Here is a 1,153,433-nt window from a genome sequence, read left to right on the forward strand (position 1 = left end):
TTTGTGATGGAACTTTAGGTCAAACGTACAGAGGGATTCTCCAAGAGTATCAAGGATCCAAGCTTTCTCAAAAACTAATGATCGAAAGCGACAGGAGACAAAACAGTTGGGATCCCCTGCAGGGAGCCTGTGAAGTGGGAAGGTTATTTGGAAACCGATAAGACGATATCAAGAACAAGGACATGAAAAGATTAAGAGAGGTGTCCATGCTGATTAGGAGAGATGCTGTCATCCGAAGCTGCCATACCTTGACTTCAAGCCACACACTAAAATGCATTTGACTGAACGGAATCACTAATCAGCAAAAACATTTCCTTCACTTTTCTTGGAAAGAGACTCAGACTGGCCTTTATTTATCTCTTTCAGCCAACAGAGATCCTCTTGCTTCACTGATGTTACAGGAATTCTAAGGTCTCAAATATAGAGTAAATGTTGATAAGGTACATAAGTATATAAACCACCTGTCTAAAATAGTACAGGAGAGCAATCCAAAAGCCATCTTGGCTCTCCTAAAGCCTCCTTAATCCTGTCAGCAATCAGGGGAAGATCCTGAAGGGATTCCTCTCCTATATATTTGAACTTCCTTTGCATTAATTGTCATTGTTTGCCCAGATGCTCTGCGTTGAGGGATGTCTGAGGGCCATCCTGATTGACTCATCAAATGCCAATGTTCTGTGTCAACTGTGTCTAGAACTATGTGAAACTTACTAAATCCTCATGAATATCACACCTTGGCTTGCCTCGCCACAGTAGCCCCACCTTATATGGGATGCAAGATCTGACTTGGAAGCGCCATTCAGCTCGGCGAGCGTTGCTACCAAGTAAAGCGCAAGGCGGCAGCGCTTCTCTGAGGCGTGAGGCGACGGCCAGCTGCTTTTTCCTCAAGTCCCTTCGGAGGTTGGCAGATAGGAGTCTTTTCTATAGAGGTTCATGGAATGGTTAAGTTGGAAGGGACCCCGAGGGTCCTCTAGTCCAACCCCCTGCAATGCACCCATGACAGGTGGCCATCCAACCTCTGCTTAAAAATTCCAGGTGAAGGTTCAGCTCCTATCTTTTTTTTTTTACCACCTCGCTCACCAGAACAGCTGGAGGACACAATTGACTACCCCCCACAGGCCCCACATGGGAACTTTAAAGAGGGTTGACCCACCCAACCCCACTCCCCTTTGCACGGGCAGGAGAGGCGCCCTTGTGGATCCTGCCACCCAAGGCAGTCACTTCCCCTTGCCTCATGGGTGAGCCGGCCATGGCTCCTGTTGAGGGCAGGCACTGTATGTGGTGGAGGAGAGGGACTCATAGCACACCAAGACCACATTATAACCTTCTCTGAATGTTGTCAAACGCTTCCCATTTTGTAGACGGGAAAAAAGATAGTAACTCACCCAGGGCCACACATGGCGAATGTTATTAAGCTAGAATTTAAGACTATCTTCAACATTTTTGCAGGGTGTGGATCACACATGCCATCAATATATGACCCCCCCCTTTTGTATTATACCCAGTGCTTTTTTTCTTTAAAAAAATGTTTAGAGGTACTCTGATTTTGACTCAAGAAAATCACCATTTTATAGTTCAAATCGGGGAAAAGAAATACAGTAAATGGGCAAAAGTGCAAAGATTCACAAAATGTTTAGGGGTATGTGTACCCCTGTGTACCCCCAGGAAAAAAGCACTGGTTATCTGGTTATACCTCCATTCAATTCTAAATAGATTAGTGTCAGGTCAATGAGATCCAGTCTGTGATCTTGTTCATTTTGGACCGTGTCCCCATCACTTGCAAGCATGCATTTTGGATGAGGAATGGGACCGCAGGGAAGCCGTTCTTAGGCTTCAAAGGTAACATTTGAATCAGGTAGGTGCCTTCAGGTGTTCTCAAAACGCTTAAGAAAAGCAACGGGAGCTCTGTTCCAAAACAGTTGTTACAATTAGGATGACTTCTCTGGAGCAGGGAGTGTTTCTACAGTTTCCATTTCGGACCCTCCTCGGGATGCAGAGAGGAAAGAGAAAATCTTTAAGCAGATGCTAATTGCATTACACAAAATCCAAGCGCAATTACTTCAGCCTAATCAGTTCAGTTCAAACTGTGTCAGGCCCACCTGCTTTGGTTCCTTAAGGAACTAATGATAGAGGGCATCAAAGACAGGAGATGGGAGAAATAAAGCTCTCTCTCTTTTTCCCACAGATTCATGCGTTTGCCAAAGGCTTTCAACCAAAATATCCTCGGCAAAAATATCCAGCTCAGGATCCATATTTCTGTTCACTTGCTATCCAATTAAAGTCTCCCATGCTTGCCCCCCTATAGTGCATTTATTTCAGAGTCACTGTCTGTTTGCTTTTAACCCTCTGATAATCTGTTTATCACCAGAGAGGAAGAGAATGTATTCTTAAAAGAAGCCCTAAAAAGTCACAAGGCCAATTATAATGCTGGGAGATATTTTGATTGAACAAGAAATAAAGGATTGGTACTTAGCAGAGATGAAAGAGATAATTTGCTTCTAAAATTACAGTGGTACCTCGGTTTATGAACACAATTGGTTCCGGAAGTCTGTTCATAAACTGAAGCGTTCATAAACTGAAGCGAACTTTCCTATTGAAAGTAATGGAAAGTGAATTAATCCGTTCCAGACGGTCCGCGGAGTAAGCGTTCATAAACTGAAGCGAACTTTCCCATTGAAAGTAATGGAAAGTGGATTAATCCGTTCCAGACGGGTCCGCGGAGTTCTTAAACTGAAGTGTTCATAAACTGAAGCATGGGTGTAATTGGTTCCGGAAGTCTGTTCATAAACTGAAGCGTTCATAAACTGAAGCAAACTTTCCCATTGAAGGTAATGGAAAATGAATTAATCTGTTCCAGATGGGTCCGTGGCGTTCATAAACCGAAAATTCATAAACCGAGGTGTTCATAAACTGAGGTTCCACTGTATTCTCCTTTGCAGATATTCAGGTCAAATATTCTCCAGTGCCCTTCAGGTTGCAAAGGGAAGGGTTTAAAAACCACCGGTACCTTGTATTTGACAGCATTTGAGAATTGGCATGCAACAGGCAGTTTACAGGACTAGTTATCCAGGTTTACTACATACAACAAATGAATGCAACAAAGATTTGGAAGCAGGCAGACTCCGCACCCTCATTTGAGAGATAAAGAAGGGATGCCCAGAGCATCACTTAAGAGTATCAATATTCTAGGCCTAAATTTCTAGCCTATAACTGAGGTTGCAAAACTGCTACGGTTAAGCAATTGCTCTTCAAGGTGGCCTGTAATTTACAAACAGCAAACACACTATTCACAAAACTGTACAACTCAGACACATTCAAAAACAATTACTCTACAACCTCAAGCAGATGGAATCATGAGGGTGCTTCATTCTATATGATAAATCAGTTGCTTTCTGCAGTGGGAAATATATTGAGCGTAAACTTACCCTTTCTATAAAACCATAATGGATTTTGTAAAATAATAATAATAACAACGGCAAATCAGGACATAAGTAACTGAGGAATTCTAGGAACAAATGTCACACACATCTGCTTTCACTTCAGAGTGTTGCTATCCTGATGGGTGTGTGTGTACATTTATGATAATGATGGTTAATTAAAGGCCCATCATGCTGGAAAAGCAGGGGTGGAGAGCTGGCAGAAGGCATGTAGGTGTCTGAAGAAGAAAATCCAAGAAGTGCCTTAATGAAAAAATGTAATGATAAAGCAAATAATTGACCATTAGTTACCCTTAATGGTACCCTAAACTGCTGCCCACCCTTGGCCAACCCAGGGACCGTTCACCGTGCCCTGAATCCATTCCTGAATTAGTGGACAATGGATGGGAAACAGGAAGGGTGGATAATCTGAGACTGTCCCTAAACTCCATCCCTCTGCTTTCCCTTCACTCCCCATTCTCTTGACCATCGTCAGACCATTTGTCAGGCAGAGGAGGCGGGGTAGGGTAGGGGGAAGATCCGTGTTGTTGCTTCCAGTTTCTAATTCCTTCCCTTTCTCCTGTTCTCCTGAGCAGCCACCACACTCTGCAGAAGAAGAAATAAAAGGCTTTCTGTGGCCAACTCAAAAGCTGCCTTCAAAGTGGAGAGGACTGGAGGCAATTCTCCACCTTTCTGCTTCTTCTTTTAAACCAGAAATGTGGAACCCGAAGCCCTCCAGATACTGTTGAACTTCGTTTCCCATCAGCCTCGGCAAGTACGGCCAATGGACAGGGATCATGGGAGTTGTAGTTCAGCAACCACTGGGGGTAGAAGTGCCAACTTGCGCAGAAGAGTGGGGTGCTGATGACATGTGCATGATGCCAGGATACTGGGAGGAGCCAAATGTGGTGGTAGCATGTCCTTAATGGCTGGCAGCTCCTCTCTGGGGCTTGGCCTCATCCCACTTCATAAATACAGCTGGAGATGCCCGTTAAAGTAATTTTGACATTATTGTCCTATACAGACAAACGGCCCTACAAAAATATGTCAAGCTTCGGGGGGGGGGGAGACTTAAAATTTACAGCATGCTGCACATTGAAGGAAAATTATATGAAAATTGATGTATCGTTGAGATTTAAAACCTATAAAATGAGCAAAAATGTATAGAACTGCTTCAAATGTATTTTGGAAGTGTAAGGAGAAAGAAGGCACTTTCTACCATATGTGGTGGAGGTGCAAAATAACAAAAGCATTCTGGGAAATGAGATATAATCAGTTGAAAAAAAATGTTTAAAATAACATTTGTGGGGAAAAAAGGAAGGTTTTCTACTAGGAATTCTGGATGCAGAAATACCAAAGGAGCAGAAAAGATTATTCATGTATGTGATGACAGTGGATACTAGTGGTCCAGAGATGGAAATAAGATAAAGTCCCAACCAGAGGGCCTGTCTCATTACCTATGCTAATCATCTGCATACTATCCCTTGCTTTTTCCTGTAGGACTAATTGCACTCGTTAACAGTCGTCAACAGGTTTACTATACCCATTGAGTCAATCACCCATCTCCTATACCCAGAGCAAACTTAGTTGGTCACTAAGATGCTACTGGACAATTTTATTATATATTTTGGTTGATAAAGATGATGGACTATGCTGAAATGGCAAAAATGACCAGGAAAATCAGAAACCAAGAAGGTAGAAACTTTGGCCAACCCCAATCTCTCACCATCAAAAGAACACAAGCGAATAAAGGAGTACCAACACAAACAAAGCTGACATCAAGCCCTACATATATTAAGCAAAACAGAAACATCATCACCTACTCTCACCCCCATCCACCCTCCCATCCCCTATCTACCTCGTTTTCCCTCTTTCTTCTTAGTGTCTTAACAAATGAAACTGATTTGCAAAAATGATACATGTTAAAATATGAGAGACACTGCACACACCTTGGCGAGAAGCCAAGTTGCAGGGAACCAGGTAGAGGGCCTTCTCGGTGGTGGCGCCTGCCCTGTGGAACGCCCTCCCAACAGATGTCAAAGAGGAAAACAGCTACCAGACTTTTAGAAGACATCTGAAGGCAGCCCTGTTCAGGGAGGCTTTTAATGTTTAATAGATTACTGTGTTTTATTTTTCTGTTGGAAGCTGCCCAGAGTGGCTGGGGAAACCCAGCCAGATGGGCGGGGTATAAATAATAAATTATTATTATTATTATTATTATTATTATTATTATTATTTGTATTTCAAGAAATCTTTAATAAACATATTTTTAAAAAAGGAATGGGAAAGAAATTATAAGTTATTTAAGAGAACACTGTAAACAACTAAAAACTTTGGCAGGATTATAGTAACACTTGTAATGTATTAAAAACTAAGATAAATATGGATTTTAGAGAAAAATAGAGAAATTATATGATGCAGTATAAAAAGATTGACAATGAAACCCATGGAGGGGTGGAGGGAAGTCTAAGGATTCAGAGAATCCTATGTGTTTATGTTTATGATTATTGTTTGAATTCAAATGCACTGTATATTGTAAAATTGAATAAAAATATTTTTAAAAAATTGGAGGGAGGAGTAGACATGGGTGTACTGGAGGAAGTTGATTCATAACATTGGGATAAACATGGAGAAAATCCTACACTTTGCTGCAGATGTTCTGCTGAACTGAACTGAACTGAACTGAACTGAGGGACATTGGAGTGGGTTCAGATAAGGAGAGGCACTTTCTGAAGATGAAAGAATACTGGATTCTGAATCAGTCTGGTCCAGGAGGGCTTTCTGATATTGATAGGCTGCTTCTGGAAGTTACAACGTCATGCAGACCTCGACCATGGTAAACAGTTATTTTCTGTTCGTTGTCTTCTCACTCCCTCTTCTCCTTTTCAACCCCCCCCCCCCTATGGTATCTTAACACCAGACTCCTCAGAAAAGCTGGCTAGGATAAGGGATCATAAATCATGAACAACCTGGCTGAATTAGCTCTTCCCAGAAGGCTTGTAAAAGATAGGATTTTTATCCACTCCTCATCGAAGCAACCTTAGCAAGCACTGTGTGCATTATAAATCAGCTCTCAAGCATGCATAATAACGGAATAGCAATTATCACTCGGAAAACAGGAAATGCAGCTCTACGTTCCCTGCCAGCTCCCCATGAGAACAGTGACACCAATCAATAATTGAATATGCCTGCCTATCTGTGGCAAACATAATCTTGGCAGGAGCCCAAGGTCATGCTGGGTCAAGATTGTGAGATTTATTGTCTATCTATCAGCAGTGCTGACTTGAGCCCCAGACTGAAGAGGGTAAAGGGAATTCATAGATGGAGAACGCAAGAATAGGCCTCACTCCTGATTCACTAATCTGTTGGCCGCAGGCCAAATGTAGAACTTGCCTGAAATATGGGGAGCCTTGCTCCCAACCCTCCTTATTTGTGTCTTCTTTATTTGACCGTAGGGTACCCTATGGGTCTTCACCTCTGCCCTGTCAATCACATTCATTCTCGCCACTTTAAAAGTTTAGAGAGTGTTACTTTTAATGGTTTGGACTTGACATGTGACCCACCTGTCAAAAATATTGCTCAAATGCACCCTCCAGGCATTTTAAAAGGGACTGATTTATGCCTAAACTCTCGATCATGTTACGTTTTTATTCTACACTAGGAGGAACATAGGAGGTGACCTTAAAGCAAGTCAGATCATTTCTCCATCTAGTTGAATTCTGGTTGTTGTTTTTTCTGACTGGCAACAGCTCTTCAGGGTTTCAGGCAAGGGTTTCCCTAGCCTTCATTGGTGATGCTGCAGACTTAATCTGGGGCTTTGTGCATGAAAAGCATGCCCACAAGGGAACAGAGTGAATATTTAATTCTGATTTTAATGCAAACCTATCTGATTGTTAATTCCTGAAAGGACGTGCAAACTAAAAAAATTTGGAATTTGCACTCGTCTGAATTTTGTGGTGCACTTTCCCAACCAAAACAATGTGTACCTTATGTGTATACATGAGGAAAGTGCACAAGTGTCTTACATACATGAAAATAACAGAAATCATGCTGTAAGTTGCTTTGGGACAGATTTCTCCATGTGAAAAGTGGAAGAAAGAAAGAAAGAAAGAAAATTGGAAAAGAAGCAAGCAAAAATGTGTATACTGGACAAGACAACATACAAAAATATGTATATTAGGACAAATTCACACTACAATACTGATTATTTTTCATGTAGACTGACATTTTCAGCAGACAGATAACAGCTTAAACAAAAAAGAGCAACAAAATAAGAAATGTAAAACTGCACTAGAACAGCTAATTAATTAAGTCTACAGCCTTGGGTAGGATTGATTCAGAAATATTCAATTCAATATAGATCACAGAAGGTGAAGCTTTGAGAGAAGCACAAAGAAGAAAGACAGGGGAATATTACATATTTTCTCAGTCCAATGGTCTTAGGACCCCTTCAGCTCCCTCACCTTAAAAAAAAGGAAATTCACTTATAGTGGTGTGTAGCCTCTCCTTGCCGAGATGCGGAACTGATGCATGCAAAGAATAAGAACCAAGGTCACTTCTGGACTATGACTATTTTCAGGTGGGATTCAATCATACTGGCAAATTCAAAATCATACTGAATTTGCCTTCCACCTGCGCTGCTTCAGGAGGAATTTGGGTACCACACGGCAGGACAGAATCTCCAAGAAAGATGTGCTTTCCGAACCCCCCACATTCCCAGCATGTTTGCAGTCCTGTCTCAGCGACGTCTACACTGGCTTGGTCATGTCCACAGAATGGAAGGATCCCTAAGGACGTGCTCAGCAGGTAGCTGGCTTCAGGCACCAGACCCATTGACAGACCAACTCTGCGTTACAAAGATGTCTGCAAACATGACATGAAGGCTGGTAACATCAACCCTGCCCTGTGAGAATCCCTTGCAGAACCCGAAGACAGACAGACAGACAGGTCATGCATCCATAACAGTGACCAGAGGAGGAATGACTGCTGGGAAAAACTCTGAGAGAAGAAACGGCATGGTGCATATGCAGCAGCACAGTGGGACACCTTCATCTGACCTAGCTGATGTGGGATGTGATCCATGAGAGGCAGTCAACTACAACATTCCTTGTAATGTTAGAGAAGACATGCAAGGGAATGTTTGCTCCAGACAGTCAAAACTTCCTGTTCCTCCTGGCTGGAGCATCCTTCCTTTTGCATGTGATAGAAGGTGGGGGTGACCTTACCTGTCCAGGTAACAAAAGGACGAGTCACGCAGCACACTTCCCTCTTTTTGACTTCCTTCTTTGTTTGACCACCTTTTAGCTAGGACTGCTCTGCTAGCTCTCAGCTAGCAGAAGCACTGGGATTATTCCCACATGTGCATATTTGTAACTAAGTTTGCCTTCAGGAATCCAACAGTGAACTGATGTGAGTAAACTTCTTTTACTGACGTTGAATAAGATTGTGGTGTCTGAGGGATTCAAGGGAACTTACCAGGAACATACAATTCAATCTGAGACAGACTGAATTATATAATAGTGAGAGGCTCGCACGAGCCTGCAACCAGCTATCTGCTGTGCATGTAAAAATGTAACTCTGCTAAGCAAAGGAACTTGCTAGCGCAAGTTAGGAAGGATATTAATAAACAATATATCCTCTCCTGCCACCCTGAACATTCCCACAGCTGCAACAAAACATCTCTCTCCCATATTGGTTTCTACAGCTGCAGCAGGCTCTGTAACTCTCTAACGGCTTGACTTCACTCTCAAAGGCACACTCTTCCATTGTCTCCCAAGACAGACAGAGGCACTCTTGTGCAACAAACCAATCCACCACCCAAAATTCAGACATTTTGCAATAAGGAAAGTCACAGGGAAATACACTGTAAAGTGTGGGATCATATTTGCTCGATGCAACATCATACAGCTGCCCTGCAAAGAAATCAGAATAAATGGTCAATAAATAGCTGACATTGTCTATAACAGGCATGTCCAAATCCCAAGAGACTGTGATCTACTCCCAGTATATAAAAAAGGGCAGTGATCTACACATTGTCACTGGAGGGGGAAGGAGCATGTGTGGAGTGGGTGAGTGAATGGGGAGGATGCCCAAAGTTGTTGAGCTTTTTGGGGGAGGGCTGACCAAAATTGTTGAGCTTTTTTAAAGGGGGAGTGCCAGAAAAAAATGATCAGCCCCTTGACATGATGGAAGGACAAAGTAAGGGGGGCAGGGGGCAGAGACATTCATTCACCAGTTATTTTAATCAAACGATCGAAAAGGAGCCCGCAATCGACCACGATCGACCACGATCACCTGGGGATCTACTTGTCAATTGCGGTCGACCAGTTGCACATGTCTGGTATATAACATTGCACAAACAAATAAGGTTGAATGCTCAAAAAGCAACTGGGCAAAAGATATGGGACATAATATACAGATGGCAGATTGGGAGAGGTTATGGAAAACAGATTTGAAATTTATGGCATATTGTACGCTGAAAGAAAATTATATGAAAATCATATACCGGTGGCATTTGACTCCCGGTAAATTAGCAAAAATGTATATAACAAGCACAAATACCTGCTGGAAATGTAAAGAAAAAGAAACTACCTTTTACGACATATTGTGGTTGTGTAAGGTAATAAAAACTTTCTGGGAGATGATATATAATGAAATGGAAAAAATGTTTAAAATAACATTTGTTTAAAAAAAAACCCAGAAGCTTTTTTTAAAATTTATTAAGAATCATAGATACTGAGATTCCAAAGGATCAGAAAATATTATTCATGTATGCAACAACAGCCACTCAGGTGTTATTAGCCCAGAGATGGAAAGAAGAAACAATCCCAACCAAGGAAGAATGGCAAACCAAGTTAATGGACTATGCTGAAAGGGCAAAACTAACTGGAAAGCTCAGGGACCAAGAGGACAAAAAACTTTTTAAAAAAAATGGGAAAAGATTATAATTTATTACAATTTATTTAGGAGACCATTGTAAGCAGATGAAAACATTAGCAGGATTTTAATCTCAGTTGTAAAGTAACAAAGAATATGGATAATTCAGATGGATAAAAAGAAATGTGGATAACGGACTGGTATGAAATTGTAAATGCTGACATTAGGACCCATGGAGGGGAAAGTCTTGAGATCCAGAGTAATCTCCGTATATGGATTTGTAATTGATTCTGTTATAAGTTTATATTTTAAAAAAAATAAAAATAATTATTTTACAAAAAAAAGAATGCTCAAAAAACAGGCAGGTAATATGGGCATGACCTTTATTTCTGCTCAGTTAGTGCAAGATGGGCAATACCCCAGCCTTCAATTAATGAGCAATATATATTGATATACAGTGGTACCTCTGATTGCGAACTGGATCCATTCTGGAGCCCCGTTCGCAACATGAGCAGTACACAACCCACAGCTGCGCTTCTGTGCATGCACGGGTTGTGATTCGGTGCTTCTGCGCATGCGCCTGACGTCATTCAAAGCTTCTGCGCATGCGCAAACCACCAAACCCAGAAGTAACAGTAACCCATTCCGTTACTTCCAGGTTTGGTGCATTTGTAACCCATGTTGTACGCAATCTGCAGCATTCATATCTAGAGGTATGACTGTAACCCTGTCCCAAATGGTGCCACTTAATCGCTGCTACTTTAATAAAGTGTCCCTTTAATAAATAGCTTTGAAACCACCGAAACATGTTTAAGAAGGCACTTTGCAAACAGAGGCTCTCTGTTTGCAATCTGCGGACCGCTCTCTTTGGGAGAGAAGTTTTGCCTCTCAGAGCCCTTCCACCTTGTACAATGCCGACTGCATCGAATTTCAATTTCATCAATGATGGAAAGTGTACCTCTGAGACCCAAATCTGCTTAGGCCAGCAGAGCAAATTTATCATCAAAAGCACTTTTAGCACATGACGGCAGGCGGACACCATGCTAACGAGAGGGCCATTGAAATGGCGAGCTTTGCTTTGTTAATAGCAAGCTGCTCCGAAAGCAGCATGTCAGCATTCTGCTGGCTTCCTTTGCAACCCAACCCTCCGGCTTTCCAGCATGGCTTTTTAAGGTAATCTGACAACAATTTGTGCCCTCCCTGGTCTCCTGTGTGTGCAAATTTCATGAAACCACAACAGGAGAAATAACTTTTTCTAAAAAGGAAAAGCTGGAGGAATGCTATGGAAACATCGACAGAAATAACAGAGGCTGGCGGTTTTACTTTCTCGCTGAATGATTCTCACTCATCACAGTCACGTTATATATTTTTAGAAATTCTAAGAGAGATTCTTGTAGGCCCCTTCCTCTGTCAGTGAGCACCATTGGGGTTCCTCAGTATGGCGGTACCCCTTTAATTTCCCACAATACTAGGTCAAGACACGGCGGTTAATTAAAAAGGTGTCTATATCCACCTGCTTGGTCCTACCAAGAGTGCCAGACCCCCCCCCAAAAAAAATCAACAGGGGGAGGGGCAGGCCTACGGTATGAATGGCAAGCAGTGGCACCAAAACACATGCTCTGGGCAGATGCGGACAACAGAACCCTGACATCAGTTTGGGTAGTTTCCAAAGGTAATAGAATCAAAACAGAATAGAAAAATGGATGGGCCTTCAGAAGTCCACTTCTTATAAATTAGTTTGGAGATGCTACTTAACACCAGTCAGATTAAATCAAATAAACAAGGAATATTTGGTGTTATGTTGGAGGGGATGCCAGGAAACCGGGAATTATGTTCACATGTGGTGGGGGTGTAAATATGTACAATTTTTCTGGCAAAGGGTGTTTAAGGAGATAACAGAAATCACTGGGTTAAAGCGGACCCAAAGTCCAGAGGTAGCATTATCATCAATTTACGATGGGGTGGAAGATTCGCAGGCTATGAAGGACTCGCTCACAAATTTATTGACAGCTGCACGAATTATTATGATAGCTAGGAATTGGAAGGGGCAAGCAGAATATAAAATGGAAGAATGGTATAAAGAGGTGTGGAATTAACAAGTGCCATTAAGGAGAAATGATTTTGAGGAGATGTGGAGGGTGTTTGTAGAATTTGTATTGTTAAAACGGAAAGGGGTCAAAGCATCGCAAGAGGTGTTGAAATTTTGGGAGGTTGGATAGTTACAATGGAAAGGTCTTGGGCAGACATCCCCAAACTTCGGCCCTCCAGATGTTTTGGACCACAATCCCTATCATCCCTGACCACTGGTCCTGTTACCTAGGGATCATGGGAGTTGTAGGCCAAAACATCTGGAGGGCTGCAGTTTGGGGGTGCCTGGTCTTGGGGGTGGGGTGCACATTTTTATTCTTATTTATGTGTGATTATTACTTTATCAATAAAAGAAACAAAAATAACCTAACCTACTTGGTAGCATCTAGGGCCGGAAGCTTTTCTACAAGAACTTTTGCCTTCCAAAACTGCCAAAGTTTCAGTAATTGATGCTGTTCAGATTTGGACTACAACCCCCATCATCCCTCATGCTAGCTGAGATGACCAATTGTAGTCATCTAGCTAAGAGTTGTAGTCCAAGAAAAAGGGCTCCCCATGGAGAGCAATATGTTGTGTTTTTTTGTTTGAGAGGGGAGCAATTTGGAGCAGAACAAATGATACAGGAGGGTGTGTATGCTGTAACCCACTCCTCAGCTGCTGCTTTCTCCACAACATCTCTCCCCCACTTAGCTTCCCTTCTGTGAACTTTGTCTCCTAACATGCTAGTTTTGTCTGTGTAAGGCAAAGTGCTACACTTTTAACATTGGAGAGGATTCCAGCATGCAGTCCCCACCTGCATCCTGAAATGGTTCAGCCCAGCCCACAGGTGTGTCATCCGGTATGCCCTTTGTGTTTCAGGTCCCGATCCCGATACATTTCACTCCTAAGTGAGCCTGGCTCGGATTTCAGCTGAATACACGAACGCTTTGAACTGAATCCACAGATACTGAGTCTATATTCAGCCATTAAGTTTTGAAATGCCCTTAAACGATGGAAAGCATTTTGAGGTATTTGCGTGTAAAGAGGATGCAAAGGATGTGTGATGTTCGGCATAGTGGCAATGTCCTCGATTGTAGGTGGAATTTGCTAGATTGTGATGAGGTTTTATTTGTGTGTGCATGTGTGTATAGAAAACATTTTAAGGCTGAAAACTGGGCCCGGGATTGCAGAGATGCACTTAAACTAAATGACTCCAATTTGCCATAGTTTCCAAGTACAGTAAATATGTCCAAGCCTAATGGCCTGGTAGACACTACAGCTGATGGAACGCAGAAGAACAAGCTTGTTCGTGAACAACCATTTGAATGAAAAGCAGCTGCAGGTTTCAGCCGCTGCGTGACAGGCTTCCCCAGTTACTTAAGCAAACTGGGTCATCCTGGTGTTTCGGATGGTGGTGAAGAAAAGCTAAATGCTCTCCTCTCAAATTACTTTCTCTCTCTCATTAAATACATAAATGTCTCCTTCTACTTGCAAAAATTTCCATTTACCCTCACCCTCGCACACAAGCCCCAAAAATTTGAAAGGGCCAAATGTCTGGTTCATAATGAACTTCAGCTATATTTGCTTGCCACCAGGAGGGACAGCTTGGATGGCTCAGTTGGTTAGAGCATGGTGCTGATAATGCGAAGGTTGCAGGTTCAATCCCCATCTGAATATTCTTGCATTGCAGGGGGTTAGACTAGATGACCGCAGGGGCCCTTTCCAGCTCTATGTTTCTATATTCCTCCCTCAGCCCACTGGAAAACTGACAGTGAAATCCTATACTTGTCTACCCAGAATAGTCCTATTGATTTCAATGAGACTTTCTCCCTATTAAATGCATATAAGATTGCAGGCTTTTTAAGCCATCAGAAATCTCAGCTGACAGTCAGCCCCCCGCCCCGCCCCCATTTCTAAGCACATCTTTCCAACCATGAGGTTAAAAACTTGCTCTTTAAAAATGATTAAAGCTGATATTCACAGGAATCAAAGGATACCCAGCATTGTTCCCATGCAATTGTGGCAAACAGACACCTTGGCTTAGCTGAGGAATGATAACTCTGCCACCCGCCTTCATAGGTATGTTGCAGGTTATGAAAGAGCATGCAACACTATGCATGTTTAAAGAGGTTCCATAAAATCATTCATAATCATAATCCCCGCAGCTGGCAGCAAACACAAATTAGATATTCAGTGGAGGGTTCACTTAATACCAAATTGTAAATAAAGTTTGCTTCCTCCTGTTTGTCTAGGCTATTGTTTACCCAGTGTGCTTTGGAAGCATAGGAGAGCATATAGAATTATGATTTTGTATATCGTACAAAATTGCTGCCTTGGAGCAAAGGTCTGTTCTTGTTCCAACAACGGCCATCTATTCTAGATGGTTTTAGTAATCTGGGAAGCAGGAACTAGCATTCAGAGGTACAGTACTGTATACTTATGGGTGGGAAAATGGGCCAATTTCAGTCTCTCTCAATTGCAGCTTTTCCAATACTAAGTTTAGTTCTCCACATTTTCCATACCAGTTTGTGATTTTTAAGTCTTCCAAAAAATTAATCAGCATTTTACCGTTTCTTCAAATATGCAAACTTTGTAAGCAATTTTCCTTTATCTGCACATTTTTGCAATACAAATTCCCCTAAAATAATGCATTTTTGCGTGTTCTTTTCTCTAATATTAGGCACAGCTTGCCCTAGCAGATTGTTGGACACTTTACTTAGCCAGAGAACTGCACTGCAAAATTCAGAGAAATGTGAATTTTGAAGGTTAATTGTATTTGGACAATGTTTTGGACAGTGTCAATTAGGTAGTCACCTTTTAGTGTGAATGAAACTGAAATTCTACCCCATTCTCAGGTATACTGCCTTTGTATATGGAGCTTCCATTTAGCTATTTTGGTGAATACTCACATTCTTTTTTAAAATAAAGAAATCATCTAAGCTTATGGTCTGCACCACATCTCCAGACCCTCCAAGTGCCCCAATTTTCTAGGGACAGTCCCAGATTTACAGAAGCCATCCTGGTTTCTGATTTGATCCTGGAATGTTCCACTTTTCCTTAGGACATCCCTATTTTCATCTGTGATGTGTTGGGCGGTATAGCCTTATGTGACCCCCCAAGCCAAGGACATAAGTGGCTATACAACCTTTAGAAGATGTCTGAAAGTAGTCCTGTACAGGGTAGATTTAAGATAAGATAAGATATCTTTATTGTCATTGTCCCCTTGCAGGAACAACGAAATTACTCGGTTGCTACATCCATTCAGATAAAGCATTCCACATAATCCAAAATTACAAAACCTACTTAAAAACAGTAAATATAAGGCCAAAATCGCTCTAGAGAAGAAACTGTTCCTGAGACGGCTCGTTCTTGCCTGCATTGTTCTATATCTCCGTCCCGATGGCAGGAGCTCAAAGAAACGGTGACCAGGGTGCATTGGATCTCTTTATATGTCTAGTACTTTTCTATGGCACCTGGTGGTGTAGATTTGTTCTAAGGTGGAGATTGAGCAGCCAATAATGCTCTCTGCTGTTTTAATAATTCTACACAGCCCTGCTCTATCCTGAGAAGTACAGCTTCCGTACCACACACATAAACCGTACGTGAGCACGCTCTGTATGGCACAGTGATAGAAGGCAAGCAGCAGCTTTTGTGGAAGATGGTTTTTCCTTAAAATTCTCAAAAAATACAGTCTCTGCTGCGCCTTCTTCACAAGACCCCTTGTATTAACACTCCAGGACAGATCCTCCTGTAACTCAATGCCTAGAAATCTAAACGTTGTTACCCTCTCCACACAAATTTTAAAATGTTTTATTATGCTTTTATATATGTTGGAAGCTGCCCAGAGTGTCTAGGGCAACCCAGTCACATGGTCAGGTATTATTATTATTATTATTATCCCTATTTTCATCGGAGAAATGTTGGAAGTTATGTATCTTGCAGCAGTAAATTATATACTCTAGTCTTTGTCCTGAATTTACTGCCCATCATTTTCATTGAGTACAAATTTTATAAACTTCCCACATATCCCTCCCCCCAGTTGTCTTTTTTCCTTTACAAAGAGCTCATGTTTCTTTTCCCATCTTGAATGCCATCCATTTATACCCTTCATTGTTTAGCTCTTATTTGCCAACAAGTATTTTGGCAGCTCCTTATGTGTGCTGAAGCCTTCCTTTCTTTCCCCCGAAGCAAACGTCCCTGCATTAAATGGTGAATGACCTTTGCTTAAATTGACCGAGTTCTCATAATTCAAGCTGCCAAGGTTTTAGCAGGAGCTTCCGTCACTCCAGGCAGTAATGGCGAGAAGTAAGCTTATAAAACTGGGCCCAACCTGAGGATCTGTTTCCCACCACATAATCACAGCCAAAAGTTACGGGAGCCAAGTACAAATGAGGTGCATAAAATTCTCATTGCTCCAGTGTACCAAGCAAGATGCAAATTAACTGACCATGAAATCAGCCAACCAGGAGAGTCTGTGGAGGACAGACAAGGGGTCTAGCCAATGTGAATAAAGAGGACAAAAACAGCCCCAACAGGACATTTTAAAAGCTGTCTTCGTCAGTCTTCTGAACTACTACAATTCTGAACTACTACTGAACTAATACATCATCCCCATCAGTTTAGCTAATGGTAAGGGATGATGGGAGTTGTAGCTGAACAAGGCAAAGAGCACACAGATTTTAATTACTGGCAGGGTGAATAATAATGCAAAGAGTAAAAGACAAAAACACAAGACAGACGGCTCACATCCCTTCAATCACTGGGAAGCCTTCAGGACAGCAATGGAGGGACCCTGGCAATGACCAGTCTGTAGCACCTTTTATATATATTTACTTTTCAAATTTATACATTTCATTAATTTTATAATCCATTTAACATTTCAAAATTTGACTTCCTTCCTCCTCTTTCTGCGGTTCCTTAAATTTATTTTTTCATACCTAAATTCATTTAACTTATTAAATTATCTACTGTAAATATAGATTGCTATACTATATCTATTACTATAATCCTGCTAATGTTTTTATCTGTTTACAATTTATCTGTAAATATTCAATAAACCATTTCCATTATTTTATAAAGAGTTTGTTATCTTGATTTCTTACTTTTCTGGTAAGTTTCACCATTTTTGCATATTCCATACGTTTTTGTGTCCATTCTTCCTTTACTGGGACTTCTGCTTCTTTCCATTTGGGGGCAAGTAACATTCTTGCTCCTGTAGTAGCAAACATAAATTAATTCTATACAATTTAGGTATTTCTGTCCCTATAACTCCCAAAAGAAAAGCTTCTGGTTTTTTAAATAAAAGTAATTTGAACATCCTTTTCCATTCATTATATATCATTTCCCAATAAGCTTTGACCTGACTACAAGATGACCACATATGATAAAAAGAAGCTTCTTTCTCTTCATTTTTTTTTATATTATATTTTATTGATTTTATACAAAACAAAAACAAAAACAAAAGATACTACATTACATGTTTACCACTGGCTTCCACCCACCCTCCCAAGGCCCTCTTCTCCCACCAGAGGGACCCCCGAAAGGCAGGCAGCCGGCAGTGTTTCCTTTTATGGCTGGGTTTCTCCCCCACCCCTCCCCCCCCAGAATCCCCCCCTGCCACCGGGAGACTCCAAGAGAGGGAACGAAGAGGGGGGCATCCGTCCAGCCAATTTCCAAACAGAAAAAAGAAAAGCAAAAGAAAGAAGAAAAAAAAAGGAAAAATGAAAGAAAAATGACTTCCCCAACCTCCCCCCTATCCCGATTTCCATTTTCGATTCTTATTTAACAGTATTCTTATTCTTATTCCCATTCTATTTCTACAAAAAAAAAAAACTTATATTATAAAAAACTGTCCCACTTTTTAAGTCCTCTTTAATAAAACTAGCTTGATCTTTCTAAATCTTTTTCATAAACAAATCTGCTCGTTACTTTTATTTTTGACCTGCCTATTTTTTATCCTCCAAAGCTCCTCTTTATTATTCTTATTTGCACAAATTAAAAATCATAATTTTCCCCCTCCCCGCCCCGATCACGGCCTTTCCCTTCCAGTCCAGTAAGTTCCAAAGTCGTCAGTCCAGTTGTCAGTCCTTTTTATCTGTCCTCAATAATTGATATTCAGTCTTCCTTCAACCCACCCCCTTCCTAACCTGTTTCAAAAACCAACCCCCTCTGTCTCCCCCTCCCCAGTCTTCTTTTCTTCTTTGCTGGCCATTTTTCTCATGGGTGTTCTGTCTCTTCTGTAGCTCTTGCATTATTGACTCCTCTGATCCATCTTTGTTCTTTAAATTTTCCTTTTTCCCATCGCTCAGTTCATATGGCCACTCGTCGTCTTGTGCCTTTTTTTCGGTTGAAACCTTTCCCTGTAATTCTTGTGTTCCTTCTTTAATCAAGTCCTCTTTTTGCAAATCTTGCTCCTTTTCCTCTGGTAAGTCCCGTTCTCTGAGCTCCTGTAGATCTTGATTTATTTCCAACAATTGTTGCTGAGTCTTGTACGTTTCTATTCTAAGTTCCCATAAGAGTTTTATCACTCTGTCCTTGAATGCAGATGTGCAGTCTTTTGTTGCCATTGTTCCAGCTTGCTGAGGATGGCGCGAGGCTTGAGAGCCAGGGGGTGTTTACAAAAGAGATATATTATTGCAAAATCCAAACTGGAAACTGTGTATTGTCCGTAGTATCTAACTTCAACTTTAAATTTGTTTCAAACATTCAATCAAAAAGTTTTTAAGTATCAAATCCTTATTGACATCCATCTTCACAATCAGCTTACCATCCTCTCCGGGCTGCCGATTTCAGGGGAGGGAGAAGCTCTCCCTTTCCTAAGGTGCAGGGGATATCAGCTTTAAAATAAGTCTCTCTCCTTCACCCTGCCACCGGAGGTAATTCTTTAAATTTAATAAAAAAATTCCTTCAGTAGCACCTTAAAGACCAACTAAGTTTTTATTTTGGTATGAGCTTTCGTGTGCATGCACACTTCTTCAGATACCCATTTCATGCGGCTCAATGTGGTGCCTTCCATAGTTCTGGTTACAGGTAGGTAGCCGTGTTGGTCTGGATCGAAGTAAAATAAAAAAATTCCTTCAGTAGCACCTTAAAGACCAACTAAGTTTTTATTTTGGTATGAGCTTTCGTGTGCATGCACACTTCTTCAGATTTAGTCTCTGAAGGAGTTCATATAATAAGCTGCTTTTCGCTTAGACTGGTCGTCATTTCAATTGCACTGCTTCTTGCATCAATCAGTGGGAGAAGGTGACTTCCGTTCTTTTCCCCTTACTCCCATTACCGAATTACAGTCCAATATTATATATTCAAACTTTACTCACGGGTTTTCCCAAAACAAAAATTTAGAAGAATCTGCCGCTCACCACCACCGGACTCGAAGCTTCACTTCGCTGAGGTAACGCTGTTCTCCAAAATGGCCCCCGCGACTGCAACCCTTTCTCTCCGGGACTCTTATTAGAGCTCACCAGAGGATCGGGGAATCGCTAAAAAATGGGGCACCGCCGGAGCTTTGTTTCCACTCGATCTGGAACTCTTTTGGGGCGCTGCGGCGCTTTCGCAGCCTTCCCCCCCCCTCAGCGAAGCCGGGCTGTCTCGGAGCTCGAGACAAACCCCGCCGGCCAGATCGGGCGACAAACCGGAAGAAGCTTCTTTCTCTTCAGTCTGTAGCACCTTCCATGGTCTCAGTCTATGCTGAAGTTCTTAGAGGAGAGTTTCCATGCCCCTTATATAACTTGCAAACATAAGCAATCCCACAGACTACACAACTAAACACCAGCGCTTCTTTAATAGGCGGCTGAAATTGAAACCTTGTTGCCTGTGACTAAGCAAGAGATGAGAAAAGAGCCACCTTATCAACAGATGTCTGGACACAAGATAAGAGATGTGGCTGGCTAAGCAGAGGTTCCCAGTCCCGTCCCCCCCATAGCTGCCAAGTTATCCCTTATTTTAAGGGATTTTCCCTTATGCTGAATAGGCTTCCTCGCGAGAAAAGGGAAAACTTGGCAGCTATGCCCCCCCCTCCAAAAAAAGGTCTGGACATCCAGGGAGCCATTGTTGTACATCACTAACTCCTCATAATACAAAGGTTTTCCACATTTCTAGTACTCCAGGGGAAGAAATGGAGGCAGTGAGAGATTTTACTTTTTTGGGCTCCTTGATCACCGCAGATGGTGACAGCAGTCACGAAATTAAAAGACGCCTGCTTCTTGAGAGAAAAGCAATGACAAACCTAGACAGCATCTTAAAAAGCAAAGACATCACCTTGCCGACAAAGGTCCGTATAGTTAAAGCTATGGTTTTCCCAGTAGTGATGTATGGAAGTGAGAGCTGGACCATGAAGAAGGCTGATCGCTGAAGAATTGATGCTTTTGAATTATGGTGCTGGAGGAGACTCTTGAGACTGGACTGCAAGAAGATCAAGCCTACCCATTCTGAAAGAAATCAGCCCTGAGTGCTCACTGGAAGGACAGATCGTGAAGCTGAGGCTCCAATACTTTGGCCACCTCATGAGAAGAGAAGACTCCCTGGGAAAGACCCTGATGTTGGGAAAGATGGAGGGCACAAGGAGAAGGGGACGACAGAGGATGAGATGGTTGGACAGTGTTCTCGAAGCTACGAACATGAGTTTGACCAAACTGTGGGAGGCAGTGGAAGACAGGAGTGCCTGGCGTGCTATGGTCCATGGGGTCACGAAGAGTCAGACATGACTAAACAACTAAACAACAGTACTCCAGGGATTAAGAGCACAGTTTTAATGCAGCCTTCTTATCTTTGAACATGGTGCCCCAAACATTCTCCTGCCTGAGGCAAATGACCACATGGTGCTCCTCAAACCATTACAAGTAGATAAGATGGCTGGGTTGAGTTTAATCTTACCTTCAACATCACCTGTTGCATCTGAAAACAGCAGGCTAGCTTTGGGGCTGTAGCCAGGCCATGTGGCGTTCCCAGTTCTGCCCCACCCCACCCCCCAATACCTCACCACTGCTCCTCACACCCAGGGCAGTTGCCTCCCTCTGCCCAATAGCAGGGCCAGCTCTGATGAGTTACCATCGTTCATAGGACCCTGCAACACTTTTATTAAAGAGCAGCTCATTTGCAAACCATCATCGACAGGGCGTCAGAAGCAGCTTGCCAGGCATGTGTACCACGCATCCAGGTTAATGTGCAACTTAATTGCATCATGTCAATATGATATATATATTTCTAATGGATTAGGAGGATACTCTATGATGGTTTGTGATAACAAAAAAGCACAGGTCGCAGCCTGCCGCAGAGAGGCACTCAGTGTGAGACTTCAGCACCACGTCAAATGTCATTGTTCATGCAGAAAACAAGAATTGGAAATCTCAGCTGTTAGGACACCAGACAAAGACTGCTGAATAAGGAATCAAGAAAATGTAATGAACAGCAGCACCGTCCCGATACGGCTTCCCCGACTTGTATTCTTAAACAGCCAATTACATCTCTCGGTCTAAATAGGAACCTCTCTTGCTCACAACTTTGTACCTTTATTATCTCCTTTAAAAAGATAATTGGCGGCAGGGTAGGCTGGGATAAAGCTTCTATTCCAAATGCATTTGTCAATAAAATTAAAAGAGTAATTACTGAAAAGCGAAGGCGTAATATTTTATTAATGAGAGAGACTGCAGGAAGGCAGAGGTGGCAAGGAGAATTGGGGACAGCATGACTATTTATGACGGGAAGGCGTTTTCTCATTTCATAAATCTCCATCCCATAGGAGCCCAGCAGAATAATCCAGGCTTCTAAAATACTTGAATAGAGTGTTGCTATCAGCTTTCTCTATAACTCCGAAGGTACATGTATTAATCTAATTCATGAGATATCTCACTGTGGTCACTTGGGTGATTCCATTTATGACTTACATTGCTCTTCGGGGACGCATGCTGCCTGATAGGTTAAGCCCGAGAAGCCAGTGTTGAAATCCTAATTTAGAAGAGATGATCAGACTCATTTTCACCCACAACCCATATTCATAATAATCACATGCTTCAAAACCACAGAAGCTGGCTAGCCAGAAATTGGCAATTGTCAAGGACCAAGCCTGCAGAGGCCTTTGGCCATACCTTAGACTCACAGCAGCCATGGGTCAATGTCTCCAAGGTTCAAAAGGCAGATAAATGCACGTCCGGCTCCTAACCCAATGTTCAGCAGGGACTCACATTTGAAAAGGCAACCAGGAGGCAAGAAAAAGCTGGCAGAGGTGGAAGAGGATGACAGAAGGCTGGAGGTATCTGAGTGTGAGGAGTTAGTTGGATGGCGGCTAACAGATTGAGGTTGAATCCTGACAAGACAGAAGTACTGTTTGTGGGGGACAGGAGGCGGGCAGGTGTGGGGGACTCCCTGGTCCTGAATGGGGTAACTGTGCCCCTGAAGGACCAGGTGTGCAGCCTGGGAGTCATTTTGGACTCACAGCTGTCCATGGAGGTGCAGGTTAATTCTGTACCCAGGGCAGCTGTTTATCAGCTTCATCTGGTACGCAGGCTGAAACCCTACCTGCCCGCGAACTGTCTCGCCAAAGTGGTGCATGCTCTAGTTATCTCTCGCTTGGACTACTGCAATGCGCTCTATGTGGGGCTACCTTTGAAGGTGACCCGGAAACTACAACTAATGCGGCAGCTATACTGGTGACTTGGAGCAGCCGCCGAGACCACATAACACCAGTCTTGAAAGACCTGCATTGGCTCCCAGTACGTTTCCGAGCACAGTTCAAAGTATTGGTGCTGACCTTTAAAGCCCTAAATGGCCTCAGTCCAGTATACCTGAAGGAGCATCTCCACCTCCATCGCTCTGCCCGGACACTGAGGTCCCATGCTGAGAGCCTTCTGGCGGTTCCCTCGCTGTGAGAAACCAAGCTACAGGGAACCAGGCAGAGGGCCTTCTCGGTAGTGGCACACGCCCTGTGGAACGTCCTCCCACCAGATGTCAAAAAGAAAAACAACTACCAGACTTTTAGAGGACATCTGAAGGCAGCCCTGTTTAGGGAAGCTTTTAATCTTTAAGAAATTAGTGTATTTTAATATTTCTGTTGGAAGCTGCCCAGAGTGGCTGGGGAAACCCAGCCAGATGGGCGGGGTATAAATAAATAAATAATAATTATAATTATAATTATAATTATAATTATAATTATTAGTATGGCAGAAGCTTCTGAGAGCAGACTGGAAGCAAAGACAAGGCAGGGTCAGGAAATGCAAGAGCAAGGGTGGGGAATAGGGATTTGAAAAGTGTCCCTGATTCCAGCGTTCACCAGTGTGGTAGCTTGGGTGCAATGGTGCCTTGAGGTTTTCCCATAGCACCCACAAAGGCTCTATTCATTGCCCTTTTGGTTATGGGTTGGTGAGTGTGGTTGCCTTTTTCTCTTCGGAGAAGCACATGGAGCTGAAGGAGGAAGATGGAAGAGTGTCAATCATTCAACACTTCCTCTTTTAGTTCTATGTACTTGTTAAGGCTCAGGTTAGTTCTACTGGAAAAGCAAAGTACTCTCTTTCTCTCAGGGAACGGGGGAGCCTATTTTTGGGGAGTGGGGAGGATGTGTCCAGAGGAAGGGTGAATGCTCTCAAAATGAACGCTTGCACAGTCTTTGTACACATGTTTGTACAGTGTTCTTTGCTTAACCAGTTTTGGGAGAAAGTGTTGGACTGTGCAACTATGACTGTGCAGAAAAAGGTAAATCTTTCATTGGAGAATATTTTATTGAACTATATACCCGCAGCAAGGAAATTATCAACGGAAATGGATTTTCCATGCCCTAATGGTGGCCAAGAGGTTGATATTGAGGAATTGGAAAAAATAAAGATATGATAAACTTCAGTCAAGGGACAGATGATACGACATCACTGGCAATTTATGAACGGACTGCTTACAGGCACAGACTCTGTATGGATAAATACGATAACATTTTGAATGAGTTGATACAAAATGGAGTAGGCTACTAACATTTACATAAGCATTAGGGCAATAATACTATACCAAAATTATACAAGAATGTATGGGCATCTAGTATATTGCTTTGTGGGGGTATATTTTTGCTTTTATATGTATCTTTGTTGTTTTTCTTCCTCTCACTTTTCCTTCTTTTTTTCTGTATCGCTTTATTTCTTTCGGCTGAAATCACCTTAATAAAATATGAATATTAAAAAAGAGAATGTGCCCAGAGGAGTAAGCAGAGTCCATAACACTTGCTGTTGTGCCCATGGGCTTAAAAAGGTTGGCGACCCCTATGAAAACCTTGGCTTTCCTGGCAATTCGTTACAGGTTACCATCTTGTTGTACGTTACTCCGAATTTCGTTGGAAGCAACATCTAGCGATGTGTGGAAATCCCCTGAGCAATTTCACAAAAGTTCTCTGGCAAACGTTTTTGGGTTTCCCTTCAAAACCCTCGTGCATTCTATCTGAGAAGAAGCATCTCGATCTGCCATGTGATTTGCCCACATGGTACTGTAAAGGCAACCACAAACCCTTTCCCTTCCCTGCTGGCCGTCGGTACATGCAGCACATGGTAGAGTGCCAGACATTTGTTCAGAATGGCTAGTGTTTCTCTCCAGCATATTCATCCCACTGTCCAACTCACCCCATCCCCTGCCAAGGCTCTGAGCTGAAAGTTACACTGCAGGGCAGAACGGTGTAAAATGGCTCCATTGCTTACCTTCCAAGTCCAAGACTGCAGAATCCGGGACCGGCAGCCATGTGAGACCGGAAGTTGCGCCGACGTAACTTCCGGTGTCGCTTTGCCCTTCTATGGGCACCAAAAATGGCCGCCACCGGCTTCGAAAGCCGCTTGTACGTATGTCAGGAAGTGGGTCGACGCAACTTCCGGTGTCGCTCCGCCCATCTATGGGCACCAAAAATGGCCGCCACCGACACCGGAATTTGCGTCTATGCACTTCCGGACATGTGCAGATGCGACTTTTGAAGCCGGCGGTGACCATTTTTGGTGCCCATAGAAGGGCAAATCGGAAAGAAAAAAATGGCCGCCGGCAGGAGAAAATAACAGAGCAAAACGGGAGACAAAGTGATACGGGGGACCACCGGGAAAAGGTAAGTAAAAACGGGGGGTTTCCTGGGGAAAACGGGATACTTGGCAGCTATGCTCCATCGACCCCTATACAAACCTCTCCCTATGTACATACAGGGTGAGTCCTTTAAAAGAGACCCCGTGGATACAAAGTACACATGTTCCACGGGGCCTCTTTTAAAAGACTCACCCTGTATCTGAGCAGAAATCAATCTCTTTTTTTAAAAAAGCAAAGTACTTCATTTTAAAGGCTTCAGCTTGCCCTGACCATTTTGGCACCTCCATCTCTTAAACACAGTAGTATTAAAGACCCACCTGCCAAATTCAACAATGTCATGCTGTGTTTTCCCTCCGTAAATCCCCAAATCCAACAGCACCTGCAACTGGTAATGCATTCTAGTCACTTAGGGTGAACAACATGTCAATTTATAGAGAAATATGTAAAAGGAGAAGGAAGGTATTATTTTACAGAGCTCAGCTTTTATGCCAACAGAATGCCGAATGCAGCTCCTTTCCCCCTTTGCAACCCCAGCTGGTGAGCAAATTCAAGTCAGGACTTTGCAGTTCACCTTTCCTCACCCCGCCTTTCATCCGGGAATAATGATCAAACGGCAAAGTCTTTGAACTTATGCATGTGCTCTTTCATCTAAAGCTTTGCTATCGGTTTGAGAGAATGCAAGTCTGCCTGCCTGCCTACATGCCTGCCTGTCTATCTGTCTTCCTTTCTCCTTCTTCCTTTTTTTTTTTTTGAGGGTTTTTCAGCAAATCTATCTTCCGTCCTCCTGGACATGTTGGTGCTTGGTTTGTTCAACCAGGATCAGAAGGATCTTTTGCTGTCTCATGCCATGAACCAATTTGCAAAACCATCATGCTCACTCAGATGTGAGTTATGCAGGCAATATACTTGGCCAATCCTGATCATGTAGAGTGTCCTATGTAGGGGGGGGGGTTGATTTAATGTGCATTGTTTTAGCACTGCTTTATCTCTTTTGATTGCATTTTGATTACTTAATGTAAGCCACCCTGGGATTTTTTTGGGGGGGGGGCGGGAAATCATTGAAGTTTTCACAATACAGTGGTACCTTGGTTCTTGAGCTTAATCCATTCCGGAGTTCATTCGACTCCCAAAACTGTTTGAAAATCAAGGCACAGCTTCTGATTGGCTACAGGAGCCAATCAGCTTCCAAAAAATGTTCACAAACCAGAACACTTACTTCTGGGTTTGCGGCATTTGAGGGCTGATTTGTTTGACAACTAAGCTGTTCGAGAACCAAGGTACCACTGTACAATAAAGAAAGAAACTAATCTACAGAAAAGAAAGAAACTCAACATAGGAATGAGGCAAGCTGGAGAAACCTACTTCTATTATGCCCTGTTGTTTGTTGGACAAAGGCTGGCCTCCTTTTTTCACTGGCCCAGCTTCTGGGCCTATAACAGAGGCAAAGATCAAACAGGTGAGGTTTACCTGGCAAGGGGCCAAAATGACAGGAAGGAGGGAAGAATCACTGACTGCATTATTGTGTCTGCTGTCCTGGTCTTAAAGACACAAGACTTGGACCAGTGGAAAAAATGGCAACCTTAACTAGGACTGTGGGTTAACACAGAATGCCTTTTAGTGAAGTTCTTATGCTTTTCTGGAGTGGCGATGGGGAATTCAGTCTACAAATCAATGTAAAACAAATAGTTTCAGTTACTGCACTTTGATAGACAACTCTCACATCCTTTTAATCTTTATTCTGTTAATAAATTTCCCCAAAGCAACTTCCCTGTAATTACAATTCTGATTCCATTGAGCATCTCCATAGTTTTGATGGCTTTCTAAATCATAACAACTGGCTGATGAACGACGTCTTGCCTGGTAATTTAGTTGCACTGTGTAAAAAGGCTGAACTATGGTGTAATTAATGTTTATGTTAAGATATGCCATATGCTGTAAAGAACTGTATGCGTTCATCTATTTTAGGGAGTCTTTCCTCTCTCCCCAAGTGCAAAACCTTTTGGCAGCAAATCCTAGAACAAAAAAAAAAAACAATAAAAGGAGAATCCTAGTACCTCTTCCATTGCTTGTTACATTTACAGTTCACTCATAAATTGGCATGAAATATGAGCTGAAAATATGCCGACGAGGCAGGAAGCAATTGGTGTTTCCATGGGAACTCAGATACCGAGTGAGATAGTTTCTCTTTTTGTCAGAACAGGCCGTGATCCAGCAAAGAACTTTTGATGGAAATAAAGCAGAGCAAATGCTTAAGGTCACCACTTCTTATACATATACACAGAGGTTCTGGGCCCTTAGCAGCTGCATGGCAGTCCAAAATTCAGCAGGTGTGGTGTCACTGTAGCATGGAGATGCCATCATCTCCCTAAAACAACTTCTCACTGGGGAAAAAAAATGCAAGCATTTGTGAGTTTTTCATTGAGCCCTGTAGAAAGTCAATACTGTACTTAATTTCATGCACATATGTGGAAAAAATCAGACAAACAACAGTTATGACCATTTTGGTTTCCCACTGCAGGTGAATGGGAAAACCCAAGATTCAGACCTAGGGATCCAGGAGGAATCTGTTGGAGAGAGAGGTTTGGAAGAGAGATTCCTATTCTCCAGTAGCAGAATTAACACCATGGCAATTTCTCCAAGCACATTAAAAGTTGGTTAGATTTGCATCTGTCCTCAACTACACGGATGGCGCTGTGGTCTAAACCACAGAGCCTAGGGTTTGCCGATCAGAAGGTCGGCAGTTCGAATCCCCACGATGGGCTGAGCTCCCATTGCTCGGTCCCAGCTCCTGCCCACCTAGCATTTCGAAAGCACGTCAAAGTGCAAGTAGATAAATAGGTACCACTCCGGCGGGGAGGTAAACACTGTTTCTGTGCGCTGCTCTGGTTCGCCAGAAGTGGCTTAAGTCATGCTGACCACATGACCCGGAAGCTGTATGCCGGCTCCCTTGGCCAGTAAAGCGAGATGAGCGCCGCAACCCCAGAGTCGTCCACGACTGGACCTAATGGTCAGGGGTCCCTTTACCTTTACCTCATCTACCTTTAAGCAAACATTCCTCATGAAAATCAGCTAGAATAAATCACAGACACAGACTTCAGTGTCTGGGCTGAGTGATGGGGGTGGCCCTCAAAACCCAAACCACACCTGCTCCCTAGGCCTCACCTGCTTTCCCCTGGGCAAAGCAGCTCAAGTCCCAAGTAAACCAGGAAATCTGATGGATGCGGAGCATAAACTTTGACATTAACCTCAAAACAGAGCCTCCATGGTTAAGTCTACATTGCTGTCTTAAATCTCTAAGTTTCAACCTTTCCAATGGAGCTATGTTTCCACTGTAGTAAAAACAAAAGAACAGAAAGTTATAAAATGAAAATATGACAATTTACTAGGATTTCTATGTCACTGGAGCCTTGAAGTTCTGTAATTTCCCTTCCCTTAATCCCATTCCTCATACATTAAGTACAAATGACATCAATTCACTATACAAGGCTTAGAATGAGACTCCTTCACTCGATAGGTATATTTAAGGAGTTTTATACTATTAGAGGCTAGGGACTTGTCAAAGTAGGATTAACTTCTTTCCTGCTGACTTAATACTCCCCCAAATCCTTGATTATCCACATAAATGGTGGAGTTTATGTTTATGATTCATATGGAGGGGCATTGTCACAGTGGCCGGAGTGGACTACTTCAGAGTAACGACGCTACGCAGCTCTGCATTTTATTCTTTTATTGGTGCTGCGTATTTACAGTGCTCAAGTCATTGCTATTTACACGGAGCGATGTTGTCAGTCGGTTTCAGAACCTCCTAATGGCTTTTGGCGCGTCTTTCTCCAACACAAAAGCTTTGGCAGACCCATCCTCTTGCCCCTCCTCTTCCTGCGTAATTCTGGAGTTGGAGGGATGGGTCTTCCCCCCTTGCTTGCCCCTTCCTGTCCCACCTGGGACCCTGGCTCCTCTACCTTGCCTGAGCCTCGGACACGACTTCCTGCTTCCCCACTGGAATCGGAACTCTCCCTGCTTTCCCCTTTGCTCGGGGACGGGCTTGAACTCAGGAGGGGAGGGACTTCGCGATATCCCCTGTCCCTCACATCCACCCCCCTCCCAAGCTCTCCTTCACCCCTCCCCAGGCCCCCCCCATGTGTCGGTGACGACTGGAAGCCTAAGAACTCAGTGCTCTCCGAGCCCGTTGGTGTGAATACCTCCCCCCAGTCCTGCGAGCCCCCCCCTTCCGCCTGGGCGGACGGGAATCCCAAAAAGTCCGTGGCGTCAGAGCTGGTGGGGGTAAAAACGTTCTGCCAATCTGCTCCTTCCTCTGACTGGGTGGATCTCGGTGACACCCATACCTCATCCTCTGGTTCCTCAAACTCCGCTTCCCAGCGCCATGGTGAGCTGCTCTCCCGTGCCTCCTCCTCCTCCCCCTCCCTTTCCATGTGCCAGGGCTTGGGTCTGTGGGGAAAGAGGGCGTGAAATTCTTCCACCAAGAATTCCTCCTGTATCTGAGTGGCTGGGACCCATTCATTCTGGGACGGTGGAGCATCCTCCCATGCCATGAGGTACTCCAGTCCCCCCACCCCCCACCTTGAATCCAGGATGGCCGTGGCCTCATTGAGTTGCTCCCTGCCTTCCCTCTCCCCCCCTCCCTCGGGGGTTTGTTCGCTGTCTCGGAGCCTGCTGCTTTCCCTGTACGGCGACAGCAGCGATCTATGAAACACTGGATGCACCCTCATGTCCTCTGGCAGTGCCAGCCTGTATGCCACCGGGTTTACCTGTTGCGTGACCGTGAAGGGGCCCAGCCTTTTGGGTGCCAGCTTTTTGCACCTCCCTCTGGTGGGAAGGCCCTCCGAGGACAACCACACCTTGTCCCCCACCCTGATGACCTCCCCTTGTCGCCTGTGGCGATCTGCCCCCTTTTTGTACGCTTCCTTGGCCCTCTCCAAGTGTTCTCTGAGCTGCTGGTGCACCGTCTCCAGTTCCTCTGCCCAATCCTCAGCCTGTGGGCCCTCCTCCTCCTCCTCCTCCCTCTCCCTCTCTGGGAAAGATCTGAGGTCGCGCCCGTAATTGGCCTTAAAGGGCGACACCCCTGTGGAGACGTGCACTGCATTGTTGTAGGCAAATTCTGCTAGTGGCAAGCGATCCACCCAGTCCGTTTGCCGCTGGCTGACGTAGCATCTCAGGTACTGCTGCAGAATGGCGTTGACCCTCTCCGCTTGTCCGTTGGTCTGCGGGTGTCTAGCCGTCGACAAGCTGACCTCCACCTGCAGGAGGTTCATGAGCCGCCGCCAGAACCTGGAAACAAATTGGCGGCCACGATCCGAAATAACCCTTAAAGGTAATCCATGCAGTCTGAAAATGTGATCAACAAACAGTTTGGCTGTCTCTTCTGCCGAGACTGCCCTGGCACACGGTATAAAGTGACACATTTTGGACATAAGGTCCACCACCACCAACACTGCAGGCTTACCCCTGGACGAAGGCAGATCTGTGATGAAGTCCATGGACACCACTTCCCACGGCCTGTGTGGTGTGGCTAAGGGCTCCAGCAACCCTGGTGGCGCTGCTCTGACCACCTTCGCCCGCTGGCAGGTGGTACAGCCCCTTACATAGTCTCGAACATCTTCCCGCACCCCTGGCCACCAGAAGTGTCTCATGACTAGGTGAGCGGTTTTGTCCCTTCCAAAATGCCCCGCTGTAGGGTTGTCGTGCATCTGCTTGAGGACCGTACGTCGAAGCTGGGTGGTGGGTAGGTACAGCGCACCCTTGTAGAAAAGCAGCCCTCTGCGTTCTGCAAAGTCTTTTGCCTGCTCCCTCCCCCCTCTCAGTTCTCTGAAGATGCGGTTGGCAAATTCATCCGCTGCCGTCAGTGCTGTGAGTTCTGCCTCGCTCACCACAGCTGCTCCGCAGGACCATGCCGACGGGGGGAAAATGTGCCTTGGGGCTGGTGGCGCCTCCTCCTCCATGTACTCTGGCTTGCGGGAGAGGGCATCCGCCCTGACATTCTGCTCCCCCGGGATGTAGTGGATGGAGAAGTTGAAGTTCGAGAAGAACTCTGCCCACCGTATCTGCCGCTGGTTGAGCACCCTGGCAGTTCTCCAGAACTCCAGGTTCTTGTGGTCTGTGCACACCTGGATGGGGTGCTTCGCGCCCACCAGGAAGTGTCGCCAGTGCTGGAACGCAGCGTAGATCGCAAGAAGTTCCCTATCAAACACTGTGTAGTTGCGTTCAGGCTGTGTCAGCTTCCTGGAGAAGAAGGCACAGGGTCTCCACTCCCTGTTGGCGTCCAGTTGCAACAAAATTGCGCCCACAGCTTTTTCAGAAGCATCTGTCTCAATGCGTAGGGGCGCGTCCTGCACCACATGGAACAGGTTTTGGTCTGAGGCGAACACTCTCTTGAGGCTTTCGAACGCTGCTTGCGCCTCTGGTGTCCACTTGAACTTCTGCTTGCCTCTCAGGCAGTCCGTGATGGGAGCCGTAACGCGAGAGAAGTTCTTGATGAACTTCCTGTAGAAGTTAGCGAAGCCTAGTAGGCGTTGGGCATCTTTGCGCGTCCTGGGGCTGTGCCAGTCCAGGATGGCCTGCACCTTGTCCTTGTCCATCGCCAGCCCCTTGTCTGACAGCTTGTAGCCCAGGAAGTCCACCTCTTTGGTGTGAAACTTGCACTTCTCCAGCTTCACATACAGGTGGTTCTCCTTCAGGCGTTGCAACACCTCTCTGACATCTTTCACATGCTGCACTGGGTCATTCGAGTAGATAAGGATGTCATCTAGGAAGACCAAGCATTTCCTGAAGAGGAGGGACCCCAGGACGTGGTGCATGAAGGCCTGGAAGCATGCTGAGCCCCCTTGCAAACCGAAGGGCATCACCAGATATTCAAAAGAGCCCAGAGGCGTGAACATCGTGGTTTTCCATTCATCTCCTTCCCGGATCCTGATCAAGTTGTACGCCCCCCTTAGGTCCAGCTTGGTGAAAATCTTGCCCCTGCGTGCCGCTGTCAGGAGATCATCCACTCTGGGCATGGGGAAAGCCACGGGCTCTGTCACCGAATTCAGCCGTCTAAAGTCCACCACAAGACGGCGCTGTTGCGTGTCTTTCTTGTCCACCCAGAAGACCGGGCTGCCCCCTGCTGCCTTGCTTTCCCTTATGAACCCCCGCTTGAGGTTCTTGTCGATGAAAGCGCGCAAATCCTCCAGCTCCTGGTCTGACATGGCGTACAGCTTGGCTGGGGGTATCGTCGCCCCTGGCACCAGGTTGATCTGGCAGTCAAAAGGCCTGTGCGGGGGTAGGTGGTCGGACTCCGCTTCGCTGAAGACCTCCTGCAGGTCCCAGTACTGCTTGGGTATTGCCTCACCCCCTTTGATATGCATGGTGGCCACCGTGGCTATCGGAGGCCCCTCCCCTGGTTGGTGCTGCATGCAATGTTCCAGACAAAAGTCTGACCCAAACGTGATGCACCTCTGGTGCCAACTGATGGAGGGGTCGTGGCGCGCCAGCCAGCTCATGCCCAAGACGATGGGGGGGTCTGAGATGGTGGTGACGTTGAACGCCAGTGTCTCTGAGTGCCTTCCCACCGTCATTCTCATGGGGGGGGTTTGATGTGTGATGGCCCCTCCCAGCAGCTCCCTGCCGTCAATGGTTGCTACGTGCAGAGGAAAATCCAACTGCAAAAGCTGGATTTGGTGCTCTTCTGCAAAGCTTCTCGAGAAGAAGTTGGCGGACGCCCCACTGTCAATTAAGGCGAGGACCGTCAGGGGATAGCCATTTGGGAGCGTTAGCGTCACTTCTAGAACCACTCCTGCTCTGGGAGGGGTGGGCTGGCTCTGCACCTCTCTGTGCGGGTGGGCGGGCTGGGGCTGTTGTCTGCTGACTGTGCCTGGCTGCTGCCCCTTGTCTCCTGCAGCCAGGCTTTCCCGTTTCCCTGCTGTGGTGCTGCGTCAGTGGGGGAGGGCACCACCGTTCCCGCCTTTCCTTGCCACTCCCTGCGATGTGGGCAGTCTCTGACGAGATGCTGGGGTGAGTTGCAGAGAAAGCAATTCCCGCCCCTTCCCTCCTTGCGTCTTGGCGCCGCTGGGGTTTGAAAAGCCCGCGCGCGCGCGCTATCAATCTGCATGGGCTCCTGGTCCTGGCTGGCTCCAGGCGTGGCCTGAAAGGGTTGTTGAGGGAGTGGCTTCTCCTGCGACCGTGGGAACCAAGCCCGCTTTGCGCGCGTCGCTTGCTTGTCGTTCCACCGGGATTCCTGCCTCACCCCCACCGCCAGAGCTGCTTTGCTCAGCTGATCCATAGTACTGGGCTTTGGACCTCTCGAGAGTTCATCCTTCACCTCCTCGCTCAAACCCAAGTAAAACGCAGCTTGCATGGGAGGCGAATCCAAAACCCACCCCAGTCTGTGCACCAGCATGGTGAATTTCGCCCAATATGCGCGAACTGTCATATTTCCTTGGCGTAAATTATGCAGTTCCTCCTTAGTCTGGTCCAAATGACTATCGGACGAATACATCGTCCTCAAACCTTCTAGAAATTGTTGGACATTTTTCATGCAAGGATTCTTGGTTGCGATTAATGGTCTTAGCCACTCCCTGGCTGCTCCGGTGAGATGTTCCACAATAAACGCTACTCTGTGCTCATCATCGGGGAACTCATTCTGGTGCAGCTCAAGAGCATACACGATCTCAGTCTCAAAGCCCTGAAACTCCTTCGGGTCTCCATTGAACTTGCTTACAAGGGTCCCTGCTCTCCTTCCTGGCAGCACTTGGACTTGGGGAGCCCCTCCCGCCTTGTTTTTCTCTGCATCCAGCTTGTTTTGGAGGTCTACCGCCACCGCCCTTAAATGCTGCTCTTTTTCCTGGAGCTCTCTCACCTGTTCCGCAAGTTGTAGCCGGTCGTCCTGGACCTTCTTAGTCTCCTCTTTAGCTGCCTTCAATTCTCCCTGCGCCTGCAGCGACAGCTGTTGCAGTTCTAGCTGGGCTTGCTCAGCGATCTGCCGCCACTTCTCCGCCTCGGACACGCTCATCCCGGCAACTCCGAAGTAGCCCAAAAATGATTAGGAGGTTGCTGTCACAGTGGCCGGAGTGGACTACTTCAGAGTAACGACGCTACGCAGCTCTGCATTTTATTCTTTTATTGGTGCTGCGTATTTACAGTGCTCAAGTCATTGCTATTTACACGGAGCGATGTTGTCAGTCGGTTTCAGAACCTCCTAATGGCTTTTGGCGCGTCTTTCTCCAACACAAAAGCTTTGGCAGACCCATCCTCTTGCCCCTCCTCTTCCTGCGTAATTCTGGAGTTGGAGGGATGGGTCTTCCCCCCTTGCTTGCCCCTTCCTGTCCCACCTGGGACCCTGGCTCCTCTACCTTGCCTGAGCCTCGGACACGACTTCCTGCTTCCCCACTGGAATCGGAACTCTCCCTGCTTTCCCCTTTGCTCGGGGACGGGCTTGAACTCAGGAGGGGAGGGACTTCGCGATATCCCCTGTCCCTCACAGGCATGATAAGCATTGTTGCAATTTCTCATTTGCCGGCAGCATTAAGAAATGTATTTCATTCTGCTGATATCAAATATAAGGTTAATGCAGCTTAAGAGACAAAGTGTTGCAACTTTTAAAACTGTTTTTTAATGCAAAAAAGTGTAGTTAAGATCTCAAGCAAAGCAGCTGCATGCATGGGTTGTTGTTGTTGTTGTTAGGAAAACGTAATTGGCAGTCTAGTTTTGAAAAATATCAGCCATAATCCGACAGAGAATTAAGTGTGCATCAGTTGATTGGAATCAATTAGCTTCAATTTGGCTTGTGTTGGACTGTGGCTAGAGTTATAACAGGATTGAATGATAAGAGTTGACATCAGTCCGGTGATTGTTCCCGAAACCTTCAAGTATCCTAATGAAGATAAGTCCACTGTTAGCTACTTCCTGATCTTGTCATCCACTCCCCCTTTTCAACTCTTGTGAGGTCTGTTTGAATATCTGCTTGTCACAATAGATGACGGAGGGACCCAGGAATCATAATGGTCAAGAGGAGCCATAGCTCATAGCTGTCAAGTTCTCTCTTTTATAAAGGGAAATTCCCTTATGCTCAATAGGCTTCCTTGCGAGAAAAGGGAAAACTTGACAGCTATGCCATAGCTGTGTTGTTTCTGTGAGAGATTTATTGCAAGCAAAGCGTGCTAATAAATCTTGTGCCCACAGGCTTCCTCTGGCATGAGCTTTGCAGACTACGCTGGAAGCCGATTGAAGTCTGAAAGTTGTCTTCTGGACAATGAAGGAAAATGGCATGAACTTGTGTTAATTGTTATAAGCAGTAACAAACACATAGATTACACACCATCACACCACCACCGCAGCCACAGCCTCACTATACAGAATGCAGGCATATATCTATATATACCATGTTTCTCCGAAAATAAGACACCTTCTTATATTTGTTTTTCCTTTAAAAAACAAAACAAAAAAACCCCCACATACTATGGCTTATTTTCAGGGGGTGTCTTATTTTTTTCCTCCTCCTCCTCCTGCCGCAGCCGACATTGCTGCTGCGCCTATCACTATGTTTTATTTTTGGGGTAAGGCTTATATTCTTTGAATGCTTAAAAATCCTGCTACGGCTTATTTTATCAAAATAATGAAAAGGTAAACAACCGTGAAGTGCAAATATTTAAATGTATATGCACCAACAACCTTCACATATACAAAGAGATTCAAAAATGTGTGCAAAATCTCATGCTCGAAGTCTTAAAAAGTCCAGTATAAAGTGCAATAATCAAGTCTGATAATAAAGTCCGATAATAAAGTGCTACGATGTATCACACGTTCTTATCTCTTCCCATGCGTTCTTATCTCATCCGACGGGCGGCTAGCTTCTTCCCCGTTTCACAGGAATGGTTTCCTCAGGGGGCGGACTCTAAGGTTCATGTGTAAAAGCTTAACAAGACTACCGAAGCTCACAATTTTCAAAGATTGTTGGTGTTGGTGCATATACATTTAAATATTTGCACTTCACGGTTGTTTACCTTTTCATTGTTTTGCTAACATTACCGTGTTGTCTGTTTGTTGCTGCTACAGCTTATTTTATGGCTACATCTTATTTTTGGAGAAACAGGGTAGCTGTTCAGTTACAGCATGGCACTGATTGGCTGATATAAACCAATCCTTAACTTACACCCTCTGTTGACCAACCAATTAGGCTGCCTCTAGGCAGACTTTTGTCTCTGGACGGGCTGCCAAATATATCTCACAGTTTCCTGCTGAAGTGGACTATCCAAACATCTCTACCGAGGGTGAGAGTGGGCAACAATCTTAATGGACCGTGACTATTTCAAAAATGAATCCACTATGCCTCCTTTAGTGTAACATCAGATGAGCATACTCATCCATACAACTTGATTAAGAGATACATTGATGATTTGTTTATAATTTTTAAATCTGAAGCAATGTGCATTGCATTCCAGGAGTGGGTGAACACATTGGACCCCTATTTAAAATTTATTTGCCACTACCATGATAAAGAAATTCCTTTTTTGGATGTAGTGGTCTACATTTCTAATAGAAACACCTTGGCATTTAAACCTTACAAGAAACCAACAGATCGTTACTCCCTACTCCATTACTCTTTCCAGTCATCCTGCTCATTTGAAAAGGAATTTACCGTATGGACAGTTAATTAGATTGAAAAGAAATGCTACTGACAAGAGAGACTACAGAAATGTAGCTAATCAGCTAGAAAAAGCTCTCATTAATCGGGGTTACCCTAATTATATCATACAAGACACATATAGACGTGTAGACAGTTATAACCGGGAAGAGTTACTTGAAACACGGTCTGATAGTATTAACAACAGAAAACCTACCCGCCTGGTCATGGGGATGGATTTCACACCCTTGGCTAGCCACATTAGAAACATTATATATAAACATCGGCATATTGTGGAAGATATCCCTGGTTGCAAAGATTCCCCCCCCCCTTAGGGTTGAGAAAGAAAGGAATTTTACGTAACCAATTGGTTAAGGCTGATTGTTTGGAACCACCATCTACTGTCACTAAAGGCCATTATAGATGCGGTTCATGTAATGTGTGCCCCTTCAGTTTGCAAGTAAAAGAGATCAAGAGTGAACACATGCTGGTTTCTTGTAAGGTTTAAATGCCAAGGTGTTTCTATTAGAAATGTTGTTTATTGCATACGGTGCCCTGTTTGGCAGTGGAATTTGCTACCAAGGAGTGTGGTGGAGTCTCCTTCTTTGGAGGTCTTTAAGCAGAGGCTTGACAGCCATATGTCAAGAATGCTTTGGTGGTGTTTCCTGCTTGGCAGGGGGTTGGACTAGATGGCCCTTGTGGTCTCTTCCAACTCTATGATGCAATGATTCTATGAACTCCCATTAACTATGCTTGCTGGGGCTGATGGAATATGTAGTTCAGCTACCTCTGGCAGGTCTGAAATCCCCCCACCTGGTTTTAAGGAGCAGTAGGAAATTTTCCAGCTCCTCACCACTGCCGCCTTCTTTTAAGAAAAACAGTTTTTTCATTATGTTTTAATTCTTCTTTTATTGGAAGCCACCTTGGAAGCCACTTGCCAGGCAGGAAAACAGGATACAAATGCATACAAATAAACAGATAGGAAACTCCAAATTCACAATGAAACATATATGTGTCTCTAATTCTAAAAGCAATCAAAATACCCTGTACAAATAGGCCATTTCATCTAGAACGGAGCATGTTAGTCCATCATTGGTGGTGCTGTAGTCAAAAACACCCTTGGGAGGAGTGCTGAGTCTGCCTAAATGAGAACTTGAAGCCCTCAAGGTATTACTGGACTACAACTCCCATCATTCCCAACTATCCGGCCATGATGACAGGGACTGACAGGAGCTGGAGTCCAACAACATCAGAAGGGCCTGAACCATTGAAAGAACCAATGATGAGAAATGACGAGAAAGAGAGGAAACTGGGTTGTCAACTTTTCAACCGGCTACCATACCTGTGCCTTAACAACAGCTTGATACACAAATATTAGTAGATGATAATGCTTTCCTTCCCCCACCTTGCGGTGAAAAATTTCACCTGGTAAGAACAAGGCAAGAACAAGGTGTTTCTTTTTTCAAAAGGAAGGACAAATGATGGAAAGAACAATGAGGCAAAGGTAAGGAAAAGGTAGAACAGAGTGGAACAAAAATATGAGTGCAACAATGTGCCAGAGAGAGGAAGGATAATTCTGCAGAAATGAGCACTTTTGAATGGAGTGTTCCATGCAGCCCTCATTGGGTTCCATAATCAAACCCTTTGTAGAGCATCTTTTCCACACAAAGCAGTTTGTTACTACATCCCTGAACCCAAGTGTTCATGACTAATCATCTAGAGATAGAGGAATAGGTAAGTCGAGAGAAGGTGACTTGTTCAAGTGCACAACGCTCATCAAAGACTTAGGTCAAGTGGAAGTTTAGAAGGAACACAGTGATGAAAAACCGATGCGTTTGAAGTCAGGGTGAATGGATCAAGCTCAAAATGCAACATCACTTACAACCTTGAATTACAGGAAGGAAGGAAAGTTGTCAACACTTTAGAATGCCACTTCGTAGTAAGCTGTTGTAATGGTGATGTTGGTGGAGGAAGAATCACATTTCCCCCATGCACCTTTGCAGAGTTCTGTATTTATAGCAAAAAACCTGCCAAACAACAACCAGAAGGGTCAACTGTCATGGAGAGATTTGTTTTATCGTATCAAAATACTTAAAAATGAGGGTTGGGAGGAAGCAGGTCCCAATTACACTCTGAAGATTGATTAACTGACGGAATAGCCACTTAATTAAATAAGAAAGCTCTATTGACAGTGCAGAGAAAAATAATTCCTCTCCAAGTTTTTTCTTTATTAAGCACCCATGTTTTCTCCATTCTCCATCAGGACAATTGCTGTTACAGGATTTGTACAAGTATGTGTGTGGTAGAATAGGGTCTCTAAGCTAAGTGGAAACCAATATTGTCATGAATGGAAATGCTGCGAAATAAGATTTTTTTTCTTTTACTTTTCTTGTTCCCATTCATCAGATCTTTGTGGGGTTTGGAGCTTTGGGGTTTTTCTAGATTTTGAGCTAAGGCTCTTTTTTTCTGTCTAATAAGGCTTGATGTCATCATAATTTATTCCTCTGTCAAGACTGGAGACCTCCAGTGTAGTGGGGCTTTCCTTAAAACATGATCCCATATGTTAGTTTCCTTTTTTTTAGCTCCCTGAAACTAGAAAACATGCATGTCAGGAAGTTTACCCATGGTCCAAAGTGCTGGTTTTTTGCTTTTCATTTTTTGCTTCAAGAGATCCCTATTTCTACCTGAAGATTCTATACTCTCACCTTATTGCATGTGTAGATCCTGCCTCTACATTTCCCTAAACACTATACCATAAGCAAAGCATAATTGTGTTAGATTGTTTTAGCTATAGACTGATTCCAGATGTGCATATGAATTCTAAGGTCGTTTTTAAATTAGCTGTGGCTATTGCATTCATTGATCAACCATTTTCAACTCTGGGAAGAATCCTGAGATTTAAGAATTCCCGTTAATGCTCTCCTATGTGGGGAAGCTTGATTCAACTAATCACCGTGGGTGAGATTACTGCTATTATCCCCTGCAAACCTTGGACATGCCATTACTGACATAATTCATGCAAACACCTTTGTTTTGTATGTCTATGAGCAGACTGGCCTTCTGGTAGAGATATGCTGCAAAGGTAGAGAAAGAAATTCTCAGCTATCAACTGTGCTAGCGGGGTGGGCTTTTGCAAGTCACAGTCATGCATATGGCAAAGGAGATAACTGCCTGCCTTGACAAGCTGGTGATTACGCCATTTGGAAGTGCTCCTATTTGCAGATTGTCTCAGCAGTTTAAAATCAGATATATATCTGAGTGCCTGCAACTTGAACCCTGCCCTCCTTTCCCTGGGCTTTTGAAGACGAAGGAAAGAAAGAGCATCAGTTTTCTCGTTCAAAGCAAATTTGCACTGCCCCTGGATTGTCGCTAGCAGCAGCTGTCTGTTGATTATTTCTTAGTTGTTGGGCATTGCCTTCTCCCCAGGACACACCAGCAGTACTCAAAAGACTCTCTACATCCTGATCATAGCTGCCAAGTTATCCCTTTTTTAAAGGGATTTTCCCTTATGCTGAATAGGCTTCCTCGCGAGAAAAGGGAAAACTTGGCAGCTATGATCCTGATATTTGCTGATAGTATAACCCAGTGTTTCTCAACCAGTGTGCCTCCAGATGTTTTGGGACTACAACTCCCATCATTCCTGACCACTGGTCTTGCTAGCTAGGGATGATGAGAGTTGTAGTCCCAAAACATCTGGAGGCACACTGGTTGAGAAACACTGGTATAACCATACCTGCCAAGTCTCCTGCTGAAAAATGCGGGATCAGCAGCGGTGTGGCACTGGAAGTTGCGTAGAAGCAAATTCCGTGGCCGCTCTTCCCATGTCTGGGCACCGGAAATCGGGCAGAGCAGCACCGGAAGTCACTTCCACGCATGCCCGATGGCCGCTGGGCATGCATAGAAGCGACTTCCAGTGCCACTCTGCCCGATTTCTGGTGCCCACACATGGGCAGAGCGGCACCCAAAATGGAGGCTCCCTGGCAGGTAGGAAATCCGGGGAATTTCCGGGATTTTTCTCCATTCGGGAGAACAGCAGGAAAAGGATTAATATCCGAGTACAACAAGGCAGAGCTGAAGCTACTCACCATTTTTTTATTCAATGCTGCCCCTCACTCCCCATCCGCTGCACATTTCAGCTCTTCTCCTTGCTTGTGGTGCAGTCCTATACATCAGAGACAGCCTTCCAATGCCCACATGCCAGTGGCGGGCAGAACCAGAAGCGAAAGGGGAGGATGTAGGGAAAAATAATTTCACCTTTGTAGAGTAGATTGTTTTCTTTATTATCCATCCAAATACGCAACAGGTGCCACCAAAGGGCCCATTCCAGCCAATCAAAAGTTCTTAGGATGGGGTGGTTGTGGAGCCGGGCCAATGAAGGGTTGTCGTTAGAGAGTTCAAAGGGACAGACAAAGGCCTGGAGAGCTGCATTTGTTCCCTGAAACTGAGGTTCCCCAACTCTGCTAACAGGGGTGGCCCTGCCATAGCTGTCAAGTTCTCCCTTTTTAAAAGGGAAAGTCCCTTATGCTGAATAGGCTTCCTCATGAGAAAAGGGAAAACTTGGCAGCTATGGGCCCTGCCATCCCTTATTTAGGTTGTGCAGCAGCACGAAGTGGCACTGACGTTGGTGTATCAATGGATTTAGACACTAGGGGAGGATATATCGTTTGGTTATTATCCTTCTTTGCTCACATGAGAGAGATCAGTGGAGGACCATTCTTTGCAGCTTCAACTTGGAAGCGGAGACAAGGTTGATTTTGACAGTTTGCATTTCTTAGTGCAGAAAGCACTGAGCTGATGTGTAGAGATCTTTCCTATTCTATTAATTCAAGAGGTTCCTGGAAGCTTCTGGAAGTTTCTCTGTGTGAGAGAGGCAGGCAGAAGGTTGCTGATGTTTGGGTTATACCTTCAGAGAAACTGAGTACAGCTGGCTTGAACTGGTTCCCTTATCTCTTCCAATTAAGGTCATGTTGACTATAAATATAGGCCAGAAGGAGCCTGGTTCTTACTTTCTCTTTCTGCCTCTCTTCTTTCTGGTGAGATGTTCTGTACATAGTATGTTTAGTGTTAAGGTTTAGGCTTAACAAAAAATAAAAAAAATCCTTCCAGTAGCACCTTAGAGACCAACTAAGTTTGTCATAGGTATGAGCTTTTGTGTGCATGCACACTTCTTCAGATACACTGAAGGTTTAGGGTTGTTATAAGTTTTTGTAAGTGCTGCAACTGGATTTTTTATGGACTCTGTCAATCCTGAATATACAGAATTTGTGACCATTATGCTCTTTTGCCTTCAGTTGCAAGTAAAAGCTCTGCTGGATGAAGTACAATTGCCTCTGGTCTATTTTTTGGTAACTCTGCTACGTGTTTAAGATTTTTCCTCCCCAGAAGAGGCTGCAGTGACAGATTTAACCTTCTAGAAGCCTCCCCACCTCCCTTGCATGCCAGATCTCAGCAGAGAAGAGGGGCAGTGAGGTGGCCACTGCCTCTCGTCCTCTCCATCACTTCCACCCCCCAGGTCTTTGGCCGGCTGGTGGCAGTGGCCTTCCCCCCTCTCAGCCAGCCCAGGGGCGACCCTAAGGAGAAGGAGCCACCGCCACTCCAGCCTCAAAGACTGGGCCCAGACTCAACTTCCCATTAAACTTATATTCTACCAACTAGCCTATAAATGTCCTGACCCGCTCCTGAAATTGGCAAGCAAACAAGCAATGTTCTGCATACCAAGCTTGCTAGCTAGTGACTACTGCCCTTCCACCTAAACTGAAAGATTTCCATACACTCGCTTCCTTCTCATCAATATTTATTAAGAGTCTTATCAGCTTAGAACTGGAAACTCTCCGCGATTCAATAAAGAATTGGAGAGGATTTCTTGTTACGCCGGAGATTTCAGAAAGTACCTGGGCCGTAAAGCTAACTTCTAATAGCACTGTGTTTCTGTAAGTTATATCTATTTGCCTTCCCCCCCAGAAAACTCAGCTGACCATTTTAATGTCTGGAAAGGTGCACTAAATCAGTCCATTAAACTGCTCTAGAGCAAGAGCAATACAACTTGCATTTAAAGGGAATATCTAATAAAAAAAAGAAATCAAGAAAATAAACTGGAGCAATTTATATGAGCGCCCTGCAGCAGCCAAGCAACCTAATTCCTAGAACTGATGGCTCTAATGGAAGAGAAGAAAGTAAATAGGGCCATGTTAATTTTCTCTCTCAGCCACTGGGAGCCTGTGGCTGTGAAGACACTCGAAAAGGAACATTTTTATAGTGACTATCTTGTTAACTGAAGCCTCATAAGCTTCCTGCTCATGAGCTATAGTAAAGTGGGAGAGCTTGGTAGACTTGCCTGATGTCTCTCATTTTAAACTAAGGATGATAAATTGAGATGGGGTGGAGCCCCTGCCTTGCAACTGGTCAAAAAACCCCTAACTTTTCACCAAAAAGTTTCGACAAGCAGCACATGGGGAGTGGAGTGGCAGAGGTACTCACAAATGGGGCACCCGTTATATTCTAGATTATTTTGCTTGGTTGCAAGTCACTTTGGAGATAATTCAACTGAGGACATGACTTATAAATTTTTAAAATAAATAAAGTATTTCCTCCCCGAGGTAGCTTCATACTTCCTTTTGCAGACCTAACTTTCCTGAACACTGACTTTTTGTAAGTCAGGAAGGCCATTTCACCTACCCAAAGTGTAACCTATGCTTCTTGACGTGTCATATATGTCTAGCATCACATTAAGGACTTCTTACCTTTGAAGCAATGCCTGGCCTGGCATCCTCCTCTTGAAAGATACATGGAACTGCAGATATTTAAACATTTATATAGTGGCATTGCAAAATGTATGTCTACAAAGGCAGCTCTCTCTCTCTTTTTAGCATGTAGGCATAATTAAAGCGGCAGATGAGTACATGAAATATTTAAGGATTCATTTTGGAATGTCTTAAAGGACTTTTTCCTAAACTGATAAAGGGATTCCACACAGTGTGAAGCAAAGAGCAAAATGAAATTGGCTAGTACCTAACATTAACTAGTTAAGCTTGCTCCTTAACTTGAGCTTTATAAAAGCTGTTCCCTAAAGTATGTGGCATTCTAATATTACCAAGCAATGGATTCCAGGGGGAATAGATGAAGGTTTAGTCCCAAAACCAAAGTTTGTCCTCTGCTACACCCATTTACTGCCTCCATATGAGTGAACAATTGCCATTCATTCTTACGGTACATTTTTGTTCTGTATATACAATTCCCTTGTTTGGAATGTACAGCGCTCAGCATCTCCATTCAGGCTACCAAATGTCCTAGCAATGACAAAAAGTGTCTCAGTCTCTAAGGTGGTACTGGAAGGCATTTTTTTATTTTTTATTTGGCATCCAGGAAGGCATGTTTATTAAAACACCATATTTAGGACTGTGTGTAGCTCTGCTCTGAAAAACAAAAACAAACAAACAGGGAAAAACCCCACTTGCTTGAACAAGAGATGGGCTAATATTTTCAGCCAAGATCGCCTGGGCCATTTACAGGGAAAGAGCAGAAAATAAATTACTTTCCTGATTCATTAGCAACAAGTTTCATTGAACTTATGGGTTTCATTATTTTTGTAGGGCATTATTATTAAGTAATCTGGGGAACCAATGTAAGTGGTTAGGGTGTTTGGGCAGATCTACACTCGAGGTTTTTAACGCTAAGAAAGAGTTAAGGAATGGTTCTGATAACCGTACCGCCACAGACTTTTGTAGCTGCTGTTAAAGTTGCAAAACAATGGAGCATGAGGCGGAGCAATGGAGAATTTCTGAAACAACAATGTGATATTATCTCCGCCCAAGGAGAACAGCAACAACCAGGAAATGATAGACATAACATTTTACAAGAACAGGAAGAAAAATCACAAACGGGAAATTGCCACAAACAGGAGGAACAAGACTTTTAGAAGACATCTGAAGGCAGCCCTGTTTAGGGAAGCTTTTAATGTTTAATAGACTATTGTATTTTAATATTTTGTTGGAAGCCGCCCATTGATAGCTGCCTCCTCCATGAATGGCGGAGTTCTACCTCCACAGTTCGAGGCATCATGGCTCTGAAAACTGGTTGCTGGGGACCATGAGCGGGTAGGGTTGCCAGACTCAATAGAGGACAGGACTTCTGTGCCTTTAATTGCCCTGCTCTCTTTTGAGTCTGGAAACCTTAAAGAGAAACCAGCAGACTCTTTGTTTAATTTCCAAGCAAAGGGTCTGCTGGTTTCTCTTTAACTTGATTTCCAGACTCAAAAGAGAGCAGGGCAATTAAAGGCACAGAAGTCCTGTCCTCTATTGAGTCTGGCAACCCTAGGAGCGGGCAAGTGAGAATGCACTTATACCTTGTTTGGAGCTTCCCATCATAGGTATCTGGTTGGCGTCTGTGGGAACAGAATGGTGTGCCAGATAGGCCTTTCATCTGATACAGCAGGGCCTGTCTTAAAGTTGGGGTTTAGAAAATGCAAACTACTCCTTTTCTGCTTTACTTTGAAAGCAGGGAAGTGTTAAGCAGGATACTTGTGTTGCAGCTGCGCCCTCTTTTATTTTGTAGTGGCTGTTGCATTCAGAGCTGCTGTTGGCTTTGTTCTCAGCTGCTGGAAGCCGAGCATAAGGAAGCAGAACAATTAAGATTTTAAAATGTTTAATTACAAACCTTCTCTCTCCCCCCCCCTCGCTCCATGCTGCCTATTCCCTTTCAGGTGTGCCTTTAAAACCGAATAGCTTTTGCTACCTGTACTTAAATGGATCAATTTTATGTTAATTGCTTGAATGAATAGTCAGGTGGGGGTCTTCTAGTCCAGGCGACTATGTTATTATGCGGCAGAGGCAGTCTTGAGCAGGTGACTGTGCTGGAACCTGAGAAGCAGATTATTCCTTTTAGAAGAGAAGTTGAGTGACCGGCAGATGGAGGTTTATTGAATTATCCAAATCTACTTTAATGTGAATACGCACAGGTTCTACAGGTGGGTTTTACCAAACGTGTTTAAAGCACCAAAGCAGCAAATTTCAGTGACTCTCTCCCATCCAGGCTGGTTCAGAACAATTATTTACTAACAAAATGCCTATCTATTATAGAAAATGGGTTATGACATGCCATACTGCCCTTCCCCTATGCACAGAAGCAGAGGCTCTTTGCTGGATAACCACATAGGCTGAAGGCTCGCTTGTTAACAAGAGATGGGGCCTTCTCAGTGGTTGCACCAATATTGTGAAACATCTTGCCCCATGAAGGGCAGATGTCCCCCATGCTAGCTCTCTTGATGGCTGTTCAATACATCTTTATTCCAGCAGGCTTTCACCTGTTAAGTATTTTGCGCGGTCAGGCAGAGACCCCCCAAACCCCAGTCAGCCCCCGAGTGGAATAACAACACCAGACAACGTTCTATGGGATTAAAATGGGCCACAACTTTATTAAGATTCAGATGTAGGGAAACCTTGGCACAGGCATTGGGCGTTTATCCTCCCAGCCCCCCAGCCGGGGGTCTGGGTAATTTCTGGGTTATCCAGCATATATGGGGGTTGGGCTAGCTCTGGAGAACATATGTTCAAGCAGATAGCCCGCCCCCTTTTTTGCCGCCGCTGGAGGGGGAGGGCAATGACAGCCCCTGAGCGAATGGCCAATGCCTCCCCCCTAGACCCCTTTAACAGGAATCCTGGTATCGCCGCCGCAATGGGGGCAGGGGGTCACCTCCCCCACACCCCCCATTATGGTAAATGTCTAAAGGATTCCGCCCAAGGCCTGCAACTGCCAAAGTTGTGATGAATTGCTACGGGAAAGGCGAATTCTGCCAATGCAGGAAAATTCCTTTCCGGCCCTTCAACAGCGGCCTTGTCATAGCAGCGCCTGCGTGCGTGTTCGCCTGCGGAAGAAAAGAGGTTAACCTGCAATGTAAGTGTTAATTTTTGGGAGTGGAGGGTGGGAAAGCTCTGGAGCTGTCAACTGCTTCCCAGGTATGTCTCTCCTTCTGCTGTGAGCACTGGACAGTTACCTCCTCCTACCTGACCAATCCATAGCTGCCAAGTTATCCCCTTTTTAAAGGGATTTTACCTTATGCTGAATAGGCTTCCTTGCGAGAAAAGGGAAAACTTGGCAGCTATGGGCCAATCCCACCCTGGCAACACCTCCCCCGGCCGGATTGGACGGCTGGCTGTGTGGGCGGAGACCACAGGTATCCAGCCCGGGAAGGTGGTACCAGCCTCCGAACTGCTGGGGGCTGCCTGAGACTCCCAGGGTGCTACGTGCAACCGTGCAAAATGTGCTCCCCTTTTATATGGGGAATGGTCATTCTGCTCATCCAAAGGTTATGCTTTACCTGTGGCCTCAGCCTTTGCTGTATTTTTTACTGTTGAATTTTTATTGTGTTTTAAGGCACTATATTTAATATATTATGCCACACCTCCAAGACAGTCATTTGTGTTATGCCACACGCCACGTGGCAGCCCTGTGGCAGCCATTTTGTGAGTGGTGCCCACAGTACTTTCTCAAATGTGCCCAATGTCCTAAAATGGCTGGTGGCCCCTGAAGTAAGAACAGACCTAATCCTCTGTCTCTGACTATTCCCAAATTCCAGACATGGACAGAGCACTAATTAAAAGCCTTGTTGGAAGAGAAAGTCTTCAGTAGGCACCAAAAAGCCAACAGTCTAATATTTAAGAGGAGAGCATTCAAAAGGTTAGTTGTCATAACACAAAAGGCTCAATTCCTCTACTGTGTCTCCCAATAAGATAACATCTGCAAAATGCCCTCGCCAGAAGTGTGGTGATTTTATGCCTGACAGGTTTAGCTTCTAATCCAGGCATCGCCAAACTTCGGCCCTCCAGATGTTTTTGACTACAATTCCCATCATCCCTGACCACTGTTCCTCTTAGCTAGGGATCATGGGAGTTGTAGGCCAAAACATCTGGAAGGCCACAGTTTGGGGATGCCTGTTCTAATCTGAGGCAATATTTTTACCAGGGCTGTTCATAACAATGCCTGGGGGTGGGGGTCACTGAATTATTTTATCTGCGCTATCATGTCTGTTCTGTGGTTTTGGTTTTCTCGTGCATCTATGGATCCTGTATTTTCATGCTTGCTGTAGTCTCCAATTTTTTATTTTTTATTTTACTCTAGCCCAGCTAGCCAAAAGACAGCAGCCTTCTTACCTCTTTCATAATAGCTAGGCAGGATTGGGGATTACATAACAGAGTTTTCAAACATTACGTGATGTTTCATAGCTGTATTTATTATGTCAGGGTTTGATATTCTTTTAAATGACTTTGAGGCCTCTTGTGTGCCAAAAGGTGAGGCTTCAAATATACGATAAATTAAATAAAAAGTGTTTTGACTGTAGTCATCTGATTATAAGAAGTCCTCCCACGAGGAGGTCTACACAGAAGACGATGTCACATAACTGAGTTCAATGCAAAGTGATGAACCTTGGGAAATAGTTTCCATCTAAAAGTCTCATCCTTGTCTTTACAAAGCAGTTTCACTAATTAGACAATAAAAAATAATTTCCTTGTACCTTAAGTTCACATCACTGACAGCTGTCTGCTGCTGTTTATGGAGAAACCCACCAGGAAGGGCTGGGATTTACATTTTAAAGAGTAGTTTCAAAGATCATGTTTTATTGGGTGAAGTTTGATTAAGGCCGACCGACACATGAACGTTCTGCTTGGAAAAGCAAATCTGCACCTAAGTGCACTTAGTGAAGAGATGCTCAATCCCGTGAATGGATTTGGGGCCAGGGATTCTTGTTTTTGATCCTCTCACCACTTGCAAGCGCCCGGCTATAGGCAGGCAAAGTCGAGCCAAGCCTGGAAACCTGCCAAACTGGGGTTGGCTGCTGACGTTGCAGTTTAAAAATCAACCCCTCTTCCCAGAGAACTCTGGGAACGGTAACTCTGTGAGGGGAATAGGGATCTCCTAACAACTCCCTACACTCTGAACGAACTGCATCTCCCAGTGTGGTACTTACTGTAGGAACTTCATGGTGTTAGCACAGGCACTTTTTTTTTTTACAGGAATAGTATTTTTCAATTTCGATGGTGCAAAAAAAGAGGAAGAAGTCTTTTCACACTCTATTGCAGGTAGATATGGCTTCTAATACATTCCACAATACACTGGTACCTCGGTTTATGAACACAGTTGGTTCCGGAAGTCTGTTCATAAACTGAAGCGTTCATAAACTGAAGCGAACTTTCCCATTGAAAGTAATGGAAAGTGGATTAATCCGTTCCAGATGGGTCCGCGGAGTACTCAACCTGAAGCATACTTAACCCGAAGCATGGGTATAATTGGGTATAATTGGTTCTGGAAGTCTGTTCATAAAATGAAGCGTTCATAAACTGAAGCGAACTTTCCCATTGAAAGTAATGGAAAGTGAATTAATCCGTTCCAGACGGGTCTGCAGCATTCGTAAACCGAGGTGTTCATAAACCGAGGTTCCACTGTAGTTTAGTTCAGTGCTATTTTTCTGTTGCGGTGAGACATGGCAACCAAACCACAACACCTGATTGGTAGGTCCCTTGTTGCTGGGTTTAATCTGACCAATGGGATGCTAGCCAAACCGATCAAGGGACCTATATATGCCAATGCATGTGACCCTGAGCTTTCTCTCTTGGTCAGTGCATTGGAACACCTGCCCACCTCTCCCTATATTTAGGGCTTGCGTGCTTGACCTTGCTATGCCTTCATGTTCGTCTGCCATTGGGACAGGGGCATGGCAGGAATTTTCCCCACTTGGCTGATTGGCTGGTGCCATTTGGGTTTCGCCTGCCACATAGAAAATCGTCACAACTTGCAAGGTTGCGGATAGGCTCTGGTTCAGGTGATAGGGATGGGGGAACGCTCTCACCATTCCTATGTGAAGGGGTATTCCGTTAAAGGAATCCAGGGACTCAATGGTTTGGTCAACCCTGCGAGAGGTTGCACCCGTGCCTGAGTCCAGGGGGACATCTGGGTGGTGGACATAGCATGTCCCCAGCTTTCCGCAATTCCAGGTGTTCACCCTAGGCTGATCCATGGTAGAGCCCTGGGTTAGCACTACCTGCAACAGTGCAGGGAGCTAGTCAAACCAGAGCCTATGCAACCACTCACTTGCTGTAATCAATAAAGTTGTGGCCTAAATTCTGCCAAAAACCAAACCAAAAATTTGAGTCTTGTGTGAATTTATTTAAGGGGGAGGTTTAAAGCTCTGAACACGCAAAAAGAGGTGCTGGAATTCACCATGAATGCCTCCCATGTTCTCTTATAATGGCAATGACAGCCACCTGAGAGGTGCTGGAACTGAGGGGGGAAAGCCCTGGTATGGTTTCTTTTTTAAACAAGTGCTAGCCCAAAGGGACACTAATGGTCATTTAGGGAATACCTGTTGTTCACCATTGACTAGTATACTCACCAAGGTCCTTCTGAGCTAAAATGTCACCGAGAAGCTTTCCAAGAGAAGTAGACATAACCTTGACAAGGAAATATTCTTGACATAAGCCACCAGTACTTCATCTTGCCTGCCTTTATACTGCCCTTGCTCTAGCTCATTGCTGCCTCCAATCAAAGTGTCTCTCCCTCACCTCACCAGAATGATTTTGCCTCAGTAGCCCATTTGCTTGCTATTTTTTTTAAAGTATTAATTAAGGAAAGCTTTGCTTTGCTTAGTGTCCTCTCTGAGCACACATGTGTGAGGAAGAAGGATATAATTAATCCCCAGCAGAGTGCTGCTGTTCCAGGAGATGTCATAATCTCTGTTGTGATTCCCTGAAGACAATTGTTTGAGGCTACAAAACAGCATTTCAACTAAGAGCACTATTTAAGGAGCAACATGGAAAGCAGCTGTCTTCTTCATCCATTTATCAAAGCAGTTGCAGCTCTCCTTTTCAGGGAAGATGAGATAATAAATAAAGAGAAAGGAAATGTACCTGTCTTCTAGGCATTTTAATAAATAATCTCTCTCTCTCTCTCTCTCTCTCTCTCTCTCTCTCTCTCTCTCTCTCTCTCTGACATGATGCCAGGTAGATTGGCTTATGACAACTGTTTTTGTTGTCCTCATTAAGCAGAGTATTTAACAAGTTGATTCCATATGCATTCGTAATGCTGATTCATTCCCCACAATGCAGCTGTCTGAATCTGGTGACTGTCTTATCTCTGTTGCTGGGCAGGATTGGCCACATCACCCCCATGTAGATAAGGAACAAAAGTTACCGTGTTCAGTGGTGGCTGAAAAAATGTGGGAGAAACTGGAGCACTCTATGAAGAGCTGTGAGGACTTTGGAAGCAACTGAACCCAGAACTTTTGAAGAGCCCTCTGGAATCAGAGAGAGGTTGACTTGCAACAACTGTATATAGAGGCTATGTTTATGTGTGGCAAGTAAAAGTGAACTCTGCTAAACACCTGTTTCATATGGGGAGCTTAACCACTTGACTGAAGCATCTTTGACACATATTATTGTAAGTCACTTGAAGACCTTTGGGTGACAAGCAACTAATAAGTTTGTTAATAATAATAACATGGAAGCCACTGATTCCTTCTGGGTGTCCTCCAGAGTTCTTTGGTTTGTCACTCCATGAAAAAAAACCTTGTGTAAACAATAGATTAGGTTAGGAAACTGACAATCCAGGCCCTATAGATTTTCCTTGAGTTCCAATAGGGGCCTTTTCTCAAGAGACCTCACCTTATTATATTTCTCAGGGGCTTTCTCTCGCATAAGCCCAAACAAGCAAAATGAAATAAAGGAACAAATAAAACCAAGAATCATTTCAACCAGCTTCCTGTGTTGATGTCTCTCTATGATTCGAATGGAATGTAGGCTCCACAGGAAATTGAACACCATTAATATGTGGCTTTGGGTACATATTGTTGGTCTTGTGGTTTTGAGGGACACACATAAGGTGGCTATGAAATGGGTAAGATCTGAGATTCCACTGAAACTTTCTATGTGAATTTACTGGAAAATTCGTTGGAAGCATTAGACGTGTGCTGATTTTTCTCATTGACTAATCACACTCATTTTATAAACCCAGAAAGAGTTAGGAAATCAATGATTCTTTCAAGGACTTAATGTGTAAACTGTGTGTAGTGATTTGTCAGCAGTGCAACCTTGCAAGTTTTGATATGGACCTACCCTTATATACAACTTGCCTAGATTGCATGTGATTTACAGTCAATTTCTTACAATTACATATTTCTCATGACTATCTTGTCACTGGTAGTTTTGAGTGCTGTTCTTTGGTTTTCTTACAGATCAATCATGCATGTCAGCTGCTGGGGAAGATGTGGGAATAAATATCTTTCCTTCACAGGCTTACACTATTTAAATTAAAGGCATATTTGCTGGCAGCAATATAACCCCTCGGTGGAAGGAGGGACAAGCCATTTTTCACAAAGAAAAACTGGGAGTTTTTTTTAAAAAAGAAGCTGTGTTTCTTCCAGTTTTGCATCTAGTACTATCTGAAGAACTCAAATCCCTGTAAAATACACACAACTGACAAAGTTATCAAGATATGTTATTCATTACCAGATGACCTAGCAAAGATGATCACTGGGCATATTTATTGGAATTCCAAATAGTGAACAAGAAAACAAGGGATGAGAAGGTGGAGGGAACTGTGTGAGGACTTATGGTGTTTGTCTGTGGATATGGTGAACTAGAGCCAAAAGTACTCACCCACATTTACATTTACATTTTGTCATTTCCATCGAATAATCCCTATTATGGGGAATGTTCAGCAGTCAACCCTAATGTTTGCCTGAGGATTGCTGGAGGTATTCACATAGGTGCCAAGTTCCGGACATGCGTAGAAGCGACTTCTGAATTGCGTAGAAACGGAATTGCGTAGAAACGACTTCCGGTGCCGGCACAGCACCAGAAGAACATGGCAGCCGGCAGGAGCTCCGTAATCCAGGGGAATACGGGGTATTTTGCCATTCGGGACACCTGCGGGAAACGGTAAGAAAATATGGGGGTTTCCCGGGAAAAATGGGGTACTTGGCAGCTATGGGTATTCAATCTTTGAGAATTCCAGTATGGAAAACTAGCACTGTACCAGTTCGACAAATGTGCAGAATGAAACATATCTGTGCTCTGACTTCATCACCTCCTGAATGCTCTTAGTTCTCGGCTCAAAGCTGTGTGTTGGAGGGGGGATACTTAAGTGATATGAACTGGAAACAGTGGTGGACAGCATGGTGGGGTTGGTGGCCTCACCCTCTCCTTCCTAGCAAGCAGTAGTGACTTAGGTTTTGGGAAGTCAAGTAAGCAGTGCCAGTTTTTTTTTTTTAAATAAAGTTTATTATTGATTTGTACATGTACAACAATTAAGTAAAAAAACCCAACTAAACAGAACAGGCACAGAAACAAAATCCCCCCTTCCCCCCTACCTCCAGAATCCCCCCTCCCCTCCCCTACCCTTACCCCCAACCCTATTCCTTCACAACCTAGATTAGACTTATCTATATTATAAATATTTTCCATCACACACACAATATTACAGTTTTGCACAATTAGAAACGAAATCCAAATTGAAAATAATAATACAAAATATTACAATACAATTAATATCCAAATAATTAATTTCTTTCCTATCTTCTTAATCCTTGAGTCTTACTGTCTCGGAAAGGGAATAAGTATTGTCCACATTTACACTTGAAACGAAAAATATAATATCCATATAATTAATTATCTTTCTTCTTATTTCTAGGGTCCTGCTACGTCGGAAAGAAGAGACGGGTTATCTACATGTGTGCTAAGATAAATGGTAAGTGATTCCCATTTCCTTACATTGTCCTTCAGATTTGTTTCTTTCAATAATTCGTAATTTCTTGCTAAATTATAATATGATATTAATTTTTGTAACCAATCCTCCTTCTTTGGAATCTCTTGTGATTTCCATGCTCTTGCCATTAAGAGTCTTGCTGAGGCCGTTGCGTAGCTCACTACACATCTATCAATCGGTTTTATGTCCTCTCCTAACATCCCTAATAAAAAGATTTCTGGTTGTTTCTTAAAAGAGTATTTCACAATTTTCTTTAGCTCTTTATAAACTAGTTCCCAGAAGTCTTTAATAAGGTCACAGCTCCACCAGATATGAACATATGTCCCTACTTCTTTACGGCATCTCCAGCAGATATTGCTTGCATTTGGGTACATTTTAGCTAGTTTGGCCGGCGTTAAATGCCATTGGTTTTGCATTTTAAATATATTCTCTATCAAATCATAATTTGGCGTAAATCTCGAATCTCTTTTCCATAGTTGTTCCCATTTTTGTATACTGATTGTTTTTCCCAAATCCTGACTCCATTTGATCATATAATTTTTTGTTAACTCCTCTTCTGTTTCCCATTTTAATAATATCTGATATAAATTTGAGATGTATTTGCCCTCCTTATCAATTAAAATTTCCTCCAGATTCGATTTATTCTTTTCAAATCCCACTTTCTTATCCAATTGTAATCTCTGATTAATTTGGAAATAATCTAACCACGTATTTAAATGGTGTTTTATTTCTTTATATTCTTTTAGTTTCAGTGTTCCTTCCTTTTCTTCCAGGAGCATACGATATGTGGGCCAGGTATTATTCATATTACGTCTCCTCACCGCCAGTAATTCGGCTGGAGAGAGCCACCAAGGGGTTTTTGGTTCAAAGAATCTCCTATATTTTAACCAAACTTTAAATAAAGATTTTCTAATAATATGGAACATGAAAAATTCTTCTTGTCTATCCTATCTTTCATCATGTAATAATGCCAGCCGTGTCCTAGCCCATCACCTTCGAGATCTAATACATCCGAATTTTTTAAAACTACCCATTCTTTAATCCAGACTAATGCCGCTGAATCGTGAAAAATTTCCAAATCTGGGAGGCCATATCCCCCTCTGTCCTTATGGTCTATCAGGATCTTATATTTTATACGGGGTTTTTTCCCGTTCCATATGAACTCCGCAATGTCCCTTTTCCAATCCCTAAAATATTTCTCCATCCCCAACAATGGAAGGTTCTGCTATTTGCCAGAAACAGATGGATTTGCCCATCCATTGTTTCATCCATGGTTTATGAGCAGAATTATCTAAAAACTCTGCTGCAGCGTTCTTTGTTGTTTGCTGGAGATGGGCCCAAGCCACATAATTCAGACATCCAATTGTGAAATAGATTTGTATATTATGGAGCTTCATTGTCGGTACAGCTATCCCGGTTCAGTAATCATCATGATGAAATGCTGCCTAGTTCCTCAGGTCGGGACAACGAAACTAATTGAAGAGATCAAAGTCCCATCTGGTTGAAATTTGTACAGCCAAGAAAGTGAGTGACAAGTGTGTGCTACAGCACATTGAAAGAAGGCTACTTTATTTTAATGGTACGGTGACAAACAGGACAGTTAGCATTTAAATTAGAACTGAGAGAGGCAACAAAATGGTGCAAGATGGAATGCACCTCTCCAGGGATCCAGCCAGTCAGCCGTGCCCTTTTCAAGAATATGCCACTCCATTCCATCCCCCTTTCCCTCTCCTATCCAAGATCAGCCAGCATTCTATGCCTGCTGAACATGTTTAGTCCTTTCTGAAATGGGTTCCTTTGCAGTGGGGCTTTGACTCCCCCCACCAAGTTTGTTTCTCTCTTGTGTTTCTTTTCTTGTAGTTCTGCAAACTTTGAAGTTTCCCCAAGCCTACTGATACCTTCCTCTTTTGCATGGATGCTGCTGCTTTGGCTCCAAGAGAACATGCACTAAAATAATGAGCTTGCTATTTGTATACTTTCAGTAGTGCACTTGTGGAGTCTCCATACGTAAAAAAGAAAGAAAGAAAAGGTGAAAATAATGACCTGCCATATCAATGAATTTTGAAATCATACAGCCATGATGACACAACTAGCATGTTCATAGTCATGTTTCATGATTATTAGAACAACTAACAGAATTTACCTTCCTGCCGGAGCGGTACCTGTTTATCTACTTGCACTTGATGTGCTATCAAACTGCTAGGTGGGCAGGAGCAGGGACCGAGCAACGGGAGCTCACCCCGTCGCGGGGATTTGAACCGCTGACCTTCTGATCGGCAAGCCCTAGTCTCTGTTGTTTAGATTCTGTTGTCTCACATACAGAGTATATCATAAATCACTGATTTGTTAAAATACCTGGTTCATACCTCTGCGGGCATGGTTTGAAACCTGAGGGATGAGGAAACTTTTCACTGGGAGCTTCACCAGCTCTGTCAATATCTCAGTGATGTTATTTTGTTTAAATCCGTACAGCTTTGAGCTGGGGGAAGAGGACTTGGAGATCCTAATGACCCATGTCTAACAGAATAGCTGTGCAATCAGAATTGACAGCCCTGATCATCTATTAAGTGGTGCTTATGTCACTCTGTAGCATTATGTGTGTGCAGTCTAGGTACTCTCTCTTCATCTCTTCTCTGTCCCTTTAAGCATCTGATAGGGGTGATTCGCAAGCAGAATGATGTTTTCTCTTGCAATCTTGTTTTGGAGAAATGTCTGGAGTAGAGGCATTTCCTGAAAAAATTATATTTGGTCATGATACAGGGAGGTAGCCGTGTTGGTCATGAGTTATTCTACAAGAGTATGCTGCACTCATACAAAAGTTATCAATAACAACTTACCACTTTGGGTGCACATTCCTGAACAAAATGATGTTCAAAGCATCTTTTCACAAGTACATTTACTGTAGTATTAGTTAATACCAGCGCTATTTTTCTAGAAAAAGAGGTTCCGGAACTCACCATGAACTCACTCATTCTTTTAGAATGTCAATGGCACCCATCTGAGATGTTCAGGAACCCACCTGAGAGGTGCCTGAACTAAGTTTTGCTGAGTTCCTGCTGAAAAAAAGCCCTGGTTAATACTTATGCAAAATAAACATTATGGGGTGGCAAGAACAAGAACAAGCCAGTTCCAATATTGTCAGTTCAGTCTTTAAGACAGTTTATAGAGAGTTGAAGGTTGGGTCTATGAGTAAAAGGAAGGAGGGAGTTGAATTCTTTCCCAGCTCAGAATCAAATCTAAGCCAAAGCAGTATTATGGGGTCATAGTACTCACTTTGAATTGGAAATAAGCATTTTCAGGCCAGGAAGACACACATTTCCAAACTAGGAAATTCACCAGAGCTGAAATGCTGTAGCTCAATGAGAGAGCACATGCTTGGAAAGAGAAGGTCCTAGGTTCAATCCCTCAAAAAATAAGGATTGCGAAAGATGTCTGAAATCAGAGAGAGCTGCTGCCAATCTTTCAGAGCTAGATGGACCAATGGGCTGACTTGGTATGAGGCAGCTTTGTGCTAATGTACCTCGTGCTAATGTACATTTCCCATCTTGTGCAGAAATATGTTTCTTATTTATCAAAAAGTAAAATTGTTGAAGAGTTTAATTATTTCCTAATTTATTTGTACTTCTTAAAAGTCAGCATTTGCTCACTGATTGCAAGGAGATGTGTGCTTATTTGGTAGCTGTTCTGAGCTAATATTTCTTTTCTAAAATTAAATTTCCTATTTTAAAATCTGCAATCGGATGTGTTGCCTGCAACACATAATAATGGCTTAATCAAGACATAACACAGTGCCCCCTGCCTGCCTACCTTTCTGATTTGATCTCTCTCTTCTTTAAATCTTAGAATGCTTACTAAGAGCCCAGGAGTCAGGCTCTTTTCCAATACAGGAGATGCAACGTTTATGGTTTTGTTCCAATTGGCTGTATAAGCAGTCTTTCCTCCAGACCTAGGCTTCTGGGAATGCAAAGGAGGCCAACACTTTCAACATAGGCTTACCGACAACACAGTCCTAGACATATCTACTCAGAAATGAGGCCAGGGAAGTGGGCATTGAATTGCAGCCTGAATGTCTATATTTGTCTGGGATAGGCCAGGTCACGCAGTTGCATTAGGAAAGATTCGAGAGTCAAGAATGAAGAGAGAGATAAGGCTGAAGGACTGTCCAGGAAGAATGGTGAAAGACGATGCCAGGAGGCAAGTCCCAAAGGCAACAAGAGAAGGAAGCCTCCTTAGGGAGCAGTCTCATGTCTCTTGATGAAGCTGGGAAGAGCTTTACGGAATGGTAGGGCTAGTGTCACATTCTCAATCCTGCCACACATGGCAGCCAGGGTGGAAGGTGGGGAAGACAAGCATATTGCTAAAAAAAAAAGCCTGGACCCTGGATTGGCTTGTTTTTACCCTTGTGCCGAAGAGTGAGCCGGCAGTAAATCATACAATTCATAGTTAGAGTTAACTCTTTATTAAGAAAAACACGGTCTTCACAAACGTGGCTGGGTCTTAGGTCTAAGAAGCAAGGTAAAAGCTAAAGCTAAAGTACCCTTGGATGGTTAAGTCCAGTCAAAGGCAGTCGTGGGGTTGCAGCAGTCATCTCACTGCTTTCAGGCCAAGGGAGCCGGCGTTTGTCCGCAGACAGCTTTCCGGGTCATGTGGACAGCATGACTGAACCATTTCTGGTGGAACGGAATACCATGACAGAAACCACAGCGGAAACGGCGTTTACCTTCCCACCGCAGTGGTACCTATTTATCTACTTGCAGTGGCATGCTTTCAAACTGCTAGGTTGGCAGGAGCTGGGGCAGAGCAATGGGAGCTCACCCCACCGCGGGTATTCGAGCTGCTGACCTTCTGATCAGCAAGCCCAAGAGGCTCAGTGGTTTAGACCACAGTGCCACCCATGTCCCTGCAGTTCGTTCACAGTGGGTCTTCCCCTGAGACTGAATGTTCCTGCCTCCCCACAGTCATTTAAGTCTTATCCTCTCCAGGGCTGAAGCAGAGACTTTGCCTGTGTGCAGCCTATTGCTGCTCTGCTCATTTCAGCCCTCTTCTGGTTCTGGGGAGCTTGTCGCAGCAGCAGGAGTAAACACCCATGACTCTGCACGAGCCTGACTCATCTCTGTCTCTTGGCATTCCTCCTCTCACTCACTCCTGATTCTGGACTTCTCTCTACCACTGACTCTTCCAGCTCACTAAGCCCTGTTACCTCTTCAGCTTCTGACATCTCCTCTTCCCAACCTCCTTCCTCTTCCCCATCTGACCACATCAAGCTAACCACTTTGGGAGCTCAGTTTGACACTTACATGCAATCTCACACTTGGTGAAGGCACAAGTTCTCCTCAAATTGTAAACCTGGCTAAGTTTCAAAAGTATTCCTCAAAGAGACTTTTAACACACACACACACACACACACACACACACACACACACACACTACACGAGAAAGGATGAGGTGTTTTATTATTTCACTTTGAAGAAAGGGATCTCCTCCTGCAAGAAAACTCAGGGGATACTGCACAAATGATCATTTTGTAAGAGAATTAAACAAAAGGAAATGTGTCAAATAGGTATGAAACTCAGAGAGAGAGAGAGGGAGAGAGGGAGAGGGAGAGGGAGAGAGCGAGGCTTGTAAAGAAAGAAGTGTCAAATGGGAAGGGTGGGAGAGAGAGAGAAAGAGAGAGAGCAGGGAGCAGCAAACATTTAAAAGTGTGTTTGAAATATTTGAAGTTGGTCCTAAGTCTCTGTTCAGGGCTTTCAGCTTTCATGTGTTTGAAAGCAAATGAGGTTTCTACCAAGGTCAGCATTGCATTTAAACTAGGACAGTTTTTGTTCATCCTGATGATACAGAGAGGGAAAGCCAAGTCCTAAGACACAGACGGGGATAGCAGAGCATTGTTGTTAAAAGACTGTTGCAAGAACCTTTTGCCTTCACTGGAAAGAGCTGCTTCTCGAGAGGGGGTGGGGATTTGAAGCGGAGCAAGTACATGAAGGGGAGTCAGTCTTGGGGGCTACTTTTGTTCTCCGAAGCCTTTTGAAGATCATGCTTTAAGTTCCTCTGGTATGGCTGATGGTTTTAGTGCATGCATTTGATGGCTGTTTTACTTCTGTGCTGCATACACTAATTTTATTCTGCTGGTTTGGCTTTTGGTTTTTTTATCCTGACATCCCTCTTAAGCTTTTTATGTAGTACGTGACATTTTTATTCTTAGTTTATTTTATATGGCATCTCCTGATAAAAATAGATAAAATTTGTTTCGTGAAATGTCTCCTAAAGACAAGTCATAAATAAGAACTCTTTGTGATAGGAGTAGGCAACATGGCGATGCTGTCAGACCACAACTCCCATCAGCCACATTAGCTGGACGTGATGGGAATTGTAGTCCAACATCTGGATGGCATTATTTTAACTGGTTTTATGTGTGTAACTGTTATTATATTACAAATCACTTTGGGATGCATCCTGGGAAGCGATTCATATATGAAATGAAAATATGACAACGATGACAACAACAACAACAACAACAGCCTTCCTTCCTTTTGGGAATTATAGGGACAGACCTACTTAAACTGTATAGAAATTTATTCAGCAGCAAGAATGTTACTTGGCCCCAAAAGGAAAGAAGCAGAACTCCCAATGAAAGAAGAATAGATTCAAAAACTTATGGAATACACAGAAATGGTGATACTTACTGGATAAATAAGAAATCAAGATAACAAACGTTTTATAAAAGAATGGAAATGGTTTATGGAATATTTACAAACAAACTGCAACAGATAAGAACATCAGCAGGATTATTGTAATAACCTGCAGTTTTATAAGAGCATACATTTAAAGTAGATGGATAAATGATTAAGTTAAGTTAATTTGGAATATGCAGAAAATATATATTAAAAAAATAAGGAACTGCAAAAAGAGAGGGAAGGAAGTCGAGTTTCAAAATGTTAAAAACGATTGTAAAATTATTGAAATGTATAAAGTTGGAAAATTTGTGTGAGTGAGTTTTAGGGTCACTTCACACATTACGTATTTAACATGCAAGTCCAGTTACAGCACTACCACATCTCCATTCCCTCATAATCTACCTGTGGGTTTAAGTTTAGCAACCAGCCATGGCTGGAAATCCTTCCCAGGCCATACAAATTTCGAGTGGCTCACCACACCCAAAGCCTGCCAACATTATGCTTCCACAGATGACCTGAGCTGTTTGCATATTGCTCGTGTAGGCTAGCTGATCACTGCACACGCTGAGAGAATCACATTGGATTCAGCTTATTTCTTAGAAAGCAAATAATTTATGGAAGGAAAATCCAATGTGCTAATCATTGTTTACCAGTCTGGGGGGGAAATGATCAGAGTACACAAATAAGAAATGCAGAACAGAGCAAGTGTCTTCTATGCCTCTGGAGAATTTATCTCAGCTCCCAGGCAAATAGATTTGGTCTCAAACATTCATTCAGTGTTAATCCCTTGAAGCTTTGTGTAATGTATTTGCAGCCTCCCTTCCCTTCCCTTACAAGCAACTGGTACCCTGGTTTCATTTTAAGGGAGTGGAAGAAAAGATGGCAAGGTCACGCTTTCCCTACCCAGTTTGCTGAGGCAATTGAATGCCATGATTCCATAGGCTAGCTGCCAGCTGGGCTGGGCTTGAAATGTCCTGCCAATATGTACTGCCACAGATTTAGCTTAATCCTGCCACCCTGGAATTTTAAAAGTCTAATTTGGATGCCTCTCATGAAAGGACTCCTAATTCGATCAACCTCACCTGTTCCTCATGCAGAAGGGCTTTGTGTTACCACAGAGAGCACCGGCGGGGGTGGGGAAGACCACCAGTAAAAGGACTTTTATATCATTTTCCACTTTATGAAAGGAACTGTAATTCTGTATCCTGGAGCATGAAGGATGGATGGGAGGAGAGGGTGGGTGTAATAATTAGCTGGGCAGAGAGGGAACAAAGTTTTCAGAAAAGGAAATCCTGGCCATTCCCTCGCAGTGAAAAGTCAAGTTACGGGAAACCAGGCAGAGGACCTTCTTGGTAGTGATGCCCACCCCGTGGTATGCCCTCCCATCAGATGTCAAGGTGATAAGTAAGTACACAATCTTTAAAAGAAATCTGAAGGCAGCCCTGGATAGGGAAGTTTTTTTTAAAAAAAAAAGGTTAATGTTTCCAAATGTTTTTATATATGTTGAAAGCTACCCAGAGTGGCTGGGACAACCCAATCACATGAGCTGGCTACAATTAATAAAAATATTATTATTATTATTATTATTATTATTATTATTATTATTATTATTATTAAATAATGAAGCACTGTCAGGGCAAAATTGTAGCCCAGCAATGGGGATCCTCTTGCCTATAGGGCTGATCAGGTCCAGCAAGCCTCCAGAAGGCCTTTTTCAATGTACCTACAATGAAGTCCTTTTTGATACAGCTGCCGGATTCTCTGTGTAACTTCAGTATGATGGAGTAGCTTTTTTGAAGCGCAACTTAAAATAAATGGTCAGAAAGCAAGCCTGCTGCAGTATAGCCCATTATCACTTTCTTTCAGCTTGATTGCTCTAACATCTTCTATTAATCATGTTGCCCACAGCTATGGTGAAATGCACAATTAGCTTATGAAAATCAACAGTAAAATGATGGCTGGGTTTAATTACTCACTCGTTTTCCCAGGCAAGTTATCATTGACACTGGAGTGTTACAGTCTCCCTTGGTGAGTAAGCAGGAGGAGCTGCAATGTTAGCATCCGTCGTCTGGGGATGCCCCAACCTTTGGGGGCAACGTCGGAGAGTTACAGAGCCGTTACAGTTACGTCTCACTTGTTGGAGAGCTACAGTGGCTGTGGTGGCTGTGGAGACAAATATGGGAGAGAGATATTTTGTTGCAGCTGGGGCAGATGAAAGCATCTGGCTTTGCTGCTACAGGTGCACCATCATGTTTCTTCTTTCTGCACTTCTCCCAGCGGTCATCCCTCCTCCTCTGGCCACTGCTGTGGATACAGGCAAAAATGTTCCTTTTAAACCAGCATTTTAGTTGACCTGATTGACATCCTATGCCCTTTTAAAGTGTGGGTCTTGGTTTTTTGGGGGGAGGGGGGTCGGGGTTCAGGTTGTTTTTATTTTGATTATACAGTGGTACCTTGGAAGTCAAATGGAATCTGTTCCAGAAGTCCGCCTGACTTCCAAAATGTTCGGAAATCAGGGCAAAGCTTCCGATTGGCTGAAGAAAGATCCTGCAGCCAAATGGAAGCTGCATTGGACGTTCGGGTTCCAAAGAATGTTCACAGTCACTTCCAGGATCCAAGGTATGACATGTTCGGGATCCAAGGTATGACTGTTTATATTGTGGTTTTTATGTTGATCTTTTCTGTGAACCACCTTGAGACCTCCGGGTATAGGGCGGTATATAAATTCAATAAATAATAATGATAGTTAATAATACACAATCTATCTCCAGGCACTGTGATCGTCTACAAGGGATTCTCATATGGCGGGGTTAATGTTGCCAAACTTCATGTCATGTTTGCAGACATCTTTGTAATGTAGGGTTGGTCTGTCGACAGGCCTAGTGTGTGAAGCCAGTTCCCCCTAGAGCAGGCATGCCCAACCTTCGGCCCTCCAGATGTTTTGGACTACAATTCCCACCATCCCTGACCACTGGTCCTGTTAGCTAGGGATCATGGGAGTTGTAGGCCAAAACATCTGGAGGGCCGCAGTTTGGGGATGCCTGCCCTAGAGCATGTCCTTGGGGATCCTTCCACCTTCCATTCTGTGTACATGATCAAGCCAGCATGGGCGTTGCTGACACCGGAGTACAAACATGATGGGAACTAGGAAGGATCCTCCCAAGAAAGCATGCACAGGCATGTGCTCTTGAAGTGCTCAACCTGGAATAAACATATACATATGCTATATACCACCAGAGCACTCAGGTCCAGCTCCGTGAACCTTCTGGCGGTTCCCTCACTGCAAGAAGTGAGGTTACAGCAGGCATCCCCAAACTTCGGCCCTCCAGATGTTTTAAACTACAATTCCCATCTTCCCCGACCACTGGTCTTGTTAGCTAGGGATCATGGGAGTTGTAGGCCAAAACATCTGGAGGGCCGCAGTTTGGGGATGTCTGGGTTACAGGGAACCAGGCAGAGGGCCTTCTCAGTAGTTGCACCTGCCCTGTGGAACGCCCTCCTATCAGATGTCAAGGAAATAAACAACTATCTGACTTTTAGAAGACATCTGAAGGCAGTCTTGTTTAGGGAAGTTTTTAATGTTTGATTTTTATCGTGTTTTTAATATTTTGTTGGGAGCCGCCCAGAGTGGTTGGAGAAACCCAGCCAGATGGGCAGGGCATAATAATAATAATAATAATAATAATAATAATAATAATAATAATAATAATAATCTGCTCTGACTAGTTCAGGCATCCCCAAACTGCGGCCCTCCAGATGTTTTGGCCTACAACTCCCATGATCCCTAGCTAACAGGACCAGTGGTCGGGGAAGATGGGAATTGTAGTCCAAAACATCTGGAGGGCTGAAGTTTGGGGATGCCTGGACTAGTTCTTCAAGATCATTAGCTGAGACTTTCCTCAGCTCCATTACCTGAGATCATTCCATCATAGCACAAATAAGGCATTTCTGCTGTAAGGTCATATTCAGACACTCCAAATCTTCCAACTTATTCTTGATGTAGGTTCTTGATTTGGTTCGTCCATCGGTGGTCCTCCCAACAGCTTCACTTGTTGCTGGCGGAGTGCCTTTGGGGAGGATCCACTGGTAGGCAACTCTCTCCCCTCCCCACCCACCAACCCCTGTCAGTTAAGATGAAAGCACTTTTTGCAGGAAAGGGAGGGGTGCAGAGCAGAGGCAGGATAGCTCTTTAAATTCCTGTCAGACAGATGTGTTTCGGCTGATCAGTTTCCTTTCTTCAGCCACTGAGCTATTGTGATTTCAAAGTTCTTATCAATAACACTGCCTTCATGATCCTAAACAAATCAATCTTGAACGTGTAAGCAGGCATTGGTTGCAATCCTGCTCTGGTCACGGACCATTTCAGTGCAATCCTTTGCTCAGTCGTAGACCCCATCATATTCAGTGGAATTTATTTTCAGACAAGCATTATCTGTCACATAGAATAACTAGTGGTTCCAAATGGAGGTGTGCTCCCAACCCCAGATGTGCAAGTGAGCATGGAAGACTGCTTCTATGAATGCATCTCTCTTGCTCGACCAAATAAATTGTCATTAAAGGCTGAATATAACGTAAAATACACTGCAAAACCTGAACTTCACAAAATTTGAACATGATTACGGGTATATCATAATATAGCACCTGGCGTGCTATGGTCCATGGGGTCACGAAGAGTCGGACACGACTAAACGACTTAACAACAACAACAATATCATAAACCAATCCTAGCTTGGTCAACAATTTGTTCCCAGTTTTCCTGTGGACATTGGACCCTGAAATCAATGGAAGGAATACTTAATCCACACAATGCATTTTGGCATTAAAAACCCCCTATTCTGATATAGCCTGGAGGCTTCAAAGTCCAAGGACTTTACTATTGATCTGTTTCATTCCTGCCAGCCTTTTAAAAATAACTACCCACCCCCCGCCTTCAAACAATACAGAATAAATGAATAAGTCAAATCATTGTCTCAAGCCAAATAAAATACTGCATTAAAAACTACTGCACAAAAAATACTGCATTAAAAACTAAGCTTCTCTTCATGGGACTGAATACAGTATATTGCAATCGGAATGCTGGCTTTAAAAGAATAGGAAAGAAAAAATACCCAGAAGGACAATCCAATCACAAATTGAGCAGCAAAGCAACTCATGTATTTTCATAATACCAGTTCAAATGGGAAGGGTTAAGGTCAAAAGCTAATGGTTTGTTTGCATGAAACGTTAATATCTGTTCTCCTGGAAATTTTGTCTTCTATTTGCCACAAAATATTAAAACATTTACTTTCCCCAGAGCAGAATAGCATGCTTCCATATTTCAGAATTCACAATGATTGGTTCCCTTGGGTTAGAAGTATTAAGATTGGCTGGCAGATTTGGAGGTTGCTACAATGAAGTCTTGCATCTATCAGTTCTGATGATTTTCAGATGCCTGCTGGTTAATGTCAAAAAGGCATTTAAATGCAATCTAGGGTTCTGAGTGACTCTTATTCCCAAAGCTTTCATGACATTTGGCTGCCAGTAGACTAATGTTTTATTGATAGACTGCCCAAGGTAGTGGTGTGACTTTCTGTACTGACAAATGCTTGACCAACATTTCCATGTCTGAGCCTTCTCCATTAAAACTTATGTCCAATGCATTTTCAGACTAGATCGTGATATTTATTCATTTACATAATATTAGGAGATATCTGAGGTCAAGTAGGGTCCCCCCCATTAACTTTCTTGCATTGTATCCTGGGATTTCCTTTAAAAACCAAAACTCCTGGAAACACATGAAGCCTCCACAAATTGGTTGTCCTTCTAGGCTAAGCTCTCCAGGCATTTGGGGATGCCTCAGCTCTTCCTGGAAATCCAAACTGTTATTTACTAGTAGCCTATTGGACAAAAGGGCAGTTAAGGTTGGTAATACTCTATGCACATCCCTGGGAGTAAGACCCACTGAATTCATGTGTGGAGCTGCATTGCAGGTACTTAGAGCACAGAAGGTTTATATTGATAGGCACCTTAACGTATCAAATAAGTGTATTAATAGGATGTCAATTCATTGGGCATTTAAATCATAAAAGAAAGAAAAAACACTGCTGCTAAATATTTCTTTGCCCTGTGGGGTAGGGTACATAATTCATAGCTACAATTGTCAAGGCTTTATTCGAGGTTTAGAAGGTTGCCCACAGGTCACAGGTCACAATGTCGCTCAAGCACAATCTCCAACCGAGCAGAGAAACTGGAGTAAGAAAATTACTCTATGGTGAAGAAGATTAGGCAAGTTAGGGAGTATTCTCTTCAGGCCAGGATAAATGCCAACTCTCCTCCCAGTGATGCGGATTAATTATTGCACAACTGTCAGAGGCAGAACTTGTGAAAGCCAGTTGGATAGGGCATGTAATTCACCATAGAGCAGAGCTCTGAAAACTCCACCTGCCTGAGCATCCTAAGAAAATGGAAGTATCCTAATAGGTTCTCTTCAAAACACTTATATTTATTTAAGGTCGACAAGGCACTGGACAGAAAAGGCAGAAGCCAACCATTTCCCTGTTTGCTGAAAACAGAGGTCTGCTCTTTAAACTGAGGCAAGTAATGCCAAGCTGGCCTTTCGCAAACATCGTGGCCAATACAGTTAGGATGCACCATATATAGTGCCTGTTAGAAAAACACTGGGGCCTAACTGGATTATTTATTTATATTTATTACATTTATATACTGCCCTATACCCACTAGGACACAGAATAAAATCAAAATATAAAACCACAGAATCCCTAATCAAAATAAAAACAATCCAATAACCCCTTACCCCCCCAACCCCACATTTTAAAAGGGCATAGGCTTTTCAATCAAATCAACCCAGGCTCTAGTTAAAAAGTAAGGTTTTTGCCTGGCACCTAAAGGTGCATAATGAAGGCGCCAGGTGAACTTCCCTGGGGAGAGCATTTCACAGACGGGGAGCCACTGCAGAGAAGGACCGTTCTTGTGTTGCCACCCTCTGGACCTATTGAGGAGGAGGCATACAAAGAAGGGCCTCAGAAGATGATCTCAGGATCTGGGTAGGTTCATATGGAAAAAGGCAGTCCTTGAGGTATTGAGGCCCTGAGCCGTTTAAGGCTTTTATAGGTCCAAACCAGCACTTTGATTTGGGCCCGGAAACTAATTGGTAGCCAGTGCATTTGGAGCAGAATTGGCGTAAACCGTCTTGCTCCAGTGAGCAACATGGCTGCTGAATTCTGCACTAGCTGAAGTTTCTGAACCATCTTCAGAGGCCCTACATATAACGCATTGCAGTAATCTAACCTTGAGGTTACCAGAGCATAGACAACAGTAGTTAGGTTATACCTATCCAGACAGGCGCATAGCTGGGCCACCAGCTGAAGCAGATGGAAGGCACTCCAGGCCACTGAGGGCACCTGAGCCTTGAGCGACACCAAAGGATCCAGGAGTTCCCCCAAGCTATGAACCTGCTCCTTTAGAGGAAGTGTGACCCCATCAAGAGCAGGCAATCTCCCACCCATCTGGTCTAGGGAAGCATCCACTAACATTGCTTCAGTGCTACCTGGATTGAGCTTCAGTTTTTTTGCTCTCATCCAGTCCATTACCGAGCAGAATGTCTGTTATCTTGGTGGGCGGGGCTTTTGTGTTGTGCTCCGGAATCGGCCCCTCCCTTCAAGTGTTCAGCGAAGTTCAGTTAGAGAGGCCAACTGACCTTCTTGACTCATTCTTGACTCATGATGTTGTTTTAGTTTCTCTCAGACACTATGTTATTGTGTTACAGTTTTCTTTATTATTGAAGCTTAGTTTCCATTTACGTGAGCCACTTATTTTTCTCAAAGAAAAATAAACTCTGCTGAGGAATGGTGGAATATCCTAAACTGGGTGAGTTAGAGGATATTCCCAGTCTGACAGGGATTTTTTTAATCACCCCACCATCTCTCCACCATCTGATGGGAGAAGGGGACGACAGAGGACGAGATGGTTGGACAGTGTTCTCGAGGCTACGAACATGAGTTTGACCAAACTGCGGGAGGCAGTGGAAGACAGGAGTGCCTGGCGTGCTATGGTCCATGGGGTCACGAAGAGTCGGACACGACTAAACGACTAAACAACAACAACAAACCATCTGCAACGGTGCCATTGGTGTTTTATCAAAATACATAAAAGCAAGACACATGCTCTTGCCTTAAGCTGCTCACACTCTAATTTTAGCAGTGGGGGAGAGGAGAGGCAGCAGTGACCAAATAAATGTGATAAATATAAAATTGCAGCCTTTGTGCTTGATTTTTGGGTGCCTGGTGGCCTCCAGAATCACACCTGCATACCCTCCAACATTTCTCCAATGAAAATAGGGACGTCCTACCATACCCTTCCTGTTTTCATCAGAGAAATGTTGAACATCCTAAGGAAAAGAGGGACATTCTGGGATCAAATCAGAAACTGGGATGGCTTCTGTAAATCCGAGACTGTCCCTGGAAAATAGGGATGCTTGGATGGTTTGAAACCATTGAGATAAAGTCTGACTTACAGCGCAGCTCTATGTATATTTAGTCAATTAAACCTAGAGTCAGCATAGATGCTGTGACTAACTGTTCAGTGCAGTCAATATTTAGTGTTTGCTTTTACTTTAGCCACATATTGCTTTGTTTTATGATATTATTATGTTGATGCCAATGTTGGCTGTCAATTTCTAATGCTTTGTCATTATTGTGAACTTAGTGCAAAACGTTATTTCTGGAAAAGCAGTCTACAAATATTGAAACAAAACACTCACGGAAAAGGAGCACAATAAACAGAGGTAAGGCATTTGAACTTGGCCCAAGTTTCACCCTAGATCATTAAGATAATAAAATCTCCTGGTCAAGCTACTCCCATTGATGATGACCCTCTCATTTTTCAATGGAAGGATTCACTCCTAGGTTCGAAGTGGTAATTCATACCGACAATCTGGTTCAAAGAGAGGTGGAATGAATTGTTCATCATCTTTGCTTCAAACAGATATAACTGCAATTGAACTTGAACGTTTTGCCCTGTAAAAGCAAAGCTCATAAAATCATGTTGTTGGAACTATGAATGCTGTGCTTTATTTCAAATGTGCACGGCTGTTTCAAAGATACACACCCATTACATAGAAAGCATTAAGGCCTCATAAAGAGGAGGCAGAGCCAAGACTTACATTGTTCTCGCAGAACATAATTGCAATCATTTAAAGAAACCTTTTTACACGCTTCCAGAATTGTCCTGACTTTTCTATGCTCTTGGTAAATTAACAAGCCTTGCAGGATCTTGCTCGTCCTGCATACGACTAATTGCCGTTTTGTATTTTCCATTAAAAGGAATAGCAATAAGGCGGCCTCTTGTGCTCTTAGCTGTTGGAGGCTGTAGTGAAGTAAGTACTGTTTTTAACCATTCATGAATGATTCGTTGCTTGAATGCAAACACTAACATAAAATTCAAATATTACGCAAATGTTTAAGTGATCAGAATAACCTAGATAGCAGATCAGAGAAGCAGCATGCTTTACACGGAAGTAAGGGACCCAGGTGGCGCTGTGGGTTAAACCACTGAGCCTAGGGCTTGCTGATCAGAAGGTTGGCGGTTCGAATCCCTGTGACGGGGTGAGCTCCCGTTGCTTGGTCCCTGCTCCTGCCAACCTAGCATTTTGAAAGCACGTCAAAATGCAAGTAGATAAATAGGAACTGCTACAGCGGGAAGGTAAACGGCGTTTCCATGTGCTGCTCTGGTTCGCCAGAAGCGGCTTTGTCATGCTGGCCACATGACCTGGAAGCTATACGCCGGCTCCCTCGGCCAATAATGTGAGATGAGCGCGCAACCCCAGAGTCGGTCACAACTGGACCTAATGGTCAGGGGTCCCTTTACCTTTAAATCAAGTTCGCCCATTTCCAAGTGGAAAACCTATAGTAGGAAATGGAAGCACTTTTACAGCATGAGCAAACACCCTCAGCACGGTTGTGCATTTTTGTCTTTTTGCCACTCAGGACGAAGGGTGCCTTTGATAAATGGCTCACAGTTGAATGTGTGAACTGTCTCCACTAAAAACAACGTGTTTAAGTTGACATTCAGCAATGTTTCTGTCTGTGGCAATGTATTCAGTGATTCTAACTTATCAACTCATTAGCATAAATTAGTGGATTAAGTTCAGAGGTGGATGCTGTGTGTGCGTGTGTTTTTAAAAAATAGCTATCTATTTATTCTTCATACAAATTTTCATCCAAATAGTGAAATTAATGCTGAGTCTACAAAGGTCAGTTAGTAGTGCTCACGTATTTGCATGAAGCTTGCTTGATGAGATCCATTGGGATGTTTGATGCCACACATACATACATAAGATAAGATGGTTTGCTGACTGCATAGCTTTGTTAAAGGGCAGTCTCTGCAAATTTCACCCATTGCCACATGGCAAGCTCAGCATCAATAAATAAAGTGATCAGTGTTTTGGACTTTCCCAGCTGCTGATAATGGCAATGCTGACAAAACCCCTTTAACTAGAAAATATGGGTGGGGGAGAATTCAGGCCAGTTTCATGCTAGAGGGGCTGAGACCACATTTTATGTACAGACCATGAAAAGTTTGGGAAACGATCACCGTGCTGAACAGTCTTTTAAAAATATATATTAAAAAATCCCAGAAGAAAGTCTTTTTGTAAGGATGGAAATCCCCCTAACTGTTAGATAGATCATGGAAATATTCACCTCCTTTCACAAAGCTGTTCAGATCAACTTACTCCTGCTGTTTGCTTAATCATTGTTGATCCTATTTGCTGCACCTTCCAACTTCCTGGCTTGGTTACAGGGACTCTATTCTGCATTTTTGTGTATTGTAAATTGCCTTGGGCCTTATATATCATTTTCCTCCATCAAATCAATCAGTCTGTGAGCAATCCAACTGAATTTGAAGGTTGAAAAGGATGATATCAGTTTGCTTAATGGCCAATCAGAAGCAGCTATAGCCTTCTTCAGATATCATCATTGAAAGGAGGAACATGAGGGGAGGGGAGCTGCAGAAATGCATACTCAGCCCATAGCTGCCAAGTTTTCCCTTTTCTCGCGAGGAAGCCTATTCAGCATAAGGGAAAATCCCTTAAAAAAGGGATAACTTGGCAGCTATGACTCAGCCTGGAGCCATGTGACTCTTCTGCCTGCTTTGTGTGTCTACATCAAACTTCTATCTGTTTCAGTGAATGCAAGCAAAAATGAGCACAAGCAAGGGCAATGTTCATGAATAGGCAAGCACACACACACACAAAATGTTATAAAAATCAGAATTAGAGGTTGTTTTTGACAGTGCCAAAAATGTTAGGGAATCATAGAATAGTTTGGGCTCAGTTCAATGGGAAAAGATGATCAGAACTCACATGGAACTGCTATGTCTTTGGGATGCCAGACAATGACTGTCTCTGCCCACTGTTACTGCCAGCTTCAGGGACACAGGTAGCACTGTGGTCTAAACCACTGAGCCTCTTGAGCTTGCCAATTAGAAGGTCAGCAGTTCGAATCCCCACAATGAGGTGCGCTCCTGTTGCTCTGCCCCAGCTCCTGCAAACCTAGCAGTTCGAAAGCATGCCAGTGCAAGTAGATAAATAGGTACTGCTGTGGTGGGAAGGTAAATGGTGTTTCCTTGCACTCTGGTTTCTGTCACAGTGTTCCGTTGTGGAAGCGGTTTAGTCATGCTGGCAACATGACCCGGAAAGCTGTCTGTGGACAAATGCCAGCTCCCTTGGCCTGAAAGTGAGATGAGCGCCGCAACCCCATAGTCACTTTTGACTGGACTTAAAACCACCCAGGGGTCCTTTACCTTTTACCTTTTTACTGCCAGCTTCAAGGAGATTGATGGCTACAGAGCACAATATATCCCTTCCTACTTGAAAGAGCGGGGCCGCCATAGCAACCTTATGCTGATATTGCTTGACTGAACATTGTGGCCTCCTGGGGATGCAGCCTGCTTGAAGGAGGCAAACTGGGCATTGTGACTTCATGATTATGATTACTGCTTTAAGGGGAGGGTCTAGCCATTGTGATCTCATTCTGACACTGCTTAACTGAAGGGCAGAGACTGGGCATGGTGACATCGTGCTGACGCTGCCCTTCAGTTGTAGGCTGCCTTTCCAAAACCAGCTTTCTTCCATATCACTTTCCTTCTTCCCACAACTTCTTATCTACATCCTTTAGTGCAAAGTAGAGTGGGATCTGCCAGCAGATCCCTGGGTGATTTGCAGCAGATTGGCAATGCTTTCTGATAACAACAGGAGTGACAAAATGCCCCACTTCAACTTAAGCTGTTTAAATGAAGAATGCTCTGGGCAACACAGAGTAGGTTTTTGTGTCAAAGGGTTTGATCTCCATCCAGTTCAGATACTCAAAACTTAATTTCCAGGCTCAGACTTATTTAATTCTAAGTGTATGGGTTTTGCATCAGGGCACCAGCTGGTATATCTTGGGGGTTATAGTTAAAAACTAGGTAAATCTGCAAATCTGAGATCTGCCTGCCCACCATGCCCTTTATAAAATCTTACCAGATTACTGCTTTGACACTATTCCTCCTTTAGATGACAGCAACCCTGGCATTTTTTTCCAAGCATCTCTTCCTGAGAGGCAGCTTTGGCATTATAATCTGTGGCACGGGTTCACAAATGGTGGTCCGCAGACAACCGGCAGCCATTTCTGTAAAAATACAATTTAAAAGATTATACAGTACCTCGCACATCACATGACAATTGCTGCAACCAGTGGAAAAAGGATTAAGTATTCCACCAATGATTAAGTCTTCAGCAATTTTCAGTGGTTAGTGGGGGGAAATGTTTTGGAATGACTTGTCCAGGGCCTGAGAGCCGATGGTTCAGCTGCCTTGCTAATAATAATAATAATAATAATAATAATAATAATAATAATAATAATAATATTTATACCCCGCCCATCTGGCCAGGTTCCCCCAGCCACTCTGGGCGGCTTTCAACAAAACATTAAAATACAGAAATCCATCAAACATTAAAAGCTTAAACTAAGCAGGCTTGGGTCTGCTCAGTGGCTGGATGGGAGCTGGATGGGAACCTCCACTGGTGCTGCCTCCAGTTCCATGATGTCTGGTTATAAATGCACCATATAAAGAAATGTGAAAATAAATCATAAAGGACCCCTGGATAGTTAAGTCCAGTCAAAGGTGACTATGGGGTTGCGGCACTCATCTCACTTTCAGGCCAAGGGAGCCAGCATTTGTCCAAAGACATCTTTCCAGGTCATGTGGCCAGCAGGACTAAACCGCTTCTGGCACAACGGAACACTGTGACAGAAGCCAGAGTGTACGGAAACACAGCTTACCTTCCCACAACAGCAATACCTATTTATCTACTTGCATTGGCGTGCTTTTGAACTGCTAGGTTGGCAAGAGCTGGGACGGAGCAATGGGAGCTCAGCCCATCGCAGGGATTCAAATCGCCGACCTTCTGATTGGCAAGTCCAATAGGCTCGGTGATTTAGACCACAGCACCACCCGTGTCCTATAATTCATAGCACCCTACATACAGTGGACCCTCCAGATACGAACTTAATCCATTCTGGGGGTCCGTTCACACCCTGAAAGTTACATAAATAGAGGCACACTTCCGCGCATGCGTGCGACAAAACCCAGAAGTATACATTTCTGGGTTTGCCGTGGCCATAACCCAAAGATTCTGTATCCAGAGGGATACGTAAGTAGAGGTACAACTGTATCTGTGGTCTACCTGCCTTCTGTCTCATTCTGACCTGGAATTTATAGGCAATCTAGATCTGGGGAACCAATGGGCTGTCTGGTGTCAGGACCATGCCATAGCTAAAGAAGATAGCAGTTTCCTTCTATTCCTTATCCTGGAAAATCTTGCTACAGGCACAGTTGAGCATAGGCTGAGGAATTCTCAGCTGTTCCTGACAGAAACATTGCTCCCCCTACCCTTTCGAACCCTTGTAAAATTGGACATCCAAGCCCATACCTGTCTCTCTCCCCCTCCCCCATTCAGAATGCTCTCTTCCCATCAGGACAATGTGACACAGCAGAGTTTGGGAAGATCTCCAATCCCCCTTTAAAAGTTGGTTTTGTAATTTCAATCTGTCATTAGGCATGCAACTTTCATCTATTCCTCCACCGTAATTAGTGGTGGCCACATCATTAATTTCTGAATTAGCAAAAACAGTTGGTTTAAATTAGATCATCAATGAAAGTTAACACTGTAGACAGGAGGTGTTAAAGCTGTGCCGAGATGATGAATAGCTCGATGGTGCATTTAATCTCCAGGCTTGGATCTTGGGTAGAACAATGGGACCCTGTACATATTTTGATTCTAGTACGTAAGCACCCTAAAGAGACGGCAGGGTGGGAAGCGGAAGGTGTATTTTTATGTTCTTTGTATCCCTGTAGTTTTAGTTGTTGTAAAGCCACTTTAGATGGGCTTTGCCTAGAAAAGTGGCACATGCAAATTTTAAAATTATTTAAATGAGTATGCATCTGGGGAGCAGAGCTATGAGGGGATCTGGCAGGTGGAACCGACATATAGGCAGAAGGTCATCAAGACTTGAACATTTTTAAATCATCTGCCAGGTGAGGAGGATCCAATGGGTTGCCTGCATGGATGGAATCCCATTGGAGGAGGTGGCACATCATAGCCCTCACGACCTTTCGACCTGAAGTCTTGAATGGCTCACCTGAATGGGCACCAGCTCTAAGGAGTCACTGGTTCTGGTTCTGATGGTACAATTAGTCCTAGCAATCACTGCAGAACTATGCAGATTATTACAATGGCTGAAGGTTGATATTGGCACCCAGATCAAATGGTAGAACAGCTTTATTCTGATGTATCAATAAACATTCTCCAGCCCTTTACTGGTGAGAATAATATGGCCTCTTCTGCATTGCCAAAAAAAGGACAAAAAGTGATACAGGTTGCTTGAAATGTGCATATGCAAATACATTTATCTAGGTGCAACTATATAAATGCTTACAAGTGACATCCAACTAACTCAAACTTAGAGAAGACCTGTTGAAATCAATGGGCTTAATATACTTAAATCCACTTATTTCAGTGGGTCTACTCAGAATACAACTAACATTTCATAGCACCCTATACTTTAAACAAAAAATGCAATGTGCCTCACCATAGCAGGGAAGATTGTGGCAGATGATTCTCCTCTGTAAAGTAAGGCACATATGTACCTTAGTTGTGTGTGGCTTTGCACCTGATGATTGGTTTGGCTTTGGGGAAATATGCTTCCCAAGGTCATTGATGACATTTCAACCAGACATTATGGGTACTTTATGAGGAAATGTGTTTTGTTTTGTATGATGTGCTGTGGCAAATGTTCAGGAAGACTCATTCTCAAGGTACAGCAGCTGTATGATATCTTGCATTTATTATAATCTGGAGGTGGCTTGTGCAGTGTGTGTGGAGGGCATTTATCACATTTCCCCATGATCCGCTCCATCACTGAGGTTGTTGCCAATGGCAAAACAAGAGACAGCTCATGGCCTCTGCCCAGAACTCAATAGTATGAAGTTTACACATTGCTGGAAATGCAGGGAAATAATCCCTTGATTTTCCTGGCCCGAAGGATGGGCATTCTAGTGTGGGGAAGGAAAGCAATGTGCTACATCATTTCCATCACAGATACACTGTCTCCCAGTTTCCCTTTTCTAAGTCAGTTAACACTAAGTTCTCGCTCCTGTCTGTTTTTGTCTTCCTTCTCCCTTTTCACTCTCCAAATTAGGCAGCCTCCTTCCTCATATGCCTGACTGGTTTCCTTCTTCTCCAGTGACAGACAACATTGTGCACAGGTACCTGAAAGAGTTTACCCCAAAGCTGTGTCATCTCACTTAATATGGTGCCATCCTAGGATAACCACTCTTGAAAGTCGTTGTTTAACACAGAGGTCTTGCCACTACCACCAGTAGAGGAGGCTAACCAGGTATAGAGGAGGGCAGGGATGTTGAAGTTGATTGAAGTGGATTAGCTCACCATGCATGCAGACATCAGATATACTATAGATCAGTGTTTCCCAACCTTGTGCCTCCAGCTGTTTTCGGACTACAATTCCCATCATTCCTGACCACTGGTCTTGCTAGCTAGGGATGATGGGAGTTGTAGTCCAAAAACAGCTGGAGGCACAAGGTTGGGAAACACTGCTATAGATCAGTGATGGCCAAAATTGGCCCTCCAGCTGTTTTTGGACTACAATTCCCATCATTCCTGACCACTGGTCCTGTTAACTACGGATGCTGGGAGTTGTAGTCACAAAACAGCTGGAGGGCCAAGTTTGGCCATCACTGATATAGATGGTTACATTTGCTGGTGCAAAAGGAGACACACCGGTGGTTCCTCTCATCCTAACCATATTACTCACCAGGAGTCATGCTTAGCACAGCAAGTGAGGAATCAGCAAGTATCAGGAAGAGAACAGGTGGGAGAAGCTGTGGTTGTCTTTTCTTCTTCTGCATCAGGTCCCTAATTTATTCCCTTCCATCTTCAACCAACTGATTCTGAGAGTTCTGTCTCCTACTGGTTGTGGTGATCCACAGGATGATGTCAATAATGACATGTAACCTGATTTATTATGATGTACTGCAACACAATGGCGTTGATGATGTAATGCACAGGTGGGCAAGCCTTCCAGATATTGCTGTACTACAGTTCCCATAATCCCTGATCTTTGGCCACACTAGCTGGGCCAATGTACGTTGGAGTCCAACAACAACGTACATTGTTGTACGTTGGGTACAACATTGTTGTACATTGTTGTACGAAGGGTGACGGCAGGCACAGACTTTGGTCTTTCAAATTTCAGCAGTGCACTGTGCAAGGCCAAAACTTGGTGCACCCCGGCCTCTCGCTTTCCGTTCTGCATGCATACTGGTTTATAGTGGTGACGCACTATGGTGCCCAGTGCGGGGAAACCAGTTGTGCTGCCCTAAATCTGCCTCTGACAGCTTGTTCCCCATCCCTGATTTAATGAGTAATAATAATAACAACAACAATTTATTATTTATACCCCGCCCATCTGGCTGGAATCAAGTAGGTAGCCGTGTTGGTCTGCCATAGTCAAAGTAAACTAAAATAATTCTTTAAAAAGATAGTTTAAAAGGCTCTTCTTAAAAACTTTGAAACTCCATTAAAAGGATTAAGTCTTCAGAGAAGTTATATGATCTAAGAAAGTCTTTAAAAGAATCCTACCAAAATAATTTAAAAATTATAAAGTAGCACCGTAGAGACCAACTGAGTAGTTTTAGGTATAAGCTTTCGTGTGCATGCACACTTCTTCAGATATACTGAAACAGAAGTCATCAGACCCTTATATATAATGAGACTGAGGGGAGGGAATGGTTTCTCCAGCCACTCTGGGCGGCTCCCAACATAATAATAATAATAATAATAATAATAATAATAATAATAATAAGTGATAAAATATCAAACATTAAAACTTCCTTAAACAGGGCTGCCTTCAGATGGCTTCTAAAAGTCAGATGGTTGTTTATTTCCTTGACAGCTGATGGGAGGGCGTTCCACAGGGTGGGCGCCACTACTGAGAAGACCCTCTGCCTGGTACCCTGTAGCTTCACTTCTTGCAGTGAGGGAACCACCAGAAGGCCCTCGGAGCTGGACCCCAGCGTCCAGGCAGAACAATGGGGGTGAAGACGCTCCTTTAGGTAAACTGGGCTGAGGCCATTTAGGGCTTTAAAGGTCAGCACCAACACTTTGAACTGTGCTCGGAAACATAATGGGAGCCAATTGTAGGTCTTTCAGGACCGGTGTTATATGATCTCAGCGGCCACTCCCAGTCACCAGTCTAGCTGCCATCCATCCTCCAACCACCTCCAGACACTCACACAGGACATTCACCGCCTTCACTGGATTCTCATTTAAAAGAGAGGTAAAGGTAAAGGTCCAGAAAAGTTCCAGAAAAACATCTACTTCTGCTTCATTGACTATGCAAAAGCCTTTGACTGTGTCGAACACAGCAAACTATGGCAAGTTCTTAAAGAAATGGGAGTGCCTGATCACCTCATCTGTCTCCTGAGAAATCTCTATGTGGGACAAGAAGCTACAGTTAGAACTGGATATGGAACAACTGATTGGTTCAAAATTGGGAAAGGAGTACAACAAGGTTGTATATTGTCTCCCTGCTTATTTAACTTATATGCAGAATTCATCATGCGAAAGGCTGGACTAGATGAATCCCAAACCGGAATTAAGATTGCCGGAAGAAATATCAACAACCTCAGATATGCAGATGACACAACCTTGATGGCAGAAAGCGAAGAGGAATTAAAGAACCTTTTAATGAGGGTGAAAGAGGAGAGCGCAAAATATGGTCTGAAGCTCAACATCAAAAAAACCAAGATCATGGCCACTGGTCCCATCAACTCCTGGCAAATAGAAGGGGAAGAAATGGAGGCAGTGAGAGATTTTACTTTCTTGGGCTCCTTGATCACTGCAGATGGTGACAGCAGTCACGAAATTAAAAGACGCCTGCTTCTTGGGAGAAAAGCAATGACAAACCTAGACAGCATCTTAAAAAGCAGAGACATCACCTTGCCGACAAAGGTCCGTATAGTTAAAGCTATGGTTTTCCCAGTAGTGATGTATGGAAGTGAGAGCTGGACCATAAAGAAGGCTGATCGCCGAAGAATTGATGCTTTTGAATTATGGTGCTGGAGGAGACTCTTGAGAGTCCCATGGACTGCAAGAAGATCAAACCTATCCATTCTTAAGGAAATCAGCCCTGAGTGCTCCCTGGAAGGACAGATCGTGAAGCTGAGGCTCCAATACTTTGGCCACCTCATGAGAAGAGAAGAATCCTTGGAAAAGACCCTGATGTTGGGAAAGATTGAGGGCACTAGGAGAAGGGGACAACAGAGGACAAGATGGTTGGACAGTGTTCTCGAAGCTACGAACATGAGTTTGACCAAACTGCGGGAGGCAGTGCAAGACAGGAGTGCCTGGCGTGCTATGGTCCGTGGGGTCACGAAGAGTCGGACACGACTAAACGACTAAACAACAACAACAACAAAGGTAAAGGGAAAGGGACCCCTGACCATTAGGTCCAGTTGTAACCGACTCTGGGGTTGCGCGCTCATCTCGCATTTTTGGCCAAGGGAGCCGGCGTACAGCTTCCAGGTCATGTGGCCAGCATGACAAAGCCGCTTCTGGCAAACCAGAGCAGCACATGGAAACGCCGTTTACCTTCCCGCTGTAGCAGTTCCTATTTATCTACTTGCATTTTGACGTGCTTTCGAACTGCTAGGTTGGCAGGAGAGAGGTAGAGTTGGGTATCATCCACATACTGATGAATACCCAGGCCAAACTGCCTGATGAGAGCGTGGTTGTACCGTAAGCCCCAGTGAACTTGATGGGACTTCATGATGATGATGAACTGAGTAAATATGCTTAGGTTTGTACTGTATGTCTGACATGATGGTCTTAGGGATGCTTGCAAACAAAGTCACAGCGACCGCTATAGCTGCCAATCAGATTGCCCAGCAATGTGGAGCAAATGAGGATTGTTTGAACAAACTAGGTAAAGGAAAATGGCACCAGCACCAGTTTATGTTCAGCATTAAAAAAAAATCGCATTGCACTTTCTATTGAAACTAAAGGCTATTCCGTGCAGTTCTACTTATATGACTCAAACAGTATTACATGTTGGCAAAGTATTCCACCCCCAAAAAACAACAACAACAACCCCACACCAAAATGAACTTACATTCTCCAAAGAATTTTCTTTCCACACAAGTAATTCATTCAGTGCCTTATTAAAACAAAAACCACCCTTCATCTTTTACTGAGCTAAAATTGCTTTTGGAAGGCTTTGAGAAAGTGAATATAAAATCCTAAGAGAAAATGCTAAGAGTTAAAATAAATAAAGCACATGTCCCATTATCCGGGAGTGCAGAGGTCTTTCTACTTTGTTATGCTCCAGTAATGAGCATAATGGTTTTATCTGCATAAAGCCTAGATCCCATTACACAGTTGTTTTTTCTTGTTAAGGGTTACAATTATACAGGTTTCTGAGCTATTGAGGGTTGGGAAGGGACTACTTCTGCATAAACATTTGTTATGGCTTTCATCTGCAGAATATGTTTTATATAAAACTCCAAGCTGCCCAGCGGAGGTGCTGCTGGGACATTTCTAAATATTAAGGACCTGGAAAAGCCACCTTCTGCTCTGATTTACCATGTGGAACATAATCTATGTAGCTCTTTAATATTACTGTTGTGGATGTTGTTAGTTGTTATTCATATACTGGACACACACACTCACACATATCCATGGCATTTTACACAAGGCAAGTATGACAGGTCCCTATCTCAACAGCATGACAACATTGTACAGTACAACAGAGGAGGGGGGAAATGGCTGCATGGGCAGGCAAATGGTTCAGGTTGCTGAACTATTCTCCCACCATTCCTGACCATTGGCCATGTTGTCTGGGGCTGATGGGAATTTGAGACCAATGACATTTGGAGGGTCCCAGCTTCCCCTCCCTGCTTTATGGGGACTAGGGGAATGAGAAAGCAGCAATTCCAGAGGGACTAGGAGAAGGGAGGCAAAGAGGAAGGAAGCCAGTGAATATGAATGAGATCAGGAGAGGATGTCATGTACATATGAAACCTCATTTTACGGAGCCCAATACTTGATTTCTCTTCCCTGGTGGTTGGCTTTCCCTTCCAAAAATGCCTTTTTATTAAATATTTAAGCTGTATTGCCTTCATGGAACTAGAGACGCATTTCTTACATCAAGTAGTAAGAAATCCCATTAATATAATAGGATTGCAAAGCCATTACATTTGTTATTATCAATATTACACTTTGGTTTCCCAAAACGAATACATGGCTACCAATTATGCTGAGGATCTTTTTTTTTTAAAAAAATGTTTTTGCAGATCTCTGTGTTCCATCCCGTTAATTTAACATTTCCCTTCCCTTTAGACATTTCAGCAACATATCAGACTTTAGTGATAATTAATATTCCGTTAGTGTTTGAAAGATAAGATGATGCCAGTTCTTATTTTTGCACTACTAATTTTAGCTGTGCTTAATAAATTTGAAACTAGAGGCTATTGTGCATTTTGTACCATGTTAGCCAATAAAGCCAAGCAGAGTGACTTTGGAATTCAAGGGCAAACTGTTATTCATCATTCTTTGAATCTTTGATTATTTTAAGCCAATAAGTCTGAGGCTGTGTACACATTTACTGCTCTCAACACTGAGTGCACATGATGTTAGCCACAATCAAACTGTATCCTGTAGTTTCATGAGAAATGCTGCTGTCTGTTGCATTTCCCTCTCAAACTAGCTTTCATCCAACTTGAAAACACGAGCTGCTGTTAAACTGAAGTGTGCACATTTCAGATATCCTATGCGCATGTGCAAGTGTGCTAGGCAAGACAGTGCATTGAAAGGTGTTTCCGAAGACATCTTCAGCCAGGGCTGGCCCAAGGGCAAGGCTGGGTGGCACAGGGCGCCAGGGTGCAGGGCCGCCAGGGGGGCGCCGCACTGCGCCCGCCCGCCACGCTGGGAAACGGGGGGGGGGGGATCATCGCACCACAGTGCCAGGGTGCCAGATATGCTTAAGACAGCCCTGCCTTCAGCATCCCCTTTGAAAGCCCTATTTTGCAGAGCACTTTGCAGGCAACCGGAAACCACCCTTTCAGCTGAGCCAGCTTTTTACGTGCCTCACCACAGTGTCATGTATGGCGCTGACCTGATTTGTTTTGTTATTTTTGGCTTTTTTTGGTGTGCAACATACATCTGTAGGACCCCTTAAATGCCAAGCCCCTGAGCAGATTCTGCTCATATGGACCTCCTGCTGCAAAGGAGGGGGTGGTGGTTCGTCAGCTTTGTTCATATTTGTATAGGCATTGACCCAGGTAGATGCCATTTTACATGAAAGCCCAAATCTTAAGGAATCGCACTTGAGAGCAAGTCCCCTTAAACTAAGTGGAGGCTCCTGCTAAATATACGTGAATAGTTTTGGGCTCAGTGGGGAAAATCTCTTACGCATAAAATATACCTGTTGGAGCATGCTCTCAGACACATATTAGGAAGATGACTGGCCATTCAAAATGCAACCCATTGTATTAACAGGAACACTTGAGCAACCTTGAGATGAGAACATTCACACAAAGGAGAAAACATTCAGCCTGGTTAAGTGTTCCTGTTAGTCACGCTTGAAGTATAGGGTTTAAAAAGGCCCATTCCTCCCCTTTATGTCCCACGGTTGCCTTCTCCTTGATCTCCAGGTAAAGGCAGAATTGTGTGTTTATGACACCACTTGGTTGCCATGGAATCCGTTATGCAGAGCACAACTTTGACACTGGAATTTCACTGTTGGTTAAGGCCATTTGAAATCAGACGGAGGAGTAGTTTGATGTCCATTATTTGGAGAATCGGCCAGAGCACAAAATGTGAAAAAGAGGCGTCATGGATGCTGCTAGTTGTCATCATTATAAATAGAAAAGGCAGGCTCCATCTGCACAGCCTGGAATCTCACTTCAAACTCTGGATGCCCCTGCATTTTGGGGTGTGGGACCACAAGACGTCCTCTCTGATCTGAACACATTCTGATGTCTCAGGGGCAACACCTTCTTTTCTCTTAATTGGCAGTACTTCAAAAAGGATTTCTAGAATGATGATGATGACGATGATGATAATTTATTTATATCCCACCCATTTGGCTGGGTTTCCCCAGGCACTCTGGGTGGCTCCCAACAGAATATTAAAACACAATAAAACACTAAACATTAAAAACTTCCCTAAACAGGGCTGCCTTCAGATGTCTTCTAAAAGTCAGATAGTTGTTTATTTCCTTGACATCTGATGGGAGGGCGTTCCACATTGCATTGTGCCCTGCAGCGTGTGTTTCATGTGCTATGGTTTTATTGGGTTTTATTGGCTTTCCCAGCTGTCATGCCACATCACCTTTGGTTACATCACATAGTCCTCACCCCCAACCTGCTGCCTCTTCCCAGCCTCATTCCCTCCCTCCCTCTCTCCCTTCTCCTGCTGGCTACTTCCAGTCCTCTAAAGTCCAACTCTTTCAACTAACCCAAACTTTGCTGCTCCTCCTTGCTTACTCCTTGCCTCAGCACATGTTGGTGGCCCCTGCTTCCCTCAGCATCTCAGTTGCCTGCATGCAAGAGGCAAGCGGGCAGCAAGGGGTGCACAGCTTACTTCTGAGTAGCATTAGTGAGCGACATCACTCACTACCCTACTTCAGCCCCCCCCCTCTCTCTCTCTCCTCCTCCTCCTCCTCCTCCTCCGAGCCTTGTAGCCTTGATGTTCACCTCCATAACTGATGCTTTATTTGATTTATTTGATGTTATTTGAATTTTAATATTGTATTTATACTTATTGCATGACACATGCTTATGTAAGCAGGCTTATGTGAGCAGCCTTGAATTCACTTTGTGGGAAAAGGTAGGATATAAGTGCTTTACATAACTTTTTTTATTTAAAAAAAGTGTGCCGTAAACCATTTCATTCAAAAGCAAGTCACAGTCAAAGTCACATGGCATGCACATCAGAGAGAAAGGATGCGATGGACCAAAGGAACTGAGTGGTGAGGCTAACTGGTCATGCTCCAATTCATGAATTTGAGAAAATATCCAAGTTAACTTAGAATTTAGAAGGAGTGGGATGCAAGGGAGAGAAATAGTAAGAAGAAAGGAAGGGAGAAATCATTGCATCCCCAACCTTGAAAGCCCTTTGGCTGTTCAGTCTGGCCTAGAAGTGCATGGTCAGTACAACTGGGACCATTCAGAGGAGGGTGGGTACAATAAATATTACTAGTAGTAGTAGTATTTATTGTACCCACCCTCCTCTAAATGGTAGTAGTAATATATTTATATTTATATTTATATTTATATTTATATTTATATTTATATTTATATTTAGATTTAGATTTAGATTTAGATTTAGATTTAGATTTAGATTTAGATTTAGATTTAGATTTAGATTTAGATTTAGATTTAGATTTAGATTTAGATTTATACCCTGCCCACCTGGCTGGGTTTCCCCGGCTACTCTGGGCGGCTCCCAACAGAATATTAAAATATTAAAAACACAATAAAACATCAAACATTTAAAACTTCCTTAAAGAGGGTTGCCTTCAGATGTCTTCTAAAAATCAGGTGGTTGTTTATTTCCTTGACATCTGAAGAGAGGGTGTTTCACAGGGCAGGTGCCACTACCAAGTAGGCCTTCTGCCTGGTTCCCTGTAACCTCACTTCTCGCAGTGAGGGAACCATCAGAAGGCCCTCAGCACTGGACCTCAGTGTCTGGGCTGAACAATGGGGGTTGAGACGCTCCTTCAGTTGAATCCAGCAAGGTCATTGTACATATGGAATGTGTGTTCAAGCAATTGAACTTCCCTGTCCTCTTCTCCCTGATGTGCCCCTGAGTCCCATGTCCCAAATCTACTCTGGAGAGTTGGGGGATGTGAAGAGTTGGAGGAAGTTATGTTTATCATTTGGGCATCAAGGTTTCTGCCAAAGTTCATCATAGAAACAGAAAACTACCTTAGGTTGCCATCCAGGCTGCTCAATTTCTCTTCTGTCTGTGCCCCCTTTCCTTTAGAACATGTGCAAAATCCAGAAATTCTGAATTTGCAATGTGCCCCTCATAGCTGCCAAGTCTGGATCGTAAAGATCCGGGATCGGCAGCGCGCGCATGACCGGAAGTTGCGTGACGCAACTTCCGGTGGCGCTTCGCCCTTCTATTGGCACCAGAAAATGGCGGCGCCAGCGCCAGAAGTCGCTTCCGTGCATGACCGGAAACACGTAAAAGCGACTTCCGGCGCTGGCGCCGCCATTTTCTGATGCCCATAGAAGGGCGAAGCGCCACCGGAAGTCGCGTCACGCAACTTCCGGTCATGCGCGGAAGCGACCTCCGGCACCGGCGCCGCCATTTTCTGGTGCCCATAAAAGGGCAAAGCGGCACCAGAAAAATGGCCGCCGGGAAGAAGCGAATTTAAGGGACAATGCCGGGATTTTTCGCCAAACGGGAGACCGCCGGGAAACGGTGAGAAAAAAGGGGTTTTCCCGGCGGATACGGGATACTTGGCAGCTATGGTGCCCCTAATGATTAAGAAAGCTGCATCTTCACTTACTGGTTTTATGATGGTCAAGGAGCTATGAAAGCAGAGTACCTCAGCTGAGAGGGAAGTGGTAACACTGCCCTCTCCAAGGAACAACCTCATGTGTCATTAAGGTGCACTTTATGCTATCCAGTGCGGGGAGATACATCAGCAAAGCCAGTTTGGTTGCTATGCTTTCGGGGAACCTTGAAGCTCCTTCCCTGAGTTGCTTAGATCCTTGCTCCACCTGTGGCAACTAAGGGCATCCGGACTAATTCCTGCTCCTCTTCTGTTGCTGAGTTTGCCAGGGGGGAAACAAAAAACAAAAACCTGGCTTCTTTCCCTATTACAAAGTGTTCCGTGGGCAGCAGCAAAACAGCCACTTATTTTTAACATTATTCTTTTGCATGTTGTGAACCACCCTGTGATCTTTGGATGAAGGGTGGAATACACATTTAATTATTGTTATTATTATTATTATTAATAATAACAACAATAATAACTGAAGCTAAATACAATGCTAATTTGGGTTTTCCTGCTCAGGCAAAACATTCTGGAGAATTTTGAGGGCAGATGAAGAGCATCAAGAAGGCTAGCAAAAAATGTCTGAGAGCTATTTCTCGTGCAGACAGCCAACAAGCTATGGGGAACACTCACTTCTCATTAGAATCCACTAGGTACCTTTGAAAGTCTCAGCTAGAATGTCTGATGCAGTTTGTCGCTGACAATATAACAATACTCTGTCTTGACAGGCCTAATGCTGGAGATTGGAATAATGGTCTACGTCGGGTGTTTAACCACTTAAGAAATTCAGGGTGATAAGCCTCTGGCTGGGAGGTTATGAGTCAATTGTGCTGCCATATTACACTCTGCTAGTTTCTAAGTCACAGACATTCCAGAATTGTCACCCCCCCTCCTCTGCCCTCAACCAAAATATGCTCTCCCTAGTGTGATACTGTCACATAGGAAACCTGTGGTGATACTTCGCAAAGGCAGTGACATTAAGACACCACATTCAATTGAGCACATCGCCTAAGTGAAAAACCATTTAACCCTGGGTTTAATAGGTGCCTGCCATCCCCACAGACAAATGGAATGGAGGATTGAGTTGAGGTTAAATCAGATTCAGTTAGAAGAAGTTGTGTGCTTCTTCTTCTTCTTCTTTTTGGCAAGTTAAATTAGAAAACAGCCTGTGGCAAGTTATTAACTTTTCATTAGGCTCAAACAAAAGAACATAATTCCTATTATAGCATGTCAGAGGCTTTATTTTTAGTAGCAAAAATGCAAAATAGTGGCGGGAGGAAATCAATGTAAACTTGTAAAATATTAAATCCGCTTAAGGCGTAAGTGTAACCTATTAAACCAAGGAACTAGCACCGTGGAAAGCGAACTCCTTGAAACTAAAGGCTTAGTTATGCTGGAGAAAGAACAAGGGTACCAGCACTACGAGGGAAGGGAATGACTCAGGAGATGGCTGAATGGATGGTGAACATTGTTCTTCTGCATCAGTGGTGAACAAAAAGAATTACCTGATGTTGGCTCCAATGGCTTCTGTGAAACTGCCCAATGAGCTCAGTCACCAAAAGCAACAGTAGGAAATATTTTTCTGAACTTCCTATGTATTGAGGCCAAAGAACAGATGGGGAGGAAAGCACTCCCTTGTGGATTGCATGCACATATTTATTCACTTATCTGCAGGAAACGTTAGAGCAGGGGTCCCCAGACTTACAGCGCGGCGGGCCGGAGGGCAGGGGAGTGCGCGCCTGTGCGCATGCGCACACGCACACGGGCGGGGAAAAAAATCGCCGGAAATCGCTTGTGCGCATGCGTATGGGCCTCCCCCGACCCGGAAGTGCACCAGAAATGACCTCTTCCGGGTCGGAAGAGGCCCATACGCATGCGCACAAAGGATTTTCGGCGATTTTTTGGCGATTTTTTAGATCGTTGCTGCGCGCCGTGAGAGCGGGCGGCGGCAGCAGGCGGCGGGGGTCGTCGCGGGCCGGATTGGAAGGCCGATTGGGCCGCATCCGGCCCGGGGGCCGTAGTTTGGGGACCCTGCGTTAGAGGTAATATGTCCTGAATACCAGTTGCTAGAAACCGCAGGGGAGTGGTGGTGTACTTGAGTCTTGCATGCAGACTTCCTATTGGCAACTGGTCGTTGCGGTGAGAACAGGATGGTGGACTAAATGGACCTCTGGTTTGATCCAGCAGGATCTTCTTATGTTCTTAATTAGTTTCTAGATCAAGCCAAACCCCTTCCAAGCCAGCATTTCATCAACAGTAGGTAGTCAGATGCCTCTAGGAAGCTCACAAGGCAGGAATGAATATTACGATCACACTTTCCTGGGCATATCTTTAAGTTCCTCTGAGCATAGAAGCTCCACTCAGCCATCATGACTGATACCCATTCACATATCCTCCACAAATTTGCCACACACCCTCTACCGTTTGGCCATTGCCATATCTTTTGGGGGGTTCATCTGGCAGTTTGCAAAGAAGTACTGCTTGGTGTCTTTGATGAGCCTACTGTCCATCAAATTCACCAGGCCTGTGTATACCCCATTGTCAGGTTCAGTGAATTCTCTCATGGCAGACAGCCAAGGAAATAGACAAAGAAGCTCTTACTGAGTCTTTATTCAATATTCACAGCAAGAAGCCTCTGTACACTGCTTCTTAGGTTAATGGTGTTGCTCCAACTGAGCTCCTCTCCCCCTCCTAGCAACAACACTTCCCCTTACAGTGGCCAGCAGGGGCTAATTGTCTCTGAGTCATTTGCTCTTCCACTTTCAATGCACACCGAGTTCTGGGAGGGGGGGGTCAGAAATGCTCTCCAGTGATAACGTGTCAGCTGGCTGCTCTGTCTCTGTCTCCCCCTTCACTTCTCCCAACACCTCCCAACTCTTCAGTTCATCTGTATCTGAGGTGTGACCTTCATCAAACCACAAATTCAATACTGCCTCTTCTCTGGAAGGTTGAGGAGGAGGGGTTCGATCTCCACCATTCCTCCTCAGTCTCGTCCCTGACACCCATACATTAAAGCAGGCATCCTCAAACTGCAGCCCTCCAGATGTTTTGGCCTACAACTCCCGTGATCAGTAGCTAACAGGACCAGTGGTTGGGGAAGATGGGAATTGTAGTCCAAAACATCTGGAGGGCCAAAGTTTGGGAATGCCTGCATTAAAGCATACCCCTTACAAATCTTGAGAACCATAGTTTACCCCTCACAGAACAACAATTCCTGTCATCCTTAACAAATTACAGTTCCCAGGATTCTTAAGATGTGTGTGGAAAATGCACTTTAAATGCATGGTGTGTATGGAACCTGGGTGAAGCAAACATTGCATTTTCTGATAGAATCATAGATTTGTGTGTAGTTCTGGTTTCAAGAAGTCAATGCTGAAGACACAGGGTTGTGGAGCCTGTGTGGCTTCTGGACATTGTTGGACATCAGCCCCTGCCAGCCCCTGCCAACATGGCCAATGGCCAAGGCTGATGGGTACTGGAATTGAAGAACATCTTGTCCCAACCCCTGCTTTAAAACACGAGTAGCTAGCTGGCATAGGCGCTGGGAAACTGTGGTACTACTAGAGAGGAGGTTTCCTGCCACTGGGTGTAAGCAGACTCATCTGAGGTGGGCACATGTACTATTATGCACCCTAGGTTTATTTTCTAGAAAGATAAGGCACTATTACGTTGAAGAAATAGGATCCCTCTGAAGATATCCTTCTCTCCTACAACTTTCCCAGTCATTCCATTTAGGTGTGCATTCTCTAATATGACTGACACTCTCAAAACCAGCTTCTACAGCAGTTTCTAATACCGGAAGCTGAAGGATGCACAGACAGAGCTGGCCCAACCTTCACTTTAATTACTTCTATAGCTATTGACATTCTGAATCCCAACATTTCCGTTTTAAATTTTGGTTGCCACATGGAGTCAATTCTGATCTCTTGTCTCTTAGATCTCCAGGGTTTAGCTCTGTCCTTCTGTGCCCAGAGTGGGGATACGATGCCTGTCATCTCAGCAGCAAAATAGTGCATCTAAGTTTAGGCTGATGCCATATTGAACTACTTGTTTCCTCATAGCTGACACCGATGTAAATCACTACTGTTCATTGACTTCAATGGATCTGTCAATCTTCCCAAGCTGGGAGCCTGGCCCTTGGAGTCTCATGAAAATCCAGTTGTCAAGCTATCTGCCAAGATGTTAATGTTGTTCATATTACCCCAAAGTGACAGGGAGGAATCAGAATTTAAAGCAATTGTTTGCCTTTCAAACGCCAGCCATTGTGATGCTTTATTTGCTGCCTGCATCTGGCTGCAAACGACTGCACAATAGATCAACAAGTTGGCATCTGGCATTAAGCCAGCCACTATAAAACATTGTGGTAGAAAGGGAGGGAGGGAAGCCTTTACAGCAAGGTTACTCTGCTGATTGCCGCATCGCTACAGAAATCCTCAGCTTAGACTGGCTGGGCGCCATTAAAGCAAACAAGCAGTAATCAGACCTGCACCTTCCAAAAGTAGTTTTTGTCTTTTTTAGAAACCAGCTTGTGAGACTTTTGTTATGCAGATCTGCCACTGGAATGTTGTATTTGTTCAGGATCCAGGGCTTGACCCAACCCTTCTGATCTAGCGGCCACCGAGACCATATAACACCGGTTGCGTGGCAATGTGTCCCCCCCCCCCCCCGTGGAAATAATGACACAAGAGACATCAATTAAGGTTAATGGGCAGAAAAAGGCCACAACTTTATTGGTTACGGATGTTGAGCGGTATTGGCTTAGGCATTGGACCTTAACTGGCTATGATGGGAGTCTGGGAAGGGTTAACCACCAGCCAAGGAGCCCAGTGGTGCACATTGACAAGGGACTCCCCCTGGGGTCACTGATAGGGGTGTGCCTTAGGCCCCAACCTCCATAGGCTTCGGGCAGGGCCACGCCCCCGGAATCCTTTAACGGAATACCCCTCCATTTTTCAGGGCAGGTGATTGCACTACCTCCCCTCCTCCTGACTTCAACATTAATATTCCAATGCCTAACTGCCAAACCAAGAGTTGTGACATATTGCTACGAGGTAGGCGAAAAACCAAATGGCTGGTGCCAATTTGCCAATTGGAAAAAAAATCCTACTAGTGCAAATGTGCAAATGCAGCCAAAGAAGATCACAGTCTTGTGCTTTTGATGTCAGTGGAGTGCTGCTGCTAAGCTAAGGTATGGCTTAGCATGTCATCCAAACCCAGAATTGTGGTTTAACTCTCTAAGCATGATCAACAGCCAATATTTTTCCTATGGCTGCAGGTTGTGATGGAGGAGGTGAGTCCTTTTGATATCTGACCCTGCAAATCAAACTTAAAGAGACCAACCACAAACACACTGCATTTATCTGTCTCAAAAATGCAGGAATCATTTCTTATTCCTGAAAATTTAATCCAATTTCTTTTAAAAACTTTTTTTTAAAAGTTGTTTTTTTTTAAAAAAAATTATCTCTTTTTTAAACAGCAACAACAACACCCAACTTTTCAAGTTGGCTTGTACAAAAATCTGTGCCTTTCCTTTATTTGCCTGAAATTTGGCATACTCCATCCACTCTGAAAGGGCAATTAAGCCTGCAAATTCCACCCAATTCTGTCAAAAGACAAAAAGTCCAAAATCCAGTGGTCAGGCTAGATGGGTGGAGTCTGTTCAGAAGGGTCTTCCTTGAGAAGGTTGTAAGCTGAAGTTCAGATATTTACCACATGGGGCAGTGGTAGCAGATCCTGCAGAACCTGATTTATCAAGCAGCCAGGAAAGGTGGCAGGGTGGAATGCTGCAGGCTGGAAATGGAATCTGCGCGGAATTCAATAAGCATGGGAAGAAATATCATGCACAGGAACCATGATCAGTGCTGGGTACTGCTGAAGCCTGACCTGGAGCCTTTCATAGTCCTATTAGGTCATGGGGAAATAATGCCTGGGTGTGTAGAATTATGCTGGACCCTCCAAGGGCATCATAGCTCTGGGAACAGAGCCTTTTGCACTCTGGTTCTGAGTGGCTCGGCACATGGGGCAGCAAAGCAGAGTGCTAGAGGTCACTGGTTCTAGCCCTGCAACCCCCTGATATGGAAGAAGAAAATAAAATGAAAATAGCCTAATAAACCAATCCCAAATTATTCTTCTGCTGAGCATGAAAATGAATATGCTTCTCTTTCATTCTGCCCACCCTGTTGCACAGGTATGATTCAAAATGATTCATGCATTTTTATTATTTTGGAAAAAAAGAAGAAGCAATAGTTGCTCCAGGCACTATAACGGCTAATTAACTGGGAACTATTTCACTTTGACAAGTCCGTATGACGGGATACTCACTAATGGATACGTTCAAGGTGTTCTGCTCTCTTCCTCCCCTTCCTAGCTGTAGTAGAAAATAGTAATAATGGAAAATAGCAGCCACTTAACACCCCCTTAAAAAAAACACAGCCTAGTTTTTAAATTAATTACACATGCTCATACACAGAACTAATGGGCATAGGAAGGCTTTTTGTGCTTTTGCTTGAAGTCTCAGGCTTTGTGAATTACTAAGGCCATACAGGAGGGTAGATAAGATTATTCTAAGACTGGACAACACTGATATCTTCCAACACTCAATGCTTTAAACAGAACTAAATTCCCTGTCAGGTTATCTGCTTCCTACAGCTTTTCTGGATTTCAGCTCCTGTGCATATATTTCTGTATCTGTGACTGAGCTACACAGACAATTGTCTTTTCTAATTAATGATCTGTACATGAGTTAAGATACAACCACTATTTATTTGATGTATTTCATCTCCCTTATTTGTCTCATAGCATCCCCCCTCCTTTTAATACCTGGGCAAAGGAACAATCCCTCAGCTGTTTTTATTGTAGATATATCTCATTATTACTACTGGCACTTATGTTTGCTCTACTGGCAGGAGATATTAAGGAAGGTAAGGAGAGAAGCTGTTTCCTTGGTGTTTAGCTTAATTGCACATCTGTGTTTTGTGCTGGTGGCCGAATGACCTTGACTGAACTTCTAGCATTGTTCATCTCCTTTGAGCCAGTATAGTTTACATGCTAAATCACCATGCTGTTATTTCTGATTGTAGAGAGGATGCTAATTTTGGTTTATGATACACACAGTGCCCAGAGATGCCACATCTCTGGAAACTGTATTGCCATTATGGTCTTGTGAAGAATAATGAGCACTAGGGTAAATACTCATCTGTAGATAGAGGGGTGTGAAAAGTTATTGTCAATCTTTTGTTTTAGCCATGTAAATTTCATCCGCAAGCAAAACAAAAATGAGCATCCTTTGTTCACATTTCTTCCTATACTTGCCCACGAACATAAAAAGAGCCCATCTTGTCCATCACCCCGAGGCACTTCCAGACAGCCTGTTTCTTAAGCATTCATCCTGAGTTAGCTATTTAATGAACATTCATCCTGATTTTTTTTTTGTGATTTTAGGTGATGCATTAAACCAAGCCTTATGAGGAATGGTTGAAGGAACTGGATATGTTTAACCTGGAAAAGTGGAGACCGAGAGGAGATACGATAGCCATCTTCAAATATCTTAAGGGCTGTCATATGGAAGACGGAACAAGCTTGTTTTCTCCTGCTCTGGAGGGTGAGACTCGAACCTACGGCTTCAAGTTACAAGAAAGGAGATTCTGAGTAACATCAGGAAGAACTTTCTGTCAGTAAGAGCTGTTTGACAATGGAGCCGACTCCCATGAGAGGTTGTGGACTCTCCTTCCTTGGAGGTTTTTAAGCAGAGATTGGATGGCCATCTGTCATGGATACTTTAGCTGAGATTCCTGCATTGTAGGGGGTTGGACTAGATGACCCTTGGGGTACCTTCCATCTCTACAATTCTATGATTCTGAGTGCCATCCCACACTTTCCAGTGCATTTCCCCAGCACTTTCCTTATCACAAAAGATCGGATCTTTTGGTGTAGAGGGTCTGTCACACAAAACTTCCCAATGCGCTATAATTGTGCAACCTGAATTTGCCAGGAAATGACGGAATCCCACTTGAAATTAGCAACAGTCTGGAAGTGCCCCTCACAGAGGGTAACCAGAAGCCCATTGGAAGTCCACTAGCAGAACATGAGTGCAACAGCAGCTTCAGTTATTCCCAGAGTCCCTTACCTCTCTCTATCCTTTTCTTCCTCTTGTCTCTTTCCTTGCTCCTTAGGAAAAGGGCTTGCCTTTTCTTGCTCATGAAATTCTGCAAATATAAATAATAGGTCATAGGTGCCATATCTCAGTAATGATTGTATGTATTTGATGCAGCCTCCACCGGTAATACCATTTCATACTGGATACAAAGCAAGAAGTAAAAGAGCAGGACAAATTACATGAACTCACACAAAGCCTGCCCTCTGGAACAGGAGGCTTACCAATTGAATTCTTGCTGATTCTTTGGTGTCTTCAATCAAGATCACATTACTCAGTCAGAAGGTTACATGTGGAAATAGATGCAAGGAAAAGATGCAGTCAGGGTGACAGAAAATAGGATAAAGCTGTCTTGGACCCAGAAGTCAGAGGACTGATGGGGGCTTCTGTAGCTAAATGGAGAGAGAGAATCTGTTTTGGGGTATTAGACTAGGACAGACAGCGAAACCAAGCTGCCTGGTTATTCTGTTATCTCTCTCTATAATAGACGGGTATTGATTGTCATCTCTTTGTCACACTCTTGCATCACAGTGCAGCATAGGTGAAATATATTCCTAGGACAGGACCATACCAATGCAGTGGTAAAGGCTATGGAGCCAGAACTAATAATAATAATAATAATAATAATAATAATAATAATAATAATAATAAGTCTGATGCTCCAGCTAATGCATTTGCACAGCACCAGCCTTGTAATCCCCATCTCAAGCATCAGGAATGTGTCCAACCAGAGGTCAGGTAAGTGCCGCTGCCTAATAATAATAATAATAATAATAATAATAATAATAATTTATTATTTATACCCCGCCCATCTGGCTGGGTTTCCCCAGCCACTCTGGGCGGCTTCCAACAGAAAAATAAAATAATCTATTAAACATTAAAAGCCTCCCTGAACAGGGCTGCCTTCAGATGTCTTCTAAAAATCTGGTAGCTGTTTTTCTCTTTGACATCTGATGGGAGGGCGTTCCACAGGGCGGGCGCCACCACTGAGAAGGCCCTCTGCCTGGTTCCCTGCAACTTGGCTTCTCGCAATGAGGGAACCACCAGAAGGCCCTCAGTACTGGACCTCAGTGTCCAGGCAGAACGATGGGGGTGGAGACGCTCCTTCAGCGTCTTCCTTCCTTCAGTGACTTCCTTTTTCTTTGTCAACATGGGGCATGATGGAAATGCAAGCGTCGTGAAACTGGAAGATGTTTCCTCTCCAGCTTTGCTCAAGTTAGCGTGGCAATGGGCCAACTGGTTTGGTAAACCCGGAAGATAGCTTCTCCCCTCAGGTTGGTATCTGCAGTTTTTTTTAAAGGGTTTCATAAACTCAGTGAAGTGGTTTCTTTTTAAAAGAAGTTTAAAATTGCATTTGGTGCTGGGATCATACCTACTTTGCGACAGCATTTGGGTTCTTCTCTCTAGGCTTACGGCATTTTGAGTTCTGGCAGGTACCTCAGCTTTATTATTAAGACATGGCATGTAAATTCACCCAGACAAGCAATATTGGACTTTATCCCAGAGTAGGAAGAGGGGCAGAGCAGGCTGTCTAGGTAGCCATAGTTAATATGCAGGTGTGGTAGCTGGAGTGCTGAACCTTGTTAGAGGAAAAAGCAAGCCAAAAATAAGACCTTGGGGTGAGATATGGATCTTCTTTTTCCAGCTTATTAAAATGGTGTCTGTTCTGGTTTGGCACCTGGGGCTGTTTGTTACTCTCTGTCTATGTGTGGTCTGCATTTGTGTGGATTTTTGAGAGGGTAAATGCACTTGAATATTGCAGAGCTTATAATTCTGCTTGGACAGTAGCCATTAGTCATAAAGTCAGCCGACACATCTACAGGCACATCCACAAAAGATAGTCCTTCTCCAAGCTACCCATCTCTCAAGGGAATAAAACAGAATTATTGATACGGTGTACCAGCAAAAGAGGAGATATATACCTCTAGATACCTTATTGGACATTATTCAAGGCTGCTAATATATGTTTTTAGAGCAAGGCATGTAGCAGTGTCACTCAGCTAAGTTTCACTTATGGAATCCAGCTGCATAATGTAATCAAAGCTAAGCCTGAAGTATTCACCTTAAAAATAAAAAAGAACGTTTTTATCAGTACCAAAAATGCCTTCCCTCATTTGGCAGTTTTTAGACACTCCTTCTGAAAATGTCCACTGATTTCTTTTTAAATTGTCCTCGCTTGCCCTTCCCTTCCTTTTCCTACATTTATTCTCAGTGCTGTATCCAGTAGCCAAATCGGATGATTTATTTACCGGCATCTGGCAACAGCATCAAATCAGATGCAACATGGTGAGATCATCCTGATTTCTATATGATCCCCGGTTGCACGCGCTGCATTTTTGAAAATGATATAGTGAACCTTTTAGGCTGCAGAATGAAATAATGTGTGTGATCATTGCCTCGGGGGTAGCAGGGAAGTTTTATTTTATTTTATAGTGAAGCTGCAAAGATAGTTTTCTCAAGTGTTTGTTGTGTACTGTAGTACTCTTAAGGAGATTGTGTGAAATCAATTATCAGTTTAGTGGGGAAACACACAAAGACGCACAAAGAGGCAAGGACAGCAAATGTAACCTTTGAGAATCACTGCCCCATTTGTTCGGAAGATGTATGAACATTTTCTACTAGTCTGCACTCAGGGACATAGTTCCTGAGAAGTCTAGAAGGGCCATCCATTATGAAGACCTTTATCAAGCATGCTAGTGTTTTTGCAGACAAATTAAGGAGCAATCATTTTGCCAACCAACAATTAGGGATGGGGATAAATTCAAATCAATTTACCTTTATAAGCAAACCTACCCAATTTTCACTTTCCTAGGCAATACACAAACTGAAACACAGCCTTCCTTTGACATTTGCACTTCTCCGAATTTTTCAGAGCAATTCCCCAGCCAAATAATGTGTATAAAAATTCATATACTAAGGTAAATAAAAATAGCATTGAAAAATGCATTGCATAAGGTGAAATTGGACAAAGGCATAAATTAGGCAAAACTGCATACAAAAGATGTGGCTATAAGGAGAAATTTGCACTACAGTGCTGCTGAATTTTGATGCAGACTTGGTTTTTTTGTTGTTGTTGTTAAGTAAAATGATATGGAAATGTGGATAACTGAATTTAAGAATGGAAAATGAGATACTGAGAGAAACTGAAATTATATAACTAGTGTCATTCAGCCCGTTAAATAAACGGGCGCTAGAACATATGTGAGAGGAGCGCCAGTGCTGCTCTCGTGCCTGCTGAGCCACCTGGGCGGCCTCTTGACGGTGGTGGCAGCGGGGCAGGCCCAGGTGGAGGTGCTACTCTTGCCGCCTCCACCGCCGGCGCCCGAAGAGCAGCCAGCGCAGCAGGCTGAGGGAAGCGGCCCCGGCAGCAGCTACACTCTGCAGGGCGCGCTGGAGAGCATGGGGAGAAGCGGCCCCAGGAAGAGGGCGAAGAGGAGGCGGCAGCGGAGGAAGCCATCCGGGGCAGCCTCGTCCTGGTGAGCGGCGGCCCCATGACGACCTCCCCTGATTTCACAGGCCGCGTGCGGGGGGGGGGAAGAGGCATGCGGGGGCGGCGGCAAGTGGTCCAGGAGCCGTGCCTGCCTCCCCAGCGCTGCCTCCCTCGCCGCTCCGTCCTCAGAGGACAGACGGGAGAGATGCGGCACTAGAACATATGTGAGAGGAGAGGCAGGGCCGCGGCCTTCCCTCCCTCTCTACGCTTAGCCGCAGGGCGCGCCGGGAACGCAAGTAAACAAACTCGCTCTCCTGTCGTGCCCCGCGGCCGAGCGCAGAGAGGGAGGGAAGGCCGCGGCCCCGCCGCTCCTCTCACGGGCCAGAAAGGGTTGTCAGGAGGAGGAAAAGGCGGACCAAGATGGCGGCATTGGGCTCCTCTGCGGCGGCTGCGGGAGCCGGACTGGGCTCCTCCTCATCGTCTTGCTTCTGGTCGCCGGGGGGGAGCGTAGGGGGGGAGGAAAAGGAAGCAGTCTCCTCCTCCTCGTGCTTTAGCGCAAGCGCAGTGAGGCACTGTCCGGCCAGGAGCGGCGGTTGGCGGCCGCAGTTAAACTATAGGCAGAGGGGGGGTAGGGAGAGCGTGTGTGTGTCCAGTCTCTGCGTCCAATCCCTGTGTCCATGGGGCACATGCGCATGAGCGCGGACACAGGGACTGGACGCAGAGACGCTTGCACTTTATTATATAGGATAATTATAACAAATTATTATTTATACCCTCCCCATCTGGCTGGGTTTCCCCAGCCACTCTGGGCAGCTTCCAACAAAATATTAAAAAATACAATAACACACCAGACATTAAAAACTTCCCTAAACAGGACTGCCTTCTGATGTCTTCTAAAAGTCAGGGAGTTGTTTATTTCCTTGACATCTGAAGGGAAGGTGTTCCACAGGGCGGGTGCCATTACCAAGAAGGCCCTTTGCCTGGTTCCCTGTAACCTTACTTCTCACAGTGAGGAAACCGCTAGAAGGCCCTTGGAGCTGGACCTCAGTGTCCGGGCAGAGCGATGGAGGTGAAGACGCTCCTTCAGGTATACTGGGCTGAGGCCGTTTAGGGCTTTAAAGGTCAGCACCAACACTTTGAATTGTGCTCGGAAACGTACTGGGAGCCAATGTAGCCAGAAGCTGGGTAGGGATCTGTCATAGCAATCACCTCCTCCTCTGTGTGTGAGAGAACTGACTGCTGTGACAGAACTCCGTAGCTGCCACTTGACCCCAGTGTCCAAGTCCGATCATAGCCTGACCCTTGTTCCGTCGGGTAGTGTTGACTTGTTCCGTTTTTTTGCCCAGGGCCAACATTGGTGTGGCCAGGCACCTGACCAAGACCCATGCTCCTGCAAGTGTCTCCTTCCCTTCAATAATGCCACTTGTGGGCCTGCCCCTTGTCTCTGGCTCATGGGGGCAATGGCGGAAGGAAGAAGCACAAGCAGCAGCCAATAGCAAGTTGCTGCAAGAAGAAGTGGGGACTCCTGAGGGTTACTTGGCAGAACTGGATTTAACAAAGTAGAACACTGATCCTTTTAAATGTATACATGGCCAACAGGATTCTATCACAACGCTGATAAAAGCCAGTTCCCAAAGTTCCATCTGGTGGAGGCTGCCCTCAGCCATCCGCCAACCTCCTGCTTTCTTACGTACAACCAGTCTGGGGTCCGGCACTGGCTGTCAGCTCCTTCCTCCTTAGTATAAAAGTCAGCAGGGAGGATGGAGGCAAAAACAAAGATTAGCCTCTGGTTTGTTGTGCTGTCACCTACTGTTGCCCTCCCTGCTTCTGCCCTACCAATGCTCAGGACCGCAATACCTCAAGGACCGCCTCTTTCCATATGAACCTATCCGGACCCTGAGATCATCTTCTGAGGCCCTTCTTTGTGTGCCTCCTCCTTGCGAGGTCTGGAGGGTGGCAACACAAGAACAAGCCTTCTCTGCAGTGGCTCCCCGTCTGTGGAATGCTCTCCCCAGGAAAGTTCGCCTGGCACCTTCATTATATACCTTTAGGTGCCAGGCAAAAACGTTCCTTTTTAACTAGGCCTTTGGTTGATCTGAGTTACATCCCATGCCCTTTTAAAATGTGGCTGGGGGGGAGGGGTTATTTGGTTGCCTGTTTTTTATTTTGATTATATATATTGTGGTTTTTATGTTGATCTTTTCTGTGAACTGCCCTGAGACCTCCAGGTCTAGGGCGGAATATAAATTCAATATAGAATAAGAATAAGAATGCCAAATGGCTCCATCATATTGTACCTTCAAAAGCACGCACCTCAGAGAAGTATTTCCCCCACCTGTGTTACCTACAACATGCAGGCCCTCAAACTTCACACCCACCTCATTTGTCATAACAGGCATTTTGATAATGTGCTCCAAAAGTACTATGGGAATGTTACAGTGATTCTTTCTCTATAAATCAAAGTTATAATTAAAGGAGGGTGAGGGGGGACGGAAATGCCTAACTGGAGTTCTTCAGCTGTTCATCAAAATTCTGCAAGATTCAGATTACAGGAACTCTTTATCAGTTCTTAAATTGCTCGCAACCCCTCACCTCATAGCCCGAGGGTGTACAATGTAAAACGGAGAGAACATTCTCGGTTCGTTTTTTGTGCTCTTACACGGCATTTATAATAACAGAGGAGCGAGCAATCTTTATGTAAGAATATGCATTTTGTCTTGATGACTGGGGGCAGGTGAAGAATATTACAGCTATGAATTTAAAGCATGCACGCCATTCTGGTGTCTGGATTACTAAACAGCTCTAAGTGCCTTCGGGAAATGCATGGAGGTGGGGTTGCTGATGGCAGGGCAATTCATTTATTTTCAAAAATAGAAGGTGCCGTGGCAGACAAAAATAGTCATTCATCTTCCGCTCTATTCCAGGAGCAGAGCCCTGAATCTGAGGCCAGAAGGCAAGGGCCATGGTCCAAAGCACACATCCATGCCTGTAAATAAATGCATTTGAGTCAAAAGCCAGGATGCATTCCTTTTTGCAATTGCTGCCCCTTGGAAAACATTTTTTCCCAAGTTTTATTTCTTAGTCCCAGATTATAAACATGGGGGGCAAGCCACCAGGATGTGTGTTGCCTCTCAGTATATAAGATTAATGTATGACAGAGATGGCCAGGCACCAAGCTTGTGGGATCTATTTTGTTCCTTGCTAGAATCTTGGTGGCCAGGATCAGATGGCTGGTGGTACAGGAGGCACAAAACGGTGGCTCGAGGGATGGAGCCAGCTACCCGATGCTTCCCATGGGCCATGTACCAGGATAGCTATGAATACCAGAACCACTCTGCACACCTGCATTTCTTCAGGTGTGGAGGGAAATTTAGCCCTCAAAAATGAACAAGCATAAAAACCTGGCCACAGACAATGATTGTGTATGTGGGTTTTACAGGCCCAAGTTCAGCCATGTACTGATTTTTCTTTTTCTTTTTCTCATGTTTTTACCTGTGACTGTGAAACAAGAGGTAGTCTGAAATCCTTGTGGAACTAGCACAAATCACTCTGAGATTTACTGATGGATCCCGATCCATTTTCTGCCTATCGCAGGTCTACGGCTGCCAACCAATCAGAAAAATAATACAGCCCAGCTAGTATTATTATTATTATTATCGCTGCTGCTATTGCTTTTGGGACAGTTGCATGTGAAGACCCTGAGGCCTCTCCCTTTTGTTGAATAACAACACGTGGAACCCATATCTTGCGCCACCTCAACTCGCTTCTCAAGGGCTGCCCTCCGGAAGCTCGAGCATAGAACAGTGAGGCAAGCAGAAAGCCGGCTATCACCTGTTTCGATCCGGCTGAGAGGTGTGCGTGTTGCTATAAAGGCAACAAGCAAACAAAGTAAAATATGGAGGGAAGGAGGCATTTCCAAAAGCACTTCCTGCTGTGAAGCAGGGAAGGCGGATCTCCTGAAACGATTCAGGGTAAAAGCTGGAATACTCGAGGTAGCAGGAGAGCACATTGCAGATCTGCGGAAGATGGAACAAGAAGGGAGATCCCCCTGGCCGCACGGCTGATTTTAAGAGATAAGCAACGCCCTCCGGCCAACCAGATTGGCTGGCCGGGGCCATGATGCGGGGCTTCACCAGCCCCCGTTGTGTGTGGAGGCCATCGACCGCAACACCACCCCATCCGGGATCATTTGATTTGCAACAGAAGGCCTAATTCTGTTCTCTGTTTTAAGTCTGCTACCCAGGAGCGTGTTGGAGGTGTTGCTTAGCAACCACACGGGTAGCATGTGCTCTGATTGGCTGTGCAGTTCTGAGGGAGTTTTCCTCTGGATGTTAAATTGAATTTGCTCCTGTTCTCAGGAAGGCCTGTCTCTAAAAGACAAGCCCTCCCTGTTTCTCTCTCCCTAAATTATACTCCATCTACCTATCTAAACATACAATACATTGATAGCCAAACTAATGTGAATAAAACTGGAAAGAGGAGAAAGCAAAACAAAACAAGCACACAAAGGAAGAAAGACAACAGAAATAAAAAATGGAAGAAAAAGAAATACAAAGCCTGCTATTGGGGGTGCATCTTAACCCTCGTCCCACACAAAAGGTGGTAGACCCTCCCAGCTCTCTCTTGGGAGCTTCCCTTCCTTCTCCACCCTGGGAGATCTTCCCTTTCCTGTCTCTCTTGTTTTTGTTTTAAAAAATTCAGTTTATTCAGTAGAAAGTTAACAGCGTTCTTATTTCTGGACTCTGCTTCATTTAAGTGTCTTTGCAAACTGTGACCCCCCCTCCCCCTTTTTGCTCTGCTTTTCAAATGCTGTACATTGAGTGAATACACAGCCTTTGGGCCCAGCCGTGTTTTGAGCCACATGTATGTGATCAAATTCTCACTCTGTGGAAAGATGCTGCAAAGAATTTGCACCCCATGAAGGTGTGTTCCCACTGAGGTTAGATGACAGGGGAAGCTGGTTGCTTTAGGCCACTTCCATCGCTGTACGTATCCACAATATATCTATATTGTGTGCATTTTACTTTACAGCGTAAAACAGGCCAAGTTGTTTGTTCGCAAACACCCCCCCCCACTTCCTTTGCAACAATCAATAGCTTGTTTGCTTTATATTCTAGTGCATCAACAACTTGGATATAATTCAATCTTCCAAAGGAGCAGACACACCAATACAACAGAATGGCATGTGCAGGGACAATGAAAGCAAGAAAACAAAGGAAAGAGTCACCTATTGGAGGTTGCATTTCACACTTAGCTTATTGGATTTTTCTCTCAGCAGCTAAAGATACACCCAAAACAGGATCCCTCCCCTGCTGCCGCCCCGCTGGCAAAACATAAACCAAGCAAAAAACCAGCCCTGTTATTTTTCATCACTTGCTGCATCAATATTTCTTATGATTCATGTGGGATATATTTCAAGTTGAAAATTGTAATAGTACAGCTCCATGGGGAACGGTTTACACTTAATATTCATTGATCAGCTCAAGGTATTCTGCAAAGCTCATACCAAAACATCCAGACTATTTATTGTGATAACAATGGTCAGCAAATGTGTGTTTTATAAGCTTCAGCTGTAAAAATGGCAGAGTTATCCATGATTTCCCTCCTCACCGACAGGAAGGGGTCATGGAAGAGGAAACTGTTCAAATCTGGTTGCTGGAGCTAAGAAGGCATGAACAAAGCTGGAGAACGGGACAGCCTGTCTCCATGTCTTCATCTGCCATTCCTCTCTGATAGGGACTTTATCTTCTTTCCATCTCAGTTCTTACTGTATTAAAAACACTTCCCGAAAATATGAGTATGGGCAATCGAAAAATACAATATTTTCAAACAGATTACTTCCACAGTCATAAAAATTATGAAAGCCACCATTTTGTGCTTCAGCCACACCCACTTTTAACATTTGATTCCCCCCTGAGTGTTGCCATTGGTCAGCGCAGCCCTTGGCATGAAAGGGGTTAGCCAGCCTTGATCTATAGGAACATATATTTGTCTCCTCAAGCTGCAATCCTACATGTACATTGAGAACTCAATTGGATTTACTTCAGAGTAGACATGCATAGAATGGTGTTTGGACACCAATAAATTACCTGACCAGCCTCTGCTAAAAGTCCAAGTAGTGCTCATGCATAAGAGGGTAGTGTAAAGAAACACACACCCAGAAAGTATACAGTTCCATAACTGTATTTGAAATGCTCTTCTAGTAATTAATGCATTTTGGATTTTAATTTTCCAAACCCTTCCCTCATTTGAATTCTTGCCCTCTTATTAAGCCATTGCTTAATTGCAATAGAATGAGCACTTGGCACAGAATGTTCCCAGGTTTAAAACCTCAGCAATGTAGTTGTGAGAATAAAATAAACGGACTGTTCCATAATCCCATTTAAGCTATAATAGTACAATTTCAGATTTAGCATGCAAAGGCTTCATTGACCTCAGACATCTTGCATTATTACATATTGAACACAATGCTTCAATGTAGGAAGAATAATATACTGGCCTACGTCATAGGCTGACTAAAATAATATTTGTGGAGTACTTTGAACATCCTGTATTTCGGTAGTCATTCCAAAATACGCCAGAGAACAGAGAATTTCCACCATTCATTAAATCTCACCTTTAATCCAAGGAGCTGTAGATGGTAAGCAGGGGAAGCGGGTGACGCTATGGTCTAAAACTACTGCGCCTCTTGGCTTGCTGATCGGAAGGTCGGAGGTTCGAATCCCCACAACGGGATGAGCTCCCGTTGCTGTGTCCCAGCTTCTGCCAAGCTACCAGTTTGAAAGCACCCCAGTGGAAGTAGATAAATAGGTACCGCTGTTGTGGGAAGGTAAACGGCATTTCCGTGCACTCTGGTTTCCATCACAGTGTTCCGTTGCGCCAGAAGCTGTTTAGTCATGCTGGCCACATGACCTGGAAAGCTGTCTGTGGACAAACACCGGCTTCCTCAGTCTGAAAGCGAGATGAGTGCCGCACCTTGGAGTCAGGTTTGACTGGACTTAACTGTCCAGGGGTCCTTTACCTTTTACCTTTAGATGGACATAGTTTTGCCCTTTCCAACTTTTCCTCACAACAACCCTGTAGCTGAGTTAGGCTGAGGGACAGTAACCATCCCAAGGTCACCGAATGAGCCTCATGGCTGAGTGGGGAGTTGAATCCTGGTCTCTCAGGTCCTAGTCTGAAACTTTGACCACATTATAACAATGGACTCCACATCATCTAGGTCAGAGAGGGTGTTTCACACCTCTTTCTCTTTGCAGCTCTTTAAAAGGTATCCTATATCCTGCTACAGCCTCATAGGTCAGGAGGTACCTTAGAAATGAATTATGAATTAATCCTTCCAATAGTTTGATATTAAGATTTGTTTTAGTGTCTATTTATTGAACTTTTTGCCTGTTACATAGTCTTTTATAAGAAGCTGATGTGGATAGCAATGCATTTTTTATGGATTTATAGAATTCTAGAGTTGTCATCCCGAGGGTCATCTAGTCCAATCCCCTGCAATGCAAGCATCTGAACTCACAAGGTTCCCATCCAATTTGAAACCATACCAAATCCTGCTTAGCTTTGGAAATGTGCAAGCAGTTTCATTGCTGCACCACTGGGAGGATGTTGTGATCCCTTCGGGAAAATGGTTTACCAATGATGTAACTTATAACTACAGCCCTACACACATGCACAGAGTAAGTTCAATGTAACTTAGTAGTACTTAATTCTGAGTAGACATGCACAGGATTGTGCTGCATAACTATGGCTAACTGTTGGGTGTAGGCCGCATGGTCCACAACACTCTTTGAAAGAGGAGGGTCCCAAAGGGATGGACTTGCTCAGTCTTGTTGCAATGCTGTGCAAGAAAGCTGGTTCTCTTTTAGAAGCATGGTGATGCAATCCTACCGCTAGATCCCACGACCACCCCAAAATTTAAGAAACGGGTGCTGATATTGACAGGGTTTCCCAGCCCTGAGAGGAGAGAGCCAATCACTTTGATCTGAGTGTATTTCCTGAGACACTTTGGTCCCATCTCACTATGTAAACATATGGATCGCTGCCTCAGTAATGAAGGAAAAAGTGAGTAACGTAGATGCTAAATTTCAGATTTAGGAAGGAATTTTACTGACCAGCAGCTGGGCAAGTGTGATGCTGAGAAATTCAATCTAACATGCCCTGCTGTTCTTTGCTCTTGAGAGAGGGCAAGTCACAGTAGACTCTGCATGGACAGTAGATGACTTGCCAAGAATTGCCAAGATTACTCAGGTACATGAAGATTTCAAGGCCCTGGGAGGCAAATAAGCCGTTGCCACTTCTTTAAATATGTAGAGCTGAGCCTGGCAACAGAATCAGCCTACCTATTACAGACAAGCTAGTGTGATGCAAGAGGCCTGCTGGTGTGCCATGAGAAACTAAATTAAATGAAGTTTCTGTAATCTGAGAAAACTGTGTGTTGCATCTCTGAAGGTTTCCCATTCCAGCCTTTCTTTCCCCTAATCAGACTCCACTAGGATGAGTGAATTTGCTTGTCCTCTCCTGGAGGAACGCTTTCATCCAAAATTTCCGGTGCAGAGATGCAACAGAATTCCCCATCTTCAGAGAGACTGCTCATTGCATCTCGGTATAGATCAGGGCTCTCAGCTTGTCTTCTTTATCTTAAACCGCTCAAAATAGTGATATGCAAAAACCTAGGGGGCTGGTGGTCTGAGGACGGACTGTCTTTCTATACATGCACCCACCCAGCTCTTTAATCTCTGAAGCACTGTCTCTATCCAGACCTTGAGAACATCAAATGTCTTTCTCAGAGTGGCCCAGTCAAGTGAGGTACAATGAGTGGCTACGGGTGAGAAAGTCTTTGCAGTGGCGGCACTCTGGTTGTAGAATGCCTTTTCCACAGAGGCTCTCCTGGCAGCTACTTTTGCTATTTCAGCACGAGCTAAACCCCCTTTTATTTTCCCAGTCCTCTTAATCTTGTTTTAGCTTCAAGCTGTTCTACTCTCTGCTATGTGAGCTGGGATAGCTCAGTCAGTAGAGCACGAGACTCTTAATCTCGGTGTTGTGAGTTTGAGCCCCAGACTGGGGGAAAGATTCCTGAATAGATTACCCTTGTGGTCCTTTCCAGCTCTATGATTCTATATGTTTTTATGCTGTAATATATTTAACTGCTTTCTTTTGTTTTTGAGAACTCTTGTTATAGGTTCTCCATAAATACTGTGAGCAAATTCTGCCTTTTCACATGCCAAAAGCAAATCTACGGGGATAAAATGTTGAAGTGTAACTCCCATTTTAATTCTGAACAAAATGTGCCTTGGAAGTTCAAGAAACACTGGTTTGTCAGAAGACCCACCCACCCACACACTGCCAAGCTCAGATATGGTCCCTTCTTAGGAACATTTTCATCCAAATGGCAAGTGCAAGAATATGCTATTCCTCCAGTGACCCATTTGGGAAGAAGCACTGTTGCAGGATACCAGGGTCAAGCAGAAGAAAGGAAATCTTTTCCATGGTGTACTGGTAGCAAGGAGGGCTGCATGTAGTGGCCCTCAAAACCAGGAGCTAATGTGGATCTGCCCCGTCACTTTGCATGTTAAACCTTGGGAATTCTGCCATTTGAGATGTTGTGCTCTCTGACCCCTGATCTCCCTTTCATCTCTATGATGTCTTAACATTGTGTGTGTGTGTGTGTGTGTGTGTGTGTGTGTGTGTGTGTTGGAAGCCACCGTGCTTCAACAGAGGGATAGGCAAGATTACTTAAATGATAACGTTTGAGCTGTTATCTCTATCCCAGCGAAGAGTTAATTGGTCTGTTCTTTGACAGGGTTATGCTCTCCTTTCCCCACGAGCAGTTCCAAGGTGAACAAGAGATGATAAGATTTTCTTGATGGCTGGGTTTACCCAGCTTTGAAGCTCCAATCCATAGCGGCTGTATTTATTGGGTGAAGCCAGTTTGGACAACATAGACAGCAAAAAATTAGAACTGCTCTGGTATGAAGAATTAGGGTGTTGAGCTCTCAGTTTCATTGCTTGTTTTATACAGGCACATCCAACTCCCAAGAGACAGCAATCTACTCCCAGTATAAAAAAACCTGGCAGTGATCTACCCATTGTCATTGACAAGTTATTGACCTTTTTGGGGGAGGATTTGCCCAGAGTACTTCAGCTTTCCTTGGGAAGGGTTGCCCAGAGGAGTTGAGCTTTTTTGGGAAGGGTTTGACCAGAGTTGTTCAGCATTGGGGGGGGGGGGTTTCAACATGCCTGTTTTATAACATGTGTTAGAAGGCTTATTGACACAAGTGCACTTATGCATTGGAATGTTACCATTCAAAACCCACACTGCCAAGGTTGAATAAAAATGTACATATTATGCCTTTGTTCTCACCCACGTGATAAGCCTGTGCTTTCCTTTCCTGCTGGAAACTGGTGAAGATCTCAAATACTCATATTTGTTCTACATGGCGGGTCCCAAGGACAACAAATTTGCCATAATCTGAAGCAGCTGAAGTTTCCGGAATGCATTTCAGAGGCAGCCCTACTGTGTTCGTGGGAATCCCTATGTGTGCCCACCCAGATACAGCTTTTCAGTGAGAGTAACAAAATCTTGTGCCTGAAATCAACCACACACGATTCTAGATGTTTGCCGAATCAAAAGCTTACACCCAAGAAACACACTTTCACGCATATTTGCATGGGGGCACACAGGCTATATGAGCATTAACTAATGCAAATTTAGGAGATATGCAGCTCAGTGATTACAACTACATCACTCACACCCATTCTTAAATTTACAAGAATAACAAGCCCTGCATGTGGGGCCTGAGCACAAGCACTTTCTCCTCCTACCCTTTACAGCAACTGGCATTATTTACCCTAATATAAACACTTTTTGTTCATACTTTCCCTTAATATAGTCCTTTTGGTATTATTATTATTATTTGAATTTATATACTGCCTTATACCCATGGGTCTCAGGGCGGTTCACAGAATAAAATCAAAATATAAAGCCACAAAATCTATATAAATAAAAATGTAAAGATAACCTTGTGCAAAATCAATAATCTCCAAAAGTGCTTTGAAAATTTGACACAACATTGTCACACCGTTCACGAGTGTTTTCATATACTGTATCTAGATTATATAGATGTCTCCCCTGTGACAGGTAAGGACATGCTTTTTTAGAAAAAACATTGACATCTACTGGATGTCAAAGCAGCACAGTCTCAGCTGTGCTTCAGGATGCCTCAGCTGCTGCCATTGGCTACAGACTACAGTATCTGTGACATCACAATAACATGGCATTGCCCAACAGGCCAGGCCCATCCGAAGATGCACATGGGGTGTGTGGGTGGAAGAGAGAGAGGGGTTGAGGTGACGGGTGCCATCACGCAGGAGGAAGATGATGTCATGCAGCAGGGGGACCAGAGAGAGAGGTGTCGTGATGTCATGCAGCTGGTGTGAGGAACTGGGGCACTGAGTGGAGGAGGGCAGTGCCTTTGGGAAGGATGAATGGGTCAGGTCAGGGTGGGGGGATTTAACAGAACATGCGTGGGCAAGTGGTTTTTTTGCGGCGGGGGAATGATTGCTTTCGGGGGCAATGTGTGGCTGGGAACAGCTAGTACATAATAAAAAATAGAAACAACAACCCAACCCAATAACACACACACACCCATTTTGTGGTTGGGTAACTGCATTGTAAAGTTTGAGAAAGCTGCATTTTGGTCTGTTTATTAGTTCAAGAGGTGTGAGTTGTGCGCTGAATTAACCACCCCTCCATCCTTAGCAGAGAGGGCATTTTCAGGAAAACCTTTACCTTTTCGCCCTCCTCACATCTCAAGTTATCACCGGCAAACTTCCGCATCAGTCTTAGAGTTTGTGAGAAAAGCCTGACTAAGCACTGGCAATGTTTCTCTTCATCAACCAGCTCTTCAGAAAGACAGATGCTCTGGTTTATGTTGGCATTTTCTCAAGCCTGTGGGTGTTAGAGGAATTCTTACCCCATGCAAAAACTTCATTAACATCCATTTCTTCTCAAAGAACTTCTTTTTAAATTGTTTAATTCATCCCCCTTGGCTGGAAAATCTCCCAGCACACTGAGATGGCTAAGAATCGACATTCTTGGGCAGTTTTATGTATTCTCTGTGATCACAGGACCTGAACACTTAGGAGCAATTAGGCCCAGGAAAAGCCTTAATCTATTCAGCTACATGGGATACATTAATTCCCAAGACTGAAGGCTGTTCTAGGAAAACCAACAGTTGTAATTGGCGTTTCCGAAATATGTGTAGCAGACTAGAAGGGAGTGACACCATCCAGGCGTTTGTTTGTGTGCATGTGTTTCAATGTGCTTGTTATGTACTGAGCTGAATCCTAGAGGGCCATCAATATTCTTCAGTTGCTAACAGATGAAAGCAGGGGCATGTCTTTCCTTCCCTGTTCTCACTCCAAGGATGCAATGCTAAGGCAAGGAGGGAAATCCATCGAACATACAGAGTCAATGTACATAGACTTGTGTTGCACAGACTACTGCCTGAGATGCTGTCAAGGCTTCAGGGAATTCCATCCCTCCCACAGTGGGATGCCAAGAAGCAGAAAAATGAGAAGAGTTCTTCTTGTTTAGTCGTTTAGTCGTGTCCAACTCTTCGTGACCCCATGGACCAGAGCATGCCAGGCACTCCTGTCTTGGTAAGAAGAGGTCTTACCAAGTAGTTTGTTCAATATTCACAGAGGGAGAGACGAAGGAATGTGGTCTGTCTTGGATAATGCTGTTGCTCCAAGTCAAGTACAACCCCTCAGTCCCTCCTATTCTACGTCACCCCTCCGCCGGCAGATCTATCCTTTCTGCCTTTGAGATTTCTGTTCTAATACTCTCAAAGCACGTCTGGTCCTGGGAGAGAGGGGTCAGGAATGCTTTCAAGAGACACCGAGTCTATTATCTGTCTCTCCCCTGGTGATGCTTCTTCCTGCTGCTCCCCCAATATTTCCCAGCTTCTCCCCTCTGCCACCTCTGAACTATGACCTTCTACAAACCACTGTTCTAAATCTATACTGTCTTCCACTTCTCGGAAAGGGGGGTGGTTCCCACTATTCCTCCTCAGTCCAGCCCCTGAGAGATGCCTACCGTCCACTATTTCATGGCTGCTATTTTCCATCTGGTTCTAGTGTCAACATGGCTTAGTGCTTAGAACTCTGCCCTACGACTGGAGAGACCCAGACTTGAATCTCCACTTAGCATTGAAACTCAGTAGGTGGCATTTGGCCAAGTCAACCTCTCAGCTTAGCCTACCTCACAAGGAAGGGGGACCACGAACTCCTCATAGGAAAGGTGGGAAATAGGTGCAACAATCAATCAATCCATATTAATGTACACTCCAACAGCCAGTCCTGTCCTGAGTCAAGAGAGTGTTTGTTCTTTAGACTAAAGATACACTTTAAAAAAGACCATTGTACTATGATACGTATCATAGTATCAACAACTCAACTCAACAACTCAAACTGAATATCACTAGTGGCAGCAGGTGAAATGATAGATGAGGCGCTATGTAGTGGCTTAGCAGCCACATGCATATATTTATGGGCACGAGCACCAGGCTGACAAATCATAACTCCCCTCCTCCCTTCTCCCCCCCCCCCGCCCCCTGCAAAAGATTTAACTTCAGGTGACCAAAAGGATGCAAATGAAAAATGAAGACGACATTGATATCATAGCTGCCAAGTACCCCGTTTCGCCCGGGAAACCCCCATTTTTACTTACTTTTTCCCGGTGGTCCCCCGTATTACTTCGTTTCCCGTTTTTCTTTGTTATCTCCTGCCGGCAGGCATTTTTTTTCTTTCCAATTTGCCCTTCTATGGGCACCAAAAATGGCCACCGCCTGCTTCAAAAGTCGCATCTATGCATGTCCGGAAGTGCATAGATGCGACTTCCGGTGTCGGCGGCGGCCATTTTTTGTGCCCATAGATGGGCAGAGCGACACCGGAAGTTGCGTCGATGCACTTCCTGACATGTGTACAAGTGAGTTTCGAAGCTGGTGGCGGCCATTTTTGGTGCCCATAGAAGGGCTAAGCGACACCGGAAGTTACATCGACGCAACTTCCGGTGTCACACGGCTGCCGGTCCTGGATTCTGCAGTCCGGGACTTGGAAGGTAAGATTGATATATGTGTGTTAACACTAACAAGATGTCTAAAAGGTAGGCCCAATCATCCCAGGGTTGAAATATGGATAGTGATTTGCCCTGGTATGTGACCCATGAAAGCAGCAGAATAATAGGGACAGGACACTGGGGACTGAGCAACATTAGTAAAAAAAACCAACACTTTGAATGTGTTATAAACATGCAACTCCAGATGGTGCCGGAGAGCAAAAAAAAAAAAAAACATTCTATGCGATTTTTACATAGCATCTTTTCCTTTTGTTATAACGATTTAATTTCTGACTTATTTATAGCGCCCCCCATGTGCAGATCCATCCTCATTGTGGGGTAGAAAATCAAGCCAAATCTTTACTGAGTGCAGCAGGAAAGGCAGGATTGGCATGGCAGTAGGGCAAGGATCATACCTTCATTTCATTCAGCCCTTGCTGGTGGGTGAAATCTGTTGGGGTTGGGAAGCACCAAGTCCCATCCATGGGAGTAACCCAGCATTGAACCTTGTTGTGGTGCAAGCCAAGCATCCAGGCTCTTGCTGAATGACTGGGGTGAGGATTTCAGCCAGGTAGAGACCTCGATCTGAGCTTAGAGCATGGCATGGCAAATTTTGCCCCAATACACACAAATGTTATCTTTTTTAAAAAAATCATTTTTATTTGATTTTACAAATATAGAGTTAAAACAATACCAAATACATATCCATATATAGAGATTCCACTGAATCCCGAGACTTCCCACCATCCCCTCCATGGGTCCTATTGTCAACATTTTCAACTGCACATCTATTTTTTTGAATCTGAACCTATTGTCCATAGTGTTTGTTACATCACCAAGTGTCATTAGAATCCTGTTAATGTTTTCATCTGCTTATAGTGGTCTCCTAAATAAATTATGAATTTTCCCCATTCTTTCTTGAAGTGTTTGTCTTCTTGGTTCCCGAGCTTTCCTGTCAGTTTTGTCATTTCGGCATAATCCAACAGTTTGGTTTGCCATTCCTCTCTGGTAGGAACTACTCCTTCTTTCCATCTCTGGGCTAGTAGCACCCTTGTGGCTGTTGTCACATACATTAAAAAAGTTTTTTTTCCTGCTCCTTAAAACAAACATTATCAATGCCTAGCAAATGTAAACCGTAATTTCACTGAAGCAAATATATAGACAAAAATAAAAAAAACCAACCTTGTGCAAATTAAGATTGAGAGGAAAAAATCATTTGCCGCCCTGTCAACACGCTACCCAAGTTGCTTAGTGAAGGCTTTAACTCCTTGGTGGGGGGGGGGAGGAAAGCTTCCAGGGCAAAATGGCCATGAACCTTCATAGGAGAGGCCTTTTAAAGCTTCTGCTTACAAGTACCATGAGGGAGGCTTTCCTGTCTTGGGATCCAGTGAGACCCCCCCTAACATGGAGGTGGGAATCTGCCCAACTTTTCCATTCTCTGGGCTCTGTGCTGCTAGTAGGGATGGACTTTGGTAATATTTTGTAATATGGCACCCTGTGCAAGTCTGAAGTTTGGTGCCCCCAAATGGACCTTCTCAATTATAAAGGTAAAGGTAAAGGGGCCCCTGACCATCAGGTCCAGTCATGTCCGACTCTGGGGTTGCGGCGCTCATCTCGCTCTATAAGCCGAGGGAGCCGGCGTTTGTCTGCAGACAAAGCTGCTTCTGGCGAACCAGAGCAGTGCACAGAAACGCCATTTACCTTCCCGCCAGAGCGGTACCTATTTATCTACTTGCACTTTGAGGTGCTTTCGATCTGCTAGGTTGGCAGGAGCTGGGATTGAGCAATGGGAGCTCACCCCATTGCAACCGCCAACCTTGTGATCAGCAAGCCCTAGACTCTGTGGTTTAACCCACAGCGCCACCTGGGTCCCTTCTCAATTATGGATCTCCTCAATTTTGCACCCCCTTGGTTTGGCGCCCTGTGCGGGGAAACCAGTCACTACACCCTAAATCTGGCACTGTTGCCAGACAAAGTTGCCCCACAGGGCTTTAGTTTGCAAAGTATGTGGCTCCAGTTTCCTGTTCTTAGGCACCAGAGACCATGTGTTGGAGAACGCACCCCTACAGATCTAAATATGGGTGTGGCCTTCCACAGCCCACACTTGCCCCAAACATTTTCATCAAACTGCCTATTAGAGACAGGGGATCCATTTCACTTTAGGTAAACAGAAATATGAGAGAATGCTGGGTTTTCCCTAAATGTGGGCTATCACCCTTCACCAGATATGGGGAATGAATCTGTACCAACACCCACACAGGGAAGGTGAGTAATAGCCCCGGTGTGGGTATCCTTAAGACAACTGTATTTTTCTTGAAGATCCTAGTTGTTCAATACGTGCTTGTGAAGATGTGCGAACAGCATGGATATTACACTGGTTAAAGTACTTCTTAAAACTAGTTCTTTGATAGCTGTAGATACACCAAATAAACTTAGCTTTCATAACACGCCAAGTAATTTGTTTTTTTCCTTATTCAGAGATTTCAAAACCCTGCACACTGAGTGTAACTCATTAATCTATCCACTGGGAATGCAAAGCTCAGCTGGTGCCTAGAAAAAGGCTGCAGAAACTGACTACACAATCAGGATTGCTCCACCATCATTAATAACGAAAGGAAATACATTTTCCCTGTTGTCCTTATTTGCATTGCGAATAGAATTTTGATTTTGGGAGGGGGGGTAGTTCCTCATTCCTTCTCAATCCAGCAATTCCATGGGGACGTCCATGCTGCTATCAGCTTTTCTGAATGGTAGGTGCTGTACACTCCACAGATGTGAGTTGTTTCAGGCACAGAAGAGGACAAATATTCCACACTGCATGAAGCACTTTGTGGCATTGCAATGAATGAGGCTACCCATGCTCACTCCAGCTCAAGTTGCATATTACCATAGATGTGGCTGCCTGCAACCTCGGACCTCCACCTCTCACCCCCTAATGTTTTTCTTAATGTGTCGTGATGTCATGGCAATTTCCCAAACAATTTCTCCACTTGATTGGCTGCAAAAGCAGGGGAAGGAAGTTCTAAACATGAAGAAGTCCAATCATGCATCTGCTACAACAAAGTAGTAAAAGGAATTGTGGGAATGAGCTATTGGGCCACATGTTTGGGGTTTCAGAGATCTGGAATGCCACGGAATGAAGGATCCCCCTTATGGATCCTGTCGGAGACACTGAGAACTGTGCTTCTATTTGTTTAACAGCAAGTCTTCTTTCTCTTCTGGCTTTCCCTGGCTCTCCTTCAATGAGTGCCCAAGTCTTCTTGTTGCTAGAGCAGGGGTAGCCAATGTGGTGCCCTTCAGGGGTTGCAGGGGTACAGTTTCCATCACTCCCATCCAACATGCACAACGGTCAGGGGTCAGATAAACTGTAGTCCACCAGTAAAAAAAGAGGTTCAAATCCCCGCGACAGGGTGAGCTCCCGTCAACCTAGCCAACCTAGCCATTCGAAAGCACGCCAGTACAAGTAGATAAATAGGTACTGCTGTGGCAGGAAGCTAAACAGCATTTCTGTGTGCTCTGGTTTCTGTCACAGTGTCCCATTGTGACAGAAGCGATTTAGTCATGCTGGCCACATGACCTGGAAAGCTGTCTGTGTGGACAAATGCCAGCTTCCTTGCCCTGAAACAGATGATGATGATGATGATGATGATGATGATGATGATGATTATAATATACCCCAGCCACTCTGGGCAGCTTCCAACAGAAAAATGAAATAAAATAATCGATTAAACATTAAAAGCCTCCCTAAACAGGGCTGCCTTCAAATTTTGGTAGCTGTTTTTCTCGTTGACGTCTGAAGGCGTTCCACAGGGCGGGCGCCACTACTGAGAAGGCCCTCTGCCTGGTTCCCTGCAACCTGGCTTCTCGCAACGGGGGAACCACCAGAAGGCCCTTGGTGCTGGACCTCAGTGTCCGGGCAGAACGATGGGACTGGAGACCTCCTTCAGGTATACTGGACCGAGGCCATTTAGGGCTTTAAAGGTCAGCACCAACACTTTGAATTGTGCTCGGAAACGTACTGGGAGCCAATGCAGATCTTTCAAGACCGGTGTTATGTGGTCTCGGCAGCCGCTCCCCATCACCAGTCTAGCTGACGCATTCTGGATTAGTTGTAGTTTCCGGGTCACCTTCAAAAGTAGCCCCACATAGAGCGCATTGCAGTAGTCCAAGCAGGTGATAACTAGAGCATGCACCACTCTGGCGAGAAAGTTTGCAGGCAGGTAGGGTCTCAGCCTTGTACCAGATGGAGCTGATAGACAGCTGTCCTGGACACAGAATTGAACTGTGCCTCCATAGACAGCTGTGAGTCGAAAATGACTCCCAGGCTGGTAGTTGTTTTTCTCTTTGACATCTGGTGGGAGGGCGTTCCACAGGGACCCTGCTGAATCAGACCAAAGGCCCATCTCATACAGAGTCCTTCTTAAGCAAGACTTGCTCTTGGTGCTCTTCAGATCTCAGTTGTAGGTCAAAACATCTGGAAGACACTGGGTTGGTGAGGGTGGTTGTTGTGTAAATGCTTGATAAATTTAATAATGCTTCCATCCATCTACCAAAAGCAAACACTACACTGGCTGATCTTTTAATTTCCTGGATCCCTTTTAAATGATTGGTGTTAACACTGGCCAGACCAGTAGTTTCACATTTGTGTTCTTAATGAACACTTGGTGAGATACCATTCCTGGAGAGTTCTACAAGAGCAACATTGAGACTTATCAGTTTGCATTTCTTAGTGCATAAATTGATCTGATGTGTAGAGATCTTTCCTATTCTAATTAATTCAAGAGGGTTCTGGAAGCTTCTCTGTGTGAAAGAAACAAGCAGAAGGTTCATGATGTTTGGGTTATTCCTTCTGGGAAGCTGAGTACAGCTGGCTTAAACTGGTTCTGTTACCTCTTCTGTCAAGGTCATGCTGACCATAATAAGAGGCCAGAAGGAGCTTGGGTTTCACTTTCACTTTCTATCTCTTTCCCTTCTGGTGTGGTGTTCTGTACTGTACATAGAATGCTTAGTGTTAAGGTTTAGACTTATTATAAGTTATTGTAAGTTTAAGTTAAGTCTGCTGCAACTGGATTTCTTATGGACAGTGCCAATCCTGAATGTATTGGATTTGTGACCATGATGCTCATTTGCCTTCAGTAGCAGTAAAGCTCTGCTGGATGAAATATTAATTGCCTCTGGTCTTTTTTTGGGGGGGGGGGGTGGAATCCTGCAATGTGTTTAAGTTTTTACTCTGCTAACTATATGCTGGAATCTGCTGTGGATCAATATTAGGAAGATTTCTATGACAAGACTAAGGGGGAGAAAGCCGACAGCCAGGATCATCTTCCAGACTGGTTGTAATTACAAAGGCAGAAAAGTGGGGGCTGGCTGAGGGCAGGCTGAGGTTGGTGCGGCAGTGCCCTATTGGCCCTAATGGACAAGCCTCCATTCAATATCACGTACAATTTTGACATTCTATTATTTTTCGATGTATTGTAATTATTTTATATGTGCCCACTTGCAAATGACTTCTGATGTCCTTCCCACACCCAACATGTTCACATTTTCTGATTATGTGGGGTGTGGTGACTCGAATGGTCTTTGGGCAAGGGGGCACAACACAACTGTGAATCTTTTTTAATTTAACGACTTGCTACCTTCGCTGGTATTTTCATTTAATTGGTATTTTCCATATTATTTCAAACCAATTGCCTAGAACTTTGAAAGTAGAAGACTGGGAGAGTTAAGTGGGTACTCCTAATATAGAAAACAAACTCAAAGCTACAGTTTGATATATAATTAGTTTAACCTTCTGCTACTGATGAACTAATGTGTCTTGTAAAACCAAAGAGCATTTTATAACCACTGGAAGGGGAAGGGGAATTTGATATTTCCTTTTTTCGTGAGAAATGCTCATTTTTGCATACATTTTAGTTATTTATTTCACACACACACACACACACACACACACACACACACACGATGATGATGATGGTGATGATGATAACAGCAGCAGCAGCAGCAGCAACAACAACATTTATTTATTTATTTATTTATTTATTTATTTATTTATTTGTACCCTGCCCATTTGGCTGGGTTTCCCCAGCCACTCTGGGCGGCTTCCAACAAAATATTAAAAATACATTAAAACACCAGACATTAAAAACTTCCCTAAACTTGGCTGCCTTCAGATGTCTTCTAAAAGTCAGATAGTTGTTTATTTCCTTGACATCTGATGGGAAGGCATTCCACAGGGTGGGTGCCACTACCGAGAAGGCCCTCTGCCTGGTTCCCTGTAACATCGCTTCTCGCAGTGAGGGAACCGCTAGAAGGCCCTTGGTGCTGAACCGCAGGGGGTGGAGACGCTCCTTCAGGTATACTGGGCCAAGGCCATTCAGGGCTTTAAAGGTCAGTGCCAATACTTTGAATTGTGCTTGGAAACCTACTGGAAGCCAATGTAGATCTTTCAGGACCGGTATTATGTAGTTTCGGCGGCTGCTCCCAGTCACCAGTCTAGCTGCTGCATTCTGGATTAGTTGTAGTTTCCTGGTCTAGCCCCACATAGAAGTACATTGCAGTAGTCCAAATGGGAGATAACCAGAGCATGCACTACTCTGGCGAGACAGTCCTCAGGCAGGTAGGGTCTCAGCCTGCATACTGAATGGAGCTGGTACACAGCTGCCCTGGACACAGAATTGACCTGTGCTTCCATGGACAGCTGTGAGTCCAAAATGACTCCCAGGCTGCGCACCTGGTCCTTCAGGGGCACAGTTACCCCATTCAGGACCAGGAAGTCCTCCACACCAGCCCACCCCCTGTCGCCTAAGAACAGCACAGTACTTCTGTCTTGCCAGGATTCAACCTCAATCTGTTAGCCACCTTCCATTCTCCAACCGCCTCCAGGCACTCACACAGGACCTTCAGAGCCTTCACTGGTTCCGATTTGAAAGAGAGGTAGAGCTGGGTATCATCCACACATTGATGAACACCCAGCCCAAACCCCTTGATGATCTCTCCCAGCGGCTTCATGTAGATGTTAAAAAGCATCAGGGAGAGGCCGGAACCCTGAGGCACCCCACAAGTGAGAGCCCAGGGGTTTGAACACTCATCGCCCATCACCAACTTTCTGAATACGGCCCAGGACGAAGGAGCCGAACCACTGTATAACAGCTCCTCTAGGTGGTCCAGAAGGATTTCATGGTCGATGGTAACAAAGTGCTGACAGCTGCTCCCTGGAAGTCCCTTTCCATCTCTCCTAGGGGGCAAGGCCCTGGCTCACCCTGCCCTACTTCAGCAACTCCTGGGAGGCTGGAGAGACACCTACCTTCTGTGAGTGTTGACGGCTGTACACACAAAAACACACTGCTTGGTTGTAGAAAGAAAAAGAAAGAAAGAAAGAAAGAAAGAAAGAAAGAAAGAAAGAAAGAAAGAAAGAAAGAAAGAAAGAAAGAAAGAAAGAAAGAAAGCAGTTTTGTAAAAATCCTCAAAGCAGGTAAAACCACAAAACTGCTTAGGCTGTTGTGATTTGTGAGGGCTTGTTAATGTGTAGCATTCCTTAATAGACAGTTAGACTGTAAGAATGGCCAACAATTATGCGGTTTAGAGAAATAATTTGCACTGTACTCTGCTTCCAAGTCCCTCCTAAGTTCACTTTGCAACATTTGCAAATCACATTTGTTTGTGATTTTTTAAAATCATGTCCTCTGAAAATTCGCCAACATTTTAGTGTGCATCTCTCTAAGCATTTCTGAATGTACTTTGATTTTCATATTTTTACAAGCGATTCCCCCTAATATAATGCAGCTAACTAATACATGCATTTTTACACATACACCCCCCTCCCCAAACACAGAGTTATTGTTGTTAGGTCAGTGCACTATAAAATTTGGGAATGCCTGAATTTTGAAGCATAGCTGCATTTCAGCTCATATACTCTTTTGGCAAGTCAAATTAGGTAAGTTCACGTGAAAAGGTGAACTGAATCAAAATTCTCTCCTGTCCCTACTTCCACTCTAAGTAAATCTTGGCTGTGAGATGTTACATATTCCTGCTATGAAGCTTCCATTTCATCCCACAGTGATGCACACATATCCAACAGGGGGTGCTCATGTCATATTGATCAGTATGACTTCCACCTAGGTTCTTTGTCCCTTAAAATCAGCTGTTCTTCATGCTTCAAAGTCCCAACGCTTATATCCACTGTTTTTCAAACTTGGGTCCTCGATTGTTGGACTACAACTCCCATCATCCCTAGCTAGCAGAACCAGCGGTCAGGGATGATGGGAGTTGTAGACCAACAACAGTTGGGGACCCACATTTGAGAAACGCTGCATACACAACACGTTTATGAGTTTCCATTTTGTGAAACTTGCACCCATACCATTTATTAAGCTACGGATGGTGTGGAACATATCTAGAAGAAGCCACTGCTCCCACAAGTCCTCTTCCTTGGTCTGGTAATACAGAACTCAAGTTTTTCCTCTAAAACACCAAGCTTTGTGGCAGCGATAATTAACACATCTCATTTTCAAGCCTTGAATTTAAAGGCAAGAGAGTGTCTTAACCTTTTCAGATTTAAAAGGTGCATCACAAAAACAACTCTTGTTTATACCTGCACAGGACCGCATGAAGAAATAGTATTTGCAACTGAATTTGACAGACAGCTTCAATCTGGCTATATGTCTTCTGTCTGGAAGCCCTAATCCTGAATGCTGTCAAGTGCTTTTCTGAAAGGTTTTTCTTTTTCATCATTCTCTACATCAACATTGCCAAGCCATTGCCCCATTCAGTCGACGTCCCCTGCGAACAAGTGTGTTGAAAGCAGATAAGGAGACGAGAATTGAATCTCCTGCTTAAATTCCAGCTTCAATCCTTCCTATATATTTTGAAGTGAACCAGAACAGTACAGTCGACAACCCTTGTACCTGCTCCGCCACCTAAATAAATCTGAATTGAGAATTTCACCATACATGGCTTAAGTGAATAGGAAGTTTTCTTGGACTGTTATCTGGAGGTCTATTCTAAGGACATTTTGTATTAGGGACTGCTGGGGAAGAAAAATCTTAACCAGAGGGCGGTGCCCTTGGCCATTCGTCAATCTGCCAGTGGCTGTTGTGGGATCATGACATTTTCTTACTGAAGCAAGTGAAAGGTAGAGCACCATGATATATGGCTTCTTGCATTTGCAGAGAAACATGGCAACATGATTTCGTAGAACCAGGTTTCCACTGAGGATTCCATTTTGTCCATATTAACATTTGCCTTTGCGGTTCCACATTTTGCATCCACAAATACCAATCCATACATTCACACTCTCCAAATGTTCCTTTTGCTAAAATAAGATACAGCTTGCACTGCTCAAATTATTGCAGACCCATGCAGCTTTGTGTATTCCGAGCAACACTGAATCAAGGCATCCTCTACAGGGAAATGCTCTATTGCCTCTTATTACGGTAGTTTAATACTTATGCTGCAGCCCTGTGCACATGGAATTTGTATATAACCCGCTTATAGATTGTTATTAAAGCAGTATCAAAATTGTATTAATAATCAAATCAATAAATGCTACCCTGGTTGTAAGTCCTGTTGAATTCAAGGGGGCTTACTTCTGAGTAGACATCTATAGGATTGCACTGCTGATCTCTGCCAAGGGCTTGGTAGGAAATCACACAGAGAATGTTTCATGTCTCTGTCTCCCTACCCCTCACCCCACTATGACTTTGTCCAGGCAGGTAGGTGTCATTGTGATGGCTACCATTGCACCCACTGATCATGTGTTTGGGAAACATGCAGTGCTATTTTTCTAGAAAAAGACGTGCCAGAACTCACCATGAACACCTCCCTTGTTCTCTTAGAATGGAAATGGCACCCACCAGAAAGGTGCTGGAACCCACCTGAGAGGTGGGTATGTAAAGGTAAATGTAAAGGACCCCTGGACAGTTAAGTCCAGTCAAAGGTGACTATAGGGTTGTGGCACTCATCTTGCTTTCAGGCCGAGGGAGCCAGCGTTTGTCCACACAGACAGCTTTCCGGGTCATATGGCCAGCATGACTAAACAGCTTCTGGTGCAATGGAACACCGTGATGGAAAACAAAGCACACAGACATGCCATTTACCTTCCCGCTACAGCAGTACCTGTTTATCTACTTGCACTGGCATGCTTTCGAACTGCTAGGTTGGCAGGAGCTGGGACAGAGCAACAGGAGCTCACCCCACCATGGGGATTTGAAACTCTGACCTTCCGATTGGTAAGCCAAGAGGCTCGGTGGTTTAGACCACAGTGCCACCCACATCCCATGCAGGTGGGTATTTAATGTCTCAGAGCACTGTGAGTTCCACCTGAAAAAAGCTCTTGCTACTGTTTGCTGCTTGTCCTGGTAATCCCTTGTTTCCATTTTCAACAGTCTTTTCTTTTCTTTTCTTGGGAGAGGGACTCTGGTTCTTTGGCAGAGCAGATGCGCTGGGTGCATAGGGGCTTCCAGATTCAATCTCTGGCACCTCCAGTTAAAAGCAGATGGTGGGGAAGACCACCCTAAACAAATAAATGTAATCATCATCATCTGCTTGACATACTGTGGTTTACGTGCTATGTTCATCTTTTTTTCTTTTTTTTAAAATGACCTGGACTCCTCTCATGCTTCTTACTCTGGGGTAGTGTTGCTATTCAAGATGTAGTTTGTGAATTCATGGTCTGTAGAACTGCAGTGTTAAAAAATATGAAATCTCTCCCGCCCTCAGCATACATAAACAGATCAATAAAAGGATGTGGGGCAAAGTAGAAATCAGACATTGGCAAATCCATCATCACTATATTATCCTACTCAATAGTAATTGATTTGGGGTTTTGGAGTTCCAGACTTAAATGTGAGTTGTAAACTCAGAGGCTGTAAAACAAATACAGGGGAGTTAGGGTAATGCATGCAGATTGCCCCGGTTCCATTCTGTTCTATTGCTATTCTCCCCATTCTATGATGTGTCATGTGCTTTTCCAGCTTTCTTCCTAGCAAGCAAGGAGAATTTAAGAAAGGAAGGTCCTAATTCCCTAGAAAAATAAAATGTTTATTCCTTTTGATATTCTGTTTAATGCTATGTTTCTGGAAGAGCATATCAGCCCTGCTAAAAAGGTCAAAATTATTTTAAATGATTCCCCCACCCCAACAACGGCCACCTGAAAGACCTTCAGAAGAAAAGAAAAAAACCTATTTATTCCTTTGCTAACCTTTCAAAGGAGTAGTTTTTTTTTTCTTCTGTGTGGTGTTTTACAAACTGTATTCCAGCACATCTCTATACTTTTGCAGAAAAGCAACGCTTAACAAAATTACAGCAAGATATTAAGCTTTGTTTTTCCTTTGGGGAAAGCAGTTTTGTTCTGTTGTTTTTTTAAAAGAACATTTAAAAATAAAATTTCCTTTTGTCACAATTAGTGGGGACACCCACTACCAAGGGAGGGTGATAGTCCATGCCAGAATAGACTGGTGGTTCCTGGTTCCTTAGACAGGCAGGATGACAAAATAAGAACACTGAAGGGACAAGTGTGAGTTTAGTACCATGGACAGCGCTCTTGCAGCAAATGTCAAATATCCAAGCCATGTAGTGCAACAAAAAGCAAGGCAAAATTTAAACCAGAACCTTAATGGTATAAAAAAGTTTCAGGACAGCAGCAGGATGTTGTGGGGCATCCCCTGATTGGAAACAAAGAAACTTTTGCTGGTGGAAATAGTATGGAAAGCAGGACCGGGTATAACCAACTTGATACAATCATGAGCAGAAATCATTATGAATGCACCATAAAAAGGCATCTGGTCTATTTTGAAATGAAGTAAATGATGGAGAAATTTCTCCTGGTGGAAGCTAACTTTATAAAGCCAGATATTTCTGCAAACACTGGTACTTACCCACCATCACTTTTTTTTAAACCCGCACAGATGAACCGTCCCTCTAATTCATTGCTTTGCTGAAGTACTCTCCCCGAACAGCTTTTCTCTGTCTTTTATTTGCTATTGTATTGCTCGAGAACAAGAAGTCCAACAAACTGCACCTGGCTATGATTAATTATTTAGCCCCAGGATGTGGCAGATGAACAAGATAACTAATTCATTTCAAGGGAGGCACCAGAGGTACTTATTTAGGTTTTAAATAAAGGGAGAAATGAGTTTCCTATAATGGGGTTTGTTTGTTTTTTGAACCACAACCGGAGGAGGGGGGATAATGTTCCTGTGAAAGCATTTCAGGAGTTGACTTTGTTTCACTTAAATCGCAATAGTAAAAAGATCCCCACAGGTAAAGGAAGAGTGGCACAGGCTGGCAGGATTAGAACAAAGCTTTCTCAAAGGGCAAGCATAGAAAAAGTCCCAGTGTTTGTGTTGGAAGCTGATTCAAAGTTCTCTGTGACCCCAAACAGGAAAAGACATATTAAAGCCTTTCCAGTTAGTTGATAGAGGTAAGGAAAAGGTAAAGGACCCCTGGGCAGTTAAGTCCAGTCAAACTTGACTACGGGGTGTGGTGCTCATCTCGCTTCAGGCCAAGGGAGCTGGCATTTGTCTGCATACAGCTTTCCGGGTCATGTGGCCAGCAGGACTAAACCACTTCTGGGGCAACAGAACACCATGACGGAAACCAGACCCCACAGAAATGCCCTTTACCTTCCAGCCACAGTGATACCTATTTATCTACTCACGCTGGTATGCTTTCAAACTGCTAAGTTGGCAGGAGCTGGGACAGAGCAATAGGAGCTCAACCTGTCGCGGTGATTTGAACTGCTGACTGATAGAACCTGACATTGAGTGACCATTTCAGAACAGTAGGTGGCTAAGGGGTCCTTCATCTGCCTCTCCTCTCCCCCCCCCCCCCAGCCAGGAAGTGTGCTAAAACGAGTGTTGTTATTTCAAAAATGCACCATGAAAAATGGGAAATTGCTATGTTCCTCACACTCTCTCTGCTTGTTCTCTGCCCACCTCACCCTTGCCCCCAAAAATCCTGATTTCTGTTACTATCCTTTTGGTAAAAATAATTCAATTATGCAAATATGTATTTGCATGCATTTCTGGCAACAAGACTAGCAAAATCTGGACATAAGGCTGGAATTCGTGCAAGTGTGGGAGGGGGAGATTTAACTAGCAACAATGGCCTAGGCCCTAGGGGTACTGTAGGCCAGTACTAGACATTCCTTAAGAGGCACATCTGCCACCAAAACCAGCCCCATTTTATTACAACAACCCCGTGAGACTAGGCTAGGCTGAGAGTGGATGACTGGTGGGGGATAGTTTCTAGTGACACTTTGTCCATGCAGAAACTGTGCATTTTCAGAGTATTAGAAATTAAGGTCCCTTTCCCAGTGAGTGCAGGTTAAGAGAGGCAGTTCCGACAGAAGGTGCTCTCCTTAAAAAGAAAAAAGAGAGAGGCTGTGGGTCATGAGAGAGCGTGATTTCCAGAGAGTAAGTGGCCTGCATAAGGGTCGTGGAGCTCACAGACTCGTAAGAGCAAAGTTTCATGGTTTTGTCACTGGTGCAACCATGCAGTAGATTATCTGCCAAGAGCTGCAACAAATTGAAGTCCACTTCATTTTCTCATTTAATTAATGAATAAGGCACTGGAGCGCAACTTTCAAGGAAGAGAACGGTGCAACACAGTGGCAGGAATGGATCTCAGCTGACCAGCAACCCAATGTGCTTATTTTGATAGGAAAAATGAGAGGATCCTGTAAGAATACTACTATCTTCCTGAGCTAGAGACAGCTGGAGGAAGGAGGTAAATAATTTTTGTTGAATTTCTGAATTGCTTGGGAGTTGGGCTACTCCGCCACCTCAAGCAAACTTTGGACAGGCAGAGAGGAAGAGTGGCTGTGCAATGCCTGGTTTTCCTTCCATTTATCTCCATATTCAGGATTTCATAATTACATTGGCGGGGAAGATTAGATAGTCACTAAATAACAACCAATATTCTTGAGAAGCTTTTCCCACAATGATACAAGCAAGTTTCATTAGCAAACGTCACAAACCCAGAGCAGTTTAATAATCCATCACTCTGAGAATTGTACTTCCTGAGGGAAATGCCCCCCCCTAACAACTCTCAACACCCTTTGTAAACTAAAGCCCCCAAGATTTGGAGTGGGGACTGTTTAAAGTGGTACGATACTACTTTAAATGCATAGTGCAGTTGACACAAAATATGGGCACAAGTCCCCTATTCCACATTTTTCTAATATGCCTATCTGGTGGATTTTAACAAATCAGGGGGCTGCAATCTAATGAAACAGGGTGTGGGACTGCGTGATTCCCTCAAAAATGTATCTCCACCCAGAATTTATAATTTATTCTAACAAAATGCCCAGCACTTACCTCAAGGGGAAAACATTGAATTGGCAAGTACAATTCCTGATGGTTGCTTAAACTTGTAAAGCAAGCTTGACAAAGAAAAAATTATAGGAAGTATCACATGGTGCTTCATCGTCAATTGGTGTAAGGAACATTCCTTGGTTACTACTGTCAGTTTGCATTGCTTAGTGCATAAAGTATTGATCTGATGTGTAGAGATCTTTCCTATTCTAATTGATTCAAGAGGGTTCTGGAAGCTTCTCTGTGTGAAAGTAACAAGCAGAAGGTTCATGATGTTTGGGTTATTCCTTCAGAGAAGCTGAGTACAGCTGGCTTAAACTGGTTCTGTTATCTCTCCTGTCAAGGTCATGCTGACTATACAGTAGTAAGAGGCCAGAAGGAGCCTGGATTTCACTTTCTCTTTCTATCTCTCTGATGTGGTGTTCTGTACATAGGATGCTTAGTGTCAAGGTTTAGACTTATTATAAGTTATTGTAAGTTTAAGTTAAGTCTGCTGCCACTGGATTTCTTATGGACAGTGCCAGTCCTGAATGTATTGGATTTGTGACCATGATGCTCATTTGCCATCAGTCACAGTAAAACTCTGCTGGATGAAATATTAATTGCCTCTGGTCTATTTTTGGGGGGGATCCTGCAACATGTTTAAGTTTTTACTCTGCTAACTATACATTGGAATCTGCTCTGGATCAATATTGAGTAGAATTCCATGACAACTACCCTGGTTGTGGTGTAGTTGTGGCGAGAGCCAGTGTGGTGTAGTGGTTAAGAGCGGTAGACTTGTAATCTGGGGAACCGGGTTCGCGTCTCCGCTCCTCCACATGCAGCTGCTGGGTGACCTTGGGCTAGTCACACTTCTCTGAAGTCTCTCAGCCCCACCCAACTCATAGGGTGTCTGTTGTGGGGGAGGAGGGGAAAGGAGATTGTTAGCCGCTTTGAGACTCCTTCGGGTAGTGATAAAGCGGGATATCAAATCCAAACTCTTCTTCTTCTTCTTCTTCTTCTTCTTCTTCTTCTTCTTCTTCTTCTTCTTCTTCTTCTTCTTCTTCTTCCTTTTGCCATAGCTGAGTAAGGGTTGCAGCTGTGGGCTCCCCACCCAATACCCCTCAGCTCAGCAGCTTTGGGTCAATATACATGTGATGTTGTATTAGAACAAAGGGATTTAGAAGACTAAAAAAAGAACCAACCTCTGTTTGTGATGGATAAGTGCTACTGAAGCAGAAAGAAATAATGAGCAACAGGTAGCAAGTCGAAAGGATTAAGGGTGAAGGCTTGCGGTGGGGGGTGGGGGTGGGAAGTGACACATCCAATGATGTACTTTCTGGTTAGTTGTTTTCCCTCCTCTATGAATGCGATGGGCATTTATCGGAAAGGACTCAGAGCATGTGCATTTCAAAAGAAGCGTGTAGCAAACGGGAGTATGAGAGACTTGATCTAATCAGCAAACTGACAGAACTGCTTAACTCCCAGGGCACAGAGCTCGCTGCAAGGACAGATTCGAACATGGAAATATACTGCAGGAGGAAAGGGAGTCTATGGCAGAGAGGAAAAAACAAGGTATGCAGGCTGACTTCAATAGCCGAGGCAATTTGTAGTGAAGTGAAAGATATATGGTTAGAAATATTTCAGGAAATTACAGCCGCACTCCAGGGCAGGATAAGGTGGCAGGTCTGGAAAGCTTCAGGAGAGTGGATATTATTATTATTATTTTAAATGCTTTTTTTAAAAAAAATCCACCCTAGAATAGCGATCAAGGAGGATTTGAATTACCTTTGTACTGACTGGAGAAAAAAAAAATCAAATGGCACAGAAAGGACATTTATTGTGTGAGTTGCTCTTGGGCTGATTTTTTTTTTAGCCCCCCTTTTGTACAGAGCTGTGTAAAATGAATTAGAATCATAAGCACCAGCAGGAAAAAGGTTGGCTGATCAAAATATGATCAAACTGGACGTTTTTCATACAGGCCGGGGTCCGTCAAGGTTTTTGCACACACAAGGAGTCACCTAAAGCAACTGTGGAAGTGGCGTTGAAGGAGGGCAACAGCAAGCAGGCCGTAGATTGCACTCAATGATTGTATGGAGACCTTTTTCGTATGGGAGATGAAAAGTAGTTACAGTTCAAACTAGTCCACCATTTATTGTAAAAAGGAGGGGGGGGAGAGAAGCCAGGTTATTTTGCTAAATTGAAATATGGGAGCACTCAAGTGATAAATAGGAAGTTTTCCATAAATTGGGGGGAAATAAGAGGGCTGGGTAGGATGGCGTGCCTCTCTCCTGATTCAGCCCAAATGTGGAGGAAAGCAATTCCTGCCCACTTGGCATGCCACTCCCACGTTTGCTGACCTCACTGGGAAAGGCAGTCCAAAGGTGCCCCCTCTCAAAATTGGGCCCGGTACCACAGCACCCACTGCACCCCTCTGCTTGCAGCCCATTCCAAATTGCCCAGCTGAAGCCTTCTTAGAGAAGTACAGTAGTTGGTTGCAGAGCTGTTTGCTATGCTTTGCTCCTGTTGTTTGCAATCTGCAGCCGGTAGCCCCCCCCCCCAACATACAGTGGCGTAGTTCAGGCACCTGGCAAGCCACCCATTGGGCAGGGTGAGCTGGGGCAGGGTGCACTGCCACTTGTAAATTTCCCACCGGATGATGCTCCATCAGGGTCTTGCAGGGAATGTGAAATGACATGAACTGAAAGATTGTGGCTACCTGGCATTGCTGTTGCCCATCACTGGTAATCCCATGGGGCAGTTGAAGATGGCATCTTGGCCAAAGCTCAGTTGTCTCCGGAGCCGGTCCTGAGTTTGACCAGACCAGGCCCATAGAACCTTTGCTGCATCCTGTGCCTTGTCAGACCCATGTCCTGGGATGAAGCCTTAGGAAACAGCTTCTACGAACTGCCTGAAGATATACAAAACACGATCCCATCTTTCTCTTCACTTCTGAGCACCCTCTGCTTTGAAAGTGTCCTTCAACGGCGACAAAGCTAAAATAATGGGAAATAACCCCCATGCATTTTTAAGGTGAACAAAGAGCAGAGAGATTCAAAGAAGCCATCAGCTGGCTATTGATTAGTTCACTTTTAAAGCTTCACTTTTCCAGCCGGCACATTCTTTCCCTCACTTGTAGCTATTAACTGTTTTTGATCTGCCCAAACTCACCCTATGGTATTGGGCATTTCCCAGAAGGCAAATGCTTCAAAGGATCTTTCATTCCTGAACCAAAATCAATAGGACTTGTTCAGCCCTTCATGAGCAACCCTAAAATAACCAGCAAATCTACAAACCCAATAAAGGGCACTGGGTTCAACAGGGAAACAAATTTAAATGTGCAAATCTTTAAGCGTTCAACATTGCTACAATTAATAAGGGTGATGACACTTCTGTTGTAGCTGCCTGACTTGGAATGTCAGCTAACTAAAGGCAGAGTAGGTGGCTTTGGGGTGTGCATCCAATATTTCCGGGGACTGAAAGAGAATTAATACATCTTATTGGATATTCAACATACCAACAAAGCTTTCTAAACCTCTGCACCTTTGGGAAATTGTAGCAGAGTTATTTGACCATGCTCATTACAAAGACTTTGGCTGAAAGTTCTACCGGTAGTCCACGAGTAGTCAACCTTCGAAGGAGGTGCTATGGGGACAATAGAGCTGAATGTTGCAAGATTCAGGACAGGAAATATTGCATCTGGCCTATATAGAATTTCCTGGCAACAGCTTTAAAAGAGGGTTATTTATTTATTTAATGAAATTTATACACTGCTTGACTGTAAGAAAACCGCAAAGCCATCTACAAAAAGGCAAAGCAATGAAACCCAGAAAAAAAAATGAAATACAGTAATACCTCCGCGAACGTCTGCCTTGTATAGTGTCCATTCTGGTGAACGTCCGCAGCAAACCTGGAAGTATCGGAGCAGGTTACTTCCGGGTTTGCCGCTCGCACATGAGCAGAAGTGCTAAATCGCGCTTCATGCATGCGCAGAAGCGCAAACCGCTCCGTGCACTTGCGCAGATGTGGAGCTTTGCCCTGCATCCTTATTGGCTAGCGGCTTTGGCTCTGGAACGGATCCTGGCCGCAAAACAAGGTACGGTTGTACCACTATTCTTAAAAACATACAAAAGTTAAAATCAATAAAACAATGTAGCTCCCCATCAATCAGTGGGGCTAAATGGTTCGTCTGACTCTGTGCTGGATATTTCATATTGCATTATTTTGGGTCCTCATTCCAATTAAGGAGTACTGTAAACATATTTTTTATCAACCTTACACCCAAGCAAAACAATCTTAATGAAGGGAGAAACAACAGCAAGTACGAAACACATGAGCTGTCAACTTTGCCCCAATATTGTGTATAGGCTTTGAACAGCAATGAAAAAGGACCTCTGGGTGTTTAATTAGCCTTAAAGAAGGAACACATACATCACCCCATGAATGGAGAGTGACAAAGGTAAATTAATTTTTATTTCACAAAAGGCTGCTGAACCAAGACAGGGTTATTCTCTTACTCCTATCATTGTCGGCAGGCATGCTTAATTTCATCAAAATCTGGCTTAATGTACTGCGTTTCACAGCTATTAAGAATATTATTAAATAAAGGGAATCTTTCTCATTTCTTCAATGGGAGGGATGTCTTCCACACTGGGATAATGGAAAATATGGTTGGGCTGCTCACATTTTTCAGTTGTGAAATTCCACAGGGACATAGCTGCCAAGTTATCCCTTTTTTTAAGGGATTTTCTATTATGCTGAATAGGCTTCCTTGCGAGAAAAGGGAAAACTTGGCAGCTATGCACAGGGAATGTCATAGAGAGTGCAGAACGGTCTTTCCCCCTTTCCTTTCCTTGTAAAAATGCATGGACACCTTTCTTCTGCTCCTATAGGGGAGAGAAGTGTGCCTTTGGGATGTATCATAGGTGCATTTTCTTTTTTCTTTGGTATATATATATATTTATTTGATTTTTTAAAAAATTTAAACATACAACAAAAAAACAGTTCCGAATTCAAATATCGAGATTACTCCGAATCTCCTGACTTCGCCCCATCCCTTCCATGGGTCCCAACGGTATTATTACAGTGGTAACTCGGTTTAAGTATACAATTGGTTCCGGAGGTCTGTACTTAACCTGAAGCATTACTTAACCTGAAGCGAACTTTCCCATTGAAAGTAATGGAAAGTGGATTAATCCATTCCAGACGGGTCCGCGGAGTACTTAAACTGAAAGTACTCAAACCAAAGCATACTTAAACGTACTGTATTTACAACTGCATATCAATACTCATCCAAATTTTTAATCCTCCTAAATTATCCATACTCTCCATTACTTTACAAATGTGGTTAAAATCCAGCTAATGTTTTAACCTGCTTACAGTGGTCTCATAAATAAATTATAAATTTTCCCCATTCCTTATTAAAGTTTCTGTCTTCTTGATTTCCAGTTAATTTTGCCATTTCGGCATAGTCCATCAACATTCTTCTCTGGTCAGGGTAGATTCTTCCTTCCATCTCTGGGCTAGTAGCATCCTTGCGGCTGTTGTCACATACATAAATAATCTTTTCTGTTTCTTTGGCATCTTGGTACCTATAATTCCTAGTAAGATAGGTTCTGGTTTTATTTTTAACAAAATATATTTTAAACATTTTTTTTTTTCATTTCATGATCATATTTTCCCGTGTATTAGATGAGGTTTTTTTAACTCAAAAATCATGTAGAAAAACTGGGGTCATCCTATACACGGATAGTGGCATGGGGAGGGAAGCTGCATGCCCGCAGCCAGCTGGTTGGCAGGTGCGCAACTCCCCCCCCCAATGTTGCTGCAGGAAGTGCACGTTCCAGGGAGCATTTCTCGCCTGCAGTGGCATGGGGGGTGGGAAGCGGCTGTCCACTTTGCCAACCCACAGCAACGGTCCTGCTGGGGTGATGGCATGTGTGCAATTCCCCCTAAAAAAATGCTCAACAACTTTGGGCCATCTCCCCTCATTTTCTTTAAATTTAGTCCCCCAAAATTGGGGGCATCTTATACATGGAAAAATACGATATATACCATCTCCCAGATGATATAGTTACTTTACACGTCTACCACATATGATATAGGTACCTTCTTTTTCTTTACATTTCCAGCAAATATTTGAACTTGTTCTGTACATTTTTGCTAACTTGGCAGGTGTCAGATACCACCTATACATCCTTTTCATGGAATTTTCTTTCAGTGAACAACATGTATCATAGGTGTATATCGTAGGTGTATATTTGTGCCAACTGCTCCCACCCTTCGCAGACTGTCCCTACAGTCTGAGAGCCAGTGTGGTGTAGTGGTTAACAGCGGTAGACTCATAATCTGGGGAACCGGGTTCGTGTCTCCGCTCCTCCACATGCAGCTGCTGGGTGACCTTGGGCTGGTCACCCTTCTCTGAAGTCTCTCAGCCTCACTCACCTCACAGAGTGTTTGTTGTGGAGGAGGAAGGGAAAGGAGAATGTTAGCCACTTTGAGACTCCTTCGGGTAGTGATAAAGCGGGATATCAAATCCAAACTCTTCTTCTTCTTCTACATAAGCACACTTCAGTGCTGATGGCTTTCTGACATGATCAACTTACAGAGAAACAAAGGCCCGAAGAGCAGCCTGCAGACCTTCTCCTCTCCAGAAACTCAGCACCTATAGGCTACTCCACTCTGTTGAACACTGAAGCACGGAGTATAACAGGCTACTAACTGTGGCAAGCTGCAATGCAGGAATGCCTCAGCTTTTGGCAAGTGGCCCAGCAAGTTCCCGAGTGCCAGGTAGGGCTTCTATGCTAAGCCCAGATTCTCAACAGAACATCCAATACTAGTCAGAAGCAAAAGACTGAGGAGATATGGATGGTGTTTGTAGAATTTGTACTGTTAAAATGGAAAGGGCTCAAACCATCGCAAGAGGTCTTGAAATTTTGGGAGGTTAGATAATTACAATAGAATGGTCTCAGTGGTGGGGTGCACATTTTTGTTCTTATTTATTTATAACTATTGCTTTGTTGATTTTTTTTTATTAAAAAAGAGAGTGGGTAACTGAACTCATCAAGCAGGGTATTAACCTGTGAAGGAAGCTGTATGGTGTTAAAAGTATTTAACTGCCATAACTAACAGAAACTGAAGTATAACAACTGATTTTGAGTAAAGAGAGGTTAAGAGAAACTGTGACTATAACACTGTGTTTAAGCCTGTGGCATCTTATAGTTAGTTAGTTAGTTAGTTAGTTAGTTAGTTAGTTAGTTAGTTAGTTAAATAAATAAGTTAACCTGAAAGAACACATTTCCTGACCTACTTTGTTTCACAGATTTTTTGGTTAAGAAAACTTTTCTTGTTTGTTTGATGAAGAAGAAGAAGAAGAAGAAGAAGAGGAAGAAGAAGAAGAAGCAAAAGTCACCTCCAGCACAGCTTCAGTAGCAACCAGTATTAATATCTCCCCCACCATGGGTCCCAAGGAGAAAAATGCAGGTGGTCCCTGATAAATTTCTCCTATTTTTTGCTTCTGTTGAAATTCTTCAGGAGTTCCACACAACCTAGCTAAATGTACTCAGTTTGTGATGAAAGTATCACCATTCATGGGTGGGATCCACACACATAAAAAATGCTGTGAAAATGCTTTTTTTAAAAAAAGTTTTGAAAAATACATTGAATTTTGCATAGCTCACACTGCCCCCATCTGGTGTCACATTTGTATATTGCACTTTACAGCACGTTTAAAACGCTTTATTTGCAGCGGTGTAGCTGAGTCCAATCTGAAGTCCTAAAACTTGTTGCAGAGGAACGCTTTCAAGACCGGTTGTTTTCTGTCACATTTCAGTCCCTTTTGCCGAGTATAATCGGGGAAGAACACCACACTGAATATGAGGCCCAAATCGGCAACAAAATCACTAGTGCTAAAGGAGTTGAGCATAAAGAAAGAAAACCCCATTGAGGTTTCAACAGGCAGTGGGGAAGCAATGAATTATTTCACCTTCTTGGCAAGTAAATGTCACGCTCCTTTCAGAGAAATTGGTAGGTCACAAAGTAGCAGGATAATTTACTTCAGCACTGTCAATTAATGCTCCTCACAGAAGGTTGCTTCTCTTGGAATGCTTCTGTGTGGCATCCCCCCCCCCCAAAAAAAAACTCTCTCTCTGTTATTGCTCATTTGCTGGGCCTGCACTTCCACCTCCACACACGCATCCAAAACACGACGGCATTCAGCGCTGCCATTTCCAGGACATTTCCATAATATTACAGATGCTCTAGTCATAATACTAACTACGTCTGCCCTAAATTTGCTTGGGGTTAAGGGTGCTATTTCAGTACAGCCAGGGCAGTTTAACTGCCAGCCAAACAACTAGTTGCAGGCAGAGACATAGAATCATAGAGTTGGAAGAGACCACAAGGGCCATCCAGTCTAACCCCCTGCCAAGCAGGAAACACCATCAAAGCATTCTTGACAGATGGCTGTCAAGCCTCCGCTTAAAGACCTCCAAAGAAGGAGACTCCACCACACTCCTTGGCAGCAAATTCCACTGTCGAACAGCTCTTGCTGTCAGGAAGTTCTTCTTTCTGGAGCAGCAGAAAACAACCTTTCTCCCTCCTCTATATGACATCCTTTTATATATTTGAACATGGCTATCATATCACCCCTTAACCTTCTCTTCTCCAGACTAAACATACCCAGCTCCCTAAGCTGTTCCTCATAAGGCATTGTTTCCAGGCCTTTGACCATTTTGGTTGCCCTCCTCTGGACACGTTCCAGCTTGTCAGTATCCTTCTTGAATTGTGGTGTCCAAACTGGACACAGTATTCCAGGTGAGGTCTGACCAGAGCGGAATACAGTGTACTATTACTTCCCTTTAATCTAGATGCTATACTCCTATTGATGTAGGACTTTTAACAGATAGACTTCTTCTCTCTTACTCCCTGAACTGAATGTTTTCTTGCTGCTTTGAGTTTGCTGTTGTAACTGAGACCTTAATTTGGTCAGGTAGATCATAGCTGCCAAGTTATCCATTTTTTTAAGGGAAATTCCCTTATGCTGAATAGGCTTCCTCGTGAGAAAAGGGAAAACTTGGCAGCTATGCAGGTAGATGTGGTATTTTATTAGTTAAATATTGGCATTTAATTAAATATTGGTATTGTGATGAGTTTGTGGGCTCCAGAGCCATTTCTAAGGCGGTTGCCGGCAACAACATGCACATTTCTAAATGAGTTTTCTGCCTAAATGAGATTTTATAAACAGTTTATAAACTGCTGAAAACTAAGGCACTGCATTCAGACAAGTGTGAATTATGGTGGATAACTCAGGTGGAATCTAAACACCTATTAAAAAAAACGCTGCAAATATAATTTTTTAGAAAAACATTTTGAAAAATATATTGAATTTGTCATGAACTCACCATTGCCATCTAGCGTCAAATTTGTATAATACACTTAAAACAAACTTACAACATTATATTTGCAGCTGTATAGCTAAGTCCTAATAAATTCAAGCTTGCACATTAGACCTGGGTGCAGGTCAAGTCAGTTCATATTGAAACACACTAAGTTTGAATTGCACCCACCTCCTTATGAAATAATTAATTCACATTTACAAGCCTGAGGTTCTTTTTGGGCAATGCATTTCCCATAATGCTCCTCATACCTTTTTGGTTTCTTGAAAGATTCCATCAACAGTGTCTCTGAAACTTTTTACACATCACTTGGGAAGACAGGCGAACTAATGCCAGTGTACTGGAAGAAGCAAAGATCACCAATGTTGAAGCAATGATTCTTCAACATCAACTTCATTGGACTGGTCATGTTGTTCAGATGCCTGATGATCGTCTTCCAAAGCAACTATTCCATTCCAAACTTAAAAATGGAAAATGGAATGCTGGTGGCCAACAAAAGAGGTTTGAAGACTCTCTTGATGCAAATCTTTAAAAAGTAGTATAAACACTGACAACTGGGAAACACTAGCCTGCAAGCGCTCCAATTGGAGAACAGTCTTTACCAAAGTTGTCATGGGTTTTGAAGACACTCTAACGTAGGACAAAATGGTGAAATGCACTAAGAGGAAGGCACGCTTGGCAAACCCTCATCATGATCAACTCCCACATGGAAACCTATGTCCCCACTGTTGAAGGATGTGTGGATCCATAATTGGCCTCCACAGTCACTTACAGATTCACTGTTAAAACCGTGTTTATGAAAGACAATTTTACTTGGCTACGAGTGATTGCCAAAGAAGAAGAAGAAGGTTCTCAGATATGTGCTCCGCAAGAACAGATTGTTGTTGCTTTTGAAACACCCTTACGTGGTCTTGGGTGCTTGCCAACTTCTCACATTTGAAGGAAGGCAGTGTTTGTTCAACCCTTTGGTGTTTGTAGCTGAATGTGGTAGCTAAGATGCTTCTGCTTCTGGGGGCACCATTTTGGGGGCACCATTTGCATCCACATAGGGAGAAACAGTCAACAGAACAGCCATTGCATGCATTTACACGTACTTTCATCATAGGCTGGCACACACATGTATGTTTACATCTTGTCTATCATAAATTTACAATGAAAAGCACATGAGCTCCTTGAAGAAAATGCAGGATTCAAATGTAAATTGATAGATAGATAGATAATTAATAAATAAATGTGCACCATTCAAATGCATACATCTTTGATAAAGAGAGACATAAATAAGCAAAAAATTAAAAAAGAAACTGATCTTCAAGACTGTCAAAAGGAAAAAGAAAGTAGCACCCCGATTTTACTCAAACCTTGTATTTGCTAACTGTTGCAATTATTTCTCAACAGATTTGAAGTGAATTCAGAAATATAAAGGAAAATAACTGCACCCATTATTTCTTCTGATTGCCTGGAGGTGCTGAGAAAGTAGCAAATGTGAAGTTTTCCTGAAGATACAAGTTCATATTTTAAAATAAAATAAAGATCAATAATGAATCTCATGACATTTGTAGGGTGACGCCAATCACTGTGTTTGCTCTCTGTGTGATCAAACCACAGAATGATTAATGCAGTTGGTAGGGAAGCAGCTGACTGAAAATAATTGGGAAATAGCAAGGTGTCAGTTTAGTCATCTCTATAATAACAACATCCATACAAGAGAAGGGGAATCTAGTTGATAATATGTATTTGGTTTATTACTGCTCAGTTAATGGCTGGAACTGCTTGGGAAAGACCACAGATCAGTGATGGGATTGTATCCCACCAAGTCACCTTGTTAGTGCAAGGAATTATGCCTTTGCAATGTGAGTTCACCTCCTTTTTCAACGGGCCTCCCAAAATCTCTTCTGGGGGTTCCCTCAACCACTTGGGGAGCATGTTTGGGGGGGGGGTGGAGAGGAAGTCCTGTGGTACAGGTTGAACTCCTTGTGCTAATGGAGTGACTTTTTTGGTTACAGCCCATGGCGTTTCAGGTAACTGGACTAGAACAGATATCTTGCCAGACAGGTGCATGATGCTTGCAGTGGCCAGTTGCCCAGGAAAGTATAAAGACAAGGAAAAGATTCTTACTGTCCTTTCTCTCTCTCTCCAAACTTTACAGAGAGAGGCTATAGAACCCAGCCTCTTGGATAATGGCATTGTTCCAATTAAATACCCACCCCCTTCCTCATTCATTTCCATCATCATCTCCTCTATGGGTGCTGCTAAGTGCCCTCTGTCTTTGAGCTCTTTGCTCTCCTGCTTTTAAGGCTCGCCGGGTTCTGGGGGATGGTGGGTCTGGAATGCTTCTGATTGGATACCAGGATGTCCTTTTTTGACTCCCATGAGAGCGCAGCCCCAAAAGATGCCTGTTGGGGGGGCATGCTCTCACAGGAATCACGTGACTCATGTGGGAACACAGACCTGAAAAACGCATGCCCCAATTTTCCTCTGCAGCATGAAGGTGTGGCACAGGCAGGTCTTCCTCAGCACAGCAAATTGAGGGCTATGAGGGACTACAACTAGAGATGACCAAGGGGAGTATGTCTAGAAAAGAAGTTGTGATTCAAGAAGAAATATCCAATAGTCCAAACTCCAATGCCTCAGTACTATAGAGAATTTCATCCGATTGCAAATCTGTTAAACTTTTCAGTGTATAACAATTGTCCATTTTAAGCCCATAGCTGCATCTTGTCTCTTGTTACTGAAGTGTGGGTGCAAGAGTCATAAGAGTCATTTTTCCTGCCTGAGAAAGGAGAGAGAGAGAGAGAGAGAGAGAGAGAGAGAGAGAGAGAGAGAGAGAGAGAGAGAGAGAGAGACTTTTCCTTCGTTTGGTGGGGTGGATTCCAACATGTCATCTGCCTCTCCGAATCTGAAATAGTACAGCCCAGGAAAGGTTATTTCTACATACCTGAATTGGATGTCCAATTTCAAATTACTGTCAACTAGCCTGGTTCTTTCAAAGGAAATGAGCTATAAATCAAAATAAGTAGATCTGGCCACTGGTGACATACTAGGAGTAATAGTCCCTTCTGTGAAGTCTGTTCATCACAACGCTGTTGGCAATGAAAGGCTGGCTTCAAGGTTACTCTTTTGTGGAGACAGATATAAATTTCCATATTTCCATATATTGGATAAACTTTTGCAATCCACAGTGCATTATTAATTTTGCTACTTTAGCCTGCAGGTCAGGGAGTCACACCTGTAGATTATCACTTTGGTTGCGAGTGGGGGACCTTTATTCTGTCAAGGGCTGCAGTGGGGAATAATCTTTGGGCGGGAGGCTGCATACCAGACCCTCCAAGTGTCCCTATTTTCCAGGGACTGTCCCAGATTTACAGATGCCATCCCAGTTTCTGATTTGATCCCAGAACGTCCGGCTTTCCTTAGGATGTCCCTATTTTCATCAGAGAAATGTTGGAGGGTATGGAGTTATGCATTCCCTGAGCCAAGGAGATGCAACCTTTAGAAGACACTCTGAAGGCAGCCCTGTATAGGGATTTTTTTTAAAGTTTCATGTTTTTATATATGTTGGAATTTGCAAGGTGCCCAGAGTGGCTGGGACAACCCAGTCAGATGGGCAGGGTATTTATTATTATTGTTGTTGTTGTTGTTGTTGTTGTTGACGGCCCTATTTTAATTGGAGAAATGTAGGTGGGTACGGCATACTGGTGACAGGAAGGGCCAGAACCAGAAGTGAGTGAAGATTGCAGCATTGCATAACCTCTCTCTCTCTCTCTCTCTCTCTCTCTCTCTCTCTCTCTCTCTCTCTCTCTCTCTCTCTCTCCATTAACACTCGATGAAGAACTGATGGATTGCAGAGGACTTCACCCTACTTCCACTGCTCTGTTCATTTTAGCTCTTCCCATTTCCATTCCCCCCCCCCACCTGTCCTCTTTCTGTCCCACTCCACAGGTCACAGCAAGTCTTACTGCAAGAGGAAGCATTCCCAGCAGGGTGGTCCTGGGAGCAAGAGCTGGCCTACAATCTCCTAAGGTTTTAACACAGCTTCCGAACCTCATGTTTCCCACACAAATGGATGAGGGGTCCAACGAACTTCATCGTTGGAACTGGTGAATCGCCGAGGAGATTGGAATGTTCGACTTGTGCTGTACCAACAGGAGAGTTGTCAACAAGGAGTGCCGATGCTTTAGGGCTCGACCGCACTTGTCTAACAACAGTGAGTGCCATGTTGGTTGTGCAAAAACAGACTTATGCTTTACCCAATGCAACTGGAATGGAAACAAGAAGAATCAGCCGGCAAGGGGCGGGCCATGAGTACACCATCACACAAAATGGAAATTTGGAATCTGCCAGTTTAATCCACTCTAATCTGTCATATTCAGGACATCGGTATGGATCCAGCTGCAAATTTCTGCAAAGTTTCTCCACTGCCATCTACTTTTCTTGCAGCTTTGCGCTTGTATCCTGGGTTATGCACCAAACATGTTGAAGCTTTGTTTGGATTCTTCAGTCCTTGGTTATCCCCCCTCCCACCTCCTTGTGTTAACTTTGCTTCTTGACATGTATCTTCAATAAAACTCAAAAATATATATATTTTTAAAGGGATTAGCTGCCCAACTGTCAGCCAGATATTCTCATATACAGTGCCATATTTCATCAAGTTGCGTGTCTACAGCAGCATCTCTCAGATCTCCCCTCTCCAACCCTCTATTAAGATGAATTGGTTCCATTTCTTTGCAAGATGCAATTGCCAGTTTCCACTGCATCATTCACTGCATCTTGAGGGAATGCTTTTCATAGGCAGCACAATCTGATCTGTGCTTACGCAGCACTAAGATCTGGTGAGTTCAATGGGACCTTCTCCTATAAGTGCATCTGCAACTATATTCCAGATATGCACTCCTGATTTCCGTATGCTCCAGGAATTTTCAGTACACGGTTGGGTTTCGCTTTGTTTCATTTTTTTCATTTGTGGACCACCTTTCTACATTACAGTACTCAAGGCAGTTCACAACCTACAGAAATGGCAGCAAAAATCACATTGTTGTAACAGCGGAAACCAACACTAGCCTAACTGAAAGCCAATTAACACATTCAACAATCCATTTCCCGTGCAGTCTTATGAGATACTAGCAACAAAGCGTCATCCCACGGGAAAACAAAATCACCACCCCTAACTTACCAGAAATTAATCACAAAGAACCATGACAACACCAGCAAAAATTCAAGAAAACGCCAGAGATCTGCAAAAAGGTGCATCTAGGTCTAGTTCAGGGTTACCCAAACTTGGGCATTCAGCTGCTGTTGGTCTACAACTCACATCATCCCTAGCTAGCAGGACCAGTAGTCAGGGATGATGGGAACTGTAGTCCAAAACCAGCTAGAAGCCTAAGTTTGGAAAACCCTGGTCTAGATGAATCTGCCAATTTCAGTTTCCCTCAGTTTCTCATTTTCCCCCCAGTCCTAAATCCAGTTCTCCACACTTATGCAGCAAAAAAATCCTCATGAAAATTCATTGGCATTGTTGTGCAAATTTAAATCAATATATACTTTTTTACGCAGGTTGGATTAATATACACATTACTGCAAGTAATTTCCCCTAATATAATGCGTTTTTGTATGTTATTTCAAGAATGAAAGCATTTCTATGCAAAATGGGTTGGTTGGAGACAGAGGTAACAGCTTCAGGGGACCAAACCCTTTTGCCCATCTCCTATATTTTTGGGGTAGGGAGGCCGCCCTCTCTCCACTGTCCCCAAATCAGAGACAAAGCACAGAACCAACTGCAGTGCAACTCCAGCGATCTGCTCCTTCTCCTGCCAGTGGGGGGAATGAGGATCAAAGCTGTCAGTTTGCATCTCTTAGCATTGATCTGATGCAGGGGTCAGCAAACTTTTTCAGCAGGGGGGCCGGTCCACTGTCCCTCAGACTTTGGGGGGGGGCGGACTGTATTTTGGGGGAAAATGAACAAATTCCTATGCCCCACAAATAACCCAGAGGTACATTTTAAATAAAAGCACACATTCTACTCATGTAAAAACACACTGATTCCCGGACCATCCGAAGGACGGATTTAGAAGGCGATTGGGCCGCATCCAGCCCCCGGGCCTTAGTTTGCCTACTCATGATGTGATGTGTAGAGATCTTTCCTATTCTAATTGATTCAAGAGGGTACTGGAAGCTTCTCTGTGTGAAAGAAACAAGCATAAGGTTCATGATGTTTGGGTTATTCCTTCAGAGAAGCTGAGTACAGATGGTTTAAACTGGTTCTGTTATCTTTTTCTGTCAAGGTCATGCTGACCATAATAAGAGGCCAGAAGGAGCCTGGGTTTCACTTTCTCTTTCTATCTCTTTCCCTTCTGGTGTGGTGTTCTGTATATAGTGTTACGGCTTAGATTTATTTTAAGTTCTTGTTAAGTTTAAGACAAGTCTGCTGCAACTGGATTTCTTGTGGACAGTGCCAATCCTGAATGTATTGGAATTGTGACCATGATGCTCATTTGCCTTCCGTCACAGCAAAGCTCTGCTGGATGAAATACAACTGCCTTGGGTCTATCTTTTGGGAATCCTGCAACGTCTTTAAGGTTTTACTCTGTTAACTATACACTGGAATCTGCTCTGGATCAATACTGAGCAGAATTTACATGTCAAAAGCAACCTCCAAGAGGTGCCAAGAGGTGGAGGAGCCACCAGCCATTGAAGCTGAAACCCCACTCAGTGTTGCAGATCTTGCGTGGCAAAGGGGGCTAGATCAGCAGACGTCGAAGGTTCCTCCTAGTTCTAAAGTTCTATGCTTCTGTGAGGATTGTAGCACTGTGAAATAGTTAAGTAGCATCAACACATAATCCCAGTTAACCGAAGGTTTCTCAGTTGCCCAAAGATGACCATGTCTTTTTAACAGGATTCTTAAACAGACCAATTAATTTATGGATTCATTTATAACACCCGTTTACGATGGTAGATCGCCCTTTCGATTTCACCACAGAGTCCTCCCGCAGTTGTCAGGAAAGCTCACGGGACATCTAATAATTTATTTGTAATTAACCTCCAGGATCTATGCAATTACCACAGCGAGCCTTTATGTATATTATTCAGACATTTTCATTAAATGCTTTATACCCTAATTTATTGGTGCAATATAGTTTTACTTGCCTACAGTTAATGATTGACTGGCAGCATGAACTCCAGCAGTGCTCTGCTGCAATGCTGTGTACAAATCAGTGGCTAACATCCTGAGGAATTTCATCTTTATATATATATATATATATATATATATATATATATATATATATATATAGCCTTTGTCACAGACGCGGTAGCGGCTACTCTAGAGTAACGACTCCTCAAAGCGTTGTCTTTTCATCCTTTTATTTAGTGCTGGTTATTTACAGTGCAGAACAGTACTATGTACATGTTGTCAGTTAGGGGTCAGAACCTCTGAATGGAGATTCGCACGTTTTCTTCCAGCAAAGTAGTCTAGGGATACTGAATCTCCGCCCCCGTCGTTTCCTGCGCAATTCCGGGGTCGGCGGGATTGGCCTTCTTCCCTTGCCTCCCACTTCCCTTCCCACACTGGGCATGGGCTCCGCTACCTTGCCTGAGCCTCGGTCACCACTTCCTGAGTCTCCGCTGGAGATATCTCCCTCCCCACTAGCACTCGCGCTGGGCAACGAGCTGCTACTTAAGATGGGAGGGACCTGCCTGTAACTTCTGTCCCTCACAGTCTTATTAAGATTTTTTTTGGGGGGGGGGGGGTTGCAAGGTACATACATTGTCTCTGTTTTCACATTGTAAAGTTGGTTCTACATATTCAATGTTAAGTGACAACTGGTCATTGGGCCTGGAAAATTCTGTGGCAAATCAAGAGGGGGGAGGAGGAGGAGGAGGAGGAGGAGGAGGAGGAGGAGGAGGAGGAGGAGGAGGAGGAGAAGAAGAAGAAGAAGAAGAAGAAGAAGAAGAAGAAGAAGAAGAAGAAGAAGAAGAAGAAGAAGAAGTTTCCTCTGGGACATGAACTCTGAGTCAAATGATCTGTGTGCTGGTTTGCCTTTTCAATAGGATTGATCTCCCCACGTGCTCATCTGGGACTAAGGCCCAGTTCTGACAAACAGAAGCAAATGCATTTGGTCGGATAATGCTAAAAATGGTTGACAAGGGCAATGAGTCTAAAACATCAATATAACATTACCACAAAGATGATATCCAAAGATATCCAAAAGATGAACAAATGGAGGGATGCCACCTTGGGGTCCCATTTTGTTTAGGCCAGTCCTGCTGACACAGTTGCTGCATTGCTACTCTTTGTTGTTGTTGTTGTTGTTGTTGTTGTTGTTGTTGTTGTTGAAGACACCCATCCACTTGGATTCATCTTCAAAAGCTCTGTTCTCTGCACAGGCCCTTTGTAGAAAGAAAATATGCTTTTGCACAGCTTTGTTATTTACGTAACTTGAATTATCCTGTGATCTAATCTACAGTATTTTTGGATATTATGGCCCCAAATACTAAGAGTCATATAATGGAGAATAAGTAGAATGAAAGTCAAGGCCTACACAATCTCAAGTTGTGTTCTCAACTGCATTCAACCTCTGACTCCTTGTGTACCATTCAGTTTCATTGTTTCAGTGTTTCACAAGAGACAAGCTGAGTGCAGGAATTTTCTTACTTCTCTGCTCTCCTCTAACATGTATTGTATTTGACTCCCCGTAACATACTGCTAGAAAACAATAATTTGGAAGTGTTACCAGAGAAGCAACAGTTGCTGTAATGAAGAACCCTGAAGAGGAGGGAAAAAATCTTGTAAGAATTGTTCTTTAAGTAGATGGTGCTCTTGAGTATGGCTCCAACATTGTCATTTACTCTAAAGAGCTAATACATATCTGAAAAAACTATGCAGTTTTGATATATTTGGGTATAGCTACGTGAATAATTCTACATTAAACGTACTATAGCAGGCGTTCTGAACCCTTAACTCAATAACACTCGAAATGTGTTGGGCACACTAGTGCCCCACAGGAAAATTATTTTTGTGCTGTAAGAATACCTTGAATCAATGTTTCCCAACTTGGGTCTCCAGCTGTTTGTTTTTTTACTACAACTCCCATCATCCCTAGTGAGCAGGACCACTGGTCAGAGAGGATGGGAACTGTTGTCCAAAAACAGCTGGAGACCCAAGTTTGGGAACCACCACCTTAAATACCCAAACAAGAAGACTATCTTTGGGTTTCATTACCTCTGCCCATTATTTGCAAACCTTCACAGGTACAAAACTTTCCGTGGTTGTAGCTTATTTACAGCATCTTATGTCTTATACTAAGAAAGACTATTATATATCTAGCTTAGTATAGTCTACACTGGAGGACCTTGTTCGAACAGGGGCACTCAACAGTTTTGTTGCAGGTGTGACTTGTAATTCATTTAAAAACATAGCATCAATAAAATATACAGCCGCCCAATAAACACATTCCTTAATCCTAATGAAAAGCAACAATTAAATATGTCCAGCTAGGCAACATAATGATTTCTGAAAAAAGCCAGCTTTTCAATTGGCACTGAAAAGTATCCAAGCCCCATTGGAATTCGAGAATCAGTCTCTAGATTTGCACTCTCATCCTTCCCACTTTTAGGAGCAGGGTATATGCACAGTAGTAGCAATAAGGATTCAAATATTGTCCTTTAATGTTTGCTGAGATTTAGGAGATTTTTTTTCCCTGGGAAGTAAAGTACAACAATGTGAAACCATAGTCAGAGCTAAGGTATGGGATCCCTTCAGAATTTGGATCGCCACCACACAAAAATTTGCACCAGCAAGGTTTTAAAAAATAACACAGTCCTATGCAAACCATTGCTCCGCTTCCCCAGGATATCAAGTCTGGAATATTCACTGGGCAATTTAGCTTAGCTTTCCTGCCATGACAGTCATTTGAATAGTGAGATCATATTCTCCAATCTGACAGCGCTGTCATCATTTTGATATAGAACAATAATACAGCACAGAGCTGGGAAATGACTGCAGGACAAAGGCAGCAAGTGGGAGACTCATATGCATACGATGCAATTTTTTTTTAAAAAAAAAACCCCTTGTAGAGAGCCCCAGAAAACTTTAATAATACTAAAATATTGATAGTAATTTGCATTTCTCTTCATTTCTGCCCCGGAAAGCATGGCCGTTCAGAGTATATGCGGAATAATAACTGCCGAGTTTTCAAGGTTGCTATCCAAAATTAACAATTCGGTTTTAGGGACCTGAAATATAAATGAGTTGAAGGTGAAGCTAGTCAATATTGTGAATGCCATCCACTGGAATCTTCTCCCATGCCAGTTCCAAAAAAAAATCAATGAGAGTTTAGCAAGCACACATTCATCTCAGTGGGGCTTGCATGCAAGTACATAGTACATTGTGCCAAAGGATACATTAGCAGATGTTACAAAGCAGCAACAGAAGACTACAGTATAAATCAGCAAATCCCCAAGCTGTAGATTTTCTGCAAATCGCATGTGGGAAGTATTAATTAACTATTATTATTTATGCTTCTCTGCTGTTAGCCTAAAACCAGAATTTGAAATAGATCTTATAAGTCACCCCAGTCCTATGTTACGTTTTACCAGTGTGTGACTGTTTCATTGTGATGTACAAAAACAATTTGGCAACAGGAATATAAGCAGGGTCTGTGTATGCAAGGATTGGCTAACCTGTGGACCTCCAAAAATTGCTGAACTGCAACTCCTATAAGTCCTGACCATTGTCCATGTTGGCTGATGCTGGTGGGAGAAGAAGTATGAAAACAATGTCCACAGATCAGCCACCCTGTTCCTTCTCTTTCCCCCTTTGGCATGGGAGACGATCAAGACATCAGATGATGGTGATGATGATGATTTATTTATACCCTGCCCATCTGGCTGGGTTTCCCCAGCCACTCTGGGAGGCTTCCAACAGAATTTATGATACCGGTAATTATAATTAAAAAGTGATAAAACATCGGACATAAAAAACTTCCCTGAACAGGGCTGTCTTCAAATGTCTTCTAAAAGTCAGGTAGTTGTTTAATTCCTTGACATCTGATGGGAGGGCACTCCACAGGGTGGGCGCCACTACCAAGAAGGCCCTCTGCCTGGTTCCCTGTAAATTCATTTCTCACAGTGAGGAAACCCCCAGAAGGCCCTCGGAGCTGGACCTCAGTGTCCGGGCTGAATGATGGGGGTGGAGACGCTCCTTCAGGTATGCTGGGATGAGGCTGTTTATGGCTTTAAAGGTCAGCACCAACTCTTTGAATGGTGCTCGGAATACTGGGACCTAGTGTAGGTCTTTCGGGACTGGTGTTATATGGGCCCAGTGGCCACTCCCTGTCATCAGTCTAGCTGCTGCATTCTGGATTAGTTGTAGTTTCCGGGTCACCTTCAAATGTAGCCCCACGTAGGGCGCATTGCAGTAGTCCAAGCACATCTCTGATGGCTTCACCTTCTACTCAGATCTAGTAATTCCTCTCCCTGGATGCTGTTCTCTGCCACCTGATCTCCACCAATCCATCTACCTTCCAGATTCCCTAGAGAGGTGTGCAGGGAAAAAGAGAATCCCTCAGTCTCTGCTCCCACCCTAGTGCTGGCTGGTGCCCAACGAGACTAAAAGGGCGGAAAGCAGGGCAGCCAATGATAATGACAGGTGGGGCCAGCTCATTCTAGTTTGGTCCCCATCCTCTTCCCTGCTGAGTTTTACACAGGCCAAAATGAGATTGAAGAGGAGCAAGCTGAGAAGTCAGGACCACTTACTGGACTGGTTATAATTAAGAGGCCTCAAAATAAGGACTGCCAACATCTTACCCTCAAATATTAAGGCAAGGTTTTTGTGGCCCACAAAAGGCAACAACAGGTTGATCAGGAAAGGCAGAAGAGACACAGTGGAAGCCCAGCTTAGTGACATTAGCTGATGGAAGAAGACTCTCTGCTTCCACCCTCCTCTTGAGAAGATTTCAACATGCCCACCTTAAAGGTCTGACAATATTTTGGGGAAGAATTACATGGGGAAAGGCAGAAGATAATAATAACAATAAAAACTCAATTACGTAACTGCAGATTGGTCAGCAAGCTGAATGGTGATGCCATTATCCTGTCAGCTGTCAGAGGCCATTTTCAAGCTCTGCTGTTGCCAGGGAAATAAATGCATTTTATATATGTATAAATGAATGCCATATTGGAACTGACAATGAAATCTGAGAGTTAGGACAAATCCCCCTTCACACACAGGCATTGACTCAAGCAACCACAGAAGGCTGGTATGTCCAGATTTGGCCTTCATGCATAAATCCAACACATACAGGCCAAAACTATATAACCAATCCCTCTTGGCGGGGGGGGGGGGGATCCAGTAGTTGAATATGCGAGTAGGTGTGCATAGAAAGTGACAAAAGAAAAATTACTGAGGGCAGATGAGGTGGTTAAAAATTAGGGCTGAGCTGAAATAGCCCTGTCCAAAACAATGAAGGAAAGCAATTGTGTTTTGTGTGCATGTACTACGGTATCTTCACCTCAACCCACAAACATCTGAGTCATAAGTTCTCATCTAAGAACTTTGTCTCTACACCAAGAGAAATGGCTGGTCTGGGAAATAAAATATGGAGAAAACAACCCTCCAGTTGAAGATGAACCTCAAGTTATCTGTGGGAAGCTATGCAGAAAGCAGTGATTCATACAGAACACCAGCATATGCAAATCCCTCAGACATCAGTAAACAAAGTTCATAGAACAAATTGCCAATTATCCTAAATTCCCAAGCAGTAAAAAAAGACTTAAGAATTTTCAAGGCTGGATTTTTCCCTCCAGCAGCTTTTAATGATTGATAATTTCCTGCACAGTTATTTGGGTCACAATTATCATTCCAGAGTTGCAACTTCTCCCAAAGAAGGCATATGATATGTTAGTGAAGATTACTTTGCTGCTGCCTTATCTTTACATTGCCGGCTGAAACATATCAGGAATCTTACAGCGAAATGTCTCCCGCATCCTTCTCTATGATTCAGCTGGCTGTTGTGGCCACATGGAGACCATCAGTTTGTGGTATCGACAGGCAAGGATGTATTCTCAGGATAGGTCAGGCCTGATATAAAGAATGGCATAATCAAATATGGGATTATGCATCAATGGCAAAACAGGACAAATAGTTTTGTCTAGAGGGAGTAAGTTGGTGAGCTATTGGAGAAGATATGGGCTCATCCTAGTTTGAAAGCAAGAGATAATTCTGTAGGCATTTCTTTGTCCCTTCTTGATATTGCGTTTTTCCTTTTCCTTGTTATTTTGAATCTCAGTTTTATTTTATCTCTTAAATAAGATGGGTGTAAAATAAATGACAACAAAAACAACAATAATATCCCTGTCTTTCTGTCTTTGTGGTAAATAAAGCAACACCTTTGGCTTTCTGTTCACTGGACTTTAGCTTCCACTTCAAGTCCGTCCTAACCTAGTGTGTTCGCAATCTAAATTTGGTTGTGGCTTTCAATAGCACCAGCCTGGCCTAAGGGAACATCGAAGTCTTGTGCTAATGTGCTTATTCACCTTTCTGTGTTCCTTTTTGGGAATTAAAGTCACCCTCCCCCAGGAGGAGATAAGGTCAATTTGACATTCTGGTAGGTCCCCAGTGTTAGGAGCGTTCTGCTCTTGTGTAGGACCTTGGCAGAGACACATGCCCAGCTGGCATGTTCTCTCCCTCCTGGTCAAATATTCGGGAGCTCCAAGAGCTTTCTTCTGCTCAAACATCACAGAGACTAATGCCAAAAGGCATTAGCACACTCAGGGATCCACAGAGTATTCGCAGTTTGCGTAACAGAACCAATAGCACAGCATTTGGGCTAAACTACTTTATTTACATATCTCTGACTTAGCTCCTGCCTCTTTCTCATCAGACAGCAAAGAGAGAAAAGCAAAATACAATAGTCCCACTTCATGGAACACAGTAACACAAACTTCCTGTCTCCGTCACTTTCCACACTGTGGAACGAAAACATACACCGTCATTTGATAGACAACAATCCCATGACTACAGTCACGGGGAATGAATCTCCAACACCCAGAAGGCATTGCTCTGGGTACCACAAAGACAGTATACTTGCAATCACACCAGGCCTAACCAATCCAGAGACTTCATACTGCCTGCCAATAGCAGGGATTGATGCTGCACACCCTTGCTCCCTTCTGCCTTGAGTATGCATCAATAATGGTAGCTCACTTGGCTAAGTCCCCAGCCTTGGAAGGTCTATGGTCACAAACCCTGGAATCCTTGGCTTATGAGGCCTTAGGGTCAGCCTCCAAATAACTACATTGTCAAATTCTGCATTATTATTTAACCACACTAATCTAAAAGAATAAGATTACCCTTCCTAGCACGTAACATTCCTTCTAATGAAACATCCATCAAAGCTTCCAAAATCAATGGTGTATCTGACAGTTGCATTTGAGATGTTTATTAGCACAACAGCCAGCACAGCCTGACATACTATTTTGTTCGGGTTTCCCGTTTCCTTTTCCTTTGGAGGCTTTGATATCTGCTAACTATGAGGATTTAGCCTGAAGAATCAATATGCATACCCCAAGGCTTATTATTGTTTTCTGAATTTCCTCCAAGTTGGCCTAGTCAAGAAGTCATTTCGACATAACAAAGCATGAGGAAAACAACTCTGGGCTCGATCCACATTCAGCTTAGCGGTGTTTGCATGACTATGGAACACTGTCTATATAGATACTGCTTCACAGCCCAAATCTGCAGGTGCTGTGTATACAATCAGATAAGATAAAATATAAAAGACAAAACAGACCCAATAAATTAAAAGCAATAAAACAATTTCTGCAATTGGACTCTGAAATCACAGCAGGTATACAGGAAATTCTACTCAATATTGATCCAGAGCAGATTCCACTGTACAGTTATCAGAGTAAAAACTTAAACATGTTGCAGGATTCCCCAAAAATCGTCCAGAAGCAATTGTATTTCATCCAGCAGTGCTTTACTGTGACTGAAGGCAAATGAGCATCATGGTCACAAATCCAATACATTCAGCATTGGCACTGTCCACAAGAAATCCAGTTGCAGCAGACTTCCCTTCAACTTAACAAGAACTTATAATAAGTCTAAGCCTTAACACTATATACAGAACACCACACCAGAAGGGAAAGAGATAGAAAGAGAAAGTGAAACCCAGGCTCCTTCTGGCCTCTTATTATAGTCAGCATGTGTTAGAGATATCAAAGTGCCTATGTGCAAAAAGGCAGCTCTCCACTTCAGACAATTAACTCTGGGCAAAAAGCCAATATCTGCTCTCTCTCAGGAGCCTTAGCAACTACTCTCTGAGTAGTTCCTAAAAGAACTTCCTAAGAAGTTCCTAAAAGATAAGGATTGTGTGATGTTAAGACAGAGGAAAAGCAAAAGACTGTGGTTTTTGTAACAGGTGGTTGTGTGTGAGAGAGAGACAGAGAGGAAAGGATTTTGTTTTATTTCTTTTGTGTTCTGAAGTTTGTAGTAACTCTGGATACGGATTGTCCAATAAATACTGTATATAGTTATTCTGCATCCAGACGTCTAGTCATTATGCTACCGCTAGAAGCTTCCGGAAAACCTGCGCAAACTCTGCTGTGTTCAGGTTGATGTTATGCCTGACACTTAAAAACACTAAGAGCATGACCTTGACTGAAAGAGATAAGAAAGAGATAAGCCGGCTGTACTCAGCTTCTCTGAAGGAATAACCCGAACATCATGAACCTTCTGCCTGTTTCTTTCACACACAGAAGCTTCCAGAACCATTTTGAATTAATTAGAATAGGAAAGATCTCTACACACCAGGTCAAGACTTCCTGCACTAAGAAAGGCAAACTGACAAGGATACTGTCTATCCTGGCTGCCATGTAAACAGCTGTCACTGGCTGAAGCAGCTGCAACCAGGTGAGAAACCACAAGCCCAGGGCACCCCATATCAAAGCAGAAAGTGATAGCAGCTCTGCCCCTGCCATCCACAGATAGAGATGGATGAATCTGTCAATTTCAGCTTCTCGTTTTTCTAATGTTAGGTCCAGTTCTCCACGTTTCCACATCTGTTTGAAAAGCCATTAGACCTCATGAAAATTCACCAGAAAATTTCTCCCAATATGGACATGTTTGCATGCGATTTCACCCATATTGGGGAAATCGGTTTGAAAAATATGCATATCAGGCAGCACTATATACACAAATGTGCATATTAGGAGAAATTTGCACAAAAAACTCAGGAGCACTTTTTAAATGAAAACCACAAATTGATGTGGAAATGTGGAGAATGGAAGATTGAGGGGAAGATAAGATAAGATAACCTTTATTGTCATTGTCCCCTTGTGGGAACAATGAAAGTACTCTGTTACTACATCCACTCAGATAAAGCATTCCACATAATCCAAAATTACTACAAAACCCGAATTAAAACAGTGCAATACGGTACAATATAACAAGTAAAATAAGATGACTTCAAAGTCTAGACTTTCCATTTAAGGCCAAAATCGCTCTAGAGAAGAAACTCTTCTTGAGACGGCTCATTCTTGCCTGCATTGTTCTATATCTCCGTCCCGATGGCAGCAGCTTAAAGAAACGGTGACCAGGGTGCGTTGGATCTCTTGATATGTCTAGTGCTTTTCTATGGCGCCTGGTGGTATAGATTTGTTCTAGGGTGGAGAGTGAACAGCCAATAATGCTCTCTGCTGTTTTAATAATTCTGCACAGCCCTGTCCTATCCTGAGAAGTACAGCATCCGTACCACACACATAAACCATACATGAGCACACTCTGTATGGCACAAATTGACAGATCTACTTCCAGGTAGACATGGGATTGCTCTGAGCATCCCCTAGCTCCGTATTTCCCAAACTTGATCTCCAGCTGTTTTTGAACTGCAGTTACCACCATCCCTGACCACTGGTCCTGCTGGCTAGGGATGATGCGAGTTGTATTCCCAAAATAGTTGGAGACCCAAGTTTGGGAAGCACTGCCATGCCTTAATAAAAAGTTGAAATCATTGTGAGAGTAACATCTATTCTGATGACAAAGCAGAGGCTACAGATTTATTAACAGAACAGCAATGGGGGAAAAACATTGTATGAAAATCATATTCTCCCACCAACAAGGGATTTTTAGAGCAAACTGAGGAAAAGAGCATGGGTTGTAAGGCAATAGATTGGATGAAACTATGCAGAAATACCTGAGCATAAGAGTGAATATCTTGTCAACATTATTGCCCACCCAGAACAATTTGTGCAAATATTGTGCTCAACATGAGGCATTTAGAAGCTGTTGTATCATGAAGGAACATAACAAGTTGGAATCAAGCGATGAAAGGCAAGAACTCACACACCAAATGAAATCATTGCTGCACTTTCCTGGCTCTAAATCAAATGCTTGCCTAATACAGATTGTCTAATTCAGTTTGCTTTGCCTAAGGGATCGTCAGCGACTTGGAATAACAATTGTTGCTAATTTCTTGTTCACAGGACTAAAACAAATTTACTATATGAATAGGGATGCTTGTGTAATGGTGGGGTCTATATTCCAAACTCACCTGATCCTGGAATGGTGGGTGGGTTGAAAGATAGTTCCCCTTCAGGAATCTGGACCTCAACTAATTTATAAAGGTGGTCCGAGGGCTGCCTTTTTAAAACATTTTTTTATTAAAAAAAACAGGTTACTATCCACTACAACTGTCTAGAAACAATGGCGTAGCATGGGGGGGCACGGGGGTGGTTGTCCTGGGGGCAATATTGTTAGGGGGCGCAAAATTTCAACACCTGGTGCTGCCTCAATAAAGCTGCATGATTTTGGTACTGGGATCATAAAAAGGTAAAGGGACCCCTGACCATTAGGTCCAGTCGTGACCGACTCTGGGGTTGTGCGCTCATCTCGCATTATTGGCCAAGGGAGCCGGCGTATAGCTTCCAGGTCATGTGGCCAGCATGACAAAGCCACTTCTGGCAAACCAGAGCAGCACATGGAGACGCCGTTTACCTTCCCGCTGTAGCGGTTCCTATTTATCTACTTGCATTTTGACGTGCTTTCGAACTGCTAGGTTGGCAGGAGCTGGGACCAAGCAACGGGAGCTCACCCCGTCACAGGGATTCGAACCACCGACCTTCTGATCAGCAAGCCCTAGGCTCAGTGGTTTAACCACAGCGCCACCTCTTCTCTTTAGTGATGAATATGCATCTCAAATGACCCAGCCTTTGGTCCACCCATCATTTCAGAACTCATGGTCTCCTGAAACCCTGCTGCACAATCCCAAACAGGTCAACCTTTTGAACTGTACTTGAGGTGCTGGTAGTTATTTCTTCTAAGGAGGAGTATGCATTAGGTTTCAATATCTCATGGGTGTTGCTGCCAGATAATGTTCTGTACTAGTCCTTGAAGTCAAAGGCCCAATTAAAGAAGTTGAAGTTGCAGAAAGAATGGTCCTGTCTGTACAAGGGCATTTCCCGTACAATCTGAAGTGCTTCGAACTCCACTGGTGATATCAAAGTCAGGCTTTAGAGTTGATGGGCTGGCCGGATGCTTCTGGCATTTTAAAGCCATGTAAATCAGACCTGTTCTGAGCAGCAGTGGACAGCAGGGTGTTAATGTGATTGCAATGGATGGCATTCCATCTTCACAACAGGGATGTGAGAATTAACTGGAAGATCTCCCTAGGGCAGGTACATCTTCAAAAGATATAAAAGAAGATGGCCTCTCTATCTTCAACCTGTTGTTGCTTTTATTCAATAAACTCAAAGACTAGGGAGAGTGTTCCTCCTCTTGTTTATATAATCTACACTGGTGGCTCTTTTCAAGGTCCATTTAGCACATTACACAGAAGCAAATCTAAGTTTGCCACCAATTGCACACTCAGCAGGAAGCTGAAACCAATCACCGGGGATCCCAGGTTTAAGATTTAAACTGACTGATATTGAAACCAGAGTCCTTTCTGTTGGGGGTAATTCAGACTGAAATTCCCAGGTGTCGAAAAAGGTTATTTATGTATGCTACTACTGTGGCCTGTGTTTTGTTAGCCCCCAAATGGAAAACGAGCGAGGTCCCAACAAAAGAAGAATGGCAACTTAAGCTGACAGAATATGCACAACTCGCAGACTTAAAATACATAGAATAAGAAAACAAGAAGAACATACATTTTAAAAAGATTGGAAAATGTTTATTGAACATGTGGGAAATAATTGAGTACAGTTGAAAATGCTGGCAGCAGTAAGATAAATTCAACAGTGTAAACAAGTTTTGATGGATGCAATAATGGAATATGGAATGGTGTAGTTTTTGTAAAACATGCAGGAATTTATGATATGTAAAATGAATCATGGAAAGAGTGGAAGGGACGTCATTGATATCCTAAGGATGTAAAACGAGTATTTTAAATGGTAAATAGAAAGCTCAATAAAATTATATACAAAAATAAATAAACTGACTGATATTGAGCTTCTATGAGGCTAAATAGATTCAGTGTTGGTTTCCCATGCCCCCGTCCTGATTTCCCTTCCCCCACTATGTGGCAAAGACAAGAACCCAAACCCAGAGGACTGGATACTCTTGGAACAAAGAGCCAAGGTGATTCTACATCACACTGAGATAGGGAAAGCATTGTGGCTTGCCAGATGAAACGACACTCCTTCTCCTACCTACATGCGTTGTTTCAGCAGTTCTCCCAACACCTCTCGATCCAATTTAGGGGGGGTGATGGGAGCATCAGGGCAGAAGTCCCATTGCATACATTGAAGCCTTACGTATACAGGCCTTACGCTGATGGGACTCATTGGTGGAATCCTGCCCAGTATGTTTCCAGCAAGTGATCTTTCTTCTTCTTCTTCAAGGAAAGCACCAAAGCCCAAAGTACTGTTAAATTTTAATTTAGTTATTATTTAAATTTATATGCTGCTTTTCCATATAAATATGCTCACAGCAGATCACAGCAGGACAGTGTTAAAAACACGCCTAATAATAATAATAATAATAATAATAATAATAATTTCTGCTGATAGTTGGAGAGCATGTTCCAGAGGCAGTTCCATCAAGAACCTATGGCAGTAGTGCCACCTGAAAGGAACAAAGGCAAAATGTGAAGTCCCAACCCCCACACTGTTTTGACGTTTACTTCAGCTAGTGAAAGGGGCACAAATTCTGCAGGACAGAGTGTGGGAACAGAACACGCACATACACAAACATGCATGTGGAAATCCTTGTCAGTTGAGGCCGGGCCACCAAGTGTCAAAGGTCAAGACTGGGATTTGCCCCAACTATTCCCCCCAAATGTAGCCCATTTGCCTTGCACCTTTTCCCAGTAGAAGTCAGTGGGAGCCAATGGCAATTCTGCATAGCTCCATCCTGTGTTCTATTTCACAGCCCTGCTTGAGTGTAATTCTACAAAGCAGAGAATTGGCAGGGTCCCCACCAGCTGTTGATGCCCTTTTGATGCCAGTGAACCCCCAGTGGTGCACCTGCTTTTGTCCTTACTGTACAGTTCAGCACCAGAGACAGATCCTTATTCTTAACTATTACATATGTGAACATTTCCTCTGATAAATGAACATGTCCCCTTTTAAGAACAGAAGCTGTGGCAAACTCATGCTTTCAGTCATTGCTCGGGAACTTGACATAGTAAGTTGTTCTGCCAGCAGTGGTAGTTTTACCCAAATGAAAACGCAGATAAATTCTTCTCTTGTACTGAAGAAATTGTACAAAACCTTCAGATGTTCTCGTTGCTTTAGAAAAGAGCTTGGCGGTGTTTTACACTGGAAAAAAAAGAGATAACATGGAAGAAAGACATAATTATCTGAAGTAGATCAGATGAAATCATTACCATTACTACTGAGCAAAATTGTTGTTACACCGAGTGGCCGCGTCTAATTGAAGAATTCTGGATTCTTTCGGTGAAAAAGCTTGTTGAACTAAGAAGGATTTCTTGTTGCTGTCACATTAAATTAGCTTTCTCTCTCCCTCTCTCCTGCCAAACCCTGCCTAACAACCGACTGTCAGCACTGAAGTATCCCGGGTGCATGTGTGGGAATACAGTACACTACAATCTATATTAAGTTACATATAGGATATAGATGATTAAATCTAAACAATCTTCAGAATATCTAGTCCATAGATGATAGCCCAGGCATCCCCAAACTTCAGCCCTCCAGATGTTTTGGACTACAATTCCCATCATCCCTGACCACTGGTCCTGTTAGCTAGGGATCATGGGAGTTGTAGGCCAAAACATCTGGAGGGCCGCAGTTTGGGGATGCCTGTGCTAGCCCTTTTCAGGCTTTGCAAGCATGCATGGAAGCAGGTGAGCAGGTCTGTGTGTGCCGAGTTTCTCCGAAAATAAGACACCGTCTTATGTTTATTTTTTCCTCAAAAAAAAACACCATGGCTTATTTTCAGGGGATGTCTTATATTTTTCCTCCTCCTCCTCCTGCCACAGCCAGCATTGCTGCTGCGCCTATCACTATGTCTTATTTTCGGGGTATGGCTTGTATTCCTTGAATGCTTAAAAATCCTGCTATGGCTTATTTTATGACTACGTCTTAAACTAGGAGAAACGGGGTACCTGGTCTCCACAGATTATAGTGAGATCTGAAAGGTGGAGGCTCAACTAAAATGGCTTCCTCAAATTGTAGGCCATGTTTGAAGGAAAAGGAAGGACAAGCAAGTAGAAGATGGAAAAATGCTATCGGGTGACAGAGAGACAGCAGAATTGCTCACACCTACTTTGCCTCTGTCTTCACCCAAAGGGAAAGCAGTGCCCAGCCTGGTGATAACAGAATAAACAATGCAAGGAGGAGGATGCAGCCCAAGATAGAAAAAGATTATATGATTCCAGTACTTTCCAGTAGTGATGTATGGAAGTGAGAGCTGGACCATAAAGAAGGCTGATTGCCGAAGAATTGATGCTTTTGAATTATGGTGCTGGAGGAGACTCTTAAGAGTCCCATGGACTGCAAGAAGATCAAACCTTTCCATTCTGAAGGAAATCGGCCGTGAGTGTTCACTGGAAGGTCAGGTCCTGAAGCTGAAGCTCCAATACTTTGGCCACCTCATGAGAATCGAAGACTCCCTGGAAAGGACCCTGATGTTGGGAAAGATGGAGGGCACAAGGAGAAGGGGACGACAGAGGACGAGATGGTTGGACAGTGCTCTCGAAGTTACCAACATGAGTCTGACCAAACTGCGGGAGGCAGTGCAAGGCAGGAATGCCTGGCGTACTCTGGTCCATGAGGTCACGAAGAGTCGGACACGACTAAATGACTAAACAACAATAACAACTTTTTTTCTTTTTAAAAAAAGTTTTAAAAAAGTTAAGGAGTACTCTCATTTTGACTCAAGAACACCACCATTTTATAGTTCATAGTTTTATAGTTCAAATTGGGAAAAGTAAAGGTAAAGGGACCCCTGACCATTAGGTTCAGTTGTGACCAACTCGGGGGTTGCGACGCTCATCTCACGTTATTGGCAAGGGAGCCGGCGTACAGTTTCCAGGTCATGTGGGCAGCATGACAAAGCCGCTTCTGGCAAACCAGAACAGCACACGGAAACGGCGTTTACCTTCCCGCAGTAGCGGTCAGGGCCGGCTCTAGGTAGAGTCCCGGTGGCGCGGGGCACCAGGGAGCGGGGCCGGTAGGCAGGGCGCTGTGTGGAAGCCATGCTGCGCCCTGTGAGGGCGGGGGCGCCAGAGCGATCTCCTCCCCTCAGCACTAGGGCGCGCGACTTGCTCGAGACTGCCCTGGCAGTGGTACCTAGTACCTATTTATCTACTTGCACTTTGACGTGCTTTCGAACTGCTAGGTTGGCAGGAGCTGGGACCGAGCAATGGGAGCTCACCCCGATGCGGGGATTCGAACCGCTGACCTTCTGATCGGCAAGCCCTAGGCTCAGTGGCAAATGGACAAAAGTACAAAGAACATGCATTACCTCAGATGCCATCCTTTCAAAAACCATGAATTTACAAACACCACACATCCACATGCCACACTGCTTCACACATTAAACGCTTGCTTCTGTCTGAGACTCAGGAAACACCGTGACAGGAAATGAGGCTGTCATTGGGGGTAGCTGTGGAACTGGCGATTCACCATGCTAGAGGAGAATCTCTCTCTCTCTCTCTCTCTCTTCTTCTTCTTCTTCTTCTTCTCCTCCTCCTCCTCCTCCTCCTAAATTCACATAATGTTTAGCGGTATCCGTACCCCTGCATCCCCCCAGAAAAAAGTACTGGATGATTCTGTTATCACAACTAATCCCAAAATGCAGTGCTCCCCACCCTGGGACACTCAAGGGTACGCAGTACCGCCACTTTCCCCCAAACGTTAAACGTGTGGCACTTATTGTAACAACTACCAGTATTTTTTTTTAAACACACTGCCAAAATGTATCATCTGTACCGCAACACCTCAAAAAAAAAAAAGTCAGAAAGAGAAACAGATTTTCCTTAGTATGACGCAGCACAGCATCTGTAGCTGTGGAAAATTGCAAGACACCTTGACATAGCAGAGTACTTTATCACTAATTTGTGGAGAGGTGTGTTGATCCAAAATAGATCGGATCATGTAGTTACCATGACAATGACCTTCCAGATACAAGAATTTCTTTGTCTCTCTTCCAGATTCAGTTACTGACAGCTGTTCCGTCACCGGTGCCAGATGGAATAAAGTTTGGCACTTTAAATGGGAGAAAGATTCTCTTTGCTAGGAACCAATGCCATACTTTTATTTACTGGTTCTCCTTTCTTAGCTCGTGGATATTCTGTCTACTCCCCACACGCATCCACACACACACACACACCCCATTTACTGGGCAGTCTATTCCATTCAAGGACTTGCTATTGCTTCTTCTTACAGCATCCCCATGGGCCGCCAATAAACAGAGAAAAGGCATGAATTTACATGCCTTACTAGGATCAACATTTCCAATGTTCTCAAAATAACAGCAGCTCTCAGTACTCAGTACTAAGACCTACACCCCTTCTCCAGTTTTGTTATTTTATAGGAGAGATTTCAAAGCGATGGGGAGATATTTCTTTGAGAAGATTCACAGCAGTGTCTCAACAGCAGCTTTTTAAAATATTCAAGAGGAGGTGAAATTCAGGAGGGATTCCAAAATGAAATTTCAAGGTGAACATGGAAGTTGTGCTTGCCTTTGGGTAACAGCAGTGAAATATCTGAGAGGTATCTGCTGCATATCCTCTGGGCTGGGACTTGTAGCATAGCTGCCAAGTTTTCCCTTTTCTCGTGAGGAAGCCTATTCAGCATAAGGGAAAATCCCTTAAAATAAGGGATAACTTGGCAGCTATGACTTGTAGGAACATTAAAGCATGTTGATCGCAGGGAGGTACTTTACAGATGTGTACATATTCCCCTAAAATATATATTTTGTATGCATTATTCCTATAAAATATGCATTGATATGTGCATTTTTGAACCAAAAAAGCATTGCAAAATTTTGAGAAGTGTGAAATAATATAGCTGCCTTCTGATTTGCCCGTCACACTGGGCCCATAACTTAGGTTGGCTCATTTTGAAATGTGGACTGAAATGAATTTCTCCTCCATCCCAAGTTGGCGGTCAGTCTGTACTGAGGACAACACAAATAAATGCCTCTCATCAATACTTGGTGCCCTTTGGGGAGCCCAGGTTCAATGGAGATACTCTCTGTGCAATCAGCGAAGCTACAGTCCCCAAATTTCATCTAAGGGGAAGTTTGATGCTGAATCTGAAAGTTCTTGCTCAGGAGAAACAGCAGGGGAATACTGAGAGAAGCAAAATGAGTTCTATTAAGATTAGCCAAATTTCTCCAGAGTGGAGTCTGCATATTCTTAATTCAAGATAAAATTTCTAGAAAACTACTAGGGTTGGTGTATAGAATGGAAAATGTTCAACTGGTCAGACTGGACCTTGGCTATTTCTTAGGGAGAGATGCAATAAAATAAATGGGAAAGAATCTATATCTATCTATCTATCATCTATCTATCTATCTATCTATCTATCTATCTATCTATCTATCATATATCTGTCATCGATTGCCATCATCCATCTCTCTCTTTTAACATTTCTAAGATAGCAATTGCTGGTGCCATCCGAGATTATCTTGGGAGGTTATATCTGTTTTGGAGTTTTACATTTCAGAAGCACAAAGGATTTGCTGCCTGAGAGGAAGGAAGAGCGCATGAGGAAAACATGAAGGATCCTTCACACACAATTGTTTATCCAGTCTGCACATGCCTAAAGACGCTATCCCAGTGCTTCTCCAGCACTTTATCAGGACTGTCATGATGGAGTCCTGTATCTGAGGTCTACTACTGAGTGGCTTTGCGAGGAGTTTCAGAGAAACGCATTATGAATGCTGCTGGGATCATCTGCATTTTGCAGAGAGACTAAGCCTAGAGAAAGAAGCCCCTATGGCATTCTTCCAGGGGGTTAAACATTTTCCCAAACATTACTGAATTCAAGGAGGCTGGTGCTTTCTTGCTTTCTGTAATGCTACAGGAGATATGCTTTGAGTGGCTTTAGCTGTCTCCCCAAGCCCAAACGCAGACATTAGCATGAGGAAGGGTAGCAAAAGAAAAGAAATCCTCCCCCTTTGCCAAACGGGAAACACTTTGAGAGCTTTGTCTGAGAGAAGAAAGGAAAATCCTGGCAAACCTCAAACAATTCGCACTGTAAAAATCCCCAACCAAGGCGGAAACAGCAAGTACAATCAATTCCACAGTAATCTGTGTCAGAACACTACATTAGGCCATCTGTAATGCTTCCCTGTGGTACTGCTGTGTTTCGTTTCTTATTGGGCCCTCTTAAAACTGCTCATCAAAAGGGCCTCTCTGCTACCAAGAGGAGGGGGGAAAACCACAAGACAAATGAGGAGAGGCTGAACCTTGAAGCTTTCGGAAATGAACGCCAGGAAAGTACAAATTGATGGGCAGGCTGATCAAACCAGAGCACGGAAATCCACAGGACTTTCCCTCCTCTTGCAAGGAAAAAGGCACTAGCAGTCTTGCTTCCTTTCCACCATGAAACTAGCTCCTCTTGGATTCAATGGGGTGGATTAAAGTACAAACTTGGAAAGACCGTAAGTGACAGACCATGCTGATTCTTCTGGCAAGAGCGTCTGTGACAGCTTTCTGAGCAGAGCATCCTATTCATCTGGCAAGGATGAGAAGAATAGTCTGGCCCCATTTGTTGGCCAGAGGACCAAGAGTTCCAGGCAATTGAGTCTGGAGAAAATGCCTGGGTGTGTGTGCTTGATTGTTTCTATACAGGTTTTCTATCTGTCAGACTCAAACTTAAGGAACTGTCAGCTGTTGGCATAGATCAGCCTTCCCCAACCTGATGCCCCACAGATGGACCACAACTCTCTTCATCCCTCACAACTGGTCATGCTGTCAGAGGCTGATAGGAGTTGGAGTCCAACATCACCTGGTTGGTTACCCTGTTCTAGACTCACACCTGAGCCTGCTGGGCATCAGCATGTCCTGGTTCTGGTCAAACATTCTCTGATGAAAATAGGGATGTCCTATTCAATAATAATAATAATAATAATAATAATAATAATAATAATGCCCCACCCATCTGACTGGGTTGCCCTGGCCACTCTGGGTGGCTTTCAACATACAGTGGAACCTTGGTTTCCGAATGGAATCCGTCCCGGAACACCGTTCGAGTTCCAAAACATTCGAAAACCGAAAACTCAATACGGAAGCCTCAATACAATACAGAAAACTTGAAACGGAAGCCATGTGCATGTTAGACTTCCAAAATGTGTTTGAAAACTGAAGCATTTACTTCTGGGTTTACGGCGTTCGAGTTCTGAAATGTTCATCAATGGAGACGTTCGAAAACCAAGGTTCCACTGTATATAAAAACATTAAACGTTTTTTTTTTAAAAAAAAGAAAAACCTTCCCCTTTAGATGTCTTCTAAAGGTTGTATAGTTACTTATCTCCTTGGCTCGGGGGTCACATAAGCACATGACTGATGAAAATAGGGACATCCTAGCATGCCCTCCAACATTTCACCAATGAAAATAGGGACATCCTAAGAAAAAGGGACCCAGGTGGCGCTGTGGGTTAAACCACTGAGCCTAGGGCTTGCTGATCAGAAGGTCGGCGGTTCGAATCCCTGTGACGAGGTGAGCTCCCGTTGCTTGGTCCCAGCTCCTGCCAACCTAGCAGTTCGAAAGCACATCAAAGTGCAAGTAGATAAATAGGGACCGCTACAGCGCGAAGGCAAACGGCGTTTCCATGTGCTGCTCTGGTTCGCCAGAAGCGGCTTTGTGATGCTGGCCACATGACCTGGAAGCTGTATGCCGGCTCCCTCGGCCAATAATGCGAGATGAGCGCCGCAACCCCAGAGTCGGTCACGGCTGGACCTAATGGTCAGGGGTCCCTTTACCTTTACCTTTAAGGAAAAGCAGGACATTCCAGGATCAAATCAGAAACTTGGATGGCTTCCAAAAATCTGAGGCTGTCCCTGGAAAATAGGGGTACTTGGAGGGTCTGGAACCAGAAGGTTGGACCCATCTTTTAAATGACTAAAAAGACTAAGAACAGGAAAATAAGAGACAGTGTGTGCCTATCCCAGCCTTCCTTATCCAGGTGCCCTCCATGTGTGTTAATGAATAAGCCCAAGCCAGCATAGCCAATGGCCGGGGATGATGGGAGTTTTATATAATATCTGTTTTACACAATACCTGGAGGGTCCATGCCAATGGCTGATAGTTCCATGAGTGAGACAAATGAGCTGATGAACTCAAGAGCCATTCTCAGATTTTAAATTCCCTGAGACACCTTTGACATGACATGGGTTAACTGAAGGCTAAATGGAAATTAACTACGGTATCCAAATGGATATCTAGAAAAATCATGGCCTTTGTTACAAGTGTGCAGAGTTGACTGTGAGCAAACTGTGACTTATGAAGATGATCTCAATGATACTCTGTTCAAATACACACTGGGATTTCTTATCTATGTAATAAAGAATGCAGACGAGGGTAATTAATTACAAACAACGATTCTGAATAACAACCCTGAGTCACCAACTTCTGAAGCAACCGTTAAGTCTTCTTGTTTCAGTAAACAAGCCTCCCGGGGGCCATTCCTACAATGTGAGCATCATAATTCAGAGCATGGTTTCTTTGGCCTCATGTCTTCACATCATCTTGATCTAAATCAATAGCGGAATCCTCACCTGAATCCTTTCTGTGTTGCATTATATATTAGTTTGATTGAAATTTCCCTGGTTATGCCGCTGGAGGGGGATTTTTCTTAATGATAAGGGGCAGTGACCCATATTGACTAACACCACCTATTTGGATCTCAGAATTCTTTCCCATTTTCTAGCAACTTTCCAAAAAAAATACAATCCCCTGCACATTGTTTTGTCAGACATATTAAGGCTGCAGGTTTATGCACACACAGGGCCACCTTGTAGATTGAAATCAACAAATTAATACTGAACTACAGAGTTGAAAATATTTTTTAAAAAATTTAGAATGAAAAGCAATATTGTTATACATTTTCAAAACAATCCATTTTTGAAGTCTCAATTGATGTCTTGACAAAATGTATTCCTTGACGCAAAATACTCCTAGGACTTCTGCAATGCACTGTGCATTAAAATGGCAGACATCTTACATTTTTCACATAGCAAATTTGGGGGTAATTCTGCCCCAATATATTCTCCACTCTGTCAAGATAGCAAAACAAATAATCATATTTTTGCCCCAAAGAAATGGTCATGGAATCCTACAATTCTGCCCGTACTAATATGACTCTTCTTCCACCCCTCCCAACACAGGGAGTTTTGTTTTGTAGTCCCAATTCCCACTACACAATTTTGCAATCTTAGCCATTTGCCTTGCTGAAGAAAGTTAGCCTTGAAAGTGAAATCTCGCTAACCCATTTGAAACAACAAACATTCTTTGTTTAAATACATAGCTTATAACCATCAATCTTCTTTGGATATTATATTTATACATCTGTGTGAGGATTGATGGATTTTTTTATTGTTAATTTCAGCTGTCAATGTTCCTTTTTCCTCTGTAATATATGCAAAATATATTCAAAGGATTTATCTATTATGCTTGAGGACGTGGCAGAATTCTGACAAAAACAGGAATGGGAGCAAAACCCACCTTTGTTCACTTATTCATCTCATGTCAGAATGGAAATCAATCCAGGAAATCAATCAATTGCTGCTGCTGCTGCTTCCAGCGCATAAATGATGCACAATTAATTGTGCCCCTCCCACCACGTGCATTGTGTTTTCATTGCATGGAAATGAATGGCGTGCAATAATGTAACGCTATCATAACATACATATTTTATGTAATCAATTATGCAAGTTACATAATTTGGCTGCAGCAGACAGAAAGACAAACAATATTTTGGGTGGGTGGAGAACAAACTGCAGCAGAACAGAAACAGTTCTGCATGCAACAAATACAGGGTTAATGAGAAACAGTGCCATCTTACACAGTGGTGGAGAGCAGGCACGCTGCCCCTAGGGACGTGGCGCGCGTTCTGGGGGCAGGGCGGCGCACACATTCTGGGGGCGGGGGGTGCCGCATGCAGGGGTGGGGGCACATTTTGGGGCAGGGTGCACTGTGTGCAGGGGCGGGGGCACGCACTTTGGGGGTGGGGTGTGCGTTTTGGGTGCGGGGTGCCCAGCATGGGAGGGGGCAGCCACGATGGCGCCCCTGGGATTGCGCTGCCCGGGCTGGCACGTCCTCACCGCCCCCATCTCCCTACGCTACTGATCTTACATTCCAGGTTTTGTGACAGTCCTAAACATGCATGGGAGCTAGTCCTATTGAAAACAGGAAAAATTCTGTCTGGGTAAAGAAATCTGAATTGTGCTGCACATATCCTTAGAAATTTTCCATGTTAAATCACTTCATTCCTACCCCTTAACCGAAATTTTAAGGCTATGAAAGTGAAGAAATATTTCCGCTGATGATCTTATCAGGACCACTTAATGCTGAATGCAGTGTGTCATCTCAAAGTTATATACCGGTATATAAAAAATCCTTCTGCATATTTGTGCATAGAAAGGTTGTAGTAAGCATTGTTAGAAGGAGATGCTGAAAGCCACAGATTAACGAACATCATTGGACGTGGAAGCCATCTGAAAGGGATAAGGTTTGGGGCTGAATGTATATAGCAGAGAGCTGGAGGGTGTTTTGTTTAATCCCTGCAGTAAAAGAAAGATCATGCAAATTCACAGCATTAAGGCAGGAGGAGTCAGAGAACCACATTTCATCAGAATAACAATTTGAAAATCTTTTGTTGGGACTGAAAATTGTATTTGCATCATTGGCATGAAATGCTGCGGAAACCAAAGCAGATGTTACTTTCATATTATAAATCATGGAAATCTCTCTGCCACTCGACAAAAAAAACAAAAGAGCATGGGGGAGGGGCATTTCTGGATTCCGTGCGAATGACAAATGTTAGAAGTAAAGATGAATTGCCTTCAGTTTGTTATACGGAGATGCAAAGGACTGTGATGTCCAATAATACCCCCTGACAGGTGGAAGAGAGATGCTCAGCCCAGAGAACACAACTCTGTGTGCAATACTCTGGGAGAACATAAGCAGGGCTCTGCACATGCTGTAGTGCTGCAAGAGCACACACAAACAGTTCAGGGTGGCAGGAGAGGATATATTGTTTATCAATATCCTTCCTAACTTGCATTAGGAAGTTATTTTACTTAGCAGAGTTTACATTGCCCTTTTTACATGCACAGCAGATAGCTGGTTGCAGGCTTGTGTAAGCTTCCGACTATTATACAATTCAGCCTGTCTTCAGATTGAATTGACTCGTCCTTTGGTTACCTGGACAGGTAAGGTCACGCCCACCTTCTATCACATGCAAAAGGAAGGATGCTCCAGCCAGGAGGAACAGGAAGTTTGCATGTCTTTTCTAGCATTAGAAGGAATGTTCTACTTGACTGCTCCTCATGGATTTACTTTCCACACAAACACAAAAGGAAGAACTGATCGCACCCATCTGAGATGATCTAGGTTTTACAATTAGCCACTGAAGCCCTGCTCCAATGCTCCATGGCCTGTCAGCCAGAGAGGTTAGGCTGATGGGTATCAAAGTCAGGGGCCTGGAATTCACTGTCAGGGAATACATGTTGCCCTCACTTGGACAGTTTAATTTTTTAATTTTTTTTTAGTTGGAATCTCCTTTCTTTCCTTTTTTTAAAAAATAATAATAATAATATACTTTTCAGGTTTATACATTTCATTAATTTTACAATCATTTTAACATTTCAAAACTTGACTTCCTTCCCCCTCTTTCTGCGGTTTCTTAAATTTATTGTTTAATATCTTCTGCATATCCAAATTCATTTAATTTGCTCATTTATTTATCTACTTTAAATATATACTCTTATGAAACTGCAGGTTATTACAATAATCCTGCCAATGTTTTTATCTGTTTGCAATTTATCTGGATTTTTTTTAAAAAAAACTATTTCCATTCTTTTAAACAAATTTGTTATCTTGATTTCTTACTCTTCCAGTAAGTTTTGCCATTTCTGCATATTCCATCAGTTTTTGTATCCATTCTTCCTTTCATGGGACTTCTGCTTCTTTCCATTTTGGGGCGAGTAGCCTTCTTGCTGCTGTAGTTGCATACATAAATAAATTTTTATTCAAGTTAGGTAGTTCTGTCCTTATAATTCCCCCCAAAAAGCTTTTTTTTTACAAAGGTTATTTTAAACATTCTTTTCAATTCATTGTATATCATTTCGCAGTAAGCTTTGATCTTACTACAAGACCACCACACATGATAAAAGGAACCTTCTTTCTCTTTACGTTTCCAATACTTATTTGATTTAGATTGATACATTTTTGTCAGTTTACTCAGTGTTCGATACCAATGATATATCACTTTCATATAATTTTTCTCTTAAACCAGGCATCCCCAAACTTCGGCCCTCCAGATGTTTTGGACTACAATTCCCATCATCCCTGACCACTGGTCCTGTTAGCTGGGGATCATGGGAGTTGCAGGCGAAAACATCTGGAGGGCTGCAGTTTGGCGGTGCCTGTCTTAAACCATAACATGCTGTAAATCAGGCATAGGCAAACTCAGCCTTCCAGATGTTTGGGGACTACAACTCCCATCACCCCTAGCTAACAGGACCAGTGGTCAGGGATGATGGGAATTGTAGTCTCAAAACATCTGGAGGGCCGAGTTTGCCTATGCCTGCTGTAAATTGACTCTGCCAGGGAATACATGTTGCCCTCACTTGGACAGTTTTAAAGAGAAAGCCCACTTTCCATTTATGTTTATACTGCTGCTAATGCTCAGTTTTAGGGGGGAAGTAAAGTGGCTTCAATTCCACTCTCCCTGGAGCAATCTAGGAGGCTGAGGCGAGCAAGGCCCACAACCCAGCTCCCTAATTGGCCAGGTGGGGCTCGCTAGCTCTGGAACAGGCATCCCCAAACTGCGGCCCTCCAGATGTTTTGGCCTACAACTCCCATGATCCCTAGCTAACAGGACCAGTGGTCGGGGAAGATGGGAACTGTAGTCCAAAACATCTGGAGGGCCGAAGTTTGGGGATGCCTGCTCTGGAAGGAGGCTTGTGGTCCTTCAGCTGGAGCTGGAGCAGGTGAGGTTCATATTACTCATCAAGCCCAGATGCTGCAATCAGCATGCAAGGAACAAAAGGGAAACAGAGCTGAGGTGGTGTGCCTGCTTAGCTGCCCGTGTCTATGGATCTCAGCTTGGGTGTGCCAGGAACTCTGAGGGACTTTGGACATGTGGATTGACCCTGGACTGGGAACTTGGCATACTGACTTGGCACCAGGTAGGCCAGGGGTTCAGCCAGGGCACCTTGTGCCACAAGCAGATGCTTGAAAGTGTATGGGAGGTGGCGTGTGAAATTGCAGGAGCCAGGGAGGTTGTGGCAAAACATGGGGGAGTGCAAAGGAAAACGACGAAAAGCAGGAGCAGGCTAGTCTCACGAAACCTTTTGAGAAGCATAGGGCCTGTAAATTTTCTTTCATTTCTCAAATTCTACCAGTGTAGAAAGTTGGTTTTTTAAAAAATGAAAGCTGAGACTCTGAGGATGGGGGTGGGGGGAAGTTTCTGGGGATGTTTAAATATCTGCCCTTGACAAAAATCGGAGGGGGAAATGTTCAGTCAGGCTAACATTAAGGCCCTGCATTGTCCTGGAATCATTAATTTTAAAATATAAATGTAGTCTGTTGTATTTAAACTACAAAACTTGGGAGCAAATTTTATTTACAGCTGACTCGATGTTTTGTCAATGTCACTTAATCTGATATGAATTTTTCAGTAAATATATTGCTCGCTTGAATTATACCCGAGTTCCAAGTCAATACTAATAGATCTGTTTTTTGGAACCATCTGGATTTGGAAAAGTCTTTAAGTCAGAAAGCAGATTCTAAGGTTGGCAATGGAAATGGCAACGCAGCCAGTATTTTATAGTGCTAGTCTATGCCCACTATTCCATCATGTTTATACCTAGTTCTGCACATAGTCTCCAACTGGGATGCAAAGTTTTTGTCTTTGTTATTATGCACCATGGCTTTTATTTGTTTAGTCAATTTTGGCAATAAAGCTGTCTGCCAGATCTAGTTATGCTAGGAGGATTGCTGAAGTGTTCAGCTGAATTCACATAGACTGTCCCACTTCCAGCTCAGTGCAAGAAAGCTGGGTTTAAGCAAACGAACATTGGGGTGGGCCTGATACCAGTATGCTATCATTGCCAAAAAATAGATTACTATGGTTGCCATATTTCAAAAAGTGAAAATCCAGGCACAAAAGTTGGTGGGGGGCAAAGTTGTTGAGTTGTTGTTTTTTTTATAGTTTTCCAGCTGTTAATGAAAATTGCCAATATCTACACTACCAGACACAGAATACTGGCTATGTCCAGAAAATTCCAGGTGTACGGTATGGCAACCCTATATATTACTCTCTTTTTTCCCCAGCAGTGTGTCCACAACATACAATGTTGCTGGCCAGCTTTATGCCAATTCTGGTTCATTTTAGCAGGTTAAAAAAAAAGGCTTTAGATTTATTGCCCTTTACGTTTGCCAGCAACAATACAGAAAGTTTCTGGCTGACAGAGAACATTTTTCTTTTACGTTTCTGCAGTGATTAAAAATAAACCTATTGGATCTTTCTGTCAACTTTCTAATATGCTCCCTCAGCGGAATTCAGATTCTTACCTTGTTATGTGAAGACCTACGATTCCAAGGTCATACATCTGCCACAAGGGTGCTCTCTTGCAAATGGAATTTCTGTTGCATTTTGAATACATTTAAGAGTCGGTTGAGATAATGTATTTGTGGCGAGGTGAAGTAGCGCACAGTATTGACGGTCAACCAGTTTAAGTGTTGGAAAAAACTTCCAGGTTGGGCCAGCCTAATTCAATCGGTGTTTAGGTAGCTGCCAAGCTAAATCCGAAAATTCCTCAAGGGGAAGTGGAATTATATACACACTCGCAGGTGTATATATATATATATATATCTTACTAAAACCTTTACTAAAAACCTCTCTGTGTGTGTGTGTGTGTGTGTGTGTGTGTGTGTGTGTATATATATACACACACACACACACACACACACACACACACACATACACAGAGAGGTTTTTAGTAAGATTTGAGGTGTGCGCGCAATTGGTTTTTTATAATGGAACACCTTGTCTATAGAAGTAAATTGAATGAATATATCCATTCATTTGGTACAGATTGGGGAAGATTTAGGGAACCATAGGCCCTCCAGATGTGGCTGAACTACAACTTCATCATTCCTGGCCACTGGCCATGCTTGCTGGCACTAATGGGAGTTGTATTGCAGCAACTTTTGGAGGGCTAAAGGTTCCCCACCCCCGGATTGGTGGGAAGGTGCTGCAACTGAGAAGACCATTAAGGGGAAATAGCAGTTCCTCCTGTGTGCCAGATCCTGATGGCTCCTTGAGAAAGAAACAGTTGCCCCCTCCACAAGCAATGGGGTGGGGAGAGATACAGACCAGCCATCTCCAACCTGGTGCCCTCCAGATGTGTATTACAGTTTCCATCATCCTTGACCATTGCCCCATGGTGGCTTGGGCTGAAGGGATGTGTTGTTGTTTTTTAAGTTTTATTTATATCTTTCAAATTTATACATTTCATTAGTTTCACAATCATTTAAACATTTCAAAGTTTGACTTCCTTCCCCATCTTTTGGTGGATCCATATATATATATATATATATATATATATATATATATATATATATTCTGCATATCCAAATTCATTTAATTTGCTCAATTATCTGCTTTAAATATATACTCTTATGAAACTGCAGGTTATTACAATAATCCTGCCAATGTTTGAATCCCTGCAATGGGGTGAGTTCCCGTTGCTCCATCCCAGCTCCTGCCAACCTAGCAGTTCAAAAGCACGCCAGTGCAAGTACATAAATAGGTACTGCTCCGGCGGGAAGGTAAACGGTGTTTCCGTGCGCTCTGGTTTCTGCCATGGTGTTCCATTGTGCCAGAAGCAGTTTAGTCATGCTGGCAACATGACCCAGAAAGCTGTCTGTGCCCTGAAAGCTAGATGAGTGCTGCAACCACCCCACAGTCTCCTTTGACTGGACTTAACCATCCAGGGGTCCTTTACTTTTTACCTTTTTACTGCCAGCTTCAAGGAGATTGATGGCTACAGAGCACAATATATCCCTTCCTACTTGAAAGAGAGGGACTGCCATAGCAACCTTATGCTGATACTGCTTGACTGAACGTTGTGGCCTCCTGGGATGCAGCCTGCTTGAAGGAGGCAGACTGGGCATTGTGACTTCATGATTATGATTACTGCTTTAAGGGGAGGGGCTAGCCATTGTGATCTCATTCTGACACTGCTTAACTGAAGGGCAGAGACTGGGCATGGTGACGTCATGTTGATGCTGCCAGCTCCAAGGAATTGCTATTGTGATCTCATGCTGACGCTCCCCTTCAGTTATTGTAGGCTGCCTCTCCAAAACCAGCCAAAAATGTTAGGTAATCGGAGAATAGTTTGGGCTGAGTTGGATGAGAAAAGATGATCAGAACTCGCATGCAACTGCTGTGGGATGCCAGACAATGACTGCCTCTACCCACTGTTACTGCCAGCTTCTGGGGTGAGGGTGGTGCTGTGGTCTAAACCACTGAACTTCTTGGGCTTGCCGATCAGAAGGTTGGCGGTTCAGGGGCTTCCGGTTGACCGCGCCATCTTTGCTCAGACGGGGGTCCGATCAGCGGAGCGGACCTCGGCGCTTCAGAGGTGGAGGGAATTGCTCCAGCGAAGCAAAACCTCCTTAAAAGCCCCAAATCGAGCTTTTTGGGGACGGATTTTGCCTGGCGGCGCCAAAAGCGGGCTCTCTCCTCCCCGGATCGGCTTTGTTTAAGCCCCCGAGAGCGAGGAGGTGAACCGCAGCGGACAGGCTGACACTGCTGCTCTGAGAGCGCGAAGCTGCGAGTCTGGGAAGTGGAGGCGGCCAATTCTTCCAAGAATAATTAGCAAATGAATAGACTGTGAGTAATTTGGATTGTTTGGAATTTAAATTAAGGCAGTTTGGATTTGGGAGAGAGGGGGGAAAGAGGAAGCCACCCCCCCACGGTAACATAAGAGACAGTAAACAGAAACCCGAAGCCGTAAACAGAAGATCTTAACTTAAAAGGATCCCTCAAAGGCATCAAAGAGAATCTCCCGTAAATGCAGGGTGAAAGGGGAGAGTGACTGTGGTTGTGAGTGCCCTGCAGCAAGAGGTAAAGACTAAGAAAAACCTTTCTTTTCCTCGGGAGCCAGCAGCCCAGACAACCCAGTGAGTTGATCAGGATTTATAAGTCAATTTTTATTTCATTGTATTTCTGAACTTTGTGGAAATTCTTTTTTGGTTTAAATGTTTGTGAAATGTGAGTTCGAACTTTATTGTCAATAAGACTTGAAGAATGCAGCCAGCTTGTTAAAATGGAGTCGAGAAAATAAACTGTGATCATATTCCACCCCACGTGACAAGTTTTGACCTTGGCAGGATTGAACTATGTCAACAAAAAAGTGTTCCCCTGAGTTCCAGCGGTCTGTTTTGACTTTAATGTGGGAAACAAGAATAGAACTATGTCAGGAGGAGACAAAACGGCAAGAGTTACAGCAACAATTTCAGATGGTGATGGCAGAATATGATTTTCTAGAAGATGAAGCTTTTGAAACTGAAAAAGATGAATGTGAGAATGACAATGATGGTGACTGTGATTTGGAAGGAAAAGATGAAGATGAGGACTGTGATGATTCAACACAAAATGAAGCACACCACGAAAAAAATGATGATTTTACTCTACAAAAAGTTGGATGGAGTGCCCTGCATTTGAGGGGGGCACGATTGGTATTACTGGAACTCCAGAACACCCACAGGGAAGAAGGAAAAAATATGCAGAGAAGAGAAGAAATTCAGGGGTCTTGTATGGTGGCCTGGATGGCAAAAGACTGTAAACAGGGGGTGGGGTGAAGGGAAAGTGATGTTGTGATTATAAGGATGGATTAACAGGTTTATAACTGGTCTGCTGATTATGGAATTTGCTGGATTGGGGGGGTGGAGCCGGTAATCGGGGATGTAAGGTTAAATTGAGAATAGTTATAGTTTTAAAAGTGAATGGATTTTGGAAAAATGTGAAAATATGGAGGCTTATAGAGGGAGTAAAAATTAGGCACGGGAAGATAAAATGGGAGTTTGATTTTTCAGTGATTTGAACATTAGGTGAAAATGATAACAATTGATTTATAAGTTGTATAAGATATAAAGGTGTATTTTTATAAAGTAAGAAACTGTTAAAGATGATAAAAAAGGGATGAAAACCGGGGAAGGGGGGGGAGGGGAAGCCCACAAAATATGGTTTTACAATTATGAATGTAAGAAAATTTTTTTTCTGTTTTGTACTGTTCTTTTTCTCTTTTTTTGCTCTTTCTTTTTTCTCTTTTTTCCTATTTCAATTTTTCTCTTTTTTTTGGTATGACAATAGATGGTTGGATGGATGTCCTCCTGCGTACTGCCCTGGTTTGCTGGAGCTCCCTGGTGGCAGGGGGGGGGCTTTGGGGTCAGGGGAGGGGGAGGAGGACAGAAATCCAAGCATAAAATGGACCATCTCTGACTGTTCACCTACATGGGATACTTCTGTGGCAGGGGAGGATCCGTGTGGGTGGGTGGGAAGGAGGTGGAAAAGGTGTTTATGTATGCACCATTTTTTTTTTTTGTAGTTTGTAAAATTAATAAAAAGTATGTTTAAAAAAAAAAAGAAGGTTGGCGGTTCAAATCCCTGCGACGGGGTAAGCTCCTGTTGCTCTGTCCCAGCTCCTGCTAGCCTAGCAGTTCAAAAACACACCAGTGCAAGTAGATAGATAGGTGACGGGAAAGTAAATGCATTTCCGTGTGCTCTGGTTTCCTTCCCGGTGTCCTGCTGTGCCAGAAGCGGTTTAGTCATGCTGGCCACATGACCCAGAAAGCTGTTTGTGGACAAATGCCAGCTCCCTCGGCCAGAAAAGTGACATGAGCGCTGCATCCCATAGTCGTCTTTGACTGGACTGATCTTTGATTATAAGCAATGATTAATAGTAGCAGAACTGCAAATAGTGATATCCTTTGCACAAATAGCTTTCTCCCAACAGTCGGGAGAACTGGTGGCGATTATAGTGTTTTCACAAACGGGGAGATTGAGCCGAACTGGCATGTTTTACTCAAGGCCAATCCAATGGATTGAGTTTGTACAAGGATAATATTGGGGGGGGGGGGCAAGTAGGTACAGGACAGCAAATCCCATCCCTAATTATCACAATTGAGGCCTATCAATATGGCAAAAAAGCAAGCACAGAGTTAGGTCCTCTTAAAGAGCTCAGAGATCTTGAAAGCAAGTTTCATATTGGATTGTGAATGTAGTGCGTTAGGAGGGAAGTAAGTACATATTTGTTTAAGCAGGATTTACACCACTTTGAGTGCTTAAAACAAAACGAATACGGTCAAGTGGTGTATAAATTTTATAAAGTCAATAAAAGCAATGCTAGCACAATTTTAGGGACCCAGGTGGCGCCTTGGGTTAAACCACAGAGTCTAGGGCTTACTGATCAGAAGGTCGGCAGTTCGAATCCCTGCAATGGGGTGAGCTCCCGTTGCTTGGTCCCAGCTCCTGCCCACCTAGCAGTTCGAAAGCACATCAAAGTGCCAAGTAGATAAATAGGTAAACGGCGGGAAGGTAAACGGCGGGAAGGTAAACGGCGTTTCCGTGTGCTGCTCTGGTTCGCCAGAAGCAGCTTGTCATGCTGGCCACATGACCCGGAAGCTGTCTGCGGACAAACGCTGGCTCCCTCGGCCTATAGACCGAGATGAGCACTGCAACCCCAGAGTCGGACACGACTTGACCTGATGGTCAGGGGCCCCTTTACCTTTTACCTAGCACGATTTTGGGACATCTGACCTGCAAATGGGGTGCTTCATTAACAGGGCTATGGACACAGAGCTCTTGACCCTGCAGGTGGGCTATTGTCCTCAAGTATCCTCTCTGAAGGTAAATATGTGATTCGAATATATAAGTAAATTAATGCCAGTTGCATTCTAAAATAAAATAAAAAACCCATTGTTTTCCTTCCCATATTTTCTTCTGTGTACCTGAAAGCAATATGACATTTATGTAAAACAAAAGCAGCTGCTTCAATTTACACGGCGCCTTTCCTGTACTGCGATGCTTCTGTCCTTGGACACGTGCCAACAATTTTGATGGATGTCAGTAGATGTCTGAAGACGGTATTGCTTATTTAAGTATTGAACCTAAGCTTCTATTCCTTCCCGCACCCCCCCCCCTCCTAGTTGTACAGTATCTAGATTACCATGTCCTTTGCTGGCGGTGTTTATTTGTTGCATTTTATTTTAAAAAAGGAAATGTATACCGTATGAGATTAACTGAGTTAATTCACCTATACATGTATCACGTACAAGGGACGCAGAAAGCCAGCCTCCTCAGTGCAGCAAACATAATGTCAAGCACTGTATCTTCAAAATTAATAATCAAAACATGGGAATTAGGCGATCTTCAAGGATGTCGCCGATTGCTGCTCTGATAATAAATAAGATTTGCTTTGAAGTGACAGTCAATAAAATTGAATGTGCCAAAATAGCTAGGATGCCATCCAGAAGATTTATCTGCACTGAGCTGCTTGTCACTGCTAAACGCATTCTAATTGCTTTACTAATCTTCAATGGGAAGTCCATGGAAGAAGCATTTTACATCCGTATCTCAGTCTTGCACTAAATACCAACCAGTTGCTCAGACTCAAAATGCTTGCTTTTACCTATGTAGCCGTTCAGAGCCTTCGTCCAAGCATATTTTAGGAAACACCTGTCTGCTTAGGAGCCTCCTTACCCTTTGAAATCTCAAATGAAGTGCCTATTCTGAGTTCCATATACAGTATGCAAGAAAATCACAGAAATACAGAGTTGTTGCTGGATATTGATAGGCCTACGTCGGTGATGATGATAAAAGTACACCCACGGGCTTTCAATATTTGCAAAGAGTGCCATATTATACATTTTTGCTATCAAATATTTTTGAAGAAATGTATAACGCCACTTATTATGCCATTATGTGCTAATGGTTATTTCCTAAATGTAAAGAGCTATACAATTTTATTTTTTTGCTGGCTGCTGAGCAGGGCAATTTGTCTAAATCACAGCTTGCACTTGCACCAGGTCATTCCAGGCATCCTAAATTCACTTTTCCGGGAGTATGGCTGCACACCTGATTTCATTTACCTGGGAGTAAACACCATTAAATTCAATAGGACTTGATTCCAAATGGTGCAACCCAGTGGGATTTACTTCTGGGTTGATATTGAGGTCCTGTTGCTAATTTCTCTCTGTCCCATCCTATTTTTAAAGCAATTGGACAGTGCTTGTTTAAGCATCACTGCTGGTTCTGGACAGGAAATGCACATTGATTAAAATAAAATGGTTTTGACATATGTGGTGTATATTTTTTATATTCTATATCTCCAGTGTTGCAGTTAAGGCAGGGCCTGGGCATATTATGCCTTTATGCCTGTTTTTCTCTACATGGATGGCATTATATATTTCCATCTTTCTTTTTTCCCCTGGGAGTTTAAGGTTGTAGTATTACACTCCCCGCCCCCTTGAGTCTTCGTAGTAACCCTGTGAGTTAGGCTATATCCTTTTAACATATCTACCTAAGCAGCAGTTCTTGGCAATAGATTGGGGGTGAGATGGCAATCGACTTACAGTATACTGGGGCAAGCAAATCCTGTCATGCTGGATGTCCACAGAGAGAAAGCAGTGGTCAGGGAGGCATAGTTGCAGTGGCTGCAAGCCACAAGCTCACTCAACTCATGTCTGGGCAGCAGTGAGATAGAAGCAGGAAAAGGTAGCTGCTTTGTTATTATAATTTTTATTTGATTTTACAAGTGTAAAGATACAACAAGACCAAATACCTATCCATATTTAGAGATTTCTTGGAATCTCCCGACTCCCCACCATCCCTTCCCTGGGTCCTATTGCCAACATTTTCAGCTGCATATTATTTCATACTCCATATTTTATATCTCTCCATATTGTCCATAGTAATTGTTACGTTACAAGTGTTATTAGAACCCTGCTAATGTTTTCATCTGCTTACAGTGGTCTCCTAAATATATATATATATATATAAATTTTCCCCATTCTTTCTTGAAGTTTTGGTCTTCTTGGTTCCTGAGCTTCCCAGTCAGTTTTGGCATATTCCAACAGTTTAATTTGTCATTCCTCTCTGGTAGGGATTTCCATTTCTGGGCTAATATTCCGTGTGGCTGTTGTCGCATACATAAGTCTTTTCTGCGCCTTTGGTATGTCGGTACCTACAATTCCTAATAAAATGCTTCTAGTTTTTTAATAAAAGTTATTTTTTCCATTCATTATATGCTAAAAAGTACCTTCAGGAAAGGAACCCTCAAAATTCCTAGCCCTTCCTGGTGATGTCCCGAAAGATCACAATCCCTGTCCGACTTCACTCATTGCCAACAACCATATGGGGGGAGGGGGTACCAACCAGGCTAGCTCATTTCACGGATATTGCAGGGTCTATGTGTTTATGTTTCGGCTTACCTCTTTTGATCTAGAGCACACATGAGCCTTTTTTTAAAAAGGAAGTTAAGTTTCCAGGGAGCCTGCTCATCTTGACTTCATGAAAAACTGGTCCTTTCTACTCATTGGTTTGACAGCCTTGGTTCTAGTGATCTTAGAGAAGGAGTGAAACTGGTTTAACTCTTAACAGAGATTGGGCTCCCCCCCCCACACACACACCCAAAAAAGGGCATCTTTCAAATCTTCAAGGGCAAAAATAGGGAAAGTGATTTAGCAAAGACACGCACAAGAAAACAGAATACTTGGCTACATTAGTCAAAAAACGGCGTTCTGAATTTGTTATAGAAATGCAACACTAGATGGCGCCAGAGAGCAGAAAATATTCTAAGCGATTTTTACATACCGTAGCTCCCCCCACCCCACCTTTTGTTATAATGATTTAATTTCTGACATAGTGGTTTTTCCCCCCACCCTGGGACTGTACCTGGTAAACACTATATGGACAATTGTTGGGTATTGTCATCCTTCCATTTTTTAATCATCCTGGCCCTGGTGAGAAACTAATAGCGAGAAACTAACAAGGGACGCGGGTGGCGCTGTGGGTTAAACCACAGAGCCTAGGGCTTGCTGATCAGAAGGTTGGCGGTTCGAATCCCCGCGACGGGGTGAGCTCCCGTTGCTCGGTCCCAGCTCCTGCCAACCTAGCAGTTCGAAAGCACGTCAAAATGCAAGTAGATAAATAGGTACCACTCTGGCGGGAAGGTAAACAACGTTTCCGTGTGCTGCTCTGGTTCGCCAGAAGCGGCTTTGTCATGCTGGCCACATGACCTGGAAGTTGTATGCCGGCTCCCTCGGCCAATAACGTGAGATGAGCACCGGAACCCCAGAGTCGGTCATGACTGGACCTAATGGTCAGTGGTCCCTTTACCTTTACCTAACAATGCCAGAACGTGATTCCAAGACTGAGGCTGCAACTTCCACCCGGCAAAGTGGCCTGTCGTATCACAGCAAACGTTGCTCAGCCACACATATCTTTTGCTTCTGAGGTTGGCATCTGGAGGTGGAACACGCAATATTACTCATCAGGCCAGATTCAGCCTAGAGGCTGCTAATCACTGATCTTTAATTCGCAGAGAACGTTGCCATATGCTCCAAAGCATATTACATACCTGCACTTCATATAAACAAGCAATACCCATGTTCATTATTCACACTGTTTTATTTGCTGCTCTCCTCCGTGTTGACTCTGAAACTTTAACCAAATCTTTGTGGGTTCTGGGTTGTTGGTTTTTTGTGTTTTTGTTTTTACAATTCCCCCTCCAAAAAGGGGGGGAGGAAGGCAAATTCTTGTTACGGTTTCACCAAAAGCAACCCTTAACTGTAACTGACAGAGAGAATTACTTTGTATGGGCTTCTTCAAAGTACTGGGGAGATGAAGGGCATTTGAATTTATTTATTTTTCTCCCATGCCTTCCTTCCTGTTGAGAGAAACGGGAGACGGTCGATAGAAGCATTTCATGTTGCTCTACACACTGTAGGGCCATGCTAGGAAGGAAAATGGAACATACACGTTTACAAGCTGACCACATGCCTTGTCACAGTGTATATAACACACAATTTGCTAAACTATCATTTTGGTACCTGTCTTGCTGCTTAAATATCCATAGGAACTGTCAAGTTCTATTATTGGGCCAACTCAATTGATATTGGTCATTGGATGGTATACCATTTCAGACTCTTCTCTGTGTAAGACTCTTCTCTATTTAAATCCCATCACCACTGAAAACTAGGAGGGGGTTCTAGATCTGTCCCAGGGGATCAGTGCATGAACAGGATTTCAGAGGCCAAAATCCAGTGAATGCATTTCAATTAAACTTCAAGTGTAACAGTGTCAAAGAGAAATTGGCAACATGTTATATGTAAATATAAACACTGGGGAAGGGGGAAATAAGGAATGTTGGGTGGGAAATAAGGTTTCTGTGGAAAACGAAGTGGAATATGAACGTACAGCTTGGTTTTTAAACTTTGCTCAGAAAAAACATTGTTAGATTAAAATGAACTTCACTGTTGCTGAATGGCCCACTGGCCCCCATAAACTCCAGCAGTCCTCTAGTGTCCTTTTAATTTAACAGAATAATATAGTTACCCACCCAGAGTGAAATTTTGGGAAACAGGCTCCTGTGCTTTTAGATGCATGTTACTAGAGATTAGTTGCAAGGCTGGTGAGATATTCTTCCAGTACCTTTTAGTCTAGGGTTAGTTTCCCGCTTCAGATCAGGCAGCACTGAGCTAGAAGTCAGCTTCCTATATTCGTAAATTCTAAATTCAGATTCCGGAATCCTTGACAGTTATGTCAGGAAAACAGCCTGGAGTCAACGGCCGCTGATCCTTGTTTCCAAATTTCAACGTGCCCTTTCCAGTACAGTGGTACCTTGGTTCTCAAACACTCCTGGAACCCATGGAAAATATGGCCGGTTTTCTTTCTTGCTTTGTAAAGCCTCTGAATAAGGTACATCAGAAGAATAGATGAAATATTTCAAATGAAACTACCAAGTACGTCATACAAAACAAGATTTGACTAGTTTCATTTGAAATATTTCATCTATTCAAAGTTATAAACTTTGGGCGAGCCTTCTAAGTCACATTTCTGGATGAAAAGTGTGTGTGTGTGTGAGAGAGAGAGAGAGAGAGAGAGAGAGAGAGAGAGAGAGAGAGAGATGAAATTCAGTCACATTTTAAAGTGTATACCATTCTGCATAAAATACACATAAAATGTGTATGGGCACTGCTAAAGTCAGTTGTAAAAGATTGAACCCTTCCCCCTTCCCCCTGTGAAATTACTTAATGTCAAGTTCAGGAAATATACAACTTATGAAATTCAAGATTGCTAATCGGCTGGCTGGCAATTTCCATCCTTATCGGCTAGTAGACTGTGAGAGAAAAGGGCAATGCCTTATTGGAATCCTGAGAGCGCCAGCGAATGTAGGGCCTTGTTGATCGAAGCAGAAAGAACAGAGCCAGTTTCTTTCTGGCTGTTATTTAGACTTCAGGATAAAGAAAAAGAGATTATAAACCTCTCTCTGGCGTAGGGCTGGGGCAAAATATACTACTGCAGTCTCTTGAGATTCCTTTGGCAATTACTCTCCTTGCCCTTAAGGGAAGGCGAAACTGGATCTCGCCCCAGCTCACATGTTAACCTTGCTTCAAATAGCATCCTTTTTCTTTGCCGCATAATTTATTCTGTTTAAATTCCTAATAGTGTTATACTCATAGTTCAGTTAAACAGGGACAACAATATGTTTATGCAGCTTTGACCTTCTTTCCCATCTCATTTCTTCCCATGTGAGCACCGGATAAGGCTTTCATCTACCAACGCTAAGAATCAAAGCTATGAAAGAACTTTGTTTATAGTCTCTCTCTTCTCTGAAAGGGGGAGGGGGATCCTGTGAAAGGAAGTTCATTCTTTCTTCTTCTTCTTCTTCCTTCTTTTTTCCTTTTGGGCAACCTTGCTAAACATTCTAAAAAGGCACAAAATGGATTGGATGCACCTTGCTGTTGAAGCATTTGAAAGCATCAATTGATGTAGATTGTTCATCAAAAGCATCTAAAAGCATGTGATTGCTTAGCAGTCCTCGTGGCAAGACGATAAACCACTGCCTAAATCCCGCATTTCTTTAGCTGCAGTGTCAAAATATGGCCAAATTCATCACCATCCTTCCAGGTTAATTTACAGATGTGGAGGTTACAATGGTGTGCTGGAACACACTTGCATGACTTAGGAGAACCACCAGTGGCTGGCAAGAAACATATTAAGGTTTAAGGCTGCCACTCCATACTGTATTATCTGGGATTAAGCCTGAATTAACCCAATGGGACTTATTTCTGAGTAGACACATATAACACGGTTCCCTGTGGTTCTGGGCATGACTTTTTCTAGCCATCTTCCTATGAAGGAGGGAATTTTATTGTGCCCATTTGAGCATCAGGAGCAAATGAAGGAGCCAAGCACATTGTATGCTGAGATGTCCCTGTATAATTGTGCTAATTTATTTATATCCTTCCTTTCCTCCCGTGAGTTTAGGATGGCATCTGTTCATAGAATCATAGGGGTGGAAGGGGATCATCTAGTCCAGGCATCCCCAAACTGCGGCCCTCCAGATGTTTTGGCCTACAACTCCCATGATCCCTAGCTAACAGGACCAGTGGTCAGGGATGATAGGGATTGTAGTCCAAAACATCTGGAGGGCCGAAGTCTGGGGATGCCTGATCTAGTCTGACCCCGTTATCCTTACAATAATCCCATGAGGCAGGTTATCCAGAGATAGGGTGACTTGCCCCAGAAGGTCACCAAACTAGCTTTATCCCAGGGGAGGGGGGCCCCAGGTCAGTGCTGCAGTACAATTCAAAGTATTGGTGCTGACCTTTAAAGCCCTAAACAGCCTCAGCTCAGCATACCTAAAGGAGCGTCTCCACCTGCATCATTCTGCCCGGACACGCCCAGCTCTGAGGGCCTTCTGGTGGTTCCCTCACTGTGAGAAGTGAGGTTACAGGGAAACAGGCAGAGGGTTTTCTCCGTAGTGGTGCCCCCCCCCCCGGAACACCCTCCCATAAGATGTCAAGGAAATAAACAACTAAAGTGGTACCTAGAGTTACAAACACCTCAGGTTACAAACACTTCAGGTTACAAACTCCACTAACCTGGAAGAGTTACCTCAAGTTGAGAAATTTGCCCCAGGAAATCGTGTGCCGGCAGCACATCTCTAGTTAAGAACGGACCTCCAGAACGAATTAAGTTCGTAAATAGAGGTACCACTGCATCTGACTTTTAGAAGACATCTGAAGGCAGCCCTGTTTAGAGAAGTTTTTAATGTTTGATGTTTTATCATGCTTTTAAACATTATGTTGGGAGCTGCCCAGAGTGACTGGGGAAACCCACCCAGACGGGCGGGGTATAAAAATATTATTATTATTATTATTATTATTATTATTCTGCACAATATATTTAAAGCAAGATGCTAGGACTATAAACAGGCATGGCGTCCCCTAAAGAATCCCAGGAAATGTGGTTTGTAAAAAAAGGATGCTGAGAATTGTTGGAAGATCCCTATTTCCTTCACAGAGCTCCCTAGGAAGAAGGCTTGATTGTTAAACAACCCCCCATTCAATTTTTCATTGATTATACCAGGGGTCAGCAAACTTTTTCATCCACTGTCCCTCAGACCTTGTGGGGGGCCGGACTATATTTTGGAAAAAAAAAATGAACGAATTCCTTTGCCCCACAAATAACCCAGAGATGCATTTTCAATAAAAGGACACATTCTACTCATGTAAAAACACCAGGCAGGCCCCACAAATAACCCAGAGATTCATTTTCAATAAAAGGACACATTCTACTCATGTAAAAACATGCTGATTCCCGGACCGTCCACGGGCCAGATTTAGAAGGCGATTGGGCCGCATCCGGCCCCCGGGCCTTAGTTTGGGAACCCTGGATTATACCATCTTCATTCCAGGGGGCAAATAGGTTCTGAACTGCAGAATGCTCAGCTCCCGTTGACCCCCTCCCCCAAATAATTTAAAAGCTGCTCAATTAGTTTAAAAACAGTCTGGTTCTCCCCTGGTTTGTGGAGCCTTTCACTTTTGTAAGGCCCAGCTTGCCCAAGAATGCTCCTCAGTGCCTGACAAACCCAAACCCCTCCTTCCTACACTATTGTCTCCTCCATGGATGTTGGAATCCCTGTGACTGGGTGAGCTCCCGTCGCTCTGTCCCAGCTCCTGCCAACCTAGCAGTTCAAAACACACCAGCACAAGTAGATAAATAGTGGTTGGAAGGTAAACGGCGTTTCCGTGCGCTCTGGTATTCCGTCATGGTGTCCCATTACACCAGAAGCTGTTTATTCATGCTGGCCACATGACCCGGAAAGCTGTCTGTGGACAAACGCTGGCACCCTCTGCCTGAAAGCAAGATGAGTGCTGCAGCCCCATAATCACCTTTGACTGGACTTAACCATCCAGGGGTCCTTTACCTTTTTACCTTATTGAGACCACAAAGTTGTGCTTTGGTGAAATGGACTGCGTACAGTATTCATTCTCAGTCCTGACACTGGTGCTATTTCTTTGCAATGTCATAGTTCAGTATGATTCCATTACAAGGTTTCTGGTGATGGGGAATGCTGGATGACAGATTGATCGAGTAGCAGTGTTGGGCCAGTGGAAACTGCTGGGTTAATTCACAAATGCAAACACAATGCTATTGGTCGTGATAAGGAGCAATAAGCGCCAACCACTTATTTGTTGACAAAATCTGGAAATACTTGAGCATTATTGGAAGAAAGGTTCTTTGAGCAGGCAACAAATGGGAACCATTCTATTAAATTCAATCTGCAACAGAGTGCATTTTTACAAGCAACTATTAGAACTAATTAATTGAAAAAAGAGGATTTTTAATTACATTGAGCTAGCCCCTATTAGAGCCTTGTTGTCGCCAAACTTCTTCTTTAAAGCTTTCCAAGTGCTATTTTTAACTCTGGATAATGATCTAAACAAATATTTGCCTGTTTGCTTTAATTCCGAGGTCAATTGAACACTTATGATTATTACATGTTATAATTAGTCATTGTTTCTTCTCTACAGTGTGCCAGGGACAGTGAGCAATACCCAGAGAAAAATTAAAATGCTGAAATGTGAGGTTTCACTCATTGGAAAATTAGAGCAATTAAATGATTCACAAAAACACAGCCATTTCTGGCAGGTCAGATGCAGAAGTCCAGTGTCCTATCAGTTTACTGTCGACTAGAACCAACTGCCTCGCGGTTGTAATAATGCTGCCTCTGGCCGGTTCAGTGCCAGAAGCCACAAATTATGAAATGGGGCAGTGCTCTGTTTATGAGCCCACAGACAAAATGGGCATTTTGGATCACGACCACAGTTGGCTATGCTAGCACATCTAGAGTTTGTGAAGACGGAGAGGTGTTGTTGCCTAGCAGGGCTGCCTTTCTTAAGACACAGACTCTGCCACTTTGGGTCAACTCAAACATGAACAGCTTTTATTATTTATTTTATTATTTATGAACAGCTTTTTTTATTTAGGTATTCTAGACAGGAGCCCCTGTTTACTCCTTTGTCTGTTCCATGGCACGGGCGCTAGAAATAGGGCCGTTTTAATTGTTTAATAGCAACAACCAGCCAGTGCACAGAAGCGGCGAGTTGGCAGAAATACAGTGGCTTTTGTGGAGTAATATGTAAGCTAAAATATGAAGCAGATTGGCACATGCCCTCACTAAATGACATCCATTGCATGAACCCATTAACACATTGCCTCCAATTACGGTGGCTGGCCCAGATCGATTCCGGGTGCATCAGCTAATATGGCAACTGTATCCAGTTGCTCTCCTTTGGTTTAATGCAGCAATCCTGTCAAGAAATTGTGAAAACTACCCTCCCCCGGCCCATTACTTTTATTATCAGATTGCAACCCCAGTTCATTAGATTCGGTGAATCTGCTTGTCAAAACATCATTTTAAGTTACCAGTGTGTCACCCAAGACAGACTCAGGCGACACACTGCACTTAGAGCAACCCTCTATTTTAACTAACCACTATCATCTCCTTTTTCTTTAAAAATGAAAAAAAGCATAGTCTTTCATCTCCTTTCCATTTCCACTGTGATGTTGTTGAAAATAAAAAGTTAGAGGAGGAAGGAGAACATCAAGGGGGGGGTGCATTTACTTGTCCTTTTCTTTTTAGTGGTCTTTCTTAGCGAACATAAGTATCTTTATTTTGCAAAGCCACCTGCCTTCCTCTTTCCCCACCCTCCATTTTTTTCACACTGTCGGTATTTATAGGGGAGGGAAGTTGGTGCTTTGCAAACATTGCTGGAAGGCTGTAATACTTTTTGTGTATCTGACCATCCAAAATGCACATTTCCGTCATATAAAAGGGAGATGGATTAGATGAGATGATCGCAAACACAGTACAGTTGGCTCTCAGGACGCTTTAGATTGGAAGACGCATACTGTTGTTGGCAAGTAGGAGGCGAACGTGGTCGCTTCAGGAAGACCACTCTAGTTCCCAAACCTTGCTGAGGGGATGGTTGCTGCTGTTCAATTGTAGGTTGCAGTCCTCCACCCATTTACCACAGAATAAGCTCCATTTAGGGACGCGGGTGGCGCAGTGGGTTAAACCACAGAGCCTAGGGCTTGCTGATCAGAAGGTTGGTGGTTCGAATCCCTGTGATGGGGTGAGCTCCCGTTGCTCGGTCCCAGCTCCTGCCAACCTAGCAGTTCGAAAGCACGTTAAAGTGCAAGTAGATAAATAGGTATCGCTCCAGTGGGAAGGTAAACAGTGTTTCCGTGTGCTGCTCTGGTTCGCCAGAAGCGGCTTTGTCATGTTGGCCACATGACCTGGAAGCTGTATGTCGGCTCCCTCGGCCAATAATGCAAGATGAGCGTCGCAATCGCAACCCCAGAGTTGGTCACGACTGGACCTAATGGTCAGGGGTCCCTTTACCTTTAAGCTCCATTTAACTGAATTCATGTGTGAGTAGATAATTGTTTAAGGGTATGTCTACCCTACGTACCCCCAGAAAAAATCGCTGATTACAGTTATATCCCTCTTTTCTTCCACCATGTAACACAAGGTGGCATACAAGAGATTTTCCAGGCAATCTCCTGACCAGGCACGGCCGTGACCCGAACCCGCTTTCAACATAATAAGAAAAATGCAAATATTTCATATCATTCATCTTTTTTATACTGAAAGGGTTAAGCCATGCAACTGAAAATGCAGCTCTTTAGCAGGTCACATATGTTACTTCAGTCACAGTGTATATTGGTATAGATAGCATGTAATATTACTAATTTGCACTTTTCGAATTTCCTCGGCAATGCCTCTGTTTCCTGTCCTAGTCTATATTTAAATGGCTCTTTGCCCTTTGTGTACCTTCTTCATTATGTTTGGGGATGAATATTCATAGCACTGTTCAGATTGTTTGATTGCTCCAGCGTTGACCTTGAAAGTGCCACCTGTACAAAGCTGTAAATAGACTGATGAAGCGGTTGTATGATCTCGGAGGTGGGAAGAAGGGAGCATTGTTGAGTGCAGTGCACAATTTTCAATAAAGTAAAACAAACTCTTATAAGGTCAGCATGCACCAGCTCTAATCTTGGCCTTTAACTGGAAACATCAGTGGTACCTTTTCTCACACTACATAGTTCTTCTTTGGAGGAAGGTAAATTGAATTACTCAGCTTCCTGCTGAGGGATGTGGAGAATGTATAGAACACTGCTGAGATATTCCAATATTTGCCTCAAATCATGTTATGTTTCCATTGAAATTCCTTGCATGTCTGTCCATCTGTCCCCCACCCTGCCGCCACCTTGAGCTGAAGAATCTAATAATAACAACAATAATAACAATAATAAAATGTATTACTTATACCCTGCCCATCTGGCTGGGTTTCTGGATGGCTGCCAACAGAATACAGTGGTACCTCTGTGGCAGGGGAAACCCAGCCAGATGGGTGGGGGTATAAATAATATCATCATCATCATCATCATCATCATCCTTATGAATGTTTCTACTTACGAATGGAGCTCCGCCCACCATCTTGGATGCTGTTTAGATAGGATTTTTTCTACTTACGAATTTTTAGATAGGGTTGCTTCAACTTACAAATTTTTTCGACTTACGAATGTGCGTTCGGAATGCATTAAATACGTAAGTAGAGGTACCACTGTATTAAAAACACAATAAAACTTCAAACATTAAAAACTTCCCTAAACAGGGCTGCCTTCAGATGTCTTCTAAAAGTCAGATAGTTGTTTATTTCATTAACAACTTATGGGAGGGCATTCCACAGGGTGGGCACCACTACCGAGAAGGCCCTCTGCCTGGTTCCCTGTAACCTCACTTCTTGCAGTGAGGGAACCACCAGAAGGCCCTCAGTGCTGCACCCCAGTGTCTGGGCTGAACGATGGGGGTGGAGATGCTCCTTCAGGTATACTGGGCCGAAGCATCTAGGTCCCATGTCTGAAAGAATGAGGTTCAGCATAGCTTGAACAGAGAGAACCATTTCTCCTTCACACATTGAGATAGCAGTAGGACAGGATTGAGGAACATGTGTCTCCACAGATGTTGGACTCCAAATCCCATCAGCCCCAGCCATGCAACATACTTATGGTCAAAGATGATGGCACTTAAAGAGGAGCAACACATCTGGAGGGTCACAGGTTCCACATCCTTGCAATACAATGTATCAAATGAAAACCTTCCATGTACCAGAGTAGACTTGTTCCAGCAGGCCTTTAAGAATGTGCACTAACACTTCATAATGTGGGTGCCCTTTGTGTGATCACGCGCGGGACTACAGTTCCCAGGGAACTTACTAGTAAAAGGGGGCTGGCTTGCTTCTCAGGTTATTATTCAGAGGTTCATGCCAAGCCTCAGCAATTAGTTTTGCCGAGAGGTGGGGCCAGCCCCATTTATAAATACGGGGAAGAACCGATGATAGCCAGGCAGTCGGCTCTGGAGATGCACCCTCCCTTTGTTTAATGTTTTATTGTTTGCAGGTTAACCTTTTTCTTCCTGTTTAGCAGGCACTGCTGCGGTCTTTGACTGGTCGCTGTTGAAGGACCGGGAAGAAATTTTCCTGTGTTGCAGGTTTTGTCTTCCCCATAGCACTTCTTTGGCGGTTATGGCCTTGGGTGGAATCCTTTAGTCTTTTCTTCCCTATTATTGGGGGGGGGCGTGAAGTGGTGACTCACCCCCCTGTGGCGGCGATTCCAGGGTCCCCTTTTAAAGGGGTTATATAATGGGTGTCACTAGCCATAAACTGAAAGGGGATATGGGCTGGGCTGCCTGCCTGCCTACACTTACGCCTGGCAGAGCACCCCCATATCCCATTTACCCTGATGTGCCCCAGTTTTCCCCCAGCTGGGGGGGGCTGGGGTGGATACACGCCCAAGGCCTTAAGCCAAGGTCTTCCTACATTCAGAAGTTTAATTAAGTTTAATAAATTTGTGGCCTTATTTTAATTCCATAATGTTGTCTGTGTCCTTGTTCCTTTTCTTGTGATCCCTGGGGACTGGGGCTGTCGTGCCTGGTGGCGCAATGGCAATGCAGTTGTATGCTCCCATTGTTATACTTGGATGATGGCTTGTCTTTTCTTCCAGCAAATTATGTTAACCTACCCATTATTACTTCCACCGTGGTAATCGAGTTCCATGAAATGAAGGAAGGCAGAAATCAGATTGTTTCTCCTCTGACCATAATGAATTGTGTCAGTTGACATAGAAAACAAGGCAGGTTGTTGTAGGATCTGGTAGTAGGATCTGTAAATTGTTGAAATAGCAGAATGCTGGTACTTGGGGAGGGGCAGGTCTTTCAGTCTTCTCCTCAACAAAAATGGGGCAGGTAGCATCAGTTTGCTGGGCTTCTAGGCCCAGCCCTGGACCCCAGTGGGGAAAGGGACTAGTCCTTGTGGGATGTAGCTTGAATGCTTCAGACACAACTATGATATGTCTTCGGCATATCAGTTTAAACGTTTTAGTATTGGGAAAGGTTTTGACTTAACTTCCGGAAAATAAGACAATAAGACAGTAAGTGGACGAATAGACTGTGGCATATGAAAGACCTGCCCGGCGGACATGACACCACATCCTCTGGCTTTGCAGGTGTTCCTCATGTGTGTGTTGCATGTTCTTTCACAAGAACAATGCTTGTGAAACGTGGGCCACTTACAAACGCCATCTCCAGCTCCTCAAAAGATTCCATCAACAGTGTCTCTGAAATTTTTTGCACATCACGTGGGAAGGCAGGCAAACTAATGCCAGTGTACTGGAAGAAGCAAAAATCACCAGTGTCGAAGTGATGATTCTTCAACATCAACTTTGTTGGACTGGTCATGTTGTGTGGGTGCCTGATGATCGTCTTCCAAAGCAACTACTCTATTCTGAACTTAAAAATGGAAATGCAGGTGGTCAACAAAAGAGGTTTAAAGAATCTCTCAAGGCAAATCTTTAAAAAATGTAGTACAAACACTGACAACTGGGACACTGGCCTGCGAGCGCTCCAATCGGAGAACAGCCTTTACCAAAAGTGTCATGGGCTTTGAAGACACTTGAACTCAGGACAAAAGGGAGAAACGTGCTAAGAGGAAGGCACGCTTGGCAAATCCACACTGTGATCAACTCACGCCTGGAAACTTATGTTTCCACTGTGGAAGGACGTGTGGATCCAGAATTGGCCTCCACAGTCTCTTACGGACTCACTGTTAAGACCATGTTTATGCAAGACAATCTTACTTGGCTACGAGTGATTGCCAAAGAAGAGAAGAAAACGAAGCATTTTCTTTAAAGCAGTGGTCCTTCAGACATTAAGATTCCTTATCAACCCTAGCCAGTGTGGCTCATATTAAGGGATTATAGAATCGTTGTCTAACAAAGTTTGGAGAGCCAGCCACAGGTTAGCTGCTCCTTTTCTAAAGAGCTCAGGATAGACCCAGGAAGCTTTAGGGGCAAATTCTGGTCTCCCTGCTCTTATTCTGACCACATGGGCTCTCTGTGAGTGCAAATATGAAGTTGCACAATCACACATATCTGACCTATTAAAACTGTAAACAACTCTGCCCATAGCAACTTGATTCCAGTTTTATCCCCTTCTGAATCTTTAATCAAGCTTTATTAATAGCTATACTTTCCCATTTCGAAACTAGATAGCCCTCGGGGTCCCAACTCTACAATTCTATGTCCTGAAGCTACCTTGAAGCCATCTTGCATTTTTGCCCCAGACAAAGTGCCTTAAATGACTTGAAATCTGAAACTGTTCAATAAGTAGATTTGCATGCTTGAACTAAAAGACTCAATGTTGCTGCCATTCTCATTATTCAATATTTCTAATTGGGGAAGCATGCATCACCTTATTGACAGCGTTGCTTGAGGTAACTATGATGTGAATTGAGAAAAATGGCAAACACGGGCAATGATTATTATTATTATTTACATTTCTCAGATACCATTTTTCAACAAAAAAGATTCAAGGTGACTTGACAGAAAGGAAAATATGCACATTTTTAAAAGGCAACAATTTAACACAAGTAATGCAAATAAAACCAAGGCCACCGACCCATAAAAATTGACACAGTCATCATCTGCAGTATTCTGAAATGCTATATTGTCATAGAAAAGAAGCAAAATAAAAAAATTCTTTCCAACAACACCTTAGAGACCAACTAAATTTGTCATAGGTATGAGTTTTCGTGTGCATGCACACTTCTTCAGATACCAAAAGAAAGCATTAGAAAAGAAGCATTAGAATGACCAGATCTAAAGATTCCAAGTATCCGTGAATGGGAGAATATCATACAATCCTTATTCCTGCCATAAATCTCCCCCAAAGGAACTTGCTATTGTTGCACTGTGAGCCTCGAGGATCTGAACTTCTCCTGCTACACAAATCTGCTTCTGCATTTAAGGCCTGCGTGAGGTTTAAACACCAGCTGGAATAGCAACTTTTCATTCTCTCACAAGAAAGTGGACCCCACCATTCTGACATTTTTGTCATCTTAGGAGCCAGAATGTTTATGAACAGACCAGACAGCAGCAGCAGCAGCAGCAACAACAACAACAACAACAACAACAACAACATTATTATTATTACTTATATCCTGCTTATCTGGCTGGGTTTCCCCAGACACTCTGGGAGGCTTACAGCATGTATAAAAATACAACAAAACACCAAAGATTAAAAAACAGAATATTTTTTCCATAGGCACAGGGATGCTCATTCGTGTGAGAATACAGGCAGCAAACAAACCAATCAATGACACCATACCTGCAAAGCACTTCACTGCTGCATGCATGCATAGCACAAAACAAAAACAGGAGGAAGTTTCAAGGCTCCAAATATATGATTCTATTCTATATGTATTTATTTTCTTAAATTTATAGTCAAGCTTCCTTCCATCATGATACCCAAGTAGGCACACACCTCAGTTTTCCAGGAGGTTCCCCCACCTCCACCAGACCCAGGCCTTGCAGGGGTTCTCTTTAAGGTTGTTTCCCATCAACTTTGATGTGGGTGAATTGCATGTTAAAATGCACATCTGGAGGAAAACTTGCTTCTACAGGGATGGAAAACTTCCTTTCTATCTCTTTCCCTGATGGACTGGGTTCCCGGCTGTAACAAGGTTGTCTTTTTTTAAAAAGGGGAGTATTAAAAACACAGTCAGCCACTCTAGTCTGAAATGGTACAGTCCTGTTTATTCTGAATAAGTTGGCTCTAATGAATGCTTCAAAACACAGATCCAAGCGGACATTAGCAAAATAGATTCTTTAGAAAACTGGAAGAAAATAATTCCAATTTTGCTTAGTAAGTCCTAAGGCAAAAGCAGATGATTCCATTCCGCCTGGTGCCTATTGCTTTGCTGAAAACAATATCCGCATGGATTAGCTTGGTCTTAAAACATATCCTGGGGGTCTATAATCACCTTAACTTCCACCAGAGTAACATCAATAGCTCAATATGATTTCTGTGTTATTCCCCCTCACATCTTGCAAGAATATATTTGCTCGTTTGCTGAATGCTTTCTTAGCTAATAGAAAAAGAATATGTCCTAAAGCAAAGTTAGATTTTAACTATAGGTCCATGTCCAGCAAAGGTGGGGGGGGGAGAGTAATTGTCCAATATAAACACAATCTAGGAGAAATGGCTGAGAAATAGATATTACTTAGCCAAAAAACAAAAACAAACCCCTAAAGCTTCAGTGAATATATGTTTTGCAACTGCATTGTAGTTTGCAGTAGTTTTCGAGAAATTTCCATGACAGGTAGCCAGCCTTGTGAGTCATACAGGAATAACATATTGCCACATGTTTTAATGCACTGCTTAACTTTGAGGGGTAGTATTTGCAGGGCTTTTTGTCAGCTGGAACTCAGTTCTGGCACCTTTCAGATGGGCGCCATTGTCATAAGAGAATAAGGGAGATTCATGGTGAGTTCCGGCACCTCTTTTTCCAGAAAAATAGCACTGGATATTTGTGTGTTGCATATGTTAACAGCAAAGGTCAAAAATGCAAAGGCTGTTGACAATCCTGTTTACACCTGAATGCAGGCCTTGTTCCCAAAAGCATGAAGTTCACTCGACTACTGTGTATATTTAATGATGGATAGCTGAATGTGAGAACTTACACCAAGGGTTCCAAATATTGTTGGACTGCAACTTCTATCAGCCACAACCAGCATGGCTAATGGTAGAGGATTATGGGAACTGTAGCCCACCAATTTATGGAAGGCCACAAGCTTCCCACCCACCGCCGAATATTGCATTTGCAATGAGGAATTAAAGTTCTGCCTGGATGAGCATTATACCTGCAATGATTCAAGTGCAGAACATAAATGTATGAACCAGGTTCTTGATGGAGTCGCCATCAACTTTTTACCTAAAGCAAATGTTGAAGCAAATTGAGGGTTCCTTCTCCCAGGCAAATCATCTGAGGGATTTTGAGGCAACCAGAAGAAACCAGGGGACATTTTTCAGGGGACTTTTGTACATTTCACTCTCTACATCCAAAACTTTGGAGAATGTTCACATTCAGTAGTATATCATCTAATGTTTATTACACACATGAGCAGCCTTGTACACTGCTCAGGAAATCTAAGAAACCAAAGAATCAGAGAAGTTTTGAAATCGGTGCTTTAAAACAGTACAGTTCTGAAAGGTTCTGTCCACCGTGTTTATTCAAAACTGCATCCAATTGTATTCAAACGTAGATTAAAAACCTGTTTCTTGATGTCAGAAATCATATAAAATTTGGTCACAATATCTTAACAGGTGTCCAAATGCAGATTGAACAAAGAACTTCCCTAAATATATGGTAGATTCACTAATGGAACTCCATAACTGGCATCTCCATATTTTGGGCACTTACATTGAATTTATATGATAACAGTAGCATTCAAAGCTAAATCTGGATGTAATCAGAGCAGGATCTATGTATGGTATGCTTATAACTGGCATCCCAAAACTGCGACCCTCCAGATGTTTTGGCCTATAACTGCCATGATCCCTAGCTAACAGGACCAGTGGTCAGGGATGATGGGAATTGTAGTCCAAAACATCTGGAGGGCCAAAGTTTGGGGATGCCTGGCTTATAATATAGAGGCATATTTAGGGATACTTGAATAATTCAGTATTCTTAGGCAATAGGACCTGATTTGCACCTCCTGGATGAATGTGCAGGTCTGAATGCAGTAATGCTTTGTTTTTCCCATTTTTTGAAATGGTGCAGTACAGTTCCTTACTCTAAAAAATCATCGAAATGCATTTAATCCCACAAATATGAACCCCACAATAGCATGAGACCTGCAAAAAATAAAATAAAATAAGACTTAACTTGCCTTCATATGTTTGAATTTTTGAGAATGGAAGCGACTGCACCATTCTCCCCAAGCATGCTCCCTCAATCTTATTTAATTCAGCTGCATCTGATATTGGATTCAGTTTCCTTGGGAACAATGGTCAACAAATCACATCAACACAGCAATAAGTGAAGAAGAATAGGACTGATATGTGGCCATTACAGATATTAGAAGACAATTGTGCTATCTTCCTTGATGTACACAATAAGCTTTCTTAGGTGATGCCATTGATTGGAAATGAGAGAGAATGAGCACAGAGCTTCAGGCTCACAGCTTGAAAATGAAGAAGCATTTGTGCAATGTTTTCATGCAGAGATTATGCTCCTCTTAAATATTGCTTTATTTCCTTTTATTTCCTTTTCAAATGAATGAAGAGAATTTTTTTCCTTGGCCTCCGTTACAATTCCAGCATTAGAAAGGAGGAAAAGTTGGTCACAGTGTAGAAAGAGGGGCCACAATCTAAAACAAACCAAAGTGCAGATTGGAAGATCGTAGCCAATGGCTTTAGCATCCTGAACTCTTCCTTTGGATTGTGCTCAGGCAAGAACACTCAATGAGGTTGAAAACTAGGACCAGTAGGGGGCATGGCCAGGGTAGACTCCCGAGGGGCAGCTAGAGAGGCCTGGGGGGGCACATTTGGCCTTTTGGCTTGAAGCTCCCCACCTCTTCTGGATGATGCGCCTGTAAAAATGAGGCTGAGCAAACAAACCAAAAACCTCACCCTACTCATTCTCTGCTTTGACAATGCCTTCCCAAAAAATATCCCTTCAATTTTCAGCCATCTAAAAAATTATCCGCAAAATGATGTAGATACTTAAATCGTTTGACTTCAGTCACATCATCTTGCAGATGAACCAGATTTCACATAACACCGGTCCTGAAAGACCTACATTGGCTCCCAGTATGTTTCCGAACACAATTCGAAGTGTTGGTGCTGACCTTTAAAGCCCTAAAAGGCCTCGGTCCTATATACCTGAAGGAGCATCTCCACTCCCATTGTTCTGCCTGGACATTGAGGTCCAGCTCCGAGGGCCTTCTGGCGGTTCCCTCACTGCAAGAAGCGAAGTTAAAGGGAACCAGACAGAGGGCCTTCTCGGTAGTGGTGCCTGCCTTGTGGAATGCCCTCCCATCAGATGTCAAGGAAATAACTACCGGTAACTCACTTTTAGAAGACATCTGAAGGCATTTATTGCTTTTATTAATAACTAGCTGTCCCGGCCATGTGTTACTGTGGCTCATCCCTGTGACTGCCCCCACGCTGTTCTGACCCATGACCTATTCTGCCCCCTCCTCCCCCCACCCCTGGCTCATCCCTGTGACCCCCCCACACCCTGTCCTGACCCATGACCTATTCTGTTCCCTCCCCCTGGCTCATCCCTGTGATTCCCCCGACTCTGGCCCGACCCATGACCTATTCTGTCACCTCCCCTCCCACCCTGGCTCATCCCTGTGACTGGCCACACCCCGTCCCGATCCATGACCTATCCTGCCCCCTCCTCCCCCCCCCCACTCCCTGGCTCATCCCTGTGATTGGCCCCACCCTGTCCCCCTCGCAAACCCCTGCGGCCTGGCCGATTCCCCCGCATATTCAGTTGGTTGGAATGTTCTGTTGTGATGTCACTGATAGTATGCAGCCAATGGCAGCAGGTGAGGTGCATGTTCCTTTGACATCCACTGGAGGGCGCTATTTTTTTGAGAAAATTCCGTTTTTACCTGCCAAAGGTTTGGCATGTGTGAAATCTAAGGTTATGTTGGCACTCACGTATTGGTACTGTATGCTGTGTCCAAATTTGAACACAATCTGTCAAGCGGTTTCCGAGAAAAGTGGAAAGTCCCAAACATGGACCCTTTACATTTTAATATATATAGATAATAATAATAATATTCTGTTGGGAGCCGCACAGAGTGGCTGGGGAAACCCAGCCAGATGGGTGAGGTATAAATAAAAATTATTATTATTATTATTCACCATGCAGTATCTTTCCCCAAATGTTCTAGGGTTCTAAGCTGAATATATTTAATCATGTAAGAGATCCAAACAAACTTGTGTGTGTTCCCAAGCCATTCTCTTGGTGCACTTGTAGCAGAGGATCAGTGGGTAGTGGGGGGTTGGTTCTTAATCCTTGACGTGCCTGAACTTTCAGTTCCAGAGGCTGAGGAGTTTTTGTTGTTTCTTTTAAAGGAGAGGAAATAATTTAATGTTTTAGGGAGCATCTGTGGGGGGGGGGTCAGAAGTGGGGAGAAGGCAGGGTTAAGGATTGCAAACCCTGTGTTTCTCCCATAAAGCCAAGTTCTGGCCTGAAACTGATATTTGTTAAGAAAGAAAGATATTTCCAGGTGTTTAATTTACTGCCCCAAATAGATCTAGTATAAATCACAGTATTCGACTCCCCCCGATACACAAACACACACCGTTTAATCGCTGGCTATTGCTGTAAAAAAAGTACAATGGAAACAGAAATAATTGACTGTTCTGAGACTGGAAGCTATGATTAAGGGGGGTGGGCAGAGGGGGGAAAACTTGAGACATGCCATAAATTAATTAGGATTAAATCTGTATAGACTCCCAACCTTGGCAGGTTTTCCACTTTCAGCATAATTGCAGAGAAACGTTTGGCTCAGCAATGCACTTGACAGGAAGAGAAGCCGTTTCGGACTTCACAGGTTAAAACTGATATGAACTCTTAACTCAGCAGCCCAACGACTCCCTTTCCCTTTGTGTACACTCAATATGTTCTGCCCACTTCCATGTTAGTGCTTGGTCAGCGTTCAAGAACATATGCTAGCAATGTGCGTGCAGGCGAGGGGGTTGGTTGAGGGGAGGAATCTGTGTTGCTCTGATCTGGAGAATATGGTTATATTAAGCCCCCAAGGTTTGTTCCCGCATCTGCTTCCTTTCCATCCCCATCTGGCTCTCTGACCCTAAACCAACTGGGCATGAACCAACTCTTGCAGCACAGCCAACTTCCCCAGCTTTTGGCTTCCCTCGCCAATAAAGAACAACTAACTAAGCTTTTGCTTAAATGAGGCTTTTAAAGAAGAAGAAGAAAACACGCACAATCTAAAAATACAAAAGCATTTCCCTCCTAAGGTTTCTCTCCAGCCATTTAATACTTTATCCCTCTTGATTCTGTTATGATATGCATTGCTTATTCAGGCATAGGCAACCTTGGCTCTCCAGTTGTGTTGGAACTACAACTCCCATGATCCCTAGCTAACAGGGCCAGTGGTCAGGGATCATGGGAGTTGTAGTTACAAAACATCTGGAGAGCCAACTGCATATTTCCTACCATAAGCATGACTACACATCAAGGCTGGTTCAAATGCAGGTCAGCACCCGCGATGCAGAGGGGAGCAGAAAAGTTAACTCTTCATTCATGGAGGCAGTGTACAATAATAATAATAATTTATTATTTCTACCCCGCCCATCTGGCTGGGTTTCCCCAGCCACTCTGGGCAGCTCCCAACAGATAACCTACGGTAGTAGCATCTTGCAGCAACCAATTTATTTACATTCTGCGGGGGCAGCAAATTAACATTTACCGTAACGACACTGTAAAAAGCTGCTATACAGTAGGAGTTATCTAGAACAGGCATAGGCAAACTCCAGCCCTCCAGATGTTTGGGACTACAATTCCCATCATCCCTCACCACTGGTCAAGTTAGCTAGGGATGATGGGAATTGTAGTCCCAAACATCTGGAGGGCAGGAGTTTGCCTATGCCTGATCTAGAATATGCGTGTGTCAGTCTGTTCATTTCAAAGTTTACCTAGAAGTTATATTTCATTCAATGAGAGGTTCATTAATCCACATTCCGATCCCGGATTCACTCTATTAAGCAAAAAGTCAGCAGAACTTGAGATTTGTAATACTGTAGAAATTAATAAGAGGGTGTACTTAAATTGAACAGGTATGAACTCTCATTTAAAAAACTGAGATCTGCGTGAAAAAGGGGTACCCTGATTATAAACATTGATCTTTTAACTTAACTCAGTGATCTGGATTTTTCTTTTAACCAAAATGAAGAATTATTCATCTCCTACAGCTTCTTTGAAGGCTTGTTAACCCTTTTCTAAGTATATGTCTTTGGAAACTAACCCCCTTCCCGATTCCTTCAACACAAATTAAGTGGCATTTTTATGAAACCACGATCTTGCTAATTTTCAGAACAGCTGCCATGAAATAAGAGCACATGTTTAAGGCAGCAATGCCTACAAAGGACTGGTCCCCGTGAAACAGTTGCTGTGGCTGACTATCTGCCTCTCCTACTTCTCCCTAAGTCTCCTCCTCAGCAAGATGTTCCCCACAAAACAGCCTGAAACTCCATAAGGGAGGGACCACCTCTGCTCTTTCTTTTGCTACTGTATGCTTGTGAAACATGGACCACTTATAAATGCCATCTCCAATTCCTTGAAAGATTCCATCAACGGTGTCTCCAAAAAATGTTACACCTCACTTGGGAAGACAGACGAATGAATACCAGTGTACTGGAAGAAGCAAAGATCACCAGTGTCGAAGCTATGTTTCTTCCACATCAACTTCGTTGGACTGGTCATGTTGTGCGGGTGCCTGATGATCGTCTTCCAAAGCAACTGCTCTATTCCGAACTTAAAAATGGAAAGTGTAATGCTGGTGGTCAACAAAAGAGGTTTAAAGACTCTCTCAAGGCAAATCTAAAATAATGTAGTATTAACACCTACAACTGGGAAACACTGGCCTGTGAGTACTCCAATTGGAGAACAGCCTTTACCAAAGGTGTCGTGGACTTTGAAGGTGCACAAGGACACAAGGGAGAAACGTGCTAAGAGGAAGGCACGCTTGGCAAATCCACACCGTGATCAACTCCCGCCCGGAAACCAATGTCCCCACTGTGGAAGGACGTGTGGATCCAGAATTGGCTACATGGTCACTTACGGACTAATTGTTAAAACCATGTTTATGGAAGACAATCTTTCTCACCTATGAGTGATAGAAGAAGAAGCAGAAGCAGAAGCAGAAGCAGAAGCAGAAGAAGAAGAAGAAGAAGAAGAAGAAGAAGAAGAAGAAGAAGAGGAATGGAGACAAGGGGGAAGGGGAGATTACTACAGTAGGAAAGGCGAGCTCTGGGGACGCTTCACCTCTGGCTTCTCCTCCCAAGCGTCATCTGCTGAGTCCACACTTGGCTCTTCTTGCTCTCTAACACCTGTTGTCTTCTCAGCATCCAACCATTCCTCTCCCCCTTCGCCCTCTGACCTGTGTCCCAACACCAGGCTCCTGGCTCTGAGACTCCCTCCTCTGGGACTTGCCTACAGGATTCCCCAGCTGACGCCTCCCATCACTTCTCTTGATCTAGCCAGTCCCCTGACAAGGCACTCCCTTAGATACGATGGTTCAGTTTGCACGTAGCCCTTTATAGGAGGAAGCATGTGGAAGCAACCAGGCAGAAGGCGTACCCTTGGTCCCCTCCCCCCCAAAAAAACCACTGAATGACAGGAATTACATTAATGGCAATACAGATCCCCCCTCACTAACTCTCTTGTCCCAGAAGAAACACAAGAGTTTACCAAAAGCTGATACACAAGAAACTTGGAAGGAGCAGAGGAACAATAATGAACAGAATATATCCATGCCAGGCCCCTTAATGAACCAAGGCTGACCTTCAGATTGAGGGCAGCACCAGCAACACATCTGGTCAAAATGAATATGGATCAAAGAAAGGAGGATTGGATTCCTTCCAGGGAGAGGTTTAAATCCTGGAAACAAAATCTGGGACACAATTTTGCACTGTACACCTGATCTACAGTGAAGGATGACCTAAAGAATGTAGAGGACTTTCAACAAGACAAATTATCAGGAGGCTGGGAAATAGTTGAATTTGATCAATGGCTTTTCTAAGTCAGTGCAGCTCAGAGGAAAACATACAGGCAAGAGGGAAAACAGCGCGAGTGTGGAATACATGTAGTCTTGGGAGATGACTCAGGCTGGGTCAGCTGTGGATTCATTACAGAAGCAAAAATGAAGCATCTCTGTGGAGGAACCCATTTTATTACATGCAGAGAGCTAAGTGCTATGTTCAAACCTGATGATGCCTAGGGATAGGCTCTATCCTTTTTTTAAACATATTTTTAATTAAAGATTTCTTGGTTTACAAATTGTGTCCTCCAAATCATGGAGGGCCACATGTTGCGGTGAGATCACCAAACTGCCTTCTTGTTGTTTGGGCGGGCCCGTTGGATGACCTCCACACCTCATTGGTTGCCTCTTTGTTACTGGGGGAAATTTTCTGTTGGTTGGGGTTTGATTGGCTACTAAGGGGCTATTTAAGGGGCTGCACGAGGCAAAGTACTTTCTCTTTCGCACCGTGCAGCGGATCTCCCTCCCTCCTTCCCTATAATTTAAGCTTGTGCTTTTGACTTTGCTATGCCTGTCTAGGAGTTGTCTGTTTTTGGAGCAGGGGCCCAGTAGGAATTTTGCCACTTGGCTGATTGGCTGGTGCCATTTGGTTTTTGCCTACCATGTATCAAATCGTCACAACTTTGTAAGGTTGGTGGTTAGGCATTGGTTCATTCTTTGGTGGGATTGGCTGTGCCTGCCCCTTATTTTTGTTGCTGCTGTTAGGGAATTCTGTTAAAGTAATCCAGGGGCTCAATTTGCTCTGTCTGATCCCCATGCCAGAGTTCCTGGGAGCATCTGGGGTGAAGTAAGAGGCGGAAGTCCACCTCTGTGCTCCCACAGTATGTTTTCCCTTACTGACCTCTGGAGGTTCCAGTTATCAGTCCTGTTCCTGCCGGTGCCTAAGCAACCACTCATATGCTGTAATCAACAAAGTTGAGGCCAAATTAATGCCAAAAATCTTAAACAAATATTCCGTGTCCTGTGTGATTTATTTTGGAGGGGGTTTGGGGGTCTTCACACACAAAACTATGTGCAGTGTCTCTTTTTTCAAGTTACGTTTTCTACAGCTCAGTTTCATTTGTTGAGGCATTAGTGTTACATTAGGAAGAAAAGGAGGGAAGAGGTGGAGGGGGTCATGGTGAGTGGGGTCGGGTGGAGATGTTTCTATTTTACTTCATGTATGTGTGGGTTTTTTGTCAGCGTCGCTTCTGCGGGTTCTCTTCTATTCGCTTGTCTTCCTTTGGTGGTGAGAGTGGTTGGGGTTGGCCTAGGGTGTGGTTGCTTGTTTGTGACTGGCTGTGGTGAACTTTGTTTTCATGTGTGAGTTGGGTGTGTGTGTGGGTGTTTTGAGTCAGGTTAGCCATATTGATTCGTATGCTGTTGGTGGATTCTTGTTGTTGTCTTGTTGGGCTGTGTATGTGATAAAAGGGAGCCATACCAGAATGAAGACGTCTTCTTCCATTTCAGTTTATTGGTTAGTTTTTTTTTCTAATAAGGCTGTTTTCCATACTATTTGGTACCATTGGTCCATGCTTACTCCTGACAGGTCTCTTCAGTGTCTGGCTATAATGTTTCTTGCTGCTGAAAGTAGGTGGGTTATGAGTTCTTTGTGATGTGATTGGGTATTATTGTCTTGGAAGATATTTAGTAGGGCTCTATCCTTTTGAAAACAGAAGCCCGTATGAATTGTCAGTTGATCTCACTTAGCTTTAGGGGGTGTTTCAAGCAGCTAATACATTTTGGGCTATCTATACAAATGTTAGGGCCAGAAGGAAGTTTCTTTTTACCAAGCCATCCTTTGAAAATGACATAAGTCGTTTGAAAAACAAGAGATGGAGTCCTCCCCATCAGCGTATCTGGGGTGAAGCTGTAATGTTACCTGGTCACCATCTAGGCAGGGTCGCACAATGAGCAAAAAAAGATGGTGTAATTTTAATAACAATTTTAATTCTCTCCCAGAATGGAAGAATCAAGCATGTTTTCAAGGTGAGAAATGATCAAAACAAGGTGTAGGCTTTCTAAGAGGCTTAGTAAACCCAGTGGTATGAAACCCAGTTTCGTATTACCTCTTTGTCTGTGGCCTATTCAGCTATTCACTATTGCTCATTAGAGAAGAGAAGAGATATGTGACGTTAGACAAAATAATGTCTTGCACAACAACTTCCCAGATCTGTGGTTGGATTGAAAACTTGACTCTCTCCCAGATTTTGTAGTCGGAAAATGTTTCAGTGTGTAACTGCAGGAAAGTACAATTGCAGAAATGGGTTGCGCTTTTTTTTAGAGTTTGCATCTTTGGGATTTTGTCTCATTTTGTCTTATTGTCCACTACCATGCTGACAGCTTTGGGCTGTGAAGCCCTTTTTAAATCTGTAAATTAAATAAATAAATGTGCTTTTGAAAAAGAAATAAGAACAAGAAGCCTGGCGACACCTAGTTAGAGCTACTAATCCTTCCTTTCAAAGCTGGTTTAAAGCTTCAACAATGCCAGATTTTTTTTTTAAAAAAAGCTGTGCACTATAGGGCAGTGGTATTCTGTGAAGGTAGGTTTTCAGTGTTGCCGATATTGGCACCGTTCTTGGTATCTGTGAACCTATTACGAGAAACTTCGCCAATCTTAGTGAATGCATTTGAAGATTGTTATACAGATTCCGTGTGTCGGCCTTCTCTGGGTGCTTCATCTCTAAAGGCAACTCTCCGACTCCACTCTAAGTTAAGTGAAACCCAACCAAAGAATGTTTAGGTCCCCCATCTTCCCCAAAGGGCTCTAATCAGGAGTTGGGGGGGGACCATGTGGGGAGGAAGCCGAAATGTGCCTGCAAGTGCCACGCCCAACATCCCATGTGTGTTGGCTTTATTTCAGACTTTTCCAAAATCTGGAAAGGTCAGAAATGTTATCAGAACAGCAGGGATGCTGAAGGTTGGGTTTACATGTATGGCCCTGACTCCTTTTCTACTTGAAACACAGACCTGTTCACCCCAAATGTGTGAAGAGGGCTAGTATATGATACAATTCTCGTTGGCATTTTTTGTTTACTTCTCCCAAAACTCCCCAGATGCTTTGCCTAAAGAACAGCCACAATACAGTTGTACCTTGGAAGTTGAACGGAATCCATTCCGGAAGTCCGTTTGACTTCCAAAATGTTCAGGAACCAAGGCATAGCTTCCGATTGGCTGCAGGAAGCTCCTGCAGCCAATCAGAAGCCGCGGAAGCCACAGTGGACGTTTGGCTTCCAAACAACATTCGCAAACCGGAACAATCACTTCTGGGTCTGTGGCGTTCGGGAGCCAAAATGTTTGTCTCGCAAGGCGTTCGCCTTCTGAGGTATGGCTGTATCTGCTTCAAATTCCGCTGCAGACAAAATTTTAGGGGCACCCTTTCATATCACGTGCTGTTTACTTTGGTCTCCGCTGGAATTTTATTGTGTGGAGAGCGGAGATTCATTGCCTTGCAGTGGGGTTTGTGATTAAATAGCCAAGAAATGATATGCTGTACACATGTCTGTTCTCATAATATGCCTTCATTTATGAAGGCAACACTAATCAAAGTATATTGCTCTCCTGTGCTAATAAATACAGGTGGTGAGTTAATGAGGAGAGCTAGCTAGGCTGGAGCTGAGGGAGCCCCTCAGCATTTAATGCATCATGGTCTTTGTGCCACCTCACGTCTTCCTTGAAACTATTTCTCCCCCCACCTTCCTTACCTGTTTGGAGGGTTTCTTTGCCTACAGCCTTAGAGGTGCTTTTGAGATACCTTTTCATCTTGCCATCTTATCTCTGCCTTGCAAATGCCTACTGTCAAAGGAGAACCTTCTGAGGCACAATTATTTCCCTGTTATGTGAACAAGGCATTTTTTTTGTCACGCCTTCTCTCTGACGCTTGGGTTCCCAAATACGGAGGATAACAGCACACCGTGTCTCACTGTGCCGCGCAAATGCATGCCTCACAGATGTAAACCAGAAGGGCCTTTGGCAACATTTGCAATAGGCCTGGGCACCATTTTCGTGTTGAAAATGCATGTTGAAAAAACCTCCTATAGAAGCAGCTCAGGGACTGCAGAGCTCTTTCATCCTCAAGGCTCGGGAAACATCCCAGGGTTGATTCCTCTTGCTCAACTTGCTCAGATAGTAGCCCTTCACACACATAGAGCAAAATGGCTGGAATTTGAAATAGATTTTATCCCAGACATTTTTCCTTTATGTATTTTGATGTGGAATAATCTTTGACTACTCAAATATTATCTGTGCTTTTGACAACCCCTTTCCCCTTTGATTTCAATGTTTGAAATCGGATAGTTGGCCTCTGGCGGCCTTTGATAGTTGGCATGATGTGGCATCTAGCATTTGACAGCTGATAGCTATTTGCCCTAGCTGGGCACCATTTCTGAAGCAAACATGCAGGGATACATTGGAAAGCACATTGCCATGGATACGTAACATTTTTATCCTGTCAGGGGCCACATTCCCTCATAGATATTGTACACACAGCCAGGAATAAAGGGACAGGAGACAGGTGTTGGTTTGCCGTGCCTGGAAAGAAGCCAAGTAGGACTTGATAGCTAATGTGTGGAGAGTAGGGTTGCCATATTTCAAAAAGTAAAAAAAGGACACCCAACAAGTAAGTTGTTGGAGGTTTTTTTTTAAGGAAAACCCGAAAGTTGTTGAGCCAAAAAAATGTGATTTTTATTTTTATTGACTTGCCTAAGAGTCAAGTCAAAGCGCCATATAAGAGACAAAGCATCGCCTTTCGGAAATTCCCCCCAGGAGACAATTCTTCCTTTGAAATCCTGGTAATGTCTGGGAAAATCTGGACATGAGCAGCCCTAGTGGAGGGAGGGTTGAGGGTGAAGAGCCCAAACTCTGAACAGTTAACTTCTATAATATTCTATAATATTCATGAACTGTGTCTTTTCAGTTGGAATCCCTTTTGGATGCAATTTTAATTCAATATTTGACCACCTTGAACTCCTCATTGCACACACCTGAAAAACATTTCCTTGTAATTTCCCTCAAATAATCCTAAAATGATTCTCCTTCCTTACACCCATTTTCATAGTCGCTGTAACCCTAGCATGTGACTGTGTTGTTGCCCTCCTTTTTACAACAGTATGGTGTTTAAAAAAGAAATAGTTTTTGACAATTGTCAGCTGAGAAAGTTTTGTGTTTGAAGTTTGTCAAAATCAAAGTCGCCAAGAAATGACAACATTCTAGAGCATTTTGTTTTGAATTTTGAGGTTCTTTGTTTTTAACAAAATCACAATGTGAAATGTGAATTCCTGTGTCAAAGTTGAAATGTCTCTTTCAAAATTAGGAACATTAGGAAATTAGGAAACTCAGCTAAGCTCTTGAATGCTTGCAGATCTTCTGTTCTCTGTCTTATTATCCCCGCTATGCCAGAACAGTGAAGAGAAAAGAACGATCTTATCTTGTTTTGCACTTAGAAATCCCGGTGGGGAAAATTCCCTAAAACTACAGCTTCTTGCTGAAGATGCAATTTGTTGTTTAAATTCATTAGTATCTGTGGCTTGCTGCAATAAAATGGAACATTTTATATGGCTCACAAAAGGGCTGTTTTATTGCTCCTACTTTTTTGGTATTGCCTTCTGGGGATATTATGATCTCCCTCACCCCACAAATCCATTGGAAAGAGCAAGGCATCATGGTTTAATGTACTAAACTCTGTGCTAGCAGCATCCTTTATATAACAGATAGTTAACTTAGCATGTAAATGTATGGATCACAGAACTCACTCTGCCCATTTTTATTTACGCTCTTGACTGTCTGCTGCAGCTTATAATTATGTTCTTAAATCTCAGGATTGTAACACTCTCCAGTCGCCTTACAATAAATCCACATGTTTATTCGGCTCGGGAGGCACCTTGCCGACACCTTTAGCAGTATGCAAAATACGTATTTCCTATTGGAAATACCAAATTGTGTGTCAGTTACATAGAATAATCTCCCGTGGTTAGGTCCCATCTCTTTTCTTGCTCTTTTCATGCCCATTCAACGTCTAGTTTTCCCTCTACCTCTCATTCATATCTCTTCAAAGGGGAAAGACTGTACCTCAGTGATGGAGCATCTGATTTGCATGCAGAAAGTCCTCAGTTCCATCTTTGGTGTCTGCAGGTAGAGCTGAGGAAAACTCATGCCTGAAGTCATGCTCTACCGAGAGCCAGATGGACCAATGGTCTGACTCATTATAAGGCAACTTTCTATGTTCCCAAAATATATCTCTGCCCAGTGCTTTAGTTCTGTGAGACGGGAAAGCTAGAGATGGCTGGAGCTGATGTTGAGATTATATCTAAAGCAAAACTCAAGGGCAGGTTTTGGACTTTTGCCTCAGGTGAAACATGATCAATTCTGACGAAAGCCCAAGGATGTTTGATAAGAGCACCGCCATGTCACAAGATGTCCCACAAATCCCAAATACAGCTGTCACTAGATTTTGCTTAAAGCAAAATAATCTGAGATGAATTTTGAAGTTCCTACCCAGGCAAATATCTGATAAATCCTGAGAGAGGCAAAAAAAGAGTTCTGATGAAACAAGCTATACTGTAATTCTTGCATGTGTTGGGAGTGTGGGATAGGACTGTGTAGAGGACTCACTCGTCATTCAGAAAGCAAGTTCCTTACAGATGTTGTGCCTACTGTTTCTTGATAGTAAAACCATGGTCCTGCCTTCCCATACTGCAGCAAGATTATCTTCTGCTTAAATAAAGGAGGCCACATCAGTACTTGTATTCTACCAACTCTTGAAGACACATCTGTTTAGCCCAGATCCGATCTCCTGACTTGAATCTCTTACTTTGATTGCTGTTTCAGCTGTTATTCTGTTTTAATGGGCTTGTTTGTTCCTGATTTTAAGTTATAAATGTTTTAATGTAGTTGCATTACTATGTATTTTAATTACTGGTGGTTGTATTTTTAAAATGTGTTTTATTTTTCTTATTTTTCTATTGGCTTTTATTTATTTGCGAACTGCCTTGGTGTTTCTTCTTGAAACGAATGGCAGTATAAAAAATGGTATTATTATTATTATTATTATTATTATTATTATTATTATTATTATTTACAAGCTGAAGCCAATTTCCTGCTCTGACCTCTACTATTTTAAATCTACTGTTACTCTTTTCCTCACGTGTTATGTCTTTATTTGGATTCGTTTTTAAATTGATTCAAAATGGTGACTTTTCAGTGTAAGGAAGGGGGTGCTTCAAGCTGTGGCAAAGATGTGTCTCATAGAAGACTGGCCACACTCTTATGCCAGCAGTGAATTTTAATACCTTTGTTGGGTGATTTGTGTAATATTCCTATATAGAAAGAAGAGAGCTGCAACTTTAGAGAACAAAACTGGGCAGTAGCAGGCAGGAAGTCTAACCTATGTTTAATTATACACCTGAATCTATATATGAGTAATAAAATTCTCCATACTGCTTTGTAGAATGATACACACACCCAAGCTGGGCTGAGAGAGTTTTGTATGGACTTGGAGAGTATGGATTGATTTCACTGCAATAATAATAATAATAATAATAATAATAATAATAATAATAATAATAATAATAATAACAATAATAATTTATTATTTATACCCCGCCCATCTGGCCGGGTTCCCCCAGCCACTCTGGGCGGCTTCCAAAAAAACAGAAATTCTAAAATACAGAAATCCATCAAACATTAAAAGCTTCCCTAAACAGGGCTGCCTTGAGATGCCTTCTAAAGGTCTGGTAATTGTTCTCTTTGACCTCTAGTGGGAGGGCATTCCACAGGGTGGGTGCCACTACCGAGAAGGCCCTCTGCCTGGTTCCCTGTAACTTGGCTTCTCGTAATGAGGGAACCGCCAGAAGGCCCTCGGAGCTGGACCTCAGTGTCCGGGCAGAACGATGGGGGTGGAGACGCTCCTTCAGGTATACCGGACCGAGGCCGTTTAGGGCTTTAAAGGTCAACACCAACACTTTGAATTGTGCTCAGAAACGTACTGGGAGCCAATGTAGGTCTTTTAGGACCGGTGTTATGTGATCTCGGCGGCCGCTCCCAGTCACCAGTCTAGCTGCCGCATTCTGGATTAGTTGTAGTTTCCGGGTCACCTTCAAAGGTAGCCCCACGTAGAGCGCATTGCAGTAGTCCAAGCGAGAGATAACTAGAGCATGTACCACTCTGGAGAGACAGTCACTGGGCAGGTAAGGACTCAGCCTGCGTACCAGATGGAGCTGATAAAGGATGTAACGAGCATTTTTTTTAAAAAAAAACTCCATTAAGGATAGCCCAATGAACTATTATGTCTCATTAAAAACAAATTATATGTATTAATCTGTTAACTAAAATTCCTCAGGGCCTGCAATGCATAATATCCCTTTTGCTACAGGTAAACAAATATGGTCCTCAGAAGCATCATTGGGTGATACTTTACTAAAATTCTCTTTATGGCTGGCTGGCTCTGGCATTGTTCCACAAAAAACAAATTAGCTGGCTCCTTGTAAAGATTAGAACATCAGGACAGCTTTTTTTTTTCCTCAGAGGGTTGTGCCTGCAAATTGCTGATGGTCCTAAGTACCCACAGGGCCGGCCAGTCAATTTTTGGTCCATGTCATTTTCAGATGTGCTCATTCATAAGCCCATTCTAGATTGTTTCCTTGTTAATCTGCATTTTTTTAAAAATAAAAAGAATAAAATACTGCATGAACATTTGCATTCAAATATGTACTTTTAACACATTTTCTAAGAAAACACATTTTGTTATGTTTCCTGGGTCAGGAACTGCATTGCAAAATTTAGACAAATGTCAAGGGTAATAGTAACAATAATGGCTTATTTATTCATCTAGTTGCATTCCAGCACCATGCATTAATTCAGAAGATGCAGATCAAATTAATTTGTATCAATATTCATAAATAATAAATCTTCCATATTCTGCCGCTGGCAGGACATAGCTTCAGGATATAGCTTCAGTCTGCATCTAGAGGAAGCAATGTTTGTAGAAGACACTATAGGAATAAGGGGAGAAAGGAATAACTGATTGTTTTTAATTACTGCTGAATGTTGAGCGTTGTTTATTTAACAGATAATCTTATTGAGGTTGTATTCTTCTTTTTCAATGTTTAAATTGTGATATGGGTTTCAGTGGGTAGGAGAGGATATATTAATTGCATTTTATCCTTCCAGGCGCCCACGTGTGTGGGTTGAACAGAGTTTCAAAATCCCATCCTTGACAGAAAAATTAAAAGCATAGGAATTTGGCTGTAAATTCCTGGCTTTCAGCAAGTCCAGTTATGAAATAAGCTGGCTCCCCTTTCTTATCAGGTAACAAAGAATTGGACAACAACTTATAATTCATAAAATTATATTTACTTCCTTTATAATCATGCATTGGTTCACAGCAATGACAGCAGTAAAAACTATGCAAGCAAAATACTTGTATTTCCTGGCTAACCAGTTTCAGGCATCTGCCTGAGTTGGAGCAAGCAGAGACATGTCTGCATCCAATGTTGGACAAAAGAAGAGAGAAAGAGAGAGAGAGGAACAGGAAGTACCATATGCTCCTTCCTCTCCAGGAGAGAAGGGGAAATGACACCACACAGAGTCCTGTCTACCAATGAGCTAATTGTATTTCTATGGTCTTAGTATCTGCCTAACAGCAATACAGCTCTGGGATTTAGCCCCTTCTCATTCTAACTAGCAACAATATGTATTTGTTAGATTTGGCAGCTTATCTACCACATAAACTAACATCAATAATTATTATTTTTTGTACTTTGTGGTCAAACCTACTACCTCTGTTGGACATTGATATTCCTAGTGTCAGATATTTGTGAAGTCCCCCAGAGGAAATTGGCTAATCTTATCAAAATCTGCTTGGCTCCTCTCAAAACCCCTACAGATATTTCATCTGAGAAGAATATCTAAATTTCTTATGAAGTCTCATTTAAGTAAAACCCAGTGGCAGTGTAAAAGATGCCTCCTTGAGAAACTTGGCGAATCTTGCCCAAATCCTTACATATCTCCTCAAAATTCTTCCCTTGAACAGAACTTCCAAATATAAGTGTGGTGACAGCTCTAATCTTAACTCCCGGTATCTTATATGGTGCCATTTATCCTTGTTTCTGTCAAATTAGCTTAAATTTCTTTCTAATTTATGTTGATGTTAGTAGCCTTTGAATTGTCCTGATTACTTTTAAATGAAACTAGCCAGAGGTCAGCTTTATATTGTGACTTTTTAATATGGTTGGAAATTGATAGAGGCTCCACAAATTTCACTATAGTGCCATTCACTGTGATCCAGCTAAGATTGGCATAACTTGTTCGGACAAGGCTTCCATGCACATATCTACGGCAGGGCAGAAGAGAGCACCATCGACCAGGGAGAAGATTGGGGCATTTCCCCTATTTTGCTTGCTTGTTAGTTTGTTTTTGCTGTATGGCCCAAATAAGGTCTGTCTCTGGGATATAGACCAGCTTTGGATCCAGCAGATCCATAGCTACCCTTGATCTATCCCATTTTCCCTCCATAATGTCAGATTTCAGGGCCTTACATCAGCTTCCTAAGTGTTTGGTTGGTGCTGTGGAGTCTCCCACAGTGGTGGCTCCCTCTCTTCCAGTGCAGACCAGTGCTGGGATGCCTCCACCTGTTATTTACCCACTCCTGTGGCACAAAGGTAAATGCTACATGCATTGTGTGGTTGTGTTGATGTCATAGACCAGTATTGTATCATCTCTGTGTGGCTTTACTGCAGACGTGTGAAGCAGTTTCTCTTCTCCCATATCTTGCGATTTCCAAAATGCTCTTGTCATTTTGTACACCCAAATGCACACAGGAAATGGCAACAAGTTTCTACAGATGACTCTCTCTTCGCTTCTTGTCCCATCTGCCAGCCCTGAGCCCCATTTGCTGTCTCCGTGCCTGGTATTTCTTGATATGAGACTAGGGTTGCCATAGGTCCGGAATTTCCCGTACATATCTGGAAGACTGCAGTTGGCAGTAGTGAATTGGCAAAATGTCTGGACATATGTCAAGCCATGTTGGCAGTGTCGTCTTTGACGATTCGATTTTGGGCAAAAAAAAAAAGCTCAACTTTTCTGTCCCGATTTTCACTGTTTGAAATATGCCAACTCTTATGAGACCATCTTGTGTTGAAAATAGGCAATCTAGAGGCACAATGCGATCTTGCAGGGGGTTGGGACTAAAATGACCCTTTGGGCTCCTTCCAGCTCTATAAAATATGCTTTTAGCAATGTATGCACAGGTTACTGTAGCCATGAAGAGCATGAGTATTTAAAATTCCAAAAGTAAATTAAAACAATGCAAAACAAAGCCTTCCCAGTTTCATCTTCACACAGAACATTACTGTGCATTTAAAGTTGCTAACCATGTCCAATGAACATTTAATTTACCTAATGAAAAAGAGTATTTAAGCTAATGAAGTACGCAGCACTTACTTGCAAATACAAATAGAGAAAGAAACATTTCTTACCGGGAATCGTTGGCAGAGGGACAGACACAAAGGATATGCTGTTGTCCCCGCAGCATTCAGACCTGCCTCTAGCCTCCAGGAAAGCAGATCTACGCAGTCCCAAAGTGGTATTTAGTTCAACTGAGGCTTGCTAAAAAGGAAGGGCTGGTTGTAGCGGGTCTCTAATGTCTGATGAGTAATGTTTTGCAGTGCATGAGTGTTTTTTCTAATCATCAGTTGTAAACTGTCGGAAGCCAAAAGAGAGTCAAATGCAAGTACCTGTAGGGTTGGTGGGCTGCCATTGCTAAAGACCTCCATGAAACTTTGGTATAAGGTTCCTAATACTGTGTACAGCAGAAAGGGACTGTCCATACCTGTGCTACTCACTGTCCAGGTCAAAGGCAAAGTACCACTTCAAAAGGTGTAGGAAACAGGCAGAAGAAGGCTGGGGAGGCAGAAAAAAGCCTACCGTAATGTAGAGAGTAGCCAAGGCTTGATCTGGAAGATCCTCATATATGTCAGGTCAGGGGAATCAACAGGAGTACATTATATGGCCATTTTTGACTGGGTTTGTGGTTGACAAAAGTCATCAAGAAGGCAAACAAGGAGATTCCTGGCTGAAGCCATGGTTTATTCTGGCAACGCATGTGGCATTGTAACTGTTCATTCCTGCTTATTGCATATGCACTGACATCATCATACAACAACAACACAGTAACACAGACACTGACTCACCTGTGACATCTCAGCATCATAAAGGAATAGTCCCTGTGTTATTTTTGTGACTCATGGCATGTGGGGGGGGGAACCCCAGGGTGTGCTGATCAGATTCACTGCTAAACAATACAGCTGGCAAATTCCACCTTGGACACTGATATCTATGGCAAGATGGTGATGGGATTTATTATTTAAAACCTGAATGGGCCCACACTACAGTGACTGGTCACTACGCACACACTCCCCATTGTCACCCTAACCCATATAAGCGCCAGGTGGCTACTAGAACAAGCAGACAAAGAAAGGGGGGGAGATAGAAGGAAAGAAGAAATGAAAGAAAGAGGGAAAGAGGGTCCAAAGAGTAAGTCTAGCAGCACAGTACCCCAGGTATCATTCAGAAGAGTTGGTGCTCAAATAAATATATCATGGGGGACTTACCATATATTTGAAAATAGGGGTGTTCCTTTTTTGTTTGTTTCTCTGTTTTTGCTCAAAGTTCAAGGGTTGGGCAGAAAGTGTAAACACGTTATAAAACCAAAAGTCTCCATTTTGTTCCTACCTGAGGGGATCCACTTCACAAAACATCCAGTGTTTGTGTTGTACAGCTAGGATCCCAGGTCAATAGTAGCCTTAAATACTTTTGGTTTTTGTTACAGCAAATGTATTTTAATTATCCTATTGATATCCCCACCTGTTCTCCTAAGCGGTTCAAGACAGTGTACATGGGGCCTCCCCATTTTTACCTCACAAGAAATTTGTGTAGTAACTTGGGCTGAGAGGTACTGGCTGGGTCAAGATCACCCAGTGAGCTGAGTGTGGATTTGAACCTGGGTCTCACCAATCCTAGTCTGATGTTCAAGCTGCTACACCTAACTGGCACTAACCTAAAGCCAATGTATAGTGTGAGACAGCTTTGAGAGCCATATAACTCAGAAAGCTTTTCCAGAATGGATCCATCTTTGTCAGGGAAGGTCAGGCAATGATGAGAGACCGTGCAGATCAGTCAATATGGAAAGCGGTCCCTAAAGGTATAAAGTTTGAAAACCGTTGCTGCATACTCTTTGCCAAGTTGTTTCAAGCACGCAGAGGGTGGAATAAAATATAAATATCATGGCCAGTGCATAAGCATAAAAAGGAATAAAATTGTTCAAATAGATTAATTGCTTTGAATTATGCATTGATCTTTAATAAATATTGTTGACAGGGGAGCAACTAACTCTGCAAACAAGGTCTTGTGGTGTTCTCTGACTGCGCTCTCAGTTCCAAGGGGACTTTCTTAATGCATCTAAAATTTCAACTGCAGAACCTAGCAGTTGCTTATTTTGCCCAATAATTAGAAGGAGATACCTGGGGAATAGCTATCCTTGCAGAGGTAGTTGCAGAACAAATGAACCTATAAGCAGACAATTTCATGCACACCGGGTGTCTATTCAAGGAGTACATTTATCACACACAAACAAAATATTTTTGCACTCTACAATATTTTTGTTCTCACATACGAGTTGTTATTTATTCAGTGAGCACTACAAAGGTTTATGTTAGGGTACAAGGAGATAAAGAACTGCACAACTTTTAGAAGACACCTGAAAGCAGCCCTGTATTGGGAAGTTTTTAATGTGTGGCATTTTATTCTGTTTTTATATTTTGCTGGAAGCTGCCCAGAGTGGCTGGGGAAACCAGCCACATGGGTGGGGAATAATAATAATAATAATAATAATAAAATAAATAAATAAACAATTTTAAAACAGGACAACCTGCCCTCACCTCCACTTTAGAAATTTCTCTAATTGTATTGAAACTCATTCTTCAAAATTATTTGAATTTGAGGAAACTGCCTTAGGTGAAAATTAGTAGTGATTTTAGTCCCAGGTCTTAACACTAGCCCTGCAGTTCCCCCGCATCAGGTGAGCCACTTCTGGGGATGAGCACCATACTTATCTCCCTTTGATTGCTTGTGGTACCCATGCTCATACAGACACGAGGACTGCCCTGTTAGGTCAAAGTAAAGGTTCTGTCCATCTGTGTTTCGTTTTGCTTTTACTGTGGCCATCCAAGATGTCTCTAGCTGGCTAACAGCAAAAATGTAATGCAGATCCAGTGTCCCTATTTTCCAGGGACGTCCCTCATTTAGAGAAGCCATCCTGGTTTCTGATGATCCTGGAATGTCTCGCTCTTCCTTAGGACATCCCTATTTTCATGGGATAAATGTTGGAGTGTATGGAATTATCCGACCCCTGAGCCGTGTGAAAGTAATCTTGTATAGGGAAGGTTTTTGGGTTTTTTTTAAAAATGTGTAATGTTTTATTATGTTTTTATATATGTTGGAAGCTGGCCAGAGTGGCTGGGGCAGCCTCGTAAGGTAACTTGTGGAAAGGTAACTGCCTAGGTAGGAGAAGTCATTGTATTTTGTACTTGTTGGTCCAGCACTTTGGTTTTTTGGATGTTGAGTGATAGGCCAAGCTTTTCATAAGCTTCTGCAAAGATATTTAGGATGGTTTAGAGGTCATCCTCTGAGCTTGCGCACACCACGTTGTCATCAGCATACTGAAGCTCTATGACGGAAGTTACGGTAACCTTTTTGCTTTCACCCTGCTCAGATTGAAGAGCTTTCCATCTTTTCGAGATATGATTTCTACTCTGGTGTCGACAAAGTGTAGGATCATGGCAATGAAAATAATGAATAGAGTTGGAGCAATAACACAACACCTGAATGGTTCACTTTGAGAGCCATTGTTTTCTGTGATTGCTGCTGTCATATTATGGAGGAGCCAAATGATGTTTACAAATTTATCTGGGCAGTCAATTTTCAGAAGGACAGTCCACAGGGCATTACGATTTACAGTGTCAAAAGCCTTAGTCAGGTCAATAACCGCCTTATACAGGGGTTGGTTTTGCTCTCTGCATTTTTCTTGAAGCTGTTGAGTGGTGAAAATCGTCCATTGTCCCCCTAGAAGGCCAAAAACCATTTTTGGGATTCAGGAAGGGTCACCTCGGATATTGTTAAGAGACTGTTTGTTAAGATCCTTGCAATAATTTTCCCGGCCACAGCTAATAGAGAGATGCCTCGAGAGATCCCTAAAGTCTGCTGGGATTTCTTCTTTTTCCCAGATTTTTTTTGACGAGCTTGTGAAGTTGTTGTGTAAGTTCAATTCCACCCACTTTGAAGATTTCAGTAGGTATCCCATCAGGTCCACTGGCTTTGTTGTTTTTCATTTGCTTAATAGCTGTACACAACTCTCCCAGATTTGGAGATACTGCAAGCTCATCTCTAACTTGTTTTTGCGGAATTTGTGAGAGGACCTCAGCATCTACGGGGGAGTTGCTGTTAAGGAGATGTTGGTAATGTTCTTTCCAGCGCAGTGCAATAGCTTCTGTATCTTTTAGAAGTGTGTTACCATCTGTTGAGCATAGGGGGCATATGCCATGATTTATTGGCCCATAGATGGTCTTTGTGGCTTTAAAGAAACTCTGTGCATCATGAGCAGGCATCCCCAAACTTCGGCCCTCCAGATGTTTTGGACTACAATTCCCATCTTCCCCAACCACTGGTCCTGTTAGCTAGAGATCATGGGAGTTGTAGGCCAAAACATCTGGAGGGCCGCAGTTTGGGGGTGCCTGATCATGAGTGTCAGCTAAGTGCTGGATCTCTTGAGCTTTTTTTTATCCACCAGGTGTTTTTTAGTTCTCTGGTTCTTCTTTGAACCTCAGTCTTAGCGTTGGAATAGGTTTTTTTCTTAGTGGCACAGTTTCTATCTCTTTGCCATATCTGAAAGGCCTTCATTTTCTTGTCAATCATGCATTCAATCTCACTGTCATTCTCATCAAACCAGTCGTGGTGTTTCTTGGTTTGGTATCCAATAGTTTGTTCACAGGCTGCAATAATGGATGTTTTTAGCTTGGTCCAGTGTTCCTAGATGTTAACAGGGAATTCTGAAAGCAGACGGTCCTTAAGAGTCGTTTGGAAGCAATCCCGCTTAATGGGATCTTGAAGGGCTTGAGTGTTCATTTTGCGCCTTGGTTTCCTTCCTTGAAGCCTGCATTGAGGTATAATCTTGATAGCCATTGTGGAGCATATTAGTCAGTGATCTGTCCAGCAGTCATCAGCGCTCATCATAGCTCTGGTAAGGAGCACATCACGGTGATCTTTAGCACGGGCATCATATGAAGAGGGTGGTGGCCTGGCATTCAGATGACCAGGGATGTGTAAAAAAAAGGTGAAAATCAAATATTTCTGTAGATATTTATCCACAGCAACGGATAGTGTTTTTCAGAAGGGAATGTTATTTTCTGAAGTATTCGGAAGTATAAGGAGAGTCCTGCTTTGATCAGGTCAAAAGCCCTTCTGGTTCAACATCCTGTTTTTACAGTGGCTAAGCAGATGACTCTGGGAAGCAAATAGAGAGCTCAGAATGAAAATAAATGCAGAAAAGCACAGGTGGCCCAAGTGTCCACTGTTAATAACAGAATTATCACCATCTGCACTTTTCTGTATTCCAATTCCCCATTGCCTTATTTATTTTCTGCATTCCTATTCTTTATGGCCTCATTATTCCATGCCCTCCATTACCTCCACCAAGTATATATGTAGCTGCAGCTCAATATAACATATGGCACATCTGATGCACTGGACTGTAGTCCACGAAAGCTTAGACCATAATGCAATGGTTCATCTTTCAGGTGGCACAATATTCTTTGTATAGGTAAAGGTAAAAGGTAAAGGACCCCTGGATGCTTAAGTCCAGTCAAAGGCGACTCTGGGGTTGCGGTACTTACCTCACTTTCAGGCGGCCGAGGGAGCTGGTGTTTGTATAAATGGTGTTTGCTTTGGGAACAAAGATATGCAAGTTTCTTCCAACTCTAATCTTCTGCAGCTGAACCAAGAAAATACAGTGGGACTTTGATTCTCAAACCCCTTGGTACTGAAACATTTTGGCTCCCAAACGCCAAAACCCCAGAAGTAAGTGTTCCGGTTTTTGAACATTTTTTTGGAAGCCTAACGTCCACTGTGGTTGTTGGCTACTGTTTCCAGGGTGCCTGCACCAATCGGAAGCTGCGCCTTGGTTTTTTTTTTAATGTTTCAGAAGTCCAATGGATATCCAGAATGGATTACAGTACATTCGAGAACCAAGGTACCACTGTATCTACCTGGCTGTTCTTTATTTCCACAACCAGCTGCAAAATAATTCCATAGTATTTTCCCTTTGTATCACACACAAATGCAAACAAGAAGTAAGGAAGGAAGAAGGGGGAGCGGAGGACCTGTGGCGGTAGAGCTTCACTGAACATGTAGCAGATGACTCCAGAGGAGCAAGGAGAAAAAATATAAAATCAGCAGCAGATGCAACTGAAAATATTGCCTCATTTAATCTTCGCTATAAACATTATCATGTCTTCTTGAGATGTGTGTAACTTTGGCCACATATTTATTTTCATTAATTACCATTTTCATGAGGCTGCATTGTGCCAGATGCATGTTAAAAATGCAGCAAGAAAAGGGGCATTTCTCCAGGTGGTTTCTGCTTGATTGAGATTAGAAAATGTTGCCATTCCCATCAGAGTAAACCAGCATTTCAAGGTTCTTGGGATTTTGCAACCTCAAAACCCCCAGAATATTCTGCATGAGGCTAAAGGAACTAGATACATTTCTAAATCAAGTGGCTGAACCTAAACAAGTAATATCCACTGAAAGAATAATTGTTGCTGATTTTCCCAAAGCCCTTGTTTCATATCCTTCTGCTTTAATCACTTGCTCTATTTTCTCCGAGGAAACAATATGCTTTCTCACAAGTTATTTCACTTCGTGGGAAACTTAAGCAAGTCCATTGTAGGGGCATTTCAGGGAGCATGTCACACACCCCTTAGGTTTCAGACCACATGTGTGAATATTTATTTAGCATAGCATGTGTAAGCCATATCTAAGTAGTTTGCAAAAGAGACCATACTGAAATCAATAAACACATGCATTAAAATACCATAAAATAGAATAAAGGTTTCAGATAAGATGCCAACATAATATAGAAGCAGAAACTGAGCCAGTAAGCTTTAAATATGCCCTTAAGAGTTAGAGAAGGACCTGTATCTTCAGCTAATTTAAACATTATGCACTCCAGGTGACTATTATAGGTAAACTCATGTGTACTAGGTCAGATGTCTTCATTGTTTTCAGACTTCAGAGCTGCCTTTAATGCAAACATATACTGTATTTGGAAACCCATTTATTAATATTTTACCCTATATTTGTATGGTGGCCATGCTGCTCTTGTGACTCATCTTAGATCATGACCTGGTAGCTGAAGAGGTTTCTCAGGAGGAAACCTTTTTAACGTGAAAATCAGTGATCATTTGACCTCTGTCAATAGCATTGCTGTAGTTGCAAGGGGAGGTGTTGAAAAATGCTGGTGAATGAGCACAGCAATGTTTGCAATTAACTCTTGACTATATCAAACATGGAAACATTTTGCTTTCCACACTATTGCAATCTCTCCCACCTGCTTCCCAACTACTGACGTCTGAAATGCTGCTCTTGCTCCTGTTCCTTTGAGCTGTGAATGGGCTCTACAAAGTAGCAGCCGGGGAGCTACACAAGTGGTGCCGTTTTGCAAGGTACCACTGTACTTTCCTAATGCTGCTTGTGCACCACTGTTGCTTGCTGAAGAAGGGGAGGGTCAAGGCAGTGGGAACTCAATTTGGTGCAGCATGGATGCAGAAACAGAAGCATCCGATTGGCTCCAAAAAACTGTAAATCTTTAGAGGATTGGGTAGACTGAGGATTATTATTTCTTAAATGTTTCCCCTTGTAATACACAAACATTGCAACCACATTTTCCACTAAGCTGCACATTACAAATCAGCCTGCCAGAGGAGTCCGTTTTAGGCCATCCTTCCACTTGATCAGCTAGATCTGTTTTTCCCAAACTTGGGTCTCTAGCTGCTTTTGGACTGCAGCTTCCATCATCCCTAGCTAGCAGGACCAGTGGTCAGGGATGATGGGAACTGTAGTCCAAAAGCAGCAGGAGACACAAGTTGGGAAGACCCTGAGCATGCAGGAAAAAAATATCAACATGGTGGCCTTGCTGCTACCCAGCAGATTTCTAAAATGACACAGCCTAGACAGTATGCTCTTTTCTTGCTTGTTTGAATTGGCTCTTGAAGCGCTCTATCAATGTAGAGTGTTTCTTTGAGAGCTGGGGTCATAGAAATGATGAAATGCTATGGAGACAATGGCAGGGTTTCCCACATTTGGGTCTCTGGCTGTATTTGGACTGCAACTCCCATCATCCCTGGCTACCAGGACCAGTGGTCAGGAATGATGGGAACTGTAGTCCAAAAACAGCTGGCGACCCAACTTTGGGGAACCCTGCAGCTGCATTTAAGCATTGCAGTGGGAGGGCATTGCAATGCCACCCCTTCAGAACTTTAGGTCTTAAAAATGTTTGCATGGCTATGAATATATCCAATTGGTGCCTTTGCACAAACAGAAGGACTTTTGATCTGAGTAAGACTTGATCTGAGTAAGACATATTTTTAAAGCTGTTAAGACATATGCTGTTTTTAAATCAAGGTCTTTGCAGATACCTTACAAGCATTTGTTAATAAACTGTAGAACCATATGTGATCCCTATAAATAAGCCCGTAATTTACCATCACTATCACAGGTGTTCAGCAGAGCAGATAAAGTGGGCAATCTAAGGGGGGGGGACATAAATAACTGGCCATTTTAGGAAGAAAAAGAACTTGTACAAATATTCCCCCTAATCTTCTGAGCAGCTGATGTAAAAAGTGGACCTTTATAAAGTGACACACATGTTCAAATTTGAATGGAAATGATGAACATGGGCAGATATTGCACCATCAGATTTACAAATGAAGATACAGCTTGACGGCAGAATTTCAGACCTTTATTGTATGTGGTTTTCTTAGCATCATAGTGTTGGAAGGGCCTAAAATTAGGAAGGGGGGGAAACAAATGTCCAAAGTTGAAATGGGCAATGCAGATTATCACATAAACAGGAAAAGTGGGAAGTTATGCAAACTGAACATGGAGTGTGTTGCCTGTCTCTTTAAGAGATCTCATCTGTAATAGAAACTCCCCTCTCTGGGTTTGGTTCTCTCCACAGCTGAGTGGGAACGATATGGAGTCTTTTCTTTGTGGAGCAAGCCCACAGCTTCCGTGCTGGGTGGTTCACAAATAAATACGACTGTTGAAGATCTCCTGACCCCTCCTGCATCCGGGTGTTAAGACAGAGGCATTGCAAGGTCTTCTTGCACAGTAAGTACTCTTCCCAGACTCATGGGATACTATGTAAAAAGTTCTTGGGAGAAATTAATTGTGGTATCAATTACAGGCTTTTCCCTGGAGGAATTCTGTGACTTTGTAGCTAGGCCCCCAGCAGAGCTTTGGTGGGCTTGCCATACGTCCGGACATAGCCAGTATTTGGTCCTAATTGTGGTAGCCCATGTCTGAAGTGTGGATTTTGGTGAATTTCATTAAAAATAGCTCCAACACCTTCTGCCGCCTCATTTTGCCTGCTTACGATTTAAGGAAATGGTGGCATTTGAGAAACAGGCTTGGGCACTTCAGGCTGCAACCGGGTCGGAATCTAGACACATCAAAAACGCTGTGAAAATGCATTTCGAAAAATATATTGAATTTGCTGTGAGCTCACCATCGCCATCTAGTACTGTATGACATTCGTATAATGCACTTGAAATGTTGCAGTTTCCATTTGTCCAGGTGTTCACAGAAGGAGCCAAAAGTGCATGTTGCAATTAAAGAGCCATTGAGCTGGAGGAACACAGTCCTCTCTCCCTGTTCCTCTTTAATTTGCCTCAAAAACCTCTTACTGTAGTTTGTGCTCCCAGAGAGCATCCCTGATATTATAGGGCCAGATTTGGAATGCATAAGCCAGGCATCCCCAAACTGCGGCCCTCCAGATGTTTTGGCCTACAACTCCCATGATTCCTAGCTAAGAGGACCAGTGGTCAGGGATGATGGGAATTGTAGTCCAAAACTTCTGGAGGGCCGAAGTCTGGGGATGTCTGGCATAAGCCGTAAACTCCAGCATTCTACAGATGATGCCTAAATATGCTTAGATGCTTCTAAACTGGTAAGCCTTTTAAATCAATTATCAAGATACATTGTGAATTGGGGCTAATCTGAAATATGCTACTGGGAAATCCTACCTCAGGTTTTTTTCATGGATTTCACCTACAACCTAAGATGATAGCTGAGAATGGCTATTTGAAGAGAATATTTTGGTTGAATGCTGCCTAGACAAGACCACCGTAGGCACGGGAAGTGGAAAATCATATTATGGTACATTATTATGCTTGTTTACTCAGAAGTACAACCCACTGTGTTCAAAGGGGCTTCTTCGTAAGTGTGAATAGGATTGCAGCCTTAGTGAAGTTAGGAGGCAAGTACATGTCATTCAAATAAGTACATTACTCTCCCTTGGTTCTTAGGGGTTTATCCATTTATGTTTTTCAATCAGATATACCAAACTAGGTAGGATTTGCATTCTATGGAATGCAGAACAGCTGCTGTTCTCTTTACCAAGCTTGAATTTAGCAGACTCTCATCCTGAATATAAAAGCTCCCAAAATATTCATACCTCAAACTTGGCAGTGGGAACATCCCAAATACTATGCTATTCTACCTGGGCAGTGAGAACTAGAGTCCAAATGTATTGTGGCAGTGGCGGACTTTGGGCTGTCGAGTTTCAGTGGTGCCCTATGCAACGCCAAAATTCGGAACTCCCTGCCTCTCATGCTCCATTGTACAACATTGCTGTGGCTTCCCGTGTGGCATCCTCTCAGCTTGGCAAACTTGGTCGTGCTCCCCTAAATGTGCCTCTGATTCCTTACTATTTAAGGAGGCCAAAAAAGAGGGGGGGGGAACCTGGCTCAGCCAGGGCAGGTGGCTTTTATGTAACTTATCAAATGCTGTCAGATGGCAAACACCCTTGTATGTTATCTGTTAATATTTTACATGCCACTTATTCCAAGCTGGCCATGAGTTATCAAATGTGCTCAAGGGAGCCAGCTAGAAGAAGCTCCACCCCACAGAACTGATCACATGACGTGGCGCACACATTTGAATGACTCCCCACTAAATTTTTTGGAGGGGCAAACCCCTCAAATATTTTATTGTAAGGCTGAAGGGATCTCTGTCCCATGAGTTTGCTCCTATGACTATGCTATAACAGTGGGTTTTGAACATTTCCCAAGGAACCTTCGATTCTCTTGAAGCTCATCAATGGTGGTCCCTCAGTGGTGAGATCAATGATGATGAAGCTCCCCTGAAAGGCAGCTTGCCACAGCTGACCTTCCTCTGCAATGTATAGCCCCAATAAAATGTTGGGTGCATTCAGTGATAGGGAGGGAAATTTGGTTCAGTTTGCATATAAAAGCTAGCCTACGTAATCCACACCCTGAAATGTCATACCTAGTGGTTGCTAAGCTTTCTGGGTCCAAGGGCACACTGAGCATTTTGAGAAGGTGCCAAGGGCACCAATCACAAAATGGGTGCCACCAGTGGTGCAGCTGAAAACAAAATGGCTGCCACCTTCCAAAGAGCAAAATAGGATGGCAACATAAAATGGTTCAAAAAGGGATTCGATTTTTTTAAAATAAGAAATCTGTATTATCATTTTGTTTTGAGAGAAGAAGCAGAACTTACACAGACTTTTAGCAATTAAAGGGGCAACAGTAAAACATAATAAATCAGGGAATGGGGAGAAGAAAACCAGGACATAACAAAAATATGCAATGTAGCTTTGAATAGTGATTGTAAATAGAACATACAGGGAGAGGAATAAAAAGTAGTTTAATCTTCCACGAAACCTCTCCACATAGTAGCCTGGGAAATTGGCGGTTTGGTGGAAAACAGTTTGAAATACTTTTCTTTTCCCGGCTACATTAGGTCATGTTTGTTACATTGTCTGTTGCATCAGTGTAGATTAGAGCCATAAAGTTAAAGGGATCTGATTCCAGGAATAATTCTGAGTGCATGCATGGTCACAAATAAAAAGATACAATGCTGACTGGCAAGTATTTTTTCCCTATCTTTGAAAAGTAGGAAAGAATTAAAAAAACGCAAGGGAAAGGCACAGAAAATACATTTAAAAAACTTAATACATTTTTTTAAAAGTCATTCAAGCAGTAGTTGAACAATAATTGCCCAGACTAATGTGATGTTTGAGGCTGAATGTCATCTACAAGGTTCTCAAAATTTGTGGCATGTGAGGAAATATGTGCTCTCCCCTCCATAAGCAACCTAGAACCTCTGAAAATAGGTCCCCATAGCAGGATCGGATGGGTTCCTTAAACTGAAATTGACAGATTCACCCACCCCTAGGCATAATGTACTTATGAGGGAGCACATCTGATACATCCATCTCTGCCTATCCTGGCTACCACATTTCTTTCCTTCCTCCTTTACCTGCCACTGTTTTTTAACAAATGACTATTCTGCCACATGGCAGAAATGCAGTGAAAGACTATACTGTTCAATGATTTAAAGACATTTCTGAAAAGCTCATTGAACTCTCCAGCATAAACACTGAATGTGTGCTCAGGTGGGTTTTTTTTTTAAAAAAAAAAAAGCAAAAGCACCCTGTTAGCATGCTAAAGTGCAAATCTGATCTTCAAAGTCACATCTCGCAGTGTAGCCTTAAGCTTCCGAGTTAAGAGATTTGTAGCAGAACCCCACCACAGTTTATCCAATGCAAAGCCCGCTTCTGATTATCGAGGGTGCTTTATTTCCCTTCTAAACATGAATGAATGTGTTAGAAGCCTCGTTTTCCACATGTGGCTTCAATGCAAAGGGACATCTGATCACCCCATTCAATCTGAAAAGCACCATCTGTTCAGAGAGAGGTGAGGAAAGGATGCTTTTAGTGACGGCTAATGCACAAATTATTTGCAAACAAGAAGCAAACAGAATTAGGATAATTCAGCGCGGGGGTGGGGGGAGCAAACAAAATGGAAGGGTTCACCTTCAGGCATCCTCTAAAAATAAGCCAAAGCTCTGTGGGGAAAAGTTTGAAATAACTTTGAAAGTTAGGAAATAACCTTTTCATTGCAACAACCACCTGCATTTCAAACCCTGCATCTGTGCAGCCACAGGCAGGGAGGAGGAAGCAAAAGCAGGTGAGAAAATAAGTGCAGTGGTACCCTGGTTCTCAAACTTAATCCGTTCTGGAAGTCTCTTCCGAAACCAAAGCATTGCAAAACCAAGGCATACTTTCCCATAGAAAGTAATGCAAAACAGATTAATCCCTTCCAGACTTTTATAAACAACCCCTAAAACAGCAATTTAACATGAATTTTAGTATTTAATGAGACCTTTGATCCATAAAATGAAAGCAATAATCAATGTACTATACTATGAAATAAATTGGACATTATTGTAGATGATAAAAATGAAAAAAATAAATCCCCCCTCCCCCTGCACTGATGATAGTCATTGTTTGGATGGGGGGCCTTTATCCATTTCCACAGTCACACAATCAATCAATCAATCGAATTAACTGAAAAAGCTTCAAAAACAAAAATGCAAAATAAATAGCAAAAACAAAAGTGCCAAACTTAATCTGTTCCAGAAGTCTGTTTGACTTCTGAAATGTTCAAAAACCAAGGCTCAGCTTCTGATTGGTGCAGGTGCCCCGGAAACAATAGCTGACAACCACATCAGACATTTGGCTTCCGAAAATTGTTCAAAAACCGGAGCACTTACTTCTGGGTTTTTGGAGTTTAAGAACCAAAGCATTTGAGAACCAAGGTACCACTGTACTGGTACTTGAGCCACCCCGAAGAGCTTTAATTTCCCAGGCTTCCTGGTGCCCGGGATGTTTCTGTAGCCACATCTGAGCAGGATTGGACCTTAGTAATATGCTGCCCTGTGCTGTCATTTGACTCCCCCCCCCAGCCCTCACAGCCCCGGCTTAAGGTTGGCTTTGGTAATGAGGCACAAGGCTCTGGGACGGTCCTAGAGCCCTCCTCCCTCCTTCCCAAAGACCAGCAAGTGCTTGCCCAACTTTGAGGAGGAGGAGGCAGGAGGACTCTAGGACCCCGTCAGAGCCTCTCACCTGCTTCCCGAAGTCGGGCAAATGCTTACTAGGCTTCAAGAAGGCACACCTGGTGCAACTGGACCACTTGGCACTGCCCCAAATCCGCCTCTGATCTGAGGCACCAGGGCTGGAGCTTCACAAAGTGGCTTCCGGGAAGATGTGCCCCATCATTGCTATTGCCCAACTCCTGTTCCATGCCACTGCTACTATTGAGTTGCTTTTGGCAGGGGGAATTGGGGCATGATGTAGGGGCTTGCAGGGGTCTGAGAGGAGATATTTGGCTCTGCCACACAGGTTCTGAATTTGTAACTGAGCAGGTGGCAGTAGCGTGGAATTGAGAAATCCATTGTCAAATGCAGGTTGAGTGGACTGGAAGCCTGAACGACCCGTTAGCCTGCCCCCTTGGCCACCATCTCTGACAACTTGCTAGCTTATGCCTTCCATATATATATATATATATATATATATATATATATATATATATATATATATATATATATATTCTCCTGTATCATCTGATGTTTACCTGTTGTGCCTGCTGAGCTGAATGAAATTGCTTTATATTGGCCGTCTGCAGCTTTGAGTGTCGCTCTGTTTGGTTTTTTTCGGTATGAGTTTTCATCGCTGAATTATGAATGAATCAACATCTGCTAAAAAAAAAAGTGTGGGGAGGAAAATAAGCAAACAAACCCAAGGCAGGATGAAAGATGAGACTGACTTTATATGATGTGCATACACCATTAAGCTGGAGGAAAGAAACAATTTATTGATTTGACTCCTCGCCGCATCATTTTTATGGCTCTTTTGGTTGGCTTTGCACAAGGTATTCATATGATGTCACGTAATGCGGATCCAATTTACAGTGAAAACAGTCCAAACTGATTGTCTGCTCTCTTGTTTATTTCAATACAATAACCCGCACATTTGTATGCGGTTAAGTGAACACAGCAATCAAGATTACAGCGATCTTCTTTGTAAAGCTTGAAAGGATTGGTGCTTCGGGAGAGATGTCATGAACTTGGTGAATATTATCTCTACAAGCCTCATATCTGTTCAGGCTTATAACCAACTCCAAAAGGGTGTTTCATTTGTAACTCTCACCCATTTTCCAGTTCCTTCTCCTTGCCCCCATCCTGTTTTAAGGGGGGGGGGAGGCTCATTTGTTGGTACTTTTTTGTTTTGTTTATATCTTGTATTTTTATGTTGTGAACAGTCCTGAGATCTATGGATGAAGGGTGGTATACAAATATTAATTAATTAATTAATTAATTAATTAATTAATTAAATAGGAGGGTTTTGCTTAAAGGGTATTGAAAACAGACTCCAATTCAAATGAAACAATGGCTGTCCTAGGCACTGGGGGTTAAAATGACCCTGACATAAACATTCTTGGTGGCTTTATGGTGTTGCAGAAGTTAAGATAGGCAGGCCCTGTTCTCACCCACAAGTGCCTGATCCTGTCACGTGATAGAATATCCAGTTCTCTGTACAAGCAGGATAGATGAGAATTCTGTCTGTACCCCATTTCTCCTCTAGACGGCCATAAGCTAGACGCCTCATCACGGCAACCCCTGTGAACTCTTTAGCACCTCAATAAGAACCTCACTACATAAAGGGCACACACACACGACACAGATGAACAACAACAAAGATTGAGAGGTGGAGTTGCAACACCTGAGAAGGGAGCCAAAGGTGCCCACAGAGACCGAGAAGGGGTTGATCAAGCCATCTTCCTTCTCTCATTCACACTATTTGACCTATTACTCTGAAGGTACTCCTAGCCGGGGTGGAGCAAGCAGGGGGGCGGGTGGTGGTCCGCCCCGAGTGACGCCCGGGGGGGTGACACTCGGCCTTCCTGGCCCGCCCCTCGCCTGCAAATGCGTGACCTGTGGGGCCACCGCAGGCCAGCGACACCCTGATCAGACTGTGCAAGCGCCGGATCTAGCACGTGCACAGTCAGCACGGGGTCACGGTGACATCACCGTGCGGCAGCTCCATGGTGTTCCTTAAGGGGACGCCGTGCGCGAGCGGTGGTCTGTGGAGCTGCCGCAGGCCAGCGGCACCCCAATCGGACTGTGCACGCACCGGATCCAGCATTATGTAACACACATGCATTGTTACGTAGCGACACCGCGCCCCCGGGTGCATGGCAATTTGCCGCCCCTGGTGTCGCAGCGCCTCGCTACGCCCCTGCTCCTAGCTCAGATTTTCTCTCTCCTGAGCCTCAAGTAGATGAGATTGGTCTCAACTAGGGCCAGGGCCTTTTCAGCACTGACCCCGACTTGGTGGTGGAATGCTCTGTCACAAAAGACCAGGGCCCTGTGGGATTTGACATCTTTCCGCATGGCCTGCAAGATAGAGCTGTTCCACTTGGCCTTCGGCTTGGACTCACTGTGACCCCTTATATGGGATTTGGTATATAAATTTTCCCTTGGCTTTTTTTGTTGGCCCATGATAGGACCAGCATGGATAGCTGGCTCAGGTGAATATCTGATGTTTCCCCCCCCCCTTTATGATCTTGATTTATGGGCTACTACTAAAATGAGGCTGCATTTTAAGCTGTATTTTAAGTTGTATTTTAATTAACTATTTTTTTTCTTTTTTCTATTATGTTTATTGTAATTTATATACGGGGTTAGCCGCCCTGAGTCCGGCCCTGGCTGGGGAGGACGGGGTATTAATAAAATTTATTATTTATTAATATTATTATTATTATTATTTGGGTTAACCATTGGCAAATCTTCAGCCTTGTTCATGGTCAGTTTGCAGATAAGCTGTGCCCTTCCAGATGTTTTTGAATTCCAACTTCCAGCTGCTCCAGCCAACATGACCAATGGTCCAACAGCAAGTTAGGATTTTGGAGCAAAGTACAGACTATTTAGCATGCACATCCCCAGACATTAAGTGAGCGCTTCCTTCACCAGCAAGTATTGCTGGTTATTTTTTTTTGTTTGCGGGATTGCTAGAGATGGAGGAAGGCTCCATTTTAAAAAGGTTTATACACAGAATTTGCTGATTCTGACCTGACTGAACTTTGTCTACATCAAGCTGCCACTTGCTTGAATGCCTAATTATGTCTGAGCTGCTTTTGCATTGCATTTTTTTTTAAAAAAAGATGAACTAATCATGAGCAGAAGTTTATGCAGTGTGTGTGATATGAATCAAACCACATTCAGTACTATATTTCTGCAGCATCATACATAAGTATATAGTTAAATGCACAGGTGTACAGAGCTCTTTATGTGCTTGTTACTTTAGGAAACCTGGAGTGTGTATGTGTAGCATATATCTTTCATTGTAATAAAAACATAAGAATGTCATCACACAGCTCCCATTGGAGGATTTCTATACCACATCACAATCATGGATTTGCATAAAGTCAGAGTGGATATTCTGATCATTTTTATTTTTAACCTAGTATTTTTATTATTAATTAAGAGGAGCAAAGCTCCCCCCCACCCCGACTGTGTGCATGGCCCATCCCCTAGTGTATATAATATTATAACTATAACAAGTACAAAAAATGTTTTTTTTAGTTGAACTAGTTAAAAAACAGCTTGATTTTCATTAAGACCAAGGAATGAGATGGGAGTTAAAAATATATATCTGCAACTAAGCACAACATTGAGGTTTTCAGGAAATTCTATCTGTATTTAGGACAGGCCAGGGTTGTGCTTTCAGCAGAGTGTTTAGGATTATAGTGGAGACATAAAACCAGGAAAGTTGGTGTACTTTTTGCAATGATGGTGCAGCACATGGAATTTGGGGTTTGAACCCCTCCTGAGCCTGGCTGTTTGTTGGGTTGCTTCAGACAAGTCACTTCCTCCGTCGAATCTGAGGGAAATCAGTACTATAACTTTTACATCCATAACCTGCTAGCATAACAAATAGCAATACTGTAACTGGCAAATTTTGTTTTTATTGCTGCTTAGTAACTACAACAAATTTTGATAATCATTTATTTGTCCACTTCCATAGAAAACTAATTAATGTATAATTTGCTAAACCAAGCACTGTTGATTTTTAATTAGCCATGGCCTTTTCATCAGTACTCTCTTTCCATGTGTTGGTTTTTCTTCCCTCTAGTGGCTGATCCCAAAGTGCAAGCAATTTTGCGAGTGTTCATCATAAGGACAGCCCTTATCCACACTGCCAGTGCTCCATCTGATTGGAAGTATAGGATAGTATTTTGGTGGCCAGATCACTAGATGGGGCTATAAACTACATCATAATTTCAATGTATGTCATCAGAACTCATTACCTGGCATAATTGTTGAGGATTACAAGCAAATTCCCAGGCAACAAATTATCCCTCTTTTGTGTTTACAAATCAGTGCAGATTTATCCACTCCCCTAAAATTGGGGGCAGATTTTTGTGGAACGTTGGGCTTTCCACTAAAAACTGGAGGAGAGGGACCTGTGTCTGTGTGGCAGAATGTACTAATGCTGATAACATCCCTGTTTGCCTAACGGTCATCCTGGGTTTATCAAGTGCTCTAAACTCTAATTATTGATTAGGGTTGCATTTGTTGTACAAGAAGCAAGGAACAAGTTCTCTATATAGTTGTACCAGCTAATGGTGTTGCCTAAAAGATTAGAGGACCTGGTTATATTGTTATATGCCACCCCTATCTCCTAGCAGTGTGAGATATCAGGGGTTTCAGGCACTTACCCAGGGTTTGTGTTTTCTTCAGAAATTAGGCACAATGGAGATTGTGGTGTCTTTAGGCTATGTGGTTTGATTTACACACACATATACAACCTGCACCTAGATGGAGGGATTGCAGAGCATTCACATCATATGAAGCTCTAGCTTCCCCCTTTCGGGTAGCACTGGATTCAAAGGACAGCACAAAAGCATCCTCTGTGTTTCTGAGAGCCAGTGTGGTGTAGTGGTTAAGAGCAGTAGACTCATAATCTGGTGAACTGGGTTTGCTTCCCCGCTCCTCCACATGCAGCTGCTGGGTGACCTTGGGTTTAGTCACACTTCTCTGAAGTCTCTCAGCCTCACTCACCTCACAGAGTGTTTGTTGTGGGGGAGGAAGGGAAAGGAGATTGTTAGCTGCTTTGAGACTCCTTAGGGTGGTGATAAAGCGGGATATCAAATCCAAACTTTTCTTCTTCTTCTTCTTCTTCTTCTTCTTCTTCTTCTTCTTCTTCTTCCTCCTCCTCCTCCTCCTCCTCCTCCTCCTCCTCCTCCTCCTCCTCCTCCTCCTCCTCTATCCAACCTGTCATCCTCAGCTCACATGGAGTTCTGCCCCTTCTTTTTGCAGCTAACCAACTCCAATGACCTCCTGTTGGCCTACCTCATGCAAAGTTGAAACCTTTGCCTCTGCCCACTAGTACCCAGCAAACAATGGACCCCAATCCCCCTTTCCTGGCAGTCTTGCCCTCTGATGGTTTCCTTGATGGATTCACAAAGGATCACATTATGGTGCTGGTTAACAGTAATATATCTCACCTTTCCCTCCCTTATTGTTACATAAATCATTAAAGGGCACCAGACACAGTGGAGTTAAAATATTTCAATGTGTGTTGGGGTGACTATAGCTAGAAATGAGAGTAACGGCACAATCCTATGCATGTATATTCAGAAGTATCGTAAGTCCCATTGAATTAATTGGGACTTACTCCTATCCAGGCATCACAGGACTGCAGCTTAGGTGCCATTCTTAACAACCTTCTGTTCTTAACAAAACTAATGATTAGGGTTGATTGATCTGCTCACACAAAACCTTGTTGATTCATGTTTGTGGGAGAAATCCACCCAATGAAACTGTGCACGGCAACATGTCCCATTAAACTCAATGAAACCAATGTCTGAGTCAGAGTTGTTTGAAGTTGGCCCTTGTGATGGGGAAAATAGGGAGAAAACAGAAGAGGGTTATTTTAGGATTCTTATGCTCTTTCCACCATTATTCCGAGGGGATCGATCCCCTGTAGAGTTCTCCATTGTTTGCTATAACAAAACTATGAAAATGTACTTGTTCTCTTCGTAGCAGAGATTAGATTACATAATACGAGAACTAGGAGACAGATAGCCTGCAGGTATTTATTAGTCAAAAGAAGACTGATAACATTATGTAAGGATAGGCCATATTATGAAAATGAAATCCCCAAAGTGATGTACATTTATTGAAAAGGGAAGAACTGAAAAAGACATCTTTTGTATATATGCGCATCGAACTATTCCACTTTCCTGCTCACCCTCTCCTCTTAGGAGAAACTTCATTAGATATTACGGGAGAGAGAGTAGATGAGAAAATGAGCAAATTAAGTTAATTTGGGTATTCAGAAGGTATAAAAAATAAATTTAAGGAACTGCAGAAAGAGGGGGAAGGAAGTCAAGTTTTGAAATGTTAAAATGATTGTGTGTGTGTGTGTGTGTGTGTGTGTGTGTGTGTGTGTGTGTGTGTATTATGGGAGAGACTCCTGTCCCCTCTCAGATCCTGTCTTGTTACCTTGCCTAAGGTTCTTTTCAAATTCAATATGATATAGCATATTTATATTCTGTCCTTCCAAAAGCTTTGCCCTGGATCAGCAGTGGCTCCTCTACCATAATTGTCCAGTTGGCTCCCTTGACTCACCAGGTCACAGGATTGGAGGAAGTAGCTCCTGGTCCTTCTCCAAGTTTAGTGGCTGGGAGTTTAAAAATGTGTTTTAAAGTTTAAAGGTATTTAAAATGTTTTCAGTAAAAAATAAAAATGTAAACATCTGTACCCCACTTTCCCACAATATGCCACTTTAAAGTCCCTGAAATTATGATAAAGGATAATAAGTTAATAAATAAATAAGGTGTGAGAGCTCCCCAGAATGAACTATACTGACAATATAGATACACACACAAGCAGGTTTTCAGTTGGAGGAAGGGACCATTCGAACTGGTGTCCTGTGTGAACAGGAAATAATTTAAAATGTGAGTACATTGCCACATTACAATTTAATTCTGTTCCCTGAACCTTGAGACGCCAATATAAATATGAGTACATTCACTGGGAAATCAGTATGTTTCAATTAGAATAACATTGCCTTTCAAAATAAGCAACAGATCTGTGAATGTGATACAATATATCGTTACCTGGTAGCACAGACATGAAATAACAAGGGACATAAGGTTAAGATCAGGAGCATATTAGTTGATGTTTCTGAACAGCTTAAAGAGAAAGTGCAATCAAGTTTATGCACTTGGAGGCTAAAAATGAATAACCTGCATTTAGCAGAATGATACTGACTCATCGCAGTTTGCCTAGGTCCCACCTCCATGTATAATTTGCAAATCTTCCTAGCTTGCCCACTGAAATCAATGAAACCTAACCTTGAATGGATCATGCCCAAATAGCTTGCGGGTTAGATTATACTGAAGCTGGTTTTATATTTTGCAGTAATGTTGTCCCCCCCCCCCACACACACACACTTGGATGTTTATTTTAATGCTGTTGATTTAGTTAATGATACACACATTGTTTTATGATTTTAAGTTTTTTTTAATATATAGATTACATTGAGGTAGTTTTCAACTTTTTGAAAACTGGCTATGGGGTGTTCCTCAGAAAGCTACAACTTCTGGCACTTTCTGGGGAAGAGGGGAAGATTGTTGAACGACTCTGGGAATGTGGTTCTGTGAAGAGAATAGGGGTCTGTCTATCATCTGTCAGTACCTATAACAAACTATGGTTGTGGGCCCAGGTGGCACGAGCAAGCAGCCAGGGGCTAACCAGGGAAGATAAAATAATCACAAGACAACCGCTTTGGGATAATACAGGCCACCACATTATTGATTACAGATGAAAGAAAATCTTGGCGTAGGAGTTGGGTATTTATCCAGAATCACCCAACCTGACTGCTGGTTGATTTGGAGAAGGGTTAATCTTGGGTTAAGGATTACCCCATGACATACATAAAAGCGGGGTGGACTTCTAAGATCACTGTTGTGGGGTATTACTCTATCCCAGGCATCCCCAAACTGCGGCCCTCCAGATGTTTTGGCCTACAACTCCAGTGATCCCTAGCTAGCAGGACCAGTGGTTAGGGATGATGGGGATTGTAGTCCAAAACATCTGGAGGGCCGAAGTTTGGGGATGCCTGCTCTAACCTGTCAGCCCCCGCCTGGGGATCAAGATGGAAGCACCTCCCCCCTGGAACCCTTTAATGGGGTACCCAGATCCCTTGGAGCAGGCGGTGAGAGTCCCACTCACCCCCCTGATCCACCTTGACTAGGAATACAACCCAGTGCCTTATCTGCCCAATCTGTGACAATTGCTGTGAGGAAGGCAAAAACCCCAGACTGACCCAATTTGCCTGGAGGACGAATTCCTCCCTAGTCCCAAATAAATTTAGTTTACTAATTTATTAATGGCCTTCCACATTAGTGTCAAGGTGATTTACAAACAAAACAAAAGAATAGCTTCGAAATAGCATTGTATTCTTTTAAAAAGAGAATTACAAACAATAGGAAATAAGCACCCTTTCACTTAACCGGAAAAGCTTCTTGAATCAAAAAGGTCTTCAATCATTTCTAGAAAGTACAAAAATAGTGGACACCCGCTGTATCTCATGCAGAGATGTATGATGTGCCTAGTATGATGGGCAACAAATTAACATTTAAGCAAAATCTTTACAAACCAAACTAAATGATGGCAAAACTGTTCTCATTCAAATAGGTTTTTAAAAGTGGGTTTTCAAAACCCTCTAGGACATTATAACCATTTTGCATTATACAATATCATATTTCATGTGTTGCTAATTGCTGGTTTATGTCAGTATATCATATCAAATGGAAAAGGATTCACTTTGTTCTTTAGAGACACTTGTGCTTTCCTCTAGTGACTCCTTTCCATTTATATTGATGAATGACAGATGTCGCAGCCAGATCGCCCTCACATCTCGCCCTTTATACTCGTTACCTGCTAAATAAACTGGTTGACTGGGCTGACCACTCTAACTTGTTCAATCCGGAACAGGCAGGGTTCAGAAAGGGCCATAGCACAATAGGTCATTGTTTGGTACTACAGACAATGATAGATAAGTATACAAAGGTACATAAGAGCAAACTTTTTGTGGCTTTTGTAGACCTTACATCTGCTTTTGACTCAATTTGTAGGGACAAATTATGGCAAAAACTATATCAAACAGATATTGATAGACGACTTCTCAAAATACTTAGAGAGTTACATACAGATACCACAGTTAAAATCAGAACTGGGATGACAGGCAACTATACTGACCCACTGCCACTGGGGAAAGGGGTTAAACAGGGTTGTTTGTTAGCGCCATTCCTCTTTAACTTTTATATAAATGATGTTGTTCAGCATATGGCGAAGTACAAGTCATCAGCTCCTGCCCTGGAAGGCAAACACCTGAATATATTGCTATATGCTGATGACATGGCTGTCATGGCACTTACTCGAAGGGGTCTACACAGCATGCTGGAGGGGCTCGCAGCTTATTGTTCCCAAAACTCTCTAAAGATAAACTATGACAAAACAAAAATTGTGGTGTTTACTGGAGCTCGCCACACATTTAGATGGTCTTTAGATGAACGCATAATTGAACAGTGTCCTCTTTTTAAATATCTTGGTATCACCTTCCAAGCTACATCTAGCTGGCTTGCCCACTTCAAGGCCGCGGCCCTTCTAACACGTAGGACAATCGGTGCTCTGCTCAGCTTTTTTTATTCAAGGGGAGGGCAACTGGTGATCCCGGCACTAAAAGCTTTTGTTGGTAAAGTGATTCCCCAGATGTTATATGGGGTAGAACTCTGGGGATGGAATCAGAAGCTGCTAGAACGGCTTGAAATCTTCCAAAATTTTTATCTCAGAAGAATTCTAGGCCTCCCTCAGAGTACTCCGGCAGCTTTCCTAAGAGTGGAAGTAGGATTACCTTCTGTGTCTGCCAGGGCCCACTTAAGATTTCTGCGTTTTTTCACCAACCTCGCAGATGCCTCGAACACCTTATTGGCTAAACAAGCCTTTGTATCTTTACAACATAATACTACTTGGCGTCAAAACCTATTAGATATTCTATCCAGATACAATCTACCTGAGTTTAATACTCTCAAACTGTGGAGCCCTGATAAAGTTCGGGAATGGATATTTGAAAAAGACGCCTTTTTGGACACCACGAAGATAAAAAACTCTGGGTTTTCCTACTGGTTTCCCCGAGTAAAAGCAGTCAAAATCTGTGCCAACTACTTGGTGGAGATCACTGATCCCACCCTTCGGAGAGCTTTTACTATGGTGCGGTTTCAAACATTGCCAACTGCATATTTGACCGGTAGATTCACAAAAACCCCAGTAGAACATCGTCTATGCCCTTGCCTTATGAAAATTAAAGAGGATCTTATACATTACCTCCTCTATTGCCTCATTTATTCGGGCTTTAGAGACGCAATGCTGCAAATTATACCCAACTCCATAATCAATCCTGAAGACAGAGTAAAATTTTTGTTGGTTGATGCAAACCCACGTATTACCCATGCGGTAGCGGTTTTTGTGATGAAGGCCATGAAAGCCAGGGAAAGATTTATAGATGACAATGTAAAGACCCCTTCATCGTCTGTTTAACTCGTTGCTTGTTTTCCTTCTCTTCGTGTTTTGTGGGATGAAGGTTTTGTTGGGATATTATGAAATGGATTTTAATATTTTTAATTATTGTTGTGTTGATATTTGTGTACAGGCATGGTCCTCACAATAAACGGATTTGATTTGATATTGATGAATGAATCCAAAATCTAATTGTTACTCATTGATTGAACCAACTGTGCAAGCTGCTAGTTCTACAAGTGAACAAGCTGATAAAAATATTGCACAGCATAGATTCTCATCCACAAATGAACTTAAAATATCCAGATTGTTTAATCTTAGTATATTAGCACTTATTAGGCCCCCATCAACTACAGTTGGTCATTAACATATAGATTCTGAAAGTCTGTAACAATATGTCTCTTCGAAATTTGTTGTTGTTGTTTAGTCGCTTAGTCGTGTCCGACTCTTCGTGACCCCATGGACCATAGCACAAAAATCACAGCTTTTGTTTCTATTGTGATTCAAGGAAAAATTCACAGTGCTGATCCTCACCTCTGGGGTCCTAAATAGCTTGGCTGCAATATGGTAAGAAATCAGCACCACATTCTCTCCAAGGAAGTACCTGTGCAGTAATTGTAGGTATGTTTAGATATTGTGGACGAGGTGGCCAGGAGAGTAGTTGTAATTTTCATTTTGAGAAGAAGCACGATAGCGGTTCACAGACAAATAAAAGCCAACAGCAATATAACAAAAATAAAAAACGCAGCTACCAATTATAAACAAACAAACAAACCCCACCCATCTAGCTGGGCTTTCCCAGCCACCCTGGGTGGCTCCCCATAGAATATTTCAAACACGATAAAATATGAAACACTTAAAACTTCCCTAAACAGGTCTGCCTTCAGATGCCTTTATAAAAAATACAGCTACCAATACTTAAAATATAGTGAAACAGCTACATTAAATCATCCATAATTAAAATAAGACACAGATGAAACAATCCAAACTTGAAATTCAAATCAGGAGAGCAGGGAAATGGCAGCTCCACACAGATTCCTGCAGGGCTATGGAGCTAGGAATTATGGGACTGCAAATGATGTCCCTGGAGAGTGTTTCCTAGGCTGTCATTTCCACCCAGGGATTGGTTCAGTAGTGGATGATGGGTGGGCTGGCAGTGCTCATATGACCTTGATCTCCTGTGTGGCCCATCACATTCTCCCAGGATGCAGTTGCAAGACAACATCAAGGTTGACCGTGATGAAGCCTCACCGCCCGCTCTCCATCCCAGTATGGGGCAGGGACACAGACAACTGGTTGGGTGAGTGCCAAAACACTTGACCCCATCTCCCGCTACTAGATTGGTGAAATCTCTGGCTGCAAATGGGTTCAAACCCCAATTCAATCTTGAGCCACTCCAGGAGGCAGAAATAAAGAACAGTAGAAGTCTGGCGTTTAAGTAACTTGCAAACAGACTTTCCAGTCTGAGATACCTATTCCATGCCCTTAGTTTGCAATAGATCCTTTAAATTTTATATGGCTGTATATAAAAATTATCTGTTATATGGGCCCTAATCATTTCAAATTATACTCTTTGCTTCAGTAACAGCTTGATCTGTTGCTGTATCAGAAATGGCACTTTTGGATTTATTCATGAAAGGCAAGACAATCCATGGTCAAGAAGCCCATTCAGCATCTCCAAGGATGGATCAACCTTAATTCTAAAATGCATATGTAGTTACATTGATGCCGTCACTTTCCATGGATTTTCCCATTAAAATGGGAATAAATATTGGGGGTTATTTTTCGATTGGCTGCTTCATAGGGGTAAACCCAAAGATAGGCTTCGATTGCTCAAGCTGTGATTAAAAATATATATCAGAAAATCCAGCAAAATGATTCATTGCTACATACGTCAGCAACATTTATCATTCACATCTTTAGCTCCAAGAGCATATAAACTTTCAAGGATGGTCAGTCAGTGGACAATGTTTATATACTACTTAGAAATCAATTTCAAGATAGAACATTTTGAACTTCCGAACAAGGAATGAGGTGTACAGATGTTACGATGGCTATTCCCCAACATATATAGATTTGATTTATATCAAAGCATGCTCTCTCTCTCAAAACAGACCCCTCTAACCTTGCTGGAACTATGGGCTGGAGCAAATACTACTTGATAGTCTCAAGTGTTGTAAAAATGATCTTGTGAATAAATTAGGGTTACCATACGTCTGGAATACTGCAGTCGGAAGCAGTGTCTGGGCGGAAATCGCAAAAATGTCCAAGAAATGTCCAAAAACGTCCAAGAAAATCCGAAGGTATGGCAACCCCTGTTGGTTGTTTTTGACAATGTTCCTTAAAGCTCAATAATAAAACTCAAAAGAAGGGGGGGGGGGAGCTCAACAACCTTTGTTGAAATATGGCAACCCTAGAGTAAGCTAAATAACTTTCATTGCTGCACTAAACTCAGGGTCTCTACCACTACTTCACTACATATAAAGATTTAGATATGGGGAAAAACCCCTTTTTTGTAAAAGAAAGAAAGAGAAAGAAAGAAACCCAAAATAAGTGTTTGCATGAGGTATCTGGAACCTTTTTGTACTTAATGCATAGGCCTTCCACAGTCAGCATCTGATGATAGGGAATAAAGGACAGGAATAATATTAGAACAGGAATTATATATATATAATACAAGCCAATACAAGCGTACGTCACAACTTTCGTATAAGGGAAAACATTTGAAACAGAGAAAATGGAAAAGACTGTAACAGCACAGAAGAAAACAGATGGGGGGGCAGCCCCACAGGTTACATTATTCTTGCTTTCAATAGCAACTGATAATGTTTATTTTGAAGAAAAAGCAGTCATGGGGCCCTGATCTGGAATACCTTCCTGGTCTTTTTTTTTTGTGGGGGGGGGGACATCAATTTACTGCCACAGTGCTCCCTTCCTTGTTATTTGTCCATGAAGCTGCTGCTGTGGTGAACAGCACTTTGGGGAACAAATAGGAGCTGCTTTGGGTGGCAGTGTAGTTTGGCCTAATATACTGCCGAAGCCAAGATGCTGAAGGCTATGAAACATGGTTCGTAAATGTTTACAATTTCAACGGATGTTATGAGTCTAGTTCTAGCAGGTTACGGTTCTTTCTACCATAGGGCAAAGCGAACATTTGCCACAACTTGGGGTGGACGGTACTAGAATGTGATGCCCACATTGCTACTTTTCACAGAGAAGACCATGCCCATGAGAAATTTCTCATGTCAGTTTAGCTAGAAATCAGAATGAAAACTAATATTCAAAAGTTGGCATACTCTAGCTCAGGAGCCAGCAAACTTTTTCAGCAGGGGGCCGGTCCACTGTCCCTTAGAGTATGTGGGGGGGACTATTTTTTTTTGGGGGGGGGGATGAACAAATTCCTATGGCCCACAAATAACCCAGAGATGCATTTTAAATAAAAGCACACATTCTACTCATGTAAACACATACTGATTCCTGGACCATCCATGGGCTGGATTTAGAAGGTGATTGGGCCAGATCTGGCCCCCGGGGCCTTAGTTTGCCTACCCATGTTCTAGCCTCACCACTCAAAATGTGTGCAACATTTCAGAATTCAGATATGTACTTTCAATGTGACGGTTTATTCCAAAATTCAAGTGCTCATTGGCATCATCTAGGAAATATCGGAGGCTGTCAAACACTGTGGGATATAAATACCATTGCATGCCATCTGACAGATGCTATTGGATGCTAAATACTGTCCGTTACTAAAGTGCTTACTATGCCAGTGATCAGACGGCAACATCAAATGTCACATATCGAATGGCAAAATAAAATATGACAGGGCATCAAATATACAGAGAATGCTTGGCAAATATTGGAATATTCTGGAAAATATCTGGAAAAAATATTCTGTGTTAAAATTTGCAGAGCAGCAAATTGGTCTCAGCTCTTTTGGAAGCGAATCAAACCCTTTCAGCTGCTGTTTTGACAGAGGATTTGGAACCAAGTCATGGTGTGCAGGAATAAAATGAATTAATTAGCACCGAGCAGCATGCATGGTCCAGCAACATCTGAAGTCTGAGATCATGTAGTGATGCTGCCCCTTTTGATGTCAATATTGCTAGTTTTTCACACAGGATCTTGGCTTTCAGATAACCAGAGAGATGGGGGGTGGACACAGAGTGCAGGAGTAAAGAATGAATGGTTGGTTATCACAATGGAGATAAGTGACCTGTCCCTAGTGTGTGTGTGTGTGTGTGTGTGTGTGAGAGAGAGAGAGAGAGAGAGAGAGAGAGAGAGAGAGAGAGAGAGAGAGAGAGAGAGAGAGAGAGAGAGAGAGATGTTGGGGCAAGCAGAGAAATGGCCAGGTTTGCTGATGACACCCAATAATTTTGAATGATTTTTGAAGACTATAGCGGACCATAACACAGCTCAAGTCTCTCCCCTAGTCATTGGACTGACAGGAGGAGAAAGGGCTGATCCCCTAGGTATCTGGTTGACTACGAGGAGACATGTTTAGGATTGTGGTCTTCACATCAAGGTTGCATCTATTTTTCATTAAAAAAAACCTGTGAAAGGGAACCAAGATTCCTCGGAGGCTCCTATCGATTGTCTCCCTTCTTTTAACTGAATATATTTTGTTGCCATCATAGGATTGTCGCCATGCAGTCCAGCCCTAACCATGCTTTCTCAGAATTGCATTTTTTTGGGGGGGGGTGAACTCCCCGTTGCATGTGGAATCCTGTACCAAATTTCCTGAGTTCAAGGCCATTAAACTCAAGCTTTTGGGTAGGCATGAACAGTGTTAAAATGTTTTTTGAGAATTCAGCCTGAGTCTGGTAAGAGCTGCTGCTCCAGCTGAGAACTGATATTGGTGCTGTACTTATCAAATATTGAGCACTGCTGTAGAAGCAGGTTTCTTCCTGAAAATCTCCCAGGCAGGAAACTCCATACTGAGTCCCCAGTGCTCAGTTGCCAGTATAGTTAAGAATATATTCCTCAGGTTTAGGAACTAAACTTTTAGATGGTCCTACTTCCTTAAATGAATCGGACAGAACCATTGTCCTGGTTGGAGTGCGAAGGGGAACCCTTTACATTCAAAACTGATGCCTTTGTCCTTTTCACGCCCCACATGAATATGAGATTAAAAAAGAATAATGAGCCTCTTACTGAAATCAAGGTGTAGAATGAGCTGAAAATGCCTATTAATCTGGGACACCCTGCATAATCCATCACTGTTACATGAGGTCATAGGATCAAATAGCAGAGGTTTTCTTTTCTTTTCCTCTTAAAGGAACAGAAACATTTGATGGCCATTCACTTTTTAGATGACATCCCAACAGCATTCAAGCTTCTGCTTTCTCATTGGCACATCAAGCCAAAATTTCTCTGCATGAATGTCGTAGTCTGTAAGTATCTGAGATACTTAGAGTGTATCACTTCTAGTAGTTCAGGTTTAACCCAGTATATTCCATCCAATTTCAGTTCCATTTATATTATTTCCACTGCTACTCTAACCCCTTTGGCCCAGAATAAGGGGTGGTGATGGGTTGTTCTGCCTGATGTGGCTTTAGGGGGGGGGCAGCAGAGGATTCATTGTACTGAGCTGCCTCACCCAACTTTCCCTTTCAGAAAGTTGCTTATAAACCAGGTGAGGCAGTTAATGGTTTGTGGAAAGTAAAAACAGACCTATGCCAGTGGTGCAGAGTAGGGGAAACTGTCGAGCCGAGGAATCTCTGGCTCTGCAATAGTTGTTGGACTCAATTCCCAACAGCTAAAGTCAGTGCGGCCAAAGTTAAGGGATGATGGGAGTTGTAGTCCACTAGCATCAGGAGGGCCAAATGTTCCCCAGCCCTGCCATACAGAAATAAGCCCACGCGAATCAGACCCAGGGCTAAAGCAATGATTCATACAGAGGGACTTCATTTCTTGACAAGCATGCATGCAGTGGTTTATTTATTTTGCACTAAGTTTTGAATGTGGTCCTGAAGGAAACGTGTGGTGGAACAGAAGTGCTAATGGCTTACAGGTGGCTGAAAGGATATCACTTTTGGCTACAAAGTGAAAAGCACAAAGATAAAGACAAGCAAAGGAGCCATTTTTGATTGAGTTCATTCTATAAAAGCTGTTGGTGCTTAACTGCACACAGAAACCCCTATTTTGGTTTCAAAGAAATCATGAAATGAAAGGCTGCAGCGGGATCACGTGGTAACAAAAGCACAGTGGCAGCAGTTCTAGCCTCCCGTAAACTTCTCACCCAGCACTCTAGAAAGAAAGGAAAATATTGGTTGAACTTTCAGAGAGCAGGAGAGACTTCCGTTGTCTTTTGAACTTCAATGTTATCCGTGGAAAGTCAGTTTCAATTTTGTATGAAGAGAAATACTTACCTGGTCATAAGCCTCCTTTTTATGCAAGATAAGATTTCTCACTGGGAAATGATTTGTTAGCAAATCTCAGTGTCAGCTCAGTTCTGGAAAATAACTATTTGTGTTTAAGGTTGTGTTGCTTGTAAAGAAACTGCTCTTTGCTACCTGTTTATTAAGGACAATGTTCAAAATATGGCCTTTATCCTTAGAAGGAGTAGTATAAAAGGGTATAAAAGTAGTATAAAAGGTACACATTTATTTAAAATTTTATCTTACCTCCTCTGATATTGTCACAATACAAAGAGAGAGAGAGAGAGAGAGAGTCATAGAAATATAAAGCCTAATAGACAAGATCTGAACAGATATCTTCCTCCCCTAGTTCCATTAAGGCCCTAAGGATTAACTTGCAGTGCTCCCTGGGGCTGAAAGGAAGCTGCATTGAAAACAATGGGCTTACTTCTGACCGGACATGTGTGGGTCACACTGTTAAGCATGCAATGTATATTGCCAAATCAGATCCACAAAGGTATACCAAGACAGGTGCCTTTTTTATGGCTGCCTCTCAGCTTTGGAATGTTCTCCTCAGAGACCTTCCAAAACTACATCCTAGATGTTGCTTGGAAGTGGTACAAGACATTTGGGTTTTGGTCTCTCTGAACCAGAAGGGTTAGGGTAAAATACCAGTAATTACCTTGTTACTTGTTGCAAGTACAGTTCTAGGCAATTAGGGTGGGATGGCCTGTAAATTCGACTAACCAAGAATTCAAGATCATAAACTAGGAAATAAGATCGACAAACTGTTCAAAGCCATCAACACCTTTCCTTTCAAATTACCCAAATCTCACTCACACCAAAAACATTATCCACCTAGGCCAGGAAACTACTAGTATAGCCAGTGCTTTTTTTCTGGGGGGGATGCAGGGGTACACATAGGGTACCTCTAAACATTTTGTGAAAATCTGTACTTTTGTCTATTTACTGTATTTATTTTTCCCGATTTGAACTATAAAATGGTGATTTTCTTGAGTCAAAATGAGAGTCCCCCTAAACAATTTTTTAAGAAAATAAGCAATGAGTATAGCATAGTATAGCTCAGTGGGAATTAGTGTGCACTTAGCATAACCCTAACCATACCGGACCCTGCTTAGCTTTGCACCTGAGGCTAGGATGCTTAATCCTTGGCTGATAAATGGATTAAATTTATAGCACGAGTCTGGAGCCGAAGGAGCCAAAATAGGCCACACAGTTAAAGGAATGCAGCAATAAATGTACTCATACCAAGCCCTGTTGAGAAAATGCAGAGAGAAATCCTTCCATGAAGTTCATTTAGAATTATAAATGGTGCTAAGATTTTTCTAGGAATGTGGCAATGAAAGGATCCATCTACATTTCAAAAAACCAAGACAATGCCATAGAGACTGTAGCCCTGACATATGTAACTTGACGAAGGCCACACATATTAACCTGAACGCAATTACAGAAAAGCCCCATGAGCTAACAGACCTATTCATCTATGGTGTGTGAAACTAAGGTCATCTCAAATTACACAATGTAGGAAGCAAGCCAGGCTGTCACTCAGAGGCTGCAGATGAAAATACTGTGCATTAAAAGCCTGGCAGCAAAACAATCCACTTCTAATCACAAACCTTTGTCCTCACCAGCTTACAGAACTACTTGTTCATTTGAGCATGGATAGCAAAAGGCTGCTTTGGTTTCAGTTCTAAGAATCAATAGAAGCTCAAGCATGGATGGATGGAAGGAAATAGGGATCTGCCCCTCCAACCTCTGCCCTCAGTTAGCCTACACCGGCTTGCCTTCTTACAATGAATCAGGGGTTAAGCTTCACCAGCACTGTAATACGGAGGACTTTTGTTTAACCCTCTCCTCACCTTTTAAAGCACGGTTCTATATCTGCCGTCCTATCCTGGAATCATCTTCTGGCTCTCCTACCAGACTGCAGAGTTGTTTGTTCTAAACTGCCTCTCCCATATCATTCAGCACCACGGACAGGTTCTCCCCTTGTAAAGGTAAAGGTACCCCTGACCATTAGGTCCAGTCGCGGGCGACTCTGGGGTTGCACGCTCATTTTGCTCTATAGGCTGACGGAGCCGGCGTTTGACCACAGGCGGCTTCCGGATCATGTGGCTAGCATGACTAAGTCACTTCTGGCGAACCAGAGCAGCGCATGGAAATGCCGTTTACCTTCCTGCCAGAGCAGTACTTATTTATCTACTTGCACTTGATGTACTTTTCGAAATGCTAGGTGGGCAGGAGCTGGGACCGAACAACAGGCACTCACCCCATTGTGGGGATTCGAACTGCCGACCTTCCGATCGGCAAGCCCTAGGCTCTGTGGTTTAGACCACAGCACCACCTGTGTCCCTTGTATCTCCCCTTGTGTCTTCCGCATGAGCCAAATGTTTCAGCTACTCCATCCACCAAGCCACTTTGCCTACCTCTCAGGCCTTCTTTCTCAATCCTCTTCCTCTGCTGTCATTGTCATCATCTTCTGCCTTCTGTCCACTAGGAATCACCAACTGACACTCAGCGACTAGCAATTCAGCTAGATATTTGCTTCTTCTGCCTCCCATCCAGCCCCAGCCAATCACACACTCTAGCTAAGAATTCTAAACCTGCACCCACCAATCGGAACATGAATCTTCTATCCTTTTTTTGCATACTGAGGGTTCTGTCTCCAACCCCTTCTGAGTGGTCAGTTAAGCTCCCTGCCCCATATGACAGTTAAGCCAACTTTCACCTGACCAGATAGAAGACTTCTCCCATCAAACACATTGCAATGTATATTGCGACAGAATACATTACACAAGCCCCAGTAAAACAAACAAGATTTCATCACACTGGGCAATGGCTGTCATTCTCATGTTTGAACAGTAGGCTATGTTCCACCCACACTGAAGTCAGACGTTTCTAACGGCACACCTCTCTATCCTTCATCCTGCCAAGCAAATGGCATTATAATAGTTCAAGGACATGTTACAGTCCAACAAAATCACCAGAGGTGGTGCAGAACAGTGAGAGATGTGGCCTGCAGAGGAGGCAGGCCAGGTAGAGCATGTCATTTCAGGGAGCGTCCTGCAGCCAATCAGAAGCTGCGCTTTGGTTTCTGAACATTTTGGAAGTTGAATGGACTTCTGGAATGGATTCCATTCAACTTCCAAGGTACGACTGTAGTTGTATACTAGTGAGAGGGTGAATGAGAGTGAGTTGAGACAGTCCTTGGTGTAGATCTAGGAGATTTCATTTCAAATCTTAGCTGTAATGCTCATTGGGTGACCCTGGGACCAGTCATAATGTTCCTGTCCAAGGTTGTTGTGAGGTAAAATGGGACAAACCCCATTTCCTATTTGAGAAAGGGTAGGATACAATTTTTTAAAAATATATATAAAAAATTAAAATAAATACTTATGGTTGGTTTTTGATGAAACCTAGCGCTTGGTGACCCTAATGCTTATATTTAAAATGTTTTCAAGAAACTTTGCATCCAGTAAATATGTGACTAATATTTAAATGTGCAACTGGCTTAAAAAACAAAATTTAAAAACAAAACAAAATTGGTGTTCTAAATTGTTAGAAATGAATGCAAATGTATCATAAAGATAGTAAAATATAATTAAAGTGTCAGCGAAGAAATTTAATAATTCCTAATTGAAAGTCAGGTAATAAATTAACCTGAAAATTAATTTAGTTTAGAATTTAGCGTTGAGTTCATGAGTTAAATAATTATGTACTATTATAATTTTTTAAAAAGATTGTAATGAGTAATTAATATTTAAATGTAAAATTGTACTCATAAGTATTCAGGTATGAAAGATTATGTATCTGTAGTAACATACACACTCACACACCCAAATCAGGTTGTGGCTTGAAAGAACTAATTTTAAACGATCTATCAATTAAATTTATTCAATGTTTTCTTGAAGACAATCCAAGGTTTGTGCAATGATTTCTCCGTATCTGAGTTATTATCATATAACATTGTGTTATGCTGCCCCTGTTCTAATCTATAAAGTGTCAAAGCATTTAACCACTTGCATCCAAGAACACACACGAAGCAGTTGTTGTGCAGCCAGTGGCTCTCTAGTCCTCTTCTATTTTATTTAGTATTTCTGTTTCCTTTTTCTTTTCAGTGCTGCTATTTCCATGACACAGTGCATGAAACCACACTAAAACCTTTTCAAAATTAAAATGTTGTGCATGCTTGCAGAGAGAGAGAGAGAGAGAGAGAGAGAGAGAGAGAGAGAGAGAGAGAGAGCGCATAAATTTTAAGATTTGACTGTGGGCACAAGTCATGATTTTGGTTAGAGGTGGTTTGACCACAGTGCCTGATCTTCCAAGAAGACATGACTGTCTGAGAGGCCTTTCTTCTTACTTATCTCAGAGAGAAGTCAAGTTTGGACTGCAGTCAAGGCCAGTAGATGAAATGACTTGATCCTGATTAAGTACTGAAAAAGTATATACAGAATAACAATCTGTAAAGAGGGGCCCATCAACGTTTGACTGGTAGGATGGGGTGCCTAGAAATTTATGGGGCAGACTAGGGGTACGCCTTTTAAGGCATTGTGTTCCCTCAATAAACCTGACGGCAGAATCAGACATGGCATAGACAATATATCCTTCAGGTATACCCAGTATACTTAAAGGAGCATCTCCACCCCCATCGTTCAGACCGGACACTGAGGTCCAGCACCCAGGGCCTTTTGGCGGTTCCCTCCCTGTGAGAATTTTGGTTATAGAGAACCAGGCAGAGGGCCTTCTCGGTAGTCGTGCCCACCCTGTGGAACGCCCTCCCATACGATGTCAAAGGAATAAACAATTTATCTGACTTTTTTAAGACATCTGAAGGCATGGGAAGTTTTTAATGTTTGATGTTTTATCGTGTTTTTAATATTCTGTTGGGAGCCGCCCAGGGTGCCTTGGGAAACCCAACCAGATGGGCAGGGTATAAATTTATTATTATTATTATTATTATTATTATTATTATTATTATTATTCACACAAGCTACTGCATTAAGGGAATGGATGAGACCCACACAAGGTTAAATGTTGTTATGTCAGGTCGTCTTCTGCATTATTTCAGCAGTCTTTCCTAGCTCCTCTCACCAGCCTCTAAAGCTTTTAGACTCTTGGATTTTCCTTTTAGCCCGAGGTCTTGTACATGTAATCAAATTGTGGGAAACAAAACCAAAACCAAAAACCCCTCGCCCAAATGGCTGAGGATTTGCAGCTCCCTTGTACGACATGGTGGACCATTGATCATTTCACAGAGAAGACTGTTAAGTTAGTTACTAAATCAAAGTAGAAAAAGAAATGATGGGAAAATGGCTTTCCTATTCATTTTTTGCATGTGTTCAAGGTGTACAGCCGACCATAATGCTCTGCATTTATATGGAAATGAAGGCAGCCTAGGGACTGGGTGTATTAATGTTCTTGCTCTAATATAATGGCCCGTGATTTTGTGATGTTATCTGCATCGAGCCACAAGCATCATGCCTAGCCAAGGTCTGGTTGCAATAAGCAAACAAATGGAGTTACCAGTACAGTGAAACAATCATTCACAACATACGTAACTGTTCTAAAAACAGAAACAGAATGTCACTTATGGGTGCCAAATAAATAATCCAAGTCAGGAGTTATATAAAATTATGCTGATGGTGCCTATTTAGCAGTGTTTATGAGGGGGCAGCCATGTTCATTCTGTCAAATTCCCCCAGGGAGCAATGCTTTATCACCAAGCCTTGTTGCTCCCAAGGGGACTTGCTCTATGTTCAATCTAGCACATGGCAGCAAGGAGCTCTATGGAGACACAATTTAAGAAGGTTTAAAAGGAAAACTTGGTTGGATCAGAGGCAGTGCACAACCCTCAGACCACTTCACAACAGAATCTACTGAACTGCAGATTCTGAAGTGGATCATTGATCCAATCTGGGTCAATATTTGCCTGAATTACAATCACAGAATCATAGAGTTGGAAGGGCCCTCAAAAGCCATCTAGTCCAGCCCCCTTCAATGCAGGAATTTCAACTAAAGCATCCAAAACGGATAGCCATCCAACATCTGTTTAAAAGCCTCCAAGGAAGGAGAGTTCACCACCTCCACTGTTGAACAGCTACTGTCAGAAAGCTCTTCCGAATGTTTATTCGGAATCTTGAAGCCATTGGTTCGAGTCCTACCAATGAATTGCTACAGATTAAACCCCACTGATGTACTCACAACATCGCTGACTTTTAAAATGCTCTTTAATGGAATCAGTTCACACATGCAGCTATGAGTCATCGAGAGTTGGTTCACACATAGTTAAGAACTGGCACTGAGCAGTGGTTTGCATGTTTAACGGATATCATAGACCAATAGATCATGTATAGGACTTTCCTATAACCTCCAATCCCTGCATAGAAATTTTTGATAGGGGAGTCAGAGCACACATTCAGTTGAGTCATCAAGTGCTAAGAAGTCACTTAAGGGAGTATGGATAGCTCAAGTAGCACAGCGCATGTTTTGCATGCAACACCTCAAATTCAACCCCAGGCATCTCCAGATGGGGCAGAGAGATTCCTTTCTAGAACTCTGGGAAGGTCTTGTCTGTCAGCATAGATAATACTGATCTAGAAAAACCAGTGTAATGACTCAGCATGAGTCAGCACCCTGTGTTGTACTTAATGAGTTCTGATGATGTACCTGCATGTCTAAATTGACAATACAAGAAGGGGTGGCGCTTAAATGCTATCTTCTCTTTTTATTTTTTGCTGTTGCATGTTAATCATGGATAAGCCCACATCATATAAGAGTGATTTTCAGAATTCCCCCACCCCACCACCAAAAAAGATGCATCTTTGCAGAAAGTTTAATGTGAGAAGAAGAAGAAAAATTCTCTTCCAGTCTCTTCGTCAACCATGAGGGAATTTATTCTTGTGCTCAGTCTAGTTAATGTTTCATACTACCCTCTAGTAAAGTTCAAGTCAGAACAGAGCTCGTCTGGGTTTTGCGAGGATAATCCCTTTTGCAAGCCCTGTGCAGGCACCCATCAGAAGGCTATCTGTCTAAGTTCACCAGAGCATCTCATGATCTGGGTGTCAGGCTGATGGTAAGATTTCATCAATAAGCAGCACAGAGCTGTCCGATCAATACAAGCCTAGATAACCTCATGCTATTTCCCCCGCCCCATGGGTAAAGAGGAATGGTGTGTGTGTGTGTGTGTGTGTGTGTGTGTGTGTGTGTGTGTGTGTGCGCGCGCGCGCGCGCGCACGCTCATACTTGGAACTGAAGCACAGCAAAGAGTCCCGAGAGAGAGAGAGAGAAGCTTTTGGTGGAGAAAATACTTAAATAAGTTAACTCTGTGCTCGTTTTGTTGCCATCACAGCACAGGTTTTGCTGCAAAGAGATGGCATCTTTTGGGACAGAAAGGGAAATAAAGTCAACTTGTCATCATTGTACAATCACAAACACTTTGGGTTACAGCAGTGGTGAATGGTGCTGCTTGGCTGCCCGGAGCAGCACCCCCTGGGGGCGGGGCATCACTCCTCAGCGCGCATGTGTCGTGACTTCATGATGCACGGCGCATGCGCCAGGACGAGCCAGGAATCCCTCCCCCATTTTGGGGTGTGTTTCCCCCCCCCACACACACACCTTCACATCTCAAGCCATTGCTCAGTGGTACAGAGTATCTGCTTTGCATGCAGAAGAGTTTCAACACCCAGCATCTGCAAGTAGGCTAGGAAAGAACCCTGCTTGTAACTTTGGAGAGATGATGATGATGGTGGTGGTGATATTTGTATACCACCCTTTACCCACAGGTCTCAGGGCATTTGGAACATAAAATCACAATATAGAAATAAAAAATACATAATAAAAACAAAAACAACCCAATAACACATTTTATAACACATTTTATAAGGGTCTGGCAGTCAGTACAGACAAAACTCAACTAAATGCAGGAATTGTCTGATTCGGTCTGACCACTTGGCTCATTTATTTATTTTTAAAAAACTATGAATGTATCTAAGTGTATACAGCAGAAAGCAGTTAGCAGTCTCATTTTAACAAATATACAACAGAAAACAATAAAGCAGTAGTATAAAAGCTAAGGCTGTGCACAGCCCCCTGATCTTGCCCCAAATCAGTTTAGGGGTGCAGCTAATGTTTATCTGCATCTGCTTCTCCTTCGTTCTGCTCATTAAGAGCAAGAGGGTTCAGTCCTGCTGGCTGCTACTTTGCAAGTGAGTGCCCCATGGGGAAGACACTTGTGAGCTTGCAGGGTTTGACCTTAGTGGGGAACACACCAGTAAAAACAGACCTCTGCAGCTTTCCCACCCAGCCCCTGTTAGCAGCTCCAGGCAGCTCAGCCCAATCCAGGGCATCCTAGAGTTCTCCTGACCCCAATAAGCCCAAGTTTGGATCCTCGAAAATGTGCTATATACCAATTGCACCAAGGTGGAGATAGCAATATGTTGGGAGAATCCAAAGCTTTGAAGAACTTGTGCGTGGGGGAGGGAGCATCTTAGGGAAGAAAAACCCCTAAAGAAGGAAAATACCCAAACAGCCAGCATGGAACGTGTATGTTCAATAGACACCCAATTCTGATTTACTGTTGCGGGATGGAAAATTGGGAGGCAGAAGAGGAAATGGAGTGGAGAATTCTGGAAGGAAGGCATGTTGGTTGGCACCCTCAGGAGGAACACTTCACAAAGCAGCCTTTTCTTGTATGGCCCACTTGTAAAGCAAATAAATGAAAATTTGCTTTATTTGAACCCCCGAAGCCTGCCACTTCACCCTACCTAATGCAGCCCTGAGAAGCATTAGGTATTTAGACCTAATTCTGATTCACATTAAAGGCAGATTTTGCCAGTCTATGTTCCTAAGACTTTTCACGTCAGGTTGCGGCTAATTAAAACCCCACTGTACATCTCCTCTGTCTTTGTCTTTAGAAGTATAGGAATAATCATGGCCAGATAATAGGATCACCACAGCTCAGAGAGATAACACACTGAAAATACTTGCTAATGAATCTCTGCAACCCCCCCTCCCCCTCACTCCCTGTGTGCTTACTCCTTACAACCTGCCCTACAGGAACAAAACAGTTTCTCAGCTTCAGCAGTGCCTACAGAGAAAACTCATTATTAGCCTAAGATTTGCAGAGAAGTTTGCTCTGCCAGCCAAGTTTGGTGAGTGCCCCGGAGCCTCAAGCAAAAGACCTTAAACTTTTTAAAGTCTCAGTGACTTGCACGAAATAGCTTGAGCTATCGAAAACCCAGATCTTCTAAAGCAGCGGTTCCTAAACTATGTGCCGAAAGAGAACAGCAACTGTTCCGTGAGAAATAAATTAGAAGTTTCCTGTAAGTTGAAAGCACCTCCCCGCCGATGAGACTGCCTGTTGTGTTTCACCATGGGATGGCCGATGAGACTGCCTGTTGTGTTTCACCATGGGATGCAATGCGCTGGCATTGCCACATTCCACCACATTCCTATTTGCACTGGAAAAGATAGATTGATTAGGAAGGAAGGAAGGAAGGAAGGAAGGAAGGAAGGAAGGAAGGAAGGAAGGAAGGAAGGATAGGATAGATATTCATGCCACTTAATCACTGGAACATCAAAATTTCAAGCATTCAGCCTGGACACAGAAGCGAGAAAGTGTGTTGTGGGATAGTGTGCGCAGATGGCATATTGGGGCAGCATCACTCACCTGACCTCTGGTCGGCTGTATTGCTGCTGCTTGCCCGGAGGTAGAGAAGTGCTGGTGGCAAGCTCAGTGTCATTCAAACACCAGCAGGAGCACGAGATTGGCTCTGCAGGTGTGTTTCCACCATGCTGCCCTCCCTGTCCTAGTAAGCAGCAGCAGCACGACCAACTGGAAGTCAGGTGAGCATCAACACCCCATGACGTGATCAACTGCTGAGCGTATGTTTGAAAGTCCCCGTGTGTGCTCTGCCCGAAATGCAAGCTTCCTCCCAATTACCTGGTGAGGTGGAATGTGGCTTGCAAGGCCAACATGCAAGCCCCCTTTTGACCTGCACACAAAACATTGGAAGGTTTGGAGGTGTGCCTGGCGACATTGCGGGAAGGCAGGCATAGAAACAGGGCTTAAATCGGAGCCATGTATAGGGCTGACTCCATTCAAAGCTAGCATTTGAGGTGACATCAGGTACTCGAGCATCTCTGACTTGTTAAATCCATGATGGAGGATTCACCCGTGGTGACAGTCTCCACCACTGCATGCTGCAGCCATCAAGCATTAAGTGTGCAAATGTGGGCACACACTCTTGGTGTTGTATATTCATTTCTTGCCCAAGAGCTGGTATCCGCTGCCAACTCTTATCATCATGTTCTATAAATCACGAAACTGTTTTGCAATGTGTGTAATGAGGGAAAAAAAGGTTGTTTGGGTTTTTAAGGTGTTTCTTCTTCTTTCAAATTCAGCATATTCTATAGAAAGAAAAAGCTTGCTGTGAAAGAGCTTAAAGAGGAAGTTAATAGGGCCATAAAATATGCATAATGTTTTAGTGAGAATCCATCTTCTTTTAGAAGCTCCTTAGAATTTAAGGCCTTAATGGGGTTGCGTATTTCTTGGGAAGGAAGAGTGCGAAAGACCGACGAAGAGAATTATCTTTTCATTTTTAGAAAGACATTATTTTCGTGTAATTGCAGCTTTCTGTGGTGATTAAAAAGCAATGCAAAATCTTTTGATTGAATAGATCTGTCTTCTTGTCTGAAAATTTTAGTTCTGATGGGTATACGGCCTTATAAATTTCATTAAAAAATTATTAAAACTTATATGGCTGCCCATTAAAGTCCTTAATAATTGTGTTACATGGACAGAATGAGTGCCATCTGTTTTTCCCTTAGCACAACAGCTGAGTAGTAATCCAATTTATGCATTCCTCTTAATACATTCTTCTCGCGGTTTCAAATAAAATGCATTTTCTCTTTGACAGTAAGCTTCACTAATTGCAACCTGGGCATAGGACTGATGCCTCGTGTGTGTGTGTGTGTGTGTGTGTGTGTGTGTCAGCATTCACTGCTACTAACATTTTGAAATGGCCTTTAATTATTTTAATTGCTTTTTAAAAAAACTCTCTGCTTTTTATGTGAACTTCAAATCACCTTTGTTGGCTAGTATAAAAAGCTTACACTGAATGAGGCAGGAACTGGAGCCCTTGTCAGGTGTTTGCTTCCCTTCCGAGACGCATGAAAGTGGGGACACACTGCCCAAGTAGGTTTTGAACTTCCTCAGGGAGCGAACACAAAGAGAGCAGGCAGTCTTCTGTAGACGTTTGCCCTCCAACGTCTGAGTGGTTGTCAGGATACATACAGTAATGTCACAACGGCCTACCACTGAGTGTTAGTACAGCAATGCTGCTCACGTTTGTTCAGAAATAAACTCCATTGAACTCAGTGGGGCATATTCCCAGGTAGGAATTGGGAGAAATTCAATTCCGTTCATTTACAAAGGCAAAACTTTCTGTTTCCAAAATAATGCACAAATCAAAACACAGCCGCCATTCAAAAAAATTGCACTTTTCTGAATGTTGTATTGCAGTTCTCCAGCCAAGCCATGTTTGCAAAAATACCTACATTAAAGTACACTGTGCACAACAATGCGCATATCAGTAAAAATCACATGCAAGTATTGCAATATAAGAGAGGATTTGTTTTTGCAAAAAAAAGGCAAAGTTGCATACAAATGTGGATATTAGGGAGGAAATTATTAAAATGCTGACAAATTTTCATGATGGCGTTTTTAAAAATCACAAGCTGATGTGGAAATGTGGAGAACTGAGTTTACACTTGGAGAAATGAGAAACATGGAGATCGAAATTCATCCGTTTGCCCATACTCTTCCCAGGTATGTGGATTTTTGGACTGGAGCTCTAAGCTTCAATATGCATAAAACCTCATTAAGGGACTTCATCCCCTTTCTCCTAAATCAGAGATTACATCCCCTCATTTTGCTTTTTTTATTTGGAGGGGTAGAGAAGTGACCCAGGACTCAGTTTAGAAGAGGTGGATTACCACAATGTGTTGAGATGGTGGAGGTGCTCCATTAGCAAACTGGATCAGGAAAGAAAGGGGTGAGGGGATTTCCTCTGGTTTTAGAGACTGAAGAGATAGGATCCATATTATTTCACTTCGCTTCTTCTCTCTCCCCCATTCCCCACTAGAAGAGAGCACTAGGAATGTTCTAAAGCAGGCACCCCCAAACTTTGGCCCTCCAGATGTTTTGGACTACAATTCCCATCACCCATGACCACTGGTCCTGTTAGCTAGGGATCATGGGAGTTGTAGGCCAAAACAGCTGTGGCAGATGTGGAGGCCGCGATTTGAATGGAACCTGCAGAGAGGGAGATCTAAACCTTTCTCCAGCCTGGGAGTTAGCCCCAGTCAAAATTGGGAATCCCCACAGCTTCTTTTACAAAAAGAACATTACCTTGGGCTCCAAACGTGAAGCTCCAACATGAAATCTCTGGCTCTTACAGCTTTGAGAGTAAGTCCAGGTGAACTCTGTGAAATTGACAGAGGATCATGCTGCACATTTGCAATAATGAGAGAGAAAGGAGGCTCTTCAGATGGAGAGTGAACTTAAGAACCAGAGCCAGACTCCATGATACACAGCAGCTGTCCTTATTTCCTGGTGGTTGTCTCCAGTAAAAAAACACACAACTTCATTCTGACATTTATATCTCACTCCTGATAGGGGTCGAAGAATGTCAATTTTGATAGCTCTCTCTGTCTCTCGTTTTCCCCGAGTCTTCAGTTCAGTTAAAGCAAATTCCACATCAGTTTGCACATTTTTAAAAAGTCTGCCAAAAAAAAAAAAGACTGGGTTTTCATGCACACTAATTAATGCATTTTTGCTAGCAATTTGCCCTAATACAACACATTGCCAAACATTATTGTCGCTCATAGACATATTTGTGCACACTCCTTCCTAATGTATGCCATCTTTGTAGGAGGAGAATGCATCACAAAATTTGGAGCAGTTCAGATTTCGAAGGAGAGATGTGTTTTGATGCAAGTATTGGAAGAGGAAGTTCAAATTATAGGCAGGTTTGCATTAAAAACCAAACCAAGCTAATTTCTCCTCCGACTTCACATTATGCAGCTCCCTGTGTTCCTGAAGCTGAGTGGTTCTTCCTTCTCATCAGAGTTCCTTTCTTTCCTGGTTGTTTCCTCCTCATTTCTTCTTTTTTAAAAGTGATTAACTTAATAGATAACGTAAAAGGTACAGGACCCCTAGGCAGTTAAGTGCAGTCAAAGGCGACTAAGGAATTGTGGTGCTCATCTCACTTTCAGGCCAAGGGATCCAGCGTTTTTCCACTGACAGCTTTCTGGGTCATGTGGCTAGCAGGACTAAACGGCTTGTGGTGCAACGCAACACCGAGACGGAAACCACAGTGCACAGAAATGCCGTTTACCTTCCTGCCACAGTGGTACCTATTTATCTACTTGCACTTTGACGTGCTTTTGAACTGCTAGGTTGGCAGGAGCTGGGATGGAGCAATGGGAGCTCCATTGCAGGGATTCGAACTGCCAACCCTCCAATTGGCAAGCCCAAGAGGCTCAGTGATTTAGACCACAGCGCCATCCCCGTCTCTGGTTAACTCATGGCTAAGGCTTTTAATTCCAGTGAATGTACCCTGAATATGATTTAGTTGACTATAACCCTTTGACTCCATTCATGATTGGTTCTAGATCCTGTCACCATCATCCTGCATCCCCAGTGAAATTGCCCCAAGGGAATGCAGAGCTTGACAGAAATGAAAAAGGTTGTTCAACCCAACGTAACATATTGAATGGAATGTCACTATACCCAGGCCCGGCTCTAGGGGTAGTCTCGGTGGCGCGGGGCGCCAGGGCGCCGGGCCGGCAGGAGGGCGCTGTGCGCTGCGGCCGCCCACCAGGGCAGGGGTGCCGGAGCGATCTCCGCGCCAAGGCGTCCGACCGGCTTGAGACGGCCCTGACTATACCAATAACCAAACAGATCTGATTCTGTGATGGCATTACTGAGGGTACGAGGACAACTGGAAAGAAGGGCAATTCAAAGGAGAATGTGAATATTTCCATGCGGAATGTTGAAACATTCTGTATAGGGGTTTGTTATGGCATTGCTGATAATGTCTACCCACACAACCTAAGAAGGTCCTGCTGAATCAGACCCATCTAATTCCGCATCCTGCTCTCAGGGTGACCAACTCATTGCCTATGGGAAGCAAGCAAGCTCGTCCTGGGTGCAGCAGCGCTCTCCCTGGGTATTCAGAAGCATGTTGTGAATAGGCATCTGAATAACCCCACTAAAAATGAGTGGGTTTTGGCACAGCCGCGGCATCATGATGGCACTGTAGCAATGGCAATTTCCCCCCTCTTCAAGGTGTGATGTAAACGGGATTGTGAAATGCTACACTGATTCGATTGGAAACTTGGGGGGGGGGATTCTTTACCCGTCTTCTCAGGCCGATAGCTGGAGTTGCAATATTTCTTGTACCCAGTAATGAGAACATTTATTCTTAGATACAGACGAGTAGCTCAGTAAGTGTAGGTGGTGGCCTGTGCGTGTATCTTGCCTGGTGGGGGAGACTTGATACCTCTGCTAACATATTATTGAATCTTTAACTCCCACACTGAGTCTCCACTAATTTCATTTAGTGCGCAAAATTCAGCACAATGTTCAAAATGAAAGATTTCGCTTATGAACTCTCCATAATGAGTGCCAAAGGCACTTTCTCCCCACCACCCCTCTGCCTGTCTCTCCCTTTTTGCCCTGACAGAGTGAGAGCGAGTGAGCTCGTGAGTTATTTTCTTATCTGTTAAATGTACACTTATCTTCCCAACTCCATTCCCTGGCAAACAATCTTGCCTCTTAAACATTATGTTGCAACTGAGAAAGATATTATACAGGCCCAAGGTGCAGCAATGCGCCTACCAAAATGGTGGAAAATATGATCAGAAATCTGGGCAGGAGTGGACAAATGAGTGCCAGTTCCAAAATTCCCTTTCTTTTATCCCTTGACCAACTTGCCTCTACTTATTGCCTCTTCCACCTCAATTCCCTAGCCCTTTTGTCACCTTTTCTCCAGCTTGTTTGGGTCCAGCCCCTACCTTGACGTCAATAGGAAACTTTGGAGTCCCTAACCATCTTCTTTCCAAATAAATTTTTTTTTCCTTCCAGCTAAGTTTGTAATTGGTATGAACTTTCGTGTGCATGCACACTTCTTCACGAAAGCTCATACCAATGACAAACTTAGTTAGTCTCTAAGGTGCTGCTGGAAGGATTTTTTTTTATTTTGTTTCGACTACGTCAGACCAACACGGCTACCTACCTGTAACTACATCTTCTTTCCCTTTCACTCCAAGGCGGTCATTTGGCCAACTTATTCAATGGGTGTCTGGTTGCTCCAGCATTACCATTGGGATGAATTCCACCCTAAAATAACCAAACAAGCAGTAGATGTTACCACCTTCTGGACCAAAGAGTGGTGAGCAGAGGTCTAACTGGAGAAACAACTGAATACCTGCCAGATCCCTGTTTTTCTCTTTGCAGCTCCCCCAAAGAGTTATCATAAACTTTCTCAGTAACTCATCCAGAAGGACACTTGAGAATATCTGAAGAGTTCTGCTGGATCAGGCGAAAAGCCCATCAAGTCCAGCATTCTTTTCTTCTAGGAGCCAACCAGATGCCTTTTATATCACCTTTCCCACTGTGTCCCCTCCACTTATGTTGAGTCTCCCTCCCCCTCCCCCGCAAACAAAGGTGGAGCCCCCCAAAGTCATTTGACTTCCAGGAAGATGGCAGTGCTTATAATAATGTATGTGAGAGTCTCTTGGCCTTTTCCATTTCCCCCTCCTGGCCATGCGCTCAGAAACCTAGCATAGCTGACACATGTTTTGAAAATGGGACTAGATTGCCCTGGGACTGACACTTCATGAGGAAGTGATGCTAGTTCCAAGGACAATGTACAGGGGTCGGGGGGGGATGGGTGTTCTTTGTTGCATGAAGTTTCAGCCATCTTGCAATTGTTTTCTGGGATGGGGAATGGGAGTGAGGCATGCACACAATTGATAGCAAAGCCAGGACTGGAAAAATTATGACAAATATAGACCTTTTGGGGGTACCACTCAGATTGTAATCATGCCCACAAGTATGTTTCTGCTGCAAACAAGCAGTGTAGACCTTGCTGGAATGGAGCAGAGAAATAACATCCCATAATACCTTGTTTCCTGTGCCTTATCTGACCCATTTTCACCTGACCTGGAAGGACTGGACCAGTCTGACTGCAGGCAGAAAGGTCCCCCCCCCCAAGAGGTTAGGACAGAACTGTTAATGCAATGATTTCTTATGTGACTGATTTTCTTTGTGGCTATATTGTGATAAATTCGTTCATAGAACCTTTTTGATATCCCGATTATTATGTATTTTTGTCATGCCATGAATTGTTTATTCTATAAATGCAGACATAGTGGGTTAATGGTTTATGCCGTTGAGTTTTGTACTAAGGTAATATTTTTGTCAGATTTGCCATAAGCCGCCATGAGCGTTAGGTGGAAAGGTGGTGTAAAACAAAAATCCATACTGTCACTGTACATTATACATTTGGGTGCCTGGAGCAACAACAAAAAAAGGCATTTGGCATGTGCACACACACACACACACACACACACACACACACAGTAAAAATAGGGGGGAAATCAATTGTTGATATTTTGATTTTAAATTTATCAACACCAGCAACATTGGTGCAGTTTTGAAAACAGTGGTTAAAATCAACCCAGTTTTGAAAAATAAAAATAAAAATCAGTTCAGATTCTTGATTCAAAAGTGCACCCAACTGTATCCAAACATAGACAAAAACCTGGTCCTTCATCTCAGGAACTGTCATGCAACATTTGGTTAGAATATCTTAAGAGATGCCTAAATGCATAGGGAGCAAACAAATAACTTTCCAAAAGATAAAAGTTCTGTATTTATATACTTATGTATTTATATATATCACCCACCCACCCACCCACCCGCACACACACAAAATAAATATGGATATAAATCAAGATAGATACATGATATAGATACAGTCTCTCTCTGTGTGGCCTTACTCTTCTTGCAAGGGCTGATCCTGGCATGCCCTGCTGCCCTGCTAAAGTACTGTCTCCTGCCCTCTCTGACACTTTTCTAATGAACAACTTGTATGGTGCAGGAAGAAGCACCTCCAGATAATCAACAGGCAACGTAATGATGGTTTCAATCACTCTGATGATGTTGATGATGACAGTGATTAAATTGGCTACTTAAAGCATCGTCCTGATTAAAATTATATTAAGAGTTGCCGCTATACTGTGCCGATGATGCCTCACGTCTTTCCATTCCGTGGTAGATCTTTAAAAATATTCCAAAAAAAATAAAGGAAATGACTAATTTTTACTGCACTTCTCTTCCCCCCCCCCCCATGCTGCTCTCCTGGAGCATAGCATGAGGTAGATTTTTTGTCAGTTTGGGGAAAGTGATGACAGTCAGGAAGGCAAGCATTTCACGTGTGATTTCAAACAGAGAGAGAGAGAGATCTGAAGACAATGCTAGTCACACTGACACTGCACTCACTACTTACAAAATGATCACAATGAAACTGCAGTATTTCAAATTTAGCTCTTGAGCCAGCATACATTAAAATAATTAAAAGCTCACCTAATTATTGTGACATCATCATGTCCAAAATAGGCATAAATGGCAAATTCTGGAATTTGGAAGAGAGAGAGAGAGAGAGAGAGAGAGAGAGAGAGAGAGAGAGAGAGAATACATTTCTGAGGCACTACTAAATGTCTATTGCAGGCATCCCCAAACTTCGGCCCTCCAGATGTTTTGGACCACAATTCCCATCATCCCTGACCACTGGTCCTGTTAGCTAGGGATCATGGGAGTTGTAGGCCAAAACATCTTGAGGGCCGCAGTTTGGGGATGCCTGGTCTATTGAATAAGAGGCAACTTTTTAAAAAAAAAATCAGAATGTTCATAGACTTAAAGCAGACAATGGCTAACTTTTACCCCCTTCAGATGTTGCAGGACTAAAACTCTCACTATCTCTATTTGCCATGTTGGATGGAGCTGATGGGAGTTGAATTCCAACACTATCTGGAAGGCCAGCGGTTAGCCACCCCTGGTTTAAAGTTTTTAGCAAATCATCTAAGTTCATAGCTACCCTTGTCGCATAAAAGTATAAAAAGAGTTGGCGACTGAGTTTGTGTGTGAGAAATAGAGGGCAAATTTATTTTAATGTTTTGATATTGTATAGCTATTTATTTCCTAGGAGGTTTCCTATTTAAAGTGTAATGTGTATATGCGATATGGCTTCTATCCAATGTGAACTTTTCCAATAATTTTCTAAGGATACAAATAATGTATAAAAATGGCTCTTTGCATCCAGGTCTGTTCTCTTCCTACAGGAAAATTATGAGGAAGGTGCACCTGGCTGCAAATGTTATTTTTTTTCCTGTGGAATATAATTTCAGACATAACCTATATTTATTTGGACTATGTATATCCCTCCTACCACCCACAGGACAGTCTAGTGTAAAAAAAAAAAGTGCAACGTTATCTTAGAATTTCCCGAATCATTGAGTTTGGAAAGTATAAGCAAGAGAAATGGAAACGTAGCTCAAGATCAATTATTTCTAGTAATATTGAATATTTACCTTGGGCTTTTTTTGTGTGACTGAAGAGTTAATAGCTCAAAATTGAATAAGCTGAAAAGATGAGCACTTTATATTAGAGAAACTATATTTATTCAGTTTTGCAAACGTTATTTCATAAGCCTGGGCTTCTTCAACCTATGTCAAACTAATCTGGGCTGAAACCTGTACTCAGTAAGGTGGGTTGGTTGTTGTTGTTGTTGTTGTTGTTGTTGTTGTTTTTGCCACCTCCTCATTGGCTAGAACAGGGTAGCCAATGTGGATATTGTTGGACCACAGCTTCCATCATCCTTGACCTTTGGCCACAGGGACAGGGGCTGATGGGAGTTGAATGCTACAACATGTGGAGTAGAGCACATTGGCGACTCCTGGGCTAGAAAGTGATGTTGCCTGGTAAGGCCAAATCATGCCAGATTACTAGCCACGGAAATCAGTTTCTACAGAGATGAAGAATGGGGGTATGCATGACTTGAACAACAATATGACACACACAAAAATAACCCTAGCAGAAAAAGCTTTACTTATTTTACATCTCCCTCTTTGTTGCTTCATGGGTGAGATTCAAAAGTGAGAGACTTGCCCTTCACTTTCTATGGATATCCTTTTTATTGATTTCAAGAAAACAAAATAGCACTTCAGTATCACTTTTTAGAATAGCAGCAGCAGCAACAACAACAACAGCAGCAGCAGCAGCAGCAGCAAAAAATGCTGCTTCAACTCTACAGAAGCTCAAAAGAAGAGGCGGTAGTTGGCCTCCTTTGGGAGGAAAAGTGAGATTAACAAATTAAATCCATAATAATGGTAATGTCAGGGAATAATGCCTTTTTAGGGGAGTAAAGGAAAGAATCTAGTGAGGCAACAGAAGCCTAGAAAAACCCCAAGCAGCCCTAGGGTCAGTATAAATAAAATGGATACCATGCCTTTGGCCCCATCCACTCGAGACATTTAAAGCAGTATCATGCCACTTTAAACAGTCATGGCTTCCCACAGGGAGCCACAGGGCTATAGTTAAGGTTGCTGAGAATTGTTAGAAGAGCCCTATATCCCTACAGAGCTACAATTCTCAGAGTGGTTAAACAATCAATCCTTCTTTAAAGTGGCATGATACTGCTTTAAATGTATAGTGCAAATAAATGGGGTCTTATATGTAAAGGAAGCTCCGCCCATCCTAGCTGGCTCTTTAGGGGCAGCTGGGGAAAACAAGGCATGTTTTGCTTTGGCTGCTCCTGTCAAAAGAATATGTTTCAAAGATGCCCTTCAAAGGTGTTTGTTTTTTTTTGTAGTGGGAAGTAGAGTGAGGGAGTGTTGTGTCTGCCTTGTAAAAGCAGAGTGGATTGCGGCACTCAAGGACAAAGATCCAACTATCACAGTTCTGGGGGAGCTGAATTGTTCACTCAAAGCACCTTCTGAGAAATGAAAGAAGAAAATGAGGGGGGGGGCTGCATTCAGACAACACTTTATTCAATGTTCCTGGTGTTTTCTTACCTGTCTGATCTTTCACATGGTGTAAAAGCCACATCTGGAAATGTATTAGTATCTAGCGAAAGCTAAGTACTCAATTCCATGTTCATTCCTTCCAGAGGGAGGGAAAAATATGTCTGCAATGCCATTAACCTGGAAACTTACGGGACATAATTTGGGTCATACTATTCTTCCACACTGTTTTTGTGGGTGCAAAGGATTTCACCTTATATCAGTTCGGTGACCTGACTTAACTCTCTTGTTTCTGCATCTTCTGCCTAACGTAAAGCATGAAATCCAGACTTGCTCTGGTCTAAGCAGCCGTTCAAGAGGCGGCCATTTTGATCTGGCCATAGAATGGGGCTGTCAGTTTTCATCTGTGAGCTGGGCGCATTACAAGGTCCAAATTGCTTGCAACGCCTGAGCAAAGTTTCAGCTCCCACAGCCAAGTGGACAAGAAAAAACGCTTTGAATTATTGTCGCGGGGTGTTTCTGGAGCTATATAACATGCACTCTAGTCTTGCATGAGAGGGCACTGATAATTAATGTGTTTTTAACAGTGGCAAATAGGATTCCGCAAGCTAGCTAAATTTTAACCAAGTGTCAGGCCTGATTCTTAATAGGAATTTTATGAACCGCCTGCACTGCATCTTATTGCGCCCAATTTAAGCAGCCCCCTCGGAAGTCAGTGCAGCGGTTTGCCACCCCAGAGGGCAACTCGTTTCATGGATGGCTCAACTTAGGGAGATGCCTGTCTGAGCCATCAATCACCCACAAGAGTAAGTATCCTTTTTCTATGTGGGAAAGTGGCAAGCAAGATGCCTGCCTCTTGCCTCTGGGTGGAGATGAAATGAACATTTAAGTTCTTTCTTCAGCGTAGGAACACAAGCCTAGTTTGGGGAAACAGAATGAATTTACAGTAGTGCAAAGATGTCGTTTTGTCCATTGTGATCTGCTCCTAGGGACGGGTAAATCTGTCACTTTTGCTTTTTCTGTTTCTCTGGAAAGGTAGTGCTAGCTCTGAACAAACAGGGAGACGCTCTGTGATCGGGGGCTGCGCACGGCCACACAAAAATTGTCCCTTATTTGATGTGTGGAGCGGTCATTCCCAATCTTGGGATCATTTTGCGACATTTCCACGTTAGTTATTTTCACTAATACATATCTTTTGTTCTCTTTCTCCTAATATACACATTTTTGACACTTTTAAAATGAAGGATAGCTGTGTTTTGGTTCACACATATATTTTTTTTCAGAAACTGCAAATTAGGGCTAAACTGACTTCACCCCATCCCTTCACTAGCCTTCACTAGCCAATTGAAAGTGGCATAATTTTCAGGTGGGTGGGGGGTGTAGTATTATATGGAACAGATCAGAACATATCATATGGAAATATTAAAACAAATATACAAATCTAAATTCAAAATGCCCTCTCTTGGTGGTTTGGATTTTGGCAGTACAATAGGAATCACTTTCCTATATATATATATATATATATATATATATATATATATATATAAGCAAATTGAGGAGTACAGAAAAGAGCCCTTTCTATTTTTATATACTTACACTGTGTGTTCCAATATATAATACACAAAATTAGTTTGTAGGAAAAGAATCTTGGGATTAGCAACTAGTAAGTAGAGCTACCTACCTGAAAGGGCTACTTCTTTCCCATCAGCTGGTCCTTAAATCCTTTTGCTGCTCCTTCTGGGGCCTGGAGCCAGGAATGTGATATCAATTCAGTGCTCAAATTGTTGGGGAGAGGTGTGAGGTCGGGGCCTTTAATGCAAACCAGAAGCCTTGCCCCCAGAAGCCCCTCCAATCTGAGCAAAATCATTCCCCCGCTTTAGCCTTCTAAAAAAATAGTAGCATCGCATCACCTGGGTAGGGACCAGAAGGCACTGCATACAAACACTTAGGACACATAGTCCTAATATATTGCAATGCTTTGTGGAATTTAATTGCAAGCTGATTTGGAAACCAGCCTTGGCCTAAAAAGCTGATAACATAAAACAAGCAAGCAAGCAGTTAATGCTAACAGCAGAGACTTAGTTTTTTTTAAAAAAATACATTCCCAGGCTATACAGCCACTGCTTGTGAAAAACCCCATGTCTGTGTGTTACTCCATAAAGTCCCATCCCAATACATAGAAAAATTAATGTACCAGGAAGATGGTGATAAAACAGGAATGGGGAAACTGCAGCCCTCCAGCTCTTGCTGGCCTACGACTCTCATCAGACCCAGCCAGCAGGGTCAAGATGCAATAGCAACTGAAGTGCAACAGTTTCCTAGGCCTGGCTCAAGACATTTTGCTGCCTGAGGCAAAAAAAACAAGATGGCTCCCCACCTCCATTGTATGAGCAGAAGCGGACTCTTTGGCGTTTTCAGTCCTGGCAATAGGCACCTGAGGGCAGTATAACAGGCACACATGGCTCTGACTTCTAGCAGAGGAAATGGCCAGGGGTCTCTGTAAGAAATGTGCCTAATGGTAGGACTGGCTCTGCATTCTATAGAACAGTTCTCCCTAACAGCTAGTTCTCATTGTCTGTAAGTAGTTGTTGAGCTTGTGGGAGCACTCAGTCACAAAAAAATCTGTAGACAGAAGAGTCCAGGAACAGTTTCCCTACATGGTTTGCTGCTTGTGCAAACTTGGCTTTGACGTGCGATAACCGGAATCTGGCCTTAACTCAAAACAGGTGGTGCAGCCCAGGTTCACCCTGTGAGTTCTCTGCCGTTTCACTCTTGACATGTGGCCCCTATATAAAATGCTGTGAATTCACAGGAAGAAGGATAATATTTACTATTTCCCATAAACATAACTGTACAGAAATCCACTTTATCTGATATAAACCACCATCTGGGCACCACTAACTGCACCGAATATGTCAGTGGGGTGTGAGTGTGCGAGTGAGAGAAATCGGCTCCAGGATAAAGGCAGGAATCATCCTACAAACAGGCAGCCTGGAGCTAAATTAGCTTATCAAGCAATTTCCCTGCTGGTTGCAAAACCACTGCAGTCATAAAAAGAACTTGAGGTGGCGGCGGCAGTAGCAGCGGTAAAGGTCAGAAACATGGCATTAATCAGAAATGTGGGATGCAGTGTTAATGGCAAACTCATATACCGTACAGAGCCCATATTTACAGACACAGGAATGCCTCCAGTTTGAATTTGTGTAGGTACCTGATGTGTTCTATGTTCCATCTACTTTGTATACTTACAGGGGGCAAGGGATGAATGCAATCTGTGGGGCAGACAGAAAGGCAGCAGAAAGAGGGGTTGAATGGAGATGAAGATGACTGGCCAACCAATAGGGTGGCTAGGTGTGAGAGAGGCCTGGTCTTGGGCATCCTTGGTTTTTGTATAGAAGAGGGATTTTCACCTTATCATGCAGGAATAGCTGGATAGCTGGCTTTTGCTCAGCCTGCTCCAGTACAAAGGATGAAAACTCCCCAAATTTCCTTGTGCTTATTCCAAATGTGCAACCCCCACCGTTATTAATTGAAGACAGTACAGTCCGTTCCTCCAGTCCATTTGACTTCCAAAATGTTCAGAAACCAAAGCATGGCTTCCGATTGGCTGCAGGAAGCTCCTGCAGCCAATCGTAAGCCACAGAATCCCTGTCAAATGTTTGGGTCCCAAAGAATGTCTGCAAACTGGAACACTCACTTCCGAGTTTGCAGCGTTCAGAACCCAAAAGTCCGAGGACCAAGGCGTTGGGGATCCAAGGTACAACTCTATATGTTTTGGCAGTTTCCATGCATATTCCATTTTAAGCTCCACACATTTGTTAGCATAGCACTTTTTGAAGAGTATTAAGTATAAGAGGACAACAACTGGCAACAATATTGATTTCCATGTCTCCTTGTTGCATACAATTGGATTACATTTTCTAGTTTGAGTTCTGACACTAGGGATAGAAGCCTGTTTCATCAAGGCCAGCTTCAAACCTGCTGCTGACAATCCATTGCTTTTAGAACTTTCACCCAGGCTCCATGCTACAACACTTTGCCGTCATACCTCGGGTTGCGTCCTCTGCGGGTTGCGTTTTTCTGGGTTGCGAACTCAGCAGACCTGGAAGTGTTTACTTCTGGGTTCTGCCACGCGCGCATGCGCAGAAGTGCTCTATCGTGCTTTCGCTCCAACATTTTTCACATGCAAAATAAAGTGTAGCCCACACTGTTGTGAATCAGAAGGGAGTGATTCATTTCCTCAGAAAGCATCTTTCAGCAATAGGTCACAATATCAGCAATGGATCAGATCCAGTCATAGATCAATGATCCTTGGTTCAGTAGGAGCGAGACCCATTATGTAGGCCAAATATCTGTTTAGCTCTATAAAACCCATTTGCACAAAGCTGAAAACCCCATTTGGATAATATTTTATTGGACTTATGGTCATTGAAAGAGACAAATGCTGCATCTGATTTAATCACCGAACAATTACAGTTCTCCTCTGCTAACAGATCTGAATTTCTTTTCTCTTTAACTAAAAGAAAATAAAAGAACAATGAGAGTTGCATATTACCACAACAAATAGTTTTGTTTGTTAGTTCCCTGAACCAAATAAAATGAATTCAACAAAAAAGGATGAAAAGTAGTTTGAGGTGGCAGGCTGTAGTTTTTGAAATTTCAGGTACTATTGGCTTTGAGCTCTCTGGCTTTGTTGAATTGTTACGAGTCCTCCCTACTCATTGACCCGATTAGGATGATCATATATTGGCTTGATAAGCCCAGAGACCAATGAGCTTTTGGTCTGAGCACTCAACCCCTGTTCTCCTCCTTTCACAATCCTTTGTAAGTAATCAAACTCCCAAGTCCTCAATGAATCATAATTTCCAGTTCCCTCTGAATTGGGAAACTATAGTTTGACAATTTCAGAACCAGCCAGAATCTTAAACCAGCTTCAAATTTTGATTTGTGATCCTGACTTGTTCCGAAGTTGCAAGCAGAGCTTCCCCGTGCAAATAAAATGGGAAGCCATAAATGGGAAGCTGGACATTTAAACCTGCTCCTCCTCTAAACATTCTTCCTCGTTTTTCTTTAGAGCACCCTCCCCCCCCTTATTAGTGTTGCCTCTTGAAGGGGCTGAGTTGGATTTTTTTGGGGGGGGGAGTAAGATTCCTTGATTCTCCTTGTTGTTGTTGTTTAGTCGTTTAGTCGTGTCCGACTCTTCGTGACCCCATGGACCAGAGCACGCCAGGCACTCCTGTCTTCCACTGCCTCCCGCAGTTTGGTGAAACTCACGTTCATAGCTTAGGGTTCCTCTATTTGTTGCCTGGCTTCTGGGAGTGGCATGGCAGCCTGTTTTGGGCATTGAGTATGGGCAGGTAGGGAAGTGGTGGAAAATAGGGTAAACAGAGGCATTGTTGGGTTATGGGCGCTTTTCAAAGCTCTGCCAGGGTGCATGGTGAGGTTTAGGGGTGCCCTGTAGGCTTGGCATGTGCATGTTCGGTGAACACTTGACAGCAGGACCTAGCTGCACATGCCAGGTTTATACCCAAGGCTCACCTAGCTAGGAGGGAGTTTCCAGTCCCTCCAGCTTGTCTCATGCACCTTCTTTTGGGTTTGGGGGCAAATGGGTGGTTGTGTGGAAGAGTATATGGACAGATTTAATGTTTGTTTGTTTTAGGCAGAGAGAAAAATCACATCCATGAATTGATGCAGGTCTCCAGGTGTCTGAAACTCTTTCCAAATTGAATATCATTTTCTGATTCATGCTCCCGTCCCCTCATAGAATTGTAGAGTTGGAAGGGACCACAGGGGTCATCTAGTCCAACCCCCTGCAATGCAGGAATCTTTTGCCCAATGTGGGGCTCGAACCCATGACCCTGAGATTAAGGGTCTCATGCTCTGCTGACTGAGCTATCCCTGGCCAAACTTACATGTTACTCCCTTTGAGATGTGTGTGTGCTCACATACCATTTCTGGAAAACCTGTGGTCCTCCAGATGTTGTTGAACTACAACTCTCCTAATCTTTGACCACTGTTTATACTGGCTGAGGCTTAGGAGACTTGGAGTCTAACTTCTGCTCTCCACCTATGCTACAAATCCTTCAGTGGGGCCACGTTCTTATGGGAGTCTCCATAGCAGCCCCATTTCAGAGAGGCAACACCAGCGTACTCATAGCTGCAGCACTGCAGTTTTTTTTAAGTCTCACCTTCCACCGATGTGTTACTACACAATGCATCCATGGGTGTGTTTTCTCTGTTGTGGGTGGGAGTTGCACCCATTGGCCACAACTCAAGATATCAGTGCATCATTATAGTTATTTAATGAATGAATGAATGAATGAATTTTCCTACCACCAGCTTCCTCTCCGAATTTCCCTTATGGACTAGATAGCTCAACAGCTGGGAAATGCCCAGAAGACTAGAATTTGCAGACAAGGGGCAATTTCTCTTTCAGATTCTCTTTCAGAACCAAACTGTTTTTGTATTTTGGGGATTTGCTTAGCAGTTTCCAGATGGTGGAGCAACTGCTAGTGGGGCACTTTAAAAAACAATCATGCTGTGCATTTGTGTGTGTGTGTGTGTGTGTGTGTGTGTGTGTGTGTGAAAATGGTACACAGTGGCTTTATTCATTGAATGGATTGTTTATGTAAATGAAATGCATACACAAAAGATCACCATGTAGTAGGTTTTTTTTATAAAAAAAAGGAATTGGATGTATTTTGTGTAAGCTTTCCCACCTATTTCAAAATTGTACACTTCATATTTTACAGATTAGATTGCTTGAAATGGTATGCATATCAGGAACAACAGTTTGTACACATCTAACATATGCAATCTCATTTGAGTACAAATCATAGGCGGCAACCCCCTGGGGCCATGGGTGCTTGAGCACCTGCAAAATTCCCCATGAAGTGGCCAGGCACCCACAAATTTCAGTGCCAGGGTCATGCATGCTGAATGGCACCCATGGCCCCAGGCACCCACAGTCACGGGGCCAAGCTGTCACTCGTGGTACGAATGACTGTTCACCGTCACAAGGAATAGGGAATATCTATAACATATTTTATGGTCATCTTAAGATATTGGATTTTTCCTCATGAAAACATTAAAAATCTCCAAATACTGTCAGAATAGATGGTAGGCACTTTCAGAATGTCTGCCTTGATCAATGGGGGAATGCACACCTAGCTTGGATCAAAGCCCAGGAGTTTTGAAATATTGACTAATGAAATCACTGCCTGTCACTTTATAGATGGATGCCTTCCCATGCCTTTGAAATGACCTGTTTCACATGATGGTTAAAGCAGAGCAGAATTTTTCCTCGTACCTCCTGAATTTGTGTACATGTGTGTATGTTTGTACATGCAGCAACTTGCTATACTATTTGTACAGTCTGCGTAAGGAATTAAAATGTTAGACTGAAGTGAGTGCGGGGGGGTGGGGCGGGCGTTCATAGTACAAACTGTTAATTCAGATTAAGAATTACCCATGCCTGCATGTCTTGACACACCTCCCCTGCATCGAATTTGTGAGATGAAGCTGTATTCTTAACAAATAAGTACACTAGTCTTTCAGATGGTTAATATTAATGTCTCTCTATTCAAACATGCTGAAAACTGAATAGAACAGTAAACATGTAACAGTCACACATCCTTTGCTGGATACAGAGAGCATTGCTAACACAAATGGAAGATTTCCCACCATTTCAGATCTTCATCTCTCATGCCAATTAAAAAAAGAAACCAAGAACCCACATCAACTGACCATTAATACATTGCTGCTCTGCTCTTCCTCCTTTTGAGGTTGGCAAAATGATAGAATGTTTTAAGAAAGGCATTGCCAAAATCAGATTTGTTTGGTTTTTTTCTCCAGCAGAAATCATGCAGTGTGTTTCCAGTAGATTTTAAAGAGTGGTTAGAAGAGAAGGTTCTTTGTTGGCTTCCCCCTCCAGCAAAACAGCCAACTCTATGTTCATTGTCCTTTCCTATGATTTTGGGTAGCACCCCAAACCCAACCCCTTTTATCGAATCTTATGAGAACTTCTGACATTGGTTGAAAAGTATAATTGTTGGTAGCATTCTGGATCAGATCAGTCAGAGTTTGCACCGAAATACCGCTTTAGTGAAAACACACAGCAAAGATTAGAGCCATAGAAAGTTATGTAAACAAGACAATTCCATCAACATTAGGGAAAAACAAAACAAAAAAAGGATTTGTGTGTCTACAGATTTTGAATGGTGTCAGGGATTTGTGAATGGCAAGTAAAACAAATGGCATTTTTACAGCCTCTTTATCCAGTTCATTTGATGGGGAGTAAAATATTGCTTTTTTTCTCATTATCACAGGAACATATCTACTGTGCTATTTTGGAAACCGGGCTCTTGAGAAAAATTGGGAATCAAGGTAATGCAATTTTTTATAACAATATTCTGGCTGTGGATCAAAGTATTAATGTATTCCATCTACAGAGTGTGCATATATTTTAGAAAATATGATCATTACCATTAAAGAGGGAAGGCTGTTTAGTCTATTTTTGTTTTCTTTACTTTACTATAGAGAGTAATTTGTACAAACAGTTTAAGCAGATGATATTCTTGTTTAAAAAATGAAAAAGTACTAATACATAAGTTGTTACTGAACACAAGTTCTTTATTCTGATGCCATATTGTGGTTTGTGGTTAAATAAAAACAATACAAAAGAAATTTCAAGTTCTTAGGAAAAACCCCAACTGGCAAGTTTATCTTTTTTTTTAAGGACCTGATTTTGTGCTCACCCAGATCTCCATTAGCATCAATGAATATTTGTCTAAAACCACTTTGGCTCAGTGGATTGCACAATGTGTAGAAGAAGCATCTGAGGACAGATTGCTGCTAATGTGTCCATTCCTGTTCAGGGCCTGGGTCTCCCTACACTTAGGATTGTGTGATCCAGGTTTTAAGGTTGAAAACCTAAGGACAGCGCTGGCCTTTACAATTTGCAGGGAGAACAAGACTTATCCTTCCCATTTCCGTGTAACCCTTGAAGGAAAACTGGCACACGTCCCATTCAATGAGATGTGCAGCTTTTGCTAAGGATGATACGGAGAAGCAGGAAGTGCCAGAGAGCTGAATTTTCTGTTTTTATCATCCAATGCTGCTCTACACACGGACAATGGGAAATTAACATACACAAACTGAGCATTTCCTCTCCGAGGGGCCCAAAGGAACTTTGGATCATGTCCAGTGAAGATGCTTCACTTGGTTATGGATCTGGTTGAAAGTGAATGGGAATATTAGAAACGGAAGTAAATTAAAGTGACAACCGCATATATATATATATGCTGAATACAGAAACGCACAAGATCCTCCAGGCCCCTGGACAAGGAGTTAATAAAATTAAAATGCACACGTATGCACATACTTGAGCAGTCCCTCTGGAGTTCACAAATGACTTCCAAGAATAACATTCTGACAATACTCGAAATTCCATGGCAAACGTAATGTGGCTTAAGGTGTGGGCTTTTGTTGTGTTGTTCGAAAATAAAATGAAATAGGTAATATACACACAGGCTGCATATCTGCCACGAGTAACCTTCCTCTCAAGTAGATTTTTTTTCTAGTTTGGAGGAAATTGTTTCCAAATAAAAGTCGTTGATAGCAAATGCTGAAGTGAGAAGGAAACATACTTAGATTTACCTACTAGAGTAGTGCTCATTTGGATCAAACCTCCTGGTATTAAAAAATGAAATATATAAACGTATCCACACTTGCTGAAATGCTAGAATTTAAGTCTTGACATCACACATTCTAGTTTTTGCAGGAGAGTAATATATTTGCATTAGGGATACGCTTTAACTCCCCTTAGACTTACCAAAACCATTTTGGATTCCTGCAAAGCATCACTGGAGGAGGACCTAAATTTCCAAATCCCCTTCTCCCTTACCTTCTGCAGTCCTGGGAAAGCTGCTATAGCTTCATTCAGAATTCTTTGTTTGTTTCGCTTGTGGAACGAATTGCCAAACTGACATTGGATTTCATTTTCAGTGACATTTTGGTACGGCTCATTCGGATTTGTTTTACAAATCTGGATCAGTGACAAAACTCTTGTGTTAAACAGTTGTCTAAATTCTGGAGGCTGTGGGAGCCAGACTACTGAAAAGGGATTGTGGCTAGGAGGCATGGGGGAGCATTGGCACTGGGCACAATGCCAGTGTCACCCAAGTGAGCCCCATTGAAATCAATGGAAGCAAAATAAGAACAGTAACTGTGCTCTTGCTCCCATTCATTTCAATGGAAGATGTGCTGGTAAAATGCCCAACAAATGTTCTCATGTAGCACTCTTCTGAAATTCATAATCTAAGGTGTTGTGCCAGACTAAACCTTCAAACAGGACATCTGTAAAATTGTGAAACTGTGTTTGTAAGCCCGGAGGAAACAACAGAATAAGGAGTGGGAGAAAACTGGAAGAAAGGAAGAAAAAATAAATAAATCAAAACTTCTGATTTAGTGTTTTCCCTCCTGGAACTTCTCTTTCCCTTAAAAAAATATTTTGTTAAAAAACACTGTTATGAGGGCGATAGACTATTTGGTTTCTTCTAAGTAGATGCTCTTAAATTAATGCATATAAATAATTTGTATTTAATTTCCTCTCTTTCCTGTTTAGCAAAGCTTCAAATGCACAGATCCGTACATCCCACCCCACCCCCCTATCCCACCCCCACCCCAGGTCAAAGTCACTTGACCGATGCTGAGTCTCTTTTCATTTCACTTTTTAAGACAAACTGTGCCTCTTGTTCCGATTTCACCACAGGACTCATGGGCAGAAATGCTGTGTTTTCACTTGTACTGTTCTTGGTGTCGGCATTTGACAGCGCAAAGTCCTCCGACCTCCTTGTGTCAGTCAGGATTTGGATCTGCTCCTGGACAGTTTCTAACAATATTTTGACTTCTTGTTGTTCTGCAATAAGACAACTGCTGGCTGGGGCACTCACATTAACAAGTTCAGTGGAATAGGAGTTTTTGCACCATTTGATGCCTGTCATGTCTGAAACGTTTTGTGTCTGCATGCAGGCTTCGTCTAAGCCCACAGAAGGGATGATGGGGACAGAACTGGCCCGTGGAGATGGATAGCCAACCATATCCTTTGGAGCCACACTATTAAAATAAGAGCTTGTCTCTCTTGAAGGCAGTTGCATATTTATTGAAGTATTCTGTGGTGTTTTTAAACCAGTAGATAACCTAGAGGAGGAGAGGAAAGGTACGAGACTTGTTAGCTTTTCCAAAAGGCACACCGATACAGCAGGAGAGATAAATTCATTTCACAAAAATGTATTGGGGGATAGGGATGTGTGAGAAATTGCACGATTCCCTGAGCAATTGCACTAGACTTACTGAAACTCCTTCACCTTTTCTCAGCTGCTCTGCCTCCAAATTTGCTTCAGATTTAATTCTGTGAAAAATTAATTTTCAGGGACCAGGGTGCCTGAAGACAAACTTCTTTCCTGTTCCATATCCTCAAGTCATATGAAATCTGGCAAGTGGTCAAATGAGGATCAGACATTTTCGATAAGAGCAACCTCCCCATGGAACTCTCTGCCAGGGAAGATTGTTGGTAAGTTTTAGAAGCTGGTGAAAGTTTGTCATTCTGTGGGCCAATGCAATGAAATTCCTCCTATCATGACAATGTAAGTTTGCCCAATAGTCATGTCTAAATGGAGATTCCTGCATAGTCAGGACGGTTATGTTAAATATATTGGTTTAATTCAATTTATCATTTGGTGTTTCACTACTTTATTCCTGGCCTCTATGTACAGTCTTAAGTTTAATACAGTCCACTCTTGCTTTCCCATTTCTGTTGGCGAAAAAATTAACACCCAGCTATTTGAATCAGTCTGTCTGATCAACTGAGTGGCATTTAGCATCCAGTTGTAACATGGTTTATGTCAAAACATAATAGCTTTGTTTGAGCATAATTAATAGCTAAATGTTTTGCCAAACATCAATCACCCTTTCCCCTCTGCAGTCTTCATAGCTCTAGTGGATTTTGTGCCAGTGGGATCATATTGTTTGGAGCGGGACTTTGGAGTGGGGGAACCTGTTGTGAACTGATGTGCATCAATCTGAACTCAGGGGATTGTTTATCCCTGTGGATCAGGGCTTCTTTTCAGCAGAAACTCACTGGAACTGCATGAAGCACCTCTGAGCTGGCCCCCAGAAGCCCCATTGCACCTCTGGCTTATGAGGAGTAGGGCTGGGTGATAACTGTTTTCCAACATTGTAATATACCATCAGCTAAACACAGCAATATGGAAGTATATCACAATGTTGGAAAGGAGCTCATGTCAAAGCAGTGGCGGATGAGGCAGGCGTCCTAACACTCCGTTTGTATGCCTGCCTCATTTGCTGGCATGGCATGGGCAGGGGGGGGGGGGGAGCGAGAAGGCTTCCTCTCCATCACAGGGAGGAAGAGACAGCCTGTTCCCATCTCCCCCCACCCCGTCCCAAGGCAGCAGTGGGAGCTGAGGCAGCATCTGCCGCTGCCTTGAGAAGGGAAGGCTCAGATGGAGGGTGGCTGTGCTTCTTTGAGCCTTCTTGCCCCATGTCCCGCTTGCTCAGCCAGGGGGCTTGTTGAAGTGGAGGGAGGAACAAGCTGCTGTGCAGCTCGCTTCTCCATCTGCAACAGGAGGGCAGAGGTCAGTGGTGGTTTCACTCAATGGTATGTCACTGGTGAAACCACCACCGCTTCTGATCTGCCTCCAGTGCCTCCACCCAGTGATATACCGCTGAGTGAAACCAGCATGACACACTGCCCTCATACAATGCAGAGGGAGAAATGAATTGCATGGGTGAGGTGCCAATATAGCTTGTTCCTCCCTCCACTTCTTTAAACTGCTTGGCTGAGGAGCGTCCTGCTACCCTTGCCCTCAGCCAGGCAGTTCTATGGAGCCCTGAACTGCCAGCGGTGAGGTGGGGCCTCTGTTGAAGTGCTCCCCCTCCCCAGCTGTGATTGCGTTCCTGATTGCTCACGAGTAGGAGCGGGATCACAGCTGCTTGGCCCTCAATAGAGAAATTTAAAGGCACCCCCAGCAGCACAGCGCAGGCACCACACAGATGCAGCCTTGCTTGGCTACTGCCTGGCTGCCTACATGCAGGAGGGGGGCTGCATCCAGGCTTCTGACTGAAGCCCAGAAAGGTGGGCGGTGTCTTGCACAGAACGTGACAGGCTCCCTGCGCTTGGCTACTGTCACCTGGTCCATCTTCAGGGAGTGGTGGACAAGGTAGCTGCATTAGCCTCAGCCCACTGGGGTGAAAGTGCCTCAGCTCCTGGTGTGACAGCTGAGGCAGTTTCACCCCGTGCCAATGCAGCTTCTTTCAACATTGTGGTTGATTGCCAAACTGCAATGTTGAAAACACAACATCGCCCAGCTCTAGTAGCTTTGTTAAACTGCTCCACTGAGGTGTGGGCAGTCACATGCCCCTCAGCGGAGCAGTTTAAGGATGCCTCCTGCCTGTGCCGCCTCTTTCTCCTGTGCAAAGGTGGTTGAGGCAGCCCCCAGCAAACAAGAGCCTGAAGGCTCCGCTCACGCGGCTGCCTCTTCCTCCCAAGAGATAGAGGCAGCCTGCCTGTCAGAAGGCAGCTGAGACAGCTGCATTCATAGGGCTGCCTCAGTTGCCACCACCTTTGCATGGGGGGGGGGCAGGCTGCCTTCCTCCGGGGAAAAAGAGGCAGACTGTCCACCTGCGCAAAGGTGGTTGAGCAGCGGTTGAGGCAGCCCCCCAAATACAGCTGCCTCTGGCTTGTGAGGAGATCCCCCCCCAGCCCAAAGACATCCTCTTTGGGCTCTGGGGTGGTTCTTCTCAGGGAGGTGCATTCTGGCACCTCTAGCACTGGGCATGAGTATAAATGGGTGACACAAATATGACATGAGCACTTTGCTTGCCCTTGGTGCAAGGCTGATAAGGGCCTCACCTCAAGAAATACTTCACACCCTAAAAAAGGTGAACACGTTGCTAGCAAAGCCTGTTCAAATTCCTGAATGGAGGCCTCCAAGCTAATGGTGGTACAGTGGTGCCTCGCTAGACGAAATTAATTCGTTCCACGGGTCAATTCATGTAACGAATTTTTCGTCCAGCGAGTCCCGGTTTCCCATAGGAATGCATTGAAACTTAATCAATGTGTTCCTATGGGCTCCGGGGGACTGGCGGCGGGGAAGGCAGGCACTTGCTCCCTTGCCTGCCTGCCTTCCCCACTACATGAAGATCGGCGGGCGCTGCTTGCCAGAGCTTGTCAACCCCGGCAAACAGCGCCCGTCGATCTTCAGCTCTGTCCCCCGATGCGCTATGGCTCAGAGAAGCAGGCAGGGAGACGGTAACAGCCCGCAGCTTCCCGGGCTGTTGCCATCTCCCTGCCTGCTTCCCCGAACCGAAGCGCCCAGGGGATGGAGCCGAATCACGGTGTGGGTGGGGGGCTTTTGCCATTTGCCTTCTCCGAGCTAAGGGGGAGGCAAACGGCGAAAAACCCCGCCGTGCCATACTTCGGCTCAGGGACTGGCTTGGTGGCAGCGGGAAGAAGAGAAGGAATTCCTCCCCTTCTTCCTGCCACCGCCAAGCCAGTCCCGGAGCCGAATTGCGGCGTGGCGGGGGCTTTTCGCCGTTTGCCTCCCCCTTAGCTCGGAGAAGGCAAATGGCAAAAGCCCCCGCACCGCAATTCGGCTCCGTCCCCCGGGTGCTTCAGCTTGGGGAAGCAGGCAGGGAGATGGCAACAGCCCCAGAGCTTCCCCCGGCTGTTGCCGCCTGCCTGCCTTCCCCAAGCAGCCCCCTACCGTCCCCGCTGTGTGACAGGCGGGATGGGGGGGAAGCGCAGGAAAGATCCCCCCATCCCACCTGACACAGCGGGGGGGGATCGTAGGGGGCTTCTCAAGCCCCCTACGATCCCCCGCTGTGTCACGCAGGAAAGATCCTGCGCTTCCCCCCATCCCGCCTGTCACACAGCGGTGATCCTAGGGGGCTTGAGAAGCCCCCTACGATCCCCCGCTGTGTCAGGCTTGAGGCATTTGGCTCAGTCGGGCGGAGGGAGAAGCGAGGATCGGATCGGTCCTTCGCTTCTCCCTCCCCCTGCCCGACATAGCCAAACTACGGCGGTGCGGGGGCTTTTTGCTGCCTGCCTTCCCCAAGCTAAGGGGAAGGCAGGCGGCAAAAAAGCCCGCAGCTGTGCAGGGGCTTTTGCACTGCCGCGCTTCGGCTCTGTCCCCTGGAGTCAAAGCGGCACAGTGTGAAAGCGAAAAGCCCCTGCACCGCCGTGCTTCGGCTCCGTGGGGATGGAGCCGAAGTGTGGCGGTGCGGGGGCTGCTTCCCCCCGCTGCCTGGCACACAGCTGCTTGCCTTCGCAGCCCCCGCACTGCGTACTTTGGCTCCGTCCCCGGAGCCAAAGTGCGCCGGTGTGGGCGCATTTTGCCACCTGCCTTCCCCAAGCCAAGGGGAAGGCAGGCGGCAAAAAGCCCCGGCAATTTCTCGCTACACGGCAGACTTTGCAGTCGGAGGTTCATTTTTCTATGGCCACGCTTCGCAAGAAGAAGCGGCAGCCATAGAAAACCTCGTTGTCTTACGAGGCAACCTCCAATTGCAAAATCCATTAATCTAGCGAGAAATTCGTCTTACAGGGCATTCGTTAAGCGAGGCACCACTGTACAGGAGGCAGACAAAGAGATGGCCAGGGTCAGTTCACTCACTATCACAAGTCTGGCAGGAGGGGATGGCATTTTGGGTTAACCTTGGCCCAAAGGGAAGGGTATTGCTGAAAGCTACCCATAAGCTTTGGTGTTCATTGAATTTTTTTAGACACATTTTTTCATCTTTGTCTACTTTTTTGTGTATTGCTTTTGTCTGAAGCTAATGGAGACATTGGCTGGCTCCCGTTGTTTCCTACCTTTGACAAGGTATTGTCTCCTGATCTGTGATCCTTGACTCTTCTAGTTGTTGGTATGCTGGTCCTGTGATCCCATTGAACCTGCCCCGAGGTAAGGGAGGAGTCCTCCGAAAGGCATTCCTGTGGAGCATCCCGGTTCGTTGACCTGGGCTGCAGCATGAAGATAGACTTCTGGGAACAAGGACACAATTGAAACCATCAGACCTTTCACCATGTAAACCCCATGAAAGATGAAATGCAATATTACTAATTCATGGAGTGCAGCATTTTAATCCTGTTCTTTATAAATGCCAGCTCACAATTCTACAGAATTAGTGAGTCACAATTCTAGCTTTACGTTCTGCACTTAGTTTTCTGCTCCTACACCTGGAGAAATAGAATAAAGAGATTGGTGCTACAAATGTTGAAAGCGTTTTTGCGTTTGTTCTTGTGAGAATGTATTGTATGCTTGGCTGATTCATCCACTGTGGCGAGCCCCACTTCTGGGGGCTCCAGAGTTCAAATAACTCTGTGGGTAATTCAGACATGGCAATGGATCCCCACAATGATGCCTCTGATTCAAGGAGCTACAGCAGAGAGATGACCCGACTTTTACAGGACACCTGAAGGCAGCCCTGTTTAGGGAAGCTTTTAATGTTTAATAAATTATTGTATTTTAATATTTCTGTTGGAAGCCGCCCAGAGTGGCTGGGGAAACCCATCCAGATGGGTGGGGTATGTATAAATAAATAAATAAATATGTCCATAATGGTATGAAGTACTTTCTCCTGCTAATGCCTACAGCGGGAGAGCGTTCAAAAGCCACACCCCTGAATCACCGCCAAAACAGTGTAAGGAGCAGCCCCTTTCAACTGCATTTACACAATTGTTACTATCAATTAGCTCTTGTCCCAGACAGACTCTGAGCTACACCACAACTTTTCCATTGAACAAAGCTGTAACTTGGAGCAGGCATACTCCAAACGGTGAGATATATCCAGCTCTTCCTCGAGGTATGTGGTGAAAACCACATATTCCAATTAATCAATCAGTGCTTGTTACCTCATACTCTGAGATCTTGTTCTCCGGAGGGCTTAGGTATCGCAACATCCTACAGAACCAGTGCCAAATATCTAAAGGATCCACTACTTCCTTTCCATCAAAGATCCTTTATGCTTGCAAGACTAAATGCTTTCCTCTCTGCAGTGACCAAAGGCAGATTCTCACACATTCCATTTCAAACCCATTTGTGTGTCTGCAATTAAGAAGGCTGATCGCCGAAGAATTGATGCTTTTGAATTATGGTGCTGGAGGAGACTCTTGAGAGTCCCATGGACTGCTAGAAGATCAAACCTATCAATTCTTAAGGAAATCAGCCCTGAGTGCTCCCTGGAAGGACAGATCGTGAAGCTGAGGCTCCAATACTTTGGCCACCTCATGAGAAGAGAAGAATCCTTGGAAAAGACCCTGATGTTGGGAAAGATTGAGGGCACTAGGAGAAGGGGACGACAGAGGACAAGATGGTTGGACAGTGTTCTCGAAGCTACGAACATGAGTTTGACCAAACTACGGGAGGCAGTGCAAGACAGGAGTGCCTGGCGTGCTATGGTCCATGGGGTCACGAAGAGTCGGACACGACTAAACGACTAAACAACAACAACAACAATTAAGAAGTACCTGATTCAATGGACCATATTCTCTTAGATTGCCCTTTACACGGCAGACATCACCAAGTGATGCTGAGCAAAATGTTCGACCTCTGGCCCACAACTCCAAGAAGAAGCCAAATAAGGTTTCTACTGGCAGATTGGGACAAATATATTACGCTTTAGTAGCTTCCTTTTTAGCCACAATTTTACCCAAAAGGGTTCCCAATGAACTATCTTTTTGGAAAATAGACAGGGCATAGCAGAATATCCAAATGCACATGACCATAGTGGGACCTTATAACCCTTGATAGCTTCACCCTTGTCTTTTTAATTATTTCAGTTACTTGAAACGTTTTACACTGTAATGCCAATAAAGGTGATTGATTGATTGATATACCCAGCTCTAGATCCTGTAGAAGGACCTCTGAAGCAGACATGTTGACAAGTCTAAGATGAAGCCCAGATCAAAAGGACATGTCTGCCATCTGGCAACTACCTGGGAAGAACAATTATGAATCCATGTGATTTGGATCACCACTGATGCTCCAGAAATGGGTGAGAAAACAAGGTCAACTTCCTGATGCCACATTCTGTTCACATACTAATTCTATACTAGTTAAGGCTTCAGGGTCAAGTGAGGTCCTCTTAAGGAGGAAACACATCACTGTCCTTCAAGGTAGAGGGTACTACCCCTGTTAAACTACGAAGCATTCATCACTCCCTGGACTCGGTCAACATCTACTTTCCTCTGCCTTCTTCATTTGTGAGAACCAATCAATTTACCAAGACTGATGACAACCTAGGTTGTCATCAGTCAGATGGTCAAAGTATTGGTTCAATGTGGACACCATGTCTAGATGAAGAAACTGGTTAAAAAACAAAGCCATGCTCACATTTTCCTCCCATTGCACATGCTTGTCTCCCCGTGGAGACAAACATGTTTATGAAGCACAAAACACACACACTGCATTTACAACAACTCCGGGAACAAACACTTCTTTTTCTGTATGTTACTAAACAAAGCTGATTATCCATCACATTGTGGACAAGCACTTTCAGAAGCAGATTTTGTTTCCTCCAGCCTGGAGAGCTTCAACAGGAGGTAACACTATTTAGGCAATCAGGATGTGAGATAGAAATCAAAAGGTAATTTATTGCGTGCAACATCTGTCTCAAAACGTGAGGCGAGGGCTTGTGCAAGATCTGTGCACCTGCAGATGCTGCAACATACTTAACTAGGATGCTTCGCGAGAAGCAGAAGTCTTAATCTGGCTGGGAAGATCCCCAGGAAGGCATTAGAACCATCAGCATCTAGCTTCTGTTGGCAGGTAAGGCGATTACAGCTGTGTGAAACAGAATCACAACCAATGCAATGGATCCCAGGGTGCTTTTCATGGGGTAGACAGGGACCTATGCTGAAGCGCTTTTATCTCTGGGAGAGAGGCAAGCCCCTCTTCTTTGCCACAGTTTCCAAGAAGAAGAAAAGAGGGAGAATAAAGCACGCATTATGTGCTTCCTCTAGGACCAGTTCATATGCCCACATCTTAATTTGCTCTGTCTTTGCACTTGCATGGGACATTGAGCAAAAGCTCACAAGCTGTGATGCCTTTGGAGTGCTGTATCTGTTACATATATATATTCTCAACAGAAGAATATTTACTTTGTAGTGGGGGGGGGAGGGAATAAATGTTCAGATGCATTCAGAGTTTCTGAATGTGAAGGTTTCCAATTCCTAGGTTCAATATTAGGTTTTACGATGAAATTAAAAAATTAAGCTTTGGGGAATATTGATCATTTTGATAGGAATAAAGTATAAAACTACATCAACGTTCAAATACCATTACATTTTAAATACAACAGCATACTTTAAAAATGCAGTCAAATGCAAAGTAAATATTGTATTGCATGCAAATAATGCCACGTACAGAATCTTATTGTAGGTCAGCTATCAAATATGCTAACATGCTATAGCTCATCACATGCCAACCATCACATGGTGCAAAGTATCAGCTCTCAAATATGGACATCAGCTATAGGGTATATAGTTATAAAATGCTTGGTGAATATTTAGCAAATCTTTGATTAATCAGGAGAACATGAAAATTTGCAGAGGAGAATTTTTGGAAACTAATTAATTACAGACGGAACAAGGGATTTTAAGAAGCCAAAGACCCTTCCTAGTAGAAACGTAAGTGTAAAGAATGGACAGTTGAGACCCACAGACAGCGGGAAAACTTAATATTGCAACCTCTGTGGTGGACTGTGGCTAGCAGACACAATCCAGAGGAAAATTATGCTGATAGTTTATATTTTTAGGGTGTCCATCAACTAATTCCTCTTGGTAGTTAACTTGCTTTAACTGCTCTTTTCCCCACTGTTCAAATGAAGTCAATGGGTCTTGTATGGATCTCACCCAATATGACTTGTGGTTAGACTCTTCTGTTTGAATAGCTCTAAATGATGTTTTAAGTGTGCACCTAAATATGCCACTTGTGAATGTGGTAAATGTATGTATCTCACACGTACATTCACCTGAAAACCAAAATTGGCTGGGGCTTCCAGCAGGGCACATGCTAGACGGCAAGTCTAGATTTGCCGCTCTGTAATGTGCAAAATGGCTCTACTTCTGCTGGGAGCCTCAAACATTTATAAAACTTGTTGTAAGTTAGCTTTAGTGATAATTGATATTCTTCATAATTTCCCAATTGACTTTTTCTGCGGGTCAATGACCTTTCACAGAAAAGAAGTTCCCTTCTCATGCCTTAAGGAGATATAATGCCTTCCATGATAAACATTGTCAAGTCTTATTGGAATTCTTTAACCTTCCCTCAAAACTCATATTGACATTTTGCTTGAGCGGGACTTTGAATTTGCCCTGAATATTGCTTTAGGTAGAATCAATTTGGTGGTGGCTTTTACACAGGCACTTGCATTTTCTAGACTAATCTAAAAGAAAGAAAGAAAGAAATTGCATGAGCAAGAGTTTATCATTATGTATTTACTGTTATCATGCTATATCTCTCTGCTGAGAAGAAGGGATCAAGTGAAAAACCCCAGATGACTAATCTGTCTCTTTTACAGTATCTGTAGCATAAAACAACTTATAAAGCAATTGCACAATGCATGCAATCAATGCTAGGCTTATAAATCACTGACGTTTAGAAGTCTATTGCCTGTTCTAAAAAACAATGGCCTGGTGTATTAAATAGTAAATTATAAAATGACAAAAGCAATCACCTATGAATCAAATCAGGCCCATGAATCTGCAAAGGCACATATTTAAAACACCAATACTTGCAAAAAGGACTTTCATTACTGCATCCTTTTTATAAATAAAATAGTTCTATTTATATAAATATGATCATTATCATAAATATGATCATTATCATATTTATAGTCAAATATGATAACAATGATATTTATATAAATATAATTATTTTATAAAAATATTTATAAAAATATGTATGAAAATAACAGTAAATATGATAATGATCATATTTATATAAATAGAATTATTTTATTTATAAAAAGGATGCAGTAATAATAGTCATTTTTTAAATAAATACATTAAATAGTATTTTACTGGTAAAGAATCATCAGATCACCTTGAAAATGCATTGTGGATTTTGGATATTAAAATTGAATGCTGACTTCTCCAGGAACTACAGTGATAACGGTGGAGGTGGTCCATTCTGTGTGGTTTCACAAGCACTAGGGCCAGTCTCCGCTCCCCTGATGAGATACCTCTGCCTACAGACTCTGATGGCTGATCTACAGACTGCTTGCAAGACCCAAAGGGCTCTACAAAACTGGAAGCGCCATCACATCGAAAGAGCCAAAGGTTGTGGGAGTAGACACGGGTTCTTTAACTGGCCAAAAGGCAACACCCGGGGTAGGGCTACAGACAATGGTTACCTTACTCTGCTCTAAAATTTAGGTCGGTCATGGAACCAGGACATTGCTGACACAGTGGAATAGTTGACCTCATCTACAGGAGCACTATGGGACACGGGTGGCGCTGTGGTCTAAACCACTGAGACTCGGTCTTGCCAATCAAAAGGTTGGCGGTTCGAATCCCCGCGACAGGGTGACCTCCTGTTGCTCGGTCCCAGCTCCTGCCAACCTACCGGTAGCAGTTTGAAAGCACACCAAAAAGTGCAATTAGATAAACAGGTACCACTCTGGAGGGGAAGGTAAATGGTGTTTCCGTGTGCTGCTCTGGTTTCGGTGTTCTGTTGCGCCAGAAGCGGCTTAGTCATGCTGGTCACATGACCCAGAAAAACTGTCTGCGGACAAACGTCGGTTCCCTCGGCCTGTAAAGCAAGGTGAGTGCCACAACTCCAGAGTCATTCGCTACTGGACTTAACTGTCAGGGTTTTTACCTTTACAGGAGCACTATCCATGGTCCTGAATTCCAACTTTGTTGACTTTTGTATCACCCTACCAGAGAATCAGGATTTTCTGACCTTCCCTTGTTTGGGATAGCACACCTCTCCCGAGTTCGGGTTGTCTCTTGAATTATAGCAGCAGTGAGGAACCCCTGACACTCAGATCTAATGAGGTGTGCCATGCCTTTCAGTCTGGCCTGCGAAACAATGCTCACCTGTCAATCACTTGACATCATATTAGATAGAGTCATCTATTATCTCTGTTCTACGGACCACGGAGAGATCCTTCCAACAAACCCCACCCCAGAATTGGAGTGAAGAAAACTGGATTTTTTTTTTGGAGGGGGGGGGGTTGGCTTCTACTTGGCCACTGTGAAAAAAAAGGATGCTAGACTAGGTGGCTGATTGTTCGCTCTCAGGTGAATATATAAAGCAGCCATTTTTCATATTGAGTGCTATTTGTTTGTGGGGTGGACACTGAGAAAATCTGGTCGTTGGCATCACTGTCTGCCTACAAGAAGATGAATCATTAACTTCATGAACTGAAATGAGGCAGGAGGCGGGGGGAAATCTTCTATTCTGATGGTTTCTCAGAATACAATTGCCTCCTTCACTGGTCTGTGACTACAGCTTTGATGGCATCCTTAATACTTCATCTAGGCCTTTTAGAGAGAAAAAAAAGAGAGAGAAGAATGTGGAACACGGAGAGCAGAAGTAATGGCTGTTTTACATCTGCAGTGGAAGAAATGCTAGACATCTGCTTAATGAACAGATCAAGGCTCCTTCTGTGCCATACACTCTTAAATGTCCCCCTAGTCACTGTGCGCTACTGTGCTGCATATGTATTACAAAACAAATGTCAATTAAGAGTCACTTCCTTACCTGTGTGGCTTCATAGCCTGGCTACCTCTGTCAGGAGACAAGGCTTCGGGAAAGGACTGAGTTCCTGAAAAGCTAGATTCCATCATTTTCTCCATCACTGGCTCTGGATGTCTGTTTGCCTTTGAATACTGTAGCAAAGAAAACAAGGAAGAGAGATTAACTCTGTATATGTTTGTACTGTGAGATAATGTCTGCTCCTGGCACAAAAGCAGGAGGTGCCAGATTTTGATCTTAAAAACACTGTATATTTCCCAGATCCAGGGAGTGGGCTTAGAGTGTGCCAAGGGGTAAGGCCTGGTGCGTCAGGTGAGCATATTCTGCTACCAGCCACAATAGCTATCTGCTATTTGCAGGGAATTACAGGTGGGAGAGCAGTGTTGTGCTTCGGGTTCTGCTTGTGAGCTTCCTATGGACATCAGGTTGGCCACTGTGTGAACCTGAGCTTGGAAAGTTCATTTGAAAGCTAGTTCCAGCTCCAGCTCCTCCCCTCCAAAGAGGAATTAGTTCAGTTCCCATCAATTCACACTTCATCTTCCTGGTCCTTCAGAATTTTACAAGCTGCTCTGCTAAAGTATAAAATATACTTAAGAAGACTCAGAAAGTCTCAAAATATAATGAGACCCAATATACTGAGAACACCCAATATAATGAGAACAATTGTGGTATTTATTCCCCCCGAACACTTGTGATATTTATACTTGAGCAGCAGCAGTTTTCAGAGAGGTACATGAATGGTAAATGCACAGAGTTAAGTACGATCAAACCCACAGAGACAGACTTTATTTGCAACAGATATATTTTATTTATTCTCTAGGTTTCTCGCAAGACCATCAAATGCATACATAATATGCCTCTTGGTCATTGAAGGCAGGCTTACTAATACTATGCCATGCAGCACAAATGAGACACCACTCTGGCCTTAAGGGGTTGGAGTTAGCAGTCACTCAGTCACACACACACACACACACAGCCATTTACACCACTGTCACAATCATGGCTTCTCCTCCCCAAAAAATCGTGGGAAAGAACAATGGTAGGAATTGTACGGCATACCCTTAACGAGCTACATTTCCCAATATGCTTCCTTCTGTTAAAGAACTTATTATTTATTATTATGACACTCAAGAAAACAGAAAGATAAAATTAACCAAATACAATGCTCCTAAGGGAAGTTGCACAGCAATGTAAGACTGATAAAATCAGTTCCTCAACATTCAGAACATCTCAAAGCCGTACTGCATCTTTGAGAGCATCTTTGAGACAATACTGGGATCTAGTTTGCCATAGAAACACTTTGTATTTGTCCTGGTTCTTTTGACTTTGATAAATGTGTCCACTTAGACATTAAATCAAATTCTCAGATTGCATCTGTCCATTCATTAATACTAGCTCTTATTGGCATATTTCCTTTAGCAAACATATAAGGAAATAGTTATTGGTGTTCTTTCCTCATTGACTCAGCAGTATAATTTAAAAATAATAGCAGAGGATCATACGGGATTTCATAACATAATATTTTTTATATTAAATCTGCAATCTTTTCCTAATATTCCTTTACCCCATTGCATTTCTGCCATATGTGAAACAGTCTCCTGTTTCTTTCCGACAAGTCCGCCACATCTTTGGGCAATTCTCATTTCCTTTACTTATGACTTCAGGAGTTACATACCAACTTAGCATTAATTTAGAATAGTTTCCCCTTATATATGTGTTTTGCCAGTCCAAAATGTACCCCAAATCTTCATTTCCAACATCTTGTGCCCACTTTATCATTTGTGGGGAGGTGGCAGGAATCACTTTATATATATCTAGGTTTTCCAAATGATCCAATTTATGTTCTGCTGAGGCTCCTTTCCACAAGGATCTTACCACAATATGTCCACAAAATATCACCATGAATACAACAAAGGTGGGGAACTTCTACCCAGGCCACACCCACCTGCCACACCTCTGACATCATATGTGAGGGACAGTTAGAGATGGAAGCCTTCAAAGATGCTCCCAATTGTGTATAGGCAAGGGAACCTTCCTTTCACCACTGATCAGCTGACTGGCAGCGAGAGCAACCCTGCTGGGATTGGCTGTCCTGTGGTTGTGCAGCTAATCCATAGAGTAAGCAGATTCAGAGTCATAGGCCATCAACTCAGTGGCTTCTAGTCTGCTGGATGAGCTATGCAGCTGAGTTCCTGGTACGGCAGCCAATTGCTGAAGAGAGAAGGCTGCGTAACTTCATGCCTCACTTGGCTTGGAGTTACTTTTTGTAGCACAGTTTGCCGCACTATAAAGGGGGAAAAATATGCTCAGCTGATGTCATGGTTATGCCAGGTGATTGGCAGGTGGATGGGGCCCTGCCCATCTGTCAAAATAATCTGCTGGTATACAAAGGGGAGGATTCAGAATGCAAAAATTGCATTTTTGAGACAAGCTGTTTTGATTTTTGTCAATAGCTATTCAAATGACACTAGAACTGAAAAGGTTTCTCTGTCTCAGTTTAAAGAAAGCATTCATATTTTCCTCATAAAATAATTAGCTGTCATAATGCTGATTAGAACCAGGAGCTGAAACCTTCGCAAACAATAAAGTGTATATATTCTATGGCAAACTCTGCCGAACAGTGTGCATGCACATAATATGTGTATATATTCTGCCAATGCATCAGTATAACTCTATTTCAGTTTTCCCCTGCCTCCAAATTCCTCCAACATAATTTCCCAGTTAAATAATTATACAGCTTCTCAAAAATGCAGTCCTTGCTATGCAGAAACTGTGCTATACTGAAAATGTGCTGAACCTCATTAATCCTCAAATCAACTTTTCCACACAAGCAGACCTGACCCACCAAGCTCTGCTGGATCTCTGCTGTTGACCTTCAGATTCTGCAAGGCTCCACATCCTACCTACCAGGTTTCATCTTATTTTTCCACAAATTTGTCCTCCATTCCCAAACTTCCGCAAGCTGCCACCTCTACAAATTATGTTCGTTCCAATAGCAATGAGGGATAGCATCCTTATGACATTACTTTGTGCAGAATCAGATCATTGCTCTATCAAACCCCAGCATTCTTTACTTCAATTGACAGTTGGGGCTCTCTTAAGTTCTCAGATAGAGGAGTTTTCCCAGTCCTGGTAAATGTTCTCTAACTGGATATTAAATTATTTAACATGGGACCTTTGATATATATAAAGTCCCAGGCTAAATCCTTTAACACGTTTCTGCACTTCCACCTAGCTTATATTGCACAGACAGCAAAAGCGGACCAATATTTCTTCCTTACAGGTAGGTAGCCGTGTTGGTCTGATGTAGTCGAAACAAAATAAATAAAAATTCCTTCCAGCAGCACCTTAAAGACCAACTAAGTTTTTTATTTTGGTATGAGCTTTCGTGTGCATGCACACTTCTTAGATACACTGAAATAGAAGTCCCCAGACGCTTATATAGAGAGAAAGGGTGGGGGAGGGGTATCATTCAGAAGGGTGGTGGGAATGGGTGATTGACTGACTGATAGCTGTTGATGACTGTAAACTTCTATTTCCTATCATTAACTTCAGCAACTTCTCTTAAAACCATGGAGAGACCTAGTTTGAACAGAGACTTTAGATTCTTATCTCATTATACATGATAAAGCGATCTTCAGCCATCTCACTCCTTGCTTTTTCATGCAAGACCATTTGCAGTCGTTTACAGTTGTCAACAGCTATCAGTCAGTCAATCACCCATTTCCACCACCCTTCTGAATGATACCCCTCCCCACCCTTTCTCTCTATACAGTGGTACCTCTACTTACGAATGTAATGCGTTCCGAATGCACATTCGTCAGCAGAAAAAAAAATGTAAGTCGAATCCCATAGGAATGCATTGGGAGAAAAAAATTCGTAAGTAGAAGCAACCCTATCTAAAATTCGTAAGTAGAAAAAAATCCTATCTAAACCGCATCCAAGATGGCCGATGGAGCTCCATTCGTAAGTAGAAACATTCGTAAGTAGAGTTATTCATAAGTAGAGGTACCACTGTATAAGCGTCTGGGGACTTCTATTTCAGTGTATCTGAAGAAGTGGTGTTGGAAGGAATTTTTTAAATTTTATTTCTTCCTTAGTATTCCAGGAACAACTTCCTCCCTCCTGAATAAGGTAGTGTGATGACCTTGTTGTCTTTTAAGGGTTGGCATAACAGACAAAGGAAGGTGTCATCTGCACACGCTCCTGTCCCATAGAAGGCAGAAAAGGGGTCCTGTCCTATCCCTTGGCCAGTATGGAAATGTTAGACTAAAAAAGAAGAAGTTACTACTTGCTTGGCCCTGTCAGCTAACCTGCCGATACTGCACTGCCTGAAAGTGAAGTGAGCCAAGTCAGTTGACTCCTGCTAAGACCCAGGAAAAGGACCGGCCCTGTAAAGCACTCGTGCTCAGTGGCAGCCCAAGACTGCCTTACCCTTCCAGGAAATGGTGGGGGAGGATAAAGATCTATATTGGCAGCAAGTGTGGGAGGAGACCGCACAGCCTCCTATTCACCAAGAGGCCACTGTAGAGGCTGTACTGAGGTGGCGGCAGATCTGGCCTCTAAGGAGCACACGCCAACTGTTGCTGCCATTGCAATTGAAGTGGCAACACTGGCAGTGGGTGATGCATTCCTTGGAGACTGGATCTTCTGCTCCTGTGAATCCTGCCACCCAAGGCGGTTGCCTCACCTTGCTTCGTGGGTGAGCTGTCCCTGCTGGTGCAAATGCTGGCTGCCCACTGATGGGGCTGCAGAAGGCCATTTAACCCATGGGTAGGCAAACTAAGGCCTGGAGGCTGGATCCAGCCCAATCACTTTCTAAATCTGCCCCACAGATGGTCCGGCAATCAGCATGTTTTTGCATGAGTAGAATGTGTGCCTTTATTTAAAATGCATCTCTGGGTTATTGGTGGGCCATAGGAATTCGTTCATTATTTTTTTCCCAAAATGTAGTCTGCCCCCCCCCCCAAGGTCTGAGGGACAGTGGACTGGCCCCCTGCTGAATATGTTTGCTGACCCCTGGTTTAACCAATTTACCACCCTCCTGAGCCTTGTGCAATAGGGGCCAAGCCCCTTCTAGCCAGATTTCACTGGTGCGGGAGTGTTGTTGAAGAAGCCTTGCATAAAGTTGTTACTTTGAGGAGCAAATTCAAGAAAATGTTCCACTTTCTTGCCCCTCCTTCCTTGTCTGTGCTTATTTTCAATTTGCTTTCATGTTTAAAGGCCCATGTTCAGAGCTGGAATCTGTGCATGATTTGTCCTTTCACTTTTGGTCAGAAGTGCTGAGTGCACTTTGAGAATGCTTTTGCTCCACACGGCAAGCAACCCAATACCCTGTCCAAATGCTGAGAATTTGTTCTGGCCACAAGATCAGCTTGGCATTTTGGTACAGTAAAAGGCTTAATTGTGCTATTATTGTGAAAGCGCTTATTGTCTCCTGGCTGATTATATTTGTGCTTGTTGTTAGAGCAATTACTGAAAAGCACTTTTGAGGCATGTAGTTAAATAAATTAATGAATAATGATAGCATTTAAAAATAAGCTTTTGTGCAAATTTTCCAATTATTCACAGTTTCATGGAGAAAATCAACTGTCAAATGCAATTACCTAGCCACTCACTAGCAATTTTCCACTCCTACCTCCCAAGGCTGGCTGTCCTAAAGAAATCAATGGAGACAGCATGGTCCAAACACCGAGGAGACTGGCCTCACAGCCAATTTCAACACCTCGCACTGTCATGGAATCAGCAGCGTGATCTTGGTTGGTTCTGTTTCCTAGTTTGTTTAAGAGAGGATTGCTGCCTTCATCTGTGAAACACTTTGATAGCAGGTGGAGGAAAGGCACTACATGTCAGCTCTAATAGAAATGGTAGCTAATGGTGACATTTAGAAAATAGGAATTGAACCGCAGTTCATCAACAAATCATGTACTTTGCATGCATAAAGTCCCAGGCTCATTCTCTAGCACACTTCCAATTAAAAGACTGCATGTAGCACAGTTGGAACATGCTCCTTCCTGAACAGCAAAACTGCCACCAGTTGCAGTACGTGATAGTGGGTGATGCTTGAGACAATGATATCGGGAAAGCGACTTCCGGTTTTCCCACCGCTGTTTGAAGGAGCGCAGGATCAGCTTTCCGGAGAGGTCCTGAGCTTTGCGAGGCAAAAAGAGATTATGCCAGGGCTCTGTGAACCTTGAAACCCAAGGAGATAAATCCTTGGGGCTGGGGGATCTGGCTGCATTCAAGATGACTCTCCTGCATGAGTACCAGACCTGTTAGGGGTTGGGGAAGGAACGCTAGGATCCATTCTAGACACGCAGAAGCGATTTCCGGCGCTGTGGACATGCGCAGAAGCGATTTCCAGCACCCCGGACATGGGCAGCATGGCACCGGAAATCGCTTCTGCGCAAGTCCGGCCCATGTCCGGCCCACAGATGATAATCTGTGGGAATGCTCTGGCCCATGGCTGGAAAATATTGCTGATGCCTGTAGTAGGGGTATACGCACCAAATGAAAGGAAATCAGATTTTTATAAAAAAAAGAATAATAGAGGGAATACTGATAGACTCTATAGATTATAATATCATAATGATAGTGGACTTTAATGGGGTAATCTCTACAGAAATGGATAGATCAATAAAGAGAACAAAAACAAACCAGGGCAAATTACCCAAGTCATTTCCATCCCTAACAGAGAATAATGAAAAAAAATTCCTTCCAGTAGCACCTTAGAGACCAACTAAGTTTGTCATACGTATGAGCTTTCGTTTTTTTGTTTGTTTGTTTTGACTACGTCAGACCAACACGGCTACCTACCTGTAACAAGAGAATAATGAGCTAGTGGACATATGGAGGTTGAAAAACCCAACAACAAAACAATTTACATTTTATTCAGAACCAAATCGAGGTTGGAGTCAGAGCGAATATGGATATGAAAAGAATTAATTACAGGAGTGGTAAAAGCGGGAATTTTACCAAAGACATTGTCAGATCATAATGCCACTGCAATGGAATGGAAGGTCAAAGATTTAACATAGGTGAGGCATAGGCAACCTTGGCTCTCCAGATGTTTTGGAACTACAACTCCCATGATCCCTGACCACTGGCCCTGTTAGCTAGGGATCATGGGAGTTGTAGTTCCAAAACATCTGGAGAGCCAAGGTTGCCTATGCCCGGTATAGGTGGAGAATGAATGAGAGCTTGCTAGATAATATAGAGATTTTAGAAAGAGCTAAAAAGCAGATAAAGACATATTTTGAATTAAACTTAAATATTGGTACGGATATCAATGTAGTCTGGGATGCAAGCAAAGCTGTCATGTGGGGGTTCTTTCTGAAACAAAATTGTATCCTCAAGAGGGAAAGGGAAAGGATCAAAGAGGAAATTCTAAACAAAATAAGAGAGATAGAATAACAGATGAGTAGAAAATCTGAAGACCCAAAATTAAAACAATCGCTTAAATTGTGGCAAACACAATTTGCCATGATTATAAATCAAGAAGTGGAGTGGAAAATTAAACTATTAAGAAAACAAAATTTTGAATCTGCAAATAAGACCGGGAAATGGCTGTCTTGGCAATTAAAGAAAAAACAAAGCCAGAATATTATAAATAAAATAAAAGACAATAATGAAACAATAGACAGACCCAAAGAAATAAGGAAGGTCTTCTACAAATTCTACAAAGAATTATATAAAGCATCTAAAGAAGAAAAGGATAAGATAATAAGCTACAGTGGTACCTCGGGTTACAAATGCTTCGGGTTACAAACGCTTCAGGTTACAGACTCCGCTAACCCGGAAGTAGTACCTTGGGTTAAGAACTTTACCTCAGGATGAGAACAGAAATCGCACAGCGGCAGCACAGCAGCAGCGGGAGGCCCCATTAGCTAAAGTGGTACCTCCGGTTAAGAACAGTTTCAGGTTAAGAACAGACCTCCGGGACGAATTAAGTTCTTAACCAGAGGTATCACTGTATTTAGAGGAACATAAGTTAAAGGATATCCCACAAGAAAGAACAGCACAATTAGAAAGGCCAATTACAGAGGAAGAAATTATAGAAGCAATCACACAAGGGAAAAATGGGAAGGCCCCAGGGCCGGATGGCATACCAATAAAATACTACAAGAAACTAAGCCAACAACTAGTTGTTCCACTGAGGGATGTAATGAACAACATAATGAAGAAAGGACAGATCCCTAAGGCATGGGAAGAAGTGTACATCACGTTAATACCAAACACGTATCCTCTTTGGGTCATACCTGCCAAGTTCCTCTCTGAAAAATAAGGGCATAACTGAAAGTAGCATACCGGAAGTAACGTGGCGGCCATTTTGGATCTGGGTGGAGCATGCTCAGAAGTGACTTTTGATGCTGCTGTGCCCAGTTCCAAAACGGCCGCCGCACCAGAAGTCGCGCTGCAGCCATTTTGGAACTGGGCAGAGCAGCATCAAAAGTCGCTTCTGAGCATGCTCCACCCAGTTCCAAAATGGCCGCCGCGCCAGAAAAAAATGGGGAAAAACAAAAAAAATCCGTTTTTTTGGCTGGGGACAGCTGGAAAAACGGGGGTTTCCCGGGGAAAATGGGAGACTTGGCAGCTGTGCTTTGGGTAGGTGAGCCTTTTACCTGCTTTGTCTGGTTCACCTTAATACGAACATTCTTGGACTGAGATAGCCTGACCACTGTAGACCATACATTGCTAACGTTGAGGGTGGGTTACTGCAGTGAACTCCATGTAGGGTTTCCCTTGGACCTGGTCCAGAATATCCAGCTGGGGCAGAATGTGGCGGCTAGACTGCTGATGGGGGAACACATAGCCGCCAATATGGGGCACCACTGTTAAAACATCCCCATCTGCTACTGAGCCTGGTTCAAGTTTCCTGTATCAGTTTACAAATTCCTAAACAGGTCCAGGGTTTTTACTGATTTATAATTTTTGAAAAATGCTTCGATTTTTGATTTTTTTTTAAAAAATGCTGACTTCAGACTGGTATCTGAGCATAAGGAGAACCAAAGGCTCGTCTATTCTGGCACCCTATTCTCACAGGGCCCAACCAGATGAAGAAAATAGTAGCCATCAAGAATACAGAAGCTGGCTGTCCCTGAAATCTGAAATACGTACCTAATTTTCTCTTAGAAAATAAAGAATGAAAAGGCTCTTAAATGTTATCTAATTAGGTATGTCTGTTACTTCCTAAATATAGTCTTGCAGATTGTAAGTATTAGTTCCACATCTTACAGCGTGAGAAGTATAATGTCAAATGTAACCCTCCTAATCTGAACCTTCAGTGAATTTAGGGAGCTTGCAATTTATTGAGCAGTTTGAAAGAATGCAAATGAGAAAACATGCCATTTTAAAGCGCCGTGTGAAGTGCTGTGTCACAGATGAAAAACACCTCTTGAAAGCAAACATCCATGGTTTTAACCTTGTATGCAGATTTGATAATCAAGCTATTGAAGCTTTCATTGGCACAGAGGTGTGCGAGGGAAGAGAAGAAGGACTGTGGTATTTTTTTTAACTGCAGTTATGCAAACAGCTGAAAACATAAATGAGGCTAGCTGAAGCGAAAAGCAAATTTGCAATGCATTTAAAACGGGCTACAAAAAGGAAGTGGCGGGATTATAGTCACTTCCTTGCATGTACATAGCATGGTCTCTTGAAAAGAAGATCCCAAAGGGACACTGAATTTGGCACACATGTACAGAAGGGTCTTTCTGCCGTGCAAATCCTGTTTGTCAGAGCACTGAGGTACAATAGTATACCAAGCTATGGGAAGAAATGATGTGTGTGTGTGGGGAGTCCTAATTCACCACGGGGTGGCAACCTATGGCCATAGGCAGTGCTATTTTTCTAGAAAAAGAGGTGCCAGAACTCAACATAAACACCTCCCTTGTTCTATTATAATGGCAATGGCACCCACCTGAGAGGCGCTGAGACTGAGTTCTGGTGAGTTCTGGCTGAAAAAAAGCCCAGGCCCTAGGCCTAATGCTGAAAGTTGCCTGCAAGTGCTGGCAAGAGCAATAAAGTTTTGGTTCCAGCAGTCTGCTGGGCAGGGAGGAAGAGGGTTTGGTGGGGAGATGGAGAAAAGAGAACAAGTAAAGAGAGAAATACAGCCCTCCTTGGCTTCTGGCCATGCCCACTTTTTTGAGTGGGGGGGGTGGATGCCAGCTCTCATCTGACACCGTGCTAACCAGAGCAGCTTCCATTTTGTATTTTGCAGCTGCTGGTGGCAATTTAAGTTGTTGTTTTCTTAACCCCTAAATTACCCTGTGCAGTATCATTTGGGGTCAGCTTGTGGGGGAAACCAGCACTTTGCAAATGAGGCCCTCAGGAAAGCATAGGCAGGCAATGCAGTCAGGGCAATGTGACTGGACCATCCGGTCCCCATTAACGGTCCGACTGCTGTGTTGCGCACCAGCTGTAGTTTCTGGAGCCACATGTAGCACATTGTAATGTAATGTAATCTGATGGTTACCAGACCACAGACTACTGAAGCCAGGCTATTCTGCTTTCAGTCAGGGGAACTATAAATGCTATGAGCAGTCTGGAATCTTTCAACAGAAAGGAGTGGGCACCCAAACAGTCCCCCTGGGGGCAGAGGAAAGCCGCCATGAATGATCCGCAGTCCCCACTAAGTGGCTCACATGAGGGGTAGCAAGTTATCATTATTATGGCTATTATGTCTGTAACTATCAGGGAGGGCAAGCAGATGTCTTGGACTATCTCTAATGATGGCTCAACTTGCTGAAAGGCAGTTTAAGTTTGGTGAGTGGATGAGACAGCAGGGCAAACCAGGCTTTGGTTTTTGGGGAAAGATCTGTCCGGGCAAAAGCTCTTCTCATCTTCTAATATGTGTGCCCAAAGTGCAGCCTGTCCTGTTATGCAAAGTAACCTTCAAGTAGAATGCAACCTTCAATTATGAGATAGTCCATTGCAATGCATAATGAAGGCACCCCATTAATCTTGTCTTTCTGGGAGGTGAGAAGAAAGAGAAACGAACTATCAATGCCAGTAAAATGGAGCATTAAAAACTGAGGTGGAGAAGATTCTTCCTTATGGGCTTTGAATCCCACTACCTCGATGCATCTGTTCATGGAAAGGCAGTGACATTTCTAAGATAAACAACAACAAAAATATTGAAGGGCTGAAGCAGTAGGAGTGTGTGTGTGTGTGTGTGTGTGTGTGTGTGTGTGTAGTTTTTGATGATATTACTTTTATGTATTTCTATCAATATCAGTACCATGGTTCAAGGAAAGAACCCAATTCATAAAAGGACAGGAGAAGATGTGGTTGGAAAAATATTGATGGGGAGCTTGGAGCTTGGGTCATACAACCAACTCTGTGTGATCTGCATTGGTTCCGATTTGTTTCTTGGTTCAGAGTGTGATAGTGACAACCTCTGAAGCATCATGCAGCCTAGGACAAGGTTACTTCTAGAATGGCCTTCTGTCCAATCTTTAAGGTCATTGCACAAAACCCTGCTCATAATCACATGCGGATTTCTGCCATTAAAGGCAAATGAGCAGGGATCAATAACAAAAGATAGCAACTCTAATTAGAGTCCCACAATCCAACCTGGGGCTCTGATTCAGCACCCCTTTCAATTATGCTGACCCATCCTGGGTCCACTCAGGAACCACCTGCCTCCAGATCCAAGTTCTGAATTAGTTCAGGCTAGTGTTTAATTTGGAGTTTCTTACATTCCCAGCATATAATTGAAAACCTTGTGTGGAGATAACTAAATGCGTCTTTTCTCATAGCCTGCTGTTTTGCACCATAAAGCTAAATAGTTCCCAAACACATGGAGCCAACATGGCTGGCTGTTCAAGGCAACTTTTTTTCTACATCCCATTTTGCTCCCTGTTTTCCTATAAAGTTTACATCTATTCAGATGCTGGCATTTACTATGGCAAACCATGACAAGACAGCATAATAAAGCTCCAATTTGCACTGTTTTAACAAAGACCGTTGGACAAATAAAATGTGTCTGTTCAGTTATTTTTTCATCCCACTGCACCACAGGTGCAAATTAGTGGCACATCTGGGGGTGACGAGAACCCAAACCATCAGCATCAAAGCATTCAACCAGTGAATTAAGGATGGAAGTTGGCAAAGTTACTTACATTTTGCAGCTGGACTCGGCTTTCAGCCCTGGTCTCTGATTTTGCCATCATGCTGGAAGCATTAAGGCTGTAGGTTTTCCCATTTCGTGTCTCTTTCAGCTGTTCCTGAATAAGTTTTGTTTGCTTTCTGCAAAGAAGAAGAAAACAAAAACAAAAACAAAAAAGATGTCCAGATAAAGATGGGCAATATTTTTTCCCACCCTAATCTCAATTATTCTAATGTGGTTTCTGTTTCCAACTGTTCTAATATTTTCAATGACCACAGACGAGAACCCAAACCTATGTGAAGGAAAGTCCAGGCAGGCCAGAACAATTTGTTCTCAGTAATGCAGGGTTTATGCTGCTGCTGCTGAAGAAGAGTTTGGATTTGATATCCCGCTTTATCACTACCCGAAGGAGTCTCAAAGCAGCTCACAATCTCTTTTCCCTTCCTCCCCCACAACAAACACTCTGTGAGGTGAGTGGGGCTAAGAGACTTCAGAGAAGTGTGACTAGCCCAAGGTCACCCAGCAGCTGCAAGTGGAGGAGCGGAGACACGAACCCGGTTCACCAGATTACAAGTCTACCGCTCTTAACCACTACACTACACTGAAATGAGGGATGAGTGAATCTGTCCATTTCAGCTTTTCATGTCCATTGCAGCTCTTCATTTTCCCAGTCTTACTTTCATTTCTCCACATTTTCACATCACTTTGCTTTTTTTAAAAAATGAAAATCCATGAAAACTTGTAAATTCATTTTTTAAAAAACATTAAAATTCACCGGCATCTTAGTGCAATGTTCTCCTAATACAGTGGTGCCTCGCTTAACAAATGCCCTGCTTAACGAAATTTCCGCTTAACGAAAGTTTTTTTCTAGTGGAGGTTGCCTCGCTAGACGAATGTGTTTTACGAAAAATTCGTCTAGCGAATCGCAGTTTCCCATAAGAATGCATTGAAATTCAATTAATGTGTTCCTATGGGCAAAAAAAAAAAATTCAATGCATTCCTATGGGATTCGCTAGATGAATTTTTCGTTATAAGAAAAGACCTGTGGAACAAATTAAATTCGTCTAGCGAATTTAATTGTATGCACAATTTAGCTGATAAGTGCACATTTCCCAAGGCTTGTGTATATTGACCAGGAAATATGCAATATCTGGTTGTTCTGCACATTAACCACTGAACTTCCATTCATCTCAACAACATCTATATTACCAACAGTAGAGCTGTATGCATTTGTGGACAGAGAAATTGGGGAAAGGACTTCAAAAAATGCTAGAGCAGCAAGGGAGAAATTCTCCAACAGTTTCTCAGGGGTGGGGAATCTTTTTGTTTGATTGATTCTTTTTCATTGCTGCCGCCAAGTGGTTACAGCAGCAATAAGCATATTGGCAGCCTGGTCACCATTCTGCATCCTTCACAGTGCTCTGGAGCCAGGGTTGTTCTGGAGCATTGTGTGTGGAAATGGAGAAAAATCAGAGAAAACTGTGCAAAGTGCACTTTTTTGGTGTGTGGGGATGCAGGACATGTTCTCAGAAGAATACGTCTCATCTTAGCAATAAATAAACTTTCCTTTTTGCAATTCACACTAGAAGTGTGGCTCTATCCGCAAGCATGCCTGAAGCTTGATCTATACTTTGTTACTGAATTACCACAATTTCACTGCAAGTGAAATTCCACTGCAGAATATGCTTATTTGGAGTTTTATTACAGACATCCATTTTAAAAGAATTGGGGAACAAAAGTTCATGGTTCATGGGAATTATATGAATTGCATGTTTTATGCACTTTTTAAAAATGGTTGTTTTTATTAAAGGATTTTCATAGTTAACAAGCGTACATACAACGTCCCTGTTTTCCATTCACATAGTCCTTCCTACAGATCAGTTACATCTGATGTGAGACACTAACTGTCATAGACCCTGTGAGGTTGGTGCGGGGTGGGTGTGAAAGAGAGAAAAAGAAGTGATTTTTCGTTCTTTTGTGTGCTTTTTATTACATCTCTCACTTCTGCAAGCATCAGTACATTGTTGGCTGTCACTGTATATCTATCTACACACACAAACTCAAACCCGCCACATCTGTGGCCGATTCAAGGGTGTGAACTGGCAGAACGGCTTGACTTCTATTATGATGTCAGGTGATCATTGTGAGACCAAACTGTTCTGATGTTCTGGTTGGGAACTGTCTATTCAATTTGAAAACACTTGAGCTAATTTGGACATACATTTCATGCCCCCGCCCATTTTTGGACCATTCTAGTAATCAGAATATCTGAGGAACATAGGAATCTGCCATATATTGAGCCAGGTCAGCATTGTCTACAATGACTGCCCACAGTTCCCCAAGCTTTCAGACATGTCACATTCTCACCCCTGCCTAGAGATGCCAGATTGAACTTGGGAGCCTTCTGCGTCCAGAGCACATGCTACTGAGCAGTAGCCCTTTTTGGATGATGTGAGCTAGTTTCAGGTGCTTAGCTGGTGAGAGAGTACCATAGCAATTTCGAGACTGCTGCGGACAAGTCTTATATAAAAGTATTTTGTTCCCCGACCACCACAGTAGGTAGATGGAGTTCACCTTCAGGTATTTCTCACCCCAAAACAGCTTCACCTGCTTTCTTTTTCCTCAGAGGATGCCCTATCTGTGAATAAAAACTTAGCTTGGGGGAAGTGTTTTTCGAACTGAAAAATAACCGAAGGGAAAGGGGTTAAGTTGCTTTTATACAGCTTGCAGCTTGCACAGGCCGATTTTTGCCATAAAAATCCACCAGAGCCTGCTGCAATGTACAACTTGAGCCAAAGTGAGCCAGAGGGCCTTCTCGGTAGTGGCACCCGCCCTGTGGAACGCCCTCCCAGCAGATGTCAAGGCAATAAGTAACTATTTTACTTTTAGAAGACAACTGAAGGCGGCCCTGTTTTCAATGTTTAATGTTTAGAAGACAACTGAAGGGAAGTTTTTAATGTTTGAGGCTGTACTGTTTTTAATATTTGGTTGGAAGCTGCCCAGAGTGGCTGGGGAAACCCAGCCAGATGGGCGGGGTATAAATAATAAATTATTATTATTATTATTATTATTATTATTATTATTGATCCCAACCATTTCTTTATTGTTACACTGACTGCTTGAAATGTGGCTCATACCAACATTCAAAGGTGAAAATGGGCAGTCCAGGCCAATGTTGTTAATGTTTGGGAAGACAACAACAACAACCAGCAAACAATGACATCTGGCAAAATGCTATTGTCAACATGGAGGGATGCTTGTCCAAAATGTGGGGAAATGTATTCACAAGTGCAGGGAACTGCTGGGTCTGTTTGTCCATGCAGCTTAGTTTTGCCTGTGCTTAGTTTGCTGCTCTCCAAGGTCTCAGACAGAGGTCTTTCTCATCACCTAGTACCTGAGTTTTGCAACTATGCTGAGGATCGCCCCTTCTACATGCAATGTATGTGCCACTGAGGACCCACACATGTTCCTCCTTCAGCATCCATTATTATACATATACATCTGCATTCCTGTCTGTAAATAGAAATCCCTTTCTCCAGCTTATAATAGTTACAAAAACCCAACTTTTATCATATAGCCATTGCAACATGTATCTGCCATTGCAGATCTTTTTAATTTGATTGAGTATTCCTACAAAGGTCTACCACTGAGCTCTTGTCCCTTCTTATTATTTCAAAATGTTCATTATACTCATTAGGGGTTGTCAGCATTCACACATTACAGTCATATCTCATGTTATGTCTGCTGCAGGTTGCATTTTTCCAGGTTATGAACGCGGTGGGCCCGGAAGTGTTTACTTCTGGGTTCTGCTGTGCGCACATGCACAGAAGCATTCTGCGCACTTCACGCATGCACAAAAGTGCCGCTCGGGTTGCAGACTTTTTGGGGTGCAAACGGCACCCCGGAACGGATCGGGTCTGCAATACTGTAATGTCAGTGTTCACTAAGTTATGGGCATTCCCTATACCAATAATATGCCCATATATACTCTGATAGTTCGCCTTCATGTCTTATAATACTAGAACTCTCTAACAAAGCTGAATGTTGGAAGATTCGGGATGGGCAACAGAAGGTACTTCTTTGCAGCTCATATAGTTAAAGGATGGAATTTGCTCCCACAAGCTGTGGTGATGCCCATCGACTTGGATGGCTTTAAAATTCAGACAAATTCAGAGATGGCAAGGCTATCAATGGCTACTACCCACAATGGCTGTGCATTACCTCCACTGTTGGGAGGCAGAAAGCCTCTAAATGTCAGTTGTTGGGAATCACTAATAATAATAATAATAATAATAATAATAATAATAATAATAATATTTATATCCCGTCCTTCCCAGTCAAGACCGGGCTCAGGACGGCTAACAACAAGAATATCAAAACAAGCATAAAAGAAACAATTCAGTTAAAATACAGATTAAATACAATGTTAAAATTCAATTTTAAAATGGGAATCTACAGGTGAAACCTCATTTAAATATCTGTAGGATAAAACCTTAGGGGAGGGTAACACTGCGGGGTCAGACTGAGTCAGTCCAAAGGCCAAGCGGAACAGCTCTGTCTTGCAGGCCCTACGAAAAGATGACAACTCCCTCTGGGCCCCAGTCTCCTGAGAGAGAGCGTTCCACCAGGTCGGGGCTAGTACTGAGAAGGCCCTGGTCCTGGTCGAGGCCAGTCTAACCACCTTGTGACTCGGGATCTCCAGTATGTTATTATTTGTGGACCTGAATGTCTTCTGCGGGGCATACCGGGAGAGGCGGTCCCGCAGGTGCAGTACGAGGGTCCTAAGCCGCTGAAGGCTTTAAAGGTCAAAGCCAGCACCTTAAACCTGACCCTGTACTCCACCGGGAGCTAGGGAGAGAGTGCTGTTTTGCTCGTGCCCAACTAGTGAACTCCCCATGTGTCTCTGGATAGCTACTGTGAGAGCAGGATACGGGATCAGATGGGCCTTGGGTCTGATCCAGCATAGCTCCTCCTGTGTCTTAAGAGCCACCCATCACCCAAGAACTGCAAAATTCAGCAATACTAAATTTCAAAAGCTTCTGAAATTTTCACGTTTTAGACTCATGACTCGGTCACTTCACAGTCTAGATACACATAGGGAGCTTTGGTAGATTCTGATAGGGCAAGGCCCTATATTGTTGTGACTTAATTAATATACATTTTGCTACCTGTTGATATAGGCACACTGGCTCCTGGTTTCCTGCTTTAAGAACCATGAAACTGTTGCTTGCATAATTTGCGGCTGATGAACTGTGTGCCATAGCAAGGACAATGAGAGCTACAGAGAAAGCTTTGATTTTATTTGGTCAGTGAAGTCAGTTCAATGGTGGGGGGGACTGTTCTACTCAATAAAAATTAAGAAATTAAATAATGCATTTGTGGATTTGAGTATTCCAAGGATGCCAACACTCAGGTTGTACAATGTGTAAGCGTGACATCCGAGAACACAAATTTCCTCCTTCAGAATAATTATCTAAAACACAGAACATAAAATGAAAACATAATGGCTAATCATAAAATAACAGAAAAGTAATCAATGCCTTGTCTAGACAGCATTTTATTGCAATGGACATACCGGTAGGTCTAATAGGGACATATATTATACGTTTCTACCTTTTTTTTGGGTGGGCTTAAACTGCCAAAGTCAAGTGCACTTAAATTCTACTTATTTCAATGAGGGAATAAAATCATGTCCTGAAATTTCTCCCATTGAAATTAATGGAACTTAACCTGGGCTGCATCATTCTCTGACTGCTAAACTGTCCCCAACCATTGTCCATCATTTACTTTTGATGCGGTATGGTTCCCCAGAGAGCATTTGAGTGGCATACATGTTCCTCTCTGTTCACAGAAACAGGACAAGAACAGGAGGTGACATGAGGGAAGAAGGACCTGTCCTTTTTCAAAGGGCCTACCATTTATAACACAAAAGGCACTCGGCCCAAGAGACATTCAAATCACTTTTCGAATCGCCTCCTCCATTTTCTGGACCCAGTTTCCACGACAGGAGCCTAAAAGTGATGTTTCTCAAAGGCAAAAACGGGTTTTGGTGGCTACTAATAAAAAATTTCAGTAGGTTATAGACTTGACTGAAGTAGAAGTGACATCAATTGCATGAATGCACTTAACATGCATATTATTTGTTAGGTAAATTACTGCCGTTAGGAAGCCTGAAGCATTGGGGGGGGGGGCAGGAGAAGTATAACTCTTCCTGTCCTTGCTAAGTACCTGGCACAAACTGCTTCTCTGTAGTGGCTATTTGCCTTTGGAGGAAGCCTATGGAGGTGTCTCTTGAAATGCAAATAGCCAACGTGAAGAGTTCATTTTCGTCAGAACTGTAATGGGGAAAGGAAGTAAGAGTCAAACTATGGCTTCCCCAAACCTGCAGTCCTGAGGCTCCTCTTTACATTCAAAAAATCTGCAAATTAAATGCATTACTGCAATGAACATCACTTCTAGTTTGGCTCCAAATGTAATTTTAGCGTGGGCTTGAGCATGCTCAATGAAATTTTTGACTTTTCCTCTTCTAATGGCAAACCCTCATGCTATGTAAGAAGCTGTTGTGAGGGGAATAACAAACCCTAGTTCCCAGGATTCTCTGAGCGACACCATGAATGTTTGAAGCAGTATATTACTGCTTTAGAGGTATAGCATGGTGCAGATAGGGCCATTCTCTCTTCCTTTCTTTCTAAGCAAGCTTGGACATTCATTATTAACTGCCAGCAGCCCAATCTTGTGAGCCATTGAGCAGTTTGAGCCATATAAACTACCAGGCCCTCTGCATATTCCGATATATAACCGATAAATCTGTCATGAATCAAAATAGATACTCTCGAGCCAGATGCAGACATTAGCATACTATGAATTTATTTATTTTATGGATCACAAAATTGTCGCCAGGATGTTCAGTATTGTTTCACCCAAAGCCAGTTTTTGTGATATATGAAAAGCTGGTAGGAAAATGATGCCTTTTCATGCCTTTCCAGAAGATCAAAGAAGATTAACCTCTTCAAACCCTTACCATTCATCTGTGTTCCTGTATGCAAACTCTGATCAATGACATTATGAGTGTCAGTCATGGAGATGGGGGGGGGGGTATTTTTACATGCAGGGTTTTTGTGGGGGGGGGAGGAGGAGCATGTTGACTCACAAGGAAATAATGTATATCGGGTCTCTGGTATTTTACTCTCTTCAGAAATAATGCCATGGAGGAAAAACACGGAAGAACTGAAAAGGCATAAGGACGACAGGACAGAGGCTAGACAAAGGCTCTTACTTTGTTTTGAAGTAGAACGCTGCACAGATCATGCCCACTATGACTATGCCAAAGACGATACAGGAAATAGACAGCACTTGCCGCTGGTAAACCTCTTCGCTCTCTGTGGACAGCAAAATTGAAAATTATGGCAACATTAAACAGCAACATCTAGAAATAGGGGAACTTATTATTATTATTTTAAGGGTGTGTGAATCAGCATGATACGTTCTTCAAACGGAGAAAAGGAAGTGTGCAGATTTTGGCTTGGAGAAACCATCCCCGACTTAGGATCCCCACCTGCATGCTGTTATGAGAGACGTGGGTCTGCTGCACTAGCCCAAACAGAATTCTCCCCTCAAGGAGACCCTATAAACATGTAATCAGGATTGTGGCATGAAGTGGTGCCATTGCATTTTGCATTTATGTACAGGGAATTGTACGATCTGGTTATATGGCTCATCAGATAGGAAGTGATACTACACATTGCAGGGGAAAAGGGTAGTCTTGACATGGCGACATGGTTTGATGTGGCAGTCCTGTATCTCAAGTGACACATCGTCCCATTCTTGGGATGTTATCCTATACCCCCACTTGCTAAGGCCTAAGGGACTTAAGGGACATGCATGGGACTGTGCTGTTAGTTCCTTATATAAGACTTTGGACTTTCTAGAAAAGGAGCCAACTTTTCATGAGGTTCCCTTCAGGTGACTGCTGACTGTGGACCTTGAAAAAAACGACTATGAAAACCAAGGGCATTTAGCTGGTGTGATCATTATCCAGTTATTCAGAAAGCTATATTAATAGCATCCACAGGGCAGGGGGGAGGTGGTGGGTGAAAGGTTGGAAGCAGGACTCTATTTTTAATACTCAGTCATGTTCATCACTTACAAGGCTCATTGGGATTCACTCGTTTCATGACCACATCCCCATTCCTTTAAAAATGTACAGGGTGGTTTTTGGTTTGTTTTTTTTTTTTTTTGCTTTGGACTATATAGCACTCCTGCCTAAGCCTCCACGTTGTTCCCCCAGATTCCAAGTGTACAAACAACATAAAACACTGAAAGATTTACAGCGCTGAAAAGAAAGGAACAAAGCCAAACCAAAAAGAAACCCCTGCAGTTTGATAGAGTTGGATGAAAGCCAAAGGCTTTCCATAGTTTCTGATGTGCTCCACTGCACAGGATATTACTTTCATGGGAATTGTGTGGTTTATTTTTTTATGGGGGGGGGGGAGGTGGCAGACAAGGAGAGGAAGCAATAGCCTTGGTAAACATCACTGTTGCATAATTAACTTGAAGAGAGGGATGAAATGGAAATCAAGAATGTGAGAAAACATTCTGTCTCATGTGAGGACAAGCAGTCGACAATTAATAGGCAGCTGGAACACCGTATGTGAAAATGAATCAATAATTCTTTAAGTGATTTATTTTTATTTCAAAAGGCTTTCTTAATATGCCAACTGAGTATCAAATTGGCTGGATTATATTGCTACCTGTTAACATACGACAGGAATTAAATATAAGGCTTGAAGGGAAAATGTATAGATTCAAAACTATGGGTGGATGTTACGGGCAAATATTGGGGTGGGGGAGGAACACCTTGCTCTGGTCAAGAAATCCAGGCATGCATCTGACTGTGGCCCCATTCATTCCAAATGAGGGAGCAGAACTGAATGAAGAAAGAAAGACAAAATGACCACTGGATCAGATGCTCTCATTGAAATGAATGGGGAATCTTTAGGTGACAATGAGGACCAGCAGGTCAACTCAGACTCTCACGCCCAAGAATCAGTGCTGCACCAGAGTAATTCTTTTTGTTGTTTTAGCAACAGATTGAAAACCATCCTCTCCCTTACAACAATTTGTGTTGATTAAAAAAAAAAAAACATAAACCCATTCTTTTTCAAAAGGAAGGATTTATGCATGCATTTAAGTCTCCCATTGAAATCCATAGGACCGAAAACCATTTCATAAATTGCAAGGCGATCTGCATACAAATCGGATTTGCAACTGAGTGTACACTGGGCAGGGAGCTGCAGACAACCCTTGCTGTTTGGAGGTGTACACATGGTTGTCTCATTCACACATTACATTTTTAGGTGCACAATGTGTGCCATTAGAATTGTTTTGCTTTGAGTGAATAGTGTACAATATTTTTTTCAACTGAATTATATACTTCAAAAAGATTTAATTCTTTTAAAGTGTCAAAGTGTCACCACCAACGAAGTTGCAAAATAAATCTGAACACAGAAGAGAGCATGTTTCAAAAAACTGCGGTGGATATTTATTTTTCACCCACTCAGGTTCAGAACCACAATCAATAATTGTAGTATATATCCAGAGCATACTAGAATCACCCACTGAGATCAACAGTAGTTACTTATTCTCCCCCTCTCGCTGTATTTTCCCAGATAGCAACTGCAAAATAAGCAAAAGCTTTTTAAAAAAAGGAAAAAATGCATGTGGGGTCTGCTTAGCTGTAGGTAAATGATGCAACCACATGGTGGAAAGGATTAGGATACTAATTGTATGGGAAAGGCTTGTGCAATCTCCCATGACCATGTGGTTGGGTCACTCACCCTCAACCACATCGGGGCTGCAGCTAAAATGTGGAGGGAGGGACATGGGAAGGGCTAACTTCTTCCAGGGGTAAGGGCAGCTAGAAGGCAGTGTTCAAGTGGGGGATTGGGAGCTTGGTATGGGAGGAATGGGGGTGGGTGACCGTGAGCATTCACTAGAGAGGGGTGTCTGGGAGGCAAGGAGTGGAGGAATTCAGGAGGTAGACATACTGGAGCCAAGTAGTGTCCTTAGCAGCTGGGAAAGGGGAGGAAGCAAGCAGAAAGGTGGTGCCAGCAAAGGTGGGTGTGGAGGGGAAGAGAGAAAATGGGCTGGTGGTCCAGATCAGGTAGGGCATGTGTTGGGGGGACACACAACTCTGCCCCCTCAAGGGGAAAATTTGATGGAGAGGGGAAGGTTGGGCTCGCGTGAGAGTGCAGGGCCAATGAAGGCACATCCCGGTTTTCACCACCAGGAAGTTGGAGGGTATTAAATTGAATCCCTCCCATGTCCTTAGCCCAGGGTGGATCTAGACACAGGAAAAACAACAATGATGCTATAAATAAGTCAGAAATTAGATAACAAAAGAAATAAATCTCTATGGAAAATGACGTTTTGAATTATCCTGCTCTCTGCTGCCATCTGCTGTTGTATGTTTATAGAACATTCAAACTGCCGTTTCTTTACTAGTGTAGCTGAGTCCTCAGTCTAGCTTTCAACTGCCTCTTATAGTCAAGGATGGTGGATTTCTCCCCTTCCCATCCTTTCAGAACCCTCTGCTTCCCCTCTTTTTGTGCCCTTTCCTCCTCTTCACTTAGCACCTGCTTCATCACCAGGTCTTTCCACCTTCCCTGCTCTTCTCCAGCACTAGAACAACTGAACCAACTGCTTGAAGATGTCTCCCTATCTGCACAAAATCCCTAGGCACAGATTCCAAGGTATTCTGCAGTACAGATTCCAAAATGCTAATAAACTACACTGAAACTTGAAAAACCAGTGGTTTTTGTTTTTTACTTGACTGTGTTTGGTTTGGTTCTTACACACTGGATGGCTAGAAAGTGGTATAAAATTGTTATTTTAAAAATATAAATAAATAAAGCGGAAGCTGATCAGGCTGTAACAGAGGAGGAAAGAGATGGGCACATTTGTGGTTAGTGCCTCCTCTCCTTGAACTTTCCCGTATCAGCTAGTTATCAGAACATCCTCTGATTAAGAACATGAACCAGAGTTCATTTGTTTCCTTCTCCCTCCCTCCCAATCCATTTTCCTTTCACGTCTTTCTAGAAAGTAAGCCTGAAGGCAGGGTCTGTCTTTGTGTGTGCGCGCGAAGGAGATTTTTTAAGCTGCCCAGGGAGCCTTTTTTCCACTGAAAGGGGCAATTAAGAATAAGTAAACAAATATGAATCAATTTCTTTGAATTGATTATCATTCCTATGTCTTCAATGTTCCTCAGAGCTTTCAAAAATGAGCATTCAACAATTAATTTTCCTCTTGTACGTGTGTGTTCTACTCTGTGCAAATAGATGGATAGAAGAGATTTTCTATACACCTCAGAATGAATCTTTCTATTGTACAATTGGCTTCCTCAAGACTGCGGCACTGTTTGCACAGCAGGATCAATACTTCTTTTCTCTTATATATTTTGTTCTCTTTCCCTCCTTTGCGAGACACCTCCCTTTTCTTCCACTCACCTCTCCCCCCCCCAACATGAATGGAAATTCCTCATTAAAGATCCCTAATCCTTTCACCGATCTCTTCAATTGCTGATATAGATCATTTAAATTGCCAGTGACCCAGAGAAGCAAACTCTTCTTTCCGTACACCTCCTCATTCCAATGAACCAACTGCATCTAATAAACCAGTCGAGAGAATGAGCATGTTTTGAAATCTTACCTAACTGTAGGTGAGATCCAGCAAAAATATACGATGAAAAAGTGCGGAGGTGTGATTAGGAGACCTTTGGCAAAGCATCTGGTCATTAGGAATTATATATTGAAGAGTTAAACTGTCAAACCCAAACTTTAAGAAATTGATGCAAGCACGGAGTCTTATCAGGGAATGAGCAGAAAAGGCTACATTTTGCATAATCCAAGCAAGTATTCTGCAGGGACTGAACATGCAAACTGCAAATTATGCTGTGTCACATAATTTAAACACACACACACACATACACAAACTTAATTATCTCTGGAAGCGGTTAAGCAATTTAAGTTGAGCAATTAATTAAGCAGAATATGGATTCAGTGACTGGTTGACTGTATCGGTTTCACAGATACATATTGTCATAAAATGAATATCAATGGCAAATGGTTGGGGGAATTCAGAGGGCCTACCCACCATGACATCTGCCTTGCTCATTGTGATGATTAAGCTGGTTCTAATAAATGCATAGCATGGCATTTGGCAAGCTATCAAGTCAAGGTGCATGATTTTCTACTATTCGGCATTAACAATTAAAGAAAACAAATCACCTTCTCCTTAAGAGATGCTTCCACAGCTACAAGAAAAACCTTGCTCAGGAATGCTATCTTGTCACATAGGCCCAAATTTTACTTTCCCCACAATGCAAATAAAACACAGGATTGTAGTTGACCCTGGATCCCTTCCTCCTCAAGTGTCCCTAATTAATGGATCCTACAACAATTTCCCTTTCTATACAGTTTCATTCCTTTTTCTCTAACCCAAGTTATCTAGTGCTACAGCCTAGAGCTTAGCCTCTTTCACACACGCTCGCCCACAGAGAAACAACAGCCTTCCCTGCATACAGAAAATGGGATATCAAAGTTACAGCCCACCAAGTGCCTTTCTCCCTAATGTACCACTTTTCACGTGAAAGAATTTAACTTTATTCTGAAGTGCAGGGAGAGCAGCATGTGATATGTCTCCCCACGAAGATCTGATGTTGGCAGCATGTCCCTCGAGAGCCATAAGGCACGGTTTACATGCATTGATCAGCTCAAATTCACCTGTGCCATCAAGTGGCAGGCCATTCACTGCATACAGTTGAAATCAAAATTACTCAACCCCTCCCCCCCCATTGCAAATTGGATTTATTATCAAAGTTTACCAGCTGGTGTGTATCTGAAGAAAGCTTATACCAGAACAAATGTGGTTGGCCTATAAGTTGCTACTGGACAATTATTATTATTATTATTATTATTATTATTATTATTATTATTATTATTTCAACTGCATCAGACCAGCACAGCTACCTACCTGAATCTAGACTTTCTGCTGTTTGCAATGAGCAAAGTGGAGAGGGCAATATTCTTAACAAGCTTTAGATTACCATTCTTGGACATAGTTGGTATTAGATTGCAAAAATGCCGTTTCCTTGTGAAGACCTTATACCTTGGAAGTCAAATGGAATCTGTTCCGAAAGTAAGGATTTTGGATTCTATTCAACTAACTTTTATTCAGAGTAGATCCACAGAAATTAATGGTCGTAAGTATGCCGAGATAGCAAAGCTTACAGGAAGAATTAGAAATCAGGAAGAGGAGGGCTTTAATAAAGAATGGGGGAAGTTTATAATTTATTTGAAAAGCTATTGTAAACAATTACATACATTGGTAGGATTGACAGAAAACTTGTAGCAAAAATTTGATCTATGGATTGACAAAGGATTTATAAAAATAGTTATGAAAGAGAAGCAGAGGGGGAAATCATTACATTAAGATCAAAAATGGGGGGAGTCAAAAGGGATTATATGTTTATGTATTTAATTCATTTGTTTATGTAATGCAAAAAAAAAAATGAAATTAATGACCATAATTCATTTAGGTCCATTATTTTCCATGCATCTACTCTGAGTCAGCTGAATACTCCCCTTTATAATGAACAGTTTGAAGGGAAAAATAGAAGTGAATTGTTTTTAATTCTGCTTTGAAAAAGAAATGCAGAAAAAGAAAAGAAAAAAACACTTTGTATTATGACTCAGCTAATTAAGACAGGCAGAATTCCATTTGTCAGTAATTAAAACAACAAGGACATTTCTGTCCATGACTGTATGATCTATTAATTCCTTGGCATATTAAGAAAATTTCAGAAGAGGGTGGAAAACGTTTTACAAGACCGTCGTGTCAAAATGCTTCATGGGTGCAAAATCATACAACTGCAATTCATGGGGTGTGACAGCCCTGGTTTATCCTGCTGTCAGTCAACTGATCAGTAGCACAGGCTCATGCCCTTTCTGTAGCTGCCTGAGACACCCAGACCCTCAGATGCAGGGGATGGGACCAGAACTTCAAGACCCCTTGGAAGGTACCGGTAACATTCTCACTGGCTGTATTGTGACACTAGTAGATGATCAACCAATCACTATTCTAATTGAGGCAACCAGATCTCCAGCTAGCTTGCAGTAGTGGCTGGTGACCATTGGAACAGATAGGAGGAACAGACACAGGAGACCAATGTTAGGTGGAAGCAGAACCAATGGCAGGCAGAGCAAGCTAATTCTACTTTTGTGCTTCTCTTCCTCCCTGCTGAATTCTACAAGTTCCACTGAGACAAGGAGAAGCGGTCTGGATTGGTGCTGGTAGCGCAATGCTCCATTCACCCTACCAGGCCAGCCTCAGGTGCAGAGGAAGGGGTGCAGTGGGGACGGTCCGCCCCGGGTGTCATCACTGAGGGGGGTGACATTTGGCGTGCCACCCACCTGCGACTCCCAAGCCTACCCCGAGCCGTCGGGGGAAGGGGCGGAGCTGCGCCGCCTTGCTGGCTGCCTCCACCCCTTCCCCCTTCATTTTGACAGCTCAGGGGAGGCTTCCAATTCATATAATTTCTTTGAACCATGAACTTTTGCCCTGCTCCTGGGCTGCTTCCTGGGGGGGGGGGGCTCCCCCAAGCTGACAAAAGGAAGAGGGAAGGGAGGAAGGCTGCTGGCAAAGTTGTGCGGCTCCCTCTCCCCCCCCCCCCGGTGTCTTGCCCCCTGGAACACTTGCATGTGCGCCACTCTGGGTGCCGGAGCAGCTAGCTCCATCTCAGACCAGCCTCTGCTGGTTTTGGAAATGATTAAAAGAGCACCTAAACAAATGCAAACAGGGCTCCCTGATCTCCCATGATGTCCTCATAGGACAGGATAAGTGACTCAGTTAGCTCCGCAATGGGAAGAGAAAGGATAATGGTCAGAGGCTTTACATATGGGGCTAATGCAAAATAGCACATGGGTCTACATGTTCATGGACCCTTTGAAAAAGTGCTCAGATGTCCGGGAACAAATGGAGAACAGGGAGGACTGAAGCCAGGCCCCCAACTCCAGAAAAGCTGAGCAGTGGGATTCTGTGTTTTAAAAGAAGGCTACAGCTGTACAGTTCCAGCTGTGTGCATGGGAATCTTGTGTGCATTTCTCCACATCTGGCTAGAGAATGGAGTATGTTTGCAGACATCTGCTTTGGGGTGCATATTCTCTGGGCTGAAATGGGTCAACAGGAGAATGTGCACCCCTCAGCGTTTCAGCAATAATTGGCTGCTACTTGTGGCCCGTCATGCATGCTGCAAAGATAGTGGGCGATATTCTCCTTGGAAACGAATAAAATATATTACAAAAAATAAATAAAAATGGTTTAGGCACTTCAATATTATACTGACCACAACTATCATGCACATCAACCACTGACTTTAAATTACGAGCTACTGATATAATATTTGAACTTTATTGGCTGATAATGAGTTTTTGAGCTGTGACTAAAGCTCAGGCATATAAATTTAATTTTAACAGAGGCTTTGGGGGGGGTTGCTATTTCATTCTATTATCTGTACTATCAGTGGTTTTATGTATCAGAAATATTTAAAAGCTAACACTAAAAAAAGCTAATACAGACTGCACCCAAGTGGATAATTTTTTTTTTGTGGGAGCGAGGGTTGGGGGGAATTATATAGCTATATTGCATTTTTAAAAAATTAAATCCACTTTTAAAATGTCATTTACAGTACCACCTTGTAAAAACAACAGGCTTAAAAGGAAAGCTGAAGTTAACAAAAACAAACTAGTCGGAATCCCTTACAGTGGTATCATGGTTATCTGTCAAACACATTACGTTAGAGGTTGTTTTCCATGGACAAGAGAGAATGTCAGGCAAAAAAATATCTGATGTCCAGCCATTACAGTCGTACCTCGGGTTACGAACACCTCAGGCAGGTCACGAACTCTGCAAACCCGGAAGTATTTTCGTTCTGCGCACGCGCAAAGTGCAAAAATCATGGAAATCGCGCTTTGCACATGCACAAAATGGCGCTTCGGGTTATGACCATTTTGGGTTATGAACTGCGTCCCAGAACGGATCGTGTTCGTAACCCAAGGTACCACTGTATAAGGATGCAATAATGCATGCATTGTAATTAGTAGTTTGGGGTTCCTACTGAACCCAGGGACCTGAAAATCGTAACAATCATCATGATTTAAAAGGTCCTATAGCTCATCAGAGAGTTGTTCATTCTTGAAAGACAAAATTCAGGAACCTGAGTGGGCCCAGATGGAGAAAAGAATGGATCCTGGCAGGTAAAGGACTGACTTCCTGGAAGGTGAGGACACAGCCCAGCAGCAGAGATGCAGAGACCTTGTCTGAAGCCCAGCAGTCAAAACACAAAGGTCATAGAAAACCTCTGGTTCATCTAAGGCAGGAATGGTGAGGATCTGTAGCCCTCTAGATGTTTTTGGACTACAGGTTCCATAATCTCTGGCCATTGGCCATGCTGACTGGGACTGCCAGGTTGCCATCAATAAATGTTGTGTGAGTGGTGGTTCAAGGGACTAGATGTGCAAGGTAAGTATATTCATACTTTTCTGTACATATTTAACCATTTCATGGTTAGTTTGCGTACCGATTCTGTATAGGAAATAAACAATTACGTTGTGCTACATGTTGTGCGTGTGTATACAAGATTAGGGTACAGAGCCAGAAAGAAGACGACAGGATCTTATTGATAGACGGGAACAAGTGTTGAAAAGTTTGGCAACCACTACTTTAAATCTGCAGTCTTTCAAAACTCCATGCATATTAAGGCCGCTTTAATCAACACAAGCTGTATAAATCCAGGGCCGAGTGAATACAGAAAATGATTGCCAAATATTTGACTGAAACAAGAAATGAATTAACTTTCACCAGGCTGATGCCCCTTTTAATTCTGCAAACATTCAACCTTAGGATCAATTACTTGTGTAAATGATTGCAGGGAGGGGAATCTTCAGCTTGGACAAGAATGGGCCAATCCTGCATTTTAAACTCGTAGTCATTCACCTTTGACCTGCATTTCTAGACATGCAGCCTTAAAGTATGGTCAGAAGACCAGAAGTTCCAAAAAGATTGGAGTAAATTTGTGGACTATTTAAAGGAGTGCTGTAAAAATGTGAAGACACTGACAGGATTAACATAAAACCTGCAATAGATGTTTCTGTCTATAAACGAGATAGACCTATTTAGGAGAATGACAGAGACAAAGGGGGAGAAAGCGTATAACATATTTGAAAAGATCTGAAAACCAAAAATGGAGAAGGAAGGAAGTCGTGTTCGGCAGAACATTAGGTTGTTTTGGAGGCTAGGATTAGTATAATAATAGTTGTATTAAATAGTAATTGAAATGTAACAGATGAATTGTTTTATTTATGATTATTTTCTTTCTTTATTCTGGAAAACAATAAATAAATAAAAATTAAAGTGTGGTCATTCATCCAGCCAGACTCAGCATTAAGAGTTCTCAGATGACCTGTACACATTCATGACAATGCAGCTACGTGGTCGTATACTGATGTCAATGCATGCTGCATGCAATCTGCCAGCTCAGCAGCTGGGACAGCAGGTGCATAGCTCTGTGAAATAAGATGCAAATATGTTGATCAGCTTTTTGGAAAGGGAGCTTCCTTATACCAGGTCAGGCTATTAATCTGACTCCCCAGTTCTGACTGTTCTGGCCTCCAAGATGTCAGGCAGAGGTCTTTCCTATCTCCCACCACCCGATCTTTTAAGCTGGAGATGCCAAGATTGAATTTGCACACAAAACAATTGGTCTGCTGCTACATTACAATACCTTTCTATTCCAAAAGCACCGGTGGGTTGTATGTTGTTTTACACAGGGCTACAAATGTGCCTTCCTGCATACTTTGCATGCCCAAGTCTGGAACTAATGTGGCTGAACTCAGAACAAAGGAGGATGTTGGGAAACAGAAGCTGTTTAAACTACAACCCCCATCATCTCTGACCACTGCCCATGCTGGCTGGATCAGGTGGAAGTCGGAGTCCAGCAATATCTGCAGGGCTGCAGGTTCCCCACCCCTGACATAAAGGGCAAAAGGGGGGTTTCCCAGATTCTCAAAGCCATTAGGCTCAAAGGAAGCAGGGATCCTTGAGGGCCTACCGGTGTGTGATGCAGCCAGGCCTCTGTTGGCACGTTAGAAGGCAAGGCTCTGGTGATCAATGAGTGGGTAGTGTACTCTTGGGCTCTGAGCCAAGGCAGAGGGCGAGGCGAGGCCAACCACGTTCACTACAGCATCTTAAGTATTGATACCCCGACTTCCGGTTCTCATAACCCCAAAGGCTTGTGTGTTGACTCTTCATTACTGCCTTGCATGGAACTCGCCATCCTAGAGACAAGCTAGTGGTCACATGATTTTCTTTGTCTCAGGCATGACATCATGAGGCAGCAACATCAGCAACCCAATTGTATTCATTGTCTCTCTTAGTGCATAAATCTCAGTCACTTCAAGGATACTTAATAACCCAAGAATGGCTATTGTCCAAATTCAACTATGAGTCCCATTAGAGGAAGCCCATGCAAGGACTTCTGCTAGTGCCATGTGCCTTAGCCCCATTTCTTGCCTCTGCACATCTCCTCCTCAATATTAGCTCTAGGGGGGCCAGGAGAAACCCCAGAACAGCATATAGGGGGAGGAGAGGGGATCTTTCTGTCTGGCAAGCTGAAATGCTTAAGCTAATAGAACGACTGCCATAGCGCTACATTAAATTCTTCCCTATGTTACTTGAATGTCTAGTAATTGATAGCATGGCACAGGAAACAGAAATCTGAAAAACAACAGCCTGTAACCAATACCATTGTGATTAAAAGGACACCCTTCAGTGGCGACCCCTGACTTCTGCAAACTGTTGCAGCTTATAGGTGCCATAAGTCTATAGGTGCAACACAAGTCAGATCACATGACACACTTCTGCATGGGCCGCAGTCAAGTCTCTGAGGTACATTAGATGCTTGAGAAATGGCCGAAGACCAGGGTGGGGAACCTTTTCAGCCTGTGGGTTGCAATCCATTTGTGAGTCACATGCCAGTCAGTGGTGGGTAAGGCCAGAGGTAAAAATGAGATAAGTAATAAATATCACCTTCATACAGTAGGGTAGTTTCTATACATACTCTTCTCCACCAAGGTAAGCACAAAGTAGAGTTCGAGTGCACAACCTAGCCAGGCAAACACCTTCCAGGAGAGTCCAGTTCATGGCTAGTGGTGGGCATGGCTGGGGAGGAGGCATGTTCCAAGAGCCCTGAGGAGTAGCATTTGGCCCTTGAATCTGAGATATTCCATTGTTTCACACCTAAAACGGCACCCTCCTCCTGATGATAGAACTAACAAAGTGAATAACTGACCTTTATTCACCCCTAGCATTGCCTCAAGATCTGTCGCCTGAATCTTGTTGCGAGATTCAGGACATAAAAAATAAATAAAACACAACACTTCTTCACAAAGCACACAGTTAAACTATGGAACTCACCCCCACAAGAGGCAGTGACGGCTACCAACTTGGACTGGAGAAACTCATGGAGGCTAATGCTATTGAGAGCTACTAGCCATCACAGCTATGCTCTTATTTTCAGAAACATTAATGCTTCTAAATGCCAGTTGCTGGAAGCCACTGAGGGGAGAGTGCTCTTGTGCCCAGGTCCCGCTTGCTGGTTTTCAAGAGGCTGGACTAGATGGGCCACTGGCCTGATCCAGCAGGCTCTTCTTAGCTTTTTAAGAACTAACTTACCCTCACTAATAGTTGGACCACTGTGGTGGTGTTTCCCCAAGCAGGTTTTCAAAAGCAACTCCAAGAGCTGTTTTGCTTGCACTGTGCATTGTTCAAACTATCAAAATAGGAATCCTTGTAATAAAGCAATGATGCCAAATAAATAATGTATGAAAAGCACACATTCTTCATATACCATTCTCTGCATTGTTCAATAGCCTACAGCTATTTGTCTTGCTGTAGCTTAACTCTCACTATTCATGCGTAGTTTGGTAGTTTCAAAAAGGGTGGTCAAGGGATGAGAAGATTGATTGATATATAAGCTGAGCAAATCATTGTAGTTTAGAGTTTTCATATCCCTCTGAATCCCCACATCCCACTTACAATGCAAAAGTTATAATAGATGTAATCTTCAACGTAAATATAATGGTCAAAGGCAATCAAGGGCTCTGATTTAGTATTTTCAACCCGGTGCAATTTTGTACTTGATAAAATTAAGTGAAGCATGCTTAGCATAATCGTATACGACCTGATTCACAATTCCTTTAATCACAGGCTGCATGCTGCAAATCAGTTACTCCAGAGTAATGCAAAAGAAGTCAATGGAACTTTTGTAGATTGTTTTGATTGCTACAATGTATTTTTTAATGTATCACTGACTCTGATTTCAGACATTCTTAAATGCAAAGGGATACTTACAGGATCTCTTATTTTTCTTGTGATTATTGCAGGGAAAGCCTCCACAACTTCTGACCAGGCAAGCTCAGAAATGTAGAATCATAGAATTCTAGACTTGGATGGGACCTTGAGGGTCATCTAGTCCAACCCCCTGCAATGCAGGAATATGCAGCTGTCCTATACAACAATTGAATCTGCAACCTTGTCTATGTTCTAATCTGTGCATAGGTCCAGGTAAGGTAAGTCAGCTGAGCTTGTGTCAAAATGCAGAGCAAACAATATGCCCCCCATTCCTATGCCCATGCAGGTGTGAACCAGGAGTCCTGGTTCACTAAAGTGTGGATACTCAGACCTCCCCCTTCTCTGTTCAGGCTGCACGTAATGCTGACACAGCCAATTATGACCCCCTTTTTGGCCATTATATTTGGCTGCTGTGTACTAAATTTAATTGTTTGTGTACTGACAACAATTAGGGACACAATCCAGGCCATAGTAAGCAGTTTTAAGTCCCACAGGTTTCTGCGGGAGATTTAACTGCATAATTAACTCTCCCACAGTAATCAATGAGACTTAAATGGGTTTAACTCTGGTTGGACCATGGCTTTATGTTGGAAGAAGAAGAAGAAGAAGAAGAAGAAGAAGAAGAAGAAGAAGAAGAAGAAGAAGAAGAAGAAGAAGAAGAAGAAGAAGAAGAAAAGGTTTTGAGACACAGGGAAATTGTCTTGTTGACCTGCATGTCTCCAGTTTTGTTTAAAGAATGCAGTCCTTGACTCGGTCACCAGGTGGTGTGTGAATGTCAAATCAAAAGCTGAAAACAATCCGCTCAGGGATTCCAATTAAAAGGGAGAGGGAGAGGGATGGAGGGAGAGAGATTTGTAATGCAATAGGTATAATATGTGAACAGCTTAATAAAATCAGCCATTATTGATTTGTAATGCTGACAATGTCTGTAATCAGTAACAGTGACAATGTCTGTAATTTGGTATATGAATTTTTCAACGTCAAAATGTTCTCAGGACTCACTAGGGAGTTTTTGACTGATCCAAAATTATTAAACGCAATTTTCAACATGCATTGTCAATGCTGAGAAGTCCAGGCCCCCACAGGCAACTGCACCGACACTGTGGGCCTTTAATATGAACCCCTTGCTCAACTACTACAACCCAGTTCTCCACATTTTAAGATCTTCCTGCAAATTTCTCCTAATAAACTTGCTTTTGTATGCAGCATTCTATTTTCTGCTGATATATTCATTTTAAGCACATTTCCCCATAATATATGCATTTTTGTAGACACCGATTGGAGACCGGCATCGCAATATTCGGATAGCTGTGAATTTGGGCAGTTCTCAAATCAATTCAGAAAGTGTGAATTTGTGAGATTTGTTTTCAAATGTGAGCTGTATTTATCTCCCACCCTAGAATGAATATCACCAGGGCTTATATATATTTAGAGGGGGGGGGTGCAGGAACTCGTTGACCAACCAAAGTTGTTTTTTTATGGGGAAGCGCCCCACAAAATTTGAGCTTTCCTTAGGGGGGGGGAGCATCACCACAGCAAAGAAATATACATTACAGACTTGCAACATCGTCCTCTGCCTCAGCCACGCCACAACCTCCAATGCAAAGCCACGAGTGGCATACTGCCTGCAACCTCCGGTGAGCACCTCCAGATACCATGCCTCTAAACAGCTGCCAGAAGACAACAAAGAAGTGCTGGAACTCACCAAAGAGGTGGCGGAACCCAGTTCCGGTGAGTTCCGGTTGAAAAAAAAGTCCTGACTATCGCCATGACTGAAGAGCATCTCCATCTAAGCTACTAAAGTACGAAGCAGATGAGAAAGAGTTGCCGTAGCATCCACATTTTTAAGACTTCCTAAAAGAAAACTTGAATCTCACAGACAGATGTAGAATTGCCATCAGCATGTCAGTTAAAGTGAAATGTGAAGCAAACCTGGATAAAGAATCTGAGGAATTTTAAGGAAAGGGTGAGAAAGGGTTTAATCAAGCCTTCAGACATTTTTTTCAGGAGCAGAATCAGCGTATCTCTAGGTTGTCAATCACTAGGTGTAATCTAAAACATTTGAAGCAAACGTGGATGTTTTGAGGGAAAACAAATGAGTGAATAGCAGCATAATTCCGCTGGATGTTTTGCAAACCTTGGCTCTTGGCCGCCCACCTTTCCAAGAAGCAGCTTGCTTTGTTACCGAGAGATGCAGCTTCCAAAAAGTCATCAGCCACATTGTTGCATGGTTCTAGAGTTTCACCTAATGTGAATCAAATTCCTGTTTGCTTTCCTTCTCTGCCAAACAAAACCTAAGCTCCTAAAGGTATATAATTATATTCCCAGACAGCTGAACGCTGTGGTGACTCTTCACTGAATGTCTTTAGATAGTTTCACAGACCTATTCACACACCAGATAGCAACACTAGTGGGCTCCATGTTCTACCCCGCCCCATTTCTACACATTGGATGTAATAAGCGAATAACCCCACACCTACCAAATTTTGTTAGGGACCCAGCTTATCAGTAGATTTCTGCATTTTAGGGCTTCTATTGAGGTGAATCAGGTAACATATTTTGAAGGAAGACAAAAAGGGTGTTGGTTTGTTTTTTTAAAAAAAAAAAACTTAGGCTAATGAAATTCCAAATGGAGGGTCTCTCTCTCTCTCTCTCTCTCTCTCTCTCTCTCTCTCTCTCTCTCTCTCTCTCTCTCTCTCTCTCTCTCTCTCTGTGTGTGTGTGTGTGTGTGTATATGTGTGTGTGTGTGTGTGTGTGTGTGTGTGTGTATATATATATATATATATCCTAGATACTTACAGTGGTGCCTCGTAGGTTGAAAAGATCGTAAGTCAAAAAGCGCCATTGGAAATGCGATTTCCCATAGAAATGGAAAAATTCGTAAGTCGAAGCAACCCCATCTAAAAATTCGGAAGTCGAAAAATCCCTATCTAAAACCGCCACGGTTTCCATTTGGATGTCAATACATTCGTAAGCGTGCGGCCATTAGCCCCATTCGTAAGTCGAAAAATTCTGTTGTCGAGTCATTCGTAAGTCGAGGTACCACTGTAACTGATTCCCCCTAAATCCAATTTCAAGGTTCGTTCTGAGTCAAAGCAACTAAAAAATGTAAAGGAAAAACCAAAGGGATAAGATTTGCACCATTTCTATGTTGTTGGATTATTTGGGAGGGAGGGGTAGCCCCTCTAGTTAGGAAGAGATCTAGATTTAGATCTGTATGGTTATGTGTGGGGACAGTTATGAACTGAGCCCAGAGAAGGCACATTTATGCTATGTTCAGATTCTACACAGTGTCTAGTGCTAACAACTCAGTTAATGTCATGACCCCCCCCCCCCCCCGTACTGCTGCCAGGAGGAGGCTTGCTTGTATTGGCCATAGCTGCCAAGTTTTCCCTTTTCTCGCGAGGAAGCCTATTCAGCATAAGGGAAAATCCCTTAAAAAAAGGGATAACTTGGCAGCTATGGTATTGGCAGGTCTTGAAACAGGAGAAGGAAGAAACCAGGATGGGGGTATTGGTGGGAATCTGGATGGAAGGTGAGGGAATCTCCTTTTCTTTCCCAACTTCAGCTGCTTCAGAATGGGGAGCAGGGATACTGGCTCTTTCCCCCGCCTTCCTGCAGAGTGCAAAGCCTCAGTGGAGGTTGGGGAGGGGTTCTGAGCAGTTGAGGTGGGAGGTAGCACAGGAGGTGCCAATGACTGAAGAAGAACCCCAACAGGAAGGTGAAGTCTTGTTGCCTAGAAACAGGTAACACCTTCACAGATGGGAGCAGACCCACCCGCCCTGATGGGAGTGCATGCTTGCAATCCCAACTTTGCTGCAAAGTGAGGAAGTCTAGTGAAAATTAGTGCATCATCCTTCATCTTAACAGCTTGGCAGGTGGGATGCAGGACCTTGTTGGGACACCTTCATTGCTTCCATTCAGTTCTGAACTTTTCCATTGTTCTTGAACTCCTGAATCGTGACTCCTGCCAAGCTTGTACTGTTACTTGCCTGAATAGAGCTGTCTTTTTATTATTATTATTTACAAGTAATAGCTGCTGTCTATGTGTGTTGCATGGGAGCATTAAATCATCACAATCTCTCCTGTTTCTCTGTGTCACAGTTACTCATAAATACAGATCCTGCACCCAATATGACTATAATATAAAGCAGATTCCCAGTAAGTGCATGCAGGATGCACCTTTGTTACCAAACAACCTTAAGCAAAAACCCTAACAATCAAGGTCAGCCATGTTCCTTATCAAAAGAGCACATTTATTTTTCCTCTTTTTCTTTTTTAAAAGAACATTTAATTTCAATATAGGGCTAAGATTAGGAGACATGGAAGAGAAAAGGGGGAGGCAATCATAAATATTAATGCAGCTGAATGTTTGAGCATACCTATCAAATGTGCAGTAGTTACAAAAATTCCTTTTTATCATGACAAAGAATAAACAGATTTACATCTGTGTGGTGGAGGGAAGGAGTTTGTAGATTGTCTTCTTTTCTATCACAATCTATTTCATACTCAGAACCTATTTGTGAACACACTGCTAACAAATAATTTTCTTAGCGGAGGGAAATACGCTTCCCCTTTATCGTTCACAAAAGACTGACAGGTGCATCTGTCATGATGGCAATCTCAAATTAATATTCAGAACTATATATTTGGGAGCAGAATTGGGTCTTTTTCCACAAGCTGCTGCTGCAAACACGTCTCCAGATGCCAGGCAGGCAGAATTGGATCAAGAAAGAGGAAAGAGGAGGGTTTGGAAAACAATTAAATGCCCCCACCCATCCATCACTTTTCCGCTGAAACTTGAGCTCCCCACTTCATAATTTTGTGGCTGTTTGGTGGTTCCCTGATTCAGGTCTGAAACCAAATGTGTATTTCAAGGGTTAGCAACACACTGGTGTTTGACTTATCAAATCCTGATAATTGAGCATTTTGGTGTGCATCACTCCTTTGCAAATCAATGTCAGTCGCAATTTGTTTTGCTAGTCTACAGGTTTTTTTTAACCCTTAAAAAACCCAGACTGGTTTTTAAGAAGTGAAGGCAGGGCCTTTTTTCATTCAGAACTCACCAGAACTCATTTCTGGCACCTCTCAGGTGGGTGGCATTGCCATTGTAAGAGAACAAGGGAGGCGTTCGTGGTGAGTTCCGGCACCTCCTTTCCCATAAAAATAGTACTGAGTAAAGGTAAATGTTTTAACATCAAGTAGATGTCTAAAGCAGAATTCAAAGCAAAACTAGCAGTTCCTTCCCCTACACAGCACAAGAAAGCAAAAGTGTTTCTATGAGGCTGGAGGGATTTTTGCAGTATGTCCAAAACATTCCTGAATTGACTTAAAGTGAATTTTGAAAGTGAATGTGCTCGTTACAGCTCAGGGAAAAGTATCAGAAGAATGTGGTGGGAAACCATTAAAAAGTTTTGATAAAGCGAGAGAAATATATCAGAAGATTTGACATAGTCCAGCTTCAGGCATCTGATTTCAGAGGAGGCATAATTTTTCTATCCCACATCTCTTACTTAGTTTTCCTGGCAACCAAGGAAGGTCTGTTTAGAACCACACAAAATGCCCATAGCTTGTGAGCAGAGGTTTTAGATGGGACCTTTGTGAAATGGGAGCAACCACAGAGGCACTGTTTAATTGAGGAACTATGCCCCAACCATTTGAAAGGGTAGCATGAAACTGGATTAAATGAACAGATTGCATTCACAACCCAGTCTTAACTATATTTATTCAGAAGCAAGCCGTATTAATTTTAATAGGACTTTCTTCTAAGTAACTGTGCTGCCAATTACAGTAGTCCCTGATTTCTAATTGCTTTGTTTATTTTTTCTTCATTTTCATGCAAAGCAATCAAAATGATTTGGTGTGTGTGTGTGTGTGTGTACACACACACACACACACACACACACACACACACACACACACACACGAATATGAAGTGCAGCATAGAGTCACCCTTATAGCTAAAGGGCACAGCATCCTCACCTAATATTATTCATTGAATTAGCTCAACAACTGAGCTCTAAATTTGCTTGTGCATTGTTCAAATCAGCTCCTTCTTGAAGGGATCCCTGAGCTACCAGTTCCTCTGTGACAGAGACATTTAGTAAATATCCTACCTGTTCTACATTTTGGGGGACAGGGGGAGAGAGACTAATTCAGCCAGCCTAATGTAGGGCAAGCTGACTTTGGGTGAAGCTTCTCCACCATTATCAGTTCACCCACTAAGGAATCATTGTGGGTTGCCCATCCCATTTCGCCACCTGAAGCAAACCAGGAAGGTACTGTCCACGCCTGCCCAAACCTCACTTATGAGGGTTGCTGAGTTCTGGTGAGATTGCATGGGAACCCCACAAGATCTTGCCAGAGCCTGCGAACCACTTCTCCTTGCTTCTTTGACAGTGTCCATGAGTGTGGGTAGGGAGCACCTGCAGAGATGCCCCTTGGATTTTGCCACCTGAGGCATCTGCCTCCATTTGTCTCCTGAATGGGTCGGCCCTGTTGTGGTATCTTAAAAAACATATAAAGCTCACAATTCTAAAAAGGAAAGGAAACAAGCTTCAAAGAAGTTCCACGTTTCCCTAGAAATCAGTTTGGAAACCACTGATGATGTAAACTAACACAGCTCAGTGAATTTCAGTGGAATGACATGGGCAAATGAGACCATCCCAATCTCTATTGTTATTTCAAAGAATGGTTGATGATTGACAGAAGAATTTGTCCATTATTTTCTGACACTTCCTGTTCATGCTATAAGTAAAATGTGCACTCTGTGAAACCACCAAAGATGCATCATGACTAAAAATGGGCTAGTGGGCTAGTGTGCTATTCCTATGTTTCTTTCATGCTGTTTGCTACTTCTCTGCAATCACCATGAACATGCCATATCTCTTTACACATCCAGAACTGTCAGTGAATTCAGTATTTAGGAAAACTGATAGTACAACACCCTATTTCATATTAAATCTTGTGAACTATGCTAAAGGAGAAAGCTTTTGCTGTTTCCCCCCGATTCAGAGAGCATTTTACCTGTTCCCACCAATACATGGGACCGAGAACAGGCTCCAGCTGCTCTTTAAAAGTAGGGATATTTGAGGAAATGGATCTCCATGCATTGAGATGCAAACTGACCTGACCTGTGCCTCTCAAACTTCTGTGCTGAGTGACATGTATTTATTCTTCAGATTTTGCACTTTTCCAAATTTTGTGAAACACTCCTCTGCTCAAGCATAAACAAAAAATGCTTAAAAACATATTTTAGGATAAAATGCATATGTTAACATTAGAAACATGTTTAAACCCCAATTTTCATTTGTGTTGTGCTTATTATTATTATTATTATTATTATTATTGTTATTGTTATTGTTATTATTATTAAATTTGTAACTTAGTCAAAAGTGCATACAAAAATGTGTTCATTGGGGGGAAATGCTGAATTTTTATGGTTTTCTTATAGAAAAAATCTCAAGTTGCTGCAGAAATATGGATTGCTGAATTTAAGATTACAAAAAGTAGACAATGAGAGAACTGAAATGGACAGATCCTGCCACCCCTAATCTGCATGCTGCAGTTTTATCATATGTGTTGCTTCCCACCCCAATTGACAAGCTCTGCTTCAACACATTGGAGACCTGCAATCCTTGAAGACATGATAGAAGTTGGAAGTTTCAAATGCACAAGCTATCAACAGTGCAAATAAGTGTTATTTTTTTTTCAGCCATTCAACCTCTCATTGCCTTGCTCCGAGATGCTATGCTGTGGCAGCGACTCACAGGAACAAGTGCAGAATTCCCTGTGCCATTTACCAGCTAAGCCTTCTGTGGCTCATCCAAGCTATCCACCTGGCTTTTGGGGTATAGGGCAAGAACCACAGTAGGTAGGAGACTCTGGTAATATATGGCATAATGGGTTGGGCAGCTGATCGTTGCTCACCAAAAGTTTAGGAATGGGTGGGAAATGGTGTGGGTTCTGGGGGAAAGCAGCACTAGATTTAGGGCAGTGTGGGCAGTTCCCAAGCTCTGGGAGGAAGACCTTTCATTGCCTACAGACAGCCACCCAATCTTAAACAACTCCTCACCCACAATAATACAACCACCAGACTTAACATGGACACTGGTACCAGAGCCTGCAATAAACCCAACTTTGCTGCCACATACACCCGGACAACACCATTACTGGCCCCAACAACATCCAACATACCATCTCAGGACTATGTAATTGCTCATCTTCTTACATTGTGTATGCCATCTGTCACAGTGGCCGGAGTGGACTACTTCAGAGTAACGACGCTACGCAGCTCTGCATTTTTATTCTTTTATTGGTGCTGCGTATTTACAGTGCTGAAGTCATGCTATTTACACGGAGTGATGTGGTCAGTCGGTTTCAGAACCTCCAAGTGACTTTTGGCGCGTCTTTCCCCAGCACAAAAGTCTTGGAAGCCCCATCCTCTTTCCCCTCCTCTTCCGGCGTAATTCTGGAGTTGGGGGGATGGGTCTCCCCCCCTTACTTCCCCCTTCCTGTCCCACCTGGGACCCTGGCTCCGCTACCTTGCCTGAGCCTCGGACCCGACTTCCTGCTTCCCCACTGGAATCGGAGCTCCCTCTGCTTCCCCCTGTGGTCGGTGATGGGCTTGAACTCAGGAGGGGAGGGACTTCGCGATATCCCCTGTCCCTCACATCCACCCCCCTTCCAAGCTCCCCTTCTCCCCTCCCCAGGTCCCCCCCAGGTGTCGGTGACGACTGGAAGCCTAAGAACTCAGTGCTTTCCGAGCCCGTTGGTGTGAACACCTCCCCCCAGTCCTGCGAGGCTCCCCCTTCCGCCTGGGAGGACTGGAATCCCAAAAATTCCGTGGCGTCCGAGCTGGTGGGGGTAAAAATGTGCTGCCAATCTGCTTCTGCCTCTGACTGTGTGGATCTCGGTGACACCCATATCTCGTCTCCCGAGTCCTCAAACTCTGCTTCCCAGCGCCATGGTGAGCTGCTCTCCCGTGCCTCCTCCTCCTCCCCCTCCCTTTCCATGTGCCAGGGCTTGGGTCTGTGGGGATAGAGGGCGTGAAATTCTTCCACCAAGAATTCCTCCTGTATCTGAGTGGCTGGGACCCATTCATTCTGGGACGGTGGAGCATCCTCCCATGCCATGAGGTACTCCAGGCCCCCCACCCCTCTCCGTGAATCAAGGATGGCCGTGGCCTCATTGAGTTGCTCCCTGCCTCCCCTCTCCCCCCCTCCCTCGGGGGTTTGTTCGCTGTCTCGGAGCCTGCTGCTTTCCCTGTACGGCGACAGCAGCGATCTATGAAACACTGGATGCACCCTCATATCCTCTGGCAGTGCCAGCCTGTATGCCACCGGGTTGACCTGTTGCGTGACCGTGAAGGGGCCCAGCCGTCTGGGTGCCAGCTTTTTGCACCTCCCTCTGGTGGGAAGGCCCTCCGAGGACAACCAAACCTTGTCCCCCACCCTGATGACCTCCCCTAGTCGCCTGTGGCGATCCGCCCCCTTTTTGTACGCTTCCTTGGCCCTCTCCAAGTGTTCTCTGAGCTGCTGGTGCACCGTCTCCAGTTCCTCTGCCCAATCCTCAGCCTGTGGGCCCTCCTCCTCCTCCTCCCCCTCCCTCTCTGGGAAAGATCTGAGGTCGCGCCCGTAATTGGCCTTAAAGGGCGACACCCCTGTGGAGACGTGCACTGCATTGTTGTAGGCAAATTCTGCCAGTGGCAGGCGATCCACCCAGTCCGTTTGCCGCTGGCTGACGTAGCATCTCAGGTACTGCTGCAGAATGGCGTTGACCCTCTCCGCCTGTCCATTGGTCTGCGGGTGTCTAGCCGTCGACAAGCTGACCTCCACCTGCAGGAGGTTCATGAGCCGCCGCCAGAACCTGGAAACAAATTGGCGGCCACGATCCGAAATAACCCTTAAAGGTAATCCATGCAGTCTGAATACGTGATCAACAAACAGTTTGGCTGTCTCTTCTGCAGAGACCGCCCTGGCACACGGTATAAAGTGGCACATTTTGGACATGAGGTCCACCACCACCAACACTGCGGTCTTGCCCCTGGAAGAAGGCAGGTCTGTGATGAAGTCCATGGACACCACTTCCCACGGCCTGTGTGGTGTGGCTAAGGGCTCCAGCAATCCTGCTGGCGCTGCTCTGACCACCTTTGCCCGCTGGCAGGTGTCACAGCCCCGTACATAGTCTCGAACATCTTCCCTCACCCCTGGCCACCAGAAGTGTCTCATGACTAGGTGAGCGGTTTTGTCCCTTCCAAAATGACCCGCCGTTGGGTTGTCGTGCATCTGCTTGAGGACCGTACGTCGAAGCTGGGTGGTGGGCAGGTACAGTGCACCCTTGTAGAAAAGCAGCCCCCTGCGTTCTGCAAAGTCCTTTGCCTGCTCCCTCCCCCCTCTCAGTTCTCTGAAGATGCGGTTGGCAAATCCATCCGCTGCCGTCAGTGCTGTGAGTTCTGCCTCGCTCACCACTGCTGCTCCGCAGGACCATGCTGACGGGGGGAAAATGTGCCTTGGTGCTGGTGGCGCCTCCTCCTCCATGTACTCTGGCTTGCGGGAGAGGGCATCCGCCCTGACATTCTGCTCCCCCGGGATGTAGTGTATGGAGAAGTTGAAGTTCGAGAAGAACTCTGCCCACCGTATCTGCCGCTGGTTGAGCACCCTGGCCGTTCTCCAGAACTCCAGGTTCTTGTGGTCTGTGCACACCTGGATGGGGTGCTTGGCGCCCACCAGGAAGTGTCTCCAATGTTTGAACGCAGCGTGGATCGCAAGAAGTTCTTTGTCAAACACCGTGTAGTTGCGCTCGGGCTGTGTCAACTTCCTGGAGAAGAAGGCACAGGGTCTCCACTCCCTGTTGGCGTCCAGTTGCAACAAAATGGCGCCCACAGCTTTCTCAGAAGCATCTGTCTCAATGCGTAGGGGCGCGTCCTGGACCACGTGGAACAGGTTCTGGTCCGAGGCGAACACCCTCTTGAGGCTTTCGAACGCTGCTTGCGCCTCTGGTGTCCACCGGAACTTCTGCTTGCCTCTCAGGCAGTCAGTGATGGGAGCCGTAACGCGAGAGAAGTTCTTGATGAACTTCCTGTAGAAGTTGGCGAAGCCTAGTAGGCGTTGGGCATCTTTGCGCGTCCTGGGGCTGTGCCAGTCCAGGATGGCCTGCACCTTGTCCTTGTCCATCGCCAGCCCCTTGTCTGACAGCTTGTAGCCCAGGAAGTCCACCTCCTTGGTGTGAAACTTGCACTTCTCCAGCTTCACATACAGGTGGTTCTCCTTCAGGCGCTGCAACACTTCCCTGACATCTTTCACATGCTGCACTGGGTCATTGGAATAGATAAGGATGTCATCTAGGAAGACCAAGCAGTTCTTGAAGAGTAGGGACCCCAGGACGTGGTGCATGAAGGCCTGGAAGCATGCTGAGCCCCCTTGCAACCCGAAGGGCATCACCAGATATTCAAAAGAGCCCAGAGGCGTGAACATCGTGGTCTTCCACTCATCGCCTTCCCGGATCCTGATCAAGTTGTACGCCCCCCTCAGGTCTAGCTTGGTGAAAATCTTGCCCCTGCGTGCCGCTGTCAGAAGATCATCCACTCTGGGCATGGGGAAAGCCACTGGCTCTGTCACCGAATTCAGCCGTCTAAAATCCACCACCAGACGGCGCTGTTGCGTGTCTTTCTTGTCCACCCAGAAGACCGGGCTGCCCCCTGCTGCCTTGCTTTCTCTGATGAACCCCCGCTTGAGGTTCATGTCGATGAAAGCGCGCAGATCCTCCAGTTCCTGGTCTGACATGGCGTACAGCTTGGCTGGGGGTATAGTTGCCCCGGGCACCAGGTTGATCTGGCAGTCAAAAGGCCTGTGTGGGGGTAGGTGGTCGGACTCCGCTTCGCTGAAGACCTCCTGCAGGTCCCAGTACGGCTTGGGTATCGCCTCACCCCCTTTGACGTGCATGGTGGCCACCGTGGCTATCGGAGGCCCCTCCCCTGGTTGGTGCTGCATGCAATGTTCCAGGCAAAAGTCCGATCCAAAAGTGATGCATCTCTGGTGCCAACTGATGGAGGGGTCGTGGCGCGCCAGCCAGCTCATGCCCAAGACGATGGGGGGGTCTGAGATGGTGGTGACGTTGAATGCCAGTGTCTCTGAGTGCCTTCCCACCGTCATTCTCATGGGGGGGGTTTGATGAGTGATGGCCCCCCCCAGCAGCTCTCTGCCGTCAATGGTTGCCACGTGAAGGGGAAAATCCAGCTGCAGAAGCTGGATCTGGTGCTCTTCTGCAAAGTTTCTCGAGAAGAAGTTCGCTGAGGCACCACTGTCAATTAAGGCAAGGACTGTCAGGGGATAGCCATTTGGGAGCGTTAGCGTGACTTCTAGAACCACTCCTGCTCTGGGAGGGGTGGGCTGGCTCTGCTCCTCTCTGTGCGGGTGGGCGGGCTGGGGCGGTTCTCTGCTGACTGTGCCTGGCTGCTGCCCCTTGTCTCCTGCAGCCAGGCTTTCCCGTTTCCCTGCTGTGGTGCTGCGTCAGTGGGGGAGGGCACCACCGTTCCCGCCCTTCCTTGCCACTCCCTGCGATGTGGGCAGTCTCTGACGAGATGCTGGGGGGAGTTGCAGAGAAAGCAATTCCCGCCCTTTCCCTCCTTGCGTCTTGGCGCCGCTGGGGTTTGAAAAGCCCGCGCGCGCGCGCTATCAATCTGCATGGGTTCCTGGTCCTGGCTGGCCCCAGGCGTGGCTTGAAAGGGTTGCTGGGGGAGTGGTTTCTCCTGCGACCGTGGGAACCAAGCCCGCTTTGCGCGCGTTGCTTGTTTGTCGCTCCACCGGGATTCCTGTCTCACCCCCACCGCCAGAGCCGCTTTGCTTAGCTGATCCATATCACTGGGCTTTGGACCTCTCGAGAGCTCATCCTTCACGTCCTCATGCAACCCCAAGTAGAACGCCGCTTGCATTGGGGGTGACCCTAATTCCCACCCCAATCTGTGCACCAGCATGGTGAATTTCGCCCAGTACGCGCGAACTGTCATATTTCCTTGGCGTAAATTATGAAGTTCCTCCTTAGTCTGGTCCATATGACTATCGGACGAATACATCGTTCTCAAACCTTCTAGAAATAGTTTGACATCCTTCATGCAAGGATTCTTTGTTGCGATCAACGGTCTTAGCCATTCCCTGGCTGCCCCGGTAAGGTGCTCCACAATAAACGCTACTCTGTGCTCATCATCAGGGAACTCAGCGTGGTGTAGCTCAAGAGCATACACCATCTCAGTCTCAAAGCCCTGATATTCCTTCGGGTCTCCATTGAACTTGCTCACTAGGGTCCCGGCTCTCCTTCCTGGCAGCACTTGGACTTGGGGTGCCCCTCCCGCCTTGTTTTTCTCTGCATCCAGCTTGCTTTGGAGGTCTACCGCCACCGCCCTTAATTCCTGCTCTCTTTCCTGTAGTGCTCTCACCTGTTCCGCCAGTTGTAGCCGGTCGTCCTGGACCTTCTTAGTCTCTTCTTTAGCTGCCTTCAATTCCCCCTGCGCCTGCAGCGACAGCTGCTGCAGTTCTTGCTGGGCTTGCTCCGCGATCTGCCGCCATCTCTCCGCCTCTGACACGCTCATCCCGGCAACTCCAAAGTAGCCCAAAAAAGACTTGGAGGTTGCTGTCACAGTGGCCGGAGTGGACTACTTCAGAGTAACGACGCTACGCAGCTCTGCATTTTTATTCTTTTATTGGTGCTGCGTATTTACAGTGCTGAAGTCATGCTATTTACACGGAGTGATGTGGTCAGTCGGTTTCAGAACCTCCAAGTGACTTTTGGCGCGTCTTTCCCCAGCACAAAAGTCTTGGAAGCCCCATCCTCTTTCCCCTCCTCTTCCGGCGTAATTCTGGAGTTGGGGGGATGGGTCTCCCCCCCTTACTTCCCCCTTCCTGTCCCACCTGGGACCCTGGCTCCGCTACCTTGCCTGAGCCTCGGACCCGACTTCCTGCTTCCCCACTGGAATCGGAGCTCCCTCTGCTTCCCCCTGTGGTCGGTGATGGGCTTGAACTCAGGAGGGGAGGGACTTCGCGATATCCCCTGTCCCTCACACCATCAAATGCCAACAGTGCCCTCCTGCAGCCTCTGGGCGCCGCCCCTTCCTTGCCGCTAAGCAGCAGCGGCCTCAGAGGAGGATCGCCTCCCGCGTCATCGTCCTTCCCCAGCCCGGGCCCAGAGATGGCCCTGTTCAGCGCCCCCTCTATTTCAGCGCTCCAGGCAAAGGCTTAGTTTGCCTAAATGGAAGCGCCGGGCCTGGAAGCACATCTACAACTCGAGATGACCATCATAAAAAACCATTACAACACACTGATATTTAGCTACCGGTGTGTGGTTTTCTACAGTGCACCCTCTGGGACAGGTATCTGAAGAACACATGGCAGAAAAATAGCCATACCCTCAGAGATGCACAGTCTAACCCCACACTGGGTTTCACCAAGTGAATTGCAACAGCTCAATATAATCAGAAGGTGATTATACAATAAAGAAACTCTGTTACACTCCACAGGATAAAATTCTTATTTACTGGAAGTCAGGGCTTAATCAGTTTAATCGGCAGCTTACTCAACTAAAGCTTTAGTGATTACTGATGGCAAATTTTAATTGGCATGGATAAGACTGAAGTGCAAACCTGTTTATTGTTTGAAGCCATTTTCCTTCTATAACATTTTTGAATGTAGAGATGGTGAATGTCTCTCTAACCGTTGGAGTAGCTTTTGATTATTAAACTGTACCTTTTTAAATATTACTTTCTTCGGTCTGAAAATTTCACTTACTTGCAGTTTTGTAAACATGTTTAATTCATTTGACTAATTATTGAAACAAGGAAACAGGCTGACAGCTCTGCTTTACATAGATAGGATTTTACAGTAGTCTAAATTTTGCATATGTATCCAACTGCTTAACATAAATCAGCTAAAAGCACCAGTTCCTTCTTCACTGTTTCTCACCATCCTCCATACTAGACAAAGGAAATCCCACTCCTGGGTTCAATTTATATCCTAGCTTTTCTTTCTTTTACGTTTTGCAGGGGGAAAACATCTGACTTCTGAGCATATGTATGAGCACTTTAAGATCCCATCAGCCTCTCAACCTGGTCACTGGGAATGTGACATGATCTGAGCCCACCTAGGAAATGATGTTTGCTCAAGGGGCCTGGCAACTGGTTTACTGACATAGCAAGAACAGCATTGCAGGGGTGGGACTAGAGGACATTTGGGGTCCCTTCCAACTCTACAGTTCTATGAATCTAGTCTGCATGCTCCCAAAGGATGAAAGATCCTATATCTGCTATCACCACCACAGCAGCTGCTGCAGCAGCCAGGTAAGCAGATGTGGGCGGAGGAAATGGATTGGAGGGAGTTAGTTCTTCTTGAGTCTGGAACTCAATAGCTGCAGAACTCAATAAGCAGAATGCTCACATTTGTACTGACAGTGAGCATTACAAACTGGTATTTTGCATTCTCAGCCAGGGAATTACAAACTTCATCAATGTTTCTAATCCATGCTGAAATAGTTTTCTCTCTCTTTTTTGGCACGGGAGATAATGCCCAAGTGGGGAGAATGATCACCGCCATTATGCAAAAATGGTGAGAAAAGAACCATATTAAAATAGCATGCTTTGAAGGATGGAATGACGCACTGTAAAAAGGATGAGTCTTTTGTAGAAAGCTGAAGCTGCTTATCATTGTCTTTCTCTGGAGGGCATGTCCCTAACATGGGAGGAAAATACATGGTGGTGTTAGGACATGGGCTACATTCCCCTGCATGTTTTTGAGGGGGAATACCATTTTCTACACTGTGCTTATGTAAGATGAAAATCTGCTCTAACAAAACAAGACAACTGAAAATTCTGGTGTTGCGAACATTCATTCATTCATACATTCACAGCTATTGTTACTTACTTACACACACACACACACACACACACACACACACACACACTTAGTAGGTCTCCTTTGTTCATTGCCATGGTTAGGAAAATGGTGCTCTTTCCTAATTGCATTAGATAAATAAATAAAAAGTCAGCACATAAATAGTCCATCCCTATCAGAAGACCATGGGGTCCGGGGGCTTGCCATTGGCTCAAAACTATTGCTCAGCTTGAGACTGAAAATGTGTAACCTGTGAAACATTGCCATTCAGGAGACAACCACTGGGGGCAGCACACATCCATCGCTCCTCCTGGGCAGGGATAAAAAGACAGAGCTTTGATCTGTGGCAGCTTTAAGCAAGCAGTTGGAAACCTACTAGGGGCTGTGCAATTGTAAGTGCCTGTCACGCTAATAGGAGCTATGCATTGGATTCCTTTCTGGAGGGTCTGAGTTGTGAATCTAAAGATAACAGAACAAAAGCACACACACATACATAGCACAATCTTTCAGAATCTAGGTCTATGTTACAATTTCTTTATGTCTTTTGCAGCACCAGCACATCACCGTGTTTTCAACCATCACACTCAGAGTAAATGAGAGCAGCAGCTGAGTATCTGAGCAAAAGCTTCTATGAGGAATGCACTGGTTCCTCTTCCTCTTCTCCGCTAATAATTTGAATGGGTGGCATAATAATCAGCAGGCCTGCCCAGAACATAAATACCTGTTTGCCAAATGGATATTTTGCTTTTTTTTTAATTTACTGTTCTGTATTTTGTACATTTGTATTTTCAATGCTCTGTATTCCAGTGTTTTGAATGTTTGCTGTAAGCTGCTTTGGGCGCAGCTCATTGTGGAAAAGTGGAATATAAGTAAACTCAATCAATTAGTTAATGTTTCCAGCACTTTTCTTTTTTCTTTTTAAATGAATTTATGAGAGTACATGAATCTGGAATTTTGTGAAGAGTATCACCAGTTCACATCCTGTCATAAACCAGTGGCCATATACATAATGTGAACTGGATAAATTGCATTTCTAACCACTTGGAAATGCACTTCAAAGGCAATGTCACTCAGTGCGTCAGCTGATAGGTACTGAAAGACAGCACTTTGAAGTGCATTTTCAAGCAGTTTCTATTGGAAATGTGATTCAAAGGTGATGCCTTTCAGCGATCATCAGCTGATGGGTGCTGAGAGATGTTGCCTTTCAAATGTCAAATTTGGTCCATGGGGCTTGTGAAAATAAGAATATTGGCATACTGGACTTAAAAGGTTTCCCACCTCTAGTCTAATGGGTAAAAATACATGAAAGAAACAATTCAGGTTCTACAGCAATGCACTTTAAGTCAATGGGCACTCAAATTTGCCTTAACCTAACCTATCTAAGTTGCTTTTATGGGTCTCCTTCTCTTTGTCTCTCTCGCCAACTCCCCCACAGTATCTTGTTGTTTGGTTTTCTTAATGCAGGCATGGCCAAACTTAGCCGTCCAGCTGTTTCGGGACTACAACTCCCATCATCCCTAGCTAACAGGACCAGTGGTCAGGGGTGATTGGAACTGTAGTCCCAAAACAGCTGGAGGGCCAAGTTTGGCCATGCCTGTCTTATTGGCTGCAAGAGAGTCAGAACGGCAAACCTCTCAACCAATGGAAAACCAGCAATTCCTCATTCAGGTAGGGAATTAATATCCTCATATAAACATCCCAAGGCTGATTAGATGGGCTGTTCATTGCAATATCTTCTAACTAGAAGTTAATAATTTCCCCCCATACTTATCACTCAAAAGTTATTCTCACATATGTATTTGCAAATGGACACTGGCACCTCCAAATTACCACTACATCTGCCCTTGATCTGAAATGAATATTCAGAAATATTCAAAATGCTCCAAAAATTTCTAGTCCTTAAATGCAATGCTTCAAACCTTGATTTTGGGTGTGGAATTTTGTCTTGGCATTCAAGCAATTTAGACTTTTGGCCCTGTTTTGACTTTCACAGGCATGCAATATGAAATCTCATTAACACAGCCAGTAGATATTAAATGACACTACATGTTAGTTCTCAAAAATGGGAAAAATTCTTATCAGTCCTTAATACTGTCATATATTATAGACTATTGCATCTTGTTAGCTATCAAATGTCAACGATCAAGTACCTAATAGTGGCAAATGATATCAAATGTAAAAATCAAGTATTCATTATAAATAATCTGTAATAAATGTCTACAACAATTCATGGAGAAGGGTTATATTGGAAGCAAATTCGTTTCTGCTGTAGTCTCCATGCAACCAGAAACAGTAGCATGTGTGACAGGGACCCCTATGTTCCACATTAAACTGTTAAATGAAGCAATTCAGAGATTTGGATTAAGGTGCTGTTAATACATGGAAGACTCAAAGCTCTGTTTCTCTTTTTCATTTGGCTTGTGAAGCATAGCTGCCAAGTTTCCCGCTGAAAGATGTGGGATCAGCAGCGGCGTGGCACCGGAAGTCGCTTCTACGCATGTCTGGACATGCGTAGAAGCAACTTCTGATGCCGGCGCTGCCTGATTTCCGGTGCCCAGACATGGGCAGAGCGGCACCCGAAATGGAGCCTCCCTGGCATGTAGGAAATCCAGGGGATTTCCAGGATTTTTTTCTATTCGGGATAACAGTGGGAAACGGATTAAAATCCGGGGGTTTCCCCGTGAAAAATGGGAGACTTGGCAGCTATGTTGTGAAGCAGTAGAGAGCGCAATGAACTGGGTAAGGGCTCAGAAACGGAACTCTGTCCAGATAAGACAGAGAACCTTTGTAGCTGGCTTGACTGGCCAGTGGAGGTAGTGTTTAATATATTCTGGATGAAATTGCACTCCCTCCTAAAGGATCAGGTTTTTAGCTTGGAGGGTTCCAATAGATCTAGAAAGCCCAAACATCTTTCAACAGGAGGCTGGTGGATTAACTGTGATTCCTCCATCAAGCCACAGTACTTTGGTAAGCTCTTAACTGGACTATTGCAATTCATTGGAGATGATGCAACTTTTGAAGGCTTCCCAGAACGTTTGGTCAGTATAAAGCACCACAGCTAGGTTACTTACTCAGAAAAGCTACAGCAGGGGTGGGCACAATGCCTTATCAGAGTTCAGGGACACATTCTGGTCAAGCATAAATACTCAGGGGTGAAACAGGGCCACCTGTTTGGATATTAGACCCCTAGAACTGAGGGTCTCCAGTCCAGTCCAGTCCACTCCAGTCCTGAGCTACTCAGAACACATTCTGCTAGTGCTGAAATTGCCTACCAGCTCATTTCTGGCCCAAATTCAACGTGCTGGTTATTAGCTACAGCAAGCTAATGGATTGCCAAGGGAACTTGAAGGATTGCCTTTGCATGAGCATGCCCAAGTTCTTCTATTGTCATCAGAGGCCATGTTCCAAGTCCTTCTGCCATTTGAGGCTATGCAGTTGGTGACCAAGTTCCCAAAGAACCTCACCTGGGGCAAAATTTTGAGACTTTCCATGTCTTCTTGAAAACAGGCACATCCTTTCAAATTTGCTAAGTATTTCCAAAATGCTTTTGACTCTGAATATATGAGCAAAAGATTGGAGGGAGGGCATGCTCGATCCTTCCCCATGTAATTTAATTTTCTGCCGCAATCTAGTAGCGATGCTGGAGGAAGTGGATTTTTGTGAATGCTAAAGAAAACAGACTTGATCTACAGATCTTAATTGCAATGTCCTTGTCACTTAGATGTCACACTTCTACAAAATATGCAATACAGGCTCAAAAATGGTTAAAAGAATGTGTTGTACTACGTGTAATTTAGGATAAAATAACTTTAGAAGTGTGTACATTGGGATAAAATATGTATTTAAATGCATATCTGTGCAGATTTTTAAAATAAAGATTAATGCAGATGCAACAGAACAAAAGCAAGTTATGAATGAATTCATGTGAAATTGTCATCAATCAGAAATAGAATGAACAATCCAGTGAGATAAATATACAGGTTATCTTCAACCAGTTTATTATATATATATACACTTTGTAAGGTTGTATGTCTATAAAGCTACTGAATAATGACAGAGCTGAAGCTACGAGACTTGGATTTTATAATGAAACAAAATTCATTTGTTCTTCCCTCATTTAAACAGACAAGTTATTTATTTAGAGACTCCAGTTTCCTACTGGGAAGCTAGACCCCCATTTTACTGACTGATGGTTGCACTTCCTCAGCAGAGAGAGGCAATAACAGCAAGCTGCAAACCCCTTTCCCGCATGGGGAGCTCTTGGCTTTGAACTATTAGAATAAATGGAAGCCCATTTTGGCTTTTAATTATTTATACAATTTAATTTTAATATAAGAGCTGGGGGGAGCAATTAGATCTGGAGTGCAGCACAACCCATCTGCAAAGAAAGACAAACACATTTCTGAACAAGGAACCATTTTTTTCCCCAATAGCGAGAAAGGCTTGATGTTTAGAGCGCAGCCTCCAACAATTTAACAGTTCAGGGAACTCAACGAGTAGCACACCACACATATTGTGGCATACAAATCTTGGAGTAAATTGCAACAAACATTCTTCAGACTAATGGAATCAGTAATTTGCTGATGGTTTTAATGGTTTCTAAGCAGAAGAGGGGAAATTCTCCCTTGAATTGGTTTGCATTAATAGCTGGAGCAATGAGTTTTGTGCTAAGTTCAGATGAAAATGTGATGTTTAAGAAATCATGCAGATTTTCTCTGCACAAAGCAAGTCACAGAAATTATGCAAAAGTTGTTTCATACACATAAAAGCACACAGCCAAATCAATCAAAACATTTACCTAGACACAAACTACATTCATGGTCTTCATGCATATTTATCTCTATGGAGATATGTATTTATTGATGTAGAACATTAGTGTATCAATCTGCAAGGCCCTTAGCAATATGCACCCTGGATACCTTAAGGAATGACTTTGGGGGAGTGTCTTAGATGAGCAGCTCATATGTACCAGAAGCCACAGATTGTCTCATGGGTCTGACTCTGGTGAACTCTTCCCAGCTGAGATTAGACAGCCCCACTTCCCAGCTGAATTTTTGTGCTTGACAAAGAATTATTTCAGGAGTTTTGTGTGTGCTGTTTTATGACTTTCAACTGATCTTCTTGCCCCTTGTAAGCTTTTTAATTTTTATGTACACCGCTTAGAAACTTAGGTAATTAAGCAGTATGGAAATAATTTAACTTTTTTAAAATAATATTTTCTGATGATGGGCATTCTGAGGATGTAAAAAAATCTAAGGGCAATTTCTGAAGCCAAATGATTTTCTGATCTTAGAGACTGTCTTATGTCAGTGGCCTCTTTCCTTAAAGAGAGTGCACTGGAGCCCTGGGCCATGAAATATTGTGCAAGGTAGAGTAGGCTGAGAGTGAATGACTGGCCTAAGTTTAAGGACTGAGTGGGGATTTGAACATGGATCTCCCTGGTCTTAGTGTGATACATGAAAAGATGCACCACAATGGCTTTCAGTAGTCAATAATATTGCTCTAGACTGCAGTGGTTCACAATTAGCTACGTACGGCGAACCCCCTATTTTTCAAAAGCCAAGTCATGGAACCTCTGCTTTTGAAATTTCTGATACCTCTATGGTAGATTTTGTTACGTGAATGGTGCCATGGACCCTCTGGGTGGGTTGCACAGACCCTCTGGGGTCTATGGCCCACCAATTGGGAGCCACAGTTCTAGACAATTGTGGATCAAGGCTGGTCTATACACTGGACAAAAGAGTTTCCTCACTAGGATTATTTTACAGTAGCATCCACATGCTGGGTACCACTGAAAATATGCAGACGAATACCCTTGATGAATGACAAAATCTAGAATATATATTTTTAAAGGCTTTAATACTTTCAAAGGAAGTCGGGGGAAAATGTGGAGCAAGGCTGTGGAGGAAAATGTATCCCCAAAGGGAGATCATTAATATTTTTTCCTCATTTGATAATGTTGTCATGGAAACAGAAGAAAAGGAACTCTGTATGAACTTCATTTCAATGTATTCAGTTGCCTGTTCATTGTCACCCAATCACCATAAAAATGGGGCAGGCACACCTTGCCTAAGAGTGTCATAAAACATCTTAATCAAAACAGGCACCAGGAATACTAGGGAACAGTTCCTTTTATAAACAGCCCATCAAATGTAAAATTATAAAATGAGGGTGCAGGTAAAGTCGAAGGTGATCTTGCCATTTCCACTTTAGTAATGTATTTTATATTAGACTTCATAGATAAAATTTATTAGCAAAAAAAAAAGACATTTCCAAAGAGATGAATAGGGAAAGATGCAGAGGCAGAGATGATGGAGGTAACAGTGCTTCTAAATACCAATTACTAGAAATCACAGGAGGGGGGGTGCTCTTGTGCTCAAATCCTACTTGTGGGTTTCTCATAGGCATCTGGTTGGTCACTGTGAGAACAGGATGCTAGACTAGATGGGCCATTGGTCTGAGCCAGCAGGCTGTTCTTATGAGAACTCTGTCCCCTTAAAAGAGGTGGTAAGGGAAAATCTAGCAAATTCAAATCTCCAGGGCCTGTTGAGAGGCAACCAAGGGCACTAAAGGAACTCGTGGATGTAATCTCAGAGCTCTGTCTATAAACTTTGAGAATTCTTGGGTGAGGTCCCTAAAGACGAGAGGCAGGCAAATGTTATTCCCATCTTCAAGAAAACAGGGAAAAGAAGACCCAGGTAACTATTGACCACTCAGCTTTCTCAACACCCCTCTGGGATTACTTCTCCTGAAGTTATGATTCTTTCCCTTGCTTTGTCCTGCAACACTTCTAGATTTTGTTGCTCCTCCAAATCTGACTCTTTCTCCTATCTACCCAACATTCCTCAGTTTCTCCCCACCCCCAGCACACCTCTGATTCTCCTGCTCCAAGTGAAATGCTTTTCTTCCCTCCAAATGAATGACCATTTACTTATATAGGAGAAAGTAAGGGGATGTCCTCATGGGTATCATTAGTCCAATATAATGACTAAGTTTTTGTGTGCGTAATCTTTCATTTGGATTATGAAACCAAATTGAGCCAAGAACTCTCTGGGTTACCTGGTGTTCCATGATGGGACCAAACAAGGGAGAGAAGAGAGAAAGGATAATGCATAATGCAGGAGAAGACTAAAAGTGAGAGGACAGTAATCATGAAGTGAATAAGTAGTATATCAGAGAGAGCTAGAGCAAGAGGCACACACAGGGGAAAAAGGAAGATAAAGAGCTTTAATAAATGACTATATATAACTCCAGAGTTACTTCTAAATTAATAGCAAGCACTTCTTGAAATATCAGGGCCATTTATTCCTCTCATTTTATTTCACTCTCAGGCAAACCTCTTCACTGGGTCAACAAACCAAAAATTTGTGTTCGTGAAGAGTTTGATAATAGGGTGGCTAAAAGGAGAGACACAGAAAATTTCATATGATTTCAATCTTTCCTTCCTCTCTCTTTTCTTCCTGTCTCTCTCACACAAACATACTTGATAAAAAGGAAGCACTTAGCGTTTGGGTCACAGTGATATCCTGCTCTGGTGTCTTGTACAAGCTGCCCAGCATGCTGTCGAGCAGGCTTTCTTACGAGGAGACCAACTGGTGCAGTTGCCACCCAGATTCCCTTCATGCCCTGGAGGTGGACCTGTATTTCTATGTTCCTCTTTGGCTGCAACCCTACACATATTTATCTGAAAGGAAATAGCTTAGAACTCAACGGGGCTTACTTCTGAGTAGACATAATTAGGATTATGCAATTAGGCAGCCATTTGTTTTGTTCTACAACTCACTATTCTTATATCCTTGTTTTTAGAAACTGAGTTTACTTGCTGTAGAGGACATGCCTACTGTCTGACTGGAGAAATGAACTCAGGTAATAGTATTTTTTGTTGCGGGGGGAGGTATTTTCTGCAAACTTCCATAAGGTAAGATGTACTGGAAGCCATGAACAATCTGACAAACCTTGGGAAACAGTTCCTTTGCTCATTCACAAGGCCTCTGGCATATTTATTAAACAATGTAGCTTCGAATAACCCTTTCCACATTGATTTTTTGGGGGAGGAAACACTTGCAAATTTGCCACATGCCCCCTATGCATCACTGAACATTCTAAGAAGTCCTCTGAATGTATATTCTATTTATGTGTAATACTGCGACTTCCTAGAATGTATCCAACACTGCATTGTGGCTGCTTGTGATTGGGGTTAGGAATATAAGAAGGCATCGTTTTCTGTTCCATCCTACATTTATTGCCTGCAACCTTGCTTCTGTTCTGCCACCCAAAACTATGCTATCTATTCTCACTTTCTACCGTAGCAGAATTATGTAAGTTACGTCACTCATAAAATCAATCACACAAATTATGTCATTATGTTATTTCACCCCGTTCATATCAATGCAAAGGAAACACAATGGAAATGGGGGGATTATGCTTAATGGGATAAGCATGATCACTTATGTAGCATTTGTTGACTAAAAGCCACAACAAAAGTGGATAGTGATTGTATTTGCTGCACTGATTTCCTTTCCAGACATGGGACAAATAAACAAACACCAGCCACTTCTGTTTCTGCTTCGATGGAATTATCCAGCATCCCTAGTTGTGGTAGGCAATGTTCAGTACTCAGTCTAAAAGACACTGCCGTATCCTGGATTCCAGGGTAATTTTAGTGCAGGACCATCTAGCAACAGCATAGAATACTGGACAATGACGACGTTCATCAGATCAAGTAAGGTTCTTCTTGTGTTCTGAAGCCATGCATATACATGATTGCTTAAATCAGATTTTGTTGTTCTCTTGTTTCATAAATGAAAAATACAGCTGTGGACCTTGGGATCCCAGTATAAGAAAAGCACCAGTCTATGCAAAACTAAAATCTGCCCACCCACATGTAAATAAACTCTTCAAAACTTAGTAAGATGGTGCCCAAGTCTACAAACAGCCAAGATCTGTAAAGTTCAAAACCTATTTATCTAAAAACTCTAAAGCTCCAACTTTCCCTAGCTTTCAGAATATTTGCATGTCCCATTCACAGCTGTATCTGAATATAAAATCTGATAGACAGCGAATGTGTTTTTCCTGGATTTGTGATAGCATATGCAGGGGGAAATCACTAAACTAGAAAAGTCTTGAACAGCTCAAGGTTCATTATACGAACAAAAAACCCATTTCCATTTAGTTTTAAAACTCCCCTTTGAATAGCTGAACAAATTCTTATAGTGCATGCTTGGAAATGTCTGATAGCAGATGGAAATGGGGAAATGAATATTCACTCATTTGTCTTTCCTGCTAAGAATTTTGGATTCAAAGTGAAATCGTTGTCTATGTATTTTTTTTGAAGATACATTTCCTGAAGTGCATGACAGCAGATTTAGAGTCCAATCTACATTCCACTGGAGACAATGGCAAAACACCCATTGATTTTAATAGATCTGGATTGCACCCACAGAGAGGAAAATGAAACTACCATATGATGAAAGACACCACATAGCCTAAAGCTAGAGAAGCTACTTTCAAAACTACAGTGCTGCTCAGGAATTAAGAAGTAAATTAAAGCTATCTGCTTTGGATAAGGAGCTAGACAAAATTTCCATCTTGCTTAAAAAATGTCACTATTACAGATCATGGAAATATTCCACAAGATTCCACACAGTACATAAAATATGGAATACAACTATGGAATTCTCTTCCACAAGGTATAGGGATGGCCACAAACCTGGATGGCTTTAATATTTTACTTCTGTTGGAGGTACTATGTCTCAGTTACTGGTGGGAGTATTGTTGGACTCAGGTTCTGGTTATGGGCTTCCCATAGGCATGTAGTTGGCCTCTATGAAAACAGAAGTGCTAGGATAGATGAGTGTTTGGTCAGATCCAACAGGGAACTTCTTACATTTTTTTACAATTAATGAACTATCCTTGATTCAAACTTAAATCCATTCATTCCACCTAGAGCTTTCCCAATGATTACTAAACCCTTCCTCAATACAACTGGTATTTTTGAGTTTCTCCAGAAAAGCCTGGAGAAGAAGAAAAAAAACAGGTGGATCAAATGCCCCGCCTTCCCCTGCATGCGGGTGGCGCTGTGGGGTAAACCACAGAGCCTAGGGCTTGCCGATCAGAAGGTCAGCAGTTCGAATCCCCGCGATGGGGTGAGCTCCCGTTGCTCGGTCCCTGCTCCTGCCAACCTAGCAGTTCGAAAGCACACAGTGCAAGTAGATAAATAGGTACTGCTCTGGCGGGAAGGTAAATGGTGTTTCCGTGCGCTGCTCTGGTTCACCAGAAGTGGCATAGTCATGCTGGCCACATGACCTGGAAGGTGTACGCTGGCTCCCTCGGGCAGTAAAGCAAGATGAGCGCTGCAACACCAGAGTCGTCTGCCACTGGGCCTAACATTCAGTGGTCCCTTTACCTTTGCTTCCCCTGAGAACCCTCCTTCATTCTTAAACAAAAAAAAAGCCTTACTTGTGAGAAAGGAGAGTGAAGTGGAAATTATAATCCTATGCTCCGTAGCAAGAGCATCATTTTTAAATTAATGACAGGGCCTATAAATACTGATTCCTTTATTTATCCCCACACTATGCCCAAGATAAAGTTGTTGCCATCATTTTTTGCCTCTAAAAGGGAGTTTGAGGAAGGTATGACAGGCAGTGGGGTTGAGCTTGACTCATTTGGAGATGTCTGCGAGCCCAGGTCAAACTGAGGTTTTCCACGATAGGTGACATTATTGTCCCAATACTGAATGTGTTCTCATCCTTACATGCAACACCTTGTGCAACATTTCTCTGTCTCGGTGTGTGTGTGTGGGGGGGGGGGTAACCATGTGGAAACCTTTTGTTTTACTTGGAATACTTAATATGAAATTGGAATACTTAATATGAAATTGCAAATTTGCAATTTCACTCCCAGAAATGGAATTCATGCTTATTTGCAGCATTCCCAAAAATGACCATTCAAAACCACAATTTTTGATGCTGCTGAAGAATGAGGATGAAGACGGAAAGAAGATGAGATAGGAAAAAATGCAGAAATGTTTGTCTTATTATACAATATAGCAAGTTCATAGCTTAACAATAAAGAAGTAAAAGAAGGTGCCCAGCATAGTAAATGCAAGGTGTTAATGTATTCATTCATGCATAATGCAAGAAATATAAGATTACAATTCTGGGCAAGGTTCTTCCCCCCCCCCCCAAAAAAAGCAATATGGAGAATGAAAGAAAATTATCATTGTTTTTTTAAAAGTGAATAAATAAGTTTACCATGATGATCTGCAGAAGAGCCCTCTACAGTGAAGTAGACATGCAATCCTTGTTCATTAGAATGTTGGAGTTTTGCCATTTATTCCAATGGGACAAAGACCTCAACAACCCAGGTCTGTGATTTTTTTTTTTATAAAAAAAAGCCCTTATAAACAATAGCTGAAGGAACAGCAGAGAGACAATTCCTTGAACCAAAACCCACAGAGAGAAAGACCAACTAAGCTTCACAACTAAGCTATCAACACAAGGGCCATTATTACGTTAGTACGCTAAACACACGCACAAAGTACTGAAGGAAGAAATGAAGAGATTGAAGAGAAGAAATTGAGCAGGCAATAAATATGACAAAGCGATAGTAGACTTGATGGGTGGTGTTCACTGCTGGAACCATACAAAAAGGATATTGGAAATGCTCTACACAGCATTATGGGTAGAGAATTCCAAACTAGATGATTAACATGTTATTACTGACATGTTCAATATTAATAAGAATTAGATTCTTTCACAAATGTGGATTGCAAAATATGTTCGAGAGTTAAGAGTTTTTAACTATTTTAATTTTCACACAGTTGGTCAAAGGGCCCCAATTTTAGCCTTCCCCAATCTGGTGCCCTCTAAATGTTTGGGCTAGAACTCCATCCCTGACCATTCACCATGTCAGCCAGCAAGTTGAATAAAATATTGAAGGGGGGGGGATGTAAGCTCCACCCTACATAATCGATCACATGACACAGCACACACACACACACACACACACACACACACACACATCATTTGAAGGGCAATGCCCATTAGCTTTGGGAGGTGGCCCCCTCAAATATTTTCTTGGGGTGGTAAAGGCACCTGAGTTGCTAGGAGTTGGCTCCTATGATGCTGGCTGGTACTGATGGAAGCTGTAGTCCAAAATATGTGGAAGGAACCAGGCTGTGGAAGGCCGATGTGAAAATTTACACATATGATCTAAGAGCATAAGGAGAGTCAAGTGGGATCAGATCAAGGGTTCCTCTACTTTACTATCTTGCTTCCTTAAGTGACTGGTTACAGGCTTCTGAGAAGCTCACACTTAGGATAGAAAGCAACCATTTTTTTTTGTCTGAAGATTGTTCCAGCGTTGGGGTTCCCCAAACTGCTTATGATTGGGATGAGTGGCACACTGCCATGTCCAAGGAGATTACTGCTTATCCTGCCCACATTTCTTTGACATATCTGCTCCTCTGCCCAATTCTGGCTGCTTCAGAAACACCAGCTGCCAAGGAGGGGAATGAGTTAGGAAGAACAGGGTGTAAGGGAATACACCTAAACAGACTGAGGCAGGAGAAGATTAAAATCAAATAGAGCAATCAAAACAAATCAATACACAGGTAAAATAGGAGGAATGAATGAAGTACAGAGAGTCAAGGTAAAAATGAATTGGTTTGGAATGAGGGTATGATATGGAGGAGAGAATCTGCCATGCAATCTGCTCACAGAATTAGCAGTAGGGGACATATATAATCAATAATTCTGTCTGCTTTCTGTATCATTTTAGTACATGCAATGTTTGATTTATGTAGCTATTGCATTAACTAAACATCCACGTCCTTCCCTTTTACAGAGCAAATGAAGATCCATCCCTCTGAATGTGACACCATATTTATTTTGTCCTACTTACGTTAAAAGGGGACATTGGCTTGGCTCACACACATCAAGCTCAACCAAACCCCAGATTAACATGGACATGCGAGTATGTTGGCTCCTGGAGAGGAGATACTTTCTGCTTCACCCCTCATGGTGGTTTGGCTGCTGTACTGGGAGGTCTGATGAGGGAGTAGGAGGCCCCAGCTATTTGAGGAGAATAGCTTGCCATCTTATTCTCTACAAACAGAGCTGGCCCTTCTGTCTGGCAGAGAAAGGCAGTCACCCAAGGCAGCTGATCTTGGATGTTTTGAAAGAGCACTGAAATGACTCTTATTGTATATTTCACTCCCAGGGGATGGGACTTTCTGCCTCATGTGTCACAATAGCTAGGTCAACCTTGGGCACTATGCATCTTAATTTGAGGTGAGGGACATTTGCTGTTCCACGTCATGCAGCAAAATGTCTTGGGCTGGCCCTCGAGAAAAATGTTTCTACAAAGAAAGGATGAGCGAATCCAACAAACGATAAAAATGTTTCTACAAAGAAAGGATGAGCGAATCCAACAAACTGGAGGACTGAGCCCCCAACTCCCTACACCAGAGGCAGACTTCGGGCAGTGCGTCCGGTTCAGCTGCACTGGGTACCAAGGCTAGGGGGTGCCCTAGGGCATAGCAACTATGACATAGTGAATTGAGCAGAACAGAAGGCAAGGCGGAAGGGGTGCTGAATTTTCACTTCGCACAGGGCACCACTGAAATTTGAAACAGCAAAGTCGCCCCCCCCCCCGGCTGCACCATCATCTTCCCTTCTGCGTGGCTGCTACACATCCATTCCCATCTTCCCCATATCCCAAAGTAAATCAGTCCAACTCACTCCCTATTGCCACTCTTGCTCTGGCACCATGATTCAGCTGAAGATGGTGGGGGCCTGATGCAGCTGTTGTGCATTGTGCCTCTATTATCTGCCACTCACTCATCAAAGTTGTTGCGGGGGGCGTACTTTGGTCTTGCCATCCAGTCATAATGGCACTACAGCAGACCCCCCCCCCCCCACGACAGCACACCCAGCATCTTCACTATTAGCCCTAACCAGTTGGTGTGGAAAAGACAAGCTCACAAGAGCTTGAGGCAGAAACACTAAGAAGCAGAGGCCTGTTTCTCATACAACAGAGCCCAAGAGCAGTAATATTTCTTCAGCTATGGGAAAGCACTTCTCATTGGGCAAAAGCAGTGATGCGCTGGGCCAGTTTAAAGATGGTGGGCTGTTATGTGCATTGTTGACTAACAAAAAGCATGTATCTACACAAGCACTTCACACAGTAACATTGTTTTCAAAGGCTTTTACGTGGTCATGAACCTATTTGCTCAAACTACTCATCCACCACTACCCCCAGGGGACTGATGATATGAATGAGACCTGTTTGCATTGGCATTTATGCAGAAAAGCCTCATTTCTTCCTAAAGATTCTGCAAAAGTCTGAGGCTTGTCCTGACATTCTGCCACATGGCCAATCGACACGGTATACAAAACTGCAGAACATGATCTTTATGATGCCATTCACCAAATTAACAAGGATTCTCTCTTTCTGTTTGCTAGCTGCTAGATAATGGCAGCCTCCGTGAGATTGACTGAATATCCATAAGAGCTTGCTTCAAGCGGCATTATTTGCAATGTATGTGGGTTGCAGCCCAATTAACTCTCGTGGAATATGTGAGCTTTCTGTATCAACAGCTATTAGTAAGCATCAACACTGAATGTTATAGGCATATTAATAATACAGAATGGCTTAAACACCTTCGCAGAACGATTACCAACAATAACCTGAAATTGTAGTGCCAAGGGTGTGAAATGTGGGAGGTACTGCTAACTGGCTAGGTCTGTGTCTCCTCGCATTTCAAAGCAAGCATAAATGCCTAAGAGACAACTTCAGCTATCATATGCACAGATACCTCTTTCCGTGTATCAAAGCAGATTTGTGCAGAGCCTCCCCAGTCATAAATAGCAACACCACTTCTTCCCTCTGAATTCTGGCACTCTCGGATCTGCCTACCCCCATGTTGAAATCAAAGAGGACGTAGGCACAAGGAAGAGCAAAGAACAAGGCGAATGGAAGATAAGCTCCACGTGGGACAAAAAAAACCCATAAATGCTTGGAATGTGGGGAAAGTTTTGACCATAACTCAGGACTAAACAGCTCACACATGGGAGGAGCCCTGTAAATGTTCAGAAAATCGGAAATGTTTTGCTCAGAGTTCCCTAGCTGAAACCCAACTGGGAAGTCACTCGCTTGTGTTTTTTTCTGCCTTTCTGTTATATTTATTATATTGATTTGTTTGACCTGCTTCAATTAAAAATATATAAAAGAAAAGAAAAGAAAAGGTTTTTTAAAAAAATTTCAATGAATTTCAATGTTTAAATTCAATAAAGGTGGGAGGTTATTGGGTTTTTTTGTTACTATGTTATGTATTTTTTGTTTTTATATTGTAAACAGCCTAGTGATCCTCAGATGAAGGGTCTCAAATTGTGGGGTGGGCCCTGGTGGAGGGCAAGGTTCTAGGGAGGGGGAAAGAGTGACTGGGGCAACCCAGCCAGATGGACAGGGTATAAATAATAAAATTATTATTGTTATTATCCTGCAGCAGACAAAGCTCGAGGCACTTACCTTCCAGCAGCAGCAAGGATTTAGCATTGTAGCCAGCAATACTGCTATGATAGCCATGAACGTTCAGCCTTCAGGTGCAGCTGCCTCATGTGATTAAGTCACAAAACTACAGCTTGGGGCGGCTTCATTTGCAGTTAATTGGCAGCCATTGGACACACCTGGGCAGCAAGGGATATGTTTGTATGCAATTGTATGCAATTCTGCCTAATATATGAACCTTTGCAAAGCAATTGCCCATAATACAATGCATATGTTCATTTTACTTTTACTAATGCATGCATTTTAATCCACACTTTAGCCTAGTCCATGCATTTTTCACACACACTACTTGGCTAGAGAACTGCATTGCAAAATTCAGAGAAATGTGACTTTTGAAGGATGGCTGTTTTCATTTCCATGCTGTTTTATAAAGTGCAGTTTAGCTGGGTTTGCTTTTATATGCAAACTGAATCAAATTTCTCCTCTATACCTACCTGGTAGGCATAGGTGACCAGGAACTGCAGAGAGGCAAGTAAATTGGCAGGTGGGGGGGGGAGGGATTTGGCCAATTCTCCGCAACCAGTCCACTTGATTTCCACACTTGCTATGGAGGAACAGAAGCTTTCCCTTAAGTTCTGTCCCTCCTCTACCAACCAGTTTGCTAGAAGACTTTGAAAAATCATTATCATTGGCCAGCTAAGAGTTTAATATCCTATATTTCCATGCTGGCTGTGGAAAGTGGGTTTGCCCTCCCGCCCCCAGCATAAAAACACATCCTACCAGTCTTTAAGTAGGGGAATAAATGAAATATAGCCCAGTAGCTTTTGTGGACTAATTAATGAATCAATATACTACTGGCTGTCAAAATTACTTACAAATCTGCATTAAGAGGAGCGGCATTTTCCCAGCATTCTTTCGCACTAGGAACCAAAACCTCTGCAAATGTTATGAGGCTAAGGAAAAATAAACACAAGGGGGGTATACAGGGATGAGTACACTGCTCTACCTTTCTCCACCACCATTTCTGTAGGCCTCAACTCACAGAGCATCACTGTTTGAAGTTGGTGCCTCTATGGATACAGGAGAAGTTTTGGGAATCCAGAATTTTCACAGATACTATTGGGTCCCTGCTTCACACAGTCACTTCCCTTCAACTGAGACTTCTGGGATCACTTGATGACAGGGACTGCAACTGGTGTGCCCATCCCCACTCACCCCTCTCAGGCATCTACACTTCATGGAAAAGCCTGCAGAAAGCTTATGAAACTCAACACAAAATGAGTCTCTGCAGAAAGAGGTCCTAAAGACTTGATTCAAAAGCTGTCACTTCAATGGTACTCTTTTTTACTCCCATGCAAGTACACAGTGACCATGCTTTCCTTCAGGGTAACTAGATTGCTGTTGTTGGGGAAACTGATTGGTTTAATCCATATGTTTCTGCTGATCATTCTGAAATGTTCTGTATTTTTTCCTCCCCTCTTAATTCCCTGTACATTTTGAAATCTGTGAGCTTTTTTTGCATTGTGTTTGGTCAATCTCTGAGAGACATCTCTCAGTAGTATCAAAGTATCAAGGTGTGACGTTGGAGTTGGATAGGGGAGATGCATACCAAAAACCACACTCTGCCCTGAAATCCACAGGGTGACCTTAGACATATCTCTTTCTCAATATAGGCTGCAATCCTAATCCCGTTATCTGAGCGTAAACTCCACTGAGTTCAACAGGACCCAATGCTGAGTAGAGATGGGCAAATCCATCAATTTTGGTTTTCATTTTTCCATGCCAAGTCTACATTTAAATCCATCTTTGCTGAACAAATGTAGTGGATAAAGAAAAGACCAGCCACAGAGGCAAAAATGCCATTGTTATGGCTTCATTAATATCCCATGGAACTGCATCTTATAGTAAGTAAAATGTTCCTTTGTTTCTCTAAAACTGATTAACCGACTTAACATTGGTGTATTCATTTTCTAGGCATTCATATTTTATGAACTCGGCAATTTAACTCACGTTGCAACCCCAGTTTTTCAACGGTTGTATCATTTGCAGTGACAAGAGGAGCCATTCTAACTGCAAATGAGAAAAACTTCAAAACGCCCCTCTCAACATTACAGTAAGTCTGAGCTAATTTGTTCTTTAGCAATGACTCCTAGTAACTGCACTTCATGGCTAATATCCATCATCTCAGTCCACTAATCCAAGCTACCAATGGATTATGTTTATGGAAATTCAAAGTGAGGGAGAAAGCAAAGGCTTGGGAGCAGAGAAAGCAAACTAGAAGGGAGATGCAAGGAGAGAGGATGAGACTGCTTACTTCTTGCACATATTCATTTATATGTCACATTTATTTATTAGATGTATCCAATTGTCATCCAATGGCTCATGGTACACTAAGTTTTCTAATTATATACTCCCAGGAATACTATGTGGAAATGGAGGAGGAGAGAAAATGTCTGAGGTCACATCCACAGCATACATTTAAAGCATAAGCCTTCCCCCAAATAATTCTGGGAAATATACCTCTCACATAGCTACCATTCCCAGCACTCTCAACAGTTTAGCTCCCAGGATTCCATGGTGGAAGCAATATGCTTCAGATGTGCTTTAAAAATATGGTATGTGTGTGACCTTGTTCAAAGCTGCCCAATGAATTTCCTGGCCAAGTGGGGAACTGAGTTTCCCACATCCAGAGGCAGGACTCTGGGGCAACATTTCCCAAAATGTTAAGACTTGGAGCATATGGTTCCTCTAGATTAAATTTGGAGGGGCACACTCTTCAAATACTTTTTTAAAAAACACATATTTTCCTCAATCAGTTTACTAAATGCTGGACAGGCATCCTCCTTGCAACGTACAAGATTGACAGTTACTTTTTTATTTATTTATTTTTACTTTGTTTTCACACTGCTCTTCCTCTCAGCTGGGAGGCTTCTGATTTATCCACTCTTCCCACATCAGACAAATGTCTGGAGTGATGCTCTGTAATTCCCTTGTGCCTGACAGCTGCAGATTGCATCAGGGAATCCTGGTGCATTCTTCTTACCTTCTTTACGATGAAGTTACTACCCATCTACTTGCAAATAGATCCTCTTCAGCCAGAGGGTCATAAAGCAGTAGGTGCATCCAGCATAGCACATCAATTTTTCAAGGAAAATTTCAGCCACTTTCATGGTATGCTAATGTCCCATGCTGAATTGTGGCCATCCCGAATTGTATGTTCACTCTGGGACCCATCACAGACACCCTTTGCCCCATACGTTAAGAGAAAGCAGGCTGGAAAGTCTCTACAACAAGGGCTGATTCTGTCTCGTAGGCTGGACTGCCAGAGATATGTGGAAAAGAATTAAGAGTTGTACCAGGACATTCATGCATTAAATGTAGGACAGCACAAAACCTTCCAAAGTATTTTTGTGAATATTTACAAGCTGTTAAAACGTGGTATCAGATGAGGTGCCTGCAATTGGTCATGAAATCAGATGCACAAGTGTTGAGAAAGGTAGGATTTTTCAAGACTGTATGTGGTTCACCATTTGAAGACACAGTGGCCTAGCTTAATTGTGCATGGTTCATCAATCTAAAGCACAGACTGAACTGTATTATTTTGAGATTGGAAGTGATGTTTTATAATAATAGTAAAATACGGAGGAACACCATATCCTTTCTCTTGTTAAAGCATATCCCCTCATCAACAACAAAAGTTATAGGGATACATGGATATATTGATATAATTGTTCTTCTATTCAGAACCAGATATTCAAATTCAGTTTACTGTGAACCTATCCATGTTCAAACAGACAACTCTACTGGATATATTTCTCCGTTCATTAGATGAATCTTGTATAATCACTTTTTTCATGGATCCATAATTCTTTATATAACTGTCACTATATTCCAGTGCTTGGGGGAAAGTTCTATTATCATTCCAGCAGGCATTTTAAGTAATAGTTTCTGTTGTACAGTGCTTAAAAACTATGGCATTAAGTGATATATGCATTGTAGAAATAAACAGATATTTGGGACAACTGTCAATTTATAATGTGGAAATGTGCTTTGTAGGTTGCTTGCATAAAGATGTGGGTGGTAGTGATAATGTAAGGAGTCCACAACATAAAGAAGTGAAACCAAGAGAGAAGAGAGTAGTTTTATTTACACTCAGCACACACATCAGCAAGCAGCAACAACATTAGCCACATCCCAGCACATTTTCTTCTCTTGCATTCCACTTCCTCTGAAAAGAAAAGAAAAACATTTTTAAAGCAAATAGTTGACTAAGATTTTTCAATTTCAATTTTCTAAATTGTTTTTCCCAGTTAACGAACGAATGAACGAACAAACAAACACAAACCGACTCCTGGTGGGTGCATATTACTTTCTTTTCTGTCCCATATGCAGTCACGGCGCCCACATTTTCTAAGCTGAAAATCCTTCCCTCCCCAAATCACTGATTCATTCTAAGCTGGCAGATTTGTGGGGCACTTCACTGATTTACTCCCCCCCCCAAGTGGTTTGGGGGCACAAGATTACTGGGTAGCGTCATCGTTTTTGCCTTCCATTCTTTTGTTAAGGTGTTGATTTGATGCTGCCAAAAGCAGTGCTGGCAAGTCGTGTGAGAGTATTGCTGCAAGGGAGTCGGGAATGGCACTCTGCCATTTGGCTCCACTGCCATTTGGATCTCCTTCCATCCCACCCCCATGTCCAAAATTTGGGCTGGAAAAGTTCTCACATTAGAACTCTTGGCTTGCTTTCTCCTTCCATACTTACCTGCAGGAAATTATCTTCTTTCAGCTTGTTACTTTTCCCCCCACGGAGGAGAGAGCCATCAGTGGCTATTAGCCATTATGCCTATGCTCTGCCTTTGCAGTAGGAGGCAATATGCTTAATACCCGTTGCTGAAAGCCACGGGAGGGCAGAGTGATTTGGGCTTGAATTCTGCTTGTGGGTTTCCTGCAGACATCTGGTTGGCCATTATGAAAACAGGATGCTGGATTAGATAGGCTGCTGGCCTTCTTACGTTCTTACTTGAAACAAGACTCTCCTGGAAGCTAAAAGCATGGGCTTTATATGGGTTGCCTCCTCCCAAGCCTCACTGCGTGTGTTGTTTGAAATAGTCCTAAGGTAGTGCTGGTCTCTTATTCTCTTGATTACAGGAATGATTAGGTGGAACCCTGATCAGTTTAAATCATTTAATCATGTAACATTGCAAAGTGAATTCATACACATTATTCTGGGGCTTACCATTTCGCTGTAGCTGGATGGAAAATGCAAGATGCAGTTGCTTTCTAGCCGAAGTATATATGATGGTGGAGAATCAGTCCTGGATGTGCATGAAGGTAACAGAAATGCTGACATCTTCTAGATTCCTATAGGAAAAAGTCCTGTGCCCCTAACAGCAGAGAATAAAAATTAATACATTTAAACTGAAACAAAGTAGAATGTGTACAAAACAGGCTGTGTCTCTACTTACCTTTGTAGGAAATGTCACATCCCAGGAAATGCACCAGCAGCAACTGTGCTGCTTCTCTTCTGACCATGTCTCTCGGACTGAATATTTCACCATGAAGAAATGGCACTTAGAGAAGAGTCAGGGTAACAAGATAGGGGCAAGTCTTCCGGTGATCTTCATGCTTTTAGAGTTCTAATCCAGAAACCCACTGCCCCCAAGAATACTTGTACAAAAGGAGGAATATTAATTTGAAGCTCTTTCATTTCTTATTTTTCCAATCCTATATTCTGTAAGCAATTTCCCCTAATGTGATATTGTAATGTTATATTCATTAATGTATGCGTTTTTAAACCATTGCTTAGTTGGAGACCTGCAACACAAAATCTGGAGGTGTGTGAACTTCAGAGGATAATCATGTCGAGGTTCATATACAGTTTCAAGAAAAGTAAATTATATAGTTTATCATTAAAATGCAGACAAAATCAAATTTCTCTCCCATCTCTACTTATGTCAGTTGAAATCCAACCTCGTCCAAGCAAAATGTGTTCAGAACCTAAGTACTTAGTGGTTTCATTCTCATAAGTCCTCACCAGTGTTGAAATCTGAAACTCATTCTTAAAACACATAAACCACGATTCCTTTTAAAAAAAACCACTTGAGCCAATGAGCAACATTTTTAAAGACTGTATTGATTTCATTATTAATGGAGAGATATGTGATTCAGTGAAGTGAGAAGGCTTATGAGAAGGCCTGTGAGGGAGGAAGTCCCTAGTCCACTGCTTCTTCTGCCAAGAACTCACCTGGTGACCTTAAGAACATAGGAAGCTGTCTTATACAAAGTCAGACCATTGGTCCACCTGGTTTGGCATTGCCTACACTGACTAGCAGTGTACATATAGGAACAATAACACCCCACACCTGAAAGGGCTCCACCTTTGAACACTAAAAACCACTATACAGATGCTAAGTATTACGACTAATCTCTGCAGGAATGGTTTTCCAACTGTTGGCTTCATAATATTCCCCTGAATTCCTATTCTTGGAGTGGGGTCGGCAACCTAAGGCCCATGGGCCGCAAGCGGCCAATGGATCCCCACCAACAGCTTGGGGCCCCCCGCCGCCTGCTCGGTCAGCTCCCGTGCGCCATGCTAAACCAGCGTGGAGCAGAGCGGGGACCGCCTTCAGTGATGCTGCAGGCTTCCCATTGGCTGCCGGAAGCTCCTGTAGCCAATGGGAAGCTGTGCAAGCCTCCTCCACGCAGGAAAGAGTGCCAGAAATAGCATTTGCACATGCGTGTATGTGTGCACACGCAAACACACTCCAGCCCACCATGATGTCTGCGGGACCGTGAACCAGCCCAAGCCACAAAAACTTTGCCAACCCCTGACTTGGAGAATGCTCCTGATTGGTCCCTTTGAAGGTGACTCGTCTTACATCATGTTGACATCTGGTAAATGACAGATGGGCAGCCCTGCCTACCTGCCAAAATGATATGCAGGGGGGCAGGGTGAGCTCAAGTTCCGGCCTGCTAGGGGTGGTGGTCCTGTTTTCCATTCCTGTTCCAATGCCTATTTCCTGATCTCATGCTTGGTATCATTTTGGAGGTCTCCCTGCCTGTTAGGTGGAATTCTCTCTAAATCCCCCTGTCAGGACTGGATTTTACGTATTATCAAACATTCTGAGAAATAGATAACATAATTAATTGCTTTTAGCTGTCATCATTCCTAAGCCATCTATCAAGCACTGCGCAATTCTTTGTACATGATGGCAATAGCACCAGAATTAAAGTGTTGTTAACATAATGTATTTGTTACTTTCTAACATGAGTCACACTTTTGTGATATTGAATTCTTAAGCACCTAGAGGGAAAAAAAACCAACTATGTATGTCTTACAGCTCATCACAAATTCCCAGTGTCATATCCTTGGTATTTCTATTGTCAAATCCTTTGTACTGTTACAGAAATCATGCCAGACAGCAAGATGGACAGAGTAGCAAGCAGAGCAGGCAAATATATTTAATGTTTTGTGCAGCTGAATTTTTGGTTGCAAAATAGCATATATCGTTTGGAGAGTTTTGCTGATCTCATCGTTAGCAGAGGCAACCTCTGTGGCTTGGTAAAATTAAAATTTGACCGTAACCATTGACATTATAATTCAAGGTGACCAATTAAATTTAGCTAAGCGTGTCATGTACTTTCAGAGCCTTATTCCCAGTATCACAGTGGTAATGTTCAATTGCAATCATCAGTGTGCTTAGAAATGGGGGAGGTTGGTACACATTAGGCTACCAAGGGAGGAAAACAAAAGAAAGGGAAGCACTGATTTTCACTTCTCCCCCGCCTTCCAGAAGCGCCTGCAAATGAAACAAAAGCACCCTTTCCCTTTTCTCCCACGTCCCACCCTCACCTTTTTGCATGCAAGCTTTAGCAGAAGTTTAGTTAGATACATTTGGTGGTGGGGAGAGGGGTGGCAATGATGTTTTTGTAGGCAAAAAATGCCCCTCCAATGTTGAAGTCTTAATATTGCGTTAAGGTTGTGTCTTGGTTCTTTGGGAAGTAATGGTCTCCTCTTAAATATGGTGCTCAGGGTTGTTGTTTTTTTAATGAATGTCAGCATTAGCACCACCTCCCCCTTTTAGCTGGTTTTCCCTTTTTTTCTTTTCTTTTTTGCAAAAAAACTTCCCTTGCTGACTCTGATACCCTCACTTTCAGTCACTTCTTTGCATGACCAAATAGTGCTGATCTTGTAACGTTATCCTGTTCACTGAATGCTCTGATCATACTCAGTCGATCAGCTCAGAAAGGAGGAAGAAACAGTAGGAAGTGAAAAGGCTGTACCAAAAAAGGTTGAAAAGGAAAAAAGATGAATATTCATACAAACAAAGCCTGACCCGCGAGCTCTTCCATCTATAGGGCCCATAGGAGGTTTAATCAGTGCTAAACTTTGTCATGCTGGCCACATGACCCGGAAGCTGTCTGCGGACAAACGCCGGCTCCCTCGGCCTATAGAGCGAGATGAGCGCCGCAACCCCAGAGTCTGACACAACTGGACCTGATGGTCAGGGGCCCCTTTACCTTTAAACAGACAACTATCCCTTCTCATAGAAACTGGATTCTGAACGTTTTGCTGTTGACAGTTTTGTTCCTCATCTAGTTGGAATGTTACAAACCATCACATCAGCTCAGTTAATTAGTGCCAGAGGCTTCATTGTCAAAAATACAATATAGCATAACTGACATTTCATTATTTGATTCTAAAACTCACAGAACAGACCCAGAAAGGCACCTCCCAACATATCCCGGACTAATTTTCCAACATGGAATGTGAAGGATTCTGCTTATTTTTTCCTGAGTGGCACTAATAAGATTCAAATAAACCTTTAGGAAGATTTGTATATGCTAAGCTCTATTTCAGTAATCTTGACATTGTAAAAATGCCAGATGCCAGTTTGTTCTGCGGAAACACCTGCTGAAGTGCTATATTCATGCTTCGGCAATATTTAGTTTAGAGTCACACATGGTCTGACTTTATGCCTTTCGTGCATAAAATTGTTTATGGTTTATGCTCTTGACATTGGTTTGGTCACAGGCTTAGGAGGATGCTCCTTCAGAATAACAATTACATTTCGACTGCCAGTGAAATGTTCCACCCTGCCATGGTTCAGAAAGGATTGGAATAACAGTGAGTTTGTACAGACCATGTAAGTGGTAAAGATATTTGCACCAGGGAGAAGAAACATGCAAATTCTGCTTTTAGAGAGCTTTCTATTCCCCACTCCACGATTTAATGTTCTCTTGCTGTCCCTATTAAAATTTAAAACATGCATTTGAGTGCCACCCTTTGGATTTAAGCCCTCTGCCCCCGAGTCTCTAGAAGTGAAATCTCTGAGGGGAGGGTGGATACTTCTTGATTCTTGTGTTCAGGCACAAACAAATGTGCATGAACCCTGGCACATCAACCATTGCTCTTTCTGCTATTTCATACACTGCTGCACTGTTCAAATATACCTACTCTCTCGTGTCACTGTACACTGCTGGGGAAGATTAGAGGGGGTGAGCACCCTGTTTTCCCAAGGAAAGGGACCATTCGGGATGTGGGAATAATCTGCTGAACTCACCTGCTTCAATACAAGTGAATCATGGTCAGTTCACAGTCCACTTCAGAATCCACAATATTTTTGATTCCTTTACAAGGACGTACGGGGGTTGCTTACTGCCCCCATTCCTCTAAAAATGTATTTCTTTTCTTTCTTTCTTTCTTTCTTTCTTTCTTTCTTTCTTTCTTTCTTTCTTTCTTTCTTTCTTTCTTTCTTTTCAAAATAGGGTAGCCAGCCACCCACAGCCTAGAGCAGCTAATACATGGGGCTCCTTGCTTCTGCACACTTTGAGTGCAGATGCAATAAGTGCTCTGGCATTTGATGGCATCCCATCTCTCTCCAGATGAACTTTGTTGGGGGGGGGAATGGCTGCCCCTCCCCAACACCTTTTTCTGTCAAATTCCCCCGAGAGTGGCAAAACACTAGCACATTTGATCTCTCTCTCTCTGTGGACTTGCTGCTGTATTCTCACTCAAAGTGTGAGGCATCAAGGAGTCCCCCCCCCACCCACTCCAGGCTGTGAGCTACCTCATGTCCTATTTGGAAAAGTTTAAAAGAAAAATTTGTTTTATTGCAGTGTGCAACCCTCAGAGCATCTTGTAAGAATTTCACTTTTTATGTTTCTGCAGGATTTTCCATTAAAAATCCACCTGGAAAGTCACATGAATTGCTGGGATGGACTAGGCTTAAATGGGCCCATCCATCCCTTTGCATCATTACACCATTAATAAGTCCCCAATAAAGGAATCTCAGGGTTTGTGGAACACTGGTTTAACATATTGCAAAGGATTATATGTGGTAATCTAAACATATCTTCAGAAAATAGCCAGTACCACTACTGCTGGCTCCCAAAATGTCTACCGATAAGCAGTACATGAAATTATTACTATTATTTTCTGTGGGAAATGAAAGCTGTAGCCCACTATACAGTTACTCGCAAGTAAGTCCCGTTGAATGCAGTGGGACTTACTTCTAAGAAGACACGCACAGGACTGCACTAAAGAAACATTTTGTTTTATTTTATTAATTTTTTTGTAGAAAACAAACATCGAAGCCAGTGTCCAAATCCTTTCAAATAAGCTAACTTCCCACTCACAGTTTAACAGCTGTTTGCTCTGATTTTTATAAGGTTCCCTCACGAGTGTGTCAAAACAATGCTTTACTTCATGTCACCATTAGCATAGCTGTAAACAAACTGAGCCGGTGGTGGGAGAGTTTCTGTCTGAAATAATATGGGTAAGTGACAAGTTTCGCTCATGATTTCTTTTCCTGGAGAATTTTAGCTGACTGTGCCTTGCACATTTCAGACACTCTCAACAGGGATTAGGCAAAGTGTCAGGGGAAAACAATGACAGTGACGACGACGACGACGAAGAGGACAACAACAACAACAACAACAACAACAACAACAACAACAATGCTATATTATCTGATAGGCATTCACTGACGTATGAGGTTTTGCCCTACAAAAGGGTGCAGAATTTCAGGATACAGTTAATATAAATGGTTCTAATCCTTCCATTACTCTACTTTTAGCCCACTGTTTCCTTCATCCACCAATATGAGCTAGCAATAGAGTCTCGTCCAATATTATGCGAACCAGAATTTCTCAAAAGGAGAGAGGAGTCAAAGAATGTACGGCATCTGGAAGAAGGATTGATGGGGACGGAGCGATAAGGGAAGCAAGTTTTTTATTTTTTCTTCATATTGTTGCCTCGTATCTTCCCGGACGCGATGTCCTGGCTTGTTTGGAGTGAAAGAGAAGCAAAAGACTGTGTGAGTTGAACTCTATAGCTGTTGTTACTGAGCATATTTCTTAAAGATGTGAAGTTGCCGATGAGAAAAGCCCCCCCCCTAGTCAGACGGAAGGAGTCCTGGACGCGTTCGGAGGATTTATGAGCTGTGACGCACTTTAAATTGGAGCAGCGACCTGAAGCTAAGTTCAGCTATAGGGCAAGGAGATCCATTAATTTACTAAGAGTTCATGGTTGGATGTTTGGGTCTCCTGCCTGAAAAAGCTGTAAATTCTATAAAGATAAATAAATCGTAAATCTTCATGGCTATGAGAGAAAATGAAAGTGATTTGAGCCTTTTAAGATGGCGCTGCTACTCCGTCGCAACAGGGAGCTCCACTAAGAAGATTTATGGGGAGGCTGGACTGATTAACTCACACAGGAGAAAGAACATCTGTGAAACTTCGTTTGACATTTATCTCAGCAGCTGGAACAATTGGATGAAAGTGGAAAACATCTAGGTGACTGTAAGGGGAAGATTTGGAATATTATGAGCTTGGAGGACGATTTGAACTTTAGAAATAAGACGGCAGTGGACAGTTGCGAGGAATTCCCAATTTCTTGAAGCATGGGAACCCAAAAATAAATTATTTAGATGATTTGGCATAACATTCGGTTTGATTGATATATATATGTGTATAATTTGAAATATTGAATGTGATATAATTGGTTTTAATTGGAAAATTAATAAAAATATTTTTTTTTAAAAAAAAAAAATTTCTCAAAAGGAAGTTTTCAGAGGCGGGGAGAATGCTGGTGTATTTCAACTCTATCACCTCAACTTTATTTGGAAAGAAAAGGCCCTGTTGCCTTGTTCTTCAGATGTTTAACCATGTGTACTTTTAGAAAGGAAATTAGAGAAATCTTGTTCTGTTTCTCTTCTAATGTAATGCCTAAAATAGGTTGTGTATACAGATTATCGTCTCATGCCTGGTGATTTGATCCTTGGAAGGAGGCCTGCTGAAGGTAGAAGAAAGCTGAAATCCTACACACACTTACCTAGGAGTAAATCCCACTGAAGTCAACACAACTGGTATTTCCAAGTTAACAGCTATAGTACTGTGTAGTAGAAGGCCCTTGTTGTTGTTCCTTTAACCAGTTCTAAGATTCCTGTTGTTTGTAATCTTTGTGGCACCACTTCCTTTTTCACCCCTAATAAGGAACTTCATACCTCTGTGTGACCATATGATTAGCTTCACACTATCATGAATGTGTATTTTAATTTTTAAATCTTTCACTTCCCCATTTCCTTGAAATTCATCATCATATCTATTGCCTCATCCTTTGGCAATGTGTTTGCTTTGCAGATAGGCTTGATGATGTTCAGAGCAATGGCTGCTCCTTAAATAGAGAGCCTTAATTTCCTTCAGCTCTGAAAACAGTAGCAGTACTGTACTCAGTATTTAATTTTTTGCCATAGTAGTAAATGTGCATTTAATTTGGATTTTCACCTTGGACTCATATGATCCACTGTAATGGTTGCATGTTCAAGTGTGGAACACTTACTGCTTCAGTTCTCCTGATATTGCTTCATCTAGAATGGTTACAGTTCTTCCTTATATTTCAGTGTTATATTTCAGTGTTTTTGGCAGAATTTAGGCCACAACTTTATTGATTACAGCAAGTGAGTGGTTGCATAGGCTCTGGTTCGACTAGCTCCCTGCACTGTTGCAGGTAGCGCTGACCCAGGGCACTACCATAGGTCAGCCTAGGGTGAACACCTGGGATGGCGGAAAGCATAGGAGATGCTATGTCCACCACCCAGATGTCCCCCTGCACTCAGGCACGGGCACAACCCCTCACAGGGTTGACTAAACCATTGAGTCCCTGGATTCCTTTAACAGAATACCCCTTCACATAGGGATGGCGAGAGCGTTTCCCCCATCCCTATCACATGAACCAGAGCCTATCCACAACCTTACAAGTTGTGATGATTTGCTTCACAGCAGGCGAAACCCAAATGGCACCTGCCAATCAGCCAAGTGGGGAAAATTCCTGCCGTGCCACTGTCCCAACGACAGACGACACACGGCGGCATAGCAAGGTCAAGCGTGCAAGCCCTAAATATAGGGAGAGGTGGTCAGGTGTTCCAATGCACTGAACAAGAGAGAAAACTCAGGGTCACGTGCATTGGCATATATAGGTCCCTTGATCCATTAGGCTAGCGTCCCATTGGTCAGATTAAACCCAGCAACAAGGGACCTACCAATCAGGTGTTGTGGCTATCCAATCGTACCCACCCACAACACAAGGGTTTGGTTGCCAGGTCTCACCGCAACACGTGCCCTCTTTGAGGGAGGACACAGTTTCTCAGTATTCTTTGGTGTTTTCTTCATTCCAAAAACATAATCTTATTCATTACCCAGCTCTTGAATTCTTTGATTTGCTTGAAGCTATGCTGTGTTTGTAGGCCTTTGCTTCTTTTGCGTCTTTCGTCATACTTTAACAAAAAAATACCCCCCCCCCGAAAACTCCAGATTTTCCCATATGTGGGGAATGGGTTTTATGGAAATCACTCCCACCCCAGAAGGGCAAGCTTCCTTTTCTGTCTCAGCCTCGGTACTTGATTTGCTTATTTTTGGCTGCCATCTTATACCCACTTACCTTGAAATAGACTCCATTGAACTCAGTGGGTCTTACTTTTGAGTATACATCTATAGGAAGCATATCCAACTCTATAGAGACTGCGATCTACTTCCAGTATAATAAAACTGGGAGTAATCTACCCATTGACACTGCACATAGTTGTTGAGTGTTTTTTAACAGGGAAAACCAAAGTTGTTGAGCTTTCTTTAGAGGGGGAGACCTAAGTTGTTGATCTTATTTTAGAGGGAGGGACCCTTGCATTAAATAGCTCACCCTAAAGCAGGCTTCCTCGAACTCAGCCCTCCAGATGTTTTTGTCCTACAACTCCCATGATCCCTAGCTAGCAGGAACAGTGGTCAGGGATGATGGGAATTGTAGTCTCAAAACATCTGTAGGGCTGAGTTTGAGGAAGCCTGCCGTAAAGTCTGCAGCTCTCACTCATTCACACACTTTAACCGCAGACACAGGAAAATAAGGCACTCACTAAAGCGCTGGCGTAATCGACCACAATTGACCAGGAATGCCACGCGATCAACTGGTAGATCACGATCAACTGGTTGGACATGCCTGATCTACAGGATTGCACATCTAGGCAGCAATCACATGGACCTTAAGAATAAGCTTCTTAGAACACAGTGGGAAGTATTTCTGAGTAAATATGCATAGATTTGAAATACATGCCCCTTTTTCAGTCTGCAGCTTTTGATCTTCAGTGCAGTGCCAGCCACTTGCATTTCAGTTACTTGCACAGCACATGCAAGATCCAGGAGTTCTGTTACAATACCACAAGTCAATGTGCTGCCCTCCAGATACCACTCCCATCAGCCACAACCAGGGTGACCAATGGTCAGGGACGATGGGAGTTGCTGTCCACCAACATTTGCTACTCCTGACGTAGTACCAGAATTACAGAATCCTGGCTTTGTCAGATGAGCTGAACTGTAATGTTGCATGAGCTTTGATCTGATCTCTTTATCAGTGTTTCCAAATGCTAAATGCCTCAGCCTCGTATAGTATTCATCTATTCCCTCTGCAGCTGGCCATGTTGCTTTCCCAAGCATACATATTTTAAACTCAATGTTGGCTTTAGGGTCCAAATAATCTAAAGAGGCATTTTACGGCAGCTTGGAACTTCTCCTCCTGCATAATGCAAGAGGCAAAGCTCTTTTCCTGGTATTTAGAGTAACAAAAAAGGCCAGGTATATATTTTACAATCCTATTGTCCATTTTCTCCCTCACCTTGTACCTGCAGTACTATCTGAGGCAGTCCTCAAGAAGCCACATTGGAATTGCAGAACTGACATCTGCAATTTGCATCTCTTTTGTTCCCCAAAGAAGGAAGCCATTTTCTTCAGTCACTTGTTTGCTTTCCCAGTCCGTTTCTAGGCTTGGATTTCTCATCTGTACTGATGTGCAAAAGCACAAGCAGCCCACCTTTCAACATTCAAAAGGAAGAGCCAAAAGTCCAAATGGCTTTTGCACAACTCAGCCCCTCTTACAGTTTTTCCTCTTCAACAGCAACCCACACAGACTATTGCAGAGGAGGAGTTGGCAACTGCCTCCCTACTTCCAATTACCCATTGTGCAAAGATATGGGATTTGTTTGCTGGCAACGGGACGGCTGGTAGGGGAAGGCCTATTGTGTCAGGAGTGGGCATATCCCATTTCAGGTTGGCCCTAGACTCAAAGGAATCTGGGATCAACTCTGAAATAGACCACACCCTTATGAGAGAGTGGTATATGCCTCTTGAGCCTACACCTACCCTCACAGTCAATATTGCTATGTTTTACCTCATTCACCAGATAGACTATTGCAGGAAACCCTCAGTTGCCTTCAACTAATATCTTTGATCCAACAGCCTTCAACTTGTCTTCTTTTCTCACCTCCAATTCTTCTATGTGAGCTGCCTTCCTCTGAAGTGACAGACACACCCTTTCAGAACATGCCACTGTACAACCACTGTTACTGTCCATTCAAAACATGGCTTCTGTAAAAAATATATGGCTGACCAGTGGATATGAACTCATAAGGTTGAGTTTGTCTCTCATAAAAAAGAAGGCTTTGTTTTATATGGGCACTTCTCATTTATCTTCAAAAGGATTGTCTAAAGCTCACAATACATGTTGCAATTTCCCCCCTCTACACATCCCTCCCCACCATGTTCTTTTTTCTGTCACTTAACTTTTATCACCCTGGAACTTTTTCAGCTCAAAGTGGCTCTCCCACAGCTGCTTTTTCATTTGTGAGGAGAAAGATGCAGGGTTCCCTCATCTTTCCTTTGCTTTCTACTCAGAGATGAGACAGCAACTCAGAGAGGAAATTTTGAGCTGAAAATGACAGAAGAGGAATCTAAAGGATCTTCTCCCCAATCTAAGGCTGAGATGTCCGATAACTCTTGAATAGTAGATAGTTGTCACAAAACTTTCATTTAAATGCAGCAGCTTTAGACCTTGTCATGGCAATGCTTGGAATCTGCACAGTGCTTGAAATTCTTTCACAGAGTGTAACACAATAGATTTTTGAGGATTTAAATATCAACAGCAAATTTAAAAGAAAATTGAAAGCTTACCCATGAATTCAATTCCTAAATGGTGAGCTATACACCAAGGAAAGCATGTAAATGAAGGACAAAAGAAAAAGAAGGTAAACATTAGTAAGGAGCCATTGAAACCAAATACATTATTACAAGCTGTAAGCACAAAGACATTTGAGTGTCACTCATGGATGTATCAAAATTGCTAGGATACTCCCACATGACCTAGAATGCAAGAATTTGGTGCACATATAGTCCAAAAGCACTCCTGTTAATAGACACTACATATAATTGGAACATTTGTATACCTCTCCATCAAAGCAAGCATACCCCAACATTGTCACGAAACTTCCACACTAAATCCTACATGTGTAGAATTTGTTGCACATACAGTCAAAAGATGCTGCTTCCTGGAAAATGTTGACAAATGAATATAAAGTATATTCCCCAAAAGTTGAAGTTTTCAATGTATCCAAAAATATATTTTAAAAACATATATTACAATACAAGGCACCGTGATTAATAAATACATTTAGAAATGACACACTGTAGAGAACATTGAGGTCATATGGGACTGCGGGGGGCGGGGGGAGAAAGCCCCCATTTTAGGGTCCTTCACACCAACTAAAAGCTGGAAAAAGATTATCCAAGACACTAAGGTTACTTTACTTGAAATGCCTAGAAACAGTGCAGTTATACACGTCTCCCTTGGTGTTTTGTTTTTCTTCTTGTTTATGTATTTCATGCATTGTCCAAAAGGTTCTTTTCCTTCCCTTTCCTTCATTCTGGAGGAATTTATACTTGCAGGTATGGTAGCTGTTCCTTTGAATGACTGTACTTTAATAATAGTTATCATTGTTGTTGGCTTGATGTTTAAACAACTTGCAATTGCTAGGCAACCTCAGAAATGCAGGGTACATCATGAGAGCAACGGTGCAAACCTCAAAAGCTTTTCTCATAAGCGTTTCACACAATAGTTTGGCAATGTTGGTTCAGCAATGTTCAGATGCTTCAGAATGCCCTGTACTTTCCAAATAGCTAAAAATAAATGCCACCTGGCAGAGAGACCTTCAGAACTCTGAATACTGATCATGTATGCTTTATATGGAATTATTTAAAATAGAACATTGCTTATCTCACAAGAAATAGCTCCAAGTGGTATCGGGAACCTTCAGAAACAAATATCTGCTTACATTATATAAGTTTTCAGCCTAGTTTTTAAACTGCTATGGCTACAATCCAGCTAGAAGTTTTCTTGGAAGGCCCACATCACACACCAATCCTTTCCTGACTTGCAATTTTCACACTCCATGTCGCCCCCAGCAGTAGCTTTCCTCCCTGAAGATTTCAAATGGATGTAAGAGCAACACGTTATTTGAATTTCTACTGAGTAAAAGGATCCATTTGCTTTTGATCTAGATCTCCACTTCAGTGGGACTTGTTCAGGATAACAAACCTGTTAATTGTTTCCAGGACGCGTGCTTCTTAAATTATAAGCTTACTTTATAACAGACAAACATCATCTGGAGAGCATCCAGTTAATAAGAGATGGATCAAATTCCATTGTGTCATTCAGGCTATCAATGCAAACCCCTTGCACCCACTGAAAAGTTCATCAGGATAGCTTGAAGTTACAGAAATTAAGTTTCCATGGTGTTTTGATAGAAAGTAATCATAGTGGTGCATAATTTGCCAAACATTTCATATTGCCCACTGATCATTCATGCAAATAGGCTCGCTTTTTGCTGTACTTTGATCATACACAAAAAACATACACAATGGCTCTGTTGGGTAGCTAGAAAGGGCTAGACATACCTTTCGCTGAAATTAATGGCTTTCACCCCAGACCACTTAATCTTACACTGTAATGTTCTAGAATATATTTGTAGTGGTGGTGAGGCTGTGTGCAATGATTGACTGAAATGGCAGAGTGGCTTAGGACTCTTAAGACTCTTGTTGGCTTACTATGAAGTCAAAGAGGAGACAGGCCGAAAATCCTAGGGATGGAAGTGTAAGCAATAAGCAGCCTTGGAAAGGAGGACCAGAGGCCCCAGAGACATGGGTCAAGGTAAGGCAGAAAAGAAATGGTAGAAAGGAGATGGGACTATAAGCAGGAGAAGTATAGTACTGGGATCCACAATTAGATTCTAATTAAGACACTATATATTTGGCTGCAAGACACTTGTCCCATTGATTTCAGTGGGACTTAGTCATGCCTAACTTCTTCTGGATTGTATCCCAGAGATGTGGAGAATCTCATTTAAACACATATGAACATGTGAGGTCCAAACTATGGAACTTTAAAGGGATGAGCTTTTATGCTGTGAGCTATGGGAAGAGTCACAGCTCAGCAGGAGGGCACAGGCTTGGCATGGAAAAGGTCCCAGTTGCCATCTCCAGTATCTCCCAGAGTGGGTTGAGAATGACTCCTGTCTGAAACTGTGAAGAACTGCTGCTGAATAGATTTGACCAACGGTTCCCATATTTCACTAACCATTATTTTGAAATTATAGAAATATGTGGCCTTCACACATCCAAAGTGTGCTTGAAAGAATAACACTCAACCACATTATGATATATGACATCCACATGTATGTTTCTCTGAGGAAAAAATATGCTAATACCGTAAAATATTTATTGTGCATGGTTTATTTGGTTTGGTAAACCAACTGAGATACCAGTAGTTTGCTTCCTTTCCAAAATGTTATCTGATCTCCAGGAAATGAGAAATTCAGCTATAAGGCAAGATCAAGCTATGCTCCTTTTGAAAGTCTATGCAGAAGAGCTGATAAAGAAATTTTATTTTCAAAACTGGGTCAAATACGTTACAGAAATAACAATGCTTTTCAATGGCAATCTGCCATCTCCTTCAAGGGAACAGTGATGTATGATAACAGAGAAAGGAATACTGTTGTCTTCTCTATATAAAAAAAAAAGTGAATGAGAAGCTGTGTATGTTTGTGAAAGCCTATGATAGAAGTGCTTTGTCTTAAGAACAGGCAAAAAACCAGAACTGAAACAATGTTCCCCAATCATGAAAAGCTGAGCATGTTTGTTTGATACCAGCCATTCTTGAAACGAGCGTTAGAGAAATTCAATGATCAATGTAACACCGAACTGCTAACAATTAACTTTGCTAAAACTAAAATTGTCCGCTTTGGCCGCTCCTTTAGGAAACAAAATTGGAATATGAAGGGAAATTCCATAGATCAAACTAAGAACCTCCAATACTTAGGCATCACCTTCTCTTACAACGCCAAATTCTCAGCACATTTGACCGCATCAGCCACCTTAGCAGAAAGAAGTGCTAACGCCATTCTTAGACTATTAGAAGGAAAGGTGCTGGTTTCCTTCCTATGACCCTAAAAGTCTTTCAGGCAAAATCTCTGGTCCAACTTCTATATGGTTGACAAATTTGGCTCACTGCCAATCTTAAGATTTTTGAAACAGTCCAATCAAAATTTCTTAGATCCCTATTCGGCACCCCTAAGAGCACATCTAATGTAATATTAAGGCAAGAGGCAGGACTGTCCAGAGTTGAATTAAAAGTCTGGGAACAAGCAATATCCCTCTGGTTGAAAATTCATTATAACCCAAAGGGAATGTTATCTCATTTTCTGGCCGCAGTCCCTTATCCACCTTGGCTTACACAAATTACTAACAAGATCAAACAAATTGGCCTAAACCCAGAAGACCTCTTTAATGGAACTTTGAATAAGGCAAAAACAATTATTATTCAGAGGCTTTTCGATATTGAACTGCAAAAAGAAGATGCCTTGCTCCGTGAGAACTACAGGTGTATAAAATCTTGGCCTAATTTGGCAGCTGCCCCGTATCTATCCAATATTACTTATGAATCTTATAGATGGGCCTTCTCCAGAGCTCGATTTGATGCGATGCCTTCAGCTGTGTTACACGGCAAATTCTTGCGTGTACCAATCGATGAACACTTTTCCCCATGCATGTCCAATAAGGTGGAATCTGCTATTCACATTCTTTTATTTTGTGAACTCTATAGTGAAGAAAGCGCAAAATATGGTCTGAAGCTCAACATAAAAAAAACCAAGATCATGGCCACTGGTCCCATTACCTCCTGGCAAATAGAAGGGGAAGAAATGGAGGCAGTGAGAGATTTTACTTTCTTGGGCTCATTGATCACTGCAGATGGTGACAGCAGTCACGAAATTAAAAGACGCCTGCTTCTTGGGAGAAAAGCAACGACAAACCTAGACAGCATCTTAAAAAGCAGAGACATCACCTTGCCTACAAAGGTCCGTATAGTTAAAGCTATGGTTTTCCCAGTAGTGATGTATGGAAGTGAGAGCTGGACCATAAAGAAGGCTGATCGCCGAAGAATTGATGCTTTTGAATTATGGTGCTGGAGGAGACTCTTGAGAGTCCCATGGACTGCAAGAAGATCAAACCTATCCATTCTTAAGGAAATCAGCCCTGAGTGCTCACTGGAAGGACAGATCGTGAAGCTGAGGCTCCAATACTTTGTTGGGAAAGATGGAGGGCACTAGGAGAAGGGGACAACAGAGGACGAGATGGTTGGACAGTGTTCTCGAAGCTACGAACATGAGTTTGACCAAACTGCGGGAGGCAGTGGAGGACAGGAGTGCCTGGCGTGCTATGGTCCATGGGGTCACGAAGAGTCGGACACGACTAAACGACTAAACAACAACAACATAGTGAAGAACGATCACAACTCATTTTACCCCTATTATCAAAATTCACACGCTTGCAATATTATCTGGAATTCCCCCACGAAAGATTACGTAAATTCCTTTTGGAAGATTCGTCAAGCTCAGTATCCTACGCTGTGTCCAATTTTTGCACCTTTCTATGAAAAAACATAAATCTCTTTTATTGAATAACATAACAATTTGTCCTGCTCTCTGATGATGATATTGCTGATCCTTTGTTTGGAGTTGTGTTGTTTTGTATTGCTGGCTCTTGCTGTAATAAAACTAACTGACTGATACCAGCCATTAAAAAGGGGGGCAAGGGTGTCACCAGTAGGATATAGGGATCCTCTTGAGAAAGCAATTCTATCCCATCCCAAAATGCCACTGGTCTTCTACAAACATGATGTCTCCTCAAAATTATTCCTAAAGACCTTCACATCTGCTTGAATTTTGCTGCAGATTAAATGTTCCAGCGAGGGTGGGAATACCAAATGCCAAACATTAAAGAACAATGGATAGCCATTGCATACATTCCCTGTTCATGAGCTTCCACGGACATCTCAATGGCCACTTGTGGTCTCGCCCAGCAATGTAGTTCTTTATGTGCTTTTTTCATTTGCCAGCAGAAAGGCTAGAGTGACATCACTCAGATGACACCTTAACTCTACTACGCAGCCAGGCTTTGTTCTTCATGGAGTTCTTTGTGCAAACAATGTTAATTTTCATTCATGCAAATTAGTCCTGAAGTAGCTTGAAGCTAGTTCCACATACCCTTAAGGGACAGAAAAATCAATGCAGGGAGGAAAAATCTTCTACCTTTTCTTCCCATATAAGGTGGTTTGCAGTGCTTTAAAAACTGACACCAACAGAGCTGCCTAATATAGTCCACGAAGAACCCTAATGGAATACCAAAGGAAGAACGGTGGCTGGAACAGCTTCCCACAAAAACCTTTCTTTCAAGGTTCAGGGCAGACTAGAGGAATAAACTATTGATTTCAGCTCCCTGCAGTTAACACAGCGCAACTCACTTGAGTCTGCTCTTTGCTGAACAGCTGGAGTTGAAAGTCCATTTCTAACTTTGGAAAAGAAAAGATAGCCTAATGGTCAACTTTACATATTGCGAAATGTTAGAGATATCTATATCTCTAACATTTAGCAAACCACTTACCTGGAAGATTTCAGTGTTTTCCTGCTATCTTTCATCAGTTCAACAAATTATTGTTTAATAGTACTGATTAAGATCTCATTACAACCAGCCAGTGTGATATGTAATCTATTTGGGCACTACATTCATTTCTAAAATTGGACATGTCCCGGGGAAAATCCAAATTAACTGTGTGATGGATTCCAATAAGCGCATGCAAGTGATGCCTGCAATAAAATGTTGCAGTGTGAATTTTTCCTGTTCAGTGAGCCAGCCAACCAGCCTTCTTTCAGGATATTCCCTTCCCAATGGTTCCCTGCTTTCCTCTTGCAACAATTAGCATTCTATAACTGTTGTTTTGTTTGTTTGTTTTTTGTAAACCTGAACACTTGGTTTCTACTCATAAAGTCCTCTAATACCTCCCTCTTAAGTGAAGATGTTGCCGTTTTGCCAGCATAAGAATCTATATTCAGAAAATAAGTTTGCTATTAGCATAAATGATTTTTTGGCTGGTGCTACTTTCAGCACAGGTTAATATCCTTAGTGTCCTTCAGTATGACAGAGCTGCATGTCTGGAGTGGCTCCCCAAGTTTACATGTCCAATGCAGCCAATATTATTTAAGTCTAACATCAAAACAAATCGGAACAAACTCTAGTGTTGTTGGGCAGTTGCCACTGTGCACTGATTGGGACTCTAGAATCCATCAGCTAGGAGCCCCCTGTCCGCAGGCAAGAACATTATGCTAGTGTTATCGGATTGATCCCTGGCTTTCACTTTTCTTCCTACTCACAGATGAAATGTTCACATTAATGATAGTAAGCCTTCATAGGGAGGCAGACAATTACAGGATTTAATGTATCTAATTTAAAGCAAAGCTCATATTTTGGCAATGATTCCGAAGCGGGGGTGTTTTATTCCAGGGTGTGTGTATACACATACAGCCATAAAGTGCACTCATCATATTGTTTGGATATCATTTTGGGGTGTTTGTTTTGAAAGCACCTTTTGGTAGAACAGTTATGAGCCACCTTGCATTTTACAGAGGACTGCAGAGCTGGGCACAGTGATGCAAAGCATGTCTACTAAAATGCTTGTAGGACTTTTAATATTACTTGATGTCATGTGACATTTTCAGAAGACCATTGTGAACACCAGGAGATTAGGAATGATGCTCAGCAATTACCCCCTTTGGTGCCCAGGCACAGGCCTAGATTGAGCACCTGATCTGCAGGTATAATATTGTAAAGTTGTAGACTGGAGTCCTGAAAGACTTTATCAAATTTCTGCTAGAGTTCTGCTGAAGGAATGCAAAAGAGAAAGGCCATGAGCTATGATTGATATGTGGCTATCTCCGAGACACCAGGGGGAAATCACATGCTGTGATAGCTGCACCTGCAATCTTATGACTCATCCCTTTGATCCTCATGGGAGGGTTTTAGGTTCTCTAACATGTGACTCATGTGGGCATGAGTTATGCACCAGTTAGCTTCCTCAGCAGGATACAGCCTATAAATATGAGAGCTGCCAGGGAGAACCCAACATAGACCAGAATGGTTCTATGTGTTAACAATCTAGAGGCGGGGAGAGGATTATTTACTGTCATGTCTTAGGGTTCTCATTTTTTCCCCTAATTTCCCCCCTCATTTTGTCTCATTTTTCAATCTTCATTTCTTCCCATTTCCACATCAGTTTGCGATATTTATTTCTTAAAATCCTCATAAAAATCATTATTTCACTACCCATTTCTCCCGATAAACACAATTTTCTAGGCACTTTAGCCTAATACACAAAGGGCTTGCAAGCAATTTCTCCTAATGTAATGCACTTTTGTATGTCATTTTCATAAATGTATTAATTTTTAGGCACACTTCACCTTGGTATATGCACTTTTTGTACCATTACTTGGCTGGAGAAATGCATTGCAAAATTCTGAGAAGTGCCTATTTTGAGGGGCGGCTGGTTCATATATTGTTTCATGTGAGGCAAATTTGGTAGATCTTTACATACAGTGGTACCTCTGGTTACGAACTTAATTCGTTCCGGAGGTGTGTTCTTAACCTGAAACTGTTCTTAACCTGAGGTACTACTTTAGCTAATGGGGCCTCCCACTGCCGCCACGCCACCGCCACGCAATTTCTGTTCTCATCCTGAGGTAAAGTTCTTAACCCGAGGTACTACTTCCGGGTTAGCGGAGTCTGTAACCCGAAATGTTGGTAACCCGAGGTGTTTGTAACCTGAGGTACCAATGTATAATCAAATTTCTCCTCTACTGTGCTCCACAAAATTGTGCTTTGGTCATCCATCTTCCTCTGTCCTGCTTTTCTGTGACTTATAAAGCAGAAGCAGACCCTCTCTTGCTTCTGTTTTTGCAACCCCGACTTCAGTACACCTGAATTCCCCACTGCTGGTTTGGGTAGGAAAGCAAGCAGCCTCCGCAGCTTCTCCAGCCTCATTGAATTATTTTCAGTATTCTGGTTGGCATTGGTTAAGGTTGGGGTCAATGTAAATATCATCCATGCTTAAAAGGGACTGGAGGGGGTGAGGTGCCATGCAGAGAGCACCATGCATTCTTGTGGGAAAGGAGCTGGGAGCTTTAAATGTTCACTGGTGAAGTATGGGGAAAATTTGCCTCCATTCGCGTGAAATACAGAATGCAGCACACTTTATCCTGCTGCTTTCAAATATGGCAGAGGGGCCCTTTGTCTGCACGTACAAAATACCAAACAAAACATTTTACCTCTTGCCCTCCCTTCAAGTTCTTTAATCTAACTCTGCTAATTGCTTTCCTCAGATTCCGGGATGAAGATGAATATTAAGTGAAAATTCAATTATAAAATTATAATGTGACACTGTTCCCCAGTCTATCAAAAGATTATTCTGTAAGGAGAAAGCAAAAACATCCAACCCTAATTTAAAGCAATACATGCTATTTTCACAATTGGGTATAAAAATTAGCTAACCTTTTGAAAAGCACAAAGGGCTTGCCTTTTATACACCCATCAGGTTATCAAAGCATTCATCCTGAGATTATTATTTTTTAGTCTGTGTAGTTGTCAACTATCCCCACATTATTCCAGATGCAGACTGTAATTATTTCCTTGGAGAATATCACTTAAACATCTAACCCCCAGAGAAGAGTATCTTGGGGCCCACAGCCTCATTTCATGTGGGTGGGTCAAAAGGAGGGCAGGACAAATGGTATGGCAGAAAGTGAGAGAAAAAGAGACGTTTACTCACTTCCAGCCCTGGTCCCACCCACAACTGCCTGCCCATTGCTTGCCAGACAGCAGCCTCTAAGAAATTGCACCCCAAAGAAATGCAACCCTCAACACTAATGTGCCCATCATGGTGTTAGGCATGCAGTTATTTGTAGTCACTAACAACACTACTCTATGCATGCAGTCAAGGTTCTTGCATTAGTCACCCTGCACTCTCCGATCTGAGCTACAAAACCAGGAGACCACTTATGCTCATGCTATATACCTTTTTTGTGCCCTTTCTAAAATATTCTGTTCTTTTCAAGCTCAGTCTGCCCATGAGGTGGCCTGAGGGATCTGGAGAAACAGGAAGCAGCAGCAACTTCCGACTAGATCTTGCCACCACCCACATCTCCTCCTTCTCCCTGTTTGCCAGACACTGCTGGAGAAGCGGCTGTGGTTTCTGGTGTGATCCTGCTGACCTCTGGCAAAACGTCACCAAAACCCAGAACCATGCATCCCCGGAAATCAAAGCTTCAGTAGGGATAGGTGACAGCGGCAGTACCATCCCATTTTGCCTTAGACAGGACAGGCAACCCCTGGCTCTTCTAGAATGGGTTGAGCAATCTTCTGGGCTGTTGGTTGGAACTACTTTGCTGTTTACGAGAATCCCAAGTTCTAGTAACTAGAGCCAGGTGCAAAACCGGAGCCTAGAATGAAAGAACAGTGTCTCTCTGAGCACAGTGATGATAGCAGAACTGAACTGTGCTCACTGTCCTTTCACAAGGAAGCCTACTCCATTACATATTCAGAATAATCTTAACCAATGTGTTTATTGCTTATGTTCCTTTCCATCACACAACCACAAACAATATTCCTATTGATTTTTTTAATAGAATCCTTCTTGAACTGCATGAGATGGACAAGCCTTTTATTAACCCAGGGCATTCCGAAATACTGGCTCAGATCAATGAATGGATTTGTTGCAAATATCTCATAGCCCCCAGGGAATTACCCTCAGAACTTGGTGTAGCATGAGAAGACACCAGGATAAACAAAGGGCCTACAAAGCTAATAACTCCAGGTCACTCAAAAAGAGAGAGAAAACAACCAATTCTTAGACTACTATTGGTGTTGCCACCTCATTTGGACTGGGGGTGTCATAAATATCTGATACTTTAAAGTGCCAGTGCAAACAGGCAATGTCCCAAACCAGCAGAAAGATTGATCATATTATCATCATACCCAATACAAAACAAAAACAGAAACTAGTGACTGCAAGCTGTTGTGCAATTGGCTTAATGTGATGCACGATGTTTCAGATCTGCATTAAATGATTTTCAGAAATGTGTGTGCTTTGAATGGAAAATGATACACAATTAAATCACTTGCAGATGATAATAGGCATGCAGCTAAGGGTCCTAAATATATGCTAATGCTGGACCGGAAAGTGGAAATATCAGTGCCCAGTGATTTGTTTTATGCATCCTTAGCTTCCAGTGATATGCATGGACTTCTTACATAAGCCCCAGAAAAAAACAGTATGGGCCTCCTCTTATCTGGCCATTTTAAACTCTATCCTGTCAACAACTGCAATACAATTCATTGTTGTCCTTTGGACATTCCTTTGGGAGCTGTTGTTGACCATCTCCCAGAATCCCACATCCAGCTATGCTACAGTTGAGAGAACCGTTCAAAAATAAATACTCTGTTGTTGTATTTACTGTGTAGCTATTACAAACAAGCAGAAGAAAAAGAAATTACCTACTGGCATTCGTGGCCCTGACATTTTGTATTCCAACACCATGTCAAATTAACAGTTTACTTGAGAGAAATACCCCCGGGATTTCAATATATTGCAAAGAGGGGAAAGAATTCTTTCAGTGACCTTCACAAAGGTTTTCCCTTCCTTTTTAGAAGCATAGCTAAGCAAGTATATTTAGATAAATATGATTTGTGCAGAGATTTTCCAAGCAAATACAACAAATAAGATGTCAACCAATGCATAGAAAATGTGTCTGATTTTGGATTATGATCCCTCTGAAACACAAATTCATATTTTTGTTCACGCGGGGCCGTATGCTCAAGTTGATTTTTTAAAAATATGTCTATCAGTCATGGAGTCTTACAAAAATGTTATCGACAACTACCAAGCAGTTGGACGTTTGGCTTTCCACTCACTGGCCCCATTAAATTCCTTAAAGCTCCTGACCATGAAATGTATCAGGCAGCTCTTTGATGATTTCATAATAAACAACATGTACCTTCCTCCATAGAGAAATGCTGTTTTCCAGAAATATCAGCTCCTCAAACCATTCATGTAAATTGGCTCAAATAGCCAAAGATCCAAATGGACTCAGAATAAGCTATATTAGCCTGTCTCTTTCCATTGACATCTAGTATTATTTGCATGTTCAGTGATGTTAGGATGCTGGAGTGTCCAGTGTCAGTTATGCCTTTTCCAGCAAGTATTGGGTCTTCTTTCTACTCCAAGCTTCCCAGAAAGCCCTGAAAGGATGAGAAGTGGGGAAGGCCCAATCCATCCCGGAAGTAGTATGGTAGAAGTGGAAGCCTGTTGACCTTATCTTATGCCCAATAGGGATGGACAGATCAGTCTATTTCTGCTCCAAGTCAGCTTTACCTTTGGAAGTCTGCTATTTGGGGAGGGGAGAAAGCAAGAACATTTGTACTTGTTTTGCTTGTATTTTTTCATGAAGTCTGCATTCCTGTATGCATTTTACACTAAAATATGCACTTTTCATAAGTATTTTTGCTCACACATATTTAATATGCATTTTTATTTTTTTTATTTAAAAAAAAAGAGTTAAGAACTATCACAAAATTCAGCAAATGGCAAAAATGGAAGGATAGCTGCATTCCAAATTGTGTATTAGTCCAGAAAATACGAATCAAGCCAGTTCACTTAAAATATATATTTGCTGTTTACCTGCTATTTTTAAAAAAAATGAAATAGAGGATTTTTATAAATAAAAAAATGTGAACTGAACAAAATCTAGCATTCCTATTAAACATTGATCCTAGAAACCTTTGAGATATATATATATATATCTATATATGACATCTAGTGACTGGCCTATCAATTTATCTGTATTGGGTAAGAAATCAAAGACCAATTGGGGCAAGGGGCAATGTCTGGCCATTACTAAGAAAACAATCTAAAAGCTGAGACAAGAATGGAAAATAGGGATGAAAACTGACCTCCTCTTCTCACCAGTACAAGCCACACTCTCTATATAATGCTAGACTTGGCTTGGAAGTATGTCAAGCAGCAATTTGTATCTCGGCTACTGGTAGACTAGTTATCCTGCATTAAGTCCATTTTTGTGTTAGCTTCCAGAGCCATTATGGTCTAAACCACTGAGCCTCTTGGGCTTGCCGATCAGAAGGTCGGCAGTTTGAATCCCCACAACGGGGTGAGCTCCCATTGCTCTGTCCCAGCTTCTGCCAACCTAGCAGTTCGAAAGCACATCAGTGCAAGTAGATAAATAGGCACTGCTGTGGCGGGAAGGTAAACGACATTTCTCTGCGCTCTAGTTTCCGTCACGTGTTCCGTTGTGCCAGAAGTGGTTTAGTCATGCTAGCCACATGACCTGGAAAGCTGTGAACAAACGCCGGCTCCCTCAGCCTGAAAGTGAGATGAGCACCACAACCCCATAGTCACCTTTGACTGGACTTAACTGTCCAGGGGTCCTTTACCTTACCTTTACCTTTACCTTCCACAGCATAACACCTTATCTCCTCTTAATAGAAAGCTTCCCAACAAGTATTCTGTATTTTAAAAAATATGTAAGCCATCATAATAGATTGTGAGATCTATTCTGCAACAGTATATCAACTCTTCCTCAAGATAGGGTTGACACTGGCTCAAACCAGTAACACAACATCACAATGATTTAATTAACTCCAGTACTGCACCTTCCAGAACAAGCCTTTTAAAAGGTTGTACTTTTTTCTTTTTCTTTTTAACAGAGAAGAATTGAAAGGTACGTTGTTGCAAGGAGTCTTCACCCACCCTTCAGAAGTAATTCACTACACCAGTCATTACGGAACATTCAACAAACATAAAACCTTTTGATCCTATTTAAACTGGTGGGGGCAGTTTTATTAAGATTGCCACATGTTCTCTGCAAGACAGCATTGTTTCACTTTAAACAGAATGTTTGGCACATAATGCATGCATGTTGAATTAACAACGGAAATATAATTAAGAGATTACATTAAGCCAACGTTTTACTTAAGACTGGAGCACAGGGTGCAATCACGTTGATTGTATTGTAACAAGGAGGGAGGGGGATATTATCCTCATAGCATGCTTTCCTAGACAGTTAAAATGTGTGAAATAAAGGCTCCGATTGATAAGCCTTTACAAACTTGGAACTTTGTAAAGGCTGCAAGGTTTTATTATTGTGCTCAAAGCAGATCTGTCAAGCCATGCAGGGAGTTCAAATGAGGTTCAAATGAGGAATTGGGTGGTTTTGCCCCTTCTGTGTGTGACCAACATGACTGATATTAACAATCTCCTTTAAAGGAACAGGATACAAACAAATAACCAGTTTCCCCTCTATCATCCTAATGACATTTTGAAGCTAGAAAACTTGGGAGGCTGCTCCTTTTGCTCCTTTCTGGTTCCCCAGATAGCAGTTTAATTATGGGTGGGTGATGGCGCTGCTTTTGAATGGAAGGCAGAATCAGCTTCCATTCAAAGTGAGCTATTCTGGATTTAAAAGCACCGATTGGTCTTAATGAGGAGTCGGTGTAGAAGGCACAACTGATTATAAACCCTGAAATGCTAAATAGTCGCAAATGGTTGGCCAGTATGCTTTTGTTTATATGTGTTATATTTATATATTCTCATTGACAGGGCTTTTTTCCCCAGCCAGAACTCAGCAGAACTCAGTTCCAGCGCCTCTCAGGTGGGTGCCATTGCCATTAAAAGAAAAAGAAAGGTGGCATTTATGTTGAGTTCCGGCACCACTTTTTCTAGAAAAATAGCTTTGATCATTTGAATATGCATAACCTTTTTTGGATAAATATTGAAAGGAGGATTTTGTTAGCTTGCAAGATTATAAGTAACCACACCTGCAACAATTTGGGAGTATATAAAAAAAACCAATGTTTGTAATCAAGTCATAAGGGGTTAGATAGTGCAAACAGCAATGTTAGGTGGCTCATTAGCTGAACTAATTTAAGTCACTTCTAGGTATTATTTGTAGGATGAAATCTGTCTGGAAAGGATAGCTTACTTAAATGTCTAATCTATAATACCCTGTTTCTCATATTTTAAGACATACCCATAAAATAAGCCATAGCAGGATTTTAAGCATTCAAGGAATATAAGCCATACCCCGAAAATAAGACATAGTGATAGGCGCAGCAGCAATGCCGGCCGCGGCAGGAGGAGGAGGAAAAAAATAAGACATCCCTTGAAAATAAGCCATAGTGTGTTTTTTTGAGGAAAAAATAAATATAAGACATGTCTTATAATATGAGAAACACGGTAATTACATAATTTTTTCTGCTCTTTTAAACCTCTGGTTGCAAGGGCAGCTTGTATTCTCTGAGAGTCCACTTGACTAGTCAATACAGTACATAAATGTATTTGTGTGAGGCACTCAAAGGCAAGATATAGGCCCAATTGTGTGTGTTTGTGTGTGTGTGCGTGTGCGTGTGCGCACACAATATTTTACTTGGTTTTTAACTCGGTCTTCCAAATAAATAATAGTTTTATTATTTTATTTTCTATATGCCGGTGATGTTGTTTTTGGTATATATAAAATTTGGTCTATTTGTTCCAAAGTTACCAAAGTTGCAAAGTTTTTGTCTGCAGTGGCAGACAAAGCTCTTCTGTGATATTGAGCTGGTGTAGCACTTGGGCCTACTGCCATCAGCTGCAGCATAGCTCCTCTTTGCCCTTGTAACACCAGGGGCGTAGCCAGGATCAAAACTAGGGGCGGGGGGGGCAAGCCATGGTCGTTCAGGGGCGGGGCCCCAAAGTGGGAACGTGGGCGGGGCTACAGGGCCAGCTGGCCTGATGACATCGTGGCGGCGGCGGCAGCAGCCACCTTGTGCTTCTGGGGCTGGCAGCATCGGCGGCTACCCTGCTTGGCTGGAGAGGACGGGAGGGTCGGGCAGGCGAGAGGGGGTGACAGGGCGGGCGAGGGCGAGGCAAGGCACGGCCGCAGACACGATGACTCCAAGGCGTTGCTGCATATCAGCATAATATTTCAACCATGTTGTGGGTTCAAGCCCCACCTTAGGAAAAAATTCCTTCATTGCAGGGGGTTGGACTAGATGACCCTTGTGGTCCCTTCCGACTACAATTCTATGATTCTATTGATATATAGCCATAGCATATGCATCATTCTGCTTTCTTGAATTGTCCTACTCCTAGGCATAGCAGCCAACTCCTAGAGGCCTAGGTGCATCTCCCCCCCCCAATTACTGGTAAATACAGTGGTACCTCGGGTTACGAACGCGATCCGTTTCGGGTCGCAGTTTGTAACCCGAAAAGTTCGTAACCCGAAAAGGGCCCGAACTGCCGCTTTGCGCATGCGCAAAGCGCTGTTTTCGCTATTTTTGCGCTTTGCGCATGCGCAAAAGTGCGCGACGCTTCTGCGCACGTGCGCGGGGCAAAAATACTTCCGGGTTTGCGAAGTTCGTAACCCGGGTTGTTCGTAACCCGAGGTGTTCGCAACCCGAGGTACGACTGTACTGTATTTTAAAGAGTCACCCCCCCCCATGTTGATGGGCTTTCTATGTGGGGCTTTTCTGCCCCCCCCCCCCGTATTTTATTAAGGATGGAAGGAAGAAATAGAGAGAGGGATAACTCATATTTGTGGGTGCCTCTGGGTGATGCTGTGATGCTGGAACTCTGCAGTAAGAGGACGGGAGGGTCGGGCAGGCGAGAGGGGGTGGCAGGGCGGACGAGGGCGAGGGAAGGCACGGCCGCAGTCATGACAGCTCCGAGGCGTTGCTGCATATCAGCATAATATTTCAACCATGTTGTGGGTTCAAGCCCCACCTTGGGAAAAAGATCCTGCATTGCAGGGGATTGGACTAGATGACCCTTGTGGTCCCTTCCGACTACAATTCCATGATTCTATTGATATATTACCATAGCATATGCATCAATCTGCTTTCTTGAATTGTCCTAGGCATAGCAGCCAACTCCTAGAGGCCTAGGTGCCGCCCCCCCCCCAATTACTGGTAAATACTGTATTTAAAAGAGTCATCCCCCCATGTTGATGGGCTTTCTATGTGGGACTTATCTGCCCCCCCCACAGTATTAAGGACGGAAGAGGGAGGGAAGGAAGGAAGAAATAGAGAGGGGGATAACTCACATTTGTGGGTGCCTCTGGGTGACGTGGCGCTGTGATGCTGGAACTCTGCAGCAATAGGAAGATACTGGTACATCCAGATCACTGGATGTCTGTGGTAGATCACTGCTAGATCACTGGCACTCCTAAAAAAAGCTCACCCAAAATTTTCCTCCTCCCTAAAAAAAGCTGAACTATGACCTGAAGCCCTAAACAAAAATGGGCCTCCCTTCCTCCTAAAAGAAGCTCAACAAGTTTGACCTAAACTAAAAAAAAACAGGGCTTCCCTTCCTTAAAAAAACTCAACAGCTTTGACCTGAACCCCCCAAAAGGGGGTAGATCACTCCCAGTTTTTAACTCTGTGAGTAGATCAGAGTCTCTTGGGAGGTGGCCACCCCTGATTTACAGTATACAGATGCAGGAGGAGGGGCAGACTGGAACACCTCTGCTTTTTATAAACATCACTGTGTCTATCAAAAGCTACAGCCCCCCTTTCTTATTCATTTCCTTTTAGCCTTGCAGAGCCACCTTAGTCAATGCACCCTCATTAAATCGCCAATAGAACTCTTAATGTGATCCCTGAATGCTCATTAACAACTACCTCTGAAGAACAATAGGGTGAATTGGTCAGCTATCAAACCTTGCCTGAAGGGATTTTCTGCTCCATTGTCTTAACTGCTTAAGTACCGGTAGCCACTTTGCTTTATTTATTTGATGTGTTTTTGTTACAGCTGTGTTCCCGCCCCCCCCCCAAGCAAGTGGAGAGCTGCTCTCGCTAAAGCAAAGCCCTTTCCACTTCAGTTTTTGGAGGGGAAAAGTGCTGGTTATGGTCTGTAAAATACAATAATTTTTTGCTTCTAGGGGGGGCAGCTGCCCCCTCCTGCCCCCCTGCCTACGCCCATGTGTAACACCCTATTTTGGGGCTTTCTGGGGTCTAGTGCATGTTGGAATCCCTGCTTGCTTGTACTTTCAATGGTGGAACAGGAAGGTCTTTGCTAGAAGTTGATGCCATCATTATTCCATAGGTGAAGGCTGGTGGAGTTGTTTTGCGCTGAATGGAGAAAGATTTTTTTCCCTTTAAATGGATAGTAGAATTTGTGAGTTTGGACCCATAACACCAAAAATCAGATGAAGTGAATCCAAAGTCACATTTTAGTTGGCCATCTTGACTCAAAATGGTGCCCAGCATCGAAACAGCAATGAAGGCTGTCACCCGCACCTTGGGAACTCTTGTGCCGAGTTTGGAGAAAACATCTCAAGAGGCAGCCAAACCTATGCCAAGAAACAGGCACAGTCGCACTAAAGTAATGTTTTGATCCACCATCTTGATTCAAAATGGCGCCCACATCCAAACAGTGACTAAGACTGCCACTCCCACCTTAGGAACTCCCATGCCTACAATGTCATGAGAGGTGTTTGAACCTATGTCAAAAATGGGCAAAGCCACACCAAAGTGACTTTGGATCTGCCATTTGATTCAAAATGGTGACTGGTGTTTAAATGGTGATGAAGAGCACCACCCCCACCTCAGAAACCCTCTTGCCTAGTTTGGCAACAATATCTCAGAGTTGTCCAAATGTACAGAGAACCAACAAACAACTGGACAGGCAAAGCACTTTCCAAAGCATATACAGAGGTACCTCAGTTTTCGAATGTAATACCTTCCGGAAGACCGTTTGAGTTCTGAAACATGGCAAAACTGAAAACTCAATACCCATCAGCTAGGCCTCAGGATCTTGCACTCAGTGGAAGCCATGTTGCATGTTCGACTTTCGAGGTGCGTTCAAAAACTGAAGCATTTACTTCTGGGTTTACGGCATTCAAAAACCGAAATGTTCCTCAACGGAGACATTCGATAACCGAGGTACCGCTGTAGTAGATTGTATTTGATCAGCATTCCATGCTGTGAACTTCCACAGTTCCCCATGTCCAGACTACTTTTGTTCTTATTATTCCTATCAGCAACCATGAAATAGATTTCCAAGAAACCACATGTTTTATACTTTCAATCCTCTTTTATTTTTATTTGGGCAAAAAAAGATTGAATTGGCCAATATGTCAGAGGCTCCAGTGCCTGGGATGTAAGCCTAAAGCAGAAATCTATTACGGAGCAGGAAGTTATTAAAGTATCAGGTATGCTATAAAATAAAATGATGTAGAGGGTGAAAAGCTGTACAAAAACATGTAGGAGTTGGAGACAAGGAGGACCACAGCCATTGCAAAACATATGAATATATTTGAACTCCAATCATTCAAGAAACCAACTCCTTGGCAACAACAACATAGCCAGCAGCACACGTCAAAAGGTGACTTACAGCACATCCCAAGACATATTTACTGAGTTCCTCCTGGGCAAGTGGGTATAGGACTGCAGCCTTAACAGCACACTCCCATGAGATCTGAGTACCTCAAAGTAGAATAACTTCAAGATCTTATTAAGTCTAGAATAAAGGATGGAGCTCAACAAAATTAAATGTTGAGAGAGTAGAATGAGCAGAGGCAAAATTGTCTCTTATCCACCCAACTATGAGTGCCAAGTAGCCTTGAGCAGTGGCATATATCTTTCAGCCTAGTTCCAGAGGCACATGTCCTCTAATACCACCACTCTATTCCTCCTCCCTCTGTGGAGGAAAGTGACAGAACAAGTTCCTGGTAGAAATGGGAATCATGGGAATGGGTGACAGGCCATTTTGGAAACACACACAGAGAGAACAATGGGACACAACCTAATTATCAGAAAGAAAGGGCAGATTCTCACAAAAAACATAAGTAGTCATGTTCTGAGCATGTACCAAAAAGTGTCTCTCAGCCTTGCCAGTCTGGTCTGATTATTGTTGACCCCACAAGTTTCAAGGAGGCGTATCGGCTCAAAATGCATCTCATTACCAATTACAGACAAAGTAAGGGTACCAGGGTAAGAGTGTCTGGATCATGGGGAAGGGGGAACATTGGGGGCAGTTATAATTGGCATTGTGAGCCTGTTATTTGTGAAGTTGTTGGCATCAGTAGACATGCAAATCTTTTCTGGGACAGATTCGGGGAACAAATTCCATGCCTGTTCCTTAACCTCTTCAGTCTCAAGCCAAACTGAACCAACAGCCTAATTAGGTATAACTTCAGTTCTTCATCCCTTCTTATCCTGGCCTTTCTGTCTCTCTCCAGTCCCTTTGTTATCTTCTTCATTGTAGAATTTTGACTATTTCCTGCAAGCAGGGACTTCCTGCCCCCCTTTTGCATATATTACTCTCAACAGTACAGAGCAGTAATAACAATAATTCCCTTCACCTTCCCTTCACCCTACTTTCTTAGAGAAATAAATCACAAGACTTCTTCATTGTGCAGAGTTTTCACCTTACAGTAATTAGAAGCCTAATGGACAATGATGCAACACCCATTTACCACTTTCCAATTAATATCTAGGTATCAGAGAAGCACACTTTTTATTACTGACAGAACTGTTAATTATCCCAAAAACATTTCCACATTTTCATTTTATGCCTAAAGCTTTGTAAGAATAAATGGGCAAGACATTTCTATTAATTTCAACTAATTGAGGGGGGCGGAGGAGGAAGAATCCAGCAAGTTCTCGTAACTATGCTATAAGAGGGATTATAATTGATATGCAGTGGGCACATATTAAGAATAACAGTGCTCTTGCAAAAAAAAAAAACTCTATTAAAATTGTTTGGATTAAGAGGTTTAGAATTGAAAGAGTGCACAAGTGATTAAAGGCAGAAGTCTGAAGCCACCTAGTTAAAATAAATAAATAACTGACATTGAAGACATTCCAACTATTTATGTATTTGGCTTGAGCTCTGTAGGCCTCTGATGTGCAACTGGATCTCCAGTTTGAAGAGGGGATGGAGCCCCCAGCCATTATTCCCTTCTCTAAGCTACTGTCAAGATTGGGCAATTGACTTCTCTTACACAAGAGGCACAATCATAACTCAATATCCCAGAGCCCCCAAAGTTTTGTTCAAGCTAAAAACCAAGAAGATTGCCAGTAGCTCAAAAATATGTATTTCCAAATTAAGTGAGTGAGCAAAATAGAAAATAAGATCGAATATAAACAAATGTAAAGTCATCCATACATTGGGACAATATCCCCCAAACTAACATTTACAATAAAATAATCTGCTGCTGGTGTCTAACCAGTCTTGGGGTCCTAGGAAAAACAAAACAAAAATGGAAACAGCGAATGTGTCCATATGGAGCACAACAGCTAGGAAAATCCCATGCTAGAGATTGTTCCCATGATTGAGCTTCTCCATACATATAATACTACTAATAAAAATTTAAGAAAGAGAACTGGGCTTGTTTTCTGATAAACCAGAGCAACAACAACCAGAGCAACAGCCAAGCCAAGAAGCTCATACACTGACATGGCTCTTTAGTTTTCATAGCAGAATAGTATACAAACTTGATCAGGTTGGATTACATACTGACTTTCTTTGGAATATATGTAAGCAAGTTCTGCTGCTTCAAATTCTGGCCTTAGATGTGAATAAGCACAAAATGATGTCGTTTCAGATAGTGCCAAGTACAGAACGACGGTGCATGTCAAGTTTCAGATATTTTCAGATGTTAACTGCTACTAAAAAGCGGTTTTCAGTGATATTAAATATTTAATACTTGCCAAATATTCACACATCTGCAGGTGTTATATATATATATATATATATATATATATATATATATATATATATATATATATATATATATATATATATATATTGTTGGAAGCTGCCCAGAGTGGTTGGGACAACCCAGTCGGATGGGGTACAAATAATAATTTTGTTGTTGTTAGGGATCGTATTCCTCAGCAGGTACCCCTTTTGCAGATGACTGAATTCACCGTCTGTACAAATCAGCTGATCAGCCTTGCCAGCAAGCTCCACTTGCAAAGAAACAATTGGGAACTCACTGTAAGCTCCCAATTGTTCCTTGGAAGCCATGTCCTTATTTGCTCCACATCTATGATGTCAGGTCTATGGCAGGTAGGTATGATTAGGTATTGACTTTGTTGGCCAAATTGAGACGTGAACTGGGTCTAACTCATTAGGCTTCCAGGGCATAGGTTCCTCACCTCCATAGCTGCCAAGTCTACCGTTTTCCCTGGGAAATCCCTGTTTTTCCAGCTGTTCCTAGCTGAAAAAATGATTTTTTTTGTTTTTCCCCGGTTTATTCTGGCGCGGCGGCCATTTTGGAACTGGGTGGAGCATGCTCAGAAACGACTTTTGATGCTGCTCTGCCCAGTTCCAAAATGGCTGCAGTGCAACTTCTGGCGTGTCAGCCATTTTGGAACTGGGCAAAGCAGCATCAAAAGTCACTTCTGACCATGCTCCGCCCAGTTCCAAAACGGCGGCAGGACTACTTCCGGCCTGCTTATTTCTCTGACAGCAACTTGGCAGGTATGCTCACCTCTGATCTAGTGCGATGAAGCATTCTGCAGAACTCAAAAACTATTTTGTGATATTTTGCTTAGCCTAATAAAAGGGTTGCCTTGCTGCAGATTTTGGAATTAAAAACAATTTGTCTGGCTTCTGGAGGCAGTCTATTTAACACTTTGTACTGCCCTGCTGTGATTTTTGAATGAGTTGATGAGAAAACCCTGGCATGTCCAGGAGGAGATAAAAGTACTCAAGTAACCAGAAAAAAATGTCCTATTCTGATAGGGCTTAATGGCCATGCTGTGCACCAACACCTGCTAAGAGATAGGGACGTAGCAGTAAAAAATGGATTATCTTCTCTGGAGCAGGGAAGATACTCATGCTTCAGATTTTTATTAAGGGCACGTTCTTAAGACACAAGTGAACTGGCAAGGGGAGAGGGTGCTTCCTCTTGTTTTGGTTTTTAAGAACTGCTACATCAGGTAGCACAGTTAAGTCCCAACCTAAATTCAACAATGCTGGACATTTCTGAATGCTAAACTTCATAGTATTTCAGTCCCAGAGTGGGGAAAACATTGGAATTTAAGAAGTCCAATACAATCCAGTGCAGTGTCGGATTTGCTCGAGCTTTGAATTTTGATGAAATTCATCATTTGAGGAGGACAAACGTCCTTATTAAGGGGGTGTGCCTTGCTGTTTCTCCTGCAGCTTTTCCCCTGTCTGCTGCTGTTACAGTACTACTTTTCTTGTTTTACTTGAGCAAACTTCATTACTCTATTGCACCAGATAATAGGCTGAATTATCTACCTACACTGTGCAAATATTCGCCTTTTTTATAATAGATTCATCTCTGATAATATTCTGAAAAAAAGTTCCGCTCCTGGTTTCCACTGGCTGCTGCTGTTTCCATTGATTCCCCTCCCTGTCTTGAATTAAGCGGCATTGTGTAAAGTCACCTAGCTCAGATATCTAGGCAAAGAGGATGACACTTGGTGAGTAAAGTATGTTTTGCATGCAGAAGGTCCTAGATTCAATTGTTGGCAACTCTAGATAGAGTTGAGGTGCCTGGGGGCCACACATGGCAAGGCATACTTGCCAGGAATCCCTGAGTGGTTTTGGAGGGCTAGAATGTGGTGTTTCTGTGTGTATAAACCTCTGACTTTTCTGTGCTTAGAATACAACCTTCTGTATAAAGGTGAGAGTCCTATGTGTTTCTCACACAATCATATGGTGCATATGCAATACAGAACTATCTGACTCAGTATAAGAAAGCTTCCTGTGTTATAATGACCACATGGTGTCTCAATGAACGATGCTGCATCTAGCATAATGTTGGTGCCACGTGGCATCAGTAAATAAAACATTTTGGGTCCGCAAAAATCAATCAGTTTTGCCTTCATGATGATGCCACTCGGGACCATTTGGGGAAGAACTGAAATGTGCCTGCAGTTTAAAGGCCTTATTCACAAGATGCAAACTTGTGGGGCAAACTTACCAGCAATGGTAAGTTTGGTAAGTCATGAACTGGATGGACACAGAGGGGGAAACAAGCTGGGGGACCCCCAAAGGAAGAAGGCTCAGAGCCCAGGGAGTGATGATGGGACAATGAAGAGTGTTCATAGAGAGAAGACTGGGAAGAGGAGGTGTTGGAAGCTGAAGGGTTAACAGGGCTCAGTGAGTTGAGAAAGTCTGTGGCAGAGAAAAGTCCAGAATCAGAGGCAGAAGCTGAAACAGGTGAGTGGGAAGAGGGAGGTCAAGAGGCAGAGATGAGCCTGGCTAGTGAGGAGTCATGGGTGTCTCCCCCCCCCCCACTGCTGTATCACGCTCTCCTCCCTATCTGACTCCCAGAACCAGGAGAGGTATGAAACAGGAGGAGCAAAGGCAGGCTGCACAGAGGTGCAGTCTCTGATTGCTTGCAAGAAACCCTGGAGAGGAAGAAACATGGATGGTTATGGGGAAGTGGGAACTTTTAGTCTCGGCGACTGATTTCATGGAGTACAGGGCCTGAAACTCAGCCAAGTCTGTGAAGATCGCGTTTCACTAATAACAAGTTAAAACTTTGAATTGTGTGATTTACCTATTGGTTTGCTTGGTGACAAGTGGCAACTGTGCTTCTGCTTACTGACAGGCACCATTTATTCCCAACAGAGCACTGCTGTCACTTGGATTGCTTCATGAGAGATGGGGAAAAGACACAGTCCCAACGAAGGAGTGGCAGATCAAATTAATGCTGAGATGGCAAAACTTACTGGAAGAATAAGAAAGCATTTTCAACAAAGAATGGGGAAGATTTATGGATTATCTGGGGGGAAAATGTAAACAACTAGGTTCATTAGCAGGACTAACTTAAAACAAGCAGTTAAATATACTCATTAAGGAAAACATTGGGAGTAATTAATAAATGGACTTAAGTGAAGATGCAATATTGAAAATGTAAATATAAGAAACCATAGAAGGGAGGGAAGTCAAACTGTGATATATTGACTGGAAAATTTATTTGACTTGTATAAGTATCTAAAATTTCAAAGATTGAAAATATATCTATATCTATATCCCCAAAAATGGATTGTTTCAAGGCAACACTTCGTGACGATGGTACACAATTTTCATGATGCCAGATCACAGTGCTTCCTCTCTTGACTTTGGAATTTGTTGGGGGAAAGGAATGGCATAAAAATTAGAGCAGAGTTGCCTTCACTTTCTGGACAACACTCGGTGGTGGCAAAATAAAGAAAGAAACAATGTGGAGGAAATTTTGTAAAACCTACCCTGCAGTAGGTTTTGGCTTAGCCCTAATTTAAACAAATTGAACAGTTTCAGTTGTTTTGTTTCCATTTAGCTGAGGTGCATTAGAGTAAGTTTCTGTAGCATCATATGAAGCGCCCTTTTGTTCAATTTTTTACCATGCTTCTTCTAATGCAAAATAAAGGTATTCTCCAAATAATCAATCACTCGCCTTCTCTTTCATTAAAAAAACCCCCTTTCCTAGCACTCATTCTGAAATTTTCCATGGAGCTAGTGCTTTTTCAAAGTAGTATGTGCCCATGTTGGCCTGTTTCTCTTTAGTTGGCACTTCACAGTGTAAATTTAACTTGGGAAAAGTATCATTAGGTTTAATATAGAAGCTAAAATCAAAACAAAGACCAACAGGCTAGAGAAGTTGGCTAAAGCATATTCAGCTTTGGTTTTTTTTTTTTTATGTAACAGGTGTGCATTTAATGAGACTAATGCAGCTAAATGGGAAATCTAAAAAACAACAACCCAGCAAGTAAATGGAGGAAGCTTTAAAACAAAAGTTTTATGCTACATTATCTCCTCCTGTTTGCCGCTTCTCCGTTCCAACAGACGATTAGAAAACATAAAACAATAAACCAGCCATGTGTGGCTTGACATGTCAGTGGCAATCATCCCATTACCATCAAAACCCCAAGACATTTGTGCATAATCTACTCATTAGCATTTTTTGTGGGAAACAAAGAAGTGGAAATCACTTCCATTTCTGTGCCTCAGCGAGTGGCATGTAAAAAGTAAGCAAGTTTACAGGCTTACTCAGATGTAATCAGATTTCTCTCACATGTTGAGTATGGGGCATGTATACAGTAAATACCAATTCCAGGGTTTCACATCAAGGTCAGCAGCCCCTGTTGAATAGGCAGAACTGTTTAATTTCCAAGCAACTGTTTAATTTCCAAGCAAAGGGTCTGCTGGTTTCTCTTTAAGGTTTCCAGACTCAAAAGAGAGCAGGGCAATTAAAGGCACAGAAGTCCTGTCCTCTATTAAGTCTGGCAACCCTATATGCATTGTATAGGCATAGTAACACTGTGACACCAGGTGGCGCTGTGGAGTTCCATTTTTTGCCAACCTGATTTCTCATACAAAGTTTAAAGTGCATTTAACTGAAACGCTTCATTGATGTGTCTAGATCAGGCATCCCCAAACTTTGGCCCTCCAGATGTTTTGGACTACAATTCCCATCATCCCTGACCACTGTTCCTCTTAGGTAGGGATCATGGGAGTTGTAGGCCAAAACATCTGGAGGGCCGCAGTTTGGGGGTGCCTGGTCTAGATACAGCCCTGGTTGAGGGGGCTGCCACAGGCAGCACTGCCTAAGGAGTGTCACATCTGTTCTGCCACTCAACTTTGCTGCCAGGTGGGTGTGGGGAGATCACCTTCCCTGCCCAGTGTTGTGGCAGGGCTTTGCACAGGTTTTCCTGAAAGGAGGAGCTGAAGCAAAGCACCACACATTTCAGTGAAATCGTGTATATTTGAAACACCTTTGAAAAGGCCTGCAAGCATACTATTCTTCCCTCGCGCTGTCCCTGCCCTGGTCTTTTTTCTGATGTTTTTGGGTCACTTCCAGGTTCGCAGTGATGCCCGTGTGCATGGTCACACACATATTGGACATGCCCAAAACAGCCACTATCTACAATAGCAACAATAAAGCGTGTTAATGTTTCCTCTCTCATCTCTATGAGAAGTAGGTATTTGGTACCAACAATTGAAGAGTGGCAGGTGAAGATGATGGAATATGCAGAGCTGGTGAAGCTGACCGGGAACATCCGAAACCAACATGCTTTCCAAAAAGACTGGGGGAAATTTATACAATACCTGAAGGACAATTGTAAACAATTAACAACGCTAGCAGGACTGACTTAAGAAGACTTGTAATGATGATGACTCTACATTTTTACATATATATATATATATTTTAAAAGTGAAATTGGAAATGGTGTATTGTAAACAGGAAGAAGCACAAATGTTATGACACAGTAAAGAATTAAGGTAACCATGACACGGGAGGTGGGGAAGTCGATCGGCTCATATGAGCATAAATTAATGTGAAAAATGAGAAGTATGGAAACTTAATAAAATATAATGAGAGAGAGAGAGAGAGAGAGAGAGAGAGAGAGAGAGAGAGAAGTACACCCTTGTGCAAATTTATTGAAACAATGTAATTTATTGTACAAAACTCACATATAGATGTACAAAACCCACATATATGTACATTAGTAACAGATATGACCTCCGCTATTTTTAAGCAGCATTTGAACACTGTTTGGCATGGAGTCTACTAGTTTCGAACAGTCACTGTTGATTTTCAGATCCCTGTACCACACTTGAATCTGCGCCTGAATGAGCTTCTCTAGGGTCGTACAGTCTACAGCACGGAGGCGACTTTCGCATATAGCCCACAAATTCTCAATGGGATTTACATCCGGGGAATTCCCTGGCCAATCAAGTACCTGTATTTGCTGCTCTGCCATGAATTTCTTCACCACTTTTGATGTGTGACAGGGAGCTAGGTCCTGCTGCAATATCCCAGTACCGTCAGGATACCTCTTTTCAAGCTCTTTCGTAGAACCTCAATATATTGTGGCAAGCGCATCATTCCTTCTATTGGCTGCAGGCTTCCAACACTATAATGATCAACTGACTTTTTGTGTTTGTTTTGAGTGCGGGATTACGAGTAAGATAGAAAACATGCTTTGTTTCTCTTAACTTGCAGAAGGGTGTAGGTATTTGCATTCCCTCCCACCATTCATTAAGTTAGTTGTGTCATAGTGTTCTGTGGGTGCATCCAATGCTATTCCACATAATCAACCACTTTGCAAGACAGGTGTCTAACAACACATTGCTCCCTTTTCCCTACCACAACCAGCCCCTGCAACCAGAGGCCCCTGGGCTAAATCAATCTGCCTCCAACCCTACCACTCCAACCCAATTGCTAGGCCATGGTGATTCAAAGTAGGGCTGCCATATGTCTGGAATTTCCTGGACATTACCGGGATTTCAAAGGTGGAATTGACATCCCGGGGGCAGGGGGATTTCCAATAGATGCTGCTTTGTCCTGGATCTTATTTTCAAGGGGAAATAAGGTTTTTTTTTAATAATAATAATAATAATATGGCAACCATAATTCAACCCAATTTATCCCTCACCCCCTTCTCAAAACAGCCCTTCTTCACACACACAAAAGCCCACCAACAAAAGTTGTTCCTTGCTGATGAGGTCAGATTATGTGTTTTCCAGTAGGTTTCAACCCCTCAGTCTCTAATTTTACTAATTAAAAATTGGCTGCACTATAGATTCACAGTATAGTGGGACACCATGACAGTATTTCACCCCATCATTCTAGCATATTGTTCTCGTGAATACATAATTTCCAGCACAGCGTCTAACCAATTAACATTGCTGGCAGCAATTTTGTATATAATTTGCAGTCCGGCAATAATGCTTAAATAAAATACAAACTGAGCAGGCCAAGTGGACAGCATTTAGTAGAGGATGCAGCCATGTGGAATGTGAAATTCAATTCAAGACTTTCACTATTGCCTGCTGTTACCTCCTCCTTGTGTATGGAAGGTGCCCTTTGGCAACATAAGGATCCATACTCTGAGAATGAGCTTGCTGCTGTTTTAGTCTTGATTTCAATTTTAGATGTAGACATTTGTTTTTGATTTGGTTTTCCTAATTCTAAACAGCAGTGGTGCAGAACGTCTGGTTCACAGAGCATTCCCCCTAAACCACGCCCATCTATCCCACACCTGGCAACAGGTGGTGTAGGTGAAGACTGGTGCTTATAGCAATCCCTGCAGGGAGATGCTTCCTTTGCCTGTATGCTTTAGAATCAAAGCACTCAGGCAAATTAGGTGTGGTTTTCATTCATCACCAACCAGCTGATCAGCAGTTGTTTGTAATCCATATCCCCTTGCTCATGAAATCTGAAATCAAACAGGGAATGGGGGATACAACATTTTCTATCCAGCCAGCCAGCAAAGGAAAAAAACTTCGCCTGGCATCATGGTGATGTTAGGTGGTTAAGTGGGAGGAAAGTCTGATCCAGTTCCCCACTCTTTGTCTAGGAAAACAATCCCAACCATTCTCAAGCTGCCTCTCTGATCCTTTCCCATCCCCAATAATTAATACCTGCTAATTCCTCAGTAGGAAAATCACTTGCCAGGTCAGGCAATATAACTGGCGGCCAGAAAGAGTGATAGGAATGGAACACGCAGGCAAAATGTTTGTGTTTACAATAGCAGTATGATTCGCGAAGCAGACCCCAGAGGGGGAAATCAACAAAGTATTTTGTACCCAAATTCGCACACTGGAGCTCAAAGCAACAGTCATTCGCTGTAAAGATTCCACAGTGCCCCACCTGTGTACTGCCAAACTGTGGCCCCAGCTCTGTGGCAGGATTTCTTTTGTGTGCTTGCAATGCAAGTTGCCCAGCAGGGATGCTAATCCTTGTAAGCTCTGCTTTACCCCCTCCTGCCCCTACCCTCTGACTTAAAATTGCTGCAGACTTTACATCCCAGACCTTGCAAGGGCAGGCAGCTGTGACATAATAGTTAAATGGAAATTAAATCTTGCTTGCTTTCTATTTAGTTTTAGTTAATGCAATAGCCAAAATCAAATTGACTAATTCCATTTTCGTCATTGTATTAACTAAAATTAAATGCACATCTCTAGTTTGCTTTGCTCCATCAAAGCAAAATAAGTACTGGCTGTGATAATGGGCACAGCTTCCTGGGAAACTGAGCTTTAAATGATATTTCTGCACCTTTGTGATTGATTGGACTAGCCTGTAATCAGATTGATTTTATCAGAGCTCTCCAATCCTGGTGCTCCAAGGGAAGGATGTTGAAGGAAGGAACTAGTTTTGCTCTTCATTTTTTCTTGCTCTTTGCTAGTTTTGCCTCTTAAGAGCAGCAGTGTTAAAAATTCTAGTAGAGTTAGTTAAAAGCTTTACGTTTGCCTGGGATTCAAGACAGCTTACAGATAAAAATAAGAACACAAAAACCATTAAAGAAGAATTAAACATAGATAGAAGCAAAACTACACACACACTATTTTTTATTAAAAAAAATCTATTTAAACCATACAAATAATTTCAACAAAAACATTATGGCACATAATGCTTTCATTGAAAGCTGCCAGTTCCCAAAACCCTATTGGAACAAGACTGGTGGATGGACAACAAGAAGAAAACCAGCTTCTCTAGGGAGGAAGTTCCAAAGTGTGGGGGCAACCAGGGGTGTCACAATGGGGGTGATGGGGGTGGTCCGCCCCGGGTTCCACTCTGGGGGGGGTGCCACTTGGCGCCCCCACCCCCATGACTCCCAAGCCGAGCCTCCAGCCTCCTGGTAAAAAGTCTGCTCGGCACACCGCTGCACATCCTGCGCATGCGTTGTTACGTGATGGGGTATCGCCGCCCCCGCGCCTCCAAAGCCGCACGCCTCCAGCTACAAACTCCAGGTAGAAAGCCCGCTCGACGTGGTGGGCGCGCTGTGCTGAGCGGGCTTTCTACCTGGAGTTTGTAGCTGGAGGTGTGCGGCTTTGGAGGCACAGGGCGGCGGCAATACCCCGCCACATAACGACACATGCATTGTTACGTAGCAACACATGCGTCATTACATAGCAATGCCAGGCCCCCCGGGTGCATGGCAATTTGTCACCCTGGGTGTCGTAGCGCCTCGCTATGCCCCTGGGGGCAACCACTAAGAAGGCCCTCTCCCTCATCCCTACCGTGTGCCTTTGAGAGTGGCAGAGCTGAGAGAAGAGCCCCCCCCCCCTGAAGATCTCAAAATCCAGGCAGGTTCAATGAAGCACTACAGTCTTTCAGATAGTTTGGACCTAGGCCATAGAAGGCTTTATAGGTCATATAACATGTGGACGATTCTTTGGCACATCTATAGATGTCCCTCAGCAAACAAATCAACGTGCAAAGTGTTCCGTCAAGATGGAACTAGGCTACAGGAGCACATTCACAGCAATATTGCATATGTTTATCAGTACTTCTGAACAACAACATTACTATTTTACTATGTACAAAACTTCCTGAGTATATATTCTGATTAAATGCCACATTCCCTTTGTGGCTGAATAGTTTCTCTAGTAAATATGCTCCAAAGTATCTGACAGAAGAGTGATTTCCCTGGTGGTAGCACCCAAACACGATCCTTCCTTTGTTCAGACTCCCTTTCAGATAAAAGTAAAGTGAGTTATTTTAAGATTTCTCTAATGGCACATTAGCACTTCCAGGGATTCCCCAGGGTGCCAATTTACTGTTTAAGTAAAGCACTCTCAAATGCACACATGCCTCCATATCATTTCCATCTGATGACTTTGCAAACCAATGGCATAATTCCTTTCAGCCAAATCCATTCCTTCAGAAATTAATATAAACTCTCACCGAGGCAATTTTCTTCAGATACTTTCTAGTATAAGCTTCACTTTAAAGGACATAAAAGTAAGATAACAATGGTAAAAGGTGCATCTAATTTATTTATTGTTAACTGCCTGCCTGGTTTTAAACTGTCATGCGGATGTATTAATGGCCCAAGCCAAAATGAGGTGGGGGAATTGTTCCTGGACTGTAAAAGGTAAAGGTAAAGGACTTCCTGAATGGTTAAGTCCAGTCAAAGGCGACTATGGGGTTGTGGCACTCATCTTGCTTTCAGGCCGAGGGAGCTGCCATTTGTCCACAGACAGCTTTTCAGGTCATGTGGCCAGCATGACTAAACTGCTGGTGGTGCAAGAGGATACTGTGACGGAAACCAGAGCGCACGGAAACACCATTTCCCTTCCCACCACAGCGGTACCTATTTATCTACTTGGACTGGTGTGCTTTTGAACTGTTAGGCTGGCAGGAGCTGGGATAGAGCAACAGGAGCTCACGCCATCATGGGGATTCGAAACACTGACTTTCTGATCGGCAAGCCCAGGAGTCTCGGTGTATAGACTACAGCGCCACCCTCATCCTATGTGGACTGTACCACATGAGGCTTCAGGAGATTTTACAAAAAATATAACAAGTGCAAGTCTCTCCCCCCACCAATATTTTTGGGAGGGGGTGGGCTTCCCCAATATCCCCCCAAAAATAGGGAGTGGGAGAAGGCCAAAGCACAGAGGCGAGCACAGCTCAGCTTCAGTGAGCGGCTCCTTCTCCTGACTCAAAGGAGGGCAGAAGCAGCCCCCTGCCAGGATGACCATTTCATAGAGTTTCTCCAGGAGTAGGAGAAATTTTCAAATTGTTTCAGGGGTGGGGGCTCACCATTAGTAGTGGGAAGAGCAAAGCTTCTTTCTTATTTTTTTCTTGCTGCTGCAAGTGGCAGCAGCATAGCTGCCAAGTCTCCCGTATTTCCCGGGAAACCCCCGTTTTTTCCAGCCATTTCCCGCTGGCAGCCTGGATTTTTAAAAACCCCGTAAATCCCCCAGCTTCTTACCGGCCTGGGGAGGCTCCTTCTGCGCATATCTGGAGTCTCTGGACCTGTGCAGAAGCAATTTCTGGCACTGCGGCCATTTTGGAAATGGGCAGAGCATGTGTAGAAGCGACTTCCAGTGCTGCTCTGCCCAGTTCCAAAATGGCCGCAGCACGACTTCCGGTGCCGATCCCGGATTTTTCAATCTTCCATGGCAACCTGAGTCAGAGGTGGAGAGCATTGGTGGGGGGGGAGGAGGGGAAAATCTGTGAAGTGGACTTCTTTTTTCTGAGCAAAAGACACATGTCAGTAATTTTCTCGAGATTTTGTCCCTAGAGAAACCTTGATTCCACTTTAGCTGACAGAGGCACCCGACAAAAGCAGCAGAAGGCGTCCACAGCCATAGGGAAGGCTGCATCACCAAGTGATCTGACTTACGTTGTCATTAAAGTTAAAACCTACTTATTGCCTTTTATGACTGCAAAGAAGATGAGCTGCCACAGTGGCAAACGGCAGTGAGCTTGGGCATTATTATGATTATCCATGTGCAGCTCAGAGTCCCTAAGAAACAAATAATGTCAAGCTAGTCCTTTTACGCGGCTCAGATTCCATGCAAAACAGGTAAAATTTACATCAAGGGCATAAAAATGCTTTGGAAAGAAGGCAAGAGCAATAATTTAGCCCTCTGCCTGCCCTGCAAGGAAGGGAATGAGATAGAGAGGGAACATTCTTTTTCAAGCTGCACATAATTGGAATTCTCTGGCCACAAGAGACAAGTTTGTGGAATCCAGCCATGATAACTAAATGTTGTGTTCGGAGGCAACATACTGCCAATGACCAGACACAGGGAGCAAATAATATGGGAGAATAATTGTCTTCATCTTTAAATCAAAATGTGTAGGCTCAGCTCAGTGGTAGGTTATAAAGGGCAGCATATAAGACTGGTAGGGTGCTTAGACCCTAATAATAATAATAATAATAATAATAATAATAATAATAATACTTTTATTATTTATACCCCATCCATCTGGATGGGTTTCCTCAGCCACTCTGGGCAGCTTCCAAAACATATAAAAACATAGTAAGATGTCAAACACTAAAAACTTCATGATACAGTGGTGCCTTCAGATGTCTTCTAAAAGTTGTGTGGTTACTCATCTCCTTGACATCTGATGGGAGGCATTCCACAGGGTGGGCACCACTGCTGAGAAGGCCCTCGGCCTGATTTCCTGTAACTTCACATCCAGCAATGAGGGAACCACCAGAAGGCCCTTGGAGGTGGACCTCAGTGTCCGGGCTGAATGATGGGGGCTAGAGACGCTCCTTCAGGTATACTGGGCTGAGGCCAATTAGGGCTTTAAAGGTCAGGATCAACACTTTGAAATGTGCTCAGAAATGTACTGGGAGCCAGTGAAGATCCTTTAGGACCAGTGTTATATGGTCCCGGCAGTCACTCCCATTCACCAGTCTAGCTGCCACATTCTGGATCAGTTGCAATTTCTGAGTCACCTTCAAAGAGCATGTTGCAGTAATCCGAGTAGGAGATAACCAAAGCATGTACCATTCTGTCAAGACAGTGCACAGTGTGTAGCTGGGTCTCAGCCGGTGATAGACAGCTGTCCTGGACACAAATTGACCTGTGCCCCAAGACAATCTGGTTATGGAACTCTCCCCAAGCCGCATCCCTTGTTTAGTCTCTTTTGCACCCCAGTTTTGGCCTTGGAGTCGTGGCATCTGATCCGTGTTGGAGGTGACTCCCCAGCGCAGGGTCAATCCCGCTGGGTTCCTATCAGCCAGTATGTGGGCTGCCTGATGCTGAATAGATGCCCAGTGCCTTAGTGAAAGCTACCTCTTACCAGAAATCAATAAAGTTATTGCCTAATTCAATCCAATACCAATCTCGTGTGCTCATTTTCTCACTCCTCCCTGCACTGGCCACAGACATCATGTTCCTGTGGTGGCAATCAAAGATACTCCTTTAAGAGTCTCCCACCATTGAAAATCTTGAATTAAAAGGTGGCATATAAGCAACAAATAAACAACTCTCTGATGGCCAGTATTCTGTAAGCCTCAACTGCCCTGTGAGTTAAGTATTACGATGAATGTTACCTGGTCACAAATCTCTGAATTTCTAAAATTGCAAGACCATGGCAACATGGGTGGAGTGTGTACATGATTGGGTCTTCAAGCTGTTAAGAGCCACTGCCACACAGGAAGTTTTTGAAATGCCAACACACAGCAAGGGATTGTCTGTTTCCATAGTATTTTTCTTGTGATTCCCCACTGCGTTTGAGCAAAATCTGTCCAGCGTCAGCATTTCATGTTCAGGCTGTTTATCCACAAAAATGGATTTGATTTTTCTTCTTCTTCATGCAGAGCTGAATCATTCTTGAGAATCACATGTGAATTATTATTTGCCATCGGCTCAATTAAGCATAAGCTTCTGCATCCAGTTCTCTATTTAGTGATTATATTCTGAAACTTGCTGCCTGTATGGGGGTGCATATTGGCAACAATAAGCATGCAGCTTTCATGTTTCAGAAGGAGCAAAGCACATATATTGGTGATACTCCTTTTCCCCACTTCAGAAAGCTGACGTTGTATGCTCTGCACCCCAAATGTGTGCAAAACAGAGAGAGTCTCATTGACACCTAGCCAATGTATGTGATGCTATTTGTTGTATTTTTCAGGAAGTTCTTGTCCTTGAAAGGCATTTGCAAATTATATTAAAAATGATTCTGACATAACAGATGTATCAGTCTCCTCCAAAATCCTCACTCAATATAGCTCCAAGCATGTTAGGATTGTCTGCTAACCACTGTTTTGCATTTATTTCTATTTCTATTTTGCCATGTTTGGCACACAGCTTTCTTAGAGATGTTGGCACTTTTGCTAAATGTATCATTCAATGAGACAAGCAAGGTTCAAGGTGAGATATGCCTGCTTTTTCCCCTTTCTTTTTTAAAAAGAACAACCCTGTTCTTTTGGCTGTCCCAAATTTCACCATGCTTACTCACTGGTGCTATAAGGGATGTTTCAAGTGTGAATATGTATATAAATCCAGGATGCCCTTTGAGAATAGTCAGATGAGGGTCAAATTCACTTGCTTTTATTTCCAAATCTCCTGTGCAATGATGATACAAAATTGACACACATTCAAAAAGACATTAATAGAAATCTCCTTGAATATAAACTAGTCTCTACAGTTGGTCAATTCTGACACAAGTATTTTTGGAGGAGGATGGCAGAACGAAAAAAGTCCTAGAATTCCAAGAATACAGTTTTGTTTTGCAGTCTCTCTGCTCATGTGTTGAGGAATATTTTTCTGCTCTGCCTCATGAAAAAATAAACATTTTAGTGTGAATAAAACATACTGCAGCACTATGGAGATAAGTAATTTTCACTAACTAGTGAAAAGAATGTACAAACAACAAAGGAAGTTTTCTTTCTTCCAGAAGAGTTTTTTTGTGTGTGTGCTTGCACAAAACCACCTCCCTCACTGAAAAACACACCCCAACCCCTGCCCTCTGACATCTTAATAAACCCCTTATCTGCCTTCCAAATGTTTTTTTTAACAATTAGCTACTAATTGCAGATGGTATAAGAAAGGTTCACACCTTATACTTAAAACAGAAGCCTGCCACCCCCAAGCTTGATGATTCATACAAATGAATATGTGAAATTTAACTCGTTCTTCAACTGCTTTTGACCTTTATTGCCCTTTTAGGAGTTTCAGGTGTATGAATGCATTTTAAGGCACCAATTTTGAACACTGCATATCCACACACGGAAATCATTCATAAACTAGAAAAGGGGGTGGAACCCTTGTGCTTTTATTTTTGAACAGGAAATCCTTTTGGCATTATAGTATTATATCTACTATACATAGCCAGACTGTACTGCATCTGCCAGTGCCTGAAGCATGGGAAATTACTGGGAAGTGGGGAAAATTACGATACAAACAAATGATTTCGACTGCTTTTCAAATGCAATCTGCATCCTTCAATCCGACTGTGGACAGCTGAACCAAATTTACTAATAAATGTAAGAAAAATAAAAAAGCAGTCTCCAGGCAGACAGCTGGTTCACAGAATGACTCTGTACATTAAAAAAAAGAAAACTCCTGTATTTACATTGAGACTATTCCTTTCAGCAGCCAAAGACTACCACAATGCCAGTGCATACTGAAAAAATGTTATTTTTAATGCCAACCTCAGTCAAAGAATATTTGCATCACTGTGCACAGTAATATGTGTGTCTATGACAAGAGGTCATCAAAGGATCAATCACCAAAAACCACTCTTTACCTCAGCATTAATACTTTTTATTTCTTTAAAATTAGTGGGGAGTGCCCAGATCGGGGATTTGTAAAAAGCCCACAAGTACCGTGATATTTAAATGCACAATGCAATCTGTGAGTTTGGACTCATCACACCCAAAAAATGGGCGGTTACACCACAGTCAAATTTCAGCCCGCCATCTTGAATCAAAATGGTGCCCGGCACCCAGAAGTCAATGAAGACTGCCGCCTGCACTTAAGCAATCCTCGTGTTGAGTTTGGCGACAATATCGCAAGAGGTGTCCAAATCTATTCCAAGTAAGTCACATCAAAGTCCTATTTAAGTCCACCATCTTGATTTAAAATGGCACCCAGTATTCAGTGTCAAAGTTTGCTTGGGAACCCTTGTGCCAAGTTGTGTGATGATACCTTGAGAAATAGCTGAACCCATGTAAAAAAAATAATAGAAAAATAAAAAGTGCCTGCCAGCTTCTCTAGTTTATCTTAATAAAATGGAAATACAATTGCTTCATATTGTTTTTTTGTGTGTGATACTTTATGTTTCATTGTACCCATACATTGCTTAGATATTTTATATAAGGGAGCAGCCTATAAATATTTTAATAATCAAATAGGACAAATAAATATGGGTGAAGATGGTCCTTTAGACAAGCTTCCTACAAATTATTTAGGTTTTTGACGATTATCACCATATAGTAACATGGTTATATATCAAGGTCAGCCGTTATCTTACACAGTCAGATCAGAAGTACATTGCATGCTATTAATATTATTATTTTTTTGGGGGGGTTAGCAATTTAATATTACATTCTATATTTTAATAATCTTCCAGTAAGTTGTGAATCTTAATATAGACTCTGATTAACGAAATGCCTTACAGAAAAGACTTTGTTCCCCTTACTATATATTGTGACAATGCAGAAATAAGGATACCCAGATCTGAGGGTAATGCGAACTGGTCCATTTTGACATTTTGTTGTTTTGTGCCAGGTTCCAGTCCCCAGTTAAAGATAGGATGGCTGATAAAGACCACCACATGACTGATAATTGAAAAAGCTGCTAACAGTCAAAGTAGGTGGTTCTGAGCCAGATGGACCAATGGTCTGAGTCACTGGAAAGGCAGCTTCATATAAGGAAGTGAAGGGAAAGTAAAGAAGAGGGCTTATGTTCGGTCCTTTTTCGCAGCAACATGGGGAACATTTCATAGGCATACAGAGAAACTTAGCAGATGGAAAGGCAGGAGCAGGGCATTTAATTTGTATTAATAGCACAGATTTAGACATCTTTGTAATGTTTACAAAAGCAGACAGAACGTCTCTTGGAGCTATGAGTAATGCTTCATGTCTTTGAAGTGATACATTGATCAGGAAGCAAAAATGAGATTTTATTTTTTTTAAATGAAATAAACAAAAAAAAAAATCATTGTCCGTGTTGGGAGCAGATCCTCCCCTTGGACCTGGGGAATTACAACTGAAGATTATGGGGGTAACCATAATGAAGGTGATGGGGTGGAAAATAAGGTTTCCCCCCCCAAAAAAATTGCTGCACTGTTGATTCCCACTCCTCTACGAACATCAGCTTTGGTACAGCACAGTAATCCATAGGAAATCAATCCAATATTATTCAGAGCCCAGTTGCTTTGTTAATCACGGTAATCTTACTCCAATAATAATTTTAAGCAAAAGAAAACATTTCAATAATTGTTTCTGTACTTAAGATAATAAGAGTCATCAGTTCATTTTCTTAGCAGAACATATGGCCATTTTGTGAACAAAAATGCCTTGTTATCACTACAGGAAAATGAGGCATTATGCCATACGAAGCTAAATTAAACATGCAATACAAATAGAATATTATGGGTTTTATTTAACTAAGCTTTATTCAGAGAAGACCCATTGAAGTTAATGGGTCTAGCTTAGCCACAATTGTCCATTTCAATGGGTTTACACTGAATACAGCTTAGTTGACTACCATGCTGCATGCTTCGCTGGTGTGATATTCTTAATAAAGAATGCCTCACATCTCCATTTTCATCAGTCCTCATTGGGCTCTTTTGAGGGGCTGGGTTCTGTCTACTTTGGGGCACTTTGTTTTGTGTTTGTCTGTTTAGTGAGCTGAACTTCTCCATAGCTCACTATTTTGATTTCAAATCTGCCAGCAGTCAGCCATCTGAGCTTACAATTATTAGAGAGGAAGTGGTGATGAAGATATCAGAGGGATTCTGAGGAAAGAATCTGAGGCATGAGAAAGTAGGTGTTGAAAGTGACAACTGAAAGAGCAGCTAAATTGTTCTCTTCTAGGCTCACTGTGCAAAGCAGTTTTAGCCGAGTGTCTCCAAGGACTGATATGTTGGAGAACTGGAACCTTTATAGCCTGTATAAAGTGATTATGATCCTGGGTTACGTAACTGGATTGGGTTGCCTCTCTGCCCTCCCCTTCCCATTCTATACAGTGGTGAAGCTACCTTCTCTGGCACTGGGAGCAGCGTAATTCCGGGGGTGTGGCTGGCGCGCGTCCCAGGAGGTGTGACGCACTGCCCATGGGGGGCACATCACGCATTGCACATCACAGGGGTGCACAGCAAGGGGTGCATGTCCCAGGGCGTGTGCAGCATGTGGTGCATGTCCCGGGGGTGCGTGGTGAGCGCCAAGTGTCCCGGGGTGGTGGTGATGTCACCCCCATGGCAACCGGGGTGGATCACTGCCCCCTCCCCCACCCCCACCTTTGTCCGCCAGTGTATATGCTATAAAGACTTCCCAGTGTGGATTGATGTATGTATACAGTGTTAGAATTTATCATTACAACTTTAGTCTGTTCTATATTAGTATTCAATCAATTTTATAAGATTATTTCAATCTCAGTAAGTTTTCCATGTTTGGTTGAAAGTGTGTGATGAAAACAAAGCAAAAAGTCTGAGAGTGAGACCTACGTTTAATTCCTCACTTTTTGAAACCAACCCACTTTGCTACAGTGCATCTCACACTGTCTGGGTTACAATGATGATAGGAGATTTATTTATTTATTGTGGGTGAAGGGGTCCGCTCCACATTCTTCACATCCTTAAAGTCAGATTTGTATAGACCTCTTTCCCACAATGTAGGCCATGAAATAACTTTAAGCTTTATACAACCAGACCAAATGAGACACACCTGAAATGCATGGCCAGGCAAGGTAGAAATTCCTGTCCCTCTTCCTTAAGTGTCTTATTCTTGCAGTGAAGACTGCTTGGCGATACATCATTTCAATTAAACATTTTAAATGTCACTCACTGGTAGCTCCCCACACTTTCTCCACCTTTGAAGTCTCATTCATTCAGAATGTCTGACAAGATTATGAATTGAAACATGGAAAGAACTGGAGACTGTGTGCCAGAAATGAATGAGAACACGTTAACCCTTACACTGCCATACAATTTCTAAAAAGGTCCATCTTCCCCCCCCTTTTTTCAAAAATTGGTTTCACAGGCATTTTATTTGGGGGTGGGGTGGGGGTTTGTATAGGGATGGTTAACTGTTCTATGAATGAGCAAGGGACCAGGCTACTTTAGACCACAGTCAACAAAATTGCCCATTGCCATACAGTTAGAAAGATGTAAGCCGCCCTCCCCCTTTGAGAATATTGCTAATATTACTTATTGGCGAGGAACAACAACAACAAAAATGTAATGAGTTTTAGTTGCTCCTGATAAACCCCAGAAGACTTATCAACAAGCAGACCCAAATCCATAATCAGCAACAAGATGACTATAAATAACATTTTCTTTAAAAGCCCCCAGAAGCCTTCCTTTTAGGAATTCTAGGTACCAAAATCCCAAGGGAGCAGAAAAAGACTATTTATGACAACCACGGCTACGGGGATGTCACTGGCCCAGAGATGGAAAGAAGATAAAGTCCCTACTACCAGAGAAGAATGGCAGATCAAGTTGATGGATTATGCCGAAATGGCTAAAATGACCGGAAGAATCAGAAATAAGGAAGACCAAAATTTTAATAAGAAATGGGGGGAAATTATAATTGATCTTAAAAACCATTGTAAACAGTTGAAATCATTAGTAGGATTGAAATAATACTTGTAGTTTAATGGTGAATTTTGGACACAATGGAGAAGTAAAAGATTTGGATTATTATAAAAGATGCAGGAGGAAGTGACTAATAAGAGGACCCACAAAGGGGAGGAGGGAAGCCCAGGAGATTCTCTGGAATCTCATTTATATGTTGTATGTTGAATATGTGACTGTAAAATTTAAATCTGAAAAACGAGAGAGAGAGAGAGAGAGAGAGAGAGAGAGAGAGAGAGAGAGAGAGAGAGAGAGAGAGAAACTCTGGGGCGGGGGTATGGAGCTTTTTTCTTCCTGGGAATACAGGGAAAGTGAAGGGCTGATCTCCAGCCATCAGTTTTCAACCTGAGTAGCTGTGCAATGTAACTCAGGATCCAAATTAGACCATATCCCTCTATAGGACAGAATGATCAGGACCCTTTGCATGCTATCCACATACAAAGATCCAGACTGCAGCCTATTATCTGAAATTAAATATTATGTAAGTTGTGGAACAGATCAACATCACTGGTTTTTAAAGGCCATAGGAAAGAAATTACATCATTCTGTGCTATGGCCTCAGTGGATTTGGGGCAGCACAATGAGCCTAGATATCAGTGTTTTCAAAAACTACTCCAGTGTTTGAACACCAACAGTGGACGGCTACTTGCCACAGCAACCCATCATTAATCTATCTAATTCCTAGCCACCTATACCAGTTAAACAAATGAAACCTCTACCCACAGCAGAGATGATCCTCCTGGACACTGTCAGCAGCCCCAGTGAGAACAAGAGCTATGCCAGCTCTTCCATCACAAGTCCATTGTGAAGTCATGTGTGAGTGAAGCCACAGCCATGCCAAAGATAAAGCATTGTCTACCTCTGTAGCTCTGCCTTATCTTTGTGTAGGGGTTATGGTCTTGTGACTCCCAAGGGAAAATACAGTGTGACAGTAGGAAAAGGGAGCGAAGCTGAAACTCACAAACTCGGAATGCCTGATGATGAAAAGAAGTAGCACTGGGGCGAGGGGGAGAAACTTCCAATGGCTTCTGGTATTTTTCTGAGCACAATTCAAGGTGCTTATGCTCACACTTAAAGCTCATTATGGCTTAGCGCCCAGGAAAATGAAGTTGTACATTCTCAGTTCCACTTCTTGAAGTCATATTTGGAGTTGGTGACCAGAGAGAGCCATCTCAGTGGTGTTACCTTGCCTGTGGAATTCTCTCCTGGTGCCAACATCATTGTGTTTTTTTGGCATCAGACAAAGGGTATTTAGTCTCTCGAACTCCTTTATTATTACTATTTTTTTACATACTGCTCTTCCATAAAAACTTGAGGATCAAATATAAATAATGTTAAATAAGTAAGAAAATAGAAAGCAGGATTTTCTTTTATCAGTCCTGAACCTACTGCCTGCTGCTTAGCTCTACTGAGCAATCCCAAGTTATAGTTATGGGTGAGGAGGAAGAGAACCAGCTATCATACTGAGTAGAGTACATGATGGCTCAACAGACAGACCTGCAGTGAACCCTTGTTCACGAGTCCAGAAAGATCTTTATTTAATAAGATGTGACTGTCGGATGTCATTTCATGAAGAGAAAACTGTCATGTGAATCAGACTTTAAAGAATGGGAAATATGGCTGGAAACAGACAAAAGATTTTGAGAGAGTTGAAGGAAGTATGACAGGTGTACTGTTACCCTTAGGACATACAGACTTTTTCTTAGCTCACTCTTGTCTCTCATCAAATAAATTTTGAAACTGGCAAACCTTCGTTACCGCTGGTGATAGTGGGATAAAGATGTGTACAAGAAGCAATGATTTATGTCTCAATACAACCTACAGTTATTTTGGGGAGGGGTGTTCTTCCTTCTCCTGACTTGGTGCACCTTATTTAGAGTTAATTCCTACAAACAATATTTTAAAATGTGTTGGAATATATTTTCACCTTAAAACAACTTACAGCTCCATCACTGAGAGCATACCCAAAGCATGTTTTGCTCAAGATGATTTCATTTCCCCCAATTACCACGACGCTTTTGATTCTGTGTGGAGGAAGAATGGGGTATCTACTCATTCAGAGAAAAATTGCTTCCTACCATGTTGCTTACTCAAGTGGGAATTTCTATTACCCTGTGCAATGGGGAGGAGATCCTTAATTTTTAATACGTCTGTAAAATAAATTCAGATGGTTTCCTTAATAGAAATGTCAATCTCAATAGCTGAAAGATCTCTTCAAGAAGGTGGAATGCTTTTTTGAAGTGTACGTTGAACCACCAGCATTAAGATTGGTATCTTTGAGAGGAGAAATAGCTATTTTAGTGAAAGGATTCATATTTTCCCATTTGAAATATCTATCTGTTCCGCAAATGCAAGATACAGCATTTTAGCCTCAAGCAGCAAGTTTATTTACTTCCCTTCCATCTTTAAAGATATTCATCTTTTTATACACGAGCTCCCCTCTCTATGCTATTTGAATCAGCTGTTGAAAATTATCCTGATTCACAGTGAATTCTGTACCATAGAGTACCATAGTGACTTATTTCATATGGGCCTGATTGGAGCCTGTTCTGGACAGACACAGTGAAAAGGCCAAATCCAAATTGTTCTATTGCTTAGCAAAATACCATCCTCAGTCATAGCGGTACAATGGAAATCGTGGTATCACTCAAAATAAGAATTACATAATCCATTGCAATAGCAGTGAAAAGAAAAAGTAGGCTAGCATCAGAGCCAGCAGAGAATGAGCCCAACCCTGTAAACTCTTAGGTTTGGTTGAGTAGATATTTAGTTAATAAAGTGCTTTTTTCTTAATTGGCCTATTGCCTTCAGAAAACACGGTTTGATTACCTCCTGGCTGATTTAAAGCTTAAAAGTAATCAAGGTTTCGAGGCTACATAATCAAAGGCTTGGTATCAAAAGGCACTAGAAACTGAGTCACTGATTAGCAGTAGATTCAAGCTGGACCAAAAGTTGCTCAAACAAAGCATCACAGACTTATTGAATTAGTTTCTACATCATGGTGGTGGTCACTAGTTACTGCTTTTTTAAAAGGATTAGATAAATCTCTGGAGAACGCAGATCTATCAAGAAACCATTAGCCATGACACATGAGGCCTGCAACAAAATGTTTGTGTTTAATTGAGCTTGAATCACTGTCAGATTTGAGGCCATGGGGCAGGTGCCTTCTGGGGGGGCCTTAAATATGAGTTGGTCGGGGGCTGCTTAGCACCACTCCTCCTCTCCTCCTCCCCTTGCTAAATTTAATTTTTTGTTGCTGTTGTAGCTATTGATATGACATTAGCCTGGGCACTCTCCCCTGCAGTCTGGGGAATGGAGGAGTCCCCATCTTAGAACGGGGAATTCTGGGTGAGGTGGCCCAGAAGAGTGATGGTGCCACTGCTGTTCTTGCCTCAGCACAATGGCAGTAGTGGAGGGGTTCTCCTCAACCACACCACCCAGAATGCCTCACTTTAAGGGAGGGTGTGGCTGGCATTCACCACTTGTCACTGTTGGGGGTGGGGCAATAGCCAAATGGAACAGTCATCCCTGCAACAGTCCCATTTTCTGATATATGTCCTTGGTAAATCACTGCCCCGGCACCAAATCTTCTTCTTCTTCTTCTTCTTCTTCTTCTTCTTCTTCTTCTTCTTCTTCTTCTTCTTCTTCTTCTTCTTCTTCTTCTTCTTCTTCTTCTTCTTCTTCTGTTGCTGCTGCTGCTGCTGCTGCTGCTGCTGCTGCTATGACAGCTCATGGTCTGCTGAAACTATCTTCTCCCACAGTGGTTCTCAAACTTTTACTCTGGGCCACACTTTCAGAATAAAAATTTGCTCGTGCCATGCTGAATTTTTGTTGATTAGAAATACATTGGACAACAAAAAAGATCTCAACTAGGGTTGACGTCAGTGTCATTTGATGTTCTTGCTCTCGTTTTGAAAATATATCTATCCATATTTTTAAAGACAGAGATAGAGATTATAGATAGATGATAGATACACGTAGATAGATAGATATAGATAGATAGAAAGATAGATAGATAGATAGATAGAGATAGATAGATTAGATATAGATATACATGGAAATGCTTAAATGTTTCTTTGATTGTCCTCAAATCTTCCTGCCTCTCTTGCCATCCTCTCCTGCCACACCAATGTGGCACACCACACCCTTTGCGAACCATTGTCCTACTGGTTGGGATTTCTTCTTCTTCTTCTTCTTTGCCGATTACTCGTAGCTGAGTAAAATCGTCTTCCATGAACATGGTTTTAGCAATGTGTCTGTAAGCGACTGTGGAGGCTAGTTCTGGAGCCAGACGTCCTTCCACAGTGGGGACATTGGTTTCTGGGCGGGAGTTGTTCACGGTGTGGATTTGCCAAGCGTGCCTTCTTCTTAGTTGGGATTTACTGCACAAGCAGTAAATGGTGCTTTGCTTTAAGTGCACTTCTGTATTTCAAGGCACCAGGTACAGTGGCAGCTGCTAATATACACAACAGACAATGAAGGAAAGGCAGCAGAAGAGCCTTCCCTGCTCTTGATTTTGGTGATTTTATAAGAACACTATCTAAAGAAGTGTGCATGCACACGAAAGCTCATACCAATTGTAAGGGGAAGAGAATATAGGGATCCGCTTCCCTTTATCAGAAGCAGCCCCTCCCCAAGCAGCGGGACCAGCGAGGACGCTCAGGAGTCCAATCAGGAAGTGGAGAGAGAGGGCCAGGTCTCTCTCAGCAAGGGAGAACCCCTGCGACACAGGAAGGAGGAAGAGAGAGGGGGGGAAAGGGGGGAGAAGGAAAACATGGAGCGCAGACCTTTCCCCCCGGTTCCGGAATTACACAGGAGAAGGAGGGGAAAGAGATTTGCTGTCCCTAGGCTCTTATGCTGGAAAAGGTCCAGGGGTGGTTCAGTACCGGATTATGTGGCGGACTGAGGAGACATGTTGTACATACCCAGTTCACTGTAAATAGGCTGCACAAAATAAATACTGTTGAAAGACAAGCATGCAGAGCGTCATTACTCTAGAGTAGCCGCAACAACCCCCTGACACCAATGACAAACTTAGTTGGTCTCTAAGGTCCTACTGGAAGGAATCTTCTTTATTTTGTTTCAACTACGGCAGACCAACACGGCTACCTACCTGTAACTAGAACCTTGCAATGGTATTACACTGGAGGTACAGTGTCAGACAATTGCTCACTCAGAGAGTACCAACTGAGCCCATCAGCCAGGTTAGAACAGCTGCCCACTTAACCTCATTTAGGCTCAACATTCTACTGCTCAACATTTCAGCTTAGCCCTAGTGTCAAAGACCGAGGCAGAACCTCAAACTGTGAAATGTTGACTTTCCATTCAGCAGAGTTTCTATCTCCTCCCTTCATTTTTATCTTGGAACTTTAAAGGTATTCCCCCAATCCCTGCAGGATAACAGCTAATTATTTCAATAAAGAATAGCATCTCATTATAATGCTGTTTTCTGCAAAATTCAGATAATCCTCAAAAGCCAAGGCAGTGCAAATATAGAAGGATCGTGTAAATTCAAGGAAAAATACATACCAGAATCCCATGATGTACCGAGTCCACAATTTCTCTAATGAACCCCAAGTTTATTTCAGTGAACTTGAATCTATGCCTGACCAGAGTCCCATGTGAAAGAAGTGGCGTAGCCATACAAATTGCCTTAATAAGCATTGTCAAAGCAGCAAAAAGATTCAATGTGAAGGATGCAGATAAGAGATGCTCACTCAGATTTAAATAAGAGCTGGGCTCTGAGTCAGTGAGCCTCAGAGTTCCTTTCATGCAGCTGAATGCAACTTTTGAGAATGGAATATTAGTCATTTGGGGAGACACTATTCTCTGTTGTATGGCCCATGTTGCCATTTATATGAGACATCTGAAAATTTCTCAGGCATGTCCAAAAGTCTTTTTCGGGGGCCTAATATGGCCCACCAGTCGGTTTCATCTGGCCCCTGTGGCAGATGATTTCCTGGGGTAAAATCCTTTAAAAAAAAAGGGTCAACAACTTTGGTCGGTCCTCACGGCCCTTCACTTCATCAAATCTGGCCCTCTTTGAAAATAGTTTGGACACCACTGCCTGAAATGAATGGGGAACATTCAAAACTGAAAACAAAAATTTAAAATGGTGTGTGTGTGGGAAAACTATGCTCTGCAAACTGAACTTCACATTAGAAAACTTTTTTAAAAAAAAATCCTGGGAAATAAACATTCAGGAAGATGTTATTGCAGTATGCAGCCAATCACATTCTCAGCTGAGAAAGTATGGACATTCTAAATGACATATAAAGCATGAACTTACCCAAAGTGAACTTACCCATGAACTTTACCCATGTCCTATCGATTTGAATGCAGACGTTTTCCATATTGCCCTAATTCTGTCTGCACAGATAGCATTGGGCCCAATTTAAGGTGCTACTGTTAGTGTGTAAAGCCCTAAATAACTTAGGATTCGGGTATTTTTATGGTAAAGTTCGACTCTGAGCTCAACTGAGGGGGCTTCATTTGCAGGCCTGCTGGTGAAAACCATGGTAACATTTGCTCACCATGTTATGATACTGTGGATCTCCTCCTAGAGGCATGCCCAGCCAAAACGATGTTGACTTTCTGTCACTTAGTGCTGGGGTTTTAATGTATGTATTGTTTTATTATGACTGGAAGCCACTTTTGGACCTTTTTTTAAAAAACAACAACAACACTGAAAAGTAAAATATTTTATCCAATGCTGAATGTGTGGAGTTTCATGGACCCAACCCCCTGCCAGATCTGCTCTGAAGTGTCCTCCTCTAGAACAGATTTTGAGGCTGGAGAGAGGAGACAAGGGGGAAATTATGTTCTGCATGCAGAATGATGGCACTGAACACAGCTCACAATAAACAAATAAATGAAAAAGAAGTCTGAAAACATTATTATTTATTTTTATTTCTCTCTCTCTCTCTATTTTAAAAACCCTATAAATTTTTTTACAGGTATCTCGGGAAAGAATTATGGGACAAAGCAATTCCTTAAAACCTTTCAAATGGCTATTCTGACTATCTAGTAGAGAATACAACTACCGGTAGTACCCCCTAGTAGCTGGCATTCTGCTCAAAATAACAATGATTTTTTTCATTGACCTTGACTCCTGTTTCTGTGGCCACTTTGCTGAGAGTTGACTGCAAGTGCTCACTGTTTCATTCAATTACAGCTTTAAATTGGTGATTAGCCAATTAATCCTCACAGAACCCAGAGGGATTCAAGTGTTATTGAAATCTGCAAAGTGTTTTTGAAGATATCAAAGAAAATTCAAGTGCAGCATCCTCAGCGTGAGTAAGACCATTACAATAATGAACTTATTTGAAGGGCAATCCACAATAACAGCTGCCGAGAAATGAAGTCCTTTTACATAAAGAAACATGCATTATATTGGCTTCATGGAACCCTATGTCAGCTTTAAATATAGAATGTGCAAACCAGGTCATACATTTGCAAAGCAGAACACTGCATATATTTATGCAGCAGTTCAGAAGTAGCCAGAAAACATTTTAATATGATACCCTTCTCTCTAGACACTTCAATCCAGTAACTGTTTTGTTCAATATTTTTGGTGTTTCAGTAGCGAACAAAAAAGATGGGTGACTATTACAACCACCTTTAAGTTTCAAAGAAAAGAGGAAATCCAGCGGCTCATACTTTTAAGTCAAGGGGGTAGGACTTGTGCCTTTTACATATGTATAAACTTGAATGAGCACTTTGGGTGTTGGTTTATTGCTGTTTTTATATTTGAGTATTTTAAATGTACAGTTTGGTTAGGGAGATAAATTTATTTTGGTATGTACTCCCATTCAAGGAGTGATGGGGTCTGTTGGGACATGTTCCTACACCAAGACAGAAGTGTGTGGGATTCTTATCCAAGAGATGCTGTTTGCAGATGAAGCATTGCCAATAGCATACTCCGTGGAATCTCTACGGAGACACATCAATCTTTGCCCAAGCCTGAATGGAGTTTGGCCTCACCATCAGCCTCACAAAGACCGGCATCCTGGCTCTAAGACATCATTGGCACTCCATGCATCAGCACTGGTGACCACATGTTTGAAGTAATAGACAATTTTGTCTTCCTCTCCATCAATGCTGAACTGGACTAGCGTCTTGGCAAGGCAGCTACATCAATGGCTTGCCTCTCCAAAACGGTATCGAATAATGTGATGCTAATGTTCAATACCAAGATGAAGGTCTACCAGGCTTGTGTGTTGAGCACGCTGCTTTGTGGAAGTGAGTTGTGGGCAACTTACACCCTCCAGGAGTGACATCTCAATGCCTTCCAGATGTGCTGTGTGGAAGATTTTGGGCGTCACATGGCAGGTCAGAGTCTCAAACAAAGATGTGCTCTCCCAAGCTCACATTCCCAGCATGCATTCACTTCTGTCTCAGCGACATCTACACTGGCTTGGCCATGTACACAGAATGGAAGATGGTAGGCTCCCCAAGGACATGCTCTATGGCAGGCATCCCCAAACTTCGGCCCTCCAGATGTTTTGGACTACAATTCCCATCTTCCCCGACCACTGGTCCTGTTAGCTAGGGATCATGGGAGTTGTAGGCCAAAACATCTGGAGGGCCGCAGTTTGGGGGATCCCTGCTCTATGGGGATCTGGCTTCAGGCACTAAGCCTGTTGGCAGACTAAATCTGCATTACAAATATGTCTGCAAACATGACATGAAGGCTGGCAGCATTAACCTGCCATATGGCAATCCCATTAGATGATTGCGGTGCTTGGAGACAGACACACATTATTTGGCTGGAGAACTGCACTGCAAAATTCAAAGAAGAGCAAATCTGAAGGATGGCTGCGTTTCGAAGAGTGCAATTTAATTAGATTCACCTTTAAATGTGAACAATATCTAATTTCTTCCCCATCCCTAGTGGTGGGGTGCAGGTTTCTGTGTCTCCTGCTACCATGTGCCAAACTTTTAATGTGATCCAAAGCATGTGCACTTCAAGTAGTCCCTGACTACACAAGCAAAAAAATAAAAATAAAGGATGGTACTCATTAGTAAAGTCTAATCACACAGTGATTTAGTAGTGGTGATTGCTTCAGATTGCACATTAATGATGGTTGGATCAATACTTCCAAGGACCAGTGTTGAACTTTCTCTTTGCTAGCTTGGTGTGAGAGATATCCAGAATGCCTTTATGAAATCTCACTGTTATTATCTCTTTTTTGCTTTTCTCAGAACAATCCAGATGCTTCCTTCCAAAGAGGAAAGACAATTACATTGAACTTTTCATTTGCTTTCTATGTAGAAAGTTTTCCCCCTTCCAGTCCCCGAGTCACAACAGAACTTCCACTGCTGATCAAAGTTTCATATACTATGTCCAAACTATTGACAATATTTCTGGAAGGTCTGGGTTGAACTTTCCTCTTTCATATGAATATCTAACAATGTGGGTGGTGGTGAAACATCATTGCCAATTACCACCAGGATATTCTGTATGCTAGACACAGATAACTCCAAAAGTTATGCTTCGAGCCTAATGACATTGGATTTCAAAAAGGCATTTGTAAGAAATGGTATAAAGTGGTAGTGATGCATACAACATGTAATTGGAAGTCTCCAAAGCAGCCATACAGATAGCAGGGGTTAATAAAGTTTGGGACACTCTGCTTCATGTGCAAACTTAAGCAAACAATGAAATCTAATTGTTTTACAAAATAAATATGGCACCAAGATTCTCTGTTTGTTTTCCTGTGTGGAAGGCCTTTAAGATGCTGATCAAATTCCAGTCAGTTACAGATGCCTGTATTTTTTTCTGACTAGGATGTATATATGATATATAACTTATATATGCTATATTTAGGGAGCTAGTTGTCCCAGAAGCGTAATATATTAAGGACTGCAATAGGCGGCTTTCTTTATTCCTTAGGTGAGCTTTTCATACTGGTGTGTGATATATGTGTGTTTTCCTTGCTTATATTTTGAACTATGTTTCAAAATAAAAAAAATGTATGGGGGATGCAGGGGAAGAGAAAATACCAAGGTCACACACAATTTGACTAAAACCCTGTCATTTTCAATTTACATTATTAATTTGAGGGTCCCAGTTAAGGGATGGGACATTTTTCTGCTTCCTTCAAAATTCCTCAGATTCCTTGACTATGCAGGAGCCTGCAAATCCACCTCTTTCACTTCAAGTTAAACTAGATTGAATAGTGGATCTTATTTTTATACCCTCAATGCTCAAGTGACTCTGTATCACCCTAACTTACTTCACTGTTGTGAGGGGGAATGGTCTGAAAGCAATGAAATAGAGAATGTGCTTTTCACGTTGTCCTTATTTGCTCAGAGCCACTCGTATAATAGTTCTTTACAGCAGAAACGGTTAGAAGTTAATCACACTGTTTAACTGAGGTGGTTCATATGTTGGCAAAACTAGTAATTTTCTGGGGCATGACTCCTCACAACCTCACTATATTCACAAAACAGCATGTGCTATTTTGTTCAGCTGGGGCTTCCAGGAGAGCCTCTTTAAGGCAGGTCAATCAAGTTGGCTCAGAATCAAATCAGATCCAACAAAGCAAAGCACATCAGGACCTGGATAGCTCCAAGTGAGCCTTACTGGTTGAGCTGTAGGAGATGTTGTCTCAGCAAAGGACCAGAGTCATCTGAAGAATTAAGAAGGCTTTCAGGACCCCTCTTTCAGTAGCTGAGCTGTATGCAATCCCTAAATGGCCTGCAGCTGATTCTACAGACACATACTCCAGCATGGCTGTGGATCAGGAGATGCTACAAGGGAGTCATTCCCAGAGTATGAGGATCGAGAACCATGTTTTCTGGCTTGGATGACGTAGGAGGAGTGCTGAGGCCCTCCAGAGTGTAAACTGTGACTCAACCTGAGTCCTCATTGGGTGATGCTGGAACCAGGGTGCAGGGGAAATGAAACCCACCCCCATTTCTGTGATTATTCTACTCATTTTTAAATGGGCAGTTCCACATATATGCATATGTGCCTCATTCATTTTCCACTTCTTACATGAGGTGGCACATATGCCATTGTGAGTAAGCCAGGTGTGTGTGTGTGTGTGTGTTGGGGGGGGGAAGTGTTTCAAAATGTAATCGGGCCAACTTGAGAGTAGGGTGCCAATCTTTTAGCCTTTGCCATTTAAGAAGCATTTAAAGGGAAAGAGGTGCTGAGTTCATGGAAACTAGAATAACTAGGCAGGCTGCTAAGATCAGGCCCAGAATGGCAAGTTGTAGGATTCAGTGTGCAAGTTGGTAAAATGCAGGGGAAGTGGGGGAGGGGAGAAAGAGGACAGCCAAGCTCTCTATTCTCTATTATGCTCTAGTTCTATGATAACAAAGGAACATTCCATGTTGCTTCCCAGGTGTCAGAACTCTGAGACATGAACTGAGTTCCTTATGGTTATAGACTGTCACAATGCCAAATGAGTTACCATGAACTGTGTGTGCTCAAGCCTGAAGGCTATACAATGCAATCAGCAGATAGGACCACCAATTCCACATCCCTGATTTAACTGAACATTTTACAAGCTTTGTACCTACAAACAAAAGATCATTGCTCCCATTATGAATCATCTGCCCAAGACAACCCAGGAAATCCATAAACTGGTTGTATTTTGAACCCAGGTCTCCTTTTATCTGTCCACTGAATAACTTTATCTGTCCAATTATCTGTCCACTGAATAACTTTGACTTTTAAAGCAATTGCTAAAGGTGGGGGAGACATGCTTTATTTACAAGCTATGTCCTTCTGGCTTCCAATAATACCCCATATTGATCACCACAGGTAATTTCAACCCTTTCTGTAATGAAAGGTCAGTTCTCTGTACTTTGAGACTGGGAATGCTGTCGTAGTAATTCTGGTGCATTATTTTATAAATAGTCAACTCATTACTGTTCCATTTGAGAAATGCTAACACTTCAAACTTTCCAGCACCAATCATGCTCAATCTAGGCTCTAAATAAAGCAAATCTGGAAAGTATCCCAGGGCGGGCCTTGCCAGAACCATTGTTCACAGGCCCCAGCTGCAACACTGCATGCTGAAGCTTTAGATTTTCTTTGCTCTGCTCCTCTGAACTTTACCAAGGTTAAGGCAAAAATTGGATTGGTTTGCCTGTTAACAGCAACCAGGCCAGTGAATGAGCACCAATTTCTCTGGAGAACAGAATCAATGTGGACCATGGTGTTGGGGGATGGAAATTTGAACCCATTATATTTACATGGTAGAGCAAAGTTTAGTTCTTTGGAAGAGCCTCCTCTTGGTTAACAGGTAAAGTCCTTTAGAAAGAATGCCACCAAGGAGGAGGGGCTTGATCTCTGCTCCCAACTGAGTTCAGAGCCAGAAAGAAAGCTCATAAGCCTTCACAAGTACAAACTACATATAGAAAAACAAGACACAACATTCACTGGTATAAGCTCACTATGAGAGCTTGGCTTGTGTCTTTTCTGTTCTTTAGTGCTTTCCTGTTCTTTTTATTTCAGCTCATCTCTCTATGTTAATTTTGAATTGATTCTGACAGTCTGGTAAAATTCTCAGGATGTGATGAAACAGCACACCAGTGTCCACATTAAATAACTTGTGAGCTTGGATAGCTCAGTTGGTGTTGATAATGCCAATGTTGCAGGTTCAATTCCCCATATGGGACAGCTGCATATTCCTGCATTGCAGTGGGTTGGACTCTATTATTCTATGTAGATGTAATCTATGTAGATATTATGCACCCTCCCAAAATGTTACATATGATGTAAATACATCAAGCATCAGTACACAAGCTCATTTGGTTTTTTTTTTTTTACTTTGCTGAACCATTTAATCCTATGTGTCCTTATTTTTTTTAAAAAAGGTGTGAATTACCAAAGAGGGTGGGAGTGGAGGAGAAGAGCACAAGAGTGTGGAAGCCTTTTAAAACTGCCCGTGTTCTCAGCGACGCTGCATAGAAATGATGTTCATAGGTTCATTGCATGATGTTTCTTAGTTGACAATACAGCATAATGCATGTGTGTCAAGCATAAGAAACATCCATTTTTAAGAGTGTGCTTGATGGGAGAGAGATGACACGAAAGCACCCACAAAGAGCCAGCTCCTTCAATTTTTTAAACTTGGAACTTGAATACTGGGGGACGGGGGACAACCATGGGCTCAGCAGTTAAGATAGATGTGGCATATCTTTTGAAAACTCTCTTCAGCTTAATTGCCTATATATAGAGTGCTTTCATGGTTATCCCCAAATGCCATCTCCAGGTGACCTCTCGCTTATATTCATTTCCTTGGGCATCAAGAATTATGACTGCTGAAATGCTGAACTTCCCTGCTTTGAGGCCAGTAAATGTGATCTGACAAGTTACTAGGACAATTTCACCTTCCTATCAATGCAGAAGTGGAAAAAAGTGCATTAAAAACAGCAGGGTCAACAGCAAGGCACCGTGGTAAAGATGCATGTATGCTCAGAAACAGTCTGACTACGAATAGAAAACAGGCCAGTTTAAAAAGCTGAATAATTTTTTTTTAAAAAAAACCTCCAAAGTTGAGGTACCAAACTTCATTGCTGAGCTGTGGATTCAAGACACTTCTAAATGAAGCAAAACCTGGACAGAAACCATGCTAAATACATTAGAGGTTGGTAGTGCTCTCGTTTTGCTTTAATCTAATTTCTAGGTGGTGTCGATGGTGGGGAAACAGCCCAGAAACTGCTAATACATTGGAAAAAGCCTTTACATTTACACGGCAAACCCAATTCCTTTGAGGAACACGGGTTGCCAATGCAGATGGTGCCTTCGTTATCTTGGCAAGCGCTGCGGCATGTGTTCTTAATCAAACCAGTAGGACTAGTTGGGCGAAATGCGAGTCCAGAACCACAAGGGTTCTGCAGCAGGATGCATATGCCACACTGCACTTCCCCTTGATTCATGTAGATTATATGCCAATGTTGACTGAAGTCCAGAGGCTATTTGTTGGAAGCCTGCTTCACGCAGCTGATTGTGTACATAACTTAAGAAAGAGGGGTGAATCTGCATGCCTAAATGCCTGACTCCATGTGGAAATTTCACCCCCCCAAATCAACACACACACACACACACACTTTGAACATGTGAACATTTACCATATTTATGATTCTCTTCAGCAACATTGTCCCCCCCCCTTTTTTTTTTTTGCTTCTTCGGGGTCATCATCCCAGTCCTCCTCCTCTTTGGATTAGTCACACACATATATATTTAAATTAAAACACATTTATTCAAAAGTTACGATACAGCTTTGTCCACTGTCATAATATCACAGAATGATCACTCCAATCCTCAATCCCTCATCACTGTCATGATGAGGGATTGAGGATTGATCATTCTCTCTCTCTCTCTCTCTCTCTGTGTGTGTGTGTGTGTGTGTGTGTAGTCACATATATGATCCCACCTAATTAGGAGTCACATGGTAAATGGGATGGTGTCAAAATACTATGTTGCTAACCTGGCTTGGCTGTAGAATGAGATCACTAACAACAAAGAAAAGCAAATAATTTATTTATTTTTTTAACCAGTGTCACAAATCTTAGTAAATGGGAGCAATTATAGTACATAGTTTCATCTTAGACCTAGTTCCCTCCCTTCAGCTTGTGATGATTTGTCTGTAGCAGAGTAGGTGTTTCTATATTTTGGGAAATGTTTGTGGGGATACATATCCATTGTCTACAGTCTATCCCCCAAACCTTACTGGCAGACATACAAGTTTTGTCTGCATGACGGCTGTTAACGGAGAACCCCTCCGAAGGGTCAGAGCCAACTGGAGCACTCACTGGAAGAAAGAATCTCATTTTGCTGACATAATGTCAGTCAATGGTGCGTAAGAAGTATTAAACTCTGCACTGACTACCACCTCCCCTTCAAAATGTGATTGTTGCAGAACTGTTTCCTCTCCACTGCCCTTAAATAAGATTCCCGGTAAAAGATTAAAGGTAAAGGTAAAGGTCCAGTCGTGACCAACTCTGTGGTTGCAGCGCTCATCTCGCATTATTGGCCAAGGGAGCCGGCGTACAGTTTCCAAGTCATGTGGCCAGCATGACAAAGCCGCTTCTGGCAAACCAGAACAGCACATAGAAACACCGTTTACCTTCCCGTTGTAGCGGTACTTATTTATCTACTTGCACTTTGACGTGCTTTCGAACTGCTAGGTTGGCAGGAGCTGGGACCGAGCAACAGGATTTGAACCGCTGACCTTCTGATCAGCAAGCCCTAGACTCTGTGGCTTAACCCACAGCACCACCTGGGTAAAAGATTAGTTCACACTAAAATCTCATGTCAAATTTTGAGTCAAAGTCTTCTTGCAACCATAACAGGAACACATTTGTTTCCCCCAGTTATCCTTTGTGGAGTTTTGTGACGAATATCCACAAGGTAACTCTAAGTAGATGAATATTCTGTATATATTTCCAGAACTTTGATATTAGTATGTGATATTTGAGTTCAACATTTGGGTCAGGATCCACATTGCTTTATGCATGTGTTTTTGTGTTTAGGGACATCAGCAATTTTTACTTCACCTCCTGTGCTTTCTTGGACACCACTATAGGTTTTGTGCTAGCTCCTCTTCCGTACAGCAGCTACTGTTACAAAAATACAGAAATCCCCATTTAGAAGAGCACTCCAGTGTTCTCAATGAGCTATATCCAATGGGCGTGCTCCTAATACCCATGTGCCAAATGACTTTTCCCTGCTTGTCCAGGTTCAGATATAATACTTGGTTGGAAAAAAATTGAACTCCTCCCAGTCACATCAGAAGAGGAGGAAGAAGAATATGTGAGCCTGAGGTTCATGGTGGCTTGTTCCCATAATGATAAATCCTGACTTACTGTAATGTCTGAACGTAACATGCATACAATAAAACCAAACAATTATATATTTCCAACTACACACCATTAACATGCAGATAGTATACAGGTATAGAAAAACAAATCCCCACAATTTTGTAACTAGCATGACCAAGAATTTGAAACCAAGACAGGGTTACACTGAGGAAAGACAGTTGCTATCTCAGTTTTTAGTGGGGTAAAGTGAGGACTTCTTCCAACACATCATCCCGGACTACAAGCATGTCCTACCAGCTATTATGACAAACATTTTGCTTGTATATATATTTTAAAAGCTGGTGTTTTGTTTTCAAATCACATCAACCCAACCATAGGAAATTCTAGCTGGGGCTAATGGGAACTGTAGTATAGCAATTTTTAGAGGGCACCACATGCCCTGTTGGAGAGACAGTGGCTAAAGGAATATGTTATTCTGTATAGCTTTCCCCTACAAAATATAACATGATGTGGAAGACTCAAGACTATTTCATTATACAAAATACTTTACAAGCTCCTGAAATGGGTTTTGATGTAATTTTGACAATGAACAAAAGGTCACATCATATGGCAAAGGTTACCTCCGGCATGTAATAAAGACAGAAGAAGGAGGAAAAAAAGAAACGTTTGACATACTTGGATCTGACAAGATTGAGTCGGTTTTCGGCAAAAATTGGTCACAGCGGACTCCTTGGTAGCCCTCTTTGCACCTGGGAAAAAGGGGAAAAATGACAAACATACGCATGCGGTAGTGACAGGCTAATTGCAAGGCATCAGTCAACTGCAAACATTGCTCAGAAGGCTAAGACAGAGCTAAAATGTTTTCAACGACCTGGAGCAGCAGTGCAAGTGGTTCCTGAACATTCTACCTCCAAGAAAACCTTTCAGCATCCCCTCCCCCACTAAGGAACCCTATATGTCTGCTACAGGACCGGCGTGTTGCAAAGGACCATAGGATGCACACTTGGTCCACATGCTTGGCCAAATCTGTGGGGCCTCACCTTTGCCCCACTTCAACTGAGAGGTTACTACATTTTGTTGCTTAGGGCAGAGCAGCAAACAGTGCCTCCCTCCCTATATATCTCCAAGGTGCATAATACAATACCCATAGTACCCAAGGCTACTCAGGTTATTTTGGCGCTTAGAGAGATGCCACAAGAACCCTTCCCATCCATGACAGGAAAAAGAGCAATAGTTGTACATAAAGTACTAATAAATCTAAATTAACTAACTCACAATTTGCTGCTCTTTCATGACAACCTAAATCAGCTGCTTGAAGTGGTCACCTCACTCTGCCTAGCGACAGGGTACCTAAGGCTACATCTCCTTCACAAATATGACCAGCAGCCATAGAAGCTGCTTCAGTGTGGCAGGACCCGCACCTGGGTCTTTGTTATGGCATCAACACCACTATGTTATGGCATTGAAAGGTTAAGCTTTCTGGATATTAAAATATGTTCCCTAAGACCATTACTGTACTTGATATCATAGCAAGAAAACAGTGGAAAAACTGGTTTTGCTCTTTTTAAAGAAAGTGTGTAATATTATAAATTGCCATGAAACCATTTTTGTTTTAAAAATCACCATAAAATTTAAAAAAAAAACTTTTTTTTTTAGTGAGCAGAGGTTTGAACCCAGGTCTCAGTGGTCCAAGTACTTGATGATGCAAGTTATCAGTAAAGGGGGAAAACAAGAGATGTACAATTCATGGATGAACCAGCCCCAATATCACTGCAGTCCTGGATGTCTTCATTTGTCTGAGATTTTTTACTTTGGCTATTTTGACGTTTCAATCTGTTCAATCTGTTTCTGCCCATGGAGGCAGAAGCATACTAAAGCTACAAATATTCGGAAGTCAAACCCAGTCGATATTGGAAATCCTACTCTGACAGCCATAAGGATTTCTAGCCATTATTGCCCAATTCTTGTCTGGATTTAGCTTCAATTGACTTATCCACAGACAGTTTCTAAACACAGTTTGACACTTAGTAAGAGAGAACTTGGGCTGGAGGAAAAAGAGAGATATTTGGGTGTCACCGCCGGAACAATGATATGGAATTTCACATCTTTGTATAAATCCACCCACTTGTGTCAATAGTAAGAGAGAGGCAGAACAGAATTTTGTGGGTCAGGACTTTGAAAGGGCCTGGAGGAAGACCATCCTCAGACACACAGTGGTCACCTATATTCCTTAAGTATCTACTACCTAGCCATCCCCAACAGTCTCTGAGTATCTAGACTGTCCAGATGGCAATTGACAACTATGGAATACAAAACTACCACAATCACTAGGTATGTCTCTTGAAAATAATTCAGAAATTAACCCATCTAATTCCTGGGGGAGGGATAATGCTTTCCTTGAAGAGCAGTATTTTCATCATATGGAAGTCCCTGCTCCTAGCGCTTGATGGCTTTATTTGGGAAAGTTATGGAATACAGACCAGAACCAGAACCTGATTTCAGCAAATGGGGATGAATATATGGGACGCAGTGAGACGGGACACCAGTGAGCACAAAGGCACTTAATAATTTTTCCCCCTATCACCGTTGGGCCCACTTTCACTTGGTTATGTTGCCCTCACCTCTCAGAACAACCATTAACCCACAGATATATAAACGTTCCCAGAGTATAATGTCGGGGGACCTTCATGAGGGGAAAACTAAGAAGTCTCAGTCAGGTTTTCTGTTTAAATAAACAAGAACACTTTATTTAAAATCCAACGTAACATAACAACGTAGAGGGATAAAACTTAGGTACTGCTTTAGAGTTTGGCTCCTTTCCAAGGTTGTACTTTGCTTGAGACACACACTCCTTTAAACATTCCTGCTCCTGAGATACCTTCCGTATTACACTCAGAGTGGATGTTTATCTTGAATCAACTCACTCTCTTGACAGTCCCAAAATCTCCAGCTATCTCCCAACCTAACTAACCTCAATTCCCAAAACCCACTTCCGAACCAACCAACCAACCTCACTCCCCTTCCCTCCTCACACCAACCAACTTCCCAAATCCAACCAAGAACCAACCCTCCTTCCCGACCAACCTACTGTCTCTCCAGAATCCGTTTCTTTTATATTTTCCCTCCTGGAACCTCAGCCAATCAGAGGCTGCCGTGTGTTAAACCTTATTTTAACCAACTTTTCCATCACATACAGCCATTTAGGTTTTTAAAGATAAGCATCAAGAACTTGAATTAGGCTTAAAAAAGAAAATCAGTAATTGAAGAGATATCTTTCCTGTGTTGTCCCTGTTAGAAGACAACTTTCAGAGTTCTGCACTAATTACTGGTATTATTGGTGACAATAATTTGTATTAACTGCAAATTATCTGCAACAATTTGTATTAACAATATTATCAGGCTGCTGATATTCACTCCATTTTTCTGTAGTGCTTATAAATTTAATTGGCGGAACACAAGCATAAAACCAAGACTGTTTACAAACTATGCACCAAGGAATTCAAAATTCTGTGGCATGTATAAATAGTGAAAATTGAGAGAATTTTCATATTTTTTCAGCTTTTGCTAATTATGAGAAAGGACAAAGGGTTATGTAACCTTTGACCACAGGAATTTTGGCACAATCACTCCACATTCTGGCTTCTAGAATTTCACCAAATTATAGGCTATCAGCTTCAATCCCACACTCCCAATCTTGAAATCTAATAAAACTTTGCCCTACATGCATACTGCAAATGAAAATTGAGGTTCTCAGGATATACAATTCTGTTTCAACCCAATCACATACCGGTAAACGCCTGCACTTGAACGGCAGGACTGCAGAACTGCATACTGCAATACTCTTGAGCATAACACACAAATGGTGTTTTCAAGGTGTGAAAATATAAGACATAGCTGTCAACCCTCCCTTTTTTGTGGGAAACTCCCTTATTCCAAGCCACAGCTGTCAACTTTCCCCCTTTTTTTTGCTGGAAATTCCCTTATTCCAGCACCGTTTCCCACTGCTATCCTGGATTGTTAGATATGCCGTGGCCCGTAGATTATCCCCAGGACAGGTGAGGCTGCTGATCCCTTATTTTCAAATCCGAAAGTTGGCAGCTATGATATAAGAGCTCCCCTTTCTTGATTCGTATGACCTTAAGAAAATTAACTCTCCTACAGTCCATGCTGAAGAAGCCAATACATAAACACAAAAGATAGAAAAGAACTTTCAGCAACATGTAATGAAAGATGGACATGGGGCTACAGATTCTTGGGGTGAAATGAATTCAGCACGCTCATAAAATATGTCAGTATTCTGAACCATGCCAGTTACTATTAAGAGACTATAGTACTTGCTTTGTTTATAGAGGTTATGATGTTAGGAGCCTTATTCTAAATAATACATTGTGGTTTTGCACCATGCTTTGTTGTTATGCTTTATGTATTTATGTATTTATGCCTTTATCATTCATTGGTCTACGTGCTGCCTCTTTTGTCACAAGTTTCGGAGTTTGCAGCACAGTGGTTAATTGAGTATTCTGAACCAGGCAACCCTGACCCTCTCATGTTTTCCATTTCAGACTGCAGTCTGACCAAGATAAGAGTCCCCCCCCCCCATTTATTTACCTGGCTGTGGTGACAAGAGAGTCAGGTAGGCATGGAGGGAAGTAGTTAAATAGCTCTTGGTCCCTGGCATTTGAAATTATATTTCCTCGTATCCCTGCTACCTGCAGCAATGCTGTGGTAGCATTCAGACTTCAGAGAGGGAGGGAAAGTAACGCCCCCATCACCATAAAGCAGGCATTTCAGGTCTCACAGAGGAGCTGGAGGGAGGGACCCATCATCTCCTAATGCCAGGATTGACTTGGAATCAACTCTGCTTTTTGGTTGTTTGGTTCTTTGACCCAGTTCAGAATAGAACAGGTGTGCTTGGCCATCGCTACGCATGCTTCAGGGCTCCTTGTCTGGAGACAAGCTTGAAAGAAGCAGGAAGACAGGTGCTCAGGCTGAGAGCTCAGTCTACGCCAGAGTGCCAAATTGCTCAGAGTAAGGCCAGTGATCTGTAGCTTTGTAGGACCAAGTAAAATCCTCTTGCTTTTGTGTGTCACCTGCTCCTTGCTGAGCTGGCAGTTGTAACCCGTCCCTCTGGGTGCTCACAATTTGGCTCCAAAAAACTACAGCGTAGTCCAGGAAAATCCTTCTTCTGGCAAGTAACTGTTATGGCACAAAGGATATAATACCTGGGTTCGAACAGCAGCCCTGCCAGTTCAGGGCCTGTGACATTTTCAAAAGTCTTCCCATTTTTATCTGTGGCCCGTTGAAGCATATGGGAAAGTGAGTATTCGAAACAGCAAAAAAACACAACCACACGTTTAAGGGATTTGACTCACGCAGAATATGAACATGACATTATGTCTGGCTGTGGGTGGTCTCATCAAAGATGATAGCTCTGTATCCTCTGAGTGATTTGGCTGAGAAATTTCTCACTTCTACTGAAAGAGCGTTCACACCCACCAGCCCACTTGCAAATTTATACCGCATAAATATACTGTTTAAAAACTCTAAATCAGGTAATTATTAGGGTTGTCTTACCAGAAATTATAGGGGTTTGCTGACATAACTTATGTCAAGAAGAGTAAACAGACTCCCCCCACCCCATGCGGCGGCAGAAATGAGACTGCAATTTTCAAACAAGTTGACAAAAAACTACTAAAATTTTCCCCTTTAAAGATGCACTTGACATAACTTGCAAATGAAGCGCTAAAAGTAAAGAACTGTTACCAGTATCTGCATCTATATCAATGTTTATTTACTCAATTTCCTTTCCTTATTGAATTAGCTTAATTAAATGAAATAAGAGTTGAAAGTAGGTCAATATTAAACCTTCCACGTAATTTTTATAGTTTCCCTATAATCTATTCAATTTAAATGAATTTGGTTTTTTATGCATTTTTCTGTATTTATTCTTACTTCTCTAAATGTAAATTTTAGAAGTGAAGAAAAGTATATTCTTTATCCTCCCATTATTGAGGGAACAGATGTACTCAAATAAGGGGGCGGGGTGACGTTCTAAACATGCAAATAATGGGAGTGGCATCCAATAGGCAAACATAAACTTTGAATACAGGTAGGTAGCCGTGTTGGTCTGGATCGAAGTAAAATAAAAAAAATTCCTTCAGTAGCACCTTAAAGACCAACTAAGTTTTTATTTTGGTATGAGCTTTCGTGTGCATGCACACTTCTTCAGATACGAATCTGAAGAAGTGTGCATGCACACGAAAGCTCATACCAAAATAAAAACTTAGTTGGTCTTTAAGGTGCTACTGAAGGAATTTTTTTTATAAACTTTGAAGACAGTTCCTAAGCAACAGACGTAGGATATTTGCTGGCTGATCATTTTATTAGATCTGACATACATAATTTATTTTAGGAATGACTTACATTTGCAGTGACATCCATAAATTCTCAATTCTGCCAGACAAGAAAATAGTAGCCTGCCTACCTACGCACACCTATGTAAGCGTATAGATATGATTCTCCAGTTTTGATAGCTGGGTTTTTATTTTAAAAATAAATAAATAAGTGCTGCCTTATACATTTTTTATTTTTTGAAATAAGGTGGCCTAAAAGTATTCAAACATGGCAATTTAGATGAAGCAAAAATGTTTCCATACATATGGAGTTATAGTTCATTTCAGGAGGGCTGAACACACCCGGTGTGCTAAGTGGGATGATGTCACAATGCACAACATGAATATTATCATTCAAAAGCGCACACAACAAAAAGCCCTCAACAGGGCCTTTGGAGCATGCTCAAAGGCTCTGATACACCTGCCCCCTGTGACCACACAGTTCAATCCACATTTCCCTTGTGGAAAATGATGCAACCAGTGTCATTACGACAGTATCACCCTATACTGCTAGCCAGAAATGCGGAGAGATGCCACAATGAATCCCTTCCCCAATATGACTTTTTTCCCCATTTGGAAGAGGGTGACAGGATATTACCGTGGTTTTTGTTCCATAAGACACACTTTTTTCCTCCTAAAAAGTAAGAGGAAATGTCTGTGCGTCTTATGGAGTGAATGCATGGTTCCTGGAGCCGAATTGCCCAGGGGCTAAAGGCAGATTGTGCTTTTTTAAAAAAAAAAAAAAGAAAGAGCTAAAGGCTAACAAGAGGGAATGAGTGTGTTGAAAGGAACCCACTCAGCAGCTGATCACAAGTGATCAGGGAGGGAGATAAGGGAGTTAGCTCCCTTCCCAGCTCCTCCCGGCCCCTTGCCTAGGTCTCAATTGTTGTCTGCAGAGGGAGACATGTGACTGGCTAAGTAGATTATCTGTCTGGAAACTGTAGAAATGGGTCCCTTTCCTTTCCTAGAGAAGCTGCAGAACTGTGAGTTGAACCCCATAAAAACAGGATTTTCCCCCATTGCAAGGAAACTCAGCAACTTTGAGCTGATCCTAAAAAATGGAGCTTTCTCCCTTTGCAAAAAAGATGCACAACTCTGAACTGACCCCGCCCCCCCAAAAAACGGGGCTTTTCCCATTTGAAAAAAAAGCTGCACAACTTTGAGTTGATCCTTAAAAAAATGGAGCTTTCCCCCTTTGCAAAAGAAGCTTCCTCAAATATTTAATTGGGGGGTGGGGGTGGGCAAAGGCACGTAGGCCTCTAGGAGTTGGCTGCTATGCCTAGGACAATTCAAGAAAGCAATTTTTTTTCTTGTTTTCCTCCTCTAAAAAAAAACTAGGTGCGTCCTATGGTCAGGTGCGTCCTATGGCAGAGCAAATCAATGTAGAGAGCAGGATTTGGGCAGTAGGCCGTGACTGTACAGCACAAAAATGAATCTTGATGTTACTGTTTCTACAAAGACATCAAGATTATTTGGTGCACCCAGCACTTTTTGCCTCAATGCACACAATCACTTCTGCCCACCAGGACAAAAAGAAGCAGAAGACATCCCAGGGGGCAGAAGGCACTGAAAGCTGCACGGGCACCAGTAGTGGAATTAATTTTTAGAAACTCTCCATGCTAAATTAGGAGGGCAGAGCAGCCTGCTGGCCAACCCACAGAAAAATGCATGAAAGCCCACTCATCTCAAGTAGATGATTTAAAATGGGTTTTAACTGATTAATTCATCAGCTCCTGGGATTTAGATTCTTTCTGAAAACCACACACCGCAGGATTTATTTCAGAGCCCTTCTTGCAAGAAATACTGAACTGGTATCAGGTGTGATTTATTGTGGTCCCAAATCAACATGGTGCTCTGTGCTCCTCTCTATTCTTACTCAGATGGTGTGGTTGGCTTGCTTCCCCTGTCACCATCTAAAAGAGATTATCCAGCTGGCTCTCATTCAAGCCACAAAAAGCTCAAGCCAGACCAGACTGAAATAATGTCAAGGGAGAGAGCACAACAAAACAAAACAAACAAACAAACAAACACCCCTAGCTCCTTTGATGGAGGAAATGCCTCCTTTTTCCTGTTACTTCAGCTTCAAAGCCTGCAATGCATGTGACAAGTGTAAAGGTGAGCTTTCAACCACCCTCCTTAACTGCCCCCCAAACCAAGCCGCACAGTTCCCTGCCATTTTCTCCACTTCCCAAGGTATAAAATCCTTATTCTAAGGGAGGTGGAATAAAGAGGCAGTGTGGGGGGGGGAGCAGGAAATAGGGGTGGTCCCAACACCAAATTTTAAGTGCTCCAGGTTCTACACAAGGCTGGTTCCAAGTGGATGTTTTAGCAGGAATCAGCACCATTCCCGTAACCAACATAGAACATTTTTATATAGTTAAGACAACACAAAATGGTCATTTCCCCTTTTCTTCTCTTGCTGTACAGAGGCACCCACCTCCCCATTTCCTTCCAAAGTGATCACATGTCATGAAGTTGCATCACTCCCAGGGAGCCTGTTGCTATAGTTTCATTGTTTTCATCATAATGGTGGCAGGAGCCCCTTCAGTTACTTGGCCAGTTGTAGGCAGCTGTAATTATTTTATAATGGAAAAAAGCAAGAGGAGATGGGCATCCCTTGGACTACCCCATATGGAATCCACAAGGTTACCAGGGGATTTGGCAGATTTCCAGGCAGGAACTCAATCCAATCAGCACAGTTGGCAGATCTGCGTATTTACAGCTCTTTGAAACAGTTCCATTCAGGTCAGTGACCTTTTGGCATCTGAAAAATGAAAAGTTCTTTAAACATTTATTCCTGTCTGCCAAACACCACCACTACCACCACCATATCTTTCATTGCTATCATCTGCACCAATGTTAGAATCTGTTCTCAACTCTTTTTACACTGTGGCATTTTTTTTTTTTTACAGTTCAGGCTAATTTTTTAATGTTATTACTTTCAAATTTGGATAGCAGAAACATATAATTAAGACAGCATCATTCTGAAAATGCCGCTTCCTGTTCATTATATGTGCAGCTGCAAATTTGATGAATGTCAGTGAAATATGCCATCTGAAAGATCGGTGCTGGAATCTAGAGAAATACATAAAATAGCAATCCTCAAGGTTTTCAAGTGGGATTTTTTGTGATTCTGTGTTTGGGACTGTCAGCAATGGAACTAACCTTAGAGCAGTAGCAAAGCAGGAGGAGCTGACTATTGAAAGCACCTGATTAGGAAAATAGGGAAAAATGCTGAACATGAGCCCAGGCCACAGATTTCTAGAATAAGTGAACAAAGTTGTAGTAGTTGTAGTTCATATGCTCAGTTGTGATACTCATCTAATAGAAGTGTGTTCAACAGGTGTGCCTATAAACCAGTGTATTCAGGATGCACACAGCACATATATGTAAATACCTAGAAATACCTTTTTTCCAACTTGGGAAATATCACAGTAATGAAGCCTACACACTATGCATTCATCAGCTCCCATACAATATGATCTTACATAAGCATGGGGCACTTGCTCCAGTCTTGCAAAAACCATTTCTGCCCAGCTAAATATGTGAAACAGTCTTTAGGTGTATCCATTATAGATTGCCCAACTCCACAGAATGATTTCCCAAGAACCATAATTTCAATAATGGGAATATTTATCTAGATTTTTTTTTGTCTTCCCGATAACAGTTTCTGACATTTCCCCAGACACTATTGCTCCTATCTCCCTGTTCTTGCACAGTTTGACTGTGTTAACAGGGGGATTTTGAGTGCGGAGGGATTATACATATAAGCTCTTTTGGCAACTGTCTCCTTGCTGCCAGGGTTGTTTCTGGAAGACTGCACTCAAGAATTATCAATGCATAAAGCAGAGCAGATTAAAATGATTAGAAGAAAGACCTGACATTGATCAGCTGGGAGGATGTACAGTAATTGGTGTTGGTGAGTTAGAATGAAAGAAGAAAGATTCAAACAATTATAGAGATTGAATATATTGTGCTGCCAAAGTTGGGGGAGGGGGAGAACGACTCCAGACAGAAGGAACTGCATTTATCAGTTCCAAATGCATGGTGAGATCTATGAAAGCTAAGACTGCCAGAGACAGATTCAGGCTCTAGTGAGTCATCATGAAAGAAAAAGAAAGAAAGGAAAGAATAGAGATAGACACCAAGTATGACCAGTGGTGCTAGAAGTGCACTGAGTTCTGCAAGATTTCAAAGCAGGGAAATCAAGCATGAAAACCACCCTGAGATCTATGAATGGAGGGTGGTACTGTATTAATAAATAAATAAACACAAAATACGAATAACAGGGAAATGCGTTGTTTCCTCCCCACCCCTCTTCAAAGTCTCTTTTATTTAAAGAGAAAATGCATTTTCTGTTTAGGGAGGTAAAAAGCTGAAAAGAAGACAACATTCACTTTTGATCAGGACCATAGCTGCCAAGTTTTCCCTTTTCTCGCGAGGAAACCTATTCAGCATAAGGGAAAATCCCTTAAAAATGGATAACTTGGCAGCTATGATCAGGACAGGGCTGTGAATATAGGGGCCAGTTGCAAAAACGGCAACAAACAACAACTCAAAGTGCTCCTGCACCTCCAATAGTTGTGTAGAAGAAGGAATTTCAGACCCTGGGTACAATTCTAATGAAATTATTACAGAAATTATTAGAGGTACAGCAGCCTTGACCTTTTTTTGCACCTGGCCACTATAGTGAAGAACGATAGACAGGTCCAAATATAGTCCTTAGTAAATAGCGTCTAAACAAGAAAACCCCTAGCATTCAACTACCTATGGCCCAAGTTGCTGTCCCTCTGCTGTTTTTAGAGGCATTTTGCCCCTGAGATCTGTCTCCCCCCCTCCTAATGGCATGAGAAAAACACACCTTTTGCAGGATTTATTCTAAATATTCTCCACCATACCCCCCCCCACACCCTACAGTGCCTGGATTGCAACATCTGGGGCCTGAAAAATGGTGGTCAGCCTACCAGCTCTGATGCTGCTTATGGGAAAAGGAAGAAGTTGCCTGAGGGTGACCACTCATGGTGAGTCTCGCCCACAAGAAATTTGTGCTCTTCCGGTCTACCCCCTCAACTGAGGTTGAAAACAGCTTTCACTCTGTCAGAATCACTTGGGACTCAAGCCAGGAGTCTCCTGGTCTGTGTATTGCCACACCTCCTGATGAGTCAAATGTCTGTGGAGCAGGTGAGAACATTATTGTCCAAATAGGCCACTGTGTGGTTCTCCACCCTGCCCTCAGTCTACCTCTGGAAGCAGCTGGTTTAATCTCCTCCTTACCTGGGTTTGATTATTTCTAGTTCAGGTAGAAGATGCTACAGTCTTGTGTGGTTCCTAAAGTCTCTTTCTGGATGTGTCTTTTTGTCATCCTGCCTGCCTGCCTTTCTATCTTCTAGTTTTGCTACCTGTCTGCCTCACAACCATGATTCTGGCTTCCTTGTCTATCTATCTGCCTCCCTTACTGCTCTTTTACATTCTTGTTCAATTCTCCTTTAGATGGACCTCTTGGTTTGGATACTGGACTTTGATTGACTGCCTCCACAGACTGAGCCATCACCCCTATTCTGCGGTTATGGGACCATGCTTCCTAAAATCCTATGTTCTCAGGCCTTTCTATGGGATGTGTCCCAGTGCTCCCTTCCGATTCTGACATATGTGTATCGTGCAGGAAGAAGCTCCTGTGAACATCTGAAAGCAGATAAATGCAAGGCTCTGTGCTTACACTGGAGCCACAAACACACGGATGAAATCCCCTTGCCTGCTCGAGCAGGTTAAGGAGGTGATGATTAGGTAGGCTTTGGATATGGGGGAAACTATTAATTTATCAGCATGGGAGGAATTATGGAAAAAGAACTGGAAATTCACAGCCTGTGAAACATTAAGAGAAAATCTAATCAAGATGTTTTATAGATGGCATTTAACACCTGCCAAAGTAGCTAAAATGTATAAAACAAAAACAAATTTGTGTTGGAGGTGTAAGAATGCAGAGGGGACACTCATACATATTTGGTGGATCTGTAATAAAAGCAAAAATTTCTGGGTTATAGTGTATGATGTTTATATATATATATATATATATATAAAATTTTTAAATACAACTTTGTGAAAAATACAGAAGCTTTCCTACTAGGGATAACAGATAAAGATATAGCAAAAAGAAAATCAAAAAATATTTCTCTATGCCACAGGTGTGGCGAGGACCTTAACTACCAGAAATTGTAAGAAAGAAATCAAGCCAACAAAAAAGGTATAAGCAAATAATCAATTAACCCCTGTGCTGCAAACTCTATCCAGAAGGGATCTTCTTTAACCAGTTGTCCTGCATCTTTAAATGTTGTTTGCTTCCATGATTAGAATGAGAGTCACCTGGGGTCAGGATTGGGTTTATTAGACCTTGGGTTTCCGAGTACAGGTAGCAGTGGTTACATAGGCTTGTGACTACTGTTCCTTAGAAGTTCACTTTGTTCATTGCTGAGGAATGCATTTTTTTGTTTAATTTAATGGTATTTATTTAATTTTATCATGTATGTTTTGTAAATTAGTTTGGTCATCAGGACTCCTGTTTGTGCGGGTTCTCGTCCCTGACATTATTATTCTTTTGTAGTTAATGCTGAGGAAGATTAAGTCGTAACAGTGTTATTATCCGGATCACTGCCCTTACGATCACCTTGGCACCAGTTCACGTATATCAACAGGCATCGACAGGCATTTCAAAGACTGCATTGCCAGATGAACATTATTTCAGTTACTATTAAGAGACTATAGTACTCACTTCACTTTGTTTATAGAGATCATGATGTTAGGAGCCTTATTCTAAATAATACATTGTGGTTTTGCACTATGCTTTGTTGTTATGATTTATGAATTTATGTATTTATGCCTTTATCATTCATTGGTCTACGTGCTGCCTCTTTTGTCACAACAAAAAAGGTATGGCAGGATAAACAAGTAGATTATATTGAACTATCTGGCCCTGCCATGCGCTGCTGTGGCTCATCCCTGTGATTTTCCCCACCCTGTGCCGATCCATGACGGATCCCGCCCCCTCCCCCTGGCTTATCCCTGTGATTCCCCCTCCTCCCCCCATCCACGGCTTATCCCTGTGATTCCCCCCTGCTTTGTCCCGACCCATGACATATCACACCCCCTTCTCCCCCCACCCCCCGGCTCATCCCTGTGACTGGCCCCACCGTGTCCTGAACTATCCTGTCCCCTCCTCCCCCCAACCTTCACCCAGGTGAGTCACTACCTCCATTCGGCCTAGTCTGTAAAGGCTTCGGCCTAGTATGTAAACGGGAGCCAAGGTGCTGTTGAGAGGGAAGGTTTTATAGGTGCAGTACCAGTGTATCCACCGCTAGAGGGCAATGGTTTGCAACCTGGTTCTTTTCCCAGCATGCACTTTTGGCTGAGTGGTGCGTTCTGGAACAGGAGTTTGGGGGGAGGGTTTACCTGGCGGAGGTGTGACATCGGTTTTTAGCAAACTTGCCTATATCCTTCGGACTTTCACATGTGATGTTGTGTCAAAATTTCACCTCAATCGGTCAAGTAATTTTGGTGAAAAGTGGAAACACACCCACATGTCTTTTATATATATATATGTGTGTATATATATATATATATGTGTGTGTATATATATATATATATATATATATATATATATATATATATATATATATATATATATATGATTGGCCAGACTAACAGAGGCAATCAGGGTCCACACCAGACAAGAATTTCAAAAAAAGAATGGGGAAAATGTAGATAATATTTTATCAAGCAGTGCCCCCCCAAATAACCACCTGGACTGTTTTGATTAATTCCTACAGGAGGATTTATGGTTTGAGATAACCGGTAATAATTATCTGTATAGGAAACAGTTTATAAGAAGTAAATAAGGAAGCCATGTACAGGATAAAGGAAGACTTTTATTTCTTTTTTATGTTTTTTATTTGCTGTAAGTGTACTGTTGTTAAGTTTGTTTCGTTTTAGATGTTATGGTGGTAGATTTATTTGTTTTAGTTGTTGTAGTAGATCTGTGTTGTAAATAACTTCAATAAAATTTATTTATTTATTTAAAAAAGAAAAGAAATCCCCTTCCCTAACTGCCCAGGAGAAAGTAAAACATGAAAGAAATGACAGGTGTACTTGAACGGTCTCCCTTTGGTTGGCAGGTGACAGACTGCGCCTTGCAGGCCCTGTTTTAACACAGAGCGCAGCAGTTTCAGGCTGCAATTCATCAAAATTGACCCGTTAAGAAAGGAACTGTAAGAAATACTTAGCAATACTAGTAAGGTTAATTGTGGCAGCCAACACTGATTAGGCTCAAGTGTGTTGCTAAAAATGCCACTCATACAGGTGCAGGCTTGACTGACACCATTTGTGAAATAATGGGGAGCAAGAGGGGTAATCAGGTCTAACACGTAGGATAAATCGGCCGTTTAGTAGCAAACCCCCTGAGAAACACAGTTTCGCCTGACCTGTGTTTGCAATCCAGTTTGCATCGCAAAGAGCATGCCTGGCACTCTGTTTCTGAAACTCAGCTACAGAAATGCCACACTATTTGTAGACTGCAGCAAAAGATGCATGCTTGCCATGTCCTATATTTGACAAATAAGTGACTTAAAATGGATCCATATGAAAATATGCCATTCAACAGCTACTTAAGAGACGTGAGGCCTCACCATCTCTTGAGAAATTTCAGTACACCTATCTAAAACTATTTTAGCTTGCTCAGCTGCTTTGAGTGAGTGAGGAGGGACCCACAAATTTACTTAAAAGCATATGTATGTAGGGTTGCCAGACTCAATAGAGGACAGGACTTCTGTGCCTTTAATTGCCCTGCTCTCTTTTGAGTCTGGAAACCTTAAAGGGAAACCAGCAGACCCTTTGTTTAATTTCCAAGCAAAGGGTCTGGTGCTTTCTCTTTAAGGTTTCCAGACTCAAAAGAGAGCAGGGCAATTAAAGGCACATAAGTTCTGTCCTCTATTGAGTCTGGCAACCCTATATGCATCCATGCAACTAGTGTGTGAGGCACTAACTTGCAACATCCGACTCTGCTTCAGACATGCATTTGAACCCTTGAGAATTCACAGACATGCATCTAGACCCCTGCAGGGTTGCAGGGAAAAACAGCTAAAAAGAGCTTCAGGAGCACATACAAATATTGGCAGCAACAATAAGGTTAATTTACACAACCATCTCTCACAGGGACTTTGCTCAAAATCCCCGCTCCCCCAAAAACCTGTTTTTCCCTAAAAAACAAAAAAAACAAAAAAAAAACACCACCAAGGAGCTTCATGGCATATATTTACCTATAGCTTGTTATTTTCCCTCCAGTGTGAGTAAAACGTATTTGCTGGTATATACTTTTGGACATTAATCGCGTTTGTCATTGTCAAGCTTTATATAACAACAGTAGCATTCATATGAGAATTATTCTCACCGGTTCTTGAGTTGATTAGACCTTGCATACAAACTCTTTATCACTATGAATGCTGAATTGAATGACTTTCTAAATAAAAAACACCAGTAAAAATATTATCGTTTCTAAATCTTTAACCGCCAGCTATTTTGGATAACATACACATTCAGAAATTGCCCTAATCTTACTGACCTGTCCTATATAAAAGAATAAAAGGAGATGATGCCCTCTTCTAAAAGACATGCATTAGTACCTTTCAAGCACTAAAGCGCAATCGTGGTTGTTACGAGCATTGCAAAATGTCATCTAGCAGTGCTATTCCTCTGTAGGGCTAGGGAAACACATTGGGTTTCCTTCCAATAGTGACAGTAGACAATTGGGTCTGCTTCAATGACTAACACCTTTTTCTTTTATAGTTCTGTGCAAAGAACTATACATAGCTACTTGCCTGTGGCAAGAAAGAAGAGCTTCCAGGTGATCAGGGAGCTTTACCAAAGTGGAGATGAGGGTAGCTGCACCAGTTGAATTTCTATCTATTATGCAGCCCTTAAAGGCATGGCCACCTCATGAGAAGAGAAGAATCCTTGGAAAAGACCCTGATGTTGGGAAAGATTGAGGGCACTAGGAGAAGGGGACGTCAGAGGACAAGATGGTTGGACAGTGTTCTCGAAGCTACGAACATGAGTTTGACCAAACTGCGGGAGGCAGTGCAAGACAGGAGTGCCTGGCGTGTTATGGTCCATGGGGTCACGAAGAGTCGGACACGACTAAATGACTAAACAACAACAACAAAAGGCATGGATTTGTCAGGAAACAAAACAAAAAAACGTCAACTGTATTTGTTTTTATAGATTCAATCATTGAATTAATTCAAGTTAATTCAATTAATTCAATTCAATTAATTCAATTGATTAATTCAATTGAATTAATTGAAGTCCTGGATTTTTAAGTAAGGACCCTTGTGAATGGACTCAACACACTCTCCAAATATATAATAGCATAGTTACTATTTTAAGTATGCAGAAGAGGAGTTTATAATTCACTATCACCCAACTGTGGTCTAATAAATGCCACATAAAATGAGCCAGTCCTATGATTCCCTACCTCTATAAACAAATTTTGTTTTAGGAAAGGAATTCTGTATCATTAAGTTGTGTTTGATTGCCATTAACTTACAAAGGATCTCAGAGTAACACTTTTCTGTTAATATTTACAGGAAACTAAGCCACATCGAACCCTGAAGGGCTTGCTTCCAAGTAAATGTGCATAGGATCAGGCTCCAAGTCATGGGCAAAAGTTGAACATTGAATAAACACAATATAAAAACTAGGCCTCACCACTGCAGGGGTGTAACTTGCATGTTCATGCAACCCACAACATGCCACAGTATCAATTTACTTAATTGGTAAGCAAAGAGGGTAAAATGAAACTCTTGACTTTCCATTTATTAAAGGGGAAAAGAAGGAGAAAATTACATGCAGTAGGAAATATAATCTGTTTTCTCAGAGAGAAAAGCCATTATGATTTGTGTTTAGAGATGTGTCATTTCCATCTCTGAAGCAGTGATTTGGTTATGCATCTTCATTCACCAACAATTTCTCAGCAAAATGGCAAAGCTTTTCATACACAGACAGCACCATCAAACTCAGAGGGAGAACAGAAATCACCCGACATATTTCACATGATGGCACATCTCAGGTGGGTGCCATTGCCATTGTAAGAGAGCAAGGGAGGTGTTCATGGTGAGTTCCAGCACCTCTTTTCTTAGAAAAATAGCTCTGGCTGTAGTTATGAGGTTTAGAGTCGCCACATTATTTTTCTTCACCAGCTTGCCAATACTGATTATATTTTCCAACTCCTCCAGTTGGAAAAAAAAAGTTGCACCCTGTCCCTTCCAAAGTGCAGCCTGGCTTCCCTCACGACTTGACCACTGCCAGGCCAGCATTTTTTTTCTACTCTTTCCCAAACTTATATTGTGATGGAGAGTAGGTAGGAAAGTCTGCAGAGGGCTGCAGCCAGGGAGACTTTCAATCCTCTGCTATGTACTGGTTAAATTCATTTATCAAGGCGCAGAGGGAGTCAATTGGGCCACATCAGGCCTGACAGAAAGTATTTTCAAAATCATTGGGAAAAGGTTGGAATGATCAACCAATTCCAAATCAAGAAGGGTGTGTGTGTGTGGTACCCAAGCAACACTATCTACAAGTTACTAGCCCTGATTAAGTTTTTATTAGGCTGTCTTCCTTCACCTCCCTGTGTTAGTCACTTCTGGCATGATGGACAGCCTGAAATGGAAGGAGGGGAAGACCCTGGTAAAATTGTTGTTCATAACCACCCAGCATCCATGGGGTTAAAGTTCCAGTGGTGTCCAAACTTTTTTCAAAGAGGGCCAGAATTGATGAAGTGAAGGGCCGTGAGGGCCACCCAAAGGGCCAACCAAAGTTGTTGACCTTTTTTTAGGGTTGAAGTTGTTGAGGTTTTTTAGGATTTCACCCCAGGAAATAAACTGCCACCGGGGCCGGATTATGCCCCCCAAACGGACTGTGGACATGCCTGGGTTAAACACATGGATGTTGTGACATTGTAAAAAGGCCAAAATATCACAGCTGATTGTTTTAATTTTTTTGATGTAAAATTACATTCTCATTTTAACAAGCTCATTCTTAAGAGATTTAAAGCTTAATCTACGAAATGGTCTCATGAGCCATATCAGGAAAAATTAAAGAGCATTGATAGCGATAAGTAATTTCTTTTCAAAACTCTTTTCAAAATTATCTCATCCCACAGAGAAAGTTAAAGGTAATTAAAGTTCCACAAATTTCTTACAGCTTTGTCTTTCAAAGGTGCATACTCACACATACCCAATATCCCTTACAAATAAGGCATGGATGGTTTATCCCAGAAAGTTTTTTCCCTAGGTCAAATACATATGGGAACTTTCTATTTGTGCCCTTCCTTCCTTCCTTCTTTCCTTCCTTCCTGACATAACTGTGTGTTTGCAAATTCTTCAAAACTCTGAAATATGAAAACAGCATTTTTCAACCCTCCCTTTTGAGACAAGGCAGAATAACTAAAGCAAAGGCGGATGCAACATTAAAAAGACAAGTCACAGCAGGCTCTGCACCCACAGTATAAGCCTGGCTTCCTCCAAAATTAGCATTTTTCATGTGGGTTCATGATGGCACCAGCCACATCCTATGACCGCAGATTCCATAAACTAATTACATCCTGTGTGGGGAAGCACTTTCTTTGCTCTGAATCTACTGGCAAACAATTTCATTGGGCGACCCTGAGTTCTGGTATATAAAAATGTGAGGAAAAAATGTGTCGCTGTCCACTGTACCTCCCAAACCCAAATTTTTGAAAATGACCTCCTGTGTGCATCCCTGGGCTGCTTGCTTGGGAAAAATAACATGTAGAGAACCACCTTGTAAACATGGTTCCTCAATCAGCTAGAATTCTTCCATGGATGCAGACTTCTGTGTGTGTGTGTGTGTTGTATGTAGGCACACACATCTCCAATATACATATCATGCCAGAAGTGCAGTCATCAAAGAAACAAATCAAACCAATTGCTTCAGCAAGTCAAAGAAAGCTTTCTACTCCTCAATTATTTTGCTGAAACTTCCTCTCTCCCCTCCCCCCTTGCCTCTCTATGAAAGTATGTGGCACTTTTGACCCCTTCTTTCCTAGTCTGAATCTGAAGCCAGAGGAAACAAATGGGAAATCAGAAGACAAAGAGTAAGTGATAGCATGCATATGGCTTGTAAACAGTCCTTTATGACAAAACAGATGGCTGCAAAAAGAAAAAAGAGGGGAGTGAGGAAACGGTTTTCAAACATGGCTGATGTTATACTAATTAGGCGATCAGAAGGCACCTACAGAAAATGATTTCATTATAATACTAACATTAGTAAAACACCATGTCACATCTACTTCCCATCAACCTCTGTCAGAGCTTAGTGCAAAAAAAAAGAAAAGTATTCATGTGAGGATGTGGGGTGTTGGTTTTTTGGGGGGGAGGGGTTGTGCAGTTTTATTTATTTTCATATTCCCTAGTTGTAAAGGCTGTGGTGTGTGTGTGTGTGTGTGTGTGTGTGTGTGTGTGTGTGTGTGTAAAATAGAAATCTAAGGTCCATTTCAGGAACTGAGGCATGAGGTGATCTCCAGCTGGACTGGGAAATGGCCTCTGTATCATCTATGTCTGGCATACTAATAGTTTCTTGTGCGAACCAGATGTGAAATGTGCTTATAATTCTTTGGTATGGTTTTTCCATCCTTACATATTGTCATGTCCATTATTTGCCTGGCTCACAGAAGATGGAATTCACAAGATGCTGATTGTGTGCACTCCTGAGGCCTAGCCATGGTGCCTGGTATTAAAATGACAACTTTGCAGGCTCATATGTCATAAAGGTTATAGAAGCAACAACAACTGATTAAATGCATTTAGCGGCAGGAGAAGCCACAAACTTCGGATACTTGCATTGCCTCGTGCTTGCAGCTTTACTGCTTATATATTCAAGGCTTCATTTACTTGTGCTTTTCTCAACATGGTTGCTCCCATACCTGTACAGGTATGTATAAAGCGCTCTGACCATACAGTTCCATTACTTCATATGTTTACAAATCAAGTAAATCTTTCACAGGTGTGTGCACACACACCAAATACCCCTTACAAATAAGGGGCTGTGTGGTTTATCTGCAAAACAACTAAATGAATCTGAATAAATTTCATTTAAAATGGACAGCATTATCATCCCATGACCAAGTACTGGATTGCTGCTTCACATTTCACAAAAAACCTGCCATCTGTGGGCAGGATATTTGTTAATTAAATCAAGATTTTGAGATTCTTAAACCATCTGTTAAGATATTTTGTTAAATTGCTTTCTTCAGTCACAGCAAAAATGTGCATAAATGAGCTGCTTGTTCCTGATAGGGGGATGCATCTTAAATGAAACAAGCTATGCACTCTTGGAACATTGCTAGCCAACGAACCAACACAGAGTTCAGTTGCTAAAGAGCCAAAACAAAAAGATATTGTGGAGGTTGAATTCAAATGAGTCTAAGGTATTGCTCTTTGAATAGAGCCTTAAAGGTAATGAGAGTCTACTGATGAAATTAAAATCAGTGAATACACCATGGTGCCTCAATCATTTCAACACAAAGATCTGGCTCCCAGTTCTATAAAGATAAACACAGTTAAGAACAATTGCGGATTTTTAAGAGACCCATCAATGAAATTCAAACATTTAATTTGTCAGATAAGACTAATGCTCCCAAACTGCAGTGGAAAGAAAAAGGGACACACAAACAGCCTGTTGTGTCCAAAACCTTTTTGTTTCCAATTTCTATTCCCCCACATCAGTATTCAATGGCTGGATTGAATACATTCCCACTATAGAGGATAAACAATATACTCCTAAAACATGGCAACATTTTCAATGTCACCAGTCCAATTTCCACTGCAGATTTCTGCCTCAAATTTCAAAATTAGACATTGTTCAGACATCGTTTTCATTCAGGCAGGTGAAATCTCCAAAGCTGCCAATTACTCTCAGATATCTTCTACTAATTACTGTACACCATTGATTATAAACTCTTAATGCTATAGAACACTAAATACTAACAAATAAAATACAACAAATGTTGGTTACTCACACTGTGAAATATTCAGTAATATCTGGCACCTGTTTGAATATCCAGGGAACACTCAATAAATAAATTCAAATGGGTGTTTTGAACGGCACTTTTAAGGATTAATTTGTTCCAGTTTTAATGATGATCAATTTCCATGGGTAATTCCAAAACAGTTTCCAAGAATGGTGTGATTCCAGGAAACACATCCTCCTCAGCAATGGCTTACAATACGCTATATGTGCTTAATTTATGTGTGTAGGATTGTTTATTCTCCTTTGCTATACAGTGGTACCTCGGTTTACAAACACAGTTGGTTCCGGAAGTCTGTACTTAACCTGAAGCATACTTAACCTGAAGCGAACTTTCCCATTGAAAGTAATGGAAAGTGGATTAATCCGTTCCAGACAGGTCCGCAGCGTACTTAAACTGAAAATACTCAAACCGAGGCGTACTTAAACTGAGGTATAACTGTATTGACTCAGGGCTCCCCCTACCATGCAACCTGCTGCAGGCCAAACCATGAGTCTCAAGAGGCTGAGGTGGTTCAGGCACATCAGTTCTCATGTACAGCAGCCATGGATAAACTGTAGATACTGTAAAGATCTGTGCAAGAGGAAAGCACCAACATAATTTGTCCTGGTTTCTGTTAACAAAGGATTTCGCTAAACAGCTGCAAATATAATGTTTTAGGTGTGTTTTAAGTGCATTACACAAATGTGACACTAGAAGGCGCTGGTGAGCTAATGGCAAATTCCATATAGCTTTTAGAACTTAAAAACAAACCATTTTCACAGTGCTGTCTTTGTTATATATATATATCCGTGTAAAGGTAAAGGGACCCCTGACCATTAGGTCCAGTCGCAGAAGACTCTGGGGTTTTGCTCATCTTGCTTTACTGGCCGAGGGAGCCAGTGTACAGCTTCCGGGTCATGTGGCCAGCATGATCAAGCCGCTTCTGGGGAATCAGAGCAGCACACGGAAACACCGTTTACCTTCCCGCTGGAGCAGTACCTATTTATCTACTTGCACTTGATGTGCTTTCGAACTTCTAGGTTGGCAGGAGCAGGGACCGAAAAACGGGAGCTTACCCTGTCATGGGGATTCAAACCGCCAACCTTCTGATTGGCAAGCCCTAGGCTCTGTGGTTTAGACCACAGCACCACCTGTGTCCGTGTAGATCCACTCAAAGTTTCTTTATATTATTTTCAGCATCTGCTAGAAATCACTCCTACGAGCCCCACAGCTCTCTGATGGGCCCTGCCCCTCCATTTTTAAAATTGGTAAATCTACTCTTAAGACAGGGAAAATGACACTGTTTTTTGGTCTGTGTGGCTTTTGTGTGTGTTCAAACATTAATCTATTTCATCACATTTTTAAAAACGCAGGATACTTCACATTATTGTAATTTCAAAACGTACTTTAAATGTATTTTCTCTCAAATACACAATTCTCAACAGGCTTCTCAAAACACACATTTTTAAAGGAATTTTGATACTCTTCTTGAGCCAAGAAGTGTAAGAACATTTGGAAAATGAGAAAAAATGGTGGATAACTATTTGTTGGATAACCGATCCATCCATTAGTCTGGGAGGTCAGTTTGTATTGGAATTGCATAGCTGCCAAGTTATCCCTTTTTTACAGGGATTTTCCCTTATCCTGAATAGGCTTCCTCGCGAGAAAAGCGAAAACTTGGCAGTTATGGAATTGACAAAGATCAATTCCTCAAGCAACACTCACACAGGCTTGGATAATCAGCCCTGTTGCTATTGTAGCTATAAGGGACAGCAAAATTGTGAAAATGTGGTTTAAAAACAAACAAACACAGCCAATATGATTAATAGAATGTCTGTTAGATAACTGAAAACAACCCCCTGTGCAGGAATCACACTGCATTGTGTAAAATCCTGACAAATTTCAGTGGCAGCCACAGCAAATATCTCTAATAAGCTAATATGCACAGCCAGTTAGTTGGTCTTTAAGGTGCTACTGAAGGAATTTTTTTATTTTACTTCGACCCAGACCAACACGGCTACCTACCAGCAACCAAAGTACTTCTTAGCCATAGCTGCCAAGTTTTCCCTTTTCTCGCGAGGAAGCCTATTCAGCATAAGGGAAAATCCCTTTAAAAAAGGGATAACTTGGCAGCTATGCTTCTTAGCTGGTGCTGTGGCCAGCTTCTTCCTATGAGAATAAAATACAGAAAGGGAGGTTTTCTGTAAATATAACCCTTGTAATGTTTTACTGCACTTGTGGGTGCTCTTGCAGAAGAGTCCAGCTGTCTCTTCAGCTTTAAAACTCTGAGCAAGTGTTACCCACTTCATCTGACTGCAAATGTTCAAAAGTTGCAAGTCATGCTAAAAAATTCAGGGATGAAAGGAAGGGCTTTGAAATTTGTCCTTCTGCAGAGAACAGTGACACATTTGTAGAATTTCCTTCTGCTAAAAACACGACTGGTGCTGGACATATTTTGCATTTCCACACCAGGTCCTGCCCAGACATTTATGGAATGTTAGCTAACTGCTGTAATTTGGTGCTGTGGTTTTCAGATTGAAATTTTAGTTGCGTTTTGCTTCTTACATGCTCTTGACTATTGGAAGTGCTCTTCTTTTTATCCTGTAGGGATGACTGAGAATTTTGCAAATTCTTATACAAAAGGAATGACCTGATTGGCACCTCTCAGATTAATGCCTATCCACTGAATTTTTGCACTCCTCCATATGTTGCAATGCAGTGCTAGGCAGTTCAATATACAGTATGCATTTCAGTAATTTGGGGAGAAAATACACATTTAAATTCAAGGAAGTATGTGTCAAAATACATATTTAGGGTTATGCCCAACTAAATTATATTTAAATTATCGTAGACATGATGCAAAGAATATATCTACTTTAGTCATGCCCATTAATTTCAATGACTATACTCTGTGTAGGGTTAACAACAGATACAAGCCTTGTATTCTAAACTGTAGGACTCAAACCATTTTAAATAAATTTGACCTAGTTAAAAGAGCTAAATGTGTATTTAAATATATATGTTTGAGGGAATTTTTGTTTACATAAATGCATAGGTTAGCAGGGGGGGGGGCTTTAAGCTAATAGTGGCACACATCCTTTGCTTGCAAAAGGTCTCAGAGTCAGTCTCTAACATGTCCAGGTAGATCTGGGAAATATTCCTGCCTGAAAACCACACCAGTAGAAGTTGACAATACTGCACAAGAGAGACTGATTGTCTGTTTTCGTATTAGGCAACCTCCCACATTCCTTTCAATCAATCAATTACTTTATTCGTCTGCCACCTTTCCAAAGCTAAAACCATACTCAAGGTGGCTTACAACATAAAAAAATTACATAGCTACAAACATAACAAAAGCAGTCATAAACAATAAACACAACATCCAAAAGTACGAACCAAATTGAACCATTTCCACATAAATCATAAGATCTAAAAAAAAGAAACAAAAAATAACACAAGTAGCAGTAGAAACTCTCCCCCCCCCAACAAAACTCCCTAAATAATACCTCAGTCCAAGATTCCAGTGATCAACGGACTCCTCCAAAATAACTTGGACAGAGCAGGGCTGTGTAGAATTATTAAAACAGCAGAGAGCATTATTGGCTGCTCACTCACCACCTTAGAACAAATTTACACCACCAGGTGCCATAGAAAAGCACTAGATATATCAAGAGATCCAACGCACCCTGGTCACCATTTCTTTCAGCTCCTGCCATCAGGACGGAGATATAGAACAATGCAGGCAAGAACGAGCCGTCTCAGGAACAGTTTCTTCTCTAGAGCAATTTTGGCCTTAAATGGAAAGCCCGGACTTTGAAGTCATCTTATTTTACTTGTCATTTTGTAGTATAATTACTGTTTTTAATTAGCTTTTTGTAATTTTGGATTATGCGGAATGCTTTATCTGAGTGGATGTAGCAACCGAGTAATTTCGTTGTTCCCGCAAGGGGACAATGACAATAAAGATATCTTATCTTATCTTAACTTCAGATTTTGTTTCAGCAATACTGACTCACAACACTAGTAAATAACTGTCTCAATAGACAATGGAGTACACCTCTGGGGGTGAAACTGCTGTGCTTGCAGCACCAAAGTTTATATGGAGGTCCTGGGCTGACCAGATGACAAGAACCCTCCCCCCAGCATAACAAACGGGGGCAGATCCAGAGAGTAAGGATATATATATAATCAGGTCTGCCTCTGGGATGAAAATATCATCTATCTAGCTTCCAATAATCCATTCAATAAAGAGTACAGAATTTCCCTCATTTGTCCCATTCCCAGTTGCTGAAGCTGCTGAAGCTGCATGTCACACAACTTTTTCCAGCTGAATCCACCTTTGCAAAAACATCTCACTGGGAGATGTTGCAGCAGCAGACAATAAATCTGATAAAGTTGGAGTGGTGTTTCCTTTAAAGTCCATTAAAAATCCTAACACCCAACAATAGGGAGGCTATTAATAATGGTGCCACAAGATAGAAAAACACTCCTGTGCTTGGCCACACATATTGATTGGTCTAAGGCTACTGATTGAGAGTCGATCATGGCTTACTTACTGAGAAGATGAAATGTTTCAGTTTGTCAGCAGGTGTGTTAAATTGAATGTTCTCCTATTTCCCTGACAGGAAGTGGTTATTCATGTTTGCTGGCAAACAACAAGGAACTCTCACTGTCTCCATGTACCTAGGAGAACATTTCACAGATCCTCACAGCTTGCTTATTTGTGATTATATCACCCCAGAGAGTGTTTTTAGCAATACACTTCATCAGCTAGCAGGACATAAGTCAACATGGATGTGAGACGATGTAGGACACACACACACAAATTACCAACTCCATGGGTCATATTTGAACAACAAAATCTTAGCATGCATGTGTGCATGTTGTGTTCAGTGATGTTACTCCTAGCTAAGCATGCATAGGATTTCAGCCTAACTTTTGTTGGTTTTACCAAATTGAGGTTGGCAGAACATTGCTCTCAGAATGACTGTTTCTTTTTACTAAATGGAATAATGTTCAAAAAATGAAAATAAAAATCCCAAACACAACCAACATAAAGGAGGAGGAAGCCACTGCTAGTCTCAAACCAGGAGTCTGGAGGATTAGACACTACTTTCCTGCTACTGTGCTATCAAGGCTGCTGGCCAGGGGAGGTTACTATAGGTAAATCCAGCCACAAAACTCACACAGTCTTTCCAGTCTGGGAGGTCACATGAGTGGACATGACAGCCTGGTGTCACAGCTAGCAAGTATAAGTCAGGTTTTTTGAATTCCTTAGTTTCAGCAACCAAGAGAGGCCACAAGTTTTCTTCTATGCATCAGATTTATGGCCTGTCCTTAGCCCAGGAGTGGGGAACCTGTGGCCCTCCAGATGTTGCAGGTCTACAACTCACATCATCCCAAATGGAGTCTAGCGACACCTGAAGAGTGAAGGATTTCACACCCCTAAGCTAGGCCATCTCCAGCCCATCTGCCTGAACCCTGTCTCTGTTCTAAGTGCTTAGAAGATCGGTTAAGCACCCTACCCACAAGATCTCACTTTGCATGTCAGCGGCAAACAAGAGGTTGGGAAACCCATGTTTCCTACCACCAAATGTGATGTTCTACCCTGAGAAAATGTTTTTCTGATAGTTTAAATATGCACAATACATTCAATAGGGGTGTTTACTCAGAATCAAGTTTCATTATATGACTTCCAGGTAAGTATGCATAGAAGATTGCTGCCTAAAATTATAAAAGCACCATTCGTAATCAGCCAATGCAGTGCCAAAGATTAACCAGAAAGCAAACAAAAAATGGGTCAAAACTTGTCAAACAGCAAGCATTCATGCAAGCCGAATAGCACACAAACAACCTAGAGGAAACCATTTATAAGAAAACAAAAGCTATTGCCCCCAAAGACAACTACAGCTGATTATAAACGTCATGGAAAGCATATCCAAACACGATGAAAAGCAGCCGCATATCTACAAAAAAGGTTCTGCCAAATGAGGAGCCAAAATAATAACAATGAAATTTTTGAGAAATGAACCAGCACATATTAATGAACAGCAAGAAAGTGATTCACACTGAGAATTATTTTCTGGTGCAATTCAGATAAGGATGTCTTTCCACATGATCTCAATGAACTGTGTATTAAAAATGCATAAAGCTCTCTTCTAAAGGGATAACATTCCATTAAGGATTCCTAGTGGGTACTTGTATTTTTTTTTTGCTTCAAACAGCAAATGGAATTACTTGGGTGGTGACCCCTTCCGAGACACAGAGAGAAGAAAGGTTCTTATGGGATGGACTGTGTGATTGGCACACAGAGACTGTGAGGAAGCTAGCTCAGTCACAACAGGTAAGGTGGGTGTGGGGATTGATGGAAAGGGGAGAGGGAACTAAAACAACACACTTCTGAGATCCCTTCAGTGAAATGTTCAACTTTATCCCCATGGCTTGAGTTTCTATTGGAGTCTAATATGGTTGCACTGGGACGCGGGTGGCGCTGTGGTCTAAACCACTGAGCCTCTTGGGCTTGCCAATCAGAAGGTCGGCGGTTTGAATCCCCACAACAGGGTGAGTTCCCGTTGCTCGGTCCCAGCTCCTGCCAATCTAGCAGTTTGAAAGCATGCCAAAAAGTGCAAGTAGATAAATAGGTACCGCTCCGTCAGGAAGGCAAACAGAGTTTCCGTGCGCTGCTCTGGTTTCGGTATTCTGTTGCACCAGAAAGCAGCTTAGTCATGCTGGCCACATGACCCGGAAAAAACTGTCTGCGGACAAACACAGGCTCCCTCAGCCTGTAAAGTGAGATGAGTGCCGCAACCCCAGAGTCATCTGCGACTGGACTTAACTGTCAGGGGTCCTTTACCTTTACGGTTGCACTATCAACCTATGGACCTACCTGCTTACAAACCACTTCCTTGCATTCCAACACAATCCACCAAGACAACAGACCCCAGCTTGGGACATGACAATGGGAGTTTTATGACTGACAATGACTTGTGTCCCTAACATGACCCTCACTTCTAGGTGTCACAAAGCAGTGCCAGGTGCATATGTAAGGGACCACAGGTGTCCTTGCTGTGTACAACTCTTCCGTATATGCCCCTACCCGGTGGGAATTGTAGCTTTTGCACTGGTATGAGTATTTGTTGGGGAATTACATCTGTAGTTTGCTACATGTGAATGTGCATCCGTATAATTCCCCTTTTCACATCACAGAGATAAAACACAAGCCAATTACCTAGGCCCTTGAGGGGAAAATAAAACCACTGTCTCTGCACCCCTAAACAGTGGATTGAAGTGGCTACACACACACACACACACACACACACACACACACACACACACACACGAAAGTAAGCATGAACGGGGTTTTAGAAAACATCATTGCCATCTACTTTTGATCTGAATGAACAAATGAAAAATAAACCTAATACATTGAGACTTCTTGGTGGTGGTGGTGGGGAAGTAGCTATGTAATTTTAAAAGCCCCCTTTTGTCAAGAAGGTTCAGGCAAACCTGGAGACCATATGTTTCAAGCTTCTAGATGTGCTTTCTAGTTTTTGATGAATATGTCTCTGTGGGGCTGTTTCTGTCAATGGCAACACTTTTTAATGGCTCAGAATTTGCCTGCTAGCAGCCACCTGGTAATAACATCACTACAAATTACTAGGGTGCTCTAGAGTTTGGAGGCAGATTAAAAAGTAATTGAAAGGGTGGGCTAAATTCAATTTAGCAGCCATAAAACCTTGTGTTAGCCATCTCCTTCTGTACCTTACCTTACGTTGAACTGATTTCAATTAGAAAGTTCCATTAGTTAATCAGATTGGTCAAATAGTGATTGGAGGGAGGGGGGAGCCTCATATACTTGAGTAATTTCATGGCACATGGCTCTTTTGTTACCACATTTTTAAAATCTGAAAGTGTATCGTGTTTTGCTCTGTTTTGTTTGGGGCTCCCCCCACCCTGCCATCCTACCATTTTAGGTCAGCTTTAAATGTATTTTATAATATTGCAGCACACAATATTTTCTAATATTGGCTGTGATCAACAAATCACTTTAATGGGTCCCAATTAACAATCATGCTACATGTACTGCAGTGCACGGAACAGTTGTGAGGTTTCTGCTGTTAATGATAACGGTATGGGAGTTTCCAATTAAGGAAAGCATTCCCTTTCTGCTTGTGCTTAAAATTATGCGCAGCTCAACAACACAGCGGCCAATTTTCACAAAGCACCGTGGGAACAGTGACCATTGGTTGATCAAGAAAGGAGTGTGATTTGGTGGTTATGATTGTAAGAGGCCAGAATTTTAATCCTCACTATGTCAGGAAACTCACTTTGCAGGGTGGTTTTGAAGAGATAATGTGAAGTGGGAGAACTCCTTGTAGAAAAAGTGGTATATGCATTTGGGGGAGAGAGAGAGAGAGAGAGAGAGAGAGAGAGAGAGAGAGAGAGAGAGAGAGAGAGAGAGAGAGAATGAGTATAAAAATGCACTGCCCAGTATGAGAACCAACGAACTGAGGGCTTTTGGGGGAGAGGGACAATATTCATGGGTGTCAGGTGATAAGACCCTGATTGGTAGGGGATCAAATACTTATTTCTCTCATTATAATGCACATCAATCTCTGACTTTTGTCTTCTGGGTTTCTGGGGGTTTTCCCTGTTGTTATTCTGTCTCTCACAGCTACAAGAAACCTACCATTAAAATTATGGACTGGCCATTTCTTCATCAGAGGGCAAACGGGCAAATTTAGCAGGGGATCAAATACTCTTTCCCCTCACTGTAAATAACAAATGCCTATGCCAAAACCTGCATACATCTGTAAGCAATAAGCTTGTGACCTTGTTTAATCCCGGCACTGGTGTTTTGTGCCTTATTTGATGTCTTAAACTATGTGTTCACCCCTCTCCCTTCATGGCTTCACTGCACCTGGGCCTGCAAATCCTTGCACCAACATGGCATGACAGTTGAATACCACTCATAGTGTATGTGTCAAATGTGGTATGTACAAAAAATAGAGTTTATGTTGTGTGACAAGTCATTCTATCACACAATATACTCAGAGGTGTACCTAGGGGTTGGCAAAGCCAGCACAGGCATGCAACAAAAATCACTTATCAGACCATGGAGCGTATGGCAAATTTGTGTGGCATCGTGCTGCCACTGTTGTAGAGAGATCAAATGAGACAATGTAGTAATTTCTAATGTGTAGTAATTTCTAATGTGACTATTGCAGCAAAGAGTTTTATGGGGCGGGGAGGGGGAGCTGATACAACTCCTTGTCAAGAGATAAGGGACCCTAGGTACACCTCTGAATATAGTGTATTGTATTAAATAGTGAATTTTGCCTGTTGCTTTTTTCAAAACAAAGCTATATTCCATATTGTTTTGACAGACGGTCAAAGGTCCAACATAGATCAGCTCAATAATGCTAAAGGTATCAGACTGCTTTAATGTATTGATTGTAGGGGGATGCTTTTGGGATTCTCTTGTACTGAAACATTATGTATAAAGCCTTTCCTAGGAGCTGTCAGTAATGGCTTGAGGCCTCCACACTCAAAAGGAAGCCCTCAGTGTCACCTGTGACTTTGACTTTCTCATAGTTTGTTAGTCCAAAGCTTCAGAGTTTGTGAAATCGCAAGGGTCTGTGTTCCAGTTGCTGCACCTCGCCAGGAAAGGCACACTGTAAAATGCTGAACATTGTTGTCTACAGAGAGAGAATTAATTCATTTAGGTAGTGACCAACATTAGTGCGCATCAGAATTTTTACGTAGCTATTGGCAAGGTTTTAGCCTGATGTGTTTTGATCAGTTGAACTACGAGAGTGGGGTGGCAAAATTTGAACTAGGGTTTTCCTGGCTCACCACTATAATGACTTTGTTATAGAGTTGGGCTGCAATGGAACCCACAGTGAGATTCCTGTATGGGTCCCCCTTTCATGAAATGTATTGTGGGTGGACACTAGCAAGAGGGCACTTTGGGTTGTGGTGCCCAGAATATGATACGCTTGGCTCCATCACTGCATGCTTTTAAATAAACAGTAGACACTTTTAGTTTTCAAGGATATTGCTTTTCCGGGATATTGCTGCTGCTGCAGCGTGAACCTGATTGTAAATTATTTTAGTTGTTGCATTATTGTTGTAGATGGCTGCTTTACTGTTTGTAAACCATATTGATTATACAGTACTCTTACATTAAAAAGTGGGACAGAAAATTGAGGTTATGAAAAATCTTACAGCTAGTGTTCTGCGAGCACAACAGAACAGCTCTGAAACAGGGCAAAATGAAAACAATGCTAGTCTATCTACAAAGGACATTGTATTTTTGTTCCTGCCCAGTTAAGTTAGAGGTAATTTAATCCGCTTTGGAATATTTGTTATGTTTAGAATGACAAAAAAAGACAAGCAAAAAAAATAAAATAAAAATTCTAAGATATTCTTCATTAAATAGAAAATGGCACTGGGTTACGCCTGCTTTCCCAAAAAGTATACCTGGTGGGTGCACATTCTTCAGATTTATTTATTAGCTAGTAAGTTAAAAATATATCCCTGTTTTCACCCCTGAAGATGCAAAAAAACCACAACACAGCTAATGCAGGGGGATTGATGGAGCCATGCAATAACAATATACCGTATATTCTGGCATATAAGACGCCTGGGCGTATAAGACAACCCCCAACTTTCCCAGTTAAAATATAGAGTTTGGGATATACTCGCCGTATAAGAAATACGACCCGGTGCATAAGACGATCCCCGACTTTTGAGAAGATTTTCCTGGGTTAAAAAATAGTCTTATACGCAGGAATATACAGTACACACTTTTGCAAAGCAATATTGCCTAAGATAAAGCAGTCTGTGTCTTATTTGCAGCAATATATGCATTTTATGCCCACTTTGCCCAAGAATATGTATTCTTGTACCCACTACTAGTCCAGAGAACTGCACTGCAAAATTCAGGGTAGTGTGAATTTCAAAATTATGTCTGTGTTTCCGAAAGTGTTAGGTAGGTTTGCCTTTCAGTGTGAACTGAATCAAATTTCTCACTTATTCCTAGCTATGAGTCAGTTCACGTTCAAATCTACCTTACATAGTAATGAATTGCTTTGCCCACCTGAAGATGTCATATGAAATCAAAACAGTGGGTTGTATGCAGCGTAGTGTAAAGAAAATTGTTTCATCAGTACAAACATTTCTGTTTGACAACGGAAAAATCTCCCTTTGTTCTGGGTGTTTTCCTGACCCTCTGGAGCAGATTTGGGGAGGGCTCAGGGATACACTGAGGGATTGGATCACAATGACTGGCAACTCCATTCTGGTTAACCAAAACACCAAGTCTCCTTTACTCTTAAAGGAAATAAAATCAGAAATATAAAGATACAGGCACATGAATTATCTTTGCTACCTTCCAGTTTATCTACTGAAGGAAGATGTCACTTAAAACACTTCACTATTTAAAAAGTCGGGATAGTAATAAAGCAAAGCAGAAGAAAAGAAAAGAAAAAACAAAACAGCCATTTTGTCAGTAAACACCAGAGGATTGAACTGGCAAACTTAGCTGAGAGAAATTGTATTTGGAGAGTAAATCCTCTGAGGGTGGAGTTAATCAAAGTTGAACTTCTAAGTGAATCTACAGAGACTTATTTGCCTCCCGTTCCTGCAAATCAAACTGCAGTGTGATTCAGGTTGTGAAACCCATTGCAAAGCTCATACCATGGGATTCACTGAGCCATGAAAGAGCATAACCCACTACTGTAGAACCGTTAAGTCTTTTCAAGAAGGAATCAGTCGGGCTAACAAGTTACTACAGCAGTGGAACTTTGCTGTCAGCAGCAAATGCAGGTCTGTTCTCTCCCCATTCTCCCATAGAAACCCTGCCTGCCTGGCTTGTTCAGCCTAACTGAGGTTCCCAGATGTGTACTTGTTGCATCAAGTGGAGAAAAGGGGCACCATGAGAAATGCAGATGGCATCTGAAAGTCTAAGTACTCCCACCTGCTAATTCCTCCACTACAAATTCCTCATCTAGAGAAGCAGTGGCCAGAGTTTGCCACCCAAGGTTTGCTGGTGGCATAATGTTGTTGTCTCTTCCAACTCTATGATTCTATGAACACATATGCACCTTCACCATTTATATATACTGTATATAGATTACTGGTAGGTACTTTGAAATGTCTCATTGTTTCTGATTTAGAAACTACTGTTACAATGGTGGCAGTATAGCTGGCACCAAAAAACATGGAAATACTTTGAGAGAGCCTTCTTCATGCGATCACCATCATGTGCTTGAATTCATGTAATGTATGAGTTCATGTAATGTATGAGTACATGTATGAGTCAGTCCATATATAAACATACTCATCAGCATCAAAGTGTATGAAAATGGCTCAAATGCCAGAGGGAGAACATTCATTTTACTTCAAATACTATAGTTATCAGTGGGGGAAAAAAATGCAGGAGGGGATGAGAAGACATCTAGTGTGCCTGGCCATATCAATCAGATTTAAAGTTAGAGCACGCTTAAATGTAGATGATCTGCATAATCACTTGTGTAACTTGATTATGCCATTTCAGACTGTGGGTAGGAAACTGCATGTTTAAATTGCTCTTTGAAATAAATAAAAGAAAATATAAATTGCTCTTTTAAAAAAATGATTCAGTGCACACAGAAAAGTAGCATACCTGGGAGAAAACAAGGCTGGAAATGTTGTTCCTGATATGCTAGTTTTCCATGAACGCATAATTTTGCTATTGAGGTGAATTCAATACACACCGGCAATCACCTGCAGTGAAACCACCCACAATCCTTCTGATCATGCAGTTCAGCTATGAGAGATAATCATGTAGCAATTCTTTTTAACATGCATGAATTCCATGGCTGGAAGCATCAACAAACATTAGGAATGAGGCACATTGGGCTGCTCCCAATTTGTTTATTTTAAAAAATGTGAATGTGCTTCTGTGAATCAATCTCATAGAGCAGGGATAGCCAATATGGTCTGTTGTGAATGACAACTTCTTTCATTCCAGAGTTTTAATGATCTTTCCAAGGTTTCCAGGAGAACGGCAAATAATCCAAGGAACAGACTATCACCCGCTTATCTTGGAAGCTTTTCCAGTTCCAAAAGTCCCTATGTTCACCACCCTCCCTAAGCCACCAAGCATAGGCAGGCTCTGTCTCCTGCCTCACAAAGTATATTCCCTACCAAACTCCCAATCAGCTCAACAAGTTCTACCCCATGACATATAAAGCACTACCCCTTAACTTCCAGGCTCTGTTTCCACATCTCATGATCTCAGCCTAAAGGAACTTGATGATTTAATGCAGGCATCCCCAAACTTCGGCCCCCCAGATGTTTTGGACTACAATTCCCATCTTCCCCGACCACTGGCCCTGTTAGCTAGGGATCATGGGAGTTGTAGGCCAAAACATCTGGAGGGCCGCAGTTTGGGGATGCCTGATTTAATGCATAGCTGTGCTGCTGAAGTACAATCACACCAGCTTTTCATAGGTTGGGCCCCTGACCCTCCTCCACAGTTCTTCCAAGGTGATCTTTATTCCCTGGTGGTGAAAGAGCAGAACAACTGGTCAGCTGTGTGCTTAATAATACAGTCGTACCTTGGAAGTTGAATGCAATCCATTCTGGAAGTCCATTCAACTTCCAAAATGTTTGCTAACCAAAGTGCAGTTTCTGATTGGCTGCAGGACACTCCTGCAGCCAACTGGAAGCCATGGAAGCCCTGTCAGACGTTCGGCGTCCAAACATAGTTTGCAAACTGGAACAGGGTTTGCGGTGTTTGGGAGCCAAAACATTTGAGAACTAAGCTGTTTGAAAATACTGCTTCTGTGGTTATCTTTAAAATGCAGGTGCCATTTAAATAGTCTTGCAATACAATGCTATCTCAGTACAAATAGCCTACCAGTCAAAACATGGCATATCAAGTGTCAGGATATAAGCCTAACAAGCGATTGGCCTGTGCAAACATTGGTACTTCAAAATGGCTTGCAGGCTGACTTGGCTGCATGTGCCCCCCCCAAAAAACCCCAAAAAACAACAACCCTGCAATAGAAGATAAAACAGCTTTGCAGTAATCAAGTAAGAATTCAACCCTTTCCCATTTCACATAGTCTCTGCTCTGTGCTGCCAAGCCAAGGATATGGGGAAGAGAGGCATGTTAGACCTGTCAATATGATGAAGTGCCATATAGGATAACATCTAGTGAAACATTGAGAAGAAAATGTTGTTTGTAGATCTATTTCTCAAACCCTAAAACTGCAGAAATAATTTATTTCTGTTGTATAACTACTACACACACGTCTTCATGGCTACAAATTTTGTACTGCCATAGAACCTCTGCCTACTTTGGAGAAATGAAACTCAACAGTGGCATCTAGCGGCTGTTCGTTCTTGACAGAAACAACCTCACTGTTTGCTTTGAACTGTCTCCTAAAATACCATTGCTTTCTGCTTGACCTAGCTAAAATACAAGCGATTACTAGGAAAACTAAGCAGGTATTTCAAACCAGATTCACTATTGTGCTAAGCATTTTGTCAGATTTTTTATTGTGTATAGACAATTGCCATTAAAATAAAACTCCCCCTCAAACAAATAAAGACAATCCAAGAGTAAGTTAAAACATACATTTTCAGAAATGCAAGCTGTTGAAACATTAAATTGTAATGTTCTCCAAATAATTTAGATTAAAAGAATCCTCTTGGCACTCAACAATGTTTTGGTTTTAAGAAGCAGCCCATAACTTTCTCACGGCAAGCATATAAAGGCAACTCCCCATTTGCATGGTGGTTACGTTCCAAGGCACCACACGTTTTTGTGAAATTGTGCATACTGGAAACCAGCCTGAAAACATCCTCTAAACCTCTGGAAGCCCTTGAAAAACCCTTTAAAAAACCCCATCAACCCTTACTAGACAGGCATGCATAGTGACAATGGTGGCTTTCATTGTTCCTCATTACTGAAGGACAATGTGGAAAACAACAGCAAGGTGGGTAGACCGGTATTTTGAAATGCTTGGCTATAGGGCAGATTCACTTGCTGCTGATGGTGGGGCTGATGGTGTCTTGCAGAGGAACATGGTGATGGGCAAACGGCACTTTTGGCTCTTCAGCTGGTGAGGGTAGCCTTCTGGTCCACATATGCAGCTACATCACTGGTACCAATGTTCTTCAAACTGAAGCTGTGCTTGAAGTGGACCAGCCAACCGGAGCTGGCATGGAACTCATTTGCAGGCTGCAAAAAGCCTGAGAGCTTTCTTGCATGAGGTGCTGCCATCGATTGGAATATGCTGGTGGTTCATGTCCTCTAGGTTCAGTGCATTGTCTTCACCAAGGCCTCGCCCCACACCTGGACGGTGACCTTCACAGTTGTAGGTGTACCTGCTATCACTGATGCTTGGATTTTCTTCTCCTGTATCTTAATGACATATGCTGGACTCATTCCTGTCATACGTCCCAGCTACAACACACATGGTCATGCCACTTCAAACAGTCTAGCACTCCCAGTTTTCTTCCAGCGTGGGCATCACTTACTGCTTCTTGGGTCTGTCAGCACCAGAGGAAGATGATGGTACCGTGCATTTAGGTGCCAACTAAAAAAAGGCTTAAAAAAACAAAGAAACCATCCAAGATTTCTCCCAAAACTCAAAAAACCTTCACCAGACATTCATCCTCCTCCAAAAGCTCTGCCAGAAATCTGCCAAATTCCATCACAATCGCTACCTCCAAACCTCCTCCTTCAAACTCTCCACAGGCCTCAAAGATCAGTGCAAGGGCTCCTGAGATTGCACTTGCAAAGGCTCATGCATTGCATACATAATATTATTGGAAAAAGCATGCTAGAATGAGATTAAAATAGGTACAATGTAAAGGAGGAGGAGAGTCTCCATTTGTGCTTATGTAGTACAGTGGAACCTCGGTTTATGAACACCTCGGTTTATGAATTTTCGGTTTATGAACACCGCGTACCCATCTGGAACGGATTAATTCACTTTCCATTACTTTTAATGGGAAAGTTCGCTTCAGTTTATGAACGCTTCAGTTTATGAACAGACTTCCGGAACCAATTACACCCATGTTTCAGTTTATGAACGCTTCAATTTAAGTACTTCGCGGACCCGTCTGGAACGGATTAATCCACTTTCCATTACTTTCAATGGAAAAGTTCGCTTCAGTTTATGAACGGTTACTCCGCGGACCGTCTGGAACGGATTAATCCACTTTCCATTACTTTCAATGGGAAAGTTTGCTTCAGTTTATGAACGCTTCCGTTTATGAACAGACTTCCGGAACCAATTGTGTTCATAAACCGAGGTACCACTGTAATTCTCATAGAAGCCTTATGTGTACAGTACACCAGAATAGAGGAAGGAGGAAATCTAAGAAAGGAGATGGCAGGAATCAGGCCAAAAGGAAACAAAGGAAATTAGGATTATGAGAGGGTGAAGGAGGTCTCAAAAATGAAGGGTAAAAAAAAGACATATCCAGAAGGAGAAGGGAAATAAAACGGGGGAGAGGGAGGAGGAATGGAGATGGACAGTCTCAGAGAGTTGAATGGAGAGGATCAGAAGCAACATACAAGATACTGATACAACCATTTGGTTTCAAGCCTCTATTGTTACATGGCAAGTTTAGATGTGTATGCTTCCTTGTCTTTCTGTACATAAATATTGGACGAGAAATGCACCCATCTGTGTGTTTGCAAGCAGCTGCCCGAGACTAAGAAAGTATGATAAATATAAGAAAAGGCCTTTCAGAAAGTAGGCTGTTTAACAGACTATGCTTCATGAGGTCAAATGGCCAAAGACCTTTTCTCATGGGGGCTCCATTTCCCAGCACCCAGACAAATGTACAAAATGACAAATGTTTCAATGTACATTGGCTCAAGTAATGCTGGAGGCTGGTGACAGCTGCAATTCCTCACTAACAGAAATGCAATTCCTAAAACCTCTATGGGTCCCTTTACGGGCCCTTGGTTGCAAAGTGAATCATATTATCCATGCGATACTATCCCTCACAATGTACATTTTATAGTGTGATAAGAGACAATCCTCTACAAGGTGGGTTCAGAAAGTAGCATAAAAATGGCCACCCACACCAAATGTTGACAATTGCGATTATCTTCTACAAACAGTCTCATATAGCAAGTCTCATATAAATAGTATCATATCCATAGTTCCCCACACCATCTCATTCACATACACACTAAAGGAAAGATTGAACATTATGAAGTATACCCCGTCATGTAAGAGGTCAGCCACAATGTCTCTAATATCTTCAGAAAAGTTCCCCCCCCCCACAGAAATATGCCTCTGATCCAATGTTACCCACAGAATGAAAGAAAATATTAACAATACTTTCAGTGAAGAAATGTATTTAATTAAAGGAATACACAAGGAGAGCCCTATCATATGCACTCAATAGATAAATTTAATGTGTGAGGGTGATTCGCAGCAGCTTCTTGGTGATCACCTGAGTAAGATTGTCTTCCATAAACACGGTTTTAACAATGAGTCCGTAAGTGACTGTGGAGACCAATTCTGGATCCACACGTCCTTCCACAGTGGGAACACTGGTTTCCGGGCAGGAGTTGATCACGGGGTGGATTTGCCAAGTGTGCCTTCCTCCTAGCACGTTTCTCCCTTGCATCCTGAGTTCAAGTGTCTTCAAAGCCCATGACACCTTTGATAAAGGCTGTTCTCCAATTGGAGTACTCACAGGCCAGTATTTCCCAGTTGTCAGTGTTTATACTACATTTTTTGTAGATTTGCCTTGAGACAGTCTTTAAACCTCTTTTGTTGACCACCGGCATTAGGCTTTCCATTTTTAAGTTTGGAATAGAGTAGTTGCTTTGGAAGACGATCATCAGGCATCCGCACAACAGGACCAGTCCAACAAAGTTGATGTTGAAGAATCATTGCAATCAACACTGGTGATCATTGCTTCTTCCAGTACACTGATATTTTTGCAGCAGCGGGCTTCACCTCAACCTACACTCATCTGCTTCAAAATCTACAGTACATGATCACCCACATCTAAAGGCATTCATTCTATGCAGAGATAACAAATAAAGGAGATTAGGCAAATATCCTCAGGAAGAATGGTAGATAATTTGTTGCAAGGATAGCCCTGTGGGCAATTGACCTAATAGAGCACAATACTGTGTGATCTCATCCCACCTTAACAGACACACATATTTGGTGAAGATTCCAATAAGCATTTAAATATCTGTGGATGGAGGACACATTTAACGATTTACTAGATGACAAGCAATAAGACAGCCAACATTTTCAACAGGGTGACTAAAAAAATGACAATGGGAAAGAGAAACTGTTATAAACAACCCAGACACCTAATTAACTAAGTGTTTGTAAGGGGGGAAAAAGTTAATTACATATTTATTTCCAGTATGTTACTAAAACATTTGGTAAAATATTCCTTTCAGGACATGGAACAATAACAGGGAAGAGTGGTTGTACTGGGAATAGCACTTAGCTTCACGTGGCCAGCTCTATTTGTCATCATCCATTTTGAGCATGCAAATACTACTGGGAATGTTGGTACAGCTTATATCCATCTAGTTACCATTTGGAAACTTGGGGATGCAAGGATGATCGAAAGCTTTAATCACAATTTAATGCCACACATTTTAAATACAGTCATATCCCAGTACTTCTAACAATCACATTCCAATGCATCAATTATTTATTTATTTAACAAGTGAGACCTCATGTGGACATTATATTTTGATTATCCTGCCTCGGGCCTCTGGTTCTACAACTTGGATAGCCTTGTTTGCTGGGCTACCACAAAGTAAATGATATGAAAGTCTTACATTCCCATATTGGAATACTGCTGGCCTTAATGACTACCAGAGCTAGCATGAAGCCCGTTAAATTAACGGGTGCTAGAATTAATTAGAGGCGTTCCCCCCCCCCGGTGACTCACCCACCGCCCCCACATCAGCCCCTCACTCAGTCCCTTCCCTGCCCCCAGCCCCAGCCAGCTGCCTCCTCAGCTTCCTCTCTCCCTCCCCATTTCCCTCCCTCTTTTTTCTACTCCTATTTTCTCTCTCTCTCTCTCTCTCTCTCTCTCTCTCTCTCTCTCTCTCTCTCTCTCTCTCTCCCTCCCTCCCTCCCTCTCCCCCTCGCTGGTCCCAGTTGCAGCAGCCCTTCCAACCCCCCCCCCAAATCCTACACACTTCTAGGGACTAATTCCCCCTTCACCCGCGGGTGCGCCCGCCCGCTCTCCTGCTTTCGCCCCTCAGTAACGGCTAAACCAGGCATGTCAAACCTGCGGCCCTCCAGATGTTTTGGACTGCAATTCCCATCTTCCCCAACCACTGGTCCTGCTAGCTAGGGATCATGGGAGTTGTAGGCCAAAACATCTGGAGGGCCGCAGGTTTGACATGCCTGGGCTAAACAATCCTTCAGCCCAGCAGCCACATCACTCGCGGCTCGCGCACGCTCTCTATCCACACCCACCTACCCTCCCTTTCCCTTTTGCTGGCACACACCTGCCTCCTCTCCTTCCCCTCTAACGGAGAAGAAACCAGGAGGAAAGAGAGAGATCCTTCTGTAGCGCAGCAGAGGCAAGGGGAAGCTGCACACTTTTTTTGTATGGTTGTGTATATGCAAGCATGTAATCTCTCTCACGGTCCTGGTTTATCCCGTCCGAAGTGTCTGCGCTCCAAGTCCCAACGGCTGTCCGTGGGGCACATGCGCAGTAGCGCAATCCCATGGACACACGGACTGGACGCAGAGACACTTGCATATTATTATATACGATTATAATTGCTGTAATTGTTTAAAATTTATTTTTATTGTGGTAGTTTTTTTTCTAGCATAATGGAGGGAATTACCATCCCAGATGCATCAGATAAATAGGCATTCATATCCAGTTGAGAACCAGCACAAGACATTTTGTTGCCTCAGCGGGAAAAAAGACAAGATGATGCCCTCATTCCATATATAGAAGCCACCGAGGGAGGCAGTTCCATTACACTTCAACATTGGTAATGGGACAGCACACCTGAAGGCAGCAGGTGAATCACACACAAAGCTCTGTCCTCCAACATTTGTTGCTGCTCTCTGAGCAACTGCTGCTCTGTGTAATGACAAGGGCAGCCTTCTGGTGGAATTCCTCCTAAAAAGGTAGAAGGTGCAGCTGCATATTGGCTTTTGGGCCTCCAACATGGGGGCTAGAGAGACCCCCTGCAATCAATTGGGAAAGAGTTATTTCTGGTAGGGAAGGGCAAAGCAAGGTCATTTGTTCTTAGGACAGTAGCTGGATCCATGCTAGTTCCCACCTTACTGTGGAAGGTGTTCCCACCTTCCTGGAAGCAAAGGGATACTTACTTCAAAATAATACTTCAAATTTCACCCACCTTCTCTGTCATGCATGAAGTGCCCAACCCTCTAATTCATTGATATCTACAGGGTAGACTCTGGGTATTCTAAAGCCCACTGACAAGTTCACATGTCCTGCAAATGGAATGTGGTGATTTGAGGTTTTATGTAGCCTCCAATTTTATAAAGATCAAGCCAGCTCAATCGTTTGTGAACTGCTGGTGCTTAAAGCCAAAAGCTAAACATTCTCTTTCAGCAACACATTCATCCTTTGTCCCACAAACCTGTTACTATAGTGACTGTTTCTCCAGCGTAGCTTGCTATGACATTTTCAAGTGGTTAGCTGCTCTGTAATTTATGACTAGATCTTAGGAACTGTTGCCCAAACAGCCCTTATCCCACTGCAACAGTTGGTACGACAAAGCAAATAACTAAATTAGTTCCTTCAAAATTTCATGGCAAAAGGTTTTCCTCCCCAATCCCACCCCAAGATTGTTAGGGCCAGTATCTCAAAAGGAAAGAAAGAAAAATCAGTTCTATAATACTACACACACACACACACACACACACACACACACACACACACAATGTCCTTGAACATAGCTTAGGCAATATAGTTTTAAAGGCATATCAATGCTGTCATGGAAGATGGAAAAGCTTTCATTTGTCACAGCCTGATTTTGTATCAAACCTAGGCCACAACTGCTTAGCTATTGAGTGAAACAAGATTGGAGAGCTGGACTGATGCTTTGAAACCATTGCGATATCATCCTGGTGGTATATACGATGCTTTAATATAGATTTTTGATGACACAAGCCTAAAAAGGTTTATCTGGAATTACTTCCCAATTTGAAGCAAAGGCCCTTGCTGATGCAATTTGTAAGTTTGCGTTTGTGGTATCCCCAGTGGCGTTGCATGTGCAGGTGGTGGGCATGCGCCAGTGGTTACAGGCGTGCCAGCGGGTGAGGCACACAGAGTGAAGGAGGTGGTTGCAGCACCCCAACCCTTGACGCCGACCCCACTTCAGAGCAAACCAGGCCACCTATGCAAGGGGGAGCCTGGTCAGCTGATGTGTAACTTAGCAAAGCAGGCATTCCCATGCCAGTGCCCCCAGCACAGCCTGTCCTGGTGCTCTTCTCTGCAAGCATTGGTTCCTCTGATGCTGGGAGATGAGCACCAGACTGGGCTGCACTGCACTGGGGGTGCCTGCTTGGTGCCTCCAGAAAAATCTGTCTGCTGGTCAGGGCCCCTTTGTCACACCCCCTCCCCCATGCTACAACCCTGGGTATCCCTTGTTCTATGGAACAACATCCTTTTTGCAATCCATCTTACTTGCAAGAGACCACAAAATAAGGAAGCTGGTTTAAATTCAGCTACAATTCAATGGCAAGTGACAAATAATTGCTTTTTGGGCTGCAGGCATGTTGAAAGTTTTCAACAAGCTTTGATAGATGCCACTGAGATTGCAAAGGAGCAAGAAATACTACCAAACATTGAGATGAACAAGTCACAAAAAAGGTGAAAGAAATGGTAGTTTGAGTATGAGGCCCAAGAAGAGGCATCACAGGATCCAAAGCAGAAATTCAAAGCAGGTTTCTGGTATGCTGTCTTAGAAATGCTGAAGAGAGCTTCCAATGGCTACAACAATATAACTCCCTATTTGGTGCCCTGTATACAGTATCAATGGAAAAAAAAATCTATTGAAGGTGTAATTAAGGCCTACAAGAATCTGGAAAAATCATTGATGCACAGTGGAAACAAAAATATTGATGATGAGTATCTGTGCTGTGCTATAGCAATTAGCAAAGGAAAAGGCATGCAACATGAGATTTGTATGTACCCGCTATTGGAACTTTTATGAGACTTAACTTTTAACATCACAGTTTACAAGACTATTCAAAAAAGATTTGTGTGTTAAAACATTTTCTCTTGCATTTGAGAAACATAATGGAAGATGGTTGTATTACTTGTTCTTGCAATTTAAAATAAATTTAGCAGTTTCAAATTTTGTGTTTTTTTCCCCTGCAAGACATCTGTTTTTGAAAACCGAAGTTAGCAACAACCACAAAAAAATGGGGTGAACAAGTAGTTAGGCTTGCCCAGAGCACAAAATAGCTTGGTATCAGCACTGTCTGTAAATGATGATACATAAACTAATAGGCAGGCTCTTTCGGAGATACTACTTGCTTTGTCTCAAGCTGCAAAAGATGCAGCCCTTTAACTTCCTCTTTCCCAGAATGCATGCCAACAGAAATTCTGCCACAGTTCTCCACTCCTTATAGACCTTGTTTGCTGACTTCATCACTGGCTATGGGACAGTGACCTTCATCACACAAAAGGGAAACAGACCAGCTTTGGTGTTTCAGGCCACATAGCACACACAGCTTTGTTTCCCAACTCTTCACAGCCACTCCCTGCCCCCTACCAAGCCCCTGCTGCTTGAGGCAGACCCTCCACCCTGTCCAATGGCAGGATCGGGCCTGATATGAGGGTGGTGAAAAGCCCGTGCCAATGGTTATGTAGAAGACTGTTGTGACCCTTCAACCTTAGCTCAATTCTAAATATAGTTGATGCTAAAGAAAATCACTTGCTGGCCTGGGTTGTGATCTTTTTATGGGAAGCCATGGCATGACTGTAATTTGGAAAAATGTTATAGGCATGAAAAGGTACATCACTTTCAGCCTACGCCACACTTATTTCCAAATGTTAGAGTCTTAATTCCCTCTCAGACATATCTTCTTTAGAAATTGTTGATTCAACATAATGGAAGTGTTTCATTCATTTGCATTTAACAGCATGTTCATGGAGGTTCTTAAAGAGCTATTTTAAACCAATTAACCAATATTAGCATGTCAAAGGGAATTACATTTAATAAATTTTCTACTTTATTTAATTTTTGTTTCAGTAATTTTTACTAAGATTTGTTAAATCATAGGTTTCAGAGTCAGAGAATCTAAAAAGCATACAGCAATGGCGATAACTGTTAATCTATCTAAGGCACAGTGTCCTCCACCAAGGGGCGCAGAGGCATTCTACGAGTGCCACAATGCTTGTTAGTTCTTGGGGGGGGGGTTGTGTGTGTGGATAAAGCATTTCTAGCAGACAGAACTTAGGGTAATATCAAACAAGAATGGACTTGGTGAACATTTGGATAATAGATAATTTCCTCAAAATTTCCCTTCTTGGCTTTTCCCATCCCTCAAGCCTATCTATCTCACTAATGAATGGTGAAATAACTTCAAATGGTATCCATAAGAGGACAAGCAGCTGCCTTATTTTATGGGACTATGAGCCTACATGCAGTCATTCACAGCTCAGTACACCTCAGAGCTGGTTCATACAAGCATATTCACAGTTGGAGGAATGCAACATCCTCAGGTGACTTGCATGTGAGAATGGGTTGTCACAGCTCTAAGAGCACAAATAGAATTTGCACACATCACACTAACAATGCTTTTCAAGGGAGAGCATTCTCATGTGCAACTGCAGTTTGGAGTACAATGCCACAGTACAGTCAAACTTCAGTTGTCGAATCCGTTCAGGAAGACCGTTCAATTTCTGAAACGTTCGACAACCGAAAACTGAAAACGGAAGCCTCAATATAATAAGGAAACTCAAAACAGAAGCACGTTCAGCTTCCCAAAATCATTCAAAAACTGGAGCAGTTACTTCTGGGTTTTTGGCATTTGGGAGCTGGAACGTTCCAAAATGGAGGTGTTTGGGAACCGAGGTTTGACTGTATTTTATTATGAGCTGGCAATGACCTCTATTAAATAAATACAATAGTAAGGCCAAAGTTACAAAGCACAGAGAAAAATTACAGACATACAGTGTGGTGTAGTAGGTTAAAGTATCAGGATGGGCTCAGGTTCTAATCTCCAGGTTCATGAAACTCGCTGGGCATCCGTGACCAGTCACTATTTCTTGGCCTAGGCTAAACCTTAGAGCATTGTTTTAAGATAAAATGTGGGTGGGGAGAGACCATGTATACTGCCCTGAGCTCCTTGGAGGAACAGCAGAATATAACTATATATAGTAATAAATAAGTGTGCGAACCTGGCTTCTGGGCTTCATGTGCTACCAACAAGCACCACCAGCAATCTCTTCCAAGCAGCCGAAAGCATTTATAATGGCGAAAAAACTGCAATGGCATATTTTTAGCTTTAACTGTGGAAGTGACGGGAATCCCTCCCCCCCCCCCCCGAAATGACTAGTGTCATTGGAACATGCTTAGCTTCACTTAGATTCATTGGATTTTTCCTGGAGCAGAAACCTCTACCCAAATTTACACAGGGATAGAGAATGAACCATTGTTGAGCAGGAGAGTACTGCTAACCTTAAAGCTTAATAATGTCACAAGGAGGCTGAGATATATGTGAGTTCTTGCTTACAACAATCCTTTGTGCCATGGTTCCTCAAGCCTTCAAGGCTACTTGCACTCTACAAAAACTCTTCAGAGGATTTTATGCCATCCTCCCAAAGGTTTTCAGAGAGTGCAGGTAGCCTGGGAGGCTCTGGGATAAAGCCCAATGACTGTGTTAACCAAACACACAGAATTTGCACTTTCTAAAACAAATCAAAACAACCATCCTTCAAAATCCACACTTTTCCGAATTTTGCAATGTAGTTCTCTAGCCAAGTAATGTGAAGAAAAATACATATACTAGGCTAAAATGTGCATGAATATGCATACATTAGTGAAAACAACATGCAACAATGTGTTATATTAGAGGAAATGTTTTGCAGAAATATGTATCTTAGAGAAAATTGCCTACAAAAATATGCATACAGGCAACAATGGATTTACGTACGTCCAAAAGTGGCTGGGAAACTGAGCGTAACAGAGTGGAGCAGGGCTTATGCCCCCATGCAGATCAACTACTATCTGTATTAGGATATATGAACATTAAAGTGCTATTGAATTTTCCCAAGGACTTGGGAAAATCACGGATGTTGAAACATGGAGAATTAAATTTAAGATTGGGAAAATGAGAAATTGTGAGAAACTGAAATTGACTGATTTGCCCCTCCCCGACATTAAGGTTACTGCAATTCCCCTACACCCACACAATTTCCCACTATTTTCAAAAGGGATTTCTTTCCCCACCCCTAGCAAACATCAGAATTATCAGCATGGCACTAGTGAATCCACAGAAGGAAAAGGCAAAAGGTTAGCTGGAGTTAAAGAATAGATACTGAGGGTGTTGGGAGATGCTGGTTGATGAATACTATAATGTGAAATACCGAAGGGCCTTCTTTTAAGTGAGTATCTGACTGTGATACATGAAATGCTTGGAGTTATATTGGCCTCCAATGCTTTTGCCCCGCTCTCTACACATGGATCAAACAGAATTGAGCCCACATTCTCTTTCTTACCCATCATGACTTTTTAAACCACTACTTGTTATCTGTTAACCAAACAAGCTGTAAGACATCTTTTTCGAGTTTGATTTGCTATCTCAAAGTTTATAAACCACATTGAGCCATGTCTCACTTCTGCTACAAACCCCTATGAGCTTGGCAGAGAACTGACTGGCCCAGTGATGTAGGGAATCTGATTGAAAACCATGAAGTTGCCTGCAATTTACATTTGGTCTATCCCGTGAAGGCCAGGCTAATGGTGAAAAGAACAAGCACCAAACATTTCTACTCCCCCAACAGCCCAGGAAAAGATTGTTTCATCATTAAGCATCCATTTTACAATTTGCTGCCAACATTCATTGTGAAGGGGGGGGGGGATGCTTTACACAAATAACATTTTCTGTTCTTAGATATTCTTCTTTCTAGGCATTTGGGAAACACGCAACAGCTAGGGCTATTTGTATCACATATATTGCTTCTGGCTAACAGAGAAATGAACACCATCCTTTATAAGAGTCTGCCAGTTTGAAATAAGCAGAGACATAAATTCATCTTTGGATCAAGCAGATTAAGATTTATTTGGTTGTTATGCATTGCTTTCTGCTGCTAAGAGGGAAGTTCTCCTCTCTCTCTCTCTCTCTCTCTCTCTCTCACACACACACACACACACACATTTTTTTAAAAAAAATCCAGCTTGCAAACATGAAACCACATATATATATATATATATATATATATATATATATATATATATATATATATATATATATGATCCACTTAACCTTAACTTGCTCAATTTGTCAATAACTGTCATATTTCCAAATACATGAATGTAATTAATAGTATTTTTCAATTTAAAAAAAAATGTTTAATGTTGGGGGGGGGGGGACCTAGCTGTCCCGAGCATATTTCCAAGTTGCAGGCAGCTTCTCAGTTCTTCTTTTCACCTCCCTATGGTCAGCAAATAAGTAAGTTTTCAGCAATCAAATTTAGTTCTTTAATTTATTGTTATCTACAATTCCATATCACCTGCAAGCAAACACTAAAATGCCACAGATATTCTAGCAAGTATAAGGTTAATTTCCTAGGAACCAACACTGTACTTCCCCAGCTCATACAGTTTTGCAAGATCTGGCAATTTAGTGCAGGCTATACAGCAGGGTGCTATCAGGTCAACTCTCAAGTTTAAATACTGTATTTCAATTTTGTATGGCATACTAAACAGGTCTTTGAGTAGCTCTTTTTGGCAATGCCATCAGCCATTGGATCCCACAGCTTGATCTGCAATATAGGAAGGTGATGGTTTGGTGAGTGAGGGAAAGCATTTATCCAGAGTGACTTCTAGCACTGCCATCCAAACTAGATATTACAGTGGTACCTTGGGTTACAGACACTTCAGGTTACAGACTCCGCTAACCCAGAAATAGTACCTTGGGTTAAGAACTTTGCTTCAGGTTGAGAACAGAAATCGTGTGGTGGTGGTGCGGCGGCAGCAGGAGGCCCCATTAGCTAAAGTGGTACTTCAGGTTAAGAACATCTTCAGGTTAAGAACGGACCTCCAGAATGAATTAAGTTCTTAACCCGAAGTACCACTGTACTGCACTCCAGCATAGCATTTAGAGCCAGGAAATCATAGAGGGAGAGTGGGGAAAAGTTGCCAATTTTAGAGTCTGCTTGTAATGCAGATTTCTTTCTAAATTCACATCCTACAGAGTTGTCCAGGCAAAATAGTCCTGAATAATAAATAAGTTAGGCCTGTTAACATAATTTAGTGGTCATTAAGAAGCTAATTGAATATTTAGCATCAAATCCATGACATGTGGACTTGCAGATTTACAAACTTGAAAACAGCTAAAACAGGTGTACTGAATTATGAAGACCCCTGTATCTTAAATGCCAAGGGTCTAAATCAGAGTCAGGGAAGCAAGAGATGTAAAAGAAAAGTGGGGAGGATGTATTTGGAATTATTCCTTCTGTTTACTAAAGTTCATAAATTCAATTAACTGCATTAAACAAAACCATTCCACTCATCTGGATTTCTTCTATCACTTGTCTTATGAGTCGCAGGGGGAGTCACAGGCCCAGATATGCACTGTTCTCACGACAGTGCACAGCAGAGACAGGTAGGTTCTCAAACAGACTATTATTTCTCAGAAAACAGCAACAGTGAAGCCGAGCAAAAGCTGCTAAGACAGGGAAAGAGCAACCCCGATTCTATAACACCCAGTTTGACTAAACCAGGGTCCCCAAACTAAGGCCCAGGGGCCAGATGCGGCCCAATCGCCTTCTAAATCCGGCCCGTGGACGGTCCAGGAATTAGCATGTTTTTACATGAGTAGAATGTGTCCTTTTATTTAAAATGCATCTCTGGGTTATTTGTGGGGCATAGGAATTTGTTCATATATTTTTTTCAAAATATAGTCCGGCCCCCCCACAAGGTCTGAGGAACAGTGGACCGGCCCCCTGCTGAAAAAAATTGCTGACCCCTGGACTAAACCATACCAGGCAGCTAACAGAGCACAACATGAACTGTTCAATTACCTGTCCCCTCAAAGGTACATTCAATATACCACCTTCACAATTCCTATCTGTGTAAGACAGGATAATGTATCCCCCAGTTAGGGTCCACTATTAGAATCACAGACCGTGTGTGTGTGTACACACACACACACAACACACCCATCAGCACCCCTGTATGGAGCTAAGAAAGTCATGTTTGAGTAAATCTGACCTCAGAAACGATTCTTCAGCAGGATAGCACAAAGCTCTGTAATCCAAACATAGAAAAAAAAGTAAGGCTCCAGTTCTAATATTTATAGTAATCTCACCGATTCAGAGATTCTGCACTACCTGGTAACTGCAGGAGCTGATGCTGGCGCTCCATTTATGACCGAGCCGATACATACCCCCGCTCAATTTCACCACCCCTTCTTGGCAATTTGCATATACTCTGATTTAGTTCGTGACAATGGCACTTAGATAAATTGCATTGGCTATGAAAGGACACCTAAAGGGACAACAGAAAGGGGGCCAAGCAACGGTGGAGACTATGGTTGCTGCCAGAACCAGGTCCACGAAAAGGGTTCTGAGGGCTGAGCATATGCCAGCATCTTAGACCCAAATTCTTGAGGTTCCCGATTGAAGCTCCAGATCCTTTGAGAACAAGGCATAATGAAAATATGCAAAAAGCACTACCTCAAATCTATTTGTATCCAGGAAAGTACTTATTACCTTGCAGTAAACAAACACACACAGCAGCTTGCCTTTTATAGCTAACGTTCATGATCCAAATCTGTTGTTTCAAGCATGTGGACAATTTGCCAATTGTGCTGTTCCTTTAAAGTGAAGAATCCACACAAAAAATGTATTATGGAGGAATCCAAGCAGCTTCTTTAATCTCCAGCACTTTCCCTAACCTTTGCCTTTTAGAGTTTTGTAATGATGGTGAACAAAAGTTATCTTCTAAAATAAAGAGAGGAGGAGGTACAAACGGTGATATAATTCATACTTTTTGGAGATCATCATGTGGTGATGTTGAAACACATACTGTTCTGGAAATTACACATTTTATCCCTACCTACTTGCAAGATGGTGTACCAGACAATTTTATTCCAAAAATGAAATCTGGGGAAATAATGTAGAAGGATAAATCTGTAGAGAAACTAGAGTATATTGGGGTTTTCACAGATAACAGACCCATTTTTTTTTAAAAAAAGGAGGTGCCTTTTGGGACAAACCCCCCCCCCCAATAAAGGTATGTTTCTCATTTCATACAATGACGCTTCAACCATTATTCATATTCATAAGCATAAGGTGTCACCTTGGTGCTATGGTTACCGTAATTACCTGCATGGCTCCATCTATGCAGAAGTAGGGGGCATTTTAGCTGTTTTCAGAGTGGGGTGGGGCAAATGTTATTTTTATGTAAACTGCACAAATTACTTAGTTGAATGGACAGTATGTAAATGTAACAAATGAATATTTAATTCAGCAGGAATCTTTGCTTCAGCTTTTAAATGCCAGCTGAAAACCTTTTTATTCTGTCAGGCTTATGCAAGCAATTAAGAATATATTTTTTTCTGCAATAGTTATACGAGTTTAACTTTTGTATATAATTTTGATTGTATGGTTTTATGTACAGCTGTGAACCGCTTTGAGGGTTTTTTTAAATGAATTAGCAGTATATAAAGATTTTTGTAAATAAATAAAATTTGGGAAACACTAAGATTTATGTGATATCTTAAGTATTAAGTGCTATGGCGTGCTATGGTCCATGGGGTCACGAAGAGTCGGACACGACTAAACGACTAAACAACAACAAGTATTAAAAGCAGCACTGGAGTAGTGGTGTGGGGAATATCTTTCCTCTGATCAGTTGTTTTATCCTTAAACATGATATCAAGCTATACATAGCAGTGTTAGATTGGAAGACAGCCTATGGGTACAAGAATTAACTTAGCTTTTCATTTTCTAACCTTAATCAAACCAATCCCTCGGCAGCATAAAAGTGCAATTAAAAATTATTTGGGAGAGCTTAATCTATCATTAGACAATCTATATGTGAGTATTCTGTACATATAATCAGACATTCACTGTATTATTGTAATTACACTCTGTAATCCTCAAAAGGATATTTATAATAATTTAAAACTATCTGGAGTTAATTGCAGGTATCAAGGGGTCCAAAGTTAAATTTATAAAGGTTTTGCAATATTAACCACAATTTAATGGATTTAAAGTAAGGAATGAATGACACTGGCAAATGCCTTTTTAAATTGTTCCTCACCGTCTTCCCCACCCATACCTATTAAAAATTAAGGGAACCAAGGTTAAATGAATTGAACATTAAGTGTTCAGTGAAAATCATGCAAGTGATTTAAGGTTGTCAACCGTTTTGTTGGGGTGGGGGGGTGGGAGTCTTTTTATACTACCAAGGTTTGGTTTAGTTAAGGTTAGATTAAATTGTTTATTTTATTTTTTAATAGCCTACCTTGCTCTTGTGCCTGTAAAATAAACTTGACCTATAAATCAGTAGATGATAAATGTATCACCTTCTAGTTGCTGCTGATCCAGCTACTGTTAAATGCACAAACAGATACAGGATCTAGTTGAAACACTAAGGTGGGCTCAGAACTGCATTTCCCTTTGAAGTCTCCGAGTAGGAAATGTGAAAATGAAAACTGTTTGTGTAGATTGTACAGACCAGAGATGCAATGTCCTCCTTTTTGACAATGACAAGAATCAGGGAACACGTAAAACCAGTTTTAAGGCACCTGCACTGGCCTGTTTCAGGGTGACTTTCCATCTTACTAAAGGCCTACACAACCTAGGTTTTTCTCCGTGTCTTCCTGATCATGCCTTCTCCTGCAAACTTTATTTTGCTTTCTTCTTGACCAGAGTTTGCCCTGTGAGTGTGTGAAGCAAACAAGGCTTTCATGGGTGTGGCTCCCTTCTTCTAAAGCACACCACCCCAAGAAATGCCACAGGATTCATTAGAGAATTATTTATTTATTTAGTTATTTTTGATATGAAAATGAATAACTGAACAGCTCTAAAAATTGTAAGAACCAAACATGTTTAATACAGCAGCAGCAGAAAACCCCACTTCAAATATGGACCGTTTAAAAGAAACAAGCTAAAAATCAATTAACATGGGGTGAAAGCTGGATCTAGACTTAGTTTCTGTAAATGGTTACAGGTAGGTAGCCGTGTTGGTCTGGATCGAAGTAAAATAAAAAAATTCCTTCAATAGCACCTTAAAGACCAACTAAGTTTTTATTTTGGTATGAGCTTTCGTGTGCATGCACACGAAAGCTCATACCAAAATAAAAACTTAGTTGGTCTTTAAGGTGCTACTGAAGGAATTTTTTTTATTTTTCTGTAAATGGAAAGGGTACTTCTGTCAACAGGCGGCTTTTGATTTCTTGGAGGGATCCTGCTTGTCACAGCCTATGATCTGGGGACCTTGCAGTACATAGCAATGGGCTATGATGAGGACATATTTCAGACTTCTTTGCCAGTGGGGAACAACCAATGTCTTATTCAGGGGTCTCCTGGCCAGAGGATGCAGCACCTGACTCAAATCACCCATAGTGCCTGTTTCCTCAGCCCTGCAAAAGTAAAAGACTACAAAATATGGCAAGCGTCCTTCAGGCAGGCAGCCACTCCAGGAATGTGGAACCCGCCACCCTTTATGTTTTGTGAGCCTACATAAGGTTTCAGATCAGTGCTCCTTCCTGCAGAGGTATATTCTGTATGCCTCCAAAGAATGGTTCAGTCACTAGGGCCTCCTTGGAGCTGTCCAAGGTTCTATTCTTGCTGTTTGGTATGGCTTGGCTAAGTAACCAGCCCCTGTCCATTTCCTCTGCAGATCTCAATCTCCCATGAATGGAGGCAACTTTCATCAATCTAACTACTGGTAAGCAACTAACAAATATGTTTTTTTTTTATTCTGTATCACTTAAGATATGTTCTGATTAACATTTTTAATAAAGGGTGTGGGCAAACAAAATCAAAACAAAGGACGGCTTAAGCAGAACTCTACCTGCCTTGATTCTATTCACATAGATGAGCTCCCCTGGTTCAAATGATTGCTTCCCTCTCTCTCTCTCCAAGCATTGCTACTCAAGGTGAAATACATTCACATTGGATCTGTTGGGTTTTTTTAACAAATAAGACAACTTTCTTTGTTTTTATGCAGTTGGATTCCCCCCTCTTTGGGTTGTGTGCCAGCATAAACCAGGCTAGCAGCCTAATAGTTAATTCTGAAGGCCCAATTAGCTCAACAGGATTTATTCATAAGTAAGTAAAGACTGCAGTAAAGCAACTACACATCATGGCAACAAATAAGAGCATCTCTTCTGCTACAAGTGAAAGGAGCCATCACTGTCCTTAGTTGTATTCTTTGCCTTCAATTGTCTGTGTGATAATTGTGGGCACCAAACATTCCAATCCTCATTCAAGAGTTAATGGCACCCACTTTATTTGTAGACAATTGTACATATTGGATATGTTGAATGGTAGTCGTGCTCCTCATTTTATCACCCAGTGACCCAGTTCTGTTCTCACTGCTTCAGTCTTTGTTATCTTGGTTAATTTCTCATCATCTACAAACCTTTCCTTGGCATTCTTAGATTCTTGTTGGGCCATATCTGAAACTTGACCCAGTTGGTAAGTATATTTCCTTAAATTTGTGGGTAAGAAATCTCTCTTCAGATTATTCTCCTAATGGGAGAAATGCTGTTCTTTTTCATGATTCATTATCGATGGTTTAGCTTCCTTAACAGCCTGGGCATTTAAAATAAAATGGTGATGTCTAAGATGATTATTGTTTATTAGGTTATTTTGCATTATATTATATTTTCTACATTCTGAGTAATAAGTAGTCAGAGCTATAAAGTTCCATAATAAGTTAATGTGTTAAAATGGAAATTCCTCTAACAACATCCATTACTTAATTGCTTATAAATATAGCAATCATAATCTTTCTTTTTTCTGTTTGGGATCAGCAAGATTTAGCAAGGGAATGAGTGGAGTATGATCTGACGCAGGGACTATCAATGTTAGTATTTTCCAGAGGGGGGAACTCTGTCCTCCACAGGGCAGGGAGGGGGTGGAAGACAGATTGTAGAGCTTCTACAAAATGATGGTGCAGACAGGAGAAAGTATTCTACTAGGAATCATTCAATACAATTGTGTCAAGGGAGATTCAGGAAAGAGATAAAAGAAAGTACAAAATATAGTACTTTTTACTATACATAGTGCCTCGATGGAATTCACTGCCACATAATATGGTAATAGTCACTAAATGACAAGTAGATGTGTCTGACATTTGTTTGCCTTTTAAAAAGTGGCCAGTTCACAAACGGAAAAGGCCAGGGAAGAAGCTGTCCATAAAGAGTCCGGTAAATCACTAACCTGTATTTGTACTGTTTGCATAATCTTTTCTTCCGCTGATTTTGTGTGTTCTTTTAAACAATTACCAACTTGTTTAGGAAGCAGCACATGGTCTGATGGATTTAGGTTTAGATTTACTGCACTAGCACTGGAGAGAGATTGATTGATGGCAGCTTACGAATGTGCTGTTTGGTAGAAGTCTGGCTGGAAGCCTAAAATAAATGGAGTATGCCAGCAGGCCTGTAAGGGTTTTGTGAACCAATGAATTTATCCCTAGGTTTCCAGGATGTCTGACTATGTAGTAAGAACAACTCTGGTGAAAGCCGTCAGACTACATCCATCGTGCATGCTGATAATTTCCAACGACTCAGAGCAGCAAATGGTACAAAGGCAGATATGAAAGGCAGAATGTTAACATTCTGCCATGATCCTCACCATTCACTATTTTCCCTGCAATTAACACTCCTAAAGGGAGGATAGCTTAGTAGTGCAGTGCATGGTTTGCAAGCCAAAGATCCAACGTTTAATCCCTGTCATCTCCAGTTTAAAGAATCCCAGGTAGCAGTTACTGGGAAACATCTCCGCTTAAAGCTTCAAAGGAATAAGGTTGCAACCATGCTCCCTCTCCACAGAGAAGGTGAGTAAATGATCACAGCCTGGCAGGATGCAAAAACAAGTGATCAGGATGGGGAGAGCCAAGTAGATTGGGCTGGTTTACTCTGCTCCCTCCTCTCCCTTGCTAGTCAGCAATACTGGCAGAAGACAAGGGCCAGACTCTACATATAAGTTGCTGTCATTCAGTGGCATGTGATGGGGGAGGGGGCAAGGCAGGAGGAGTCAGTGTCCAAAAATAATTTCTCTGGGTCAGGCTTTTGTACTGTGCCCATCTCTCCCACAACCCCTTGTCTCATTTTTTGGTTGTGTGTGTGATAGATTGATGGTGTCCTTTCTGTCCTTAAGGTCTCTTTATTTAAGCACGCTGAGTTATTGGCGATTTGATTTATATTTACATGGCAGCATGGCACATATGTATAATAACACAAGACTACACTGACAACTGACTTTTAAGTATTGCTTTCCTGCGTCTGAGATCTAGTGGCAATGTTTCTAAGGTCTCCAGAGGCAAGAGGCTTTCTTGTCCGCTCCCTGGTGTTCAGGGGTCTGCAAAACCTATTCCTGCTGCAACAGTTCTGGGGCTCTTTAATACCTTTGCACCCCACAGTTCTGCTGCAGGACACGGAAGGACATAGTGCCATTCAAAGGACACCCATTACCCAAGATGTTATTGTGTGGTGTAGCATGATTCCGAAGATACAATATGGTTCTGGAGAGCCTTAGGAGTGTCACTATTTTTCACAGCAGTGAAATGCGCTTTAAGAAGTGTTTGGTGCTGGTCATTATAGAACTAATTGCCCCTGCCCCCACCCCAAAGTGTAAAGATTTCCACCTCTGAAAAAATGTTGCAAATACCTCCAGACTTTCATGGCTATAGAGTTGATTTTCAAAAGATGGCAGTTTTATCTGAGCACTAATCAGACACAGGGAAATAAGTTTGTATCCTCAAGGATACAATTAAGCCTTAATTCAGCTTCATGGTAATGGGGTTATAAGCAAGACCAATTCCCCTGGTTTTGGAGGGTGAGGTTGCACAAGTTTTCATTTCACCTCCAGCTCGACTGGTGCTGAACCTCTGATTTCAAAAGATTCTGAATGTCCCAGATCATTCCATATAGCTCGTTGTGCCCCAGACAGGCATTTACTATGTGCCTTCAGATTGTGTTTTGCATGGCAGCTCACTGGCAGAGGACCCCATACCCTTGTACTGTGGGTTAGCATAATGGAGTTCATCTTTATATTGTTGTTGTTATTTATCATCATCATCACCCTCATCATCGTTATTATCGTCATTTAAAGTCAATATTCGCCACATCCTGCCCCATGTGAAAACCAGCGCCGCTGCACCCAAAGCCACCACCAGTTCCAATTAAGAAGTTACACTTCTTCCTTTTCTTCAATTTAAATACATTTATCTGCACGGCTGCAGCAAAAACAGAAAAGCTTCTAAAATAAAGGTTGTCTCAAAGTTACTGGAGCATCAAATTACTACCTTTTCCACCTGAACTTAATGTTAAAATGCTTCCTCTTTTTTTTTAAAAAAAAAAAACTTACTTAATTTTGCATATCTGTCAAACAAAGATAGTAATCCGAGAGGTCGCATGCATTGTTCTGGTGCACTGACTACAGGAACTGAGCCAGAGTTAACACACTAATTTGAACAAGCAAGTCTGTACCCATCGACAGGAACCGATAATGACTCCTGGCACACATTTTACGTGCTAGCAATTCAAGTTCCTTACACTGCAGAGCTTGCTCAGAAACACCTCCCCCATCATTAAGCAATTATAATTTCGCTGAAAAAGATAGAAAAGGGAAAAGATAACCCACCCTGAGCCAAAATAGCCAATACTTTGAGTGCAATAAAAAGTGACTCCTAACAAATAAAGCGGAATATCTTGTACAATTAAATATTTAGTACAGCACATATAACATATGCAACATTACTGTCCATTAACATCTGTTATGCTACATCTCTCAGAAAACAACCATCATTCTGGAAAAACTAGGTTCAAAAGGTGCCTATTAAAATCCTGCTTTAACACTTTTTTCTCACACACACACACACACACACACACACACACACACACACACACAAGAGCAAACTGATTCTAATAGAATGTAAAGACCAACAATTGCCTGCCCATTGATACAAAAAAATGAAATAAAAATGCCGCTAAACCTTTTCCAGGGACACTATACTCATGACAAGTAACTGCTACTTTTTGAGTCAGTCCTTTACAATCAGAAACTGCCTACATTCCTGTCATCTTCTTCCTTTCATTTCTCCCCCATCTTCCTTCTTCCCCTTTTTTGTCTGCTGGAACTGGACGGTTTGGAAAGAAGGGAATTATATTTCAGTGTGCTGATAGCTGTGAGAGGCTTCCAATTAACACCTTGAAAATGTAGTACTTGAATGCAAAAGATGGCTACCCAGCTACCCATTGAATCCAAAACACTATAGTTCTTCGAAATAAAAGAGAGAGCTTTTAGTTGTGAAAAGAAAAGAAAAATATGATTTAGGCCTAGTTTTCATAAACAACAAATGAGGTAGTAAGTCTATGTATGACATTAGTGTTATAGGAATTCTAAGGCCTCATATATATATAAATCACATGTTCATCAATTTACAAGGCAAACACATACATAAGTATATAAACCACATGTCTGAAATAGTACAGGAGAGCAATCCTGAAACCATTTTGACTCTCCCAAACTGACCTCAAATATTTCTCTGCGAGGAGGAAGGAAATGGGTGATTTTTGCTTACCTGTCTCAAGGGTGTATTTGTGTATGAATATTTAGCATCTCAAAAAAGTATTTAGCATCTCAAAAGGAATGGCCAGGCTGCCCAGGTAAAGCAATCAAGTGACCATTATCTGTATCCTGCCAGACAGGATTTCTGTTGTAAACCGCCCGCTGTGATGTATTTCTGCTGTAACCCACCTCCTTCTGTGGTGTATGTATGATGTTTTGGGGGGAGGTCTTGAGCTACAGGGTGGGCAATTTCAAAAGTCTATATTAGGGCTTGCATGCCATTGTTCTGGGTCCCTCCTGCACGTGGTTATGAGCACCCTGTTGCAACAGTTAACAAGGATGAGCCTTACTAGCTGCCTTGCTTCTCAATATTTTCTGGTTGGCCTCTGTTATTTTCTCCTTCCGATAGGGAATCAACTTATGGACTCTATAGGGCTCTTGGATACCCCATAAGGGAAAAAGAGCAGTCCCCCCCCCTATAACACTTTGGTGACATTAAGCGACATTATACCATTGCTAGATCCAATTTATGCCGCCCCCACTCCTTTCATACCAGAATATCTATTATACGCCTGACTGCAGATGACACTTACCCATCTGATCAGATAATTGTTTTCCTAGTTCCTCAGAGTCTCACTGGGGAGAACAAACTGCAGTGGCGGGGAAGGAGGAGCATCACCTTTCCATCTTTTTAATGCCATGTAATCAAAAAATCTTAGACACACAATTAAAAGTTACTCAAGTGAAGCTAGCCATTGACCACAATTTGCTCAATAATTTATACTGAAATGTTCTTCCTTCCTCATATCTGAGATTTCCAAGACAGGCAGCCAGAATCTTTTACTCGAGTCTATAACATCTCCCCAGCCCCTGGTGAAATTATTATTTGGACTTATTTATTTCACTATAGTGGGGCCGTTAATAGCCATATATTTGGTCACCCACAGTTATAAGCAGACAGGGAAGCTTTATAGCAGTTGGGTTTTGTTTTACAACTTACAAGTTCTGTGTGGGCTAGTAACATCATTGCAGGCTAGCCATTTTTTTTATGAAGACTGTACCTTGGTGATAGAGAATCTGCTTTGAATGCAGAAGGTCCATGGTTTAATCATCTGCATCTAGGGTAGGAAAAGACTCCTCTCTGAAACCACAGAGAACTGCTAATGATCAGTGCAGACAATAATGTGCTAGATGGACCAACTGTGTGACTCAGTATTCCCATGAGAGTGCAAGAATTTAAAGACCGTGTGGAGGGGATTGATGACATGGAAATAATCATGCTAATGCCAGCTGTTTAATTCAGCATCTGATGTGACCATTCATCTATTGCAGTGGTGGCCAAACTCCAGATGTTTTGGGACTACAACTCCCACCTTCCCTAGCTAACAGAACCAGTGGTCAGGGATGATGGGAATTGTAGTCCCAAAACATCTGGAGGGCCGAGTTTGGCCACCACTGATCTATTGTGCTCCTAGTTACAGGTAGGTAACCGTGTTGGTCTGACGTAGTCGAAACAAAAAATAATAATTAAAGAATCCTTCCAGTAGCACCTTAGAGACCAACTAAGTTTGTCATAGGTATGAGCTTTCGTGTGCATGCATACCTATGACAAACTTAGTTGGTCTCTAAGGTGCTGCTGGAAGGAATTTTTTTTTATTGTGCTCCTATTTAACACACATGGTTTCTACACGCTCAGCGCTTGGTGAGATAAAACCACACAGAAGTGGTATTTGTGTAAGAGTCAAGCCCTAATTTTCAGTATCTGACAAAATGATAGTGCCATGAGGTCTTATACTACCTATTTTTGGTGCTTTATGCTCTCCTCAGGGAGGCTCACCTGATACTTTCTTTACGTATCTTTCAGCACGAGGAAAAAACATTCTTCTTCTCCCAAGCTTTTACTGTAATTAATCAATCTAAGATCTTTTAAACTAGGAGGGGTGTATGGTTTTTGTTTGTTATCATGGTATGTATTTCTGTGTTTTTATATTGTAAACTGCTCTGATCTTTGTATAAAGGATGGTATAGAAATTTGATAAATTATTACTATTGTTGTTGTCATCATCACTATACCCTTTAACTTGAAAAGTGATGCAACAGTAACACTGAATTTATGAAGTGACAGGTGAAGGTGACAACCTGCCCTTCAAAGAGTTTGAAGGCCTGAGACTTCAGAAGAAGTCTAGATAAAGTTTAAATGGATGTAATAATACTGAGCATCATAAACTGCATGAAAACAGAAGGCAAAGAATTAGAGGTCTTCTTCGCAAGCTACAGAAAAAATTTTTTAACCTTAAGCTAAGACATTGGCTATGATTTGGACCTCCCATGTGTCAGAGAGCAAAGTGAGCTGCCACATCAAAACCATTTCCCCACCAGGCTGAGAAGAACAAACACAAATATATACAGAGGGAGGAAATCTGACTCAGCAAAGAAATGCAATTTCTCTGGGACAGATACTTGACACTGTCAGCATAAAGATGACATTGGGCGATGCTGGGATGAAAATGAAATTGATTTTTGAAATACGGGATAGAGGAATTACTTCGAGGTGACTCTCTTTCTCTCTTCCTGGATGGTGATTGCCACTGGAGACAGCATGTCTGCTTTTGAGAGTGAGGTTCCATAGATTTTATCCTAAGTTCTCCCATTGATCTGCTATGTGCCTTTTGCTCAGTCAGATGATACCTCACCTTACCGCTATGTAGAATGTTCATGTCAATAGATCTTTACCTTGGAGGAGTCTTTTGAGATTAACGAGGGTTGCATTTGCAAAATATTTTGCTATCAAAAAAGCACTCAAATGGTAAACATCATTTGCATCTATAAAGTTCCTTTCCAGTTTTGCTGAACTGCCAGAGGATGACCTGCCAAAGGTACCTGGCTGTTGCTAGTGCACAACTTAATATGCTGCAACATATTTCTCCTATTCAGGCGGGTGGGAAAGGTTTCGCCTTTCCCGTAGCAATTCATCACAACTTGGAGGATGCAGGCCTCGGGCGGAATCCTTTAGTCATTTACATAGCCCATTGCAGCGGCGATAACAGGGTTCCTGTAAATGGGGCAAAGATGGGGGGGCATTGACCATAAGCATAGGCCGTCATTGCCCCCCCCTCCAGCGGCTGCGATTGAGGGGGGCGGGCTATCTGCTTGAACATATGTTCTCCAGAGTTAGCCCAACGCAAACACATGCTGGACAACCCTGAAAATTACCCCACCCCCGGCTGGGGGCTGGGAGGGATATACGCCCAATGCCTGAGCCAAGGTCTCCCTACATCTGAACTCTTAATAAAGTTGTGGCTAATTTTAATCCCATCAAACGTGGTCTTGTGTCATTATTCTGCTCGGGGGCTGCCCGGGGTTTGGGGGGACTCTGTCTGACTGTGCAATGCACAGTGACAAAGACTTCATTCCCCCCCTTTCCCTTTTGCTTACCAAGGTGCACCTACATTCAAGGAAATGGCAGCTGCCAGCAACCATCTAACCTAAATCAGTAAAAGACTTTGCTCGCACCTTGAGGAGAAGCAGTCCTCATCGATCTCCATCACAAGTGGCCCAGATGGAAACCATCACAGCTGTGACTTGGTATAATTCATGCCACTCTGCAAATCTTTTCTATTGATCTGTCTGCTTGGTGTAATCTCTGCTTTGAATTCTCTGCCCCTCATTACACTTCCCTGACTTCTACAAAGTCCCATTTCAAAATGCAGCTGTGCCACTGATAAATGAAGAAATGGAATGCCCAGGCCTTTCTAGTGTTTCACTATTACAGCTGTCTATCTTTTTCACATGGCTACATACAATCTTCAGCCAAAGGAAGCACACATGCCCCTAGATGTGAATTAAAAGTACTTCAGGTGTAACGGTTGTTTTGGTTATGGATGTCACAGTCTTGGCCATGCTATGTAGTGACAGCAGGTTGGTGTTCCCCCTCCCTCTTTGTCACCCAAAGAAATTCTTAAAAATAGCTGCAATGCCTATAAGATTCTCATCAATAAAGGGACTCAGCTGCTCTAGAATATATGCATGATTTTAGTAGGAAATTGATGCTAAGCAATAGCCTGGTCTGATGCACAATAGCTAACCAAATCTGTAGGAAAGAAATGACCTTTTTGTAGGTCAGACGCTAACATAATCTGTTCTGCTGTCCCAATTCTATTTGCATTCCGTGGAGATCAGTAAAATCTCTGATTTACACAAAACTAAGTGAAATGGATCACACCAGTGCAGACCTTACCTGGAAAAATGACTGTACAAACAAACAAACAAGTCTTAAGATGAATAAAATGCAAAATGGGAAAGGCACAATTTGCATGTCCTTTCAAGAAGCGTGTGTTACTTTCCCATGCATCTTAAAACTAGACTGTTTGCAATGCATTGAAGTGAATAGGGGCCCTTGATAACGGTCAACCCTGCTGGGGTGAGTGGATGCAGAATTCAATATGACTTGTCTCCAGAAATTGTTCCACTCACCTTTCTAATAACAGATAGGATTAACATAGCACTGTCTACAGTACTGAACACATCAATGCAAACAAAATAGGCAAAGTAAATTGAAAAATATTGCTGTGATGAACAACAAAATAAGTTTCAAACATCATGTGTCCCTATTTTTCTCTCTCATTTCTACCTCTATGTCACAGGGTTGCTGAGTGTCCCCCTACCAACACCGTCACCACATGACCAATTCAGGGAAGAACATTCAGCAACACATGGCAGGCTAGCCTTTGTACACATAAGAGGCTTGTTTCAGCCCACTGTGGTTGCAAAGTCTGTGCATGGAAAGATCCCTATACATCACGACACTCCTATTTCCATCTTTATTATGCACACATGACCATTCAGTGTGCCATGCCATAATGCATAATGAGAGGTATGTATTATCACATTTATTATACATATTTCTGTGCTGTCCTTCAAACTCCCGGTATGGGCTACATATAAGGAATATACAAAAGCAATTCAAATGCAGATAAAATAATCACAAAACAAACTATGAAAAAGGCAGCAAGTTCTTAAGGGGAAGGAGGGAAAACGTCCAATACATGGATGCGGTAAACTGGATTATCAGGCATTCAAAACACTTATCACAGATTATTAGCATTCAGATGTACACCCTTGTGCAAATTAATTGAAACATGGCACATTGATCAGTCTGTCAAGCACCCACAAAAGAAGATGCTGCTCTGTCGTGAATTTCTTCACCACTTTCTATGTGTGACAGGGGGCTAGGTCCTGCTGCAATATCCCAGTACCGTCAGAGTACCTCTTTTCCAGCTCTGGAATAACTCTCTTTCATAGAACCTCAGTATATTGTGGTGAGCACATCATTCCTTCTATTGGCTGCAGGCTTCCGACACCATAATTACTGAAGCATCCCCAAAACATCTTCTTTTGTGGGTGCTTGACAGACTGATCGATGTGCCATAGAAAACATGCTTTGTTTCAATTAATTTGCACAAGGGTGTAAATGTTGATAGTTGCCAATTTTTGAATTTTCCTTTTAAAACACACAATCGTGTGTGTGTGTGTGTGTGTGTGTGTGTGTGTGTGTGTGTGTACAATACATATAAAGGGGTACCTTGGGTTACAGACGCTTCAGGTCACAGACGCTTCAGGTTACAGACTCCGCTAACCCAGAAATAGTACCTTGGGTTAAGAACTTTGCTTCAGGATGAGAACGGAAATTGTGCAGCGGCAGCGTGAGGCCCCCATTAGCTAAAGTGGTACCTCAGGTTAAGAACAGTTTCAGGTTAAGAACAGACCCCCAGAACTAATTAAGTTCTTAACTCGAGGTACCACTATATATTGATAAGATATATTTTCAAACTTATACTACTGCCACTGCAAGTGGTGAATTCCATTGCTAAAAAATGGATAATTTCTCCTCCTCCTGGGCAAATTTTGTGAAATAGTTTCCCCAGAAATAGGATGGATTATTACTAAAGGCCATCTGAGCACAACTCTATTTTGAACAAGCAAATGACAGAGAGAGTTACTGACTTGTGTCACCATTTGCTGAATACGTTTGGTTCATCCAGCTTCAGGGTAATTCAAACGTTATACATTTAACTTTTACTACACAAGAAAGCTGCACATAAGAATTTCCCAAGTACCTTGCCCTGATTAGTAATTGATTACCTGTTTCACATTACTGCTTTCAATATTCATTCTTAATGATTTCATTAAATGTGCAGGGCTCGATAAGCCTCATTGCCATAAAGGAATGGGGTTTTCATTCTGAGAGGGAACTAGAGTGGACAGTACAAATCATGCTGCCATTGACTCCATAATATTCTTTGACATGGGTAGATACTGACTTTTAACTAGTTACAGCGTAAGTTATTATACCCTGTGGTGCTAGGGCTCATACATAACTCGACTGTGGTTTACTGAAAACAGAAGCAAGAGCTTCAGGTCTCCTCTTTGCAGCCATGGCAGAGAAGAAGGGAACAGGGAGCCCATGATCTCAAGGCTCATTCACATAATGATAAAATGTAATTTATTGTTGCATCTGAATGCAATCCCTCTCTTTCATGTACACATTCTATTTGCAATTGGCAGATAATTAATATTAAAGAAAACAGCGTATAAAGTCATGCTAAGGATTTGTGCTGCACTGAATTTTCATGAGGTTTGTTTTTTTTTTTTTTTAAACATAATTTTTATTGGTTTTTACAAATTACAAAAGATGGTACATACATAAACACCTTTTCCACCTTCTTCCCACCCCCCTCCATGGGTCCTCCCCTGCCACAGAAGTATCCCACGCAGGTGATCAGTCAGAAGTGGTCCATTTTATGATTGGGTTTCTGTCCTCCTCCCCCTCCCCTGCCCCCCAAGCCCCCCCCTGCCACCAGGGAGCTCCAGTGAACCAGGGCAGTACGCAGGAGTTCATCCACCCAACCATCTATTGTCATACCAAAAAAAAAAAAAAAAGAAAATACAAAAAGAGAAACAGAGAAAAAAGAGAAGAGAGAAAAAAAAGACAAAAAGGAAAAAAGACAAAAAAAAATTCATCATAATTGTTAAATTCATAATTGTTAAACCATATTTTGTGGGCTTCCCCACCCTCCCACCCTTCCCCGGTTTTCCTCCCTTATTTATCATCTTCAACAGTTTCATAGTTCATATTTTATAACATACACCTTTATATCTTATACCACTTTTAAACTATTATCATTTTCGCCTATTGTCCAATCACTGAGAAATCAAACTCCCATTTTTTCTTCCCGTGCCTAATTTTTACCCCTCTATAGGCCTCCATATTTTCACCTTTTTCCAGAATCAATTCACTTTTTAAACCTATAACTATTCCCAAACTAACCTTACTCCCCCCGAGTACCTGCTCCACCCCTCCAATCCAGCAAGTTCCATAGTCAGCAGTCCAGTTATAGTCCTATTAACCCATCCTTACAATCACCACTTCACTTTCCCTTCACCCCACCCCCTGTTTGCAGTCTTTTACCATCCAGGCCTCCATATCAGACCCCTGAGCTTCTTCTCTTCTCTGCTTAATTTTTCCTTCTTCCCTGTGGTCATTCTGGAGTTCCAGTAAATCCAGTCGTGCCCCCCTCGAAGGGGAGGCACTCCATCCAACTTTTTGTAGAGTAAAATCATCATTTTTTTCGTGATGGGCTTCATTTTGTGTTAAATCATCACAGTCGTCATCATTGTCATTCTCACATTCATCTTCTTCAGTTTCAAAAGCTTCATCTTCTAGGAAATCATATTCTGTCATCACAATCTGGAATTGTTGCTGTAACACTAGCCGTTGTGTCTCCTCTTGACATAGTTCTATTCTTGTTTCCCACATTAAGGTCAAAACAGTCCGCTGAAACTCAGGCGGGTACCTTTTTGTTGACATAGTTCAGTCCTGTCAAGGTCAAAACTTGTCACATGGGGTGGAATATGATCGCAGTCTATTTTCTCGACTCCATTTTAACAAGCTGGCTGCATTCTTAAAAATAAAGTTCGAACTCACATTTCAAAAGCATATAAACCAAAAAAAAATTCCCAAAAAGTCCAGAGATAAAGATAAAAATAAAATTTAACTATAAATCCTGGTCAGCTCACTGGGTTTTCTGGGCTGCCGGCTCCCGAGAAAAAGAAAGGTCTTTCTTAGTCTTAACTTCATTCTGCAGGGCAATCACAACAGTCTCTCTCCCCTTTTACCCTGCATTTAGGGGAGATTCTCTTTGATGCCTTTGAGGAATCCTTTTAAGTTAAAATCTTCTGTTTACGGCTTCGGGTTTCTGTTTACTGTCTCTTATGTTACCGTGGGGGGGGGGTGGCTTCCTCTTTTCCCCTCTCTCCCAGGTCCAAATTGTTGCCTTAATTTACATTCCAAAGAATCCAAATTACTCACAGTCTATTCATTTGCTGAATGTTCTTTGAAGAATTGGCCACCTCCACTTCCCAGACTCGCAGCTTCGCACTCTCAGAGCAGCAATGTCAGCCTGTCCGCCGCGGTTCACCTCCTCGCTCTCGGGGGCTTAAACAAAGCCGATCCGGGGAGGAGAGAGCCCGCTTTTGGCGCCGCCAGGCAAAATCTGTCCCCAAAAAGCACGATTTGGGGCTTTTAAGGAGGTTTCGTTTCGCTGGAACGATTCCCTCCACCTCTGAAGCGCCGAGGTCCGCTCCGCTGTGCGGACCCCCGTCTGAGCAAGATGGCGTGGTCAACCGGAAGCCGAGGTTTGTTTGTTTTTTGTTTGTTTTTTCATTGCAAAACTGCTCTTTCAGGGGAGGGAAGCCCCCATTCTTGAGAAAAGAGTGGCAGGGACTCACCTGTGCACTACACAGTGGATTTCCCCCTTTAAAGGGCTAACAGGGGTCAGCAAACTTTTTCATCAGGGGGCCAGTCCACTGTGCCTCAGACCTTGTGGGGGGCCAGACTATATTTTGGAAAAAAATATGAACAAATTCCTATGCCCCACAAATAACCCAGAGATGCAATTTAAATAAAAGGACACATTCTACTCATGTAAAAACACCAGGCAGGCCCCACAAATAACCCAGAGACACATTTTAAATAAAAGGACACATTCTACTCATGCAAAAACTAGCTGATTACCGGACCGTCCGCGGGCCGAATTTAGAAGGCGATTGGGCCGTGCATCCGGCCCCCGGGCCTTAGTTTGGGGACCCTGGGCTACTGTAAAGAAGACTATCCATACTGCAATCTGCATTCCTCCAACTCTTTTAACAAAATATCTGCCAAGGGAGTAGAAACAATGCAGCTAACGCTGGAGATTGACTCCTTTTGAACTCCAAAAATGCTTGCCTTCTTTCAACATGCTAAAGCAGGCATTCCCAAACTTTGGCCCTCCAGATGTTTTGGGACTACAATCCCCATCATCCCTGACCACTGGTCCTGTTAGCTAGGGATCATGGGAGTTGTAGGCCAAAACATCTGGAGGGCCGCAGTTTGGGGATGCCTGTGCTAAAGTGATATTATCATTTTAAAAGGGGGAAAGGAAGTAAACATTTTCACCCCTTTTTCAGACATCATACCCCCGAATAAAGATCACTGAAAGTGGTAGAAAGGTTTAAAAAAACTGTAAAGGGAACTATTTTGGCAAAGCTGTAGTGTGGATTAATGAGATAATGTCAGGAAAGCATCTGAACACTAAAGCAACAATGACTAAGCTTTTCAGCAAGTGTGCCACATAACATGTCCAAGGAACAAAGCACACATCCTGATTCACACTGCTATACACATGCAACCAGCATGCCTTGGTGCAGTTCTAGTTCTCATTTCCTGAGCAAGAGAGAGATAGGAAAGAGACGAGACCTAATTCTAGGGCCATACACCCCCAGACTTCAGTCTAGAAATACAACAACCTCCCACTGTTTGTGGTGTTTTGCTGCAAGTCAGTCCCCTATTCCCCAAAGTGCTCTATAAATGTCACAGATTATTAAACTGGGTAAACATCTGGTTATTTGTTTGTTTGTTTCCTTTCTGTCCAAAAGTCAAATGTGTAGAACAGGCTAACAACCATAATGATGATGGTAATGATAATGATAATGATAATACTTCTATCCATCACACAAAACTCTGTGGAATGAGCTACTGAAAAGCAGCGCTGGAGTCTAAGTTAGATATTGTAACAGATGATGCCCTTTGTGGAGGGTGGGGTTAGGGCAACTATAGTAGGCAAAGAAAGGGATAACAATAGCCAGGGGACTGCAAAGCTGAAATTCTGTAATTTACCTCTGAGGAAAATGAGTAGGATGGCCAAAACATCCAGGTAGGGACTGCAAAAGCAGCCCAAAGAGAACTGAGCATGTGTAGTGGCCATGCCATGGGTAGGCAAACTAAGGCCCGGGGGCCGAATCCGGCCCAATCACCTTCTAAATCTGGCCCATGGACAGTCTAGGAATTAGCGTGTTTTTACACAAGTAGAATGTGTCCTTTTATTTAAAATGCATCTCTGGGTTATTTGTGGGGGCTGCCTGGTGTTTTTGCATGAGTAGAATGTGTGCTTTCATTTAAAATGCATCTCTGGGTTATTTGTGGGGCATAGGAATTCGTTCCATTTTTTTTCTTCTTCCAAAATATAGTCCGGGCCCCCACAAGGTCTGAGGGACAGTGGACTGAACCCCTGCTGAAAAAGTTTGCTGACCCCTGGGCTATGCCATGTTATGGTGACTGCCTGTTGGACAAGCTAAAATACAACCCTAACAAAATAATACATGAGCAGCAGCAATGACATATCTTTGAAAAGTCTTTTCTACTTTGCTTGCAATTCCATCCCTAACCCAGATTTTGCCTTTTTCACTGCCACAGCTCATCAAACCGACAATTTTCGTTGAGATTGCCACTGTGACCGAGTTTGCTTTCCAAATAATCACAGCTAGCTCCTACCTCATCACTACAATTAATTTTACATTTAGTGACAATACATCATTCCTGGAGAGAAGGTACCAAATAACTTCAGGAACATACTCTCAGAAAAGAACTGCCAAAACGTAGCTATGTTACATACCATAAAACAGACACCAGAGACACTTAAAAAGTGACAATGAATTCAAAGGTATTGCCACCTACTCCACATTCAGTAAACTCCAACTGCTACCAGTAATTTTTGAAGCTGTGTTCAAGCAAGGTTAGCCACAATCCAAAATGAGCCTATAGTTTCTTGAGAAATACTGCTGTTTGATGCATTTCCCCTCAAACCAGATTCAGTCCAGCCAGAAAACTTGACCTATTCACTTGGACTATGAATCTCAAATAAGCAACAGGCTGGCAAATAGTTTTTACAGACCCATATAGAAAACAAACAACAATATCTTATTGCACAATAAAAAAATTCCTTCAGTAGCACCTTAAAGACCAACTAAGTTTATATTTTGGTATGAGCTTTCGTGTGCATGCACACTTCTTCAGGTATCTGAAGAAGTGTGCATGCACACGAAAGCTCATACCAAAATATAAACTTAGTTGGTCTTTAAGGTGCTACTGAAGGAATTTTTTTATTTTGCTTCGACTCAGACCAACACGGCTACCTACCTGTAACTAGAATTATTGCACAATGTATCACATAAATAAGCAAAAATTTAGAAACTATTGATCAATGCAACATTAGACTATCCTGTGCTTTTAAATGGCAGAACAGCAAGATCTGTGCTCTTTCGTAGGAAACCATATGCAATTAAACCACTCATCTAAGTTCCACATTTATTTCTTTATTTAAATATAAAAAATGAACAGAAGCACACATAAGTATATGTGCCTTTTAAAATATTGTATAGGTGCATGATCACATCTTTGGCATTGTGGTTGGTAGTCACATAAGTCTTACTGAACGTATTGACCTACTGAAATAAACTACCTAAACTTAGATATGTTTCTTAATTTCAGTGGGTTTACTCTGAGTAAAATGTTCTTGAACACCACCCTACATTATCCTTTATGGTGGAAAAGTAAGTCATACGATTTGGAATGGAGAACTATGCGGAATTAAATGAAATAATTATTTGGAAATTAATTATTTGGAAATAATTGAATCTGCTTTTGGAGGACTCTTTCTCCAACTGGATGGAATAATTTGTGGATATGAATATATACTTGGAAATTAGAGGTATGTGAGACAGCCGCCACCACACCCCTCAAAAAGTTTCAGTCTTTTGTTTTGCCACAAAATTCCTCAGATATTTTACCCAGAAGCTTGCTACAAATTTTGCTTTAGGGGAGATGCAACATTCATACACAATATCATAAAATTTCCTCCTCAAATACTTCTGAAGCTTCCTCACACTTTCCTTCATATCCATTTGTTTGTCTTTCTAGGAACCACTGTATGAGGCTGGTCCCTTCCTCAACAACGCAAACAGCAGAGCACTCATAGTTTGACTACCAACACAGTGAAGGTAGTCAACAGCTGGGGCAGGTCTGCACAGCTTGAGAATGAATGCAGCACAGCAGCCTTGGATGAGGCCTGCCAGGTGACTGACAACTTCCCTGCTTTTTCACCCTGGGCAGGCAGCAGAAACAGAAGATTTATAGAGTTGCTGATGGGTACTCTATAAGACTGCTCAGCTGAAATCAGCTTGGTGAGCTATAAATTGTTCAGGGTGACCTAGGATGTCATCTTGGGACCATTGCCCAGGACAAAACCTCCATGCTCTATTGCAAGGATCATACCTGTGAGGTTTTAAATAAATCCAGCCGTAAATGGGGTAAGCATGTACCCTCACCTCTCCAGCATGTCAAGACTCTCGCAACATTTCCCTTAATGCTTCAAAAAGAGAAATTACGGATGCTTTACTAAGAGCTTAAAATGTGTCAATTACCAAAAAGGAGGGGGAGGGGGAGATTGGTAAATATTTTATTGCACTTTAATGATTATTTCAAAGAACTACCAGTATGGCAAAAAAGACACAAGTCTCAATTGAAATCAAGAAAGAAAGACGGTACATTGGGTTCAGACCAAGTTACCTGAACTTAGATCCCACTGAAATCAATGTGAGATTTTATTCGTGCCTACGTTGAGTTTTATTGGTTTTAATGTGAATTAAACTAGTTTAGTCTGTGCCCCCAAATAAAGATAAAGATTGAAATCAAAATCTCTAAGGGAGGGGGAAGTGGTAAACAAGTCCCAAGTTCTGTTATATTTTAAACAGAACGAGTGAACGGGGCAAAAAAGCAAAACCAGAATGTGAGCAGATAAGCAATAATATAACATACAGAGCTCTTTCTCAAGCTCTGGGAGGAAGACTTTTCATTGAACAGCAGCCCCCAAATTACATGCAAAACCATTTCTGTAACTGAGCACACTCTCATAAGTGGTTTATAATGGTTCAGTGCCCAAAAGTGTTGGTGAAGGTTTGAGGATGGGCTATCCCACTGGGAAATGCTCAAACTCTTGAATATGACTAAAATAGCCTTTAGGGTCCCGACCCTGGATACTATCTTTTGTGACTCATTCATGCTCCCTCTTACTCACTTCTCTGCCTGCAAATTTTTTTTATTTTATTTTTTTACTGATCTTTCTCTATGTTTCCCTATATCTTTATCAAAGACACCAGGGCACCTGAGATTCCATTCTGCATAGCAATGCCGTCAATTTTATCACATAGGCTTCATTAAGAGAAGTGCACCATAAATTATTAGCTACAGTGTGAAGGTCCAAAGTGAGCCTAGTTAGATTGCCTTGTGCACTGTGAAATGTCTAGAAAGTCGACATAATTAATTTATGGAATATTTAACTTGCCCAAAATAGAGTTGGAGTTAATACTCACTTAGCACCAGTATGACTGATATTCTGTGGAAATGGGCAATTGCCCATGAGGATCCCTCTCTCTCTTCAAACAGAGCACAAACTCTGACCTTGTAGCTTGTCTCTCTCTTGAATCTCTTACATGGAAAGCAAATTTAAAATAAAATAATAATAAACCCTGCAATTGTTCCTAGCCTTTAGCCGAGTTCCTTCATTCCTGACAAGCCTAATAAATTTGACATGCTGCTTCTAAATTCACTGCCTTTCTGCAAATAAATCTTACTTGGGCCTTCCTTGTTTAAACCAATAAGCTACCCCAGGGGCATGGATTCCAGTGTGAGCACCTCACATTTTACAAATGAACAGTTAATGGAACTACAAAAAGAAGAGGTTACCCCAAGGGAAAGATTGTGGAAAGAATCTAGAATAAATACTATGTCCCTTTTTTTCACAGGACACAGCTCTATGCTACAGTTACTGTAGCCCCATACTGCTTTCCTGTCCCCAAACACCCCTAGCTAATATTTGCCTCCAGAAAGTGGTTTAATCAAAACAGCATATTTGGTTGCAAATAACAGCTGGAGGGTGGGAGTTTCAGAGGTCCAGCAGCAGATTTTTCTTCAAAATAAAAGTGTCCTGTTTCAGAATACTTTTTAGCAAGGCGGTTTATCTTGCCATTTTACCCCAAGAGTTCCACATGTAAGTCTGTATTTCACTTGAAAGCAACTAAAAAGTTTGTTTCTCTAGTCCCTCCGGCTCTGAGGGGTCTATTAAAACAGAACCACCATTTCTCTGGAGCTTTAACGAAAGACAAGCAAAACTGTTTGCTGTCCTTCTCAACCACTAGACCAAGGAACTTATTATTGGGAGAATTAAATTAGCATGATTCCTTGCTATGGCGTACTGAGGCAGCTGCCTCAGGTGATCGAGTGTGGGTAAGATTAAAGAGTGTCAAATTGCCGTTCTTGTTATTTATTCTTCCACCGTGTGGGAAAGCTTCACTTGGCATGTTGCCTCAGGTTCCAAAACATTGTCAACTGTCCCTGCAGACAATCCTATCAGACAAGACAGGCCCAAAGCCTGCATGGTGCCATGGGGCAGGTTGGGGAAGTGAAGTGAAGGTAAATTTGATTGGTGATTAAAAAACCAAGAGGGGGGGAAAAACCAAGCAAGAAATAATGAGGAAAAGACAATTGCCTTTCAGATAGGACTGCTGCCAAAATTAATTTATGTTGCATTTCTGGTTGAAATATGAGGTCTTTACAATCAAACATCATTTACCAAATGTTGCTTACCATCTCAAATTTGCCAGGTATTTGCACAAATCAAAGCCCAGAAAACAGAAACATGATTTTATGCCAAACTATGAGCGCGCAACCCCAGAGTCGGTCACAACTGGACCTAATGGTCAGGGGTCCCTTTACCTTTACCTTATTGTTGCTATTAGTTTAACAGCACAATCTGTGGTGTTAAAGCCCAAAATATTAAAAGAGGGGAAACTGGTGTAAAAACATCACTTCCTTATCACATTGGTGGAGAGCCATTGGGCTAAGAAGCAAGAAGCACACCCTAGGTACACCATTGTAGCTATATTAGGCCCTAACCTGCTCCAGGACTTCTGAGGCAAGGAGGAAAGCTCAAAATACATCACCCTCTTCATTGCACAAATGAGCCTTACTTCTAAAACAGGCATGGAACTTAGTTTTGTGTCCTGGTTTCATGTCCCTGGCTCTTAAGACCAGTTGCTGTATTGATTTATTAAGATTCTATATGGCTATGTTCTCCTGTTACCAACATAGCATGCAGAACAGGTCATTCATGGTTGGAGGCAGCATTCTTCTGAATACCAGTTGTTGGAAGACACAGAAGGGTGTTCTTGTGCTCAGATCCCGCCTGAGGACTTCACATAAGCTGCTTCTCCTTCTTTGGTGATCACTCGTAGCTGAGTTTCATAAACACGGTTTTAACAGTAATGGACTTACTCCATTCTGGATCCACACGTCTTTCCATATTAGGGACATAGGTTTCTGGGCAGCAGTTGATCATGGTGCATACCTGCCAAGTTGCTGTCCGAGAAATAAGGGACCGGGCGGAAGTAGCAGACCGGAAGTAGCGCTGCCGCCATTTTGGAACTGGGCAGAGCATGCTCAGAAGTGACTTTTGATGATGCTTTGCCCAGTTCCAAAATGGCCACTGTGCCAGAAGTCGCACTGCAGCCATTTTGGAACTGGGCAGAGCAGCATCAAAAGTTGCTTCTGAGCATGCTCCGCCCAGTTCCAAAATGGCCACCATGCCAGAATAAACCAGGGAAAAACAAAAAAATCTGTTTTTTCAGCTAAAAACAGCTGGAAAAAATGGGGATTTCCCGGAGAATACGGGAGACTTGGCAGCTATGTCATGGTGAGGGTTTGCCAAGTGTGCCTTCCTCTTAGTGCGTTTCTTCCTTTCGTCCTGAGTTCGAGCATCTTCAAAACCCATGACACCTTTGGTAAAGACTGTTCTCCAATTGGAGCACTTGCAGGCCAGTGTTTCCCAGTTGTCAGTGCTTATACTACATTTTTTAAAGATTTGCCTTGAGACAGTCTTTAAACCTCTTTTGTTGACCACCAGCATTATGCTTTCCATTTTTTAGTTTGGAATAGAGTAGCTGCTTTGGAAAACGATGATCAGGCATCTTCACAACAGGACCAGTCCAACGAAGTTGATGTTTGAAGAATCATTGTGTCAACACTTAGGATCTTTGCTTCTTCTAGTACACTGGAATTAGTTTGCCAGTCTTCCAAAGTGATGTGTAATTTTTTTTTCAGAGACACCGTTGATGTAATCAAGGAGTTGGAGATGGAGTTTATAAGTGGTCCACATTTCACAAGTGTACAGTAAAAGGCTGGTAGTACAATAGCTTTTCAAACAAGCATTTTTCACATAAGCACATGGTTGGTGACTGTGAAAACAGAATGCTATACTAGACAGAACACTGGCCTGATCCAGCAGGTCTTTCTTATGTTCTTGGGTCACTATATTGTACTTCCATATCATGCAACATTTCTACATCACTGCAATCCACTATAGGATATGAGTGGCACCAGCATGGAAACATTTTCTTTGATGCAAAGGTACCATTGCTGACTGGTTGTATTAAGTTATGTATGTTAAGAAACATAAGGCATAAGAAACATATTCAGAGAGAAGTATTGCCACACAATTTAATCCTGGACAGATACTTTTGCCCTGGAATTGAAATCTGAAATGTGACTTAATTAAAGGTGATATCATTCCTCATCTCCTGGAGGCAAAATCACCCCATCTTCATAGCAAAACTCCTAAATATTTGTATTCCTTACTATACCTTCTCTGTTAAATTTTTAAGAATATTTTCAGTAGCAAAAACGCTAGGTTGAATGACTGATACACATGAGAAATCAAAAACTCAAAATGCACAACCACCTCTCCTCCAAAGACCTTTTGTATGTGTGAATTATTAGTTAATAATGTCGAGAAATAATTCTGCTTGAAGCACTGACTTAAAATTCTCCGGAGCAGGAAAGCAAAACAAATGCCAAAACAGGCTATTTATAATGTCTCCAGAAAACCTTCAGTCAGAAGCTCACTTCTCACAGCAAAAGAAAGGCATTCTCTGCCTCCGCATCCCACACATGCTGTAAGCGCACAGATCACCTCATTTATTGTGCCATTTCAATGGGTATCACGTAACAACATACTGTGTCTGCCTGTCATTCATCACTGATAAATAAATAAATATTCAGGGAAGTAAACTGAGCCAAAATCAGGAAGGCTGCACAAACATTCGATCCCTAGATAATTAATCATCCACAATAAGTACTGTGATTATTCTAGCAATAATGCCTGACTTACATAGGTTCCCTCCAAATGATCAGCATTTTGTGGAAGGGATTCAAGTGTATACAGTGGTACCTCGGGTTACAGACGCTTCAGGTTACAGACTCCGCTAACCCAGAAATAGTACCTCGGGTTAAGAACTTTGCTTCAGGATGAGAACAGCACGGCCGCAGCAGAAGACCCCATTAGCTAAAGTGGTACCTCAGGTTAAGAACAGTTTCAGGTTAAGAACAGACCTCCGGAACGAATTAAGTTCTTAACCCAAGGTACCACTGTACAGTCCTAGGAATTTAGATTTGCGCAATTAGAGTGGATTAAAGTGCCCTGAGCTCATCTAGACTTCCTTTTGCATCAAGGTTCCAACACACAACTCGGGAATTTAAAGCTCTGTGTCTGAGCATTTTTTTGGGGGGGGGGGTTGGCTCAGCGCTTTCCCTGTGTGTCATAGTCTCTTTGCAGGTCCGCAATGTTCAGAGTTCAGTAGAATGGGAGGCCAGCCAGTCGAAAGAGCCTCTGATGTGTACTTGCCTGGAGGCAGAGTCAGCATCCGAAGTTGGGTCCAGTTCTACGGTCAGGTGAACACCAATCTGCCTGGTTAGGTGGTCCAGGGGTAAGGTAGGGCCAAGAACTACAAACGCTGTTTCCATCATCTGACTGCCACTGGAAGCTCTGCTTAAGAAGGCTAAAGCCTACTGGTACTCATCAGCACCTTCTTCTCTGAATCCTTGAAGGCTGATCAGCTGCAGGTGGAGTCACTCCACCTTTTCCCCCTCCAAACTGCTGTTCAGCAGGTATAGCTGGCACTAGGAAAATACATGTTTTACCACTGAATTGGAACAATCAATTCTGGATCCACACATCTTTCCATATTAGGGACATAGGTTTCTGGGCAGGAGTTGATCATGGTGAGGGTTTGCCAAGCGTGCCTTCCTCTTAGTGTGTTTCTTCCTTTCGTCCTGAGTTCAAGCGTCTTCAAAACCCATGACACCTTTGGTAAAGACTGTTCTCCAATTGGAGCACTTGCAGGCCAGTGTTTCCCAGTTGTCGGTGCTTATACTACATTTTTTAAAGATTTGCCTTGAGACACTCTTTAAACCTCTTTTGTTGACCACCAGCATTATGCTTCCCATAACAATCAATTGGGTTTTCCATAGATTGCTATTTGCCCTGATTTAGCAGTAAAATATGAGTTTCAACTGGGAAAATACCGGAACAGAAACAAAAAACAATTTAAAGCATGTACTTGTTGTGCCTTGAAAGTGTAGCACAAAAGAAGTCTAGATGAGCCCTCCATCTGCCTAGTGCAGCAAATCCAATTCTTCTTTTTAAAATGACTTTTTGCCGTTTGGGAAGTCACAGGGAGATGCACAGAAATGTATGGGGTGAATAATTAACAGGAAAACACTGCAGAAGCAAATGAGGTGAGCAGTCATTTTCATATAAGCTCTCCCCAACAAATTCAAATAAATGCTTAATAAAGAATGGATATAGGCTAACGTCTGCAATTGCTTTGTGCAAGCAAATCAGAATGAATGCTCAATAAATAGGTCATAGTCTCCTCCAGACAATCTATTTATAGAACATTCCTCCTGACTCACTTGCACAAGGTAAAAAGGTTCCTCTCTTAATACCAAGAGCAAACAAACATAGGTATTTAGACAATTAACGAACTGGAGCATAAAAAATGTGATGGTGGTGTTAACTAATGTTTTTGCATCAATACTGTGTCCAGTATCCAGGGAGTGTCTGCACTTTAATATCACGGTAAGAATGGGGGGAAGAGAGTGTTAAAGGAGCAAAAATCAAAAATAAAACTGTAGCGACTGCTTTAATGGCATTGGCAGTGGATAATTCTTCCTTGTAAGGGAAATTACAACTAAATAGCCAGCATAATTATTAGAACATAGCTGACAATTTCTTTGGAAGGTGAGAGACATTTTGGCAAAATGGCAGGCCCTCTTATTCTCTCAACCACCCACCTAGCCATATGGAAGATCTAATCTAGTTCTTGGTGATCTAGGTCTCTGGGAAGGAAACAAATGGCAAGCTGCAGCAGACTTTTGGAGAGAGAGCTTGGGCTCTGTGCCTATTTTAGGGTTTTAGCTGTCTCTCCTGAATGTCTGAGATGGGAGCTGTAGACTTTTGTTGTCAGGGTGCTTAGTTGTGTGTTGAGCTTTGTTCAACCTGAGCATCTGCAAATAAATGCAAATATTACAAAATGCCAGTAAGCTTTCAGTGACCTCCTTCAAAGGAATGCAAACACATCGAAGCACAGCACTAACTTCTCACCACTCAGAGAACTGGGAAAAATATAACATTACACTAATGCCCTTTTTTAAAAATGCAGAAAATATTTGCATATATAATCAAAGTAAATCCCATACCCAAAAAACCCCAAAGGAAAAAAATAATGCTTTCATGTGCATTCAGTGACCTCTCTGTATCAAGCAATTTGGCACAGATTTTCATAGATATTAGCAGGATAGGCAGAGGCTAGACTCCACTTACGTTTAAGAATGAGGCACAATATTTTCGAGATGAATATTTCAGAAGCCAAAATGCTCAGGTTCTCAAAAGGTTTTGCCTATGACCTTTGATTATTTTCTGGAAGAACTTATTGAGTTGAAGGATACATTTTTATGTAGTCATTATGTTCTGGCCATTATGGAGAGAGAAAGGGATAAAAAGTACAGAGAAACTATATGGAAGGGTCATAACCTCCTGAAAATGAGTTGAAGAACTAAAAGAGCCTCTGCTAGGATTCAAGGCCATGGGGATAGAAGCTCATCAAAAAGATTTTGCATACTCCTTTTTGGTTCTGGGGGCATACTTCACTCAAAATTTTCAATTCAGTTCAACCACAGTTCCCTCCAATTGCCCCACTGATTCACTGTACTTAAGCAAATGTCCTAACTGCAGTTTCTGCATTTTTACAGGTCAGGATTTTCAGATTTCTAGAAGACATCTGAAGGCAGCCCTGTTTAGGGAGGCTTTTAATGTTTAATAGATTATTTTATTTCATTTTTGTTGTTGTTGTAAGCATCCCAGAGTGGCTGGGGAAACCCAGCCAGATGGGCAGGGTATAAAAAAATTGTTGTTGTTGTTGTTGTTGTTGTTGTTGTTGTTGTTGTTATAGGAAGGCGTTGGGCATAACCCAGTGATAAATAATCCCACACGAATAAGAGCTGTGCAGACATGGAAATCTTTGTTTTTCTTTTGTTTTCCAGTAAGCAAGAGAACATATCACTACACTGTAGCATCTTATTGCCAAGTCTGCATCTTGTAATGATTTTTTTTTTAAAAAAAAGCCTGACAAGCAACTGGTAATCTATACCAGCTCTGACAGACCTTTTGCTGGTGATTATGAGCAATAGGGGGCATATGTTGTTAATTTGATTGGGTGGGAGAGCATTATCAAACAATTCATTACAGTCACAAACCATCTTTACCATATGTTTATTACAGGCACACACACACACACACCAATTCTGCATGGGTTACATTTCAGACCCCTGCATGCATAAATTGCATAAAGTGGGGAGCAGCACCTTCTAAAAAGCATTTAAATGGCCATTTTCCCCTGCTCTCTCCAATCCAGACCAAAATATCTAGAGTGGGAGCTCTGAGGCTGGCTGGAGGATGTGCGGAAAGCAGCTGCTGCCACCACTACTGCACTACCCTGCATGTCAGCTGTTCGGTGGGGAGGCTGAGCAACTTTAACAAAGTCCTGCTGCACCTCCAGCCTCTGGGGCTTCCCTCCACCCTCACAGACATCCTCTTCAGGCTCCAAGGAGAGTCTCCTCATGAGCCACAAGGACTCTGCAGCTCTCTCCCACTATTTCCTACTATGATTCTATTTATTTATTTATTTATTTATTTATTTATTTATTTATTTATTTCCTGGCACCACACGTATATGTGGTCAATGCATGAGTAGAACGTGTGTGTGTGTGTGTCTGTCTGTCTGTCTGTCTGTCTGTCTGTCTGTCTGTAATTTGTATTGAGCATAGAAAGAACTGAGCCAGATTTTCAGTACCATAGACAGTGATATAACTTGCCCAGGAAGATAGCAGAGTTTCAATAGGTCTTAAGAACACATTTCTTAATAAGCCTGTCTCTGGACTCCTTGTATGCAAGCTGCAGTAGTGAATCATGCATCACACAGATCTCTCTCTCTCTCTCTCTGGTTCCATGTGACAACGATATTCATTAAGTGGAACTTTACTAAATTCACTAGTTAGCAAAGTGGAAGGGAGAATGTTAAAACATGCACACATAAATTCTCTTCTCTATTTGTAAATAGCGAATGTCTGCAAGCATCAAGATCTGGCAATTCCACACTTTGAGATATCATTAATAAACAGAAGACAACAAGATTTATCACTGCAAATATTGGTCTATTAAGCTTTTAGTCACAGAGTACTGAGCCTTCTTTAGTCCGTGATTACCCCAAACCATTGAGGAGAAACCTAATACAGTATACAATTTTTCTTTCTCGGACACAGGAATCATAGAGCAGTAAGTGAATATAACTAAAGGGAACAGCAAAAAAGTACAGGCACAATTACAAGTTGAGGACATATATCCAAGCTTTATATTCAATTAATCATTTTCCCACTTCCATATAAGGAATGTTAAGCCAAAAATCTATCAAGAAAACTACATTGAATTCTTTCCAATTTAGAATTGAAGTTACTTATCCATATAGAATGCTCGAGTTAAGTTGAGCCAAAGACTTGGCAAGATTAGTCAAAACTTGGCTTTAAAAGCTTGAAGGAATAAAACAGCTACCTAACAACAACAACAAAAAAAAACAACTTACCCTTTATTTTGAGAGATTGATGTTTGTTTGTGTTTGCTACCACTGATTCGTTATTTAGCAGGCGCCGAGGTGCAGTACCATGATTGTTACAATTATGAAGCTGGGAGTGAGTTTGTGGAATTAAAAAGTAAAGGGGGTAAAATACTTCTGTAGGTACTTCTGCTATGTAGAACTTTGCAAAGTTATACAAACATCTAATGAAAAATAACAAATGTTTATCTATAGGAGTTTTATTTAATTTGGACCATAGAAACTCACTCACAGCTAGGTCAGAAGCTGGCTTAAGATAATGAGAGCAGAAAAAAAAGTTTGCTACAAAGTACTGAGATATATTTCAGCAGCAAATGGGCAGGAGGCATTGGTTACAGGTGGTAGCTTTTCACATTTAAGCCAGTTGTTCTTTATAAAGGTCAAATACAATATCTTAAAACACCGGAAGAGAGTCATATATTCATTAATCAAAGTATATTGGTGACAATTTATGATGCCATTAGTGTTTGCCATTTCCCCCAGAGGTGAAGTCTAGGGGCAGTGCTACATAATTTAGATTCCTTTTGATAATAAAGTGCTGGAGGGTGCTTTTTTCTTTTTCTTTTTTAAGTTGAGCCAAAAGTTTTCCATGGGGAATTTTCAGCTCAAAATTAGGTGCTGGTGTTCCTGAAAGGGCAGCAATTTCAATAAGAGAAAACATGTTTGAAGGCTTCCTAGGAAGGGGCTTACTTTTGGTACCAGCAGAAAAAAAAGATAGTGGGAAAACAGAACATAAAACAAAACACTGCTGCTGGCAAGGCCCCACAAACCCTTTGAACAGTTTTGCTCCCCATGAAAAATGCCAAAATGCCCCCTTCCTCCTGTAAAAAAATGGGGTGGTAAAAATTGGATGTGACTTTTTGGCACAAATACAGATAGAGCCTCTAGCAGGCTAGATCAGATTGGAAATGTTTTTTCTCTCCTTTAAAAACATGTTTTATTGATTTTTCAAACTTAAACAAAATTACAGAATAATAGCAACAAATGAAACTCCTTCCCACCCTCCTGATCTTAGATGAGAGAGAACATGCATTCAAAGATTCTTGCAGTTCATGGCACTCTATGCTACCTACTTCTAAACCACGGGTGTCAAACACAAGGCCCGGGGGCCTAATCCGGCCCGCCATACCTCGTCATGTGGCCCGCGTAGCCGCCGCTGACAATACCCGCTGACAGTACTGGAGCCTGCGATTGGCCGAGGGTCAAAACCGGGGGCGGGGCTGCAGGCGGAGGCCAGGGCGCTGGAGCCGCGCTGACGGCCTTGGCCAGGGAATTTGAATTTCGAATGAGGCTGAGGGAGGCGGTGGCACAGCGGCCAGACAGGGAAGTGAGATGCAGGAGGAGGAGGAGGAAGCCCGCCGAGGAGGTAGGAAAGCCCTACAGGCGCCACCGGCAAAGTTGGTGCCGGGACGGAGCAGCGTTGGATTTTTTTTTGGCGGGCTTTGCTGTTGTCTCCGAGAGCGAGTGAGGTGGCACTGGGGAGCCACCGCCCGCCACTTCCCTTCCTCTCCTCGGCTGCATCCGGGAGGTGGGCGAGCGAGCGGGCGAAAGGGACGCGGAGTGAGCTTGAGGGGAAAGTAGGCGAAGCGCAACAGCCGCTCTCTTGATGGAGCCAGGTTTCTCTTCCCTCTTCCCCCGTTTTCTCCTCATAGACACTCGGGAGGGTGCCTGGCTTTTGCTCTGCCCCCCACCCCCGATCCGCCCTTTGGCTTCTCAGTTCCGGCAGAGCTGCTCCCCGGGGGGCGGTCGGGAGGGAGGCGACGACGACGGCACGGGTTCCTGCTCTTCCTGCTCTGCCGCCGCCTCCCCTCAGCCCCTCGTGATGTAGGGCTCCAGATGGAGTCGCCTCGCGGTTTGAGTAGGTGGGAGGGGAATTTTTGGGGGGGGGGAGGTTTTCAAGCCTCCTCTGCCTGCAGTCCCGGTAGGGAGAGGCGGCGGCGAAGACGACAACAGCGCTGGTGGGGGGAAGAGCAGCTCTGAGGCGAAGATGCACGTCCGCTGGGGCTGCCGCCGCCTTCCTTCTCGGGAAATCCGCTGCCCTCCCTCAGCGCAAGGGGAAGGGACTCTGGCGCTGAGGAGGGAGGATGCAAAAGCAAAGCAGGGAGTTGGCACTGCACCGCATGTTCCTGCCCCTCTCCAAAGCATGGGGTGGTTTGCAGCGTGTGGCATCCTGCCTAGTGGGGTTTGGGTGTGTGCAGGGCGGGAGAGGGGAGCCCTCTTTCCATCTGCAGGTTTTTAATCCCAGCAGTGGCTTTCTCCTTCCTGCCGAAGGTTTAGTTGAGCCCCCCCCCCCGGAAGCCGTCAATCCCCACCTTTTGTTCAAATTTCCCTCGTTTACATCACCTCCCACACACCCCACGACGCAGGAATGAGCTTACATTATTACAAAAAACAGTAATAATTGAATGCAGTGACAATAATTTATGATAATAAAGAGTGGACACATAGTCCTACAGACACAACCGGCCCTTTGAGGGTGACCAAACTGCTGATGCGGCCCCCGATGAATTTGAGTTTGACACCCCTGTTCTAAACTCTCCACAAACTTAAAACTGACCATAATCCTTCTTTTCTCACATATTCATCACAGACCTCACCCTGTAGGTAAACTGCTCTGTCAGGAAATAATCTCCAGTCATTTGGTTCTACTGAGGAAACATCAACAACTTGTTCCTATTAGCAAGTAATCACCTTCCCAGATGAAAAGAACCCTGCAGACATCGGACCACATTGTTTATATACTTTCTTTGCTTTTAGTTTCTTTGAGATGTTGGTACATGTTACCCGTAATGATTTTCTGGAACTGATTTATGAACATCTTTGTGGTGATTTTCCTTCCTCTGTTGAACTGCTAACAAGCTTTTAATTTATTTTACAATAATTTTATTTTACGTTAGAAGGTTAGAAACTACTAGTAGTTATTAAAGGTAAAGGTAAAGGGACCCCTGACCATTAGGTCCAGTCGTGACCGACTCTGGGGTTGCGTGCTCATCTTGCATTATTGGCCGAGGGAGCCGGCGTATAGCTTCCAGGTCATGTGGTCATTTTACCTTCCCGCTGTAGCGGTTCCTATTTATCTACTTGCATTTTGACGTGCTTTCGAACTGCTAGGTTGGCAGGAGCTGGGACCAAGCAACGGGAGCTCACCCCGTCACAGGGATTCGAACCGCCGACCTTCTGGTCAGCAAGCCCTAGGCTCTGTGGTTTAACCACAGCGCCACCTGGGTCCCCGTGGGCCTATATAATCCACCCTTGCCAAATACAAATAACTCCATGGGAATAGTGAAGCACTTTTACAGCTAAATTTTATTCCTAAATCCATGGCATCACAACATAATACAATACATAATTATAGGGGGAAAACTTTTGCATAATCATAACAATAAAGTGAACAACATTTTAAAAGAGAAAATCCACAAACTAAATGAATCTAATATGAAACAGCCACCAGTGTCTCTGTAATGAATCTAACAACAAACAACAACAACAACAACAACAAATCTAGAGAAGGGGCTCCCTAGTGTTTAGTCAGAATCTCCTTTCTTGTAACTTGAATCCATTTATTTGAGTCCCACCCTCCAGAGCAAGAGAAACAAGCTTGCCCCATCCTCCATGTGACAGCCCTTTAGATGTTTGAAGGTGGCTACCATATCTCCTGTCAGTCACCTCTTTTCGAGGCTAAACATACCCAGCTCCCTCAACTGTTCCTCACAAGGTTTGGTTTGCAGACCCTTGATCATCTTGGTCACCCTCCACTACACACATTTCAGAATGCCAATATCCTTCTTAAATTGTGGTGGCCAGAACTGGAGACAGTACCCCAGGTGTGGTTTTAGCAAGGCAGAAAAGTACTATTACTTCCTTTCAACAGTATTGATGCAGCCTAGAATAGCATTATAAAGCATTTTAAGGTTGTGGTCTACTAAGATCTCTATATCCTTTTCACAGTTACTATTTGCAGTCTTATATTTGTGCTGCTGGCTCTTCCTAAGGGCAGAACTTATATTTGTCTCTATTGAAATTCATTTTGTTCTCCAATATATTACAGTCATCTTGAATTCCAATTCTCTACTCTTTGACATTAGCTACCCCTCCCAGCTTGGTTTCATCTGCAAATTTGATCCCCTCAATTCCTTCATCCAAGTCATTTGTAAAGACATTGGACAACAATGGGCCCAGGACAGAGCTCTGTGGCACCCCACTTGTAACTTTATTCGAGGATGACAAGGGACCATTAGTGAGCACTCTTTGGGTTCAATCAGTCAACCAGGTACAAATCCACCTAACAATTACCTCACCCAGCTACATTTTACCAGCTTCTCCACAAGAATATCATGGGGGACTTACTGAAATCAAGATATACTACATCCCTAGCATTCCCTGATCCACCAAGCTTGCAACACTTTCAAAAAAGAAATGAGATTCATTTGGAATAGTTTGTCATGCCAGCTGCTGAAATTCCCTCTTCTGCACAACTATCAAAGGTTGCATCTAGCCACTCTACTGTACATGCACAATACCCTTTTTCTATCAGGTACAATGTAGTTAAGGTACAATTTTGATTACCATGATTTTCCCCCTCTCATGGTTTCACAAATAAATTTTACGGGAAACCAGTCTTAAATCAAAATGGCTGTTTTATTAAATACATTTTCAGTAGCCATAAACATTCACAACAATCAGGTTTCTACAAATAATTTGGACAGGCAGATAATACGATTGAAACAGTCTTCTATCACATCCAGCATGTGTGACATTTAATACTTTATATACTGTGTAATATATTTTCTGACACTAACCTAAGAATATTAAAAACCCACACTATCAAGATGAGTCTGGGAACTACCTAGTAGCATCAATATAAGATAAGGATTGTGGAATATATGCTGTTTTTACTATGATTAGAAACTGCAATTTCATCCGCTGTGAAGCTATCCAACCTCTTACTGTATGAAACAATATTGTCTTCAAGGGCAAAAGCAATGTAAAAAATCAGGAGTGCAAGAATTCCTAGGATCTTGGTGGTACTTATTTTTAAAGGAACCATACTTTGAATTAAGGTAATGGCTGAATTACCTTATCATGGCCACTGGTCCCATCACCTCCTGGCAAATAGAAGGGGAAGAAATGGAGGCAGTGAGAGATTTTACTTTCTTGGGTTCCATGATCACTGCAGATGGTGACAGCAGTCACAAAATTAAAAGACCGCTGCTTCTTGGGAGAAAAGCAATGACAAACCTAGACAGCATCTTAAAAAGCAGAGACATCACCTTGCCGGAAAACATCCGTATAGTTAAAGCTATGGTTTTCCCAGTAGTGATGTATGGAAGTGGGAGCTGGACCATAAAGAAGGCTGATCGCCGAAGAATTGATGCTTTTGAATTATGGTGCTGGAGGAGACTCTTGAGAGTCCCATGGACTGCAAGAAGATCAAACTTATCCATTCTGAAGGAAACCAGCCCTGAGTGCTCACTGGAAGGACAGATCCTGAAGCTGAGGCTCCAATACTTTGGCCACCTCATGAGAAGAGAAGACTCCCTGGAAAACACCCTGATGTTGGGAAAGATTGAGGGCACAAGGAGAAGGGGACGACAGAGGATGAGATGGTTGGACAGTGTTCTCGAAGCTACGGACATGAGGTTGACCAAACTGCGGGAGGCAGTGGAAGACAGGAGTGCCTGGCGTGCTCTGGTCCATGGGGTCACAACTAAACAACAACAATGGCTGAATGGGGAGAAATGCTGGTAACACTCACTGATATATTTCTACATGAACTGACAGTGAGCCAAATAAACAAGGGTGTGGAGCTGAGGTACATAACAGGAAAAAATGGAGAGAGAGAGCCTTCATTGTTGTTGTTGATTCCAGTGGATGGATATAGCCATTTTGCAGACATTAAGCAGGCCAAGTCTTTAGACCAGCTCTACCTCTTAGTTGATGATCAATTCTGGAAAAGACTGTGATCTAGCTCAGCAGGGTCAATATTTCTGCTACCACAGGCCCTTGTCTATAAATGCATATGATTCCACACGAACACCCAAGACCCATAGCCTAGAGCTGCAGTGTACTACAACAAAACTGCAATTTCCAGAAGATTGGGGGTGGGGGGTGGGGAACAGGAATGAGGCAGAAAGTCAGAGATTAGCGAACCTGATTGTGCAGCTTAGTACAAAAATAGGTAGAATACATACAGGGACAGCAGCCTATTTGAGCTGGCAATTATTTGGTTAAATCTAGAGAGGAAAGAAGAATGGGAACACTGGATGAAACAGAGCAATGTAGGACTGATATAAGAAGGTGAAGGAGACAGGAGAGCTAGATAAGCCAGACAGATGCAAGGGAAAATGGTACAAAACAACATAATGAAAACACTTTCTTGCTGAACAGAAGAAAAATTACTTCTTTAAAAAGACTGTTCTTATGTTTTCTCAATATATATGAAAGGGGGTATATAAGAATGAATAGGCTTGATTTTCTCACTGTGGATGCTGTGTGCAGAGAAGAAAAGAAGAAATACCTAAGTGTAGGGAGAAGGGTCATTTGGATCTTTGAATATGAGTTCCTAAGTTTAATGACTGTGGGTTCACTAAATGCTTTGTTCTTACAGTGTCTTTCTCATTTTTTCCTGTATTTCTCCCTTCCACTTTAGGGCTCTTATACTCCTATCAGTAGTGCACTAGCAAGGCTTTGATTGGACTAGAATGTAATAAGGCACTTCGTGTTCTTGAGGTCCCATGCCTGAATTGAGGGTGGGAAGCACTTCTTTATCAATGCCCATAGAGGCCTTATAACTTCTTTTCCCCCCTTGTGACTAGTTCTGTACCAGCTCATCTTCCCATGCAAAATAGGAAAACATTTAAAATGGCACAGCATGCACTCTTGGAAACAATTAAGTTGCAAGAACATTCTTTTGGAGAATGACTTATGGAGTGCCTCTTAAAACAGTATCTCTTGAACTAAGCCTGATCTCCTAAACTTATTTTTACCTCTCCCTCACCACACACTTCTAAAACATCTGTTCCACACCATAATGTGCAGCGCTCATTGCTATTTGCTGATGTGTGTGGGCCCTAATCCAACACTAGCATTACAAAGTGGAAGACAACAAGCCATCTCTCATCTCTTATAAAACCATATGCAGGGAAATAACACAAGAACAAAGCAGCATCTCTTCCCCAAATCAAACTGGTATGATGGAGCGAGTGAGGAATGATGATCTCCCCTACCTAATCCAATGTGAATCACTTCATAAAGAGCATTAACACACCTAGGTCTTGAATTCTGAGAAGCCACAGGCTTCTCCCAGACTCCTATTCCTCCCAGGGACCTGGTGCCTTCCAGTCAAGCCCTCTGCACTTTTAAAGAGGAGCCCAGCCCACGGCTTGAGAACCACCACCATCTTGCAGCATTTTGGGCCACTTGTTCTAAGAGGTATTACATGTATCTATCTATCTATCTATCTATCTATCTATCTATCTATCTATCTATCTATCATCATTTTATTTGTATGCCGCCTTTCCATAGTTAAAACAATGCTCAAGGCGGCTTACAACATGACAAGATTTACATAATTACCAACATAACAGAAGTCATAAGCAATAAATAAAACACATCATAAAGGACACAACCAAATGGAAAACAATTTCCATAAATCATAAACTCTAAAACTAAGAATAAATCATTAATATCAATCATAATTTAAAATGGCATAGATAAAAAACAAAAACAAAAAGGAGCCCTCTTTGCCCAGCAGCAGCAGCAGCAGTCCTTTATGGAGCCTGTGAGGCCCCGCCCCAAGCCAGGTGGAGAGAAGCAGGGCAGGAACTTGCCACCCAGAACTTGCAAGAACTCAGTTCCAGCACCTCTCAGGTGGACACCATTGCCATTATAAGAGAACAAGGGAGGTAGGTGTTCATGGTGAGTTCCAGCATTTCTTCTAGAACAGGCGTAGACAACCTTGGCTCTCCAGATGTTTTGGAACTACAACTCCCATGATCCCTAGCTAAAGGGGCAGTGGTCGGGGATCATGGGAGTTGTAGTTCCAAAACATCTGGAGAGCCAAGGTTGCCTATGCCTATTCTAGAAAAATAGCAATGTGGTGGGTGCATCCATTGTACAATCTGAATTTGTTGTGGGGATTCACTGGTGTGGGGAAAACTGTATCAAATTCATTATACAGTTAAACATTTGATGAATTGGCTGCGATCCTAAACATACTTTTACATACCTGGTCTTTCTGTCCACTGCTGACAAATACCAGGATGGTGAGAGGGTGGGGCAGGTCACAGGTGAGGTTGTTTGGGTACGTTGGCAGGAGGGCAGAATTGGCTCCATCGATGTGTCTGAACCACTCTGATGCCATTGCTGCCAAGTGGGCAGTAGTGACCCTGTTGCTGGGAGGCCAGGTCTGCAACAGTGCCTTTGCCCACTGGCCACCCCCATTTACAAGAAAAATAAGTTTTATTAAACTCTGTGGGATTTACCTCTGAGTCAACATGTAGTATAGGAGGACTGCTTTCTTATTGCCCTTATGCTTTTAGTAAAAGCAAAACATTTGGAAGCGGTGAAAGAAAAATGTTTCCATTGCTTCCATTGATGTTTGATTAATGCACGGTTTATAGTTAGCTGACAGAGCTGAGGTTTTATCTCTCTGCAGATCTGTCATCTGTTCAAAAGACCGAAGTAAAAAGTCTGGAGAGAAATAAATCTTTGTTTGATTCCAACACATTTCACAACTTTCCCTGACTTTTCATAAATTAATCTATTTGTCCAGATATTTTGCTGAGAAGGCAGCCAGGGTCAGACTCTGGGATTAGATGGTCCCATTAAGACCTGATGCAGTTTCCTCTCTGATGCTCTGGAGGGAAGATTTTCTTGTGCTTAATAATTCTTTAAGTAGATTTGCTTGCAACAGTGTCAGCATTTCTGCCTTCAGAATTTTCCAGGATATTTAATATCATCATATTCAACCTGCGGTGCCACAATTGCAAAGCATCTACCCCCCCCCCCAGTTAAAAAGTCAATATATTCTTTTTGAAATACAGGCACATTATCTTTCTTTATCGTTTCTCTGCTCATGGGGTGAGAAGTCAGTTGTGGTAAATATATTTTAATTGCATTTTTTAAAGAACATGTTATCCACAGAATCCCTTTCTTAGCGTTTAGTTACTTCAGCAGTTTTTTTTTTTGTTTACCATTCCCTGACAAATATCACTGTCTTAACTAAGCATTATGTAAACAGTGTTCCTTTACACCCTGAGAAACTGGAGAGGTTGGATCACAGCCACTGGCTTGCCTCCAACCTCTTCATGTACAACCAAACTTCTCAGCATAGCCTGCAGATATACATCTTGTACATACAAAAGCTCTACAAAAGCCCTGCAAAAAGCAGAATCTGCTATCACGCAGAGAGCCTCTACACATAAATTCCACCTCCCCTCATACATTCAGTGTATGAGTCATTATCTCAGTAAGACTCTAGTCCATGGTGAAGACAATTGTCACTGAATATGAATATGAATATGTCCACTGACTACGTGGACCTACATTTTGGGGGCCCTGAAGCTGTTATGGGAACTCTTTCACAACCAACAACAAGAAGAAAGAAGCTAACCACGCTTATCTTCTTCAATTAAGTTGTTCCATGACAGATCACCACTACTGACTCTTAAACTTTGGGACTGTTGAAATATACACAGGGGAAAAAAATATCAATTTGAATCTTACAAATCAAATTGGATCTAGTAGACTCAAAGTTTTAGCAATGAGGACTAAAGTTGTTTGGGGGCCTCTTTGGGATTGGGGGCCCTGAAGTTTAAGCTTCATTAGTTTCATATTAGTTCCACTCCTGAGCAATGGTCCTAATAGGACATTTATAAAGTTATAAGATGACTGACCCAATAGACCTCTATATATTTACCCATTGAAAAATGAAAGTGTGAAGACCAGTTACACAACTTCCATGACTGTATGGTGAAACGGGCACAACGGCACTTTTTCCACTCATGCCATTGGGCCCGCTCTCACTTAGATAAATTGCCCCCACCTCACTGAACAACCCTTTACCCGAAAGTTTCATTTCCTTTCCTCTTAAAATTCTAGCCCAGAGTATCCCTTTGTGAGGGGATAATTGGAAAGTTGGTGTCTCAGGCAGGTTTTCCTTAAATAAACAATAAAGATTTATTTAAGGCAAGATAGTGTATAACACAAATGGATTAAGTTTAGGTTACTTCAGGAATACAGTGTGATTTTACTTTAATTTGTCCTCAGTTGTTTTTGCATTATAGGTTTGGTTCATTTATACGGTGATACTTTCTTTCAGTTATCCACCCCTTTAACAATCCTGCTCCTGGGGTACTTTAAGTAAATAGACCAAGGGGTTCTCCACACCCCCTCCCTTCACTGGGTCTGGGAATTTCTTCTTTTCCTTAGAAGAATCTCTCCCCTCCAGACTAGATTTGAGTCCAAAGTAGGCTGTTCCTTTCCAACCACAGCTGTCAAGTTCTCCCTTTTTTTAAGGGAAATTCCATTATGCTGAATAGGCTTCCTCATGAGAAAAGGGAAAACTTGACTGCTATGTTTCCAGCGCCTACTTCTCCTGGCTCAACCTCTGCCTCCCAGTAAAATTCTGGTCTAGTCCTCCTACAGGACACCACACTCTGTCCTTCACAATATGCACCGAGTGGAAGTTGTTTTTTCCAGAACCAACTCTTTCTCCCATTCACTCTTTATACCTCAACCTGTTTCCCTACCTATCTCCCAACCTCTCAAACCTCAATTCCAACCCACATCAACCAACCCCGTCAACTCCCACAACTACTTGTCTCTCTTCAAATCATCTCCTTTTAAACTCTCCCTGCTGGAACCACGGCCCATCAGAGGCTGTTGTTTGTTAATCATTTGCTGACAGGAAGAAAAAAAAAGAAACACTTGTCTAGCAAAACCAACTTTTTTTGTCACATATGGCACCAACAAATAATAGACTCACAATGAGAATTCCACTGGTACATTGCAGAGAACATCTACCTAGACTGCCATACTGAAATATAACCAAAGGCTTCAAGGATTGCTTAAATCTTAGATCAGCAACAACTTGGTTTACCTTCTCAATTATGGTGGCTAACAAAGCTCGTTGTGTTTGACATTTCCTTCATGTATTATCTGAACACATTTCATTTCAAGTCCTTTTTAGATATAGTTATATACTTTGAAAAAGGAGCACCATTTTTGAAAATTACTTTCAAAGTCAAAAGCTGTTTTTCACAGAAATCAAGCAAAGCAAATCAATGCTGTCAAAAGGTTGTCTTCCATGGTGTACAATGTAATTTTTGTGGGGACTGAATGAAGAAGGGGTTTTTGTGGTGATATGGAAGGATTAAAATTTCTATTCAAATTATCATGTGCTTTAAATCACAAACTCTTTTAGATTTCTCCTATGTCAAAGGAAAGTGCGCCAGATATATAAGACTAAAAATATACATTTATTATTATTATTATTATTATTATTATTATTATTATTATTATTATTATTCCAAGGGGAGTATGTTGATTAATACACATCAGGATTCTCAGCACAGGTGTTGTGATCATTCTGCTTGCTAACATAATCCTAATTTTTTTGCTTTAAAAAGAAAAGTTTTTTGAGGTAGAGCTTCATGGAGAACTGCAGAGGCTTTGTTGATTAGTAGTTGATGCCAGACTACGTAGGTGCTAGAAGCATGTGTGCATGTATATCTGGTGTGCCTTAGGGGCTGGGATAGGTGCATGCTTTTGTCAATGAAGTATTAACTATCTGTTGTTTGTCTTCCTTGGCTGGGTGTGTGCAGGACACTATGCCTTCTGTTGCATTATGACAAAAACAAAATGGTGGGGGTGGGCAAATGAATTAAAACCCTCAGTGGAGATCCTTTGAACACAGTGCCACAAGCACTCACAAATTAAACAGTAGACACTCTTGCTACCCACTTAGACAATTCATTCAGAGACAACAAAGACACTGCTTAGTGGGGGGGGGCATTCCCCAATTCCAGATCAACCAGTAACAATTTAGTGGTAGTCAGTGTTTCCCCCGCCCCCCAAAAAAGTTTATGGGTATTCCGTCTGAGGCTCTGGAAACACCAAGACAGGAAATGAGGCCGCCATTTCCTCCTCCGTGCTAGAGGAGAAACTAACATTTATTTATTTCTTTTGTTTCTTCTCCTGTTAGATTCACAAAATGTTTAGGGATCTTCCCATCTCAGTCTGCCTCTCCATTTCCTATCCCTTTTTCTTTCTTCCTAATGATCTGGAATGCCTAGCATCTGGCATTCCTGAAGGTTTCCCAACCTTCCAAGTCAGGGATGAACTCTGTCATTTCTGTCCACATACTTTTACTTCCTGCTTCCAGCTTTTTTTGACCAAATGTCCCCTGCTGCTCTCTCACTCTTCATTGTCTCTCTCCTCATATTGTACTGCTCCTGTGCCTACCAGTCACCACTTGGTCTCTCGTGATCCTCATCTCCTCTTCTCTCTCTTACGTACATGACACAATTCAGCTGGTTGAGCCCCACAGTATTTTGGGTACCAGACAACGCCTGCCTCTCCCTCATGAGGATGCTCCAAACACTATCTACCACCATTCGGTGCCCCCTCCTAAGCTCCCCCCTGTGGACCATACCAGAAATAAAAGCTGGGAGGGGGGCTCACGTCAATGCCTGCTGTTCTGTTCCTTAACTTCAGCTTGCCAAATGTGTCAACTCTGTAAGACTCTGCAAATTGTCAACCTGTTGTTGTTTGGGTTGCTGCCAAAATTTCACTGTCTGCCTCCACTACCCATTTAAGTCAGAAGGATGCTGCTGGCTGCTTTAATGACAGCGAGGCGGACCTGAAGGAGGAGACTGGCTGTTGTGACCTCATCCTGATGCTGCTTGCCTAAAGGATCCAAAAACTGGAGTAATATGTTTGGGTTAGAAGTCATCATCACTGTATCGTCAGAACAAAGGTTTAAGTATTGAAGGAAAATAACTTCTTTTCAACCTTCTATTCTAACTTGATCTCTCTTATTCAGTATGTGTAGCTGATGGTTTGTATCATCTTATTTACACTATGAAGCACAGAACTCCTATTTAGCCTGGAAACAAAAAGTAACATTCATAAATATTACAGTGAAAATGCCACAAAGGTTTTTTGAAATATAAATGCCAAAAGAATAGACAACTTTAATATGTTGCATCATTATGAAATATCTTTCTATATGCCAGATCGAGACAAGAGTAATGATAGATGCAGAGTTTGACAGACGAAGAATTAAACAGATGTGCCCTAAACATTTTTTACTCTGATGGCTGCATTCAACATGACATGTTTTTAAAAAGCTAAAGCTCTTGCATGTAGAAAGAAAGAAAGAAAAACAAGCAGGAACAAATAGGAAGAAAATACTTGCTCTGTATTCTAAAACGATCTTGAGGAATAATCTGAGCAAAGCAAAAACTATGTTACAGAACAACAATGAATAGGTCAGCTGGTCTAAACGTAGCAGGTATCATAATAAAACAACAACAGCACGTGACTACCGTATTAGGACTGCAAGGTTTAAATTTCAAATTGGCAAAACATATTTATGGGTGCCTTTTTGAAGGAAAATATTATGTACAAATGAAGATGTTACAGCTACCATTCATGTTGTTAGAACTAAGGGCCATAATTAGTATTTTAAATGACAGTTATGCAAAAGATGCAAAATAGCTGCTGCTGCTGCTTCTTTAAGTGATCTGAATTCACAGATCTGTCCATGAAATTTTGATTTCAGCAATTAAACTTGGCACCTGCCAATCAGCTAAAGCTTTGATTTAGGGAAAGTTTAGGGGAGGACACTGGCGTAGCTTCATGCTCCGGCACCAGGGGTGAGGGTGGGGCTGGAGCGCGTTCTGGGGGCATGACGAGCCACCCTAGGGGTGTGGCATATGTTCTGGGGGCGGGGTGTGCCACCCGTAGGGGTGGGGCACACGTTCTGGGGGTGGGGCGCCCGGCGTGGGTGGGGGTACAACCACCATGGTGCCCTTGGGGTCACGCTGCCCGGGGCGGAGTGCCCCCATCGCCCCTCCCTTCTTATGCCCCTGGGGGAGAAAAACCTCTCCCAGGCCATAATCTCCAGTGATCCTGCTGCATGCCTATCTCAAAACATTTTGCCTGGTTGGAATACCTCCTTGAATTCTTGCTTGCATGGATGGAGAGATGTGTCTGTCTGTCTGTAGAAACCTCTGGCTTCCACTTGGTTGGAATGAGAGCAGCAGCAGCATTGGGGAGCCCCTGCTAGGGTGGCCATGTGTCCCACTTTTCAAAGGCCAGTTCTCTATTTTGAAGGGCTGTCTGACAGGACAGTCCTCACTTGGTTTGTTTATGAATCACCTTTCAGACAAATTTCAATGTGATTTACAACCATGGAGTGTAACAACTAAAAATAGGTTTTAAAGCAATACAAATCAACACCTAAGGCAGAGATCTGAAAATGTTTTCATCTAGGTGTAAAAGCTTGCTTAGCATTTTCAGTTCTTTCCAGAAGCTACAAAAAGTGGGTCCCTGTCTTTTCTCAAGAGAGATCCAGTTCGTGTTACATCTAATGATAGTGACAGTTTTGTTTTTGTTTTTAAAGTATCTATACACATAGAACCATAGAATTGTAGAGTTGGAAGGGACCATTTGGATCACCTAGTCAACCCCCTGCGATGCAGGAATCGTTTGCCCAACATGGGGCTTGAACCCACAACCCTGAGATTAAGAGTCTCATCCTCTACCAACTGAGCTATAATTTATTGTATGAGAATTAGTGCCCTTTTTTGTCTTCTGTTTTGATGGCGATTTTTTTGGGGGGTGGGGTGGGGATATCATAGCTGCCAAGTTATCCCTTTTTTAAAGGGATTTTCCCTTATGCTGAATAGGCTTCCTCGCGAGAAAAGGGAAAACTTGGCAGCTATGGGATATACTTCATAACTGGTCATCCTCGTCCCAGAACTGAGGCTTCTGTTGTACCATGCACCAGTTCTCTTGGGGCACTATAATGTTCTTGCTGTCCAGCAGTCGGCTGTGGCAATATTCTCAGCCATAGACACCTAGCAGCAGTGTTTCATGCTGTGGGCATCCTTTATCCTTTGCTACAAAGTAGGATTGTGGGAAAGGGAAAGGGAGAAAATGACTCTAGGCGGATGTGCTTGGGACCACTCATGGCCATAATGATGTCATAAGGGGGGGGAACCTACCATTTCTATTACCTTAGGTGGGGAATTGTTTTAACTGAGCTAAATCAGTATCAAAAAGAGGCTTGTATCTTGTGAATGAAATCATGGAGGGAAATACAGGAAGATTTTATAACACTGTATTTGTTTAGACAGGCACCTGTATCCATCCTGGTCTTTTATATGATGCAATGGAGATTCAGAGACTCAACTTGTGCTCCTAACATAGGGTTTTGACTGTTTTCTGATAACCAGTACTGACTGGCAACTGGAACATTTGTTGAAGTACTCACAAGAGTGGGGTGCATATGGACACCTGCCACAAGATAACTGAAGAAGACCATTTTACTGGAGCAAAATGACAGCAATCCTGGATTATTTAAATGTTTGCATTTATCATTTATCATTGCATTTATCATTTTGGATGTAAGAAAGGACGTGTGTGTTAGAAATGTATTGCAGCAGCAAATAAACAAAACAGAAAACAAAAACAGGTGATGGTTCAGGCATAAATGCACATTATCACTTGATACTTCCATAAGCAAGGTTTTCATGTATAGCTTTTTATGCTGACAGATCTATGCAGTTACTGTATTTAAAATTTTCTTCAGTAGCCAGCCATTTCAATGATTTTCTGTACTATTGCTTTTAAATGTTTTAAATGTTTTCATATTATTGTACACTGCCCTGATATTTTAGGAGGGAACAACTTATACTTATTTATAAATACATAAGAAGCACACATATGTAAAACAGCCCCAATTTTTATCATGATCAATTGTGGACTGGGCCAAAGTTACACAACGACAGATACCGAAGCCTAGTGATCCCAGTTTGTGATGTTGACTCAACTCTGTTTGTTTGGGCAAACAAAGAATTCAGAACCGTATTAACCACACTCCTAATTCATTTCCTGACAGAATGACCCTGCTATTGCTTATGGGGTCAATAATGCCACAATGAAACCAGCAGTGCAGTTAAACTAATGTGTGTGTACTTGTGTGAGTTTTCAATGGATTTTTTAGCCTTCCATGAATACCTACAACCTATAAACAAGGAAATGAAAGGAAAGCAGTTAACACTTGTCCTGTGTATGATGCCATCAAACCTAGGTTATTTATGAGGGGAAATATATTTGGCTGTCCCCCACTTATCCAAATAAAGCTTCTGTCCCTATCATGTTTGTTGTATCTAATCACTACAATCATGCAAATCTAATTTAGAAAGCCAGTCAACTGCAGCATAACCTATCATCTGCTCCACTAAAGTGTTCCATGGGCATTTTTATTATTATCAAATAACCTCTGCTTATATTTAAATTATCCAAACCACTGCATTTCTCTAGGGAAGCCATTGGGTCTCAGCCAACAAACCCCACACCCAATATGCAATAAGGACAATAATGTTGACCTTCTTTTACAGAGTTGCTTGAAAAAATAATTACTGAGGCAACGTATGTGAAGCATTTCAATCACAACTGGACGATCTTTTCACTAATATCATTTATTGGATCCTCACAACCCTTTTCCCAATTCTGCCTTGGTAATGGCTGCCCAATAATTTTGAACCGTCTGTTAATAATATTCTAGAAATCCCGATTTCTAAAATTTGAGCTGTGTGAGTCTGTCACAGTTAAAACAACAAATAATCTGGTGCCACGGTTGTTTTCAGAAATAACCTGGCCCAGTATTACTATCCTTCCAGGGCTAATAGTTCAGCTGCAATTAACTATCATTAACACACAGTTCTGAGAAGCTTCTCTGAGGTGCTTTTCACAAGTCCTGCTTCCAGCACTCAAGGACTTGTAAAGCATAGATTGGTACCTGTCATTGAAGGTGGGTAAAGGTAAAGAGACCCCTGACAATTAAGTCCAGTTGCGAACGGCTCTGGAGTTGCGGCGCTCATCTTGCTTTAAAGGCCGAGGGAGCTGGCGTTTGACCGCTTCTGCAGACAGTTTTTCCGGGTCATGTGGCCAGAATGACTAAGCCGCTTCTGATGAAACCAGAGCAGCGCACGGAAACGCCATTTACCTTCCCGCCAGAGTGGTACCTATTTATCTACTTGCACTGTGTGTTACTGCTAGGTTGGCAGGAGCTGGGAGCGAACAACGGGAGCTCACCCCGTTGCAGGGATTCAAACCGCCAACCATTCGATTGGTCCTTTCCTAAATCCGTATTTTCTCTTGTTGAAAGGTGAGGCTAGAATTACTGGATATATTGATTTGACTATGCAGATATTCTTCTGCAGTGGGGTAATACTGAGTCATTCCCCTCCGATCCATTACAGTCATACCTTGGAAGTCGAATAAAATCCGTTCCGGATGTCCGGACTTCCAAAGCATTCAGAAACCAGAGTGTGGCTTCTGATTGGCTGCAGGAAGCTCCTGCAGCCAATCAGAAGCCACGGAAGCCCCGTTGGACATTTGACTTCCAAAAACAGTTCACAAACTGGAGCAGTCACTTCCGGGCTTGCGGCGTTCGGGAGACAAAACGTTCAAGAACCAAGCTGTTCAAAACACCAAGGTACACCTGTATTCATTTTATTCCTTACATTTCTATACCACCTTTCCCTCTAAGGAGCTCGAGGCGGTGTACATGGTTCTCCTCCTCCCCATCTTAACCTCACAAACTTGCAAGGCTGAGAGGCTGTGGCTGGCCCTAAGTTCGTGGCTCACTGAGGTTTGTGGCTCAGTTGGGATTTGAATCCTGGTCTCCCACATCATAGATGAACACTCTGATATTACATCATGCACTGGGGCTGCTGGAAAGTGGCAGGCTGCCTCCTAGGGCATTTAATCTGTCTCTGGAAATGGACTTTGGACTATGAGAACCCTGTAAACAACATCACTATTATGGAACTTACTCCCATGGGTTACATATTTTTTAGAAATATCTTTTCTGTTATGTCCTAATTTTCAGTTCTCTGATTTCTGAAGAATAAGTCTATTTTCATCAGTTGTGGACCAAACTTCCTCTGCATTATCACCTTCTGTGTCTTTCTACATTGTTTTAATGCTCTGTTGTGCTATATCCAGTTGGTAAACAGATGCTTTGGTTTTTTCCAGAGAAACTGAGGCACTAGAGGAATCATAAAAGGGCACTCTTTTTCCATATGGCACTCTTTTTCAAGTTGCAGCAAGCAATTACTATCCTTTTTTTTTTGCAATTTATGAATTTTAAAATCTAAGCATGCAAGAGAAAGTGATTGGTTTTTTAAAAAAGTATAATCTATTTTGTCCTGGGTCTTCACAGCACTTGTAGAGGGTGATTTAATCTCTTAGGTGTGAAGACCCCAGGCTGGTTGCATCATATGCGATGTGTGCAAACTCAGATGTGGTGTTTAACACAAAAGTCATTTTGACCTGTGGGAATGCATAGTCTTCAAGGCATGGAGTGTTCGTGTGGAGCCGTTAACTAGAAAAATCCTACCGTATGCATCCCTATGTATATTTATGAGCAGCTGTGCCAATAACTTTCCTACAAAAGAAGGAGCCAATAGCTAGAAAGGCAGGCCTATTCTCAATGTAGTAGAAACAACAAAGGCTGGCAACAATCTAAAAGATTAGAAAATTAACATGTAAAAGCCATACTGGTATAGTACCTTTATTTCCCCCATCAGATGTATTTGTAATAATATTGAAATAGTAATTTCCTTTGGCAAGTTTTGTTATTTAAATGCAGATGCTTTCACTTCTTAAAAGAAAATGATAACAAGCATCAGGAAGTCAAAGAAAATAATGCCTAAATCTTGCAGCACTGCAAAAGGCTAAACAAACAAAAAGGAGAATGCCTCTTGTGCTATAGTATGCTGAGTGAGTTAGGACTATTGATTGAGTTATTAAGCAAGTAAGGAGGAATGATTTCTGAAGCCTATCAATGTTCTCAAATGCTCTGCTGTGCTATACAAATGTGTCCAGTTGTTGTAATATTACTGTCAGGCTGGCGGACTGGAGGTAAAGAGTTGCCAGGCAGGCAGATAGGCGGGGTTGGGGATTCCGAGACTAGGACATTCCAACTATTAAATGGTGAAGAACAGACTGCTTCAGGTAGCACATTTTAGGGTTCTACTGAAGAAGCATTGAACTGTTAATTATTTTATTATTATATTATCCCTGTCATGGGTTGGGATAGTCTGCTTCAGGTACCAAAACATATCTGGTCACATCAAGGGTTAAGGAATCTCCTTGAGCAAAGGTTACACAGATGGAAGAGCCAAATCTTTAAAGGACCTGGTGACACACTTTGTTGTGAACCACCCTGAGATCTATGGATGAAGGGCGCTATACAAATTCAGTAAGTAAATAAATAAAACAACTAGCATTCTTGTATCACCTGAGCTGGCCTGATAATTGCACTGCTAGCTTCTGGTCGACTGCAACAGGGATGCTGAAGCTCATCAGAGAGCAGGCTAGCAACTCTCTTCTGACGAGAAACCATGACAAACAGAGCAATAAAGCTGCATTCCTGGATTGAGACCTTTGCTGCCTTACCATTTCAATGTCTGGTATAGGGTTTCAGTAAGTTTTCTGCAATAAGGGGGAACATGGTTGAGATTTCCACAGGGAACACTTTATAAAATTACTTCCTCCTCCTTAACTGCAAAAACAGGGGCTATCTTTTAAATTATGGGCTGTTGAGAACTATGATTTATGTCAAGGAGAAGCTTTACAAATTCGCTGACCAAACATCGCCTTTTGCTAAAGATTTTGCATACACCAAACAGTACTTTTGAAATAGCGGGCACGCTGGAAAAATTTTTCACATGAAATCTCACCTGATGCATTCAAGTACAAGCATATATATTTTCAAGGCTCCCATAAGAATATGGACATGATTTAAACATGAAATATTTGTCTACAATTTAGATCATCCAATACAAACACACATTTTGTCCTTAAGTTTTTGAAGACATCCCCATATACAAACAATAGCTTATATTCAGAAAGGTTAAAGAAGTCAATAGGCTGTGTGGAGATACATAGCTCTGCGTTTTGACTTCCTTCATTATTTTTATTGTTTGTAACCTACCCACAATTTCCCTTAAGCTCAATGGGACGTACAACATCTTGTTTTGAGTTTGTGGGGCAGGAAAAATTCCACTAAATTTCCTGGGTACCAGATTCCCCCACCTAAGTTCTTGAGTTACTAGCTGTAGGAGATTAGTAAATGCTTGAAGTCTTTATCCAGGTGTGACACAGCTTAGCAATGTAAAAATGCAGACTGAATTAGTTTCCTGGCTTGGATTTGCTTGGAGAGAAAAACCATCATGGTAGTTCAAAGGGAGGTAATGGGCGATGGACCCAGTAACCTTGTGCCAAGCAGCAGAAGAGTGTGAGCCCCTCCTCCCATGTGAGCAGAGACAAAGGATTTCAGTGTTTGATGGTGTAAGCTGGGAGGGGGAGGTTGCCAGGGTTACAGGGGGCATGATGTCACACAAGAAAAGGGTATCCTTTTAAAACAGAGCTTTGGAGAAATGGGGGAGAAAACTCCATGTTCGCTGGTTGGCAGATGCTGTTCCGAGAGACCAGAGAGCATGGATGGCTTCTGCTCTGGACCCAAGCTTGATGAAGCTTTGATAGGAGCAATAAGAGACATTAAGAGCAATAGCATCTATATGAAGCTGCAGGGAGAGATCATCAGGAAGTTTGGGCTGGGTGTTCATCAGTATGTGGATGATAACCAGCTCTTCCTCTCCCTCAAATCAAAACCTGTGAGGGCAGTGAAGGTCCTGTGTGAGTGTCTGGAGGCGGTTGGAGGATGGATGGCAGCTAACAGATTGAGGTTGAATCCTGACAAGACAGAAGTACTGTTGGGGGGGGGGGACAGGGGCGGGCCTGAATGGGGTAACTGTGCCCCTGAAGGACCAGGTGTGCAGCCTGGGAATCATTTTGGACTCACAGCTGTCCATGGGGTGCAGGTCAATTCTGTGTCCAGGGCAGCTGTCTACCAGCTCCATCTGGTACGCAGGCTGAGACCCTACCTGCCCGCGGACTGTCTCGCCAGACTGGTGCATGCTCTAGTTATCTCCCACTTGGATTACTGCAACACGCTCTATGTGGGGCTACCTTTGAAGGTGACCCAGAAACTACAACTAATCCAGAATGCGGAAGCTAGACTAGTGACTGGGAGTGGTTGTCGAGACCATATAACACCAGTCCTGAAAGACTTACATTGGCTCCCAGTATGTTTCCAAGCACAATTCCAAGTGTTGGTGCTGACCTTTAAAGCCCTAAATGGCCTTGGCCCAGTATACCTGAAGGAGCATCTCCACACCCATCATTCAGCCTGGACACTGAGGGCCTTCTGGTGGTTCCCTCACTGTGAGAAGTGAGGTTACAGGGAACCAGACAGAAGGCCTTCTCAGTAGTGGCGCCCACCATGTGGCCCGCCCATCAGATGTCAAGGAAATAAACAACTATCTGACTTTACAAAGACATCTGAAGGCAGCCATGTTTAGGGAAGTTTTTAATGTTTGATGTTTTGTTGTGTTTTTAATATTCCATTGGGAGCCACCCAGAGTGGCTTATGAAACCTACCCAGATGGGCAGGGTATAAATAATATCATCATCATCATCATCATCATCATCATCATAGCAATAAGACTGTAGAACTGTGTAAAAAAATATTTGGCAGCTTTCCTAATAAAACCCTTGTTTTTTAGTTTATTCCTAACTTCTTAACCTGAAACGGTTCTTAACCTGAGGCGTGCTTTCGTTATGGGGCCCATAGCTGCCAAGTTCTCCCTTTTTTTAAGGGAAATTCCATTATGCTGAATAGGCTTCCTCGTGAGAAAAGGGAAAACTTGGCAGCTACTTGGCTGCTGCTGCGCCCTGGCACGCGATTTCCGTTCTTATCCTGGGGCAAAGTTCTTAACCTGGGGCAACCACTTCCTGTTTAGCGGAGTTTGTAACCCAAAGCGTCTGTAAGCTGAAGTGTCTGTAACCCGAGGTACCACTGTAAACAGTGTTTTTTAAAGACACTACAGCAGAGGTTCCCAAACGTACTTGGCCTATCACCTCCTTTTCAGAAAAACAAACAAACCCAGTGCCCCCCTGGAAATCTACCTTTTTTAAAGAAGAAACAGAAATATAAAGTGATAAATTTGTGTCGGCAGACTTGACCTCTGATCAGTTTTAATTTGCATTTTGTGTGTTTATTTGGAAAAGAATTACTATGACTTTAACTCTATGTTATATCACTAAGCATCATTAAACGACAGATGAAACATGTATAATTTTTTTTAAAAAAAAAATTCTCTTCTTTCTTTATGCTTCCACAGAGCCTTTATTTTCATTCAACGCCCCCCAATTGCACCCTAGGCCACTATCGTCCCCCTCAATCATTCCAGTGCCTCCTAGGGAGCGGTATCACCCACTTTGATGACACTGCCCTACGGATTCTGCCGTGCCTCATTCCAAAGGAATACCAACCCTGGAGTCTTGCTACCATTCGGCAGAGATTGGGGCAACAGTAGAGATAAATGTGCTCTTAAAAGTGGCCGAATAACTCATTGTTGGTGATGATGACTCACAATGCAATAGTATTTTAAAAACACAATCTGTCAAGAGAGAACTTTGAACATATGAAACTGTCTTACTGTTGGCCTTTAACCTGCAGTGGTTTTTTCCAAGGTCTCACCTTTCTCCTTGAGATCTAGCTGCAGCCCTGCTATCAGAGTTCCTTTTAAACTGAGATGCCATTGATTGACCCCGCGCCTGCCTGCAAACAAGACAGGTGCTCTACCAAAGTTATGAGCTGTTTGCTTGTTTTACCAGCTATACCTCGGACCAAAAGGGATAAAGACACATCAACTCTATTAGAATATATAAAGACTAAGATATATTGCACAGCAAAACTTGTTAGCACCTCATTAGGACAGATGGTACCAATAAAAAAAGAATAAATAGCCTGGAAGAAACACAAGAAGAGAACCTGGAGAAAATCCACCAGAACTTATTACAGAACAATCTGTCTGAGGAGGCGGCATTTGTTGAGCAGAGAATGGAACCAAGGAGTTGAAAGTCACACTAATAGGAGTAATTTTGAACCCTGGAGGACCTTCAGCCAAATGATGAAGCAAGACCCCAGATAAACACCCCACAATGCTTAAGTGTATGATTTAAGGCATGTGTCTCCTCTTCTGCATGTTATTAACCTTATGTTTCAGTAGCTCTTATTTCTCAAGACTACTCAACATCATCCCAGTAAAGGGGAAGCCCTTTGATTTCATCTTCAAAAAGAGCTGTGGGGAGCAAAGTTTGTTTTCTAAGACTGATATAATGAGCTACTTTCTGGACCTCCCCAGATCATTAAAATGTTCAGGCAAGCTTTTGAAAACAAGCTCTTAGATTTATCTGCCTGATCTTCTGTATCCTACAGAGCTGCGATTCCAGCTGGTATATCTGAGATGACAAGGAACTTGATCATTTGCTTGCCTTTATCTAAAATGGTCTCTGGTGGATAGTTGGAGGGGTGGAAAACTGTTCATGAAAAATGGCTATATTATTAAGCACATCAGGCTCTCTTCAATGAAGTCGTGACCATTGGTCTACCTAGCCCAATATGGTCAATTTCTCAAATTTCTGATGCTATGATAGCATCAGCCGTAGCCTCCTAACTTAACCCTTCCTGTGGTCTTCACCACTGCCATCAAACAGAAGCCATTTGTTTCCTAGTAATTCCTAGTAATTGCTTCAACTTTTGTAGTTTTTAAAGGCCCAGTCAACTCACTGTACCCGATAATGTGGGAATGCTATCAAGTATGTGGTGAAAATTAAGGCATCAAACTAAGATTTAAGCAAATTAACTTTCACTAAAATATTTTAAACAGCAGCAATTTAACAGATGTTGGGCAATATCTACTTTTGGCAGCTCACTCATGCAACCGTGATTCCACTATCAGGAGCTTAAACTTGGATGCCTTTGAATGTGCCAACAGGGAACCATAGTAAGAATTATACTCAGTGAAATATCCAAGTTTCCAGGGTTCCTTTTCTTTCTTTAAAACTTTGTGTTTCACTCATTATTATTTGTGTACTTAAACAGTGATACCCAAGAGGGCATATGTATACTGAACAAAAGTAATAATCATAATAATAAATTAAAGCTTACAACTTTCCTAAATAACAGGATTGCCGTTGGCCTGCAGCTGATGGGTTTAAATCCACAGATAATTCAATTGTGACACAGTTCTAGTCCAAAAACTGCGATACGCAAGGCATCATAATGGAATTATGCTAATAATAAAAGCAGAATTGTAATATTTGTATATATAGAAAAAGCTAAATAATGACAGTATTTTGTTTTCTAAAATCATTTAGATACAAAGAAACAAGCACTTGCGAACCAGTGCCTGGGAAGAAAACAACTCTCATGTGATGAAGGCTGGCATTCTTCCTTTATTGGGTATTATAATCTGCTAACGGGATTTATTTGCAGTTATGTAATGATAACAAGCTAATAGTTCAGAAGTATAGCAAACAAACATGTTCTTTTTTAAAAACAAAACAAAACACCTTACAAACAAATAATTACTGTTCTGGTTTTGGCATCAAAGAGACCTCAAACAAATCATTAAGACAAACAAACAAACAAACAAACAAACAAACAACATACACACGGGGGGGGTAGATTCCATTTTTACATAAAATTTAAATTAAGGATTTTTTGTCATTGCACAGGGGTACAAGGGGTGGTGTGTGTTAAATTAGAGATACAACAAAAGAGACCCCAGAAACTGTGAAAAGATAAACAGCAACAGTATTGGTTGTGTAGGCAAAATAATAATAAAAAATTCCCAGTAGTGATGTATGGAAATGAGAGCTGGACCATAAAGAAGGCTGATCACCGAAGAATTGATGCTTTTGAATTATGGTGCTGGAGGAGACTCCTGAGAGTCCCATGGACTGCAGGAAGATCAAACTTACCCATTCTGAAGGAAATCAGCCCCGAGGAGGACAGATCCTGAAGCTGAGGCTCCAATACTTTGGCCACCTCATGAGAAGAGAAGACTCCCTGGAAAAGACCCTGATGTTGGGAAAGATGGAGGGCACAAGGAGAAGGGGACGACAGAGGAAGAGATGGCTGGACAGTGTTATTGAAGCTACAAACATGAGTTTGACCAAACTGCGGGAGGCAGTGGAAGACAGGAGTGCCTGGCGTGCTCTGGTCCATGGGGTCACGGAGAGTCGGACATGACTAAACGACTAAACAACAACAACAACTGCAGGCAAAGGGAAGCTGTGACTTCCCAGCTGTTTCTGGACTAAACTCCCAATATCCTTGATGATTTGCATTCTGGCTAGGGCCTCACCGCTGGTCAATGACATTTCATGAGGAAGATTTGGGGCATTATATGGCAGGATAGAGTCTCAAACAAAGATGCGCTCTCCCAAGCACACATTCCCAACCTGCTTGCACTGGCTTGGTCATGCCAACAGAATGGGAGATGGTGGAATCCCCAAGGACACGCTCTATGGGGGAGTTGACTTCAGGCACCTGGCCCATTGGCAGACCAACTCTGTGCTACAAAGATGTCTGCAAATGTGACACGAAGGCTGCGTGGGAATCCTTTGCAGATGACCACAGTGCCTGGAGATAAAATCAGGTCATCCATCCATAGCATAGCTGCCAAGTTTTCCCTTTTCTCGCAAGGAAGCCTATTCAGCATAATGGAATTTCCCTTAAAAAAAGGGAGAACTTGGCAGCTATGATCCATAGCAGTGATCAGAGGAGGATTGAAGAATGAAGAAATGCCATGGTGCACCTGCAGCAGCACAACTGGATGCCTTCATCTGTCTCATATCTCTCCTCTATCGATCACCACAGCCACAACAGCTGTTGTAACTCTCCAACAGTTTGACTTCAGAGGTGCTCCCCTCCACTGTTTCCCGAGACAGATGCCAACAAAGAGTCATTCAGCAGAAGGAACATTGTATCATGCTTGGTGGGGATGTGATAAAATTAAAAAGTTCTGGGGCAACATATACGAAGAATTGGGGAAAAAATGTTTAAATTAACATTTGAAAAAAGCCTTTTTGTGAAGAATTGTGACAAAAAGATATCCCAAGGGATAAGACCAAAAAATAATAATAAAAATGTATGCAACAGCCACTGCAAGGATTCTGATTGCAAAAAAAAAATGGAAGGGAGATAAAGTCCCAACAGTATACGAATGGCAAAATAAATTCTGGCTAAACTGACGGCGGCAATCAGATTACAAACTAATCGAAATCTAAAGAAAGAATGGGCATGTGTTGACGAACACATGTCAAAACGATGTTCCAAAAGTGATGTACTGATATGTTTAGGCTGAGATCCACAAAGTTAAAAGGAAATAGAAATAAGATTTCAAGGTTAATTGTAATAATATATCGTTCAAACACAATTTTAAAGATACTGTAAGAAAGCTAATACAGTGGTACCTCAGGTTACAGGTGCTTCAGGTTACAGACTCCACTAACCCAGAAATAGTACCTCGGGTTAAGAACTTTGCTTCAGGATGAGATCAGAAATTGTGCGGCAGCAGGAGGGAGGCCCCATTAGTTAAAGTGGTACCTCAGGTTAAGAACAGTTTCAGGTTAAGAACGGACCTCCAGAACAAATTTAAGTTCTTAACCCAAGGTACCACTGTCAAACACGGGTGGAGGGAAGTCACAGGGGGAAAAGCGGGTGGAAAATGATTATTTGGATATATGTATGTTGAATGTATTGTTAAACTGTCAAAAGAAGGTTGATCTATTTTTGTTCACACCATTGTACTACCGGTATTGTGATATGGTAAGAATTAAATAATTGTTTTTAAAAAATAAAAATAAAGAGTCATTCAAACTCCAAATACCTTAGACATGAATTTTAATTTAGGTCTGTTTCCCCTCCCCCCCCAAAAAAGGTAAAGCTCTTAAATTAAAGCACACACAGGTCCTGTATAGGTCCGTGGATTCAATTTCCAGCATACACAGACAGAGAAGGAGCATCACAGGCAGAGAAGCATTCAATGGATAGACCAGAATCATATAGAATAACATGTATGTCGTGACACGCAAAAAATTGCCTCCTCCTGTTCAAAAGTGAGAGGGGAGGGGTAGTTGGACACGCTGTTAGCAAATATATAAGCAGATTTTGTTCCTACTTTAGGAAAAAAATGCACGCAGGGGGTTTGTTTTGTTCTTTAATTCTGGTTAGATTTTGCTTAACTTACCCCATAATTGGACTCATGCTGCAAATGCTGGAAATCCAAATAAATTAATATATGATTACAGCAAAATGCCTACAAAACCCCCACAAAAAACACAAAAAAACTATTCAAGCACCACTGAGGCATAATTAGTAATAATTGCAGCAGACAAGCGACAAAATTCTACTTAAAATAATTTTATCAATTTTAAAATACATAGAAACACCACTTTTCATTGCCATGCTTTGATTATATGCAGGCTATAAATTGAGATATGTATAACAAGAGTAAGATCTAGCATAATGAAAAATGTTCAGTCCTGGAAACAAAATTCAGAATCTGCGGCTAATGCAGAATGTGGAAACCTGTGTGCCGATGATGGTTGGTAGATAAACCATAAGCCATTTGCTTGTCTGCACTGGCTACTAATTAGCTATGGGTCTCATCTCAAGATACATTAAAGCCCCTTAGCAGACTGTCAGGCATACTTGTAACATCATCTTCTTGCATATACAGTATAGATCTTAGATCATCAGTCAAGGCTGTAGATAACAGCTCAGAGGACACACATTGGAGGCTTTTTGGTTGAAGTACCCACCCTCTTGAACTGTTTCCCAAAACAATATTTCCCAATATTTTCTAACGCTGCCTGCTGTGGTATTTCTATATTCCATGGATTTCAATGGAAGATGTTGAAGCACATGCCTCATTTTAACACTAAAATGAATTGGAGTCTAAAGCAATAAACTTTGGCCTGGATGATGCTTGTAAAGAACATTAACCAAACTGAGTAAAGGCAATCTGAATAAAGCTGAGTAAACTGGGTAGAAGTTTTGAATGCAATTTTAGCATAATAATGGTTGGTTCAATTTTAGCATAATAATGGTTGGTCTATAATGGTTGGTCCAGTTTACTTGTAGCATCTTGACTCTCTCAGTTTGACATCCATCAAAGGCAACACTCTTGGAACTTTACTTTTCTTCTAGAAAATTCCCATTCTACAAAGGATTCTGCACTGTTTTAAAATCCCACATAACAGACTACAGTGTTCCCCATAGGATGGCAACATTCAAACACTTTCCCATCTCACAATCTATTTTTTCCTTCTTTTTACTACCATTCGTTCCATCGTGGCATTCTATCCCATTCTTCTCCATCTCATCAAACATCTACTGTAAACATCTACTGTACTTGCCAAATACAGACTTGAAAATAGTGACTCACTCAGTCACCAATAGCAAAGCCAGCTGACCAAATGGGGAAGCTTTTCTCTTTTTTACTTAATCTTTATTGATTTTATACAATGGCTCATAGTTGTAATTCTCCATCAGTAGTGTAAATAAAAGAAGTAATTTAAAGGGTTAGGGTTAGGGTTAGGGTTAGGGTTCCCTCAATAATATTCTCTTATTGAGACTTCCCTCGTTCCCAACCTGGGAACAATTCTATATCACCTGCATATTAAACAGCAACTATTTTGCAATTATCCAATACTTCCAAGAATTATATCACATTACAGGAGTCATTCAGTCTGCCAAATATTTTACGTGTTTACAGTGATCTTTTAAATATTGTCTGTATTTATCCCATTCTCTGTTAAACTTTTGATCTTCTTGGTTCCTAACTTTCCCTGTCAATCTTGCCATCTCAGCGTACTCAAATAATTTCTCTGCCATTCCATTTTTGTCGGCATTTTCTCTCCTTTCCAACATTGGGCTAACAGCATTCTCGCAGCCGTGTTGCATACATAAATAACCTCCTTAAATCTTTTGGTAGTAACTCTACACTTATAATCCCCATGAGAAAGGCTTTTAAACTGGGGAAGCATTTTAAACAGGATTGTGCACTTGTTTGTAAGGTTGTTACAACCCTAACCAATATGGATGCAGCCAGTTTATCAGATGAGGTGAAGCAAGCATGGAACTAGGGGAAACCATCTTAGATCTGTCCTTTGGACATGCAAGGTGATAGTAATGCTATTCCCACCAAGGCAATGTTCATTTCCACTTCACGTTGGTGGCTTACATAGCAGTAAAATGAGACAATAAAATCCAATTAAAATAAATCTGTAATTCTCCATACTAAAACCCCAATAGAAACAAACTCAATTAGAGTAGAACAGTAAACAACCCCAAGAGGGACTCACAACTAGGGTCTGACACAACTGTGCCTGCTTCACATATGTTCATTAATCATTCCCTTCCATCTTATTACCATATTAATATACAATTAAAAAAAGAAAATCCACACAAAAATGTGTATTTAAGGATATATTTCCAATTATATTTTATTCTGAAACACTCATTTTTTGCACATATTTTGTGGTGTTTTTAGTCAAGTATTGCATAACAGAAGTTTGATCAATACAAAATCCGAACAATAATTGTGAGCTACACACATTTTGGGTGATGGTGGTATGGATCTGACAAATTTGTATCAGAATTTGCAAAGAACAGATTCCTCAAGCAACTGGTACCAATACGAGACAACATCTGCCTCCGGCTCACTTAACAAATGCCATCTTGAAAAGGTGGTTTCTACACAGCTCCCAGAAGGTTCACACCAAGGATTTCACTCCACAACCTCCAATAAAAACTATAACGATCACCAGTTGAGCAAACACCCATTATTGCTGAAAGGATCTTGACCGACAGTACATTGAATTCATTCTGCTAGAGCCAATTCTGCACTTTCTTCTGAATTCAGTGTGTTATTATCCTATCCACAACATTTCCCCTTTTATTTAGTTTTAAATTTACACTCACTTCTTGACCTTCTGAAGGTTTTAATTAAATCTTCCCATAAGGCAAAATAGGGACAGTGATTTGGCACCTCTGGCAAAATAGGGGCACTTGGGACAAGTGAAACATATCTTGATTAGCATATGCACATATGGTACTTGGTGGGTATATCCCACTGATGAGTGTAAATCCCACTAAGAGGAACTTACTTCCTAGTAAACATGCAAAGGGTCAGACTGTAAATATAATAAAAGAATACAATAAGCCATAAAATATTAAAGCAAGGTCAAGAGATGTGGGACGGAGGAAATGAAGTAGCAGATTGCTAATTAACATTTTTATTATCTTGTACAGAAGCAAGAGAGGGCTGCATGTAATTGCTTTTCTAGGAAGAGCCATAACGAGCGAAATTCAAAAAATGTTGCATCCTATTCTTAAATAGCACAGCTCTTTCAATTAAAATGTTCCTAGCTAAAGTGTCCTAGATAAAGGAGCTCTAGGGACACATTCTGTAAGGCTGCTTTCGTGAGGCAAATGGTGACAGTGCAGCAGGACCCTAAGCATGTTTATTTGCAGCAAGTCCCACTGATTTCAATCCCTCCCCACTTCAAGGGAGACCACTTCAGGTGACTTATTTGGAGATATCATAAAATGGCAGAAAGTTGTCCATTGCAAGGATTACTGCTGTATTTTTATTTTATTTTTATTTTTTTATTTTTTTTTACATTGGGGAATTGAGGAGGAATTCTGCTATGGTAACAAAATGTGAGAACTTGGCTGATACTAGAGGTTAAGTGAGTTGGGTGTCAAGGTCCTGAGCCCTTCCTCATTTGTTGAAAGACACAAGGACTCAATATTTTAGGCCACAACTTTATTGGTTACAGAATGTGAGCAGTATTGGCTAAGGCATTTGAATTGAAGTGACTATATCTGACTCCTGCCTGCCATGCAGGTAGTGCAGTAAGGGTTAACCACCAATAGGAGGAGCCCTGTACATCAACTAAGACCTCCCCCAGGGTCCACTCAAGCCAAAAGGCTCACAATTACTGCTATATATTTTTTTACATTAGGAGATTGAGGGGGCATTCTGCTTCAGGTAACAAAATGTACTGGGTCACCTCTAGCCAATTTCCGTGTGAGAACTTGGCTGATACTAGAGGTTAAGTGAGTTGTCATATATCTACCCCTGCTCATTGACTGTGCTGCTTAACCCAAAAATCAGCTTTCTAATATGTGCATGGGCATTCTGGAAGCGAAATCATCCTCAAGCCTATGTGGCCTTCTGTAACAGTCTTTTCACTGCCTGCTGCTTCCAGAGTTCGCATTTCAGGATCTTGGGGTCTAACTACATGTTGGGGTAGAACACTTGCACTGTAAAGGCCCAGGTGAGGGAGCAATTTCAAGTCGAGAACTGGCAGGCTAGGAGCCCAAAGCCTTAACCAACCTTTCTACCCATAACCACTCCACCTAGTGACCTTTTTCATAGACTTGTTCTGTGGCTAGAAACAGGCCTGGTGATGAGAAAAATGTCTGGGGAGTGGAGTTGCGAGGGGGTGGGGAAAATAGCAGTAAGGGGCAAGCTTCAGGAGCTCTCTCCCACCTTCTGCTTGAAGTCACTCCCATGCCCAGTGCTTTGCTGGTTTATAGAATGTCATTGTGATCAGTTATAACATGCAATTATACCTCATGTGAAGGAATTGCAACATACAGACCCTCCAAGTGTCCCTAGTTTCCAGGGACAGTCCTGGATTTACAGAAGCCATATTAAAATACAATAGTCCTTCAGATACTAAAAGCTTCCCTAAACAGGGCTGCCTTCAGATGTCCCTATTTTCATCAGAGCAATGTTGGAGGGTATGGAATTATGTGACTCCCAAGCCAATGAGATAAGTAACTATACAACCTTTAGAAGACATATGAATGCAGTCCTGTACCGGTATATGGAAGGGTTTTTTTTTAAAAAAATGTTTAATGTTTTACTATGCTTGTATATATGTTGGAAGACACCCAGAGTGCCCGGGGCAACCCAGTCAGAAGGGAAGAATATTATTATTATTATTATTATTATTATTATTATTATTATTATTATTATTATCATCTAAATCCCCATTTTCATCAGAGAAAGTTTAAGAGGATATGAACATACCAGGCACTATTGGTCTTATAGCCGCAGTGGGACTAGTCTCAGAATGTCACCACTTGCAAGGTCTCAAGACTTAAGTACCATGGCTAGGAGGCGAGAACTAGTTTATCTACAATTCCTGATAGAACCCAAGAATTATTTGGCAGTCTTCCCCCATCCACTCAGAAGGGTATCCTCTTTGGATATAATGAGACAGCAGTACAAGACAAATCCAATTTTTTATTCTTTGGAAGATGCCTGAATCCTCTCCTGACACCCTGGCAGTCTGTAATGTTTTAATGATGTGGTATAAAGTGATTCTTGACAGTTCCACTTAATCGGAAAACCTTGGATATGGTTCTGAATTAGTAAATACCTACAAAGTCAAGCCATTAAATAATGAAATTATGTTTGTAAATACTGTGCCTTGTCCTTTGAAAATTCAAAAAATGTTAGTGTGAAAGGAAGTTTGCAGGATCTGGAGTTGTGAATGTATCTACTTTCCTTGCAGGTACCAAAATATTTTTTTTTCCCAAGACGGAAACCCCAAAATAGTAAGATTAGATAGATAGATATGAGATGTACAATTATTATTATTATTATTATTATTATTATTATTATTATTATCATCATCATCATCATATTTAAAAATGGTATTGCTGACTGAGAAATACTGCAGTTGGGCTTTGAATGTCACTTAGAATTATATGATTGATAGTTCAATTTTTGAACTATAGATAACATGAAGAGGTGTTGCCAGAAATGTGGGTCAAGAAAGACGCCACATATTCCGTGGAAAGGCATCAAACCTGAAATAATCTATGATATCAGGATCTACCAAGCACATTTCCAACCAAGTTATCCCTTACCCCAGGCTGAATATACAAGGTCTTGGCGACCTTGTATAATGTTTAACCTTCACAATTTAAAGGCCAAAACTTTAAGCAGATTTATATATTCTTATTGCGTAGGATTGTGGGGAGCATCCCGTTCTCACTGTAAAACCTCGCCGTGGACTTGTTTACATTAGCAGCCTGCTCAAATTTCATATGTGTGTGTGTGTGTGTGTGTGTGTGTGTGTGTGTGTGTACACATACAATTATTAAGCAATGCAACTGAAAATATTCTGAAGCAAAGAAAAGAGTCTCCAAATAATTAGGGGACTCTTTAATAGTCTTTAACCCAGGGTAGCAATTTTGAATTAGGGTTTACTAGCAAGCAAGTGCATTTTTATTTAGAAAGCCCCATAAACCAGCTTGGGGATATATGTCTTTAACTAGCTTTTTTATCTGCTTTAATTTTATTGATGTGTTACCTGGCTTGGCTTTATGACCTGTACTTCATATGCTATTGCTGTTTTATTTATTCTGTTTTGTTGCATTTACAGTTTATTTGTATTTGTTTTTAGCTATTCTAAGCCCCATTAGGTGGGATACACATATAACTAATAAATACCACAGTAAAATAATAATAATCTCTGCTATCCAGTTATCACAATGCATAGATGTGTTAACTTTTCCAGGAGTGCTATTTCCCAGACTTTGTTGTACTATTTTTGAATGGAAAATCAGTGTAAGCTTTTCCATAATCAGATTATAAGGGTTCTGCCACTATTAAAAAGTCAGTTTTTAAAATAAAAAAAATAAAAAATACAGTGATGTTGCTTTTCTCCAACAAATAAATTTAGCAGAGCTAGTTCTGATCTTTTCTTTACCACTTTTCCAATTATTTTTGCAGTTTCTTGAAAAATTAAATCCCAAAATGCTGATTATTAATTAATTTATTATTATAATAATTATTATTATTAATGGGTGAAGGACCCTGTTTTTCCACACACCCTCCAACAAGTATATACATTAATTTTATATATACAAGATATTCTGAGTGGTGTAATTTTGGTACAATCTTTATGGATATTTCCCTAAAAATAGTTGAAGTTCACTTATATGGAAGCTCATCCCAGAGGAAGGCTCATTGCTCACCATTGACTATTATAGAGTTTGAATTCCACCTATGTCTTCTTGTTATTCATCTAAAGGTTTAGTTACAGGTAGGTAGCCGTAGCACCTTAGAGACCAACTAAGTTTGTCATTCGTATGAGCTTTCGTGTGCATGCGTATCATAAATGATAATCTATAGGAATGAGTGACCAAGGTACGGGGGGGGGCATAAATTTTCAGGTTAATTCAGGGTGGGAAAAGCACTGTTCGCTTTGAACCTCAAAGTGGAAAATGGGTAATAATAAAAAAGTGGGAAATGGAGAGACACCAGGCAGGCCCCACAAATAACCCAGAGATGAATTTTAAATAAAAGGACACATTCTACTCATGTAAAAAACATGCTGATGCCCAGACCATCCACGGGCTGGATTTAGAAGGCGATTGGGCTGGATCTGGGCCCCGGGCCTTAGTTTGCCTAGCCATGATTCAGATCATGCTCAATGCAATCTGGCTATAACACTGTTCTTACAAAGTCATGTACTGTTAAGAATATTTTAGCAATGTTCTAGCTTTTAATTATCATAAACCCAAAGAGGTTACAATCAATATATTGGCAGAGGCATGCAACACAATAAAAAAAGTCACTTAGGAGAATAAAATTAAAATTCTCCATCTAATTTCAGAGAGCAATTCAATCCTCCTACTTCAGGTGCCAATTTATTCACCGCCATGTTAAAACTGCCACTATAGTGGCACTGTTTCCTTACAAAATTCTATCCAATACACTTATAGCAGCAAAGTGGCCATCACTGTGATGGATAGTTCATATAGGAGGAGTGTTTTCAATTGCAGAGGTGAAAATGCCTTTGCACTTTGAGACAAATTCCTGTCGGATCCCTGCAAGCTAAGGCCAAGCAGCTCAATCCTCCCCTCTAATTATTCATACAAATTTTTATCCATGTTTTTGTGTTCTGTTTCTGCTGCCATTTCACATCTTGTTTCATAAAAATTTCATTTGGGTGGGTACATAATTGCTGTGATGATAAAAGCGGAAGAAGGAAAACCACGCACACCACTTTAAGCTCCTAGGACAGTGGTGGACAAACTTGGCCCTCCAGCTGTTTGTTTGTTTTTTGGACTACAACTCCCACCATCCCTAGCTAACAGGACCAGTGGCCAGGGATGATGGGAATTGTAGTCCCAAAACAGCTGAAAGGCCAAGTTTGGCCACCACTGTCCTAGGAGGAAAGGTGGATGATTATGGTAAATGTACAAAGGGTTTTCAGAAGGGAAGGGGGGGATTCAAAAGCCTGTTCTTGAAGATATTTAACATTAAATAGGGAATTGCCCCCTTTGCCCTTCCAAAATGGTATCCCTTACAAAAATAAAAAAAATAAGTAAATTATTTCCTTTTGGATTTTAAAATAAGCAGCTCTGGGGTCCATACAGTATTCACGAGTAGGCTTGCCAGTGCATGTGTGGCCAGAGGGTGAGGCCAGTGCCACAAAAGGTATTGGGCCAAAGCCAAGTCAAGACTGTCACATGTATATTTCCCTGCTTACATAAATAAAAGCAGCCTTAGGGGGCAGCACATTTAAGTGAAGGAACGGCAGGGGAAAAGGCAGCTTCTTAACACTTTCCCCTATAGATATTTTACCCTAAGCTAGACAAATAGTCATCTTTCATTTCTTTTCTCATGGTGGAATCATGGTCAGAATGAAAAGGTGACCAAAAGGTTAAGGAGCACATGTGTGCACAGAGAGGGAAAGAGAGGGGGGAGTAAAGCATAATATTTCTCTGCTTGAAAGTTCAGAGACTTAGATGGCTGATGGAAGGGGGCAGAAAAAGCGAGGAGAAGATACACATATCTGTGCATCACATATAGTGTGACTATTGGCTGAGAAGTGATGCAGTAAATGGAATAAAATGTGCCTGCACAATGCCAGATTGATAAATGGAAGCTAGGACTCACACATTATGCTCCATATTGCCCATTTAAATTTCCGCAAATACAGCCTGCTTTGTCAAAAATGGAACCGCTGAAATGACATAATGCATAGGCCCAGCATGCATGTCCCATCTGTTGACATTATTTGGATCCGCTAAGATGTGTTTACAACAGACCAAAAAGGACCGAACGAGACCAAGCTTTTAAATACTGATATAAGTACAAAGCTGGTATTTTATTCTTTGAAACCATTCATTGCACACCAGTCATGGAATGTGGCATAACATTCCCTCTTCCCACCCTGCTCTATTAAGGTCCTGATTGCATGTGAATTCATATCCTCTTCATATGGTGGTGGGGGAGGCTAGAAAGTTGTCCAGTGCAGCTCAGGATACCCAGCACATCAGAGTAAGATTAAATAGAGGATACAATTTCTTTTAAAATGACCATGTTTTGTTGAGATTACCGTTATCACATGCAAAGTTTCTTTTTTAATCATCTTGCCACTCACAGATGCATTTTGCATTCATGTGATAAGAGAGCATTTCACAAAAACATACAACTGCATTTGTAAAGGGCTTGTCCACATTTGAGCATTCTTTAGCTGCTATCTCATTCCCTTGCATTCAAATTGGCCCAGAGTAGTCCAGTCCCTTAAGTTTTTGAATTTGCATATAAAGAACAACTTCAGTATTTTCTATTCATACCAGCAGGCGTTTCCTTTTGTGATTTTTCTTGTCTTCTAATTTGGTAATTCAATTGTGCTAAATAATTACTGATAGGGCATGGGTTTGGATATCTATGTGTGCACCTTGCTTTTTTTTAGAATAAATAAATCCCATGTCCAAGAAGTGCACAAAAGCACATAGTCAGTCAGCTGTGAATTTGCTTGTGAAGTATTCTGGTTTTGTGCAGATCAAAAGAAAAGAAAAATTCCTCTGTACATGAGCATACTGGGAATAGTTATGAATACAGCTGGAAAAGAAATGAAAGCATTGTGGAAGTAGTGGGCATGAAAGGCAGTAGCAGAAAGTGACATTTGATCTACCCTCCACACAACAAATAATCTGTGACCCAAGTAGAGTGGTTTTGAGCCTGATTTTTCTCCAAAGTAAGAGGCTATTCCTGTATCAAGTAACCCCAAATTTATGGGGGAAAGCATATATATTGCTACTGTAAAGTCATGCCATCTATGCAAATTAAATGGAAATTCAAACAGCTACAAACATACAGTAAACTCTGGTGTGGAGAAGCCCTAAGAGACTAAGAGAAGTCAGATTAATCAAGTTCAGGTTACGTAAGATACAAGCAATTACGGTCATCAGAGATAAACTGCAATTATTACCTGCTGTGACTTCTACTTGTGTGGTAGGTTGTTTGAAATAATACCTCACATTATCAAAGTTTATTCTTTTTCAACAGAAGGAAGTTTATCAACATGAAAACACAACCAAGGATGCATGAATGTTGCTGGTCTTATAGAAACTATTTTCATTCCTTGAGTTTTTTCAGATGTATCATCTGAGGATAAACCTTTAAATTAGTTACAGATGGCAAAATCCATTGAGGATTTAGGGAATAAATAGCACCCCCTTGAAGAAGAAGAAAAGCCAAACTCTTTTTTGGCTTCCTTCAAAATAAATAGAACGAAATAAAATGTTTTGCCTGAGAAGGAGATCTAAATTTGTTCCAATGTTTGCTTTAGGTGAAATATTGATAACAACTCTGAACTAAGCACCTTTCTAGACTATGTGAGCTGACTCAACACTATGTACCCTAAAACACCCTAAATCACTCAGTGCATAATATGTCACCAGCAAACACTTCTTCATCATGTCCAAGCTGTTCAATCCATCATTTCTAATCCATCAAAATCAACTATCAGTTTAAAGAATGACTGTATGATGAGAACACATCCAGCCAGCAATTTTCAAAGTGTGTGGAGTTTCCCGGAAGGACATGTGCAAAAGGCCTCAGGTTCAATCCTTAGCATGTTCAATTAAAGGAATTCAGGTATGGCTGAGAAAGAATGAAGAGAGCCACTAAGTCAGAGTGGCCAATGCATCAGATATCATGACTGTAAGGCCACTTCTTAGGTTCTTTTGTTTTGTTTTTCTCTGCAGTGTTTCTTTACCTCTGTAGAAATGAACGTCAAGCACATCTCTGCAATGCTTTCTAAATTTACCAGGGGGAGAAATCAGTAAATCATCCTCATGTCTTTTGACTTTCACTTAAATGCTAGAGAGCTAAAATGGCACACACTTGGAAATGCATAGGAAGATGGACAGACAGATGGGAAACTCCCTTAAGAGCTTTATCAGCCACCTGCCATCCTCTAAATGGAGCTTGATAATTAATGTGGCTCTAGTGCCAGCAGGAAAGACACTTCTTCCATGGTTTCAGAGGCAACATATTAGTCGATTTAAAGGGAAAGTTTGCTGTGCTTTCAGCTTAAGATTCCTAGAGGAGTCTCTTTGAGGAGATGTTGTTTTTGAAGGCAAAAAAGGAAAAGAAAATCTCTTGCACTGAACCTCATTTAACTTTGAAAGCCAGAGCGTAAAACAAAGCTATCATGATGAAACCAAATCCAAAATTTCTCAAGTTTGTCCTGATGACATAAAGGAGTCCAACCCCCTGCCAAGCAGGAAACACCACCCAAGCATTCCTGACAGATGGCTGTCAAGCCTCCGCTTAAAGACCTCCAAAGAAGGAGACTCCACCACACTTCTTGGCAGCAAATTCCACTGTCGAACAGCTCTTACTGTCAGGAAGTTCTTCCTAATGTTTAGGTGGAATCTTCTTTCTTGTAGCTTGAATCCATTGTTCCATGTCCGCTTCTCTGGAGCAGCAGAAAACAACCTTTCTCCCTCTTTTATATGACATCCTTTTATATATTTGAACATGGCTATCATATCACCCTTTAACCTTCTCTTCTCCAGGCCGTTCCTCATAAGGCATTGTTTCCAGGCCTTTGACCATTTTGGTTGTCCTCCTCTGGACACATTCCAGCTTGTCAGTATCCTTCTTGAACTGTTTCTGTCACCTGAAACTTTTCAGAATGGTAATCATGAAACATTGGAAGCAGAAGCATGAGCACATTCAGGGCTTTTATTCAGCCAGAACTCACCAGAACTGAGTTCCGGGACCTCTCAGGTACGCAGCATTGTCATTATAAGAGAACAAAGGAGGTGTTCATGGTGAATTCCAGCACCTCTTTTTCTAGAAAAATAGCACTGAACACATTAATAAATAGAAACGAGAAGGATGAGCATCAAGCTAATACTTGCTGTAAAAGAGTTCCAGTGAAAAATATTTCGGTCAACCACAACATTTTGCCAGCACTCTTCAAGCTAATCAGGATGACTTGGAAGGGCTCCCTTGGTAAGTGATGCTACATATTCAGAAAAGCGTGGTTGGCCTTTACACACCATAAGGTGAAGCAACCCGCTTCAGGCCGCACCATGAGTGGAGACAGGAGATGAAGGCTGCAATTGGTAACTAGGTGGGGTGGGGGGCTGTCCACTGTTTTCCTACCCTTACTTATTAATTAGTTCACTGTTATGCCAGTACAATGAATAAAGGGTCATGGGCGAGACTTGAAAGGCTTCATTTTCTAGGCAGCCATAACTGCACTCAAGAAAGAACGCTTGGTCTGAATTTCAATGACAAGTGCATTCTCCCAAAAGAACACATACAAAAAATCTTATATAACATACAGTTCAGTACATCCTAATGCAACATCTCCCTGTACAGTATATAGGAATGATGGATGATACTACTTTATTCCAGTTTGCAGTTTCTTATAATGGCTTATAAGAAACTTAGTAAACATTTTGAGTATGCAGTAATGGATGTTCATGGGGGGAAAGGTCACTTTGTGAGAACTCTGAGCCTTCAGGATGGAGGAGAGATGAAAGAGGAAGGGAATGGTAGAGGAGGGGCTGATGCCTTGGAAAGCGACTGCCAGTCAATGTACAAGGTACAGTGCTGAAATAGATGGACCAATTCACTGAGGGTTTTCAAATGTACAGGGGGCACCACAGTTCAGACATTTGCCTTCCACAGGTTGAAATGCAACAGAAGTGGCAACAGAGGGGGGACAAAGTTAGTGTGCCTGCTCTATTGCTCCCAGACATACTCACTTCCTGCTTTTTGTAACCCCTAAAGAGGGCTTAGGGGAAAGCTGGAACTATTCACTGCTTTTTGTAACCCCTAAAGAGGGCTTAGGGGAAAGCTGGAACTATTCACTGGCTTTCAGCAATTCTTCTGAAAGTCCTTGCATATTCATTCACATTGCCCTCCCTCTAACTCTCAATTGGCTTCACTTGCCATCGGTAACTTTGCCACTTAGCCGAAACTGATCAGCTATGCAGCATCATAGCCGAAACTGATCAGTTATGCAACATCATCCCATACACTGCATAATTTCTAATTGACTAGGATCACTCATGTGAATCCAGTTAGATGGAAGCAACAGTAATCAGCAAAGAGAGAGAGAGAGAGAGCAAAAGAGAGAAAGTGGGGAAAGAAAGAGAGATAGCTCCAAAGCAACTGCAAAAATTGAGTGGAAAATGGTCCCTCCCAAAACAAAGGCAAACATTCTCTCTCTCTCTCTCTCTCTCTCTCTCTCTCTCTCTCTCTCTCTCTCTCTCTCTCTCTCTCTCTCTCTCTCTGCCTCCCTCCCTCCCTCAATATTTATTATTTTAAGTTTTACAATGTTTACACCAATTATAAATTCGTACCGTACATACATGGGCGTAGCCAGGATTTTTGTTAGGGAGGGAGGCTTTTGGTAGGGGGGGACAGAACCTCAGATTTGTATTGATTTGTATTGATTTTGATTTGGGGGCAGCAGTCCCCTGGCTACACCCAGGCATAAATATAGCATCAACTCGACTTGCCCCCCCCCCATCTGTGGTTCATTTCCATATTTTGTTTCCTTTTTCTGCTGCATATTCTAGTTAATTCTTTTTATATCATTTTCTATTCTGATTTTAAAAATTCTGCTCTTATTATTCTAACCCTGCTAATGTTTTCAGCTATTTACAATATTTTTTTTCCCTTATATATTCCACATCTCTCCCCCCCTCCCCCTATTTCTTAAAGGCTTTTTCTTCCTGGTCTCTGATTTTACCAGAAAACATTTTTCTCAAAGAGTTTTGGAAGACCTCTATTTACAGATTGTCAATCAACATATGATATTACTCTGCACTATCCCTAGACCCAATTCACATATGTATGTTCCTGAGATGAGCCAACCCCCCTGTGAATTTGTAACTGATTCACTGCAATATTTACCGCTGTTAAGCAACCTTCCCACCTACGGTAACCTAGCTCCAGCTCCCTACTTCCCAAGCAAATTTTGAACTGAACCAAGGGAAGTCTAGCCAATCATCAATAATATTCATGACTCACATAGCACTTACGTTTACCATATTTTGCATACATTATTTCAGTAATCCTTAGAACAACCCTCTCCATTACACCCACTCCTCACACCTCTCTCTACAGCTGGGGAAAATGTTGCCTTATGCCCTTCATGAATCATAAAATTGGGGTGGGGGTTCATTCCCCCCTCCCATTAAAATAGCCCCTTTTTCCTTCGGGAGCACCTCCACTACATGAAAACCCAGGAAACAGAAGTAACCATGTGGGCCTCCATCGACACCTCTGCCAAACACTAGAAAATAGATTTATGGCCCTTGGCCAACGCAGCATTTGCGAGAAAAGTACTTCAGCAGGTAGTCAGTCCGTGGCCCTGCTCCTCTCCTGCCCATATATACTACAACTCTGCTAAAATTAGGACTGTTGTATTTTGAAGAGCAAAAAAGGGCACATTTGCCGACTTCTACTTTTAACTATGGATCGCTATGATGACTCTACCCATGAAAAATAGGGTGTGTCCTGGAAAAAGAGGACATATGGCAACCCATATGACACATCCCATACTAGAACTGCTTTCCATGAACCTCCAGGGGAAAATGGAAATTCTTACCATGAATTTCTACTCCCGGGGCTTCTGGAGGGCAGGGCCCACCTCTCATCGGTGGTTGGGTCATGGAACATAACAGTAACAAAAGGGCCATAAAGGCTGGTTTTTATCCCGCATCTGTTTCTCAGGTTGGTCACACTCTGGAGCACCATGGACAGAGACCATAAGTAGAGAGAACACAAAGTGGACACCTCAGGATGGCGTTGAATAAATCTGTGGGGAGTCTTGCTCTGCCAACTGGTCTGGAAGGGATGAGATGACTCCTCCCCCAGGAAGATTCCAAATTGAACCCTACCTACCTGATAGAGAGGAGGAACCAGGAAGCAGCTGCCAGTGGCAGACTTTGGGCTTTAAAGTTCAGTGGCACCCTGTTCAATGCCAAATTTGGTGCCCCACTGCCCTTCCCTTGTTTGTCGTTGTTGTGGTATCCCCTGCGACACCCTCTTGTCTTGGCACCCAGTGCGGGCAAACTGGCTGCACTCCCCTAAATCTGCCTCTGAAGCTGCTCTTCCTGTTTCCTAAGCGCTTGCCTGCAATGGCAGTGCCTGAAGAACTGCTTTTTACAAAATCAGGAGGCACTCAATTTAGCAGTGCCCAACTTAGTACTCGGGATGCAGGTGGCGCTGTGGGTTAAACCACAGAGACAAGGGCTTGCTGATCAGAAGGTCGGCAGTTCGAATCCCCGCGATGGAGTGAGCTCCCATTGCTCGGTCCCAGCTCCTGCCAACCTAGCAGTTCGAAAGCACGTCAAAGTGCAAGTAGATAAATAGGTACCGCTACAGCGGGAAGGTAAATGGCATTTCCGTGTCCTGCTGTGGTTCGCCAGAAGCGGCTTTGTCATGCTGGCCACATGACCTGGAAGCTGTACGCTGGCTCCGTCGGCCAGTAATGCGAGATGAGCGCTGCAACCCCAGAGTCCGTCACGACCGGACCTAATGGTCAGGGGTCCCTTTAACTTTACCTTTACTTTAGTACCCAGAAAGAGCCGCGCAACTGCCAAACAGCGTGTGGATGAGGAGCAGATGGGGGGGGGGAATAGTTATTTTTAAAAATTAAAACATAAAGGCCACATTTGTGGCAGGGGTGTTGTGGGGGAGCTGGAAGCAGGTTGTGGGTTGACCAGCTCTGCTATATATAGCTACTCAGAAGTAAATCCCATTAAATACAAAGGGACTCATTTCTAGGTAAATGGGTACACCCTGAATCTCTACTACTGAGTTTCATTACTGCCTCAACTCCATTCTCTCTTTCCATTTGCCAGTTATCTATCTGCAACTGATCATCCACCTCACTCAGTTATTGCCCTTTGCTCTTTTTTAAGATAGCTAAACTCTCAACAGCTACACAACCTATAATTTAATTTCACCAAAGGATTTAATTGCCACATTCCCTCACTCCTTTGGAAATGCCAAAAAAAACAGGATAGATGGTAACTCGAGTCTTTTTAACGTATTAAATTCTTGAGGCACTTGGATGTAAAATGCAAGGGGTGCGCACAATGATTTGCTTTATGCCTCCAAACCACAAAGAATAGCCTTTTAAAGAATAAAGCTAAATATACTCCTTAAAGATACTGTTGTCCTCATTGTTGTGCCACTGAAGCAGTGAAATGTGTATCAGTCCGACAGACTGTCCTAGGGGAGAATCTATACAAAATGGAATTCTAGCTAATAAGTTTGAAAAAAATGTTTACTAACTGGTACCCAACAACTGACCTGGAAGGACCTTTTTACTGAAAAGGAAAAAATAATTAAGAAGAGGTCATTTAATGGTAATGATACAATATTGCTAAATTTTGAGAAACGTAAGTATAGCTCCAAGCTTTCTGAATGCTTGGAGGAATGTCAAAATGGTCCATATTTGTCTTATCTTGCTTGTCCCCTTCCTCAACTGGTACCAACCTTAAGTGCATGCAGCAGGGCCAGCATCAGTGGAAAATGGACCATTAGGGGCAATGGGTACTGCCCCACCAACCTCAGATTGCCGTCAACCAGCTTCCACCTGCTTGCCTTCCTGCTTAAAACTGGTCCAGGGGATGGAAGTGCCTGCTGTCTTTCCCCTCCCTAACTTCATGGGGACAAAGCTAAATTAGTTGGTTCTGCCTGCCCTTGGCTCTGGCTCCACGTATTATTGGCTCTAGCTCAACCCAACAGACACCAGACAGAATTGATCAGCAATTAATATAGCCATGTAAATATGCCCACACAACCAATATTAGCCTGATTTTTTTTCCTGCTTTTAAACAGCAGGGTAGTCAGAGAGAGAGACAGAGAGAAGGGGATGGATGGAGGGGGGGGGGGAGAAAGAAAGAAAGAAAATACAGTTGTACCAGTGGTTCTCCGGAAGTCCGTTCCAAAACCAAAGAGTTCCAAAACCAAGGTGCTCTTTCCCATAGAAAGTAATGCAAAACGGATTAATCCATTCCAGACTTTTAAAAACAACCCCTAAAACAGCAATTTAACATGAATTTTACTATCTAATGAGACCATTGATCCATAAAATGAAAGCAATAATAAATGTATTGTACTATAAAATAAATAAGACAGTACTGTAGATGATAAAAATTAAAATTATTATTTTTCTTACCTGCACTGATTATAGTCGTTGTTTGGATTGGGGGGGCAGCTTTTATCCATTTCTGCAGTCACACCATCAATCAATCAGTAGCTGAACTGAGTTCCACACAGTCACAAAAACAAATAAACCGAAAAAGCCTCAAAAACAAAAACGCAAAATGAATAGCAAAAACAAAAGCGCCAAACTTTATCCTCTCCGGAAGTCTGTTTGACTTCCGAAATGTTCGAAAACCAAAACGCAGCTTCTGATTGGTGCAGGTGCCCCAGAACAATAGCCAACAGCCACATTGGACGTTCGACTTCCGAGAAACGTATGAAATCCGGAATACTTACTTCTGGGTTTTCGGAGTTTGAGAACCAAGGTGTTTGAGAACCGAGGTACCACTGTAGCAGTTTTGGTTTTGATGTTGTTAATGGGGGGGGGGGGCTGTTGAAAAGAGGGCTAGAACTATTGTTCAGGGCGGATGAGGTGTGCCTTCCTGATGCTTATCAAAGATTTTGGTCCTGACCTGCTCAGTGGTTTAAGCAGCTACCAGACCTTTACCCTCCTAAACTACAAATTGCCATCAGCCTTCCACATATCTCCCCCTGCCCCCTGCACCCAACACCTTTGCTTCACCCTGTGTTAGATAGTACAGGAACCAAGTCTCACAACACGTAATTGAAACGAAGCCTATAAACGTGCACAATAGCATTTCCTTGTATCCTGCTCTTGTTATTTGTAGGGATGACATTCATTCTTGTTACATTTCAAAGCTAACTGACCTGATCTTTACCTCCCTGGCTAACCATAGTTCTCCCTTCGATTTCTTGCTTCTCATTTTAGTCACTCATCAGCATCATTTGAGTGTAGTTATATCAGCACATAACTAAATTACATTGGCTACACAGTGTGTTATGTCAGCATGTCACTATATATTATGCACATGGTTTAGGAAGGGTGGACATTGAAGCTTAAGAATTCTCCCATGCCCCAGCACATACAGTACATGAGAAATCAAAATGCACTAATGCATGTGTGACCAGGCTTTAGAGGGAAAGGGAGTTAGACTATGCCAGCATGGCATACTTTGAATCATATTTTTGTTTTGAAGATGACTAGTTTTGATTTTGTTTAAGATAGTGACATCTGCCCAGAACCCTTGAGATGTGCCACTCTGCCAGGAAATGTGCAATAGCTATGAAGAGATTCTATCTATATTGTAATGCAATGGCCAGGGCATATTGTGACACATGGGTTTGTCAGGCCAAAGTATCTTGGCCTGCCTTTGCTTGGATTGCTCTGATCCCAGGGAGAGTCAGGGACCTTGGGTAGAATAAACAAAGACCTAGCAAGAGGAGAGTAAGAGATTGAGAAGGCTGCAAAAGGAGAGGGTAGGGGGAAAAGAGCAGTAAAATTAGCAGTGTTGGGGGATAATGGGGGAAAAGAGAACACAAGACAGAGAAATCCAAGCTGAAAAATGGAAGAGAGAAGAAGTGTACATGACCAGGAACTGTAGGAAAGAGGAAGGCTGAAATTTTGTTGTTGTTGATGATGATGATGATGATTTTAAACAACTTTGGCTGAAGGATTCCAGCAAATCATGAAAGCTTCTTACCACTTAATGCAAACCAACCAACGAGTGTTTGTTTCCATTATCATCTTGCTGAAATTATCTTTCACGAAAAGGAGAAAGTTGTTTCGTTTTATATGTGCTGTTGTCATCTCACGATCATACAAAACTGAATCAATCAGAGTAGGAATAAACAAGGAACTCATTTATGACCTAAGTCAACCAACATTTTATACTGGGAGATGGATGTTGTCAGCTCTTTTGTGTGTGCGTAGTGTGTTGGAAATTACCCTCCACCTTTACAATAGCTAACATCAATAGAAAAAGTCATTTTAGGTGCAAAATTGCCCCTTCATTTTCCTTTTCAATCTGCTCCCAATATCTACATTCAATTCAAGCCTGAACATTTTAGCACATTAAGGTTTGCCAAGTAGTGTTATTTGGGATTTTCTTCTCCATTAGCCATTACTTGCTCTTTATCTTACTCCTGTCTGTGCTGTATTTGAAGACAACCATTTTTGTACGCCTTTCTAGCAAAGAAGAAAATAATTCAAGATGAGCTAAAAGACAAGATTATCATTTGGCATAACCTTGACAGAAATCAACCCTTCTACTTTTCCTTTTTTTAAAAATAAAACAGAATATTCTTTACTATTACACACAACCACAATGCTTCTGAAACAATGGAGACAAATAAGATAAAAGCCTTCAAGGTGTATATACTGTTGCATGCACCCTAATCTCAGAGTGGTGAGAGAGTTCAGGGGTCCCACCAAGTATCTAGGGTTTGTTTCCTTGAAATGGAAGTCAATGGAGACTGCTGTGTCCTTAGGATATATATCGTTTTATTTACACATAGACACAACCTGAGCATGACATGAAAGAGCTCACACCATTAACACTCCAACAGATCTTGCATCCCCATTAGTTTTCCACGGAGACCCCCAAAGAGAGCCAGTCAAGCCCCTCTGTCTTCTACCAGTTCCCAGCTTCAAATCAGACTAAAAACAAAGGACTAGCTCTTGACTATTGTTCTCCTACTTCTAGCATGAGGTGGCAGTCAACCAGGTAAGAGGGGAATAATTCTGTGATAACCATTAGCTAGTTGTTCTTATGGCAACATGGCTTCAGTTATGCAGTCGGGATGCTTAACCAACCTAGCTAGGGACATTATCAAAACAAAGAGATTGGTTTGACCAGTTCAATGGTTCCTTTCTACCACAAACCATAACCTTACAGATACAAAACCAGAGGCTTATAATTGTATATTTGTTATTAATCCAATCCTTTTTGGGAAGGCTATAATCTCTAAATGTGTCTCCAAAATACAGCGGTATCTCAGGTTAAATACTTAATTGGTTCCGGAAGTCCATACTTAACCTGAAGTGAACTTTCGCATTGAAAGTAATGGAGAGTGGATTAATCCATTCCAGACGGGTCCGCGGAGTACTTAACTTGAAAGTACTCAACCTGAAGCGTACTTAACCCAAGGTATGACTGTATCTGAAATAAACAATACTTTTGCTGATGAATAAAATAAAATCTAAAATAAAATAAAGCCCAAGGGATGTATAGAAGGGATGGCATTTAACTGTTAAACTAGAATAATTCATGGGTATGTGGAATGAAGAATAGCTGCCAGAATGTAATGCATCAGCCCAAAGATATGCAAAGCAATGCAAGCAGTGGAATGAACCTGTGGTGGTTAAGGAAAAGACACTGCTTAAAAGTCCTAGGCCGAGTGTAGATTGATTCCTGATTTTGTTTTGTTTTTAATTATTCTACTAATAGTTTCTGTTGTCATGAAGAGTTGGACACGACTAAACAACTAGACAACAACAATAGTTTCTTAGAATTAGTTTACTGCACATTCTGTTGGTTTTGGTCCAGCTGGGTTAGGTTGTTGTTTGTTGTTTAGTCGTTTAGTCGTGTCCGACTCTTCGTGACCCCATGGACCATAGCACGCCAGGCACTCCTGTCTTGCACTGCCTCAGACATATTCCAGGAGGTCAATAAATTGAACTCTTGGTGCTCACAGTGACTTAGGCTATGCACACAGTGCAGTGGAGAGAACTGGAGGCATCTCTGTGTTGTTCACTTACTTGACCTGCCTGGGATAGGACCATTCTTCCATATGCATGCGCAGTGTGATTTTGTTGGGCTAGAAGTCACACTTAATAACACGTTCCTTCACCTGCTCTTGACTTGAACCTTCCTAATATATTCCAGATTGTGTTGACTCATTAGTATTTCACATCATTTTGTAACCCTTCTTCCGTGCCATCTCACTTCACCGATCCAGGAACCACACATTAAACAGCTTGTGAGCTAATATCATGCATGGATCTCACTTACTGGCTGTCTTGCTGTTGCTGTTTTTTTAAGGCAAGTGATAAACATTGTGGAAATTTTAGTTGTGAGTGATGAAGAAAGAGGGCTATTTCTCATAAATATGAGAAATATTTAATCACATCTCACTATCTCTCCCCCCCCAGTAAATTCGTTGAAACCATTTAGGGAAGACAGCATTTTAGTATTATATGTATAATTAACAGTATGCAATAAAGGAAGAAATTATGACCTACATTCATAGAGCTGAAATTTAGGTATAAGCAATGGATTTATGCATGTCCAGATGATGTTTTTAACACTCCCCATCCTGCCATGCCATATCATTAATGGCTTTTGAAATTCCCTTCTATTTCAAAAGCAGGTTGCCACACAACATGGGATGGTAGTGAGAAAAAGGTATATCTAAAGCTCTTGGGATTAGTTTCATCATTCTCTATATTCTGGCCATTATTTCTGCACTGTCCCACAAAGGTGACATTATTGCTGTCATTCCAAGGACCCTTATCTGGAAGTAAGCTCTATTGAATTCAGTGGAAGTTATCTTTGAGTAAGCATGCAAAGGCTCAGGTTGAAGCTGCAAACACATTATGTCAGCAATGCAAGAAGATGCTGGAAATGAAGCCAGAAGCCACAGTGCAAAAGATGGTGCAGATCCAAAGTTAATTTCATAAATTAAATTCATAAATTCATAGCAATTGGCGAGATGTGGCTTGCTTATCCATGGCCAAACTCAATAGAAGCCCATTTGTGCCCATGTCCCATAAATTCATTCAAGAACAATACATACTGGTAGGGTGTGATTTTGACAAGTCATAAAACATACATCCCCATGTGTTTTCCCTCAAGAGCTATAAGCATAGTAGGCGATATTATTCTCTACCCTGTGTAGGAGGAGGAGGGGGCTTTAGATCAACCACCTGGAAATATTTTGTCCACATTCTGTCCAGTCCTATGCTATCCTATGCTGTGAGTCCAACAATGTCTAAAGCTACTAACAGACTTTTGATGACGTAGACAAATGATTGAAAATCTATCATATAATAATAGCATTGTGTGTGTGTGTGTGTGTGTGTGTGTGTGTGTGTGTGTATATATATATATATATATATATATATATATATATATATATATATATAATTATCCTACTACCTGCTTGTTTGAACTCATAAAAAGAATAAGAAGCATTTTCCCCCCGAACTACCATTTTCACTTTCTTCTCTGCAGTTGAAACAAAATAAAAAATTCCTTCCAGCAGCACCTTAAAGACCAACTAAGTTTTTATTTTGGTATGAGCTTTCATGTGCATGCACACTTCTTCAGATACACTGAATTAGAAGCCCCCAGACGCTTATCTGGGGCCAAACTAAAAAACATAACAAAACCTATGATTTGAACTATGACGTCTCCAAAGCAACTTTCCATCTATCAAAGTTTGGAGGGAAATTGCTCCCTAAAACACAGAGTGATTAAGAAGACTCTGGAATATCAATTTGATTTTAAGGCCCCTTATAACCAAAGAAATGGGCTTACCATTCCAGTTCTAGTCCCGTAGTGTCTTCTGAAGCCAATAATAATAATAATAATAATAATAATAATAATAATAATAATAATAATATTTCCTTTGAAACTTTTCTAAAAAAATAAAAGGCAATCTACAGAAATCTCTCTCTCTCTCTCTCTCTCTCTCTCTCTCTCTCTCTCTCTCTCTCTCTCTCTCTCTCTCTCACACACACACACACACACAGCTTAAAACAATAAAACAAAAGTGAATACACATAATGCTAAAAATGTACCTCATTAAAATCATCAAAAATTAAACTAACAAAATCTGCAATTAAGAAAAAGCAAATTAATTAATGATAAGTAAAAACATCCCATCAGTTGCCATCAAATCCCTAGGAGCAGAGGAATGTTTCAATCTGATGTCTGCTGTTATTATTATTTATCATCATCACCATCACCATCACCACCACTATCTTCATTCAATAATATTCAAAATATGCAGAAAATAAGGAACTAGAAGTGTGCACCCTAAAGGTGTCCACCTGAAATTAGAAGCTTGGAGAGAGACTCTAATTAATTTATGAGAATGATGTAACAATATATGGTTTTGACTGTGACAATTTATTGTAACAAACTTAATTTCTGCCATAAGCACTCCACACACTCACAGAGTTACCATGAGCCTGAATTCACTTCAAATGAAAACCTCAGTGCCAAGCACCACCACTAGCCTGGCAAATACTATTCTTCCTAGTTTTGTCCTGCAAAGAGCATCTGTGTTCAAATTATATTTTATGACCTCAGGGATAACTGTTTGCAGTATTGATCCAACATTAAAGTGGTAATTTATGCACCCTGGTTCCATACTGGACCACAGCAATGGTTTATTTTATTGACTTTCTGACTGTTCCTTGCATATATTTTACAGTTGTAGAGAACACAGACAGCAAGGTCATCCCAAACAACAATCATTTTGAGACTCATTCCTTTCTCTCACCAACTCCTGCCCTGGCCATTAGCTATCCATTTAAATCCTGATCCACTGTGCATTACTGCTGTGTCTAGACAACAAAGCATATCTTGGATCAGGCTGTCCATTTTGCTTTGGTTTGCTTATAATTTTATCAGCTGGAAGCACTATGAAGTGTGAATATTTTGGCGAATCTCTTCAGAAGCCTTTAATGGCAAGTGGATGTATAGAGAAGAAGGAGTAGTTTCCTAGAATTGACCCAGGCTTAGCTCATACATACAGTGGAGGAGGCTGCATAAAAAGCCATGCTTGATCTAGGTAAGATTCATATTCTAGTCTGAAGTTCTCTCTCTAACTGTGGACAGACAGATGCAAAAACAGGGAGGTAGAGAGGAGTACCACATGTGGAACACAGTCAATGAGAAGCATGGCCAGTGAGCATGATCCTGCTCTCCCTTCATATTTATGGGAGAGCAGCCCTGTGCAATTGGTGTGACACAGCCCAGACAAGTGACCACCTCATCTGTCCTTGGGGAGAACCAGGCATAATCGATTGGCACTTAAATCTATGGCAAAACTTTCAAATTCACGGAATTCGGGTTAGTGGCCCAAACACTTTCCTTTCATCAGTTTCCATTTAAGAAGATCAATTGTTAAGCTGAAATTTGATACAACGTTGTTGTTTTCAAGTGCCATAAAATATTAGTTTTCATCTCTTTGATAAATGACTTATCATTAGTAAGCCAGCTGAAATCCGCTACATGTCCTCTACTATATTTTATTGATGTTAGACAATCTATTCATTTTGATGGGAAGAGATTAAAATGTGAACATGCTCTCTTGATTCAATTCTCCCATATCAATGCAGAAAGTGTCAAGAGACTAAATGCCATTCTCTGACATCAGCTTCTGGTTGCCAAGTATCCATCAGAGAAGCATCAAATTGTAATCACTTGCTCTTGGGACTGTTGCGGAAGAGACAGAAGCAGGCATTGTCTTGTTGTTAACACAGATAATAATGCTGAGTATCAATTTATTTCCCTCTCTGTGGTGCCAGTAGCCTCATTTATGAACATCTTTGCTTGCGAAACAAAGAATTTTCCATACCATGCCATGGTAGGATGCATTAGTGACAGGTTTATCTCAATGGGTTGTTCACATCCTAGCTATGAAGATGCATGCAACACTTCCAATAAATTTCAGAGGAATTTCCTCTTACTTGTTAGCTAGAGCAAATGTCATCCAGAGGCGGCAGCAAAATTTCACCTAAGTATGCATTCGAATTTTCCTCATTATAACTTCTCCATAGATTTTGGAATTCCAAATCAACTTACATTAGAAATTCTCCATGGTGCTGTCCCTGCTCCCTGAAAAATAGTGACCACACTTTGCTACATCTAGGCCAGGGGTGGCCAACTCCCAAGAGACTGTGATCTACTCGCAAAGGCTGGCAGTGATCAACCCCCTTTTGGGCGGTTCAGGTCAAAGTCGTTGAACTTTTGTATAGGAAAGGGGAAGACCTGTTTTGTTGAGCTTTTTTTAGGGGGGTGCAGGACAAAAATGTTGAGCTTTTTTAGGGGAACCAAACTTGTTGAGCTTCTTTGGGGGGAGCCAGTGATCTACCACAGGCGTCCAGTGATCTACCGGTAGGTCACGATCTACCTGTTTGACGTGCCTGACACATGAAAGCATGTGTCACGATACAATTTTGAGTATTCAAGGTCCTGCAACTCTTTCTCCACATTGATGCTATGTCCACATCCCTCAGTTCTCTCATGTCTTTCCCAAAGAAATATTATATGTGTGCACATAAGTATTGACTAAAACACTGGGAGGGGGAGTAATCTTGCCATGACTGGAGTGCAATTGCACAAAGCTTCTTTTGTGCATCTTACTCAATAGGGTTGGTGAGCCAGTGAGGCACTGGAAGCTTACATATTTTGGACCTAGATGTCCCCAGCCCACCTGAAATCTTCCAAAGTCAGCTGCCCAAGCTGTGCCTTCTCCTGCTTCTTGAGAGAGAGGAAGAGACAAGAGACACACAGGGCAGAGCAACAGCTCCCCAACTCAGGCTGAAGCTCCCCACTCTAGCAGCTAACAGAAAAGGCAGCACTTAGGAAGGATACTATGTAGAATTTGGGGTGTGGAAAAGCTTAAATCAGACATCTCTGTATGCAATTTGGCAGGCGCTAGCCACTCTGAAGAGGCCACTATACTAGCAAATGTCATCCAATTCTGTCAGAAGTCGGTGATTATGCATTATAGCATTGTTGTTGATATTCTAGTATTTCATGCAAGACAAACACCCTATTTTTTTCCAAAGCAGATTTGGACTCAGACCTTAAATTGAACTGGAAAGTATCTGAAGTACGTTGATCTGAACCAAATCTTGTCAATCCACACCTCTAGTTTCTGGGGTCTCTCTCTCTGTATTATTGCTTCTTGCTGATTTGTTTTGCCTTTGTTGAAGAGCTCTTCCTTATTACATCCTTTGAGACAGAGTCCAGTTATTTGTCTCACGGAAATGCAGGCAGAACCCAAGCAAATCTTGACTGTAATCCCTCTGTGTAAATTCCTACAGAAGGAGAGTTCAATTTTGTGTTTCAATTTTGAAACTTTGAAATTGCCATGACAGCTCTAGTTCTTCAAGCCTGATACTTCCCTTCTTTGTCCTCCTTCCCGCTTATCTTCTCTGTTGTCAGTCTCTATACTGTTGAGATTTAGATTGCAAGTTCCTCAAAAGAGGGGTATATTTGTGGCACTTGGTCAACACCATGTACTTTTATGGCAGTATATAAATCATTGTCATCTTTCAAACATAAATGCTAGGAAAGCATCACTATGGGTTCAGAGACACCATCACAATAGTGAACACAGTTCAGTAATTATCAAGGATGCTAGGTTAAATCAAAATCCATACTTCTGTCAGTAGCAATTTTTTTAAGCAGTAGCAGTAACAACAACAACAGGGGGGAGAGAGAGAGAGAGAGAGAGAGAGAGAGAGAGAGAGAGAGAGAGAGAGAGAGAGAATTTGGTGTTTTAACCACGAGGACTACAAATGTACAAATGTTTTTAAGCAGGGGTTGAATGGTGATCTGTCCTGGATGCTTTAGAGTTGAGATTCCTGCATTGCAGGAAGTTGGACTAGATGACCCTTTGGGTCCCTTCCAACTCTACAATCTTATGATTCCATAAAAAAACCTTTCTATCTGATAAACTCATTTTCAATGTCATTGTGGGCAGGGCAGTGTATAGCCAGCCAGAGGTGGGGCCTTACCTTTTTTTTTTCATACTAGCTATTAAAGACCTTCTGTAGGCTATGAGTCCCAAGCTATTCACACAATGAAACAGATCACCATAACTTCCATGCAAGCTGAGCAATGATAGGACTTTATCACTACCTCTTTCATCACCATGAAATTATAGATGCACGTAGTATTTTTTACTTTTAACTATCGTTGTTTTGGTTCACTTTTCTGTTAAGACTTTTCCTGCAGTAGGGGGAAATGTTTAAGAAGAAGAAAATACTAAAGTATACCTTTTGAAAATGTCTCCGGTATACTAGATATGAAATGTTATTTTTTTTGGCCAACAGTCATGTATACATGTGACTACACACACACACACACAGAGAGAGAGAGAGAGAGAGAGAGAGAGAGAGAGAGAGAGAGAGAGAGAGAGAGAGTAATGAAAAACATTCATACAGAACCTTCCTGTACACTGCAAGAATTATCACAAAGGGGAATACTGAAACATGGTCACTTGTTTTAATCACATTTGGCATGAATAAAACTCTGGTTAACTTAAGCATTTTAGATCTCCAGAGGCAGAAATATGCTGGCATTTTAAAAGTCAGCTCATCAGTAAGGCCAATCTGGCAGCTGTATCGCTTTACTTGAGGGCTAAAGGACCTGGAGTATCAAACCACTTGCAAAGTCAGCTCTGAACCCTTTCAGACCTGGAGACCTAGAGTGCAAGCTGGTCATGATGTTTTGGCACATCATCCTAGCAAATCTTGGGAAACTGGGATCACATCCTGTTCCTTCCAGGCTGCTATTGTCTCACTGTAAATTTGAAACAAAATCATGCTAATGATGGATGTGTGGAGCTGGCCAAGGTTCTGAACTCCCTTGGCTTACTACAATGCATTGAGCATTGAGCATTTGAAACCATAGATGAGTCCAGTTTGAATGCACTTTGTTCAAACAGATTTTATGGTCCTTTCCATGTTTGCTTCCCTGCTAGCATGCTGGTAGTAGTGGATTCAGATGAAGAGTAACCAAAAGTAGGGGGGCTTGTGGGATTCAGGTCTTGTCAGTCCACACTAGGGTTGGAGGAGAAAGTAAGCCATACTACATTTCGAAGCATAGCAAGCAAATTAAACAGTCCTGGACTTACATGCAGATCTGGATGTGGCTATCAGTTGGATTGTGCACCTCTGAATTTTGCAATGCCATCTATGCTCAAAAAACAAGTGCTTTTAAAATGAGACTGAACAATCCTATATATGATTGATCACATATGAAAATAGTATGGAGCAGAAAAAGACTGATCCGTACATCCCTAGCCCACATTCATGCCCCCCCCCAACATAAGTACCCATATATTCTTCCTGGCCCTTGCCATTCAAATGCATAGGCTATTTCCTCTACTATGTTAAATGAATGCTAAATTATGCTGATTGAAAGTGACTGCTTTACATAACCCTTCATAAATAGCATAATTCTAGTTCTAAATTCCTGTCTAACCTTCTAAACTTCTGTTGCTACTGCCATTTTCTTTGTGTCACTGTCATGTTGGTTTCTTGGTGTGTGTGTGTGTGTGTGACAAAAAATAATTTTAATCTGCTACTTAGTGAATCAGAGTACACAAGAAACTGATAAGTAGTACAACAGCAGCAGCAGCAGCAACAACAACAACAACAGGCTCACTATGTTATAGAGGCAGATGACAGCAAAGAACAGTTGTTGTTATGGACAAGGACTCCAAATATGTCTTGCCAAACAGTTTGGTGAGCTAAGGTTCAACCCACCTTTGGCCAGCTGAAATGCCACTCCAGTAGGGATTCTTTTTCCTTTCTCTGCTATTCTTCCCTATTGCAGGCTTTCTGATACAGTGACAATGGTATTCATTTATACTTGTGAGATATTGGTGCTGCTGAGGGGTGCTAAACATGCTCCTATGGCATCATGTAGAACATGCAGCCTATTAGATGCAACACAGCTCTATTTACAAAAAAAAAAAAATATGGCTAAGGTTTGCTGGCTTGGATCTGAAGCCCAGGGGAAAGACAAGTTGACAGGACTTCTACATCAGCTGCAGAAGCGTCTTTCTAGATTAGAAATTAAAATGATCCCAAGTGACAGTCTTCAAATTAAGAAGGAACATGGAGTGACAAGGAAGACAAAATGCCTTCTGAAATTTCAGATGTATTTTTGTGTGTCTGACCCAACCCTTGCAGCAGTTAGTATTCACATTCATATGATATCAAGAAGACAGAACAACAAAAAAATAGATAGAAAAGGTAAATTTCTCAGCTGCTAATAAAATTTGTAATTGCCAGCTGCCAGGAAACTTGATAGTGAATAACACAATAGTTTTCTATTAAGCACTGAGTACATTAAACTGGCAAGATGGTCAATACAACATGTGTTGTTATTGCTACACATTGTCCAAGACGGGAGTCCTCTTGCTGCAAATTATCACATCCCCCTTTGTTATTTTGAAAGCCTAAATGTTAACATCCAAAGAGAGACCCACAATTCTAACAATACAGCCATGCATGGCACTGAGCTAGCATGGCTGAGAAATAAACAGCATTAAACCTTTCCATTTGTCATGCACATAACTCTGGTCTGATGTCTCTCTTTGTCTCTCTGCATATGTACACTTGATCAAGGTGATTTTTAGTCATGCAATTCCCACCCTCTCAACAAATTGGGTAAGAATCACACAAACCAGGCTTCCTTGTGTCAGCTGCTTACAAGAGGGCCCAGGTTACACTGGAAGGTAGGAGCTTTGAGTCTTGTAGACAGGTGTGTGTGCCGTTCTTCAGGCAAACAATGCCAGTGCAATCCCTGGCTGAATGTATTCCAAAAGTGACCATACAAAAGTATGTGTGTAGATATGTGGTTGGTCAGCAGAGAAACCACTTAACATGTCCACCCAACTGCAAGATGTTGATGCATGCAGAACATTCCTGTAAGATCTGGCACTCATCTACATAGTACAATGCCCTGAGCTCATTGAAAAAAGGACCACATGCAAACATAATAATGTACACACATTCAGGGGGCTTTAGTTTCCATCTTACTCTGCATTATATACAACATCTTATTGATGACAACCATTAGGGATTTCTCCAGTTACAGTCACACCTCCGGTTATGTAAACTTTGGAATATGTAAGCGGCAAACCCGGAAGTATATTTCCAGGTTTTTGCCAAGCGCACATGCGCAGAAGCGGTCGACCATTTCTGCACATGTGCAGAAGCACTCTACCACCACACATGCGTGTGCAGAAGCGGTCCTGCCTGTTGCGGAAACCTTGGGATCTGACCAGAGCTCCGGTACGGATCCGTTCACACCTGGAGGTACCACTGTACTTGAGAAGTGGATTGTATCTGGCATTGCCACATATCCCAAGCTCTTGAGAAGGGGAGGGATAAAGGACAAAATAAAAATATAGCAAGCCACATTCCCTAAAGTGCTGACTTCTTCACCAAACTTCTCGTCAGCAACTAGTTTCTCTGAGGGCTGCCAGGAGAAAGAAGTGGTGATGGGAGATGCAGAGCCCCTCTCTTCAGGGCCCAAATGGACCTCTCAGCAAGTTCTATCATCCTAAACACCACTAAGTTGGAATTGTGGGAGGGAGAGCAGGCCAGATCCCTCAAAGGGGGCATATTTGACCTTCAGTTCTCAACCCATAATTTAGGCACATAAAGGTTCTGAGTTTGGGGGGGGGAAACGAGTTTGACAACACTATTGGGGTTTTTCGGTAGAAAGCCACGCAGATACATTTTTCAATATGTCAGGTATGTCAGAAGTTATAGGCAAGTTCACCAATATTTAAAAAGGTGTGGAAGTGCTAAGTAGCTCTAGGCATAATTATCCATTTTTATATAATTGTAGGAAACCTGTGCTTCATAAATATTAATTTGATCTATTGTCTGCTTGTGTGACTGGTTTTCTATAAATGCCAAAAGTGTAGTAATTACCACTCAGAGTATTCGTTATTTATCTGCTTTCCAATTTGAACAAATGGAAAGGCCATTCAATCATCAAGTTACACAGGGGGGAAAAACATACATATAAAATGGGCATGGCAATTGCTCTCTGAGGCCCACTCAGCCCTTTAATGTGTCTAGCTCATTGTACACCCTCAATAAATAAAATCTTTGGTGTGCATTTTGAGAGTTGGAAGCAGAAATGAGCTTCCGTAAGTGTCACAATCTTGGGTGAACTTTAACAGGTGCTTCCAACCTAAGCTGTATATGACCAGGCAAGAATGCAATTACAAAATAAAATAAAATAAAATAAATAAATAATAAGATGCAGGAAAATATTCTAGCTATGTATGCGTATTTATTTATTGACTAAAAAAATCCATACCACCAACACTGAGAAAAGTGTCATGGTTCAAATTCTCATAGGGATAAAAATGCCTTTCTGCTCATGCCCCCCATCTCTACAGGCCATATTTGACAGGACACATGTCTGTCAATCACCTGATGTCACATCAGGTAGATTTGACTCCCAGCTGATGCAGCGTGGCTACATGTTAACAGCATTGAAGCAAACTGCACTTGCAAAGGAACAATTGGGAGCACTAGAACGTGCTCCCAGCTGTTCCTTTGCAGGGGTGGCTTGTATTTTGCAAGCACACTTTAAGATTCCTGATTGCTCCTTTGCTGCTGCTGCAGCTTTACTTGTCCCTCACATGACACCAGGTGATCAACCTGTGAGCATGACCCACAAAACAGCTTCAAAGGCCTGGCATTCCTAATTAGCTACAATTAGCTGTTCACCACTCATGCTGCATGGGTACCTAGTGATATGCTCATGCGAAAAGAACTCTACACTGGAGTCCAATCTGAATGCCTCTTTGCAATAGGCAAGTCCCCATAGGCATACAGCAGAAAGCCGCAGTACAGATCCACATAGCAAAGCACTTTAGAGAGTTTGCGTAGGTAGCTTACTCTCCTCTCCTCTCTTTAGCAGCAAAGACAGAGAATGCCAGAATCCCTTACTTCACACACACACACACACACACACACACACACACACACACAGCAAAGCCCCTCTTGTAGTCCAAATATATGGGATGAGTGTACATGGGGAGCATATCTGCAGTTGATTAAGAACACTGGCAAACCTCAGTGCATTTAAATTCCCTGTATTTCTTGTTTCAAGCTATTCTAAGCATGTGAACAAGACTTCACTGATTGCTATACAATTTCCAGAGGCAGCTTTCCCCCCGTGCCATATTGATAACTCTGGCCATGAACCATTAGCATGAGCATGCGCCAGCTCTTCAAGCTTGCTGGCTATAACTTGTTCAGCAGGTGCTCCCATTGCTACCTCCTTCCCCACAAGCCATTTGTTTTCAAATTCCTCTGATTTATTCATTTTTCATTTAAAGTGGCTTGATGCTCGGCACGGAGAATGGCTAACCAGAAAAAGGGCACCAAAACGCAGGTGCACTCAATGGAGTATGGTTTGTGTAACAATTTTATACTGAAATTTGCAGCTAATCTAAAACTAGTCCCCGTGTTCCTTTTCCTTTATACTTCCACTTTTATTATTATTTTGGAAAGCAAAAGGCACCTCTGTTTCCCAGCACATTTTAGCACTTGTCCTGAACACATTTCTTTTGTTTCATTGCTGTGCTTCTCAGTGCAGAGAGATGTCATTAAGGAATACGAGAATGCAATTACTTGCTTCTTGTTTTGCATGGCCCCGGCCAAATTTGGCACCACATGTGTAATTTCTACAGCTATGTTGAATATTATCTAATTTTGATATTTGAAAGTAACACATGCAACACAGCTGAAAAATTAATTTCCAAAAAAGCAAACCCACTTCATCAGAGGTTTGTGCTGTTTCAATACTGGCCAGTGCTTTCCCCCCTATGCTGCTGTCATTCCTTTGCAGTGTCATTTCTCTTCTTTGCTCCTCATTTGCCCACACAAAGTTTTAATCCACAAGGCTGGGCTGACCAATGCAATACTATGCCAATGTGATAACCCTGGGCTGTATCCAGGGCTCTCTGCCTGCGAGCCCAAAGGTCGTGTGCAAGAGGTGGTGTGAGTTTCAATCTTATGCAAAAAAGAAAACCAATGCAACAGCTGTGCTAGCAGAAACTCATTGTGTACCAGGTTGCACATTCTATTGCCAGCAACCTGTTTGGGTCTTGCTGGTGCAAAACAATTTGGTGCATTGGATACAACCCGTTGTGCCTGGTATGACGTCATCACAAGCATTGCAACAAAATTATTAAGCAGCTGCCACAAGAACAACAACAAAAAGGCACAGTGTAGCATGGAAGCAATTCAAACAGTTGGTGGTGAATTAGGTACTGTATTTATTTGAGGAATCTGTTCAGCTAGGTGATGTCTCCAAGGCTGGGAAATACAAATATTGTATCAGTTAATAATGCTTGCCTCAAAACAAGGTGAGCCTTCCAACTAATGACAACTTATTCCCTACCCACCCCCAATTTTACATGCACTCAGTTATATGCCCATTTTGTCTTGTTTTCCTGCATATATATTTTTTAAAATGCATGAAATAAATCACATTTAAATCATATTAATTGTGTATGTTTTTCTATGCACCCCACCCACTGAAATATAACTTTTGAATGTATTTAATTCATTGGATTTCTAAACCACTCTGCATCTGACAGTCATGAATGGTATACAGCAATGCACAAAAATCCTACATTAAAAAAAAAGCCCAGGGAACTCTAATAGTCATCTCAACAAGCTCTGAGTGTCATCTACAGCCTTGTTATTTCCATTTGTCCAAAAGGCCTGAATGGAGAAAAACATTTTAAAATTATGCCATAAAATTATGCCAATTATGCCATAAAATTATGGCAAAGTGGTAACTTGGTAGTCAAATGGCTTGGCTCCCGAGCAAACTGGCTCCCGAACGCTACAAACCCGGGAGTATTCCGGTTTGTGAAATTTTTTGGAAGCCGAACGTCTGACACAGTTTCCACAGCTTCCGATTGAGTGCAGGAAGCTCCTACAGCCAATCGGAACCCACACCTTGGTTTTCGAACCATTTCAGGAGTCAAACGGACTCCCGGAATGGATTAAATTTGAGAACCAAGGTACCACTGTACTGTATTTCTAAAGGGAAGAAATTCCACAAATTGGTAGAATATCACATTGTTATGTACTGAGCTGAATCCTAGAACAATAGGATCCAAAATGCAGCAGTCTGATTGGTTCACAGGAGCCACCCAATCCAGCTCCAGGTGGAAGTGAATCAGCAACCTGATTTACCTGCAGGAGCAGCCAATCAGGCTGCTTGCAGAAGTGAAACCGCAACCTGATTGGCCCCTGAAGTAGCCAGTCACGCAAGGCCCATTGTGTAAATAATGTATATAAGCAGACGTTTTGGGAAAAGAGCCATTCTTCTCTTCTTCTCCTTTGCTACTACAAGCTGAATAAAGAGCATAAAATTCACTCTCGACATCAAGTATATTTCACACCTTAAAATGGGCAACGCTCCCAGCCAAGCCTCCTTCACCAATCTCAAACACCAGCCTGAAACATACAGGGAAAGATGCCCTATCACATATTCAGGGCTTTGTTGAACCCTTAAACTGGGCATAGTCATAGCTGCCAAGTTATCCCTTTTTTAAGGGATTTTCCATTATGCTGAATAGGCTTTCTCGCGAGAAAAGGGAAAACTTGACAGCTATGGGCATAGTAATGTATAGGTAGCAAGCATTATATGGCTCCCTATTGGAATCTCTTCACATTCAATAAAGGAAAAATGCTGCAGGTAGCAAAGTTAAAATGTACTGAAATATATGCAAATATAAAATATACTGTGCTACCAAATAGAGATTTTCAGTATACACGTATCTCTTTCATCTTATTGACATGGCAGAAGGATTCATTTTGCACACTACCTACAGCCCTTTTATAAGTCATGTGCATCACAACCTGTTGTAGCAGATGATGGACAGTTTCTAACAATGCTCCGAACTGCCTAATAATTTTATGCAACATAATTGTAAGTCTCTTGCCTCTGTGTCAGCCCTTGCTTTAGCCTCCGCTGAATACAAATGAAGAGGGAAAGAGCTTTTGCTGAGCTTTATGGCACATAATTAAACTCCTCTGCTACATAATGCGCAAGCAACACAAAAGTAGCATTTTGTGGAAAACATAACAAGGATGAATCGTAACAAAAATATTTTACCTCATTTCTGGCCTTCCTCACCTCCTACACAAAGTTGCAAACATTGAATTTTTTTAAGAGGGGGGGTTGAACCAGAGGTTGGATGGCCATTTGAGATTCCTGCATTGCAGGGGGTGGACTAGATGACCCTCAGGGTCCATTCCAAGTCTACAATTATATGATTCTATGAAACAGATAAAAAAAAGGAATGCGATCTAAGGAATGATAGACAGCAACATCTGCTTTATAAGGTAAAGAGACTGAGAAAGTAGCTGCCTTATCTTCATCCTTCAAACTATCTGAAGCTGGGTATCATCTCCCAAACAGTTTGGTGGAGGAGTCATTGAAATCAGGGTCTTTGATGTTTGCGTAGATCCTCTCTTCACTTGATAGATATCCTTGTGCAAAGGAGCATTTCTTTCCAGAGTATCACTCGTCAAATTTTTGAAATGGCACCAGGACCAAGCTTCTGTGGGTGTGAACACCCACTCACACAGAGTGACCCAGTCCATCTCAGGGGATTGAGGGTGGGCATTGAACATCACCAAATTAAACAGATGAAACATCAAAAGAAAGAAAGAAAAGCTTAACGTATTGACCCGAATATAAGCTGCACCCGCAAATAAGCCACACCTTTAAAATCCAAGGTTTATTTTTGAATGAGGCCCGGCACTACCACCCTGAATGGTGGACGGCTGGTGCTCTGGGCTCCATTCCCCAAGCACGAACCAGCACTTGCTTCTGAGCGTGTTGTGTGCCCACCTCCCAGCACTACCACTTCCCAGCACTCCCGGCACTACCCCCCCCAAGCCAGCGGAGGGGGAGGCTTGGAAGTCGCGGGCGGGTGGTGCACTGTTGTACCCACACCCCCATGGCCCTCCTGAGCAGCTGTTTCAGCAGTGATACCGTAAGGTCACGAATATAAGCCACACTTGAACTTTTCACAATCTAAATTTGGGGAGGGTGGGAGGGTGGCTTATATTTGGGTCAATACGGCACATCCAACGAAATGTTGTGATATTGGGCCTTGGGCACCTGAGAGGGAAATTTAATAAGTAGTGTGTGGGAATGTTGAGCTACAAAGAAATGTAGAAAGCCCCACATGCATAACAGCAGTTAAACAGATGGAGTCAGAGCTGACTGTTGTACAGGCAAAGCCCAAGCCTGACTCAGTCAGGGAAAACCAGTGGGCTGCCTTGGAGCATGGAGTCTAAGGGTCTATCCACACTTATTTTTCCTTCATTCTCTCCAGGTGTGGTCAGTGCTTTAAAGCTCTGTGTCTCAGTGCCCTTTCACTGCCCCCTCCCAGCACTTTCCCCACAAAATCCCACTCTTTAAGACTCAAACTCAAATTGACGTTAGCTCCAATTGAGCACTAAACAGCAGGGGTTGGGGGGGCATGGGGGAAGGGAGGACATAGAGCTTTAATGTTGGGACCATGTCTGGAAAGAACATGGCAAAAGTGTAGATAAGCCCTAAGAGCTGTAGGTGAGGGACATCATAGCCTTTCAGTCAGGAGCTTAAGAACATAAGGAAATGCCTTCAGGATCAGGCCAATGGCCCATCTAATCCTGATCTCTGACCCCTTCCCTATTGTGAATCTGATCACAAACTGCCCTGGACCTGTATCTTAAAAGGTAAAGGGGCCCCTGACCATCAGGTCCAGTCATGTCCGACTCTGGAGTTGCGGCGCTCATCTCGCTCTATAGGCCGAGGGAGCCGGCGTTTGTCCGCAGACAGCTTCCGGGTCATGTGGCCAGCATGACAAAGCTGTTTCTGGCGAACCAGAGCAGCGCACGGAAACGCCGTTTACCTTCCCGCCGGAGCGGTCCCTATTCATTTACTTGCACTTTGATGTGCTTTCAAACTGCTAGGTGGGCAGGAGCTGGGACCGAGCTCACCCCGTTGCAGGGATTCGAACCGCCGACCTTCCGATCAGCAAGCCCTAGACTCTGTGGTTTAACCCACAGTGCCACCTGGGTCCCTGTATCTTACCTATGCCATTATTTGCTCACAGACCAACTGAGACATGACCTCAGACTGTCCTGTCCCTGCCTCTTATCTGCCTCTTGGCTTTGGACATCCAATTACTCAGGCCACAGCCTTGGATTGACCCTGGATACTGCTTCTGCTTTGGCTCACGTTGATGTTGTCTCTGGCAAGTACCCTAATGACTCATAGCTCAGTTAGAGTATGGTGCTGATAATGCCAAGGTCACTGGTTCGTTCCCTATATAGGGCAGCTGCATATTTCCTGCATTGCAGGGGCTTGGACTAGATGGTCTTCAGGGTCCTTTGCCTTCCAACTGTATGAGTCCATGATTCAGGAACCTTGTGAGAACAAGACACCACTCCCGATTGTTGGCATTTTATAACCACTGGGGTTATTACATTTAGAGACTTTATCCATCACAAGAAGCAACTTCTACTGCAGCCTGGAGCAACCTGCTATTTGAAAATACACACACACACCCCACACACACAATAAAACAAAACTCTGGAATCTAGACATTGTAACTTAAAGTACTGCAGAGCTGCCCCCCCCAACTGCATTTCAAGTAGCATTTACACATGCTGAATACAGCACAAAGGGGATAGGGGTATCCTTGCCCAATGCACAGGACCTGTTTCCCCATACCTGCAATACCCTCCAAACCACTATTCAGGGAAACTGTCATTTGCGCATGTGCTGTCATCTTCACATGCCAATGACTGTCTTAACTGTACAAACCTCAGCCGAACCTTGGCTTGCATATGTTCAAATCAGATGGAAGCTGGTTTGAGGTAAAACTCATCAAACAGGAGAATTTCTCAAGAAACTCCAGGATGCATATGGATCGAGGCTAAGATAATATGTACTTGGCTTCAAACCCCAGTGATGGGAGTGTGCTGGAGCTGGAGTAAATAGCAATTTGTTCACAGCCTGTGGAAAGCGTCCTTGAAGTTAAGTTGATCCATGTAAGTGCCCAACCATTAACTTCAATTGGTTTACTTATCTGCTGCATTTGTGCCTCCAAGAAATTTTAGAACACATAAATATACTAATTTAATTCCACGACAAGTATATAGGGCACATAAATAACAAGTAATATTATTTTATGGGCTCTATATAAGTGGATGCTAAGGTTGACCCTCTGAGTAAACATAGGTAAATTAATAACTTCTTATATAATAGGAAAAATAAAAATAAGCCTATCTTGGCACAGCTTGCAATAGTTTTCCCTCCTTGTTTTGGTCTCTGATTAATTTTTCATGGGCCTTAAATTTCCTCAGTGCATAAGAGAAAGACCTGCAGCTCACCTTCATTTATGCCATAGCTCACAGTGCTCTGGGCATATGATTAAACAATATAATCAATGGCTAAGAAACTATGGGAGGCTGCTAGCTATAAATAAATAAAAACTCCTTCAGACTTTGGTTCTTCTGACACTTGCAAGCTACGGACAGCTTTTTACAGAGACCCTATTCCTCTTGACTGTAATGCATTTTAACTGTTTTTAATTCTCAATTTTAAATCGTTGTAACCTGTCCTGAGACTTGCTGGTGGTAACAACAACAACAGCAGCAGCAGCAGCAGCAGCAGCAGCAGCAGCAGCAGCAGCAGCTTAATATCTAATGATCTTAGACTTCAATCACATTGTTTTCAGGTGTCCTGTGCCCATCAGGATCGGAAGGACACAAACACCCTCACTCTGCTTTCCATGATGGGCCAGTTCATGCTGAAAATACTGTCCATACCAATCTGCTAAATTTGGGACTAAGAATAAGCAAGTCTTTAATGTGTTCTCTTAGCTTAGAATCTGCCAAGGCCTGCAAACCAGGGGGCATCACTTTCTTAAAAATGGCCTGTAAACTTTATGTGGGGCTGGATCTAGACACATCAAAGAAGTGTTTCAGTTAAATGTGTTGTAAATTTTAACAGGGTAAATAGGTACAGAAAAACAGGACACCACAGCACCATCTGGTGGTACAATGTTCTATCACATATACAACACATATAAATTGCTTTTTCGTTACCAATATAGCTGAGTGATGGGTGAGAAGCCACAATTGTTGACACTTTCTAAGATAAGGGACAGTCCTGTGGAATGAGTGACATATATTAAGAAAAGGGAAACATCTGGCAACCACTATCCCATAGGACAATGTGTTAATTAAGCAATTTACTATCTTCTCACTTGACCTTGAAAATAGAAAATCACACCAATACAGCAGCTGCTTTTCTTGCTATGCAGAGAAGAACGGAACATTTGCACCTATCTTTTAACATTTGGTTGCTAACTTTAGGCATTCCACGGGCATATGCTACACTAAAAATATAGCTTTATACTACTTCAACTGCCTTATCTTTTCAGAGTAGCAGAGAAACAGTTTGAGCAAACTTCAGCCTGACCATTAAATACCACCAAGGAAAACATTATTTGATTTTTTTACAAAAGTTAATTGAAGCATCCCTTTGTGCCAAACACATATGCATATAATACCACTCCACCCCTTCCATTATCTACAGCAGGCTTTCTTATTGTAGTCGCCTTTTTGAAAACTGTATCAAATGTGTTTTTATTATTATTATTTAAGAAAGACTTTCACTTTAACATGTTGTACTAATGGCTTTCTGTATTTACTGAAGCTCCAAAATGCTGCAAAATTACAGTTCTTAAGGACAATCAATGCTCTTAACAAACCCATTATTTAGGCAATATTGATATGGCATGGTACCCTATCCTGTGGTTAGTTACAGCCTCATCACTACCTGAGAACAGGATTGCTATCAGTGGGATGGATTCAAGTCCTAGATATGTATGTTCAGTGGAAAAGGTACATGAATCTATTTAACTGAAGCTACCATTTAAATGAGGGTGCTCCTCCATATTACAAGTACCCATTTTTCCAACTTTTTTAAGGGAAGAGCATTAGAAAAGAAGCACTAATTGTTGTAAAGTAGTAAAGTCAAAAACACAGTCTTCACAGTAAATGAATAAAACTTTATTGAGGCAAAACATACTTCTTTACAAACACATAATGGATGGAGAGCAAAGTAAAACAGAAGATTAGACTAGGCTAGGCAGCACACACCGAGCCCATTGTATTTATCCTTTCTGGCTCTGTGTGTCTTCCTGTAATTGATACAATATTTGTACAAGGAATGAGTCATCTAGATGATGAATCAGAGTGAGTCAGCTAGCTGAATGAGTCTGCACTTTTCAGCATTTCCCCAACACTTTCTACACTTTATGGCTTCTGCTCTCAAAGACCTTTGTCACATGACACTATTCACATGACACCCCCCCCCTGTCTTTAATAGTGTTGCCAACATTTACTGGTCGCTGCCATCACTTGTTTCCCTTTAACAACTGGTTCACTGGGCAGGATTAGCAAGGTGTTATATTGTTTCCTATGCCCTACAAAAATCCTGGTTGATTTCTGTACCTTGTATGGCTGTTAAAGGCACAGGAGCAGGCCCAGCTGGGGGTCTGCAAGTTAACTGGCAAGCTTAGTCTTTAAAGGTTGCAATAGAAAAAGAAGATATTTAACAGGCACTGGGCACACAGAGTAATGAAGCTGACCCCTAATTTTCCCTCCCTTCATCTCTTGATGAAGCCTCTCCTGTGCTTTCAGAAGCTGCCCATCAAAAATCCAGCCATTGTGTACCACAAGAGATATTATCCCTCTCCAACTATTTTTACTCACCTCATGTGATTTCTTTCCCCTGTCTCCATTCACATATTTAACTTCTAACCTCTTGGCTTACCTGAACTGTAAACACTTCAAAGCTGACAGGCCTAGACTGTGAGGACTTTGATATCTCTCTCATGTTCCCTCTCCAGTCCTTTTTCTGTAACTTACAGAAACTGTCATCTTCCAACTGACCTTCTCATCCTGTCAATCACTCAACATTCCAGCCGCCCTTCTCCCTCTGAACATAACCTTCTCTCACAACAGGTTCATACAGCCAACCCACACTTAACATAAGGCTACAATTGTGGGCCTGTCATCAATTAAACAAAATATAGTCTTGATTGACAGTTCCCAGGACAAGGGACATTTCAGAGAGGTTTCCTTCCTAGAGGTTTCCCTGGGACTGCACAAGTGAAAGGAAGGACACTGGCCTCTGCCACCAGTCAAAGGCCACTGAGTAGTTGCAAGCCACCTCGAAGATTGCTTGCCTGTAATCATATTTTTTTCCCAAATAAAACCATCCAAGGACAAAAGTGATGTGTGCATATTTTGTCTTGATGGATCAAAGCAGTGCTTTCTTTCTTATCCCCTACCATTTCCCCCCCTCCCCTATTGTATCTGATTTTTTTTTTTGATGATGAGACTATTGTTTCTGCTATTATTATTAGCCTTTTAGCTGTCATGTGACATCCTTACAACTTCATTATATAAAAAAATGCTACATTAAAAATGCCTTGCAATCTAAAATCCAACACTGGGGAAATAACAGGGGAAGGGGAGAAAGGGGGGAATATTTATTTTGTTTTTTAAGTCATTTGGAACCTTTTTCATCTTTAATTTTCCACCAATGGATGTTTCTTTGCTGCAACTTCTGGAAACTCAATAAAATATTCACTTATTTGGAAAGCTTAATGTCTGTGATTTTTTTCTAGTCTTAAGTATTTTTGTGGGGAATGTTTGTTTAAAGGTGGATGAGGGAATATGCAAAATCTAACCAAGTTTTAATGTGCTTGGAGCAATCGTCAGTCTGCTTAACTCTACTACAGAGTTAACTCTTCCAAACCTCTCTCTCCAACACCAAATACTCACTTGTTTGGCCACCTATTCCAATTAAGAATGAGACACAAATGGCTAACATAGTTATGCATGGACAAGTGAGCTAGTATTTCTCCCCCCCCCATGTATGCTAGTAACTCTTGTGTATTTATATGCAAGGTTGCTGCATGATAGATGAGCTCTCTAGCCCTGTATTACAGACAGGACATTCTTATAGTAAGCATGATGATTTCTGAGAGGAGTACAGGGAGAATAAACCTCATGCTGCATCTGCAACAGCACAACCTTCATCTGCCCAGCTGAAACAAAACATGTCTCTCCTGTATTGGTCTCTACAGATACATCAGGAATTGCAACCTTCCAACAGTTTGACTTCACCCCCAAAGACACACTCCTCCCTTGTCTCCCAGGTCAGACGAATGCCAACAAATCTCATTTCCCCTTTCTATCTTAAATTCCATGCTCTGTCGGGTCATTAACTTTAGCCTAGAAGATTTCATGCCCAAAGTATTTATGATGTGAAAACACTCCATTGTTGATTAATTTTCACTTTCAACATGCACCTCTCTGCTTCACATTTTTTTATCCATGTTGTTGTTGTTGTTTAGTCGTTTAGTCGTGTCCGACTCTTCGTGACCCCATGGACCATAGCACGCCATTTTTGGAAATAAAACCTACTCTGCTGGTAAAGTTAGCACATTTGTTGTTAGAAGGAGACTTTTTATCCATAGTCTCCTTCTAACAACAAATGTGCTAACTTTACCAGCAGAGTAGGTTTTATTTCCAAAAATAAAAACACAGTCAGCAGGTTTTTATTCACGGCAACAATAAGCAATACATTGCAGATCTTAAATAATAACATTTCCTTATGGATTAATCCCGCATTCAAAAACCTATGTGCATGCGCGATAGCATACAATATGAGCAGTTCATTAGCATTTCTATACAATTTCCTCATCAGTCTATTCAAAGAACAAAGCCTCGGCTAGTATTTCATTTCTATTTTAAAACACTAAAGGACCTGATTTTAATTTCACAAAGCCCAGCATATTTTTACTGATAGTACTTGGGGTGGGGAAGAGAAATATACCACCAGCAATGAAAATGGAACAAAGTCTCTCTGGAGAAGAGTATGAATATCTCACTGACTAAAATTCAGCTTATTATAAGATTTATTGGGGACTTTATCTTTGCTGGTTTTACTTAGTTATCCATCATGCATGAGGAACGACAGGCTTTAACTTTGCACTTTATCTAAAATTCATGAAGTCTGGTTTCAAGGAACATGTTGCATACATCACGGCTGTCTCATACATTTGCTCTTGGCCGAGAAATATTCCAGGGCATTATTTCTGGAAGAGTAGATTCCTCATCAGGTATGGTCTACCCATGTAGCAGAGCATGGTAGTAGAGTCTTGAGGTGCTAGAATGGACTATACCATTTCAAAAGGCAGGTGTTACTTTATGTTCTCCAATAGATTTATCCTTGAAAGTGTACCTTTCAAGAGTCTACCATTGAAAACAAGAACACCTGCGTAATTTTAGCATTCTATATCCGTAATCTGCAATTGTATAACTTCTAAAGCAGTGTGTATAATCTAACACTGGGCACTGTTACAGAACAGCTGCAACTAAAAATTATTTAGTTATTTTTAATAACTATTAAAAATATTTTTAATAGCGGGACAGGTAGCCACAAGGAGATGAAATAGGCCTCACAAAATAACAATTGTCACTATGGCATGCAATTGCCTCAGTGCTCTTGTGTATATACTTATGTACATGTACATTAGTGTCAAGATGCAATTGCCCTTTCCTCACATAAAAAATTAGGGAGATTGTGAGTTTCCACACAAGGAAACTCAGAGCCTCTTACAGGGAGTCATGTGGCTGAGGGCTTAAAAGCCTGTCAGCTTCCCACTCACCACTCCTCTCTCAGTATTATAAACAGAGCTGGAAAGGAACATTCCTCTCAACCTCAGCTGGCCCTGGGTTAGAAGGTTTTCACCTTTGCTTAAAATGAGTGGCATCATTTTGTGTTAAGTGTTCTAAAACTTTGTCACAACAATCTGTGGAAATGGCACTGGGAAGGATCAAAACAGTAGGAAGGCCTTCATAAGGTGTATTGGGGAGGATAAGATCAAGGCATGTTCCTAGTTCTGGTGGTGCCTGGCCTTTCCTAAACGTCTCCCCCCCCCCTCAGTTGCCCAGTAGGATCCTGGATGCTTGGCCTGCCCCATGCCAGTATCCAATACTGGTTAACTCTCAAGGGTGTAACTGATGTTTCAAAACCATTGAGCAGGATACCATTCCAACAGCAAGTGCTAGTTGTAATGTGAACTCAATCTTTGCCCTACTGCCATGTCAACTCCGCTTGTTGTTGCTGTTTAGTCATTTAGTCATGTCCGACTCTTCGTGACCCCATGGACCATAGCACGCCAGGCACTCCTGTCTTCCACTGCCTCCTGCAGTTTGGTCAAACTCATGTTCATAGCTTCAAGAACACTGTCCAACCATCTCGTCCTCTGTCGTCCCCTTCTCCTTGTGCTCTCAATCTTTCCCAACGTCAGGGTCTTTTCCAAGGAGTCTCCACTTCTCATGAGGTGGCCAAAGTATTGGAGCCTCAGCTTCAGGACCTGTCCTTCCGGTGAGCACTCAGGTCTGATTTCCAGATTTCCTTAACTGCTTAACTGCTCTATAATCAATAAAGTTGTGCCATGAGTTCACCTAACAGTCTGGTCTAATGTGCATCATTCCCACTGCACTCGCAAGCCACAAAATTTGTTACTGTCACATGGTATGATAGGCGAGGTCACATAGTTCCAGGCATGATCTACTGCACATCAAATACTTCTGTCATCTACCTTACAAACTACAATCCCTTTCTGCAGCAACTACATCCTGTGTGATGTTCCACGTAACTCCCATTAAAAAGAGAGGTGGAGTACTTAGGCCTCTAGCCTGCTGGCCCTCAAATCTCTAAAAGCAAGCATCACTCTAAGTCACACTCCTCTCTGGCTTCTGTTGATTAGATTCATGGCTAGTGCTGTCACTTAGTCCATGTAAAGATTTGGGGCGGGGGGAGACAAAAGACAACTCCTTTCTTAGGAGTGTGTCTTATTTTAACACAAACTGCAGGATGAAGATAACACTCTTTCCACTCCTGAGCCCATTCAGCACATTTTTATCATAGCCAGATCAATATCTCATTGATACATGCTCTGCCAGAAAAGCTGTAATGTTGCATTCTTCCTCCATTCAGTAATAATAATTGATTTAATGCTCTAAGTTTGAAAGCTATGGCAACACACACAGTGATTTATAAAGTAAATGGGCTATTGTTCTAAATAAGTTCATATTGGATAGACCTCAGGAAGAGTGCAGCTAGGTAAAGTAGTTATGCCTTTGGCAAGATTTTCTGGTTAGCAAGTTATGCGGGCACATAAGCAATTTAGCACAAAAGTAGTAGCCATAATTTATGGCCATTGCACTGTCAGAATCCTTTGTGTAATTAAGGACACTACATGAAAGGTAAGCAGGTACGGTTTAATGTGCTTCACTTCCTCGTAGGGCCAGACAAGTAGTTTTTAGCCAGTCTAAATGCGTAACTTATTTTTTTTTATTCTTATACCTAAATATATGTGAAATGTTTCCCTTTATTTCTGTTATATTCTGGATATTTCTGTTTTGTTGGATGGAATCCAATGTTAGTCATAAGTAGACCCATTTACCAAGCAATGGTTCAGTTCCTAATGTAGATCTGAATCATTGCAGTGTGTGTCTTTTAAATTTGTAATGTCTGGATACACAAGCACTTCTGTAAATAGTCACTGGCTTAAAGCCACATCACGTTTTCAATCAAGAAACAGGATTCAAAGTGTATGCATTCTACTCTGATGGGAACAAGAGTCATTATATGGTCTAAAATTAGCTTAAAAGATCATATTTCTCGCTGGGAAATAAATGACTTATGCCTAGAGTCTGTAAAGTTTGTTGCACAAGTGCTTGCATATCCATTCTAAAACTGAGTGGACTTCTCCCCCCTTTGTCCTTCATTGTTTCAGTTTCACTGGGATAATTTCTAAACTCCGATATCAAATTGTGTACAGTGCCAGATCTATCAGTTTTTTTTCAGGGGTTGCTCCTCTTTTTCATACTGAAGACCGCATTGAATCATGGGCAATCCTCAGAAGGCTATGGGTATGGACGAGGTAGAAAGAGAAGAGTTTGGATTTGATATCCCGTTTTATCACTACCCTAAGGAGTCTCAAAGCGGCTAACATTCTCCTTTCCCTTCTTCCCCCACAACAAGAACTCTGTGAGGTGAGTGAGGCTGAGAGACTTCAGAGAAGTGTTACTAGCCCAAGATCACCCAGCAGCTGCATGTGGAGGAGCAGAGATGTGAACCCGGTTCACCAGATTACGAGTCTACCGCTCTTAACCGTTACACCACACTGGCTCTTTGAAAGGTGGATTTGATACTTTATTGTTATTCCTTCTTCTATTAAGATATGCGTATTCATCTTTTGTCACTGAAGTTTTACTCTTTTTTACTCCTTTTTGCATTCAGCTCCCCATTCACCCCTTATCCCCCTTATTTCCTTCCATCCCCCTGCATTACTCATTTTTGCATTAAGCATCCAATATTTACCCCATTTATTTTATTTTATTATTACTTTATAATTTCATTTCATATTGCTTCCTCTTTCTATATAGGGGGAACTGCCCCTAGTTTTATCATACTGTTTTATTTGCTGCTGTTGCAATTTAAAGAAAGGATAATTTATCCTGAAAGGCAGTTAAAAACCCATTAAATAACCATAGCCACGCCCCTGGCCAGGCATTATGCCATGATGCATCCTTCTGCATGGGCCTTGTGAGACATCAATGGCAGCACCACTGATCACCAAAAAATAATGCACCTGAAATGGTGCTTCTGGCCCTTCAATTTTAAGCCCCCACTCCCCAAATTAGGAAGGTTTTGCCATCTTATTCCCCTGCCCTCAATGTGGAGAAATTTTTGCAGCCAGAGAATGGGACTGTGGTGGTGAGGAAGCACTTTTGATCCATCACTATTTCATATATGATGCATCCAAGCCAGCCAGTCCATTTTTAGTTAATAATAAAAATAATACTGTATTCACAATGTTCTTGATCTTGTTACATGGCACTTATTGGCAAATGTATATACACAATACTCTCATGAGAATCTGAAAGCCATGGATGTTCACAGCATCCCTATTTACATTTTGATTTGTAACAGATTTCCCAAAAATGTCTAACAGCACTAAAATTAGAAGTGTATATCAAACGACTGTAACAGAAAAGGAAAATCTCATGTCATCTCTTATTTGTCATGTTAATTACACTTCCACATAATGAGCTTGACACTGGTTTCATAGCAAAAAAAATACAAGCTTTCAAATTAATTTCAAAGAGCAATTTTATGACATACATCATGCAGAATGTGATAGAGATAAAACTCTGTAGTTTACTATTTTCAAATCACAGAAGGTTGTGTGTTATATTTGGGGAGAAAGGGCTGGCTTTAACTGATGGTAAGCATCTGCTTCGCATGCAAAAGGTTCCATGTTCAATCCTGGACATGTCTGTATAGGATGGGTAATGTCTCCTTCCCCGAGAGAACCACTGTAAGACATCTGTGTAGACATTACTGAACTAGATGGACCAATGGTCTGACTCAGAACAGCTGAGATAGATGAGATAGATTTTCTATCTTTGGAACACTCCACATAGTTTGCCCTAAGCACAGGATCAATACTATGCTAAATCTCTATCCCAGTAGTGTGTTAGTTTTATCTATGCTGGTGTGTGTGTGTGTGTGTGTGTGTGTGTGTGTGTGTGTAATTCATGTTAAGAATTCTTCTAACTCAGCGTACCTCTCCTTTCTGAAAACTTAGAAATTCATAAAAGGAGGGAAGGTGTGGGAAGACTATGAGATCTGGCCTGTAAATGTGTGTGTAATTCATGTTAAGAATTCTTCTACCTCAGCTTACCTCTCCTTTCTGAAAACTTAGAAATTCATAAAAGGAGGGAAGGTGTGGGAAGACTATGAGATCTGGCCTGTAAATGTTGCCGAGGAAAAGTGTTCATAAAATAGAAAAACAACAACAAAGAGTTGTACATAAAAGGTAAAGGACCCCTGGACGGTTAAGTCCAGTCAAAATTGACTACGGGGTGCGGCGCTCATCTCTGCTTTCAGGCCAGGTGTTTGTCTGCAGATAGCTTTCCGGGTCATGTGGCCAGCATGAATAAACTGCTTCTGGCGCAACAGGACACTGTGATGGAAGCCAGAGTGCACAGAAACACCATTTACCTTCCCACTACCACCTTCCCTATTTATCTTCTTGGGCATACTTGTGCAGGTATGCTCTCTTCTCAGAAGGCTTGAAGGCAGCGTAGAGGCAAACATAGCCCTCCTCACAGCCTGTGCTTGCCAAAAGTTTGGGAACTGTTTTTGCTTCCGTCAAGTCTGTCCCCAGACCCTTAAATTTACTTTGGGGCAAGGGAAGGTAGTATTAACTGGGCACTTGGAGTGCCTTTTCCTTTCAGAAACATGGACAGCTCAGTGGGGAAAATGGCATCACTTGTGCTGAAAAGAAAGGAGAGGAGACAATAGGATGAGAAAGGGGAGCTTGAAGAAAGAGTGGGTGAAGAATGCTTGAGGGAAAGGGCCGAGGACTGTGAAGCCAAATGTCTCTAATGGGGGAGGCAGGTCTGAAGAAATGTTACTTAAGATTAGGAGTGGCCACATGCTCTGGAGGAAGAGGGGGCAGGGGGGCAAGGAAGAGCTTGGTTAAAGGAAGTGAGACAAAGTAGAAGGGGTGGTGGAGAACCTATCTAGTTCACACTTCCTGTGAACACAGTCACTGTTCAAAATCTGCACTTATCCGCATTTTGCAATGCAGTTCTCCCACCAAGCAATATGTACAAAAAGGCATACATTAGGGTGGTGTGTGCATTAAAAAGGAATACATTTGAGAAAATAACAATCAAAATGTGTTATATTAAGGGGAACAGCATGGGAAAATGCCAACTTTCTCTGGGAACTGCAGCCTAATAAGCCAAAGGAGCACAAAGTTGATAGCTCCATAGCCTAGAACCTGGGAGAATGCTGCTACTGTATCTTCAGGACCTAGAACAATAAGGGCCAAAGAGCAGTGTGCATTTGGGTGATGTTCAGAAATGAATTTCACAAACTAATTTGGCCTAACCAGTCAATTCTTTGACTGCAGCCTTCAAGTTTTTCTTCCTTAGGACAAGTGAAAATTGCAAGAACTGTGGAAGAAAGCAGCCCAAGCATCACTTTGGCCATATTACTGTCTTAAAAGCTCTCTGAGCTTTATTCCACATGGGCCCCAATATTGGTGTCATGCAGAGAACAGTGCAGGGCAGAAAGATGCAACACCGTTGGAAGAGATCAGCTGAAATGGAAGACCCACAGCTAACTCTGCCTCAATATGCAATTACCAGTAGCCAAGATAGGGCAATGAAATGCAATCAGAGGCAGAGAAATATAGGGGATTTATGTCTCTGCTATACAGCCCAGAGCTTGCTGCTGCACCAGAACGAATCATGCACAGCTGTGTGGCTCCATCACTTTCACTGAGTAGAAATAATTTCAATAAGGAGGATTGCGGGGAGGGGGGGGAGTTGTAGAAATATGTTTACAATTTCTTTCTATCGCAGTTCTTTTCTTTTAGCAAAAAGATCAGAACAGAATATCAGGGGAATGAGTAGGGTTGCTTTGTTTTGTTCTTTAAGTTAAGCAGAATGTATTGGGAGAAACAAATGAATAGGAATAGACAAAGCTGTCTCTTAGACTATTGCACCGCTACTTCCCAACCCCTGCTTGGACACTTTATTTGAACCAGCTCCTTGATGCATTCCAATCACACGCTCATGTCTATGGCTCCTTGGAAGGCATCTCATTCTATGTTCTCTATTGCAAGAACCAGGGAAAGAGGGAAATTAAAGAGAGAGAAAGCGAAAGGAAGACACCGAAAATATGCTGTGCAAATAGATGGCCTTTTAACAGAACTATAATTTTCTACACAGGCTGGCATTTTATGTATGTCATAACCTTGCTTTATTTTTGTTACATGCAAAAGCCATTTCAATAATATAGAAACTGCCCCCTCTTTCCATTTAATAATCACAGATACGGTATTAATGCTACAGTTGCTTATAATTACTGCCCATCAAAGTCTGTTTTTTCTTCCTCTGGTGTTCTTTCATAACCAGTCCACCTTTGCTGTGCCATTACATGTACGTGCCTTTCGCTTCCTAAGGTCAAACCATCTCAGTTTTAAACACACGTATCAAATTAAACCACAAAAACAAAAACCAGATACGTCAACTCCAATTTGGCCAATAGGATTTAGAGGATATATAAATACCTCCACAAGATCAGATTAAATAATCAATCTAATGTTTTCACTTGACATTCCATCAGGGATGTCATGATACCAGGTTCAATTTCAAATTATTTTGACATTTCCCTAGTGCAAGTATTCTGACCACCTCCCCCCCCCCATATTTTAGTTGCTTACTTTTTCATTACATTTATATCCCATCTTTCCTCTAAGGATTTTCAAATGCTAGTGCAAGCTCAAAGAAAACCAAGGTAAGGTGCCACAGAGCATGAACATGAATCAGAATACAATTCTGATGTCTGACCTCACAATGTTACTCTCAGCATTCTGATGGTCATTGAAATCTGCATTCTCATCTACAGACAGAATAATCTGTCAACAGACATGTGGTACCTCACAGCTTAATGCACATCAGTTTGTCTAAATCTCTCTCTTTTTGGGGGGGGGGGCAGAGTGACACAAAACAACCTGTGTGCACATAAGTTGTTTAGGGAGGGGAAAAAAAATTCTACAGACTTTCTGTGGATATCCAAGACCAGAGGAGACAAAACAGAAATGAAGGGGCAGGATTTGCAGATCTCCATGCACTGTGAACACATGAATACTATGGTATGTGTCAACAATTTTGAGGCTTGGACCAAGACTAGTAATGCTACCTTTGGCTGTGTACGCAATGAAGTCTCGAAACTCAGAACGCAGAAGGGGACAGGAGTGTGGAAAACTACCCCTTGCAACTGGCAGGCAGTATGAAGCCATTGACCACAGCTTCACCTCAGTGCAAAATTACTTCACCTCAATAGTAGGCTCTTCACAAGCAGGTTAATTTAAGCTAGCAGCTGCCAACAGCTACCAACTTGTGTGACATACTAGTGTTAGGTTCATCCTCTTCTGTACACCTTGCACATGTTCTCCCATCTCCCACTCCCGTGGAGTCATTTGCCTGGGTGTAAAAAGTAATTTCAGAGGTGAAGGCAATGGCCTTAATTTCTTTCACTTGAAAGAAAGAGAAAGAGAGAGTGTGTCTTCTTTGAAGCCCTGTTAGTGAAGTAACTAAGTAGGGTTGTTAACTGTCTTTGAATCCCCACCAATTATCTAGTAAGGAAAAGACTGTTGAGAAAATTAAAGTATAGGTGGACTAGGAAAAGACAGAAAAAGTATTATTAACAGATACCTACTGAAGAACTCACCAAGCTTTATTCAAGTTTTCTTAAGCAAGAGTGTATGATGTTCCCACAGTGTATGAAATTCCCAATGGATGGGGCATTTATAATTAGGCTAGACACAATGAAAATACTACAATATCATGCCCCCATGTATGGATAGGGAAGGTAAGCATTGCTACCGTTAAGTGGGATTATTGCTAGGTAATTCACATGTAGACACATAGACTAAGTGAGTACTCCTGTTACAGTGGTACAAGAGAAGCAAAACAAAAAGCAGTACTTTCCAAAATGTCAGATTGCTGCAAACACACTTTGCTCTAAATTATAACTGGAAGCATACTTCACTCACTCAGTTTAAGACAACTCACTGAAAGTAAACCCAAGAGACAGGCAAAGCCTCTTGCTTCTCAGCTACTCACTGCAGATTTCCATAGTACGAGCCCATGAGGCAGTCCAATGCAGAGAAAAATCCAATGGAGCAGATTGCATGTATAAATCCTTTTAATCTAGTTGCAGTTGACACTGCTGATGCATCATTTTCACACTTGACCCAGAGTCTCTTTTGAACTCCCAACTTCATTTGGTCTAGGGGTAGCCTTGCATTACAGCTCCGTCACACCAGCTCAGAGGAGTTCACCACAATATTTTTGTCTTGTCACTTGTCTAAGTGTGTTACCTGACTGGAGATGCAACAAACAGCCACCTTCAAGGACAGGTGGGGGGTGGGGGAGGATCTGGGGGTTGTTCACATGTTACAGTCAAGAAGTGTCCACAAACAGTTGAGCTGTTTGCTTGTTCAGCTATCACATTTAATGTTCAACAAGTTTACAACCTGTATACCTGCGTATGCAAAAGCTGAGCTGTAGAAATCAACAGGGATGCACGCTTTCACATGAACAATTGCACATGTGCAGAGACAACTTGTAATTGTGTGTGGTGTAATGTGTCAACAGCCTTCAATTGTATCCAAATGCAGTCACAGGTGAATCTCTCTCTCTCCATAGCTGCCAAGTCTCCTGTTTTTCACGGGAAACCCCCAGATTTTAATCCATTTCCCGCTGTTATTCCGAATAGAAAAAAAATCCCGGAAATCCCCCGGATTTCCTACCTGTCATTTTGGGTGCCACTCTGCCCATGTCTGGGCACCTAAAAATCGAGCAGAGCGGCACTGGAAGTCGCTTCTACGCATGTCTGGACATGTGTAGAAGCGACTTCTGGTGCCACGCCACTGCTGATCCCGCATTTTTCAGCATGAGACTTAGCAGCTATTTCGCTCTCTCTCTCTCTCTCTCTCTCTCTCTCTCTCTCTCTCTCTCTCTCTCTCTCTCTCTCTCTCTCTCTCTCTCTCTCACACACACACACACACACACACATATTTATGTGTTTCAAGTCACACAGTGTGCAGCACACTCATAGTTCTCTCTTGACACTCATTCTGAAACTTCCCACTCTAAATAAACAAAGAGATAGATATATTTCAGATATGGAAACTGACTACTGGAACCTGAACCTGAACGAATTTCAAAAAGCACACAGTAAAAACAAACGGGGACAGCAGGGGAGGAAAACAATGGAAATAAGTAACAGATTTGCTTCTCTGTGGAAATTTATTTGCATAATGACATCCCAGTGTGGAGGTTCAAGAACCGCAGTTCCCAGGCACTCTGCAGTTCCCACAACAGAGCTAAACGACTTTACATGTCTGAACAGCAGCATACAACTAAACTTGAAACGGCAAAAAAAATGAGAGCTTTGAGATGGTGCCATCCATTCTGATTAGAATCAACGTCAATTCCCTTTGCCTTATTAAGAGCCTGAAGTGACTCAGAGGCATTTGCTTCAAATTCTCGTAATATGGAGCCTTTTAGGTCAACATGTTGGAACCATGGGGGTCTAAAAGAAATCCAATGTACAAAGACAGCTATATTTTGATTCCTCCCCTACAACCCTTATGTCCTCAACTTTCAAACATTTTTTAACGTCTTTCTTTTTCCAAACTGTCAGCTGAAGACAGCCTTTTGACTGCCAGGATAAAACAGACCACAAAAAATGGCATAAGTTAAAACTACCTCTACATCAGTACTTGACAATAACAGTATTATTTAAAGCTTCACAACAAATCTATGGCCATGATATTCCACAGATCTTTAGATCTTTGAATGTCAATATCACAGCAGTGGGATTGTTCCTTCACATTCTCTTCCAACCACATGGCATTATTTAAACACCAATATAAAAACCCTAGTGCCAGACTAGTTCATTTCTTAGGGTAATATAATCATAGGTATGGCTCCTCAATTCAAAGTTGTTGAGGTAATTTTTTTAGGGGAGCCAAAGTTGTTCAGCTTCTTTGGGGAAGCCCATGTTCTACCAGTGATCTACCACAGACGTCCAGTGATCTACCAGTAGATCACAATCTACCTGTTGGACATGCCTGCCCTAGGGCATCTCCCTGCCAAATCTTCTTCTTCTCCACAAGCTGTTGCCCATTCGAATAAGCAATAGTGGCCACTCTAACCATATGATTCCACTGCTGCCCATCTTAAGAGGAGGGAAAGATGTTGCCCATTTCAGTGAGAGACCCACTAAGAAATGTGTCTTCATACACATGCTGCTGGCCTGAGGAGGAGAGGGCCTGGCCATTGTGCCCTCATGTTGATCCCACTTAGCTGAAGGAAGAGTGGGCATTGTGACCTCATGCTGATGGTCAGAAGCCAGACTGACCTATATGCCCTCCTGAAGGAGAGAGAGAAAGACACTGTGCCCTCTTTTCCGTGCCTTGCCAAGCACCTGAACAGGAAATCTGCCTTTTCCCACTTCGTCAACAGGTTTGTGGCTGGAGGGCAGCAGCGGCAGCACTGAGGCTCCTAAATCCTCAGCGTTTTTGAACTGAAAATATTACAGGGACTGGAATGCCTTGGACTCCAGCAATTAAAGCAATTTGATTATTACTAATGTCCTCAGAAAACTGCTCACTCCCTATGGTCAGAAAAGGAGTACAGTTTGAGAGAGCCACTTCCGTGCCTGCGTCGGAGGTGGGGTTGTGGGCTGCCCAACTGTACCATCGCGTAGGGGCTGCGAGCTCAGCCCCTACGCGATGGTAGGTTCCCGCCTGCGTCACCCCCCCGACCAGCCAATGAGGTCGGTCGGGGCGGGGCCAACAGCTTAAATGCTCCGCAGGCGGGAAAAAGTTCCCTCTTTCTCCTTCTGTTGGGGAGCAGTCTGGGCCTCCCAGAATCTGTGAAAGTGTATTGGATCGCAAGGAGAGGCATGATGTGGAACGAGCTGCTGCCGACCATCCAGAACCTGGCTGCTTCACTCGGCTACCCTGACCTGTTGGTGGTGCAGCTCGGAGAGAATGACCTTGCTTACCGTAATGCAGTGGACTTGAAATTGAAAATATTCAGTGACTTTGATATACTATTGGACTCCTGCCCGGGGATGACGCTGCTTTGGTCCTCCCTGCTGGAGAGGCGCACTTGGTGCGACGGACGTTGCCCTATCGCTCTGAACAGATCCAGGCGGCTCCTGAATTCCTTTGTGATCCGCAGAGTTTTATCTTTGAACGGCAAAGTTATCTCGCATCCAAGTTTGAAACAGAGTGAAGCAGCCCTTTATCACTATGACGGTGTACATCTGTCGCCTATGGGGAATGATATCTGGCTGGAGAACATAATTACGGGAATTCAAGATTGGTTACGTGTTAGAGAACATAACTAGGCGAATAAGAGATTAGGATCACAGCCCCTTATTAATGTAGAAGCGTTTAAATAAATAAATAAATAATTTTCGAGTTAGGAAATTAGGGTGGTATTACATGTGAGTGGATTGGCGGCGAGCCTGGGCCGGGGGGGGGGGGGGCTCGAGTGGCGGTTAGGCGTTGGAAATTTGCATAACAATAAGATGGAGGAGGGGCAGGTTACGTCATCAGCTGCCCAAATATGGAGAAGTAATTCCGTTAAAGGATTCCGGGGCCAGGCTTGGTCCTGAGCCTGGAGTTGCCTGGGCCGTAGGGCACGCCCCTTCGGTGGCCACAGGAGGAGTTCTAGTAGATCTACATCGCGGGGCTCCTTTCTGGTGGTTAACTTCTCACGGGCTTCAACACACAGGTTGGAGTCGGATATAGTCTGGTAGGTTCCAACGCCTAAGCCAATTCCGCTCAACATGCATAATTAATAAAATTGTGGCCTTAACCACCCAATTAAATCTTAATCGCTGCGTCATGAGTCTTTATTACAGGGGAAGGAGGGCATTTGCCACACAAAAAATGACTCCTCATTCTGCCCTGTCTCATCTGCTGCAGGTTGACTCTAGGACACAACTTGTTATTTACACCTTATTTTGTAAGCTGCTTTAGGTGGGAAATGGTGCAATATCCAATTGAATCTGAATAAATAATTCCAACCACAATTAATCCAGCAACTATTAGGCATTTTTCACACCAGAAAGTACATCCTAGTGAACAACAACAACACCCGTCCATCTGACTGGGTTGCCCCAGTAACTCTGAGTGGTTCCAATATATATAAAAACATAATAAAACATTTAAAAACTTCCCTATACAGGGTGGCCTTCAGATGTCTTCTGAAAGTTGTACAGTTACTTATTATATTGGCTCAGGAGTTGCCTAAGTCCATACCCACCAACATTTCTCAGGTGAAAATGGGGATGTCCTAAGAAAAAGTGGGGCATTCTGAGATCAAATCAGAAATTGGGACAATAAATCCAGAACTGTCCCTGGAAAATAGGGACACTTTGAGGGTCTGTGAAAGACCTCACATGTCCAAGAGTTTGCAAGTGCCTGTGTTGCTGCTGCTGCTGCTGTTTTAAATCACTCTGAATATCAGAAACACCTAATATGACATCACCAAGCTACTTTTGAAACTTTCTGCAATTTCAAAAGTAGTTTAACATGCAAGCTGCTTGTTGACCCATCAGGCTAAAAGTTGGAGTATAAATAAACAAACAACAACAATATTAATTGACATGCAATGGTGCTGTCCTGTAGCTCAGGCAACATGCTAAACTTTCCCTCTCTTCAATCACTTATCAACATGTCTGTAAATTATAAAGTGTCAACCCACAAAACAAGTGCAAAGGTCTCAAGGGAACGCACAATTTCTTGTTTGCATGGTCTAGGGATCACAGCCTATCCTAATTTTCTGATTCACCACCTATTAACTTGCAGGCCTGATTTTTGTTTCCTGCAGAATGGCAAAATGCATAATCATTATATATTCAAGGCACGTCAAGAAAACCTTTGCTTAGCTATGTGCATATTATTTAATTCCTCATGGCCCCCTTTTGAGGTTATTAATCTGGATGACTATTTGAAATAAACAACGGAAAATCAGCTCTGAGTATTACTCCTCCTGTCTTTGGGGCATTACAAGTCAATTGAACTGTCTAAATGAGTTATGCCTGGAATTAAAACATCCATGCCTTAGATTCCACCAGTGCAGCGCTGCGCCTTTAAGATAATCCTGCGACTGCAGAGTTGCACCTTCATTGGCAATTCATAACTCGCACTATGTTGTGTGTGCAAGCTTCAGTGCTTACAAAAATAGGAAGGGATTCAGCAAATTAAAATGTTTAGTAAACAAAGTTGTCCAAAGGGAAATCATTAGCAAAATCAGATCCTCTGAAGGTGCTCAGTGGAAAGTAAAATTGCTTCATTACATAAAACACTAGACACAGTGCATACTGAGTTCAACACCTGTCGGAGGGTTGGCCGGAAGAGAAACAAAGGATATCTTGCTCCGTAACAAAAACATATTGTTTGTCTCAGTAGGCAGTAAAACTTAGATATCATTATAGCTGTATGTGCAGATCTAGAGAGAGGCTTATTTATTTATTTTATTTTAGCAAACTTTTCAAATGATTTTTTTCTCCAAATAGACTTATATAAAAAAAATCCTAGAATATAAACAATAATAGAGTATACGGTAGGAAACAAATTAAAAGCTTAAATTAATATTGAACAGGGAAAATGAAAAATTGTCTGGGAAACTCACTCTCCCAAATATATTGGTTGCATTCAACTAGGTTTTACTCAGAATAGATCCATTGGAATTAATTAACATGACTAAGTTAGTTCCATTGATATAAATGGGTTTACTCTGAGCATAGCTTAGTTGAATGCCACCCTATATTAGTAGCCAAATGAAATGCAATTTTGCAGGCACGAACACATGACTCATGGTGTTCAGTGATTTATTGCACTATATATAAAATATATCCCCAGACAGTTCAGGTGCATTTAGGCAACCCCAAAAAACAGATATTTGGCAAATATAGGCTGTGCTTGAACATAATGGTAATTGTTTTAGCGTTCTGAAAATAAGCTGAAGCTGAAGCGTCACCCTCCTTCAGCAGCAACGAAGAGACATTTGGATGTTTTTGCCTCCATTGCAGAGTAACTATAGCTTCTTATGACATGCAAACCCAGACAAATTCCCCAGAAAAATTCTATTTCCTATTCCAAAATACAGTATTTCTCATTTGGCAGTTGATCTTTGATAGTTGACATGCAACTGGTTTTAGTAACTGAAAGCTGGCATGCAATGGGATTTAGTATTCGAGTGTATTTTCTTAATGGCATGCAATGATAGTCAACATGCAATAGTAATTAGTATTTGATAGTTCACATGCTCTTCTTTTTTGTTAGGAAGTGACTGCATTGCACTCAAGGCAGTTTACAACTTTATTTTAACCACATTTGTTGTACTACTGACATAATTCAACACATGGGTGAAAATTTGACCTCAATATATGGCTTCTGAATTTGAATTGTTTTGAAATTTCATGTCCACAACAAACTTTCAGTGGCAGCCATTAGGAAGAAAAAGTTTGAAGAAAAGAAAAATACTAGTGGGCATTGCTAGAAAGACTTGAGCAATATTATCCTCATCAAGATTTTTCGTCCAAAGTGATTGTCCTGCTATGGAGTTGTGTTCATTCTATACTGCAGCCATTCAATAAACACAGGAATGCCCCCCCTTTGCATCAATCACAAAGATGCTGCCAGGAAAAGCTTCAGGGATCCCTGTCCAGTATATTTAGAACCATAGGGTTTGCATCCCAGCATAATGTGCCTTCATGTGTTGTCAAGTCTCCCATTTTTCGCAGGAAACCCCCGGATTTAAATCCGTTCCCCGTTGGTCTCCTGAATTGAAAAATATCCCGTAAATCCCCCAGATTGCGCCGCGGCCATGTCCTGGCTCCCGGCTGGCTGCTCGCTCACTTGGCTTCGGAAATTGCCTCTGCGCATGCCCAAGCATGTGCAGAAGTGAATTCTGGTGCCCAGACATGCGGACAGGGCAGCCCAGCACCAGAAGTCGCTTCTGCGCATGTCTGGACATGCACAGAACTGATTTCCGGTGCTGCTCTGCCCATGTCTGGGCACCAGAAATTGGGCAAAGCCGGCACCAGAAGTCACTTCTGGACATGCGCAGAAGCGACTTCCGGTGCCACGCTGCCACTGATCCCTTATTTTCCCTTTTTTCCTATCTGGAAGTTGACGCCTATGATCAGTGATGGCATGGATCTAAGCCATGGGTCGGCAAACTAAGGCCCGGGGGCCAGATCCAGCCCAATTGCCTTCTGGATCCAGCCCACAGATGGTTTGGGAATCGCCGCCTGGATCGGCATAGAGATTCTGATCATTCGGGCTGCACCATTTCCACACACCCCTCCCTCACACATACTGCAGCAGCGCATCCTCCCTCCTCCCTCCTGGCTTCTCCCCGCCCTACCTAGAGGAGGAAGGGGGCTGGGCTTTGTTGAGTTGCAGTTGGTTGAGTGCCATTTTAAGCAGCCCCTCTCCGGAGACAGCCCCTTCATGCCACTCATTGTCCCTCCGCTGCCGCCAGCCCCTGCGGCTCGCAAAGCACAGGTAAGCAGCCACTGGGGCTCATCCAGAGCTTTAGAGAAGGGAAGGGAGAGTCAGTGGGTGGAAAATAGAGTCCGGTCCCCCACAAGGTCTGAAGGACAGTGGACCGGCACCCTGCGGAATTTTTTTGCTGACCCCTGATCTAAGCAGTGAGAAACTGTAAATGTTCTATTCTGGATGGGGATTCCTCACTAGAGTAAAGTATTTCGTGGCAGCATCCCAGTGGACAGCATATAGTCTGCTGGTGATCTTGGTGTAACCCACCCTGGGACCTTCTAGTGAAAGGCAAATGGTAATAATCATAATCATAATCTGCAAGCCGCCCAGAGTGTCTGGGGAAACCCAGCCAGATGGGCAGGGAATAATAATAATAATAATAATAATAATAATAATAATAATAATAATAATAGCAGACTGTGTTATTTTCCTTAATGTGTATTGTCAGGGACTAGAAGCCTTTCCAGCTGAAAAGCACAATATTAATGTTTTGAATAAATAAATAACAAAATGTTTGTTAGCTGTCCTTGGCATACTTCTGTGTAGCTCTCCTTCCCTTCTCAAATCTTTGTCGGTGTCAGCCTATCAGATTGTGTTTTTCCTTCAGTGAAAGTTAACTAACCTTGCGATACTGGCTTGCCAATTAAGTGCTTTTCTCTATCCAGTAATGTCATTTCCGTTCCGTTTGACCTACATGTTGGAAGCAATCTACTGTAACGTTATGCTTTGCACCGTTTCAAGTCGGAGTATACCAAAAAGCAAGACATGAAACAAAACTATATCGGATTGTTAGCATTTACCTCTAAGCATTTTATAAAGTGAGTAAAAACACTTATTTTTCAGAAGGGAGGAATGTCTGTTTGAATGTTTAGGATTACGTTAGCACTTTTTTCATTATAATTGAAATACCATATTTTATTTCAGTATTGTAATCTACCTTGAGGGCCACTTCACCAGATAAAGACAAGATACAGTTAGTTAGTTAGTTAGTTAGTTAGTTAAAGTGATGTCCAACACTATGTCACAACCCTACAGAATAGAAGGAGTACTTAATTCCATTGATTTCAGTGGTCTTAAGCAAACCTAACTTTGTGGTGGCTTGTGGACGAGATGGTAGCAATCCAAAAAGACATGCACTGATGTTTTGTAGGCACACATTTTGACTCCCATCCATTTTTTTGTTCAGAGCCAACCTCATGCACACGTGAAGCTTCTCCAAGACTAAAAAAAAAAAGGTTTTGAGGATTGGACACGAGCTTTTTAGAAGTTTATTAATTTGCATGTGCTATTTTCTATCTCACCCTTGGCCACATCCTCTGTACACAGTCAGTGTAGTATGTTGGCCAGAATGCTAGACTTTTCCCGGAGAGACCAGCCTTCTCACTCATAAGCTCCATCCATCGCAGTATTGTCTACACTGACAAGAGATAGCAGGGGACTGGATCTAGAACTTTCTACATGTAAAGCAATTGCTCTACTAATTAGCAATGCCCCTTCCTCTCAGTTGAAACTCCTTCACGTGGTTGCTGTGAGAATAAAATGGCCACGCGCCAACTATGCCACCCTGCTGGAAAGGATGATGATGGATGATAAGACGGGTTCTCCATTACAGAGAGCACGATTTGCGGTGGGGGCTGAAAACCACGCCTATGGCAAAGGTGGGGGCATGAGTGGCCACCGTTTGATTGGTTAAGGGCTGTTGTTGGGCAAATTGGTATGTATCATTTTGTGAATCAAACCTTGGGGTGTATTTAAGCTTAACGTTGGTTTTTTCTGGACCCTTCTCTTTGGCTGCGTTTCTGATCCCCACCCTCCCTCCCTGTTTTTTAGGCCTCTGTGTTGACATTGCTATGACTTTTCTTGGTCGCCTGTATTCAGGGGCCGGTAGGAATTTTTCCCATCTGGCTGATTGGCTGGTGCCATTTGGGTTTTCGCCTACTGCATAGCAAATAGTCACAACTTGTAAGGTTGGCGGTTAGGCATTGGTTATGATGTTTGTATTAAGGGTCTTAAAGATTAGTTGGCCCCAAGTTTATGCCTGAGTGGTGGGGAAATCCTGGTCAGGTATACAGTGGCTCTATGCTGTGTCCGTAACCCCGAGGTAGGGGCCAGGACGGCATATTGAAGCCTCTGGGAGCCTGAAGGGAGAGGGGAGAGTTCTGTACACCCGGTCCCCGTCTCTCCCTGTGGGGATTTCCCCGTGTTGACAAGGCAAGTTTATCTTATTGTGGTGGGGAAATCCTGGTCAGGTATACAGTGGCTCTATGCTGTGTCCGTAACCCCGAGGTAGGGGCCAGGACGGCATATTGAAGCCTCTGGGAGCCTGAAGGGAGAGGGGAGAGTTCTGTACACCCGGTCCCCGTCTCTCCCTGTGGGGATTTCCCCGTGTTGACAAGGCAAGTTTATCTTATTATCAGTTCTGTCCTTAGGTGACAGTTGGGAACCAATGCCTACGCAACCACTCACACATTGTTTTGGATTTTAATAAAGTTGTGGCCAAATTCATGCCAAAAACCATTAAACTTAATTCTGTGTACGTTGTGATTTATTTAGGGGTGGTTTGGGGACCTCCACACGCAAAGCTCTTGTGCTGTCAAAGCCTTCAAAAAGAATACCCTCAGGGCCTTAATAAGAATTGAAATGGCATTTTAACAACAAGTTCTAATCAAATTGCATATTTGGTTCAGCAGAGTTAGATTACTCATCTTCAATCCACTTGGAAGACTTAAAAAGAAGAAGAAGCAAGGAGCCAGGGTGGGGACATATAGGCAATCTATATTTAGCTTCTCAAAGTCATAACTTTGCGTTGCTTTACTTCCCCCATTTTAAAACAATAACAGCAGCAGCTTTGAAGGAACTTCATATTTCAGCATTCATTTCTTGCCAGACAGATTAAAAAAAAAACAAACAAACTGTGCCCAATGGTAGATTTTTAAATGAGTTTCCCTAGGTGCTTGGACTCAGATTGGGGCAGTTGTTAAAAGCAACAACAAAAATAGTATATTTGGGTTTTTTGTTTTTTGTTTTTGTCACTCAGTGTATTATTTCACCTCCAATTAGCTCCATTTTTATGATTCCAGTCTTATTATGCACACCAGAGGCAGCTTCGCTTCACCAGCTGCCTCTGAAATAATGTATGCTGGAGGTTTGGGGGGGAAAAAGCCGCTCGCTATAAACTCTATTTAAAATCCTCATTTGAAAGCGACTTGCTGACAATGTCTTTTGTCAGTTGCACTGTTTTGTCCTTCACACTTTCTTTGAAATGCTGAGGAACGACACACACATAACACACACACACACACACACAGAGAGAGAGAATACAGACAACCATTTAGCATAGGCATCCTCAAACTCGGCCCTCCAAATGTTTTGGGGCTACAACTCCCATCATCCCTAGCTAACAGGACTAGTGGTCATTTTAAAAAAAAGTTTATTTTCGCTAATTGTTGGCATTTTGCGTGGACAGGCAGAATCCCCCAACCCCCCCCCCCCCCGGCGACCCGCTGAGCGGAATAAAGATGCATAACAATGTGCTAAGGTAAAGGTAAAGGGGCCCCTGGCCATCAGGTCCAGTCGTGTCCGACTCTGGGGTTGCGGCGTTCATCTCGCTTTATTGGACGAGGGAGCCAGCGTTTGTCCGCAGACAGCTTCCGGGTCATGTGGCCAGCATGACAAAGCTGCTTCTGGCGAACCAGAGCAGCGCACGGAAACGCTGTTTACCTTCCCGCCAGAGCGGTCCCTATTTATCTACATGCACTTTGATGTGCTTTCGAACTGCTAGCTGGGCAGGAGCTGGGACCGAGCAACGGGCGCTCACCCCATTGCAGGGATTTGAACCGCCGACCTTCTGATCAGCAAGCCCTAGGCTGAGACCCTAGGCTCAGTTATTGGGTGTTATCCTTCCCAGTCCCCAGCTGGGGTTCTGGGAGGCTTCAGGGTTATCCACATGTATGGGGGTTGGGGCTGGCTCTGGAGAACATATGTTCAAGCAGAGGGAGCCCGCCCCCTGTTCGCCACCGCTGGAAGGGGGAAGTGATGACGCCTATTGGCATGGTCAAGGCTTCCCCAAATACCCCGCTCTTGTTGCCACAAAGGGGGTGAGGTCTCCACCTCATGCCCCTCCCTCTAGGAAAATCGCCAAAGAATTCCGCCCAAGGCCCGACACCGTCAAAGTTGTGACGTATTGCTAAGGGAAAGGCGAAACCTGCCAATGCAGGCAAATTCCTTTCCGACCCTTCAACAGCAGCCTTGACGTGGCAGTGCCTGTGAACCTGTAGAGAAAAGGTTAACCTGCAAAAGAACATGAATGAGGGTGTGGAGGGTGGGAGAAGCTCTGGAACCAACTGGTGCTTGGAGGTAAGATTCAAATTCTGTTGTGTGAGCCGGACAGTCCCTCCCCTTACCTGGCCATCCCCTGCCAACACCTCCCCAGGCAGGATTGGACGCTGGGCTTGGGTAGGCGGAGACCCCTGGCATCCTACCTGGGTAGGCGATGCCAGCCCCAAACTACCAGGGAGTCACCTCTGGGACCAGGGGGCTGCACACGTCCATGCAAAGGTTGCCCCCCATTGATGTGTGGAGCGGTCATTCTTTGACTAACTACTTAGTACTTAGGGCTCTACTATACATGCGTTTCAGCACATGATTTTAGTTTTCCATTTCCGCAAAAATGCGCCTAGAGCACACACACTATTAATTCCGCGAGCTGCATTTTTTCTTCATTTTATGACGAATGCTAAGCAAGAAACACATTTTTTCTCCCCCTTCTTTCGTAAACAAGAGATAAGGCGTGAGCGTGGTGTCTGACATAAGCATGATAAAAGTTGATTTGGGGGCTAAACTACATTTGGGGGTGCTGGACGGATCTTTGCACCCCGGCGGCACATATGCTAAAGGTGGCCCTGCACACAGTCAATAGTTATTCTTCTGTGTATACCACTTTGAGCTCCTTGGAGAAAATAAACAAGCTGTATGAATGGCGCTCAGTGCACAACTAGTGGGCATATCTGCTTGGAGGTATGTAAGTCGTAGGTGCAATCCCAGTGCTCTTCTCATGTAATTGTGAATGCATGAAGGGGGCCCCTCTTATGATGTGTAAGATAGTTTTACTGTGGGGTGGGGTGGGGAAGAATACTGGGAGAGATTGAATATGGAATTATGCCCTACCCAGAGAATTCTGGGGCAACCAAAAATCCTGACTGGAAAATAAAAACCCACCGTCCAGCTATACATATTCCTGTAGGAAACTGTACAAGAAAGAGAGCATTTCTGCTGCAGCAGAACTGCTGCAGCAACGGGGCGGCGTGATTCTGCTAGACCCACCACTCAAAGGATGCAATTGCCCGAGTGAACATGCCAGAAATTTGGAAAGGAAAAGGAAGTGTAACAACCTTGAAAATACAGCAAATAAAAGACAATTCATGGCTGATATTCATCCCTGCTGGCACTTAATCAATAGAATCCATAGCCTTATTAATACAAACAGTGCCAAGCATCTGCTGATAGAACACATTCACTGACTGAACACATAATGGCTATATTCATTTTTATTTAATTATTTCCTGCCAATATTGTACCACCTGTTGTTCTCCTTACCGAGAATAGGTAAAAACAACACACACAAACACAAAATCTGCTTGGAGGAATGCATGCACTTACGATGACGTTTTAACTGGATGGAGGGTGGGGGCAGGAACCAACTGGCTTGTACTCAGTGGGTCCCATCTTAGGGCTGGGTCATGCGCGAATGTTCTCAGGCATTTTGGAATATTAATGAATAAGAACATGTATTCATCACCGCTCCCCCATTATGAGATCCAGTCTTGCTTATTGAGCCACAGCTATATCGCTGCTGCTCTCTGCCTGAGAGATACTCTGTCTCCACCACCACCCTGCTGCTTCCACCTCACTGATTCTTTCTGCTCAGAAAGCATGTGGGCTGAGGTGGTTTGGAGAAAGGAAAGCTCTTCCCACCAACCCCTGCCCTAGGCTTAGCAGTAAGTCTGAGCTGGCTACAAATACAACAGTTTCCTAAAGTGCCTATAAAGTTTTACGATAGGTTTAGCGAGTTAATGCCATAAATCGCCACGCTGCATGATTCAGAATAATTAATTTAATCAGTGTGCCATATGAGGAAAGTAAATAAAGGGGGAGAAGTGAATGATCAGTGAAGCATATAGGATTGAAAGGGGGGAAAACAAAATCGCCAGCCAGCACAGAATATTAAAAGCTTGATGGATTTTTCCTTCTTCCTCCCCTGCCCCAAATCTTCCTTGAGCTATTTCTTAAATTCCATACAGCAGCGATGTCCAGCTTCTTTGGTGGGGCATTCTGTTCCCCAAAAAACCAACCAGGGAACCAGAAACGTGCTTTGACATACTCTGTCCCTGTCGTGGATGTTCATGATAATAGGTGTTCTTCAAGTTTGGGTCCCCAGATGTTGTTGAACGACTGGTCCTATCAGCCCCAGCCAGCCTAGCCAATGGTGAGGGATGATGAGAGATGTCTGGAGGGTGGCAACACGAGAATGGGCCCCTTTTTTCAGTGGCTCCCCATTTGTGGAATGCTCTCCCCAGGGAGGTTCACATGCCACCTTTAAGCAGCAGTCAAAAATGTTCCTCTTTAACCAGGCCTCTGGGTTTTTATATAGTCATATTATCTTGTGAACTGCTCTAAGACCTGTGGGTGTGGGGCATTATATAAATTTAGTAAGTACTACTATACTACTACTCCTGCTGCTACTACCTCTCTAGCAATAAGAACTTCACAATTTAGAAGCATTTGTATTCAAAGAATACAGGGGACGTTTATATTCAAAATCTGAAAAGTGCTATTAATTGTAAATTATAGGCTCACTCATACAAGAACCCTTTTCAGAAACTTTTTTTTAGTGGAAATGTGAGGGAACTCTTCCAAATCATGATTGTAAAAGTTGGTGGTACAGCGATGAAGGGATCAGGAAAAAAAAATGTTTTGGAGGTTGATTCCACCATGTGATCTAACAGTCAGTGCTAATCATGAGCAACAATCCAAAAATCAATTCTACAAGACATAAGACATAAGATATGGGTAGGGCTAGTTTTATAAAGAAGCAGCATGAATCAGTCACTTCAGTCACCAGATTTCAGACAGGCATCGTTTTCCAGGCTTTAGCTGTGTGTTCATTTAAAACAATAACAAGTGACTCCACAGCAGGGATGTGGAGCCACCATTTTGACTTTTCTTTCAGCTGCGGAAATGTGAAAGGCAAGCATTGCCCATGGGCAAATGTGACATTCCTTTGAAGCTGCCCCTATCTTTTTTAAATAAAAATAAAAATACTGCCTTATGCATATACAGAAACAAGGCATACAATATTCTACACCAGATTAAAACATATAATTTATTACTAATGCTTTATTTGCACCTGCTAACGGCAGTAGAAAGGGATCTGGGTTATCTGAATAATTATATATAGAAATAGCTGTTCCCGGCCATGCATTGCTGTGGCTCGGAAAGCGATCAATCCCCCCAAAAAACACGCATGTTCTGTTAAATCCCCCCCGACCCGACCCATGCATCCTCTCCAAAGGCACGGCCCTCCTCCAATCAGCGCCCCCATTTCTCACCCCAGCCCCATTCCTCAGCCTAGATGTCAGGACACCTCTCTCTCTGGTCCCCCCGCTGTGTGACATCATCTTCCTCCCGCATGATGGCACCCGTCACCCTGACCCCTCTCTCTCTTCCAACCGCACACCCCATGTGCATCTTGGGAAGGGCCTGGCCTGTTCTCCTGGCTGGGCAATGCTGGGCAATGCCATGTTATTGTGATGTCATGGATAGTCTGTAGCCAATGGCTACATCCTCAGCTGTGCTGCTTTGACATCCAGCAGATGGCGATGTTTTTCTAAAAAAGCATATTTTTACCTGCCACAGGTGAGACATCTATATAATCTAGGTATATAAAACCACTTGTGTACGGTGTTACAGCTTTGTGTCAAATTTTCAAAGCAATCGGTCAAGCACTTTCGGAGATTATTGATTTTGAACAAGGTTATCTTTATGTTTTTATTTATATAGATTTCTGGAAAATATGACATCACAAAAAGGGAAAGTCTGACCTGTGGGTTAAAGACCCCCTTGTAGAGGACTTGGTACTGAATACAGATTGGATGTTTTGCTGTATGTGGCTGAGGGCCCATTCACAAATCTCTTCCCTAGAAGCCCCAAACTTCCTGAAGTCAACCCTGTATATAATACTGAGTATCGCTAAATAAACTGTACTGGTCATTAGAAATACTTTTTCTATTGAAACAGGATGTGTTGTTATCAAAATTCCTCTCTCACTTTCAAACATAATGCAAACTTTAATCACAAGCAGATTTTTTTTCCCAACAGCTTCTACCTGCAAAATGTATACAGTTTTCCTTGTCCTCACACATTAAACATATCCTCCATGTTTTGGGAGAACCTTCTTATGAAGATCATTTTTTATCATTTTATGCAAGTGATAACTCTTTGCTGTCCTTTACAAGTTTCACTGATAATCACAAAAAAGAAGACCTGACCTCTTATGGTTTCCGATCATTTATGATCAAGAATAATATTTTAAGTATTTTCCCATTTCTCCCCCTCCTGGGATACAGTGGTGGTTTGCACTGTTATTATTGATACCAAGTATATTAACACTTACCGGCAGTGTTTGTGGGAGCCTGTTAGGGTTTCAATGACAAAACATTCCCCATCGTTGAGACAGTATGCAAGATCCTTATCTTTGCATGGCTTAAAGTGCTCAGATTGTTCAGTGGAGTATGTTGTGGTATCTGGAGAGAAAGAACAATGGAGAAAAAATGCTGTCAGTATAGGGAAACATATTAGAGATGTATGCCCTTGACCAGGTTGCCAACATTTGGTTTCAAAAAACAAGAACAGGGATGGTAGAGCTAGGGGATAACTTGGACTGGAGGTCAGTGAGGAAAACATAAAGAAGAGCCTGCAGGATCAGGCCAATGGCCGACATCCTGTCTACACGAAGTTAAATTGTAAGACCAGGAGTACTTTCAGAACAGCATCTAACAGATAAAAGGATGAGATCCATCAGAATACAGGGTCTACTGTACTGTAGTTCAGAGACAGAGTGCATAGTTTGCATGCAGAAGATCCCAGGTCCCTGGAACCTTCAGGCACGGCTAGGAAACACTATGGACTGAAACACTGCAGAGTCACTCTCCAATGTTTCTCCGATGAAAATAGTGATGTCCTATTCCACAGTAATAACAACCACCCTGAGACCTGCGGGTGTAGGGCAGTATACAAATTTTTACAACAACAGCAAGGAGAACAACAACAACAATTTAATTATTTATATCCCATCCATCTGACTGGTTTGCCCCAACCACCTTCCAACAAATATAAAAGCATAAGAAAACATTAAACATTTAAAAACTTCCCTATACAGCAGGCGTTGGCAAACTTTTTCAGCAGGGGGCCGGTCCACTGTCCCTCAGACCTTGTGGGGTGCCGGAATGAACAAATTTCTATGCCCCACAAATAACCCAGAGATACATTTTAAATAAAAGCACACATTCTACTCATGTAAAAACATGCTGATTCCCGGACTGTCCGTGGGTCAAATTTAGAAGGTGATTGGGCCGGATCTGGCCCCTGGGCCTTAGTTTGCTTACCCATGCCTTCAGGTGTCTTCTAAATGTTGTCTAGTTACTTTTTTCCTTGGCTCGGGGGGGGGGGGTCACATAACTTCATAGATCCAACATTTCTCAAATGAAAATAGGGACCACCACCACCCAAAAGAAAAGTGGGACATTCTGGGATCAAATCTGAAACCGGGACAGCTTCTGTAAATATGGGACTGTCCTCGGAAGATAGGGACACTTGGAAGGTCTGGAGAAGCTGAGATCAGTAAAATACTTTTCAATTCAATCCCTTTAGGGCTAGAAACACCCCGGTGTTATGTCACATATTCTACAAACCACTATGACCACTCAATAGTGATAGCAACAGAGATCTCAGTAAAAACTGAAAGCTGCAGACACTAGACTTCTCATCAGAGACAATGTAGTAACCCTACCAACCCTAGTCAGTATTATCCTAATACTGGAGTCAGCCAGATTGCAAACAGGGGCGTAGCAAGGGGGCGTTGGGAGCGGTGCGCCCCGGGTTCCACTCTGGGGGAGGGGGGCAACACTTTGGCGTTTCCCTACATCCACTGATGATGGCTGCCGCTGCTGCGATCACCATTGCAGAGGCCCCAATGTTGCCGCCATTCTGTTGAGTGGCATGTGAAGCAGCCAACGGAGCCTTGTCTTGCCCCTCCCTGGGGCGAGGCGAGGCTCCATTGGCTCCATTGGCTCCATTGGCTGCTTTACATGCCACACAACAGAGTGGCAAGCAGGGCTGTGTGCGGAGCTTGCTGACACTCAGAGCACCCCCCTGCAAGCAATCAGCCAGCTGCCACCCAGTAAAGCCTCGCTCGACGGCTGGCTGCTCGCTCACTTGCTCGGCTGGCATGCTTTGTTTCTTCCTGCTGGGGTGGAGGCAAGGGGCAGGCCAGAAAAGGGTGTTAGCAGCGGCCGCTGACACCTGTCCGTGGCCCGCCCCTCACCGCTCCGCCTAAGAGAGGGTTGCCGGTGCCGCCGCTCTAGCATTGGGATCCTTGGATCCCAGAGCTGGAGCATCGCCCCAGGCAACCCGCTCTGTAGTGCGCATGTGCAGAGTGACACCCTGGGTGACCAAGAGGCTCCGTACGCCGCTGATTGCAAGGTGAGAGAACTTTTAATTACCACCACAAACATTTCCCTTTGTAGAGTTACTTAACCCTTTCAAACTGTGATGACTTGCCAAATTTAGCACATCTAGAAGAGGGTAGCTGAAATGTCATGCAACAGGAGAGAAACCAGGACCCTTTTCCAGCTGTAATTCACCAGAACTGAGTTCTGGCACCTCTCAGGTGGGCACCATTGCCATTATAAGAGAACAAGTTCATGTTGAGTTCTGACACCTCTTTTTCTTTAAAAAAAAATAGCACTGGGAGGGACTACCAAGTACCAAACAGCAAAGACCAGGTAAAAAAATGGCTAATTAATGTGGAAGAAATATTTTTTTAAAAGCTCTCTCCAGAGTTTGCTTTATGTTGCATTCATTGTAGTTACAAGATGAAAAGGTTTTTCACACAATATGATTTGTTTGTTTCTCCCAAGACCACACATATTTTTGTTACAACATCATTAAATTATGAAAGGGGACGCTTGGAACATGGTGCTCTAAAGAGAACCAGAGCAAGCACATTTTTAACTATGAAAGGAAAGCCACTGCAGGGATTACCAAAAACACAGACTTCAGTTTTACAAAACTGATCTCCTTCAAGAGGATTATTGCAAAACCTTGTCCTCTAAAATGTGAACATGACACAAGTCACTCTGTGTGCTGGGTCCTACAAAAGAAAACATTCAAAATATATGGCATGGTTCTATTGCATTGCCTAACTGATGACTCTTCAGTTCTCAAATTACAGTCACATATCAGCTCTACGGGAGCTAAATACCCCCTTTCAAAAAATCAAATGTTGCAAGTGAACATTCACAACTGTCCAGGGATCCAGCCCCAGAAAATCCGGCACAGAGAAAACTAGTATGTAAGAGGGGAGGCTACAACAGAACAATTCCTCTGACATGTAGTAGTTGTCAGGGATGCCAACAGAATTTCCTGGGCCCCTGCAGGTGGATTGGGCCCCTTCATTCCTGGGCCACTGCAGGTGGATTGGGCCCCTTCATTCATTGCCAGCCACCAGAATCTATTGACAAGATCTGCTGCTTATGTGCATATATTAGCATAGCATAACCTACCTCAGAAGGCTGTTGTAAAAGACAGAGAAAATGAAAACACACACACAAGCTTAAGCTCCTGAGAAGAAAAGCAAGATAACAACAGAGATCACACAGCACATAGTTAAACTATGAAATACTCTCCCATCGAAGCCTCTACTTTGGGCCATGTCCATAGGGAGGAGTTGTGAGCACTCTTCACTATGCTCAAGGCTACATTCAACTTCCTTCTCATATTGGCGTTTACCTCTCCCAGAAAAAAATCTAGAAGCAATCCTTCCCTACACTGCCTATAATCCCTAAATACTCAGGTGCTCCATGAAACTAAAGCTAGGCTGCAACCAGGCAAGAATGGAACCAGGGAGCATTTCAAAAGTGTTGGATGGAAATGGCGAAAGGGGGAACACATAGGTTTAGTGATACCACAACAAGAGGATGTATACCCTGAACATCTTAGCTAAAGTCACCAATTTTCATCTCCTGAGTGCACTGAAATTTCAGGAAGGGTCATTTGCAAACAATGTTCTCATTATTTCCACAGTTGCCACAGCCTAAAATCTTCACACGTGCCTGAACAACAGCTACTCTGGCTCATCATCCTTGATTAAGTCAATGCCATTCTGTACGTCAAGATAGCCTTTAATTTCCCATTATCCATTTACCATGAATTCCTTCGCCAAGCTAAATAGTAAGAAGTTACATTCTATTTTTTAATCAGCACTTTTAAACTGCTGCACGCTCAACATGCAATCCAATGACAATCCAATTCCATTCAATTAGATTTCATCTGACAGCCACTCTCTGGTGGATATAACACCATATTACGGGGGTGGGGTGAATCCTACTTCTGGAAATGTGAAATTATAGTAATTTCAGGAGCATCATTCTCTTTATAGAAGGGCAGCAAGTGCCCAATGCCCCGGTAGTCATTCAACTGTAATACAGTGCTTTCATTTCTGCATTACAAAAATAAGCTTGACAACCACTGGAGATTCATGCAAAAGATGGAACATTTCCAAAAAAGGCAGTGGGGGTGGGGAGAAAACCAGAAACTGACAGCACAATTTTGTGGAAAGTATTTCATAAAATGGAAAATGGGCAGAATTTTTAGGTATACTGGAAACTGCCTTTTAAACAAAAAGAGTTTATTCCTTATTTTCCTTAGAGAGCTTTGAAAGTAGTTTCTGTTGTGGCTGCAGATGGACAAGGAACTTTTAAAAGGGCTGAGAGTAGTTTAACAGAGGGGTTTCTTCTCCATATAAGTACTGTATTTCATTTTATTTTATCTGTCCATTATTGACTCTGGTCAATTGTAGGATTGTACAAGTATTGTAGGATTTTGTGACAATATCCCAGAAGAAAAGGATAGGGGATGAATTGGTGTGTTGTGGAGGGTTGTCGGGTTAAAAATTAACTATGTGATATCTGAATCCCTTTTTATGAAAATATTGCCCCAAGGGGCATAAGCAGATCAAGTGTGCACTGTGGATGACACCTAAACTTTAAATCAATCAGCTACAGAGGAGTTCAGATTCCGAAAGAACCTACATAATTTGTATGCCTTATGAAACCTTACATGCCCACTGAAATAGTTAGTAAAGAACTGAGAAGCTGGACAATCTTAATTGATGTCCTTCTTAGGCAGAGTAGTGGAGGGGGTGAAAATCAGTCCTCCCCCAGCTGTTATTTATGTTTCAGGTGCTTCTGATTTCAATTCCAGAAAAAGTGCATGGAAAATAGCAAACTTTCAGGAATAACTTTAGTTTTCAGAATATTTTCAGAATGGACGGCTTGCTTTTAAAAATAACAAGCCTTTGTCAACACAAGAAATACAGGACAAACTAGAGGACACCCAAATGCCCCGGTTATCACACCACCAATTAGATGCCCGCTTAAACAATCCAACAGTAAAATCAGCAGCAACTAGGCCCTTGACAAGCTTTGATAACCTCCTCCTAACTGGACACAGAAAAGGAATGCTCCACAATATACAAAATACTACTCCAAAATCCCATGAACCACCTAGATGAAATAAAAAAACAATGGGAGGATGACATAGGCTATGAGATTAACCCCACTCAATGGACCAGAATGTGGTCTAAAAACCCCTTTAAATCCATATCAACGACAAGAAAATAACTCACTCTGAAACTCACCTACAGGTGGTACCTAACACCAAGAAACCTAGTGCTAATACGCCCAGGAACCTCACCAAAATGCTGGAGAGGGTTCACCTTCACACCTCCACAGGCATGTACCTTCACATGTGGCGGGAGTGCCCCAAAATCCAACTATCCTGGACAACAGCTATACGAGAAATATGTAAAACAACTAAGCAAGTATTAGAAATCACCCCATAACTGACCCTACTAAACATCTTCCAAGACAATAATGCCCATCTACACCACAAAGAACTCATAACCCACCTACTCTCAGCAGCCAGAACCATCATAGCCAGGCACTGGAGAGACTTGTCAGGAGTAAGCATGGACCAATGGTACCAAATAATATGGGAAACAGCCTTACTAGAAAAAAATAACCAATAAACTAAAACTGACATGGGGACAAATAGATAAGAAGACACCTTCTCCCTGGCATGGCCCCCTTTCATCACATCACAGCCCAACAAGACAATGACAAAAATCCACCAACAGCATACAAAAGGACAATCTGCTGGGGGGGGGGGGGCAATCCACATCTGAAAATACAGTTGCACCAATTAAATTATATAATACTAAAGAGAAGCCTTGGATGAAAGTGAACTGACAAGATCAAATAATTTTCCGTCAGAGGCACAACCTCAAATCCATATGACTGCAAAACTCAGCAGAATGTTTTGGTGCATAAAAAACATGGCAATCAAAATTAATCCCAAGTAGATGCCCACAATACCCAGATCTGCCCTTCTACAGCATGGACAAAGAGGCACAATTTAGGAACTGGGAAGCGGCTGTTCCAGCTTTGGAACATCTGTATCACCACATGTCCATTCATTGAAGTACAGCTGATAGATGAGCATTCACGACAGAGCAAGAAGCTGCCTTATCCTCAGGCAGAACAGTGTGCCACATACTTCACCCCTCTGACTGACAATGGTTTTCAGCCCTTCCACACAGCCCTCGCCCCCAGTCCTACCTGCAGTTGTCGCCCTAGGAGAGGGTTCTTCTTCCCACCGGCTCTACCCCTTAGCCACCATTCACACAGAACCTTCATTCACAAAGACGGAAAAGCAGAACTCAACTTGACTCTCGCCTCTAGGTGACATTCTAACTCAAGGTCCTGTAGTTCAGATTAAAGACACGGCAGGGGCTTCCGGGTTCAGCGCCAGCGCCGATCGGCGGGGTCTCGTCTCGTCTCCGAGACGGCCCGTCCCTGCTAGGAGTGGGGAGGGCAGCGAGAGCGACGCTGCGCCCCTTAGAACCTCGGGAAGGGCGTCCCGGGGGCAATTTGCTCGGCACAGCCCAAATCCGGACTCCCCAACTCTTCGGTTAGCTCTAATAAGAGCTCCGGAGCGAGGAGGGTAGAAGTCGCGGGGGCCATTTTGAGCGGCAACGTTATTCTAGCAGGGAGAAGCTTCAAGCCGAAGGCGGAGAGCGCTGGATTCTTCCGAAAATAAAACGATTGGAAAAGATTGTAAGTAACCTCACGATTTGGATTATAAAACAATTTGGATCTGGGAGAGAGGGGAGAAAAGAGGAAGCCACCCCCCCCCCCACGGCAACAAAAGAGACAGTAAATAGAAACCCGAAGCCATAAACAGAAGATTTGCAACTCAAAGGATCCCTCAAAGGCATCAAAGAGAATCTCCCCTTTGATGCAGGGTGAGAAGGGGAGAGAGACTGTGGTTTATGACTGCCCTGCAGCAAGAGGTAAAGACTGAGAAAAATCTTTCTTTTCCTCGGGAGCCGGCAGCCCAGGCAACCCAGTGAGTTGATCAGGATTTATGAGTCAATTTTTATTTCATTTTCTATTTCTGGACTTTGTGGAATTTCTTTTCTGGTTTAAATGTTTGTGAAATGTGAGTTCGAACTTTATTGTTAATAAGACTTGAAGAATGCAGCCAGCTTGTTAAAATGGAGTCGAGAAAATAAACTGTGATCATATTCCACCCCACGTGACAAGTTTTGACCTTGGCAGGATTGAATTATGTCAACAAAAAAGTGTTCCCCTGAGTTCCAGCGGTCTGTTTTGACCTTAATGTGGGAAACAAGAATAGAGCTATGTCAAGAGGAGACACGACGGCAAGAGTTACAGAAAAAATTTCAGATGGTGATGGCAGAATATGATTTTTTTAGGAGATGAAGCTTTTGACACTGAAAAAGATGAATGTGAGAATGACAATGATGATGACTGTGATTTGGAAGGAAAAGATGAAGATGAGGACTGTGATGATTCAACACAAAATGAAGCACACCACGAAAAAAATGATGACTTTACTCTACAAAAAGTTGGATGGAGTGCCCCGCTTTTGAGGGGGGCACGATTGGTATTATTGGAACTCCAGAACGCCCACAGGGAAGAAGGAAAAAATATGCAGAGAAGAGAAGAAATTCAGGGGCCCTGTATGGTGGCCTGGATGGCAAAAGACTGTAAACAGGGGGTGGGGTGAAGGGAAAGTGATGTTGTGATTACATGGATGGATTAACAGGTTTATAACTGGTCTGCTGATTATGGAATTTGCTGGATTGGGGGGGTGGAGCCGGTAATCGGGGATGTAAGGTTAAATTGAGAATAGTTATAGTTTTAAAAGTGAATGGATTTTGGAAAATGTGAAAATATGGAGGCTTATAGAGGGAGAAAAAATTAGGCACGGGAAGATAAAATGGGAGTTTGATTTTTCAGTGATTTGAAGTTGTATAAGATACAAAGGTGTATTTCTATAAAGTAAGAAACTGTTGCAGATGATAAAAAAGGGATGAAAACCGGGGAAGGGGGGGAGGGGAAGCCCACAAAATATGGTTTTAAAATCATGAATGTAAGAAAAATTTTTCTGTTTTGTATTGTTTTTTTCTCTTTTTTTGCCCTTTCTTTTTTTCTTTTTTCCTATTTCTATTTTTCTCTTTTTTTTTGGTATGACAATAGATGGTTGGATGGATGGCCTCCTGCGTACTGCCCTGGTTTGCTGGAGCTCCCTGGTGGCAGGGGGGGGCTTTGGGGTCAGGGGAGGGGGAGGAGGACAGAAAATGGAACATCTCTGACTGTTCACATACATGGGATACTTCTGTGGCAGGGGAGGACCCATGTGGGTGGGTAGGAAGGAGGTGGAAAAGGTGTTTATGTATGTACCGTTTTGTTTTTTGTTTTTTTTGTATTCTGTAAAATTAATAAAAAGTATGTTTAAATAAAACAGATTAAAGACACGGCAACAGGCAACAGCAGCTCCTGTCTCTCTCCCTCTCCCTCTCTTCTTGCACACTTGCATCAGGGCAGGAGCCAGCCTGCCTGCCCTTATAGACAGCCACTCTCAATGCCTTGACCACCGACAACATGTGCTGTGCAGGGAGACACCTCTCTAGCCTTGTGTTAATCCACAAAGCCCTAAAAATATGAGGCCAAAGCACCTTAGGGCACTGTTTCTCAAACTTGGGTCCCCAGCTGCTGTTTGACTACAACTCCCATCATCTCTGACCACTGGCCCTGCTAGCTAGGGATGATGGGAGCTGTAGTCCATCAACAGCTGGAGACCCAAGTCTGAGAAACTAGGGACTGCCAAAGATGGGCATGATTTAAGGCAGGCATCCCCAGACTTCGACCCTCCAGATGTTTTGGACTACAATTCCCATCATCCCTGACCACTGGTCCTGTTAGCTAGGGATCATGGGAGTTGTAGGCCAAAACATCTTGAGGGCCACAGTTTGGGGATGCCTGATTTAAGGTCAGTCTCCCTATTTGGTTACAGTGGGTAGACCTGGGGCCATCTTAGTAAGATTTGAGATCCACAGTACATTGTTGTGAATGCATGATAAATGGAAGGGTCTAAATAAATAGGGAGGAAATTCTACATAGACAATGTTGAAAATGCCGTGTTCTATTCCTGCATACACCAGAGGAAATATATATATTTAAAACCCACAAAGCCCATTGAGATCAACACATGCACTAGCTACAATGTGGTCAGATTGTTGCTGGAGTTGTATTCATCTGTGATCGGAGTGCCCAAAGTCAGTGAGATTTTGGAATGAGGTTTGCAAGGAGGTGATCATCATAACTGCACAAAGAATGGTTAAATCAGCCAAGCTTACTTGGTGTGCATATCTATTAGGCAGAGGTATGACTCATCAAAGCATACCCGCATCTTTAAAGTGTAATGTGAGAACCATCCCTCACACTAAATGACAGATGGAAAACCCTGTTTTTCACTCATTGAATAATACCATTCTTTATCATTCTCACTTTTGATATGAAACAAGCATTTAAGGGGAAGAGGTTTATGCCAACAGTGGCATGGCAGACATTTTCCAAATAGTAAATGAAAGAAAGGGTTAGAAATACAGCTAGATAGCCCCTGACAATACATAGCTGTGTCTTGTTTACCAAAAGAGACACAAATATATCAGCTTGCCACTGAATACAAATGAGAACATTTTTAGTGTCCGCAAAACACAGACAATTTCCTCTATATTTATGCATTCAACTCTATGCAGCACTCTTAATCAAGCTCAGAATTTCCCTGTGGCAGTTCCATGGGCAAGAAAACAGAGATGACATTGTACAGAACAGTAGACAATAGTGATTACTCCAGTGTGCAGCTTTATGGATAAAATATTATCTATTTAATCTCAAGCTCCACCTACTCTCATCCACTCAATTCATCTTGAAAGGAACCCAATTCATCTTGGTAAGATGCAAAATTCACTTTGAACTGATGGTAATTGTATCCCTCTACTACCCAAAAGTAATATCAGTCCATATTTTTGCCATCATGGAAGATTGGAGGACACAACCGGCAGGGAACTAGACATGAACTTTGTTGTCTCTCTTCATCAGGAACAGCAACAGGAAACTCCTGACTCTCTCCAGATATAGCTACACCCAGTGCCACCTACACTAAACTATAAAATAGATTTGTCCACAGAAATATTATGTTTGAATTACATTTGGGATGATAGCCAACTAAATCATACACAGAGTAAATCCACAGAAATCAGTAGACTTGAGTTACTCATGTCAATTTTTTCCAATAGGTATACTGTATACTATGGGTATACTATAACAATGAGACGCAGGTGGCGCTGTGGGTTTTAACAGAGCCTAGGGCTTGCCAATCAGAAGGTCAGCAGTTCGAATCCCCACTACGGGGTGAGCTCCCATTGCTCGGTCCCAGCTCCTGCCAACCTAGCAGTTCGAAAGCATGTCAAAGTGCAAGTAGATAAATAGGTACCACTACAGCATAGCTGCCAAGTTATCCCTTTTTTACAGGAATTTTCCCTTATGCTGAATAGGCTTCCTCGCGAGAAAAGGGAAAACTTGGCAGCTATGCACTACAGCGGGAAGGTAAACAGCGTTTCCGTGTGCTGCTCTGGTTCACCAGAAGCAGCTTTGTCATGCTGGCCACATGACCCGGAAGCTGTCTGCGGACAAACGCCGGCTCCCTCAGCCTATAAAGCGAGATGAGCGCCGCAACTCCAGAGTTGGACACGACCTACTCTGGAATTATGCAGAGCAAAGAGAAGGTCTATGTTTTAACTCTTCCTTGTGAATGAGTCTGTTTTTTTTAGAAAGCTTTGTTATTATTACCTTCTTCATTTATTTATATTTATTTCAAACGAATTTTGAAATAAATACAACAATAATTGTTGAGATCGTAATAAGACTAGATCTATTAGGAAGTGTATACTAATATGCCTCATTGTGGTTCAGCAGATCTCATGGGAGGTCATTTGTGTTAATAATCTTGACATCAAATGGCATGAATTATCGTTTTAATTATGATAACTGATTGTAAAATTGTGTTATTAAACCTTCAACAAATTGTTAACAGGAAAGAGAAAGAGAGAGCTTTTTTTTTGTCTGCCCCCTTGGCTACAGACTTTCCTCCCCCCCCCCCAAAAAAAAACACTCAGAGGGGAGGGGAGCAGGAAAACAAAAACAGGAGGATTGTTACCAAAGAATCCAATCAGTGATATATCTTATCATGTTCTTTGCACAGTACTTACTGAGATTTTCTATAAATCCTTCAGAAATATTTTCCAAACAGTCATCATGACCTTTCTTAACCTTTTCCCCCATTCTTTACTAAAAGTAAACATACTTAAGTTCTTCTCATATGCCTTGGAGAACTCTTATACCCACAAGGCTTCATGTCCTGCACTGTTGATCCTAGTCTGCTAACAAGGCTGGAAGCTTTAGTTCTTGACAATTTTGGAAGGTTTGCTGCTACATTCATCACTTCATTCCAACTTGAATCCATTTGTAGCCTGCCGTATGTGTTTTGCTCTCAGCACAAATTTTGTGACGTGTTTGCATTATCTTGACAGGTTTGGCAGACACTTGTGCCTCAAAAAAAAGGGGAGTGCATCTTGACATTTTGCCTTGCCAAAAGTAGTAAATAAATATTTCAAAGCCCTTTACCATTAGCATTGTGTGCAAATGGTGGGCCTGGGTGGCTGCCATATTTCTCTTATCAATATTAACATCCCCAATATTTTACTATGAATGCAGCCATCATAATCATCTGTGGGCATTTATTACTACTTACAACCCACCTCAGGCTCTGTTCTACAGTTTACAGTTATTATTTTCAGAAATGAAGTGTGCTTATAGGTATTATGTCTGACAGAACAGAGGGTAGTTTTAGTGGCGGCTTGTGGGATTCATCCTAGGCATTAGGGGGAAAGTTTTAATGTGCCTAGTGCCTCACAAGGGGCACCACTTGGGGGGGGGTGAGGGGCTGAGGGTTCCCTGAAATAATCTGTGGCCTGAGGCAGGCCTCTGTGGGCCTTCCTGAGGCTGTGGCGGGTCTCCCTCCTCCTAATGTATGCTGTCAGAGGTGCATGCCCAAGATCACCACTGGCATGTGACCCCAAACGGTTGCTCAGAAGGCAATGGAGGCCCTCAGGTGAGAAAGTGTCCTCCATCTGTGCCTTGTTTCCAGGCTTGTTTCCAGGGCCAATTTCAGCTGTCTTTTATTATGGCAATATCCTAACAACAATGTCCTGGGCTCTACTTACATTAAGGAAAGCATCTCTTCCCATTTACAATACTAGGAAGTAGACCGGCGTTATCTTGTTTAGCCCTTGTTTAGGGAAGCTTTTAATGTTTAATAAATTATTGTATTTTAATACTTCTGTTGGAAGCTGCCCAGAATGGCTGGGGAAACCCAGCCAGATTTTTTTTTGGGGGGGGGGGGAATAAATAATTTATTATTATTATTATTATTATTATTATTATTATTATTATTATTATTATTATTATTATCTTGGGCTTAGACACCTTTTTCCCCTATTGAGATGCTGCTGGTTATAAAATGCTCTCTGTGTGTGTTTTCCTATTACTGCAGCAGCCACCTCTCTGCTGATTGTTTCCTTCAGTGCTACAATCAAGTTTAAAAATTAGAATAACAAGGGAAGGAGTAAATACACAGGTTCTTCCCACCTGATGATATCCTTGCATGGAGGACAGAAGATTTAATCGAAAGATATCATAGAACTGTAGAGTTGGAAGGGACCCTGAGGATCATCTAGTCCAACCCCCTGCAATGCAGGAATATGCAGCTGTCCCATACGGGGACTGAACCTGCAACCTTGGCATTATCAGCACCATGCTCTAACCAACTGAGGATATGACCCTACATGGTTGCAGCTTGCAAACCAGACCAAGTTAGCACAGGAAATTTCACAAGGGTAGTGTAGATGAAGGGGCAGTGATTGGTCAGGCAAGATGAAGCTTTGTACCCTCAACCATCTCCTTCTGTTTCCTCATGGTTACAGGCACAAATAAGGGGAAAACCTCTGTTAGACTTGTATGGATTAGAGTTCGTTTCATCAAAAGCATCTTCAGGTGTTTGAGGATCCTCTAGTCCACAGAACCTTATGCCATAATAAAATCATTAGTCTTTAAGTTGCCACAAGACTCCTTTGTTGTTTTTGCCACCCTAGACTAACTGAGCTACCCTTCTGAAGATCAGGTAAGAAAAAGTAAACATTCGAAGCAAGTCTCAGGAATTTGTGAGGTTTTAATCAGGTAGTATGAGGAGGTGGCACAGAGAAATTTACAGTGAAAACCTATGCTTATTTACTCATTGAGGTTGTTGGGGTATACTCCATTATAAGTGTGTACAGCATTGATAGTCATATCTTTTATACGCTTGGTGTAAAAATCATCCCTTGTTGTTAAAACATGTGCAGCACGAATTTATATATATAGGCCTATATATAATAATCTGTGTGCAACCTAACACCACAGAAGTGTTTAGTTGCAAAAAAAGCTATTTGTTGTTAAAGACTTGTTAATAGCTTATCTCACTGAAAATGAGAAGCAGAGAAGTGGGTCAAGGAATCTGCTTCAGAGAAAGGGAAGGTGGAGATAAATAATACAATTTTAACCCTCAGCTGGTTCCATCTTCCAAGGTAAAATGTCTAAAAAATTATTATTCACTACAGCATCTATCATTCTGACATCCTAATGGTATGGGAATATACAATCAGGCTATGAAACTTTTACATTATTCTCAGAATCCTTTCACATAAAGGGATCCATACATCATTCATTTTATGTTATGTGTATTTTTTATATATATATATATAAAATCTCGTTTCCACCCCTTTAATCTTTTCACTGCCTGTTTGAGTCTTTTACTTCAGAATCCCAAAGGAGATAGAAGAACGGTGGAGGGGAGTCTGTAGTATCACTGTGAATGGGTGTGCTCAATAGAGTATAACTTGCTCTGTTATTTATTTCTGCTGAGCAACATGAATTAGAGTTGAGTTAGAAGGGGGTTTGCCAAAATGGTGACCTCCAGATATTGTTATCCTACAACTCCCATCATCCCTGACCATGGACCATGCTGGCTGGGGCTGATAGGGACTGGAATCCAAAAATACCTGAAGGGCACATCTGTTTCTGGATTAGAAACAGATTCCTTCTTCAGTGGCTGCAAACCTGAAACAATGGCAGCAGAATCGTCTCTTTAAATGGGTCTGCACCAATTACATATAAAGCAGAGGGTTACTAAGGTAAAGGGACCACTGACCGTTAGGTCCAGTCGTGAACAACTCTGGGGTTGCAGTGCTCATCTCACTCTATAGGCCGAGGGAACCGACGTTTGTCCACAGATGGTTTTTCCGAGTCATGTGGCCAGCATGACTAAGCCGCTTCTGGCGAAATCGGAGCAGCGCACGGAAACGCCGTTTCCCTTACCACTGTAAAGAGGGACCCCTGACCATTAGGTCCAGTCGTGACCGACTCTGGGGTTGCGCGCTCATCTCGCATTATTGGCCGAGGGAGCCGGCGTATAGCTTCCAGGTCATGTGGCCAGCATGACAAAGCCGCTTCTGGCAAACCAGAGCAGCACATGGAGCCGCTGTTTACCTTCCCGCTGTAGCGGTTCCTATTTATCTACTTGCATTTTGACGTGCTTTCGAACTGCTAGGTTGGCAGGAGCTGGGACCAAGCAACAGGAGCTCACCCCATCATGGGGATTCGAACCGCTGACCTTCTGATGGGCAAGCCTGAGAGGCTTAGTGGTTTAGACCACAAAGTGGTCCCACAATTTAACTTTCTACAATCCTAAACTTTCACTGATCAACCAGAGGCAGGAGAATTATCATGGAGTGCAGATTGCAGGGAGATACGCTACAATCCAGGAGGGTTTAAATCAGACCCTGACTTGAAATTGGACAGATGCCACACCCACTTTGACTCTAAACAGGAAGTTAGTACCAGGAGCAGCAAAGCTTAGTGCAAATTGTACTAGGATGGGCGCCAGCTGGGCATGCACTTCCTTCATAATAAGTAATCAGGCATATTCTGTCCTCAGAATCTCTGCCATAAGCCCAGCAGCATGTTACTAAATTTGTCTGGAAACGTGCCATCAAATCCCCACAGGTGACAAAAGATTCCAAACTCAGCTTATGTTTAGATAAAGATGTTCAGCCTGCAGAATGGAATTAAGTGTAGATTCAAAACTTTGCAGGGTATTTTTACTCTTGAGAGTCTGGCATCTAATAAACTTGTGTAATGTAAGTTCACATCATGCTCTGCAGTTTTGAATGATCCAGAGTGGAATGAGGTTAAGTACACCCCTAGAATGGGAACATGCAGAGCAAAATTATAGTAGAACTACAGTGCTCTGAGTGCAATGACAGTGGAAAAGTAGCATAAACAGTGTAATAGCAGTCTGCAAAATATCTTCCTTTTCTGGTACCTGTCATTCCACTCTGGAAATGTATTTTTTTGGGGGGGGGCTTGCCCTTGAGGCAATGAAATTCTGATCTAATAATAGTGTGAATTATTCAAAATACAGAAGAGGAATCTCAGTATCCTTGCCTTCATGTCAGATATTGTATCAGTATTAACAAATTAGTTGCCACTCTTCCAGATGCTTTCATGACGATGCTGAGCAATTATCACAAATAATATTTCTTCCTGGGTAATTAAATGCAAGAGACAATAACTTTACAGATGTGCATCTGTAAAGAAAGAATCATTTAAAAGGTACATCTAACATCTGTTTCCTTACTAGGGATGGGAGACAAATTTCATTTGGTAAAAATTTAAAGTCAAATCTATCAAATTTGCACTTCATGAAACAATATGAACTGAAATACTGCTATCCTTCAAAACGTGCACTAGTTCAATTTTTCTTAATAATAATTTTTATTAGTTTTCAATTACAGTCCAAACACTTGTTCAAATTTTGTGACGCAGTTCTCCAACCATGTTTACAAAAATGCATATTGTAGGGGAAAGTGTGCATAAAAATATGTGGATCAGGCCATGGCTACTAATGTTCAACAACAGGAAGCTTCTAAATGCCCCAGAAAGACACCTAACTTAAGAGTTGTCCAACAAAGGAGTGGGCTGGCAGGGGGTTCTGCTTCCCCATCATTCAGCTACACAGTCATGCTGCCCATCTGCCAGCTACAGAAGGATTGTGGGGAACTTGGCTTTTGAGAGTCACATATCCATTCTGAAGAAGGTGTAGGAAGCCGAAAGTCTTTTTTCTTCTTCTAATCAGCATGCAATATGTGATATTTGTGAAATCTTATTACCGAAGAGGAAAGAGACTATTTTAAGACGCCTACACCAGGAATAGATCTAGACTTGTGGCAGAATAATGTGAAAATGAGCTAGTAGAATCAACTGCACTGGGGAAATCACTGTGACATTCCAGGATTGCCCTGCATGGGCCTGGTTGCTCAAGGTCACTTGCTAAGTCACCCAGTTACTCCATTGAATCTAGACATTCCTATCTGGTCCACACAATATCCATTGTCATCACCTACTGAGTTAAAGAGAGCAGCAGGAGACTTTCTTTATCTAGGCTCTCTTGGATGAAACTTATTTTTTTAAAGGTCCATTTCAATCAGAGTTTAGATTACCCTCTGTTTTGGTACGGCGATTGACTTGATTACACTTTATGATGACTTCTGTCAAGAGAAAGATTGTGTGTGGGGGGGGGGATTGGGATCTCTCAGCAGCTTTTGATACCATTGATCATGGCATTCATTTGGAGTGGCTGGCTGAGTTGGGGGTATCATTCTGTTCCAGGTTTACTTGGATGGCTGTTTTGAGGCATATTGTTTGTTCCCAGAGAGCTTTCAGTTTGGGGTTCTGTACAGTTTGGTTTTAGCACACACACCCTTGATGTCTACATAAAATGGCTTGGTAGGATCATCCAGAGCCTTGGAGTACATCGTCATCAATATGCTGATAACCCATAGTTCTACTTCATAGTTCCTTTACATCTGTTGATTACCACCACCACCACCACCACAACCACCTAATTACACTGTATACACAAAGCATGTGGGGTGGGCTATCCTAAACTCAGAATCCACACTAGCCAGAACTTAAGTAGATAAAAGTGTAAACATAGTTTTGTTTAGGGAGCATCAGATCAAGGATATGTACAGAATAGTAAATAAAGAGTTCTAATATCCGAACCCAACAGAACCTTGTATTTCTCTTCACAGCCATCACCATATCTTTTACCTCATTCTCTCCCTCAGTTCCTTCCCCTTCACTCTCTTCTGTGTTTGCTGAGATATGTCTTTGTACAATTCTACACACAACTGCCGTTCTCATCCAACCGCCACTACCTGCCACTCACTCAGACATCACCCAGCATTCCATCACATCCTCCTGCAGCCATTTTTTCTCCCATTCACTCTTCTATTATAGTTACATGTTTAAATCTATCTCCGGCTTAACTAGCTGCAAGCAGAAAACTAGCACAGCAGGGAAAGGGGTTGGCCACAGCTCTCCTTGATGTGGCAGTGGTTTTCATCCTTCGTTCCCTGCAAAGTACACTAAAAATGGCATCTCTCACCTGAGATAGCACAGTCCATTCTACCACTTTGGGATTGTGCCACCTCATTCTGCTGCATGTGTAAATTTAGCCTAAGAACAGAGATAAGGGGGAAGAGATATTTTGAATTTTTTTAGGGAGATAAACATTTTACACACTGCTTCAATTGTTATGCTTGTTTCCTAGATAATTTAGCAAGGAAAAGAAACTTCTGCATTATTGAATGGAAGGAAAAGCTGATAGCACATTTTACCAGATGCTACTTACATTATTGACAAAATATCTACAAGTTTCAAAATAAATACTGTGCACAGATTGCTCTGTCTGCAAACTGCACCTCCAATGGCAAGCAATTAAAACTAGCTTTAGACATTTCTGCTTATACACCTACACACCTAGACTTATTATTTTCTTTGCTTACGTCAATCCACATACTTCCTCACTTCAGAACGTCAGTTAATAATTCAATAATATTTTCTCACAACACAAAGAGCTGCATTTTTTAATACATGATGTTTCTTGGAACAATTCCCTTTATGTATTCTATGGTAGTCACTTACACACATGCTTCACCCTCAAATAGGATGAAAGAGGGCAGATAGTTGCATAAAATGCATTTTTCTCATTTCTGTGCATCCACGAACATTTTGAAGCAATGACTACAATTTCAATAGAAATACAATGCATCTCAGAGAACATAGTCAAGTGACCTGTTTGCCTGCCTGCTCGGGGCAATTGTGCAAGTGATAACAAACTAAAGATGGACAACTTCAAGACCTCTGTGTCTTCACTCTTTTGGAAATAAAAGTCCTTCAAATATAGAATGTCCTCTGCCATTTTAGGCACATTGTATGTCCATTGCTGAATTTGAGTAAGAGAAGCTTAATAGATTTCAGGAAATAGAAACTGAAACAAGTGCTCCACCTTTTGGACTGGCAAAATTATATGCACCATCCTGTAAGTTCACCAAAGACTTGCTACTTAAGGTACAGTATTTCCAAAAGTGAGGACTAATCCACAACCATCTCATGCTGTTCGTGTCTTCAAATGGGGGATCAGTTAGAAACATTCCTTTGAATAGTTTACTGAAGATCATTCCATATTACTGGAGGGGAAAGCATCAAGAACCAGACAATGCACTTAAACTCTGGCACAAGTTGCAGAAGACCAGACAAAGCAAGGGGCAATTAATCAATGTGTGATACATATTACTTCAGCTGACAGGTTTATCCCAGACAAAGAGAGTTCTAAAAGACTTCCTTCAATAAGATACAGTGCTATCTCTGGTTACGAACTTAATTTGTTCTGGAGGTCCGTTCTTAACTTGAAACTTAGGTAATGGAGCCTTCCACTGCCGCGACCATGTGATTTCTGTTCTCATCCTGGGACAAAGTTATTAACCCGAAGTACTACTTCCGGGTTAGCGGAGTCTGTAACCCGAAGTGTTTATAACCTGAGGTACTACTGTACTTTGAAGTGTCTCATCCAAACAGAGATAATGCTGCCAACGTTACCAAACATTTTGGGCCAGACACAACAGTCACAACCCATGTGACAGTTTTACACACTTAATTGCAATACTTCGGCATATTATGATTTTCTAGGGTGGCAATCCTAGGGATAGTTACTATTTAAATCAGGCATCCCCAACCTGCGGCCCTCCAGATGTTTTAGCCTACAACTCTCATGATCCCTAGCAAACAGGACCAGTGGTCAGGGATGATGGGAATTGTAGTCCAAAATATCTGGAGGGCCGAAGGTTGGGGATGCCTGATTTAAACCAATGTGCTTCAGGAAGCTCATTCATAAGATTAACCTATTATCAGTCTAGACAAAATGCCCAGAAATTACTTAGCACCATTAAAGTTCATGAAGACAAAATATCTCATAGGAATGATTACTGAGGTTGACTGTACTTTTCAAAAAAAGAAAACAAGACCTTGCAGGTGTAAGCTCATTCCAACTTCCTTTTGCACAACACTTTCCAGGCCCAGGTCCACACTTTAAATCTCTAGCATTAAATGAAGTCTGGATGAGCCCTTAGTAAACCAACATAACACCATCACTAAGGAATTGATACCATTTCTACTGTGCTTCATTAAAAAACCTCTAAAAATGCATTTGTTATTTAATTAAACCAGCTGAGGGAGAGGGAGAAAGCCCTCTGGGTGAAACAATCTATATGGCAAGAACATTTATGCACCTTTTAAATACCTGAATACGCATGGTTAAATCATCTTTTGAGAGGAACCCAGCACAGCAGTAATTTTCTGCTTTTGAGGTTAACTACAGCTACTTCCCAATTAATAACCCTGTGAGTCTACACCTCATGATGAATAAACTCAATTCAGGAAATCCCATCTTGGCCATGACTTACTTAAGAGTTTTATCCAACTACATTATATTCAGATTATATACATTATACACAAAGTGTGGGGAATGTGCTCTGTTACCTCAAGGACCTGTTACATTGATAAAGGGTTGCTTTTGTTTTAGTGGTTACTCTGACCAAGAGGATTAAAGTTCAACACAGGATGAACATGGTAGTTACCATAAAGGAAAAGGAAACCAAAATAATTCAGGAGGAAAAGGAGAAGCTTAACAGATTTCAAGAAATAGAGAGGGAAACAAGTGTTCCACCACCCTTTGGACTGGCAAAAAGTTTGGAAGGGCAAATACTAAAGAAAATAGTTGAAGAATAAAGAAAAGTTAAACTGACAGAGAAACGATACATTGCAAGAAAGAAAAAGAGCTAAAATGCTGTGAGACAGGTGAAGTACTGTGGAAGAGTTTAGAGAACAATACTGGAATGCTGTAGAAGAAGCCAAGAAAAAGCTGCAAAGGGACCCAGATGCTATACTAAGGAATGCAAATTGTTACATATTGGCTTGGTTAGCGAAGCAACAGTCTACATTTATCTGGTTGTGTTTTCCTCTGTGATCTTTATATTTAACTTATGAATAACTGTTCAAGCTGTTTCTAAAATAAATTTGTGAGGCCTTATTCCCCCCCTCCCCAATTGCATTCAGTACTTTATCTGGTGTAACAAGCTGGCTAGTCTTGTTTTAAAGACGTCACAAAGGTAAAAGGGCTGTTCAGTGGAGGCATCTGGGGGGAGGGGTATTTACTTGGTAGCAGCAGCAGTGAAGTAGGGGAGGAGGAGGAGTTGGGTGTGGTTTGCTTGCTTGCTCCCTCTCTCATGTTACAGACCACACCCTCTGCCTTCGCATCTGAACACTTGGAAATTCAGCGCAGCAATGCCAAGGTGACAATGATGGAGGACTTAAAAGCTACCAGGTGGCCTAACATCATGACCACAAACCTGACACCCCAAACAGCACTCCTTTGTGAACGGAGCAAAAGAGCCACTCCTAATTTGACTCCCAATTGCACTTGGCCGATTGGGGTGGCTGGGTTACATTTTCCATTTAGTACATCAGATACCTCTGGGAATGAGGCTAGTTTAAAAATTGTTTTAAAAAAGGAGAAATAAGTAAGAAACTCCCCCTATTAGTTGCAACTCCCCCTCCCCCCAAAAAAGCATTCTTGCCTGATCCCATCGTTCTGCCCGGACACTGAGGTCCAGTGCCGAGGGTCTTCTGGCGGTTTCCTCGCTACGAGAAGCCAAGTTACAGGGAACCAGGCAGAGGGCCTTCTCAGTAGTGGCACCCACCCTGTGGAATGCCCTCCCACCAGAGGTCAAAGAGAACAACAATTACCAAACCTTTAGAAGGCATCTCAAGGCAGCCCTGTTTAGGGAAGCTTTTAATGTTTGATTTCTGTATTTTAATGTTTTGTTAGAAGCCGCCCAGAGTGGCTGGGGGAACCCGGCCAGATGTGTGGGGTATAAATAATAAATTATTATTATTATTATTATTATTATTATTATTATTATTATTATCCCTGAATATTTTCAAACATGAATAATTTCAACCATTGTAACGTGGTCATTCTCTGGACCTGTCCAGAAATGAATCTATCCCAACTGGTGCTCTGGCTTTTAGTAGAAATTCTTATTGGAGAGGCATATAGCCTGTTCAAAAAACACACAGTGCTCATAGCATATGCTCCCACCCACTTCTAGCCTCTTGCAAATCAGTAAGACAACCCCAGCACCAGAAGCAGGGAGCTTCCACAGCCTTAAACAAATGGCTGTCATGCATGGGCACATCATGTGCACCAGAACTACAGAAGCATTGCTGTTGAATCTTGACATTCCTGTTTCCAAATCGGGAAACGCAGATCAAATTTTCATCGAATTGGGCTACCATCAGAAAAATGGATTGTGACAGGATTTTCAGTCAAGCTTTGGATTAGCTGCTTCAGTCCTAGAAGCCAGATTAGTTTGTGCCAAAATTTCAAAACCTATGCCCTGGAGATGGTGCTTGAAATAGCAGCCAGAATCTAATCAGGTAGTTTTGTAAGATTTCATTTTGAATGACAGCAGTCTCCATGGATCTCCTATTCATTATATATCTGCTACTCAGCTGAATTCCTCTCCCCACTCCTTCCTTTTTCATAGAACTTGGAACCTGAAAATAGGTAACTTGATAATCTCTGCAATCAAACCAAGACGGAATTTTACGTTCTATTTAAATGTTCTGCACCTAACTCTTCTGCAAGCCTGCCCCTATCATCACCATTATAATTCATGTATTGATTAAATATGTTAGGTATCCAACAGAGCAGAAATAAAATAAAAGGATATGCCTTGTGAGTACAGACTTTATGGAAGCAGTACCTGAACTTTGATGAGGAACACTCTTTTGCCAGTCAGAATTAATATTTGAGACACATGTCATTGTTACATCTGAAAATGGTTATTTTAAAAAGTGAACATTTAAGGCATTATCCAGTTTTTAAAATGACCTCCCCCATGATTGTTTATTAGTAATTTACCTGGGCATGCTTTCAATTTATGTAAACTGCTTGGCAGGGGCGCTGCCTTGGGCTTCAGGTTAGTGGTGCCCAATAGCCCCTGTGATATAACGTGACATCATGATGTCATGATGTTGTGATGTCATGTCATCACGATGTCACGTGTCAGTGGCAGGGCAGCTTTTCTGAGGCCTTGTAGGGTCTCGGAGATTATGTCCAAGACCTCACAATATCTCTAAACATGACTTCTGGTTTCTACCAGATGTCACATTCAGAGGCCTGGCAGGGCCTCTGACATCGTCTGAGAGGCCGCGGTGGGGCTCCGATGCAAGTACAGGTAACCAGAAGTCACGTCGGAGCTTGGTGTTGTTGTGGAGTGTTTTCTAAAATTCTTAGGTGAACAATTAAAGAAAGAAATAAGCACAGTCTTCTCTGTGGGTGAGTAGTTTTGCTGCATCTTCCCAATGCTACTGTGCTTGAGTTTGTGGTTGCCATATGTCCTCATTTTCCAGGACATGCCCTCTTTTTCATGGGTATGTAAAATGAGAGTCGTCATAGCGATCCATTGTTAAAAGTAAAGTCTGCAAATGTGCCCTCTTTTTTGCTCTTCAAAATATGGCAACCCTAAATGTGGCAATAATATACCCAGGTCTCAATCACACCATACATTTAAAGCAATCATGGCTTTCCCCCAAAGAATCCTGGGAACTGTAGCTTGTTAAGAGCTACAATTTCCAGCACCCTTTAAAACTTAAAATTTCAGCATTCCGCATTCTAGTAAAGTGGTATAATAGTCCTTTAAATGTATGGTGTGGAGGGGACCCCAGATTTTGCTAGGGTGCATCCCCCCAACACTTTTCAAACTCACAAGCAGGGCTTTTTTCAGTCAGAACTCACTGGAACTTAGTTCTGCCACTTCTCAGGTGGGTGCCATTGCCATTCTAAGAGAGGTTTATGGTGAGTTCCAGCACCTCTTTTTCTAGAAAAACAGCACTCCCTGCAAGGCTCCAGAGAGACAGGAGAAGAGGAGGAGGAGGAGGAGGAGGAGGAGGAGGAGGAGGAGGAGGAGGAGGAGGAGGAGGAGGAGGAGGAGGAGGAGGAGGAGTTTGGACTTGATATCCCGCCTTGATATCCCCCTTTGAGGAGTCTCAAAGCGGCCAACAATCTCCTTTCCCTTCCTCCCTCACAACAAACACTCTGTGAGGTGGGTGATACTGAGAGACTTCAGCAAAATGTGACTAGCCCAAGGTTGCCCAGCAGCTGCATGTGGAGGAGCAGGGAAGCGAACCCGGTTCACCAGATTACGAGTCCACCGCTCTTAACCACTACACCATGCTGTCTGAAGCATTGCCCTCACTTTGATTTGGTGTCTTTTTGATGCCAAATGAAGACATTTGGAAGTCGAATCAAATTATTCACACTGGATATTTGTAGGTAAAGGAAGTTTGGGTGGGGTGTCCCCACCCAGTGGGGACAAGTTAAGTTCACCCCACATTGCCAAATCCGCCCCCAAACTTTGAGGCATGTAACCAAGTTTCCTCAAAGTGGGTGGAAATGTGATGGAGGAGATGACAGGGAAGTTAATAAGTTAGGAAGAAGCAGTGCAGTTTCAGCGAGGATCAAAGATTCTGTGACTGGCAAGATATATCAACTCATTAGGCCTATTGCTGTTCTAGGGCAAGAGCACTGCAGTTGACACCCACACATAACTGGCATACTCTGTCATATGCTTGAAATGTTGAGTGTTACCAAACATCAGGCAGATGCACAATCTTGCTGTTAGTACCATGTAGATGCTATTAGTTATAGCTGCTGACAGCTGACAGCTATCAGACTGATTTACATTTCAAATCTTATGGCAGTAAATCTGATAACCAAGGTTAGCATCTGCATGGTTGTTAATCATTTTTCCCTTTCTCACAGATATTTCACTTGCTCTGTTGTTGTTTTTAAAAAGCTTGTATGTTGAGCATCAAATTCCTACAATTTGATGTATGGGGCAAATCTTTCCTCATTAGCTAAACTTCGTATTTTCAGATGAGAGAGAAAACTTTTTTAAAAAAGAAAATCTAAGAGTTTGCTCTCTGCCATTAGCCATGATTTTATGGCATCAAACCACATTGCCCATCTTAATTAATTCAGGATTAGGCACACAGACAGAGAACAGAAGTCTCTGCAGAGTGGCCAGCTGTTTATAGATGTATTTTAACATTCATTGGCCACCTTACCAAAAGAAAATAATAATTTCTGTCCGAGTAATAAAAATTAGCACAAAAGCCACAATAAAATTTAATGAACAGAGACGTCATGAAATATAGGAAAGCAGAAAGTTTTTCTTTCACAGTCCGAAAGCTGACTGGGGTGGGAGGATGTTTCACGTGCCTCCTGAATGTGTGCAGAGAAGGATTCACAAGAAAGACCTTAGCCTGAAGCTCTCCCAATTTAGTATCAAGGGTCTGAGGAATTTTAACCAGTACAAGGGCTTTCATCCGTCTGGATTCTCCCAGACATTACCGGGATTTGAAAGACGGAATTGATGTCTTGGGGGGGGGGATTTCCGAAAGGTGGCCCTTTGTCCTAGATCTGGCAAGTCCATCGTTGTTGTTTTTTGGCGTTTTTGTAAATAACGTTCAGGTTTTCGGGGTGTCCTGGTTCTTACTTTTTGAAATATTTTTGAAATATGGCAACCCTATCAGTACATTTATTAATTTATCAACTAAGCTTACATTTGTTTGCATATTACCAACTTCAGAAAAGTGCTTTATTTGTGTCCTGAGGGAAGTGAAAGTTTATTACATATGAATCAAAGGGTAGCACACTTTGATAGACTGAAAGGCCATATTTTATATTTTCTTTGTCATTCATGATTACAGTAATGCATCAGAAACAGGATTGCTCGACAAAATAAAGAGGTCTGTTTTTTTTAAGTTATAGCACCATCAAGTACATTTTTTCTCAACAACTAATCAATTAAAGTCTAGTTGATTGACTACCAACTGAACCTGAAACATTAATGTGGCACAAAGAGAGGCCTCCTTTGCAGGACACACACAAAAGTTGCATATTAATTATGTTAAACACCACACAATGGTAGGGACTAGAGATGTACCGTACAATATTAAAATCTCAACCAAAACTTAATTGAACTCAAATTCAGAGGTGAGACATCTGTGGAATACAGAAGGAAGTCAAAGGACATAATTTCTGGTGTTTCTAGGATGAACAGAGCATTCTGCAATTAAAATTGGAGGCTTCAGGAAGGAAACTTTTTTAAAAACATGCATTTTAGTAGCTATACTTGGAGCAACCCTTCCCCTTCCCCCTTATGTACTGCTTCCTACAAATGGATAAAAATCAAAATAGGGGCAAAAAATATGTCCTTTGTGGAACTTGTCAGGTGTCACTCCTGCATTTAAAACTAATATCAGAAGCAATTCTAACAAGTATTAGTTTAAGTCACAAAAGTGTGTCCTGAAATCATATGGGAATGATTTAGATCAGGCATCCCCAAACTTTGGCCCTCCAGATGTTTTGGACTACAATTCCCATCTTCCCCAACCACTGGTCCTGTTAGCTAGGGATCATGAGAGTTGTAGGCCAAAACATCTGGAGGGCCGCAGTTTGGGGATGCCTGATTTAGATATATGCATCTACCGACAAGGAATGGCCTAACAAGTTTTATGTCTTGTAACGGGCAAAAATAATCCTGCCACTTATAAATTCCCTATCTACCGGTAGTAGCACAGGGATCAGTCAACCAGAGAATCTGGAAAGAGGTTTTGAGAACACAAAAATTAGAGATTTTGCTCTTTAAAATATTGGATCAGGCCAAAGGCCCAATTGCCTCTGACTGGAAATAGAACATAACCAGCATGTATTAATAGACTTATTTTTCATAAATATATCTATCCTTCTTTTAAAGCCATCTAATTAATAGCTTTTCTTAAAACTGTTAAGAACAATTGAATATGAATAGCTAATTGAATTTAGTTATTTTTAAGGCAGATTGGCCCCAAAACAGCGAAGATGGAGAGCTCCCACCTGTTGCAGGAAATATATTGTCTCCTCCCCTTATCAATTTCTACCTAACAGGAGCGGCACTGATAATGATCCATCAAGCGGTGTGGTTCAGGTCAGGAGGGGATAGAGCTCAGGCATTCAATGGATGTCATCCTTTCTCCCCCTTTGTCAGCTGTAGAAGTGACCTGCAAGCCAGAACCCATTTCTGCTGGTTGTGAATTTGCGTGGAATTAGACCAATCACATTTTAGCTTTCTTATACACGCCAAAATTAAATAATGTTGTAATCTGCACTGCATCCCTTGGCTACGGCAGAGTATAAATCTCAATTAATAATAGGTTGCATTGTTTTCATTTTCTTATCTTTTTTAAAAGAAGCATTCAGATAAGAAATGACAGATACATCTTTTAATAGCACTAGTGTTGCACTGAGGTGTAATCAAAACCATTCATCTTATCAAGCAACTATTATATAACTTAAACGGTTATTAATGTATTCTTGGAAATGCCAGTGTATATTTCCCCCAGAAAATTCAGTTCAAAGAAGAAATATTATAAAACAATTTCTCTAGTTCTCTCATCCCCCCCCCTAATTTGTTTTGAAGTATCAGAAAAATAATACAATGCTTCTGGGGTTTACTTTTTTGTATCTGATCACTTGCTTCAGAGAAGTTACTTCATGAGCAGAAAAGTCAGAAGAGCAGACCTCTAGCACAGCATTCTCTTGCTAAGAGCAAGCAACCACTCAGATGTCTCTGAAAGCTCTCGAGCAGCACATCTTCTGTTGTTTATCCCCAGTTTCTGATACTCACATGTGTGCCCTCTGATCATGGAAGTTCCACTTAGGATCACAGCTAATAGCTTTAACAGGCCTGCCTTCCAGGAATTACTCCAATCTTTGCCTTTAAACTATTTAGCATAGAGGCCACAATCACAACTTCTGGTAAGAAGTTCAGATTGTGAATCAATATTAAAAGAACAAGAAAAACTCTCATTTGCATGTGTGTAAGGCACAATATTGTGTTATTCTGCTTCCTTTCCAATTGCATGTTTTTATTAAGGGACATCACACACTATGTTTACACATGATGATACAACTACAACAACATTCCCTCCATAATGTGCAGAATAGGAGTAGGGAACCTTTAGCCCCCTGGTCATAATTAGGACCACCAGATCTCTCTGTTTGGCCCGCAAGGTGCTATTTTGACCAAAGGGCCGGTTGCCACAAGGAGGCCATATTGGGGAGCAACCTCATAAAAAAATGTAACATGTGTTTTTAGCAGAAAGGGAGTCTAAGAGGTCCCAGAAAGTCATGGGAATGAGCAACAGGGGCTGTTAGAACAGATGCAGCAGTAGGGGCTGTGGGGGTTAATAATTTTGAAGGAAGGAGCAGAAACAGCAAGGGCTGTGAAGGGCACAGTGGGATAGAAATCACTAGACAGGACCCTGCATCTTGTGGCTCTCATGTGGAGGAGAGGGGATTAGATTATAAAACATCCCACAGAACAGTGGAATAATTGGCTCATTTTTGTGGAAAACAACAATTACGTGGGAAGGAAAATTATGTAGGGCATGAGGGACACAAGATGGTCTGAAATCCATATGCAAATTGCACTCCTTGGAGGTATCAATTTGCTTGTAGCTAGATATAGGCCTTCTAATGTTAAATTATGCATACAAGAGACTGATTTGCCACAGTGCTGCTTCACACAGAGAGCAGGAGACAAAATACAGATGCTTGCCTCCACAGCGTTTGGAAGCCACAGTATCTAATTCACAAAGCAAACAGCATTGTTCTATCTGCTTATGGTTTTCCAGATGCTCAGCCTGAGATAGAGAGGCTACTAAACTAAAATTAAGATTACTAGGGAAATACTGGAGTGTCTGAAACAGTTATTGGGGTTAATGGGTTTCTTAAGGAACATGATACCATGCACAAATGTCTGGCTTACTGGGGGAAAAGGGTAATTTGTGTGTTCATAATAGTCACACTATGGGAAGACAAAATGCTATTGAAGTTTAGCTAGGCAAAAGAAAAGGTTTATCACCTCAGGACAACTATTCTCCCCTCCCCAGTTTCAGGGTAAAATAATTGTTCCATGACCCATAATTATGTTAGTGACAGCATTACACCATCTGGAGAAGGCTCTCCATCAATGATATCATTTTGGCATCTCTGATTTGCCCCTGCCTACACCACACTTAAAATGCTATCCATGACTTTCCCCTAGCCTGTTAAGGAAAGTAGAAATAAAATACATTAACAACATATAACTTGAGGTAGCTCAAAATCCACACCTATTGTCCATGTCTCAGAGGCCCCTGCCCCTAACAATAGACTACAACACAAAACTCAGCACAGCATTGACTTTGACATGTGAGTGGTGTGAAGTATTTTTCACTGTGCCTTGAAATACTTCACCACATAATATGACCTATGGCCATTGATCTTATGAAACACTTGCTCAGGAAGTGAGCCCCATTGAACACAACTGTCATGACTTCCAGCTGCAGGGAAACATCCATAGAACTGGGGTGTTTGAAGTCTGGGGCCTCACCTGTTCACAAAGCTCCTATTGCTAAAGCGGAGAAATGTGCTAAGAGGAAGGCACGCTTGGCAACTCCCACCCGGAAACCAATGTCCCCACTGTGGAAGGACGTGTGGATCCAGAATTGGCCTCTACAGTCACTTACACACTTACGGACTCACTCACCTTTAAAACCGTGTTTATGGAAGACAACCTTACTCGGCTATGAGTGATCACCAAAGAAGAAGATTGCTAAAGTGGAGCACTGCATAGTTCAGGGAGCTTGTAATGGCATTGTTGATGGGTTTTATAAGCATACAGCATTTTAGGTACCTCTTCAGTATCAGAGAATGTGCGGCATACATTTTAAATCATGATGATGCATGAGGGGCCCTAGAAACATAGAACAGAATCATAGAATTGCATACTATCCAAGTGTCCCTATTTTCCAGGGGCAGACCAAGAATGACAAGTCATTCCAGCTTCTGATTTGATTCCAGAATGCCTCTATTTCCCCCTCCAGAGCTGCCATTCAGGGAGTGAGATGAGCTGGCACTTGTCCTGAGCAGCAGCAGCAATGAAGCATCTCATGGCCTCTCCATGGCCGTTGCTGCCAGCCTCCTCCCTTGGGCAGCTCGGAACAGCTGCCGGAGAGTGAGAAAGAGAAGATGCTGGCACCAAGGAGGCCCAGCCCCACGTGACACACTGGCTCTGAGGGGCAGGTAGAGGGCAAGGATGCTCCGGGTTGGAAGAAACAGGTAGTAAAGTGGAGTGTAAGGAGTTTGGTGTTGTTGTTTTTTAAAAAATGCTTTGTGTGCCTGTGTCTAATAGTGCCCCTTTCTAAAATTTATTTATTGGTATGTATTTCTCTTTCTGTAAAAGAAAGAATCAAATCAAAGAATCAAATCAAATCAGGATTAAGGAGTTTTCTCAGGATTGTGGATAGTGTGTGTGCTGTGTCCTGTTGGTGTAGTGGTGGTGGGGGAAAAAATGGGGAGTTGAGGAGGATAGTTGGGGAGGAGTGAAAAACATTCCTATTTTCACCTGAGGAATGTTGGAGGTTATTGTAGAGTTAGAATCGTAGAATCATAGGATTGTAGAGTTGGAAGGTACCCCAAGGGTCATCTAGTCCAACTTTCTGAAATACAGGAATCTTAGCTAAAGCATCCATGACAGGTGGCTATCCAACCTCTGCTTAAAAACCACCAAGGATGGAGAGCCCACCATTTCCCAGGGGAGACCGTTCCACTGTCAAACAGCTTTTACTATCAGAAAGTTTTTCCTGATGTTTAGGCGGAATCTCCTTTCTTGTAATTTGAATCCAAGGGTTCAAGTCCTACCATCCAGAGCAGGCTTGTTCCCTCATCCATGTGACAACCCTTGAGATATTTGAATATGACTCTCATATCTCCTCTTACTCTCCTCTTTTCCAGGCTAAACATACCCAGCTCCTTCAACCGTTCCTCATAAGGCTTAGAAGGGACCGTGAGGGCATCATAATACATACATACATACATACATACATACATACATACATAGCATTATGCATGAGAGGTCAGGCATTGCAGAGGTGAGACAGTGTGCCCATGGATACCCTGAGCTACTTTTCAAATGCTTGGCAGCCACTGTTATATCAGAAAACGTGGTACACTTGCAGTTCCTGCAAATGTGTGATATTCAGCACATACTTTAATATGTGTAGATCCCCTTCAAAAGCATCACAGAAAATAAGTGGCTGACCCTTAGGGAACATTAGGAGACTCTTAATTTCTGCACTATGTGAAATAGTTCCAACAAGCAAAACATGCAGCAACTGCAGCCAACAGTATTTTTCAGAATTTTTCCACTATCTCGGCTTCTGGTAGAACACTCTTGACAGCCCCCTCCCTGCCTTTGCAGTCAATCCAGATAAACCAAAATAGTACCCATTAATAAAAAAATAAGCTCCAAAGCCAATTAGCTCAAGTCCTCTTTAACATAACTTTCCCAGGATTTCCATCTGGGAGAAAGAGAGTTCTCCATGGGTACAGCTATACACATAAGAGTTCTCGACACACATTATAATGAATGTTCACAGACTGGGGGCACAGCCTGTTGACACAATATTGCTCCCTCCCTCCATGCATATGATCTTTGTATTTGGCAGCCAACTGTATGCAACTGGTGAGACGCAGCATCTGCTTACAGTGAACTATCTATGCCAAAAACAATTTTAAAAGATGCAGCTTCCTTGCACCCAGGAAATTTATGAGTTATTCAAACAATTGGGGGTGGGTAGATCAGTTACTGAAAAGGATAAAAAAAACAAATCCCCAGACTTATTTACTTACATATATATTTTAGCACGTTCTTCAGCATGTGATCCCAGGGTGGGTTTCAACATAATTACAACAGTACAATTGCAAAGCTATCAAGAGCAGACAAAAATACAACACTAAAATTGAGTCCTAGCTGCACGAATCACTGCAATGCCCAAGATTCCATAAACACTGAGGCAAACAGGTAGGTCTTTGCCTGGCACCAAGAGACCAAAAGCTTCAGTGCCCGATGTGCTTCCAGGTATCCTCTCCAACTGCTTTCAGCTACAAATAGATAAAACATGCTTCCAAATATAAAATGTGTACATATTCATTTGCCCAGGCTGGAGCTTGGAAGGGAATGCTTGCTTCAACAGTGAAGCAGCTCAGAGTGGGAGCTTGTCTAGGAGCTGGAAGCTCCACTCCTCCCTGGCTCTCAGGGAGGCCCTGATCCAAGGAGGTTATTCCATGCACTTCCTTCTCTTCCCATGTGTTCTGCAGCTGAGGCCTTGAAACTCCTGCTTGGCTCACTCTCCCCTCTACTCCTGTGGCCCTGGGGGACATGCAGAAGGGTCTGAGAGCTACCCAGGCAGCTGGAGTGGGGACCCCAAGTCCTGGGACAGGGATGTCTGATTGGAACAGTTCTTTGAAGTCACTGGCAGTGTGTAGATTATATTATTATCATCATCATCATCATCATCATCATCATCAAAATCTGTATACTGTCCATAAATCTTAGCGTGCTTCACAACATAAAATTACAACATAAAAATAAAAATCAGAACAACACAAACTAATAACCCCCAGGGTCAATAGGAATCCCTAAGAAGCTGACAAGGCGGATCTTCAGGGGGAGGGGTCCCTACATCCCCTGCTCCTCCTCCTGAGGAGACTTCAGTTTGAGCATGACTGAACCCTGAGGGTAAAGCACTTGCCTACAGCTTAAATCATATCCTCTCCACACGCAACAAATCTACTATGCATACAGCAAATTCAGGGCATATCAGAGCTGGCCCATCAGCAAAGAGATCAGCTGGTTATTTTGCATACAAGCCTAAACAGATTGCTTTTCAGACACTTTTTGAATAAATAGAATGGGATAACAACAGCACCCACTAGATTTAGGGCTGATTCACATATTGTACATTAGACGTTCAGAGTCCAAGCTTTCGTATCTCCGCAAACACTAATGTGGTGGAGTGGGTAGAGTTCACAGTGTAACCAGAGTCAGAGCAATGTGGAGTCCAGTCTCAATGGGGAGGTGGGGGTGAGCAGGATGAAATGAAGGATGGCAGGTTGGGGTTACATAGGGCTGTGCAAGCACAGCCTGACCCACAGATGGGGCTCAGAACATGTCTGTGTCAATGTCCCACATTGGGTGCATTAAGTTCATTCTGAATTCAAAATAAACTGCACATCAGCAACTGGTATACTGGCATAAATGCATCCTGCTCAGGGGAATTAGATGGGCATGGTTTCTGAATCTTTTCAGTCTGTAACAGTCATAACATTTTACACATTAAAAGCAACTGTTAGCCTGTCCCCTCACATTCTACCTCTTTCTCATGATCTGAGGTGTCAAAGACAAATGGTCACTGCCACAGGCCTGTATCTTCATGCTCAGCCCAGGTGGGAAAGATGGAACCAGAAGCCAAGGTCCTGAGTGGAGAAGGAATTTGTTGAACAGGGCTTCAGAAGGGAAGGGAGAAGTGGGACAATGCTGAATGGGGAAGCTGATTTGGAGGAGAAATATTAGGAGTTCAGATTGCTTCAAGAGAAATGAAATGAAAGGTGAGAAGTTTGGAACCCTCCTCCTTAACTGTGAAATTTAATGGGCAGCAGTCAGTAAAACTTTTATGCAATCCAGCATAGTGCAATAGGAGATATGAGATTCATCCATAGATTATAACAGCAATGTTTACATAATATTCCAGTTCAAAATAAATAATGAATCCATGGGCAATGAATAGAAAAGTCATCAAATACTAGAATGATCCAGAGTTGAATTTAAAGAAGAAAAATTGTTATAATCTGAAGTCTAAGTTTCTACTTTGGCTAATTTTCAAATGTCTTTTAAAAAAATGCAGGATTTGATATTAACATTTGATGCTTTGATATTAACATTCACCTGTTTTGATTGACATGAATGCAAAAGGTTTCCGAGATTCTATGACACATTGGCTGTCAAATTCTATCAACTGCTGAATGTCTGATGTTTTCAGCTATTGACATCAACTGGATACTAGCTGTCAAACAGTATCCAATGTTGCCACAGAAAGAAAAAAGGTGGATACCACATTAAAGAGAAATCTGACACCACCAGATGTTCCTAATTCAATCTACTTTTAACCTCTGCAATTTGTTTGAAGCAGCAAGGTCTAATTCACTATTGCACTGACCTTGGCGGTAAAGCAAGTGTCAGAGCAGGGAAAGAATGAATGCTCGTGAATAATATATGCAGCATTTGGGCCACCAGAAGGTTTTCCTTAATGTGGAAGTCATGTATGTGTCCCTATGTCATACTTATTCTCCGTCATCATGTATAATTCACTAAGCCACAAGCAAGAAGACACTTTCTGTTTGGGCTGGAACTAGCGCCTATCTCCTGAGCTCTTGATAGGAACACACAACCTCATTTTTAAATGCACACCTCTTTTTTCTTCTGCAATGCCATTGTTATCAACAAGAAGAAGATACTAGGAACGTGAGTCTACAGCAGATATAGGAGCCAGCTACGCTTCTAGCTGGGAGGGTAGTAAATACTACATCCAGCAGAAGTGGTGGCTGTAGCACCCTGGACAGATTCAGGTGCAGTGGTAATACTTAAGACTGAGACCTTCCTCCTCAACTTCTGTTTCAAGAAGGTTTGGGTGCCATGGGCATCTGGCTCCAGATCCCTATCACAAAAGTCTAGATCATGCATGAATAATCTTATCTCAGAACCAATGAACACCACCCTACACCTTTGTTAGGAATAATGGTTTCAGCAGAAGACATAGCAGAAGAGATAAGCTCTTATTTACAAGTGCCAAGCAGACACCTAGCATTAAGTCCTTTCCAAATACAAGAACAGCAGTGCAGCATAGATGGTTTAAATACTATTTACAGTTTTAACTGCCTTCTCATCAAAGTGCAAGACTGTTCAGAGAGCATGTGAGCCCCTCAGTACACCATAAATGGTACTTCCAAACAGCATGCACGACTTTTCTCTGCTTCCGTGCCGAGGCATCTGAAACAGCCAGCTTGGAGTCAACAACATTTTATGCTGCCAGAAACATTTGTGTTACTGCCAATTAATCTGTGGTCGAGTAATTGGAGAGTGAAAGGAGTGGATGTCAGTCTAGTTATAATGCTGTGCCTTTATATTTAATGAGTAAAGAGATCTGTCATATCTACAACTACCAATAGGAGGGAGACAGCTGTGGTTATTAGCTACTTAGGAGAATAAAGCATATTTACTAGTAAATCCTCACTTAAATCATTCCTGTTTCCAGAAATTACACTCTCCTTATTATTAGCACAAATGACATGGAGGTCACATGAATGCTGAGGGTGTGTAAGGCCATCATCATTTTTTTTCTCAGAAGTAATTTTGACAGTCCATCCAAGCTGAACACTGCTAGTGGCATATTTTCTCCCCACCACACTGTTCTAGATATGAACAGTTCCCAATACAGTGGAACCTCTGCTTAAGAACTTAATTCATTCTGGAGGTCCGTTCTTAACATGAAACTGTTCTTAACCTAGGGTACCACTTTAGCTAATGGGGCCTCCCGCCGCCGCCATGCCACCGCCCCACGATTTCTGTTCTCATCCTGAAGCAAAGTTCTTAACCTGAGGTACTATTTCTGGGTTAGCGGAGTCTGTAACCTGAAGCGTCTGCAACCCGAGGTACCACTGTACTGTTTTCAAGCTTAGAGCAGCTGAAGAGATCAAACTGAGGTCTCCTCAACCAGTTAGCCATTTGCATGTGTGGGTGGTGTTATTTTTCTAGAGAAATAGGTACTGGAACTCACAATGAGTGCCTCCCTTATTCTCTTGTACAATGGTATCCACCTGGGATGTGTTGGAACTGAGTCCCAAATGAGTTCTGGCTCAAAAACAGCCCTGGTGCTAAGTACCCAGGCAGTGTGGGGATAAGTCAATGACCATGAGAGGCAAACACCACACAAATTAGCTCTCACGCCATGTATAATTAAATCACAAGGGAAATGTGCTTTGTTTCGTGAATTGGAGGTCTGGCTTCTCAGAATGAGCTGGGTGGATATTTCTCAGGAGAATTCTAGTTCCTCGAGAGTGTGAGTCAGACCAGACTTTGGGTCCATGGCCTTCCCAGTTTATTAGAAGTCATGGCTGGTGCTAGCCATTGGGAATGTTGAACAGTTGCTGAGATCCAGACCACTTTGGAGGTCAAATGGGCCAAGAGCCACTGCTGTTGCTTCTGGGACACTCTCTCAATTCCATGGTGACATGGCCAAATCAAAGGGAATGTTTGCACAGCTTCTTCTGTCATACCCCGCCCCGCCCCCTGAATAGTGCTTCAAGACTGCAACAGAATGAGAGGGGCTCACTGATGTTATCCTGCCCAGCATATCACAAAACCTGGCACTGCAGATCCCGTTGAGCCTCTGTAGTAGCTCTTGCTTCAGCCATAAGAAACCACATTGATTCATTCATATTGTCATGTCTTGGCTTAAGAAGGGTTAACCTAAGTCCTGCCCTTGTAAAGGCTGGAGTGTCAGCATTTTTTTTCTGCCTTGGGCTACTGGAGCAGCTGAGCGTCTGGAGACCTGAAAGCCATTAATTCCCTCCCCCCCCCATGTTGCCATTCTGCAGTTGGCTGGTGCCTGTGTTTTGTGTATATGTATGCGGCTGCCATGGATCATTACACACTGTAACCACTCCTTTGAAACCATTACAAGATCAATGCCAAGCTGGTTCAAGGATACTGCTAGGTGTTTTGATTGGGCAGAACCTTAGTGTGCTTTGCTAAATGAGGCACAACAGTATGGATTGAAATTGGGGAAGGTGGAATTAAAACTCACCAGGAGCAGTAATAAAACCTCTTGGGTTTTCCCACTCCTCGCCAGCCTTTATGATTATTATTTCTTTATAATGCTCTGAACATTTAAAAGATTTTTACAGGCTAGTCTGCCCTATGGTGCAGCAAATGTCTTGTTTAGTGGGCAAAGTTCCCAGACAAAAGCAAAAAAGATGCATTGGATATTACCGCTCTTCCTGCTTGCACGGTGAAAATGTCACCCCTGTCTACTATTCAGCTTAGCAATTCAGACCCCATGGTACTAGCAGCAAGAAAGAGGCCTTTGAAATTACCTTTAATTATGACTGCTCAGGCAAATTGTAAGTTGGGAAACACAGAGACTAATTCTTCAAGTAACGTTTAGAAAAGCAATACCAGTGTGGTCTGGGGGATAGAATCAGAGAATTTAAAGATGCAAGCTCAGTTGCTATGAGATCTAGTGGAACTGCTACGTAGCTTTGGTGAAACCATTGTGTTTCAATCTGAATTCTCAACCTGCAAAATTGGCCTTATAATAATGGTAGGTGTAACAGCTAAACATGGTTTGGGGTGTGTGTGTGTGTTAAAATGCACCACCTCGTGGTGGTGAAACTCCCCCCCCCCCTCTTCTGGCAAATGTTCTACAAGTCAGGTCTAAAATGCTTATGCAGGTCAGGTTTTTTTGTTTGCTTTTTTGCTGTTTTCCTGGTCAGTTGGTAAGGCTAAGCGCCAAGACATTCTGATGATTTGTGTTGCCAGTTCATTACCAAGGCAAGACAACAGTTCCCCATATGATGCAGATGTAAAGAAGGAGAGCTGTGTGTCATCAGCATATTGCTGACAACATATTCCCAAACTCCAGATGGCCCCACTCAGCAGTGTCATGCAGATGTTAAACAGCATGGGGGATAAAATGAGGCCCTGAGGAATCCCACACTGAAGAATTCACAGGACCAAATAACACTCACCAAGCACCATCCTCTGGAAACAACCATCCAAGTAGGACTAGAACCACCACAAAGCAGTGCCACCCACCCCTAACTCAGATAGCTGCTCCAGTAGGATACTGTGATCAATGGTATCAAAAGCCACTGAGAGGTTGAGGAGAATTAGCAAGGGAACATTTCCTCTGTCTCTCTCCCAACAGAGGTCATCAAGCAGGATGACCAAAGCAGTTTCTGTGCCAAAACTGAGCCTGAACTCTGATGGAAATGGCTTTATAAAATCAGTTTCCTCTATAAGTGCCTGGATCTGGTCTACAACCACCCACCTCACCCAAGAAGGGGAGATTGGCAACTGGCTGGTAGTTACTTAGATTTTTGGAATCCATGGAGGATTTATTGAGAAGTGGTTTTACCACTGCCTCCTTCAAGCAGGCAAGGGCCATCCCCTCCCACAAGCAGGCATTAATCACCTCCCTGACCCAGCCAGTTGTCCCCTCCCTGCTAGTATTTATCAGTCAAGGGGCAAGGGTCCAGAGCACAAGTAGTTATTAAAATGAGATAGCTATACTAGATTCCAATGCTAAATGTTTGGTATAAATATTAAAATGCAGATCTAACACTGAATGTGTGGGGGGGGCAAGGCAAGATTTGGCTGATATGCTTGTTTCAAAGTAGTTGCTATATTTAGCTCACACAAAGACAAAATTGGGTTCTGAAAATTATTTCCCTCCGGCTCTGCCCAAATGTTTAATTCTATGAATTGTTTTAAATTTATGGTATGAGCGACCTTGAGCTACTATAGAAAAGCTACATAATAAAGATACCGTGGTCAATTATCTTTCTCTCTCTGCTAAGTTCTATAAATAAAAAATAGTATGAATCAATGTGAATCAAGTTCTTCCCTGTAGAATTTTAATCAGGAAGGATGACGTTCTGCACAAGCCTTTTGCCTCCACATGGTGCTGGGCCATAACTCTCACAGTCCTTGACCATTTGCCACATTGGCTGGGGCAAATGGAAGTCAGATGCCGACATCTGGAGGGCACCAGGATGTTCTATACCAGGCATCCCCAAACTGCGGTCCTCCAGATGTTTTTGGCCTATAACTCCCATGATCCCTACCAAACAGGACCAGTGGTCGGGGAAGATGGGAATTGTAGTCCAAAACATCTGGAGGGCCGAAGTTTGGGGATGCCTGTTCTATACATTATGGCTGAGCTCATAGGCTGCTGCTCTAACAGGAGATGATGAAGGAAGCCCCCACCTGCCTGTTTTAGGGTTCTTAGCAAAAGGCAGCAGGAAAGGCTTAAGACAGGGCTTCCCAACCTTGGGTCCCCAGCTGTTTTTGGACTACAACTCCCATCATCCCTAGCTAGCAGGACCAGTGGCCAGGGATGATGTGAATTGTAGTCCAGAAACAGCTGGAGACCCAAAGTTGGGAAATTCTGGCTTAAGGGTCAGGCCTACGAATATTTCACCTCACGTTATTGTTGTGAGTGGTTAAAAAACAAACAAACCAATCCTCCTGTCAGGCTGGGAATATCCTGTCACTCACCTAGTTTAGGATATTCCACCATTCTCCAGCAGAGTTTCTCTTCTTCCGGCAAAGGAAGCGCCTCATGTATATGTCAAACAAAGCTTCAGTAATAAAGGGAATTGTAACACAGTAACATGCCAGGAGAAACTAAAACAACATAAGGAGGGAAGGAGGACAGTTGGCCTCTCTAACTGAACTTCCCTGAACACCCAAAGGGAGGGGCTGATTCCGGAGCACAGCACAAAAGCCCCACCCACCAAGATGACAGACACCCTGCTAATCAAATGAGGCCCCAGGGTTTCACACTCTTCAGAATGCAAGAACTTTGCAAAGAGTGGTAGGCCTGCATCCTGCCATGCAGAAGCCAGTTTTCAGGCACTCCTTAAGAATTCATGGAACTTACAGTACAATGGTATATGCATGTCTGCTCAGAAGGGAACATCTTTGTGTTTCATGGGTTCTACTCCCTGGTACAGGGCGGCAACCCAGGTTTGGGATTGGTGTTTGGGTTAGATCACAGTTCTTGTGCCTTTAACAGCTCTCTCTCTCTCTCTCTCTCTCTCTCTCTCTCTCTCTCTCTCTCTCTCTCTCTCTCTCTCTCTCTCTATCAGCAGGACCAGGTTGAAGAGAGGCAACAATGACTGTGCTCACTCCCAAGGCCCACGGGGCAGCCATTTTGTAACTCTTTGCACTCTCTCAAAATCCAAACTGTGCCCCGTGGCCTAAAAAGCTTGGTGACACCTGACCCATGTCGCCAAGGGCAACACTGTCCGGGGGGGGGGGTAGAGTAGACACACTCAGCACCCCCCCAATGGAAAATACTATCATATAAAGACTCAACAGATGACTACACTCCAACATCGTGGCTTTGGACTCCCAGGCACTGATCTGCAGCAGGCGGAGAGAAGAGGATTAGCCAGGGTACAGCATGTGTCCCATTTCCACAGTACACAGAATAAGTTTTGTGGTGTGCAAGGAGGTGACCAAAGAAACCCCCCCCCAAAAAAAAACCATAACAGATTATTAGCAATGTTTTAGTGCTGCTTATGGACACCATTGCAATAATGGAGGGGTAGCTGGACTATGCAGTCTCCTTTTAACTACCCAGCCAATTTTAAAGCTGAAAGCACTGAATTCTCTCTCCCTCTCCCTCTCCCCCCCCTCTCTCTCACACACACAATGATTCCCCCTTTTACAGATATGCTGTTGTGCATACTGGGGCCATTGTGAAGACAGCAATCGGAGCTATAACTGTATTAAGGAATTGTACCGAGAAAATATAGATCACAATCAACTTGCAAACACAATTTTAATTAAGTGCTGCCAGGAAACTGAAATAAACTCACCATGCCTCACGTTTTGTTATATTATTTCTATCTCTTTATCATCTGTGTGGCAGCAAAAGCTATGGAAGATGGGGTTTGGCAATGCAGAGAACAGCAGTGAAATGGATACAAAAATAATGGCATAAACAGAGGCGTAGCAAGCCCAGGTGGTACCCACTGTGGAATTTTTTGTCAGCCCCCCATTCCGCTTTGCCTCTTGGGAGCCATGGCTCCCGTTCATGCCCCTCCCTCCCTCCCTGGCTCGCTGTAAGTGGCAAAGCAGGAGCCGCTTATGGCAAGCTGGGGAGGGAGGGAGGCTGGGAGGGGTGGGTTCCTCTGCTTGCAGCTGCAGCCATGAACGGAGGATCCTCTACATGTGGCTGTGGTGGCGCAATGGCTGCTCCCACCACTCTGGTGGGGCACTGCCTTGTCACCCACTGCCCCCCTGTTGCAACGCCACTGGGCATAAATAATGCCACCATGGCTCCCGGGGAATAGGCTCGTCTATAAATCTAAATAAAAGAATGAACAATATGGATGGCGATTTGAATCCAGTTTCTCCTACTTACTTTATATGCATTAAACAAGAAATGAGCTTGTGTAATCTAAGCCATGAATATGTAAAGAGAAAACACTCTCTCTCGCTGTATATTATTTCAATACATTGATCATAATAGATACAGAAAACTTAAAACAGAGCATCGATTGGGGGTGAGCATAAACATGTGCATGTGCATGATACAATATTGTGGATTTACACAGCTGGTTACATGGGTAACAGGATCTCACCAAAACATCCTGATGAACAAGGTTTGTATCATCTTTCCCTGTCCTTTTAGACTAGACCCAGAATGATTCCCATAATTCCAAGACACATGGCAAATGTAGTGTATGAACATGCCAGCCTGGCATCTGTAAGAGGGTGGCAAGCTTGGGTGCCACAGAACCAACAGTTTGGGCCACAGAACCAACAGAAGGCCCATTGCCCTACAACACCACGATGTTCATTCAGTTTGCATGCAGCGCCCAAGGTTAGGTGCCTTGGAAGGAGGGTGCCTTGTCTGAGGGCCCATAGTTCTGGAGTTCATTGGCGGTGTGTCAACTGAGACCTCTCTGACATAAGCTTAGCATAGAAAAACATTGCTGCATGCATCCTGCTCTAGTAACGTTAGAAAGTCTGTGACAAATGTAAGAAAAAAGAAGTCCTTTACTGAAAGAGGATTGCCATCTAATTGAGGAGAGACCAGCCTGAATGTTTGCTCTTTCATTTCTGGTTTTCAGAGCACCTGACAGGAAAGCAAAGGGCAATGCAGCACCTGCTTTTCTATCTTCCTTTTTTGATAGGTGTATGAAGAACAGACTCCTTTCCTTTATCACTCCTGTAAAGCAGGAGGTAGGCAAAGGAAATGGCTCAGCAAATAAAGATATGGGAGTTGCCTGGTGTGCAACAAAAAAACAAAGCTTCCACTGCTCAGAGGGGAGTCTGCACAAAGCTTAAGGGTCATTTTCATACATGCATGTTCATCACTTGATGCCAGCAGCCTAAAGTGATGGTTTGCATGCATGGAACACCCTTCCCAGAACAACCAAGGCACAATATCAGGAAGAACTTTCTGATGGTAAGAGCTATTCCAGAGTGGAACAGGCTCCCATGAGAGGTGGTGGACTCTCCTTCCTTGGAGGCTTTCAAGCAGAGTTTGGATGACCACCTGTCATGTATGATCTAGTTGAGATTCTTTCATTTCAGGGGGTTGGAGTAGATGACCCCTGGGGTCCCTTGCAATTCTATAGTTCTATGGACTTTCTGTTACATCAACAGCCATGCTACAGAAGAGATACTGTCCTGCCCAGCAGGTTTTGTTTACATAGATTTCTTCTTGCTTCGGGCATTGAGGCACTGTGAAGCACAGCACTTGGAGGAGAGAAGCTTTCAGTGGTTCTGTTGGGAAGCTTCTTTAATGCAGCTCTTAAGCACTAAATCAGACAGATCATCCGCCAGAGTTTCCCTTGCCAGCTCGGAAGATAAATTATTATAAGGAATTTAAACAAACAATTCCCATTGTCCATCTGGCACAGATCTTGAGAGCCCTACCTTGGAGCTGATTCATATCAACTTCTCAGTGTTAATAACTTGGAAATCTCTCATCTTATACAACCTCTTTGAAGTGAATTATTATTCATTTATTCTCTTTTCTGCCAAGCTCTCTGGCTGAGAAATACAGGATTGGCTGAGATAGAAGGAGGGAGGGCCCCCCCACTTGTTCTTATTTTGCTTCCTATGTTTAGCCCAAAACCACATTGCAACTGAAATGGAGGATAATAGCACTGCGAAGTTTAAACTTCCTTTAAAATAGCTGTTTATAAATGAAAGGATGATTTCAGTTGCTGCTGGAAATTCTACACTCTTATCTGTCACAAATGCTTGAGGACGAATTTAGGATGATTGGTTACAATTTAGAGGGGTGTCATGCAAGTCCATCAGAAGGGTAATCTCCAGCATCCTCATTTTTACTGTATAGTTCACAGGACTGTAGATGGCACTTTCATTAGTTTATATTAAAATTGGAGGTATTTAATAGACTAGGGACCCAGGTGGCGCTGTGGTTAAACCACTGAGCCTAGGGCTTGCTGATCAGAAGGTCGGCGGTTCGAATCCCTGTGACGGGGTGAGCTCCCGTTGCTTGGTCCCAGCTCCTGCCAACCTAGCAGTTCGAAAGCACGTCAAAATGCAAGTAGATAAATAGGAACCGCTACAGCGGGAAGGTAAACGGCGTTCCCATGTGCTGCTCTGGTTTGCCAGAAGCGGCTTTGTCATGCTGGCCACATGACCTGGAAGCTATACGCCGGCTCCCTCGGCCAATAATGCGAGATGAGCGCGCAACCCCAGAGTCGGTCACGACTGGACCTAATGGTCAGGGGTCCCTTTACCTTTACCTTTTAATAGACTATAATATGCTACCAAGGCAACAAGGGTTCTTGACAGCTAGCAATAATATAAAAAATAACTTTTGTAAATATTTAAACCCACACAGTTTATCAGCCAACTAATATGACCCAACCAAAGCCAGTAACAGCCACCAGACTCTCAGAAAGAACAAAATAATATCTGTTATCTAAAAGACATCAATAGCTAGCATCCCTTAACAGAGACGTCCTTAAAGAGAGTCATATCCATGTCCCCTGCCTTGTGATCATATGGACTGTTCTAAGGGTAAGGGTGAATAATACATGCCCTTACTGTGACCACCAACCACCTATAAAACACTGATGTGAATGAGGATGGTGAAATAATTGAAGGGCTCAGGAGCTCATGGTCAGTGACACTCCTTCACATGAGAATATGGTGTGTGCATGTTGCTGTATATCCTGAAGGGAGACACCAACATTTCATATAAGCAGTCTTTTATTTGCTCTGTTTAAAGATTTGCAAAAAAATGTTATATTTGCCCGCAAAGGGACTTGTGGGATAAATCCAGCCTCATAAAGCAAGCATGCTTGGCTCTAGTTAATGCATCAAGGGGTTAAGACCACAGAGTAAGCTGTTTTGCCAGACATAACGAGGTGACACTCCCTCATATGGGGAGCAAGGGTTAGCAAAGCTCTTTTTAAACTCTCTTCTACCACATGAATCTGACCAGAAAGGATGTCTGGGCTGATCGCTCCAAGCCCAGACAGCATGTTTAGAAACATTTTGCTCAATTCTGAAACTACGGTAAGTTTTACTACCAACAAAATTCAGGAAGCAAGGGACTGAACCAATGTAGAATCTTGTGGGTTGAGTGAATCTCACTTCTTTTCATCAGGACCCAGCACCGGTCATTGGCTAGGAGACCATGATTTCACTTGGCTTATTATCAATAAATATTGCTAATGCCAACAGTGGTAGCTCTGATGTGTAAAACATGACTAACCAATGTGGTGCTCTCCAAATGTTGGGCTACAATTCCTATCACCCCTGAACATTAGCCATGCTGGCTGGAGCTGTTGCCAAACAGTATCTGGAGGGTACCACATTGAGTACCCCTCCCCCATGAACACATCCCAGAACACAGGGCCTCCTCCTAGTAAAGATCCCAGGGACAAGTGCATTTTTGGCTTCCTTAGCTTGTGTAACCTTATTAGTAAGATGAATGCCAGTTGCTAAAACACCCCCCCCCAAAAAAATGGTCTGCATTCTATTACAAAAAGTAATTAAGATTTCCCGCAAGTCACAAGCAGAACAGAAATGTGGTCAGGCAGAATAGAATCGTCCATGGATGCTCAATAGGCATTCTGCATTACCATCTCTCACAGTGCCTCTGATTTACAGTGAGTGGTGGACAGCTTTTTGCAATTGTGATGAATAAATTGCTAAATCTCTGACCCAGATCACACAGTCCTGTTCTCATCACTGGCCTTTTGCTAACTGGAGAAGCTAGCACCCAGCTCACCCCAGTTGATGGGGATAATGTGCACACCACAGCAGCAAGCAGCAGCCTCTCCTTATGTAACTAAACAATCATCTGTTCTGAGAGGTATTAATAAAGGCCAATGGCCAGTGTTAAGCATCTAGCATGTAATTAGAGCATTTAATTAGATGAAAAAAGAAAGTCAGCAGTAGCCAACTTGAGCACAGTAAGAGAAGCTAATACCAGACTATCAAATCAAAGATAAACCACATATACATAGCTGCCAAGTTTTCCCTTTTCTCGCGAGGAAGCCTATTCAGCATGAGGGAAAATCCCTTTAAAAAAGGGATAACTTGGCAGCTATGCATATATAGTTAAATAGTGGGAGAGTTGCAAGAATACTTTTTTAAAAAAACATGAGAAAAAGAAAGTACTATGTCCTATAATAAGGGGCAGGACACAAAAAATAAAGCAAGTTACGAACCCTTTGCAAAAAAACAAAAAAACAAAAAAACATTTCTCCAGTAGTTTGTTCACATGGATATGGGCATTTCTTAACTTCACTTGATTATTCGGTAGCTCACAGAATTCCACTGAAAACCACAAGGTGAAATGATACAGTGTTTAGTTGTGGTGACTCCTTCATAAATGCAAGCTGTTGTTCATTTACAGACCTCTATTATTTCACATGGCACTTTGCAGAGCAACATAGTAAAGAAGGGAGGTCCCTGTCCCAAGGAGCTTACAATCTGCAGGTTGACAAAAACAACAACAAAGGAATGGCAGAGGCAACAGTAAAACTGGGCAAATGTGAGCAAATGCAGTCATATGCTCAGCTGGAGATGAAGACTATAAGGGGTTAATCTACTGCATCATGGAAGAAGTGGGTCTTGAGGAGAGATTTGAAAGGAAATACAAAGAAGTGATATTGGGTTAGCCATTATGGAAGACATTGCTGTAGAGAACAGTGTACGGCAGTAACTGCAGTCTACAGCCTTTACTTTCAGATCTTAGCCAAGAAGGTAAGATTACACTGAGAACAATTATTAATCCCAGGGAAATAACTCACACCCCTGATTTTGCTACAAATTACATTGGGTCATGAGACACCTCATATGAAACTTGCTGGGGGAATTTTATTAGGAGAAATACCCATATCATAAGGGTGTTCTACATCGGGTAGAAATTATGGTGCTGGAGGAGACTCTTGAGAGTCCCATGGACTGCAAGAAGATCAAACCTATCCATTCTGAAGGAAATCAGCCCCAAGTCCTCACTGGAAGGACAGATCGTGAAGCTGAGGCTCCAATACTTTGGCCACCTCATGAGAAGAGAAGACTCCCTGGAAAAGACCCTGATGTTGGGAAAGATGGAGGGCACAAGGAGAAGGGGACGGCAGAGGATGAGATGGTTGGACAGTGTTCTTGAAGCTACGGACATGAGTTTGACTAAACTGCGGGAGGCAGTAGAAGACAGGAGTGCCTGGCGTGCTATGGTCCATGGGGTCATGAAGAGTCGGACACGACTAAACGACTAAACAACAACAACAACAACAACAACAACAACAACAACAACAACAACGTCGGGTACCACACAGTAGACCAGTAGCTAAAGCACAATTGATCACCCCCAGGTGAGCCTTCAAAGCCTCTGCTCTAGACTAACCTCCTTTTCTAGATTGCTCTGGAGCCTCAAAGGGCCAACCTTTTGGCTTGAAGATGGGGAAACTTTCTCCATTCCATAGTACCTCATCACCACTCCCTGCACCGCTGGACTGGTAATGTACACAAGGAGGCATCTGATACTACACGATCAGAGGAAGGTGAGGGTCCGGACTCGGGCCCTGTAGGCTCTGGTGGCCTGAGAGGATCCCCTGGGGGCTCCTGTCCAAGTGCTTCAGGTGCAATTGTCTCTGGTATCCAGCAGTCTACTATGAGCCCTGAACTTGACCGAGCTCCCCATCTGGTGCTTCTGCAGCCTCCAACTCAAGTGTCCAGATCACTGATAAATTCAAGGGGTCATCTCCCCACTAGCCTGAAGATGGGTGCTTTTTTGTCTTTTACTGGCCCCCCATTTAGCACACTCACTGCACAGTTCAGCAAACATGGGAGCCTGATAAGTCGGGCTTGGGGGGTGGCAGATTTGAGGGTGCCAGCTCAGACACTGGACCGCCAGCTTCTTCCTCAGGCACATGTCTGTAGAGGTTCAGATAGGGATTGGGACAAACGTAAAATAAAAGCCATGTCAATCACATCATTTCCTACCAAATCTGATTACCTTCTGCACAATTTGTACTTGTTCGTTATGTCTGAAAAATGTGAGGGTTTCTTAAACAGAGGGGGCGGTGGTATCTTTGTGGCTCAGGTTATAGATTTCATTTTTCTCAGTTTCTTAAAGTATTCCTCCTGCAATGGTCATTCCTCAGTTTTGGCTCACTTACTGTCACAGCAAAGGTGACTGCTACATATCTCCTAATGAAGATAGATATCCTTTTCGAAACAGGCAGCTATGTGCTTTCCTGGGCACCCTGATTTGAGTATGTGACAATGTTTTTCATAAAAGTACTGAGAAGGCATTGGAGCACAAAGTTACTTGTTAAATTTTCCGACAGGGGCTACACGCACACTATACCATACTTCCCCCTCCCCTTCAAAGAATTTTGGACCTTGCAGTTCACCCCTCACAGAACAACAACTCTTAAAAATATATATTAAAAACACATTTACTCAAAAGCTTTGTTTAACAACTCCAAAGAACCCTTAACAAACTGCATGACCTAGAATTCCTTGATGGGGAAAATATGCTTTGAATGTGCTTTAACAACACAGTGTGATCATGGTATCTCCCCTGCCAGGTAAGTGTTAGTCTCATAGGCTTTGGTTATATTTTTTTGTCTGTTTTTTGGTTTGTTTGTTTTTCTGTTTGTTTGTTTTTTGTGATACTATTAATAATATGAATCTTTTTTCAAGGAAGAGTGGGATTAGGGAGGTCAATGAATATATGTAAATGAGTTATTTTTCTAATAATATTTTTTTTAGATGGAAAAAGTAAATGGGTTGGATAATTTATTCTGAATATGTTAAAAATGTATTGTTACCCATGAGTATATTTAAATGTAAAATAACTCAATAGAATTTATTACATTGTAAGTTGTGCACAATGTAAGGATGTATACTTAAAAATGAATAAAAAGTAGATTGGGGGAGGGGGACACAGTGTGTACACAGATTCTTCCATTTCTCTTCTACCCAGATTTTCCTCCAAGCTCTTCTAAAGGCCTCTCCACACTTTCCATCTTTCCCCTCCACTGTTCACTAAAGACATATCTACTCAGGCATCTCAATGTTTTTCCAAGCCCCACTCTCGGTTACATTGCCAATTTATTCCCTCTGTCCTTTTCATACAAATAGGCAAAAAATACAGAATCTTTCAAAGATTCACATTGCTCACAAACAAGTCCTGTTAATAGTCCTAGAAATAGCAGGAGAAATGCCTTATATGAAATTCAGGGAAGTGTTAGGGAGTCAGGAAGTTTGCCATTGAGACCTAAACACAGTGGGGGGTGGGGTTAAATGCAAATAACTGAGAAATGGACTAACGGGAGGTTTCAGAGACAGTAAGATTAGAGAAATAACGGTGGAGAGAAAATGATGAGCAGGACTCTAATATAGACACTTGTTCCAAATACCGATAAGAGAGGGTAAAGAGAAGCTATCTCCTGAGTTTCACTGTGACCTATGGGTGGACAATTATAGTTCAATCCAGGGCTCTTGGCAAAGGCTCAAAAAGTAGTTTCAAAATGCAGTTACAGCTAGCTGCTGCAGCCATTCGATTGGTTAACCAGCAACTTCAGGCCTTGTGTACAAAGGCTAAGAGTTGCATCTGCGGCTCCACCCACATTGTTTGCTCTGGCTCCACCTACCAGCAGCCTGGGGGCCTTCTTGGTAGTGGCATCCAGCCTATGGAACACCCTCCCATCAGATGTCAAGGAGATGAATAACTATATAACCTTTAGAAGACATCTGAAGGCAGTCCTGTATAGCGAAGCCTTTTAATGTGTATTTTTTTAAAAATAAAATAAAATATTTTTATATATGTTGGAAGTTGCCCAGAGTGGCTGGGGCAACCCAGTCAAATGGGGGGGGATTACTATTATAATTATCTATCCCTGCATGAGAGGTATGCTGAGGTTGAACTGCCACACCTTGTGCCAAATCCCTGTAATAGCACCACACTAATTGCTTAGGGAGGGAAGACCAAATCTGTCCTGAGTATATGTGAATGCAGCTCAGCCCCATAAGAATCTGTCACTACTAATGAATCAAGTTTTTATGCATGGCCCATTCTCCTAGGATCAGGCTCCCTTGGCAAATTTCTGTCACGGCTGTGACCATGCCCAGAATTTCCCACGTGTACCCTCCATATTATCTCCATTGCTATGTGGGCAACCAGCCCCATAACAATGAACAATTTGCAAGACTTTGCTTAGTAAAACAATCTGATGTGAAGCCTGAATATATCTGAGCCTCAGCTAAAGGTAAAGGTAAAGGGACCCCTGACCATCAGGTCCAGTCGTGACCGACTCTGGGGTTGCGCGCTCATCTCGCATTATTGGCCGAGGGAGCCGGCGTATAGCTTCCAGGTCATGTGGCCAGCATGACAAAGCCGCTTCTGGCAAACCAGAGCAGCACATGGAAACGCCGTTTACCTTCCCACTGTAGCGGTTCCTATTTATCTACTTGCATTTTGACATGCTTTCTGCTGGGACCAAGCAACGGAAGTTCACCCCGTCACAGGGATTCGAACCGCCGACCTTCTGATCAGCAAGCCCTAGGCTCAGTGGTTTAACCACAGTGCCACCTGGGTCCCAAGCTAACAGAAAACAAAAACTCTGAGATAAAAAAAAAATAGTGGTTGCTTTGAGCATAATTTTAATTTACCAAATACCAGATCCTAAGCATTAGGACTCTCCTGTTTGTAAACAGGCAAAGAGAATTACCGGAAGGCAATTAGAGAGCATGCCAATCAATTTGTTAATTGATGCTATTTGCTTAACATTATCCAGAGAAACAAAGGAAGCAGTGCTATACTTTGGAATAGCCTCTAAACAACATATTTGTATGGTCTAACGCTGGTCTGGGTTGCTGATCAATGATAAATATATAGTAATGTCCATAAATTGGGGGAACCAGAGAAGTCTGTCAAGAACAACTATAACAGAACAATTCCTATTTTAGGTACAAGCCCTGCTCTTCTTCTTTTCCATTTCCTAAAATGGAAACTTTTTTCCTTCTTCAGTCAACAGCCATGAAATTTCTTTGTAGCAGAGCTGTAAGTTGAAATCTCACCTGTCATTTATGGGATTCTGGCAGTACATTGACTTCAGCATGCAGTTTTGTCTAATATCCCATCCATACCATAAACAAGACCTTACAATATAGGAATGGAATACAATGAACATAAACTCATTTATACATTGGCACTGATAAATAAAATCAAAGAGGGTTCTTCAAATAAGTGATTAGCAGGCATTACAATTCCAAAGTGCCCCCCCTCCTTTGTTAAGCTATCTAGCTATCCTCAGCTGGAAAGTCAGCTTTCAAGAATCTTCCAAATCTTATTATTAAATTGCTTTGTATTTGAACCACTATTTAGTTTATAAAATGACATTTAGCTGCTTTCTTTTTTGTGCTGAAAATTTCCATAGCCTACCAATATTATATTATATTACCATATTGAAATTTATAGGGGCCATGGGCCAGTAGTGTTTGGGAGAGGCGGTAACTCAGTGGCAGGGAGCGAGGTTTTTACACTGATGAATGTCCCAGGTATTTTCAGTTTAAAGGATCTTGCAAAGCTGCAAGAGTTTTTGCCTAACACGCTGGAGAGAGTGACTGATAAACCAAATTAAGTCTGTAGTATGACTATGCCTCTAGTGTACTAGAGTACATGAGAAAAACTCAGCATTCCGTTTTGTGTTCACTCCTCCTTTAATCTTAAATATTCTTTCATTGGCAAGTGACAAATCTTATTTTCTTCCATTTCCGTCAGCACTGTTGATTTAGCCAGCAGCATACCTCTAAGTGCTTATAAAAATCAGAGGCTCTTATCTTATGAAAATGCCTTTAGATTTCATAGAGCACTTAAAACTCTAAGTAAAATGCTTCGAGACAGCTTCGAAAATGCAGAGACTCGCTTGTAGATTTATGCCATTCACTATGTCAGCCTCTAAACTAAAACATTTAGCACTTAAAAAGGGAAAAGGAAAACTGGAAGTACAAGTCTGGAAAGAGTGACAGTTCACGAAAAGGAAGAATTTAAAGCAGTACAGTCACGGGTCTAAGAGCTTCTGCATAACTGCTGCAACTTTTGTTTTATAACATTTAATCGCTTCTGCCACCGCCACCACTTGGCACCATTTCCACTATTAAAAAGTACCCAAAGCTTTATGTAGACAATAATATAATGTTGTGGACAATGTATTATTTGAAACATGTCCCACATAGATTAAAACAAGACAAAAGAAGACCTTTATAATCTATAAACATTCCGTGTCAATTGAGTTGTGGAGAAGGAACCCATGTGCCTCAACATGTGCTAATAAAGGTCTATGATCTTTGCCACGTGGTCACTGCTATAGAGTAATTAGAATGCCACTAGTGGAGTTTTTGCCTATCCTCATCAGAGAGCTTGTTAAAATTATTGCAAGGCTGAATTTCCCCTTGTGTGACAAAGCATTGCCTAGGAAGTAGTATCAGCTCCTAGTAGTCAGAACATACCAGGGGCATATCCCTTTTTGTGTGCCTTTAGTTTCTTAGAGGGAGCTGAGTGGTGGCAACTCACAAGGTCTTTCTGCTTCTTCTTTGTATAACAATATTTATTAGGTAGCAGCAAATAATAGAGATATCTGCTTCTATATGGCTAAACAGAGAACACTGTTCAAATCCAAGGATGCTCAACCACACCCTAGGCCAACCCCAGCCTCTCTCACCACCAAAGGAACACAAGCAAATATAACAGAGAACCTGCACAAGCGACACTGACACAAAACCCCACACATATATTAAGTAAAATAGAAACATCACCACCCGCCCCACTCACCTTCCCCCCTCCACCTCTTTCCCCCTTTTTCTTCCTAAGTAACAACAATGAAACTGATCTGTAAAAATGTAACTTGGAAAAAAGAGAGAGACATTGCTCTTACTTTTGTAAACCAAGAAAATCTTTAATAATAATAATAATATAAGATCCAGCACAACACTGTCTTTGGCCCTGGAGCTGGAACACAGCTTCATGGACAGAATATAAGGGATTATTATTATCCAGATAATAATAGTGTGAACAACATCTAGGCTAGGGGTCAAGTTTGGAAAAAGACAGGCATAGTGAGAAGGGCCAGGGATTGTCTAATGCTCACCACTCCTGTAAGAGCTCCAAAGTCGTGATTCCAGACTAGGTGAAATGATCAGCAATGCAGGCCAAGGCTTGTAAGAGGACTGTCAAGAAAGCAGATCTCTACAGAGCAGCTGGGAGACAGATAGCTTGTGACAAGGCTGAAAGAAGCAAAGCTCTAAGAAGGAGCCAGTAGCTCTGATCAACTGGATCTTGACTATGCCTGCTTGCCTGCTTATGAGAGCAGAGTGCTTTATGACCTAGCATATGCAGTTATGTCAACACTCTGGATGAGCCAATCAGAAATAATGACATGGCAACCTCAGCAGACTGTTCCTGGTTGATGAACCACAAACATCTTGAGACATACTGCCCAATGGGAGACTTTTAGTGCAGTTCGGCAGTCTGACACTAGACTGCTTTGGTTACACTGGAAACTGCATAAGTTTGTTACATGTCACCACTCAGCTGATAATCAGAAACTCAAGGGAGACTAACTGAACTCTGTCTCATTTGCAGTTTTCAGAAAACATGAGATTCTAGAACAATTTGTACATCAGCACATTACAGAGCTGCTTCTACACTGCTCTGGGCTTATTTGAAAATATCACATGCATGAAACTAACAATGTAGTTTCTTCCCGTGAAATCTTCCTGCATATGTTACTAGACAGCATGGGAAAAGTCACATTGGAGTCGCTCCTCTGAAAAATATATACTGCTATGGTCATAAAGTGAGAATAAATATTGTCAGTGTAGCAGACAGTGATGAATGGATAGAAGATGCTTACTTAAGTGAGTGTTGGTGGTTTTCATTGGCTGGGGGTTACTAGCTACCAGATATACCAGATCAGCTTGGATGGGGGCCGAAGAACAACAGTTTGGCAGTTGTGCTGTAGCTGGAGAAGGAGGTAGAACTAGATTTTGCAACGGGCTGATAGCAAAGAGCTTTGGAAGACTTAAGGAATGTGCTATTGCCTTTTGATGTTGCACTGTTCCTGTCTTTTCTATCCCAGCTATACTTGTATATACCGGTATGTAAACTCATATATATTACACAATACCATAAGTATCTGATCCAAATCACAAGGAAACTAGACCCTGCAAAGTGAGTGGCTCAGAAACCCTCTCACCAGGAAAGTGGGGAACACTGAAGTGTATATATAATATATCAGGTCTGTTTTCACTCCTTAAGATGCAATCAAGCAAATGTGGTCAACTTGTTCCAGCGGCTTCATTATGAAAGTACAAGCAGACAAATCCACAGCAACTGTTCTTTTATTGACATCAGAATTTATGATCCTGCATTTACTTGGTTGTCTAGGAATTTTTCTTTCTTTTTTAAAATGACAAAATGATGTTGTTTGTTCACCTACATTGGTATCCTGACTGCCTAGAATATGAGACTAAATTTGAAGCTGCCAAACGTTTGTTTGTTTTTTGTTTTTTAGTCATTCCTGGAGAAATGTATTAATTCTGAATCAAAACCCTCAAGTGGTTGTCCATAGGCAAAGAAAATCCCTATCTGCAGACATTAACAGTGGTTTCTTGGTGTAAAATTGCATATGGTGGCTGTGAACCAGTGGCTGGCTTATTATACAGTCAAACTTGTTCTTTTAATTGGCATCAAAATTATTCAGGTACAATAGGAGAGGGAAGAGCCATACTTCTCAAGAGTATTGGCCATCATCTGAGCACAAATGTATATGTATGTTATACAACTGTGGGCCCAACAGGGCCCAACAGGCCCTGCTATGGCTTGCATCTCTGACCTAGGGAGCAGGGTTGTTATCCCACAGAAATGAGGGGAAGAGAAAGGATGATAGCCTGAGAGCTACTCTGGAGGGCTGGTGACTCATTCAAGAGATGGAGAAGAAGCATCATGACTGCAGTTTGAAAGCAAGCATAGCCTTAGTTTGTTGCTAGGCAAAGAAACTTTATGGGAATGGCCCTTGGGAGAGAGACAGGAAGACCAAACAGAGTGTTGAAACAGTGCAAGCCTACTAGTACATGGTCAAAGCTTAGGCTTTTGTATGTTTAACTTAGTTCTTTTGTTCCCCTCCTTCCCACTCCTGATGTGGTTGCAAGTTTCCCTGTTTACTTACCCAATTATTTTATTATTATTTTTTTGGTTAGTTGCTAACAATGATTGTACTTGCACACTTATGTATATGTAACGTTGTGTAACCACAGTAGATACAGGCACATATTCAATAGCCTCCCTCCAATGTCTCTCTCTGCTGTGGTGGATAATTTTGACATACTGTATCAATTCATTGCCCAACTATACTTCATGCGAAGAAAGACAGAATTTTCTGTCAGAGGAAAGTGATTCATGCAGAAGCAACTTTCTAGGTGTATGTGAGATTCATTGAATCATAGAATTGTAGAGTTGGAAGGGACCATGAAGGTAATCTATTGTGTCTCCCATTTTAATTCAGAGAAAAGAGTGTTACAGCTATCAGAAATTTGAGGAATGTAATTCCATTGTTAAAATGTTGGAAGTACATGCGCCACCCTCCGAGACAGATGTAACAATAATGTGTCCCATCATAGTCCTCTAACTCAATCAAATATCCTCAACTATACCAATCTGACATTATCTGGATAAGTCACTGTCTTGAAATTCAAGTTATGGAATGACACCAAAGAGCAGCAAAACATAAAACTGTTACCCTGTTTTTATATATCTATTATAGAGAATGTTCTTAATTTTGTGAATGTTCCTGCTTGACAGACATACACGGTTGAGTGCTGACAATCTCATTTTGGTCAACATCAAAGTGACCATCTTGAATTTTTGGGTAGTGGCAAACTTGGGTGGTCAACCAACATTCACCCACATATTAACATAACAGTGATAGCCAAATTGCAGTTGTTGATCCTAGGATAATTTTACACCCTGCTTCTGTCCTGAAGCTTTTGGCTTTGGATGGGCTCAAAATTTAAATCGAGAATCCTCTAATATGCTACTTCAGTTACCGGTATTTCATTCATCTTTCATTTCCCTTCTTTTATGTAATCATGATTGGTTCCCATAGGCTCCTAACATTTGAGGACCAAGCAGACAATTTGATGTTAGATCCAAATGCTTTTATTTCATGAATCTCATAAGGGTAATTAATTAAATATTGCAAACCATGTAAATCTTTAATTTAAGGACTAAAACAGAACAAAATGAAATCTTGCCATACTTAATTATTAATCCCCTCCAATCATCACTGAGATTGCTGTAATTAGAGAAAATGAGACAACAGTAAAACCATTATAACAATATATTATGGTTTACTTGCTTCGTTTAGAGTGAATTTGCTCCTACATTGCAGCCACAACAATTCAGATGATAATCTGCCTAAAATATTACGTATTGCGATTGGAGTTTCCCTTGCCTGGTATTAGCATATTTCTGCAACTATAGATCACCACCCCACCCCACAGACAAACTAATAAAGAAATGCATAGTAATACATAGTAATAATTCAATTTATAGTCCACCCTTTCTCCCCAAGGAATCAATAAACTGCTGCTCTGTTTTATGATTTGACCCCGGTGGTCTTGAGTGACCTGTCCCTGGCTATTTTTCTGTGAAAAAAACACTAACATTACTACATCAGTCAAATACATCCCAATGGCAAAATTCAATGCTTTATGCTGCAGTTGTTGTTGTTTCCAGAAGGGAAACAGTAAGTTGCAAATGCCTGAAATTTGGGGAGGCTGTGCGGGTAGCAATTTGTGAAAATGTTCTAGAAGGACTACCCTCTAGGTCTACTTAAATGTGAATTTGCAGAATTAAAAGTATGCCAGGGAGATGTTTCGACCCACACAAAATTCAGTGAAGATTGCCCTGCTTTCCCTCCAAAGAGTTCAGAGTGGTTTACTGGTTACCTTTCAGCCCAGGCAATTTGCAGGCCAAAACCTGCTTAGCTCCAGCAACAAACTTGCACAATGTGCCCTCAGGACCATTCTCTAGCCATCCAAGGCAACCTTCTCAGCCTCTCTGACCAGTGCATGCAAGAATTTAACAAGAGCTATCAAAAGGCTATGCCAGGTAATTTCAGAGAGAGAGGTGATGGCTGACCTTATCAAATTCTATATCGGTGACAGGTTGATTCATCAAAGTCACTCGTAAAAATGTGGGGGTTTGGGGAAAACATATTATCTTCAATCTAAAGCAGTTGCAATGACTTATTTTACTGCGATTACTCTATTACCAAGATGCATTGGAGGAACACAACAAGAGGCAGAACTCAGCATGCTTGGCTTAGACTCAGGGATGAAATTTGTCTCCCCGTATTGCCACAGGCTGCTCCATAACCTCAAAGTAATCAGAGTAATGGAGGTACTGCAACTTCCAGTTCATCAGCCAAGACACAAGAGAGGTTCACTGCACTCTGGAAAGCCTCTGATATGGGTCCAGAGTCACTGAGAGGTACCAGACCCACAGCCAGCAGGGTCCCCAGATTATGAGCTTTCTTAAAAAATAAATGAAAAAGTATTTGGTCCTCATAGAAAGAAAGTTACAAAGAGAAATGTGCAGGTGCCCTTCTAAGAGATTACTGTGAAATGAGCCTGCCTCCTTCCATTGGTCAGTGTTTTTAACATATGAATGAAGTCAGGGCTGTGAATTGTAAGGGAGCGGTTTTGATAACAGGCAAAAGAATCCCTGAGGTCCTAGAGAGCTTCTTCCCCACCCACCCCTTCCCTTTGGTGCACTTTTCTTGCTTCTGCCTCATTTTCTAGACTTGAAATGTCTACCGTAGTTTGCGCCTCCTTTCCCCCTAGCAACTAGGCTGTATCTTTCTGAATTCGTCTGAAATCCAGTAATCATTAGAAATTATTTTCTGCAAATGCACAGTGAGTGCAGGCGGATGCTAAAGAAATTTACTACCACCATCAAATGCAAAATTTTTGGAGAGGAGCTTAGACATGTCTCCTGCTGTGCAGGACCTCCAAGCACTTCTTTTAAAAAATCACTTAACCTACAATGGTGTACAAGTCTACTCTGAAGTAAGTCTCTTTGTGTTTAATAGGGCTTACTCCCAGGGAAGTGGGTACAGGAATACAGCTTAGGCTTCAGTTTAGCATTGGCATTTGGGGAAAGCAGGATCGCTGTTCTTTTTAACAGCTCTATGCCAGGCAGAAATAGGTTATACATTTTCTAGTGTGGAAACATAATTATGGAAAAGCAGTTCACATTCTGCCATACATTTTTATTACATGTGTGGCCATTGGTGTATTATGAGGCCCTCTACTCCCATCTGCAAAAGAGGACACACATTTGATAATGATGATGATGATGATGATGATGATAATTTATTTATACCCAACCAACTGTCTGGGTTTTCCCAGCCACTCCTGGCTACCGGTGGAGTACAGGATCAGGTTCAAGGTGCTGGTTTTGACCTTTAAAGCCTTATGCGGCTTAGGACCCTCGTACCTACGGGACCGCCTCTCCCGGTATGACCCACAGAGGACATTACGGTCCACAAATAATAACATATTGGAGATCCCGAGTCACAAGGTGGCTAGGCTGGCCTCAACCAGGACCAGGGCCTTATCAGTACTGGCCCCGACCTGGTGGAACGCTCTGTCCCAGGAGACTAGGGCCCTGCAGGATTTGTCATCTTTTTGTAGGGCCTGCAAGACAGAGCTGTTCCGTTTGGCCTTCGCACTGACGCAGTCTGACCCCACGGTTACCCTCCCCTAAGGTTTTATTTTAAAATGGTTTTATCTTATTCGTAGATTTTTAATTTTAAAATTGAATTTTAACATTGTATTAATCTGTGTTTTAACTGAATTGTTTCTTTTATATTTGTGTTGATATTATTTGTTGTTAGCTGCCCTGAGCCCGGTTTTGACTGGGAAGGGCGGGGTATAAATAAAAATTATTATTATTATTATTATTATTATTATTATTATTATTATTACGTACGACGCTGCACATGCATGCTACATAGCGATGCTGCGCAGTGCGCTACGTAGCGACACCATCCCTACGTAGCGGCACCATCCATACAGCGCTGGACCACCACCGTCAGCAAGCTGCGGAGCAAGGTTTTTTACTGGGAGGCTTGGGAGGCACCGTTGCCCTGCGGCCCGGTAAAAAGCCTCACTCTGCAGCTTGCTTGCTCACTTGCTTGGCGGGTAGAGGCGCGGGGTGGGCCAGGGAGGGGTGGGCTGAGTGTCACCCCACTCCAGGGTGACACCCAGGGTGGAACGCCCCCAACGCCCCCCCCCCTTGCTACACCCCTGCTGAGTGGCTCCCAACAGAACATTAAAAACATGATAAAACGTCAAACATGAAAATCTTCCCTAAACAGGGCTCCTTTCAAATTTCTTCTAAAAGTCAGATAGTTGTTCATATCCTTGACATCTGATGGGAGGGGGTTCCACAGGGTGGGCGCCACTATGGAGTAGGCCTTCTGCCTGGTTCCCTGGTTGCATAAGGTGAGGCATATGAAAATTTTATGCTAATCAGTGCCCTCTTTTGGGTCAGAGGGCCCAACCCATATGCAATGTACCGGGCCCAGAAAATACTGCTGGCATCCTTATCTGGGTTCACAGTCTGAGCAACTGTCACCAAAGCCAAGGTTCTGTCAGATTGCCCATACCTGCTTGCCCACTTGGCATTTCCTTTGCCGCCAGACTTCCAGGCCTGATAGTGTCCTTCCAGCTTCCTCAGCAACTCTTTTATCCGTTCTGCATCGGCAGCATTTCCCATGCTCTCCTGCACCACCATCATTATTTTCTCTGAACATTTGCATAATGTTCACCATGTGCCTGCTATCTATGCTCTATCTGGCTGGACACAATGGTTGAATCATTTTCTCTTTGGACTCAGCTGATTTTAAAAATCTCTCCGAAGAGCGTTTTGTTTTAAAAAAATGAATTTCCATGCTTCTCCCAATCCACTTTCCCCATCTCTGTCATTACTTTTATAGCATGGGTTCATGATCATAACAACAACACCATTTTCTTGGTGGCAGGCTAGCGTATTAGAATGATGATCCTCTGTATGAGGGTTCTTAAAAAATGTCCCTTAATATACTCTCAATTACCCAGATGCTGCTGCCAAGAGATTGGGGAAGTTCCATAAAACACAGCACCAGCTGATCTACTCTACGAACTGCAGTAGCTCAGAGGTACCTGTTTCAAAGTACAGATCCATATTACCAGCTCATCTCCCTGTATCTCCAAGAGTTTACTTCCCGTAATTTTAACTTGGTTAACTCATAAAAGGTGCTTGCTAACATTCTAACACTCTTGAGAGTCCCATGGATGGAAGATCAAACCTATCCATTCTTAAGGAAATCAGCCCTGAATGCTCACTGGAAGGACAGATCCTGAAGCTGAGGCTCCAATACTTTGGCCACCTCATGAGAAGAGAAGACTCCTGGAAAAGACCCTAATGCTGGGAAAGATTGAGGGCACAAGGAGAAGGGGATGGCAGGGGACAAGATGGTTGGACAGTGTTCGTGGAGCCACCAACGTGAGTCTGACCAAACTGCGGGAGGCAGTGGAAGACAGGAGTGCCTGGCGTGCTCTGATCCATGGGGTCACGAAGAGTCGGACATGACTAAACAACAACAACAACATTCTAAAAAAGCCGGTCCACTTCCAGGTGGGGTTGTGTTGCAGTCAAGCCACATGGCCTCCACACACAGTGGGGGCTGGTGAAGCAGCACGTCATGGCCTGGGCCAGGCAATCCAGTTGGCCGGGGGAGGGCATGGGTTATCCCTTTAAATCAGCCATGTGGGAGGGGAGGTGTGGCCATCACCTGCCCCTCCATCCTAAAGGGTATTCCGTTAAAGGAATCTGGGAATCGTGGTTCCTGTCTTAATCCTGGGTGGAGGCTAGGGCCACGGCACGACCTTCTAGTGACCCTGGAGGAGCTCCGAGTTGATGTAAATCAACAGGGCTCCCCCTACTGGTGGTGAGACTTCCTGCAGGTGGGCAGGAGTCAGATATAATCTGTTCAATTCCAATGCCGCTCACATTCTGTAACCAATAAAGCTGTGGCCTAAATTTTGCCCATTAACCTAAAATATGGTGCCCACGTTATTATTCAACATAAGGGGGAGACCTTGGGGTCTTGACACGCAACTGGTGAACAATACAAACAAGGAAAAGAGATTGAATGTGGCACTGAATTAAGCATATATTGCAAGATCATTTATCTCAATAACAGAACTTTCAGAATCTATACAATTTAAACAAAATTTCCAAAAGTTACATCTCACTCTAGTGTTCTGCTCATGATCAATAGTTCATAAAATAAAATATAAATATTGCATAACAATATGCGAGTAATTTTATTTTAGCTTATGCACTGCAGCTCAAAAAGAAAAACACACACTTGAAGTACAACAAAGAGCAGAGAAAGCCAAAAAAAGAAACTATGTCTGTCATCTTTCCAGAGATGAACAGGAATGACAGAAAAAGTGCAATAGGTAGAGACAGATCATCACAGAACTTCTGGCCTCCTAACAGAAAACCTCCTAGATGCAAGCCCTGGTTATCAATGAACCACAGCTGAATGTGTGAACTGTCTTCATGTGCACGAGATAGGAATGGACAGATAAGTCTATTTCTGCTACAGGTCAGCTTCACATGCATTCATTCATAAATCTGTCCTGTCCTGTTTTGAATCAGTTTGTGTGAACTGCAAATAAATCATTCACTTCAAAATGCTCACTGAGCAAAATTCTTGAGCATCCCTACTAAGAGGTGCTTTGAAGGTTCTGCGATCTCTGGTGGCTCGTTATGAACCATCACTTGCTGCTACTTGTATGTTATTACTTACTTACTTAATTAATTTATTTAGCGTAGCCAAAGCCATTACAAAATATAAGCTACATAAAAAACAGAATAAAATACATCACACAGTTAACAATTATTAAAACCAGACATTCTTTCAGATAAGAAGAATGCATGTTGATGATAGATTAAAAGGGAAGCTGCCTCGTGGTGAAGCAATAAAACGACTAGTACACTTGCAAAGCTAAGCAGTGTCTGGTATGATTGCAAATTGGATGGGCAACTGTGTGTTGAGATACCTGCATTTCAGGGGGTTGGACTAGATGACCGTCAGGGTCCCTTCCAACATTATAATTATATGAATCTATGAAAGTCATTCTATGTGCCACCTAGTTCAGTACTGTACTGACTATCCAGTATTTCAGAAATAAGTTTTTTCCTGCATTACCTTCCAGGCCAGGGACTGAACCGGGGATGTTCTGCATGCAATCATCTGCTCTACAACAGAGCTACAACCTTTTCCCAAAGTGCTTTATGATCAGTTCTTCTTACCCTACCCAAAAAGTATCCCAGATTTTGTCTGGATAGCCTCCTACTCCTTCAGGGCGGCATAAATTCCACTCCTCTCTGAACTGCCAGAAAACTGAATGACAGAACTGATGATAATCTTTATCTCCTCTAGATTTATTTGGTATTTTGAATTGTAGGGTTGAGGCATCTAAAAACTACAGCAGATATTATTGTACCAGTCAGTGTTTCATGTACTGAAAGGTTATACCTGTGTTCTTTGGCTCTAATATGAATATACAATTCACTGCCTTAAAGTCACTTGAGGAAATTAACGATCATTACTTTAGCTAATTAGCTGACACAACGGAACATAATTAGCCAGCACTAAAAACTGAACAAAGATCGCAAGATCACAATAAATAATCACAGGTATAGGAGCAAATATTTAATTTACTATGGAAACAGGCTCTTAAAATGTATTTAAGTAGTACTCACAAGGTAAACGAAATGCCAAGATTGTTCTGTATTTAAGGATTTAAAAAAGGGGAGAGTTACACGCTGAGTTTTTGTGGGAGGAGACCGTATTTTGCTTGGTAATTCTTACTGCTGCAAAATAAGCTGAGCTGTGAGTGGGGGTGATCTTCAACTTCCAGTTCTGTGGCACGAAAGCAGGTTTGAAACTATAATAAAATCCATGCATACGTGTAGCAACTGAGCACACAAACAGATATGAAGTTAAGAGGCAGGGTGGTACGAAATGGAGTGAGTGGGGAGAGATGTTCACTGCAAGGACCTAGGATTGAGAGAACACAACACACTGCACTTTTCCAGACTAATGATCTTCAGCCGATTAGTAGAGCTTGTTGAGCTGAGTGGAGCCATGCACTGAGAGAGCCTTATAAAAGAGACTCTCTTGCTGCGAGGACTTGACCCATTTTACCACAGGGAAGTCTGAAATGTGGGACTATCTGAACTTCAGTGCACACTGACAACTGTAAGCCATTTCCACCCCTGGACTCTGTCCATCTCAACCAAGGTAGACCACACATGGATTGATTTCTTTTCAAATTCCACCTTACAGAAAAACAGACAGCATTCTGAGCAAAAAAAAAAAACCCTAGCTAATTGTATTTTATTTTTTCCTCACCATTACAGCAGGGATTTCCAATGGGATACCATAGTCAGTCCCATGGGTTTTATGCATTAGAAAAGTGTTAGAAGCGGGCACTGGAACAATACATCATAAAAACAGCTATGGGGACATGGGTTGCCGTCTGCAGGTGTCTAACAAACAACTTTCTTTAATGAATCATTCAGGAATATCTGTCCAAAGGTGCTGCTCTTGCACAAATTACACTGAAGTGAATGAAGCTAGATCCTGGATAGCTCAGTTGGTTAGTGTGTGGTACTGATAACGCCAATGTTGCAGGTTCGATCCCCGTATGAGACAACTGCATATTCCTGCATTGCAGGGGGCTGGACTAGATGATCCCTGGGGCCCCCTTCCAACTCTACAATTCTATGATTCTAAGTAGAAGTAACAGTTGGCAGGCCACTGACTGTAAAGGTGCAACAGCCTTTGATATTTGCTTTTAACAAACATGCACTCATTTCTATTTGCACAGTTATACTTACATCAATTGCCTGAAGCCCTATTTAGTAATCTAAATAAGAGAAAAACAGATCCTTCAGGCTGGGATGGTGCAAGCTAAAATGCCAGTGTCTTCAAGAGTCAGGTCAATGGAAGGACTTTCAGAGGACAGCTCTGTGGTTATGGGTCCACTCTTAAAACATGAGCCACTAACATAAATGCATGGGTGGCAGCAAAACTTGCACAAGGCAAAACTCTCCATCCACTAGCAGTGGGACTCCAATGTGTGGGCACTCTTCCTTGCCCACAATTTATCAATTGCAAAACCATGGCCAATTTACGCTTTAATGTGAGAATGAACGAGAGAGGGCTGGGTTGCAAATAAATGTCAACAAATATATAGCCGCCAGTTCCTCCTTTGCGCCTCTTACTTAGCCTGAACCTGTTTTGTGCAGTGAAACTGGAAGGGACAGCAAAACAAAAGCAAATGTAAACATACCTTTTAAGGTCTGTGGAGTCTGCTCAATGACAGGATGGGCTACAGAAGGGTGATTCCTTCATTGGATGGGCACTACATCAGGGAGATTGGAACGTACAAGGTAAAGAGGGCATCCTACTTGCCCTGCAGAGCCCAGTCACAACACAACCCCAAGCACTGCCTATACACAACCCCTTGCAGACGGAATGGATGGAAAAATGAATAGGTATCATTGTACTACAAAATCAGATGACCGGGGCTCTGTACTATCTTGTGTTCAGCAAAAAAAAACTACGGCTAGTCAGTTCCATCTAGGGATATAATCTTACCATCGATGTTCTCAAATTCTCTTTGCTTCAGTGGCCAGTATTTGGATATACAAATCAGAGAACAGGGCCAGGGAAACAGTATGAATGGGACAAATGATGCAGAGAAAAGGGAGAGATGTTTTCACATTTTCATAGGCAATAGCATTAAGAACAACATACGCTGCACACTGAAATTTCATCCTTCGAGTGAGCAAGAGGAGAATGCAGGAGAAAACATACACTTTATGCGATTTCACAAAGAGGAAGCTGTGAGATACCAACCAGAACACTCGCTAATGCTTTACCTCTCCCACCCCTGCAATGCAGCTCATATGTGTTTTTGTTTCTTTTAAATCCATTACTTATTTGACAGCAATATATTTACTCCCAAGAGCGTGCCACTTGACAGATTTTTAAGTGCAGGTAGGTAACAAAGCCTAATACAGCTTTTAAGACAGAGGCTACAATATCAGCAAGGGAAGAGGCTGTATGTGCAATATTATTGATAATTATTATCCTTACTGTACACAGCATAGAAAAATCCTTTCTCCTCAACGACAGTCAAGTTTATATCAACATTGTCATTTAAATTTCATTGAATCACATAGATTGTGTCCTCCCTCAAAGAGGGCACATGTTGCGGTGAGACCTGGCAACCAAACCCTTGTGTTGTGGGTGGGTACGATTGGATAGCCACAACACCCGATTGGTAGGTCCCTTGATGCTGGGTTTAATCTGACCAGTGGGACACTAGCCAAATGGATCAATGCACGTGATCCTGAGCTTTCTCTCTTGGTCAGTGCATCGGAACACCTCTCCCGCCCTCCTCCCCCTATATTTAGACCTTGCTATGCCATCATGTGCCGTCTGTCATTGGGAATTTTCGGCAGGTATTTTCTCCACTTGTGTGATTGGCTGGTGCCATTTGGGGTTTGCCTGCCGCGTAGCAAATCCTCACAACTTGCAAGGTTGCGGATAGGCTCTGGTTCAGGTGATAGGGATGGGGGGAATGCTCTCGCCATTCCTATGTGAAGGGGTATTCCGTTAAGGGAATCCAGGGACTCAATGGTTTGGTCAACTCTGCGAGGAGTTGTGCCCATGCCTGAGTCCTGCCCTAGGCTGACCTATGGTAGTATCTTGGGTCAGCGCTACCTGCCACAGTGCAGGGAGCTAGTCGAACCAGAGCCTATGTAACCACTGACTTGCTGTAATCAATAAAGTTGTGGCCTGAATTCTGCCAAAAAACAAACCAAAATTTTGAGTCTTGTGTGAATTTATTTAAGGGGGAGGTTTAAAGGTCTAAACACGCAAAACTGTAGATTTGGAAGAGACCACAAGTGTGATCTAGTTCAACCCCCAAATGCAGGGATCTTTTTTGTCCCACGTGGGGCTCAAACCCACAACCCTGAGACTAAAAGTCTCATGTTCTACTGACTGAGCTATCCTCGACTCCGCCTTTCTGTCTTCTGCAAGAGTCCCCAAGGAGGCTTACATAAAACAATAACATTCAATTGCAATGTGTAAATAATTAAAGCCATCCAATCAACAACAAGCATCCACAAAATTGATTAACACAGAAATAAACAGCACAGCCCCACACAAAAAAGCGATTGGTGAGAGTGGTTGTTCTCAAATTGAATATAAGCTCTCCTAAAATGAGCTAATTTAGGTGGATTTGGATAAGACCTCAAATTCAAATGGCTCCTTATTCTGAGTACTACGCTTTGGCATGCTCTCATTGATTCCTAATTTTAAATAAATAGTGGAGGCTAGAAGCACTTCTAATTTCCATAGCAAAGCTTTCATGGTGCTGCAGCCCTGTCAGTCCACCCAGTGGGCAACTGCAGACTGAGTAGTCTATGCGGCTACTGGGACACTTTCTGAATTTTTAGCTTTGTCCTGGAGATTGTAAACTGTGAGCAAGCTCCCCTAGAGCATGGGTAGGCAAACGAAGGCCCGGGGCCCGGATCCGGCCCAATAGCCTTCTAAATCTGGCCCGCAGACGTCCGGGAATCAGCATGTTTTTACATGAGTAGAATGTGTGCTTTTATTTAAAATTAATCTCTAGGTTATTTGTGGGGCATAGGAATTTGCTCATCCCCCCCAAAAAAAAATAGTCCGGCCCCCCACAAGGTCTGAGGGACAATGGACCGGCCCCCTGCTGAAAAAGTTTGCTGACCCCTGCCCTAGAGTCACGGGAATTGGCATCTTATCTTAGAGTGCTACCCAACAACTGGCAATGAGGCTATGACTCTATTTAAAATCTTGACTGACAGGTTGCAAGACCACTTGAGAACTGAGATCAAGAATAGTGGCTCAAGAAGATCAATGGGATCTTCCAGCTGGTTCGAGAAAGTGTGCAAGTAAGCTAAAAGCCAGGAATATAGGAATATAGGAACTCTACTTTACCCCTCTTAATTAATGAATATGTTTCCCTCAGACAGAAGTGTAAACTTCTGCTAAGATGGGGGGGGGGCAGAAAGCACAAAAACATGTTTGGTATATCTTAATAAAGGCCTCTCAGGATAAGGACATTTCCCTCTTCTGGCATACAATATCAGGCCTTCTAGAGAATGCTTTTAATGTTCCAGTGCGTACCATTGGATCCAATGAATGGATGAAGTATCATCATTCACTGTATCACGGGCAGGATGATGAGGTCAACCAAATAACAGAAACTTTGGAAACTTTGGCAAATACTCATGTAACATGCAACTGCAGTGCATTCATGGGGGAAAGTACAGCTGTATCAATTTCCACACTTAGATCTCCCCGCTTAGGAGTCTTTGTTCCTAGATTTCAAGCCTCCAATCTCCCAAGCATGTTCTTCTGATTATATGGTTGTCTGAGAGGACTGTACCACACGAATGATTGAAAGAGCTCTTCATACCGCTTGACTTATTCATGGTTTATTCCTCAGTGGCACTCGTTCCCTCTCTATCTCCAATGCCACCCTTTCTTTTCTTTCTTTTTTTGCCACCCTTTCTATTTGGCCCCCTTCTACAGGCACCCCCTTTCCCCACCAAATAAAAGATCCATTCTGCATTTGATCTATAGGCACAAGACAGCCACAACCACAAGCTCTGCTTTCAAAGAAATGGAAGGAAGCCTGCCACATCCCCTCCATCTCTGCAGTCCTTAGGCCAAATGTTCCTGGGGTATTCTCCCTGCTTTGTCCTACTCTGCTTAATCTCCATCTCCTTTTAATTCTTCTGTACATTTTAATTAAGCCCGCTCTGGGTGTCTTGAACATTTTTCTATTCAGGGAAATGGTATGCCCGCTCACCAGGTGGGCAACTCCAAGCACTCTTAGCTCTGTTCTCAATGGTGTATTTTTCATAGCAGTGTGCCTGCTTCTGGCACCGCAGGGGTGGGGAAACACATCATTAGAGAACATTTGAATTCAAAAGATGCATTAGGGGAAGCAAGACAGCTGCATTTTACTGATTATTTTGGAGGTGTAAACAACTCTGATGATACCACTGCTGTAATTTGTTGCACAACACGGAAAAGGGAATAAACATACACGCTAAAATTTGACACATGGAACTATAGGAATATGTAGTATTTTCTTACACTTGAAATAAATAAAAAGAAGAAGAACACTGAATTACTGCTTGCTTTATATACATTGTTCCTGTTTGGTAGACCAATAGCTGTTGTGGCCCGGAGTGCCTTTTCCCCATCAATTCCTGAAGAGCATGCATTTAGCCACCGTTATATATACTGTGGTAGTAACATCACAATTAGATGTGGCTGCTTTTGTAAAGTGTTCAGAAGCTACAAGAAATGCAAAGTGCTGGAAAACCCCATACCCTAATACTGGAAGAAGTTCCCAGAATCAAATAAAAAAATAAAAAATGGATCTAAGCATGGATCTAAATACCATGCCAGAGGGGCCCTGCAGACAGAAAATTTCTGTGTGGCAAGAATATTCATTTATTTTATTGCTATGCAGCCTTTTTCCCCCAAGCATGGACCCAGGATGGAGTCCAAAAACTGCTCTTGTGTTTTATATTGTTTTAACATTGTTGTGATATTTGGGTGACGGGACAGGATTCGGAATAGATTCGGAAGAAGACTGCCTTAATGGCTAGGGAAAAGCTAGCAGTGGTTTGAATTATGGTGCTGGAGGAGACTCTTGAGAGTCCCATGGACTGCAAGAAGATCAAACCTATCCATTCTGAAGGAAATCAGCCCCAAGTGCTCACTGGAAGGACAGATCCTGAAGCTGAGGCTCCAATACTTTGGCCACCTCATGAGAAGAGAAGACTCCCTGGAAAATACCCTGATGTTGGGAAAGATTGAGGGCACTAGGAGAAGGGGACGACAGAGGATGAGATGGTTGGACAGTGTTCTCAAAGCTACCAACATGAGTTTGTCCAAACTGCGGGAGGCAGTGGAATACAGGAGTGCCTGGCGTGCTCTGGTCTATGGGGTCACGAAGAGTCGGAAACGACTAAACGACTAAGCAACAACAAGCAGTGGTTAGGGAAATGACAAGCCCACAGTGAATAGAAAATGGTAATGAGATTATTATTATTATTATTATTATTATTATTATTATTATTATTTTAATAACAAATTCTTTTAAAATTATTTTCAAACAGAAACAAAAACAAAAAAGAAACAAATAATACAAAATATTTACATTCGAAAAACAAAAGGCAAAAAAGAAGAAGAGAGAAAACACACATACAAAAAACACCTCCACCCCACCTCCACCACCCCTTACCACCTTGTGTGACTTCCAGCCTTCCCTATATTCCGGTTTATGTCATTGCAGTGCTTACCGGTAAGTTATGCCTCCACCTTTCCTCAAGCTGCACAAACACACTGCAAAAGTTCCCTAAGCCTCTAGTGACCTTCTTCCAAAGGAAAATCCAACCCGGCTAAGCATTGTGCCTCTGTGCCACACAGAGTGCAATATCAGTGAGCCTTTATGAGAGCATTTATGCTGAATACACAGACTAAAAAAACATAATAAAGTGTCACAGGGAAAGGGGGTGAGAAAGCACCACACAATTCTTTGGGCAATATAAGTGGAATGGCTGCACTGAATGACAAAACAAACTGAACATGCTTTGCATCGTAAGCATGGATATCTACTTCATTTCTGGGAACTGTACCATTAAAGGACACCATTAATATTCAGGATGAAACTAGACATTTAGCAGCTAACATGGGGCTGGGATTGTCATCGCTATGCAATGCACAGGCAGCTTTTAAAGGTAGCAATGTAAGAAAATTAAAATGGCACACACAGGTGTGGTGGCTTTGGTTTCAAAGAGGCTCACTGACCTGGTCTGAATAGAGACATTGGATTCTTATCTCATTATACACGATAAAGCTATTTTTAGCCATCTCACCCCTTGCTTTTTCCTGTAAGACCAACTGCAGTCGTTAACAGTCATCAACTGGTTTACCATACCTATCAGCCAATCACCCATTCCCACCACCCTTCTGAGTAATACCCCTCCCCACCCTCTCACTATATATAAGGGTCTGGTGACTTCTGTTTCAGTGTATCTGAAGAAGTGTGCATGCACACAAAAGCTCATACATATGACAAACTTAGTTGGTCTCTAAGGTGGTACTGGAAGGAATTATTTTTTAAAAAAAATTGAATTAAAATGGTCATGCTTCCCAGTTGCCTTTTTCACCTTTACTGTGGAGAAAGCCATACATTTACGCATCTGTGCGCCATTCACAATCAATGGCACCAAGTGCTATTTAAACTCAGACACTTTTGAAACTTTTTAAAAGTAGCAACACAAGATTTAGTTCTCTTTCTGGCTGCCCCTTTGCTCTCTTCACGCAAGAAAGACTTGCCAGAGTCAAACAACAGCTCAAACATCAAACAGTTTAATCACCATCATCATCCTTTCCCAATCTGTGAGCAAGAGTCCCTGCGAGAGGAAGAAGTGAAGCTGGGGGAAAGTAAAAATGGTTTTGTGACCTGAAGTGTCAGTATAGAAATATGAAAGAGTGAATGCTTAGCTGCTGTACATTGCACAGGTTCCCTAACACATGTTGCCCGGATTGCACACTTAGGCAGAGATATGTCTTGTACGGATTTCTTGGATGGGCATTTCAACCCTTTAGAATCGAAATGAGAATGAAGAAACCAGAAAAATGGGGAAGCTCACATGCAAATAAAGCATTAGGTGAGCAGGACCTACGGAAAAAAAGGAAAGTGGATAGACATGAGAGGAGCGGCATGCAATCATTCCCTCTCCTGAGGAAGATGGAAGCAGAAGGGAAAGCTATACCAATGTTCCTGGGGCTTTCTTTGTAACTATTCTGTAGATGGCTACCAGCAGTGGCAGGCGAGTACTATGGTGCTCTGTGCAAGGCCAAAACTTGAAAACTTTCCCCCAGTCCTTGCACCGCCTCCCCCAAAGTGGGTAAGCAGGCGCCCAGCTTTGGAAAGGAGGCACAAGGGCTCTGGCAGTGTCCTAGAGCCCTCTGACCTCGTTCTCTAAGATGGGAAAGCACTAACTAGCCTTTGGAAAGGAGGAGGGAGGACTCTAGGGCCCTGTCAGAGCCTCATGCCTCCTTCCCAAAGCTCAATGTCTTGCTTACTGGGCTTTGAGATGGCACTCCCTCGGTTCAGCATCCTGTGCATGCACACTGCTTGCACATCCCGAAATCCACCTTGGCTACCACTAAATTCCTAAGTTCCTGCAGGGTCCCATTGTATGGGAGTTTAAGATAATTCTTCCCCCTTCCCATGGTCTCAAAGGGGTAGTCAGCAAACTGGCCACTGAGCCAAGCCTTATATCTTCCTCCGGGTTCCTTAGAAGCCCTCTTCTATAGAGGGAAATGGTCATGCTTCTTTGTAGAAAACATTGCTTGGTGCTGTCTTCAGCACACCCTTGATTAGTTCTGGGGAAAACAACAAACAAATATTCGTGGAGAAAAGTATGAACTTGCTGTGATTTTGACAATGAAGCTGAAAACAAAAGACTACTAAGAGGTAAGGATACTACAAATATTCCTTAGTATCCATTTCCCCTGGGGGGGGGGGGGTATATTTTGATCAGTACTGATGGATCCACAAAAGGCGTCAGAATAACTGTGCAACAATTCAGGCTGACATTATTCTTTGTTTTCTGTAATTTTGAATGGGGAGAATGTTTCATCAGACTCATTGATTTTTGCAGATGCTGTTGCACACAACACACACATACAGAAATCACAAAACTAATGGATATCCAATAACTGCATATTCGTTTTAGGGGTAAAGTGTTGCCAACACGATGCTTATATTTGGGCCAGGAGGCACTGAAATATCTACAAAAACAAACCGGGTGGTTTCACGTTTCCCAATTAAAAAGGAAACACTTAAGTGATACAAGACTTTTCCACCTCACATTTGCCTTCTGCATCTTTTGCCTCTGCTCTCTCTACACACTTGCCAAATCTGGCATCTGGGCCCCATAAGATATTCAATACAAATGAATTAAGCATGGAGAAAAGTAAAACTCATGCCTCCCATCTTCAAAGTTTCATTTTCTGGAACTGCCTATAATTAGCTTGCCCGGATGTTACAATAGAAATTAAAATATTTTAAATTTTCACAAATGTAATCTGGCTTCTGTTGAATTATCTACTCCAATACACACAGGGGATTGAATGGATTTCCTGTCGCTAAATAGGTTCCCATAGTGAAATCCTTCTATAAAGGCTTCTCTGCATTAGATGCTAGCTATTGCATGGTAATTGTACGATAAAGATAATTTTTGATAAAGAGCCTAGACCCTCAAACTACTTACCACTGTGAATGTGCAAACTGGTCCATAATATGCCATTTTACTCTCAAAGCATATATATTTCTTCCATATTACAGTGAAACAGTGAGCACATACTGCCATTGTACCACATGCTGATATCTAATGTGTGGCAAAATCCTCCTTCCTGTCTTTGTAGGGTGAATTTGCTTGCAAAAAATGCACATTCTTTAAAAAAAATGTACAAAAGATGTAAATAAATATTAAGGAGAAGTGCATATGAAAATGCATATGAAATATATGCAGAAACTAGTGAATAGAAACAAAAATTGACTGATTTATCCAACCTGACCCCAGGGAACATGGGTTGTCTGTCAGGGCTAAGTTTTTGTTATGGCTTGGAGCAACACATATTATCTCACAGGATTCGAGTTTCTAGTGGTCAACCAGTTAGTCACTGCTAGATGGATCTTTCCTAACTTGGCAAACGGGGAGAGGGATGAAGGAGACGCATAGATGGGAAGCCAAAATGAGGTTTGTGGCTTATGAGCTGCGCACAGGAGGTGCTTCACTGCACAGATGGTCTTCTAGCAAGAATTTATAACTGGTACACAGAAGAGTAATGATCAGTCATAAAGGGGAGAGGTGGAGCACTATAACGGATGAGTGATATTGCTTGGGGCCTCAGAAAACCTGTTGTTTTCAAGGGAAAGTGGTGGCTTAGGGAACAAGGCTTCATTTTAGCTTGCAGAGGCCATTGGCTTGAATCTACTCTGCACATACAACTGACAGACACAGCAATATCCACAATATTGCCAGTGTGGTACAGTGGAAAGTGTGAGATGTGGATTCAGAAGGCCTGAGCTCAGATCCCCTCTGAACTCTGAAAACTCCCTTGGTTAGTTCGAGCCAGAAACTCTCACACACCCCAACCTACCTCAAGTAATTGGTGCTGTGTGGTTAAAGGTGTGCCTGTAGGGGGTAGGGGTGAATGCATTGCCCCAGGGAAGGGATGAAGAAAAATGAAATAAATAGATACACTAAATTTCTGCTCTGTCCTGCAAACCTGGAACATTAATTGGCTCAATAAAGTTTCCTCAAATGTCTGCATACATCTTCCTCATCTGACCTTGTAAAGACTGAACTTTTAGCTCAAAGCAATTAGGAACACTAGCAAACTTATACTTTCACCACATATTGCTTGTAATGATGCATGCCGCAGGCTGAACAAAGAGATTTACTCACCCAGTACTCTGAGCAGTTATCACGTTCTTTAAAATAGACCACTCTAAACGATATGGTCATTCAGGCAGCTCCTCTCATTAATCAATGAGAAAGTACAATCTCATAGTTCATAATCAACTCTAAAGTGCATATATATATATATATATATATATATATATATATATATATATATATGAAAAAAAAATGCAGGTGACCAATTCTAAAAGGAATGTAAGAAGGAATTGATATAGAGCTCTAAAACAAACATTGAAAACTGGATTATAGATCAGATGGGAACGGGATTAGTCTTTTGGGGTAAGGCTCTTTTCAGATTGCTGGTAGAGAGCTAAACTGGGGTGGTAAGTAGATGGAAAGGGGCATCTGTGCTGAATGAAACATCAAAAGAGAACAGCAGTGAAGAAAAACAGAGAAACACCTAAGACAAGGCTGGGTGGCGCAATGTGCCAGGGTGCCGGGCCGCCAGGGGGCGTTGCGCTGCAGTGCTCGCCAGACAGCCACGCTAGGAAACCGGGGGGTGGGGGTGGGGCAGAGGGATCTTCGCAACAAGGCGCTACGGTGCCAGATATGCTTAAGACGGCCCTGGGAAGAAAGGGGGAGAAAAGCTGTTGCTCAGCTGGAACAACTGTGGGCACAGGGAGCCTTTTCTATCTCTGGAGAGTCATTGTGCATTTTTAGAACCCTGACTTCCACATAGGCAGAGTGGAAAGGTCTCTTCACTTCACACAGTCACCTTCCTTGAGTTGGAAGGTGACTGAACTGGTGTTGTGGGGTGAGGGAAAGGGGATATGTGGAGCCAGCACATTTTCCCTCACATTTATCCCCACTGGTACATTCACCAGATTCAGAATACCCTAAGAGAGTTTTGTGAGTCTAGGATAGTTAAAGGACAATGCAGAAGAGGAAGGGGTGATTTGTTAAGCCCCTAACAGTTTATACTAGCCTGGGTATAAGCATTAGGGTTGCAGAGATTGCATACCAGATTAACAAAGAAAATTACCCATGTTATATTCCTCACCCCCACATCCCAACCAATTTGGTACATCTCAGGCAGGGCAGGGAGAGAGTAATACAGAATGGCTTGTCCTCCTGATCAATCTCTGGTGTATGAAAGAGCTCTCTAAGGGCTGTTTCCTCCTTATATTTACCATACAAAACAAAATAGCAAAGCTTGCTATGCTCTGTGCCATCTGAGTTCTATCTCCAAAGCCTTATAATTTATAAAAGCATGGAGAAAGTGCAGCAACATTACTGCCAGCATCTGATTGCCTCAGAGTTCCCCATCTTCACACTTGCCCTGAAAGTGATCTCTGCCAACAGAGATTTGGCTTCTTTGGCTGAATCTTTCCAACAAAGTTCAGTGTGTTTCTGGGAATCTCCTATTCCCACCCTTGAGGTCTACTTTGATTTCTTGTGCCATTGTTTACCCAGTCAACAGCATTTGCCTTCAGGCAGTACACATGTTACATATCTTTTGATACCCAAAGTGGGCTTTAATGGATTTTCCCAGTCACGGAATGTACAACATGTTTTGATGTAAGCACAGTAATCTGTGATCTCAGGTTTAATTTTTGATAGAACCTTTAAAGTATTCAAGAAGCTTGGAGTGTCAGACTTATGGCAATATATCCTGGTGGTATTCATGTCACATCCTGGATGCATGCCAGATACTTCATCATTCCCCCTACTTCCAATGTTGAGGTTGCACTGTTGCTTGTGCAGCCAAAACAGCACCACCACCCCACAAGAATGGGTCACCAGCAGCCTTTGGATATCCCCCAGTTTGCAGAATTACAAACATATTAAGGGGTGGACACCATAAGGGACTAAATATGAGGGCTGAGCCTGCCCATTGGTGGCAAAATCCTGTCTGATGGCTGGGGAGGGGACCCCTCCCCCCTGAAAAATAGGAAGGAGAAGGAATGGAATGAAGTATCCTAAAACAAGAATACTTCATGGTCCTTTCCAACTCTATGATCTTCACATCCCCCCCCCCTAAATAGAATTTAAGGCCTAGATCATCATTTAAAACAGCAAGGATCCCAGAAAGTGTCCCAGAATTAGTCTATGAAACATTCATGGGCAAATGTTTCTATTTTGACAATATTCTGAGGGCAACTTTCATATTTTCTATGTCCTTTTGCAACCTTTCCTTTAGATTATATGGGACTTTTAAAGGGTTGCTGGTTTCATTCCTTGCTGCATTTGTCTCCCAAGGCTTATCCTTTGATCTTCCTTTATTATTTTTTTGTCCCACACCCAAACTACTGGCATAGCAAGAAAGCAATTTTCTCCAGAGTCAGAATTAGTGTTGCATGATGAATTATTCCATCAGAGAAGATGCCTAGTGATGCACTATATACTTTCCCAAAAGGCTGCATACATTCTCTTTCACAGTGCCCTAGTTTCCCCATATGTTAGCTCAGTATGCTGTCACTATACCATCTGATTGGCTCGGATTTCCTCATACAACTTGCTCTACGAACTTCCTTAACAAACACAGCCAGCTTTAATCACAGGAGCACATCTTTTGCACCTCCAGGAACACATTTCTCCTAAAAATAGCAGCTTTCTGTATTTTTCTGCCCCCAGATTGATAATTTCACCTGCAGTCAAGGCTGTCTCTCCACTAAATAAAAGGTAAAGGTAAAGGGACCCCTGACCATTAGGTCCAGTCGCGGACGACTCTGGGGTTTATTGGCCAAGGAAGCCGGCATACAGCTTCCGGGTCATGTGGCCAGCATGACTAAGCCACTTCTGGTGAACCAGAGCAGCGCATGGAAACGCCGTTTACCTTCCCGCCGGAGCAGTACCTATTTATCTACTGGCAATTTGACGTGCTTTCAAACTGCTAGGTTGGCAGGAGCAGGGACCGAGCAACGGGAGCTCACCCCATCGCGTGGATTCGAACCGTCGACCTTCTGACCGACAAGCCCTAGGCTCTGTGGTTTAACCCACAGCACCACCCGTGTTCCTCTCCACTAAATATTGTTGGTTAATTAATTGGTCAAAAGGAAGATTGCTTAATCAACTGATCAAATATGGATATGTCTACATTTAACCCAAACCTCCATGTTTCAAGATATTAACAAGCATGTACAATGCAAAGAACAGAACAAAATCAATTGGCCCTTTTATCTAACCCCTCATTACAGAAATCAAAAGTAGCAACCCAAAGGTTTTGCCGCTGCCTCTTAACTTTTAAAGACTTCATGATGTACAATATGGAGGGATGTGAAAAACAGATTCTTTTATTTCTTCTGTTTTCTCTCCTTTTTCTGACCTACAATCTCAGATATCTGCAGAAACTCCCTGGAGTGGGTTGGGTAGCATTGCTTCCTAAGAACCAGAAACATAAGCCATAAATGTGTTTGAATGTGCACACAAGTGCAGCCATCCTCTGGCTATCTCATTACTTTAATAGGATGTGTGTTTACATAATGCAGGGATAGACTACAACTTCAATCATCCCTGACCACTAGTATTGTGGTTGGGACTGTAAGGAGCTGGGAGTCCCGCAACACCTGGGAGCCAAATATTCCTAACCTGTGCAATAATTATTAGGAACGTATGAAGGTGACATATAGATTCAGACCGCTCGTCCTTCAAGCCCAGTACTGTCTACACTGATTGGAAGGATATCAGACATGTGTCTTTCCCACTGAGCTATGGGCCTTCCTGACCAACTACTCAACTGCCTTGTGCAAGAATTGGCTGATAAATAGCTCCAGACAGAACATAAATCAGACAAAAAGAAAGGTTTCAGGATAACTGGCTACAGTAGCATGGTATCAGGGACTGGGCAGGGGAGGAATGGTGGAGAATGCCTCCCCAGTCTGACCCAGAGAAGGAGGAGACAGTTCAGAATTACAACAGGGGTTTGAGGGAGGTCACAGCTCAGAGGCAGATGAGGGGGAAAGCTTTTGGGAACTAATGGGGGAGGAGGAAGAAGCACCAGGGATGAGACAGCTGGCAGACTCAATGTCTTTAGAAAACCCCACCCAGACCCCACCCCACCCAGACCCCGGCGAGCCTTGAAAGTAAGAGAGCAAAGAGCTCAAAGGCAAAAGGCCCTTTCCAACACCCGTAGCAATGACTCATGAGGAAGTGGGAGAGACAGAGGGTGTGGGGATTCACTCGGAGCAACACCATTGCGCCAAGAGGCTGCGTTTTTAAGCCTCTCTCTGTGAATATTGAACAAAAAGCATTGGTAAGAACTTTCCTTGTCTTATCCATTCCTGGCAACCTACCATGGGGAGTTGGATCCTCGGACACCTGACACATATTTACCATATAGGGGACGGACTTATCCAACTTGACATGAACTTTGATCTGCCTGATCCATGAGTTCCCATAGTGAAGTACTCATCAGTTCCAGATACAAACACACAAACATGTCCATGTCATCCTAACTCTTAGAGGTATAATGCAGTCTCCATCCCAACTAATTCAATAACACTGTCCAAAGTCACAGTATCCACAGAAAGGGCAAGGAACTCAGTATCACCTCTGGCCAACATCTGGCCCAAGGATTTTCTCCATCTCAAGCAGCAAAGTAATTCTACGAGCAATCTTTGTGCCTTACACCAGCCACTACAAGGTGGTCTCTGGTGGGTGTAATAGAGGATATGAGGCAGGAAATTAACAACACTGAACACAAATCACTCCTTGCCTCGTAGACGACTTGACTAGATCAGTACAATAGGCTTCTTCAGACCACTAGACTTTCAGCATCAGACTTCTGAAATTGCATTTGATTTGGCTTTTGTTGCCCATGAAAAAGAAAACCCTCTTCCTCCTCTCAATGTCATCTAGTTGTAAGGAGAGAAATTTTGGTGCAGTCCCCTGAGGCTAGCTGATGAGAGCTCACCATATGTTTCTTGACTTCTTCTGAGATTGCTGTATGTTACATTTACAGAGCGGTTTCCAAAAGCTATGTCAGACTTCTTCGGATTACATTAGCAGATTGCTAATGGTCCATTGTGTCAGTTGCCATATTTTAGCAATATTTATTAAATTGTTATGAGGCATGAAGTTGCTTGGCTTTACCTCTAAGATGATGAATAGGAGGTGAGAAGATAGATGGGTTTGTTACTCTGTGCAAGCATCTTGTAATTTGCTCATTTGTATTGTTCGCGTGTTTCTTGTTTCTTTTTTTGTCTGCAAAAACAACTGAAAATGTAAATTTCCATAATGTTTAGCATGTCCTGCAGCAGTTACAAAATGGAGGCTTACACAAAGGTCAGTTCTGAATTTGGAGGAAGGCACAGGAAGCAAAATTCATTTACATGTTGTTGTTGTTGTTGTTGTTGTTGTTGTTGTTGTTGTTGTTGTTGTTGTTGTTGTTGTACCTTGACATGATGTGTTCTTTTGGGGTTGCCCTTGAAGGCTGTAATGTGACTGTAATGTGGAGCCAGACTGTCAGGAAGTCCTGGAAGTCCATATTTCAGCTGAGACACAAATTTTAAAAAATGTGGCATGGGCAAGAAAAGCTTAGATCCTGTGCAACTTAGAGACCATCTTTTTAAAGGGATGGAAGGCTTAGTTAATTTATGTTTCATGTCAATTTTGCACGTGTTCAATAAAAAGTCAATCCCATCCCATTGATGGCAGATTTCATCACATTTAAAATGGGCACATTTATGTGTGCACTTTTCCCTACAATACATACAGTATTTTGTATGCATACCCCCCCCCCCCAGAATACGCATTTGAGTGCATTTTTCATCCATGCAATATATATTTTTGTATGCATCACAAAATTCAGAAGAATAAACAACGCATTTGCTAACTGTGTTCCAATCTGTGTATAAGGCTGGGAACTACAAATTAGGTCAGCTCACTTTGAAATGCAGACCAAACAAATTTCTCCTCCACCCGTGTATTGTTTATATTACATTAGGTGAACTTCTTTTGAGCGCACTTCCTGCATATCAAAAGCCTATGGAACATATTTCTGAAAGCCTGATTCACACTCTGCAAAACAGTCATGAGATGATATCACAGCCAATATATCAAAGCATCACTAACAAACATAGAAGTAGCCTAGTCGTATCTAGTCCAATGACTGCCTGGTCCATATTATGTTCCCAACTGGAAAATACCTTTGGGCACTCAAATGAAGGTAATCACCTCCCCCTGCTTAGCCCTATTGCTCTACCCAAGTAGATCTACCCAACTGGGCAAAGTCTGAATCGGTTTTTTCTGTCATTCTTTTTCTTTTCTTTTCTTTTCTTTTCTTTTCCTTACAATCCTTTTACCACCCCCATCCCCTGGTTGTAAATTTTCAAATAAAATACAATAAAAGTTCTTTTATTTGTGAAAAATACATGTTTCACCTCATAGAAATTGCACATGCAATTACCACATCGATGTTGTCTTCAACGAAAAATCACTCACTATCTTTTAAAAAAAATATCTGACCAGTCCTGACCTTGGGAATGTGTGAAGTACCTGACAGGACCAAAAAAATGGAGAAATGTCAGAACAGAAAAATGATAGTTCTAGAAGTGTCAGACAAATCTCAAGAACTGCTCTTTGGGGCAGATTATATCTTTCCACATGCCAATCTGTTCATAGCATTTCCAGGCAATGCCATAGAAAGTGGGCACTTCTTGATTTCACCTGAGCACACCTTGATACATCTGTGTTTTTGACTGGGATTATAACAACTGAATTTATTAAGCAAAAAAGAAATGGGACACAGGAACCAAAAACAGACTACTTAAAGGCAGCATCTCTCACAGACTATGTGATGATTATAAGAGAGAAGTTGTGGTAACCATGTTTTCTTGTACTAGCAAGAAGAAAGTTTCTACTCACTCCCAACTAATTGAGAAATAATTGCATGTTGGTACAATGGATTTCCCAATTGGTATAATAGATTAAAATGTATACCATTGTATTCAAAAGTAAACCGAAACGAGTCTCATTAATGTAAATTAGAAACAATTTCTGCACAGTATGTGGTAGTCTATTGACTTCCCCCCATGTGCATCTTGACTGCAATGACAACTGAGAGAATATAAACTTTTCTGCTGCCAAAAGAAATTGACAGGATCTTAATATTTACAGCCTCTGCCATAGAAAGTCAATTGTAAATGAACCATCAAGCGGGCAGAGGGGAACTGTATTGCTTTCCAATAGCTGTCTGTCATTTGAAGTTTAGCACTCATTGTTAGATAGTGATACTTTGAATAGCTAGATAGTCTAGCCTTTATGCTGTCTGACACAGAGCTGGTGGCTTAAACCCAACACTGGTGGCCTGGAGACATAGCTGCATCCACGTCAGGTGGACAAATGACTGGCTGCAGAGATGAACCTGTACATTTTGGGGCATATGGACACATTTGCAGGGGGGGGGGCTGCCATGGGCACCACTCACAGACCCTGCAACCAAGCAGACACGGCAAACTACTGGTATTATATTGGCTAGAGTACAAGGTGGTTTCTTTCAAGTCTAGTTTTAGCAGGGCTGGGGGAACCTCTGTGTGACAGAGAAGGTATGTGCACTCATGATGGCACCTGTTGTAAAGCATTAGGTATACAGTGGTACCTCGGGTTGTGGACCCAATCCGTTTCAGAGTCCCGTTCGCACCCCGAAAAGTTCGCAACCCGAGTGGAGCTTTCGTGCATGCGTGAAAGCACGATAGAGCGCTTCTGCGCATGCGCAAAGCACACAGAATGCTTCTGTGCATGCGTGTGCAGCGGAACGTGGAAGTAAAGACTTCTGGGTCCGCTGCGTTCACAACACGGAAAAAAAACACAACCCACAGCGGACGCAACACGAGGTATGACTGTACTGAAGGGGCTTTTTCAAATCAGAAATACTCCCCAAAGGAAGTCTTAGTTGATTCTCTCTATGAATTATAATCATAAATTGGCATATTAATAAAACAATGGTTTTAGAGGGGAAGGTATGCAGGGTCAGCCAAAGACATTTTGTTGCCTGAAGCAAAGCACAAGATGGTATACAAACACACACATAAGCACACATTCAGAAGCCAACTACAGACTCTCCAGCTATCTTTATTTTCCAGGGACAGTCACGTATTTACAGAAGCCTACCAGTGTCTGTTTGATCCCGGAATGTCCCCCTTTTCCATAGGACATCCCTATTTTCATCGGAAAAAAAGTTGGAGGGTATGGAGTTATGCAACCCCCAAGCCAAGGAGATAAGTAACTATACAACCTTTAGAAGGCTTGTGAAGGCAGCCCTGTATGGGGAAGTTTTTAAATGTTTTATTATGTATTTATATATGTTGGAAGCCACTGGGACAACCCAGTCAAATGGGCAGGGTATTATTATTATTATTATTATTATTATTATTATTATTATTATTGAATAGGACATCCCTATTTTCATCAGAGGAATGTGGGAGGGTTTTTGAATTTCATTCAGAATTGTTGACTCCTCTGCCGCACATAAGGGCAGCAGGTAGCTTAGGATGAAGTACCATTTAGTACACATGACTATGTTGTCAAATGTTTCCCCACCATTCTACAGTGCCCATCCCCTGAGGGAGGTACCTCACACTACCTATTGGTAGGGCCAGCTCACTCTATTTTTAGACGAGTATTGCAACAAACACCTTCTTAGGAATATAACTTCCTCCAGTGTGGAATAAGAGAGAGGATGCATCTTCTAAGTTGGCACCTGTCATCTTAGATGGGCAATCGTTTGGTGGCTGCATGTTTTGTATAATAGAGAATCCCTGGGAGCTCAAGTTAGGGTTGGGGAGACCAAGGGCAGCTTTTGTCAGGCAGTGTATGCTAGATTTTCTCAACCTTGGGTAGCCAAATGTTGTTGACTACAGCTCCCATCATTCCTAGCTAGCAGGACCAGCGGTCAGGGATAATGATAGTTGTAGTCCAACATCATCTGGGCACCCAAGGATGAGAAAGGCTGGTGTAGACAATACACAGTTACAAAGACAGCTTTGTACAAAGGCAATTTCCTTATGTTGCCTCCTACATTTTTACATAATGCATAAGTACATTAAACATTGCATACATTAAAAATTAATATTTAAAGATATGATTGCCAGTTAACTGGTACCTTTTTAGCAAATAAATCAATAAATGTTACAATTCCCAATAATTAATATGCAATAGTCTTTTTAATGCAGACTATTATCTCTGAGTACTACTGGTCCTTTTACCGGGAATTGCTGCCCTCCTTTTGAACTACACAGATATTCACAAGGAATAAATTGGGATGTAAAATTGTGAACTGGTATGTGGATAATTTTTATCATCTCAGCATTTCACTTCCCACACATCTCTTTCCACAGCCTCTTTTTTTATTTAGTTTTGTTTTTTAAACGATTTTTGTGCTAGTTATAGAGCATTATTATACTCATCTGAGGGAGAAAAACTTATTAGAAACCAATGAAAATGACACTTAATGACTTCCAGTGCAGTGGAGCTTATTTCTTTCAAGATGCAATTAGAGCACATAAAGGATTACATAAATATTTCACTGCAGCTAAAATGATAAATACTAGATACACTTCAACAAATCCAAAAACATTAAGGAGCCACAATCCTTTATAGGCTAAGAACCTTCCTGCTACAAAATGAAGGCTTACTTCCAATATTTCAAACATCGGCATGCATTTTAAATAAACATTATTAAAACTTGCAAAAAAATAGTTCCCCATTATCCATCTTGACCCCGTGGCTGAATGCGTAAGTTCAATTAAGGAGAGAAACCTTTGTAAAAAGACCTTGATACAAGAGCTTGGCCTTCCTTCTACATATCTCCTAATATTTATTTATTACAGTGTTATCCTCCCTGAGATTCTGCCACGGATCTCAGGGCAGCATGCACAGGGCTGCCCACATTTATCCTAACAACTCTGGGAGGTAGGTTAGTGTTACAAGTGAATTGGTGCAAAGCCAAACCATGGTGTGCAGCCTCTCGGAGAATAGATTATGGCTGCTTTGCTCCTTTCCTCAGTCCTGCTGCTACTGCACTGCTGCGAGATAAACGAGGGACCAGACTAACATGCTTCCCAAACCTGAGATAATGGTTGCACTTCAAGACCCCCCAAGCCACCACCAGGAGAATAAAGACACAAGGACACAGAATTCAGGTTGATGTTAATGGGCAAAATTTAGGCCACAACTTTATTGGTTACAGAATGTGAGCGGTATTGGCTTAGGTATTGGCACCAACAGACTATATGTGACTCCTGCCCGCCTTGCAGGAAGTCTGGAAGAGTAAACTACCAGAGGGGGAACCGACTTGAGCCCCCGTGGGTTCCCGCTGGGGTTGTGGCATGGCCCTAGCCCCTCTCCGGGCTTTGAACAAGATTCACACACCCAGATTCCTTTGACGGAATACCCTTAAGCATGGAGGAGCAGTGATGGCCACACCTCCCCCCCCCCTGCACATCGCTATTCCACCAAACCTTACAGAGTTGTGACGATTTGCTACGAGGTAGGCGAAAACCAAGTGGCTGGTGTCAATTTGCCAAGTGGAAAAAGTCCTACCAAGCCTCTCAACAGCGACCAACCAAAGTCCATAGCAAGGCCAGCGGCCCTACCTAAAAGAGGGTGGGAGGGTGGGAGTTCTGTGGTGCAAGGGGAGCTTCCAGAGTCACACCGTGGTTGAATTTTCCCCAGCCACACCCCCACAGCACCCTGATTGGCCGCCTAGCAAATGGCGTGGCTGGGTCACCCTCAGCGTGATGCGGGACGCTATCCTGCACCACGCTGAGGCTGGGGTGGGGCCTGGCGGCCTGAGCACAACCCGGTCCCACTCGGAAGTGGAACTGATTTTTCTCACTTCAGATAAGCCAGAGGCAGTTGCCAAGGTGTGTTTTATGGCTTGCCAGTCAGGGTTTTCTGGGAGAGAGAAAATATCAGCCTGGATACAGACAACATGCTAGGTCAAACCACGACTTTGCTTGCATCATGGTCCAGTAACTATATGGTAGTTTCATAGATTTCTCCATAAGCAAACAAGGAGGTCTATCCTTTTTCTCAGTGGTTCTTATTTCACAGCAGGTGATTAAATGTTACTTCTAGTTTGGATGCATCTAGATACAGGAGAACTTCCTTTGTCCGACCCTCTGCTACAATTTTGAGGCATATATATATATATATATACAGGTATATGCTTTTATTTGGCATATTACAGAAAAAGCTCTGCACAGCTCACCTCTTCAGGCTTCCCTTTTGAAGTGGTGCTTGAAGGAAAGGTGGCCTGGATAAAAATCAATGCTTTTTGCTTGCAGCCAAATTTACTGCAGTGAATGAAAGCCAACACCTATTGACATTTCTGGCAGAGAATTTAACAAAAGAGCAGCTCAGGAAAATAGAGAGTTTTTTTCTTCTTTCATACCAGCCTGAGCCTAACTGCTGAACACAGCATATAACAGTAGCAAGGAAATCATTACCAAGCTGCGATAGAGTGGGGAAGACTTGGGACATTAATTTTGAGCAGATGCATTATTTTTTGTAAAAAAAATAACCCTACCTTTGATAGCTGGAACTAGAATGCTCTAGAATTGGGTATCAAACATTGCTCAAAATGGAAATCAACACAATATGCAATGGTGGAATTCTACCTGTTGGTAATTCTAACTGCAATTCCAACTGTTGATTAGAACTGGCTCACAAAGCAATTTTATCTCTGCACCCGTTTCCCTACCAAATTTTAATCAATATATAATTAAGATTTTGCTCAGTTTCACTTGACAGAAGTCTCAAACAGAGTTTTTTGATAACTAGACACCAGTGCCTTGCTTCCTACATTATCTTGTTGGCCTGGCAAAGGAGGAGTCTGTTGGCCTGCTCTCTAACCAACAATGCCATGAGCTAGAAAGTGGCAGTGCTGCAACTTTTAGTTGTCGGGAGACAATAGAGCTTGACCTGGATCCTGGCTTTGATCCTCTATTTAAGCCATGTAAGTGAAATCTGAAGAGCTTCCAGACTGTCCATAGCTGGTTACCTCCTTGATGTTTCCTTCGCCTCAGGAGCACAATAGCTCACATGTATTTCACATATATGAAATCAGACCATCTCTGAAAATAAGCTGCCTGATTAAAATATCTCTTCCACTCACACCTGTCTTTGCTTTTTTCCTGACTCAGAGTGACATTTACACACAGATTTGTCACTGCCTAGGAATAAATTGTTATATTTCTACTTGAGCCCATCTGGCGGATGATTTTTAATTTTTTTTAAAAAAATAGCATGCCATGCTTTCTGAAATCGTAATAACACTTACTCATCTTCTTACAAGGATGATTAAAGGTGCTTTGCTTTTGTACCTCTGCACTTTAGGGCGTTGTAATGTGACACCAGCATGAAGTGTTAACTGCCAACTCACACTGAAATATGATTCTGAACTTTGGCGGCAAAGCTCTGCCCTGTGCCTGTGACCCTGTACTGGCTACATGCTAATGAGGGCACTTCCGGATTCTTCCACCTTTGGTTTGAGATCACTTAGGACTCCAGACTGACACCAAAAGTACTAAATAACAACGTTGTATTTTGGGTGGCATGGAATTGTCAAAACTGAAACACAACATCAAGAAATGTCATTCAGGTCAGAATGTGGGGAAAGGGGTCATGTGGATACTCAGCTACACACACACATGCATCTAATTTTGATTTCTAGGTTACCCCAGCAATGGAAAGATGGACATTGATTTAAAAAGATACTCGGAAGAGGTAACTCTTCCCAGTCTTTAGACACTAATAGGAATGAGCAGCATTTCCTTATGAATGTATTGGGCAAATAGAGATGTTTCTGATTGGCACTAATGCCTTACCTACCATCCTTTGCACCACATATACAGCATTAAGCACTTATTTCACGCTCATAAAATTAAAATGTATTGAGCATAATGATCCTCTCTTTTAATATTAGCTGACACCTGTTTTTACTGCATCAAAGCCCTTTAAATGGTGTGCTTATTAAAAGAAATTATTGCTTTACAAGAAATGTCACAGGAAATTTTTATTAAGGGTTTGGGGCTTTTCTTTTACTTTCCAACATATCTCACTACAATAGGAGGGGAAAAAATATGCACAATCAAAGGTATGGTTTAAGTTGGCTGTGATGTGATTGACCAACTGGAAGAGAGCTCATAGCATCCCAGGCTCTTCTTTCTCCACCCGATGGTGGAAGGAGAAATATTGTTGCTGTCTTTGTTGGCAGCACCCAGAGTGGAGCATGGCGATTTCTTGTTTCAAAGCAGACAGTGGTGGGACCATCACTATTACCCAAGTCCCTCTTTTATTTTATTTTTGTTAAGTATTGTGAATCCTGGTTATTTTATCTCTCTGACATGCAGTTTAAAAACCTTTAAATATTATCCTGTGCTTGGAAATGTCATTTTTGGACGCTAAGGTCCCTTTTCTCCAGGTTTCTGCAAATTACTTTTTCTGAGCAAAGGGCAGATGCATCCTGTGTCTGGTACACTTGCATGCAAATAAAGGTGTATGTTCAGGAAGGGTTGGTTTATTTCACTGCCTGCAATTTATCACACTAGAGCCCATAAACGTTTGAGCTTTTGGTAAGGTATTATAGGACCATTAGACTTTTCTGTAATGGGCAGTGCAAATAGAAGGGCAGGGGGAGTGTCATGGACTGGTTGGATGCCAGGGAATGGTGGCAGAAACTAGCTGGCGAACCACCAAGGAAAGAAGGCTCAGAGCTTGGGAATGGTGGTGGGACAATGATGAAGGGTCAGAGGGAGAAGACTGGGAAGAAGAGGCTGAGGAGGTAACAGGATTTAGTGAGCTGGAAGAGTCAGTGGCAGAGGCAAGCAGAGGCAGAAGCTAAGGTAGGAGAGAGGAGAGAGGCCAAAAGGCAGAGATGAGTTGGGCTGGTGAAGCATCACAGGCGTCTCCCCCTCCTGCTGTGACTAGTTCCCCTCACCCCTTGTCTCCCAAAAGCAAAAGAGGCTGTAAAAATGACAAGAGGAGTGATTGGTGACATGCAGACACATTCTGAGAGCTTGGGAAAAAATCACGGATAGGAAGCTGTAGGGTGGTGGAGACCTTCAGTCTCAGAAACTGCTTCATGGGGGCAAGACCTAACAGAGATGAGTTGCTGTGCTCATTAGATCTGACATTCCCATACCGATCGTTTTTGTTTGTTTTTTACTAATAAAGAGTTAACTCCAATTTGCACAGTGTGATTTACTGCTGGCTTGCTCCTAACGGGGGGGGGGGATTCTTGCCAAGTCCCCCTTCCACCTATAGCTCCTTGTAAATCTGCTCCAAAGAATTGAGGAACACTCCAGAACAGTGTGGAAAGCAGCACAGGTAAGGATGGGTGAATCTGTCCCTTTAACTTTCTTGCAGTATTTCATTGCTCCAATCAAGTCTTGGTGCTCCTTCATTACTTTGGAATTTTGCTTTTTTTTAAAGTCCTCATGTGAGTTTGTCAGCATTTTAGTGTGTGTTTCTCTTAATACATGTTTCTATCCAATTTATCCCATTATATACATTTTTGAAGCAATTTCCCCGAATACAATGCATTTCAAATGTTCTTTTTACTAATACATTGATTTTTGTGCACAATTCCTCCAAATATATGCATTTTGCACATATAATTTGGATGCATCACAAAATCCAGAGAAGTGTGACTTTTGTGCGAGGTCTGCAACATTTTGGTTTGTGCATTGTTTCAGTAAGTGCAGATTAGATAGTTTCATCACATTAAAATGCAAACCAATTTCTTATCCATCTGCAATTGCGGGGGGAAATGGACAAATATTCACCTCCCTTTTCCCATTCACTTAATTACACCCCCGTTCACAGATGAAATATATCCAATCGTTTGCAAGAAAGCTACTCTTGATCCATCTATCAGTCTTGAACTGGAAGAACATTAAGAGCAGCCCTTCAGGATCAGGCCAATGGCCCGTCTGTTCCAGCATCCTGTTCCCGCAGTGGCCAACCAGTTGCCTGTGTGAAACCCAAAAGCAGGACCTGAGCAGAAGAGCACTCTCTCCCCCTGCTGTTTCCACCAACATCACCATTACATTAAAATTCTTGAAAAACAGACTACTGTATTGTAAAGAAAATACCAACTGCATACAATAACCAGGGGGAAGCCTCCAGTAATGTGTAATGGGGCTGATGAGAGAAGAAATTATCCTGGGTGTGGTAATATGAGCATTTTAGGCAAGAAAACGCTTCCTGATTTCATCTATGAAATGTTGAAGAATGTTCTCTGTGTCTTTCCCCTTTCTCAGGGAGAGACAAGCACAGGATTTTATTCCCCCCCCAACTGTTGGCAGGAATCCGAAAGGACAAGGAGGGAACAGGGTGCAACTGTCAATTGGAGAGATTGAAGGAAAAGGTGGTAGTCTTGTGCCCTTCTGGGCTACACAGAACTTGCCTCTATCAATCACACCCTACCTCCTCAAGAGCAACTCCCTGCTTCTTCTGGAATATTTGCCAAAACACCCCCCCCCCTGGAATATGATATGGTGTGGGACAATCCTGATAGAGTGACTGCGGATTCCTGACTGAGTTATCGGAAATTAGTTCCAAATGAAATAGGTAGTCCTCTCCCGAGAATCAAAATTAACTAACGCTGCTGAATGGGTTCCCACTGATAAGAGGAATTGAAGCATTTTTTTAAAAGACGAAATCAGGTATCTCAACAAAGTGGAAGCGGCAAGCACAGAGCCTTCAAGGAATTGGGGCTAAAACTGATGTTATGGAACATAGCAGGTTGGTGTTCAAAGCAGACTCCTAACCGGTTGATGAATTATTTTGAGCAATTTGATATTATTCTGCTACAATAAACATGGCACAATGACTCTATAATGGCGTGTGAGGGAGCGAGATACATGGATCTGTATGTGTGTGATGCAAAGTGCAAGAGAGTGTGGCACAGTGCAAATCCAGTCAGAACTAGCAGAGCGGGTGCAAGTGGTGTGAGCAGGGGAACAAAGGCCCCCCTGTTGTCATTCTATTTGTGGAGAGCTCATTTGAGAGTGATGGCTGTAGAACTAGATATTGACTTCTAAAAAAATAAAATATTTGAAAAATGTAAAGACAAACAAAGCCATTACAGATAAACGTTTGGGCTGGGGTAGAAGAGGCAACAAGGGACCACAAACAGTGTCAGGGTAACGTGGCAACCCCAAAAGTGTATTCTTCTGGGTATCACTGTGCACGCATGTGCAAAAGTACTCTGTGCACCTTGCATGTGCACAGAAGTGGCGCCTCTACTTACATAATTTTCGGGGTGTGCACAGACCCCTGGAATGAATTAAATTTGTATCCGGAGGGTCCACTGTATTGCAAATGGGTCAGCGTATCCCCCTCCCCATGGAATGTAAAGCTAGGATTAGACGGGGGACAAATATATGGGTTGGCATTTTGATGCCAATGTCACGTGGATGCTGAATATATCTTGCATGCATGAGAACCTTCGGTCCCACAACACCCACCTGTCCGGAAGCACACTTCATTTCCGAAACCAACTGCAAAATCAGCCAACTGGAAGAGGAGCTGCCGCACTCCTCCTAGAATGCATTTCACATTTATTCACACGCTACATGCAGAACTGTAAGGAAGCTGTCACTCGAAAGCACATTGCCAGCATTTGAATTTCCTTTTAAAATCAATTCACTAAAACACAGCAGATTATTTCCTAAACCATCTGATTTATGCATCCTGTGCTGTTTTTAAAAGGCATATTAAAGAATTAGACAAATAATTTACACCTAGTTGGCTACAACAGATGTTGCAGACAGGGTGGAAAATAATGCTTATTTACATTGACAGGAGATATTAATATAATGTACGAAGATGAAAGGAAAACACTTACAACCCTAACAGAACATGGAGTGCAACTTTTATTAGCTCGAATAGTTTCCAATTTGCAAGATCTGCAGAATAGGATACAGTGATGCTACAAGGCTGCAGGGAGAGTGCAGGCCTATGTATACTTGTAAGAGCAATGCCCACTAAATCCATGCATAGGATTGTGGACAAATTGTGTGGTGAGGGAAGGTCATTCATCTTTATATTGTATCATCACATGAACTAATGCAGTGGACTAGACACTGGTCTAGGAATGACAGAGAAGTTTGATTCAGCTTGCATTTAAAGCAAACCCACTTAATTTGCCTGTTCTAAAACAAATTGTGAACCCAAACACAAGCATCCTTAGGAATTCACACCTCTCAAAATTCTGCAATGCAGTTCTGTAGCCAGAGATGAATTTAGGGCAACATGATCGGTTCCTCTGCACTGGGCACTGAGCCTAGGGGGCGCCACAGAGCATCACAGCTATGATGTAGTTAATTGAGCAGAACTGCAGGCAAGAGGCGGCAGGGAGGTGGGGGAGAGATTTTGGGCTTGCTCAAGGTGCCACTGATATTTCGAAGACCAAAATCTGCCCCTGCTGCAGCAAGCCAATGTGTACAAAATTGTAAGTATAAAGATATAAGCACATCTCAACTCCAATACTCATCAACCATCCTCTTTGCATAGGAAGACAGCCATTACTAGTTGAGGAAATAATCTGATTCTCTACACATGCACAACTACAAAGTCATTTCCAAATGCTATTGGGTTCAGGTGTTGTTTCTGTCCATAGAGGGGTTCAGCAGTCCTTATATTCCTGGCTATCCATTGCAATCCATGTGACATGGCATCATAAATGAGATGACAGACAAGTAATCAAAGCCTATATAGAGACTGCAACTTCATCCTCATTCAACCCAAAAGGCAGGAAGATATCCTGAAGGAAGCGCAGGATATGGAACTTTAGAATGTCTAACGTTGAAATAATACTTTCATATTCATTTACAGAGGCAATAGTTTGAGGAGTATGGGCTACAATAATGTTTTGCTATCAGCTCGCTTTAAGTGTTCATACATTGACATTTAATATTTTGACAGTTCAGAAGAAGGGCGGTTTCACTCCTGCATCTACATCACTTGATTTCTTGATGGCCGGAAAGGTGGATGTGTGAGCTGAGATCAGTGAAAAGCACTGCATCTGAAATGATACCAAAGCTTCATGTAGTGTTATGGTCCATTTCCAAATGCAAGGCATCAGGTGAGGAACATGCTGGTATAAACCATCAGTTGTATCAGTTATGAAAAGAGTGAATTATTGAAGGAGGAGAAACAGGGGGTGGATTGGTTTGGTGTGCATGTTAGGAGACAACAAAGAAGGTAGCACCCACCAGAAAACCTTTAAGATTTTCTTAAGGAATATGTCATGGCAATAATGACTCAGGGAAATCAAACACACATAATAGCATCTGAAAAGTAATCATCTGAAACAACCCTTCCTTGGCTACAAGACACTGAAGGAAAATTTGCTGGGAAAACCCTGCATATAAAGGTTTTTTTTCCCCCCCTATATGTCAGGGAGAAGGTTTGTTTATGAAATATGGAGGAATATTCAAACATATCCCCCCCCACAAAAAAAATAAAGTTGCTAATGGAAAGGGGAGTTCAGAATCACACCCACAGCTTCCCACCAATACAAGGAGAGCCCAGGCCCTTCCAAATGTGTGTTTGAATTTGATTTGCCCCATGTTGGGATTATTCTCCGATACCAGACACCATCCCTCTCCTCCCCACACCAAGCTGTTTCTCATCCCCAAGTGCCTTGGCAAAGGGGGAGGATTGGTTGTAACAGCACTCTGTTGTGTCAACTAGAGAGCAAGGAGCCCTGGAGGGCTAAATTACCTCCAGGGAAATTTTGAAGCTTGCCAGGTGGGCATGCCAATCCATTGGGACATCTCTGTTGCTTCTGTGCAGCCCTGCACTCCTGGCCTTGATTTTGGACTCATTAAACTTGGACCACTACCAGTCTCGCTCTTCCTGTCATCTTGCCAGAGCATAATGACTACTGTAACTCATTCCCTGTTCCTTGTGTGTCATCTCTGCTTCAATAAAAATATTTCATTTACTCTCCTGTAAGAGATCTTCTCATCGTGGTCAGTGCATGATCCAGGACAATACCACAGTTACTGCTGCTAGCTCAGCAGCATGGCAGTATTAACACAAGAGGAGTTCATAGGAGGGATATGTAGGAGTCACAAAATTGACTTTTCACCATCTTTCGTTGTAACTGTCACTAAAGACTCAGAGGTTTTATTCACTACTCTCCCAAGTGTTCACAAAGAGAAATTGCAAAAAGAGAAAGAAGAAGAATGGAAATTGAGACAAGCTAAATGGAGTTCACACATTGTTTTTTGCCCTTCTCCAAAGACCCACACAATTTGTTATTTCTGCAAATTAGCAATGACCTCAGATTGTCTGAATTCTACTTTATTCACCAATTCTGTCAACAAAGATCCAGAATTACTAACACAAAGGGCTTCTTTTGTCCTTCCTCCCATGAACTAATTATCTTTAAATAAATGGCAACATGGATTAAAGTAGTAGCAGTGTTGTTGTTTATAATGGAACACACTATGTTGGATTCAGCACCATACAAATGTGCTCACTCCTTTAAAAATAAAAATAACCCCCTACACTTTATAACTTGTGTGCAAGATGCATTTCTAGTAATATACAGTGGTACTAAAAACTGTATGTCGAATCTTCAGGGACCTTATTTCCGCTATATATTCACTAGTGCTTGGGCTTGGGATGCAATAAACTTTTAGTGGTATATGAGACAGCAATATATCTTATGTGTTTTTTGGAACTGGGAGAGATAAGCCCTGATATTAACAGGGCTAAAGACTAATGATGCTTTAACAGAGCCAATAAAGTAAAGGGAGGTAGTGACCATTCTGTTCCCCCCCCCACTTCAACTGAGCCATCCATTAACTCTTTCATGCATGCAGAACAAAAGGCTCAAGTTGCTTCTAGCCCTTGCACATTTTTCTCCTCCAGGTAAAGAAAAGTTTTGGTGGCAACTCTAAAGTGAAAGTTGAAGTAAATCTGAGAATTCCTTCTCGGTCAGAATATCCAAGGAGTTTCATGCAAATCCAAACACATTAGACAACCTTTCAGATTTATTAAAATGCCACACTCATAAGCACAGAAGTATTTTATCAAAGAGAGATAACTGACTCCATGGATTAATCAAGCCCATATCGTTTAGCGACTGCATGGTAGCAACACACATTTGTCTACACAGTGTACATACCAAAGATGCTGTAGGTATAACTGCAAGAGCAAGGTATCAAAACCCATACTTGTGGGGGATTTGGGTGCCCCAAACATAGTGTAGTGTTTGTTTCAATATCCCCAATCCAGGAAGGGTATGATGGGCAGGGATTAAAAGGGCATGTAGTTGGCCTCACTACTGCAAGTACTGGTAGTGCATGAGGTGAAATTCCAAGGCAAGGTGTTTAGGAAGCATCCTTAAGAGTTTTTAGCAATCACTTAATACTCCCAATGAAATCAGCTTCACTTGAAAATGTTCAGTCTTTGGAAGTGTGTGCTGTAATTCATTGTGGAGTCCACCCTCTGACTTGCAATAGTTTACAATATGAATATTCCTTGTGGTTATTTATTTGTGTCACTGGTTTGGCCATGAAAGTGAAATCCACAGCATGAAAACAAATATTCTAAGGAACTAAGCCAATGAGAAAAGCCAGGAAGTAGGACTTGTCCAACAATGAGGACCTATGGGAAACAGCCCACCCATAGTTTTCTATAAGTCCAAAAGAATAATATAAAATGGGGGGGGGGTGCATGCATCAGCTGTAGATGGCACATGTTTACTTGTAAAAGCAGGGAGGCAATTTTTTTCCTGATCACTGGATCTTCTGTACTTATTTATAGAGAAGCCCAGTTTCACCCATTTAAGAGCAAACCAAACCATATTTACAATCAATGACAATTGGAAAAGAGCCACAGTCAATCTCAACACTCTGGCAAGTATATCTTTATGTTTTATATGTTTTTCATACACCTGATTGACACATTCATGTACGTATGTATTCACTTAAAAAATTATTCCGTAAAATAGAACTAGGATACATCCTTATGACAATAAGGGAAGGGAGGCAAGCAAAATGTGCCAAACTAACCCCTTTTTGTTAACTTTACTGCTGCCCGCAGATGGAGTTCTCTTCCGGGTACCCTGGCTACCTGCACTAAAAAGCCTTTTAAGATTTTGAACTTTAAACTGGCTTACACTATTCCCCTCTGCTGCTAACAATGGTACATCATATGTGCATGAGGTGAATAACAAGGCTCAGATGATTTTTTCCCCCTCCCAACCATGCAATTATTTATTACTCCTCTTTCAACAAACCTTTCAAAATATTTATCCCAGTTGAGCTCTCTCTTAGATTTGAATTGTGTGGTGTGTTTTTTAATATACATATGTGTTGTTTTAAACCATTTTATATGTATAATTGTTTTTAATTATTTAATTGGTTTATATATGTTATTATACTGTGAATTGCTTTAGGCTGTCCCATGGGAAATGATTTGTAAATGAAATAAAGTTTTAGAAAAGCTAAATAGCTTTTAATAAAAGCTTTTTTATTGGGTAGTGTGTGTGTTGAGAGTGTTTGTGCTACAATATGAGTAAATGCCCTGAGGGCAGATAAAAATTAACACATTCAGCTAAACCTTTTCTAGATAGTTTCCATAACCAAGCCAATAGTTATCAATGAGCATCTCTCAGGTTAATTTCTGTGTTACTTTGTTGCTTTCTACTTGTTCCTTTCTACTATACACCACACTCAACATTTTTCTAGTGTTGTTGTCCTCTCAGTTCCCCAATTCCAGCCCATCACTTTTTATTGCTAAGACTCTTTAACTATTTTTCAGCTTAACCTATACAAAATATTTGCACCCGTCCCATTTTTTATTCAATCAGAAGGATAGCAGAGTCCTATTTTAGTTTCTCCGCAATTGTCAGGTTCCTAGGTTGAACCTTTGACCCTCCTATGCAAAAGTTCCTGAGAAAAACATTCCCTTGAAAACTTTTGACTCTCCAGTTCAGAATTTTCCCTGGTGTACTTTTAACCTTCTTGTCCCACTTGTACAGAAGAGCACTTGTACAAAATCAAAAGCAATCACTGGATCAACAACTAAAACAACAAAACAACCACATAGAACACAACATGATGGAACAGTTTCCTTCCTTCCCTCTTGATGGCATTATGCTAGTTAAACTTTTGTGTTTCTGCCAATCTCAGACTGTGAAGTCAGAGTAACCCACCCCCCTTTTTATTTGATACTCACCAATTTATCATTTATTCAATACATGCTTCTTAGTTCTTCCCAGCTACTATATACATATTAATGAGCTTGTCAGAGATACCTTTATTATGCTATCAGACATCCTTTATTATGCAGTCAGACGACTAACTGCAGAAACACTTGATACTGTTATGCTTGTACTGGTAAAATGCTACATCTGAGCCCAAGCCACTTCTCTATTAAAAACCCTGATATTGAGATTTCAGAAGCCTTCATTTCTTCCTTTCAAAGCTGATCAGATAAAAGAAAAAGCACCGGTTTTAGCAGGACATTTAAACAGAGCAAAGGAGAGCCAAAAGGACGAGCGAGGAATTAAAATGTCCTTGTACAGCTTACTGTACACACTTCAACGGATCAGTGATCACAAATTTATGATCACTCGAGTAGAAAAGTGAAAAATGTGACAGTGCAGTCAGGGTTATTGGGATCACGACATAATAGTACAGGATGGGTTATTTTGCCTCCTTACACTTACTGCTAAAACAGAAAGGAACTGTTTTAACTGAAGGCATATAGAGGTATATCTAACTACATTAAGGTTGCATAGCATAAGATAGATTATCTATGGGCATAAACAATGTGAAAGTTCCATAAATACCCAGGGATTTTAGAAGAGCATAATTAGCTGGCATGTCTTGTGGTTATACTCCAAAACTTCACGAGTAATTACCTACCAAGAGAAACATAGCCCATCAGCCATGGATAGCAATTAATCAGAGCTTACTGTAATGTTCTGATTTCGCTGACTGCTGCCAAGCACCCACAGATCAAAGTATGCAAGAACCAGCATGCTGTTTTAATTAGTGGGTCTAGAAGACCCAGATTCAAAACCCCACTCAGCCATAAAGCACATTAGGTGATGTGGGGCCAGTCACCAACTTTCATCCTAACTTACCACACATGTAATATATTGCCATTGCCATTTTCGAACACCTGCTTAAATGAGATGCTGAGTGGCAGTGGCAATCCATTTATCTATGTACGTTTGTTCTCATGAAAATCCAAAGTGAGGAACAATGGGGCGGGGAGTAACAGAAAAATCAGTTGCAGTTAAAGCCTGTGGGTAGGCACAAACCACAAGATTCAGTTCAAACCCCAATTTGGCACCAGAAAACAACCTGATTCGGTTTGAAGTGCTTTGAAGGTCACCCAGTTTGGTTCAATTTCAAATCCAAATCCCAATTTGGAAAAACAAAAACCTTTGTGCCTTCTCTACTATGGGGAAATAAAATTTGTAACCCCCCTGCAGTACCTCTTGAATGGATAAAGCCTGCCAAATTACAGATCAAGGGCTTTGGCAGCTAGATACCTTGTCTTTAATGTTGTTGTTTTAGTTTCAGCAGAGCTGTATGGCATTTCCAGGCATGGTAACAACTTCTGAGCAAATGTTGTTGTTTAGTCGTTTAGTTGTGCCCGACTCTTCGTGACCCCATGGACCATAGCACGCCAGGCACTCCTGTCTTGCACTGCCTCCCGCAGTTTGGTCAAACTCATGTTGGTAGCTTCAAGAACACTGTCCAGCCATCTCGTCCTCTGTCGTCCCCTTCTCCTTGTGCCCTCCATCTTTCCCAACATCAGGGTCTGAGCAAATAAATCCTGCCAAATATTAGTTTGATAGCTGCTGTGGTTTTCCTGCAGAAACAGCCTTTATAGGTATGGGAGTTTTTGGTTGGGGTGGGGAGGTTGGTTGGTTGGTTGAAAAGGGATTAACTTATTGTTTCATGGATAATTTTTATGAAAATAGCACACATCATAGAGGTTCCACGGGCTAATAAATCTGTCTAATTTTAGAAGGATAAATGTCGGGGGGGAGGGAGGTTGCATGTGCTAGCCACTATGATAGGAGGTAGAACTGCAAATGAATTTGCTGCCCTCCCTGTGAGTCTGTGGGCAATTTTTTTTATTATGGATTGTAGAGATGATCCATGGAAAGTAACCTTTAAAAAATCAGAACAGGTGCAAGGGAGTTAAGATGAACTGGGGAGGGGGCAGGGAGAGCCTTAGACTTGCATTCTGCACAAAAAGTCACAGAACCACACAGAGCTGATTTGACAGGAGTGGGTGGGTGGGCATCTAGAAGAAATAAAAACTTGCATATCCAACATGTTCCACGTGAGCACCACTAAAAGAACTAGAGAAGATAACAGAGCTGACAAGAGCAAGGTGATACATTATTGCTGAACCAATCCTGCCTCCTGTATCAACGCTGCTTGTGCACCACCAGCTGTTCTGTTTTGATTTGTTTTCAAAGCCTAGCTCATTTCTATGCAAGAGTATATATATATATATATATATATATATATATATATATATATATATATTACAATCCAGGGTAGTAGATCTGAACCCAGATAACCGAGGGCCTTAACAGATACGCTGAATTGTGTCTGGAAGCCCATATGCAAAACCAACAAAACTGGTGATGTATTATAACCACTTTGCATAGGCAACAACTTTCTGCCCCGGACGAAGCTTCTGAACAAAACTTCAAGGCCAGCCTTATGTACCAGTAATCACAGACACCAACTTGCTAAGTGACAGATACAATCTTGATTGTTTCAGTAATTATGCTGTTAGACAACTTAATTTGCATGCAAGAACCAAATACAAATTCTCAAACATTAATTAGCATATTAGATGTACAACAAAGCCATTTCCCTTCCCTGGGGAAATGGAGTTGCGGGTTGGACACGATCCTGCCCCGTGCGCGGGGGTGTGGCTAGCCTCCGCGTCATAGGGAGTCCCCTCCATGCCATGCCCTAAGCCGACCAATCCAGTTGGGCCAGGGGGCACGGCACACAGCATTTAAGTAGCCCGTGGGCGAGAATGCAGCCCTTTTTTCTGGTTCCTGCTCGCACAGTTCTGATCTCCTTGCTTCCTCCTCCCACGTGGCAACAACACTGGATCAACAACTAAAACAACAAAACAAGTCTCAACTAAACAACAACTAAAAAAGTCTCAAAGTTTTCATAATCCCTTGATTTCCATATATCATTACCAAATGCTTGGAGGAAACCCAAAATAATTTGCTGGGATATTTTTTGAGAACTTGTTTATTAATTATTATTATTATTATTATTATTATTATTATTATGCAACAGGCAATTGCTGTGTTCATACATCTGTTTCCCCTCAGCTCTAAAAACTAATCATGGCTAACAAAAAGCAACAGAATATGCTAACTGAGCTAAGGTTATGGGTTTTCTAGCACAGGGCTGAGGCATCTCAAACTGAAGTTAGTGGCAGACTTTGGGCTTTCATTTCGGCGGCACCATATATGATGCCAAAGTTCGGCGCCCCCCGATTTTCCCTTCTGTTCTAAGTCATTGTTGCAGCACCCTCTCAGCTGTGAATGATTTGGTCATGATCTCTTAAATTCATCTCTGCTGAAGTGTCAACCAAAGGTATATAGACATTCTCCAGAAGTAATTCCTAGAGGTAGACCAGGCAGTCTGTGTTTAGACAAAAATTAAAGAGGGGAGGAATCAAGGGGACAGGTTTCAATAGTTCCCATGGCTACCTGGACATCTAAAAGAATATATTTATGAAATTCAGAAAAGGCACCCAACATTGATTGCTACCGATTATGATTTACAGCCTAAGACACACTTAAAAGCAGGGGTGGGGAATCTTTTTGGCTCATCAGGCCTGATCTTTGACAGGTGTGAAATTTGACAGGTGGGCGGAGCTACCTGCCTGCCAATCATCTGATACCATGACACCATCAAGTGACTGGTAGGTGTGCACTCCCACATCCCTGTCAAACTTGACCCACATGGTAGGGAAAGAGATCTACTTTGCCAGTGTGTTTCCCACAGTGTATGCACTGGTGAAGAAGCACCCAGCAGGATTGCACCCTGCCAATCAGTTGACATCACCTAATGACATAAGCTGATTGGTAGGTGGATGTGGTTTGGAGAAAATTAGCTTCTGAGGCAAACTGGAGCCTCAGATTTAAAGCTGCTCATCATCTTTTTTCAAAATGCAAAAGGTGTGTGTGTGTGGCAAACAATAATGAGTATTCCAGTGTGGTGCCCAAGTACTTCTGCCTTCACTAGCACTTTTCAAAGACAGCAACCAGAATGCACAGTATAGCTTCATTATGCTTGCATTTCAACCATGACAGCATCAGCAATTGATATAATAATTTGAAGCATGGGGAGCAGCCTACAAAATTCCAATTATTACAATACTGAGTGGATAATAATAATAAATATTTCCTTGGGGATGGGCAATGGGTTTTTCCTACAAACAGGAGGCATACATGTCAAAATCTTTGGGGCAACAGTAGTAGCACATTTATCCTAAACACATACAATATCTGACATAAACACAGGCCATTTTTAGACAGTACAGTACCTACCAGTCTTAAAACCTACAACAATAATAAAAAAAGAATTTGTAGAAGCAAAACCTAAAATAGAAATGCAACACTTAAAATAAATGTAATATAAAGGGGTGGTGTGTGTAATTTTGTGTTGATTAACAGATCAATATTTTGCTGTTGGTCCATCAGAACTGTAACGGATTCATTATCCGTCTGCAGAATTCGTCTTAGCCAATCTAGTCTTGCATAGGTTTTGCTGTGAGTTCCAGTGTGATCAACACCTCTCAGACTAATGCAGAGTGTAATCATTCTTCAGATGCCACACTTTCCGGAATTTTCTGATAGATTTCTTGACTCAAAAACTGCACATGTATTTAAACAGGATAAAACATGTTAAGAAATATGTACGTTGAGATACAAATATAAAATACACATCTAAACACATTTCCCCCCATGTGGGTTTTTATATATTTATAATGCAGATTAACGTGGAAATGGGATGAGATGGATTTATAACCACTTGTTAACTGAGCCATATGGAAGATTATCCCTGTTTATTTACCAAAGGCAAGACAGAGATTCTCAAATATTATTGTCCTAACTGACAAGCAACAATAAGTTTTGTTTATATTCTGGAATATAAAATGTTACCCCTATCCACTCAAGTGTTCATTGCTATGAGTAAAAGATGCCAAAGTTAATAAGAAACACGACTCCCAGAATTTGAACGTTTGGTTTGCAAGCAAAATCACTCAGCACTCCAGACACTGGAGTATATTGACTGGTAAGAAATGTGGAGTATCGGTATTCACCATGCCTGTTGTTCAACATCTACATCCCTTCAGATACCTGGAGATTGCTCTAAGGCAGGGACAAAACAGCCCGTGAATGCTTACTAAGGCTAGTTCCTGTCTTTTGTTTAGGTTCCCCGTTTCAACCGTGAAGCCCTTTCAAGTGGCAGAGATAGATCAGAAGAAGCTGAGAAAGCTGGACCAAGGTGCAGAAAGAGACATGTATTAAGCCAAAGGCAATTTTGGCCTCGATATGGCAAACACCCCAAGAAATATTGATGGAAACTTTGCTACTTCTCAGTAACGTTCCTTATATCATTCGTTTTCAAAGAATTGTGCGTTCTAATACTGGAAGTGTGCTTTTGGCTTGCAGATAACACTGTTTCAAGCAGCTCCATCATAAACAGGAAGTCAAATTAACAGGAACTCATTAGCCTTGAGTTATGTCGCTCTTTATTGCAATATATTTTAATTAGCGTTTACAAGACAAGCTTATGAGACGTAGTGAAGCATGGGGCACCCAAGATAGGTGCTTGTGGCATTCACTTCTGTCTGTTTGATAATTACAGTGATATATTGCACACTAAGCAGGTTATTAGAGATGTTCAGAAGGGATATTATCTTCACTCTCCAGGAGGCATTTTATTTTTGCATGCTGTTTGGAAGAAACATGCAAATATATATTTATCTGTTTCACCAACTTGGGGCACAATCCTCCAGAACCTGGACATAATTGCACTGCCTCCTCCTGAACCAGATCCAGCACTCGGAAAATTCCTTTTAAAAAGGAACTAGTTCCAAGTTCATCCTGTCCAAAGTGAAATTTTACAGAAGCAACTAGTTCAGTTCAAGTTTATCAAGTTTTCCATTCCTAGAAAAGTTGCTTCTCTGTAGTTTTCTCCAGAATTCAGAACATTACAAGCTCCTGTGATGTACTATAAAGTCCAAAAGTAAATCAGGGGCTACACACAAGTAATACATTTGACAGACAGAATTCCAACGAGTGAAGCTTTCCCCATAATTGTATTCCGTTGCTAGGAAAGGCTTACACCATTTTATTCGTGCGGGTCACAAAGCTCTTAAAAGCACAAGGCACCAATCACTTTGCCCCTGTACCTACATCTCACAGCAAGCTGCTCCTTCTGAGACAGAGCAAATATCATCAGAGGGGAAGATATAGGAAATAGCTCTTCTTCCGATTGCTTAGAGACAATGATTAAGTGACTTCTTGTTCACTCTGCACAATTTAAGGAACTACCTTAGGTTTTTGAAGTAGTAGTTCAGTGCGCTGTTAAACCATGCAAGGCTGATGTGACAGTAGCATCCCGAGAGCTTCCCAGCCCCTGACGGTGGCAACCAAAGAAGTGGAGAGTAAATTCCGTAGAAAAACTCTTAGCACAGAGGCCTCAAGTAATACTACAGTATGTGTTTCAAGGCACCAACAGTGGGAGATGGGTGGGTGCTGTTTTCAGGGTCAAAAACAAGGTTTCTTCACAACATCTAGTTCCAGCTTTGGCTTCTTTTGGAAGAATACTCTGTAAACAGATCCATAATCCCCATTGTTACAGAGGCCTGTAACAATTCTTCTTCTTCTTCTTCTTCTTCTTCTTCTTCTTCTTCTTCTTCTTCTTCTTCTTCTTCTTCTTCCACATTTAGGTGCCTGTTGAAAACTTCTAAAATGCCAACAGGCCTATGCAATTGTCTAAAATGTCCCTTGGGACGCCAGTAATTTTAATGATGGTTTTGTATTGCTTTTAGAAGTTTTTATTTTGTACACGGCCCTGCGAGATCATGGTATATAAATTTTTTAAAATAAATAAATATAAATAGCCCACTCTTAAATCAATATTCTTCCTTGATTTCAGGCCCACAAATACTTGACAATGATTTCTTCCCCTACTTGTTCCCAGCCCTTGCAATTAGTTGGGATGAGTACTTGAGCGACAATTTTACTTTTCAGTCAAAGTAAATGACAACCCCAACACTGTCCGGGAGACTACTAAATCTTCCGTTGCCATTTCCCTATAAAGAATTAATTGTCACAAATTGTCTCTTGAAAGAGGAATCATTCATAGAATGATTAAATTATCAAAACCCACAAGAAGATGATAATATCTAGGTTTCCATGGTAAATCATTAGATCTGGGGAATGGCAGCAACATAAGTTATCTGTGGTCTGCAATTCTAAACAGGATGAGAGAGAGACTGCATCAGAGAATAATTGTGGAGTATAGATTTAAGCAATTTGGCAGAAGACGTTTGAAGGACAAATGAGGCTTCGCCAAAAGGATGTGTGTGGGCACTACTCTGAGTTCTACAGCTGGGGGAACTGCTTACATAGTGGATAGCATCCAAGCCAAATGATGTGTATTCTTTATTATTGTTATTGTTATTATTATTATTAATATACCACCCTATAACTGGGGGTATCAGGGTGGTTCACAGTAGTAGTAGTAGTATATTATATAATTATTGTGTAATGCAGTATATTAATACAGTAATATTGCTATTGATATATTAATATTACTTGCATTATAATCATTTTTCCTTGGCATCTGTCTGTCTCAAGACTATGGAATGCAAGTCAAACCCTTGGAGAATCACAGAGCCTACTGTGTCTGTAGAGTCCGGTAACTGTCATCAGTATTACTATCATTATGATATACCGCATTGGCCCAACTATAAGCCACACTTTTTTTTTCCAAATTCCGATAGTGAAAAGTTAAAGTGTGGCTTATATTTGCGACCTTACGCCCCTGGCAAAGTGGTGCCCCCCCCCTGCCGGAAGCCATCCAGGAGCGTGGGGCAATGGCGTCCAGCCCGCCTGCCGCTCCCAAGCCTCCCCCAAGCCGTCAGAACAAAGGGGGGAATGGGGTGAGGCTGCCGACAAAGTGGTGTGGCTCTGCCTCTCCCCCTGAGAGCTGTCTGGGAGCACAGGGCAGCAGCGCATAGCCTGCCGGCCGCTCCCAAGCCTCCCTTACGCTGGCTGAGAGAAGGGGGAAGGGGGGAAGGCCTCCGGCAAAGTGGTGCAGCTCCCCCCCCCAGAAAGCAGCCCAGGAGCACGGGGCAATGGCGCCCATCCTGTACGTGGCTCCCAAGCTTTCCCCAAACCGCCAAATTTTTAAAGGTGCAGCTTATTTGCGGGCGCAGCTTATATTCGTGCCAATACAGTAATTAATACTGGAAAATCGCTCCAATTGGAAGCAGAAGAGTAACTTGTAGGCACACTAAACACGTGCCCATCAAGATGTGCAACAGATGGTGCCACAGAGCTGCAGCAAACCTTTCGGACCGTAGAAACGTGTCAGATTTTCCTTGTTGAATTCAGGAGGAGCAAAATGCAGGGAAGCTGCACAACTGGTAACATATCCCGCCTGAGGACATTCCACCAGGTCATCACTAAAGCTCTCAGCATTGTTACTTGCATGGAACTGAAAAGGGAGGCATGCCAAATACATGGTAAGACCCAATCCACACCCAGAGAGCTGCATGCACCTTGATGGGTGGGCCACAGGTTGTGCAGACTGACTGAAAGAGGAAAGGCACTATCTGCATCGTAAGGATAAATTCAAGGTCAAGGAAGGGATACCTCATCTGGTGGTCAACAGAAGAGTGTGCAATCTGAGTTGGTCACCTACAGTCAGTCATTCATCTCCCTAGCTAAGTACATACTGAAATTGGATTACCAATTCCCCTATGGAGAACAAGCAATTGCTTCCTTTCTTGACCGCCGATGCCATTCCACAGTTGGATGAGTAAATAGCTTTTGATGAATGCTGCCACCAGATATGAAAGAAAGGCAATATCACTTGCCTAGGGAACAATAACTGTGTACTGTCATCCTATAAATACGGATTTATTATCAAGCGCCTTTGATGCTTTTTGTGTCATCATGGTTTAGTGGATAATGTGCTAACTACTTTATGATACTTCTACGTTTAGGAGTTTATTTCAAGACAAGTACAGAATATACCAATCCCAAAACATGTAAATACAATGTCCTGTGCACCACAACGTATACCAAAAATCTGCATTTCAACAGCAGGCACATTTATCAATACATATAATATCAATTTCATATAACAGCAGATTTGGCAGGGTTATAACTGCATTAAAGGCATCGCGAACAGACAGAATTGTCAACAAATGAACACCCTCAAACCTTTTATGGATAAAAAAGGAATATATTTATATCACACTCTCACACCGAACATTGTCTGAGCTGCACCCACACACATTGCATGATTGATCAGCGAGGCCAAAGTAGAAAAACTTTTTTCAGCCCAAGGGCTACACCTCCTTGTGGTGAACCTTCCACAGTCCACACACTAGTGATGGTTGGGACCAGAGGCAAGAGTGGGCAGTGGAAGAGAGCCTTACCTTTGAACAACAAGCGTCATGGCCTGGCTGGACACAGAGGAATGGTGGGAGGCACCAGCTGGGGAACCCCCCAAGGGAAGAAGGCTCAGAGCCAGGGGATTGGTGGTGGGATAATGATGAGTGGTCAGAAGCAGAAGACTGGGAGGAAGAGGTGTCAGAACCAGAAGAGGTAGCAGGGCTTAGTGAGCAGGAAGCATCTGTGGCAGAGAGCAGTACAGAATCACAGGCAGAAGAGGAGGCTGGAGAGGAGGGGAGCCAAGAAGCAGAGATGAGTTAGGCTGGTGAAAAAGCCAGGGTGTCTCCCCTTCCTGCTGCAACAAACTCCCCTTCTCCCTGTTCTCCAAGGAGCAGGAGAGGTATTAAAAATGAAGCCCTCAGATTTGCATAAAATGGGTATCCTTAATGCAGGCATACATTAATGCAGGCTTCCTCAACCTCAGCCCTCCAGATGTTTTGAGACTACAATTCCCACCATCCCTGACCTCTGGTCCTGCTAGCTAGGGATCATGGGATTTGTAGGCCAAAAACATCTGGAGGGCCGAGGTTGAGGAAGCCTGATCTATAGTGTCTTTGTGCAACAGGTCATGGAAACATGCCCCCACCCTCCAACTATTTGCTAGCTACAATGTAACAATCAATAATGTAAAGGTCATGGCAATTTTAAGGAAGGAAGGAAATTATGTCCTGTCAGCAACAAACAATATTATTTCATATACAAAAAGGCAGAGCACAAATAACAAATACTACTGTTTGGTTTTCCATGTGATTCCACAAAAGGGTTAATTCCATTCCAAGCAGGTCATGGGAAATCGTTATTTATGAGTATGGTTCTTGCCAAATTTATTACACATATTCTGTACTGCCATCCCTCATAAGAGAAGGGAGTAAGGTGAAAGCAGGAGCCTTGCTTCAATAGCTTTTATGCTCAAGCAGAGGAGGCTGCATAGCAGCATCAAGTCCAAAAAGATATGATGACTGGACAGCAGGTAAAAGACTTGGTATATGGCTTTTGTGAAGTATGAACATCCCCTGAGGGTTTAAGAAATTGTGGAATACATTCCATATAAAAAAAATATCTTGACATCCTATTAAGGAGAAACCTTGAAAATAGAGAATGTCTCCCTCCACCACCGCCATCATCCCAGGACTTTGCCATATATATCTGAAAGTGTTAACCATTTAGATTGCGTAGAAGCCTTGGCCTTCAAAGAAAACAGTGCACTCGTAACAAGTTATCAATCATAGAACTTGCCACAGTTCCAACTGGCTAGTCATCATCCCATATACCGGTAGACTGTTATAGAGCTGGCTTTACCCCCTTGCTGGCATGTTCTGTCAGCTCAATTTTAGAAGCACGTCCCCCCCCCCTCTAAGATATGTGAGAAACTGTTACATGATTTTATTACATTTGTATCCTGTGTTTAGTTTGGGAAGTCTGGAGCAGGTTGCCTGGGACTCGCTGTCGGTCTCTCACATGAGAACGCACCAGGGTTAGACTTCCTTAGCTTTAACAATCTTTCCACATACGGTATGTTGTGCAATGAACAGCCAGCTCTTCATTAGGCTTATCAGGGCTCAAAACCACTATGAGGTTACTTCCCGACCACTGCCCCAAAATTATAGGAGTACAATGTTGTTCATACCATACAGCCTGCTCAGAATAAGGTTGCTATTCAAGAGTGGAAGGTGGGGGAGGAACCTGAACTTAATTTTCCTTAAGCAGCATGACCTTCAATCTGTGAGCACAAAACTCTGGTAAAGGCAGAAACAATTAATGATACAATTGGCAGAATCAGCAAAATTATCAACTGGTAAACAGACAGTGGATAGCTGATAATCACATTCCGTAAATTGCTTTACGTTTGTAGTGTGAACAACCTCCTGCGGTTTTTAAAAACTGAATTATCAGCTGCAGCTGCAGCCTAGAAAATTCAAAAGACCCAATATGATAACACCGGTCTTTTTCAACACTCCACAGTTTCCTTTCGATGGAGGAGAGAGCAATTTAGCATTTTATGTAGCACAGTTTTGCTTTCCTGACTACCACTTGACAGCTTTCATCATAAACTCAAACAGCAAAAGCAAGTGATACGAGAGATTTCCCAAAACAAAACTCACAGATAAAGGGGTCTAGTTAATTACTTAAACTCGCAGCATTTCTACACGGTGCAGATGGCTTAAAAATGGATTAGATGGATAAAGTTGTACTTTGCAAGGAAGCAAAATAAAATTCCCAACGCTGTTGGGAATGTACTTCCCCTTGACTTCCATAAAAATGGCAATTTGGAGACAGTGGGACTGGCTGCAGAAGATTTCACAGGTAACAGTATGCTCTCATCTTGCATGGGGGTTACATTCTAGGGTTAGTGTGTATACACAGAAATGTGTATATCCAAACCAACCCCCACATGACCACCCTTACCTTCAAACAAGGCAGAGAACGATTTGCTTAACATATCTGTATAAAGCTGCTGTGAGTAGCCATTGGGACCTTAGGGGCAAGGTGTAACCTGTACATTGTATTTCTCCTTTACATCTGATTCAGGAGAGGCTATATAAGACCAGGACCAGTGTGTGGATGCAGTGGTGGACTAGATGAGAGTGAAAACTCAAACAGATGCCTGGTGGCATGTCCTCAGATCCAGGAGATGGACCAGTTGCCTGCCCTGGATGGGGTTGCAGTCCCCTCCAAAGGAGCAGGTACATAGTTTGAAGGTACTCCTTGAACCATAATTGTATGTCAACTATGGCCATTCCTGGATACTGGCCACTGTTGGTCATGTGTTGGTAACTGCAAGACTGAATTATTTCAACATGCTCTTTGTGAGGCTGCCCTTGGGGTTGCTCCAAAAACTTCAGCTAGCATAGAAAGCTGCAGCTAGACTATGACAGGAACAGACTAACACCAACACATTATGCTGGTGTTAAACGACCTGCACTGGCTTCCCATTTGCTACTGGGCCAAGTTCAAATTATTGTACTAGTGCACAAAACCCTGAATAACTTGAGGCCAGGCTACTTTAAGGACTACCTTCCCCTGTACACCCCAAGTTGAGATCATCGCAGGATAACTCCATCAGTGGTTCACTATGGGGCAAAAACCTGACTTGTGCCTTCAGTGTTGTAGATCCAATTCTACAGCACAAATTACAACAAGAAGTTAGACAGGTCTGAGTTTCAGAGACCACTCAAAACTCTTCTGCACCCTGCATGCTTCTCGGATGTTTCTTCCCCCACACCTTTAATAGATTATAAATTCCCAAGGTTTTAACTTTTGGAAATTTATGTTTTAAATATTGTAAACGGCCTTGGCCCAGTGTACCTGAGGTTACAGGGAACCAGGCAGAGGGCCTTCTCGATAGTGGCGCCAGCCCTGTGGAACACCCTCCCATCAGATGTCAAGGAAATAAACAACTATCTGACTTTTAGAAGACATCTGAAGGCAACCCTGTTTAGGGAAGTTTTTAATGTTTGATGTTTTATTGTGTTTTTAATATTCTGTTGGGGGCTGCCCAGAGTGGCTGGGGAAACCCAGCCAGATGGGCGAGGCAGAAATAAGGTGATGATGATATTATTATTATTATTATTATTATTATTATTATTATTATTATTATTATTATTATTTTATTCCTATTGTTGTAAGCTGCTTTGAGATCTACATGGTGAAAAGCTGGATATAATTTTTGAAAAGAATGAATGAATGAATGAATCTGCCCTCTCCCCCACATCTCAAGTCTGCATGATATTCATGAGTGGATAATAGTCTTAAGTGCTCGAAACACCACGCTGTAGTGTAGACCAGTGTTCTTCAACTTTGCATCTTTAGATAGTGGGGGCTACAACCCTGGCCACTGGCTAAGGCGAGTGGGAAAGGTGGGAGTTGTACTCCAAGAATATTTGGGGGCTTCAGTGTTTCAGTTTCTATATAGAATACTTCACCGAGCTTTCCCTGCAGAGTGTTTTTTGCCCAAGCAGATGATCAATACAAGGTCTGGAATGGATGACATTGATTTTAACCAAGGGTATTCTGCAATACTAGTTGGGAAGATCAAAAAATGGTTCCATCACAGCCATTGCACATGTAAAGATGTGAAGGCAAAAGGAAATAAGGCCTTTTTCTCTTTATTTCAGGAGTCTAGTTGGTGGCTTGGAAAAAGAGGTGATTTGAAAGGGGTAAGCTTGTTTCCAACCCAAGCAATTATCTCCCACAGTGTATTGGGAAAGCTGTAAACCTCTTTCACCAAGCAAATCAATACGCCATTTAAGATAATCACCTGTTAAATTTATTCATACACAAACCATCTAAAAATATTCCAGCCGAGTTTCATTTTTCAAGTGCAAAACAGGTTTTTAAAATCTGGGGGGGGGGGGGGGAGAAAGTATGTTTGTATTTCTTTTTTAAAGCCACAGGCCTCTGTCCAGTTCACTCTCCTCTCTGTGCCTACACACCACTTCAGTTTCCTGCTCTAGTCTGCTTTCACATCAAGATTTGCCATGAGAACTTGTCCTGCCATGGAGGATAATGCTATCAATGGCGACTAACCCTGATGGCTGTGTGCTACTTCCACTGTCAGAGGACATATGCTTCTGAATACCAGCTATCAGGGAGCATGAGTAGGAGAGTTTTTCTGCATGCATGTAATGGGATGGTTTCCTATGGACATGTGGCTGGCTACTGTAGGAACAGAATGCAAGACTAGCTGGATCCAACAGGACTCTTCCTGTCTCTTTAACGGAAACAATTCCCATGATAAAATTGAGAAAATAGATTCAGTACAAGGTGAAGGTGGCAACTAATTGTTTTACCACGCACCAGCCGGCAACTCAAAGTTCTATACAACAGAAGTGCATAAATCGGGCACTAATGCATGTTGAATCCATATTATCATTTGTTTATTTGCTTTGTTTACTCTGACTTCATGCAGCGTCAAGGACTTTTGGTTTGTAGGTCTATCTGCCTTGCAACATTGAAAAAATTCATTAAGCACTGGGCTTCCCAGCACGGACATGCTACTTTCTATTATAATTCCTATGAGTTGTTATAGCAGACATACACATGTGGCTTAATTTAGCCCAATTGAGTGATTAGGATTGCCACCACCTCCCTTCCCCTCCCCCCCCCAAAAATCTTGCTCCTCAGTTTAATTGCCTCTGCATACAGCAATTTGAGGCAAAATGCTTTGGGGGAAAGCATATGCCAACCCTTTTTGATAGGAAACAGGTTCTATTTAAAAAGTAAAATGAGAATGCCTTTTGAGTGCATGCAGAGAGATCCTCTTGCTAATACCGCAATGTTTTCTGTAAAAAGAAACAAACTCACATGAAGTAGAAGAACAAGATGTAAAACTTGAGGAAGCTTTCTAGAGTTTTTAATCCTCCTGTTCTAGAAGGGGTGGATCTACATACAGGGGGGGCACTATAAATAAGTAAGAAATTAAATTGTTATAATGAAAGAAAAAAACCACTATGGATAATCACACACACACACAAAATTGCTCTTCAGTGCCATCTGCTGTTGCATGTTTATAACACATTCAAAACACTGGTTTTTTTTACTAATGTGGCTGAGAATGAAATACAGTATTGGTAAGGACAGCAAAATTCCAGGTAAAACCCTTTTGAGCACCTGCCAAGTTGGATCTCAGGGACAGTTCTGGTGGCATGATTTTTACTACTCCCGCTGGCTTTGATTGACTGGTAACCCTGCAGTTCCCTTCTTTGGACAGACTTTAGAGTAGAACCACACATTATAAGGAGGCAGACACCAGGTTACGAACTCCATGTTTGCCATGAAGTTCTGGACATCAGGGGACATTTTCAGGAGAGAATTTCTGAATGGAAGAGTGGCACTCAACCTCTTGCCTGCTGATTCTATCCCCCTCCACACAAACACCTGGTTATTCTCTTCTTCAGATCCAAGACCAAATATAAGCCTGGCAGGAGAAAGCCCAGGAGGAAGGGACATGGAAGGGTTAACGACTCCTCTCCTGCCTGCTGAAAATCCCACCACCTTAATGGCTTAATTGTAGTGTTACCTGGGAATTGAGATTTAATGATTACAGAGTTTCAGGATGTAGCAAAGATAACCTCAAACTATTTTCGTAACTGTGTAGGAAAAGCACCCACCTCTCTCCTCTACTCAGGTAGAAAAGAGGTAATCATAAATATGTATGGCGGAAAACTCACAAATCCTCACAAAAATACACCCAGAAAGACACACCATCACCCCTAATATCAAGAATCAAGCTTTTGGCACATAAACTCCTTCTCTTTCTACTTAGATCTGAAAATTACACATACTTCAATTAAAACCGTCTTGTCAACTGCAATTTAAAAAGTGCTTTCCTTCCTTTAGACATGTAATTGGAAACATTGACTGAAAATTATACCGGAATTGCCGAATAGTTTTGATAATGCAATACACTACTCTACTTTCGTAGCACTTTTTTAAAAAAACGAAGCTTTCTTATTTATTTCTCACTTCCAATGAATCAATAAATATCTGCATACTAAGGGCTCAAGCTATTTTGCTTCCTGGTGTAAAAAAGAGAAAAGAATACCCTGCCACCCCCTCCATATCTTATTATAGGTAAAGGGGATATGATTCCTACCTAAACACCCCCCCTCCCATTGCAGATACTTTCTTCTGTTCTGAACTATAATTGAGTAGGGCCAAGGGAAGGAACTGCATTCGATCAGGTAAGCCTCAAGTACATTCTGAAATGGTGCATCCCAGAGAAGATGCCTTGCCACCTCATTGAGAAGTAGGTCTTAGGCACTTCACATTCCATCGCTCTGTCTGAGATCTTCCAAGACACATCAGACCCTCAGACTAGTGATGGATGGTCTTTCTTCAGCTGAATTTGGGTCAGCGGCTAAGTTGCGCAAATCTTAAAAGGCCCCAACGTGCCAGGAGATGGATGGTTGTGCATACAGCAGTGGGGACATTATTACACCATCCCAAGGGCTAATAGCTAACATACAAGGGCTAACAAGCAATAACTTCCAGCTGAGAACATCTGCTCAGAATGTCCTGGGCCATACTGGATGGAAATTCACAATACTGTATTTAAACACACATCACATGGCAGAATTCCTGATACCTTCCACTGAAGCAGTGCCAAAACATAAATGAAACAACTGAGATCATTGTGAGGATGCTTCATTTACAAAGCTGCTTGTTGAATATGATTCTCTCTGCTTCTTTTTTATGAAGCCACACCTTAAACAGATACAATGCAAAATATAGCTGCAAAGAAAGTGACAGGATACCGGAGACTCAGCCTCCACTCCTCTTACAGATGTTAAACTGTCATGCAATAAACTGAATCAGTTAACGCTCATGCAATAAAACCGAATCTTTATTTAATCTCTCCCCCTTCTCAGAAACGGATTGCTAATATATTGCATCCGTCTGTAGACTGATTGTCTTTAAGAAATGATATACTATTTAAAACACACACACACACACACACACACACACACACACACACACACACGGTCTATTTAAGCAGTAAAGGAGGTCACTCCTCAGAGAGTTGCCATAGTAACCAACCCCGGCAATGACTTGAGAAAGGTGTTGCTTGATCTTCTTCCTTAATAAATGTGGATCTGCCACACTACTGCACCCCCACTATATTTCTCGCAAAAGGTGCCTTAAAAGGCCTTGTTCATTTTATTTCTAATGCCTACAAGTAACTCGTGCAGTGAGTTGAATACTGAAAGCCATTCTTGCAGGCAAACAAAGGTGGGGGACCTTGAGTATCTAAAAAGCCATATATATTCTGCCATAGTTCTCCTGCTTAAAAAGCTGCATTGTGGCAGGGAAGAATATGATGTAAACACAGCAATGAAACCTTGCAGTCTATACAATGGTTAGCATGAGTAAGCGTTTGACTTTTCACCCCTGTGGATGTTGCCCTTCAAAGCAAATCGTGCATTTGAAAATGGCATACCCCTATTAGTTACTATGGAAAGACTCTTTTCTTCTCATTAGTGATGGAACAGAAACAGTGGTGTGGTGGTGGCCCAAAGGGCCACAATAAATGTGATAAGGTGCATTCTTGTAAATTCTTGAGTGTGCTTCTAAAAGAGAAGTTATGGTAACCTGATGCTTTATGAAACTGATGATTTTTCAAGTTGCCGCCGCCCCCCCCCACCCCCATTGGGGCAGAAGTACAGCTAATATGTGAATCACAAAGATACAGCTCATAAACTAGAACATAAGTTGCTACATGGTGCAAATGGCTACACGTAACACAGGTTCCCAACATGCATCCTAACACAATGTAACAGAAATTAGAACTTTAACAGAAAGCGGTGGGAATCAGAACTGAATCAGCAGAAATTGCTAATGCTTATTGTGCACGTGTATCAAACATGAAATGTACATGATTGGTGGAAATTGAAATCCTTTGTTTGAAATGTTATAAATACCACCCTTGGGCAGGGTTGCAGTTTTGCAAAACAATTCGACTGTAACCTACAGTGGTACCTTGGGTTAAGAACTTAATTCGTTCTGGAGGTCCGTTCTTAACCTGAAACTGTTCTTAACCTGAGGTACCACTTTAGCAAATGGGGCCTCCCACTGCCACCACCACGCAATTTCTGTTCTCATCCTGAGGTAAAGTTCTTAACCCAAGGTACTATTTCTAAGTTAGCGGAGTCTGTAACCTGAAGCGTCTGTAACCCAAGGTACCACTGTATTGCCTTGCAGTAAACGCTGGACTCCCAACTCCTCTTGTCTCTAGAAGATAAGCCATTTTTTGGCTTACAACAGTGGGACAGTGACAGGGCAGCATGTCCCCATTTAGTGCTGAAATGGGAGTCACCACCAGGGCCGGCCCTACGGCCAGGCTGGGTGGCGCAGGGCACCACGGTGCCGGCCCGCCAGGAGGGCACCGCAAGCTGCGCCCTCCCGCTGACTGGCCGGTCCGCCGCACAGCTGCGCCCACGGCAACTGCGCTGCGCCTGCCCGACGACCCGCCCACCGCGCTGGGAAACAGGGCGGGAGGGCGCCGGAGGGATCCGGCGCACCACAGTACCAGGGGCACTTAAGACGGCCCTGGTCACCACCCCTGGGGGAAGTGAACTCCCCCAGACAGGAGAACCTGGAGCTTATTGCAAATGGAGCCTCAACGATTTCTGAATTTTAAGCCTTATTTGTCAACAGCTTGATAAGCACCACCCCTCCCTTTTAGACATGCTCCAGGGGCTGATCAATGGCAGAGAATGTAGGGAGTGTAGTTAGTGCCCAATGCAGGGCTGTTTTAAGCATGCCTGGTGCCCTGGCGCGACGGATCCCTCCGACATCCCCCCGCCCCATTACCCTGGAGGGCCGGCGCCCTGTGCCATCCAGCCTGACCGCCCCCTGTTGCGGCGCCCCTGTGCGCGGCGGAGGCGGCCTGAACAGCGGAAAGGCGCGCCTGGGGCTGCATCCGGTGCGTCTGGGGCGGCTTCCGCCGCGCCTCTCAGCAGGTGCAGCAGTGCCCCTGGTGGCCTGGCGCCCTGTGCCACCAGATCCGGGCCTAGAGACGGCCCTGGCCCAATGCCTCCCAATACAGAGGGCAGGAGGAAGCACTTGATACTATATTCCTACCTAGTGCTTCTCCATGGCAATGTGAGCCAGTCAGGTCTTAAAGAGGTCTTTCCGTTTGTTGCAAGCACTCCTTGGTGTTAGTCTCTCCACTTCCATTGAAGCAGTAAGCATTAAGAAAAGGGTAACTGGGGAGAGGGTTGGCACCGATAATATGAGCTAGAACTACTGGGAAAGCCTCAGACCCTGAGAGGTCTCTGAGTAAGCTCAGAAAGATCAACTTAATTTACAAATTGTGTCAAGGGAAGTGAGTTGTCATTGGACTCCCTGGCCTGCTCCGTAGCCAGGAAAGGGAACTTTATGCATCTTAATCGCAGTCTTGGCTTCCAAACAGCTCATGGCCTTTCCTCGTGCCAACGTTTCCAAGTTCTCCATTCTGAGAACTAATCCTCACATATCAGATAAGCTGGGAAACGGCTCTAGCAAAAGTTGCCTGGAGACTTCGTTTTTTGGTGGTGAGCACCTAAACAACAATAACCATATAATTTGTTCCTATTAGGAAAAAGTAAAATGACCTTGCATGTAGTACAAAGTAATGAAGAGAACGTGAGGAATAACTGCCTAATGTGGGGTTTCGGGGAGGAAAAATGAAAGCTTCTAAATTGCTGTTGAAAGGCACAACACTGAAAGTAGTAACCATATTACTCTATTGCAGAAAATAACGTCAAAGTCAGTTAAAGGCACATGAATAGGGCCAACATAAAAGTGGCAGATTACTAAAAAAAGAACTGCTTCAGATTAATATTCAGAGAAAGAAGGGTCTGCCCCATTAGAGAATACGACTTTGTAAAAATAAGTAATTTACAAAAAGTTTAATGTCGCTAAGTTGAACTGGGGCCTCCTTTCTGCACCGATTTGTTTCACCCAAAGCAAAGCCTCTGAAACATTCTTTATAGTTTCCCCAAATTTACATTTTACAGAAGCAATAAACAGCACACACAAAAATTACCGCCACCCCTCAAGAAATGAGACTTATTCTCATATGTTGTGCTTGATTTTGAACTCTCGTCGCGGGTAATAAAGGAGGGTTAAACCTCTGTGTCATTCTGTCGCCATCACCCAACAGCTTCCTATTCATTTTTATCGACTCCTTAGCAATATTTTTTAAATAAAAAATTGCATACATATTGAAAGCAGCTTAATGTTATCTCTGCCTCTGACTGGGTACAGCAAAGCTACGGTATATATAAAAAAATCTTTTTAAAGGTGATAGCACAAAAGCATCATGCTGACAATGTGATTTAGATCTGCTTGGACCAGAAAGGAATGTAAATCCTGTTCAAGTTGAAGCTGAAATAATGAATCCAACTTATCGGTCAGTGGCTAGAGAATGTGGGGGGACAGTCCTGTTACTGGAAAGGATGTGGTTTGGAAAATGACTCAGCACCTTATTATTTCAGACCTATTGAAAAGCACCAGAGAGCTTTCTTTCCATTAGTAGGACTCATTCATCTCCTAAAATGTCAAACTCAAAGCTACTCCCAATAAGACAGCAGTAGTGCTATGTGAAATTGTTAAAAGAATTATCCCCCAATTACCAGATTTCAGAAAAGCGTTCCATTTTCAGCTTACCCAACATGCAGTGCTCTGCTCAACGGTTAAACATAGTACCAAAACAGCTATATGAGTGCAGGCAATCCTTGTTTTGCACAGGAGTTACGTTCCGGACACCCCCCCCCCCCGGTGTCAGTGGGGCTTGCATAAAGCACTGCATCCCCCCCTTTTAGTGACATTTTAGGGTCACTTCTGGGTTCAGCACCATGCATGTGTGTGCAATCGCGCATCAATCAGTCATTGCCTGTAAAGGGTTGCATAACATACATTTTCGTTATTCCAAACATGGCTATGCCAAGTGGTGGCTGTTGAAAAAGCCAAGGAGACATCAGAAAGTGGAGCCAGAGCCAATGAGCATTGGAGCAAGCTAATTCTAGCTTTGTCCCCCTCTTCCTCCCTGCTGAGTTCGATATGGGTCAAAACTGAGGCTGAGAAGGAAGTTGACAGCCAGTGCCACTCCCTAGACTAGGTGCAAGTGAGAAGGCAGGCATGTGGTGTTGGTGAGAACATATCAAGGTTGGTGGGGCAGTGCCCCATTTGCCCTAATCGGCTAGCTCCCGATGTCTATGTCCTCTATCATGCAGCAACAGGTACAGAAAAAGGTGAGCTCATAATCATTTCCCATTGTTTCAAGCATTTCTAGCAAGGTATGTTTGTGTGTGCACTACTAAACGTGACATTTCTAAAGGGGCTGAGGTGTTGTTTGGGGTGGGGTGGGGTTTTGGGGGGTGGGTTTTGGGGTCGGTTGTTGCTGTTGGTTCCTTGCACCTTTTAAGAGTTAGGTGGAAATTGCTCAGTTTGGTTTTGTATTTTTAATGCTTTATTTGTTGTTTATAACTACCTTTTGTTACATTGCGGTTGTTGTTTTTGTTGTAAGTTGCCTTGAAAATTTCCCTGTGGAAAGGGGGCACTCAAATAAAATTATGTATGTATGTATGTATGTATGTATGTATGTATGTATGTATGTATGTATTCCAAGGCAAAAATAGAGGTTTCTCCTTGGAATAAGGTCTTTTAAGGAATGTTAAGGAATGCAACAGTTCAATAAGATTCTATAAAATCCTAACTGGCATTGAAAATGCTAACTGGTGTGCTTCTAATGCTTTCAAAACATAATATTGGGAGAAAATTATTTTCCAATGTTACTGGATGATGCCAATAATCAGATAAAGTGAACCTATCCAAGAAAATAAAAATTATTGCATTTTTAGCCCACTGACCATTGTGCTTCCACCTTTATCAAACTCTAATTTTTCAGAGTAAAGTGTGTGTAGGCTCCTAGCTCCAAGATGAGGCAAAGAACCTACGCTGTTTTGAAACCAATTCTGTTTATGTTTTGCTATCACGTAGGAATGAGATCTCAAGCGTTCCAACATCTTCACAAACGCATACCCTTTCATCTCATGCAGGCCATTAAAACTGAATATGAAATCTGCTAGCTCAGAGGTAGTAATGAAACTCAGCACACATTGTGTACTGAAGTGTCAGGTGGGCTTCCCCAGAATTGGTTTTCTCCATGCAACCAGAGTTTACCCAGCTCCCTTTCTGCCTCCTGGCAGATAAAGCCTGCCTTTAAAACTATTTAGAAGCACAAAAGAGGTTTGCGAACCATGCCCTATAATTAAATTATCAAATTCTTCCCAGGCCTGTGTTGCACAGATTGCTTCTCAGAAAGAGGCCAACCATCCAATTGCATGCTGTGCATTAAACCCTTGTTTGAAGTAGGACGCTTGGATCCTCCAGTCTATAATTCACAATAGCAGGAAACCAAAAGGCATTCATGACAATTGGCAGCCTGTCTTTTCCCCTCTGTCTTTAGAACTTCAGTTATGGTGGCTCAGGATTAGGACGAAAGTTCAGAGGTGGATCACTACGCCTTCCTCCCCCTTGCTAAAATGGAGACCCCAAAGTTATAACAGCCACACAAAGTTATAACAGCCACACAATACACAAGTAGATAAATATTGCTTTCTGCCCTTATGTGATCTTTTGTGGTGGAGAAAATGGTACCCATAGGATGGTCACTTACACACATGCAAAAGGGGGCAGAAGAGGCCACAAATTTGCACATGCTAATTTATATGCATAGATCCAAACGTATAAATAATTTATTGCAACCTGAATAGAATCACAACTCACATGGCAGAGCATGAATAAGATAAAAAGAAATCAAGGAAAGGAATGCCAGCAAAGCAAATCAGAAAACATGTCCTCAAAATGGCACAATGGGTTATCTCAGTAATATCCATCAGGGATGAAAAGCAGGTAGAAATCTTGGTTCGTTGCAAAATCTTGGAGTAAGTGGTCTCATCAGTCATAGATGTATACACTGTGCTAAAATTCTCATGTTCAGAAACTGATGTGTTCATGGTGTGTGGGAGGGGGAAGAGTGGTGTGTGTGTGTGTGTGTGTTTCCCCCCCCACACACACCTTCTTCCCTGATGGGACATGAATGCAGCTTACAGATAAAAATAAAAACACAGAGAAAAAACAACTAAACATTGATGAAATTAAATCTATATAAATATACAAAATCTTTTAGAACCATACAAATAATTACAATAAAAACAGCACAGCAGCCGCCTTTTCATTAAAAGCAGTCAGTTCCCAAAAGCTGGTTGGAACAAGAAAGTCTCCACCTCCCAGCAGAAGGACAACTGGAGGGAACCAGTCTAGTTTCTCTAGGGAGAAACCTCATGGAACCCTGAGCCAAAGACTAGATTGTGTGTCCTGTCCTATGTGTTGAACTCGTGGCAAACCAAGATAGCACTTTGGTAGGCATGAAAGTTATGAAGCCTCGAGCTATCCCTAAAATGGCGTCTCAACATGGCCTTGTAACTGTCCACAACCACGCTCAGCCAGCTCAGTCACAGCATCCATCTGGCAGCATTCAGGCACTTATCAGCTTCACAAATGCCTTTGGGATGCCTGAGGAATTCTATCTTTAGAAATTCCAAAATGAATTCCAAAATGAATTCCATACCTCATGGCTAATCAGCATGTCCCAAATGCTTGGGCACAGTTCTTGACTCAAGGAATCTATCAAAATTTTGACAGATGCATATTTATGCACATACTTAAATTTATAAACTTTGTGGTAGTTTGTTTGGGTTTTTTTTAATGCAAAAGGAGAACAGAAAAGACTTATGAGTAAACAAATTGAAAACTAATATAGCCTGGGGAGGGGATGCCAATTTGTTCAATTCCTGCAAAGATCCTTACTTGCTGTTCCTACAAAGATCCTTATGTTGCTTTGTGACTATTTTTGAATCCAGTATCAGCAAGAAGGGGGAAAGTGTGTACTATTGGCAAAAAGTGATGGCAGACATTTAACTGAGGGTTTTTAAACAGTTAATTGGCTAGCTTTTAAATTGGCTTGCTCTTAATTTACCAGTCAATTCAGTAACTAAATTAAATGCCATTGTCTGTATACAGGTTAGGGAACATTTAACAAAGGTAACAAATTCTTCCATCTAAAGGAGGAAACAAGAGGTAATGGTAAAGATATAGGTACCCCTGACCATTAGGTCCAGTCGCGAACAACTCTGGGGTTGCAGCGCTCATCTCATTCTATAGGCTGAGGGAGCCAGTGTTTGTCTGCAGACAGCTTCCAGGTCATGTGGCCAGCATGACTAAGCCGCTTCTGGCGAACCAGAGCAGCACACAGAAACACTGTTTACCTTCCCGCCGGAGCGGTACCTATTTATTTACTTGCACTTTGACGTGCTTTCAAACTGCTAGGTTGGCAGGAGCAGGGACTAAACAACGGGCGCTCATCCCGTTGCGGGGATTTGAACCGCCGACATTCTGATTGGCAAGCCCTAGGCTCTGCCACCCGCGTCCCAGTAAACAAGAGGTATAAATAGTTCATTTTAATTGTGTGTGTTTTTCCATTGAAGCCTTCCTATTAATATTATATGCAGCCTGTGATTAATAAAGAAGAATTAACTGCATGGATTACTGCTCTCAACAGTGAGAAAATGACAAAGCATTTTCCCAGTAATATCATTTTCTACCTACCCCTCATCAAGCCCTGTTTTTACACCAGGTCCACTGAAATGAATCTGTGTTCTACGAGACTAATGAGCAGGGTAAATACAGTCGTTCTGTTCAATTTATGTCTAAATGCAATACCTAGATTCGTCCTGTTTCCGTGCATGTGGTTCAGTGCTTTGGATGAAGCCAATCAGGTCTATTGTTTACTTCAGTCCTTAAGAGGTTTTTAGGCTGGAAAGTGAAAAACTGGGGAACAAGAAATACTTTGTTATGCTTGCCGAAGAGAGAGTTCCAGGTTTATTATTATTAAATGCAGAAGGCTTAGCACAGCAAAGATTGCCTGACCCTCCCTCTGCATACTTATTCTTTAAATAAGATTTTATAAAAGCTCTTCCATGATACAGCAAGATAAAAGAAACTAATCTAAATCAAAACAAAAGCAGAGAAAGAAAGAAAGAAAGAAAGAAAGAAAGAAAGAAAGAAAGAAAGAAAGAAAGAAAGAAAGAAAGAGGGGAGATGCAGAGTCGTCTCTCAAAAGTAGCTCAATCCTTGTCACCCACAGAAAGTAGTGGGCCCTCCCAGCTTTCACCTGATGGCTTTCCTTTCTTCTCCCAGTCTTTCACTCTGTGAAATCTTCATTTCCCTGCCTCTCACTCGGTGCCTTCTACCACCTTCAAATGCCACCCCAATAATGGCCCAGAGCAGAAGACACCAAAGGAAAGAGAAGAGAAGACATTACTCAGCATTTTGCAGATTTACAGTATGTCCAGTTCCCAAGATGGGGGGGGGGGGGGTTTCCTGGATGACTGACTAAGTAGAATGTATCAGCCCACCAGTTTGTTCAAGTTTTTATTCTTGACATATGCAGTCTTAAACAACTTGGAACATGCATATCTAGTTGAGAGCAGGCCCGGCTCTAGGTGCACTCCCGGTGGCGCGGGCTGGCAGGGGGGGGCGCTGCGCAGCGAAACTGCGCGGAAGCCGTGCTGCGTACTTCGAGGGTGGGGGCGCCGGAGCGATCTCCACGCCTCAGCGCCAGGGCGCCCGACCTGCTTGAGACGGCCCTGGTTGAGAGTCTTCCCTGCTATGTACCCTCTTTGGGGGAGGCCCTGCTAACTACACTATCTTGGGCAGGCTGTCATTTAATGATTTCTTGGAAGCAGGCCTTTCCTGTGATAGCAACAGTTCTCGAGAATGTCGTCCCTATTGCATTATAGGAGGAGGCACCAGATATGAGGCACTTCAAATAAAAGCTGAAAACTCATCTATTCTGACCAACTTTCCTCAGCTCTTATGATGTTTTTAAACTTTGCTGCTAAGTTTTGTTTTGTTTGGGTTTTTTTGTTTTTTGTTTTGCCTTTCTGGAATTTTATTATTTTATGTTGTCTTTTAGTTCCATTGTTCGCTTCTCTCTCTCTCTCTCTCTCTCTCTCTCTCTCTCTCTCTCTCTCTCTCTCTCTCTCTCTCACACACACACACACACACACACAAGAAAGCACCACTAGTTATCATTTTGTAAACCACTTAGAGATTTTTATGAGACGTAGAAACACATGATACATTGAAGAGCAAACACACACATAGGAGTGGGGAATGATACAGTCAATCATAATCTGCATCAATAGGAGTATAGCATCTAGTAATAGTACCACTGTATTCTGCTCTGGTCAGACCTCACCTGGAGTACTGTGTCCAGTTCTGGGCACCACAGTGCAAGAAGGATACTGACAAGCTGGAATGTGTCCAGAAGAGGGCAACCAAAATGGTCAAAGGCCTGGAAACAATGCCTTATGAGGAACGGCTTAGGGAGCTGGGTATGTTTAGTCTGGAGAAGAGAAGGTTAAGGGGTGATATGATAGCCATGTTCAAATATATAAAAGGATGTCATCTAGAGGAGGGAGAAAGGTTGTTTTCTGCTGCTCCAGAGAAGCGGACACAGAGCAATGGATTCAAACTACAAGAAAGAAGATTCCACCTAAACATTAGGAAGAACTTCCTGACAGTAAGAGCTGTTCAGCGGTGGAATTTGCTGCCAAGGAGTGTGGTGGAGTCTCCTTCTTTGGAGGTCTTTAAGCAGAGGTTTGACAGGCATATGTCAAGAATGCTTTGATGGTGTTTCCTGCTTGGCAGGGTGTTGGACTGGATGGTCCTTGTGGTCTCTTCCAACTCTATGATTCTAAGTTTGGAGTTATGTTTAAGCCACCTGATAGACTGGTTGCTTTGAATACTGTAGCTCAGCCTTCTTCAACCTGATCTCCTCCAGATATTTTGGAACACAATTCCCATCAGTCCAAGCCCATTCTGGCTACAGATGATGGGAGCGGCCTTCAGAACACATGGAGGGAACCAGGCTTGGGGAAAGTGCTGTAGGTCTCTCTTGAAAGTAATGCAGGCCAAATCAGAACCTGTCATTCCTATTGAATGGGAAGAAACAATGGGAAGAGTTTTTTAAAACTCTAAAGTTTTGGGTGCTTGCTACATACTGTATTCATATGAGGACTTCTTTCATCCTCTGTTCATTTGCAATGTCATTGTTTGGATATATCTATACACCCACACGTGGCATTCACATCTAATGGGTTGCAGCAACTCAGCATCAACACATTTTCTTTTTTGATTAGATTTTTTTTAAAAAAAAGAAACGGGTAAGAAGAAAATGGGAGAGTGAGAGAGAAGGCAGGCAGGCAAGTAAAATTAAAGAAGATTGACACACATTACCCAAAAAGTAGATCTCATGTTGCAGTTTGGGGAAAAGGTGGATCCCAGGTCTGAAAAGGCTAAAAGGAAGTATAGCCAAAATAATGCTAGGGATAACTGTTGGAAATGTATTCCTTCACCCCTTGATTTCCATGAGAGTATAAGGTCCAACTTTCAGCCACTGGTTCACCTGTCATAGCAAAGAAGAGTTTGCAAAGATGGAAAGCAGAGGTGGATGCAATGAATAAATGTCAGAACACACCCCTCAGCTCCTTCTTCCAACACAATTACTTGCAAGTTCCTCCAGCTGCCAGACAATATCTCCTTGCCCAAACTTCACATCAACTAACTACTACAGTAAGTGTCCAAATAGCCATAAATAAGCAGCTTTTCAAATGAAGTAAAAGATGCTGTTAGACTTTCATATGAGACAAGACTAACAACTCCTAGTAGAAAGCAGTTCTACTACTTAAAAAAAAGTGCCAGGGGCTATAATCTCAGTACTCACAGCACCTATAGATAACTTCTGTTTAAAATTATATGAAGACACTGTTATCACTAGCAGCTACCTATGTGTTTACATAGATTTGCTTTCAAAAGTAAAGATAGTTAACTGTCAATATGTTATTTCTTCCAGAATAGAATTTTTATGTGGTAGAGCATTCTGGCTGGCACAGGGTTCTTCAGACTCAGTGTGTGTTTTTTTTCTTGAAAGATAATTGCACAGGTAGGAAATCGCTTCAGCTGCATTCATCCCGACCATTTTAGAAATATACAGCTGTTTTCCCTTAGAACCTGACACAATAAAATAAAATAAAAATCCCCATCGAGTTTGATGCCAGAAATATACCTCTGTTGAAGATGGCAATGAGTGCCCCCCTTCTGCACTCAGTTTGAGGATGAGTTACAATAGCACAACCCAGCCAGGGATTTGATATTAATAAGTCACGCAGCAGACTCCAACTTATGTCATAAATCATAAGCCACATATACAGTTCAGCCCAGGGGGGGGGCATATTATGCACAAATTGTAGAGAGGCAAAGTATAAAAGAATGAAAAATAAGGGTGAGGAGGTTTAAAAGGTAAAATGTACTTACATCAACAAAATCCAGCACTCAGACACGCATACTTCCACACCCATACCCTCCATACATACAACCCACTCAATAATAGGTTAACACAACAGCTGAGTTTCAATACCCTGAACTGTTAAGGTTTTTATATAACCCCTCGGGGCATCCTCAATTTTGACTAAAAACACAAATTTCACCAACATAAAATGCAGATTTCCAGTAAAAGCTTTACTCCCCCTCTTCAAGCATTGCATGCAGCAGAACACTATGTATGAGCCCTGGCTTACACCTCTACAAACATGCAAAGTTAGGGAACAAAAGCACCAGAATGATTTATAAGTCAGTGGTGGCCATTTCCAATGAGATCTCGCTGAAACCTTGAATAGAATAGAATAGTAATTTATTCGCCAAGTACTTACATACTTGGAATTTTCTTTGGCTAATTTTACAATGTAAACGTACTTTATACAAAATATCTGTTAAATATCTGTGTGAGGATCGGAGTGTGCTAGATCTCATGAGCTCTGAGAGGTCTCACTGCCATCAATATACGGGGGCTGACCCACAACCCAGGTAAGGGAGGCAGTGGTGGCAGGACAGCACTTTCCTATTTTGCCTCAGGTGGCAGAATGCGACGTGCTGCTCCGGGCTGTTACCTATCACAGAGGCTGCTTCTCAAAAGTGGTGCCAGGGGCGTCACAATAGGGGCGGGGCGCCCTGGGCTCCACTCTGCGGGGGGCAGCGTGGCTGCGGGGGCAGTGTGGCACCCCCTCGCTACTGTGGCGGCGGCACGGCCGCCATCGCAGAGGCCCCGATGTTTCTGGCCTCGCCCCTCGCTTCTTCCTGGTGGGGCAGAGGCAAGGGGCGGGCCAGAGTGGCCGCTGACGCCCCTCGCCGCTCCGCCTCCGCCTGAGTAGGAAGAAGACAAAGTGCGTGGCAAGCCAATCCATAGCACGCTTTGACTTCTTCCTACTCAGGCGGAAGCGGAGCAGCGAGGGCCGACAGCGGAGATGCCCCTCGCCACTCCACCTGAGTAGGAAGAAGCACATGTCGCACTACGGAGCGGGTTGCCAGCGGCAGTGCTCCAGCGCCTGGATCCGAGGATCTGGGCACTGGAGCACCCCCCCCAGCAACCCGCTCCATAGCCCCCCCCCGGGCAGGGCGCGTTCTGGTTTGCCGCCCCGGGCAGCCAGAAGGCTAGTGACGCCGCTGAGTGGCACTGCACTAACACAAGGAGGAAACACAACAGAGTCAGCTTAGATCAGGCATCCCCCAACCACTGGTCCAGTTAGCTAGGGATCATGGGAGTTGTAGGCCAAAACATCTGGAGGGCCGCAGTTTGGGGGTGCCTGGCTTAGATCATCACTCCCTCTAATAGCAAACTGGGGGTCAGCTTCAAAACAAACAAAACAAAACAAAACAAAACAAAACAAGGGAATTGCTTCTACACACTTAGAGGACCGGGAACACAGATAAATTTGTAAATGAAAGAAAAAGAGAAAATTCACCAACATTTTAGTGCAAATTTAACTCAATATACCAATTTTTGTATGGAATCTACTGGTATATGCAAACCATTTTAGAGCTACCCTAGCCATGCTGAAGGTTTTCCCCATTCTGATTGGAGCAACAAGAGGAATCTGCTGCTCCTTAGTTTAGCTTCTTGTCACAGAGCTGTCTTGCCTTTCCTTGCCAACAGATTATTCTCACCTCTAGGACATCATCATCATTAATTGGATTCATATACCACTTTTCATCCTAGTATCTCAGGGTGGTTCACAGAATAAATCAGCAAGACTAAACATACTAGTATTGAAAATACGCTGGTGTCAAAATGGCTGCCAAGCATCCATAAACTAGTTGAAAAATGGAGGAGGCTGTGACGCCTCACAAGGTTGGCCCAAAACATTTTGCCACTTAAGGCAAAGTGGCAAGCTCCCACCCGACATCACCTCACTGTGCACAGTACCCTAGGCCAACAAAGTTACTACGTTCTCAGATGAAAAAAAATCCTCTAGGCACCTCCCTCCCTCCCTTGAAGTAAAAATGCAAAACAAACATAAAATCATGGCCGACCTACCCATAGGTGCTAGGGGTGCAGGGCACCCAGGCTCTCAGGGACACCAGGCCAAGAGTCCAGGGCCTGAGAATTGAGTCCGGGGAAGAGCCATTGGTCGGAGCACCACAGTGGGCTCTTATGCTGCGACTGAGCCAGCGAGATGCTGAGGCGCTGGGTGGATCTTTGCACCCCGGCACCATATATGCTTAAGACAGCCCTGCATAAAATAAATAGCTAACAATTTGCTGCCCTTTCATAAAACCTAAAATTAGCTGCCTTAGGATCTGCCTTACTTTTCCTAATGGTAGGGCTGGCTCTGCCCTCTCACCAATCTACTCAGAGCCAAGGGAAATTGTTGTGGCAGGAGTCTATCCCACCAAATATCTGATCTAGGAAGAGAGAGGTGCATGACACAGTTTGAGAATAAGAAGGAGACAGAGTCCACAGAACAAATGTTAAATGAATTTTTAAACACGTCTTTGGGTATTTTGTTTGGTTTTTTTAAAAAACAACAACAAACAAACACTTGTGTTAGGGAAAACCACAGGACACCGAGTGAAAGGCATTCAAGAGGAATTTAGGATGTGCCTTTTGAAACACTATTAGCATTAACCAAATTCACACCAGTAATCTGGAAAGGAAATTTGATTTTCCTCTTATTCTGTATGTCAGCACAGACTGCTTCCAGCAAATCAGACTCCCCAAATCCCATGCCATATGTCAAATGAAAATAAATAAATCAGAAAACACTAGTCAAAGGGAAAACCGCAAGCACCAAATCTGTGTAGGGAGGCCTTAAATAAGAAATCACACTTTCTAATAAAGTTATCTGCCTCACTGTATCCACTAGAAGCTGGCAGTTTTGATCTATTGCTCCCAACAGCCTGTCCTTGGATTTAGTGCAGTGACCTCAATAAAGCAACTGAGGTGCTAGTCACCAACTCCCCTTTTGGGATGGAAGAGACTTTGGAAATATTCTTTTAAAAAGCTGGATCCAATTCCCCATTGATGCAGTGCTGTATAGGATGGTGCTGGGCAGATTAAAAGAAGAGGCAGGATGTTGACAGGCAATTACAACTCCAGAATGGAGGACTTTATTCACCTGCAGTTCTCAGTTCCAGACATTTAGCAGAATGCCTTTTCACTCCACATTCTTAAGCCTTTCTCATCAAAATGTAAACTTAAAGGTCCTTTAATTTGGCAGCTGGGAGTTAAAAAAAAAAAACAATCTTCCATGTAAAAATGGAAATGACCCATACCATTTTTTTAGGGTGCTTTTTTTTTGCATTTTCATAGAAAAAAGCATACAACCATTTCAAGATTCTGTGTATGCAAGTATCTGCTTCTTTGATCTTGTGCTTCCCTGCCCTCCCTTGCCCCCCCCCCCCAAATGGGTTGCTTTAACAGGTTTTCATAGACCAGCATTCACCTACTTTTGATATTTTATCATAAACAACAGAGGAAAGATGCAGCAATTATATGTTTATTTCATTCCATTCTATCTGCCACCATACCCACCACATATTAAGGGACCAGGCCCCCTAAATTATTTCACTTCCCATTAAATCTACATGCAAAGAGACTGTTGTTTTGCTGTTTTGCAATTCATCACTCAGAGGTAGTGCTTTTGCTGCTTTGTGACGCTGAAACTGCATTTCTAACATATTCTCTGTTCTCTGCTTACCTTCTGCAGCAAACCACGCTGCATTTATCCTAGCAAGCAAGTGGGTGTGCATTTCAGATTATTTCGACTCTGCTGTATCAGCTGGCATTTGTTGCAGAAAAACCACATTCTGTTAAATGAGTTTATTCTGTTACATTTCATTCCCTGCATTTTCTTTTGCTACAGATGAGCATTGGAAGGTGTGTGTGAAACTCTCTGTGTCTATTCACTACACAGTTGCTCATGCATAGATCTCTTTTTTTCTTTAAAAAAATGCTTTCATAGATTGTAAACATATTCCATATATTACGTACACAGTCAGTCTGATAATATGAAAATTACAATGGAAGGCTTATTTCCCTAATGTATTTACTCTAAGGGTAGACAGACAACTGTTGCCAGGCACCTCCTAGGGCAGGGGAACCTGTGCACCTCTCAACGTTGATGGATCACAATTTTTGTTATCCCTGCCCAATTGACATGCTCATTGGGGCTGTTAGGAGTTAGGGTCCAACGACGCCTTAAGAGCCAAAGTTTTCCTATTCCTAGGTTGTGTCAACAACAAGCAAACCCAGGCTGGGTCTTAAAATGGACTATAGCATCCTCTGCACAATGAGCCTCACCGGGACTTTTATTCAGTGGAAACTCACTGGAACTCAGTTCCAGCACCTCTCAGGTGGGTACCATTGCAATTCTAAAAGAACGAAGGAGGTGTTCATGGTGAGTTCCGACACCTCTTTTTTCTAGAAAAATAACGCCGAGTCCCACCCCTTTGAGTGAAGCCTCTTAATCTTAAAGAAGTGCAAAAACTTTTGACTTGGGCAACGCAGAAGAGTCTAGGGCTCTTCTACAACATCTGAGAAGGACAACACAACATCTTCAAGTGGTGGCATCTTCAAGTGGAGGCAGGGATGACACCTTGCTGAGTCTTCATTAGGAAGAACTTCCTGACAGTAAGAGCTGTTCGACAGTGGAATTTGCTGCCAAGGAGTGTGGTGGAGTCTTCTTCTTTGGAGGTCTTTAAGCAGAGGCTTGACAGCCATCTGTCAGGAATGCTTTGATGGTGTTTCCTGCTTGGCAGAGGGTTGGACTGGATGGCCCTTGTGGTCTCTTCCAACTCTATGATTCTATGATTCTATGATTCTTCCACCTTCTAGGTAACAAATTTATGTCCCAGGGGTAATGGAGTCAACCCTTACACTGACCACCATGTTGGCTTCAGTATGGAGCCCAAGTGTTTCCCAGCGCTTTGAGGGAGGCTGAATATGCCCTGCAAATACTTGATTTCACATTCAGTGGGGAGATCTTAACTTTTGGGGTGGAGATAATGGATGGGTGAGGATGTCATTCTTCTTACTGGAAATAGTAGCCTTTTACCACTATTTTAATTGGCTAGGCTGTCCTCAGCAGCCCAATGACTTGTGACAAATGGAGCAGCCATATTTCTCCCCCAGCCCTCTGGCAAAAATGACTCCTGAGGAACAATGATATGTTACAACTTAAAACAGAACCCCAATGCAACATGTGTGTTGAAGTCTATAAAATAAGCTCCTTTTGACATTTCCCCCCTTTTCATACTTCAAAGTTCCCCATGCACCAATGGCACTGCATAAAGAATTGTTTTGTTTTGTTTAAAAAAACCAATCTTGGAACTTTTTTTAAAGGAAAACAATAATCAAAAATTAAAATCATATTCAAGTTATTTGTCTCTACCTTATGAAAATCTGAAAATCTGTGAGTCATGCAGCAAGCAGTTGCATCCTGCATAATAAGTAAATCCTGTATGTAGCATGAGATTGATCTAAATCACCTCCAAAGTCCCATCCAACCCTATGATTCTATGAAAATCACATATCTACTCCTGCAGAGCAGTGTTCTAATCATGTAGTGCCATGTTTGGGAAAGCGAAAATCTATGCACACATAAAGGAAGATGCTTCATGCATCTCCACATATTGTCAATCCTTTATTTAGGATCCTGAGGTTTCTGTGAAGGCATTTCATCTTGGTCAAGGAGCTAACTCATTGGAATTCAAGTGAGATGCCAAAACCGCCATCTTGTCCTTAGCATTTAACGGCCTTCAGGAATAAAGGACAGACAATCCCAAAATAGCACCGTCTTATGCATTAGTAATGCAGCAGAAATTTCTGTTAGCAGTGTGTTTACACCTTTTTCAACTCCCTGTTATTTTCAGATAAACTCCCTGCTGGTTTGTGCCTCAGAAAGGTTCTCTAGCCCCCAGATTTATTTTTCACACTTTAGCTTGATGCACATCATATGAGCGAATTCAACAAGAGTTAATAATAATAAAGGACAAATGCATCTCTCCCCCCCCCCCCAATTTCTCATGGAGACAGAAAAATGAACCACCAACAAAAACAGAACTAAGTTTTTCTTACATATGTTCAAGACATTTGTGAAACAGTCAAGAATGACCTCTTCTGCTAGCTGGGTAGGAGAACTGATGTGTCCCAGGCACTGGAACAGTGAGATTGTCCGCAGAGTCAAAAGTGGGTATATCACGTCCACTAATCTCTGCTCAGGGGGAGAAAAAAAAACTATTCATAACTATAGCTGCAAATCCTAAGGGCCAAACCAGACATTATGCTAATCACTTATATACAATTTATATGCATATTCTACACATGTTGTTTTTGTTGGCACCTGTCTGTCTCAAGAGACAATGAGATGTGCCTATCGTGGTAAAGTCAAACTGCTGAAGAATCACAGCACCTGCTGTGGCTGCAGATACTGGTAACTTGTAACTGGTAACAAGATACTGGTAACTTGTAACTTCCACGTTGTTTTTGCTGCATTAGCAGCACTGAAGTGTTTTCCAGGGGACAGGCCGGGGCAGTGTGGATGAAGGTCCTGGGCTGCCCAGATGACAAGACACCCCCCCCCATCCTCACTGGTGTGGTCCAAAGGAAAGCAGAGCAAACAGTACCAACAAATATCAGCAGCCCTTCCCAAGCGACTATTGAAATCAGAAGGGACACCTCACCACAGAAGCTCTCTGCGTTCATGCTTGATAACCCTCCATATCTGTAACATTTTAAGAGAGAGACCAGCTTCCACCATGCCAAATGCGTACCAAGCTACAGTTCTAACAACAGAGATCCAGAGACCTGGGCTGCAACATACCTAGTCCAATCCTGGATTTGAGAACAGCTGTCAGTAGCCACATTCCCTCCCCTCCTAACCAGCATGCACCAAAGGTTGGCAACAAGAGTGCTATATGGAAAGCTGCCTGCAAATACTAGCTTCTTCAGATGACTCAAGCCATTTGTTTAATTCACATCCTGTGAGGGAAAACAACATGCTTGCATGGATGCCTTGCTACTTTGTCATGCTGTATTTCCGGCAGTTTTTGAAGGGGGTGGGAAAAATAGTGAATAATTCGCCTTTACAGCATAAGCATGTTTGTTGTATTGTTTAACAGGAGGTGACTGCTTATAGAGCTCACAGGAGCCAAATGTAAATGCTTACGAACGGTGAATCTAATAAGTTTCCAATGTGAACCTTGGGCTGGCTTCCTATCAAATAGGTCAAGGTTAATCTGACAACACTATTCAAAGCCCACTTGGCAGGAAATAAACTCCGTCCCATATAAAAGTTATTTACCACAGCACTTAATTTCCCATGCTTCATTTCTGGACTGTGCTTGGCCATTAAAGATTAATATTCATAAGGAGAATGGAATTATTCATTAGATTTAAACATGACTGTATTTCAAAGGCATAGTACCCATCAGCACTTTAAAGGCTACAGTGTATATGGTTCCGTCTTCCTTTTAAGCCTTAGTGCGGATGAACTGTGCTGTGTTTCACTCTCCATTAATCAACACATCTGGAAGATAATTTCAACACGGTAACAGAACAGCCACTTCAGATACAAGGCAATATACACCCGTATCTGATATATATTTAAATAAATTGCTTCCTGAGTTCTGCTCTCAGGACAAGGGCCAAGTGGACACTTGAAGGAGGAAGGGGGAAAGGTAAGCATGAATGGTTTACGATTCTTCCAGAAACCTTGCTTCCCGGCGTTACTGGGGAAAGACCTATGTCTCCACACTGGAGCCCACAGTTCTGTCATGTATCTTCGTATCCCCTGATGCACTGGGGCCCGGGGTGGGAGCCTTGTTAGAATAAAGTTATAAACTCAAACAAAAAAGTCTGTCACTGGTTGGGCTTCCCAGCCAGCTTAGCCCCCTGAGGCCAGAGGCAAGTGTACCTGGCTGCCCTCCCCCTGCATGCGCCTGACAACACTTCTCAAGGGGGAGGGGAGGCAAGCAGGAGGTGGTGGAGAGAGACTGGGAGAGAAACAGGAAGTAGAAGCCATGGCTTCTTATTTTAAAAGAATGATGCCCCCTTCCAGAAAAATGGAGGCATCCTATTTTTTCTAAAACATGGTCTGCAATCTGTCCCACTTCACCACCACCACCACTAGGGATGGCTGAACCTGTAGATTTTGATTTCTCATTTTCCCAATCTCAAATCCAGTTCACACTATTTCTGCATGAGTTTGTGATTTTAAATCCTCATGAACATTTGTCAGCATTTTAGTACAGTATATACTTCTCCTAATGTACACCTTCTTGTATGCCCTTTTTTGCCTAATAAACATTTTGCAAGCAGTTTCCTTCTATTTTGCTTTGCTTCTCTTTTTGTATCCAGTGATGTGTCCCTGGGTATTAACAATCTTAGAAATCACTAGGCACAAACACTTATAAAGCCCAATATAGATGAGACAGATTAAATGGCTAGGGATGAAATTTTCTGTAAATCTCAGTGTAGTGTTTACCCACACATTTTTTTTAAAAAAAATCCTACTAAGTATTATTATACATATAATAGCAAATGCATTTTACATCCATAAAAATTCCAGGGTATCGTAAAGTTACCAGATACATACAATAATGCAATAATTGTATCAAAGCAATTGTTTGTCAAAATGTATGTAGTTATATAGTTATACAGCAGAAATGTAGTGCTCCATGTCTCTCTTTTATACATGTTATATACACAATAGATTATTAATTTTTTTGCATATAATTAGTTGGGCTTACTGTAAATCATATGTACCCCCATATTGTGCAAGCAGCTTGAACCTATTGTTACAGGTTTGAGAGTGGGAACCCTCTAAGCCCTAGAAATTACTAAATGGTAGGATTTTGATTATTTGGAGTATTGAAGGGAAGATTTCAGGCTAGTGGAAAAAAACACAGGCTAAGCTTCCTTTCCAAGACAGTATCTCACCTGGGACAGAGGCATTAACATGACAAAAGGTGTGGATGCCCCATCTAAGAGGAATCTGGGGCCTGGGCAGACAGAGGTTGCCAAGGTGATCAGATGTGTGTGTGAGGTGACAGAAAAATATTGCTTTTAGCAAGGTGTGATGGAAAGAAGGAGGGAGGGCGGAGGACAGAGATTTGTCTGGAGGTGAGCTGAGAGACGGGCCTTGGACTCCAGTGCTGCACTGCTGTGGGGAATATGCCCCTCTTGCAATGGCAATGCTGTAAGATCTGGACCCCCTCCATCTAAATTCAGGTGTAAATATGTGAGCGAGTCTGTTTGCCCTCCTAGGCGAGCGGTTTTGCAGACGGGCTCTGGGTCGCTTTAGTGAACTGGCGAATGGCAGGCCAGATCGCCTGCCTGCCACATATTGGTGGCAGGAGATCTCAGGCTTTCCCCTAGGCACAAGACTAATTGACCAATGGCCCCACACCCAGGGACAGGATAAAATTTGACTGGTGGGCCATATCTCTTAAAGCTACAGCATTCTCCACCATGACTTGATTCTCAAAGGAACAGAGACCCTGTGTGTGTGCCTGGACCTCCCTGGAATCTTGCTACCACTTGGCATAGAATGGGGGGTGCCCAACTTTTGCAATACAATCAAGAGGTAGTCTGATGTGGACAAAGCTCAACTGGGTCACAGAATTACCAGATTCCTCATATGATTTCATCTAAAACCAAGTCCATTAATGGCTCAAGTCACATCACAGAGATCAAGTCAAAACACTCCTTATTTTTGTACCTAGAGCAACTTCTGCCATCATACACTAGCTTGTGATTACTTAGGGTATTCTAGAATGCTGGTTGGTTATGATAAAACCATAAAAATAACTAACTCTACTCCTCCCCATTATGAAACAGGAGACCCTTCAATATACCCCAGGAAACACAGCAATAATAGCAAACATGATGGAAAACACTCAGAGGGTAATTCTAGGGCAAGAACTACAGAACACATCCTCCTGCTATGCTAAGATATGGATTTGACTCATGCTACAATTAATTTTATCTTGTTTCACCAAGATATCACCAGCCATCTAGTAACCTGAAGAGTCAAATATGGGTTACATATAGGTATGCACAGGCCTTGGGCTGGGTATGTCCACTACCATTAGTGAAATTCTATTACAGGCAATATTAGCGTACCAGATCCTGCTGCTTTGTGTCTGAAACACTTAAGGGTCATGCAGACACACACAGCAGAAATCTAGAGATTTAGAGATAAAATCACCAAAGGAAACTGGAATGTTAAAAAAAAAAACCCCACAAATTGCTCTAAACTAGAACAGTTGTGAGGAAGGCTAGAATAAAATTATTTATGTACAGTACTTACTGAAATTATAACCCACTAATGGAAACCAGGTAGATAACAATATTGTTACAGGCTGCCCCAATCTTTGCCAAATGATAGCAAGATTCTAAGGGTATTGGCACTTAACCATGGTTTGCGTTCCTGGGGAACGAGGCGCAGTGGAGACTATGGCGTCTTTTGATATATGGTTTTCTTTACACATGCATAAAACCAGAGTGTAGGATGGAGGGGAATACAGCATTCACACAGCCCAAGACCAGCCAGATGCTGCCATAAGCCCAGCAGCAACCCATCGAAACAGGCATTACCGTGAACCTTGGATTCAAAACAGCAGTACAACTGGCAACCCCCCACTTGCCCAGACTCCAAGGATCTTCCTTTGATGTCTTGATGAGTGGTCATCATCAGTTTTGTTCTCTTTAACAACTTCTGCCCAGGCGATGCCCTGGACTGAAAAAAGAAGCTTTGCCTGCCTTTTTTGCACTGTTAAATACAACGCCTGATACAGCAGTCAATACAGCAGGTAAAAGGTGTATATACTGTAAATGCCACCTCACTTTCCCCAATGTTCCAACAACTGCCATTCTGCAGCTGAATCTCGTGGCCTAAAATTGACTGTTGAAGTGGCTAAATGTTAGTTTCACACAGGCCAGGACTTTGGAAATGAAGAATACTAGTTTGGCTCTGATGAGCATCCACAGGGAGCAAGCACTGCAACTAGGGAACCATCATGGAGAAGATCTTATCCTGTACCTCTTAACAGATTTTATTTCTCAGGGAAAACAAGATCTCAGCAGAGCTCCCCAGCAAATCCTAATGGTGGAAAGATTTTAGATGGGAAAAAAATGCTTGACTTGTGTACACTGATCCCTCAACTGATATATGATTCTACAAGTGATATTCACTGTCTTGAATTGGCCCTAAACACAAACAAGTCAACCAGTGTACAGTATGTTTATATGAAACCGGGGTTAAATTGTTGCCAACCGCCTTGGTACTAACTGAAAGCAGGCCTGGCATTTCGTTCTACCTGTAGTTTCTGAACTGCCTTCAGATTCAAGGTTCCTCTGTTAATTCATAAAGCCCTAAGCAACTTGACTCCTAAGTTTATTAAGAATCACCTGATTCTTTATGCTCCACCTCAATCACTAAATTTTCTCATGGGGCACTTTTGGTGGTTCTCCACAGCCCCTAGGTTCGGTTGGCTTTTATTAAGGACTGAGCCTTTAGTTTGGCAGAACCTGCTATGGGAAAATCAATCCTCAAAGAAATCAAAGATTCATAGACTTCTAGAATTGGACGGGATCCTAAGGACCATCTAATCCAACCCCCTGCAATGCAGGAATATGCAGCTGTCCCATACAAGGATCGAACCTGCAAACTTGGTGCGCTATCAGTGCCACACTCCAACCAATTGAGCTCTCTACCTTGCCTTCTTTTAGATGACTTCTGAAAATTCTATTCAGAGAAGCATTTGGAACACTTGCTGATGTTATTTTACCATCAAGTATTTATTGATGTTTTTATTGAACTGAATGTAATGTTCTGGTTTTTATACTGTATACCACATTGCTGTATTTTTATGAAAGTGAAGTCTATAAATATTTGTTTAGCTTCACAGAGAGGCTATTTCAGTGGGGTAAATATTTACTTATATATATATAAAAGTCACCCCACTGTTATTTCCTGTGGCTGTTGATGCCCCAAACACCTTTCTTAAACTCTGCTGCCACTTCCACCCTGGATTGTCACATGGGTGATTTCATCAAATCAGAGATCATGCAAATTTCATCAAAGCACTAGGTAGACCAGGCATCCCCAAACTGCGGCCCTCCAGATGTTTTGGCCTACAACTCCCATGATCCCTAGCTAAGGGGATCAGTGGTCAGGGATGATGGGAATTGTAGTCCAACTTAGCCACTTGCTGAAGAAAAGTGCAACAGGGATGGATGGTCATATAAATGAATGATCCAACACATTTGCAAGGAGTGCTGAAAATATATCAAGAAGAGGCAGCACTTCTTTACAGTTAAAAACGTTTGCCAAAAAAAAAAAAAAGCCGTTCTTAGTTTAAGTTCAGCTGTAACTGTGGTAACTGGACCACTTGACAAGCTCAAAAGATGGAGAGGTTGCCATATCCACTGGTGTTCTGAAACCTTTATATAACATTAGCCAGCAAATGATAAGTCCTTGCCCGCATTTGATAAGTGAATAGCCCATGATAAGGGTTTCAAATTTCATGGCTAATAGGTTTACTGATTACTAGGAATTGTTGGTATTTAATTTTTTAAAAAAATCTCAGCCAAGGTCATCATTTCTCTAATGGAAGTTGGAATATTTTGCTGCACTTTCTCACTTGTCACCACACCACTGGCATGCTAATTAACTATCTCCATGCAACACTGGCCACATTGAAAATTGGTTAGTAAATGCAGTATATAAGGCATGTCCAACTCCCAAGAGACTGCAATCTACTCCCTGTGTGTGTGTGTGTGTGTGTGTGTAGGCAGCGATCAACCCATTGTCATTGCCAAGAGTTGTTGAGCTTTTTGGGGGGAGCATTGCCAAAGTTGTTGAGCTCTTTTTTTCCCTCCTTTGTTTCTTTTGGTGTGTATGGAGGGGGGGGGGATTTGTGTGGGAGTTTCCATTCCACCTTAAGTTGCAGACATGGGATTATTACATGTCACATGTCTGTTTACATTCCAGCACAATTTGCTGGCTTAAGCGGAACTTCCGCTGTGTTTCTTTGTCCTGATTTATATTTAATAAATTGTAGTTTATAGTATGCTTCCACAAGCCTCAAGTGTCTTCTGTTTCTGCAGTTTACTCTGCTGATATACAGGGACATCGCAATAGGGGGACGGGGGCCCCCCGGGCTCCAGTCAGCGGGGGGCAGCGCAGCTACCCCTTGCCGCTCAGCCTCCGCCTAAGTAGGAAGAAGACAAAGCGCGTTATGGATCAGCTTGCCGCGCGCTTTGTGTTTCTTCCTACTCAGGTGGAGCGGCGAGGGGCGTCTCCGCTGGCGCCCCTCGCCGCTCCGCCTGAGTAGGAAGAAGCACACGTCGCGCTACGGAGTGGGTTGCTGGCGGCAGTGTTCCAGCGCCCGGATCCGAGAAGCACCCCCCTCCGGCAACCTGCTCCGTAGTGTGACGTGTGCGTCATGACGCGCGGCGCGTGCGCACGACGGACGCCCCACGTGCTCATGCCAGCAGGCTTGAGTCACTGATTTATGTTGGAGCCAGAGGTCAAGGGATCGTTGCAGTAGCACAATCCAGCTGGGGGCTAGCTAGCTGGCTTTTCGACCCCTGGATGCTGACAATTTGATCCCTCGATCGACCTCCAACACCCCGGCGATTGACCTGTTGATCACAATCGACCTGTTGGACATGCCTGCCGTATATAATAGAACCAGTTCTTGTGTTCCATCACTGTCACTCTCTAGCATGACTCTAAAACAGAACCCCCTGTGGGGATATGAAAATGAAGGGGTGTGGCTAATCAGATAGGAGCAGCTACAATTCCCCAAGCACTTTAACAATCAATCCCGCTCCCCAGGTTGCTCTGGAAATTGTAGTTCTGTGTGGGGAATAGGAGATCTCTCAACAAATTGCAGTTCCCATGGTTCTTTGGGGGAGGCCACGACTGTTGAACATAGCTGTCCAGTTTCCCCTTTTAAGCCTATTCAGCATAAGGGAATTTCCCTTTAAAAAAGGGAGAACTTGACAGCTATGCCGTTGAAGTGGTATAATTGTGCCGAAAGGAATGCTGTGATGTGGCCAGACCACATGGGGTTTGGCAGGCTTTTTTTAATACAAAGCAAATATTTGTCTCCAGACAGGGCCTTCTCCAGGTTTGAAGGTGCCTTTGGCAAAGTGTAGAGCATGAGACTCTCAGGGTCGTGGGTTCAAGCCCCACATTGGGCAAAAGATTCCTGCATTGCAGGGGGTTGGACTAGATGATCCTTCTTGTCCTTTCCAGCTCTACATTTCTATGATTCTAAGCTACCTCTGGGGGAACCCTTCCTATGTTAATTGGCTCCAACCATGGGTCACTTGATAGCTATGGCAGTTGGCCACAATATTCCATTTTAGATTTCCCACAATGCCCCAGATGTAGGGCAACTGTCAGTGCCAATGGCATCCCCATAGGCTACCTGAGAGTGCTTGGTGCTGGTGCCAAGCTTGAGTTTTAGTTAACATCTTCATCAAATAAGACAAGGCAGGAACAGTCATGGAAAAGGTGGTTTTAACATAGAGCTAATAAGAGAAGTGGCACAGGAACAGAGCAAGGCAAGGGTAAGCGGAGTCTGTATGAGGGGTAGCACACACACAAAAAAGTTTGTGGTAAAAAACTTCCAGCACCCTAAGAAAAAAGGGGAGGGGAAGTTAGTTTCAATACAGCATCCAAAGAAATCAGGTAGCACATTTGTCTTCCACTTTTAACTTCTTCTTTTTAAATAAATAAATGTAGGTCCATACCAAGGATTAGAAGTTTTGCCAATTTAGATTACTCACATAGCAGCTTTCCCAGCAAATCTTTGAAACAGCACCCAAAGTTTCATGCACTACCTTCCCTCTAGAAATGGAAGTATCTTCCACCGACATGACAAAATTAGAAAGTTAATGGCAGTCGTGGCTTTCCCACTGTCACTCTGAACTCCATGAATGTTACAATTTTTGTCCCTTGTTTGATGCACAATGGGGGGAAAATTGCAGTATAGATGTAAAGCTGCCAAAGAAGTAAATAAGAATCCAGCAGATGATAACTGTGACTCAGGATGTAGGCGGCATAGATTAGGGATCTGAATAATTAGGTTCAAGCTGAATCAGGAAAACGATGGGGAAACAGGGAAGGAACAGGGACACAAACAGGGAGAATTCAGGACAGGAAACAGAGAGACAAAGTAGGCACTGCCAAGGAGCTTGGAGGGAGTTGCAGGCCAAGCTGGTTTGCAGCTTTGTTCTGCACTGAGCTGAGCAGAAATTTCTCAGAAAAGATTTTCTGTTAACATTTTCTGATCATTTTCTTTTGCACCTCAGCCCCCCCCCCGGGGGGGGGTGTGTGAGTGATTTTTCAGAATATTTTCTTCTACACCACACCATTTTGGAAGATGTAAAATGGCAGCTAAGCTGTCAACCTTGGAGAATTTCATCACACCCTGGAGAATACCTGGCAATATGCTGCACCCCCATTTTGGAGGAAAGTGGCATTTTCACAAAGCTGTACAGTGGTACCTCGGTTTACAGATACAATTGCTTCCAGAAGTCTGTATGCAACCTGAAGCGTACTTAACCTGAAGCGAACTTTCCCATTGAAAGTAATGGAAAGTGGATTAATCTGTTCCAGATGGGTCCGCAGAGTACTTAAACTGAAAATACTCAAACCGAGGCGTACTTAAACCAAGGTATGACTGTAGTTCCATCCCCCTTTGCAAAAGGACTGAGAGTGTAGAACCAAAAAAGTAGAAAAAGCCAACAGGTATTTTTGTGAGCTTGCATTCAACAGCACAGCGAGGCTGAGGAGAGATTCCAGGCAGATATAGACACAAAGAGATGACCAGGCATCTCAAGTATTCAAATAGCTAGGGTAAGAAACAAGAATAGGGTGTGTTGGTGCAGTCAGAAGGATTTAGGATGCAATACTGATGGCCATAGACTTCCTGAAAAGGTAGAGCTTTTTCAGGTGCAAGAGTTATGTTGCAAAATGTGCAGAAATTGTACATAAGCCTCAAAGCTTGTGGCATATATGCATCACCTTAAGCCTCCCTCTACTGTTTGGTCTCCTACACTTAATCTACTCCATCCTGCCTTCTCCCATATCACCTCCCAAAAATCAAACATGTCTTGGGCATGGGAAGGAATTCAGCTTGTATATTAATGGAAAATTTCCCCTGTTCCACTGATAATTGAATTTGTGATTCTTTTCATCCAATTTCCCTCTATATCTCCCTCTCTTAACTCCCATAATTTACCCAGCTGGTATACCTGAAATCCTGCTTCTCTGTCTTTTACTAAGAATCAGGTTTTGTCAGGCAGAATCTCACTGTCCTCCCATACAGTAAACACCAGGATAGAAAGCGAGTTTTAGCATCCCTTGTTTCCGGTGTCTGAGAACAGCTAGCATAGTCAAGTGTTCTTTACTTCTTGGTAGTCAATAAGGAAGGCCCTCCACCATTGTTTGAAGTGTTTTTAGAATATGAACCCTGATCTTATTTTTTAAATTTATTAAATTTATATGTCACTCTTCATCCAATGGCCACAGGGCAGTTTACAGTATAAAAACACAAAAATGCATAACATCACAACAAAAATAATAATAACCCCCCCCTTTGCTCCCCTGCACTTCTCTGTGTACTACAACCCACCACATTTTCCATCCTCTCAAACATTGCTCCTTCTGCTGCAAATCTCTCCCCATTTGCAGCAATCTCCAACTTGCTCCACACCCCTTTACCCAGATTGCATCTGGCAAATACTCATTTAAGCAATCACTGCCCTGAAATCCTCCAATTGGATTTCATTTGTGTCCATCTCCCCTATACCTTCCCATCACCTATATGAGGCTATGCACTTGATTTCTAGATGGGGTGGCGAGGAGGAAGCAGAGTGCCTGATTTACTGTTCTTTCTCTTCTAAGCTATTTCTAATACTTGGCAGTACTATTTGTTTTTATTATGCGCTCAGGATTGTGAAATGTCAGTCTTCATTTAAATTGCTGTTTAGTTGTTTAATCATGTCCGACTCTTCATGACCCCATGGACCAGCGCACGCCAGGCACTCCTGTCTTCCACTGCCTCCCACAGTTTGGTCAGACTCATGTTGGCGGCTCCACGAACACTGTCCAACCATCTCGTCCTCTGTCGTCCCCTTCTCCTTGTGCCCTCAATCTTTCCCAGCATCAGGATCTTTTCCAGGGAGTCTTCTCTTCTCATGATGTGGCCAAAGTATTGGAGCCTCAGCTTTAGGATCTGTCCTTCCAGGAGCACTCAGGGCTGATTTCCTTCAGAATGGATAGGTTTGATCTTCTTGAAGTCCATAGGACTATCAAGAGTCTTCTCCAGCACCATAATTCAAAAGCATCAATTCATTTAAATACTTTAAAGTAAACAGTTTAATCTTATGTTTTTACTTTAATAAATCATTCTTGCCATTGCTTCAGAAATCCTTATTTCTGGCTTGATTATTCCTTGAAATAAAGTGTCTTATCACAGTGATGCTTGTTAGTTTGAAGTCTAGACATTTCAGTTGAATCAATGTGCTAACCAGCTGGTTAACTAATGTGCATAGAAACATGGTTAATATAACAAACATGTAACATAAACGGCAGAACTGGAATGAAAACCTCTTGATTATTCATTCAAGACTAAATTATTCATTCAGGACTGTGCCCCCAACATCATTTTCTCTGCCAGCTTTACCCCTGAATTTCCCATCCTGATTGGGAAGATCCAATAGGGTTCTTTGCATGTTCACCAAAACATCCTTAGAAATTCCCCTATGACAGGAAACTCTGTGCAGTCAACGTTCCCAACAGTGCAAGGGTTCTAAACGCATCCGGTCAACTGTGCCAAAAATCTGTCTCGAGACCATTCCACTCAACTCCTGAAGCTCAAGGTGAATCCAAGATAGAAGGAACTGATGCCTATGTCGCCCTCACAATTTACATCTCTCCTTCATTTACATGTTTGTTTGTTTCAATGCCTTCAGATGACTAAGTGAGGCTTCCCATTATATTATATTTGAACCTCTGCATTGGGAATCCCTTCCTCTAAAAATCAGGCTCTGAACAGTGATTCATGCAAAAACACAAGGAGTTGATCCATCCGAGGGCAAATAATCATTACTCTTTCACACTCTAAAATAAGAGCATAGCCTGGTCATGTACTACAGAGGAATGCTTCCAATTTCCAAAAATTCAGAACGTTGGGGAAAACTGACCTATACAGTAGAAGGTAAATTTGCATTTTGTGAGAATTTGATCCATTACTTAGATCAGTGTTTCCCAACCAGTGTGCCTCCAGATGTTTTGGGACTACAACTCCCATCATTCCTGACCACTGGTCTTGCTAGCTAGGGATGATGGGAGTTGTAGTCCCAAAACATCTGGAGGCACACTGGTTGGGAAACACTGACTTAGATTACTGTGAATTTTGGATTACCAAATTTGTCCCATTATTCTACTCATGTACTGTAAATGCAATTATACACAGTCTTAACCAGGCATGCATCTTCAAATCAAAAAACAATTCAGGGTGGGCTACTTCCTTGGAGATGAATTACAGTCTGATACCAATACCCAAGTACAAAATGCATGTGTATCACAGTCTCCCATGAAAGATCCATTTGTATATCCATGTATAAATCACAGCTTCTTCTAAATAAATAACAACAACTGAGTCAGAGGCCCATGCAGACATGGCTCTCTCTACATGAGCATACCCTTCATCAATTAAAATTTATCTGAAATCTGCATCAGGAAATGTCTCACAATTAGCAACCTTAAGGTCCAACATGAAAAGGCCATGGGTTCATCAGTGGTTCTTCCTTTTGTTACAAAGTTGCTCCTTGAAAGCACATTCAGCCCCTTGTAACAATGCAGTCATTACCTGAAACAAAAACCCGAGTGCAACTAGCATTGTTAGAACCCTTAATAACAGGAGAGAAACACTGCAGAGGAGAGAAGGGCATGAGAAACAATGGCGTCTCACTCATCATTTCTAACACTTGCTGAAATCCAATCAGTTGGGTCAATAATCAGGGGACCTTGAAAAGACAAACCAGATCATTGTTAGAATGTAATTAATCCAAAAGAGTAGATGCATTTGGTTGTTACTGAAAAGACTCAAACTGCATTCCCAACAATGCCTCTCAGAGAGCGAGTTATTGGGCAAAAGAAAAGGCAATTTATTATTTTGCTTTTTGTAAGATTTAATTATGCCTTACCTGAAAAATACAACAACAATACAGAATTGCAATGCAATTCACTAAAACAAGAAGGCAAAATATACCAATTTTTAATCCTGAATAGCAAGGCTGAAATAATAGCTATATGCATTAATTACCACTGATTTCACTAATTAAGGTCGCTCTCATTTTGGCAAGATGTCACCAATATGCAAAAGACATCCAGGTCTCTCTTGTTTTTTGCAGTATATCCTAAAGCGGTAGTCTAAGTTTTAAACCAATGTTTGGGGGTAGTTTTGGAATGGATTAAGCTAACAAGCTAACAATCTAGATCAGGCTTCCTCAAATTTGGCCCTCCAGATGTTTTGAGACTACAATTCCCATCATCCCTGAGCACTGGTCCTGCTAGATAGGGATCATGGGAGTTGTAGGCCAAAAACATCTGGAGGGCCGAGTTTGAGGAAGCCTGATCTAGATCAACTGAAATACTGTTGGTTGGGAGTTCAAATTTTCATTATTCCTCTTGTCATCTCAATGTTGGTCTACTGTAATGCACCCTATGAGAAGCTGTACTTAAAGATAGCCAGGAAACTTCAATTTGGCCAGAATACTGCTGTCAGATTATTATGAGGAACTAACAACCCATATTGTAGAATGGCAGCTTTAGGTTAGTGTCACAAGCTGCTAGCCTTCAATTGAATATGGTGGCATTAGCTTTTAAAGCCACAAACAGCCTGTGGGGCCAGATCATCTCAGGAATTGCATCCTCCCATATCAGCCTCTCCATTCAGCCTATGGGGCCATTCATTTTCTCCCCTCCACTGGGTTTATGGGAACTGTAATACTAAATTTCTAGAGAACCAGGATGGCCAAAACTACAATAGGCTGACTGGCTTGTTATTTTGCATAGTATTGGGTTCTGCAAGACAGAGCCCCATGGAGAAGGATTCATTTATTAAATTTGCACACCACCTCCACCTGAAGATCACTCCCCTGAAGCAAGTGGGGTGTACCTTATTCCTAGACCCAATGCTGAAGTGGTCCCTGTGAAGTGAGGGAGCTCACGATCCATCTCTGTGGTACACCAACAAAATTCCCTTTCCTGCCTATCTGCAGACTGGCCTCTTGGTGAGAAAGATGGATTTTTTGTGGGTGACAGCAATTCTTCACCCCAGCCCTCCAACCTATACTGGTGGTCCACTGAGTACCTAGGAGGACACAGCTGGATCAGGTCTTTCCTGTCCAGTTCATTCATCTAGGTCTCATTAACATATACCAAGCCTTATCCATGGTCAAGTCATGGATGAGAGTTGTCTTACTATGGACTGACTTAGGATTCACCAGCAACATCACCAGATGGGGAAGCTGGTTGGTATGACAACCCAAATCTTGTTGCTTAAGGTACAGTCCAAAAGGTTCCACCATCTTTATCATGTGGCATGTATATTCATTGCACCCCTTTCATAAATCTATTTATAATCAATTTTCTAGCCCAGCACGATGTCCTGCAGATATCTACTACACAGTCAACATTGGCTGAGGCTGATGGAAGTTGTAGCCCAAATAATCTGGAGGGCACCATATTAGCTACCCCTGCCCTAGCCCATTACCTTTGCAGATCATTCCATGTGACTTGTGGGGATTTACCAATAGGTCTCAGAAAAGAATAAAACCTAATTTTTTTTAGCTAGCAGGCAGCTGAGAAAACTGATAACAGATTTACAGCAGCTTGCAAATTAGAATGCCAGGTCACTCGTAAACCTACCCTGGAGAAACACTCCTAATAATTACATTAATTAATTTAGAGATGCCCAATCTGAAGTAACTATAATTACATGTTACTTTATTTATTTATTTTCTGGCTAGGACTTTTATGGTATTTAGACAGCACTAGTTCTTATGTTACAGCAAGTGAGAAAGAGAGACATTCAAGCTGTCTTTTCTAGTAAGGTCTGCGAGATCTGCTAAGCCAGTTAAACAGTAGTATAGTTAAAAGAGGGTACCGCTTTAAATTCATTCCAGGACCTTCCGTCCTCCTCTGTAATTAGATCAGCATGCACTGCACATTAAACAGCAGTCAACAGAACAATTACTGCCAGAAATGGCTAAGGCTTTAATAGAACAAATGAGAGAAACAATCAGCCATTGGGTAGCATATAATGGAGGAGTCATAAAGCTGTAGAGATTCTCAGAACCCCAAAATGGTATTACTGTCTGACAATGATGGGCACAAAACAGAAATGTTAGCCCAAACAAACTCTGTTGAAATCCATGAGGCTAAAAGCATATACCTTATTGATTTCATTGCAACTTAAGCACCTAAGATTGAATCTGCACAAATGACTATTAAGCAACTGGTAAGGAATTTAGTGCTTATTGTATTAAAGCTTACTGCTCCAGAGAAGGTTCACAAGGCTGACTCCTGATTTGCATATTCTGATCTGCTATGACTTGCATTACCCCGACACCAAGCCAGAGGCTTGGCAGTTACACAAGCCACAATTCTCCCATAAACCAAAGGCTGCACCACTGTTTAAAGTAAATTTGCATGCACTGGTTATGAAGGAACCAAATAGGCATTAACCATTGTTTACAGTAATGCACTCACGAAACAAAGAGTGCGGGAAAATCACTCCAAAGAAGGGAGTTGAAAAACAAAATTTGTTTAGTCTAACACTGGCTTTACTTTGTTCGAATGAAGATGTGGTTGTTTTATGATTGACCACTATATCAGCTGAAAGAGAGAGAAAACAGCTGAGGAAATATAAACAGACTTCCAGCCAGGACCCAACATACAAGAAGCCTGAAGATCAAAGGAGGAGGGGAAAGATAAATATACCTGGAAGCAACTGGCAGGAGCAAAGCAGTCTTCAAGAGCACTAAGGCTGGCAGAGCTTACTTATTCATACAAAACACCGCCTGCAGGTTCTGCAATGTGATTTACATCACTCCAAGATGTCTTGATCACATGATGGTGAAGCATAAACAATTGACCAACAGACATGATTTAGGAATCATAAAATCTTGACCACCTCCCCCAAAATGGAACCATCAATCGCAAAGCACTTAAATTCAGAGGACCACAGCCTCTCTGATACAGTATAGTGGTTATTGCAATACAGATGCCGTATGATCATTTTCAAAAAAGAGAGAGAAAGCTTCTAGATCTAGAGAGGTGGCACCTTAACATCACATGGCAAAAGCCTGGAAGACAGTGCCTGACATCACTCAGCAACAGCAAACACAACACTGATATTCCATCCTCATTGTTCTGTAACTGCCACTTTATTCTGTAACTGCCACTTTGGCTAAAGCATCCTTTGAGTCACATTTTGGTAGGCATTTCGCTAAGAGAATTTAGTAGCTCGGAACTGTAGAAGTTTAAGGACATTTGCAGGACTAAAATAAATCCTACGAATTGACTTTGAATTAAGTAGGTAAAAGAAACTGCGGGATAAGAGTGGAAAAAACAAAGCCGAAGGATGGGAGGGAGGGAAGTCTTAGCTCGGCGGAGCAAATTATATTAAGACAGAAGAGTATAAAATGCAAGAGGTTGTGTTATGTGTGTATCTTTTAGTGTGTGTGTTTGTTTTATATTTGTTAATTTGTGTGTTTATGTGAAAACCAATATGGTTTTATGGAAAAAAAGAGAGAATTTAGTAGCTCTGTTTCATTAGCCACTGTAATAAATACATGATTTTTGGTGATTTAACCGCAGCCTACCAAGGCAAACTCATCTAAAGTGCTGTATGATGCTTTCAAATGTGTATAAAAGGTAAAGGGACCCCTGACCATTAGGTCTAGTCGTGACCGACTCTGGGGTTGCGGCGCTCATCTTGCTTTTTGGCCGAGGGAGCTGGCGTACAGCTTCCAGGTCATGTGGCCAGCATGACAAAGCCGCTTCTGGCGAACCAGAGCAGCACACGGAAATGCCGTTTACCTTCCCGCTGTATCAGTACCTATTTATCTACTTGCACTCTGACGTGCTTTCAAACTGCTAGGTTGGCAGGAGCTGGGACCGAGCAACGGGAGCTCACCCTGTTGCGGGGATTTGAACTGCCAACCTTCTGATCGGCAAGCCCTAGGCTCTGTGGTTTAACCCACAGCGTCACCCATGTCCCACCCGCGGTAAACTGTGTATATACTGTATCTCGCTTAATCTCATGTTGACCTCACAACAAATGTAAAGGATATGACAGAGTGATCCCTGGGACAATATTTGACACAGACCCATTGTGGGGGGACCCCAAGGGTCCCAAAATTCTGATAATTGAACTCCTGGATGTAACTGCTAATAGGGAATTTATGATAATCTATCACTTTAAGAACCTGCTGAGAAAGCTTTATGACACTGCTGAAAAAAACATTTTGCTCTGCAAGATTTCTGCCCCTTCCCAAAGGACAGAGAATAGCTAACACGCTTATCGTAAGGACACAACTTATACACACAGGTTCACAAAACACAATTGTTTTATGTAACACAATGTATTCATGCGAAGACCATACAGATACAGTGGGAATCAATGCCATGCCAGCAAAACAGCCGATGTTGATGCAAAGCTTGCGCAAGCACACTAATGTGAAATGCATCCAGTCTGAAGGTTGCTGTCCCAACCCATCTTACTTGGGAGTAAAGCCTCAGTGAATTGAGTAAGCCTTAACTTCTGGTAAGTTTCTCTTGCACTAAAGATATACCCACATAAGCTCTCAGAAGACAACACAAGAAATGGCTTACCGTCATAATTAATTCACCCGCTTATCCCAGCCTCCACATTTTGCAACTACTGTATCTTCTAGAAAAGCAAATCTAGTCCACCATACCATATTACTGGGGCAACATTTATGCCCTTCATGCAGCCACCAGAAATGAAGATCTTGAGTCCTGAAACCAGTTCTGAGCAACCCATGGCACACAAGGTTCGTGCAACCCCCATTCTCCCTCTGTGAGCCCCCACATCCCCCTGTACTTATTTCATCTGCCCCACCACCACTGGAGAAGGGAAACAGCTGGCAGGCACACAAGGACATCCGTGAAAAAACCACAAATGCTTTCGTTTCATCAAAGACGATAAAGGACTGTAAAAAGGGATCGGAGAAAACAATTCATTTCTAAATCAAAGTTCAAGCGCATTTGGAATAACTGTAGGCGGAAGATCCACTTTGAGTCTAATTGTAATAAGATCTTTTTGAATATGTGTTATGGGGTCTCAAACTATTTTTCTGTACCTTTTGACATCCGCCAGTTGTCTCCTAATTTCTCTCATGTAATCATTGGCACCCATTATTACTACAGCTCCCCCTTTAATGTAAGATTAAAATGCACCAATCATGCTGTTGTTTCCTTATCAGAGTATTATAAAAGTCAACATAAACCAAAATGTTTGCGAATACAAAAGGCCCCAACCTTGTTTTGGCATGCTGAGGAATTTAAACAAAAATGGATTGTTACACTGACAAAACCACAAAGCATGGGGGCTAGAGTGGCCCTTTGAAAACACATTCTAGGCACTGTAATCACTGGTGGTGAACATGCAGCACATGGGCGCCATCTGGTGGGGGGAGGGCCCCCAGAAATGTTGATGGAGGGAGCCGGGCCCCCTCAATATGTGCCATGCACACACCATGTGACGTGCTGATGTCACTCACACAAACAGCATGCCATGCAGGTGGCACGTCAGCACATTGTGCAGCATGTACAAGTGACATCAGCACCACACGGTGTGCCCACATGACATGAGCATGTCACACAGCATGCATGCATGGCAAGGGCATGGCACACGACACCGACCCTCTCACTCATGGGAGCAAGCCAGTATGCTTGACGCAGCAGTTTGCCTGCCTGCTTACTCTTCCATCAACTATCAGGATAGAAAATACTATCATTATCATTAAACATTTCAGTTCTTTAATTGGTGAATGTATTCAAATTCTCTGACAATTTGTAGCATTGCCCTTTAAGGTTGTCTGCCTGTTAAATGCTTGTTTGTATGTTTGCATACAGGAACACAGTCAAAGGAGGAGACAGAGAGAATTTGACTATTTAAATCTTAAGCTATCCTTTGGTTCATAGTAATGGCCGTTCAGTGAAAACATATTCTCTCTTCGAAAAGTAGGAACTTCCACCATTAATATCATTAAGTATCCAAAGTTTCTATTAAATGTTCCATTTAATTTCAGACAAACTTTTTAATTGAGTAATTTGAATGCTTTAGTCTTGTTGGCATCTTTGTTTTGTTTTTGGAAGTCACCATGTACACTAATGGTGGTGCATAAATACTTAATTATAAAGGAAATCCAGCCCACAAGGCAATTTAAGATGCAACATTCCATTACTTTTCCTTTGGCAAATATTGCTACGGAAAGCTTAATTATACTTCAGGGGCATGTCCTTGGGGTTATTTCCTTTTAAAGAGGCTAGTTGTTCATTATTAAAACACACATGCATACCCCAATACTGTACATTTTTTGAATCTGTAGATAAAGAAGCAACTGAAGTTTAAGTTGGGCTTTTTTCTTTTCTTTTTAGCTTATCCTGCTGTAAAACACAATCAGAATTTTTTGTTCCACTGGCTGCACACCAAAATTGATTAGAAAACTATATGACCAAAAATTCAGATTAGGTTCCACAAATACAAAGGCTATTTCATTAATGCATTTCATCTCTCACTTTGGGAACTAATGTGGTAATTTAGAAAATGCCATTTTGTTGTCCTTCAACAGATGATTGCAGGCAATCAACATGCTGTCTGTCTTGTATACTGCCATTTTTAATATATCTTTCTATAGCAAGCAAGGAAAACGTCCTTGAATTTCTTAGTGAAACGGCAAGATGTTTATCAGATTTATTCGTTAACGTCAGTTTCCACAGTTTCAGTCTGCTGCAGAGCTTCAAACTATACAATCACCCATTAACGATAAGAAGCGTAGCTAGATACACACAGCAAGTATTGAACGGATGACCTTTGTGCATTAAACAGAAACACTTTGAAAGGCAAAGGATGGTACATTGCAAGATCCTTCTGCTCAGTAAAGCACAACACTGTAAACAGAGAGAGTTGGAGATCATCATGAAGACGGCCTTCAGTTATGTTCTCCCATACGCCTCTCATTGTCCTTTGGCTTCTTCAGTCTAGTTATTTCCTCAGCTTCTGACCTAACTGCTTCACTCTGTTATCACAGCGGGCCTTGAAAAGCAGAGTTGCTATGGCTCCTCTGGTTTCCATTGGCTTAATTCCTCTGAGGTCACAGCAGGACTAGAAATTGTAGACGAAAGTAATCAATGTTTAGAAGCACTATGGTATACATACAAGCTCCACCTTATATGCACCTGCAAATCATGTATCCCATTCATTCCAATAGGACCTAGACAGTAGCAGCCCATGAGGTGGGGCAAAGCTGTGGAACTACTCTTTGAACATAGTTAAGCATTGCTGAAGCTTACTGGGATGAGGACAGGATATATCATGACAGTGGAGACTGCACAAGCACACTGGTAGAAGCACTGGATTGGCTCTGCCGGTGCAGCTGTGCAGTCCCACTATAGCCCCACCCCCTCCAGGGAAACTGGAGCAATGCCAGCATTGAGAGGATAGCTCAAACCCATCACACAGAGCATTTCTGCCCTAGCTTTGCTTCCTTAAAAAAGATGGCCCCTGAAAATAAACCTGCCAATAAAATAATGCAATGGTCCACATCATTTAAACAAACCTGCGGTGTGGCCTGGGATACTGTGCATAGGTCTGAAAATGATATTTTAGAGTTGGGAAAGATGCAGAAAAATGGCAGCCAAAATGGTCAGGAAGGGAAAGAAATTCCCTGCAAGCTTTATTGTAGTATGATTATGATATAAAAGAGCGAAGTTAGGGTACAGCAAAGAGATAGAACAAAATCCCTGAGGAAAATGGGATGGGAAGTCAATAAAACAAAAGAAAAATGTATTACGTACTGGAATTTTTTATGTGAAATTTGTGGAAATTTAGTATTTATTATTTTTTAAAAAAGAACTTCCCAACAAGGAAAAGTTACAACATCTAGGGCTTCTTACTTTTAGAATGAGAAAAAAGGCAAGTTAAGAGGAACATGGACAAGGTTTATACAATTATGTATAATGTGGAGAAACTGGATAAAGAGACATTTTCCTCCCTCTCATATAAAACTAGAAGCTAGGGTCACCCAATGAAGCTTATTGGTAGGACATTCAGGACAGACAAAAAGGAGTACTTAGTGCATGAAACTTGCTGTCACAAGATATAGTGATGGCTACTACCTCAGGCGGAGAGGTAAAAAAGGAGACTAGACAAATTCATCAAAGATCATTAGTCACAGTGGCTGAATGCCACATCCAGGATTAGAGGTAGAATGCCTCTGAATACTGGTTGGAGGGGAACAGTATGGGAGGGCTGTTGCCCTCAGGTTATTCATGCGGGCTTCTCAGAAGCATTCAGTAGGAAAAAGAATGCTGAATTAGATAGGAGATTCGTCTGATCCAACAGGGTTGATCTTCTGTTACGCTCTTAACACAAAATGTCCAAACTATGCATTCCAATAGGAGGAACTATATAAATTACAATGGCAAGTACAAACACACACACACACACACACACACACACACACACACACACACACACACACACACACACTGCCTTTCTTCCAAATGAAACTAACTCTCTCTCTCTCTCTCTTTGGCTCCCAGATCATAGCATGGCTCGTGGTGAGACACACTGCAGTGTCGCGATTAGCTGACAACTCTGCAGCAGAAATCAGCCCTGCCTGAAGTAAACAGGGCAGAGCCCGACATACTGATGACAAGACAGGGACTGGTCAGTCCCCAGCCATGCACCCAAGCTATGTAGAGATACCTCTACTCTCAAAGAAAGCACACTTTACTAAGGCCTTTATTCTACCTACTACCAGGTGTAGCTCTGCTCTTCTTCCTCTTATAATAGGGCTCACCCATATTTCCCTTTGTGCCATGTTTCTAGGCACAGGTTTGGGCTTTAAAGCTCTGTGTCTGAGCGGGGTTTATTTTTGTCCTGGCACTTTCTCCAGGAAACCCCACATTTTACCAATGCCTGGTAAAGGTAAAGGTAAAGGGACCCCCGACCATTAGGTCCAGTTGTGACCGACTCTGGGGTTGCGTGCTCATCTCGCATTATTGGCCGAGGGAGCCGGCGTATAGCTTCCAGGTCATGTGGCCAGCATGACAAAGTCGCTTCTGGCAAACCAGAGCAGCACATGGAAACGCTGTTTACCTTCCCGCTGTAGCGGTTCCTATTTATCTACTTGCATTTTGACATGCTTTCGAACTGCTAGGTTGGCAGGAGCTGGGACCAAGCAATGGGAGCTCACCCCGTCACAGGGATTCGAACCGCCGACCTTCTGATCAGCAAGCCCTAGGCTCAGTGGTTTAACCACAGCGCCACCTGGGCCCCACCTATGCCTGGTAAGCATGGTGCAAAAGGACATCTGGGCCAGCCCTTATGTACCTGCTGGATTGAGACTGAGGCATTCCCATTGCCCAATGCTAGTGCTGTTAAATTAGACCAGGCATCCCCAAACTTTGGCCCTCCAGATGTTTTGGCCTACAACTCCCATGATCCCTAGCTAACAGGACCAGTGGTCGGGGAAGGTGGGAATTGTAGTCCAAAACATCTGGAGGGCCAAAGTTTGGGGATGCCTGAATTAGACACATTAATACTGGAAACATCACAAGAGCCTGACATCACACACACGCAGACACACACATATATATAATGTGGCCATGAGGGATTTGAGAAAATTTACAGAAGGAATTACCTAAAGATTACTGAGAAAGAGATGCCTCATAGATCTCAAAACGCAGGCTGATAATCCCAGAATTCATTTACTAGCCTTTATTTTGCTAAGGCCCCAGAGTCTGAACAATCCTTTAAGCTCTAATTTGGCAGCTGGGGGAAAAATGAGCCAGAAAGCAGCTGGTTGTAAGGATTTCGAAAGCTAATGAGGCTGATACGAGCGACAGCAAGTTGCACAGGTAACAGTGTGCCTCCGCCATTAGCTAGGTGCTGCTGCTGCTGCCGCCGGTGGGATAGTTTCAGGCTCTTGTTCTACGGTATCCCGGTAAATCTGATCGAGGAAGGTAGGGGACGAATCTTACTTACAGGCTGCTGACAGGCCTTCAAGTGATTAAGCTCACTGTGGTGATCTTCAAACTGAAGCCCCCCTGCGAAAAACTGCCAGGTGGTCTGCACCGCCACATCTGTCACAACCAAGCTAACATCTGCCAGTTCTTCCACAGAGAACTTTCCCTAGTCCGGCCCTCAGATTCCTCAAGAGGCCCCCTTTCTTAAAAGTTATGTGACAGATATTACACACACACACAAAGGATGCTTTCAACCTCTGCATCTTGTGCAACTGATTCCTATGTGATGTGGGGGGTGGGGGGCTTTGCTAGTCCTGTAGATTTGACAAGGACATAAAAAAATGCTACAGTCTTGAGGGTCATTTCCCCCCCCCCTGTGAGGTTGCCCAAGACAGTTTATTTCCCCCCCTGCAAGGCTTGCCTTGTGGTTTTTAGCTGCAGGTGCCTGGTGGAGAGGAGAAGCAGGTACAGTACAGTATCCTTGCCGGCTTTGCCTCGCTGCAATTTTTTTTTTCCCAACAAAAGGGAAGAGCAGAGGAAAAGGTTGAAATGTGTGTAATTTGTCACCTTCCTTCCATCTTCCTACACAATGCTATCAGCATGTTTGAGATGCTTATCTGCAAAAGCTTTAAGTTGTCATCTCCATGCCGAGCCAGATCTTTGTTGTGTATTACATCTACGCCATTATCAGCTGATTCGATATTTCATCTGCATGCAAGTCTAGTTGCCTACTTTCTATTATTTTTTCTTCTCCCTTGCAGTTTTTTTTGGGAAAGAATGCCATCAAAACTGCCTCATGCTCGGGATGCTTATCTGCAGTATCACATCTGCGGTTTTCAGCTGGACGAGAAAATCACAAATATTCATTGTGTCCTAGGCACAGGTACACTGCTGCAATAAAAAAAGAAAGACTTGTGGATCAACAGAAAAGGAAAGATACTGAAGGTACTGGGAGAGGGGAGAGCTGTAGAAACAGAAATTTCAGGCTCAAAATTACAGGGAAAAGAAAGAAAAACTGAGGAGTGGGGTCAAAAATGCAGCAGCCTTGCGGACACAGGTGTAGAAATAGTAACTGAAACTAGCTACTATAAGCAATACTGAAACTAGGCTGGGGAAACAAGATTCCTAATGCTGTGGATGCATCTTGTGGAAGAATGCAAAATAAGCAAAGGTTGTGTACTATAAAATAAAAGTGTGACATTACACAATCTTTTCCTTCCAGTATAGAATAAGTACACCTAATTTCTACCCGACCAATCTTTATAAAGGCAACAAACAGTTGGACAGTGGCTCGGGGAAGGCAACAGGCTGGGCAGAGCAGTATTACTGCATTTTTCAAAGGCCCTGTGCAGGCAAACCTAACATAGTAATGCACATTCAGCCATTATTGTTGCTGAGTATGAGGGAGGGGGTGGGGAATCAAAGTTTGGACACGAAACTTCTAAGCAAGTACAATGCATCTGAAAAGCACCAATAAAAGTTCAACAGCAAAGCTAACCGCAGAGGTGGATTTAGGGCAGTGGGACCGGTTCCCCCCAACATTGGGTGCATAGCTGTCAAGTTCTCCCTTTTTTAAGGGAAATTCCCTTATGCTGAATAGGCTTCTTCATGAGAAAAGGGAAAACTTGACAGCTATGATTGGGTGCCGGGATGAGGGGGCACTGCCGGGTGTTGAAACTATGACATGGTGCATGCACAGAACGGAAGGTGAGAGGCTGGGTGGCACTGAATTTTTGTTTCATTCATGGTGCCGCTGAAATTTGAAAGACCAAAGTCTGTCCCTGCTGATGCTAACCGGTCCACTCTTAAATCCTTCTAGCACAAGTTCTCAGAGATATTGGTATAGAACTGGGAACCTGCTCTGGGCATGTAAATTTCTAGTTATGGCACCTGGTGAAGTAATACTTTTAAGATTGGCATGGCTCATATGAAGAGACTAACAAGTCTCTTGGAATCAGATGTGAACAATTAGCAGGAAAGAAGTGGAAGGGTGGTGGCAGAATACAATTTTAAGGCCCCATTTTGCCAAGGGTGCCAGACTGCGGTAGTTGCTTGGCTTTCATTCATTCATGTACCACTAATTTCTGGAAAAAATTGAAACTTTTATCAACTGAAGTATTTGGCCTGCCTGTATGGACTTCAGCCTGGAACCTTTTGATTTACAGCTTGATTTGGCAGCTGCTGCTCAGTTAAATAAAACAGTACTCAATGTTTTCTACACTGTTATCAATTCAAATGTAAACAATATATGATGGAGAAAATATCTCTAGAAAACACTGTCGATTTTGCCAAGCATCCTATATAATAATGTCCAAGATGTCCCTGCGTCCAGTTGTCCCGTGTGTCCCTGAGGTACTGCGCATGTACCCCAGATACACAGGGATTGGACAGCAGAGACTGCCCGCGCGCACTCTCCCCCCCCTCTGCCTCCTCCAACCGCCGCTCCCGCCGGACAACGCCTCACTGCAGGGCACGTCAGGGAAGCGAGGGTGGAGGCCGGCGAAGGCCTCCTCACAACCCTCCCTGGCCCGTGAGGAGCGGCGGTTGGAGGAGGCGGGGGGGGGGGGAGAGTGCGCGCGTCCTTCCTGTCGGCGGCTGGGGGAGAGGAAGGAAGGAGAAAGCGCTCCTCCGTTCCTGTCCCCCTGCCGCCGACAGCAAGGACGGGTCCCAGGGTTCGGAGAAGCGCTGCGCACGTGCTTCTCCGAACCCTGGGAGGAGGTCTTGCTGTCGGCGGCTGCGGGAGAGGAACGGAGGAGGAGAAAGCAGCGCTTTCTCCTCCTCCGTTCCTGTCCCCCTGCCGCCGACAGCAATGACAGGTCCCAGGGTTCGGAGAAGCTCTGCGCAAGCGCTTCTCCGAACCCTGGGAGGTCTCCTTGCTGTCGGCGGCTGCGGGAGAGGAACGGAGGAGGAGAAAGCAGCGCTTTCTCCTCCTCCGTTCCTGTCCCCTTGCTGCCGACAGCAATGACAGGTCCCAGGGTTCGGAGAAGCGCTGCGCAAGCGCTTCTCTGAACCCTGGGATGTCTCCTTGCTGTCGGCGGCTGCGGGAGAGGAACGGAGGAGGAGAAAGCAGCGCTTTCTCCTCCTCTGTTCCTGTCCCCCTGCCACCGACAGCAAGGACAGGTCCCAGGGTTCGGAGAAGCGCTGCTCAAGCGCTTCTCCGAACCCCAGGATTCTAGCGCCCGTTATTAAACGGGCTGAAAACCACTAGTTGGAACATAAGATCTCCTGAGACCCAACATCTCTACCCAAAGCTAGGCAACCTCTTGAAGAACAAAGACCTGCTTGGAAATTAAACAAAGGGTCTGCTGGTTTCTCTTTAAGGTTTCCAGACTCAAAAGAGAGCAGGGCAAATAAAGGCACAGAAGTCCTGTCCACTATTGAGTCTGGCAACCCTAACCGCAACAGTGAAAACTCAGCTTTTCACTTTATTAAGGTCTCCAAAGTATTTACAAAAAGGTTCTCCATCAAATTCATAGGCAATTCCATTTGCTTCATGATTTCACTGGGATGATTTACACGTATGCTCAATAAGACAGAAGCGGATGCCTCCATTTGTTTTATGCTACTTTTTTCTAAGAAAAGGCAATGGGATTTGTCTGCTTAAATGGTTTTTAACCATTCTAAGCTTATTCTATTGATTTTATGATAGCTGGAGATGGTGATTTAATAATATTAATGCAGATCTTTTCTATCATGGGATTGTATTTGTGATTACGCATATGTTGAATTTTTATGTTTTTATTAAAGCTGACTTGTGAGGGCTTGGCCTTCAACAGTGGCCAAAAAATATTTAAATAAAACAATTACATTCTAATACTGGGAAATCTCTTAGAATTCATGGAAGTGAATATGTGCAGACAGAGCACTCATGAAGGGAAGTTTTCACATTTTGTCACGTTCTTTTCCAAGGGGCTGCATGAATGTTGAGTGCTGGAGTATTGGGTTAAGATTAGAGATGTGGGACCTCCCTAATACTGTGTGAAGGTTCCCTCTTAGACAAGACCTTAATTTTATGATTTTTATGAAATGTTGCTGCTTTACTGAAATATTTCTAAATGTGCCCTCTAAATTTGCCCATGTTAGAACTTTCAAGCTCAGCTCAGATTTCACTATAGGTGAAATAAATTGGCAGTGATTAGGTACATGTAAAACCCTGAAACAATTGTTAATGTTATCACAATTCTTATGGCTTTCCTCAAAACCAAAAATTAACTTTGGTTTTTTTGCTTTTCTTTCTTTTTTACAATTCTTGTAACAACTTTAATTTCTGTAACAATTTTAGGATAAATCTAAGAAACTGACACAATAATCTTTCCTTTTGCACTTTCTTCCACTGTAATGGGGAAGCAGTGGTTCACACATGTGTACATGTTGGGGTGTGTTTTAATAAACAAGATTGCCAGAATCCACCAGAATTCCAAGCTCCACCATCATGCAGATCCAGAACATCTATGCTAACTGCACATACAACAGCCTAACAATAATATGATAAGAAATTGGGGCTCTAGCTTTACTTTTAAAATGTGGCTAGAACCGAGTTTGAATACATGCTCACAGTAAATTCTACTCATAGAAAACTTTAGGACTTGTTACTCTTGGGTTTAACAGGTGAAGAAGGTATTGTTCAGTTATATTTGTTTAAACATCAACCTGAGTTATTTTAGTAGCAAGAGGAGGGAGAAGAAAGTTTTCACTGATCAGAGGTTGGCATATATTATATTCTCTAGCAAAGAAAATTTTCTTTGTACAACAGCATCCATGCATTTAATTATTTGATTGTCCTTTATGTATTCAAACTCTCCTTTTTTTAGTACTTAGATGACAAGAAGGCCCTTTCCAAAGCAAAACTTCACATGAAAGCAACTCAAAATGTTTTAACATATGCAGTAAAATGCCTAGGTTTTTGTTTAAATATAAGCAGTATATAAATGTTCTACATAAAATGATGACGTGAAATATATTCAGTCTTCTCAGTAGACTTCAATCTATTTGAGAGGAAGCCTGAAACTTTAAAACATGCAGCAGTCTTTTGTGACAACTTGCAGCTTGGTTTTCCAGAGATTTGCCTTGATGCAGAGATGCACTTCTGGTCTGAATTTTTGTTGCTGTCCAGCTGAATTGTGGCATATCTGCACATGCAGATTCACTATTGGCTGGCTGTAGAGCCAAACACATACCAGTAATTTCTGATAAGCACTAATGAGGAGAAGGAACATAAGAACTGCCAGTTTTTTTGTTGGCTTTTTTTTTTAAAAAAAGGGATTTGACTCAAAGCTTGCAATCTTGATTACCCAAACTGTGACATAATAACCTGAACATGTGTGAGGATTTGTAGCTAGTCCTTTGGAACATCAAGCTAATAGCAGCTGCTTATATAAGATCCCTTCTTTGAAAGCAGAAGACTAACCTTCCACACAGTACAGTGCGTGCTGTCTCAAATCACCCCCATTAGGGCTCTTTTTGGTTTGTTTAATCTTCCCATTCTCTCTCATTTATGAGCTACACTTCCTAATTGTACTGTCACTTTAACAGGAATCATTCTTTACCTTACAGCATGCAAGTCAACAGAGCTGCAAACAGCTTGAAGGGTGCTTCCAGTCAGTTGCTATTTCGGGGTTGAATTCAATCATACTGCCAAAATTAAGGTTGTGTAATTAGTTGATTTGATGCTCTTGTGCAACAAACCTACTTTCTACGATAAGGAGAACGAGGGGGGAATGCACTGCGAAGTGTTAAATTGCTTGGTGCAACATGATATAATCAGTAAACAAATCCAGAGCAATACTCAATGACCTTGCCACTAACCTTGTGCAAACAGGTAATGGTGAATGTTCAATAAAGAGGTGGCCTGGAAGTGACCCAAGTTTATTTCTTCCTTGGGATTGGTGATATGCACAGAATCATTATTCTAATGTGCTTGGGTGCAGCTAAAGTGGGTTCCACTCATGCGTTAACCACATTTCTACATAGGAGCATGTCAAACAAAAAGCATGATTGCTGTCGGACAGGGATGCATGTCGCCTGTATCCCTCCAGATGTGATTGGATTAAAACTCCCATCAGCACCAGCCAGTGTGGTCAAGCATCAAGGGAAGATGAAAGCTGGATTCAGCAACATCTGGAGGAGCATAGAGTCCCCATTCTTGCACTAGACATTTCAAGAGAGAACTGAGTTGGGGATAAATTAGATATCCTCCCCCAATCTTGAGCCAATTCAGAGTCCATTGCATTACCATTTATTCATTCCCCCACCTTTTCCCCCAAACCAGGGCATAAAGCAGATTTTAAAAATTAAGACAAACATGGATAAAACACAGAACGATCATAGTTAAAAAGTAATTAAACTATAATGGAATTAAAATGATGTGAAAAACCAATCTCTTAAAATACAGGTAGTAAAAGCACAGCTAGTAAAAACAGCAGAGCACTATTAAAAAGCCTGTTCCTTAACAGCAATCAGCTCCCCAAAACCTGCTGGAATAAAACAGTCTTCACCTGCCAGTGGAAGGACAACAAGGAGGGAGCCAGTCTAAGGAAGGGAGTTCCAGATGTTGGAAGCACCCATCAAAAGAGCCCTCTCCCATGTCCCCACCAAACATAGCCATGGTGGGACTGAGAGAAGAGCCAAAGAGAAGGGGAAATGATGGGGACGGAATTCCTTCCCAACTTTCCATAAGCCATAATTCTCTCTTACCTAGCATTGGTGGCATTTAAAGTACCAGGGATAGATGCTAAAGGGGTTTTCACTGCTGCTGCCACCTGAGATGCAGGAGTAGAAGGAATGAATTATTCTCCAGGCCAGATTACAATTTAAGCCCAAGAAAAGCTTTTCAGTGGCATAGGGGCAGAAATAGATAGTATGGAACTTGTTATGGCACATTCATATTCAGAATCAAATAATTCCAGAGTCATGTTGTTTTACCTTCGGGAAAACAATGCTTGAACTGTGGGCCTAGATGCACCGCTGTTCCCCTAGACTCAATTTTGCATGTTGGAAAATAAACTGCTATCACAAAAATGCTGTCTGTGAGCTTTCAGTGCTTTCTCCGCCCAAAGAAACCAACATTGTATTGGCTGCACCAACCACTCAGGGAAGTGGGGTGCTCTGCACACATCGTACCACCAACCTAGACAGACAGTTATACACCAGCACACCCACTTGTCTCCAGGCAGAAGAGTGCCATAACAGCAATCTTTTCTATGATGAATCACCACACTAAGTTTCCAGAAATGCCACAAATCACAAAGGCCAAAGGTTCACGTGAACTCAAGTTCTATGCACTCCATCAAGTCATGTTTACTGTCATCAGTGTTTTGAGCACCAGAAAAGAAGCAATGACTGTTGACCAGCTTGGCTGCCTACTTTAAAACAAAAGGCATGTTTGATACTGCACATTATTGAGACTTGAAAGAAGTGTTCGCCATGGCTGGTTCTAATGGGCTGTAGCACTGCCCTGTATTAGCCACAGATAAATCAAGCAACAGATCAGTGTGAATCCCAAAGGCAACAATTCTGTTAGCTGTGGCAAAACAAAACAAACAAACAAAAAAACCCAACACAAAAAAACAACCCTCATTCAGTGAACACAGCAGCTATAACCTAGATGCAAGTCTCGCAAGGGCTTAGATCTTGTGCAATACCAGCATAAGCATCAAAACGTTTCGTAAGTTGAAAGCCAGTTACGGAACAACAGATTTGCTGGAAGGATCTCTCTACCAGCAGGGAAGGGGCAAGCATTGATGCATCTTAATGCCACAGCTGAAAGCAACTATGAAGCATACCAGCATGTCAGCCTCAAAAGGAAGAAGACACACAATAGGAGCAATTTTCTTTAGCATAAACTTCTGCATGAGATCTCAGCATTTGTTAAGCAAGCAAGCAAGCAAGCAAGCAAACAAACAAACAAACAAACAGATATAAATAGACAAAGCTCATAAGAAATACATGTCCTACTTCTGCAGTTATACAGCAGCCTTGCACCAATCAGCTCAATGTCAAGGTTCAAGGCAGAGGCACAGGGGGGTTTGGCTGAAGGTTGACTTTGGACAGAAAGAGAAGGGGAACCAAAGGAGTGCTCAGCCATGAACTTCGCTGTGGTGGCCTTGGGACAGTTCCTACCTTTGAGCCCAACATAGGTCTTGGGTTCATGGTGACGATGCAGAGAGAGAACATGCCATAGAAGTGTGTATGCATGCATGTGTGTTGAACGATAGCATGTGTTAAGCCAGGCATCCCCAAACTGCGGCCCTCCAACTCCCATGATCCCTAGGTAATGGCCTACAACTCCCTTGATCCCTAGGTAACAGGATCAGTGGTCAGGGAAGATGGGAATTGTCGTCCAAAACATCTGGAGGGCCGAAGTTTGGGGATGCCTGTGTTAAGCAAACACTGGAGTTAAAATTGTAGCAGTCCTTACCACCACTGCTTAGTAAAGTAGCCCTCAGCAGGATTTTAATTAAGTACTGCTGCAATATTTACTTGAAGACTATTTACCCTGCTATTCAGCCAAAAAGACTCCCAGAGCAGTTTGCATTGCAAACAGGTCTCAAATTTTGGTTTGGTTTTTGGCAGAATTTAGGCCGGAACTTTATTGATTACAATCAAGTGAGTAGTTGCATAGGCTCTGGTTCGACTAGCTCCCTAAACCCTAGCAGGCAGCGCTGATTCTGGGCACCAACCATAAGTCAGCCTTGGGTGAACACCTGGGACAGTGGCAAGCAGGAGCCCTGCTAGGCCTCCAACCAGACGAGCCCTGGACTCAGGCTCTGGACACAACCCCTCACAGGGAAGAATAACCATGAGTCTGTGGATTCCTTAATCCTTTAATCCTGTGGATCCTGTGGATTAAAGGAATACCCAACACATAGGGATGGCTAGGCATCCTGCCACCCCTATCCACCTGAACCAGAGCTTATCCACAACCTTACAAGCGGTGATGATTTACTATGCGGCAGGCGAAACCCAAGTGGCACCAGCCAATCAGCCAAGAGGGGAAAATTTCTGCCATGCCCCTGTCCCAATGACAGGCGACACACGATGGCATAGCAAGGTCAAGCGCAAGCCCTACATATAGGGAGAGGTGGGCGGGTGTTCCAACGCACAGATAGGGTTGCCAGACTCAATAGTGGACAGGACTTCTGTGCCTTTAATTGCCCTCCTCTCTTTTGAGTCTGGGAACCTTCAAGAGAAACCAGCAGACCCTTTGCTTGGAAATTAAACAAAGGGTCTGCTGGTTTCTCTTTAAGGTTTCCGGACTCAAAAGAGAGCAGGGCAATTAAAGGCACAGAAGTCCTGTCCTTAATTGAGTCTGGCAACCCTACGCACAGAGCCCAAAAGAGGAAGCTCGGGGACATGTGCATTGGCTTAAATAGGGTCCCTCGATCGCTTTGACTGACGTCCCTCTGGCCCAATAGCACCCAGGATTGAGGGACCACCAATAGGGTGTTGTGGCTATCCCAATGTGCCCACCCACAACACAGGGTCTGGTTGCCAAGTCGCACTGCAACACGTGCCCTCTTGTTAGGGAGGACCCGATTTAGATACAAACAAGACAGTTCCTTGTTACTGTGATCCTATATGCATTTATCTGTGAACAAGCCATATTTATGTCTTTGGGACTTTAGCCTAAGTAAACATGCATATGGAATTCAGTTGCACATCTTCAGTTTAAAGCCAGCTGTGTGAACACAATGGACTGTCAACAATTAAAGCACAACCTCTGTGTATCTAAACATTTCCAGACCAAAATACTAGTGAAGCACTGATAATTTCTCCTGCATTTTTTATCATTCCCCATTGAAAAATGAGAAAAGATATTGCATTCCAATAATTATCAAAGGGGAGAGAAAGTTTGGTGCAATTCTCATTGTTAGGGGAAAGGTTTTCTGTTGTGCTTACCTTACTTTCGAGGCGACTAAAGATTGTTTGTGTGTGTCCTTTCTTTCTTTCTTTCTTTCTTTCTTTCTTTCTTTCTTTCTTTCTTTCTTTCTTTCTTTCTTTCTTTCTTTCTTTCTTTCTTTCTTTCTTTCTTTCTTTCATCTCCCCAGCCTTCCTGAGTGCCCACATTTCTTGAATTTGCTTTAATACCTTCAGCTGGGCTTTACTGTAAACAGGGGCCTGTGAGGAGACTGTCTTCTGCACACCTGGTAGCTATTTCTTTTCAAGTGAAGGAGGGTTTTTAAAAAAAATGAAATCAGTGGTAAGAGGGTTTTTAAAAAAATAATAATGAAGGCCTTCCCTTAATATGAAAATAGGAACTGCACTGATCTCACATGCTCAGTAGCCAACCTCTCTGGCTTCCCATGTTTTAATTAAAACTCAACAGAACATACAGTATAATGAGGTCCTCCCATGAGCCTCTTACACATCAGGAAGTGCAGGCAGCTGGGGAAATGTTCAAATGTTTAATGGGAAGATCTTAAGACTGACCAACCAGTCACCAACCAAAATTATAGAGAAATCCCAATAAAATTATAAATTGCCCTGAGGAGAGGCAGAAAAATGGAAGCCTCCTTTCCAGGGAAAGAAAATGTTGTTAGAAAAAGGAGGATAGGTTTTAGCTCAGCTCTGCCATATACAAAGCTCATGACATAATCAGGGTAATTCCAGCAAAGGAAGGTCTTTGCTGACAACATTACTATTCACCTGTGGAATAACCAAAGTTGAACAGAAAAGCACTCTTTGCTGCTGCTGTGCTGTTTTGGATCCTTCATGTGGGAAGTCCCCCAAAGCTATCAGAATATAGTAGCAGAAATTCTGCAGCATCACAAGTTCATTCTGGGAACTCTGGCTCATAGAACCATGGAGTTGGAAGGGACCCTGAGGGTCATCTAGTTCAACCCCCTGCAATGCCAAGAAATGGTTGCAAAGCAGCAGCATGATGTCAAATTCTGAGGGGAGACTTTGGCAGTCAAGAGAAGTGGAGCTTTCCCCCTCGCAACCCCCTGTACAAACCAGTTTCCTCCCAGCTGGGTTGTGGGAAGAGCTCAAGTGGAGTTGTGGGGCTAGCAAGGCAGTCTCGAGCAGGTCGCGCGCCCTGGTGGTGAGGGGCGGAGATCGCTCCAGCACTCCCGCCCTCGCAGGGCACAGCATGGTTTCCACATGGTGCCCCGCCTACCGGCCCGGCCCCCTAGCACACCGCGCCACTGGGGGTCTACCTAGAGCCGGCCCTGGGGGCTAGAGAGGGGCAGATGGAGAGATGCCAAGCCCTTCTCCACAATCCACACCTTCACTACAAATCCTGTCTTCTCACACTGCTAGTCTGAAGCAATTCAGCAATTGCCAGCATTCTCAGAGCAGTATCTGTTGCCAAACGTGTAATTCTGCCTCTATATATATATTTAATTTTGGCCAATAATTTGTAGACAAGGTAGGAGGAAAACAGAGCACATAAAACACAGTATAATGCATTAAGTACAGTATTAAATAGCTGCCATCATGAGTCTGACAAACTGCGGGAGGCAGTGGAAGACAGGAGTGCCTGGCGTGTTCTGGTCCATGGGGTCATGAAGAGTTGGACACGACTAAATGACTAAACAACAACAGTATTAAATGGATAACTAAAAACAATGTAAAATATAAAAAATAGAAGGAAATATGAAATAATTATATTAAAATGGGGGGGGGCAGCAGAAGGTATCAATAATTTTAAAATTAAACCTTTATAATTTTTCAAACGGGTTGTAAGCTATTTATTGCTCTTAAAGGAAAACTTCCAGGGAGGGTACGACACAATGTTTGAAATTTTAAAAAGGTTTGTTTTCTTGCACAGTTCTTAAAATTATACCACATCATTTAATTTATTGATTTATTAATTGATTTATTGGGTCCTCTTGAAGAACTACAATACGTTTTTGCTTCAGTGAAGCTTACCTTTTGTACATGCTTGGGATATAAAGAGGGCCAAGGGAGTTCATTTTTTTTGTTTAAAATGGGGGGGGGGGAGGTGTTGAGCTAGAGAAGTCTTGTGTTTAGGATTTAAACCAGTGAAAATGCAGGCAGTAATGGCTCACACAATCCCACAGGGGCACTCCAGACAAACAGGAAGAATCTATAAAATAAATATGCACCCTCTGGCTACACGCAAAATAGCATATGCAGCATACAGTACATCTGCTCATATAATCCACAGGCTTTACATGCTTGGCTATGCAAGCCATCTCATAGAAGAATTGAAATAGAAAGAAAATCTGGGGCTATGGAAGGTCTCATGCTTCCACACTGAACTTCACAAATATATACACAAGCTTCTAGTCATGGCAGAAGTCCTGTAACAGCACACATGGGTGAAACATGTGTTTGGCGGCAGAATTGCCAGTATTTTCCCATTTAATCAAGAGTTACCATTTCCATAGAAAGTGAAACAAAAAACCCGAAACACTGAATCCATATTAAAGGGATGCATGAAGAATACAGGATGGCGTTTTGATGAGGCTGTTTTGTGGATGCTGTGAAAATCTTGCATGCATAAGCAGCACCGAGTTCACAATAAACGGCTGTGGAATTAACCCTGACACCCTTACTTGAAAGATGGGGTTCAGTCGCCATAGCAAATGAGCACTATGATTCGATCGGATGGGCAACCTCAGGCCCAGAGCCCAGATGTGGATCTTCCAGGCCTTTCTGTTTGGTTCTCAGGACCCTCCTCAGACCACCATCTCCTATGAGCTCTGCTTCATACCTTCCCTGAGAGATTTTGAAGGACTAGAATGCATTTTTGAACTCTTGATGATGCCTCTTGCTTCCCTGGCCAGAGGATAGAGGTGTGAGTATGTGTATAAACTAGGCTACTGTACTGTTGTAAGTTTATGTGGGGACATGGCTCCCCTTAATTCCTGGGTGCCAGGTCCACCCCATAATTCCTGGATTTAGTAAAAGTTATAATTAATCAAGGTGTGATTCAACTATTCCAAACATGGAAATCCCTAGGCACAACATGCTAAGGAGCCAGGCCAGGCTGGCAGAGCTTGCTGAGTGTGGGTCCTTAGGGGGACAAAGGAAGATGATGGCCACTCATTGACACACCAATGAAAACCATCAAAGAGGCAAAAGATTCTGCAGGACACAGGGGGGGGGGGAGCCCACCCTGAGCAAAAGACAATATCAAAGTTGGGAGATAGAAGTTTCCAGTGTTTCTGTGGGGGATGAGGTAAGTGAACAGAACCAAGTGTCCCATTTGCAAGCTGGAGCATGAAGCAGGCAGTGCTTTTAATGTTGCAGAGAGGGTCAGACATGATGTTTGGGGTCTCTTGGAAGCTGAGGCTGCAGTAACAGAACAGGACAGTCTTGGGATGTGAATGCTATGAACTCTCTCCATCTTAATGCAGGTTGTATATATATGTGCATAAAACAAACCATTCAGCCATCCACACAAACACATTCAATTATGGGAGTCAAACATGTGAATTGCTTTATGCGTAGAAAGTCACTAGACTAAAGAATTCCTAAACATTAATTCAGTTCCCCATGAAAAGCTGTTTCTATATCCAGTTTAACAGAATCATTTTTTTTCTCTTGTACTTAAAACATGTTGTGTACCTCTGTTGATTACTTGTTTGTAGGACTGGGACACTGAGCACCCAATTAAGCCTGGTAAATTAAACCCTTTGTTTAGTATATGATTGTGATATGTAACTTAAGAATATTTTTGTTCAAATGAATATTTCAGCAGTTACTTACCAAGCACCAAGATTTACGCGTGGCTAAAGCCACAATGTTTTTATTATGCTGACTTTGTATTGCTTTTGAGATTAAGCATTTTCTACATAGCCTGATATCTTCCTATATACATAAAAATGAAAGGCTGTCATCACGCAGCCCGCATTGGAGGATGTGAAGTGCCAGAGCACAATACAGGATTTGCATGAATTCTGTGGGGAAGGGGAGCAGGCAGGCAGTACAACACCAGTGGCCATTGCATGTTAGTAAAATGGGAGTAACATTTATGGGGTAAAGTGGTAGTTTAAAACAACAGCAGGGATTTTAATAAATCAGGGTTGGAGATGAGAGGGGAGAGGGGTGATTTTAACCAATGGCAGAAGTTTGAATAGAGTGAACAGGGGGTAATATTGGGGGACAATCTAAAACAGGTAGCACCAAGAGGACTAGAACCCCCCCCCAAAAAAAAAACCACAACACCTCGAAATTATGGTAGAAATGAAATTGCTGGCTATCATATGCATTTTGACATGTTCTCTCTTTCAGGGGCTCAAGGGGGGGGGAGAACATTTGAATTTTTCATGGGGAGGTTGTTGTTTGTTGTTTAGTCGTTTAGTCGTGTCCGACTCTTCGTGACCCCATGGACCATAGCACGCCAGGCACTCCTGTCTTGCACTGCCTCCCGCAATTTGGTCAAACTCATGTTTGTAGCTTCGAGAACACTGTCCAACCATCTCGTCCTCTGTCGTCCCCTTCTCCTAGTGCCCTCAATCTTTCCCAACATCAGGGTCTTTTCCAAGGATTCTTCTCTTCTCATGAGGTGGCCAAAGTATTGGAGCCTCAGCTTCACGATCTGTCCTTCCAGGGAGCACTCAGGGCTGATTTCCTTAAGAATGGATAGGTTTGATCTTCTTGCAGTCCATGGGACTCTCAAGAGTCTCCTCCAGCACCATAATTCAATTCATGGGGAGGAGTGAGAGTATTAATTTGCATTTACATAGAGCTTACATGTTAATGAGATCTGTAAACCTTATAATCACTCTATTGTATCAGTCATATTATTCATTATCACTCAATTACAGGTAGCTGCATGTTCTTAAGTACATTGTCAAAATCAGGAGGAGTAGAAACTGTTCAAGGAATAAAAGCTTTAAAAAATAAATAAATCAGGAATTGAAATTCTGCATTTGACACCAACATGCTGAACACAGAGAGCAGCTTCAGATTGCATGCTTTCCACATTAAAAAAGCCAATTGTTGTCTTCTGGTGCAGTGTTATCTTTAATAATAATAATAATAATAATAATAATAATAATAATAATATAATTTCTTATTTATACCCTGCCCATCTGGCTGGGTTTCCCCAGCCACTCTGGGCGGCTTCCAACAGAAGAATAAAATAATCAATTAAAGATTAAAAGCCTCCCTAAACTGGGCTGCGTTCAGATGTCTTCTAAAAATCTGGTAGCTGTTTTTCTCTTCGACATCTGATGGGTGCCACTACCAAGAAGGCCCTCTGCCTGGTTCCCTGCAACTTGGCTTCTCACAAGAAGGGAACCGCCAGAAGGCCCTCAGCACTGGACCTCAGTGTCCGGGCAGAACGATGGGGGTGGAGATGCTCCTTCAGGTATACTGGACCGAGGCCATTTAGGGCTTTAAAGGTCAGCACCAACACTTTGAATTGTGCTTGGAAACATACTGGGAGCCACTGTAGATCTTTCAAGACCGGTGTTATGTGGTCTCGGCGGCCGCTCCCAGTCACCAGTCTAGCTGCTGCATTTTAAAGCACGTTACCAGATTTGGTTGCTCAGGATGTGCATTTATGGGAAAATGCATATGCAGGGAACAGCAAGCTGCCTTTGGTGTGGTAGGCAAAAATTCTAAGCTACTCAGAAGCAAACAAAGAGGAGCAATGCTTACATGTGGCACATGGGCATTAGGGGAGTCAAACAATGGGTTGTGCATAGCTCTGTGTCTTCCCGATGAAGTGTGTGTCTGGATTTTTAAGCCAGACTCTGAGCCCTTCTGCACATCCATTTATTGAGCAAAAATCAGCATTTCTGCTTATGGTGTTATCAGGGAGATTATCATGCTTTAAATACTATTTGCATGCGCAAATGTTATGGGGCTAATACACTGCCTTGTTTGCAATAGGTGGTGTGGTTTCCTCCTAAAATCCTGTAACACTGCATAACTGAAATATTCCAGGGTGGAGGTTTTGTCCCACTTCTGTTGCATTATATAGCACAGATGGCAATAATGCAGGAACACCAGGACAGCATCGCAGAACAATCAATAAAGCAGAAGGACATGTGGATGGTCAATTCCAACATGAATGCACCAATCTTATGTCAATGTGAAGGAGCATCTACACCCCCATCGTTCAGCCCAGACATGGTGATCCAGCTCAGAGGGCCTTCTGGCGGTTCTCTCATTGTGAGAAGTGAAGTTACAGGGAACTGGGCAGAGGGCCTTCTAGGTAGTCATGCCCACCCTGTGGAATACTTTCCCGTCAGATGTCAAGGAAATAAACAACTATCTGACTTTTAGAATACATTTGAAGGCAGCCCTTAAGATTTCAATGTGTGAGGTTTTACTGTGGTTTTATAATTTGTAGGAAGCTGCCCAGAGTGGCTAGAGCAGCACAGTCAGATGGGTGGCATATAAACAATAAATGATGATCATACGCTGCAGAATATACCTGCAAACAAAAACCACCCTGGAGAGGCCTTCTGACTTGGATATAAAATGTGGCTCTTCAAAAAATTGTCAAGGAACATCCACATCCTAGAAGGCAAAACTGGGAGAAGAAATCTTATGTTCCTCTTTAGTTGAGCTCGGGTAAAGACCAAAAGGTGGCTTCAGCCCCAATTGCTTACTACCTTTTTAATGGACTCAGTGTTGATTTGCAGATTTGTGTACAATGATCCCATTCATTTGGAAAGAAATGAGAAATAGCTTCAAACTAAAAATAAGTAATGTTTTTTTATTAAAAATGATTTAAAGAACTAAACTTTGAACTCATAGGTCCTCGTGTAAGAATATAAGAATAATGGTATTTAATAAAAATCCATTGGATGGGGGTTGGGGGTTGGGGATAACTCCTACAACCTCCTCTCTAAGCTTGCAATGCCTGGTACGAACAGAAGTCTAATTTCCATAAACAGACGCCGTCTATATATAGCTCTGTAGCATGAGTGCTGGTGGACCGTATCCAGCCACACCATATACGTGTACTGCTAATTTTAGTGAAATGAAAATTATCGTCTTGTTTCTTCAGTTTTTGACAGACAAAGAGGTCTTGCAGGCTACATACAAGGCTATAGGAAAACCATGCATTGAGACTATTAGAGGTTTGTAAGGTCATTTCATTTAGCAGCTATGAGCAACTGATGGTCCACAGGATACATCCAGAACCCCAAATGCATTATCTAGTCCCAATGGCCTCATCTAGTTTTAATCAGGATGTGATAAAAATATATATTGTTCACAGTTTCATTTGTAAGCTAGAACAGCAATGAGACAGTAGCCTGGTTCACACAACACAGTATGCCAAACTATGGCTTGCTGGGATTGTACAAAAATGAGAGCTCATTGAGAGGCACCTTCAACTACTTTGCTTCTCCAGCTGGGAAAGCAAATTCGCAGGATCCAGCCCTGCCTGAAATCTTGGAGAGCTGCTGCCAGTCAGTGTAGAGACTACTGAGCTAGATGGACTCTGTGGTCCTACTTAGTATAAGGCAGCTTCCTATGTTGCTAAAAAGCCCAAGACCCACTTGCACAATCAAGACCATCAAGTGATAAGGTTCTTGGATTGTACCACTGGGGGCAAGAGGAGCTTGCGTGTGCATGTTTGGATGTTCCCATTAAAAAAAGACTCCCGGCAATCCAGGAAAGCCTTATCACTTGATTCTACTTATGGAAATAGGCTGCATACACTCCTGTTTACAGCCTTTGCACTCCCACTGCTTTTTTTGGGAAGCAGTGTACACATGGTATAAGCCACAACCCAAGCCTATCCTGTATCTATCTAATCATTTCTTGCGCAATAACTATCTTTTGATGCATTTCCTTCTAAACCAGCTTCAATCTGAATTGAGAAAAATATAATAATGTGTAAACAGCCTAAATTAGCTCCATGACACCAGAAAACATGTGGGAACATGAACACTCGCACACAAAGTTTCAGGAATTTAGTTTCTGAATACAACTACAACCATCAGTATGTCCCAAATTAAATTTAATCGGGAAACAAGTCATATCCACTCAATATCCCTTTGGCGTTTCCATCAGTCCCTGGAGTTCCCAGAAGAAATGAAAATAAAATTATAAATAAAATCAGCCGTAAAGAGACACACTTATGGACTTCAGGGCATGTCAGGGACTAGCAGGAGCCTGAGGAGAGGTGGTGGCAGAGGAAAAGGAGGAAGACCTGGGGAAAGGAGGGTTCTGTGCCACTAGTGAGGAAAAATCTTCCTCCATCATCAATGCCTTCCCCCCCGCCGGTGCCAGTAGGAACTGTGAGGTAGTTGGCGGCTGAGGTGGAAAAAGGGGGGCGAGAGCCAGTGGAAGCAGGAAGGGACTAGGAATTGAGGGAAGTCTCAAGGGAGCTTTGAACACTCAAAGCCTTTGGAGTTCTCGGATGGGATCAGGCCTCCAGATTCCCCTGGAGTCCCACACACACACCGCCGTCTCCCCAATTGAGGAGGTGTTTGAAACAGAGCAGCCTCTGAGGAGGTGCTAACACTTACTCCAAAGGCTTTGGGGGTGGGGGGTTGTTGATCCAAATTGCCAAGACTGGCACCAATCTTCTGTATTAGTTTACTAAGACAGTTAATTAGCAAGGGGGTTATCGTATATCATGTGCACACTGGGAGCTAATATAACCAGGTTTCTCACCAACAATGAATTATAAAAATCTGGTCACTTATCCTTTTGGGTCCAGAGCGTGGGTCAGGACAGGAAGGGGGCGGCTACAACTAGAAGAGAGTCACATTGGGGGGGGGGGGAATGCCCAGTAAACTAAAAGCAGGCCTTTCTAAAATCGGAAGACAGGATACATTTAGAGCAGCGATGGCTGCAGATGCTTGATTTGTTTCAGGTTTCAAAACACAGATTAAAATGGCACTTTTGTGAAAGATCAGCCAGTGTTAGCCATCTATAATTTGTTTAACAATGAAATTCCGTTGGGTCTGGGCTTTCAGAATAAATCAGATTAGATTCAGCCAGTGCCCCCTTCTGACCTTAAATCACCACATACAAGAGACTAGGCACATTACTGCATCCAAAACAGACTGAACCTTCCGTTTTGTTCTGTTTCATGTGCTAATTGGAAGACTGTGAAATTATGGAACACCAGCGAGAAATTATAGATGCAGAAATAACAGACACAAAAGCAACCGCATAACCAAAATGAGAGAGAGAGGCAGGGACTCTTTTCCAGTTTCACAAGCAAAACCCTAATTCAATTGCAGCCAAGGCCATGCTTATATTATATGTTTTATGCAGGCTGCTTTCCATTCCAGATGGCTCTTTCCTACAGAATCTCTACATTATAATGTGTGCCCACCTTGCACAGCTTTCATAGGCCACAGTTCTACAGTTGGTGGGGGAGGAGGGATGTGGCAATCAACCTTTAGGATTTGTAAAATTGTACAGTAAGAGGCTAAGAATTTTTCTGATACTTCACATAAAGAATCCTGGTGGCCCCACCTGGTTTATTGTTTTATTTATTCAACAAGATTTATTGACTGCTTAAATAAAAATTATTTGTTCTGCATTTACATAGCTGAACAATGTAAATTTCATTTACATAGCAAGTGACAACAGATGAGGGCAGAGCAGAAGGGGAAATGTTGCCCTAACTGATCTTTTCCATTCCCCAGACTTGTTCATTGAGTCATACCTGCTGATTCAGACCAGTGGGACATCTAGGCTAGCATTCAACTTTCAGCAACAGCCTCTGGAAGCTCATGTGAATGGCAAGTGGCTATGCCGATTCCATCTTGTTCTGTCACAGTATCTGGTAACAAATGGTATCCTTCCTCTACAAGAGGGTCTATAATATCATGGCTAACAACCACTAATTTAGATCTTTCTCAATCGCCATCTTGACATATATATTTTTTAAAAAATAAACTTACTGAGCAAATATTCTAGTGAGTCCCATCTAGCTTTTCGCTGTAGCATGGCTCTATTGCTTGAGTCATCCAATGTTGTTTGCTCAGGCTGTGTACAAATTAACACAGCTGTATCATCCTTTTTCTCAATTTGGATCTAAGCTGGTTGGGGGAGCACACATTGGAGCCCAACATTTCATGAAAGGATAGATATAGAATAGATAGGGATCATGGCTAACATCATGTGCACACTCCTTCCCAAACCAGCGGTGGAAGCACACTGGATGTAAAGCGGGAGTGTGTACATAGCTGTTGTCTAGCAGCTTTATTTATTCCAGGTATATATTGCCTTTGGTCATCCCCTTCATTATATCCTTACAACCACCCCACTAGTGAGGTGCATTAGGTTTCTGTTCTGCTCCTTCTCACTCCTTGCATAAAGGGTTGATGCCCTTTGGTTATGCCAACTTTTGTGTTTATCGCCACAGTTCTATAAAAAAGCCCAAGAGAAGCGTGTAATGAAAGATTGCTGTTGATTATTGTATCATAAACTACAACAACTCACAACACATCAGACAGGAGAAACTTTTCCCCGCTGCATGATTATGCCTTGAGCATTCAAATCTTGCTATGTTTATACGAAGTACCAAGTAAAGTGGAAGTAGCTGAAGACACTAAATATTCAATATGTACAACATTAGTTAGTCAAATGCATTTTACAGAAATGGCCTAAAGGCCAGCTTATTCAACATGGAAAGTATTAATGGAGAGTGCAGCACATCTTATGTTGCTGAATGGAACCTTTTGAACTGAATGTCATTTGTTGACAAGATAAAAAGCATACTTGTAAGGATAACAGAAAGCAAACATTGCTCTCCCCCCTTTTTTTCTATGAAGGGTCACTGCTCTGGACACAAGACACAGATATGTCATCTGTATTCTACACACATTTTTTAAAATGGATGGATCATCTTTGCAGTATGAACACACAAGGCTGTCCAGAGACAAAATCCTTGACAGGCGTCTTCAGCCAGTAAAGGTCAGCCACTGTTGACACGGAAAGGCAACATAAGAAGATAAATGAAGACTTAGAAATGCTATTTGATCCCACGGTTAGTACCTGGAGATGTGAAAAAGTTTTCTAAAGAATTTGTCTAGAAGAATGCTTTCAAGGAGAAAAGCACAGGAAAGGCGGGTGAGTGGGAGCAGAGTTTAAAGCTAAAGGCTGTGTTGTAGAGTCTATTGTTGCTTATTGTGCTCATCTTCACCCAGCAGAGTTTAAAAATGCCCAGAATCAACTTGAGGCATTCATATGCTAATGCACAGCTAGGCTCATCATCTGCTTACTTGCTACTTGGCATACAGAATTTCATAGTGGGAGAAACACAGGGTTGCAACCACCTTGGTTCTCCTCAGAGTAGACCTACTGAAAATAATGGGCCTGGCAAACTTGGGCCCATTAATTTTTATGAGTACTTTTAAGTATAACTTAGCCAGATACAACCCACAATCTATCATCCTTTCAGTGCTCTGTTTTCCCCAAGGCTGATGGTCCTCTCGGAGGTGAAAGATCAATAAAGCTGCCCAGTTTCCATTAGGAAAGAGAAAGCTAAAGAATTTTCTGCTTCAAGAGCATCTGCAGCAACCTAACACACCCTGGGAGCCACCAAGCCAAACACAACCCACTTGCCACATACATTGACCTGCAGTGACATAGCATGGAGGGGGCACAGGGGCGCAAAATTGTTAGGGGCGCAAAATTTCAACACACCTCAATGCAGCTGTGCACTTCTGTAACTGGGTTCTGTTGAAAATGGCTTCTCCATGAGAACCAGGAAGTGATCTCTCCAGACAGTGGGACACCTTTCCTTTCCTTATCTTGCTGGCTGCAATCTCTGGGTGATGTGCAAGCCGTTAGGCAGTTGAATGTGCATGGGTACTCTGCCCGTGTCCCTCCCACCCACCCCAGGTGCTGGCAACTCATGCTATGCCACTGGTGACCTGATGAGGCAGGAATCAAGCACATGAGCTTTCCCAAGTTTGGCGAGTCGCCAGTGTTTCAGGCCAGGCCTACAACAATGAAACCTGCCCTGAGGCATGCAATCTAAGGGCCATCCTTGCCACCATGGTAAGTGCCCACATCTCTCAACTCTTAAAAGAAGCGATCCATTTTACCTGAAAATTAACAGAACCTTGCCCTTCAAACCATCACTTGTGAATGCAGGAGCAAAACCAGAGGTGATGTGACATGAGATAAGCCTCAGTTCACACAGGTAAGCCTCAGTCATCAAGTGCTGCATAATCAAGTACAGAGAAACCAGTAGATTGCGTACATGTGTAAGCTGGTCCTTTTCTCTCTCTCTCTCTTTTTTTAAAAAAGGGGGAGTTGCGCAATCTAGCTTCCCTTGAAAGCGGTGGGCATTTTGCCATAAAGTTGATAGGAGATGGAATGTTTCATGCCAAGCAATTTCAAAATCAGAACAAACCAAATACAAAAATTCAGTCCACCTCCAGGTAGTTTAATCATTTGTAGACTCATGTGGAAATGCTTTTTGCTCATAAATACTCCTGGATAGGTTAGGTCAGAAAGTGCAAGAACTATATAGGACAGCCCCCCTTCCCCACATGCCCTCCTTTTCCGATGCTCTTTTTGGGTGGTTCTTGAAGTGTTTCTGCACACACACACACACACACACACACACACACACACAATGTCATGTTTTATCTTCTCTAGAACCCCCATGGGAAAGTCCAACAAGCACAAGTTAAAAATAGTAATTTAATTGTCGTTAAAGGAAGACCACCATACAGCCAATAACGTAGAATGTTTGAAGTAGCAATGACATGCTGACCACCCCTAAAGCCTAAAGTTGGGATGCTGTAAATTCCCCAGTCATTCCCAACCTTTGTGTTGTAGTCGCAAAAGGGGGACACAATCACTCCCTTCTTTTGGTTAAAATCACCAGATTTAGCGCAAGAGTCATGCAGCATAATGACAAAGATTACGTATGGGTCTCAAACAAGTGCTCTTTCAAAACCAAAGATTAAATATTCTAAGATAATCCCGTTAGGTTTTGAGTCAGCAGATCGTCACAAGTAGAATCCACACACATTTGATGTATTGCCCCCTAATGGCATTCGAAATAGTACAAGAAAACATGCAGCAGTGTTCTCAAAGGAAATTATGCAGCAGCACTTTATGTGTATGTATAATACATGAGACTATATTTGTACTTCCACCAATGCAACCAAAGTTTCCATTCAGAAAGTAGCTGCATAAACCAAAAGGAAGGTAAAGGTTATTTCAGTTACAATGTATAAAACTGACTGATAGCACTTCAAGATCTCATATGTCCATGTAATGTGAATATATCTCACTCCTGAACAGGGTTTAGTGGTGGAATTTAGGTTTTCTAAACTTCTTGCAAAGATTTTGAGGATGGAGCTCAATTTGAAGTAAAGAACAGCTGTATTGACAACTTCAATACATTTCTTCCTTCCGTTTCATTTCTCTTACACTGCCTTGCCATTTTAAGGATCTGCAGAAACTGAAAAATAGGATGGCCTTTATTAAGGTAAACCTGATGCCTTCAGCTGTTTTAGAAGGGAGCTTCAGAAATATGCCATATTCTAAATGTACCTGTCCCTGTGTTTTAAACTAGATTGTAGTCCATGTACAAATGATTATATACTGTACTGTCCTTTGTGTAAGGAGTTGAGAGAACTATACTTCTCTCTGCAGTAGCTAATGAGAGGAGAAAAAGCTTAAGACAGAACGCATTGTCCTGTCAGGGAGATTCAAGGAAGGAGGTTTTATGCTTTTATTCACTTAGGTTTTACATTATTTTCTTCAGATTTGCACGTATTCATTTCTTTTCTATGTTTTATGTTAACATTTGTTAAAAGAAGGATGTGGGGTTTTTTGTTTGCTTGTTTTAATAGTGGGGCACATTGTGATTTGTCAGGTTAATCCAGCATTTTAAGTTCTTTTATGTTATATACTGTTTAGTTTTATTTTGGTCTGAGTTAACTTCTACTGACCTTGTGTTACTTTTGTAACTGTTAAATTTTTGTTTTCAATTGGCCTGATAGACTAGATACAAGTAAATGAATCTGATCTGAAAATTGCAACTCAAAAACTTTCTCAGGGGAAACGAAGAGAATATGCTAAGGGAGCCAGCAGTCCTCATTCCTATTTGATAAATATCACTGCATACATGGGGCATACATTGCTGAAAAATATATCCATGCTTTCAAATAATAGTGAATATAATGTGATAACCTTTTGTCTCCTAGAGCAGGAATAGCCAACCAGGGAATTGTAGCTCACTTGCGTCCTTTAAATATGCATCAAATGTGCTTTAAATGTAGTGTGGACCTGCCCAATGTTTTTCACCATTCAGACTCAGTGCAAATTTCCCATTCCTGTGTTTGAGGGATGCAAAAGAACAACAAGGCCAGGGATGGCTAGATATTCCCTGTGTCTGTTGAACACAGCTGTGCTGTAAAAACCAGTAAACTCAAAATGAAAACCATGCAGGTAATTGATACAGAAATGAAGGGGCAGGAAAGGGGTGGGATACTGGCAGCACTGTGCAAAGAGTGAAAAGACCTGTAAATACGAGATATGATTTGGTACTCTCGTCACACAATCCACAGAGAGAAGCCCAGCTTGAATAGACGAAAAGGAATTTGACAGATGTCTCCCTCGGCGGAACAAACAATTTTCATCCCTTCCCAGAATGGAACATAAAGGCCACCATTCTCATGGTGTGGTTGTTTTTTTACTTGCTGGCTGGACTCGCCATCCCATAGAGCATCCTCACCGTAGCACAAGAGTTAAATGGAAAGATACAAGGGTGGGGAGCATAGCACATGCATTGTGTACAAAACGTCTCTGGTGCACTTTGTGGCAACCCCAGATAACCCCTGGTAACAGGACTGGGGAAGATCCTGGAGGGCTGCTACTAGTCAGAGGGCACAAATGGCTGTGGCAAGGTCTCCTTTGGTCCAAAAAGGACAGCTGGTATACAATACAAAACCGAAGTGTGTTAAAAGTTTAACTGAGAGTTTCAGGGCTATTCCTCCTCATCTTCTTCCCGCAACGGTAAGTGTGTTTTAGGCACATCAGGGTCATTTAAAAAATAATTTTACAGATATTTTTCTGGTTCATGTAAAGCTGAAGAGCCATTAAAAAATCATGCAGCTTTAATATAAATCTGCAGTAAATAATTTCAGATCGTGTGTGTGTGTGTGTGTGTGTGTGTGTGTGTGTGTGGTATAGTTATGAGATAGAGAAAAATTCTAGGGTGAAGTCAGTGATAATTTGTAACACAAAGAATGAGCTATGTCACCTTAAAAAGTAATGCATTTATTGCAGCAGAAGTTTTCACGATCCAGAATTATGGATGGGTGAGAAATTTGGTTCAGTTTATGTATAAAGATGAACCCAGCTAATCCACGCAAGGCTGGGATCGAGGGGTGTATGGCTGTCACATCCCCACACTGCCCTCCCCGAGTGGCCTTCCAAGGCTCGGATCCAGGGAGGGTGGCACAAGGAGGGCATGACGGCCATGGCACTCAGGGCTGGTGTTGCTCCAATGGCAATGGGGTCTGGGTGGGCATGGTGGGCTCCACTTGTCCTCCACCCCTTGCCCCACCCTCGGTGTGAGAGCACCCACCCAGGCGGCACGGAGAATGGTTCCTCCGTTGGTCAAGCCCCACACTTTTTAAAATTCAGCCAGCCAGCCATTTTTTACACTTCTCACATTTCTCACACATGGGGAACTTCAGGATTAAATATGCTTCCCAATCCATTCCCATCAATTTGCACTGTCTATGACATGTTGAAATGCATCAAATTGCACAGGAACAGGTATGCAGAGAGACCTTGGTGGAACAGCTATGGGGAAAATTTCCACAAGCAAGGAACAGTTATGGGAAGGGTCTGAGTGCAGAAGAGGAAACAGAGCTTCTCCTGTTTGCAATGTAATGTGCAACCTATATTACATACAAAACATCTAGTGTTGAAACAAACTGACAAGATAAAATTCATCTCCCTGCATTTGTAGCAGTTAAGGCTGTCCACTGTTATATATACCAAGAAATTTCATCTCCAATTCATAGTATAACCGTGTTAAAGCATGTAAGATATTGTTTCAATTTTGCTTCAGACTCAGAATATAAATGGAGAACAATATTACATTCTTGAAAATTGCTTTTTGATGGCAGTGGGGGAAAATGTTTTATAGGAGGGCAGAAACCACCACTAGACAAAGACTCTCGAGAAATGCAGACAGATTTATCAATGTCCTCTTCCCATGTAGCAAAACTATGGACTAAGAAATGTGTGATGCTCAGGGCCTGCGAGAACAACAATCTGTAGTGCTATTTTCTCCACACTACCAATATTGCGAAATAACATTTCCCACTCATTTTTGACTGATCTGAGCAGATGGCTTATTCTACAGCCCAAGGTTTGGTGATGAAAGCTTCCACAGGCTCAATTCATAATGAACTAGGTACATTTGGGCCGAATTTGGATGGAGCCTGAATTAGCTTATTTTAAGGTACAACGGTACCTCGGGTTACAAACATCTCGGGTTAAGAACTTTGCCCTAGGATGAGAACAGAACTTGTGTGCTGGTCAGCGCAGTGGCAATGGGAGGCCCCATTAGCTAAAGTGGTACCTCAGGTTAAGAATGGTTTCAGGTTAAGAATGGACCTCCAGAACGAATTAAGTTCATAACTAGAGGTACCACTGTACATTTATTCCAATCTAGGGCTGGGCGATAACTGGTTTTCAACATTACAATATATCACCAGTTAAAATTGTGATATACCAACATATCACAATGTCTGAAATAAGGCATGGAACATTGGCCAGCTTCAGTTTTTCCCACATCATGATTTTGCGTACCGCATGCACACAAACACATAAACCATGATTTGGGATATATTGCCAAGTCAAAAATTATGAAACTCATATCATGATATGGACTTCAAACTGGGTTTGGACAATATATCAATATATTGCTCATAACCATTCCAAGCTCCTGGTTTCATCATGCTCCTTATGTCATTAGGAACACAAGAAGGCCTACAGGTCTACAGTACTTCCACCCACATCTGGGGAATGGGTCATAACCTGGAGGCTCCTTTGCAAGCCATTGCCTTTGTCCTTTATCTTTCCCTACAAATTTATCTTGTAGAGGCAACAAGAAAGGCAGCTGCAGCAGCTTTGGTGCAGCAACAGTGTCTTGGGGGCTGGGGTTCCTGGGAACAGCAATTTCTTTGGGGCTTTCGAGTCCATGGGAAAGACCCATATTTCTGCGCATGTAGGCATTTACCTGTTAACAGAGATCTATTTCCTGTACAGTTTGTCCGGATGGCAGCCTGTTGACTTTAAGAAGCATGCAAAAAACATTAATTGGAAGTTTCATTTCCTTTATTAAACATTTCAGTGAATTTCTAAAGAAATGAGAGAGGAACTCCCATTTCCAGTTGTATTTATTCATCTAAATAGCTTCCATTTTGGTAAATCAAATGTTTGAGGGGAAAATGTGATTCCATTTGGGTCATTAAGGATTAAGAATGCTTTCTCTGTTTAATAGCTTTCATTACAGAAAGTACTAGAAATGCCACCATTTCAGGAAGGAAGAAAAGAATGATTTCTGTACAATCATAGGAGCCAACTCTAGGGGGCCGTGGGTGCTTGTCCACCCACAATAATATAATTGTGGGAGCAAGGCACCCACAAATTCACTGAGCTAAGCCGGCAGGCGGCAGTGGCACTGTCTCCAAAAGAGAGGCAGCCGGCCAACCTTTGCAGCGCTGCCTCTGAGAGAGGAGCAGTTCAGCTATGCCCTCCTCCGTGAGGCAACCTTTTATTTTATTGTTTATTTATTCATTGAATTTATATACTGCCCTATACTGGTAAACAGGGCAAGTGCGAACTCCTGCCCATGGAAAAGAGCATGCCACTGGCTGAAGAGAGGAGGAAGTGGAACCACCACCAGCTGCTGCAACGCAGATGTGCAACAGTACCTGCACTATGTGACACAACATTGTGTGTTGTGTGTGTGACATCACACACACTGCATACAGGCGTGTGACACACACAACATGCAACATCATGTCACATTTGCGGAGGAGCCCCACTCCAAAAAATCACGCAACATTGCGTGTCAGGCATGTGCGTGTGACATTGCACATCCGAGTTATGGTGGTTGGCACCCACAATGCTGAGGGTGATATGGCACCCCTGTGTACGATGTAGAGAAGTTTTCAAAGAAACAGCTAATAAAAGGTGGGGAAAGCAGGGAAGTAGGCCTAATTCTCACAACCCATAACCTATCTGCACCTCTATCAACTACAGGGATGATCAAATGCTTCTTTGTATTAAAAATAATCCCTGCATACTAAAAACAAAACAAAACAAAAACTTAGCATGATAGCCAGACATGTTAGTTTTTTTTATGTACAAGTTCTTCTTCTTTTAAAAAGAAGAATATTCAATCATATGACAGACACACATGCCCTTTGCAGTCCCTGACACAGGTTTATCAGATATAACTGAGGACGGTTAGATCTGAGGACAGGACCTGAGTTATGTTCTGCACACATCAGTTTTCAAACTTTCAACCTTCAGAGAGAAGTTTCCACAATTTGTCTGTCAAGGAGCCCCAGCACAAAGTGCTAATCTGCCATTTTTCAAGGCAGGGGAACTGAGTGCACATTCAGCTCATGCAGGTTACTATTGCACTGGCCAGGCTTGTTGGGCCACACCTTTATGTTAAGCAGGGATGCTAGAGAAATTTAATTTCTGGAAAATCCAGTGCAAAATGACCTGAGTGGGGCCTCTCTGACTAAATACTGGAATATAACTATCCTTCGGATTTAACACTTCTCTAAATTTTGTGATACAGTTCTCAACTAAAACAGGTGGGGGTGGAAGTGTTTTTAAAAACTGTACTTGTAACAAAAAAGCTTTAAACATACACATATTAAAAATGCATGCTTAAATAATATGCTACTTGCAAATGTCCCCTAGTTGTGCTTTTAATCTAGAGAATAATGCAGTAACAGAACACATTTGAAACACCTGCAAAACTGACATTGACCAGAAACAGACTGATCTGTCCATCTCTCTCTCTCTCTCTAATAAAAGTGCCTTGAATATGTCCAACCCTCCACAAGAGCACACTGGTGGGTGTAGGCTAGTTGTTTTTCAGGTAAGCTTGTCCACTGTTATTGATCTTCTCATTGAGGAACTCCAGGAAGTTTCCAAAGAACCCTAGGATACCATGGAATGTAGTTTGAAAACCACTGGTCTAGATACAGAGCATTGGCATGAGTCAATATGGTGCCATGAGAAAGAATGATCTTAATTATATATATTCAGCATTATGCTTTAGTCCCAGAGAATGATCTGAAGGCACCCAGCATGGTTTAGCAGCTGGAAAACTTTGGTAAGCCAAGGTGAGCTACTTAAGACGGAGAATATATAAATACAGTATAACAAAAAAATAAAACATAGAAGAAAGGCGCAATAAGCTCTGTGCAGACACAACAGTGGTAAACTTGTAATCTGCTCAGCTTTCTTCTTTTGGTGAAGTGAAAGCTATATATCAGGAGGGTTGCAACTACTGAAAGGCTGGCTGCTTCCCACAGAGATAGAAAAATAAGCAATGCCTCGCTGTATTGCTTCCTCACCATTATAATATCCTAATATAAGAGTAAAGGTGGTGTTGTTGGTTGCTGAGCAAGCCCTTGTTTGCCCAGTTCCCCCTAAAACTGCCCACAGAGATAGAAAAATAAGCAATGCCTCACTGTATTGCTTCCTCACCATTATAATATCCTAATATAAGAGTAAAGGTGGTGTTGTTGGTTGCTGAGCAAGCCCTTGTTTGCCCAGTTCCCCCTAAAACTGCCCAAAACAGGGTAGGTTAAGGCTATCATCACGGGGAAACATGAGAGGTATATAATGAAGTATTTTTTGAAATTTAAGCAAAGCGTCACTGTGTAGCCTTCCCTCATAGTTGATTGCTGTGCATCTGCAGAAAACATGTCCTAGTACATGGCAGAGTGGTAAGAAAGGCAACATAACAGTGAGAAATCCCAGACACACTTTCATCAACAAGGCCCAGTTAACGTGTTACTTCCTCCATGCGCTCAAAGCAATGGAACTACTCAGGGTTCCACAATTTTTAAAATATGACAAACCCCGCCCCCTGCACTCCATCACCAAACCCTTAACCTATTTCTCGTTGCCTCTGGTATATAGTTCAAGCACTCAGATAGCCAACTTGCCATTGTAACTCTGCTCACTCTTCCAAAATGGAGGTAAAAAAGACGATTCATATTAGAAATGGACTCAGAGTCACCTTAGTGCCACTTAAAAAGTAAGAGGCTTAAATACTACAGCACTCAATCTCAACACTTGCTTGCACGGCACACAAATCAAACAAGTTTAAAAGGAATGCTCCATTTACAGTCACAGAAGGAGCCGGTTCAAATTCACAAAATAGGTCAGGACCAGAGTGAAATCATCAATGGATCGAGAACTAATGCCACCAAGTTGTCAGACCTTTCCCATCATTCAGAGATGTACCTTACCCAATGATCTCATGTATTTCATTCAGGGAAACAACAAATACAGCTTATTTTGTCAGTTTCTGTGATTTAAACTTTACAACTTTAATTTGCTGTTTTAATCAATAGAACAATGGACAAGCTACCAGTCCGCCCTGCTCTCGTGACCTTACTCTCTGGTGAACATAGCATTTGACAGAACAGCTAATTATGTTGTGCCTTGGTTCTAGCCAAACTCTGGCAAACTATGTTTTAGCTACAAGCCTATTCACACATTAGAGAGGTGCAGTGTGATCCTATGCAGGTTTACTTAGATGTGTTCTAAGCGGGGCTTCCTTCCAGTAGAGTAGGCATAACATTGCAGCCCAAGTCCCAATGAAATCAGTAGGACTCGCCTTCAAACAAACAAGCATAGAATTGCACTGTTGCGCTTTTACTTATGTTAGTCACCTTGTTCCTGTCACTTAAATGTAAATTCCAAGTCTTGTTTGCTAAATGCTGAGGCAAGTCGGGTCATTTTAATTAAAAGGTCTCTTATTTCTAATTATTGAATTTATGTTCTCCCTCATTATGACTTCTCTCTTTTTCGTTCATCGAGTCAAGCTTAGCACGGGGTAATCTACTCCTTATAAAAATCACTATTGTTTGTTCGGATATGGTTACTAACATTCTTAAATTCCTGTAAAGTCATTACCTTTTAAATTGATCCAAGTGGTCTGCTTGCTGGCTGATAGCTGCTGAGAGGCTTGGGAGAGAAATAATACACACTCTGAACCCAGAGAAGCAGGAAGTCCTTTCAGCTTCAAAGCTTCTGTTCCACACTCTTAACATGTAGAATTTGAATTATTTGCTTTGCAAGTATTCCTTGGGCTATGAATAATAGCAATGCTAAATTCGTGAAAGCATTTTAGGTTAGTTGCCCAGTGATTGCAAAACATATTTCTTATGGCTGTTGCCGACTTACTGCTTCAGTAAAACCAGCATTTAGGTTATGTGACACTATTCCCAACTACAGTATGTGAATACATTTCATTACATAGATGTATGTTAATATGCATGTGCATTAAACTGAACATTTATTTAGTCCTTCTAAGGAATTCCCTGATTATTGGCCCTCACTGGGCTTTCAAAGCAGCTCTCATTAACATTCGAAATTAAACAGGCAAATCAAAAATGACCATGCAGTTGAAATGACAGCCCAGCAGCAGGAAACACCAGCTCTCCATCACCCCAATACAAAGCACAGAATGTCTTTTGAAACCAAAATGTTTTAACTGGCTTCTAAAAGACAAGCAGCAGATCGACCACATGAGTTGCTCAAGAAAGAGAGCTCTAAAACACAGGATGCCACAACTAGGAAGCTCATGAGTTGTTCCATCCTAACTTCTTCTTTTTCATTATTTTAAAAAAGGCTACTATACTGTTGAGAACAAGCCAGGCACTCCTTGATGGGGGAGTGAGACATTCTTTTCTGCAAAAAGTAAAAGGAAAAAAATTTCCGCTTTAAGACAAGTCCATCCCAGCCCCCTCCCCCTACTCCTCAATCTTCACAAAGGTATGAAAGAACTGTGAAATGAGAGATTAATTTTGGCTCAGCCTTCCAACTCCTTTTCTGCTTTTGTTTTATTACTCATTTACTGTTGTAAGCAGTTCTTTTGTTTTATTGGCGGAGGGTGATGGGAATTGTAGTCCAAAACTTCTGCAGAGCATCAGAGATGTGTGAAGGCTTATTTAAACCATGTGTATGTTGCATTTCATCCTATCAGGATGTTAGCTGTAGAATACAGTGGTACCTCGGTTTATGAACACAATTGGTTCCGGAAGTCTGTTCATAAACTGAAGCGTTCATAAACTGAAGCGAACTTTTCCATTGAAAGTAATGGAAAGTGGATTAATCCGTTCCAGACGGTCCGCAGAGTACTTAAACTGAAGCGTTCATAAACTGAAGCATGGGTGTAATTGGTTCCGGAAGTCTGTTCATAAACTGAAGCGTTCATAAACTGAAGCAAACTTTCCCATTGAAAGTAATGGAAAATGAATTAATCCGTTCCAGATGGGTCCACGGTGTTCATAAACCGAAAATTCATAAACCGAGGTGTTCATAAACCGAGGTTCCACTGTATATGCTTTGCATGGAAAAGGTCCCAAAATTCTATCCCAACACCTCCAGGTAAGACTGGGAAGGGCTTCTGTTGACAGTTGCTGACAGTCAGTTAATGAATTAGGTCTGCTTGGAGGTCCAGAAAGGCTATTTCCAAAAATGGCAACACATGAAAACAAAAAGAAGGCACCCCCAAAAGAGAGAGTGGTTTGTTTATATAATCAGCTGATTGAACCTGCATTTGTATGCGTGCACCAGAGAATCTGATCCTACCGCTGAGATTTAACTTAAGAGCCATGGCAAAGGTGATTGCATAAACTCCAAGTGTCCCTATTTTGCAGCAACAACAAATTTTTTTTCTTCAGTAGCACCTTAAAGACCAACTAAGTTTTTATTTTGGTATGAGCTTTCGTGTGCATGCAAGAAGTGTGCATGCACACGAAAGCTCATACCAAAATAAAAACTTAGTTGGTCTTTAAGGTGCTACTGAAGAATTTTTATTTTTTTTGCTTCGACTCAGACCAACACGGCTACCTACCTGTAACTAGACCTATTTTGCAGGTTAGTGCTTTTTAAATATATATATATATATATATATATATATATATATATATATATATATTTCCAAATAGATGAGAAATTAAAAATAGGGGACAAAGCAAGACATAGTTTACCAGGGAGAGGTTGGAGGCATTGACATCTGCCCCCAAACAACAACAAAGGATGGATCTAGACAAGGAAGGAGCTCATGGTTTGGAATGCTAGTTATCTAGCTTCTTCCTGGAGTTAACGAAGAAATAAGTGGATGGAAGGACCGTGCCATCCTATTCCAGCCACCAAAACATGTCTCAAAATCTGCTAAGCTTCTCTTGTTGAAAGTTTAGCAAAACATAATCGAGTTCCTACTCTACATACATGCTGAGTTGAAAGCCAATCACAGACCTGCTGCTCCTGCAATTATTATGCACTTCACTACCTTTAACACTGATTATATCTAGAGAGGTAATTACTCATATGGAGAAGTAAAGAAGAAGAGCTCTTATCTGACTTCCCCACTAAACTGTAATTGCTTACAATAGCATGCAACAATCACGGGAAGAGGTAGAGGCCCTTTAATGTTTGCAAATAAAGTAGCATCCTACCTTAGGAGCTACAAGCCTCTATGGCTTTTTGCTGTTGATTGTTTGTTTGCAGGTTTTTTGTTTTGTTTTTTGCAGTTTTCAATGATACTTCTTTCAAAGGCCATTCCTTTTCTTTTTTTAAAAAAAATAACATACAAAATGCAAGTACTGTTTTCTGAGAAAACTGTAACATAAAATCTTGGCAACAACATAACAGGCAGGCAGGAATAACATATCTCTGTTGAGTCTCATTATCATCAGCTATTCTCAAAAGCAAGGTTGGGAGGGCACATATTAAGTTTGTGAGAAAGCAGTTCTTTTTAAAAAATCTGTTGATTATAGCAACATGGTTACTGTTAGGGCTATATTTTCAGCTTGTTTGGAGGTTCTAGCAGGGAAGCGCAGCTATCGTATACCCTTGACCGAAGAATGGTACACTCCTTCTATCTGGGATGGGCGCCCTCTTCCACCGAGCACACAGCTTCCGGAGGGACACACATGGAGCAGTGAGGGAGGAAGGGGACACCCGCCTAGCCAGCCAGATTAGCCGAATCAACCCTGGCGATCAATGGGGTGTCAGGTGTCACAGCCAGATGGCCCTCACATCCATGTTAAAAACTAGGCTATGGGACATAGAGTGTCAGGAACTGACTTTAGCTGCAAGAAAAACATGTTTCCCTCTTTATTTTCAACTCTCTTGGGCGCAGGAATCCAATCCTATTTTTTTTACAATTTCTGTTTTACCTGCAAGAAAGAAGGGCTTTCTCGCTAGCTAGAAGGGATTTCTGCATTACAGTGGGCTGGACTAGATGCTCCTCTGGGTCCCTTCCAACTCTACAATTGTATGATTCTATGTCGAAACAAAATTTAAAAATCCCTTCCAGTAGCACCTTAGAGACCAACTAAGTATGTCATTGGTATGAGCTTTCATGTGCATGCACACTTCTTCAGATACCACACACACAAAAGCTCATACCAATGACAAACTTAGTTGGTCTCTAAGGTGCTACTGGAAGGGATTTTTAAATTTTGTTTTGACTACGTCAAACCAACTCGGCTACCTACCTGTAACTATGATTCTATGTGTTATCTAAAAGTGCTTCCTTAGTGTAGTGGCTGAAAGACTGAGCTGTGCACCAGCAAGTCCCAAGTTCAAATTTTGCTCCTACCGTGAACTAAGTAGGTACACCTATATGCAAGAAACCATATGCAAGAAACTATGATTCTATGTGTTATCTAAAAGTGCTTCCTTAGTGTAGTGGCTGAAAGACTGAGCTGTGCACCAGCAAGTCCCAAGTTCAAATTTTGCTCCTACCGTGAACTAAGTAGGTACACCTATATGCAAGAAACCAGCTTCCTTACTTTGAACAAGGAACCATCACAACGCAACACAAGACTCGCAGTACATACAAAATAGCTAACAGAAAGGCAGCCCTGAGGATAATGTATATAGAGCAACACAGGGAGTTAGCAGGTGCTTGGCTGACATCTCCCTGATGGGTAATGCAAAATAGCCTTGCCAAGTCCTACCAGCACCCATTTAGTCCCACATTCCTGCTTCCAAAAGAAGCTGGCTGGATGCCTCTTGCCATTCACAAGCAGCTGGGTGTGCAAGTGATCATAATTTCAGTGCTAATATATTAAATATATATGGCAGTCAGAAAGCAAAAGAGATGAGGCAGCAGTCTGTTCAGCACCTTCTCCCCCATATAAATTGTCAGGCTGTGAAACTGAGCCCAGGAGGGTTTTTATACAAGCCCAACATAGCCCGAATATAAGTAGCTCAATTCCTTCTGGCTGCCTGGCTGCTTTCTCCCTTCCTGCCACTCTCAGGCAGCTGCTATAAAGCAGTGAGGCTCAGCTCGGACTGACCCTCCACTTGTAAGCAGTCCTGGTGGAGCAGAGAATAAGGTGTCCAGGCCCTGCTCTTAGCTCATGCCCTCCAGCACCATCCTAATGCAGGAAAAGCTAAGTGTCTCAGGAAGTTTAGAGAGGAGAAAGAGGTGGTACAGTGGTACCTTGGGTTAAGAACCTAATTCATTCAGAGGTTCCGGTTTCCGCCGGCAGGAATGGCGGACCTGTTTTCCATCCCTCTGACCTTCGTAAGGAATTTGGCGGTTGCTAGGGGAGTAAATGGCAACCCCCTACCCTCTCCGGGGGTTACGGAGAGGGGCCGCTGGCCCGCGATGCCCCCAGACCCACTCCGACTGTTTATGGAGTGGGGGGAGCTTGGGCTGAAAAGCACTTACGAGGGCCAGGACTCCCGGACGCTAATCTGCATGGCGGGGATTTCCATGGTTAAAGAAGATAATTAGGCTTAAAACTATGGACATACTTCAGAAGGAGGGGAAGAAGCGCTGTTTACTGCTGAGAAATTTATGCTGCTGAGGGAGAGGAGTCAAAGGCTGTATATCATCTGGAAGAAGGATTGATGGGGACGGAGCGATAAGGGAATTGAGGTTTTTTTTTATTTTTCTTCATATGAGTTACTTCGTACCTTCCCAGACGCGATGTCCTGGCTTGTTTGGAGTGAAAGAGAAGCAAAAGACTGTGTGAGTTGAACTTTATAAACTGTTGTTACTGAGCATATTTTTTAAAGATGTGGAGTTGCCGATGAGAAAAGCCCCCCCCCCCTAGTCGGACGGAAGGAGTCCTGGACGCGTTCGGAGGATTTATGAGCTGTGACGCACTTTGAATTGGAGCAGCGACCTGAAGCTAAGTTCAGCTATAGGGCAAGGAGATCCATTAATTTACCAAGAGTTTATGGTTTGATGTTTGGGTCTTCTGCCTGGAAAAGCTGTAAATTTTATAAAGATCGTTAATCTTCATGGCTATGAGAGAAAACGAAAGTGATTTGAGCTTTTTAAGATGGCGCTGCTTCGACGCAACAGGGAGCTCCAGACGAAGAAGATTTATGGGGAGGCTGGACTGATTAACCCACACAGGAGAAAGAACATTTGTGAAACCTTGTTTGATATTTATCTCAGCAGCTGGGAAACAATCGGTTGAAAGTGGAAAACATCTATGTGACTGTAAGGGGAAGATCTGGATTATTATGAACTTGGAGGACGATTTGAACTTTAGAAAAAAGACGGCAGTGGACGGTTGCGAGGAATCCCCAATTTCTTGAAGCATGGGAACCCAAATAAAAATTTTTTTAGACGATTTGGCATAACATTCGGTTTGATTGACATATATATGTGTATAATTTGAAATAATGAATGTGATATAATTGGTTTTAATTGGAAAATTAATAAAAATATATTTTTTTAAAAAAAGAACCTAATTCATTCTGGAGGTCCGTTCTTAACCTGAAACTGTTCTTAACCTGAGGTACTACTTTAGCTAATGGGGCCTCCCGCTGCTGCCGCGCCATCAGAGCACGATTTCTGTTCTCATCCTGAAGCAAAGTTCTTAACCTGAGGTACTATTTCTGAGTTAGCAGAGTCTGTAACCTGAAGCGTCTCTAACCTGAAGTGTCTGTAACCCGAGACACCACTGTATATGTAAAGCTTTATGTCATTGTGAATGGCACAGACGGAATGGATAGAAATATTTTCCCCTCCTCATAGTTCTAGAACACAGAGTTAGGGAATGAAACGGGTTGGCAGTAGGTTCGAAAGAGATCAAAGTTTATTAAAGAGATCAAAGGAAATATTCCTATACCCAACAACACAATTTAAAGAAGCCATTGCTTCTTAGTGGTGCAGCAATAAGACATTTGCAAAGCTAAGCAGGGTCCGGTATGGTTTCAAATTGGATGAGAGACTGTGTGTTGAGGCAGGGGAATTGACTAAAACTAGATGAACCGCAAGGACCCTTCCAAATGTACAATTATATGATTCTATGGGGATTCTATGAAATCCACATAGATTTCAGTGGCTTAAAAAAATGCTTAAACAAATTCAAAGAGGATAGATCTTTCAAGATGTGTGATAGCTATATCCAATTTCAGTGTCCACTGAATGTCAAATGCTAGGGACATCCAGCAGGAGAGAGCTGTTGCCCTTAGGCAACTTATAGGCCTGTGCTAGAAACCAAATGCTGATGGGGGCAGATCCCCAGTAAGATTGATCCCTCAGGACTCTTCTTCCACCTGCCACTAATGCAAGGACACTCTTGACTACATGCAGCACCTTGCCCTGATCAAAGACTCGTTTATTAGTTTTCATAGCCCTCAGTCAGAAGAAAGGATGTAGGCTGCACCTCTCCTCATTCTCGTTAGGAAGACTGTCATACTGGTGCAGTCTCAGATTTTAAATGACTCAAACATTCTGCAAATGGGGATAATGAACACTATAAATCTGACATTTACGGTGCTTTATGCGATTTCCTTCCCAGCAAGTTCCTTTGTCTCCTGTTTATGATCAGGAAGAAAGAAAAGGAGCAGCCCCCCTCAAGCTGCAAGAATATGCCAAAAAGATTACGGTTTAACTTTGTAATGTGTGGTAGTGCACGTACGTACTTGTGCATCATAGTATTTTCTTACGTAAATATCAATGCCATAATCCTCCCAACAACATAAAAGGTTATGAATACACATTAATTACAGGGGAAGAGTTTAAGCGTATGTTTAGTAAGAAATTTTAGACGTTATGCTTTTCTAAAGTGCTCTGCAGCAATATACGTTCTAATTGTTCTTTGGTGGAGCAGCTTTAGACCTCCAGAAAAATCAAATGCTAAAACCTCTTCCTGCCCTTCCCTCCTTTCTCGCTTCCTCCGCCCTCACCACACCTCATGCTGCCATTAAGGTATGTTTTATTTTTGTATTTTATGTTTGTATTTTCCTGTATTTTTTCAAAGTTAAAATATTATGGACTGTATAGACTCGCGTTCATGCTGGCCATTGGCCTTAATATAATGTATGACATAATTAATGATATATATTTATTTGATTTATTTTTTGTAGTTAAAAAACCGAAGAAGACCAAACCAAAACAGTATGATTACCTTGGATCACTGTCTCGCATGTTGTTATAGTTTACAAAGATAAAAACAGATATATTTCGCCCGTGGAATTGCCTCCTTTTTTTTTTGTATTTTGACTCAAGTCTGCAACACAGGGGTTGTTTCATTAGCAATGACTGCAACAGCGGCTTTGGCAATGGCAGAGAGGGATTGGCAAGAGTGTTGCCCATGTCCAACACCTCTGTTCCAGTGGGGAAATGCCTCCAGTGGGGAAATGCTTCACAAAGGATCCCCTGCTAAGCGCAAGCACTGGTTGCGAGCACCAGCTCATACTCCTCCTGTGCTCGGCAGTGGCAATGCTGGAGGGGGGAAACGGAACCTTCCTGGATGAAATCAGAAGGTGGGATTGTTTCTGTAATGCTGTGAATGTCCCAGGAAAACGGAGACACTTGATGGGTATGGGGAAGACAGCTGGAAGCTAGCTCTGTTTCCCCTGGCAAGGTATAAGAAGTTTGGCTCAGGAAGTGCAGGGTGTATTGGTTCAAGCACCTTGAAATGTAATTGTTTTGGAGCCTCTGCAGCCCCTCCAGTGATCTGTCAGTGTAAAGAAGGGTTGGCAGTGGTGGGTGGCAACTACCAGGTTAGATGCAACTGTTAAGCAGCATTTGCACAAAGAAGGGACCTCAGAGGCTCTCTCCAAATCTCCGCTTCTCTCACAGTAAGACCCCCCAGAACAGCACACAAGAAAAAGCGAGGGAAGAATGTTGTGTTAGGCAAACAGAAATATTTTTGCTGATTGAATGATCTTCTTTATGCTGCACCGAATTCCACCTGTTATATTAGGGGGGAAATGCAAAATTTGAATATTGAGAGAAATTGCATACAAAGATGTGTATATCTAGGAGAAACTTGCCATGAATTGCTGGTTAATTTTCACGAGGACTTCAAAAAAATTGCAAACTGATATGAAAATGTGGGGTAGTTAAAAAATTAGAAACTGAGAGAAACTGAAATGGACAGATTCATTCCTAACTCCTAGGGAGCGACTGCTGCTCATATAGATGCTAAATGTGTTGTGTGAACTGGTTCTTGGTGACTTAAAAGTTAATAGTTAATATATGGATGTTGTAGATAAGTTTTGTAAGTGTACTCAAAAGTTATTTGCCCACCCCACCAGCTTACCTAAATCAGTCATTTGATCACTGCAGATGATGACAGCAGTCACGAAATTAAAAGACGCCTGCTTCTTGGGAGAAAAGCAATGACAAACCTAGACAGCATCTTAAAAAGCATCACCTTGCTGACAAAGGTCCGTATAGTTAAAGCTATGCTTTTCCCAGTAGCGATGTATGGAAGTGAGAGCTGGACCATAAAGAAGGATGATCGCCAAAGAATTGATACTTTTGAATTATGGTGCTGGAGGAGACTCTTGAGAGTCCCATGGACTGCAAGAAGATCAAACCTATCCATTCTGAAGGAAATCAGCCCTGAGTGCTCACTGGAAGGACAGATCCTGAAGCTGAGGTTCCAATACTTTGGCCACCTCATGGGAAGAGAAGACTCCCTGGAAAAGACCCTGATTCTAGGAAAGATTGAGGGCACAAGGAGAAGGGGATGACAGAGGACGAGATGGTTGGACAGTGTTATCGAAGCTACGAACATGAGTTTGACCAAACTGCGGAAGGCAGTGGAAGACTGGAGTGCTTGGCGTCCTCTGGTTCATGGGGTCACAAAGAGTCAGACATGACTAAATGACTAAACAACAACAAAAACAAGTGCTTGCAATAAAAAGAATCAACAACTCCAGATTATGAAAGTTCCCTGCCTGTTCACTTGGAGCTCATTTATACAGGCAAACAGGAAAGCAACCATGTAAGCGGTCATTGACAAACCCGCTACAAAATTCTATCACAAGCTGCAGATACTGGAGAAAAGGAGACAATTTTTCTTTTAAAAAGGCTGTTCCTCAGGGCCGTAAAACAGCAAAGAATAATAAAATGCTAGTTCCTCCGTATGAATGACTTAACCACTTAACTTCTCTTAATTGCTTGAGCAAACCATACGATTTTTAAAATTTATTTTACATTTGCAAACATTAACAAAGCTATATTGGGTATATTGCTGAAGCTGATAAACAACCCAAGTGATGATGCCAATAATCATTTTGAAAAAGAGATATGCCTCCATCAAACCATTCCAAGCAGCTAATTTGCATCCAGGCCTGCTGAGAACCCCTTGCTCCCTGCTGTCCTCCATCACCATAATGGAGAGCAGCAATCCACACATTGCAAGGTACCAAATCCATATAACCTACTTTTAGATAATTGCTCAAAAGAGATAGCATGACGCCACAAAACCAACTTGCTCACTCTTTTGTTACTACAGTGGTCCTACGACATGCAAAGAGTTATTGCCTAGCAATATGCACACACATAGGCAGAGAGGAGCTGATTCAGATGGAAATAATTAGCTGAGAAAAATGAAATCATTGTTGGATGTTAATTCAAAAGCATATCCTCCCCCCCCCCTTTGCTGGCAGAAAGAAAAGCAACCTAACACCAACAATGCAATGGTACTCCTAATGATATACACCTCTCAGACTCATCTTTCATTAAAATGGGGACAACAATCAAATTAAATTGCGTAGCTCCTGCTTGTCTTTAGTTGAATAACACAACATTATTCAGGGTGGCTTGATCAAACCGTATTTTATAACTAACTGGGCAGCTAAAGACAAGTTTCTCAAGCAATACCGATGAAAGTCCATCTGCCTCCCTTGCACCTTCCCCAGATGTGATTCGCTATCATATTCAAACAGAAATTTTAAAGTGCTTTTGCAAATTTACATCTTTGTTTACCCTCGCAGCGGCTCTAAAACATCAAATGCCACCAGTCCCTTTTTACAAATAGAGAATAAGGTTGCATGGTGCTTTCTGCAACCTTTAATTGTGCAAAGGAAGAAGAAGATTTTATACCACCTGAAGGTAAGACTTTATTCTCTGTGGCAACATTCCTGGCTTCTAATAACCCACCCCCACCAGCATACCACAGAAAATTATTCTATGGTTTTGCAAATGTAAAAATTTCCATACAGTGGTACTTCTGGTTAAGAACTTAATTCATTCTGGAGGCCCATTCTTAACCTGAAGCACCACTTTAGCTAATGGGGCCTCCAGCTGCCGCCATGCCACCGCCACACGATTTCTGTTCTCATCCTGAAGCAAAGTTCTTAACGTGAGGTACTATTTCTGGGTAAGTGGAGTTTGTAACCTGAAGCGTTTGTAACCTGAAGTGTTTGTAACCCGAGGTACCACTGTATTCCCCTTTACTGCTGTTGTTTGTCACATGACATCTTTGTGTGTCATTTGAAATTGGTGACAGATCTAGAGAGCCACTGAATTGTATGTTGTTGTTTTTTGAAATAAATAAATAATGGAAAATCAGACATGGTGCATCTCCTCAGCGTCCCTGCAGCCCTACACAAACATACGTAGGAATATACATAGGCCTTCTTGGTTGTGGCGCCCATCCTGTGGAACGCCCTTGCATCAGATGTCAAGGAAATAAACAACTATCAGACTTTTAGAAAGCGTCTGAAGGCAGCCCTGTTTAGGGAAGTTTTTAATGACTGATGTTTTAATGTATTTTTAATATTTTGTTGGAAGCCACCCAGAGTGGCCGGGGAAACCCAGCCAGGTGGGCAGGATATAAATAATAAATTATTATTAATAATAATAGGCAGTTACCTAGCAATGAGTTAAACCATAGGCCCATCTACCTCAGTATTGTCTATCACAGAATCAAAAAATTATAGAGCTGGAAGGAACTCTGAGGTTCATCTAGTCCAGGCATCCCCAAACTGCGGCCCTCCAGATGTTTTGGCCTACAACTCCTATGATCCCTAGCTAAGAGGACCAGTGGTCAGGGAAGATGGGAATTGTAGTCCAAAACATCTGGAGGGCTGAAGTCTGGGGATGCCTGATCTAGTCCAACCCCCCCAGGCACGGTGCTAGGGCTTTTTGCGCCCTAGGCTAAATCACCTTATGTCGCCTCCCCCCGGCACATGCGTCATGATGCGTGCGTCGTGCGTCATGATGCACACATCATGACGCGTGCACAACGCCGCTGACGCTGCTGCGTCCCCTCCATAGGCGGGAGGGCGCTGAGCTCTCATTTCGACTCGCGCGCCTCCCGCCTATGGAGGGGACGCTGTGAGCTCTTCAGCGGATGTGGCAGGGAGCGAGCGTCGGCGTCGGCAGCAACAGCGCCCATAGCTGAAGGCTTCAGCTATGGGCGCTGCCGCCGCCACCACCGCTCCCTTGTTGCAGCCGCTGAGGAGCGCACAGTGTCCCCTCCATAGGCGGGAGGGCCCTGAGCTCTCATTTCGGGTCGCGCGCCTATGGAGCCGGGGACGCTGTGAGCTCTTCAGCGGCCGCGGCAGCAACAGTGCCCATAGCTGAAGGCTTCAGCTACGGGCGCTGCCACCGCCACCGCTCCCTCGTTGCTCCCGGTGCTGGCGGCAGCGCGGCCGGCCGGTGTGCTGGCTCGACAGCGCCCCCTCCTTTTCGGCGCCCTAGGCCAAGGCCTAGTTTGCCTAAATGGAGGCACCGGCCCTGCAACCCCCTGCAATGCAGGAATACACAGCTGTCCCATATGAGGCTTGAACCTGCAACCTTGGCGTTATCAGCACCATGCTCTAACCTACTGAGTGCTGATTGGCAGAAGTTCTCTGGAGTTTCAGACAGAGAGTCTTTCCTAATCCTACATGTAGATGCCAGGTATTGAACCTGCGAGCTTTTTTTCTGGCAAAGCAGATACTCTATCAAGGAGCCACAGCCCTTTTGGGCAAACATGTGTGAGCTGATGGTGGGGAGGGGTCAGGGAACATACAAAACCCTGACCCCAACATCCCCGTGTGTGAAGGCTCCACTTTACACCTTGTGTCGGCACTGGAAGATAGTGCATCACACATGGAAAGCTGTAGCAATAGGCAATACCAAATCAAGCTAATTTGGCTAGTCATCGCTACATAGACAAAGAGAAGACAAAGCATAGCTGTGAAATTCACCGACTGCACCACTGTTAAGTGTCACATGTAGCTTGTCCCCTAGTGTTCCCCCATCAGGATAGCTTTGATGTAAGGCCAGTGCACACTGGGGCATATGTTTAAACTATTTTCATGCCACCGATACTAAAGGTTTGTGGCAGATTTGCAAATCTGGATCATTTACAAGTTTAGCGTTTTCCCACCCCCATGAACTCTGGGAGCAAAACTCTTCAAAGTAAGAACCAGCTACTCTCATTGCTGGTTTCAGAACCACCTTGGTCAAAAGAGATCAATACAGATCCTGCCACATCATGGTTGCAGTTATGAAACATCCAAAAGGTCTGACAGACCATGATAGGGATCCCTCTTTTGACTGCAGGGCTACATTGTCATTTTAGAAAAAAGGAACTTGGTATTTTATTAACTTATTATTAATGTAGCTTATCTTTTTTATTTTTATATAACCATCATAAAGTGACCTCTAATGTATATTAAAGTATCTGAACTGATAATTAACTTAGGTGCAACAAAGCATATTTTTATTACATTTCACTTTCCACAGAGATATGCTAGTGTTGAGTAATTCATGCACCGATATGGTGCCAGAGTATTTGTGTTTATAGGTGCAAAACCAGGCATGTGTGCGTCTTGGCATAATATAACCACAATTATAGACATTATTCATACTCAGTGCTTTCCATAAACTTCTCATCTTTTTCTTTCTGACAGCCTGATCGCATGTAGCATCCTAATAAGAATTCAGGAGCAAGATTCCTGGCACTGATGTTCAATATTAACTTTCAAAGTGCAGCCTTGCTATTGTTTAATATTTCAAATGTTGCCTTGCGTTAAGTGTGAGATGGGCCAGGAATGGCAAACTAGAGGCAAGCAGTCTCAAAGAAGGAGACTAAATCATAATTTCACTACAACCCTCAGGAATATTTGTTTGTTTGCTCATTATTCTATGTATTTTAAAGATTCATATGCTGCTCAAGTCACCCAGTCACTTTATGAGTAAAAGTGGAGGGGGGGGTACAAATATAAGTGAATCAATTTTTACATTCATTTGTGTAAAAGAGCAGTCAGTGGCAGAACCAATTCTGGGATGCAGGTGAATGGAGGAAGAGGTTAGAATTATTTCACTTGGTGATATTTAGGACAAAGCCATACTACAAATTTCTACAGTCATATCTCGGTTTAAGTACGCCTCGGTTTGAGTATTTTCAGTTTAAGTACTCCGCGGACCTGTCTGGAACAGATTAATCCACTCTCCATTACTTTCAATGGGAAAGTTCATTTCAGGTTAAGTACGCTGCAGGTTAAGTACGGACTTCCAGAACCAATTACACTCATACCTCGGGTTAAGTAGACTTCAGGTTGAGTACTCCATGGACCCGTCTGGAACAGATTAATCCACTTTCCATTACTTTCAATGGGAAAGTTCGCTTCAGGTTAAGTACGCTTCAGGTTAAGTACGCTTCATATATCTATATCTATATCTATATCTATATCTATATCTATATCTATATCTATATCTATATCTATATCTATATCTATATATCTATATCTATATCTATATCTATATCTATATCTATATCTATATCTATATCTATATCTATATCTATATCTATATCTATCTATCTATATATATATGAGAGGTCTCTGCTTTTACCAGCCTCTTTGCTGTCAGGCTTCATCAACCTAGCTCAGTAGCTCTCCAACCTATTTCTCTGGCCCACACTTTCAGAATAAAAATTTGCTCCACCCACACCAATTTTTTATCGATAAGAAATACATTGGGAAACAAAAAGAAACAACTCCTAGCAATGCCTAATTTATAACACAGAACACAATAACTTTATAATATGATAATGCAATATTCTGAAAGTATAAAAAAGTAGCTACATAAGAACATGAATCATTCCCCAAATATAATTATAAACTAGCTTCTTACATATGTACCAGAAGTATGTATACAAACTCAATGAGAGGTGTGAGCTTGCTTTTGCCGGGTAATCTCATTAGGTCTGATTTGAGACTAACTCTTTTCTATAAGATTTTATTAAAGCTTTTTCAAAATACAATAAAATAAAAACAGGGTGTGACGACCCGGGTCCCACTCTACCTTACTATCACTGCGACACAGGAATCCAGAGGGGAAAACACCCACCCTCTGCTCCTGCCGCCTCAAAAATCAACCCCTTTTACTGATGGGTTTCTTAGTAAGGAGAGCCTTCCAGCTTGCGTGACCTGGTACCTTAAGAAACTCTAGGCTGTCCCACGGAATAACCCCTTTGCCTCCAGTAAAGGGTCTCCCTCAGTTGGATTCCCCCACTGTAGAAGTTTGCCCTAGGCACTCTGGCAACTTCTTGGCACCTCAGGTTACCCTTCTAAGCCTCCTCCGTGTAACTTCAGGACACAAACCACCACCTCCCTGCCTGAGGTGAGTTTGGCCCTCTCTTGAGTCACCACGGCTGTGAGTCCTGGTACCTCGCTGGAAAAATACAGACGGACCTCTTGTTGGCAAAAACAGAGATGAAGTTTTATTGTGTTAAAAACATAAGTGATTCTTTAACGTGTCATTTATTAATTAGCTTTGTTCCAGTTGTACAAAATAAACTCAGTCAAACATTTAACTTTAAGTTGTCCTAGCCTCTTAACTGTCTTCATACAAGCCACCACATAACACCACACCACACCTTCCTCCCTCTCCCTCCTAACTGACCAAACCGACACTCCCTCCTTTCAAACCGGGCACAGTCCCGCCCCCATCAGAGTTCTATGTCAGTCAGGCTAAAGGTGGGTTAACTCTTTGCCAGCCGGACAGAAATAAACATTTCAAAAGTGCTTCAATTTGTCACACAGGGTAATCTAATTAAAAACAAAAGCAGAGAAAGAAACAGAAAAGGAAATGCAGAGTCCTCTCTCAAAGGTAGCTCTTATCCCTTGTCACTCTCAGAAAGTGGTGGACGCTCCCAGCTCCTACCTGAGAGCTTTCCTTTCTTCTCCCAGCGAGACAAACAAACTCTCATCTCCTCAACACAAAGAAGCCTTTCTCTTTTCTGATCTTTCATATTCGTCAGAGTTGAAAATCCCCGTTCACGACAATATGTCATGGAGAACTCTAGAAGAGTAACCAATGCTCTTGCTCTCATTTTGAAATGATTTCTATTCATATTCTGTAAATATAAAAGAATTACTTTGATACTATACTATACTACACTGAAATGTCTTAATGTTTCTTTGATTGTCCTTGAATCTTCCTTCCACACTTGCTATTCTGCTGCCACACCAGTGTGGTGCACCACACTTTGAGAACCACTAACCCAGATGGATGAATAGGTGTTGGGATGGAAGCTCCCATTTCCTGTAACCTACCTTGGCTTTCTTCCTTTTATCTGTTTCTTTTGAACACTTCCCCTCACCTTATTCAGATACTCAGTCACTTCATTTTCCACTTAGGGTTAGCCCAACACCAAATGACTCCACCAGATAAAACCATTTATAAGCACGTTCAGTCACAGCTGAGTTGGATGATGTCCCATAGGCATGGATGATGTCCCATAGGTATGGAAGGATGGGCCACCCTGCAGCTCCCAGTTACATCAACAAAGCCAACTAAAGTCCACCAGCCATTCATGGTAACCCAATGGGGACTCAATAAGCTTACCTGTGCTTTGTTGCCTGCATAGTATTGTAACCAGATGCCAGTGATCTAGTCCCACAAGAGGTGGTTGATGTGGTCTGCTGAGCTTGGTGGGTCACAACAATTAATGCCTTTGTCTCCTAGGAAGCAGTGTCTAAAAACATAGTTCCCTCCAAAGGTATGTACTGGGCAGGCATATTTAAGTATGTTCAAAATGGGAGGGCTTCTCAGGCTATTGATATGTGGAATACTATGAATGCACACTCTTTTACAATTGCAACTGAAGCGGCTTTGCTGCTCTACACCCGTAAATAACACTCACCAAAATTGCATTTCCATTCCTTCCTAGAGGCAGTTGTTCAAAGGAGTAAATATACCCCGTTGATCTTTAATCACTGCTCAGCAGTAATGAGGTCATCTATTTCTATAGATGGCTGGCCAACTATCAAAACCTAAATCTTGCAAACAATGTACAAAGCCACATGCAAACAAACAGCCATTTGATGATTGGGCAAATATTTCTTAAGACTTTATGCTACAGAGGAAATTGTCACCGTTAGCACTTGCGCACAATAAAATATCTTATTGTTAGCACATAAACTAAACTGGACATGGAATGTGCAAGAGGAATCTGCCCTCTTTTCTATGCCATTATTTTTTTTTATTCACCAGGTGCAGTGAATATTCATATAGTAGTAGCAGTAGCAGAAGAGGAGGAGGAGGAGTTTGGATTTGATATCCCACTTTATCACTACCCTAAGGAGTCTCAAAGCAGCTAAGAATCTTCTTTCCTTTCCTCCCCCACAACAAACACTCTGTGAGGTGAGTAAGGCTGAGAGACTTCAAAGAAGTGTGACTAGCCCAAGGTCACCCAGCAGCTGCATGTGGAGGAGCAGAGATGCGAAGCCAGTTCCCCAGATTACGAGACTACTGCTCTTAACCACAACACCACACTACACCAACCTTGAGACTGACTGAGCAAGATGGCATGAATTAACTTTATGAGGTGTTAGACAAATATAAATCTTAATCAATCAATCAAATAAAAAAAATCACAAATAAATAAATCAGCCCATGTTCATCAGCCATTCCTGGACAAAATCTTGGTGGTCTCCAAAAATACATTTGCATTTTACTTCTCACAGGAATGAATGTAAGGCTTGATCCAATCTAAGATAAGTAACTACCGGTATTAACTTCAGTGAAGGATAGGTGTGTTAAGGAATTTCAAAGAAGAGCACTCACAAAACTGAGTGCTGCTATTGTGGGTCAAGCACGTCTCACTCAATCACCCCTTGAGCTCTTGCTGCTTTTACCTGCACCAAGACTCCCCTGGGGCAAGGGGAGGTGGCAGTGGGTGGTCTAGCTCTTCAGTGGAGCGTCATCTCCTGCTGAGGACTACAAGTCTTGGCATGAAAGTGATGCTATTTGCACCAGTTTCCATCAGGGAAAGGCCCTCCCATGACTCATGTCCTGAGTTAAACTTGACGGGTCCCTTGGGAGTGAGCAGGAGCACAGGATGGGTGGAGGTGGAGGTGGCCGATGCTTCAAGCACCCATTAGTAGGGATGGGTGTATATGTGAATCTCAGTTTCTCTCAGTTTCTATTTTTTTTCCAGTCTTAAATTCAGTTCTCCACATTTCCACATCAGTTTGATTTTTTTAAAAAAATAAATAAAATCCTCCTGAAAATTCATCAGCATTTTTGTGTAAATTTCTCTTGAAGAGACAGATTTTTGTGTGCCATTTCCCCATATGCACGCATCTTTACAAAGCAATTTCCCCTAATATAATGCACTGCTATATGCATTTATGTATGTGGTTTACCCTAGTTATCTGCATTATGGTACATATTATTTGGAGAATATTGCATTCCAAAATTCAGAGAGGTGCAAATTTACGTACGTTCGCCCCAGTATGTGAATCAAATCAAATTTCTCCTCTATCTCTGCCCATGAGTGTTTGCCTGCTCTTTCTCTCTGATGGAGCACAGGAAACAGAAGTAACATGGCAATTAATCCTTTCCCTCAGAGATCAGTGGGGAATCTTGGAGGGATGACAGCCTTACTTTGCAGCATCTCTCTGTTCCTTTGAGTGCAGCCCATGTTGCAATCCTAAGCACTCTTACATGGCAATTAGCCACACGGCAGTTAATTGCACTTACTTCTGCATCATATGCACTATCAGCTTATTAGTTAACCACTGAATACTTAGACCTGCATCACAATTGTTAGTAAAAGGTTGTGGTTTCATTACAAACGAGAGGGTCGTTGCCAAAAAATCTGAACTTATCAATTTTGGAGTTTGAATCGGTCCAAACGTAACCCACAAAATGCACACCTGTATTATGAATTGAGCACCATTTCCCACAAATGCTCCCACTATATGCCCTCCAAAAATCCTTCTCCAGCTCAAAGCACAGAAACGAGATTCTGCAGATGCATGGCCAGTGGACAAGCTGCTTTATGGGCACTTGCGGAAAAGTCATATCTCTGACTCTCACAAAACACTTGTAATTGGTTGCTGGGGAAACTGCAGAAACTACAAAGCCAACTACTTTGGAGGTCCACACACAAAACGTATTTATTGTGAAGCCTTTACTCTCTTGCCATAAAGCCCTTACTCTCTTGCTAATTGGTATGAACTCTGTGTCCAGACCCAATACAAATATAAAGCTCTCTTGTTATGAAGCAAGTGGCAAGGAAATCCAGAGTGGCTCTTCACCAGGGCTGATGCTTAAAGCTACAATTACCAACACTGTAAGCTGGAAGAGAGGTTACGGAAAATAAATGGTTCTCCCTCTCCCTAAAAACCCATGTCAGTACTTGCTATGAAAAGCGTTAACTACCAGCTTGATTCCATATCAAGCTGAGGAGGAAGATAAGGAGGTATCTTGAACTTTACAAAACAGTGGCAGCTAGGCTATATTACACCACACACACACACACACACACACACACACACACACACACACACACACTTGTCCTGTTGCAATAGGGGCGAGTTAAGGAGGGTTCACCTCTCACTGACTTTTGCTTCTTTATTCTGAAATGGAACCAATGCAGAGAAGGACAAGCCTCAGGGATATTCAGGTTCAGCAATTCACATTAAGACAGTCGGTATTGTCTAGTACAGGAGTCGCCAATGCGGCACCCACAGGTGCACATGCACCCAAAGAGGCCTCCCCTCTCTTCACGTTGCTGGAATTAGGCTTAAAAGAAGCATTCTGATGTAGCAACGGAATAGGCTTGAGTGTGTGGCAGTGCATGTGTGTGTGTGTGACACTCACAACAAGTTCCTTCAGTGTGTAAATATGTCCATAGAGCCCCAAAGGTTTGGCCACTGCTCATGTGGCAGGCCAGCTAAGAGGCTCGGGAATCACAGGTTGTGAGGAAGCTCTGTTATGACAGACATTCCCCCCCCCCAACCAAGCCATCATGTGACAGCTGCAATCAACCGCATGAGAATTATGCTTGTGCTATTACGAGCTATTACGAGCCAATAATGCAAGATGAGCGCGCAACCCCAGAGTCGGTCACGACTGGACCTAATGGTCAGGGGTCCCTTTACCTTTACCTTTATTACGAGCTTTAAAACATCAGAGAACATATCAGAACCTCTGATTGTCTGATCACAAGCTGCTTGCCTCAATAGCTGAGCTGTACAAAACAATAAGTGTGCCTTCTTTCACACTAACACATGTACATCCCTAGAGATAGTGTGTACCTTTGTTCAGTGTAAAGCATATAGGGACCTGGCATGCTATGCTCCAAAGCCCTCCATTTCCCCGCCTCAGAATGTGACTTGTGATCCATCTTCTTTCCCCACATTTACCAAAATGTGTGGTCAAGACACATTTGTGGTTAGGACTCATCAGTCTCACTCACAGCAGGATCAATGAGGCTTGAGGTGACATGCCCTCCCATGGGCAAGAACTGCAAGCCCCACTTTAGATACAGCAGAACAAGGAAATCTCATTGACATCAGTTGTCTTTTCTCTACTTGCATGTAACACATGGGTGCAGGTCCAGGAAACAAATGCGGCCTTCCAAGGCTCTCCCTCCCCAGACACAACACCTCTTTTCAGGCAATGTTTCCTATCAGAGCTGCTTTGTTTCCTCCTTGAGTGATTTTGCCTGGCTGCAATGTGTCTGACAATGTGTCTGATAATGCCTCTTGCTTGTCTGGATGGGAGATACAGAGGAGTGTGTGTGTGTGTGTGTGTGTGTGTGTGTGTGTGTGTAGAAGCTACCTTACTGTACAAAGATTTTTATTTTTATTTAAACTACATTTGTAAGTCTGCTGTCAGGGACTGGCTGGCTGAGAAAAAGTGGTGGGTGCTACCCACCCAAGAGCCCCACAGCGATTACACAGACGACGATGGCTTAGACCCAGGGCAGTGGTGGTGGGACATGGGGAACCAGTCTATGGAAAGCACAAGCTGGAAGATGCTAGATGCAGGATGACTGAGTGATCAAGGGGGGTCAGAAGAAGGAGGCCCTTCCAGGACAGGGCTGGGTGCTGAGAGTCTCAGTATGAGTGCAGACTCAGACAGAGAGGAGTCAGAGGTTGCCCCTGCTGCCCAACAACTAGACAGTCCCAGTCCTGCTGGCTCTCCTCCTCCCCGACACACTGCTTGAGGGGAGTCCTGCATGTTGCTGAGCCCAGACAGGCCCAGAGAAGAAGTCCACCCCTCCACTGCTTTCTACGTCTGCTTGGGAGTGTGAGAGGCGAGAGGGGGTAGGCGGGGTGAGTGGTCAGTTCCAGCAATGTCTTCAGCTAGGTGAGATGAGCCAGAGGAACTCTACTGTGTTGTTGAGCTTCTGTGAATAAAAGCAAATTGCATATCATGTCTCAAGTTCTTTCCTGACCTGTGGGTGACCTGTACTTGCCTGACAGCTCATTGACATCTGCCCATTTTCATTTCTGGGCTACCTTCCCAAGTTGACAAGCTCTACCTGCCCCTCACTTCCCTCTACAGCACAGGCAGAAACCACCTTCTTGACCATTGGACCCACTACTGGTCATCTCTGCTCACTCCCATTGGCTACCCTCACCTGGTTTAGGTAGCTAGTCAAAGCTGTTTCCTGGAGTGTGGCTGCTGTAACATGGTGACAACCTCTAGGAGCCACAGGTGAGAGCTGAGTGCAGGGTGGGGACCAAAGATGGACAAACTGCTCTAGAAAGAGCATGATGTGTCCCTCACCAGAGGTACTCCTCCTCCTCTAATATCCCGTATACCCCAACAGTATTCAACAATATGACTGTGCTAAAAACTCACTCTATGAATCATTATGCTTTTTTAAAAAAAAATATGTGGGTGTTATCTAAGACACAATCCTTTTTTTCATCTGCACAGCTGCATATACACACACAGTGCAAGCAAGAACAAAACCAAACAAAACCCAAAACCCACAGACATATTTGAAACTGATAGAGCTGGAGATGAGGGCAACAGGGAAATATCAGCATGGGATGGAGTTCTGTGTCGCCTTAAGGAGGACTAATCATTCAGTCACACAAGCAATTTTCATGATGCCTTGTTCAATAAAATAGAAGTGCCCTCCTATCTTGTATTGCCATGGTTACGGGAGAAGGGAGCGAACGTATCTGATACAGGCAGGCAACTTCCAACTCAAAAACTCTCAAAACTTCTCCCTTTCTTCCATTATTATTTTACCACTTTAAAAAGAATCCAGAGACTTGTCTCAGAAAGGATAACACATACAGAAGAAAGTGGAAACTGACTAATAAGAACAGACCTCGGGGGGCTCTTAGCATGGTGCTGTTGATGGTCCCAGAACTTCCCCAAAACATTCACACAATATGCCCGCAATGCAACTGCACTTTTTTGGGGTGTTGCTGCCACTGCCGCAATAGCACCAGCAACACCACTTACAGCCACCCTCACTAATTTAGGGTGGCATTTTAGTGGTAGATTTCATCGATGTATGGGCGGGGTGGGGAAATTTAAAAGGTGTTTTGGGGAAAAAATTAAATGGTGAGAAGCCATGGCACATGGAAGCCGAGCTTGACACCCATTCACAAGCAGCAGCACTGTACACCCACTGCTAAAATGGCAGAATAGGGACCCCATGTGGAAGGTACCAGAGCTGGGTTGGGCCAGCTGGTGCCCTTCTGAGCTGCTGGGGCCATTGGCCAGTGCCTGACCAGAGACTGGAAACCAAAAGGCAGAAGAAAAGTTTGGTTAACTCTGCGGAAACATTTTATTCTAATATGCAACTAACATTCAGCATTAATGGATTTCAGTAAGTGATCAAATAGAAAGTTCTGTTCACCATCTCAGGTGTACCATGTCATTGATTATTAACAGATTTACAGAAAATAGAATCAAGATGGGGACCAGAAGAGTTAAGGGCAAGGTAATTTGTCCTCAGCTGTCATCCACATGTCCTTTGTTTGTTTGCGAGTCAGTTTCCGTAAGTTGGGTTGACAAGAATACAGATCAAGGCCATAATGGTTCATTTATTATTTCCGTGAGTGGGATATGAGAGTGTTAAGCAGAGCAGAGAACCATCAGACCCTGATGGAATAATTTATAGGATGACAGCACCGCACAAACAGGAATAGTTTGGATAAGTGTGTTGCTGCCCGATATCACTCCTGTTTATAGTCGGGCCATTTGATATCAGCAACATGCTGGCATTCTAATGAGGGACACAATAAGATGACGCACAAAGCATTAAAAACCCCTTCTCCTGAAGATGCACCAAAAGCTCAAGTTTGGGAATCCTCTGAAAAGCAGGGCCTTCAAAAGCTTGACTTTAAAAGACCACCCAAGCCAGCAAAATAGATACCGAACTAGTTCGATCTTTTTTAAAAAATCCTAGCACAGCAAATATGTTTCGACGAGGACTGAAGATACTGAGTCAGTGGATAAACAACAACAGGAGTCCATATCAAATCTAGACTGGTAGCCCACACTCAAAAATGGGCAGGAAACCTCAGGATTCACTGTCTGGTCCTCAGGCCACGTCAATCCCCAGGCCATACTACTTTCCCTCAAATCACACCACCTCACAGGCCCCCTTCTGCACCTGTCTAGAATGCTGAACTGTGCCTCTTGTTTCCCTGATGGAGGATGGAGAGCTGTAGGGGAGTTGTTTAGAAACCTCTGGCTTTTGCATGGCTGGGAAGAAGCCTATAGTACAAAGGTAAGAGGACCTTTGCTCTTTCCGCTGCCCTCTGGCCCCGGAAGGCTGTCCAAAAGGGAACATGGGCCAAGGTAGGAAAGGGTGTATCAATTCTGTTCTAAAAGGGGAAAGGATGTACCCAGTGGCTGAAGATCAGACCAGCAAATGTAAGCGCATTGTTGTCATATCAGTTATGAGCACATTTCCTTTGATTGGTTAGTTGCTATGCATGCAAATAACAGGGGAGGAGTCCTTTTGTGACATCAGCAGTTGCTCCAACAACATTCACACTCAAAACTGAGCTCTCTGGTATTTTCCTTACATTTGAGCTGAGGGTAGGGATTGGTGCTATGACCATTTTTGTCACAAAGGCAAAAGAAGAGGGAAGCAATGTTTCTTCTTCTACTCAGATCCCAAAAGTAAAGAGCCACTCTGGTTCTCTACCCTGTGTGATATATTTTAAGCAGAGATATCACCAAATTTCTCCTAACTCAGCAGCATATTTGGCAAAACATCCAAAGAAATCTGAGGAAAGTCAAAGGATTTGGTAAGATGCTGGTTCCTATCAGAGTAGTCGGATATTATTATACAAGTTTTGCACTGGCCCAGAATACTACATTATGATCTAAAGTGCAGCCAAGCCAAGCCCCAGCTTCCCAACAGTAATCTCTTTCCTTCCATTTTGAAAGCTAAATGCACTTGTGTTTCCAAGCACCAATATAATTGCCTCAAGTAAAATACAACTTGGCAAATAATTTACATTGCAAGATTGTGAACACTTAAGTGCAGCAATAAGCTTCCTGGCATGATCAACTAATGCAATCTTACCATTACATGGATCTGCATTGCAAATTGCTGTTTGGAAATCATAATATATTTGTTCAAGAGAAGCTTAAATGGGATGCTTGGATATTCAGTAAAGTATGCTTGCTTCATCAATGAGATATATAACACACACAAGCACACACTTTCTAGGAAAGCAAGACAAAAGTTTCCCTCTTGAATTAATCTTGTTGAGAAACTCATGTTGCAAGGGCCTTATGATTTCTCTGGAAAATATATTGTTGTGCCATGCCTAGAAACTTTAAGGGCTTGCTAAGCTTATGGATATCATAATTTCACCTGAAAGTCCCAGTGACTATTCAGGTATGGTAGAAAAGACTTTAATGGTCCTTAATGGCTTAGAATTTTAGGCCTAACCCTGTTCCTGACCATAGCTTCTTACCTGCCACTAAAGTCTCCCCTGAACAGCCTCCCCTCCGAATCCCTTTTCCTTGTGCATCCTGCCTTTTAGCTCATAAACCCGAGGGCAAGGATTGACTCATTTCTGATCTTTGTAAGCTGCTCTGCAAGCTTTTTCTTGGCTGAAGAGCAAGCTAAAAATGCTTCAAGCAAATAAACAAAACAAATGAAACAGTACTTCCATTTGTCCATTCTGAAGCTAATGTCAATCAATTTTATTGGGTGGCCCTGAGTACTAGACTTTTGGAAGACTGGCAAAGATATTTCATGCCACATCATCCATTCGTTACAACATCATCACGTAACACAGAGGTGTCATTGTGGGTCCCTTCCTGTACTATTCCAATGAGAGACAAAGCAGTCCCAACATCACAGGGCAGTTGTAATGCTCTTTCCCACGAGTTTGAAGGAGGAGGCTGCAATCCAATGCACAGTGACCAAGGAGGGAAGAGAAAAGAACAGCTGCATATCATTGGACTGCATGCATTTGCTCAGGACTGTCTATCACAAGAGGTCAGGTTTCTCCCCAGCATCCCTTGCAAGGCTCAGAAGCAGAGCTGCAGCAGCCTGGTGTCAGGGACTCACGGGCTCCAGGGAGAGGGTGTAGCCAGAGGATATTCCAGGGATGTGGGTAGCGATTTATGGGGTTCTGTGAGGAATGACAGGACGCACCAGGAGCTGAGGGAGAGACAGTGCCCAAAGGGAGGGGGCTGGCAGAATCCCCTCTGTTTCCTCCCCTGCTGTGCACCTGGACCAGAAGGAACTTGAAGACACAGTGGCAACTTCCATGTAGAAGTTCCAGGTTGCTTAGGCCATGCTGTCAGGCGAGGGTACTTAAGTTTTGCAAGTGGGCATAGTCCCATTGCTCAAACAAAATAAAAAAATTCCTTCCAGTAGCACCTTAGAGACCAACTAAGTTTGTCATTGGTATGAGCTTTCGTGTGCTACTGGAAGGAATTTTTAAAAATTTGTTTCAACTACACCAGACCAACACAGCTACCTACCTGTAACATTGCTCAAACAGTCCAGCTTGGAGCACAAATCCGGAGAGGGGCACCAGCTACCTAGCCACCAGAGAGGTGTGTGTGTGTGTTTAGTGCACCAAAGATCTAAACTACCAGTTGTTTGTCCTCCTTGGGCTGGGTGTTCTCAGGACACCAGTTTTTCAACTTCCTGCAAACAAGCAGCTCCCTTTGAGACGGCCGAAAGAAGGTGGTGCTGCAGGAGGAGAAATCTCAAAAACCAGCCTAGGGGCTTTTGTTTGTCCATAAGAACTGAAGCATTTCAACTCTGTTACTCACGACAACAAAGAAGCTGGTGAGGGTTGCAATGATTATTTTCTCCATATAAAGAAAAACAGGGTACAAAATGGATTATTATTCCATAGTGTAAAATGGATTGCTTTATAGGCTCCTGACAATATCTTTCATGTACAGTCATTTGTCTAGTTTATGAAATTGTTGTCCATATCATTTTCTCTAAAGCTTTTATCTCTTATAATGGTATTCAGCCAACCCTCAAAATGACTGCTTTCTCGGATGCTCTTTCTATTGCCGCTGTGCTCCAGGACTCTTGCTCAGAAGCCTCGCCAACCTCTTTTCTATCTCCTTTCCACCCTCCATTCATTTTCTACACTGCGCTGGCTGTGATCCAGAGAAAGGAATAAGGTGGGTTGAGAGAGAGAGAGAGAGAGAGAGAGAGAGAGAGAGAGAGAGAGAGAGAGAAATGAAATTCTCTCATGGAATGGCAGCAGCAGAAGCAGGAGGAGGAGCCAAAGGCAAAAAGAAATGAATGATTCCCCAACTGAGCTGCCCCTAGCTGTTGGAGCTGGTGACCTGCAAGATGAGAAAGCTAGCAGGCTTTGACCTTGAATATATGAATGGAGAAGATCAATCCCTGTGCTATATAAATAATAAATGCTAATAACTTTCCATAAATAAATACCATCAGCTATCTATTTGTGCAGGGGGTGGGGGGGAAAGGATTTTGAACACAATGAAATGCAACCCAATGAGCAGCTTGCTAGATGGAGAGGTAGAAAGAGATCTTGATGCTGCCTGCAAAGATCAAACAGACTGGTTGAGACTCTTCTTTTTTCTTTTCTTTTCTTTCAGCCAGTAAGTGTGTAAACCTGAGACACATGATTAACTACGGCATAGATCTAGACTATTTGAAGCCACCTATCCGCATTGCATTTTGTGACAAGCCTTCTCTGGAGATGCCAGGGATTTAACTCAGAACCATCTGCAGGCACACTAGATGATCTGTCACAGGAATAGGAGCCTTCCTTAGATTCTGGGATTGAAGAGGCAAGGGAATCTAGGAGAGGAATTATTGAGGCTTTAAAAGATAGCAGAACAATGAAAATGGTGTGGGAGACGGTGTCAGGAAAGTCTGGGCAGTCTAGATGAATGATGGAAAGAAGGAAGGAGTGGAGGGAGGCAACTGAAAGAGGAGAGGTGTACTGTACATAAGCTGAAGAAGTGAGCAAGCTCACATAACGATTTGAAATAAGTAGACCAATAGTAGTTAATATGGTGCCTCCCAGATGTTTTGAACTACAGCTCTCATCAGCCTCAGCCTGCATAGCCAATGGTCAGGGATGCTGGGGTTGGTGTCTAAAAAACCTGCAGGACACCAAATTGGCTGCTCCAGAAGCCACATCTTTGGTTGCTGGTATCTATGGCCAACTAATAGCAGTGCAATATGTGAATCTGCCAAAAGAGCAGGGTATGTATAATCATTGTCTGAGAGGGATTTTTTTATTTTTTTTTTAAAAAAGGTAAGAGCAGGGAGTGAAAGTATGGGGGATTTTAACAAATGCAGTGCTAAAAATAATTATGTTCATATGCTTTACAGATATTCTTATCACACAAAAGTGTGCCACTGGAATGAAGGTTCCATTGAAAAAAACTAACGTTCATCAGTTTGGCTCTTTTCCTTAAAAAGGGTATTTATAACTCTGTCTTATAGGTAATTAAATCCAGCAAAAAGAAGCAGTACTTATTCCCACAGAAAATTTGGCAACATTTGGGGGCTATTTTAACATACGTAGTATATTACCCAGAATTTAGTTTCTTTCTCTGCCACATCCCCTGAACAGTGTGTCAGTTATACTAGGCAGCCATGGGGAAAAACTCCTGGCAAAGAATTAAAGTACTAATCAGTTTTTGCTAATTGAGGTTACCTAGATCATGGTATACAGGGACAACAAATTACAGAGGTGACTATGGCATTCAAAACACATCTGTTAAAGTCAAAATTAATGGATATGCAAAATTAAGTTCACTTTCTTATCGATTTCTCACAAGCTGCACTCAACTCCAGAAAGAGCCATCAAAGATGATCATCAATTAGATGTGTTGCAATGAATGCCTTAAAAAGCAAACTGCTAAACTTCCAATGAGATTGTCCTATTAGATCCTAATTATTTACAAACTGTCGTTTGAGTCAGTGATGGGAAAGGAATTCCTTTGGCCCACTTTTGACAGTGGACTAACTTGATGCTACCAAACCCCTTGTAGATCATAATGCAATTCCCAGTCAGTTTTGGTGCACAAACGGTGCATATAAAATACATATTTATGCAAAAAAGTGCACAAAATGCATGTTTTATGGATGGATGCATTGAAAAGTGCATTTTCTACCTAAGAAGCGAACAATTTAAATGCAAAAGCAATCAAATGATGCAGTGCGCACACACTATTTGAATAGCAGTGCCCATCAACTTTGGGGGCCCCCAGAACCCTCAAATATTTTGTAGGGGCCAGAGCCCCCATGGCCCCTAGGAGTTGGCTTCTATGTTCAGAAGAGACTTCTGCTTGCAGATGAACCTGCAGGTGAATCACAGCACAGCACTTTAGAATTGCCGGGGGTGGGGAGTGGAGAAGTTGCCCCACCATAGCACTCAGGTGCTCTGAGTTTCAGAAATCCACCACATGTGTGTGCATGCAGTAAGTGTGCATTTGTGGCCTGTAGCAGTTTGAAATTTGTCCAACCTTCAATGCGGCCCTCAGGCTGAAAAGGGTTAGCCACCTGTGCCTTAAAATTCCTTTCCATAAATTGAAAAGTTGGAGTGAACCTTTTAAAAACTTTAATTGCAGGCAACCCCCAATTTGTGCAGGGGTTGTGTTCCAGGTTATCACGTGCAACAGCGAAGTGCATATAAGCCCATGCCACCCTCCTTTGGCGGGGGGGGGGGGGCTTGCACGTCACTGTAATGCACACGGTGGTCGCACATCAATTGGACATGCATAAATCGGTCATTGCCTGTATATGTATGTGAAGCTGAAAAACAGAATGAGTTCCTCATTATCTGCTTTAAAATAAAAATAAAAATCCAGTCTTTGCCTTCACTTCCCCCTTCATCTCGCATTCATGAGGCATAGAAATGTACTTCAGAATAATCAAAAAGATTCAAAAGTGTCTTTGGGGCTGTAAGCAATTTACAGTAACACCTTGTCCTTCCCTGTTCTGCACCAAACTACATCGAAACCTATGGGTCCTCCCCAATTTTTCACCATCTAGAAATGCACTTCACAAAATGATACATACTTTTAAAATCTCTTACACGCATTTGTTAAGGATGCTTGAAGGCTTTTAACCTGTGGTAATAGAAAGTACAACAAAATGTACTTTGTAATGCTAGTGCAGGCACTTTGAACAGAAGGTAATCCAGATACGAAATACATAAGTTATTGCTGAAGCAAGAAAATGGTTGTCTAAAAAAAGTAGGTTGTACAGAAATAACTGGCTAATGGCAACTCCTATTTGCTAATAGGCTCCATCTGAACTATATATTTAAACAGTGCTTTTTTCTTAAAGATGTTTAGGGGTACTCTCATTTTGACTCAAGAAAATCACCATTTTATAGTTCAGATTGGGGGAAATAAATGCGGTAAATGGACAAAAGTACAGAGATTCACAAAATGTTATGGGGTATGTGTACCCCTGCATCCCCCCCGAAAAAAGCACTGTATTTAAAGCAGTATCACACTGCTTTAAACAGTCATGGTTCCCCAAAAGAATCCTGAGAACTGTAGTTTATTGTTGGTGCTGAGAGAGGCCCCAATTCCCCACACAGAACTACAACACCCAAACTAGTTAAACAAACAATTCTTCTTCCTAGGGAACTCTGAAAAGCGTAGCTTTTCATAGAAAGGTGAAAAGCGAACAGTGTATATGGTGACTGATGATCTCACACTAGAATCATGGAGTGATTCTCTTCCCTTTAGAGCAGAACCCTTCCTGTATATTTCACCATATTATGTAGTATGGTTGGCGAATTTTAAGCTAGAACCCTGAACTGTAAAGTTCCCTCCTTGCCCTATATAATTGCATCTAATTTTTTCAGCTGAATTTATTTCTGGGATGTTGTCTATATTTGCTTACACTGGGTTTAGTTTTTTTTTGTTTTTTAAAAAGCTTTGAAAGAGCATTCGATCCACTATGCTGAGAATAAAAAGCAGCCATGTCTTACATAAATACCATTATATTTCTTGTTGCACAACTCAACTAACACCTCCCATTAGATGTTAGCAATCCTCCAGGTCAGGATCTGCGATGTTGTTGCTGGGGGAGTCTTACCAGAACAGAAAAAGTACAGTAGAATCATTTGAGATCTGATATCTGTTCTTCGCGCAGTTGGCTGGGAACCAGGGCATCTCTCTGCAGCCTCCAGATAAATATAGATTTGTGTATACACATTGAAGAGCTAAAATCTGGAATATGATTCTTCTTCAATTCTTCCCACCAGCTTTTCCATCTATGAGTATACATCCTCATGTAAAAGCACAACTTGTAGAATGTGGTCAACAGCAGTTTTTCTTCACATGACTTTGGCACCATATTCTGCTTTTGTTTGTTAAAGTTTACTTTAGTCATTTTAAAAGAAATCCTGAAATGTTGTCTTCATTACCTACTTTGCAGGCTTCCCACAAGCATCTGACTGGCCACTGTTTGAAAAGCAGGATACTGTAGTAGATGTGGAGTAGCAAACGTGGTGCCCTTTAGATACTGTCAGATTACAACTCCCATCAGCCCTAGATAACATGGCCACTGGTCAGTGGTGAAGGGAGCTAGATTCCAACAGCCACACTGGCCACCCCTAGGCTCAATGGACCCTTGCTCTTCTCCAGCAAGCAGGGATGGAAGAAGGCATACATTTCTATTCCAGGCTGTATTTGTCTCATGCAGAACCATTTCCATTCTGCTACAGTTCATCCTCCATTAAAAAACAACAACACATTATTCGTATGGCTGCATGTTGTGGTGGTAGCATGTAAATTAAAAATATTTTATGTAATTAATTAGGAAACTTGTGGTACATAAATGACATTACCATTCCATTATCCCACATCATTCATTTTAGTGCAAAGGAAACACAACACAAATAACAGAGTGGAATCTACTCAATTACATATCGTTTCTGGACTCAAAGCAACTACAGTGAATATTGATCATATTCACTGGATTGATTTCCATTTCAAATATGGAGTGTATAAGCAAACACCAATAAATTCCACTCACATAATCCTCTGATATCCTTACAGTATTTGGCCTGCACATTCTAAAGGCCAACAGGTTATTTTTAGGATAGACTACCTTCCTTCAAGCTAACTGGAAGAAATAGAAGAATCCAGGAAAATGATTAAAATGAAAAAAGTGCACAACATCCAGGGGAAGGTATGCCTAGAAATGATATAAAACAAAAAGCTTTTAACTGGATTTACATTTTTTGGGGGGGGGGGTCACTGTAAACATATATTCAGAGAGTTTGGACAAAGGAGAACAACTTTCCATTTACAAAATTGTTTTTCCAATGATGCAGTTCTTATAAAACATTAGGCACAAATCAGGGGTGAAATTTTTACTGGTTTACAAGCAGGGATGAAACCATGTGTAGAAATGAAGTAGACAAAGAAATTGTTTCTCCTGTGATATCAGCGGGACAACTTCTGCAATTAGCTGCTTTGTTTTTTAAATCGAAAAAAGTGAGATAGATATTAACAATAGCAACTGGAAACAGAGATGAAGTGTGAGCGCATGCGTTTTCTCCAACAGCGTTCCTCGCAGTGGCTTTCAAAGATGCTCTTTTCGCATTGACATCTCACCTGCCATGAAACCTCTTGGCATACAAGAAGATTTGAGGGCAGGGTTGGCTAACCTGCAGCCCACAGCCTATATCTGTTTAGATCCATTCTAGTCTTGTTTCAGGCTTGGCCGTGAGAATGAGTTGTCCTCGGTCTCCCTGATGGATGAGCTTTCTAAAGAGCAGGACAAGGTGAGTGTGACCATGCTCCTGCTTTTTGAACTCTCATTGGCTTTTGATATCACTGCTTGCTTTTTATGCATGCAAGTGCAAGTCAATAACTGGGTATTACAGCAGCTGTGATGGAAAGGACCGGGAAATGCAAGCTTCTGTTCTTTACAGATTGTTCTATGAAGAGCAAAAGACGGAATTTTCACACCTCACTGCTGAAGTGTTCAGCCTTTCAGAGAAAGATGAAAAGGGAATGAATGCTAAACTTAAACTCCCCCCCCTTTTCAGGTTAAAAAGCTGGGTCCTGGATCTGAAAGGGTTGAATTCTACAGCAATAGAGTGACCAGCAAACAGCAGTAAGCTAAACCAATGAGATCAGTGGCATCAAGGGCCACCTCCCATTTCCATGATAAATGCTTTGTGACACCTAGTGGCCTCCACTTGAAGGCCACCTGCAAACTCTGCCCTTCCAACTGGCAGTGATTACCATTTGTTGTCACATCAGTTAGTTTAGCAGGAGAAGCAAAGAGTTCCCATGTTCTCATAACACTGAACCATGATTTAGCTTTATGGGAATGAGCTGCAACGAACTTTGGGCTCCCTGGCTCCCCCTCCTTTGGCACAGCCACAAGGAAGAGATTACTTCTGCTTCAGATTAACCACATTTGTTGAAACAAGCCAATTTCATAAGCTATGGTCTGAAGCTAGCCTATTTCCACAAACCATAGTTAAGATAAATGGCAGTTTGTTTGAGTCCAACAAGCTGTACTTAATCCAAAATGGAAGCGAGAGCTTCTGAACTCCTCTTCACAGTCACACTGTGCAAATGCATCCATTGCTTTGAAAACTAAGCCCATATTACATGGCTTCAGTACCTACAAACATCAGAAGAGACATTAACCCATTTTGAAAAGGAGCAGTGCAGAATCTGAGAGACTAGAAGGATTCTTTATTGAGTCTGACTTAGGTTTATTTCTCTTAACTTGTCAGAAAGGGGCATAAGCCTTTTTCATACTTTTACTAAAGATAGCTTATTAAGTGCTAAATTTTAGCAAATACAGGATTTATCTGCCCATTTCAGCAGGCACCTGCATTAATGTTCACAGCAAAACACAAAGCAACAAAAGAGAGTTAACCTTTTATAGCTTCTGTTTGCTCTGAATAAAATCGCTTTTCTTATTAGTGCGGCTAAAAGCTCTACCGACAGTAAAGTTTTAACACACAAACTGTGCATTCCATTTTTATTACAGTGTATACTTTCTAAAAGCATGCCTTCCTGTATTACCGCAAACATTTAAGATCACATCTAATACTTTAGATTTTAAGTGACTATCCAAAATGAGATAAATAGTGCTTCAGGATTAAAGAAACTTAGTGTAAATAGCTGGTGACAAACTGAGGCTGGAACTATACGTTACTGAAGATACCCTAAAGATATCTTCCATTTCCATTTTCGGGCTGAAAGCAGTTTTTGCTTTGAAATGTCTTTGTTATCCTAGCAACCACATGGGCAACTGATATGAAAGGTTTCCCCATCTTAGGGAGAAAGTAATGCCTTTGTGACATCATCTGCAGGCATTACACCACTCCCCAGCAATGAACAATAATTCTGAGATGTGGGGATTGGTGTATTGGCAAGTGATGTCACAAAGGCAGTACATTATCCAAGCAGAGCCACTGGGGCAGGCTAGAGCTGAGCCCAACTGAAGGGAGGACAGGAAGGATGCAGAAGTCAGAAGTAAGGATGAAAGTAAGCAGGGGGACAGGAAATGAGAGCAGGGATTGAAAGAAAGATGGGGTGAGGCCAACTGAGAAAGGAGGGCTAGGGAACTTAGGGTTCCTGCCCTGCTCAGCTTCAATCCATCTTTATGATCACCTTTCCATATAAATTTGGGAATTCATAAAAGGTACTAGAGGTGCCATACCACCGATCATTATTTCTTTTTTTTATAACGTGAAGCAATTTCTGATTGTTTAAGCTGTGTTTCAATGGGTATTGTGCAATATATTCTGTCAGTTGTAGTGTCATGTACAGTGTAATGTGTTGGATGGGGGAAGCTTTCTGTCTAGCCAGATGGGAGTTGGTTTAACAGTCACTGAGGGCCAGAATGGCTGGGTACTAGCCAGTCAGAGTCTGTCCATGTTGGCTGGTGCTTAGTGTTCATGATGGACAGTTAGAAGGAGACCACAGAGCAAGAGGATTGAGGAAGAAGAAAGAAGACCTGAGAGGAAGACTTGGTGGTGGCTGAAGACTTGCTGAGGTAGCCAAACCACTTGTCTCAGGCTGAAGAGAAGATTTGAGAACCTATATAAGGCGTTGCAGGACAAGAGGTGAGAGGCAGCAGAAGCGACATGTATTTTGGAACACTAGGCTCTGGTTCTGAGCCTGGGTGTTTCAGGGCACTGACCCACAAAACTACCTGAAAAACTGCACAAGTAGTTGCAATAGTTCTTGCAAATGGCTTATGAGGTTTCATAAAGAGCTGCCATCAGACAAGGAAAGTTCTCAGTGCTGGCACAGAAGCACTTGGGACCACAAATGAGTTGGATTAAATCAGTGCTTCCCAAACTTGGGTCTCCAACTATTTTCAGACTACAATGCCCATGTTTCCTGACTGGGGATAATGGGAGTTTTCATCCAAAAACAAGTTTGGGAAACACTGGATTAAATGAAGCATCAGTGCATATGTGCACCCACATGCATGCATATGCAAGATGACTTTATCCATTATTTCATTTGGATAAACCAAATAAGAAAGAAACAGAAAGAGAAACAAAAGCACTTTTTTATAGTGACTTAAAGGGATGAGAGCAGGTCAACTTGAGATACACAAGAAAGACAGGAAAGGTTCAAAAGTGAATTTGTTGCAATAAGTAGATTATTAGACACCCAAACTTTCCGCAAATATTAAAACAACATCAAGCATGAATCTGCAAAGCCTAATTAATTGACACACATCCAAGAGAGCTTTACACCGCTCTTCTGGCTCACAGCACTGCCCCTTTCCAAGAGAAACGAGGCAACTTGTATTGAAAAAATGTCCTTTCTCTTAGATGAATAATATATAGCTACATTAACTTTTCACCCCAAAGCACATGAATAAGGTATTAAAGGCGACTGCTGATAAAATTGCTGGTAACAGCCATACAGAAAGGGGAGCTGTTTAATAACTGGCAGGATGAATAGGCCCCTTGCTTATCACCATACATAACTAAAAGATGAAACCAGCAGTTTGACTATCAAATAAGTTTCTATACATATTACATTATTTTATCCCATATGCTCAACCAATCCCAACTTTTCCATAGTACATCATTATATATCAATTTGGAACATGATAAGAATATTGCATTATGTCCCATCGGACTCTGCCCCCACCACCAAAGAGGAGGGAAACAGTTATCCCCAGAAGAAGGTTTTATTGCAAGTACCCAGTGAGCTTTGTGTACCACACCTAACTGAGGTAATCATATGTCTGGAGAAACTTTGTGAAATACATATTATTATAACTCAGAATTTGACAGCTGCATCTTCCCAGGTTCTGGGTGATTTCTGTCACAGTGAACATCCTACCCAGCCTCCTATTTGTGTGCCTGACTCCTCTATGCGATTTTTGCTGTATGGTGGTAACTTGAAAACACAGCTCCATAGAGTTTGCTTCACGTGCTGGCCATTGTGCAAACCAACTGCCTACCCAGTTACAGTGTTTTTCATCCAATCAAGTAAAAACTGCCAAACATGTGCAAAGCTACTTAAAAGAACACATAGGTCACCCTCCCTAGGAGTGCATTTTCCAATAGCTATCAAGCCTCAAACCATTGCACACAAGGATTTTGGACTCATTGTCTAAATAATCTTGCTATTAGGAAACAGTTAAGTATGTTCTTATCTTAACATATTTGCCTAGCTTTTGACTCACAGTGTGGGCACAGTCCACAAGCCATGAAAGTCAATGGAAAAGCTACCGATTTCATGTTTTGTTTTGTTTTGTTTTTAATCCACTCTCACATTGCCTTTGACTCCTAAACAAAAAGCAGGAATAGCCAATGTGATGCCGCATGGGCGTACCCAGGATCAAAACTTGGGGGGGGGCACACCAGCCACACACCCAGCCACGCCCCCCCAGCCACCCAATTGGCTGGCTGGCAATGACATGGCCAGGATCCCTCCAAGAGGCATGGCCAACATCCACGCCCCCCAGAGGAAAGGGGGCCGTTTCCAAGGCAGCACACGGAGCCACCAGCGCTTGCACTCCTGCCTCACCCGCTCCTTTAATGGCAGTGGTGACTAAAACGAGGCAGCAGCAGCAAAGCTGCCTCCGTTGAAGGAAACCTGGACCTGGGCTAACTTCAGCCCACACTCTTTCAAGTCACAGCGAGCACAGCAAATGCAAATGCAAATGAAGTGCCGCGGAGCATTGCGGGGCAGCACTTTCTGTGCTGTGCTCACTGTGACCTGAAAGAGTGTGGGCTGAAGTTAGCCCAGGTCCAGGTTTCCCTCGACGAAGGCAGCTTCGCTGCTGCTGCTGCTGCCATTTCGCTTCAGCCAAGCAGGCTGAGGCAGAGCACAGCAGGCAGCGTCCCTGCCTGTCCTCTCCAGCTGCCCTGCTTCTGGGGGGACAGCTTCTCCCCCTGCCCCATGCTGGGTACGCCCATGTGATGCCACTCAGCTGATGTTGGACTCCAATTCCCATGATCCCTAACCATTGGTGATGCTGGCTGGGCTGATGGGAGTTGTAGTTCAGTAACATCTGGAGGTAATTGCTTCCTCTTTCTTTCCCTTAATTAAACACAATTTCTCTAGCTCGCCCAAACCATTTCCTGTGTCCACTGATGGTCCAAATTTGTTTAGGTGTTTTGTGTGTGTGTGTGTGTGTGTGTGTGTTTAAAAAAGAGGTTACAATTGTGCTTCAGCTACTCTGGCCAAGGCAAGGGTAGCCTCAGACAGCCACATTTTTTACCATCATGCTGTAAAAGGAAAGAGGATCTCCAATAATTGCATTATCAGAACTGGTTTCAGCACATGATGGACTTCATGATTTTGATAAATTTGCTCAAATGTGGCGGTTACAGAATTCACTCTCAAAATGAGCTGGAAAGGACATTAGAAGCCAGGACAAGCTAGGACAAACCACACTGCTCAATGCAGGGTGCAGCTACAGCAACTTGGCAAATATTTAAACAGTCCCCACTCAAAGAGCTCCAGTGAAGGAGAGAGACTGCCACCTCTCATGGAATTTTTGCTCCACTGTTAAACAGTTTTTACTGTTCCAAAGTTTCCTCTCAAATAACTCCCTGGAAGCCATTTTGGATCCTTCCACAGGAGCAAAACTGAATACTTGGATTTATGGAAATGAGGAGGGAGATCAAAATTCTTTAAAAGTAGCAAGCCAATAGCATCAAGTAAAGAATGTGTTGCCTAATGAACAGGGGCATCACAAAACCAATTCAACAGTGATGAATGTGTGGCCAAAAAATTCTGGGGTCCTCCGCCAAGCCAAAAAAAAAAGGGCCTCTTGATCAAGCACAACCCACAAAGCAACCTTGGGCATCTTTATGTAAACAAGATGCAGTGACTCAGCAGACATCACACCTAACGTCTAAATGTGTTTTACAAGCACACATAATTTTATTTCAGTGAGTTGGAACACAATAGAAAACAAGATTTTAAAAGGATTGCTAGAAAATAATCTCCAGTGAAATAATCCCAGTGTAATATACTTTTAATTAGTTAGATATAATCTTGCCATATCTTTTTATGGGATTGTCATTAAGAGAAAAATACAAATAAAGCCCTCTGATAAATCCACTGCTGCTTTCACACTGACAGAATATTCACAGCATGCAAGTTAATATTTTACAAGAGTTATTTTCTTCTCTTTAATCCTATAAGTTTCTTCCTCTCTTTAAAGGCTTCTTCTACCTAGATTTGAATCCCTCCCTTTAATGAGCCCATCAGGAAAACACACACAGAGAGAACCACAGTCGCATACAGCTGCCAAAAATATTGCTAACATTAGTATAAATACATTTTAATGATCAGAATGGTGCGTCTCTGTGTACTTAGTCTTTCCTATGCAAGCAAGCTGCAAACCAGAAAGGACAAGAAACAGCCTTTAAATGACACAGTTCTGGGAACTGGGTCGCTTGGGAAGAAATGAGCTGTAACTGGCTGCTGCAAAGTGCTTCCGTTTCTCCCTGTAAAGGGTGGTCAGAGCAGTGCCCAAGGGCATCCATTTCTGAACCCAGACCTGGGCTGGCGATTCTGAGAAACAAAACCCGCATTGTTAGGTAGCTTACTCGTTTAAATCCTATATTTTAACCAGGAGATCCCTTGACAAATCTTGTGCTCCTGAAATTGATAAATAAAAAGAGCAATAATCAACCAGGACAAGCACATTCCAAGTTTGCCAGGCATTATCCAGTTACTAAAACTGTGCACATGATAGTGGATCATATCCATTTGGAGAACTACAAAAATGGAAGTTATCCAATGCCTCATTCAATGAAACCCGAAGGCTCAAACAGAGACCATATTCACACATCACATTAAACTATGTTTAGCATGGGGGTGGTCAATGTGTTACCCTCCAGATATTGTTGGACTATAATTCCCACCATTCCCAGACAAGAAGGCCAAAGTGCTGGGATGATGGGAGGGGCACCACTTTGGATATCCCTGATTTAGCATGAGCTGGAACAATCCTGAGGATGCCTCAGACTTCTGCAGTGCCACTGCCATGCAGCAAAGAGCACTAAGAGCAGCACTGGGGTTTACTTTTCCCGAATTTCAGCTTGTCTTGTTATCTAGACATGGGCTTGTTACTATAATGAACTATGGTCAGTTTCGAAACAAGTCAACTTCAAACAGTGGTTTTCAAGCTAGTTGTTAAAACTAACCAGAGTTTTTAATAATCCATGCAACCTGAGTCTGGATGAAACAATCGGAGGCTGAGGGAAAGCTAGATGTGAAAGTTATCCTCATAGTAGGGGAAAACAGAAGGGGGACTTGCAAAACAAAGGCCTTCTTTGGCTAATTTAAGTTCATGCACATCACACTAAACCATGGCTTAGCCATACTTTGTGCAAACTAAGCTACTGTCTCTTAGGTATTAGGAAACCCACAGTTTCCTAATCAATCTCTTATTGAAGCCATCAAAGGAAAGCATTCTAGGCACCAAGCTTCAACTAAAGCAGTTTTGAAGGCAAATTTAGAGGTCCTTCCTTGGCCAAACATTCTTCTTTGTATTTAGTTTAGTTTACCTTGAGCTTGATGCCTCATCTCAATTCTAATTTTCAAGGGATTTGATGCTCCCTTTTTTTCTTTTTACCCACTGCACTCAAGCAAAGTGCTACAAAGTAATGATCCTCATCTCAACTGCATTGAATCAGATGTTACTTCCTCCATGCAGCTATAACCAAAGATACACAATGTGAAGGACTTCAGTGAGTCTGTACTCATCCCTTATTAACAACAAGAGTCCCTCCAGACTTGTGTTCATTTGTGGGTGTATTCTCCAGCATTTTATTGATGTAATAATAGTGCATTAGAGATGGATTTATACTGGGCTGTCCACATATCAATCTGCCTTCTTAGTTGTTCTGCAATGCCTCTCCAATGTTACCATATAAATTGCCATTTGGAGGTGAGACAAAAAAAAACCCCATCAAAAATCAACTGCAACATTTGTGGTTTAAAATCTTAAGAGATTTCAGGAGGAAGTTAGAGGGCATGCACTATTGGAAATGAACTGTACCAAAAGCAGGATCTCCTATAACTGCCCCAAAAGCACCATGAGCAGAAATCATCCTGAATGCCCAATTGAAAGGATGTCAGGAGGGACACCAAGAGATGTAACTGCCAGAGTTTTCTTCATACCACAATAGGTTTTCTTTAGTTCAACAGACTTATCTTCTTTGACAGGGAGCACTGATAAAATTATTTCCATGCAATTTAGAAATCAGGAAGTGATACGACTCACTGCACAATGAGCCAGGCAAAGTAGAAAATCACATTCTACTCACTGATGACTTTAATTAATATCAGAATTTTCAGTGGTATACATAAATTATAATTCTTGTACAAAATTTCACCCTTGCTCTCGTTCTTCCTCACACTACCCACTTTGAGGTAGTTAGACCAGGGCTGAGAATTTACATTTTTTCCAAGGATACAAAGAAAACCAATAGTTGAGGAAGGCCTTCAAGTCTTCAAGTCTGAGCTACTTTGGTGGAGTCCAGTTTTCCTCCCAGTGACAACCATCTTCTTTTTTTTTTTTTTAATTTAAAATAATCTTTATTGAAAATCTTTAAAATTCAACATATAAAAAGAATAGAATATGGATAGCAGATATAACAACATAACTACACAGAACAGAAAAAATAAATAAATAATGTCAACCCAAAAGTTACTTCAGATGAGAAAAAAAAAAGAATAAAAAAAAGGGGGGGAAAAAGAATTCTAACTTATGAAAAACCTAACAAACATAACAATTTTTGATGTAACATAACATAACTTAATATATCTTAACATAACATAACAAATGCAATTTAAAAAAAAAAAAGGGAAAAAGAAAAAGAAAGAAAAAAGGGAGATAAAGAAGGAGGGAAAAAAGAGAAAGAAAAGGAAAAGAGGAAAAGGAAGAAGAGAGAAGGCAAAAAGCAAAAAAAGTGTATATATATTTCGACCACTATAACATTACGCATTGTTAAAATCTACTAACCCCCCACCCTCTCCCCCCTTCACCATATCGTGACTTCCAACCACTCCTATATTCTGATATAGGTTTCACTGATAAACCGCATACCTCTCTCTAATTTAATTTGTTTTCTTAATATTGTGACCCTCATAAGTCTGCTATTAGTTGCGCTTTTTCCACTTGTTTTTGTAAATAAATCTTGAGCGGTTTCCACTCTTCTCCTGCTTTTTCTTCGCTTAAACCTTTAGATATTCCGACTTTGATTGCTGAATTTTGACAACCATCTTCAAATGTATAGGTGACACTTCACAATTTCACAACCAGCATCAACAGAAACAATGAAGAATTGTATTAAAAATCTATCTAGACATGCTTATCCCAAATGTTAGCAGTATCACACCAAATGATAAGGACCCCCAAACGTCAATAATGCTCAATTTCCAAACATCACCTGTAGTCATAGCCAATAAATCCAGATGTTGCTGACCCAAAACTCCCATCATCCATGACCATTGGCCTTGTTGGCTGGAACTGAAAAGAGTTGGAGCCTAACAACATTAGCTACCCTTGTCCTACTGAATGATAATACTTTCCAGCTTTAAAGGGATACTAGTCAATCTCATGTTTCAGCAGAGACTTCTGATCCCATGCTAAAAGTAAAGCGACCCCAGTTAGAAAAATTTAGATATATTTCATGAATCGTAAGAAATAAGGGAATCAGTTCCAGCCCCCATGAATGGTGAAGATACTTTTCACTTGCACCAGGACTGCTTCAAAAAATGTCAGTCCATATGGACAATTCATACAATTATGTGATTGGGGGGTGGGATAACTTACAAGTGACAATTATTAGCATCTAAACATGAACGTTTACTTATGACAGAAGGCCTTAAACTGCTTTTGAAACTAGATCTTTATTATTTGGGTGGTATCCCCCCGCTCTCTCTGTAGAGAGAATGGAACATCCACCCAACTCTTTAACAGTAAAAAAAAAAAAATCCTGTAAGAAAACAACTGCACCCCTAGCCTTGTTTAAAAACTAGTATTTTCATTGGAACATGGGGATACCCAAATATCTCTATGGACAACCTTGGGCATGTACAGTGATGTTTCTGGCTTCCTCTCCCTTTTATCAGCAGCCTCCCCCCCCCCGCAATGCCCTACACACACACACACACACACACACACACACACACACACACACACATATATATATATATATATATATATATATATATATATATATATATATATATATATTTAAATACTCTTTCAACATGAGGTTTCACCAAACCAGGACCTTCAATAAACTGAAGATCAGTTGGGCTCAGATTCAACCAGGTTCTGTTTTTAAAAAAAGGCTTGGCCTTTCACTTCCAAAGAGTTACAAAAGTCATTGGTGCTTTGCGAAGATGGATTACATCTGTGTTCCACATAACAGCCCTGTAAGGTAAGCCAATGTTGTTGATCTCGTATGAGAAGCTGTAACAAGGAGGCAGTAGCTTGCCAACGGGGACCTGGTGAGTTCATGGCATGGTTCACATCACATACTCTTTATCACTACACTGAATGCATGTTGCTAAGGAATAGGCTGATGTAAACAAAATGCTATGCTATGCTGAAAAAGAAAATGGGGACAATAACACACTGCCTATGTTAAGTGTCCTTTAGCCACAGGACAAAGTAGCAACAACAAAAAATGCAAGTGAACAGCCATTCACAGGAGAGCCCCAGGAACACAGCTTCTAAATGCAGCTATTATAAAGCCACCTCCAACCTAAGCCAGTAGTACTGAAATTTCATAAGGATAATCCACTCAGTTAAGTTTCTTGCCCCATTGAACCCTGCCACTGCAAAGCCTTTATCTTTGATACTATTAAATGAAGGAAAAATTACCATACCAATTCAGCGCAGTTTATCTCGGCAAGATTCAAACAAAAATCCCATTTCTCCGTGGCAAAGCTACTCGCAGTTTTAGAGAGGGCATTAATTCTCCCCCTCCCAACGTAATATAAAAGGCGGGGGAGAGATGAGGATAACCACACATACATACATAACATAGGAGAAATCCATTAGTTGCTATTTGTTTAGTAGCTATTACTGGAAGAGTTCAATGCCAAACAGCTGGAATAATTTAGTGCTACTTTATTTGCAATTCTCAAATCATTCATCCACAGACCTATTTTGATGGGGGTGCTGTTGTTTTTAGCATTATGTAGCCTTTCAGAGGGGCTTGTTCTCAAGATTTCCAAACATTACGTACAAATAAAAACAACTTAGATATTGTTTGTATCTAAATTAAACTCAGAGTAGATCCACTGAAATTAATGGGCATATGTTAGTCGTGCCTATTATTTCCAATGGGTCTACTCTCTGAATAAGACTGACTTTGGATAATGCTATATATCAGTTCACAAATAAACGGAACAGGAGTTCAACTAAAGGAAAGGGTAAGAAATAAATTTAGGAAGGTTAAAAAATAAATGCAGGGAGGGGAGAGAAAGGAAAGAAAAGCACCCTAATAAATGTATAGTAGTAACCCAGCTGAAGTTAATCAGTATGTTCTGGTTTATAATTCAATGAAGCATATTTTATGTACCGTATTTTCCCGTCTATAAGATGCCCCCATGTATAAGACGCACCCTATTTTGGGAGACTCAGATTTAAGAAAACGGGGCAAGATGGCCCAGAGTATAAAACACCCCCTAATTTTTGACATTATTTTTTTTTGGGGGGGGGGGAAACCTAGTCTTATACATGGAAAAATACGGTGTTTATTTCATAAAATTTATATACCACTTCATCATAAAAATCCATCAAAGCAGTTTACTATCTGCATATGTAACGAAAGTTAACCCAAGTTTCAATTCTGTGCACACCTATCTAAGTGAACTGCATGGACTTAGTTCTGAGCAACTATTGTATGATTGGGCTGCAACTGAAAACTGAGCCAGCCCAACATGCAAACACATCAGTCACCCCCAAAGTCATTTTAAAGAAGAAACATGTTGCAAAAGTTTCTGAAGAATGCAGTAAATTTAAGGGCATGCACACCACAACGCCATAGCTGCCAAGTCTCCCGTATTCCCCGGGAAACCCCCATTTTTCTAGCTGTCCCCAGCTGAAAAAACACAATTTTTTTTTTGTTTTCCCCCGGTTTATTCTGGCGCGATGGCCATTTTGGAACTGGGCAGAGCATGCTCAGAAGTGACTTTTGATGCAGCTCTGCCCAGTTCCAAAATGGCTGCAGTGCGACTTCTGGCATGGTGGCCATTTTGGAACTGGGCAAAGCAGCATCAAAAGCCGCTTCTGAACATGCTCCGCCCAGTTCCAAAATGGCGGCAGCGCTACTTCCGGTCTGCTACTTCCGGTCCGTCCCTTATTTCACCCACAGGAACTTGGCAGGTATGCAACTCCCGTGGGATCTCTGTCACAGAGGGTCAGTCCCTGACCACCTTGCAGTGGCGGGCTTTAGGCTCTCAAATTTCAGTGGCGCCCAGTGCAATGCTAAAATTTAGTGCCCCCCTGCCTCTTGCGCTCTGTTCTACATCATTGTTGTGTTGCCCCCTGTGGCACCAGTGCTCAGTGCAGCCCAACTGATCACGCTACCCTGAAACCACCTTTGTTACCATGTCAGAATGTAGGACAAGTTTTGCTCTCACTGCAACAGCCTCTTCAAGTGTAACTGTCATACACTTAAATGGAAGGACATAAAGTGTTATTCCTAGGGGGCAATACTAAGGTACGACCTATATTTGTTCCCTGTCCTGGGTGACCCCCCCTCCCCCACTTGAAATGAAGCATGTACAGCTTCTGCATCTATGGCCAGATCTTGGGTTCTGTTTCTTGGTGATGCTAAATTGTGATGAAATACCAAGAATTGTCTTTTTAAAGGGAGATATCATAAATTATATGGGTTTTTTATTGCATGCAAAGAGTAGGAAAATACTAGTGTTGCGGAATGCAAGCTCATTTTTGACATCACAGTGCTACAGGATATAAATCATTCTAAATTGATTTCATTAAGATCCTGATTGTATCTTGGAAAACAGCAGCCCCCAGCTAGCCTGCATGTGTCTAAATCACCTCCAAATGGAATAGCGAAAAATAACCTTTGCTGTTCCCATAAAGAGACCACAGAAGACTCTGCAAGAGAATCAGTCTGTCTTAGGTCAGCTGCTTTGCTTTACGAGTCCTGAGAATGATCCGATCTGTGAAAGAAGCTCACTGCTATTAATGCTAATTTAATGGTGTGCTATTATGCAGTGCTACAGCCCCTCTATCTGGTAACAGCCAGCAATCAAGCCTCCGTTTATAATGAGCTAGAAATCTAAAGTTTCAGAGGAGTGAGGGAGAACCAGACTGTTGTGAATTGTGTGTGTGGTGGGGGTGGGGGTTTACACCCAACTGATTTCATGCCATTGAGATTTTAAAGAGAGAGAAAATGCATTATGTTAAAAGTGTCCCTTGAAGCTCCAGGAGACATTCCAATGCCTGCAGAGCTTTTGAAGACAACCATTTAGGTCTGTCAGTACAACAAAGGCAAAAGTGAAGTTTTCAGTATCAGACACACATCTTGAGAGGGTTACTCATCACCATTCAAAATAACAAGGTCTTTAAACAAGTCATGGCTGGTGGATTAGGGAACCTCAAGTTGATGTGGACAAGCTCCTCTACTTTGGATGTATCAACTTTCCCCCTTTGTCTCACTCTCTTTCTTACTCAGTAGAGTAAGGATGTGCTTCTCAAGTGGCAGCTTTTGGGATAACCAAAAAAGAAAAGAAAGAAAAATGAAAAAAAGGGCAGTATGTTGTCGGTCAGACCAATCTTGTACAGTGTTACTTAGAAAGAAGTCCCACTGAGCTGGATGCAGCCTTCTTCTAAGCAAGCAAGCATGTATAAGCTGGCCCCAAACCTCGGAATGTTTATTCAGAAGGAAGCCCCCTGCTCCCCAAGATCACTTGCTCCTAAATAAGTTTGGATAAAATTACAATCCTGTACACCAGGGGTAGGGAATTGCCACTTTGACTAGGGGGTGAGACTTCCCACCTGTCAGTAACTCAACATCACTTGACACAAGGTGATTTTCCAAGTGGGCCCGAACCTCAATGTTTAAAATCTCTGATAGAGGACAAGGATCCAGAGATCACGTTAAATGTGGCCAAATTTTGTGCGGTCGCCATAAAATTCAGGGCAGATTTTAGACTAAAGACTAAGGCCTTAGAACCAAATTATAGATAATATTCTAGAGACTTAAACCATATTTTAACTGCTGCCATAATTGTATTGTTTATTGTTATAATGATTGTTAATTTAAACTTAGTTTTATTGTGTTTCTGATCTGTTTAGTACAGTATGTGAGTCTGGTCTGGGGCCGTAATCAATTCAATTCAATTCAAAGGTGACTCAACTTCAGAGGGAGAATCCTCAGTTCCTTTCTTCCTTTGCAGGTGCAGCTTGAATTTGAGTTGAACAGAGAAAGAATAATGTTCCTCTGAAGCTGTGGCTCAAAATGCTGCGAGGTTGTTCCTCCCTGTTGCGTATCCAAGTTGCATTCTCCTGCCACTGTTCACATCAGAGTGGAGGAAGGATGCCTTCACCTGTTTTTTTTCTTTCCACACACCAAGTGACGTTTCTATCTGCACCCATGCTGTCATCTGCACATGCGCAAAAGCCGCCTGAAGTGTTCACACCACAAAAGAATGGCCGTTTCCATTTTGGAATCAGTCGGAAGCTGATTTGAGGGAAGGCAAACCAAAAAGGAGTATTTCCCCAAAAGCTATGGGATACAGGTGGATTGTGGCTAATGTCATGTGAAACTGGCTTAAAAATACTAGTGGTGGGAACATGCTGGAGCCATAGGAAATGGTGATGTGAACACCTTTAGGATGTGCTCCCAATTCTCCCTTTTCTATTTATCCTCTTGGGTTTACCTTCCTGCACTCGACATCATAGCATGCAAATCAATGGACAGGTGGGCATGGTTTGGGCTATACCACACTGAGGGCATTAGGCCCATGGGCTATAGGTTCCCCGAACTATGTACACTTCACATGAAAATAAGCCCATGGAACTCATCAGGACCTACCTCTGAATAAGCATGCATAGAACAATCAACTGGAGCAAAGTGCAATAGTGATTCAGGTGTGTAGACTTATGCTAAGATTTAAGGACAGGGTGCCTCTGAGTAAGTGGTTAGTACCAGAACCAAGTTCACAAGCTCTTTCATGCAAAATTTCACTTCTGCTTCTCACCTAAGCACTGTGTTTCAGTAACTTAGTTTACAGGGACAAAGGTTTTTTTTTGGTGTTGCTGTAACACCAAACTCCCCCAAAATATCTACCAGTAGGTCCCAACCTATCTTCTACCTACCTCTGCTCTATAGCATACACAATTTGTTTGAGTCCTTGCTGTACATAGATTCTATATAATGCACACTATCTTATCTGTGGGTTTTAAAGAGACTTAAAATCCAAATTTGGTAATCTTTGCACAAGTCCATCGATTGTCAAAGTACCACGCACATCCCCCCCTCTCTCTCTCACACACAAGCTCCATCTAAAGATAGGTTTGCCCCCATTCCCAGCAAGGAAAAGAAAACAGCTGGTGAAAATTTGCATAGATTAATTATTTAAAAGGAACATGTAACTATTTTGAGACTGCCCACTACATCACATTGTGGGATAGAGCAGCCAGATGCAGAACACGAAAGGAGCTTCTGCACCTTTATAAGCTAAGCAAGCTACACAAATGAAATCCCTGCATCTATGCAACTATTAAATGTTCAGGAATTCTTTTCTTCTTTTGCATCAGGCCATCCTTATTCTGGAAGTACCAGGAATAAAACAGCTGGCTAATAAAATGCCACCATGCCTTAAATAAGAGATTGATAATATATTTTGCCTGCATAGTTCCCTTTTTGAGTGTATGAAATATTTCACATATGTATGAAATATTTCACATATGTCCCACTATGTTTGGAGAGAATACTGGCCTTACTGCAGATGGAGGAAGATGCTGAGCAATGTTGCCTTGCCCAAATGCAGCCTAATCCTATGCATACCTGCTTAGCGTAGTCTCACTGAGTTCAATGGGGCTTACTCTCCCAAGCAGGTTTGTTTAGAATTGTAGTAGGCAGAGAAATGCCATGGCAGAGGTGAAATTTGAACTGGAGACTTCCTAGTTCACAGACAAGCTCTCTGAATGTGACCTACTGGCTCTCATTTCTAAATAGTCTCTCAGACCCAGAGATTATGTTCTTAAGCTTTAAGAACTTCAGAGCAGTGAGATAGTAGGCAGCACTTCTGCCTCCTGGTGCAGGGCTCAAAACGATCCATTTGCTTAACTTCCTGTTTCCTTTGGCTGAATAAAGCAAAAATCCAAATACCTGCCCAAACCAAACACACTAAATGTTACTATTTCAAATCTTGCCTGTTCCCTCACTGACCAAGCTTTCAAGGGGGTTTATGGCCTAGATTGTCACTGGATTAAGGTGCTAATACTTATAAATGCCCCAAGGGTCTTGTGTTTCTGTATCCCAGTACTGCCTCTTCTGACCACCACCAGCAGCAGGTGAAGATATTTCCCATCATCTGGTACCAGATCACCACCTCCTTTTCCAGATCACTATATTTTTGATGAAAATGCCAAGGATTGAACCTTGGTCTTCCTGCATACCCCAGTGAGTTATAGTCCTTCCCTTGCTTGATGGTGTAAGGACAAAGTGCCTCTGACTTATACGGTACCCACCCAACCCCTTTTAAAAAACAAAGCAAAGCAATATATATACCAGACATATACAAAACTCCAGACATAAACTTTCCCCCTTGTTTTTGCATTCTTCTGTGCAGACAAATTAACAAAAAAGTAAATACTGGATAGGCTTGGCAACCCTTTATTTTTTTTATTTTTTTATCACATCCCACCCTTCTTTTGTCATGGAACTGAAGGGGACATGCATCCCCCAGTGGTGCAGTGGGTCAATGCATCTGGCTGTTAACCAGAAAGTTGGTGGTTCAAGCCCACCCAGGGATGGCCGTGGACAGGATTCCTGCATTGCAAGGGGTTGGACTCAATGACCCTTGCAACTCTACAATTCTATGATTCTATGAGGTTCTGGCACAATCTCCTGTCCAGGTACTGAAAACACTCTAACCTGCTTATTTCTGGCAAGGAGGTTGCATCCTTTACCCCCAGACCCTACCCTGGGACAAAAGGCTTGGGACGCAGGTGGTGCTGTGGTCTAAACCACTGAGCCTAGGGCTTGCCAATCGGAAGGTCGGCGGTTCAAATCCCCATGACAGGGTGAGCTCCCATTGTTCAGTCCCAGCTCCTGCCCACCTAGCAGTTTGAAAGCACGTCAAAGTGCAAGTAGATAAATAGGTACCGCTCTGGTGGAAAGGTAAACGGCGTTTCCGTGTGCTGCTCTGGTTCGCCAGAAGTGGCTTAGTCATGCTGGTCACATGACCCAGAAGCTGTCTATGGACAAACGCCAGCTCCCTCGGCCAGTAAAGCGAGATGCGTTCACAACCCCAGAGTCATCCGCAACTGGATCTAATGGTCAGGGGTACCTTTACCTTTTAGAGACATGGCCTCTGATTCAGTTGGAAAGTCCTTTTCTAATCACTGCTGGCAAAGAATGGCTTTTGGCTGTCAACATGAAAGCACAGCAGAATCCTTCAGAGATATGACACAAGTACAAGTAGTGTAGCAAATTATTCCTCTTATTTGCCAGAGCACCAAACATTCTTGATAGAAGCTGGAATGCAGTGTGTGTGTGTGTGTGTGTGTGTGTGTGTGTGTGTGTGTGTGTTCTAAGCAGAAATATGTTTCTCTCTGCTGTTTTCTAAATTCTGAATATATATATATATATGTGTGTAAAAAACAGCAGAAAGAGAGAAACATATTTCTGCTTATAATTCCAGAATGTGTTAATAATTCATTTGCATGTTCAGGGCCTAATCTGCTGTCCAATGAAATAAATGCCTTGGCTTCGGTTCGGTTGTGATCAAGGTCTCACCACACTGGTAAATGATGTGTCAACTGAACTGGGAAGTGTTTTATGGGCTATGAAGAGAGCAGGCTTTCAGCAGTGTGGGCCTTCACCTCTGAGGGGTTTACTGTCCATGTAAACCTGCTGCTGATCATTCCCTCTCAGCCCTATCATCAATATTTAAAAATTACAGTGGTACCTCAGGTTAAGAACTTAATTCGTTCTGGAGGTCCGTTCTTAACCTGAAACTGTTCTTAACCTGAAGCACAACTTTAGCTAATAGGGTCTAATGCTGATGCTGTGCCGCTGGAGCATGATTTCTGTTCTCATCCTGAAGCAAAGTTCTTAACCTGAGGTACTATTTCTGGGTTAGCGGAGTTTGTAACCTGAAGCGTTTGTAACTCAAGGTACCACTGTAAATGTCTCATTAAAATACAACACTATCTCAATAAAACTCCACTGAAATTAAAATATTAGATTCCTCCCCTCTCCCCTCAAAAATCCAAAAACCCAACCCTGATTTCTTGAACACCCCCCATATCATGTTTTATCTATGTAATAGCCATGTGTCAACATTCTCTCGCTTGTCGCACTCTTCAAAGCCCAACATGCCAACATACTCTAGTGTTTCCAAGGCTCCATCACACATTCTAGCATAACACCAAGAAACAGAAGCAATGGCAGGGACAGACAGATGAAGGGAATGGAGATAGTGTCTGGTTCTGGACATAGCTGCAAAGAGGCAAAACCGATCCCAGGCTCTGGGCTTCCTTGGGAGGCAGTCGTAACCTTACATCAGTGCACCCTTATATTTAATGTCATAATAAAATGAATGGTTCCTAGGTACTCCTGAGAGGTAAAAAGCAAAACAAAAAACATTGCTCCTGGGGCTTCCCTCCCAGCCATGTTTCTGCCTCCATGTGCAAGAATCCCACGTGAGGGGAGGAGGGCAATGTGTCTATGTGCACTCTTTGCAAAACACCCACAGGGGCCTCTGCAATTTAATGGACTTCTTTCCACACACACTCTTCTCATAATAATGATGAGCATTTACTAGCTGCACATAATTGATTGCAGTAGGTAAGCTTTATATTTCTGAATGAGAACGAGAAGGAAATTAAAGCAACCTCGGATAGCAGTTCAGGCTCATAGAAAGAGCTTTCTCTGTTCTGTTTCTCAAAAGGGTATTGATTACAATTTCTGGAACATTGCTCTATTTTGGCTCTTCTGCATTATGTGATCCAGCTTTGGCTGCTCTTTGTTTCTCTGCTAGGCCATAAATTAATGCAAGAGGAAGCAGTTTCACTGCGCTGATGAATTCTTGCTGGAGACCTAGTCTGTGTATAATATTTCAGTTTTACATAGCAACAAAGTCACCGTAGAACCAAAAATATCAAAAGGGGGTGGGCTCTAAGGCTATCAACTAGTTAGTTTCCTCAGTCAATTGACTGTTTTGCTTGTGTCTGATTAAACAGCATCATTAACAGATTAAATATTACATTATTATACCATATATTACATGCAAGTGATCTTCTGAGGAACTGAAAGCAGATTACCATTTCTCTCAACTAAATAACGCAGGCAAGTGTTTGGAAAATTAACTGCAGCACATCAATTGACTGAGGAGCTGCAGAGGCATATACTGTATCCAACAACAACAGCATAAAACAGGGGTGCTTCTAATCTCAATCCAGTAATCAATTTTTAATCTGCAGTGCATGAACCTGTCAATTTATATACTGATTTGATCAATGCTTTTAGCCCTAGAAGAGCATATATTATGGGGAGGATGAAATCATTTTACTTTATAGTAGGAACTCTTAAAATAAGGTTAAAGGGGTGCGCTTTTCTTTTAGTTAATATGGTTTCTGGTTCAGGATATAGTTGGTTTCTGGTTCAGCATTAGTTCCCTATAATCCTGGAGTTCCCCGGTCTTTGTTTTGTATTTTTAATGTGAAGGCTCCCTTCAGGGGTTCAAGACACACCCTTTTGAGTTTCTCTCCCTTTTGCTGCACAGAAGATGGAAAATCACCACCACCTCTTCTAGCAGAGTCTGCACTCTCGTGCAGGGATGGGGAATCATTTGCCTTCCAGATGTTCTTGGACTTCAACTCCTACCACTCTTGACCATAAACCATGCTGGCTGGGGCTGAAGTAAGTTGTATTCCAACAACATCTGGAGAGCCACCGTTTCCCCACCTCTGTTCCATTTCTGCAATCAATTTCCAGTCCTATAACACTCCTACCCCACTCCATAAAACGGGACCAGTTGATGCTGAAATGCCAAGTTGTCACTGTGCAAATGGAATTCTCCTGTTCAGGAACTCTTATGGGGGGAAAAACCCCTCACTGCTCTAGTCAGCCTCCCCCCCCCTAAGTATGACTATGTATGAATATGTTTTCTGTGGTAGGCTGCAAATGCAGGTCCAGTGAAAAGCTATTTTGCCAGGTCTGCTGCCCTCACCAAGCCTCCTGGCAAGTAAACATTGTATCAACATTATCATAACACACTGCCAATACAATATCTTTTATTAAACTTTGCTGCTCCATCCAGTTTGTACTGAGGGCAAGTGTTCCTACTGTTCCACCCTAGTCACGCTACTGCTACACTCCCAGCCTCACATGCACAAAATACTTTCTCTTGTTACATATACAGAAATTGTGGCAGCTTCCAGCAACTTGTGTCCTCCAGATATTGTTGGACTACAACTCCCATCAACCCCAGCCAGTTAGGAGGAACAGTTGAGAGAAGCTGGTATGTTTAGTCTGGTAAAGAGGAGATTGAGGGGAGATATGGTAGCCATCTTCAAATATCTAATGGCCTGTCACATGGAGAATGTAGCAAGGAACTGAACCAATGGATTCAAGTTATAAGAAAGGAGATTCCGACTAAACATCAGGACGAAATTTCTTCCTGATGGTAAAAGCTGTTTGACAGTGGAACAGACTCCCAAAAGAGGTAGTGGACTCTCCTTCTTTGGAGGTTTTTAAGCAGAAGTTGGGTGGCCATCTGACATGGATGCTTTAGTCGAGATTCCTGCATTGGAGGTGGTTGGACTAGATTACCCTCGGGATCCCTTCCAACTCTATGACTCTATGTAGCCCTACAAATTCTGGAGGAAACAAGTTTGCCAAAGTCTTCGTTATTGTGGCCAGTGTCATATTTTGAGTCACCCTGCCCTAATCTATGTGCTAAGGAATAAAATTAAAATAAGATTCTGAATTATCTCCAAGGGGGCTCATTGCATATGGGTCTTGCTTGTTTCTACAGATAAAGAAGAGTGGATGACTCTGAGTAAATGATTGTTTATTGTTCATCACAGCTGTAAGAGAAAAAACCTGAGGGGGGGGGGAATCCTTTAAAAAACCAGCAAAGGTCTCAAACAACACTTCACATGAATTCATATCAGGCACTCCTCTTTCAAAAACACCAGGAAAACATTCACAAGGCCTATCTACAATACGAGATCTCTGATGATTGTATGCCACTTTAATCCACCACGGCTTCCCCTAGAGGATCCTGGGAAATGTGGTGCTGATAATTCTGTGAGATATCCTGAACCCTTGCCCTTCCACAGGACTTCCATTTTCAAAAAATATTAGTAATTAAACAGAGCATTGCATATTTGCCTTTAGTATGTGCCTTTCTCCCATCAAGACGACCACACAAGAATTTGCTCCAAATTCTCTTATATATATTCATATTCACACAGTAATGTAGACCCAGTTTTTATATTTTATTGCTATTATTATTATTACTATTATCAAGAAACAGAGTCATAGGAAGAGCAGAAAGAGACAGCTGAGTCCAGAAACTAATGTATTTGAATGTATTCCTTTTATCTACGTTTCCCCCTTTTCCTACAAAAGGCCTTAAAATGCAGAGGGGAGAATTGAGGATCAAAGTGAGTGAACGATGCAAACATCAGGTCAGAAAGTTGAGCACCCACCAAAGAAAAATCACAATATCACTTCCACTCTTTTCCCACTGTAACCTGACAGAAAGATTATGTGAAACAGAAAATTGTGCAGCTTTGGGGAGGGTGGAGGAGGGAGAGGAATTCCACATGCCCTATAAATTCCAATCCTTTTTTATGTAATCTATTTAATCTCCCGTTAATGATAATCACAGGCTATCAATGTGCTCAAACAGGGTCAATTTCTGGTGGATTTGCACTTCTTATATTTTCTGCTTTAGCAAAGCTGCAGGGGGGGGGGGCAGGGAATAGCGAAGAGGGAGGGAACACAAAGGTCTAAACTCTGATTTAAACAGTTATATTAGCAAGATCTGGACCAAAGATTGCTTGCAAATATAAACAGTATGTGTGAACATATGTGTGTCATGGGGTGTGTGTGTTTGTGTTTGTGTTTGTGTTTGTGTGTGTGTGTGTGTGTGTGTGTGTGTGTGTGTTAGAGAGAGAGAGAGAAAATGGGCTGGTTAGGTTGGGTAGTATAGTAGGTCCTGCCAGCTGACCGTCATCTATTAAGCAGGTTCTATAATCTAAGGACTCAGCAAGGTTAGAAAATCATAGTGGATTTACCAGTCTTCTTACAGAGACAGAGTTGGACTGGGGGAGAGAATTAGATGGCGGGGGGGGGGAGAGAGAAGGGCTGCAGGGTAGCATTTCCAAATTTCACAACATCCTGCCTGTCCAGCAGCAGACAATAAATGCATTTGGGAAATAGCAGGTTTCTGCTCTGAAGGAGCTTCAAATGCAAGAGGGGGCATAGCATGAAAAATCAGGCAGTCTCTGGAGGGAAGCAAGGAGAGGAGAGAGGAAGGTGTGTTTCTGCATTTCAGCTTCATTTTCTGTAAAGGAATGAACATCCTCCCCAAATCACAAAAAGGACACTAGCCAAATGCAACTTAACAACCTTCCAGCTGCCTCTTGTCTGTTGACCACAGGATATATTACCTCTCACTGACCATCTCATGTACTCTATCCTCTTGGGCTGATTCCCCCAGGTTAGTTTCACACACACACACCCTTTGCTTGATTTCCTCAAATCATAGCATCCTTTGGCTCCCACATATTGCTCTTCAGCCTAGATTATGAGCAGCAAACAGCTTTAAAGGAATATTTGAGACAGAACAAAGAGGGAACAAATTATTTAAATAAGCAAACCCATCAGATCGGGAAGAGAGTGCAGGGCAATAAAATTGCTTCAGAATGGGATTTACAGTGCAAGTCTGCCTACTCAGAAGTAAGCTCTGCTGAGTTCCATTGAACTTACTCCCTGGTAAGTACAGGATTCCCATCTTCATGTAGCAACCCATCTTCTAGCTTGCTCTACCATATCAAAGAAGAGCGACAAATACCCAGCTATAATCACAGGCCCTCCACTCCTTAAATAGTGGCACCCAGAAGTTCGCTGAGCAGAGAGAGCAGATTGTGGTGATGTTTGTCCTAGATAACCTTCACAAGAGACTGTACCCAATCCTCATTTTCAGATGAGAGGGGTGAGGAGAATGGATTGGGGGGGGGGGCGTTAGTGCTGGAAACCAATAGCCTAGTAGTCCAATAAGAGGGGGGAAGGAAAGATCCCCACCCATCTACCCATCTGCCTAGGAAATCTCTCCCCCCCCCTCTCTCTATATATCCTTCATAGATGCACTCCTTTGATGAGGCTGGAGCCAGGCTCACAGGAAGAGAAAGGCGACTTCCCTGAGCTGATGCATATATTCATGGGGTGTGCTCTCTCCTCCATTCTCCTGAAATGGAATTGGGGCTCATTATTTTGCAATGGCGCAGCACCCTGGGGAAGGGACTGTGGATCACAGTTGGGCTGGAAAGCATTTCTTGTCTCGTCTTTTCTAAAGGTGGGAGGGGAATGGGAAGGCGAAGACAAACACACCAGCACAGAGGCACGCCACCCCTTGTCAAACAATCCTGAGCACAGCCGAGCCAAAGCTCCAGTCCAAAGCACTAGCTCTCAGTTTTTCCTCTTCATCTCCTCATAAGCCACAGAACCATCAAGGTCAGCATTTTTCTCTCTCCAGCCCAGGCCGACTGACAAGAGCTACATTCCCTTTTCCTCCTGAATTGGGTGTGTGTGTTGATTTTGCTTTGGAGGATGGGGTAAGGCAAAGCGAGAAATGGAGAGATGGGGGTTGGCTCTCTCTCTCTTGTCTTGTGAATGAATTCCACCTCCAAGGGCCCATTAGGAGAGTTACATCTCCATCATCATCACTATCACAAACACCCAAAAGAGGAGGGAATCTCTCCTGAAAGAATCCAGGCTGGAAGAAAAGCCCAGACAAACTTCAAGAAAGCCTGGATGCCTTTGGGTATTTGCACCAAGTTACAAGCACTCGAAATCAGGTCTAGAACAGAGCCATTTCACCAGCACCCCATCCCCTCCGTCTCTGTTCTAGACCTGATTTCGAGTGCTTGTAACTTGGTGCAAATATTTATCATATTATTTATATATATATAATATTATAAATATATATAGAATCATCCAGATGCCAACAACCCAGATTCCAAAAAAGGGAAGGGGGAAGCCTTCCCCCTATTGACGCAAAGCAAGAAGTTTGGTCTCACTTACGGTATTTGGGGCTGGTGTTGGCCTCTGGCGTGGTGGTGGTGCTGGCCTCTTGGAAGGGGGATAAGGTCCAGGACGGAGCAGAGTCCTGAAGATAGGTCTTGTAGGAGGAGGTAGTGTATGCCGCAGTGGGCCAGATGGGCAGAGGCTGGGTCCCAGGGGTGCCAGGCGCAGGGCGGGAAATCAGGATGGTGGTGCTGAAAGGGACAGCGGTGGTGGTGGCGGCAAGGACGGTCGGGGGCGCGATCGTGTGGTGCGCCGTGGTGGATCTAGGCAGGCCGGCGCGGATCGGGCCCCGGGTGCCCGGGAAGCGGGTGGGCGCCTTGGTCATGGTGGTGAGGCGGGTACTTATCCGATTGGGTGTCCTCGACGTGGTGGTAGTGGCCGTGCTGCTGGTGGTGGTGTCCACGCTTTTGGGCGGCGTGGTGGGCTGCTTGGAGAGGAAGAAGGGGTCCTGCTCGATGCCTTTGGAATCCATCAGCTCGGTGGGCACGTACTCCTTGACGGAGCCCACCACGATCCACTTGAGCAGCATCAGGCTGAGCCCCAAGCCCACGAAACCGATGAAGAGTGGCACCACGCACAGCCACGTCTGCTGCCGGTTCCACACGATGCAGTCGCTGCAGCGCACCTCGCGGGCCGCCGGGTCGGCGCCCCCATCGCCGCCGCCCGCGGGACCCCCGGCTCCGGCCGCCGCCCCCTCCTCGGCACCAGCTGCGGCACCCGGAGGAGAGGAGACCCCTTCGCTCATCCTCCTAGGGGCCTGGCACACCCTCCCCCCGGGGAAAGAAAAGGCATCGGGGGGGAGCGAGAAGCATGCGGAGCAAAGGCGGCGAGGGAGGGGGCGCGCAAAGGCGAGAAAGAGAGCGAGCGAGCCACAGAGGGAGGGAGGGGTGGGGAATGAGAAAGAAGAAGATCCCACAGAACGGAGGGGGAAGCTGCCGTCAGTTACCGAAAGGACATTTCCCCATTCAACCTAGAGCTCTGTAACCCCCACCCCCGCCATCATATATACATCCACATGCATTCACACAACCGCTGCTGAATCAGCTGGAATGGCCAAGCTCTCCCCATCCTCCAGCAGTGCTGAAGTAGCCTCCTTTTTTACCTTCGATTCCCCCCCTTATCTCCCCCCCCAAAAAATGAAGAATCCGCGGCGCTTCTTCCTGCACGAACCCAAAACAGCAGTCCCCAAGAATCCACCTCCTTCGATGATGATGATGATCCTTGGGTGCTTTTTCTCTCCCCCCTTCTCGTTCCTAGCCCAGAGATCCGCATTCAGCAACAATCACGAAACCCATTTCTCCATACGGAAGCGGGAGTGGGAAAAACAAGCTCCTCCGGCTCCTGGTTCTGGGTGATGATGTTGAAGATGCCCCCCTTTCCACCCCCCCAAGCAGAAGCAGCGGCGGCTGGAAGAGCAGCGGCGACATTCCTCGGCTGCTGGGCTTTCTTTCCTTCTTTTTTCCTCCTGCCCCCCCACCTCCTTCTCCTCCTCCTCCCCGAAGCGACGGAGCAGCAAACTGCACCTGTTATTCAGCAGCCCTGCAGCCAACCCTTGGACAGCACTTTAAAGCGGAGAGACCAATCCGAAGGCAGCGCGGAGGAAAAGGAGAGCGAGCGAGCGAGCGAGCGGAGGCGCAGACGCGGCGGGAGAACCGGGAGCCGCTGCCGCCGCCGCCACCACCAGCCCGGCATTGCTGACAAGTCCAAGGCGACATCCAAACTGGATCCGGATCCGGGAGGGGGAAAATAATAATTAAAACAAAGCTACTCAATCAGAGGAGCTCCCAGCAGTTACATTAAGCGGGGGAAGCGGGTGGCTAAGGCGGAGGGGTGGGAAAAATCACACATACTGTACACCAAAAATATATATTCCTTGTTGGGAATAATAATCCTGCCGAGGGAGGCGGCCAGGACTGTTCCGCGCGGGTCTCGGAGCCCCCTTTGGCCGGGAAGGCAGCCCTCTTTCCCGGCGGCTGAGTGCTCCTATTGTAGCATGTTGGGGGTGCGGGAGAGGCTGGTGAGCTGAGAGTAGGGGGGCGGTGGCGGGGATGCCGCCTCCCCGTGGCCAAGCCTCGGGGTGGTTTCTTTATTGCGCACAAAGATAACGGAACGATCCGGGCAACCCCCCCTCGGGGCGGGAGGGGGGAGATCCGGTAAGGAGTGGGGTGGATAGGTGGGTGGGCAGCCGCCACCGCCGCTGCTGCCTGGTCGGTTCCGGAGCGGCTGGCGTTCCGGGCGAGTCTTGCATTCCTACTGCGGCTGCATGCCCAAAGAGGCGCGCGGGTGCGCGGAGACGGGGAGGAGCCAGCAGGGCGCGGCGGCGGCGGCAACACCTCTGGCGCGGAATGCCTGCCCGAGCGGGTGACTCGATCGCCGGGTCCGGGACATAGCTGCCAAGTTCTCCCTTTTTTTAAGGGAAATTCCCTTATGCTGAATAGGCTTCCTCGCGAGAAAAGGGAAAACTTGGCAGCTATGGTCCGGGAGTCGTAAAGGCGCATGGACTATCGTTGCAAGGACTACAGTAGTTGCTGTAGACCGGCTTGGGAAGGTAAAAGAAGAAAGAAAAAGAAGGAAAGAACCAACTGATAACGCAGTTCACTGGGGGCAACTCACTAAGCAACAGGGGTGCCAACTTGAATAAAATATTCGGGGGGGGGGAGGTAAGCCCCACCCCACACAATCGATCACAAGACACGGTGCGCACAGATCATTTGAATGGTAATGCCCATCAACTTTGAGGACCTCGGTCCCTAGGAGTTGGCTCCTGTGCTAAGCAAACCGCTAGCTCTCTTCGCCCCCATTCATTGCTTTAGCTGAGATTCCTGGATTGCAGGGGGTTGGAATAGATGACCCTTGGGGTCGCTTCCAACTCTACCATTGTAGGATTATTCTGCAAGGTACGGTAGGGATGAGCATAGCGAGTGATTTCCTTTCCTGAGACGTTGTGAAAGATTACCATAGGAAGGTATTAAGTATTTTTATTAGCTACTACCGCCTACAAGGTCGCCTAAAAAAGAAAGCAAAGACCTGTAGGATCAGACCATCAAGTCCAGTACCCTGCCTCCAAGAGCCAAATGTTTATGGGAAGCTCATAAACAGGAAAGGAGGGCGAGAGCATTTCCCCCATTCATTCTTATGTCCCAGCTTCAGAACACGGAGATTCCATTTAGCAACCGGAACTAATGGTCATTAAAATCTCCATGGCTACTTCTTTTTAAAAGCTACCTAAAAGGGCTTAAAACACTGTGGCATTGACTTCCATAAGTTAGTGCTATGCTGTGTGAAACAGAGCGTGGTATTCAAGTTGGTTTTACTCACAGTAGACCCACTAAAATTAAGGAACCTTACAGGGCTCACCCACACCTCTATCCTGTGATCTCTAGGCATATGGGTTCTAAAGGTTTTTCTTTCCTCCCACTACTTTCCCCCAGGGAAATGCACTGTTTACAGCTGAATTGTGAGAACAGCATTAATCGTGATTTCTGTGAATTTGTCACTGGGCAAAAGGAAGAGTTGATGAGCCCTTAGTCATGTTCATGAATTTCAGTGGTTCTATTCTGAGTAAAGCTTGCTTGAATGCCACCCAGCACTTCCTTTTGCCTGTTCTACATTATCTTAAGAGGTCTAGTCTTACAAGGGAAAACTTCCTCTATCCACTCTAATCACACCATTCATAATTTTATAGTGTGTCCTCCTTCCATTCTCTCCTCCACTCTATACCAAAATTCCCAAATGATGTAGGCTTTTGGCATAGAACAGGCATCCCCAAACTGTGGCCCTCCAGATGTTTTGGCCTACAACTCCCATGATCCCTAGCTAAGAGGACCAGTGGTCGGGGATGATGGGAATTGTAGTCCAAAACATCTGGAGGGCCGAAGTTTGGGGATGCCTGGCATAGAACATATATTCCCACCCCAAATCATTTAGGTTGCCAGATTTGGCACCTTTCCTAGCTCCATTGTATCTCTTTGTACAATTTTATTAATTCATATCCACAGTATTTCAAAGGTTGGTTTACCATAGATTTCTATAAAAGCATTACAGTACAATACTGGCAGTTTTATTTTCGGACAGTTCCCAGAGCTTGCCCTTTTCACTGTCATTGCACCCTGAGGCTGTGTACACATTGCACAGTTACACACTCCTTATCCAGTGCACTCCCACTGCTGGTGTTTGAAGCCGTGTACATACTGCATTAGCCACAATCCATATCTATCCTGTAGTTTCTTGAGAAATACTGTTGTTGGATGTGCTTTCCTTCAAACCAGCTTTCATCACACATTACACAAAGCTTGTGTAAACACAAGCCATATTCACTTCACAATTAACTTGAGATGTGTGCATTTAAGACAGCCATTGCACATGTGCAGATGACAGCTTCACAAGTGGTTCAGGGGTGGGGTTGTAGGCATGGGGAAGCCACACAGGTCCTGTGCATCAGGCTAAGACACCCCCATCCCTTTTCTAGTGTGTACAACAATGTGCAAATGAAACTTGAAATGCAGCAGGGGAAACAGCCTCACTTGGTTTTAAGCCGCTAATGTGTATATAGCCAGATTTGTTGTTGTTTTATAGCTCTCCGCTATACCGTGGTACTCAGCTCTGAGCTTGGGAGATAAAGAGCTCTGTCTGCTCTTCAGAGATCATTCTCTGGAAATCAGGCAGAGTGTTTAATCTCCTGATATAAGCACTGAGCACCAGAGTAATACTATGGGGCTAGTCTTCCCATGGCTTTCCAAACCAGATCTCTGTGTCCTTTAATCTTGAAACCATCATGTTTGCATTTGATGAGGAATGTTTTCAAAAACTTTATCTAAGTCCAAGCATATATCTACAGATGACCCCGTCTAAGTGCTTGCTGACACTTTCAAAAAAATTTTTTTCAGAAAATGTGATGAAGCCAGGCTGATTCATCCTCAGCAAAGCTTGTTCTTCTATATATTGAACAATTCTGCCTTTGATAATGCTTTCTATGAATCAATGTACCACTAGTAAGGTGGACAGTTCTGTTATTTCCAGATCCCCTCTAGGTCTCTAAAAAAAAAAGTGTGACATTGGTTAACCTCTAATCCTTTGGTAAAGCGGCTGATTTTAATGATGTACATTTTTTTGTTAAAACTGAAGCAATTTCCTCTCTGAGTTCTTTAAGAGCTCTTCATTGAATGCCATCTGTCCTCTGTGATTTTTAATTTGCACTTTGTCAGTTAGCTTTAGAACTTTATCATTTGTCATTTCTTTCTGACACTTCGTCAGATGCCCCTGCTCAAAAACAGCACTTCAGACATGGCAGTCTGTCCATCATCTTCCATTGTGAGCACCAATGCAGCTTGCCTGCAGTTTTCTTTCAGCCTTTGGTACTCTTTTCAGTCCATTGTCTTCTGAATATCCCATTACCTCCTTAGCTAATTTACTGCTGTTGTTGTTAAATAAATGCTTGTGTTTCTTTGCCTTTAACAATTTCCTCTTCAAATACCTTCTTTGCTTTGCGTGCCATCAATTTGCATTTGTTTTGATGCTCTTTTTGAGTTTTGCATTTGAGCAAAACTTCAACGTCTTAAATAGCTTGCTGTTTAGTGTCAGGCAATGCCCCCTGCTCAAACACAGCACCTCTCACTACCCAGAGGATACAGATGAAGAAACATAGGATGTTCATTTTTTGGTAGGGAGGAGGTCCCTCTCTTGGTCCCTCCCTGCTTGAGAATATCCACCAGAGATGGATTTAAGGGAAGGAAAGCAGTTTGGTCGCACTGGCTGCCAAGCCCCGGGGGTACTGCAGAGGGTGTTGCAACTACGATTTAGAATGGAGTGCAATAAATGGGTGGTGGGATAAATTTTGGCATCACACAGGGTGCCACTGAAATTTGAGACCCTAAGGTCCACCACTGCTCCTGCCTTCTTTAGACACAGAGGATCAGCCCTCAATAACATCCTTTCACAGTGTAGCTGCCAGTGCCTGCAGGAAACAACAATGGCTCAGCACCAGCCAGTTTTCTCAAGAAGGCAAAGTCAACTACAGGATATGTAAGGCCTGAGATGCCCCAGTTCTTTGCTAAGACACAACGTTCCAAAATTCAGCCAGCAGGACCACTGGGAAATGCGCAAGGTCCTGACCTACTAGAGAAGATAGGAAGCTGCCTTAAACTGAGTGAGACCTTGGTCCATCTAGTTCAGTATTGTCCACACTGTCAGTAGCTCTCCGAGTTTTCAGGCAGGAGTCTGCCCTTGGCCTCCCTGGAAATGCTGGGGATTGACTCTAGGACCAGCTCTGTACAGCAAGCAATGTAATATATGAACACTACTAAACCAGAATTTAAACAGAACCAACAGCAGTCAGAAACAGTAGCAACAGTGCAATGGAAGCGATATCTTCACTCCCACAAGCCTATGCAAAATGGTGCATCTTGACCTGACATCAAAATGTACATAATCATTAAGTCAGATGCATGTTAGAGGGAAAGTACTACTCATAGCCTGGGGCTAACACAGTTCATAGGGTAGCTGAACAGCCAGCAGGGCCTCTGCTGCAAATCTGTATGGGAAGAGGTACTCCTTCAGATATTTGGGGCTCAAATCATTTAGGGCAGTGTGTGTCAATATAAACACCTTGAACTGGGCTCAGAAACACACTGGTAACCAGCACAAATATTTAAGAACTGCTGTACTATGTGCCCAGCCAATAGTGCTTGCCAGAACCCCAGCCACTGCAGTTTGTACCAGTCTCAGCTTCCAAGCTGTCTTCAAGGGCAGCCCCACATATAGGGCATTGCAGTAGTCTGATCTTCAGGTTATCAGGGCATGGAGCACTGCAGCCACACCCTCTGTGTTGTATTTGCCATACGGATGGCACTTGCTGCAAAATGTTGCAGTATGCCTTCAACTTTGACCACGGGTGCTCCAGCCAGCCAGGAACAGCCTGCCCCAGGATTCTTCATTCTTCCCACTCCATTTCCCCATTTTCTTTTCCAACTGACAGCATTTTGTGGCTAATGAACATTCTTATTCTTCATTTGGCTGGGATAAGATGACCCCTTAAAGCCTTCATAATAGTGATAAAGATTATATATACTTCAGCAAACCTTAGGGGAATCCTGAGTATGCTGATAATACCATCCTTATGTTTTTCATTGACCCCATTTTGGCTCTAATCTGGTTGGCAAGCATCACTTGATTTTGCTTTTAGAGTGTGATTGGTATCCTCTTGGACATCTTCATAACCTTTGACATCTGTGGTGTACTCTTCCTTTGATCTAAGCCTCTATTATAGCAGGGTTGTGTGGTGTGGTGTTTTTTTTAAAGAAAAACTTCCAAGCTTCTTGAAGGAATTTGATCAGCCAACCCTCCCTTCCCTCTCCCATGTCCTTTTAACTTAAAAGACCTAATTATTGAGAAATTCTGTCTTCTTCAATAAAATGTTGGACTTTCTCGCCAATTTTCCTGTCTCCTGTGTTGAATTTGTTTCCAAGTGATTCAGGAACACATTTCTAACAAGATTCTGAGCACTGCTCAGTATTAAATCAAGAGTTTCCTCCCCTCTTGTCAGCTGCACAACAAACTGTTCTCAGGCACAATCATTTATCCTATGTAGAATTTTTGTTTCCTCCTCATGATCTGAGTGGACACTTTACCCAGTCAGTGGGAGGATAACTGATATCACCCATTACTGTGACGTTTCTCTCTCGCTGCCTTCTTTCTCCATCAGTACAGATGTCCAGAGAAATGTGGCAAAGCCTAACCAAGATCCCAAATTCACCATGCATGAGAATGAGTGGCAGATAAAAGTGTGTGTGGGGGGGGGGGTTCCTTTATATAGATGACCAAGCAACCATGTGGCAAGCTGGTCATCCATACTTACCCTATGCTATGTTAGGTCACAGGACAGGTTGATGTGTGTAGGAGCACAGCTTGATGTGGGATCACATACTATCTGCCTTATTTGAGCCCTTGGGTTGGGGTTGGTGATGATCATCTCTGGTCATGCTGTCTGGGGCTGAGGGAAGTTGGAGGCCAACAGGAAACCAGGCAGAGGGCCTTCTCAATAGTGGCACACACCCTGTGGAACACCCTCCCACCAGATGTCAAAGAGAAAAACATCTACCAGAAGATATCTGAAGGCAGCCCTGTTTAGAGAAGCTTTTGATGTTTAACAGACCATTATATTTTAATATTTTGTTGGAAGCCACACAGAGTGGCTGGGGAAACCCATCCAGATGGGCGGGATATTATTATTATTAACAATAATAATAATTACAACATCTGGAAGGACACCGTGTTGATGGCTCCTGCCTTGGTTCCTATTTCATTTCATTTTGGCTTACAGTCGGCAACTATAACAACTACAGCAACAGCACACAACGTCTCCACCACCATCTTGAAACTGGTTATTAAAAAATGGCAAATTAATCACTTTATTAACAGTAATAGCTGCTCTTTTGCTGTGCAGCTGTGATGCATTGGTTGGCAAGACAGAATTACTTTGGCAAATGTCTCCAATCTCTAGGGCATTTCTCGTCCCTTTTTTCCTATCTTCAGATTACAGGGATGCAGCAGAAATCACAGCCTCTGATTGCAAATGCAATCCTGAATCCACTTACTTGGGAGTAAGCACCATTGAACTCAAGGGGGCTTACTTCTGAGCACTCATGCATAAGGTTGCACGTCCAGCCATGGCTGTATATGCAAAGAAAAGGTGGGTCGTTTGCATGTGTTAAATTTCACCCCATTTATCAAATGGAAAAATGCCGCTTTTGTAACCGAGGTCAGCGACTTTCCTCTGATAGCTTCACTGTTAGAAGAAGCTGAACCTACTTAATGTATTTTGGTAATTCATCTTTAGTTCAGTTATGGCAAGTTATCTTTGAATTGCCTTTTATTAGCCCCATAATAGGTATCCTGAGAAAGTGAAATGCAGAAAAAATGTCCATTTCATAAGTTATTCTATTTTTATTTTTTTTGAAACTTTTTCCCAGCATAAAAAGAAGCTCACTCCTCTGTGGTCACACACCAATGGCATTAACATAAGGCATATCTTTTCCCTATTGCTCTTCCCAGACATTCTTCCTGAGCCCCTTGGCTACTCCCCTTCACTGGAGATCAGAACTATGTATGCCACATACTTGTTACACAACTCTGAAACTAGGCTGCTGTCCCCAGGTACAGTGTTGAGCGCTGTCCCTGTTACCAGTGCTGAAGCAAGATTCCAATTGCCAGAACAGGCAACTTCTGCACACGAAATCGTGGGGGGGGGGGGCTTCTTTTCCTCAGGGCTTGGGTAAGCTCTGCGTCTTCCACCCACCCACCCCAATGAAGGCATGTATTTATGAAATGCAGAAATTCAGGGAATGCATTATGGATTTACAGGAAAAGAATGAAGAAGAGGAGGAGTTGGAAGAGAAGATGGAAAATGATGGGAAGGAGAAAGAAATGGATTTTGGAGAGGAGGACACAATGATTAAAGAAATACTGAAGGACTGCATTTTCATACAGAGGAGAGAAGATGAATTTTGGCTGAGAAGTGAAGAAGACCTGAAAATGGCAAAAGAACAATATTGAGGGCAAAAGTAGAGGGTGGTTTGGGAGGTGGCAGGGAGAGAAATTTGATGAGGGGGCATTGAACCACTGGAGAAGGGGAGTGGGGTGAAAAAATTGAATTGTATTTTTGGATGGACCGATAATTTTGGTTAGTACTTGGACTAAAGAGGTTAAGATTTTATGGGGGGGGGGGGTTTGGTTAAAGGATGAAAATGAATCTGCAGCTGCGGAGGGGGTGGAAAAATATGATTAGTTAAAAAAATAATTTTATTGTGTAATTAAAATTAAAATTTGGAAAATATGGAGATATTTGGAAGAGTTATAGGCTGACAGAGAAATTATTTTGTGTTTTAGAAATTGATATAGAATATAAGGTATAAATTGGATTAGAGTAAATATGAATTGTTGGATTAGTAGAAAAGCCTCTGGCCCTTGTTTGTCTCATTCACCCTGGAGTCTCTGGTGGCAGGGGGGACTTTAGGGTGGAGGGGAGGGAGAGATTCTAGGTATAAAGGACTGCCCTTCTCTTTTCCTCACTCTGGGGTCTTCTAGTGGCGGGGGGAGGTCCTGGGGGGAGGGGGAGAGGCAGGAAGGTGAAGAATTCATAAATAGGGTTAAGAGATAATAAAATGTATATAAATATGATAGAATAAAATTGCTAAAGAGGATTGGAAATGGAAATCAGATAGGGGGGATACGGGGAAGTCCACATAACAATGATAAAAATTGAATTTATATTAGATTGGTATTTTTGTTTGTTTCATATTATTTTGTATTGTTGTGTTGGATATTGTTGTGTTTGTTTTTGTAATTAATTCTGTAAAATCAATTAATTTTTTTTTTTTAAAAAGAAGACATTGTCCTTACACGTTCAAAGTAGAACTAGCTCTGCCAGCTGGTAAATGAGTTCATAAACCTGTTTCTGGAGGACTGGCCCACTTGAAACTGCAGGTAGGCATCTACCACTGAGTGTTCCTTCATCCAAATAAATGTATAAATCCTTGTCTATAGATAACTAAATTCCTGAGAGAACTGCTTTAGAATACCCTCCCTAATGACGTTCTAACTTTTCATGTATAGCATCCCCACACCAACTCATGTGTGTACAGGATTCTAACTTGTTTCCCCACCTGCAGTCTGAAGTGGTTCAGTCCACCAGACACATCTGCTCATCTACTGTTTCTGGGATCTCTGCCACAGTGCATGAGTTTGACAATAAAGATGATCCTTAGCAAATATCTGTTGTGCAACTGTTGCCCCTTATGTAGCCATGCCTTTTTGCTGGATTTTTCAACTTAGTTTAAAGAGACTGTGGTATTTATTTCCCTCTACACTGAACACACTCTTACTACAGCATGCAAGAAGCTAAGAAGATATGATGCTTAAATAACCTTTTTTCTCAAGGGCACAAATTCTGTTTGTTTGTTTTTTTGTAAATATATAATATTGCAGGATCTTGATTTAATCAAACACCATATTGTTTTTTTGTACCCATATATGATGCCTCTTGAATGCTACATATTCTGATGAATGATGGACAACGCAATTCCCTTTGCTCTTATTAGATTATGTGTGCTGAAAATGTGCACGTGATATTTCGATAAACAAAACAGAGGTGGAAACTATATATTTTTGAATTCATAGTATTCATTCATGCACACACACAACAGTGCAACATGCCTATCTATCATTGCATTTTCTCAGTTGGATTAATCATAGCAATTTATGGCAACCTGAGGGGCAGATTCTGAACTGCAAAATTACTTTACTAATTGCTAGTTCTTTTATGTATACATATTATTTGATTAGCATAGCCTTGTCCAGAGCAGCATTTCTTATAAATGCATGGGAGGCTGTTGTGATATTTCCAGCATGTACCTCCCACTCCAGGCAATTGTCGTTTATGCATTGAGTCAACCTATACAAACTCTGGTCTGAGTGCAGAGTCCAAACTCACAATCTGTACATACCATTTCTCAGGTCTAGACCAATGTGTGGGAAGACTTATGTGCACAGGATCATAATTTCAATGATTTTTAAAATGCACTCCGGCAATGTGTTTTTTGCTTTGTTTTTGAGGGAAAGTACATTTCCCCTCAAAGCAGAAATAATGGATGGACAAACAGTGTTGTTTTTTTACCATAGCTGTGAGGTTTATAAAACTATTAGTTTTAAGAATAGTTAAACCACCTTAGATCTCAGAACAAACCATTTGTTGATCCTTACTAATGATGGGAAAATCTTACCATTTTGGTTTTCAGTTTCTCATCCTTCTAGTCATAATCATAAGTTTCCAAGCTGTTGTTTTTAGTCCTCCTGCACATTCATCAGCATCTTAAATGTACCTTTCTCCCAATATAGTCATGTCTGTATGCAATTTGCCTTATATACAATTTTCCAAATGAACTTTCCCTAATATAATGCATGTTATAATGTATTTTATTTTCACTTATGTGCACAGAATGTGCACACTTTACTGCAGCATATGGATTTTTGAACACATTACATGGCTGGAGAACTATACTGCAAAATTCAGAGAACTGTGAATTTCAAAGGCAACTGTGTTTCATTTCACATATTGTTTTGGAAAGTGTGGATTATATACATTTGACTTTAAATGTGAATTGGAACTCTCCTCGATTGCTAATTCTGACCCACCAATAGGAGTGGAAGACTAACCTGTCTATAATTCTTCTAGTAGCCTTTTCTATTCTCCAGCAGCCTCAGGGATCAGTGTTCTCGGCTCTGCTGACCTGAAATGAACGTCCAATGGCTATAAAGAATACATTGCTCTCTCTTTTTTCATTTCCCTTCTCCTGCCTCACTTGCACTGTAGCTCACCATGTGGTGATAAATTCTAGCTTGTTTAGTAGGCTACCTGAGCACTGTATTGTCATGCTCCTTGGCAGCAAGTGTTGAACACTGCTGAACAGCAGACTCTGAGCAAGAATTCCAGTGACTGAGTTAAAGAGCATGGTGGCAATTTGGAATGTTAGCAAACTGCCAGTTAACATTATGTCAGGCTAGTACAGGTGGCAAAGTGAGTGACCGTTCATTTCAGACATGGGAGGGATGCCCACTATCTGTGGCTATGAAGTAAAATACTGAATATCCAATTCCATGGTCAAGCTCATGGGATTAAAAAACAAACAAAAACAAACAGCCATTTTCTGTAGCAAGCAAGTATCATGAACATCCCTTTAAATGTATCATGGCACCACCCTTACCCCTCTCTCTTTATTTCCTCAGCCCCAAATCACCCAGGATCTATGTTTCCAATCCCCACAGTGTCGCACGATATCTCAAATTATAGCTGAAACATTGCCAACAAGACATCTCTATGACTCAAACGTTTGCTGTGCCTCACTAGAAATAATGACACTGGCAATAAGAAAATAAAGGAAGTATAACCAAGAGCCAGATTCAAGATTGTTGGAATTCTCTTTCTATGGGCTATTTTATATTAGCAGCAGAATGATGTGCTAAAGCTTTCCAAGCAATATATTCTTCAGGGTGCAACTGAAGCCTAAGCATTTGAATGGTTCTGACATAGATAGAATTTCCTCTACATAGAAAGCATAGGAAATTATTGGACCAGGGCCTTCTGCCTGAGATGCTATCTGTGGAAGACACCAATAGTAGTAGTAGTAGTAGTAGTAGTAATTTCATTATTTGTACCCCACCCGACTGATTGGGTTGCCTAATTGCTTAATTACTTACTATTTATGTACAGTGGTGCCTCGCTAGATGAAATTAATTCGTTCCACGGGTCTTTTCTTATAGCGAAAAATTCGTCTAGCGAATCCCATAGGAATGCACTGATATTTTTTTTACTTTTTTTGCCCATAGGAACGCATTGATTGAATTTCAATGCATTCCTATGGGAAACCGTGATTCGCTAGACGAATTTTTCGTAAAACGCATTCGTCTAGCGAGGCAACCTCCGCTCGAAAAATCCTTTCGTTAAGCGGAAATTTCGTTAAGCAGGGCATTCGTTAAGCGAGGCACAACTGTATATATAGTCCATCCTTCACAAAGAGACCCAGCTTAGAAAAACAAAATCAAAACTGAAGTTAAATGATAATAGTAAATCGGTCCACATAATTACTGTACAAATAAAACAGCAGCAGCAATAAAAATCCAATCCAAAGTACCTTCCCCAAAGGCCTGAGGAAAGAGGTGTGTTTTCACTACTAGACAGTGAAATGACAACATTATAGTGAGAGATACTTCTAATGGGAGGGCATTCCTGAGGTAGCAGCCCTCTTCTGAGAAAGCCTGCCAATCCAGAGTCTCATTGGTTGTGGCAACCAATAACAGGATTGCCTCCATGTATCTTAACACACAGGCATAATTATATGGGAGGCTTCCTTCAGATATTTTGAAGTTGGTCATGTTGGGCTTTAAATGTCAACACAAGCACCTTAATCTGACCCAGAATACAATAGGCAACGAGTGTAGTGTTCACATATTTTGCTTAAATGTGAACATCCTCATGTGAATCAGTGAACACTACACAGGTTGTGTAGTTCACATATTTTGCTTAGATTCACATGTTATTGCTTGTATGTGAACATGTTTGGGCAATCACCAGCAGCATGGCCACAATATTTTGCACAACTTGTAACTTTGTCATAAGACAAAGGTTCTTGAGAGCAGACGAAGCAGTAAGGCCTACAAGGCCTACAAAATCATTCAAGCCTAAGTCTGCTAACTGTTAACAGCAAACTGCTAAGTCACTGTGACTCGTGACTCATCTTGGGTGATGACTCATTCTCCCTATAAAAAGTAGGCTTCAGTCCAGTTCAGAGTGTCAGTGTGTGCCTATGTGAATCATACCTGCCAAGTCTCCCGCTGAAAAATGCGGGAACAGCAGCGGCGCGGCACCAGAAGTTGCGTAGAAGCAACTTCCGGGGCTGCTCTGACCATGTGTGGGCACCAGAAATAGGGCAGAGCGACACCAGAAGTCGCTTCTACACATGCCTGGTGGCCATCTTGGTGGCGGCCGCATGGTGGCGGCCATCTTGGTGGTGGCCACCAGGCATGCGTAGAAGCGACTTCCAGTGCCACTCTGCCCTATTTCCGGTGCCCACACATGGTCAGAGCAGCACCCAAAATGGAGGCTCCCTGGCAGGTAGGAAATCCAGGGGGTTTCCCGGGATTTTTCTCCATTCGGGAGAACAGCGGGAAACGGATTAAAATCCGGGGGTTTCCCGCAAAAAACGGGATACCTGGCAGCTAAGATGTGAATGTATAGTTGTTGCAGACAGAGTGGCTCTAGGACTCCAGTTAATCAGTAACTAAAACTATGCCTCTGTGAAGAGTCAGATAGCTGCTATGAGCACTCTGTGTATGCTCTTTAACTATGCTGTTTCTGAACAAGTTTATTTTCTTCAGTAAAGTTTCATTCTGTTTATAAAGAAGACTCTGTGTTGTTTAATTTACCATTGTGCGACAAATTTCTGGACCATTTTCAAAGGTAGACCCATGTAGAGTGCATTGCAATTGTCCAATCTGCAAGTTACCAGGGCTTGGAGCTATCTCTGGCCAGAAATTGTTGCAGGTGCAACAGCAAAAGCTGGGAGTAAACACTGCTAAGGACCAAGGCCAACTGGGTCTCAAGGGACAAAGATGCTTCATGGAGCACCAGAAAACTAGGTGTCTGCTCCTTCAAGGGGAGTGCAACTCCATACTGAGCAGATTATCATTTCCCAGACCTGAGAGCTGCTCACCTATAGAACCTCCCTCTTGTCTAGATTCAACTTCAGTTTATTAGTCCACATTTAGCCCATTACTACCCACAGGCACTGATTCACCACCTACACTGCCTTTCCTGATTCAGATGAGAGATAAGGTGGGGTATCATTTGAATATTGGTGACCTAAAGGCCACATCACCTCTGTGCTAACCTTTCCAATTTCTGAAATGGCTTAACAATGAGTAAAGTTTAGAGCTGTCAACTTCTTATGCACTCATATTTCCCTCTGTATTGTAGTGTGTGAAACTATGCTTTCAGTGTCTGTGTATGATCTGAGTGGTCTAGGTTAATTCACAGACATTCAGAATGGCATATCTCAGAAAATAGTTGTATTTTGGAAGAAGACAGTGTGGCTGAAGGGAGTATTCAGTGCCAAGTGCCATATACTAGTCTTTAGATAGTCTTTAGATTTGTGTTGGCAGCTTTACTTGGGTGAGAGTGATCTTTCCCGACAAGGTGCTTGGAAATTCAGCCTTTCCAGGGAAGAAAACCACACTGAAAGAATGAGTGGAAGGAAACCCCTCACAGTCAAAATTAGACTGCCATCTTCAGCCTGTCTCAAACTGAATGCCTGTATGTGCAGCACCTCTGTAAATAGAGAGCATTGAGTTCAACACCCTTTGGATCTGTGACTTCCTCTGTGCTGATTTCACAGAAGAACTGGAGAAGGAAGACACTCCATTTATTCATGCTAGTTAGACAGAATCCTTGTGATTCAATAGATCATAGAATTATAGAATCGTAGAGTTGGAAGAGACCACAAGGGCCATCCAGTCTAACCCCCTGCCGAGCAGGAAACACCATCAAAGCATTCTTGACATATGCCTGTCAAGCCTCTGCTTAAAGACCTCCAAAGAAGGAGACTCCACCACACTCCTTGGTAGCAAATTCCACTGCCGAACAGCTCTTACTGTCAGGAAGTTCTTCCTAATGTAGTTTGAATCCATTGCTCCGTGTCTGCTTCTCTGGAGCAGCAGAAAACAACATTTCCCCCTCCTCTATATGACAACCTTTTATATATTTGAACATGGCTATCATTATTATTATTATCATTTAATGATAATAATAATAATTTCATTATTTATACCTCGCCCATCTGACAGGGTTTCCCCAGATCATGTGCTGGACTTGATTTGACCAAAGTTACAATACATCCTTGACTCACCAAGAACCCATTCATACCTGAGTGTGTATCAGTTGATTACTATCCTGTTAGAAGAATGCCATTGTATTGTATGTGTTAAGAAAGAGTAACCTCTAGACCAGGGTTTCCCAAACTTGAGTCTCCAGCAGGTTTTGGACTACAACTTCCACCATCCCCAGCTAGCAGGACCAGTTGTCAGGGATGATGGGAATTTTAGTCTGACAGTAGCTGGAGACCCAAGTTTGGGAAACCCTGCTCTAGACTTTTGTTAAGCTAGTAGCTAAACTTTTTTTTTTTTTAAGATAGGCATTGATACTACTGTTTCCAGAGATAGATGAAGGTGCTTGAATAACATCTGTTGCTGGTAGTGGTTAATTGCTGTTAGACACTGTTGTTAGACAACTTGGCACTGCCCAGTTCAGAGGGCCTTCTCACTGGCAGTTCCCTTTTGGAGAATGTTCTCTGTGGTGAGGTGCATCTTCTTCCATGTTAACTTTCGTGAGAAATTTTAAAACATTCCTGTTCATCCCTGATTTGATGGCTACAAGATACTGTTCCTGGTAACCTTGAAATTACTAGCTATGAGAGTACATGGTTGTTCTATATGGTTTTATATGTTTTTAATTGGCGCAGGTTAATTCTGCATGCAGGGCAGCTGTTTATCAGCTCCATCTGGTACGCAGGCTGCCTGCAGACTGTCTCGCCAGAGTGGTGCATGCTCTAGTTATCTCTCACTTGGACTACTGCAATGCGCTCTATGTGGGGCTACCTTTGAAGGTGACCCAGAAACTACAACTAATCCAGAATGCAGCAGCTAGACTGGTGACTGGGAGCAGCCGCCGAGACCACATAACACCGGTCTTGAAAGACCTGCAATGGCTCCCAGTAGTTTCCGAGCACAATTCAAAGTGTTGGTGCTGACCTTTAAAGCCCTAAACGGCCTCGGTCCAGTATACCTGAAGGAGCGTCTCCACCTCCATCGCTCTGCCCGGACACTGAGGTCCAGTGCCGAGGGCCTTCTGGTGGTTCCCTCGCTGCGAGAAGCCAAGTTACAGGGGACCAGGCAGAGGGCCTTCTCAGTAGTGGCACCCGCCCTGTGGAACGCCCTCCCACCAGATGTCAAAAAGAAAAATAATTACCAGACTTTTAGAGGACATCTGAAGGCAGCCCTGTTTAGGGAGGCTTTGAACGTTTAATCGATTATTTTATTTTTCTGTTGGAAGCCGCCCGGAGTGGCTGGGGAAACCCAGCCAGATGGGCGGGGTATTATTATTATTATTATTATTATTATTATTATTATTATTATTATATTTTATTTTAAAGTGTTAATAGATTTTTAATTCATTCTTAATTAGATTACCTGATCACTTTTGCATTCCCTGCCTTATGGCCCTTTGGGGGAAGGGCAGGGTATAAATGGAATTAATGATAATCAGTTGTCACCTATCATTCTCTGAATGTTGAACCATTTGAGTAGATCTCCAACACAGATCTTAAATTATGGGCAGATTCACATGGGAGAAAGATATCCTTCCAGTACGCAGGTCCCAAGTTGCTTTAGACTTTCAAGGTCTCAAGTAGTACTAAGAGTTGGGCCCAGAAGTGCCCAGGAAGCCAACCAGGGTTTATGGCTCTTCCACAAGATAGACTTACTCAGGCCCCTCTGCAAGAGTCTGTTAGGCCTCATTCAAAGGACTATTTATACTTTTAATTAAAATGTGCTTTGCCCTGAACACTTCTCTGCATTTTTCTGGGCCCCTGAAGAATCTTATGTTGTCCCTTGCCCCGTGAAGCTGGCAAGGCAGCATGGGAGATGTCGGGTGACTCTGTTGCTCTCCCAGTTTCCCAACACAGTGGGCCACTATCACTTACCAAAAGGGTGAGTGGTGAGGCACAAGGAGCTTGGTGCAGTGGAGCCAATCCAACCCTCTTGTCGCCATATGCTGCACCACACTGGACAACCGATGCCTTGCCCTCTCCTTCTTGGTAATCAGCGGTGACCTCCTGTATTGGGGATCCAGGATAGCAACGGAGCCCCACCTACATCACCTCACCATTGCAACCTCCTTGTCCACATAAACACTTTGGGATAAGTTGCTTGGTCATGGCCAGCAACTGCAGAGGTCTAGGGGAGTCCTTTACAAGTATGAAAAATACTTATTTTCTGATTCCTTATCTCCCACTGGCAGCTAAATACTTTCCTTGCATCCCAAAGGGCTGCAGATGAGAAGTGTAGTTTCCATGGGGCCATTTTGAAGCTGCTTCCAAGTCTTTAATGCAGTAGCATTAATGCCAAAACAAGGGGAAAGACATGGAGCAGAAAAGTTACTCTGAAAGAAAAGCACTATCAAAACTCAGTATTTAAGTTTGGCTAATGGCCAAAGCAGACAAACTTTAATAGGGTTGCCAACACTGCTGCTGTTACTGTGTTCCAGTATTGTTGTTGCTACTGGCCTTGCTCCATTGCCTTCCACTGCAGCCCAAAATACAGAAATTTAGGAAGTGAAGGTTTTCCTGGCAGAGAGACAAGATGGGGGGGGGGGAAGCTTTGCCTGCATATTGATTTCATTTTTAACATCTTTTATGGATTTGTTAAGAAGTGGAAAACATAAGGAAAAGAAAGAAGACAAAGAATGAAAAATGTAAGCTATAAGATGCCACAGCCTGAAATAACAAACATACTTGCATATTCACCTGCATGTTAATTCCTGAATGTTAGGAAGCTGTGAAGTAAGGCACAGAAGCAAAAACGGTGGCCAACCGAAGTCCTTCTAGAAGCTCATGTAACATTTTTAATCACCAACTGTGGCAAGAAAGAAAGAACTGGCCAGTATACGGGGACATATGGCTGTGAACTTGAGGCACGCTGGATGAAGATGTCATTTCAATACTATATTTCACACTGCGCCAAAAGGAAAGATTCATATACTCTTGTCTTCCAGCATTATATTCTGCCATGGGTCATCCCCCCCCCCCCTTGCGGGAAAACAGTTCTCTATAAATAACAGCTACAGGCTTTCCCACTCTCTCTGGAAAATATATATATTGCTGACCTTGTAGAAATCTCACTGAAAACTCTATAGGGGACAGTAATTGGGCCAAATTTTGTACTCTGTGCCGAGGGCATAAATACATAGCTCCATAAATATCAAAGGAGTAGTAATTACTTTGCATTTATATAACACATTTCAAATGTTCAAATGCACCTCACATACATTATCTCAGTTGCTAATCCTTTTAGCACCAGCCTGGTAAGGTGGGTCAGTATTATTGTTTCCATATTATAAAGTAGGAGGAAAGGTTGAGACTGAGAAAGCAGTGTAGATCTAAGGAATTCTGTGAGAGAAGGACACGAGGTTACCTCTTTCATCTGCTACTCCCCTTCTGGAAACCTTAAGTTCATACTAAGCTATAGATTGGCTTTGCATTATGTGAGAACCAGCTGTGTGTGCCTTCCCACAGTGCACCACGACTAGCAAACAGAACCTAGAATGGCATTTTGATGGTGAAAGGGGTGGGTCTGTGCCGACAGAAGCAGGCTTAATTCCCAGGGACAGGAAAGAAGGTTTGGCCCTATCTACACTGGGGCCATGTGAGCTCTCATGTCCTTCTCAAGGTGCCCTCCAGCTGGAGGATGGGTGAGAAGAACAGAACAGGGCAGGGTGCAAAGCGACACGAGGGGGGCACAGGGCACTGTAAGCTGTTGCACCCTTCCCATGGCACGCTACAGCTGGAGGGCTACAGCAGGGTGTCGTAAGGAATATGCCCCCCCCAAAAGTTGTCTGGTGTGACTGTTCCCTGAGCCCCCCCCCCACTACGCTACTGTCTGCCCTACATACAGTAATACCTCTGGTTATGAACCGTCCTCCTTGCAAACGCTTCGGGTTACGAGCTCCGCTAACCTGGAAGTAGGTGCTCCTGGTTGCGAACTGCGCCCCGGAATGCGAGCGGAAATCGCGTGCTGGAGGTGCACGCACAGCGGGAGGCCCCATTAGTGAAAGCGTGCCTCAGGTTAAGAACGGTTTCGAGTTGAGAACGGACCTCCGGAACGAATTAAGTTCGTAACCAGAGGTACCACTGTAGTGTGATTGACTGGGGGAAACAGGGGGAAAGATTTGGAATGTTAGGCTTGAGCCCTCCATCTGATTGCAGGGTGTGGTGTATTAGAGGAGAAGTACTATTGTGGGGTTGGGAGAGGAGCAGAACTCTCTTCCCTCCCCCAAGACCTGTCCATTAAACTTAACAACAGGCCTTCCTCCAGTAATACAGCAATAATAATAAAATAAGATCTTTGCTAAAAGGGATAGGAAATTGTGCCGTCATGAGGTTTGATCCAAAGCCCATAGAAGAAAACGGGAGCCTTTCATTTAAATTGAATGAAGTTCCATCAGGCCCTAAATGCACAAGCGGATATTAATATCCATCTATCAGTGTTCAAGCTGAAGGGTATGGAGAGAGAGAGCTCTTACCCGGCTTTAGAGAGTTTGCCTTCTCAAGATAATGCTAAAGTAAGCCTGATAAAGATTATTATTATCTTGGCCAATAAAAGATGCTTCCTGTGACTGTGAAAAGTTATTTATCTTCTCGGAATAGACCAGATCATAGAAGATAGCTAGCACAAAACCAAAATTCCCCAAGGAATAGTTTTCTGCCCCCATTCATTTCTTACTGCAGTGCTGAGAGCCTAGAAATTGCTTCCTGTGATCCAGTCCCATCACAAATCTGGCCATTATTTTCAGCTTCTGAATCATCACTCTACTCAGAAGTTCTCTGGCCTTGCCTCTTAACTCATGCCAAGCTTTGTTGAAAGAAGCTGTTCCGAAATTCTCTTGTAACTTCTGACCTTCTCTAGCAGATTTATAGTGAGTGACTCTTTTTGTTGATGAGAAATAGTGAGAGAAACCTGTGCCACTTCTGACTTTCTTAAAGGCTTGGTGCCAAGTGAGAGACATAACCCCATACTGAGCAAAGAGTATGTGCCAAAGTTGATGGGCATTGCCATTCAAATGGTGTGTGAGCACCACCTGCCCCCCCCCCCACATTTTATTAAAGTTAGCACCCTGAACCACTGCAAAGGCCTGTTGGCACAAAAAAATGGTTTTCCAGAGATGCTTGGAAGTCGAAAGCAAGCATGTCAAAAACTCTGCTGAAAGAGTGTTCTGCAGCATGGGACTGGTGACACAAAATGCCCAACTTCTAGTGGAGGCCAGTCAGTTCTCCTTAACACTGGAGACAACTAACATTCCTCCTTTGGATGATCTCTGCAATTGAGCTGGGATAAAAGGGCTCAGGCAGTCCTCAAGGAATCCTGGGCAAAAGTTGTTTAACACAAGAACCTTGATCTTGGCCTGGTAGCATATGAGTAGTCAGTGCAAATGTTTTAGCAGATGCTGTTGGGCATCTACCCTATCATCAGTCTAGCTGATGCATTCTACACCAGCTGGAGCTCTGAAACGGGCCCAACATAGAGTGCACTACAGTAACCCAGTATTGATGTTACCAATAAACAGACTACAGTGGTCAAGTTATCCTGATACTGCTGTAACTCACATGCCAGATGAGTGGAGTCCTCACTGCTCATTTACATCAGCACTCAAGAGGAGGAGGAGGAAGAAGAAGAAGAAGGAGAAGACGAGGAGGAGGAGGAGGAGTTTGGATTTGATATCCGGCTTTATCACTACCTGAAGGAGTCTCAAAGCGGCTCACAATCTCCTTTCCCTTCCTCCCCCACCAACAAACACTCTGTGAGGTGAGTGGGGCTGAGAGACTTCAGAGAAGTGTGACTAGCCCAAGGTCACCCAGCAGCTGCATGTGGAGGAGCGTAGACGCGAACCCGGTTCCCCAGATCACGAGTCTACCGCTCTTAACCACTACACCACACTGAAGCAGGTAGTTTCATAAACAGTTCATTTTGAACAGCACACACAACTACCTTACAGCTAGGCAGGGCAGCTCATGTGGTCTTTCCTTTATCCCCAGAGTAAGAATCACACCCAATGGGACCAGGCAAGTATCAAGGGGGGAACAAGATAGTTCCACTACAACCCCTTCAAGTGTATATTCAATATGCCATACAGAGAATGAGAGGAAGAAGCTTCTCATTTCATATTGGCATCCAAGGAAGGATGAGTGGTGGTGGGCAGAAATAAATTTATGATGGCACATTACACATACCCTTGGCATTTGGCTCACCGATGGCCCATTGGATGTTGGCTGGATCCAGTTAATTCTGCAGACTTCTAATCAGCAACAGGAATTCTACAAATGCTGGGCTGAAATCGTCCCTCACCACCCACCCTTCCTTCATCTGGTGGCAGTCACATATCAGGGCAATCTAGTAACAGGATTTTAAGAAGAAATCAAGATCATCCACAGTGGGCATATATCCAAGAGTGTTCATGATCCAGCAGCAGGGTTGTGAGGCAAAGCCAAAGTTAAAAGCAGTACAGCTGTCAAAAGGTAGGCAGGATTACAAGATTGAGGCATTAGCAGGGATCAGTAGTACAAAGTTGATCGGTCAGAGTAGGCACTGGAACAAGAAGCTGGGCTACCTAGAATGAAGGGTCTGTGTTGTTGTAGCAAGTAACAAGCAGACTTCAACTGAGTTTATGTAGCCTTGTCACCCAGGCCCAGCTTCAACTGGTTAACTTAGTCTACAAAGTTCTTGGCTCCCAATGAGTCTTCATATCCCCAAGAAGCCTGGTTCTTCTGCCAACAAGTGATTGCCTTTACCTGTACCTTCTGACACCAGCATTCTTAGGGGTTGGGAAATACTTAAATCTTCCTCTCTGATTATGCAGGTGGGTCAGGTACCTTGTCCACAGGTCTTACTGTAGAAGGGCCACCAGAGATACTGGAAGTGACTAGTGTTGGAGTCAGGAGGCCGCATAAGGTCTTCAGACTTCATAGCATTGTGATCTTCATCCATGGAGGAGCTATCCTGGCTTGGGCTTAATGATCAGCCAAGATATGAACACCACCCCCTTTCAAGAGGCAAGGCAGAAGTTCTGTTTTCTTGGTGGTGGTGAATTTTTTTGAGAGGGTTGCTGTTTACCTCACTGGAGATGTGTCCAGTTGTGAAGACTGTCTGGTGCCACTTTCTGCTGGAGCAATCCAGTGGGATATAGCATCTCTCCTGAGCTAATACATCCCAGGAAGTGTGTTCTGTGGGAGGTTGTGGAATAAAGTCCAATCAGGGCCCAGGCCTATTAAAGTATGCCCATACTTTATGTAGCTGGGACCTCCAGGATGACTCCGCTGACAAGGATTGAGCCTTCAGATACCCCAAGCATGACCTGAACACTTATGTTCTTGTCAACACTACAATCTGAATTTTCACTCATAGATGCATTATTCATAGTATACTTTCATTTCCACAATCCTCTATTAATATCAGTCTAATCAAATGGGCCATTTGCTTCTTTAAAAGTCATTAAAACATTGCACAATTCTTCCAATACAATTAAAATATCTTCTTCTCAAGCCTGAATAATGCAAAACCCCACTAATACAATTAAAATATATCCATCTTGTGCTTGCATATACCAGCTTATTATAATATAAAATGTAGGCCTGCAAGCCTTATTTGAAAGTGAGCTGTGCAACAGATGTTTCCCTTTGCCTCTGGGTTCCCTCCTTCCCTTTTTGTGAATTAAAATAGAACATACTGAGATAGACAAAATATGATGTATAATTATTCTAAACAGAAACAATTCTTGCCGACACTTTTACATGAAGCACACAAATATGGAATTCATGCCCCAAGCCCCTTGCTTGGAGAAGCATTCCCTCCTTTTGAAAGATTTTGTTCTAGATAATCACAATCAGGTTTCTTTCCAATGTTTCTTTCCAACATTGCCAATGGATTTTGCCTATTGTGAAAATTTTGTATTCCTGCCCAGGTGAAACGTCTGAGGCACTCAAAAGGAAGCAAATAGAGTTTCAATTGGACTAGTGAGATTTCTCAGTGCAGGAGGGGATTCTCAAACACTGGTGATTGCCTGGGAGTTTTGATTAAAGCAACATGTCTAGGTGAATTTGGAATCAGGAATATCAAGGGAGGGAAAGGAAAAAGAAAAAGGAGGTATGATGGGGCTATCAACATTTCTCAGGGATATCCTGTACACTTCTGTTTCAGAGAATTGAAGCTGTCATTCCAGCAATAATATTTTCAAACCTGATGGTTGTTTTTTTTTTTAAGAGGGGTTAATCAGGGCCAAACTGAAGGTGTTTTTCTAAAAACTAAATAGCAGGTATGTGGGGGAAACCAGTGGCGTCCCAGGGGGGGGGGATGGGGGGTGATGCAACCCCGGGTGCCATATCTGGAGGGGTGACAAGAAGGCACCCCATGGGAAAAACAGCAGCCAGAATTTTACTGAAAGGAAAAACAGCAGCCAGAATTTTACTGAAAGCAGCAAATTAGCTACCGGTAAGTAGATGTTACAGCAAAAGCAGGTTAAAGCACACACACACAACCCACCCCTTGGGCCACTAAGTGTGCTATCTGGTAACTAAAACTCATAAGAATTTGTGTCAGGTGAGTGATTTTAGAAGGACATTCCAATGTTAAACCACCACAGCACAAAATATAAAGTTTTTGGTCACCATCTACCTTCCTTCAGTTGTTGAGAATACCCTCAAAGAAAGCCCCCACCACCACCCAGCAATTTTGTATGGGAGCAAGTGAACTGTGAGAGTATATAGCCAAACATTTTCACATGCCCAATGATATTTGGTGACCTTCAGCACAATATTTGTTGGTTCAGAGAATCTTCAAATTTTATGAAGGCTCATTTTGTGATTTTGGGGAGTAAACACATTTCAGTCCTACTTCCTCAGGATAAATTTAATCAACTACCCTTGGTAAAATCCATTAAAAACAGTTTAGAGGTCTTTTCTTCTCTTATTTGGTATATAGATTTGGTTAAATAAATAAATAACTGCTAACTTGGTAAACAAGAAGTCCATAATTATGCAATATTGGTTTTATTTCTTATAAAATGTAAGATTTTATAGTCCTAGACAGGCAGGAGGGGGCATTGTGTTGCTATCCATATGCTTGCTGGATTACAGATTCCATAATTTCTGAACATTGGTCATGATGGCTAGGAATGATGGGAATTGTGGTCCCTCATCCTAGACTTAGTATATTCTGCATTACATGCATACTATTGAATAGCAGAAGATTCCCCCCCCCATTAGCAAACCTAGAAAATATCAATGTATAACTTTGTATAATATACAGGTAATGGTGATGGTGTGTGCATGGCTTCTTAATAGGTTATAAGATTCTTAATAGGTTATAAGAGTACCTTTTTCTGGACACATATGCAGTGCATGCCTTCTCTTGGAGTTACTAGAGCTTTCTAATGTAGCTGGTATGTGAGCTTCCAATCTTGGTGATATGCAGAATTGATGTTTTCATTCCCTACTGCTGGCAATAACTATGGACTTGCTCCCAGCCCTATCAAAAAAAGTATTTTAATTTGGAAATATTTCCTCAGCACTACAATTGGACTCATTCCTTCACATTTACTTCCTTTGGGTCTTGACTTATTATTCAGAGAACTCATTTGAAATCCTCAGCCTGCATCGCAAAATGTTGGGGGGCTGAATTATTTCATGGTGTGGTTTTGTTTTGAGAACTCTGCTTGAATAGGTCAGGAGGCCTGCCAAATATTTCAAGAAAATTTGCCTTCTGTTGAGTCTGCAGAGCCAAGCAGCATAATTCTTAGGAGAGGCAAATCGGTCTATTTCCAGTCTGTGTGACTTTCATATGTGATCACACACAAATCTGCTCTGTCCTATTCCTGGAGTAATCTGCAATTTACTTTCTTAAAATCTGAATTTAAAAACATATTATAACATGTATTTTAAAGCACATTCTCTTGTGAAATACATATTGGAAATTCTGGAAAGTTGGAAACCAGTGGATAACAAAGTTCTGAAATGCACATTAGTCCAAACAGAGCAAGTTAGTTCGTTTGGAATTCACAAAGATTGGATTTGCCAATCCATGTTATGCGATTCATTTTGAGAAGAGGGCAGGACATAGCTTCAGTTGGTGTAAACCAGGGGTCAGCAACCTTTTTCAGCCATGGGCCGGTCCACCATCCCTCAGACCTTGTGGTGGGGCAGGCTATATCTTGGGGGGGGGGGGGAATTAACGGATTCCTATGCCCAACAAATAAGCCAGAGATGCATTTAAAATAAAAGGACACATTCTACTTATGTAAAAACAAGCTGATTCCCAGACCGTCCGTGGTCCAGATTGAGAAGGGCCTTAGGTTGCCTACCCCTGGTGTAAACTGATAGCATCTGGTTCACCATATGGCTGAGAAGCATTTATTGTGATATCAGGACTAGTAGGCACTATACTAGGGATGGGGGGGGGGGAAGACTTGTGGCTCTTCAGATATTGCTGAACTACAATTCCCATCGGCCTGCCAGCATGGCCAGTGATCAAAGATGATGGGTGTTGTAGTTAAGCAGCAATTGGAAGGCCACAGGTTGCACAGCTATTTGCTACATTTATATTGGAAAGTGTGTTAACTATAGGTGGTGTGTGGTGTGTCACACATGCAGGCACTGCAGTTGCTGACTGGCAGCTGAGTGTGTTCACTGCATTGTATGAATGTGATATGGACGTCCATCTTATATCTGACAACGTGTTCACACATAGCAGTTGTCACTTGTTGTTCCACTCATCAAGTGATGAACATGAATGTGTGAATCAGCCCTTGGTGTAGTGGTGTAGTGTAGTGTAGTGTAGTGACTAAAAATGTAAGCCAGGATTGTGAGCCATACTTCAAATCTCCTCCATTTGTGAATTTGCCGGATCGTCTTAAGCAAACTAGTAACCTTTAGCCTTCCATCTGCAATATGGGGATATAATATTGACCTGCCTTGGAAAGATTATCAAGACATGCATAAAGAGCCATCAATATTCTAATGTCATTCCAAAAGATGTCAAACATTATAACTATTAATTAGGATATCGGAAACTGGTTTATTTGAAAGATCAGGAAATGTGAACATTCAAGCAGGCCACATGAGGTTTATCAAACAGGCCCAGATTTCATGCTGGGGAAATGCAATTAGCTTTGTACAGGACTCAAGATCTAGATGTCAAATCAATCAAATTATCCTGGAGCAAGGAATATCAGGCGTGGAGACCTGTGCAGGATCAAGACAGAGGACAGAAAGGGCAAAAGCCACAAAGGACTGAATGCAATTAAAGCACAAGGATATGCCAAAAGGGTCTGAGTCAAGCAATCTGGAAGACAAAATGTAGTTGGTAGCTGAGGGCTGAGGTATATTAACTGCAGAAAGTGCTATATGGCTCTTCATCAGAGGTAATAATGGACATGGATGTTGATGGAAAGGTTTTGACATAAAATGTAGAGCAAACAGAATAGCTTCATCATCTAGCTGTTCTTATAACTCAGCCCATAGAATAGGCAGATCTAGAGCAACAGTTAGCTTGAAACTATTGCCCTGGATTTGTGGGAGACTTTAGGTCAGGCTTCCTCAACCTCAGCCCTCCAGATGTTTTTTCCCTACAACCCCCATGATCCCTAGCTAGCAGGACCAGTGGCCAGGGATGATGGGAATTGTAGTCTCAAAACACCTGGAGGGCCGAGGTTGAGGAAGCCTGCTTTAGGTCAACATCTATATTCATGATTACCACTGAGCTCTCAGGTATTATTTGATGTAATATAATCTGTGATCAATAACTGAGTATGCCTTGTATTTCAGGGGAACCAGGAACAAAGAGGTGCCACTATCAAGGATACAGCATTGTTGTGTAGGCATCATAGAGTGTTTGTTGTGTAGGGGAATATTAGGCATAGTCTGATTAAATGTTTGCACCATGTCCTTCATTCAGTGTTGTCCTAGTAAGTACCTCTGGAGGAAAACTAGTCAGATAAATCAATGATGGGCTTAGGTTTGTATTAGCATTATCCATACTATCTGACATCCTTTTCTGAAACAAGCAGCTGGAGAAGATCAGATTATTGTTCTATGAACAGGAACTGTTTGGTGCAAATGAATCCCAAACTAACATAGACCTTCCAACATTTCAACACCAAAAAAGGGGCATCCTTATACTTGTTAATACTCCTATTCCCACAGTTCTTTGGCAGTGGAAGTTGGCAAGCCTCTCTACTATGTCCCTGTATGAGTTACAGTTTGGGGGCCAGCTTCACTGAGGGCAAGTAAGTGGGTTACATCTCTGCACTGGAAATGTTTGGTGGTTGCTGCAAATATGTAATCAAATCTTCCTCAAAAAGGAGGATGCATTGAGGGAGGTGAGGTCAGAACCTTGACTCATCCAGGGATGCAGTAGGCAGCCTCCTCTATGGATGACAACTGGGGCTCCTAAGAGCCTTCAGCTATTTAACTAGTTCCTCGTGGTACACTGTTTGTGGATTACAATGTTGTAACATTATATTATAAAACTGAAATTGCTTTGCTGGAGGGGAGGAGAAGGGCAGAGGTAGCAGAAGAATGCAGGTGGAGGTTGACCATAGAGCTTTTTGAGCTTACTGCTTATCCCTCTTTTGAAGACTACCCTTTTATTTTGGCTGGCTGTTGGGACATGATTATTATTTTTGGATTTTCTTCCATAGCCAGATGTGAAAGTAGAGAACATTGATTTTACAACAAACACTGCAATTAGAATGGTTATTTGTGGTGGAAGGGGAGGGAAGTAACCTTTCTGCTATTTTCCTCCTATGAGTGTGTCTTGTGTAGACCAATCATGCCAACACCTCTGAAGGCTTGTGGCACGCACCCTTAGCTGCCTTTACCCCAAGACCAGAATGATATTTGGGGATCCAAAAAATGAATTGAAGGACGTGAGAAAGAGCATCCAGCCTACCTGACCCTCCCTAGGGACCAAACTAGCTTGTTTTTTCTCTTACCAATCCCACACAGTTTACAGTGTGGTGTAGTGGTTAAGAATGGTGGACTCGTAAGCTGGTGAACCGGGTTCACGTCCCCGCTCCTCCACATGCAGCTGCTGGGTGACCTTGGGCTAGTCACACTTCTCTGAAATCTCTCAGTCCCACTCACCTCATAGAGTGTTTGTTGTGGGGGAGGAAGGGAAAGGAGAATGTTAGCTGCTTTGAGACTCCTTCGGGTAGTGATAAAGCGGGATATCAAATCCAAACTCCTCCTCTTCTTCTACAAGGGGAAGCAGAAGAGCATGCAGCCTGCCTGCCTCTCCCCAAAGACCAGCTTAGTCTGCTTTTCTCTGTCAACCCCCAACATATGCACATGTATAGCATGAACCAAGTAACAAGAGTTTTGTAGAAACAGAGCCAGGGCTCTGATAGCCAAATTTTATGAAGTTCATTAAAAAAGGAAGAGGCGGAATGTTGCTTCAAGAAAATGACAACATAAAAAAGTTTTTGTTCAAGTCTATCTATCCTATTATTATCTACTTTCAAGCTGACTTCTGATCTCCTCGTGTGAAAAGGTATCAGCACTACTGGTCAGCTGAGAGGAGCAATTTTGAAGCATTTTGAGGGGCAAAGATTGTATGGCCACGGTTCACTTTTAAGGGGTTTTGGACCCAGGCGGGACTTGATCGACATGCTGGCTGTTTTGAGCCAATAACATGTCATGTCACGTTAGCCAGGTAGATAGCTTGAAACCTTTTGGACAGGCAGAACCTGTCCTGTGCTCTTGTGTATTCAGGCAGAGATGTGACTCTTCTACTAAGGCAGAAGAAGAGGGCCCGTTGTTAAATTAATCACAAGAGCAGGCTTGCTGCATGGACACCTATAGAGTTCTACTGTGCACAGCGCTCTTGGACCAAGTTCAGTAGATACCTACTTTTCAACACTGCCGCTTGTGTGTGTGTGTGTGTGTGTGTGTGTGTGTGTTTGTGTGTGTGTGTGTGTGTGTGTGTGTGTGTGTGTGTGTAATTTAAAAGCAGTGCTATCCTTGAGTGCTTTGCAATTTTTATATATATACAAAATGGTGTTATCTGTATTAACCTCCCCATCCCCATCCTCGCACCTCAGCTACTGAATGAGTCGATAATACCATAAACAATTATGCTCAAGAATGGTTAAAGGCAGACAAGCCTTTCAGGGGAAAACTCCCTCAATCCATTGCATTTCATCCCCAAATTAAATGCTTTGTAATGGACCACAAGCTGTGCTCCTTGGTATAAATAATGCCCCGACTTCCTTTTATATTTATCCATCGTTGCAAAATAGCTCAAAGTGTTTGAAAATAGCATTGAATGAAAATTTGTCTGTGAAGCAAAGGAACTGGCTGTGAAGGGAAGTTTGTTCACAGAGGAACTAGGGGGGCTTCCACTCTTGCTCATAGGGGTTGGCATTTTTATCCTGTGGATTAGCTGGCTAGTTTCAGTGGCATATTTCTTCATTCATCTGTATTTAACCCCTCTCCCCATTATAGTCATGTGGGAAACAGGTAGAGAAGCATTGGGCATGTTGGCCCCTCCCATAACTCCTTATTGTTGTATTGGGGACTAAGCTTCTGCGATAGGGACAAGGGATGGAGTGGGGGAGAAATCAAGTCAGTTTTATTGCAAATCTACCTAATTTGCACTTCCTGTAACAATATAGGAACAGAATCATAGCTGTGCTTTTAAATTTGCTACACTTTTCAATCTCCAACCAAAAATATTGTGTACAAGAATGTGTATATTAGGAGAACGTGTTTATTAAAAAGGAATATTATTAGTGGAACTAACATACAAAAATGCACAGGAGAAGGGGGAAATTGCTTGCAAAAAGACATACAAGAGTGTCCATATTAGGAGAAAGGGCACTAACATGCTGGTAAATTTTTGTGAGTTTCTAAAAGTTACAGACCGATGCAGAAATGCGCATAACTGAACCTAATTTTGGGGAAATAAGAAAGCAGAATTGGCAGATTTCCCATCCATAATTGGGGGAGGGCTTTTTTTCGTTAATAGGCTTCCTGCTTGATTCAGAACCCCGAAAAAGCAGATGTTCAGCTCCCAAACACACAGGGGAGGGGCAAGAACAGTGATAGGGATGTGTGGGGGGGTGCTCACCCCTTCTCTTTCCCAAGTAGGGTGGTAATCATGGCTGAGAGGAGGGACTAAACAAGGCTAACGTATCACATTTGTGGTTTGCTCTTCCTCCAAGGGAGCACAAAGCTGGTTCCGAAAGTTGTCCATTTTTGCCTTGCTAACAGCCTTGTGAGTTTAGTCACCCCAGTGTGTCACATGGTGAAGCAAGGCTCAGAGTCTTACACTTTGTCAACTCTTCCAGTGTAACTCCATCCATGTGCTGCAACAGGGTCAATTGGCAACCTGGCTCTATAACTGTCGCCCCACCTGCATCACGTATTCAGGCCACTATTATATCACCTTAACCAGCTTCCCCCAAAGAATCCTGGGAACTGTAGTTCATTAAGGACACTGACACTTCTTAGGAGATTCTTATTCCCCTCCCAGAACTGCAATTTCTAGACTAAACAACAATTAAACTAAACAACCAATCCTTCTTCCCAGGGAATTGTAACTCTGTATGAATGTTTTAATCTAGGGGTTGATTGCATAGTGTTGCTTGCTTGTATTTATCCAGGTTTGGCTGGTTCTAATGGCATCGAGTGGATTGTTGATTGAGGATGCAAAATGGAATTTTGTGAGTGCTTGCAGTGTGGAGTGTGTGGTCTGAAGGTGTGATAAAATAGTCAGTTTGAGTATATTGGTTTAATGTATTCCTGTGTTTGATGGGTGTTGATCATGTAACAGTGTGCTTGAGTGGAAATCAGGAGTACGTATTTCTAGCTGTACAGTAGTTATATTAAACTGTAGTTACATTAAGTTGCTATATAATTGGATTGGTTTATGCAACAGTATGATTGATTGATGTGTGCTGTTTGGGAGGTGAGTTGATTTTCTTTTGCCTAATTGTTTACCATGTTATATTAAAAGGTTGAATTTATACTTTTCAGTTTATTTTCATTTCATCATTAGTTCCTGTTGCTTCGATGGCATTTTGTTTAGCTGTCTACTGTATTGATTATTATTATTTATTGTATTTTTGTAGCTGATTTTTATGCATAACATTTATTTTGATACTAAATAAGACGTTCTAGTCAGTTGTCAGTTGTGCTGTATAGAATGCAGAAATCCCTATTTTCTTTTTATTTAAGACATTTTAAACTTTAGCATAATGTGCAACTGTCCCATTTTAAGCAGTATATCCCAGATTTACAGGATCTGCCTTAGCTTCTGATCCCAATCCCAGACATCCTATTTTGGCTTCCATGCTCTGACGTCGCCATGGTACAGAACCCAAAGACACACATTTTTTTATGCCATTTGAAATTTCTGATGTGTAAATACTCCCAATTTGGAATCCTTTTTGTCAATTGGTTCTTCAAATTGCCACTGAGAGAGGACTGTTTTATAGAAAAGTTTCTTGCTGAGCAAAAGTTATTTCCAATAGAATTCAGAAATCCAATCAGCTTGCGAAAACAGCATTCTTCTCTTGCAAGATTTATGTTTGAATTGTTTTGGTATTGTTCTCTCCACATGCATGGGAACATCACACACAGACACACAGACACAGACACAGACACACACACACACACACACACACACAAATGTAACAGGTTCTGTTCTGGTTCCTATGCAGTCACTAAGACTTAATTTTTTTCTTATAATTGTTCTCTAGAAGTAAATGAAAACTTCAGGGCTAAATATCTTCTGTCAAATGCTGAGCTTCAAAACACATAATGAAAGAAAAGTGTAGGATTCGGGGGGGGGGGGTTTGATAAATATTTGAAATGCATAATACATAATTTGGCCCTGGTCTTCTGCTTCCTAGGGTTTGCCAACTTACTAAAGTCATGTTTTTGATACAATATGTGTTTTAATCATGACCCAATGACTGTCCAACTCTCCTAAGCCTTCATCCAACTCCCAAAGAACTCGCTTGAATCCACAGCCTTCCCTTTGCTTGGCAGTGCTTTGGGAGTGTCAGAAACAAAGGTGGGACAGGTTTCCTCCTCCCTTCGCATCTGTCTCACCAGCATGATAGGAAGCAGGGGCTATGGTAGCTGTAGTTCGTTCAGGGGCTCCCACAGTTGCCCCAAACAGTGTCCTAGGAGAGCGCAGGGCTCCTGTAATTGTAGAAATCATAGAATCATAGAGTTGGAAGAGACCACAAGGGCCATCCAGTCCAACCCCCTGCCAAGCAGGAAACACCATCAAAGCATTCCTGACAGATGGCTGTCAAGCCTCTGCTTAAAGACCTCCAAAGAAGGAGACTCCACCACACTCCTTGGCAGCAAATTCCACTGCCGAACAGCTCTTACTGTCAGGAAGTTCTTCCTAATGTTTAGGTGGAATTTTCTTTCTTGTAGTTTGAATCCGTTGCTCCGTGTCCGCTTCTCTGGAGCAGCAGAAAACAACCTTTCTCCCTCCTCTATATGACATCCTTTTATATATTTGAACATTGTTATCATATCACCCCTTAACCTTCTCTTCTCCAGGCTAAACATACCCAGCTCCCTAAGCCGTTCCTCATAAGGCATCGTTTCCAGGCCTTTGACCATTTTGGTTGCCCTCTTCTGGACACGTTCCAGCTTATCAGTATCCTTCTTGAACTGTGGTGCCCAGAACTGGACACAGTACTCCAGGTGAGGTCTGACCAGAGCAGAATACAGTGGTACTATTACTTCCCTTGATCTAGATCAGGCATCCCCAAACTGCGGCCCTCCAGATGTTTTGGCCTACAACTCCCATGATCCCTAGCTAACAGGACCAGTGGTTGGGGAAGATGGGAATTGTAGTCCAAAACATCTGGAGGGCCGAAGTTTGGGGATGCCTGATCTAGATGCTATACTCCTCTTGATGCAGCCCAGAATTGCATTGGCTTTTTTAGCTGCTGCATCACACTGCTGACTCATGTCAAGTTTGTGGTCTACCAAGACTCCTAGATCCTTTTCACATGTACTGCTCTCAAGCCAGGTGTCTCCCATCCTGTATTTGTGCCTTTCATTTTTTTGCCCAAGTGTAGTACTTTACATTTCTCCTTGTTAAAATTCATCTTGTTTGCTTTGGCCCAGTTGTCTAATCTGTTAAGGTCATTCTGAAGTGTGATCCTGTCCTCTGGGGTGTTAGCCACCCCTCCCAATTTGGTGTCATCTGCAAACTTGCTCAGTATGCCCTCAAGCCCATCATCCAAGTCATTGATAAAGATGTTGAACAAGACTGGGCCCAAGACAGAACCCTGTGGCACCCCACTAGTCACTACTCTCCAGGATGAGGAGGAACCATTGATGAGCACCCTTTGGGTTCGGTCAGTTGCAAGAATCATGGCCAGGGTTTATAGTGCAGGCAGGATTTGAACCAGGGACTTCTTTGGTCAGATGTCAGTCTTTCAGCCACATCGTGAATCCTAATGGTCCCTTTTACTTCTCCTTTTTCAAACCAGACAAGCTAGTGTCACTGGCATAAGGCCCAGGCGAACATCTGAAGTCTCCACTGCCACTTCTTCAGAGCCTGCCAAAAGCTGCCCTTCGAATGGTAGGGGCCTCTTGAAAAGATTCTGGGCCCAAGGGTATTGAGTCATTTCTGCCCGTCACTGTCTGTAGTAAATACCCCAGAAAAAAGGCAAAGAAAGCTGCTTTTGAACAGTAGGTAATTCAAGTCAAGTGACTTCGACAAATGGGAATTTCCCTGCCTTTGCTTCTACTGTAGCTGTCTGAACCAGAGGCAATATGTTTCTGCAGAGATATTAGTTTGCTTGCGAGTTCATGACAAACATTTTCATTTCACCAGCGTGCAGGCATGTGATTCCTTTATGCAGTGCTACAGTTCTAACAAAACAAGCCAGAATAATGAACTGAGGGGAGAGTGATGTTTCAATCAGTTTAGGCCTCTTCAGAGTCCTTGCAGCTGTCACAGCCTCAACTGTGCACTCACACGTACCCACATGCAGGAGGAATGTGAAATGTTGATGATGAAAGCAGAGGGAGGGAGATGTCATTATGCTTCGCTGCAGCAGACATGTGATTTGACAGCAAACATAAAGATTCTCCTCCTCCCAGTTCCTCAGCCAGGTATTTCTTTCTTTCAGAGGGATGATATCAAAATGCTACATTTTGCGAAAAGACAGGCCTCCCCACAAACACAATGGGGAAAAAATGCTGGAAGAAGAATCATAGAATTGTAAATTGGAATGGATCAAAAGGATCACCCAGCCCAACCACATGCAGGGCAGGGATTTCATAACTATGAACAGCCACTCAGCCAATTTCTGTGCAGGGAGAGAAGTCAGGCAGACTGCAAGCAGGGAGCCAATCGGTAATGGGCCAATGCCGATGGGAGTCACCACAAGGAGTTACCCCTCGGTTGCCACCTTTTTGAAATGCCATTGGGGGCCAGGGAGTTTGCCCATGTCAAAGTGGCAGGTAGTTGGTGGAAGGACCCCAAGTAAGAAGTAAGGAAGAGAGACTGGGAGAGGAAAGGAAAGCTCCCAAGTGAGAGCTGGGAAGGTCCATCATTTTCTGTAGAGGCTGGAATTAACAGCTGTCTTTGGATAGAGAGAATAGTCTGTATTTGTGCACTGTCTTTGTATTTGAGACAGGGGCAGAGGAAGGGGTGTGGTGGGTACAGACCACCCTGGGTGTCACCTCTGAGGGGGGTGACAAAATGCCGGGCGATCCTCACCACGGACCCTGCAGCGCGCCCGAGCCACACATCTCTCCTGGGAAAGACACAGTGGCTTGGGCGCACACAGGCTCTGTGCTGCCCAAACAGTCCACCCATTGCCTCCCCACCAGCTGTAGGGTGGCTGAGTGGGAGGAGGCAGGCAGGCAGACTCCAGATGCCCTGCAGTGCACCCTGCCCCTATGGGTGGCTAGACAAAGGATGTTTATCCCAACACATAGAATGATAACAAACTGGGATCACACAAAAAATGAAAAACAGTGCTATAATGCTGAAATGCAGTGCATATACACATATAATGAATGCAAAAAGCATTTTCAGGAATGAAATTAAGCTATTTTAAAGAGATGCATAAATCAAAAGTAACAAAACATGTAAATAACACATAATACCCAAACAAACTTAAGCTGCAGTGGCACAACCAGCAAAAAATCTGCTACTGCTAGTCTCTACCGGTAGGTATTGATGCAAGCAAGGATTTGAATCCCCTTATGTTTGAATCCTAACGTTACTGTGCCATGGTGGCGGCATAACTTACATTCCACTGAAGCAGGCTTTCTCAACCTCGGCCCTCCAGATGTTTTGAGACTACAATACCCATCATCTCTAACCACTGGTCCTGCTAGCTAGGGATCATGGAAGTTGTAGGCCAAAAACATCTGGAGGGCCGAGGTTGAGGAAGCCTGCACTAAAGTAATGGGACCTACAATGAATCCTCAAGAATAGGATTGTCCCTTTAGGCTCCCAGCTTTGTCCTAGAACACATAACTCCCTTTCTAATACTGAACTATTGAAGTGACAACAGTACCGGTAGTTGCCTTCATAACCCACTTTCCCTCTATATCCTCTTCTTTGCAGAGGTATAATGTAGATTTGTATTAGTTAGTTGCCTTCTTGCATCCATATCTCCCACATAAGTAAAAACAAGTGAGCCAAACAGAGGAGGCAAGAGTCACAGGAAAAACTTTAGGTTTTAAAATTCAGAAAGAAAGTTATCCTGTTGTCCTCTAAAGTTCAGCCTTGAGAAAAAGAGGAAAAAAGGTGGTAGATAAATAGTGTCCTCCCATGTTGCGATGCAACCTGGCAACCAAACCCTGTGTTGTGGGTGGGTACGATTGGATAGCCACAACTCCCTATTGGCAGGTCCCTTGATGCTGGGTTGAATCAGGCCAATGGGATGCTAGCCAAACCGATCAAGGGACCTATATATGCCCATGCACGTGACCCAGAACTTCCTCTTTTGTTCAGTGTATCGGAACACCCGCCCACCTCTCCCTATTTTTAGGGCTTGTGTGCTTGGCCTTGCTATGCCATCGTGTGTCATCTGTCGTTGGGACAGGGGCATGGCAGGAATTTTCCCCACTTAGCTGATTGGCTGGTGCCACTTGGGTTTTGCCTGCCGCATAGCAAATCGTCACAATTTGTAAGGTTGTGGATAGGCTCTGGTTCAGGTGATAGGGATGGGAGTACACTCTCACCATCCCTATGTGAACGGTATCCTGTTAAAGGAATCCAGGGACTCAATTGTTTGGTCAACCCTGCGATTGTGGACATAGCATATCCCCGGGTTTCCGCTATTCCAAGTGTTCACCCTTGGCTGGCCTATGGGGGAGTCCAGGATCAGCGCTACCTGCAGAGCAGGGAGCTAGTCAAAGCAGAGCCTATGCAATCACTCACCTGATGTAATCAATAAAGTTGTGGCCTAAATTCTGCCAAAAACTAAACGAAAATTTGAGTCTTGTCTGAATTTATTTATAGGGGGAGGTTTAAAGGTCTAAACATGCAAAAGGGGTCAGCAGCATAGCTGTCAAGTCTCCCATTTTTTGTGGGAAACCCCGTATTTAAATCTGTTTCCTGCTGTTATCCCGAATTGAAAAATATCCCGTAAATCCCCCGGGATTGCCAAGTGCTGCTGAAAATCGCCTCTGTGCAGAAGCGATTTCTGGTGCCCAGACATGGGGACACGGGCAGCCCAGCACCGGAAGTCACTTCTGTGCATGTCTAAACATGCGGAGAACCGATTTCTGGTGCTGCTCTGTCCATGTCTGGGCACCGGAAATCGGGCAGAGCCGGCACCGGAAGTCACTTCTGCGCATGTCTGGACATGCACAGAAGTGACTTCCGGTGTCGCGCCGCTGCTGATCCCTTATTTTCCAATCCAGAAGTTGACAGCTATGGTCAGCAGCAAAAGTTTAAAATTAAAAAAAGAGAATGCAAGTTACTGGCTGCTGGTCACATCACCATCTTAGTGCCTAACATCTACATGGTGCCCTCTAGATATAGTCAGATTATAGTTCCTATCATTCCTGACTATTGGGGCTGATTGGAGCTGGAGTCCTGACAACAGAAGGAGGGCAGCACCTTGACTAACCCCGAGCTACTGGTACACAGTAGAAATCAGCAACTATGCCCTTTCCCTGGGTCAAGTTGAAAAGTGATAGGAAGGTAATGCTCCCCTAAAGTATGTATTTAATACCAAATGTAATTGAACTGAAAGTGCAAATAGATGTTTCCACAGCAAGAAATTGTTGGCGTCAGCAATGTAAAAGGAGTGTATTACAGAGAGCCAGTTCCATCTAATTGTATCATTCTGTTTTAGTCGTGAATGCTTGCACTAGAAATATTCTGAGAAATATTTCCATCTTCTCATTTGGCAAATGTCACATCTTTGGTGCGCTCCATCCTTTTAGCTTTTCATTTGACTAGCATCCCCTGGAACAGCTCTGCTGGTCTTTGCTTTGCGATTAGTCATGTGTAAACACTGAGATTTTCATGGGCATCCATGTCTTTGCTCCGGGGTGAATCATTTTGCCATTTCTGTGCTATTCTTTGCAATGGCTGTGAAGCATCACCTCCTGAATTTCCCTACATTTGCAGTTGTCACAGGCAATTTTCACTGTCTTAATGGTTTTTCCGCCGTGCGAATATCTCGGCTTCTTTTTTTTTTTTGAAAACACAGACATACCGTTAAGTAAGTTAAAAAAAATGTTTCATTGTAGTGCTTGAGACTCAAAACGTAATGGCAGGAAAAGTGCTATGAAAACATCGACATGCCATTAATATTATGCATACCTCATGAAAAGAATCTCTCTATAACAGCCAGTTCCCAACGTTCTCCTGTCGTCACGCTCTCTCCTCAACATTCTGTTGTATTCCATCATCACAGTCTGCCATGACAAAGGTGCCGTTCCACTGGGAGCTTACTGCTTGATGTACTCTTACGACGACTACCGCACTGTTCACACTTGGCCAGTATTAAATAAATTACCGTACTGCTGAAAGCTCACGAGCAGTTCACAGCTTTTCAGGAAGCTCTGGGTTAAACTTGTGCACCGGTGGCCTCTCAAAGTTCATTGTGGGCAGAGAAATTGGGGGGGGGGGGGTTCCATTCCACTGGACAAGCAGATATGCTTGCTCCAATGTCACGACCTCTTCAGCGCTATGTTGAATTCCATCCTGCAACTGTATTTATGTTATGCTCTTTATCCCAAGGTCCCCAGGTGGGTCATGACAATGCAACATTTTAAAACAAATAACCACCACAAGAACAGAGTGGATCCAAAAATATATATACATTTTTAGTGCCAACAGGCAGGGTAAAGAGGTTCAGACAAAGGTTCTAGTGAAGGTGTCAGATGCATCTCTATGGGGAGGGAGCTCCCCACCTTAGGGGCTTATCACAGACAATACCCTCTCCCAGGGTGCCATTCTGACACAGAGGGTAGCAGAAGTACTAACAAAAGGCTCCCTTCTGCTGATCTAAATGCCCAAGAGGGTCAGCACGGAAGGAAGTGATTTTCAGATATTTGGGGCCTCAGTCATTTAAGGCAAAGAAGGCAAGCTCTATATTTTTTCTGCCAATAATTTATCACGTGAACATGTGATTTCTGCAACTTTATTGATAAAGCTCAACCCCTAAGATTAGCTTTTTGCCACACTGATCTGGTTATGAGCTTTTTAAAAAATAAAATAAAATGAATCTTCCTCTTTTCTTCCATTTTTTCTCCATTTTATTCTATAGCCTCTGCACTTCTTTGAGTTTGTAAATGAACCCATCTCTTTTTTCTATCTCCATTTGAGAGGCCTGGCATACATGCTCACCATGTTGACCTTTATGTGGTAGAAGACTGAGCATCTACCTTGCACACACAGATCGTCATGTGTGTGAGAAAGGCATTCTGTGTTAATTCTGCATTGCACAGACATAGAATAAACACAATCTCCTTAACTGCCCTCTTCCCGCAGGATTAAGTCATTGTAGAAATGGACATGAGTATCTTCTCCATACAAAGAATGGCATCCACCTGTATGGACAAGGCTTCCTATAAAGTATTGATCCAACTACTAATCCAAACAAATTATCTTTTTACATTGCTACATGCACAGAAAGTTTGGTGAAGTGGAAAAATGCTGAATTTTTATAAAGGTCCCTCTTCCATTGAGGCCGATATGGGGGTAAATGTTTGCAAGTTTAGCATAAAGCTGAGGATTTTGTACAGTGACCAATGTAAGAGAACAAATGAGAGATCACATAAAAAGGGGGGAAATAAAAGCTCAGAAACATATCTAAGGACATCAAGTTATGCAAAATGATTGTGCTGGATGAACGAACCATTTGTAACAGCACATGGAACCAACTCTCCCTTTCATAGTCATTCCTTTTCTCAATGTTTTACTACTTGATGCAACATAAAAAACTTTTTAGAGCAGTAGAGCACAGACATTGTATGCAGAAGTTCCCAGGTTCAATTCACGCAGCAGCTGGTGTGAAGGAACGCTGCCCTCTGAGAACCTGGGTAGCCACTGATAGAGTAAAAAATAGTGACCTATGTGGACAAATGATCTGATGTGTACGGTATAAAAAAGCTTTCTGAGATGATCCTATGGATGAACGCAATTACACCAATATTACCGATAGTGACTTTACGGAGATTAGCCTCTGAATCTGTGACTAGAGCTTGGACTAGGGGTGGGGTGGGTGGGTGAAGTTTGATTCTGTTTCCACTTAAAGGATTTTTTTAAAAAATCAAATCTGCACTTTCCAAAGCAATACAAAAATAAAACACAGCCAACCTGTCATGTTGGACTCACAGCTGTCCACGGAGGCACAGGTTAATTCTGTGTCCAGGGCGGCTGTCTACCAGCTCCATCTGGTACGCAGACTGAGACCCTACCTGCCCGCAGACTGTCTCACCAGAGTGGTGCATGCTCTAGTTATCTCCCGCTTGGACTACTGCAATGCGCCCTACGTGGGGCTACCTTTGAAGGTGACCCGGAAACTGCAATTAATCCAGAATGCGGCAGCTAGACTGGTGACTGGGAGTGGCCGCCGAGACCACATAACACCGGTCCTAAGAGATCTACATTGGCTCCCAGTACGTTTCCGAGCACAATTCAAAGTGTTGGTGTTGACCTTTAAAGCCCTAAACGGCCTCGGTCCAGTATACCTGAAGGAGCGTCTCCACCTGCGTTGCTCTGCCCGGACACTGAGATCCAGCGCCGAGGGCCTTCTGGTGGTTCCCTCACTGCGAGAAGCAAAGCTACAGGGAACCAGGCAGAGGGCCTTCTCGGTAGTGGCACCCGCCCTGTGGAACGCCCTCCCATTGGAGGTCAAGGAGATAAACAACTACCTGACATTTAGAAAACACCTAAAGGCAGCCCTGTTTAGGGAAGTTTTTAATCTGTGATATTTTAATGTATTTTGGTATTTGTTGGAAGCCGCCCAGAGTGGCCGGGGAAACCCAGCCAGATGGGTGAGGTATGAAGAATAATAATAATAATAATAATAATAATAATAATAATAATAATAATAAACCTTCAATATTTGCACTTACCCAATTTTGTCATGCAGTTCTCCAACCAATCAGTGTCTACAAAAATGCATATACAGGGGGGAAATGTGGATTAAAAATGAATGTATTGGTGAAAATAACCAAAACACACACAAAGATGCATTACAGTGGTACCTCAGGTTAAGTACTTAATTGGTTCCTGAAGTTCGTACTTAACCTGAAGTGTACTTAACCTGAAGTGAACTTTCCCATTGAAAGTAATGGAAAGTGGATTAATCCATTCCAGATGATGAAAAACACCCCTTAAAAAAGCAATTTAACACAAATTTTACTGTCTAACGAGACCATTGATCCATAAAATGAAGGCAAGAATCAATGCCCTGTACAGTGTTACCTCGGGTTAAGTACTTAATTGGTTCCGGGGTGCCATTAATCCGAGCGACAATAGTGCGTGTGTGCGGAGCACCGATAGAGCACTTCTGTGCATGTGCGAACCGCGCAGATCGCTTCGGCACATGCGTGAACCACGCAGGTCGCTTCTGCACATGCACAAACTGCACAGATCACTTCTGCGCATGCGCACGCGCCGAAACCCGGAAGTAAACATTTCCGGGTCCGCAGAGTACTTAGACTGAAAGTACTCAAACCGAAGTGTGCTTAACCCGAGGTATGACTGTTTATTAAGTTAAATTGCTTGCAGGGATGTGTATATTAGACGAAATTACATTAAAAAACATGTTTATTGGGAGAAAGCCACACTAAAATGCTAATGAATTTTCACAATGATTTTTTTTTAAAAAAATGCTAATTGCTGCAGAAATGCAGAGATTTGAATTTAAGAATGAAAAAGTGATAAACTGGCAGAACCGAAATTGGGGAACCCTGTCATTTCTTAGGCTTCAAATTACTCCCCTCTGCAAAACATGTCAAATGGGAATTGAATCCTCCATACAGGTAGCCAATTTGTGTGGCCTACTCAGCTTTTCTTAAGGGGAAAGAGTCAAATGAACTGGTTATCTGTACGGTCAGACATCCATGTGGAACATCTATGTCACATGTGGCATTATCTGTGTGATGGAGAAGATTTGTGCCATACCTCTTTTCACCGGAGAGACTGGCAAAGGCCTGAGCTTCATGTGTGCAGTTTTTGAAGCATGGGTGTCCTCCAGGTCCAATGGCAACATTCCATACGCCAGACTCACACTGATTTTCCCTGGAGGAAAAAAAGGATAACACATATTTTGCACACAAATCAACCTAAACTACTGTAATACACAGTAATGTGAAAGGCGGTGTGAAAGCAATGAAATGATTCAACCCTTAAACGGAAGACAGGAAGGAAGAACATCAGCAGTGCCATTATGAGTTCCAAGCAACGCTATCTCACTTACTGGAACATTATTCACATGAATGGTCAAATCATTAAGATAGAGATACAGCCCTTGATAATGTGAACACTTTGTGTTGGCTCAGAAATTGAATTATCACTTGTCAGGAAAATGTAAAACAGGAATTGCAGGCTAGCATAATATTTCTGTCACAGCTTTCCCAGTTTGAAGACTCAGTGGAAGTAACAAAGGAAGCAATAGCTGTGAGGAAATGGATGCTAACACTCAGCTCATGAAGAGCAGCTTTTGAAAAAGGAGTTTAAAGTTAGGGTGGAGAAAATATGTTGATGTATGCATTAACAACTGCATGTGAGTTCATATTTTGTAGTAGAGGCTTCTCTGTCAAGTGACACAGCAAAGATGGAAAAGAAGCACACAAACTGCTGTGATAAATGATATACATCATAAATTTATAGAATTTGCTTCTACAATGTGTTGCAATGGTCACTAGTTTCATAGAATCATACGAGTTGGAAGAGACCACAAGGGCCATCCAATCCAACACCCTGCCAAGCAGGAAACACCATCAAAGCATTCTTGACATATGCCTGTCAAGCCTCTGCTTAAAGACCTCCAAAGAAGGAGACACCACCACACTCCTTGGTAGCAAATTCCACTGCCGAACAGCTCTTACTGTCAGGAAGTTCTTCCTAATGTTTAGGTGGAATCTTCTTTCTTGTAATTTAAATCCATTGCTCCGTGTCCGCTTCTCTGGAGCAGCAGAAAACAACCTTTCTCCCTCCTCTAAATGACATCCTTTTATATATTTGAACATGGCTATCATATCACCCCTTAACCTTCTCTTCTCCGGGCTAAACATACCCAGCTCCCTAAGCCAGGGGTCCCCGGACTATGGCCCGCGGGCCAGATGCGGCCCAATTGGCCTCCCAATCCAGCCCGCGATGACCCCCGCCGCCCGCTGCTGCTGCCTGCTCCTATGGCGCGCAGCGCGGCGGCGCACTTCCAGATCGGAAAAAAGCGCCGAAAATTGTTTGTGTACATGCGTATGGGCCTCTCCCAACCCAGAAGAGGTCATTTCCGGTGCATTTCCGGGTTGGGGGAGGGCCATACGCATGCACACAAACAGTTTTCGGCGATTTTTTCTGACTTGTAAGCACGCCACTGCGCCAGTAAGTGTGTGTGTGCATGCACATGGGCGCACACTCCCCCGCCCTCCGGCCAAAAGCCGGGTAAGTCTGGGGACCCTTGCCCTAAGCCATTCCTCATAAGGCATCGTTTCCAGGCCTTTGACCATTTTGGTTGCCCTCTTCTGGACACGTTCCAGCTTGTCAGTATCCTTCTTGAACTGTGGTGCCCAGAACTGGACACAGTACTCCAGGTGAGGTCTGACCAGAGCAGAATACAGTGGTACTATTACTTCCCCTGATCTAGATGCTATACTCCTATTGATGCAGTTTGCTCCGAGTATGGTCAGCCCCAGGCTCAGACAGCATGGCCCAAGTCAAGGATGATGGGAGTTGTAGTCTAGCAACATCTGGAGGGCAAAAGGTTTGTCACTCCTGGATTAGACAAATTCGTGGGTGACAGATATATCAACAGCTAATGTTTGCTGGGATGAGCAGGATGAAGGTCAAATCTCCTAGGCAACTAGCTTTTCGCAAATGAAGTTGCAGGATGAAGAATCTAAACATAGTTCAGCTATATTGAAAAGACTCCTGCAAAGTCACAATGAATGAGTAGGAAGCTAATTAGTTTCCTTATGCACAGCCTTACCAAATTATGTTATTATGTAATATAATATTTGATTAATATTTGTACACCGCCTTTAAAAGTAAATCTCTAACAAAGCATATGAAAGTGATATAAAATATGATAAACACATTCTTTTTATATATATAAAACCAAACAAACAAACCTGTGGTTTCTCATGAGTAGCAAAATTGATCAGAGCAGTAGAAATGAGAAAAGGAGGTAATCGGGAACCCAAGAGCATTCTGAAAAAGGGTCACCTTGGCCTGGTGCCTAAAATTCATTACCGTAGAACAAGGCAAATTAGGAAGTGGGTTTCACAGCTTTGGAGCCACCAAAGAAAAGACTTTCTCCCATATTGCCACCCACCATATATGTGGGTGGGGCAGCACATCAAGTAGGGCCTCTGAGGGAAATCTCAACACATAGATGGGTGCATATGGAATTAAACGATCCTTATGGTACCCTGAATCCAGGCAGTTTAAGGCATCTCCAGGAAGTATGGGCAGTGATCAGAGCATAGCTGCCAAGTTTTCCCTTTTCTCGCGAGGAAGCCTATTCAGCATAAGGGAAAATCCCTTTAAAAAAGGGATAACTTGGCAGCTATGGATCAGAGATGGTGGGAGTTGCAATTCAGCAACATCTGGATGACCGCAGCTTTACAGTTTAGGGTTTTAAGGGTTAAAAAACACAGCACTTCATATTGGGTGTGGAAACTATCTTGGAGTCTGTGGCAAGGAAAAGGGGGGGGGGTATTTCTTTACTTTGTCAATAAAAGCCACTAAACCTATACCACTCCACCATATATTATCACTTATATACTTTGCACCCTTAACTTACCCTGCACCCTAGTAATTGTGTCATGTAGGCATGGTACAAAGCCTGTCAGATACAGTTACTATATATTTTTTTAAAAAAATACATTCATGTCTATTGATTGCAAGGTTATTTAGCAGTGTACAAGCTTACAATATGCTCCTGTGTCTTTAAACGGGCACGCACTCTGTCAACCTGCTGTTATCGCTTCAAATACCAGCCACTCCTTTTACACTTTTATGACTAAACCAAGACAGCTTCCAGGAAGCAGTTAGTTACATTGTTGTTGTTGTTGTTGTTGTTGTTGTTGTTGTTGTTGTTGTTGTTGAATAATGATGATGATGATGATGATGATGATGATGATGTCTTGGTTTACAAAAGTATGTGCAATGTCTCTTTTTTCAAGTTACATTTTCTACTGATCAGTTTCATTTGTTGAGATATTAGCGTTACATCAGGAAGAAAAGGGGGGAGGAGTGAGGGGGGAGGCCAAACCCAACTTACAATGGACCCCTTTGATTCTCAAAGCACACGGGTTTCACTGGTGGCAGAGGTGAACCAGTGGGTGGAGGGAAAACGAAGGGACAGTGTTATATTGTATGTGTGTGTAGTTTGTTTAGTTTTGTTTGTAAAATTAATAAAAATTATTATTAAAAAAAAGGAAGAAAAGGGGGGAAGAGGTGGAGGGGGCCATGGTGAGTAGGGGTGGGATCGGGTGCCAATGTTTCTATTCTACTTAATGTACTGTGGGGTTTTGTGTCAGCGTCGCTTGTGTGGGTTCTCTTTTCTATTCACTTGTGTTCCTATGGTGGTGAGAGAGGTCTAAGGCAGGCATCCCCAAACTGCAGCCCTCCAGATGTTTTGGCCTACAACTCCCATGATCCCTAGCTAACAGGACCAGTGGTCAAGGATGATGGGAATTGTAGTCCAAAACACCTGGAGGGCCGAAGTTTGGGGGTACCTGGCCTAGGGTGTGGTTGCTTGTTTGTGACTGGCTGTGGTGAACTTTGTTTTCATGTGCAAGTGGGGTGTGTGTGTGTGTTTTGAGTCAGGTTAGCCATATTGATTCATATGCTGTTGGTGGATTCTTGTTGTTGTCTGTTGGGCTGTGTTTGTGATAAAGGGGAGCCATACCAGGGTGAAGGCGTCTTCTTCCATTTGTCCCCGTGTCAGTTTCAGTTTGTTGGTTAGTTTTTCTAATAAGGCTGTTTCCCATACTATTTGGTACCATTGGTCCATGCTTACTCCTGACAGGTCTCTCCAGTGCCTGGCTATGATGCTTCTGGCTCTGCTTTGGCTGCCCTGTTCCGGAATCTTCTTTGTGTCTCCTACCAGACACCAAAGAGCCCATCATTCCAAACTGCCTCTCAGTTCTCCCTCAAGCCTTTTAGCAGGTTTCCCCCTCTTCTCTTCAGTCAGAGCCAAGTGGTTCGGCTACCAAAGCAAGTCTTTGGCAAGCGAGCTACTCTGCCTTCCTCTCTCATGTCTTCTTTCTTCTTCCTCAGTCCTCTCACTTCCTCCTCCTTCTGGCTGCCCTCCACAAGCACCAGCCACTACAAACTGACCATAACTGACCAGCACCCAGCATATATATTCACTTCTTTTGCCCCACCCCCAGCCTAGCCTCAACCAATCACACTGTCCGACTAAGAAGTCTAAGCTGCAGCAACCAATCAGGATGCGTGTTCCCCCTCTCCTTCCGTTGCTTTTGGTTCTATCTCCAACTCCCCTCAGTGACAGTTAAAACAGCTTCCCCCTCAGCTGGCTGAAGTCTTCGCATATCAATAGCTGTCACAACTTAATCAAAATACGCAGGATTTCTTCACAGAGCCAACAAAGTTGTTGCAAACTTGAAGCAATACGCTCCATGCAGCTCCGTCAACACCCCAGTTGCAATTTCTATTGATGTATCTGTTTCACAAAATTGACGCATTGTAAACAGAACCCTCAAAGCGGCTTGCAAGAGATAAAACAGTAGAATCGAGAAACCTTCGCAGCCCTACTTTGAAACATGCAAAAGTCGCAATACTAAAACAGATTAAAATTACCTCGGCTTTCTAAGCATCTGGATAGGCTTGTCTTAGCAGGCAATGGAAAGAGCACAGTGAAGGCTCCTGCTCTGATCTCAATAGGCAGGGAGTTCCAAAGAGTAGACGCTGCCAAACTTGTTGATTGAGTTCACAAATTTTAAAGGCAAAACTATATAAGAGAACATTCCAGTAGTCTAATCTAGATATGACTAAGGCACAGGGCTGGTCAGAGAGTGAGGGATGGAAGATGGACAGAGCTTTGAGTGCCTTGAGCCTGCTCTGTAATTTAGCCTTCTGCCTTCAAGTGCAGTGAAAGACTTTCCCCAATCTCCTGCATTGTAAACTGCCAATATCCTTTTAAAATGTGGTGTTGTTTTGGGGGGGGAGGGCATGTTATTCGGTTGTTGTTGTTGTTGTTGTTGTTTTTATTTTGATTATGTATTCTGGGTTTGTATATTGGAATTTTATCCCATGGACCACCCTGAGACCTGTGGGTACAGGGTGGTATATATGTACATTTAATAAATAATATTAATGTGGTGGGACAGCAGCACTTTGAGATCAGGAAGGAACAGATCAATCTTTTTCTTAGATAATGTTCTGGTTACAAGTGTTACAAGTCAAGGTATGGGCACTGGAGCAGTATATACATTTCCCATGAAAGACAGTTTCTCCCAGACCTGGGCCAACAAAGTGACCTCCAGTGATGTAATGTTCAATAGTATTGAATAATAATAATAATAATAATAATAATAATAATAATACATTATTTATACCCCGCCTATCTGGCTGGGTTTCCCCAGCCACTCCAACAGAAATATTAAAATACAATGATTTATTAAACATTGAAAGCCACTGAAAGGTGCAAGTGATTCAAAAAGGATTAAGCAGAGTTGCTTTCTTTCTCATGGAACATGTTGGGTTCCTATCATGTTAATATGAAGGTGGTTTGAATTTTTCCCCCTCTGCCTCTCTTAATGGTGGGGAAATGTTATATTATTATTATTATTATTATTATTATTATTATTATTATTATTATGGTAAGAGGGCCCATCAGGTATTCAGGTCTTCCCATCAATAGCACATAATCCATGCGCTCATCGGAGTATACATAAATGTCCATTAGAGCCAATATGTGCAGGAGTAATTGAATATAAATGAAACATTAGATTCCATTGCTAATTTGAGTTCACATACATTTACAGCCAGCATTTCATTGGTTTCAGACTTGTAGAAAGGTAGCAGTGTTGGAAATCTTGTGTTCATTTATCCTCTCCCGGGGGGGGGGGGAGGAGCTGTTTCTTTGTGTAGTCCCTGGCATCGGTTCCTGAATATGAGCAGCAAAAGGAGTATAAATATAAGGAAAGTAGTTTCTGAATTGCTGTGGGTGCTCTATTACATCATCATCCCCTGTGGTTTCTCATCAATTGAGAATATTAAAGATGCTAAATATAAACCACATTCAAGTTGGCAAACACCCCAAACCAAAAGGTAAATGAAGGAGCAGATAATTAGATTTTGGAACAATTCAAGCCCACTCTGATGTGTAACCTGTTCACAAGCAAGGGAAACTAATCAATTATGTCTGGGACTTTCAAATCATTGCTTTTGGGGAAAAAATGCAGCAAGCTTTTTGCTACCAATTTCAGATTAGTTTTAAGCGTGGGTTCTGCAGGTGAAGTGAAAAAGCCATGATGACAACCCTTTGCTCTAGGTTAGGATCATTTTACAAACAAAGTAAAATAAAATAAATGACAACTCAGTTTACACAAACCTGGTAATGAGCACTCACACTATATTGTGGGTGCCTTTTGCAGGATTGCTTCCAGTGCTACAGTTCCCAGGGAACTTGCTAGTAGAAGGGGGCTGGCCTGCTTCTCAGTGTATTATTCAGAGGTTCACACCCAGCCTCAGCTTCAAGTTTTGTTTCCTGGGAAGTGGGGCCAGACCCATTACGAACAGGGGAAGGACCCGGTATTAGCCAGGCAAACGGCTCTGGAGATTCAGCCACCCTGCCCTCCCTTTATTAATCTTTCTTGTTTACAGGTTAACTTTTTCTTCCTGTTTAGCGGGCGCTGCTACGGTCTTTGACTGGTTGCTGTTGAAAGACCGGGAAGAAATTTTCCCTGGATTGACAGGTTTTGTCTTCCCCATAGCAATTCATCACAACTTTGTCGGTTATGGCCTTGGGTGGAAACTTTTAGTCTTTTTCTTCCCAATAATGGGGTGTGTGTGAAGTAGTGACTCACCCCTCTGTGACGGCGATTCCAGGGTCCCCCTCTCAATTCCAGGGTCCCCCTCTTAAAGGGGTTACATAAATGGGTGGGCTGCCTGCTACACTTACGTCACACAGAGCACCCCCATATCCCATTTACCCTGATGAGCCTCAATTCCCTGGCTGGGGGGCTGGGAGGGATACATGCCCAAGGCCTAAGCCAAGGTCTTCCTACATTTGGAAGTTTAATAAAGTTTTGGCCTAATTTTAATTCCCTATAATGTTGTCAGGGAATTAAAATTAGGCCACAACTTTATAAACTTTAATTCCCTATAATGTCAAAGGGATGCGGGTGGCACTGTGGGTTAAACCACAGAGCCTAGGGCTTGCCAATCAGAAGGTTGGCGGTTCAAATCCCTGCGATGGGGTGAGCTCCTGTTGCTCGGTCCCAGCTCCTGCCAACCTAGCAGTTCAAAAGTGCAAGTAGATAAATAGCTACCGCTACAGCAGGAAGGTAAACAGCATTTATGTGTGCTGCTCTGGTTCACCAGAAGCAGCTTAGTCATGCTGGCCACATGACCCAGAAGCTGTACGTCAGCTCCCTCGGCCAATAACACGAGATGTGCACTGCAACCCCAGAGTCGGTCACGACTGGACCTAATGGTCAGGGGTCCCTTTACCTTTACTTATAATGTTATCAGAGTCTTTATTCCTTCCTTATGATCCCTGGGGGCTGGGGCTGTCGCCGTCTGGTCACGCAACAGTCCAATAGGAGACCACTTTACCTACCATTTAACCATTCCACTTGACATTTTTACTGCCTCGGCTGATAGTGTTCTGCTAGTATATCTCTGTTATTGCACCAGAGTATGTGATATGGTAGCAGTGTGTCCTGTGTTGTGGTACCCATACAGCATAATCAGAGTGGTCATTGTATTCAGACTTAAGTAGTCCCATTGAAATCAGTGGATTTAAGTAATTTACGTCAATGATTGCAACAGTTGTTATAAGGCAGATTTGCCTGTCCAGATATTGCTAAAGAGAACTCCCATCATCCCTGATCATTGGCTATGATGACTGGGGTTCTTGGAAGTTCATAGAATTCATAGAATCACAGAGTTAGAAGGGACCCAAATGATCATCTATTCTAGTCCAACCCCCTGCAATGCAGGATTATGCAGCTGCCTATACAGGGATTGAACCTGCAACCTTGGTGCTATCAGCACCACGCTCTAACCAAAGGAGTTACATATGGAGTGGAGGGACATGGGTGGCGCTGTGGTCTAAACCACTGAGTCTCTTGGGCTTGCCGATCAGATGGCCGGTGGTTTGAATCCCTGCAATGGGGTGAGCTCCTGTTGCTGTGTCCCAGCTCAAGTCAACCTAGCAGTTCGAAAGCATGCCAGTGCAAGGAAGGTAAACGGCGTTTCCGTGCACTCCTTGTTTCCATCATGGTGTTCTGTTGCGCAAGAAGCAGTTTAGTCATGCTGGCCACATGACCTGGAAAGCTGTCTGTGAACAAACACTGGCTGCCTCGGCAGTGGCAGAGCAAGCCGATTGGCTGCCTGGGGAAGCGCATGTGCCCTGTGCCCAGGGGTGGGGCCAGCCACCCACGGGAGCAAGGCGTGGTGGGGCAGGGTGCTCTGTTGGGCCTCCGAGGAGTTTGCCTGCCTCCTCCCACTCAGCCACCCTACAGCTGAGGGGGAGGTGGAGGGCAGACCGTTTGGGGCAGTGTGGAGCCTGTGGGCACCCAAGCAGTGTCACTCCCAGGAGAGACGCATCGCTCGGGGGCACTGCAGGCCCCACAATGAGTGCTGCCAGGCATTTTGTCACCCCCCCACCCACACACAGTGGTGACACCCAGGTCGGCCTGCTCCCCACCCCACCCCTTCCTCTGCCCCTGTCCCTCGGCCTGAAATGAGATGAGCGCCGCATTCCATAATCACCTTTGACTGGACTTAACCTTCCAGGAGTCCTTTACCTTCTTACCTTACATATAGAGTACCACAGATTTATATAGAGTACCACAGATATCCAATGAATTTCTTTAAAAAAAACCAACAACCTGAAAATAATGTGTTTTCATTACTTTTCCTATAGTCTGAAGTTGTGATGTGTGTGTGTGTGTGAAGCAAATCATTATTATTTTACAAAGTTACCACCCAAAATATATCAACATTGCCAACTGTTAGAAATAGACTTGACAGGCATGGCTTCCCCCAAAAGGACTCTGAGATTGATAGTTTTGTTAGAGAGCAAATGTAGTTCTTCACAGAACTACAGTTCCCAGAGTTCCTAGCTTGGCAGCCCTGATGGTTGAAAAAGGCTTGAGTGTTGGTTTAATCGTACATAGCAGAAATACCTTCCTCCTCTCACGAAACTCACCCTATAAAGAATTTCCCACCACTCGACAAAAACAGTATTTATGAAGTTGAGTTTTCTGCTGGTGTCTGCCAGGATTATTATAGGTCTCACATATCTCCTACTGCCGTGCTTGTTCAGTATTAGGTAAGAAGAAGCTAGCATTGTAAAACTAATGGCTGTAGAGTTTCTCTCAGTCAGTTTCCTCAATAAAAGAGGAATGTGTGTTTGGGTAAGGCTGGGCAGATATTTTGCTGAGCAGTTAATCTGACGATTCACCGGGGTGGAGGGGCAAAAAGAAAATGGGCTAAAAACTGACAGGGACCACTGGCAAATGCTGAGTATATGCATATTTTCTGGAAGTGTCTGACAATCCAATTTTTGGGGGGATAATAGTTAGAATAAACTATTGCAGAAGTGACAGGTTATATGTTACCCAGAGAGCTAAGAAGATACTTTTATGATATCTGAAGCACGTGGTACTAGAAATACTAGGAAATTTACTGACAATTGCAAGAATTTGCATTGCTAGGTATTGGGGGGAAAGAGCAATGCTCTAGATTTGGCAAATGAGCTTGAGAAAATAAGGACCACAGTAACAATGATCGGATTAACATGTTATAAAAGGGCCAGAATATCAGATACTAGAATAAGTTAATGGAAAAATTAGCACTTTTTATGTTTTGTGTTGTGGGTTGACAGATAAATAGCAGGACAGCATTCAACCACATCCAGCATTCGCCTTTGTGTAAGGCTTTATATAATAAAGAAAACGGGCCCTTTGGAATAGTTGTTCCCTGAAATATTTGCTCAAACAGCAGCATCTTTTTTTTGTGTGTGTGTGTGCGCTCCAATTAGTAAATATTTCAACTGGCATCCTAGGAGCCATGGAAGTTGTTCAGAGCCTAACTGTGTCATGATGTCAACTATAGACAAAGGGGAGACCTCTCCTTCCGGCACCCAAATTGAGGCACGGGCCCACACCATACCTGCCAAGTCCCGGACTGCAGAATCCAGGACCGGCAGCCGCGTGACACCGGAAGTTGCGTAGACACAACTTCCAGTGTCGCTTTGCCCATCTATGGGCACCAAAAATGGCTGGCACCGGCTCCGAAAGTCGCGTCTACGCATGTCCGGAAGTGCGTAGACGCAACTTCCGGTGTCGCTCTGCCCATCTATGGGAATTAAAAATGGCTGCCGCCGACACCGGAAGTCGCATCTATGCACTTCCGGACATGTGTAGACGTGACTTTCGAAGCCGAAGCCGGCCATTTTCGGTGCCCATAGATGGGCAAATCAAGAAAATACAGTGGTGCCTCGCTTAACGAATGCCCTGCTTAACGAAATTTCCGCTTAACGAAAGGATTTTTCGAGCGGAGCTTGCCTCGCTAGACAAATGCGTTTTACGAAAAATTCGTCTAGCGAATCGCAGTTTCCCATAGGAATGCATTGAAATTCAATTAATGTGTTCCTACGGCCAAAAAAAAAAAAATCAATTTTTTTTTAATGCATTCCTATGAGATTCGCTAGGCGAATTTTTCGCTATCAGAAAAGACCCGTGGAACGAATTAATTTCGTCTAGCGAGGCACCACTGTAATGGCCACCGGCAGGAGAATAACGGGAGAATAACGGGAGACGATGTGATATGGGGGACTGCTGGGAAAAGGTAAGAAAAAATGGGGGTTTCCCAGGGAAAACGGGGTACTTGGCAGCTATGGCCCACACATAGGGCTAAGGGGCAGCGTTTTGGGGTGCCCATGCTATTATGCTGGCCCCGAAGCAAAAGGAAGCCATTGCCTGGTTCTGAAAGTGACTAGGTGGTCATGTTTTCTGCTATCTCTGCACTGTACTGTACTTTCTCCGAAAATAAGACACCGTCTTATATTTATTTTTCCTAAAAAACACACACACTATGGCTTATTTTCAGGGGATGTCTTATTTTTTTTCCTCCTGCCGTGGCCAGCATTGGTGCTGCACCTATCACTATGTCTTATTTTCGGGGTATGGCTTATATTCCTTGAATGCTTAAAAATCCTGCTATGGCTTATTTTATGACTACGTCTTAAAACAGGGGAAACAGGGTAAATAGTATGCACAACAAAACTCTTAAAGACAGCGTGGACTGGAGCGTCTTTACTCGAGAGTAGCCGCAACAACCCCCTGACAGGTGGCATCCTATGTAGTAGTTCAGTTGGCACAAGGACTGTGAAATGGAATTTTCCTCCTTCCCCTACACATTCCATACATCTCTTCTGTGGTTTTCCTCCAACCCTCTGCAGCATACTTGGGGAGGGAACAGGGGTGTACGGGGAGCAGAAAGTGGGGGGCGAGTTCTGTTTCACAAATGGAAATCCTCATGCGAATGGAACTTCTTCCTTGGATGATGCCTTATGTAAATTTATGCACCTCTACTGTGGTAAAAATGTAAGAGGAGAAGGTTAGGTATCATCTTAGCAACTCACCTCCTCTGGCTTCTCAAGAGGGCTGCCTCTTCGTGCAGCTATTCATTAAACATTTTTAAAAAAGGATTGGGGGAGCAACATGCGTTTGCTAGTGTCTGTTTTCTGAAAAGGAGGGAATGGGGCAGGAAGATGATCATAGGAAAGGAATGAGAACTGAAATGTCTAATAAAAACTGACAGCTAGAGAAATGGACTAAAATCACGTAGAGTGCTGGAAATGGCAGCAAACTTCCCAAACCTGGTGTTAGCTGGCAGAAAATGTTCTATTCTGTCACGTTTGCAGATGACAAGCTGACAGGAAGGAAGGCCTCAAAATAAACTTATTCTCACTGAATTGCAGCTTGGGCTTTAAAAATATGAATAGCTCATATCACAGAAAGTTTAAATTGAGCGAATTAACCGCCATTCAGAAACGATCGGCTGTGGTGTGGTGGGTGTGGGTGTCATGGCACAGACTGACGTATTAAACAAGCAGAATGGAACTGAACTGTAAGCCTCAAATTTAATTACATAAATTCTGAATGTTGTGCTGGATTTTATTTTTCAGAGTCCAAAGTCCCAAATTCAGCACTCCTGGGGGTACTATGTGAATGTGATCTCCACCTCCATCATTCTGCCCGGACACTGACGTCCAACACCGAGGGCCTTCTGGCGGTTCCCTCGTTGCGAGAAGCCAAGTTGCAGGGAACTAGGCAGAGGGCCTTCTCGGTGTTGGCGCCTGCCCTGTGGAACGCCCTCCCAATAGATGTCAAAGAGGAAAACAACTACCAGACTTTTAGAAGACATCTGAAGGCAGCCCTGTTCAGGGAGGCTTTTAATGTTTAATAGATTATTGTGTTTTATTTTTCTGTTGGAAGCCGCCCAGAGTGGCTGGGGAAACCCAGCCAGATGGGTGGGGTAATAATAAATTATTATTATTATTATTATTATTATTATTATTATTATTATTATTATAGCTACAGGAAATTTTAAAGGATCTCAAGAAAATGTTCAAAACTAAGCACTCTTCTTATTGTTAAGTTTGCTTGATTTTAATGAGAGATTTTATTATATCTTCATCTCATGATTAATCCAGTTTGAAGGGGAACAATTGGTTTATTATATCATGTGGTCAATTGGCAAAACTGTTTCCCCCTTTCCTTTTAAAACAACTTTTGTATTTAACAATAATAAATGCCAGGTGAATGTTTGGTCCCTTACAATCTTCCCAAATTGGCTGAAGCCCCATTCAAATCCTTTGAAAAGCTGACAAGCTTTATAATAGCATGTACATTATCATGAATCACTACAACATCTGACATTTGGGGAGAGAAAACCCAGAGAAACCAAATGGCGTAAAGTTCCACTAAACAGAGAGCTAAGGCTTAATGGCTGGAAAATGTCAGTGTCCAAAAGCAAGGAAAATGCTAAATTGAGCAATACCTGAACCCAAAGACCGAGGGAACCAGAAATTCCCGACCTCACAGAAGGACATGTTGTGTGAAACATGTTGACCTGTGAGCCATAATTTCCCTCCCACTCTGTCTATGCCCAGAGCGAGATATTCTGCAACCTGATTTTGCAGAAATTCTGTTGCGCTTATAATTGGTGAATGATGATCGAACACTTCTGCTCTCTGCAGTGTAGCCAGGAGGAGAAGGGAGAGGAGATGCAGTGTACCATTCCCCTACAACCCTCCTAACAGTACTGTGGAACCTCGGTTTATGAACACCTTGGTTTACGAATTTTCGGTTTATGAACGCCGCGGACCCATCTGGAACGGATTAATTCACTTTCCATTACTTTCAATGGGAAAGTTCGCTTCAGTTTATGAACACTTCAGTTTATGAACAGACTTCCGGAACCAATTACACCTATGCTTCGGGTTAAGTACGCTTCAGGTTGAGTACTCTGCGGACCCGTCTGGAACGGAATAATCCACTTTCCATTACTTTCAATGGGAAAGTTCGCTTCAGTTTATGAACGCTTCAGTTTAAGTACTCCACGGACCGTCTGGAACAGATTAATTCACTTTCCATTACTTTCAGTTGGAAAGTTCGCTTCAGTTTATGAATGCTTCAGTTTATGAACAGACTTCCGGAACCAATTGTGTTCATAAACTGAGGTACCACTGTACAGGGGTTGTGTTTTTCTTTTTCTTTTTCTTAAAAAAAAACCTAATTAAACGTTAGCCCTACCACTAAATTGATCAGGGGCTGGATCCAGGTCAGGTGTCCCCCAGGTCAGGCCAAGGCCCTGGGTGGATACAGATGTACAGAGCCCTCAAACCAGTGGTTTTTTTAAAAAAAATGTTTAGGGGTACTCTCATTTTGACTCAAGAAAATCACCATTTTATAGTTCAAATTGGGAAAAATAAATACAGTAAATGGACAAAAGTACAAAGATTCACAAAATCTTTAGGGGTATGCGTGCCCCTGCACCCCCCCCCCAGAAAAAAAGCCCTGCCTAAAACAAATTATCCATTTGTATCTCTCATTTTGTGGGGTTTCTTAGAATTCCCGGACAAAGCTGGCTCCTTTCAGCTAATCCTCCATAAAGGAGTATTTCAGGCATAGTTCACACAAATAGCACATGAAGTAGTAAACCCTGTATCCCAGGCTGTACCGCTGTAGCCTCCAGGCAGGGTGTCCCGAACCCCTAGCCTACCTGCTGGCAAGTCAGTATGTCAAGTCCCCAGTCCAGGGTCAATCCACATGTCCCAGAGAGCACAGTCCCAAAGAGATCCTGGACACAGACACAGCACCTCAGCTCTGCTGCCCTTTTGTACTTTGTCTGCTGATTGCAGCACCTGGGCCTGATGAGGCAGGTGATCCTCACCTGTTCCAAGTCTACTCCAGCTCAGGAACCACACATCTTCTCCCAGCCAGCTAGGGAGCTGGGCTGTGGGCCCTTGCCTGCCTCAGCCTCCTAGAGTGCCCTGCACACCACTCCCTGTGTCCCCGAAACCATCATATTTCTGGAGACAGGGGCCCCTCTGGCTCTGGCGATGGGTCCTGCTGCTCTGGTTTCTGAGCATTGACCCCCATCCCCCTTGTCATCCTCCATCCCCCTGTGAATACTTCCTTCCCAGTCTCTGACTTGCCCCTGTATGTCCCAGTCCCGGCTACACCCTTCGCCAGGATCCTCTCCCCCCCCCCGGTTGTCCTGCCTGTTCATGACATGGGATCACATGGTTAAATGCTTACGCATGTGTGGAGGGGAAATCTTTGCACACAGAAAACTAGCCTATCAGATAGAAGGTTAGATTTGAACTTTCCTCACAAACGTTCTAATTACAGTGGTACCTTGGTTCTCAAACTAAATCCATTCCAAGAGTCCGTTCGACTCCCAGAACCGTTCAGAAACCAAGGCATGGCTTCTGATTGGCTGCAGGAGCTTCCTGCACTCAATTGGAAGCTGCGGAAGCCGCATCGGATGTTGGGCTTCCGAAAAACGTTTGCAAACTGGAACACTCACGGGTTTGCGGCACTCGGAAGCTGATTTGTTCGGGAGCCAAGCCGTTTGCGTACCGAGGTACCACTGTATCTATATGCATGGATACTGGGTGGTTTTTTTTTAAAATGGAAAGGCATGCAGTCATGTGTACCTCATGCTCCAGACTGCCAGTCTACAGTTTGAAGTGGTACGGTTGAGAAACAGGTGTAGTAATCCACCTGCCGCTTGTCTAAATAATAGCCAGTTATTAAGAAACACAAGGACGCCTTCCTCTATTTTATTTCACAAATGACTGTCTTAAAATATCCTCTTGTGTGTTGAATGAGCTCTGCTGGTCTTGTTCCCCTTTTCAGGGTAAATTGCTTTAATCTGACAGCTATGTATTGCCAACTTGCTAAACTGAGTTTGCAAGCAAGCCCCAAACTATGCAGTCTGCCTTGTCTTGGTTATGGATTGCAATAAACTATATTGATTCAAATTTGCCAAAACTGTTTTGCAAAGTCTCAAGCTCCTTGCTGATTTGTCACCTGACTTCAATTCTTGTGTTTAACAAAGCATCTGTCAGTAGCATAGCCCTGGATTTGCCTTAAACCAATTACACAAACCCGTTTTGGGGGATTGCATGAGTAAAACTGCATACAGTAGCTCTTAGTGTGTAAGCAAACAGGATTGCCATGGAATATAGCTAATCCATTAAAACTATCTCTACAGATGGACAGAGAGGGGCTTTTTTTTTAAAAAAGAAATCCACTGATGCATAATTCAGGGCACTTCAAAGGTATGATGATCAAGAAGCCTTGCTCTTTCATATATTAAATGCCATTTTAAAAACCTGTGGCTCAAAAAAGTGTGTTTGATTATGATGCTCTAATGAGATGGGCATTGCATGTAATATACTGTAAATACTTGCCAGGTAATATGATAGTTCAGAGTAACTGTGGATGTTCAGTAATACCCACTTTAAATGTCTGTGGTTCAATAAATCATATAAATAAACTTCATATTCCCAAATTGCTTTTGGTTTATTTTTTAAAAGGCAAGAAAATATATTTGGAAAACCAGTGTGGGGTTGAAAACAAAATGGCTTGGTGCAGATGTAACATTAACCATGGTTGGGCACTATGTGAACAATTAGAAATAGTCCTTTCTACTGGTCAAATGCCAATGAACTAAATATGCAGTTTTGACTACATGTTTTTGCAAGCAATTTCCCCCAAAAAATCTTTGCATGTAATTTTTCACTAATGGATAAATCATGCATGTATACTAATATACGAATTTTTGTACACCCTTTTTGGTTGGGGAACTGCATTACGAAAGTCAGATAATTTCAAAGGATAATGGTTTTTCCGGTTCACATATTGGCTTGGGAAGTGTGACTTAGACAGTTTCTCATTAAAATGCAAATAAAGTTGATGTCTTCTATCTGTACATCCAACTCAGTCTCGTGTTCCTTCACTGCTTCTTTGTTCAATTTCTGATGTTGCACTAACAGAGCAGAATTTTCCCAGTTCTCGCCAAGCTCCTTGAACTTAATTTCTCACCTCCCTCCCACCTCCCTTTGTCTTCTTGAGTCCTTGGGCACTTTTGATGGGCAGCACACTGATGTTCAAAATCCCCCAGAGACATCTCACACTTGAACTTCAGTTGCACTTTTCCTGACCTGGAACAGACGTGGACCAGGAGAACTCATAGGAAATAGCACTCAGATGCATTCCTTAAGTGACACAGAAACAAAAGCTCCATGCAAATCTGGGCTCCATTTTTAAAGCCTCTTTGCACATTACATTTTATTTTTGTCGGTGTACGCCTAATATATATTTTACAATGTAAACATACAAATGTAAATCGTGAATGGGAGAAACAGGTGTTTGAACAGAGATATTTCAGGCAGTCAACTTCTCTGAAAGCTGTGGTTATTTCAGCTATATAGTATATTCATATATAGGTTGAAGATAATAATAGTGTTCTTCAGCATTGGGTCATGAGATATTGTTGGACTACAGCTGCCATCATCCCCAGCCAGCTTAGCCAATTGTCATGGATGATTTGGCCAACAACTTCTTGTGACCCAAGGTTGAAGAACACCGTCCCAGAATTACACACTTCTTTGAATCTCAGAAACTGTGTGGCCGGCCATGTCTGCTTAGATGCAATGAGGAAGATCCATGATAATGCAGTCCCCTCCCATTCTGACCTAACTATCTCCTGAAATATTGAGCAGAAGTGCCATGTCATTGGTGCCTAGGTCTTTTCGGGATCAAGCTCTGGCAACCGTGGCAGAGGAAGCTGGTTGTTGCAAAAGCCTTAGAGCAGATAAAAGTGCCAATGGCAAGATAGCACTTCATGAAAGTGAGAGGTGCATGGAAGAACAGGCACACAGGCAGATGTGGGGAAGGGCCGTGGAAGTAACCCAGCAAGGCCAAGTGGAGGAGTTGGGCAGCTTCCATCAAGGAGGTGTTAGCAGACTGCTTCTATGACTCTGTGATTCTTATGATTTCTGGATTGCTGGTGGAACTATAGGCTCTTCTTCCTTAGCAGACCAGTGGTGTCTCTTCCCTTACCCTGATTGGAGTGTAGCTGTTTTGAGAGTCTATAGGATTGGTTGAATGTCTTCCTGTTGTGTACATGGCCTAAGACTAAGAAGGACAAAACCTCTATTCCTTTCTCCTCAAATGATACAGATTTTGTTCAGTATGCTCAGTAAACTGTTATCACATTTCTCTGGGGACACCATTTGCATTAAGGAAGTGGGTTTATTAACAAGTTCTGAGTTGATATAGACGCTTTCTCTATGAAATCAGCAACCCTGCTCTTTGCAGATTCAGAGCCCGTGCACCTTGGATTGGATGATTGCACCTTGGATTGGATTATCTGCTGCTTGGATGATTGCAGAACAGATCCAGTCCTTCGGAGAAATCTGATCCAGTGTGGAGGTTCTTTTAAAACAACCGTCTCTGCTAACAACACATCCAATTGTGTATAATTTCCTCCTGCAAAGCATTGCAATTTGGGACTTCCATAATCTTTTGCATACAACCCGCTCATTATTAGCTGCTGCAGCTATATGCAAATGCCAATTTTCGCATAGAGTGATCGTAGGAAAATAGCTATTTTCTCAAGGGATGAGGTGCAGTGGTGAAAAAAATGCCAACTTATACTTGGGTATAATTCAAAAGATGTTTCATTGGTTTCAGCACTGTGAGTTAAAATTCATATACTTTTTTTCTTTTTTAACATAGTGGGAAATAATTAGTATCTCTAATGCAAATGTCATCGCAGTGTTAAACTACTAAAACCATTGTTCCAGAGTTGTAGACATCTAGAGCAGCCCTTGGAGGGACCCATTCCCTGAACTTTCTCTCATGTGTGTGCGTGTGTATAAACACCTTCTAGCTATATAAGAAAAATCCATGCAGCCCATATCTTTTCCAAAATCCCCTTCAAGCTCCATTGTTCACTGTTCTGGCCATTGAGTGAGGAGGCTAGGGGGCTAATCAACAAGCACTGGTCTATTTTATTAAAATGTGGTTGTATTCTGTCAAATTGTTTAATAAACTAAATCTTACAGAGCAATCCTAACTAAATAAAATTATTCAAAACTCTGTTCAGGAGTCTTTGGGAGGGGCTACTGCTGGCTAAAGTGTCATCCTGAGTGATGGGTCACATAATAATAATAATTTATTATTTATACCCCGCCCATCTGGCCGGGCCTCCCCAGCCACTCTGGGTGGCCTCCAACAGAAACATTAAAATACACTAATTTGTTAAACATTAAAAGCCTCCCTAAACAGGGCTGCCTTCAGATGTCTTCTAAAAATCTGGTAGCTGTTTTCCTTTTTGACATCTGATGGGAGGGTGTTCCACAGGGCAGGCACCACCACCAAGAAGGCCCTCTGCCTGGTTCCCTGCAACTTGGCTTCTCGCAATGAGGGAACCGCCAGAAGGCCCTCGGAGCTAGACCTCAGTGTCCGGGCAGAACGATGGGGGTGGAGACGCTCCTTCAGGTATACGGGACCAAGGCTGTTTAGGGCTTTAAAGGTCAGCACCAACACTTTGAACTGTGCTCGGAAACGTACTGGAAGCCAATGTAGATCTTTCAAGACCGGTGTTATGTGGTCTCGGCGGCCGCTCCCAGTCACCAGTCTAGCTGCCACATTCTGGATTAGTTGCAGTTTCCGGGTCACCTTCAAAGGTAGCCCCACGTAGAGTGCATTGCAGTAGTCCAAGCGGGAGATAACCAGAGCATGCACCACTCTGGCAAGACAATCTGCAGGTAGGTAGGGTCTCAGCCTGTGTACCAGGTGGAGCTGATAGACAGCTGCCCTGGACACAGAATTGACCTGTGCCTCCATGGACAGCTGTGAGTCCAGAATGACTCCCAGGCTGCGCACCTGGTCCTTCAGGGGCACAGTTACCCCATTCAGGACCAGGGAGTCCTCCACACCTGCCCGCCTCCTGTCCCCCACAAACAGTACTTCTGTCTTGTCAGGATTCAACCTCAATCTGTTAGCCGCCATCCATCCTCCAACCACCTCCAGGCACTCACACAAGACCTTCACTGCCTTCACTGGTTCTGATTTGAAAGAGAGGTAGAGCTGGGTATCGTCCGCATACTGATGGACACCCAGCCCAAACCCCCTGTAGATCTCTCCCAGCGGCTGCATGTAGATGTTAAAAAGCATGGGGGAGAGGACAGAACCCTGAGGCACCCCACAAGTGAGAGCCCAGGGGTCCGAACACTCATCCCCCACCACCACTTTCTGAACACGGCCCAGTAGGAAGGAGCGCAACCACTGTATGACAGTGCCCCCAGCTCCCAACTCCTCTAGACGGTCCAGAAGGATGTTATGGTCGATGGTGTCAAAAGCCGCTGAGAGATCCAGCAGAACTAGGAAACAGCTGTCACCTTTGTCCCTAGCCCGCCGGAGATCATCAACCAGTGCGACCAAGGCAGTTTCAGTCCCATGATGAGGCCTGAATCCCGACTGGAAGGGATCCAAATGGTCCGAACTGAACAGGGTTTGGAATAGGTGCAAGTCTCTCTTGGCCTGCCCCCACCACAACCCCAGAATGACCCTTTTGGGGGACTTAAACTGGCATAAGTGTTGGAGTTCATCATCTACATGGAGCTTGGGCAAGTGAGCAATTAGTGTTTTGACTGCAGGCAAGGGAGACAGAGCACAGGAGAAATTTACCTGGAGATAAGAGGACCTAGTAACAGCTCAGTGATTAGCTGAGGTCTCTCATATAGGCAGCATGACCTATGACATTGTTTGGCTAGTTAGGAGTATTCTGGAGTGCTTGGAGGGTGGAGAAGTTCGTGTCTGTATATAGTAACTTGCATATAGCTGGTGAGTTTACTGCTGTATATAATAAACTACAAAATCAAGTTACTAGTCACCAGCTTTGCTCCTGATCGTCGTCCTGACTGAGCAGTCTCGATTGTTGCCTAGGAAAAGCTGCACCACTCTGCTAAGTTGTGCATCATTGAAGACGTTCAGAGGTGAAGAGATTGGTACTAGTAGCATGCAAAAGAACTTCAGAAAGTGCTCACAGGCTTTGGAGTTTTAACATTAAGTTTTGCGCTCTTAAGTTTTGATGGCTGAACCACAGAAAGCCCAAGACCCACCAGCTCAAAACTCTTTCATCCTGGGAGATCTACAGTTTGGGATGCGCTGCTAGACTACCTGTGCTGTTGCACACTGATGCATAATGCTCCCCTGGCTTCTCCATTGTAAGTTCTCCAGCTATAACCCTGGCTCATTTTTCTGTGGCCCATATGCCCCCTGTATTGTGAAAATGTTTGACAACTTTTGCTCTTTTAGCTGCCACAGTGAATATAGCTGTGGGCACAGCAGGGCAAAGGCCCACCAGAGGCAGGTAAACAAGGAAGAAACCCAAGGAAGAAAAACAAATCCAGAATCCAGGCAAATGAATGATGATGTTTTCACGCAAATTTATCTGGTATGGGCTACAGCCTGGGCTAGGGCAACGTAACACACATTGATACCGAGGGAGCCGATAAAATGGGCAAAAGATTTTGGGTATAACATTGAATATGATGCATGGTTGAAATTGTGGAATCAAACATTGAAATTTACTGTATGTACTGCTTTGAAAAAAAATGTAATGAAGATGATGTATGGATGGTATTTAATGCCAGTGAAATTAGCTAAGATGTACAGAATGAGTAGTAAATCATGCTGGAAATGTAAGGATAAAGATGGTGATTTTTTCATATGTGGTGGACATGCGAAAAAGTAAAAAGATTTTGGGAAATGATATATAATGAACTGAAAAAAAATTAAGTATACTTTCCCCCCCAAAAAACCTGAGGCTTTTTTATTGGGACAAATAGGAGATGAGATTGCAAAAGAAGATCAAAAAGTATTTCTGTATGCTACAACCGCGGCTAGGACTTTATTAGCCCCAAAATGGAAAATACAGGAGTTACCGACTATTGAGGAGTGGCAGACGAAGATGATTGACTATGCAGGGTTAGCAAAGTTGACCTGCGGGATCCGAAACCAGGGAGAGACAAGGTTCCAAAAGGAATGGAGTAAATTTGTGGACTATATGGAGAAAAACTGTAGAAGTTTAAAGACACTTGCAGGACTGAAATAAATCCTACGAATTGGTTTTAACTAACTGGACTAAAAGAAACTGCGAGATAGGAGCAGAAAAGAAAACCGAATGATGGGAGGGAGGGAAGTCAAAGCTCGGCAGAGCAAAACGAACTAAAATAGGGGAATAGAAGATAAAATGCAAAAAAATATGTTATTTTTGTTTGTTTGTTGTTGTTGTTATTTGCTGTTTGGTTGTTTGATGTTGTGTATTTGGAAATGTAATAAAAATATATTTTTTTTAAAAAAAGATACCGAGGGAGCCATTTACACACTGCTTCCCTGGTGTTATCAGTTGGTGGGTTATAATGAATGCAGCTGACATGACACATATCCAAATTAGCCATAACCAGTTGAATCAATTGGCTATGGCAGTGTTTACAAACTTCCTAGCCTCAGGGAGCCCTTTACATTTTTGACTGCCAAGGATCTAATCTGCACTGTATTCTTCTGGGGCACATTCTAGGGCACACTTGTCAGTTTACGCAGGCAATCAGCCAGGCCTTGGATGCCCCCAACGCTCCCTCCCCTTTGGTTGCAATGGAATATCAGTGATGGTGGATCAGCTGCATTTCAGTAAAAACAAAGCAAACACCCAGTCATTAAGATGACACAAGACAATAAGTATTAAAATAGTCCAAAGAGGAAGTCAAGTCCAGAAGTTGTCAGATCTTCCAACAGGTTTCACAAAGGGACAGGCAATGTCTACCCCATTGCTCAGAATTTTGTGGAGAGTAATAGTGTCTTGATCTTATTGTGATGGCGTGTAAATGAAAGAATAATAATAAGGATAAGTCCAGTCAAAGGTGACTATGTGTTGTGGCGCTCATCTCGCTTTCAGGCCGAGGGAGCTGGCTTTTGTTCACAGACAGATTTCTGGGTCATGTGGCCAGCATGACTAAACCACTTCTGGTGCAGCGGAACACCGTGATGGAAACCAGAGCGCACGGAAACGCTGCTCATCTTCCCGCAACAGCGATACCTGTTTATCTACTTGCACTGGGTGTGCTTTCAAACTGCTAGGTTGACAGAAGCTGGGACAGAGCAATGGGAGCTCACCCCGTCGTGCGGATTCGAGCTACTGACCTTCCAATTGGCAAGCCCAAGAGGCTCAGTGCCACCCACCTCCTAGCAAATGAAATAGACATCGGACAGCATGGGATTGTGGTAGCAGGCTCTGTTGAGTAGACTGTCATGGTTTCTGCTGTATGCAAGGGTGGGTGTGTTCCATCCAGGGCTGAGTAACACCAGCCCCACTTCATTTGTGGATAGAACTATAGAAGAATCTACTGGGGGGGGGGTTCTGTGTGCTGGGTGAAGAAGACCCTCCCCAGGTATGACAATTGAGATCAGGCAAATGCTCAGCAGCCATTTCTGATTATTTTTGAATTATGAGTTTGTTCTGGACAATTTGTTAGATTGCTTGTTTTTGCTTTGTTTATATGCTGTTTTTGGAAATGATTAGATTGTCGGGAATGTTGCTCGCCAACTTTTAATGCTTTGTTTTGATTTTAAGCTACTTTGAGCTCAATAGTGTTGGAAAAGTATCATAAACTTATTAAATCAAAATCGAACGCCCCATAAGTATCAACTCGTCCAGGGATTGGACATATTGCATATATGCATATACAGAACCCAGATAAGTGGATTTGTTGCAACAGAGGACTTTTAATCCAGTTTCATTCCACATATACATTTCTGGTATACAACCACATCCCTCTAGCATTCTGGGCAACCATGGTAGGCAAGCAGTATGGAGAGATTAGTGGAAACAGAAGTAACACAGAGGTTGGGACCTCTCTCATAAACTAACCAAGGACTTTGACATGACCTTCAGTGTTTAGTAATGTAAGAAAAATTCAAGTCTGACTGGTCATGCATCCAGAAGAGCTAAATTAATCTATCAAGCTTCAAGGTGAAAATTGAAGTGGCAAATATGAAGGAAATGACTTTTCCAATAACACGATCTTCAGCAACTCCTGCATTCCAGGTCTACCCATTCAAATAAAATTGGGAGTGGAAAAATCCTGTGATTGATTTAGAAATACACAATTGGCAATTAAAAGAGCTATAAATACTCCCCTCTCCCTACTCAAGCCTCCTGAGAACTTCCCTTTGCTTCAAACACAGCTGCACTGGTGTCAGTGAAAGTTTTGTTTTTGACCTCAGCAGAACCAGTAGAAAAGAAGGCATTTTTTTAAAGGACATTTCAAAAGCATTTGTAAAGAATTTATTAAACTCATGTCAGAGACTAATGGCATCATATGATATAAAACATGACTTTTAAGATGCTCCTCTAATTCCAGGTTCAAAAGAAACCATTTTGTACTAGTGTTTCCTTCTGCTCTACTAAGGTATGAATGGGTTAAGAAGAACATGACCAGTTAATGCCACTTCATTCAACTTTAAGTACCTATAGACATACATACAAAGAATTGCATAGAATATGTAAGCTAATTATTCTGTTCTTCCAGGACCAATACAGGGATGGGAACCTGTGACACTCCAGCTGCTATTGGACTTCAATTCCTATCATCCCTGACCATTGCCCATGCTGGCTGGGGTAGATGGGATTTGGGTTTTCCTACAGCTGCTGGACGCAGGTGGCACGGTGGATTAAACCACAGAGCCTAGGGCTTGCCGATCAGAAGGTTGGCAGTTTGAATCCCCATGATGGAGTGAGCTCCCGTTGCTCGGTCCCAGCTCCTGCCAACCTAGCAGTTTGAAAGCATGGGAAGGTAAACGGCATGGGAAGGTAAACGACATTTTCGTGTGCTGCTCTGGTTCGCCAGAAGCGGATTTGTCATGCTGGCCACATGACCTAGAAGCTGTACGCCGGCTCCCTCAGCGAAGAAGAAGAAGAAGAAGAAGAAGAAGAAGAAGAAGAAGAAGAAGAAGAAGAGGAGGAGGAGGAGGAGGAGGAGTTTGGATTTGATATCCCGCTTTATCACTACCCGAAGGAGTCTCAAAGCGGGTAACATTCTCCTTTCCCTTCCTCCCCCACAACAAACACTCTGTGAGGTGAGTGGGGTCGAGAGACTTCAAAGAAGTGTGACTGGCTCAAGGTCACCCAGCAGTTGCATATGGAGGAGCGGAGATGCGAACCCGGTCCCCCAGATTACGAGACTACCACTCTTAACCACTACACCACACGTGAGATGAGCGCCACAACCCCAGAGAGTCGGTCACGACTGGACCTAATGGTCAGGGGTCCCTTTACCTTTACTGCTGCTGGAGGCATATAAGGCTCTCAAACTCACCCTTTGCTGGTTGACTATGATTCATTTTATTGATTCTGAGAAGAACCACTGTGACCTGCATGCTTCTCTACTGGACGTCTTGTAGGGTCTCTAGGAAAGAGACAGCATTGTAAGTGCCCATCACCAACCCCTGGCCTCCTTTTGACCCTAGAAATCCTACACAAGGTTAGAGACACCCACTATGGTTCCACGAGTCCCTTTCTCCATCATTGTTTCAACCAACAGTCCACCAGGGTCCACAGATGAGATCACCTCCTGATGATGCAGACTGTGGCCAAGCTTGAAAGACCCAATACTAGAAAGAAGGGCCAAGGTGTAAGGTGTCATATATATATATATATATATATATATATATATATATATATATATATATATATATAATCTCATTTTCAAATTTTACAAATACTTTTCAGCAACCATCAAAACATATATCTTATATCCATTGACTTCCATGGTATTCTTTTCTTACCTTATAAAGCTGCTATATCACTTATATTTTACCCATTGTATACGTTAATTATAAATCATTAAAGTACCACTTCTCATCAGCTGCTATTCTTCAAATCCTGCATACATTTAAACATAACCATGATTTTTTCCCAACCATTATCTTTCCTTTCTTCAATAATTTTCTTCTTCATTTTGTTCTGTAATTCTCAGTTAGTCTAGCCATCTCAGCATATTCCATTATCTTCATAAGCCATTCATCTTTCGTCAGGACTTCCTCTTCTTTCCATTTTCGCGCATAGTGTATTCTTGCTGCCATCATAGCATACATAAACACATTAAACAATTCCTTCGTAAGCTTTGGTCCAATTATACCTAACAGAAAGACCTCAGGTTTCTTGGGAATCATCAAGAAGGGGCTAATTGTCATTCCTCTTAAACCACCCACTTGCCTTCTATGGTATGACATCGTTCCAGCTGTTTGATTGGAACTGGTCTACTATTTTCAAATATAGTTTTCATTAAAAAAGCACCACTATTGTATGAGAAGGATAGAACTGACAGAATCCCCCCCCCCCACACACACACAGAGAGAGAGAGAGAGAGAGAGAGAGAGAGAGAGAGAGAGAGAGAGAAGCTTCCCCATTTATTCTTTAAAGGCACATCTTGTCATTCCATTATTTCAGCTAAAAATATGGGGGAATTGTTTATGGCCGTTTTCCATTATTCCCCTGAAAGATATTTTGTTCCTGCTTTGCTGCAACATTGCTACATTGTCAGAACACAAGATCAAGGTTAAGAATCCTCATAAAGCCATTCTGGCAATCAATAAAAATCTAATAATAAAGGAGAGAGGGCTGGTAGATGCTAGATATTAATTATCGGAACTCCCGTAAATGCACAAAAGTTGAGCTTCGACACTAATAGGGTTGCAGTTTAATAGTGACAGTAGTAGGCTTTCAAGGGCACTCATTCATGCAAAGGAAAGGAAAGTTAATGGCAAAGCACAGCGAGAGGATGTAAATAATAATGAGTCAAGCATATGTTGCCCTGATTTGGAAGGAGAAAGAGGCCTCAGGTTTTTTTGGGGGGGGGGGAGGCGTGTATTTTCTCAGGGGAAGAGAACTCTAGAGCACACCTTCCTAAACTTCAGGTAGCTGTTGCAACATAGTTTCCTGCCCTAGAATTATAATATATTCTTTCAGAATTAAAATCAGGGGTGTCACTTCACTCGAATGACATCCATGCATGCAAAAGTATTTAATGGATGCCAGAGAGTGCAGTGGATTCCCAGTAACACCTTTATTGCCTAAAAGTGACTACGCAGCCCTAACAAACTCCCTCATGCACACCTTACTTGTGCTTCAGTCCTTGTCCTAGTTCTCCTTTCACATAGCTCTCCTTTCACTTTTTGTGCTATACTACATAAGGTGTTGCCTGTCTTTTTGTGGGATCACATTTGGCTACAAAAGCTTTGCTTTTTAATTGAGTCGAGAGCAAGAAGTGCCTGAACTCAGAAAAGTTTCCTTTCTGTGTTCCAAAAGAAGGCCAAGTCAGAGCAATATTCAAGGTCCTTTTATTTCCCTGCTTTTTTGGGGGGCGGGGGGGGGAGAGAGAATGGACATCATTAACTGATCTGTTAGAAAGCTGTAGGAAGTGGTTAACATACCCTTTGGGTGGCATGGAGGTTAGCTTCTGCCCCAACAGAATGAGAGATGAGGGATAATGCTTTGGGGGGGGGGTATGTATTGTTGCTTGCTTATATGTCAGTATTTTTCCAGGTTTGTCTGAGTCTTGTTGGCTTGACACATGAGTGGGTTGTTGATTGATGTGAAATGGACTTATGGGAGTGGTTTCATAGTGTGGAGAATGCAATTGCAAAGGTATACTAGAATAGTAAGCTTGCATATATGGGTCCAGAGTGTTTTTGTGTCTGATTGATACGATCATGTAAGAGTGTTTTTGGGAGGTACTGAATGGGATGTATTTTTAGCTGTAGTTAGATTAAGTTGTGTTTATTGTTGTATAGGTGTGTTGGGGATTTAACTAGACTGGCTTGTTTAATGATTGATTTGGCACATGGTTGAGTTGGTTTTTATTTTACTTGTTAACTGCATTATTGAAAATTGTGGAATTCATGCATTTAGTTGATTTTCATTTGCAACATTCCACTTTTTTATGTTTAGAGATATTTTTTAAACTGTGTTTTACAGTGTGATTATTCCCGTGTGTGTGTGTGTGTGTGTGTGTGTAAAATTCATTCTGATTTTCCCTAGTAAACTGTGGATTTTCCCAGGGAAAGTGGCAGGACAAATGAAAAAAATTATCTGAGCCATGCCTAGATAAAACCTATTGGGCCCATGCTTTCTAGGTCCAGGACAAGCAGAGGTGTGGATGAGCCCACAAACTCAGAATCCATAAACTAAGATTGTACTCAATCAATACCATTCCATGCACACAAATTCTGTACCCACTAACAGTGGTGTAGCTAGTTGCTCAGGTGCCCAGGTGCTCAGGCACATGCCCTGCATCCGGGGGCGGAGCGAGCTGCCCATTGGGGCAGGATGAGCCAAGGCAGGGCGCGCTGCGTGGAGCCTCTCCGCAGCCTCCCCCTCAGCTGTAGGGCAGCTGAAGCAGTGGGTATACGCAAGCCCCACGCTGCTCGAAAAAGCAGCGTGGAGTTTGCAGGCAGTCCACATGCCGCCTCCCCATCAGGAGAGACGTGTGGCTCAGGCACACCGCAGGCCCCATGCTGTGATGCCCAGTGCCCCACGCCTCACCTAGCTATGCCTCTGGATTAGGCAAATTCATGGAGAAGAGGGCTGTTGAAGATTACTAGCCATAATGGCTGTGCTCTGCCTGCAAAGTTGGAGGCAGCAAAGCTTCTGGTTTCTGGAAATCACTCAAGGGGAGAGTGCTGCTGCAGTGGCATATTTTTGGCATTTTGTCACCCCCCTCAGTGATGATACCCAGGGTCGTCCGCAGCCACTGCACCCTCTTTCCTACGCCACTGCCCACTAACACACTCTTACCTCAGCATTCACCCCCTTTCACCCACACAAACACTTCTCTCTCTGTCTCTCTCTGAATTCATTTCAATTTCATTTTCCAGAGAATTCATCAGAAAACAGCACAAAGCAGTGAATTAAGCATCTCACTGCTGGGGCTACAGCTGCACCATTTCCCTGCCTCCATTTGCAACTTCAAAGCTCTAGTACGTAAAAGGGGGGGAAACAAAAACAAAAGCATTTTGCTTGACAATCAGTTTGTCATTCAGCCTCGTTTTAGGACAGAGAACATGGTCAGGCGGGAAAAACCATTTGAACTAATATTGGTATAAGGCCTACAGAATCTGTACGGTAGTATCTTAAGTTCTTTTTCAGAACTTCAGAGGAAGAGAACGGATACCCTTGGAATAAACAGCCCTTTTCTCGGCAGAAAATAGACACAGTCACAATGAACACACTGGCTTCCTGATTTGAACAAGAAAAATCAATAACCCATGGGTCTATTTGCATAACAATTTGGGTATTTGTTTTCAGACTTGTCTGAATTATCTCCCTGTCAGTCATCTTGGAACAATATAAAATAGCTAGATGTATCTGTGCTTTAAATGAGGAACTGATTAGCAATAGCTTGTGGTGCTGTGGTTAAACCACTGAGCCTAGGGCTTGCTGATCAGAAGGTCGGCGGTTCGAATCCCTGTGACGGGGTGAGCTCCCGTTGCTTGGTCCCAGCTCCTGCCAACCTAGCAGTTCGAAAGCACGTCTAAATGCAAGTAGATAAATAGGAACCGCTACAGCGGGAAGGTAAACACTGTTTCCGTGTGCTGCTCTGGTTTGCCAGAAGCGGCTTTGTCATGCTGGCCACATGACCTGGAAGTTATACGCCGGCTCCCTCGGCCAATAATGCGAGATGAGCGCGCAACCCCAGAGTCGGTCACGACTGGACCTAATGGTCAGGGGTCCCTTTACCTTTACCTTATGTATTCCGGCCAGCTCAAGACATTTTGCTGCCTGAGGCAAAGGTCAAGATGGCACATACGAATTTAACTGGCAGTGAATAGACAGTATCCTTCACTGCACTTGGGGGCAGCAAACTTGTGTGGTGGGTGAAGGGCAGCTACATGTGGCTCATAGCTCTGTCTACTCCCCGCACCTCAGCATCTGAGGGTGGTAGTGGTGGAAATACCCATGTATTAAAAAGCAAAGGAACTGTGCCCTTGACCAGACAAATGCCTGCTTCCAGAAAAAGAAGAAGTTTAGAGACATCTGAGAATACACACACCCTTTCTCATGGGTGCTAACATCACCTGGAGAATTTCTTTCCACCCTGTGCCATGGGGAAGTTAGTCAAGGGAGGGAGAGAGAGAGAGAGAGAGAGAGAGAGAGAGAGAGAGAGAGAGAGAGAGCAGTCCTCGGTGATGACCTTTAAATATCATCTGGAGCATAGTTCATTTGAGGGATGTAGCAAGCCAGCAAAGCACGATTGCAGTGACATTAAGATAGGGTTGCCAGATGTCCAGGGATGACCTGGAGAGAACAGGAATTGACAGCCTCACCTGACGCCCAGGACAACCATCATCTTCAGACATATCATTCTAAGAGAAAAATAGGAATGGTATCAAAATCAAATAGCAGTCTAAAATAGTAATGTGCTAATGTTGTCTCTTACGGGCTGTCATCTTGTCTCTTCACCCTGTCAGGGTATTTTTTTATCTTACAGGAGAGAAGGAGGATATGATTCTCCTGATCTTCCTCTGCCTGCCTTGCTCTCTCTGTGACCTGAAAATACACGGTAGTTATCTTGTTGAAAGGCTGTTTTGCACATAGTGTGAAAGTGGTGACAGTGGATTCTTCTTCTTTCTCAAGTGTCTATAGTAGCCATGCACAGCGTGTGTGTATGGCAAAACACAGGCTCTGCCTAAGAGAGCAGTCTTCTCCAGGTTACCTGTTTATTGAGCATTCATCCTGATTTGCTTGCAAAAAAAGCTTGCACAGTCCTTCAGAAAAGTTTGTGGTGCACAGGGATGTAAGAATGCATCGTTTTTTGTTCCAACCTGCATTTGTCACATGCAACGCTGTTTCCCTTCCACTTCAGTTTGTTCTCTGCCCAAAAGATTACATTTGTCTTGTTGTCCACTGTGACGAAATGATGCACTTTACATAATGTCGATGCAACCAGATTAATTTAATATGTAAATTAATTATATATGCAGATTAATTAAGTTACATTGACATTACATAATTCCACTCCGTTCATGTCAATGCAACACAATGCAAATGGGAAGAAAAGTAATCAATTATGCATTGTTTGTGAACAGCAATAACTGTTGTGTGCATGCACACGAAAGCTTATACCAAAATAAAAAACTTAGTTGGTCTTTAAGGTGCTACTGAATGATTTTTTTTTATTTTTTTTCGACTCAGACCAACACGGCTACCTACCTGTAGCAATAACTGTGAATGAGGTTGGCTGGAAGTGTTAGCAAACCTTGTAGCTTGGGTGAATTAGATTTGAATAATCACTTACAGTTGCTGGAGTTCAATGGGTTTATTCATGCAGGAACTATTTGCAGAATGAGTGATTGGAGGGAGAAAAATAGCAGACACCTCCCAATCTCTTGGGAGAGTAAAACAACAAAATGTCTCAGCTTTTAGGGGTGGAGTTAACTTAGACAAAGAAGCTATAAAGAGGGGGTGGCTAGATCACTAGACATGTGTGTTTTAAAGTAACATATGTATTAGCTAGAAGCAAAAGATGATTAAATGAATTTCCTTTTCTCCAACAGTAAGAACAGCCCCTCCCCCCCCAATAACAGTTTGTGGAGAGAGGAGAGGGTGGGCTTATTCCATCTAGTAAGCCAAAATGCTTGCCCTGACAGACTGATCACCTTAGTGCAATATTGAATTCCTCCCCATGTCTCAAGCCCAACTATTTTACCTTGGGAGAATTCTAGTTGCACTATTCAAGCTAGGCACCTGTCTCTTGGCATCCATGAACTCTTGAGCAACTGCCACAAGTTGTCAAGAAGCAGCACCACTGTGGCAGGATAATCCATGAGCTTTCTGTGTAGCAGAAATGCAGCTTTGTGTGGTTTAGGTGGACTAAAATCAACTGGCATGGGACAACACGGCAGAGATACCATCTCTTGGAAATTGGTTAGCAGCAGGTGTGTTTCTTAACATTTTATCTGCTTGTGCTGTTCAGTGATGTGAATCTGATGTGCCCCCGAACAACAGCGAGCACACAGATGTTGAGCCCCTTGAGGTTTTCTCTGATGTCAATGAGTATCATGAAGCCATGCCTTCAGAATAAAATAAAGACCTTCAATTACTCAGAACTTCCCAAGCTTCCCTAGTTTTTTTTTTAAAAAAAATTAAGAAAATGTAGTTTCCTATCATTTCTTAGCACCTTAGAATAAAGGTCATTGTCACCCAGTCAATGATGTGGGTCCGGATCATGTTGTTTTCTGCTAGGTGAAGGAGAGAAGGTGTGTGTGACCAAGGGCTAAAAAGGAGGGGAGAAAAATGAGTCCGTGAAATATTTTATATTGATCAATGACTGGACCAGGTTTTTCCATCTTTCCTCTTAAATTCATCACCTAAGCGAACCCATGAGAGATGTTGCTAAAGGCCGACCATAATCTAACTGAGGAAAAGTGTAAATGAAATCACTGCTTTTTGGCAGTTATTCACATTCTTGCATAGTCTTTAAAACAACCCAGTAATGCTATAATTTCACATTTGTTGAGGTGCCCATTGTTGTTTTCTTTAGCACCTTATCCCTGGGACCTAAGGTGCCAAAATGTCTCACTGTGATTTAGCAAAAGTTCCAAGCAGCTCACTTTTCAAATATGGCTGCTCCAATGTTTACTCAAGTTGGTGGTCATGTTGGGCCTAGCAAGGCCCAGACGTGCATCAAGGGATAGTCAAGATTTGAGGTTGCTGCTGCCAATGTTATTCTGCTTCCGTCATTCTGAACATATTCATTGGAGCCACACAGGTGCATTATAACAACTTCACTTTTGTTTGGCAGTTTCTAGCAGGTGGTGGGCTTGTTCATGTGAAGTGACTATAATCTCAAAAACCGTACGTTTTCAAGCCAATGCAAAGCTATGAAAACTTGGAGAGTCCACCCCATCTCCTTAGCAATGTGCCTAGAATTTTGTACCTCAACTTTTCTTCAAAGAATCTCATGAGATACATTTCAAAAAGTGCAACGTAACACTTGAGCTGAAATTCAACATGTTTAAGCATTATTGATTTCAATGGGTGAGATGTTACGAAGTCAATGTGAAAGCAAGCTCCTTGGAACAGGAACCTTTAACTGCTTGTGTTTCTCTGCAAAGTATATGGTTTGATATCAATAGCAGATAATTCAGAGGAAATTTAATAATATCTCTCAAATTCTGCTAAAATATAGGCATTGCATTCACAATAAAGCCTGAAGATTGGACTTTTTTTTTTCAAATGAAAGAAATTTCTGTTTGTAACATTGCATATGACATTAGGACTGTACCATATTCTCCAGTTTCAATTGGTTGTGTGTGTGAAATAGTGATTTGGGTGTGTCAAAATATCTCCCTAAAGGCCAAGTGTACCCTCTTCTCTCTCTCTCCCTCTCCCTCCCTCTCTGCCTTAGTCCTTGCTTTATGATTGCCATGGCATCATTTATTCTGTCACAGTTACTGCTACCTTTTCTTTCCAAGATTATTCATGTGTGTGAATGTTGGGTATGTCTGTGTCCCAGCCAAACAAGGATTATGTAGTGAATGAGAAGCTATTGCTGCACTACATAGCCATTACAATTTGGCTACATGATGATATCTACTTTATGCTCGGGAGCATAATGGTAAATTAAGACAATTGAATGTGAAGACAACAGATTGATCATATGGGTCAGGGGTAGGCAATCTAAGGCCCGTGGGCCGGATGCGGCCCAATTGCCTTCTCAATCCGGCCCACGGATGGTTCGGGAATCAATGTGTTTTTATATGAGTAGAATGTGTGCTTTTCTTCAAAATGCATCTCTGGGATATTTGTGGGGCCTGCCTGGTGTTTTTACATGAGTAGAATGTGTGCTTTTCTTTAAAATGCATCTCTGGGTTATTTGTGGGGCATAGGAATTCGTTCATCCCCCACCCCCATAGTCCAGCCCACCACATGGTCTGAGAGACGGTGGACCGGCCCACGGCTGAAAAAAAGTTGCTGACCCCTGATATGGATTATCCCAGCCAATCAGGGATCACACAGCAAACATAATGGCATCACTATGCTACATAGCCAATCATTTTCAGTTATGTGATGATATCACAGGGGAAGCATGAACACAAGAGAAAGATGATGAATAAAAAAAATAAACCAGTACAAAATAAAAGGCCATTGAAACAGGACTCCCCTCCCCATACTGCTGAATATGTTCCTGAAATTTCCTTTATGGTGATGATTTATTCAGTGACAACAACTGTTTTGCATTGGTGCTGGTTCATTTGGTAGAATTAACAGCGATTCTGGGCATCTGTGTAGTGTATTGTGACCTCATTGACGGGGTAAGCATTGAGGACTCAAAGGATCCATCGGATCAATAACCCATAAAACGAAAACTATATTCACTGCATATTATAAGTGCTCTTTGGGAACTATCAGAGGCTATTGTGAAAATAATCCACATGCCTAAATGTGTGCTTAATTGAGTATGCCTTAAAATCCCTAACTACACATTTAGTCCATCCAAACCGTGTGTTTATACAAGACTTAAATACAGTACATTTACTTCAATGAGCAACATGTTTTTTTAATAACAGTGTAAGATAAAATCCTCCAGTAAAAGGAAGGGCAGTAACCAGAGAAGAGATTTAAAACAGTGTCCTAAGGAGGTGATGGGAGTTTGCGTTCCTTACAATCTTTATGCTCTCGGGAGCAGGGAAAGTCAGCAGAAGCAGAGTCAACCCCTAATTATGCTTGTATTTGCACTTGCTGCTTGAACTCCAGACAGGAGCATTCTTTAATACTTAATTTTGTGTTTATATATTACAGTGGGATGTACTTTATCAGGAAGATGCCTGCAGTTCACAGGTCGCTTTGTAAACCAATAAATGTTTAATTATATTGACCAGTTTGCTGTCTCTATGCCTCTAAGTGAAAATGCTCACTACCGTGCTGAATGGTGTTGATGTAAACAGCTCGCATTGTGAAGGCCAGGGTATACATTTAGCAAATTAGCAGGATAATTGTTTTTTCTGGGATTCTACTACCTCATGCACTAACAGGGAACTGCATTATCCCCCCCAAAACAAACAAACAAACAAACAAACAAACAAACAAACAAACCACAAATCCATCAAGAAGATCTAAACTCTTCTCGACATTTTAGCTTAAAAATAAGATTTCTCTTTTCCTACACAGCCTTAATTGGAAGAGTCTGAAGAGCTAGCAGTATATTGTTCCCATTGGACAGGGCCAGCTCTACATTTGAGGGGAAATGTCCCCCGGACGGGCTCCCTCCTCTGCTGGAGGACCCAAGTTGACTTACCTAGCTGTGGTGGCAAGATGCAAACAGTCTTAGGAAGGGCTATAACCCAACTCAACCTGTAGAAGGTCCCAGGTTCAGTCCCAGTTTGAAATATTCTCTGTCTGAATGCCTGGAGATCCACTGTCAGCCAATGCAGAGCAGGGGTAACTAACATGATGCCCTCCAGATGGATCACAACTCCCAGAAGCCCCAGCCAGCATGGTCAGTGGGATGGTGGTAATATGTTAGGACGCCAACAAGTTGGCGTGCTGAAGAGCAGCAGTCAGGGTCAGATAAAGCCGAGGTCAACAGTCCGGGTCAGAGCCAGCCGAAGTCAAGCAGTCACATAGGGGTCAGGAGTAGCCAAAGTCAGTTCAAGCCAGAAGTCAGGGAGCCAAGGTCAGGATTAGCCAGGAGTCAGAAAGCCGAACACAGGAACCAGGAACAAAGCGAGTGTGAACAACTACGCACTCCAGCACAGCAGTTGCAGACACTGCAGAATGGGGCACCCGGCTTCCCTTAAGCAGCCGGTTCACTCCCACGCTTCTTATGAGCTGCAGCCGTCTAATTGCTGCCTTCGCTTCTCAGCTCGGCGTTCTACAGCTGAGAAGGGAGGAGGAGAGGGGATCGGCCAATTCCCTTCCTGACTGGGACCTACTCCTGGCTCAACTTCTTCCTCCAGCTCTGATCTTCCCTCCTCTCTGTCAGATTCCTCCTCTTCCGAGGAGTGCCGGCACCAGTCTTCCCCAGGCATGAATTCCTCAGATTCCTCTGTGGGTGCTGCCTTGTCGGGGGGGGGCGTGCCACCACTCCTCCTCATCTGTCTAGACCCTGACATAATAGTAGTCCAACACCACTTGGAGGTCATCTCTGAACATACTGAATTAGATGGACTAATGGGTTGGCTCTGTATGAGGCAGCTTCCTGTGTTGTGTCCAGTCTTGTGTTCTTGTGGATCCTCCAAACCAGCAAATAAATAAATAAATCCAAACTTGTGTACATGATGCTGATTTGTATTACTGTAGGATATGTGTAGGAACTCTTACAGGAACACAGCAGGGGCGAGAAAGAACCACATAATGGTTCATCCAGTCTACAGTTCTGTTCCACAGACATTATAAAGAGCCAGCCCAAAAGAAACAGCTGCCACACAGAAATAGTTGTTGGGTATAAGCAACCCTGTGTACCTCCAGTAAAAACCCAACACCAGTAATTTGTGAATCAGGCTTTGGCCCATTCCATTTAAAAATAAAATAAAATATATTGGTAAAAACATCACTACTAAAATAAATAATGGGGCAAATTCCCCACTGGTGAGATTTGACAGACCTATTACTGAAGCCAAAGAACTCTCTTGAGGATGTTAGTTAGAAAGCTAACTCCCAGCATATTCTGTGTATATATGTAAATTTAACAATATTCTATATTCATTTCCATCCATTTGGTATGGATTATTCCCACAAAACATTTTTTCCCATTTATGTTTAAATTATGTTCCAATAGTGGGATGATTGCATTTAAATGGCTTATACATATTACTCAAATATAATGTCATTTTCGTCTCAGGTGGTAATATTACTCTCGTTAGATGTCTCATAAGGGGAGAGAAAGGAAAATAATAAAGAGATTCCAACTCACTATCTCCCTTGCTGTATAAAGGTTTTGGCTTAAGAAATCCATCTTATTAATTCTCTCTTATATTTATCTTTTCTTTACTCCAGCAATTACCAAAGTGGTGACGTTCTGAAGGCTAAATATAACCTCGTTGTGATTGAATTTAGTCTGGATGTCAAAAGGGAACTGTGACCATTTAATAAAGAACAAGGCACGGATCCTTTTCTTTCATGGTGTACAGAATTATATCCCCAAATACTGTGAGCTAAAGACCAGTGCGTGGGAAGTTATCAGAAATGTATGAGAAGCTGAGAATGCAATTTTCTAATTCGTGAGCCAAATTAGGTTTCAATTTTTGCTCATTCAAGAAGATGGAACTCATTGGGATATATCTATCTGCCTATCAGCTTTTGCAGTTGGGAAACCTAAAGTCACATTTGCTTAAGGAGCAAGTTTACCAGGCTCAGGAGATGGAGGAAAGGAGACTTGCTGAACAGGAAGCCCCCCAACTTGGCTAAACAAGAGCTCAAAAGGTCTTGTATAAGTACTAGCTGGCCCAGCCACGCATTGCTGTGGCTCAGTCTGTTAAATGGACCCTCAGAGTCCCCCTTCATCTTGTTGAAATGTTTTATGTGTGTTCTGTTTACACAGGGTCATCCCTGTGACTCCCCCCCCCACCCTGTCCCAACCCATGAGCTATCCCATCCCCTCCTCCCCCCCCGGCTCATCCCTGTAGTTGTCCCCACCCTGTCCTGACCCATGAGGTATGCTGTCCCCTCCCCCCCACCCCGGCTTATCCCTGTGATTGACCCCACCCTGTCCCGACCCATGACCTATCCCGCCCCCTCCTCCCTGTTTATTTGTTTTTTGCTGAGGGGCTACCAAACTTCAACACAGGCAACATTTTAAGGCGGTTTCAGAGGATTTTTATCATGGGATAATTTAAAGAGAAGCTGATAAGAGCCTTTTCTGCCTCAGAATTGGGGAGGAATCTGTTTTAAATGGATTTCTACATGGAATTTGGCAGTTCTGGACCTGCATTGAACCATCACCAGTCTCGAGTGTCTGCTTATGTCTCAGCCACTAATGCACTGGCCTTTAAAAGATAAAAGCCTGCTCTGTATTTTGTTTTTATTATTGTACACTGTCCAGGGATCTTTTGATAAAAGGCAACAGGGGCGTAGCAAGGGGGGTGATGGGAGTGGGGTGCGTCATTGTGTAGCAATGTTGCGCATGCGCACTACAGAGCAGGTTGCTGCCCCGGGTGACCAAGAGGCTCCGTACGCCACTGAAAGGCAATATATAAATTGAAATAATAATGACAACAATAATAATGGCTTTTTCCCCAGCTGGAACTCAGTTCTGGCACCTCTCAGGTGGGCACCATTTTTCTGCAAAAATAGCAATAAGAATAAAAATATTATATATATACATATACTGTATATGAGAAACCCCATGCTGTGCTATATTTCCACAACATAATTTTAGTGAAGCTTTTAATGTTTGACGGACTATATTTAATATTTTGTTGGAAGCCACCCAGAGTTTGGCTGGGGAAACCCAGCCAGATGGTTGGGATATGAATATTGTTGTTGTTGTTGTTGTTGTTGTTATTGTTATTATATGCATTTTATGCAGTTCTATGCATTGTTGGATTTATATTGCATTTATCGGTGTATGTGCTAGTTACTTTTAAGAAACCTGGAGTATATGCATGGTTGTGAGATTAAATGTATAATAATGTGTATAATAACACATAATGTATGTATTATATGAGAATTATTTGTATTTTTAATGGAATGGGAGGGCAGGAGCTTCACTTCTTGTTGAGATTTAGGGCAGAATTCCTACAACATGGTTAGCAATCAGGTTATTTGGAATAAACTCATATTTGCTATACGTTCCTATCTCTGAGAAAAATCAAGCACTATTTGGGCTTGTATTTTTCTTTATAGAGAAAGCCAGATGGAAGATTCTCCCCATCAGTTTATGTACTGCTTTATTGGGATTCGATAACAAACAAATTAGGAGTGAGATTAAAATGTCATTTTTAGAAGGTGGGGATTTACTGCCCTAAATTATATGACAATTAATGTGGAAAGGAGCCATTTTGTCACAGATGAGAAATTAGAGGAATGTACAGATTTCCCGACCAATGTGTGGAGGATAAAGGGCAAGGGGGAGAGGATAATTTGATGAGAGAGGAGGGGAGATATTTCCCCCCTGCCTCAGATGACTTATATGGCTAATTTGGGGGAGGGGGCTTTGTACATCTATGTGCATGTGTGCAAAACTGTAGGGTGGTGGTACGAACTGTCGGCGTGCAGCCCCCATGGGGCTATCCAAGGTGAATTCAACCCTCTGGCCCTCAAAAGGTTCACCACCCCTGATCTAGAATTTCCTGTTACAGGGGCTTCCTGGTGGTTAAGTTCACAGCCAGGAAGACTTGTTAGTGGAATAATTTGATTTAAAATGTATATAATGCATGTTGGACTTACTCCTGAGTAGACAGTCATAGGATAGTGCTGTGAAACGTGCTCAGTTAAATGAGACCTGTTAAAATTCCTGAGTAATCTTAGAAATTGCTCCTGCCTGCTCCCTAAGTGATAGCAATACTTGATGTTAGGTGTCCCCCTTCATGCTTAAGGATGAGAGAATCCACCCTATTCTGTTATTGTTCCATGTGTTTGCTCTCTCCTGTTCTGCACTGCTCCTGAATTCTGACTTAACTTGGATAATTTCTAAAACTACATTTGGAATTGGAGCCTGCACAGCTACTTGTAACTGCCGCTTCCATTTCATTTGTGTGGTCTTTCTGCCTCCCCAATGAGCAATATGTGCTCATGATACACTGCAAACAAAAGGTGTGATTGTATACAGGGCTTTTTAAGGGGAACTCACAGGAACTCAGTTCCGGCACCTCTCAGATGGAAGCCATTGCCATTCTAAGATAACAAGGGAGGTGTTCATTGTGAGTTCCAGCACCTCTTATTCTAGAAAAATAGTTCCGATTTGTATACCTGTCTTATCATGATTCTTTTTGCAGTCTCCTGATATGATGAAGTGCAGATATCAAGCAATAACTTTGGTGCAATCCTGTGTAAGGTTGCTTTTTCTGGTTGTTGCTGCAGTTCTTTATTTGTTTGTGCATGCTGATTAACAATGTAGAATGTGGGGGGGGGGGCGGGGTGCATGAATGAATGGAAGGAACTGGAAATTGCAGAAGAATGTGCTTACTCAGGAATTCTGTGTTAGCTGGAAATAACAGCAACACAATTGTGACAGAACTTAATGGAACAATGATCAGACCTAAATCAGATCATGCGGCAACATTAGGACTGGCTCGGGATCCAATGGGACTTTCTATTGACTTCCACTAGTGAGGATCCTGCCAGTAGCATTTTTGACTGCTCATCCATTTTGTGGGATGAAAGGGGAAGGTCTTTGCTAATGGAGGCTGGTGGGGCAGTGTGGAAGGACATTTCGACCCAATCCAACCCCCGCCCCCTCGCTGCCTGGTGCTAAGGAGCAGGGCCAGCACATCCATTAAGGCAAACTAGGCAGCTGCCTAGGGCGTCAAAATGGAGGGGGTGCTGGCCAGCCTGCCCACCGCCCACCGCCCGCCGGTGCTTCCTGGGGCCGCCTCCACTGCGCCTGTAAGCTGTTGAGCAGCTTCAGGCCACTATCCCGAGGCACGTGTGTGCCTCTGGAGAGTGGCCTGAAGCCGCTCAACAGCTGACAGGCACAGTGGAGGCGGCCCTAGGCTCACGCTCCCCGCACGAAGCTCCAGAGGCGCGTGGGGAGTGTGAGCCTGGGGCCACCTCGCCATGCCTCTCAGCTGTTTTTTTATTTAATTCATATTTTTTCTACTTTATATATTTTATATTTATATTTATATTTTATTTTTTATTCCACTTTTATTTAGAGCTGGATCCAACTCTGGAAATAAGGCCAGCTAATTTGGAATCCAGGGAGAAATCTGGATGATAAGAATTTGGGGAACGTCTCTAGCCAATCCATAGCCCTGTGGAAGCGCTGCATAAATGATATCCACCATTCATTTTCTTACAGGCAATCCTTTGTGTACTAGAATTGCCATAAATTTCATTCATAGCAAAACTGGGAACTCCTGTCCCACATATTTTGAGATAATGCATTGGGTTCTTGAGCTTTTGAGAGGAAAATAAAGGAAGCCCAAACCATCAGGTGTCAAAACTTTCTTAAATGCACTGCTCCATGCTGAATTCAGTCACATTTTGAACAGGAAGGCTCTTCTTCAGAGGAAAATACTCAGCAGTTAGACAGACACAAATGGAACTTTTCCGTTATCTCCAGGGCTGTCTACTGTATGTACAAATTATAAAGTGACACGGATGGAAAACGCCTTCCAAATGACAGGCGACATTTAATGCAAAAACAAAACATACCAAGAACACTTTGGGGAAGTCCCAATGACACTTCGCCGAATGCACAAGCAAATAAAACTAAACGTTGTTTCTTATGATCAAACTACATGATATTCACAGCTGTTTGCCACTCTTCTCTTGTATTTTTACTAGTTGTTAAAAGCAAAAGGCAGCCTCTAGTATTGGTGGGGCACCTTTGGCTCTCCAGATGTTGTTGGATCCCAACTCAGTTTAGCCCTAATGTTAGGTGTTTGTCTGCCATTCTTTCTAAGGTGCTACCAGTATTTTGATCTTGGCTTCAGCCAAGTATGAGATTCTATTGGGGGGGGGACCCCCAAACTAGATCCCAGTCTGCCCAGTTCTGCTCTCAGCCTTCCATGGCATCTTCCATTCAAGCAAAGAGGAAACTTATATGTTGCTTGTAGGAGAGCTTTATTAAAGTTTTCACCGACCTGGTGCCCTCCATGTGTTTTAGAATACAGTTCCCATCTGCTCCCAGCCAGCCATTGTGAGGGCACCAGGCTGGTGAAGTTTCCTTCGACAAGACGACGATGAAGAAATACATGCCATTGTGTTATTATTATTTAATTATTATTTATTAAATTTGTATATCGCCCTTTATCCATAGATCTCAGGGCGGTTCACCACAACAAAATTACAATAAAACCCCCAACAAAATACACAATAAAAATAAGAACAAAACCAAAAACAAACCTATAATCCCCCCTCCCACAACACGTTTAAGAGGGCATCTGAAGCAGCGGCAGAGCAAGCTGATCGGGTGCGTGGGGTGGCATGCGTGCCCTGCTCCCATGGGTAGGGCCAGCTGCCTGCAGGGCGGGACGAGCCAGAACGGGCACTCCACAGGGCCTCCGAGGAGTCTGCCTGCCTCCTCCTACAGATGAGGGGGAGGTGGTGGGCAGATCATTTGGGGCAGCGCAGAGCCTGTGGGTGCCCAAGCCACTGTGTCACTCCCAGGAGAGACATGTGGCTTGGGTGCACTGCAGGCCCCGCGGTGAGTGCTACCCGACGTTTTGTCTCCTTCCTCAGTGGTGACACCTGGGGCAGCCCGCCCCCACTGCACCCTCCCCTTCCTCCGCCCCTTATCTGATGTTAATCAGCCCAAGGTCTGGTTGGAGAGGAACATTTTCACCTGGTGCCTAAAGATACATAACAGTGGGGAGCCACTGCAGAAAAGGCCCACCCTCCAGACATCTCATAGAGGAGGCACATGAAGAAGGACCTCAGGTAGGGATCTCAGGTTCCAGGTAGGTTCATATGGAAAGAGGCAGCCCTTGAGACATTGTGGTGTGGTCCTAAGCCACAATACCTTACTGAGCATGAGGATGATGAAAATGAATTTGATTCCGCACTTCAAGACATAGTACGAAAGAGCATTTTACTTGCTAGAAAGCTGCCTTTACTAACCATTCTGATTTAAATGCTCACTTCTGCCTCCAGTGAAGGCTTTTGACCCAGTAATGAGAGTTTTTTTTTTAAAAAAAAAAACACACACAACACAATTTGGTGGACTAAACAACACTTTGGGTAAAAAATGTAACCTGCTGTCCTTTTAACATTCAAGTATATTTTAATGCTATCCACAGGCTTCCTATGTTAACTATCAAATTTCACCCTTGACCCAAGTGGTCTCCATGGGGGCGGGGGGTGGGAGATACAATTCAAAAGCTCCAGAACACTTTTTGTTTTACCTGATAGTTTGCATTGTCATTATGCAGTAGCATTTGTTTGCAACATAATAATGATTAATCTCATATTCGCTGTTGCTCTTCAGAAGATGCCTGTGGTTATTTATATATGTGTTTCCAATTCACTCAGTAATTCTACTTTATTATTGGAAGGACATATATGCAAAATAGACATTGCAGTGAAATACAAAGTCAAGAACCCCCCACCCCCACCCCACCACTGCCTGAGTTTAGCCCTGCATCTTGATCAGACCAAAGGTCTATCTAGCCCAGGCATCGGCAATCTCCGGCCCATGGAAGCCGTTTATCCGGCCCACGGGCTGCCCGTGAACCGAGCCACCCACTCGGCAAGTCCCCCACGCGCTGTGGTAAACTGGTGCAACACAGCACGGGGGACTCATTGAACGGTGCTGGAAATCGCGTCTATGCAACCACAGAAGTTCTTTCTGGCACTGTTGACATTTTGGAAATGGGCAGCTAGCACCGGAAATTGCTTCTGCGCAGCCGCGGACATGCACAGAAGCCATTTCCGGTGTTCCGGACATGGGCAGCGCAGCACCGGAAATCGCTTCTGCGCCTGTGCAACCCATGTCCGGCCCACAGACAATAGTCCATGGGAATCCTCCAGCCCACGGGCAGAAAACGTTGCTGATGCCTGATCTAGCCCAACATCCTTTCCCCAATTTTGACTAACCAGTTGCTTCTGAGAAAACCACAAGAATGGGATGAAAACAATCTCTGTTTTTGCCCCTTCCCAGTTGCTAGTGTTCAAGCATACTGCCTCTGAAACAGAGAAGATTCAGTTACCCAAAATGGCTAAGAGCCCTTACCTATCAGTCAAGGTTGTGACTAATCCACTAGTTTCTCAATCATGAGGAAGATAAATATATTCATGGAGCAACATATCTATTATTTATCATAACTTTTTTCATTACATTTATATTTCACCTTTCCTTCAGTGAGACAACAGCCCCTTGAGACAGGCAAGGCTGATTAGGTTTGTTTTCACCTCACCTCTATGATATCACTGTGTAGCCTAATCTAATTGACTAGGTAGCATTGTGATGTCATCCTGTTCAGTATGGGATCCCTCACAGGCTTGGATCACTCATGTAACTGATCCATGTAGAGACAAAGAAGGACAAACCACAGGAAACAATGGCACAGAAAAAGGTACGAGTTAAGAAGACAAGGAATTTGTGTGTGTAGCGGGGATTTCTATCCAACTAATATCCCTATTTTGACTCAAACAAGACAATATTCTTCACAGAGCAGCGTACTTATTACAAGTTATCCCTGAAGTACTCTTTACAAGTAAGCATTTAAAAGAGAAATTTATATTTTTAGAGACAATATATAACTAGAAATTATCCTGTAAAGGGCATTGATAAATTCAACCCAATTTCGTTCAGTAGCCAATAATCTGAATTAACTCCAATTGATGGGTATTAACAACATAATTTTGGCAAGCAACAGTGGTGACTCATTAGAGAACCAATGGAAATACAATAGACTAAAAAGCAGATAAATCAAGAGTTTTCTCTTATGAATATGTCATTCTGTTATAAATGATATAAAAGCACAGTCACAATATCCAAGCAGGCCAAGCCATAAATCTGAGGCTATCTGAGAGGATGGTGGGAAGAGAAAAAAATGCTTAACAAATTTTGTTTTGGGGTGCTTCCAGAAAACCTGTTTAGTGAGCAAGTTTGATGCGCAGGAGCGTGGGATCTACTTTAACGGCACAGCTTGTGTGTGTGTGTGTGTGCGTGCGCGCGCCACTGAATCACCCCTGCAAAAATAGTGACAGCATGGAAGTGTCCAAGGTCCTGAATATAGCCACCAGATTGCCTGTTTCTGTTGTAGACTTTTCATTATAAAGATACCCATCATGTGCAAAACATACCAAAATCCAAAAGGTCCCAGATTCTGTCCTTTAGTTCAAAAATTCTCAAGTTGCAAGGCTGACAATGTTCAAGGCACTGACAGCCACAGCAAGACAAAAGTGAGCTAGATAGATCAACGACCTGATTTAGCATTATGGTACCTTCATATGGTCATATCAGTTCGGATTCTGATAATTGGTTCTCATGGGAAACTTACAGATTCTTGCTTCACACAATTAACTCAAGGCAGTGTCAATTTACTCTTGGCAGAAAGCCAAGGTGCGCCTGGCCTGGCAACAGCGCTCTGATTGGTTAATAACCAGCACTGAACTCTGTTATCTAGGAATGTTGTTTCTTGTTGGGTGTTAGGAGTAAGAGTGCTGCGTATGGTTGTAGAGAGAGAGAGACAGAGAGGATTTATTTTGCTTTGCTTTGTATGCAGAAACTCTGCTGGTTTTATTTTCTTTTAATAAATCCTGTAAATAGTTATTCTGCGTCTAGCCGACTAGTCATTTCCACCTCAACTAGCTTCTGCGCTGTGCAGGAAAACTCTGCTACGTTTGGGCTAAAGCCACTAGAGCAGGCATGTCAAACATGCGGCCCTCCAGATGTTTTGGCCTACAACTCCCATGATCCCTAGCTAGCAGGACCAGTGGTTGGGGAAGATGGGAATTGTAGTCCAAAACATCTGGAGGGCCGCAGGTTTGACATGCCTGCACTAGAGCTATGCCTGACACTTCAAAATTCTAAGAATGCAGCTAGTGGGTGATTAATGTAGCCTGTACATACAGCCCAAACATGAGGTGGGATCTATGTGTCTGTGTGATAGAATTGGGGGGGGGGCAGGGAACATTCCTCATCTAAATGTTACTCTGTCCAAAACATAAATTGATGTGCATGGGAAATTAAATATCAGAGAACAGACTTCTAATGAGGGGTGGAGGGCAGATGCAAAAGAAGACACTATTATTATTCCTTCCAGTAGCACCTTAGAGACCAACTAAGATACTTGGTATCTGAAGAAGTGTGCATGTGCACGAAAGCTCCTGCCAATAACAAACTTAGTTGGTCTCTAAGGTGCTATGGGACCCAGGTGGTGCTGTGGGTTAAACCACTGAGCCTAGGGCTTGCTGATCAGAAGGTCGGCGGTTCGAATCCCTGTGACGGGGTGAGCTCCCGTTGCTTGGTCCCAGCTTCTGCCAACCTAGCAGTTCAAAAGCACGTCAACATTCAAGTAGATAAATAGGAAGGTAAACGGCGTTTCCATGTGCTGCTCTGGTTTGCCAGAAGCGGCTTTGTCATGCTGGCCACATGACCTGGAAGCTATACGCCGGCTCCCTCGGCCAATAATGCGAGATGAGCGCGCAACCCCAGAGTCGGTCACGACTGGACCTAATGGTCAGGGGTCCCTTTACCTTAAGGTGCTACTGGAAGGATTTTTAAAATTTTGTTTCAACTATGGCAGACCAACACGGCTACCTACCTGTATCTATAATTATTATTATTACCATTATTATTACCATTATTATTATTATTATTATTATTATTATTATTATTATTAAAATTTGAAGAGGAAAGGAATGGGCAGTTCTTTGGCCAGAAAACAAAATGGTGGCAGGCTGATATGGTTTATAATGACATGTTCCAGCTGCTCAGGGGAAATGAGGTGTTAGAAACAATGGAAACTCGCCTGCTTCAAAGACAAAGGTGAGGTAAAAACATACAGCAAGCACCTGGGGGACTGAAGTTGTGTAAATAAAGAATAAATCAAGCTCTGAAGGTTAATGCAGCCTTTCGACAAAGTGAGAGAATTTGGGTGATCTCTTCAGGTTTGTTGGGATGGTGACATCTTGCCATTATGATGATGGATAAGCATGCTAAGGGAGTAATCATCCATGCAAATTTGTCTGACATGAAGTGGGGATGGGGAGGCAACACAAGCTTCTGCATCCAATCAAAAACAAATAAGGTGCCAATGGAGTGCATTTGTCAATACAAAAAGCACTAAGAATGCAATCGGGGGGGGGGGCACATGCAACCAGCTTTCCTCAAGCAAGTACCTTAAAGAGGGGAATAAGGATTTTATTTTTTGCTTCACGTGGCCCTAAGAAAATATATTTTAAAAGGTGTACATTAATGTGCAAAATTCAGGACAGGCAAATAGCTTTCCTGCAGTGGCATGTGCTAGAGTCCCTACCAAAAGTGAAATTTTGAGGAGAATTCCACTCAAAAAACGTTGAGGGAAGCCCCAAGTGTTTTGATAAGACTAGATATATTACACAGGGAGGTTCTATTCTGCACATCCCTACCTGGGAAACACAGAGAACTTGGGGCAAGTTCTTAGTTAAATTGTCTTGCAGGGAGGATGTGGGTGCCACCGGTCTCACACCAGCACCAGATGTTCTGCCAGGGGTCCAGGGCTGGCACAGAAATTCTCCAAACAGTTGGCATTTGGCACCAAAATTCCCTTAAGGAAAAAGGGAGGTGGCTAGGTTACCCTCCTAATAAACTTCCCCCCTATGAATAGGGAGGCTTCTTTTTTAAATAATGGATGTATGGATAAGAATGCAAATATATAAATCCTTCTCCCCGAATGATGCATGCCTTTTTCAGATTACCTGTTTGTTGACCATTTACTCTGGTTTGCTTGCAGAGAGATTTGCCAAGCAATGTTATCCCAGGCTTTTGGGTGCATTCTGCCATCACTTAGCTTACCACAAATAGAGTTTACTTTTTCTCTTTCTTTCTTTCTTTCTTTCTTTCTTTCTTTCTTTCTTTCTTTCTTTCTTTCTTTCTTTCTTTCTTTCTTTCTTTTTGAGGAGGGGAAGCAGGTTTCAAGAGCACTTAATCCAATTTCAGTCAACCTGTTAATAAGTCAATTTTAGGTCTTGTAGGTTCATAAGGGAGCACAAATCTAGAGGATTATTTTAGCATGTACCTGATTACTTCAACTTTGTTAGAAGCCTGCCCACACTGAGGTTAGATTTTTTTGAGCAGCACTCTCATGACCCCCATTCCCAATGCAATACACAGCCAAGCTGGATCTTGGTGTGGACTGAGTATCTTCTAATAGCTACTAGGCACTGGGGTAGTTATGTTCTAGATCAGGCATTCCCAAACTTCGGCCCTCCAGATGTTTTGGACTACAATTCCCATAATCCCTGACCACTGGTCCTTTTAGCTAGGGATCATGGGAGTTGTAGGCCAAAACGTCTGGAGGGCCGCAGTTTGGGGGTGCCTGTTCTAGAGTGATACATCTCTGCAAATGACCATTATTTGTTGCTTCTGCTCAGGGCTGGCCCGTGAGAGCTTGTGAAATCTCATGAGATCTTGCCAGAACCTGTTGTCATTGCCTCTGCTTTGCAGGCACCAGCAGGTAAGGGAGGCTTCTGTGGCAGCATAGCAGCACATTACTGTTTTACCTGTGGCAGTGAAATTGGACATGCCACTCCTGTTTATTCTAGATGAAGATATGTTTGAATTCCACCTCCATCCATATGTGATGAATCTTCACAACATCCTGATCAGTTAAGCAAATCAGTTAGGCAGCAGGGCAAGGAATCCCAATGACAGACCAAAAGCACGTACCAGAGCAGGTGGGGGGGGCAGGCTTCTTCAGTATGTAGTTTTTGGAACATGTAATTTATTTGCCAAGGTGCAAACTCTTTTCAATAAAATGTTATCCCCCCACACCCTGCCTTAAGTGCTGAGTTTAATATTGGATAGTAGGGGGAAATTATTCATGTCAGAACCATGCTGAGATTTATGCATAGCACTTGAATTGACTCATGAGACATTTTGCAAGGGGCGAAATTATGTACGAAAAGCCATTCAGTGAAAGACAAGGCACTTTGTCCAGCAACACTTCTAGGCATTTGATATACAAATCCCACCCACTTGGCTCCCACCTGCGTGTTTGGCCTTTGTGACTCAAGCATTGTGACCTGGAACAATAAGGACGTGGCTTAAATGGAAGCTCTTGACACCTCATGCTTAAAAGGGGGCTTGGCTGCAGTGCTCTATTGACGTCAACTTAATGAATCTAAACACTGACATAAAATCAGTTGTGTTGATGGAGCCTTCTCCTACAGTGAAATATTTGGTGTAGTTCTGTAGTTCTGCAAAGGGTAAGGAGACTAGGGATTTCTAACAGAGAATCTTCAGCGCCTCGACCAAAATGCAATTCTCAAGATTCTCTGAGGGAAACCATGCCAGTGAAACTGTTATTAACCTAATACTGTGGAGCAAATATTCCCTTTATATTTCGGGAGCCACTCTGCACAATTGCTTAACTTAGTCAGTCTTATCCTATGACTTCAAGTATGTGTACTCAGAATCGCAGTGCTAACTTAAGAAGGTGTGTGCATGTCTGTGTGTTTAGGACTGTAGCATTAACCTGTCACTCATCAGCAGAGCCATAAGTGTATACAGGGGTGTAGCAAGAGGGGGTGTTGCGAGCGATCCATCCCGGGTGCCACCCTGGAGGGGGTGACACTCGGCGTGCCCCCCCCACGACTCCGAAGCCAAGCTCCACTGCTTCGTGCGCTGTCCGTACAGGATGCCGCCCACGTGGCAGCTCGTATGGCCACTGCACAAGAGTGGCAGTCTGTATGGACTGCGTATGTGCGGCACCCTGTATGGAGTGTACACGCATGGGATGGGATGCCGCACATGCACAGTCCGTATGGGGTGCCGCACAGGCGCCGCACCGGGTACAGTCTGGGCTTGGTACGCCACTGAGTGTTATATATTAATGGAACAACATGATTATGACTGTAGGAAGCTGGCTTATGCTGAATTAGATCACTGATATATCTTGCCCAGTAACTTCTCCAAATGTAGCTCTCCAGGATCTCAGGCAGAATTTTTCCCTGGTCCTGAAGTATGAGATGCTTTAGCCAGAGGTGCTGACTAACTAGGCCTGGGATCTTATCTATGCAGAGTATAGCCATGGATCCTTTTTACCCCTGAAGTATAGAGCCTGGGTTTCTTCCCTGTACGCCATAAAAAATGAACCTGCAATCCGAGTAAGGTATTTCACACAAAAGCACCCTGATGGGCAAGAAGCTGAATTTTTAAAATGAACAGACCAAAGGGCACCCCCCTCCCAAGTCTTTATGCATAAGATGACCAGATGCATAACGTTCCTTGAACACCCTCTGCTTTTTAGTTCCATCTGCTGGCAAATTGTTGGAGGCCTCACAAATGCAGCCTGAACAGGGTTACGTATCATCTATGATTTACGTGGCTGGCATTTACACTTTACATAGAAAACATAGTCCCCAAATGATTCAGCTTGAGCAGTTTGGATTAAAAAAAGGATTACATGGAGCTTTAAGGATTTTGTCCCCTTGCCCGAGCCCGAGCCCAACCCCTACAGTTCATTCAAATCTAGTAAATGATATATGGACTGTGTCTGTTGGAGGCTCAGAAGCAGTGTTAGCATTGCAGGGTGGCCTAGTCCTTTAATTTTTGTGACGGTGGCCTTAGTTACTGGCTAACAGTAGAGCATGATTTGGCTAAAATCGGGGGAGAAGCAGGGAGCGGAGCTTTGGAATTAATTAAGGCAGCCATAACACACACAAATTCAAGTTTTTCTTGAACTTCAAAGAGAGACTAAGGAAGGCTTCTAGTTGCCATCAGAAAAAACCCAGCTGGATCAGACCAAAGGCCCTGCTAGTTTAGCATTCTGTTGCTTGCAGTGGCCAGCCAAATACTTCTTAGAAGCTGGTCAGTGGTTCCTGGAAGCAGCAGCCCTCGTCTGTTGCTTGTTTCAAAGATTTGTTATTCAGAGGCCCTGTGCCTTTAAACCTGGAGGTTCCATTTTGTAAAAGTGGCAAATCAGATCCTCCAAGCTTGCTTACTGAAGCTCATGGAGTTCAGCGGGATCATCTCTAGGGAAGCTTGCATAAGATGGTTGCAGCCTTGAAGCAACAAGTGGGTCTCTGAGTGAGAGCCTGCCAACTCTATATGTCAGCTAGCTAGTTTCAAACATGTGTGACTTAAAAAATTATATCACACCAAGATGCGGTATTTTGCAGCTGAGCCTTCAATGCTACTCAGTATTGAATGTTAAGGCTGCCACTTCTGACTCCAGACGTTGCACCTGCCCAAACTCACTGAAGCAGAATAGTCATGTACTGTACGTTCTCTCTGCAGTGTGTTGGGAATTCAGTTCCACCTTAAGGTACAGACGTGTAGCTGTTGTATTTCACATGTCTGTGCACTTCTGTTGTGTATTGATTTTGCTTTTGCTCTGCTGCGCTGACCGAGAAGGAGCATAGCCGAGTTATGCTTAACAAACTCTTGTAAATAATGCCACCACTACCGTCTCTCTCACCGTTTCTGGCTGTGTGGACTCTGCAACAGCACGCCTAGGCTCTTGACGTCTAGGTCGTTATCTCAAGCTGCACCGGAGGGTGAGACACCCAGCAGGTCAGCTGGGAGGGCACAGAGCCCTGGCGTCTCCCATGGTGTTTGCTGACACAGTGATCTTATCAGTCCATCCTTGCCTGCTGCATAACACACCTGTAGGCCTTCTTGCTCGAGCAGGTGAAGGAGACAGATGACTGAGTTGTAAATGGGGCATTACTTCATCCATACAATTGCTTCTGTCGCTACATATGCCTACAGCAGGAGGTAGGTGATGGGCTGGTTGGCTCCCTGCAGCCCTGCTCCTTCTGGCCATCACTGCCATGACATCTGTCACTGCCACTATAGAACAGGAGTTCGATAGCACTGCTAATGGCTGACACCCCCAGTGTACCTGAGTATTCAGCGCCAATGCAATGATTCTCCATGGAAAGTTGCAAAGCATGCAGGCAGAAATGTTAGTCCTTACGATTACAATTGTGTCATTCTGCAGAACATCAGCAACTACTTGGTAGTAGGATCAGAACAGAATAGCCCCAGCCACAAAAAGCAATTCTTCACCCAATCCCTAATGGATACACGGGATGCAGTGCCACCAGATGTGGTGATAACCACCATAATAAATGAATTTTAAATTAATTAATGGGATATAGGTCTACTGACAGGGTGGGGAGCCAGTTGACCTTCAGACTCCAGTTCACATCAGCCACAGGCTGCATGGCCAGTACTCAAATATGATGGGAGTTGAGGGTTGCGGGTTTCCTGCCCCATATCTATTCCTACCTGTAGGCCTACATCTAAATACCAGGCAACAGAGGGGGAATGTTCTGCTTCCTGAGGCATCTAGTGGGCCATAGTCAGAAACAGAACATTGGACTAGATATATCTTTGGTCTGGACTAACGGGGTCCTTCTTCTGTTTTTATTCCCAGACTCTGCTGTGTTGTATATGGCAAGATTGTGGACGATGGGGCTGATTGACAGAGGATGGATATAGATATCTCCCCTTCATTGAACTTGTAGTCAATTCATCTCAGGGTGTCATAAGGTAAGCAAGCTCAGTATAGAGTTTTAAATCATTCAGACAGAGGGTATGTGAGGTGGTACCATTAAAAAACTCTCAGATGAAAGCTAATATTACTAAACTCTGTTTACTGAGCAAGCGTTACCACAATTCCAGAATGGCCTCTGTTGCTGCATTGCAATATAATGCAGTAGGATGAGAAATCTGTTCTCTGAAAATCTAAGTGCCTCCTTAATACATCTTGTCTAATAATAATGATCTGCTATCATGCAGCCTAGAAAGTGATTTGTCAGCACAGAGCATGTGCTGTAGATTCAGAAGTAGAAATCTTTGCACAGTTAACTTTGTGCAACTTTGGACATCTATGTTGGAATAAAGGAAATCCCCAAAGTCTGCCTGCTGGAGGTTTCAACAGATTTCCTATCTGTACACAGCCTCAAAAACAGCTGGTGAAACTCCATGTTAAGAGACCGTGAACTGCTGCTTCCAGACACTGGGGAGCATTTGGGATACGATTTCACCCATCTGCTGCAATTGTAGTGGAACATTTAGTATGTTGACTCTTGTGGCCTTTGTGATTCCCAATAAATCCAGATGAATTAGCATGCCATTGGCCTTATTCATTGTGCACCTGCAATTGCAAGCGGGAGGAGAGTGGGGTAACCATTCCCCTCTGTCGTGTCACCATTGCCTGATCTGTGCACCTCGATAAGGGTGACTTCTGCAAGTGGGGATCTTGCTGTTAGCCTGCAGGCTCCTCATGCAACTCAGAACTTTGAGAGATCAGGATTTGAAATGCTCCCATTTTGCCCCACGGCAAAAGTTACCCTTGCAACATGTGAGAGGCATGTCAATCAGGCCACAATGATGCAATACAGGGGGTAGGTCAGGAACATGTGGCCCCCCTTCCCCCCCTTCCATGCAATTGGATTCATGTGAGGAGGAAGACCTGAGGATCTCAAGGAGGGTATGACGTAGGGGGTGTAGCTGAGCAGGGGTGTAGCCTGGTGGGAAGTCTCAAGGGCCAGACAGAGGGTGTACATGGGTTTCTATGAGGCGAGACACAGTAATCATAGTAAGAGACTACTGGGCTAACAGAACTGAACAACAGGGGAAATGCAACTGCTTATATGTATTTCTGAAGGCCCCACTCTCAACATGACTGGCTGTCTAAACCTGCAAGCTGTGAATCGTAACTCAGAGCTGAACAGCCAATGCCTGTAGCCCAAACCTTGATAATGCTACGTGATTGGATATCATGTATTGAATCAGAACACAAGGGCTCAGAATCCTTAGTCTAGACCAGGCATCCCCAAACTGCGGCCCTCCAGATGTTTTGGCCTACAACTCCCATGATCCCTAGCTAACAGGACCAGTGGTCAGGGATGATGGGAATTGTAGTCCAAAACATCTGGGGGGCCAAAGTTTGGGGGTGCCTGGTCTAGACTCAAGCTCAGGCAAACACAGAGCACTGAATACACAACAGAGGGCTCACCCACACTTTTCATTGTCCTGCTATTTTTAGGCAGGGGTCTGATAGGGTTGGGGTTTTTTTGGGGGGGGGGGTCCTGTCGCTTTCTTCAGGGAAACCCATGGTTTACTGCCGAATTGACAGATGTTAATCCACAATTTCCATTCTGAAGGAAATCAGCCCTGAGCGCTCACTGGAAGGACAGATCGTGAAGCTGAGGCTCCAATACTTTGGCCACCTCACGAGAAGAGAAGACTCCCTGGAAAAGACCTTGATGTTGGGAAAGATTGAGGGCACTAGGAGAAAGGGACAACAGAGGACGAGATGGTTGGACAAGTGTTCTCAAAGCTACGAACATGAGTTTGACCAAACTGCGGGAGGCAGTGGAAGACAGGAGTGCCTGGCGTGCTCTGGTCCATGGGGTCACGAAGAGTCAGACATGACTAAACGACTAAACAACAACAACAATCCACAATAGCATTACCGGTTCCAATCAGCAATATAAAGGGAATTTCCCCAGGGAAAGTGGTGGGACAAAAGAAAAAAACTTTCGGATACACATGCCTAGAAATTGCAGGACAATCAGAAATTTGGGTGATTCTACAGAGGGCAGAGGGCTGCACTTGCCCCCTGGGCCAGAAGTTCTCCACCACTGCTCTAAACAGTGTACCTGCAGCAGGAGGAAAATAATATGAAGAGTTTCAGAATTGCAGTTTGTATCAGGAGCGCCTTATTTCCATCATTAGCATGATTTATCATAGACTGCTTTACGATGTATCTTGATCTGAAAATTGGGATTGGAATATTATGAACGATGTGGTGAATATCTCAGGCGAGTCTGCTGCTCCCCCTTCCCCCAACTGCTAGGGAAGGTTAGCTGTGATGAAAGAGATATCTGGGCATAAACAACACTCACAGAAGGAGGAGGAGAAGAAAGCCAGCTAGCGGTTCCTCCTTTCCTGTGTATATGACTTCAATCCCCTCCAGCTTTGTTTAGGTTTTTTTTATTAAAAAAACCCCAAAACCTGGTGGCAAAGAAGCTTCAAAATTCTGAACAGGAAGAGCTGGCTGGGCAGCTTTTCATGTGAGAGGCATTAATGTGTAGTCTGGCTCTATGTTCCCTCAAGCTCCTCCTGAGAAAACATCTGTAAGAAGAAGCCGCATTTAAATGCAACTGCATGCTTGCAAATAGCCCACCACAACAGCTGAAGAGTGACTGGCAAATCTGTTTCAACAACAGATTCTTTCTTGTTATGTCGGCTAATTTGTGAAGAGTCTCTTTTCGGCATTCATCGTCAAACTGAAATTTAAACGCCTTGACTTCCTGTGCAGGGAAATAACAGGCTTAGGGCAGGGATGGGAATCCGAAGCCCATGGCATCCACACCTCTCCATCTGGCCCTCGGGAGTCTTCAGAGGCCACCTCCCTCTCCTGAACTAGATGAAGCTTGTGGTCCCTTCCAACTCTACAGTTCTGCGATTCTATGGTTCTAGATACACCTCTTCTGCTCCATGGAGGAAAAGGTGAGAAATAAACGTTTTAAAAGATAAAATAAAAATAAAAATTGCTTCTGCCTGACACATTGAACTAAGAAAGCTTGATGTAATTTTCTTTCAGGATCAAATCATCATTATTTTGACCCATTGCCGTGGGGCTCATAAAACGAATGGGACCCATAGGCAGGTGTCTACTCTGCCTATTTGGTAATCTGGCACCAGAAACAGGATGGAACAGGCTTAAGAGTGAACATATGATAAAGTGACATGGCTGAGCACTAGAGGTTTCCACCCCTACTTTGGGTGTGTGTGTGTGATTTTGTCATGTTCCCAAAGTAGGCCAGTGATCAAATAAGACCAGAAATATTAAAGCACAAACAAATCACCTTCATTAGTTCAGTTTTCCTTCCCCTATGTTAAAAAAAGACAAGGACGCCACTGTGGGGAAGACATGTGGATTATGTTTCCTTTTTGTGTCTATATTTGTTGCTCTAAGTTTCTCCTTTTTGTTTGGCGTATCCCTCTTTCCCAACCTGTTCTCTCCTCATCTTCTGTTGCCCATAAACCCACTCAACAGTCCATTCCCAAATTGGTTTCTTTTATTTGGCAATGTGACATCCTCGTACTGTATGGCGAGGCTCATTGACTTGCTGTTTCCCCTCTGTGTAGATCTTTACTCAGCTCTTTTCGAAGCCCTGTATTTTACAGGGACGCGGGTGGCGCTGTGAGTTAAACCACAGAGCCTAGGGCTTGCCGATCAGAAGGTCAGCGGTTTGAATCCCCGCGACAGGGTGAGCTCCCATTGCTCGGTCCCAGCTCCTGACAACCTAGCAGTTCGAAAGCACGTCAAAGTACAAGTAGATAAATAGGTACCACTACAGCGGGAAGGTAAACGGCATTTCCGTGTGCTGCTCTGGTTCACCAGAAGCGGCTTTGTCATGCTGGCCACATGACCTGGAAGCAATATGCCAGCTCCCTCGGCCAATAATGCGAGATGAGTGCCGCAACCCCAGAGTCGATCACAAATGGACTTAATGGTCAGGGGTCCATTTACCTTTTTATTTTACACTAAGATGCTTTAATCCCCCTCCCCATCTGCCCTTTCCCTCTCTTGATCAGTTACATCTGCACATTTTCATTTATTTCTTCTTTTCTATCAAGGACAATGCAGCCAATATGTAGGGTCTGAAGCCGAATACAAGGCTACCCTTGATTCTGTTACAGGGTATCCTCACCACTCCCTGAGACACTTCTCTGGAGAGGGCAAATGTAGAACCAGGGGAATGGTGTGCATATACATGAATTTGTATCTTGGTCAGCAAATAAAAATAGTGCAAGGCTACATGTTTGCTTTTGAATGGGACATGAGGTCATACCAGTAGAACTCCTGTGCTTTAGAATGGGGAGTCATGCACAGTTCAGCAATATTTCTTTCGTGAAACAGCCAGCTCAGCTCAAATGCCTCCCCACCCCCCACCCCCATCATACAATTGACTATAGGCATGTTCAGGGGAACTGGTGGGCTTTTAACTCGGCCATTTTGTGTGATCTCAGTGATCTGTGACCCTTTTATAAGCTATAGCACTTGCACAAAGTATGGCAGCAATTGGCTAAGCCACATAGGAATAGAGTCTGCTATTAATTTCAGAATATTCCAGCACTTAACTTGTGCAAATTCAGCTTCATGTGCAGGGCCAAAAAAGTATTATTATTTTAAAAAATTAAAAGGGGCAGACATCAAGCGGGCAATCCCACCTGCCATAGCACCCACCTTGTGAGAGAATTTGGAGGTGCAGGGAGGGAGGGAGGGAGGGAGGGAGGGAGGGAGGGAGTGTGTGTGTGTGTGTGTGTGTGTGTTATATGTACACACACACACACACACACACACACACACACACATATATATATATATAAGAATATGATTTTGGTTTGTGCATTATCCCTGGAACGTAACCCTCACTTAAGTTGAGAGTCAACTGTACTCAAAACAGTGTTTACTGCTAAGAGGGTTTAAGAATAAATTTAAAAGATTGCAGGAGTTTTAAATGTTGAAAGATTGTCAAGCTGTATTTCTGAAAATGTTTAGGTTTCACTTATTCTACAAACTACCAAGTCCTTTCATCATCAGTTGGCAGAAGCACTCAACGAGAGCTCTTCATTCACATAATATAATGCTTTGCGGCTGAGTTAGAAATCATTTATACAATTCCATGCAAAATATATATTGCCAAGGGGGACATTCCTTTATTATTAATTGCATTTGTATACCAACCTTCATCTGAAGGTGGTTCACAACAGCAGTTCACAAATTGGACAACATGGTCTTGTTTCCCTCCAAAGAATTATCATTGCAAAGGAACACCTTTTTTAAATTTTTTTTTTGAATGAGTCACTTGATCAGACCTCCTCATAGGCCCAAGTTAGATACTGCAGTCTGCTCTTTCCATAACTCGTATTCACGATGACACAGTTGTCAAAACAGTATTTCTCTGTGTTGGCAGAAATCCTAATATTTGCTCTGTCAATCATAAGTTTATTGCATGACACCACTGCAGAACCTTCTTCATGCGCACAAAAGAAATTCCCACAAAATCATCACTTGCACAGAGAGGTTAGGAACACTCTATAAGATTTTGTTCCATAGTGCATGTACACCTCTTTTATATGCCTTTTAAATGTAGAGAGCGGGTGACTAGCTTCTTTTTATTATTCATGAGAAGAGACAGAACATGTATTCTGAAACAGCACCTGAAAATAATTTGTCTTATCCTCGTCTCATGGTTGTAATACTTTTAATGCCTTTCTCTCCCCACCACTGTAAAATAGTCTCTGTAAAAATGGAAAAGAGAATTTCAGTTTTGTTTCTCTTGCAGCTTTGCCCAACAGGCATCGAGAGACAGAAGAAACAGCGGCACAGAATTAGGGAGACGGAAAGCTGATCTTTCATGGAATCTGCAAGTTTGAAAACGCTGGTCGAGTGGAGCGAACAACATTTTACAAACCTGTGTGCAGAGGATTCCTAGTATAATTTGAGAGCTTATTACCAGGCACACCCAAACTTCGGCCCTCCAGATGTTTTGGACTACAATTCCCACCTTCCCCAACCACTGGTCCTGTTAGCTAGGGATCATGGGAGTTGTAGGCTAAAACATCTGGAGGGCCGCAGTTTGGGGATGCCTGGCTTATGCTATTATAAAAGCCTTTATGCACTGATATGGACCTGGAAAGGAAATCGTTGCAAGCCTGTGGAAACATAGCATTGTTCTAAGAACAATGTGGAGGGGGAGAGTCCTGCAGTGCAGGGGGTTGGACTTGATGACCCTTGGGGTCCCTTCCAACTATAATTCTATGAAATGGCAACTGATAGTGAGAGTCCTCATGACTTACACTGTTTCAAGAGGACATTGTGGGGAAGGGGAGAAGTAGTGGCTGCCAATAGCACAATGAACAACAGGAACAGAACTCTTGCTGTTCTACTGCTACTGGGGTTTTTAGTGCGAGTCTCCTTTGACTGCTTTTTACCAAGAGGTGAGATAGAAAAGTTTTGAATTGATTGAGAGGTGAGCATCTATCAGGGTGAGCATCTATCAGGTCTCAATATTTTGGCTTAAAGTTTCAGGGTTCTTCCAAATTTCTCTCAGACTCCAAGGTAAAGGGTAAAGTCAAACAATGGGGAACTAGAATCCAAGGGGCAAGACGCTGCTGGGCTTTATGACTTTATGAGTTTCCACTAGCATCTTATTGGATCAGGCTGTTGTCAATTGATTTTTGGGGGGGTCTCATTACCTTATGACTTTTCCTTTCACTTTCAGAAACACGTGAGTAAAAAACCACAAAAAACCCATTTAACCAAAACTCCAGGACTTCAAAAATGTGTCACTCATTACTCATCTAATTAAATATCATGCTCTGCAGCTTGTAACGGCCCATCTCAATTAGCACATGGCCAAATACATTTCAGACTACGTTTGATAAGCCATTTTTGTTGTTGGCATATTTCATGATTTACAATTCTTTTCTTCTTTTTCTTTCATTTCTGCATGAAAGACAATGTAATCCTGTGTTGTACTCAACAGTTTTCATGACTCATTTGGGAAGATTGTGTCAATCCACATCCATTATTAGAAAATGAATGTTAGGAAAGTTTTGTTGAGGTTGGGGTTGGAGGTGGGGTTGTGCCTTCTGGGTGCTGGCCCCATTCCTGACCTCCAAGCAGCTGAGGTGCCATTCACACAGAGGTCGGCACACAGAGCCTTGGAACAAAAATATAAGGCAGGCATCCCCAAAATTTGGCCCTCCAGATGTTTTGGACTACAATTCCCACCATCCCCGACCACTGGTCCTGTTAGCTAGGGATCATGGGAGTTGTAGGCCAAAACATCTGGAGGGCCGCAGTTTGGGGATGCCTGATATAGGGCATGGATCACTTCTGATATGTGTGCAGGCCACTGGAAGTAAGAAATCGAATGTGCAGAGGTGTGTGTGTGTGTGTGGCAAGTAGCACAGTGGGGACATGATTCCAACGCTCCTCCCCCATGTTCATTTATACACACTGTGGGTAACTGCAAAGTGCTTGCTGTGGAGAAAATTCAGAGAACTTCAATAGTGTGTAATACAGTGTGGGGATGAGAGAGTTTAAAGACATGTTATGATGTAACAGAACTGAACTTGTTTAATGTATTGGAGAACATGGTAGAAGTTTGCCTACTCTTCTCCCATTGAGCTACATACTTTAGAACAGTTTATCTGTTGCTCTCCAAGACACTGGACCTGGCCCATGGCTCAGTGAGCCAGCCAATCATCCATAGACCCTGGGTCATGTGCTAATGCTAGTCACATTTATCAGGGACAACAAAGCATACTGGGATGTGGCAATTCCATGCAGCCAGTTGAATGTGCCATCAGTTTTGCGTTTGGCTGGCAGCAAATAACAATCACATTCGAAGAGGGATATTGCATGCCTCATTTCCCCCCTCTTTAACCATATCATTTTGTTTATTTTGGGCATTCATTTTCATTTATTATGGGCATGATTCAAACAAAGGAATGGACTTTTAAGTCCCAAGCGATTTCAGTGGGAAGGTGCTAACTCTGTCACTGAAATCAATGGCACTTAAAAATGTATTTAATGAGGGCTGAATTTAATTCAATGCAATAAAAAAACCTATAATATGTCTCCTGGACATACTGTATGAAGAGAACTGGCCAGACATATTTGTGTCAGGAGATCTACAAGGAGGATACAGCTACAGGGGATGCCTACTAAAATTAAGATTATCAGGGTTGGGGATTTACAAAAGTCTTTCCCCTCCAGTTTCTGTTTCATAACTCAACTGGTCTCCATGTCATCAATCCCCCCCCTCAATTCTTCAGTACTCATCCCAGTTCTATTTGCAGCCGATCTCCAATATGCCATCCCCTTTCTCGAGCTAGAACCCTCTTAATTCACCAGCTGACTTTCCAGCAAAGAGGAGGTTAACTCACTTACTTTAAACCCACATAAGCTCAACACTCAAAACCACATGCAGGGTTAAGTTACTCATTACCCTAACTCAGAGAACACAGAGCCTCAGTCAGTGGGGGAGATGCCAGCTCATCCTTCAAACATCAAAGCAATATACTGTTGCTAAGCTCTCATTTGGTCTTCGCTGAAGGACATCAAACATCTTGAACTTACCCTATAAAAATGTTGGGGTTTTGGATCCAAGGCCCAAAGTAGCTGGATTTCAGTTTTAACTGCAATGGCTCTCCCAGAAAAGCACCCAGTGGTCTCTCATTAAGAAAAGAGTTCACATGGGTGAGCTTTGAAGACTAGGCAATGGTGGCTGTGATGTCTACGGCTCCAGGAGATGGAGAGAAGAATATTGGGGGGGGGGGAGAGAGAAAGTTGCAAACTTTCTTGAATTATGCCCAATTCAATTTTACCAGCTGCCTATTAGTTTAATGATATAAATGTGAAAAAGTGTACATGTCATTTCCCTTGTCTCCCCATCCCCTGTTCAAACTTCAAACCAGGACTGTTCTACTTAGAAGAAAGGAAAACAAAGAAGGGGAATTAAGAGAGGTGGGGAACAAGGGTAAAAAGGAGGAGATACAAGAATCAGCAATGCATGAATTTCAGCTAAAGCAAGCTTCCTCAACTTTGGCCCTCCAGATGTTTTGAGACTACAATTCCCATCATCCCTGACCACTGGTCCTGCTGGCTAGGGATCATGGGAGTTGTAGGCCAAAAGCATCTGGAGGGCCAAGGTTGAGGAAGCCTGAGCTAAAGCATCCAGAATAGATGGCCATTCAACCTCTGCTTAAAAACCTCCAAGGAAAGAGAGTCCACAACCTCCTGAGGGAGAACATTCCACTGTCAAACAGCTCTTACTGTCACAAAGTTCTTCCTGATGTTTAGTCAGAATCTCCTTTCTTATAACTTGAAGCCATCAGAGCAGGAGAAAACAAGCTTGCTCCCTCTTCCATGGGACAGCCTTTGAGATATTTGAAGATGACTGTCATATCTCATCCTAGTCTCCTCTTTTCTTGGCTAAGGATACCCAGCTCCTTCAACTGATCCTCATAAAGCTTGGTTTCCAGACCCTTGATCATCTTGGTTGCCCTCCTTGAGAGATCCTATGGTTTGGTACTTTCACACTAATTCCTTCATAAATATTTGAGAAAAGGAAACCAGATCTTACCACAAGTTGCTTGAACTGCTACTTCAACCTCAGGCATTAAAGCAATGTTAAGAATAAAGTGGAAATGGGATGGCCATGTGCCCTATTTAACAGAAGTCACTCTATTAAATAGGGTTTCAGACGATAGAACCATAAGAGGGGAGACCAGGCCTTGAACTTGCCCATCAATAGCACCTTGACACCAGACACCTTGACACCAGACTGAGCAGGCAAACAGGTCTTCTGTTTACAGTCTTCCGCACTATGGCGAATGTATTGCATTTCTATTTCATTTATAGCAATAAGTTCTAAATGTGCATCTTTATGTATAAATTAGCAAACACAGATTGTATTGACTCTTGTTTCCTCTTTTTGTCCTCTTTTTTGGCAGTGTCTAAGTAGACAATGATTTTTTTTGGGGGGGGGTTGTTTTTTCAAACAACAACAAAAGCAGTATTTCTTCATACTAATGCTGATTCTTGCAAGAGTTGGGCAAACTCTTCTGCAAATATTAACTAAATTCATGGAAAGCACTTGAGTTTCATAAAGTCAATATGCCCTCTTGCACAAGGTCAATACAATTGACGTCCTCTGTACATACAGTATGTGCATGTGCACATTTTGCTTTTCGTTCTTGCCGCTGTTCCCTTTTAATAGAGAAATGACTAGCAGAAAATTGATATGTTTGGAAGATAGAATGACCCTCCCACTGCACTAGTTTTATGTGATTAATTTTTAGGGTGCATTCTGACAGATTCCTTCAAGCCTTACTTTATCATGAATCTATGATTCTTTTAAAATGAAGACTCAGCAACTATTTTAGGTCGAGCTGGGCAAAACCTTTCACAATGATCATTTTCAACTGTACAAGGGCTGGTGCATGCAAAGTGAATAGAACTACAAAAAGGCAAGCAGGGCAAAGAGCTTCGACAAAGTTGCTTTTGATTTTTACACTGTGTTTGCCCCATTAAGCGTGCAAAGCGGTCTGTTTTCTGTGTGTCGGGACTTCTACCTTCTGCAGCGGTAGGGTCTGTGTCTGTGTGTGACTCTTCTCTCAAAAGCATCCCTGCCAGGAGCACTTTTTGCAATGACCGCCTCTCCGTGTGTTCACCAGGCTGCTCACCCAAAGAGTGGACCCAGTCATTTTTGTGATGACTCCTGTATCCAGTGCCAGATTTACGTATAAGGTAAAGAAGCTATAGCTTAGGGCTGCACTCTCTTGGGGGCCCAAAAGAAATTCAAAGGAAAAAAAAACTGGATTTACATTTCCAAAATATAAGATAAAAAAACTAATAAAATAAAACCTACATACAGCAACAGTGTTTTGTGTTGTGTAGGCTCCTATGTTGTAAGTAATGGGCCTAGCCTGCTCCCTAAAATATCACTGGTTTGCTCATTTCTATATTTAGGGTGCCTACATTCTGCATGTGCAAATGGTTTTAGGTAAAGGTAAAGGGACCCCTGACCATTAGGTCCAGTCGTGACCGACTGGGGTTGCGCGCTCATCTCGCATTATTGGCCGAGGGAGCCGGCGTATAGCTTCCAGGTCATGTGGCCAGCATGACAAAGCCGCTTCTGGCAAACCAGAGCAGCACATGGAAACGCCGTTTACCTTCCCGCTGTAGCGGTTCCTATTTATCTACTTGCATTTTGACGTGCTTTCAAACTGCTAGGTTGGCAGGAGCTGGGACCAAGCAACGGGAGCTCACCCCGTCACAGGGATTCGAACCGCCAACCTTCTGATCAGCATGCCCTAGGCTCAGTGGTTTAACCACAGCGCCACCTGGGTCCCCGCAAATGGTTTTAGGTACCTATTAAGTCCATAAATTACCATATAGCATATATCCAACACAAAAAACCAGCAACAATTTGTTGTTGACAAAGGACAGCTGGACATATAAAGGGCACCATTACCTTCAGTAGCTTAGGGCCTCATCAAACCTAAATCTGGCCCTGCCTGTATCTTCTGGAGTTTTCAGTTATGGACTTAAACTTTCCTATGGCAAGAATAGGGATTATTCCTACAACTATGTGCAACTGTGGTTCTGCTGGGTTCACATAAATGTGGTAGTAGGTACCAGGAAATCATCTAGATTTTCAAAAACATCCAACCAGTTCTTGAAAAGGCCATCCTTCCTTGTAGGTACTGCACATCTTGCCAACATGATGTCTTTATCATCCAATGAATGGTGATTCATCATTATCTATCACATAAAAGGTGGCATGCAATAACGGCACCTTTTCACTTGAGGTGTGCACCTCCCCAAACAACCTGTTTGCTTTGACCCTGGGCGCATTTTGCCTGTCAGAATTTCCGCTACATCCATTCGACTAGTGGTTGTTTCTGCTCCACTATCTAATTTAAGAAAGATTGTTACAGCAGCTCCGGGAACTGTGCTATACCATTCTTGCAAGTCACTGAGATGACATTATGCCTATAAGCAATGTGCTCATAACCTGTTCCCCTTTCGAGCTGCCACATTTTTGCAAAGTGGCTTGTTTGAGAGCATTTGTAGGAAAATACTCAGAAGACTAAACACAATCTAGGCTTCTGTGTGTTTCTACATCTATTGCAAGCTTTGCTTTTGGCTACTGAACAGCCCTCTTGTGGTGCAGATTGTGTTGGAGGTTTTGCAAACTACAAGGATGCTTTCATTTTTGCTCCAACTTCCACTTTGTGGATATCCACAGCCTTTAGAGGTGGAAGAGGGTGAAAGACCCTCAAGTTTTTCTTTACTTCACTGTCAGTTAATGCTGATCTCCCTCATCACTAAATCTCAAAAGAGCAAGATTCACAGGCTGTGCTTTACATCTCAGCTGCTTGTTCCTGATGTAGGTCCCTTATCTCTGTTTATTTGGGAGTCAGAGATGAGACAGTGAGGGTGCCTGGCTCTTGCAAGAAACAAGGACCTGCAGGACCGGCAGCTAGGTGGTCTCTAGATACCTTCAGCAGAAGGAGTCTTTTTAGCAGTAGAGACAGTCAAGACCCAGCCCTTCCAGGCCTGTTGGGAATGAGCCAAAGAGAGAATTATGTGTGCAGCCTTGACTTAGGGAGGGCTTATGCCAAGGGGCCGGGACCTAGCTTGCAACCCTTCACACCCTTCTTTTTAAACTGACTCCACAGGAAAACATATTGCTGCCCAAGGCCTTTGTATTATTTTGCCTCTGCTCTACTAGGCCATGAATCACAGCAGTGCAGGCCTGACTCTGTGCCACAGCAAGGTCCACAGTCTGCCGCAGCTGATGAAGTGGATGGCCAACATTTCCCCACAGCTGCCTTATTCTATAAAGCCATGTGAGAGTTCAGCTACACTAAGAGACAGCGACTTGCCATAAGACACACTGTGGGTTTTGTGGCTCGATGGGGATTTGAACCCAGCACCCTACTCATTGCATTACACTGTCTTTCTTTAATTGCATCCACAAGACAATATGGAGTCGGCACTAATATTGGCAGCATCACTCTGCAGTTGTACAAAGTACAAAGAAAATTAAAAATCCGCCCTTCAGCTGATTCCTGTTTATTTACTCAAAAGCTCCCATTGATCCCTGTTTGCCTTTCTCCAAAGCAATGTACACAGGATTACAGCTGCAGAAATTAAAAGTGTTCTTAGTTGTGTGTTGTTGGTTTTTTTAAAAAAAGAAAGAAATCAAACCAAATCTTGATTTCTTTAAATACAGCTCAGTCCTAGCTAGGTTTACTCAGAAGTAAACCCCACTATGTTCAATGGCATTTACTCCCAAGTAAATGTGGCTAGGTTTGCAGTCTTCGACAGCCACAGGGTCAATTAAAAAGATAGAAAACATTGCTGGTTTATCTCGTAATTGCACTACTTCCAAACTTGCCCTGATGTATTTCATCAAAGGCTGCTTGGCTGCTTTCATGCTTTATTTCATGGCAGACATGCCATGAAAATGGGAAGAACCAGATTCCTGTATTAAAAATCCTTGGCCCAGTAAAATATTCATGGTACTATAGGCTTGTTTGATTTTCAATAATCTTACCCAACAGGGCCTGTAAAAAGGATGCAAACCAGAAGTGATGCTGGCAGCCAGGGAGATCCAGCTCTCTTTGACACAACGTTGATGTGAATACAATCCCATTCCCTTTCAGACATATGCAGGTGTCAGCGACCAGAATGAGGCCCATTCTGTTTAATAGCACTCAGTATTTCCCCTCCCCTTTGACAAGCCAGTGCTGCTGCATTCATACGCAGGTAAAGCTTTTTATGTACTGCAGCACATAACGTTTTGCTTATGACAGAACTGCTCTTTAAAATATGGGCAGGCAATTCACCCTCCCGGCTTCCCCAATGTCTTTGCCTGCAGGAGGGGAGGGAGAGCACATAAATTTGGAATGAGGCCGTTATAAAGTACTTCTTCTCTCCCCACCCCACCCTGTTTGAGATATCTTGGCATATCTCAACCTCTTTTTCCTATCTACAACATGGGAATAGTGATGGCTGCTGGATGGATTTGGGGAATCAGTGGGACACGTACTGCAAAACAAAAGCAAAAATCACAGGCACCCCATCCGTCAAGGGATGCATAGAAGCAGTGTGGCTGCTACTGATGTCCATGCATATAAAAACATAAGAATAGCCCTGCTAGATCAGCCCAAATGCCCACATAATCCACCATCCTATTGCATGTCAAGGATCCATGAGCCAGTCGCTCCCTATGTGGAAATAACCAGACAAGACAGCAGAATAGAGGTTTTTTTTTGGGGGGGGGTTCAAATAGGCCACAGCTTTATTAGATACATATGTGAAAGGTTTGGCATAGGCATTGGGTGAAGCGTATCTAATGGTAAACCACAATGGGGGAGGGAGGGCTATGACCAACTAGAGGTATCCCTCCTGGAGGAGTTTTATGGCCCTAGCCCCTGCCTGGGTGTCAGACAGAATCAACTCCTCACAGATCCCTTTAGTGAGATACTCCTTAACCAAGGAGGGGCAGGCAGAGGCTACAAGCTCCCCTCCAGCCAAGGCCAGGCATCCCCAAACTGCGGCCCTCCAGATGTTTTGGCCTATCTGCACCCAATGATTTGTTAGCTTTATTCTGTCAATGAAGACTAGAACTTCATCTCTTGTCACCACTATTCTTTATAGTTCTTCCAATTGTGGCATAACCAGCCTCACATAACCTGCCAGACTTAGCTCACCTTGGGAGGGACTTGGTAATAAAGCCTTTGTTCCCTTTCAGTCTACCTGAAAAACTTAGCCTGTGAAGAGGCTAAGCTGATTGCTCCTGGTTAACTGCATGGCTCTAACCGCATGGCTCTCTTGAGTCCTATGCCAATAATTTAGGAACTTTCACCACTTTGTAACAGCTACGTTTTACTGCCTGTGCAACTTTTCAGTAGAACATGAATCTGACCTTTGGGAAGCTTGTAAGTAAACTATTTTTAACTTACAAAACTTGTGGTCTTTTTCTATACTAGTGAGTTTCTATACTTGTGAGTTTTGGAACTCACAGGGGCATGTTTCAAGGTCCAACAGCCTATACACACATGCTTTATTTTGCTGCATATTTTGTGATTTAATCTCTCTGCTGTGTGTTTTTCACCAAAGAGTACTTGCCCCAAACTTGGATCTTGGCCTCCAGGAATTCTCCTTTTTCTATATACCTATTTTTTTTTCCTTGAACCAACATGGACTCTCTTCATGTGAAAATTCGTTTAGGCACAAGGTTTTGTCCTACATCTTATCCAGGAAGACAGATGTACAAAAATTCATTCAGCTTTCTGCCAAGGGCAGCTGTTCTTTTGGATTCAGAGGGAATAAGTACAGTTATGGGTCCATGGGGTTTAGTGGTTGTTGAGCACACACTAGACATAAAGCAACCTAGTTACCAGTAGATCATATTAATGTATAGCAGGAGTAAAGCATCAGACTACCAATCAAGATCGTAATTCTTATACTGCTTTGGTTGCTTATGTTTCCTTCCTAGGCATGACAGCAGATGGACTCTCTAGCAGCTGGAACGGGTTGGCACATCCTGATCTCTCTCCCTCCCCCCCCTCTCTCCTGGTCTTCTCCCCCACCCCCGGGTCTTCTACCAGAATTTGCATTTATAGGCTGTATTCTGCTGAGTAAACTAACTGGTGCACTGCTCATGCCCATGTGCGCTGGGGCCTACAGTTATACTTTAGCTTAGGTGTACTCAATAACTTAAAACTGAGCCTACTTTGAGCTTGAGCTGAAAACTAGGCCTAAACTTTTGATTTGTAACTCGCTTTCCTACTACCGAGGTTTGCACTATGTCAGAGTTGCCATATTTCAAAAAGTAACAACCAGGACACCTCAGAAGTTGTTGAGTGATTTTTTCAATTGACTTGCCTAAGATCCAGGACAATTCACCAACTTTCAGAAATTCTCCTGGGTGTCAAACCCACCTTTGAAATCCTGGTAATGTCCAAGAAAATCTGGATGTACGACAGCCATACACTATGTAGAACTGTATATATGGGTCGTCCCCCGCCCCCGGTCCCTCTTCAAATATGATGCCAGGATGACATCAGGTGACATATAGGGAGTTGTCCTACAAACCTGCCAAAGTTGATCTGCGGTGGGTTATGCTTTGCCAGTGTGCTGGTGAGGTAGCACTCAGCAGGACTGAACTCATTGCTCACCGGCTGATGAATGAAGGCTTCATTTCTGCTATTTGCAGGGATCTCCTTTGCCATCACATTTCTAGCCAAAGCAACACCAAGCAGGGTTGAATTCTCCACTCTTCCCTGATGAACAGAGGCTTTGGTCTTGCTCTCTGTGGGGCTCAGCTGCAGAGGATTAAACCCCACCCCTACTCATCAGCTGACCTCACCCAGTGACATCACTTGATTGACAGGTGGGCATTGTTTTGCGGAAATTGCTTAAGGACAAAACTGGACCCATTGTAGGCCAATTTTGCGGCATGGGGTGCTGTAGTGCATGCTCTATACCAGGGGTGGCCAACTCCCAAGAGACTGTGATCTACCCCCTTTTTGGGGGTTCAGGTCAAAGTTGTTGAGCTTTTTTTAGGAAGGAGGAAGGCCATTTTGGGGGCATTCGGGTCAAAGTTGTTGAGTTTTTTCAGGGAGGAGGAAAAATGTTAAGCTTTATTTAGGGGAGCCACAGTTGTTCAGCTTCTTTGGGGGGAGCCAATAATCTACCAGTGATCTACCGCAGATGTCCAGTGATCTACCAGTAGATCACGATCTACCTGTTGGACATGCCTGCTCTATACCATGGTTTCCCAAACTTGGGTCTCCCGCTGTTTTTTTGGACTACAATTCCCATCATCCCTGACCACTGCTCCTGCTACCTAGGGATGATGGGAATTGTAGTCCAAAAACAGCTGGTGACCCAAGTTTGGGAAACCCTGCTATATACAGAGCCGGCACCTCGTCAAGGTTTACTTTATTTAGAGCTTATTTTGAGATATTCATGTCTTTTCTATATACTAGTTTCTTTTGGGAAATTCAAACCTATTATGTTTCTTTGAGTAATCATTAGTTGAGTTTTAGTATGATTCACCTTATCAATATCTCGTTTCAGGGATTTATCACGGCATAGTTTTGTTTTTGCGCTGACTATACAGAGCATGACATGACATTATAATGATGTGCATTGCCATGGAGTGAAAATGCACAGTGCAATGATATTGTATTGCAAGCTGCATTATGTTGAGGAAAAAAAAAAAATGGAAGTGGTAGCAACAGCAGCAGCCCTGTGCTTCTTCTATCATCTAGTTCCACCCGCAGACAAATGGGGCAATAGGATGGCCTAATAAGATTGCTCATTAACCACCTGCCAGCCAAAATATAAGAGAACGGTCTGATTTATTGTGGAAATAAAAGAACACACATTTTTTAGAACGGAATTATGTCTGCTGGTAAAAGGCGCAAACGATCATTGCTGTGCTGGAGACACACATGCACACACAAACCAGCCCAGACCTGGTTTTAGAATCACCACCCCCACCCCCAGTCACGTTCCACTGATTTTTAATGAAACTTGTTAAGTTTATTGAGTTATAAAGGCTTAGCAGATGCTTAATGGCCCAATCAAGTAATTAATTGCTACTTCCGGTTGAACAATGTTTTGTCAATCAGCCATGATGGCAGGTTTAGTGAAAACAGTTGATTATTTAAATGCTCTAATCATGCATACTTAAAACATTTTTGGGGGGGCGGGGGAGGGGCGGGGCGGTTACTTAAGCCAGTCTGAAGAATTCTGTTCTCTTTGGAATAGCAAAGGCATAATTAAAACAGATGTGGTTAACATCTTTCTCTAGGGGAATGAAAACTAGAGCAATTACTGATGATGACGGCTCTTTAGAAAATCAAGCATAGCAAAGCAGTTTCTGTGCATTAAACATCTAGTTTACTCATAACCTTCTTACTTATAACCCGGTGATTTTTTTAAAGGGATTTACTTACATTTTATTAATTATACATCAAAAAAGTATAAAGTATGAGTGATAGCAGATAAATTTGATTCAGTTAAAGGGGAGCTAATAAAATTTGCACTTTCCGAAACAATACATTAACTGAAACACAGCCACCCTTTGAAAGTTGCACGTTACGAATGTTGCAGTGCACTTATCCAGCGAAGTAAGATGTACAAAATTGCACATACTGAGGTAAGCTGTTCATAGAAATGTATATGCACAAGTAAAAAAGAATGGCTCCCAAATACCGAAAACCCGGAAGTAAGTGCTCCTGTTTTTGAACGTTTTTTGGAAGCTGAACATCCGACACAGCTTCTGCTTGAGTGCAGGAAGCTCCTGCAGCCAATCGGAAGCCGCACCTTGGTTCTCGAACATTTCAGAAGTCAAACAGACTTCCGGAACGGATTACGTTCAAGAACCAAGGTACCACTGTAGTACAATACTTGGGGCTTAATTCTGAGTAGATATAGAATTGCATCTTTTAAAAAGGGGCAAACTGGAATGTAGAAAATTTTCCATTCATTTAATATTGCTTAGACCAAGTCACTCATTTTATTTCATGTGTCAAATCATTCCTTATAATGGTGTCTAATCTTGAAAACCGAAAACCCAAAGCAATTCTATTCCAGCCATTTCCCTTGGGGAATTTGACTACATCCTAATCTACTACAGTAGTTCAGAAAAACTTTTTTTCCCTTTCTCTCCGACCATTTCTTCCTAGTTATACTATCATGTACAATATTATCGTTAAATAAACCCCTGTTCTCCCTGTAAAATACCTATAGGCTTTTACAATCTCACTCATGGAGCTCTAAACCGAGCTGTGGCACTGGGGGCTCTTAATCCTTTCTCACGAATTCAGTTCTTAGCTCTTTTATACAGGTTTGCTCTTCCAGCATTCTAAAACCTTCTCCCAGCCTTAACAAGAACTGTTTTCTTTACACCTCACACATTTACAAGATCTTTGTATTAACTGTGATTTTGCACAAACTTTTAATTTTTAGAGCAGCTACACACAAACAAGCGCTCTTTTAAATCAACACCATGAGGCTGTTGAAGCAGTCAAGCCTACTGTTTTCATGTTACTGCAAACTTCTCAATTTGATAGTAGCAAGCTTTTTGGGAGGTGGCAGGTAGCTCCAGATAAATTGCTGGCATCACAGAGGCAGCCATCATGTAGAGTGGCCCTTCTGAGTGCCATGGAAAACTGGGAGTGGAGAACAATCCAGGTTCCAGCTGTAGATTCAGGACCTGGTCGCCAATTTGTGGCTACAATATTTGTTGACCCATTTCAATTTAGATTTGATATGGCGTGGTACAGAGGAGTCTGAACAACACTTGTCTCAGAGCCTCTAAAGTTCAGGATAGGGACTCTAGTTGGGCTAGAACTCCCATCATCCTTAGCCATTAGCTATTCTGACTGGGGCTTATAGGAAATAGAGTCCAAAAGAACTGAGAGTGCCCCAGGTTGCCCTCCTCTGCTGTAAGCTCTGATGTACAAACAGCGCCATTATTGTGAAATTAGGGCCTCTAAGCCAGTTGCAAGCACCATGCTGCAAAATCAAGCCTTTCCAACCACTCCCTCTGGATGACCAGTTTCTCCGACCCATTACATTTACGGGAGGCACTTGGGGTTGTAGAAAGGATCTAATTCATGCTCAGAAGCTTTCAGGATGAACAGATTCCAAAACCTTCAAGTGTCCCCATTTTTCAGCGACAGTCCCGGATTTATAGAACCTCCCCCAGTTTCTGATTTGATCCTGGAATGTCCCACTTTTCCTTAGGACATCCATATTTTCATCAGAGAAGTGTTGGAGGGTACGGTAGGATGTCCCTCTTTTCACTGGAGAAATGTTGGAGGGTATGGAGTTATGCAACCCCTGAGCCCAGGAGATATGTAACTATACAACCATTAGAAGACATCTGAAGGCAGCTTGTTGGAAGCTGCCCAGAGTGGCTGGAGCAACCCAGGCAGATGGGCAGGGAATAATAATAATAATAATAATAATAATAATAATAATAATAATAATGAAATAGGATGTCTCTATTTTCATCGGAGAAATGTTGGAAGATATGAGATTCCAACTGTTTTCCTTGGGGATGGGCCTATGTGAAGTGACAAGCTGTTCTATCAGAGTCCTTTTAGAGCAGTGATGGCCAAACTTGGCCCTCCAGCTGTTTTGGGATTATAACTCCCATCATCTCTCGTTAACAGGATCACTGCTTTAGAGGTTACAACCCACATGACGTTTTGTTACAGATGAAGTCCTCGCTTTAAACTCCAGTAGCTTCAACATATGAAAAATCAGGAACATTTTCTTTCTCCAGAAAGCCCTGATAAGAGATAAGGATTTCCCCCTCTTGTTAACCACAGGTTCTGGATTCTACTTTCAGATGTACCAGAACACCAAAGCAGCAGCCAAGGATATACAACAAGAAGGAGGATAAGGGGAGAGATGGGGAAAGAGGAACATACATTAACAAGGCGTTCTCCTCTTTTCAACTGTAAGTGACAGAAACTATCAGTAAAACTATTCAAAATGGCATTGTCAAGGTTTGTTAGGTTTGGACTACACAATCCAATTAACACGAATTCACCCTGCAGGAGGCTGGAGTCAAGCATCAGCAACTATCCTTGGCTGAACTGTCAAAACTCTGCAGATTTCAAAGATGGAAGATGAGGCAAATGAAGATGAAGAGCTTTGTGAGGTTTTTCTGAAGTCCAGTTGTACTGCTTTTACCGATATGATTGCTCTATTGTGTGAGCTCAGTTTATTCATTGGAAGAAAACCATGACCATTATTTTAAATGGAGCGAATATTCAAAATAATAAAATTTATACATACGCAAACAAGTGAGCACCTTTTCATGAACCTTCTGGCCACCGAGCTGTGGGGAATATTACCGTTACTTAAAATATGAAAGACCACCAACATTCCCATGGAGATGAGTCTGCTGACGTTTTCCTACATGTTAAAACTGTAGACATCCTTTCAGTGCTAAGACTCTGGCAGAGTTCTGAAGCAGAATTAGAGAGGGTTGACCATGAGGAGGAGAGCTGAAGCACAAACTCATTCAGGAAGCAGTAATCTCGTGGTGCACTGTCTGGTCAACCAAAGAGTTTGAAAGGTGTGCTACGTACTTATTTTAGCAAAACCTTTACAAAGCTGCTGCAGGTTTAGTAGCTCCTCTTTCAGCTGTGGTTTTAATTCCCTGCAGAGCTGTCAGCAGCAAGGCTTCCACGACTCCAAATGCATTTTATAAAAGTACAAATTGAAGGAAAGACAACTAAACTATACTAGTTTCCAGAGACAGTTCTATTGCATTCTGCTATTAGCCTGCTGCATTTTACATTCGTTTTCTAGAGCCAAATTTATTTTATTTTATTTTTTGGCCTCGTATAGTACGGCAAGCACCGTAAAAGTGACTTGGGGGGGGGGGGTTGTTCCGCTAGTTAGGCTGTCCCTCTGATCATGTTTTGCATGTCTGTTTTCCTGATTTAATATGCTTCTTCGTCATTTCAGCTTGCATCTCAGCATTTTCAAATAAAAAGTAAGTGAGAGCATTCACCTGGTTTCATTGCTAGAAGCAGAATATCTTGGCCATGTGCTGGGGGACGTGGGAGAGGAAAGGGTGTTGCTTCAAGATATGTTACAGAATCTCCAGATGAATTGCTGGGAGGGGCAGGGGGAAGAAGCACATTAGAATGGAATTGTTCAAAAGTTGAGAGGGGGAATCCATGAAATGGCAGGCAACTTCAGTGTGGGGAACGTTGCCTTAAAAACAAGCAAGCACCTTGGTAGCCAAAGTGCCTTTTGGTTTGGAACTCAGATGGAATCATCCAAAGTATGGCCATGATTTTTTACAGTCACAAGATCCCCTAGGTATGCAGGAGTATATCTGTTTGTAAATTAAAATGGAAATAATATACCATACTTTTCCGTGTATAAAATTATGCTAAAAAGTGTGGATCGTCTTATACAAGGATAGTGCATAGGGTGGATGTTTGATTGGTTGCTGCCGTGGCCAGTGGCTATTTGGCGTGTTATTGGTTGCTGCATCAATTGCTGGTGTTGATTGGCTGACACTGCGGTAATTGTGCGGGTGATTGGCAACTTCTGTCAGCAAGGGGACAGATGAAATGCGGATTTTTGGATCCGTGCAAGTGAGCAATTTTTCAGCATCCCCCGCCCAAAAGCTCAACAAGTCTGGGCAATCCTCCCCTAAAAAAGATAAACAACTCCGTGCCGTCTCTCCGCCCTCCATTTAATTAAATCCGAGTCCCCCAAAATAGGAGGTGTCTTATACACTAAAAAACAAAAACAAAAAAACAGCATGAAGAGGTCCTGTGAGTTCCCAGAATGTTGAAGTGCCCACTGCAGGGTGGGGTGAAGAGGGCAAGGAAACTGGAGGTGGATAAAAAAAAAAGTGGGAATTAGTCTGCTCAGCGCCAGAGGCGAAAATGGGCAGAGTAATGGATGTGACACTTCTTTTTTGTACAAACAAACACATACACATACATTCTTCCACCTCCATAAAGCAGCCTGTATGATTTAGGAATGGGGGAGAAATTCAATGTGCATTAGACTAATGTCTACAATAGGCATGCTGGTGTGCTATGGTCCATGGTCCATGGGGTCACGAAGAGTCGGACACGACTAAACAACAACAACAATAGGCGAAGTGGCACACACAAATGCGAATATGTGGGGGGAAATGTGTGCTGAAATGCTGACAAATCTTTGATGTTATGTTGAAAAATATTTGTAAAAACCAATAAAAATCATGATCTGTCATGGGGACTTTTAATTTTTTTATTTAATTCGTGTAAAGTGTACAGTACATATAAAAGTGTGTCATGACTTTTTTTTAAGTACGTAAATAAATTGCAAACTGAAAGAGCAATGTGGGGAAATGAGAAACGGAGAAATCTCTAGTAGCCATAATGCTTCTGGTCCATTCATTTATCTGGCTGGGAATTGTGGAAGCAACGCTGTTTCTTCCACAGCTCTGCAGGTTTGCCCTTCAGTCAAATCCTCCCATGTTGCTAAATGTTACAGTCCAGCCCAGGGAGATGCAAACAGATCAAACTTTTATTGATCCAGAGCCACTTCAACATTTTTACAGAGGCCTAAACAGAGTAGGACCATGACAGAACTTTCACTCAACTGCCCTTGGGGGGGGGGGTCTACCTCTTTCCCCTCACTTTCATAGACTTCAACTTGTTTGTTTACTTTTACTTAATATAAAAGTAACATAAGAAACATCAGAAAGGGCGAAACATGTACATTCATTTCCCTGTAATCACATTTCACATAAATAAGCCTCACAAGAAACTAAGTTACTACGTGGCACACATATACTGTTAATAAAAACTAAAATAAAAATAAAATTAAAGGTACTAAAATTAACCGCACTGAGACCTGTGGGTATAGGGCAGTATATAAATTCAATAAATAAATTTTTTTTAAGGGTTTTCCTCTCTGTATCTGTAGTTGCCTGCTGAAGCAAATAAAACATGGGATAGACAAGGAGTAGAGTTTTGTGTGTAGGAGCTCTGGGCAGAATTCTGGTACAGATACAAAATTCCTGATCTGAGCTGGGAATGTGCTCAGAGGCACCAGTTCCCAGTTCCTTCACAATTCTGTCTGTTCCCCTGAGCAGCTATGACTCCAGATAGTCTTCTGAGGTAGCATAGGCCTCTTTTGCTCCATGTATCATGGTTTGCAAAACGTCCTCTTTGTGCTTTTTTTAAAAGAAATTTTCTCTTTGTCACCTTTTTATATCACCTTCCAAATGTCGTGGCACTCCTCCATTCTAAAAAAGAGCTAAATTCCTCTCTCAAATCAGCTGTCTGATAATTGTCAAAATGAAAACTTGTTCCCTTTCCCCATATTCTGCAAAGTATTACTGGAAGGCAGCCATTTCCCTGACAATCTGTCTCGGCAACGTTTCTCCACGAGCTGCAATCTGGCTCCTCTGTTCCTTGTACTACAGCCCCCTGCAGTGCTCTGGGTCACAAATGATTGATTTATACTGTCAAATTATAATGATGATTTGGTGCTTTCTCTCTCCCTACCCTGATTTTGGATATTTACCCTCTTTTGCTGCAGTCTGCCATCACATAATCTTTACACACACACCCCCTTAGCTGAACCCTTTAAAAGGTTTTTAAATGTATATCAAGAATAGCATCAGCCTGTGTAATGAAGAACAGCTGAGCATTATCTTTGTCACCACTTGATTTTAACAATGAAAACAATTCTGTGATGCCTTTAAGGAAATTCAGCTCCACGTTCCGAAATGAATATTCAATGTGACATTAAAATTTCACAAATTTTGATGATGCAGGTTTGAATGCAAAATGTACCTTTCTTATATGAAATAGTTCTTACATTTTTTTAAAAAAAAAGTTATATTCCCAGTTACGTCCCCAGAGATGGGTAAGAGTTGTCCATAATCAACTCAAGGAATTCATAATCAACTCAATGATTTTAAGGTGAGTGGGATGGAGTGCCAATGTGCTAGCCCCATCTCAAAACCTTTCCAGAGGTAGCAGCAAGAATAGAATTCACCATCTTACTGAGTTCTTAATTCACACCAAACACACACACTGGTACCTTGGTAGTTGAATGGCTTGGCTCCCACACAAATTGGCTCCTGAGCTCCGCAAACCCAGAAGTGAGTGTTCTGGTTTGAGAATGTTTGTCGGAAGCCGGATGTCCAACACAGCTTCCTCTTGAGTGCAGGAAGCTCCTACAGCCAATCGGAAGCTGCGCCTTGGTTTTCCAACTGTTTCGGGAGTCAAACGGACTCCAGGAACAGATTAAGTTCAAGAAACAAGGTACCACTGTATATACCCACCAATGCATATTCCAAACCAAATACAATTCATTCTCCATAAGGTATGTTGGGAGAGGCTGTGGCTGGAATAGAATTATTCATATCAGCTCTGCCGTGTAATTCACACTGAATACTGCAGCTTATACTCAGAGTGGTTTACAAGAACCTTTCAGTGTCATACAGCGGCATTAGACCCACATTGCAGGTCAGGCAGAAGCTGATAGATAGTGCTTGGTTGTCCTCCACTCTGCCTATGTGATGCAGAGACCAGAGTGTTACTCCCTCAAGCTCTGCAGTCCTGGATCAGCACATACTGAACACTAATTGAACCAACCGTTGCGTATATTGATGGAACTTAACAAACAGAAGTACACTCATACCTCGGGTTGCTAACGTGATCTGTGCAGGAGGCGCGTTCACAACCCACAGCATGCGCAACCTGCAGCACCGCGTCTGCGCACACACGTGACGCAATCGGCGCTTCTGCGCATGACGTCATTTTGCGTTTCTGCATATGCGTAAGTGCCAGAACCTGGAAGTAACCTGTACTTCTGGGTTCAGCACAGAGTGCAACCCGAAAACACATAACCTGCAGCGTTCACAACCAGAGGTATGACTGTATGCAGGCACTCAATAAAGAATGAGAGATAATGTCCTACCTAATCAACTGACACAACGAGAGCCAGTGTGGTGTAGTGGTTAAGAGCGGTAGACTCGTAATCTGGGGGACCGGGTTCGCTTCTCCACTCCTCCACATGCAGCTGCTGGGTGACCTTGGGCTAGTCATACTTCTCTGAAGTCTCTCAGCCCCACTCACCTCACAGAGCGTTTGTTGTGGGGGAGGAAGGGAAAGGAGAATGTTAGCCGCTTTGAGACTCCTTCGGGTAGTGATAAAGCGGGATATCAAATCCAAACTACTCTTCTTTCTTCTTCTTCTTCTTCTTCTTCTTCTTCTTCTTCTTCTTCTTCTTCTTCTTCTTCTTCTTCTTCTTCTCTCTTAGTCACCAGCCCTTTCCCTTTCTGGTCCTTTCAACCAACTCATCCTGGTCCTGTCACACATCCTGATTCCACCCACCTTACTGTCCTGCTACCTTTCTCCATCCATCCCCCCCCCCACATTCTTCTGATGCAGAAGCACTGCAATATATCATGGAAGAATAACAAAGGGGGCAGAGCTCTTCCTTTTGAAGAATAAACACCCACTCTGGTATGTGAAATCTCCATTTCCTGCCCTTAATTTCAAAAGATATTATGTAGATGAAATGCCGACGGATGGTAAAAAAAAAGGGGGGGGGTGAAGGAAGAGACTCAGAGTCATAAAGTAGTTAAATAAGTGTTTGCATGTTTATCTCAATAGGAATTTGACAGCTGTATGTTATTCGTGACCTGCAAACCATCAGTAGGATTAGGGGCATGCTTCTTCTGAAAATAACTGTCAGCTTGAAGTACCGGTAGCAATTACGGTCTTTGGGCTGTTTTGTAGCATTTGGAAATAAAACAACAGTTCCATTTCCTTTGGGGAAAAGTTGTTTGAATATGATTTTCTAAAAGGTTGTTAAGACGGGGTCAAATATGCAGCTTCTTTTCTTATGGCCAAAGAAGTTTGGAGAAGGAAGTGGATAAAGGAACGAAGAGGGAGGATTGATGAGCAACTGCCTAAGGCTCTCATTTGCCAAGGTAGAATTTGAGAGAAGAACCGCCTTTCCTTTTCCCACCATGGTAAGACATTTTGGACAAAGCTTCCTTTGAACTTGGCCCCCTTTATTTTGATTTTGTGCATCTGACAGCGCTCACTAGAGACTACTGGATAAGGGCTACTTACGAGCTGATGAAACGAGATCGAGGGGGATATATGAGCAGGCAGTGATAAAGATTGGGTCTCACCTGTGCTGGCATGCAAATATCACTGATTTACTCAGCTGTGCCACAATTACATTACTAATATATTTACTCACACAAAATTGGATGACCAGCTGGGGCCTATTTATGTTGCTGTGGAGAGCTAGACAAATGAAGCCCACTCAGCCATGTCGCTGTTATACCTTTGTCTTATAATCAGTGCACATGATCCATACGCCTGCTGAGAGAGAGAGCTCCCAGTTTCTACAGTCTCTTTGAATGTGGATTCCCCTTCACGTGGCATGACTGCCACTTATTAGGCTGCGTGTGCACATTTCCTTTCACTTTTAATTTGTATGCCGCCTTTCTATATTACTATACACAAGGTGGTTTGCAGCAACAAAATATGCACCAAATGACACACACCTTATACCGGTAATAATCTAACCTAATACAAAAAGTCATAGTAAAACATAAGTTTAAAATGGAATGGCTTATATCATAGAATCATAGAGTTGGAAGAGACCACAAGGGCCATCCAGTCCAACCCCCTGCCAAGCAGGAACCACCATCAAAGCATTCTTGACATATGGCTGTCAAGCCTCTGCTTAAAGACCTCCAAAGAAGGAGACTCCACCACACTCCTTGGTAGCAAATTTCACTGCCAAATAGCTCTTACTGTCAGGAAGTTCTTCCTAATGTTTAGGTGGAATCTTCTTTCTTGAAGTTTGAATCCATTGCGCCGTGTCCGCTTCTCTGGAGCAGCGGAAAACAATCTTTCTCCTTCCTCCATATGACATCCTTTCATGTATTTGAACATGGCTATCATATCACCCCTTCACCTTCTCTTCTCCAGGCTAAACATACCCAGCTCCCTAAGCCGTTCCCCATAAGGCATCGTTTCCAGGCCTTTGACCATTTTGGTTGCCCTCTTCTGGACACGTTCCAGCTTGTCAGTATCCTTCTTGAACTGTGGTGCCCAGAACTGGACACAGTACTCCAGGTGAGGTCTGACTAGAGCAGAATACAGTGGTACTATTACTTCCCTAGATCTAGATGCTATACTCCTATTGATGCAGCCCAGAATTGCATTGGCTTTTTTAGGTGCTGCATCACACTGCTGACTCATGTCAAGTCTGTGGTCTACCAAGACTCCTAGGTCCTTTTCACATGTACTGCTCTCAAGCCAGGTTTCACAAATAAAGTAATATTCAATAATCTATTAGGATATAATAGCACACAATAAAATTAATTCTCAAAACATCAGCAAATGATAATTAAACAGAAATTTACTCTTAACAATTACAATAAATAATGACTATACTATGATCAGGGGGGGGGGGGACCTGCAAGTCACAATGCATAAAATACCACAATACATGCAAAACCCACGTAAAAGAATCAAATTGGGAAAGACACACAACTTATAAAGCTATTTCTTTTAAATCCCTAATCAAGAGAGAAATGCAAAAAATTCTGGGCACTGTCAGGTACACTTCATGAAGTTGCAATTCCAAGCAACCATTAATAAACTACAGTGCCCAGAATTATTTCAGGAAAAGAATGTGCTTCAGATGTGCTTTAAAGGTATCTTGAGGAAATCAGCACAGCACTAAGGAGATCGTTCCATCAGCACAAGCATTTCAGCTTGCCAGATGGAATGATCTCTCCCCCCTCCCCCCCGGTGCTATTCTGGTGGTTGCTGCCAAGCCAATAGGAGGGGTGCAGGGGGCACACAAGGGAAGAGAGGGCTGCAAAGCCCATTGGTTAATGGTAGACTTTGCATTGGCTTCTGCTAGCAGGTTTCATTCATTGAATCAGGTCAATCGTGTGTAGGCTGAATACACTGTGGGGTGAATCACTAAATACATACTGAACCTTGCTACTTACAGTCTATGGCTTCGGCTGCTCTGTTCTACTTCAGGATCCTAGAAGGGGTCAAGGAGAACTGGGGATCTTCCACTTTGCTGCCCACTACATACCTTTTTAGTGATGACTTCAATTAAACACCTTAATTCAATATTTTTGTTGTATGCTGCCTTGGGAGGGATTGTTTCGAAAGGCATATTATAAATAAACTAAAACAAACCCTGTGAGGTAGGTCAGTGTTGTGTGGTTGCTGCTGAAAGAATGTTGGTTTGCCTAAGGCTGTCTCCTGAGTTTCATAGCAGAGGAAAAAGCTGAATGAAGCCTCTTCCTGGGTATCAGTTTAATTCCCAATGTTTTATGATAGTTCTTGACCCATCCCCTATTTCAGCGTTTCTCAACTGCTGTTCCGCGGCACACTAGTGTGCCGCGAGACGCTGGCTGGTGTGCCGCGACGTGCGGCGATGAGAAGGGCGATTTTGCAGCTGCAAACTCTACCTCCCTGGGCGTCCTATTTCTTCGCCCCTTCTAGTTTCCACAGACCAATCAGCTTTCATTATTTCCATTTTCCCCATGCCTCACGTGACAGGATTATCCCAGAATCCTTTAGCCAAGATGGCAGCCCCCAGCAGCTAATAGTGCCGCACGTGTGTCTCTTTTTTGGAAAATCGAGCGGACTTCAAGTAGCTACTTTTAAAATATTCAATCTCCATCATTCAAAAGGTAGTTTGTTGCTAATTCACGGAGGCATGAAGACCAAATCGTCCTCTCACAAGTCCGAGAACATGCACAGGGTAAGATACGGGACGGCGGGGTCGGGTGGGGTGGATCAGAAACCCGGATCTTTTAAGAACTCGGCAGCGCTGACCCGCCGGAAAGCAATATTTGGCAAGTGTTTCTTACAGTCATAATTATAATATAGGGCGGCACAGAGTTAATTTTTTTAACTTTTTTAATGGTGGTGTGCCTCGTGATTTTTTTCACGGAACAAGTGTGCCGTGGCCCAAAAAAGGTTGAGAAACACTGCCCTATTTGTCCATCCATTGCATACCAGCTAATGTACTGCATCAAACTAATGCCCTTTCCAACAGGCTTCCATTAATGCTATAATTTGGTTTGGTAGTGGTGTGCACAAACCTGATCAGTAACAATTTTATGAGGCTCACAGAAAGAAACCCAGTTCCATTAGGTTGCTAGGGGTAACCCTGGAATGTTTTTTTTTTTTAATGGAAGCTAGCTGTGTTCTTGTGGCAGTTGGGAATTGGTTGGCTCATGTTGAGAAAACGGTTGAAGATGGCTTGGCTGATGAAAGCGAATAACATCTGGCACAGGGAGGACAACAACTGTGAGAGAGAATGTGTGCAACATGTTGAACCAACATTTTATTGTAGTGCTGAATGAAAAGATATGCCTGCCTCCTTAAATTAACTATTGTCTAAGCTTCCATTTCTCCCTCCCTCTCTCCCTCCCTCTCTCTCACACACATAACCAACTGGTCAAGTGTTTTCTCTTTTCCTATGGAAACCTGGGACACTAGGGTTCAAATCCTCAATTAACCATGAAGCCTAGTCAGATTTTGCTGGTCTGAGAAAGGACGAATCAAACAGCAGCATTTCCCACAGTGCTTTGGTGCACCCATGGCACCGTGGAAGATTTAAAGTTATGGTTTCATAAACCACCTACTGCTTCTGCCAAGTAAGTCTGAAGTTGGGGTGTGTGAGATTGAAAGTGGCACCTCAGACAGCACTTTGTGAGACCCCCCCCCCTCAAACCTGGAGCTAGTCCTGATCAGTATTCTTGAAATACTGGAAAAGTTGCCACCTGTAGATATTGCACTACTTAGCCAAAGGGGAGTGTTTTAGCGAAGCAGATGTTCTTGACACTACAGCAGAACATTACTTTGACCAGGAACCGGCTCTATGGCATGTTGTATAACACATATACCATTAAGGTCCTTATTTCCTAAAGGTATTTGATTTGGCCATCTGTATTAGCCACTGAAAAAATAGCAATCTTGGGTTTGATAGATGAGCTCCTTTGGTTAAATGACAGTCTGGTATTGCAGATACGAATATAAATGAATGGAACAAGGAGACAGAGTCCCAGTGTGCCAAGCTGCAGTGCATATTTGCCTTATTTTATGACATTTCTGTTTGGGATTACTGAAAATATATTTCAGTCACCATCCACAGCCATCCATTTTAAAGAACGTCTCACTCTGGAAGGGAGGCTGAATCGAATGGGCATTAGCATCACTGGTAGTTATTGTTGAAATGCTGGCAAAGTGGGGGGTGGTTCTGGCGGAGAACGGCATTTCAAAGCCTGGGGGGGGGGCATTAAAGACCACACACAGCTGAACCTCTGACAGTGGCAGAACATGGAGAAGGGCCTCTCTCGGTAATCTCCTTGGGTGGGCAATCGCATTTGGCTGAAAGTTGTCCTTTAAATATGCTACGATTTTTGCTGCACTATCCTTTTTGCAGGAAGCCTCCGTCTGAGGTTGTAGGTTTAAATCCTCCAGTCCTAATGTGAAGCCTGTAACATTAATCATTTTAATTCATGGTGAATGAGCCTACCATCAGTTATTGCTGTTGTAGATAAATGAAGCCTCCAGGTACAGACTGTCAGATGCAGAGGACAAAGAACAGGAGAAGGCCATCTCTTTCGTGCCTTGTGAGCTTCTATAAGCATCTGGGAGGTTGCTCCTTTGAAAGAAGCATGCTTGATCAGATCAGGCAAGGCAATTTTTCTGTCCTTAATAATTAAATAAACCAGATCATAGAATGACACTCCTCTGGTGTGCTGGAGTGAGGATGGGGGAAGGAGAATGAGGAATCTTGAAGTCTGATAACCACCATGGACTCATGCAGCAATGGCTCAGGTGATGACATGCCTGTTAAAGACAGTGGTGCTCACAAATTTGCCTCTTCAGTTCAGTATGGTTTACAACAACACCTTTAGTATTAGGTTATTTTGTACCTCAGTGGCAAAGTGTCCCATTGCCGATGCAGACAGTGGATATCCTTGTCTCTTTCCACAGCTTAGTTCAGGCTTCCTCAAACTTGGCCCTCCAGATGTTTTTGGCCTACAACTCCCATCATCCCTAGCTAGCAGGACCAGTGGTTAGGGATGATGGGAATTGTAGTCTCAAAACATCTGGAGGGCCGGCTTTGAGGAAGCCTGGCTTAGTTGATCGGTTAGGTTCATCTTTTAGTTTAGGGAGCGGGAAACCAGATTGTGTTGACCCCCAATTCCCATCAACCCCAGCCAGCAGGGTCGAATGTGAGGGACAATGGGAGTTGTAACAAATTCCCCATCCCTCATTTACTTGAGCAGTAATTTGAAAGGGATATCCTCCACTAAGTCATTTGCTACATTTTAAGATAAAACACCAGTTAAATCACTACTTTACTCAACATGAAAACCACCAGTTAGCTAATTAAAAGCAATACCCCAAATAGCAACACATTCAGAGGTCTCTTGTTATCCTCTGTATCTGTTTGCCATTATGGTGCACATTCCAAGCCACCGGACACAGATGAGCCATAAATTATTGGTCTTGGAGGTAACCAAAACAGATGAGGCTCCTTAGTGGTGCCATTTTGGTGGCACCCCTCTGCACCTCCCTGAAGGTGACTCCTCTTTAAATGTTTCACTGAACAGTTTGACATAAAACCTTTTCCATTTGTGATCAGGAATGGCACACACACTTTCCCTCGTACTAAGAGGCAGTATCTATCTTCCTCCTTCAGAGGAAGGCGGAAAACTCTTACCCCCTGCCAGGTTTGCCCCACACTATGAACTAAAGATTCTACTTCATTATGCTTTTCTTAATAGAATAAAGATACCTCTAGATACCTTTTATTTAAAGCCCAAAGCTCAAATCCACAGAATCACTCATCACTGCAGGAACTTCTTAATCATCAGAAATAAATGCAGCAGGTATTAGAATGCTAACTGCAAAAAAACCAGTTAATTGATTTCATTCGAACCGGCCTTGAGCCGTATGCTTAAAAAGCTCTTGAAAGAAACACTAACTGCAAATTCTTTGTTGTTCTGAAATTTGTAATATTGCTAACAAAGAAAATCGCCTATATTTCTATAATCGCTCCTTCCACCAAGGCATCTTTACATGGTAGGTATCTAAGGAACGGATAGGGACTGCTTGCCAGGATGAAACTCTCTAATTATGATCTCCTTTATGAAGATGAATCTTCTCAAAGCTGCCAGCAGAACATGGCTGTGAGTTGTAACTAATACCCTCTGAAACATACTGGAACACTGAACAGCAGTGGCAATGGATCCTGGATTGAATGAGGCACAAATGGCCTCCCAACATTATCTACTCTGTTTGTGGGCAGAAAAATAGCGTGGGAGGGAGACATTTCAACAATTTCTCCAGAGGGAGGAGAAATTCTCTAATAATTTCTCAGGGGTGGGGCTCACCACTGAGCAGTGGCAAGAACACAGCTTCCCCCTGCCTTCCCTCCTTTACAAGTTTTGTTTTGTTTTGCTGCTTCTGCAAAAGGCCCCTGAGGTTATTCTGGAAGCCTGGCCACCATTTTGTATCCCCAACAAGACCCTGAACCTAATGCCATTCTAAGGGTGTGTGTGTGTGTAATGGCAGCTGCCCCCAAAGAAATAGTGGTGAATATTCAGAGAAAGTTCTGGAAGTCGATTTTTCCTTCAGAGTGGTGGTGGTGAGAAAAGGACACACCTGGGAAGGCATATTTCTGAGAAATTTCCGCTCTGATCTAACAACAATAGGCAACAATGGGACATAAAACAATAGGACATTTAAAAAAGCTGGTAAACAGTGACCTGGGACCCCCAGCAGCAGGGGACTTTGGGCTTTGGCTTTTCAAATTTCAGTGGCACCCAGTGTGAAGCCAAAATTTGGTGCTCCCTTCCACCTCTGGCCTTCCGTTCTAAGTCAATGTTGTGGCACACCTCCGGCAGCACCCTCTTGCCTTGGTACCCAGTGTGGGCAAACCAACCATGCTCCCCTAAATGCGCCTCTGCCCATAGAATGGCTTTACAATGTAGTCCACAATCATGGAGGTGTGTTGAGAAGGAGCCACTGTTGCAATGCCAGCACTTGCAGCCAGAGAACCTGGCAGACCAGGTAAGATGACTTCACACCATTACCACTTACGGTACCAGCTTTGCTTCTTTGCCACTGCTTCAGGGAGAGACAGGATATCCAGCTGTGAAATGTCGAGTCCGGTGAGAAGCCCCACTTCCAAAACTGGAAGCTGCATTTTTTAAAAAGCAGGCTGCTATAATCTGCCAAAATGCAGCTGTACTAGCAGCAAATGTTGGGACAGCATCCCCCTGTACATGCCTCTCTGCAAAGGCAAGGTGCACTGTTAAGTCATTTGGGTAGCCGAGGCGGAAAAGCCATTTCTTCTCCACTCTGGCAGGAAAGCAGAACAATAAATTAAATAACTAGAAAATTGCTGCCCTTCTGTGACACCCCAAATCAGCTATCATTGGTGGCTGCCTCACTCTGGCTGATGGTCAGCAAGCCTTGCCTAAAGTCTATCCTTTTTTTAAAAAATTGTGATTTTGTGATTGATGTGTATTTAGCATGGATTGTAACAATTCACTGCAACCTTGGATCAATACTATGCTATAACAAGGGCTTTTTCTGGTTGGAACTCACTGGCTGCTTCTTCTTCTTCTTCTTCTTCTTCTTCTTCTTCTTCTTCTTCTTCTTCTTCTTCTTCTTCTTCTTCTCCTCCTCCTCCTCCTCCTCCTCCTCCTCCTCCTCCTCCTCCTCCTCCCCTGTCATTTTCAGAAGGTAGCATTATAATTCTTTGGTTTTCCAAAAGCAGTTTCTGTGCTTCATCATCAAATGTAGACTTACCAAGCTAAATGTTGTCCAGTCACATAAAAGTAGATTTGAATTCCTTGTACCAAGAAATATATTTTTAAGACCTCGCACTGAAGAAATCTGCAAAAATTAAGTTTCGTCCATAAAATTATAAAGCCCCAATGAGGCATGCTTATTCTCTCCCTCCCAAAGCCTTCCCCCTTTCAGTTCGTGTATGGTGGATAAACAACAACATGTGTCCCATAGTCTGTGTTTGCTGCCACCAGCGTCGTTCTACTCTCAAACATCTGTTTCCTGGATAGTTACTGCAAATATAGATTCCATTGGTGTATTGTGAAGCCAGGACGCTAGGGCTGTCTGTACGTAAGGAATGAATGCACAGTTTGTTCTACATACAACCACATAGTAGGCGAACAACAGCTACACAATTCTTCCCTTTGAACTACTGAAAACCTGAGATGCATTTTTCTGAGCTTCAGATGTGCAGAAAAGAAAGAAAAGCTCTCCCAAAGATGTCATTCTAGCATGAAACATAAATCAAATCTTTACCCTTATTTATTTAGGCCTGTTTGCTGAGTTAGAATTTAATAGCTTTTGAGTGACAGAGAGCATTACTGTCTACCACTCGTGAAATCTATCCGATCAAGATTCGTGAGCAGACAGTTTTTATTTATAACCTGTTGCTTCTGCATCACTTGTTTTTAAGCTTTGAGGGTTCCAATATGCTTTGGAAATACCCTTAGCAATGCATGCACACCACTCCTAATTCGGCTAGGTCAACACTGAAATAAATGTTGTGGAACGTGGTGCAGACCTCTTCCCTCTATCATGAAATATTCCCTGGTGTGATCACGACCTTCAGCATGAATTGCAAATCATGCGGAGGACCAATTCATGTGATTTGGTATTTACCAGAAAGTATATATATGTCCACTGCATCGGGGAGGGCCCACTCTCCTCCTCCAGCACACCATTTCAGTTGACTGCAGAAACCAGACAGTCTTCAGAAAAATGAGGCTATTGTAAGGCTCACCCAAATGACTGTTTTTTTGATGACACTCACTAAAGGCTAATGAGATCTGAGAGACCAGCCAATTTTTCATCATTAACCTGAGCCAGTTATTCATTTCTATTAGGTCTGCACACTTTCATTTGTTTAATCTGTAGATTAATCAACCAAAGGTTTAGTTGATTACTTGGTGGAGCTGAGACACAAGGGCAACACTTTTTTATTTTTTAGCCTTTGGAGGTTCTGCTGTGTTTGTTTAATAAGGAAGGAGAAAGAAGATATTAAAGAGAGCCTTTCCTTCTAATAATAAGCATAGCTTCTATTTACTGGGGCTAGTTTTTTTCATAGCCACTGACCTGGGAGTAAGCCCTGATGAACTTAATGGCTCAGTATTGAGTAGACGACACTCGTAGATCACACAACAAACTGTAAGTTCACTCAAACTAGCTTCAATAACTAAAAAAAAGACCTATAGAAGTTTTAACATGCACATTTATTTCATTGATTAAAAGAAGATTGATCAACTAAGATTCTTAAATCAGTGGAAAGACTCAGTAACTATTTCAGTTTATCTGAGGATATCAGCACAAGGATGCTTGAAAGACATGTTTTTCTCTCATCTGCAGGTAATGTGTCCTGACATAATAACAGCATGTAGACTCCTGGGCCATAATGTAGTATATTTGTGCTCAAAGAAAACATGCCAAAACCGAGTGAAGGTATTGTGGCATCCCTGTGCCCAGGGACCTTAGAGCTCAGCTACAAAGATTCAAACTCCCACTTGAAACTTTCCTTCCTCCATTGCTTTTCCCAACATACATTTAAAATAATGACCTATACACAAGTAGACCAGGTGATGTAGTGATGGACTACTGGATTACTGATGGTCACATTTCCTTTACTCTTTTGGTGCATGAGAGTTGAATTATTATTTTTAAGCCTATATTTAATAGACACCATTTTTAAGCAAAAGGAGCTCAATGACAAGCAAATAATTTGCAATGTAAGATTTAGTATTCTGAGGCATAATTGGAGAATATATTATATTGTCAACATTTAGCTATGATAATCAACTTTAATCATCCCAGTGTCGAAAAATCTCGAGTTCTTACATTCATTTGAAAATAATTTATTCTAATATATTTTGTATTCATGCAGATAAGCTAGTATGAAAGTTCTTTTTTTAAAAAAAAAAAAAAGAACCCGAAAAAGATGTAGATCTAAACCCAGTAAGGAACATGGTATGTTTGGAGGCAGTCCTGAGATGTTGGCGCCTGTGTTGAAGGAGAAGGCACAAGATAATTCTAAGTATGTGTCAGAACAATAGCCACGTTCAGCTATCTATCTGAAAATACAGTGTTTAAAAGAGGGGCAAGGGCATATTACCGGCACACCAAGAAGACAACCAAATGTGGATAAATAGGTTATATTTATTAAATATGACAACTTGAGGATTTACAAGACCAATTAAGTAGTCAGATTCAGCCAAGTGTGGGGTGGAACAAGCTTAAATAGCCTGTCACCACCTCTCCCCATTGGGCGAAATCGCCCATCAAACCATAACATTTCCCCCCGTGGGAGATATCACTTCTCCTCTTCTTCCAGGGGAGGAGGGATGTGGCAAATTCGTTCCCTTCAAAAATGGTGAGAATGGCATATGCATGGCTTGGTGCCAACACATCTATCCCTTTGTGTGTCATCGCTGATATTCTCATGAACATCAGTAGGACCCTCCACTTGATCAGGGAAGACCCTGCTTCATCAGCTTGCTGATCTCCCAGAGGGGTCTAATGTGGAAGTGAATGTAAGTGAAAGCTTCAGGCAGACATTTCCTGCTCAACAAAGGTAGGGATAGAGGAGGAGTCCATTTTAAATTGATTTATGCATGGAATCTGGTGTTCCTGAACCAACTGAACTTTGCCTGCATCAGACTGTCTCTTGCAGCTAGCAGCTACTTGTGTCCAAGCCGTTTGTGCATTGTCATGTGTTTTTGTTTAGAAACCCTGACTACTACTGAAATGCAAAATTGTATGGAAAAATGCTCTCTCTCTCTCTCTCTCTCTCTCTCTGTGTGTGTGTGTGTGTGTGTGTGTGTGTGTGTGACATATAAATGGGTCAAGCGCATGTGCTACTATATCTCTGCAGCATACAGTGGTTCCTTGGTTCTCAAACTTAATCTCTTCCGGAAGTCCGTTCCAAAACCAAAGTGTTCCAAAAGCAAGGTGCGCTTTCCCATAGAAAGTAATGCAAAATGGATTAATCCGTTCCAGACTTTTAAAAACAACCCCTAAAACAACCATTAAACATGAGTTTTACTATCTAATGAGACCATTGATCCATAAAATGAAAGCAATAAACAATGTACTGCAGTCACACAATCAATCAATAGCTGAACTGGGTTCCACACAGTCACAAAAACAAATTAACGGAAAGACCCTCAAAAACAAAAACGCAAAATAAATAGCAAAAACAGGCATCCCTCAGTGTAACACTCAAAATGGAAGCATGACACTCAAATTGGAAGCGTAACACTCAAAACAGAGCACGTTCGGCTTCCGAAAAATGTTCACAAACCGGAACACTTACTTCTGGGTTTGCAGTGCTTGGGTTCCAAGTTGTTTGAGTACCAAGGCGTTTGAGAACCAAGGTGCCACTGTACTTTTATAATAATTGATACAAAAGCATCTTATGTGGTTATATGTATTATGGTATCTGTTTATGTGTTACATTAGAAAACCTAGAGTGTGCATGTATCTACTACTGTATGCATATTATGCCATATGTGTGGTATTGCATATAATGTATGAGAATTGTTTGCATTTTTAGGAGAAATGAATTTTAAAAATCACTTCTCATCAGGAATTAGGAAAAAAAATCTGTGTGGATGATCTCAACATTTAGATTTTAGAAAATTTGCTTTTCTGGGAGGTCAGCGAGCCTCACCAGCAGGGGATCAATGGTCTCTCTACGTGCCTCTTCATAAAAGGGAAATCTAAAAAATAAGTGCTCTGGGCTTCCTATCTCCCCCAATGAACAGGCACAAATTCTCTGAGCATATGGGACTTTTTTAAAGGATCCTTCCAGGACTGTCGAGGGCAGAGCCGAGCTTCTGGCAACAGTAAAAGCCCTTCTTGCATTTTTGGATACAAGAAAGAAGAAATATGCTGCCGGTGTGGCTATATCTCTCTTGATTTCTCCAATTTTATAGTCGGGGCACCTTGAGCAGTCCTCTTGTCTCTTTGTGTCTATGGTTCTTTGCCTAACCGTAGCTTTTGCTTGGCCCAACCCCAGACTTAGAAGGGCTTGAGGGGCAATACCCAGTTTCTGAAGGGTGTTCAGGACTGCTGTCTGCCAGCCTGACTGAAACTGGTCGCAGAGGATCAGTGGGCCTATTCATTGGGGGAGCAGATTCAATGTCAGCCATTTGTAGATTGATGTTAGGCAAATATAAGCCTCCACTCTCACCATCCCCGTTTCTAGTCTGACCCATGCATTTGAAACACATCTGGGGACATGTAGGAGAGCTCTAAGGAGTTTGGATTGAACTCTCTCAAGGGGCGGGGGGGGGGGGGGGGAGCAAAGGAAGGCAGGCCCAGAAAGGATCCATAAAGGAGCTGTGCCAACATTTTGGCCTTGTATACTTTTAGGGCCGCGGGGACGAAAAAGCCCCCTTGGACTCTAAAAAAGTTAAGAATACAGTTTGTGTTTTTTTCTGCAGAGCTCCCGATGGCGTTTATGTGACGTTTGTTGGTTCCTGAAGCCTGTACCACCATTCCTAGGTACTTATAATTTGTGACTTGTTCTAATTTGTGGGCTTGAAGTTCCCAGCTTCTAAGCTTTGGTTTTCCTGGAAAGCAAGTATCTTTGTCTCTTGAGGCACTTAGTTACTGGTGTCACTGCTCTTAGAGCAAGATGGGGGGGGGCTCCAAGGGGCGCCATCACAGGCGCCCAGCCCGCCGCCAAAACGTACACCCCGCCCCCAGAATGTGTGTTATGCCCCTCTGGGAGGCACACCACGGCCCTGGAACATGTGCCCTGCCCCGTAACATGGCCCCGCCCCTCCGGGAAGCATGCCCCGCCCCCAGAACGGGTGCCAGCCCCGCCCCCGGTGCTGGAGCATGAAGCTCTGCTACTGTTCCCACATCTATGGGCATCTCATTTGATTTCACCATATATGGCTACAGTAAACTTGAAATGTGAGAAATGACTCCCTGGAGGTGATGCAGAGTTCTACCTCAGATGTTTGATCTAGGATGGACCATTCACTCATGTAGGTTGTCACAGGATATTGCAGTTGTCAGCTGATAAATGTGCAGTGTGGAGCTGCCCTCAGGGTCGGGGCTGTTCTCCCAGTATAAGTGTTCTCCCAGGCAGATCGCAAACAGGAAAAAAAAGGTGCTGCTAGTGAGCTTTTTAAATAAAACAGATGGAAACCACTAAATTACTTTAATCAGGCAATTGGCTTCTTTTGTTCTGTGTCATGATTACCAAACCAGGAGGTTTGAAAAAATTATTTTTTTCTAATGCATATTTTAATATTCTCAAATGGAACCTTTGCTACTCCATCATGGTAGAAGCGCAATAATGATCAAGACACATGGCATTATTAGCAGAATTAATGACCACCTGAGGTTAATGGCCCAAAGCAAAAGCCTCCAGCCATCAACTGTCTCAGCTGTCCATTAATCCCTGGGAAACGGCCTCTGCGTTCATCAGTATTGCTCAATTGAAAGGTGAAGTTTCTCTGTTTGATTTGCCTTTTCATAAAATAAAAGCACTCCAGTTTTGTCATGTAATCACTTCTACATTGATTACCTGGGGGGAAAAGAAGGTCGTCAAAATTAAATTTGCCTATTTAATCACTGAACCCACATTAAATATTTGTTATAAATATTGCCTTCCATTGCCTAGTGCATTATAATAGGTACACCAATGAATGTGTGGACATTGATTAAATCATCGAAGTTATACAACTATATGTTGCCTGTTGTCTCCCTCTCTTAAATCTCACTTGGTTGATTTTGGACTTTACAGAATATATTTAGAAATTCAGTCCAACTTTAATGTATTGCTGATATTGGACAGTTAAAACTGAGGAGAAAAAGATAATGATCCTTTCTTTTGTTTACGTGACCTAATATGAATTCATTTGAAATGCTGGTACATGAAAAAAGCAATACCTGATGACTGATCAAATTACTAGCAAATATAGGTTGCATTCTGCAGTCACAAATATGCTTCCGGCTTCTGATGACATTTTGGAAGGTGGTGTCAGGGTGAGGGGAAATGACCACTTTCTTTTTTCTAGTTGTGTGGGTTAGGAAATGTCCACTTTCCACCTCTTATGGGAGTTATTAACATTGTTTATTCTGCCCACCATCAGCAAAGCTCAGTGTGTAGGCAAGCAGGCAGATGCTACAATTGTTCCTACAGAGAACAAGGTGAGGCAGAGTAATTTTTGCAGCAAGCATACCCTTCTCCTGCGCTCCCATTATGTTTCTGGTCTAGGGGTGAACGGAACCCCCTGATAAAGTCTGATAAGCGTTATCAAAAGACTTACGCCTTCCCTTGAAAGGTATTTCTCCTTTGCAGAAACCTCCAAATCCAGCCGACTGCTTGTGACATCCTCCAGGTGGCTTTGCAGGTCCATTGGTTGCAGGGCAGGCAAAATGGGGAGGGGTGGTCAGTTTAATTAGGCTTGTGGGCTTTCCCCAATGTTGGTTTAGATGATGCTTAGGAATATTTCCTCTTCAGGAGAAATTCCGATGCTCTGAAGACATTGTGTCTTGGTTGGGCCAGGGGCTTCAGACAAGGCCTCTCATTTCCTTCAAACATCCAGTAAGTGAAGGTGCAGAGACCCTCGGGAGAGGGACGTTGGGGATTTGGTGACCCAGTTATGAATGCCTTTTTTTCAGCAAGACTGGCCTGACACCAACAATATTATCCTTTAGGCACCAGGTGAAAACCTCTCTGTTTTTGAAAGCATCTCTGTGCTTCTGTTTGCTGTGGTTTATTTTCCGTGTTTTATTAGGGTTGTTGCTGGGTTTTTTTTAAAAAAAAATGGTTGTATTATTAAAAACATTTTTATTACAGTCTGCGTTTCATTAGTTGCTACACTGCAGATCATTTTGTACTGTTCCTTTTAATGGGTGCACGTATTTAAAGGGATGATCTGATACGTTGTTATGTTTTATTCTAGAATTGTACACTGCCTTGTGAGGGCTGTTATGCAGCTGAATAATTCCACAAATAAACTATTACTGGGAACCACACTAGAAACAATTCTGGACGTAGGGCGGCATATAAATATTTTAAATAAAGGACTGCCGTCTTACCCAACTTTCTGGCATCTATGTTACTTTCAACAGGAGCAGGAATAGAACCAATTTTGGGAGTGACAGGGAAAGGTGGGGGAAAACACACCAGGGAAGTAGTTTCCCCCTTCACCAACCCCTTATGAATTCATTGAAGGAAAGGCCCGTTTCACACTTTAGAAATTCAATTTGCTCATTTATCGACCTTCCCATTTCCTTTCTGTGATGTTGCCATCGTGCAGTCCATATTGTAAATTTAAGGGTCTCAGGGATGGAGATGCTGTGGATGTGCTATTCCAGATGTTGTGGGACTGCAGCCCCCAATATGACCATTGGCTGATCAGAGTAAGAGATCAATCGTGTCCTCCCTAAAAGAGGGCACATGTTGCAGTGAGACCTGGAGACCGACCTCCTGTGTTGTGGGTGGGTAAGATTGGTCAGCCACAACACCCGATTGATATACAGTGGTGCTTCGCTTAACGAATGCCCTGCTTAATGAAATTTCCGCTTAACGAAAGGTTTTTTCTAGTGGAGGTTGCCTCGCTAGATGAATTCGTTTTACGAAAAATTCGTCTAGCAAATCACGGTTTCCCATAGGAATGCATTGAAATCCAATTAATGCGTTCCTATGGGCAAAACAAAAATTCAAAAAAAATTCAATGCATTCCTATGGGATTCGCTAGACGAATTTTTCGTTATAAGAAAAGACCCGTGGAACGAATTAAATTCGTCTAGCGAGGCACCAATGTATAAGTCCCTCGATGTTGGGTTCAATCTGGCCAATGGGGCGCAGTCCAAATGGATCAAGGGACCTATATATACCCACGCATGTGACCGCGACCTTCCTCTTTCGGTGTGTGCATTCGGAACACCTGTCTACCTCTCCCTACATTTAGGGATTTTGCCCTTGACCTTGCTATGCCATCATGTGTCGTCTGTCATTGGGACAGGGATACGGCAGGAATTTCCCCCATTTGGCTGATTGGCTGGTGCCATTTGGGTTTTGCCTGCTGCGTAGCAAATCATTACAACTTGTAAGTTTGCGGATAGGCACTGGTTCAGGTGATAGGGATGGGAGAACGCTCTCACCATCCCTATGTGTAGGGTATTCCATTAAAGGAATCCATGGACTCAATGGTTTGGTCAACCCTGTGAGGGGGTTGTGCCTGTGCCAGAGTCCAGGGGGACATCTGGGTGGCGGACATAGTCTGTTCCCAGCTTTCCGCCTATCCAGGTGTTCACCCTTGGCTGACATATGCTGGTGCCCTGGGTCAGCAGTACCTGCAATGGTGCAGGGAGCTAGCCGAACCAGAGCCTATGCAACCACTCACTTTCTGTAATCAATCAAGTTGTGGCCTAAATTCTGCCAAAAACCAAACCAAAATTTGAGTCAAGTGTGAATTTATTTAGCTGGAAGGTCTCTGGGTCTGAACACACAAATAAGTAGCAGATTTATCTGAAGCTCTCCAGAAAATGTGTTCTGTGGCCAACCTTTCATGTTTTGTACTGTGCAATACATTATAAAGTGAATGCCTATTTCAGCGCCTTTATATTTAATAGACTTTATTGTAGACATGACAGGCTGCCCCTTCTACCACTTTCTCTGGCTACACTAATGAAATCAAAGCCTTCAGAAATATTAAAACTGAAACATTGAAGGTCTCATATAGTTATGGCACAGAATGTCAGTGCTTTAAATGGGATGTGTATTTCATGTCTCGTACTGCATTCTGCTAGTGAAATATCAGTTAATTATACCTGTGCAGAAAGTAGATCACCCTGCCCCCCCCCACTTCGTAGCTGCCAGATGGTGTTGAGCAGATTTAGTTGCTTCACAGAGCAGCTGAATTTTAACCAGGCAATTCTGATGTTAGAAACAGCAATTGTACCTCTCCCGATGCCTCCGGTCTGTTTTTGGTATTTCCAGCCTACAGTGCAATAATGAAATGTTTGAGTAACAATTGTTACCTTGCCTTAATACTTGTGTAATCATTGTTCCTTTTATTGGGAATGGTGATAATTTCCATGAGAAAAAAGATCTTCCCCTTTCCTCACCTATTTTGCACAATCTTCTATCATTTCATCTGGGACTCTTCCTTTTCCATCTGAATTGATTTGTTGGCGTGGCTGAAGAGAAAGTGAGAGGTGAAAGCATCTGATAGCAGTTGGAGGTCCTGCAAGTCTTCAGCCAGTACTTTTTCTCTTTGAAATTGTATGCAGAAATGTCATTGTCTTTCCTAGCTTTAGAGTGCTACCAGAGTCTTTGTGATGTCAGCAGCCATTCCACCAATCCCCACTCTCATCTCAGTGCTATTTGCATGACTTACAACTAACAGATTTCACACTTCAGAAAGGCACAACCTTCCTTGACCCTGTAAGCAAAAGTTCAAGGAAGGGGGAATGTTGCCATATGGATGTGAACAGAAGTTGGTATATATTTCCACATTTGGTAGCTTTTCACTAGCATTGATTAAACTGGTCACTTCATGTGTGTTCATGCTCTTTAGTGAAGCTGGAGCCACAGCATTCCCTCTGTATATGCGTTTCTAGGGGTAGACTAAAACAGCTCCCCAACCCTGTTCACCACCCAGTTTTGCAGGGACTGCAATATAGACAGGAACTGATCACCTGCCATCAGGGGTGGGTGGTGCTCATTGGGATTGACAGGGCAGAAAACAAGGAGACCAATGGTAGGTGGAGCCGGAGCCAATGACAGACAGAGCCATCTCCCAACTGGATGTGAGACGTAGACGAGTAGGGGCAGTACTATTTTTCTAGAAAAAGAGGTGCTTAAACTCACCATGAATGCCTCCTTTGTTCTCCTATAATGGCAATGGTGCCCACCTAAGAGGTGCCAGAACTGGGTGGGGGTTGGCTGAGGATAGACAGGAGTGGGTGGGGCAATGGCCCATTTGCCCTATTCATCTATCCCCCACTGCTTCCAGAAATTTCATGGGTTAAAAACCAGGCTATTGTGGCATGACTTATAAGGCTGTTTTCGTTTTCAAAGGGCTGTGAACTTGAGATAACTTTTTCCCCTAACAGAAGCTGTGGGGAACATTTATTTCTTAATGTGCTGCAGACATAAAGAAATTAGCCAGGCCCTGAGGACTGAAAGGGAACCCAAAAAAATCTTATAACCACTTACCGTATCATTTCACCTTAAAGAGCTCTTTTAGTTGCTCTGTTCCCTGCCACTATGGCAGAATTTGTTCCATACTGACTCAAGGGGGGAAATGTCACATTGTGAGTCATCAGTGCCATTTAAAGAAACATCTACATTTTCCTGTGGGGCTTATCCTTATTACTTGACCTCAACCTGCTTATGTAAGAAGACAGCCTGATAGAGGTATAATACTCTTGCCTAAATAGGGTCTCTTTAAAGAAAAAATAGCTAGGTGTTTGAGTTATGTCCTCTGCAATGAGGAATATAGGCAACCCAAGCTGCCAAATGCACTCTTTATGGGACAAGAGAAATGCCTGCACTTGTGGATTGTTATAAACAAAGAAATCTATAGTAAAGTACATGCTATAATGTTCTCCTTGCAGTGGCTCAGCTCCATTAATCCAGGTCTCCGCTAGAATTGGTGCAAATAGCAACCTTTATTATTTGGAACCACATTTGATCGATTAATCGTGTACTCCCTCAAAGAGGGCACATGTTGCGATGCGACCTGGCAAACTAACCCTGTGTTGTGGGTGGGTACAATTGGGTAGCCACAACACCCTATTGGTAGGTACCTTGATGCTGGGCTGAATCAGGCCAATCGGACGCTAGCCAAGCTGATCAAGAGACCTATATATGCCCATGCACATGACTCAGAGCTTTCTCTTTTGGTCAGTGCATCAGAACACCCACCCACCTCTCCCTACTTTTAGGGCTTGCACGCTTGACCTTGCTATGCCGTCATGTGTCGTCTGTCATTGGCATAGGTGCCAACTTCCAGACTGAAAAATCCGGGATCGGCAGCTGCGCAGAACCGGAAGTCGCGCTGCGGCCATTTTAGAAATGGGCAGAGTGACATTGGAAGTCGTTTCTACGCATGCTCTGCCCATTTCCACAGTGCCAGAAATCACTTCTGTGCATGTCCAGAGACTCCAGACATGCGCAGAAGGAGCCTCCCCGGGCCGGTAAGAATCTGGGGGATTTACGGTTTTTTTTTAAAATCCGGGCTGCCAGCGGGAACTGGCTGGAAAAACAGGGGTTTCCCGGGGAATACGGGAACCTTGGCAGCTATGGTCATTGGGACAGGGGCACGGCAGGAATTTTCCCCATTTGGCTGATTGGCTGTTGCCATTTGGGTTTTGCCTGCCCCGTAGCAAATTGTCACAATTTGTAAGGTTGCGGATAGGCACTGGTTCAAGTGATAGGGATGGGGAAACACTCTTGCCATCCCTATGTGAAGGGGTATTCCGTTAAAGGAATCCGGGGACTCAAATGGTTTGGTCAACCCCTGAGAGGGGGTTGTGCCCATGCCTGAGTCCAGGGGGACATCTGGGTGGTGGACATAGTATGTCCCTGGCTTTCCGCCATTCTGGGTGTTCACCCTAGGCTGACCTATGCTGGTGCCCTGGGTCAGTGCTACCTGCAACGGTGCAGGGAGCTAGTCGAACCAGAGCCTATTCAACCACTCACCTGGTGTAATCAATAAAGCTGTGGCCTAAATTCTGCCAAAAACCAAACCAAAATTTGAGTCTTGACTGAATTTATTTAAGGGGGGGGGGAGATTTAAAGGTCTAAACACGCAATAATCAGAACTTTGTAGTAAGGGGTCACAATTGTGGTCAAAAACAACAACCCAGTTAAGGACTTTGATCTATTTTATCAATCCAGCAAACCAGTCATCAGTTCCTTGTTATTTTCAATTCATTTTTATAAATAACTGCAATTATTCATCTGGCAGGCCCACACTTGTCTCCCAAAATATCTCCATGTGCCTTGTCCTGCTTTTAACAACCCTTCATCCAGATCCCATTCTAAACTTCACTATGATCATCACAATCCTCTATTGGAGAGTAAGGTAAAAAAAAGGTAAAGATAAAGTAGCCATCGTTGACAACCTGCCTATGATTCTGTGCTGCTATAGCCCACGCTGGAGGAATAATAAGGCCTGCAGGTTGTAGGTGTTGCTGCTCCATAATTTTTGGTCAGACATCGGCCAGTGAGCTAAGCCTATAATAAATTAAATTTGGGGACAACATTAAGTAGATACTGTGTTTGGTAAAGTGCTATGCTTAAAGATACAGGACACAGCTATACAGCTGCAAATATAATGTTTAAAGTGAGTTTTAAGTGCATTACACAAATGTGACACTAGTTGGCAATGATGAGCTCAATATTTTTCTTCAAAATGCTTAAAAAAGCATTTTCACAGTGCTGTGTTTTTTTATATATATATATGCCTAGATTCCATCTGTACAGTATCATGTGGGAGTAATAGAAGTCCCATGTTCCTAAATGTTCTCTAAGCATTTTTGCTCTAATTTCTCTTGTGCATTATATAATTTCTGCTCATTCTGTTGGGATGCAATTGGGACTCTGAAATGCACGTTTCTTGAGGGGTTCAGATTATGCTCCCCACCTACTGAAGGAATACATGGGGATTCTTGTGTGACCACATGGACCAGTCCCAGCCCTTGTCACTTCCTCATCCATCTGCACATTAGGCCAGCGTCTGAAGGGATTCTAAGTGCATACAGATTTTCATGCACAGAGCTCCTGTATAGCCTTCTGTGATAGCTCTCAATGTGCATATCATAATTGCACATGCTAGCAGAATCCGCTATTGGCAGGGTGTGGGCTACCATGTGCATCAGTGGCAGAGAACAGCACTACCCCCCACTGCCCCTCAACCAAATTTCATCCCTAGAATTTTGATGTTCTAAAAATTTCCTGGTCTGTTTTCATGAATTAATTTTTTAATGTTCTTCTAGTTCAATGGGAATTGAAGAGGAGTACAAAACAGAGGAAATCAAAGCTTTGCTTTCTCCGCTCGGGGGTTTTGCGCTGGTATATGTTTGTTCCCATACCTGCTGTCTGAAGTGGTACAGACCTGCAAAACTTGCATCCTGCATGGCTGTCAATTGCATAGTCTGGGCCTAAGAAACGTAGATAAACTGGTATAACTCTAATTCTAATTCCACCCCTTTCATTAACACAATCACTACATGGTTTACTAACCTGTGCATAATGGATTTATTAAGGCAGTCAAGATAAAATGAACTTCTGTGGTTGCAATTTAATTAGGGGTGTGTGTGTGTGTGTGTTTCATTGTTAGCATATTCTTAACCAAATCAGGCCTTGGGGGCATGTTTCAAATAAAATATACACACAACAAACAACTGGAGATTTTTTATCTCTTCAATGAATAAATTCATTGCTAATGGAAGACAAAGACCGAATAAATCATTCCTTAATTTAACCTTTTCACTCTGGATAAGATCAGCTAAGCTGTCACCTCCCACTTATAAGACTACATCAAGTGCAAGGTGAAACTATTCTGAATTGTTTACCACTTGATGAAGAAAAGTATAGAAAACCCTTGAAAAACAGCCAGCTTTGCATGGGAAAACAGTATGGCTGCCGCAGCATTGAGGAAATGGAAAAATAAATAAATTCCCCAATATATAATTTTTACATACAGAATTTGTAGGCTGATAAGGCATCATCATGCATCAATGGTTACTGTAATCAGTTTTGACCTCAGTAAAGAACTGTGTATGATTTAGATGTGGATTTAAGGCACCCCTTGCCTCTTGTGCTTCTGTTTTAAATCATTGTTGTGGTTCCCCCTGTGGTACTGGTGCTCAGTGCAGCTGAACCAGTCATGCTACCCTAAAACTGCCTCAGCTACAAGGCCCAGAATGCACATTCCAATCCTCTTTGTCATACAGTGTGACAAATGTGTTTATTCCCCATCTTATTTTACAGGAGGGCAACTAAGTGACAGTGACTTGTTGATGATCACCCAATTCGTCCTGTGCCGAGGGCCTTCTGGCGGTTCCCTCGCTGCGAGAAGTCAAGTTACAGGGAACCAGGCAGAGGGCCTTCTCAGTAGTGGCACCCGCCCTGTGGAATGCCCTCCCACCAGATGTCAACAAGAAAACAATTACCAGACTTTTAGAGGACATCTGAGGGCAGCCCTGTTTAGGGAAACTTTTAATCTTTAAGAAATTAGTGTATTTTAATATTTCTGTTGGAAGCCGCCCAGAGTGGCTGGGGAAACCCAGCCAGATGGGCAGGGTATAAATAATAAATTATTATTATTATTATTATTATTATTATTATTATTATTCGTCCACGGTGCTAATATGTGAACACTGTCCTAAACTAAAGTTGGACTTTGACGCCATATATAATTCATTAATAATTGCATTTTCTCCCCCAATCAACTTAACTGTTACGGTTTCAAAGAGGAACAGAAACATTGCCCCTGAAAACTCCTTGCAAACCATGATTTGTGCCATAATCTTTCGGAGTCTATTTTACCGATGCTCCCAAGTGAAGCAAATGCCAGGCTTGTCACATGCCGGTAAAGCTAATATCAATATTCAACTTCCCCCCTGCTGTTATTATGCTGTGTTGGTGGGTTGCGCAAGTTAAGGATGAGCACAGCGAAAAGAAATAATGAATCTCCATCCCTTCTAATAAGTCTTGGAATAGCCATTTCACTAATATTCATTCCAAAGGTGATGCTAGCAATGAGTGGAGTCAAACAGGTCTCATTTTATGATACAGAGAAAAGTTTATTGGATGCTTTTATCAGAACTCTAAATGCACTCTGATTTATGTTGAGCAATAATGCTGGCAGCGATGGAGATTTTTCTGAATGAGAATCACCTGCTTGTATATAGGTAAGATTAAACACCCACTCAGTAGAACTTCCAGATACAAATCAATATCTGTATCCATATCTCTATATATGAAAAGACATTGAAGGCAAGAGCTTGTGTGGATGGGTTTCTTACACAGACGAGGAATATTTTTTTCCAGCCCAGCAGCCACATTTTCTCATTCACAGTCAACACGATTTGACTGGGACATCGCAGAATTACAGAAACCACTCCGGCTTCTGATTGGATGACCCATTTTCGGCGCCAAACTCTCCCACAAGAGCTTAGCACCAAAAGATACATGTCTTTCGCATGAAGGAAGGCACCCAAGTTGCAGTCTAGGGATGGAGAGCTGGTTGCGGGATAGGCCAGGCCACCCCCACCAGAGGAGGAGAAGCCAATGCAGAAGAGGATGATAACAGGGAAGAAGAGGAAGAGCTGGAGCTGCTCTTGTGATGTTTGCTGAGGGAGCTGCTGTCCATAACAGAAATGGGGCTGGGACAGGGAAGCCCCAGGTGGCTTGCTTGAAAGCACAGCACGGAAAGATGCCTGTCCCGATTTGAATTGGCAGAATGTCGGAGGGTATGTTGTCCAGAGTGCATATTCCACTGGTGGCTGCAGCTAGAGAAGAAAGTGGGTGAGGCAATGGATAGTAGGCTACATTTCAGGCACACAAAAAGAGTTTAGCACGTACACACACGTACACACACACACACACACACACACACCTGCATTTGGGCAAGCAAGAGGCATTATCATGGTTTAAGGATGCATTCCAATGAGGAAAACACACTCAAGGTGGGTGTAGAGCAGAGCTGGAGAGATGTCTGGGAAGATTCTCAAGGACTAGATAAAGGGACCCGGGGACCATATTTAGCCTAAGGGCCCGAGGTTCTCACACCCCTGCCTTAAAGAAAAGCATACTGCATGGGTGGTCTGAGTCCAAAGCAGTCATGTTCAATAAAACCTATAGGTGAAAAAAAAAATGAGGCCCCTCATATCCTACCCCATCCCTTAATGTCGTATTGCGCTATAGTGTGACGAACAAACAAAATCCTAGGTAGGGCAAAGCAGACCGTGATTCTCGTGATTCTCAGTAGCTGCGTTCACCAGGGGCAGGAAGCAGATTTAGTCCACACTCTGTTCCCAAGGGACCTGTTTACTTTCTGCTGTGTACATGTCATGTGTCACTCATTCCCATGGAGAAATCAATTTTTTGTTATGGTGTGTGTGTGTGGGGGGGGGGGATTCACAACTCTGACAGTAGGTGACCAGGTAACACATGCAAATGGAAACAGTATGCATCTTCTCCATCCCAAAGTCCAAGACTATGAGAGAGGGTTCTCGAAGCTACGAACATGAGTTTGACCAAACTGCGGGAGGCAGTGCAAGACAGGAGTGCCTGGCGTGCTATGGTCCATGGGGTCACGAAGAGTCGGACACGACTAAACGACTAAACAACAACAACAACATGAGAGAGGGACAATGTGTCTCTGTCATCCACAACACACACAAAACGGATTAGTTTCAAGAAGCAGGAAGCGGACAATGCAGAGTCTGGAGGGGATAACCATTCCATAGTTCCTCTGGGCCTAGTCTGTAGGCCGCGTTCAGTTTGAGGAACCATCTGTAGGTTGGTGGAAGCATGCCAGGCCCCAGATCTTTGCTTTCCCAGTGTAAATGGCCTCTGTGATGGATGGGATGGCTGGGTGTCAGGCAAAGGAAAGAATGGGGAGCTCTCCATTCCTCTCCCATCATTTCAACTTGGCAGGCTTTTAGCTGGCACTACTAATGATAACAGTAAGCATTTCTTTGCTGATTTGCTGAGCATTCAGTGTGTGACACATACATTATCACAGTAAAAAATGGAAGTATCTCGACAGAAAATGTTCAGTGGTGCCTGCGCTCTGTATCACAAAAGGCAAAGCTCACCACCACTGACACTGTGCTAATGCATCAGGAGGTCTCTTCTGCTTCCTTGACTCCCACCCCCTGATGTTAATGGCTAATGGGAGGTGTCTATCAAGATTGCTTCCTGGCAAGAAAGTTGGAGTTGGAAGAGGAGGCATAAGACGGAGGAAGAGAAAGCATCACATGAATGTCAGAGGTAAAAGAAGCCATGTGCCCTTAGGGGGAGGGGCAATTGTGCAGGCTCATCAGGGTGCCAACTTGAATAAAATATTCGGGGGGCAGGTAATCCCCAACCCACATAGCTGATCACATGATGTGCTGCACACACACCATTTGAACGGCAATGCCCATTAACTGGGGGCAGCCCCTTCAAATATTTTATTGGAGGAATTGGCTCCTATGAGCCACATTGTCCCTTGATTATGTTGCTTTATAAGAATAGCATGCAAAGGTGCTCTTGGCAAACTTGTATGCTCATTCTAAGACCAAATAGCCATCACATCAGCCTTCAACAATTTTATTTTCTCTGGAGTTTGGTACATCCACAGTTGATTATTCATTGCCAAACCATTAATCTGAATTCTCACACAGGTTATCTCCACCTAAATTCCTATAATGGTTTAATAAATACAATCTTTCTTAAGAAAAATGAACCCTATTAATCTCCATATACCTTTTAGCCTGATGATTGTTCAGATTCTCCGCTGTTAAAAATGCGACTGAGCAAGCTGTAGTCTCAGTTCATTTCCTGGGAGTGTGTACATAAACAACATTTATCACAATAAATACCAGTGTGTTCACATACTTGGCTGGTTCTATGGACCCCTGTTTTTTTGTGCTTCAGGATCTAGGCAGAAGGCCTGGCTTTCCTATAAGATCTTCCTGAGATGTAGCTAGTGCGAGGAATTTTTTTAAAAAACCCGGGCTCCATTCATAGACACTCACAGGGAATTCATTCTCTTGAGGGCTGATCATTGAACAGTCAAACTGCAACATCTATGCACAAGAGGGAGGTATCAACAGATCTAGGCGAGCCCTAAGGTTCACAGAAGTAGAAAACAAATAAACTTCTTCAAAACCCAAGAGAAGGAAAGAAAACCCTGAGGCCTGAGCATACTCAATAGCCACAGAATGCTATTTGTTTGGAGCAGGCAGGATGAGAAGACCGATAACACTGATAGGTAAATAGCTTGCCTCGGGGGGTCCATCAAGGCCACCTCATTTTTCAATTTTAGACATGCTGTGGAACCCATTGCCAAATGCCATGCCTGTTTGCTAACCATTGCAACAAACACATATTGTTGTTGAGGTATTATTATTATTATTATTATTATTATTATTATTATTATTATTATTATTTGTATCTTAAGAAACCTATAAAGTCCTATAAAGCTCTTTAGGCTGCAGGCACTCAAAAGGATTCTCAAAGTATCATTTGCTTGCACCATTTTGCTTGAGAGCCTGGATAGCTCAATTGGTTAGAGCATGGTGCTGATAGCTGCAAGATTGCAGGTTTGATCCCCGTATGGGACAGCTCCATATTCCTGCATTGCAGGGAGTTGAACTAGATCAGGCATCCCCAAACTGCGGCCCTCCAGATGTTTTGGCCTACAACTCCCATGATCCCTAGCTAAGAGGACCAGTGGTCAGGGATGATGGGAATTGTAGTCCAAAACATCTGGAGGGCCGGAGTTTGGGGATGCCTGAACTAGATGATCCTCAGGGTTCCTTCCAACTCTACAATTCTGTGGTACTATGAAACTTAATAATCATCATCATTTTATTATTTGTACCCTGCCCATCTGACTGGGTTGCCGCAGCCACTCTGGGCGGCTTCCAACCTATATAAAAACATAATAAAAAACAATATACGTTAAAAAGGCTTCCCTTTTGTGTGTGTAAATCTGCCCTGACATACAACACGTAAAATCAAATAAGTAAATGATAATTAAAATTGGGGCTCTGCTTCAGAGCCCCCTACTCTCTACTTCCCAACAACTGTCACCTTCCCAGCTGCCTCATTCTGCCTCATTACATGGTCAGTTCTGAACTATGTCACAATGCAGGACTAGGCAGGCAGTTGCTTTCAGTTTGGCTGTCAAATCTTATGCAGGTAAGATATACGAGGAAGGCCTATATTTGTTAGCGTGGCACATGGCAGAACTGCACAGCAGCACAGGAGATAGCACAGTGATATTCTATGGTCCCATTATTAAGTAATTTCCCAGCTCTTATGATAATTGTGCAGCTACTGAGTGTGTCAGCACTCCAGGGTCCATTAATTGTGCTCATAATGTTTATCATTCCAATTTCTGTCAGCCTATAACTTCAAAATCGCACATATTTAGTAACAGCTAAAGCAACACATACACACAGTACAAGAAAATGTTCTCACTTTATCAAAGCTGTTAGCTGCTTTCAAAATTATCTGGATGTTCTTGCCCAAGAAGAGACCTCAAAAACCGCCTCAGGAATTCAATTGTAGCAAAATTCGGTTGCGGCCCTCAAACTGGAGATGCTAAAAACTGATTTGTGGCAACTTGTACATCAAGACTAGATCCTTGTCTTGTCTAGTCTAGTCTAGTCTAGTCTAGTCTCATAGTCGTGTTTCAGATTTGCCTCAGAATAGCTGCGCTTTTTGAAAAGAAAAGAACAGATAACAAGAAAGAGGCCATTGGCCCATCTTGTCAATATAGATACCATATTGGGGCAAAGTTGGGAATTGGACTCACTGAGATCCCAAACACGCTTTAACAAATTGTTCAGCAACATTCAGAGGGCCATGATTTTCCACACCTGATACACAATGTCAGGGCAGGTTCTTCCCCATGTCATATTAGCTTTATAGTATGAAATACAGTCATACCTCGGTTTAAGTACGCCTCGGTTTGAGTATTTTCAGTTTAAGTACTCCATGGACCTGTCTGGAACGAATTAATCCACTTTCCATTACTTTCAATGGGAAACTTCGCTTCAGGTTAAGTACGGACTTCCGGAACCAATTGCACTCATACCTCGGGTTAAGTACGCTTCAGGTTGAGTACTCCGCGGACCCGTCTGGAATGGATTAATCCACTTTCCATTACTTTCAATGGGAAAGTTCGCTCCAGGGTAAGTACACTTCAGTTTAAGTACTCCACGGACCGTCTGGAACGGATTAATCCACTTTCCATTACTTTCAATGGGAAAGTTCGCTCCAGGGTAAGTACACTTCAGTTTAAGTACTCCACGGACCGTCTGGAACGGATTAATCCACTTTCCATTACGTTCAATGGGAAAGTTCACTTCAGGTTAAGTACGCTTCAGTTTAAGTACTCCACGGACCGTCTGGAACGGATTAATCCACTTTCCATTACCTTCAATGGGAAAGTTTGCTTCAGGTTAAGTACGCTTCAGGTTAAGTACAGACTTCTGGAACCAATTGTGTTTGTAAACCGAGGTACCACTGCACTTTGCAGGACTCTAGCTTAGCTCTCACCTTTGGGTTTCTGTTTTTGAGAGCTGCACATGCCATTGTGAGTAAGATCCAACTGCCTTGGAATCTTGGGAGATTCAAAGCTATTCGTGGGTCAGGTGTGCTGAACTGCTCTGAGAAATTTTCCCTGACTTCTTCAAACTGTTTTGGCTCCCTACACAATTCTGCAAATGTTTCTCATGGAAAAGGAACTCCCCCCCCCCATTTACTTAACTTAAATCTTGATGAAGTGTAGGTGGCAGTTCCCGTTTGGGCAGGGAAGATCATCTTCTACATTTTTGCATGCTTTCTATTTCAAGCTGTAAAGCGGTTTGTGGTAATACTGGGTGGGAGCAAGCAGAAATGTTATGCACTGAGGCTGGTGTTCAAGCTTTTAACATCTGTGCGAGCATGGAAAATCATACATGATTAATTCATTTTCTTTATGTCTCCATATTCTTCTTGGAAAGCACGGCTCGCCTGCTTCACTGTATTAAGAGGCAGAAACGCTGCAATTCTTTACAATCAAAGCAGGTGTAACCAGAATGTTAAGGGGAATTTCTCAGCATCCCCTGTACAGCTGCCCGGTCAACCGGTCAACCAGTCAGGCATGCTCAATTTTTACAGCTCCTGCAGCAAACAACAGCTACGCCCACAGCATTAGATGTTGTGTCAAGCAGTGTGTTTTGATTGTGTGCAGGTGGCACACTGCGACGTGCTACAATCTGAGGTCTTTTTTTTTGTGTATTCTGTTTTTTACTCCAGTGAGGTTTGAGAAAGAAGACCCTAAATGTTTAAAATGCTTTTATCCATGGAATTATAGGAGTGGGAAACAGGGAGGGGGGAAGAAACGGAAGGAAACATTACATGAGCGACATGCAAAATCTGTTCTTTTCTATAGATATGTCTGCCTTCCCACATTCTAGTACCTGTCATGGCTACGGCTAGCTTACCCCATATCTAGACCCAGAAGGCTTCAGAGGGAAGGGGAGAAGAAGCAGGAATGAAGTAAGCCAAGGGTCCTGCTCTGTTGACCAAGCATTTGCACAGGGCCAGGCTGGTAGGGTGGACCCAGTGGCATCACTGCAGCTCACCTGTATGGGGATGTAGTGCAGTGGGTAGTGATGAGAAAAGGGCTTAGGGAATGAACTGACAGCTGTTCCAGATGTGCTGGACTGGTGCAGCTGCACAGCCCTCAGCAAGCTTCAGGAAGTATTGGGATGACACTGCCCCATTTGAAATTCCTTGAATTGTTTTTGATGAGGTAAAAGGTAAAGGTAAAGGACCCCTGGATGGTTAAGTCCAGTCAAAAGCGACTATGGGGTTGCGGCCCTCATCTCGCTTTCAGGCTGAGGGAGCCAGTGTTTGTCCACGGACAGCTTTCCGGGTCATTTGGCTAGCATGAATAAACCACTTATGGCGCAATGGAACACCGTGACGTAAACCTGAGCACACGGAAACGTTGTTTACCTTCCTGCCACAGCAGTACCTACTTATCTACTTGCACTGGTGTGCTTTCGAACTGCTGGTGTGCTTTCGAACTGCTGGGTTGGCAGGAGCTGGGACAGGGCAACAGGAACTCACCCCGTTGCGGGGATTCGAACCACTGACCTTCTGATTAGCAAGCCCAAGAGGCTCAGTGGTTTACACAGCACCACTCGCGCCCTATGCTTGTTGATGAGAACCCTACATGAGAACAAGGGAGAAGTGATGCTGCGCTCCCACAGGCTGAAGATGGACCTACCAGTCCATCAGCATACCAAGGCAGTTCAGGGTAACATAATCTCTTCGGCTACTGATTACCTGAGGTAATCTGTTGTTGACATGACTGCCTCAAGAGACAATGGAGTGCACCTCAGGGGGTGAAGTCAAATCGCTGGAGATTCATAGTATTTGCTGTGGCTGCAGAGACTGGTAACTCATAAATGCTGCCTCCTGCGTTGTTTTTCTCTGTATTTGTGGCACCAAAGTGACCTCTCCATGGTGCAAGGCTGATTAGTGTGTATGGAGGTCCTGTGCAGCCCAGATGACAAGACACACACCCTGGCCTCACTGATGTGGTCCAAAGGAAAGCAGAGCAATATGTTTGGCACCAGCTTGGCTGCAGGAGTTGCCAAAAGGAGCCATACAAGATGCCATCCAACCATCTTAGGGACTCTACTCCAGATTTGTGTACACCTTAGCCTTTTCCCCCCACAGATGTGCTACATTGCAACATAGGCACCTTTTTCCCCCCATGGTTTAATCCCAAAGTCTTCATCATGAATGTGTATGGCCGCAATGCTGTGGAGGTAATCCCAACTTTGTTAACTGTGTAAAAGGAAAGGCCTATGAAAAGGACATTAAATTGGTTGTATGCATACCTGGATCAGGGAGTTTGTGAAGGCCTGTCTTAAAGCATGCACAGTGGATTCTCTGAGCCACAACCTGAAGCACCGGATGGGCTGATTAATAGTTTTTCAAAAGTTGCAGAACAAACTCCAGCGGCATCCAGAGACAGTGAGACTGGTTTCTTACAGGGCTTGTGGAAGTTCGCAAACGCAAATGATTATTCTACCTACACAAGAAATGAAACTGCAGCAGTCACCTGAGAGGGATGACGTGTCAAAATTTAATGGAGCTCTGAGAAACCGTATTCTACATTGGGAATGCGTGTTATGTGTGGCCCTCGCTATTACACTGTTGTCGTGGGCTGCCTTGATTGCCCTCCCACCAGCCTCTGCTCTGAAAGGCTGTTCAGCACAGATGGGAGGATTGCAATAGACAGAAGAAGTTGCCTGTCTGTGTATATTGTCTGTATTTTATAATTCAACCAAATGAATCAATCCTGGATACCAAGAAGCGCCTCTAGTGCTCCTTTACCTTGGTCAAGACTTTCTAACAAAGATGTGCATGTGCAAGATGCATCAGCAGAAGACATGGAGCCATAGGTCCTTGAAAGAGCAGTTTTTTAAGACTATACTTGGCCACAATGAACTGAATAATAGACTTTGAGAAATGAATAAATACGCTGCAGTCTTCACATAAGCATTTCAGTTCAATGCACAATCAAATGAAATGTGTGATTTAGACGCTGTTTATTATCTTCAGCAGTTGCTTAAACATAGTAGACACACACTCCCTGTCACACACACACACACACACACTATAGTTCAAAAGTGTGGGAAAGGAAATAGGTATACAACCTTTTAAAAACAAACAAACAAACAAACAAATTGCCTTAATCACATTAGAGGCAAACTAAATTTATTTACACTATTTAAAATAATATTGGCTGGCTAGGCATTCTTCCCCCCCACCCCAAATGAAAAGAAGACCTTGGGGGAGAATCCATTTTTTTCAACCAGAGCATTTTTGTTCTCTACAAGTGAATTGCTTTTATGATGCTGCACCTAAACCACCTTCTGAGCCCTCCTGAGTGTTCCCTACCTGCCGTCTTCTGTTGCAAAGAGAAAAGAAGGCAGGGAGGTTTAACTCTGGCACAGCAATCTTACATAAAAATTGTAATAAATTTGCAATGTGCTCAGTGCAACTTAAGTCCTGATTGTGTTGAATTATACTGACTGGATTTTTTTTCTTGGAGGAGAAATGGCCTTCAGGGTAAGGATGGGCAGCTGGGTCTGTAACCAAGCCTGAGTCAGTTTCACATGTATTGCTTGTGAAGTCTATTTCCATCCCGTTTCCTCAATGGGGAAAAAATGTGCACCAAAAAATCATAAACACATTTTTAAATGTGTCTTCTCTCAAATAGCACATTTCTAAATATAGTTTATCTTCAGCTATTGATTATTACATACACATTTACAAAAACGTAGAGATGTTTCAAAAGACTGCAACACAGGAGAAGCATGTATGAGTTTATTACATTGGATATATAACTTGGCTGCCGGATTCTAAATTGTAAGAATCATGAGAATCTGGTCCTTAACTGCCACAGTGCTTCTTGCTCCTCACACCATGGGAAAGGGTGTTGTCTGTATAATGCTGTGCAATACATCAGGATTAATGGATCAGCCTATTTCCATTTCATGTCGGTTTCACTTACAGTGGACGCTCGGGTTGCGAACGTGATCCGTGTGGGAGGCATGTTCGCAACCCGCATCTGCACGTCTGCGCACGTGCGGGTCAGGATTCGGCGCTTCTGTGCATGTGCAAAGCGTGATTTAGTGCTTCTGAGCATGTGTGTGCCCTGAAACCCGGAAGTAACCCATTCCGGGATTTCTGGGTTTGGCGCAGAGCGCAACCTGAAAAGATGCAACCTGAAGCGGCTGTAACCCGAGGTATGACTGTATGTTCAGTTGTAACACCATTGCAGTCTGTTTTCCGCGGGAGTTCTTTTTAAAAATGTGTGGGAAAAGCTTCATTTATCTTCCATGGATTTTTTGTACACTATTGTCTCTGAAATATGCTTCTCTTGTTTGCATTTCCCCCTAATAAAACACTTTTTATATGACTTTCTGCGCATGTCCCCCTAAAATATGCATTCCCTCCCTCATAAAATATGCATTTTTATGTATGCTGTACACATTGCTTGAAGTGGAAATGCAATGCGACATGTGGAGAACTGTGCACTTTGATTGTTAACTGCATATAAGCCTGGGAGATGCAAGATGCTTCACTTTAATATGTGGGTTATCGTTCATCCCTAGCACTACAGTAGAACTTTCTCCTACTTTGGACTAGTCTTGCTGTGGCAACCTTGACCAAAAGGCCACTGAAACCTCTCTGACTCATTGCTGTTAATGGTAATAATAATAATAATAATAATAATAATAATAATAATAATAATAATAATTCTTTTTATACCCCACCCAGTGGCACCGGGGTGTAGAAAGCAGGCAGGGATGGGGTTGGCGTGCATCCCAGGGGCGGGGCACGCTGTCCACAGGGACGTGGTGCATGTCCTAGGGGCATAGCATGCCACTTGCAGGGGTGTGGTGCCCAGCGTGGGCGGAGGGGCAGCCGCGATGGCACCCCACAGGGATCACACTGCTGGGGTCGGTGCGCTCCCCCTGCACTCCTCTTCCTCCGCCAGTGACCCCACCCATCTGGCTAGGTTTCCCCAGCCACTCTGGGCAGCTCCCAACAGAATATTAAAACACGATAAAACATCAAACATAAAAAACTTCCTTTGCATGGCCCAGTATAGCTGACGGAGCATCTCCACCACCACCGTTCAGCCCAGACACTGAGGTCCAGCTCCAAGGGCCTTCTGGCAGTTCCCTCACTGCAAGATGAGAGGTTAGAGGGAACCAGGCAGAGGGCCTTCTTGGTATTGGCACCTGCCCTGTGGAATGCTCTCCCATCAGATGCCAAGGAAATATTAAAAAAAAAACCTATCTGACATCTGAAGGCAGCCCTGTTTAGGGAAGTTTTTAATGTTTGATGTTTTATCGTGTTTTTAACATTCTGTAGGGAGCCGCCCAGAGTGGCTGCAGATGGGCAGGGTATTCATCATCATCATCATCATCACCACCACCACCACCATCATCATCATCATCGCCATCATCATTGCTTACCATCAAAGAGCTTTGGGAAATCTTTTTGGGGCTGGCTAACTCATCTGACCACTTCGATAGCTGAGGCATGATTTCAGATGAGACAAGCTGGAACTTTTCCTAGCTGCAACAACCCACACAGCTGTAGGCTGCTGCAGGGCGCTGGCAAATGCTTTGTCGCTGCACGGCTACCTGAAGAGATCTATCTGGAGGGCTTCTGTTTGTTTCTTTCAACTGCTAGCACCACCTAGAGCAGGCTGGCAGAAGCAACGACGTTTCGGTTCCCCCATTTGTTTCATGCGACCAAACTCAGCACAAGACCATGCGACTGAGGACAGTTGGCTTCCAACGCCATCCGAAGCAGCTCAAAAGACATATTCAAAATAGCAGAGGACGTGTTTCATTATATAGTCGTGTTGGCACGGAGAGTGATGACAAGGCTGGCCGCATAAAGGAATGAGCCAGGTGGACAGATGAATATTGGAGGGAGAGATCAATAAAGCAAAGTCTGGTCGGGTAAGCAAAAATGCGAGCCAAGGCAGCTGACATTTACAGACAGATATGCAGACAGACAACTAATAGGCACACAGAGCCCGTCAGCCCCAAGTCGCATTATCTAGTGTGTGTGACTCAAAAAGGAGGCATTTTGGTTTGATTTTGTTCCCTATTCCTCCATTTTCAAAGATGCCATGAGGATTGATTTTTCTTTTATTTCTGGGTTTTCTATCAACATACCTCAATGAGTGCAATTCATATTATTTTGCTTGTATGTGTGGATTTAGAAAAATGCAGAAGTCATGATCCTGCTCCCTCTCTCTCTGGAAATAAATGGGATGGAAGAGATCCTTATTTTATTCTGGCATGTGCCCCTTCATAAGCAGACATAAACACAAGTAAAAATGCAATTAAAAAAAAACTTTCTTCCAGCAATCATGACATTTTAAAAAAATGAAAATGAAAAAAATAGGAGTATAAACACAGGCCCACCATCCCATATGAAATTCTGTGTTAATTATATGAGAATTGTCTCCATTTTATTACAACGCTTAGGTTTTTAAACAAATATTTCAGGGCACAGCAAACATCAGGTTTATAGCAGTCATGGCTTTCCGAAGATTCATGAGAGTTGCATTTTGGTGAGGATATTGAGAATTCAGGTTCCCTAGCCCAACTCATAGAACTGCAATTGTCAGGGTTCTTTGAGGAGATGGAAGGCTTATTAAACTGCCTTTTTATTTCTTCTTTAAATGAAAGATGATGATGATAATAATAATAATAATAATAATAATAATAATAATAATAATAATAATAATTTATTATTTATATCCCCCTGCCACTCTGGGCGGCTTCCAACAAACATTAAAATACATCAAATCACAGATTGAAAACTTCCCTAAACAGGGCTGCCTTTAGGTATTTTCTAAATGTCAGGTAGTTGTTTATCTCTCTGACCTCCGATGGAAGGGCGTTCCACAGGGCGGGTGCCACTACCGAAAAGGCCCTCTGCCTGGTTCCCTGTAGCTTTGCTTCTCGCAGGGAGGGAACCGCCAGAAGGCCCTCGGCGCTGGACCTCAGTGTCCGGGCAGAACGATGGGGGTGGAGACGCTCCTTCAGGTATACTGGACCGAGGCCATTTAGGGCTTTAAAGGTCAGCACCATCACTTTGAATTGTGCTCAGAAATGTACTGGGAGCCAATGTAGATCTTTCAAGACCAGTGTTATGTGGTCTCAGCGGCCGCTCCCAGTCACCAGTCTAGCTGCCGCATTTTGGATTAGTTGTAGTTTCCGGGTCACCTTCAAAGGTAGCCCCACGTAGAGCGCATTGCAGTAGTCCAAGCAGGAGATAACTAGAGCATGCACCACTCTGGCAAGACAGTCTGCAGGCAGGTAGGGTCTCAGCCTGTGTACCAGGTGGAGCTGATAGACAGCTGCCCTGGACACAGAATTGACCTGCGCCTCCATGGACAGCTGTGAGTCCAGAATGACTCCCAGGCTGCACACCTGGTCCTTCAGGGGCACAGTTACCTCATTCAGGACCAGGGAGTCCTCCACACCTGCCCGCCTCCTGTCCCCCACAAACAGTACTTCTGTCTTGTCAGTATTCAACCTCAATCTGTTAGCCGCCATCCATCCTCCAACCACCTCCAGGCACTCACACAGGACCTTCACCACCTTCACTGGTTCTGATTTGAAAGAGAGGTAGAGATGCGTATCATTCGCATACTGATGAACACCCGGCCCAAACCCCCCTGATTATCTCTCCCAGTGGCTGCATGTAGATGTTAAAAAGCATGGGGGAGAGGACAGAACCCTGAGGCACCCCACAAGTGAGAGTGTATAAATTATTTTAATAATAATATGTTTTAATAACAAACCAGTTGAAGCCTATAGTTAGGGCTGGATTAACCTATCTATTTCATTTCCCCTCATTTCCACATTTTCCCAATCTTAAATTCAGTTTTACTCAGTTTCTGAAAAGACCACTTGAATTCTTTTCTTTTCTCTGCTTGCAATTTCCCCAAAGGTATGCAAGCAGTTTCTCCAATATACCTAGTTCCCCGATATATGTAGTTTTGCAAGCAATTTCTCCTAATGTGATACAGTTTTAAAACATATTTTCCTTCAATATAAGGCTTTTATATCCTTATTTTTGGTTGACGAATCGTATTACAAATTTCGGAGGAGTGTGACTTTCAAATGCTAGCTGTGTTTGTGCATTGGTTCAGGAAGTGTGAGCTTTGCATAAAAATATGAACTGAATGGATTCTCTCCCATTCCTACCTGTAGTGTAGGCTGCCATCCAGAGCACTGATGGATCATATAATTAATAACTAATTACATACAACAATATTTCATATAACATAAATCTTGATAAATAATGACGGATGGACAAGAGAATAAGTACACAGCAGGCTGAGAAAAGCCTAAGGGAATATATATTAGCACCTACGCCTAATGCAAGGGGTGAGAGTAAAAAGGAGTGTGTGGCATTTCTTATCCCTTCGGGGCGGAAGTTCGCCAAGGTGTCATTCTGATTTTTTATTTTAGAAAAGGAGAAATAGCAGAATTATCGTCTCACAGATGGAATAAAGAGCATTTCCTCTGCAGTGATTTTGAGTAAAGCAGATGTACACATTATAAAGGGTCACTGAACAAGGGCTAGTCCAACACAGCCAGAGAGCATGTCTGTACGAATTCCTTAAGCAATTTATCCACATACTGTGTTTGCTCAGCACCAGCCCTGAAGACAGTACTTGCAGATGGCAGGAAACAGAGATCAGGGATGGATTTTAAAAGGCCATGGGGAAGCTCTCACCCCTCTCCTCTCTGTTCCATGAGCCACCTTTTCTCATACAGAAATTTATTCACATGCAGCGTGTGCACAGTTGCTCTCACTTGTTCAGCTAGCACACTGTTCCTTATTCTTGAAGGGCTAGCAATATTTTTAAAAAATAAAAAGTAGCAGTAAAAAGGTAAAAGGTAAAGCACCCCTTGACGGTTAAGTCCAGTCAAAGGCGACTATGGGGTTGTGGCCCTCATCTCGCTTTCAGGCTGAGGGACCCAACATTTGTTCACAGACAGTTTTCTGGGTCATGTGGCCAGCAGGACTAAACCACTACTGGCGCACGGAGAACCATGACGAGTGCCAGAGCGCACAGAAACGCCGTTTACCTTCCCGCTGCAGCAGCACCTATTTATCTACTTGCACTGGCATGCTTTTGAACTGCTAGGTTGGCAGGAGCTGAGACAGAGCAACAGGAGCTCGCCCCAGTGCTGGGATTCGAACCACTGACCTTCCGATCAGCAAGCCCAAGGAACAGGCTCATAGCTGCCAAGTCTCCCGTTTTTCGCGGGAAACCCCCATTTTTAAAGCTGTTTCCCACTGTTATCCCGAATGGCGAAATATCCCGTAATTCCCCTGGATTTTCAAAGCAGCTCCTGCCAGCCAGGGAGGCTCCTTCTGTGCATGTATGGACATGCGCAGAACCGATTTCGGGTCCCGCTCTGCCCATGTCTGGGCATCGGAAATCGGACAGAGCAGCACCGAAAGTCGCTTCTATGCATTGCTGGACATGTGTAGAAGCAATTTCCGGTGCCGCGCCACTACTGATCCCATATTTTTCAATCCGGGAGTTGATGGGTATGAACAGGCTCATTGTTCTCTTGGAAAGGGAGCCACTGTTGGGATGCAGTCGACAGAAGGCTTTAAATTGGTGATGTGAGAAACGTAAGGCAGGGACCAAGGGAGTATGCTGCCACTTAGTTATGGCCAAAGGAGGGAATTATAGGGAGACAACCCAAAGCACCTAAGGAAGCTTTTCTGTGTGTGTTCATAAACTAGAGTAGACCAGCTGATTCTTTTTGTCAATCCCCGATTGAGGGAGGCAAGGATGGGTTAATACATGTTAGGACCCTAAACTATGGCTGGACCTACACTGACCAGTTTAATGTTATTTCTCCCTATCAGAAAGATATTAATATGTCATTCTAAAATGTCGCAAGGCACACTTGTTACTTAAAATGTTTTTCACCTTGAGTTTTTTGTTTGACAAATGTAAGTAATATCCAGCCAAAACTCTGATCCTTTCTAAGCTGCTGGTCGCTGGTTGCTCTGCTATGCCCTCTGGTGCCACATTTTTCTGAAGAAGTAAAATGGCGGGAGGAGAAATTGAACAACGCACCTCGAATACCAGAGGGGGGGGTCAGAGTTTGAATGCAGTTTTTTTAAAAAAAATTAAATTTAAAAGGGACATATGACCAGTGACAATATGACATATGACAATATAAAAATAAACTTTCAATTTGGGGGTCATTGGTGCTGTGGGTGAAACCACTGAGCCTAGGGCTTGCTGATCAGAAGGTTGGCGGTTCAAATCCCTGTGACGGGGTGAGCTCCCATTGCTTGGTCCCAGCTCCTGCCAACCTAGCAGTTCGAAAGCACGTCAAAATGCAAGTAGATAAATAGGAACCGCTACAGTGGGAAGGTAAATGAAGTTTCCATGTGCTGGTCTGGTTTGCCAGAAGCGACTTTGTCATGCTGGCCACATGACCTGGAAGCTATACGCTGGCTCCCTCGGCCAATAATGTGAGACGAGCGCGCAACCCCAGAGTCGGTCACGACTGGACCTAATGGTCAGGGGTCCCTTTACCTTTTACCTGGTTAAGCAAGATCAGTCCTTGGGGTGCAGCTGATCCCTTCAGCTCACCCTGGGGTTCTCTTCACTTTGCCTTGGCTTCCCAATTTCTTCTGTGGCTAGCCATCATCACTGCTAGGAGGATTAAATAAGGGAAGGGGGGGCTGTATTTTGTGGAGTAGGGTTGTGGAGTAGGGTTAGTGGGAAAAGATTTTGATGGTGGGGAGGGATGACAGGAATGAGGAAGGACATTTTTCTAAGCACCTATATTTTGATCAAAGAGGGAAAGAAAGTGTGTGGGGGGAACCTGTTGGGTTTCTTGAATAATCAAAGTTGCTTTTGAGCCGGTCTAATGTCAATACTGTCTGTTTAAGAAAAACAGGTGCCGGTAATTTCTGTTTAATTGCTCACAGGCGTGGGCTCTACTCCATTTATATAAGGCTCTGTTGGAAAGCATTTTGTGTGGTATGTGTAGTTGTGTGGGAGGTTTGGAATGTGGGGATGTAAAGTTGCTGGGAGAGAGAGCGTATATCTTTAGTTTAAAGTCTCTTCCGAGTCAGTTTGTTTTTCTGTTAGAGAAAGCCAACCTTTTGTTTTTCTTCTGTATACTTTAAACAGTATACTGCTAGTCAGGGGTTTCATGCTAGGTTGGTCTTTAAACTCTTGGTGGTGTATTTTAGCCAAGTCAACTTCTGTTTGCATGTTTGTTTTTCTATAAACTCTGAATGAAGCGTACTTTGAAGGGCCACTGCGAAACTGGGGTATACGATTTATGTTAGCACTCTTAATACCCAGTGTTCCCCAATATTATTTCCTAATAGATTCATGCAAGACTCTCCTCTTATTTTGAAACAGGTTTGCTGAGCGCTTTAGGTTTGCATCCAAGCTAGGCTCGGGCATCATCCAGCAACATCCTTCAATGTCTGCAACAGTGAAAATATGGTTTTTGTACTAGCAGCAGAAAATTTTGAATAAACAGCTCAAAGACTGTGGTGATATGGTTCCATTAAACTAATATAAAAATCACACACACACAAACGTGAGGCTGATCTTCAGCTTCATTCATCAAACAGGTGAAAACACTTACCAATGCTTTTAAATCTACTTTTGATAATTAGAATGCATGCATAATCCTTGCATATGAGGCTGCTGCAAGGATGAGAGAGAATTGCTAAGTTGAGCTTCCAGGCATAGAAGGATTTTAAAAGAAGCATAGCCAAATAGAGCACCTAGGGTTTGAGCAACTGTAGGAATTTTAAGAGAAAAATTGCTTCAATAATATCATCTGCACTTTAAGGGTGGGCAGGGGGAGTGGTCTGCTCCTACATCTCTGGGGAAATTTGAAGTGAACTTGGAAGACCCACTTGGGTAAAACATCTAACGTGGGGGGGCGTGCACTTCTCTGAACGTTAACAACTACAGGGCTACTTATTATTACATCCCATCATTTAAGGAAAACCTGATACGATGACATCAGTCATTTTGACCATGTTCATGTTAACTAGCTGCATGGCTGCCAAGTTCCGGCCTGAGAAATAAGGGACTGGACCGGAAGTAGCAGACCGGAAGTAGCGCTGCTGCCATTTTGGAACTGGGCGGTGCATGCTCAGAAGCTACTTTTGATGCTGCTCTGCCCTGTTCCAAAATGGACGCCGCACCAGAAGTCGTGCTGCAGCCATTTTGGAACTGGGCAAAGCAGCATCAAAAGTCGCTTCTGAGCATGCTCCTCCCAGATCCAAAATGGCCGCCGCACCAGAATAAACCGGGGAAAAACAAAAAAAACCCTGTTTTTTCGGCTGGGAACAGCTGGAAAAATGGGGGTTTCCCGGGGAATACGGGAGACTTGGCAGCTATGACTAGCTGTGGGATGTTAATCTTATCCAAATTTTAACTCACTTTTAATAAATAAATAAAATCACCCCTACCCACACAACCTTGAGGGCGCTTCTCAAGAATTTTCTGGGGTGGGGGGAAACGACTCAAAAAGTCAATCTGTGGATTATTCTTAAGCAAAGTTGCACACGTGAAAGAGGGGTTTGGTGAAGGGAATTCTCATCTCAACTTCCCAGGAGCCCTCCTCAGTTCGTTGTGAGTACTCTCTCACTGTCTCTCTCTTCCCTCCCTGCCTCTAGCTTCTTTCCTTTCCTTTTCCCCCTTTCTCCCTTTCCTCATCTCTTCCCCAATGAGGAGCAAACCAGGACAAGACTTCCATGTTGTCGCTAACAGTTCCCTGAGCTTTGACTGGGTTAAGGCAGCCATCCACAGAGCTGCACCCTGGGAGCAATGGGCCTTGTCCCTCAGAGAGCAACACGTTCTGAGTCTCTAGAAACAAGTGGTTTTGTGTCGGTGCAGCCCAGAAGCCCCAGTTTTGAACACAGTTATCTGCTTGATATTTGAGAGAGGAGGAGAATGAGGGAGAAGTAGCTCCCCACAAGGCTTGACCTCTCACAGCCCTCTAATATTTCCTAATATTTCCTTCAGAAATTTAACATGTGGAGCAAAGTTCGTCCCCTCATCAGAACATGTCCACTTATCTATTTTTTGTCTTGGGCTGCGTGTATTGCTGTACATTACTGTGTCGTACAGTACTGCATGTTTGTGAAAGCTCATGTATTCCAGCAGGTAGGAACAAAAATTTGCCCCCCCCCACCTCTCCACCGCCATCCTGTCCTGTATTTTGCCAAAACAAAGATGGAACCTTACAGGTTAGCCACCCCTGCATGATACAATCCTGGCTCTTTTGTTAGCCACCTAAGCCTGTCTGATGAGACAGACAGACTATCAATAAACAAACAAAGGTCAGCTCTGTGATTACACTACACTTACAAAAATGAGACACTTGAGCGTGGATATCAATTTGCATGTAAAGCAGCTTTCAAGAGCCTTCACTCGCCTAAGAATGATGCACAAAGGCATAAAAGAAAACTCCAACTCTTGCATTTGAAATTCAGCATAATTGTTTCTTAAAGAGAGGCATTCAAATCAATGATAGCTAGGAGCTGCACACAGTCAAAAACTTAATACTGTTTTTATCAAACCAGGTTGTACATTTCTGCCCACCCCACCCCCGTCACAATAAGGAAAATTTTAAACCTTCGTAATGGCGCAATTATATTCAAGTCAGTAGGAAGAGCCTCTGTCCTTTTTTTTGTTAATTGGTGGAGATAATATATACACAAGGGGGTTATAATTTGTCTAATTTGTTGTGCAAATTAGGCAGACACTGTTCATGGGAAAGTCTGCAATTTTCTTAAGAAGCCAAAAGCAGTAATAAGTACACTGAATCTGAAAGAGCTGTGGGTTGGCGTCATTATCCCGGAAGGAAAATAATCGCTAGCTGCTTCAGTGTACGGAACTTGTATAGTGTATTATTTACCTTAATAATGTTTCAAATGAGATGTATGAAAATAATCTTGAGCAACTGCACTAATCCCAAAGATGCCATGCTGTTTGAAATTATTTTGTGTGTGTTGTGTGAAGGAATCCTGTCTGGATGGTGGCGGCTCATGCTGCCACACTCGGGGCAGCGGGGCGAGCCCACCCGCAGGGTGCCTTCTTGCCAACCCCCCCTCAGAGAAGGCACACGAGGAGAAGCGCCCCCCCCGGCCCCCTTTCCTCCACCACTGGCTAGGAGTGTCCCCTGTCCGAAATCATAAGGCAGAGTCCCATGTATGTGCCCGACAAAGTTACCTCAATTACACAAAGCAGGGTATGTGTGTTTTCTTACCCGTGGCCACTATGTGTAATGAGCATGTTGGTGTTAGGCACTATGGAAAACTTCAAATGAAAACACTCTGCAACTGGTAGAAGCACTCCATGCACTCTTCTGTCATCTTATCCCAGTGTGCATCCGGCATCTGAGATCTTTAGAATTGCGATGATTATTAAGATTGCAGCTGCCATGCTGCACAAATACCACTTTTCTGCCCCAAACACCACAAATATCCTTGGCAATGCCTCTGCAGCAGCATCTTTCAAATGATGAAGTGCAGCAAATTTTGATTTATGAAAGGATGGAGGCATCCAAACCACAATTACAGACACGCAAATCAGTACAATTTGGTGATTAAGTGCTGAACTGGGGGTGGGGAGTGAGGCAGGAGAAGGGTTGAGTTCGGATGCCTGACCAAGCCCCAAGCTCAAGCCCTTTGGGCAATGTGTTTCAGGGTTTTAGAAGCTGAGTGGATGGGTAGGAGGGAGATAATGGATATTTATGTACCACATTTTAATTGCCATAAGCCACTCTGGGGGCAATTTTTTCTGGAAAGCAGAGCAAAATATGAAATAAAGATAAATGTTATAATTATTAAATGAAGTAGACAATCAAGAGGTTCTTGAAATCCAGGCACCGGGCTGCATATACCACCCCACTGATAACTTCAGTGTTTAGTAATCTTCACCGTGATCCACAAATGTCAAAGCTCTGCTCAGTTACTCAAGTTTAATTTTGCTTTTGACATGAATATCACTGCAAGAAAATAAGCTTTGCAGCCTTTTTATATCAATCTTCCTTGGTACCCTTCTCTTCTTTCCTTAATCAAAACACAGCTTTCTCCAGAGAGAGAGAGAGTGAGAGAGAGAGAGAGAGAGAGAGAGAGAGAGAGAGAGAGAGAGAGGAGCACCCACAGTTGCCTTCTGTTATGGCAACATCTTTTGATGGAGAAGGATCACTTATGGCAGCAATAGGGGTGTCTGGTCTTGAGGCCTTGATTTCCACGGATGCCCCAGTCTTTTTGCAAACTGGCATCACACATTGAAGGCACCAATCTGTGCAAACAATAATGTGGAATTTGCAGCGCAGAATTGGAATCAAGTCAAGCATTACATACGTTGCACATCAGTTCTGCCATTGGCTTAGCTACTTGACAGCAGTTCCACATCTGTGCAGGATCCCAGCCTGTCTTATGCTAGGGAGGCTGGGTGTGATTTTGCTTCTTCAGTTAGGGTGATGGGGAATGAGAGCAAAGGAAGACTGGCTGGGTTGCAAGAATCTGTATCATATCATAGGAGCAGCAATATAAGGTAGCAGTGCTTTTCCAGGCCAAAGTTGTTTGTACAGTAGAAATCCACCCACCATCCAACTTTCAAAACAGAACAAGATGGACTGAGTAAGGGAACACTTTTTCAGCAACAGCAAATGTACAGGGTTTTGTTGTTGGGATCAGAAAACCTCAGATATTTGCTAAGAGGGACGCTGAGCCTCTTGCGCTTGCTGATCAGAAGGTCGGCGGCTCAAATCCCCGTGACGGGGTGAGCTCCAGTTGCTCAGTCCCAGCTCCTGCTAACCTAGCAGTTGGAAAGCACGCCCCAAAGTGCAAGTAGATAAATAGGTACCGCTTCGGCGGGAAGGTAAACAGTGTTTCCGTGCGCTGCTCTGGTTTTGGTGTTCCGTTGCACCAGAAGCGGCTTGGTCATGCTGGCCACATGACCCAGAAAAACTGTCTGCGGACAAACGCCATCTACCTCGGCCTGTAAAGTAAGATGAGCGCCGCAACCCCAGAGTCGTCTGTGACTGGACTTAACTGTCAGGGGTCCTTTACTTTTACCTTTTTAATACCTCCAAAAGAAAATGTTTAGTTAAACAAATACCAAACCTAGGAGATGGTGTCCTAAAATGGAATTTTCCATGAACAGAAAAAATGCAAACTTGAAGTTGGTAATTTCAGAACCCCCCCCCCCAATAATACGTTATATCTAAACTGTTACCCTACTTTCATGGAATATCCTATACTGTATTTGAAAATGTCATTTTAAAACAAGAGACCTCTCCACAGGGTATTATTTCTGCTCTTAATTTAGTCATATTGTCACTGAAAGTCAGTTGTAACAAGCGAGTGGGGGGAGGAGGGAGAGGCTGCTTACTGGGAAGGAAGGTGAGGTGATAGGAAGCTCAGCATGGTGCAAATACACCAACAGGAACACCAGTTTGGCCCTGCTGGTGCATTCACTCTGCACTGACCTCAGCAGTTGGGAGGCCAAGTTCTGCTGCTCCATCACAGTGTCCACTACTGGTCCTATCCTCATTAAAACAAAATTGCTGCTTACATTGAATGATGTTTTCTATGCTTTTTAAAGCAATGGAATCAAACCCAAGAGTTTTCCTGTAACTGGAAAATGCAGCCTAAGAACCAACTTCCCATTGCAATTGGGGAGATATTATATTTCTGCTTTTGAAATACGCTTTATTCAAATGTGTCCTTGTATTTTGGAGTTCACAATTAACAGAACTTTTTTTATGAAGTGAAAGCAATGCATTAGTATTTCTCCTTTATCTCTCTCTCACACACAATATCATTCTGAATTTCATACAGAGCTGCAGCTTTCAGTTCCTTTGCATCTTTTCCCTTCTCTCTGTGTTGCAGATGTGCATACACACATCGATAAAAACACTGCAAGGGGATAAAAGATTTTAGCATGATCATGCATGCAATCACATCAACATTAGTTTTGTCCAATATTTATGGGCACCATTTCTTGTTTCTTCTTTTGTGTGTGTGTGTGTGTCTTAGGACTCAGCTACATTGGCAAAGAAAAAGCGCTTTATATGCATTTTATTTATGCATTTTAACACTGAGACACCAGATGGCGCTGCAGAGTTCGGTTTTGCCCAACCCAATTTCTCATATGTTTACAACACATTTGACTGAAACGCTTCTTTGATGTGTCTAGATCCAGCCTTATTTTACTCTGTGCATTTGTAGTTTTGTACCTTATATTTTTCAATAAATAATATAAAACAAAATAAAAATACTTTTGTCCAATAGCTTATCAATGCATGCAATGGCTCTGTTCTACCTCGACTGTCCAAGGCAGTATGACTCCGAACAAAATTTGCTCTACTCAACTCAGTTGGTAGGTCCTGGCTCTAAAAGACTGTTGCGTTGCTCCCACTTCGGAACAAAAGGAGCTGTCTCAGATCAAAAGTTCATCTAGCTCAGTATGGCCTACACTGACTGGCAGCCGCTCTTCGGGGTTTCAGACAGGGAGTTTCAGCCCTACATGGAGATGCTGGGAACTGAACCTGGGACTTTCTGCACACAAGATGGATGCTTTATCGTTTAGCTATGGCTCTTCCCCAACAGAAGAACAGAGCCTTTATTTTAACTGGCAGTACTAATCGGCACCTGTTCTGCCACCCTCCTTCTGCTAATTGAAGCTAGATTGCTATCTGTCAACTTAACCACTAGTAACTATTTGGCTCATAGCTTCTCAAGAATGATCCTTTTTAATTAGAAGAACAGAAAGCAAGCTCCATCACCCTCCGCGCCACATTCTTAACAGAGCTAAAGCAGAGCTTGTGTAGCTATGTGGAAACCCGAGACTGATCAAAGGCAGCCCTCCTTTCATTCTTGGATTAAGCCAAAGTCATAGCGGGCTTGATGCAGATTTATGGACCAGAGGAATTTCATTCTTCTCAATGAGCTTGGATTCTGTGCTGCAACATCAGAACCAAGCCACCTGCAGGAGGCTTTCCTTGCCTAATTGCAGCAATTACCATGGTGTATTACACCATTGGGCCTCGTCACCGTGGCTGTGCTTGGTGATCTCAATTTTTTTTGTAAAAGGTGCTCAGGAGCTGCGATGAACAGATCCTGAGCTGTCTTTGTTTCTGCACCTTAAGAATAATGTAATGTTGCTAATGCACAAGGGATTCCCACTCCATTCCTCTCCTAATGGAAAATATCCCTAGCCCAATAGAGCTTTTAATCAATATTCAATGAGGCTGCCAACTTTTTCTCTCCCTGGCAGGTCTTCTGTGCCTCTGACAAGTGCATGGCAAGCAGAAAATCAGCAGATGAATCTTTCCCAATTACTGCATCAGCATGCTGGGGGAAAGCTTTACCTGCTGAATTTCTAGTTAGCCAGCGCTTACAACTATCTGTAGATATGGGCCATTAAGATTCACAGAAACCAATTCCTTTCCTAACCCCATAAGAAACAATACAAGGTGAACTCCATCGTGATTTTGTTAAAGTAGAATTTATCAAGACGTTTGATTCTGTGCATTTAGGATTCAACTAAACTGTGGTTACCTGTCCTATTAGAACTGTTCATTAACTTAGCAAAGTGGCTGGTTGTGTTTTCCTGTTCATGGTGCAAAACAGCCTTTCCTTCTATCCTTCCTCCCCTTCTGCCTTTCTTTTCCAACAGGCATGGTTGTGTTGTCAATCTCAGGGCATGCCTATCTGCACAGATTTATCAAGGAGTAGGGAATCTCCTCCTCCTCCTCCTCCTCCTCCTCCTCCTCCTCCTCCTCCTCCTCCTCCTCAGGGGGCCAGATCTTTATCACCACACTCTCATGATGATGCCAGGTGAATGATAGGTAGAACTGCCCATCTAGTAAACTTGACTCTGGGGGCAGAGTGGGTTGGTGGTTCTACTTTGCAGAATCAAACTCTCCACTCACCAGCTGATGAACAGAGACTTTAGTCTTGTTTTCTGCAGGGGTCTGCTTTGCCATCACATTTCCTGGAGAGAATGTTTTGGCAAAGCAGCACCAAGCAGGATCAAACTCTCTGCTCACCGGCTGAAAAGCATTATTTGATTTGGCCCACTGGATACAATAAGGTCAGTCTCATTAATTTTGAGTAGGCTTTGGCTAAGTGATTTGGAGCACAGATACATGGAAGAGGTATTAAAATATAGCAACTGGTTGTCTTCATCTGCTTTAATGGTCAGCTCTTATTATTTCTAGCTCAACTAAAACCATGCAGTTAAATTGAGCCATTTGGAACAGATAACAACTTCAGTGACTCAGGTTCTAAAATATCAAAATCAACGTGCCAACTATTACAAAACCTCTCTCTCTCTCTCTCTCCCTCTCTGTCACTCTCTCTCTCTCTCTCTCCCTCTCTGTCTCTCTCTCTCTCTATCTTACACACACACACACACACACACACACACACACACACACACACTGAATTACAGTGCAATTCCCTATATGTTTATGAAGAAGTAACTCCCACTTAGTTCAGTGGAGTTTACTCCCAAGTGAGTGTGTATAGAATTGCAGTGTTGGAATATTAATACAGTTTTGAAGATGCTCGAACTTAGGAAAAAAGGGAGAAATGTGCTAAGAGGAAGGCACGCTTGGCAAACCCTCATCATGATCAACTCCCACCCAGAAACCTATGTCTCCACTGTGGAAGGAGGTGTGGATCAAGAATTGGCCGCCATAGTCACTTAAAAGGTAAAGGGAGCCCTGACCATTAGGTCCAGTCGTGAACGACTCTGGGGTTGTGGCACTCATCTCGCTTTATTGGCCGAGGAAGCTGGCATGCAGCTTCTGGGTCATGTGGCCAGCATGACAAAGCCGCTTCTGGCGAACCAGAGCAGCACATGGAAATGCCATTTACCTTCCTGCCGTAGCGGTACCTATTTATCTATTTGCACTTTGATGTGCTTTCGAACTGCTAGGTTGGCAGGAGCTGGGACGGAGCAACAGGAGCTCACACCCTCGCGGGGATTCGAACCGCTGACCTACAGATCGGCAAGCCCTAGGCGCAGTGGTTTAACCCACAGCGCCACCCGCGTTCCCCCACAGTCACTTACGGACTCACTTTTAAAACCGTGTCTGTGGAAGACAATCTTACTCGGCTATGAGTGATCGCCAAAGAAAGAAGAAGACAGTTTTGGTCTTTCAAACAGAATGACTCAGATGGTGAATTTGCATTAGTTTTGGAGCTTTTTCCCAAATTGAGATTATGAGTGAGAATGCTTGGTATTGGTAACTCTTGCTACCATGCCCTGAATTATTCATTCATAACTTATGAGAGGACAGAGGAAACTTGCTATGCCTCATAACTATATATCGGTATGTATTAGATATAGTGATCATTCTCATCATTACAGTGTGAAAACTGAAATGGGATAGTGGACCAGACTCCCTTTGAGGACTTTGGTATAATATCTGGACTTCTATTGAAGCTGCTAGAAAATTGCATGTAGATATTATATAGCGGGAAGCGGGTGGCGCTGTGGGTTAAACCACAGCAAAGTAGGCGTGGGAATCGCGCGAGACGTCTTTGATCCTTACGTTGCATTTCCCTCCTTGTCTGTGCTGATTTGAAAGCCCCCTCCCTTCCTGAATCTGAGCTTCTTTCCTGGGCCTCGGGGTGGATGCAGGGGTCTTCAGCATCCCTGAGCCCCTGCTCTGCCTGGCTACTCTCTGCCGTCTCTTTCGCTTCCTCTGTCTCTGGGCAGTTGTGGGGCTCTTCAGCATCCCTTAGCCCCTGTTCTCCCTGACTGCTCTCCACCCCCTGTTCTGCCTCTTCTGTCCATTGCTCCTCCAAATCCTTCCTGACACACCGTGCAAAATTAATAGAGCTTGAATCCAGCCTGTGCAGAATATTTTCTGTCGTTAGCTCTGTAAGAAGGCCTTAGTGCCACTATCTACTCTGCAATTCATGCTGTCCCCGAACTTGCATTTTGCCACTTCCATGAGAAACACAACTTGTCCCCTCACCGGAACAACTGGGGCAAACGTTTGCAAGCCGATCTTCACCCCATATACCCCCACCTTATTGCGCCAGAAGTTGAACTGGCCCATAGTAATTAGAACTATTTCTCCAGCTTTTGCACATGAGATCAAAATAATTCCCTTTTAATCTGCTCTGTAATTTAGAGAATGCAAACAACTGAACGCTTGCATACAATGATAAGGTAATTACCATGTATCATAATTAGACTAACTATAGTTGCCATATAGGAAGCCCTTACATGGTGTTATTTGTGCCCAGTGACTTAAAGTGTTAAAGAGAATTCAATAACATTTGTTTCACATGATCTCCTAGTAAGGGAATTCATGCTCCTCTCTTAATTAAATGGTAGGTCTCTGGACAATTATCTATTATTTTGCTGGTTGCTGTTCTTGCTGCATCCAATGCTGCTGAAGTCAGTTTTGTTCTGTCTCATGCTGCATTTCTTTGTCCAAATCAAACAGCAGGTGGATGAGGAATGCAATTATAAACAGTCCTCTGGCACCTTAAAAACTCAGGTTGCGATCCTAAACCCATTTATCTGAGAGTAATCCCTTCCCCGCTGAATTCAATAGATCACAACTCTGAATAGATATGTTTAGGATTACGGTGTTAGTCATCATATCCTCTTTAACACTTCTCATCTGTTTTAAAGGAAATCCTATAGCAGGAATCCCCAAACTGCGGCCCTCCAGATGTTTTGGCCTACAACTCCCATGATCCCTAGCTAACAGGACTAGTGGTTGGGGAAGATGGGAATTGTAGTCCAAAACATCTCGAGGGCCGAAGTTTGGGGATGCCTATCCTATAGGCTTGCAAGCTTCTGTTCTCTATGGCTGCAACTGGCTTAACCATTCCCAATGCAAACCACAATTCATAATGTGGCTTAACCCTATGTGTACTCACTTAGTAAACAGTCATATTAAGGTTGCACTTGTATTCATTGAGGCTACGCTCATCATAATTATAAACACCACCACCCACCATATGTTGCAGCATGTGGAATTGGTTGGAGTGAGTTTACCCCCAGAAACATAGCCACTGCTCCCCATGTCCTGTTGAATTCAGCAGGGTTAGGAATCCAATTTAGAATGCCATTCTAACCCCATTTGCCTGCAAGTAATCCATTCCCTATTGATTTCAATGGGGTTTACTGATTGACTTGGCTAGTAACATATTTATTTTTCATAACCTTCCACAGGCTCTATTGAGAATTGTATTTTATTGTTTATGTAAATTGCCCAGAGAGCGCTGTAGTACAGTATGGATGGATGGATTTACAAAAAAGGGGGTGGGAATAAGTAGACCCACTGAAATTAATAAAAGTGACTATACATTACGTCTATTAATTTCAGTGGGTCTACTTTGAGAAAAACATAGTTGAATGCCACTCTAAATATATAAATAAATAAATAAGATGCTACATTTATCATGGACCTACTGAATCAAGATAAAATCAGACTGCCCTGTTCCAATTAGCAAGGAAAATGTTATTATCACCTAAAGAGGGGCAGTTGTTTTGCTAGAATTAGAAAGCCATTCCCAAGTAATATTGAAATCAAACCCACAGAATCAAGTCTGCTAATGGACCCTAACCCAACAACTTCATGCTGGAACTCCGTACAAAAGCTTTTTTTATGTAGACAGAGTTCATAGACATGCAAACTCTCAACCCTTCAATTGCATGAGTGATGGCTAGACACAGGTCTTCCTACAGTGAGCCTGTTTCACCACTACCCCTTGAATGCTAAGTGTATCTGTGGTCCAAAGTATAGTAGGCACTGCTATTTTCATTTAACTTTTCCCCATTTTTAATTGCAATCTTTGCACACTGTAAAATAATGCAAATTAAACAAGCATGTGTGCTAAATAAAAATGCAATTTTTAAACATTGTGTTCAATTTGGGCCTACACTGATCTTGCAAAGTGGGCTGTGATGCCTTTTTATGGGCATCAACTGCTGACTGAAGTGCTTTTCTAGCAATGTCTGAATGCTGTTATGTTTCTCACATTTGTGCCCATTCGTTCCTTTCAAAAAGACTGAGCTGTTAGAGTTGCCTGAGAGAATTTAGGCCAGTACTTTCACGTTGATTTCATGAATCTCCTAACATTGTCTTTCTGGGTAGAGGCAACCTCTTCTCTGGTCAGTCACACCATTACTCACTGCGATAAAGCCTTGGGCATTTTGCCAGCCCTCAGACGTTTCAATTTCTTAAGAATCTGTTCTACTATGCGCTTGATTTCCTCCTGAATGTCTTCTTTTACCCCCGGGAAATTTGTTTCCTAGCTGAGTTCCCTCTTTTCCTCTGGGAAGTCATGAGAAAATAATTCATCTAATTTCTAACAAGACACACCTTTTGTCAATAAGCAGTCTGTTAGAATCCTTGGGCTCTCCCTGTAGATTCCATAACTAACATCTTGCTCTGAAAATGTCATATTTACATTTTATAATAAACTATTGGGGCTTTGTTTGTGTTACCCCTTGCTCTTTTTCCCTGTTGATATTTTCTTCTCAGTGTGCCAGATAGAGATACCCCTCCCAAGCCAACTTGCACAAATGTTATTTTCTTTTTCCTAGTCGTTATCAGTTATGACAGTCTCTTGGGCAAGCCTCTCAAGCCTCTTGAATCTCTTTGACTGCTGCTGCTGCTGCTGCTGCTGCTGTTGTTGTTGTTGTTGTTTAGTCGTGTCCGACTCTTCATGACCCCATGGACCAGAGCACGCCAGGCCCCCCTGTCTTCCACTGCCTCCCACAATTTGGTCAGACTCATGTTGGTAGCTTCGAGAACACTGTCCAACCATCTCGTCCTTTGTCGTCCCCTTCCCCTTGTGTCCTCCATCTTTCCCAACATCAGGGTCTTTTCCAGGGAGTCTTCTCTTCTCATGAGGTGGCCAAAGTATTGGAGCCTCAGCTTCACAATCTGTCCTTCCAGTGAGCACCCAGGGCTGATTTCCTTCAGAATGGAGAGGTTTGATCTTCTTGCAGTCCATAGGACTCTCAAGAGTCTCCTCCAGCACCATAATTCAAAAGCATCAATTCTTTGGAGATCAGCCTTCTTTATGGTCCAGCTCTCACTTCCATACATCACTACTGGGGAAACCATAGCTTTAACTATACGGACCTTTGTAGGCAAGGTGATGTCTCTGCTTTTTAAGATGCTGTCTAGGTTTGTCATTGCTTTTCTCCCAAGAAGTAGGCGTCTTTTAATTTCGTGACTGCTGTCACCATCTGCAGTGATCATGGAACCCAAGAAAGTAAAATCTCTCACTGCCTCCATTTCTTCCCCTTCTATTTGCCAGGAGGTGATGGGACCAGTGACTATGATCTAAGTTTTTTTGATGATGAGCTTCAGACCATATTTTGCACTCTCCTCTTTCACCCTCATTAAAAGGTTCTTTAATTCCTCCTCACTTTCTGCCATCAAGGTTGTGTCATCAGCATATCTGAGGTTGTTGATATTTCTTCCGGCAATGCCTTCACTGCTGATTTATTTCAAACCCTTTCCTGGACATTCACTTTGCAAACTGACACTTGTGATTCTTCTACTGTACTGTTTCAGAAATATCTGACACACACTTGTGAGACAGGGCTAGTGTGGGTCCACCAACACCATGCAACAACTTTTCTGAAGCTAGCAAGTGCCGGGTCTGGTTGATGCCAAGATGGCAGACTTTTTGGGAGACCCCAACATATGCTATCTCAAGAAAGAAAGGAGGGATATGAATGTAATACAGTGGTACCTCTGGATGCGAACGGGATTTGTTCCGGAGCTCCATTCACAAGCTGAACAGTGCGCAACCTGAAGTGCTGAATCTGTGCATGCTCGCCGCGCAATTCAGCACTTCGGTGCATGCGCAAATCGCCGAACCAGGAAGTAACCCATTCCGGTACTTCTGGGTTTGGCGTGTTTGTCTCCCGTGATGTACGCAACCCACAGTGAATGTGGGTATGACTGTAATTAAGTTGCTGGCTGACATGTGGCATAATTTTATTTATTCGTTTCCTTCCCTTTCTGAATCACTTCTCCTAAAATATCTAGAAACTATAAAAACAGCAACAATAAAAACAATTCTACATGTCAAAACGGTTAAAAACAATCCTATATCAGTAAATATATACATACCGGTATATAGGAAAGTTGGTTGAGTAGTTAAAGTACATAACAACTGGCCATTGTACATATTCAGCAGACCTCATGGAGAATGTGCACACAATCCTTCACATTTCCCAGTCAATATGCATAATCTCCCATGCACATTTTGTACATTATCTAGCCATTGTTCATAATTCTGCGGGCAACGTACATATTTCAACTGTATTGGGTACATTCTCTATTTATTATGCATAGTTCCCAATACAGTGGTACCTCGGGTTAGAAACGCTTCAGGTTACAAATGCTACAGGTTACAAACTCCGCTAACCCAGAAATAGTACCTCGAGTTAAGAACTTTGCTTCAGGATGAGAACAGAAATTGTGCTCCAGCGGTGCGGCAGCAGCAGGAGGCCCCATTAGCTAAAGTGGTGCTTCAGGTTAAGAACAGTTTCAGGTTAAGAACAGACCTCCGTAACGAATCAATTATTAACCAGAGGTACCACTGTATAAAGTATTGGGAGAGAGGGGACAGATGCAGTCCTTAGATCTCTAGGCCAGTGACCAAAGGCACCTTTGCATAGTCCTAACTGTTTGTATTCTGGGATGTCTATGTAAGAAAAGACCAATTTCTGAGAATTAAATGTGTAAACATACTAAGCAGCACTTATCTTTCAATATTTGCAATATTCATATCCTAATCACAGGGTAAACACCAACAGGCTAGGAATTGCTCTCTAGACTACAATATAAAGGAAAGGGGGGGAAAATCCAATCCAGAAGAAAATAACTAATCCTTTTATTATTATCACATACCAAAAAGACAATAACCAGAGGCAGAATGAAATCCATTTACATAATGCATATTCACACCCGAATAGAACAAGGGGAGAAAATCCAAACAGGATAAATTAAATTTACATTGTGTTGCTTCATTATGCACGGACAAATAAAATTTAAAAAGCCATAAAAACCCAGTCATAGATTATGCTGCACACGATGAACATGAACATTTAACTTTTTTATTATTATTATTTAAGGCTCCTGTTGCCTTATATTATAGTACACTAAAAACAGTAGGGAAGAGACATTAATAAATCCACTTTCTTGACGGAAAATAGTAATGTAGGAATCTGAAAATAACATAATAAAACTCCCTTTAAATCATCCTAAATCCCTTAAATAAGGCTGCTGGAAAAAATCGTAGATCACAACATGTCAAGTTTGTGAATAACACTTCTCAACTAGCCTCCTCCCCCCCCCCCCGGCAACTCTCAGCATTCCATCCATATTAAAATGGAACCAATCCAATCTCAAGAGACTACAAAAGGAGGTTGTGGGGTGGGGAGAGCATATGCTTAAAAATACAGTTGCTGGAAACCACAGGAGGAGACAGTGCTATTACATTCAGGTTGTCAGGGCAGAGTCAGAATGCTCCAAGTCCCCTGACATGGAAGAGAGCATTCGGCAGAAGAATGTGTGTCTGGAGAGGAGGGGGTAGCAGGGCCCAGCAGAGAAATGTTAGAGCCTGTAAACCCAGGGAACCAGGAAGAAGTGGCAAGTGAGCCGGCAGCCTCCCAGGCACTGCAAGGGTTAATCTCTGAATCAGAGGGAGGAAGGAGATTTACGAAGCGAGGTGAAGAGGCAGGGCCAAAGAAGGGTCTTAAAGTTCCCACACTTTAGGTGCTGGAAAAGGGGGCGGAGGTCACTGGTGGTATCTGAATCAACAGACTCAGACTAATGGCGATTAGCTCGTGATGCCTTTTGTAAATACTTGTAAATAAAGACCACAAAAACTTCAATGGGTGGAAGTGGTGAGAAGAGAGAAAGGTATCTCCCTGACACAGGTTCTGCTGGTGTGCTTCTCAAAGGCATGTGGTTGGCCACTGTGAGAACAGGATGCTGGAATAGATGGGTCATTGGCCTGATCCAGCAGCCTTTTATTATGGTCTTCTGTGTTTAAGGTGGCATTTCAACATTCTCTGATTTTTTTTATAAAAAAAAAGTACCAAGGAAAAAAAATGTGGATTGTTATAATCTCCGCAAAATTGTAACTATGGACCTGCTGAAAATTCAGTACTGCTATATTTATTTCTGAAACCTTCATCTAAGCATTTAAAGCAAGTTCCATGTTTCACCAGCTGAGCTGCAAAGGTCTCCATTCTCCTCTCTTATGCTGCTTCGCTGCTCATCGCAGTGATAGAAATAGAGTGTAATTAAAAGTATATTTTTACTTACAAGAGGAGGAGGGAAAGGGAAATCCATATTTGGACACAAATTGCAGGTGGTGTGTTTTGCTTTTGGGGTCTCTGTGTGCTATGATGCAGTAAAATTCTGATTTGAACCATCAAGACTTCCGCGTTTTGCTCCCTGTATTAACTTTCTTTTATTTGTGAGAATTATGATAGGGCTGCAAATGTATCAGATGCAAACCGTACATACACAGAGTCAGGTATCTCTCTCCAAAGATTCATGCAATATGAATTTAGAAAAAAAATTAAAAAGAGAAAAGTTACTTTTGTTAAACTATTTATATTGTTGAGTTTGGGTAGTTTTTCCAAGAAGACAATATTTTGTCCCTAAGGATGGACTTGTAAATGTATATTTTCAAAGCATTTTCTACATTTCTGTTGCTGAAATCTGTCAGTGAGGCAGAAACGTTATGGGCTTCAAGCAGCCCAGAAGAGATGGAGATATCAAAACAGGTCTAGTGTATTATCAGAATATACCTACCTGCCAGGTTTTCCTCTAGGAAACTGCAGATTTTTCATTGCCAGTTTTCACAATCCTTGTCTTTAGATTAGAGATTCTATACAATTTGAATAATTCTTTAATCTTGCAAAGAAGAGACATACTGCAAACCTAGCAAAGCAACTAGTCCTGGTACCAAACTGACCCTTCCACAAAACGATATGGGACAGCTGTTCTTTAATTCATTAATTATTGCATCATTTGTCAAAGGGAAGGTGCCATATGAATTTTCTACCTTGGGTACCATAATGTCTTGAGCTGAAACAAAAAGCTGCATCAGAAGCGAGGAGGAGAACTTCCCCCTTTCATCCCCCGTGGCAGAAGCTCTAAACTGATCCAACCCCAACCTGCCACTGATGCAGATTGAGGGCATGTGTTTGGGCCGAGGAGGATGGAATGCTAAATATGCTAAGGTCTGGTCACATATGCCGGGTTCCACCCATCTTTCATGCACAGGACATGTGCACTGGTGGAGGAAGAGGAGTGCGGGGGGAGCGCACCGCCCCTGGCAGCACGATCCCGGTGGGGTGCCATCGCGGCTGCCCCCTGCCTGCGCTGGGTGGCACACCCCCGCAGGTGGGGTGCCACGCCCCCAGGACACGCATCACGCCCCTGCGGGTGGTGCACCATGCCCCCGGGTGCACCAGCCCTGCCCTGCCTGCTCTCCACCTCCCGGTGCCGGAGCATGAAGCTCCACCACTGGACGTGTGTGATGTCACATGGCAGGAGGAAGCCCAATGGGGCACTTGCAGCCATGGGCAGACACAATGGGGCCCACCACTGTTGTGGGTAGGCCCAATGGGGCCTTTTGCCACCATGGGAGAGTCTGGCGGGGTCCATCACAGCTGTGGAATGTTGAGGGGCCCCAGCTCCCTCCTTGAAATTTTATTGGGGGGGGGTCAGCCTCCTGTCCCCCTGATGGAACCCCTTGGTCTGGTATTTGAAGAATACTCTCTATTGGAGAAATTATAAATTCAAGAAATCAAGAATTAAGTTTCAGATCAATATCAGGCTCATCATATTTTATTACAGGCAGATTATAGTTGTCAGTCTCATTTGGGTTCTTTTCCTACCTCCACCTCATTTAGCCCCTATATCAGAGATCCATACGGAACAGCAGGCAGCCATATATGAAATGTGGTCTGAAAATCTACAGCAGGCCTGCCTGGGCATTCAAGAGATTTCACGCTGCTTGTCAATCACAGGGATGGATGTTACATAATACTGTTCCCTCCTGGATCTCAACACACACGACACCTTTTAACTCAAGAGACTAGGTCCCAGACTCAGGCATTTCTCTGTTGAAGCACCAGCGCCCCTGAGATATAACTAGGCCACCTATTTATGTATGTATTGCCTTCCACACACAAATCTCAAGGCAATGTACACAATGCAATAAAACCGGCTTTTTTTTTAAAAAAGGAAACAACGCGCAAAACAACAGCAAATAAACTTAAAAACAATATCAGAAAGACACCCATGGCAGAAAATCTGGGGCCTTCTGCATGCAAAAGAGATGCTCTGCCATGAAGCTGTGTTTCTTACCCCAAGCTATTGTCCTTGCTCTTCATAGGGGTGTCTTTTCTTTTCACCTGCTGCTAGGCAGATGTGTTTCCATTTCACTTGCTACTCCTGAGCTTTGAAAGACGTCTGTCAAAGCTCCCACCAGCCCAGGTTCCTTTCCTGTAGTCCCCACTAAAGGACAAAGGCAAATGATAAAGAACATGTTGAATTCCATTGGTTTCAAGCAAACAAATGAGAACTGTGCATTTCTGCCAAGTGGATTATCTCTTCTTGTTATTATTTACGAAGGATTAATTGTGAACAAAAATCAGAGCACCCTGTTTATTTTGGGTAACTCTGATAAGCCCTAGTCAAATAATGAAAAGTAACTGCTTGGAGCATATAATAAACATCCCCTAATTCTTCTCATTTCCTTGGCATTATCTTAATGCTGTCTATTATTTCATTATCCTAGAATTTTGATGCATGCCTTTAAAAAAATACTTTGGAAAGAGCATAATTCATTTACAGAGATTCCTGCCCCCCCAAACAGCACTATGTTGTACAAGACAAAGAAAAGTGTAATCTCCAGAACTTTGTTAACTGTAGTATGAACACGTATAATGCAGCAGTTATCCATTTAGATTTATTTTACAGTGGCACCTTGGTTTATGAACACAATTGGTTCCGGTTAAGTCTGTTCATAAACTGAAGCATTCATAAACTGAAGCGAACTTTCCCATTGAAAGTAATAGAAAGTGGATTAATCTGTTCCAGGCGGACCACGGAGTACTTAAACTGAAGTGTTCATAAACTGAAGCAAACTTTCCAATTGAAAGTAATGGAAAGGATTAATCCGTTCCAGATGGGTCCGCGGAGTACTCAACCTGAAGCGTACTTAACCCGAAGCATGGGTGTAATTGGTTCCAGAAGTCTGTTCATAAACTGAAGCAAACTTTCCCATTGAAAGTAATGGAAAGTGAATTAATCCGTTCCAGATGGGTCCGCGGCGTTCGTAAACCGAAAATTCGTAAACTGAGGTGTTCGTAAACCGAGGTTCCACTGTATAACCTTATGAGAATGGTTGGGGGATAAACAAAGGTTCTGTGCAGAATGAAGGTCAGGGAAGTAGATTCCATGGGTGCAATCCTCCTGTCTCTTCCATTTATTGATTATTCTCACATTTTATGTTCACGACCTATGTGGGGCATAGGGAGCTGTCTGCAACAGAGTCAGACCATTGGTCAATTTAACTCAGTTTTGTCTGATATATAGAGTTTAAGACAGAGGACATTTTCAGCCCTATCTGAAGAACCTGGGGATTGAACCTACAACTTTTCTACATGCAAAGCTGATTCTTTCCCACTGAGCTGCGTCTCTTCCGCAATGGAGGCTGCAACCACTGGTCTGGCAAAATTACAGTAGGAAAACACTTTTTATATGAATTATAGCAAGGGGTTTCAGTTAAGTTACATTTTAAAAAAAGCAACAACGTATTTTGAAATTATTATTATTTCCCTTTCCTAAGCAAAGTGATCTGTGAAGCTTAAAATAAATTAACACCTAGGACCAATGAGGTTGAAATCCTAGGCTAATTGATTTGAAAATATCATTGAATTCAGTGTGTTTAGACTTACGCCTGAAAAGCTGTGCTTGCATGCATAGTTTAATTTGTATGCTGCTTTCCCACAGTTCAAACCACGCTCAAGGTGGCTTACAACATAAAAGATGCATGGCTACAACATAACAAATAAACAAGAAATAATACATTAAAAAATACAATACCAAGCTGAACAATTGCCTCATAAATCACAACCGAATCTAAAATAAAGAGACAAAAAACCAACAGCAACAACCCCCCCCCACTCCAAATACAACACCCCAAACAACACTGTAGCTCAGACACAGGTTTATCATTTCAGCTGGAAGCAGGTTGCTAATTGTTCATAACAAAGATGTCTGAGTGGACACAGCAGCTGAAGCAGTTACATGGCCATGGCAATATTTTCTCTTTCACCCAGCGCTAACTGTTTGTGATATTTGCTTTCCAAGAGATTACACTGGTACCTCTGGTTAAGAACTTAATTCGTTTCGGAGGTCTGTTCTTAACCTGAAACTGTTCTTAACCTGAGGTACCACTTTAGTTAATGGGGCCTCCCACCACCACCACCGCGCGATTTCTGTTCTCATCCTGAGGTAAAGTTCTTGACCCGAGGTACTACTTCTGGGTTAGTGGAGTCTGTAACCTGAAGCGTCTGTAACCTGAAGTGTTTGTAACCCGAGTTACCACTGTAGGCTATTAATTACTTTCAGAATCTGCCTCCCCAATAAAGTTCTGTGAAAGCTACAATTCATCCTGCTCAAAAAGGGGGGGGGGGCTTGCGGTTTGTCCCCCTGCAGAGTTGGGCTCTGAGGAACACCTCCATCATGCTGACAAGGGGTTTTAATCCAACTATGGCAATACTGAAATTAATGAAACTAAGTTATGCCAGTTAACTTCCATGGGTCTACTCTGACTAGGCCTAGCACTGATGAAATCTCATCCGTGAGATGGAGAGGAGACCATTGCAGCTGCCCTTCTACCCCTTCTTTCACACAGACAGTGTTTGAAACAAAAAATAAAAATTTTGGTCTGACGTAGTCGAAACAAAAAATAATTTTTCCCCTCCTTCCAGTAGCACCTTAGAGACCAAATAAGTTCGTCATAGGTATGAGCTTTCGTGTGCATGCACACTTCTTCATACCTATGACAAACTTAGTTGGTCTCTAAGGTGCTACTGGAAGGAAATTTTTTAAATTATTTTTTGTTTCGACTACGTCAGACCAACACGGCTACCTACCTGTAAACAGACAGTGTTTGTGTGCTATGTGGGCATTCCAGAAGGTCACCGATCATTTGAGTGCCCAAATTGTGCAATAACCCCATCTTGAATCATAGAATTGGAAGAGAGCACAAGGGCCATCCAGTCCAACCCCCTGCCAAGCAGGAAACACCATCAAAGCATTCTTGACATATGCCTGTCAAGCCTCTGCTTAAAGACCTCAAAAGAAGGAGACTCCACCACACTCCTTGGTAGCAAATTCCACTGCCAAACAGCTCTTACTGTCAGGAAGTTCTTCCTAATGTTTAGGTGGAATCTTCTTTCTTGAAGTTTGAATCCATTGCTCCGTGTCCACTTCTCTGGAGCAGCAAAAAACAATATTTCTCCCTCCTCCATATGACATCCTTTCATATATTTGAACATGGCTATCATATCACCCCTTAACCTTCTCTTTTCCAGGCTAAACATACCCAGCTCCCTAAGCCGTTCCTCATAAGGCATCGTTTCCAGGCCTTTGACCATTTTGGTTGCCCTCTTCTGGACACGTTCCAGCTTGTCAGTATCCTTCTTGAACTGTGGTGCCCAGAACTGGACACAGTAGTCCAGGTGAGGTCTGATCAGAGCAGAATACAGTGGTACTATTACTTCCCTAGATCTAGATGCTATACTCCTATTGATGCAGCACAGAATTGCATTGGCTTTTTTTAGTGGGTGGTGGGTGGTGGTAAAGGCTCCAGCCATTGTGGTACATGTCAGAATTATGTTTCTCTCATGGCAAACATCTGTCTTCCTTTACACAGGACTGGGAAGAGGACTATTTACTTCACACATCCATTCCACAAAGAAGAGTCCCATGGAGACATCATGGGATGCTGACCCACTTGGAATGAGAAGGGTCTTGCATTGCTGTCGATTGGAGCTGTGTAGCACAGTTGTGCCAACTTGGCCCCGCGAACATGGGTGCCATGCAGCGTGCATGGCCCTGGCACTGAAATTTGTGGGTGTCCAGTCCCTTAATGGAGGATTTTGTGGGTGCTCGGGCACCCAGGGTCCCAGGGAGTTGGCACCTATGGTATAGGGCCCAGCAGGCATGAAAGGACCCAGGATACAGTTGTAGTTCTTTGGGTGACAGTGGAGAAGAGAGAGGTACTAATTAAAGAGTTGGGAGCTCAATTATCGTTTCCATTATCCACAAGGTGTTACACACACTAATTACATTACAAGCTTAGAAAGGGAAACCGTGTGTGAGACAGCTGAGTGCTTACATTTCAGTCTGTCTTCTACTAGCATATTGTTCAACAATTCAGAATTCGAGGTACTTGTTGAGCTATTTTTGTTTGAAATTTCAGGTTATTTCAGGCTGCTGCTTCTCACTTCCCGCCTCCAATTTCTGAAGCTATAGAGTGATGTGCAATACTAGCTCTACTCAAAGCCAAGGGAATTGAATAAATTCATTCCACTGGTTCTACTCTGAGTATGACTTAGATGCTTTTCAACAATGGAAGGGGTGGTTTGAAATTTGTAAGTGTCCTCTTTTGAGTCATGTTCTGGAACTGTACACATGTGTCCTTGGATTTCTCTCACATAAGAACACAGAGGATGAGTTTCTTTCACCTCAATGTGCCTGAAGGCCAAGGTAGGTCAGAAAGGACGACTGTTGATTCTGTCCCCCATGCTGGAAAAGCCTCTGGCTTTTCAGATGTAAGCTTTGTAATCAGGACACATCCGTCAGGAAAAGAATACAAGAAGCACCCTGCTGGATCAGACTAATGGTCCATTTCCAGCACTTCTTAGACAGATAATTCCAGGAAGCCCACAAGTAAGGTATGAAAGGAATTACCCTTCTCCATTGTGATGGGGAAGGGCCCATAATTCAATGGTTACACATCTGCTTTGCATGCAGAAGGTTCAAGGTTGAATCACTAGCATCTCCAGCTAGGATTGGGAAGAGACCCTGGTCTGAACTGCTGGACAGCGGCTGTCAGTCAGTGCAGACAATACTGAGCTGACGAACTAATGGTGTGACTCAGAAAAGGGCAGCTTCCAATGTTCCTGCGTTAGTCTCCAGCAGCTGGTTTTCAGAGGTAGACTGCTCCTGAACATGGAGATTCTATTTTGCCATCGAGGCTAATAGCCCTCGATGCCATGTAAGTTAACAGAATGCTGTCACTGCAATGTTGTGCCCACAGACAAGTGTACTGCTATCCAGCCAGAAATAATGAACCAATTATTAAAAAATAATTTTATAAGTTGTGTGTCTTTGTTTCTCAATCCGATCCTTTTACATGGTTTTGTACGTATTGTGGCATTTTCTGCATTGTGACTTGCAGTTATTTTTACTGATCATAGTTTAGTAATTATGTATTGCAATTGTAAAGAGTGAATTTCTGTTTAATTATTATCTGCTGGTGTTTTCACTACTTTATTTGATATGTTGATATGTTTGATATGTTATTTCACTTTAAAGCTATCTTTTATCATGACTTTTTGTATTGGGTCAGATTATTCTAAAGTGGATATTCTTTGTTGTATATTTTGTTGCAGTAAACCATGTAGTGATATAGAAAAGTGGTTCACAAATGAAAAGTGAAGTGAAATGAAATCCCTACTGACCAATTTGTCAAATTTAAATTATCCATGCTGACTGTACATTCTCATTCTGAATTTAGCAAATCCAAAGAATATAACATTCTGAAGTGTAATTTCTAATCTTCAAGGTTAGTGAAACTGGACAAGGGCTGGTTGGGGCCTCAAATAATTCAGATGATCATCATGTTCCTTTCTGCATAGGTACTAGTCCTGCAATGGGAGTCCCATAGGGTTGCCAGACTCAATAGAGGACAGGACTTCTGTGCCTTTAATTGCCCTGCTCTCTTTTGAGTCTTGAAACCTTAAAGAGAAACCAGCAGACCCTTTGTTTAATTTCCAAGCAAAGGGTCTGTTGGTTTCTCTTTAGGGTTTCCAGACTCAAAAGAGAGCAGGGCAATTAAAGGCACAGAAGTTTGGTCCTCTGTTGAGTCTGGCAACCCTAGAGTCCCATCACTCCACTTACATACTGATTTCACCTAGTGTTTGTTGAGTCCCAACACTTCTGCCGCCCACTTAGCCACAATTAATGACAAAAATGAAATTAAAAGCAATCAAGTTCCTAAATACGGGGGGGGGGGGGCTGTCAAATGTGGTTCTGGAATAAATCATGTAAAGTAAGTGCATAAAAGTCTTCCTAATGCACATCTGGGCTTTTTAGTGGAAATTATAGATTCCCAACACCATAACAGATACTACTTCAAAACACTGTTCAGACAGAATACCCCCCCTGCAAATAAACAAAAACAGCAAACAAACCTACATACAGTCCATTAAAATAATCATTTTGATATAAAACCATTTTACCACCCAATTTCTGAGTGCTTTTCAAGGTTAAGAAACTATTGCAGTTTAATTTTTGAAATACTTATCTGTTTGAAACAACCACATCACATGACAAAGCAAGAGAAGGTTAGCAAAACAACAAACAAACCATGGGCAAGTAACACAGGAACAGAAAAACGGCTGCTAGGGTTGTGCACTAGCCCCAACTGAATCAAGCAGATTCAGAGGAATCCAGGTGTTGGTTGGGTTGAGATAGCTTCACATTGCCACGAGTTGGATTGCACAGCTCAGGGGCTGTAGATGTAGATGTAAATAGGGAAAAAAAGAAGCCAAAAAATGAAGGGACCTCCTGGGTGTCCGTGTCTTCATGAGAAGGAGTAGGGGTAGGCAGATCTGCCTTTCTCACCTGACTTCTCCTTCCTGCCAGGCCTCTTCTTCTTCCAAAGTAGAAGTGGATTTTATCGTACCACTCATCAGCACGTACGCTTCTTTGTGAGTGGCTTCCCTGAGTGCAGAAAAGAATAGTAGCAATGAAAGTAGGGTTGCCAGACTCCATTAGAGGACAGGACTTGTGTGCCTTTAATTGCCCTGCTCTCTTTTGAGTCTGGAAACCTTAAAGAGAAACCAGCAGACCCTTTGCTTGGAAATTAAACAAAGAATGTACTGAGCAGCTGTGGAAAACTTAAGCATTTGGACAATATTTCCATGGACAGTATGTGAGGGGGGAGGGAGTGGTTTGATATGACTGTTCTTATATTTTAAATGTGAAGCTACTAAAATAAATCACTATTCATTCATAACAAAAAAATATTTTCCTCATCAGTGAGAATGAAAATTGGATCCACTAGAAAAGCAATTTAAAGTGAATTCCTCACTCTGCAAAGTTTATATGCCATGCAGAAGATTTAGCTTGTGTGTGCAAGTATAACAATTAAATCCAAAGAACAAAACAGAACTACTGAAGGAATGGCAGTGAGTTCTCTTGTAATGTAATGCATTGTTTTGTCCAATATTCAGAGAAGAAAGGGCATTCTCCTCCTGGTCTTTCTTTCTTTCTTTCTTTCTTTCTTTCTTTCTTTCTTTCTTTCTTTCTTTCTTTCTTTCTTTCCTTCCTTTTCTTTCTTTCTTTCTTTCTTTCTTTCTTATTTATTGAAGTGATAGTGCCTATGAAACTAAATGGGATCAGTGGACCATTTAAATTTAAATTTCAGTATCTTAGGGAGCCTCCAGACTGTCAGTATTTTGTGGGAGTGGTTCAATTGCGTACCAAAACTTTAGGCACAGGCATTTAAAGTGGTTAAAAGCTCACTCTGCGACACACTGCAACAAATCGACTTAAAAACAGCAACAGACCTTTGGAGGTTTTGGAAATGATGAGGAAATTCATGGAAAAGGTTAGTGGGGCGAACAAATGGCTAACAGGAAGACATTTAAACACTCTACAAGCAAATCAGGAAGACTGCAAAAAAGAAGAAGACGAGTGGATATAATCTTTGTGGAAAAAAATCAAAACAAATGAATGCTCAATTAGCAGGCTGTCTGGAGGGGAGGGGACAGTCATTGCTGTGAGAATTTTAGTGCCTTAAATAAAACATTCCCAAAGCAGCAAACAGGCTGAAAGTGTACCATGGAGGAAAACGCTGACAATATTGCAGGTGCATGTATGAAGAAAACTTTTGTCTGTTTTGTACCCCTACCTGAAAAATGAGCAAAATGAGGTGTATGTTTCATGAAAGGGGAGGAAGTAATGTTCACAAAAGGTATCCCCTCTCTGCATTGGCTCAGCACCCCTTCTGTAAAAGAACCACCAATATGTAATGTCAAAACACTGCCACGATGCACGGATAAGTCTTCACTCTAGAACAACAGAGGTAGTCAGTAATTAGGGGCAACAGCAATGACAGAATAAGATAAAACACCATCTTCAAGTATTTCAACTGGGAAAGGGCGATACAAGTAGAAAAAAAGTTGCATGCTGTGCCTCTAGCTTTGCCTCCATCATCAGATGCCTATGTTGGATTCCTGCGAGGGTCATCCAATCCAATCCCCTGCAATGCAGGACTCTTTTGCCATTGGGCTGTCTACCATCACCCCTGCCCATTGCCTATGCTGTCTGCTGGCTAATGGGTCTAGGAATATCTAGAAAGCCAGAAATACCCCCCTACCTTGCATATCCAGGTCTGTATGATCTGTGGTCTACAAAACAAAGCATAACTAGCCCTATACAGTCCCATCTAAAGCTCCTGTTTTCAGTGCTTTGCTAGGACTACAAACGTACCTGGCTGGACACAATATGGCAGTTTTGCTGCGTTTACTTTGGTGGCTTGCAAGTAACACTGGCCTCCCATATATCTCTTTTCTCTTTGTTGACTTATACCCTAAGCTCAGATGAGGCTTTGAGCCAAGGGACTAATTTATTTTGTATCTGAGTACCTTTCAATACCTCGTTCTGCAATTAGAAGCCTCCTGTGGCTGCTCTGAAGATTTCCTTTGCTATGCATGTGGAGAGATTTATGAAAACGTTTAGATTTGCCTCTTTGTTTTGACAAGGGATAGAGTAAATTTATCAGGCAGGATTCAAAATCACAGTTGAAAAGCTCAGTGAGGAAACAATCTGGGCATTAATGGTGTCGTACGTATAAGGCACTTGTGGACAAAATCAAAACAATCCTCCATGCCTTTGAATGTCTTAAGAGAGATGATCAAGATGAACTATTTTCTTTAGGTGTACTGGGGATATTAACATGTAAAGAGACCATGAATAAAATTAAAAAGGCTGTTTCGGTTAGAAAGGCAGAACCAGTAACGTCTACCTGTACCATATTTTTAAAAAGATTTTGGAGATCTCCTCTTCAGAAGGTAGATTCTGATTTCAATTTATGTCCATTGAAATAATTAGGTTGAGTTTTGAAAACGGGTTAATCAAGTCACGGCAAGTTCTTCAAAAAGGAAAACTTTCCCAACAATGTTTTGCCAATTGCTCTAATTCATGCTTCTTGAAACAATATACAAACTGAAATACTTCACATTTTTGTGATGTTTCTCTAACCAAATAATGTATATGTAAAAATGTATATTGGGGAAAGTGTGCATTTTGCATAAAAATACATAATAAAAGGAAGAATTGCTTGTAATTGTGTGTATACTAGTGGATAGAATTTTTGGGCAATGTTGGGTACTAAGAATCTAAAAAATATTGCAATTCATAGTTAGATAATTTAACTTCTTAGCTTAATGGGGGGGGAATATGAATTCATTCAAATGCTATTGGGTAATCTATAATATGCAATATTGCAAAATGTGCTTAAAACCAGTGCCTTTTGAAAGGTTCAGGCCATCATCTTGATTCAAAAAGGCATCCACACAGAGACAAAAACCTCCCCCTGAATCTCAGGAAGAAACTTTAGTTCTGTCCTGCTTTAGATGAAACCAAATCCAGCAGTCTGAAGTCCACTCACAGGGACAATCCCAAAAGCAAGATCTGGTCACAATCCCAAGTCAAAACACAATGTCACCATGAATGGCAAGACTCAGAAACAGTTCAAGATAAAAGCCCAGGGAAGAGCCAACACTCGCTAGATCACAAAGCAATCTAGGGAACTAGAAATGGGAGGCCATTTCAACACTCTCTGCATAAGCTGTCAGAACTGCGCCCAAAGTACAGCCGCAGGCACTAGAATTGCTGGAGATGTCTGCTTATGAAGCGTTGTCTCCTCATGAGTAGCCACTTACTCCGTGGATTGTTTGTTCTTTAGGGCTTCATTTTATATAGCTTGGTTCAAAACACAGAGCACAGATTGAAGTGGAAACAGCAGAACATGACTCAGAAACAGATGAGAAAGTTTTCTAAAGATGCACGGTGAATCTTAAGATCCATGAACACCCCGATCATCAACATCTACAATGAATATGATCCAGTAGCATGAAAATGTTTAATTTGACCCCAAAAGCAAACAACACCAAAACACATTCTATTTTATGATAATTTGTTGAGATTACATTTCCCCATAATAATGAAACATACAGACACGCCTGAGAAATTATCCCATATTGTTAAAATTCAGAGAACAAAGTTATTCACAGCAAGGCTCCTAGGCCTGTTCCTGAATTTATTCAAGTGTAAATGAGAAAAGAGAGCAGCATACTTTTAGAGCATTTGTTGTGCATTCACATAATAATCAGAAATGTTGGTGGTCTACAGGAATGCTCACAAGTGCTCAGGAGACCACTCCTCACGGAAGGCCTGGCTCTGTTCTGCTGGAGGACAGGCTGATATCTATTCAGTACAGGTGGCCTAGGAACATTTACAAAAACACACAGGAGCATTTTGTGAGTAGCTTTGTATTGCAGTCTGGAAAGTGGAGTGCTCTTCTAAGGTTCTCAGAATATCGTGTCAAAAGGACGCAGGTGGCGCTGTGGTCTAAACCACTGAGCATCTTGGTCTTGCCAATCAGAAGGTCAGTGGTTTAAATCCCCGTGACGGGGAGAGCTCCCATTACTCTGTCCCATCTCCTGCCAACCTAGCAGTTTGAAAGCATGCGAGTGCAAGTAAATAAATAGGTACCACTGCAGTGGGAAGGTAAACAGAATTTCCGTGTGCTCTGGTTTCCGTCGCGGTGTTCCGTGTGCAGAAGCAGTTTAGTCCTGCTGGCCACATGACCTGGAAAGCTGTCTGTGGACAAACACCGGCTCCCTCGGCTTGAAAGCGAGATGAGCACTGCAACCCCATAGTCACCTTTGACTGAACAGTCCACGGGTCCTTTACCTTTACCTTTCTCAGAGTAGCAGCAGAGGGCGTTTCTACACTCATGATATTTAACATTAAGGAAGGGTTTTAATAACATAGATGGACACATAACGTCCTACTTTTTATGTTCATAATGCATTAATTACCTTGTCTTTTTTATCACTTAATTTTTAATTGTTTTATGCTGCTATATTGGTGAAATATTGCTCATATGTCCTTATTTAGCATTTTACCTTCTTTCTTTTTTTACTGCATTCAAATCCCCCCCCCTCCAATGGTATTTGAGGGGTGGTGAAAGGCTGGGAAGCACAGATAACAAAGGACAGGGAGGAAGGGAGGGAGAATTAAAATGTGACACCAGCGGGCAGGGCAGAGCAACCAGTGACCAGCAGTAGGGAAAGAAATAGCATTTTGGAAAATGGTGTGTCCAGGAATTATTTGCTTTAGACGAAAAAAACAAGGTAAAAAACATTTTAATTAACAAGTGCCCTGTGAAATATGAGAACGACATATCTGGTATCATTTAATAGGGGAAATAATGTTAAGCAACTATGGACGGGGGTGGCGCTGTGGTCTATACCACTGAGCCTAGGGCTTGCTGATCAGAAGGTCAGTGGTTCGAATCCCTGTGACGGGGTGAGCTCCCGTTGCTCAGTCCCAGCTCCTGCCAACCTAGCAGTTGGAAAGCACATCAAAGTGCAAGTAGATAAATAGGTACCGCTCCGGCAGGAAGGTAAACGCTGTTTCCGTGTGCTGCTCTGGTTTCGCCAGAAGTAGCTTAGTCAGGCTAGCCACATGACCAGGAAAAACTGTCTGTGGACAAACGTCATCTCCCTCAGCCAGTAAAAAGAGATGAGTGCCACAACCTCAGAGTTGTCCGCGACTGGACTTAACTGTCAGGGGTCCTTTACCTTTTTATTTAACGTTAAAAAGGTCAGTGTACATCCAGCCAGAGACAAGTTCCGTGCTTTTCCAGAAATGCTGAATGTTTCACTAGACAAAGCAAGCAAAATAATATTTTAATAGTTAACGTTGAAGGCTGGGATGGTGGCATAGCTGCCAAGTCTCCAGCTGAAAAATGCGGGATCGGCAGCGGCGCGGCACCGGAAGTAGCTTCTAGGCATGTCTGGACATGCGTAGAAACAACTTCTGGTGCCGCTCTACCCGATTTCCGGTGCCCAGACACGGGCAGAGCAGCACCTGAAATGGAGCCTCCCTGGCAGGTAGGAAATCCGGGGGATTTCCGGGATTTTTTTCCTATTCGGGATAACAGCAGGAAACGGATTAAAATCTGGGGGTTTCCCCACAAAAAATGGGAGACTTGGCAGCTATGGATGGTGGAGTGAGAAGTGAACCTGCATCGGCCTCACCATCAGCCTGACAAAGACCAACCTTCTGGGTCTGGACATCACCAGCACCCCATACATCAGCATTGGTGACTGCATGCTTGAGGTGGTGGATGACCATGCCTTCCTGGGCTCCACCAGAATCAAGAACCTTTCCATTGATGCTGAGATGGGCAAGTGTATTGGCAAGGCAGCTATGGCAATGGGTCACCTCTCCAAAAGGGTATGGGAGAATGTGATGCCAACATGAAGGTCTACCAGGCTTGCATGCTGAGCACCCTTGAACACCCAGAAGGTTGCTCTGATAGTACGTGGTACTTGGACTGAAAATGGTTCCCTACCTGTCCTTTAAAGTTACACTGGGCTATTTATTGTTCTGGCCACAGAAGCTACCCCTCTTGAATAGCAACCTTCTTTATTATAACATTCAGTTTCACTGGAAAACGCAGACCACCATTATCTTTCTTTAAAGAGCTGAGACGCCTCACTCATCCAGGACCACGTATCCTCATTAGCTTTTCTTGTTCTTCAGCACAAATACCCAGACTTTCATCTGATCAAACGCAAGATTCTCCATTCAATAAAATGTTCAGAACAAAGTTTGTCTTTTATAAATACCACCTGCCACAAGTGAATTAGCTTCTAAGAAAAACAACAATATCCTAACTTTATGATCTTACAGTTTCAGTCAAATGGTTGTATCAATTGTTTCTAAACCTGCCCAATGGCTGTTGGTTTTCTAAAGTCATGTTGAAGTTTGTTCGTAGGAAAGAAAAATAGTTTCTGAACATACTGCCAAAAGATTGTTTAGAATAGGTAAAAGTTGAATTGAGGGAAGACTGGAGTAATGAATTATTTGGGGAATTGTGATCCTGGATTTATTTTGGTCATGTTAAGAGACATAGTGATGCTTTGTTGTTCAATGCCAGACATTTGTTGAAATTTTGGCAGGACTAATCCCCATGGGTGCTCTGATAAGCCTATTCGTGATATGTAGAAGACCCAACAAGACTTTCATCAGGCCTTCAGTTGTTGAGCCAACTGCTGAAGCTGTAACTCCAGGGATGATTGGAATTCTTTTGTAAAAGGGAAAAAAAATGTTGCTGGTCCTAATCTTTTAGCTTCCCTTGAAATTTCAGCCGCTTTGTCCAAATATCAATCTCCACATTTGCCTCCAGATTAACTCTTTCCCGATTCTATTGTGTGCAGGTGGTTTTCAGAGTTGCTTGCAAGTACAGCCTTCAGTTTAGATCACTACAAATGTTTTGTTCATGGCATTGTACTTTTGAAGACTGTCCAGAAACTGCAGTCAGTTTGGATTACTGCTGCTAGGCTGCCAGGTGCTAGGATCACATCTCACCAGTGTTTAAACAGCTGCCCTAGCTCCTGGTCAATTTCCATAGTTGGTACTACCTTCCAAAGCCTTATATAACAGGACGGGATGAAGGTATTTTGCTGCATGAGGCAAAGAACAGATGGTTTTTCCCTCCAACTCCATGTTCAAAAGCTGACCAAACTAACAGCTTCAACACCAACCACCGAACAGCATGCTCCACCACAATAGAGGGCAGCAGACTAGTTTACTGGGTTTTAAAAAATAAAATAAAAATTACCAGGGTTTGCATACCACTTTGCTGTAAAAACCTCTAAGCAGTTGATCAAAGATTATGCCCACGTAACAACAAAGAGATTGAAACAATTGGGCATGTTCTGCTACACTGTTCGTTATACCAAGAGACGAGAAAAGAGCTAATTGAACCGCTCCTAGCCAAACAAGCCGGTAGATCAGGAGAAGCTTACACCAACTATCTGCTAGCTGACACAGATATAGAGACCACTAGGGCTGTAGCTAAATATTGCTACTGGGTGACAAGAATAAGACATGCCATGACGAAAGCAACCACCAAAGATAAAGTTCCTAGTTAACCCATAGCAGATGGAGAGGCGACAGAGGCTCAGTTTTATAACAGCCATGTAATATGTTATAAAATTTTAAAACTGTGTAGTGCTCAATGTTATTTTAATTTATGAATTGAATTGCATTATTCTTCTGCTGGTCTTTGACCGTATTAAAGTTGACTTACTTACTCACTCTAAGCAGTTTACCACCTAGGTGGCCCAACACAGAAGGCATGACACGTACAGCTCTGCCCTAGCTGCTGCTCCACTGTCCTCCCATCCCCCAATCAGCACCTCCACTTGAGGCAATTTGTTTCACCCTGCCTAATGATAGGGTCAACCGTGATGGCTTGGAACAAGTGCTTGAAGAATCACCTGCCTCTTTTCTCAGCCTACTCAAACACTAAGTCAGGTCACAGGGTACTGTTTGGAGGCACTTGAGCTCACCTCCTTGTTGAAACTAATGCTTTGGCATCTCCCCCAACCCCAGTAGATAGAGGATCAAGAACTGCATCAGAAAATATTCACCATCAATTCACAAACTTCGAGCACTATGCAAGTGTCATTCCCACCCTATAGCTGGGGTGTGTTTGCCCCCTCCTTTCCTCAAAGATGACTTGGAAGAAATGACTTCCAATGAGAGTGAGGAACACATGAGGTCATTGAGCCAACTGGGAAAGGGGGCAGAACCTGACTTTATATACTTGCTCCTCCCCTACACCTTGTTCTTAGCATTTTTGCTAGACATGCTCTCCCTCCCTAAGTGCATTGTAGGCTTCGCAAATTAGCATTTGAAGAGGCTAAGTAAGAATTGGGAAGGGGAAATTTATTGATTGGCCTTACAGTCCCTTCTTTCGCGCCCACTTCACACTGCTGGGATGAATTTGATTGGCTTCAGGAGTGGTGTGGCCTTGAGTCTGGGCACTGAGTCTGGGCAAATGAGGAAGTGGGGGAGAAAAACATCCGTTATAATGAAGCATTATTGGGTTAAGGGCACCCTTTATGGAACTGGCAGTGCATTACGCCTGGTGAGACTTGGAATGTGCCCCTTAGGCAAGTCATGCACATTTTGGGTGAACGCTGGCCAGCAGGGCTTGGCTGTACATTTTGGGTTCATACTAAAGGTCCACGTAACAAAAAAAGGGGTCATCTCCCCTCCATCCTTAGCTGGGGAGCCACAGTCTGTGGCTGCATCACGTGCCCAGGTTCCTGGAGGGACGCTTCCTTACCAGAGTTAGATAAAATGCTCACCTGTCCTTACTTTTTCAATTTGGTTAATTTGGTTTATAGTTCCTCTAAGTTGTTATAAGCATTATCATTATCCCAGTGCTTTTGTCTCATGAGGCTTCTTTGTGGGTGTGGGGGACATGCCCATAATTTTCTGCCTAAAATATATATTCTACCTGGAAACAGAAAGTTTTTGGAGCTGAAATGAATTTTCTTTTCAATCTTCTTTGTGAAGGTTTACATCAAATGTTATCTTAACACTTGAATATTTTCCAAAAGTTTGAATGTATTTTTTATTTATTAATTTAGGAGAATGTATAAGTCACCTAATCAAAGACTCATTGACTGGTAAGCACAGAAAAATTTGAAGCAATTATCAATATACATATATGAGACTCAATCAAAGAATTGTGGGTTTGAGCCCCACATTGGGCCCAAAAGAGTCCTGCATTGCAAGGGGTTGGACTAGATGACCCTTGGTGACCCTTCCGACTCTACAATTCTATGAAAATCAGCAAAATTTAAAAGTAGGTATACATAACTTATTTGATACTTAATGAAGTTTTATTTTACAATTTGATATCTGACTCTTAATATTTGACAGCACTTAATAATTGGCATGCAATTTATTTGATAGCTGGCATGCAGTGGCAGCTACCATTTGACAGCATTGATAGCTAAGATGCAATTACACGGCATAGTGACTTTCAAGATTTCCAGAAAGAATAAGCAGTCTGCCAAAGAAAAGTACTGGGTAATACTACTGTATTGTGCAATAGAGTTTGATATTTGACGATATTTGATAGTGGACATTCAATAGCATTTATAATCTAAAATTGATGGTATTTAGTGTCTCCCTGTGTTTGCGAGATGACATGAGACAGCAACAGTATCAACAGCTGATGAAATTTCATATTTGAAGCCAACCAAAATCGTAACAATCAAGATACGTTAAGCCTATTTTGAACTCTGAGATTTCAAAGTTCGTTCAAAGTGGGGCTTTGCATTTAAAAGTTCTTTAAAATCTGAATGGCAATGCTGTTCAATTCTGTAATTTCCTAATGTTTGGGAATATTCATTTCAGGACCACAATTCCCCCCCCCCCCATTAGTCTTGCGCTGAAGCTTTCTGATTGTCATCACACTGCTCAGGAAGTGCACTTTCTTTCTGCTCTCTTTGGGAACTCTGTCAACGAAATGCATTTTATCCATGGTGTTTCAGACATAAACCTTGTTCCTGTAAGATTTCACTGCAGCAGGCAGTTCAAACAGTCCATCATCTTTGCCATTATCTTCGCTGCCCCATGAGAAATGGTGAACTTCTTAGAAAACACATTTTGTTTTGAGTTAAAATATATCAGCAGTTCTTCTTCTTTTTGGTTTGGTTTTTGCTCTCCTATTCTCAGGCTATAAAGACATTTCTGCCTCCCGTCTTGTATGCATTAATCACAGACCCCGTGGACTGCAGCAGAGTTACACAGGGGTTCCCCCCCCCCACATCCTCAAGCCCTTCCCCCCCCCCCCACATCCTCAAGCCCTTTTAAGTCATTTGGTACTCATGAGTACCAAATCCACAGAGGGGCTTTGGAGAATGTGGCAGGTAGCTTTGTCTCTAGATGCTTCGTCATCACAGGCATTGTGCAAATAGGCACTATATATCACAATATCCGATTCTTAAAAAAAAATAAACCCAGCAACTTGAATACAGGGGAGCAGGGGAGCACCCAGAGGGTGATTCTTCAAAGCAGTTTCTTCCACTTTCTTCCAAACTCGGAAATCAGCTATGTTGCCCTATTGCTGCTGGCAAACTTTCTACCAGCAGTCTCATCCATGCCTCTAGCCAGTGCCGGATTTACGTATAAACTAAACAAGCTATAGCTTAGGGCCCCACCCTCTTGGGGGCCCCCAAAAAAAATTAAAGGAAAAAAAACTGGATGTACATTTCCAAAATAGAAGATAAAAAATAAATAAAATAAAACCTACATACAGCAACAGTATTTTGTGTTGTGTAGGCTCCTATGATGTAAGTAATGGGCCCCACCTGCTAGCCTGCTCCCTAAAGTATCACTGGTTTGCTCATTTCTATATATAGGGTGCCTACATTCTGCATATTTTGTTATGTGCAAATGCATAGCTGCCAAGTTTTCCCTTTTCTCGTGAGGAAGCCTATTCAGCATAAGGGAATTTCCCTTAAAAAAAGGGAGAACTTGGCAGCTATGCAAATGGCTTTAGGTACCTATTAGGTCCATAAATTACCATATACCATATATTCAACATAAAAACAGTGACAATTTGTTGTTGACAAAGGACAGCTGGACACATAAAGGGCCCCATTACCTTCAGTAGGTTAGGGCCTCTTCAAACTTAAATCCGACCCTGCCTCCAGTGGTCAATCTTCTACCTATCTGTGCCCACTGAGGAACCAACAGCTCTTAGTTTAGGGGGAAAGTTAGGAAATTGCCATCTTCCCACTTAATGGTGATGACAATATGCCCTGTGCCAGTGTCATAGCTGCCAAGTTATCCCTTTTTTTAAGGGATTTTCCCTTATGCTGAATAGGCTTCCTCGTGAGAAGAGGGAAAACTTGGCAGCTATGGCCAGTTTAGTTGAGCTAAACTGTTGGATGGAAATCAGATTAAGGATTGCCTTCTCCCTCACACATCATCAAAGATACAAATAACATCCTTGAATGGCCTCCTCTGGGTCTTCCCACCATCTGAGGAGTTGTAGGTGATGATCAGAGATAAGATCTTTTTGACTGTGCCCCCTCAGCGTTGGAATGATTTTCTTCTCAGGGCCAGGTAAAGCCTTTGGCTATTCCACTCAGCCCATTTAGAAATTAAAAATCCTTTAGCCCTGGCTGCCCATTTTAAAGGAATCGTTGTGCCAACCCCTTGCTGCTCTACTATTATATTTGTAAGTCGTAAAGCATTTAATTATTTTAATGCATATTTTACCAGCCACTCTGAGAGTCTCATGGGCTGAAAAACAGAATATAAATGTTTTCAAAATAGAACATTAAACATGATTAGGTGCTGTTATAATAATGCATTAAATAAACATATATTCCACTCTTCCTTTTTATTCTTTATTTTATTTTTTATTGGATTTATATACTACCTTATACCCGGAGGTCTCAGGGTGGTTCACAAGGGGTGAAAGGCAGCACACATGTGTGTTTTTATTACCATGTTAGCATCCTAACAGCACTGGGAGGTAGGTTAGGCTAAGAGGTGGCGGCTGAGTGGGGGAAATAACCCAGGTCTCTCTGCTTCAACACTCTTAACAACTGTACCAGATCATCAATCTGAGGATACTTCTTACCAGTGTTTTCTTTTTTTCTTTTTTAAAAAAATGTCTAGGGGTACTCTCGTTTTCTTACTCATATTGAAATACTGATCCTCAATGAGGCCAAACGTAGATTCACAAAATATTTAGGGAAATGTGTACCCCTGCGTCCCCCCAGAAAAAAAAGCACCACTTCTTACACTCCAGGAATTCAGCATTTCTGTCTAGAGAGCAATGGGCACCCTTGTCAATATGTTCTAGTGTGTTAGCTTCTATAGTCATATATCCTATGGACCATTTAATTTTAACATGTTGCTATTAGAGTCAGTCACTAACACTTAACATGGAGCTGAATTTCCCAAAATACATTTGGTCCAATGGGCAGAGAAATATCCTCGAGTCTACAGTTGTCAGATCAGAACTTCCAAAAAGAGGATACTTTTGAGCAACAGTGTCTGAAATAATGGCAATACATTATGTTCTGTGGAACTATTAAGGTGTGGAGGTAACAAGCTTGCTATATTATGTGGGACTGTTACATTTTACAGGAACGCAGTACTTTAATATATTGCTGGGCCCTCGGAGCTGGACCTCAGTGTCTGGGTTGAACGATGGGGGTGGAGACGCTCCTTCAGGTATACTGGACTGAGGCCATTTAGGGCTTTAAAGGTCAGCACCAACACTTTGAATTGTGCTCGGAAACGTACTGGGAGCCAATGTAGGTTTTTAAGGACTGGTGTTATATGGTTTCAGTGGCCACTCCCAGTCACCAGTCTAGCTGCTGCATTTGAATTAATTGTAGTTTCCGGGTCACCTTCAAAGGTAGCCCCATGTAGTAGTCCAAGTGGGAGATAACTAGAGCATGCACCACTCTGGCGAGAGAGTCTGCGGGGAGGTAGGGTCTCAGCCTGCGTACCAGATGGAGCTGGTAAACAGCTGCCCTGGACACAGGATTGACCTGCACCTCTATAGACAGCTGTGAGCCCAAAATGACTCCCAGGCTGTGCACCTGGTCCTTCAGAGGCACAGTTGCCCCATTCAGGACCAGGGAGTCATCCACCCCCGCCCACCCCCTGCCCCCCCCAAAACACTACTTCTGTCTTGTCAGGATTCAACCTCAATCTGTTAGCCTCCATCCATCCTCTAACTGCCTCCAGTAAACATGAGTTTTCCTGGGGAAGACACTGGGACAAAATAAAAACAAAACAAAACTGCTTGGACACAGTGGAAGAGCTCTAGAACTTGCAGTATCCAATGAAGCTGAATGTTGGAAGATTCAGGAGAGACAAAAGAAAGTATGGAATTCACTCTCATATGAGGCAGTGATGGCCCCCAACTTGGATGGTCTTAAAATATGATTAGACAAATTCATGGAGGATAAGAATATTGTCATAGATCTAGGAAACGAGAATCTGTCACAGAATGGTAGAATTAATAAACAGAAGCATTTAGATAATATTTGGAACATGAAGGGAAAATACAAGCTACAGAACTGTGACAGACAATGAATTCATGTGTTAGCTTATGCAAACCAGCCTCGCCAGGCTAGCAAAGTGCAGAGCCATTGAGAAACAATGCATAGGCAGGCACTGGGCTATTAAGTGCAATTGGCAATGCAAAAATCTATCCTTTCCCCCCATGCTCTGGGGAGTGGACAGAGACAGGACATTTGGGAGGTTGCCAAGGTGACCGGGGGCCGTGATGCCACAGAAAAAGGATGTCCATTTTGAAATCTAAAGGTATTTTCGGAACCAGAAGGCACAGGTTGGTAGAACTCCATGTGGATTTGGCTGGAGGAGGCTCCACCAAGAGACCGGGAGCCATCACTAACTGCTACGTTGGACTGAAGCTCACTGAAGCTATGAGAGGGGTAATGAGAAACAATCTTAGGCTATAATGTTCTGTACCCTGTCCATTGAATACCTGAGGTGTAAATACAGTATGTATAAAATAAACCATATTTCTTAAAGACACTAGTCTCTGTTGTACCTCAATTTTCCCAATGGATATACTGTCATTGAATTCTGCTCAATATTGATCCAGAGTAGATTCCAATGTATGGTTAGCAGAGTAACAACATGCTGCAGGATTCCCAAAAAATAGACCAGAGGCAATTAATATTTCATCCAGCAGAACTTTATTGCTACTGAAGGCAAATGAGCACCATGGTCACAAATCCAATACATTCAGGACTGGAACTGTCCATAAGAAATCCAGTTGCAGCAGACTTAACTTAAAACTTACAATAACTTAGACTAAGTCTAAAACCTTAACACTCAGCAGTACAGAGCAAACCAGAAGGAAAAGAGATAGAAAGAGAAAGTGTGAAACCCAGGCTCCTTCAGCATGACCTTGACAGAAAGAGATAACAGAACCAGTTTAAGCCAGCTGTACTCGGCTTCTCTGAAGGAATAACCCAAACATCATGAACCTTATGCTTATTTCTTTCACGCAGAGAAGCTTTCAGAACCCTCTTGAATTAAGTAGAATAGGAAAGATCTCTACACATCAGATCAATACGTTCTGCACTAAGAAATGCAAACTGACATACACAACCCTGAGGGAGTGCCTGGAACCCCCGGAGTAGTACCACACAGTAGAGATTGGGGGTGGAGCACAACCTGTGTAATGATATCAATGGCTGCTAGCCACAATGGCTATATCTGACCTCCACTACTGGAGGCAATATGCTTCAGAATACCAGAACTACGAGACATGAAAATGCTGCTGTGCTCAGGTTCTGTTCGCCTGCTTTGCATAGGCATCCAGCAGGTCACTGTGAGAGGAGGATACTGGACAAGATGGGCCATTGGCCTGATCCAACAGGCTTTTCTCATGTTAACTTTCTCCTGTTGAAATCCAGAATTGCCCACTGGTGTGGTGTGATAGTGGTGAAGAGTTGCCACCACTGAGCAGAGATTTAGGAGAAGTGGGCCATGGCCCATAGGTTGACCTCTAATGCCTCCACATCCTCCATCCTGGGTGATCACTCAGCAGTGATATCTGTTTAGGGCCACCGTCCTATATCACTTTTCCCTGCTGCTGACATCAATGGGATTTCACCGGGGAAACTGCTTGGAAAGAAAAGGTGGCTGCTCCCTTAGAGGAGGATTCATGGAACACTGTGTGGCTTACCTCCGAGTAACCACATACAGAATCATGGCGCACACCATAACTAATGTTAGCTGAATTGTGGCTTTTACGTGTGAGGTCGCGTGTATGTTTCCCAACAGTTTAATGACACAGAACTTATCTACTGTTGCAAACTACCTCCCATTTTAGTTATATGTCAATAAATTTACATGGAAGCTCATCTTAGGAAAAGGGAATTTGTGACTGCCTGAGATTGAATTAAGTATTCTGACAGAGTACAATAAGTAATTTCCAATTTCACTGAACCCTAAAGGGATTGGAATATTTGGAAATTTATGTAGTGGCTGTGTTAGATGAAATACTCTGTTGTGAATGATTCAATTATCTCGAGAAAGGGGTCTAAAATTGAAAGGTTTGAATAATTACCTTTTGGGGGAACCTTTAAAAAATATTATTAAAATGCTCTTAAGATGTGCTCAAGATAAGGCAATATGTAGATAGCTGTAGCAGCGAACGTGTTGTGATAAATATTTGCATAGCTGAGCAATATTAGAAATAGAGACAAATTCCTCTCCTCGTGGAAGATTCTAGTATCTGGACAGTTTGGGCATATTTGCTTATTTAATGTAATCTCCTCAGCTCTCCACTTCAATAAATTCAAATGGTTCATAATAATTGCCCAGCCCTAGCAATCTACTCTATTTAAATGGCTTGAAAATCATAGGAAATGTTAAGAATATTGGAAAATTCATTCCAGAATAGGTAACTGCTGCCTCCTATGTTGTTTTTGCTGTGTTTGCAGCATCAAAGTGACCTCCCTGGGGTGCAGGCCTAGGCAGCATGGATGCAGGTCCTGGGCTGCCTAGACCAGTGTTTCCCAACCTTGTGCCTCCAGATGTTTTGGGACTACAACTCCCATCATCCCTAGCTAGCAAGACCAGTGGTCAGGAATGATGGGAATTGTAGTCCGAAAACAGCTGGAGGCACAAGGTTGGGAAACACTGGCCTAGACGACAAGACCTCCCTCTTTTTCTAGAAAAATAGCACCTGCATTAATTCTGATCTCTCCCCACTCTATTGTGTGTATTCATGACACTTTCAGGCCTAGGACTTCCATGCCAAAAATGTCCATTGTATGCAGAAATGAATATGGAACTGGAGGTGGCATTCCCAAATAATATTTAGATCACCCAAAATCATACATCCAGGGGAGTGTCTTCTATGGGCTGGCATGCCATTTCATCCAGCCCAGTGCTTGGTTTGGGTGTAAGAACATAGTTAAATGTCTGGGTATGTACTATGTGAATATGGAACTGTAGTTGTGCATCCCAAACTAAGCTTTGGACCACTAAAATCTTAAACCAGGCATTCCCAAACTTCGGCCCTCCAGATGTTTTGGACTACAATTCCCATCTTCCCCGACCACTGGTTCTGTTAGCTAGGGATCATGGGAGTTATAGGCCAAAACATCTGGAGGGCCGCAGTTTGGGGATGCCTGTCTTAAACCTCTAATTCAAGTTAAATAACCACTAAAAGATTCACACCACACTCAGTGCTTCATTTGAGTGCCAGATGCTGTCGAGAATGGTGCTCCTCACATCAATAAGATCCAATGTACACAGAAAAGAATATGGCCGTGAGGAATGCACCCGACATTACGTTGTAGCCCCCCCTCCCAAAATTCTCAACTCTATGAGGGTGTCTTCTACAAGCTGTTGCAGCATTGTGCCCAGCCTAACACTTCATTTGGGCATAAAAAAGAATTAGGCCACCTCAGATCAGACATCCACATCTCTAAAGCTGGCATACTATTGACTCTGTCTGACCTAATTGTTTATCTGTGCCCAAGCATCCACACAACAATAAAGAGAATATTCTCTCATTCAAACAGAGTACACAGATCTTAAGGCTGAGAAGGCTGTTGCATCTATGAATCACAGTAGGACACAGAGAAATTTGTTGTTAGCATTAAACACTTATGGGAAACTTCTGTCCAGATAGAGTTGACACAACCTTTTCCCCAGTGCAGTATCACACCAGAATGCTGATGCGGAAACTTGGAGATGACATAGTTAATGCAGAGGGAAAGGAAAGAAGGAAGTTCTGGTGCACACGTAGAATCATTTGCACATCAGGGTGTGCAAACCTTTTGACATTCTTCCTTCCTTCCTTTGAAATCCCTTAGATGTTTGGCCTGAGAAAGACCCTCTCCATTCATGTTGAGTTTTGCTTCAGGCAAAATCCACTGACAACCTACAGTTGTTTGAACACCCCTGAGCAATTATCTAGTCTTCTTCAAATTTCTGTCTTTCCTCAAAATTCAACAGTTGTTTCATCTAAAGGTGGAACTCCAAAATTCACCCCAAAGTTTACTTTAGGTGTTATTTCAGTGACACACCTACTGTACATCCGCAAAAGGCTCTTTAGGTCCCAACCATGATGGAATTAATGCTCTTCATTCAAACATTACTAGATAATGGACTGTGTCAAAAACGTAGACTGGTTGCACTTATATAGGGAGTAGAATAGACAGTGCCAGATTAATCCATGTGGAGGCCTCTAGGCAGTCGGAATCTTGAGGCCCCTTACACTGAACTAAGAAAGCTTGATTGTAATTTCATTTCAAGATCAAATTAATATTATTTTGATCCATTGCCACAGGGTCCCTAAAAGGCGTGGGACCCATAGACCAGTGCCTACTCTGCCTATTTGGTAATCTGACACCAAGAATAGATAATGTAGTACATGATACTTCCATGAAGGGGTGCCCATGCAATCATGCAGACCCCTCCCCAAGGTTGTGTGGCTTGCCACACCCCTGCCATCTATGTGTTAGGTATGGGTACTCAATACTGCCATGGAGCCCACTATTTTGCACCCATGTCATCATAATCCAATTTGTCACACACATATAGGAAATGAAATAACTGACTTATGGAAATCTAGAACGGGGTGACTAGTCTGTGGCCCTCCAGATGTTGCAGCCCAGCTCCCCTTAGCCCCTGCCAGCATAGTGAATGGTCAGGGATTATGGGAGCTGCAGTTAATATCTGGAAAGCCACAGGTTTATCTTGATTCAGAGACTCAAGATCAAAGACAAATAAAGAACAGTGGTGATGAGATATTGCAACAATTCTAGAACTCCACTTGAGCTAAAAATAGTCCATTGGCAAATAGCAGCAGAGTTTTTGAGCCATTTCATTAATCAACCGCTATAAATAGATAGTATATTGCAGCTTCAGACAATGAGTTGGAAAAATAACCCTTCTCAAAGGAAGCAAGAGTATTACAGATGCTGAACATGGAGACTCCGATAATTGTACAGTGTTTTATAGTTTTACCTGGCAATTTAGGAAAAGAAACAGATGGTCACCTTTGAAACACCAGCATAAGAGTGGGTTTCACTGAACCGTGCTACATCCCTGGTACTGCTGCAGTGTGCTTTTTGCAGGACGTATTATTGTAATTTTGAATGCTCAGAACTTACTCTAATATCCCTCCATGGGCAATAGGTTTTATTGCCAACCATTGCTTTATTCTAGGGTTGAAATGGATTGTCTCCCCACCCAAGTACACCCTACAAGAGCAGAAGAAGGGCCCTGCTGGATCAGACGAAAGGCCCATCTAATCCACCATTCTGTTATCACAGTGGCCAACCAGATGATTAAGCCCACAATGAGTGCACTCCTTTCTGCAACTTCAAAGGCTGCCTCTGATCCTAGAGGTAGTACAGCATCACTTGTAGTCACTGATAGTTTTATTCTACCTGATTTTTGTTGGTGGCCACCATCACTACATCTTGTGGTAGCACATTTCATAGTTTAACTATGCTGTGTGAAGACCCAGGGTTCCCCCTACCCCAAACCAGGAAAAAAAATCCCCCAAAGTCTGCTCATAATCATCTTCTTTGAATGCTGAAACTCAACATTCACTGGATATGTGATGAATATTTGGTCTCTGTATTAGAATGTGATACTAATGTCCAAGATCAAGTTGAAGGTCTACCAGGCTTGTGTGTTGAGCATGTTGCTTTGTGGAAGCGAGTCATGGGCAACTTACAACCACGAGGAGTGATGCCTCAACTCCTTCCACATGTACTGTGTCACATGGCAGGACAGAGCCTCAAACAAATATGTGCCCACCCAAGTTCATGTTTGCACTTCTGTCTCAGCAACATCTACACTGGCTTGGTCATGTCCACAGATAGCAGAATCTCCAAGGATCCTCTATGGGGAACTAGCTTCAGGCACCAGGCCTATTGGCAGACCAAAGATGGCTGCAAATGTATCAACGCCACTGTGTGAGAATCCCTTGGGACAATCACAGTGCCTGGAGATAGACAGTCAGGTTGCACACCCATAGCAGTGACTAGAGGAGGAATGAGTGTTGGGAGTGGAGGGGAAAAAAACCACAATGGTGCATTTGCAGCAGCACAACCAGATGCCTTCATCTATCCCAGCTGCAACAAAACATCTCTCTCCCGTATCCGGCTTTCAGGACTGGAATCAGGTGTAGGCCAGCAGCAAAAACAATAAAGCACTTGAGACCAATGAAGTTAAATCTCTGTTCAAGGAAACAAACCACAGCTCAGGTCTATTGATCTCCACAAAGCTTTCTAGGAGGTCTCACACCAATGAAACAGTTGTGAGGACTCAAGGTCCCCACTTTCCCAGTGTCCACTAGGACTCCTCCTCTCCAGAGTCTTTCCCATGCAGTCTCAGGCTGTGTCTGCACACAGCCACCTTGTGCCTGTTTCATTTCTCTGTGAGTTCTTGGATACCAGAGGGGAGGGGAGATGGTTGCAACAGGAGGGGGAGACGTCCTGGGTTCTTCAGCAGCCTGTTTCCACTCTGCCTCTGGACCACCCACCCGTCCAACCTCTGCTTCAGCCTGAGTCTGAACTGCTCTCTGTCACAGCCCCTACCTCAGCGGTCAGCAAACTTTTTCAGCAGGGGGCCGGTCCACTGTCCCTCAGACCTTGTGGGGGGCCGGACTATATTTTTTTTGGGGGGGAATGATGCAAGAGCACCACGAGCCCCGGCGGCTGCTTACCTGTGTCTTGCGAGCGGCAGGGGCTGGCACCGGTGGCGGAGGGACGATGAGCGGTGCACAAAAGGGCTCTGGAGAGGGACTGCTTAAAATGGCAGCCACTTGAGCGCTGCTGCTACTGGCACCAACAAAACCCAGCCCCCTTTCTCCTCTCGGCAGGGTGGAGAGAAGCCAGGAGGAGGGAGGGAGGAGGTGGCGCTGGTGCAGGTGTGTGAGGGAGAGGGAGAGAGAGGGAAAGAATGTATGTGCTGGCAATCCACACAGCGATTCCCAGAACGTCCGTGGGCTGGATACAGAAGGCAATTGGGCCTGATCCGGCCTGCGGGCCTTAGTTTGCTGACCCATGCTCTACCTGTTCATTAAACCCTGTTAACTCTCTTGCTGACACCTCTTCCTCCCAGTCTGTTCCTTCTCCCTCTGACCACTCATTGTCATCCCACCACCAATCCCGTCTTAGAGCCTTCTTCCCCTGGGGGTTCCCTGGCTGGTGCCTCCCACCACTCCTCTGTATCTAGCCAGTACAAGACAGTCTCTACAGTCACAGCAGGTGCTGTAACTCTCCAACAATATTTGACTTCATCCCCCAAAGTGTATCCCTCCATTGTCGTCCGATGCAGATGGATGCCAACCTGTATTAGACATCTAATGGCATTGGCAGTGCCATACAACTAGTCTCCTGCTGGTGGAGTTATTGCTACTAACTGATAAGGAGAGGGAGAGGAGGAGCGGTGGTGTGTGACCACACCTGCAAGATCCCTAGATTGGCTCTATTGAGGTGCCAGCCTTCGCACCACTTCATCTCTACTGGTAAGTGGCTGTGACTGGTAAGGGGGGAACTGGAGTCTCCAAGCAGTTTTCAGCAGCCTTCAACAAATTGCTGTTCCCTCGATTCATTGCCGGGAAGCCATGGTTGTTTAAAGTGCCTCTGGTGATGCTTTTAAATTTTAAAGTTGAAATGTTGTACTGCAGATGGGACTCTGGTCAAAGATGGGACAGAATGTTGGAGCGTTGTAGAGAACAAATCCAACCATCATTCATCATTTGTGTGTTTGTTTTTATATATATCCGCTCACTCACACATGCATAAAAACAAACAAACAAACACAAAGCACAGCTGGATTTGGATAGCAGGAATCTCAAATGAATTATTAAAGTAGATGCTGAAAGCTTATCAGCACCTGTCAGTCAGGTGATATCTCTTCCAGAAGCGAAGGTCAAAAGAGGAACTGCCGGCCTTTGGTGCATTTTTGCATCTGATTATGTCCAGATGAAGATGCAGGCAGACAGGCTACAGGCAACCGGGGTGAAATCCTGCCATCTGTCAACCCTTAAAGCAGTCACAAAACATGTCATTTGCCTGTATACTTTCCTTTTGATCCCCAACCGTAGCTTATAGGAACTAGCTGATTTGGAGCCTGGAACAGAGTAGACGTGTTTGTTTGTTTGTTTGTTTGTTTCCCTCTCTTGCAGGGTTTCTACGCACCCTTTCCTTTGTCAGTTTAATAAGTGGGGCCAACAGAATTCTCCAGCTGCCCCAGACAGTCCTCTGTGTGCATTCCTGCCCCTATCTAGCCACAGAGAGATCACCTGATGGGGATGATTAATAAGGGGTGATATCTAAGCACACACTAATTATAAAATGGAGAATCTCCAAGCAAAAAGCTTTAATTAAAAGAGAGTCAACAGATATGAGCAAATTTCCTAGGGTCTTTCCAGATTATCAAAATACCCAATAGTTTATAGTTACTGGCATGGTGATCCTGTGGCAGTAATACAGTATCCTGTCTACATGTGCTGTAGGAATGAATGCCATTATTTCAGGCTGGCGGAATAGCCTTAATCGGGGCTTATTTTCAGCTGGAACACACTGGAACTTGGTTCTGGCACTTCTCAGGTGGGCACCATTGCTATTATAAGAGTACAAGCAAGATGTTCATGGTGAGTCCTGGCACCTCGTTTTCTAGAAAAATAGCACTAGCTTTAATTCTGACCCATTAAGCACTGGAGTAGTGGCACGCTTAACCTCTGGCAAACTGCTTTATTAAAAATAAAATTAAAAAAGCAAATATAGTAAATAAAGGATGAGGGCTTATCTGCAAGCCCAGGATAGTTTTACTGGAGTTCGTTACTTTCTTTTAAAAAGGCCTACATGATTGATCCTGCAGTTCAGTGCTCAGCTTCCAGTGAAGCAAAACATTAATCAAATCATGTATATTAATATAGGCATTCATTTTATATAAATGCAATGTTTCCATTCCCAAGATGGCTTACTCTATTGAGCAATTAAACAAAGAATAAAATCAATGAGCAAGCCAAAACATACTTCACAATACAGTGATTACACCAATTAAAACAGCTGAGGGATTATTAAAACATTCCAGCAGAACTAAAACCAGATTGTGCACTATTTTGAAAAGCCTGGGCAAGCCTTTTTAAAAAGTCTTCACCTGGCACCATAATATATCAAATTAAGCACCAGGCATGCCACCATGTGGATAGCATTCAATGTGTGGACTGCCGCAACTGAGAAGGCTCCCAGTCACCGTCCATGTACCATGTGAAATCAGGGTGACCTCAATTGTTAACATGGCCTTGATTGTTAATAGAGCTAAATAAGTAGGCATGATATTCACAAGCAGGCATGTGGAAATTGGCAGCTCTTCAAATAAACATAGAGTTGTCCCAAACCATGAAGCCTTCAGAGGTGCTTCGAAGTGAAATGGCACCCTGTCACATCCAGCAGATGAACTGGAAGTAAATGATTCCCCCTTGCCTAAGCCAAACTCTTCCATCTATAGTCAATAAAGTTGTGGCCTGTTTTGATCCAAAGTCAGTTTTTGGTGTCCTTTGTTGTTCTTGGTGGGTAAGGGACAAAGGAGTCATGGTGCCTTGGCCTGCAAACAATCTAGAAGTTGTCTTTTGCACTAATGAAGGTTTCTGAGAAATATTCTAAGGTGGTTGCATATACAACATATTGCAGTAGGCTAATGTTCCAAGGTGCCCAGACATTCAGGGAGGGGTACAGCTGGTGTACAAGCATTAGCTGTTGGGCAGTTCATTCCGCTGAGGTCATTTGGGGGATCCAAAATAAGACAGGATTTCAAAGCACCTGAAATAGCAAACCAGGTCCTTTGCAGTGTATGGAAACCTCTGTGCAGACCATGATTGAAACCACTTTCCAAATTCATTGAACCACCAACCCCCATCTGGTGTCAGTTCAGTTACTGACCAAGATTCAGTCCATTTCTGATCGATTTCAGCATCTCCATGGTGATAAAAACAAAACATAGAGCTAAGTTTAGTGGTGGAGGACGTGTGGCCATCCAGATGTTGATGGACTCCAGATCCCATAATCCTTTATCATTTATCACATTGAGTGGGGTTAATGGGAGTTGGGAGGGGAAAGAAATACGATTCAGGTGTTTTTTTTTTTTTGCATTTAAAGGTTAACCTGCCTAATTCACCATTTTGAAAGCAGTGTGAGAACCCAAACAAACTCTTCAACTCACACTGCTCAGCATATGCTAAGATGATGTGGGTAAAAATAAGATAAAAATGTGGGGGAAACTGCTTTGCAATAATGTATATGTCAGGGAAAACTGCATGCAAAGGCACCTGTATTGGGAGAAATTTACACTGAAATGCTGATGAATTTTCAGAACTTTAAAAAATAGCAGAGTAATGTGGGTAACTGACTTTCAGATTAGACAAATAAAAAATGCAGAGAGAAACTGAAACTGACAGATTTTCCCAGCCCTAGCTGAGGGTCCAACAACATTTAGAGAGCTACGCCTTCTGCAATACCCTTAAGCATATTGATAATAAAAAGGTAAAGGTGCCCCTGACCATCAGGTCCAGTCGTGTCCGACTCTGGGGTTGCGGCGCTCATCTCGCTCTATAGGCCGAGGGAGCCGGCGTTTGTCTGAAGACAGCTTCCAGGTCATGTGGCCAGCATGACAAAGCTGCTTCTGGCGAACCAGAGCAGCGCACGGAAACACCATTTACCTTCCCGCTGGAGCGGTCCCTATTTATCTACTTGCACTTTGATTTGCTTTCGAACTGCTAGGTGGGCAGGAGGTGGGACCGAGCAACGGGAGCTCACCCCGTTGCAGGGATTTGAACCGCTGACCTTCTGATCAGCAAGCCCTAGACTCTGTAGTTTAACCCACAGCACCACCTGGGTCCCTTCCTTCAAATCTCCAGTTGCTTTTATGTACGTAAATAAGACAAAATACCACGACACAAGTGGCCTTCTGTAGTAAGATTGCAAGCTTCATGGAGCAGAGACCTCTTTTCCCTTTGTAAATACCATATACATAAGGTTTTGTGTAGAGGAACAGTTTGATCAAATAATTTACAGGTATTTCAAAGATTCAGCACAGCTTGTGCATCTGGCCCCAGCAGAGTCTCACAATGTGCTACGAAACCAAACGCTAATGGCTGGATGTCACAAGGTTTCTGACACAAAACTCTTTGCAGTCTCGTCATGTGCCAGGTAGATGTTTTGGTCAGTATTGTGACCCTGCATTGAGCAAGCAATTCATTAGTGTCAGTTCTAGCAGGGAAGCAAAGTTATAATTTTATACATTCCAGTGAGTACTTTTTAATCATATTTAAAGTGCAGAGACCTTAATTAAGAAAGGGACGCTGTGGGATTTGAATGAGGAGAGGGGGGGGGAAACTAGCTCTGGCAAGAAAGTTTTAACAGATATGCTGCAGGGCAGAGGAGATTGTCCAGGACTATTTTTTTATAAACACACACACACACACACACACACACACACACACACACACATTAAAAATGTGTTCTCTGCTAACAAATGGATATGACTGGAGTGAATGAGATAATCTGTTTATTGTTTCAAACTTGTCATTGATGGGATTACAGTGATGGATGCTGACTGGGACTCAGCTACAGTTTTTGCGCCCTGCTTGTGAGCTTCCCAGAGATATATTTGTGGACACCGTTGAAAGCATAGGGATCTTCTATATCAGCAAAGTCAATGAGATGCAATCCCTTTCACCCCTCAACTATTTGGCTGTTGTTGCAGGCAATTTCATCTAGGGCCATTCTCAATGTTGGAAATTATGGTGCAATAGCCAGGAGGAGGAGAGTGCTTCTGAACATGTGCAGACTGCATTTTGTCCACCGCTAATGAAGCCAACGGCTGCAGGAGTTGTGTAACATGTAGTCCTCTGGATATAACTGGATTTCAGCTCCCATCAGCCCTTGCCAGCAAGCCCAGTAGTCAGGGATGGTAAAAAGTATACTATATTATATTTGTATACCGTGTTTCTCCAAAAATAAGACACCGTCTTATATTTATTTTTCCTCAAAAAAACCACTATGGCTTATTTTCAGGGGATGTCTTATTTTTTATTAAGTATGGTACAGTTTCCAGTAGTGGTGTATGGAAGTGAGAGCTGGGCCATAAAGAAGGCTGATCGCCGAAGAATTGATGCTTTTGAATTATGGTGCTGGAGGAGACTCTTGAGAGTCCCAGAAGATCAAACCTATCCATTCTGAAGGAAATCAACCCTGAGTGCTCACTGGAAGGACAGATCGTGAAGCTGAGGCTCCAATACTTTGGCCACCTCATGAGAAGAGAAGACTCCCTAGAAAAGACCCTGATGTTGGGAAAGATTGAGGGCACTAGGAGAAGGGGACGACAGAGGACGAGATGGTTGGACAGTGTTCTCGAAGCTACAAACATGAGTTTGACCAAACTGCGGGAGGCAGTGGAAGACAGGAGTGCCTGGCATGCTATGGTCCATGGTGTCACGAAGAGTCGGACACGACTAAACGACTAAACAAATGGTACAGTTTAGCCTACAAAGTTAAACTGCCTATCACTAGGGCTTATTTTTGGGGTATGGCTTATATTTCTTGAATGCTTAAAAATCCTGCTATGGCTTATTTTATGGCTACGTCTTATTTTAGGAGAAACAGGGTATTTATACTCTAGAGTTCTGTCTTATTCACACATAACCAGCATTGCTTTAAAAGAGTTAATTAAAACACAGAGGCCCTGCTAGTAAACCAAGAAAAGGTTATTTACTTACAATGTCTTCCTTTTTTTAAGGATGGTTTCAGATTCTCAGGCTACAGGGTGGAAGTTAGTTTCATGGCTGTTGCATGCAGAATAGAGGTAAGAGGAACAGCAAGGGGGAAAGTGTGTTCAATCTTTCTGGCTCAGCTCTACCCTCTGCTGACTGGAGACCTGCAAGGTTGTTTATACCCAACAAACAGAAGTTGTAATCCAGTAACATCTGGAGGACCACAGTTCCTACACTCTTGCCTTATACTCTACAAGGTTCAGGAAAGAATATCAGAGTTGACACAGAGTGCATAACATTAAATAAACCAGGGGAACTCCTGGCTAACCCATCTCTATATTAGGTCCTTGAAATGTTGTTGGGTTTCAGCTCCCATAAATCCTTACCACTGGGCATCCCGTTGGGGCTGCAGAGAGTTGGGAGTCCAACAACAACTCAAGTGCCACAGGTTCCCCATCTATGCCCTAGATGTAGTGTGGGGGTATATATTGAACAAGCCCCAAACTTGCTCCAGTACCCCTTTCAAGAAAGTCAGCCCATGCTAGATTATAACTTCAGAGCTGTGGGCATGGATTAAGGCTGCCTTTCTTCCTTATTTTCTCCTTGGGCCCACAAGAGTTGAACAACATTTCTTTCCTAGGCAAGGCACTTGAGCAAGTGGTTATCAGACAAATCCAGGCACTCAGGGATGAAACACATTTTCTAGATTGATTTCAGTCAGTTCCAGCCAAAGATCTTTCTATTTCCCTAAGCCCTGTAAGTCATGTTGTAGCTTTTATCATTATTTTACCTCTGATATTTATTCTTTGCTCTTTATTTTCCTTGATCTGTTTCCCATCTTTCTTGGTGTTCTAAAAGTTGTGCAGTATTTGATTACAATTTTTTTTATTGTATTGTTGTGTTTTTCTTAAGTTATTTTTATTCCGTAAATTGTCCAGGGAATTTCCTGTTATTATTAAGGTGGTCTATAAATAATGCAAGCAAACAAACAAATCTCTCTGTTCAGAAGTCAGTCATAGCCAGGTCAAGCAGCAAAGTGAAAATCAGTAATGAGTAGACCACATCGCCATTTTTTTGTATTGAAGGAGTCAATAGGAATTGGCATTTGTTGGTTATTTACTTGAGTCAAACCACTGTTGTGAATCGTTCAGCTTGCAAGCCATGTTTCATCACTTCTTGGTTCAACAAACTTTCTGAGACCGACCAGGATCAATAGAGTTCCAATCTTAAATCAAGGCAAGGAACCAGAAGTCCTGTGAGTTGAATCCTTCTTGGGAAACCTTCCTACACTTTTCATCATATCAACTGGCATGTAGGTAAGATATCATGCAGCAGTGCTTCTGGATTGCATGAGCTAAGAAGAAATTTTGGTGGTCTATACTTGCCTATAAATGCTTGTTACAGGTAGGTAGCCGTGTTAGTCTGAGTCGAGCAAAATAAAAAAAATCCTTCAGTAGCACCTTAAAGACCAACTAAGTTTTTATTTTGGTATGAGCTTTTGTGTGCATGCACACTTCGTCAGATACACTGAAACAGAATCCACCAAACCCTTATGTATATTCAGAGGGTGGGGGTGATGGGAATGGGTGATGGGCTGATGGGAGTGGTAAACCTGTAGATGGCTGTTAACGACTGCTGATGACTGCAATTGGTCCTGGGGGGGGGGGAAGCAAGGGCTGAGGCACTAAAGAAAGCTTGATCATGCATAATGAGATAAGAATCCAATGTCTTTATTCATCCCAGGTGGCTCCATGGTTTTAAGCTTGGTAATGAGTTCCAATTCAGCAACTTCTCTTTCCAGTCTGTTCCTGAATTTTTTCTGTAATAAAACAGCTGCTTTGAGATCTTGTATAGAATGTCCTGGGAGATTGAAGTGTTCTCCTACTGGTTTCTCTGTCTTGTGGTTCCTGATGTCAGGAACCACAAATAAAATAAAAACATACCAAAATAAAAACTTAGTTGGTCTTTAAGGTGCTACTGAAGGAATTTTTTTATTTTGCTATAAATGCTTGCTTACCACTGATACTTTGGATTGCTGGTGCACAGCCCCCCCCCCAAAAAAAATGTGAGGCACATTTCTCTCTTATACTTCAAAAATGCCCATGCATGTAGATTTTCTTGATCAGCTCCCAGAAGATTTAGGAAGCTGTCTTACACCAAGTCATACCATTGGCTCATCTAAGACACTTTTATCTGCTCTAGATGTGCATCCCTAAGGTTTCAGATTGGGGTATTTATTTCCGAGCTAGATAGAGCTTGGTATAAAGACACCTTTCTATGTTCCTACCATTAGTTCTAATACCAAAATGACTCAATAAGGACCTATGATCTGTCTCTTGTCCAAGATGACTGGAGCTCTGAATGGGAGCATTCCTGTTAAGGACTGGGGGTATATGAAAACATTTTCCTGTGTTATTCCCATCTTTACAAGGCACCACCAAGATTTCTCATTCATTCCTATCTGACATATATGATTGGTAAGGTATATTTGGCTTAGTGCAATCCCACGCCGTGCAGAACTGCCCTTTAAATACTAAGAAGACTATAAGGATTCTTTTTATGAAAGGGCGATCACCTGATGGAGACATTAAAAAAAATCTGAGGGTTTGTCACATTAATTATATTTTCTTTTGCAAGCAGATATTAAGGTAGAAGAATACATGTCAATATGTGGCGAGTAGATTGATTCAGCTCAGCAGCATTTGTAGAACCCCTTATAACCCCCAACGAAATTAGTTAACAGAAAGTTATGAAATAAACATCCTTGCAGGCTTACATAAAGTTGAACAGCAGAAGTGAGATAAGCAGTGTGAAGTGAGACTACCTTGCTTTTCATTGTCAGAATTTTGATATGGGCTCTGTTTATAGCTTTAATCCTTAAGAGTGTGTCTACACAACACCTCTGGGAAGGCAACATCTCATTTCTAAGAAAACACTGAGGCATTACAGCTAGCGTATCAGAGGCGCGCTGCAAACTGTTATATTGCCAATATACCAGGAATGATTAAAAACAAGCACAGGCATGCCTTACAGTAATCCTGCATTTCTTATTAGACTTCCTAGCATCTGCCGAGGATCTGTTATTGCCAGGAGAGAGAATCTGAGTGCCAAGAGCAGTAGGTGGCCTTTTGATGACCTCTGGTGCTTCTTCTGACCCTTCGGGGTGATGCACACAAGTACACTTGAGACCCTCTGCATTTTGCTAAATGTATCTAGCTCTCTCTCTCTCTCTCTCTCTCTCTCTCTCTCTCTCTCTCTCTCTCTGTGTGTGTGTGTGTGTGTGTGTCTGTCTCTCTCTCTCTCTCTCTCTGTGTGTGTGCATTAAAAACCCCATTGAAAAACCCCATATATTTATTATTGCAAGTATTTTTTTTATGTACTTAGAAGATAAAGAGAACAAGCGAACAAGAGATATGGCAAGAACAAGATAAAGAGATATGGCAAGACCCAGAGGTTAGGATACACGGCTGGATCTTCTAGCCATGAGGACATGCACATCCAGTGCTAATCTTCACTATTGTTGTTGTTGTTGTTTAGTCGTTTACTCGTGTCAGACTCTTTGTGACCCCATGGAACAGATCATGCCAGGCACTCCTGCCTTCCACTGCCTTCCGCAGTTTGGTCAGACTCATGTTGGTGGCTTCGAGAATACTGTCCAACCATCTCGTCCTTTGTCATCCCCTTCTCCTAGTGCCCTCCATCTTTCCCAACATCAGGGTCTTTTCCAGGGAGTCTTCTCTTCTCATGAGGTAGCCAAAGTATTGGAGCCTCAGCTTCACGATCTGTCCTTCCAGTGAGCACTCGGGGCTGATTTCCTTAAGAATGGATAGGTTTGATCTTCTTGCAGTCCATGGGACTCTCAAGAGTCTCCTCCAGCGCCGTAATTCAAAAGCATCAATTCTTCGGCGATCAACCTAATCTTCACTATAGTTAGACCAAACTATATTTTGAAAACCATCTGTCACCATGGTTGCAAACTGAGGTGCAATTCTAGCTATGGTTAACAAGTATGCATTGCGGGGGGAAAGAGGATTTGCAACCAAAAAACAAAAGGAGGCACCAATCTGCAAAATAATTGTATATGCTATTTTTTATGTATACTGTAGATGCAAATGTTGAAAGACATGCTATAATTTAAATAGAAATAAAATAGTGGGGTAGGTACCAGGTGACTTGGGTCCCCTGCTCTGTTGGCTAGGTGGGACCTGGGATAGCTCAGTGGACTCTTAATTTCAGGGTTGTGGGTTTGAGCCCCACGTTGGGCAAAATATTCCCTTCCAACTCATACAACTATACAAATCTACAATTATTAACTTCAGGGCTCTGTATCTTTAAAACAAATGTGGACTTGACAGCCCTCAAATAGAGGACACCTTCGAAATAGAGGACAGTCCTCTGCGTAGAATACATGACCACCCTCTAGTCAAAAAGCTCATGAGGACATAATGCCCACAAGAAAGATGGGAGCTTGGGCAGTGTTAAATGTGTATCAGGTTTCCCCAAAAATATTTGTCAGAATGAGATTTCCTAGTCTTCATAGGCTTAATTTTCATGAAGAAGAAGAAGAAGAAGAAGAAGAAGAAGAAGAAGAAGAAGAAGAAGAAGAAGAAGAAGAACAAAAAAACTAATGGCAGAGGACAGGAGAACTGCAGGGTGTTTGGCACAAACTGTGGAACCCACCAGCTACATGTATATATAATTACACATGCTACACTTTCAATCCTAAAATTGTGTAGAGCAATAATCCAAAATTTCCCCCAACAGAGGAAATTGCTTGCCCACCTGCGACTTGATTTGTTTCTTCTAAATCAAGAAGTCAGAAGACTGCTTTGGGACTCCCAGAATATTGGTAGATTACTCAGTGGCCTATAATCATGTACAAATTAATTTGGGAATGGGGAGAAAAATAACACTATATTCTCATGTTTCCTGGGATGGATACATAATTAATGAAGGCATCTGTAAGGATGCGGAATTTTAGTTCAATGAAGTGGATCCTAATGAAATAACTCCAAAGGGCTTGTTAAATATTAACAGGCCACTAAAAAAAATAAATTGAAAAAAATCTAAGGTCACTTTGGGCCTCAGCTTGGTGTACAGCTTTATTAGCAGCAATGAATCCACACCCTTCCACAGATATTTTCTGTAGCTTGTTGTGAATTTGGTAAGAAAATGAGATGCTGACTGATGAGACAGAAAAATGAGAAGCTCACTAAAAACTGAAAGCAGTTCACTGCATTTTTTAAAACAAGGGAGTGTGGTAGAGGGCCCCCAAATATTATCTATACTTGCCTGAATTGCATTGCTCTAATGACATATCTATCTATCTATCTATCTATCTATCTATCTATCTATCTATCATCTGTCTGTCTGTCTGTCTGTCTGTCTGTCTGTCTGTCTGTCTAGCTAGCTAGCTAGCTAGCTAGCTAGCTATCACAGGACACTGGCTGGCATACGACATCAATTATGTCACAGCCTGGCTGATCCAGAACAGGTAACTGAACAAACAGTGGTAATTCTACGCAAAATAGTGAGTATCATGCAGTCCACATCTTTTAAATCCCCCCCAGTTAGAACTCTATTCCTGCAATACAACTCTATTCCTGCAATACAAGATCTGAGCTGACCAAATTTCAGAGGTTTTTAAATTTTATTTTAATGTTGCTCCAAGCCTCTTATTTTACATTAGTTGTGCTGATCAGGTTCAGAGAGGAAAGACAAAATATTCTAACTGCTTTAGCTGCAAAAGCAGAAGCAGCAATATGTCAGGCAGCCACCAAACTATTGGCCATTTAAAATCTGGGGATAGGAAAAATTATGATACGCACTATGAGCAAAAGTTCGGAATTGAGAGTAGGTGAGTTCCGGGTTCCCACTGGATCTTCAGACTCCAGGGAAGGGCTTTTTGAAGGCTTCTGGGATTTTGGTGAATATCTCTGTGTTCAACATTATATTTTGACTAGAAGGCATTCAAATGTCTGATCCCTGCAAATGACTAGCAATGGTGAGTGAGGGATGTGTGGAAAGACAGTGCCATGTTCCTGGTGTTGGAGTGGCTTGGGGGGGGGGGCAATGAAATTGCATCTCACAAGTACACACCAAGGCTCTTCTTTTTAAATACAAAAAGAAATGTGGCGGAGAAAGGGTAAAAGAAGGTAAATAACACCGGGCACCCCGATTTCATTATCTTTCGGATATGGATATGGTAGGGGGGATACATTCAACTTCTCCACTACTTGAAATCTGGCAGCCTCCTACCATCTTTGTGAAATAATATATATGGGTCATACCCTCCAACTCCCAGATTGAAAATTCCGGGATCAGCGGTGGTGCGGCACCGGAAGTCGCTTCTACGCATGTCCAGACATGCGTAGAAGCGACTTCCGGTGCCGGCGCCGCCCGATTTCCGGTGCCCAGAAGTCGCTTCTATGCACCGGAAGTCGCTTCTATGCATGACTTCCGGTGCCAGGCTGCCCGTGTCTGCATGTTTGGGCACCAGAAATCACTCAGCCGGGAGCCGGGACATGGCCGCCAGCAGGAGCTTTACAGGATATTTACGGGATATAATCAATTTGGGATAACAGCGGGAAACGGTAACAAAATATGGGGGTTTCCCGCAAAAAATGGGAGACTTGGCAGCTATGATATGGGTATTAATTATGCAGTAGTAAATAAAGCAAATTAACTGCAGCCTTCCGGCTTGTGATATATTCTCTGTGTGGCTCTTTCAGGAGCATTCAGGTCTCTGAAGCAGAAAGACAATCAAAGCAATCTGAGCCTTACCATCATATAAGGGGTGCAGTGTCTTATTGCACCAGTTCTGTCCAATTTTGTCTTTTGCAGTGACAGTGTTGTTGGAGGAAATTTCACCATGGTACTACACCAGTAAAATTCTGCAACATTACTCGTAGACTCCACTGGTATATACAGTCATATTTCATATCCCTCATTGAGTTTGCATAAATTGAGGATAGGATTAAGACCTTTTATTGTAATATCTGAAAATTCAAACCATAGAGGCCCATTTTAGCAGAGACTGGAAGACTGTTGCATCTAACCTTAGTTATGGATGAGATCTGCCATTTCATTTACCATTAGTATTCATGAATATGGCTTTTCTGAGATGGGTATTAGACAGAGCTTGGGCAGAACAATTTATATGCAGACTGATTCAGACTGATCCCTTTCCCTTCGTGAATTGGTTTCCTCCAAATTTTCTGTTATCAATACCATGTTGTTTGGGATTCACCTTCCTTTGACTTGGTGATTGTATGTATGAAAGGAATATGACTTGTGTTCCTTGTTATTAATACAGTTACTCCTATTAGCTAAATAAGCACATAACCATGTTCTCCACACTTTAAGGCCACCCTGATTTAGAGTATCGGCTGCCCCAAACCTTCACATTAGCTCTAATGACTGTTCAGTTTGCTTCCCATAAATCTCTCCCCCTAATTACTTGGGCTTGCTGTAGGATCAGGCACACTTAGATGCTTCTAACTCTAATCATTTTATGCTGAGTCATTGCTAGTTTACTGTCCCTGCAATATAAATATGCTCTGAAGATGATGGGATCCAACATTTCCATGTTCTTCAGATTACGTACCCTTGAGAAATGATAAAGGCTGTTTCCTGCTAAATAAGCAAAAACTTATTTAGGAATCCATGTTTGCTCACCTGTTGTTCAAGCACAAACAGTAGTTGCAGGAACTGTTGCACTACCTTTGATAATGAATATAAAGATCTTTAAAATTAACAAATCCCCAATCATGTTATTGGGATCTTGAAGTAGATAGTGTGAAGGCTGGGGTTGCTGAATGCAGAAAACTCATGTACGAATGCTGAAATAGAAAAAAAACCGTGCATGCAGGTTTTGTCGCTCCTTACTTTCCCCAGCAGTGGGAAGCAACAGGACCAGAGATTTTACTGGATTTGTTTCCTGGAAAGATGGTGGAAATTTATGGAGTTTACAAAGCTTATTAGCAATTACATGAGGGGTGGGGGAAGCAAGCAAGCAAATAGCTCTAGTTTTTAACACAGCCCAATTCCCTCAAAGAAGCAGCATATCCTCTGCTTGCAAAAGCCTTTTTTTTCTCTGTTGCTTGCTACATTCAAACTGCCAAAATATTTTCTGTATGCCTATATCCAGTGAGTCCAGTAGCTAGTAGTCACTGGTTATCGGAGGCCTCTGGGAAGCACTTTTAGCTAGCAAATGACCTGCTTTGAAATGTTTACATAGCCAAAAACTGTATTTGCAATCTATGCCCACTTTGAGGTTTTATTCGACAATCAAGTGGTATGCAAATTTTATGAAATGAAAACAAATAGATATATTAGTCAAAACCTAATTTAATTTCAGACATCCAACTGCATTCAGTATGAAATAGGTGTGCATGACTTCCATGCAGAAACAACCATCTCTAAAAATAAAAAAATAAAAAACCGTCTGAGCTTCTCCTTGCCAATCAGTCCACAAAATGACCTGACCAGCTATAATTATCTCCTCTTCCTCCTCTATAGGTCAGGTGTTCAGGTGTGCATGTAAAAGCCAGCAATTTGATGTGGTTGCTTTTTTTTTTTAAAGTAAAAGTCCTCAAGAAATCATTCCTTTGGGTTTTCATTCCAGTTTTCATTCCACCAGCTCCATGCTCTCTGAGGAACTTACGCTGAAGCCATGGAATGGCCCATCGAGGTACTTACTTATCCACACAGACATGCCAATGAGATTTTCCCCTTTACTACTTAAGAGGATTATCCTGAGATAAAAATATGATCCGCTCACATACATTTTTTAGATACATTTGGACAGTTTGTGGCACAAGCTTTCTGCGGAGCTATCAAACAACCACACAGGGAGTCAAACTCCCCTCACTTTTTTCTTTTGCTGGTGCCAATTAGTCATAGGGTGAATGAATGTTTTCCTCTTTTTTTTCTTTTTTTTCTTACAAAAAGGGGACTGCATTCATAATGATTAACTAATCTTCAAACTCGAAATAATATGTAGCTTTGATTGCCATAGCTGTGATTCCCTGCATCTCTTCAGATGATTTCATGTGTGCATTTCTGTTATGCAATGACTATAAACATCAAAGGATTGCTCGCATCTATGGAAGCGACAGCAGACATCACAGAATGATCAAGTACCACAGATGGAAATTTTGTATCATTTTGCATCAGCTCAAACACAACGCTTTTCAGAGAAGGCAGTTTGCAGGTAATATATGAACAAAATATATGAACGGTAACTTCAAATGATGTAGATGCCGCTGGGCTGTAGCACATTCTTTCCCCGGGTGAAAAATGGAAATATAAAAACATCCTGCCTGTGCATTAACATGTCAGGGAGGTCAGGCTAGAACAGGTATGGGGGACTGGACTTCCAACTCCCACCAGCCCTGCATAGGCAAGGTGCTGGAGAGTGTGGTGGCAGTTCTTCATGCTTGAGAGAAATTGATTATCTGGGCTCTTTTCAGGCCAAGGCATCCCACTTCATCAGTCTCGGTCACCCTGGTTGGTGACTTTTGTGGGGGAGACAAACAGGGGGAGTGTTGCTCTGTTGATTCTCCTTGGCATCTCTGCAGCTCTCTGGGGCAGCTCTTGGGGTTGAGACTGGGAAGTAGTAGGAGACAATTTCCAGAGAGTAGCAATGGGAGAACTTTAAGTCCACACCCTGGGAGCTTGGTATCCCACAGGGGTCTATCTCGTTCCCCAGACTATTTGACATTTTTGTGAAGCCCTTGGGGGATGTCATCAGGGGTTTGGGAATGATGTGTCATCAGTAAGCACAACTGAAGGAGGCAACACTGCAGCTCTCCTACAGAAGCCCACACTGGACCCATTGGCTTAATTCCTCCTATTGCTTTGTCTAGGGCCAATTCCACATCTAATCATTTTTGTTTTGTTTTGGATCTCAAATTCCTATTGCAATCCAACCCTTTATGATAGCGTCTATGAGCTGCCTAAGGTTATAATCCTGGCTCTTCAGCTCAGTTTGTCAAGAGTCCCTTACAATCACAATCTTCGCCCTCTTTTTGAATTATTTTGTGTTACTTGTATCTCTCAGCTTTATTGTATTTATTGGTATGCCTTGTTAGCACATGTCTGTAACACAGTTGCTGCACGGCTTTTCCTCTCATCATGGTTTAGCTGCATGCTGTTAATGACATTTGCAGCCTTGCATTCAAGAATGAGCATAACTTATGTACTATATTCTGCTCTTTTCTGCATAGCCTCTTGCTTGCTTGTGTGTGTGTGTGTGTGTGTGTGTGTGTGTGTGTGTTTTGTGTGTGTGTATTTATTTTCCAAGATTTAATAGCTTTACCTGGAAGTTTGAGGTCTTTGGGGGATTTGTAATGCTCCATCTCTTCAGCAGTTTATCTTTTATTCTCCACTGCTTTCTCTATGAAGAAGCAGGATCTGGAGGTTTTATATTATTAATTTGTCAAAATAAGAGCTACTGTGTTGTATAAAAATATCCCCAAAACTCTTTTCTCTGTCTATTCCAGTTGGCTAGGTGGTACAAAGGCTCAGCCAGTTCTTGTTACCAGCAGCATACATTCTACACAGTTAAAGAGACGGTGTAGCATTCTTACATTTGGCATCATCACTAGCTTTACATTTTCAGATCATAAAACATGTTTGCTCTGGACTCTACACTTGGGCCTGTTAAAAGGTTCTGATCCCCACCCCCCACCCCATTGCAGGCCCCGGATGTTTTATATTAAAATGAAGGCAGCCCTGTTCAGGGAGGCTTTTAATGTTTAATAGATTACTGTGTTTTATTTTTCTGTTGGAAGCCGCCCAGAGTGGCTGGGGAAACCCAGCCAGATGGGCGGGGTATAAATAATAAATTTATTATTATTGTTATTGTTATTGTTATTATTGCTTTGACTTGGTAGAAACTAGACCTGGAAAGAAAGAAAGAAAGAAAGAAAGAAAGAAAGAAAGAAAGAAAGAAAGAAAGAAAGAAAGAAAGAAAGAAAGAAAGAACTTCTTCCTTTTCCTGAAAATGTCTTTAGTGTGTAAATTTAGATTACCCTTGTGGAGGTGGGCAAAACACTTTAGCCAAATAAGTTATTCTAGCCCAAAGCTGGAGTAAGCCCTTTATGTAAGCCTACAATTGTGGGTTGATTCCAAAATCAGATTACAAATTAATACAAATTAAAAAGTAAATGCATCGCCAACATACTGGCAGCAGGATATCTTCCCAGAAGCAGTTTTGCTCTCCTTCTTGATCTCCCTCCCTCTCTCTCTCTCTCTCTCTCTCTCTCTCTCTCTCTCTCTCTCTGTGTGTGTGTGTTTATTGCCTTGGAATTTTATCTATGCAGACTTCCTTGAGAGTCAGGCAAGCTTCATTCTTGCTGCAAGATGAAAGGAAAGGGTAATCCTTGAGTCCTCAGGCTCCTAAAACATCATTTAATGTATGCTTTGTAGTTCACATCAAAGGTGGAGACTTGCACACAACATGCTAATTGTTCCTCAGAATTTGCCTCTCATTATTTTCTATTTCTATATCATTGTTTATATTCTTGGCCACAGTGGCTTATTTCCTGGCCACAGTAACAGCAGGAATTGTATATTTTGTCCTGCAGCATAATATCCAAGGCTTGGGCCTGAATAAATATCAGATCATTTGAGGAAGTACACAATTTGCAATATTTTGCATTCTGCATTTAGATCATGTGTGTTCTGCAGAATGTAGAACCTTGTAATAAGGCATTTACACGTATAAGACTCCTGCATATAATTTCCTAGATTAATATCACCACTGCGATCACATTGCTTTTATTGAAATGTTCACACACACATGTACTCAATAACTTTTTGAGTAGAGCTCAAACCAGTTGGATGAGGTTCAGCCTTTATCATTCAGGATCCTCCCTGCTGGGACCACCCTCTGATTCTGCAGTACCTCTCCCCCTCCCAAACTTCACAGAAGCCAAAAGCTAGAAAATAAGCTAAGCCAGTCAGTTCCTTTAGAAAAATGAGGCTAATCAGCCTAAGTAATGGTTGAATTGGCTGTAGATCCCTTTGTTTGTAGCTGCCATAAGGAGCTGTCCAAGGTGCTGAACGTGGTCTTTCTGCTTGATTCAGACTTGTGGCTTAGCATTGCCTGCTTCCTCTGCGTACCTCAAAGTCCCCACAGAACTGCATACTCACAAGGCTCCTTCTAGCCAGCTGTAAGGTTTAAACCACCACCACCCTGCTTGAAGGTCACATTGTATATTTTTCTCTCCCCCTCCCCTCCACAGACAGACACATTGCAGAACATCCTTGGTGGTAGCTGTGCCCTGGCCACTATTAGCTATCAAGCCTTAATTGACCACTGAAGAAGCCATTTCCAGAAATGTGTGCCCACTGAAAAAACACCATCTGAGCCTCAGCAAGCAAAAAAACATAAACAAAAGGTAGTACCTTAACAGCCATTAACATTAATATTACTTCTATGGTGCAGTTAAATCCATCACAGGCAATGACATCCTTTACACCTTTCCCTCAAAGTCCAAGCAATGACATAATTAATTATATCTGAAGTTGTGTTCCTATTGGGGCTGTCAACTTTAAAAACGATGCAGTTGATAAATTATTTGAAAACTGATTTATTAATTAAAATGTAAATAAATTTGCACATTACCAAAGCTTCACTATATATGCCCTTTTGAGATGTTGAAGGAAGTGTGAGGACTTAACATTTAATAAACAAAAAGCTGCTTCTCGCTGTTATAAGGAAAGGCTATTCTTAATGGTTTCATTTTTCATACAGTAACACACCAGAACCAGAACAGCCTTAAAAACAATAAAATAATCATAAGTGTTCTCCAGCCTACCAATTAAAATGGGTCCAGACTGATTAATCAACCAAACTCTTAGTTGATTAGTCTATCAAACCAATTAAAGCTCGCAGACTATGACTTCCATTCAACTCTTTTCATGAGCAGCATATAGTGGTCCTGATTGAAGATGTACAACTGGATCTCCATCTTTCACGGAATGGCACAGCCAGCCAGTTCAGTGACAGCCAGGTATGGGTGCAGACCTCACTTGGTGGATTAGGGAACTAATTTTTAATCATTTGAACCTTGAAAACTGGCCATACATTTTTATCTCCATGCACCTCTGTTTCTATAAATAACTGACTGGTAAGACAATTCTCTCTTTCAGAAAGTCGTAACAATTTCTTCTCATCCTCATCCTTTAAAAAGTCCTTTTAGAGTACATGATGTTTTGACAATGTTTATTTAATCATTGTCAGCTGCTGGAAGATGTTGTTCTGCAAGCTGTCCAGAGATGGAACATACTGTCACAGTTAATATAAACGGGTGAATATTTCAACATTTAATGGAGCTATAGAGCATATGCAATCTGATGCTGAACTTTGAAACTTTCTTTAACTATTTTTCATTCTGGTACTTGGAGAAAGAAGGAAAGATTTAATGGCCTCCTCTAGTAATCATTTGTATGAGAGGTAATCATAATACATAATGTATGAAATTTGAAAAATGAGGTTAGGCATGTGGTGGACAACTTAGGAGTAGGGAAATATGCCCATGATCACCCTGGTTGTGAATTTAGGGTGGAGAGGAAACATGAACTGGTTTCTCTTCCTGTTTCACAGCTCAGTCTCCGTAAGCAGCTGGAAGTAAGCCCCACTGAACTCAATGGGATTTACTTATAATACATGCCCACAGGCAATAAAGTTCATATAATGAGAAAGTTCAGTGGGGCTTACACCCAGCTAAGTGGGAAATAGGATTGTGGTTGGAGACTGCTCTTGTAGTCACCATGCTACAGTAGTTCCACAGCACTACTGGTAACCGTGACCACTGTGAGGGAGCTACCCAGCCCAAAGTGCTGCTTGAATGCACTTGAACTCTCTTGAATTACTTTGTACTCTGTCAGGCTTGAGGAATTCTCTCCCTCCCCTGATGGCACCAAGAAGCAGGGATGAAACATGAAAGTTCTTACTATGATTTAGTCAGACATCACGGTGAAAGACAAAGAAATATGGTCATTCCATAATGGTGGCGTTGCTCACACTGAGGTCCTCCCCTTTCCCCCTCTAGCAACAACACCTGCTTCTATGGCATCTGTCCATGGACAATTGTCTCTCCGCTCTTTGTTCTTGCACCCTTAACGAACACCACATTTTGGGAGGGGGGACGGTTATGCTGTCAGCTAGCTGCTCTGCCTCCCCTCCTCCTCCTCCTCCTCCTCCTCCTCCCACTGCAAATTCTGCTGTTTGCCTGTTTCTGAGTTGTTATCTTCCTCAAAGCCCTGCTGTAGTTCAAGACTGCATTCCTCCTCCTCTGCTACAGGAGAAGCGGGGAGAGACCTCCACCATTCCTCCTCCTGTGTCAGTACAACCCCTGACATACTCCAAGGGCTGGGTTTTGTGCAATTTTGCAAATGGATTTAAAAAAAAAGCCTAAAAAAAAGCCTAAATCCTTTATAACTTCAGCTTTACTCTTTTAAGAATCATGTACAAGTTTGGAAAAAAAAATACTTCTTGAGTGTGTCCCAATGTGACATTTGACCATAGCTGCCAAGTACCCCGTTTTCCCAGGGAAACTCCAGTTTTTTTCATACAGTTTCCTGGCGGTCCCCCGTATCACTTCGTCTCCCGTTATTCTCCCTTATATTTTCCTGCCGGCGGCCATTCCCCCCCCCCCTGCTTTGCCCATCTATGGGCACTGAAAATGGCCGATGCCGGCGCCGAAAGTCGCATCTACGCATGTCTGGAAGTGCGTAGACGCGACTTCCGGTGTCGGCGGCGGCCATTTTTTGTGCCCATAGATGGGCAAAGCGACACTGGAAGTTGCACCTACGCACTTCCGGACATGCATAGACACGACTTCCGTTGCTGGCGCTGGCCATTTTTTGTGCCCATAGATGGGCAAAGAGACACCAGAAGTTGCCTCTACGCAACTTCCTGTGTCACGTGGCTGCTGGTCCCGGATTCTGCAGTCCAGGACTTGGCAGGTATGCATTTGACCATGTGATTGTGAACACAAATAAGCTCTAAAGAAAAAGGAATCATACAGGCAAAAAAGGCAAACAGCAAACATTACTGAGTTAAGCATACAATGAAGTCAAGAGCTCATCTAACAGTTTAATGTTCTTCTGCCTCCTGTGCCAGCATTCCTGTTACTATGACAGAATGATATATGACCATTAACAGCTTAAATCCTTAGAGTGATACCTAAGAAGTCCCCCCCCCTGTATATTTTGAATTTGGGGGGGAGCCTTCCCCCAAAAATAATAATGCTTATCAGGGCCAGCAGATTCCCAACAGTGATGTAATGGACTGCAGCTGAAAGCAAAAATGTATTTGTTTGCTTGTTTAAAGTAATTATGTGCCACCCTTTGATTTATAAAACTGCCAGGACAGCTCATAAAAAAAACAGAAAAGGAATATCAAGTACTATAACAATCGACGGAATCTTGCACAATGGGTAAACAACATCACCCAGCGTAAGTGTCATACTGGAAAGCCTGGGGTAAACAAGGTCTTTGGCTAACCTTGGCTAAACCTGGTTAGGTTAGGCTAACCTAACCAGGTTTAACTCCAACAGATCTGTCTCTTTTGGGACCATAACAATTTTGCTCATTCATGTTCTACAATAGAAATGGTAGATCTGAGTGTGTGCATTACAGATATGTGTATTGCCAGAAACAACAGCACAAGAGGTCTGGAGGGTGGCAACACAAGAATGGGCCTTCCCTGCAGTGGCTCTCCATCTGTGGAATCCTCTCCCCAGGAAAGTTTGCCTGGCGCCTTCATTATACACCTTTAGGCACCATGCTAAAATGTTCCCTTTGGTTAATTTGATTGACATCCTATGCCCTTTTAAAATGTGGGGTTTTTTGGGGGGGGCATTGGGTTCTTGCTGTTTTTATTTTGATTATGTCTTTTGTGCTTTCATATTTTGATTCTATTCTGTGAACCGCCTTTAGACCTCTGAGTTTGGGCGGTATATAAATTTAAAAAGGGGGGGGATGACAAGAACAGGAGTGCTCTGAGTCTTTCTCCCCTTCGTCTCCTCCCCTACTCTGTAATTTGTGACCTGTCATCATTATGTAATGTCCTAATACCCACCAGTGGCAGGTGGCATTTCTGCTTAATGTCAGGGTCAGAGTTCACAGGCCTAGTCATATGATGTACTCTCTTTTCTTGGCTAGATGGTGCATACATTCCTCAGATAGAGCAGTGTTTTCCAACCTTGGGACTCCAGCTGTTTTTGGACTACAACTTCCATCATCCCTAGCTAGCAAGACCAGTAGTCAGGGATGATGGGAATTGTAGTCTGAAAACAGCTGGAGACACCAGGTTGGCAAACACTGAGATAGAGAGTTGGCTTTATGACACAAGGCATTTCTGTTCAATGCCATGAGATCCCAGGTTGTACATTAGTCACATGTTCTCTTTCTACACGGCTCTGCTGACGACTCAAATGAATACCAGAAGCTATCTTAAATCAAATCTAGATAAACTGGTTTATCTAGATCAGTACTGTCTTCACTAAGTGGCAATGGCTCTCCAGACAAGGATATCTCCCAGTCCTACCTGGATATAATGGCACTGTACCTGGGAACCCTTGTATGCAAAGCACACAATCCACAGCCATTCCCACATGAACACACTTGGTCCCCAGGAAGTGATAGAGAGCGAGGAACTGGAGTGCCTAAAGGAAGGGAACTGCCAAAGGCTCTATTGCTATTAACACCAGAAAAGAGAGGAGGTTAAAGAGTCCTTTGCCTGTATCTCTGCCTGGGTAGAAGTGAGTTAGTGGGCGCAGACAATGTTCCTGAGATCCATCAGGAGGAAGGGCAGGATATAAATTCAAGAAATAAATAATCAGCATTTGCCCAGTGCAAAATGTATCCCTTTTAAAAATGAGTTGCCAGCCAAGGATATAAAACATAGGAAAATGTTCTTCCCTCTTTTTTGAAAAAAATCATTTGCATTAGGGTTCTGATTGAACCATTAAATTGTTCTAATGGTTGATTGAGCCATTAGATTAATTGGTTCAAGAACGTACGATAAATTAAAAAGGCTCCCCAATTAATTGGGCATGGGGAGGCCGGAATCTATCCAAGTACTTACAACAACCACAGAGGAAAGCTGCCACAATATAGATTTGTCAATTTATTTATTATTTATCTTATTCTCTTCCTTTTCTCTCAAGCTTCCTATCATGAGACCCCAGGGTGGTTAACAATATTCATAAAATGCAACATTAAAAGAACTCCTCCTGGCTCAAAGAGTAGAGGATGATGCCTGCTGAGCTATCTGAACATTTTTTTAAAGCATATTTTCCCTCTTCTGAATTGTTTTTTTGTATGTGTTCATTTGTGTGCATATCATTTAAAGCATGCTTCCTTTCTTCATAACCATTATTTTTATTCAGAGGTATATTTCATCAATCAACAGATTGTTTTATATGATCTGTTCATGAAAATTGATTTAAGGAGTGGTAGCCCCATGTTTGCAGGTAGTGCTTGGGTGAAATCAGTTTATACTGTAACAACAGGCTAAAACAGAGGCTGTTACACTTCAGTGTGTTGTAAAATATGCACATTTTACTGCTCTAATTTGGTCTAATTGGCTGGTAGTTTCTCTTTGTTCGGTGTTTTTGCATGGCTTTTCAGTAGTCGGAAATATCTGATTCTGCACTATTACTGGGAACGCAAACGGAAGAATTATGGCATACAAGAAAGTAAATGGAAGTGGATAATTGCAAGCCAAAGTGGATGTTTTGATCAATTTGTAGGGAAAACAGGTGGCAGAAATTTCATTGCCAACATGTCGGTTGCATAAATTCCAGCCTCTTAAAATAATACCTATAAAAACGGGCTATTTAAAGATCATGAATGTTGATAAAAGGCATCTTCTGAAGAGTGCGGTGGAAAATGTGTATAATTTTCAAAATAATCTGGGGAAGATACTGAAGTTTTACAAAATGGGAGAGGCTGGTAAGATTGCCAACTCTTCCATCAAGCTTCTAACTTACCAGTCTGGTGGTATGGCGTGCAGTGTGCCAGACACTTCCCAAGCCAGCTAATAAATTAAGCAGAACATGATGCATTGTCAATGCCATCTGCTGCAGGTCTCAGCACTGACACAGAGCAGCAACATCTGCCCCAAATGGATCAGGCCCTCCCCCAAATGGTGGTATTGGCCATTCTGAACCCAGGCTTGTGTTTTATCTCTCTGCAGACCATCCATGTGCTGAAACCAAGGTCTATCCTATGGTTTCTGATTTTTCTTGGAGGGCTAAACCATGAGCTCTTGTCTAGACAACATGATAAGTCAAACCATGGCCATCTGCCATGGATGCTTTAGTTGAGATTCCTGCATAGAAGGGGGCTGAACCACATGACCTTTGGGGAATAACTTCCAACTCTACAATGCTACGATTCTATGCCTTAGCTCAGTGCAGCAGCAAATTGACTGGGGAAGAGTGACGTGGCCTGAATTTCCTGACGCCTGCACACTTGTGCATTTGCACTATGCCATGGTTTCGCTTAGCATGACATGTGAATCAGGCCATCGTCTGTTATTTGGTTCTCAGAATTGCAACAACCATGACAACTATTTCAGAGAAACCAGCAAACTCACAGAACACTTTCTGCAGAAAAGATTGAGAGCACGAGCAAAGAGGAAGTCTCTCAGCTCGCACTGCAGTTTGAACTGGTCCTGGCCATGCCCCCCCCCAAGCTGGCTGATTGGCTGGCCGATGGATGACGTGGCCGGGATCCCCCTGGGTGGCACGGAACAAGGTCCCCGCCCCTGGAGGGGAGTTGGTGGCCGAGCGGTCCACCACACTCCTCTCCACCGCGTAGGTGGAGCGGATTTCATAGAATCATAGTGTTGGTAGGGAATGCAGGAATCACAGGGTTATACTCAACTTTCTCAACTTTCTCAACTTTCACTGGCTTTCTGGGAGAGCTATCCATTGGTTGCCAATTCAGAACATGCATGATTAACCCACGATAAACAGTTACCTTTAAAAGGAGAACTGGGAAAAAATGATTTTATTAAACAGACCATCAGCTGCACGCCTAGCAATTACTGAATGTAAGAATGTTGGGTGGCACATCTGATACACTGGGGGGGGGTACACACCACACAATTTAAAAACCACAACCAGCCATCTGGTCCTCTCCTCCAAAAAGGAAACAAACAATGTATTTCAAAACATTTCAATTCTGTTAGCCATATCCTTTATGACTTGGAAAGATTTCCTATTATGTCTTCAAGGATATTAGAATCAAGAGCGAACCTCTGGATCTATAGATTCAGTACCCTAATGCCTGACGCTTTTAACCTGACACTTATATTTCCCTTTAAATATAAAAATAAATCTCTTGCAGATGCAGCACTCATTAGAATCATTGAATTCTGGGCATTCTTTAAACTGCCACCAGCATTCATTTGAAAGCCCCGCTCAGTTACTGAGAAAAGCAGAAGCCAAAATATTTAGCTAAACTGTCTTAAATCTACACGTGGGTGATTTCCTCCAACTGTTATATATATATATATATATATATATATATATAGAGAGAGAGAGAGAGAGAGAGAGAGAGAGAGAGAGAGAGAGAGAGAGAGAGAGAGAGAGAGAATTAGTCATTGTATTCTTCCTGACTATGAGAGGAAATATTTATAAAATGCTCCATTTTAAGGATTTCATCAGCATGATAGCATCAAGAAGCTGAGAGAAACTTCATTTTTTTCCCCAGAAATACTTGCTACCAACATCTTTCTTAAAGGAAAAATACAGAAAGGAAATTTGGAAGGTTATTGCTGAAATAAAATAGCAGAGGAATTCTGAGGTTATTTATTTTACTTTATTACATTTATATCCAACCTTTATTCTATAATGGAACCCAAGGTGACATTGTGGTCTCCCCTCCAGGAAGTGACCAGATTCAGGTCTGTTTAGCAGGGTGATAACCTTATGTGTCTTGGCTAACTCAGGGTATGAGTTAGCCAAGATAATTTTGATAAAACTAGGCACCATTTTTGAGGGGAGTTCTACTGAATTTTAGGCTGTCACCACATTTTTCTTAAAGCAAAATTTCTAGAGAGTTTGGGGGTTGCTTCTCAGGCAAAACCTCTGACAAATTTCAGTGGAAGCAGAAAGTTTTGCAGCACACTTCTTTAGTATTAACCAAACACACACCAAATTGGGGGGAAGTAATAATAGTGTGCAAGTTTATCACCCAACCTTTCCCCTCTAATCTCTCCGCCTGCCTCTGGGATACCATATTGTCTTACACTGAATGTAACAAAAAAAACACCAAAACTTTATAATATGTACAAACAGAAAGAGATATTGCATGTTCTTTTGTATTTCATGAATATCTTTAATAATAATGAAATATCAAAAAGAGCTATTTATTGAAGTAAGGTTACTGCAATGTTGTGACTGATACAATTACATAAATTCTAATACTTTGCTGGTCCACAAGGCTCTGTACATGGGGGTAAATTGATTAAATATATTTAATGGCTTTAGGTATTGCATTGAACTGCTTCCCCACAGGCAATACATTAAATTACAGTACACTAATTCATTTGAAACTGATATGCAAATTATAATCCTCCCCATATTCAGATCACAGGAGGCAGAGGAAGAAAAGTCAAGAAGTGTCAATCTCAGGTAGAAATGTATAGAAAAAAGTGGCTATGATGAGAAGAAAAGCACAAATAAAGTAGGTGAAAAGTCATTCTGAAGAAAGGAAATGCAAGTGTGATGTGAACCAGAGATATGTTACCTTAGGACAATTGGTTCAGACCCTCCTAGTGCCCCTATTTTCCAGGGATGTCCCTGATTTAGAGAAGCTGTCCCAGTTTCTGATTTGATCCTGGAATGTCCCGCTTTTCTTTAGGATGTACCTATTTTCACTGGAGAAATGTTGGAAGGTATGGAGCTATCTGACTCCCGAGCTGTCTAAAATCAATCCTGTATAGGGAAGCTTTTAAAAAATAATGAACGTTTTACAGTATTATGTTTTTTATATATGTTGGAAGCTACCCAGAGTGCTGGGGCAACCCAATAAGATGTGAGGGGTATAAATAATAAAATTACCATTAAGGAATGGGATCTCCCTATTTTCATCAGAGAAATGTGGATTCCTTTTTTTTAAAAAAAATGCATTCATTCAGAAAAGGAAGTATAAACCACACATAGTCTAAAAAATAACCAAAGCAATAAACACTAAAATATAGCATTGACAAGATAAATTAGAAACACAGCAACATATCTATGAGTCTCTTCCCTACCTGTAGGTTTTGGATGCAATTAGGTTTTAATGGCTCGTCTTAGTGGGGAATGAGGCCCTAAGACATGATTGAGGTGGGGAGGTGAGGCAGGTATCAGTCTTGTATGCCAGAGCCCTTCAGAGGAGAGGCTGAGTACCACTGTTTAATGTGGCCCTGCTTTGTCTTCTACACTTCGTCAGCAGCCACAGCCTCCTATCCTGACTGGAGGCACAGCAAGCAAAGCTGGTTACCAATGAGAGGCTGAGAACGAAGGGTTTTCCCTACTTAGCCTTGGGATCTGCCCCATTTGGGAGGTGGGGAATTAGGAGCAACTTTGCACTGCCAAGAAAGGGAGAGGGTGTCACGGATGTTTTACCTGGTGAGGGAACGGGGTTGGTTAGACCTTGTCACAACTGGCATGCATGTGAGCTAGGTGTGTGGGAAAAGGAGAGTATATGGCTGAGTAACCTGAGACTCCTCAGGTGATGAGAAGAGCAGGCCAACCTCTTCAGAGTGATTTGCTGGAAGGCGTTTGGAGTGGCCATCATTGGATGTCTGGATGTCTCACTAGCACCCAAAGCAATGAATCCAGCCTCCCTTCTGCACACAGTTAAAACTTTGTAAGTAATGACAGGACATGAATAGCATGGGTATTGGCCTTCGTCTGTGGTCCAAGCTTAACCTGACAGGCAGCTGGAAGCATCAGTTTCTTTAAGCATCAAGTAAGCATCAGGAATGGGTAGGGACACGGGTGGCACTGTGGGATAAACCACAGAGCCTAGGGCTTGCTGATCAGAAGATCGGCGGTTCGAATCCACACAACGGGGTGAGCTCCTGTTGCTCAGTCCCAGCTCCTGCCAACCTAGCAGTTCAAAAGCACCTCAAAGTACAGCGGGAAGGTAAACGATGTTTCTGTGTGCTGCTCTGTGGCTTTGTCATGCTGGCCACATGACCTGGAAGCTGTACGCCAGCGTCCTCTGCCAATAACGTGAGATAAGCACCACAACCCCAGAGTCGGTCACGACTGGACCTAATGGTCAGGGATCTCTTTACCTTTACCTTTAAGCATCAGGAACGTCCACTGGAGAGATGAGTAGGATTATGATTCGCAGTTTCTAATGAAATGTTGTCTTCATTCACAGTCTTGTGCCTCCTTCTGGAGATGGGGCAATTAATATAGCAGGAGCAGCAATATAATAAGAACAGCAGTACATCAAGTGAAAAGGTTGGTATTAGTGAGAATCTCCCCAGCACCTTGGTAAACAGAAACGTCTTGACTAAATATCACACAGGATACAGGTGATGAAAGCAGCATCAGGCAAGGGCCTACAATAGACTCCTACAATAGACTGGTTTCCCATAGATGTGGATTTTCCATTGGTGCCATCAATGTACAAGGATACAGTTAGAATATAATGCACACTTGGGAGTAAAGTGTAAGGGGACCCAACCCTAAGGAGGATACAATCTTTATTGCAGCATTAGAAAAGACAATAAAATATTAAGGTAGGTGGGAAGAGAGAGGCAATAGATGCTAGAAAGTCCTTACAACCCAGGGGCAGATTCTCCTGCTCGGCGTTTGTGTATTGCTAAACGTGGCTGCTGTTTTGCCAGTGCAATCCCTGTCTGGATAATTTAAAAGAACTAAACTGATGAATTATTGTGATATTAAATGCAGGTTAAGCAAATTGTATCGCTTAATGATCCTTGACACCATGTTGATCAAACTGCCTGTCAAAATGATAGGAAGATTTCTATCAAATGGCTGATTTCAGGAGATATTTATTATATGTCTCCATGTGACAGCTGGGATCAGATGAGGCAAGATGATTTTACAGCTCCCAGATATGGAGCACTGTAGCCTAGAATGCTGATGTACCATAAAACCCCAAACCTCACCAATCCAAATTTGAACAAAAGTGATGGTAGAAATAAAGGAACTTAAAGCCAGTGTTGTTTATGATTTTGTTTTAGTCATGTGAAATTAATAAAAACATTTGCTACATACTTCAAATAGTCTTTTTTTTTAAAAAAGAGAGAGAGAGAAGACACTAAAATGAATAATTCAAGCTCACAAATGTTCTTTGAAACTGTAGAACAGCATTGTTAACAGATTAAACATTTAAAATTACAGAAAAGATGACACATTGGATAAAGCTCTAAAGACAGTCATAAAAAACAAGTACATCAGATAACACATCAGGTGTTATTTTATCTGCGGGATTAATATTGTATGGACAAGGAAGGAGGGATGAGCATGCTCCCCTGCCCCCTTGTCACCCTCCACAAGTTGGAGGGCTGCGATACGGAATCTCTTCTTATCAAGTAAGATCCATGGGGTGGTATTCAACTAAGTTTTTCTCAGAGTAGACTCACTGAACTTAATGAACATGATTAAGTTAGGCCCATCATAGGGCTGCCATCTTTTTCCAAGACACGTCCTCTTTTTCATGGGTAGAGTTGTCATAGCAGTCCATAGTTAAAAGTAGAAGTTGGCAGTGTGTCCTTTTTTCTGCTCTTCAAAATACGACAACACTAATTGGATTTCCTCTGAGTAAAACTTAGTTGAATACCAACCAATGGTACTACCACAACCAGTGCTTTACCAGCTGCACTGGCTCCCGGTGGAGTACAAGATCAGGTTTAAGGTGCTGGTTTTGACCTTTAAAGCCCTATGCGGCTTGGGACCCTTGTACCTACGGGATCGCCTCTCCTGGTATGCACCGCGGAGGACCTTAAGGTCCACAAACAACAATATTCTGGAGATCCCGAGCCATAAGGTGGCTAGATTGGCCTCAACTAGGGCCAGGGCCTTTTCAGTATTGGCCCCAACTTGGTGGAACGTTCTTTCACAGGAGACCACAGCCCTGTGGGATTTGTCATCTTTCCGCAGGGCCTGCAAGACAGAGCTGTTCCGCCTGGCCTTTGGGTTGGATTCTGTCTGACCCCTGTGTTTTCCTCCCTCATGGTTTGGATTTATGGACTACTTAAAATGAGGCTGCATTTTAAATTTTAATATTGTATTTTAATCTGTATTTTAATTAATTCTTTTCTTTTCTTTTATGTCTTATTTTAATTTTATTGGTGTTAGCCGCCCTGAGCCCGGTTTTGACTGGGGAGGGCAGGGTATAAATAAAAATTTATTATTATTATTATTATTAAAACATACTGGAATCCTACAGGTAGAGGATGCTCTCCAACTCATGAAGTGTGCTGGAGACCCAAGGGCACACATCCCTGTTTCCTCTTCTACACAACGTGAATGGTTTGCTTTTAAAAAATGTATAATTCAAAGGAGTTCTGAGCCCTCTCCAACACCTGAAGAGGGCTCGGAATAGATAGCTGATTCCACTCGGTTCGTGTTTGCAGGGCTGTAGCAGGCTAACACAATGTGACCCTCCAAACCGAATGTACCTTTTGAAATATTATCTTAAGAGACAAGACCTTTGCCTTTCCCAACCATGCATGATCTAGAAATATGTATAAAACAGAGGATTTCTGCAAGCCCATGCACTAAAACCTGTCCCTGGAGCCCACCACCCATAAATGAGACATGACAACCATGTATGGGTTTAAATTAGGCCACAACTTTATTGAATTCAGGTGTAGGAACCTTGGCTTAGGCCTTGGAAGGTATCCCTCTCATACCCCCCCAAGGGCTGAGGATGCACAGGGCAGTCAGGTATTGTGGTAGGGGACTGTAAAGTGTGAAATTACACAGTGTCCCCCCCCACTTCAGCAAAGCTGGGAGTTTGACCTATATGCCACCCCTCTAGGGCCAGTGACTCTCACAATCAACCCTTTAACGGGCCCTGCAAACACCACCGTATGCTGCCCCCGACTCACAGATAGACTATAGCAGGGCCTTCTTAAGCCCATCCAGCGCCTTGGCGCTAGGTCCCTCCAGCGCCCCCCACCAGAGCCTCTCCAAGGGCCCGGGAGTGCTAAGCGGACCGCGGCAGCAGCGGGAGGCCACCTCCGAGGACTCCGCGCTGCGCCTCCTTCTCGTTTCCCCAGCGCTGGGTTCCGCTCAGTCAAGCTTTGCCACCAACGCGCGCACCACGGGACCATCAAGAGCTGCTTGGGAGCTGTGCGTGCGCTGGTGGCGAAGCTCGACTGAGCGGAACCCAGCGCTGGGGAAACGAGGAGGCGCAGCGCGGAGTCCTCGGAGAAGGAGAGAGACGCGGCACAGCCTCTCATCTAGAGAAGCGCAGTCCTGGCCAGATCGCCGGAACCCTGCGCTCACTTGGCGCCCTTCCAGCGCCCTCCAGCACCCCACGCCGTGGTTCTCCGTGCCACTAGCCTCTATGGCTAGGACGGGCCTGGACTATAGAATACCGACCAAGGCCTAAAACCCTCAAAGTTGTGATGAATTGCAACGGGGAAGGCAAAACCTGCCAATGCAGGGAAATTCCTTCCCGGTTCTGAATACAGCAACCATCTTATGACCATAGTAGCGCCCATTGACCTAGGAAGCAAGAGTTTAGCCTGCAAAAGAAGACCATGTTATATTTTAGGGAGGGTTGGGCGGGTGAACCTGGAAAGAAAACAAAGTAAGCCTGAGCCGAAGAGCACCGGCCCTTTTCCGGCCCTCGTCCCACCCCTAGCTGGCAGCCCATTGGCCTGCTGAGATGGGGGCGGAGCAATGACCACCCTATAGCAAGGTGGGTGGCACATGGCCAGGTAAGCCCATGCAGTGTCGCAAACCCCGCCCCCTCTTGGAGGGGGTGAGCGGAAATTATAACGCCACTCTGATTATAGTCTGTTACAGTCATTGGTAGCCAGAGACTATTATTGCTTTCGGGCCCAGGTCCAGTTCACAGGCCACCAACTGTCCATCTTTGGAATTCATCTTACATTCTTTTACTGTGTAAATTCGAAGTATCTGCTTATCCAATCAGAAATTGGAAATCAAACACCATGTGAGTTACACGAGCTCTCATAACCTAGCAACTTATCAGGAAAGCCAATTTACATAAAAAGAGAAATTGGTTCCAAATGCTATTGTATTATTTTAGGAACTGAGCAACTCAGAAAAATTATGGACGGCCTGCCAGCATTCTACCAGAAGGAAGGGGGGGGGGAGGGAGAGACTATTTATTGTTGGTAATTTTATTGGGTATGAAATATTTGTTCAGCTGTGCCTAAAATAAAACGGCTTTCTTCTTTTTAAACTGTGCTGTTTATCACACAACTAGGAGCCAAGTGTCATTTTCATTTTAGGTGGCCAAGAATTAAGTGACCAGGAATAAATATCACATTAATCTGCATTCTGGAACAGGGAAATCAACCATTATTTTTGGTACATTAAGGCAACAGCTCTTAGCCTCATCCATTTAAGGATATTAGACTCTATTTTGCTGTTTGGGGGATAATCTTGTTCATTAGCACACTGTGCAAAAGCACTCCTTTGAATTATACATTTTTTTAAAGAAACTCAGCATTTACTTTGTCCATTAATGTTTAATATATACATTATACTAAATTTGGCTTTGGGGACTTTAAACCATCGAGCATAAAGAGAAAGCCATAATAATCAGTTATCCTTTTTGCCTATACTTCACTCCAAGCCGGGTTTTCTGTAAATTCTGGGGATTTAAACATTAATGCACCAACAGAACTTAATAGGTCCCCTGTGAAATCAATCATGTGTCAAGAGTATTCATACACAAAACCAGGAGGCCAAGAGATTCCAGGCACAGGTGAGGCATAGCTGCCAAGTACCCCGCAGAGAAATCCGGGATCGGCAGCCGCGCGAAAATGGCCAGCGCTGGCACTGGAAGTCGTGTCTACGCATATCTGGAAGTGCATAGACGCAACTTCCAGTGTCACTTTGCCCATCAATGGGCACCAGAAAATGGCTGGTGCTGGCCATTTTCTGATGGCCATAGATGGGCAAAGTGGCACCAAAAGAATGGCTGCCGACAGGAACCAAATTAAGGGAAATTAAAGGGAGAGGAGCTGGAACGGGAGACCTCCGGGAAATGGTAAGGAAAACGGGGTTTTCTGGGAAATACGGGGTACTTGGCAGCTATGAGGTGAGGCAAGGACTGAGATGGGGGGGGATCTGTTGAGTCACTATCTCCTCCTTAGGTGTGGTCATTGTCATTTACAGCCAATAAGGGCCAGATATTATCACAAGGCTTTTCTAATGTAGGTTGCCATATGTCTGGTTTCCCCCAGAAATTTGTGCCACTTTCCACCCGGACACTGCTTCCAACTGCAGTATTCTGGGTATGTCTGGGAAATTCCAAATATATGGCAACCCTAGCTTGGAGTGTGGAAAAGTACTGTGCAGTACTAAAGATTTCTCAAGCATCCCCCCCCCGACTATTCTCCATCTATTTAGGAAAAAAATATATGAAAGGAGGAGAAAAGTTTGGTAAAGTTCTCACAGATGGGATACAGAGATGTTGCCATGGTTGACTTACTTCGGAGGTGGCTGTGAGGTTTGTGAGTGCCCTTTCATTCTACACATTGTTTTGTCAGTAGTCTGCATAATGCAGCCTTCCTGGGTGCCCAAAATCTCCTGGAAATATAGGGAGGCTGCCTGCTATGTGCCCGACAAGGGCAAGAGTGGGGGGGAGACAGAAGAAGATGGCATGGGACATAATTAGATGGGGGGGGGAAAGGAAGCATGTTAGAAGGGGTGGGTGTCTTCCGTTGCAGAAGTGTGTCCTATTGTTCCTTATTATATTACTATACAAGTTGGCAAGAAACAAGCCCAATAAAATAAAAGAAGAAATTGCAACATGTGCAATGATAGTGCAACGATAAAATCAAACCACAATTTAAAATGCTCAGCTTTGTATATATGTAGTAAAAGGTAGAAATTAAGCAACCTGGAGGATAAAGTAACCGAAATGCATTATGCTTGTTTGACAAATGGTTTGTACTGCCTCCCCTGTGACTTTATTTAAACCAAGAACTATAATCACAGGATTTCAAAAAGTATTCAGCTGTTCGGTACTTTGGAGTTTACATTGTCAGATTTATTAGTCAGGCTTAAAAGACTTTAAATATTGTTTCAATGGGTGTAAAAAAAAACAGATTATTTATAGGATAAAACATTATCTGGAAACAGATCTAACTGGCTCACTACAAATTATATATACTTTGTGAAGCCAGCTAGAATGGTACTCCTCTTCCCACACAGAAAACTGAAAAAGCTGAGAAGCGCCTTTCAAAAGCTAAGTATGGCTTCCTGTTTGTTGGGAAGAAGGCAGAACCCTCTCTCCCATTTAAAAGGGATTTATTTGTCAATTCCATATTCCTGACCCCCTTAGTAATGGATTTCGGTGGAAAATCAAACTGGCCAAATTCCATTTTCTTTTTTTACAGATTATATAGCCAAGTTCACTAAGTGAGTTGCATATTCAATCAAACCCCAAATGTTGCCACAGTGCATAAATCTGCATATAGTATATATTTTGAAAAGTTTGTCTCTTCTCTATGCATTTATAAACCTCTTAAGACAGGTGTCACTAGCCATTTTGGACCAGTGAGCACATTTTGAATTTTGAGAGTGCTGTGCGTGTCAGTCACAAAATGGCTGTCATTGAGGACATGGCACAACACAAAATGGTTGCCTTGAGAAGCATGGCATAACACAAAATTAGAGAATAATGTCATTACCATTTTATCCCACCTGCACATGCTTACCACATAAAGTCAACTTTTGTTCTGCCTTTGTCCTGATTGTGACAGTGCAGCTGTCAAAGACACAATAACCCTGGTTTTCCCTCTGTCAACCCTAAAAACTGACAGGTGGGAGCAGTCAGGCTAGCTCATTTCACAAAAATTGCTTAGACAGGCATCCCCAAACTGCGGCCCTCCAGATTTTTGGCCTACAAATCCCATGATCCCTATCTAACAGGACCAGTGGTTGGGGAAGATGGGAATTGTAGTCCAAAACATCTGGAGGGCCAACGTTTGGGGATGCCTGGCTTAGAATGTTACCTGCACAGTTTAATTAATAACTTTATTTTTTTGTGATTTTGTATTTGAAAAACGAATAAAAATTATTTGAAAAAATGATAATTAATAACTTTATTTCTAAGAGGACTAAAGACAAAGTCATGGAAGGCAAGTTGATCAATAGCTACAGAATTCTGGAATAGAATTGACTTTTGAATAGGAGTAAAATGTGGGTTAGAATTTTTTAACATTTATTTATCGCTGACCAACGTTTTGCTGGCAGCTGAAGCTGGAATGGGCCCAGCTCTCAGAGGAAAGAACCTAATTTCATATTTTGTTGGATGAATCTGAATAATTTGCCAAGCCCCAGAAATGATGCATGACAGCTGCTTCTAACCACAACCTAAACAATTCAACCTATTACAGTACAGGTGGGGAAATGGGCTTACTACATTATACCAAAAAAGTAAAATTCAAAAATAAACAGAGAAGAGACCAAAGAGAGAGAAAATAAGCAAACAATAGCCAATCCTATGAATGTCAGTTGTGTGTTCAGACCTTTAAACTTTGAACCATTATTCATCTTTGAATGACGTTTTCTCCAAGTAATGCTCTCAAAGGCAGATTAAACTGGGCAAGAATTTGGAAAGAGAAGATTTCAGAAACCCAAACCCCAAGCAGGTAAACTGCTTCTGCTTTCTAATTGCAGGTAGGGCAGATTCCGTGCTTCGTACTGGCTGTAAACCAGACTAAACCGGAACTTTACCCTCAGTCTAGAGCTATGCTTTTCTTTCTCCCAGAAAAGACAAAATATTTTACAGACCCTTTGACCACATTCCAGAAGTGTGGTTAGTCAGCTGAGCAGCAGGAGAATTATTTCCTGAATATCAAATTCAGGAAATAAGCCTGAAAGAGAATGGTTTGACCAATTTTGACATGCAATTCCTCTCAGCTACACCATTGCTTGTCTATTTCCCTGATCATAACTGCTGGGCCCTCCAACAGACATCCCTTCCCCTTAACCATGAGCAATAGAGAAATAAGCCCTCACACTTGTACATAAAGTTCTTGATATGATTAGATTTCCTACATATTCAACTCCCTTCATGAACTTTAATAGTTCTTTAAAAATCAGGCCTCCGTTACATTTGGTACTAGAACTTGAAATTGCAAGCTTCACAGCATATTTACATTTGTGTGTAACTGCAGGCATAAAGTCATCCATTGTTCTTCTTTATTGATTGAGTTATGAATTTTAAAATGGAATCTAGTTTGCAAAGTCCCAAAAGAAATTAAAGTATGCATTAAAAATCAATATATATTTAAAATGAGCCACTAAGCAAGGTCTCTATGAGTAAGAGGAAATTGTGTCCTCCCTCAAAGAGGGCATGTGTTGCGGTGAGACCTGGCAACCAAACCCTTATGTTGTGGGTGGGTACGATTGGATAGCCACAACACTATGCTGGTGCCCTGGGTCAGCGCTACCTGCAACGGTGCAGGGAGCTAGTCGAACCAAGCTTATGCAACCACTCACTTGCTGTAATCAATAAAGTTGTGACCTAAATTCTGCCAAAAACCAAACCAAAATTTGAGTCTTGTGTGAATTTATTTAAGGAGGTGGTTTAAAGGTCTGAACATGCAAATTGTATCTCTCTTTTTTGGTGGTTTTCTTTTTTCTTTTGGTGCATTATGTCAAAGAGTATGACTGTATTTGCCCTTTGAGAAAAGGGGCAGTGCTTCCTAGAGGTTCATTAATTTCCCCTCAGTGATGTCATCACATAGCCCATTCTGATTGATTACATTTTAGTCATCATATTGTTCTATTCACTACATCACCTCAATTTGGCTGGGATCATGAATGTGACTCTTCCCAAAAAGAAGATGTTGTTGTTTAGCCATTTAGTTGTGTCCGACTCTTCGTGACCCCACGGACCATAGCACGCCAGGCACTCCTGTCTTGCACTGCCTCCCGCAGTTTGGTCAAGCTCATGTTCGTAGCTTCGAGAACACTGTCCAACCATCTTGTCCTCTGTCGTCCCCTTCTCCTAGTGCCCTCAATCTTTCCCAACATCAGGGTCTTTTCCAAGGATTCTTCTCTTCTCATGAGGTGGCCAAAGTATTGGAGCCTCAGCTTCACGATCTGTCCTTCCAGGGAGCACTCAGGGCTGATTTCCTTAAGAATGGATAGGTTTGATCTTCTTGCAGTCCATGGGACTCTCAAGAGTCTCCTCCAGCACCATAATTCAAAAGCATCAATTCTTCGGCGATCAGCCTTCTTTATGGTCCAGCTCTCACTTCCATACATCACTACTGGGAAAACCATAGCTTTAACTATACGGACCTTTGTCGGCAAGGTGATGTCTCTGCTTTTTAAGATGCTGTCTAGGTTTGTCATTGCTTTTCTCCCAAGAAGCAGGCGTCTTTTAATTTCGTGACTGCTGTCACCATCTGCAGTGATCAAGGAGCCCAAGAAAGTAAAATCTCTCACTGCCTCCATTTCTTCCCCTTCTATTTGCCAGGAGGTGATGGGACCAGTGGCCATGATCTTAGTTTTTTTGATGTTGAGCTTCAGACCATATTTTGCGCTCTCCTCTTTCACCCTCATTAAAAGGTTCTTTAATTCCTCCTCACTTTCTGCCATCAAGGTTGTGTCATCTGCATATCTGAGGTTGTTGATATTTCTTCTGGCAATCTTAATTCCGTCTTGGGATTCATCTAGTCCAGCCTTTCGCATGATGAATTCTGCATATAAGTTAAATAAGCAGGGAGACAATATACAACCTTGTTGTACTCCTTTCCCAATTTTGAACCAATCAGTTGTTCCATATCCAGTTCTAACTGTAGCTTCTTGTCCCACATAGAGATTTCTCAGGAGACAGATGAGGTGATCAGGCACTCCCATTTCTTTAAGAACTTGCCATAGTTTGCTGTGGTCGACACAGTCAAAGGCTTTTGCATAGTCAATGAAGCAGAAGTAGACGTTTTTCTGGAACTCTCTAGCTTTCTCCATAATCCAGCGCATTGCTGAGAAGATGACTCAGCAATAAAGAAAACATTTTACTCATTGGGGCATGTTTTTTTTTGGGGGGGGGTAATCAAGTCCTTTCAAAAGGCTGTGTTCATACTCACACCCCAAATCAAATGGGTGAACTTTTACCCTCCCTTGCAATCACGGTAGTATGATAGGCTTTTGCAGAATACCAGTAAATGAACGAGCACTCACATTTTACATTGTGGGTGCCCTTTGTGGGATCGCGCATGGTGCTACAGTTCCCAGGGAGCTTACTGGCAAAAAGGGGCTGGCTTGCCTCTCAGTGTCAATTTTTGGAGGTTCACGCCCAGCCCCATCAGTAATCAAGTTTCTTGCTGGGAGGTCAGGCCAGCCCCATTTATAAATAGGGTGTGGAGCCGACAATAGCCAGGCGGTCAGCTCTGGAGATTCACCCTCCCTACCCTCCCTTTGTTTAATGTTTCTTGTTTGCAGGTTAACTTTTTCTTCCTGTTTAGCAGGCACTGCTATGGTTTTTGACTGGTTGCTGTTGATAGGGTTGCCAGACTCAATAGAGGACAGGACTTCTGTGCCTTTAATTGCCCTGCTCTCTTTTGAGTCTGGAAACCTTAAAGAGAAACCAGCAGACCCTTTGTTTAATTTCCAAGCAAAGGGTCTGTTGCTTTCTCTTTAAGGTTTCCAGACTCAAAAGAGAGCAGGGCAATTAAAGGCACAGAAGTCCTGTCCGCTATTGAGTCTGGCAACCCTAGCTGTTGAAGGACCAGGAAGAAATTTCCCTGCATTGGCAGGTTTTGTCTTGCCCATAGCAATTCATCACAACTTGGGTGTGCCTTGTGTGGAATCCTTTAGTCTACTCTTCCCTATATGGGGGGGAGGGGCTGAAGTGGTGACTCACCCCCCCCCTGCGACGGTGATTCCAGGGTCCCCCTCTTAAAGGGGTTTTATATATATGGGTGTCACTGGCCATACACTGAAAGGTTGTCAGTGAACTACCCTGCATGCGGGGATATGGGCTGGGCTGCTTGCTACACTTACGCCTCGCAGAGCACCCCCATATTCCATTTACCCTGATGAGCCCCAGTTCCCCCGGCTGGGGGGCTGGGAGGGATACATGCCCAAGGCCTAAGCCAAGGTCTTCCTACATTCAGAAGTTTAATAAAGTTGTGGCCTAATTTTAATTCCATAACATGTTGTCAGAGTCTTTATTCCGTCCTTATGATCCCTGGGGGCTGGGGCTGTCGCCACCTGGCCACGCAATATAGCAGGCATGAAAAACCCTACAGCACAATGTAATTGTGTGCAAGGGCCTTAGGGAGTGATTCATACTGTGAGAATGGGGTGTAACAACCAAATAAAAAGCTCCCATCTATGGAATGCTAGAGGGTATGTCAGAACCATTTTAAAGCTTTCAACTGTTGCTTAAAAAGTCTGGCTAGGTCAAATTCTGATATGCCAGGTTTTGGGTATGGCAAATGTAACTCGTCCGCAACACCGCTGAAGGCATTGTTAGCAAGATGTGAGCAGCTGCTTTAAATAAGGCCTTTTCTCTGATGAAACATCTTTATTCATTGAGGATTTTTAGCATCCAGAATGCATGGTACATTGTGCAAAGTACAATATTATTCTATCTCCATTCTCTCAGGCTTCATACTCTCCTCCTCGCCATTGAAAAAGAAAACCCACAAGATTAATTTAAACTGATAGAATACAATGAAAGGCAAAGAACTTTATTCTTCCTCTGAAAACGGCTATTTACAAAAATGCTACTTTCCTGCATGGTGGGTCTGTGCCAATATTATGCTAAATATTACTATAGTTTCTGTGTTTGCTGTTTAAAAAAATGTCGTGTCTGATGCCAGTGACATAAAAAAAGAGATCAGCCATCAAACCATTTTACTAGCCAGCTAGCCTTCCTGCCTGTATAAGTGCATACGACACAAGAAAGAAGTGTCACTAGTTGTGAAAAGTGACTATTGGCCAGTTTGAGATGAATATATGTGAATTTTCCATGGGTAGATTGTTCAGGAAGTGTGCTGGTGCCAGGCAATTTAGCACTCTAGGCAAGGCTAACTACTTGCACCCCCAAATTGTCTTTTTTCTAACTTCAGTTTTCAATACAGAGGTCTTGTAGGGGAAAAAATGGAATGCACAAAACTGCTGAATTTATTTTAAATTGCAAGAATAAGTCTTTGATTATCTTTCTCAAATACAAAAGAAAATGATTTAGCACACAGATATTTTGGAATAATCTTGTGAATTGTGAATTGTGATGTTGAAAATTTAAGTCTCATAAAAATTTAACTATCGGGCACATACAAGTCTCACTTTGCTTGCCTTTTCCTTTTCAAATTTTGCCACCAATTTCCTCAGGTCAAATGCTGCTACTTGGGCATGTTCAATTGAACATGCCAATCCATCTAGTTTCCTCTGCAACATTGTTGAGCATATGTAAGTTTTTATAAATTTGATTTTTGAGAAACTGTGTTTACCGCATGCCACTGACACTGAAAGTGTGAGAAGGATCCTTAGAGCAACAGAAACATTAAGCACATTATCCAGGCATTTTTGTTGTAGTATGAAGAGAAGTATTCCTTATGAACTTTGGAAGTCTTCAAGCTATTACTATAAGTTCAAAGATCTTCAGCATCAATATCTTTCTTTGTGCATCAATGATTTTTACAAATTCTTGCAGGCCTTAAGTACATCTTGAATAGACTTTTTTGTTGATACAGTAGATATCATACAGGAATCCAACGAGGGAATTATATTGTTGTAGCTGTTGGCATCACCCTTCAACGGATTGTAAGGCCATGTCTAAGGCAGCCTATTAGAAACCTGCTTTGATTTTCTGCTTTGGATCTCGTGGTGCCTCTTCTTGGGCCTCAAACTGATGTTTCTTTCTCCTTTTTTCTAACGTGTTCTGTCTCAACGTTTGGCAGCATTTCGAGCTCCTTTGCAATCTCAACATCTATCAAAACTTGCTGAAAACCCTCATCAATTGATGCTTTTGAATTATGGTGCTGGAGGAGACTCTTGAGAGTCCCATGGACTGCAAGAAGATTAAACCTATCCATTCTTAAGGAAATCAGCCCTGAGTGCTCCCTGGAAGGACAGATTGTAAAGCTGAGGCTCCAATACTTTGGCCACCTCATGAGAAGAGAAGACTCCCTGGAAAAGACCCTGATGTTGGGAAAGATTGAGGGCACTAGGAGAAGGGGACGACAGAGGACAAGATGGTTGGACAGTGTTCTCGAAGCTACGAACATGAGTTTGACCAAACTGCAGGAGGCAGTGCAAGACAGGAGTGCCTGGCGTGTTATGGTCCATGGGGTCACGAAGAGTCGGACACGACTAAACGACTAAACAAACAATCAAAACTTGCTGAAAACCCTCATCACACCCACAGCTATATGTAGCTCAGTTGGTTAGTGTGGTGCCGATAGCACCAAGGTGGAAGGTTTGATGCCCTTATGGAACATCTGCATTTCAGGAATAGATGATCCTCAGTGCCTCTTCCAATGCTGCAATTCTATGTTTCTATGAACCAATGCTCCAATTCAGAATTAGGCAGCTTCCTGTGTTTCTATGGATGAAGCACGTGGCAAGAAGTGGGCAGGCTCTTGTGCCCTCTACAGCACAGTTGGCTGCAGCCACTATCAATATGTATTTAAATAGCTAGTTTTCAATATTCTGTCACGTGGTTGGATGACCTAGAAGCAGGAGGGGACTATGCAAAGGAGAATGTAAGACTGAGCAATAAATCAGTGGTGGGTGGGTGGGTCTTCCAAGGATGGTCCAACATTTGCCTCTCCTTTCTTTATGGACTCATAGCTTTGACACTGACCAGATGAGAACCTTTCAGACAGAAAAATCCCATTGGCTGATCTCGTTCTTCATGCAGAAGGGTGAAATCGATTCCAATTCGTAAAGAGCTCTTAGCAAAACAAACATTTAGGAATAAACTTTTGGAGAGACAACGTACCTGCTGTAGAGATATCTCTCTTGTGATTATTTCATCTGGAAGATTTTGTGAATAATTATAGTAATCATTATTCTTTTCAAGGTACTGAAATAATAAAAAATAATAATTACAGACTGACACCTATTTAAAATGCAGGTGTAATGCAGCAAACTCCCCAAAGCAGTTAATTAATGCTAGAGTAAAAATCACCCTGAAAAACAAAATATTCAGTTTATTCATAACCATGGAGAACGAAGGTTTTCATCTTACCTTGTAAAGTTTACAACGCAAAGGTGTAAGTTTGATCAGTGGTTCAAGTTTTGGGATTCAGCATCATGTTTCTCTACTGTCCATCCGTTGTCGTTGTTTTCTTTCTCTTTTGAAAGAAAACTCTGATAGACCCAGGTTATAACTATAAAGCCTGGAGACGTATTCTAGAAGTCATATCCCTCTTCACCAAGTAGGAGGTGGCTCGGAGTGCTGAGATTTCTACAAGTCCATGGTATCCAAAGATGCCCTGAGCTGTGCAGAACTTGCTATGCCAAAAATTGGGTCTCCCTCTCTGATCACTGAATCACCCCACAGATTCATCTCTGGTTGGGAATTCCATGCACACACCCACATACTCCCAAACCACCACCCCCCACTGCGACTACAAGTATCAAATATAACACTTCCAGTTTTGAAAGTAACCCCACTGAAGGCTTCCTCTTGAACAGAGAAGTATAGGATTGTGCTGTCAGCTGATGTTGCAGATTTCCGCATGTAATATATGCCAACACACGTTTCTTCCCAAAAAGCAGTTTCTGCTGTAATTTTAACCTACCGTGCTATTCTCCTATGAGACGTGAAAAAAGGCCACAAACTACAGATTAACTGTGTTTTTCCATCCTTCCAAAAGTTTCATGTTTCACAGTAATTTATTTTTCAAGTCAGGTAGCAGAAAATAGTAATGAATTAAATCTCAAGCATCTTAATCGGCAACCAGGATCCTTCCTTGAGGCCCTCCTGGGCATACAATATTATAGCACGTGTTGTTCAGGCAGGCTGAAGATCCTCTTTAGGTCAATACTATGCTATGTAAAAGGTCAAGAATGGGCTATGTAAACCAATCTACTACCATGACTTAACTTGTTCTGCTGAAGGTTATTCACTAAGGAGGAAGGCAAGACAAATGTGGCAACAGAAGTGCTGGTTTTCTCCTTCACTTCCACATTGACTTCACACTCCAGTGTGTTTTCATTTTTTTTTAAAGCAACTGCTTTTATTCATTATTGAAGAGAATTCACATTTGAACACCAGAAAATGAACATCTTGTCATATCAGATATTTCACAAGGCAGTGGAGGTTGATGCATTCCAAAGGCATGAAAATGGCTTAAAAGCGAAATGAGGTTCTCCACCCCCTTTTCCCATTCTATTGTTTTGGTTTGGTTTTTTGTACTAAATTTTTCAAATGTCGCTTCAGGTGGTGGGGAAACAGCAACACATTAAGGCTCGAGTACCATTTAGCATTCAGACGCTTGGGCCGGCGCCTCATCTTGTAAATCTCCGCATTGCTTAACTAGCTCTAAGTGGAAACATACTTCCCAAAGCACTTTGGAATCCCATTAGGGGGGGGGGGCAAACAGCACAGACCTCTGGTTAACTAAGACTCAAAAAGGGATCTTTCTCCCCCTCCTCACATTTGCGTATGGCGACCCTCTATCCCAGGCCTAGAAATAAATTCAGACGTGACTCGTATTTTTGGTTTGGTTTTTGGCAGAATTTAGGCCACAACTTTATTGATTACAAATCAAATGAGTGGTTGCATAGGCTCTGGTTCGACTAGCTACCTAGGGTAGCACTGACTCAGGGCACACCTGGAGTCAGCAGCCAGGTACATACCTGGGATGGAGTTACCCGACTGGCGCACACCAGCCGGGCCCTGATTCCCCCATGTGTGCCCAGAACACTGGATTAGGGCAACCCTGCTTGGGAGAATACCAACCATCGGTCCATGGATTCCCTTAAGAGGAATACCCGAATATATAATTATAGGGTGGTAAGGGATCATATCGCCCTATCAGCATGAACTAGAGCCTATCCGCCAACCTTAAAAGTTGTGATGATTTGATACGCGGCAGGCGAAACCCAAATAGCAACAGCCAATCAACCAAGTGGGGAAAATTTCTACCGTGCCTCTGCAGCAACGGTGGACGACACACAATGGTATAGCAAGGTCAAGCGAAAGCCCTAAAATTAGGGAGTGGTGGGCGGGTGCTCCGATGCAGCTCAACAGAAGAAGGAGGGTCTCTACGGTGAGCTCAGCGTTTAAGTACTGGTCCATCTGACTCTTTGATTGGCAAGTCCTCAGCCCAACTGCACCCCGTCAGATGGACCACCAATAGGGTGTCGTGGCTGCTCCAATTGTCCCACCCCAACACCTAGACCTGGTCTTCCGGGACCCACCACAACACATGCCCTCTCTTGCAGGGAGGACCCGATTTGTTCGATTATTAACCTACTCGGATCACATGCACAACACCAGTGGCGTAGCATGGGGGGGGAGCTACAGGGGCAGTTGCCCTGGGTGCAAAATTGTTAGAGGTGCAAAATTTCAACACCCGATGCTGCCTCAATACAGCCTCATGCTTCCGTCACTGGGCTCAGTTGAAAAGGCCTTACCCATGCAAACCAGGAAATGACCTCTGCAGACAAGGGAACGACTCTTCTTTTCTTATATCTGCGGCTACAATGCTCTGGGTGACGTGGATGTCGTTAGGCAGTTGAAAGTACATGCACACTCCATCCATTTCCCTCCCTCCCACTCACCCTCCCCGCAGCCCCGGGTGCTGGCAACCCACGCTATGCCTCTTCACAATACAGATGTATAGAGTGCCTTTATTTACAGAAACCCAGCTTGGGTGTTCGGATAGACCAGGCACCCCCAAACTTTGGCCCTCCAGATGTTTTGGACTACAATTCCCATCTTCCTTGACCACTGGTCCTGTTAGCTGGGGATCATGGGAGTTGTAGGCCAAAACATCTGGAGGGCTGCAGTTTGGGGATGCCTGGGATAGACCTTATTCCAGCAATTTGAGAGGAAGAAGGGGAGGTGCCCACTAGCTCTACCCCTCTGTCACATCACCGTCACCACCTTCCACACTTTGGAGGGGGGGACTTCTGAAGTGAGGCTCTCCATATGATTTAGAATTCTGCAGAACCACAGGTCCCCCCTCCCATCACATGATTTAGCAGAACATCTGAATATGGGCTACAGCTTGAGCCCAAATTAGATATTATGAGAAAATCCTGTGTGCTGATGAAAAGAGACCTGGGTACATCCTTCACACACACGCGCGTAAATTTTCCCAAATAAATTGCATTACATGACTTTATTGTGCTCCAAGTGCTTCCTCACCCCTACCCCCATATACCCAAGTGGCAGCTACTGAAGTCCTGGGAGGATAACCTCTGCCCTGTAGATTTTGCCCCCCACCCAAAAAAGCAATGTTTATTTGCCTGCCCCTGCAATATGAAATGACTAATAATGAGTGGAAACCTGCTTGCAAATAGTCTGCTTGTAACTGGAGGAGCACTCGTAAGCTTATCAGGTTGTTGTTGTTTTAACCATCTCTCATCTACTGTCTTTAGCAAATGGGGGGGGACGGGACACCTTCTTTGCAGGAAATTGAGCAAGTAAAGCTTTTCTAGACATGGAGATAGTGACAGATTCATCTCCTTTTGTTAATAATTCACCCTGGAAAGGCCTCAATTTAAGGTCCCCTTCAGACACTAGGTGGAGAAATTCTATCCATTTCACATTTTAAGGTGAGCCCACCTGTTTTTTTTTCATTTCTTGAAAGAACACACAAAACAAAACACACCCATCTTTCCAAATCCATACTTCTCTGATTCATGCAGTGCAGTTCTCGAGCAAAGGAATGTGTAGGGGAAAATATGCTAGGTTAAACCATGCATAAAAATGCATATTAGTGAAAGTAGCATACAAAAGTGCAAAAAAAACCCTATGTTAAGCAAAATTATATGAGGCTTTGAGCATATGTCTATAAGGCAAAATTGAATACAAAAATGTGTACAATGTGCAAATTTCACACTAAAACGCTGGTTAAATTTTCAAGAGAGCTTGAAAAGAATCCACAAACTGATGTGGAGAACTGAGTTCAAGATTGGACAAATGAGAAACTGAGAGAAACCGAAATTGACCAATTTGCCCATCCCAACTCACAACTCTGTGGGGACCAATTATTTGTCATAGTATCCCATACCATGTATGTGTGTTAATATCAGAACTCTGTGGCTGGGTCCCATTGCCTGAGTTTTTCCTATCCAATTGTTGCTTTCTCTCCTTGGTGGCTGTTGATTGGATGGGAAAGTTTTACACAGCATATATCCCCCAAATAATTCCAATATTATTGTATACCTTTCAGACTGCACCATTGGAAAAGGTTGCCCCCATACTGCTACACGAGGGGTGCTTAAAAGATGGGTGGTGACTGGGTGGAGAAAAATAATAATGACATCTTCTAGTATTCTCACCTCCTTCAGCAACATGGGAAACAGCTACCATGTCATGGTACATAAACTGGGGACCAAAGGAAATGGGTTTTTCTCTCTCTCTTTTTCTAGTGAAGGAAATGTTTACAAATTCATCTGAAAACCCTTTAAATATTGTCCTCCCTCAGCTCAAAGCACAACTTGCCACTGGAATTAGAAATGATCTATAAAAAGTTGGTTATTTCTGGGAGCACAGTAATTAAAAATGAAGATGGTTGCAATGAAAGTATTTGGAACCAGATATCTCCCCAGCAAATTAAACAGGAATGGAATCAGTATGTGATAGCAACAACCCTTTGGAGACAAAGGCTAGCGGGAGCAGATTTCCAAAATCTCATCAACTCCTGCCAAAATGTTCCTGCATATAAGAGATTTTCCAACTCAGTTCTCTTTTAAATCACTTTTAAAATAAAAGGCCTTAGTGGCCTCAGAATTGTTGACTTTTATTGGGAAGAAGGAAAGTGGACAAGCTCCAGTCTCTTCTTGTTATCAGTACAAAGGCTCACATAAAACAGCCTGGGTTGTTCCCATATTGCCCAGTGAAGCAAAACTCCAATAGCTGAAAATATACCGTGTCGACTGTGTCTCAAAACCACAAACATCCTTTGAAAAATAACCATATCAAGTTTCTGATCAGCATGGATTGGTGCTGTTCACAGTGGATTCTTTGGAAAATAATCACAGGACTTCCTCATAAATTGATTTGGAGAAAAGTGTGAGGACACAAGAAAGTTAAAAACACTTAACTCTGTTGTCAAGAAACATAGCCTTCCCCCTACTCACCTCTTGCTGGTTGCTCACATTTATGAGTGTTGACTTTTTAAAGCGGCTTGTTTTTCTCATTCAATCAGAGCAGCCTTCTTTTCTTTTGTGGGTTTCAGGACTAGGCTCATCAACCATGATGAGTTCATAGAATCATAGAATCATAGAGTTGGAAGAGACCACAAGGGCCATCCAGTCCAACCCCCTTCCAAGCAGGAAACACCATCAAAGCATGGTGTTTGTTGATACCCTTCCCAATCTGTGGTAATCATTTTATCTGCGCTCCTATTATAGCAGCATTTATTAAGCTCCAAGAAGGTGGACTCCCTCTTTCAGCTTCCTTTTAACTGATACCTCTCTTTTTGAGAAAATTACATCAGGATTCGTTCCTGAACCCTACTTTGGCTTCTGAGCCTGGCTGGGGCTAAAGCTGAGCTGCAACTAATTTGGTGAGTGCTGTTGCCACTGCTGACAATGCCTTATTATTTTTCATGGTTGTTGCAAAAATGTTTGCCTATTCTTTTAAGTGGCCCTCAGTGCCATTATCGTGTGGCGATGTGATTGGCGTATTTACCAATGCTGTTAATATCTTGCCTTGTTTTAGAATAATCGAGGAGAGTTAACAATATACAACAAAAAGTGGTAAAACAAACCACAAGGATGAATAAAATCAAATTAAGCTTAGAAGTCAGAGCAACAGTTGCAGCTTTGCACCAGTCCCTCAATTAATGCATTTAAAGGTCCCCATGCGGAGCAGTCACATGGGGGGAATAAACTCCCTGGAGATCTTCAACAAATGTTTTTAATCCCCATTTTGAAGGCATGAAGTCACATGAGTGGGGATTCCAAAGGATCAGACATGGGTATATCCCCAGCTTATATGTTACTTCCATCACACAGTTTTGACAGTGTGAGAGATTACTACAGATATGAACCATGGCAATGTATGGGAAGAGCCACAGTATATTTTACCATTCCACCCATGCATTCTGTGAGAATGACCACACACACACACACAGGAGGTGACTTCACTCTTCTGTACAAATGGGACCTTAACTTTCCCTGAGAACACTGCCATGGTGTGCTGAACTCAAATAATAATAATAATAATAATAATAATAATAATAATAATAATTTAAAAAAATATGCACAAAGCTTCTGGGCTATACTTCAGCAATCAAAAGATACTGTTAAAATGTGGATTTATACTATAATTAATGTGGCTTATATAGGGAGATGTGTTGTTATAATGAATGATATAACATACCCAACACCACTGCTGTAAAAAATGATTGTCAACAGGATAACATAAAGGTCGGTTTATAAAAAAAAACTTGGGAGATAAGCGATGAGCAAACTCTGGCGCCAGAAGTCGGACACAACATATCCCTGAGAACAATAAGGGTAGCAAAGTGCACCCAAGTTCATTGTTGCCCATTATGCCAATTTAATTTAGTTACTTCCATCTCTATTGGAGTACAAAGGGAAATAGCATTTTGTTCCATTGCCACTTGTTGACCCAATCTGTTTCTTGTTGGATAGAGAAGCTACGCAGCATCTCAGTCCTCGATTCCAAAGCTCAACAGCTCAACCAGCACCTGGAGATAGTAAGAAAAAATGGAGAGACAATAGGGAGCTAGATGAACCAATGGTGTGACTTCCTATGTTCTATTTGTTCCATTTCCGCGCCCCCCCCCCACATCATAGGTGGAATCTAAACACATATAAAAACCGTTTTGAAAATGTTTTTTTTAAACAGCGTTTTAAAAAATACATTGAATTTTCTATAAGGCTCACCACCACCACCCAGTGTCCCATTGTATATTGCACTTAAAACACACTTAAAACGTTTTATTTGCAGCGGTATAGCTGAGTCCTAAAACAGCAACACTGAGGTTAGGAAGGCTGAAACATTTCTCATGTAGCCATCCTTTCTCGGGGGTAGGATTCTTTGCACAATAGATGCTCGTGGCAAATTAGGATATTGAGGAAAACATTTCAGTATAGAGAGGAGCTCCGTTGCATCACAACATTCAAGCAAACAACCCCTGCAATCTCCTATTTCTCCAATGTCCAGTTTAACCAACTGGCAGCTTATCTGCCCAGAAGTCAGAAATGATGCAAAGTAAATTGAAATAAAATCCCATTTGTCTTGAGATCTTGGTTCAGTCTTGTAGGCAATAGAATACTTTGGCACGGATAGCAAGTGGCAGTAATCTGTACTGACGTACTTGCAGCCCGATTCTCATTGTTTTTACTCCGATATCAATGGGACAGTTCCACAAATCAAGTTTGCTGCAAACTGGCATGGCTGTCAAGGGAGGAGATGACCTTTTCTGAGTCTTTCGTATGGTTAACAGCTAAAGATGTTTCTTTAATGGGCACCGATGCCTAGAAGATGCTTGCTTAAATGAGCAGCCTGTGATGGCAGTTGATGGATGGTGGTTACCAGCTCCTGAACCCTGTTGGCAGGCTGCTATCTGCAAGAGCCTGAAAGACACTCCACTCCAGTCAGTACTGTCTGTGTCATTTTAAAAAATGGCTTCAGCCTGCTTTGCTTTTCAATAAAAGCAAGGAGGCTGCAGCAGTCCTGGCCTGATGGATACTGATAATCTCAAAAGAGGTGATGTCACAAATCTTGTACACAGGACATAGATTTGAGCAAGGATGGGATGCAGTCGAACTATCATTACAGTAGGGCGCCCCTCAGGTGATGTGCCCATTGTTCACATCTAAATCTAATCAGGCTACTGAAAGGGTGACTATCACTACTGGTCTTCAAAAAGAAAATTCTATCAGGGCTGCCCACTTATTCCCACAAAATGCTTGCCCTACCTGCCTAACCCAGGAGTTTTGATGTGCCCAATTTTATTCCCCATCAGGGTGGGGAATGTAATTTTGCTCTCTGGTAGCCAGTGCATTTACTCCTTTTTCCTATCTCTGCGCGACTGTGTTGTGGACAAGTATTTTAGTCCTTCCCTAGATCAGCCTTCTAGTAAATTCATGCCAGCTGCACATGCCTGAGGCCTAATCTGCATTGTAAACCCAGGGAGAAAAAGCAGAGGAGCATGTGTCTCTCAGCAACACCTTTCCTCCCAAACCCCACACCAGGCCCATCCTAGCCATAGAGGCTAGTGGCGCGGAGAACCACGGCGCCGGGCGCTGGAAGGGCGCCAAGTGAGCGCAGGGTTCCGGCGATCTGGCCAGGACTGCACTTCTTCTCTGAGAACTCCGCGCTACACCTCCTTCTCGTTTCCCCAGCGCTGGCTTCCACTCAGTCGAGCTTCGCCACCAGCGCGTGCACAGCGCCCAAGCAGCTCTTGCTGGTCCCACTTCTCTGGAGCAGCAGAAAACAACCTTTTCCCCTCCTCTATATAGCATCCTTTAGTATATTTGAACATGGCTGTCACTTTTCACTTCTGCTTTGTTCCTAACAGAAAGGATGATGGGTATCCAGTCCTTGCATTCCATTAAACGAGAATAAACTACTGAAAACAGGAATTGAGCATGATGAGCAAACAGTCTCTCGTGCATTGTCGATTTTTGAGAGGATATATACTGAGATCTTTCACTGAGACCCAATACTGTATTGATCAACCTGTGTGAATTTGAAGACTTGGACTATTAGGAAAGCTGTTGATTAACTTGGAGCAGGTGAACTATCAAGCCTAAGTCACTGAGCATCTAATGGCTCTGTTGTCTGGCCTTGGCAAAAGGCCACATTTACTCATGCACAAATTGTAGGCTATCTAAATGGTGAAAGCTTCATTGAGGATGCACCGCTTAGTTGAGAAAAAGTTAAAGACCCCAGTCTGTTACTAGGAGATGTTAAGTCTTTAAGATGTTGCAAGTCAGCTGAAATATTGTGTCTTGCTATTTTGAGAGCAAGATGCCTACAGTACAACACTGCAAGTGGCCAATGTAAGAAACACTTTCCCAAAGAGACTTAGGGTGGATATACACACAGGAGGGAAAATGCCATAAATAATTCAGAAATTAAATCGTTATAACAAAAGGGGGGGGGAACCGCTATTGAAAATCACAGAGAATTTCTTTTTGCTCTCTACCGCCATCTGGTGTTGCATGTTTATAACACTTTCAAAATGCCGTTTTTTGACTAAGGTAGCCAAGTCTTTGGTAAAACTATGCCTTGCCATAGAACACAAGATTTGCCACCCCATTTATGAATATGCTGCTGTTGCTGCTAGCAAGTTGGAGGCCACATTATTTTTCATAGCCATTTAAGGGCCATGCAAGTATCCTGATTCCCCAAGGGGCAGCCAACATACCTACACCTGCTGTTTCAGCCATTATAAAAGTTGCCAGCTTTCCAGTCTCATGCCATTTGCAACTTCCATCTGCACCCAGAGGTGAGGTGCAGGGAAAGTTATTGCATAAAGGCAGTGCTTTTTTCCTGGAGGGACACGGGGGTACGCATACCCCTAAAAATTTTTGTTAATCTAAGTTTGGCCTCATTGAGCGGCAGTATTTCAATGAGTAGGAAAAGGAGAGTACCTCTAAACATTTTTTAAAAGAAAAAAAAACGCACTGCAAAAAAGATTGTCACTTCCGTAGCCCAGCTTTTGCTATTATATATTTTTGATGACATGCATATGAAATCTAAGGAACTGATAACGTTAATAATTGTTTCATCCAGACCAATCATCTCACAGCAATGGAAGCCCACTGCCAACATACACTTAGATACCTGATGTTTACATCACCTTTTGACATAAAAAATGTGGTAGACAACTGCCAGCTCCTACCTTTCCATGGTCCCAGAAGTTCTTGGAACCCCAGGTGGTCTCTTCCCTTCAGGATCCAGCTAATGGGGGTCTTTGTTTTTACGTAGCCTCTCTACCCAGTTCAGCTTCTTACTCTGTTTTCTCCCTCCCGGGTGTCTGTTTCTATCTGTCCACCATTCCCTTTCCCTCTCACTGACTTGCCACTGGGGTTATGAGCTCCACACTCCTTGTTCTCAGTCTTCTCCTTTCCCATGCTCCCAATATTCTCTTTGTGATAGCCCTTCTTCACTTTGTAGGCTGTCCTGTTCCCCTCCTTCAGTTTCCCCTTTTTCTATTTATTCATTCTCATAGGCAGGATTACACGGTGGCTTTTTGTGATTGTGTGTGTGTGCTTATCTGCCGTTACATGCTCTTTTCAGAAGAAGAAGAAGAAGAAGAAGAAGAAGAAGAAGAAGAAGAAGAAGAAGAAGAAGAAGAAGAAGAAGTTTTGCTATCTGCTTTGAAGCATTGTAGGTGGAAAAGCCAACTGCAATTATTAAAGGTTTAAATATTAAAAGTGCTGGTATTTCCTGATCTGACTGAGCCAAGGCTGAGCCATCTTCCACTGAAATACCTTCTCTAAGACGCTTTGCCCAGCCTTAATGATGCTCAGTTGTCCAGATCCATACTTTCCTAAGTTGGGCAATTGCCCTTCTTTGTGGGCTGATGACATCGGAATAGAAAGTAGCCATGTTATTTCTCAGATCCATGTGGATCCTGTTTACAGAAATTAATGGGGGTATCATGGGATCCAGTCATACCCTTCATACCCTTCATAATTCAGGCTGGCTCTGGGAGAGATGGAAACTAGAATAAGAAAATGGAACAAGAACCCTTTTAACAAACTCTATCCTCATTAGACAAACAAAAAGAAGGAAATGAAATAGAGAGTCAAGGTTTGAAGCAGCTCACTCATCCCGAAGATTAAATTAATTAAGAGCAATCCTTCCTGAGTCATATTGTTCTGTGAGGTTCTGCAATCCAATTTGCTACCAATTGTCTCTTTGTAGAGTAAGAAGTTTCATAAAATTCTCATTAGAAAAATTAAACTCCCATTATTTTTTCATCTGATTGAATTTCAGATAGTTACATTTGTTGTAGTAATTAGACTCACGGCTATATTTTGAATGAACCAGAAAAGAATTTTTTAAAGGAGCCGTTTCAACGAACAGATATAAATGCTCATGGCAGTCATAGTAGACTGCGGTTTCCCAAGGCCTTTTATCTAAAGAAGTCAGAATGGTGTACAAACAGTAATTAATTTCTGAGCGAAGGTGCTTCAAGGTTTGCTGAAATCTGCAATATATTTTAAAAAGGTAGGCTTGGAAATATGTTTTCAGAATATGTAACCCTTTGGCTAAAATCCTGGAGCCGCTTTCCTATAGGGGCTTTCACAGAGATCCAGGGACTTTGAGAATATTGGGTCCTAAATTGGAAACTATATTTTGTTATGCACTAAGGCTAAGGGATTTTGCACTGATGTCACAGAGGGGCTGTTGTACCATTGGCTGAGCTGCTCTGATGTTAGAGCAGGCATGGCTGTCATCTGATGAGCAGGAAATGCTGCCTTAGTCTTAACTTTAGGGAGTGTTTTAGAAGGATTCAGCACAGAGAGCAGGATTTGTCACGGGCGTTCAAGGATAGCACTAACCAACCTTGTAAATAAGTCCATCAAAATTGCTAGCCCACAAAATACTTGACTAGCTTATGAAGACACTTGTAACTGCTGTTTCTAAGCTGGCCACAGAAGAGGGACAGCACAAAAATGCAGACGACCAGTGTCTTGACAGTCTAGGAAAAATGAATTGCCTTCCACCATTTTGGACTCACAGCTGTCCATGGAGGCAAAGGTCAATTATGTGTCCAAGGCAGCTCCATCTGGTACACAGGCTGAGACGCTACCTGCCTGCACACTATCTCACCATGGTGGTGCATGCTCTGGTTATCTCCCGCTTGGACTACTGCATTATGCTCTACATGGGGCTACCTTTGAAGGTGACCCGGAAGCTACAGCTAATCCAGAATGCGGCAGCTAGACTGGTGACTGGGAGCGGCCGCCGAGATCTACATTGGCTCCTAGTACGTTTTCAAGCACAATTCAAAGTGTTGGTGCTGACCTTTAAAGTGCTAAATGGCCTCAGCACAGTATACTAGAAGGAGCTTCTCCACCCCCATCGTTCATCCCGGATACTGAGGTCCAGCTCCGAGGGCCTTCTCGCAATTCCCTCACTGCGAGAAGTGAAGTTACAGGGAACCATGCAGAAGGCCATCTCGGCAGTGGTGCCCGCCCTGTGGAACACCCTCCCATCAGATGGCAAGGAGATTAAAAAGTACACAACTTTTAGAAGGCATCTGAAGGCAGCCCTGTTCAGGGAAGGTTTTTTTAAAAAAATAATTATGTTTTTATATGTGTTGGAATCTGCCCTGAGTGGCTGGAGCAACACAGCCAGATGGGCATGGTATACATAAGATATTATTATTATTATTATTATTATTATTATTATTATTATTGCCAAGCAGACTGCTGCAGGAGTGATGAAGCGACCTGCTCCTCATTTGCCTGCCTGCTGTATTTATGTGATGGTCATGGGGAAAGACTTCCCTTCCCCCACAGGCATGCCGGCAGGGTAGGGAACAAAGCATACCTCTCCTCTCCCATTTATTTACCTGCATGGAAGAACTCGCCTGCATTGAATTCCTGGTCTCCTATGGCCAGCAGATAAGTTGCCAAATAAGCCCATGATCAATGCAGAGCCATTGCTGAAAAACAGCAGCTCTGCAGCAATATCCTGTAACATTGTACATCTTGAATGCCCTGATGCCATTTCGGTCAGCCCCCCCCTCCAATCCCACACCATTGGCTGCCACTGGTGGAGCACAGAGAAATGTGCGCTGCAGTAACATGGCATAACACAACAGGAGGACTTTTATATACTCTTAAAGAAAGGGAGGGGAGAAATTGAGAACAGAGCTGCCATTTTCAGTGGCAGCCCTGCATTCATTGTACTGTGTGGTCCTCACCTACCTCTTTCTGTTGTAGTGCTTAAGTACGAACTGGTGTAAAAGAAGAGATACGAAACAGTGAAGAGCCGAAAGCATTTCAAATATATTCTCCCTTAATTGCACTTGGGTGTCACGGAGCACAGTTGAGGACATAGGAGCTGTGCGTCCAACTGCTCCCAGGGAAGAACAAGTTGAAATGTGGCAAGCTTTTTTAAAAAAACAATCGCACCTTTGAGACCCCATCTCTGGTCCTTTCTCTCCTTCTCCCCCTTTACTGCCCCCCAAAGTGTAGACAGCAATAAGCAGTGCACATGGGGTCTGCACAGTGTTCAGAATCATATGTATTCTGCCTGATAAATTAAGCAGATTCTTGATCTTTAGACTAGCTTGGGGAAAGCAATTGTGGATGTGCTGAATCAGGGCATCCAAAGCCAGCCTCCCCCAGCTCCCAGAAAACAAATAGAACGAAACCCTAAGTGATAATGTCCCTCTTCTCCAAACAAAGGAGCTTTCAGTCCAATTTAGATGGAGTTCATACGTAGTGTGCTTAGCATAATGTTTAATCTGGTCCCAAGTGTGTGTGTATGAGAATCCTCTTTGACTTTCTCAAGTGCATCAAACGCCATTGGATCATTCAAAGAAGTAGAGCAAACATGGCCATCTGGCTATCTATCTGCCGCAAAAAGCCACAGTCTGCGTAACATACCGTACATTGGATTTAAAAACAAAACAAAAAACCCCACCCCTTAACCTGGATTGGATCCCACCCACCTCCCCTCCACACAAAAGCACACTTTTGTGGCTGTGGGAAAGAGATTAGCTAACCACTCTGCATTATCATTGACCTTTAAATGTTTCCATCACTTGAGGCTGTTTACTAAATTGTCACGGGCTTTTGTTTTTCATTTGTTTGTTGGTTTGGCTTTGCTTTCATTTTAAAGATGAGCTTAATTGGTTGCTTCATGTCAGGAGCCTGTTGCCCGAGTCTCCCTTCTGCTCTTGGGTTTAGAATGACAGGGGTCAAAGCTGAAGTGTCCCTTGCGCCTGTTTGGTTTGGATGGGACTGAATTCACACTTGTCCACCCTTCTGCTTGTTCCAGGCCTGTGGAGCATGGGTCTGAGCAGTTTTGCATTTGCCCTGAAACTTTCCCCTGGAAAATTCTCTACCACTGAATTTGAACAAATGGCAATTTGTGGAAAACCCAGTTGCCATTCGGCCCGATTCAGTGGGAAACCACAAGTTTTCCTGGAGGAGGAAAGTGTCGACAAGCCCTTCCTTTTGCTTTATTCCCCATTCACTCAATGGGTCCATGCAATAGTGATGGTAAGAGCAGCAAGATAGATGCAAGAGAAGAAAATAAACCAAACCACCCCAACCCCATTATTAAACACCTTCACTTTTGGGATAGTACATAAAGCCTCACTGCCTCTCCATACGAATCAACTAAAGACAATTAAGATGAGGAAATGATTTCTAATTTTAAAAATCTCCTCACAACATTTAGTCTTGAGGGTCAAATTACACATAACATTAAACACATAGCTTAAAATCCCAACCCCACTGTCCATTTTTTTTAAAAAATTGTTTATTCGATTTATAGAATCATAGAGTTGGAAGAGACCACAAGGGCCATCCAGTCCAACCCCCTGCCAAGCAGGAAACACCATCAAAGCATTCTTGACATATGCCTGTCAAGCCTCTGCTTAAAGACCTCCAAAGAAGGGGACTCCACCACACTCCTTGGCAGCAAGTTCCACTGTCGAACAGCTCTTACTGTCAGGAAGTTCTTCCTAATGTTTAGCTGGAATCTTCTTTCTTGTAGCTTGAATCCATTGCTCCGTGTCCGCTTCTCTGGAGCAGCAGAAAACAACCTTTCTCCCTCCTCTATATGGCATCCTTTTATACATTTGAACATGGCTATCATATCACCCCTTATCCTTCTCTTCTCCAGGCTAAACATACCCAGCTCCCTAAGCCGTTCCTCATAAGGCATCATTTCCAGGCCTTTGACCATTTTGGTTGCCCTCCTCTGCATGGCCGTCTTAAGACTATCCAGCACCGTGGTTCAGAGATCCCTCCGGAAAGCCGGAGCCATGTGCTGCTTTGGGGATGCACGTGCAACGCATGTGCTTCATGCAAGCAACTTCGCCTCGTGCAGCACTGCACGAGGCGCCAGAACTGTTGCCTCGCTTTCCCGCACTTTCGCAGAGCGTCGGGTGAACGCAGGGCTGGCTCTGGTGTCTGCGGTGCCTCTCTCCCCACAGAGGTGGCTGGCCCTGCCCTATAGCTCCTGGTCGCCCCCCTCCTTCGTCGTCCTTCGCAGAGCCGCAGTGGAGAGCCAAGGCAAAAAGCAGTGCACAGGCTGAGCAGCTCCCACAAGGAGCGAGGCCAAAGCGCCCACCAGCCACAGGGGAGGCGTTGCCGCTGCCACGTGTGCGCGGGAGAAGGCTGCGCGCGCAAGGCAGTGAGCGGCCAGGAGTGGATGGCGGGGTTGTCACAGCCGCTGCTGCCACAGCCTTTAGGCAGCCGCCATCTCCAGCCTCTGCCTTGGTGCTGCTGAGCGCCAAGCAGGGCTGTCTTAAGCCTCCTCCAGCACCCCGCACCCCTTTCCCAGCTTTGCTGCCGGCAGATTTGCGGGGCTGGAGGAGGCGGGCAGCGGCTGGAGGGCGGCTCCTCCAGCAAGGAAGAGTCGGAGGCTCCGGGCGCGGCGCCTCGCCCAGCCTCTGCCTCTTCCCAGGCGCCCTCCAGAACTGGGCGCGAACTTGGCGCCCTGGTTCCCTGCGCCATTTGCCTCTATGGGCAAGACGTCCCTGCTCCTCTGGACACGTTCCAGCTTGTCAGTATCCTTTTTGAACTGTGGTGCCCAGAATGATTTATATATCACCCTTCATCATCGTAAGATATCAGGGCAGTTCTCAGGATAAAATACAGGAGTATACAAGCAAATAATTAAAAACAAACCAGCAAAACTCCTTCCCATAGACACGTGCAAAAGGCTGTGGAATATTAATCAACCAAAGGCCTGGTTAAAGAGAAATTACTGCTATGAAGCTGCTATTTGCATTGAGGATTATCACACACGTGACAAACTCCTTATTCCCTTCCCCAGCTATGCTCCTGATCTTGATTTAGTTATTCTAACAATGAGGAGCTGTGAATCTGGAATAAATCCCTGATGTTTTTTTAGAAAAGCAAATATCCGAGGGAGGAGAGAATGCTCATTTGGAAATCTTGACATTTCTCTGAATGTTTTTACTCTTGCCAAGCACGTTTGCACATGTGATTCTTTGTAGAACCATAGAATTTTAGAGTTGGAAGAGTCCACAAGGATCATCTAGTCCAACCCCCTGCAATGCAGGAATCTTTCACCCAACATGGGGCTTGAACCCACGACACTAAGTTTAAGAGTCTCATGCTCTACCAGCTGAGCTATCCTAGCTAGGTCTTCTATAAGCCCTATTCAGGTGAACACTTATAGGCTTAATATACCCACACATCCAGGCTGTTGATCTCATGTCCTAATTATGGTCATTTGGCTAGCCACTGTAAGAGTAGGATGCTGAACCTGATGGGCCTTGGGCCTGATCCAGCAGAACTCTTCTTATATGCCAGTGCCTCACATTACTGTACTTCCTCTTCTTTATAGCCACACACACAGTTCCTGTACCAAATCTAAGTATCTCCTGTATTGCACTATCCTCTAAATAGGACTTTGACAATTAGACTATGCCTAACAGCCAATGATCATTCTTAAATAAGTTGCAAAAAGAAATAGAATATGCTAGTCAAAAATTTCAGCACATTTTCTGAACACTAAAACAGCTTGTATTGTAATATAGATTTATTTGAGCAATTATTTTGAATAAAGACTTACAATAGAGGAACTGGTTTATACAAAAATGAGCATTTTTTGAATTAAAAAAACCAGGTGTTAAGCAGGAAGCTTTAAATACTAGTTTCAAATCTTACTCTGGGGAGAGCAATGACATCATAATAAATGGTTGTTTCTCCTGTTTTGAAAACGTGAATGCAATGATATCCTGAATTAGCAATTCAATTCATGCCTGTCAACTTTCTGTTATCTCCCGCAACTTATCATTTGGGGTAGAAGGTTTACTTTAGAAAAGGACACATTTGATTTTCTACATATCATTAGGAAGCGTAAAGGTCAATTTTTATATTGTGCTCTCCTACTGGTTTCCTGTGTATATCAAAGAGAATGGCTGCAGAGAGCACTCGCTTCCTACTCTGGGATGGCGTTTATACAATTTTGTTTTAAGTCCCCAAGGGAGCATTAGAACGGGAAGCAATGTGTACTTAGCCCAGCACTCTGCTTTCTTATTTTTGAGAGGGTTGTGCAGCTGGGGAAAACATTCATTCACAAGGGAGTTCAGCATTCTTTTCAAAGTTCAGCCCCAAACATAATATTTGACCAAGGGAGGAAAAGACTGTTGCTGTGGAATAAGCGGGGGGGGGGGCAGAAGTCACTGGCATGAAATAACAAAGTTGTGTTGGCATTTATATACAGTGGAACCTTGGTTTACGAACACCTCGGTTTACAAATTTTCGGTTTACGAACGCCGCGGACCCATCTGGAACGGATTAATTCACTTTCCATTACTTTCAATGGGAAAGTTCACTTCAGTTTATGAACGCTTCAGTTTATGAACAGACTTCCGGAATCAATTACACCCATGCTTCGGGTTAAGTACGCTTCAGGTTGAGTACTCCGTGGACCCGTCTGGAACGGATTAATCCACTTTCCATTACTTTCAATGGGAAAGTTCACTTCAGTTTATGAACGCTTCAGTTTATGAACAGACTTCCGGAACCAATTGTGTTCATAAGCCGAGGTACCACTGTACCAGCATTTGAAACTTCATGCACCAGTAGCTCTGCAGCGTTGGTCAGTTTTATTTTTGTCACTGTATCCCAGATGGAAACTGAGTGCAGAGCTGTGGCAGATTTAGGACATGAGGTGCAGTCACACTGTGTGTGCACCCGAGGAGGATTCCTTCTCAAAGCCCAGTACAGTGGTACCTTGGTTTAAGAACAGCTTAGTTTATGAACAACCTGGATGAAGAACGCTGCAAACCCGGAAGTAGGTGTTTTGGTTTGTGAACTTTGCCTTGCAATAAGAACATGTTTTGCTTCTTGTTGAGTGTGTTCCATTTGTAAATCGAGTCCCCCGCAGCTATGGGAAAGCACACCTTGGTTTAAGAACGGACTTCCAGAACGGATTAAGTTCGTAAACCAAGGTACCACTTTAAGTGCTTGCCCAGGTTCAGGAAGGAGGTGTGAGAGCTCTGACAGGGTCCCAAAGTCCTCCTGCCTCTTCCTCAAAACTGGCCAAGTGCTTACCAGGCTTTGGGAAGGAGGTGTGAGGGCTCTAGGACCAGAGTTTTGCGCCTCCTTCCTGTGGGAATGTTAAGGATAGTAGGAGAGGATATATTGATGTAATAGTATCCTTCCTAACTCACGCTTGTGAGTCAGCAGCAGAGTGCATTCCCCAGCATATAGCAGGAGGGTAGTTGTTAGATTCATTTGAGTCTCTTTACTTAAGTAATCCAATCTGGCTTTGTTCAGATTGGGTTTGGTTCTTGTTAAGTCTCCGCTATATCCCTCCTAAAAAGAATAAAGACACAACAGACTTCTTTGCAAAAGTAATAAGAAGTTTATTCACATTCAGCTCACCGTTGGATCCCCGAAGGCAGGCTTTAGCTTGGAGTTACAGAAAAGGGTTTGAGTTCATCCCATAGGGGAATGAGCCCATATCCTGGTGGCTGAGAGCCAGCAGACAGCAAAATACATCAGTATCAAGAGATCATGGCATCAAGAAGAAGAAGAGTCAAAAGGGGAAGATGGCTGCGTGACCAGCCCATTTTTGGGGGTCTCCCAGGGCCACACCCAGCTACTTGGTCACACGCAGGGGGAGGAAGCTCCAGACCAGGTGTGACAGGAAGTCCTTCTGGCTGGAGTAAACCCCCCCCCCCCCCGTATCTCCACTCTGGGAAAACAGGAAGTGTCAAAGAGGAAAACAACACTTGACTGCTTATGTTACATCCCACAGTTCCTAAAGCCTGGCTTAAGCCAGTGTCACGAAGGCTGGGAGAAGGGCGTCAAATGGCCTTGCACAGGGCAGCATATTAGCAAGGCTGCTCCTGCTGGTGTATATGTACTCCCAGAGGGCTTCTCTGATGTGCACAGGGTTCACCCCCTATCCATCTTCCACTAAAGCTAGGCTTGAAACTGGTAGGAAACTAGTAGGAAACTTGTAGGAAACAAGCTTGCTGGTGGTGTCTATGATAGCTTCTCTTGTTTACAAAGGCACCCACAGGCCTCAAAAGATTGGTAACTCCTTCAATAGTGAGTTGCTTTTGAGCTCATGTCTACTGTGAGTTTTGAACTTGGGTGTTCCTCAGCTCCTAAGTCATATTTCAGCTATGGAGCTTCACCAGCTCTTAAAGAAGCCATTCATTTTATATATTAGTGTGAGTGTTGCTGTCCTTGCCAGTTGATACAATTGTCCCCATCCCCAGAGACAACCTCATCATCATCATCATCATTACCATGATGACCAAATTTCTTCTTTTGGGGTCCCTAAAGATGTTCCAGAGGACCTCCTTAGTGTGAACCCTTTGCCTCTGAATAGATAGATAGATAGATAGATAGATAGATTCTTTATTGCGTCTAAAAGCCCACACAAGCAAGGTACATCAAACAGAAAGGGTAAAAAAAAAACTGCATTTGAGAAACAAAACAAGGACAAACAGAAGCAGCATCTCTGTAAAAGTTACACCACAGCCATTTGGGGTGAACGCAGTCGAATATCCATATATGTGTAAAAACTGCCGATAAATAATAGAATAAAATAATATATTAAAAGGTTTCAATAATCATACAGCATTCCGGTTCATCTCTTTTGGGAGAGAACTGAAGTTAAGAACCTTGCTACCTGCAGAGTTCTGTTCGAGTCATTGTCTTGCAAAACAAGTGCAAGATGGGACTCTGATGGTTGCCTCTGAATATAGAATCATGGAATTGTAGAGTTGGAAGGGACCCCAAGGGTGATCTAGATCAGGGGTTGGCAAGGTTTAACTCACCTGGGCCAGTTCACTCAAGCGGAGATCCCTCCGTGGCCCGGATGGTGTGCGCACCTACCGTACCATTTCCGGTGTCTGCATCTGTGCAGACACGATTTCCAGCATCTGCACATGCGCATATGCAATTTTCTGTGCCGCAGAAGTGAATGCCCACGCTGCACCAGTTTAGCGCAGCGCATGGGGACTCGCTGAGTGGGCGGCTCATGGGCCGGTTAAATGACCCCTTAGGCCTTAGGTTGCCTACCCCTGATCTAAATCAACTGTCTGCAATGCGAGGAGGAGGAGGAGGAGGAGTTTGGATTTGATATCCCACTTTATCACTACCCGAAGGAGTCTCAAAGCAGTTAACAGTCTCCTTTCCCTTCCTCCCCCAAAACAAACACTCCGTGAGGTGAGTGGGGCTGAGAGACTTCAAATAAGTGTGACTAACCCAAGGTCACGCAGCAGCTGCATGTGGAGGAGCGGAGACGTGAACCTGGTTCACTAGATTACGAGTCTACCACTCTTAACCACTACACCACACCGGCTCTCAGTGAATCTTAGTGAAATCATACCTGACAGATCCAAGCAATTATCAATTACTAAGTATCACAGGACGCGAGTGGCACTGTGGGTTAAACCACTGAGCCTAGGGCTTGCCGATCAGAAGGTCAGCGGTTCGAATCCCCGCGACAGGGTGAGCTCCCGTTGCTCGGTCCCAGCTCCTGCCAACTTAGAGTTCGAAAGCATGTCAAAGTGCAAGTAGATAAATAGGGAAGGTAAACGACATTTCCGTGTGCTACTCTGGTTCGCCAGAAGCAGCTTTGTCATGCTAGCCACATGACCTGGAAGCTGTACGCCGGCTCCCTCGGCCAATAATGCGAGATGAGCGCACAACCCCAGAGTCGGTCACAACTGGACCTAATGGTCAGGGGTCCCTTTACCTTTAAGTATCACAAGTGGGAGAGGGCTATTGTGTACTTTCCATAGGCATCTGGTTGGCCACTATGAAAACAGGATATTGGGCTACCGTAGATGTTCCTTTGGCCTGTTCCAGCAGAGATGGAACCTCAATGCTACATCTCCATTTAGAAGGGAACACACCCCAGCATCTACATCCTAGGCCCCAAGCTGTCAACAACAAGGTTCAGAGAATAAGGGCCAAGATGTGGAGCTGGGCAACACTGCAGTGGTGTCCCTGCATCTGCAGACCAAATCACTGCAGAGCCATCTTGGACTATACTACCGTACACCCCTTGCCTCTTTCTCTGCTTTGGAAACTGTGCAGTAAGTTTGTCACCATTTGTTCTACAAATGGCTTCAACTTCTCTTTCCGTAGTAATAGATGTTGCTGTGGAAACCCCTCAAATGATTCCATTCCATTTTCACAGAAAATGATCTGATAATTTGGCAGCTAAAAAGACATTTTAGTCATTAACTCTCTTAAGTAATTTAATGCTCTGGGCGCCTTAATACAGAAATGGGAGTGGGGAAGGTTGAACAAGTTTGTGAAAGGGCAATGGGTCTATATTTGCCTTAAATGATGTTGTGAGGAGAGGAGGAGGAATTTAGACAGTGCAATCCTGCACTCAAAGTAAGTCTCACGGAGTTCAACGAGGCTTTGTCCTAGATAAATTGAGAATATGATGCTTTTACTCTTCACCCACCATGCTCCCACCACTGATGTTTGAAGCCATGCACACATATCATTGGAAGGGCTTTCTTCCCACTCTACAATTCAATGATTCCGTGATTTGTATACTGAAAGCAAAATGTTGAACAGTAGAATCATATGGGTGGAATTCACCTAGGGAGCCTCATCAGAGGAAGCCTTGCACAAGGACTTTTGCTTGTGCAAAGGGGCTTCCCCCCTCATGAGTCCCCCACATCCCCTGAAATTGGCTCGGAGAGGTCAGGAACACACACACACACACACACACACACACACACACACACACACACTGCCCAGAAAGAACAGTGTTCAGGGGAAATAGAAGAGGATTGTTCTCTCTGGAAAGCCGAAAAGCTTGAACATACGGAACATGCATAATAGTGCAATGTTGAATTCCACCCTATGTATTTACTCAAAAAATAACCCCATCTGTTTACAAGGTTTCTTGGGGTAGGTGGGAAAGGAGCAATTAAGAATTCCTAAGACATTGATACCACTTTTGAGATACAACCAGTTTGTTTAGACCTCCCAAAATCCTGGTCTGATTTTGGATGAGGAGAACCAGGGGCGTACCCAGGATCAAAACTAGGGGGGGGGCAAGCCATGGTCATTCAGTGGCGGGGCCAAGGCACGGGAGGGGAAGGGCCACAAAGTGGGAATGTGGGCGGGGCTATGGAGCCCAGGTGAAACTGACTCCGGGAAGAAGTTTCATCCTGGGCGCTGCCCCGGGGGAGAGCACGCACGTGCGTGGCGGTTTCTGTTCCCGAATGCCTCAGGCATGCGGAGCCGTGGCGGGGCTGGGGAGGAGATAAGCTTGGCGAGGTAGAGCAAGAAAGCAGTGGCGGCAGCAGCAGCAGCGAGAGCTGTGCATGCTGGGCCCGCGGAGGTGATCCTTGCGCCCGGGATTTCGATGTCATCATGGCCAAAGAGCTGAGATAAGCCAAGGTGTTGGACTTCCTCTGCCAAGCCAGGGGGAGCGTGGCCAATGCTGCCTTGCTGAGCCACTTCAGGCTCTTCTTGCGGGACCCCACTTCAGGCTCTTCTTGGGGGTGTTGAATAAACTCAAGGGCTGTGTATGTGTGTGTGTTGAATCAAGTCAAGGTGTGTGTGTGTGTGTGTGTGTGTGTGTGTGTGTGTGTATTTGTAAGGGGGTGTTGAATCAAATAAAGGGGTGGGGGTGCTGAATAAACTCAAGGGCTGTCTGTGTTGACGTGAAGTCTGGGAAGCTTTCCCACTGCCCTAATCAGCCCACGATCTTTTGAGCGCTCTCTCTCTCTCTCTCTCTCTCTCTCTCTCTCTCTCTCTCTCGTAATAGTTACAGGTAGGTAGCCGTGTTGGTCTGACGTAGTGAAAACAAAATTAAAAAAGTCCTTCCAGTAGCACCTTAGAGACCAACTAAGTTTGTCATAGGTATGAGCTTTTGTGTGCATGCACACTTCTTCAGATACACTGAAACAGAAGTCACCAGACCCTTATGTGTATTACCTTATGGGGATATTACTCAGAAGGGTGGTGGGAATGGGTGATTGGCTGATAGGAGTGGTAAACCTGTTGATGACTGTTAACGACTGCAATTGGTCTTGCAGGAAAAAGCAAGGGGTGAGGTGCTAAAGAAAGCTTTATCATGTATAATGAGATAAGAATCCAGTGTCCTTATTCAGACCAGGTCTCTGCATGGTTTTAAGTTTGGTAATGAGTTGCAATTCAGCAACTTCTCTTTCCAGTCTGTTTCTGAAATTTTTCTGTAATAAAACAGCTACTTTGAGATCTTGTATAGAATGTCCTGGAATAAAACAGCTACTTTGAGATCTTGTATATGACATTCTATACCAGATCTCAAAGTAGCTGTTTTATTACAGAAAAAATGAATTGTACAAGTTGGATAAAAAAAGTTGGTTTTCAAATTGAAAAGTCAAAATTGGAAACACAATTGTTAGAACCAAAAATTAAGAACCTTTCAATGATGTATAATTTATTGTTGGAGTGGCATACTAAAGATGAACAGACAAAATCGGTTATGATTGAGTGGGCAAAAGATGTAGGACATAATAATATGATGAAGATGATGTATAGATGGTACCTTACACCAGTAAAGTTGGCTAAGATTTACCATAAACAAGATAACAAATGTTGGAAATGTAAGAATGTGGAAGGAACCTTTTACCATATGTGGTGGACATGCCCCCAAGTAAAGAGCTTCTGGGATAAGATTTATAATGAATTGAAGAAAGTGTTTAAAAACAAGTTTATTAAGAAACCAGAAGCTTTTTTACTTGGAATAATAAGAGCGGAATTACCTAAGAAAGATATTACTTTTTTCTGTATGCCACAACAGCAGCTAGAATGGTACTAGCAAGGAATTGGAAAACTGAAGATCTACCGACGTTAGACAACTGGCAGATGAAGCTGATAGAATACATGGAACTGTCTGAATTGATGGGGAGACTCCGGGACCAGGGGGAGGAATCAGTGGAAGAAGATTGGAAGAAATTTAAACTTTATTTAGAGAAGAACTATAAGATTAGCAATATTTAATAAAGAATTTGGAAGTAAAAGGAGGTTGCAGAAGTAAGATACATAATTATGTGTTAAGATTTAGTTATGTGATATGATGTTAATATGCTCTTAAGATTAGAATTATATTAAGAGATTTTGGATATTATGTATCGAGAAGGGATTAAGAGCATTATTTAGATTAGATAATTATGAAAAAGATTGGAATTAAGAGTTGGAAAGTGCTAAGTAAGTGATATATAGAAACGTAGACGGGAGCGAAAGGAGGAAGTCGACAAAGATACGGAATATAAGATTGATTGAAAATATAGTTGTTTTTGTTGTTGTGTATTGTCTTTTATTATGTTTTTGTATACTGTATGTTATGTGTTTTTTATGTTTTGTTATTGTAAAAAATCAATAAATATATTATTTTTAAAAAGAGAACAAGCACAAAGAGACAATAGCTAAATCAGGTCCTCCCTTAAAGAGTGTTGTGATGAGACCTGGAACCCGATCCCCTGTGGGTGGGTTCAATTGGTCAGCCACAACATCTGATTGGTAGGTCCCTCGTTGCTGGGTTCAATCTGGCCAATGGGACGCAGTCCAAACAGATCGAGGGACCTATATATACCCATGCACCTGACCCAGAGCTTCCTCTTTCGGCTCGTGCATTTGGAACACCTGCCCACCTCTCCCTATATTTAGGGCTTGCGCTTGACCGTGCTATGCTGTCGTGTGTCGTCTGTCGTTGGGACAGGGGCACGACAGGAAATTTCCCCACTTGGCTGATTGGCTGTTGCCATTTGGGTTCCGCCTGCTGCTTAGAATTTAGAATTGTCACAACTTGTAAGGTTGCGGATAGGCTCTGGTTCAGGTGATAGGGATGGGGGAACGCTCTCGCCATCCCTATGTGACGGGTATTCTGTTAAAGAAATCCAGGGACCCAAATGGTTTGGTCAACCACTGAGAGGGGGTTGTGTCTGTGCCTGAGTCCAGGGGGACATCTGGATGGTGAACATCGTCCCTCCCCAACTTTCTGCTTATCCAGGTGTTCACCCTTGGCTGGCCTATCTATGGTGGAGCCCAGGGTCAGTGCTACCTGCAGAGCAGGGAGCTAGTCGAACCAGAGCCTATGTATGCAACCACTCACTTTTGTAATCAATAAAGTTGTGGCCTAAATTCTGCCAAAAACCCAAACCAAAATTTGAGTCAAGTGTGAATTTATTTAGGGGGGAGGTTTCTGGGTTGGAACACGCAAGACCAATAACAACAACAAATAGAGAGATAATTAACATTTATCGCCTCAGAACACTTTCCGCTTTTTTGCCTTGTGTTGCCAGGCACAGACACCTACTAGGAAGCACAAATTGAGCTGTTAGATTAAGTTGCTCACTTGATAAATCCTTGGCTTCTGCTAAACTATGTGGGCTGTGATTGGGGGCACAGAGGAGACAAAACCTGCCCCAGAGATTGGGTTCACCAAAGCAGCAGAACAGATTTTTGTCCCCTCCCCTAAAAGCTGCTCACAGTCATAATTATGAGTGGCTTATATATTTTGACTAGCTGCCAGCCAATGATAGATTTTTCTGCTACACAATTATTATTATTATTATTATTATTATTATTATTATTATTATTATTATTATTTGACACCCACAAGCTCTTTTCTGCCCCTATCCCACCCAAGCAGTTTTAATTCAATCACCATTATTCAAACCTCACTTTGGTAATTAAGCAAATTACTTCAAATGCGGTAATCTGATCTAAAATCTTTTTCTGCTAATCTGCAATGAAGTAAAATTTGATAAAAAAACAAAGAGACTGGCAGGTCTCCGAACTCCGCACTGAGTACAGAAATTAACATCTTGGCACCTTTCAATGTAATGATGTTCCCGACTTCTTGAAAAGCCTACATTCATTTTCTCATAATGCAATATTTTTTCTCTGTGTTTCAGCTTAATTACTCCTTTGAAGGATCAAAGGCACATTTTATTAGTTTCATTTGGTGCCTACAATGTGTAAATGCAAAGAAGGATGATAAAACATGCAGCTACGTGATGAAAACTTTAGCGCTTCGTATGATGTTGGCAGAGGCATATTCCAATAGCCGCTTTTGATTTTCAGCAGAGTATGCTACTAATCTGCAGATGGTGACAGCAGTCATGAAATTAAAAGATGCCTGCTTCTTGGGAGAAAAGCAATGACAAACCTAGACAGCATCTTAAAAAGCAGAGACATCACCTTGCCGACAAAGGTCCGTATAGTTAAAGCTATGGTTTTCCCAGTAATGATGTATGGAAGTGAGAGCTGGACCATAAGGAAGGCTGATCGCCGAAGAATTGATGCTTTTGAATTATGGTGCTGGAGGAGACTCTTGAGAGTCCCATGGACTGCAAGAAGATCAAACCTATCCATTCCGAAGGAAATCAGCCCTGAGCGCTCACTGGAAGGACAGATCGTGAAGCTGAGGCTCCAATACTTTGGCCACCTCATGAGAAGAGAAGACTCCCTGGAAAAGACCCTGATGTTGGGAAAGATTGAGGGCACAAGGAGAAGGGGACGACAGAGGACGAGATGGTTGGACAGTGTTCTCGAAGCTACGAACATGAGTTTGATCAAACTGCAGGAGGCAGGGGAAGACAGGAGTGCCTGGCGTGCTCTGGTCCATGGGGTCACGAAGAGTCGGACACGACTAAACGACTAAACAACAACAACATGCTACTAAATATAGTTTTCTTTCGGATAGACATATGTAGGATTGTGCTGCTGAAATTTGAGACCCAGTCACTAGTTCTCTAGACCTGACAAACTGGGCAGGCTGACACAGGGAGGAGTATGTCCTCCCACCCACCCACCCCCCATAGCTGGGTTCCAAGTAATTTACCTGCTGCTTTGTAGGCAGTCTTTAGGAGAAGAAAAGGCCAAGGAGTAAACTATACACAAATCTGGAGTGGAGTCTGGTTGAATGGTTTCTTGTACACCTCTTTCCAGCAAGTTCTGCAGTCCAGCTGGTGCCAAATATTTTGCTTCGCTTTCCTTTGGACCACATCAGTAAGGTTGAGAGTGGGGCCTTGTCATCTGGGCAGCCCAGGACCTCCATGCACACTGCTCAGGCTTACACCCCTGGGAAGTCACTTTGGAACTGCTAAAGCAGCAAAAAAAACACAGGAAGCAGCCACAGCAGGCGCTGTGATTCCCCAGTGGTTTAACTTCACACACACACACCAGAGGTGCACTCCATTGTCTCTCGAGACAGACGGATGCCAACAAGTTCAGAAATTAGCAGCTTATATTTAGCTCAGAAGCAAATAGGTAGCCAATGTAGATTTTTAAACCATTTTTGAGTTATATATAATAATAATAATAATAATAATAATAATAATAATAATAATAATATAATTTATTTATACCCCACCCATTTGGCTGGGTTTCCCCAGCCACTCTGGGTGGCTCCCAATCAAATATTAAAAACAAATACAGTGGTACCTCTGGTTACAAACTTAATTCGTTCCGGAGGTCCGTTCTTAACCTGAAACCGTCCTTAACCTGAGGTACCACTTTAGCTAATGGGGCCTCCCACTGCCACCGTGCTGTGATTTCTGTTCCCACTGCCTCCCACTGCCAGCGTGCGATTTCTGTTCTCATCCTGATGTAAAGTTCCAAGGTACTACTTCTGGGTTAGCAGAGTCTGTAACCCAAGGTGTTTGTAACCCGAGGTGTTTGTAACCCGAGGTACCACTGTACAGCATTTAACATTTTAAAAATTTCCCTAAATGTGGCTGCCTTCAGATGTCTTTTAAAAGTAGGATACAGTGATGCCTCGACTTACGAATTTAATCCGTTCCAAAGGCACCTTCGTAGGTCGAAAAATTCGTAAGTCGAACAGCGCCATTGGAAACGTGATTTCCCATAGGAATGCATTGGAAACGAAAAAATTCGTAAGTCGAAGCAACCCCATCTACAAATTTCTAAGTTGAAAAAAACCCTATCTAAAACCGCCGCGGTTTCTGTTCGGATGTCGAGAAATTTGTATGCGTGTGGCCATTTGCCCCACTCGTAAGCCGAAAAATTCAGCTGTCGAGTTGTTCGTAAGTCGAGGTACCACTGTAGCTACTTATTTCCTTGACATCTGATGGGAGGGTGTTGACTCACTGCCCCAGTCAACATGCAATATCAACAATCAATATGCAGCTGCATTCTGCAATAATTGTAGCTTTTGGACCATTTTAAGGGTAGTCCCAATTTATTTAAATTCCCTCCGTTTGTAACTTTACATTGCCTTCCTTAAGTGAAATAACCACATAGCCAAATCAGGCTGGCTACATGGAATCCTGTTCATTACTTCGTTACTAACTGGGTGAAGCTACAGATGAGATTATTCCAGAAAGGAAGAGGGAAATGGTGCTAAATTGGTAATCAGGGAAAATTGTGGTGCTGCATTTGGGTGGAAAAGAGGAGAGAGTTGCTGTACCTTTATTAGTGGTGCAGAAGGGGGAATTTCAGGAGGTGAACCAGTATGCAAACTGAAATGCAGCTATTCTTCAAAACTTGCCCTTCTCTGAATTTTATGATGCAGCTGTGTACCAATAAACATGTCGGAAAATGTGTACTGTACATTAGCAGGAAATTCAAGGGAAAATGTGTGTATTACAGAGATATGCACCAACCACAAGATTCCCTTTGTATCTGTTTCTGTAGCATTTTGAAGCAGCCTGATCTGTTTTGGATGGATTCTGTGTCACTCTGATTCGATTCGCTATTCAGGAATGAATTTAATACTGCTAAATTGAAAAATATTTTTGTGCCCCGACTGACAATAAAGGTTCACTCCTTATATCTGGGGTGGTCATCCTCTTCCATGGAGCACACAGTTTTGGGAGGGACACACATAGAGAGGGGAGGGAGGAAGAGGACGCCTGCCTAGCCAGCCAGATCAAAAATTGGCTATAATCCCCGCCTTTGCACATAAGTGGAGGAAATATGTAAGCAAAGGAGCCCCTCAACAATGAAATTATACTTCCCAAATGTTATATACGAGCATGACATCTTCCAAAGCAATCCTTGAAATTATTGTTTTAACTTGATGAGGTTGATAAGAATTGTCCATTATAAACTCCCAACCACTCTCAAAGAACTAGATTCTAGGGTTCTCTTGGGTGAAGAAATGTCCATTAATCCACTTTTACTTCACAGTGTAAACATCTTTAGTCATTACATAACAGCTCTTGAATAACATTCTACAATCCATGTAGGATTGAGATTACACATAAAAGTATGCTCAGTATGCGCAGCTATTTATTTTGCTACTTTACAAAATGTGGGAAACACATATTAGCGAGTTCATAAGTTAATTTCATCTTTTTTCCCCCAATTCCATACCCATAAATTAAAATTTTGTAAATTTTCAACCCATAGCTTTAGAGAGGTAGTCCACCCATTCCAAAATGTACTCATTGCTGTTATTCCATATCTAGCACATTGCATATTATAAATTTCTTTTATCAATGTGTTCCTTTGATGTATAATGAAGCTTTGAGCATATTCCTCCACCGGAAAAGCTGAATTAATGAATCACAAAATTACATAACCTGCACTGGAACCCCTTAATATCTTCAGTAAAACATGCAAAATACCCCACAGTTCTACATTTGCATTAAAAATTATTTTAGGCAATCTATAAATCAATGGCAACCCCACATGCAATATTGCAAATGGATGTTAACTAACACATGCACGCACACACACACAAATACACACATTGACATATAAGTAGCTGGTACAATGCAATATGGAAAGCTTTTTGTGCTGCATTTCAGATGCATCTTAATCATGATGTTAAAGTTAGGGAAATCTACTTGATTTGGTGGGAACATGATCACTGAAAGAAAAATTGTGTTACCCCTCGACACCACAACATTACTGATCCTATTTCTGCTGCTCTAGAACAGTGTGCATGAATTAGGGGTGAATTAGGGGTGAATCAGTCTCCTACAACAGCATTTCTGTTGGCTTTCTGTCTTAATTAGTGTTGCTGGCCCACCGCTCAACCCTGCAGGAAGCAGGATTTAACCCCAGCTGATGTGGGGTGGTTCCAATCCTCCTTGGTTTGACTGTGTGTGTGTGAAAATCTTGCAGGGAGCTCTCAAATTCAGCTCAACTATTCAAAAAGCAGGATTTATCTCTGATAGAAGGGAGTGTGTGTGTGTTCAATCCTGCTTGGTGGACTGAGTGTACATGTTCCTCTGCTCAACCTTGCAATGTAAAGGAGGTCCCCAAACAATTTTTAAAAACAACCTCATCAATTGTGCACTGTTTTCCAGCTTTTATATAGCACTGTTGTGAGCCCAGTTGCTCAATTGATTCACGTTCCTGACTATAAATGAACACAATAACTACAGCTATTTCTGCTTCTGCGTCCATTTACAGGGGAATTCCCTGACACAGCTTGTTCTCAGATCACAAATAGATATTAAAGGGGGGAGGAATTCCTCAAGACTCCTTTGATTGTAAGAACATCCACATTTTCCAAACCTCTTCAGTGCCACAGTTTCCTTCAGCTGCTACAGCGCTGTCATCCTCCTGTACAACCTGGGTTCTTACTCTTTTGATTTCTTTCCAGAATTAGTCAGATTGAGGCGGGGGGGGGGGAGCTGTCCCAGCCACACAGGGATCAAGTGGTGAATGGGATAGCATCACTATAACACACAGCTAATCAAATTTTACTGCTTAATTGAGTTATTTTGACCTCCATGACACTAAGTGAGAGACAGAAAAAAAATGGCTATGCAAGTAAATATGAAAATATTTTCACAGGTTGTTGTTTTTTAAGAAATGTCAAACTTTTTACCAAACTTTGGTAAAAATATTTTTTAATAAACAAAACAATGAATACTTCTTGAGTCAGTTGTACAAGTAAAGAGCTGCTTTTACCTCTTCTAGAAAAAGAAAGAAAGAAAAAGCTTCCTTCCTTTACTCTGGAGATGAAGCTGTGAGGAGACTCAGAACAACAAAGGAAAAGTATGTTTAATAAAGATAAGCCAATTCGAAGGATCTGCAAAGTTGAGTACAGAAAGCAATATCAGCTAATGGAGGCATGTTGAACTATTCTGTAATAAAACATGGAATCTGTCATTGAGAAAGTCTTGACTCATTTTGCCCGAGCCTGTCTTTCATTCCATGGAAAATTGATGGATAAGGAGGGAATATTTTTAACTATTTATTTCAGATCTTCAAAGACAACTCATGACATTGCATTGTAAAATCCCTGGAACTATATACAGTGGAACCTCGGTTTACGAACGCAATCCGTTCCACGGAGGCGTTCGTAAACAGAGGCATTCGCTCCCCGAAGGCATGCTTTTGCGGGTGCGCAAAGCGGGGATAGAGTGCTTCTGTGCATGCGCGAGCTGCGCAGAAGCGAGCTGCGCATCCAACACTGCGGAACCCGGATGCAAACACTTCCGGGTCCGCGGCGTTCGTAAACGGAGGCGTTCATAAACAGAGGTAGTTGGAAACCGAGGTTCCACTGTAATGGATTGTGTTTTAGAATTTTCAAAGTGAAATTTAACCCGTTTGAACTTTAAGAGGAGAAAACTTCAGGGCATATGGACTATGCAGGAACTCACAGTGCATGTGATGTCATATGTTATCTGGGGCATTCACGTGGACATTCATATATCTGTACATTCTTATTATTTGTTCAATTTGTTAGTTGCTTTATTTTGCCCAGGGCAACCCAAAGTGACTTACAAACCAAACAGACAATAAACCACACAGATACATTAACACCAAGAGGAAAGAGAAATACAACAAAAACATCCCACCGACTTAAAAAAGGTCAAATATAGTTAAAGGCCAAAGGCCTGGTTATATAGAGGAAGGTCTTTGCCAGAATGGTGGCTCTCCATTCAACAAATGAAGAGCCACCACAGAAAAGGCCCATTCTGGTGTTGCCTGAAGTTGTGACTGCCTCTAATCCGAGGGCGAAGCATCATAGCGACTAGATGTTGCATAATGGCTAGAGGGCGTTCCTCACCACTTCTACAAAAATCCAGGCTGCTTGAAAGGCCGGATTCCACTAAATAATTGCACTAGCGGAAGCCAACTCAATGATTCCCACTTGTGCAATGGGGTTTCTTCTTCCCTCGCAGCCCCCCGTGTCCCTTAAAGCCAACTGGGGTGGGGAGAACCCATAGAACAGCCCACAGAGGGAGGGGAGATTGTTCCACCTGGCAAGCGGAAATGGTTACACTGATGGAATGGTTGTATTAGCTTTATGTTGAATTCCACCGTTTGTTACCATCTGCGACCCAAATATAACAAGCGTCTGAGCTGCATTCCTGGGAGTTCCTCCATGAAATGATCAGCAGTCACAGACAGCTTCCTTAAAATATAGCTTACTACAAGGAGTGCAGAATTACTATTGCAAGAAAGAACTCGCCCAGTCAGTCTTGGGAAAAAACAAACAAACAAACTTGAGCAATATCTTGGTTTATTCCAAGTCTGATTCTGAGCCCAAATTCAATCTCTGATTATGTCATCAGGAATGTAACAGGATATGTTCTGTCCCTGAACACCCACCCACCCACGTATGAGCTCACAGATAGTCAGAATTATACTAACATTGTTTTGACAGCCATTGGTTCTTTTGACACTTGCCCGTCTTGGCATAAAAGAGCAAGCCAGGAAGGGCTGGCCAGGCGAGTGCAGACAGTCAAGAATGCCTCATTGGAGGAAGCTATAATCTCCTATAATCAATCTAAAAATGGTGGAGAGGGTACATATCCTCTTTAAGGGGACCTACCTAGATTCTGAGGTTTTAAATAACTACCACGCATTATTGACTCTCTGCACTAGCCCAGCCAATCCTCCCCTGATTTGCTCACTTTTATATAAGCAATTATCTTCCATTATCTTCCACCCTGAGCCTTATGATCTGTGGAGAGACCCTACTTGTGTTCCTGCCTATGGCTGTGGTTTGCAATTCAGTGACCTGGGATAGGACCTTATTTTCTGTGGCACCCTGGTTGTAGAACCCTCTTCCATTCAAAAGACAGTCCTCGTGTTACCAGCCATTCATCACCAGGAAATTATGTTACTGCTCCTTCAGAAAGTGAGATGAGAATGTTCTGGTTCGTCTTGATTTTTAGTTGTGTGTGTGTGTGTGTGTGTGCGCACACACACACACACACACACACAGTATACAGTACACACACTGTGCTTTGGTGTGTATTCCTTACAATTGTGTGTATTCCTTACAATTTGCTAACCTGGGATCTCCTTGGGATGAAGGGTGGTTTAAAAACATAACAGAGGGATAGAACATATTAGAACATATGGCAATTCACCATGAATTACATTGTGTATGAGTATTCTGAAGGCTGCGTATCTCTCATCCATAATGCACATTTCCCTCCTGTCTGTAGTAGATAAGGATCTGCAGAGCTCCCTTGAGAAATGTCACTTACTGAAACTATTTTTGCTTCCCTTGAAATTCCTTGGAAGTCCCTTCATGAAGAATGAGGCTTTAAGGCTGCAGGAATTTGTTGCTCAGAAGATGAATGGGACTCACCTTCTCTGTATCAGAACCAATTTTTTGCGGTGAAGCAGTTTCAGTGTCAGAATTGCTGCTGCTGCTGCTGCAAGGAAATCTCATAGAAGAGGCAGGACATGGAGGAATAAAATGAGCACAAAAAGGACACTCACCTTGGGGATACAAAAACTTTGAATGGGTGGTGTTCCAACATCATCAAGAGTTAGGGGAGGAAGTATTCTGAGATGCCTGGTCCTTGACTCTCAGCTTACAAGTAAGGGCTTCAGCCAACCTGAGATTTATAGATGTGCCCACAGAACGTCCCATGTCCAATCCTTAATATTTCCAGTTAAAGAAGATCTGATTGCAGGACTGGGGTAGATCTCTGCCGGAAACCTTGGAGAGCAGCTTCCAAAGTAGGCAATATTGAATAAGATGGACCAGTATTTTGACTCAGGGTGAGACAGTTTCATATCCTTGTTTCATTAGCCTTTTGTGACCTCACACACAGGTGGGTAGAGATGTGGTTGCCTAGGTAACATCTGTTTATTTTACTTATGGAGGTTTTCCCAGAAAAGGATTGAGCTGTTTGGTCCCCAGAGAATTCTGCTAAGTTACATTTTTCAAGAAGATAAAGTGTTTTCTATGTTTTGATCAGGAGCCTCAAGCATATCACCATAACAAAGGTTAACACAATAGTTGCATGGAAAACTTGGCTTTGTAACTGCATGTGAAGACTCACAAATGTCACTGGATCTGTAGCTTGGGCTAAGATGATGATGATGATGATGATGATGATGATGATGATGATGATGATGATTTTGTACCCTGCCCCATTCTGGGTGGCTTCCAACAGAATATAAGAAAACATGATGATGGTGGTGGTGGTGATGATGATGATAACGATGTTGTTGATGTTGTTGTTGATGTTGTTGTTAATAATACCCTGCTCATCTGATTGGGTTGCCCCAGCCACTCTGGGCAGCTTCCAGCGTATATAAAAACATAGTAAAACATTAAACCTTAAAAAGCTTCCCTATACAGGGCTGCCTTCGGGTGTCTCCTAAAGGTTATATAGTGGTACCTTGACTTACGAAGGCGATCCGTTCTGTGGCACTCTTCGGAAGTCGAAAACTTCGGAAGTCGAAGGGTCCATTTTGCAGACCACGCGTGTGGCGAAAATACTTCCAGGTTAGCGGACTTCGGAAGTTGAAACCTTCAGAAGTCGAGGCATTCGTAAGTCGAGGTACCACTCATCTCCTTGACATCTGATGGAAGGACATTCCACAGGGTGGGCACAGCTATGGAGAAGGCCCTATGCCTGGTTCACTTCTTGCAATGAGGGAACCACCAAATGTTATCTGAAAGGTAACTGCATTCTGATCCATCCACATATTAGTCTAGGAGGTGTGGATCACACCAGTTTTGTACGAGAATTTGCTAAGGACAAATCCCTCGATCATCCCTAGTTCCCAAGCAGTCTCCCATCTGACTGGCCCGCACCCCTACCCATGGTTGCCTGTACTAGCTATCAGAACTAAAGCTCACTGTTGGCTGAGAGTCTTCGTTGTACATATCCCTTCCATAGGAGGACTGCAAGTGAATCACTAATAGCCTGAGAGGTCACCAACCATGTTTGTCATTTGCTTAGCTGGACAGAGAACAGTGTCTTGGGCGATTTATTTGCATTGTGTATTTGCAGGCTCTGGGGCACACCCATCAGTAGTTTAATTGGAAATGGACTTGACTCATTGTCTATCTTATGGCAGGCACATGGCTTTATAGAAATGCCTTGACCAGTAACAATACAAATAAAGTCAAAGGTAATTCTTATCAGTTACCCTGTTCAATAGTTTGTGACTGCCATTAGTTTTTATTACACAGAGAAGTCACTTTGGAAGACTGCCTATATATCTTGTAAATGTGAGGCAGCTCCCTGCCTTGCATGTTGATTTGGTGGGCTTGGTTGCTGTCTATTCTCATTGCTTCTTTCTTACTTGGTCACTATGGTGTGTTAAACAAATCAAGAGACTGGTGTTTTTTGATTTTGCTTCCCAACTCCCCACTGCTCTACTGGAAACCAAGGACTAAAATTCTAAATTAAAATTCTAAACCAAGCCTTATGAGGAACAGTTGAAGGAACTGGATATATTTAGTCTGGAAAGGAGGAGACTGAGAAGAGATACACTTCAGGCAAACCAGAGCAGCGCACGGAAACACCGTTTACCTTCCCGCCAGAGTGGTACCTATTTATCTACTTACACTTTGTGCTTTCAAACTGCTAGGTTGGCCAGTGCAGGGACCGAGCAACAGGAGTTCACCCCGTCGCAGGGATTCGAACTGCCAGCCTTCTGATTGGCAAGCCCTAGGCTATGTGGTTTAACCCACAGCGCCACCCGCATTAAACATATACTTTTTTGTATCTTTAGTTTAGATCCTATTATGATTTATGTGGAAATTGTTCTGTTTGGTTGTGTATTTTTTGATGGATTTTGATGGATTGAACTATGGAAAGGCAGCATACATATATGTATGCCGCCACATGAAAGGCCAAATTTTGCATGGAACACACTTGATGAGATAATATCTGCAAGAGGTCTTATGCTGCAGAGTGCAGTGATTGGTTGAATGTTTAAGGGGTGAGGCAGTGTTTTAGGTATTCTGGTCCCAAGCTGATGGAAAAAACGCCCTGGCGAGTAAGCAAGGCACAACATTTTTTCTTACTAATCTTCTCATCCAGAAGCACAAAACATTTCTGAGAAGCACCAGGAAACCATAAAATACTAGGACTATTTTCAATGGCTTTCCTATTCCACTTTCCCTCTTAATTAGTGGTCTTCTTATATGGTTAGGTGTGATTTCTTTCCCAGAAACAAACAAACATATAAAAGAAAGAGAGGACCCCAGAAACCATTGCTTTAGACTTGGCAATCTTAATCCACAAGGGAATGAGAGAAAGGACCTCGTAATTCAATTGACTCACATTTCCTGCCTATAAATGGCTTGGGCCAGACGATGGGAAATGGATAAGGACAGGATTGTGGAGGGCGGGGCTTCTCATGGCCTGTCATTTCTTATCTGCTAAATGTGTTGTTGTTTAGCTCTGAGTTGATACAACTGATTCTGGGGAGCATAATATGTGGTCTGAAGCATGTACTGATTGCCCTCGTCACCTGAACTAAATGTTGTCTCTCCTGTAAAAGCACACCTTGTCTTTTAACCAGGTTGTACATCCCACAATATAAATCAGATTCAAGGATATGTCACTCCAACAAGGTATCCTTGTCTGCGCCACTATCACCTCTTTGTAGCATGTTCAGTTCGTGAAAATTCTTGCTTGGCACACTTCCAAAACCTGTCTTCAAAATGAAAAGTTAATGCATTCTTAAAAGGTGGTGCTTCATATTTGGTTTCAGGCAGAACTCTCACTTATAGTGCATCGCTCTGCTTAGTGTCTTCCCTCTCCCCCCCTGCAAAAGATGCAGTTATTATCTTCCTTATTCAGTGAAGGAGGGGGAGAGACCCTTTTTTTAAAGCTGGATTATCTTAAGGCTTCGAGACATTATGAGGTGGCCAACAATTGTATTTGCATGTGCCTCTGCTTAAAATATGGCTGCCCCCGATTCCTCATAGCTTCCTGAAAGCCACTGTGAGAGATGACCTCAAAGTGCAGACAACCCTGGAGGCTCTGTGGAGCGCCTTACACCTGGTGACAATTTAAGTTAAAAACAAATTGAAAGGAATTCCCTTTACCTTTTTTTTAAATAAAAAAAAATATGTGGTGCTCTTAGGCCCCTCCACAGGCAGCCTCTTGGGCTGTTTACACTTTGTGGTCCTCTCAAATGCTGGCGGGAAATGCTGGCAGCCAGGAAGGCTGCAGAATACAGCACAAGAATTGTTTTCAAAATTCAGACAAGAATGTAGACACACAAAACTTAGTTGCATCATAATGTTATGGAGACTTAAGGTAAATGTGAAATCTGTGCACCCCCTGAACTTTCCTCCCCAATAGCAATGGTATTTTCTTTTTGCCCCTCCTCCCTCATGAACGGTCTAAAAGTGAAACATATTGGCACAGGCTTAGTTTTGCTCATGCAAATCCAGTAGCTGCATGAGCAATATACTTAGGGCTGCATGTCTGGCACACAATTTTCCAAGCTTGCTACTTGCCACAGAATCCCATTCCCTAAGAATCCCAGGTGTTCGTGCTTGTTTTTTTGCTTTTAAAATACTCAGATTCTTGAAGATCTGTGAATATATCCATGAAAGTGTAGGGGCAGCATTTTGAATTGCAATTGCCTAACACACTGAAAATCTCAGTTGAATTGATGAATAAAATTTCCTACTACCGAGGGCCTTCTCGGTAGTGGCGCCCACCCTGTGGAACGCCCTCCCATCAAATGTCAAAGAGAAAAACAGCTACCAGATTTTTAGAAGACATCTGAAGGCAGTCCTGTTTAGGGAGGTTTTTAATGTTTAATAGATTATTTTATTTTATTTTTCTGTTGGAAGCTGCCCAGAGTGGCTGGGGAAACCCAGCCAGATGGGCAGGTATAAATCATATTATTATTATTATTATTATTATTATTATTATTATTATTATTATTGCTGAATCTCAAATCTCAGTTGAATTGGTGAATAAAATTTCCTGTGGCTCGAAGGCAGGGCTTCACCGCCTTGTATAAGTCCATGTTCCCTTTTCACATGCCAATCTGCAAAATAGTAAACATAACAAAATAAGTTGCACAAATTGAGAGCAAAGCATTTGCTTGATTTACACAACGTGCATGCATTGAATAATTCACATTGTAACTGAATTTGGGCTACCTTGACAAAACATTTTGTTTTGTCACTCACAACTTGGGTATAAGATATTTCTTGTTTTGGTCATCCCCTGGGCTTTCAAAACTGATGACAACAGGCACATGACCTTAAGGGCACTTACTTGGAAGAAAGGTCCAATGAGGGCAGGGAATACAATGTCATCTTCATGTTTCTTAAAGACACAATAAAAGAAATATATGAGAAACTTCTCAAGATACACATCAGATACTGTCAAATTCTAATAGCTACTGTGTGTGTCAACTATCAAGTAGTGTCAAATGGTTGAACACTACATAGGAGATATTGTTAAATACTGACTGCTGCTGTCTGTCACTTATCAGATACTGTCAAATGTTGGCTGCTAAATGTTAGGGACTGTTCAATACTATCTGTTGGTTCCATTATGGCTTTTCAGGTTCCTTTCAGTGTCTACTGCTACAGCAGAGTCCTGATGCGGAATATATCAAATATCTACCCACTATTCTTACATCCATAGAACATTTGTTTTTTTTCTAATTTTATACTTTATACTTTTCAGATATATACATATCATTGATTTTACAGTCATTTTGACATTTTAAAACTTGACTTCCTTCCCCCTCTTTCTGCAGTTCCTTAAATTAATTTTTAATATCTGCTCCATCTCCAAATTAACTTACTCATTTATTTATCTTCTTTAAATATATACTCTCATGTAACTGCAGGTTTTTACAACAATCCTGCCAGTGTTTTTATCTGTTTACAATTTGTCTGCAAATATTCAATAAACCATTTCCATTCTTTTATAAGAAGTTTGTTATCTTGATTTCTTATTCTCCCGGTAAGTTTCGCCATTTCTGCATATTCCATAAATCTTTGTATCCATTCTTCCTTTGCTGGGACTTCTTCTTCTTCTTTCCATTTTTGGGCAAGTAACATTCTTGTTGCTGTAGTCGCATAGATGAACAAATTTCTATAGAGTTTCGGGAGTTCTATCCCCATAATTCCCAAGAGAAAGGCTTCCTTTTTGTTTGTTTGTTTGTTTGTTTTACAAATGTTATTTTAAACATCAATAGAACATTTGGATGACATTTCTTATCAAAATTTTCTAAGTAGAATTTTGAGGAAATGTTTGGAGGGGCTTTAGCACTGATTGTGTTTGTTATGCTACATAGATGCAAGAGGCCTTACTATACAACAATACAGCTTTCAAGGAGGAGAGTGTTTCTTATGTTTGCACCTCTGCACCATTGTAACACTCATGTTGACATGAGTCAACAGTGTGATGCAGCACCTAAAAAGGCCAATGCAATTCTCGGCTGCATCAATAGGAGTCTAGCATCTAGATCAAGGGAAGTAATAGTATCACTGTATTCTGCTCTGGTGAGACCTCACCTGGAGTACTGTGTCCAGTTCTGGGCACCACAGTTCAAGAAGGATACTGACAAGCTGGAATGTGTCCAGAAGAGGGCAACCAAAATGGTCAAAGGCCTGGAAACAATGCCTTATGAGGAACGGCTTAGGGAGCTGGGTATGTTTAGCCTGGAGAAGAGAAGGTTAAGGGGTGGTATGATAGCCATGTTCAAATATATAAAAGGATGTCATATAGAGGAGGGAGAAAGGTTGTTTTCTGCTGCTCCAGAGAAGAGGACACGGAGCAATGGATTCAAACTACAAGAAAGAAGATTCCACCTAAACATTAGGAAGAACTTCCTGACAGTAAGAGCTGTTTGGCAGTGGAATTTGCTACCAAGGAGTGTGGTGGAGTCTCCTTCTTTGGAGGTCTTTAAGTGAGGCTTGACAGACACCTGTCAAGAATGCTTTGATGGTGTTTCCTGCTTGGCAGGGGGTTGGACTAGATGGCCCTTGTGGTCTCTTCCTACTCTATGATTCTATGTCATAGAATGTGACTCCACCCCACTGAAAATGCATTGTGTGGCAACAAGCTTTCCATGTTGAGGCCTATACACCCAATTATTTCCCCTCCCTTCCAATAAAGGGTGGGCGGTATGAACTGTCCCATCTTCTGGAATATTTGTGTTACTCTGTACTGGCAGAGTACAGGAGATGAGTGCATAATAACAATATTAATAATAATAATTTATGATTTATACCCCGCCCATCTGGCTGGGTTTCCCCAACCACTCTGGGCAGCTTCTAACAAAATATTAAAATACAATAGTCCGTCAAACATTAAAAGCTTCCCTAAACTGGTTAAGAGAAATGCTTCCCTATTCTAACTTATGTAATTATGTAATTTGTTATCACTCTATTGGTTCTTTACATTTGAAAACACACACACACACACACACACACACACATATATAGCATTAATTAATTGAGCATCAAGAGTTTTATCCAATCATGTCCCTCCAGTGATGGAAGGCTCTTTGATCTGGAGGAGGTTCTGTGGGTGGGGTGGGGGTGATTTTCACAATTCCCCACTTCCTTCTGCATTTCCCTATGCCATCTGCTACAATGCTGTTCCAAAGAGTCCTCTGCAGAGCATATTTGAGTGGGAGGGTGTAGGAGGAGTGGGGAATGACTGAGAATCACCTATCCGCTCTTCCACTCATGCAAACCTCTCCTGGATCAAAGAGCCTTCTGCCAGCAGAGGCACAAAACCTTTACATTGTGCTACATTTGAGTTTTATTCTTCAATCTGAAATACTCTCCTCTGGGCGTATTATGGGCGAGTTTCCAGGCATTGTGTAAGATGCTTTCATTCAGAGCTGGGTCTGGTGGCTAGGGATGGGAAAGGATAATTAGCATGCTATTTCCCATCCTGAGTCCTATGCTCATCTATCAGGGGAATGGCTGATTTCCTATTTGTTGTGTCTCTCTGTATAGCATTGTTTCCTGCTCCAGACCCTTCTTAGTGTCCTTTCTGTGGCTACAAGGGACTGCAACAGATAGAATCACTGGAAAAACCCCTTTGCATGCTTGAATTACTGCATGCAGCCCATTCTATATTGCTGTGCACAGTCCAAGTGTCAGGGACCTTGCCGAGGAGGACTGCATTGAGGAGGAATGGTGGGAGCCACCCCCTCCCCCTGCTCCTGAATCTTCCCAGAAGCAGAAGGACAGTATGGATTTGGAACAGTGGTTTGCAGTGGGGCATACTTCAGAAGGCAAAAGCTGGGAAATACTGGATGGGGAACAGCTAGGAGAAGTGACACCGGAAGAGAGAGGGTTAACAGATTCACTGTCTCTGGAAAGCATTCACCCACTCTCCACAAGGTCAAGAAGAGCTGAGAAAGTGGCAGAACAGAAAGCACAGAGGGTACAAGCTCAGATTACAAGGCGTAGGAGTGAAGTGGATTAATAGGGATGGAGGGGGGTGTAAGCTTAATTGGGAGCGCCACCATTCTGGGTGGACACTTTATTTTGTCCTTCGCTGTGTTTATTAAAGAAACTAACTGGTAAGAATTCCTTTCATTTGATCTGCTCATTTACGACCACGGGGGAGAGGCCGATTCCCCGAAGCCTGGCACCAAGTAGGTAGGCAGGTAGAGTTGCGAACCACATTGGGCAATGTAGACATTCTTAAAATAAATAAATTTGTGTCCTGTGGGATCACAGATTGCATATGAAAGTCCATCCAGATGCACACCTCTCACTCTCTTAAAATCATTTTTTATTGATTTTCTTTTCTTGTAACAAATATCCACTATCATTACAAAACATTCATTTTCCAATTTCCCCCCTCTCTGTTGACTTTCCTCAGCTTCTATTTCTAGTTTATTACATCAAATGATACATTCTGCTGTTTGAATACAATACTCTGTTATCATATTGTTATACTTCGTGTTCTCTATAAATAAAATTGCAAATGTTTACATTTAAATCCTGCCAACGAGTCCATTTTTTTGTTTTGTTTCTGCAAATATATTGTAAAGGGTTCCCATTCTTTTTCAAAATCACTATTGTCCTTTTCATGCAGTTTGTCTGTTAACTTTGCTAACTCTGCATAGTTCATCAACTTTTCTTGCCATTGTTCTTTTGATGGTACTTATCCGGTCTTCCAGTTTTGTGCTATTAAAATTCTTGCTGCTGTTGTAGCGTATATAAATAATGTCTGTTTTTCTTTCGGCAACTCTTGTCCTAAAATACCTAACCAAAAACCTTCTGTTTTTAAACAAATTTTATTTTAAACATTTTTTTTCAATTCATTGTATATCATTGTATATTTACGGATTGCATATTGTTGAAAGAGAATGACATGAAAATGATGCGTAGGTGGTACATCACACCAATAAAACTGGCAAAAATGTATAAAACAGAACAAAAGAACTGTTGGAGGTGTAAGGAAGGGGAAGGTACATTTTGCCACATGTGGTGGGATTGCAAGATTATTTAAAAAATGCATCTCAATGAACATCTGGATCTAAGTCACCCATTGCCAGCCTCACTTACTTGGCAGAGTGTTGATACAGAGGAGGCCTGTTACTTCAGCTGCCGACATTTTACCCTGCATGGCATTTTGCAAAGAGGCCAATTCAGTTGCTGCCTCAAGGACATTCCTGCATCCTCTAATCTCTGCTTATTACATGCAGTCCAATGGCAGCACACATTAGCCTCCATGTTAAAAACGCCCTAACATGATTGAGTTCCTGCAGGCGAGTGCAAGTTGTCACTTTGGATTGTCGGTTCTTTCAGCAACGACTCTTCTGCCGTTTGCTCTGGACGCATGGCAAAACTGTTTCGAGGGACAGGAAGTTTACACTTGTCATGGTGTTTTGGCAAGGAGAGACTTGATCTAGTAGCAGGGGGAGGGTACAAAAGAAGAGGGAGATGTACCCTTAAAAATAAAAAAAATAAAATAAAAGCATAGGGTTCTGCTTTCTGATAGACATATGACCTTCCTCAAAGGTAAAATCCATCTACAACTGTCTCCGGAGGACAGAAGCAAAAAAATATTCTGAAGCACTTAAGTAGTGAGAATTAGAACTTTGGCAGCCTGCTATTGCAGGTGAACTAAGTAATTTATGAAGACTATGTCACCCTGTTATTTTAGGCTGAATAATTACTCTGACATTCCAACATCACTTTTTCTTTTTCTTTTTACAGAAAGCAGCCCTTTAAAAATTATATCTGCAGCTCTTCAGCAATCTCCGAAAAGCCTGGTGGGATGAGAACCAATTGCTGAATTAAAGCATATTCCTATTTTAAATGATTTTCATTCAAATGTTTTTGGCACATCATTAAGGATAACCCTTCTCATGGTAGTGCAAGAGAGTTTCCACCCTCTGTGATATTCCATATCAGGTACATAATGACTAGTGCCGCACTGAAATCTCTCCTCCAGTTTCTGAAAAGTTTTCTTCCCCTGTGAAAGAGGCTTCATTCCCCCCCCCCCCGCCTGTGTCCTTTAGAATTTATTTAGGGTTGTGAGAGTTTGAGCTTCCTTTATCATTCATTGCGAGGTGGTTGCGGAAAAGCCTAAATAGGTCATCTAATTATTTCATTATTATTTTTTATAAACTTGGGACCAGAACGATGAGAAAAAGTCCCCCAGAGCCCACAGCCCCGCTAGCAATTCTGTTCTGACTGTGATGTGACAGCTGCCCAGGTATAAGATGCCACATATGCAGAATTCTGAGGGAAAATTCTCTCGCAGATTTGTCAGGCTTAGCTGACCACACAGTGATTTCCCCTGAGAATCCTCTCCCAAGAAGATTTAAGGCCCATGAAGGGACCAGTGTGTAAATAATAGAGACCAGTCCTTTGCCTTTGTGATGTAATGGACTCAAATTAATCAGAAATCCATTAGCCTGTGCTTCAAGTAACTTAGCTGCCAATATGTGAGGAAGTTGATAGTTGATTGTAGGCAATTTATGACCAAGTGGGAATAATGGTGAGCCAGTTGGGGAAAGGCATTCTTGCCAATTCTTCCAAATCTTAAATGTGTTTGTTTAATAATTTTTGAGTGCAGTTTGTTTTCTCATTAACTGAGGGGTATGTGTTGTTGTTGTTGTTGTTGTTGTTGTTGTTGTTGTGCGTTTTTTTAAAAAATATTAAAACATACAGCATGCAACATTTACACAATTACAAAAAAGCGGTAAAAAAGTGTGGTTAAAAAATACAGGAGGTGTGGGGTTTTTTTGACACTACTATTTATGATGGTCAATGTATTCACAGGGGCTTATGCAACCAAATAGGGGGCGTGGGTGGAGCTGTGGCTTAAACCACAGAGCCTAGGGCTTGCCAATCAGAAGGACGGTGGTTTGAATCCCCGCGACGGGGTGAGCTCCCGTTGCTCGGTCCTAGCTCCTGTCAACTTAGCAGTTCGATAGCACTGTAGCGGTACCTATTTATCTACTTGGACTTTTAGTAGATAAATAGGCATCGCTACAGCGGGAAGATAAACGGCGTTCCCATGTGCTGCTCTGGTTTTCCAGAAGCAGCTTTGTCATGCTGGCCACATGACCTGGAAGCTGTACGCCGGCTCCCTCGGCCAATAATGTGAGATGAGCATCACAACCCCAGAGTCGGTCATGACTAGACCTAATAGTCAGGGGTCCCGTTACCTTTACCTATGCAACCAAATAAGGTAAAATGAAGTACATGGTCTGCTGCAGCTTTACACATAGGAAACATTGCAGTATATTAGTGAGCTTTAGCACTCACATCGCATGGACTGATTGACGGCATATGACATTCTTTGTTTGTTGTCATACATCACTTTGTTATACACTGAGAGAAGTGAGGTTACAGGGAACCAGGAAGAGTGCCTTCTCAGTAATCGTGCCCGGCCTGTGGAATGCCCTCCCATCATATGTCAAGGAGATAAGTAACTATGCAACCTTTAGAAGACATCTGAAGGCAGCCCTGTACAGTGGTACCTCGGTTTAAGAACAGTCCTGTTTATGATCTATTTGGTTTACGAACACCACAAAACCAGAAGTAGTGTCTCAGTTTGCGAACTTTACTTCAGTCTAAGAACAGAATCCGAACAGTGGAAGGGCACTGGCGGTGGGAGGCCTCATTAGGGAAAGTGCGCCTCGGTTTAAGAATGGATTTGGTTTAAGAACAGACTTCAGGAATGGGTTAAGTTCATAATCCGAGGTTTTTAATGATTGATGTTTTATTATGTTTCTGTATATGCTGGAAGTGGCCCAGAGTGGCTGGAGCAAACCAGTCAGATGGGCAATGTATTATTATTGTTATTGTTATTGTTATTGTTATTGTTATTTCCACAATGCACGGTAGCTCTGGTGAACATTTCAAATTGACCAGTAAGTAAGGGAAGGGAGGGGAGGAAGGAAGGACAGTTTTCAGCAATTATGGATAAATAAATACCCTTGGCTTAGTTCTACTCAGAGCAGTTTGTAAAGTTGAAATGCTACGTTTTCCTGGTGACTAAAGAATAAAACCCCGCTTTCACACTCAAAATATTCTAAAAGGCTTGAACTGTATTAATTGATTCATCAACAAAGCTAATTGAAAGGCTACATGCATAAATGGCTTTGGGAGCCTGACATAAAGTGTCTCATTAACTTTAGCCACACAGAGTAGCTAATGTTCTAAAAGGAACATCTCCCACTACTGGCCCCAGAGGAACGCTTCCATCCATTTTTTAAACTGGCATTCAGTGCATGCCTATGTGAAAATTGTAATGAGATGCTCACGCACAGGGAGAGGGTCTTGTGCAAGGATCATGTAGTTCTGAAGCAGAGCTGAGCTGCAGGAAATAAATATGGCCAAGATGTATGTGATGCCACAGTGCCCATTGGTAGACAGGTCAACAGTGGCAGGCAGGTCAACATTGAGTGGAGCCAGAGCCAATGGCAGGCAGAGTCAGTTCATTCAAGCTTTGTTCTCCTCCTCCTCCCTACAAGGGCAACATTGTGACTACAAGGAGAAGGAAGTGGCCAGGCAGTAAGAAGACAGGCAGGCAGATTGGGGGGGGGGGTGGATGAAGGCAGGCTGAATGCCCCATTTGCTCCAATGCACTAGGCTCCACTGTGATGCAAATACCACAGTGGTTGCCCTCAGGAACTCTGCCAAATTATTGTAAGATAGAAGACCTCGTATAAGGAACATAAAGGTAAAGGGACCCCTGACCATTAGGTCCAGTTGTGACCGACTCTGGGGTTGCATTATTGGCCGAGGGAGCCGGCGTACAGCTTCCAGGTCATGTGGCCAGCATGACAAAGCCAGTTCTGGCAAACCAGAGCAGCACACGGTAACACCGTTTACTTTCCCGCTGGAGCAGTACCTATTTATCTATGTGCATGTGATGTGCTTTCGAACTGCTAGGTTGGCAGGAGCTGGGACCAAGCAATGGGAGCTCACCCCGTGGCAGGGATTCGAACCGCCGACCTTCTGATCAGCAAGCCCTAGGCTCTGTGGTTTAACCCACAGTGCCACCTGTGTCTATCTTGTAAGATAGAAGACCTCATATAAGGAACATGCTTAAGTCTAATTAACACATCAGGGGCAGACTTTGGTCTTTCATATTTCAGTGGTGCCCCGTGCAAGCCCAAAATTTGGCACCCTCTCCACCTCTCGCCTTCCATTCTGCTCAATTCACTTTGTCACATTTTTGCACAGCTTCTATTACCATTTGTGCACACACTTTCCCCCCTAATGTGCATGTTTGCTTTCGGGTGCGAATTCCTTGGTTGGGGAACTGCAGCAACAACAACAACAATCAGAGAGGTGTGAACTTCAAAATACAAGCTGTGTTCATGTGTTGGTTTGGGATGTATGAATTAAAACGCAAACTTTATGGGTTTCTCCCTCATCTCTGCCCACCATCTGCTTCATCTTTCACTGGCGTCTTCGACATGTGCAGAGCCTTATAATCAGACCTTAGCACTGAGGGACAAATATTGTGTGTGTGTGTGTGTGTGTGTGTGGGTGTGGGTGGGTGGGTGGGTGGGTGGGTGTGTGGAGTAACATGGAGGAACATGGCAGTGTGACCCATTCTTTCATTCCTAACCAACCTCACCCTCCCATTGGGTGCAGGTCTTCATGTGGGACTTTGAAACCCTGCCCATTATATTGGATGATGCTCTATATCAGGCATCCCCAAACTTCGGCCCTCCGGATGTTTTGGACTACAATTCCCATCTTCCCCGACCACTGGTCCTGTTAGGTAGGGATCGTGGGAGTTGTAGGCTAAAATATCTGGAGGGCCACAGTTTGGGGATGCCTGCTCCAGATCTTCTCTTCAGAGCAAACAGTCCCAACACAGAGCCAAGTCTAGGCAAAGGCAAGATCATAGTCTCCTTTCCCCTTTTGGTGGTGTTGAATAATGAGAAAATTTGCTGCAATGCAGCATTTCTTGTTTGTTACACATAGTGAACCTCTTTGGCATATTTGGAAATATGCTTCAGACAGAGGCATCCCTGGACATTACGGTAAGGTTTTTGCCATTTGCAGGAAAGAAAGTTCCCTCCTGCCTTTATGGAGTGCGGCATCAATATTGCATAAGGATCTTTGTGAATGAAGCAGCAACTGGAGAGACGGATGACCCATTCATGAAAGAAATGGAGAAATCGGAACCTTCCCAAGGCATTGTATCAAAATGAAATGAATATTGCAGGAGGCAGTTAAGCACTCCCCACACACACACCGAAAGGCGCTACCCACGGTCTTTTTTCTTTTTTCTACTCAGCCCACAACACATTTAACCCAAGACCTCTCCCTGACCGCTGAAACCTTTTTATAGTGCAAGAGGAGGAGGGAGGAAAATGCCATCTGTCTCTTTGTGAATGCACATTGGTATGTCTGAGAACGTGGGGGGGGGACTTGCTGGTACAATCTCTCTGCCTGACTATGTGAGATGATGGCAATTTTAACTGAGAGAGGAAGATTTGGATTTACAGGGGTGACCAACTCTCAAGAGACTGCGATCTACTTTCAGAATTAAAAACTGGCAGTGATCTACCCCTGTTTTTTTGGGGGGGGGTTCAGTTCAAAGTTGTTGAGCTTTTTGGGGGGGATTAAGCTCAGATTTGTACAGCTTTTGGGGGGGGAGGAAGAAGTTTCATTTTGGGCGGGTTAAAGGCAAAGGACAAAGGGGTGAATTCACTCACAAAGAGATCGCTATGCATCAAAACAGCAGCACAGAGAACGCTCCATCTTCCCTTCCAGAGATCATACAACAATGGAAGTCGGGGTGAGGGGGCGGGGCAGGAGTCATTGCCCCGTTGCCAAGACTGGCCCATCTATGCACAACATTGCATGCTCTGAAGTGGCAGTCTCTCACCCAAGCCCAAGGCAGGGATCTTTCCAAATGTTTATTACGTGAGATTATTTTAAACTGGGAGAGGGAGAGCTGGTGACCCATCAGTTGTTGCTGGATCCCATAATCCTTGACCATTGGCCATAGTGGTTGGTACACATGGGCATTTTAGTCTAAAGTTTCTGATGGGAAAGACTGGGAAAGACTCATGGGGAGGGCTGATCTTCTGTTTTCAAAGCATGTATTGATGGAGAGAGAGAGGGGAAGTCACTTCGGGATGCAGAATTCCAAAGGAAAAACAACAACTTATGAATAACGTATTGGGGTGTGTGTGTGTGTGTGTAGTGTAGTGTAGTGTAGTGTAGTGTAGTGTAGTGTAGTGTAGTGTAGTGTTATAAAACACACACACACACACCACGCTGCTGTCTGAATAACCAGAGCAACATCTTAGCCAATTAAAAATTGTTTTAATGGACTAATCTAAATGGTCGTTCAGTTAAACATTGCAACTCTGATTAGAATATGTATACCTGACATGTTTTAAGAGATGTGCTTTTCACAAGGAAAAATAATGTTGCACCTGTAAATGGCAAGAATAAATTATTCCCAACGAGCCATAAAGCAAAATGACATGGTAAGATTTTTACTGTGTATTCATAGGATAGTGGTAGGCCATCAATTATGTCAAAATGCATAGTCCACTTTTTTCTGTCCAAAGACATGCTCAGAGTGGCTAACAAAATAGGTAAGGTAATAGGCAAATGCCCTAAACATTGGGAAAGAGACACCATGTTTAGGTGTTTATTTTGTTCTCATTGGAGGAAAAATGGGATGTGCAAGCAACAAAGAAAGGATTTTGTGGTGAATAAAATGTAAGTTTGTTGTTATAAAACTTTGATTTATATCAAATAATACATTTACCAATACGAGATTTTGGATCCTTGGCTTCAGTATCTATGTATCAGAATTATTATTATTTTTAATGCTATAGTCCTTTATGCAGAGTTGCTGCTGCTTCTCTTTGCAAATGAGTGGAACTCCCTGACCCAGATTTCCCTCCCTCCTCTACCAATATGAACTCAAAAGAAAAACTAACCATAAATGAGCTTTGCTGTGGATGTAGTTTTTAAAATCTTCCTGCGTTCTCTTTTCTTTACTATCTTATAGCATACATATACATTTATATGGTTCTGGTATGCCTAGTGAATGCTAATTTTAGTCCACAGATTGCAAGCTTTTGCTTCCTTCAAGGCCTGTGTTGCACCGACTTAACTCCAACTGGATCCTGTTGGCTTTACCTAGATGTTTAGTAGAGAGCCTAGGGTAAACATAAAGAAACAACCAAGCTTTGGAACTGTAAGGACGGTCCAGGTTCTCAGGCCACACATTAGCACTTTGCTCTGGCCGTCCACTCTATCTTCCAGAAGTGAACCTCTATACTTCCGAGGTTCACAGATGTGGCCCTAGAGTAACTTGGCAATATGAGTTCCGTACAGCAATGGGGAGTCAGATGTTGTTGGGCTCCAACTCCAACCAGCCCCCACCAGCGTGGGAGTGGTAGTCTAACAATTTTTATTTTTATTTTGGAATTAAAAACTTTTATTTTATTTTAATTTGAAATACAATAAAAATAAAGATAGAAAAAAATGAAGAAATAAAAATAGATAACAATAAATAACAAAACATTAAGAAATTACACATTTAACAACATTGATAACATAAACTAATCCTCAAAATAAAACATAATAACATAAGAACTTAAAGGATAGCCCCCCCCTTACCCCTTACCCCCACCACCACCTTGTGATAACTTCCAGCCTTTTCTCTATTCCGGTTTCTGTTTCCAAATTCCTTAGATTAGTCTAACAATTTTTGGAGGGCCACACATTCCCCACCATTGGTCTAGTAGGAACCCCCTACAGAGTGTAGTACAGTGTGGGCAGCACTGTGGTCTAAACCACTGAGCCTCTTCGGCTTGCCGATCAGAAGGTCGGCGGTTCAAATCCCCATGACGGGGTGAGCTCCCATTGCTCTCTTTCAGCTCCTGCCAACCTAGCAGTTTGAAAGCACACCAGTACAAGTAGATAAATAGGCACCTCTGCAGCAGGAAGGTAAGCGGGAAGGTAAGCAGCATTTTCATGCACTCTGGTTTCTGTCACAGTGTTACATTGCGCCAGAAGAGGTTTAGTCATGCTGGCCACATGACCCAGAAAGCTGTCTGTGGACAAATGCCAGCATGAGCGCTGCAACCCCACAGTCGCCTTTGACTGGACTTAACTGCCCAGGGGTCCTTTACCGTCACCTTTTACAGCTGTAACATATAGGGTTACAGTCTGCTAACTTTTACCCATAGTAAACCACTGACATCAATGAGCACGACTACATTAAAATGCCTGCACGGCACTGCCTTCTTTCTTGGTCTTTCACCAGCAACACATGTTGGGAACATTGCTGGAGGGGAAAGGGAAGTCTGGGGCAGCACAAGACTAAAGCTGCAGGCAGTGAGAGGCCTGAACAATTGGCACAATATCTGCCATCTCCTGTTTTTGCCATTGCAAATGGCTTCTTTGTAACAGACAAGCATTGTTTTAATTTCAGAACATGTAGCTTGGCCCTAACCTCTGTCCCTTATCATCAGCTGGGTTAGACCTCAACTATCTCTTTCAGGAGCCTTTGGAACCAAGAGAGGTTTTGTCAGTCTCCTAAAAGCCAAGGGGGAATGGCTCTGATATTTATTTGTTTATTTCAGTGCTTTTTTCTGGGGGTACACATACCCCTAAACATTTTGTGAATCTAAGTTTGGCCTCATTGAAGGGCAGTATTTCAAAATGCGTATGAAAATGAGAGTACCCTAAACATTTCTTTTCTTTTATTTTTCAGGAAAAAAGCACTGGTATATTCCATATATATACCACATATACGGGTGGCATTGTGGGTTAAACCACAGAGCCTAGGGCTTGCCGATCAGAAGGTGGGCGGTTCAAATCCCCACGACAGGGTGAGCTCCCGTTGCTTGGTCCCAGCACCTGCCAACCTAGCAGTTCGAAAGCATGTCAATGTGCAAGTAGATAAATACAGCGGGAAGGTAAATGACGTTTCTGTGCGCTGCTCTGGTTCGCCAGAAGCGGCTTTGTCATGCTGGCCACATGACCTGGAAGTTGTACGCCGGCTCCCTCGGCCAATAACGCGAGATGAGCGCTGCAACCCCAGAGTCAGTCACGACTGAACCTAATGGTCAGGGGTCCCTTTACCTTTTATACCACATTTATCCTCCCCATTTCATCCTCACAACAACCCTGTGAGCTAGGTTAGGCTAAGGGATGGTGACTAGCCCAAGGTCACCCAGTGAGCTACATGGATGAGTTGGGGATTCGAACCCTAGTCTCCCAGGTCCTAGTCCAACACTCTAACCATTATACAATGCTGGCTTTCATTGATATGTGGGATCTGCAACAATATGCTGCTGTCTGGAGTGTTTATCCTCAGGATTCCATTCCATCCCCTCTCCATGTTTTTCCCTTTCCACTCTGGAGTCAGCATTCCATGCCCACTGAGCTCTTTTATTGCTCCTGCCCCCCAGCAAGGGTTCCTCCATTTTTGCCATTCTTCTGTAAAGTCGATTTCCCCAAATCGATTGATGTCTGTTTCTTGGGCATGAGTGGTGCTGTTCTGGCTTCATAAGAACACCACATATAATCTGATCATTGGAACTAGAGGGAGAAACAGACCTCCCTAGGAAGGGAATTCTATAAACATACAGGTATCTTAGTACCAATGTTATGCCCATTTTCTCCCCTGCCCCCTTGTTGTTCCTTTCCTTCCTCTGTCTCCATAGCGTTATTGTTTTGCCCTTTTCCAATATATGTTGCTACCTGTTGTTCATTTCGAGGAGGAAACCCTTTCAACAGACACAGATTTCAAATAATGTTTGCTTGCTTTTCTGGAACACAGTGTGGGAGATTAAAGCCCAATCCCTGCCTTTATTCTGAACATCCTGGTTGTTATCAGTTTAGGACAGATGTAATGCCATTTTGAGGCTGCTTGTGTCTGTCTGTATTATACCTTGAATTAAGCTTTCATTCCATTGTCTTTTGAGATGTTAGTAAAAAAAAGAAGTCTAATTTTCAGGAAGAGGGCTTTTTGATGAATATACTCTTTGTCCGATAATTTGCTCCTTTAAACAATTTGTAGGAAGTCAAATTTATTTTCTTTTTAATCATCTGCCATTTGTTTACATCCTCTCTATACTGGAAATGGTCCATCTTTGCAGCCATGTGGCTTCTGATCTGAAAACATCACACTGAAATATTGCTTTCTAATGGAAACAAGGAAATCTTTTGATTCCTTTCCAACATAAATTCAGTACTGAAAGCTGGACTAGTAGCTAGAGATGTTGTATTTGTATGAGAGCTCTGCAATTCATTCAATCCATCCTTCCTTCCTTTCAAGATGTCTGCCGCATCTACAATAACATCATCCAGTTTGACATTTGAGGGCATTGGACAGAACAACACTCTCTGATACCCTCAGCCCCAGCAAGCCTCTGCCATATCTGAGGCTCATAGCTACTCAAGGCCTGCTGTCATGTTTCTTCTGGTAAGGGCTCCATTTGTGGCCTGGAGAAAAATGTCTTCAAAAGCCACAAACCAGGAGGACTCGCAAGCTCTGACCACACTATACACCAGGGGTGAAAGCTTTTTTAGCCAAAATAGGTACAGCAACAGATATGACTCTTACCTCTGTGCATTTAGTTAGGGGTTTCCATGTATACCCCCATGGTCACTTTCTCCAGCCTCTCCCATGGTTGCCATGGTGGAGGAGTTTGGATTTGATATCCCGCTTTATCACTACCCGAAGGAGTCTCAAAGCAGCTAACATTCTCCTTTCCCTTCCTCCCCCACAACAAACACTCTGTGAGGTGAGTGGGGCTGAGAGACTTCAGAGAAGTGTGACTAGCCCAAGGTCACCCAGCAGCTGCATGTTCTCCAGATTACGAGTCTACCGCTCTTAACCACAACACCACGCTGGTGCAGCAAAGATGTGGTTTGGGCCTCTTGAATTTCTGCCTCTGAGAATATTCACCTTTTTTCATGGCCAGTTCACAGCCATAACTCCTTCAGCCTTCTGCTGTTCCTGGTACTCTTTTTTTACCCCATTTGTTAGGGCTTATTTTTCTTCATTACATTATCCCTGCCGATCAGGGACCATGTGGTGATTCTGATGATGCCAAGAGGCTGCAAAACACATCATAATTGGCTACCTTATGGCACCATGAAAAGCAAACAAGGCTCGTTGATAGTGAACAATTGTTTCTGGATCATTAACACTGTCACTTTCAACAGGTCAACATGCAGGTCACTTTTAGAACCAAACTGAAAAATCAACCAAGCAAGGGGAGCTATTGAACAAAATGCATCACTCTTTTGGCTCGGCCCTTGTCAGAAAAGAGCTATTCAGATAAGGATATCTGCATGACTGATGACCCAGAAAACCAAACATACGAAATTGAAAATGTTCTGTTATATTATTATTTTTTTGCACAGACCTATCAAGGGTTAACTCAGACTCCAGGTTGAACTGACTGAACATTCCATGAGGGGAGGGGCGGCTGAACGTTTAAATAGAATGGGCAGCCATTTTGTCAGTTGAGAGGGTGCTTGGGAGCGGGAGTGTGAGGGTGGTTGAAAAGAAGGTCTGTGAGAGTAGGTTTAGGATAGGTGTTTGTGAGGTTATCAATTATATGATTAACAAAGATATTACTACTGAAACTAAGCTTGTTCACAAGAAACCTTGATGCAACCATTATGAACTTAAGCAATTAAATTTCCATCATTAAAGTGCCAGTCATAAAGTCGCCTGTGTTATTTCCCAGCAAAGGTACATGAAACTCACTCGTGTGGACACTCTTTAAAAAGAAAAAAAACTTCCTTCAATAGTGCCATGGTTAGTTTGTGTCTTCGAGGTGCACTAAAGGGGCGAAATAGTCAGACAGACCCAGGGTGTCACAAAGTTACCTCAGGGGAGAGGCAAGCTTTTACAGTAGGGGATTTCTAGTGGTTGAACCCCTTACACTGAGGACACAAGGGATAGTCTCATTTATAGCCTAGAGGTTAAAAGGGTACCAGGTCACGTTTATGCTGGAAGAGGACTCTCTTTTATTTTAAAAAACCCACAAGTGCTAGAGGGTTTAAAGAAAGGCTAGAGGGATAAGTGGGAGGTTTGATTTACCTCAGAAATCCCTGTTAGTTCTTTTAATAATTGAGATGTCGAAGTTATAAGACGAAAGGAAGGGACCTATTCGTCGCAATAGTGAACAATTGTTCCTGGGTCATTAACACTGTCACTTTCAACAGGTCAACATGCAGGTCAATTTTAGAACCAAACTGAAAAATCAACCAAGCAAGGGGAGCTATTGACCAAAATGCATCACTCTTTTGGCTCAGCCTTTGTCAGAAAAGAGCTATTCAGATAAGGATATCTGCGTGACTGATGACCCAGAAAACCAAACATACAACATACAAGTTTACCTGGGAAACAGGTTCAAAAGCACAGAAAAGCAAAATGGTTCTCTTACCTATTTAGAAACCAAAGCAGGCATGGCAACACATCAAAAGTTCACTCAGTGCTTAAGGGTGTGAAACGAAAGGGCAATAGATAGATGTGTTGCGTATAACGGGGTTCTTCTCACAGCTTAACCCTTGGGGCAATCCTCTGATGAACTGGCAGTCACTTTTCATAACATGCATATGGATGAATGATTAAGATGATAATCCTGACATGAATGTTCATGTTGCAAAGCCTAGTTGCTGAAAACCATTACAGGAAAGGTTCGCCTTGCTTCTTTAGCTAGGGTGTATTTAAATGAGCTTTTTGTAGGTGTGTATATAAAGGATGTTGGGAAAGATTGAGGGCACAAGGAGAAGCGGATGGCAGAGGATGAGATGGTTGGACAGTGTTCTCGAAGCTACGAACATGAGCCTGACCAAACTGCGGGAGGCAGTGGAAGACAGGAGTGCCTGGCGTGCTATGGTCCATGGGGTCACGAAGAGTCAGACATGGCTAAACGACTAAACAACAACAATATGAAAGATGGGGAACCAAAAATTTTCAGAGGAAAACATTCTTCAGAATTATATACCTATTGTATGGAAGCTGACAACTGGACAACAAAAGTGGATACTACATCTCCTAATGGTGGCCAAGACACTGGTATTGATGAACTGGAAGAATAAAGATATGATCCCCTGTAATCAATGGATTGATGACATGACAGCACTCGCAAAATACAAACAGACTGCTTAAAGATGCAGGCATTGTTTGGACAAATATATTGACATTTGGAAAGAGTTTATACAGAATATAGTAGGTTATAAATATATGTCTTATGGCAATGATATTGTTTATATATCTATATACGGTAATAAAATATGGAATTGTAACTGATGATATTTAGTGTATAATATATATATATATATATATATATATATATATATATATATATATAGTATATTCTTATTTTTCCCACTTTCTCACACTTTCCCCCCCTCATATATTTTCTTTATCACTATTCTCTAGAATGGAAATTCTTTTAATGAAATATTAATTAAAAAATGAAGGATGGGGAACCCATGGACCTCCTGATTCTGTTGGACTACAGTTCCCATGACTATTGGTCTTGCTCACTGGGGTTAATGGGAACTGAAGCTCTACAACATCAAGAGGACCACAGGTTCGCTGTCCCTGGTGAATATACCTAAGCTATTTCAATTGTGAAAGACACTCATCCCCCTCCCTCTATAATGTCTAGGAAGAGTTAGTTGCTTTGAAGGGTTTATGATATCTTTGCCCCTGCCAGTGGCAGTCCATGATGTGGAGTGAGAGTAGAGAAAGACAAAGGGGACTAGATATTACAGAAGGGCAGTAGGCAAAATAACACAGAGCTGTTGCCTAAAATGTCAGCCCCATGTGACATGCAACATGCAATCGAACCCAGATAAACAGGTGCTTGAAAATGTGTGCATCATACCATTGCACTCAACAGAGAATCAGGATTGCCTCTGGCACTTACAAGGTGTGGCCAGAGAGTTCAGAGAATGGTCACAGAAATTGGATAGCGAGAAATATTCGAACATACAATCAGCATAGGAAACCCACAAAATGCTGACAATTGTGTACGGAGTTGAAGCTGTAACTCGAAAGACAGCTTTAAGAGTTTCCATGAAGGGTGGCAAACCATCGAAGATGACCCTCGGTCTAGCAGACCATTGACGAGCAGAACGGTGGCAAATATTGACAGAGTTCATGAGTTATTTATGCGGGATTGGCGTTTGTCTGTTGGAATGATGGCGGAAGAATTGCATATTCCACGTGAAATCACTACTGAGGTTACTGAGTTGTCCTACCCTCCATATTCTCCCAATCTGGACCCACCAGATTTCTTTTTCCAAAACTGAAATCACTGAAAGAGCACAGATTTTCCAAGCCGCCGTGATGAGGGACCTGAAAGCAGTATGAAAAGAGGACTTCTCCAGAAGTTTTCAACAGTTCTACGAATGTTGTCAATGGTGCATTGTATCAGAGTGAGCCTACTTTGAAGGCCTGTAAGGTATGTATGTTCGAATATTTATCGCTGTCCGATTTCTGTGGCCACCGAACTTCCCGGTCACACCTTGTAAAAGCTGGACTGTCATCTTGGACATGTTCCTCACTTTTAAAGAAGGTACAATAGCCACCAGAGAGAGGCAACCCCAGGGCAGGGGGCACACCTTCACCAGCAGCTTTGTATGGTGGTAGAGACAGGATGGGCAGGGTTGGTAGTGACCAGGTGCATGGCTGCAGAGTGGGCAGCAGTTCCCTAAGTAGGCCAATGACATCAAACATTCCACTGGTGGTCACTAGATGATGACTTACACACACACACACACACACCTTTGGTGCCCACCAGTTGCACTCAGTGTCATTGACTATCACTCTACTTGCTCTCCAATCACTTCTGCTGGCTTGCTGATCTCCCTACTCTAGAAGTTCCAAGCAGTCAGTTCTCACCCTTCTGAGCCTGCAGCAGAAGACCAATGTTCCAGTTTGTCAAAGGCTCGGCAAGCCAAGATCTTAGGCAAGCTGAATAATTCAAAAAGAAGCCACAGGATACAATCTATTCCCCAACACAAGTCCACCAGCTTTAATGGATTTTAGTTCTCCAATGAATAACTTTGAATGCCAAATGCGATAATGAAAAAGAAAACTCTGCTCACAGCAAGTGCATGAAAGAAGGGGAACTGTATTTAACTTCAACTGGGGGAAAAAATAGTGAGGAAAAGATGCAAAGGCTATAATAATGGTTGGATCTGACGGAGGAAAAAATTATGAAACTCATTTACGCACTTCAGTATTACCGCAGTGTCAATTTGTTTCCTTGTGTAAAACTCAGAGCGTAAATTATACATTGTCACCCTCATTGTTGGTGACACGATTGTCCTGCATTCCAGCTGTGTGCTTTAATTGTAAGATTTATTTTGACATGAAAACACTGATCCAGATAAGGGGAACAGAAAATGTCAAAGCAGAAAATAACGTGATCACGCACACACATAAAAAAATGAGGTTTTCAGAAATATTGGTCACAGTGGGTAGACAGACGTATAGGCAATTCTGCAGTGGCAATATAGAACAGTGATATCTCTGAAGCAGCTTAAAGCAAGCATGAAATGATTCCTTTTTTTGTAAAGAATAATAGCCATAATTTCATCTCGAATGGAACTTACACACAATAAAAAGTTGCTAAAATAGAAGAATGTCACTGGTTAGAGCAGTTGAAGGGTGTGTTATATAGAATAAGCATTTTATTTTATTTTATTTGAGGAACTGACAAGACCTGGGGATCGAAACTTCCAAGACTGTATCAAGGCTAGAGCCAGTTCAAAACCACTCACTTTTACTACCTGTGAAAATGTTTGCTTTTTCTTATACTTCGCTTTCACTGTCATCGCCAGTGTAATAATAAGAAAGCCATATCTTATTGGCTTTATAGAACTGTGACATCATGCATGGTTCTTGGCAGCATGAGATCACTCATGTGATCCAAGAAACATTGCCATCACATTCTGCCAGTGATAAAATTATGTAAACGGATTAACTGGCTACCATATTGTTGTGATTTCATCCTGGCTACTGGGTAATCACGGGTGGTGCAGCATCACCAACATGGCCAATCCAGAGAAGAGGGTGGGGGGACCCTTATGGCCAATTTATGAAGGAGACACAAAGAAATGAGACAAAAGTAATAGCAAACATTCACTGAGTGGCACTGAGAAAAGTTAATATTTGACACAATTACTATTTCCACCAGAATTGTGAGTATTTGGTTGTTGTTGGTTTTTTCTTTTTTTTTAAAAAAAAAAAATATGACTGGTGTAACCACAAAATTAATGTTCTTCTGAGTAGTGAATATATTTCAGATCCCACAGGGTTATGGGTTGTTTTAGGTTTTCTCTCAGACCTCGGGGAGTCAAAATAGTCATAGGTTTGGATCATACAAACGATCCAAGGCTTCTCTAGAGGGAGCAACCTTAGAGTCCTACCAGCAGAGCAAGAGAGGTGATTTTTCACTAATTCTCCCTTTCCTCTACAGCCGCTTTTGCACCCCCAAATCTGTCCTGGAGGGTTTGGGAAAAGGCCCAAAGTGATACAACATTAAAGGATTCTGTCTTTTATAGCCTGAAAAAAAGCCAAGGCCTTCACATGGCTTGCTGTCAGATAGGAGCAACTCCAGAGAAGCTTTAATGTATTTCTAATTTTTTGCTGGAAGCTGCCCACAGTGGCTGGGGTAAAAATAAATAATAATAATAATAATAATAATAATAATAATAATAATAATAATTATTATTATTATTATTATTATTATTATTATTTATTATGCTTGAAAAGATTCGATTGCTGCTCATCATCTCCCTCAGTTCAGCAGATGGAAGGTAGTAGGACCTATTGAGGGAGTTCAATAACTGGACAGGTTCTTCTGTATATTAGGGGAATTGTATACAGGTGTGTACATTAAAATAAATTCACTGATAAATTTTCACGAGGATGTAAAAAGTTAAAATGATGTTGAAATGTGGAGAACTGAATTTAAGACTGAAAAAAAAAGAGCAACAGAGAGAAACTAAAATGGACAAATTCTCCCATTCCTACATGTGGGTGTGGACATGAGATGATAGAGACCAGTAGCCCCTTGTATAGTGAAATTAGGTACTTCCCCCTTCATGATCAGTAGCAGGATACACATGTACAGTGGTACCTTGGGTTACAGACACTTCAGGTTACAGACTCTGCTAGACCAGAAATAGTATCTCGGGTTAAGAACTTTACTTTAGGATGAGAACAGAAATCGAGTGGTGGCAGCGTGGCGGCAGTGGGAGGCCCCATTAGCTAAAGTGGTACCTCAGATTAAGAACAGTTTCAGGTTAAGAACGGACCTGCAGAATGAATTAAGTTCTTAACCCAAGGTCCCACTGTAATCCCCACCCCCCCGGAAATAAACTAACCAGTAGCTTGGGAACTTCAGACTGTACAAAGTAGCACACTGCCCACTCGACGTTCCTTCTGGGGTGGGGGGTGGGGAAATCCCCTCTAGCCAGCTTTAAATAGCTACTGTCACTCAGCGGAGTAATTTAAAAGGATAAAACACCCTGAGATTTGCAAACAGACTTATGTTTATAGATACTGTGTTTGCAGTTGGAATATCGCTTGTATTACCTTACTGGGAATTGAGAGTGTTAAAAAATAATTATTATAGATTGATATTTAACTTGGCAGGTTTTTGTATTTCATCATCAAGATCATGCTGGGACCCAGATACCTTGCCAGGTGTATGTGTGTGTTTTAAAAAAATATTTGTGGGCATTGGAAACCTGTTATGCATCTATTAATCTATCATTTCTGAATCAGACCTCGGGATGCAGTGGTGGGATATGTGTTTAACTAGCAGTTAAACCTATGCTTTCCCCATAGTTTCCTCCTTCCCTCCCTCTTTCCTTTTTTCCTTTTCATTGAAATTCCATCAGTTATAACAGCTAACACAGGATACAGGTTGGCATGCTGAGCATATTAATACCATTCGACTCTTTACAACCATTTCCCCTTTATAGCATCACTAAGCTTTGACCTTACTTCCTAAGTAGGTTGGACCAATAAAGAACCCTGAGCATCAGGAGACCACCTTTCACCTGCCTGCCCAATTACAAATGTTCTAAAGGCATATCAATGTGGGTGCTAGCTATGTGCCAGGCCCAGATAGGGTCCTTTATTAAGGTCCCATCTCCATCCCGTGATGGGCTTGTGATGCAGCAGCTAGAAAAGCCAATGCAATTCTGGGCTGCATCAATAGGAGTATAGCATCTAGATCAAGGGAAGTAATAGTACCACTGTATTCTGCTCTGGTCAGACCTCACCTGGAGTACTGTGTCCAGTTCTGGGCACCACAGTTCAAGAATGATACTGACAAGCTGGAACGTGTAGAGGAGGGCAACCAAAATGGTCAAAGGCCCAGAAACGATGCCTTCTGAGGAACGGCTTAGGGAGCTGGGTATGTTTAGCCTGGAGAAGAGAAGGTTAAGGGTGATATGATAGCCATGTTCAAATATATAAAAGGATGTCATATAGAAGAGGGTGAAAGGTTGTTTTCTGCTGCTCCAGAGAAGCGGACACAGAGCAATGGATTCAAACTGCAAGAAAGAAGATTCCACCTAAACATTAGGAAGAACTTCCTGACAGTAAGAGCTGTTCGGCAGTGGAATTTGCTACTAAGGAGTGTGGTGGAGTCTCCTTCTTTGGAGGTCTTTTAGCAGAGGCTTGACAGGCATATGTCAAGAATGCTTTGATGGTGTTTCCTGCTTGGCAGGGGGTTGGACTGGATGGCCCTTGTGGTCTCTTCCAACTCTGTGATTCTACAATTCTACGATTCATCCATTGCTAAATGGTACAAGAGAATAGGACCCATCTACTCCATCCCATTCTGTTTCCAAGTTAGAATGACTTCAGCTTGGGGCTCATCTACATTTCCGCTTGTCCCATGCCTGGAAAGTGCAGGTGTGAGTGGTTTTACCTTTACCCTGCTGCTCTCCCCTGGAAAGCCATCTCTTTCGCACTATATTGGAACAAACAACAATCTACGGAAAACCCCATTGCAAGGGTACACAGTGACTTGCCACCATTGATCTGCTTGATAAATTATTTCAGAATAGAGATACATTAACTGAGAAGTGATTGACTAGACATTTAGAAAGCATGTCAACTGACAAATGTTAGGGCAGGCCAAAGGCATTTGGCCACTCAAAAATAAGATGGATGGTTATTTGTCAGCAATATGAAAATTGCTGAATAGGAAGCAGTTCATAAGAACGTGGTGAAAATGATAATCTGCTATTTATTTATGAAATACAATTACGGGGTATGTGTGCTAGGAGGATATAAGCTACTTGCAGTTATAGGAGGATATAAGCTACACCCACTTGAAGTTAGGGGAGCACATTTGTGAGCGCTTCCTGTTGGGACATTTCAAAGTTTAACAACCTATATTTCCCGTGATTTGCAAATGCTGCACATATTTTTGTTTTATACTCTGCTGGGGGCTCTTTTGACTAGAAAGTGAGTCAAGCCCATGATTATTTAGAATTTATTCAGAATTTGGGCAGTCAGTCATTTTTCTTTTGTAGTTTCCTCCAGATGTGGGACTGTAGGACTAACTTGGTCTTCCTCAAGTTATTTCCCAACAGCATGGGGCTGGGCAGAAAGAGTTAAACACAGCCCCACGATGGGATTGGAAGTTGTCTCCTTCTGATTATCTGAAGAGCCAGAAGGTGGTGATAAACCCATGCATGTATCTTGTATAAATGCATGTGGTGCTTAAGTTAAGAGCTACAGTTACTCAGGCTTATTTGTCACCATGCTTCTTATTTCATCCACTTCTTCCTCCCTGTTTCCCCTTGTCAGATTGCTTGGAAAAGTCAAACGTATACAGCAGAAATGATTGATGGAGGCTCATGGGGCACACAGTTTTGCATAGCTGGCTCTGAGGAGGGTCAGCAAGCCAGCTAGACAGCAACCAATCAGAGAGGCTGATTGTAAACAGGAGGGAGAGAACCCTTGTTTACCATAAAAGAAGGCAGCAGAGAAGCAGAGGCAGTGGGGACAATGGAGCAGGGGGAGGCTAAATTAACAGTACTTGCTCCCCTATTCCATTTACTGCCACTCAGTGGCTGCCGTCCTCTTCCTAACTTCAGAAAGTGGGGTGCCATGGGAAAGGCCTCTGGTGATGAGGCACATAAATAGAGCACATGCACATCAATGGATGAAGGCATTTCTGGAGCAGACCCATAACTCATTTTGTCTTCTAAAAGATTCTAGAGCACTGCTGGACATGCACGTTCAATTGCAAGGCCTGTTGGCATAACAAAGTCTTCAAGAGACACCTGGGAGCCAAAAGCAAGGATGCCTGCAGAATCTCTGTTTGCAGAGTGTTCTGCAGCATGGGACCAGCAACACTATTCGCCCAACATCTGACTGAGGCCTGTTGGGCTTCTATAACTTGGGGATTGATCAACCTCTGGGTGATCTCAGTGATTGGGTTGTGACAGAAAGGCTTGGGTGGTCCTTAAAGTTTCTTGGATCCAAGTTGTTCAGGGCCTTTTATGCCTGCATGAGAACTTTGAACTTGGTGCAGTTACCTTTAGAGTCTTTTGCAGCAATTGTCTTGGTAATGTTTACAGCAAGCCTGTACATCAATATCTCTATTCTCTTTCTAAAAATGGAAGGAAGCAATGAGGCTGAGAGAAGAAGAATGGCTCACTTCCCACACCCTCAACTAGCTTGTGGGAACATAGGAAGTTGCCTTATACCGAGTGAGACCATTGAAGCTTCACTTGACTAGCAGCTGCTCTCCAATATTTCAGACTGGGTGCATACTCCCTGCATGGGAATGAACCTGGGACCTTCTGCATTCAAAGCAGGTGCTCTGCCAATGCCCTGTTGTCCACTGAGCTCCCTTTGCGGCTGAGGAGAGATTGGAACAAGGCATTCCTCCCATGTCAGAGAGCACACCCTCTTTGTCACTCTGCTGCTGCACCAGCTCTTGCTTTGCAAATGAGATCCCTTCACCCTGAAAGTTCTCAAACCAATTCTTGGTTGATCTTGCAGCATAGTTGCCTTTTTTTGTAAAGTTGGCACATTCCTGGAGAAGTAATTAAAGTGCCTCATTTTGTGTGTGTGTGCTTTTCGATTTACTTCTCCAGGCACAAGTTTTTTTCCCCTGAAATGAGCAAAGCCTTAATGACATTGACAACTGGAATATGCAAGAGATAAGGCAGTTCAGCAAGGCATGTGGATGGAAAGCTGTAGCACCCTGGCTTATCTAGGGAAATGCTGAGAAGCAAATCCCTGGGAGGTTGGTGATTTCAATTAGCCCAACCAAAACAGCTCCAATTTATCTTTTCCAAGAGTGGATCTTCCAGAGACTTTGAATTACCAGGTACAAAGCAGGAACATTTCACGAGTGCTTGAGCACAGGGCCGTCAATTTGGGAAACAATCTTATCTTTCCTACTTTGCATACAACAAACCCTACTTCATTAAAGAAATCTTTATTTGGAAAGAATGAGGTTTCAAAGGTGCTTTCCTAGCAGAAATAGTGGGTGGCGAGTAGAATCAGAAACCACCAAAGATAATGTAAGGTTTCAGCCAGTTTGAGCTGATCATATGATCAAGGTTTCGGAATGCTTTGCACTGCTTCCTATAGTTCTATTTGTGTAGCATGACTAATAGCCATTGCTTAGGGTCCTTCTCCCTAGTCTCATAAAAAAAAGAGACAACACTAAGCTAGTTGCCATTCTTACTAACTCTTGAGCACTTCCAGATTGTCCACCATTTTTGGGTGGGTTTCAACCACACACCCATCAATTCAGGGTGCAATCCACTGAAGAATGGGAGGTTTTTGTGTAAGAATCAGTCTTCCCCCAAAGTTCAGATTTACTGTGTTAAAGAAAAGGGAGATGCACTGGAAAGTATGCTATAACACTTGCATTGAGACCACATCATCTAACCTCCCCACAAACTAATCAAGAATAACGCACAATAAGCAGCACATCTGGAAGAGCCCCCTGTGATTTCCCTATGTTGACTGTACGTGGTGTATGTTGTGGTGGAAACATGGAATAATTTGGCTCATAAGATCAGTATCCTGAAAGGAAACGTCCTTACAGTGGTACCTCCGGTTACAGACGCTTCAGGTTACAGACTCTGCTAACCCAGAAATAGTACCTCAGGTTAAGAACTTTGCTTCAGGATGAGAACAGAAATCACATGTCGGCGAGGCAGCAGCAGGAGGCCTCATTAGCTAAAGTGGTACCTCAGGTTAAGAACAGTTTCAGGTTAAGAATGAATTAAGTACCACTGTATTGTGTGTGTGTGTGTGTGTTTAATAGTCATATTTAATGTGCTTTTCATTTAATGAAAGGTATCAGTGTATAATCCGAGCTATAAAGTATGCTTGTTGACCTAGTGAGCTGTTTCTATTTAGGAATATTTAGCACAAACCACTGGGAGAGCAATCCACCATTTCCCCTTATCAGTCCCTTCAAGCCACTGGCCTAAATAGCGATTACATCAAAAGAATAATTTGGAGAAACCTCTGAAGGCAAGAATTGCTTTGAACCTTATTATACTGTACCAGTAAGATTAATTTGCTCCCATTGATCTCCTCAAAACTGTTGTAATGATGCTAGGCTGACAAGTTAAATACTTTGGGAAAGTGGAAAAAAATGCTCATTATCTTCCTTGAAGGATGATGATAAAGTAGAAGTGTGAGGAAGCTCGCCCTAGAAATAATTGAATGGAGCCTGGCCATCGGTACGTCCAGAAATCCCTCCTATGACGTTGGTGATTGAGCCATTTAGTTATTCACACTGAGTTAGGAGGAAGAAAAATCTAATAACAATTAATAGGCTGAGGGAGTTTGGAATTTTCTTGGCAGGGATACTGGAGTGGCTTGCCGGAGTCGCTTCAGGTAGATCACGTTTGGTCAAAACTCTCCACTATGACCTGTCCGAACGGCATAGCTCATAGCTTCTCTGAGTTATTCAAGCCCCTTCACCATGACAAGGCAGTGATCCATGAAGGAGCGAACATGAGTTTGACCAAGCTGCAGGAGGCAGTGGAAGACAGGAGTGCCTGGCGTGTTCTGGTCCATGGGGTCACGAAGAGTCGGACACGACTAAACGACTACACAACAACAACAAGGCTGAGGGAAACCAAGGAATCTTCCCATTTGTTTTTTAGGATACATTGTACTGGCCAGGTCGTACATGAGGTAGAACTTGCACAATTGCCTCTAGCAACACAGGAAGCTAGTGAGCTTGTGAACTAGCCAATTCAAATTCCAAGGGGTTAAAGTTGGTCAATATGTTCTTGGTGGCCTCCCCTCCCTGAATAGGTCTACCTCTTCCCTACCTTTGCTGGTGCTTATTCATATATTTCTTCAATTGGGCCCAAACTCAGGGCCATCTCTAGGCCTGGGCTGGGTGGTGTAATGCGCCAGGGTGCCTGGCCACCAGGGGCGCTGCTGCTCTGCCCCCCCACCTCCCTGCCCATGCTTCGAGCGCGCCCTATGGGGCCAATGGGAATGACCGTTTCCCCACCATAAAAGGGGAGGCGCATTTTGTGCAGTCGCGTGCAGCCCCCCCCCCCCCCGGGATCCCTGAGGCAGTTCTGGAGTTTGCAGGCTGGCACTGCCTACCTGAGGCTGGAGGCTGGAGTCGCCACCCACTCAGTTAGCCGACCAATCCAGCCAAGGGGAGGCGTGCCAGGGGGATTGGCCAGGTAGGTTCAGGTAGGCTTACCTGCACACAAAGAAGAGGAGCCATTCCTGGGAAACAGCCGACGGATTCAGAGCTTTCCCACCCTCCACTCCCTAATTTTATGCTTGATTTACAGGTTATTTACTTCCACGGGCTGCTTGCTTTACAGGTTTTTACTTCCACAGGCGTACACACATACAGGCGCTGCTACGACTGGCCGCTGTTAAAGGGCTGGAAAGGAATTTCCCTGCATTGGCAGGTTTCGCCTTTCCCATAGCAATTCGTCACAACTTTGGCGGATGCAGGCCTTGGGCAGAATCCTTTAGTCATTTACATAAAGGGGAGGGGTGTGGGGGCGGTGACCCCCCGCCCTCTTGCGGCGGCGATAACAGGGTTCCCATAAACGGGGCACCGGGGGGGGGGGCATTTGGCGATGCCAATTGGCTGTTATTGCCCTCCCCTTCCAGCGGCGGCAATCGAGGGCAGCGGGCTATCTGCTTGAACATACGTTCTCCAGAGTTAGCCCAACCCCCACACATGCTGGACAACCCTGAAGATCACCCCACCCCCGGCTGGGGGCTGGGAGGGATATACGCCCAATGCCTGCGCCATTTTAATAAAGTTGTGGCCAATTTTAATCCCATAGAACGTGGTCTTGTGTCATTATTCTGCTCGGGGCTGCCCTGGGGACTGGGGGGGACTCCGCCTGACTGCGCAAAAGCTTCTTCCCCCACCCCCTGAAGTCATTTTGTGGTCCTGTCTCTTTCTCTGCTATTTTAGATGTGGCATCTCATAAAAAAGAAGAAACTCTTCATGTATGCCACAGCTGTGGCCAGGATACTACTAGCCAAAAGATGGAAAAGTGATGGAAGGAACCAAGGAAGAATGGCAGGAAAAAATGATGGAATACACTGTAAAGGTAAAACTGTCTGAGAGATTAAGAGATAAAGACAATAGAGACTTTTAAAAAGACTGGGAACCATTTATGTCTTATTTACAAAAATATTGTAAAGAAATGGACTAATGGACTAGCAGGATTTGATTAAGCACTTACAATTAAAAATAAAATAGAAATTATGAACAAGCGGTTAGAAGGATAAGAATATTAAAAATTCCAATAAGAGAATGCAATATTAAAAATAACAAATTAAGCAGAAGAAATAAATGTGCAAAAAAAACCCCAGAAGATGAAGTTGGGGGAAGTCGTGGGTGGAAGGGGGATTGATATTGTTTTTTGTATTATACATGCTTGTGATAATGGTGAAAATATAAAATCCAATAAAAATATTTTTTAAAAAAATAAATAGATGTGGCATTTTATGAAGATTATGCTGCAGCCCCACAGCAGCTA

At 42.7% G+C, this 1,153,433-nt stretch overlaps 1 protein-coding gene across 2 annotated transcripts; it reads right to left on the minus strand.

Moving 5' to 3' along the window:
- Positions 1 to 272,272: 272,272 nt before the first annotated feature.
- NRG3 (neuregulin 3) lies at positions 272,273 to 837,433 on the minus strand. 2 transcript variants are annotated; one of them, XM_035138508.2, is made up of 9 exons: positions 836,686 to 837,433; positions 597,081 to 597,210; positions 421,539 to 421,612; positions 364,801 to 364,827; positions 303,739 to 303,841; positions 296,476 to 296,602; positions 284,363 to 284,490; positions 277,465 to 277,635; positions 272,273 to 272,777 (listed from the first exon to the last, which is right to left on the minus strand). In XM_035138508.2, exons 1-9 carry the CDS (start codon positions 837,431 to 837,433, stop codon positions 272,273 to 272,275), a joined length of 2,013 nt encoding a protein of 670 aa, XP_034994399.2. The 2 variants fall into 2 exon arrangements, with proteins under 2 accessions (XP_034994399.2, XP_034994400.2); XM_035138509.2 differs by having other exon boundaries at positions 364,801 to 364,822; positions 421,537 to 421,612.
- Between the last annotated feature and the right edge of the window lie 316,000 nt (positions 837,434 to 1,153,433).

This window comes from Zootoca vivipara, chromosome 5, assembly GCF_963506605.1.
Source record: "Zootoca vivipara chromosome 5, rZooViv1.1, whole genome shotgun sequence".
NCBI classification, from domain to species: domain Eukaryota; kingdom Metazoa; phylum Chordata; class Lepidosauria; order Squamata; family Lacertidae; genus Zootoca; species Zootoca vivipara.

Coding starts and splice junctions, on each gene's coding strand:
- NRG3 (XM_035138508.2), bottom strand. CDS start 837,433: ATGAGCGAAGGGGTCTCCTCTCCTCCGGGTGCCGCAGCTGGTGCCGAG. Junction 303,842..364,800: donor TTTAGGAATTGAATTCATGG/GTAAGCTTTCAA, acceptor TGCTGTCCACAG/AGAGCGAAGAGGTTTACCAG. Junction 296,603..303,738: donor GCGTTCTACTTCAAAACAAA/GTAAGAGCCTTT, acceptor TCTTCTTTGCAG/AAAGCAAACAAAACTTATTC.